This window comes from Phocoena sinus, chromosome 18 (genome assembly GCF_008692025.1).
Source record: "Phocoena sinus isolate mPhoSin1 chromosome 18, mPhoSin1.pri, whole genome shotgun sequence".
Lineage (NCBI taxonomy): Eukaryota > Metazoa > Chordata > Mammalia > Artiodactyla > Phocoenidae > Phocoena > Phocoena sinus.
Genome location: NC_045780.1, coordinates 68,083,095 through 69,158,186, shown reverse-complemented (window position 1 = coordinate 69,158,186; position 1,075,092 = coordinate 68,083,095). Strand labels below are relative to the sequence as shown.

The 1,075,092-nt window shown below is 42.5% G+C and overlaps 13 protein-coding genes, 1 long non-coding RNA gene, 1 other non-coding gene and 1 pseudogene across 39 annotated transcripts; 6 read left to right on the top strand and 10 right to left on the bottom strand.

Annotated features, from left to right (window-relative positions):
* Nucleotides 1-41,056: 41,056 nt before the first annotated feature.
* On the bottom strand, nucleotides 41,057-45,948 carry ZIC2 (Zic family member 2). The gene is made up of 3 exons (XM_032611445.1): nucleotides 44,596-45,948; nucleotides 42,664-42,827; nucleotides 41,057-42,491 (listed from the first exon to the last, which is right to left on the bottom strand). The coding sequence occupies exons 1-3, from the start codon at nucleotides 45,665-45,667 to the stop codon at nucleotides 42,132-42,134; spliced, it is 1,596 nt and encodes a 531-aa protein (XP_032467336.1). The 5' UTR covers nucleotides 45,668-45,948; the 3' UTR covers nucleotides 41,057-42,131.
* Nucleotides 45,949-56,053: 10,105 nt separating this feature from the next.
* On the top strand, nucleotides 56,054-64,666 carry ZIC5 (Zic family member 5). Its single transcript, XM_032611401.1, has 2 exons — nucleotides 56,054-57,572; nucleotides 62,288-64,666. Exons 1-2 carry the CDS (start codon nucleotides 56,054-56,056, stop codon nucleotides 62,728-62,730), a joined length of 1,962 nt encoding a protein of 653 aa, XP_032467292.1. The 3' UTR covers nucleotides 62,731-64,666.
* A 49,678-nt stretch (nucleotides 64,667-114,344) lies between these two features.
* Nucleotides 114,345-365,628, bottom strand: CLYBL (citrate lyase beta like). 3 transcript variants are annotated; one of them, XM_032611653.1, is made up of 9 exons: nucleotides 365,533-365,608; nucleotides 224,962-225,148; nucleotides 150,110-150,298; nucleotides 146,051-146,152; nucleotides 144,213-144,306; nucleotides 142,727-142,894; nucleotides 138,033-138,157; nucleotides 122,129-122,248; nucleotides 114,345-114,363 (listed from the first exon to the last, which is right to left on the bottom strand). In XM_032611653.1, the coding sequence occupies exons 1-8, from the start codon at nucleotides 365,592-365,594 to the stop codon at nucleotides 122,153-122,155; spliced, it is 1,023 nt and encodes a 340-aa protein (XP_032467544.1). In that variant the 5' UTR covers nucleotides 365,595-365,608; the 3' UTR covers nucleotides 114,345-114,363; nucleotides 122,129-122,152. The 3 variants fall into 3 exon arrangements, with proteins under 3 accessions (XP_032467544.1, XP_032467542.1, XP_032467543.1); XM_032611651.1 differs by lacking the exon at nucleotides 114,345-114,363 and adding an exon at nucleotides 120,974-121,100 and having other exon boundaries at nucleotides 365,533-365,628; XM_032611652.1 differs by lacking the exon at nucleotides 114,345-114,363 and adding an exon at nucleotides 120,976-121,120.
* LOC116743279 (UPF0428 protein CXorf56-like) lies at nucleotides 162,883-163,634 on the bottom strand. The gene has a single exon (XM_032611654.1). The coding sequence runs from the start codon at nucleotides 163,618-163,620 to the stop codon at nucleotides 162,952-162,954; it is 669 nt and encodes a 222-aa protein (XP_032467545.1). The 5' UTR covers nucleotides 163,621-163,634; the 3' UTR covers nucleotides 162,883-162,951.
* Nucleotides 238,171-247,458, bottom strand: LOC116743294 (CUE domain-containing protein 2-like). The gene is given in 2 exon segments (XM_032611676.1): nucleotides 238,171-239,081; nucleotides 247,425-247,458. Coding segments are annotated over 2 exon segments (945 nt in total).
* A 29,560-nt stretch (nucleotides 365,629-395,188) lies between the features above and the next one.
* TM9SF2 (transmembrane 9 superfamily member 2) lies at nucleotides 395,189-454,121 on the bottom strand. Its single transcript, XM_032610718.1, has 17 exons — nucleotides 452,391-454,121; nucleotides 439,061-439,128; nucleotides 437,120-437,213; nucleotides 431,889-432,016; nucleotides 425,944-426,073; nucleotides 422,878-423,002; nucleotides 421,866-421,977; nucleotides 420,722-420,801; nucleotides 419,826-419,934; nucleotides 415,665-415,797; nucleotides 413,246-413,365; nucleotides 410,440-410,497; nucleotides 406,958-407,117; nucleotides 405,039-405,190; nucleotides 403,452-403,563; nucleotides 399,794-399,965; nucleotides 395,189-395,878 (listed from the first exon to the last, which is right to left on the bottom strand). The coding sequence occupies exons 1-17, from the start codon at nucleotides 452,742-452,744 to the stop codon at nucleotides 395,811-395,813; spliced, it is 2,175 nt and encodes a 724-aa protein (XP_032466609.1). The 5' UTR covers nucleotides 452,745-454,121; the 3' UTR covers nucleotides 395,189-395,810.
* On the bottom strand, nucleotides 395,190-682,152 carry UBAC2 (UBA domain containing 2). Its single transcript, XM_032610727.1, has 35 exons — nucleotides 681,950-682,152; nucleotides 657,550-657,677; nucleotides 655,262-655,381; nucleotides 654,286-654,395; nucleotides 590,268-590,391; nucleotides 586,769-586,816; nucleotides 564,833-565,078; nucleotides 537,184-537,306; nucleotides 526,709-528,144; nucleotides 526,140-526,284; nucleotides 520,811-520,950; nucleotides 518,605-518,998; nucleotides 511,817-514,332; nucleotides 508,469-508,572; nucleotides 507,270-507,416; nucleotides 502,825-502,937; nucleotides 501,145-501,280; nucleotides 494,680-494,756; nucleotides 472,877-472,998; nucleotides 439,061-439,128; nucleotides 437,120-437,213; nucleotides 431,889-432,016; nucleotides 425,944-426,073; nucleotides 422,878-423,002; nucleotides 421,866-421,977; nucleotides 420,722-420,801; nucleotides 419,826-419,934; nucleotides 415,665-415,797; nucleotides 413,246-413,365; nucleotides 410,440-410,497; nucleotides 406,958-407,117; nucleotides 405,039-405,190; nucleotides 403,452-403,563; nucleotides 399,794-399,965; nucleotides 395,190-395,878 (listed from the first exon to the last, which is right to left on the bottom strand). Exons 1-9 carry the CDS (start codon nucleotides 681,978-681,980, stop codon nucleotides 528,037-528,039), a joined length of 1,038 nt encoding a protein of 345 aa, XP_032466618.1. The 5' UTR covers nucleotides 681,981-682,152; the 3' UTR covers nucleotides 395,190-395,878; nucleotides 399,794-399,965; nucleotides 403,452-403,563; nucleotides 405,039-405,190; nucleotides 406,958-407,117; nucleotides 410,440-410,497; nucleotides 413,246-413,365; nucleotides 415,665-415,797; nucleotides 419,826-419,934; nucleotides 420,722-420,801; nucleotides 421,866-421,977; nucleotides 422,878-423,002; nucleotides 425,944-426,073; nucleotides 431,889-432,016; nucleotides 437,120-437,213; nucleotides 439,061-439,128; nucleotides 472,877-472,998; nucleotides 494,680-494,756; nucleotides 501,145-501,280; nucleotides 502,825-502,937; nucleotides 507,270-507,416; nucleotides 508,469-508,572; nucleotides 511,817-514,332; nucleotides 518,605-518,998; nucleotides 520,811-520,950; nucleotides 526,140-526,284; nucleotides 526,709-528,036.
* Nucleotides 511,208-512,532, top strand: LOC116742874 (G-protein coupled receptor 183-like). Its single transcript, XM_032610725.1, has one exon. The coding sequence runs from the start codon at nucleotides 511,344-511,346 to the stop codon at nucleotides 512,421-512,423; it is 1,080 nt and encodes a 359-aa protein (XP_032466616.1). The 5' UTR covers nucleotides 511,208-511,343; the 3' UTR covers nucleotides 512,424-512,532.
* On the bottom strand, nucleotides 554,475-554,546 carry TRNAD-GUC. Its single transcript has one exon. It is a non-coding gene; the product is annotated as a tRNA-Asp (tRNA).
* Nucleotides 596,134-615,059, top strand: GPR183 (G protein-coupled receptor 183). 5 transcript variants are annotated; one of them, XM_032610721.1, is made up of 4 exons: nucleotides 596,237-596,260; nucleotides 596,917-596,949; nucleotides 603,688-603,773; nucleotides 607,251-615,059. In XM_032610721.1, exon 4 carries the CDS (start codon nucleotides 607,269-607,271, stop codon nucleotides 608,349-608,351), a length of 1,083 nt encoding a protein of 360 aa, XP_032466612.1. In that variant the 5' UTR covers nucleotides 596,237-596,260; nucleotides 596,917-596,949; nucleotides 603,688-603,773; nucleotides 607,251-607,268; the 3' UTR covers nucleotides 608,352-615,059. The 5 variants fall into 5 exon arrangements, with proteins under 5 accessions (XP_032466610.1, XP_032466611.1, XP_032466613.1 ...); XM_032610720.1 differs by lacking the exon at nucleotides 596,917-596,949 and having other exon boundaries at nucleotides 596,148-596,260; XM_032610722.1 differs by lacking the exon at nucleotides 603,688-603,773 and having other exon boundaries at nucleotides 596,203-596,260.
* LOC116742879 lies at nucleotides 640,756-653,233 on the bottom strand. The gene is made up of 3 exons (XR_004346615.1): nucleotides 653,223-653,233; nucleotides 647,298-647,301; nucleotides 640,756-640,894 (listed from the first exon to the last, which is right to left on the bottom strand). It is a non-coding gene; the product is annotated as an uncharacterized LOC116742879 (long non-coding RNA).
* GPR18 (G protein-coupled receptor 18) lies at nucleotides 645,999-650,261 on the top strand. Its single transcript, XM_032610726.1, has 2 exons — nucleotides 645,999-646,226; nucleotides 649,109-650,261. The coding sequence occupies exons 1-2, from the start codon at nucleotides 646,191-646,193 to the stop codon at nucleotides 650,135-650,137; spliced, it is 1,065 nt and encodes a 354-aa protein (XP_032466617.1). The 5' UTR covers nucleotides 645,999-646,190; the 3' UTR covers nucleotides 650,138-650,261.
* Nucleotides 658,190-658,634, top strand: LOC116742877 (28S ribosomal protein S18c, mitochondrial-like). Of its 2 annotated transcripts, XM_032610729.1 has the most exons (2): nucleotides 658,190-658,420; nucleotides 658,482-658,541. In XM_032610729.1, exons 1-2 carry the CDS (start codon nucleotides 658,190-658,192, stop codon nucleotides 658,539-658,541), a joined length of 291 nt encoding a protein of 96 aa, XP_032466620.1. The 2 variants fall into 2 exon arrangements, with proteins under 2 accessions (XP_032466620.1, XP_032466619.1); XM_032610728.1 differs by having other exon boundaries at nucleotides 658,190-658,634.
* Nucleotides 682,153-682,216: 64 nt separating the features above from the next.
* Nucleotides 682,217-1,065,114, top strand: DOCK9 (dedicator of cytokinesis 9). Of its 18 annotated transcripts, XM_032610713.1 has the most exons (56): nucleotides 682,217-682,708; nucleotides 693,434-693,520; nucleotides 737,752-737,825; nucleotides 908,986-909,102; nucleotides 930,834-930,923; nucleotides 934,441-934,523; nucleotides 936,213-936,282; nucleotides 938,282-938,377; nucleotides 939,358-939,492; nucleotides 944,827-945,001; nucleotides 945,921-945,988; nucleotides 955,132-955,206; nucleotides 956,511-956,651; nucleotides 956,970-957,173; nucleotides 957,567-957,689; nucleotides 961,113-961,195; nucleotides 961,779-961,901; nucleotides 969,204-969,283; nucleotides 969,364-969,551; nucleotides 969,674-969,739; nucleotides 970,858-970,950; nucleotides 971,977-972,100; nucleotides 972,452-972,573; nucleotides 973,652-973,738; nucleotides 974,127-974,216; nucleotides 975,495-975,610; nucleotides 975,887-975,956; nucleotides 976,763-976,888; nucleotides 977,445-977,516; nucleotides 992,177-992,323; nucleotides 992,528-992,611; nucleotides 993,350-993,461; nucleotides 996,581-996,759; nucleotides 997,001-997,114; nucleotides 999,326-999,446; nucleotides 1,004,110-1,004,243; nucleotides 1,006,284-1,006,398; nucleotides 1,009,756-1,009,822; nucleotides 1,011,201-1,011,248; nucleotides 1,013,853-1,013,989; nucleotides 1,021,654-1,021,769; nucleotides 1,027,319-1,027,456; nucleotides 1,027,574-1,027,756; nucleotides 1,029,577-1,029,690; nucleotides 1,029,810-1,030,025; nucleotides 1,031,507-1,031,564; nucleotides 1,032,452-1,032,529; nucleotides 1,033,765-1,033,871; nucleotides 1,045,419-1,045,541; nucleotides 1,046,057-1,046,170; nucleotides 1,047,710-1,047,856; nucleotides 1,051,411-1,051,621; nucleotides 1,056,921-1,057,111; nucleotides 1,060,104-1,060,204; nucleotides 1,060,340-1,060,478; nucleotides 1,062,425-1,063,711. In XM_032610713.1, the coding sequence occupies exons 4-56, from the start codon at nucleotides 909,073-909,075 to the stop codon at nucleotides 1,062,545-1,062,547; spliced, it is 6,147 nt and encodes a 2,048-aa protein (XP_032466604.1). In that variant the 5' UTR covers nucleotides 682,217-682,708; nucleotides 693,434-693,520; nucleotides 737,752-737,825; nucleotides 908,986-909,072; the 3' UTR covers nucleotides 1,062,548-1,063,711. The 18 variants fall into 18 exon arrangements, 17 of the variants coding, with proteins under 17 accessions (XP_032466604.1, XP_032466605.1, XP_032466599.1 ...); XM_032610714.1 differs by lacking the exon at nucleotides 693,434-693,520; XM_032610708.1 differs by lacking the exons at nucleotides 682,217-682,708; nucleotides 693,434-693,520; nucleotides 737,752-737,825; nucleotides 1,062,425-1,063,711 and adding exons at nucleotides 779,379-779,841; nucleotides 1,064,118-1,065,114.
* LOC116742871 lies at nucleotides 737,662-739,221 on the bottom strand (annotated as a pseudogene).
* Nucleotides 988,964-989,239, bottom strand: LOC116742878 (keratin-associated protein 3-1). Its single transcript, XM_032610730.1, is given in 1 exon segment — nucleotides 988,964-989,239. A coding segment is annotated over 1 exon segment (276 nt).
* Nucleotides 1,065,115-1,075,092: the final 9,978 nt, after the last annotated feature.

The window sequence follows — 1,075,092 nt, the reverse complement described above, 5'->3', positions numbered from 1 at the left end:
TTTCCGGTATACAGCAAAGTGAATCAGTTATACATATATTCACTCTTTTTCTTTCTTTTTGCAGTACGCGGGCCTCTCACTGTTGTGGCCTCTCCCGTTGCGGAGCACAGGCTCTGGACGCACAGGCTCAGTGGCCATGGCTCACGGGCCCAGCCGCTCCACGGCATGTGGGATCTTCCTGGACCAGGGCACAAACCTGTATCCCCTGCATCGGCAGGCGGACTCTCAACCACTACGCCACCAGGGAAGTCCTTCTTGTTTTTTTTAGATCCTTTTCCCATATAGGCCATTACAGAGTATTGAGTAGAGTTCCCTGTGCTACACAGTAGGTCCTTATTAGTTATCTATTTTATACATAACTGTTTTTTATCGATGTTCTTTGAGGTAAGAAACCTGAAGCATCTTAATCTAGGAAGTGATACTGTATTTGCATTTTAGAAAGTATTGTGCATCATTCTACAACTAGAGAAAAATATCCACATGAATAAATCTCACAGATACAAGATGAAGCAAAAAACAAAACAAAAAATAAATAAAAGGAAAACAAGCTGCAGAAGAATACATACAGTTTGATACCATTTTTATAAAAGCTTTAAGATATGTGAAACAATCTCATATTATTGAAAACCACATAATAAATAATAAAGGATGAAATAATGTATGGGAATGCTGGTCTATGAATTTGAGAGACAGGTTGCCCTTCTTGAGGGAGGCTGTATTCATTTCCTAGGGCTGTCACAACAATACCATAGACTGGTAGCTTAAACAACAGAGCTTTTTTTCCTCACAGTTCTGGAGGCTAGAAGTCCAAGATGAAGGTGTTGGCCAATTCAGTTTGGGGAGAGAGGTCTCTTCCTGGCTTGTAGACAGCTGCCTTCTCATTGTGTTTTCACATGGCCTTTCCTCCATGAATGTACGCGCAAGGAAGAAGAGAGAGAGCTCTCTGGTGTCTCCTCTTATAAGATCACTAATCCTATCAGTTCAGGGTCCCACCCTTATGACTTCATCTAACCTTTAATTACTTCCATAAAGGTCCTATTTCCAAATACAATCACACTGAGGGATTACGGCTTCAACATATGAATTTGGGAGAAACCCATAACACTTTCCCATGAGGGGTCACACAGAGCATACTCTTCCCCCAGCAATGAAAATGCATATGTGCAATGTTTCTGCCCAGGGAAGACTACTAAAGACTCAGTGATCAATGTTTTTTTGGGAGGGCTAGTCATGGAGGTACTCTCTGCCTAGCACATACCAAAACTCCAGATTCCCAGAAAGAAAGCAGGCATTCCACATAAATTATTGAACATTGTACATTGTTTGCACAGTCTGAGTATAGTGGGCCACCCTTATCAGTGGGGAATAGGGGGAACACTCCAAAAATCCAGCCAAGGCCAACCCTGCAAGCAGGCCCTTCTAAAGATAGTCACTTCAGGTTTGCTATGTTAAGTTATGCACACTTACCAATGACCTCCTCAGCTCTGCTTCATTGCTCCCATCTCATGAATAAAGATTACTGAGATAACCCAATTGCTAAGCACTGAAACTGGTTCAATAATTGTCAGCAAATTATTTTGTTTCTAGTTTTCAATACCATTATCGGTCAAGGACAATCACAGTACACTTTATGACTTAAAAAAGTCCGTGGAGATTCGTCAATGTCCTTACTGTCCAGAACATGTTCTCTCCCAAGGTAATCATTGATATACCCTTCTAAGTTAATTGTATGTCATATTTCCAGAGAGGATCCCACCCTCTTCCATTCCTGAAGTGCTGATTAACACAGCAGGTAAGCTCTCCAGTTTTATTACCATAGCCCAGATAGTTTGGCAACCATCTTAATCCTACAATGGGGGTGGAAGCACTTTAAAGCATAGTCAAGGATGTTTCTAGAGCGTATCCTACCTGCCTGCAACAAAATCCTGGCCAAACTGTAAAGATAGAAAAGAGAATAGAGGGCTTCCCTGGTTGCACAATGGTTAAGAATCCACCTGCCAATGCAGGGGACACAGGTTCGAGCCTTGGTCAGGGAAGATCCCACATGCCGCACAGTAACTAAGCCCATGTGCCACAACTACTGAGCCTGTGCTCTAGAGCCCATGAGACACAACTACTGAGCCCGTGTGCCACAACTACTGAAGCCCACGTGCCTAGAGCCCGTGCTCTGCAACAAGAGAAGCCACCACAATGAGAAGCCCACGCACTGCAAAGAAGAGTAGCCCCCGCTCGCCACAACTAGAGAAAGCCCATGCGCAGCAACAAAGACCCAACGCAGCCAAAAATAGATAAAATTTAAAATTTTTTTAATTAATAAAAAAACTAATTCCCCATTTTCCCCTCCCCCACCAGCCCCTGGCAACCACCATTCTACTCTGTCTCTATGAATTTGACTATTCTAGGTATCTAATGTGAGTGGAATCAATATACAATTGTATCAACAGATGTGAGTAGCTTTTCCAAAATGTCCTTCAGAACAACCCTATTCACTCTTTAAAACTCAGAAGCTTCATCTTCTGAAAGAGACATCAGAAAAAGACTGCCCTTGACAGCAGTGGAAAGGACCTCACAGGCACTATTAACAACTAACACAACAGTTAAAGTCTGTGGCTTTGATCCTTGTACCCTTGTTTGTTAATGAAGGAGAAATAAATCTCTCTTGAATCAGGAAGACTGTTCCTGCCAGAGACCTCATCCTGAGAATTCTTAGGAATCCTCCAGAAGCAGAGAACAGCCTTCACTCAAGACTATCAACAAAGTAATGATTGTGTGAAGGAGACAGCCCAAGACATGGAAAGTCAAGGAGCTGGTGCTATACATTGTTACACTTCAGTCTGTATGCAAGATTTCTTAATTTTCCTAGATATTTTCCTTCACCTTTGTTGCTTTAAGATTCTGAATTGTTGATTACATCTTAACTATGGTATCTGTAAGCAACAGTTTGCTGGAGCCAGATAGAACCAGCTTAGGAGTATCAATTGTTAAATTGTCAGGAATCTTGCCAGACAGTTGCTAAATTCCTAGTAGTTTGAAATCAGCCTGTGGAAATATTTACACAATGGAAACCAGAAAACACTACAAATCATGGCCCCGCTCACTCCCGCTCTCCCAGAGAATCTGCTGTTAAACATTTAACAACACACCACTGCCTAAAAGGCACCTATCTTGATGTTGCCCCTTGGATCCTTAGTCACTGCTAGGCATATGTCCAATACTGGCTACAATCTGCTTATGACATGGCTAAAATATACAATTAAACCAACTGTTGAGTTTGTATTCACTTTCCTTTGGGGACCACCCAGCTTCTCTTGGTATCAGTTCCTAGGTATCAGTTGGTTCCCTAGGTAATTGGACTTAACCACTAAGTGACTTTTTAGATGGCAAACATCTCAGCAGGCCAGACAACAAGAAATCTGAAACTCAGGACTTCCCTAGCGGTTCACCGGTTAAGACCCTGCACTTCCATTGCAGATGGCAAGGGTTCAATCCCTGGTTGGGGAACTAAGATCCCACATGCCAAGGTGCAGCCAGAAAAAAAAAAAAAAAAAGAAATCTGAAACTCTTACCACATTGTACTAGAAAGGGAGATTCCTATCTCCATCCGTGGACCTTTCATGGGTGCTAGTCTTAGCAACTAAATTTTCATGGTAACAGGGTTTTAAAAAGAAGTAAGAAACAGATGGTGTATATTCAGAGGTTATCTCACCTTTACACACCTTATGAGATCGGCACACCTCTTAAGCTCAACCCTGAGCTCTTTTGCTTTAGATCTAGCTCATGATTTCTCTACTATAAATTTAGTCACTGGTGCTGGAACAATCTTGATGAGTGACACCATCACTCAAGGCGGTGAACACTTACTTCCCATGAAAATTTTGGGCTGAAAACTAGCTGTCAGTTCCTCTCACACCATGTTTGGCTCCAATGCAGGATGTTTCTTATTAGAGGGAGATGGGAAGATGCAGAACATTTCTCAATCTTGTCTGGGAAAGGTGGGCCGCACGGCTTGTCAGCACAAGGCTGGGCAACTCGGCACCAGCCTGTGTGTTTAATTTCTGTCATTAGAAAACTAACATTCCCACACACGTGGAGTGATCCCAGTTGTCCATTTCTAGGCACAAGCTGCCCTCACTCTGAGTACTTAAATGTATCGACCTTCTGGAATTTAAATTATAATATAAAGGCTTTTCTCATGTCCAGGTTATAAAGAGATGGACATATGTTTTTTTCGTAAACTTATATTTTCATTTTTGTACATCGAAATAACTCATCTATTTGGAGTACATTTTAATGTTAATTAAGGGCAACATAAATCCAAATACATACTTTTTCCAAATGACTCTCCAGTCATGTTAACACCATTTTCAACTTTAAACCTTTCCCTCAATGATTTAAGATGCTACCTTTGTCATATGCTAAATTTCCATGTGTACTTGGAACTATTTCCATTGGTTTGTCTATCTAGTCAGGCATCAACAACACAATGTTTTAATTATAGGGTCTATAATATTCTTTTAATATGTGGTAAGTCCAGCCCCCTCTCATTGCTCTTCCTTTTGAAGACTTTCATAGGTATTCCTGCTTATTTATTTTTCCATTTGAAGTTTAGGATCCAGCGCCAGGAAAAGTTTTTGGGGAATTACATTAAATTTATATATTAACCTGAGGAGATCTGACTTATTTATGATGTTGAATGGTCCTATCCAATAATAAGGAATGTTTCTATTTTTGTTTAATCCTACTTTTGTGATTTTTCAGGACTGATTCAAAATCTTCCTCATATAGGCTTTGTGCATAATCTTTTAAAAGCACAGTGGTCCCATTCTCTATGTGACTAGGTCAGTTGAGTATGACTAATCATATCAGCAACTCTTCTCTCTGAGGTGAGGCAATGGGCTGACAGAAAGGGAAACAGAAGAGCAAACACCTTCTATGTCCTACTTTCCCTGATTTTAATTCCATTAACTCCACTGAGGGTTTGCATATGTGTACGTTGCTGGCTATGCTATTATATAGAACTCATTGAAACCCTGTCTTTAGTAAGCTTTACTGGACAATATGTCTGTGCAGAATGCAAGACGGGGCCCCTCGGAGCAATGCCCTTGGAGGTTGGTGGAGCTGCCTGTTGGCGGAGCGGGACTTCTAACTGCCGTGCTAAGGGTCAGGCTGTGCGCAGGCTCCACTCCTGTTACAGCTTCAGAATAATCGGTCTTTTCCTACCTTTGTAAGTTTTTTTTTTTTTCCTCAAGTTCAAAAATAAGATAAAGAAGGAAAAAGTGAGAGAGGGGGAAGATAGCGGAAGAGTAAGGCATGAGATCCCCTTCCTTCCCACAGACACATCAGAAATACATCTACAGAACACCTACTGAACGCTGGCAGAAGACCTCAGACCTCCCAAAAGGCAAGAAACCCCCCACATACCTGGGTAGGGCAAAAGAAAAAAGAATAAACAGAGACAAAAGAATAGGGACGGTACCTGCACCAGTGAGAGGGAGCCGTGAAGGAGGAAAGGTTTCCACACACTAGGAAGCCCCTTCGCGGGTGGAGACTGCAGGTGGCGGAGGGGGAAGCTTCGGAGCCGCGGAGGAGAGCGCAGCCACAGGGGTGCGGAAGGCAAAGCGGAGAGATTCCCGCACAAGGGATCGGTGCCAACCGGCACTCACCAGCCCGAGAGGCTTGTCTGCTCACCCACCGGGGCGGGCGGGGATGGGAGGTGAGGCTCTTCGGTCGAGCGCAGGGAGAGGACTGGGGTTGGCGGCATGAACACAGCCTGAAGGGGCTAGTGCACCAAGGCTAGCCGGGAGGGAGTCCGGGGAAAAAGTCTAGACCTGCCGAAGAGGCAAGAAACTTTTTCTTCCCTCTTTGTTTCCTGGTGTGCGAGGAGAGGGGATTAAGAGCACTGCTTAAAGGAACTCCAGAGACGGGCGCAAGCCGTGGCTAAAAGCGCGGACCCCAGAGACGGGCAGGAGACACTAAGGCTGCTGCTGCCGCCGCCAAGAAGCCTGTGTGCAAACACAGGTCACTCTCCACACCTCCCTTTCGAGGAGCCTGCGCAGCCAGCCACTGCCAAGGTCGCGGGATCCAGGGACAACTTCCCCGGGAGAACGCACGGGGCGCCTCAGGCTGGTGCAACGTCACGCCGTCCTCTGCCACCGCAGACTCGCCCCGCACTCCGTGCCCCTCCCTCCCCCCCGGCCTGAGTGAGCCAGAGCCCCCGAATCAGCGGCTCCTTTAACCCCCTCCTGTCTGAGCGAAGAACAGATGCACTCCGGCGACCTACACGCAGAGGTGGGGCCAAATCCAAAGGTGAAACCCGGGAGCTGTGCGAACAAAGAAGAGAAAGGGAAATCCCTCCCAGCAGCCTCAGGAGCAGCGGATTAAATCTCCACAATCAATTTGATGTACCCTGTATCTGTGGAATACATGAATAGACAACGAATCATCCCAAATTGAGGAGGTGGACTTTGAGAGCAAGATTTATTATTTTTTCCCCTTTTCCTCTTTTTGTGAGTGTGTATGTGTATGCTTCTGTGTGAGATTTTGTCTGTATAGCTTTGCTTTCACCATTTGTCCTAGGATAGACAAATGAACCCTAGGGTTCTATCTGTCCGTTGTTTTTTTTTTGTTTTTACTTTAAAAAAATTTTTTTCTTAATAATTATTTATTTTAATAACTTTATGTTATTTTACCTTACTTTATTTTATTTTATACTCTTTCTAATTTTTCTCCCTTTTATTCTGAGCCCTGTGGATGAAAGGCTCTTGGTGCTGCAGCCAGAAGTCACTGCTGTGCCTCTGAGGTGGGAGAGCCAACTTCAGGACACTGGTCCACAAGAGACCTCCCAGCTCCACATAATATCAAACAGCGAAAATCTCCCAGAGATCTCCATCTCAACACCAACACCCAGCTTCACTCAACGACCAGCAAGCTACAGTGCTAGACACCCTATGCCAAACAACTAGCAAGACAGGAACACAAACTCACCCATTAGCAGAGAGGCTGCCTAAAATCATAATAAGTCTGCAGACACCCCAAAACACACCACCAGACGTGGACCTGCCCACCAGAAAGACAAGATCCAGCCTCATCCACCAGAACACAGGCACTATCCCCTCCACCAGGAAGCCTACACAACCCACTGAACCAACCTTAGCCACTGGGGACAGACACCAAAAACAACGGGAACTACAAACCTGCAGCCTGCAATAAGGACACCCCAAACACAGTAAGATAAGCAAAATGAGAAGACAGAAAAACACACAGCAGATGAAGGAGAAAGATAAAAACCCACCAGACCTAACAAATGAAAAGGAAATAGGCAGTCTACCTGAAAAAGAATTCAGAATAATGATAGTAAAGATGATCCAAAATCTTGGAAATTGAATAGAGAAAATGCAAGAAACATTTAACAAGGACCTAGAAGAACTAAAGATGAAACAAGCAACTATGAACAACACAATAAATGAAATTAAAAATACTCTAGAAGGGATCAATAGCAGAATAACTGAGGCAGAAGAACGGATAAGTGACCTGGAAGATAAAATAGTGGAAACAGCTACTGCAGAGCAGAATAAAGAAAAAAGAATGAAAAGAACTGAGGACAGTCTCAGAGACCTCTGGGACAACATTAAATGCACCAACATTCGAATTGTTGGGGTTCCAGAAGAAGAAGAGAAAAAGAAAGGGACTGAGAAAATATTTGAAGAGATTATAGTTGAAAACTTCCCTAATATGGGAAAGGAAATAGTTAATCAAGTCCAGGAAGCGCAGAGAGTCCCATACAGGATAAATCCAAGGAGAAATACGCCAAGACACATATTAATCAAACTGTCAAAAATTAAATACAAAGAAAACATATTAAAAGCAGCAAGGGAAAAACAACAAATAACACACAATGGAATCCCCATAAGGTTCACAGCTGATCTTTCAGCAGAAACTCTGCAAGCCAGAAGGGACTGGCAGGACATATTTAAAGTGATGAAGAAGAAAAACCTACAACCAAGATTACTCTACCCAGCAAGGATCTCATTCAGATTTGATGGAGAAATTAAAACCTTTACAGACAAGCAAAAGCTGAGAGAGTTTAGCACCACCAAACCAGCTTTACAACAAATGCTAAAGGATCTTCTCTAGGCAAGAAGCACAAGAGAAGGAAAAGACCTACAATAACAAACCCAAAACAATTAAGAAAATGGGAATAGGAACATACGTATCAATAATTACCTTAAATGTAAATGGACTAAATGCTCCTACCAAAAGACACAGACTGGCTGAATGGATACAAAAACAAGACCCCTATATATGCTGTCTACAAGAGACCCACTTCAGACCTAGAGACATATACAGACTGAAAGTAAGGGGATGGAAAAAGATATTCCATGCAAATGGAAACCAAAATAAAGCTGGACTAGCAATTCTCATATCAGACAAAATAGACTTTAAAATAAAGACTATTAGAAGAGACAAAGAAGGACACTACATAATGATCAAGGGATCGATCCAAGAAGAAGATATAACAATTGTAAATATTTATGCACCCAACATAGGAGCACCTCAATACGTAAGGCAAATACTAACAGCCATAAAAGGGGAAATCGACAGTAACACGTGCGTAGTAGGGGACTTTAACACCCCTCTTTCACCAATGGACAGATCATCCAAAATGAAAATACGTAAGAAAACACAAGCTTTAAATGATACATTAAACAAGAGGGACTTAATTGATAGTTATAGGACATTCCATCCAAAAACAACAGAAGACACATTTTTCTCAAGTGCTCATGGAACATTCTCCAGGATAGATCATATCTTGGGTCACAAATCAAGCCTTGGTAAATTTAAGAAAATTGAAATTGTATCAAGTATCTTTTCCGACCACAACGCTATGAGACTAGATATCAATTACAGGAAAAGATCTGTAAAAAATACAAACACATGGAGGCTAAACAATACACTACTTAATAACGAAGTGATCACTGAAGAAATCAAAGAGGAAATTAAAAAAAAAAACTAGAAACAAATGACAGTGGAGACAGGACGACACAAAACCTATGGGATGCAGCAAAAGCAGTTCTAAGAGGGAATTTTATAGCAATAAAATCCTACCTTAAGGGCTTCCCTGGTGGCACAGTGGTTGGGAGTCCGCCTGCCAATGCAGGGGACACGGGTTCGTGCCCCGGTCCGGGAGGATCCCACATGCCGTGAAGCGGCTGGGCCCGTGAGCCGTGGCCGCTGAGCCGTCGCGTCCGGAGCCTGTGGTCCGCAACGGGAGAGGCCACAACAGCGAGAGGCCCGCGTACCACCAAAAAAAAAAAAAAAAAAAAAAAATCCTACCTTAAGAAACAGGAAACATCTCGAATAAACAACCTAACCTTGCACCTAAAGCAATTAGAGAAAGAAGAACAAAAAAAACCCCGAAGTTAACAATAGGAAAGAAATCATAAAGATCAGATCAGAAATAAATGAAAAAGAAATGAAGGAAACGATAGCAAAGATCAATAAAACTAAAAGCTGGTTCTTTGAGAAGATAAACAAAATTGATAAACCATTAGCCAGACTCATCAAGAAAAAAAAGGAGAAGACTCAAATCAATAGAATTAGAAATGAAAAAGGAGAAGTAACAACTGACACTGCAGAAATACAAAAGATCATGAGAGATTACTACAAGCAACTCTATGCCAATAAAATGGACAACCTGGAAGAAATGGACAAATTCTTAGAAATGCACAACTTGCCAAGACTGAATCAGGAAGAAATAGAAAATATGAACAGACCAGTCACAAGCACTGAAATTGAAACTCTGATTAAAACTCTTCCAACAAACAAAAGCCCAGGACCAGATGGCTTCACAGGTGAATTCTATCAAACATTTAGAGAAGAGCTAACACCAATCCTTCTCAAACTCTTCCAAAATATAGCATAGGGAGTAACACTCCCAAACTCATTCTATGAGGCCACCATCACCCTGATACCAAAACCAAACAAGGATGTCACAAAGAAAGAAAACTACAGGTCAATATCACTGATGAATATAGATGCAAAAATCCTCAACAAAATACTAGCAAACAGAATCCAACAGCACATTAAATGGATCATACACCATGATCAAGTGGGGTTTATTCCAGGAATGCAAGGATTCTTCAATATATGCAAATCAATCAATGTGATACACCATATTAACAAATTGAAGGAGAAAAACCATATGGTCATCTCAATAGATGCAGAGAAAGCTTTTGACAAAATTCAACACCCATTTATGATAAAAAACCCTCCAGAAAGTAGGCATAGAGGGAACTTTCCTCAACATAATAAAGGCCATATATGACAAACCCACAGCCAACATCATTCTCAATGGTGAAAAACTGAAAGCATTTCCACTAAGATCAGGAACAAGACAAGGTTGCCCACTCTCACCACTCTTATTCAACATAGTTTTGGAAGTTTTAGCCACAGCAATCAGAGAATAAAAGGAATCCAAATTGGAAAAGAAAAAGTAAAGCTGTCACTGTTTGCAGATGACATGATATTATACATAGAGAATCCTAAAGATGCTACCAGGAAACTACTAGAGCTAATCAATGAATTTGGTAAAGTAGCAGGATACAAAATTAATACACAGAAATCGCTTGCATTTCTATACACTAATGATGAAAAATCTGAAAGTGAAATCAAGAAAACATTCCCATTTACCATTGTAACAAAAAGAATAAAATATCTAGGAATAAACCTACCTAAAGAGACAAAAGACCTGTATGCTGAAAATTATAAGACACTGATGAAGGAAATTAAAGATGATACAAATAGATGGAGAGATATACCATGTTCTTGGATTGGAAGAATCATCATTGTGAAAATGACTCTACTACCCAAAGGAATCTACAGATTCAATGAAATCCCTATCAAACTACCACTGGCATTTTTCACAGAACTAGAACAAAAAATTTCACAATTTGTATGGAAACACAAAAGACCCCGAATAGCCAAAGCAATCTTGAGAACGAAAAACAGAGCTGGAGGAATCAGGCTCCCTGACTTCAGACTATACTACAAAGCTACAGTAATCAAGACAGTACTGGCACAAAAACAGAAAGATAGATCAATGGAACAGGATAGAAAGCCCAGAGATAAACCCACACACATATGGTCACCTTATCTTTGATAAAGGAGGCAGGAATGTACAGTGGAGAAAGGACAGCCTCTTCAATAAGTGGTGCTGGGAAAACTGGACAGGTACATGTAAAAGTATGAGATTAGATCACTCTGTAACACCATACATAAAAATAAGCTCAAACTGGATTAAAGACCTAAATGTAAGGCCAGAAACTATCAAACTGTTAGAGGAAAACACTCTATGACATAAATCACAGCAAGATCCTTTTTGACCCACCTCCTAGACAAATGGAAATAAAACCAAAAATAAACAAATGGGACCTAATGAAACTTCAAAGCTTTTGCACAGCAAAGGAAACCATAAACAAGACCAAAAGACAACCCTCAGAATGAGAGAAAATATTTGCAAATGAAGCAACTGACAAAGGATTAATCTCCAAAATTTATAAGCAGCTCATGCAGCTCAATCCCAAGAAAACAAATAACCCAATCCAAAAATGGGCAGAAGACCTAAATAGACATTTCTCCAAAGAAGATATACAGACTGCCAACAAACACATGAAAGAATGCTCAACATCATTAATCATTAGAGAAATGCAAATCAAAACTACAATGAGATATCATCTCACACCAGTCAGAATGGCCATCATCAAAAAATCTAGAAACAATAAATGCTGGAGAGGGTGTGGAGAAAAGGGAACAGTCTTGCACTGCTGGTGGGAATGTGAATTGGTTCAGCCACTATGGAGAATAGTATGGAGGTTCCTTATACCGTATGACCCAGCAATCCCACTACTGGGCATATACCCTGAGAAAACCATAATTCAAAAAGGGTCATGTACCAAAATGTTCATTGCAGCACTATTTACAATAGCCGGGAGATGGAAACAACCTAAGTGTCCATCATCAGATGAATGGATAAAGAAGATGTGGCACATATATACAATGGAATATTACTCAGCCATAAAAAGAAACGAAACTGAGCTATTTGTAATGAGTTGGATAGACCTAGAGTCTGTCATACAGAGTGAAGTAAGTCAGAAAGAGACAGACAAATACCATATGCTAACACATATATATGGAATTTAAGAAAAAAAAATGTCATGAAGAACCTAGGGGTAAGACAGGAATAAAGACAAAGACCTTCTAGAGAATGGACTTGAGGATATGGGGAGGGGGATGGGTAAGCTGTGACAAAGCACGAGAGAGGCAAGGACATATATACACTACCAAACGTAAGGTAGATAGCTAGTAGGAAGCAGTTGCATAGCACAGGGAGATCAGCTCCGTGCTTTGTGACCGCCTGGAGGGGTGGGATAGGGAGGGTGGGAGGGAGGGAGACGCAAGAGGGAAGAGATATGGGAACATATGTATATGCATAACTGATTCACTTTGTTATAAAGCAGAAACTAATACACCACTGTAAAGCAATTATACTCCAATAAAGATGTTAAAAAAAAGTAAAGGGCTCATCCCCAAAAAATACAAAAAAATTTTTTTAATTACTCTCACCATCTTCCTACCCCCCATTTCTTGTACCCTCTTCTCATTTATAAGTAAAAGAATAATGATATATATTGTCACATCATTTTCTTCAAGTTTTCACATTTTGTAGAAATTGAGCAAGTACAGGAAAAATGTAAGTAATGATTGATAGAATTAAATACTTAAGTTACAATTCCTAATTTCTAATCAAGCTATCTACCTAAAACAGTTTGCTTACTAATAAGGAGTAAAAATTATACTTTGGAAATAATCATGTTTTATAATTTTCCACTGAATTTGTTTTAAAATAAATAAATAGATTTATTTTTGGCTACATTGGGTCTTCGTTGTTGCACACAGGCTTTCTCTAGTTGCGGTGAAGGGGGGTTCCCTTTGTTGTGGTGCACGGGATTCTCATTGTGGTGGCTTCTCTTGTTGCAGAGCACAGGCTCTAGGCGCATGGGCTTCGGTAGTTGTGGCTCAAGGGCTCTAGAGCGTAGGCTCAGTAGTTGTGGCGCATGGGATAAGCTGTTCCGCGGCATGTGGGATCTTCCCGGACCAGGGATCGAACCCATGTCCCCTGCATTGGCAGGCGGATTCTTAACCACTGCACCACCAGGGAAGTCCTCCATTGAATTCTTTATAATTGTTTCTTAATACCGTGTCATGCCAACAGCTGCTATGTTATTTCACTTAGAAAGATATGTTAATGAATAAGCATGAAAAATAATTTTAAGAAATACTGATAGGAAAAAAATAAAAGCAAAGACCTATGTATTTTGCTGCTTCCTCCAAAAATGTAACTACAGCTGCTGAAAGCATTCATGTAGTAGCTCCACAGTACAGGAGAGGAAAGTTGAACTTGAAGTAATTCTGTATTTGTTAAGTACAAACAAAACTGTTGATTCAGTTCTCAACAGGGACGGGCAATGTCCTTGGCCCAGGAGTTCAAAACCTAAACCAAATGCTGTATAAACTACCAAATGACAATTTGAATGAAAATAAGGTAATTATGTTCTAATCTTTTAAGAACAGGAACCTAAAATAAATGTGTAAAAACTTTACCTCTTATTACCTTATCTTGAAACTGTGGAACATTATTTTCTGAGATTGCTATTTTAAAAGTTATAAAAGCAATATTAAATCTCTGAGTTAAAAATATACAGTGTAGTTATTTAGGCATCAGTTCTCATACTCTGGATCCTTCCACATGTCACATGGCTACATGATATTCCCAAGTCACGGATTTTGCCGTTTGATCTCTGATGTACCTTGAAGATATTTCAGGGCTCCAGAAGCTAGGCAGTTCTCTGAATACACTAAGTATACACATGAAGCAGCTCAAATGTACAAGTGCTTCCATCAACAATCACTTCAAAGGTCATTAATAACTTACAGGTGTGAGAGTGGAAATGCCCTCTGCACTCCCCTGCCCCTTTTTGAACTCTGGCTACTCTCTCTGGGCCATTTCTATAACAGTGAATTCTTAACTTGATATTTCTCTTTCTCCATTTTCTCTTCCCTGGCCCTGGGGCTTTTACGATGACATTCCAAAATCTTCTAGGAAACACAAAAGCAGACAAAAATGCTTCAATGTATTAATTCTAGGGGTTTTTTCATCCTTATTTTATTAGTTTCTTGAGAGTAGAGGAAAAGAATTTAAATCCTTCTAGAGAAGACACCTAAACAGAAATGGAAAGACAGAACAGGTGGGTAGAAAAATCTGCCTGGTTTGAAACACGGCAAAAATCTGATGGAATCTAACATCTGCTTGGTTTCTACCATTGCTGAAGATAGGCTCTAAAACTTTACTAGCATCTCCAAAAAGGTCAATGAACTGTGTATGAGAGAGAAGCTTAATTATACATCTAAATCAAAGTTTCTTAACAGTGAAATTATTCACATTCTGGACCAGAAATTCTTTGTGGGGGCTTTCCTGTGCCTTGTAGGGTACACAGCAGCATCCTTGGCCTCCCCACTTGATGCCAGTAGCACGTACCCCTTCCAATTATGACAACCAAAAATATCTCCAGACACTGACAAACGTCCCCTGAGGGCAAAATCAACTCTAGATCAGTTGAGAACCACTGATCTAGATGGAGGTGTCTTCTGATCTTGAGCCTATGAATATGAATCAACTCCACATCAGGGCAAGCCAGATAAGGCAGTTAAATGTATGCTTACTCAATGGGTGAAGGAATATTTGCACAGTGCTGAAGCATCACTCCACAGATTACTTGTAACAACAACGGCGAAAATGATAGAACTGGCAATCACCACCTTAACCAAGTGACCAAATGTTGCATCACTAATAATGGGACAAGCGGACATTATATATTTAACCTAAATCTAATCAAGCCTCTAGACTTACATCAAGTTTATAGAAAAGAAAAGCGATAGAACAGGTTAAGTGACACGATGAGGAAACAAGCAGATAAACACAGAATGTGGGACATACTATAAGAAAAGTAGCCTGGACTGTTTAAAAACTTAATGTAATAAAAAGAAAATTAAAAGTGAGGGACTACTCTAGATTTAAAAAATAATAACTAAAGAGACATAACAATGTGGGATCTTTTACTATATCTTTTTTTAAAGCTATAAAAGACATTTGTTGAAACAATTAGAGAAATCTGAATATTAACTAAATATCAGATGGTACCTAAGTTGTAATAACGGTAATATATTTATACTGGAGAATATCCTCATTCTTAGCAGGTTCATGCTGACACTTTAGGAGTGAAATTTCATGATGTCACACAGTACAGCCAAATATGTTTGAAATTTTTCAATATAATAGATTGGGGGTGGGGCTCCCCTGGTGGCGCAGTGGTTGAGAGTCCGCCTGCCGATGCAGGGGACACGGGTTCGTGCCCCGGTCCGGGAAGATCCCACATGCCGCGGAGCGGCTGGGCCCGTGAGCCATGGCCACTGAGCCTGCGCGTCCGGAGCCTGTGCTTCGCAACGGGAGAGGCCACAACAGTGAGAGGCCCGCGTACTGCAAAAAAAAAAAAAAAAAAAAAAAAAAAAAGATTGGGGGAAAACAAACAACCCAATCAAAAAATGGGCAGAAGACTTAAATAGGTACTTCTCCAAAGAAGACATACAGATGGCCAATAGGCACATAAAAAGATGCTCAGTGTTGCTAATTATCAGAGAAATGCAAATCAAAACTACAATGAGGTACCACCTCACACCGGTCAGAATGGCCATCACTAAACAGTCTACAAATAACAAATGCTGGAGAGGGTGTGGAGAAAAGGGAACCCTCCTACACTGTTGGTGGGAATGTAAATTAGTGCAGCCACTACGGAAAACAGTATAAAGGTTCCCCAGAAAACTAAAAATAGAATTACCATATGATTCAGTAATCCCACTCCTGGGCATATATCCAGACAAAACTATAATTCAAAAAGATACACAGGGGGCTTCCCTGGTGGCGCAGTGGTTGAGAGTCCGCCTGCCGATGCAGGGGACACGGGTTCATGCCCCCGTCCGGGAAGATCCCACATGCTGCGGAGCAGCTGGGCTTGTGAGCCATGGCCGCTGAGTCTGCGCGTCTGGAACCTGTGCTCCGCAATGGGAGAGGCCACAAGAGTGAGAGGCCCGCTTACTGCAAAAAAAAAAAAAAAAAAAAAAAAAAGATACACAGGGCTTCCCTGGTGGTGCAGTGGTTGAGAGTCCGCCTGCCGATGCAGGGGACACGGGTTCGTGCCCCCGTCCGGGAAGATCCCACATGCCGCGGAGCGGCTGGGCCCGTGAGCCATGGCCGCTGAGCCTGTGCGTCCGGAGCCTGTGCTCCGCAACGGGAGAGGCCACAACAGTGAGAGGCCCGCGTACTGCAAGAAAAAAAAAAAAAAGATACACACACCCCTATGTTCATAGCAGCACTATTCAGAGTAGCCAAGACAAGGAAACAACCATCGACAGATGAACGCATAAAGAAGATGTGGTACACACGTACCACAATGTTCATTGCAGCTCTATCTACAATAGCCAGGACATGGAAGCAACCTAAGTGTCCATCAACAGATGAATGGACAAAGAAGATGTGGCACATATATACAATGGAATATTACTCAACCATAAAAAGAAACGAAATTGAGTTATTTGTAGTGAGGTGGATGGACCTAGAGTCTGTCATACAGAGTGAGATAAGTCAGAAAGAGAGAAAATATGGTATGCTAACACATATATATGGAATTAAAAAAAAAAAAAGGTTACGAAGAGCTTAGGGGCAAGACAGGAATAAAGATGCAGACATAGAGAATGGACTTGAGGACACGGGGAGGGGAAAGGGTAAGCTGGGACAAAGTGAGAGAGTGGCATGGACTTATATATACTACCAAATGTAAAAGAGATAGCTAGTGGTAAGCAGCCACATGGCACAGGGAGATCAGCTCAGTGCTTTGTGACCACCTAGAGGGGTGGGACAGGGAGGGTGGGAGGGAGACACAAGAGGGAGGAGATATGGAGATATATGTATATGTATACCTGATTCACTTTGTTATAAAGCAGAAACTAACACACCATTGTAAAGCAATTATACTCCAATAAAGATATTAAAAAAAAAAAGATTTGGTACATATAAACAATGGAATACTACTCAGCCATAAAAAAGAATGAAATAATGCCATTTGCATCAACATGGATGGACCCAGAGATTATCATACTAAATGAAGTAAATCAGAAAGAGAAAGACAAATACCATATGATATCACTTATATGTGGAATCTAAGATACAACACAAATGAACTTATCTACGAAACAGACTCACCGACATAGAGAACAGACTTGTGGTTGCCAAGGGGGAGGGAGGTTGGAGGAGGGATGGATTGGGAGTTTGGGATTAGCAGATGTAAACTATCATATATAGAATGGATAAACAAGGTCCTACTGTATAGCATAGGGAACTATATTCAATATCCTGTAATAAACCACAATGGAAAGGAATATGAAAAAGAATATATATATATATATGTATAACTGAATCACTTTGCTGTACAACAGAAATTAACACAACATTGTAAATCAACTACACTTCAATAAAATTATAAAAATTTTTAAAGATTAGGGGAAAACAAAAGATAAAAGCATGGTTTTCCAGACAGGGCTAAACCAAAAACTAACTCATAGGTAAAAGTATCTCTTAGATAAAGCTTGCATTTGAGATCTTTCACCCTAATACCAAGCCCCTAGCAGTCAAGTGCTTTCATGTGGCTCCTTAGTTGCCCAAGGACTCACTCCTAGAACATATTGTGGCCCATGATTGTGACATTGCCCAACCCCCCAGCTTCCAACAGAACTTTCCTGAGTATTCCATGAAACTAATGAACAAAACTTTAGATTCTCAAGTATATTAAATTATAAATGGATAATTATCTGCATTAGCAGGTTACACATTTACATTTTAACTAGGAACCACTGAACATAACCCCTTAGTTGAGGTCAAGAACTCAAATTAGAAACTTCAGGCACTTTGGTGGCAGGCCAGTGGCTCACAGCCTCCTTAAAGTTAAGCCTTATAAACATTTGTCTAGAAAAAAAAGCTGTCTAGTTCATGAGCTCTTATTTTTACTACATATTTTCCTGATTCAAAAAACAAAAAATTCACTGAGAAGTCTCAGCTACTTCTCCAGTCCCCCTCATACTCATTTTCTATGCTTCAATCCAGCATTTATTTATGACATAAGCAAAACGTATTTTCTCCCTTATAAAAAAGGTAGAATAATATATAAACTTTTCAGCTCCTTTCTTTTTTCGCTTTTCAATATACCCTAGAGGTCTCTATACATACCAATACAATGAGATCTTCCTCATTCTCTTTTACAGCTTCACTGTATTGTATTTTGTAGATACCCCATTGTTTATTAAACCAGTCCCCTATTACCAGACACTTGCATTGTTTCCAATCTTTGGCTATTTATTATGAGCAGCGATATCCTAATACACGCAGATGTTATCTGTAGGATAGATTCCTAGAAGTGGAAATGCTAGGTCAAAGGGTATGGTAGACAGAACAGGGGCCCCCCAAAGATGTGGACATCCTAACCCCAGGAAACTACTACCTTACATTCAAAAGGAACTCTATAAATATGACTAAGTTAAGGACCTCCTTACTTTCACCCCAAATTATGGGTGAGTGGATGTAATCACAGGGGTCCTCATAAGAGGGAGCCAGGTCAGAGAGGAGAGAAGCTGCTACACTACTGCCTTTGAAGATGGAGGAAAGGACCATGAACCCAGAAATGTAGATGGCCTCCAGAGACTAGAAAAGGACAGGGAAACAAATACTCCCCTAGAGTCTCCAGGAAGAAGGTAGCCCTACAGACCCATTTTACATTTATGACCTCCAGAATTGTAAAATAATACATCTGGGTTATTTTAAGCCACTAAGTTTGTGATATTTTGTTACACAAGATATTGTATTTTGTTACAGTAGCAATCAGAAACTAATACAAAAGGTAGATACAATGTAAATTTTCTATATATTATCAAATCCTCTCCATAAAGTTCGTACATTTTTGTACTTCTACCAGCAATGTGCCTATTTTTCCACTATCTCTCCAACAAAATATTATATCAAATTTTTTAATTTTTGCCCATATAATAGGTGAGAAATGATTTATCTCAGTAGAGTTTTAATTCTCCAGTGAGGCTGATTTAAAAGATTTCTTTTGCTGAAACTATCTGTTAAAATATTTTCTACCTATCAACGAAGCAGAAACAGACTCACAGACATAGAGAACAGACTTGTGGTTGCCAAGGGGTGGAAAGGAGGGATGGACTGGGAGTTTGGGATTAGTAGATACAAACTATTACATATAGAATGGATGGACAAGGTCCTACTGTATAGCACAGGGAATTACATCCAATGTCCTGGGATGAACCATAATGGAAAAGAACATAAAAATGAATATATATATATATATATATATGTGTGTAACTGAGTCACTTTGCTGTACAGCAGAAATTAAAACATTGTAAATCAACTATACTTTGATAAAATTTTTTTAATGAAAATAATAAAATATTTTCTACATTTTCCTCCTGGGTTGTTACTTTGTTTTTAGATTTTTTTCCTAAAAACTCTTTATATTTTATGGATCTTACTTCTTTGTAATATGAATTACAAATATTTTTCCCACTTGATCTTTTGTCTTTTTACATTGCTTATGGTATTTATTGTCCTGCTTAAGTCTTTATTATTTTAATTTATTTTTACTTAATGTTTAAAGTTTTCCTCATATATGTTTCCATATTCAAAAGATTTCAGCGTGGCCTGTTTTAGTATATCAATAATCCAATAAGACTGTCTCCTAATCTCAAGGGCCAAGTGTAGTGGTTGACTTGTTTACCTTTCTTATTTCTGCATAGATACTTCAAATGGAAGAAAATTCCAGTGTGAGAAATACACAGAAGATGGCAAAAGAAAATTCCAAGTAATCTAACACAATTTTTAGCAGTGCTTTACTGCTTTACTTAAATTTGTTAAAATAAAAGAATTTAAAAATCCATAAATTTGCTGAGAATTACAAAGTATCACATGAGTACATTTTTTATCCCAAGTGTATTCTTTTGAATTTTATTTTTGAGAAATCTATCCCTGTATTTATAGCAAGACATTTTTTCTCTTGTTTTTTAATTTTTGAGCTTTCTTTTTATTTTCTAAATTATTTTTTACATTCTTTTCTTTACATTATTTTCCATTACGTTTATCACAGGATATTGAATATAGTTCCCTGTGCTATACATTAGGACCTTGTTGTTTAAGACATCCTTTCTCTTAATGAAAATGAATTAAGAACCATTTCTGGGTCACAATGAGGCAACAACATGTAACTGAGTTACTACTTATTAGGATGGAAATGTAAGCGTCCTAAAAAATGTAAACTGTAGGCTTCCCTGGTGGCGCAGTGGTTGAGAGTCCGCCTGCCGATGCAGGGGACACAGGTTCGAGCCCTGGTCCAGGAGGATCCCACATGCCACGGAGCGGCTGGGCCCATGAGCCATGGCCGCTGAGCCTGCACGTCTGGGGCCTGCGCTCCGCAGCAGGAGAGGCCACAGCAGTGAGAGGCCCATGTACTGCAAAAAAATATATATATATATTGTGTTTACTTTTTATACTATGTTGCTTTCAAGTTTAAGTTTTCCAAAGAATGTTTATATAGTTGTGGGATTTTAAAAATTGTTTTGATGATAAAGTTATATACCTATGTATAAATTTTTTAAAAAGCTTTTTGTTGTTCTTGGGAGTGAGCCTATGTTAGCCTTTGCATTTGGGCCTATTTTTACTACTTAGAGTCTACTGAATGTTGGCCACCAGGCACTGAGACCAGAAAAGGAGGGCATGATCCCTAACAAGCTGCAGCAAGCATCTCATCCACTCCTGTGATGTCAATGGCCATAAAGTGACTTTGAAGTCTGTGACCTGCCTCCTTAGCAGATGTGTACTTCCAGTTGCCTTCTTGATATCTCCACTAGGATATTCCCAAAGAACTAAAATATGAATTTTAATAGCCCTAAGCTGAATGCTTCATCTTCTCCTCCAAAACCCACAGCTCCTTCTGAATTCTATTTCAATTAGTGATCATTCTTTCATCTTTTGTCTCATCAATTTTATCTTGCACTCTTCTACTTTTTCACTCTAAGTTAGCTGTTAAGCACTCTTTTTTTTATTGAAGTATAGTTGATTTACAATGCTGCGTTAGTTTCAGCTGTATAGCAAAGTGATTCAGAGATTATATATATTATTTATAACCTTATAGGTTATTACAAAATATTGAATATAGTCCCCTGTGCTATACGGTATGTCCTTGTTTATCTATTTTATATATAATCGTGTATCTGTTAATACCAAATTCCTAATTTATTCCTCCCCCCTCCCTTTCCCCTTTGGTAACCATAAGTTTGTTTTCTATGTTTGTGATTTTTGAATCTTCCTATAAAATACATTTCAAGATCATAACAGTTTACAATTATTGTATTTCTCTAATATTTTAAAACCTTTTAATTGTAAGTTATTTCAAACATATAGAAAATATCAGAAAATTAAATGATACCTAAAGATATTACTATTTTGCCATATTTGATTCATATCAACTTTTTTTAAAAAAGGAAAGAATGTTACAGATTTTTTGGTCACGTCGCATGCAGGATCCCCGACCAGGGATCGAACCCATGCCCCCCTGCATTGGAAGCACAGAGTCTTAACCACTGGACCACCAGGGAAGTCTCCACAACTGAAGTCTTACCTTACCTGTGCCCTCTTTACCTCCACAGAGATAACCACTATCTTTTTTTTTTTTTTTTTTTGGGAGTATAGTTGATTTAAGATGTTGTGTTAGTTTCTGCTGTACAGCAAAGTGAATCAGTTATACATATACACATATCCACTCTTTTTAAAATTCTTTCCCCATATAGGTCATTTCAGAATATTGAGAAGAGTTCCCTGTGCTATACAGTAGGTCCTTATTAGTTACATATTTTATATATAGTAGTGTATATATGTCAATCCCAATCCCCCTGGTAACCATAAGTTTGATAACCACTATCTTAAAGTTAGTGTGTATTCGTCTCATGCTTGTTTTTTGCTTTTACATGTTCACTACTGTTTTATGTTTTAGAAATTTATATAAATAATACACTGCATGTATCATTCTGAAACCTACTTTTTTCATATATATGTCTGAGATCCATGTAGATCATATAGATGCAGTTCATTCATTTTAAATGCTGTATAGTGGCCCACTGTATGAATAAACCACAATTTATGTCCTCATTTTCCTGTTGAGTGACAGATTATTTCCTGTATTTGCTATTATTGATATAGTGATGCACTGAAATCCTTGAATATGTCTCCTTGCATAGATATGTAAAAATTTCTTTAGAGCAGACATTTTTGTACCAGAACTTAGCTAGAACTTAGTCACATGGCCACACCTACCTGCAAGAGAGGATGAGAAATGCAGTCCATGGACCCAACTAAAAATTAGGGTTTCTATTTCTAAGAAGAAGGGAAAAACAGATAATGGCATTGTGGTAAGCAACCAGCAACCAGCACCTGCTACTATTTTAAGTATTTCCAAATGTCTTTGAAAACTTCAGAAGTTATTCCAATTTATATTCCCATCAACAATGAGTAAGAGGTCCAACTTCCCCATATGTTCTCCAATAACTTGGGCTATCAAATATATTAATTTACCAATCTGATGAACATGAAATATTAGTATCTCCCTGTTGTTTTAATTTGCATTTCCCTGATTACTACCAAGCATAAACATCATTAACCATTCTAGTTTCCTATTCTTTTCCTGTTCTTTCCTATTCTTTTCCTGCACCACCAGGGAAGTCCCTGAGAAATTGCTAATTTTAATGTAGCTATTGCAGAGATTGCTAGCTGTCTACCAAATTCCATTCTCTCTCTCCCACAATAATGGTGGGAGCGAGATATGTCTACTCAGCTAAGCTATATTTCCCAGCCTCCCTTGCAGCTTGGTGATTAAGTTGCCAACACTGGAATGTACGTGTAAGTAACGTGTGCTGCTTCTGGGTATAAGCCTTAAAATAATGGACGTGTGTTTGATCACTGTCTCTTCACCTTGCTTCACACTGTCATGTTAAAGTTAAAATCCAGAGCAACTTCAGAATCCGCCTGCCAATGCAGGGGACACGGGTTCAAACCCTGGTTCTGGAAGATCCCACATGCTGCAGAGCAACTAAGCCTGTGCACCACAACTACTGAGCCTGCGTTCTGGAGCCCGCGAGCCACAATTACTGAAGCCCGCGTGCCTAGAGCCCATGCTCCGCAAAAAGAGAAGCCACCGCGATGAGAAGCCCGTGCACCGCAACGAAGAGTAGCCCCAACTTGCCCCAACTAGAGAAAGCCTGCACGCAGCAGCGAAGACCCAACGCAGCCATAAATTTATTTATTTATTTATTTATTTATTTATTTATTTAAAAAATCCAGAGCAACCTTGCAAGCTATATGTTGAGGATGACAAAGCTACCCAACTAGTCTGGGTCTCTGTGAGGGTTTCATGGAGCAAAGCCTATCTACCCTACTCTGAACTATTACATCAAAGAGGAGTTAATTTCTGTCTTATTAGCTGCTGCATTTGGGGTATTTTTTTTTTTTTTTTAACAGATACTTGGCCAAATATGCCAAATATGTCTAAGAAGGATTTCTTAGATGACAAACAAACAGTAATTATTTTAGGCTGATTTTTCTTTGTGTCTAGTATAAAAAGTCCCTCTTGAGATCATAAAAATTTTTGGAAAAAAATACAGGAGAATATTTTTAAGTTTTGCTTTTCAAATACAGGCTTTAATACTGAAATGTGGTTTGTGTATAGGTGAGATAAAGATTTATATTTTTATATGAGATTGGCCAGTTGTTTCAGCACTGTTTATTGAATATTCCATCCCACTGATTTATAATCACCTCTGTTATATACCAAGTTATCATAGACACATGACTGGCTTCTGTCCCACTGGTCTATGCTTATAACCTTGTGCCAATGTCACACTACTATGATTACTAAAACTTTATACTGAATCTTGATATTTGGCTGGATAAATCTCTCACTATTTTTCAAAATTATCTTGGCAATTCTTGACATTTTACTCTTGCATTTGAGTTTTAACATTCACCTATCAAATTACACACACACATACACATATACAACTATTAGGATTTATAATAGAACTGCACTGAATGCATGAACTGACACAGGAAGAAATTACATCTTTACAAAATTGAGTCTCCCATTCATGAGCATGTTATATCTATGTAATACATACACTTTTATAATTTTCTCCATAAAGATCCTCAACATCTTTTGTTAGATATATTCCAAGGCCCCTTAGGTTTTTGGTCATTTCATACGGTATTTTTTAAATTGCATTTTCAATTTGTTGTTGGCATATGGGAATGCTGTCAGTCTTTTTTATATTTACCCTATAACCTATAATTTTTCTGAATTCTCATTAATTTTAATGTTTTGGTTGTATTAGATTTTCTATACAGGCAGTCATGGCGAATAATAACAACTTTAATTTTCTTTTTTAGTCTTCATGTTTTTCATTCCTTTTCTTTTTTTATTGCCCTGGATAGAACCTTCAGTAAAATGTAGAACAGAAGTTGTGAGATTAGCATCTTTGTCTTGTTCCTGACTTAAAGGGGAACGCTTTCTAATGCTTACTCTGAGTTTTACGGTATACTCTTTATCATGTTAATAGAATTCCTTTATTATTCCTACTTGGATAAACTTATAAGTATGTTTTAAGTTTTATCAAAACTTTTTTCTGGTCTTCCCTGGTGGCGCAGTGGTTGAGTCTGCCTGCCGATGCAGGGGACATGGGTTCGTGCCCCGGTCCGGGAAGATCCCACATGCTGCGGAGCGGCTGGGCCCGTGAGCCATGGCCGCTGAGCCTGCGTGTCCGGAGCCTGTGCTCCACAACGGGAGAGGCCACAACAGTTAGAGGCCCACGTACCACAAAAAAAAAAAAAAAAAAAAAAAAACTTTTTTCTGAATCTTTTGAGATGATCATATCATTTTCTTCCTCTAATTTGTAAATGTGGTAGATTATATCATTTTTTATAATAATACCCCAAAGCTTTCATTTATTTATTTTTAATTTTATTTATTTTTTCTGGCTGCGTTGGGTCTTTGTTGCTGTGCGCAGGCTTTCTCTAGTTGTGGCGAGCAGAATCTACTCTTACTTCGGTGCATGGGCTTCTCATTGTAGTGGCTTCTCTTGTGGAGCATGGGCAGTAGGCATATGGGCTCAGCAGTTGTGGCTCACGGGCTCTAGAGCTCAGGTTCAGCAGTTGTGGCGCACAGGCTTAGTTGTTCCACGGCGTGTGGGATCTTCCTGGACCAGGGATCGAACCCATGTCCCCTGCATTGGCAGGCGGATCCCTAACCACTGCACCACCAGGGAAGCCCCAGATTACATCATTAAATTTTTTACTTGTAAGACCATCCTTGAATTCCTGAGATAAATCCTCCTTAACTAAGACTGTGGTTTTTATACATGACACATTTGATCTGCTCATGTTTCATTTAGGATTTCTGCATTATAAACATAGAGTGAAACTAGATCACAATTTTTCTTTCTCTTACTATCCCTGTTAAATTTTACCACCCTCATCAAATGAGTTGGGAAACTTGCCTTCTTTTCTAAAATTTTATTAAACTGTGGGTAAAATAGGAGCTATCTGTTCCCTGAAGGTTAAAAATCATTATGAGCCTTAAAGGTTTAAAAGCATTATCAGCCTGGTGTGTTTTACTATGGAAAATTTTTAAATAAATAATTACATTTGTTTAATGGTTGTATGTTCATTTAGGTCTTCTATTTCTTCTTAAAGCAATGAATCAGATAAAGACTACATTAGCCTCCAGTACAATATTGAACAGAACTGGTAAGAGCTGGCATCCTTATCTTGTTTCCAGTCTCACAGGGAAAATATTCAGTCTTTTCCTTTGAGTATTGTGTTAGCTGTGGTTTTTTTGTAGATGTTTTTTATCTAGTTGAGAAAGATGACTTCTACGTTTACTGAGAGTTTTTATCATGAACTACTCATATTTATTTTCTATATGATATTCTTTCAGTTGTGTTCCCATGATATTTTTAAACACCATAAATTAGTCATTATCATCATTATTTTTTTGTTTTCTTGTTTTTTTGGGTTTTTTTGTGGTACGCGGGCCTCTCACTGTTGTGGCCTCTCCCGTTGCGGAGCACAGGCTCCGGAGGCGCAGGCTCAGCGGCCATGGCTGACGGGCCCAGCTGCTCTGCGGCATGTGGGATCCTCCCGGACCAGGGCACAAACCCGCGTCCCCTGCATTGGCAGGCGGACTCCCAACCACTGCGCCACCAAGGAAGCCCCATCATTATTTTATGTATACAATATTTGTTTCAATATTCCCACATATTGATGATCCTCTTCTCTATGTACCGTTTCTTCTTGCTGTCTACTCTTCTAGGTTTAACAGACTTCTTCCTCCTGTACCTCCTATAACTTTTATTATGATTATCAAAGATGAGTGGTAAATTCCCACACTTTTTTGTCTGAAAACGTTTTTATTTAGTCCTCACTTTTAAATAATAGCTTAGTTGGGTATGCCATTCTGAGTTATAGTTATTTTCTCTCAGCCCTTTCAAAATATTGTTCCTTTATCTTCAGATATCTCTTGTTAATGTTGAGAAGTATGCTACTAGCTTAAATGTTGTTTCCTTGTATATAATCTTTTACAGTTTCTGATGTTACCTCATTCATCTTTGAACACCCTAAAACAATTTATTGGCATTTCTTCTAAGGCACATGCTATACTTTATATTATTTAGTCAATCGCATACTTTAGTATTACTTACCTCATATTATTTAGTCATTTTATATAATTGCCTTAACTTCCCCATTATAGAACAACCTACCTGATGCTGTAAAAAATGCTATACGTCTCTTCCTATAAAGAAGCACCATGGGACTTCCCTGGTGGTGCAGTGGTTAAGAATCCACCTGCCAATGCAGGGGACACAGGTTTGAGCCCTGGTCCGGGAAGATCCCACATGCCGCGGAGCAACTAAGCGCATGTGCCACAACTACTGAGCCTGCACTCTAACACCCACGAGCCACAACTACTGAAGCCCACGAGCCACAACTACTGAAGCCCGTGCGCCTAGAGCCCGTGCTCTGCAACAAGAGAAGCCACCGCAGTGAGAAGCCCGCACACCACAACGAAGAGTAGCCCCACTCACCGCAACTAGGGAAAGCCCGCGGACAGCAACCAAGACCCAACGCAGCCAAAAATAAATAAATTAGTTAATTAAAAAATATATATTAAAAAAAAAAAAGAAGCACCATGCTCTCTTCTGGAATGGGGAGTGGCACATTAAAAAAAAAAGATCAAAATGCCCTATCTGAGTTTAGCAACAAAGGCTTGTCAACAAAGATATCAATCTGTTGACAATTGGCTAATGTTTAAGTACAAACAGCAAATGAGTAAATTACCTATGCACTGACTATTCTGTGCACAGTTTATTGTTTGGCTTTCAACAGATGGTTAGCATTCTTATTAAAAATTGTTTAAACATCAAAAATGTATTCATTAAGCTCAGCAAAGATTTCGTCTGCCAATATAGTAATTTAGAGCGTGTATATAGATCTGACTCTGAGTGAATTTATTGTGAAGGGGAAGAGTCCCAACTATTTCTAAATATACAAGCTAAGCTGTTTCCATCACCGGGGTTCAAACATATCTGAGCAATTCTGAAAACACAGGAAAACAACCACCTGAAATCTATTTACATGAAAGACTGCGAAGCCTCCTGGGAGTAAACTTATTACCTTAAGCAAAGAGAAGATTAGGTAGCTTGATCTTGAAACAAAGTCTTGGTGCCTAGAGGAGACATTAATTGTGAACGTGCCATAGTTCCTGAGATTAGGCATTATCCCTAGTTCAGACCACTGTGGGTTCAAATCTAGGTTCTAAGGAGGCAGAAGGCTATAAATAAAAATGAAAATAACTTTTTCTATTATAACCACTGACAGAATACACTGTAGACCATTTTGGAACTCTCTTACAGAGTATATCACAGATAATCAACAATTGCAGAGCTTTGGCATCTCCATATTACCAATACATTCATCACCAGATGTATCCAAAAGAAGCAGCTACAATGCACACAGAAGGGATGCCTGACAAGACAAGACGGACAACACCCAGCAAAACTAGCAACCAAAAGGCATGAAAAAACTCACAGAAGAAGGTAAATCTTTGGAGAATGGATTAAAAATATAAAATACTATTAAGTACTAAATCTGGCAGCTTACCAGACTTGTTACTGAAAATACCTACAATATCTCTTGAGCACCCTAGAAGAATTTGGATGGAATTTTACCAGATGCATACAGCGCAAGGAGCAGGGTTATTTTAACAATACAGTCAAGGTATGAGAGAGAGGCATGCAGCCTCAAATTAAGAATGTCGGGGGACTACTATTTGGGAAGGTAAATTTGTAACCTATTCCTCAAATCTGCAATGCAGTTGATTTTTGTTAGTCACACTATGATATGATATTTTAAAATTAAGATACTTCTGACTTTATGAAAACAGTTGAGTATTTTAATAACTGAAAATTCCTACTTTTTCCTATAGTTTACACATTTTTTTTTTTTTTTTGGATGTGCCGCACAGCATGCATTGTCTTAGTTCCCCCACCAGGGATGGAACACGTGCCCCCTGCAGTGGAAGCAGGGGGTCTTAACCACTGGACCACCAGGGAAGTTCCAGTTTACACTTGGTCACAGCTAGAAATAGAATGTTCACAGAAATATTTCACAGAACGACAACCAAGATGAAAAATGTCACCCAAGGAACTAAAGTATGGGGGTGGGGGGTAACTCTAAAGTGTAATCCAAAAAAATAAATAAATAGAGGGCTATCCAATTTCAAAACAATATATGTCATTTTACTATCAAATAGTCTTTGGACTCACCTTCCTCAGAGGTTCTCAGATAGTGTTAGGGCAACATCTTTTCCCAGCTTTTCTAGGTAAGAGAATGAATACAAAAACTTAAATGATTTACTAGCCCAGATCCCAAGTTAAAGCCCAGACCTCATCTCTCCTACTGTCTTTTTTGCCAGAAGCAGTACTAACCCTCTTTCCAACAAAGAGGGTGGGAGATGTCATACCAATGTCACAGCAGCAGCAGAAACTTTGAATATGAGGAGGCTGAGAGGAAACGACAGACAGGTGACTCCCAAATACTGAGTTGAGTATTAACCCTGTATTATACACACTGTAGACCAGCTGAACTTCTTTCGTGGGCTGGACAAAGGCATTTCTAGACAGGGCTAAGTGCAGACTCAAAGTAAGCTAAGAAAGGGAAAGGGCTCCAGGAGGTGCCCAATAATCTCAGAGTAGTTTCCTTTCTACAACTCCGCGGCCAAAAATAACCCAACAGTGAAAGGGAGCTACACCAAGTACTTCAAGTATCAGTTAAATTTCCTCCTCTTCTTTATGAATTTGTATTACTTATTAGACACTTGACACATGTTTAAACACTTACATAGCTCCTCCGTTTCAGGAAATATGGCTTGTTCAGCTGAGGGGGAAAAAGAAGCACATAATGAGGGAGTTAACAAGGGCTGCTATTTTTTTTACAACATTCTTTAAAAACTGAAAAACCTCTTTAAACACCAGGAACACCTTAAATAATTCACTCTAGGCCTGCGGCGCCCATGATGTGGAGGCTTCCCTCTCGGTTCCCTGTCCGGCCCACGTGCCCCCCGGATTTCGGCCCAGACGGTGGGCCTGACGGGTCGCCCGTGCAGCCACGTGGGGCCTCGAGGCCTCCTCGCCACCGTCCCCAGTGTTGGGGGCCCACGTTGGGTCGGCGCGCCCCGCGGAGGTCGGACCCCGGAAGGAGGGCCAGCGCCCTTTGACCTCGGACGCGCAGGACGCCGGGAGCAGGCAGAAGTGGGCCCCAAGCCCGTCGTGGCCCTTCGCAGCCTGGAGGCAGCGTCTCTGAGGCTTCCGGGCGGGCCTGGTGGGCGGCTGGGGGAGTCAAACGGTGCCCGAGGTGTTCTGTCGCCGGCCCTACCCCAGGGACTTGTCCGACAGCTGTGGAGGATCCGGGAGGCCACAGCCTCGGGCCCCCAGACCCTTCTCCCTTGGCGGGCGGGAAACGGCGCCCTACGAAGAAAGGGTCCACGCGGAGGCCCTGGGGGCTCCCGTCGGCCGGCTCGGCTAACCTCTGGCCTTCGTGGCCGCTGTGGTGCGGGGGGAAGGTGAACGCGAGCTGCGTTCTCTCAAGTCCCGCGCACTCTCGTGGGGGGAGGAGGGGGAGGAGCGGGGCGGGAATTGGGTAGCGGGGACTGAGGGCCCAGCCGGGAGGAAGGAGTGCGAAACACGGCCAGCGAGTGCGGCCGGGACTGCGCCGGCTGCGGGGCTGCGGGGGTGAAGGGACGCACCTGCCTCCGCCCACCTGGGCCCCGAGGCCGCCGCCGCTGCAGAGCCATCCTCGCGGAGGTCGCCGGGGGCCGGTACCCGGAACCTCGCGGCCCTCGAGTGCTCCCCTCCCTGGGGGCGACCCGAGTACCCTTGATCGAGCCCCGCTCCCCAGGGCTGAGAGAGTTCGACGCTCCCAAGGAGGGAGTCTCAATGCAGGAATTCCTCCTGCTTTGCTTCCAGGGTTGAAAGGCCGGAGGCCGTCGGTTCTGCAAAGAGGAGCAGTCGGGCGCGCAAGCAGCTGATGAAAATAATTGTCCTCGCACACAACCCTGCGGCCAGGGGCGCGTGCGCGCGCGCGCACACACACACACACACACACACACACACACACACATACATATACACAACTTGCCTCATCTAGCTGCCCAACCTTAGTATTCCGGGCATGCGGTTTTCAACAACTTGCTTGACACAATAACAAAGACATTTAAATACCAGGACGCAGACTTCACTTTTTAACCTGCTGAGAGGAGCTACTTTCAAAGCTTCCCCACCGCGAATAAACTGACAAAAAATATGGGGTGCACTTATAAATTAAACACCTTACTCTGAAAGCAACGTGTTTTAATCAGGTTTCTAAGGCAATAGCCATCTCTGTCTTTTCCTATTCACCCAAATAATGCCCCAAGAAGGAACCCCTTTACCCAAGAGAGAGCTGGGAAAAAAAAAAAAAAAGAATTATACCCACTGCTAGTAAAAATCATCTTAAATCAATAGAGCACCACTTGAACTTGAGTTTCCATTGTTTCACTGAATCATCAATGTTTTTAATTAAACAGCTACCCTTTCTGTTAAAACATTACATAAAAGGGTTAGGTTTCTACTTTTGTTGAGGCAGCTGGCGTTTGTTGGCTGTTGTGTTTGAGCAACAGACTGTTCAATAGAAGCGAGAAATAGCTCAACGCGCTCTTAATAGACCTGTTTCAACAATGTACCTTGAAAAGGAATACATTGTGTTATTGTGTTAGTTTGCTACAAACCTATTAAAAGAAAAATAGCATCCATCAGGTCTAACAAAAAGCATTTGTATTATATGCACTTATCTGCTTCAAATACACTTCTTGGCACAATGTCTAGAATTCAACTAGATCACCAAGAGCTGGATGGAAGAACACATACCAGTTAGGTAATGATACACGGGCTAAAAATAATAATAAAGGAAGGTCTAAACAGACCGTAATTTGCCACTTTTTGTTTGTTTATCATGAGAAATGCAGGCACCCCTACTTCAATTGAAAATATCTTGCAAAAGCATGGACTCCTATGACAAAAACAATTTAAAAAATATTTCCAGCGTGGGAATATTGATTCAGATCCCATATTTGGAACGAATCTGATACACTTTCGATAGTAATTTGTTTCAGAGAAGGATTCAGGGCAGAAACGATGCATTTTAAAAGCAGAATTAAATAGCGCAAAGAGCTGGGTTCTTTAGGGAAATGCGTGAAACAAACAAATCGAAAGCAAGGGTTTCAGCCAAGAGGTTGGGGAGCAACGCTGTCTGGCAGTAAGAAAGGAGGTGCTTCTCGAAAGTGCTCTCTTTAAAATGATTTTTAACTTATTGTGTTTTAAACACAGAACGAAACTTGAAGCAAAGAAACAGGCAGCTTTGCCACTGTGAGACAGAAACTAACTATGGTATGTTTCAGGGAGGGCTGACACTTGGACCACAAATCTTCGGAAACAGAGCCGCAAATGAAGCTAATTTAGCTCTGACATCCGCTTAGAGGAAAATACACCCAAAGTAGCATCTGTCAGAGGGAGACGTCTTTTGCTCCCACAAAAGGCAATCGATTTAGTTTCCAACCTCAGAGTGCCCAACATTCACTTTCAAGGGCAAAAATGTTGGGGGCAGGAGAGAATAGTATACTGTCTACAATTGAACTCAATTACCCATAAAAGAGAACTTACATAGATTACAATAGCACGCTTTGAGAGATGTCTATGTTAACAAGTAGATGAAGCAATATTCTGCCCAATGAAGTCAATTGTGTTTTACATTTCTGAATTAGTTAATTATCAGGTGAAGATTTAGAAAAATGTCACGCTGGAACTTTAGATGACAGTTTTGCCATATTGTGAAATAGCTATATTAGACTTTTCTAGAAGGCATTTGAAGTCAAATAGCTGATATGACTGCTCTCCACAGTTAAGATAATTTTTTCCTCAAGAAGGGTGTGTGTATGCATGTGCTGGGAGGTAGCTGAGATGTGTTTGATTTATACTTTACGACTTTTCACTGATGTCTCCTCTCTAGACCAAATCAATTTTTGAATTAATTCCCTTGAATTTAAAAAATGGAAATGAAGTCATAAACCCCAAATTGCATGTTATGAAATTAGTTTCTCATAAGATTGACAGAAGAGTTGACACATTCAAGGTGAGATTTTTTGATGTATCAAATAATCTACTAAAGATGAAAGAAGTTCACAATAAATTGGTTTGGCCATGATATGATATATTGTTACTAAGGCTTTCTAAAAAGTCTTTGATTTTTCATTTATAACTTTTAGGAATGTTTGTGTGACAGAAGTTAAGCTATCTAGGGGAAATATTCAATGATTTTAATTTGAAGAGATTGTTCAAACAAACAAAGAATCACCAAAGAGATCACTTGAAAACCCAGCAGAGGAAGAAATGTATTTTAGAGGAAGACTGTAATTTGATTCCTTGTTTTATTGTTGGTCTTGAAAATCCTTGATTTTCCACTCTTGCAAAGAATTTTCAATAATATATGAATGCTAAATATTTTATTTCTTTATCTAAGTAAAAAAAAATCCAAATAGTATGTACTATAATTTGCCTCCCCTTGAAGAATAGGAAGACCATATGTAGATTATTTTTTATATGCCCCCCCAAAATCTCCCTCGAAAGAGACCTTTAGACTATTAATTTATTGTCACTCATATCTAGAAAAGTTTTAACCAGTCAAATCTTTTTAAAAAATCTTTACTGCCATTTATCCTAAGCAGCATCTAATTTGAAAGATTCTGTAAAGTATAAGTTTCAAAGGATCTTCTCTTTTCAGTTTCTCGGTCTGCCTTAGGTAGGTAAATGAATATCATTTCAGATTTCCTTTTAGTTTCTCTTGCCCTTTAGCTCAGAAGTATGGGAAGTAAGAGAGGTTAATATTTTAAAAACATTTCTGCCACACGGAATTATTTTAATGCCATTCTCTGGTGTTGTGTCTGAAAAACGGGTGGCCGAGCCCACTGCCTGCAGCGCCAGACATTCAGCCGGATCCACCCCTGGGCACAGTCGTCAGAGGGAAAAGATTCAGCTTCCAAACTTGATTAAAAACAGCCTAACAGTCTCTGCCCCGCTAAAGAACTGTGAGGCTTGAGAAGCTGAGTAAACTGCCTAGGAGCAGAGGTGGCTGAGGTCTAGATCCCTTTCAGATGGTTATTGAGAGAAGCTCAAAAAAAAAAAAAAAAAAAAAGCAGTAGATAGTGGGCTGCAGAAGGACAACTTGTCCTCCCAGATCCGAAGTTGAAATCGACTTTACACAATTTAGGTGCTGACAAAGAGCGATTCTACCTTGTAATGTTTCACCTTAATTTGAAGGGAGAAAGGAAACACACGCACATACCAAAGACCTACTGAGATGCTGGGGAAATGTTAACCTGTTTCTGAGCTACTTTTTTTTTTTTTTGCTTCCTTTTGGCAAATACTTCAAAATATTCTTCTCCCCCTGAAGATATATTCTGGGAGATACAATTAAAAGAAAAATAACAAGATGGAAAACTGAAAGAGAAATGAGGAGTATAGGTTGGTGAATAAAATAAATGTCAGCATCTTAAGAATATGTTGTCCTCATTGTTTTTGCATGTGACATTTTACAGTGAAAAACTAAAGACATCCAAACAGGAGTCCAAATATCAAGAGAAGTGGGAGGTTTCCTTATGTGTTTCAATAGTAAAATGAAAATTGTGTCTGCGTGTGCCTACGTGTTCTCCTTCGATTTGAAATTTTATTCCAGAACGTGGTGCAATTTGTTACTTTTGTTGTGTGTGTGTGTGTGTGTGTGTGTGTGTGTGTGTGGGCACAGGAGGAGGAAAATATGATACATTTGGGGATTTTTCAGTAGTGCTGTGTTTAGTTTTAATTTTCCTGTATTTTAAAATAAACACTTTGACCAAAGCATGTTTGATCTCTGCAAGAAGGAAATATACATTGTGAAGGAATGTGCAGCGGTTGGGTATGAAAATGGGGTTGTGACTCACAGCTGCAGGCAGAAAAAAAAGGCATCATGGTGTCAGCCAGAGGTGTTCAGTCTAATAATTCAAGCTGTAAACTGTATCCCCTAAAATTACCTACATAATAAATCATTGTGTGAAGAAAAACAAGTTTGGACTGAAGAGTGTAAGTGAAACAGAATCCTCAGGAGACTTTAATGCTGGGACCTATTGGCAATGATGTGAAATATGGGTTTATTTTGTCCAAAACTTTAAGAATCAGAACGATACTGGAAATTATTCTAGTAGAGCTGATATTTTTTCTTTTTGCCTTGGGTTTCAACACATTTTTACATAGTCTGTTACAGAAATGGTTGCACTTTTTCTCCTCTCCTGATCACACAGCCGAAGCTGCTTTATGGGATTTCCAGTCAATTTATACAGCTTCAAGAGAAAACTCAATTCAAGAACGGCTTTATTTTCAGAAAAATAGTATTACTAAGTTATCAAATACATATCAAGAATGGAGGCAGAAATCTTTCTGGAAATTACCTTAGGTTCCTGTCTCAGATTTCACTGTTGCTTATAGGTAGCAAAGAAAATATCACTTTTATGTAATCTGGTCAATTCACTTGCCTAGGAATTCACTGCAAATTGAAACACTTAGGCACTGTGGTTGGGAAAGCCAGTGTCAAATTCTGGAGACTTGAGAAACGGGAAACTTTGGGATGGAATGCACCCGTTTGGAGTAAAAAGGAGCTCAGTGCCTGGAGAAAAGATGCAATTGTCAAGAGGAAGTTTAAAGGCCAAGGACAGACGAAGTCTTTAAAACAATGAGGGTGAGGAAGTCAAGAAGCAGACTCACCAAAACCACACTGAAACTATTTTAGAGTCTCCCCTACATTTCCAGAATTAGTGAGCAGAGAAGCGCCACACTGGGAACGTGAGCTGTGAGCTCTAGCGTGCACACCGGCCCTGCGAGAGGGAGAAAGTCAAGATGACACGGGTCTCTTTCGCCTGGGCATTTCAAATGAAAATATAAGGAGGAGGGCGGAGAGAGAAGGAAACAAAACGAAGCTCGAAAATACTGACTCCGAAGTCTGCAATAAAGATTAACTGGAAAAAAGGAAGTCCATAGCAATTAAAACTCCTACCCCGGCTCATTAGTATTCATGACCTTATGTCCAGCTTTTCTGTTTATCTTTCTCCCAGGATCAATATCGAAGCAGCGTGGGCCTGGGAGGAGCCCAAGCCGAGCCCCGCGTGCGCCCGACCTTTCGCGCCCTCCCTGCAGGTCAGAGCATCTTCAGAACCGCCCGGCCAACGCCCGCGCCCATGCTCATTAAAGCCACCATTCATCTGCCAGCGGGGAGAGGGAGGGGGAACAGGCCCGGGGCGGTGGCGGGTTGGGGGGAGTGGGCAAACAGACCCAACTCACTCCAAAGAGTTTCGAGAAACCGCACGCGGCCGCACCAACCACCGTGGGCCCAGTGCGCCAGGAGTAAGAAAAGAAAAAGGATGAGTCGCGTCTGCAGCAAGAGTCCCAGCGCGGCTTCTGGCCAGGCCGTTGCTGGCTCGGCCTGGTTCCAGACCCCAGATTTTGTTAGGGGGAGGCAACATATAAGAGCCACCTTCATGCCCCCCTCAAAGAGAGCCCCATGCCCTTCCCAGCCCAACGTGGTCTGGAGCCTCCCCAGGCTTCCGCAGACGTCTGAGAAGCCACCCAGTGTCAGAGCCTTAACTACAACTGCTATCTTTGAAATTATTATTATTATTTCTAACCCCCACCTTCTCTAGGGGCGCTGCGCTCCGTTCCGTTCCGCAGGACCACCGGCTTGGCCTCAGGGACAGAAAATAAAACTGGCTTCGGAGGTTAGGCAAGGAAAAGGCTGAGGCAGGGGTTGGAGAGGTGCGGTGTGTGCGTGTCGGGGGACAGTCAGCTCCTCCTGGTTTAACTGAGAGATGCGGCGCGACCTCCACCCATCCACACCCGGGGGTCAGAGGGTGTGCGGGCAGGCCGGATGGTCTGGCCCATCACGTTCCCAGGGAAGTGGGCCTGAGGGACCCCCGACTGTGGGTAGCTCCCACCCAACTTCGTTTCACACTGGTGGCCACCTGCCCCAAATCTGTGCGGCTCAGGCCCACCCCACCCACGAGAGCCCGTGGCTGGGGGATGCCGGAGGAGGTGAGCATGCGTGAGTGCATGTGTGTGTGACTCGGTCTGTGTGTGCACGCACGCGAGGGAAGAGGCGCCCCCAGCTCCCGCCTGGCGGCTGCGCTGAACCTCATCCTGAATAAGGGGCAGGAGAGATGCCAGATGCGGGGCGAGGACGGGACGCAGGGCTGGAGACGAAGCGAAGTGTCACCTCTTCAAAAGCTCGTCGGCCCCTGGGAACAAAAGGGAAACTTGGGAGGGCGAAGAGGGAGCCCCAGCACGGACCTTTCCCCGACAGGGCCCGGGGGGGGGGGGGGGGGCGGGGCGGGAGTGGGAGGACCCGAGCCCCACGTACCCCGCCCGAGATCTGGGTTGTGGCCGCGCAGGGGCGGGGCGGGGCGTGGACGCTGCGGCCCCAGTCGCCCCACAGCCTTGACCGTGAACTCGAATCCTCGGGCTGCCCTGGTTATGGTTTACAGGAGCTCTCATTGGTAACACCCCGTTCAGATTGCCAGCGCTGCCTTTTCGTTCTCAGGCGCCCAGCTGGTCGGGCCTGAGGGTTTATGCCAGATCACCCGATTCGGTCTGGAAGGATCTAGATTCTTCCCTAAAATAAAAACCTAGCAGCAATCTGTTGGAGGCCCGCGGTGGGGTTGGGGGTAGAGAAGAGGGCGACATTTCTCAGGCCCTGTTCTGAGCTGCCAGTTAAAAATAGAACCCATTCATTGCGTTCTACTGGGGGTAGCAGTGGGCCGAGGCGCTGCAAGTTTCTGTGGAACAAGAGCGATATCAGACTGTAATCAATCAATCCACAAGTCTTTCTTTATTGAACGCCTACTTTGGATCCCGAGGGTCGCTTTCCGTGTCCGTTTAAGTGAAAACGCATCCAGTGGTTCAGCCAAGTCTTGGTGGGATGTTATTGAGGCTTTTATTTCTTAGCTCTTGGTCGCAGGCCTAGCGCTCCCTTTGGGTTATTTCGGTGACATGATGTGGGGGAAGGTAGGACCCGAGTCCCTAGTGAGTACTCGGTGGGTCCCCTCGAGTCCCGCCATGCCACCTGTGCGCTCACCAGGAGCCTACCAGAATCCCCTGCCCACCCCACTCCTGCCGACCTGGGTGGGCAACCGGTAACCTGGAAAGCCCAGGCCTTCCTAGCCAACCCCAGGTTGCAAAAGAACAGTGGGGAGCACAGGGAAACCCGAACCTCCGGTCCAGCCTATGATCTGCCCTTGATCTCAGAGTTTTGTGCGGAAAATACACCACTCGAGACTGAAAACATCCGTCTGAAAAAGAGACAAAGAGACTGGGGGGTGGGGAGGAGGAGGAAGAGAGAAGGTGCCAGCAGAAAGGAAAGGGGCTGGGACAGCGTGGGACGGGGAGTGCTGGGCCTGTGACCTGTTTCCTTTCTGTGCGTCCCGACGGGCCTCTGCCCTAGCAGCCTCCTTTGCTCGCGCCCAGAGCAGAACCGAGCCTCTGCTCCCGGAGTGACCTTCTCCCCCGCCCGCCTGGGGCTTCAGGGGACATCACTGAACCGGGAGATACTGATACCGATGCCAGTTATCATTGTGGTCATTAATAATGCAGTGAGGATCACGATAAATAATAATAATAATAATAATGGGCCTCCCGAGGGGGCTCCAGCTGCCTCCAGATAAAGCGATTCTCGCGTTCAGGGAGTTACTCGGTGGTGGATAGAGCGGAGCGGAAAGGGAGCGAGCTTGCGAGTTCTGAAGTTCAAGTTGACAGCGTTGACCTGCAAGAACAGTCCCCCGGCCCGGCAGTCGGCCTCCCTGCGGGCGGCGAACCACAGCGCAGCTCTGGATCCCCTGAGGGAGGCGGAAACTGGCCTCAGTTTGGTGGTTCTGGGGCCAAGGCAGGGGCAGGTTAGATTCGGGTCCCTATAGGCGGGGGAGGGGAGACGCTTGCACCGCCCACTTCCAGGCCCAGGTACCTCGAGGCCGCGCGGGACCTTGGGCCGCCTGCCCCCCGCGCGCGCGTCTAAGTTGAGGCGTCCTGACATCTCTGATGCTTTCACACCTTCGCCATCTCCCTCTCCCCCATCCTGTCTCCGGGAACGCGTAGGGCCGAAGTGAAAGGCGGAGACCGGGCCACACGGTCAGGCCTGTGACTTGTTTGGACAAAGCGGCGGGACGCAAGGGCTGCAGAACGGGGAGAGATTTCGCTGCAAAGCTGCTCCCACCCGCCCCCTCACACCCTAGGGTGGACTTAAGAGGCCGCTCCCGGGCTGTCGTCCTCCTCACGCCAGGCCCCTTCCCAGTTTTATTTCCTGCTCACAACCAGGATCAGCGCCCCCGGACCTAAAAGGCCCCCGGCAGCTCTCCGACGTTCAGATCTGGAAAGCGATCCCGCCGACGCAAGGCTGTGACAGCGTCCTCTTCTTGCAGTCTTCCTTCTTCCCCCAAATGAGAAGAAAAGTCCCCAGGCCTTGAGTTGATACTAAAATCACCCCCCCTCCCTTTCTGATCTTCTCCTTGGGCTCGGGAGGTTGTCTCAAAGCCAATAATTTCCACCAAAAAAAAAAAAAAAAGTTTAAAACATTTAGAATAGACCATCTCATTCTTGCACAGGTTATGACAAACATTTAATCAGATTCCTGCGCCCTCTCCCCCGGGGGCAGGGGACGTTGGAAAACTGTACACGTTTTCCTCACAGCTTATAATGTGTTCAATGAAATCTCCCAAGGATCAAGTAACATATGCCACTTATTTGAATAATTTTCCTTAATATTATTAGGGATTATAAATTTGATTTTAATAAGGGATTGATTGCTTCAGGAGCTGGTGCTTAGGCATTTCGCTGGACCGTTGGGGAGGGCTGGCCCTGCGGCGACTGTCACCCTCTGCGACACACACACAGCCCCCAAGCTACAGTCTTTCCCTCCCCATTGAATGGGTAGCGTGGCCTCTGGGAGGTCAGGGTTGCCCTTCTCCCCAAGCAGCCCTCCAGCCTACCCTGCTGGTCCCTGCGGCTCAGTCCAGGGCCAGAGGGGAAGGAGAGAAGCGCCGGCCGCTGCAGCCAGCCGCGCCATCGGCCTCCGCCAGGAGAGCCCTGCGCGCCGCTAGGCAGTCCTATGGCAGTGTCGCCACTGACGTCCAAACCTTTTCACCGCTGGGGGGTGACTCCGGGACTGCCAGGGCCTCTCTGAGCAACACTGGTACTCAGGAAGTTCTGGAAATGTCTTGATGGCTCAGGGCTTTAAAAACAAATACCCTCATTCCTACCCTTTGATTATTAAAATTATTTTTCCCTTCTTCCTTAGAGCATCTTGTTTGAAAACTCTGTGAAACTCTTGCAGGGTAGGGGAGTGAGGCTGCAGACCTTAGAGAGAAAGCTGATGGTCCGTCCTTTGCCTCACTCACTTCCACCTGGCCATTTTCGTCTTTGTAGCTTATTCTATTTGATTTCACTGAATTCTTGAAGAGGTTCTCTTTTCATTTGGGGCCGATGGTTTGTTGCTTTCCTAAATCAAAACGTAGTCTATTTGTCACCTTCCTCCCTTGAACATCGTGCTTATTGGTGAGCAGCGGTTGGGCAGATAAGCAGGATTTCTTGAGCAAGCTCTCTGTTTAAAATTTCAAGAAAAAAACTTTTAGTAGAAAGGGGCCCTTAAACTATAATCATTGAGCCAAGTTGAAAAACAAAGTACTCAGCTCAGTTTTAAACAGTGCAATTAAAAATAACTGTACCTCAGCTTTTCAGAGGGAGGGAAAGGAAAGGGGGCAGGGAAGAGGGAAAACAAAGAATAAGGAAATGTTTAGTGCTCTTAAATCCAGTCCAAATAGCTGAAAGAAAGGCATTCCCTCAGATAATGGAGCCATTAGAAACCCTGAAGGTTTCTGCCGCCATTCCTTACAGGGGATTTCCAAAAATTTAATTCACTCTCAGCTACCGCACAAAGGACAGAGAAAATAATTTTGAGACTTTCTGCCAAAGGGGTAGTTTGGCCCAGTTTCTGGCATACACCTTCCTCCCCAGAATGCGAGGTGGTGCCTCCCATTCAATCAGGCAGCTGATCCAGACCCATGTCAGCCCTCAGCTGCCTCCCCCCCATTTCTTTGAATAAGTTTGCTAGAAAAAAATAGTATGTTCATGCAGTTTCAACACATTTTATTATATTTCTGTATGCATTACTCTCAAAACATATCACAAGAAATGATCAAACCACTTAAAACCTTCAAATAAAAAATCTGAAACAGTTTATGCCCACAATTGTACATATTTATAGTTAAGAAACATTCTTTATAAATATTGTTTCCTCTGTAGCAAGTTAATACCATAATTTAATTACAAATGGATAAATATGGTAACGGGTATTTACAGAAGGAAGGGTGTTATTACGGAAAAAACTAACGGCACGACGTTTATTCCCCCCCCCCCACCAAAATCTTTCATACAGGAACTAACAAATTGAACTTGCAAACGCACTAAAACATCACATGTAAACCCAGCTAACAGAAAAATACATTCACAAGCGTTGGTGGTGGTGATGTGTGAGTGCTGTGGATCAGCATGTTGAAGAAACAGAAGGGAGACTTTGGCACGGCTTGTTTTTTCCAGTCTATAGTTGCATGAAGTTTACAATCAAGTTGCCTCATAAAAAGGAACACAATATTCAATACCACAATACAAAATAAACCATTTTCTTCCACATTACTTAAAAAGAAACCGGGGAAACTAAAAAGAGAAAAGAAAAAGCCCATCACTTGGGGAAGGGAAGGGAAGAAAGGCAGGAGGAACGCAATCCAGAGAATTACAAATGGACAAACTTCTATACACCAAGAAGCCATTAAAACCACGTCGGAGAAGGAAGGAGGAGTCCGCTATGTACAGTTTGTCAGAAGCCTGGGAAAGGGGCGGGAAGGAAAGCGCGCATGGGGGAAGGCATAGGGGGTTTGGTTCAATTTTTTTATGGGTTTTTTATTTATTTTATATTTTTAGCTTCAGAGACTCCGGAAGGGATCTTTTTGCTTTTCATGCCTAGATTAGATTTAGAAAAAAAAAAAAAAAAACTTTAAAAAATCCTTCTGCTGGTAAAATCGTTTCCATCATCATAAAAATCAGATTCATAATTTTAACAACACGGTCACAGGGTGCCCTGGGCGATCGCCACCGGAGGGCTGCCGCGCCAGGGTGGGGACCGGGAGAGAGAGAGAGGCCCCGGCCTCTCACACGTACCATTCATTGAAGTTGGAGGAGAGGCCGCTGTGGCCTCCGGCCGTCCCGCTGCCCCCGCCAGAGCCGCCGCCGCCGCCCCCGCCCGCCCCGCCGCCTCCCCCGCCGCCGCCGCCGCCTCCACCGGAGCCTCCGCCCGCGCCGCCGCCGCCCGAGCCTCCGCCCCGATGCACCGCGGACACCGCCGCCGCCGCCGCCGCTGCCGCCGCCGCCGCCGCCGCCGCTGCCGGGGAGAGGTTGGAGCTGCTCTGGGGCTCGGCGCTGGGGGACACCAGCCCCGGGGGCGTGGACGACTCGTAGCCGGAGCTGGCGGCAGGGGAGGACTCGGAGCCCTGCGGGGAGGACTCATGGACCTTCAAGACAAAAGCCGGGAGGGGAGACCAAAGGGGACTGGGTGTGAGTGCAGCTGCTGTGGGGCCGGGCCCCCGGGAGGAGCACCCCCAGAAATGCCCCCCCGCGGCCCCAGGGAACCCTCGCCTTCCCAGGCCGGCCACATCGCCCTCCTCCCGGCCTCCCCGGTGGTACCTTCATGTGTTTCCGCAGCGAGCTGGGGTGCGTGTAGGACTTGTCGCACATCTTGCACAGATAGGGCTTATCGGAGGTGTGGACGTGCATATGCTTCTTCCTGTCGCTGCTGTTGGCGAAGCGCCGGTCGCAGCCCTCGAACTCACACTGGAAAGGCTTCTCCCCTGTGGACACGAACAAGGGCGCTTGCTGCCGACGCCCAGAGCCCCCCGGGACCCGCACCCACCCCGGAGGGGGCCAGGCCTCCGGGAGGAGGAAAGAGGGGCGATAAGGGCCTGGCTTCCTTAAACAAGGCGGATCCCTTCTGTGGCAGAACCAAGACGAAACTAACTGCCTTGCCACCTGACAGTCGTGCTCATTAATTTCGTATTTTACTTTTCTTCCAGGCTGACCCGCATTTCCTCAAATTTATGACGAATGTGGGGTAGCACCCCACTCCTGCCTGCCTTTCTATAGTGCTTCTTGGATTCGCAGCTTCTAACGAGTTGGTCTCACCCTGGAGAAGCTGTTATTATGACAAAATATTTGGGGCATTATCAGAATCACACAGGCTGCTGGGCTGCGGTCGGCTTCTCTCTGGGGCCAGTAGGCAATTACGTTTGGAGTTGTTGTGTGTTGTTTGGGGACTGTGCTGTGGATAGTGACTGAGCCAGTATTTTTCGTCCAAAATTCTGCAAATTGATAATCCTAGGCTCACTTCCAGTCTTTTCAAAGAGAAGTTGGAAAAGAGATAAATATCAGAGGTAAGGCAGTACCTGGCGATTGCAGAGAGGCACAGGCTGGGCAGTGGGTGTGGGGGGATCAGCAAAGGCTTTCAGAATCTCCCTGTTTAATTTTCTGGCGGTCCCTGCATCCTGTTGCCAGAATTCCAAATGCTTGGAGTCATTTAGAGGTGTGAGAACTCAAACATTGTTCCACTTGGAAAGGGGACCATTTAACGTTAAATTCCATTAGCACCTAAATTGTTTTTTAAAGACATCCGCTCAGACGCAGGACTCGAAAGCGAGCATTTCATGCAAATAGATTTCTCAAATTTTAAACCTTGTTAAAAGCTTGTCTCGCACCTCGGCTCCCTCCCTTCCCGGAAGAGAACAATAGGCCGCTGGCGCATCCCCACTTCGGAGTAAATATTGACGGGGGAAGTTGCTAAAACATTTGGCTTTCTTTTAGGAAATCGTCTGGCACGATTTCGGCTGGGACCTGGTCATAGATGAATAATTATGAGGCGAGAGGCGCGTTCTTTCTCGGCTCTCTCTTATGCGATTGCCCCGCGGGGCCTCGCTGCCCCGGGCTCTTGCTGACCCGGTTGTCGGTCCAAGTTTGGAATCGCAAACCCTCTGGTGCCCATTAGAGAATTTCACAAACTGCTGAGAACCCACCATAAAGCCCCGCGACCCACCTCGAGATGGGCTTTAAAAACGAGAAACGCTTTACAGCTTCGGCTCACACCAGACTCATTTTTAATGGGAAACAGTCCGGGTAAGGACGTTTGGACCCCGAGTAAAAGAAGTGGGAAAACACACAAGCCACTCAAACGCACACACCCGGAGCAGAAAAGCACATTCAGACAAGCTGGCAGAATCCTCTCTAGGCTCGATTCCCGGGCACCAAGTTGGAGAGCAGTTTTATTTTGTGCGTTCTATTTAGTACGGAAATTATTAACCGGGGCTGAGCAGACCAAGCAACTGCCATCACCCAAAGCATACCTTTGATGTTACCGTGATCATTTAAAACTCAATTTCCGCACATGGAAAAACCCAACCCAATAATATTCTTTCATTCTCCAACAAAAGCAAGCTGCTGGCTCTCTCGCACACACAAAAACATCTCCCATCCCAGGGCAGGGGCTGGCGGTCAGCGCGTTTCTCCCAGCCAACCAACCACGGCCTCTCTTCCCCTCTGCGCCCCGTCCCTGTCCCGACCCGCGGTTACCTGTGTGGGTTCTTTTGTGGATCTTGAGGTTCTCGGAGCGCGCGAAGACCTTGCCGCAGCCCGGGAAGGGGCAGGGGAAGGGCTTCTCGCCGGTGTGTACGCGGATGTGGTTGACCAGTTTGTATTTGGCCTTGAAGGGCTTGCCCTCGCGCGGACACTCTTCCCAGAAGCAGACGTGGTTGCTCTGCTCCGGGCCGCCGACGTGCTCCACGGAGACGTGGGTCACCAGCTCGTGCATGGTGCTGAAAGTTTTGTTGCAGCTCTTCTTGGGGTTGCTCAGCTGCTCCGGGTCGATCCACTTGCAGATGAGCTCCTGCTTGATGCACTGCTGCCGCATGTAGCGGAAAAAGGCACCAGGGTGGTGGTGGTGGTGATGATGGTGGGCGGCGGCCGCTGCCATGTTCATACCCATGTTCATATTCATGGGGCCGTATTGGTTGTGGAGCTGCGCCGCCGAGTAGGGGTCGGTCCGCGGGCTGGCCACCTGGCGGTACTGATCCGAGCGCCCGAACACCTCGCCGGGCAGCCCGAGGCGCATCTGCCCGTTGAGCACATTCTGCGAGCCGTGCGGCCCGTGCTGCTCAGGGAGGCCAGGAAAGAGGAGGTGGCCCTGTGCGTCCGAGTGTGCGTGGTGCAGGCCACCAGCTCCCGGCCCGAACAGCCCATGCTGCCCGCCGCCCGGCGCCGACTCGCCGAAGCCGCGGCTGCGGAACAGGAAGTCCCGGGTGGAGTTGAAGGGCGGCCCAGAGTAGGAGCCGACATGCGCGGCATGGGGCCCGAGAGCGGCGGCGGCGGCGGCGGCCGCGGCGGAGCCGGGGTAGGCGCCGGGGCCCTGCGACGTGAATGCCGAGCTCTGGCCGGGGGACAACTCGTGCGCGCCCGGGTTGAGCTTGAAGGCGCCCATGTGCGCGGCCGCCGAGTCCACGAAGCCGTTCTGCGCCGCCGCCAGGCTCAGTTCGCGGTCCTGCATCTCCGCGGCCGCCGCCGCCGCCGCGGCGGCCGAGTGGTGATGGTGGCGCGCGAAGCTGCCCACCCCGATGGCCGGGAACTGCGGCCCCGCGTCCAGGAGCATGGCCAGCGCGTCTGCCCTCCCCGCCGACCCCGGCGAGCCCCGCGCCTCCTCGGCTCCAACTCCTGCCCCGCGCGCGGTACGTTCAGCGGCCGCCCGGCTCCGAGCGCAGGCGGCGGAGGTGGTGGCGGCTTCAGGCCCGGGAGCCGCGCTCCTGCGCCCGCCGCCTCCGCCGCCGCCTGGATCTGCCTCGGGCGGCCAGGCGCGGAGCGAAAGCGCGGAGAGGAAGAGGAGGAGGCGGCGGCGGAGGAGGCGCGGGAGGAGGAGGAGGAGGTGGTGGAGAAGAGTCCAAAGCCAGGCGGAGAACCAAAGTGTATTAAAGGAGCTGCGGCGGGGGCGGGCAGGGCAGGGGAGGCGGGCGGGAGGAGGGAGCGGGAGGAGGTGTGGGGAACTGAGCGGAGAGGGGGGTCGACGGGGGGCGAGCGCAGCGGCCCCCACCCCTGCGCGCACTCGCGCGCGCACGCACTCGCTCGCACGCCCGGCGGCCCCGGAGCCCGGCAGCGCCAAGCCGCGCCTGCAGAGTGAAATCACAGCAGCCGCGGGGCCAAGGTGCCGGACCGCGGCGGCCGTGCAAGGACTAGGCAGGCTGGCGAGGCGAGGACCGAGGCGACCTCCGCGCTCAGCGCCCCGGCCCGGCGCGCCCGCGGCTCCACCTGACCGCGGCGGGGGAGCTGGGGCGGCGGACGGAGGCCGGGCGCCCTCTTCGCGGCGCGCTCTGTCGGCTGCTCCCTCCCCCGCGGCCCTAGCCGCGCCGCCGTGCGCGCGGCGGTATTGTTCGGCTCCGCGGCCGCGGTATTTAGCCCTCCTCGTCCTCCGTGCTTGGCATTGGCTGCGCCTCGTGTAGTAAACTGGCAGCGGCTACGAATTCCCCCAGATGAAGGAAGCTGCCGCTCCGCTCCCTCTTTCTTTAAGTTGTGCGGGAGGAGGAGGCGGGGGAGGAGGGGGAGGGGGCTGTGGGAGGGGAGAAGGCAAGCGGGGGGGCGGGAGGAGGCTGGGCTGGAAAACAATAACAACAATAAAAAAGTGTTCTCTAGCTCGCTCCCTCCCTCTCGCCGGTCGGCCCGGGGCACTGGATCCGGAGCGGGCGGCCGCACCCGCGAGGACCCAGCAGAGTGCGCAGCCCGAGCAAACGCGAAGAGACCGAAGTAGGTTTCCCGCTTTCGGCTGCGGTGGACTCCGTTCGCCACCGCCTCCGCCTCTGTTTATTTCAGTGGGCGCCAAAGCCGCAGCCTTTTATTTTTTATTTTTTGTCCACTCCTTTTCCTCTCCCCTCCCCCCTCGGCCCCACGCCTCCCGCCCAGGTCTCCCTCCTTCCCTCGGGCTTCAGGCCGGGCCTCCCGCTCACACCGCCCCTTTAACGGCGGCTCCCGCCCCGCCCGCCCTCCCGGCGCCGCCATTGGCCGCTGAGGCCCCGTCAATCCGGCGACCCCGCCCCGCGGTCGATCCGCCCCTCCTCCCCAGCGCCCCTCCAGCTCCGCGCCAGCTCCCCGCCTCCCCGACTGCTGCTGTTGGTGGCACCCGCCGGGTCTGCCAGCCTCCCGCTCTTCTCCCGCGCTCCTGGTGCTGCGGCTCCTCGTCCGGCCGGCCGCGGCGCTCCCCGGAGTCGGGCGGCCCGCATCGCGCGGGGCTGGGCCGCGGGGTCACAGCGCCCTTGGCTGGGCCCGAAAGGGACGCCACCCTGCTCTCGCGCCCTTCGGTAGAGACCACTGATTCCCCGGGGACCCGAACCGCTCCTGGCGGGCACCCCTGGTTGCTCGAGAACCCGGCTAGCAACCAGGCCGCGGGGCGGGAGGTTCTGCGTGCCGGGACGCTGCAGACCCGGGCCTCCCCCTTCCACCGCCCCTGGAGGGCGCCGCGGGGAGCGGCCCGGGGGCCGGTCTCCTGCCCGGTTGGCACGTTCCTTGTCCGCGCCCATCCCCCCAACACACACTTTGTCAACTTGTTCTGTGGTGTTGAAAACACAGGTGCGGGATGGAGGGCCTAGAGAAAGCCAGCCGTGCCCCTTCCTCCCACCCTCCGGACACTCACCCAGACGCCGCCCCCTCCCCGGCCGCGGCCCCCAGCCGGGGCTCAGCGCGCTCCGCTCCCCCCGCCGCTCGCGTCCTCCTCTGATTACGGCTGTAAACACTGGGCAGCGGCCCCCGCGAGGGAGGTGGTTGTTTGGAAGTGGTTTAAAGATGGTGTCACCCTCGGGGTGGATGCCCAGAAGCCCGGGCTTCTGCCACGGTAGGGTCGGAGGTGTGGGGACGCCCTAGGCGCGCGGCCAGACAAGGCTCAGGCTGCAGTTTGGCCGAGGGTCGGGCTCAGAGCCTCCAGAGAAGAAATCTCCAGACCGGTAGGGCTTAAACCTTCTAGAAGACATTTATCAAGCCTTCTCCAGGAGCGGGGATCACCCCCTCGAGGCGGTGGCGGGCCCGAGGCTGCTCCCCGTGCTGCGCGGGGCCTGCCTCGCGGCCCCGGGGCTCCGGTCATTCTCCAGGCCCCCGGTTGGCCGCTGCGGACATTTCCTGTCCTGCCGCTGAAAGCTGGCGCCCCGGAGGTAACCGGAGAGGGACCGGCGGGCCCGGAGGCTGCGGAGGTGTGAATGGAAGGCCTGAGGCCAGCGCCTTCGCCTAGCTAGCGTGGGGAACTGCTTTTTTATTTTTTCCTTAAACAAATCTCTGGGAGCTGAAATAAAATTCAAGTAAGAGAAAATAATCCACACGCATTTCAAAATTTCATGTTGAAATGCAATCAACAAAAACGCGGGAAGACAACTCTAGCCGGCGATCGCTGGCTGAACTGGGCTCTCCCGCGCCGGCACAGGCAGCCTCTCCCGGCCGGAGCGGGTCTCTCTCTGAAGGTCGGACCGGCCGCAGCCCCTCGCATAAGTGGCCCTATGCCCTCCCGCTGTCCCCCTTCCCTGCCTGGAGGGGGGTGGGAGAGAAGGAAGGAGGCCGGGGTATTTTGTCTGAAAGCCAGGGAGTTTGCCTGAAAGCTGGGGATTCTCGACTTCTCTGAAGGGAGGAAATGTTCCTCTTCTCCACACACCTCTCTCTATGTCGGGGGGAGGGGGAGGCAAATGCCAAACTGCCCTCCTAAGCGGAGAGGGACCTGAGAGAGAGACGGAGACGGAGACGGAGACGGACTCCAGGCAGGAAGGCTGCCCTGCTACAGTGAATCTATAAAATTGCCCGGTGCACAGCCTTTCACACTTGCTTATTTTATTCATCAATATGTACGGCGGGGGAATTGGAAAAGCTTACTCCAAAAGTGTTTCCAAAAGAAAATATTCTCTTAGAGACTGGTCGTGAGAATAGCGATCCTGCACATCTCCAAACCTCACTTCCCTTCCTTCTCCCAAGCCATCAGACTTCTTCAAGTCCTCCTCCCTCCGCACTTTCTCGCCCCCGCTGCGCGCCTCTGCCCCTCTCCTCTCCGCCCCATTCTCTCCTTTCGCTTCCATTCCTCTTTGCAGCGCCCATTTCGGGCCGGCGCCGCTGGGCGCTCGCTGGCCCAGGGTCCGGGGGCCGCGCGGCCGGGTGGTGGGGCGGAAAGCTAATTCCCGCCGGAGACCCTGCGGGCTGGGCCCTCCTGGCTATTCTTTCCGGGCTCCAGTTCTCCTCCCTCTGCACGACACGGAGGAGCTGAGCCAAGTTCAAAGTCACGTCGCCGTCCCCTCTTAGAAGCGCTTTATTTCTCTACAAACTGCAAAACCCCTTTGCCTCAAGACACAGTTTTGTTTTGTTCTGTTTTTTTAAAAGGAAGGAAAGGGGAGAGAGAGAAAGAAAGCAAGAGAGAGAGAGAGAGAGAGAGAAAACCTGCAAAGGCTTTCAGAGTCATTGCCTCAAAAGTACATTTGCGCTTCTTGGCCGAAGGAAAACGGCGAAGCTGACTTCCGCACCCTGTGAGTGAATTCAGTTTTTCAACAGGTTTCTAGAACGGCCCGCCGTGTCCGGGTCAGACTCTCGGGACCCACAACTGTCCCCATCGGGCAAACATGTACCCTCTTTGTAAGTTTTCCAAAATTGTTCTTTGGAGATCTCACAGAGCCTGCGCCAGGCTAGGCCAGCGAGACTCCAGGCTTTGCTGCATGTGGATGGCCCTGTATGGCGGGCCCCTGGGTGCCAGGGCTGGCGTCCCTTTCCCGGCAAGTGGAGACAATGACAGTGTAATAGAGAATTCTGGTTGTCTTCAAAAAAACAGAAAATCCCATCAAATACCCGGGCACTCATTCACTGAACACCTTGTTGCGGTTTGTGGGCCTCTGTAAAGGGTTGACTATGATGAGTATTTTGTGTACATATACATAAAAACAATGCAAATGCACACACAACATACACACACACAGGTGTATCTCGTTGGCCAGGAGAAACCAAAAACAAACAAGCAAACAAAAGCGATCTTTGAATTGGAAAGCAGAAACACTCGGTGACCATACCACTCAAACTTTTAACTTTCCTCTTAAGGAAAAGGATGGAAATGGGGGAAGAGATGGGAGGGGAAAAAATGTGGAAACAGCTGTCTATATACACTGGACAAAAAAAAAAAAAAAGGATTTCACAGGATTTCAGCACTATCCTCTGTATCACAGACTCATAAATTCAACAAGATCATCAACAGGATATTAAGTTGCAGGTCACCTTTGATTCAGCCTCTCAGCCACTCCTGGGCTGGGCAACCCCTGACCCATGAAGGACCACATGTGTGGTGGGGGACCCCCCTCCCCCATAAAACTCACCTAGAACAAAAGATCTTTGTCCGAGGTTTAAAGAAGTGTAATGTAAAAGAAGGGGAAATCTGTGATGTAAAAGAAAGGGAAATCGTGAAAATCTCAGCTAATGTTGTAACTTTTAAATACCATTTTTAAGAAGGGGGAGATTTAGTGGAGGTGGGGAGAATCATAGGATAAGGCCCTCTCTAGTCTGCTAAAAGAACTTCTTTCTACAGTTAAAATTTACTGTTCTGTAACTGGGCCTATAAAAAGTGTCTATATAAAATAAATGCTCACCAGCAGTTTAGTGTTAGGGATGCAAATGTTTGTGTATTTGTCATTAGGGACTCAGAAAAAAATAGAAGCCAACATTTCTAGGCGACAGTGGTTGGTTGTGCTTTTGCAAAAGTAAGAGGACTAATTGTTCTTACTTTGTCTCCTTTCCTGATGGGAGAGTTTCTACTGCTGTAAAACAAAGCAAAAACAAAAACAACCCCCAAAACAGAAGACATTAGCTTACATCAATGTGTTTAATTATTTTGAGGGCCGTTACCCTTTGGGCTCCCAGGAAAACTACATCCAGGGAGGCTGAATACCGGTGACAGGCGAGCAGCTTTCCAATAAACTGCAGTATTATTGCAATAGACTTTGTAATACAATTTATGCTGTCATTCATAAATAACAATGCCATATGTCAACCATATTGCTTACACAAGTAAATCCGTCAACGTGTCACTATTTGATTTATCTCAACAGCTTCTTCAAATATTGAAGTATAGATATTGGAAGGGGTATAGAATGGGGAGAAACTACCCACAAATTTTGAGATTAAAAATAAAAGCACAACCTCTCCTCCTCCTTTATCCCCCATCCAAAAACATTCTAAAGGATAAAGCATGAAGGGGAGGAGAAGCACATCTTGGAGCCAACATAAAGAAATATTGGGCGGTTATACGAACTGTGAACACGTAGGGGGGTTTCTGCTTCCTGTGTGGACCTTCTAAGCATTTTAAAAAAGACAACAGTTAGACATTTCCCAAGAAATTACCAATCTTAATTGTCGAACGTGCGTCAGAGGCCATTCTCCAACAAACCCCATCCCTGAGGGTAAAAATGATTGATAACCAAATGATAATATTTAATGACAGGTCAATTTTACTCAACTTATATTTTCGTAGTGGGGAAGTGAAGAGAGCCGTAATTTTTCAAGGGCTTTTAAGCACTAAGGTCAGGTGGAAATGGGATGAGTCCAATTCTTGAGTGTCCAAAACAAACGAACAAACAAACCCCAACGTTTCAATTATGGTCACATAACCCAAGCTTCTGGGGTTTTATGTTTGGCTTTGTTTTTAATCCTCATTAAGTCCATGTTCATGGGACAGGGATCAAAAACTTTATCAAGAAGCACATTTTTGGTTACTCTTAGCCTCACACATAGCCGTGGAGTCTGAGGATTCAGCTCGGGCTCAGAAGGGCGGGAAACAGAGGCAACCCTCCGAGAAGCTCTCAGACAGCTGAGAATTGCGCGTTGCTTCCTGGCACCCAAGGCCCCAGGGCTGGGTCGCAGGTTCCACGAGGTCAGGTCACCAGCGTTGAGGGCTAGATGGTGGGGATCTGGTCCCTGCCGAGTGCAAGCCGGGCAGGTGGCCGGGTACCTCATTGCCTAGTCGCCACCTGGCGAGCTTGATTTGGGAAAAAGCCCTTGAACCCAAAGTCCTCATCACTTCTGGCCTTGTCAAAGCTCAACTAAAATGCAGTTTTTGTGGGCCCCTTTGCTCACCTCGCCCCGGCTTTAGAGAGGACTCCCCACTCCCTCTTTCATTGTCAGCTGATAACCCTCCTCCTCCCAGTTGAGCACCCACTGGAGCCCTCGGGCTGGGCTACAAAAGTCCTCTGAGCCCTCAAATGACTCGGGGCACCCTCTCCGCCCTTGAACCTGCCTCTGGAGCAGCCCAGATGGCACAAGGCTCTCCAAACCCGCCGGGCACCCTCTGCAAGGAGGCCGCCCTTGCGGAAACCACACGGGACGGGCGAGCCGTAAAGCAATTGCAAAGGCAATAAAAGGCAACTCGGTGGGTCCCCCAGCTCCTTTCTTGTCCACCTCACTGTCCCCAGCGTACCCCCTCCCCTCGCCTGCCGAAACAATCAAACAAAGGCTCAAAAGCCAGGAAATGTCCAATTCACTTCCCTTAGAGTTTATTAATTGCCCACACTCATCGCAAGGAAACTTGGCTATGGTCAGGGACGAACGGAGGGCACCGGGGAGCCGCAGACCCCCCTCGGCGCAGCGGGAAGCCGTGAGCACCCGCCCGGGCATCCCCAGAGACCGGGCTCTGCCGCCTCCTGGCAGCGGAGCGCGGCGTGGCCGCCGGGTTCGGGCCGGCTCGGCGTTTACTGCCCCTCCCCACCCTCTTCCCGCCTTTGTTTGGGGCCGGGGGCCGGATGGGGTTCGGGGTGCAGCAGAGAAGGCTGGAAATCGATGTTCCCCCAGGAGCACCTGTCGACCCCACAAAGGGCGTTTCCACGGATTGTCACGTTGCTGCCCCACATAAGCACCTCCGCTGCAGAAGTGCAGACAAGGGCATGGGTTTTGAGGATCCACCCTGACGACCAGCACCACCGCGGAAATACGGGGCTAAATCCACAGAACTGGCATAACGACTTCTACAGCCCCCTGCTTAAAAAAAAAAAAAAAAAAAAACCAAAACCCACATTACTGTTTATTATTTTCTTCAACATCCTGGAAACTGTTGGTATTTACTTAGGAAGTGTGACACAGTTATTGGGTCCTTAGAAACTCGGGATGTTAAGGGGTTTTAATTTGGCTCCCAAATGGCTTGAAAAAGAACCAGCGCACCTGGGGTCAGGCGGGTCATCACAATAACAAAAAGCGCGTCTACAAAATAAAAAGCTCTTTTATAAAGAAAGGCAATCCCGGAAATCCACTGCGAGCCTTCCTGATGACCATCTAGCTAGGCCTATTCTCAGGTTTAATTGGCAGGCGGTTTATTGGCGCCTTATCGGTGTTGATTGAAATTTTGCTCCCAGTTCTTTCTTTGAAGAATTAGCATCTCAAGTCGATTACCTGAGTCAATTATCTTTTTAGGGTCTGAGTTTGGTCATAAATTTGCAAATATTCATTAAACACACTTTGTAAATATCTCTCTTTCTAATCGCTACTCAAATCTCTAACATTTCCTTTAAAAGTCTTTCTGTTTTAAAGCTTCCATAAAAAGAAATTGATCAGGGAGCTATATTTGAATTAAGACATATTAAATAGATGACAGATACATATCACGCTGTGTTTAACAAGAGTTGTACAAGGAGGCGGGTTCCAGATTCCGCACGGCTCTGCTGCACCATTATTCACATTTTTACAGCCTTTCCTTCATGCCTTCACCCATTAAACCATTAAATTTCAGCAATTCAATAAAACAAAGCAGTTATAATTTTGAGGAAAAGCTATTTTTGAAGGAGGTGGAGGTACCCATTTTATTGCACAATAAAAATGCTCAACAGTCTATATTAAAGGCTAAGTTGGGTTTATTTTCTTCTTTCTTTATTCATTCTTTCTGTTTTGTTTTGTTTTGAACTTATAACCTGCAGGATTGAACGCAAAGCTGCCATTATGGAAGTATTGACGGGTATTGCTAAAAAATTCAAATAAAGGAAATATTTGAAATGTTCTGAGAGGAAATGAAGACAGTGGTGACAATTCCACATATGATGCTTTCTCCATAAAGCATTCATAGAAATGACACTGTCCTCCCTCCACCTTGCCTAGGTGGCTGGAGACTTTTAAGTCTTTGAAAATTGTGGAAGGACTCTTCCTCTCCAAATACAGATGTGGATTTTGTCACTGCTGTTCATTAGAAACTTTTTGTTGTATTTGCACTCATGCCTCTCTTATTTCCCCGTATTTGAGCTTCATGAAACTTAAAGAAAATGCCCATTTGAAATTTGATTGTACTATTTTCTTTGTTTGCTTGTCAGTTTTATAAGAGAAATGACATTCCCAAGGCTCACAGGGAAATTCCCTGTTAAACATTGTTAGCATCAATGTAAATGGGCTACCGAATCAGCTCTTTTGAAAATAATTCTTACCACTTCTCAGGACGATCTCGCAGATGATGGCTTTATGTAGTCTTTAAAAATAAAAAAAAACTTGGACAGTAAACAAATTAAGCTGGTAACATGTTTGACTGTATCCCAAAAGAAAAAAAAAAAACACTTTTTAGTCATTATCCTCTTTTTTTTCAAATAATTTTATTTAGGGCAGGAAAATAAACATTAAAAACCCTGAGCTTAATTTTTGAGCATCATGGAACATGGCAAAATTTTAAGGTGTTTTCTTGTTAAAGCTGAAGTGACACTTTGGGGCAGTAAGGACCCTAAAGTGTGAGGGATGTCACATTTCTCCGTCCCCCCCCCAAAGTGATGCAAGGACCTATTTCACTTTTTAAAAAGATTTGATAGCAACTCGCTTGAAAGGGCTCACTTTTTTTGTAGAGTCAGTTTTTATGGTTTTCAAGTAAAACATCTCTCCTGCTAGATGAGCTTATTAGAAAATAACACGATAAAAGGTCATTCTATCAGCATATAAACCGCAAAGATACTGATCCAATAAAATGATTATTTTATTGGATCAATTCTAACTTGTGGTCCTTTCAAAGAAACTGAGGCACCCATGTGGAGTGCGTTCTGGACCGGAAGGAGAACTTCTGCTTAAAGGATATCGTTTATTTAGCCGCTTCCCTCTGGAGAGATGCTGTTTGGCCTGCCCTGCCACTGTTATCTCCGAAAAGCAAAAGTTAGAATCGCTGCCCGATGTTTTTTGCCCCCCGGTAGATCTAATTGGAAGTGGCAGATCTAGAACCGATGAGCAGTGAGATTACACTTCGAGCCAACTCCTTTGAACCATGTTGAAAAGGATCCCATGAGCTAAAAAGTCGAGGTAAAACGGTTCCTTTGCGGAAAGATTTTTTTTTACTTCACCTGGTGTTTTGCAACCAATAGGATTTTAATATCCTTCCTCATTCCATCTACTGTCTGTGCGCCCTCTGTGAGCGCTCGGCAGATTGAGTGTCCTTCCCAAATAAGAAGTTTCTAGTATCACCTCTACGAGTAGGATGACGGTCATACATCTGTTCACCCTCCTCCCCCCGTCAGCAGCCCGGAGCTCTTCCAAAGGAAGGGACGCTGCATGCAGTGAGCGAAGGCTTTTGAATTTGGGGGCTCCCCCCGCCTTTTGCTCCCCGGGGGGTCCCCAGCTCAGAGCCTCCAGGCGCCCTTCGGCCGCGTGCCGGCGCACGTTCCCCGCAAGGCGCGTCATGGGAACGCGGGACGCTGCGCGCGCAGGCCCGGAGCAAACTTTCTGCAAGTGCAACTTGGGAATCCCTGGGGAGGCGGGGACGCAGGGCTCAGGGAGAGGAAGGGGCGCGAAGCGAAAGCGAAGGCGGCCAGGAGCAGAGGGGCGGATGCCCGCTGAGCCTGAAAGGGAGCCAATCGGTCAGCCGCGGCCGCTGCCAATCACGCGGCTCCCTCCAATCCCACCCTTGCTATTTCCAAAATCTCGGTCCCACTGCTCAGCTCAAATGTGGTGTTTGCTCTGCCAGTCGCTGGAGGACAGAGTGGGAACGGGAATAAGCAGAGTTCGGAGGCTAGGACAAAGAAGTTAAAGAGCGCCTAACATATACATGTTTTTGAAGGCGGGCAGAGGGAAAAAAGTCCCCCCAGTGAGGGCCTATGAGTCTGACTGTGTAGTTCTGATGGAGACCCCTTTGAGCAAGAGGAACCCGCCAGCGCTGAGATTAGCGGATTTGGCAACAGCTCAGGCCAGGCCACTTCAGAATATGACAGGCTTCCCGGCGCTGGCCAGCGCGGCCGCCCACTCCCAACTCCGCGCCGCAGCCGCGCACCTCCGCCCTCGGGACCTGGGCGCTGACCCCGGCGTGGCCATCACTCCGCTCGGACCCGAGCACATGGCCCAGGCGAGCGCGTTCGGCCTCAGCCCTCCCTCCCAGGCGCTCCCGGCACAACCCGAGGCCCCAGCGGCCGCCGCCCGCGCTGCAGCCTCGGTCTCGCACCCGGGCGCCTGCACCTACCCTGGCGGCGGGGGCAGCGGTAGCGTGCAGTCCTCCGCGCCCGCGCCCCCGCCCCCAGCCCCTCCTCTTCCTCCCTCCCTTTCACCCCCTCCCCCTCCTCTTGGCCTCTCGGGCTACACCACCACCAACAGTGGCGGCGGCGGCAGCAGCGGCAAAGGCCACAGCAGGGACTTCGTCCTCCGGAGGGACCTTTCCGCCACGGCCCCCGCGGCGGCCATGCACGGGGCCCCGCTCGGAGGGGAGCAGCGGTCCGGCACCGGCTCCCCCCAGCACTCGGCCCCGCCTCCCCACTCGGCCGGCATGTTCATCTCGGCCAGCGGCACCTACGCTGGCCCGGACGGCAGCGGCGGCGGGGGCCCGGCGCTCTTTCCCTCGCTGCACGACACGCCGGGACGCCCCGGCGGCCACCCGCACCCGCTCAACGGCCAGATGCGCCTGGGGCTGGCGGCAGCGGCGGCAGCCGCGGCGGCTGAGCTGTACGGCCGCGGGGAGCCGCCCTTCGCGCCGCGCTCGGGGGATGCGCACTACGGTGCGGTGGCGGCCGCTGCAGCCGCCGCCCTGCATGGCTACGGAGCCGTGAACTTAAACCTGAACCTGGCGGCGGCGGCTGCTGCCGCGGCGGCCGGACCCGGGCCCCACCTGCAACACCACGCGCCGCCCCCGGCGCCGCCACCGCCGCCCGCGCCCGCGCAGCACCCGCACCAGCACCACCCCCACCTCCCAGGGGCGGCCGGGGCCTTCCTGCGCTACATGCGGCAGCCAATCAAGCAGGAGCTCATCTGCAAGTGGATCGACCCCGAGGAGCTGGCCGGGCCACCGCCGCCCCCGCCCCCGGCCGGCGGCGCCAAGCCCTGCTCCAAAACTTTCGGCACCATGCACGAGCTGGTGAACCACGTCACGGTGGAGCACGTGGGCGGCCCCGAGCAAAGCAGCCACGTCTGCTTCTGGGAGGACTGTCCGCGCGAGGGCAAGCCCTTCAAGGCCAAATACAAGCTCATCAACCACATCCGCGTGCACACCGGCGAGAAGCCCTTTCCCTGCCCCTTCCCGGGCTGCGGCAAGGTCTTCGCGCGCTCCGAGAACCTCAAGATCCACAAGCGCACTCATACAGGTGGGTGTCTGTCCCCGGCCGCGCCGCCGCCGCCGCCTCCCGCGCCGCCGCCGCTTCTGCCGCTGCTTCTCTTCCTCCTCCTCCTGCTCGCCTTAATTTTTCCCTCCTTCTGCTGCTTCTCTTCGCATACGTATAACCCGGACATGTGACTTCTTTTTTTTCTCTCCCCCCTTTTTTTCTATGAATAAGTAATTCGATAGCACACACAGGCCCCGCGCTGGGTTCCCACACGGTGGAGTCTCCAGCGCTCCCGCAGCCCCTCCGCCGGGACCGGCAACGCGCTCCAGCCGCCGCCGCCGCCGCCCCGGAGCAGAAGCAGCCGCCGCCGGAGCAGGAAGGCGCCCAGGACGGTCGGCAGCCCCCTTCCGCCCGGCCCCGGGAACTTGGGGAGGGCGATGGGGAAGGAGGGCCGGAGCCGCCCCGGTGGCTCTTCCCTCCCCATCGGATGTCAGGCCCCGCGCGGTCGCCGTGCTCCAAAGAGCGGGCGTGCGAGGGGCGCGTGGGATTTGCTGCGGTATTGGGGCCGCGAGGCCCAGCGCGGTGTGGCCCCTCCTGGAGGGGAGAGGGGGCCCTGTCCCTCCGGGGAGGGGTGCAAAATGCGAAAGTAATGCGCCCTCGGGCTTCCGGGGACCTTCCCCCTACACACACGCACACACACCCGCCCACCGTTACACACCCCACAGTACACCTTCATGTGCACACACACATCACACGAACAACTTCACACACCCATATTCCCTCATACACCCCTCCCTCATTTCTGGAACGTCCTTGTGCCCTCATGACACGATCACACTAATTTACACACCTTCATCTACACCTGTACGCACACGCGCCGTCACACAGTTTATCACACATGTCCTAGAGGGTGCTGGAGAAATTGGGTTCTGTCCATTTAAAGGAAGGTTCTCCTTGGAGGAGGACAGGGCGAGCTGCAGAGTCTCCAGCGGTCGTTGGGGCCTACCCCCCCCCCCGTGGTATTTGGAAGGAGACCCCGGCACTCTGGGGAGCCCTCCCGCCCCCACCCCGAGCCCTGCCGTAGGGGGTGCCACGGCCGCGGCCTGGGGCGTGGGATGTCGCCCGTGGGCCGTGTGGCCCTTGGAACAGACGAGCGCGCTGGGCAGAAGCGCTGATGAGCGCGAGCGCAGTCGGGATTTATAGGGACAGACAATATTACCCCTCGGAGGACACTTAAGTAGAGTTTACATTCAGTAATTACTTGGCTGATTTATCGGCGCGGCGACGAGGAGGAGGCAGCGCCGGGCGTGGGCCGCAACGCCTGGCCAGCGGCCGGGGCCGAGGCCACTGGCGGAGGGGTGAGGGGGATCTGCGTGAGAAGCCGGGTCCAGGGGCCCGAGGCTGGAGCCCCGGGCCTTGCTTCTGTCGCCGGTACCTGACAGGCCTCCTGCGGACTGGCTCGCTGACCGGCTGAGAGCGCGTTTTCCCCCGAGTTCCGTTTGCCAGCCCCTTTCTTCTCTAATCGGGATCAGTCGACTTAATGATTTTGCCAAAAGGAAGCGTCCCGCAAGGCTCTCGTAAAAACTCCCTGGCCCGCTAAGCCAGCTGCTGGCCCCCGTGCCCAGCACTTGCCGACGGGACGGGGCCTGGGGCTGTGAGCGGGGCGCGCGGGGCGCGGGAAGTGAAGCCGCCCCCAAAGGGAGCCCCTTAAAGCGGAGACCGCGACCTCGGGCCCTTCCCGCCTTTCCAGGCCTCGGAGGGGAGTAGATCATCCCTTGGCGGGCAGGGTGCTGCCCGGAGCTGAGGGCCGTTTCCGCCCGGGTCAGGCAAGGAACTGGAAATTGCGCGGCAGCTGACCGGGTGTCGGCTCTCCGGCCCCCGGGGACAGGCAGCCTCCCGCCCCCCTCGAGGGCGGGCCCCAAGGGGGCGTGCGCGCGTGCTGCCGGGGGCGGAGACCCGGGCGCCGAGGGAACCCGGGGCCGTTTTGTTTTCGGGTTCCTTGTGCGCAAGGTTGCATTCTCGCCTGGCTCGCGGCGGCTGCGTGGGCCTCGCCGGGTCCCTCGGGCAGGGATGGGAGCGCCCTCGCGTTGATGCTCAAACCCGCGCCGGGTGTTTTGGGCCGTCCCTGGGCTGCTAAGCCACTGAGCACTGTGTCCAGAGAAAGGCCAGGCCGGGCTCCCTGCCCCATCACAAGGCTCTCCCTTTTTGGGGGTTACCCGGGATCCCGGAACGGCTTGATCAAAGGGAATAATCCCCGGCCACTCCTGAAGGCCCATTTCCTGACCCACGTGTCCCCAATTCCATTTATAACCTTCCTCTGGGCTGGATTCGAGTTCTCACACGTAGCTTCCCTCACTCTCTAAAACTCTGTAAGTAGTTAAATTCTGACGTGACCCCTCTGTCAGAATCTGAAATGTAAACATTAGGGTCTCTCACCCTTTCTAGGCAGGGAGAATTTGCTAACTGCCCCCCTCCCCGTACGTAGGCCCCCCCTGAATAAAATAGGCAATTCTATCACCCTTTCCCTTTTTTCTACTTTCTTCTTCCATCTCTCCTTTATCCCTGCTTTTCTACCTTTCTTTCCACTCCGTATCTGCCTTTTCTGGGTCTGATTCTACCCCCCACGGTACGCGGGGCCTCTCACTGTTGTGGCCTCTCCTGTTGCCGAGCACAGGCTCCGGACGCCCAGGCCCAGCCGCTCCGCGGCATAAATTGTCAAAAACCAGCCGCTCCGTGGTGGGGGCGGGAGGGCATGTGGCTCACAGGCCCAGCCGCTCCGCGGCATGTGGGATCTTCCCGGACCGGGGCACGAACCTGTGTCCCCTGCATCGGCAGGCGGACTCCCAACCACTGTGCCACCCGGGAAGCCCCTGGGTCTGATTCTTAATGTTTCTCTTTCAACATGTGCAGTGGTGGAGCCAGCAATGTCCAAGTCGTTTATTCTGCACAATCCAAGATACTTGGCTTGTGCAGAAACATGAGAATTCTAAAAAGCAACATTGCACATTTGCATAGGGTGAATAAAATTACTTAAACCTCCATGTTGAAGAAAAGCTGATTATAATTTTTTTTGGAAGAATGCTATATTAAATTAGTATTATCCAACTTAAAGTGGAATGTAGAAATCGGGACAAATAACCAGTGTTTTGATAAAACTCGGTTAACTGTTTTTGTTGCAGCCCCTCTACAGAGAATTTTTAAAGGTTACGATTATCATTACATTATGTTGTGTTTTTCCCTCTCTTCATGGCCCAAGGCAGGAGGTATATTAAATAATACACATATATTATAAATATTAAATGATAATATTTAATTTTGCTTTTAAGCAATATTTCCAGGTAGTATATGTTATATTCCAGGCATCTGAATACTTTTCAGATGTGCTAACGTACTCTGGCATTGAAGCAATTAGCAATGATGAAATTAAAAAAGAGAAAATTACACTGAAATATTTGTACAGGAAAGTTCACCACAGAAACTTATGTACACTAAGCTGTCTTAATAGTTGTGTGGCTTTTTAAAAAATAAATTGTCAAAAACCAAGGAAAAGACCATATCTTGTGTATCACCAGAGTAGCTGCTGAAATGTAGAGAAATTCAACTCTATTTTTTAAATCATTTAAATATAAGGAATATATTTATTATACCACAATATGTATGAGATAACATGTTCAGTTATGGACTCAAATACATCAAGTTCATGGCTACTAAGGGGAGGGGGAAAATTCATAGTTACCTGCTGTCTTCCTGTTTCTGCTTTTTAATACCAAGGTGTAGTGTGGCTGCATATCTGCTCGTCTTACTGAGCATTTCCACTACCTGGACCTGGGGCCTTGTGTTGAAAGGCCCTGTGCTCCTGGGGTGGGTAGGGCAGCTTAAAGGGGCAATGGGCCCAGAGACTCTGGTAAACAGTCGATCTTTTTTGGTTGTTAAACAATGTTAGAATAAGAAGTCTGCTTATGCCATCAGGGGATGCCAGGTTCTGGCTGAAGCTTGTAGTCTTTATTAACGTTTGTTAAGGTTCTGTTCCTCTAGGGTCTCAACTGCCCAGCAAGTTGTGAGGAAAGCTGGTAGAACGAAGAGGGCAACAGCCTATTCTCTGCCCAGCTAGGCTTATAAAAAAAATCTAGTGGTGGGATCATGTTTTTTCACAGATGTCTTTATTTCTGGAGAGAACAGGATTTTGGTGTATTTCCTTTCCTTTCCCATCAGTGAAATCCTGGGGAACACTCTGAAACAAAATGCCATTATTATAATTTTACTGCATCACCCCCAGTTTACTTTTAATTGAGAATATGTGTTTATCTTTTTTCTCTTTTTCTTACGGTCTTCACCCAAGCTGTGGCTTTGGAAGTATTTTATCAGCATTTATCTTGACAGGGGATCGGCTTGAATTTTTGTGTGTATAGACCCTGAGGGGAACAAGGATGTGGGAATCTGGGTCCTAGCTGGATTTCAGTGTTAGAGCCTGGACCATGCTCTAGCCATTCTCACTTCGACCCCTATGGTACTTCGGGGTTGACATCCAGCCTCTCGCAAGCCCAGGTCCAAGGAGAGCCTCCAGGCCAGGGGACACCAGGCCCATCCCCGCAGTATCCCTTCCCTGTTGCATCCTGGAACATGGGAATTAGGAGTTAGACTGGGAGTTGGTCTTCAGGAGGATGGGAAGATGCATCCTCATGTCTGCTCTAAGATTTCTCTCTCAAGTGAGAGGTCTCTGAAAAGCACTTGTTAACCTTTCCTATGTTTTATTGCAGGGGAAAAGCCTTTCAAATGTGAATTTGATGGCTGTGACAGGAAGTTTGCCAACAGCAGTGACCGAAAAAAACATTCCCACGTCCACACCAGCGACAAGCCCTACTACTGCAAGATCCGAGGCTGTGACAAATCCTACACCCACCCGAGCTCGCTGAGGAAGCACATGAAGATTCACTGCAAGTCCCCACCACCCTCTCCAGGAGCCCTGGGCTACTCATCGGTGGGGACTCCAGTGGGTGCCCCCTTGTCCCCTGTGCTGGACCCAACCAGGAGTCGCTCGAGCACTCTGTCCCCTCAGGTGACCAACCTCAATGAGTGGTACGTTTGCCAGCCCAGTGGGGTCCCCAGTCACCTCCACACCCCTTCCAGCAGTGGAACCACTTCTGAGTCTGACGACGAGGAGATGTACCGGAACTCTGAAGGCGTGCGGACCATACATTAGATTTTATTAGTAATAATAATAATTACAATAATAAGTGGGAGCCCTTGGACCGTATCCTAACCTGAGACAATGCCGAGGCTGAGACAAACTCGTGACTCAGACTTGCCACCGGGTCTAATTAGCCCTATTTATTCAGTATGAAACCCTATGGTGTTTGTACATTTAATTAATTTAATTAAGATATTTGGGTTTTTTTTTCCCCTTAGAAAACAAACAAACAAAAAAACCCAACCAAGCTGGACTTGTGTGTTGCAGGGGCACAGGACTGAGAGCAGGTTGTACCACATGGAAAATGAATGGAGAGATTAGTGAATCAAGACACACACTGCCAATGCCATATATATAGTTTTTACAAGGGTGAGAGAAAGAGCATTAAGTCAGAACTCAACACAGCACCAAGGCCCTTTGCATTTCCTGGAGTGCCTCACGAACGCCTTTGACACCATCGTGGGCTTCTCTGGAGCCTCTCTGCCTCCTGCTTGGGCCCTAATTCTGCAAAGGCCTCTTGATTGTAAACCACACACGTGCTGCATTGCCAACAGATCTTGGACTGTACCTGTGTCCAAAAATATTTGTAAAAGCCCTTTAAGTTCTAATACTTGTAATTTTTAACTTCCACTCTTTTATTACTGATCTCACCTTAACACAGTATTTTTATACAGGATTACTTCTTCAGTACCCTGCTTGTATGGTTTTTTTTTTAAAAAAAGATGCAGCAACCTAGTGTATCTCCATATATTGTGCTACCGTGATTGTTCCAGCAACAGTGGAGAGAAGAAAAAGCTGCTGCGGTAGACAACTGTGAAACTGTGATATTTTATAAAATAGAAGAAATTCAAGTGCTTTCTTTTTCCTCTTTTTTTTTTTTCATCTGGAATCTCAGAGCCTGCCTCTTTACTCTGTCCAAACTTCTTATGTAATAAAGAGATTATGTTTTAGATCATAAGTTCTTTGGGATGCCAAAATTAACAGGCAAGTGTAAGGAGGTGTGATGTTGGCAACATGCCTATTTTGGGGGGAAGGCTGTTGTTTTACAAACAGGGCAATCCCTCTTTTATACTGTTGTATCGACCTTTTAAAAAATCTTTACTTTTCAGTGCTGGAAGTTGCATTTTAATGCATTTTCTTCCACCTGAGCACTCGGAACTCTGTCCCACTTGCAAATGACAATGTATGATTTACATGAAAAGAGGAGAGGGAGTTGCTATACATATTAAAAATTTTTAAAGGTTTATAGTTACCACCAAACACTGATGAATGTGTGACCTTTGCCAGAGCTGTCAAGCTAGGACAAAAAAGGTCAAGGACCTAGGACAGTAACTCTTAGTTTATTTTCGGTTGGTACAACACATCTCGTGTGCAAAACGTAGTCCATCATAAACATGATACAGACATACTAAAGAGCACTAATTTATCCTCAGAGACCCTGAAGACACCCCCTTCCCAGGGTTTGTAGAAATTTGTTTTGTGTGCTGTGAGTGGTTGATGTACTCTTGTTGTTAATAACTTGTATGTGAACACTCTTTGTACAATTGAATTAATTTATTTTCAGACACCATCCTGTTTTTTTCCTGGAAGAGTTCAGAGCACACCAAAGAATTATATTATACATTTTGGTGAAAGATTGTCATTTATGATCTACGATTTATTTTAAAAAAAAGAAAGAAAATGGGAAAATATATTTTTAAGCTTACTTGAATGAACAACGTAATGTGAAAACCAGGACTCTTCCTGCATGTCTCTTCTGCATTGTGTTGATGAGATTATATATAGTTTATAGGTATATTCTATTGCTAGTACAATGCATGGTGCTGTCACTTTGAAAGCCTTTCAATGTTGTCTTCAGATTGTTACGGTGAATATGAAACATGCAGACCCTCCTTTATAAAGAAAAAGACCATAAAACTTGAATATAAAATAATTCTACATTTTTAAAGTTTATTTGATTTTCATATTCACTTTCAAAGCTCTTTCAAATAGACAAAATAAGATGAGGTATGAACTTTGGGGGGATAATTTATGTATCGTAAACTTATTCGAACAAAATATTTCTGATTTATAATTTGTTTTATTTATACAACTTTTTCAGTGGTAGTTTGCACTATTCTTTATTATGCTACAGGTTTATTTATTATGAAACAAAGGAATATGTATTTTATGTATTTTGCCATGCATTGGTTAACCCTCTGCCACAGATTTATTGGTTCCTGATACACCTAAAATAAAAACATAAAATGTGTACCTCCAATAGAAAGCAAGAATAATTATGAAGTAAAAAATTTAATAAAGGTATTCTTCATATGTATTGCTTATGTTTTACGTGATGGCACATCTCTGCCATTCTCTTCCAGACAGAACGGGTTGCTCATGTAGTAATCAGAAGGTTCTCTTCCCTTGATCTCTTTATTTCTTCACCCTCCCCAAGCAGTGAAATACTTTAACAGCTTGGTCTAATTTACAATCTAATCTAGAAAGTACAGTATATTTATGAAGACTAAGCCCTGCAGGTTGCACAGAATGGTAGCATTCATTTGTTAAGATTAGTAATGTCCTTAGTGATCCTAATCAGTGGAGAGCTGAAAAGCAAATTTTAGTATTTCTTTGCTGCCCAGCCTCTAAAGAAAAAGGGTAAAAAAGAACGAGGAAAAGATAGAGAAAGGGACAGTGAGACATTTCCAGACACAAAGAAGATGAAAGCAGAATCAAGAGCTAAGATGGGTATGGAGTTAAACACATCCTGAGTGAAGTTGTGTAGTGGGCATCAAACACCTCGTGTATCAGGTGATAGGATCAGAACCCAATTTTACTGTGGTTTATTTGGAAGTTGAGTGGAGATAAGTAACTTAGCGTTTTGGGGCAGGTGTTATGGAGAAATGAGCTTCATGGCAACAAAATGCCCAAGTGGCTTAAAGTAATGCCATTGGCTATCCACATAAACAAGGCTGAACACTTGCTTGTTTTTAGGTTGGCTGATACAAAGCTGATAAAAGGCAAGTAGTTAAAAACAACTGGTAGTGATGTCAAAAAACAGTTCTCCAAAGGGTTATAGCGGTTTTTTAAAGTCAGGTTTGTTAAATGTAGTAAAGGTGAAACGGGTTGCAAAGGGTTGTCTGAAGCCAGGTGACAATAACCAGCACACGAAGGAGAAAAACACTCGTAAACGGAGGCCCCAATCGATGGGAAGACTTAGAGCTCTCTAATGAAGATTCTCGTGAAAAGAAGGGTGACACAAAGCCACCAAGACATGAATCATTCATGGGAAATATAAAAGATAAAAGATATCTGACAATGAGCAGAACCTTGTATAGCGTGTATAAAACAAGTTTCCCCTTCTTATTTTCTGCTTTAAAACACACAATCTCCCACTCCCAGCCTTCTCTGTCCAGAGTCTATAGAGTTAAAATTGACCACTGCTCGTCCTGCCCCACTTCAAAGTAATTTAGTCCAGAACGGAAGGCTTGGCGCTTGGACAATCTTCATGGTGTGTTAAGATTTCTATGGCAATTGGCAAGCAAGACGTTCCCATCTGAATATGTCTCAAAGAAAGCCACTTATTGACACTAAGTTGGCTATCATCAAAGACTTCATCTTCCTAGGCAAAATGTGGCCCTTGGGGCCCTTGCAAACACTGTTTAAATCATCTACCTTTGTTTTCCAGGCTAGGAGGATCTTCAAACACATGATTATTTGTAGTTTATGTATATTTTCCCCCATTCAGGATGTTCTTTGGTAAAACTAATGCTCCTAAAATCTAAAGTATTGAGAAAGAACTTGAGGGTGGGAATTATATTCTTTTAAGGAGTTGGAGATGGCCACACAAGAGGGATAGCCCTGGAGACAGGAAAAGAGGAGGCCCAAACTCCTTGAAAGCTAAGGCCCAATTATCTGTGACATTGCAATTTTGCCATTTATATATTGTATTTTGTGGAAGCTTTTGGAAACCACAGTGGTTCTGTCTCTCTATCTGTCTATCTCCCTATGTATCTGTCTGTCTATTATTTATCAGTGTATCTGCCTATCTCCACCTCTGTGAAAGGGGACAAGAGATGTTCACCTGAAGTATTTGTTATTCCAGTTTGGCTAGGAAGTACAACTGGGGAGGGGGCTGCGGAGACAATCTGATTTCTCAAGTGACCACTTTAAGTCAGAGGAAAGGAAAGCTGAACACGGGAAACAAAACAATCCAGACACATAGTAATACTTTCAGCCTGTCACATCACACTGCCCGCTGGCCCAAACACCCACCCGTAGTCTACCAAAATAGACTCATGTCCAGGAAACCCACCCTTCCAGGGCTGTAGGGTTGGAGAAGGAGGCCCACGGTGAGACGGCCATGGGGTTGCCAGCACACTTGCCCTCCCGTGAACAAAAACTCACAGCAACTCATACTCTGTCATCCCCACCCCTACGCCCACGCACAAACACTCAGGAGCACACATTCACACACACCGCGAGCGCCTAATCCAGCACGGAGAAGTTCAAAGGCATGTTCTTTGAAATTCAAAGTACTGCTTTTATGGTACATCCACACGGAGCGTAGGCATTGCTATGGCAATGGGCAGGGCCAGGGGAGTCTCTGGCAGAGGGTCCGCAGTGATTCGAGACACTCTATTAAGATACAGTTGCAGTGACCTTTCCTTTCACGCCAAGTTAGCTCAGTCGATTTTCACCTGATCAGAAATATATATTACATATCACATTACATAGATGTAATAGTGTATGTATTACGTGAAATACATGTGTATGTCCTTCCATCCACTTTTTGTTAAGATTCCCCCTCAGAACCTCCGAGCTTGAGAGAAAGGAGAAAGAATGACGAGAGGAGGAGAGAAAGGCGAGTGGGGATGGGGGTCAGTGATGTCAGAAGAGGGGGGAGAGGGGCAGGAGCGCCCCAGCCCCAGTTCCTCTTCCTTCTCTCCCCACCTAAGTACTTTTATTTGCAGAGCGATTGTTCTTTGTTTATTTAATACAAGTACTGTGTGAATGGTGAAAAATAAACACGATGAAAAATAACCAAACAGATGATTCCTCCGAGTGAAAAAGCCCGGACTTAATAAAAGTGCGAAGCAGTCACCGCTGAATGAGAAACCCTTTGAAGTGGAACTTATTATAGGAGGAATACTTCGGGGTTGCCTTAACGACGCCGCTGAATCGAACGCGCTCGCCTTTGTCAGCGATTTGTTCTCCTTTGCTGGGGTGCCCGGAGAAATTACTTACATGGGCTGCCTTAACATGCAGCCTGCAAATCAGTAACTTTGCAGCTCAGACTTGCAGACGCCACTAGGCAACGGACAAAAAGAAGTCAGGGGGAATCGCACCAAGCTTTCACGCCGAGTCTCCGGGGATGGGGGAGCACGGGCGTGTTGGGGACCGCAGATAAGAAGTTGTCTTACAATTGGTCCCCCGCCCCTCACCGGGGCTCCCCACCCGCACGCCGACCCGCGAGCCTGGGCCGGGGCCTCGGCCGCCCGGCTTCTCTCGGAGGCAGGGGAGGCTCCGGTCTCTCCAGGGCTCTCCAGTGAGGGGCGCTCTTCCGTGCGCTGGCCGGCCGCGGGACGTTCCCAGCAGACCCGGCCATATTTAATAAGGGTCGTTTATCACCCAGGCGCTTTGAAGGGTCGCCTCCAGCCCTGTGCCCATTAGAAAGGCGGAGGTGACATTTAAACTCCGTTTTCAAGGATCGCGGGGGGATTTCCATGAAAAGGCAACTCGTTTGTCTTATGAGCCTGGAAACAACTCCCTTCTCGCTCCTTTTGACCACATGGCATAACTCAAAAACAATAGTTCAAAAGTGAAATGGCATCGTGGTGTTCACTCGGAGACAGGCCCCCATCTAGCACCAGAGAAAAGAGGTAGTCCGCAAGACAATGTGCTTTTTGTGTCCGACTCTGTCACAAGAACTGTGTTGTTTGCTTTGGGGGCTGCGCCTGTTATACTTGCCTGAAAGTGCTTGTGTTAAACAAGAGTTATAAGTCATCCAAAACAACAAACATTTTGATTTTCTTTGCCTAAAGGGCTTTCCCTGGCTATGGGCACCGTGAAAAAATAATGTCCTTGCTGAGAAAGGAACACCAGTAGTAGCATTAGAAGCGGGCGCATTAAATATTGAATGACACGGGGAAAAAGAGCTTGTCGAGGGGCACTCAGCCTTAAAGTCTTTCTTCAACTTTGTCTTCGGTGGCTGCTGGACTAGTTAAGATGGTATTAATTAAGGCAGCTTCGGATGCCGCCGAGCCCGCCGGCCCCTCGGCCACGCTCAGTCAATGGGCCTGTGTTCCCGCTCTCTGCCCACGCGTTGGCTGAGCCGAGTGCATATGTCACTTCTCATTTGGAGGCTGAAGAGAAGGGCCCATCCTACATTAAGGGCAGCAGGATGCAGGCAGCAGCAGGCGTTAAAGAAATACCAGGGGCTGGGGTGAGGGGAGGGGAGGCGGGAACAAAATGGGAACATCTGCCCTGGGCCGGGGAGGAGAGCCCGCCGGCGTGCACTGCTTTGGGCACATTTTGGATAGTATTGTTTAGCAAACAAGGGCCACGCGGGACTCGCTGGGCTGGAACACCCACTCTGTCTCGTCTGCTCCTGCGTGGGGACAATTTAAACCCCAGCCCTGCAAAAATCTATTAGGTAGTCTGGCGGGGCGTTATTTTACAAAGGGAGTAGCTTCTACAAAGAAAGACAAAGGCTTGGCGCAAACCGGCTTCTTTCCTGGCTTCCTCCAACCCCCTCATGTCCCTTCACAGATCACAAATAAAGCCCAAAGGGCCTCAGCCAAGAACCTCCCATCCAATTTTACAGACGGTGAAACTGAGACCTCAGGCAAGACTCAGAGATTTTTGTCAGTTTCCCAGCGAAGAGTGGGAAGTTGAGACCTTCACTGAGACTGAAGACCCAGACAGGGGTGGAGCTCTGTTTAAGGGTGCCAACAACCATGCCAAAAGATCCCCTTCTCCCCAATTCCAAGCATTTGATTCAAAATCAAATGGAAGTTGGTTTCAGCAGCTGGAAATTCCTAACATTAAAAAAAAAAAAAAGGAATGAAGCTTACTGCCAACTAACTGTGGCATAAATGCAATGCATGCTTTAAGAAACTCTCTGCTAACTATCAATTCTTGATGAGGAGAGACAAGACTTGGCTGGATAGAAGGGTGCAGAATAGGCTGGCTGATTGATTTCTGCAGCCAGAATCCCCCATGGGAGCCCCTGTCTCCTGGTGTGGAGTTCCAGATGGACATGGGCCTTCTCTTATCACAAGGTCCCTTGGAGGTGGGGAGAAACGCAGTCATATGCTGTTTCCTCTGTGTGTGTGTGTGTGTGTGTGTGTGTGTGTGTGTGTGTGTGTGTGACAGAGAGAGAGAAAGAGAGAGAGAGACAGATTGATCTGGACCCTTGCTGCCCCTACAGGGGTTTAGCACCCTTAACTCTAGATTCATTTGAATGTCTGATTCTCCTTCTCGGGATGTGTCCCCTCAAGGCTCCCTGGGCCTCCTGGATAAGGAGAGGTCACATTTCCCACCGAGAGCCATCCTGCAGAAGCAGTTCCGGCCGGGCGGGGCTCTGTTAAGACAGGGGTTGGGGGTGGGTAGCTCGAATCTGTCTGCCTAGAGACTCGGGCCTGATGCCTACACCCTCCGCCCCATTGGGAGCTGGAGGTGTCGCTCTAGGGTGGGGAACCGCCTGGCGGGGTCTGGACGCTGGCCGAAGTGGGCGGTGGGAAGAAGAGAGGGCTGTGCCAGAACGACCCCCGCCCCCTCCCGCAGCAGGTCTGCAAAACCTAAGACTGGGGCTCACATGCTCAGCCGCTGACCTGCGTGATCTTTCTTGCCTCTCTTTCTTCGGTCCCCTTCTCCCTGCCTCTACTATTTCTTTGCACGATCAGGCCCCAGGTCAGGGTAAGGGATGCAAAAACATGGCGTTTTGGCCCGGAACACACTGTCCAGCGCGCGCGCGCGCGCACACACACAGACACACTCACGCACAACTCACCTCCCCCCGCGCGCCCCCGCCCCAGCCCGTGCACTGGGCACACGCCCGGGCTCCAGGCACCTTGCCAAGAGCGCGCAAGCACCCTGCGTGGCACACTGGCTGAAGTTCCTGCACGAAGTGGCGGGGGTGGGGTGAGGAGGGGGGTGGGCGGCGGTGGACGCCGCCGACTGCTGGCGGGGCGCACAAGTTCAGTGCTCAACTTCCCGCTCTTAACGAGACCCGGGATCCCTTTGGAGAGGCCCTCGGGAGCTGGCGGCGGGGCTGGGAGTGGCGTGGGTAAGCTGGCCGGCGCGGGGCGCGGGCGGCGGGGCAAGAGGGCGCGACAGGAGGAGGGCGCGAGGGTGCCCGCGGCCGGCCGGGCGCTCCAAGAAGTCAGCGCGAGCAGCTGTGACTTCACCTATTAGCCCCGATGTCTTTCCGAGGAGCCTGGTGGAGTTAAACAGCCCACAATGGGCGCTCTGGGGCGCCTCCAGCCTGACCTCCACCCGGGTTTAATAGTTTCATAGGAACTTCATTAAATCAATTACTTAGTGAGCACATCATCATTTATTTGTAATTAGCAGCGAGGAGCGCGTTCTCTCCCCCAAGCCCGCGGCCCGGGTCCCAGCGGGGTTGGCGGAGTTGTGCAAGCACTTTTGTTTGCTCGAGTGTTGACTCCCGGCATTATTCGGGCCCCGGTAATCTTTACGTCTTAATCTAGCATTCAGGGAGCGAAGGGAAAACAAACAGGGCGCAGGCCAGAGGCCAGCCCTGCGGTCCCAGCCGCGCGCGCAGCACGGCCCTCGCTCGGCGCGCAGGGCGCGTCTCCGCGGCCCTCTCTCCTCCGGGCAGAGAGGGCGAGGGGCACCACGAGGGCAGCGGCGCTGAAGGGGAATGAGCCAGGCCAGGGGACTCAGGAGGAAAGTGGCGAAGGAAGAGGAAGTGAAGGAGCAAAAAGAGCGAACCCGGCGCAGGAAAGCATGTCTCGCAAAGCGCGCACAAAAAGAAAACGTCCAGGCTCGTGCGCGTGTGTCGGCGGCGTCGGAGGGGAAGCGCGTGTGTGCGTACGCAGGATGTGCGTGAAATCACATCCATTTCAGCTGCCAGGAGCTGGGCGGAGAGAGGGGAGCGCGAACAGGAGGTGCCGGCCTGGCGTGCGCGGAGGCAGCTCGATGGGTGTCCGGGCTGCAAAAGTGCTTTCATTTGGGGACTGCAGCCGCGGGCGCAGCTCCATCGCGGCCCACAAATTACGAGCGAGTGGTTAGCGAGCTGGGGGAGTTGCTGAAAGCCAGGCCAGAACCTGCGCCTGCGGAGCGACGCGAGTAATGGCCCCGCGAGGAGTCGTGATTCCTTTCGAGTGTAATCATCTTTCCCTACACGCCGCAGCGCCGGCCAAGAACCCGGTGGGTCGTAGGAGTCTCGGCTCCCGGGGCTGGAAACGTGGACGGTGCGTCCTTGCCCCAGCGCAGGGATTTCCGCTCCCAGTTGGAGAAGTCCCTCCGGCACAGGAAACGCTCAACTTCTGCGCGAGATCCCAGCGCAGGAAATGGGGGGCGGAGGAGGCGAGGGGTCACTGATGATCCGGCTCCGGTTCTCAGGAGCCGGCGAGTGTGCACAGCTGTGAGGTTAGGAACAGGCCCATGGGACCCCCTCTCCCCCCCACCCCAGGAGTGGGCTTCCAGAAGAAACAGTGATCCCAGAGGGTCCTTGAGGCTAGTCTCCTAGGTGGACCTCGTATCTGTGAACTTTTGAGGAGAGGGTCTTGAATTTCTCCACTCGTTTTTGTGGCCAGGCCTGTTTGATTCAGGATGATATTTGGATGCTATGAATGTGTGAAGATTACCTTCTTGATTCAGTGTTTGGAGTGTTCGTACTCTAGTGGGCCGGGAGAGAGCTTGATGCATCAGTGGGTGGCAGCATGGTGACAGGATCTGTCCTGGGGTGGGAGTGGGGAGGGAGGGTTGAGGCATGGCCCAGGGCCTGGCTGTAGTTGTGCTCCTGGAAGTGGCAGCTTTGTTTGCCTGGGACCCTGAGGTGGGCTCTCCTGCGGCCTCCGGTTGGGTGAGCCTGTACCCATGACATTGCCTTGAGTTTCAGAGACCCCACTGAGACCCCCCCAGCTGCTGCTGACCTACCCTGGATTGTCTGAGAACTTGGGTCAGCCTGAAAAACAGGAAGTGGATCCAGAGAAGGACCATCTACTGGCAGGGCAACCATCCGGGAGAAGCACCTTTAAAAATATAAAAGCACTTTGCAACTTTGCATACTTCTCCCCACCCCCAAAGTGATACATGCTGAAGTAGTTAAAATGGTCAGGCTTCCAGAAGAATTACCAGCAAGTATGTCTGCACAAAGCGAAACACAATTTCCTCAAATCTCTCTCCAAACACTGTAAACACCAGCACGCCTTAGAGTCTGTTGTACATGCTTCTGCTTTGACATAACGAATACCTATGCGTGTCACATGTATGTTTGATCGGCCAAGACTGTACACACACACACACAGTTACAGCATATTTAAATCCAACTTTGCAAATGATCGGGGAGGCCTAGCCATCCTGGACCTAGCCAAATTTAGGGCAGCCTTGAAGGAAGCAGAACTGAGAAAGACTCCCTTTAAAATAACAGTAAAATGGAATTCACCCCTGACTTCTCTCTCCGCTTCTCCCCCTCAACCTCGCGGCGACCCGCCCCCTCCCACAGCTTCAACAACGTTTAATAAAATAGCATCATAGGGAGAAAACAGGCAAGTCAGGCGAGCATTTTATGAACTGGCAGGGAGTTTCGTGAAACGGCTGATTTAGAAAATCTAGATGTTGGCTGCAAAATTTTCTTACAGATAAGCAGGTTCGGTATCTCCCTGCTCTGAGTTCTAACAGCTTTGAACCCATTCGCTGGCTGCCATCTCAGACTCTGTTCTGCTTCTGCCTTTGCTGGGCCGCATGTCCCCGGCACCCTGCCCTGCCCAAGGCCCTCCCTCCACAGTGGGAGCCCTGTGCTCTGCTCCCCACCTCCTTCCAGTGGGGCTTCCCCGTCAGGAGGTGTGGGACCCTTCTAGCCCACTCCCCTTACTTGTCTGGGGTCCTTGCCACTGGGCCCATCAGCCTGAAAACGAACAGGCATCTGCTCACATTTCTGTCCTGTCTCCGTGGAGGGTTCTGACCAGGCTTCTCCCTCACCAGCTGCAGGTTTCCTCTTCTGGACCTGCAGGGAGAAGCAGGCCGGGCATGACGGACTGTAGACACAAAGCTGACCAAAGCCTGTGTGATGGACCCAGGAGCTCTCAGCAGCCTGGTCTGGGGTAATGACGTATAAGGGAAATTTAAGGGAGGGCCAGGGGAGACTTGGAATGGGAGGAATTATGCCAACGTTTGTCTCCTTTTAGGGGCGAGGGCAAAGGTTTGACCACTCTGGCTTTCCTTAAATAAACTGACCCCAAAGTGCAAGCGTTAGAAAACCAGTGACCTAGGTCGAGCGTCTGCTGTGTTACTGAGAGAAACTTCTAGGTAGGCACGGGCACTCCTTTCTGCTTTCAGACCCAACCGCACGGGTGGTTCCCTGCTTGTATCTGGGTGGTTCCCTGCTTGTATCCATGAGGGGCAAAATCATGAAGCGATTCCAGGCAAGTGCCTCTCAGGAGGGAGCAACGCCAGAAGACAAGAGAGGCAAGCGCAGGCAGACCCTGCAGTCTGGCCAGTGCCAGCCCTCCCCACCTTCTCCCCCTAACTTCGACTTTCTAGACCTTTCTGGTCACCCCATAAATCAGAGGGCTGGGGTGGTCCAGAGGCAGAAAAGTGCCTTGAAAGCACTGTGTCCTTGGCCACTGGCAAAGAGATTGTAGTGTTGGTTTAGATTCCTCCGATCTGAATAATGCCTGGTAGGAAGGAGCAGAGAAATGATATCATGAAAAATCTCCTTCTTGGTTCTTACATTCCTTTAATGGGAAGGTTTCCCTGGGCTGCATGCCTGTCTGGAGAATTGTAGACACAAAACTTCCCATTTCTTTAAGAGCAAAGGAAGCCCAGCTCGTGTCCTGGGGGAGCCAGGGGCAACCTCCCTCTGAGGCCCTGGGGAGGCTGCCCTGGGCCCTGTGCAGGGGACATGAGTAGGAGGTGGGGGGGGGGGAGTCGTAGAGAACTCTGATGTCCATTACTCACATGCTTTTCTCTATTTAAAAAATTCTGAGGACTTCCCTGGCGTGCCAGGTGTTAAGACTCCACATTTCCACTGCGGGCGGTGCGGGTTCGATCCCTGGTGGGGGAACTAAGATCCCACACGCCACGCAGCCAAAAAAAAAAAAAAGACCATAAAAAATTCTGGTAATTTTTTGTGGCCGTGCTGCGGGATCTTAGTTCCCCGACCAGGGATCGAATCCATGCCCCCTGCAGTGGAAGTGAGGAGTCTCAACCACTGGACTGCCAGGGAAGTCCCTGAACCACTTTTAAGTATACAGTTTCGTGGCATTAAGTACATTCACATTTTTGTGCGGCTGTCACCACCATCCATTTCCAGAACTTTTTCATCTTCCCGAACAGACCCTGTACCCATTAAACACTAACTCCCCATCCCGCTTCCAGCCACGGCTAACCTCGGTTTTACTCTGTCTCTATGAATTTGACTACTCTAGGTACCTCATATAAGTAATCATACAGTGTCTGTCTGTGTCTGGCTTATTTCACTGAGCGTAATGTCCTCAGGGTTCAACCATGTTGTAGCATGCATTAGAACACCGTTCCTTTCTATGGCTGAGTAATATTCCAGCGCATGGCTATATATAACATTTTGGTTATTTGTCAGTGGACCTTTGGTGTGTTTCCACCTTTCAGTTACTGTGAATACTGCTGCTAGGAGCACGGGTGCCCACACATGCTTTTATATGTACCCATGTACCTATATATTTTTTTGTGAACCGATGTAAAACACTTTAAAGGGGGAGCTTCAGCCAAGAATTTAGAATATCCGATTTCTCACTTGGATGTGGTTCTCTGAGGCCAATGAAGTGCAGGTGGATTTCAAGGGAGAGCCAAAGCATTGTTTCCCAGTTCCATGGTATTCCCATCTGTATTTGCACACGTGTGTGTGTGTGTGTGTCCGGCCCTACCCAGTGCTGCTGCTTCAGAGGAACTATTAACACATTAATATTATCAATAGCAGGCAGTGCCAGAGCCATTAGGGATTTATGAAAACATCTGAAGCCAGTCGTTTCAAAGCGCTGATTTGTTTTATAGTCAGTATTACATTTTATGACAGGCTCTTTTGCCAGCAAAATGAGCGTCTAAGCATCGTACACAGCTCAGTAGACGGAAACCGCTGCCCTGCCAAGCTGGGTTCCAGAGCCCTTGGGAAGCTTCTGCAGTTTGCAGACAAACACTGACCCTTTGCTGAAGGGTCAGCCCAGAACCAGATAGCGAGTGTGGGCCCGCCGCCCCTTACATATTTAGCTGTAGAAAAACTATGGCTCCCTTTCCTTTCTGTCATTTTCCTCACACCTAGAGCACAAGAAGCAAGCCAGTATCCAGCAGACCGAGGCCAAACATCTTCCTGGCCGCTTCTGCTTTTCTGTCGCAGTTGTTTTCCCTCCTGATTTGCCAGCTTCCCAAGGCAAGTTCTCTAGCTCTGGGGAAGTAGTCTCAGCCCCGCTTAGAACGGGGGTGACCAAGGAGGGGGGCAAGCAGGCCCCTTGGAGGAGACGGATGTGTGTTTCTCAGCTCCCCACTCAAACCTCCGCCACCTGCAGCCCACCCCCAAGGGCAACCAAAGGAGACGGCCGTGTGTGGTCTAGGAGGGGGTGGGGTGCGGTAGAGCGGGGGAGGGGCAGCAGGGCCGCGCAGGGAGAGGGCACACCCGCCCTCCCTCCGCCCCCGCCCCCAAGCTGGCACCTAGGGGTCCCCTCGCGGCGGCCCCACTCTGGGACAGGAGGGAGCACCAGGAAGTTCCTTCCCCACGCTCCCAGGGAGCGGGGTTTGTAAGATTTTACAGCAGCTGTTTAACATCTCCCTACCTAGTCATTAAACGCGGAAGGGAGAAAATTAAAATGGCAAAGTACGATGAAATAAAAGGCGTCTTTTTCTGTAAAGAGACAACACCTAATTAAGGAGTATTTGAATCCCACAGAAATGCAGACGCTCATGGGTGACGTAAAACTTCTCCTTTTCAACCAGGAACAAAACCCAGAAAATTGGGGACCCGGCCCAGGAGGTAGGTAGCCCCTTAAAACGACAAGCTCCTTCCTCTTTTGCCTGGCTTCCCCCTGCCCTCCTCTTCCACAGCCCTGGGGGAGGAGGAGACAGACGACGCCTTGGAGTTAAAGTTTCTGGGGGCAGCGCCCAGCCCAGAGCCGGTTCCCTCCCCCAGGGCTCTCAGGCCTGACCCAGTTACGTCCGTTTCCCTCTTTTGTCCCCTTCCGACTCTGTCTCATTGTTTTGTTTTGTTTTGCAACTCTTTCTCTAGCTTCCCCATCTTTTCGGGGAGCCCGCCCCCATCTTCTGTTTCCCTCAACCTCCCGGAGCTTCGAGAGTGGTACCTTCTGCCTTTTTCTCCTGGCTCTTATCTGGTTCTTGATTAGATAACGAAAGCTTTGCTCTCCTTCCGCGCGGTTCCACAGCTCAGCCCACTGGACGTGGGCCCCTGATCCCACCGGAAGCCTGGCCCTGACCTTTGCTCTCCGCTGCCCGCTGCCAATGCTTAAGGACTCTGCTGACGCACCTGCCCCGAATCAAACTCAGTGAGCTTAAGGGGTGTTCAGCCGCAGGGATCTGGAAGGAGCTGCCTTAGCTCAGCCAGGAAACCTGCCTTCTGCCTCCGTTTTGCTCCCACGGGAGTTCCGGGAGGAAGCAAACGCAGGGAGCACCCACTGGCCAGGAAGGAGTTCTTCCCATCGTGGCTGCTCAGTTTCTCTGCTCTCCGGGTAGTTAGTTATCCTTCTAGGAGAGTGTCGTCTTACTGTTTAGTCCTATGATTCAGGAGAAAGAAAAGACAGCTATGGGGAGGCTTAAGAAAATATGGATCAATGTGTCTTGAAATGTCTACACGTTAAAGAAATTCTTAGTCACACCTCACCCCAAGTTTGCCTCTCTGGGATTATTTTAGGATTTTGGTAGTTTACGTTTTCCCCAACATCACAATGCATAGGACAGAGCCAGAGGGGCCCAGATTCCTGCTTATTAGACTAAACAGTAAAAGGAAGTCCTTTTGGGGCTTCCCTGGTGGTGCAGTGGTTGAGAGTCCGCCTGCCGATGAAGGGGGCACGGGTTCGTACCCTGGTCCGGGAAGATCCCACGTGCCGTGGAGCGGCTGGGCCCGTGAGCCATGGCCCCTGAGCCTGCGCGTCCGGAGCCTGTGCTCCGCAACGGGAGAGGCCACAACGGTGAGAGGCCCGCGTACCGCAAAAAAACAAAACAAAACAAAAAAAAAGGAAATCATTTTTTCCTTTCAAGAAGTAAGGAGGGGCTATTTTGTTGGCATTTCCCTTTGGGGATGGATCCTGTGTCTGGCTTTGCCTTTTCAAAGGGTAAACTCAGATCCCACCAAGGTGGAGTGTAATATGGATAGAAGCAGTGTCTGGTCCTCCCTGATCTGCTGCAGAAACATTTGTGTGTCCGCCTTTGCTGGGGTCCGGGAATGCAGCCCTCTTAGCTGCCTTCGTCCTACCTTCTCTTTTCTTTTCTGAAACATGTAGGTACAAAGAGATTTTTTAAAGTTCTATAATTCTTTTCTTCTACATTGAAATGCATTGCATATACTATTTCTGAGTAAAACCTTGGGTGGTGTTTTTAGAAAAAGGATCATAGTAATAAAAATATTTTACATCAGTGTTATATCTACCTAACACTCTTTAAGCCTTGCACATGTTTTAATTGATTTGATTCACTTCCTACTTCTCTAAAGTAGAGTGGGGAGGCTTTGTTATTCTCATTTCGGGGGTGAGTAAATTGACTCAGAAGGTTAAGCTCACACAGTAGTAAGTATAGAGCCAAAATGAGTTCAAGTCCATTTGTTTTTTAACCAAAGCATAACGGATAGAAATAAAAAAATAGAAAGAAAGTGATATGGTGATTTGGTGACCAGATCTCTCACAGTTTCTGATAGAATAGGGTCAGTGGATGAGCATGGTTCCATCCATTGCTCTCCTTCAAAAAGGCATCCTTCTTTACACAGATGGGTGAACAGAAAAAAATGGATGTTTGCCCGACCTTATTCCTAAGCAACACTCCAGCCATGGTGCATCTCCTTTGATGTACAATATGATCTTTCCACTGAGAAGGCTCTCATCATCTTTTCCATTGAAATTCACATTATCTCAAAAGTCAGCCCTTCCATCATCCCTGTCTCTAGTCGTGTATGATCACTCCTTTCTTTGAATATTAGTAGCCAGACCTAGTGACCTCTGTAGCCATGTGCTTTACTTAATATAACTCATTTAAATCCACAGCAAGGCTATGAAGCAGACGCTTTCATTATCTGCATGTAACAGATGAGGAAACTGAAGCACAGAGAGATTAAGAAGCGAGTTGAAAGTGACATGGCGGGAAACAGCTGAGCTGGGATTCAAACCTCTCTAGTCTGGGCTCCAGTCCTTCCTGACTCTGATATGATGCTGCCTTTCAGCCATTATACTGTTAGGCGTCGTGCACGCGTTATCTCACAAGGCAATGCGTGCCCTTCATCACATGACGCTGTACCATCTCCCTGTAGCGTGTGTCCTGTTCTGCCTGAGGTGTGTAAAAGCACGTTTTTCTCCTTCTTATACCGTTGTAAGCTGCTTGAGTGGGATGACCGTGCTCATCAGTTTTAAATGTCCTGTAGCACCTATTGCTTATACAGTGTACATACTTGATACTCACACATATTTTTGGAAACAAGCTTAATCAACTGGAAAATGGTTTGTTCTCCAAGTATTCACCGAGTACCAACTATGCAAGAAGCCCTATCAGGCTCTGGTAAGCAAGTCAGAGAAGATTCTTCCTCTTAAGAAACTTAATTTTAGTGGGGGAAACAGATGATAAACAAACAGATAAAATAAGAAAACTATCAAGTAGTACATTTAGAAAATTAAAATGGGCTCTGATAGAGAGTGACAGGAGTGGAGGTACTACTTCAGGATGGGGGATCAGAAAGATCTCTGGGAAAATAAGATCTGAGGTGGGCTATGAATGCCAAGGAGTGAGCATGCAGAGAGCAGAGGAAGGGCATTCCGGGTGAAGGGAATAGCTTGTGTAAACGCCCTGAGGCAGGAAGGAGATTAGTGCCTACTTTCTTTGACAACTTGCAGGATTTCTCAACCTCAGCACTCATCTTAGTCAGCTTGGGCTAGTATAGCAAAATGGCAAATATTTATGGTGGCTTAAACAACAAATAGTTACTTCTCACAATTTGAAGGCTGAGAAGTCCAAGATCAAGGTGCTGGCAGATTTGGTATCTGTGGAAGGCCTCTTCTTGATTGTAGACTGCAGCCTTCTCCCTGTGTCTTCACATGGCAGAGAGAGTCTCCTCTTCTTTATGGGAACGAATTTCATCATGGGGCCCCACCTTCATGACCTCATTTAAACCTAATTAAATCTCAAAGGCCCTACCCCCAAATATCCTCACACTGGGGATTAGGGCTTCAACACATGGATGTGGGCACACAAATATTCAGTCCATAGCAGCCCTATTGACATTTTGGGCCAGATAATTCTTTGGGAGCTTTCCTGTGTCTTGTGGGACATTTAGGAGCATCCCGGTACCCCCCAGCCTGTACACGTTAGATGCCAGTAGCAACCTCCTTCTCTCTAAAATGTGGCAATCAAAATATCTCCAGACATTGCCAAGTGTCCCCTGAGGCAAAATCACCCCTGGTTGAGAACCACTGAGTTAGAGGACCAGAAGGATGGCTAGAGTAGCTAGAACACAGTGAATGAGGTGGAATATGGTTCGTGAGGCTGGAGAGATGCAGCCTGGACTCAGATCATGTAAGGAGTTTAGATGTTATTGGAGGTTCAGTGAAAGCCGTTGGAGGGGTTTAAGCTGGAGCATGGAATGATGTAATTTATTTTGGGGGGAAGAGGGGGAGGCAAGAAGGAAGCCGAAGATCCTGGGATCAAGCTATCGCAGTGGTCCAGGTGATGGGGGAATGGAGATGGAGAAAAGTGGACAGATTCGGGGTATGTTTCAGATGAACAGTTGACAGCACTTGCTAAATCAACAGCGAGAGGTGAGGGAGAGAAGGATCAAGGAAATGACTAAAGATTTGAGTCCAGTGACAGGGTGGGTAATGGTGCCATTTGAAAGGCCTTAGCTGGGCCTTGGGACAGAAGGTTTGGGACAGAAAATCATTCATGTGGAGGTGCCTGCTAGGCAGGAGGATGTAAAAATCTGGAGACCCAGGGAAGGGTTGGAGATGTGGGTATGGGAATTTGGGGCATGTTGATCTTCATAAATAGGTATTTAAACCACATGACTGAATGAGATCACCTAGGGGTACTGTATGAGTGGACAAGAGAAGGACGGCCAGAACAGAGTCCTGGAGACATTTTAGCAGGCAGAGGAGGAACCAGAGAAAGATCCAGATGGAACTCTCTGTGAGGTAGGAAAGGACGGTGCCATGGAAGTCAGGAGTGTATCAAGAAGGCTGAGTGGTCGTTTGATTGGATGACATAGAGCTCATCTGTGTCTTCTCTATGGACAGTCCCTGTGGGTAGGGAAGGATGGATGGCTGATTGGGTGGGTGAGGTGAGGAGAAACTTTCAAGGGGATGGCTGTGAAGGGAGCAGAGTATAGGCAGTAGCAGGTGAGGGACCAGGGTCACAGGCATTTTCTCAAGATAAGAGATGGCTGGACATGTTTGTGTGCTGGCACCAGTGGTCTAAGGGGGGCGTTGGCTAGGGGGAGACAGAGAAAGGCTGAAAAAGGTTGACGGCTTGGGAGCAAGAGAGAATCCTGCAGGAAGAAAGTCCTTGAGTGGGATCCGAGCCCAAGTAAAATAAAAAAAATGTGACTGTGGTAAAATAGTTATGATATTTGTCATTTTAGCTATTTTAAGTGTACACTTCAGTACTATTAATTATATCCACAACATTGTACAGCTAGATTGTACTATTTCCAAACGTTTTCGTCACCCCAAACCAAAACTCTAACCATTAAGCAATAATTCCCTAGTCCTTTCACCCCAGAGCGGAGTTTTTGATAAGAGCAGGACATTTCGTTCCCAATAACAGGAGAGAAGGTGCAGAATGTGGCTAGTGGTAGGGGTGCTGATGGGAAGATAAGAGGTTTCTATCAGATGGCTTTGCATTTTCTCATTGAAGCTTGAGGGTGAGGAAAGGCGTAAGAGTGTAGGAGGAGACAGAAGCAAGTGTGAAACAGTCGTTTGGAGAGTGGGCAAGTGAAGAAGCCAGGGAAGTACTGGGTTGGCCAAAAGGTTCATTTGGTTTTTTTCCGTAAGATGGCTCTAATAGTGCTTAGTTGTCCTTAATTTCTTTTGAAACAACTGTATTAGATTGTATTGTGACAGTTGTCATGTCAGTGTGCATTTAAAAAAAGAACTTATCAAAATTGGTGAATTTTTGTGTAGCCATTTTAATATTGAAGGTGGAAGAAAAAAAGCAACATTTTCAACATATTACGCTTTATTCTTTCAAGAAATGTATAAACGCAACTGAAATGCAAAAAAAGATTTGTGCAGTGTATGGAGAAGGTGCTGTGACTGATTGAAGGTGTCAAAAGTGGTTTACAAAGTTTCATGCGGGAGATTTCTCGCTGGACGGTGCTCCATGGTCGGGTAGACCAGTTGAAGTTGATAGCTATCAAATCGAGACATTAATTGAGAAAAATCAACGTTATACCACGCGGGAAATAGCCGACATACTCAACATATCCAAATCAAGCGTTGAAAATCATTTGCACCAGCTTGGTTATGTGAATCGCTTTGATGTTTGGGTTCCACATAAATTAAGCGAAAAAAACCTTCTTGACCATATTTCCACATGTGATTCTCTACTGAAACAGAACGAAAACGTTCCGTTTTTAAAACAAATTGTGATGGGCGATGGAAAGTGGGTACTGTACAACAATGTGGAATGGAAGAGATCGTGGGGCAAGCGAAACGAACCACCATCAACCACACCAAAGGCCGGTCTTCATCCAAAGAAGGTGATGTTGTGTATACGGTGGGATTGGAAGGGAGGCCTCTATTATGAATTCATTCCAGAAAACCAAACGATTAATTCCAAACAAGTACTGCTCCCAATTAGACCAACTAAAAGCAGCACTGGACGAAAAGCGTCCAGAATTAGTCAACAGAAAACGCATAATATTCCATCAGGATAACCCAAGACCGCATGTTTCTTTGATGACCGGGCAAAAACTGTTACAGCGTGGCTGGGAAGTTTGGATTCATCCACCATATTCGCCAGACATTGCACCTCTGGATTTCCATTTATTTCGGTCTTCACAAAATTCTCTTAATGGAAAAAATTTCAATTCCCTGGAAGACTGTAAAAGGCACCTGGAACAGTTCTTTGCTCAAAAAGATAAAAAGTTAAAAAAAAAAAAAAAGATAAAAAGTTTTGGGAAGATGGAATTGTGAAGTTGCAGAAGGTAGTGGAACAAAATGATGAATATGTTGTTCAATAAAGTTATTGGTGAAAATGAAAAGTGTGTCTTTTAGTTAAAACCCAAAGAAACCTTTTGGCCAGCCCAATATATTAGGATTGATGGCCCGTGTCAGATGTCCTCTTTCTATCTGTGTACTTGAAATTGAAGTGACACCAGCCAACAACATTGAGTGTGTTTTTAACTCTTTATTTTGGCAAAATGTACATGACACAAAACTTACTGGTTTAACCATTTTCAAGTGCACAGTTCGGTGGCATTAAGTCCATTCAAATTGTTGCGCAGCCATCACCACAGTCCTTCTCCAGAACTTGTTCATTGTTCCAAATTGAAACTCTGCAACCATGAACTGGTAACTCCTGATGTCCCCTCCTCCCAGGCCCTGGGAACCACATGGGGAGTCTTTCTCCCCAGCAATGTTTGGGTGTAGACATGGAGGGGTGGACACAGGCTTGGTGAGGGAGAGGGGAGCAAGGGTGTCAGTGGTGCTTGTGAGGTAGGGGTTACAGTGGGGGACCGTGTAACTCAGGCTCCAGGAGCCAGTGGGATGGAGGGGGTCATGAAGAGTGACCGATGGTGTCTTTGGAGCCCCAAAGGTGGTGCTATCTTCTTTCTCTTCCTTCCTCATGACGCTGCAGATGGCAGGAGTCAAACCTCATTTCAAATTTATTAACTAATATGGTTCCCTATTGCTCTTCTCATCCTGAAGCATGTTCTACAAGAGAGCCCAAAATGGCCACTTGAGTCACCTGGCATGATCCCCTCCCCTTACATGCCACAGGTCCCTAGGATACACACACCCAATTAGGTAAGAGAAGAGGCATATGGTATTTATTTGGGGGAAAATGTACATTTTCTATGAATAGCATAGCTATGTGAACAGACAGGCTGACAGATGATCCCACTTTATCCGATCACACAATATGGGCATCCACACCGTGTGAAAACCCCCAAAGCTTCAGGAACTTGCAAACGTCCTCCTTGCATTCTGCATCTCAGCCCTTGTTCTTCCCTTCAAAACTGAAGTAGAGGTGGAAAGGCCCTTTCTCAAAGCCTGTGGGCTGTCTACTCAGAAATTTCCTCTGAGCTTGCCTCTTTCGTGCTCTTCATCTTTGGGGCTGGGCTATTTTCTGCATTGTCGATGAAATCGTCTCTTCTTCATAGCACGTCGATCATCCTTCTGGTGACTGTGTTTTCTGATTTTGTCCATACATTTTTTTTGGGGGGGTATAAATTCTATTCCTGAAAGAGACACTTGCACTGTGTATAAGGCTACACCTAAAGGCTACGCCTCCCACAGTACAGACATCCTGAGGAGAAGGCAGAAAGCCACAGGGGGTGGGTTTTTCCATAGCAGAAAAGGCCGAGGCAGGTCACATCTTATGTGGTGACACTGGGTTAACTGTTTGCTAGATAAGCTTAATCTCATGTAGAGTTATGTTTCCAGTAATACTACCATGTTGGACAGTGGAGCCTGTAGTACATACCAACTTACTAATCAGTTACAAGCTTTTCAATTAATATAACATAATTTTAATTAGATTTACTCAGTATCCAAATGATTATGATTGTCTTTGGCTGTGAGTTATAGGAACCTGAATAACCAGGGCTACACAGGTGAAGGGTTTATGTTTCTCCCATACAGGAAGGGCAGTGGTAGGCAGTGGAGGACTGGAAATGGAGATGGGTAAAGAGCAAAGGGCAAACAAAAAGGTCTGCAAAGTCAAAATGGTACAACTCCCATGGCAGAGAAGTTGGCAAGATAGAGCACAATTATATATGTTATTACCCTTCAACCCAACAATCCCATGTCTAGGAATCTACCCCAAATGGGATCAGGCATAAATAGAAAATGACTCATGCATAAGATTATTCACTGTGGCATTACTGATGATTAAAAAAACTGGAAAAAACCCAAATGTCCACCAATAAGTCACTGCTTGGATAATTCATAATACAGCCACACAGTCAAACACTATGCAGTGAAAAAGAAATGAGGAAGCACTACACATACAGCTATGGAGTGATCTCCAAGATTCAAGAATATGAAATTAAAAAAAAGAACAAGGGGGGCTTCCCTGGTGGCGCAGTGGTTGAGAGTCTGCCTGCCAATGCAGGGGACATGGGTTCAAGCCCTGGTCTGGGAAGATCCCACGTGCCACGGAGCAGCTGGGCCCGTGAGCTACAAATACTGAGCTCTGCGCGTATGGAGCCTGTGCTCTGCAGCAAGAGAGGCCGCGACAGTGAGAGGCCCGCGCACCGCGATGAAGAGTGGCCCCCGCTTGCCACAACTAGAGAAAGCCCTCGCACAGAAACGAAGACCCAACACAGCCAAAAATAAATAAATGAATAAATAAATTTAAAAAAAAAAAAAAAAAACAAGGGGAACAACATAGATATATTGATATATTGATATATATCCTATTATGTAAAAAATAAGGAAAGAAATACACAGACATTTGCTTATGTTTGCAAGGGAAACAAACACATCTACATCTAAAGGGGGAGGAAGGAACAGGTATGGGAGACAAAGATGGAGGTGAGACCACTGTGAATGTACCATATTTCATACTCTTGACTTTCAAATTATGTAAACAGGTCTTCATATCCCAAAACTAAAATAAAAAACCATTTAAGAAAAGAAACCTCACCTGGACATTTTCTCTTTCATTTCCTTGACTAGAATTGGGTCACATGGCCAAGCCCAGCCGCCAGGGCATTTGGGAAGTGAATATTTTACTAGGCAGGTGACCATCCAAACCCAATCAGGATTTGGTAAGAGAGGAAGAAGGGGAGGGGACTAGACCTTGGGCAGCAACCACGCAGGGCTGGCCCTAGCTACTTCATGTGTCAGAGGATATTGCCCAGACTGGAAACATCTGTGACTGTGACTGCTTCAGGTCTGAGGAGGGCCAGCACTGACTGGACCTCCACCACGTGCAGCTGTACTGGTGGCTCCACATGGACGTTCTTGCCTCATTTCTTACTTTCAAGCCAGGTAGGGTGAGAATGTTCAGGTTTTGTTATTTTACATGTAGCTGTCCAGCTTTCCCAGCACCACTTATTGAAGAGACTACTACTAAGAGACTACTACGAACAACTATAGACCAATACAATGGACAACTTAGAAGAAAAGAGATACCATGTTCTTGGATTGGAGAATCAATATTGTTAAAATGACCACGCTACCTAAGGCAATCTATAGATTCAGTGCAATCCTTATCAAAATATCTGGCATTTTTCCCAGAACTAGAACAAAAAATTTTTAAATTTGTGTGGAAACACAGAAGACCCTGATTAGCCAAAGCAATCTTGAGAAAGAAGAACAGAGAGGGAGGAATCACACTCCCTGACTTCAGACTATACTACAAAACTACAGTAATTGAAACAGTTTGGTACTGGCACAAAAACAGACACATAGATCAATGGAACAGGATAGAAAGCCCAGAAATAAACCCACACACTTATGGTCAATTAATCTATGACAAAGGAGGCAAGAATATACAATGGAGAAAAGGCAGTCTCTTCAGTAAGTGGTGCTGGGAAAACTGGACAGCTACATGTAAAAGAATGAAATCAGAACATTCTCTAACATAATTTACAAAAATAAACTCAAAATGGATTAAAGACCTAAACGTAAGACCAGCTACTATAAAACTCCTAGAGTAAAATATAGGCAGAACACTCTCTGACATAAATCGCAGTGATAATATTTTTTTGGATCCATCTCCTAAAGTAAAGGAAATAAAAGCAGAAGTAAATAAATGGGACCTAATTAAACTTAAAAGGTTTTGCACAACAAAGGAAACCACTGACAAAATGAAAAGACAACCTACTGAATGGGAGAAAATATTTGCAAATGATATGACCAATAAGAGATTAATATCCAACGTATATAAACAGCTCATACAACTCAACATTGAAAAATCAAACAACCCAATTTAAAAATGGGCAGAAGAAAAAAAAAAAAAAAAAAATGGGCAGAAGAACTGAACAGACATTTTTCCAAAGAGGAAAGGTAGATGGCCAACAGGCACACGAAAAGATGCTCAACATCACTAATCACCATGGAAATGCAAATCAAAACCACAATGAGGGGGCTTCCCTGGTGGCGCAGTGGTTCCGAGTCCGCCTGCCGATGCAGGGGACACGGGTTCGTATCCCGGTCCGGGAAGATCCCACATGCCGCGGAGCGGCTGGGCCCGTGAGCCATGGCCACTGAGCCTGCGCGTCCGGAGCCTGTGCTCCGCAACAGGAGAGGCCACAACAGTGAGAGGCCTGCGTAACGCAAAAAAAAAAAAAAAAAAAGAAACCACAATGAGGTATCACCTTACACATGTCAGAACAGCTATCATCAAAAACAACACAAATAACGAATGTTGGTGAGGATGTGGAGAAACGGGAACCCTCGTACACTGTTGGTGGGAATGTAAATTGGTACAGACACTGTGGAAAACAGTATGGAGGTTTCTCAAAAAACTAAAAATAGGACTGTCACATGACCCAGCAACCCAGCAATTCCACTCCTGGGTATATATCAAATAAACCCCTAAAACACTAATTTGAAAGATATATACACCGCAATATTCATAGTAGCATTATTTACAATTGCCAAGATATGGAAGCAACCTAAGTGTCCATCAACAGAAAACTGGATAAACAAAATGAGATGTATCCATACAATGGACTATTATTCAGCCTTAAAAAGGAAGGAAATTCTGACACGTTACAACATGGATAAACCTTGAGGACATTATGCTTGGTGAAATAAGCCAGACACAAAAGGACAAATATTGTGGATTCCACTGAAATGAAGTACCTAGGGTAGTCAAATTCATAGGGACAGGAAGTAGAAGAGAGGTTATCAGGGCTGGGGGGAGAGTGGGATGGGGAGTTAGTGTTTAATGGGCACAGAGTTTCAGTTTGGGATGATGAAAGGGTTCTGGAAATGGATGGTGGTGATGGCACAGAAGACTGTGAATGTACTTAATGCCACTGAAACAGACTCTTAAAAATGGTTAAAATGGTAAAATTTATAATGTGTATATTTTACCACAATTTTAAAAAATGTATTGTTGTGAGCAGGATAATGTCTATAACAGGATGAAAAATAATTTGTCCTCCAGGGACAATTGGCAATGCTTGAAAACATTTTTTCACCTAAAATAAAAAAAATTTAATAGACTTTATTTTTCAGAGAAGTTTTAGGCTCACAGCACAGTTGAGGGGAAGGTACTGAGGGTTCTCCTATTACCCTCTGCCCTCCCCCACTATCAACAGCCTACACGGGACTGGCCGGCGTATCTGTTATAACTAATGAACCAACACTGGCACATCATTATCACCTCAAGTCCCCAGGGCAGGAGACTTACTTTAGGGTTCACTCTTGGTGTTGTACATTCTATGGATTTTGACAATTGTATAATGACACATATCCACCATTATGGTATCATTCAGGATAGTTTCACTGCTCTAGAAATCCTCTGTGCTCTACCTTTTCGTCCCTCTCTCCTCCCCTAAATCTTTTCACTGACTTCTGGTGATATTTTTGGTTGTCACGACTCGGGGTGGAGGTGCTGCTGGTATCCCGTGTGTAGAGGCCAGGGATGCTGCTAAACATCCTACCAGGCATGGAACAGCCTCATGACAAAGAATTATCTGGCTCAAAATGGCAACAGTCCCAAGGTTGAGAAATCCTAATACAGAAGCTAAGCAAGAATCTCTTTAATCCATGACTATGTGGGGTACGTAGTAGATACTCAGTAACTACTAAATAAATAAATGAAGTATTTGAACAACCCAGAGAGAGCTACTCCTGAGTATACATAACATCCAGAAGAACAAAGGGAAACATCACCTGTTAAATTCAGGTCCTGTGGTTGTTCAGTTTGGTGCAGGGAGCTGGCAAGGAGAGGGCATTTTGACAAGGAGAACATGCCGTTCTCTTTCACGGCCACACCTGTAGATTCCATGTGCTGTGTGTGATAGAGTTTGTGCAAATACGCTTGGTAGTCTGTCGGCATTAGGTATGAGTCCTATGACTATTGGGAAACAGCTGGGTCTGTACTGTTTTCTCTGTAAGACAGAGGAATCCTGTGTACGTATTTATCACAGAAGCAGCACTTTTCTCCTTTGTTTATGAAGCATCCAAGAGATTCAGAAATGAAGAAAGGCAAGGGGTGGCAAGTTTCTAAACACCACTTGAAAGTGCATTTTTTTTGTCCCCGGCGAGTTTTTAATACAGTATATTGAAGAACTGTCAGGGAGATAACAGAAGCGAGAGACTTTTGGTATTTAGTTTGAAACAAAGCATACAGACATGAGATTCAAATCTAACCAAGGGAGGGATTTCAAAAGAGAAACTAGGCCGCATTTCCTGGTTTTCACCCTCATATACCAAGCGAAGCCCATCCTAAGTAACTGCTGGCAGCCTGGCATCTCCTGTGCCAGGGGACCGGGTACTTTAAGGCCACAAGTCCTTCCTTTGGAGGCCCCGTTACCTCTGTTGCGTTTAGTGCCAGCCTCAGGGGACATGAGCCTCACTCGGACACGGCCAAGGGTATTTCCTGGATTCCGAAGTTGGTCTGCGTGCTGCATCCCACACTTGCCTTGACAATACGGAGTCCCTCTCAGCCTCGTCTTCTGAATGTGTGATGTAGATGTGGCTGCAGGACAGGAGCAGGGCGCGTTGCTCAAGTCCATGCCAAGAAGAGGAAGATTCCATCTGAGCGCTGGGAGCTCACAGCTCAGCAAGGGAGACCTGTATGCGGATGGACTCTGTGATCTTTCCACTAGAGTATTTTCAAAGTGCTCTGGGAATACTGACGGTGGGGCAACCCTGCCTGGGCATCAGAGGATAATTCAGAGAGGAGGGGACTTCTTTTAATCTGGGTCTTAAAGGTTGAGTAAGAATGGAAAGAGGGGAGAGCAGGGGAACATTCCAGGAAGAAGGAGCACAGATGAAAATCCAAGGGGCTGTAAATGGGACCATTGTGTTTGAGGGTAAGATGGTCCATGGGATGGGGGTTGGGGAGCTAGTGGCAGATAATGAAGCAGGGGAGTAAGCTGGAGCTTGACTGTGGAAGATGGTCATTAAAATGCAAAGCTAACGGTCAGGGATGCACAGTTGCACAACTCCAGGGGGTGCTATTCACACTACGGCCTGAGTGAATGGTGCCCTGGAGTTGGGGCACACAGAGCACGTGTGGCTGTACCCATCGGCTCAGTGAATTGTTGCTGATTACTTCTAGATGGTACGCTGACAGCTCTGTATATTTTATCTTATTTGATTCTCACTACACCGTGAGGAAAGTGCTATTTCCATTCCCAGTTTACAGATGGGAGCCTGAGGCACACACAGGTAAGCTTGTGCGGCTATGAAGCGGTGGAATTGGGATTTTAATCCAGGCAGTTTGCTTCTAAATTCAAGGCAGAATGCTTCCCAACTTTTGTCACTTACAGCATTCACAGGAAGTGATGTTTTATGACACAAGCGGGTAAATGACAAAGCTGCTTGCTCACCATCTGAAGTGCACTCCTGTGTCCCAGGCTGCATCCTGACTGACCTGACGACGGCTGAGGACATGCCCAGGGTCGTGGCACACCAGTGACCCATTTCCGCAGTACCCCTGGGCAGCAGGTAGATCTCAGATCTAGGGAGTACACCTGAGGTCACTTTTCCAGCCCGATTCTAGTTATATTATAATTAAGCTGTCAAATGGGGCACAGAAAAAAAAACAAAACACTTTGCTTCAGGGTTCTAGATGGTTGGCTCTCAGTTTTGTAGTTGTAGAGATCAAGGGCAAAATGGTTGTGGAAAAAGCCTGGGCTCTGGAAACAGACAAATCAGGTCTTTATTACATGACCCTGGACAAGGTATTTGCTCTCTCTGAGCCTCAGTTTCTCTTGATGAAAAGGCTATAGTAAATAGGCACTTCACTGACTTGTATTAAATGCAGTAGCTTCTGTAAAGCAGCTGGCACCAGTCTTCTGTAAATGCCAGCCCCTTTCTCTCCTTCCTCTCCTCCCTCCAACCCTGATATTTCTGACTGGGAACTACAGTGAAGCCATGCTGGAGGGCAGTGGTTTGGGGAGAGCCAGGCAGTAGCCATCTATCAGCAAAACCACTTGTCATGATTGATGGGGACTTTGCTGGTGACATCACCCTTCAGAACTCCTTTCTTGTGAAAGTACTCCTGAGTTTTGTTGGTAGAAGTTTATAGCTGTCAAAACTGTCCATGAAAACAAATGAGAAAACTGTCCCACTCTTGTTTCCACTTTTTCCACACTTGCTGTGGTCATCTTGATAATTGTTTAAATATCTGCATTTATTTTATTGTGATTAAAAAACATATAACATGAAATCTACCATCTTGATCCCTTTATTTATTTATTTTTTTTTTTGCGGTACGCGGGCCTCTCACTGTTGTGGTCTCTCCCGTTGCGGAGCACAGGCTCCGGACGCGCAGGCTCAGCGGCCATGGCTCATGGGCCCAGCTGCTCTGCGACATGTGGGATCTTCCCGGACTGGGGCACGAACCCGTGTCCCCTGCATCGGCAGGCGGACTCTCAACCACTGCGCTACCAGGGAAGCCCTGGGTCTTTTTTTAAATTAGTATTCAGAGGAGATTGAGGATCAGTGATACTACTTGAAGACACATATATCTCACATAACCACCAAATTGTTTTTATTCCCTAATAGTTGATTTATTCCACATTCATCCAATTGTCTGAAAGTATCCTAGGTTTTACAAGTTCCCTAAAAGGCCTGTTTGCTGAGTTTGAGTTACAGATCAGGCAAAGTGTGAGTAAAGGTTGAGTTAGTAGAAAACCACAAGCATGTGGACTGTTTTCTGCCTTTGAGAAAAACAATCCCCCCTTACCCCCCAGCACAGTGTGGAACTTACCTGTGAAATCCTTGGGGAATGAAAACAACATGGTACCTCTTGTTGGATTTAGTCCCTTGCCCTAAGAAGGGGCTCATGCGATGCTTGTGCTAATCAATAAAAGATAGAAGACTCTGGGTGAGCAAAAAGGAAGTACCGAGGACCGACAGTCAAGGGGTGTTTTTCAGATTCTGCAAAATCAGGTTTGTAAAGTTCATTATTGTCTATCTGGTTCCGGCCAGTTCACAGAATATCAACGATGAAAGGCCCCTTTTCCCAAGTAAATTGCACCAGGAAGTAGAAATCAGCCCGCAACAAATGAGTTCTCTGGAAGAGGCCTGGCGCACCTGGTTGGGGCACGTCTGCCTTATTTGGGTGCGACCAGGCAGCAGGCTAACACTTTTGTTTTCTTGTGTGTGCGTTTGTGCGCACGCGCACCTATTTCTCATCCCACGTCTTGTTTCCTCCATGGATGGGGGTTCGGAGATGCTCAGCTGGCAGTAACGATGCTCCCTTCCTTTGGGACATGTTTCTGAGCTGGTGTGTTGCTGGGCCCTTGCCCGAAGATAAGAATCTACTTTCCTTGGCCATTCAGGCCTCTGTTTCTTGGACCAGAAGCAGTATTTGTCTTTCTGCTGGTGGGCATTTATTCATGTTAACCGGTGGGATTTTTCTGGATCCCACATCCTGACAGTAGACTTTGGCTTCACTCCCAAAGCAAGCCTCCACCTCCCTCCTCTGCCAGCTGCCTCAATTGCGTGGTCTCTGCTCCCACTACTCAGCAAGCTGTACCCCACACCTCCTTCCTACACCCCCTTCCTCTTCACCTGGAGTCTAATCTCTATAACTTGTGTTTCCTCATTTTGGTTCCCCTGTTCATGGCAGAAATTCAGGATCTGGGCAGACACTTGAAAGTGTTTCAGTGACCACAAGTCATGCAGCCTTCCTCTGCTTGGTACTTTCTGTGCTTACCCAAGGGACAATTAATAATAAATCAATGAAATGTGTTTCAATAATTCTCTTGCCCTAAATCCTCAAAGACGGCTCTCAGGGAGGTATAAGGAAGCGGCAGCCTTCAGAATTTCTTCTGTCCTGCATCTTCAAACAGTTGGCGTTGATTAGTGGCTGTAAAGAGTCAAGGGGGTTAGAACTATGGAAGGGGGAGGGCTAAAATGAAACCTGGAGCCGCTAGGTTCAATTCAGTAGATTCTGTGCTGGTTCAGAGCAAGACTCGAATGCTCCCCAGGTACACAGCTGCCAGAGCAAATAAGGAGTGTCAGTGGTGGAGAAGGAGGAGGAGACAAGGAGGCTCATAAGGGAGCAAGCACTGGGTGTCTGCTGGGTCACGATGGGAGAGAGAGGACCATTGCACCACATCAGTTTTCATACTTTTGTCATTAAGAAAATATATGAGCTTCAACTAAAATATGGCAGGGGAAGCAAGATGCCTCTTTAGTGATGAACTTTGAAGGAAGAACCAAAGCAACCCTGATGCCCCGACCACAGGCCCGAGACAGGACCAGGAAAGGATGAGCAGAGTCAGCTAGAGCTGGCGGTTAGGGAGCTGGGGGAAGCTGTGGACACAGCCCGCCCTGGCGTGGCCGCAGGAGGAGGTCACGGGAGAAGGCCATCCTGGAAGCAAGCAGAATTCTTCCAAAGCTTTCCACTTTCATCCTTTTGCATAATCAGATTTATGTTTCTCTTCTTGTCGCATTCTCTCCAGCCTATTTCTAGATGTTAATCATGGGTAATTCCCGTTTTCATTGCATCAGAGTTGGTTATAAAGTGCCCTGTCCGTGACCTCCCTGGCCGGCTTCCTGGGGTAGACAGCTGGGGTGAACAAGACATACTCCCCTGTTCTGCTGGCTCGAGATGGGGGCTCTGGTGGGTTCTGACTGGTGGACTTATGATGTCCAAAAGGAACATCATCAGCAGGTGCACTCCACGAGTGGAGATTATGGTAACTGCTGTTGCAGGGGAGTAAAATCATGTGTGCTTGATGTAGCATTGAGGGAACCTGGAGTACTCTATTTGTATGGTACCTGTTAATAACATCCAGTCCAGTAGGTTCCGTGGGCTGAAACATCCCAAAAGCCATGGGTGAAGATCCATGCATATTGCTGCCCTATAGTTTATGGCAGTGATGTGGGGACATGTTCTTAACAATGATCCACATTAGGCAGGAGAGCGTTTGCTGAGGTCTGATTCAGAACACCAAGCCTGGTGGGGCCCTAGATGGTTCTCCAACTCACCTCATGATCCAGGTTCTGCAGAAGGTGGCGGTGGTGGGGTCCTGATGAGGAAGTGTGTTTTTTTTTTTTTTTTGCGTTACGCGGGCCTCTCACTGCTGTGGCCTCTCCCCTTGTGGAGCACAGGCTCCGGACGCGCAGGCTCAGCGGCCATGGCTCATGGGCCCAGCCGCTCCGTGGCATGTGGGATCTTCCCGGACCGGGGCATGAACCCGTGTCCCCTGCATTGGCAGGCGGACTCTCAACCACTGCGCCACCAGGGAAGCCCGAAGTGTGTTTTGAAGCAGTAAGCGTCGAGCTTCCTTTGGATTCCATGCTGCTTCAGGAGCTACATCAGTTAGCGCAAGGTGAATCCTGTTACCTGTCTGCATGTGTGGACAAACACAAAGTTCATTGTCCTCTCATTGAAATGTACTATTATGATTACTACCTACGGTTAATTAAGTGCTTATTGTACATCAGGCTTTATACACACACATACCGTACTGAATGTTTTATCCGATGGTCTCACTCATTCCTGAAAGAGCTCCATTAGCTAGGAATGCCATTATCATACCCCATTTTACAAGCGAGGAAACAGAGGCTTAGGGGTTTCACGGCTCATCATGAGATAAGTGGCAGAACCAGGATTTGAACCCCAGTTCTGTCTGATTCCAAAGCCCACATTCCAAACTACAAAGTGAGACTGCCTCTCACTTTAAGTCTTTGGGTTTGAGTGATTTATTTTCTTCATGTCCAGCGTGGTCTCCAATAACCATCTCTTTAGACCTCTCATTCCTGTTGCCGAAACACCGGCCGGGCTCCTCTTCTGCTCAGAATTAATGATGGTAGGTGGCTGGGGTGACATCCGGGTGGCCTCCCATGGTGAGTCCCCCCATCCAAGCCAAATGGCGAGATCAAGCCCTTTGGGGGTGTCATTTCCTCACCCCTCTAAAAGTAATTCAGTTGTTTCTGCTTGTCAAACGCTTCTGTTTCCTCACTAAGCCCGTGTTAGTCATTGGGATATGTCAGTATGAATGGATTTACTGTGTTCCAACAGCTGCCGAGGCCCAGGCACATGCCCCACACATGGCAGCCACAGGAGTGGGCGGGGGGCCAGCCAACAACCAGGATCCCCGAAATTGCATGCAGGCCCTGAGGCTGGAGACAGGATGCGGGAGAAGCTGTCCTGCTGATGTTCGGATGTCTGCCCCAGCCCTGGCAAAATGATGACGATACTTTGTGTGCGGCGAGGAGACAGCCCTATAAAACACGTCATCTCCGAGGTGTGGCTCTTCCCCCGCTCGGAACGGAGCCCATCTGTCCAACAGTGTCTGAAATAACACCGCCGGCCAGCAAAGGAGTGTCCATTGTCACATGCGCATTTGGACGGCAGGTAGTCCACATGGGCCCCTGTAATTCAAGTCACAACAGCCTCTTCCATGACAGGGAGGCGGGGAGTGAAAGTGGTAGTTGTGATTCCGACAACCAGGAGGATTGTTTTTCTAAGAATTTCTGCCAGTGGCCATTGAGGATTCTTTGTGTGAGGCACCTACGGGATACCTCAAAATTTAGGCAGCTATCAGATTCCAAATTAAACACCTAGTGCCCCTGGCGTGCTGGAGAGGCAGCCCGGTCCTGCGGATCTGTGTGTGGGAAAGGCCAGAAGTTGATTGTGCTGGATGCTTTTATATGGAAATCCTCCTAACAGGCTTTCGCAGGATCACAAATTAGATGCTAGGGTTTGAAGCTAGCAGGCCGATGGAGCTGTTGTTTAAAAACAGAAATAGTCTGCTTTGAACCTCAGGTCTCAGAATTTTCTAGAATGGGCTATTGTGATCCAGTCACGTGGGGATTTTCTTACCGTTTTAACACACATTGGGGCCTGGAGCTGACATCTGGCCTTTTGTCACTTCTTTTTCAGAGGTGAGCAGCAGTCAGATTGTAGCAAACATTTTCTCCTTTCCCCTAAATATTAACTTTAACATCAGTGAGGGAGAAAATCGAGATGGTGTCATCCAGGATTGAGGTTCAGGAAAGAATTCTCATGGACACGGGCTGTGAATCACTACAGTTTCATATCCTGAACCTGCATCTCTCCTGCTTTGGGACCTTGGACAAATTACTTAGCAACCTCAAGCCTCAGCTTTTTCTTCTATAAAATGGGGATAAGCGTTAACAAGAAGAACTAACTTGTTAGACTGTTGTGTGAATTAAAATGACATGATTGGGCTTCCCTGCTGGCGCAGTGGTTAAGAATCTGCCTGCCAATGCAGGGGACACAGGTTTGAGCCCTGGTCCGGGAAGATCCCACACACCACAGAGCAACTAAGCCCGTGTACCACAACTACTGAGCCTGCGCTCTAGAGCCCACGAGCCACAACTACTGAAGCCCGCGCACCTAGAGCCCATGCTCCGCAACAAGAGAAGCCACCGCAATAAGAAGCCCGCGCACCGCACCGAAGAGTAGCCCTGGCTTGCTGCAACTAGAGAAAGCCCGCGCGCAGCAACGAAGACCCCCCCCCCAAAAAAAAAATAGATAGATAAATAAATAGATAAATAAGTAAAATGACATGATTGGGAATTCCCTGGTGGTCCAGTGGATAGGACTTGGCGCTTTCACTGCCTTGAGCCTGGGTTCGATCCCTGGTGGGGGAACGAAGATCCTGCAAGCCGCATGCCAAAAAAAGGACATGATTTACAAAACGTTTAGCATAGTACCTGGCACGTAATCAGCACTTACTATATTACTAGGGTGTTGTCTAAAGATGAAGATGGAAATTGAGTTTTGATGTTTCTTTTTGTTCCCTTATCCCTCTTGGGGGAGTGTAAGGTTTACTCTTGGGTTTTGGTGGGGGCCAGTATTTGAGCACCACAGAAAGGCAGAAGGCCAGGCCACTGGAGGTCAGTTCGTAGAAGCACAGGCGCAGACACTGGGGGGATGAGGCAGCAGCCCCAGCCTCGGAATCTCCCGTTCACCTTCTTTCTGTCCTGTCCTGAATGTACCCCTCATACCTGTCTCTACTTCCTAGCTTCCCTCCACTTTGAGTCTTAGTACCTGCGTTTCTCACCACCTGAAGATTTACTAGAAAATCTAAAAGGCTTGATTCATCCTTGTTCTAGATGGCAAGTAGCTTCAGTCTAAATGTGCCAAGTGGGATTTAGAAAATAAAACGAGGATTTTGGAGAATGTAAGTATTTGTCCTTTCCACATTTATGAGCATATTCTCTGTCATGTGGCTGTGGCAGCTGATGGGGACACAGGTGATGGAGGCACTCACTCCCCCCACTCTCTAGGAGTCTGTTGTGTGGCGTAGAAGCCAATGGATATGGACAGTTTAAATGTGCCAGTGCTATAATGCAGATCGTCCACGGTCGGGGTGGGGGCAGGCAGGGGCAGTTGGGGGGTGGCTCAGGGAAGGCTTCAAAGCGGAGGAGACACCCAGCTCACTCAACTTGGCTACAGCACGAAATAACTGGGGTTTGAAAGGCGTCAAAGTCCAGAACCCACCGTGCTATTCTGTTTATGGAATTGTTTCTCTACTTAATTTTCTTATTGTGCGTTTATGTTTTAAGAGAGAAATATATGAGAAAATGAAAGGCCACCAGCTGGGGTCCCTTCGTTATGCTGGATCTCAGGTGAGAGCTGTTGGGTTACACGTTTCCCTATAGCTTCTCCTTCCCGGGACTGTTGGGGGATTTGCAAATTGATGCTCTTGAAGCTTTGAAAGGCTTGCATTGAAAAACCATATTAAGTTAGTATCAAGTAGAAAGCACTTCTTATTTACTTAGAGGTGGTCGAACAACAGAAGTATATGGGAAAGCAGCTTTAGCTCTTAGATTGATCAAAGATAAAATGAAAAGATGTTAAAATGTTATACTTTAAACTCATGAGTAAACAAAAAATACTGTATGTTTTACCCCCAAGTGTATTCATCTCTCCCTTCGAAAGTTAGTGCACACTTAAGGTTAGTGAATAATAACTAGTAAATCTACTGTTATAATGGCTGCAGATGGGAGCAGAGCATTTCATTTTCTTAAACTCAGCAAATATGTTAAAAACAAGATTAAATTTTTTTGCATTTTGTACATCTACATGTTATTTTATTCTTGAAAAAGCGATATTTTCTATATCTTTTATTTCAGGATCCATCACAGAGTTTTTTGTAACTCCTGATATTGTCTAAAAAAATAGGTTTTTAAATGACTGCTGGTGATTTTCAGGCATTTATTTAAGTATTTCCTTCTGTTTCTAAAATACATAGAAAAGTGATACAACTACTTTCTTAAAGGATTTACCAGGGATTATAGCCTTCAAGTAAAGGGATCCTGAATTCAGTCACTATAGTTGGAAATATTCTAAGAATAATTAATTTATTTTAGAATTAGACCTGGTAGGTTTTAAGAAAAGACTTCTTTGTGGGCTTGAGACTTTCCTTGGGTAGCAAAGTGAAGTCTGCACACCTGGGGCTCTGTGATGGTGACAGTGTGTGGACTCTTCCCATCCCTCCCTGAATCCTCCATCTCACATTCCTTACTTTATCCTACGTAACCTCCCCGTCAGTAACATTACACTTACATATTTAAGAAACATGCACTTACAGTTCCTTATGGATTAGCAGCAATTTCTTTCCTCTCAGAAGTAACGTATTTTTGAAATTATGTATTGACAAGAAAGTTATAGGTGAGGGATGTGTCTAGATCAGGTAGTTCAGGTAAGAAGGGAGGAAGAAAGTTTTGAAGATGTTAGAAACCGTTGTTGACATTTTGGGCTGTCAACTTGGCTAACTGGTAAAAAGAAGGTGATAGTTTCATTCTCTAGTAGGAATGTGAGGTGGGCTGGAAGAATACTTAAGAATTAGGTGATCAAAATGTTGAAATTGTCAGGTGAAGTACAGCAGACAGTTGCAAGACTTTGTTGAAGTCATTCATATGAAAGTCAGAATCCTAAACTAATTCTAAGTGAATGGCATACTTCTTAGTTTACCGAAATTATGAAATTAGTGATAGTAAAACAATGTGATCTGAGCGTTAGGTAATGAGACCAGACTGACCGTGGATGGCTAGTCCGGTCTGGAACATGAGGCCTTTTGTGTGTTTTGGACTAGGCCGGGGAAGGCTTGGACAGTCACGCTAGTTTGGGATGCTCTGTGTCAGCCAGGAGTCATGGGAATTTGCCTGCCCTGTTTGTTACGTTTGAGTTTGAATTTGGCTATATATGGGTTCTGTGTAAGACTTTAATGTCTTTCTTGGTTGGAAAGAATCTTTGCATGAGAGTGCTTTTGAGGAATACTGGTAATGAAGCTGGGAGCCATTTAGGGAACTGGCATACGAGTTACTACAGGAAAGGGTCAGAGGCGTGGGATTAGCAAAAGGAATAGCCCAGGAAGTGGGGAAATGAGCTGGTCTCACTTACCACCACGTGGCCGGCAAAGCAAATTCCAAGCTGTGTGTGCCAGGGAGCATTCTCAGGAAGAGGAGACGACCACACCACTTTCTTTCCTGCTAAAGGATATGAAGTGCAGATTATACCACAGGTGGCCAAATCAGTGACAAGCTTCCCTCTGGATAATTAAGGCCATGGAGCTGAAGGAAGAGATGCACAGTACAAAGATGGTGGATGCGATAAAAGTGAAAACTTACTGTAGTGCTTCCAACATTTTATCCACTGTGGCACACAGAGAAAATAATATTGTTATAGTGACTGGGCAGCTTGGAAGCTCCAGCCATGCCTGGCCCTGTCCAGTCGCCCAAGGGCTGAGGCGATCAGAGGCTCAAGCACACACCTGGAACCACTTCGTGCACATTGACTGGGGAAATTCTGGTCTGGTGAACATCATGACTGCATCGCTGCAAGATGGAGGTCATGGAGCCCTTTGAGAATCTGATGACATTTATGGGCCCTCACCCCTCACCTGAAGGACCATTATGTACATACACATAGAATTTTACTCACAGTTTCAAGGGATTCGTGGAAGTGCTCAAGTCTACTTCTGGACCTCAGGATAAGAACCCTTGCTTTAGGTAATTAATCAAAGAAAGGATGTCGATGAAGAAATGGAGGCAAAGTTATATGGATAAATTCAGCAACTCGGATAAAAACATCCATCCAAAGAAGGATAGAATCACAGACTCTATCTAAAGGGGTTCTCAAAGACCCTTTCTATAAAGCTCTGGCTTTGGAAATGGTTCAAAGGCTGGGGACACCAAGCAGAAAATATACAGGCCAGGTAATTAGACACAAACAATTGAGCAAATTGCAATGGCTGAGCAGATTGGTTAGCTCCATGTTGTCTACTTTTTAAAGGTTTTAGTGCTAACTTGGTCAGGGTAATTATTTGGTAAATGGTCAGTTCAGTGGCACAAGTTTAACTTCTGAATCCTTCCCTTCTAAACCATTTTCAAAAGGAACCTGCTCTAATTCCCTCAGTATGCATGGTGGAATGGGCAGGCCCTGGTGAAGCAGGCTCTTGCAAGTTTAGCAGGCGCTACATGGGCACTTATTGCCCCGAGAGCCCTGCTGCTTGGTTCGTAATCAATTCTTCTGATTGACTCAGCTTCACTTGCCCAACTAAGCTCCATGCACCCTCAAAGCGCCTAGAGTCCTATGATGACAGGTACTCAAAACAAGCCATTCAGGGCTAAATGCCTTACCAATTATTTCAGAAACAAAATAAAAACCAGATCTCAAAAGACTAAGCAGTGAGGGAGGGATGGAGTGTCAGCTTTACCTTGAATAATGTAGGACTTCTGTTAGTTTAATCTCAGGTCTCACATCACATGAAAAGTTGTCTCTTTGCAAAATATAGCCTGGAGGGAAATTTTGCCAGTGTCGTGCTCTGGTGAGTTAATATGCATTGCAACCGTTTTATAACAGATTATTTACCAACGGGAACAGAATGCCTTGGCACGAGATGCCTTTAAGAGAGCAGTTCTATCGCGCTAGCTAATTCCATATTTCAAAATCATTTCCACACACCTCCTAGTTCTTGTAGATTCTCTCAAACTCTTCCCTCTACTGGTGAAATGAAAGAACTGACTAGTAGGTGAGATTATGTTGCCCTCTGGTGTCTGCCAACCTAAAAGAAAGAGCTAGAACTCAAGAAGGGGACAAGAGGTAGAAGTAAGATAGAAACAAGACACTCCATACCATGAGAAAGATGGAGGGATGGGGAGGTAAGGGAAGGGAGAGAGAAGAAGGGAGATGAGCCTGACATGGATCCTCTTCTTGCTGGTGAATGACAGGTTTTCAACTCACCATTCTGGCTGAGGAAGAGAGTGATTGCCAGGGCTATCGGCCTGATCAACCTGGAGCCTTTCTAATCTGTGATGGAAGAGTAGGTTCACGGAGGGAGGGGGCTTGGCTTTTCTCTTTGGAGAACGAATGGGGAAGAAAACTGGGTGATGGCTATCCATCAGAATTGCAGATGCCTATCTGAGGACCCATCTGTTGAGAGGGACACTAAGATTTCCATCCCTTTTAGGAATCTCCACCAATACCTCTAAGGGGGTCAAGGCCTCACTGTCTAGCCCTTCAGTATATGCCTGGGCATGAGGGCCTTGGTTTCGGTGGTGGGATGGTGGCAGTACCACTGGTCCTCGGGGTTCCTCCTTACCCCTGCTGTTCCCTCTTGCCCCATTGTCAGGGCTTGCCCACTTGATGGCTGTGCTTGCCAGGGCACATGAGCAGGGTCTGGTTGGCTCTATTAAATCTTGAATTATTTTTGGATGCATCTGTCCTGTTCTTGCCTTTTTAAAAATTTATTATTATTATTATTTTTTTTTTTTTGCGGTACACGGGCCTCTCACTGTTGTGGTCTCTCCTGTTGCGGAGCACAGGCTCCGGACGCGCAGGCTCAGCGGCCATGGCTCATGGGCACAGCCGCTCCGCGGCATGTGGGATCTTCCCAGACCGGGACACGAACCCGTGTCCCCTGCATCGGCAGGTGGACTCTCAACCACTGCGCCACCAGGGAAGCCCTGTTCTTGACTTTTGATGCTCTATACAGGGACAGGCATTATGTCTTCTTGCTCAAACTGGAAAGTCGGTAGAATATTGTTGATGACTTTTGCTTATGGAAACAACTGATGACTATTCAAAGAAATCAATGGAAACCTGGAACAAAAATGGAGGCAAAGTTTGGGCAGAGGTATGAGGAGGTCAAGCATTCCATCTTTGCTCAAGACTAGAGGAGATAATGGAGCCATGGAAAGGGATCCTTTGGGGAGCAGAGCCCTATAGGGAACAAGGAAAGGACTAGGGATTCTTGGTTACTTGCAAAGAGGCAGGAAGTAAGGCAAAGGAAGGAAGTGAAGTTGGGAGAAGGGGGCACCATCACATGTAAGTCCTTTTTGTAGACTTCCTTCCTTCCTTCCTTGCTTCCTTGCTTCCTTCCTCCCTCCCTCCCTTCCTTCCTTCATTTTTTAGAATATCTTGGCTGCACCGCACGGCATGCAGGATCTTAGTTCCCCGACCAGGGATCAAACCCAAGCCCGCTGCAGTGGAAGCGCAAGTCTTAATCACTGGACCACCAGGGAAGTCTCTCTCTTGGGATCTTTAAATCCTGGTTTAAAAGACAGTAAAGCTGGGACTTCTGATGTATTCCTCAGGCTGACAGAACTCTTGAGTGAGAGAGGCATAATAGTTTGGCTCTTAGCACCCCGTTAATTCAAGACATTATTGAATGAGTGGATGAAATATTATAACTCACTTTATTATTGGTTTTCAAACAGAGGGCATATATGGATGGTTAGTTAAGAAGAGAAGAAGGGAAACAGATTATATTTTTTTCCCACTCTATGACCATGTAAGAAATTCAGGTTGGTGCTAATTAGAGTCATGGAAACTATGAAAGACTAGAAAACACAAGGGAGGTTTAGAGGGAAAAAAGAAAGCCAATGGAATAATTTTCAAAAATAGCTAATTCATAGATTTGCAAATTATTTTAATTTATTAAATCATTATGCAACTGAAACAGAAGTAGGCATAATAATAGTAGTTTCCCCAAGCTCTTATCTATAGAAAGGTAATACGTGGTGGCAGGGGATTGGGTCAGGAACCCTACTGGGCACTTCCTGCTTCTACCCCCAGCTATTTTCCCCACAGGTGGGACAGCTTAGATGAATGCATATGAATACCTAGGGTTGGCTTTTAGGGCAAAGAAGCTGCAAAAGGACACTCTGAGCCCTACGTGGGGTGTGTGTGAGATCCCACCCATTTTACCTCAGTGCCTTCCAGGTGAGCTGTGCCTTTGAACTTGGGCTCTTAGAGCTCCCATTCACCTCAACCCACTTCCCTTGCATTTGCTCCCTCAGAGAAGGTGGCTTAGTTTATTCTACTCTAGCACTGGTTGTACCAGTAACCTGCATGCTCTTTTCTAGAAAAAGATTTGGTGAGACTCATCGTATTCAGACTAGGTCGTTCCTTAAGAAATCAGTTCGTTTTGGCTTTGTTTTTTCAAAATACGAGCTACACCGAACTGGATCAATCGTTTTGCTAAATCCTCCCGCACCCCACCCTTTTCCTCCTTTTTAAGTCAAAGCTGTTTTGGATTACCCAAGCAACAGAATGATTTACAAAATGAAAGAGAGGGACAATCTATTCTAACAGATGGAAGGCAGTAAAAAATATTTATGTGTGCCTGGCCGATGCGGACTTCTGGAGAGAGTTCACTTATGAACTGAAAGCTAGGGAAGCGAAAGATGAAAATCAGCCCTCGGGGTTCTAATTTCGAGCGCACACCTTCTTAGGAAAAAACAACCTTCATTTTCTGGGTCCAGATTCTGTATTTGTCAAACAAAATTATTAGCCTGGACGCCTCTGTTGGTGATGCTGTGCAGAGCTGTAGTTGATTTCTATGAGGGAGATTCTCAGAACTGGGGCTTGGAGGTGGCAGTGGAGAGAGAGGGGCTGGGGGCTGGGGGGTGGGATGGGTAAATCCTTCAAAGGCAGTAATCCTGTCAGTTTCCAGGGCCAGGGGTTGGGGGAGGGTGGTCTCTTAAATTTGAACTCTTCCTAGGCCCCATCTTTTCCTCTATATTCTTTCCTCACTCAAATAATAATGCGCTTGTGAAGAAAAATATTTTTAAATTAGAAAACAGCAGACAGTTATATATGCCCGTCTCATCCTCCTGCTGGCGCCTTCCACCTCCCAGGGCTGGGCTGGGTGTGCAGGAGATTTAGGGCTGTCAGGGTCGGACTTGTAAACCCGCTTGCACCCTGGCTGATGAATCAGTAGTAAAGCCTGGCTCTGTAATATTTGTATGGAAAATGCAATGTTTGCACAATACAGCTCTCTAGATTTTTAAGCTGTAAGAGTGAAGCCAGTTTACAACCAACAGGTTTCCCCCGTTGCCATTACCGCAAATAGTATCTTATTTCGGCAAAATGGTGGCAGCCAGCAGGAGGTCCAACAATGAAGATTTTAATCAGAAAATTTAATTTTATATACAATTCAGTTTGTGCATGGTGAGAAATGTTTCTCACGGCATGAACTTTCAGGACTCGGCTCTGAGCAAAAGGAGTTTCAATTTATGGAACGCCTTTCTTAGCACACGATACCCCGAAGCACTTCCTGGTAATATAAGGCTCGCGCTGCTGCCGCAGACTCTCTCTTAAAATTACCCAGGATATTGATTTGGAGCAATTAAAAGAAGCGGCCGCATTCCACACAAATCCATGTTTACTGTAGATATTAAATTAGCCAAGATTTCAGTGCCGAGTGGCTGCACTGGGCTCTCTGCCTGGATGTGCTCCCTTGTAAGGCACCTTTCCACCTGGGCTCACTCTGTTTGCCAGTTGACTTGTAAACTCTAGAAGGAGAAGCCTGAATTGAAAATGTTGACAGAGCCTTTAAGAGAAGGGCCCTGGAGGAGTTGCCTCTCAGGCTGGGCCCAGGAAGAGCGGTGGGTACAGGGAGGAGAGGAGGGTCACAGGCTGTCCCGTGAATGACCAAGGGACGCCAGCCCTGGACTCACTTGCTGGACTTGAATATGGGTTGGGTCCAAAGGGTGCAAGCCTGCTTTTTCGGGGTCGGGGATGGGATGGGAGCAGGACCTTTCCTCTGGGTGATGGCGAGGGATATCACACACATACTCGGTAAGACAAGGCAGAGGGAGACAGCCAAGGCTTCTCAGGGAACAACCCTCTCCGTTGAAGAGGAGACAGGAACTCATAAGTGAGTCATCCATACCGAGGTCCAGCTGGGAGGAGGTAATGAGAGCGGCTCCAGAAATAGGGGGTCTTAGCCCTGAGTTAGGAGGTGGAGAAGGCACACAGGAGGGACTGTCCCTGTGGTCTCACCCTGGGCTGTGTGCAAGGCCCCCTCTCGGCTTATGGGAGTAATATAAACCCTCCAGTGCCCCCTCCCATCGTTTCCTAAGAGGGTCTGTGACAGAGTCCCTGTGCACACCTCAGGCACCCCTCACTCCCCATTCCTCACCCCTCCTACCCCGCTGGCCTTCACCTATTCCCGGCTGTCTGAGCCCATATGACCTTGAGTTCATTGGCAGTTGTGTTGAGTGGGGGCCCCGGCGCCTTATTCAGGAGCAACCCAACCCTGTTTCATGTTATGCAGGACCCTGGGGGTGAAGTCACGAAGGTGCTGTGCCTGGCTGGCGGGAAGACGGCACCTACCCTTCACCGAGAGCCCACTCCAGCTGGGGCCACTCACATACACGATCACATTCAATCCTCACGAGAATCTTAAGGGAGGTTCTATTTACCAAGAAGGAATCGGTGGCTCAGAGAGGGGTTAAGTCACTTGCTTAGCTGAGGTCACAGAGTTAGCCAGTGGCCATGGACCCACAAGGGAGGGCAGAGTAGAACCAGCTCGACTGGTGATCTCTCAGGAGTGAAGGCTGGCAGGCCACGGTGGGAGCTGGGCTTCAGCCCTGGGAGAAGGGCTGTCACACCGTGCCTCTGGCAGCAGGGCGACAGGAAGGCCGCCCAGTGTGTCCAGTGAGAAAAATGACCCTGAAGCTGACCCTAAGGTAAGGTTTAGGCCAGAGACATGGAGACACAGAGACTGGCACTGGTTTACAGTCACTGCCTGGGGCCCTGTTTGGAAACAATTCTGAGCCTGATTCTAGACTCAGCTGGAAAGGATTCTGAGGTTGATTAGCCATGTCTGCCCTGGACCAGGGATAAGGGAGTAGTGGTTATTTAGAATGAATTTGCAGTCCTCATCTAGGTGTCTCTTGGCTTTGAGAATTTTTTTCTTTTGGCTAAATGGTCATTATTTTCCACAAACAGACAGGAATCTTACCTTTCCTTCCCTGATTAACCCGAGTCCACAGTTTTGGAGTTGTTTGGTCACAAGTCCTTTCTGGGGAGAATCATCAGGCATGCACAAAGAGAAAGCCAAACAGAGTTCTTAATGAGAGTTTAAAATTCAGAGAACATAGGAAAGATTTATTTGTATTTGGTATTTAGTACAAGCTTGGCACTATCCTGAGTTTTAGAGATATTAACTCATTTACTCCTCACAACAACCCTATACGATAGGTCCCAGTATTAACCTCATTTTACAAATGGGACAGTTAAAGGCCAGAGAGGCTAAGCAACTGTGTGTCCAAAGTCACACAGCTTTGTGAACTCAAGCAGTCTGATGCCAGAGTCCACATGATTAAATTATACCATGCTGCCTCTCTATCAAGTCCCCATTTCTGTTTTGCTTTCCTGGTGGTATTGTGCCTTGTGCTTCGTGTTTGTTTTCCAGATTAGACCGTGAACTTTGAAGGAAGGGATTACATTTTACTGTGTATAAGTACCTGACACATAGGAGGAGCTGAAACATGACTACATGAAACATTAGTGGTATGATTTTAGGAATCAATCACGTTGTATTTGAGTCATTTTTCTATTTGTGTGTCTGGCTCCACTACTAGAGTGAGCTTCTAGGAGTGGGACTCTGAGGTATTTATTTCTGTATCCCCACTATCTAACACAATAGAGAAGAGACCCTGTCTCATTTGTTCATCAATTCATTAACTGATTCATTCAACAAAAATTTATTAAGAACAAGTACCATGCTCAGTGCTAGGAAAGAAGAAAGTAGATAAAGTTTCTGTCTCTGTGGTTTGATTCCAACCTCACAAGGATAGAGAAAAATCATGCTGACATTCTTTAAATTGGACACATTTGTCTATTTTTGCCAAAAATAATACTAGATTATTTGTCATCGCAACTTATCAATTCCCTCCTTTCCATAGTGTGTGATGAAGTCGAGCTGCAAACAGTTATTTTATTCCTATTTTATTTACCAGGAGCGTTGGTGGCCCACATTAGTCAGATCTAATATTTAAAGGTAAGAGAAAACCCTTTTGGCGTACAGCCAGTGGAAGAATTACTGGGTTCCCACAACGTGAGGTAGGGCTGTTTCATCCCCTTTTGTTATATGAAAAGCTTCAAGCACTATTAAGTGATGACAGAGAGTGCACTTGGCTTCTGGTACTTCTTTGAAGGCTTGCCTGTAGCATGCTGCTTGGAAGCAGGGGTGATTCCACAAATGGTCAGGGAGCCACCCTAACCGCCCTTCGCACCAGGTCCAGGTGTGTAAACAGAGCAGATGGGCCCTCCACTCTGGGAGAGGGAATTCCGAGGCTGGACAGCTGGAGTGGAGAATCACAGAGTTCAGGATCTCTCTTCCCTCCAACCGAGGCAGTATCTCAAAAATTCCCTCAACCACTTTTCTAATTCTCTGAGGCTGCTAACTGCATCGAGATCTCTCCTTATGGAGAAGGAGCAGGCTTTTCCCCAGAACACACAGGTAGTAAGTGGCAGAGGGGGGACTGGAAATCAGGTTACTTTCATGCCAATCCTGGGCGCAGCCCACGACCCGACACAGCCAAGCTTGTCCTTCCTGTGACAAGAAGTGACTGTGGTGCCCAAGGCAGAAGGAGTCCTTGGAAGCCGGTGCCTGAGTCCTGGCAGCAGGAGGTTTCAGATCATATGAAAACTTCCTGCCGGGGCCTCTCTACTCAGGGCCTATTAGGTTTAACTGAAGAACGATCAAAAGCAGTGTTTCAAATATAGATCTTGTTTATAATTAGCTCTAAATTAGTTTTTTAATTTTTGATATACATTTAATGAAAAATTTGGAAACACAAAACTGTACAAAGAAGACAAAATGAAAATCACCAGTAGTCTCGACATCCAAACACAGTAATTGCTAACATTTTGGTGTATTTTCTTCTGTTGTGATTTCTTTTTTTTTTGCAGTACGCGGGCCTCTCACTGCTGTGGCCTCTCCCGTTGCGGAGCACAGGCTCCGGACGGGCAGGCTCAGCGGCCATGGCTCACGGGCCCAGCCGCTCCACGGCATGTGGGATCTTCCGGGACCAGGGCACGAACCCGCGTCCCCTGCATCAGCAGGCGGACTCTCAACCACTGAGCCACCAGGGAAGCCCTGTGATTTCTTTTTAACATGGTTGTAATCACATTATAATAGTAATAGCAGCTAACATTTGTTGAGGGCTCTGATGTGTCAGGTACTCAACTTTATATGTATTAACTTATCTCATAACAATTCTATGAGATAGGTGCCACTATTACCTCCATTTCACAGATAATAAAACTGAGGCACAGAAAGGCTAGTTCCTTGCCCAAGATTACTCAAAAGTAAGCAGTAGAGGCCAGACAGTCCAGCTCTAGACTCTACATATACAGCTTGGTATCTGGGGGATTTTTTCTGAATTTTTTTTCTCTTTGATTTTTAAAAAATTAATTTTTTTTTTACTTATTTCTTGTTTGGCTGCATTGGGTCTTTGTTGCTGCGCGCGGGCTTTCTCTAGTTGTGGCGAGCGGGGGCTACTCTCTGTTGGGGTGCACAGGCTTCTCATTGTGGTGGCTTCTCTTGCTGCAGAGCAAGGGCTCTAGGTGCGTGGGCTTCAGTAGTTGTGGCACACGGGCTCAGCAGTTGTGGCTTGCGGGCTCTAGAGTGCAGGCTCAGTAGTTGTGGCGCACGGGCTTAGTTGCTCCGTGGCATGTGGGTTCTTCCCAGACCAGGGATTGAACCTGTGTCCCCTGCATTGGCAGGCGGATCCTTAACCACTGCGCCACCAGGGAAGTCCAGTATCTGTTTTTGAACAAAGCTTTTTCTTATTTTCTTCAGAAACACAAGCTTTAAGTGGCTGCCTAATATTCCATCATGGTTTCCATGCCTCTCTAATTTAAACGACGCAACTGTGAGTTGTGTTTGTGAATGAGGCTTTTTCTGTATTTAGGATCACAGAATTTCCCAGATCCAATGTAAAAGGCACAAGTGACAATAAGTCTGTGGACACTCATTGCCAAATATTTTCCAGGAGGACTACCTAGCCTCACTGCCATCAGCCTTGTAAGTGCTGGGCCTTGGAGGTTATCACTCAAAATATGATTTAGTTTGATAGTCAAAAAGCTTATTGCTTTAAATTTTCTCTGGTCCAATTTCTGACTACTCTTGTAATAATGAACTTTCGTTCTCATCCAAATTCTGATTTTTGCCTAGACTTACTTTTCCTCACTTCTAGTCATCCTTACTTAAAACAACAACAAAATTAAATGGTAACACACATTTTTCTGATTATAAATGTCCATTTTAGAAAATACGGATAATCCAAAATCCCATCGTTACATTTATTTATTTTATCGTTCATCTTATTTCTTGGCTATCACAGCGATGTGGGTTCACTGTAGCCAACTGGGAATGTACGGAAAAGAGTAAAGGAGGAGAAAGTGAAATAACTAAGCAGGGGCAAACTTTTCAGCAGTTCTTGCCATTAAATTTTTTTGATCTTTTTATAAACTTTTTCTTTTTGTGGGAATCTACCTCTAAGATACTTTATTCGTTTGGTTTTTTTTTTGGTCTCAGGCCTGGAGCTATGATCTTGGTTAATTTTCATGTCTGTTGTAAAGGATAAGAAAGAGTAATTAGAACAGGATGCAGGGCGGGGGTGGGGCGGGAGAACCAGAATAAGAAAGGCTTTAGCCACCCACCTGCTTTCCCTTCTGATGGAGCTACTGGACACAGGGGCCTTAGGGCCACCCCCGGGTTACCCTCACAGCCCATCACTACCACAGTGACGTCACTCACCGCAGGCACACAACAGAAGCTCAATTAGTATCTGCTGGAGGAGTGAATTAATGAACGTATTCTTATGCAGGTATGACCTATATTAACGTACCATCTCCTAGTAACTCTACAGCTTTAATCATTGCATCTCAGCATTCCTTTCGTTAAAAAAAAGAAAAAGAAAAAAGGTTTGCATCTGTGATCCCAGGTCCTGGCCTTATTAGGATCCTAGAGGATCGGCCAAACAGAGGTCTTTCAGCCCAAGGCAAATAATTGAGATCAAAGGTTCCTGGATCTCTCCCGGGAGGTCCTTGGCCCTCCAGTCAAAGTGACTGGAGCTCTCCTTTTCCCTTCGTGATCTGCAAGCACATCATCCCGCCATCCGCCATCCCGGATGGGGAAGGGGGAGAAGGAGGCAGCTGAGGAGGAGTGGGAAAGGTGAGGGAGGTGCTGTTTTGCGGGGAGGGGGGTGAGGGTAAGCGATTACCAAGCTGGCTCAAAGGCCCGCGGAGCACCCAGCTGAGGCTTCTTACCAGAAGTAGCCCTTGCTCTCAGCGTGGCCCCCCTTTGCTCTCCTGAGGCCATCAGAGGTGATAGCTAAGCTCACTTCTGCCTTCATGGGGCTGTGGTTCTCACTCGGATGAGTTGTTATTTGATGTTTCTCTGCTTCTGTTTTTATAAAAATGGTACAGTGTAAAGCTCTATGGTTCATGTTTTGTGATCGTCAGATGACACTAGGAGAAATACTGCTTTTTGCCTATATATTTTAAATATATGTAAGAAAAGTAAATTTGCAGAATATTAGTCAAGAAGCATGACACTGCCACTGCGAAGGGCAGACTTAAATGAATTTTCAGGAAGGGCAGCCATCTACACAAGTATACCTTATTTTAAAAATTAAATGTGAGACGTTTCAAGGCCGTGATTATTCCAACCTATTCTATGATCAGTCAGGGATGTGAATGTGTATAAAATTAGAAAGGGTATCATGTGGGAAGAATCAACTATTTTACAATTCATGTGGTCCAAAACATAATTATGGAAACTTAAGTTTGCTTTGTAAAGTTTAGCATGGCCAGGAGTTCCCAAATCATGTTACAGTATTGTACCTTAGACAGTTCTAATGTAAAAGCCATGTTGCATCTTTCAGAGTTTTGTTTGGTTGTTTCTCTTTTTAACCTGCAAAATGATGGGTGAGACTAGAGTATTTACTAAATGTTCGCCAGGTACTTCTAATATGCAGCCAGGGTCTAGATCATTGGCCTAGATGATCTCAGAAGTCCTTCTTTGGTACCAAAATGCTGTGGTATCTATAATTTTAAATTTTAAATCAAAATAAATAAGAAAATCAGATTCACCTAGCAGATAATTCTAGTTAAAAACATCTTCCTAAATTCAGAGGTCTCAGAAGTCCTACAATGAAACTTACTTCATAAGTGGCCCAACCCTCATGAAATATTTTGGGCAGAGCTTATGAATTTGGAAAGTTTATGTTTGTTCCACATTTCAATATTCCTATATGAGTTTTAAGTCAGTACCCCAAAAATTATTTTTGTCAAGATGTGGTCGAAGTTTTTGATTTCCAGGTGGAAATCAGAAGGCTTGAATGAAAATGTTTATGGATAGAGAGGTGAGAAATAAAGATATTGAATCTTTGCCATTAGCTTGGGATGACAACTCCCTGTGTGTGTGTGTGTGTGTGTGTGTGTGTGTGTGTGTGTGTTCGCACATGAACCTCTGCTGGGATCCGGGAGGAGCAGCTGATGTTGTGGGAATATCTCATAGAAACTATAGGGACAGATGGTGGCAGGCTGCAGCCATGGGACCAGCATTCTACTGATTTCAACCTAGGAACCCTTCTTATTGAAGACTATGTCCCCAGAACCATCAAGTTTTAAAATGTAGTTCAACTGGAGATGGTTTTTATTTTCTTGTTATGAAACCCGGGCTCCCACATTCTGGACTCAAATGACTATATTCCATGTCTACTCAAGAACAGTATCTGTGGCAAAGAGATGTGAGGTTGAAGCCTCTCCAGGAATAAGTCAGGAAACAGAATGATCCAAGTTTGGTATTTAGATTAGAAATACAAGTGGAAGAAGTAAGGTTACCATCAGAAATGTGCATTTCTAAAGATATTCATTTGAAAGTTTTGAAAAAAGTAAAGCTCATGCCCTGGGGCTCCTGGGAGTATGTACAAAATACAATAATTAAATTAAGTCCAGCAGTTAAAATTCCTCATAAAAAGAAAAAGCTGGAGTGCTTCCCAATGGGGAATGCTTGACTTAAAAGAAAGGTTTTACTCTGTGGCCTGAAGGTCAACAAACTGGGACTCTGTGGGAATGTATAAAATTTCTTAAAGGGGTTCTCCAGTCTTTGTTTTGTTGAAAGAAAATAAAAGAGCAAAAAGGGACAAGTTTTGAAAATTTAAAAAATGAAGGTGCAGTCCTAAAATCATCATGATTTTTATAAACGCAGCACTGGAGGCTATGAAAACACGCTCTTTTCTGGGTACTAATGCAACACATATGCTCTTTGAGAAGGAAGGGAAAAGGCCAATGGCGCCTTCTGAACAAACTGTTTTCAAATGTGCTCATTTTCAGAGGCAGTGCACGCAAATTCACGACCCATTCATTTGCTACTTATTTTGAAAATATTCACCTTAAATATTCTCATAAATATATGTCACAGTTTAAAATTCCTTAGGTGATACAAAGACTGATTGTTTTTTAAAAAGGTCTTTATGAAGCAAAGTTGAAAAAAATGATTTTGGGGGGGTCACATCCTCAGTAATTTTAAATGGAATGTTTATCATAATTTGAAAATACCTGTTTTTATTAATAATCACTTATTGTTACCTTTCTGGTAACGTCCTCCCCCGAAATAAAGTTAAGAAAAGGATAGAAATGAAATTTTATATCCTTAAACTTTGTCATGTGTAAGCATCATTCTGGGTTCCCACATGAGTTTCAGGCTGCACACTCAAATGACTTCTCCTAAAACATAAAGAACCAATAACCAGTTTGCCAGGTCCTCATCTTCTTTATCGCTTAAATAGAATCTGAATGTTGGCTCTGCATTAAGACAGCATGATCAAATGTAGGACATTAGAAATAGCAGCTGTGGCAGCAATATTTAATTTACTGAATAATTAGCAGCCTCACTGACATTTCTCCGTTGATTCCCAAAGTACAGCATTAGCTGTCCTCTGCACTCAGGCGCTCTGCAGTAAAATGGGCCAGTAAACTTCCTGTGCCAAGTTCACAGTAAATGAAGGACTACACAGCATCCTGCCAGCAGCTCACAGCTTAAGACACTAGATTTACTTCCCAAACACGGAAAAAACATTAGAAATCATTAAAAAGGTACATTTTTACCCACTTTTGTTTTCTTTCCTACATTTGTTAATTTTTTTTTTTTTTTTGGTTTGGGAATTGCGATGAGAGGAAGGAAGGTAAAATTGTAAGAAAAAGGAAATGGGAAATGGAAGCAGGACAGTAGCCAGAGGAGGGACTATATGGAATGAGAGGTGATGCACAGAATGAAGGGGGCCATGAGGGGAGGGCCGCAGGAGTGGGGAGGGTACAAGAGGAGGTGTGGGGAGTGAACCCGGCTCTGTCCTTGAGCCTGTGTCCTGCTCCTTTATCCCTCCACTGGAACGCCTTTCCTTATGCCACCTACGACATTCTCCATGGCCACTAGGCCACTCCCCCCGCAGTGCGCCATCCTGCAAAATGTGCGAGGGACTGTTTGTGTAGTCTGGGAGGGGCAGAGAGTGGGGGCATGAAGGCCTACCTCAAGGAGGGACTTGCCTGGTTGCCCAGCTTCCTGGTTGCACTGGATGATTGGCTGTTTGAATTGTGATGAGTTCACATACCCGTGCCAGGGTCAGGCAGTGTCTCTGAGGCAGGCAGCTGTTGAAAAAGAGGCTTCAGCTATTTTCTTGTTGCTTCAAAAAACTCATCTAGGGCTTCCTTCATCGGGAACTTAATGTGAAGCTATAAATCTGGGGAGTTCTCGGGTGTGCAACTGCGTGGTTTAGTGGTTTCATTTCCAGACTTTAGTTGAAGTCTTGGTTTTGCCAGCTGTGTGACCTTGAGCAAGTGCACTAAAAGGGCCAATATTTGCACAAATCCGGGAGGCAAGATGTCTGATGGAGGAACAGATGTCTCAGGGCCTAATTGTACTGAACACACCTTTAGCGAGTTCTTGCGGGGGGGTGGGGGGGTGGGGTGGGATGGGGTGGGGAGTGAGAGGTGAGCAGGAGAGGGATCTGGGGTACATGGCAATGTCCACTGTTGAGGGCCTCCACACTGCTGTGGGACACACACACACACACACAAGTACTACAATAGAAATCTGATCCAATGCAATGGAAGGACTGGGAGAGGGCCAGCAAGCTGTCTCTGGGTAGCTGGGAAGACTTCACAGAAGTGGTCTTCAGGTTGTGTCTTGAAAAATGGTGAGGAGTTTATTGGGTATGATGGAGAGGGAGGGATTACAGCTTGTGTAGAGCCTTTGCACAGGGGTGTCAGGCCCTGCAGCCAGGCACCGTCCACCTGCCCAGTGGCCAGGGCCCCGTGGGGGAGGCGATGTGTCGCTGGGCTGGTGTGGAAATGCCAGTGAGGCTCCTGGTGGCCGGAGCTCCCTCACACCACACTGGGAAAGGCATCACAGAGCTCCCCTGGAAGCTGCTGCATGAATTCCAGTCCCTGGAAATCCCATGGAGGAAACAGATGTGCTCCTCTCCTCGTCTGGGAGTTTGGGTTATTAACACAGTTTTCCCAGAGATTCTAAGCCAGAAGTTCATGTTGGTTTTATGTTCTTCCTTCCATGGAACTCAAGAGTCCATTAAAAAAAAAAATAATAAATAAGCCAGATGCCTAGAGTGGGTAGCCTTCTGAAGGAACTCTCCACCACAAAGCTATCTGAAATGGAATGCTCGTTTCTCTCTTGATTCCTTTACTGTGTCTGAATAACTAAGGCAATTTGATTCATTGTTTAAAAACAAAACAAAACCCAGCGAAACCAGCTATGTGGCATTATGTAGACAAAAAACAAACAATACTCCCTCCCCCCCACCGCCCCCGCAAAACAGTTTTCTTTTCCCTGAATTTCTCCCCTTTAGCTAGGTATTTTAACATCACGATATAGTCAGTGTTTGGTCTCCTTTGTTTTCATAAGATGGAGTTTTCAGTATATTAACTCTCTTATTTATGTAATGAAGGGAATCTGGAAAGTTCCTTCTAGGGCTTAGACTAATCTCTGGGACCATCTCCAGTTTTCTATACGTCTACATGCTGCACACAGTGTGAGAGAGAAACTGATTTTGACTGACTGAGAAGTATGACATTGTTGCAGGATTCCCCCTCGGTCAATAGGTAGGCACAGGTGATTTGAAGAGTGGGTTGCTTTCTATTCTTCCTGGTGACAGGAAGCTTTTTTGTCTTTGACTCAGGTTTGGCAGTTATATTCCACCAAGAAGCGTGGCCCCTCTGCCCTTCCGGAGGAATGCCCATCCTGATTCCTGAATGAGAGCTCACGTTGGAGAAAACCACCTCGAATTGGCCAAATTCTGCCCTAAGACTGAGCACAGCTTTCCAATGCCCTGTGTCTGGCCGAGGGCAGAATGGGGCCAGGACCCAGTGTGTTTGATCCTTTAGCAAATCTGACAGGCTGTTTACAAACATGCAGAAGGGCTGACTTCGTTCCTCAGACCTCAGGCAGGACTTTGGTTTCAGGACTGCAGCCTGAAGGAACTCATAGGGACCAAAAGAATTGGGGAGGAGATAAAATAGTTGAAAAAAGTGGCTGGTTTTCAAAGCATATGGCCAGTTTTTCAAACGCTTTAAATTCTTAATTCGCTCCTCTCCTGTTACTGTCGCTGTAGTAGCCAATGGCACTTCTTTTTGTTTTGACATTATTTTACGCCTTTGCTCCTCCTTTCACTTCACACAAGGGCATTTTAATTTTAAAAGAAAAGTGCATCCGGAACCAGTCCTACGGCTTTCCGACTAGCTGTCTGGCATCCAGTCAGGCTCAACAGATATTTGTTGAATGAATAAACGAATGAATGAAGTCATTCTCTCTAAAAAGTTCCGAGAAATCTTTACTTTTAGCAAAGTTTGGGTTTGTCTTCTGTAAACTCGGGATTATCACTTAAAATATTCTCTGTGGATTTGATAGGAAAATAGGCAAAGTTAGGATCTTTTGAAGAAACTCCACCAAAAAGCTATCTGAAATGGAATGTTCATTTTTCTCTTGATTCTAAAACCGTGCTTGAATAACGAGGGCAATTCCACTCAATGACTGAAAAGCAAGGGGACCTGGATCCTCCGCTGGTCCCCCGGCCAGGGATCGGCTCCGAGCAGGACAGGCTAAGGGCGCCGGGCTCCGGTCAGGGAAACCAGGACCCGCGAGATGCGCCTGGAGCTGGCAGGTCCCCCAGGGCCTCGTCCCGGCGCCTGGCCGCGGCGCCGACTTCGGAGGAAGACACAGGGGCCGGCCGGTCCCCAGGGCGGGCGCGAGGGCCCCGCGCAGGTGTCGGGCCTGTGCGCGGGGTGCGCGGGGCCTGGGAGACCCGAGAGAGACGTTATTGTTACACTGTAACGAGTCTGATTAACATGCTCCTGACACTTTCTCTTAGTTTCTCGGGCTCCTAGCAACAGCGCACAAAGGCGCGGGATTGTCCCGGGCTCCGCGGGGACACGGGGCAGCCTTTGATCTGCCACCATTACAGCGGGCCTGCGCGACAAGCTCGCAGGCTCCGGGCGGCCCGCGGTCCCGGCCCACTGCGCGCCCCGGCCCCGGCCCAGGCCCACTGCGCGCCCCGGCCCCGCCCGCTCGTCCGCCCGGTCGCAGCTCCGGGAGCGGCCGCCGCGCGCGACCGGGTCCACGGGGCGCACCGGCCGGGCCCCGCCGGTCTCTGCGTCGGAGCGTCCCCGACCCCAGCCTTCGGGAAGCGCGGGCGCTGGGGACGCGGACTCGGCGTGTCCTGGCCCGGCGGGCGCACGTCCTTCCGACGGGGCGCGCCGTCCCCGAGATCGCCGGCGCTCCCCGTCGCAAGAAGCAAACAGTAAAACCGAGCGGGTCGCTTACAGCCGAAGAACACAGAAATTTAAAAAGGGCAAGCGTGAGCGACAAACGAATCCCAAAAGATTTTGTAAAACATTTTCAAAATTAAAAAAAATCTGTAGGCTTCAGCCCGTTTAGCTGAAACTGGGCTCGATCGGCAGCAAACCATCTAAAGGCGCTAAAGATGATTTCGGTTCCTTCCTACAAATCACTTTCTTTTCGTCGTTGGCAATTCTTATAGATTCATAAGGAAATACGTTGCCAAATAATCGCTGGAATTTAAACAAACTCACCACCACCACCCGTCACAGAACACTAAAAAGCTGCCCGGTCCCACCGCGCAAGCTTTCTGGTACTAAGGTATTTGAAAGTAATTTATTCTCCATTTGTTTGCTCTCTTAACCCCCTATCCCACCCCGATTTAAAATAAAGCGCGGAAAGAAAGACCAAGGTTTTAACATTTAAGTGTTGATGTCGGCTGATTACTTTCCCCCTAAGTTGCAATGTGAAAACCTGCCGGCGGGGGGAGGGTCTCAGGGCTGGGAGGACAGTGTCCCCCAGCCTGGGGCGCAAGCTTTGCGGTTACAAACCGGTTCGGTGACCCTCCACAGCATCAATATGCACAAGATCCTACTGTTAATCTCAGAACCTGTTTTGTACCATCAACTACCTCCCAAGTATTATACTAGAGGTAAAAATCAAAATCAGAACGGAAGACATTTAGCTTTCCAAGCTAACCAGAAACCATAGAAGCAGAATGCCCTTCAAATAAAAAAGCACGTATTAACTCTTCTCCTCTTAAGACATCATTAGAAAATTCATCGTCCCTACTGAAGGTCAGTTTCCCGAACTGCCGAAGAACTATTAGGGGCTGGGATGTTCATCATAATATTTTAGAAGAGAAAAAAAAAGAAAAAAAAAAACCCTACACGGTCTATTCCATTTACGCAGCAAAATATGCCAGGCGATGAGTTACTTTCAAATTCAAATTGGAGGCGGCAAGTCTTCGTTGTTGAAGACACTTTTCCCAGTCAGTCCCTGGAGGAGAGGATGTCAGGGCAGTTAGTGGTTCAATACTTGTAAATCTGAAGGGAACCGCACCCAGATGCTGGGGAACTTCCCAACTTGCGCTCAGGGACAGTGCCTGACTCCGGACTCTGCTGGAGTTCCTCTCGCCATTTCAATAAAACATGATGGTACTGATATAATCCTCTATACATTAAAATGAGGTTGTCACAGATTGTCATTAAGACCTCAGTAAAACAATGAAGACATTACTGGGAACCCCCCCTCAGGCAAGGTATTAGGGAATAAAACAATCTACACCACTCGGGTCCTATTGAGATTAATGAAAAAATTATGCCAAAAAAAATCTCAATTTCATTTTCCCGTGACGGGGCTTTGCATACATACAGTCAGTCTTGCTTTACACCTGATGATTTATTAAACTAATCTGCAGTGATCACCACTGATGTTCTCAACTCAATCTTGTCCTGGCTCATTTTCTAAGTAATTGTTTCTCATCAGTTCTGATAATGTTTTAATAGTGTTACCCATAATTTAGCCCCCAAGAATTAATAACAGGGGGGTAATATGGTGAAGCAGCTTGTGATGAGCTACACAAAATATAAACAGGTATGGTTTTTAATTAATCAGATTACTGCAAGGTTCTCTTCTTGCAGTCAGTCCATTCCTAGCTGGGAGGAATTCCCCAGGTTGGGCACTGTCACATACCGAGTGGGGTGAGCTCACCCAGCCCTCCCTCCCACCCTCCCTGTATTACCTTCACCCACCCGAGGCACCAGAGAGATGTGGGTGGGAAAACAGTGGGGATACCTCTTGTCTCCCAACATCTCCTTGCCTTTGTTCCTCAAGGAATGAGGCATGATGGCTCTCTGACTCTGACTAAACCCTTTTCTGGGTCCCTCTTGTAGGGTCTGTGCTCAGAGAGTAGGACCTTGGTCCAGATTTTTGGCTCTAGTGTGTCCCAGTGTCATGATCCTATCATAATTGGGACCCTGGGGTTATGAGGAAGATGATAAATCTGACACTCAGGGAGACTTAAACAACAAGGTGCTTTTGTTGGAACAAAGTGTGGTTTGAGATAAAGGGCGTGGTGAGCAGTCCAACATGGTTGGAAATCTAGGAACCTGTGGGCCCGTTGGTGATGGGGGTGGGGAACACCTAGTCAGGTCCAGGCCCTCAGGGCCCCCCGGAGACCTTGCTGAGAGGGTTGCTCTTCCCGAGGTCTGCATGCCTTCACCCTGGCATCTGGGGTCCCTTAGAGTGGAGGGTTTGGCTCTCAGTGAGCCCCAGGCTTGAGGAGGTTCATCTATAGGGTTTGGGGGTTGCCTGTGTAACAGGGGTGGAGACTAGAGTGTCTCCCTTTCTTCCTGTCAAAGCCTGAGGTGGGCTTATCTGGACCAACACATGAGGACGGGCAGGACAGCGGAGCTGAAGTGGAGGCTGCCTGTAGGGAAGTATGAAGAAAGGCTTTTATTATCGTCTTTTGTTTAAGAAAGGTCCTGCCTATGCTTCCAACACCCTGAGGGTGTCAAAATGAGAGGAGGCTTCCCTCTGCCTTCTGAACGGTCCTCCTGTTGTGTTTGTGTGCTGAGCAGTGGGGTCCGGCTGCGTGGGCACCTATGGTCCTGGTCTACCCTGTGCACACCGACTACCACTCTAGGCGGGCACAGCTGTGCCGTGGGTTGCAGGGATGGCTGCTCCTGTAACTGCTACCCACTGTCACTGTCCGCAGCCCTGAAGCCCAGTTTGGCTGGAGGCCAGTCATCTCCCAAGTTGGCTAAGACACTGTCTTCCTCCTTCCAGCTCCTCCGAGTGAGGACGAGGCAGGCTCCCACCTTTCTTTCCAGCTACGACCCATGCTCTCGAGGGTTTGGGGGGTGTGATGCCCCGGGGAGGCAGGGCTCCAGCGCAGCACATCCCATCTCAGTTAAGAGCCGCCTTGTCGGGCCCCGTGTTTGAGAATGTTAGTGTCTCAGAGCATGTGTTTCCCAGAACTGCCCAGCCTGGATCAGGTTCCTCTGCATGCCTGTCGGAACTGCCCTGCACTGGAGGTGGATGTTGTATGACCATACGTGGGCCTCTCCCACTTTGCTTTGGTTCCATGATGCCTTTCCTTGTATATAACCTTCAGCCCTCCTCCCCTCTTGGGCTTCCTGGAGGAACTGGAAGGGGTAGGGGAAAGTAGACCCCTGGGTGGGGCACATGGTAGGGGCCACATAGGAAATAAACTAAAAGGGCGTAGGAGGTAAAAAATGAAAATAAAAAACAACTGTTTTCTATTTACAAATTTAAATAAACAGAACAGCCTTCCCCGCGGTGTTTGTCTAAGGGTAGCAGCTTTGCTGCTGTGTAGGTCATGAAAAGGTTGGTGTAGAGTTTAGAACTTCCCATTCTGTTAATTTCTTAAAGAACAGTCGTCCAGAGTCTCCACACAAAAGCTCATGATTTAATGAGGAGCAGAAACAAAATCTCTGATTGTTGGTGTTTCAAATTTCATTGGCGTCCTCTGGCAAACACAAGTTGATCCTTCGCAGCTTCAATACCCTTTAGCCTTCAATATAAGAGCACATGCTGAATAGGGAAGAATGGCTGGTTGTTATGTTTATTTACCCTTACTACAAGCTGGGTTAACCTCTTCAAAACAGCTTTACTAAGCCCGTTAACCACACCACCCATATGACCTGTAGCAGCATCTCTAATGTGATGCAAATCTCACAGGGGACCATATGCACCAGCTCTGTGGCATTGTGTCTTCTTAGAGGCTACAAGTTTATTGCTGAGGGGGCCCTGTCCCAGCCATACATTTACAGGGGGGAAATGGCCTCAACGGCAAACAGTTAAACAGGGAAATAAAGGGAGAGAATGGATGGTCTTGTGCTTCTGCACATTTATTTTTTAATTGCTGGTAACTGTTGACCCAAAGCATTCACCCAGGATGAGGGCTTTCATAGTGATCACCTAGCAGTTCAAGGATAGGGATATTTCATTTTTGGGGGTGGTGGGGTGGTGGAGGTTAAAGTAATCAGCTTTGAAGATTTATTTTTAGAAGGTATCTATATAAACCAGTATGGTACTTAATCAACTTTTCTATGCCATCTCTGTTGTTTTATCAGATTACTAGTGAAATAAACACCAACCCTTCATTGAGTTATTATTTTTTAAAAGGTTGGCCTTTCTTAAAATTATTTCTGGTGTCGAGTGAACAATGCACAATGTGGGAAACATCTAACGTGAGCAGGGTGAAGGGAGTATACGTATTTGGGAAAGATCTGTTTCATTAAAGACCAAACTTCTCCTGGAACAGCCCATCTCTCTCCACTATTTTATCTCCCTGCGAAATCATAAGTCTGTACTTGTAACACATTCGTGAACAATAAAATCATAAGCTTGGAATCAAAAAGAAGAAAGTTCATTTTTAGAGGAATAACTGGCCAGTGAGATAACCAAAAAAAAAAAAAAAAAAAAAAATGTGATTAACATGAACTGTAAATGAAGAAAGGCTCCCATCTGGCATACTAACAAGTTGCCTTGAGTATTATGGCTTGTCTTTAAGGAACCCACTGTATATGTTCAGCCCACCTGATGAGAGCTTCATTTAGCAGATCATTTTTCCTTGATGGATATGGCAAGCCTAACAATGTTCTGGGCCTGCTTCAGTAATGGCATGTCGATCACAGTCCCTCGGAAAGTAAAGGCTCCCTGGAAGACAGAGAATACAAACTTCCTGAAAGAATGCTTGGAAATTACAGGCTTCCTTTCTGCACACACTTGTACAACAAGAACATTTTAGATTCCACCTGAATTATACTGACTTTCCTACCCAACTTTTGAGAAAGCCAAAGTAAATTACAGGGGAAAGATTTCTTTTTTCCTCCTAAAAAGGAAAAAAATACCAAACCACTTCAGCATTTTAATGGAGAGGAAAAACATCAGGCACAAGGTATTGGAAACTGCTCATTTAACTCTTGAAATCAAGCAGAAAACAAGGGTGGAAGGAAAATGTAAATACTTCCTTATATACTTTTTGAAATATTGCATAGAACTGTGAAAACAGTAATATGCTCTGGCAACTGATTATTGTTTGAATAAATAATTGTATGATCAGGTTAAAGGAAGAATGCTTCCTTCTTGTTGTAATGTAATTGAGGGGTAACACTATCATGTGATGAGAAAATGTAAGGTAGGATTATATTGAGTAAAAAGAGATTCTTCTGTTGGTACACACTTTTGCAGAAAAGGATTACAATGACAGGGGACATGAGTCTGTAACAAAAAATCATAGGTCTGTTGAATGGTTAGCCTGGAAAGAACCTGAGATCTCCTGATTTATACCCATTTTGCAGATTCACTTTTTAAAAACTTCTGCAAATACTCATTGAATGTGTCATGTGATCTCAGTGCTGTTCTAGATGAGGACTCTGATGCCCAGAGTAGTTAAGTGATTCTCCAAGGTCACTTGACTAGGAGAAGTTAGAGCTGGGGCTAGTACTTGGGTCTCAGAACCTCAAGCCTTCATTAGAGACTCCCACATTATGATGATAAGGTAGTTTCTTTAGTGCCTCAGAAAAAGAAGAATTAAGTGGACAGAAGCAGTATGAATCTGAAATTCATGTCTGGTTATTCATGTTCTTTTAATCACTTCTTTTTGCTGTTTTCAATTACAGCTCTTCTTAATTCCCCTTCTTTCTACCTGTTGGTAAGGATGCTGGTATTGAGTAGGGAGCAGGTGGTCTTTTGAGACCTGAAGGTGGGTTGGAGCAATTATAATCTTTGATGATGGTCCATTTGTATATACTGCCATCCATTTCTGGATTTTACAAGTACCACCTCTCAACAGTCAATGTTGTCATTATTCAGGACTTCTGGGATGGTCTCCCGGGCTCGCTGGAAACCCTCATCTCTTGTAATAACATAGAGTTATACACAGAATGGAGGTTAAAAAAATTGGCAGGGAATCCTTAGCAGTGACTTTGAAATTTGTTTTTTAATCAAGAGAGATTTAAAAGTCATTAGGATTAGAATTCTCACCAGTGCTTAGCCTTCTCAGCCCGAGAATGATAAATCGGATTCATATGAACACCTGTGTTGCCTAAAATCCTATACCGTTAAGTCATTTTCCAATCTGCCCATTTTACTATTTATACTCCCAGATTGGTCTGTGCCTAATTTCATTCAACCTAGAGCTAATTTTAGTTGTCTCTGTGACCATGATGAATTTTATGAATTTGGTTAGGAGTTCTAAGGATATTCTGTGGGTTAGCATGACATGTGAAATCAGGGCATGGGTCTCGTGCTGTTTTACAAGGCGAGAGTCTAGTTTTCTTATTGGAGTATATGATGAAGACCAAAGGCCTCCTGGTTATCCATCCACCACGTGGATTCTGGCCCTGTAAAACAGCACATGTGTCCTGCTAAAGCTTAAATAATAGGCTAATAATAATAGAGATGAAATTAGCCTAGATGCACATGAAATCAAAATGATGCACAGAGAATCAAGATGACTTGGCTTTGGGTCTATGCCATGTTCCCTGAATCCGCTTTGGATTCCACATGCACATCAAAGATGCAAAATATTTCGTGTAGTTTTTCAAGACAGGGAAATCATTTCTTTCTTTTATGTGGCAGATTTTGCTTGACTTCCTTTGTTAAGCTTAAGCTGGAAAACAAAAGTTAACATTTTTGTTCTTTGTTTCCTTCATCTCTGCAAATTGAGGATTTTAGTGTTAAGAATCAAGACTTCCTAATACGAATATCCTCCTGCTTTCACATCGACCTAGAAATATGGTTGGTTTTTTTAACATATGGATCTACATGTGAAATGTGAACAGTCTGTTGGTCAGGATTTGGAAGAATGCAGATTGTCAAAAGCTACCTGGATTTGTGGGGAGGGTTTGAAACATTCCTTAATGTGTGATCATAGATAAGTTTCGGTTTCACAGCTCAGTGCGTTTCTGAGAAACTGGTGTACCATTTTGAAAAGAAGAGGGAACTTCCATCAGCTTGAAGATTCAGAATATAATTTGGTTTAAAATGCCTCTAAGTAGTAACTCAGTCATGGTTGAAAGCCTTAACAACCATGACTACAACAATAATAATAGCTATAATTTCTTGAGCAGTTGCTAGCCCCAGGACTGTGCCTGGTCCTTGACATGTTTTTTTTTTTTTTTTTTTTTTTTTTTGCTGTGCGCGGGCCTCTCACTGTTGTGGCCTCTCCCGTTGCGGAGCGCAGGCTCAGCGGCCATGGCTCACGGGCCCAGCCGCTCCGCGGCATGTGGGATCTTCCCGGCATGGGGCACGAACCCGTGTCCCCTGCATCAGCAGGCGGACCCTCAACCACTGCGCCACCAGGGAAGCCCCCTTGACATGTTTTATTTCAGGTAATGCTCGTAAAAACACTGTGAGGTAGATACTATGACCCATCCCCATTAACAATTTTTTTTTTTCTTTTCAATTGTAGTAAAAACACATAACATAAATTCACCATCTTAACCATTTTTAAGTGTATGAGTCTGCAGTGTTAAGTAGATTCACAAATATTGCACAACAGATCTCCAGAACTTTTTCATCTTGCAGAAGTGAAACTCAGTACCATTATAGACAACTACTCTCCATTCCCCCTCCTCCATCCCCTGGCAATGAGTATGTATTCATCTGTTTCTATGAGTATATATCCATCCCCATATTATAACTGAGGAAACCGAGGCACGAAGAAACTTGTACGAGTCTGCCCTGTAGCTCACTAAGTATACAACTGGTATAAAACCTAGCTCTATTTGATCCAAAGCGTGTGCTCCAGGCTTACGCCCTGGGCTTGTGGATTGTTCTCCGAGTGGGTTGCCTGGCCGCCTGAATCAGAATCATCTAATCGGGAGGTGGCTTGCTAAAATGCAGATTCTTGGGCTCCATCCTATAAGGTTTCATGCAGAAGGTCCGAGCGTTGGCCAGGAACCCTCTGATGATTCTAATGCACGCTGAAGTTTGAGAAGCTCTGTGTTTTAGCTCTCCTGGGTAGAAGTGGTCAGGCTGGCTTTTAAATGGGTGCAACACTCCACCCCTGCTCTCAAGGACCTAAAATTTGCAGGAAGAGCATGGAAGCAGGTGCCATAAAACGCAACAAGAATTAGAGAAAAAGCCAGTGTTATGAATAGGGAGATCACAGGCCTGAAAAGGCTGCCCTTCTTACCAATCAGGACCATGTTTGCCATTTCACACTGTTGACTTAGACATGATATTGTATACCTAGTGCATGTCATGCGTTTCCCGCTAGAGCTGTCATGGGGCTCCACCTCCGTGCACAACGGGCTTTTATTCAGCAATTACCTATTGAGTTATTTGTTGTAATAAATCACTAGTCAGCCACTTTGGCACATCTTACTATACACATGTCTATGGCTTCAGCCTCCTGGAAATGAAGAGCAGTATCACCTTAGCATAGGTGTTGTCTGTATAGGAAGGAAAACAATTACTTATTGGGCTGTACTTTTTCTAACATCTGGGTCATTGCCTGGTGGTAAGATAGGCATTGAAATAACATGAACTTTATCAGACCTTGAAGTTCTTCAATGGGGGAGAATCTGACGTACAATTTGATGGCAAAAGGACTGGTGATCATGATGGTGGTGATGACAAGAGTAATAACATTTATGGGAAATATTCATATATTTCACATTTCTGGCACTTAGCACTTGAGAATTTTTTTCTGTAGAGTACTAAAAGAGTACTTTTCTAGGGCTTCCCTGGTGGCGCAGTGGTTGAGAGTCCGCCTGCTGATGCAGGGGACACGGGTTCGTGCCCCAGTCTGGGAAGATCCCACATGCCGCGGAGCGGCTGGGCCCGTGAGCCATGGACGCTGAGCCTGCGTGTCCGGAGCCACAAAAAAAAAAAAAAAAAAAAAGAGTACTTTTCTAGCACCCATAAATTGATCCAATTCTCTCCCTGCTCATTGTATTTTCAAATAACTTCTTGGGCATTCAGGGAGTGCTCTTTGGCACATTCCCTTGATGATGTTGCTGTGTCAGAATTAATGGTAACATTTTAGCACAGCTGCTATATGCCTTCTTTTGCAGAGTGACACTTTATTTCTTCCTCTATGATGCTAAGTCTTATGCCCAATGAATTATTTACCTCATTACAGTTCCCAGTGAATTCCTAAAACTTTTAGTCAGTGTTGGTCACTATGAATTTGTCTTTAGGACCTTGGTTGTACCCTCTTCTTGCTAAAATCTCTCAGGCCCAGCCCTGACTTCCCATCACATAGCTCTTCCTTACTCCCAAAGTTAACTGCTCCTTGATACCCCTCAAAATGGGGAATATGATGCTCTCACAGAGACAGAGATGGGCACTGTTTCATTCTTTCTTTCCTGTTTTTCAACCTACCACACTTGGAGTCCTTGGACAGGCCCTAGTATGACCTTGGTCCCCTCACAATTTGGTTAAGGGGTAAGGATTTAAGTTTGGTAACCAGGCACCCAAAGCTCAGTGTGGAGGCTGCCTGGCTCCCAAGCTGGCTAGCAGAGGTCTTGCTGAGAGAGTGCTGGGATACCTTCCTAATTGGGACCGTGATGCTACTTTTCTAAAATAGCAGATAAGATCATCCATTTGCTTAAACCTTGCTTTGGCTCCCTTTGGACTTACAAAATCAAGTGCAATCTCCTTAGCTGGGGGCCCAGGGCTGCCCACGGTGAGACCAGGCCCTGCCTCTGCTCTCAGCTTAGTCTCCTGCCAGTCTACACACACACACACACACACACACACACACACACACACCCCTCTACACCTCTCCCACAGGCTCTGCTCTCTGCTCCGATAGTCCTTTCCCTGTCTGTCCGGCAAACTGCTCCTTATGCTTCAAGACGTCAGAAGATGTCATGTCTGCGAATCATTTTTAGACTTCCCTGGTTGGGCTCATTTCTCTCCTTCCTTCCCTTATACATCCTCCTGTAACAACACTTGTCACATTCTACTGTAATTATCTGTTTACGTCGCTGTCTTTCTCACTGTGTTGGGAAGCCCTTGAGGATAGGGGCTCACATATCTTTGAATCCCCAGAATCCAGCACCCAAAACATGGTTCTGAAGCTTGTGTCTTTTGTGGGGCCTGAGCTGGGTGACTGAGGGGACAATGACTTGGGAAGATAGAATCACTCTTACCTTTCTGCTCTCCTTTATCTGCAAGTGTCTTTCTGTGCCACTTGATCTTTCCCTGGTCTGGCAATACTCCCTGGTCAGGCAATACTCCCTGGTCAGTTGGCCAACACTTGCTGAGCCTCCAGTAGGACACAGGGACTGACCTAAACAAATGTGATGTTGGGTTGGGGTCAGGTTAACTCATGCAAATGACTTAACGGTTAAAGTGCAAGCGAGTCTATCTGTAAGTGGGGCTTAAGGAATTAGAAGCTGCAGAGAGAAAGAGCCATCAAAACGGGGTGGTTTGGCCTCGGAGGGGCTTTGGGGAACAGTACTTTATTTATTTATTTAGCTGTGCCGCATAGCGTGCGTGATCTTAGTTCCCCAACCAGACATTGAACCTGGGCCCTCAGGAGTGAAAGTGTGGAGTCCTAACCACTGGACCACCAGGGAATTCCACCAGGGAACAGGTACTTTTAAAGTCAGCTTTAGAAGTTTAGAGATGCCAAATGAAGGTCAAGAGAGGGGCAGGGGAAAAAGAGCAGTGTATCCATATGTGCAAGTGGGGTTGGCATTCTGTGTTCGACAAGAGCCCCCTGTACTTCTGGTCATCAGTGACTCAATAGATAAGCAAAATGAAGGACCACAGTACGAGTTACTGGATCTGTCTGTTGATGAAGGGGTTTCTCTAGGGCCTGAGGAAAGGAAGACTAATCTAGCCTCAATGAGAGCAATCTGGAAGAGGGACAACAGACCTTCCTCACGACAAAGCACACAGGACCCAGTCCCTGCTTGATGCAGCCAGACTGGAACCCACAGGGCTCCCTCTGTTCTTGCTCCCTGCCCTGGGGGACCCAAGGGGGCCCTGGACCCTGAGGGGAGGAAATTGAACCACTTGTTTCCTTTCCTTTATTCTGGGTAATTTTTTCTCTGTTCTAGAGTAGTCTGGGATGCAACAATCTGATTTACAGATAGAAAAATTGCAGTTATTAGTTCATCTTTTTAAAGCAACTTATGAGTAGGATAGGACTAGAATCTTCGGTTTTTCACCCCAAATCTCAAACTCTTCCCACTAATCAGTATACCTCAAAGCATGTCTGGTAACCATGGTACATAAGATGATTATAGAAAAAATTAATATCAAAAATTTTAAATATATATTATTTTACATATACTATATTTAAAATTTTATTTTGATGTGATTTATAAAAAATAACTAGCATATCTAAACTGTTATTTCAGAGATTTTTTTTTTTTTTTTTTTTTTTTTTGCGGTACGCAGGCCTCTCGCTGTTGTGGCCTCTCCCGTTGCGGAGCACAGGCTCCGGACGCTCAGGCTCAGAGGCCATGGCTCACGGGCCCAGCCGCTCCGCGACATGTGGGATCTTCCCGGACTGGGGCACGAACCCGCGTCCCCTGCATCGGCAGGCGGACTCTCAACCACTGCGCCACCAGGGAAGCCCCCAGAGATATTATTACTTAGAATGAGGCTGAAAAAATTAATGATATATAGGTAAGGCCCAGATAAGCAAGTATGTGAAAATGCAATTTTAATAACTGACTTGGGAATAACTGAAATGTAACGTGCTTCCATCCTGAGTTTCCACTTGGAAGCTTTTACTATAATTATTATGATGGCAGAAATACCAAAGGATATTTTCAGTGAGAAAAAATTCACTAATAAAAATGTGAATGACATTTTAAGTCCTCAAAAAACCCAAAGCATTTGTAAGAAGGATTAAAGGAGGTGACATTTGATCTTTGTATGTGCTTCTGAATATCAGTAACCCTTTGTTTTATGGATAAACCATCTTTTAAAACTGCCATCGAGAGTAAAAGAATACTATTGAGGACTTGGGGAATAGAGAACATGTTTTTCTTTTTTTAACACTTTAAATTGTAGTGATAATTTGATAGGTATTTTAATATTTTGAATTAAAATTCAATAATCATTCACTCTATGACCAGAGAATTTACAGATGTTAATATATCTCTACTTGAAATTTCTAAAAGCTCAACTGAAGTCTTTCAACATGGGCAATTCACATTTGGCTAATCTGTCCTTACTACTAGCACTGAAATTCTGACAGGTGATATTCCGTGGCCTTAGATGGGGAGACCCTTTAAATGATTCATAAGAATGTAACAGCTGAAATATTTGAAGGGGGTTTGTTTTGTGCCTGACTGGGGAATATAGTGACAGTTCGGGCCTACTGAACTGCTTCAACAGGATCCCTTCAGCCCCTGCGTCAGAGCACAGCCTCTGAGGGGGTGTCGGGTGCTGGGTATCCTGCATCCTGGGCAGCCTGTTGGATTTATTTTCCAAGTTCTGAAAGGCGGAAAAGTCTGGAGAAGCTCCCTCCTATCCCTCCCCCTGTCTTTCCCCTGTGGCTCTCTGGCTTGAAAAAAGAGCACAGAACCCTCCATGGAGAATGGGATGGAGGGTCCTGTACACCCCCCAGTGCAGTTCCAGCTGCCAGGTCAGTGCTGCCTGAGAGGATGTGGGGAATCACCTGTCCAAGCGGCCCCTCTGTATTTAATTCTCTTAAATCCATTTAAAAGAATTAAAAAACTTATCAGCCGGAGGAGATACGAATCAGATGCAGGTGACCAGCAGTTGGGAGCACAGCTATGCTGGAGGCAGTGGTGAAACAGGACAGTTTTCAGCAGATGGTGAGAAGGAAAAGGAAGACTACTAGTGAAGACAAATGGCCTGACACGTTTATAAAAAGAGGAAATTCTTTGGAACGTGGGACCTGAGTGGATGTAAAAGGAAGGGACATCATTAACATCTTGCTTTTTAAAAAGGAAGCACGAAATTATTTAGCTTTAGCCCTACACAGGAAATAGAAACACTCATGTGTTGGACACTGGTAAGATTAATTTGGGACTTTACCAATAGTTTTACGAAGCTGGAGGAGTAAAGAAGAATAAGTAGAAGATTTGGAAGATGAATTTGGCAGGGAAGATGGAGGTGGCTGAACAGTAGGGAGGAGAGCTGAGGTGAATGTTTAGGTCAATTATCTTAATATGTGACCAGTCCTGAGTTGTCTACTTGCCCAGATGGAGGGTCTCAGTGGACCAGAGCATCCTTACTTCACAAACGGATAGGGAGACCAAAGGTGCCTTCTGTTTTTAAAATTCTTCTCAGAACCCACTAAACGTAGGCAACAGGATTTATCTTTTAAAATATTCAGGCAAAATGATGAGACAGGAATAGACAAGTCTTTATTTTAAATATCTTTTGATAAGGAAATCTGGAAAAATCAGGCCAAGTATGCCACATGGAAAGCTACCTACCGAGGTGAAACAATTGGATTTATAAGCATATTGCAATCTAAAGGGGTTTCCACATATGCTAGCACATTAGACGTTGTGCTTAATTTTCTGTTTTTTAATAGCTTTATTGAGGTATAATTTACATACCATAAACTTCACCCATTGTTAAGTGTATAATTTATTGACTTTTACTAATTACATAGAGTTCTGCAACTATCACCTCTCAGATTTTTTCTGAAATAGAAATCTTGGAAAATATTTTATTTTTAATCCTGAGGTAAATGTGTAAATACTTGCATTTAATTCAGAATATTTTATGTCAAATTTAAGCTGATATTGCCTATGAGAAAAGCAGAGAACGAGGGCCTTTTTATAGCAGCTTGCAGCTAAGACTAATAATATTAAACTTCTATTTTAAATGCTGTAGCATTATTCTTTCTTTGGAAAATATATCTAAATGAACTAACATTAACTAGAAGGCACTTTAAACTTTAAACATTTACTAAAATACAACTGATGAACAATAACTGATGAAATAATTGGTGAAAATTTTTCTTTCAACTTTTTTAGAAGGGAAAAAAGGTCAGTACCATATATATTGTTAAAAAGTAAAATGAATAATTTCTTTTTAGCACTGTCAGAAATTTAGAAACCAGTTAGCTAAACAGTATTTACTAAATGTATATTGTGTACCTATTTCCATCCAAGATGCTGCAGGGAGATCTGTGATAGAAAGAATTCTTTACTCTCTGGGGTAGTGGTGGAAAATTCTCCCACTTTTTTTTTTCATTGAGGTCCACTAACCTAAAATGAAAAAAAAAAGAGAATTCTAGAAACTCTTGATTTATATTTCTTAGTAAAGTAAAAGCTCCATTTGGCTGCTTTTAATATAAAAAGAATTACAAAATTCTTTAATAAGTACCACAAAATATTAAAAGAATGTTCTGAACTTCTCTATTATAATCAGCTGAAGGAGAGAAGGCATGGGGTAGTGGCAGGGTGTGGAGGTGATGTGGTGAGAAAGGAAGAGAGATATAAAGAAAAAGAGGAAACAAAAAAGAATCCATGGAAAGAGGAACGGGGAAGGAACAGGAAGGACATATACAGAAACACACATGCAGACCCACACATCCTAAGAGGGAGAAATACCGTAAGAGGAAAAGAGAGAAAGATGTCCAAGGAGTAAAACCTTTCATGGCCCTTATTTGGCTCTTGCTATTAAAGGCACTGAAAGGCATGGTGTGTTTTTGCGACCACAGGTGTAACTGAAAACAGGACTTTGGGAACTTGTCCTTTGAGTGAGATGAAACTGAGCTTGGGGCCAGATATGGCCTCTTTGCCAAAGGCCCCCGGTCTTGCTCTGAGAGTTTCCAACCTACCTTAGGAGACTGAATGACTAATAAAACAGAATGAGGTTTGCAGTGATCAGAGCCAAGAAGTCTTTCTGGGGCAGGGCAGTGGACAAGCGCAGGGTTCAGAACTGAGAAGGAGGGAGCGATGTGGGGAATAATAGCTAGGAAGTTTGGGAAGGTACAGGGATACTCTCTGCTCTTTCCTTCCTCATCAGTTACTGCTCATGTAAAAAAAAAAAAGTGCATGACTAAGGAAAAGATTCTAATCTGAACTAATGAAATTCACATTCTGTTTGTGACAATACCTTTAAAGCTCTATCTAGTTTTGGTCATTAGTGTGCAGATTCATTGTGACCGAACTGAAACCAGATTTAAGCTATGTTCTTATCTTTATTTACAAAGTGATCCCCAAATTCTGGTCAGGTCTCTAGAACCACCTTGGCTGTGAGTGACCTTGGGTAACTTCCAAACCCAAGTTGGGTCTCAGTGTATTTTATAAGTTGTAAACCGAAGGGATTTAACTAGAATATTTCTGAGATTTCATCTAACAGAATTACATTTTTTAAAATTTTAATTGAGCAAGAAAAAAATTCTGAAACATATAAACCAGAAGTATTTTGATTAAAATATCCTTCAGAATGTGTTATAAATTAAGGATGAAACAAACAACTTTAAAAATTATCAGACTTAACCTACATACAAAATCTCTTATCCTCTAACACTAAATCAGCCACTTGCCACTAAGCCTATGTGAAATAGGATATGATCAGCAGTAAAACTGTACTGCCTTGCTTTAAACGTTTAGAAATCTGCAATTTGTTGTTAATCAAATCAACCTTAAAGTCACCATTGGCAGACTCTCAAATTTTCTAAGAACTTGACTTTTTAAAGTCAAAATTATGCGATATAGTTCTAAAGATTTCCAATGAACAAGGAAATAAATGGAGAAATGCAATAACTAAGCATCTTAAAAGTAGAGTGATGTCCCTTCCTCTTTCATTTTCACTGGCAATCACTCAGTTCTGATTTTAGCATTTCTGCTTACAAATAAAGGGGGCAAGACTGTGGGCAGTGGGATGCATGAGTGTGGGAGGGCACACTGTTGTCTATTAGTGGAATCAACCCCTTCCTTTGACAAAGACAACAACCAAATCTTTGGATGGTTTATTTGATCTGCGTGAAAGAGTGGCAGTGGGATTTCTGGCACTTGAATAAGCGGAAACAATATTTTTGGCTAGAGAGACTTCTGAGTTCTCTCAGGGAGCCTTCTAGAAGGCCATCTGGACCAAACAGTATTTCTTTTGTAAAGTCCTGCATTTGGAAACACAAACGAAAGGTGTCTGAGCCGTAATCAGATACCTATGAAAATAATTTGCTTTCAATATTGGGGAGGGGGAATTAATCTTTGTAACTTTCTAGACGAAAAGACTTACATGAGGGAAAAAACCTCTTTCTTTTTTCTTTCTTTATTAAGATATAAGTTCCCAATTTATATTCCTATAGAGGATTTGCTTATTAATGTAAACATGTTAATCTGCATTATCGCTCTCTCTTGAGTGAAGTTAGGATGTATCAGTTATGTGTGTTGTTTATAGTTGTTATGTCAGCTAGTGACCTTATTTTTGACCTTATAATTACTAGTGGAACCTAGATTTTAAAGGTGGACACTTTCCCTTCCTCGGTTTTTACCCAGCTTGCAAATCTATAATGAACAAAAAATATTGAAAAATTTAAACAAAATCCTTCCAAAACCAAATTAAGCATTTACAGATTTACTATGAATAGAGTGCTTAGAATACTGAAAATGAAGCTATACTGGTAGCCAGACACTGCAGAAATATGAATATTCTAGCAAAGTACCTTTAAAGATCGATCTCATGTAATACATGTTGCTATTCTTAATACCTTTTGCTATTTTTTCATATTTTTCTGTTTGAGCCACCATTTGAAAAGAAATGGTAAATTCTTCATGTAGGATTTCCTGGGATTATCAATCATTTTAAAAAAGCAACTGACTATTTCCTTTAGCTGTCATTTTTGCCTAAGAGGTGATGAATTTAGCACTGAGTTTATAATATAGATGTGAAAAAATACTCAGTAGCATACATATATGAATATATATATATATAGTATAAATATGTATATGTATATACTTATATACAAATTACAGTTTCTATTGATATCATCTAATATTAACTAATTATTTGCTTGGGATGATTTCAATTATCCAATTTCATACTAGATACAGTTCTTAGTTGATAACAAAACAAGTGTTAAAATCATATTTTAAAATGAACAATACTAAATTCAGTTCTGAATGGAGAATTTTCAAATATTGGAATCATTGTTATTACGAAAAAATGACATCAAAAATGAAATTAACTTTTAAGAAAATACTTTACAAATTTAAAACAAATCACATGGGAGTGATTTATCCTGGCTAAAATATTTCACCAAATAATTTGAGACTAAAATAGTTAATGACACACAGGTTGTATCTCAAATTATATTTTTCTGGAAGGATGAAAGAAAAAATCAAGTGTGATTAATAGTGTGGATATATACCTCACAACTGGTGTCAGCTAAAGTAGAAATATTTTAGCTTATGGGAATTAAAATAGGAGCATAGAGCATGTGGAATGTTTAAACTTTTTCCAACAGATTTTAATGAGTCCCTAATATCAATCTATAGCCCTAATTCTTATGATAGGGACTGTCATGCCAGACAAAATTTTTTAGCCTGAAAATAAATATCTTTAGTTTCCTGAAACAAAGCAGTCACAAGTATCACTACCTGCCAAACAGAGACAGATTATATGAGCAGATAGTTATTTTTTATTATTTTTTAATGTAAAGTATTTTTTAGCCAACATTAGACTAAGGGCATCAAACTTTATTTCCTTAGAACTTTTAATTAGTATAGAACAAAAAAATTGCCGTGATACTAAAGACTAAACCCCAATAATTTATCTACTTGTGATCTAAGTATTCTCATGAAGTTTGTTATTTGGAGGAGACAGGAAAAAAAAAGGCAGAACTTTAATTTTTGAATAATAATATTATTATCACTATAGAAAATACTAATGACCCAGCACTAACTGTGAACTTCAGCTATACCTTTCATCTTAGGGCAGAACATAATTTAAGATGGGAGCAGGAAGTAGAGAAAAACAATGATACATAATTTTGCCTTCTTGGGTCATTTCTGCTTGAAAGCATTACTTGAATGAAATTTTCATCAGAGGGCGAAAAAAGGTCTTTTAGAAAATTATAAGTATCTCACTAGGACACAAACCATCAGTTTCCCATTGTTGAGAGAGTCACCTGTGCTCTGGACAAAGTATCCGAGGGTTTATGTTTTCATCAGTGAGTCACATTTGAAATAAAACAGATTAGATGTTTGTTGGAAGCAATATTTTATACAACTGAGCGACCTATTTATACTAAATCTTTACAAACAGAACCTACATTATTTAAACCCCAAGACCCCTCAAGACCCAGAGTCACCTACCTGCAGACCCAATTTTTGTGACCAGCCAATTTATAGGCAAGGTGAAAGAAACATGCGGACTGGATAAAATAACCATATGTCCCCACTGGAAGCCCCATTACTTGAATCATTTAAACCTTGCTGGACAAAGCACTAGGAGAATTTGCTGTAGGAAACAAACCTACACGAATGGGGCAGGGAAGAAATGACCTAATAGTTAGTCTCCCTTCTGCTCTAATTTCTATGGTTCTGTGTTAAGAAAAGCTATTCTACCACACTGTTGTGAAAGCATATGTCCCAACAAGAGGGCTTTTCTTATTTAAAAAAAAAAAAAGTTCAGAATTTAACATCTAAGTTGCCATCATCAAAAGGCAAGGACACTTTAGGGCAATTTTCCCTGGGAATAGCACTTTCAAGATATAATGGAAAAGTGCTGTTTTTCCCTCATTCAGGAACTTAAATGCTGGTAAAAGAGTGTGTTTCTAGTTTGAATTTTCTTTGCTGGCTACTGAAACTTAGGTAACTTCTTCCATACCTCTAGCTGCTTATAATGCCAGTGGCGCCCTTTGATTTTATCCAATGTGAAACCCAGTGTAGATAGTTCAAGAAGGCAGTGTTAGCCCAGACTGGAACTCTACTTGGTCTGCTGTTTTGATGGTCCCCATCCTGCCTCAGTTTGCTTCAGTAGGAAGTATTATCAGGTACATATCCTTAGCTGGCATAAGGCACACACAGAGGTACAGAACATTTAGTGAGTGTCTGCACAGGCAAGCATGCAGGAGAGGGGAGTGGATGGAGTTATTTGCATGTATAAATGTAAAAGTATATGGCTCTTCTCTCTAGATAAATACCTATATTTATTCATGGAGGATCTGGATTTTGGGATCAAGATATAGAAATGGACATAAAACATAATGTCAACTGAAAAAATCTTTTTATGCACTGCAATATGTTATTTTTGATGGTCACTACTGATATGAAAGGAAAGGTTGCTGTTTATCCTGAAACTGGTATAGTCCAAATGGGATGTCTCCAGTGTCATATATTCCGTCTTTTGATTTTAAGTGCAAGTGTGTGCAAAGATGAGCCTGAATGTGTGTGAGGGTGAGCATGCGAGCATGGCTGGAGCTGAAGGCAGGTAATGAGAGGGAGGGAGTGACCCACTTAATATTGTTACCTACTTTCGAAAGTCCTGGGATTTTTAGGTGCTTTTACTGCCAGTGAAAAGTGTAAGCCACACTTCTCACACTGATGTCACCGGTTCACCACTGAAAACCAATTTTGTTCTTTTTTTTTTTTGTAGGGGGTACCGTTTAACATTTAGAACTTTCATAATGTTTCAACATTCTTTCTCCCCTACGTACTTTTGCATTACAGGCATCAAAACTTCACTCCTTATGTAAGTAACAAGGCCAGGTTTAGATATAACCTCTAGGATGGATTTATAAATGCAACTTTCCCCCCATCCTCTTAAAAAGAGGCAAACGGTATTATTGCAAATAACCTTTAAGATAATTAACTGACAATGCTGCAACTAGCATAAAATCTTCCTTCAGGCGACACCTAATTTAAGTGTTACTGGCACAAAGTGGAGACAGATTGTGCATCACCACTGCAATATTTACATAGCAGAAACCCACAGAGCAGGAAACGCGAGGCTCAATGATGCACTAAATTAGGAACAACCATACTCCAGTGTTAATTTGCTTTCTATTCTATCCAAATCTCAGGTCCAGAAATTGGTACTAACACATATACAACCTCCCACTCTTAAATGACTAAACCGGAGATTTTTGTACTTTTTTCTCCCCAAATTAAAATAACTTGAAATTTATTTCTTCTCTCCAAAAGAACCATTTGATCAAACTGTGTTTATTTCATTACAACTTGCTCTCATTCTGATCTAAAATTATTTTCATATGAATGCTGCATCGGGTCTGTAGAGTAAAACTAAACAGACTTCTATTTTCTCTAAGGCTGCCAATATAGTTTATGAAAAGAATAAAATGAGAAACTTGAGATCCAGTGAGTGAAATATTTAGGAACGTGGAAGGGCAAATTTACCTTAAGTGAATTTCTCAGTGATAAATGTTGTCCCCCCTAAGCCCACACATATCCTCCTCCTCAAAATACGCGTTTTTAAAAACCACTCAAACAGTATATATTTTTTCATTCTTCCCCACAGTATCTTAAACGCCAGATTCACCAATGTTTCAAGGCATTAACAAAACATTTACCTTTCCTAACTGTTGATGTTCTTTAAAGGCAGCAATCAGTTCTTCAGCCCACTTAAGTTTTTCAGGGGAAGGAGAAAACTGCTCCTGGACCACTGCAATTTGGTTAGGGTGTATCACCTGCTTACCTACAGAAAGATTAATAACACCGGAGACACAAAACAACAAACACATGTTCAAACAAAATGTCTCAACCACGCCAGTCTCCTGAATGCCTTACAGTCTGTATGTAAAATAACTAATTATTTTTAGAATTTTTTAAAAAGAAAATAACACAATCAGGCAGGCTTTTCCAGAATACTCCATAAGAACAAATACAACAATGGGAGTAATTGTGTTTCTGATCCTATAGAAATGCCATCTTAGAGCAGATAATCTCTCATTTTTAGTTACAGGTGGATTGACCAGGCAGCTCGTTGAATAACTGCTTGGCTGGAACTTTAAAAGGATAATGTCTGCAAATTAAAGTGATTATTTTGAGTTAAAGTAGAAAAAAAATTACATGTTAATTCTTTCCAATTTTGCAAGTTGTCTTTTGCTTATTCTGTACCATTATCCCATCTTCCATGATTTCTTTTAAAAGTGGTCTGTTGGTTTTCATAAAGCTTACAGAAGCAGACATTACAACTATATTAATATCAATAGTGTCTTACAATAATACATTCAATTTTCTTTCTTTTAGATGAACTTAGTGTATCCCTTCTAACCACTAATAGAAAATTGGATTTCAATGAAAAAAATTTTATTCAGTATAGTAAAACAGAAGGCAGATTTGAACACTGTGATCTCTAGATTACTCCATTTAAAAATGTTTAAATAAAAAATTACATAAAGATTCTCTAACCAAAAAAAACCCCCTCAGATTTTCCCTTTTTGCTTATGGGATGAAGATTGGATATTTCTCCTTTATACAGATGCTTAGACACCCCAGAAGAAATCTTATTTCTGTAGTAACAGTTTTAAAAAAGCTTTAAAAAGGAATCTTAAATTAAAACATTATACAAAGATAAGAGTCACAGGATTCTATGAAATCATGTAGTCATTAAAAAAACAATTTAACAATCAGGGAAGAGTGGAATCTAATCAGGTCATTGATAAAATGCAACATAATTTAATGTTATAATAATGATGAGATTATATTTTATTATATGATAAAATTATAGACATATTTGGTTCTTTAAAAATGAATGTACACTTAATGATAATTTACTCTGCTAAGTATATTTGCTGGCATATCAATTTGCTTTGCTTTTGAAATAGCTGCTTTAACATATAGCCAGTACAAATTATATCCTTGATGTTTTATAAAAGGTGCATTCCTGTTACTGTCATTATTCTGTCAAATAGAAAAAAGAACAATGTTTCTAAAAAAATTTTTTTACTATTTCATGAAAAAGAGTTTAAGTAAATAAATATAACAATATCTTTTCTTTACAGTAGCATAATTAAAACATCTTCATGTTGCTATTTCATTATCTGTCAGCATACTAATAAAACATTAAAATCTTATATAAATAAAGATGTTTTAAATTATTTGAGGAATAATTTCTGGGAACAAATAACATCAATGATGACAAATGAGACTTTTTTCAATAGTAGATATTGAAATTATATTTAAGCAATCTAACAGTTGTTACAATATTATTAATAAAGGATGTCAGTTCTGGTAGTCATTTTGTACTAATTGTTAGTCCTGAATTTTATAATTTATGTACATAATTTACACTGATGTGTAAAAAGCCAGATTTCATGGGAACTTCTTGGTACAGACACTATAAATTGAGAAGCAAACATAAACTATTTACAATGCTGTGAAACTAATGATGGCTTTTAAGTAGCCATATTTTGGTACTGAGGCTAATTTTAAGATATGTGTTAGGTTTTAGAAATTTATGAACCTTCACATGTGAAGTTATCTTTCGTCAAATCTTATACATCCCAACAACTGAACATCAGACTTTAATGCCATGTGGGAGCAAAGCAAATATTTTATACAGAAGAGTTGTTATGACAAGTTACTGAGAGGGTGCAAAATTGGAAGACATTAAAATTTATGACCATGAAATCCTTTTTACAGTACCACTTGATATATCGTGCTTTAAATCAATACCTGTCAAATCTTTTAGGTAACTGTATGACGGTGTCATTTTTGTCTTCTACAAAAGACTGCAAAAAAGAAGAAAACCTATAGTGCTTCATATTTATAATCTTTCTTCTCAGCATGTAGTACTAGAATAACTGTGATGACTAAGTAGGCTGTTAAAGATTTATTCTAAGATTTATTTTTGGTTTCTTTTTATAAAAATAATTCCTAAAGTTAATAGTCATTTATACAGCCAATGCATTGATTTAAAATCAATTTACATGGATTGCGGCCTCATGAAACAATGAATACAGAAAAGAAACTGTAACCAGCTGTTTGTTACATGGCTAAGTTTCAAAAAACCTACAACTCATTAAAAAATATCTAATTTTTAAAAGTCGAGAAAATCCTTATTAGCACAGATCCTTATCAGTGTTACGGATAACGTAATACTTTATTGAATTTTAAAACTTTCAACCACTTGCTTCAGATAGGGTGTGTAGCTCTCCTTCTTTCTTCCCCTCCTTCCTTCCTTCCCCTTTCTTTCCTTCCTTCTTTCCTTCCTTTTCTCCCTTCTTGCGCAAAGCCCAAAGTATGGCAATTAAGTGATAAATAATTAGGACAAGCAGATCGTGAGTGGTCTAAAATACTCATTAAAGCATTTATTGTTTAAAAATACTACAAATAATCTCCTATCTTATTATCAGACTAATTACCTTTTCTTGGTGTATAGAAATATAATTGGGACAATAAAGACCTTCTTTCTAAAAATTGCAAAATGGCTCTGACGTTTAGCTTCCTCCTTTACTGACTAGTTCACTTGAATGTATAACGGGCACTGTACCCTCCGTGCCTCCTCATCCTCTCCCCTCTCCCTCCCACTTCCATTTTGTTTCTGATTTAATACTCCCCGTTGTTGAGAAACAATAGTGCCAAGTCCGTAAGCTCCTCATGCTGAGTTGGGCACAGTCTAGAAATTTAAATCTGATTTGCAATAACTTGTCTTCTACGATTGAATTAGGGACCAATTTAATTCAGTCCCGTCTCTTGGAGAAACTCTCAAACTCCCTTATAAGTTCTGGAGCAAACATTTACCCCAGAGGAAGCAGAGGACACCCAGGTTATCCTGAGTGATGGTGAGAGAGGCCCCCATCAATTTAGTGTTTTCTATTTTTTATTGTATTAGTGCCCATTTCAGAGCAACATCTGGCTGCTTGGCAGCCAAAGCCACATATTTTAGACCAACAACATCGGGGTCTGTTAGATAGATTTCATGGAGTTTTTCTCCAACTTTTCCATTTGGGCCACATCCTAACAGGTCGTTGGAAGGAGGCAGGTGTCACAGGCACAGAGACAAGGACAACGCCAGGGATTCAGTGGAGGGACTCTTTCTTTCTCAGTCACTATTAAATGTAGGGAGGATTCATTTATTAATAGCTCAGATGATTGAGAAATATTTCTCTATAATAGACATTTATTTATTTATTTAACAAATTGGGGGAATCACATTTTAACTCTTCATGTTAAAAACACAAACACAAAGGTCAGAGCATTATTTAATTCTACTGTAACACTAAAATGGTTTCTACAGTCTTTCAATTTTACTTTGGGTTAAATTAACATCCATGAAGGTATCTTTTACACTGAAGGTCACTTTATGAAATGTTTCTTTCATTAACCTCTAAATGAACACATTTCAAAAATATTTACAAAAGGAATAGCATGGATGCTTGTCTCTTTTCCTTATTTTCTGGGTGCATCTCTGATCAGGATATCCTTAGAACTTGCAGCAGGAAAACAAATAAGAATAAAAGAGCTTATGGTGTTTTTTACCCATGGTTGTGTACGTGTGTGTGTGTGTGTGTACGTGTGTGTGTGTGCAACTGCTGACATGTGTTTGTGTACAGAATCGTATTGTGGTTTTTCAAAAAATAGATTTCTGTTGCAAAAATACAATTTTCGGTTGCTCCCTGGGCTCCTGGGTATCTGAGTGATTGGGCACACCAATCAACAGATATCTGCCTGTTCTCCAGGACAGGATTTCGAGGACCCACTGATCTTAGTGCCAGTCAATGCCCATAGGTGTCACCAGGTGCACAGACACTTACTGGGGGATGGGAGAATAAGGAGGGGCTTGAAGTGCCAGAAGAATAAAAAGCTAGTTATGAGTTAAAAAAAAACACAACAAAGAAGATACCACTAAATTTTTTTCAGAAATAAATTAATATTTTGAATATCTGAGGAAATTTTTTCTCCCCATCAACTCAAATTCTATGGCAGTTCCCTCAAAAACACTTCTAAAATGGCCTCATCCCTCCCCTCGTGTCAGCAAAAACTGCAACAAAATACTTAAGAGGACAGAAAAAACTGGTAAGTAATATTAGAAGAAACTAAAACGAGTGCTTTATTTTTCGACTTGTGGAGCCAAAGACAAACATGACAATTTGTTTGGCAGGTTCTGGTCCTGGATACCTTTTTCATGTTTCAAATAATGGAATAAGTATATGAGACACCTGGCTACATTAGAAACACCAGTTCCTGGTTAAATTTCTGTTTTTCTGGAATGTTTGCTTAATCTAGATACTGCTTTCTAAGATATTATCAAGAATCATACCAGTAAATCCCATTGCAGCTCCTTCTCTCGACTGCTTGAGAAGCCCCTCTCCATCCTGGAAGTCGATGTACACCAGGTCTATGGCCTGCAGACCAAAGGCCTTTGCTACAACAACAATCTTTTGTCGGGCGTAGAGAATATCTTGGGTTTCCTTACTACTTGTTGCACCTGAAAACAGAACGTTGACTGAGAAAGGAGACATTAACTTTGGAAACTGGACCTAGATATCTATTATAAAAACGCCGTTTGTAAAGACATCTCTGTTTGCCTGGGGATTTCTCCCTAGCGAAATGATGATTCAAATATAAATGAAGAGAGGGCTATGTGGAGGCAGAGTTAAATCTCACATGTGTCTCTTTATCTTGCAAGGCATCTTTTCATGTAGTTACTTGCACATGCATTAAGAAAAGCCCCCTTCCCTATCTCAGGAGCTAGACACAAATGACTTGATAGGTCACAAAGGACTCCTGGTGTATTTTTTCCTTCTTGCCATTGCTCAGAAAGTGTCAGTCCAAAGATAGCACCATAAAAGGTAGCCAAACAGCTGTGCGTGGAAATAGTTAACTTCCGTCACTGAGCACAGAATTCGTGTGCTGTGGTTGTAATGCCATGTCGTAACAGGTTCTGAGCCAAATACTGCAGCTTCAGGGTGTGGAAGGAGAACTTGGGGGAATGCAAGGACACTGATTTTGAGGGAGGCAGAAAGTGTCCACTGAGCTGTTGGATACACAAAAGTCTCCTGGAAAGACTGGCTCCTCTTTTTCCCCCAGGAGTGGGGTAACTGTCACTGTTTATATTTGGACCATATCACTGCTCAGGGAAAGCTCTTGCATTCAGGTCACTGGGAGTGGTGTTCTGAAAACACTTTGTGGCCTTGGCCTCTTTTCTAGATGCACTCACAGCCTCTAGTTAGTTATACATGCACCCAGACCAAAGACATAGTGCCCAAGGGATGGGGAAGATCAGTGAAAACAAGCATACTATCTCAATAAATATTTCATAATAAAGGGGTTCTGAAATATATTTTAGGGGGAATTTAAGATCTATTTTAAATTTTTACATACTTCATTTAATGTAGAAAATGATTCTTCAAAGCAATGTGAAACTGCCTTAAATTTGTGTTAGAAGCCTAGACAGCCGTCTGGCTGATGGGAAAACAACACATTTAAGCAACAGAGAGGCTATTCACATAATGTAGCTATTATGAACACAGTAGACGTCATATATGCCTGAACATGTCTGAGGCTACGACAGGCTTTTTATTAGTTATTTTATAAATGAACGGAAGTGATGATGTAGTGTTCTGGAAGAAGGACAGCTATGAGGTGCCCTAAATTATCAGGAAGTATTGCCCATTGAGCTGAAAAACCATTGTCATGGTTGGCAAATATATATTGTCATGTAAATGCCCATTCTTGAAGGGGCAAAGAAAAAATATATACACATATGCACAGAGAGAATGAGAAGAAAAACATGTCTTTGACACCTATGCTGGCGCGAAAGTCTTCTCCTCCAAAAACGACTGCATCTAGAAAAAGACCCACTTGAGGCCCGTTCTTTAGTGCTTCTTCACACACTGCCTGTAAAAGAGCAGAACAGAACCAGAGCTCACAGAAATACACCCATTAGAGAGAAGCAGCATGGTATATTTCAGTAACAGAAAGCTCCACCTCTTAACACAGTTTAGCTGAAAGCAGTGAAAATACAGCCCCAATTCAACCCTTTCAAAAGGTATTTAATATTGTCCAAAGTAAGTATGTTGCATATATTTGCTTTGCTTAATGGATTATATTAATATAGTTAGTAGTATATATTAATACATTTATAATGTTCAAGTTTTAGTTCATCCAATCTTTAGAGAAACTTTCAAGTTAACTCATTTTGATTGGACTGTAAGTTATTTCTGTTCTTCCAAAATTTGTTTTTGCTTTAAGAGACCCTCCAACAATAAACATAAAACCACAGGAGAAAAGGAAAGAATTTAAAAATCAAACTAATTGGATTATTTGCATTGGGATCAAGATTTCTTAGTAAATGGTCTCAGGATTAAAGACAAACAATACAAAAATCTACAACTCCAGAGGGGAAAATAAAAATGCAATAAGTCATCCAGGATGTATGAAAAAGCAACTTGGACATTTCTCTGTGAAATTAAAGATGAATGATAGTCATCTTAGACAGGACTGTGATGCTGCAAAGGTGGAGAGAAAGCATGCTAACATATGTGGGTGGGGAGGACATGAGGAACCAGTGAGGACACTGTTGATTAATTTCAGGGGCTGTGAGTGCTTCTAAGTGTATTATGGATAAAATGGCAAATCAGCGCTTAAAATGAAATCACTGTATGAATCTAGTTGCATCTAAGAAATATGCATTGACTATATTCTCAACGCATATAGGGCAGGCTGGAAGGATTCGTGCTTAGTGGTGTAAACATGCTGATCACGAGGCCTGAAGCAGCTCCCCAAACATTTGCACTCTGCCCCTCCTGCATAGGCCAGTAGGTCTCTCAAAGTTTCCTCTCGGAGCCTTTGCTCACATATTATCTCTCCAGTACAGTTCAACTATCTGTTTTTGTTTTTAGGTATTTCTTCTCTCCTGCCCTTGGTCATGGGGTACTACAGTGATGATGTTCACAGGTCAGGTGGAACATGAGGCATATTTTGGAAAACAATTTAAATGGCCACTGATAAAGAGGAAGAAACAAGCTAGCTATGAATTCGCTAAGGCAAATAGTCTAATGCAGCCATACAATGGTGAAAATGCTTGGCTCAGCTAATCTTCCTGAATGTATATTAGGAAATATTTTATGTTCTAGTGTGGCAAACTGAAATAATATAGTACAAATTAGTGTGTATACTAACTCAAAAATAGTAATCTTATGTATTAGACATTATAGATTATGTTGCTACAAAGAGGCCTGATAATTTCCCAATAAAAGGCAATTGTTACAAAAGAATAATTGAAAGTTAATTCGTAAGGGTGACAAATGTTCATGTACATTTATTCTATAAATGTAATAATTCACAGCAAAAATTTATACAGTGATTATTTAATTAAAATTAATGCCAGGAATATATAAATATTTCATTTAAATATTTAGGACGAGGAAGTTTTTCCTTGCTACTGCGTCTATTTCTTTGTTTTCTAAGATGCTCACAGCCTGGTTTTGGTTATTACAGATAATAAATGGTGCTCAAGGTTTACTTTGCTTATAAATCTTTCTAGAAAAATATTTTAAGTAGATGTTAAAATTGAAAACAAAAGTTCTCTTTAGGTAATAAATAAAATACTAACTTACTAGCCACATTATGGTTTCCTTACCTTAAAATTGAGCAAACCCATTGCAGTTTCCACAAAAGGGATTAAATTCATAGGTTGTTCAAGTTTTCGGCCTTGTAAGTAGAATGAAAATTTGTCTGAAAACTAGAATAAAAAGTGTCATAGGTGACTAGTGGGGGGAAAAAATGTACAATCATTGAACTGTAGAATAGAAGTAGTATTTAAGTCTTTGACCTGAGGAAGTAATATCCCAGCCTCTTTCATCCACACAAAGAATAAAAAAAAACAAAAAAAAAAACGGAAAAAACAGAGGAAAGACCAAAGAGAAAAGGTAACAAAGTTCCCAGCAAACTAAATAGTAAAACCTCAAGCATTAAAAATTGTTTTTTTTTCTGAAGGCGCAATTTGAGGCCTAGGAGTTAAGAGGTGGAAGGAGAGATTCTCAAGTTTAAATGCTTTCCTTGAAAAGGTTTTTACTTAAGGCCTCTCGCCTTCCCTTCGTTCAGTGCATGTGGCAGGCCCCTAAAACAATGAAGGCTTGCTCTACCTGCCATTCTGGTTTTGTTTCGGACCCTGCACAGACATCGGTGTAACTGTTCAGAAGCCTTCTACGTGGAATCCATATTATTCATTATAGCAACACTACCCTTTGTTCGGAGGTTTTTCTTCATAATTTTTTAGCTTACCTAGGAAGACCTTAAAAAGGAAGTTTAATTCTTTGAAGACCAAAGCTCGCCAATTTTTTCCATGAGACCAGTTCACAGCTAGCTCTGTGCTGCCAGTGGGGTAGCCCAAATTCCAAAATCTATCATCTGGAAACATACAAAAGCTCTTGCACAGATCTCCCCCCCACCCCTTTCAAAGGAGAAAAAAAAAAACCCCACCACACTCTAAATTGTAAATCTATTATGTCTATCTAGATCTAATAAGATGTGGGGAGATAAAAAAAAACACACAGGTACGAAAAAACTATTTTTGTAAATAAAGATAAAAACATATATATCCATTTTAAATTTAAGGAATATTCAGCCATTAATGGATATCAAAGGAAAAGGGAATTTTAATCATCTCTCCATTCAGTCTCAGTTGGGTAAATCATATCTAAGAGATTTGCATAAATATAAACCATCAAAGACTTTTCATCTTCAAAGGGGGTTTCAAGACCCTATAAGCTTTGTACTGTAATCATCGCAGGTCACCACCCTGCAGGAATAGGGCTGCTATGGCAACATAAAAAAACTAATGCTTAAGGCTTAGCATAATATTCTGACTAATAGAAAGGAAACTCATTTTAAAGGCTGGCAGCCTATTTACCAGAAGCAGGATTAGAGGTGTTATTTCCCCTTTTAGCTGCCCCCCCCCCCCACTGCCCGTGCAGCACCTCCCTCCCCAACCAAAAAAAATCTAATCACTGGGATCTTTAAAAAGCTTTTGAGCGATTTGCAGTAACTTTACAATTAGGCTAAAATAAATCACAGCTTTCAGTAATGAAGAATTATTCCCAGTTGCTCCCGGTGCCCCTCCCTTCCTCGACACCATGATCATCGCCTCCTTAGCAACTTTACAAGGGAAGGAATAACTCAACCAAAATAGCAAGAAGGAAGAGAAGGCTACAGTTTCAGGGGACAAAATGTATAGTATTCCACGAAAATGAAAATAAAACCTAATTTATGGCACATTCAAGCTAGAAAACGGGTGGTAAAATATTAGTGATTTTGGTGTTACCTATGCACTGGAGGAATTTTGTTTTTCTTGTTAAAAAAAGGAAAACTTGCAATGTTACTTGCCCCATTCTTTGTGATAATGGTTATAACCCCAAAAACTGTAGAGTTGAAAACTAGGTAAATCCTTTACAATATCCTTTACAACAGGGAATATCCCTGTTCCTAGTGTGAAAAATCTCTAACGCCTTTTGTTTTTAAGGCAATAGGGGCATATTTAAAAATTAAACATTCTAGCCCATCCTCCTCCTCCTCCTCCCCTTCTTTCTTAAAAAATTGCATTAAGTACTAACACAAAAGGTAACTAGTGGAGAAGTTTCAATTAATTTTTTCAAAAGGAGACGATTAAATGTTTCCGGCCTGGTAAAGTGTTCATTTCAGCGAGGTGGAGGGGACTGGGGGCGTGGGGGGAGGAAAAGAAGGGGGAAAATCACAAAGAGATTGGGGAGGAGATGAAGTAGCAGGGCTCAGCAATTCTTTCAATTCCAGTGCACACCCAATAGTGTGTTGGAAGAATGCACCCTGTTCGGGATTTGTGGGAGAATTGTCCCACGACAAAGGAGGCCGAGTCACGCTTGTTATAGTCCAATAAGCCGTGCCAGTCAAACAAGAACCCACACTAGCGACAAAAGGCCAGCAAGAGATTCTCACACAAAAGAAAACAAGGAAGCCCATCTTTCAGTTGTGCATCAGGCTCTGGGTTTTATGCTTCACATAAATACAAACGGAGAGGAAAAAATAAACAGCCCAAAAGACTTCTGTTAACTAAGAAATCCTATTTAGATTTCGGTATGTTCCTCACATCCAAGGATTTAAAACAGCGAACAGAGGCCTTAGCTGAAGGCTGGGGTGAGCACTCCCCTCTCAAATGAGGGGTAATAACGGTGATAAATAGGCACTAACTATGAAACCAAAAGGGAACAGTGACTTCAGATTCCATTTCAATCAACTTAAGACACATTCGAATGGGGCAGGAACTCTTGAGGACATTAACCTGCTATCACTAGGATCTCCCAGCTCCTGAGGGGTGACCTTGCTGAGAAGAGCTCCAGTTTTGAAAGTAAATATGGGACCTTGAACAAAGGTCTTCAGGAAGACACCAATGCAGAGCTGACGGACAGAAAAATAATGGTAGCTACATGTGTAATTCTAAACTTTCTAGTAGCTACATTAAAAGAGTAAGATGAAACAGATGGTGAATTTAATAAGAGGTTTATTTAACCCAATATATCTGAAATATTATCATTTCAACATGCAATCAACATAAAAATTATTGAGATAATTTACATTCTTTTTTCGGGGGAGGGTGCTATGAAGTCTTCAAAGTCCCGTGTATCTTACAGCGCATCTCAATTTGGACTGGCCACATTTCAGGTGCTCCGTAGCCACATGTGGCAGGCAGCCATGGCACTGGAAAGCACAGAGCCAACATAGCTACATACACGGGAAAGATGAGCAATGTATTTCGGTGCCACAACTAGAACTCGGCGTATTGCTACAGTTGTAGCCATAGACTTAGGGATCACCCTAGATGTGGCATCAAAATCACCACTGTCCACACGCCCTTACCATGCTTCCAGCACCTGGGTGCCACGGGCCCTCCTCTCAGGAGTGGCACAGTGGAACCGTACTGTATTCGGCAGAGATCTGCAGAATCACTGCAGCCCCTAAATAAAATCTAGCCTCACCCTCCAACCTCCACCCCACTTCAACAATTAAAACAATCATAGTATAATTAGGCCCATTTCAAAGTTTTCTTAAGTAATTTGACATGCCAAGGGTTTATTGGCTGAAAAGTCTGTCATGAAATAAACACACCTGTCAGCAATTTAAAAAGGATGAACTAGAAAACTGTTCAGGAAATAATATCTGTGCTAATTAAAACCACTAGTTAAAAGCTTCCTGTCTCTTCCTATAGTTGCCCCAAGGAGTGACCTTTTCCTCTCCTCCTCTAGGTTCATTTTTTCCTTTGCAGCTAATGTGCTTTCACTGTCTCTGATGACTTCAAATGAATCTGCCTAAGAGGTATGCAAATCACTGCTCTTCCAGGTGGAGGGTTAGGGCCTGGCCGGGTGTAGTCTCAGGTAAGCTGGTTTCCAGGGGCTGCTCTGGAGGAGGCTGTTCTGTCTAAACCACAGATCTGTTAAGGCAGCAGAAGCATCATTTCAAGTGCAGAGCTGTTCCAGTGAACACTTAGGCAAAGCCAGGTTCTCCTTGTGTGCAGGAAATGGTCTTTGGGACCTGCTCCTTTTTCTCAGTTCCCTTTCTCTCGGCTCTGTGTATGCATTTTCAAAACCTACAGCACCCAAATCCTTCCTTTCTGCTACTCCTTGTTAGCCTCTCCTGAGTTTTTAATTAAAGCAAAGCATGAGCTACTCACCCACTGGATTTCTTCAGGATCTTCTACCTTCGGGAGCATCAGGCTGGAAGGAAGGACCCGGGACCGCAGGAGGGCCTGCAGATCTTCTTCGGCCAGACCACTGGACACTGAGTTGATTCTTACACACTTTTCAGTTGGGCCCAGATCAAAGTCTTCAAGAGTTTTTACTATTCTCAATCGAGCTTCATCCTATGAGTGTAGATAAAATGTAACTCCTAAGTTTATTTATCATTGAGAAGAAACACAATCAAACTGCCCGTGAAACTCTTATGTGGATGGAGAGTCTGAGCACCATTACGATGTCTACTATGTCCACCAAATAACTGGTATTTGAAACGAGTTGTCCAGTCTGATGGTCAAGTGACTGATTTCCAGACTTCACTCAAGATGACTATAGCAGAGATGAAAGCCATTGTAATGCACGTTGGCGAAACTCTAAATAGTGGTCTCAGGACTTCCCTGGTAACACACTGTTAAGAATCTGCCTGCCACTGCAGGGGACATGGGTTCGATCCCTGGTCCGGGAAGATCCCACATGCCGCGGAGCCACTAAGCCCGTGCGCCACAACTACTGAGCCTGCACTCTAGAGCCTGCGAGCCACAACTACTGAAGACCGTGCGCCTAGAGCCTGTGCTCCGCAACAAGAGAAGCCCGTGCACTGCAACGAAGAGTAGCCCCCGCTCGCCACAACTAGAGAAAGCCTGTGTGCAGCCACGAAGACCCAACGCGGCCAAAAATAAATAAATAAATAAATAGTGTTCTCATTTTGCGCATTAGCATTACTGTCCCATTGGAAAGGTAAAATAACTAATAGGTAACATTTATTGAGCATTTACTAAGCACCAGGTATGGTGCTAAGTGCTCTACCTGCATTTTCTCATTGAATAAATACAAGAGACTAGATAATTTATGGATTAATGGTAGTCTGGACTGCCAGCATATTCACATTAGGGAAAAAAATAAGGATTTGTTTTTCTCTTTCCACATGCGTCATGCTTTTTTTATTCACTTAAAAATTGTTTTGCAACTGAGTTGAATCTTAACATTCAATTAAGAAGGCACTCACAGGAAAATGACACTTCACACTACCAAAAAGCTCCAGCTTATTCAGATGGAAGGCAATAATATCACCAAGAAATCCCTTCATGAAGTGGTGGACAAATACATTTTTTTCTTTGATTTGGCAGGCTTTGCTCCACAGTTAAGAAAAGCTGAAAGGTTGAAAGTCTGATTCAGTATTTGAATTGTCCCCGGAAAAACTGTATAAAACCAAACATGTTATTTATTGTCTTTGCGTTGGGGTGATGAAGCGGGGACAGGGGTTGGGGAGAGAGGAGTGCACTTGGGGCGTGGGGGTCGGAATCAAGGGAAAGAAAGCCCTTGAGGTCATTACTTCCTGCCAATTTCAGTTTCAAAACCAAATTCCTCCAACTTGCCAACAGCCCTCAACAAATTCTCATGGTCAGAATGAACACTTATCAAAAGTAGCTTCATTTGGGAAGGGTTTTTATGATACTAATAAAACTTTAAAGCTTCTCACTGCTGATGAATGTAGTTTGAAAAACAAGGTCTTAACAATATACGGCCATTTGGATAGCAGTTGTTATCTAGGAAAATAATAAACCAAAGCAGAGAGAAAAAATAATTATTTGAGCCAATATTGAGTTGAAGTCCAATCTAGGAGACAAGCCAAGGCAGTAGATTTAAACCAGGCGGATGTAGGTCTATGACCGGGTGGAAGCAGGGAAGGCCTCCAAATGTGGTCTGAGTTAAACAGTGTGAGGAAACCAGCTTAGAGTTGTCAAGTCGGATGGACGCACAGTACATAGGAGCAGTCTGAGACAGCTCTGTGGAGTCCTGATTTACTGAGCTCTGACTGCCAATAATTATGCCAAGCTTAGACAAAAGCAAGAGAGAGCTCATGCCAGCTAAAGTGAGGAAGGATGCAGCCAACAGTGGCTTGGTTCCACACCTTGCTGTGGGCTGTCCCACAGCAATAAAATGCATCCACTTGCTCTGTCATGCCCTCTCGCTGCAGCCACAGGATAGGAAGATCCTGAAGGTGAAGGTCAGAACTCAACTCATCAACTCAGTAGTATGGTTCCAAGGCCATCGACAGCTGTCGAGAGAAATGCTTCCTGTGTGTATCTAGATCCATAGCCTCAAAGAACCCAAGATGTGCTATGCTCCATGCAGCCTGGCACAGCTACAAACCCGGGATGGCTTCAGCGCAGAAAAGTTTCAACTTCCAGGTTTCCTTTCAAGGGCAGGTTGGGCTTGTAAAGGGTCTGCTGGGACAAAGTGAATGGGAAATGGGAGGGAACTAACTAGATCGTTTGGGCTGAAGTGCATTTTAAAACTTGAGTTATTTGAGGGACTTTCCTGGTGGCGCAGTGGTTAAGAATCCTCCTGTCAATACAGCGGACACGGGGTTGAGCCCTGGTCCGGGAAGATCCCACATGCCGTGGAGCAACTAAGTCCGCGAACCACAACTACTGAGCCCGCGTGCCTAGAGCCCAAGCTCCACAGCAAGAGAAGTCACCGCAATGAGAAGCCCGCGCGCTGCAACAAAGAGTAGCCCTTGCTCGCCGGAACTAGAGAAAGCCCGCGCACAGCAACGAAGACCCAACGCAGCCAAGAATAATTAAATAAGTAAATAAATTTATTTTTAAAAAACCCAAAAAACTTGAGTTATTTGAATCATCACCTCCATCCTCTAGTTTAATCGGCATGTGCGCTCAAGGACGCAGGATCCCTGGCAACATCAGCTTCCTAAATTGTTCATGTTGGTGTCAAACAAAATCTGACCTCTAAGCTGTTTAGTTGTTTCACTTGGATTCGAAGGGGACTGTTTGTTCAAAGCTCATGTTCTAAACCTGTTTGTGATTTTTATCTAAAGTCAGATTGCCATGGTTTCAGCACATTCCGGTTTACTTAGTAAAATTCAGCCCTTGTGAAATTGGCTGCAAATGAAGTACCCCATTCCAATTTTAGGCATAATCTGATTAGTACTTTTCATGCTGTAATAATGAGCAGTGAATACTCAGCATTTTATTAGACTTTTTTTCCTCTTTCTGGCTCAGAATTAAAACCAAGCTCTTTCCACTACATCATTCTGTACCTTTCCAAAAAAAGATGATGGCTTTGGAGGTATATTGCCATACAACACCCTTATTAACGGGCTGTTGCTTGTGACAATTTACATAAGTGAAGTGTGCATCCCTCTGCTGTGTATCCCAAAATATCCAACAACTTCACTGAATTTACACCAACCAACAAGCATGTTGATTTTTTTTCTTTTTGGTATTTTAATGGTGAAATATGTTACTGTGCTAGCAAACACACCCATGCCATCTGTTGGGTGAGAGGAAGGCAGTTTCTAAGAACAATTAAATTTAGTTCTGGGTCTTCAGCTAGAGAGAGCCACAGTCCACCAGTTGTGAAAAGAAAGAAATTCTGTTCATGCTGTTCTCTCCCTATCACAGGCCTTACGTCTTGCTACCGTGTCTCTTACATCTCTCTCATCTCCATCACCTCGCTCCCTTCACACTTTCATTCTCTTTTTCTTTGGCTCCTGTTTGGCCCTGACCATCCTTCCAAGTGCCATCTCATTAGGGGGATTAGTAAGACTCGGCCTGGCAGACACCACCTTCTCAGAAGGGCTATCCAGGTGATCTGCTGAGATTATTGGGAGGTAAATGCTCCCTGGAGAAAGAAAGAAAAGGAAATGAAGGCAAAAAGAGGCCACTCAAAAACAACTGTTTTTGGGGGGTGGGGTGGTCTTACATTCTGGAAGCAAAACAGGTTGTTGAAAATGGAGTTTAGAAGGAACTGCACTCTAAACGTGTTAACACTGCAGGACAGCCTTGGTAAGCATTTCTCAGTGTAGGATGAACTTGTCCTCCTAAAATCTGACAACCTGAAAAGAGGGAATAATGAATGCAAGGCCTTCCTCAACAGTTACATGAGATTTTTGCAGAGACTAATTATCTTTGTGTGTTTGTAGCATGTTTGATTCCAGAGGTGGGCTCTGCAAAGGCCACAAAGAAAGTTGGCACAGGTCAAACTCTTCACAGGCCCTGGTCCTAAAAGGTGGTATTACCAAAGTTCCCACATTCAACTGATATTTCGTGCCATGGGCTGCTCAGTGCAGTGGACCGGTGGCTAATAAACTTGTCCTTATACATAAGCCACCATATTATGTGACTCTGTCTGGGCCAGGAACCAAGGCGTGCTATGATTTCAGAGACCGGATTCTTATCACCTGGGGAAGAGACATGCTCTGCTGACGTAAGAAAGTGGATAAATCAACCATCACCGAGACCTGCAGACTCTGAAATTAAAGGAGAAAATATGCATGCCGTTGGTTCAATTGGCACCCATTAAAGCTAATAACTAATCAGCCTTGCAAGTTTCTAGCTCAGAATGATCAAATCTGCAAAGAAAACAACATCCGTCCACTTTTACACTCCAGTGGAAGAGGTGGTCCCTCGCGGCGGGGCGGCACAGTCTCGCCATCTGGAGAATAAATCGAGTGTGAAGTACAGTATAGTTTGGGACCAAGCTCCGTGGCAGCAGCTCAGCAGTCAGTTCATTAGTTCCAAACTTCCAGGGATTAGAGCGACATCAATTCTACTGTCGGATAGGAAGAGACAGACAGGATACGAGATTCAAGGAGGATTGTGACAACCAGGAGGAGCCCCTTGGGCTTATTTATAAAACTACAAAATATAAACATACCCAAATAAATGTCTTAAATAATAGCATTATTACAGTTTCATAACATCTGAATTAACACCTTTCTCTTCTTCCACCTCCACTCCGAAACCCTGTATGTTAATAACATATAATGCTTTCAGATGAAGTCGCCAAGACGACCCTGAATGCAACAGGAGCAGTGAGAAAGCTGTGCGGCCGAAACAAGACTTGGGAGTTAAGAAGTACGGAATATTTTCTAGGCTCTGGGGAGACGCATAACCTCTGTGATTTTTAAAAATGAGCAATTACTATTTTCATCCCACAAAAGGCAAATTGCCATGCCAATACGCAAAAACACTAGTGAATTCTGTCTTTTCTGAATTTGTCCATCTCACCTCACTTTGATTTCATCTGATTCATAAAATGATGTCATAAGCATGGATTGGAATGGGCAAAAGGCCCTGATATTGTCATCTATATAAAATTATTTTTTTTGAAAATTTTGAGATCATTTGGTTTAAAATAAAAAGTTCTGATGTATTGTTCCATTTAAGGATCTCCCTTTTCATATAAGTTCTTTTTATACACTAATATTAAAAAACAAAAGTGCTTGTGACAAAGTTATCATTAGAAAATTACTGTATTTTTCTTACAAATGTATAAAATGTATTATAATCACAGAGACTGCTGTAGTTACTGCATTAGAAAAAAAGCCAGATTCTCATTGATTATTACAACCTGGTAGTGTTTCTTTAGGTAAGATGGTAGTGTTGAGTTTTCTAACCCCCCAAAAATCTTGGTTTGCCTGGTGTTTTTTTTAAAGCTTTTTTTTTTTTTTATTTAATTAATTAATTTATTTTTTGTCTGTGTTGGGTCTTCATTTCTGTGCAAGGGCTTTCTCTAGTTGCGGCAAGCGGGGGCCACTTTTCATCGTGGTGCGCGGGCCTCTCACTGTTGCAACCTCTCTTGTTGTGGAGCACAGCCTCCAGACGCGCAGGCTCAGTAGCTGTAGCTCACGGGCCTAGTTGCTCCTTGGCATATGGGATCTTCCCAGACCAGGGCTCGAACCTGTGTCCCCTGCATCAGCAGGCAGATTCTCAACCACTGCGCCACCAGGGAAGCCCTGCCTGGTGTTTTTTTTAACTTTTTTTTTTTTTTTTTTTGGCTGCACCATGTGTGGCATGCGGGATCTTAGTTCTCAGACCAGGGATTGAACCCACGCCCCCCTGCAATGGAAGCACAGTTTTAACCACTGGACCACCAGGGAAGCCCCTTGGTTTGCCTGTTTTTGTTTTTTTTTGGTTTGCCTGTTTTTGAAAAAAGAAAATCTACAGCAATATTGAACATACCATGAGTTAACTGGTTAAAATTTCATTCATCAATAACACCAAAAGCACTGGTAACAAAAGAAAAAATAAATTGAACTTCATGAAAAATTTAAAATGTTGTGCATCAAAAGATACTTTCAACAGAGTAAAAAGGCAACCCACAGAATGGGAGACAATATTTGCAAATCATATGTCTGATAAAGGAATATATATTCAGAACATATATAGAGCTTCTAAAACTCAGCACCAAAAAAACAAACACCACAATTCAAAAATGGGCAGAGGACTTGAACATACATTTCTCCTAAGAAGATATAAAAATGGACAACGAGCACATGAAAAGATGTTCAATATCATTAATCATTAGGGAAATGCAAGTCAAAACTACGAGACACCACTTAACACCCATTAGGATGGCTACTGTCAAAAAAACAGAAAAAAACAAGGGTTGGAGAGGATGTGGAGAAATTGGAACCCTTGTGCACTGTTGGTGGGAATGTAAAATGGTGCAGCCGCTATAGAAAATAGCATGGCGGTTCCTCAGAAAATTAAAAATAGGGATTTCCCTGGTGGCGCAGTGGTTGAGAGTCTGCCTGCCGATGCAGGGGACATGGGTTCGAGCCCTGGTCTGGGAGGATCCCACATGCCGCGGAGCAGCTGGCCCCATGAGCCACAATTACTGAGCCTGCGTGTCTGGAGCCTGTGCTCCGCAACAGGAGAGGCCGCGATAGTGAGAGGCCCACGTACCGCGATGAGGAGTGGCCCCCACTTGCCGCAACTAGAGAAAGCCCTCGCACAGAAACGAAGACCCAACACAGTCAAAAATAAATTAAAAAAATAAATAAAAATTAAAAAAAAAAAAAAATTAAAAATAGGACTTCTCTGGTGGTGCAGTGGTTAAGAATCCGCCTGCCTGTGCAGGGGACATGGGTTCGAGCCCTGGTCAGGGAAGATCCCACATGCCGCGGAGCAACTAAGCCCGTGCACTGCAACTACTGAGCCTGCGCTCTAAAGCCCGCGAGCCACAACTACTGAGCCTGCGCTCTAGAGTCCGCGTGCCACAACTACTGAAGTCCGCGTGCCTAGAGCCCGTGCTCTATAACAAGGGAAGGCACCTCAATGAGAAGCCCGCGCGCCACAACAAAGAGTAGCCCTGCTCGCCGCAACTAGAGAAAGCCTGAGTGCAGCAACGAAGACCCAACGCAGCCAAAATAAATAAATAAGTAAAATAAATTTATTTAAAAAATTAAAAATAGAATTAACACATGATGCAGCAATTCCACTTCTGGGTATATACCCAAAAGCGCTGAAAGCAAGTCTCGAAGAAATTATTTGTACACCCATTTTTATAGCAGCATTATTCACAATAGCTAAAATGCGGAAGTAAACCAAGTGTCCACTGACAGAAGCATGGATAAGCAAAATGTGTTAAATACGTGCAATGGAATATTGTTCAGGTTTAAAAAGGAAGGAAATTCTGACACATGCTACAACATGGATAAACCTGCTGTGCTAAGTGAAGACATTATGCTAAGTGAAATAAGCCAGTTACAAAAGGACAACAGTGTGAATATATTTAATAACCACTTAATGGTACACTTAAAAATGGCTAAGATGGTAAACTTTATATTTTATCACAATAAAAAATGAGGAAAATGTTCATTTATTGATTTCATCCCACAAGTTATTACACTCTAGGCATTCTGTTTACTCTGAAACTGTAGATTTTGGTAGAGCAAAGTTTCTGATATGCTAATTATGAAAGATCCTTTAAAACACAGGTTTATTAAAATGCCAAATCAGCTTTCGTTCAAAGGACTAAGAAGGCTCAGGATGTGTATGGGTGGATACACTGGCATACAAGTACAAGTAGCTCTTTGAGTCTCTGTTTTCAGTTCTTTTGGGTATATACCTAGGAGTAGAATTGCTGGGCCATTTAGTAATTCTATGTTTAGCTTTTTGAAGAACTGCCAAACTGTTTTCCAAAGTGGTTGCACCACATTTTACATTTCCCACCAACACTGTATCAGAGTGCCAAATTTTTCCACACTCTTGCCAACACTTGTTATTTTTCATTTTATTTGTTTTTGATAATAGCCATCCCAGTAGATGTGATATGGTATCTCGTTGTGGTTTTGATTTGTATTTCTCTAATGATTAATGATGCTGAGCATCTTTTTATGTGCTTACTGGCCATCAGTATACAGATCTTCCTTGACTTATGATGGAGTCATGTCCCGATAAACACACTGTAAGCTGAAAATGCATTTATACACCTAACCTACTGAACATTATAGCTCAGCCTAGCCTACCTTAAATGTGCTCTGAACACATATTAGCTTACAGTTGCGCAAAGTCATCTAAACATGAATATCTCACGTAATTTATTGACTACTGTCCTAAATGTGAAAAACTGAATGGTTGTCTGGGTAGAGACTGATTGCCAGTGCATCGATTGTTGACCCTTGTGATCACATTGCTGATGGGAGCTGTGGTTCACTGCTGCTGCCCAGCATCACGAGACAGGATTGGACCACATATCACTAGACCAAGAAAAGACCAAAATTCAGTACTCAAAGTATGGTTTCTACTGAATGCGTACTGCTTTCACACCATCATAAAGCTGAACCATTGTAAGTCAGGGACCATCTGTACCTTCTTTGGAGAAATGTCTATTCTAGTCCTAAATTAAAAAAAAAATGGGTTGTTTGTCTTTTGGTTGTTGGGTTATGAGTGTTCTTTATATATTCTAGATATTTAATCCGTATCAGATATATATGATTCACAAATATTTTCTCCCCTTCTGTAGGTTGTCATTTCACTTTTTTTTTTTGGCCACACCATGCAGCTCGTGGCATCTTAGTTCCCCAACCAGGGATCGAACCTGCATCCTCGGCAATGAAAGCACAGAGTCTTAACCACTGAACCACTGGGGAATTCCCTATCATTTCACTTTCTTTTTTTTTTTTTTATGTGCAAATGATGTGACCAACAAGGGCTTTATTTCCAAAATATATAAACAGCTCATACAACTCAATAATAAAAATCCAAACCCAATCAAAAAAATGGGCAGAAGATCTACATAGATATTTCTGTAAAAAAGACATATAGATGGCCAAAAAGCACATGAAAATATGCTCAAAAACTATTAGAGGAATGCAAATCAAAATTACAATGATGTATCACCCCACACCCGTCAGAATGGCTATCATCAGAAAGCCTACAAATAATAAATGCTGGAGAGGGTGTAGGAATGTAAATTAGTTACAGCCACTGTGGAAAACAGTATGGAGGTTCCTTTAAAAACTAAAAATAGAGTTACCATATGATCCAACAATCCCATTCCTGGGCATATATCTAGAGAAAACCATGATTTGAAAAGATACATGCACCCCAATGTTCACTGCAGTGCTGTTAATAATAGCCAAGACATGGAAGCAACCTAAATGTCCATGGACACATGAATGGATAACAAAGATGTGGTATATATATACAATGGAATATTACTCATCCATAAAAAAGCATGAAATAATGCCATTTGCAGCAACATGGATGGACCTAGAGATTATCATACTAAGTGAAGCCAGGCAGAGAAAGACAAATGTTATATCACTTATATGTGGAATCTAAAAAATAGTACAAATGAACTTGTTTACAAAACAGAAGCAGACTCAGAAACACAGAAAACAAACTTATGGGTACCAAAGGGGGGCAGGTGGGTGCATAAATTGGGAATATGGGATTAACAGATGTACACTACTATATATAAAACAGATAAACAACAAGGTCCCACTGCATAGCACAGGGAACTATATTCAATACCTTATAAGAAATTATAATGGAAAAGAATAGAAAAAATATAGATATATACATATGTATGTATAACCAAGTCACTTTGTCATATACCTGAAACTAACACAATATTGTAAATCACCTATATACCTCAATGAAAAAAATAATAATCTCTCTTCAAATCTAAAAACAAAACAAAACAGGTTTAGTGGAAGTAAGTATGAAAGAGCAGCAATGGTAGGAGGCTGTGGTCAGAGCAGAGTATTGGCTCTCACAGGTGGTGTAGATGATATCCAAGGAGTTTGTGGCTAAAGTGGGGTGAAGGTAAAGGTCATTGTTTGGAGTTGTGGTCAAGGAATTGAGAGGAGGTTATGGTTGCTTACCCACACGATGCCTAATTATCTCTCAATATGAGGACCAGGAAATGAGGTGGAGAGGAAGACTCAGTTGCAAAGTCCCTATTGGATGCAGGAGAGTAACTGGGAAGCTGGTCACACAGCCCCACCCTGGGCTTTCCCAGGACCCCCCACCCCTCTTTCTCCCAGTTCTTGCTAGCTCACATCTAACCCCACTCTAACCTACTTTTCCTTCCAAATTCAGAAATCGGGGGGAAAAAAAAGCAAAGAAAAATGCCCTACTGTTTCCCCGCAGCACCTCACATACATGCCTTGGGTGCCTACTAAGCACCCAAGCCATGTAAATAATACGAAGAGGCTAAAACACTCCTCCTGTCCCAACACCTTGCAATACAGGTGAACAGATAAAAACATGGGTACAAACACTACATACTAATGTCACTGAAGCAGTGTGACATTAAATATTTATGTATACAACACTTCTCCACAAATAGCAAATGTGAAATAAAAGACAGTCAACAGATAACTTTTGTTTATCTCGGTGTCATTTCTTTTTTTTTTTTTTAACATCTTCATTGGAGTATAACTGCTTTAAAATGGTGTGTTAGTTTTTGCTTTATAACAAAGTGAATCAGTTATACATATACATATGTTCCCATATCTCTTCCCTCTTGCGTCTCCCTCCCTCCCACCCTCCCTATCCCACCCCTCTAGGTGGTCACAAAGCATCGAACTGATCTCCCTGTGCTATGCGGCTGCTTCTGACTAGCTATCTATTTTACATTTGGTAGTGTATATATGTCCATACCACTCTCTCACTTTGTCACAGCTTACCCTTCCCCCTCCCCATATCCTCAAGTCCATTCTCTAGTAGGTCTGTGTCTTTATTCCCATCTTACCCCTAGGTTCTTCATGACCTTTTTTTTTCTTAGATTCCGTATATATGTGTTAGCATACGGTATTTGTTTTTCTCTTTCTGACTTACTTCACTCTGTATGACAGACTCTAGGTATACAGATTGCCAACAAACACATGAAAGAATGCTCAACATCATCAATCATTAGAGAAATTCAAATCAAAACTACAATGAGATATCATTTCACCCCGGTCAGAATGGCCATCATCAAAAAATCCAGAAACAATAAATGTTGGAGAGGGTGTGGCAAAAAAGGAACCCTCCTGCACTGTTGGTGGGAATGTAAATTGATACAGCCACTATGTAGAACAGCATAGAGGTTCCTTAAAAAACTACAAATAGAACTACCATACGACCCAACAAATCCACTACTGGGCATATACCCTGAGAAAACCACAATTCAAAAAGAGTCATGTACCACAATGTTCATTGCAGCTCTATTTACAATAGCCAGGACATGGAAGCAACCTAAGTGTCCATCAACAGATGAATGGATAAAGATGTGGCACATATACACAATGGAATATTACTCAGCCATAAAAAGAAACGAAATTGAGTTATCTGTAGTGAGGTGGATGGACCTAGAGTCGGTGTCATTTCTTACTCTCCCATGTCTCCCTCCCATGTGCCCTCACATGGAAGCAACGCTCTTAGCTGCTTGATAAGATGGTAGCTCCCTTGGGTTGCTTACCAAGACCCCATTTTCATTCAGATCAGAGCTATCCTATCCCTGCACTTGAATCTGGCTTTTCCTTCTGTATGTACAACATCTGATAAGGGTTGGCGTGCCTAGAGTTTTAACATTTGAGGTAAAGGAAACTTTATGCAGATTCTGGCTTGTTATGGATTGTCTCTGACAGTAGAGAGATTCAAACCCTAGCCAATACCTGCCAGTCTAAGAACAGAGACAGAGCCACTTAAAAGGATCTGGCTTGTTGTAACTTTAAATGTAATTCATGTTACTTTTTTCTATGACACCATATATATATTTTTTTAACATCTTTATTGGGGTATAATTGCTTTACAATGGTGTGTTAGTTTCTGCTTTATAACAAAGTGAATCAGTTATATATATACATACGTTCCCATATCTCTTCCCTCTTGGGTCTCCCTCCCCCCCACTCTCCCTATCCCACCCCTCCAGGCGGTCACAAAGCACCGAGCTGATATCCCTGTGCCAAGATTTCAAAAATCTTTAAACATTTTATAAACTTTGAAGAAGGAATAAGAATAGCTCCTTTAGAAACTAGACACACTGAAGCACTGATCTATTCACAGAGCTTCTACACAGATGAAGAAGTTTATATCAAATGGACAAAAAATAGTACAGAAGACCTATACACAGAAAGATTGAGAAAAATCCATCTCTAGAAAGCAGGTCAGATGAACTCAAAGACCTCACTGAGGGCTTCCCTGGTGGCGCAGTGGTTGGGAGTCCGCCTGCCGATGCTGGGGACATGGGTTCGTGCCCCGCTCTGGGAGGATCCCACATGCCAGAGCGGCTGGGCCCGTGAGCCATGTCCACTGAGCCTGCGCGTCCGGAGCCTGTGCTCCGCAGCGGGAGAGGCCACAACAGCGAGAGGCCCGCACACCGCAAAAAATATCTCACTGAATGTAGGAGAATCACTGGGAAGCCACGTAAAGCCTTCTGCTGGGGCATAAAGGTAGGAACCAGTCCATGTAGTCAAGAAAACACTCTTTTTCCTCATCTAAATGCTTGCCTCCAGTCTGGGTTCACGGAAAGGTCCTGATTATTTGAACTGGTTGTCAATCAAGGTTCCCTTCATTTTCGCTTTCTTGGCTTCCGGTTCAGCCAGCTCCTGCAGCCGCCTCTTACTCATGCCTTTGCGCTTCAGCTGCTTCTCAATCACCTTGGCATTCTGCGCATACGAGTCAGCAACTTCTCTAGCCTCAATCTCCTCTTCCTCTTCATCAATAGTAGACACAGTGACAGAGCTGAACTTGCCCATGTCTTTAGTCCGTTTCGTCATCATCACTTTCTTAGGAGACTCTTGTTTCTGAGTATATATATTCGTCTTCCCAAAACCCTGGCCTAACTTGACTACTGCTCCATCCACAATGAAGGTCACAGGAGCATTCTTCGGTTGGGACTGGTAGAAGAGTGGCAGCCCGCACTTTGCACATTTCTTCCTGTACTGTCTTTCAATGCCTTCAGGCCTCCGAATATACATAGTCTCCTCATCTTCTGTGTTACAAAACTTGTGGGCATGTTTGGCAGCATCAATTACACGGGACCGATCCCGGGGCCTCACAGGCAATTTCTCCAACTGACAGTCCAGCACCAGGACCATCTGGCCGCATAAACAGTAGTAGACGTGAAGGGGCTTCTCGCCGTCGTCATACTCCTCGCGATCCCGGGTATCGGAGCAGACTACGGACCGGGAAACTACTTTAGGCATAGCTCAGAGCAGCACCGGAAATTATAAAGGCAAAAGTAAGAGTCGCACAGAAATGACGTCATTCACCTCATTTCACTTCCTTTTTTTTTTGCGTTACGCGGGTCTCTCACTGTTGTGGCCTTCCCCGTCGCGGAGCACAGGCTCCGGACGCACAGGCACAGCGGCCATGGCTCACGGGCCCAGCCGCTCCGCGGCATGTGGGATCTTCTCGTATCGGGGCATGAACCTGTGTCCCCTGCATCGGCAGGCGGACTCTCAACCACTGCACCACCAGGGAAGCCCTTATTTCACTTTCTTGATAGTGTCCTATGATGCACAAAATTTATAATTTTGCTTAAGTCCAATTTATCTATTTTTTCTTTGGTAGCTTGTGCTTTTGTTATCATTTTGAGATCATTGCCTAATCCAACATTATGAAGACTTACACATGTCGTCTTCTAGTAGTTTTATAGTTTTAATTCTAACAACATTTAGGCTCTTGATATATTTCTGGTCTACTCGTTTGTATACAATAGGGAGGTTTGTGATATTTTTATTTTGTGGTTTCAGTCTTCATCTCTTAACAAAATACAATGAAAATTCCCTGAGAAGAGGAAACTCAAGTGGAAAGAAAGGGCTTACTTCCATCAGCCTCTTCACTCAACTCTGCCCTCACCCCTGACTGGTGAGTGGCTGGTGTTTAGCCTTCCTGTTGCCAAGGCCTTATCCACCACCTCCCCGCCATGCTCCTCTTTCACTTTGCCCTTTCCCCATCTACTCCTAATGGATTTTCCTCAACTATATATGACAGGTCTTGTGTTGTTGGGGTTTTTTTTTCTGAGGACCTTGCCAGGCTACCCCATGAGCCTCTGAGGGACCTCAAACCCAAACCTATAGGGAACTGTGGAGCTACTCCTGAGAAGATGTCCTGCATGGGCATAGCTGCCCGTGTTTTTTACATTTCTTGTTAACTTTATGATTTAACAGTGAGGCTTTGAGGTACACTTTGCACACAGCTCTTCGCAAAGACAAAGTATTTACTTACTAAAGGCTTGCATCGCCCTTCCCAAAGCCAGTAATGACCACCACGCTCAGATTTGACTGGAGCTCTGGAGTCTGCAAGTTCATGGCTCTCTCCACTCATTATTTTCTTTGTTCTCATTGCTTGTTCTCAGCCTCAGAGGAGCAACGTTATTTCTGTGTTCTAGCAGGGCACAAGGAACCATGAGATCTGTTCCAAGTGGGATGATCTGAGTGAGGAAGGGGTGCTATGACTGCTCTCTCCTGGGGGGTAGGGAGTGGGCAGGAGCCATGGCCCCATGATGGGAAGGATCCAGAGGAAAACTGAACAATGTCATCACTCATGAGGTGTTTTATGTACTTAAGACCAAACGTCCAGATACTTGAAAACATTTAGATAACTGATAGGATTCGTCCTTTTTAAAAAAAGAGTGTTTGTGATTCTGAAAAGAAAATTATCTGAATATTATTCTCATATTCTGCCTGATGTGCCTGGTTTGGTGCAATTAAAATTCTTTAACAAGTAGGGGAGGGCTCAGTCAAATGTTATCCACCATGCCCAGTGTTAGGGACAGGTGTGGAGGAGAGGGAACGATATATAAATCCTTCATATTGACATATAAACCAGTAGAGGAATGTATCATGTAGCTGGGGCGACACAACGCCCATAGGATGAGAACTGAAGTAACAGTTCAAGTCAGTGGAACAGACTTGAGGGGACTTAGAGGCAGGAGGGAGCACGGCAGGCTGAGCTGGGAGGCAGGAAGTTGAGGATCTCAATAGGTGCAGATGAGGGAGGAACACCCAGCAGAGGGCTGGTAAAGGCAAAGGGCACAGGTAGGAATAATGAGTGAATCAAAAGGCAGATGGTCAGTATCTATGAGGTTAGGGAGGGAAGGTGCTGGTGCCAGGAGACGGACAGAAAGGAGATTCCCAAGCGGGCAGGGGAGAGCCCATGTTTTAGGAGGCCCTGTTCCGTTGGGGGAGGAAAGGGTGATGGGGGAAGTGGGACAAGAATCACAGTTCACTTGAGGAAGCAGCTTCCACATCGGAAGCTTCCTGGTGCTCGGCCCGGACTGCGGGAAGGTCCACCCCGCAGCCCTTACAGCACTAAGTGGAGAAGGTCCCTGCTTGAGTCAGCCCTGCCTGTGGGCAACTTCCCCATCCCCCGAGAGCGCTTTTATCCAGAGAGGGCCTCTAGTCCCAAAGCTTTTTTTTTTTCCCCAATAAATTAATTTATTTATTTAATTTTTTGGCTGCGTTGGGTCTTCGTTGCTGCACGCTGGCTCTCTAGTTGTGGTGAGTGGGAGCTAGTCTTCGTTGCGGTGCGCGGGCTTCTCGCTGCTGTGAAAGCTAATCTTTTTGTCTTTGGAATGGGTGTTGTACGCGGGTCTCGGATCTGGGGGGTTCACAGTACCATACCTTGAAAGCCCTTGAAAGCGAAAATGGAAAGAACACGTGGAGTGGGAAGGATAGCCCACCCCCCTACTCGCGCCTTCTAATTGGTCTTCCTCCGTCCTGGCCCTCCGACAGCGGAGAAGACGGCTCCCTTCCCACCTGGCGCAAAGCACAGCCGCAAGCAAAGCTGCCCTCTCCCTCTCAACCTGCTCTATTTGTGTTTGGTGACTTCTCTGGGCTAGAGGAGGTAATAAACTTTTGGTTTAAAAGCCCTCCTGCCGGGTTTCAGTCTGCGTGGGAGAATAAAAGTAAACAAGCGAAAGGGAACTGTGTCATCAAAGGACTCTGCACCTGCCCTTCTTCATTGTAGGGTGAGAACCTTGCCATGTGCCACAGGTGGCACGGGGTACCCACACAGGGCGGGGCCGCGGGCCTTTCATTCTTCTTTAACAACAAATCAAGAGTGATCGGTTCATAATTTAATGAGGCAGCCTTGCCGTGGTTCCAGATACGTATCAGGTAACAGCCGTGTCACCGGTATCCTGGCCTGAGCAGTTTTACTGTGATGCCCGCAACGTATTTTGGCTGATGACTTCCTTTACCTCTCAAGCTAACAGTGAGATACATTGCTAGAAATGGATCCAAATGGTCTTAATGTAAACATAAAGAACCAGCTTTTTCTTTGAAGCCAAAGCTGCTTCACTTCTTTGGTGGAAAACATTTGTTTCCCTTCCCATCACCAAATTTTGGAGGCAAGTTGGCTTTTTCTCTCTGAGGCTGCGCTAAGGTAGGTTATGAAGGAGCCCGGCTGCACCCACGTTTGTTGCCGCCGGGAAATTCCTGTCTGTGCGCCAAGTGCTTCAACAACACTTCACCTAGGTGCTGACACAAAGAATCTTGTCTCCTTAAGTAGGAGGTTATAAAAGCTTACAGACAGAAGTATAAATGTCTAATGATAAGGCCCAAACAACCTTGCAATTAAACGAACCAAGCTAACAGGAATTTGAGCTAGCTGCAGGCTCAAGGCCTTGACTTCTGTTCTGGGCAGGAAGCTTTACCCTGCGACAGAAGAGCACCCCAAACAGGATTCTTTCCATTCCTTAGTATTAATCAGTCTTCCTGGCAACCATGAATGAAGAAATCAGGTAACTGAATAAGCCCTGTGATGGCAGAAACAATGTAAAGAAGTATTTCTTGCAGCACATTAAACTGGATCATTATTCTTACAAACTGCTTTTAAGGTAGGTGAGGCTTTACAGCTAAAAGAAATTTTAAAATTCCCCACACAATATTACCTGTTGGTTCTACCTTCGTATATTTTGATTTCTGTTGCTCAAATATACACTCACAATCTCATTTTATAGTAGCTGATCATTTATTTTTCATGGTTTGTCGTTGTTGTTTGTCTTGCTTCCTAGCTATTTCCCAAAGAAAGTGAATTTAAAAAGACTTTGTTTCTTTTAGGTGGCAAATGTATAAGTATTTTAAAGGGTAGAACTTTTCCACCTTATTCCTTATACATATTATTTTATTCTAAAAATCAACGAGGAGGGGAATTCCCTGGAGGTCCAATGGTTAGGACTCGGTGCTTTCACTGATGGGGCCTGGGTTTGATCCCTGATCAGGGAACTAAGATCCCGAAAGCCACGTGGCGTGGCCAAAGAAAATCAACGAGGAAAGGGAAAGAAAAATATAACATGTAAAATGGAAGAATGGAGGATGATGATAGCCATCAGAACATTCTATTTTAAAAAGGGCAGATTCTGCCCTTTGACAACTAAGCTTTGGTTACAGCAAAGAGTGCTTCTCAAGGACCAGGCCACGTGGACGTTTCTCTCTGCCGACTTCCACATCTTACACCATAATTGCTCTGAAAATGGGTACCGTGGCAGAGCCCAGCGTCATCTTTACTAGCTCACGGACACCAGATCTTCTATAATTAAATATTTTCCTCGAGAAAATACTAGTAAAACAATGCAATGGCTGGCACCACACTTGGTTTTCATTGCATTTGACACCTTTTCCTCTTGCCAGCTCTTCATGTTGACTTTCTCCTCGGCTTCATTCTTTCACTGGTGCCAGGCAGGCTCACTGCGGAACCACTTGGGTTTTCCTCCCTCTTTTTGCGCCCAGTAAATTTTCATAAAGCATTTAACTTGAGAACAAGCAGGATAATTTGCTGTGCCGGTGAGCCAGGCTCTCGGAAGGCTCCCTGCAACACTGCCGTGTTCTAGAGTCAGGGTCAGAGGTTTTCGTCCCAGTGGCGAGGATGCTTACCAGCGCCTTCTCTGCGCGGACACCAGGTGTGATTTAGCATAATGGACTGTGTGGATGCTCAGCGGCTCCTCTAACCCAAGCGTCAGAACCAAGTCGCTCTTTGCTCTTCATGCAAGGTGAAGATGAAAAGTCTCATGGGCTAAAAGTTCTGCCAGGAAAGGCTTCTGGACACAGAAGAAATGGAAAATCACCCCATCTTGCAACAAACACCTGGTTTCAGGAACATGAAGTTCTTCTTCATGATATCAGTACCTGTTAAAATCCCCAGTCATATCACAATGCTATTTTCCTCTAATGACAGGTAGGAAGAGAGAACCAAAGATTTTTTTCTTATATAAAGAGAATATGCAAAAAACAAATAAGGAAATTAAAAAACTCACTGAATCCGGCCTTTGATTTATACCTAGTCAGTTGACATTGACTTTGAATGCTGATGCTCTAGGTGTCAGCCCTCATAAATAATGAAGGTGACTGAGGAAGACTCTCAGGGAAGAAGCCAAGCTTGGTGGCCAGCACAGTGTAGGTCCCAGGGATGAGAAAAGCAAGTTCCCTGCAGATGGCAAGCTTAGTGACCCTCGAGAAAAGGGCAGGCTCAAAGCAGAGGCAAAGGTTGCCCCACAGGGAGAGTGGCTGAAGTCACACAGAAGATGATTTTAGGACAAGCTTCGCAAACACAACTGCTGGAATTACCAGCCTTTTTGTCCAGACCACTGTCACAGGGCAATTCAACGTGCAGCGACGTACAGTTAGTTAATAGAGAGGACCAATGCGTCCCAATGCCAAGCAATATGGTTTTAGAATGAAGTCTATGTGCTCAGACATTCAAAATCACCTGAAAACGATGATGTATGTGCATACACAGTTCAAAGGGCTTGTCTCTCATTTGCCATCACAGCAGTCCTGCGGTGTACACAGGGCCAGGTATTATTATCCATGTTTGCCTGAAGAACGTGAGGGTTATAAGACTTACCCAGAGAACTTATCCAGAGATCCCACAGCCAGTCAGCAGTCGAGATTAGGAAGAACTCATGTGTCAGGCTCCCAATCTTGTGCTCTGTCTGCAGAACCCCTCTTTGCATATCTTACAGAGTCTCTGATTTACCCAATAGCCTATAATAAACTATTTGTTTTCTGCTTAAACTCAGTAGATTCTGTGGTTGGCTACCAGGAGCCCTGGCCGATATGGGGATCATATACACATGCACTATGCCATGTCTTTTTCACACAACAGGTAGGAAACACCTTTATGTAGGGGATAATCTATATAATCATTTGTAATGACTGCAGAGTATTCTATTGCATGGATATGCCATAATTTATTTAATCAATCCCCTAATGATTAAGATTTAAATTTTCTCCAATTCTTTTGCTATTAATTCATTCATTTTATTCAACAGATATTTACTAAATACTCTTCACGTGCCAGGTACTATTTTAAGTAATGGAGATAACAGCTCCCTGCCTACACAGAACTTACATTCCAGTCAGAAAACAACTAATAAACAAGTAAACCAATAAACAAATGCAGACTATGAAACAATCTAGTAAGAGAACAGAATTTAATAATGGGAGAGTGATGGGGGGAGGTGCTTGAGATAGGGTAGCAAAACAGCTTCTTTGAGGATATGACATTCACCCTGATACCTAAAAGATTATATACAAAAAGCTGTAATGAATATCTGAGAACATTCATCTTACAGCACTTGTCTGAATATTCCCTTAGGCTAAATCCTAGAAGTACAAATGCAAAGTCAAATCACATGCTCATTTAGGCGCCAAAAGAACGGCTATGAGGGACCTCCCTGGTGGCGCAGTAGGTAAGAATCCACCTGCCAATGCAGGGGACACGGGTTCAATCCCTGGTCTAGGAGGATCCCACATGCCGCAGAGCAACTAAGCCCGTGTGCCACAACTACAGAGCCCGTGCTCTAGAACCCGTGAGCCACAACTACGGAGCCCGCGTGCCACAATTACTGAAGCCCACACGCCTAAGCCTGTGCTCTGCAACAAAGAGAAGCCACTGCAATCAGAAGCCCATGCACCGCAACGAAGAGTAGCCCCTGCTTGCCGCAACTAGAGAAAAGTCTGCATGCAGCAACGAAGACCCAACGCAGCCAAAAATAAATAAAAAATTAAATCTTAAAAAAAAAACCCAACAGGGCTTCCCTGGTGGCACAGTGGTTGAGAGTCTGCCTGCCGATGCAGGGGACACAGGTTCGTGCCCCAGTCCGGGAAGATCCCACGTGCCGCGGAGCAGCTGGGCCCGTGAGCCATGGCCGCTGAGCCTGCGCGTCCGGAGCCTGTGCTCCACAACGGGAGAGGCCACAACAGTGAGAGGCCTGTGTACCACAAAAACAAACAAACAAACAAAAAAACCCAACACATTCTCCACAAACGTTAAAAAAAAAAAAAAAAAAAAAAGAATGGCCATGAAATTTCAACTCTCACAGCCTCCTTCTAAACCGGCTCTGAATCTAGCAAGTCTAGGTTCCAGTCCCAACTGGGCCAGTGACTGGCTCTCTAAGAGACTGGATAGTCTGCTATCCACTGCACATCACTGCACCTCAGTGTCCTCATCTGAAAAATGGGGACAATAAAAGTGCTGACTCAGGAATTGGTGAGGATTGAAAATGGTGTAACAGGGCTTCCCTGGTGGCACAGTGGTTGAGAGTCTGCCTGCCGATGCAGGGGACATGGGTTCGTGCCCCGGTCCGGGAAGATCACACATGCCGCAGAGCGGCTGGGCCTGTGAGCCATGGCCACTAAGCCTGCGCGTCCGGAGCCTGTGCTCCACAACGGAGAGAGGCCCGCGTACTGCAAAAAAAAAAAAAAAGAAAAGAAAATGGTGTAACATAAGTGGTTAACAATGTTAGATTAAAAAAAAATACATACTCATTTAAACATGTATACTAAAACTGCTTTTTAAAAAGGGGGTGTACAAATTTATTTATTATGATTTTTAATATTTATTTATTTAGGCTGCACTGGGTCTTAGTCGCGGCACGTGGGATCTTCATTTCGGCATGTGGGATCTTTTAGTTGCAGCATGTGGACTCTTAGTTGCGGCATGCATGTGAGATCTAGTTCCCCGACCAGGGATTGAACCTGGGCCCCCTGCATTTGGGAGCGTGGAGCCTTGGCCACTGGACGATCAGGGAAGTCCTGGGGTGTACGAATTTAAACTCCCATTTCCTGGTGCCCACCCACTTGGGGTTGGTTCTGAGCTCATACTAGCTTGACCTGTTTTCAAGAACTCAGCGTCCACACACCAGGACTGTAACCACACGAGGACAGGGATGGTAGCTTGTGACTCTCATGTCCCTAGTGCCCAAACCAAAGGAAAACACAGGGGGCTGGTCTCCTGACACTGAGGAGAGTCCCCAAAGAAGTCGATATACTCACAGATAGTGGGATAGCCTGCCTATTAAATCTTACACCTTTCATTTTATATGAAATCAGATCTTAAATATCCAAAGTCTACTTTCCTACAGGGACCATGGCCTTCTGTTTGCTGGATTCTTCAGGAGGGCAGGTAAGTCTAGTGTACTCACCACTGCTTGATAAAAAAGCACAGATAGCAACCTGCTGAATGTTTTCATTTCAACATAGAAACCCAAACCCGGAATCTTGAATTGGTGCCTTGGCAGGAATGGAAGGCCACAGGTTGCAGATGGCAAATGACTCACTGCCACCTGAAAAGGTCTATGCTGTTGGGACAAAATGTGACCACATTCCATTTCTTCCTTTGTCCATCTGTTGCTGTTGTGGTCTAGGAGTGATGATGATTTTAAAGATTCAAATTTGGACTGTGTGTTAGCTTATTTCTCAAGCCACATCAAATATGGTTTGGCAATAAGCACTATTTGGTGCTGTTTGACTAAGAAGGTAGTAAAGAACACGAAGGTTTCTATCTTTTTTCAGGCTGTATGCATATGTCACCTTTTGAATGGAGGTGGCTGTGATTAAGGTGGCTAGCCACACAGCTGACTCATAAGAAGGCTGGTAAGAAGTTTTGATTGATTAAGATGTTAGACTAACTCTTCATCCACTCAATGTGCTTAACAACATGGCTTCCATTGTTGTCTTCTTAAATCCAGCCATTCTTAACAATTTTTCAGTTTTTCAAAAGGGTGTTAAGAACGTTTAATGTTTAATAACACAGTAACATGGAAGATTACCATATTTCATAAAAGTCAGGCTTCGACTTCTTCCAAAGCCAAATAACATGCATAATCAGAATTATTTTCTTGGCAACTCATATTTAACTGCTATGGAAAATATGCCACAAATGGTAGCATTCCTGAGATAAAAATTCGATGTGTTTGGGGCCTGAAAAATTGGTTTCTGAGTTTCTTTCTGGCTTCAACATTCACCATTCTCTGTATAGCCCTACTCTGGTCAATTGTCCAAGAGAACCCCCTCCTTCCAATAGTAGAAATATGTACCCTTATTGCTTCCTTTTGGATAGAAATAATAACGTACTGCTGGCCTAATATTTTAATGGTACAAAAATGCAAAATATCTAATATTCGAGTATTCTTTTTTTTTTTTTTGCGGTACGCGGGCCTCTCACTGTTGTGGCCTCTCCCGTTGTGGAGCACAGGCTCCGGACACGCAGGCTCAGCGGCCATGGCTCATGGGCCTAGCCGCTCCGCAGCATGTGCGATCTTCCCAGACCAGGGCACGAACCCCTGTCCCCTGCATCGGCAGGCGGACTCTCAACCACTGCACCACCAGGGAAGCCCGGAATACATTTTTTTAAAGTTAGCTTAAATTTATTATTTACCTTTATAAATACATTTAATATATAATTAATTATTTATCCATAATCAAAGAACAGATAATGCCTACCTATCTTTAAACTACATTGAAGAAGCATTAACAGGGACTTCCCTGTTAATTAAAAATATATTTTTTTTTAAGTGCACCAGTCTTGCAATAAACAGAAATGAAAAATTGAGACGTAGGGTGATATATGTATAACAGGGCAGGCATCACATGGTGGTTGTGCAGGGGTGTGCCAAGACTGCTAATGGCCCCAGCACGCATTCTCCCCTCTTCCTTTGATTTGAGCAGGGCACATGGTTTACCCTTGAAAGCCTGCATGTCCCAGCCCCACTGGCAGCTAGGATGTGAACAGAACCGAAGTGGTGTGTGAAACGTTGAACCTCTTAGAAGGAAGCCACTTGCCCTCCACTCTCTTTTCTCCCATCTCACAGGCTGAAACTCAAACATGGTATGAAGAGAGTCTCAGCCACGCAAATTAGGGCGTCAGACTAACAGGTAGAAGCAACATGGGTCTCTGGATGACCTCAAGGAGGAGGGCTGCTTACCTGCCTGGACTACCCACCTGCCTCTGAACTGTTAGGTGAGAGAGAAATAAACTTCATTCAATTTGAGCCACTCTAGCTTTGGGCCTTTCTGCTGTAGTAGCTGAGCCTGTACACTAACAAAAAAGGAGGTCAACTGCACATGGAGGATGGGGGTGATGGTGAGAGTGGGGTATGCAGTAGGGGCAGGAAGACTGTCTGGGAAGACAATATAAAGACAGGCTCTGCTACCAAGTCCCGCTTTCTAGCCTCTGAGCCCTGGGCACTGATCAGCAATCCTTTTGCTGGTCCACGATAATTCCGTTTCTCACTTCTCTGTGTGTATATTAGGAACTGGGGGGTGTCTTCTAACAATGGAGGGAGGAGACCCAGGAGGAACCACAGGTGAAATTTTGGGATGTGTGTGTAGATAAGTTGGATTTTAGATGTGTTTGTTTAGTGCCTCAAAGAATAATACCTCTTGACCATCAAGGTTCTGAACCAACAGAACAATAACGTAAAAGAGTCAGCAGAGGGAGATTTAAAACATCTCCTTTATTTCTGATAAGAGCTGGGTTAGGGACACAGTTTAGTGAAAGAGCTGTGCTGGCTTTCTAATACTGAACACTGGATTTGGATTGGCCATTATGCAGTTATGGCAGTAGCTCAAAGATTCTGATATAACATAACATTTAGGGTTTACTTAATCATTCTATCCCTTTAAATGATAAGAACTGGTAGAATAAAGAAATATAAATTATTTAATTAAATATATAAACTTTTCCATTAACATATAATGGTTATATAATGCATTCTTTCATTTTTAAATTTCCCACCCTTCCTCCCTCCCATCCTTCCTTCCTTTTTTCTTTTCTTCTCTTTTTTTCTTTTTGGCTTTAACAGATTTAATATGACATACCCCACATGCAGCTGGCCGTTGGCCTCCACTGGGGGTCAAATGGAGCCATTATTGACATTCTGCTCCCACTCTCTAACTAGAAAAACCAGAAGTTATTGTGAAACCCACACTCCTAATTCTGATTGTGACCAGTGGTAAATGGCTGGCTTGCCCAGTCCACTTAGGGGATGGGTTCTTGAGCTCCCCTGGAAGATAACTTTAGGACTAGAGAAGTCTGTCTGACAATAAACTTCCTTTCCAGGGTATTTCTCAGTTTTGATATATAAGTCAACACACCGGCTCACATCCATCTCTGTACAGTTACCCCTGTCAGTTTTTGCCACCATCTACTGAAATGACCTGTCTACATGTTGGTTTCTTCTACCTGGCGAGCATGTTGTACCTACTTAATAAATGTTTATTGAACTGAATAATTAAAAAAGAAGTAGAAGTAAGGTAACAGTGGGGTCTAAGGTGGGTTCTTTCAAGAGATCATCTTAAGGTATGGAAGGAGAAACCAGTGGTATGAACTAGCGCTTGGCACCATGGGAATAGAGAAATGTCAGAAAGATCTAAGACCAGTACAAGGTAAGTGCTTTCATAGTTTTCCTACTGGAAGTCAACCATCAAAGCTAAGTTGCAAAACTGGATTATAAAAAACACACAAGCATACAATGTGCTGTTATTTAAAAATCACTTATCTGGGGGCTTCCCTGGTGGCGCAGTGGTTGGGAGTCCGCCTGCCGACGCAGGGGGCACGGGTTCGTGCCCCGGTCCGGGAGGATCCCACGTGCCGCGGAGCGGCTGGGCCCGTGAGCCATGGCCGCTGGGCCTGCGCGCCTGGAGCCTGTGCTCCGCAACGGGAGAGGCCACAGCAGTGAGAGACCCGCGTTATCGCAAAAAAAAAAAAAAAAAAATCACTTGTTTGGAAATAAATAAATCTAATATTGTCACAAACGCTGTAAGCTGTTCACCCTCAATTGTTAGCTAGCAAGTTGATTAACATCATATTCTAAATTTGAAATGAAAACTATATTGGAAAACAGTTTTTAAAAGATGTACTGAGGGACTTCCCTGGTGGTGCAGTGGTTAGGAATCCGCCTGCCAATGCAGGGGACACGGGTTTGAGCCCTGGTCCGGGAAAATCCCACATGCCATGGAGCAACTAAGCCCATGTGCCACAAAAAAAAAAAAAAAAAAGATGTACTGAGACAGAACTCTGAGAACAGGCCAACCAATTCGGGCCAAAAGACCAGCTAGTTGACTGTTTGATAAATGTATAAAAAAAACAGCAGAATTTTATTGATACTATTACTCTGTGAAGCTGAAATACCCTAAAACAGAAAGGCTAATGAAGAGGGTGGATCTGGTACAGAAATGAAGATACCAAAACAAAGCCGGGGATGGAGGAATGAAGCCCTTTTCTCTTCTACCAAAAATTTTTAAAAACAGTGGTTCTTTCAGAAGATATTTCTGGACAGCCATTACATGAGCAAAAAATGTTTATTTCAAAAGAGATCCAATATTCAGATTTAATAATATTATTAATATGTTTTAAGTCAGCATTCTTTGATTTTTATTATTAGCAAGACTGACCATGATGTTACTAGAAAAAGAGATATTGGAGTTCCCAATTAATGATGTCCATCCTTTGAAATGTCCTCTGAAGTGTATTAGTTTCTTAAGACTGCCACAAGCAATTATCACAAACTTGGCTGCTTAAAACAATGGAGATTTATTCTCTCACAGCTCTGAAGACCAGAAAAATTTGAAATCAAGGGGTCAACAGGGCTGTGCTCGCTCCCTAGAGAATCCTTCCTTGCTTGTCCCAGCTTCTGTGGGCTGTCGGCATCCCCTGTGGCTGCATCACTCTAATCTCTTCTCTGTGTCTCTTTTAAGAATACTTGTCCTTGGACTTAAGGCCCACCTGGGTGATCTAGGATGACCTCATCTTGACATCCTAACTACATCTAGAAGGACCCTTTTCCACATAAGGTTGCATTTATAGGTTCTGGGAATTAAGATGTGGACACATCTTTTGAGAAGCCACCAATCAATCCACTACGGGAAGCATATTCCAAGAACAGTGGTTCTTCAAAAGAGCTACTATAAAATAGTGTGTTAATGAAGATGAGTTCTCCCTTTTCCTTCCTTCCCTCTTAAATTCTACATTAAAGATCATAGTGCTGTCTGGAGCCATATTCAGCCTTCCCATTCATTCTGTGGATCAGTGCCTGTTCTTGTCCTTTTTGCTTTTCACCTCCACTGAAAGAGCACCTGTTAAGGGGAAGAGGGAGACAGTATTTCTGAATCACTGTCTTTAGGATGTGTGCTTGGTTTAATTCTTTCCACCAAGAACGCCGACTTTTAAATTTAGGCCTAGTAGATATCATTCAAAGAATGCATTTTTAGATGATTGGCTAAGATTTGGAATCAGAAAAACATACAATTTTAGGGCTGAAGAAAGTTCAGCAACTATCTAGTCATTTTAGAAACAAGGAGAGGAAAGTCCCAGGGAGATCAATAAATCACTGAAAGTCATCAATGTGATGGGGGTAGAGCCAAGACTATAACTGAAGTCTCCTGATGCCTTTTTAGGCACTTTTTCACTCTGTCACACACAATACAGAATGTGACGCAAAGCTCTCTCCCCCACGGATTACTCAAGATGTTGACCGCACTGATGCCACCCAATGAGAGAATCAACCTTCTACGGACTGAATGTTTGTTTCCCTAAAATTCATATATTGAAGCCCTAACCCCCAAATGTGATGGTATTTGAAGGATGGGGTTTTGGGGGCAATTAGGTCATTAGGGTAGAGCTCTTGAATGGGATTAGTGCCCTCATAAGAAGAGACACAAGAGAGATGCTTTCCCCCATGTGCAGGCACAGCAAGAAGGCAGCCATCTATGAACCAGGAAGAGGGCTCTCATCAGGAACCAAATAGTCCTGCACCTTGATCTTGGACTCCCCAGCTTCCAGACTGTGACAAAATAAATGTTTGTTGTTTAAAAAACACAGTCTACGATATTCATTGTATCAGCTTGAACCGATTAAGTTACAACCCAATGAATATATTCAACAATATTTACTGAGTGTGTGTTGTGGGCAGAGCTTGCATACTCAGGTGAGTGAATGATTGACAGTATCTGAAAGGCCTCGAGGCTTTGATCCAGGTTTCACGTTAGGGTGTTGTTTGGGACAAAGGTCACCTAGTTCAACTCTTGATTCTTCACTATACCCTTAGGAGAAAGGTAAAGTACCTGGAGTTAATGTCCCCACTTAGAAGTATTTCTTAACTTGTCAGACGTCATCATTAGAGTCAAAAGCACCTATTGGCCTAGAAAATAAGTCTCCTCAATTCCTCTCTAGCGCTCAACTCTAAGATGAAGCAGCATTCCAAGGTCAACAACCCAAGCTGTGTTTTTTTTTTGTTGTTGTTGTTTTTATTAAAACTCATCATTGTCTATAAAAATCAAGTGTATCTCTGGGGAACAGTAAAGCCGTCAAGTAGCTGCTTGTAAATGAGAGAGGCATTTTCTGGTTGACACAGTGAGCAGAAAAGACCCAGATGGTGGATCCTTTTGGCATAGACTTATCTGCTCCGGCTGTCTAATACATTTCTTCGCTGTGTTAATTCTCGCATCAGAACCGTCATGGCAGTTTGCTTATTTACAAGGAAGACAAAAATGGAAAGATTTTTGTCTGTAGGATTCTTGCCTTCCTCCTTCGACACTGGGGTGGCCTGTTCACTGCAGGGGGCAACTGAAATGACCTGGATCCTTTGGTGAAAAATTTCAAAGCTCTGTTCCATGCAAGATTGAATATAATCCCTTCCTCATGAAACAAGAAAGGGGATTAGACTTTTGGGGAGGTGGCTATGTTACCTCAGCTGGACCTAATGACTGATGAAGGTTCAGAATTTATTTTAAAATGGGTTTTGGCTGCTTGGATAGAGCATGTTGCATTACTGCTGGCTGGAGAGTGAGCCCCGCAGGCTTTCGGCCCTGTCTTCTTTCATGAGGAATCCCTGCCAATCCAGGATCCGTGAACTGTTTCTGCTATCCAATCTCTAATTTAGCATATGTACAAAGCCAATTTTTGGAACCATGATGGAGCCTGGCACCTCTGCAGCCCACCATGTTTGCAGTGCTCACAGTGAAATAAGTAGCAAGATAGAAAAATATATGCCATGAAAAGGCTTTTTAAATTCACAGATAAATTGTCTATGTATTATATATGTATATGTGTCTCTCTCCTGCTTTTCCAACATAAACTTCCCCCATGCCTTTCCTTGCAGTTATTTCATTTAGATTTTCAATCTGGGATGCACTTAGCAACAGCCAACACTGACAAAGATAAAACCCTGCTCCCCACAGAGAACATCTGATGTTTAAAATGTAGAAATGCTGCTCTTTACAAAATAGGACATTTCCCTTTTAATTAGTTTCAAAATACACCCAAATAATTTGCAACTAGGAAATGATACCATTTTAGAGTACTTAAAAATAATTCCCATGCAAGCAAAACCAATTTGATGAGAGGCACAAGCTAGTGAAACCTTCAGTTTTGAGATAAAATTCAACTGCTTCTTTGGGGACAACTGTCACAACCATGGGAACATTCACCTAACCCTCTGGCTTTGATCATTGTTTTCTCTCAGAAAACCCATGTCTAAGGTGTGCTGAAATATTTGGGAACAAGTGCTAATTGAGGCTCGAGTGCACCCATCCATCTTTGCTGAAAATGTGGATCTTCCTGCCTCCTTCCCTTCTATAGATTTTCTTGCCAATCATCTAGTTTTTCTAACAGTTCTTCAAAAGAGACTAGGTAGCCACAAAAGCTCTATGGTGTCACGTCATACTATCTTTGAAAATATATACATGTGGGCTTCCCTGGTGGTGCAGTGGTTGAGAGTCCGCCTGCCGATGCAGGGGACACGGGTTCGTGCCCCGGTCCGGGAAGGTCCCACATGCCGCGGAGCGGCTGGGCCTGTGAGCCATGGCCGCTAAGCTTGCACTTCCGGAGCCTGTGCTCCGCAATGGGAGAGGTCACAACAGTGAGAGGCCTGCGTACCGAAAAAAGAAAAGTAAAAAAAAAGAAAAGAAAATAAATACATGTATTGTGCTTTCTCACCTTGCAATGTGCTGGCCCTGAGTCCTCAGAAGAGTGCCCATCAGGAGGGGCATTTTGACTTTTCCCTGTGCATAAATGAAATCAAATCTCTGAATAAAAGGGAGGGGAAAACGATGTGATTTTCTGATGTGTGTTTCTTCCAATGCTTAGATTGTGACAATGGCCAACTTTTTGACTCTTTTGGTAAATGAGATCCCTGCTCTCTCAGCCAGGTGAGCTATCGTTGATAGGTTTGCTTACATGGGATGAAGGGACCCTCTCAAACCATACCCAGACCTAACCTGCTATGGCTTCTGTTGGTTAAAAATGAATCTGAGCCCTGCCTGTATAAATGTAAATATTTCAGGAGCTTGGCTGATGGCGAGCTTTGCACAACCATGCAGAAGCCAAGCTTGATTGCCCTGGCCTGGTATGGTGCTCCCCAGGTGGCAAGGGCTGAGAGAGGGCCGTGCAGTTGGTGGGGGGTGGACGTGAGTGCCTCCATTCATTCTGAGTAGCCCCTGGGCTAAGTAGTGACAAGGGCTGACAGGCTCCTATGGTGAGGTCCTGTCCAGTTTCTTTCTGCGGTAGGGATGATGGGCCATGCATGGGGTCGTGAGGCAGAGACTGGGTACTTTTTTGTATGACTGTGACTACATTCCTCATCAACAAGGCCACACTCACAGTCTCTTTGGAAGCCCTTGGCTCACTGGAGGATTACCATCAAGAGACGTCTGCTCAGCAGGGCCAGGTTCTTTCCCCACCCCTCAAGGGCCAGCATGGTGCCTCCATGTGGCTTCACCCAAGCCAGAGAGAAGGGCAGGGCACCAGGTCTGGGAATTAGAAAGGGCGATCGATATGTGTATATGGAACACAGTCACGGAGAGTTGAAAAGGCTTACACATAACCCCACTGGGAATGGCTTAAAACCGAAGCCTGTGATAAATGACTCACAGAATCCAGACCCTGACTAGTATGCCTGGGAATGGCGAGAGGTGAGGTTCCTAACATCTGTGATTCTCAGAGTTCAAATGACTGGAATGTATGTAAAGGATTCCAGGACTGGTCCTGAAAATAAAAATAACTATTTAAACAGGGAAGAATTTTTCACTCCTGAGTGATCCTGAAACCTTAAAATATGAGATTATCACCTTTCAAGTTTAGTGTCAAAGGAAAGACTACTTCATTGTAATATAAAGCTTACAACTTCAGTCCCACTGTCTTAGCACCCAGAGACAACTGCCACCTCACTGGCATACTGAGGTTCCTTACTGATGGGTATGTGTTCAAGTGGGGAGACCAACTAGGTGAATAGTTAGAGACTATAAAGTTGTAAGAACTAAGGCAGATATGGGATTCAAATGCAGATATTTTGAACTTACAACTTTTGATAAGGTAAAATCAATAAGGATTTAAAAAATGTACTTCAGTTATACCAAAGATTAGTAGGTTTTAAGATCAGAGTTGGCTTATAGTTTAGGATTAATTTACGTGGTTTGTTGTTTTAGTAATGCAGTTGATTTTCCTAGTGTAAAGAAAACACTTTGTACCCTGGACCGCTGAGAGCTGGGTTTATAATAGAGACAAAAAAACCCGGCAAACTCTGGATAGAGAGAAGCTGTATCAGTCAGGGCTCTCCAGAGACACAGAACCAAAAGAAGATAGATAGATAGACCAATAGACAGATAGATTTATTTTAAAGCAATAGCTCAAAAGATGACAAGTGCAAATCCATAAGGCAAGCTGAGGGGCTGGAAACTTGGGCAGAAGTTGATGTTGTAGTCCTAAGGCAGAACTTCTTTTCCAGGAAACCTTAATTGTTGCTTCTAAGGTCTGCAACTGATTGGATGAGGCCCACCTATATTACCCAGGGTAATCTAATTTCTGTAAAGGTAATGTAATTTATGTAAAGCTCACCTATATTACCCAGGGTAATCTAATTTATGTAAAGTCTAACTTATGTAATTTATCTAATTTATGATTGTAGATGTTAACCACATCTACAAAACATATTCCTAGCAACATCTAGATTAGTGTTTGATTAAATAACTGGGTACTATAGCTTAGCCAAGTTGACACATAAAGCAGATCATCACAGTAGCTTTCTCCCAAACTGTGAAAAAATAATAGCTGTCTTCAGTCCATGAAGATTCGGCCTTCTTTCTCACTTTTGTAAGGGTCCAAGCCACAATCCATCACTTGAGGCATGATACTCTAGTGATCTATAGCTCTACTGTATTCCTCATCAGATACCCATTGGAAGAGGGCTGCAGGTCCTGAGCCTTGTACAGATGGTGTGCAGACAGGGGACTGGCAAACAAGCTGAAATGGAGGGGAGGAAGATCCACCTATTTTATGGTTTCCATTCTACTAGTTCTACTAGTGTTCTACTAGTGTCTCTGAAGCACTTCTTCCAACTACAGCCAATACACAAATGGTTGTCTGCCCACTGACCGGTTCCTGGTACATGCTCTCCATCACCATCGTTCTCAAATAGTCACTCAGTATGCCCTTTGACCATGATGTGCTCTTAACACGTGAGATTATGAACGTATTGTACGGGGTCAATAAGTCATGGGTGTTCTCATCCCAGAGAACCATAAGCTTTCTTCCCTGCTAATTATACTCTAAGTCTTTCCTGTCATAATTTTTATATTTATAAAACACTTTAAACACAAAACATCCTTCATCTAAGAGGACTAAATCAAAAGAGAAAAAAAAACTTGGAATAAGAATGCATCCTTTTTTTTTTTTTTTTTTTGCGGTACGCGGGTCTCTCACTGTTGTGGCCTCTCCCGTTGCGGAGCACAGGCTCCGGACACGCAGGCTCAGCGGTCATGGCTCACGGGCCTAGCCGCTCCGCGGCATGTGGGATCTTCCCGGACCAGGGCACGAATCCGTGTCCCCTGCATCGGCAGGCGGACTCAACCACTGCGCCACCAGGGAAGCCCAAGAATGCATCCTTTTGATCTCTGAGGTCAGATAATGATAAGTAACATTTACACGGTACTTTATCATTTATAAAGTGCTTTCACATACACTTATTTTTATCTTTGCAGCAACCTTGGGAGGTAGATGGTATTATCACCATTCTACAGATGACGGCGCCAAGGCTCAGAGAGGTTAACAGACATTCCTGATGTCATATAGCCATCAGGCTGCTAAGCAGGGACAGGAGCTGCAATCTTCTGATCCTAGCTCCACACTTGGCTGCCTAGACTACTTTGGGGCTTGTTGCTGGTGACCAGCTTAACTCTCAAACCTTAGTTTATGAAGTTACATAAATGTGGCCAGAATCTGACTGCCCATTAAATCATGAAATGGCTATCTACTATGGAAAACCTTTGCTGGAGGCAGTGTTCCCACATATGGCCAGGTACCTTTCCCCTCCCTGTGTCTTACTCGGGTGCAGAGAGCTCTATTGGAAACCAGTGGGAGGCCTGCACAATGAAGAGCAGCGAATGAGAAGTTGGATGTGAATCTATTTCATACAGTGGAAACTTACACTCTAACAAATAATTAAGAAAAAATCTGAGGTCGTTTCCTCAGCTGATCATCACCGGCAGAGCCAACTTTGGATTAAACATTTCTGCTCAGTGGTTTTGACATTCTCAGTCAGGCATATCTTTTTCTTTTTTCCTATAAATTTATTTATTTATTTCATTTATTTTTTGGCTGCATTGGGTCTTCGTTGCTGTGCACGGGCTTTCTCTAGTTGTGGTGAGCAGGGGCTACTCTTCGTTGTGGTGTGTGGTCTTCTCATTGCGGTGGCTTCTCTTGTTGTGGAGCACAGGCTCTAGGCACGCGGGCTTCAGTAGTTGTGGCATGTGGCCGCCAGAGCTCAGGCTCAGTAGTTGTGGCGCACAGGTTTAGTTGCTCTGCGGCATGTGGGATCTTCCCAGAGCAGGGCTCGAACCTGTGTCCCCTGCATTGGCAGGCAGATTCTTAACCACTGAGCCACCAGAGAAGTCCAGTCAGGCATATCTTGATGAAATCAGAGATGCAGAAAATATTTTTTGATGGAGTTCAGGGACAAAACAGCTAGAAGGGAAGCCAATTCTGTGTGCAAACTTGTGCAGACAGAGATAAAGAGGAAAAGTGAAAGCAAGAGAATAAGAAGTGTGTGCTTGTGTGAGTGTGTATGTATAAATGAAGATGAAAGCAAGTGACAGAAGAGGAAAGGCGAAGCTGGGGTGATGCTAATTAATTAGACTTTAAGATCTTGGCAGCAAGAGGTGTGTTTATAAACAATCTTCACTAAAACATACCTTTCCAACTATTAACTGTTTTATTTGCCAGAAAAAGACTCTAATTATTCTGTGCTTGTTTCAATCCAAAAGTGGAGAAAGAAATATTAATAAGTAAACATAGCCATTCTCACGCTATAATATATACCTCTGCACAGAGGTTAACATTTCGAATGCTCAATTAATAAAGTGTGTCCAATTCAAACTATTTTACAAAAAAAGATTAAGTGGGGGGGGCGGTTATTAGTCTGAAGGCTTCAAAATAGTGGAAAAGAAAAACTAGACCAAAGATATAAGAAATAATAGAATGTTAACCATTTAGGAATCTCTTAGTAACATGCTTATACTAAGTCACCAGCAAGTCAACTAGCTTTCCTCTTAGGATTTAGGTCTAGAAAAGTCTGATCTATGAGGATAGAATAAAGACCTGCAGACATGCCAAATCTTTTAAAAAAAGTATCTCCCATGTATCTTTTCTGAGGCATTTAATAATGGATATACTTCATTAAAATGAGGGAACAAACCAAGAAAGAAAAAGACATGAGATCCTGTAAACAGAATATCCAACTCAGGAATTAAATCAAAGGACTTCCCAGATAGGAAGGGAAGCTCCCAGATAACAATTTAGTGAGTAACCAGCACAAGACTGGAGTGGTAGACAGCAACTCTGTTGGAGAGTTTGGGGCTGAATTAGTGAGAGAGATGTAGAAAATAAAGCAAATTCAATAGGTGTAAGGGTAAACAAACTGTGGTACACTCATACAATGGAATACTATTCAGCAATAAAAAGAAAAGCTATCAAACCACAAAAGGACATGAAGGAAACTTAAATGCACATTGCTAAGTGAAAGAAGCCAGTCTGATTCCAACTATATGACATTCTGGAGAACGCGAAACTATGGAGACAGTAAAACGATCAGTGGCTCCCAGGGGTTCACTGGGAGCAGGATGAACAGACCAGAAGGGATTTTTGGGGTAATAAAACTATTCTGCATGATACTGTAATTGTAGATAAATAATATTATGCAGTTGTCAAAACCCATAAACTGTACAACACAAAGAGTGAATCCTAATGTAAGCTATGGACTTTAGGGGCTTCCCTGGTGGCGCAGTGGTTAAGAATCCATCTGCCAATGCAGGGGACACGGGTTCGAGCCCCGCTCTGGGAAGATCCCACATGCCGCGGAGCAACTAAGCCCGCACCACAACTACTGAGCCTGCGCTCTAGAGCCTGTGAGCCACAACTACTGAGCCAATGTGCCACAACTACTGAAGCCCATGCGCCTAGAGCCCATGCTCTGCAAAGAGAAGGCAATGCAACGAGAAGCCCATGCACCACAACGAAAAGTAGCCCCTGCTCGCCACAACTAGAGAAAGCCCACACGCAGCAATGAAGACCCAACACAGCCAAAAATAAATTTAAAAAAATACTCTGAAAAAAAAATCTATGGACTTTAGTTAATAAATTTTAAAGATTAAATAAATAAAACCAAAGCAATTATTAATTTCAGGAAAAACAAGAAAGCAAATATAATCACAGTAAGCCATATGACTCAGTTGTGAAAATACCTACTTAGACACATTAAGTAAACATTGAATATTGATATGATCCTAAAATATTTTATATTTATAGTGGAAAAATGCGCATAAGGGAGAGGAGTGAGAGAGCTCAATCCTTATATTACATAAAAAGAGGTCACCAGATAATATATAAAATTGAAAAATCAAGAATAGTATAAACATGCTATTTAGAAACAGCAAGAAAGTGAAAAAAGTTGAAAGTAGTTCATTCTAGGGAGCAAGACTTGGGGAGGGGCAGGAAGGTCTGATTTTCTCTAAGAGTTTTATGGCAACAAAAAGGAAACCCATAAATCAGCTATGTTTCCCTGACCCCTCAGCACTCTGAGGCACAATTATGTAGTGGGTAGGGCACCATATTAATCAGGTCAGAGCTGTGACCTCTCTCTCTGAGCACATGGACCATACCTTACTCCTCAGCTCACTGTAGACATGTACCTTGTCTGAATGGCAACTGGGCTACAGCATGTGGACAGATCAGCACAAATCCATGATCACCACTTACTAAGGCCCATTGGTCTGACTTGTCAGCATGCTGCACTTGATCTTGTTGAGACTGGCTCTTTTAAGAGGCACCAACACAGACTAAGACATTCAACTTTCATGAGTTAGTCTCAGCCTTACTTCTGAATCATTTTCTTGACTCTGATCCTGTCCTAGTTTTAAGCCTGCCAGCTGCCAGTCCTGCTGTTTTGCTCTCCTGTTTACAGTCTTACCTACTCATTTGGACTTGATGGTGTGGGTACCATATTTGTGTAATAAACCACCTCAAAACCTAGTGGCTTACAACCACAACCATTTTATTTGCTCAAGATTCTGTGGGTCAGAATTTGCCCTGGCCCACCAGGTGGTTCTTCTGCTGGTCCCACTGGGGTTTGTTTATGTGCATCCAGTTATCTGGTGGCTTGACTGGGGCTGGATGATCTAAGATGGCCCCACTCACCTGTCTGATTATTAGTATTAGTGCAGGCTATCATTAGGGCCATACGTCTCCAGCAGGGAGCCAGGGATCCATCATGAGGTGGCAGAGTTCCAGAAGGGCAAGCCCCAATATGTTCCCCTGACCAAGGCAAGCCACATGGCCCAAACCAGAATCAATGCAGGAGGGAACTAGGCAATGGTGTGTATATGGGAGGTTTGAATCACTGGGGTCTACCACAGACACTTTCCCCGCTTATGCTCTGGCTTCCTCCTTGATCTCCAGCCTGCAGGTCTCAAAAGGAATATTTCCAGGAAATGGATGTGCCATTTTTTCTGTCTAAGAAGACTGTAAGCTCACTAGGGATTTATTTTTCACTCCTTCACAACCCATCCATAGTAGAATACAAAGGCAGTGTGCTTTCTTTTCTATTTTTTGTTTTTTAAATTATTTTATTCCATTTATTTTTGGCTGCATTGGGTCTTTGTTGCTGTGCACAGGCTTTCTCTAGTTGCGGCGAGCGGGGTCTACTCTTCGTTGCGGTGTGCGGGCTTCTCATTGCAGTGGCTTCTTTTGTTGTGGAGCACAGGCTCTAGGCGCACGGGCTTCAGTAGTTGTGGCATGTGGGCTCAGCAGTTGTGGCTCGTGGGCTCTAGAGTGCAGGCTCAGCAGTTGTGGCACACGGGCTCTAGAGCGCAGGCTCAGTAGTTGTGGCACACGGGCTTAGTTGCTCCGCAGCATGTGGGATCTTCCCGGACGAGGGCTTGAACCCGTGTCCCTTGCATTGGCAGGCGGATTCCTAACCACTGCACCACCAGGGAAGTCTGGCAGTGTGCTTTCTATGAGGGGAACCAGGTTGTTGTGAGCCTGAGGTCAATGCCACTGGGCTAGGCCATACCTAGGAGAGCAGGGGGAGAAGAAGGATCTACACACATGCAGTGCCTTGGTGCTGTCTTGTAACACACACAAAAATTCCTTGGCTATGCCCTTTAGGGAGCACAACAACCCTGATTTTCCATAGAAAATGAAAATGATATGCTCATCCAAAAACAGGAGCAATTTTGGATAAATGGTATCTGTTCATTCATTTATTTACAGAAAAATGTGAATTAAACCAATTAAGTGCCAGGTACAGTGTTAGATGCTGGGCACCCAAAGATGAATACATTATAGTTCCTGTCTTTAAGATGCTCAGAGCCTAGTAAGGGATACGGATAAACATAGATACCCTTCAACACCCAAAATCTAACCCATCCCTTGAAAATGGCCAGATAGCAAGTTTTTGGATGGCAAGAGCTTATATTCCATCATTATGAATGGAACCAAAAGTATGATGTTCTCAGCCCACTCAAAAACCTTCAGAAAACATTTTTAACAGTTTAATTGCCGGGACTTCCCTGGTGATCCAGTGGTTAAGACTCCGAGCTTCCACTGCAGGGGGCGAGGGTTCGACCCCTAGTCCGGGCACTAAGATCCCACATGCCGTGTGGGGCGGCCAAAAAAAACCCCACCCAGTTTAACTGCCCATATAACAACCCACCAAGTATTTTCTACATAATGTAAAAGATTTAAAACACTGATTATAATTATTTAACAATGAATGAGCACTCATGGGTGTATTTGTTACAGTACATGAGACTGTACAGTAGTGGATACAACTTATGTTTTCCTTCTATGCCATATTAAACATGTATGGTAATGTACATAAACAATGTAACTACATGCTAAGGGACCTCTCTTGGAAGACAATAACATGAGATGGATTGGACATTAGTGATAACACACCCGTTTAAATGACATGCAGTGTGCTCCCAGCCGGGATACAGCTGAACATGCTCTGATTCTCTGATCTGAATCCGTACAAAGCCTAAATTTTTTGCCAGTACACACATAAAAATCCATGTTGCAATTTTGATCAAGATGGCGAACGCTGCGTTAAAAGTTTCTGCAAGTTGTTATAGTGACTACTCCAATGGTGAGAGTTGAGCTAGTACAGGAGTTTTGTACCAATATTGAGACTATGAAAAAATGTGACAATGTATATAGGGTTACATGATGGAAGGAGGAAACAAACTGAACACAGATGAAAACAGCTAGGCATATTATGTGTGCATATGGGCAAGGTAAACAAAGTATATTGAAGCAGCACATCTACTGTCACTGTGAAAAAATTCTGAGTGATTTTTTCCATTTCTCTTATTCTATTATTGCTGTTATATTGTTTTTGCAGTTAAGACACGATTTTTAAAATGTGGGCATGTGCAAAAACAATGGATGCAAATATAAGTGTGAGCGCCCATGAATGCAACCTCTCACCCCACCCCCACCATGGTCTTCAGAGCCTGGTTAGACCATGGCAAGTGGAGGAGGTCCAACACTCAGGAAAGATCACCTGGATCAGGTCTGCTTTAGGGAAGCTGGGATTCTCTGCAACCAGCAGCTACTGAATGCACATGTCCAAATTTGTATATATTAAATACAAGTATCTTGCTTTGCATAGTAGGTGGCTGACGGTGTATTACATTTTTGTAATTTAAATTATACTTAAAGAAACACAAGGGGAACTCAGTATTTAAAAGTCCCTTGCAGAGAATTCTTTTGATGAGTAAAAATTTCTTTCACTTTAGTAGCTACCCCCCTGATTTAATGGCTTTGATAAGTTGGATTTTCTCAAAGCAGGGTATAACAGCAGCATCTCACACTCGTTTTAGACAATTATGGGACATCAGCTCGATGGAATATTAAGCAGTCATTAACATTTATAATTAGGAAGACTGTGGCGATGTGGAAAAATGCTTGTGGTGTGTTAAGTGAAAAAGAGCTAAATATAAAATTATATTTAAACCATTACTGCAACTGAGTAAAAATGCATGGGGAAGAACACAGAATAAATAAAGTATTTTTACACACATCACATTTTGATCTCAAGGGGATTAAGTGGAGCTTTTCAAAAAGCAAATTCTACCTTTCAGCTATAGAAAACTGAAGAGGGTAGACCTCATGTTTTAGCGGTGTGAGCTGCTATAACAGACACCCACAGTCACAGGGGCTTAACACACTGGTAGTTCCTTTCTTATTCATGTCAAAACTAGTCTGTGGTGGGGTGGAGTTGCGAGGCTGTGTCTTCAGGGACCCAGCCTGTCAGCGGCTCTCATCTTAACCCCCAACGTCCAAAGTCTTTCTCTGGCTATTAACAGTCAACAAGGAGAAAGAACATGGAGGATAGAGAAAAGTTTCTGTGGGTGAGGGACGGAAGTACACATCACTTCCATGCACATCTGTGGGTCAAAGTTTAATCACATGGCAATATGTAACTGCACAGGAGGCTCAAAAATATCATCCGTGTGCCAGGAGGAAGCAGAAGCAGGTTTTGGTGAACAGCTGGCTGATCTCTACCACACAAATACCCACATCTAACAAGAGGTAGGGCAAGAACTGGAAACCCAGGTCTTTCTAGCTTAGGTCAGTACCTACATTTTCATCTCTCATTCATATTCTCTCTCTCTCTCTCACACACACACAAACACACACGTGCACTAAAGATAAAGATTTATGTGTGGAAATCTAAACAGAAGACAGCTGTTCTACATTTAAGTACAACCAATATACAATCGAATTCTTTTTAGGAAACACATTACATTCTCAATGAAAATCATCCCTGGGAAGGAAATACCAGGTATAAATCCAGGTTCTTGAGCAAGAGAATTTGGCTAAGAGCTGACTTGGCTGAGAAGAATAAACAAATGCCTACAGAATTACATGGCCCTTATATTTCCAGTGTCACTCACATCTCTGCTTAAGCATTATCCCATTGTCGATGGGTAGAAAGAAAAGCAAATCCTACCTGTCGCATACATTAAGAGACCCCCTATCACTTCCCATGAAATCCCAGCCAGAAGGCACCAGAAAAGCGTTGGCATATTCATCTTCTTTGCGGCCTGTTTTTACTCGGCTCTTGCCCCACTTTTCAGATCTCTTCCACTGTGGTTGTGACCAACGAAAGGAAGGACACAGACATTGGGAGCTATTTTCAAGCAAAAACACCTTACACAGCACATTAAAATACTATTTTGGGGTTACATCCTGAAAAACAGGTATCTGTCCCAAATTTGGCATTTTTGATGTTAATGTTTCCATTTGGTGAAAAATCATTTCAAACCAGGACAAATTACGAGATCTTATTGGAACTTGGTGGGGCTTGGTGAGTGTTGTTTGTGTCAAACATCTAAGTTATAGCCAGAGCTTAAATTGGACAATGAGAAAAATAAAATTGCTATTTTATATTTCTCTGTCCCCTGCCAAGACTAACTAGTACAATGCTTTGAACATTTAGGCACTTGGTAAATACTGAGCTAATCATTATAAACATCATTATTATGTTATGCTGGTTGGCTATAGTTTAGAAACTACTGAAGTAAGAATGGATAATCGTACCTATAGAAAATGCTGCCAGGCTACTCTGCTTATAGGCCTGCTCTGAACTTCGTAAGGTTCACCCATTCCCTCATCCACACCATCCACCCCCCGACACACACACTCATCCATACACACCATCTACACACACAAACACATCACCCCCCCAGAGACGCGACACACACACATGCCTCTACACACCCATCCACACGCACAAATTGTACCTTGCTGCTTGCAGGGTTTCAGGTCCCTTTTGGGATTGTGACTTCTAACCTTTATTCTTGGGAATGCTGCTCCTGACCGTTCCATGGGGTGATCCTAAGTGTCCTGGTGAGCAGTTGGGTCTGAAGTGCCACCCCAGGAGGCAGAGTAGGATGACCCAGGCCGGGTATGCTGCCCAGGGGCCACTAGAGAAACCTGTGCTTCAGGAGCCCCACCCTGGCTCACTCTTTCCCAACTTTTTATTGCAATGTTTGAAAGAAGAAACCTTGCTTTTGGGAAAAAGGAACGTCTAGGAGGCTCAATTCCCATGCTCTGAGTTCAGTCTCTGTTTCTGACTCTAAGACCTGGGTAAGTTCCTTACTTTTCCAATGGGTTTGCCAGCCCTTGAACCAGGACTTGCAGTAACCCATAATATCTACATGGTGAGGAGGGAGGAAAGGGTAACTTAAGAGCTGGTGTCAGAATTCTTCAGGGAGAAAACTGTCTTATAAAAAATTTTTATTTTAATAATTGCCTTTAATAAAATAAGTATAGAAAGGCTAAGGGTAGAAAGAACTACTCTTGTTTGTTTAAAAACAAATAAACAAAAACTGGTTGGGCTATTTGCTAGTGGAAAGAACCCTCAGGGCAAGGCTGGGACAGACCAGGAGTGAGACAACAAAAACCAAATTTCTCTGCAAAATAAAGTAAGAAGAATAGACAGGTTCTAGCAGTTTGAAAAGGAAGGGGGGAGGGAGTAGGAAAGGTGGTGGGACTTTGGTCCCTACTATGGCCTATGGATTTTTCCGTTTTAGGAAGTATTGTGCTATAATATGATTCCCAGGCACTGGAGGACTTGGGGACAGCAAAGTGGCCGTCATCTAGTGTCAGGTAAGATACGTCGAGCACTCACTGTGGGCCAGGCACTAGGTTATGCAGTTGACATGCACATTCTGATTTAATCTTCAAACCCACTCTGTGATAAGCCTGCCGCTACCTCCATTTTACAGAAGAGGACATGAGGCTTGATGAGGGACAGACACCCAGTAAGTCAGAGTCCAAATCTGAGTTTGACTGATTCCAAAATCCATCCTACTTATTAGTCACTAGAGCATACTGTCCTCATGAACACTGAAGACTATAGCACGAAGCTATGGAGCAGAAATTATTTGTGGTTTACTAATTAAGGGTGATAAAAGCATCCCAGAAATGCAAAGCACTAAATAAATACTAGTATCACTGTCCTTGAGCCTGACCACTGACATCTGAAGGAAGCACTGTCATCTAAAATGGAAACATGACAAGCCATCAAGGGCTTATTAATGTCACATGAAAACGATATAAATACCCATGTTTGCATTCCACTGGATATTTACATTCTGAAGACCATCTTCTCAGGCACTGGACTCCCATTAAAGTCAGGATCATTTGCAAATCCAGTAGAAAATACAGACACATCACTTCATTTTTTTCTGAGACGATAAGAAGAAAAGTGGTGCACCATTTTGGCGCAGATCCATAAAGCAGAAATCATGGTGCCTCTACCACTCCTGCTTCAAAAAGAAGAAATTATAGCCTTTCATTCTCCAAGCAGCATGTAACTAAGGTTTAGATGAGTGAACAGATGCATGCAAAAATCAGCCATGCACATAGAAAACATTCATTTTCACAATCTGGTAAATCTGCTAGGTATGCATGAAACGGAGCCAAATTGATTTCAGCAGAATGCAATGTCACAGCCTCGGCATGACAGGGATCCTCCCCAGCCTCACTCATTGCCAGGCCTGTTATCATCCAGTGTCCTGGGTGTATTGATCACCCAGCACCAAGAGTCTGTGAATAGTCCCATAAATGGTGGCATGATTTGCCCAACCCCAGTTGACTGGCTGTGTTATTTCCATCCCTAGTAATGGACCGGAACATGCAACCGTGTTCTTGCTTTTCCCTCTTTGAGGCCTTATCTGAGCTTCTTGCTACCCAGCTCCTTATCCCTCCTGCAGGTAGTTCATGGAATTATGGAATATAAAAACACAAAGAGTTCTTAGGGAACATCTTGTCCAAGTCTTTCATTTTATGGATGAGATCCAGGGAGGAGAAAAGTCTTGCCCAAGGCCACATGGGTCATTAATAATGGCCCAGGCACCTTCTGACTCCCAAACCAATGCTTTTTTCACCACATGCTGTCTCCACTGAAATTTGGACTCAGACTATGTAAGAGTAAATTTCTGCAATTCCATCAACCCCAAACATCTATATGGCTATTAAATATTTATAGTGCAAAGGGCTCTATTTAGTCTGCCCTTGGATTTCCTGATTATCTACTAGACCACAAGTCCTCAAACCCATAACAATACAAGTTTACAATCCCTCACTAGAAAACCTGGGAGACAAAGGTATTTTTTTTTTTTAAGATTTGTGATAAGCATTTTATTCAACAGGTAACATTTATCTGGCAACTAATAGGTGTCCATTCTTGTGTTAGTTTTCAAGGAAATGGAAACACAAGAGACTTTCTCAAAGGTATGAATGAAGAATTTTAGAATGAAGAATTTTTTGGAAAGGCAAAAGGTTACTCAGGCAGTTTATCTTACATCACCCCAGCCGGAAACCTGGAGCAAAATGTAGGACTAGTCACATCCCCTTAGGGGATGGAGTCGACAAATCACCCTATGTCAGTTTAGGGCAGGTTTTGCTGTCAAGTGGGTCAGCTGAAAACTTATAATAAAATTTTTGGCGTTCAGAGCTCTTTGGATTTTGGAAATGTGGATGAAGGATTGTGGATTCATAGTCTCCTCCTCACACAAGTGGCCTTAAATAAGTATCATGGGCCAGTCAGATAGTATCACTTTATCAATAAAAGGGTGGTTGGTCACTAGAATTTTCTTGGCCAGACTTCGGTTTCTCTGTAGATTTCGGTTATGCCAGTTGCCTCTCAGTTATAGCCCAGATAGAAAATGGAATGGCCTGACAATGGCCAGACCTCAGGGAACTTGGGTTCAGAAGCTGACTGCCCTGTTTGTTTCTTGGATCTTTTATAAAACAGATCCAGCTGGGATCACCGGAGGGGCAGGCACGTTATGAGGCAGCTGGGGAGGTCGTGTGGGGACTGGCAGCAGCACCTGTCTTCTTGGGCTTCGGTAAAAGCAGTGCAGAGTGGACTTGCCACCAGGTCCCCAATGGGCAGCTGATCGCGCCTGCATCTCTGGGCTTTCTCGGGCTCCAGCCGCTTCTCAGCTTCCTCCTTCTCATCAGATGGGCAGGTTTCCAGAGCTGTCAGATTTTCTTCTGCCCAAGTTAACAGGGATATTGATTTTGGAGGAAGGGAGGCCCTTCCTCCCCCAGTCTATCCTTCCCTCGCTCCTGGCTTAGCCACGCCAGCTCCGTGGCATTGTCCGGTTTTATTAGTACTGCCTGGCTGAGGCCTCCTTTCCCAGGTGGCGCCTGTGATTTCCAACTCCTCTCCACTTGGCATGTCAACGTGCACTTCTGGTCTCCCACGGAGAGCCTGCTTACCTGGATAATGGGCACTTGACCCCCTGGTTTCCAAAGTGGGCTTCTGTACCACAGCAGGGCTTGCATCTGTTTTTATTGTTTTCTGGACTGTTGCCGGGAGGGAGTCCTGTAAACGTGACCTTGCTTGGCTGGCTTTGGGATTGATGGAAATCAGATCACTTTGGGGGTTCTAATGGGCCTGGAAGGAGGGCTTTTGGAGTGGCAAAGGAGGTCTGCTGCGTTTGTGAGAAAGCCCTTTGCTTCTTCAGAACTGAATATGGCTTTCCTAAATTCTGTTGTCTGGCATAGAATTGCAGGCCACTGTTTCTTTGAGGAATTTCCCCACAGAGACAAGAGGATGGAAATTTACTTAGAAAACTGTAAAGATCTTCTAAGAAAAAGAACGCATTTCTGCCTTTTGGAGCAGAGAGAGCGGATAGGTTTGGAGGGGAAGGAGGGAAGGAGGGAGGGAAGGAAGGAAGGAAGGAAGGAAGGAGGGAGGGAGGGGGAGAAGGGAGGGGAGGGAGGAGAATCCTGTCTCCAATGTCCTCTGTATCCCTCATCACCTCATTTCTTCCCACTGACCATTGTGATGGCGTGCGGATGGCCTCCCCATCCACCCTGGCCTGGCTCCAGTCCATCCCACTGCATTCAGAATAATATTCTGTGAGACACCCATCTCTGCTGCTTAAAACCCTCAGTGGCTTTCCACTGTCCTTAGAATACATGTGTAGTCCTGGCTGTGGCACCTGGCCCTGCATCACCCAGCTCATGCCACCTGTCTGGCCTCATCCTGCATGATCCCTGGGCTCTGGGCACTCCAGCCACACGACCTTTTCACAGGCTTCTTGCTGCTCCTGGGCCTTTGCATGTGCCTCTCCTCTTGCCCACAAGGCTTTCCGCTCCATTTCCCCCGGTATCCCACCCTTAGTCTGGTTATTGCCTTTGGATCCTAGTTCAAATGTTATTTCCATGAGGACTCCTTCTCTCCAGGCTGGAGTCCCGTTTTATACCCTCATAGCAGTTGTACTTTGTCTTCCCATCATCTATCACATTTATCACAACTACACATTAGCTGCAGTGGCCATCGGACTCATGTCTGTCCCTCTCTCCAGCGCATAAGCTCTGTGAGCGGAGGGACTGCATTTTCTTTGCTCACCTCCAGCACTAGCAATCTCCTGCCAGATAGTGGTTTCTCAATAATTACTTGATGAGTTATCAAGTGAATCATTTTTCTAGCTGGTAGGCCTACCTTCACCAACTATGCTACGCCCATCTAAGAGAAAAGCTCCCATGTTACTCCAGCACACAGTGGAAATTTCCAATTGCCAGCAAATTTGGGCGAGGGTTATTCCTGAGAGTCTGGATGATGAGCCTGTGTCTCTTACTCCCTGGGGGCAAGTCTGCTGTGGGGCTACACCCAGCTCCATGTTTCTCTCCTGAAGCTCCAAGGGCCCTGTCTCATGGCAGACTGGCATGTCTTCCCGAAATTTCCGTGTCGGCCAAGAGGAACATGTCACGTTGGTAATAACGTCAGTAAACTCTGAAGCTGCCAAGGAGCACAACAAGCGAAGGCCAAGAAGAAGCCGGCAGAGCCTTAAGCATGCAAGCCCTGGAAATCATCTCATTACCAGAGGTGCCAGCCATCACACCCTGGATGGAAGGGCATAATTGCTGAAAACAACTAATCACTAACAGTGTGTCAGCCAAGGGACTATAGCCGCCCCTTTCTTCACTTCATGATCTGTCCCACCACGAGGGGAAAGGTGCCAGAAGAGGAAACCATGCATGATGACACAGCTCCTGACTCAGAGAAAGGACTCCTCTCAACTTTCACAAGATGCTTTGGGAGCCCTCTCTTTTGTTACCAAGCTTGAATCCTTGATGCTTTTATCCAAATGCAGTGCCTCTGGACTCCAAAGATGTGATCACAAGCTCAGCATGGCAGAGGACAGTCTTCTGTGTGACACTGGCCATTCAAGGAAGGGAGTCTCACAAAAGTAACATTTTTCTTTCTCGGGAGAGCACGTGGGTAAATGCGGATTGGGTACCCATTGTGTAGACACTACTGCATAGGGTCCTTAGGGGGAAAATAAAAATAACAATGGTCCTCATAATTTCTTTGCTCAATTATCTTTGTTATATAATGTATTTATGGCAATCCATTAAAGTAAGTGGATGGCTTCATCCAGCAAACATCTGCATAGATATCAAAACAGAAGTTGTTGCAGGTATCTGGGAGTTACGTGTGTACAAAATTAACAAGCATAGCACCTGGATGAATTCAAGCATATCTTTTCCCCATAAGCCACCTCCTTCAACCATCTGTTGAGTGACTTTTTCGTGCCTGGAGCCGTACGAAGTGTTTAGGACACAAACATGGTTGTGGCCTCAGGGAGTTTGTGTACTAGTAGAAGAAACTCACAGATAAATCAGCAACTATGCTGTGCAGTAGAGTTCTAGAATTGGAGCAGTCATACATTTTTAAAATGTCTGAGGGCAGCTTTTGTGCACAGAAAAGACCATGTAGGTTACTTTGGTTTTAAAAATTACCAGTTTAAAACATCTATCTTCCTTAGGCCTTTGTGTTCGGCCTACAATCTTATTATTCTGTTTATAAAGAAAATGGATTAATTCAAGTTGAAGAGATTTAAATAAGTTCAAGTCTCAACTGGTGCCATTTACAGCTTTATTAAATTCCCTTAAACTTTAAAACCTGTATTTATGAATTTAATAATTTTATTTTCTTTTTAAGTGCTTCAAATGCTTGACCTAACAAGCAAAACCTTCCCAAATACTTCAACAGTGCTTGTAAATCTTAAATTACTGATAATGTCTGTGGGGACTGATGTTTCCTATAGACCAAAGATGACCTCCAGGCACACATAAGCCCAGGTGATTCTTTCTTTGCCAAGAGGATCCTGAGCCCTCTTATGGTTGCTACGACAATGGGGAATTTCCAGTTCCTATCCTTTGGATAGAGTTGGTTTTCTTAAATCTAAATTACAATCTAACCTAATTCTTTCCTCTCCTTTGAGTTGTAACCTTCTCCCCCAAGTTGCTATAACTTTTTTCAACTAACCTCTTTTCATGTTCTTCATATTCTTGGTTGAGCCCCAATTTTTTTTTCTTTTTTTTTGCGGTACGCGGGCCTCTCACTGCTGTGGCCTCTCCCGTCGCGGAGCACAGGCTCCGGACGCACAGGCCCAGCAGCCACAGCTCACCGGCCCAGCCGCTCCGCGGCACGTGGGATCCTCCCAGACCGGGGCCCAAACCCGTGTCCCCTGCATCGGCAGGCGGACCCCCAACCACTGCGCCACCAGGGAAGCCCCAATTTTTTTTTCTTTAAAAAAATATTTTATTGTGGTAAAATATACCTAACATAAAATTTATCATTTTAACCCTTTTTAATATTTTACTGGTATTAAGTTCTCATGGCTGTGCAACCATCACCACCATCTATCTCCAGAACTTTTCTCATCTTCCCAAACTGAAACTCTGTACCCATTAAATAATAATTCTCTATTCCATCCTCCCCCTAGCCCCTGGAAACCACCATTCCACTTCCTGTCTCTATGACTTTGACTACTCTAGGTGCCTCACATAAGTGGAATCATACAGTCATTTGTCCTTTGTGACTGGCCCATTTCACTTAGTATAATATCTTTAAAATTCACACATGCTGAGCAAGTGTCAGAATTTCCTTCCTTTTTAAAGGCTGAATACTATTCCATTGTATGGCTATACCACATTTTGTTTATTTACCTGTCATGGACACTTGGGTTATTGCTGCAGTTTGGCTATTACAGATCATGCTGCTATGAACATGGGTGTGCTGGGTTCTGGTTCTTATAGATACTTTAATGCTACCCAACTGGATTTTGCATCAAATCAGACCTTTGTGGCTTAGTCATACTCATGCTGGGGCATGAGCCTAATTCTTGGGAGCCCAGAGGAGAAGCACCTAAATCAGAGTGGAATCCTATAGCTACTAAGAGTCAGAATCTTTATGAAAATAATGGGTCTGGGGCTTCCCAGACTTCCCACTGGGGTACAGTGGTTCAGAGTCTGCCTGCCAATGCAGGGGACATGGGTTCGTGCCCCGGTCCAGGAAGATCCCACATGCCGCCGAGTGGCTGGGCCCGTGAGCCATGGCTGCTGAGCCTGCGCATCCGGAGCCTGTGCTCCGCAACGGGAGAGGCCACAACAGTGAGAGGCCCACAACAGTGAGAGGCCCACGTACTGCAAAAAAAAGGGTCTGGTCTCAAGGTGAAAATATGGAAAATTAAAAACAAAAACAAAGGAGACAAAAAGAAAGAATGAGAAATAAGGATGCAAGAAAAGGAATTTCTTTCTACTATAAAAATATACACTGCAATATATCTTCAAATACATGAATAATGACTAACATGCAGATGAGTTATGTAGTGGATAGTATAGGCCTTGGAATCACTTGGTGGTCTTGGGGCAAGTTGTCAAACTTCTTTCAAGTCTCAGTAAGACAGCTTATATAAAGTGCCTGTTGAGTACTAGGTGCTAAAGAGACATGGACTGGACCTTCTGCCCCTCCTTGCTCTCTCTGAGGAGAAACAGCCAGATGTAGTTTGCAGCTGCAACAGTGGAGCCGGAACTGGCTGGGGGAAGAGGAGGCTCCTTTTTCCCTCGAACATCCTTGCAAGTAGGGTAACTCTACCTCAACAATCCTGGGCGAATGCCAGCTCTAATGGGAAGCATTCATTAGAAGCACAGGGCAGCGAAAATGGGGTCTCTGTACATCCTTCCAGCTCTGCATTTCCACTGTTTACCATCCACCCACTTAACATAAGAATGCAGACACAGACATCTGGAGTGAAAACGCTGTTTAGCCAGATTAGATCACGTCCGTGTGTGAACCCGATGGCAGGGCTGGCCCTGCACAATCCACCACCTTACCTCTGACTCCCAGCAGCTCAATCACCGAAGGGTGAGAGGTAATGGGAAAAAAAAAAAAATAAATAGAAGATGATAAAGAAGAAGAGAAGGAAATTAGGTAAGGGGATGACTTGAAGTAATAAGAAGAAAGATGTTTAATATTAATTGAGCATGTTCTATGTGCCAAACACTGTACTAAACTGATTCATATACATTACCTCATTTAATCTTTGCAATAATCCACTGAGGTAGGTACTATTATTGTTTCTGTTTTTAAAAATGAAAAATCTGAGGCTTAATGAAATTAAATATAACTTGCTCAAGATTAAGAAGGAACACAGGTGAGAACTGAATCCATCTTTGCTTCTGGCACCTAATGTCTTCATTTTAATGCAAAACTGCTAAAGTCACCCAATAGATAACTGGGCAAAGGGTGTAAAGAAACAAAATACAGGAAATTTCCTGGCGGTCCAGTGGTTAAGACTCCTCGCTTTCACTGCCGTGGTCCAAGTTCAATCCCTGGTTGGGGAACTAAGATCCCACAAGCTGCTAGGCATGGCCAAAAAATAAAAAAAGAAAAGAAACAAAATACATGTGGAAATACACTTACTAAACACATGAAAACCATGCAAGTAATTTTAAAAAAAGCTACAATAAAGCATAATTTTACAGGTACTAAAAATAGTAAAACAAAGTTAAAAGTAATACTTAATGTGGAGACATTGGTACACTCCAATACTGCTTTTGAAAATGTATTATTAATCTTTGAAAAGTAATTTTTTATACATCTCCCTATAAAATAATTTGACAATATATAACAAAAGCCATAAAAATGTTTCTACCCATTGATCTGGTAATCCTAGTCCTAGAAAGATATTATAAAGAAATGTCTTAAAAAAAAAAAGTCTAAGAAGGATAAAGTTATATAGATGAAATGCTTTATTGCTAAAATTATAAAATTTTAAGTTATATAATAATTATACAATAAAATTATATAATAACTATATTATAAACTACAGTGAAAAACTGGAGACAATCTAAGTTTTCAGTAGCAGGGGCATGGTTAACTTAATTGAAATGTAACCACTTGATGCATATATACATCTATTAAAATAATAAATACAAAGACTTTTGTAGCAATAAAAAAGCAGAATATAAAATTATAACTATTCAATCATGTAAAAATTATGGTTTCAAATGGGCAAAGCCTGAAAAAGAACAGGGAAGTATTGGATGGAATTTTCTGTGAGACTAGTGGATCAAAATGATTTCTTCCCTTTTAAAAATACTCTTTATGGCTGTTAAAAGTAATAAAAATTTGAAGTAGTTGACAAGAATTGTCCATAAAAATAAGGGTACCTGCTGGGTTGTTTTGATGATTAAATAAGTTAATGGTTGTAAAAGCTCCTAGAAATAGTCCCTGCAGGCACTCAATAGGGTCTCCCTCCCAGCCCTCTCGGCCTCACCCCTCCTTCCTTCCCACTTTAGTATCCTGAGGTTGCAGGATCAACACTGGTCTCACAGTACCTCTGTACTCTCTCTTTCTCAGTATGAGTGCTTCTTTTGCTTTTTTATTGCTTTTATCTATGACTTCCAGAGCTCAATAGGATCAGGACACTTAACACTTTCTAATTCTCTCATCAAAATAAACTTGTTCTTTTCTCCTTGGTTAATATATGGTTTTTGTTTGTTTGTTTGTTTGTTTTTTAAGCATATAGTATTAACAGTCTGGCAGTTCTCCCCAAAATTAAACATAGAGTTACCATATGATCCAGGATTTCCACTTCTGGGTATATATCCAAAAGAAGTGAAAGCAGGGACTTGAACAGATATTTGTACACCCATGTTCATAGCAGCATTATTCACAACAGCCAAAAGCTGGAACAACCCATGTCCAACGACGGATGAGTGGATAAACAGAATGTGGTATATACATACAATGGGATATTATTCCAGCCTTAAAAAGGAAGTAAATTCTGATACATGCTACAACATAGACAAACCTTGAAGACATCACGCTAAGTGAAATAAGCCAGTCACCAAAGGACAAATACTGTATGAGTACACTCATATGAGGTGCCTAGAATAGACGAATTCAGAAACACAAAGTAGAACTGTGGATAGCAAGGGCTTGGGGGAAAGGAGAATAGGGAATTACTGTTTAATAGGCACAGCGTTTCAGTTTGGGATGATGAAAAGTTCTGGAGACGGATGGCGGTGACAGCGCACAACAGTGTGAGTGCACTCAATGCCACTGAATGTGCACTTAAAAATGGTTAAAATGGTAAATTTTACGTTATGCATACTTTACCAAAATTCTAAAAAGGTATATGGTATCAATATCCCTCCTAGATAATGTATTAACAACTTAGCAAGCACTATACGTATTGAGATCTTACCAAGTACATTCTGGAGGCAATGCCTTAGGTGAAAGATGAGGAAAATGGGCAAATTTCAGATATTGTGGCATGCGAGACAGAAAGACTATAGAGCAGGTAGGCCTTTAAGTTCCCTAAAAACTGTACTGCAGAGCCCAAATCTCATTACCCTGTCTGTGTGTACAGGATCCCTCTGGCTGTCAGTGGAGCATGGGAAATAAACATTGGAGGTGAGAGGTGAGTGTGAAGGATGAGCTGGAGGTGGTGGTCATGGGGCGAGCAGAGGAGGAATCAGAAAAACCACAGGAACAGCAAAACCTGCATCCACCTGCTAGAGCTCAAACAAGAGTCTCACCGAACAGTTCAACGTCAAATCCAGATCTTTGCAAGAGCCCTTGGGGGCCAGGTGGCCCAAGCTCCTGCCTGGGGGTCCTGATGAACGGGTGCTCAGGCAGGCCTCTGCTTTGTTGATGGGCACTCGCTTTCCCCCATTTACTCATTGTTCATTCTTCCATGGTTCTTTCTCCCACTGAATGAAAATCTGTATTCAAGTCATTCGCTGATGGGATCTGTCCTCGTTCTGCCCCCTGAAGCAGTGAAGAACAATTCCATTCCCTCTTCTCTTTGAAGTCTTTCCTGGTTTCAAGTCTTCTCTTTTTCAGAATTAATAACGTCCTCAGTGTCTTTGACTGTTCCTTGTCCTCTAGACTATGGCTTCAAGACCTGAACTCCAGCCTTTGTGTGTGGTCTGACCAGTACTTTTACCTTCCTTCAGTAGGACATGTTATCCAATTAGGGCTGCTCTAGAACCCACTATAATTATGACTATGAATGTCTGACTCCCGTGCTAGACTGTAAACTACTTGACAGTTCATGTGCAAAGGACCTGGGAGATTATTTATTTCACTGTTAGTTCAACCCATTGGACCCCCAAGATCAACACATGAAACATCTCCTAAATGGAAAATAAATAACACTTGTTGAGTACTTAACCTGTCTTAGGAACTCTGGTAGATGTTTTACATACATAATTTCATTTAATCCACACATTAACTCCACGTTAGAAGTATTACTTTCTCCACTACATTTATTAAGGTAGGCAGTCTGAAGTTCACACCAATAAGAATCAAACCCGGGGTGGGATAGGGAGGGTGGGAGGGAAATGCAAGAGGGAGGGGATATGGAGATACGTGTATACGTATAGCTGATTCACTTTGTTATACAGCAGAAACTAACACAACATTGTAAAGCAATTATACTCCAATAAAGTTGTTAAAAAAAAAAGAATCAAACCCAATGTATCGGATGCCAAAGCCCATAGCCTTTCCACAATGGTTCCATTTCAGTTAGGGTACATTAGGCTGCAGAGCATAGAAAACCCAATTCAGAGTGGCTCAAGTAAACACTAAGGACAGTTATGTGACAACAGTCAAAGGTGGGGGAGCTTCTGGGTTGGCAAAGCCAACAGCTCAACAGTGTCAAGGACGCTTGTTTCTCTCGTACCCCCTTTGCCGCCCACAATGTTGTCTTTGTTCTAAGGCAGACTGTCCTTAGTAGTGACTGCTGTGAAATGCTCCTTTGTCATCATTAGCAAGAAAGAAAGACTGATTCTCTTTTAAGAGGAAGGAAAACTTTACCAGAAACCTTCAGCAAGCCATTCCACATATCTCATTGGCAAAGAGCAGTAGTCGCTGGCAAGGGGAATTAATTACCCTTCACTGGCCTAGTCAGACTTAGTCCTTGAGTCAGGATGGGTTCCCCGAACCCACTTCCTGATGCTCAATGTCAGAGAAGGGAAGTCCACCACAGTTGTACCACTCCCACCTCCACTGAGAGCAACAAAGTAGCACGTGTGGGCACAGTGCTGGCCGCTAGGGATCCAGACTTAATTCCTGCCCTCATGGGGCTTCCAGTCTATAGCAAAAGATAAGCACTGTACAGGTATTACAGGGGCGATGAATGTTACAGAAGGGGAAGTACATATAGCACAGGTAGAACACAGAGGTGGGGAAATCACTGAGTCTCAGTGGTCCCGGAGGCCTCTGAGGAACGATGCTCCCAGTGAGACTCAGAGGATGCTGGGCAGAAGGAAGAGCACAGGTGAAGACTGGAGTGGAGAATAAACTGCACAGTGCTAACACTAGACCTTAAGTCCATGACACACCTCCCAGCCAGAGACCAATCATTTGTTCAGTCACTCGTTCATGCATGCATTCATTTCACGAGTATCTACCTGCAGGTGAGAACATATGTACATCACTGGCAGAAAGGACTTACCTAAGAGATGATTAGTCTGTGAACGAGCCAAGCCTTACACTTTCCCCCTCATTCTCATTAGCCATCTACTGTTTATTTCAACTTTCCCTACAATCTGCCCCCCAAAAAGGTGAATTTCAAACCACAGGTAGTACATTTTGCTATCTCTAATGTTTGGGGAGAAGGAGAAGGGGAGGAGGCAGAGGAGGAAAGAAAGAAAGAGAAAAAGAAAGGAAAGCAGGAAGGAAGGGAGGAAAAATTTGGAATCATTAAGTTAAAATGTGGTTTTAAGATTGTAAGTAAATTTCAGGGATTGATGTTCTCTTACTAGGTGTTTATGAATAGGCCCATTAGCTTCTGATTTCAATCTCAGCATGTACACAAAGTGATAGTATCAGTAGGAACACAAACTGAAGGAGAAAAGGCATAAGTTGCTTGACACCAGAATTTGGGAAACAAAGCATATAAATTCCATTTAGCTTTTCTAAGAAACATTCTATTCAGGATAGCAGTAACTTTTACTTCAAGGAGAATTATTTCTTTCTATTACTTTCTTTTCCAAAACTTTTGGCTCTTTCCAAATCAATCAATAACCATCAGGATGGAGCATTCAGTCTGATAAAAAAAAATCCCACTGCCTACTGCACTGTCAATAAAGAAGGCCTGAGAACAGTACGGTTCTTGCCACGAGGATATTTATAAATTTTTTCATTTATTCTGGTGGTAGAAACTTCACTTGGACAATGATGTATAACTCACACATTGTGAGTATTTGATAAATAACAAAATAATAAGAAAAGGCAGGGTGAAAGGGGAAAACACGCAGGTCACATTTAAAGGTCTTTAATCAACCTTCCTCACAGCATGAGCTCAGATGCCTAGAGGCCAGGAGACCAGGGCACTCCAGCAGGGCCAAGTGCAGCTCCAGGCCTAGGCTGAGGGCGATGGTGATTAGTCTTTAACCAAGCCCAGCGTACCCTCTGCCCTCACTTCCTTCCTCAGAGCTAGCCGCTCCTTCTCCTACAGGGCCTGCTCTGATGAAACCTTTTTCTCAGGATAGGAGCTGATAAACTTATTCTATCAGTTAAGACTCTCTGAAGCAAGGGGCAGAGAACCGCCTCCACTACTGGCTTCTGCCAAAGGGGATTTTAATGGCTCAGGTGAGTGCTTTCGGGTCAGAGCGCTGGAATTAGGCTCAAGGAACACCCTCAGGGCCGGCTTCCTCCCTGCCTCTCAGTCCTGACTTCTCAGGACTTGATTTTCTGCTCCATGTCGTAAACTCTGGGCACTCTGAGCTTCCCAGGTAGGATGGCTGCAGCAGCACTGTTCCCATCTCTGCTCAAGCAAGGTCCAGAGAGAAAGAACCTCAGCCCCTTTCTCCCATGGAAGTTTCGAGATTCACCCTGACTGGACTGGCTAATGTCACGTGTCCTGGCCTGAGTCAATCACCATGGCCAGCATAGTGTCACTGATTGGTTAATCTTGAACCCCAGACTCCCTGGGGCCTGAAACCACACCTAGATGACCTGGGCTGGAATAGAAATCAGTAGCTGACCTTTGAAGAAGGAAAAATAGATGTTCAGTGGTAAACCACAAATGTCATCTACACCTGTTCACATTCTTCCCAGGAGTATTTCCACTCTGGCCTCAAAAGGCTCTTTAATCATGGAGTTTCCAGTGCTCTACTGGGGAAGGCCTTGTGGGTGGCGCTGCTTCTTCACCCTGCCAAGCCACCTGCCCTGGTGTGTGCCCAGGGACACCAGGCCTCTCTTCCAGCATAAACAAACACATGACACAACTGCTTCGCGTGTAAACCTCTACCAGAAAACCAGCGTGTTGACGTCCATGTAATTATCCCCATTAGTACATGAGATGGATACGCACAGATTATCTACCTCGATACCTAAAGTGATTGATACCCATGTGATTATCTGCCATGAAGACACGCCCTTCCCTGCTTCTAATGCAATTACCTTCCTCCATATAGATGGAATTGATGCCCACATGACTTGCTTCAGATACACACATGATTGATGCCCGTGCAATTATCTAACACAATGATATGCCATTGATTGATACCCATGTGATTATCTGCTAAGATGATACCCATGCAAATGAAAATTGGCAAGACCTGACAACTCTAATAATAACCCTCACCAGCAAGCCAAAACCAATGGCTAAGACTTAAGGAGGTTTCTTCTTTAAAAATAAAAAAGCCAGCCATACACTGGTGTGTGTGTGTGTGTGTGTGTGTGTGTGAGAGAGAGAGAGAGATCCATCTTTTTGTGGTGTTTAAAGTAAAACTTGTAATAGGACTATAAAAATAAAATAAATGTCAAGGTCCTTCCCAGGTCTAAAACTGTCAGATTCTAGGGTCTAACGATAACTGAAAAAATGTTATTGATTGCACAAAGTAGCAAGATATTTCTTCCACCACCAATTTGTGTTTTAATTCATGGACTTTGGTTTCTAGTGACTTTTTTGCCCTTTGGTGACCATATAAGGAAACCAGGAGTAGGGAATTACTGATGCAAATAATTATCTACAGCTGAAGCTGGGGCACCGACATGGAAATCAGCAAGGCCACATTTCCAATTCCAGAGCGTGTGCCAGTATTATAGACAAGGCCACACTCAGCTTTACTTCCCAGCCTCCACTGCTCTTCTTAAAAAGAAACAGTCTAAGTAATAGCATGTTTGGTCATTTATCTTGTTCCCTTTTCCCAATTCGCTGTTCTGACTTTTGAGAAAAGCATGTAATATCCCCATAGCATTTGATGATTTTCTTTGTTACTGTCAAAAAATGCTAATCCATGAAGAGGACCTTCCTGGGTAATGTTAATTCAGCTGCCTGTTTTATAATAGGATTATGTTTTCCAGGATTTAAAAATCCCACTTGTTAGCTACCAAATAGACTTCTACAACAACTATAAAATCTAATTTAATCCCTACTGGCATTAACGAAATAGCTGAGGTACAATTTATGTCTAACTACACTTAACACCCTACAACCTCCAATAAATATGTAACATTGCTTTTGAAGTTATAAAAGGAAACTGTTCAGCCGGATAACCAGAGTCTCGTGGGTCCAATCACGCAATATCTCTAAGGCAGAACAAATGTTGTTTACATACGGTAAGGATTATGGGGAAAGTTTATTTAAACAGATTAATCGATGTTTACATGTATTAATGCCTCCTTCTCCATCATGCAAATTCAAGTTAAAATGATCTTCATTTCTTTCATTTGAAAATAATTATAGGGGGGAGTCAACTACTTGGTCTCTTACCATTTAGTTTAAGAACCTAATTAGGTTAGAATAAATTCAGAATAGAGCACCACACCAAACTCGAGGTAGAAGGCTAATATTGTATTTCACTTAACAAAGGGGGAAGGCATTTTCTGGAGGATGGGTGAAGATAAGGGAAAGGGAGGGGGCCCCAAAATGATCCTGTGGGCCAGATAGAATAGTAAGCAGATTCCCTTTTGTCTTTGGCTGTTCATCCTGTATCATCCTCTCTTCGCAAATGGAATAGAGTCGGCATTAAAGGGCCTTCTGGGAATGTAAAATTCAAGTGCAGTGAGACAGAGACATATTTCTTCTCCCGCCCCTACCCACCCCCTCCTTCTTCAGACAGGTGACTATCGGGAAGCTTATGGTAGGACAGGTGGGAAAAGAGACGCGCGGGCAAATATTGTTTCAAGATGAAGGAGAGGAAAACAAGGAGGATGACATGCAACATATCAAAGACTATCCAGGCACTGCGAAGTTGAACATGAATCTCAGGGCAGCCTAACCTCTTTAAAGATGCAAATGGCAGTCAAACACAGAAAACAGTAGGGTTCTGTTTATCCTTTCACAAAGGGTGCAAACTGCTAATCAGGCTCCATTGCTGGGCTGGCCACTTTGTTTATCAATAAACAGGAAGACAGTTAGACTATAATTTTCCTGCCTAGTACTGGTAGCCAAAAGGAAACGCTGGCAGCTTGGTAGTACTGAGTTCCAGTTGCATCAAAACCCAATTATTATTGTAATAATGTATGGGTGTTTGCAAGTTGCACAGGCGTGCTACACATGTCCCCAGAATCATGTGAAACATATTGGCAGAGAATGAGCTTGGTTATACACAGACTAAGGGGAGCTGTCAAAATAGGCTGGTCCTCCAAGGGCTCAGCTGTGGAGTGTTGTTTAGAAACACACAGGCTGGAGTTAACATGGCAGATATGGAAGTCTTCTACATGTTAATACAACACAGCAAAAACATGGCTTGACTAAAATCAAACAACACACAGACTCTGAAATGGGAAATTTGATTGGAAAATGCTATAATTGCCGCTACAAGCTCTGTTACCACAGAATACTTGTACACCCTTTAGAAGAGATGTTCAGAGTTATTTTCATGTCAGTGGAGCTCCCTTCCTAAGATACTACAAGATACCAAATCTAAAATATAGTGCAAGATCCCCAATCTAACGTGCAATAAAAATTTAATCATGCATGTGTTTAGGCATTCGAATTGCCCAAATCATGACCTTAGTTCTTTGTTTCGTTTTGTCTGTATAGATGCACTATAAGAAATTAAGATACACTCCAAGCTTCATATAGCTTCCAAATACGGCATAACAAATACAAAATACAAAGGGACTATAATTTCCACAACACAATGCTTCTACTAATGTTGAAATAATACATGGGCGAACAATAGTTTATCATTATATTGACCACATGTAACTCACTTATTCATCAAATGTTTGCTGAGCACCTACTATATACCAGGCACTATGGTAAGCTGCAGGGTATAAAATGGCACCCTCTTCACAACGCTGACAGTCTAGCAGGGAAGCAGACACAGGACAAGTCATTACATTAAGGTGTGATGACTGTTATAACGGGGTAGGTGAGCACCCAAGCAATCCTTACTGCTGTGTCTGACTCTCCAAGGTACCAACCCACAGCTACCTACCCTGGCAACTCGAGGTAGGGGACTGTGGCTCAATTCTGCTCAGGCAATACATGGACAAGTGAAAATCTGGCAGGTTCTGTATGGCTCTGTTAATAAGTCTCATTAGCAAGTGTAGTGGCAAAAGTGCATCATAGGGTATGAACTGCCTGACTTCCCTACTTGTTAGCTGTGTGCCCTTGGGCAAGTTTGTTAACCTCTCTGTATTCCATTTTCCTTGTAAGCCAATGGGGATAATAACAGCACCTCTTTCATAGAGTTTCTGAGAGCATGAAATAAGTTACTCCAGGCAAAGCAGTTAGAAATAGTGCTGATACACAGAAAGTACTATGTACTCACTAAATGTTCTCCAGTATTGGTCTTGGACCATCTTCAGCACCACGGTCAGCTCCAAGAGGCCTGGTCCTCTTTGGAAGGGCAGAGCTGGAAAGAATGATTGTGGGAAACTGCCTTCCACCCAGGAACGGGCCAAAATTCAAGGAGGCTGTTGTCATCCAGACCACTCAGGAGGAGGTGTGATAATGCCTGTCCCCCATCTGACCCTCAAAGTTGAAGATGTATATATGCAGTATGTCTCCTGGGGAAATACGGGAAAAACCCAGTCATGGCTCTTAGTCCAAAGAGCCATGACTGCCCTAACCACTGGGAGTTCTTGATCTGGTTCTCCCTAACCTTCTTATGACTGCAAACTTGGGCACTTCATACCCACTGCAAACTCACTTTGCTCTCACAGACTACTTGGAATAGTTTTCTCATTTATTGGCCCTGTCTACTCTGCCCTCTCCCATGCATCTATCCATCCACAGCTCTAGGAAAGAGAAGCTCTTGAAACCCCCTGTGCTGTGAAGACCTGCACCAGTTGGGCCAGACCATCAGCCTTCCCCTTCTAGTAGGGAAGGGGGATTAGATGGTGTGGATAAAAGGCTTAGTGGAACAGCCTACTGGTGCTCAACTCTAGCTTCACTCTCCTATGCTGTATTGGAAAAACTTGAGTCTTTCAAAAGCTCATGTTTATCTGAGGCCAGCCTCTTGGCTCATCTTTCTCTTGGTTTTTGCTCTTCTGACGGTGTCTAGGAAGGTCTTTTTGGTCTTATTATCTGGAGCTAATCAATACTTTGCCCAAGAATATGCTGCTGCTTAGACTAGATCTGGCTGGGAATTCAGAGCACAAGTGTTAACTTTTGGAGGTTAATTTTTTTTTTGCGGTATGCGGGCCTCTCACTGTTGTGGCCTTTCCCGTTGTGGAGCACAGGCTCCGGAGGCGCAGGCTCAGTGGCCATGGCTCACGGGCCTAGCCGCTCCACAGCATGTGGGATCTTCCCGGACCGGGGCACGAACCCGTGTCCCCTGCATCGGCAGGCGGACTCTCAACCACTGAGCCACCAGGGAAGCCCTGGAGGTTAATTTTTGATCAGTGAATGGCTAGTGCAGTTGCATCAAATGGGAAAAAATTGCAAAAACATATCTGAAACAGACACCATACCTTTAGTAGAAGTCAGGCTATGCCTTGGGTTAATTCATGACTTGGCACTTGCCCCTGACTAATCCACAGTTTCATTTTCTTTTCCCTTTAAAACACCATCTTTCCTAACCTACAGAGCAAGTATTGAATGTGAATTAAACTATCACCACCCTGAGAAGCTCTGATGTACTTGAAAATATACGGCAAAAGTAGAACATTATTTCTTTAAAAAAAATTTTTATTGAAGTATATAGGTGATTTACAATGTTGTGTTAATTTCTGCTGCACAGCAAAGTGACTCGGTTATACATATATATATTCGTTTTCATATTCTTTTCCATTCTGGTTTATCACAGGATATTGAATATAGCTCCCTGTGCTATACAGTAGGACCTTGTTGTTTATCCATCCTATATATACCAGTTTGGATCTGCTAATCCCAAGCTCTCAATCCTTCTCTCCCTCCCCCTCGGCAACCACAAGTCTGCTCTCTATGTCTGAGTCTGTTTCTGTTTGGCAGATATATTCATTTCTGTTGTATTTTAGATTCTACATATAAGTGATATATAGTATTTGTCTCTCTTTCTGACTTACTTTGCTTAGTATGATAATCCCTAGGTCCATCCATGTTGCTGCAAATGGCATTATTTCACTCTTTTTTATGGCTGAGTAATATTCCATTGTATATATATACCACAATTCTTTATCCATTCATCTGTCAAAGGACATTCTGGTGTTTCCATGTCTTGGCTATTGTTAAGTAGTGCTGCTATGAACATAGTGGCGCATGTATCTTTTTGAATTAAGAGTTTTGTCTGGGTATATGCCCAGGAGTGGAGTTGCTGGATCATATGGCAATTCTATTTTTAGTTTTTTGAGGAACCTCTATACTCTTTTCCATATTGGCTGCACAAATTTACATTCCTACCAACAGTGTAAGAGGGTTTCCTTTTCTCCACACCCTCTCCAACATTTATTATTTGTAGACTTTTTAATGATGGACATTCTGACAGGTGTGAGGTGGTACCTCACTGTAGTTTTGATTTGCATTTCTCTAATAATTAGTGATGATGGGCACCTTTCCATATGCCCATTGGCCATCTGTATGCCTTCTTTGAAGAAATGTCTGTTTAGGTCTTCTGCCCACTTTTTGATCGGGTTGTTTGTTTTTTTTTTGTTATTGAGTTGTATGAGCTGCTTGTGTATTTCGGAAATTAAGCCCTTGTTGGTCGCATCACTTGCAAATATTTTCTCCAGGTCCATAGGTTGTCTTTCTGTTTTGTTTATAGTTTCTTTGGCTGTACAGAACCTTGTAAGTTTGATTACGTCCCATTTTAAAATTTATTTTTATTTATTTTTTTGCGGTACGCGGGTCTCTCACTGTTGTGGCCTCTCCCGTTGCAGAGCACAGGCTCCGGACGCGCAGGCTCAGCGGCCATGGCTCACGGGCCCAGCCATTCCGTGGCATGTGGGATCTTCCCGGACTGGGGCACGAACCCGCGTCCCCTGCATCGGCAGGCCGACTCTTAACCACCGTGCCACCAGGGAAGCCCCGTTTGTTTATTTTTGATTTTATTTCTATTGCCTTGGGATACTGACCTAAGAAAACATTGGTACAATTTACGTCAGAGAATGTTTTGCCTATATTCTCTTCTAAGAGTTTTATGGTGTCATGTCTTATATTTAAGTCTTTAAGCCATTTTGAGCTTATTTTTGTGTATGGTGTGAGGGTATGTTTTAACTTCATTGATTTACATGTGGTTGTCCAACTTTTCCAATACCACTTGCTGAAGAGACTATCTTTTCGCCATTGTATATGCTTATCTCCTTTGTTGAAGATTAATTATCCATAGATGTGTGGGGATATCATTTCCTAATTGTCTCTCTAAATCAGAATTTTAAATTCTGCCTTAAAATATACCCACTAGGGGCATTCACTTTATTATACAGCAGAAACTAACACAACACTGTAAAGCAATTATATTCCAATAAAGGTGTTTAAAATATATATATATATATATATATTTCCACTAAATTATTATTGAAAACATGGTGGTATTTAATACTTTGATATGAACTGTGGCCACTTAAATAAGAAAACTTGAAAAAAACACTATTCTTTGATATCAAGCATGTTGCACTGCAAGATTTCATGCTGCATCCCCTTTATTTTGGCGGTGGCTATGTGTACTTGGTTCTTTAGTCACAGAGATTTAGCACACTGAAACCTCTTGGGCTTATTTTGTGAAAATCACCTCTGGTCCCCTGTTTAAAAAGAACAGATTTTAATTGGTAACCAAAGTTGGAATAAGCAAGTTTACTGGTTTTCACTATAGTCTCCAAGCTATTTCTTAGTTTATTTCAGAGGAAATGGCTACAGTTTCCACTTTTATAAAGTTTCCGTTCATTTAAGCTGAGTTCCTTTCTTTCACCCTTAATTTTGAGCTGGACCTCAACCATCTGTTTCATTGCCTAGGCCTGGCCTTTCCATAGTCAGGTATATCATGTTATAGATTATACTCAGTCTTAATTAGATTCCTAGAAATTGCTGGAAAAGATATTACTGGCAACTTGAAGCCTGCATCTCTTTGTAAAGATATTTTGCTGAGCTTATTAAATGGAAATTGCTGGCAGTTATGACCCTAATAGAGATATTTGAATCCTTGCACTAAGAAGATGCCCGTATGAAGAATAAAACGAGGGGGAAAGAGGTGGGTTTTTTGTTGTTGTTTTTTTTTACCAATTACTCCACAAAAGGGAAAGACTATTTAAGGGTATGAAAAGATTAATAAAAGACTGAAAACATTTTACTGCTTTCATGAAAACTTGGATAGGTTTTTATAACAGAAGCTTTAAGGATCAAAAAGAATTTACAAAAAAAAAAAGAATTTACAGAGTTCCTAAGCACAGTTCAGCTCTCCATACTGTTCCCACAAGACTCATAGACACCCCAGTTCCTAGTGAAGGAATCTCCCAAGCTCTCAAGTCTTTTTTAATAAAAGCAAGGTCCTTGGGAGAGAAGGCTTCCCATCCTAATTTCACTCCCCTACTGAAGAGGAGTTAGCGCCCCACGCCCTGTATACATTTAATCATTCACTGCACATCAGTTAGCTTTCTGCCTGTTGGGAGAATACACCTCCTCGCTACTCTACTAATTTATTTCAACTAAAGTGACAGCACAGGAGTATTTAAAAGTTAACCAAGTGGGAACTTCCCTGGTGGTGCAGTGGTTAAGAATCCGCCTGCCAGTGCAAGGGACACGGGTTCGAGCCCTGCTCTGGGAAGATCCCACATGCCGTGGAACAACTAAGCCCATGCGCCACAACTACTGGGCCAGCATGCTGCAACTACTGAAGCCCGCGCTCCTAGAGCCCACATTGGGCAACAAGAGAAGCCCGTGCACCACAACTAGAGAAAGCCCACGCGCAGCAACGAAGATTCAACGCAGCCAATAAATTAATTAATTAAAAAAAAAAAGATATAAAAAATTTAACCAAGTGGATTTGTGTGTGTTTATGGTAAGTGTAAGTGGTGGTTTAGCATCTACATACTTGTGTGTGTGTGTGCGCACATATGTGCACAAAAGGAAGCCAAATGAGAGAGCACAAATTAGAGAGAATACGTAAGCTCAGGGTAGAAAAAAGGTTTACATCTGTGTGGCAATTAAAGGCATTACAGGGGCTTCCCTGGTGGCGCAGTGGTTGAGAATCTGCCTGCCGATGCAGGGGACATGGGTTCGAGCCCTGGTCTGGGAGGATCCCACATGCCGTGAAGCAACTGGGCCCGTGAGCCACAACTGCTGAGCCTGAGTGTCTGGAGCCTGTGCTCCGCAGCAAGAGAGACCGCGATAGTGAGAGGCCCGCGCACCATGATGAAGAGTGGCCCCCGCTCACCGCAACTAGAGAAAGCCCTCGCACAGAAATGAGGACCCAACACAGCCAAAAATAAATTAATTAATTAAAAAAAAAAAGAGAATTGGTGACCTCTGAAAAAAGAAACAAAACAAAACAAAAGGCATTACAGAGGAACTCAAGAGTTAACTGGTTTAAAAAAAAAAAGTTAACTGGTTTAAAATGATGAGTGTCAGGAAATCTATTTACATTAACTGAAGATTAATGATAAGCCAACAATCTTGACTGATATTCCGTGTTTCTTAAAGAGCAACTCACACTTGCAAATACAATGACTCCCAGGTTCTGTAGAGTCTGACAGGTAACTGTAGGAGTTCCTGGTATGAATTACTGTTTGTGAAGAGTACTTAGAAAGGGGCTTATTGTGGGGTACAAAGCCGTACTCCCCTCATCTCTGCGGTGTTGCTTCCAACTGTCTCTCCACAACCACAACCCTTTGGTCCTTACGTATGTCCTGGTATCCAGGATGGGTGGAGGGAGCTGGAGCAATCAAAGAACATGGCCCAGTGCGGGTGATCCTGTGGGGTTTCTGAAGCACCGACTGCTGCTTAGAAGGCAAATAGCTTCACCTTGCTTTTCATGATAGAGGGCAGCTTCAACAAGATGGCCTAGGTCCTGGCAGCCCTAGGTCCTCTGCATGCAGAGCAGGTTGTAGGGAAGGTAGCTGCTGCTCCAACCCCCCACTGACCAGGGGCTCCCCTCAACTGCTGAGGGCACCTCTCCTCAGACACCACAGCCCCAGCCCTGGGTCATCCTTCTCCCTCTGTATACCATAAATGAGAACAGCATTGTACATGGGGTTGCTCAGGACCCAGACCCCAGCCCAGTGCTTCTTTGCTCTGAGCTGTTGCAGGGGAATGCCTTCACAGTGTTGGCCACCTTCCTCCATCCTTTTCTTACTCCCTTTCTGTCAAGTACCCAGCACGGAAATACAAAGTAAAAACCTATTGCTTAGCTGCTTAAGAAAGATTATTTTCTCTTTGTCTTCCTGAGGAAAAAAATAAGTAAGATCTTTCTAAGATAGCTGTTTCTAGCCCCCTAGTGTTAAGAAACCTTTGAGGGAGCTTGAAAGAAAAAGTGGTATTTTGTTGTCTCTAGAGTCTTTTCTTTGTCTACCGTAGTTGAGGGAGAAGGTTAAAAAAATAGCAAAACTTGCAAACTCCATGACATTTAGAGCAAAAACCTATCTGTGCCAGCATATTACCCTGAGAGTCAGGAATCTAAAGTACGAATCAATACCAGTAAACCCTGGCATTCTAAGCAATCATCAGTGACTTGAGCTGATGCATCAGACTCTTGGCCAGGGGTACAGCTAAGACAATTGCTATTTAGGTATTTACGAAATATTCATACAACACTTGTTATGTGCCAGGCACTGCTCTAATCACTTTACAAATACCCATTTAATATAATTCTGTTGTGGTAGATATTATTGTTACCATTATTACCTTTATTTTACAGAAGATGAAACTGAGGCACAGAGAGGTGGGGTAATTTGTCCAAGGTCACGGGGTTAGGACAAGATGATGCCAGAATCCAGACACCAGAATCTGACAGTCTGGCTCCACAGTCTATGCTCTTGACCATCAAGTTATGTTCCTCTACTTGAAAGAGACATCCAAGGAACATGCTAAATATCCATTCTCCTAAATTTTCTAAGCTTTATTTCTTTTTAAATGACACCTCCTTTTTTTCTTTTTTTAAAGCAATTATTTCTACAGCACTTGCAAGTTTACAAAATGTTTTTCTATTTGAGCCTCACAGCTGACCTGGTGGTGGGTAGTGTAGGTTTCATTATCATCAATCTCATGGGACAGATAAAGAAACAGAGGCTCATGAGATTACAGGACTCAAGTTCCCTGGGTAGAGAGTGTTAAAATTGGGAAATTTAAATGAGCCATCTGTTGTCAAGCCCTCTACCCTTTCCACTGAACCGGGTTGCTGGTCTCAAGTCAAGTTGCCCGTGAGTGACATCCAGATTTTACTAGGTTAAGTTCCCTTAGAAAAGCCTTCCTCGAATCACAATTCAGAGTTCCTCCTTTGGCTTCCGGAAGAATCAATGTAAGACACTCATGATCTTAAATTCCGAATATACTCCTGCTCTTTACAAATCAAATTAGGAAAAAATCAGACTATGTATAAGTTGCTTCTGTCCTTTAGAGGGGAACCTTCTCTCAGGAACTATTAGAGGGTGTCCTCACCCAAACAGGGAAACATACCCAGATATAAAGAGTCACAGAATCCAGAAAACAGGATATCCAACCCAACAGAGAGGCAAAGGGAATTCCCAGGGTGGTGGGAAGGGAGAGTTCAGGATTCCAATTGTGCTGCAGGCCTGAAAGACAAGTAGTGCAGACTTGAGGGGATCAGAAGAGTCAAGGAGAGATTTCTCCAAGAAGATGAAACTAATAAAATATCAGATGCTTCTAAACATATTAAGAGGAGATTTAGACAATTAGTGAAGATGTGGGTGTTGAATTAGCGACAACTGAATAGAAAAATAAGCCAGGGGAAAAAACAGATAATTATGAACTCCAGGGAAAACAACAGGTTGGCAGAAAAGGAAAGGTGGGGACTTCCCTGGCGGTCCAGTGGTTAACACTCTGAGCTTCCAAAGCAGGGGGCGCAGGTTTGATCCCTGGTTGGGCAACTAAGATCCCACATGCCGCACTGCACGGCCAAAAAAAAAAAAAAAAAAAGTTTATTACTATGTGACTCAACTCTAATACTTTTTACACTGAATACCAATCTCATCAAAGTTACATATAATTGTATTGGGAAAAGCGAAGGATGGGAAAGGTTCACATGTAATGGGGACAGGGTGGTAGCAGGAGGGAAAGATAACTCCCATAGCAGGGAGTCAGTATCATGCCTGGAGTTGAGAAAATAATTCAAAAAGTGTATTATTTAGAGATATGGGAATAAATGCCATAAGAATAAGCTAGAAGAGATAAAAGGGATTATCTCTGGAGAAGGGAATGGAATAATGATTAGGGGCTGCTTTATTTCACAACGATTTGACTCTTTATATGTAAAAATAAATTTTACACTGATTTTTTTAAGTTTATAATTTAAAAATTTTAAAGGATGGGTACTTTACTTTTGGCAATATGGCAGACTACATTCTCTGAAGGGCCAACAGCTATAAAATGGATACATTTCAACAAAAGTACTTTTAAATGCATTGCTGGGCTCATAAGAACATAAGGACCAATGTAAAACAACAACAACAAAAAATGAACTCTGATTTATGAGGAGTCAGAAAAATAAGAAAGCTAGGAACCAAATACCTATATCAGACCTGTTATCAGGATACTAGCCTGAGATCACTGAAAAGCTGAGGAGAATAAACAAAGACTCCAGATTAATAATATCCCTGACTCCCAACAGAAGCAAATACAAACTCTCTTTAGAGGAAAATCTTCCTACTCTAGGCCCTTGGGATTCCCAAGAAATGATTCCAATCAATATGGGTTCATACCATGAGTATGAGTCACTGAACAACAAAAAGCAATTTAGATGCAAAAATACTGAAATTATCAGATTCAGAATGTACCAAACAGATATGAAAAAGAATCAAATGGAAGTTCTAGATATGAAAAATATAATCATTAAAACTGAAAACTCAGAGGATGGGTTAAATAAATTAGACAAAACTGATGGGACAATTAGAAAAGTGTTGATTAGATATGAAGAACTCACCCAGAATGTGGCAGAGAGAGACAAGGAGATAGAAAACATGAAAAGATAGTAAGAGACAAGGAGGATAAAACAAACACTTCCTAATATGTCTACTTGGCATCTCTGAAGGAAAGAACAGAAATGATGGACTAGAAGTGATATCTGAAGTGCTAATAGTAGAAGTTTTATAGAACTGATAAAAGACATGAGTACACAAATATACAAAAAAACCACTTACACCAAGCAAAAGGAAAGAAGGGGGAAAAGGAGGTAAGGAGACATACATCAATAACTACTCAATATTTTAGCAAAACTTCAGTACACGAAAGACAAAAGATCTTCAGCACAGCCAAAGAAGAAAAGACAAATAACCTAGTTTTTAAGTTTGACAATGGAGTTCTCAATAGCACTAACAGTAACCAGAAGGCAATGGAATAATATCTTCAAAGTTCTGAGAGCAAATATCTGTTGATCTAAATTTGTCTACCCAGGCAAACAATGAAGACATTTCAAATAAACAAAAACTATGAGAGTTTACTATCAACAAACCTTCGCTAGAGAGAAATTCTGAAGGGTGAACATCAGGAGAAAGAAAGATAACCCCAGAAAGAAGGTCTGAGATACAAGAAGGAATAATGATCAGAGAAAGTGGTAAAATATGTAGCTTAATCTAAATTAACAACTGTACATATAAAATAATGATATAGTAACAATGAAAAATTCATGCGATTAAAAAGAGATAACTGAAATGTTCGTTAAAAATAATATAAATTGGTGAGGAAGATGATTGAATTTAAAGCTTTCTAAAATTCTTGTTTTGTCCAGGAAGAAGACACAGGTTAATTTTAGGCTTTGTTAAGTATATTTGGTAAAATTTCAGGAGTAACCGATAAAAATTAGAAACATAGCCATAACTTCTAAACTAAGAGAGGAAAAAATGGACTAAGGAAATAAATCAAAAGAGTCAAATTATCTTTAAAAGGCAAGAAAAATTAGAAAAAGAGGGAATTCCCTGGCAGTCCAGTGGTTAGGACTCTGCACTTTCACTGCCATGGGCCTGGGTTCAATCCCTGGTCATGCAACTAAGATCACATAAGCTGCGTGGTGTGGCCCCCCCAAAAAAGAAGAGAAACATAGAACAGGTGAGAAAAACAGGTCAAATATAATGGCATATTTAAATCTAAATTTATTAGTAACTATATTAGAAGTGGCTTAATGTTCCAGTTAAAAGACACAGATTGTCTACATGAATATAAAACTTTTAAAACAATAGGAGACATACTTAAATCATAAAGATATGGAAAAGTTGAAACAAAAGGCTGAAAACAATATACTGGGCAAATACTGATCAAAAGAAAGCTGGTGGGGACTTCCCTGGTGGAGCAGTGATTAATAATCTGCCTGCCAATGCTGGGGACACGGGTTCGATCACTAGTACGGGAAGATCCCACATGCTGCGGAGCAACTAAGCCCATGTGCCACAACTACTAAGCCTGCGCTCTAGAGCCTGTGAGACACAATGACTGACCCCACGTGCCACAACTACTGAAGGCCACGTGTCTAGAGCCCGCGCTCTGCAACAAGAGAAGCCACCACAATGAGAAGGCCACACACCGCAACCAAGAGTAGCCCCCGCTCGCCGCAACTAGAGAAAGCCCACACGCAGCAACAAAGACCCAACGCAGCCAAAAAAAAAGAAAGAAACCTGGTGTGTTCTTATCAGATCACATAAACTTTACAGAAAAAAGCGGGCTTCCCTGGTGGCACAGTGGTAAAGAATCCGCCCGCCAATGCAGGGGACACGGGTTCGAGCCCTGGTCCAGGAAGATCCCACATGCCGTGGAGCAACTAAGCCCCTGAGCCATAACTACTGAGCCCACGTGTCACAACTACTGAAGCCCGCATGCCTAGAGTCCGTGCTCCACAACAAGAGAAGCCACTGCAATGAGAAGCCCACACACTGCAACGAGGAGTAGCCCTCACTCTCCGCAACTAGAGAAAGCCCGCGCGCAGCAACAAAGACCCAATGCAGCTAAAAATAAATAAATAAAATAAATTTATTTTAAAAAAATACTGAAATATAATCAAAACAAAGCAGTGTTGTTAAAAATAATTAAAAAATAAAGAGAAAAGCATTACAGGGGATGGAGAGGGTCAGTGCATAATAATAGATAATTCAATATACGAGGAGGATATAATAATTTTAAATTTGTATACACCTAATAACATAGGCTCAAACTATCAGCAGCAAAAATTTGACAGAACTACAAGGAGAAATTGGCAAATTCTCCATTGGAGGGTAACTTTCAACTAGCCTCTTAATTATTAATATATCAAGCAGATGAAAATCATTAAAGATTTAGATATTGGAACAATATAATTAACAGGCTTGGTCTAACAGAAAATACATAGAACTCTGCATCTAGTAAACAGACAATATACATTCTTATTAAGTATACATGAAACATTTACAAAAATGGCTCACGTAATAGGCCATAAAGCAGAACTCAATAAGTTTCCAAAAATCAGCATCATTCAGATCACATTCTCTAACCATCATGCAACCAAGCTTGAGGTCAGCAACAAAAGAATAAATTAAAAACCTCATATACACTTAGAGGGCTTCCCTGGTGGCGCAGTGGTTGAGAGTCCACCTGCCGATGCAGGGCACATGGGTTCGTGCCCCGGTCCGGAAGATCCCACCTGCCGCAGAGTGGCTGGGCCCGTGAGCCATGGCCGCTGAGCCTGCGCATCCGGAGCCTGTGCTCCGCAACGGGAGAGGCCACAACAGTGAGAGGCCCGCGTACAGCAAAAAAAAAAAAAAAAAAAAAAAAAAACACGTAGAACCAAATGATAATAAAAAGTATGCATTCTTATAGACCTATCCTGTTAGATTACAATTTATATTTTTTGCCTGTCTCTCCACTAGCCTTTGACTCCTCTGTTGGGGACCATGCAGCCATCTTCGTTCTCCTCCTGCTTGCCATGGTGCCTGGTTGAGTAGGTACTCAATATTTAGTTAAATATTGAGTATTTAAAATTTTACATATTTAAACTTAAATATTAAATAACTTTAAATACTCAACTAAAATAGCAGCTCTGGAACCCTGCCTCTATCTATTTTACTCCTACCTTCTTGGCCTCATCCCGTGTCATGGAGATTTCACCAGAAATCTGTGCATTACTTGGCTTATTTTCACTGTGTCCCAGCAAGCAGTGGCTTAGACAGCCCTGTATCTCCTCATGCATTTAACAATGAAAAGGAGATGATAGGAGGGTAATGGAGATGGTCTTTTCATCATCCATGTTTGGAAAGGTGAGCTGGTAGCGCCATCCTTGACATGAAGGAGCTGCTTAAACACAAATTGGATTAACAAAACAGGATTAGAGCCTGCTGGAAGGTGTTATATACTTATAAACTGCTCTGTGGAAGCTCCTCTTGTTTTCATTACAAGCCCATACTCCACAAAGTCAGTCAAATGAAATATGGAATTAGTCAATTACTAAAAAAGAAATGAAATATCTAAAATGAAGTGACTAAGTTTTAATAATGCCAAGAAAGTTGAATTAGGCAATAATAGTTCAGTTTAGCAAAACCATAACTAGATCATTTGAAATGACAGTTTTAACATGGTAAGAAATAAACTCACTGAAAATGGTCTCTATTCTATCTCCTCCATCAAGAGGAATAATATTCAAACAAAAATATGATTAAGAGGTGACTTCAAGAAAGGAAAAATAATATGAGCTATGTGAGAAGTTTCAGACTTATCTGGACATTTCAAATGAATTGAAGTCCCTAGGTTTAAACGCATTAAAATCCCAAGACACTGAAAGAATCTGCAAATGTGAACCCGGCACTCCTGTCCGTAATCTTTGAGAAACTACGGAGTATACAAAGGTGACAAAAGATAAAGAGAAGCCAAGGCACTAACTTTCTGAGAAAGGAGGAATAGGTGAGTTATGTATGGAATATGCCAGCAGGTAAACTTGAGGCTGATTCCTGGCAAAAATTCTAAGAGGTTCAAATCTGCCATTTAATGACCCTGGACCCTGGACAAAACTTTGCTATAAGGAGTAAATGAAATAGTTAAAGCATTTATTATAGCACCTCTTACACAGAAAACTCTCGGTAGATGGTAGCTATTACCATTTTCGTCTCTCCAGCACTTCAAAGCAAAGGTGGTAACAACTAGGTAGAAAAATAATGTCTGTATACTTAACAAAGCCTAACTAGGGTTCTTCAAGATCAAGTCTCATCTAACTAACCTCATTTTTCTGGCAAGGTGGAGTATGTGGAGAGAGAAGGTATTGCTAGGCCATGTAAATCAGGAAGGTGTCTTCATTTTGAAATGGCATTAAATAAAATCTCTTATACTATTCTTATGAAAAGACTGGATTTTAGGAGAGTTAGGTGACTGAATAACCATATTTACAGAACTGCTTCATGAACTTGACCTCTCCATGCTTGTTTCCTTATCTGTAGAAGGAGTACTACTTACTTGGTTGTTATACAAATTAAAGCCCTTAGAACAGTGCCTGGCATTTAGTCACCATTATATAAATGTTTGTTAAATGAACTCGAACAGAAGTTTCTAGTGGCATGCTTGCACAGCACTTGGCTCCAACCTCTTCAACATTTCTATCAGAAACTTGTTAAATTTTTCTATTGTGCTGGTCAAATTCTCAGATGGTATAAATGTTGGATGATGAAATCAAAATCCAAAAAGACATCGACAGGCTAGGGCTATGAAATGAAATATATGAGAAAAAATTAGGGAAAAAAGTGTTTTATAAGTACTAGCCTGGCTTGCCAGAACTCTCTGTGGACAAGAAAGGGAAATTTGGTTGACTCCAAGTTCAGCATATGTAAAACAGTGTGTCTGGCAATTAACGCAGTGGTTAAGAATCCGTCTTGCAATGCAGGGGACGCCGGTTCGACCCCTGGTCGGGGAACAAAGATCCCACATGCCGTGGGGCAACTAAGCCCACGCGCCACAACTATTGAGCTCGTGTGCCGCAAACTACAGAGCTCGCGCACCACAACTAGAGAGGAGCCCACGCATTGCAATGAAAGATCCCGTGTACCACAACTACAACCTGACGCAGCCAGATAAATAAATAAATAAAAATAAATAAATAAATTAATTTAAAAAAAGAGAGAGAACTGCAGTGCTCTGACTGTCTGGACATAGATGCCAAGATGGTGGGCACAACTTGCCCATCATAAACTTTTCTCTCCCCTGCCCCTCCTTAGGTTCCTCCTCAGTAGTGGCTCCGGGTATAAGGATGGGCTTCAGAACACAGGTAAACAGGAAATATGAGGTAGGAATGAACCATATTTCAAACTCATCTGGGTAGCAGGAAACATCCTCAGGTGGGAATAGGAAGATAGCCTCAAGGTTTGTGAAGAAATATAGTTAGAAGTTTATCAGGGCACCTAATGGCTCACTGTGCTACAAGCTAAAGTAAACTCCCCTCTAATCATGATTACCACAGGACTTATCTAATCTATTTCCTATAGGAAATCAAGCTACTCCCAGGCATTTTATCAAGCTTATTCCTTGTAATAATCCCTATCCCTGACAAAAGAAGATTTTGTCATCCCACAGTACAGATAAAAAATTGAGGCAAAGAAGTAAAGTGAATTGCCCTGGGTCACACAGAACTAGAATTACAACTTAGTATCTAATCTTAGAGTGCACTACATGAGTTTTGGAAGGGAGCATATTGGAATCATATTATGTCCTTCAAGAAAAGCCCTATTTACCTTAATCTCTGCGAGAAAGAAGATTAATTGCATTTTCCTTGGTGCATGCCAAAGATATTGAGCAGACGCTTTAAATTCCACATGTTTATTCTAATCCTTTCCCAAACACTTGTAAAGCCTTGCTTTGACCATTAGAAAGATGCTGTAAATTAACTTAAAAAAATAAGCCAAATATTTGTTTGCTAGAATCTCTAAGGAAAGCAATTAATCAAGAATAGGACAACCACGCTATTTCAGGTCACCTAGGAAAAGAAACTATCCAAATAGATATAAATCCAGATGGCCAGCTCCTTCTGTGCCACCAGCCCCACAATCCATTCCCAGGCCAACCTCATTGTCTAGGGACTGGATAGATGAAGGTTGAGGGAAAGCATGTGTTTAATTTTAAAAGTTCCATGCAAACATCAGTTATTGTTAAAATAATTTATGTATTTCACCCAATTATTGAACAAATCTTTGTTCATTATAAAAACCTAGAAAAACAAGTTAGGCAAATCAAAATGAAACAAAAAGCACCCACTATGCTACCAGCCAGTAAGAACCTTTTGTACCTATTTACAAATTGGGTATTTTCTGCAACTCATTTCTCTGATCAGGCCATGAGAAAATCAGCCAAAAGCTGTAACCTTAAGGTTCTGCGTGTAGTTTCTCTTTAATTAAGGAGGGAAAATGGTGACTCATCCATTGACATCTATCTTTTCTTTTATTGGCACTTGTCCCAGAAGAGATAAGGCCACTACACAATATACCTGGCAGTAAAAAAAAGAGATAAATTCCTAATTCCATCTTACTGGTCTGAAAAATTTACACCACAATTCTAGGATTGAGTCATTTACCCAAACCAGCAAATATCACAGCCAAAATGGATTGAGTGTCTCTCTCTCTCTCTTTTTTGTTAAGTGTGTATCTCTTTATCTATACACACACATAGTCACATATACTGAAGGCCATGATTTTAAATATATCTTGGCTGGATTCTTCCTGTCTCTCAGAGAAAAGAAACATACACATTCAGAACCCACACAAGGGCTGGTCAAGAATACATCGATAATCAGAAAAAGGTGAGTACAGTAGACTCTTTCCAAATAGTGAGCAGTGCTACCAGGAGAGCACCAAATTTCAATTCATTTCTTTTTTCCATCATAAGGAAAAATCATGCCATTACCTTTTTGTTCACAGCCACACCATCCTCACAGTCGAGTACTGCACAATCCACATTCAGAGAGGGAATCTTCTTAATTTTCTTTTCATCATTTCCAGGAACATAGAGCACGGCCCTTCGCGGAATGTATTTGTGATTGGGTGAGGAACTGTACCCAAGCCTGGACACATCAGCTGCCAGAGATGCTTTCCTGCAGAAGACATAATTAGAATTAGTCAAGAATAGAATTCATCTACACATTTTTGAAAAATCTTATTTTAATACAAAATTAAAATAGAAAACATGGATAATTTTTTTTAACTTATGGCAGAACATAATCACACATAACAACTAGGAAAACAATAATAACAGAAATAATCAAGCAACAGAATGTCATTTTGGCTGAGGTTTAAAAAATATATAATACTGTTCACTGACACAATCTTCTGAGAAAAGAAGGAAGGTGTAGCTATTTCTTCTTGGAAAAACACTTCCAGCATTAGTATGCTGTCCAGATAGCATCCATGGAGAAAAAAGTAAAGAAATTTACATCTAAAAGGTCCTAAAGAACAATACTATCTACAATTATATGAAAGTAAAAAGTAGAAAATGAACAATCTATGTAAACAAAGTCTATGGCTCTCTCCCTGACAATAAATCTTTTTAAGTAGACAAATAAGTGATTCAAGTTCAATTTTAACAACAGACAAGGATGGCTGGCTACTTCTTAAGTCAGCAAAGACCATTATTAGCTCTGTAACTATGGGCAACTTGATTGCTGGAAACTTCAGATTCTTCATCTGTAAAAATAATACTCATGTTGCAGGTTGCTGAGAAAATTAAGTTAAAGGAAATAATGCACATGAAGCGATCAGCCGGAGCCTGGGGGTTATCAGCTTGATGTGGTAGGTGGGTGCAGCGGGAATGGCAGCCACTGCAGCTGTTCTTAATGGAGAAACTCTAGCTGTCAGTAGCCCTGCCTGCTCGTAAACTCTGCTCTCTCCCCGCTTCTCCTATTATACTAAGTTTAGCCTCCTGTGGAAATAAGAGGAGTTGGCCAGAAGCTCCCTTGGCTCACCGCAGCTCTCTCCTCTAACCTGGTCCATAGTTTGGTCCCGTGAAAACCATGTTTTAGCCCATAACACATGGCAAAGGAAGATGAAATCAGCTTTCACAATCAACACCAGTTACATAATTTGAATCACCTGTGCAAAATAAAAGTGCAGAGCCCTTGTTCAAAATTTACTGGGAATTTCAAGATGGCAACAGAAAAACATCACACAAAGCACCAGACCCTTCTAAGCATAGGGCCATCCGTGACTGTGCAGGTCACACATCCATGAAACCAGCCCTGCCCATAACAGATGGAGCTATACGTCATGAAAATCCCAGTTAAAGAAAGGTGAAAGCCCCAGCAAACCTGATAACACCCTACTGTTTTACTCCCCCAGGGTAAACAGCATCATCCTTTCAAAACTATGCCAGCTGTATTCTTTTTTTTTTTTTTTTTTTTTTTTTTTTTTTTTTTTTTTTTGTAGTATGCGGGCCTCTCATTGCTGTGGCCTCTCCCGTTGCAGAGCACAGCCTCTGGACGTGCAGGCTCAGCGGCCATGGCTCACGGGCCCAGCCGTGCCGCGGCATGTGGGATCTTCCCGGACCGGGGCACGAACCCGTGTCCCCTGCATCGGCAGGCGGACTCTCAACCACTGCGCCACCAGGGAAGCCCCCCAGCTGTATTCTTAATGAAAGCTCTTGACATTTAGTAGTTATCCTACGTTAATGCCATCAAATATTCTACACAGTTGTTAACATTTTGCCATGATTAGTGTGTCTTGTGACAATGTATCTCAAGAAAAAATCAGCGTCTTTTTGGTGGCCTATCAATTTTGTTAAGGGCCCCCTCATTCTTTCTTGAAGCTAACCTTAATTAAATCTAAAACGTGAGTCGAAGTCTTATTTTTCCATAACATAAGCATTGTGCTATGTGAGATATGGTGACATATAGATGGGTTTTAAAAGTGTACATATATTACAAGAAATTTATCTAATATTGATATTAAATATAGTATGGACAGATAATTGAAGAATTCCCAAAGTATCTGTCATCATTTTGTACTGATTAAAAATATCTGATTTATCTTAAAAAAGAGAAAATATAATGATGTAATAGCAACAACCACATTTTACTTATTCGTACTGGAAACCAGAATTTGCAACATATGCATTTCCTTTAAAATCGTAAAAATGCAATTAAAAGAGATGAAATTTTTATTTACCAAGAAATGCTTAAGGCAAAATCACTCCTCATGAGGATTTGTTGTAACCGCACATGTAAAAGCCAAAGAGACCTTCATTTCATGAAAACTGAGATTTCCTCCATGCGAAATAGCTTCTGACTGCCAATTTGGATCCAGCCACTGTGATCTCCAAGCCACACCACCTGAATCTCAAAGCCTGAGCCACTCAGACATGGCTGACAGGTCATACCACTGTCACATGCTAAGCACTAGAGCAAATCATTCCTAGGATGTTTATATATGATGTGTAATTTTCTAAAACAGATGATCATTTAAAAAATCTTCTGCCACTCGTAAAGATGTTTCTGGCTTCCCAGATAAAGTCTCCTATAATCATTGAAACATTATTTTCCTCTTATAATCCCCTGCTCAAAAATTGTCAACAGCTCCCCATTATCTACAGGATAGGTAGATATCTACCTACATTGAATGTAGGTAATGTAGTCTCAGCTGAGAGCCCTTTTCGCAATTTATATCCCACTATTCCCATGTTGCAACTATCTACCCTCAGAAAATTAGATTATGACTGTCCACATATGCTGTATTGTTTCCATTGTACCTTTGCTTCTGCTCGAAAAGTATTTCCCCTAGGTTTATTTGAAACTTACAGATCTTTCTAGCTTCAAGGTTTATTTGAAACTTACAGATCTTTCTAGCTTAGTTCAATGTCCACCTAACTGCGGAGTCTTTTTTGACCATTCATCTTTAGACTCTCTCATCTTTAAAAACAGCATTTATCACTGGTAACCAAACCAGAACCAGCAAAGGACTGGCTCTGCCATCATGGCTAAAGTTAATCAAGGGGCACATGCATTCTGGAAAGCCAATGGATGCTACAAATCAAGACACTTAAGTTTCCTGCTTTTTGACCCAGTAATTTCAAGTAATTTGACCCCATTCCTTTTGGGAATTGCTATAGATTAAATGTGTCCTCCCCAAAATTCATATGTTGAAACATAATCCCCAATATGATGGTATTTGGAGGTGGGGCATCTGGGAGGTGACTAAGTCACGAGGGCAGAACCTAGGAGAATAATGCCCTTATAAAAGAGACACCAGAGGGCTTCCCTGGTGGAGCAGTGGTTGGGAGTCCTCCTGCCAATGCAGGGGACGCGGGTTCGTGCCCCAGTCCGGGAAGATCCCACATGCTGCGGAGTGGCTGGGCCCGTGAGCCATGGCTGCTGAGCCTGCGCTCCGCAACGGGAGAGGCCGCAACAGTGAGAGGCCCGCGTACCGCAAAAAGAATAAAAAAAAGAGACACCAGAGAGCTCCCTAGCCCCTTCTGCCATGGGAGGACTCAGTGAAAAGGCTGACATTTATGAACTAGGAAGTACATTATTATCAGACACTGAATCTTCCAGAGCATTGATCTTGGACTCCCCAGCCTCCAGAACTGTGAGAAATAAATTTCTGTTGTTTATAAGCCACCCAGTCTATGCTATTCTGTTACAGCAGCAGCCCAAATGGATTAAGACAGGAATCTATCTTAAGAAAATGAACAGGAATAAAACTACATATATATAATATTAAGAACTGAAAACAACCTTTAGGTCCAACAGTAGGATAAATTACAGTACCTACATTCAATGGAATATTATGCCATCATTAAAAATTGTGTTTATAAAAATATTTAATGTGAAGTGAAGATTGTTATTTTTAAACAGAGGATATAACATTACATATGCAATAACATCTCAACTTTATAAAAAATACAAAGAAAAATATCTGGAAGGAAATACATCAAAATGTGATTAGGGATGCCTCTGAATTTTAGAATTTGGGATTAAGACTTTTCTGCTTCCAGGGACTTCCCTGGTGCAGCAGTGGTTAAGAATCTGCCTGCCAACGCAGGGGACACAGGCTCGAGCCCTGGTCTGGGAAGATCCCACATGCTGCGGAGCAACTAAGCCCACGTGTCACAACTACTGAGACTGCGCTCTAGAGCCCACAAGCCACAAGTACTGAAGCCCATGTGCCTAGAGCCTGTGCTCTGCAACAAGAGAAGCTACCGCATTGAGAAGCCCGTGCACAGCAACAAAGACCCAACGCAGCCAAAAATAAATAAACAAATAAAAGATTTTTCTGCTTCTGCACAATTTTTTCCTATTTTGCACATTTACCAGAAGAAGCATCACTCTTTTTAAAAAAAATCCTTTTATAATAGGCTTAAAACAAACCAATATAATCACTTGAAAGGTCTCAAGTGGCAGCATAATATGATGGAGAGAATAAGAACCACCTATATGAAATTGCTGATATCTAACCATTTTGGCCTACAAAAATGCTAATTTTATGTGGTTCACGCCAATATTGTGACTGGCAGTCAGAAGATGGGGTGAGAAGCAAGCAACAAATGTCAACTTCCTCTTAGGTGAGAAGCAACATAATAGCTGTCGCATACAGGGGAGAGCTCACCACAGGCAGTAAAGCAGTATGTACGTCCATAGCTACTATGATCATCTGACACCTGTCACCCACATGTGATGCTGGTCCGTGTAGACCAGCATCAGGAATTTTGTTGGACACAAGTGCCCTCAACTAGATAACAAACTAGCCGAGGGAGGGGAAGTCTTACGTCTCCCCCACGTTGCTTACCACAGGGTCTTGCAGACAAGAGCACAGAATTCCTGTTACCTCGTTACCCAACCAATGCCAGCTATCCAGAAGTGGGTATGTAAGACTGATCTGCAACCACACTGTCCTTATTCTTCTTGGGCAAGAGTCAAGTTTTAGTGGTGATTACAGGTAGGAGGTCATTTTTATTCCCTCTCTCCTTTGCCATCCTGGAAGCTTTAACCCAACCCATGGCCTGTTGCTTCTCCTTTGTTTATCTCCTCCTTCCTGTAAATACAGATGACGTCCTAGTTTGGGGCCTCGTTCACCTTTACCGAGATGACTGTGGAAGCCTCTTATTTATCCTCACTGCCTCCACTTTGTTCTCTTGTTCATACATTCAGTGAGTACTTAGGAAGCATGCACTGGGTGACCTGCGCAGGGTCTCCACGAGCACACCTGGCAGGTCCCTTTGTGTAAATTAGAAAAAGGTGTCCCCTCGAGCCTGCCAGCAGGTGGAAGGGCAAAGAGGTGCCCGGCAACTTTGATGCGTAGAGGAGAGCTGAAGCTCAGCCCCACGCGTGGCTTCTGTAGGCACCCTGATCAGGGCACACCCCGTACAACCAACCGCATGAAATTGCCCTGACCGGCACTGTGCTGAGCACTGCAGGGAGGCGGCCCAAAAGATACAGGTCAAGTCCAGAAGGTCCAGGGAGGAACACCCAGAGGATGGCCTGCAAGCAGCTCAGGAAGGCTAAAGGTCTGTACAGAATGAAGCTTCAGGGAGAAAGATCAAAGGCAGCAAGACTGTTTGGAATAATAAGGAGGAGAAAGGTGTAGAGGGGGTTTGGGCTTCAGGTCCTGTTGCAGACTCTGAGGTCCCAGAGGGGGCTGTCACTGGGCAGATGGCAGGAGCCCGTCGTGGCTTCCCCAAACCTCCCTCCTCCCGTACTGCTGGCGTGTCCTCTCCTTCCCCCATCTCCGGCTGTTTCAAAATCTGTTCCCTACTTGAGTTGTGTTCAGCACTGACTACTGCGTATGAATACAATTGCAGCAGGTGCAAGATCTAACTTATTTTATTTTATCTTACATATTTGGAGTTAGGGCCTCTTGATAGTCAACATGTAAATATATTCAAACAATATGCAAAACAGGGGCGTAAGATGAGTTGAAAAAAATCTGGTAGCCTTATGGTGAGTTCTCTCTACAGAGGGACCTTTTTTTAGATAAGACATCCCTTGGCAAGTCCAGGGGTTCTTCTGGCTGGAGGGGGGTCCCTACTGGCCTTGTTTGGGTCTTCTCCCTTTCCTCCTCCACCTGATACCACTTATTAACCATTTATACCACAAGAGGCAGAGCTAGTCCCTAATACTGCTGGGGTTCTCCACCTGGGATTCAATATCACCACCACCTGGGGAGCTTTTAAAACTTGTCAATTCTGGACCCCACCCAGTGCAATCAAACTAAATTCACTGGTAATAGGGCCCAGGCTCAGTATATAAATTTTTTTTTTTTTTTTTTTTAGCTCTCTAGGTTCTTGCCACTTAAGTGAGGTGTTGCTATAGACCAAGCTACACTGGTCTCTTATCTGTTCTCATATGAGACTCTCCCATGTCTCATGGGAGCAACTACCATCACCATGTGGGAAGTTGTTAGAAATGCAGAGTCTAAGGCCCCCACCCCAGTCCCACTGAATCAGAAGCTGCATATTAACAAATCTCCAGGGGATGCTTATCTCATGAAAGTTTGAGAATGCTGTTCTAGGCTGACTCAAACTCCAGGGCATAGTGGAATCACCTGGGGAGCTTTCAAATACGCTGACGCTAAAGCTCAGTCACAGAAATTCTGAAGTCATTGGCCTGGGGCAAGGCTGAGGCTCTGGAATTTAAAAGCCCCATAGGTGATTCAGATGTATAGCCAAGTTGAAGGACCACTGTACTAGATGATCCTAATGTGCAGCCATTGCCCTAATGCAGGAAATTTTGCTCCAACGAAAACTTCTCTTCAGTGAGTCATGTGTTACTATTATATACAAGTAGATGCTACGAAAGTAATAATAACGTCGTAACTAAAAATGTAGCAAACTTGGGGAAAAAATCCATGTTTAAGGAAAAGTCTTTCTGATAAAAAAATGACAAACTGCTAACAATATTTGAAATAGCAGCAATAATTAAGCTAATGTCCATTTGAGCATCTGCTATTTGATATGTGACTTCTCATCCAAGCTAGTGGTTTCTTTACTTAGCTGATAGCTAGCACAGAGGTCTCTACTTTGGCTGCACATTACAATCACCTGGAGAACTTAGAAAAAGAAAAACACCACAGGCCACACTCCAGCCCAATTAAATCAGAGCCTTGTGGTGAGTCGCAGGCAACAGTTTCTTTAAAGCTTCAAGGGAGACTCCAAGGTGCAGCCAAGGATGAGAACCTCTGCACCATGGTTTCGAAGTACCACCAAAGTGTCTTACTGGTCCTAGAAAGGATCTGGGATTGCTGGACTTTAAAAGTTGCCAGCACGTAATCCTACCATATTTAATAGGCAGGGGAGCTGGGTACCAATTATGCAACTCCCACTAATGAAGTGACTGGGAATGATAACTTTGAGAGGAATGGCAGTTTTCCTTGCTTGGAAACCATGATGCTGTACATGCCCACCCACTGAATCAGCAGCCATCATGGCAGGGTTTGGAAGTGGGGGGCGGGGGAGAGGGTGATCACCAAGAAGTCCTTGCTGAGCCTGTAGTTCAAACTAGATTCTTAGATCAAGTCCATAGTGAATAGAAGAAGTCTGCTAATTTCCAACTGCTTGAGGGTCCAAACCTCAAGCTCCCAGGAGGCAGAGTGAGCAAGGATAGGGCATGTGAAATAAAGGAAGTCCCTGCCAGTAGCAGGGACTAAGCTCTTCAGATGCTGAGAGAAGCTTGTGGGGGGAAAGCATGAGTGATGAAACTGGGGAATATTCTGCCTGGCTCCCACTCTTTAGGAACTTTCTATTTGTCTTCTGCAGTGAGGGATATATTGGGTTAGCCAAAAAGTTAGTTCAGGTTTTTCGTAAGATGTTACGGAGAAACCCAAACAAACTTTTTGGCCAACCCAATAGCTCCAGGGCTAGAAAATGCTCTACCCTTACCCAACTTAGTTTCTCATGACCAGTGAGCCCTGAGGTAACAAAACAGTTGCATCAGAGGAGTTTTGCTGAAGCCAGTACTGGTGCCTCAGGTTCGGGTATTACACTGCTGAATCTTACCCATTTATGTATTTTCCAAAAAGTCACATTTCCCCTTAGGTGGAGCCAGTGTAACTTAAATTTACAGCTTTCACAAAAACCACATGATCATCTCAGTAGATGTAGAAAAAAGCATTTGACAAAATCTTTTATGATTAAAACAGTCAACAAACTAGATTTGAAGGGGAACCCCCAAATCCTGAGAAAGGCCTAAATTGAAGGCAGTACAAACAGAATCCCAGTTTAACAAATATCAATCCATCTAGCCTCTCGTTGGCTGAGAACTCTCCAGTGCTCCAGTAAAGTGTCCAACCTCATGCTATTTTGCTTTTGAAGTTCTAATGAATTCATATTCCAGGAAAAGCCCTGTATATCAGACACTTTTACAAATGCTGACCCAACTCACGGTTGGCCTACTTAACAAATCTGTTTTTGTTTAGGTGAAATGTGTTTATATAGCAATTGGAGTTTTAAAAATAGCAATTGGGTTTTTTTTTTTTTTTTTTTTGCGGTATGCGGGCCTCTCACTGTTGTAGTCTCTCCCGTTGCGGAGCACAGGCTCCGGACGCGCAGGCTCAGCGGCCATGGCTCACAGGCCCAGCCGCTCCGCGGCATGTGGGATCTTCCCGGACTGGGGCACGAACCCGTGTCCCCTGCATCGGCAGGCGGACTCTCAACCACTGCGCCACCAGGGAAGCCCAGCAATTGCGTTTTGTTTTTTGTTTTTTTTTTTTTTTTAGCAATTGGGTTTTAATGTTAACTCATATTTAGTTCTTGTTAGAAAATCTGACAGGCTTTTCAAAATACATTGGTGAGGGACTTCCATGGTGGCACAGTGGTTAAGAATCCACCTGCCGATGCAGGGGACACGGGTTCGATCCCTGGTCCGGGAAGACCCCACATGCCGTGAAGCAACTAAGCCCGTGCACCACAACAACTGAGCCTGAGCTCTAGAGCCCGCGAGCCACAACTACTGAGCCCACGTGCCACAACTATTGAAGCCCACGCGCCTAGAGCCCGTGCTCCGCAACAAGAGAAGCCACCGCAGTGAGAAGCCTGCGCACCGCAACGAAGAGTAGCCCCCACTCGCCGCAACTAGAGAAAGCCCGTGCGCAGCAACAAAGATCCAATGCAGCCAAAAATAAATAAAATTTAAAAAATATATACATTGGTAAGTTGGGGAAGGGAGGGTTTTATGTCAGCACACACAGGTCAGGAACCAGGGTGTGTTGGCTAGATGCTGCTTTCAACCCCAGATCTGATTCTAGTTTTCACTAGGTAACAAGTGATCACTAGGGGGTCAGATCCTTGGGAAAAGCACAAAGATAAACGAAGTCCCTGCAATTCTCAGGCGGTGACCACTCAGCCCTTGTCAGGTGGCTGAGGCACTGAGGGGCCAGAGTCCGTGCAGAGATGGGTAGAACGTGACCACATGGAGTGGGGAGCACAGGGGGCTTGGGGTATGGATCGGCCACTGAAGACCAAGTGCTTCCCATGTCCTGGAACCACCATGTGGGGTCACACTGCCGCCTCCCTAGGAAGCAAGGGCTACAGGAACTTGGCATTAGGGTAACTTCTGTCATATTCAGTGAGAGAGGACCTAGCCCTGTTCTCAGGGGGGCTGAAGTGGATTCTCCTCCGGGTCTCCCTCTCCTCCCATCTTAAGTAAGAGGTACCGTTTCCCAGGGCCTCACAGCACCAGGCACTGAGGACCTGCACCACCTCTGGTGAGGCAGCCAACAGGCACCAGCAGGGTCTGGAGTTAGACCTGCTCTCCTAAGCCTGAGGTCAGGTTCGCAGGGGCAAGGGCTGGGCACCTGCATGGCCAATGCAGCATGCTCCAGCTCCCTCCCAGGCCCCTGTGGATCCCCCCGTGGGAGGATGCCTGGGTTTGCTTATCAGGATCCTGCTGCCTGGCCTGGCTCTTGTGGTGGTCAGCATCACACTGGCTGCTACAGCACCTGGGAGCACTCCCACTGCTTAAAAACTTCTGCTCCTCAGCCATAAACCCCAAGTAGCCAACATACAAGTCTGAGTTTGCCACACACCCCCGGTGATTCAATGCTGGCCATGCCCTGTGGGGGCAGATGCTCAGCTGGGCTGGTTCCCCTGCCCTCAAGCTACCTGCCCAGATTCTACTCCTCTCCTCTGGCCCAGGCAGCTGAGGCTCCAGAGGGCCCCAGTGCAGGGTTCCACCCAAGTTACAACCAATGCAGATAGAGAAGAAGCTTGCCAGAGCCCAGGCAAACATCCAAATCTAGGGCTTGGGAAGGCAGGTGGGACTGAGGGTGGAGTGTCTCTTCACAAGCAGCAGAGCTCTCTGAAGCCAAGGCCAGGTGGTATATGCTGTACAAAGTCCAGGGACCCTAACTGAGGACCCCACATCTTAGCCTTGATGCTGATACTTGGCTCTGAGATGCTCTTGCCTCACCCATGGATGACCCTCAGCCAGCACCATATACTGGAGGGCTCAAATGGAAACAGGGAAGGCCAAGGAACTTCCAAGTTGTTCCACTTGTCACATTCACGCTATCACTCCATAAACAAAAATGTACTGGGCCTAATACTTTTTTTGAATTATCTAAATGGCAGTCCAGACTTAATCAAGTGCAGAAAAGAACTTGATTCAGGGGCTTCCCTGGTGGCACAGTGGTTGAGAGTCCGCCTGCCAATGCGGGGGACGCGGGTTTGTGCCCCGGTCCGGGAAGATCTCACATGCCGCGGAGCAGCTGGGCCCGTGAGCCAGGGCCGCTGAGCCTGCGCGTCCGGAGCCTGTGCTTTGCAACGGGAGAGGCCACAACAGTGAGAGGCCCGCGTACCGCAAAAAAAAAAAAAAGAATTTGATTCAGGACTTTTCATAATGTCACTCTTAAATTCAAAACTGAGTTGAAAAGCAATTGTTAACTACAATAATGATTTAGGCAGCACAATTAATTCTAAATCATTTTAGTACATAATACCATGATGATTAATTTTACGTGCCAACTTGACCAGGCCACAAGGTGCCCAGATATTTGGTAAAACATTATTCTAGGTGTGTCTGTGAAGATATATCTGGATGAGATTAACATATGAATCAGCAGACTGAGTAAAGGAGATTGCCTTCCCTAATGTGGGTGGGCCTCATCCAATCAGTGGAAGATACCAAGTAGGCCAATACTCCCCTGAGTAAAAAAGGAACTCCTCCTGCCTGATAGCCTTCCAGATTTTCCTGCCTTGAGACTTGAACTGAAACATTGGTTCTTCCTGGTTCTCGAGTTTGCCAGCCTTTGGACTGGAACTTACACCAATGGCTCTCCTGGGTCCCCAGCTTCCTGAGTGCAGCTCTTGGGACTTGTCGGCCTCCATAATCACGTGGGTCTTATTGTCCTTATACTACATCTCTTATATATAGCTCACACACATGCACACACACACACACACACATGCAGACATACCCTATTGGTTCTGTTTCTCTGGAGAACCCTGATGAAGACAGTGCCTATACATTACTTACTAGATAGTTAACACATATCAGTGCCTAGATGCGTGCTCTCCACACACCTCCGCACTGCATCTCCCCATCCTGACCCAACACGGGTGTATGCATAGTTCTCAGCACCATGCTGCCCAGCACATACAGGGACTGGACCCAAGAGAGGAATGAAGGAAAGGATGGACTCAGGTCTAGATGGGTGGTGGGCTGGCAAGCGTTTAAGGAGAGAGGGCCACATGTGTCCATTAGCCTGTGTCCTCAGGGGGCTAAAAGGGAGAGTGGGCGTGATCATGGTTACGCTCTTCACAGACTTCCCCAGACTGTCTTCACAAAGGGTTGTACTAACTTATTTTGCCACCAGCGGGGCGTGAAGGTGCCTAGCTGGCCATGTGCTCATGCACAGCCCTTTGCACTCTTTACACCAGGGTTTTGGACATTCCAGGAAAAGAGGCATGATACAGTGAGTGAAGGTGGCCATGGAAAGGGGCTGGAGATCCGAAATGCTGGGTGAAGGTTTATAACGGCCTTATTTGAGCAATGATGAAACAATCTATGGATCGTGTTAAACCTTCAAGATCAGTATTTCCCACCTTGAGCTGATCTGTATTCTATCATTTTACACCTCTGCTGGTCAAATATTTTTTTTTTACTGTGGTAAAATACATATAACATAAAATTTACCATTTTAACCATTTTTAAGCATACGATTCAGTGGCATTAAATACATCCCCACTGTTGTGTAACCATCACCACCATCCATCTGCAGAACTTTTCATCAACCTGCCCATTCCCTCTCCGCCCAGCCCCTGGAAACCACTATTCTATTGTACTTTCTGTCCCTATGAATTTGAATGCCCTGGGTGCCTCATGTAAGTGAGATCTTACGGTATTTGTCCTTTTGTGACTGGCTTATTTCACTTAGCATAATGTCCACAAGGTTCATCCATGTTGTAGCATATGTGAGATTCTCCTTCCTTTTTAAAGGTTGAATAATACTCCATTAGATGTACGTACCACATTTTGTTTACCCATTCATCCACTGATGGATACGGATTATTTCCACCTTTTGATTATTGTAAATGATGCTGCTATGAAAAAATATCTCTTCAAAACCCTGCTTTCAATTCTTTTGGGTATATCCCAGAAGTGGAACTGCTGGATCATATGGTTTTTTGAGGGAAAACCATACTTCTTTCTATAGTGGCTGTATCACTTTACATTTCCACTCAAAGATTATTTTAAAATATTTTCTGCTGCATTCAAGTCCAGTTACCACTAAAGGGGTGTTTTTGAACCAAAAAAAAAAAAAAAAAGAATCTTTTTTTATGTGCCCTTGCCCTTTAGAAACTGCCTCCACAAATTCTAATAAATTTTGCTAAATTCCCATTTGTTTATAAACATAAATAATAAAACAAATAAATCATTCTGAGATAATACATCAATAAATTGCTATTTAGGACACCACACAGAAATGATATGGCCCTTTTGTTTGTTTGTTTGTTTTTCCTGGGGCTACTTCTACTGTGCCCATGGCAGCTCCAAGAGGAGGTTAGCACTGTGGAGCAAGGAAGTAGGGAAAGATGGGGGACAGGAGTTAGGGCGGGCCCTGTGTGCGGATGTAGGGCTCCTGTGTCCCTCTGGGATCTGAGCCTAGACGGCTCGGGCAGAGTCTGGCGAGTGCCTCAGTGTAAGCGGCACTTTCTGGCTGGCTTGAGGTTGACGTATGTGGCCTTCATTTCCCCAGCCTCAGGGTCCCGCACATCTTTGAATCGCTCCACTTTGGTGCTCACTACCTGGTTGTTGATGTACTGGATCAGCTTCTTGGGAGCCTCCTTAGGAGCCATAGGCCGGTGAATTTTCTGATCCTCTGCGCTATCCACCATCATGTACTTCTGCAGGATGAAGGACTTCAGCTCATCCTTTTGGGGGCCTCTGAGGCGCCTGGGCAGGTCCTGGTTGGGGCCATCCCAGGCTGGAGGCCTCTCCTCCTTCCCCTCTACCAGCATCTGCACAGCTTCTTCCGAGTCCCCTCGAGCTCTGGCCAACACTCACTGGGCCTGCTCCACCCAACAGGTAAGGAACACCTCCAGAAGTACGTCCACCCCCGGCAGCAGCTCCTCCTCAGCGCCGGATGCCTCATCTTGGGTGTCCCTAGCAGCAGTTGGAGAAGACATCGTCTCTTCTTTGAACTGCTGCAGAGGCTCTGGGGAGATAGATACCTGACCTTGGACCTCAGAGTTCTGTGGTTGCAGGTTCTCTTTGTTCCTGGCACCACTCAACTGCCCTGAGAGCTTCTGCATCATTTCCCCTATTGTACCCCTTGGGATGTGGGTGAAGCCAGGCACATAGGCCTCCATCATCTCAGTGAAGGCCTCCATGTTGAAATTCTCCTCCGATGGGCCTGAGGGGCCCAGGTCCTCAAGGACCCCGAGCACATAGAAGATGATCTCATCCAAGCCGCTGAGGTCAGCCTCTGGGAGGTGCGTCTGAACAAAGGTAAGGACGGCTGCACTGATAACCCTCTCCGGCTCCGTGCTCTCTCCCCTTCTGCTCCGTCGGGCACCGCCGGCAACTCGTCCCGCGCGGTACAGCTCTCATCCCACAGCCCCACCAATGAGCGATATGGCCCTTTAAAAGTTCTTTTAAAGCAATTTTGACTCTAAGAGCTGATAAAGGTTGAAAATAAAAATTTCTCACAGAAGATTATGCACAAATCCTGATTCTTAAAGGACTCCTCTAGTTGGGGCTGTATCTTCAATCCTCTGAAGGAGTTGGAGGAGTGTAACTGCACTCTGTCACTGCCTACTCTCTATGCTGGGAATAGAAATATTGGGAAAAATTGAGTTCTCTGTTGTAAGGCCCATGGTCTGACCTTGTATGACAATTCTGATGCTCATAGAAGAATCTGTGGGACTAGAATAAAGAACCCATTCATCGATCCTTTCCTATACACCCCCCAAATGACAGTAAAATTCACCTACAAATTCCAGCCACGCTTACAACTATTGATAACTATTTACACCAGCATCTGTAATAATTGAGGCCTACGTATGTTCTCAGTTTGCTAAGTTCCCAACTGCCCAGAGAGAGTCCTTCCCTATTTTGAAGAACTATGTTTCAGTTACTATGGCAACAGGGCAAGGAGAAGTGGGGAGCTTTCCATGGGCACAAGAGCAAAAGAACAGCTATTTGTCCTCTCACTGGCAGAACAGGGCCATTCGTGAGATTAGCATGTGGTGCAAACACAAACAAGCATGCAGCCCGCTTCAGAAAAGCCAAGACATTTTCAGGGCAAACTCTCTCACAGAGCAATTATATCACACCTTAATCAAGTGCTCCATTTTGTAATGAAAGGAAGAGATACTCTTTTGTGTCCAAAGCAGACACACACAGGATAGCAGTTTGTGGTCCGCTGTGGATTCACTTCAAAGGAAGGAGTCAGGAGGGCACAGGATGGGGAAGACCCATGGGCTGTGGGCCGGCCTTTCGGCCATCGTGGGGTGCCATGGAGAAGGAGGGATGCTGGTGAGGGACTTCCCTCCTGGCCTACACTTGCCATGGAAACCCCAGGAAAAGAGGTGAGTGTCAAATAAGGGACAGATTTATCAGAAATAGAGAAAAAAGCAGAACCCTTATTTTTGTTCACTTTGGTAAAATTTGTGTAATGCTGTTTCAGTGCAGATCTCTTCCTCCTCAGACCATCAGAATACCAAAGGGCAAAAACAAGTGACCCAGTAATGGAACTCTTTTTTTCATACAGAATGAGAAATCAAACAAACATCCATATCAAAAATTACTCATTATCCTAAGTGAAATAAGCCAGACACACAAGGACTAATACTGTACGATTCCACTTCTGTGAGGTACCTAGAGTAGTCAATTCGTAGAGACAGGAAGTATTATAGAATGGTGAGGGGGAAGGGGGAGGGGAATTACCGTTTAGTGGGTACAGAGTTTCAGTTCGGGAAGATGAAAAAGTTCTGGAAATGGATGGTGGTGATGATTGCACAACAGTGCGAATGTACTTAATGCCATTGAACAATAAGCTTTAAATAGTTAAAACAGTAAATTGTATGTTATGTATATTTTACCACAGTGAAAAGAAATTTAAAGTTAACAAATCTCTTTCCCTTGTTATATCCATGCTATTGTTTCATAAACACAAATGTACTGATGAAATTCAGTACGGATCATGCATTCAATAAATACCGAGTCCACCACGAGCTGGACCTTAGGCCAAGGGTTGAGCAAACATGGACAAGAAGCCATGTGTCCAGCAGACCCTCGCTGGTCACTGAATCCACTTCTTTGGCCACAGAACTGTAGTTCTCCAGATAGGTGCATGGGTGGGGTAAGCCCCAAGAACAGGGAAAACCCTGTACAACTGGGTGACCATTAATGGGTCCCGAAGAAGAGAGCAAGTTTTCCATGAAAACAGAGATCCACATTTATATCTCGAATGGATTAGTCCTCATAAATTAATGTGGCCACAGCACCACTCTGCCCCGTGGCACTTGGGTGCTCAGTAGCACTTCTAAGGGCAACGCTGCCATTTTTCAGAAAGGCAAATGAAGAGGAGTTTGATACAAGCCAGCCCAGCAGATGATAAGGAAGAAGACAAGGGCAGGGGTGAGGGTGTTTGAGAGGAGGTGAGGGAGAGGAAGAGAATGAGGAAAGAAAGGGAGGGAGGAGAAAGGATGGGTCCTGAAGGAAAGTAGGCGGATAAGAAAGTGGGCGGGAGGGAAGGAAGGCGGAGGTGAGGGCCAAGAGGGAGAGTGGGGGATGGGATGAGAGGAGAGGAGCTTTGTTTTGCTGCAAAGCTCCTTGATTCCGGTTGAAGAGGGGATGACAATAGAGCATGTGCCTGCTAGTGGGCATTCACCATAATCCCACTTTCTTGCTCTACTTTTGGTGAGAAGAGGAGGAGCAGAGGTTTTATCTGAATGGAAAACTAGAGGGATTTTATTCCCCCCCACCCCACCCCCGGAGTGACACTGAGGTCAAGAGGGAAACCTGCACTCCTTCACTGAACACGTTTAAGAACACAATGTGATTAGCATCTCTTCTGTTTCTGGGCTGCTTCAACCTGGGGCTCCTGGAAACACAAAGAAGTCTAAGGATGTTGTTTATCAATAGTTAACTGAGTTAATGTCGCTGAGAACTGCAGGAATGATGCTCAGGACCCTCTACCCATAGTGACTTTTTTTAAAATTAATTAATTAATTTTTGGCTGTGTTGGTTCTTCGTTGCTGGGCATGGGCTTTCTCTAGTTGCGGCGAGCGGGTGCTACTCTTTGTTGCAGTGCAAGGGCTTCTCATTGCGGTGGCTTCTCTTGTTGCGGAGCACAGGCTCTCTAGGCGTGCTGGCTTCCGTAGTTGTGGCACACGAGCTCAGTAGTTGTGACTCGCGGGCTCTACAGTGCATGCTCACGAGTTGTGGTGCACGGGCTTAGCTGCTCCACAGCATGTGGGATTTTCCCACATGAGCACATGGGCTCAAACCCATGTCCCCTGCGTTGCCAGGCGGATTCTTTATTTTATATTTCTTTATTTTATTTTTGGCTGTGTTGGGTCTTTGCCGCTGGGTGCAGGCTTTCTTTAGTTGTGCAAGCAGGGGCCACCCCTTGTTGCGATATGCTGGCTTCTCATTGTGGTGGCCTCTCTTGTTGCAGAGCACGGGCTCTAGGCACGTGGGCTCAGTAGTTCTGGCTCACGGGCTCTAGAGTGCAGGCTCAGTAGTTGCGCACGGACTTAGCTGCTCTGCGGCATGTGGGGTCTTCCCAGACCAGGGATCAAACCTGTGTCCCCGGCACTGGCAAGCAGTGTCTTAATCACTGTGCCGCCAGGGAAGTCCCCATAGCAATTTGATAGATGCATTTCCCAGTGTTGGGAATGATGAGAGGAAGCACCTGTCAAGTGCAGAACGTGGGAGCTTTTGGTAAATTGTAATAAAACCTAAAGGACATGCCAGTCAACTTCTCTTAGCCTCTGCAGAGACGATTTGGGGTTTTGGATGGTGAAATTCTGAGTACAAGGAACCAACAGCTTACTTGTTCCACTCCTGGCCATAACTGAGCACCCAGAGCAGAGCCTTATGTTTGGATTGTTCACTGCTGGCATTCCTGCCTAAGAAGATCTGATTCTAAAATGAGTTGCATAAAAGACAATATTTAGTAATGTATTAAAACAGCCAATGGAGAATACAGGAAATATTATCACCATAGGCCCACCAGAAAATTTCACACAAAAAGAGACCATTCACAAAAGTTCTCCATTTAGAGATTCCATTAGTACTCGGTTATCTTAGCTCAAAAAATAATAAATTTAAAGCTGAGATGGCCAATTCCTGGCTTGGGCAGAACTTTAGAGGTAATTGAGCAAATGTGAACTACAAAGATCAATTTCTCAACTTTTTTTTAAAGGTCACAAAAGAAGACTGTCAACCTGACAGATGTAACCATGGATTCTTTTACAGAGTCCTTCAAAAGCTCAAAGGCTGCTAAATGTGTCAAATTATGCATCTCCCCCATGACCCGGTTCTTTGATATGAAAGTAATCATGGGAGATTTTTTTTTTCCTCCAGAAAAATGGATCTGCAATTTTGAGAAAACAGTTCTCTCCGCATCTTATTTATTTTATTTTTTTGGTAGCTGTCATGAAAATCATCTAGGTTAACGGAATCTTTGTTTTCTCCCTAGATTCTCTCAAAAATTCCTTTCAAGTGTCAATCGCAATGAAATGAGGCCAAAATGTTACACAGCTTAGAATTTTGATATTTTGTTAGCTATAGTCCTTTGATTACCCTGATATGTAGATCTGGGGAAATTTTAATACTGATCTCTCTCTAGTGTTGAATAATTTTTAGAAAAAACACAGTCTAATTGCCAGACCCATACCACACACACGCAAGCTGTGAATACAAGCTGTGATCACGAATCACGTGTATGTGGCTTTGACTGTGTGGGCCCCACAATAAGATTAAGATTGTTTTTTTCCTTCTTAATTATTCAGAGCTAAGTGTGATGAAAATTAAAACTAAACATATGGATGTGATCATGAAGGCTTTCTCTAACATAGTTTTTTTTTAAAGTATGTTTAATGTGCTACAGGCACTAACTCCTTTAAATATTTAAGGCAAGACTTCCTAGAACTTCTAATGTTAGGGGAGCTTAAGATTTTTTTCTTATTCAATGCCACACTTAGCAATGCACCAGCCAAAGTGCAAAACAGCCTCTTTTTCCTTTATATTTAGTTCTAAAAGAACCCACTCTTACTGAATATGTATTGTTACTTAGTTTTCTGTGGAATGAACTGGTCAGACTCAGAGAGTAACACTTTTATTGTAAATACACAGGGAATAAAATGAAAAATTAAGAGGGGAATCCTTTCCACAAGCTGTATGTCCATGACAATCTATGTTATGGTTTATTTTTGACTTGATTCAGGGTTTTCTATGATAATGGAAAGAGAGATGGAATAGGTTATCCAGAGAACACGATAACCAGACACTTTTTTGCATGTGTCTTTGTAATGTATTAACTAATTTTAAAAACTAATTTAATCTTATTTCTATCTGGAGTAACACCGATATTTGTCTTCCTTTGGTATGTGCAACTGATATGCTAAGAAGTAGGTGGCTCGGAAGTCTGTTGGGTGACAAGGACAGACCACTTGAGACTGAAAAGTTGCTGTAGGTTATCATGGTACCATATGGACAATCTCCAAATGGTCCTTCCTCTGACGCTGGTTTCAGAAATGCAAACGGGACAGAGGAACTCTGAGCTACAAGTTAGGAGGCCTGAAACATCCATCCGTAGATAGTCTGACGTTGGATTTCAGCTTTTGCCTGCCTGGCACATTTCCCTGGCACCCTGGTTCCATGCTTCCGTCTCACATGTCCTTTCTTTCCATTCCCATTTGCGCCTCCCAAATCTCTCACCGACTTCACATTTAGCTGAGCTCACATTTCTTTGCTAACCCCGAACTCCTAGATGCACTTCCAGGGGGAATTCAACGGCCATCCATCACTCTAAATTGGTCCTTACCCTGGCAGTCACTTCTGTCTTCCTCCTGGTTCTGCTCTCTTAGCTAAGGTTAGGCTGGAGGGCTTAGCAGAATGCTGACTGTCCATATTGGCCAACCAGCTCCCAGTTAGTTTATGTTTGACTAAGTTACCCTTGCCAGGTCTCTGTGACTATAGTACAAGTGCTGAATACAAGAGCATCTATTTTGGTTCAAAAACCAAATAACAGAGCAAACTTTGTAGTAGTTCTCCATGGCATCCAGCATTTTAAAGAAAACAGAGCAAAGGAGCAAAACCTAAGAACTCAGTTTATCTCATTCCCAGCAAGATCAGTAGACTGCAATAACAGCCCAAAGGCAGGAAAAAACCATAGGATATTAAATTACAAAATACCAATATTTACATAGTAATTCCCACTAATTAAGAAAGAAAGATATAAGTTGTTTGTTATAAACATCACCAGGTCTTGAGCAAACACCAAGAGCTCACCACAGAGCCAAACCAAGCATCTGTCTAATCAGAGCCACCTTCCAGAGCATTTTATTGGTACAGCTGCAGAGCACACATTTTATCACACATGCTAATAATCCCAGTTATGCTGCCTAGATTTTAATCATTTGTTCTGGGCTTGTTTCTCAAACAATTAGCACTAATGAATGGTCAGAATACCTCGGATCATATATGCCTAATTGCAGTCAAGAGCAGTTCTCATCTGCATGTACATTTCAATTTACCTCTGGGGATAATGTTTGTTAATTGTATTTCTTTATATGCAAGCTAAGAAAAAGGCAGCTCAGGCAAAAAGGGACTAAGTGTTCTCCTCTTTCCTTTTGTTCCCACAAGAAGCTAAAGTCACTTCAAGAGGCACTTAATCCCATCATCCGCAGTTACAATTGCCTTGCAGCATCAATCAAAAAGAATCCGAAGTAAAATGATGCAGCTATATTGTGTAATTAAAAGCAATTCAGGTAGTTATTGCTTGGGGCCCTTTATGGGTCCAAATACTTAAAATGGCCCTGCAGGGATCCTAAACACTGTAGTGTTTTAAATTTGGTCAGTAATAATATCTGGAGGAAAGGAAAGAATATGCAAAAAAAAAAAAAAAAAAAAAAAAAAAACCCCAGAAGACCTCAAACAACAAAAAAAGCCCACTAGCCTCTCCTAGTGCGAACTGTTAAGCAAAACACCAGGGAGAGCAAAGGCCTGAAGTGAAAAAACCCATGACTCGCAACTACAAAGTGAAATAAACGTAGAAAATAAGGAAGGAGAAAAAGAAAACAATTGATGTTTTCCAAATTCAACAGTCCCTGTCCCAATCCAACTTTCGCACTTAAGAAAAAAGAGTGTCAAAATGTTGACTGGGTCTCTTCCACCTGAAATGAAACAGCCTTGTACAACCTATATTATAAAAAATAGAGGCTGTGTGAAAATCCAAACTTATTAAGAAAATAAATTTATGGTATATTTAATGCTACAGTTACTTATAAAGGAAAGATGTGAAAAGTACTTTTTAAAAGTTTGGCACAGATTTTTTTAAAGTGATTTACTTAAATCATTTTTAAAAATTAAATGCTTTGGCTTTTAAGGCTTCATATATGGCTTTTTAAGCCAACAAGAGTTTAGCACAGTATTTTCTGTTGTGTGCTTTTAACAAAGAGCCATCATTGACAGGAGGCTGGGAAAATGCATAATTCTCTGGTTTTGATTCTTGGCTAAAATATTTTTAAGTAAAAACACAACTCCTCAACAGACTAGATGTTAAAATAACAATGAGTGTTTAAGTTTTATCATCAATTCCCCTTTTATAATAAAAATGGGAAAGAAGGCTTCCTGTTGATTTACGAAAGGATTTCGGGGAAAAATGCTAAGCGTGTGCCAGAGTGAGCTATTGGATATTAAGGAACTTTTTTTTTTTTTTTTTTTTTGCGGTACGCGGGCCTCTCACTGTTGTGGCCTCTCCCGTTGCGGAGCACAGGCTATGGATGCGCAGGCTCAGCGGCCATGGCTCACGGGCCCAGCCGCTCCGCGGCATGTGGGATCTTCCCGGACCGGGGCACGAACCCGTGTCCCCTGCATCGGCAGGCGGACTCTCAACCACTGCGCCACCAGGGAAGCCCTAAGGAACTTTTTATGAAAGACACCAGTTTACTGCCAGGATAAGGTGCATTCTAGAAGCAGATGACTAGTGAAAATATTCCATATCACTAGAATACAGCACTTTGCAGCAGCCTCTATAAATACTTTCTAAAATACTGCTTAGTGGCAAATGTTAATTGTGGCCTGGAAAGTATTATGTGTGAGCATGTGAGGGTCGTAAGATTTAACATTCAAATCACAAAATGACTGTCAGGTGAGATAGCCAACAACAGTTCATTTAAACACAGAATTGACCTCATTTTCCACACAAATATTCTAGTAATTTAAGTGAGTGCAAAAGCCTACAGCTGAAAAATGCAAAAGTACTCCCTCAAAGTTTAACCTTGGGCTTCCCTGGTGGCGCAGTGGTTGAGAGTCCGCCTGCCGATGCAGGGGACAGGGGTTCGAGCCCCGGTCCGGAAGATCCCACATGCCACATGAGCGGCTGGGCCCGTGAGCCATGGCCGCTGAGCCTGTACGTCCGGAGCCTGTGCTCCGCAACGGGAGAGGCCACAACAGTGAGAGGCCCGCGTACCGCAAAAAAAAAAAAAAAAAAAAAAAAAATCTGCTTACTGTGCTTCTTCCATTATATTGATCATAGTGTTAGGGATACTATACATGCTCAAGCAGTTTTGTGTCGTAAGTACTTCCTATAAACTTAAACCTATTTATTATTATTCAGCATCCAGTCTTCAAGCATCCGTTCAAAATCATTACCCTCAATGGGTGGGGAGTGGGGTCTGACATCCCCCCACTGCAGTATTCTTATCACCCTTACCTTCTAGCTGCCCTTGTGAGGCGTCACACTCCATGGGACTAAGAAGAGCAAGTGGGTGACAGAAGTGCCCTGGGATTACTTGAGCTTGATTCCCTGTCTCTCCACCACCACCACCAAAGTGCCCACATAATTTACTTCATAATCAGGTACCGGTGCTTCTTTGCCACGACTGTGCTGCCCTACCTGAAGGCCAGGCACCAAGCTGAAAAAAACCCTCTATTTTGGATCCACCAAAGTATCTGTTCATGTCCTACAGTTTTTATTTCACTAGCCTTTGGATTTAGACAGGCAGGTACTTATTCTTAGGGAAAGGAAGTGTAAACTTTTAACAAGGGACATTTTAGGAATACCCCAAACTGCACTAAGTAAGAAGGAGGAAAACAGATCAATGATAATGAATTGCAGGCAAAAGTCTGTACTGTGATCTGTCTCCTGTAACAGTTCCCAGACAGGTGCTTATCAATATCATATTTCTTTCCTTCCACGCCCCAGGTCTCCTCACTGCTCCCCTGTCCCTGATGCTCCCCTGGAATTCCCTGTGGATGGTGCCCACCACAAACTGCCAGGAGCAGCCCTACAACCGGCCCCTTCAATTCTTGCCATTGATCCAGCTGTGTGCATGCTGCCTAAATGCTGCCAGGTCAAGCTGGAGAACAGGACTTGAAAATTCAGTGCTAATTACTCTGATTACTGTCTGTGTCTCAAGCAGCCAGAGCCTCCGGGAAGTTGTCTACATGCGACCTGTCTCTGAATCCAAAATCTCAGTTTGAGAGATGCAGAATCTATACCTGAGGACTTTGCAGCTCGTTAAGTTATAATATGGGCATCAAGTCGTTCATGATACCTTCTCCCAAAGCATATGACTAAGGCAAGCCCAGAACGTGGAATGTACAAGACAGATGCAGAGGGGAAAGGATCAAACAGAACCCACGTAGTCACAAAAACTGCAAACACCAGCCCTGCAACATGATGCTCAGATGGCGATTTTCTTGAGATGACTTGAGACCCTTTGAACTCAATGAAGGAGTGAGTAGGGACTTAAGGGAACATGCTCACAGGCGTCCTCGGTCCGCAGAGCCAGAGCCAGCTTGTCGTGAGAACGCTGAACTTCTCAGGATCCATGCCAGTTGTGTATTTACCACTGAGCTCCCAAAGGCAGATGTACTAGAGTCAGAAAAATGATTTCATGAATATATTTATATCACATAAAGAATCCAAAAGACGTTGATGGGAGAGAATGCTAAGATAGCAGTTTACTTTCCTGGGATCACCAGCGTTTCTTTACATAAATTTGAATCATTTGGAAATAGGCTGGGGAGCAAGGCAGCTAGTTTTGCTCTGGAGTACATGGCTTGTTTTCCTTTCTTCACAGACTATGTGCAGATATGCTTGTCCCTGACCAAGTTTATATAAATAGAGTTCTTCCCAGGGCATGAAAAGTAGAACAGAATTAATTGCTCTGAATCATCATGCAGAATTCTGAAGGGATTTCTATTCTCACAGTGACATCACAATGCTAGGTTTCCAGATGCTGCCAAAGAGTTGAGTGTGATTTCGCCTCTAACCCATCACGGGGGCCCTTCTGCAGCTGGCGGGCACCACACAGGCTTTCTGATATGTGCCCAAAGCAAGGATTCTGAGGAAGAGAGGCTTTTCAGGGGACACTCTGGCCCTAAGTGGAGTCCCAAGACAGTAGGCAAAACCTGAACTGTCATTTTGAGTCTGGCCTGAATTGGCCAACACACGTCAAACACCACAGGGCCTTTATGAAAACACAACTTCAAATATTTTTCTTTCCTCCCCTCATTTCCTTCTTTCAAGTACTTAGTTCACAAGGTGTGTCTGTTATGTGTGTTTATTTGAAAACAAAACCGCTTTTAAAGGGCTCAGTTGTTTTACAACAAGAACCCTGAAAATAGAAGATAAAAATTTCAGTATGAACCCATTCTACAGAATACCATTATTTGATGACTTATTTAAGTTATTTGCTGATTACTCAATCTAAACACAATTTTAAAAATAGAAGGGGATTCCCTGGTGGCGCAGTGGTTGAGAATCTGCCTGCTAATGCAGGGGACAGGGGTTCGAGCCCTGGTCTGGGAAGATCCCACATGCTGCGGAGCAACTAGGCCCGTGAGCCATAACTACTGAGCCTGCGCGTCTGGAGACTGTGCTCTGCAACGAGAGGCCGCGACAGTGAGAAGCCCGCGCACCGCGATGAAGAGTGGTCCCTGCTTGCCACAACTAGAGAAAGCCCTCGCACAGAAACAAAGACCCAACACAGCCAAAAAAAAAAAGTAACAAATGTTCAAGTACAATTGGTGTCTTAAAAAAAAATAGAAGTGATGGTATGTTTCAAAATTTTGGTAACTTTAAATGGTAATTTTTCTCTTTTTAAGAATTAAATGAAATCACAATGTTAGCTTACCAAAGCAAACAATTCCTGTATTTAAAAAAACGTACTGAGCTCCATGTCAGGCGCTCCTGCCACTCAAAGTGAACAATCCTGTAAGTCAAAACTTTTGGATACCTTTTCATTTTTTTGTTCTTTCTGTGTACAACGAGAGAGCCAGCAAATCTCCTTAGTCTGTTTCTGAATCTGGGTCTATGGGTCTGAATCTCTGGGTCTGTTTAGTTGGCAATAAGAACTTGGCCCTTTGCTTAATTTCCAAAATATACAACAGCTCATACAGCTCAGTATCAAAAAAACTAAGCAACCCAACTGAAAAATGGGCAGAAGACCTAAATAGACATTTCTCCAAAGAAGAAATATAGATGGCCAACAGGCACATGAAAAGATGCTCAACATCCCTAATTATTAGAGAAATGCAAATCAAAACTACAATGAGGTATCACCTCACACAGGTCAGAATGGCCATCATCAAAAAGTCTACAGATAATAAATGCTGGAGAGGGTATGGAGAAAGGGAACCCTCCTACACTGTTGGTGAAAATGTAAATTGGTGCAACCACTATGGAAAACAGCATGGAGATTCCTTAAAAAACTAAAAATAGAGTTACCATATGATCCAACAATCTCACTCCTGGGTATATATCTGGAGAAAACTCTAATTCAAAAAGATACACGCACCCCAATTTTCATTGCCGCACTATTTACAATAGCCAAGACATGGAAGCAACCTAAATGTCCATCAACAGATGAACAGATAAAGAAGATGTGGTACATATATACAATGGAATATTAGCCATAAAAAAGAACGACATAATGCCATTTGCAGCAACATCGATGGACCTAGAGATTACCATGCTAAGTAAAGTAAGTCAGAGACAAATATCATATGATATCACTTATATGTGGAATCTAAAAAAAAAAAATGATACAAATGAACTTATTGACAAAACAGAAACTGACTCACAGACATAGAAAACAAATTTATGATTACCAAAGGGGAAGGCAGGAGGGGAGGGATAAATGAGGAGTATGGGATTAATAGATACACACCACTATACATAAAATAAACAACAAAGATTTATTGTATAGCACATGGAACTATATTCAGTATTTTATAATAAACTAAAATGGAAAAGAATATGAAAAAGAATACACACACACACACACACACACAACTGAATCCGTTTGCAGTACAACAGAAACTAACACTACATTGTAAGTCAACTATACTTCAATAACAAATAAAAAAAAACTCAGCCCTTTGGCTGTGGACACTAATACAAGTTGATTAGCATCCAGCAAGGCCTGGAGTGGGGCCACGCTCATGGGTGTGGACCACCTTGCTTACCATCTTCCTTCCTGGTTAATTGTAGGGACCATCCAAGTCATCATCACTGGGTTTCTCAATGGCCAAGAAATCCTTACATTTGTTCCTTTTCTCAGAAAAATTCTTCTAACAACCATCTGCCCTACACCATACCACAGGCATAATCTGTCCCCTGCAAGCTGAAAAATAGCTTACTCTACAAGCCCACTAAATAGAAAATGCACCAAAAATAGGCTGTGATCAATACAAATAAGTACAAGGAAGACTGCTCCAGAAATAATTTCAATTTTATACAATTGACTTGTTCTTTCAAGGAGCCCTTAATTTACTCAGTCCCTGATTGAGTTGTTACATGAATCAGGAAGGATTAACTATGAAGATAAAGGCAGATATTTCAATCAGGGAATACTCGCGATGGTTTAATTAAAGAATTTTTGCATTTCACTTACAGAACATTGCTGCTTAAGTATGGCATGGCATTTATTTAAAATGTCCCAGAAGCAATTAAGCCCTTGATTAACAATAAAATTTTCTTCCTTAACTTCATTCTCAATTACCATGAAGCTCATTTCTCATTGCCTGGAACTTCCAGCACGTGGTACTCATGGCTTTAACTTGCATGTGATTCCACATAAGACACCTAAAAAGGTTAGAAGGAATTGAGGTACACAGGAACTAGCCTCTTCTAAAAGGTGGAAGTCTTACCTGTTTTGCAGTTTGCTCACTCATCTCCTTCAGCTTGCAGCCTAGCCACGTCCATGTATATGTGACGACTCCGCTCCAAGTTATGGGAGGAACAAGGGCATGTGGTGAACAGGACACAATTCCTAACTCTGAGAGTTCAGCTTTTCTTGAACTCAGAGCAGACCTGGATGTGGTGACACCTTAAGTGTGTCACTTAACCTCTCAGTCTCAGATTCAGATTCTGAGTTGGATGTAATAATAGGATTGTTGTGAGAAGTCTAATGAAATGATGCACGTGACACACCTGATAAAGTGCCTTGCACACAGGAAGTCCAATCAATAATAGCTCCTACTATTAAGGATAGGACACCCCTCTTCCTCTTCCCTGACCTCTGTGAGCTAGTCAGGTGGGTCTGGAACAGAGGGGCGCCTAGGATTCACACACCCACACAGACAGATGGTGGAAGGCACTCTGTCACACCCGGGAAACACACCTACCAAGGGGGCTGGGGAGCCCGCTTCCATGCTAAGGGTTGGCACCACAGAAAATAAAGAAGTCAGATTTATGTCTCCTCTCTGATGCCCCCTAAGTCTTCACAACTTAATAGCTGGATAAGTGATCTACACATTTTGACTTATCTGTGAATTTGTCATCAGCTCTACAAGAGTGTTTCATGATTATCTGTGTACATTAATCTACGTCTGAAGAGAAGAATCAAAAGGGTTTTGCCATTCATTTTATTTTAACGTTAGACAAATTTTTATTCAGTATTTCACTGATTCAACAAATAGATATTGGACATGTAAGCCAGGCAGGGATATCCAAATGGGGAGGAGAGAATCAGCCTTGGGGGAAGTCGAGGTCTAGCTGGGGAGACTGGGGTCTCTAAGGCAAGAGGGCAAATTCTAACTCTAGTTGGAAAACAGTGGGAAGGGCGATTCTGAGAAGGCTTCTCAGAGGTGGTGACAACAGATGGGGCCTTGGAAGGAGGAGGACAAACTCCAGAGGCAAAAAGTGCATTGTGGACGCAGTATAATGAGAAAGATTTGAGACCATCTCCTCAAGTATCACCAGTGATTTTCTTTCTTTGCAAATGCCATGCCTACCTCTAATTCTTATCTGTTGCCCTCCTGCATATGGGGGATTTCCAGGTATAAACACCAGCTATTTGAAATACCAAGACAATGTCCTTTTTCCAACGCTGTACTCTGTCACAGATGGTGACCAAAACAGTGACACTCAATATCCTAAAATTTTCTGACCTAAAAAAAACTGCCAGACTTCCCTGGTGGTGCAGTGGTTAAGAATCCACCTGCCAATGCAGAGGACATGGGTTCGATCCCTGGTCCGGGAAGATCCCACATGCCGCAGAGCAACTAAGCCCATGCGCCACAACTACTGAGCCTGCACTCTAGAGCCTGCGAGCCACAACTACCGAGCCTGTGTGCCACAACTACTGAAGCCCACACGCCTAGAGCCTGTGCTCCGCAACAAGAGAAGCCACTGCAATGAGAAGCCTGTGCACCGCAACGAAGAGTAGCCCCCGCTCACCGCAACTAGAGAAAGCCTGAGCGCCGCAACGAAGACCCAACGCAGCCAAAAATAAATTTAAAAAATAAATTTATATGAAAAAAACTCCCTTTTTTACTCTTCAGTAACATTTATTTATGCTTTTAAAATCATCTTTGAAATATATAGGACTTAAGTAATAATTCTTCTTAAGTAGATAGGGTGTTCCTTTAAAATCAGAATCATGTTGAAAGGAGATAAAACCAGATTATATTTTGCATTATCTGAAGCTTATGAGAGCATTACTTAGGGACTTCCAGTATACAAGGGACAGTATGTCTGTCCACAGATACAAAATTTTAAAATGAAAGGCACCAGGATTCATACACACTAAGGCAAACAAACTTAAGTTCTCAATGGTAGTCTTTGTTCTTTTTTTTTGCTTTTTAACATCTATTGAGTCCTTTACTTGCATTATTTCACTTAATCCTTCCCAAAATCCTACAAAATAAGTACTATATTGCCATCTATTTTACATCGGGCAACACAGGTTTATTTTATTCTGTGACCTTAAATTTTCAAACAGGCAGCCGCTGATACTATTATGCCACATTTCACAACTGATACCAGTTTTTTCAGGGCACTGCACAAGCCAAAGAATATGAACTCCATCCATACTGGCTTCACGCTTAAAAAAGAAAATTGAAATAGAGATTTAGGCAAATAATGACAGTAAAGATGCCTTTTTTTCTCTTCAAAATTTTCTTTACGTGACAGTTTAGAACAGGACTCAGCAAACTTTACCTGAAAGGGCCAGATAGTAAATTATTTCAGACTTGTGAGCTGAGAGACAAAGTCAAGGATATCATACAGGGACTTGTGTAACAAGAGGGAACACAAACTTCCACACGCTTGGTAATGACAAAATTCAAAATTAAATTGCGTACAATTTTTTTGTAATACAGTTCTACTCACGAGAAGAATAGCACTCCTTTTGGGGGGATAGCATCTTGCTTAATTGGAGTTCAAAGGTAATGTTCCTATTCTTAATTCATTCATCTGGAAAAACCATTCTTAGTTCGAGAGCTGCACAAAAATAGGTGGCAGGCAGAATGTGGCCCTGGGACCCTGGTTTAGAATATTTCTCTAAGGCTTGAGCCACAGACAACTTCATTTACGCTGGAGACCCAGAGTTTCACAGGCACAGAGCCCAAGTCACAGAGAAGTACCCATCTTTGAATTACAGGCCAGTGTACTGGTCCTGATTCTTATTTAGAGACATCAACAAGTAGAAAGCTTCCAGGGCTCCTGGCTCCCTTCCCCTGTGATTCTCATTTTTTTATATCACTTGTTAACTTGGGAGGTTTGAAGTCGCTGCCACACCTACTAGTTTGTGCTGAACTAAAGAAAAGTCAGTTTGGTGTAAATCACGAAAAGCAACTGTATATTCTCCTCTATTTGTGGCATTTAAAAAAAAAAATCTCAGTTTCTCTTATTCCCCTTATCCTGACACCAATAAATTTCTTTTTTGGTAAAGTTTTAACAGATCAGTTTTGTGTTCCTAAGTATATCCAGCATTTCACCCTCCTTTTAAATACAAAACCCAGAAACTTAGTCTTCTGTGGGCTCCCTGCTCTTTGTGCGACCACAGGGTAGGGGTAGGGGAGGAGAGGGGAAAAGGGTGAGGAAGGAAGATACTGGCTCACAAAAGTCTAGAAAGTATTTGACTAAAAAAATAGAGAGCAGGGTGGAAGAAATGAATCAGAAATCCCACAAACAGAGGAGGTTATTTTTTCTTTTAAAAGATTAAGGATTGCAGGTTTTCATGCTTACTCAGATGGAAAAAGAAAATATTTCAACCTCTTTGCCTCATTCAGTTTGGGTATGAACAAAATAAAGGCCAGGCACATTCAAAACATCCATTATAATTTTCTTCTTCCCTTTAAGATGATGAGACAACTGGTGAGAGATTTGGGATTACACTCCACACAGTAAACAATCATGGGAAAGAAAAGTGGGAAGCAAACCCAAAACTCAAAGGGATCTGGAACTGGTACAGCTCTTCCCTGCCTTTCACGGTGACAGACATTCTAGGTAAAGCTTCCTTGCCATTGTGAGTTAAATTCCAGTTCTAGCATCAAGCCGGACACTCTGATTCCAGCTGTTCAGAACAAACAGGGAAGTGCACATAGCTGTTTTATACAAGTGTCCAAAGAAGCATGAGCCGTTTCTTTTGAGGAGAGGAACCATATTTTCCAAATTAGTCCAACTTGTGGTTGACAGGCTGAGCGCCTGTTTATCTCCAGCTATAAGTTACGCGTGCTCCTGATGACTAATCATGCCTTCCAGGAAGCAGTTCACCACCACCATACTGTATACTGGGAGTGCCCAAGATAAAATGCAAGGGAAATAGACAAATGAGGAGAGGGAGGAAGTGAAGGCAGTAATTTTGACAATAAAGTGGAAAGGGTTTCAAGGGTTCAAATTACAACAGGGTCCTTCAATTCAGCTTGAGCAGCCCTCCTTGTCTACACAGATAAGGCTGTCGATTTGCCTGTTAGCGCCAACTCCCCAGTGATTAAAATTTCTTCAAGATCTCTTCTTTAACCATCCCTACTGCACAGTACATCACTGGGACTCCAAGATCTTAAAAAATTAAATAACTGGTCACAATGAGAAGGAAGAACAGGAGGTAATATTTGAGAGGGGGAAACAGACAGAGAACGGACTTTAAGAATCATGATTTTAGGGAGTCGTGATTGTACGAAGCACTCTTTTTGCTGACCCTGGCACTATACCTTATACATAATGCATGCTAATTAAACATATAAATGAGTAAAAAAAGAATGCAAAGGCCAAAAATCTTAAACTAGTTTTATATAAATATCTGTTCCTTAATCATGTAGTAGTGATAATAATTATTTGTAAAGAATTTTAAAAATTAGAAGAGCAAGTAGAATCACACTGCTTACTTACCAACCAGTATACTGCGTTAACCATGAAAATGAAAACAGTGATACAGTCAGGAAATTGCCAAGGAAGTCGATGTATTAATATTTTTAAATATCTTTGAGTGAAGTATAAAGTTGTCCTGTAGAAACTGAAGGTGGGGTGCAGGTAAAGGATGCCTCTTTTACTACACACCGTGTTTTTATATTTTAGCTCTATTTTTAAGCTCTCAAGATATTTATAGCACTTATTTAATGGCTATGTTCTCAGAGATCAAGAAAGGGGGTACAGGTTTTATTAAAACTTACTTAAAATAGCAAAATTACAAAACAGTGATTCATTATCATAATCCTCCTGTGGACATAGATTAAAATACACAGGAAACCGATTTCTCTCTGAAAAGTGAAGAAAGAAAAGACCTCTTTGAGACCCTGCTATATAATGCCCAAATCCTGAAAACAATTTGGTCTGAAAGATGTAGGCATCTTTACACAATATACTGCATCCAGAAAACAGGAAAAAGAAAGAAAAAGAGAAAACGAATATATACTACCAACAAAAGCAAAGCCCCCGCAGAATATACTGCAAAAGTCCAAAGCTTCTGATACTAATTCATGCAAGTAAGTATACCTATACTTCCTGTGTTTGAAAATGTGTCAACCCCTTAGCCTCCAATGCAGAAGTAAGAGACAGTTTTACTAAAGAATTGAGTACAGATTCCTGAAATGCTAAAGCAATGTGAAACCATTTTATTGTGAAGTATGTTATTCCGTTTCCTTCTTAGCTAGAAAACAAAGAAGTCGGAAGTGACAGCACAGGCCTTCTGAATATCAGAACACTCCTAGGTTTCCCCCTCGCCATCATGCAGTATGGCCACTGTCCATGTTTTCCCACACTCTATACATTAAATGTGTCCATTAGAACTCTCCTGCTAACCTTCCCCCACCTCGCAACCTGTACCTTCTCCCACTTCTGAAACCAGTACATGGCCTTCTCCATCACCCACAACATTGCAAATTGCAATATTTCTGTTCTTATAGTGGAATCATCAGTGGTTTGATGCTTTGAGGCATTGTTAGGCTTTTTATTTAAGTAAAGAAATTAAAGTCACCTTCAGCTTAGAAGCAAGGTTTGCTAGCCCTATTTTGACCATACCAATCCTTATAACTTTTCCGCCCATGTTTACATTTCTTTATAGAGTGCAACCTGCCTATATTGACAAAGTACAGAGTATAAAACCCTCAATGCCCCTCCCTGAAGCCCTACTAATGAAGCTCTGTCTAGGGCTCCTGGGACCTCCTCTCACCGACTGGGGCTGGGGTACCTCCCTCCCAGCCACCGTTTCCATGGTCCTTGCCACTGTGGTGTCCACACCAGGTGTCCCGCGGAATCATCTTGGGCTGCTTTGCTGCTCTCTCCAAGGCCTCTGGGGCCCTTGTCCGGCCAGCCCCCCTGTACACCACTGCTCAGAGATGGCCCTGGGCCTGAGTCTCACTGTGTCTCCACCTGGAGATGGACCCACCCTGCCCCTCCTCTCGGGCCTAGCTTCGCCTGTCCTGAGGAAAGACGAAGGACAAGTACTTGAGGTGGCAGTCCCAGTTCTCACTAGCAAAGAGGTCAGCAAGGCAGCCAAATGCTTTCTGCCCAGACTTGGCCAGTGCTGGGGCTGCCCCCACTAAGGCCCATTTTCTGTGCCTCCTGCCTGCCACTGGGCCTGCCACGCCCAGTGGCAGTAGGCTGTGGTGGTGATCATTTCTACCACATCTGCTAGTCAAATTTTAAAAGGCAAACTCAAATGTCGAATGAAGTCCGTTAACACAGGAATGTAAGGCCTCAGCCGCCCAACTGAGAGCATCTGCAGGTGCATCTTGAGTTCCAAAGCTACAGTGACAAGTCCTTGGCAAGATGGGGCCCTAAAGCACCTGTCACCCTCCAGCCGGTGGTCGGTCTCATAACGGCACTAACAATAGTAACACAGCACTGACTGGGGGTGGGGAGTCGGGACAGTCACACCCTTGAAACACTCAAGTACAGGCTGAAAGTGGCCCAGGATGTGGTGCTCCTCTTTCTCTCTTCCTAAACTTTATCCACACAAGAAAATCTCATTTTGCTAATCGACAGAGAAAGAAAAAGAAAGAGAATCTTTCAATCTTTCAATCTCTTCAGTACCTCGCCAATGGGCCAACGGCCACCTGTACTGCCTCTGGTCCCCACTGGAGGAGGGAAGGAGTGATGAAGTACCTTCTGGCCCCTCCTTCTCCTCTTCCCATTTATGTACATTTCCAAAGCCCATCAAACTCTGAAGATATTCAGCCCCCAAAAGACCTAGGTGTCCAAAAGTACACACCTTACCAGCTGAAACTATGCCTCAGAGACACAGATGGCAAGCACTACCAACCACCACTTCCCGTGTCCTTTCCTTACGCCTAATTGATACTCAAGCAGATGACTGATAAAGAAGTCCAATCTAAAAGGTCATAGAAGACAGGTTTAGGAACTGACTTGTAAGTAGAGGCCCTTTTGGCTAAGATCCCATATATACTATCTCCACAGAAACGGCTGAGTACATTTGCTAGTCACCGACAGTGTATAAGGCACACTGCACCACACAGGCACGCCCTCTCCCACTTAGGGCTCACACACTGGAAAGACAAGAGACATCAGGCAGAGCATTCTTTTCACCACTACCTGTTTTGAGCTTATGATGAGAGAGAACTTTTAATGCAGACCTTCATCCTAATCTACAGGAAGAGGACAACTGGATGGTCCTTGACATTATGCTTTCTCAAGCTCTAAAACAGCAAGGCCCCGTAGAACTTCCAGAACATAATTATGCAGAAAGTTTTCAGCAATACAAAGCAGAAGCAACAGCTGTCTTGGACATTTCAAAAAACTGCTGTTTTAAATCAAGTATAAGAAAGACCCAAATTATACTGAATGGGTTTTCAGGAATACTCACCAAACACAGTAAAAGCGGTATAATGGGATCTGTAAGATTACTTCTAACATTATCTGTAAATAAAGACCAAAAGGTATCATTTTCTGTGAGATCTATTATAAGGTAAAAGGACAATTTTCTTCAGCTAGCAGTTTGTATAGTTGGCCGTGGGAGAGAAAACTAGGGATTTTTAAAGCCAGATCTGTTACTCGCCTATGTTTCAAAGGAAATGGTTCATTTGCTAGGTGGCCTACTCTTGCTACTTTCTGGATCCTAGATCTGACCAGAGGGTGGTTGGGCAAGAGGCTGAAATGTGCTTCCGTTCATCCTTTTTTCACTTGGTATCAGAAGACAAGGTGCCCGGACGACCACAATCCTCCGATTTTATTAGAGACCTTCCACCCTGCCTCCCCGCTGAGACGTTTATCTGAAAAAGAACCTTCAGCCCAGGAAGAAACGTGGCAGCAGGCTTGATTTTGTTGAGGAGATTAAGGCTGTGGCCTCTTTCTTCTCAGCAATCACCATGCTGATTTTGTGAAAAAAGTAACATTTGGAAGATTTCCACTGTAGGGAAATATTTAAAATATCTGCAGTTAAGCTTCAAATAAACAAATGAGGCAGGTATTCCCTGGATCTAAAAAATCTTTGAGGTATTTTTCACAAGAATGAGGTTCTAAGTATACATCCTTGCTCTCTTTTTGGTGGCACAGAGAGGTAACGATCAGATAATTTCCCGGCCCCTGAGTGTGCATGATGGGATGAGAATGTAAATGCTGAGGCCCTGGGGATACCTGTTTCTTAGGAATAAGGGAGTGGGATTCCCAGAGGATTCCACGTGGGACAAGCCAGGTGCTAGCTGCTTTACCACATTCAGAGAACTTAATTCACACACCGAGCCCTGAGCTCTTGCCTTTCAGGCAAGGAAAAGTAAGTGACAGCTTGTGTCCTTTCCATGACACCATTCTGCCTCCCTGGCTCTCTCTAGTTTCAAATCTTGAAAAATCTATCAATCACGCAACTTCAGTTAGCATTCCAAGAACTACTCAGGTCAGGCCTGAGTGATCTATTCATGGACAGGCTTCACCCTCACAAAGAGTTAAAGCTGATTATCAAAACTAGGATACTTAGGGGTTTCCAATATTTATAATAATCACTGTAAATATAAATAAAAAAACAATTACATTGACAATTATAATAATGGTGATACAACACTATGAGCCTGGCATACAGTAGCAGTTTAATAAATAATATTTGATGAATGAACAGGTATGTCTTTGGGTTCTTAATCTGGAACAGTACCGAAAAAGAATCAACGAGAAGTCTAACATCTCATTCATTTCAAAATAATTTTTAAAACTCTTATGATTGGCTATTAAACCGTTAGCAGGAAAGCAGTAATTATCATGAAACATACTCTAAAATTAGTTCTGAAATCTTGCCTTAACTTGTTTACATAAACATGTCTCACATACAAATTCATTAAAATAAACCCAACTACCCCTCTATCAAATGAAAAAACAAAGAACAAAAAACCCAGTGCTTCAACTGGAAAAGAAGCAATTCTATGTACCCATACCCAAAACTATCTTCTTAAGTCAGGACTGTTAACCTACTGCCGTCACGCGCGTGTGCAGCGGCTGAATTCTGTCCTGCTAAGGACAGAAAGCAGCAGCCCTAAGAACCAACCCAACGTATCTAGTGAGTAAACCACAAAGGAGAGGGGATTTACACAATCACGACAGTGTTCCCCTGGGAGCCGTTCCAGTCCATCAGAACCCAAATCTAACTTTTCAGTGGCACCTAAATGCATGGATGCCTAACAGACTTTGCATTTGCAATAAAGTAAATTGTATACCTTTCCAAAATTAGCTTATAAAATACAATAACTATGTGATTAAGTTTTTAACTAAGTGCTTTAAATACATCCTAACCTGTTTCTAGATGGCAACAGCCACTGGGTTTCTACAGCACAGGACTCAAAACATTCCTTTGTATCCCTGATGCCCTCTCAACAAAGTTGGTAAATAAAAGAAAGCAAATGACAAGAGAATCCAGTTTCCTACCTGACCTGACCAGCCCAGGGCTAATCTTCAACTCTCCCACAGCAGCCTCAGTGAAAGCACATACTGGTGGCCCTCACGTGTCCCTTTCTTGCTTTTGTTTCCTTTGAGAGCCATGCCTGAAACTTCCCCAAGCTGTGATTTTCTGAGAAAGAGGCAGATCCAGTACCTTTAAAAAAGTTCACCATGGTAAATCACCGTCATACTTACTGTTAGTTCTTTCCTTCTCTTACATCAAGATTTCTTTCTGCCACCAACCTGAGAGCAGGCTCTTCCCTGAGCCAAGATCTCAGATACCGGTCATGCTTAAAGACCGACCCTGCTCATCAGAGATTAGACAGCAGTCTGCAGCATTCACTTCTCTTCACCATAGCCAAGTAGGCCCGATAAATGCTAATACTCAGCATGGTACGTCGAGAACTTTAAGCCTCAGCAATGGCTAAGCAGAAAGTATCACAAATTTACTGAAATTATCTGTGGCACAAAAGAAAGGAGAAGGAATTAATCAAAGTCTCTCTCTTAATGCAATGCTTGACTGAACTACTCCAATCCCTTTTTAAACAGGATACTGGTGGCAAGTGACCCTAATGGCAGGCCCTAGTGAGATACACAAGGAACGCTTGTTCTATTTTTTTCTTTTATGACCTCATTAAGGAGGATTTTGAAGATTGTTCCTGAATATGAGAACAAAGTGTCTTAAGACACCTCTAGCTTTTTATGTCTTTAGCCTTTTACTGCTGACAGGGCCTTTGGGTCTGTGTTTATAACTAGGTACAGTTACGCTCACACTCATCCCCCCCCCAAAACAAGAATCAAGCGAGGTGATCTGGATGAAAAGAGTCAGAGCTGCACACCTCTAGATGCAGAGATGTGCTAGTTTCTTACACTGGAAAGTTCTGCCAAGACCAACTTGGGATCCACTCTTTTTTCATCTCCTCCGAGTTGTAGCTGCCATTAATTAGCTCTGGCGGCTGTTTTGAGGCTCTTACCAAGGGAGGGTGCAGGCTGCCAAATCTGCTAGTGTGAAAATAGTCCACCGCCAGCAACATTTTTCTGAGTGTTTGCTGACTCCATGCTTCACTTTAATATGGAAGATTATATTTTACGATCAGAAACAAACAAACAAATTTATAACCAAAGACTTGAAAGGAGGCAAACAGGGAAAAAGCCAGCCAAGGGCTGAGCCTAAATGTAGTATTTTTATTGACTTCTTGGAAACCAAATAACCTGGCATATTAGTGTGTGCATTTTGCAACAGACATTCAGCCCCATTGTACTACTTAGAAGAGAATAAAAAGAAACCCTACTGCTTGAAACCCAGCGGAACATCCCCACAACAGGGCACAACTGTTCCCTCATGCATGAATGGGAAGGAGATGAAAGAAAAGATGGACTTCTGAGGTACAGCAAAAAACAAAGACAACAAAAGTGCTGATCATGAGGGAACGACACAACTCGTTGCAGCAAAAGGGATGAGAGAAAGGAACTCAGACAATGGTGGGACAGCTAAGTGACACGTAGGAGAATTGAAAAATCTACAGAAGTGTCATTTCTCTCCACCCGTGATGAAAAACAATTAAATGTTGGTACATCTGTCATAAAAAAGATCACTGAAACCTGTTACCATCATTATGTACAGTAAACTCAATTGCCCAAACTGTAACTCTCCAATTAAACATTGCCACCTCTGTTTCTCATCCTTGCTAAAATGAAAAGTTTTAACTTCTATGATGCTTTACAACATTTGAATATGTTGAAACAAATTATAAAGGCTGAGGGGTACTGAGAATGTGTATGTACTCATGTATGTGTACATAGAGGTTTAAAACACTCTATGTAAAAGATGGGCTTTAGGAAATTGGTATATTAACTCAGCTTTTGTTTATAAAATATTTTCCTCTTGACTCACACTATAATTATAGAGGTATTTGCTCTAAATTTTGGATTGGTTTTCATCTAGTAGCAGCTCCAAATATTTTGGCATTAAGTTTCTTTGCTCTCAAACCCCACTACCAAGAAGATATTGTTTGTAAACAATATGAATGAAAGAAGCTCATGATTTAATGCCACTTTTAGGTAAATACAGTCATTTGTAAGGAATGGGAATAATTACTTTTTGATGTTTCTGTTTTTCTTAAACAGAGGCACACCTGTCCACACTTCACTAATGTTGAGCCCTGCTAATGAAGTGTTCAGTGAGAAAATCCCATCAACCAAATACATTAAAAAACCACCATATGAAATCTGCATGAGATGCTTATTGCTCCGGAAGTCCACCAGCCTGGGAAAGTCACACTGTTTTTAAGTGAGCTCCTGAGCATTATTCCTTGCTTGATAACACGCAACCCCTCACGAAACCCAAAAAGCAGTTATTGACCCTGTCAGAATGCCTGATTAATGGATAAATGCTGTAATTGATTAGCAAAGAAGTGTGAATTAAAACAGGGCACAGCATCAATAACCAGCTTCCAACAAAGGTGGTTGATGTAAAATGTGAAACAACAGCCTGTGGCTATATCTCATCAAAGGCACGCTTTTCTTAAAAACAGGGGAGAGAAAGGGAAATAAACAGGCCTAATGTCCTGCTCCCTGTGATTCTTTAATCTTTCCTCTTGGTAAGGATGCTGTGTGGAGCCACCAGCGAATGGTATGGGAACTCACTGTTCGTTCATTTTCAGTCCACCTTAGGATATCAAGCAGTATGAAGCAGTTAAACGTTTCCATTGTTCCAAGACTTAAAGAAAAAGCACGTAAGAAGTCCTATTCTCTCTTCATTTTATTTGCTTGGAACTCTCCTCACTTACGACCTCATAGAAAAATAAACTCTGCTTGCTCCGGTGCCCCTGGAGAGATAGAATGTTGCTTCCATCTGCTTCTGGACATAAAAAATAAATTCATTCATTCACTCAGTCAGGCAGTCAGTCATCTAGCACCTGGTACAGACCAGTTATTCCTCTGAGCTGGGGAGTACAGAGATGAATAGGTTTATGGTAAGCTAAGTGGATGCAGACACCACTCCTACTTAAAAACACACAGAAATATTGGAAAATCTAAAGCAAAAGTTAAAAAAAGAAAGGTTTAACATATAGCTGAGCTTGAAAGAAAAAGGAAAAGGAAATCTTCAAGTACTGAAACAAAGCAAGAACTCCAGGGCCAGAGTTCCTGAAGCTGGGGGGCCGGAGTGTCAATACCCGCGTGGGACAGAAGACACCAACTTGGGCTTGTGCAAGGTGAAGGAACTGAACAAAACTGGGCCCCTTTAAAAGCTATCTAATCCACGAATAGGGAACTAGAAGAATTATGCCCACAAGAAACAGCAAGGCAGCCTGAGGTCTGGTTTGGGCTCTGTGAAAATAAATAAAACTTTTGTATGAGTCATCAAAACCATGAGCCTGTGTTAAGAGCAAGTGCAGGTGTTAAGTTTATACCACCTAGATGGGTTCGAAGTCACAGATAGAGAAGTTAAAATTAAAAACTTGAGTTCAAAACTCTAAAACAACTGAGTCTTGGTTTGCAGAAGAAAAATGCAAAGCAGTGCTGCAAGAATGTATCCACAGTCCAGGGCACATGGACTCCCAGAGGCAAAACAACCCCTGCTGAAGATGAGCTCGCAATACCATCCCAACCATGTCAGGAAACAAACCACCAGGTGGGAGGGTCACTAAGCACAACATAAGGGTGAACAGGTACCTGGGAACTAGAAATAAGTGAAAACTTCAGAAGGAATATGAAATATATAAGTTTGAAGTTATTAAAGTGACACAGGAAGGAACAGTAACCGTGGAAAGGTTAGGACAGTATTGGAAATAAAAATTAATTTGAAAGAATCAAATTGCATTTTTATTTTTATTTTTTTTTGCGGTACGCGGGCCTCTCACTGTTGTGGCCTCTCCCGTTGTGGAGCACAGGCTCCGGACACACAGGCTCCACGGCCGTGGCTCATGGGCCCAGCCGCTCTGCGGCATGTGGGATCTTCCAGGACCGGGGCACGAACCCGTGTCCCCTGCATCGGCAGGTGGACTCTCAACCACTGCGCCACCAGGTAAGCCCTCAAATTGCATTTTTAAAAGGAAAATATATAGTCACAAAATTAATAAGTAAAACAGTAGATTAGACATGGCTGAAAAAAGAATCAGTGAACTATAAGATGAATGAAAAGAAACTACACAGAGTGGTTTCTGTGCCACCACATGGCACAGAGAGGTAGGTGATGGAAGTCATGAAGTTAGGAAACAAGATGGGCAGAATGAGACATTACAATAAATGTCTAAGAGAGAATGGAAAGAATGAGGATTCACAACTGAGAAGTTTTCAGAACTGAAAGGAATATTTAAGTTCTCAGATGAAAGAAACAGAGTCACAAGCTAAATAAGAAAAAAGAAAAGACTGACTACTCATGAAGAGAGAACAATTTTGCTGCACAATATAATGTTCCTAGGCAGCAAAATAAACCCTAAAATAATGGAACAATATTTTCAAAGTATTGAAGGAAAATAACCTTCAGCCTTTAATTCAACTAAGTTGTCATTCAAGATAGGGCCAAATTACATACATTTTCCAGACAAAGGCTGAAAGAAGTTATCTTTACTGAGAGAAGTGACCAAAGGTATATTTCATAATAAAAGAAACTGAATCCAGAAGCAATGATAATGTCTCATTTAAACAAAGTACTAAAAAAAAATCAACAACAAATAAAGTACTAGACTCTGATAACATACTAGACAGAGAACATGAAAGATTTGAGGTGGATATCAGAGCTAAAATATTCTAGAACACTTTGTTCAGAAGGAGAATAGAGATATTATCAGACTTCAGCCTTTGTTAAATCAAATATGCATATTAAAAAATAATCACCAAAGGAAAAAAATTGAACATATAACTTCCAAATCAATGTGGATTAAGGATGTTAATATTAAACAAAATAGAAATTAAGGCAAAAAAAACCCCCCAAACCCCACCTAGTAATAAAGAATATCATTATCTAATGATGAAAAGAACATTTTATCAAAAAGAAATAATATTCCTCAAACTGTAGACATCTGAAATAAATGCAAAAATTACCAGAATTACAGAAGTAATTGACAAATTCACAATCAGAGGCAGAAATTGATAGGTCTAAAAGACAAAAATTTAATAAGAATATACAAGATTTGAACATCATGTTAATAATCACTAGCTAATGGACTTACAAAGAATTCCTCGTTGAATTATTAGAAAATACACATTTTTTCAAGTACACATGGAACATATACAAAACATGACCACTTACAAGGCCATAAAGGAAGTCTCAGGAAATACTAGTCAATTTTGTACAAATGGAATTCTCCGACCACAGTGCAGTAAAGTCAGAAGTCAATACTTCTGAAAACTCAGACACATATTTTTAAATAATTCATGGATCAAAAAATATATGATTAAGAGAAAATATTTAAAATATGTGAAAATGAAACATTACATATCTAAATCCATGACACACACTAAGAACTAAGGTATTTCTTAGGGGGCAATTTATAAGCTTAAATGTATATACTAGGAAAGAAAGAGTAAAATATTAATGAATTCGTTTTTATACTCAGGAAAAAAAATTTTTTAAAGAGCAAAAGACAATACTAGGAAAGTAAAAAGAATAATAAAAATAAGAGTGAAAATTAATGAACTAGTTAACAAAGTATAAGGAAGGTCATCAAAATCAAAAAAGATTCTTTGAAAAGATAAATAAAATAGGCAACCTCTGGCAAAATCAAGAAAATATTAGGAATAAAAAGAAACTAAAACTATAGATGCAGAAGAGATTAAAAATAAGAAGAGAATGCTAGGAACAACATTGTGGCAAGAAATTTGGAAACAGATAATGTGAATAATTTTCTAAATAAATATAAGCAACCAAAAGTGATTTAATAAGAACTAAGAAATCTGAAGAGATCATATGCTACTAAACATATTGAATTAGTAGTCAAGATACACACACACACACACAGTACAGATAATTTCTAGTAAGTTTTGAAAAGCCTTTAAGAAACAGATAATTCATAACTATACAAATTGCCCTAGGGAACAGAATATGAGGGAAAGTTCCTCAAATAATTATTCCCAATTTATTTTGAAGAGAGTATAAAAACCAAAGAAGGCAAAAAAAAGAAAAGAAAATTATAGGCCTGTCTCACTTATAACATAAATGCAAAATTCCTGAATTTTAACAAACAAAATCCAGAAAATGGAAAAAAATTATTTTATATCAGTAATGCAAGGATGATTTAACATTAGAAAATATATTAGTATAGTTCATTACATTAACAGAGAAAAGTCTTTGAACATCTCAAAAAATGTAGGAAAAGCATTTGACAAAATTCAATAATCTAATAATTTTTGTGCATCAAAAGACTATATGAACAGAGCAAAAAGACAACCCACAGAATGGGAGAAAATATTTGCAAATCATATGTCTGATAAGGGATTAACATCCAAAATATACAGAGAACTCCAAAAACTCAATAACAAAAAACAAACAACATGATTCAAAAATGGTCAAAGGACTTAAATAGACATTTCTTCAAAGAAGAAATGAAGAAGATGAACTGGTACGTGGCCAGTAGCACATGAAAAGATGGTCAACATCACTGACCATTAGGGAAATGCAAATCAAACTACTGATACAATACAATGGGATACCACCTCATACCCATTAGAATGGCTACTATCAAAAAAATAGAAAATAACAAATGTTGGCAAGGATGTGAAGAAATTAGAACCCTTCTTCACTGCTAGTAAAAATGTAAAGCCACTATAGAAAACAGTATGGTGATTCCTCAAAAATTAAAAATAGAATTACCATATGATGGAGCAATTCCACTTCTGGGTATACACCAAAAAGCATTGAAAGCAGGGTCTTGAAGAGATATTTATACTCCTTTGTTTATAACAGCATTATTCACAATAGGTAAAATGTGGAAGCAACCCTCATGTATATTATGGATGAATCGATAAGCAAAACGTGATATATACATACAATGGAATATTATTCAGATTTTAAAAGGACAGAAATTCTTACATATGCTACAACATGGATGAAACTTGAGGACATTATGCTAAGTGAAATAAACCAGTCACAACAAGACAAATACACTATGATTTCACTTACATGGCATATTTAGAGTAGTCAAAATGGTAGAGATAAAAAGTGGACTGGTGGCGGCTAGGAGCCACAGAAGGGGGAATGGGGAGTTGTTTAATGGGTACAGAGTTTCACTTTTACAAGCGGAAAAGAGCTATGGGGATGGATGGTGGTGATGGTCATAATTCACAAAATTATGAATGTATTTAATACCACTAAATTGTACACTTAAAAATGGTTAAAATGGGGACCTCCCTGATGGTGCAGTGGTTAAGAATCTGCCTGCCAATGCAGGGGACACGGGTTCAAGCCCTGGTCCGGGAAGACCTCACATGCCACGGAGCAACTAAGCCCATGCATGCGCCACAACTACTGAGCCTGTGCTCTAGAGCCCGCGGGCCACAACTACTGAGCCCGTGAGCCACAACTACTGAAGCCCGTGCACCTAGAGCCCGTGCTCCGCAACAAGAGAAGCCACCGCAATGAGAAGCCCACGCACTGCAACAAAAAGTAGCCCCCACTCACTGCAACTAGAGAAAGCCCATGCACAGTAACGAAGACCCAATGCAGCCAAAAAAAATAAATATTAAATAAATAAAGTTACTTTAAAAAAATGGTTAAAATGGTAAGTTTTATATTTTACCATAATAAAACAAAATTAGCGAAAAAGGTCAATAATCATTCATTGTTTTTTTAAAAAACTAATAAAAGTTCATAAAGTCAGCTGGATACTAGATCAAAATACTCAAAAGCAGAAACATGGCAGATGAACATGTGTTTATCTCCACTTCCTTTTAAAAACCCACATTAAAGTGGGGAGGAGTATGAAGCCACAGAAACAGATGTAATGGAAGAGAGATGTCAACAAATTTGGAAAATGGAAAGTGAATCAACGGGTGGAAAAGCTAACTGCTAACTGCCCACAGCACTGGGGCCAAAGAAGTGTGGCAGGTCAAAAAGAATGAAGCTTCTTTCCACAATAGAACTCTGCAAAAGCTTAGGAACTGAGGTTCCTGGTACCTCTGAAGGCAAGGTTGTGGGTCTGAACAAAGAATTGTTTATAGTATATAAAGAGCAATAAGACCCTCCCCCTACTAACATCCTCATTCCAATAGTCAAAGGAAGTAACTCTCTCTGGAGAAAATGAACCAGAACAGCTTCCAACTTGTGGATGCAAAACACAGCAATGGGGAGGACTTAATCAAGGAGCTGAAAATTGGGACTAAGTGAAAGTCAGCACATGGAATGGTGAGGATCCCCAGGCCTTGTCCCCTTGGCTTCCAGAATGCTGGCAGCCAGGTTTCATCCCCGGAGACCGGAAGCTGGAGGATTCCTCTCTAAGAAACAGAGGGCCTACAGACACTGATATCTGGCAATCCGCTGGTGAAGGTGTAAGATCCCTAACTGATAACCCTGCAGTGAGGTCGATCAATTAGCATGCATAATGAACTCTCCAGCGATTTCTAAGTTCCTCATTCTTAAATATGGACTGATAGCCACAGATCACCAGACATTTGATGAAAGTCATTAACATGAAAGATAAAGACTAAAACAAACAACCAAGCAGAGCACTCAAGAAAACTCTGAGTACAGAAAAACTCTAAATCTTGTATTATTTCATAAAAATTTAAATTTACATTAAAATAAAAATCAAGCAGCATTCCCATATACCAGGAACAATCAAGCACAGATTTTGTTTAAAAGCAACACAAGTCCTGTCTTCGTGGCATTCAAATTTTAGTTGGATTGACAGACATGCAAAGAGATAAATCACAACACAACACTGTAAGTGCTAAAAACAAGCCATTATTTAGACCTCAAAATCAGGAAAATGTTTTCGAGAAACCTAATGAAGTCAGTTTGGTATATACACAAAATTTGAGTAGCTGTGCAAACATCCCAAGTTGAAGGAAGATTCTGAGACCATCATAAATGAAAAGGATGTCATCATCGAGGGGAATAACTTAGAGAGAGGACACCCTGGGGAGGATCATGACTTTAGTGCTCAAAGAAGGATATAAAAACCCTTTTGGAAAACCAAGACGGAATGTTCAGTCAGAAGAAATTCCAGGGAGATGAGTATCCTTGATGCAGGGAGGGAGAGGAGAGAGTTCTGGGAAGTGGAGCATGTTACAGCACCAAGAGCCAGAGAGAGTCAATTAGTATGCGAATTAAAAAACGGGGCCTTGGAGGGACTTCACTGGTGGCCCAGTGGTTGAGACTCAGCACTTCCAATGCAGGGGACGCGGGTTCGATCCCTGGTCGGGGAACTAGGATTCCACATGCTGTGCAGGGCGGCCAGAAAAAAAAAAAAAAAAACGGGGCCTTGGAATTGGCCATTCTGAAGGCATTTGAGACCTAAGGGGACAGTTTCAGAGCCAGAGGGATGAATATGTTCCTAACAAGCTGAGAATTCAGTGTGACTTAGTGGGAACTGAGGAAGGTGGACACAGACCTCTTCAAGAAGTTAGGCATCAAGAGAAGTTGGGAGGCACATCAACAGCTTGAAGATGTGGACACAAAGGAAAGTTTATGTTTTATACTCAGCTCTCCTACCTGTGGATTCTGCATCCAAGGATTCAACCAACTTCAGAACAAAAATATTTGGAAAAAAAATTCCAGAAAGTTCCAAAAATCAAAACCTGAATTTGCCACAAGCTGACAACTATTTACATAGCATTTACATTGTATTGGGTATTATAAGTAATCTAGAGATGATTTAAAGTATAATATAGGGAGGATGTGCATAGGTTATATGCAAATACTATACCATTTTATATAAGGGACTTGAGCATCCACGGATTTTTGGCATCCTTGGGGTTCTTGGAACCAAAAATGACTGTACTTCATTTTTATTTTATTTCTTATTTTATTTATTTATTTATTTTTTTGCAGTACGTGGGCCTCTCACTGTTGCGGCCTCTCCCGTTGCGGAGTACAGGCTCCCGACGCGCAGGCTCAGCGGCCATGGCTCATGGGCCCAGCCACTCCGCGGCATGTGGGATCTTCCCGGACCGGGGCATGAACCGTGTCCCCTGCATCGGCAGGCGGACTCTCAACCACTGTGACACCAGGGAAGTCCTGTACTTCATTTTTGATAAAGATGTGTGTAGAATATCTTTGCAAGCTGTGGGGAAGGACTGCACAAAGGGACAAGGAGGAAAAGATGAGGAGAAAGAGGGACTGAATTGGTGTACCAATATTCTCCAAGGAGATGGAAGAAATGAGGAGGGGCCGGCCGACGCAGGAGAGGAAGGATGACTCCTTCTCATTTGAGAAACTTAAGGAGGCAGGAAGAAGGTTCCTTTCCAAGTGGAGGGGTACGAGATGGAGAGAGGCGAGCTGCTTGAGTCAAGGGGTGCACTTTTGGAGACCAATGATTACTCTTTTTTTTTTGTTTGTTTGGCTGCACAGCTTGCAGGATCTTAGTTCCCCGACTAGGGATTGAACCCTCGCCCTGGGGCGTGAAATCCTAACCACTGGACCACCAGGGAAGTCCTTGAGTAATCCCTGATTACTCTTTTTTAAAAAAAGGATATTTAAATGACAAGGAAATTAAGAGATGAACCATGGAGAAAGTGAACAATCAAGGATTTTATATATTCTGTGGTAGCAGGAAAACTGGTTGGGAGCTATGTGACAGTACAGATGAGAAGAGGCAGATCAAAAGGGTGGTGAGGAGACAGGGCTGGAGGTGGCAGAGTTCACAGGTCACTGTACAGCACGTGAAAGAAGAGTGTAGGCAAAGGGCAAAGAAAGGGACTGGGAAAACTGGAGTTTAGAAAAGCAACATCTCTGGAAAGATAACTCCCTCCTTCACCTCTTTCTCCTGCCTGGGTAAAAATTCACAAATTCCCTCATGTCCTATGTTGACTTCGTAAGTCTCAATGACAAAGACCATGACAAAAATGCTGTGCAGTGTAAAAAATAAGAGGTTTATTACTGCCCTAGCTCCACTGGGGCAGAGAAAAGCAGCAGACGGTCCCCGGGAAGAACAAATGCTAGTGCTGCCCAGTCCAGAATGCAACCCGCCACATTGCTCTGGGCCTCTGGAGGGAAAGGAGAACACTGTCCGATCTCAAGTTTCTTAAAAACAAACAAACAAAGAAAAACCCAAGCCACGAATTTAGAGATAGGTAAGAGTGAAGTCAGCTACAAAAATGCAGTAAGAGGGCTCTCTCCTCCACTAGATCTTTCATCTTGCTTCATTTCATAGAGCTGCTCATCTGCATTTCCTTTTTATTGAAAGAACACACACATAAAAGCCTACAAATAAACTCTTACCTCTCATCAAGAGTTTGGGATCGGGGCAACCTCCAGGAGTTAGCAATTTATAAGGGATTGTGATCTTTCAAAGAAAGAAAAAATCAAGGCAAGAAGGTGAGAAATGTGGTAAGAGAGAAAAGAAACTTTTCAACTACAGCTTTTTAGAAACAGACACAGGAATGAAGGGCAGGGAAATTTTCTTAAACACTTGTTCTTGCTAGGAATTATTTTGCATGCTCTTTCAAGAGAAAGAAAGAAAAGGAAAAAATACAAGCTGAAAAGGGGCAAATATATTTCCCATGGGCCAGAAACTAGAGGTTGGTTCTCAGATCAGTGAGAAACATGGTGGGCAGAGGTTGACAACATCAGCTGTATTCATTAGCTACGGCTGCCATAACGAAGTTCTACAAGCTAAGTGGCTTACACAGTTCCAGAGGCTGGAAGTCTGAAATCAAGGCAGTGTTGGTTCAGAAGTCTGAAATCCAAGGAGGGAAGGACTTGTTCTAGGCCTCTCTCCTTGGATTACAGATGGCCATCTTCTTCCCATCTCTCTTCACATTGTCTTCCCTCTATGCACGTCTATTTTTGTGTCCAAATTTCCCCTTTATTTAAGGACACCAGCATATTGGATCAGGGTCCCCCTAATCTTAAATTAAGATTAGTTAAGATAACATCATCTTAACTAATTTCATCTACAACAACCATACTTTCAAATAAGGTCACATTCTGAGTATTGGGACCTCAATACATGCATTTTGAGGAGGAACATAATTCAACTCATAACAACAGGTAGTATTTATTGGGTTCTTACTGGGTGCCAGGCACTGTGCAATGCACATTTCACGTGATTCTCTGAAACTATTATCCCCATTTTATAAATAAGGAAGACTGGGCACAGAGAAATTAAGTAATTTACCCAAGATCAAACAGCTGGTAATTAACAAAGTTAAGATTTCAGAACCTGGTCCAAGGGAGGCCAACGTGCTAAGTGCTACCCTTTACTCTGTATTTAATAAGACAGTGTTTCACCCATTCAGAAATTTTTGTGATAGAATCAATAAATAAATGCCCAAGAGAATGAATGAAGTACATGAATGGGGAATGAACATGTTGATGGGTGGCTGAGAATTTCTACACAGTAAAGTAGGGCCATTGCCCAAAGCACCCATCAGGTCTCCAGCAGTAATCTTAGGTCCAGGGTGGATGCTAAGTGGCACGTGGCAAGGAGCACACAGGCTGTGGAGTCCGACAGAACATGTTTAGTGGCAGGAGACACATGCATTAGTGATTTGTGTGTGTCTAATTCTAATGAAATAATTCTGAAATGATTTTTGAACGTAAGGGAAATGATGAGATTTGAGGAGCTAACCCGGGAAAAACACAATCTGGGCAACTACACAAATCACCAGGCTTTATTAACTCCCTAATACAAGGTCAACTGCCATTTTAGCAGCAACAAGATTAACTGCCATTACAAAGAGAACTTTCTTTAGCAACTAGTGTTTCAAACTTTTAAATCTGTTTTATTATAGATCATATAGAAAAAAACAGTTGAAAGAGAAATACTTTAACTAGTATAATATATGCCTGGCTCCACCAGCCACTTAACTCACTAAGAACAAAGATGTAAATCAGCCTATGAAAGTCTCCCAGATCCTCTGAGCCTCTCATCCTGTCTTGGGGGCTGTGATGTCTGTGTTTAAAATCAAATTTCAAAATATGCATTTTTCCAAGAATCTGCCTCTAAATGTAGCCACCTTCCCCTTCTGGCACTTTGCTGAAGGAATGGAGATCTGCTCCAGTGCTGGAAAATAAATCTGTGACCAATTTAATGACATGTTATCTAACATAACAGCACAAGAGATTTGAACTTGACTGTACATGACTATCCCTTTTCCAACTGTTTTCATGCCAAATACCCAAGAAAGGTGCAATTACTCCATATCACCTTCCACACAATGATACTCTATTGATAAGCTTTTATCTCAGAAATACAGGACACAGTAATCCAAAACTACTAAGAAACCAAAAGCCATCTCTACCATATGCAGCCCCCCATGTCTCACCCACAAGAGCCTCATAATAACTGGAGCCATTCAATGAGGAACCTCTCAGGATGCAGACCAGGCAAGAGACCTGGAGGGTGGTAGACGAAGTTTCGAAATGGTTTTATATTTTGCTCTTCTGGGTGTATTTGGCTCAGGAGCACACTGTATCTTTCCCAGTGGCTTTGGCTTCATTGTGTTTTTGTTGTTTTAATTGTGGTAAAGTATATATAACATAAAATTTACTATTTTAACGATTTCTATTTGTAGAAATGGTTCTGTGGCATTAAGTACATTCTCACTGTTGTGTAAATGTCACCACCATTCATTTTCAGAACTTTTATCATCATCCCAAACTGAAACTCTGTACCTGTTAAACACTAACTTCCCGTTCTCCACTTCCTCCAGCCCCTGGTAACCGTTATTCTGTGTACTGTTTCTATGAGTTTCACTACTTTTGGTACCTCATGTAAGTAAATAGAATCAGATAGTATTTGTGCTTTCCATCTGGCCTATTTCCCTTAGCATAATGTTTTAAGGTTCATCCATGTTGTAGCATGTGTCAGTACTTCCTTCCTTTTTTAGGCTAAATAATATTCCACTGTATGGATATACTACATTTTCTTTATCCGTTCATCCATCAATGGACATGTGGGTTGCTTCCACCTTTTGACTATTGTGAATAATGCTGCTATGAACCTGGGTGTGTAAATATCTGTTCCAGTCCCCACTTCCAATTCTTTTGGGTATATTAGGGTATACACCCAGAAGAGGAGTTGCTGGATCATATGGAATTCTATGTTTAATGGCTTCACTGTATTTTTCTTACATATAATGTTGTAAACATGGTAAATGTTGTAAACAGATGCATCCTTGCAGTGCGTGCTGGGTGCAGTGTGTGCTAAGGTTTCTAAATGCCCTAGATAACTGACAGTCACTTCTGAGTTCTTTGAGTTTGGCTGTGTATAAAATGCTAAAGGAGATAAAAGACTAAACCTAGGACCCCTACACAGGATAATCTGTGCAGATGAAAAAAGTCTGTCTGTCGACAACTGAGCACTTAATAATCTAGGAAAATGAAATATTCTACTGTAGTCTGCTACTTCCTTTTACATTCATTTCAGTAATTTAAATAACAGATATTTATTGAGTGCTGACTGTCATACAGTCCCCAAACCTGGGGTGTGGACCTCTCCCTTCTGGGATTGTCTGCACATTGCTGAACACCCAGGGCACAGGAGGTACTCAACATGTTGGTTGGTTTCCCTGTTCATGTGTCATAATGTGAACACATAAAATATCAAAGAAAGAAATGCACTGCATTAGACAAACAAATTAGTAAATGGATATGATGATTACTTAAGTCCTACTTATATCCAAATTAGTTTACAATCATGATTTAGATTTACAGGAAGTCAACCTATGCCAATTGAGCTATTTTAAAATTCAGAACTGGACTTTAAATGTTCCGAGAACATTTCTATAACTGAGTCATTGGACTTCCAAAAAGAAAATGAAACCATCACAGTAATATGAATAAATCTTTCCTTATTCTTCCCTGAAATGTGTCAGATAAAGCAGTGGTCCCCAACCTTTTTGGCACCAGGGTCCGGTTTCATGGAAGACAATTTTTTCACAGACTCGGGGGTGGGGGGTGGGGGATGGTTCAGGCGGTGATGCGAGTGATGGGGGGCGATGGGGAGCAGCAGATGAAGCTTTGCTCGCTTGGCCGCCGCTCACCTCCTGCTGTGCGGCCCGGTTTCTAACAGGCTGCGGACCAGTACTGGTCTGCAGCCCGGAGGTTGGAGACCCCTGAGATAAAGGAAAATGACATCTGAAGGCTTGGAGGGAATGGAAGACACACTCACAGAGAAGGAGAGGAAAGATCTGAATGCCATTAACAGCATAAAGAAGACTAACTTGCTTAATGAAGGCGTGGGTACTGACATAAATAACATCCACAGACGCTTTTCTCCTTTACAGCAACTGCTTTCTCTAGATGTCATTGACCAGTGTAAACACAGGAGTATTTCTACATACACAAGCTTTGGTTTTGTTTTGTAAATACAGAAGTTACGGAACGTATAAGTATTCTACATATCTTTATGCATGCGATACATTATGATATATGCACAAGTTTTTTATGCCTATAAAAGCAGGAAAGTTCCCAACTAGTGGATGGAAGAAGACTAAGGCCAAATTCTCCATTCTACCCTAAACCCTGAAGATGAGTTTTCAAGGAAAAGAACAAATGCTTTATCTAAAAGGGAAAAACACAAACACACACACAGAGGCAGAGATCTTTCTGAATATATCTCCTATGTGGAGAAAGAACATATATATGAAACAAATGCAATCCAAAGAGATCTATACATTAAAAACAAGAGTTGAGAGGTAGGAAGGAAAAAAAAATCACCTGACTTCATACTAAGAGGCTATGGTCAATTAAACAGAGGATGCACTATGGAGAGGGTGGCCCAGGAAATAAAGGATGAAATGGAAACACAAACTGGGTGGTACAGCAACCCATGAAATAACAGAGTTTAGAACTACTGGTGTTTGCATGATAGTCTGAATCCAGTGAAATTTTCATTTCAACTAGATTACCTGAGGTGGCCTTTTAAGAGAAAGTGTCCTTTTCTTTTGAAAAGGTATTATATTCACATGGTTCCAGGAGGGTACCAAAGAGTTCATAGTGAAAATCTTCCTCTCACCCACCCTTCCCTCTTTCCCCAGTTCACCTCCGTGAAGCCAACCAACGTTACCAGCATCCTGTGTAACTGGAGCAAAGTGCTTATATATACATTCAGAAGCCCTAGAGGCAGCTCCAGATGCCCAAAGTAAATGAGATGGAGCCACAAGTGGGTATTTTCTAGGGAGCATTTTAATCTTTTTCCCCCTCTCCCCTTCTTTAAGGCAGGAAACCTCAAGGCTCTCAGAATATTGTTTTCTTCTGAACTCACAGGGAATTCTGCATGAGGCTTTGTTTTCCAATGGTGAGCCTATTTTTTTAAAAGCTCCAAATAAGTAAATTAAGTTAAAAAGCAGATTAAAAAGGCAGATGTGATGAAGACAGTGCCTAACATAGAATGGAAAATCAATAAGTAGTTGTTGAATGAATGTGAAAGTGGCTCTAAAATCTAACATACCTGGGTTCAAATGTTGGCTGCCACTTACTGGGGGTGAGACTGAGTCTTGCTTCACTCCTTTGATAAAATGGGGATAAACACACATAGCTGCTGTTATGTTTTGGGAATTAGATGAGACAATATATGTGAAGTGGTGAGGATTCCCGACATGCATTAAGTGTTCCATAAAAGGTTGCTATCCTTATTGCTGCCATAAGCTACTTATGACCTCTAACTACTTTTGGTCAGAGATCATTTGGAGATTTGGTCCCCCCGAAGAACACCCAAGGCTGTCACGGAAACACCTCTAAGCTTGTACCATGCTGGGGTGAAGTGACAATCGACATGGGCTTATGGCAGTCTTACATCATCCTCTGCAACATCACTGAAGCAATGTCAACTTCCTCTGTACCCAGAAGGGAAAATTCACACTCCAAAACTTACACCAACAAAGGAATCTTGACAATCGGGGCAGGGGGTGGGGGGAATCCAACTTTCCCATAATGAACAGTAAATCACTTGTTTTAAAGTTCATTCGTGCTGTGCTCAGAGACAAGAGAATAGATGGACAGGGTCCCACAAATACCTTAACACCAAAAAGAAAAGCATTAAAATGTTGATTCTTGAGGCATTACCTTTATCACTGTGGCAAACACACATTTGGATTCACTGAAGCCTTGGTCTAAAGGCCATCCATAAAATGCAAAAAGCCATGACCAGCCATGTCTTCAAGCATCACAGTGTGAAAAAGAATATAGAGCCCTCTGCACCCTCAGCTGCTGGGTAAAAGTTGTCTTTTGTGATACTTTGTAGCACAAGGGCTGTCACAGCATTGAACAGCAAAGGAGTCACAACTCCAGACTTTACAACACCAATACAACCGACTGACCGCAGGACTGTCCTCACTTTCCTACATCATGGGTCCTGTGCCCAACAAGGGGTGTTTACAAGTAGCTATTTAGCACCTTCCTCGCAATATTTTTACACCGTGTTCTTGCCTTTCCTGTGGAGAAGAGAAGTGAGGAAAATACATTTTCTCTTCTGTGCCAAAATTTAAAATAGGAAAATGTAATCACATTAGGGTTGGTTTTTTTTAATGGCAATGTTTAAAATCTCCTCTGTGTCAATGATGAAGAAAAAAATCTTACTCCTTAAAATGACTCTTTCATAGAACATCAGGGTTAGTTTGTGAGTGGCACGTTTTAAAAACATTTAATCAGTGATCTGAATATATGTCAACACCTTCTGGTGGTGTGCTATAAAATGTGAACCTTGTCAACAGCAACAGAAAAAGGTGACACACTTGGGACACAGAGCTTTTATGCTGACACACAGTAATAATATAATTTTAAAATTTATCATCTGTTTAGCTGCAAGCAACAATTAATCTTTTTGACAATTCATACAATGCTTTAAATGACACCTGGGAAGAAAAACAACGCATTCTAATTTTTACTTTCATTGTCTTCCAGGGCTTCATAGCTACAAATGCATATAAAACCACACACAATAAATTTTGTGATTAAGATTAAAATGTTAGCAAAAAATATTTCCCTTGTCACCTCATGCTCCTCCTTGCCTCAGTTAATAAAATTACTTAACATGAGAACCATAAGTGAGAGCGAGTCCCAGAGGAAGTGTGGGCCACCGAGGGTTCATTTCTGTCACATCAAATGACATTTTATTCCCAAATCATTTAACCTACAACTTTGTATGACTATTTATAGCCTGAATGGATTCTGGTGGGGGCCCAGAAATGACACTAATCCCTCTACTAGAAACTCCATTAGGGCACGACAATCCCAAGCCCATCTAATATCAACAATATAAAAAAATACAGCCAGGCAAATTGTCTTCAAAATGTTCAGAAGCATGTGAATATATACATATTGTATGGATTGCTGTTTGTGTGTCCTGTGAGGCTTCATGGGATTTAGTGCTAGATTACATTAACATCCTTAATTAATCTCTTTTCTATTATACATTAAACCAAAACATTTTTCCTAATACACCTGCTCACCCAGTGCCCTGCTAACCCTGAGATTTAAAAGGTTGTGGGTTAAAGCAAAGGCAATATCAGCACAAAAGAGGGCTGATGTTACTCTCCTTAGTAAATCACAAGCTTGTGACATCTGCAGGTGAAATGAAATGGGAAGGTAGTTGCAAACCACCCCACTGCCCACACACTTCTTTCAACCAGCCTTCCAGGACTCTGATTGTACCCATTTGACAGATAAGGAAATCCGAGTGCTGCAACTCTAACTCAGGGATTCACAAAAGCCACATCCAAATCCCAGGTGCTTTCTATTGTCACACACCCTAAACTACAGCTAAGACTCAAAAATAAGAAAGTAGGGCTTCCCTGGTGGCGCAGTGGTTGAGAGTCCGCCTGCCGATGCGGGGGACACGGGTTCGTTCCCCGGTCCGGGAAGATCCCACATGCCGCGGAGCGGCTGGGCCCGTGAGCCATGGCCGCTGAGCCTGCGCGTCCAGAGCCTGTGCTCTGCAACGGGAGAGGCCACAACAGTGAGAGGCCCGCGTAAAGGAAAAAAAAAAAAAAAAAAAAAAAAAAAAAAATAAGAAAGTAGCTCAAAGAGCTTGGCCAAATGGGTTCAGGCACTAAAGTACATGGCCCATGCTTTGGAAAAGTATTGGTCGCAGAAATATATGGAAAAATATGAGCTCTGCTGCAAAGCATAGAGAAGACAGAGTCAGAGGAAGATGTAGGTCATGATATATAGGCATGCACGTTTGTGGAAAAAAATAGAGGGTTGAGTATGTACAGCTCTTTGTCTACAGATATTTTCTTCTTTTCTGATCTTTGTTTTCATTCTTTTCTTTTTCCTTCTTTCCCAAGTCTGGCCCTCCTAGGAAGTGATCAAATTGATTTTTACCATGTGCCATGTGTCTTTTATGCAGATTAGGACCTGAGTAGTGGATTTTAATTCCAGTGATTCCTAATGAATGATCAATATTACGTGATTTTTAAAATTTTTTTATTTATTTGGGCTTCCCTGGTGGCGCAGTGGTTGAGAGTCTGCCTGCCGATGCAGGGGACACGGGTTCATGCCCCGGTCCGGGAAGATCCCACATGCCGTGGAGTGGCTGGGCCCCTGAGCCATGGCCATTGAGCCTGCGCGTCCGGAGCCTGTGCTCCGCAACGGGAGAGGCCACAACAGTGAGAGGCCCGCGTACCGCAAAAAAAAAAAAAAAAAAAAAAAAATTTTTTTTATTTATTTATTTTTGCCTGCGTTGGGTCTTCATTGCTGTGCGCAGGCTTTCTCTAGTTGCGGCGAGCAGGGACTACTCTTCGTTGCGGTGTGTGGGCTTCTCATTGCGGTGGCTTCTCTTGCTGCGGAGCACGGGCTCTAGGCACGCAGGCTTCAGTAGTTGTGGCTCGTGGGCTCTAGAGCGCGGGCTCAGTAGTTGTGGCGCACGGGCTTAGTTGCTCTGCAGCATGTGGGATGTGGGATCTTTCCAGACCAGGGCTTGAACCCACGTCCCCTGCATTGGCAGGCGGATTCTTAACCACTGCACCACCAGGGAAGTCCCAATATTCGTGATTTTGAGGTCAAACTTCTATATGCCCCACAACTTTGTCTACATGTTTCTTAGAAAAAATTGCAAATTCTTTTTCAGAAAAGATTTCCAGAGGAGAGCTTGCCATTCTACATCGCATGTCAGACTTTCTCTAATGGCTATGCAGACTTGGGGACCATTACTCTAAATGTATATTTTGAGCCTTTAAGCAAAAACTTCATAAAGGTTTCCTTCATCCTTTGTTAATTACCGATGAACTGATCCCTCACATGACATGTCCCCAATGTGTCCCTCTCTGTCTGAGCTCTAATGAGCTGCTTGTGTAGCATTTGAAACAGTAGCAGGAACTTTTAATTATGGACATGTTATTTTGAAAGGCAGAATTCTGGAATGAATTCTAGATCTGTGAGAGGGCTGTAGCATACCCAAGCCACTCCGTTCTCACTGTGGGGACCAGGAACCTGAGACGGAGGGCTTCGAGAATTTGCTGACATCTGTGATCCTGATCTCCTGACGTCTGTCCAATTTCCTCTCAGTGCATAACCATTTTCCTAGCCCTAAAAGGCATAAAAATTACTTTCCCACCGAGGAGTTCTTTCCTCAACTATCAAAGAGGGAAAAAATCCTCCATACTTAATCAATTGATATACAAGTTTCCTTTTAATTATACCTAGTGTTAATATTTAAGTCTCAGGCCTGAAACAGACCTCTCCAGCTAGTGGGAAAGGCCATAGAACATACACAAGAGAACAACTCTTAAAATGTGTTTAATTACAGGGAGCCCCTCACAGCATGGAACCGGAGCACAGGGATCTCAGAAAGCAATTTTCCATTTAGACTGTGCTCCTCAGCTAATTAAAAAACCAAACGGGCCAGCAATCTGGACAAGGAGACAATGCACACTCCGCACGTTACAACACAGGTAAAGGTATGTGTGAGCCTAAATGGAAATGAGAGCTGCAGGAACCCAAATGTGAAAAACAGCCATTTATAGCAGTAGCCCTGACGGATGGGTACGTGCCTGATTGGCGAATGACATACTGCCCTCTCACTTCGTGGCTGAGACACGGGAACGCTCTGGCCATCTGCTGTATCTGCAGAGATCCCCAACTCAGAGGAGAAGAGAAACACACGCTTCAGTTGCAGCTGGAATGCACATGCTTCCTGCTGACATGGGCTCTTGGCATGGCCAGGATTTCAGGTTTGAGCCCTCAATGACTGATATTTCCCCCCAACTGTTTGATCAGGTTTCCCAGGTTTTTGCAGGAATCTGTTTGTTTGGGGGATGGGAGACATATAAGGGAGGGAGGGTACAGAGTGGTCACTGACTTTCCAAAGAGCTCAATTCTACTCTATTGAAATGCCTCACAGATGAAGGAAGGAGGTTCCAGAGATTTGGTGCAGGTTTGCGCCAACCATAAATCTTGCTCAGCTTCCTTCCATTTACAGTTTATTGCATTAACATTTCTTTTGTGCTGGCTGCTGTTGGGAAGCTATTGTAAATTTGGGCAATTACAACTTTTGTTCCATCTGTCCCTCCTCTCCTCGGTAGGCAGTGTAACATCAAAGGTGGCCCATTCAGCAGAGGCTGGCTCTGTCTCTTAAATCCAACCTGAAATAGATGTTATTAGAAAGAGCAGGCTCTGAGTGAAAGGTAGCAGGATAAATCATAAAGATGCTGTTCTGGCCTTCTGAGAAAGTCTTAAAATAAGCTTTCTTAAACCCCCTGCACAAGCTCCCAAGTCAAAGCCTGGGTAGGGATTTGACGGCCTCCTTGTCCAAATCCCCCTAAACTAGATGTGTGAACCAGGGGCGTGCCCCTGAATGTCAAGGTTTCCAGCCCTGCCTCTGCTTGGGTTTCAGTGGTGCTTAAAATAATCTCTCTCAAAGTATCTGCATAAACTGGAGTGGGTCCTAACTACTGCTGTGGGGCTGAGGAAGCCTGGAGAAATCCCAAGAGCCTGGTGAGGCCCTGCAGCAGATAAGAAGGGTCAGCAACCAGCTGGAAAGCTTGATGGACAATACAGAGCTGCTTATATTCCTGACAAGCTGTCACTTGTTACAGGGAAGAGAGAGTGTGTATATGTCTCAGGGGTGTTGGGAATTTCACTGGTCAGTTTCATTCTCAAGAACTTTCTAAGAACCTACTATGTCCCTTGATGGGTGCTGGACTGGGAGGGTGGCATTCAAAGATGAACAAGAATAACCCTTGTCTCAAGAAACTTAAAACCTAGTGGAGGAGATAGGCCTAATGATAACTGACTATAAGTTGCTTCATAATGAGTTTCATAGCACAGTCACAATATGCTATGCATTCCAGTTCTTCAAAATGTTAAACACAGAGTTACCATATGACTCAGCAATTCTACTCCTACGTATACCCAAGAAATGGAAATGTATGTCCACGATGTACACTGATGTTCATAGCAGCATTATTCGTAATAGCCAAAAAGTGGAAATAACCCACATGTCCATGATGGATGAATGGATAAATACAATGTAGTACATTCCTACAATGGGACATCATAAAAAGGAATGAAATGTTGATCCAAGCTACAACAGGGATAAACCTGAAAAACATGACGCTACAGTGAAAGAAGCCAGACACAAAAGGGCACAGCTATACAATTACAATTACATGAAATGTCCAGAATAGGCAAATCTAAAGATTGGGAAAGCAGATCAGGGGTTTCCAAGGGAAGGAAAGAGGGGAACGTGACTGCTAATGGGTGTGGGTTTCTTTTTGGGGAGAGGAAAATATTCTGGGATTAGGTAGGTAGTAGTGATCATTGCATAACTTCGTGAATAGACTAAAAAATTTTCAATCATACATTTTAAGAGGGTGAATTTTATAGTATTATAAATAGTACTTTTTTTTTTTTGGCCACACCTCATGGCTTGCGGTATCTTTGTTCCCCAACCAGGAATTGAACCCCGGCCCTCGTCAGTGAAAATGCAGAGTCCTAACCACTGTACTGCCAGGGAATTCCCAAAACTTATTTTAAAATGCTATGGGGGCTTCCCTGGTGGTGCAGTGGTTGAGAGTCCGCCTGCTGATGCAGGGGACGTGGGTTCATGCTCCGGTCCAGGAAGATCCCACATCTGGGCCCGTGAGCCATGGCCGCTAAGCCTGCGTGTCCGGAGCCTGTGCTCCGCAACGGGAGAGGCCACAACAGTGAGAGGCCCACGTATCGCAAAAAAATATATAAATAAATAAATAAATAAAATAAAATGCTATGGACCATTGTAAAGCAATTATACTCCAATAAAGATGTTAAAAAAAATGCTATGGGAGGTTAGGATTGGGAGTAATGTGACTAAGGGAACAGGGCTGTTATATATGCCACCTCTGCTTGTATTAAGAACACAGTATGGATTCTAAGCACTTTGTTAACATGAAAGAATGAAGGAAGAAAATAAGTAACTAGATCCATTGCTTACTTGGATACCTCCTGGCTATGAAGAATGGACACTGAGTTTCTACTTTCTGAATTATTATTACTGTGATACAGTCCACAGAAATAACATTCTAAAAACATAGGGATTTGGAGCTCTCTGTGCAATGAGTTTCAGGTTTTGAGGATTCTAGAAACTCCTGTTCTGTGTTCCCACCACCCCATGGGCTCTGTTTTCACCATCATGTGGAACAGCTGGTATTTATTTGTCTTTTAAGTGATCTGAGGGCAGTAACTATACCTTTTATCCCTAGCCAGCAGTATGTAGAAGGGACTCAACAGGTGATTGTGGAAGGAAGGGAGGCAGGGAGGGAGAGAGGGAGGGAGGGAGGGAAGGAGTCACTATTTGATGAGCTTATAGTCTAATTCTTCGAGCTTTCTTTTTATTTATTTGTTTGTTTGTTTATTTATTTTGGGCTGTGTTGGGTCTTCGTTGCTGCATGCGGGCTTTCTCTAGTTGCGGCAAGGGGGGGCTACTCTTCATTGCAGTGCACATGCTTCTCATTGCGGTGTCTTCTCTTGTTGCAGAGCATGGGCTCGTGGCATGCGGGCTCAGTAGTTGTGGCTCACTGGCTCTAGAGTGCAGGCTCAGTAGTTGTGGCGCACAGTTTTAGTTGGTCCGCGGCATGTGGGATCTTCCCGGACCACGGCTTGAACCCGTGTCCCCTGCACTGGCAGGTGGATTCTTAACCACTGTGCCACCAGGGAAGTCCTCTTCAAGCTTCCTTATTTCTCCATTTTCTAATCAGGAGGTGTTATTGCACTAAAATTTTTTTGGTATTCTAATGCTATTTTTATACATCAGAAGTGGTCAAACAGTGGCAATTTCTTATGGGTCAATCTAATACATAGTCACAAGAAACCATCATTTTGGTCCTATTTCATTACATGAAATGTGTTTTAAACTTGGGGCTCTGAAAGCTCCTTAAGGAACACCAACTGACAGGCAAGGGGGAGGGTCTCTGATCCCCGACTATCTCCTCCAAAAAAAATAAATCAGAGTTTCTATATAAGGGTTGGTTTGAACTAAAGATCTAAAGACGTGTCTAAAAATTAGTTCATACAGCTTATTTACAAGTCTAGATCAACTTAGTTATTCACTAAGAAAATGACTCTCAGGTCAAGGAAGCAAGGAGTAATGCTTCAGCTTTTTGCTTTCAGTTCATTTGAAAACCGTAGTGCTTACAAATTTTCATCCTATCTACCAACAGGGCATCTAAGGAGGGGCATCTACAGAAGAGGCAACCATGTTGGAAATTCTGCATGGGGCAGTGATAGTGGGTTAGAAACTCAAAGCAGTAATCCAAGGGTTAATCAAGAGAGAGACTAAATGCAGAAAGTGCTATTAACCCAAGCCTTTCTGTAGTGTCTATACCGCCCTGCTGCCTCTAACCAAATAGGACACTGTACGTCTCAGTATGACAGAAAGCTTTTGTTGAAGTAGGAGGTTGACAGCTATTTGTGAGGAGGGGTTTTTGTTTATTTGTTTGTTATTCAAATAACTTTTCCCCCTGTGGAAATTCAAAAGGAAAATGTCAGAAGTATGTAATTAATGGTTTTTTAAAATAGATTGGATCCCCCTCCCCGTTGAACTGAAAAGTATGTATTGAAAAGGAATCCACCCTATTAAATGGTAAATTCTCATATGTAAGTTTGACATTAATTCCTTCAAAAGAGTTGTGCTTGCAAGTCAGGTAAATGACAGGACGGTGTGTCTAAGCATCAACATCCTCTGAAGGGCAGCTGCTCAGGAACATTCTCAGATCATAATGACAAACAGAACTGGAACACTGATGATATTTGATCAATTCGTGACGGGGGAGTCACCTAGTTCTCTCTTCTCCAAGCTGTGTGGTATTAATGTGCTTCCTAAAATACCTTCAAAATTATTTTTTTAAAAAGTACATGCCGTGGGAGGTGGTGGCGTGTGTGTGGAGGGGGGGAAGGTGGTGATGGAGGGAGGGGGCTGGAGACAAGGGAAGATTCCAGAAAGGAAAAACCTACAATAAAAACTACCTTTTTGTTTTTTTAAGATTCCTTTTAATCAGCTCTTAAAGCAAAGACAGAAGCTGAAAACATTCCACGTAAATAAACAGCAAAGAACTCCAAATGCTTAGCAGACCAGAACACAGGGAAGAGCTTGCTTGGTACCGCCAGGCATGACTGGCTTTAGTGCATTTAACAGTAAAAAAGAGGATGGTGCCGAATGACCGAACTACATGTGAACTTCCCTTCCAGCAAGAAAAGTGGTTAACACTTTCCACTGGGGGTGAGGGGAAGGTCCAGAGAGATAAATTCTACTTAACACAACAATGTGGATAGCATTTAGGCCACATGCAAATTTCATCCGCAGAGCTTTGCAAATGGAATGCAATTTACTGCTCAGAGGATGTAATCTATTTGAGTTAGAGAGCTAATTAATAAAACCTTCAAAAAAGAATGCAGAGTTAAGTGCCATCCATCTCCTGGGCTATTTCAACTTGGTTCTTTAAATTTGCTGTTAAACAAAATTCCAAATATTGTTATAGCAAATCATGTTTTAGATATCTTATGAAAAGGCTAGGTAGGTTTTGGTCAAATTTAAGCCTCTTTGAAAAACACTTAATAAGTTGAAGCTGCTTTTCTCTGAACTTGTTCTGTGATGGATAAAATTTTCAACAACTATAAAAGTTTCAAGTCACATCACATCTAGAAAGTAACAGTAAATAAATTAACTGTTCATAAACAGTGCTAGATCTTTTTTGCAGTTACTGAAGTTGAAATAATTGAGTACGATCTTCAAAAAGCATACTCTCACTTACAGATACAGTTGGGCACATGAGATGTAAACTATACTCCTTCCTTGCTGTGTGAATTATGGAATTAAAGATAGAATGATTTTTATCTGCGGTTTTCCTCTTGACTTTTTCTTCCCTAAAGGACGCCTGTGCTAGATAAGTTTTGTTTTTCAGTGATAACAAGAGAAGTTTGAGCCTGATTATTCTTTTGGGACAACCTGTCAATGATTGCAAGGATACAATTCAAAACGTCCTGCAAATAATGCACTCATGGCTCATGCTTGATTCTGTTTCCCCCTGAGGCTTGCTGAAGGAAAACACGATGCTTCTTCATTCTGTTTTGGTATATGTGCTTCTGAATCCTGAAATTGGGGCTTCCCTGGTGGCGCAGTGGTTGAGAATCTGCCTGCCAATGCAGGGTACACGGGTTCGAGCCCGGGTCTGGGAAGATCCCACATGCCACGGAACAACTAGGCCCGTGAGCCACAACTACTGAGCCTGCGCATCTGGAGCTTGTGCTCTGCAACAAGAGAGGCCGCAACAGTGAGAGGCCCGCACACCGCGATGAAGAGTGGCCCCCGCTCGCCGCAACTAGAGAAAGCCCTCGCACAGAAACGAAGACCCAACACAGCCAAAAATAAATAACTTAATTAAATTAAATTAAAATTAAAACAAAAAACAAAAAAAATGAATCCTGAAACTGAGAATAAACTATGACCACTTTTCAATACCTAGGCTTAAAAATTCAAAGACTTGATAAGAGGATGTTGAGTAGAAGAAGATACTTTGTGAATCTGTATTAAGGCCCAAGGACTAGATCCTAAGACCCCCTACATTTTAGCCAGAGTGTACTTGCTAAGGATGGGAGGGGCAATGCTTGGGGTGTGAGGCTTATTTTATGGAGAGTCCTTCAAAACCTTAGTGGGCAGACCTGGAAAATGCAGGTCTTACCTTGGCCACAGTCCCAAAGGTACATCTGTACCACTGGCTTTTGTCAGGATGAATGATGGTATTGAGTCATTTCAGGAAAGCAACTCATCTGCCAAAATATGACTGCCAAGATATTTGGAATAATGTGATTTAGCACTTCAATGTAATTTTACTTCCTGAATTTACAAATAATGAAAAAGTTGCCTCTGGCCATTATAGCTTTTGCTCTGTGCTTTAATTCCCAGGAACAGCTATTTTCACCATACTCCATTCCATATAGAAGCTGGAAGAGATATATTGAGCATATTTCTTCTCTCTTTATGTCACCACTTCCTCATTCTCAGTTCACTTGTCATTCTTCTAGTAATGCCAAGCTTGTACACTTAAAATTTTTTTTGAATAAAGAAAAGCTTCAGGAATTATATCATTAGCAAATGCAAATATGCTAATTCACATAAAAAGATAATGCTTTAAAAGTCCAACCTGTCATATGTAAAATTATTGTAATGACATATTCAAGAAGAATCTGGAGATATGCTGCCAAGAAGGCAACACATTCAAGGCAATCTTATTACAAAGTATATGAAATCACAGACTGTAATATCCTGCAACTATTTGAATTTTAAAAGCTCAGTTTACAAATATATACCAATATTTTTCTCACTTTTAATCACTCCCCCACTGTTTTAGCATAAGAGCTAAAATAACCTAAAACGGCCCCCTAAAACACACACAGCAAGTCTGTTACACAGATCTAGAAAACAAAAAAATGTATGAAGGAAAGAATGTCTTAAATAATCTGAAACAGAGTAGCAAAAAAATGTGTGGTTTCTAGGTTTCAGCTACTAATAAAGAATTTTCCTGGGAGAATTTTACTTTAAAGCAACTCTAAATGAAAATGCATATAATTAAGGGAAAGACTATTGCTTCAAACAGATTGACTGTCTTTAACAAGTTTCTCTCTTTCTAGCTACTCAGATATGCTATATTTCCTAATTATCACCTTTTAAGGGCCATCTGGGCCCATTCCTCCCCATCAGGGGGCAATTCCATTTGCATTGTTCCTGGGTTTAGTCATGATCAAGTAGTCTGGTGGTAAAGTTCATTAGAAATTAGAACAGAAGCAGTCAACCCAACACAGTAAACCAAGTATCTGATACTCAGGCACCCACAGGAGAGATGATAAGCACTTCATACCTATTCTCACATAACTAAAAAGTCTTCCATGTGTATTTTATCAAATTGCTTAAAGAAACATTCAGCTAGTCCCTGACCAAGTGTGTAATAAAATTTGATTAAGTCTCCTCATACTGCAAAATATTTCTCAATTAAGGCAACATAACTATAGTCCCTTATGTCTTTTGGTTCAAAAGTCTATTAAAAACCCTTTTAATGATTCCCTCATTTAGCCTACCATTCACAAGCAGTATACTACTTCCTTCCTGTAGAGAACACACAAGAATTATCCTAATTGTATTTTCTGTGAAACAAATGCACATTTCTGAGAAAGCATATCCAACCCACAGACTGACACTGATGGGTATAGGTTCCATAGACATTCCTTCTTGTCCTAATCAATAGATCATCCTATACGTTCACAGGCTCTTTACAAACATGTTTGTGTGCCAAAGGCAAGCTTGGCCCCTGGATATGCTAGATGGTTAGGCAGCTGCCCTACAGCAGGGCTGATTGGAAACGGTGTGGCTAATTCAAGGCAGCCACACATGAGGGTTCCCCGCTTCATACCTCTTAAGGTCAGATACATAAAACCCAGGAAATAGTTACTGCCTCATCTTGCAATTGCTAAGCCTGGCTTGCAATGGCCATCTTAATCCGAAATGCCAGCCTATTGAGATCGAGAAGAAGCACTCCCTGCTGAGACCCACAGCCTCGCCAGGCTACACCTTAGTCTTGCAAATGAAGACAGCTGCAGCAGGCCCTAATCTACGCAAGGCAGGTGTAGCCCTGGGGCTCTCCGAAAGTGACCCTAGGAGCTCTTAGGGCTGTGAAGTTAAGAAGTTACTGTTATAAAAAGAACTATTTCATAGCCTCTCATTATCGAGGTTACTATGCATTTTAAAAGAACAATGGCTTATTTCCTCTCATTTGTACCTTGATTTTCTCCTCTGCCTTTCTGTAATTCCCTTATTTAGACAGTCCCTAATTCTGACCCCAGCTGGGACACTTCAAATTGGTGGCATACCTCACCCTTAACCGATGCTATTCATTCAATGCTATGCTGAAAAATTGGTCCTATGTCAAGTTATCCATTTTTAAAACCTATCCTAAAATCTACTCTCCATACATTAGTAGAGATTTCAGGAGAAAATTATACCTATAGGATCTTCCTGAGATCCAATAATGAATATTGCTTCGTAAAAAGAATCTACAGCCAAACATAGCACCACTGAAACGGAGCCAACAATAATTAACTCAAGAAGTAATCACTGAGTTCCCCATTTCCTCTCTTACCCTTCCACCCTTCCTCCCTCCCTCTCTCTCTCTCTCTCTCTCTCTCTCTCTCTCTCTCTCTCTCTCTCTCTCTCTGGCTTAAAACAAATATATCTAGTTCTGAAGTCACTTCCTGGTCTCCAGTGTCCCCCCAGGAGCTGAGGAAACAGAACTTCAGGTCTGGTTCTGCCTTAAGAGGGACTGAGGTGTACCTGGAGAGTGCATGGCCAGATCACCAGCACGGCCACGAGCTGAGTCTGTGCCAGGTCACTGAGCCAGCATATGTGGAGGGTTCCTGACAGAAAGCGGACTCAGCAAACTTTAAAGCTACTCCTCCGTGAAGACTGCCACCCCATCTGAAGGACTGAAGTTTTTGCTGAGATGATGCTTAAGTTCTGTAGGTTTCAACAGAAGAGGTGATTGAAAACCCAACAACTTGTATGTGATTACTCTACTGAAAGTTGGTCATCAAACCAACTATTACTTTAAGGCATGCTTTAAAAATCTGGGAGCTCATATATGAATTTTGAAGTAAAGATGATAAATATTTTTAAACATTAGGATTTTCTTGAAGTATTATTTTAGAACTTTATCAGTTCTACTATATCTTCCTACCCTTCACTTTTGGAATACACATAATAGGCTTTTTCCCCCCCCAATTCCTATAGAACTGTTGAGTCTTTAAAAAAGTATAAAATTTGAAACAAGTGCAGAAAGCCTGTAAATGTGCCAGAAATACCGGGCTACACTTCCACACTTCTAACAATTTCACAAGAAGGAGCACATTTTCATGAGTTGTCTGATGTTTTAGCAACAAGACTCCTATGGGCTTTAATGGAAGTCACGCAGCTAAAACTCCATGTACCACTTTGAAAATTTAAGAGTAATTGCAAAGTCCCCCTTAGAGGGTCATAGAAATATTAAAAACCAAAGTATTTTGCTAAGAACTCCAATCTGCCCGAAGGCTTACATCAGATTTTATAAATGATTGGCCACATATATAATGTACTCTAATACTGTTTTATTGGCTGGTTGTTTTCTTTATAAAAGAGGGTCTTTGTGAAGTCCTGTCTGAAAGGGAACATACAATACAGTGAACTGCAGATCTGGTGTTCACTTAAACCCAAGGCTCAATCTTACAGAGGAGGTGTGTGTGAGAAATAAATGGACTTGGGAACATTTTATCTTGTTATTTATAGACGCAGAGGGGATCATTTAGTTTGCTATTCCATCAGGCTGATAGACTTTCAGGAAATACATTAAACTGTTGAACAAAACCAGTCTGCTGCCCTGGTGAACGTTCATCCTAATAATCCGTTTTGACTGGCTGAGTCAGTACGACTGACCCTCTGCATGTGATACAGTGGCAGCCTTTGTCTGAGGATCCTTGTCATAAGTAGAACTTCTGACTTATTTCCAGAATCATGCACAAGAAGTTTTATTAATTTGGGGGGAAGAATCCAACATTTCTACTTTAATTTTTAAATATTTTAAAATAATATCAAACTAATAGAAAAGCTGCAAGGATAGCACGAAAAATTCCTGAATACCCCTTACCCAGATTCACCAATTGTTAACATTTTGCCACAACTGCTTTATCATGACTGCCCCTCTCTACTGGTTGATTGACTGATGTTCATATATTATGCATATGTTTAGTTTTTCTTCTGAATCATTCGTGAGTTGTATTCATTGTGCCCTCTTACCTCTAAATACTCCCCCAAACCAAAGACACTCTCCTACACAACTGCACTACAATGTTCAAAATCAAGAAATACAACACTGGTACAGTGCTGTTATCTATTCTACAGACCTTATTTAAATCTCATAAATTGTCCCAATAATGTAATATATGTCCATTTTTTTCTGGCCCATGATCCAATCCCAAATCACTCATTGCATTTAGTTTTCATGCCACTTTAGACTCAGTAAACTGCAATACTACATCTTTCTTAAAGACTTTGTTCACAGACAAATGACTCCTCTCATAATCCCTTCATGTTACGGCTCTGGTCCAAAATAGTCACAAGGGAAAAACTAAAATTTATAGAAAAATGTGTAATTTTTATCTTCCTTTAATGGGATAAGAAAGAGCATGTAGGATTGGCCACCGTATAACGTCATGAAAAATGTGATACATTTTCACAACTAAGCTGTTTATTTGGTTCTAGCCTGATACCAATATGACTAAAGTTTCAGGCTAGTGAGAGAAATACAAGTGGTCTAGACCCTCAAGCTCGGCAGCATCCCACGCCTGTGCTGCTGCTCAGAGAGAAGGCTGGATATGGCGCACAGGTATTCCACAGGTACACAGCAGTAGCACCAGAGAACACACTCCAAATTCCTATTCTACCCTGATGGACTCATCATCATTCAGTGACGGAAGCACATTAGGTAACTCAAGACCTTAGGTATAAAACAAACGAGTTTTTCTACTAATCGTGACAAACTCTAGGTTTGGGATTTCGGGGTAAGAGATTTTGTCTGTTACTGACCAGCTCCTGTTAATTATTTTTGAAGGCCTCATGCAAAACTGCCTTTTATAAGATTAGGTCAACTTAGATATCATTCTTTTATTTTAATAGGACAGGAGTATCTGTCAGGCAACTGATATACCATCCCTACTAATGACCACTTCATGAGGCTAGGTTATGCAGCTTCTAACTTTATTCACAAAATATTTCACATGGAATCTATGAAATGGGAATATGTTTTCATGCAAGGGTGCACTGCATCCTCAGACCTGCAGGCATGAGTGCAGATAAGTATCAATACAATGCGTGCCCTAGAAGTCAAAGGTGGTATCAGATATTCTCTTGTACATGTGCAGAGGAAGACAATGCTCTTAAAGAATGCCTCCCATTTGTTGCTACAGGCATTGCCATATTGAAATTCTCCCATTAGTAGACCAACTTCAAGCTGCCATCACCCATAAAAACACCAGCCAGTGAAAGCTACTCTATACCAGTTTGCTTTCAGCCAAAGTCCTGAATACAAGTTTCCAGAACAAATATTGAAAAATGCAAACTGGGTATCCTAAATTTTTATATTAAATATTGCCCCAAGAATAAAACATGGTCATTTAGATGTGCTATTTAAATTCTAAGTATGCATGCTAGAGAGTAATATACACTTCTCTTTAGAATGCTGTTTCTCACACCAGGACTTAGTGGGCCAAATATTTTCTTTGAATGAAGTTTAACAACAGGCTCCTGGAAATCTGAGGGCAGCTGCTGAATTTTGTATATAATTAATGGCTAGAGGAATCCATAGTTAAAAACATTTCTTCCCATTTCTAATAGACATTTCCTTCTCCCTCGTCTTCTCACGTTGTAAACAGTAGAATTACGGTTCATATAAAGTGGATTGTGGTTACTCATTACATGACACTTGGACAGATGTGTCCTTTGCAGATATAACAGGTCTGTGCTTCACTATCCCCCAACATAATTACTCATATCTCCATCTGAGGAGCTCTAAGAGTGATTCAAAAGGTAAAAAGAAAACCCCAGCACAGTGGACATCTGAATAACACTCTGGTAAACAGAAACACAGATCCACCTAGTGAGGAAGATGTAAGCTGAATACCCCAAAAGACCACATTGTTAGAGAGGAGTTTTGGGACATTAAAGAGCATTTCTTCAGGCCTAAAACAAGTGCAGTTCCCCCTTTATAACATGTATCCAAGGCAGAGTTTAATTAGCTCTACAATTTAGGTCACAAAGCCCTTTTTTTTCTAAAGGAGCAGTGTATCAGCAATATAAGCAGTTTAAATATTATGAATGAGAAAAATCAATCACTGCATACATGCATGCTTGGTTTTTCACTGCATGGAACAAGGATCATCACTTAGTAGGTCCTCATTAGATGTGTGGTAATGCTGGGAGAATTGTCCTGTACTTTCCATTTTTAAAGAGTTAACCTACATAAAAATATCAAGAGAGTGAAATATTTCACACTAACTCTTACTGCCTACCTTTTCGTTAATTATACAACAGATGATTCTAACAAAGCTGCTCTGGGAGTCTCCTACAACAAAAAGGATAATAATACTTTCCTAATTTTGGTTTGGTTGTAGAAAAGGCAAATTGGTACATAATTAACAATTTGTTGGTGCAAATTTATCTGCAACTTTTAATTGGTGTTAATTAGATTAGGACTAAAATTTCTTTAATCCTCTATCTTGCCTTCTTTGATGCAAACTAATTTTCTCAGCTGGATGTCAAAGTTTCCCATTAATTACACTTTTGTAACTGGAGCTTCTTAAACCACGAAGACTCAAACATATAGAACAACAGCGGTTTTCAGAAGGCCTAGGGACCAGCCTTTTGGGGAAAATAAGGAATGGTGAGAATTGACACTTTGGAGATAACCAGTGAATTCACCCAAATTCACTGGTGAAGCAAGGCTTCCACAATTAGCAAATCATGGTCTGTCTGATGAGAGCCTCCAGCATTTGGTGGCTGTAAATAACATCCTGTAACGTAACTCTGCCACACAATGCAGATGTTACAGCAAAACAACAGTGACAAAATGTTTAGCCTTGCAGTGAAGAAGATAATCTGCTTTTAAATGCCAAGGATAACAATATGCTGCCTCCTACCCTATTACCTAGGAGCCATCCCTAATACTGGTAGAACCATTTCCAATGGAAAACAAACACAAATGTACACCATCTTAGGTGAATTAAGTTCCACATTTCATATGGCTTCCTCCAAATATTGTAACCCTTCTGCTATGGTTAACATGTCAGGGGGAAAGCCACAAAATACATTCAATATCTTTTATGACAAGGTGACCGGAAATAAAATTTTATGTAGTTAAGGATTTTTGATAGTTCTTTACCCATCACTTTCCTCTCATTATGCAGCAATGATGATTGAAACCTGATGAGTACTGCAAAAAAAGGCTATAAAACATTTTATGTACAAATAAAACAGTAGCCATTAAGTTTTGCTATGATGTCCAAGTAGATATTCAGCATGCAAACATGATAAAACAACTGTAAACTGATTGTGATCAAATGTAATTACAATGACTTGTCTCCAGTGAATGACATGAACTGAACACAGTCACAGACTTCTCCAAAATTACTTTGGGCAAAGAACCAAGAGAACATTATATCCTTTCTTCACTAAAGGCATTTTGCCAAATAAATCGCAAACACACAAGCTTTAATAACCACTGCCAAAAAAGCACTTGGGAACTCATTACGGAAATGTTTAAAACCACACACACACACATACACATGCATGTGCACACGCACATACATGCAATCATATTTGATAAAACTCTTTCATATTAATATAATTCCACTGAAAAAGCCACATGTTTGAGATTTTTAATTGGTGCTCCCCTGAAGTAAATCCAAGGACTGATAGGCAATTACAAGTCTTTTTTCCTCTCCTCAAAGTCAATGTATTTGGCTGCCTTTCCTGGCATCTTTATTTTGGTGATGCTGTAAGAAGATGTACTCGAAGATTTTTACGCAGCTAAAAGTAAACAATGACCTGGATTCTGAAATAACCTTATTTTTTCAATAAGCCAATGCAGGTAGATTCTCTCCCTCACTCTCAGCCCCTTTTGATGAGGCTTAATACAGTATTATGTTCCAAAACAGAACAAAGAAAAATATCCATTCATTAAGCACTGTAGTAACTCAAAGTAACTATGGCTGGAACAGCTCTAGGAACTTAGGGACCAGGAAAAGAAAGAGAACAGCATGCATTCTAGATCCTCCTTTCTAACCCTGTCTCATTTCTTGACCTCTTGCCCTGAAATGTTGGCAGTACTGATATAACCTAATTATTAATATTAGCAAGAAAGTAGAAATCTAATTCCACTCCTAAGAATATACCCCAGAAACACATGTCCACACAAAAACTTGTATTCAAACATTCAGCAGTATTATTCACAATGGCTAAAAAGCAGAAACAACCCGAATGTCCATTAACTGACCAATGGTATTTACAAAGTGGCCTATCCATACAACAGAATATTTTTCAGCCATAAAAAGAAGTACTGGGGCTGCCCTGGTGGCGCAGTGGTTAAGAATCTGCCTGCCAATGCAGGGGACACGGGTTCGAGCCCTGGTCTGGGAAGACCCCACATGCCTCGGAGCAACTAAGCCCATGCACCACAACTACTGAGCCTGTGCTCTAGAGCCCGTGAGCCACAACTACTGAAGCCCATGTGCCTAGAGCCCATGCTCTGCAACGAGAGAAGCCAACGCAGTGAGAAGCCCGCACACCACAACGAAGAGTAGCCCCTGCTTGCTGAAACTAGAGAAAGCCTGCATGCAGCAACAAGGACCCAACGCAGCCAAAAATTAATTAATTATTTTAAAAAGTACTGATATTGATACATGCTAGAACACAGATGAACCTTGAAAACATTATGCTAAGAGAAAGAAGTCACTCACAAAAGACCATATAACATGACTCCACTTATATGAAATCCAGAAGAGGCAAATCTATAGAAACAAAGTAAATTTGTGGATGCCTAGGACTGAGAGGTTGCAGAGGCAATGTCTACAAATAGGTATGAGGTTTCTTTTTGGGCTGATGAAAGTATTTTAAAATTGACTGTGGTGATGGTTGTACAACTCTGTGAAGAGAGTAAAAACCACTGAACTGTGCACTTTAAGTGGGTAAACTGTATGATATCTAATTTATATTTCAATAAAGCTATTATACATATATTTTTAAAAGTAGAGATCACTACGTTTGGGTCCCTTTAACGCGTGTTCCAGTAGAAGCTTCAGGGTCAACCATAAAGATTGATGAGTGCTCCAAATACACTTTTATTTAAACTTTGTCCTCCCCTGAAGAGGAAGAAAACTAGGAAAAACCCATTCTTCCTCCAAATTTGCTCTTATTGAGGCCACCAATGACCTCCCCACCAACGCTGCTAAATTCAGAGGCCAATTTTCAGTTCCCAAATTACTTGACTCACCAGCAACATCTGGCACAATCACCACCCTCACCCCATCTTTTTTTTAATACTTTATTTATTTTTAATTTATTTGGCTCTGCCAGGTATTAGTTGCGGCACATGGGATCTTTAGTTGTGGCATGCAAACTCTTAGTTGCGGCACTTGGGATCTAGTTCCCTGACCAGGGATCAAAAACGGGCCCCCTGCATTGGGAGTGGGGAGTCTTAGCCACTGGACCACCAGGGAAGTCCCTCACCCCATCTTGATATATTGTTTTCATTTGATTTCCAGGACACACACTCCTTGGTTATCATCCTATCTCACTGCTTGTTATTTCTCCATCTCCTTTGCTAGATACTCCCTCTCACCTCCCCCCCATCCTGCCCCTTAGTGAGTGTCTCACCGGGTCTGCAGCCTTGTGCTCACTCCCAAAGTGACCCCACCCAGTCTTACTGCTTTAAATACCACCTCTATGCTAGCAACTTGCACATGTAGATCTCCAGTCCAGGCCTCATTCCAAATGCTAGACTCCTATATTCAACTGCTGACTTGGCATCTCCACCTGGATTTCTAATACATAATCTCAGATTCAACATGTCCAAAGCTGAACTCCTGATCTCTCCCCCCCTCCCTGCCCCCAAACCCAAGAAAACCATGCTCCATCTATACCTTCTCCCATCTCACTTGAGGGCAACTCTTTCCTTCCAATCACTCAAGCCAAAAATCTGACAGTCATCCTTGTCTCCTCTTTTATTTCCAACTGAGAAACATTCAACCCACTAGGAAATCTTACTGGTTCTGTTTCAGAGTATATCCAAACTACAACTCACCAATTCCCACTCTGGTTTGAGCCACCATCAGCTCTCACCTGGCTCAAGGCAACCATCTTCTGACTGGTCTCCCTGCTTATACCCTTGTCCCCTACAGTCTATTCTCAACACAGGTTCCAGAGGCATCAGTTTAAAATATGAGTCCTACCATGCCTCTCCTTTGCTCAACAACCTATGATGGTTTCCTCTTCACCGTGAGTAAAGGTGAAAATCTTTACAATGATCTGGCCCCCATTACCTCTCTCATCTCATCTCCTACTGCTTTTTACCCCTCTCACTCCACCAGCCTCCAGGCAACCTTGCTATCCTTGGACACACAGGGCTGTTTCCTTTGCCTAGAGCACTCTCCTCTCAGATATATGCATATATACGATACATAAGTCCCTCACTCCTTCAAACCTTTGCTAGCATTTCACCTTCTCAATGGGGCTTATCCTTATCCCCTATTTATTATTATTATTATTATTATTATTATGGCCATGCCTCTTGGCTTGCAGGATCTTAGTTCCCCAACCAGGGATTGAACCCTAGCCCTTCCACAGTGAAAGCACGGAGTCCTAACCACTGGACCGCCAGGGAATTCTTACCAACCTATTTTAAATGGCAACCTGACTCCCAACCCCACCCCTACCCATTTCCTTTGCTCTGCTGCAACTTTTCTTTCACCATCTTCTAAAATTCTCCATGATCTACCTATTTACTATTTCTGTTGTTTGTTGTCAGGCTGCTAAAACACAAGTTCTGGGAGGGTGTATCTTTGTTCTGTCCACTGTTGGATCTCAAGTACCTGAACATGGTAGTTCCTCAGTACATATTTGTTGGACAAATGAATGACTGCTGAAAATCCTACTGGACCCATCACCTGCCAACATTTGTTTAATGGTGACTTTATGAGTTAAGGGCACAAAATTTTGTTAGACAGAATGTTAAACAAAACAACAGTGGGGAAAACTGAGGTAAAGAGCTATTGCTGCTGTTTAATATTTATTATAGCCCTAAAACATGCTAGATAACACAGAGGAGACTCTCTCAACTCCATAAGGCTTCAATGAAGTTGTGGATGTTGAGATATTTACACTCGTGTAGCAAATGAAAATTCCCAGGTAAAGGAGGAGAATGTGGTATAGGTCTCATGAGAGCTTAAGTACCAGCACTTGGAGCAGAGAGGAAGGGGCAGATTAGAGAGATGTCCATCTGACTTGGTCTTCGAGGTGTGCAAAGGTTTTTTTGTGTGTGGGTTGTTTTCTTGTTTGGCCGCACTGTGCAGCTTGCGGGATCTTAGTTCCCCAGCCACAGATCGAACCCGGGCCCCTGGCAGTGACAGCACCAAGTCCTGACCACTGCACTACCAGGGAATTCCCTGTTCAGAGTGGTACGGTGGTGCTTCTCCCTGCAGTGATATGTAAGATGGTCCTGAAATAGAGAGAGGGTCTGAAAATAGCCCATGCTGTGACAGGAGAAAAGTTAAAGTGACCTATTTTGTTTGTTAACCCTGGTCTTGTAAGCAAAACGCGTCGCTGAGTTTAGAAAAAAGAACACATTGATGTTACAGTTTGCAATTTTAGAAATGTTATATGAAATTTTCCAATGAGACTGTGGAACCACTGCCATATCCTAAGTCATAATTTTATATATTCAAAAACTTATTGTTATGGCATTTTCTGATTAAGACTAAAAAAACTCCCAAAGCAAAAGATCCAAAGTAGTCACTAATGGTGTATCTGCTTTTTCTTGAGAAGGGCTTTAACAGGGGCTAGTAATAACATAGTTATTACTAACAATAATATTCATATTAATAAGAATAGCTAACAGCTAATAATAATACAGCTCTATATTAAAGAGCTATCTCATCTTCTAAAAGACATGAGACAGATTCAACACTCAAGCATCACCCAGGAGGCCTGCAGCGCCTGCTCAGAGGTGACAACTCCAACAAGCAGCATCTCATCATCCCTGTGCTCACAACTGCAGCTAGCACAGTAGAACTTGGAGTTAAAATTAAAAAATAAAAACAGTAGTAACTGATTACGATTTATACTTCTGGACCTTCAGCACAGCTTGCATTTTTTTTCTAAGCATATTTTTTCATATTTTCTCTTTTTTAATTACAAAAAGTCCATATCATTTCCCAATACTAGGTCAAAAGGAGAGCAGGAATTCACCCAGGCTACTCAGGAACCCCTGTGGTCTGTGCTGGGTAATACCAGCCCACACATGAACATCTTTGAGTTTCGCACTAGCTCATTATAAAGTTCTCATTTATTCAATATGATTCTTTAGAATACACTTCCGGGCAAACTTTAATGTTGCCCAGAAGTTTCATTTTTGTATACAAATATCGTTTAAAAAGATGAGGAGCCCCAAAGAATGTGAAGGATTGAATAAAACAATAATGCTTATCATCTTAAACCCCAATGTATCTGTTCTGATCAGTAAATTTTGAATCTCAAATGTATTTTCTTTTGCTGCGTTGTGCGGCATGTGGGACCTTAGTTCCCCAACCAGGGATCAAACCTGCGCCCCCTGCAGTAGGAGTGCGGAGTCTTAACCACTGGACCACCGGACCACCAGGGAAGTCCCCCAAGTCTAAATGTACTAAATTGCTTTCATTATGATTACTCCCAATACTAATTATAATAAATTATGATTAATAGTTATATGACTTGAGTTCTAATCATATGCCAGACAATGATCTTAGAAGTTTAGATACACAGTCTCATTTGACCATGATAATGGTATCCTCATTTTTCAAAGGAGAGAATTGAGACTCAGAAAAACCAAATAACTTCCTTGGGGGTCACAGAACAACAAATATGGTGACAGGATACTAACCTCCAGGGCCTATGCTCTTAACCATTAAGCTCTCCTGCCATCAAATTAACCCCAGGAAGTGAAGGAATGTGCATTAACCACGACAAGGTCACAATATAAATTACTAGAAGTTTGCATACTAAGTTGCTCAGGCTTGATTTATTTGTTTAGTAGTATTTGTTGAGCACTTACTATGTGCCAGCTATTCTACTAGACACTAGAAGAACACAGTATGACAGGATCCTTGGCCTGGAGGCTGCAGGCCTGTGTGGGAGTCTCCCAAAGGGCATGAGCTGAGAACCGAAGGTGAAGGAGAGGATGTGAGGTGGGGAGTGTGTGCTTGTGGTGGGTGGGTGGCATGATTCCGGAAATGAGTCCAGGCAGAAGAGGAGTCTCTCAGACATGGCTTCTACCTACCAGATTGGGTCCCTGTCACCTACTGATAGGACTTTCACAATAATTTCCTAACTTAGGTTTTCTGCTTCCAGTCTTTCCCTTGCCTCCACCAAGCCCTTGAATTTACCTTGCCCACTGCCATGGATTAATCTTCCTAAAATGCAATCATACCTGTCCCTAGTTTGAAAATTTTTAGAGGCTCCTCCCAGCTCAGACCTAACTCCTTGGTCTTGGTAGTCCAAAGTCCTTCATTAAGTCTCCCATCCTTCATTAAGGGTGGGGCCGAGGGACGCATGTTTTTAGAGCATGTGTCTAGAAACTGTGAACAAGTTATAGTTCAGGAAGTAATAAACTGCCATGGGAAACTCCACATACAATGATTTGGATAGTGAGGACTTTTAAAGTGTCATTTATACCCAGGGTAATTTCTAACAGATCTTTCACTAAAATTAAATAATAGAATGAGAAAACATGCCTATAAGGAAACCTAACAGATTGACTAAGACCAAACCTGTCTTGCAGTTCCAGGAACTCTGACTCTAATCCTAAAATGTGTACTGTGTGGGGTGAGGAATACTGTTTATATCTCAGCTGTAACAGCTTTTAAAAACTAAAAATAGGGACTTCTATGTGGAATGAAAAAGAAACTTCATAAAATCCATGCAGTTGAAGGCTGGTTCTCAGTGAACTAGGAAATCTTTCAGAAGTAAAGAAAACAAAACTATAATTTTAAAACATCACCCAACTTTACATTTCCTATTTAGCAAACTGGGGTTGCTGGGGATACCCAACTTTTTTAAGGCTTATGACTCCCCCACACCCTCATTCTTAAAGGATACTGTAAAAAGAGCCTGTGGATTTTTTGCAAATGGCTAGAGAAGGCTCTGGAAGAAAGGAAGGAAGGACAACTTCCATGCTCTTCACAGTATCTGAGGCCCGTAATGCGTCACTCCCTCTTCAAAGCTGAGGCCCTATGAAAGCACCAGGGGTTCTGCCTGCTAGCTGAGGGCACCTCTGGGGGCTCTACCTCCTGCCTTCTGCCCTGAACCAGCACTGTCCAGCTCTCTGGTGCTTTGAACCCAGCTCCTGTCCCTCCAGTTCTTCACCTAGATTAATACCTTGATTTGGCTGTACCGTGGCCTTTGAGTTTGGTTTTATCCCTTAACCCTATTTCACGGATTGGCTCCGGTACCTTGAACCTGGCCAGGCCACCCTCAGCCCACCCCTCTGGAAGGAAGGAAGCCCGGCTGGGGTTGCTGTGCCAGCCTCATGTCCACACCTTGAGGAAGTTCAGTCACAGGCAATGGAGAGCGATAGGTTTCCTCTTTCTTCTACCTACCAAACACATCTGTCTACTCCAAATGGCCAACAGTTCATTAACAGTGAAATTTTATTTTTGCTCCTCATTTTTTCATACTTATTTGGCAAGCATTATTGAAAAATAATGGGCAACAGCTTTATTTCTCAGATGGCCACAGAATTCTTCAAATTATATATACACACACATTACATACATGCCCTTTTGTTCTGAAACAGACCATTTGCCAACTGGAGTATTAGGGAGACTTTAGTCTTTAGAGGAAACAGGTGAACGTGGAATGAGTTGATTGGTAAAATTTACAAGAAAACGTGTGACTATTAGGAATATCTACTCTAGTCAAAAAGGTAAAAAATTAGCTTTTTAGATAATACCAAATACATTATATAACTTCACAAAAATAATTTTTTTTTTTTTTGCGGTACGCGGGCCTCTCACTGCTGTGGCCTCTCCTGTTGCGGAGCACAGGCTCCGGATGCGCAGGCTCAGCGGCCATGGCTCACGGGCCCAGCTGCTCCGCGGCATGTGGGATCTTCCCGGACCGGGGCATGAACCCGTGTCCCCTGCATCGGCAGGCAGACTCTCAACCACTGCGCCACCAGGGAAGCCCCACAAAAATAATTTTTAATGTGGGTGTTAATTGCTTCCACTAAAATGTTCAATTTTATTCTGTAAACACCCAAAGACTACCTAGGAAATTGAGGCTGACACACAACACACATACACACAAAATTGTGTCTTACTGATCACTATTGAATCCTAAACCTGTTAGAAAATAAGATACAGGGCGGCCTCTCCAGGCTTCCAGAGAAAGTTTACCGTCTATAAAAAGCAATATCCTTTAAGCAGGACTATACTGCAATCCATTCCATAATCTGGCTGTGTGTGTGTGTGTGTGTGTGTGTGTGTGTGAGAGAGAGAGAGAGAGAGAGAGAGAGAGAGAGAGAGAGAGAGAGAGACAGGGCCACCCAGACAGGGTGGAAGAAACAGTGACAGTGGCAAGATTACAGTAGATTTAAGATGAAAACAATGGATTATGCGCTCCATGTTCCTCCTTCCATTCTGTTCAGAATTTACCTAGCTTCACACCCATGGGATGATTACATGAGGGGGGGTGGTTAGTTACAAGTGTCAGCTCTAGTATATCCTGGCAGAGCAATGACTTCTGACAAATCCTGAATCCTAAAGCTTCCAAAACAAAACATTCCAACACAACTTCCTTCTCTGTTTGTTTTGAGGTCTACATGAAGGTCATTTAATTTAGGTTGGAAACCCTCCAAGCAGAATTCTGACATGTCTTCAGTGTGCAGACACTCAGTTGGGTCACAGGACATTGGGACACCACCTCCATGTGCTCTGCTACACTCAAGGGTGAGACGCACTGGCCCTCCACGAGACCCCCAAGTATAGGCAGCATCATGTGACAAACAGGAAAAGCACCACGGAGCAGCCTGAAGATCATCAAGAACATCCTTCAAGTCGGCAGGTCATTTTAAATTTTGTTAATATAGGTGGGTCTGGTGGCTTCTGGGGGCAATGGAAATTTTCACATCAATGGTGTGAATTTTGCACCGTATTTTGACACCTGCTACATCTGATTCAAATGCAAAAACAAAAAAACCACCTGAGTCTGCATAATGAAAAGCCATTCATTTTTCTGTTTCCTGTCCCAGCAGGAATAGAAAGCAATTCCAAGCCACTCTGCAATATATCCAAGGTTAAAGATTTTGCAGGGAGGAGCCTGCCAGCATCTCATGTCCCAAATCACTGAAGCATTTCAGTAGACTAACTGATTCAAAATAATAATTAAGAAAGAAGAAAGAAGAAAAACCCTGTGAGATTTGTGAAAGTTCTGGTGCAGAACAGGTTCTTTCTAGAACCATCTCAGGGCAGCTCATCACGCTGGACCCGACCTCTGGGGTCTGCTCCAAGTCGCACTACCAGAGCCCCTCCGATTCAGTGAGGGTCGACTGCTCACAGCCACCCTAGTGTGGTCACAGTCAGCACTCGGCCCCTGGGGGGGTCTTGGCTTGCCAATGCAAGAGTTCTCTGGGTGACAATCTATTTATCTCCACTCCCCCATACCCTTCCTACATCTCCATCCCCTCTTCCGTAATCCCCATTGCTACTATTCTCTATGTGGCCTTCTCAGCCTGCTGCCTAGAAAATGTTCCAGAGTCCAAGGTCCCTCAGGCCTCCTGCCCGGAGTTCCCTGGAGTAGGTAGCCCTGAATTGGAAGGTCTCTTCTTTCTTCTCATCCTCAGCTTCTCCAAATGAAGCCCACAGTAAATCCCTCCCCAGACATATCTTGGAAATGATTAATCTCTCAGATTAACCAAATGGGCTCAAATATAAAAATATTTTTAAAAAACAGTAGGGTCGTTAAAGAGTGACAGATTTAAGCGCCATCTGGGCTCGCTGGTCAGGGCGGCGCGAATTCCATCAAACGGCTGAACGGTGCACGATCTGGGAATCCCATCTGTTTTATTTAACATGAATCAGTCCAACAGTTTGGCCATTTTGATGTTAGAGTTGTTTAAAGAAAACCCCAGACATATAATACCAATAGTTTTTTCCTCCTTTAAACTTCTAGAATGCAAATTACATGCTTGATTATCACAATTAAAGAAATGAAGCTTGATTTGATTCTAAGAGCAGCCCTAGTGAAATTCTAAATAGATTTTTTTTTCATAAAATGATTATTTTCCCAGTTTTACTTTTTTTAAACCTTTGGGACCATATGTGGAGAATTTTCTTAGGGTTATCATATGAAAGTTTACTTTAATAATTTTTTTTCACTGAAAACTATACTGATAAGATTTTGGGTCTTGTAGAATAGCAAATTTTGGGGTCTCGTTTCTCATTTTAATTTTTCCTTCTCTGCTCCCCTCAATGAAAATATTTTTAATGAAAATAATATGAAAGTATTATAATGAAAAGTAATCAAGAATATCACTTAGACAATTTTACTTATTCTTAATAAACATGTATTTATTTATTTTTTAAACAAAGTCTTTTCCTAGTTTTTATAAATTGCTTTTAACCTTAAGCACTTTGGACTGCTTCCCTGTCTTGCTGTGCTATAATAATTCTTAGAAACACTAATCAGATTTTCCTGTCCCCAATAATATAGTTCTGTTTCTGAATGGCAGCAGTAAATTGTTCCAAAACGAATACTCTGGCTACTTAGTCTTTAACAAGCAGGGGGAAAATATTATTATTAAGAGTAAATATATTTTGCCTGTTTTGAGATCTCATAAGAAAAAAATCATATTGTCAACTACAAATCAAACTATACTTTAATTGGAAAATACTCTTCTGCTACGATATTGTGATTATAACTTCTATCTTGAAAAATATGGGGATAATTTTCCAATTTTTTCTGTTTTATTATTATGCTATAACATAGAGTACTATGATATGTCACATGTGAAATACATGAAAACAAAGCAATCATACAACAAAAATTCACATAGCTGTGCATTAAAAGGGGGATTGCACATTATCACATGATTTTATTCCTTTTTATCATCTTTTATAGCTATTATGTGGAAGTAAAATAAATTCTTCAATCCTAGATTTATGGTTTTTAGTCATTTTACATACCAATATATTTCCTAAAACACAGAATCCTCTGGAAATATAAAGCTGGGACTATGTGGTATGTTACAAGTATGTGCATTTACTGTTTCCTCATCTATAAAACCAGGATAATAATATCTTCCTGTAGAACTCTTTCAAGGATTATACGTAATCATGTTTGTAAAAGTACATTAAAAATTCTAAAGTGCTGTGCAAATGTAAGGTATCATTAGTAATCATAATCATTCCATATCCTTATGGAACAAAAAATACTGAAAAATGAAACATCCTTTCTCTAAATCTCCCTTATGATTAAACAAAGAAGCACATTTATATGAATTGTTTCTAAAGCAGCATTTTACAACTGGCTTTAAAGTACCGACTTCAGGGAATTACAAAGAGTCAGAGAAAAAATTTCCTACAATTGACACATTTTAAAATGCAGAAGCAAACAGTCAAATTGTCATAAACTTTATTTGTATCCTTTACTTTCCTAAAAGTTACTGTGGCGAATTCAGAATTCTAAAAAGCACATGAAAACTTTTGTCCGAGGGAACTGCTCCCAGAGCTGAATCAGGATTTATCTCGCTAAACGTCAGTGGTCAAGAGTTAAAATCCATTTAGGAAACTGATGAAGGCAAATGCTGGGACCACAGATGTTTTCTCCTTTTCCTTCAAGTTTATAAAATCACAAACAGAGAAGGAGATAATTTTTTGGAGGATAAATGCTATTTACAAAGTCTTTAAGGAGAAAAATTCTGATTACTAAAATTTCAGTAAATCTGCAGTCTCATCCCTCCCTGCACCACCTGAAACAAAAGAAATGGGTCCCAGCAACGGACCCAGTGTATTCTTCCCCTTCCCCTATGGGGACCAAGGCTGGCCACGCTCCTGGAATAGCAGTAGCGAATGGGATCCATCTAAACCCAGCTTTCGTGACACTGGAGCAGCTCAGGTTGTCCCTGTGAGATGCCAGCTGGCTTCTGCACAAAGGTGTTGAGCTTTGTTTGTTTGGCTTTCTCAGCATTCCCAGGTCATGCGGACACGCAGTGGACACTTCTATCAGGTGGCCACAGTACTGAGGTCTGGTCCCCATGACCATGTGGTGCTCACATCCCTAGGCATATCCCCAACTCCAGGGCCTGGAGTACTCACTCAGCGGGCATACCTAAAAAGAGCTCAGTTACGCTTGGCTGTGAGCCTGTTCTGCTACCCAGCAGCGGAGTATGAGGACACACTAGGCCATGGGATGGGGGGCGGGCAGCAGCGGCTGCTTCAGGTAGAAACAACAAGCAGTTCCAGTCGTGGGAGAACTACCACAGTGACATTCTTCCTTGGCCAGGTACAATGACCTTAATGAGGCAGCGCGCATTCAAAGATGCCAACCAGAAAATGTTATTATTGATATTTTATACCCACTCATGTGGCTAGTATCAAACAAAGCCCTGTTTGCTCCAGTTTCATACAGACATACAATTTGCTTGCTCCAGTTCAATCAAAGGACGCCATTTCTAGGGCTTATAAAGTATAAGAAAATATTCCCCTTGGGGTTCACCTAAGTAGTGCAATGTGAGCTAAGAGAAGTGGTAAGCTTGTGCCGCCTGGTTTTCTTCTAGCATACTCTTTGACAAAATAATCATATTTTGAAACCATAAGTCATTTAAATGTATCTCATTCCCCATATCTGGATGTATCTGAGTAATTTTATTTAACCTTGGTTGAAAGAAAATGCTGTGTCCTGCATCCAACCTGAGATGTTTTTTCTTTGTACCAGCAGTGATCGTCTCGGATCTCAGCACTGTATTTTGAGCCACTGAACAGTGCCCTGTTTAAAAGTAATGTAAACCAAAGAAACACATTACAAGAAAGAACAACAGCAATAAATAAGTGCTTGTGCGACCTAAAAAATACTTAATTCTCAATAATGTCTCATTATCCCTTACCAAAACTAGTGTAATGTGCAGTGAGATTGGGAAATACTTTATAAATGTGCTGTACTTTATACGTTATTAAGTCAGATGGTGGCAAAAGGTAAAATGGTATGACCCATTTGTCAGGTAATCCCATAAATCTGTACTTTTAAATGGGACAATCTGTCAAATTAGCAATACAAATGAAAAAATAAGCCTTCTCCTAAAAAAATATATTTTCTACTCATTATGACCATTGCCTGACAAAAACAATGTTTTAAACACTTAGAAAATATAAATCTATTTTTCAAAGAATAATTTCAACAAAACAGGACAAATGGCCTATCATCAGTAGCTAATGATCCTCTCTGGTCAAAAGTAGCTATGGGGAAGAGACACTAGAAGAGAGTTAGAATCTACTTTGGCTCAAGATAATTGATGAAATTCTATTCCCCTTTGTTTTAAGAAAAACTGTTAGTAGCTGTATCAGACTTTTAAGAATGATTTTGAGTGCTAACATCTAGTCAAATAATTAAAAATCACACAACACAATCAAATCTGTGCTGAGATGTATCTTAAATAATCCCAAACTTCCCAAACTCCTGTGTCTTTGGTAAAAGCATCATAAAGTACGCGACAACCACAGTAAACCTCTTTAAAGTGACAAAATAGCAAGGAAAGGTCAGGGAGCCAAGCAGGTCAACAAAGTTCTTCTTCCCCGTTTGGGGTCATTCTTTCCTCCAGCACTGACTGGTCTCCCCGTAAATTCCACATTAGCTCCTCCCATCAGCGGCAGCAGAAACACTTGAACTGCCTTCTCTCTCCACAAAAGTTTAGTTTGCTGATTGGGCATGAAACAAAGGGAAGACAGCAGGGGTACAGTTTATAAGGGGGCAGGCGAGGTTGACAGGCTATTGTGCTCTGGAGGCATCCACAAGCTGTTAATTCTATTTTAACATCGTTAATAAGACTGTTAACACATCAGACTTTGTTTAGAGACCTTGAAAACATCAACAAACTATTAAACGACCCACCTGAAATAAAATAGTATCCACTTTGGAAGTATCAAAATCATACTTTTAAAAAAAAATCCTTAAGATGAAAAGACTAAGGAAAGGAAAAAGGAAATTTATTACTGTAAAATGTGTGCAAGGACCCCAAATTCTTATGTTTAATACTCTTGAAACATTCTTTTTTATTTTGACATCATCTTCGATCTATAGATTTTCCAAATAAGGAAGTTACATCAAAACACAATCACTTCCTTGTGCATATGCAAAAAGGGATTAAAAACACAGGCTTAAATATTTTAAATGAATAATTAGTCTTTCAGATTAACAGCAGTTAATTTTGCAATAGAATAGAAAAATGTTTTGATCTCAGTCTTTAAAGAATTAGGAAAACACTCCATTATATCTGTAAGGTCAGTTTTTGTATACCTTCATGTCCAACTAAAAAACTGTTGAGCAATTTCAGTAAGAGTGAAAAGCTCCAATTCATGACTTAAGGAAAATAAAATTTTCTAAAAATTATCTTATTTTTTCCTCTTTTTCTTCACTTAGCTTAATTTTAGGAATTAAGACTATTCAAAATGAAAAGTATTATGCTTAAAATCAAGGAGACCAAATAAGCAGTAATCTATATTCAAAAATAAATATTTGTTAAGAAGAAATTTTCATTTGAATTTTTTGGTGTAAATTCATTTTTCAGTGTCAAACTTTCAATTAAAATAGCATATTTCTTATGGGATTTAGTCTACTAAAATTATTATAATTGACATTTAACTATTTTTTCATTCAAAGCAAAACAGCCCCAAATATATAGCAAATAATTTGTAGTAATTTTAAAAACAATTTTTAGACACTGTACATATCTGGAATCTAATGACAGAAAAAATTTAAAGGATTCTGGATGTGGCTTAAAGTACCGATTTTCCACCACACTGTAATACAAAATATGTAGGTGTTGATTTTAAATACCCTTGCCTGTGATTTAAAAGAACAATTATTTCATACTCTTGCCAGTATGGGAGAGAAAAATAAAAAAGCACAAAAAATTATAATAGTATTAAATTATGGAGAAGGGGGATGTATAGCTTTTAGAAGACAGCAGAGAATCCTGAGCAATATTTAAGTATTTTGACACTTTTGAGTGCTGCTGTTTGTTGGTGGGCTTGGGTGGGGGGAGACAGTGAATGAAAAGACGGTAGAGAATAATCACAAACAAGGACATTAATACGAGAATACAAACGTGTAAAACTCTGGGCAAACGATGAGGTAACTCTAAATGCATCTTCATGCTGAACACTTGTACGTATGACAGTGTGCTCTCAACAGGTCAAAGGACCAATGCACAGAGGCTGCTGTGTACAAGGCGTGGCGACTTCAAGTGACACAGTCTGGGAAAACATCAATCACCACACATTTTGAAAAGTGGAAATTGAGGCAGTAACCCTGACTGATGACCGACGGAGGAATAATATTTGGTCGCCACTGTTCAATCGCCCTTCCCAAATACAATGCCGTGCTTATTTCTCCGGCTTCTCTCATGTTTCAGACACACATATTTCAATCCAAGTGTTTCAGTTGCCATAACAACTTCATAAATTTGTTTTCAGATGTCCCTTTTAATCACATCATTTACAAAAAGCTGGATGGGTCAGGACAGTGCCTCAATTTATTCCATTCACACCTGGCTCCTGAGGAGTCTCTGTATTTGTTCCTTTTCTCTAAGAAGCTCAAACACCTGAAAATAATGTCACTATTCCTCTCTCTCCATAGGCAAAGGAGATTTAAAAAAAAAAAAAATCTGCTTGTGTGTGGCCTTATTATCAAGTTTTTAAAACCCAGGCGACGTAATGCCCAGGAATCATCCTCTGGTTCATGAAGTACTGGGACTGCGGTCGCTACCCAGTGGTGTACAGCAGGGCCCTACACATAGAGCGGCCGCTTTATTTCCAGATATCAATTATTTATGCCACCAAACAGGTTTCTGATAGAATCTTTAGCAATTTTAATTGGCTTCTGGTGATGACTACTACTACCTAGTACCTTTAAAATATTATCTACCTTATGATGGGAAAATGAAACTATGCTATAACAGTTCCAATGGCATGCATTAATTTTTTAAACACTCTGGGATATTTTCGGATTTTGTTCCAATAAAGAATAAGGCATAATATCCCTGGCACCGTTAAATAAATGACTTTTGCCAACATCAACAACCAAACAATGGAAAACAAGACTCCACCAACAAACAGAGAGGGGGTGTCAAAAAATTCGGCTGGGGTTTTTGCATATGTAGGGAAACCGAAGGCACTTCCCCAGAAGGTATTGAAATGCACAGATAAGAACACAAAAGGCCCTGAAGTGGTTTTGAGGGTCACAATTTGCTATTAAACACAGCAGATGGAAACATGTGAAAGTCCACTTAAGGATACTCAAGTGTAAAATAAAAATGGGAGTAACAGACAAGTTAGGGCAATCTGACGATTCTAGAGTTTTATTTTTTTTAATTTTATTTTCTTTCTAGAGTTTTATTTTTAATTGCACTCTCAGTTTGTTAGAACAGAAATACATAAATTTAAACTTAGAGGAATGAGTTGGAGGGGGAAAATACTCTTTATAACCCCATCTGTCGAAAATTAAGATGCAGGGCGTATGGTATGCAACTAAGTACCAGAAGAAAGTAAATATTGGTTATATTTAGGGAAGAGTATAAGAACAGATGTTATACAAAAAGTTAGAGCTTTTACTTCAAAAAATACTATACATGACTAGTTCTTTGCCACTGGGGAAAAAAAACCTGTTTTAATTATGTAAAGAGCGAAGAGAAGGTAGGATTCTTTACCTTTGAATACTAAATTAGGAAACAGCAGCATCAAAGGCAGGCTTGATCTGTTCTGCCTGAAAAATTAATAGGCTTGACAAGTCTTCTACAATAGCTTCTCGAGTTGCAAAAAAAGAGGCTCTAGTGACACCAACAGTCCCAGGAACAAAATGCAGCTGTGATGGAGGGTTTGGGGCTGGGGGAGGGCTTTTTTGTTTGTTCGGGGGTTCTGGTTTGTTTTTCTTTCCTCCCAACGGTAAAGGCTTCCGCCACAACCCCATGGAGGATCTGCCCGGGGCTCTCCCCGCTTCCACCGGCTTCCCTCTCCCTCTTTCCCTACACAGCCAGTGCCCCAATGCCCGTCGAGGAGAAGGCATGAGCTACAAGAGGGCCTGGCTGGGGGGCCGGCCACCCTAACCCCGCAGTTTCAAAGGGCAGGGAGTTGAAAGGAGGGGAGGACCACGAGAGGGGCAGGGATGCTGAGGAAAGACATCAATTCAGCATTCCTCAGTGGCTTCAGATCTTCACACTTGTTTTCTTTCCCCCTCTTCCCTCCTGGAAGGGTGAGGCGGGAACCAGCACTTCAAAGGGGAAACTTACTCGGTGCTTGCGTGGAAGGACGCGTTAGCTAGCTCTGGCTCTTCCCACCAGCGTGATTAACACTAGAGGTTGTTATTGTTTTTGACAAAAATTCTCTCTCTTAAAGAAAACCACCTTTCGTCTCCTGAGTCGCTTGCTGATGAAGCTGTTGGTGTCAGAGAGGGTGGGGAGGGTGAGAGCACAATAGCCAGGCCCTCGCTTGGTCCCCTTCAGAAAAATGTAAGGAACACCTCTGTAGAGCAGGGGCACCCAGGCGGCCTGCTGCTCCCACATCAATCCTCATCTTTTGTCCACCACCTCTCTGCACCCCATTCCTGTGGTAGGGAGTAGGGAGGGCTGACAGGGGCCGGAGCTTAAACGGAAAGGGGAGGGACGGAAAAAGATTGCCAATTCAATAGTAGGAAACCAACCGTATGGGGCAGGATGAGGCGGGCACACAGACTTGGGCTCCCCATCTGGGACTGAGAGGAAACATGGAGGTTCAAGGCAAGTGCCTCCTGATGAAACAAACTTGGCTTAGTTACTGGGAAACGCTGATAAAGAAACTAGCTGAAGACGACTAAAAGATGAAGGAAAGCAGAGCTGCTTAAAGCACTCAATAACAGATCTTAATTGCTCAAAACAAAGCAGCTGAGTTTCAAGAGTGCTTAAGAGGCCTTTCAGCTGTAACTTGCGGCACAAAGCCCGTGCAATATTATCTTTAAAAAAAAAGATTTTCTGGATCAAGGAACCAGTTAGAACTTTACCTTTTTTTAAGGGTTTAATTTTTTTTCTATCTCTGCTCCCCTCCCGCAATTAAGTCAAAATTTAGATAATGTTACTACAATTTAACTACAGCCATTATTTTACTGCCCTTTTACAAGCAAATATAAGGAAAAGAGATCCACGTGCCTTAATCCTAAAAAGCTCAAAATCTGGACTGAAAGGAATAAAACATTCCTGAACAATTATATAGAAAGTCAAGAAGGATTTTTGAAAGAGCTATCAAAAGACAATATTTGTATAGATTTTGAGCATTAGCAGCTAGCCTGACACAGCAAAACCATTGTATTTTCCACTAGTTTTGTTTGGCTATATACAGCTGTGTTTTCACAGATGCAAAGCCATGTGTCTCCACCAAAAGGTCTAGCCTTCCCTTCAGATGTGAATGCAGATCAAAGGTTCAAACGCAGAAATACAAGATCCTTTTCCCTTTGGAACATGTTTTTATTTTTCTGCAGTGGCTGCAAACCAGAATTTCCATCTGTTGTCCTTCTGCGGTGTACAGGTTAACCTTAACAGTGGGGCTCAGAGCACTGTTATCTCAGCTAAGAAGTGCACAGATGAATCATGTCTGCATGGACGCTCTGAACGCTCCCCAAGATGTCCACGCAGCTGAGACAGAACTGAACCAGGCAGTAGCAGAATCCATAATAATTGACAGACAGAAATTAATTTTCTTATTTCTTTAAATATCAGAGCAGATTATACAATTTTAAGATGGGGTTTAGCTTTTATACAACATGCACCTTTATAAAGATAACAATATCAACTGATTTCCTGCTTATCCCTTCTCCCTCCTATCCCCAGATATTCTGCATTTGAATCTCAGTTTATGGGAAAATTCTCCAAGAAGAGAAAATAATTTCATAAAATAACTTGCTAATCTTAAGTGATTTTTTATTTCAGTACGTTACTAACCCATAATTTTTAATGGAAATGTTTTAAACATTTCTTTCACCTATTATCTTTTCTTTCCCCTCAATTTCTCCTTGAGAAATTGAAATAACTCCTTCCAAATAACTCCTTTCCCCTCAATTTCCATTCCTTTTATTGAACACACCCTCAGAATGACTGAAAAGAAACAAGTTTCCCTCTGTTAAGTACTCCAAAAATGGATTTACTGCCATGTAAACATGTGCTTAGGAAAACAGTAAAAGTACAGCACAGCAGCTAAAAAGGTGGGAGCCTTTTAAGGTATTTTTGGCAGGTTTTTAGACAGACGGAGAGACTTATCTACCTATCTGCAGAAGATCAAGAGCGGCTAGAGGGAGGCATGGATGGAGATGGCACATACAAAGCTTCGGCTAGTCCCTAGAGAGATTTTATAAAAGCCCAAAGTGGAAAATGGCATGGACCAGTCCTAACACTTATGTGTGAGTGCCATCTAGTGGTCTGCCTAGAACTGCACCCTAGTCTACCTACACGTAGAAACACTCCGTCCTGTCTGTGGCTCCCTACCTGTTTCCCTGCTCCACTTTGGCTCATTCCAGCACTCCCAACCCTCCTGCCCAATAACTGTAGCTTTCCTGCCCTAATATACACCAATAAACAAGAAGAAAACAAACAATAAGAGGGATGATCCCAAAGGTTGAAGGGGTCTACCAAAAGCAAACTGGGTTGTCACAGGTGTCCCCCCAGGGCTACTTCCAAGCCACGTGGGGAAGCTTAAAGGGGCTGTTTCCACATAAGGAATTGTTGTGACCACACCTGAAGGACCAGACCAAATAAAAAGGGAGCCCTGTTGTCTGCACAGGCGCACTCTCTGGTGTCAGCATATCAATCTTTCTGGGGGGAAACAGCTATACGACTGGACATCAATATTCCTCCGCAGGTACTGAGAGGCAGAGAAAGAGAGGTAGTCTGTTACAGCTAAAAAGTCCCTATGCCAACTATCACTTTCCAGCTCAAGGTTACGTCGCACACACTGTGCTCACAGCCCACACGTGGTATTAAGCTCTTTCAATCTTATCTCACCAAATCCTCACAAAAACTCTCTGAAATCCTTCCCATGTCACAGATGAGGAAACTGGACTAGAGAGAAGTGTTGCCAGATCGCCACCAGCATGTGGCAGCACTGGATCAAGGGTGGTGGTCTGGCTCTAGGCTGTGCTGCCTTCACAGGAGCACCTTTTCCCTCTGAACGAAAACATGGACACTTAAAGCTTTCAGTGGTTAAAGAGGCTGCTTAGGGACTAACAGGATCGGCTCTCAGATATGCAGGGTGAGGGCTGCTGGGTAGTAAGTGCTCTCCAGCTGTGTGACCTTGGGCGAGCCATGTGGTATCAGAGTATGAGTCTGTCCATTGATAAAATGGGGATGTGCTATCTGCCTGTCCGCCTCAGAGGAGTTGCTGGAAGCCTCAGAGGAGTTGCTGGAAATGCGATGAGATCGTGTGTGGACAAGCTCTGTGAAGAGTCTGGTCCAGTAGTACAGGAGTGTTATCACCTTCATCATGTGAGACCATCCCTGCTACCTGACGTACAAACAGGGAGGGCTGTGCCACAAACTGACCACAGAAGCAAGGCCGACAACTTCCACGCTTCACATACTTATTTTTTTTTTTTTTTTTTTGCGGTATGCGGGCCTCTCACTGCTGTGGCCCCTCCCGTTGCGGAGCACAGGCTTAGCGGCCGTGGCTCACGGGCCTAGCCGCTCCGCGTCATGTGGGATCTTCCCGGACCAGGGCACGAACCCGTGTCCCCTGCATCGGCAGGTGGACCCTCAACCACTGCGCCACCAGGGAAGCCCCACATACTTATTTTGATTTAAAGTTCTATGGAGGACAGACACCTCCCCCACCCCGTGTGTCGTTTACTGGAATGAGAGAGGACGCCACCCAGTTATGCCACGGCCCAAAGGGCAAACCTGGAATTAGGAAGCTTTTCTTATGAACGATAATGAGAAGCAACAGTGCTGATATTGATCCTACTGGACAAACGCACTGGTTACTCGCTCAAGCATGCTTCCTTGCAGTGCTCCTCACCCCCTGGGCCACCAGAGGCCTCATCCTGCAGGACCTACACATGTTCCTGGAGGCCCAGGAGAAAGGGGGATGCCCAGAGCCGACTCTCCTGTCCCAGTCACAAGCCGCTGTCCTGGCTTCATTCTGTGAGTCACACACCCAGAAGAGCACATACTATCCTGACGGTAACAAGATGCAACACTGCAGCACTCGCCATACTCCCATAGGTTCTTTTCCCCTTCCAGCTTTCCTGAGATATAATTGACATATAATACTGTGTACGTTTAAGGTGTACAATGTAATGATTTGATATACACAAATACTGCAGAATGATTACCACAGTAAGGTTAGCTAACACATCCATCACTTCACATAATTATTATTTTTGTGTGCGTGGTAAGAACACTTAAGATCTACTTAGGCCTGGCAAGGAGGAGGGTTCTCGAGACAGATCAGACTCAAGACAGATCAGACATTACACAGAAAGAATGGGCTTTGGAGTGGGTCTGGGCCAGTACCTGGTTCCGCCAAGCATCCGTGTGTGATCCTAGCAAGACACTTAACTCTCTGGGCTCATGCTCATCCAGTATGAAACGGGGATGACAACACCTATCCTGAAGGGCTGGAATCAGACTTAAATGAGATGATGTATTCATGAAGCTCAGAGCCAACCTAGGAGTGGGACTCAGTGCATAGTCAGTGATTGACAGAAAGGAGGGAGGGGATCGCCAAGGGATGATGGTGGTGTGCATTGTCATGGGAGCTACATACCGAAAGGACTCAAAGCACGGTCCACACTGCCCCTGCCCATGCTAAACAGGCCAGCTGAGCACAGCTGAATGCTTAAGAACACATTAAGGTTCTGAAACCGGGCAGACCCAGGCATACGGGCTGAGCTTCTCTACCTGTTCTCTCAGTAACCTTGGCCAAGTTTCTAGACCTCTGTAAACATGTTTTCTAATCTGTAAAGTGGGGCTGATAACAGAACCAAGGTTATAGGACTGTTCTGAGGCATAAAAGTAGGTAAAGCACTGAGTACAGGTCTGGAACACGTGTGGCAGGGTGAGGTTTGAGATATTAACCATTGGGTTTCACCCAGTAGGATTAAAATCAGCACTGTTATTTCTCATTATTAATAAGACCAGCTTCCTGCACTTCAGTTTTGCCTATTGGGCACTAGCAGTGAGGACCTTAGACATTTTACCTTTATTAAAATACTATTTACTTAATTTACGGGACCTCCCTGGTGGTCCAGTGGTTAGGACTCTGAGCTTCCACGACAGGGGGCACGGGTGCGATCCCTTAGTCGGGGAACTAAGATCCTGCAAGCTTCGCAGTGCGGCCAAAAAAAAAGTATACTTAATTTAAAAACTGTGCCTTGTCTCAGTGTGGCTCACCACTGGCTTTGAGGCTAGAGGCTCTGTGCTCTGTCCACATGTACCCACTGCTCTGTGACTGCTTTGGGGACTTTGATAGTTAGCAAGACTATGGTGACATGGAAGCAACATATTGTAAAAGGGAAAGAGAAGACTCTGGGCCAGAAGATTCAGGTTGGACAGACCCAGCTCGCCACATACAGGGTTTGGGGTAAGGGGACATGGCCCAGCCAGCCCCTCCTCTTCGCGTCCCTGGCTCAGTCCTGCATGTGTGGGGACACGCCAGTGTGTACGTCCAAGCTCCACGGCTCACTCTCCAGCCCTGCCCCACCCTTCAACTACCCCTTGCGTCTGGGGTTCAAATGCTGCTACTGACGCTGTCTGTCCCCTAGGATGGACCACCTATTGATGCCCAGCTAACGAGGACACTTCCCAGTCTCTCCAATGTCTGGGTGTATTCCCGGGAGGATGTTCTGGTTGATGAGGTGTGGTCAGAGTGAGCAGAACTATGGAATCCCCTAAAAGGAAGGAGTGTATCCTCCTATTTCCCATGTGATGGGCCAGGTCTGAGTAGCCTTCTCAGGTAAGATGTATGCCGTGTGCTGAGGATGCAAGAGCCACAGGATAAAAGGAACCTGGGTTCTCAATGAGCCACCATATGAGCCCTCTACCACCTACCCACAGTTTAAGTGAGAGACGAAACTATCTTTGATAAAGGCATCGTATTTTCGGGCCTTTTTGGTCACAACACCCAAACCTGTATCCTGACTTGTATACTAATTACTGGATGCGTCTGAATGAAATGGGCACCTAGCCCATTGTGTCTAGCATATTATCACTTGACTCAATCTAATTTTGAGCAGGAGAAGGAACAAGTAAAGCAAAGCTATCCTGTTGATCCACTCGGACATTGGACCACTGTCAGATAAAATACCTGGAAAACAAATGGAAAGCCAAGAAAAGGAGAAAATAATCCTAGCAGGTTCACGTGTGGTGTTTTAAAATTTTCAAATAGATGTAGGTAACTGAGGAGGTATTTTAAAATGAAACATTATTTCATTTGATCATTAAATATTGACGAATGAACACCGTTACCTTCAGGTGAGTAATCTGAGGCACAGACACTTGCCCAGGAGTTACCAGTGAGTAACTTTAAGTCCAGACTCCAAGCTTCCTAAGTGCTCCCTCCCATAGATGATTTTATTTCTTTCATCCATTTTTGTCCCTAGATTATCAGCCTCATGACAGACTCCTCAGTGTCCCGTCACTTAATCCTGCTCTTTTAAAACAGCACATCCATCACGATACTTGCATTCTGAAACATCTACAGGTGTTCCTAGTTGCCTACAAAGCAACATCTAAAATCCTTAGCCTAGAGGTCCAGGCTCTCCAAACTTGACCCAAACGTGACTTTCTGATCTCATTTCCCACCACTCCCTAAACACACCTCTGCCTTCAACTGGCTTACCTTTTCCCAGCACAAGGCACATCTTCCTGCCTTCGTGACTGTGCTGACATGAGTCCACCTCCCCAGTGTTATCCCCCTTCTACCATGTGTGTTCAAAGCCCACTCATCCTGGAAATGTTATTTTGTTGCCACTTGCTGGTCATCTTTTAGGTTGTGTCTCCCCTCCAGCTCCAGACTGCAACTCCTCCCACCTTTCTATCAGCCACCCCAGGTGGCCGGCACAGTCCTTCCCACTTCCTAACGAAGAGCGGTATCCACTGTTTCAGTTGACTGATTTACAAGGAGAAACATGCTTCTGGGGCATCTTAGCCTCCAGGGCCCAACCAAGAACCGACTGTCCCCACACAGAGGCATCTGAGAAGCTTCACCCTCGTGTGTGGGGATGACAGAGGATGTGACCCCACTGAGCAGTGTGAGGGGTACTGTGGGGTACCCCCACACTGCCTTTTCTCACCTCACCCACGCTGTTTCCTCCACCCTTCACCCACGGTTTCCACTTTTGGCAGATTGATGCTTGCTAGCAGGGGCTGTGCTATCATCCCTTCCCAGGGGTATATGCATTTTAATAGAACTTCCCTCTTTGGGGAAGAAAGGCTTGCTCAGAATCCCCAGCAAGTCACACCAGCAAGGCCAGTGTGGTGCTCAAACGCTAGAAATGGAAGTCAGTCCCGCGCAGACGCTTATCGGATACTGACTGCCCCAAGATCCACTCCACCTCTTGAGAATTTGCCTCATCCTGCCTATAGCTTACAGTCTGCTGGAATTATCATCAAGGCGCCCAGCTCTGTCAGAGCCAAATAGTGGACACAGACCAAGCAGACACTCCCTTCCTGGAGTCTGCATTTTGTGCTGGTAACACATCCATTCTGGTGGCTGAGCTAGGACAAGATGGAAGAGTGACGCTGATGCCGAGATGCCTAAGCTGCCTTCCCACCGATTTTGTGTGTCCCCATACCCTTCCAATAAATCCCCCTTTGGCCTAAAAGAGTATTTGTATTTCATTATTTGTTCCTTAAGAATTTTTGTTGCCTAAAAGAGCCAGATTCAATCTGTTGATTAACCAAGAATCTTTCTTTTTTAATTAGTTTTTATTGGTGTATAGCTGATTTACAATGTTGTGTTAGTTTCTGTTGTACAGCAAAGTGAATCAGTTATACATATATATATCCACTCTTTTTTAGATTCCTTTCCCATATAGGTCATTACAGAGTATTGAGTAGAGTTCCCTGTGCTATACGGTAGGTCCTTATTAGTTAATTATTTTATATATAGTAGTGTGTACATGTCAATCCCAATCTCCCAATTTATTCCTCCCCTCCCTTTCCCCCTTGGTAACCATAAGTTTTTAACCAAGAATCTTAACTGATTGAAAGTCACAACCGAGAATACCATTTCATTCAAAAAAATATTGATTCAGTTCTTGCCATGCACTCAGCACCAAGACAGGTGTCTGTTTGAAAGCAGATACAGGACTCTCTACCCTCCAGGAGGTTTAATTTTATATGGGGGACAGGATAGGGTGCAAAGAACAACAATTACACATGAGCAAAGCCATAGGGATGCAGAGGAAGGGTGTCTGTTAGCCAAGGTAGGTGTGGGTGATGAGTAAGACTTCATAAGAGCAAGGTGATATTTGATCTGCAAAATTTCACCAGGGGGAAAATGGGGAGAAGGACCCTGCAGGCAGAAGGAACAGCATGAGCAATGTCAAGAAGATGGAAAAGAGCGAGGTGTCTCATTACAGTAAGAATTTTTTTTTTTACAGTAAGAATTTTAATGCAACTATGGAATCAGGTACAAGGGTGGAAAGGAGATAATTCTGGAAAGGCAATTTTGGGTCAGGGTGTAAAGGACACAGTATGGCCATGTTAAGGTCTTCAGTCTTCAGTGTTGGGAGCTATTGGAACTTTTAGAGAGTAGAGCAATGAGCTTTGTATTTAGAAAGCTCCTTCTGGAAGATGGAGGGGATGGAGAAGGGACCAGCAAAAGGGAGACAACAAGGGGCCAGGATGGAAGCGAGGAGGGGATGGCGGGAGCCATGACGAAGATATGAAGAATCAAAGGGCTTGGATGGAGTCAAGGATAACTCCAAAGATTTCAGCCACAAAACATGGAAATGTGACTCCAGAGCCATGGCCTTGAGTGATGCAATGACCACAGTAACACACCTAACACAGAGACCTCCCTGCTTACCTTACTCCTCAGAAGAGCACATTTACCTTTGGCCATCTCAAGATTCAATCTCACCCTTGAATGAGCATTTAGTGATGAAGTTTCTGTCTCCTAGGCAGACAGAAGCGGTAAAAGTGCAGGAACACCTGATGTTCCTAACACTGTTTTCTATTCCCCTCTTCAAAAATTTTTTTCATGAAGACTCACAGAACATTTAACACATAAGTCCTTCATCACTGTTTCAAATTTTCCCCACCCTTCATGTCCTTTAACAGCAAATAAATTAAGATTTGCCAAAGAAACCGTGACATTGTAAAGGTACATCTCACTGAAGTCTGACTAATTGTTACGTTTGTTTGGCTTTTTGACACAGTTTTTTTTTTTGACACAATTTTTAAGGTGTTTATATTCTTCACGGAACTATACCTGGACTATCACATGAAAAATGGGTGCCAATTAGAAGTATTTTGGCTAAAACCAGTTCCCGCACATCATTGTCTTATGCTAGAAGTGAGCTGGCATGAACAACAAAGGGTTGCTATTAATAGTAGAACACAGAAAGCAAGCAGAAAACTTCAGTGAAATTTTGTTTTTTAAAACCTACTGTTTAGTGCCCAGAAAAGGGACAGACTGTGCAGCATCTGTGCTGGGGGGATATGGAGCTAATAAATCATTGCCGTTTTTACTACACATAGGCAGAGTATCATAGTACATCCAAAGGCAAACATTTGCTGTCCGAGAAAAATGATTTACGTTCCAGGGCTTTTCTTTCACTTGATTTGAAAGTTTATGCGCATTTAGGCATCCAAAATGATTTTATTAATTTAACTCTCCTGTAATCATTAACAGTTTTTTTAATTTGAGAGGGGTTACATTTATGAATGGAATATTACTATAAACATATATACATCCTTATGTTCAAATGTAAAATATCCATTTCAAAGTCTGATTTGCAGATGTAAAGCCATATAACACATAAGATTGGGCTGGAAAAAAATTATGCTTTGATGCATGTAAAAAAATGACTAGTTTTGGGACTTCCCTGGTGGTGCTGTGGTTAAGAATCTGCCTGCCAATGCAGGAGACACGGGTTCGAGCCCTGGTCCGGGAAGATTCCACATGACACGGAGCAACTAAGCCTGTGCGTCACAACTACTGAAGCCCGTGAGCCACAACTACTGAAGCCCGTGAGCCACAACTACTGAAGCCCGCGCGTAGAGCCCGTGCTCCGCAAAAATGACTAGTTTTTAGAAAACTATTAGTGAAGATAGATGGCTAACTTTCTACTACCAGTCCAAGAAAGCCGTAAGAAAAGCATATCTTCTTACTGAATTACTTTTATCAGAATATCAAAGCAAGTTTATAAAAGACTCTACACATCGATGACAGTACAATATCCTTCCTCAATAAATAACTACCCAAGGATGATTTCTTTTTTTTTTTTAATTTTTTTTTCCCAAGGCTGATTTCTTAAGCCTTAGGCACACTTGGCCATCCTATCTGCTCTGGAATACATTAATGTAATAAAAAGGCGCTTCTAAATAGTAACACAGGCAGTTCCACTAATCAGATTATCATCGTAATGTACTGACAGTGAGAGAAGTCACAGAAAACAAGGACTGACAGAATACTGTTTCAGAATTCAAAGAACAATGGACTACTTATTTTGGCACTCCATAATCATTGTACCTACACACTCTTTTAGAAAACTGGTAAAATTCAGGAAGCAGAACCTAGAGGGCTAATACATATTTGGAGTCTTCTGAACAGTCAATGGCGTTCAGATTTTTGTCCTAGGACTTGAAAAGTTAAAGGCACGGTCCTGCCAATTGTGAGATGCCCTCTCCAACACGGACCACCCACAACTGCGGATTTTCCATCTGGTGAACAAAACAGGCAGCTCCCTAATTATTTTTAAAAAGGATTTTTTCTCCCTAACATACTTTCTTTATTTGTCTGTGACCTGGAACTTAATGGAAAACCTGGTGTATGCCAACTTCATTTCTTCTAATGAAACATCCTATTTTATTGTTTTAACTGGGTTTTTTCAAAGACTCTAAGATAGAAATTATCACCCCAGAGCTAACACACCAAATCACCAAGACAATTCCAATGAATAACTGTTTTCTCTGAACAGAGAGTATCTTGTTTAAATATTAACCACTGAAGTTTTCGCTTACAATCAACATGATGAAAATAGGAGGGAAATTATTTTCAATCGTTTTCAACTGGGCACCCATACTGCTAGTGTCAAAATCTATGGCTTTTCCAACAAGATGGCCACCTCTGCCAAAAAGCATGCTCAGAAATGCCAACTGTAATTAAAATCTGGCACCTGTCTTGGGCACCAAATTTGCTTCTAATATCTCCATGTTGAAATGTGTCTCAGCTTTGAGAGGACGTAAGACGCTTCTTGCTCTTTGCCCTTCGGAAAAACACTCGAGTGGAAAAATTGACGGCTGTTTTCCCCAAAATTACATTTTTTACATCTTAACTATCTTAAATCTTCTCTGCTTTCTTTCCCTGAATGTTTGTTTAATTAGTCCCAAGAGAATGAGCATACATTCCCTTCACACTTTTTTTTTTTTTTTTTAATAAACCTCAGAAAAAATGGGCAGTGAAATGAGTTCTTCCTAGTATGGAGTTGTGCTTGGGGGGGGTGGCAGTGTGGCATGGATAGATTTCACAAGGGTTTAGATACTATGGAATTGGGAGGCTATAGAAGGGGTTGGGGGGTAGGGTGCTTCCCTAAGAAGGTTTTTCAGAGGCCAGAACAATAAATCTCGACGTGATGCGCAATGTCCTCTCTGACTGTTGTCTATGGACAAGCCTGTGTCCCAACTGTTGTTTTGTTGAGCTGGGGCCCTAAAATCTAAGATTTTTGTCTTTAAAGAATCCATAGTGGGCTTCCCTGGTGGTGCAGTAGTTGAGAGTCCGCCTGCCAATGCAGGCGACACGGGTTTGTGCCCTGGTCCAGGAGGATCCCACATGCCGCGGAGCGGCTGGGCCCATGAGCCATGGCCACTGAGCCTGTGCGTCCGGAGCCTGTGCTCCGCAACGGGAGAGGCCACAACAGTGAGAGGCCCGCGTACCGAAAAAAAGAAAAAAGAATCCATAGCATTTCCCAAAAAGGAGATTCCCTCTCTCTTACAAGACTTTCACATGCTGGACACCTGGCTCCACTTAGGTGAGGCCAGAGTGGTCCTCAGGCCCAGCTGAACTTTGGAAACTTAAATCTATTGCAGAGCTTGGCCCCAACAAGCCCAGTGGACAAAACACCAGAGTGTGAGATGGCCCAAAAGCATGCTGGTGCCCGCCTTGCTCACCACCAGAGCCCAGGGCCTAGCAGAGTGCCTCTCATGGAGAGGGTGCTCAATAAACGCTACGGAAAGAAGAGTGGGCGGATGCCATGTGAGCACATCTATGTAAAGACCACCTTATACTAAGACACTATAAGGCCACTTTGGCTTCAATAGTAAAAGGTAACTGATGAAGTGGATTGTAAACCCTTCAAGTGATAGAAGATGCCCTTCTACCAAGACTCGTTAGCGGGTGCAGACACACAGACGTTCTGACTTTGAAACTTGCCAGCCTCCCTCCTCGGCTGACTGTCAGCAATGCTATGCACCCCAGGCACCCCTTGAGTTCCTGTAACACCTCACTCTTCATCAGAAGTGAGAAAGGAGTAAGGAAGCACGATAGAACACTTAAGGTACAAACAAATTTTACTATTAAATAAAGCAGAAAGTATATAAAAGCAGAGCCTAATTTATGACAGGGCTATGCTCAAAAAGACTCATCAAATCCTTAAAATAAAACTCACCAAGAAGTTGCTTCTTTGGAACTGCAAATGAATTTTTCCCGATGGAAAAGATGTTACAAAGGATGGTCAGGCACTCAGGAGAGCTCATAAAAGCCCATTTAACCCCACAGTGTTCTAGAGTGCTGGTTTAACTACACCCAACCACTCTGCAACAGTGTGCTTATGGGACAAGAATGATGAGTTTCAACTAGGGAACTCCACAGCTGCAGGAACAAAGATTCCAGGACACGGCTCGCAGACTATGAATGCCCCATACTCCCTTAAACAAAGCCATCTCCCTGGATCAGAAATTCCACTAAGGCAGCATTTTTCAACAAAAATTTTTTACTGCAACCCACAGGAAAAAACGTTTTATGTGGAAAGCCCACAACACACACATCCGCCACATATTAAAATAAATAAAAGTTTTATAAAACAAAACTTCACCTGTAACATACTGTGACTAGAACAGTTTCTATTTTATTATAGTTCATTTTTTCAAATGCTCGTCCTGACCCAATAAATATATTTACAGCTCACTATGGGTTGGGACCCCCAGTCTAAAACACCACTGCCCTGAACAACCCAAACTGAGGAGCAAAGGCTTACAAAGTGGTGGCTGCTGAGGTGCATTCCCTCAGCTTCTTATACTGCATGGCTAACTTTTAACATGACTGTGAATAAAAAGATAAAAATGAGACAATTTCCTGCGAATGTGTCAGAAATGCATGTGTCCCTTAGTTCAGGCTCCCACCTCTTCAAGCAGTTCCCTCCACCTTTTCTACCTTGTTGAAGATGTTGGGTGTTAGCAGAAAACCTGAGGATGCAGATAATTACAGATACTAGGTAACAAAGACAGAGACTGTAAATCATGCCGATGAAAAGCCTGAAGATCTGTAAACTTTAAAAGAAAAAAACCTCGTTATTCAGAATACTTAGATACCACTTAACCAATGCTTGGGCTTTTGTCACCAGAGCAATGCACAAACTGTGGCTGGTAGTGGGAACCAGTCATTACCATCCACTAGGAGCAGAGAGAAGCACAGTATCCCAAGCCTTCTAGCCCTTTGGTACAGACGTACCACATTTTCTCTCCAGAGAAAAGTCCAAAAATTCTGGGTGAAGGAATGACCCTGGTGACTCCAGGGTCAAATCAGTACCTGAGAGGAACCCCATGAGCCCAGGGGCAAAGTCCTCATGAAGGCCCAGTGAGCACTTGAGTTCAGTAGATTAGAAAGGAGCCAATACTCTGGTTTTCACCCTAGTGGTGGATTCAAGCAACCCCCTCCAACCCCCTGCCCCGCCTCCTGCCCTATGACCAATGCCAGCCCTCTCCCATGTCTGGCTTCAGCTGACGGTGACTGGATATTCCCAGTGACCTGAACCACATTCACAAGAGGTACATATTAGCCAAAGCTAATATGGTACTGAAGGGTTAGAGCGTGAGGCTCCCACCAACACCCAAGTGTGGGCTTTCCAACCAAACCTGAGGATTTTTCCCAACAATCTCTCAGAACCACCTCGCACTGTGTCTGAGAACCTGGGACACTTACAGGCATTCCTCTGCGAGGAGGGGTCCTCCATGAGATGTGTCATATGGGTTTTCATCATCATAGGTATGTATCTTTTGCATTCTGTAACATTTTATTAAAATTCCATTCAAAAGATTGGGGAGCATTATTTCAAGATTTAATTTTAAACAGTTTAATTTGACTTAATGTTTCAAAAAGGGAAATGCACCAATCTCAGGAACATCTCACTCCATTGAGTTTATCTTGGACCTTTTATTTCTGTGCACTCTTTCCTTCTTCTGTTACGGGATTTTTTAAATACATAAAGTGATTTGGGGGGGGTTGTATAATAAGTAATGGAAAGATGCATATAGTGTCAACACCACAATCTAAATAGCTTTGGTTTATCTGGGTTCCTAACTTTATCCATTAACAGCTCATTTTAACCTGTAAGTTATAAACGACTAATTACCCATATTTTAAAATCAGCAAAAAGCATAGTATGTCAATTGGGATTGTATCAACTGCAAACAATGTATGATTGTAGGCTTACACTGGTGATCTGAGAAAAGACTCCCAGCAGGATTGAAGGAGAAAACTCCATAGAAAAAAATTATATATTTGTTGTTTGGCAATATGGTTTATAAAGCCAACCAATGAAAATCCTATGTTAGAAAGACAATAAACATGAAACAAAGTAAAACTAGGCACTTATTCTTCTTGTTAAGTCCTCCCATAAGGGGAACATTTTTAGGAAATGGATCGGCATGAGCAGTTTGGGTCTGCACTGCACACCATATATTCATATACATACATGTGTGTATTTATGTATATATATGTCTGGGTACGTGCATACCTATTTCCAGAGCAGTAACAATTGTACAGCCCTGAAGACAAAATAGCAGGGGGCACTGCCCATTAAGGTATTGGTTCCAGGCCTTCGCTTCCTAATTGACAACTTCAGGGCTACTTTCATCACTTGTCAACTTCAAATCCACACTCAATTTTTCCTTTTAGATGATGTTGCATCTGTAATACAGCAGTGTTTCTGAATATTGCAGCATGTCTGCTAGGAATATTTCTTCAGATGTACAGCTTAATAAAGGGTGGAAAGGGAGGAAACTTGCTAAATGTTTTTCACATCTATCAACAACTCAAAAGAACACTGTGGGGAAAAAACACATTTTTATGCTTAAAATATTTTCCACTAGCCTTAGCAATAATTCAAGCTATTTAAAGCAAGTAGATATGGATTTAAATAAAACATAAAAGGGTATTTGATACAACCAAAAATACCTTCAGCCTAACACGGTGAAGCTAGTGAAACGTTAAAGATGACATTTTATGTCAATTCACATACAAAAACCATAGTGAAATATATATGGCTCCAAGCTAAGTGATTTTTAAAAGCCATAATGAGATGAGCAAAGTATTAAATAGTTTGGTATGCAACTGTCTAGTCTATTAAACTGCCTTGCTTGAAAAAATAAAATAATTGTTTTAAGTTGATAGGTGCTTTAAGCATTATTTTCATGATTAAAAGAACACCAAAAATAAATGAACAGATTCAAAATTTACTTTTATATTATCAAAAGCTAGCTTAAAATCACATCATTCTGTTTAACTAAACACTACAGTACATAGAAAATATAAATTTTCAACTAAGTATACATCAATCACATGCCTGGAATTTTCCCAGATAATTTCATTTTTAAATATTTTGTTCAATTAGCCACTTCTATAAATACACTCAAATCACGTGTTCAAACTGTGTATACCAATTTGTGGTTCTAAAAATACAGTCACCTTGTGTAGGCTAAAAGGATAGGTTTTATGGGTTTTTATTTTTCATTTGCTATATATAAATGCATTTAAACAACTGCTATACCATTGGGTCACTCCTTTAAGAATGATTCTAAAAACATGTTCTAGAACTGGATTTGGTCAAGTATTTATTGTTATGGTTACCAATATTTATGAAACAATGTATGATTAAAGCATAGTAATTTCTGCATATTTAGAGGCTTAATGCTCCATACTGCCACTGTGACCATAATGGAGTGAGTCAGGACATGGAGAGAATCCAGAATCATTCATTTTTTCCTATTCGCCAGCAGAACTATCATTTTATCTGTACACTAGCCAAGAAAATAAGATCCAAGGCACACTGTACACAACAAAGTTAACCATAAATGTCCTCTTTTAAACTTTGCCCCTTAGAATCAGACATCCTTCTCAAGAGTGTGGGGAGGCAGCAATGCCCAAACAACTCTAGTGAGAGGAATGGGCTCAGGAGTAGGTGCAGACCACAGGGTGTCCAGGCCCATGGGGACAGCTCACACTAGCCAGGCAGACCTGGTTGACACACCGTGTTCAGAGCGTGTTTGCGGCCCTTTCTGGCCCAGACATTTGCTGACACTGCCATCAGCTGAAGCTCAGCCAGTCCCAGCAGATACTGTCTCTGTTTTTAAGCGTCATAAGCTAACAGGTAATCTTTTCTTTAGATCACTCAATCAGTATTTTCTTGCCACGGAGCACAGGCTCCGGACGCGCAGGCCCAGCGGCCATGGCTCACAGGCCCAGCCGCTCCGCGGCATGCGGGATCCTCCCGGACAGGGGCACGAACCTGTGTCCCCTGCATCGGCAGGCGGACTCCCAACCACTGCGCCACCAGGGAAGCCCAATCAGTATTTTCTTAACAGGACTTTAAGACCTTGGTAAAATTTAATAGTTCTATTTAGCCATACGTTTAATGACCTGTAGCAAGGGTGAGCAATGGAGAATGGTTACGCTATACCTATAGTAAAGCATTTGTCAAAGCTGGGGTTAGTGTTTTGCTTGGGGAGATTAAATTGCTTCTTCAAAGATACAATTTGAGGAGTTTCTGCTGAAAATATGCATAAAGCTCCAAATTTCACATTACATGAAAATCCACAGAGTTAATGATAACCACTCCTTTAACTTAGCAAACCTATACTCTTAAAGTTCTAATTTATTGTCAAGAGTTCAATTCAACAACACTGCTGTCTCAAGGAATACAGTCTAATAAGAGGGAGACATCAGGTATATTCAATACAAGTCCAAAGTACTGGAAGAATAACAGCTATAACAGGTACCATGCTAAGCTCTTTACTTATATTATCTTTATTCCTTCTGTTTCAGCAAAATAAATAATAGTACTGCCACCATACAGATGAGGAAACTGAGGCTGGGGGATATTAAATAACTTGCCTGAGTTCAGATAGCCAAGAGATTGAAGGACAAGAATTGAAACCAAATCTGTCCAACACCAAACCCCGTCATTATCCCACCAACCTGCATGACCTCTCCAAGAGTAGGACAGAAGCATTAACAGGAGTTATGGGAGTAGAGAGGACCACTTGGTCCAGCTTGGTAGGGAATAAGTAAGGCTTCTAGACAAGATATTTCTTTCTTTTTCCCCCCACAAAACTGGTTTTACTTATTTTATTTTTTTGACTGTGCCACAGCATGTGGGATCTTAGTTCCCCAACCAGGGATCGAACCCGTGCCCCCGTGCAGTGGAAGCATAGAGTCTTCAACCACTGGTCCACCAGGGAAGTCCCTAGACAAGGTATTTCTGAGGTGAGAATAATTTTCTGTGTGAAGACAAGAAGGGAAAACAAGAATAAGGAATAACAGGAGAAGGCCAGGAGTGAAAGTATGGTAAGGAACTGGAAACAGTATGGTTGGAACCTAAAGTGTGGGAGATAAGGCTGGACATGAGGTAGGGGCTGAACTAGGAAAGCCTTGTGTTAAGGAACATGGACTTCATCCTGTAAACAATGGGAAAGTGTCCATTCCGCCCTTGGGGAGGCAGGGTAGATCATGGAAATAACGACAGAGAGAAGAGACAAATTTGAGAAGTATTTAGGTCAACTGGCAGAGCCTGGTAACTACATGTATCTGGGGTTGTTAAAAAAGTGAGTCAAGGAGAAGTCACAGGCTTCTGGCTTGGGTGACAGCACAAGTGATGGTACCATTACCACCTGAGATGCAGAACCCAGGAGCAGAAGGAGCCCTGGGGCCCTAATATCAGCCACTCACATCTGAGAAAGCATTAAGCTAGATTGTGTGTGGGGATGGCAGTGTTAAAGAAAGAATTTTTGAGCAAGAAGTGCTTCTCTGGAGTTGTCCCCTGAGAGGGGAAGTCTAGGGATGAAGAAGAAGATGCCAGAAATGGAAAACAATGTCAAAGGCCTGAGAACACTATCTGACAACCCCATCACAGCCTTAGTCAAATGACAGTGTCCTGTTGACAGAGCAAGAAAGAAATCCAGAATCCTGACTCCCAGTCTATATTTTCTTCATTTCTGTCAAACTCCTTATAAGGTAGAGACAGATATTATTTTCCCACCTCATACCAAGTATCTCTATTTTTTCCCAACTATTTCAAGACATTGTAAAACTTATTTTTAAAAAATAAAAGTGATACATACACATTAAAAAAACATTCCAAACAAAACTTTAGTCTCCCTTTTCATACTCTAAGCCCTCAATCTCTTTCTCTAATCTGTTCATTCATTGTGCCTATATTTTCCATTAAGTTCTTGAACACACTTATGATAGATAGTCCTTGTCTGATAATTGCAACATGTGGGTGATCTTGACTTTGGCTTCAATTAACTGCTCCCCCTGTTTCTTCATCTATGTAGTGACTGTTCCCAGTTTTATGGATATAACTGACATATTATATTAGTTTAAGGTGTACAACAGAATGATTTGATACATGTTATATAGTGATTTTTGAAAGGGCATTGGGCAGTATGATTAATATGTTGTAGAGACTCTGGATTCTGTGTATTTCTCTGAAGAGTGATTTTTTTATTCTAGCAGACAGTTAACTTTGCTGAACACAAACATCAAACTCTGTCTCCCCTACAATGGGCAGTAGCTAAGATCTCTGCTCAGTTCTTTCATCTTCCAGCTTCTGCTTTTTCACCTGTCCCCTTGGGATCTTCCCTCCACACATACAGTTTAGTGACTAGCCAAGGATTTGTGCCATTTTGTATAGAGATTGTGGGGTTTACCCCCTTTGTAGCTCCCTCCCCTCTGGGATTTCCCTCCTAATTTTCTGGCTGCTCTGCCAGTCTCCATCTCTGCCTTCTAACACCTCAATATAGTAAGGCTGTGGCTTTTTGCCACTTAAGTTAGGTGGATTTGGGAGTGCCTGTAGGTAAAAAGCCACAAACTTGCAAACTTTACCCACTGTAGTTTGTCTTTCAAGGGTAGATTCTGTTCCAGTTTCTGCCTGATTTTGCTTGCTCTCTAGTGCCTTAAAATGAGTTCGTTTTAAAAAATACTTTGTGAATATTATAAATGTTATCTACAGAGGGGATCAGAGCAATCAAGCTACTCCACCATTCATGGAAACTATCTTATTCTTTTTTTTTTTAATTTATTGATTTTATTTATTTATTTTTGGCTGCGTTGGGTCTTTGTTGCTGTGCATGGGCTTTCTCTAGTTGCAGCGAGCGGCGGCTACTCTTCGTTGAGGTGCACGGGCTTCTCATTACAGTGGCTTCTTGCTGCGGAGCACAGGCTCTAGGCATACTTGCTTCAGTAATTGTGGCACTCAGGCTTCAGTAGTTGTGGCTCGCGGGCTCTAGAGTGCAGGCTCAGTAGTTGTGGTGCATAGTGGGCTTAGTTGCTCTGCAGCACGTGGGATCTTCCTGGACCAGGGCTCGAACCCATGTCCCCTGCATTGGCAGGCGGATTCTTAACCACTGCGCCACCAGGGAAGCCCTATCTTATTCTTTTTAATAGCTACATCATTACTATGGTATGACTATATCGTAATTTATTTAACAAATCCCCAATTTATGGGCATTTTATTAATATATTAGCATCTGTTTCGGTAACAGTAAAAGAATCCTTCTTTCCAAAGGTGTCCAGACTAGCTGGCTGAAATGCAGTGGTTCAGCAAACAGGCTTCAGAAACAGGAGTCTGGCTCCTGCTCCATCCTTTAGTAGGTCTGTAAATTTGGGTAACTTGCCTAACTTCCCTGAATCTCACTTTCTTCATCTGTAAAACAGCTAAAAGATATTTAGCTAAATATCATACTTTCCTCATGATAATATTAATGTATAAAAGCATAATCCTTGCATACAGAAAGAGCTCAATAGAGTGTAGTCCTCCCCAAGAATAAGAACTGGATCCAGAAGAAGGCAGAGATGGGGTCAAGATAAAGAGTACAGTCCACTGGGGACAAGAGAGCTCAGCTGGGATGGTCGGTCGTAGAGGAAGGTGAAAGAAAAGAGAAGAGAAGAAAAAAGGGAGGCCAAAAATAATGTCTTTGTTCAAGGTAAGATTCCATAAAACATTATCTTTTTCGAAACTCTTTGGTCAACACTTGCAGAAGGCCCTGCCTACAACCCTTCCACTTTAGAATTTCTCTGAACTTTCTGGGCTCCTACCAGCCTGATGCATGAATTATTCCTAGGAATTCTTTTCAGAGACTGTACTAACCATGAGCCTTCCTAAAGCCTCTCCCAACCCCAGGAAGACCATCCTCACAAATACATTAATGCTTGTACTACAAGTGGCTCCAAGAGTACAGAAAAGGGAGGAGGCATAAAAGAAGCAGATGGCTTTGAAAGAGGCACTGCATGATTTATCCCCCATTTTCCCTCTCGGAAAAGCATTGCTTAAGTAGCCCACATGATAGTTAAACAAGGAATGCTCCAAGCTGCTTCTGCAGGAGAGGATGGCAATGTGTAGCCAGCATCCAAGCATGTTTCTGCTTGATGGGAATAACCCACTTCCAGCTTGGGCCCCACCTCACAGTGATGTGGACCACAGGGGCAGCAAGCAAGGCTACCTAAGTAGAGAAGCCACATCCAAATAACTCCAGGCAACTCTCAGGGCCAGTGCGGGTGAGCAGAGCCTTTCTGCCACATCACTGGAGAAGACCACCTGCTGACTTGTAACAGGTACATTAGCAGAGGTTGCCTTCAAATGAATAAACACCAGCTCCAAGCAGAAAGGCACATACCAGAACATTCTGAGATCCTCAAAAGAGGATCAGCATAAAATCTCCTTGGGAAAGGAAGAGGTCTTCAAAAGAAACTGGGCTTAAAACAGGAACTCTAGGCAGCAGGAACTTGGGGCCCAGCGGGAGCAGTGGTTTCTCAGGATAATACTGATCTCTTGGCGTGGAGCCACCTCACTGCAGCCCAATCCCATCTGTGTCCTCTGGAAAGAACTGGACCTTGATATGAAGGATGGAAATATTACTGAAAGCCTACCATTTCCACTGTGATAGTCCCTCTGGGTCACCCATGGAAATCAGAGAAAGGGACAGCAAGAGGGCTGCAAAAGGACCTGAGGCTCTCACCGCAACAAGACCTGAGAGCAGGAAGGCATCACTGAGCGTCAGGGACAGCTCTGACCAGACTGGGGGCAATTCAGGTAACATATCTTACTCTTGGAGGAGGGTAGGCGCGGGGACTTGGAACACTGAGATTTAAACAGTCACATTCATACTGGTTAAGAGGCAAAGCCTGGAGCACGCTTGGTCACACACATTACGCCCAGGTGGATTCTGTAGACCTTTCTTGATCTACAGATTGTTGAATTCTCACCTAATCTGCTTTTCTTCATCGTTTCAGTTAAAGAACTACTCTTAGGATAATCAGCAGAGATTCTGAAGCTGGGCTGGCCCTCTGTGAGGGCCATTTGTCAGTCCCACAGGCAGCCAAGAACCTGAATCCTGTCTCCATGCTGAAACTCTCCACCTTATGAGTCAATGGAAGCTGGAAATGCTTCCCCATTCTCCCAGAGCCAAGGGCTCTGCCTGTCAAAAACCTGCCCCAGCCTGGGAATTCAGAGTCAGTCACACAAAGGTGCAGGAACCGTGCAGGAGTAGCTGTTTCAAGGTAAAACCCCCATATTAGCTGTGACACAACCGTCATCAGAGCCAACATTTATTTTCAAACTAACAAAAGTATTCGGTTTCACTTGTTCCACTTGTAGCAGGGCCCGTTTCCTCCCCACCCTCATTCACAAAGGCAGAATAAGAAAATACAATATCACAGTAACAAATAGGAAATAACTGGCCATTGTCTTGGCCTTTTACAGTTAGATGTTTCATGGGATTTGCCCGCGCGACACTTAAAGGCACATTTGTGATTCTGATAACCCAAGACTTTAAACTGTATTACAGACTGATTACCATGCAGAGCCTAAAGCTAAGGTTTACAAGTCTGTTCTGCCTTCCTGCAGACCCTCCATGCTTATGAATGACACCTTCCAGTGTCTTAAAGTATGAGAGGTAGCTAGCCCCAAATTCTCAGGCTGCTAATGGTTTCACATAAAATGCGCTCCTACAATTTTTATTACCATCCTGGTGTGAATTCACAGGTGAGGGGCCACCAGGGAAAAGATGAGGATATGTCTCTCACTCCTGGCCTCCTGACTTTTCCAACTTTTCCACTCGATGTTTCAAATGATTTCTTTAACTCCCAAGGCTGCTGACTAAGCCAAAGAGGCTCTACTATGTTACTTACAAAAAGCAGGAGTAAGTTATCAAGTCCCTCTGGGGAGACAGGGAATACGAATTCATATCCTACCTTACACTTGTAAAGCTGATAAAGCAACTGATCCTTTATATTTTGACTTAGATATACATTGAGTGGGTATCAGTCAATTTGCATGTTAAGAAGTAACTACTGGAAAATGTTAAATTTCACATTTCAGTCAGATAAGCCAGACATCGGTTCAGTATACATCATATACGATACAGTATCTCACAACACAAAGATTACTATACTTAGAAAAGTGATCATGTTAGCATACAAGTGAAAAAGTCCTGATGGGTTCTGTAAACTGCACGATTCAGTACCTCTGCATTCATATGACGTTTTAACAACACACAACATGCCAAATACAGCACTGATGAGCTGCTTTTGAAAGAAACCTTTAAAACAGAAAATACATGAAATTCACATGTTCAGATATATCTAACTTTGTATGACTATTTCTTACCTTTGAAAGTGACTTATGACAGACTAAATAGATAAATGGATAGATGGTAGAGCTAAGAATATTTACATTATTTCTCCTAGAGGAATCAAAAAAACTAAAAACCATACAATTAAAAATAAATACTCAGTTTTCAAAAGCAGTTGACCAATAAATAATGAATACCTAGTGGTGGGGTCAGGGGATGTTTCTCAGTATCTTTTAAAAATAGAAAAGGCAGGGCTTCCCTGGTGGCGCAGTGGTTGAGAGTCCACCTGCTGATGCAGGGGACACGGGTTCATGCCCCGGTCTGGGAAGATCCCACATGCCGCAGAGTGGCTGGGCCTGTGAGCCATGGCCGCTGAGCCTGCGCGTCCAGAGCCTGTGCTCCGCAACGGGAGAGGCCACAACAGTGAGAGGCCCACATACCGCAAAAAAAAAAAAAAAAAAAAAATAGAAAAGGCAAATTAACTTTTAAATGTCCAAATGTGAAAACAGTTCAGTATGGCAGGCTCTAACTACTTTTAAAACTTCTTAAAAATTTCAAATTCAAATAAAACAAAATTCCACCAAATGGCTTATATAAAAAAGCCTTCAAAAAACAGCTGAACTTAAAATTCACACACAAAAAGCCTTCCTTTTTAAGACCAAAATTCTTCTAAGATCATTTGTCATAGGCTTAGAAGTGGTGAAAACCAAACCAGCTGCCAAAAATTATTTACTCTGTAGCACAACTAAGGATGTAACTAACACCCACTAAGTGACCTGCAGAGAAAATAGAAGGTTAATTTATTCTGCATGCTTTCCATTTTACTTTCTGTTAAAATAATACTCATCACCATATTTCAACTCTTTCTTCATGCATTTTATCCTAATCAAAAATAGAGGCAAAGGAACACAGGGGAAAAAAGTGGGAGTGGCAAGAAGCAAACAGATCGGGATTTCTCAGTCAGAAATTTAAGATGAACCCCTTCATTAAGAATAAATCTATGGGGGCTTCCCTGGTAGCGCAGTAGTTGGGAGTCTGCCTGCCAATGCAGGGGACATGGGTTCGAGCCCTGGTCTGGGACGATCCCACATGCGGCGGAGCAACTAAGCTCGTGTGCCACAACTACTGAGCCTGTGCGTCTGGAGCCTGTGCTTCGCAATGGGAGAGGCCGCGACAGTGAGAGGCCCACGCACCGCGATGAAGAGTGGCCCCCGCTCGCCGCAACTGGACAAAGCCCTCGCACAGAAACGAAGACTCAACACAGCCAAAAATAAATAAATAAATTTATTTTAAAATAATAGTAATAATAATGCCTAAAGTTGAACCAAGTACTTAAAAATGTTAAAAAAAAGAATAAATCTATGATAAAGTACATCATGACTATTTTTTCCTCTCAAAAGTGTAGGATTAAAAACTGTAATTATTACAACATCTACGATATTCTCAACATATTTTTATATACATAGTAGCTTTTGGATCTTTCTAGATTCAAAAGCACCAGGCTAAACACAGAGCCAGAGTGAATGCAGTGAACCGAGCCCATGCCAGGTAAGCCAGAACTGTAGACAGCCCTGCAAGTGTAGTGACAACAGGGCTGGTTTGTTAGTCCTGAAAATATATAAGTTGTTTGTAACTGAAGCTCTGGAATGGCATCTGTCTTAAATTACATCCACCTGGGATTTTGTTCTAACAATCAATATAGGAAGATAACTGGAACTTGAAAACCTCACTTTTTTGGTAACTGACATTTAAACTGTTTGAAGTTTCTCATTAAGGTCTCTTAAGAAATTAACTACAGATGTTGGAAACTAAGTGTATAGTACTCAGAGAAATGAAGTCACCTGAAGTCTCCAAACAACCAGAAGTACTTAAAATATAGTAAATGCACTGGAAGGAAAGGATGGACTGGCCTGCCCCATAGGCTGTGGAGTTTCATCACTTTTTCTCTCTTCCAATTCGGTTTCCCAGCACATTTTGAATGTAATTAAAAGAAAAGAGAGAGGCAAGAGGTTGAAATGACATGGGACTACCACTTAGACCAGAGTACAGAACTAACTTGATGGAGGCTGACAGAGATTAAACATCTCCACTGCCTCCCGGTTACCAACACAATGTACATCTGAAATCCTGGTAGGACCTTAGAAGCCCTTCACAGCCTGACCCTAACTGACCTGCTCAGCTTCATGTCCAGCCCCTCTGCCACAAGGCACCCCACACTCCACAGTGACCCACTCCTAAGTCCCCTGCTCTGCTCTGCACATGCAGTCCCCTCAGCCAGGAATGCCCTTCTCCTGTCATCTTTTCAGATCTGCTCAGAGGTCCATTTCCCTGTGAATAGACCCCATGCCCTATGAAAGTCACTCACCCCTCTCTATTCCCATGTAAACTCTACACTTCTTAGAACAGTCCACATCTTTTTTTTTTTTTTTTTTTTTTTTTTGCGGTACGCGGGCCTCTCACTGTTGTGCCCTCTCCCGTTGTGGAGCGCAGGCTCCAGACATGCAGGCTCAGCGGCCATGGCTCACGGGCCCAGCCGCTCCGCGGCATGTGGGATCTTCCCGGACCGGGGCACGAACTCGTGTCCCCTGCATCGGCAGGCGGACTCTCAACCACTGCACCACCAGGGAAGCCCCACAGTCCACATCTTACATGAAATGCACCAAATAAAGGACCTCCAGGTGCCTGCCACGGAAAAGACCTTCCAGAAACTTTCTCCCATTCCCCCTTCTTAGCTGCGGCCTAGGACTTAGTAGGGGCATAATTCTCATTCTTTTCAGGAGAATGTATAAATGAATGACTGAATAATAAAAATAGATGTGTTATAGGGACTTTTACTTAAAAAGAAGACCATTGATATGTTCTAGAACTTCCTGTTGAAAAAAACTGTTCTATGAAGGAAAATACTTTCCCCATTTACCTGTATAATAAAATCAGTGAGTCCTGCAAGAAAGTGCTTTTGTCCTCACTAAAATAAAAATCAAATTTAAAAACATCAAGAGCTAGAGAAAACCATATCAAGCAGTAAACCATATGGTTGTGAAGATAAAAAGATAAGCTTCTCATCCCTCATTAACAACAAGTCTGAAAATACTAACATTTTTACTAATTCCTCAAAAACAGTACACTAATTAGTAAAAGGCACCTGTGTCAACAGTCCTATTTCCATTTTTAAAAGTTGTTTCTTCAGCTGATACCTGGGCCCTCACTTAGCACATGAAACATTTGCAGAGCCTAAACTGCTCATCACTGCTGGTCACTGGCTAGTTGCTAATGCTTAGCAGTTCTCACACACAACAGAATGTGTGGAGCCATCCAGCTGCTTTCAGAAACTTGCTAGTTAGTAGTCCACCCAGGCCCTGCACAGAGACAGGAATTAGGAAAGGTGGTAACTTTTCCTCCAGGAGTGTACAGCTTGATGGGCCTCAGATGAGCAGAAGAGTTCCCAAATGAGGGATTCTGCCCCAAATCAACCTGCGGGTTCCTTAATTCCTGATGAAGAAGACATGAGACTTCTCCAACAGCAGCTTAGTAATTCCAGTGTTGGCGAAAAGGGGGTCCATGTTCTCTACGACACCTCACTCTAGTATGAAACCCCAGAGTGTCTGGGGTGGAGGTAGTGGAATGATGAGGGGTAAGGAAGAAGCAAAAGCAGAAAAGATTTCTGAATGAAAGAAATATTGTTTCGGATCCTGCTAAGCTTCCCATTGAGCTGAAAGACCATGACTTTATTTAATACACCTTCCAGATGCTGAGTTGAGGAAAAGAAGTGTGTTCCACAGGTGAGAAATTCTAAAATAAACAGAATGTACCTGGGGCAGAAACACTGGCTGGGGAGGTGCTTTTGACCACATAGACTTGGACTGACCAGTGACACCTCCATGTTGGGGTACAGCCACGTACTGCCATTAAAATCTCATCTTCCCCTCCCCACACTCATGCTGGTAAATGAATAATGTAGACAAGCATGTACAGAAGACACCCACTTTATGGTTTTGAAAACTCTTTCCCAAAAAGAGAATATTGAGGAATCTGAAAACAGCCCTGGACTGTGTTCAAAAACTCAAGCCAAGAAAGAAACTTCAGATTTGACATCTTAAATTAGCAGGAATGTTTAGACAAATCTATAATTGAGGAAAACATACATACACCCACACTCACAGCAAAAAAAGTTTGCCTTTCCACCCCCTCATGTCAAGTGGATCATTAGTCACGAATTCTGTTTACTGTGACCATATGATGATTTTTCTCAGCCAGGTATTTTTTAATAAGTACCTACTATGTGTCAGACACTGTGCTGGGCACAGGCTCAAAGGGGTGGACGTGGAGATTCCCATCTTGTGGAACAGACCAAACATAAGAGGGAAATGCACCCATTCACATCTCGTGACTAAACTGTATGATGAGGAACAAGATGCCCTGAGGGAGGAAATGGGCGTGGGAGGATATGTCTTAGACGGTGGAGCCGAGGTGGATGAAGAGGGGCTTTATGTATCTATCTTATTTCTTTTTTTTTACATCCACTGTTTATCAGTGTTATGAGCCAGCACTCATTTCATTTAATTCTAACCACTCTGTGGTATCACGAGCCCCTGTTACAGATGAGGGACCTGGAAGGAGCTGGCTAGTAAGTGGCAGGGCCAGGGCCCTGGCTCAGCTCTGTGTGATCTTGGGAAAGTGTCTGAACCCCACTGATCCTCAAAGCCCATCGTCTTTGCCCTCCTTGCTTAAGGAAGCAAGAGAAGGCCTATGATGCTGGGGTGAGTAGAGTGTGTGAGAAGGGTGGAAGTAAGTGAGATGCAAGACATAGAAGGGGTGAGACCAGACACGCCCTGGAGGGCCACGGGAGGGAGCTTTAAGGATGCTAAGCAGCAAAGTGAGATGAACCAATTAGTGTATTTAAAAATAGTTTGGGGGCTTCCTTGGTGATACAGTGGTTAAGAATTCGCCTTCCAATACAGGGAATGCAGGTTCGATCCCTGGTCAGGCAACTAAGATCCCACATGCCATGGGGCAACTAAGCCCGTACACCACAACTACTGAGCCCGTGTGCCTCAACTAGAGAGCCTGCGAGCTGCGAACTACAGAGCCCACATGCTCTGGAACCGGCGCACCACGACTAGAGAGAAAACCCGCATGCCACAACTAGAGAGAAGCCCACGCACTGCAACGAAGATCCCACGTGCCTCAACTAAGACCCTACAGAGCCAAAAAATAAAATTAAATAAACAAAAATTTTTTTAAAAAGTCTGGGAAAAGTGTACAGTTTTCAAAAGAAAATAGTTTGGAGGAAACTATGAGACACCACTTCACACCCACTAGGATGGTGACAATGAAAACAATGGAAAATAACAAGTGTTGACAAGGATGCAAAGAAATTGGAACCCTTGTGCACTGCCAGTGGAATTGGTGCAGGCACTGCGGAAAAGTTTGGTGGTTGCTCAAAAAGTTAAACATAGATTTACCATATGACCCAGCAATTATATTCTTAGGTATACTCCACCCCCAAAAGAATTGAAAACAAGTACTCAAATACTTCTGCATGAATGTTCACAACAGCACCACTCACAGTTGTCAAAAGGTAAAAACAACCGAAATGTCCATCTACTGATGAACAGATAAACAGAATAAAGTATATACCTACAATGGAATACTATCCAGTCATAAAGGGGAACGGAATACAGGTACATGTTACAACATGGATGAATCTTGAAAACATTGTGCTAGGTGAAAGAAGCCAGTCACAAAAGGCCATATACTGCATAACTTCATTTATATGAAATATCCAGAATACGTAGAAAACAGACTAGTGGTTGCCAGGGGCTGGGAGGAGTGGGAACAGGGAGTGACTACTAACAGGTACAGGGTTTTCCTCGGGGTGATGAAAACTAAACAGAGGTTATAGCTGTACAACATTGTAAATGTACTAAATTGTACACTTTAAAATGGTTAATTTTATATTATGTTTTACCTCAATTTTTAAAAATGGGTTGGAGGGGTGTAAGTGGATGTAAAAGACCCCCTCACAGTGGTCCAGATGAGAGATGACCACTAGGATGGTGGCACTGGAGACAAAGAGAAAGGGACAGAACCACGAAATATTTTTGGAGGCAGACCCAACAAGTCTTGATAACAGAATATACATCCTAATATCTATGCAGGTGGCATGTAACATGGGAGGTGATGAGGGAGGTGAGGCAGGCAGCTAATCAGACAGCTACTCTGAGAGCTCAAACCTGAAGCTAGGAGAGTGGGTGTGGTAAGCAGAATAATGCCCCCAAAGACATCCATGGCCTATCCCCTGGAACCTGGGAATATGGTAGGTTACATGGCAAGGTGGAATTAAGGTTGCCAATCAGCTGACCTTGAGATTGAGATTAGCCTGGATCATCCAGGTAGGCTCAATATGAACACAAGCATCCTTATAAGTGGGAGAAGGAGGCAGAAGTGAGAAAACCAGAGAGAGGGCAGCATGAGAAGAATTTGACCCATTGTTGCTAGCTCTGAAGACGGAGGAAGGGGCCATGAGCCAAAGAATATGGCAACTTTTAGAAGCCGGAAAAGGAAACGGATTCTCCCCTCATGCCTCCAGAAAGGAATGCAGCTCTGCTGACACCTTGGTTTCAGCCCACTGAGACCCATTTCAGACTTCTGACTTCCAGAAGTGTAAAATAATAAATCTGTGTTGTTTTAAGCCACTAGGTTTGTAGTAATCTGTTACGGCAGCAATAGGAAACTAATAGAGTGGGGAAGAGTTGACAACTGAAGGAGAGAATCAACAGACCTGGCAACAGATGTGCTATGGGTAGGAAAGGGAGATGAGAGCATCAAATACAACTAGGAGTTTGATCCTAGATAACCTTAATGAAGGGAAAAGGTGGAAAGAGCCATCAGAAGGGGTTGGGCTTCAGAGGGAAGGGGCAGATGGCTGTTGTCTGAGAGGTCTGGGGAAGGATGACTTCTAGGAGGAAGTGGCATTTGTAACGGGCCCTGAGGTGAGAAGCGTGAGGAAGGGTGTGAGCAAATCAGAGAGGGGAGAGGGATGGAGGGGTGTGAAGAAGGATGAGCATTCTGGCTAAATGCCACAAGGTGAGTAGTGCTGGGAGAAACACTGGAAAAGTGGGTGATGGATGAGGTGGCCTGTGCTGCCACACTAAGGGGTCCAGACCTCACGCAGCAGACAGTTGGAAGATATCAGGGAATTTATGCTGTGTATGGGGGTGGGCAACAGGATTGGAGGCCAGCTTTAGGAAGCTAAGTAAGAAGGGGGTGCATGAGTGTGAGTGTGAGATCAGGGGTTCCTAAGGGCAAGGCTTCTCCCCAGTCTCAGGCATGTCACCAGACCCCTGGTAAATCCCAGACTGTGTAGCACAGGGAGAGACTGACGACCCAAACTCACAGCCTGGACCTTCGACTAGAGGATGGGGGGTGGGAGGGGCACCACAAGCCTCTCTGATGTCCACATTTGCTTCCCTGGTAGAGGAGAAATTCTCTTTACAGGCCAAATCCTTTACAGGTGAGGCATTTGCAGAAGGCATTCATTCAAACATACAACATTTGGGTGGGGCTACACACATGACATTTGCACATCCTGGTTTTCTCAGTCTCTGGGCATCACTAGGTGAACGGCTGACCATGGGACCTAAGAACACTGTGCTTCAAGCACTGGGGCGTTTGTGGGGCAGCCTGAGGGTTCCAGGAGGGCAGGAGGAAACGGGAAGCAGATAGCATACAAGCAAAAATCACGTTTCTACTTTTACGAGTCATTCTTGCAGATAACACTAACTTAGGACATGCACTTCTTCTTACTCCTGAGTTCTTCTAGGTTCTGTATTCCCACTATACCCCAATTACTCCAGAATCACAGCCCTTCTGTACTGCGGCAGTCAGCAGCCACTTGACTGAGGGCCTGAACAGAGCACCTGGCAGAGGTCCCTACTGCAGAGAGAGAGAAACGGTGAAGACACGGTGACCTGAGGATCTAAAGGATGAGGATGAATAACACATGAACAAAAATCTCCCAAGATGGCAGGAGGGAGGAGTGTAAATCAATTGGATGCAGGCTGTGCCCATAAATTTGGGGGAAGCAAAGCTTTTATTATCTTCAATCTCTGAAGTCAAAAATTGAGCTGAAATGGACCAAAATAAGCCAAAGCTCAAAAAGCTATATATTTTATATTTCTGAATTCTCCAAAGTCCTCTTGCTTTAGGTCAATAATTCTTTCCTAGATTATGGAATGTCAGTGGGCAGGAGGCATCTAGTCCACCCTCCTTGTTTTAATTGTGAGAAAAAGGCTCAGTTTAGACAAGGGCCTTGAACAAGGTCAAGGGGTAACTGCAGCGTCAGCACTGGACTGGAACCCCAGAGTATCTATCCAGGATCTTCCTGCTCAGAGAAGAGAGTTAGTAATTTGATCTTGTGAACTGTTTTTTCTTTTTTGACATTTGTAAAAAAAAAAAAACCTGAATAGCACCAATAAGGGTGCTATTATTAAAAATCAGAGTTAAACCAACTCTGATTTTTAGGAGCTTGAATAAGTTTCTACTTTAATCTGAACTAAAAGTATTTCGTGAAGGCAGAAATCACCCACGGGTGAACTGTGACTCACTAGTATAATTTAAAGATGTTATCATTGTTTCAAAGAAATCCACCTTAGACTCAAAACCTTAACATCATGTTTCTGTGCTCTATATAAAACATGCACTACAATAGCCAAAGGGTGGCAACAACCCAAAGATCCACTGATTGATGAGTAAACAAAATGTGGTATACACATATAATATTATCCAGCCTTAAAAAGGAAGGAAATTCTGATTTCCTACAATATGGGTGAACCTTGAGGACATTATGCTAAGTGAAATAAGCCAGACAAAAGACAAATATTGCCTGATTCCACTTCTATGAAAATACAGAATAGCCATTCATAAAGACAGAAAGGAGAATAGTGGTTACTGGGGACTGGAGGTAGGGGAATGGGGAATTACTGTGTAATGGGTACAGGGTTTCAGTCTGGGATGAGGAAAAGGTTCTGGAGATGGATGGTGGTGACAGTTGTAAAAAAAGGTAAATGTACTTAATGCCACTGAACTGTACACTTAAAAGTGGTTAAAATGGTAAATTTATGTATACTTTATGATAATAAAAAAGGCACTAATCTCCAGATACAGTATCTTTCATTCAGCAAATCTATATTGGACACTTATTGCATGCCAGGCACTGCTTCATGGCCAAGGTACACAGCAATGGGATAAAGAGACCAAGTCCATGTTCTCATGAATATGGGGGTTGGGGATGGGGTGCAGACAACCAATAAATAGATAAACATACAATACGGCAGGTGGAAATGAGTGCAATGGAAAAAAACATTAGGCAAAGTGAGGTGGAGCGAGTGTAGTGTGTTAAGGGTGTGTGTGCTTTGTTGTACAGGGTGGTCAGGAAAGACCTCTCCGATGGGTGACATTTGAGCACAGGCGTAAAGGGACAGAGTGCTGCAGGCTGAGAACACAACCGTGAGCAGGAGGCCGGTATACCTGGAAGGGGCTAGAGGAGGGAAGGGTAATAATGAGGCCCAGAGCACAGAGCTACTTCTTAAATGTCTCATAAACTGTCCAAGCGAACATTTATAGGTCAGTATAGAAATATGCCCTCACATCTAACTGTCTTTCATTTGTGTTAAAACAAACAGGAAAACCAATTCTCCTGTCTTTTACTAAGATGCATGCCTCTAAGGAGATAATTTACATCTTCCATTGCTAGAGCGCCCTCCAGTGTTTCTGTATGAAAACAGTATCTGGCATGGATTTTTTTTTTTTTTAAACATCTTTATTGGAGTATTACTGCTTTACAGTGGTGTGTTAGTTTCTGCTTTATAACAAAGTGAATCAGCTATATGTATACATATATCCCCATAATCCCTCCCTCTTGCGTCTCCCTCCCACCTTCCTTATCCCACCCCTCTGGGTGGTCACAAAGCACCGAGCTGATCTCCTTGTGCTATGCGGCTGCTTCCCATTAGCTATCTATTTTACATTTGGTAGTGTATATATGTCCACGCCACCCTATCACTTTGTCCTAGCTTACCCTTCCCCCTCCCCATGTCCTCAAGTCCATTCTCTACGTCTGTGTCTTTATTCCTGTCCTGCCCCTAGGTTCTTCAGAATCTTTTTTTTTTTTTTTAGAGTCCATATATATGTGTTAGAATATGGTATTTGTTTTTCGCTTTCTGACTTACTTCACTCTGTATGACAGACTCTAGGTCCAACCACCTCACTACAAATAACTCAATTTCGTTTCCTTTTTTTTTTTTTTGCGGTACGCGGGCCTCTCACTGTTGTGGCCTCTCCCGTTGTGGAGCACAGGCTCCGGACGTGCAGGCTCAGCGGCCATGGCTCACGGGCCCAGCCGCTCCGCGGCATGTGGGATCTTCCCGGACCGGGGCACGAACCTGCGTCCTCTGCATCGGCAGGTGGACTCTCAACCACTGCGCCACCAGGGAAGCCCCTCAATTTAGTTTCTTTTTATGGCTAAGTAATATTCCATTGTATATATGTGCCACATCTTCTTTATCTATTCATCTGTTGATGGACACTTAGGTAGCTTCCATGTCCTGGCTACTGTAAATAGTGCTGCAATGAACACTGTGGTACATGACTCTTTTTGAATTATGGTTTTCTCAGGGTATATGCCCAGTAGTGGGATTGCTGGGTCATATGGTAGCTCTATTTTTAGTTTTTTAAGGAACCTCCATACTGTTCTCCATAGTGGCTGTATCAATTTACATTCCCACCACAGTGCAAGAGGGTTCCCCTTTCTCCACACCCTCTCTGGCATTTACTGTCAGTAGACTTTTTTGATGATGGCTGTTCTGACTGGTGTGAGGTGATACCTCACTGTAGTTTTGATTTGCATTTCTCTAATGATTAGTGATGTTGAGCATCTTTACATGCATTTTTTGGCTATGTGTATGTCTTTGGAGAAATGTCTATTTAGGTCTTCTGCCCATTTTTGGATTGGGTTGTTTGTTTTTTTGATATTGAGCTGCATGAGCTGCTTGTAAATTCTGGAGATTAATCCTTTGTCAGTTGCTTCATTTGCAAATATTTTCTCGCATTCTGAGGGTTGTCGTTTCGTCTTGTTTATGGTTTCCTTTGCTGTGCAAAAGCTTTTAAGTTTCATTAGGTCCCATTTGTTTATTTTTGTTTTTATTTGCATTTCTCTAGGAGATGGGTCAAAAAGGATCTGCTATGAGGTGTCACAGAGTGTTCTGCCTATGTTTTCCAATAAGGTTTTTTTTTTTTTTTTAATTTATTTATTTATTTGGCTGTGTTGGGTCTTTTTTGCTGCACATGGGCTTCCTCTAGTTGCGGCAACCGGGGGCTACTCTTTGTTGCGGTGAGCAGGCTTCTCACTGCGGTGGCTTCTCTTGTTGCACAGCATGGGCTCCAGGCACACAGGCTTCAGTAGTTGTGGCACACGGGCTCAGCAGTTGTGGCTTGCGGGCTCTAGAGCGTAGGCTCAGCAGTTGTGGTGCACGGGCTTAGCTGCTCCGTGGCATGTGGGATCTTCCCAGACCAGGGCTCGAACCCGCATCCCCTGTATTGGCAGGCGGATTCTTAACCACTGCGCCACCAGGGACGTCTCTCCTCTAAGAGTTTTATAGTGTCTTACATTTAGGTCTTTAATCCATTTTGAGTTTATTTTTGTGTATGGTGTTAGGGAGTGTTCTAATTTCATTCTTTTACATGTAGCTGTCCAGTTTTCCCAGTACCACTTATTGAAAAGGCTGTCTTTTCTCCATTGTATATTCTTGCCTCCTTTATCAAAAATAAGGTGACCATATGTGCGTGGGTTTATCTCTGGGCTTTCTATCCTGTTCCATTGACCTATCTTTCTGTTTTTGTGCCAGTACCATACTGTCTTGATGACTGTAGCTTTGTTAGTATAGTCTGAAGTCCGGAAGCCTGATTCCTCCAGCTTCATTTTTCTTTTTCAAGATTGCTTTGGCTATTTGGGGTCTTTTGTGTTTCCATACAAATTGTGAAATTTTTTGTTCTAGTTCTGTGAAAAATGCCATTGGTAGTTTGATAGGGATTGCACTGAATCTGTAGACTGCTTTAGGTAGTATAGTCATTTTCACAATGTTGATTCTTCCAATTCAAGAACATGGTATATCTCTCCATCTGTTTCTATCATCTTTAATTTCTTTCATTAGTGTCTTATAGTTTTCTGCATACAGATCTTTTGTCTCCTTAGGTAGGTTTATTCCTAAGTATTTTATTCTTTTTGTTGCAATGGTAAATGGGAGTGTTTCCTTAATTTCTCTTTCAGATTTTTCATCATTAGTGTATAGGAATGCAAGAGATTTCTGTGCATTAATTTTGTATTCTGCTACTTTACCAAATTCATTGATTAGCTCTAGTAGTTTTCTGGTGGCATCTTTAGGATTCTCTATGTAGAGTATCATGTCATCTGCAAACAGTGACAGCTTTACTTCTTTTCCGATTTGGATCCCTTTTATGTCTTTTTCTTCTCTGACTGCTGTGGCTAAAAATTCCAAAACTATGTTGAATAACAGTGGTGAGAGTGGGCAACCTTGTCTTGTTCCTGATCTTAGTGGAAATGGTTCCAGTTTTGCACCATTGAGAATGATGTTGGCTGTGGGTTTGTCATATATGGCCTTTATTATGTTGAGGTAAGTTCCCTCTATGCCTACTTTCTGTACAGTTTTTATAATAAATGGGTGTTGAATTTTGCTGAAATCTTTTTCTGCATCTATTGAGATGATCATATGGTTTTTCTCCTTCAATTTGTTAATATGGTGTATCACATTGATTTGCGTATATTGAAGAATCCTTGCATTCTTGGGATAAATCCCACTTGATCATGGTGTATGATCCTTTTAATGTGGCACGGATTCCTTTCCCCCCCCAAATTTTGGTATGTGGCCGAAAAGTAAAGTGGGCATATCATCCTTCTCACAAAGAATACTGTGAGATTAAGTAAGAAGACAAGTCAAGTGTAAGTGCTTTAAAATAAGCCTACACTACTTGTAAAGTGGTACAACGTATACATATGCATGCAATGATGTTTTTAAATGACCATATAAATTTTAAAAAGGTTCATATTTTTTAAATATACAATTTTTAAAAAAATATTTATTTTATTTATTTATCTTTGGCTGCGTTGGGTCTTGGTTGCTGTGCACGGGCTTTCTCTAGTTGCGTCGAGCGGGGGATACTCTTCGTTGCAGTGCACAGGCTTCTCACTGCGGTGGCTTCTCTTGCTGTGGAGCATGGGCTCTAGGCGTGGGGGCTTCAGTAGTTGTGGCACATGGGCTTAGGTGTTCCGCGGCATGTGGGATCTTCCCAGACCAGGGCTTGAATCTCTGTCCCAGATTTTTAGCAGTGTAGAACTTTCAACTCAAAGGCAAACACAGTCTACCACTAAATTGTAACCCTAATTTTACTGGGGGTGGCAAGGAGGACAATAAAGTACAAAGTGCTGTCTTTAAATTTTTTCAGTATTCTGGGGTTCTGAGTATTACTATTTGAAAAGTGTCCTGCAAATACTTACATAGCACTTTGGTCACTCTGCCTTCTCAGTCAGAATACAGCATGGGGGACTTCCCTGGTGGCACAGTGGATAAGACTCCACGCTCCCAATGCAAGGGGCCTAGGTTCGATCCCTGGTCAGGGAACTAGATCTCACATGCACGCCACAACTAAGAGTTCACATGCCACAATTAAGAAGCCCAAGAACCACAAATAAGGAGCCCACCTGCCACAACTAAGACCCCACGCAACCAAATAAATAAATATTGAAAAAAAGAAAGAATACAGCATGAGGAAACAGTTCAGACAGACTTGCCCATACCAAGCATACTATTAAAATGGAATCCTTACTTTCTCATGGAAATTGGCTTTGATTCCTTTATTATGAAATCAGGCACTTTTGTCAATCTCATAGCCTAGGAGGAAGATGTTACATGCGGCATAGTTTTGAAGAGAACTTGTAGAAGTAAAATTACATGGCTGTTTACAGAAAACACCTGTAGGCTGGGTCCGTATGACAGCTGAGGCCACATAGTGAAAAGCTGCTAGTGGCTGACAGCCAGGAGATGGGGTTCTTTCTAGGCCTGGCACCGCCAGCTGTGTGACCAGCAAGATAAGATAGTCTGTGCTTATTTTACTGTGCATGGGCCTGCTGACGCCAAGGAAAATAGGTAAGTAAGCCTCTAAAAGGTATACTGCCATCCAGGTATCTATCACCATTTCTGGAGGGCAATTTGACAACAAGCATCAAAAGGCTTAAAATGTCCGTACTCTTTGACCCAGCAAGTTCACATATAGAAAACTACCTCCAAGGACTTAAGTAAGGGTAGCCACAGAGATCTGGATACAGGGACAGTTATCTCTGCATTTCCCAAGGGGAAAAAAAAATAACTTGGAAATAAGCCCAATAAACAACTGTGGTTATATACAAACAAATATACACGTGATAGCTGAGGAACAATAGTGAACATCAGAACATCAATGCTCAGAGATTAGGTTAACATCCTAAAATTTAACCAAAACATAAAATCAAAGCAACTAAATAAAAAGCCATCTTAAGTCTGGCTTATAGTTGGAGAAGGAAGGAAAGGAGGGAGGAAGGAAGGAGAAAATGAGACAAAGGAGGGAAAGAAGGAAGGAAGGAAAGAAGAAGGAAGGAAGAAAAGAAGGAAGGAAGGAATCTCAATTCTGGGGCCCACTGATTGTCTACATCATTCAAATGAGTTATTTAACTGAAAAGTATATTCAAGTAACAACATGAAATAAATTAAACCTTTATGAATTATAATTGCTTTAAATTCATACCCAAGTGACCTATAGGAAAACACAAATACTATTTCCTTGAAATTTTCTTTATTGATTAATGAAGTTCTAAACTTAACCTGTCAAGATCATGAGCAATGCATAGGGGAATAAATAAGAAACATGTAACAACAGAACACAACCCAGTTGCACTCAGAGGCAAGAAAGCATATTGTTTTTTACAATTAACAACTCTTCCAATCTTACGAATATTCATCAAACCTACCAATAACCACTCCCCAAGGAGCCCAGCTTTCTTCTCCCTGTCTTCCTAAAATCTTAGCCACATGCACCTGCAGACTTCCCCACAGGGAGTCATGCATAAAATGGCAGCTCCTACAGAGCGGCCACTGTAACATTTAGTTAAGGAAACTGTGACCAAAGGCTGTTTTCAGAAATTACATCAATCAAAACTTGGCTGTTGCAAAGCCATCACTGGAGAAAATAACCACTTCAGGGAAGTGCCAATGCTGAGTGGTGTCAGCCACTCTGGATGCTACCTCATTGACCACGTATGATGTCCTCCACCAGCCTTAAACAACCAAGCATATGTGTCACCTTTTAACCTCAAATGTAATTTCAGAGAATACCCCATCCCCAATGCACCACTATGGAGTATTTCTAGAAGAATGAAGTGCTTATGCCACTCAAACATTCTGCAGAGCAGGGGCACTCAGGAGAGTTCCCTGAGAGGACAGAGACTTTGGTGGCTACAGTTATTCAGAGTAGAACAGAGAAAAGCACATGTGATGAAACTGTCCTCAACTCCCTTCTGGATCCATGGGCCCCGGGGAGCAGCAGGTAAAGGTTTTTCAGTTCATCTTTGGGTCCCAGCCTTTCCTCCCCACCCTCGGTCTCTCCCTGGGGCTACCCAATGTCCTTCCTACCAGCCTGTGACCACACAGATGATTCTAGTGCATAGCGAAACTCTCTAACAGAGCAATGGTACAATGGGAGTAGAAGCCCTCCACAGCTGGTATGGATCCACAAGCGAAACTTATGCTGTTCCACAGGCTTGGCACAGCCTTGCTGGCACACAGCCCCTTGCTGCGAATTTCCCTACAGCTACATCTTCTCCAGGAGGCACCACCCACATGCATTTGCATCTTCCAGTTCAGGCCTAGCTACCACTTATAGTTCTTGCTCACCAGCTTGGCTACTGCCCACTAGTTTTAGCTCAGTTTTACCTCATTTCCCACCAACTCCTCCGTCCAGCCCACAGGCATGTCCCCTGCCTCCAGGCTACTCCTGGTCTATATACCGCTTTATGGTATTTCCTATTTCCTCAGAGTCTCCTCTGTCTTTCTCTTCTCTTCAGCCCTGCTCCTAGCAGAGGCCCTTCGTTCTCCGTGAAAGCATTCTGAATACTCTCTCCCATCCCATTCTTGTAGGAAGCCATTCTAGAAGGCTCTAGCTCCAATTCCTGAATTTCTGGTCTACCATCTTAGATCATCTTTACTCCATTCTTCAGCCGTTCATTTCTCTATCTCTAGGGCAAACAACCATCCTGGCTTGCCTGGAACAGAGGGGCTTCCAGGAATGTGGGACCTTCAGTGCTAAAACCAGGACAGTCCTGGGCAAGTTGAGACAGTTGGTCCCCCTACCTCCCCAGACTACTTAAAGTTACTTTCTGCCTCATAACCAAAAACATCATTTTTGTTTACAGCATCCCATTTAGCTTCTCACCATGCATTTGCGCAACTCAAGTCTATTTCTAAAGATGTCAACAAACATTTTAAAATACCTAACACTTCACATTGACCTTTTAATACCAATTCAAGTGACAAAGTACATATATTCTTATTCTGAGTTCTTTTCAAAATGATCATTCTAAAATTTCTCAGTTCTTTTTAACCCGACTCCTCTTTAGCATTCTTTCTATAAAGATTTCTTCCCCTTCTCTCTCACTGCTTTCATTCTTCTCTGCCCTACAATTTCTCCCCTCTGTACCCTTCTTCTCCCATTTCCATCCTCCATTTGGATGGCATTAGAAGGTCAAATTAAACCCAAAGTAAGTTGAAGATAGGAAATAATAAAGATAAGAACAGAAATCAATGAAATAGAAAACAGAAAAAAATAGGAAAAATCTATAAAACCAAAAGATAGTTCAAGAAGATCAATAAACTGATAAAACTCTAGCCAGACTGACCAAGTAAAAAGGAGAGACAAAAGAATTACAAATACCAAGGAAAGAAAGCAAGTCACTACTGACAATATGAACATTAAAAGGATGATAGGGCAGAAGGTGGGAGTGAGGGTTAATTGCAAATGGGCTCGAGAGAATTTGGGGGATGGCAGAAATTTGGGGGTGATCTAAAACTAGATCGTGGTGATGGGTTGCACAACTCTACAAATTTACTAATGATTATTTAATTAACACAAAGGATGAATTTTATGGTGTGTAAATTATACCTCTATAAAGCTCTAAGAAAAAGGATAAGGGACAATCAACTCTATGCCCATGAATTTGACCACTTAGACGAAATGGACAAACTCTTTTTTTGTTTTTTTGGGTTTTTTTTTTGCGGTACGCGGGCCTCTCATCGTTGTGGCCTCTCCCGTTGCGGAGCACAGGCTCCGGACGCGCAGGCTCAGCAGCCATGGCTCACGGGCCTAGCCGCTCCGCAGCATGTGCGATCTTCCCGGACCGGGGCATGGACCCGTGTCCCCTGCATCGGCAGGCGGACTCTCAACCACTGCGTCACCAGGGAAGCCCTGGACAAACTCTTTGAAAGACACAAACTACCAATGCTCACTCAAGAAGAATCAGATAACCTGAGTAGCCTTTTATCTATTAAAGAAATTGTAGTTTAAAATTTTTTCCACAATGAAAACTCCTGGCAAAAACATTTATGGAAAAAACATTACCAACCTGATCAAAGGCAATTTAGAATATCAGTAGCCATTAGGAGGAAGTTTTGAAATCCTCAAACTTAATTTCCTTAAAATCAAATTGGACTACAATAGTTCACAGTTTTCCAGAACTGAGTGGAATGCTTATTTCGATTGGTATTTTGAGGCTTTCCAATGATATCAGGAATCTAAAATTGCCTCTCTGTAAAATTAGGTTTTAAGACTAACTGAGGCAAAGGATTAAACAAAGATAAAATGGCTGCTTAAGTCTCAGGCTCTTCTTCCTGGGCTTCTTTGTCTCAGACTCCACCTCCGATGCCATCTTCCTCCTTCTCTTCTACAGGACCTAGCCTCCTCTATACCCTCAATCCTCCCATACTAATTCTCTTGCCAAACTTCCCCTTTTCTCTGAAACTCTCCCTACTCCCTTTTCCTCTGAACTTGTCAGAACCTATCCTTTTAAAATTAAGTCTTCTGAGGGTCCAGAGGCTAAATCCTTAATTTCTTATTCTCCCTGGGCTAAAGGTGAACTGCGAGCCATCGTCAAAGATTCTCCTAAAGTAACCGAAGATCCTCACAGGTTTGCTGAAGAATTTAATATAGTCATTCAAACTTATCAACCTGTTTTTTCCTGACTTATATTGGCTGGTTCATATGCTTGTTGATAAAGGCCAGGCTCAGCTTTGGATGAAAACCACTAACTGGAAAAGTCCTGAAAGGTCTCTAGAATTACAACTGGGAAACCAGCCCACTAACTTCTTATACAATCAGGCTCAGGCAATCACGAGATGACTTCATCAAGCAACCCCTAGGGCTTTTCCAAAGCCTGTTCATTGGAACAAAATTCAGGCTTGCACACAAAAATCTGAGAACCTGTTCATGATTATTAAAATCAACTTCAGATTGTTTTTAAAGAAAATTCTGGTCTTCCTTCAGAGGTTGATTCCACCCAGGTAGCTTTTAACTCCATGTTTATTAATGGGCTGAACTGGGACCTTTCCCTTTAAGTAAAAAGGACCAGGTTAGAATAGGAAACTGTGTCCATTCCAGACTTAGTTAATCTGGCAAAACAGATCTTTCCTACTCTAGATGGGTAACCTCCAAGGAAGACCACCAAAATTCTTAATCTTCAGCTCTAGCAAATGAAGGCTCCCAGAGAAAATGAAAACCCTCCTGTTTTCTGCTGTTATTGTAAAAAGCTAAGAGACTGTTAAAAATTTAAGTGCTTTAGGCAACTCTGGCCCTCTAACCAACCTTTCTGGAAGAGATTTTGAGGGGTCTATTTGAATTCTGATGGGAGGTACACTGTGAATTTTGCCAACATCTGTTGGAGATTTTGCCCATAAGGTAAGTGGTAGCTGATTCAATGGGGACAATCAGCGTTTCCAGAAACCGCTCTAGTACCGTGAGAAATGGAACAAATAAAAGATGTCAAAGGGTCATTTAATTCACCTGGTAGGTCACTTTGATGACTACTGTCAAACTGCAGTTTGCCCAAACCCAGTTTCGATGTTTAGAGTATCTGATATCAGAACAAGGGTTAAACCTAGATCCAGATAGACGTTATGGTATCTTAAGTTTCCCCAAACCCAAAACTAAGTGCCAACTGCGAGGTTTTCTCAGGCTAGTTAGTTACTGCCGAAATTGGGATTCCAAATTTCTCTCTTATGGCCAAACCTCTATATGTTTTATTAAACAATAAGAACCCTGACCCATTTTTATGGGATGAACTAAATGACACAGACTTCAAGGCCTTAAAGGAGAGTATGATGAACCCACCTGCCCTTGGGCACACCCATTATAGATTCCCCTTTTCTTTGTTTGTATATGAAAAGGAAGGGAACACCCTTGGTGTACTCACCCAAAAACATGGGGACCACCATTGACACACAAAGTATAATAGCCAGCAACTGGACCCTGTGGCACAGGGATACTCCCCTTGCCTTAGAGAGAGCCATTACAGCCACTGCCCTCTTGCTTAAGACCACCAAGAAAATTGTTATGGGATCCTCTTTAACCATTTTTGTACCTCATGCAGTAGAAGCTCTCCTGAATTCCCACCATACTCAACATTTCTCAGCCAGACATCTCACCTCCTCTGAAGTCCTCTCATTACCTGCCCCTCACATAACTCTTTTACACTGTAATAGCCTTAACTCAACTACTCTTCTCCCCTCCGCCACAGAAAAGAGTTCCTCACCCCTGCTTAACTCTGACGGACCACCTCCTGACTCCTCGCAATGATCTACAGGAAATTTCATTGGGTAACACTGACTTCTCATGGTTCACTGATGGTTCTTTTTCTTAAAGGTGATGATGGCAAATATTGTGCTGGGTATGCCATTACTACTCCTTTTGATGTTGTTGAGGTAGCATCTTTACGGCTACTTTGGCCCAACAGGCTGACTTATATTCCCTTACACGTGCTTGTGATTTAGCCAAGGATAAAACTGCCAATATTTAAACTGATAGTAGATATGCTTTTTGGAGTCACTCGTGATTTTGGAATGTTGTGGAAGCAACGTGGCTTATTTCCATTGGAAGTAAAAATTTAAATGGCCCCTATGTTCAAGAATTATTGAATACAATACTCTTACCACATGCTTTAGCTATTATTAAGGTTCTGGGACATTCTAAGCTTGATTCTCTAGAAGCTAGGGTAAATCATTTTGCTGATAATTCTGCAAGGAATGCTGCCTTTAAAAGGACCACCAGCATCCAAACTTCTGTCATGATCCAAAGGGATATTTCACCAGATGATAATTTAGAAAAACTGGCTAGAGAAGCCCAACAATTGGCCTCAGAAAAGGAAAAACAAAATTGGAAATTTCATAATTGTTGTTTTGATAAAAAGAGAAAGCTCAGGTTTGGACCAAACAACAACCCAGTCCTACCAGAGACACTAAAATTCCCACTCTTCACCACCATACATTCATTAAACCATTGGCCTACTGACAAAACGACAGCCTTCATGAATCAATATTCGTGGGGAAACATTAAGAAGGCCACAAAAAGTGCCTACCTCACTTGTCCCATTGTCCAAAGTACAATCCAGGGAAGCTGTTAGTATTGCTCCCAGACGTTTTAAGCTGTTTAATGAACCATCTGAAGTCTGGCAAATGAATTTTATACAATTTATTCCATCTAGTGGAATATGTCATGACCTATGTTTTAGTCATGACCTATATGTTTACACACTGGACTGAAGCTTTCCCTTGCAGACAGGGAACTCCTCTCAAACTTCATAGTGATTAAGGAATCCATTTTCACTGGCCAGGCACTTACACAAGTATGTGCTGCTTGTCTGGTTTTATAACACTTTCACTGTACTTGCGACCCTCAATCCTCTAGTTTAGTTAAACAGACTAACAGCATTATTAAGACGCAATTGGCAAAATTTGTAGAGACCCTCCAAATACTTTGGCCAAAAGCATTGCCATTGGTCCTTCTAAAACTCAGATCCATCCCTTTTGGAACTCATAAACTCTCACCCTTTGAAATAGTCACAGGATGCCCAATACACTTGGCTCCTGCTTCTTTTGATGCACAACTGGTAAAAGGAGAGACAATTCAATATTGCAAAGGCTAACTGGTGCTATTAAAAGTAACCATGTTTGGGCTTCCCTGGTGGCGCAGTGGTTGAGAGTCCGCCTGCCGATGCAGGGGACAAGGGTTTGTGCCCCAGTCCGGGAAGATCCCACATGTCATGCAGCGGCTGGGCCCGTGAGCCATGGCCCCTGAGGCTGTGCGTCCGGAGCCTGCGCTCTGCAACGGGAGAGGCCACAGCAGTGAGAGGCCTGCGTACCACAAAAAAAAAAAAAAAAGTAACCATGTTTTGGTAGAGCAATCTTTTCACAGTGTGCCTTCAGGAAATGAAGACCTTAAGCATCACACATTGCAACCTGGAAATTTCATCTATTGGAAAAGACACCTCCAGAAGAACTCTCTTCAATCTCACTGGAAAGACCCCTATCAAATACTGTTAACCAACCCTTGTGCCACCAAACCCCAAGAAACAGACTCCTGTATTCATGTGACACACCTCAAGAAAGCACCTAGTTCTGACTGGAACCGAATGTCACCTGGTGACCTGAAAGTAAAGATTTCCCAGAATTGAAGCAGATGCTAACTGATCAGACAGCTTTCCCAAGAAATCTGTACCAGGCCTTTTGAAAGTTTGTTGCCAAACCTTTGATGACGTAACACTTCAGATGATCTCCAATGTCTATGACCTTGTTAACACATAGACTTCAGATAAAAAGTGCCTGAGAGTTCCCCCTCTGGCCCCTCCTTGTTACTGGAATGTGACCTTAATAGGTTCCCAATCTGTGCACTTTCCCTACAACATGAAACACTATACGTCGGAAAGGTCCTTCCAGACACTGCAGCACAAAAAGCTGCTGAAACGAGAAAACCTGACTTGATCAGCAATGCTTTCAGAGAAAAATCTTGATCAAAAGGTGGAAATATGAAAAATTAATTAAACAAAAACCTTAATTACATAGAGTTGGGAAACTAGAAGGGGGAACTCTCATGACCTGGCACCACTGCAGAGCCCAAGAGGAAGAAGAAGACTGCTCTTCTTTCCTGCCAAGGACTCAATAAATGAAAAGCCATGGACTCTTTGCTTACTACGGTCCTCCCAACTTGCTTTCCTTCTCTATAAAAGCATTCTCCTTCCCTTGTCATGCAGGAAGTTGAACATGTATTGCCATGGTTGCTGACCCTGAATTGCAATTCTCTGCTGATCCCAAATAAACCCATTTCTGCTAGAGAACTTTCTGGCAGTCTATTTGTTTTGGGTCAACACCTCTTTCCCCAGTTTGGTGGTAGCCTTGAAAACCAACAGCTAAAACTACAGCGAAAACCAGCAGCCTGGCAGCCACTGGAGGGGGCAGGGCAGGGTTGGAGCTCTTTCAAAGCTCCACTCCCAGAGGACTGCCACTACTTGACCTGTCTGGTGGTTCCCTGGAAGACCCCCCTGACCTGACTCAGAGTTGAACAGTGGTAACAGCATTTTCCTGAAGTCATTTTTCAAAAACCATGAGAAGCAATTATTTAACATCACAGCTACCTGAGATAGTAGATAACAGTTGGGGTAAACAACAGGCTAAAAAAAAGCTTAAACAGAAAAGCTGGAGAATGAGATATCCATAGAGTTTGAAAAGCTCTGACATATTCCTGGGAACCTAAAAGTCTATGCACATGTGTAGGGCAGTTGATGGCAGACGCACCTTATAAGAAATACTAATGGAAGTTCTTCAGGCTGAAATTAATCCCAAACAATAATTCAAATTCATACACATACACAAAGAGCAATGGTTAAGGTAACTGTGTAATTATAAAACACTGTTTAAATGCATACTTCTGTACCTTTCTCTTCTTGTCTAATTTTAAAAGCAACAATATAAAAAAAATTATATAATTGTATTGTTAGGCCTATAACATTTAGAAACGTAATATATTTGCCAATAACAGCACAAAAGATGTGGGTAGGAGCAAAGATGTACTGGGTTAAAGAAATGGCACCAGATGGTAACTCAAATCCACAGGAACATTTGAAAAGAACCGGGAACAGTAAATAAGAAGGTTGCTATAACAAATACTATAAAGTAAGTGTGTGTTTGTGTGTGTGTGTATTTGCATCTCCTTCTCCTAGTTTCTTTAAAAGACATAAAATTATATAAATGATAACTACAAGCCAAAGCAATCTTGAGAAAGAAAAACAGAGCTGGAGGAATCAGGCTCCCTGACTTTAGACTATACTACAAAGCTTCAGTAATCAAGACAGTATGGTACTGGCACAAAAACAGAAATATAGATCAATGGAACAGGACAGAAAGCCCAGAGATAAACCCATGCGCATACAGTCACCTATCTTTGATAAAGGAGGCAAGAGTATACAATGGAGAAAAGCCTCTTCAATAAGTGGTGCTGGGAAAACTGGACAGCTACATGTAAAAGAATGAAATTATAACACTCCCTAACACCATACACAAAAATAAACTCAAAATGGATTAAAGACCTAAATGTAAGACACTATAAAACTCTTAGAGGAAAACATAGGCAGAACACTCTGTGACATAAATCACAGCAAGATCCTTCTTGACCCACCTCCTAGAGAAAGGGAAATAAAAACAAAAATAAACAAATGGGACCTAATGAAACTTAAAAGCTTTTGTACAGCAAAGGAAATCGTAAAAAAAGACAAAAAGACAACCCTCAGAATGCGAGAAAATATTTGCAAATGAAGCAACTGACAAAGGATTAATCTCCAAAATTTACAAGCAGCTCATGCAGCTTAATATCAAAAAAACAAACAACCCAATCCAAAAATGGGCAGAAGACCTAAATAGACATTTCTCCAAAGAAGATATACAGATTGCCAACAAACCTATGAAAGAATGCTCAACATCACTAATCATTAGAGAAATGCAAATCAAAACTACAATGAGGTATCACCTCACACCAGTCAGAACGGCCATCATCAAAAAATCTACTGACAATAAATGCCAGAGAGGGTGTAGAGAAAAGGGAACCCTCTTGCACTGTTGGTGGGAATGTAAACTGATACAGCCACTATGGAGAACAGTATAGAGGTTCCTTAAAAAACCAAAAATAGAACTACCATATGACCCAGCAATTCCACTACTAGGTATATACCCTGAGAAAACCATAATTCAAAAAGAGTCATGTACCAAAAATGTTCATTGCAGCTCTATTTACAATAGCCAGGAGATGGAAACAACCTAAGTGTCCATCATCGGATGAATGGATAAAGGAACATGTGGCACATATATACAATGGAATATTACTTAGCCATATAAAGAAACGAAATTGAGTTATTTGTAGTGAGGTGGATGGACCTAGATTCTGTCATACAGAGTGAAGTAAGTCAGAAAGAGAAAGACAAATACTGTATGCTAACACATATACATGGAATCTAAGGGGAAAAAATGTCATGAAGAACCTAGGGGTATGACAGGAATAAAGACACAGACCTACTAGAGAATGGACTTGAGAATATGGGGAGAGGGAAGGGTAAGCTGTGACAAAGTGAGAGAGTGGCACGGACATATATACACTACCAAACGTAAAACAGATAGCTAGTGGGAAGCAGCCACATAGCACAGGGAGATCAACTCGGTGCTTTGTGACTACCTAGAGGGGTGGGATAGGGAGGGTGGGAGGGAGGGAGACACAAGAGATATGGGAACATATGTATATGTATAACTGATTCACTTTGTTATAAAGCAGAAACTAACACACCATTGTAAGGCAATTATACTCCAATAAAGATGTAAAAAAAAAAAAGAGTCATGTACCACAATGTTCATTGCAGCACTATTTACAGTAGCCAGGACATGGATGCAACCTAAGTGTCTATCGACAGATAACTGGATAAAGAAGATGTGGCACATATATACAATGGAATATTACTCAGCCACAAAAATAAACGAAATTGAGTTATTTGTAGTGAGGTGGATGGACCTAGAGTCTGTCATACAGAGTGAAGTAAGTCAGAAAGAGAAAAATACCAGATGCTAACACATATATGGAATCAAAAAAAAAAGGTTCTGAAGAACCTAGGGACAGGACAGGAAAAAAGACGCAGACGTAGGGAATGGACTTGAGGACACGGGGAGGGGTAAGGGTCAGCTGGGATGAAGTGAGAGAGTAGCACTGACATATATACACTACCAAATGTAAAACAGACAGCTAGTGGGAAGCAGCCACATAGCACAGGGAGACCAGCTCAGTGCTTTGTAACCACCTAGAGGGGTGGGATAGGGAGGCTGGGAGGGAGACACAAGAGAGAGGGGATATGGGGATATATATATACATGTAGCTGATTCACTTTAGCTGTTTCTGTTATACAGCAGAAACTAACACAAAAATGTAAAGCAATTATACTCCAATAAAAATGTTAAAAAAATGATAACTACAACAAAGTATCACTGGATTTGTAACATATATAAATATAATATGTATAACAATAATATCATAAAAAGGAAGAAAAGGGAATAGAACTATATAGATATAACATTTCTCCATCTTCTGGAATTAAGTTAGTATAAATCAAAAGTAGATTCTGATAAGTTAAGATGTATGTGGTAACAGGTTATACATACAATGAAGCACCCAGCCATAGGAAGGAATGGAGTTCTAATACATGCTACACCGTGGAAAACTCTTGAAAACATTATGCTAAATGAAATAAGCGAGAAACAAAAGGACAAACATTGCATGATTCCACTTCTATGAAATACCTAAAATAGGCAAATTCAGAGACACAAAAAGTAGAGTAGAGAATACCAGGTGCTAGGAAGGAGGAGTTATTGCTTAATGGGTACAGAGTTTCTGTTTGGAGTGACGAAAAAATCAGGGGGACAGTGAATATGATAATGCCACTAAACTGTACAGTCAAAATGGTTAAGATGGCAAAGTTTATGTTATACATATTTTACCATAATTTTTTTGTTTGTTTGTTTTTTTGCGGCACATGGGCCTCCCACTGCTGTGGCCTCTCCCAATGAGGAGCACAGGCTCTGGACGCGCAGGCTCAGCGGCCATGGCTCACAGGCCCAGCTGCTCCGCAGCATGTGGGGTCTTCCCGGACCGGGGCACGAACCCTTGTCCCCTGCATCAGCAGGCGGACTCTCAACCACTGCGCCACCAGGGAAGCCCCATAATTTTTTTTAAAAGATGCATATGGTAAGCCTTAGAGCAACCACTAAAAAAAAAATAGTAGAAAAAAATCATTAAAGAACTAAAAAGTATTACATAAGAAAATATTCACTTAATGCAAAAGAAAGCAGTAGAAAAGGAACAAAGGAACAAAAAAGACATGAGACATATAGAAACCAATACCAAATAAACACATTACAAGAAAGGAAAAGTGCAGACCAATGTCGCTCATGAATACAGATGTAAAACCCTCAAAAAATATTTGCAAATCAAATCCAACAATGTATAAAAAGAATTATATGCCATGACTAAGTGGGATTTATGCCAGGTATACAAGGCTGGTCCAATATTCAGAAATCAATTAATGTATCCGCCACATCAACAGGCTAAAGAAGAAAAATCATATGATCATATCAATTGATTACAGAAAAAGAACCTGACATAATTCAACACTGATTCATGTTAAAAACAAACAAACAAAAAACCTCAGTAAATAGGGAATAAAAATGTTCTACAAAACACCTACAACTAACATCAGACTTAACAGTGGAAACTGGATGCTTTCCCTAAGATTGGGAACAAGGTAAGAATGCCCCCTCTCATCACTCCTATTTAACATGCTACTAAAACCACTAGCTAGTGCAACTAGACAAGAAAAGGGAAAAGAAAATCTTACTGTATGATGAATATATGAAACAACTTCACTGAGGGGGATGGAAGAAAAAGGTGCTAACCTAAGTAACTGTGGAGAGTGGAACCTACAAGACTAAAGGGAAAGGAACTACACCTAAGCACTGCACTCTAGTTGATAAAGCTTTTTTCCCATGGAGTATGGTCTAACAAGTCAGATACTGCTACATGTGTGTGCTGAAACTGAATAACTGAGTAACTGTATGGCGCATGGTGGGAGCCAGGTTTCTCACTGGGGGAGTGAAAATTTACAAGCAAGCAAGTGAAGAGGCTAGAACGATTCATGTGGTAATGGATTAGAACTGGAGACAGTATGAACTCATGTTTAGCTTAATATATATAGATACAGATGGTTACATCAGAAATATTTCTAGATGTGTATATATGCATGGGTTACTATTCACACATATTTCTTTGAGGATTTAAAAGACATCCCTAGCAATAGCACACCTACCTGTAGGCAGTTATGTTCCCCCAACTTGAGGACAGGGTATTTATATAAACTGAGAAGTGGCAATGGAGAGCTGCAAGGCTGGAGACAGGATAGGCGGGGAAGTATCAGGGACAGCAAGAGAGGCAAATGTTGGAGGGTCGGGAAGAGGTTTCAGCACTTGCTTAACAAGCAATGTTGCTGATACCCTAAAAACAGAAGAAAAAAGCCAACAGAAGCCAGTCCACTGGCCTGAAGCTGAAGTGCAATACAACTGGGATAGAAATTAAGGCATGTCTAGGCTAACTTTTCTAAGTTGACCTTGGGCACATTTACTTTTCCCATCCCCACGTGTTCTGAAGGTGCCAGGACCCACAGGATTTAACTTGGGGTGTAGGCTCTGGGAAGGGCCCTGCATGAAAGCCTGCTGCCATGGCCTTGGTGGGGTGTGTAGGTGTGCTGAAAATGAGCCAATGTGCTAAGGGAGATGACGAGCATTACGAGTTGAGCCCCAAGAGCCTTAGAAGTAGGTGACTGGGTGTGGTCATTTGACCCATTGTTGAAGAGGCCACAGAAGCTGGCCCCTTCACAGGCCAGGAAAGGACTTTCTGGAAGGGTCTGGATACACCCCTTCAGGGGCTCCTCTGGCTCCAGGGGTGAGCTCCGGTGTCCAGAGACATTACCAGGCCCAGATGTAGGAAATGGGAAGGTGGGATGCATAAAACCAGGTGGGTCCTGGTATGGGACACCAGTGAGTCAGGAAGCACGGAGCAAGCAGATGTAAAAAGTTCCAGACCAGGAGCCACTGACTTGGTTTCTGAACCCAACTCTGCCATTCTCTGCTTTGGGAGTCACTTAGCCTCTCCGAGCCTCAGTTTCCTCATCTTTATGAATGACTCACCCAGCTTCTTCACATGGTGATCGGCGAACAGAATGAGATACCTATGTGCATGTAGTTGGCAAACAAGCAAGTCTCAACCAGCAGTTCTCAAAGTGTGATCTGAGGACACCTGGCGGCGGGGGTGGGGTGCCCTGAGACCCTTTGAGAGGGTCTGCCAGGTCTTCCCTTTTCCAAATAGACTGTGCATGGGCCTGAAATTTCTTGGCAAACTTCCTCCAAGGCAGCTGATATGAGACTCCAATGGTCCTTAATTAAACCGAAGAGATTTTCAAACATATAAAACCATGCCACTTTTTTTTAATAGTTATTTTCATTAAAGATGCAATTTGCGTTAAATTTGAATGGATTTGTTATTTTTAAATGAATATTTAAAATTTTTAATTCCTCATACCATTAAAATCAACAGATACAAGCAAAAGCCCTTCGGGGTCCTCAATAATTTCTCAGCCTGTAAAGGGGTCCTGAGACCGGACAGTTTGGGAACCGCTGTGCCCAACAACCGTGGAGGCGAGCCGCCTCTCAGCATCCTCTGAGAGGCTGACTCCAGGCCCCCTTTTATAAAACACGCATACGTTCACGGTTTCCACGTGTGGGGACGCTAATTTTGTTTTCTGGGTCTCAGAGATCCAACGCTTGTACCCATTTTCCCGGCCCAAGTAAGGGCCCTCCCACAGGGAGGCACTGACAGTGTGGGGCGACCCTAGCGGGGGGTCGGCGACCTTGGCAGAGGTCGAGCCCGCGCGCGCGGGAGGCAAACGATGCTCCCGGCTGGCGGGAGTTCCCGCCAGTGGGCGAGGAGGCCGCGCCTGCGCGGCGCTGAGCCGGGTACCGACCCACGGTGAGCCTGACCGGGTAGTGGGGGACTGGGGACCTGCACTCACAGCCTCGGCAGCGCCGCTGCCGCCGCTCCGCGCGCCGCTCTCCTCAGCAGACGCAGCGCCATCTTGTCTGCGCGCGGGCCCCGCCCCCGCCATGTCCATCTCCGCTTCGTCCCGCCCCTGTCGCCACGCCCCCACGCCGCCGCGTCCCGAGCACGTCCTGCCCAGAGCCCTTGTCTCCACGCCCCGCCCCGTCCCCGCAAGCCACGCCCCCCTGCTCTTGCGCACCTTCCCCCTCCGGCTGTCAGAACTTCCAGGCTGTAACGCGAGGCAGAGCAGAGTCCGAATGGGTGGATTTTGGGGTGACTGAATCCAACCATTCCCGTGCTTCTGGGTTTTTAGGGCGGGTTTTGAGAGACCTTGCATTTTCCCAGCCAGACGTGGCCAGATTTTCTAGGGATTTCTTTGTTGTTTTTGTTTAAATACTATACCTAACAAAGATTGTGAGTCTCACCGTGTGCGTGCCTCGGTTAACAGTCAATCCATTATGGGACATATATGACTGTAATAGGGTCAGAATAGTTGCTGCTGGCAGCTTTCTGGGCCAGAGAAATGCTTGTTGAAGACACGGGGCAGCGAACACAGCGCTTCACTCCAACTCCTTCCTGCCAGTCTGTCAAAACTCGGGCTTCACAGTCAGGAGAATGCTAAGGTATTAAAACAGCTTACCAGCTGTGTGACTTTGGACAAATGACTTAAGCTCTCCCTGCTGAAGTTTCCTCCTGTAAGATGGGAATATGAATAGTACTCATAGGGTTATTATAAGGATATGTTGCGTTAATATACTGAGAGCGTAAAACTCTTCTGGCCCAGAACACATGCTCAGTAATGTTAATTACGTCTCATTATTATTATCATCACACCAATTCCTTTCTTAAAAATCTTTGGTGACTTCCAATGAGAAGTGTTAAAATGAAAAACAGAAACAAACAAAAAAAATGAAGAACAACCTTGAAAATTCCCTGAGCAGACAAAATCTGTTTCATCATACAAGCAAAGCCTAATTTAGCTTATTTTGCAAGACAACTTGACCTAGGTCATTTCTTGCTTATGCCTCTGGAAATCATAAGCAAAAACTTGAACTATTTCCCAAGGTAACCACTGACAAATTCCCTATATTGAAGAAAACTCTAGTATTGTAACCAATCACTGTGAAGAATAAACAGTCACTACTTCTCACTAAATAAGCTGCTTTATAACAATATATCCCTGAGCCTCATTCCATGTTTTTGTTTGAGTGCTCCCAGTTTGCAAAATGTCTTTTTGATGTGGGCACAATAAACTTTTACCAATTACTACTTTGGGGATTCATTGGGTTTACTTCTGTTATTTATGAAATTTTGACAGAAGCATTTAGAATAAAACCCCAGTTCTTCACCATGACCCTGAAGTCCTTACTCTATCTGGCCCCTGCCTGTCCCTTCAACCTTATCTCAGCCCTACCCATCTTCTTTCTGTGGGTTTTTTTTGTTTTTGTTATTTGTTTTTTTAGTGCGATAAGCCCCCTCCCACTTCAGGGCCTTTGCACATGCTGTTTCCTATCTCCAGAACGCTTATGGCTATACTGTCGCATCCTCCTGGACATTTACCCTACCTGCCACCTGCTCAAAGAGCCTGAGCTGACAACCCAAACTAGAGCATCCCCCTGGTCTATTTCACTGGCACAGCAACCTGATCATTTCTGTCACAGCCCTCATCACAATGTTTATCAGTTTGGGAATTTACTTTCTTATTGTTGCCTTTCCCCTGGTGGTTCTCAAGGTGGGAAGGAACTACTGCCCATAATCAGGTGGGCTTTCAGAGTGCATTATTGTCATTTAGGGCGCAGGGCTAGGGACGTTTGGGCAATCCCACTCATAGAAGGGCTGCTAGTGCTCTGGTCTAGAAACGCCATCTACAGGAATAGAATGTGAGCTCTTTGAGAGCAGGGACCCAGTATATCTTGTCATTGCTGTGTGCCCACAGCACCTGGCTCAATGACTTGTAACCTGTAGGTATTTAATAAATATAAGATGAAAATGTTCCTCTAGCCTCATTATAATTCTGAGAACTGCCATATGAGTTGTTATCCTTACTAAAAATGCCCTGGTCCTTATGGCTTTTTAGGTAAAATACAACCTCCAATGACTTATTTGCTAAATGATTCAATATCTTTCAGATTCTGCTTGAAGAAATTGTAGCTGTGCCCATTCTCACCAGCACTGCTGTGGTTTTGTGGGTTTTTTTTAAAGGTTTACTTTTATTTATTTATTTTTATTTTTTGGGCTTCCCTAGTGGCACAGTGGCTAAGAATCCACCTTCCAGGACATGGAAGCAACCTAAATGTCCATCGACAGATGAATGGATAAAGATGTGGCACACATATACAATGGAATTTTACTCAGCCATAAAAAGAAATGAAGTTGAGTTATTTGTAGTGAGGTGGATGGACCTGGAGTCTGTCATACAGAGTGAAGTAAGTCAGAAAGAGAAAAACAAATACCATATGCTAACACATATATATGGAATCTAAAAAAAAGAAAAAAAGGTCATGAAGAACCTAGGGGCAGGACAGGAATAAAGACACAGATGTAGAGAATGGACTTGAAGACATGGGGAGGGGGAAGGGGAAGCTGGGACAAAGTGAGAATGTGGCATGGACATATATACACTACCAAATGTAAAACCAACAGCTAGTGAGAAGCAGCCGCATAGCACAGGGATATCAGCTCGGTGCTTTGTGACCACCTAGAGGGGTGGGAAAGGGAGGGTGGGAGGGAGGGAGACGCAAGAGGGAAGAGATATGGGGATAAATGTATATGTATAGCTGATTCACTTTGTTATAAAGCAGAAACTAACACACCATTGTAAAGCAATTATACTCCAATAAGGATGTTTAAAAAAAAAGAATCCGCCTGCCAATGCAGAGGACACAGGTTCAAGCCCTGGTCCAGGAAGATCCCACATGCCACGGAGCAACTAAGCCCATGCACCACAACTACTGAGCCTGTGCTCTACAGCCTGCGAGCCACAACTACTGAGCCCGTGTGCCACAACTAATGAAGCCTGCGTGCCTAGAGCCCGTGCTCCACAACAAGAGAAGCCACCACAATGAGAAGCATGCGCAGCACAATGAAGAGTAGCCCCTGCTCGCCACAACTAGAGAAAGCCTACACACAGCAACAACCCAACGCAGCCAAAAGTAAAATAAATAAAATAAATTTATGGGCTTCCCTGGTGGCGCAGTGGTTGAGAGTCCGCCTGCTGATGCAGGGGACACGGGTTCGTGCCCTGGTCCGGGAAGATCCCACATGCTGCGGAGCGGCTGGGCCCGTGAGCCATGGCCACTGAGCCTGCGCGTCCGGAGCCTGTGCTCTGCAACGGGAGACGCCACAACAGTGAGAGGCCCGCATACCGCATAAAAATAAATAAATACATTTATTAAAAAAAAATTAAAAATCAATTCAAATAATACATTGCATAGAAAGAGCAAGATGCAAATTTACCCAAAGCCCGTTAAGCCTCAGGGCCACTGAGTTGCACTGGTCCCCTCCAAGTCCCCACCAATGTGTTCACAAGGGCATTTTTTTTTTTTTGTAAACTGTACCAAAGTAAAATATTTTAACTACCATTGGTTAAGACACTTTCTTTGTCTACTTCAACTGTTCCTCTCTTGGACTTCCTTTGTGTTGGGTGCCGTTGGAGTGGCTGCAGGTATTTTGGGAGTCTGGCCAAGGAGAAGATGAGCTGGGATATATTTGGTTTAGATTTAATAGAATACGTTTATGTGATCTGCAATCATTTCCATGTTTGGTTATTACTAGCAGTCCTAGTTTAGGAATGGCTTTCAGAAATTCTGCTATCCACTGTGCTGACTCACCAGCATAAAGATGCAAAGGTCAGAGGATGTGCCCCTGGGGCACCTGGCACCAGAAGTGTGAGTAGTAGAAGAGAAACAAAGTTTGAAAGGCATGGAGCCAGAGACCACCTGTGGAAAATTCTTCCAGTTAACAGAAATGTAAAATTGTAAAGAGAGAGTTTGGTTCTTATCTGTATCTGGCCAACATGGAAGCTCTCTCCTGTCTGGAATACACTCTAATAACATTGTGGTGGCTTTCGCAGTGTCGGCCCAGCTCGGCTAGGACCACTTCTCCCATAATTTCCTTGCCTGTGTGGTACCGGGTTGGGGTCATTCACAAGAGACATTTGCACGAGCTCTGGAAGGTGGAGGTGAAGCAGCAGGTCACGTGTGCTCACCCTGCTGACACGGGGCAGTCAGTGTTAACTTCCTCTCTTTTGAGATTATCTACAGATCTCATTACGTTGATATCCACCCATTTTTTTCAACTCAAACATTTATCGACATGATTCCTGACCTCAAGAAGCTAATCTGAATGAAATTCAGTCACGTGCTACAACATGGATGGACCTTGAGGACATCATGCTAAGTGAAATAAGCAAGTCACAAAAGGACAGATGCTGTACAATTTCACTTATATGAGTTTCCTAGTCAAATTCATAGAGACATAACGGAGAATGGGGGTTGCCAGGGGCTGGAGGGAGGGGAAATAGAGAGTTAGTGTCTAATGGGTACAGAGTTCAGTTTTGAAAGATGAAAACAGTTCTGGGAACGGATGGTGGTGATGGTTGCACAACAGTGTGAATGTACTTAATGCCACTGAGCTGCACACGTAATATGGTTAAAATGGTGAATTTTATGATGTTCATATTTTACCAAATAAGAAAAAAGATTTTATTTCTTTTTATCTTTATTTATTTATCTTCAAACGGAAGTATAGTTGATTTATAATATTATGTTAGTTTCAGGTGTAAAAAACATAGTAATTCAATATTTTTATATATTACACTCCATTTAAAGTTATTATAAAATATTGGTTATATTCCCTGTGCCATACATTACATCCTTGTATGTTATTTATTTTATACCTAGTAGTTATACCTCATAATCCCCTTTCTTTATCTTGCCCCTCCCCCCTTCCCTCTCCCCGTTGGTAACCACTAGTTTGTTCTCTGTGTCCATGAGTCTGTTTCCATTTTCTTATATTCATTCATGTTTTATTTTTTAGATTCCACATATAAACGAAACCATCCAGTATTTACTTGTCTTTCTCTGTCTTACTTCACTAAGCATAATACCCTCCAGGTCCATCCATGTTGTTGCAAAAGGCAATTTTTTATTCTTTTTTTTTATAGCTGAGTAATATTCCATTGTATGTATACACCACATCTTTATCCATTCACCTGTTGATGGACGCTGAGGTTGCGTCCATATCTTAGCTATTGTGAATAATGCTGCTATGAATATTGGGTTGCATATATCTTTTCTAATTAGGGTTTCCATTTTCTTTGCATAAGAAAATGCAAACAGGAGTGGAATTGCTGGATCATATGTAGTTCTATTTTTAATTTTTTAAAAAGGACATTTTGAAAAGAAGCTATCCATGAAAGAGGTAGACAGGTGTAAGTGGGAAAAATAGGTGGGTTCTGAGGTCTGCTGGTGATATGGAGAAAAGGGATATGGAAATAGAAAGGATGCTGCAATTCCCTCTATGTGAGAGGGTCAGGGAAACCAGTAGGCTCTGCAGAGATGGGATAGCTCCCGGGACGTGGAAAGTGAGCCTGAAAGTGTTAGGAGAAAAGCAGAGAAAGCAGAGAGAACACTGCTCCAGATTGTAAACCACAGGAATGCCCAAGTCTCAACCAATGTTGCCCTACAATATACACGTCTCCTGAGTGGAAACACGTTACATTGTTACCACGTGGTGTTATAAATGTCATGAAACTCGAATAACTCTCACCGTTAATCGTCGAAATATTGAGTTTTTGTACTGGCTCAACTACAACTACAGTTTTGGGAAACAGTCACACACCCAAGGAGATAGTGGATAAAAATATCTGATCAAACCATGGTTTACTATAACCATTTCGAGCTTAAATAACCATTTAAAGCCATAAGTTAGGAAAATGAAGCTGCATTATTCTTTTGTTACAAACACCAAAGCCTCTTTATCATAATTCATTTCCCCCTTCCTTTTGGTGTCTGGCTGATGTAGGTTATTTTCGCCAAAGTTGCGTCTCAAAGGCTGGAGGGCCAGTGTCACTGATTCAAGACTTCAGAATGTTGCGCTTAGAAAGAGGAATATTAGAGGTTCTGTGGAATAATTTTTCAACAGTGGCATAGATGGAACTACACTCTGAAATCATCCATCCCTCCTGCTGCTCTGATACAAAACCCTCCCAGCCTTACCTCCTGGCAGGCGCTGCCTTTGATAAGGTGATGACTATGTCTGGCTTTCTTGGGGAGACAGGAGACTGTCTCTCAAATTTAGGCCAAATGCAAAATAACTAGAGACCACATTGTGGACCTTCTGAGCCTTAGCTTTCTCTTTATAAACTGAGGAAGTTAGACTAGCTGACCTCTAAAATTCCTTCTGGCTCATCAAATGCTGATTGTGTAAGATCCTTTTCTAATCTCAGCCTCCAAAACTGTGCTGCAGTGCCCCCTAGTGTCATAGGCAGGTTTCCCCCTGCTTCCCACACACACTCTCGGGACTCTCCCGACCCTTCCCCTGATCCACTTTCTTTTTTACAAAGCACTTATCCATTTCTAAATTACTAGATAATAGGCTTATTTGTAATGTCTTTGTTGAATGTAAGCCCTATGAGAACAGGGATTTTTGCCTGTTTTGTTCATTGGTGTATCCCAAGCCCCTGGAACATATCCTGGCACAGGGCAGATGTTTAGAATTAATTTGTCCAACTCAAAGTGTTGAATCTTGAGGCATCCTCTGCCAAGATTATCCTTTACATCAGGGAGTCTCCAACCCCTGGGCCACAGACCTGCAGCAGTCTGTGGCCTGTTAGGAACTGGGCTGCACAGCAGGAGGTGAGCAGCGGGCCAGCAAACGAAGCTTCATCTGTATTTACAGCTGCTCTCCATCACTTGCACTACCACCTGAGCTCCGCCTCCTGTCAGCATTCTGGTGAGTTGTATAATTATTTCATTATATAGTACAACATAATAATGATAGAAATAAGTGCACAATAAATGTAATGCGCTTGAATCATCCCCAAACCATCACCCCATCCGTGGAAAAACTGTCTTCCACGAAACCAGTCCTTGGTGCCAAAAAGGTTGGGGGCTGCTGCTTTACATAATTTTCCCTGTTATTTTTTTTTTTTTTTTTTTTTTTTTTGCGGTACGCGGGCCTCTCACTGTTGTGGCCTCTCCTGCTGCGGAGCACAGGCTCCGGACGCGCAGGCTCAGCGGCCATGGCTCATGGGCCCAGCCGCTCCGCGGCACGTGGGATCTTCCCGGACCAGGGCACGAACCCGTGTCCCCTGCATCGGCAGGCGGACTCTCAACCACTGCGCCACCAGGGAAGCCCTCCCTGTTATTTTAATTTACTTTATATGTTAAAAGTTATCTTCAGTTGCTGTTTCTTAATTGCCTACATGGTGGGCTGAATAATAGCCCAGAAGATGTCTGCATGCTAATTTCCAGAACCTGTGAATATGTTATTTTGCAGTTTTGATGAAATAAGGATCTTGAGATGGGGAGATTATCCTGGATCATGTAGGTGGGCCCAATGTAATCACAGGGTCCTTGGGACAGGGAAGCAAGAGGATCAGAGTCAGAACAAGATGTGACATGGACTCAAGGTCAGAGTGATGAGAGGCCACAAGGCAAGGAATGTAAGCAGCCTCTAGAAGCTGGAGACAGCGAGGAAACGGCTTCTCCCCTCCGGCCTCCAGGAGGGACACAGCCTTGCCGCCACCTTGATTTTAACCCCATGAGAGCTATTTTGGACTTGTGACCTCCAGAACCCTAAGATAATAAAGCTGTGTTGTTTTAAGCCACCAAGGTTGTGGTCATTTAATACAGCAGCAACAAGAAATGAATATACTTGAAACGGAGCAGGACCCTGTGGTCCTTCCCCCTCACGTCCTCCACCTACCTTTGTCTATGGAAAAACTTTAGCCAAATAAGTTTAATCAGAGAAGTGAGAAAACGCAGAAACAAAGGAAAACAGTTCAACAAGACTGAATAATAATAGTTTAGTCATTAGCATAGTCAAGGACCTGTTTTATAGCTACTGAAACCCTCACCAGGTGGAAGAAGTTAACTACATGATGACCAGACTGTAGCCATGACATAAGCTGCCACAATTCCGAGAACTGGCCTCAAGGAAATGGGAAAAAACTGACCCCCGGAAAGGAAGACTAACTGTCCTTAAAACAATCAAGATGATGCCAGTCAGACCACCAGTGACCAACTTCAAGATGACCGTCAGAGCTGACTGTGCTGTTTCTACATGTAGCCCCCTCCCTCCATCTATAAAAGCTCTTGCCCACTGGCTGTCAGTGAAGGGGAGTCGGCCTTTAGACAGGTGTCCACACCTCCCCTCGCCCCCGTTGCCGGCCTCTGAAATAAAGCAAACTTTCCTTTCCACCAACATTGCCTCTTTATTGGCTTTTGAGTGGCAAGCAGCCAGACCCCACTTTCAGTAACACACCTAGTAAAAAGAAAACCTTCCCAAGCACACCTCCACAGACAAACTGGCTCTTAAAGAGTGCTTTTAACGCCAGTGCCAAGTCCAAAGTGACACTGTTGGTTCAAATGACCACAAATGTCTCTGTTAGTGTCAGACAGAATCAACAAACTTTTGCTCTGGCCAGAACCTCCTTGACTGAAAGTTTCTAAAGAGAGCAGCTTAAGTAATTTTTCATGCCAGAATTGGAATCCCTTTTCTGTATGTCATTTGAAAAGGACTCTCCACCCATGAACTGATTAAATAGAGACACCAAGCACTTACCACTGCCTGAAGTCACATTATACACTTATTTGCTTATTGTCTCCCATTTCTGTCATTCATTTATTTATGGTGTGCTGCTTTCCATTAGAATGTAAGCCCCATGAGGGTGGGAACTGAGTTTACTTTGTTTGCTACTGTATTTTCAATGCCTAAAATGATGCCTGAGACACAGTAGATGCTAGATAAATATTTGTTGAGTGAATGGCTGGGAAGTTGACTTGCTAAGAAGATGTAAGAAATCCTTCAGCACCACTTTGCCCTACCTCTGAGAAAAAACAAATGATAGCAATTCAAATGCAGCTGAAAATGATGAGATTAAGAAAAAAAAAAAAAAAGCAAGCAGTCCCAGGTTGTTAGTTTTGAGTGATGGGAGGAAATGAAGGAGTCACATGAGGATAAGAGTGAGAATGCAGGTGGCACAGGAGTTACAGCCAGGCTTCAAAATGATCCCTTGCCTGTCTCTTCACAAATTACGCATTGAGGAAATAAAAGAGATATTTGCCTACTATAAGAGTCTTTTAGGTCCAGCAATCCCACTGCTGGAGTGGGATATCCGGAGAAAACTATAATTCGAAAAGATATATGCACTCCTATGTTTGTTGCAGCACTATTCACAATAGCCAAGACATGGAAGCAAACTAAATGTCCGTCGACAGAGGAATGGATAAAGAAGATGTGCTACATACATACAATGGAATATTACTTAGCCATAAAAAGAATGAAATAATGCCATTTGCCACAGCGTGGATGAACCTAGAGATTATCATACCAAGTGAAGTAAGCCAGACAGAGAAAGCCAAATATCATGATATCACTTATATGTGGAATCTAAAAAAATGATACAAATGAACTTGTTTACAAAACAGAAACAGACCCACAGACATAGAAAACAAATGTATGGTTACCAAAGGGTAATGGTGGGGAGATAAATTAGGAGTTTGGAATTAACATATACACACTACTATATATAAAATAGATAACCAAAAAGGACCTACTGTATAGCACAGGGAACTATACTCAGTATTTTACAATAACCAATAAGGGAAAAGAGTCTGAAAAATAATATATATATACACACACACACACACACACACACATATATATATATAAAAAACTGAATCACTTTGCTGTATACCTGAAACTAACACAACATTGTAAACCAACTATACTTCAATTAAAAAAAAAAATCTATTAGGAATTTTGGTTATTAACGTATGGAGCCAGGGAGAGAGGCCCATGTCTTGGCCACTACCAGGTAGCCCTAAGAAAAGTAAACAGTAAAGATGTTAAAAAAAAAAAAGTAAATAGTAATAACGTGAAAGAACTAATGTGCAAGGTTATTGCCTATATCATGGTTTATTATCACAAAATATTGGGGAAAAAAAATCTAAATGTTCATCACCAGGGAACCGATTTTTTAGAGTATGGTACATGAAACAACAGAAAAGTATGCAACCATATAAAGAATAAGGAAATAAATTATTTCCTTAATATTTTATTTCCTTATTCTTTTTACTAATATAATGTATACAATGTAATATAATGTACTAATATAGAAACTATTTTGTTATGTATAATAGAAGACATTGCTAGTGAAAAAAACAAGGCACAGAACAATTGTATTATATTCTATCTTTTGTGTAAAAAGAAGAGTAAAATAAAAATATGTTTCATATTTTCTTATAGTCAATTATTTTAAAACTCTGAAAGGATAAAATAATGCTGCTAATGACAGGGATTACCTGTTGGAGAAGGCAGGAACAAGGCAAATGGAGAAAGGGAAGGGAAAGGTTTTCATTGTATCCCTTTTGCAATTTTAAAACTTTTGAAAAAAAAAAAACTTTTGAATCATATATATGTAATATTTATTCAAAACACTAAAGTTAAATCATATAAACAATAAAGCAAACAGAAGAAAAGAGAAACCACAGTCTCACCCAGCTAGACCTGGGTCCCTAACTCAACCTGATGCAGAGCTCCCTGCACCGTGTTTGTATGTGGACAGTGGGATACCATATGCATTTTAGCATCTTTGTGGCCACTGAGCTCTGTGTCTGTTTCATATCCCATATTGGATTAAAAACTCCCAAAGTCCCAGCCTGTTTCCTGGAGTGAGGGCCCAGGGACTTGCACAGCTGACAGAGTCTTCACAGCTTTTTTTTTTTTTTTTTTTGGGTACATGGGCCTCTCACTGTTGTGGCCTCTCCCGTTGCGGAGCACAGGCTCTGGACGCGCAGGCTCAGCGGTCGTGGCTCACGGGCCCAGCCGCTCCGCGGCATGTGGGATCTTCCCAGACCAGGGCACGAACCCGTGTCCCCCGCATCGGCAGGCGGACTCTCAACCACTGCGCCACCAGGGAAGCCCCGTCTTCACAGCTTTTATGGACAGGAGACTTGATAAAATGTGTAACGTTGAAACATAATGAAAGCTGGTTGGTTAAGACCCTCTGGCTTTGGTGGAATAATCTTTAATGCACCAGACAAGAAGATTGCTAACCAGCCTTATTACTGACAATTTCCTAATATCCCTGATAGGGCAGGTAGGTGATTTGAGGATTATCCAGACGCTGACAAATCCCCTGGGCCCTGACAGTCTCGTTTACAAAAGAATCAAATCTGTTTATTGCTGATGATAGATGGTATGCCTTAAGGTTTGCTTGTAAGTAACATGTGCGTTGCTTTTTATTTTTTCTTTTCTTTTGGCAACAGGAACCAAACTTGGATTCATCCTGATAAACTGGGCATTTGGGGCTTTATGTGATGTAACTGCTCTGAACAGTTTCCTAATCCCCACTTACTAAACCTTTGCACCCCAGCTCACGATGGCATAAATGGCCTTGATCCAGGTCAAAATGGTCCATGTAACCAAAGAGCCTACTCTTGTGGCTGACATTCACTAATCACTCTTCCTCGTTTTTATTTGTTGTTCGGAGAATTATTTAAAACAAAAGGACAAAGCACGTCTTGAACTTGTAGGTGTGACAAGCTGAACTCTTCATTTGTCTCTGTATTCCTTGCAACAGGTACAGTAGCTAACACACTGGAGATTCTCAAAACCAGTTTTGGGATTGCCTTGTTCATAAACTATCATCATTTCTGCAGTGAAATGTTCTTAGATTTCTAAATTTTAGCAAACTACAATTGGAAACCCAAATAGAGACTAACTTAAATTAGCTCTGTCATTCCTTTTGATTTATAAGAAGTAGAACGTCATCTGCCAAATTCTAAACCTATGCATATTGTTAGTATTTAATCTTATCCATAACATCTCAATGAATGTGGTTATTTTTTTAAAGTGTTGCTGCATAAGAAAAATTTTCTAAGCATAAGTTAATATCTCACTTAGCAAGATCTGCCTGACCCTTGATCTTATGACTATTCTCCTATGTAAGTTGCACCTGAAACCGATACACTAGCCCAGACCCCGAGGGAACTCTGGGCACATATACTTTTTTTTTGGAGGGGGAGGCACCTATACTTCTGCAGTTTGCATACTAGTCTAGGGATCCACGAGGACCTGCCTGGTGAAGAACGTAATCGTTGGTATCCAAACTCATCCTATCCCATCTGTAATATTCTTCATTCTAATTTTCTGCTTAATGAAACAATACAGCTAGCCATAGGATTTCCAGCCTTCAAACAAGGCCCCTTCTGAAGGTTTTGTCATCAGTTTTCTCAAAATTAGAGGAGTTTTAGGATTCCAGAAGTTGAAAATGCCCAACTGCTAAATGTCTCTGTCTCTCTTTTTAAAATTCCATTTAGTATTCAGTATATGTTCATTATAGACAAATTGAAACCTATGGAAATAGGTTCTTATTTCTTATGGAAATAAATCAATAGGGACATAGGGAAGTTAACACCCAAAGGTAATTGTTAATATTCTGATGGCTTCCTTATAGACATGTTCTTATGCATTTTTCTCTCTGTGTGTGTGCGTGTATGTGTGTATCTCTTTTTCTCTCTCCAGAAATGGATAATTAACTTATATAGATAGACACACACATACACATATATCTTAAAAATAACATCACATATAGATTGTTTTAAAACTTGTGTTTTTCCTCTCAGTAAATCACTGAAACATATATTTTAGGTAATATGGTAACTCTCCAACCCACATGGAGATACTCATACTTTTGTGGAAAAAAAATCAAACAAAATACATATATAAAAATACCAAAGACAAATCCAGAGAGAGACCCTATGTAAGCTGTGAAAATGAGTTCAGAGTATTAGGAAATTACTTTTTTCTAATTCAAAATTTTTTACTCTGGTAAACTTTGAAAAATATTTTTCACACTGTAAAATTTTTATAGGAACACAGCTAGGAAATTCTCCTATTGTCATGCAATCCTAAGCTTAAAGTTTGCAAAATCTAGTTTTTGCTTCTTCTTTTTCTTCTTCTTTTTTTATTTTAAGCCTTTTAATTTAACTTATTGACCCCAGTATTTTTGCTACATCCATTGCTAGGATCAAATCGTTATTCTTTTCAAAAGCATTCCTTTAACCTGAGGTCAAACAAATGTGAAATATGAGGAAGTTATAAATAGACTGAAATCTAGAACAACCATAACCTTGATGTACTTTATCTAAATTTTTATAACTTTGAAGTGCACCGAATACAGAAAGAATGCAGAGCTTTTCTTTTCCAGCCAGAGAAACCACACACACAAAAAGAATAAAAAATGATCTCTTTCTCATTTCTGTAGTCAATTTCTCAACCCAAAAAAAGAAAGTGGGGGATGATTTAAGTCAATCCAACAAAAATAAACTGTTGCTACTGTTTATTGAGAAAATAATTCCTTGAGATTTCTTTTTCCCCAAAGAACTACAAAAAAAAAAAAATCATAAAGAAGATCTCTGGCTTAGTTTATTTCCTAGAGGAAAAATTGTTTAACATCTGTTTATTTTGTAAAACCTACCAATAGCAAGTGGGCCCATAAAATTCCCCCCTTTTTTGTGTGTGGTGGGAAAGAAGCAGGCGGCAGGCTAAGTTTGGCCTGCAGTTGGAATATAGTTTGCTGCCTGGAATTGCCCAGTCTTGTTTGGTTTCTATAAGATTCCCAAGGTCCATGAACTCATGTGTCCCAGATGAATAGCCCAAAGGGAGAGGCTTGGGTTGGATGGTTGGAGTGAGACCAGACAGTGGAAGACTTTGAAATCCAGGCAGTAGAGTCTAGACTTGACTCTCTGTGCAGTGGATTGGGTTGACTCCAGTTCTCCCCCCTCTCTACATTTACACCTTTCCATAGGCTCAGAGTAGGTACGGTATCTCTCCTTGTCCCTTGACTTTGCGCTTGGACAGTGACGACAGTGTATCAGTTCCAGCTCTAGAACTGGATCTTTCTGCATCATTGTGAGAAGAGCACACCCTGGCAAAGCCCACCAGGAAGAAGCAGAGGGGGAGGAAGGACCCGTGGAACAGAGCTTCCCCACAGACCTGCAGTAGAAACAAACCTGCCCCAGCAGAGAGCAGAGCCCCCAGCCCAGTCCAGGCTGGCTGAACCTCAGCAGACATATAAACGCTTGCCACTAATAAGTACCCATTGTGTTACACCCGAGTTTTGGAAGGCTCTGCTGTGCTGCATCATTGCACTAATACAAACTGATACACACCTTTAACCAAAATAAAAATCATTAAAAAATTTTTTAAGAACCTATACTTTAGGGAGTTTAACGTGTGGCTGTGTACAGGATGGACGAGATGGGGCAGAGATAGTATAGTAATCCGCCTGTCAGGTGATGAGCCCAGAACACGTGTGGAGGCAGCAGGTACAGGATGAGGCAAGACACTGACAAAGGATTCATGGCTAGAGAAATGCAAATTATGTAAAACGAGATTCCCCTTTACACCCACAACACAGGAAAAATTAGAAAGTCAGATGATAGCAATTGCTGAGAACGGTGTAGGGAGATGGAAATTAGCATGCAATGCAGATGGCAGTGTAGACTATGCTATCTTCCGGAGAGCAGCTCAGCAGAACTCAGTAAAATTCCTATGTGTACACCCCATGACCCAGCAATCCCATGCCTGGGTGCAACTCAGAAGTTTGCCCAGGTCCGTAAGAGGAGGTAGATAAGGATGCTCATCCCAGCAGTTTGTGGGAGCAGGCTGTTGGCGACAACCTAGTAACATCAAAGGGAAGGGCAGACAAACTGTGCTGGGTGCAACCTGTTGGGGGCTATGCAGCAGTTAGTAATGAACAAGAGGTATGTATAGCTGCATGGGTAGGTCATGCTGTGGAGGAGAGAAAAATGAAAAGAGAATGAGACCCATAGCCCAATACTGTATGTATGTACATATGTAGGGATGTGTGTATGTATATATATATATATGTATATATAAATATATGCCTGTATTTTTCAGAATTATGTACATATGGACATATTCAAGGACATACACCAAACATATTACAGGAGGATGGAGTAAAGTGGGAATGGGAGTGAGGTTTGGAAATAAAGAAAAAAATAAGAGAAGGGTCTTACATATATAGATGATACTAGTAGAATTAGCTAAATTCTGGTACCTGAATTCCAAACATATGGGTGTGAACTTTCATCAGAGAAAGTGGTGGCAGCTTCCAGACTGGAGGGGAACTTGAGTGAAGGGACAGGACTAGAGGTGGTTTGAGAGCTCGCCATAGAGTGTTACTACTGGAGCTCTAATATGAATGAACTTTCATTCGATAAATATGTGACTTCACTGGTTCTTCCATTGCAGTATATCCCATTTGTGCCAGCTATCAATTTATTGCCTCTCAGGGCTCCAAATCCACCTTACTTTGCCCTGCCCTGTGACACTGGAGCTGGAACCCTGTAAACATGTCTCCTTTGCCTCCTGTCCCAATGGTAAGTTTTATCAGTAGCAGGGACGGGAAGGACACTGCAGGTGAAAGGGACTTTTTTTCCCCCTAGTTTCAGTGTCTTTTTTCTTGTTGCTACAGCGTAAAAGCCAGTGGGGCCAGCAGGAGACCCAGTGACACACAGTCTGAGAAGTTTCACTGTCACTCCAGCAGTGGCCTCCCAGGGTATTTCACCAGCACTCCAACTGCTTTGCCAGGGGGACCCAAGCACCCCAGCAAAATGCTACCCCATCCAGTGGCCTCGGTCATACCCTCCCCAATGAGTTCTTAACCTGTATGTCTTCCTTGGATAATTTGCCTCTGCTCTAGAGGTAGTGCTTTCTCCCTATAGCTGTGATTCCTGTGTCTTTAGAGTTCTCTTTACAGTTAATTCTCTCTTAGAAATTTAGTCATCTCTATGCTAAATTTTCCCCGTTCAAATTACTGGTGTGGTTTCTCTTCCAACTGGACCCTTCGAACAGTAAAGTAGGAAACAGCACAGCACAAGCCTTTCCATGCTTCTCACCCTTCACAGCTGACTTTCACTGTCTCCTTTGTCTTCTTGATTCACTGCAATCAGAAACTTCATTGATAAATTCCTAACTGTCCAAAAGTCATCTTTCAGACCTTTTCTCTGTTAATTGCTTCTCCCTGATACCTACCATGTTTCAGACCATTCCTTTTGAAGCCAATATGGTTCTATACGGTAGCAAGAGCTACCATGTTGGAGTTGGACAAAAGTGCTTTGAAGTCTCAGCTCTGTCAGTTACAAGCCTGGTGACCGTAATCTTTGTGAGCCTTGGTCAGCCTTCTCATCTGTAAATTGGGGAATAATGATGTTGATACGCAGGTCACAGATTATTTTAAAGAATAAATATGGTAATTTAAGTAAAGCATCAAAGCATAGGGCCTGGCAAATAGTAAGCGCTCAACAAATGCTGGCTCCCGTATGTTAATGGCCCTCCACCATCCCCTCCCCAGTGGATCCTAGGCTCCCTTCTACAGCACCTTCCTTGGGCAATGTTACCTCACAGGAGACTCTTAACTACCACCCACTTACTCCGTCATGCCTTCTAGATCTATCTTCCTCCGAGACCTCTCTTCTAACCCAGCGAGGGGTCTGACGTCACCTGAGCACCTTATCACACCTACAACCCCCTTGCGAACCCCCCAACACTGAGCACTTTCTCACCTGCACCTCCATGTGTCCTGGCCACAGCTGACCAGCCAGGGACAGGCACTCCAGCAAGAGCTACACCTCGAGACCGGCCACAGCAAGCCTCCACCCAAAGCTGGGGGTCTCTCTACTGACACCGTGACCCTGGAGACCCAGTAGTCCCTCTCTGTGGGCTCTTTTAGTGTGAGACAGACAGGAACGTGGTATGCGCAGCCAGAACTGAAAGAAAACAAGAAAAGCCAATTTGCAGATCCCTCATGGCAATCACGCCTAGGGGTAGGCAGTGGCATTGAAGAGAAGGAGAGAGAGTCACAGAAGCAGCAGAGATGTAGCAAAGCCCCGTTATCGGGAGTGGAGTTCCCATAGAGCCAGCAGCAAAGGACACCCCGTGTTGGGCAGCTGGAACGGCTGGGGGCTCCTGCTTGTCGTGAAGAATGTGCCACAACTCCAGGGAGCCTAGATGCTGAGGTGACTTCCTGTCTCTCCTACTTCCCATTGCTTCACTTCACTCATTCATTCAGTCTCTGTCACTCTCTCATAGAAATAGCTTTATACAGCTTTTTCCCCCGACTGTAGTAGGAGATGCTCATGATCATGGTCTTTACCATAAGTGCTGCCACCTGAAAAAAACCTGAAAGGGTCTTCGCTCCTTACAGCCTGAAGGGGCTTAACATCCCAACAGAGCTTCAGGCTTGTCTAGATCCATCTGCTAAACTGACCACAGGAGACCCTTTCCTGGATGTCCACTGAACATGTGCATGAATGCATACACACACACACATGCACGCACACGCACACACACACACTAGCAGGGGGATAAAGGAAGAATGAGCCAGGACGGGACACAGTAAAGAAGCAGCTAGAAAGGCAGGTAAGTGCCTTAAGACAAGGCACTGAGCAGATGCCAGTAGATTCAAGCTCTGGTTCTCAGACATCAGGGGGCATCAGAATCACCTCAATGGCTTGTTCAACCTCATCTTGCTGGGTACCTCCCCACCCGCTGCAGAGTTTCTGATCCAGCAGGTCTGGGTCCAGGCCTGAAAATATGCAGTTCTAACGAGTTCTCAAGTGATGCTGCTGTTGCTGACTGGGGAACCACACTGAGAGCCACCAGAGTTTCAAGAAGAAGTGAATGGCTAAGGAAATCGAATACCTCAGAGGCTTGGCGTGAAGTACCGGACAGATTGAGGAAATGTCTGTGCTGTCAGTTCAGATAGTAATTTCCAGAGAATAGCAGATTGGTGGCTTCCTGTCCCCTGAAAAAATACCAAAAAAGCTATTCCTGTCCCCTGGGAATACCCCATTGTCAAAAGCTGCAGGCAGCGTGGGTGAGCCCTCTTCATTAAAGCTGTCATCAATCACACTGCCCCAGTGCCCAGCCCTGACTAGGACAGTCGCAGTGGGTTAGCGGGTCAGTCAGCGTTTGTCACCCTCAGCATCCTGCACTTTTAACCAAACCCTCAGGTCAAAAGCCTTCAGTGCGATAAAGGCATTCCTAGTCTGAATCCACATTTCAATAGAACAGAAACTGAAAATAAGCAAAATCACTTTGAAAGGTGATTAAGAGAGTCACCCCTTGAAAACAGCTATCATTTGTCCATCATCCAGGTTAGAGGTCAAAATAGGAACGAGGAAGCAAAGGCTCTACAGCTCCCTCAGACGGACATTTTAATTTCAATTCTGTCCCCACTTTAGAGCACATTTCATTACTTGCTGAATATGGGAAGTTATTGGTTGCCTACCGTTTAGTTTCCTAGAGTTGCCATAGCAAATTAACACAAAACAGGTGGCTTAAAACAACAGGGGGACTTCCCTGGCGGTCCAGTGGTTAGGACTCCGTGCTTCCACTGTGGAGGGCCCAGGTTCGATCCCTGGTCGGGGAACTAAGATCCTGCAAGCTGTGCAGCACGGCCAAAACAAAACAGAACAAAGCCCAAATCAAGGTGTCAATAGGGCCACACTCCCTCTGAAACATGTAGGGGAGGGTCTTTCCTCACCTCTCCCATCTTCTCGAGATTTGCTGGCCATCCTCGGCATTCGCTGGCTTGCAGCAGACATCATCACTCCGGTGGCTCTTAGTCATCACGTGGCATCTCCCTGTGTGTCTCTGCCCTCTCATGGCGCTCTCCTCCTCTTATGAAGACACCAGTCATACTGGATTAGGGCCCACCTAACGCCAGTATGTCCTCGTCTTAACTAATTCCATCTGCAAGGATCCTATTTCTAAATAAGGTCACATCCTGAGGTAGAGGGAAGGGGGAGGGGGGCGGGTAGGACTTCAACATGTCTTTTCTGGGAGGACACAATTAACCCATATTATCTACCCAGGACCCTTTACTCTTTCCTGATGAAACTCGAGTTTTCCCAGGATTTCCCTGGCAGTCCAGTGGTTAAGACTCTGCGCTCCTAATGCAGGGGGCCCGGGTTCAATCCCTGCTCAGGGAACTAGATCCCACATGTCGCAACTAAAGATCCCACACGCCACAACTAAGGCCTGGCGTAGCCAAATTTATCTAAAATCAAAAACAAACAAAAAACCCAGGTTTTCCCAAAAGCATGTTAACTGATACAACTATGAACAAAAATATCCAAGCTGAGACTGGGAAGACCCTGCCCATGTGGCAACTGCTTGTCCCAACAAGTCATTCCTGTGCAAAAAATAGGTACTTGGGGTAACCCACAGACTGTTCTCTTGAAGAGCTTACGGCTATGGGGACTCTGGGCAAAGTGACAAGCCTTTAAGAGATGGGCACATCAGAAGGCCATATATAGTCGTGGCACGTCTCAGATCATTAGTGCGCCAATTACCTGCTTTCCTGGATTTATCCCCATTAGTTGGGGGAAGGTTGATCCTTTAAAAAAAAATCTACCTAAGCTCTTGTAATAAAGCCTAACATATAATAGGCACTTAAACTGCATAAATTTTCAAATATTGTTAAATATGTTTATTTTGCTAAATCCTTTTTCTGCCCCATTGTGAGCAGTTATCTGCCTATGCCACAGAAAGAGTGAGAAAGTATTTTACTAAAGGAGCAGATACTGGTTTTCCCAACTAGGAACCGAGGAAGTGGATGCAGAGCCTGAGGGACAGCTGTGGGTGCTCAGGCTGGGACCATGTTCAGTGTTTTTGCAAGTAGATTAAATAAGACAAAGTGGCAAATGCTGACGCAGAAAATGCTGGAATGTTGGCAGAGAGTCTGTGTTTTTCCTCAGGCACCAAGAAATAGTGGGTCCCCAGGGATTTGGATGGGGCTCAAGTGGCCTTGGAAGGAGGTCGGGTAATAGGATGACTTTAGCTCAGCCCAGGAAAGACAGCGTGGACCAGACCTGCAGGGGTTTGACCCATAAAGTTGGGTGCAAACTCAAGGAGACTTTCATGGACCCACTTACACATTGCAAAACAGATATGCTAGGAAAACTGCTAAAGATTTGGAAATGGGCAAAAGAGATTATTAGTATCCTTCCAATAAAATGCTGGGGTGTTTTCCCCTGACCATAAAGGAGTACCAGATCCTATAAGGGTGTGTGCACCTCTGACTGTCTTTGATTGGACTAGTATACACTTCTGTAGAGATAGAAGTAAACTTGTAGAAAATGGATAGTCAGGCAAACGTTTCCTGTCTCTAGCAATGCCAATGAGTCCTGTTCACAGTAACACAAAAGAATCTTATCCAGTAGAGAATATAAATCCTTGTAAGTTTCAATCTCATTTGACCTGGTTATAACCTCTTACTTGTTCTTTCACTAATTAATAAGTTAACTAAAATCTTTAACATGCAAGCAGTTTATATTTGTCTGAGTCACATTTTACCTTTCAGGATATTATACTTTAACAGTTAAAGAGGTAAATAGGAGTAAAGTGAGGATGGCATGGATGTCTGGAGTCTCAAAGTTTCAACATAGACGTAGTAACTATGGAGAAAATCAAGCCAGTGTTGGGGAGGGATGAGAAAGTAACCTGTTGGGGAAAAAAATTCAAAAGCGGTGAAGTCTGTCATTGGACCTTTCCGATTCTCTTTTCTCTAACCTCCTAACACCCTAACTTTCCTCATCTTGCTGACCCAAGGCTATATAAATGTCCTCTCTAGAGACCCCACCAGGGTATGAACCCACCCCTCCATCCCCAAGATCCAAAATTCCTTTTTCCTTTCCCAGCAAGACCCTCTGCCTAACTAAGAGGTTGAAACTGAGTACAACTCCTCAAGGGTATTTTTTTCTTTCCTTTTTGAGAAAAAAAATTTTTAATTTTAGATTTATGCCAAACTGGTGAAACTGTGGTAGAATATATAACACGACAGCTATCATTTTTAAGAGTACAGTTTAGTGGCGTTAAATACATTAAAAATACTGTATAAATATCATCACTATCTATACCTAAATTTTTATCATCTTCCCAAACACCAACTCTGTAGCCATTAAACGATAACTCCCACCCCTGTTAAGTCCTACCCTACTTTCTGTCTCTATGAATTTGACTACTCTAGGTACCTCATATTAATGAAATCATACAATATTTGTCCTTCTGTGACAGGCTTATTTCACTGAACATAGTGTCTTCAAGGTCTGTCCATGTTGTAGCATGTGTCTTAATTTCCTTCCTTTTTAAGACTGAATATTCCACGGTATGAATATACCACATTCTGTTTATCTGTTCATCTGCTGGTGATCATTTAGGTTGTTTCCACCTTTTGGCTAATGTGAATAATGCTGCTATGCATTTTTTCTCTTCTTTTTACATTACTTGGCCATAAGAAGTTTTAAAAGCTCTCTCACTGGGGCAGTGTGTGCAGTTTGAAGACTAGGAATTCCACTTTGGCTTGCCCTCATCTTCTCACAAACCAGGATCTGCAACCTGGCATCCTGCTGCTGAAAGACGGCTGCCCTCCAGCATACTTTCCTGCAGCACATGCCAAGGAATGCTTGCTACCTTCCCTCGCTCCCCATCCTATTAGCTGGTATATTCGTTTTGTACGGCTGCCATAACAAAATATCACAAACTGGGTGGCTTAAAAAATAGAAATTAATACCCTACAGTTTTGAGGCCATAAGTCCAAGATCAAGGTGTTGACAGGTTTGGTTTCTCCTGAGGCCTCTCTCCTTGGCTTCTAAATGACTGTCTTCCCTCTGGGTGTGTCTGTGTTCTCATATCCTGTTCTTATAAGGACACCAGTTATATTGGATTAGGGCCCACCCTAATGACCTCATTTAACTTAATTACCTCTTTAAAGGACCTATGTCCAAATACAGTCACATTCTGAGGTACTGGGAGTTAGAACTTCAACATATGGATTGGTGGGGGGGACATAAGTCAGCCCTAAACAGCTGGTTCAGGGTTGAACCAGATTGACAGCATATCACTCTCACACACACTGAAAGTTTTTTGTTTATTTATTTATTTTTTATTTGACTGCACCATGTGGCACGTGGGATCTTAGTTCCCCAACCAGGGATAGAACCTGTGCCCCCTGAATTGCAAATGCGGAGCCTTAACCACTGGTCCACCAGGGAAGTCCCAACCCTGAAAGTTTTTACTCTGCTGGTTTGATGAAATTGGGCTTATGGAATAGGTGAGCACTTTTATTGACATAGCCTGGAATCTGCTTAGTGGACAAAAAACCACTTAAGACCAAACCAAAACTGCAGAAATCCCTAGAAGGAAATTTCATTAACTTACTGACTCAACTGCATCTCAGGACAGGGTTTTCTGGCTGCTTCCTAAGAAGAATGTCAGGATGCTGCCAGCGAAGGTGGTAATGGGGGTGGGAAGGAAGCTGGTTGTGGACTTTGTGATTTGGGGTAAACTGCTTAACTTACTGGGGCTTCAGTTTCCTCCTCTGTGAGAACGAGGGTCTCTTTAGGCCCTTCCTGAGTACTCAAACATGGGCATCACCTGGAGCTGGTGAGATGTGCAGAATCTCTGGACCCATTCCAGGCCCGCTGAATCAGAATCTGCATCTTAAGATCTCCAGGTGACTCACAGGCACATGGAAATTTGAGAGGCACTGATGTAAGACTTGCTGGGTCTGGCAGTCACAGAGGGAGATCAAGGAGCCAGTCACTATGAAACAATTTCTCCCCTCCTTCATTTCGTCCCCTCAGATAGCAGGCTGGAGGAAAGATGTTCATCCCTGCTTCTAAGCTGCTGGGAATAAAGGTAGGAAAGGCTCTTATTCTATAGGCAGCTGTCACCCCATTCAGAGCAGAAAATACGGGTTCAAACGCAATGCCCCCCGCCACTTGCTAATAATCCTTGGCTGAGAGATTTAGGGAATGAGCAAAGACCAACAGGATTACTGGGTTAACTTCAGAACTCCCCCCCACTCCACCCCATCTCCACCCTGCAATCTGACATAGATTCATGTTATAAAAAAGGAGAGCTGAACTCAACAGTAAAAAACAATCCAATTCGCAAATGGGCAACAGACATGAACAGACATTTCACCAAAGATGGCAAATAAGCACATGAAAAGATATCCATTATCAGTAGCCGTAGGGAAAATACCAATTAAAACCACAATAAGATGTCACTACAGGGGCTTCCCTGGTGGTCCAGTGGTAAAGAATCTGCCTTCCAACGCAGGGGACACGGGTTCGACCCCTGGTCGGGGAACTAAGATCCCACATGCCGCAGGGCAACTAAGCCCGTGCGCCGCAACTACTGAGCTCACGTGTCTCAACAAGAGAGGCTGCGTGCCGCAAACTACAGAGCCCACATGCTCTGGAGCCCGTGCATAACTGCAGAACCCACATGCCCTGGAGCCCACGTGCCACAATTAGAGAAAGAAAACTCACACGCCACAACTAGAGAGAAGCCCGCGCACCGCAATGAAGACCCGATGCAGCCAAAAATATAAATAAAATAAAATAAAATAAATACAAAAAAAGATGTCACTACATACCTATCAGAACATAAAACAATAGTGACATCAGCAAATGCTGGTGAAAATGTGGAGAAACTGGACCTTTCATATGTTCCCAGTGGGAATGTAAAATGGTACAGCCACTCTGTAAAACAGTTTAGCAGTTTCTTATAAAACTAAACCATTAAAAAAAAACTAAACCATTTGACCCTGTGATTTCATTCTTGGGCATTTATCCCAGAGAAATGAAAACTTATGTTCACAAAAAAACCTGTATAAAAATGTCCCAAGAGGCTTTATTCGTATCAGCCCCAAACTGGAAATAACCCCAATGTCCTTCAATGTGGGTAACAAACTCTGGAACATCCACCCTCTGAAACTTTCTCAGCGATAAAGAGTGAACTGCTCATGCACAATACGACCGGGATGAATCTTCAGAGACTTATACTGAGTGAAGAAAGCCAGTCCCAAAGGTGACATACTGCTTGAGTCCATTTAAATGATATTCTTGACATGACAGAATTACAGAAATGGAGAATGGATTAATGGTGGGAGGAGGACGCGGGAGGTGAGGATAGCTATACAAGGGCAACCTGAGGGATCCTTGTGGTGATGGAAATGTTCTGTACCTTCATGTATCAATGCCAACGTCCTGATTTTGATATTGTGCTATGGTTTTGCAAGATGTTATCACTGGGGGGGAACTGGGCAAAGGGTACGCAGGGTCCATCTGTGCTGTGTTTTACGATTGCATATAAATTTACAATTCTCTCAAAAGAGAGAAAGAGATAAAGAAATAAAAAAGAAATTATTCTTTAAAAAAAAAAGAAGAAAGACATAGTGACCTGGGTCCTGGTCCTCATTAGAGAAATGTGCTTCAATTCTTTGCCAGTTGAGGAATTCTGGTGCTTCCGCTGGGTGTGAGTGGGAAGGGAGACGGTCAGAGAAGGGGAAAAGGAGGACTTTTTTTAAAAAAAAATAAATTTATTCTATTTATTTTTGGCCGTGTTGGGTCTTCGTTGCTGCCCCTGGGCTTTCTCTAGCTGCGGCGAGCGGGGGCTACTCTTCATTGTGGTGCGCGTGCTTCTCATTGCGGTGGCTTCTCTTGTTGTGGCGCACAGGCCCCAGAGAACACGAGCTTCAGCAGTTGCAGTACGCAGGCTCCAGTAGTTGTGGCTCGCGGGCTCTACAGCGCAGGCTCAGCAGTTGTGGTGCATGGGCTTAGTTGCTCTGTGGCATGTGGGATCTTCCTGGACCAGGGCTTGAATCCGTGTCCCCTGCACTGGCAGGAGGATTCTTAACCACTGCGCCACCAGGGAAGGCCAAGGAAGATATTTTATTTATTCTCTAGAAAGCCCTACATTTCTGGGCTAAGTAGACAAGTGCTTGGACTATCCTTCCTCAGCAAATAACTGGTTGCCAAAGTCCAGCCAAACCTCAGAACCCGCCAGAAATCCTAAGAAACTACAAAACAGATCTTCTGTGCCCTCGTGGGCACCACATGTCAGAAGCCCTGTTTGTCAGCAGGATGGGCCTGGGGGACACTGCTCTGCAGCCTCCAGATGTGGGAGAAGTCTGTCTGGGGTGTTCCTTCAACCACACACTACCAGGAGGCTAGGCCTGGCTCAGCTGTTCTTTCATCAAGGCCCTGGGCAGCTTCTAAGACCTGCCTTTGGCTGAGGGCCTCATCAAATCCCACTTGAAGACAAGAGGGAGTTTGTGGGACAGGTCATCTCCCTGAGGACTGCCGGGTGCCCAGTCGGAGGGTTCTGGAACTTCCCTCCCACCACATCCCTTGGCATCCCACCTACTTGAGTCTTGCCCCTTCAGTGTTTACAGGGTGCTCACAGACCAATGGAACTTCAGCTTCTTGCCCTGCCCGGCGCAGACAAGGACAGTAAAGGCATGAGCCAAGGGCGACACCTTGAGCTGCCCTGCAGTTCACAGTGCAAGTGGCAGGATGACGGGAGTCAGGCTCCATGAACGGAGAGCAAGTCACTGTCCTCCCTTTTCCTCCCCGCCTTTTTCTGTCTCAAAGACAGTTGCCGTTCAACTGCCACACCCTCTCCTGTATTTTATTCATGTTTTCTGTTCACCAGAAAGCCAGCAGATTGGGCTCCTCGATCAGCAGGCCCCAGTCAATGAACATTGCTGTGTCAATCTCCAGTGGTTTCCACCACCATCCCTTGCCTTCACTCGAGGGGCCTGGGGCTCGCCTCCACCGCCCAGTCGGCAACTGAAACCCTCAGAACGCACCACAGGTTAGCTCCTTCTTGCCGGGAGCAGGATCAGGGTATATGGGCCCCCCATCTCCCAGCAACGCTCACATCTTCCAGCAATTTCTCTCCTTCCTATAGCGGCCACGTTACGATTTTAAGAAAATAAAGAGTAATATGCTACTCTGGATAACGCACACATAGAACATCTAGAAAAGCTGGTGAAATCAGGATAAAGATTGCAATGCCAAACCACTGTGTTTATGTAACTAGAACATTGAGAGGACCAGAGGAACTGTGGCTTAACGTAAAATGACATCCTTACCCAACTCCCATTTAGCCTTTCATCATTTGCTGACAGAATTTCACATACGTTTACTCGCACATACCTCATAGCAGCCTGAAGATTAAATATTTGAATGTAAGTGCAAGTCAGACGGGATCAAAGGAGATTTTACAGATTTTTCACAGCTCTGAAAGGTAGGCTGCATCTTCCAGTGGAAGAGGGCAGCCCATGGGCACTGTGTAGGGTCTGCGCTTCCTTCCCTCGGGGCGCATTTCACCAGCAGCACCTTGGGCTTTGGTTGGTGGGGGTCGCCACAGCTTCCTGGGACCATCCTAGGAGGCCAGGGCGCAGCAGGGTGAGCCTGGGGAATTGCCGGAACCTGGAGCCTGAGCTGGGAGTGTGTCTGAGGCACCCGTGCACCTGGGCTTCCGGCCACAGCCTAGGACAGTGAGGGAGGACACGGGGAGTCCCTTCAAACCCCGGAGGGGCTGCTCCAGAGCGTGAAGTCAGCCACCTCGGGGGAGCAACGACGAGGTGCCGAGAAGGAACTACTCCCCAGCTGTTCACACCGATCCTTGGATTTCTTTTCCCCTGGGAAACAAAGCTCATTTCACTGTTACATGGTTAAAAATGCAACCACCCTGACATGGATGTAAAAACAAACAAAATTCACACCTGAGGTAGAAATAAACCACATCGTGGCTTCTTCTGAAATTAAGCTTTGATAAGACTGGGTGGGGAGCGTAGGTGGAGAGAAAGCCGAGGAAGGGCACCCAGCTCCTGAGGCAAACGGTGCACGTGAGTGTGTGTGCACAAGTGCACATTTTAGCCAGGCATCAGGTTGTTTTTAAGTCCCTTTTCCAGAGATCAGTAACAAGGGGCCACATTTCTGCATAGCAATTCGTGGAATCAGATGCTGCCTCCATGATCTGGGATCTTTTACTAGATCTCTTGTCATTGTGTACTATCTCTGGGCAGTTGAGCTGGAGCAACTACCCAGCTATGGGACAAGAGAATTTTCTCTTCAAGTTTCTTTCCCCAGACAGATCCTAAGAGGTGCTCTGTACCACTTTACAGATTTATTAAATGTCAACGAGGTGACTTTTGTAACAGTGATGCTTTGTACTAATATACCAAACATACCCAGCCCAAGAAAAATACAAACTCCACAGCTGCTTTCTTAAAACTCTCACGCCAATTCTGAAACCAGATACTATTTTTTTTTCCAGATACTATTAATATTGTCAGTTAAATAGGAATCAAAAAAGAGGTTTCAGGTAGGTAAATTAAAAACGAAGTTTCAGTTTCTGGAAAGAAACCGTTAACAATGATTGTCTCCAGGGGAGAAAAGTCAGTGACTGAGGATAAAAGCAGACTTACTTTTCTCTATATTCTCTTGTCCATTTTGAACTGTTTACCATGTGCATGGATTACCTATTCCAAAGAAAAATTTGTATTAAAGTAAGTGAAAATTAAATATTCAGAATCTAAACTGAAACTGTGAATACAGACTATCCCTGTTAAAGTGCTTTTTCTTAAACCTTCAAAATAAAGGGAAACAAGCTCTGCTATTTAAAAAAGCCCTCCCTCCTGCACCCCCCCGCATTTCAATCGCTGTGTATAATTCCTTTGAGGAGCAGAGTAACCATGTGTGGGAGTTAAAAATGCATTTAATCATTTCCCCCCAAATTTGACAGAAGTGTGGCAAGGAGGGCCATCTGTTTTATTTGAATAAGAAATGACCCAGCATTCTGATTTCAATTAGCCTCTTTGTAGCTTTATGTCTGAGCTGGTTCCATGGGTAACAGTTCAAACTAAGTGTAGAGAGAAGTTGGCCAAGTTCTGCCAGTGCTGATTTGTTTTAACAACTGTCAATGAACATAGAACAAGTGTACAAGACAATGTTGCTGGAAGCACATTAAAATGCAAAATTTTACAGAATCAAAACTCCACATTCTGGAATCTGAGAGCTAAATAAAATACGGAAATAGTGTCTTTATATCATTATATCAAATAATTTAAATATTTAAAATCAATATCACTTAATTCTTAGTTTCAAACAACAAATATACGCCTACGACATGCAAAAGTCCTGTTATGCCGTGGGCCTGAACCGAAGATGATACAAGTAGTGGTTCCTGCCCTTGAGAAGTGTGTGATCTATCTGGAAGGATAAGTCTGCAAAGTTATCCAATAATTTGAGTAATATTTAAGACAATAATAGAACTGTCAAACATCAACATCAGTACTGAAAATATTATTATGAATTCTGAGGACGGAAAAGGAATACTTTAGTCAAAGGCTTTATATTGGAAGGGACACACACGGCAGGTTTACAAGGGTGGGTGCACTCCCTCTAGAACGGTCAAAGGTAACCCAATGATGCAACACTGCATTGGTGATGGTCCAAAGCCACTCCCATAGCTCTAAGGAAGCCAGCCTGAACCTCAGCTCCAGTTGTCACTGCCTCCCAGGGTGTGTTTGTCAAAAACACCAGATTTCTGGGTCCCCATCCTGCACAGGCTGACTGCCCAGTTCTCTGATAAATTCATGTAATGGGTCTCAAGGAAGTCATATGAATGGGGGAGGGGGAGAGTCATTTTTGATGGCAGCTAGTTTGTGCAATTACTGACATGCAATTTACTGGAAGTGTAACTGATCCACACTTTCCCACGGCACTCAGGTGTCCCCAGTCCTTACCATCTGCTTTCTTGATGTCCTGAAAGAAGGTTCTGTGACCTCAGTTCTGCAGCTTCAACAGTTTCTCAACATGTCCCTCCTTAAGGAGTCGGCCAGTTCTCCAAAGCCACATCATCCAGGGCAGAGGAGTCATGGTGGTGATGGCCACTGAGAGGTGACCCTGTGGCAGGGCCCTGGCTCAGCGGCAGAACCACAGGACGGATTCCGAGTCCCCAGCTCCTTCCACCCGAGCACTGCGGAAGCAGGAAACAGGGAACTCTCCACAGTGCGGCTAACCCAGCCCCACCTGCTTAGTTTACTGCTGTACATGAGACAGTTCCAGTCAACATGCTGCAAAATGGTTATTTCTTAACTCTAGGAAATCCAAATTAAGACAATGTAATCATAAAGAAGAAGAATTGCTAGTCATTGTTAATGTACAGATCATAAAAACTGATTTTTAAAAAAAATTAAAAATACTCTATTTTGAAAAACAGGTAAAAAATATGAAATTCTTAATGGTAATGCAGTAAGGCTCATATTAACTACTATACTTACATAATTTATCTGGCTAGATACGCATGATTAAAATTTCTGTTACTGCCTAATAGTGAAAATTTTTAGTTTTGTTACAAAGCCCAGGAGACTGGAATTTCATTTAGCTCAAAACTCAGAAAGTATTACATTAGCAAAAGTCAGTAAAATCTGATATGAGTATAAATCATTAAAAACACCATTGGTAAATGGATTTGTATTTACAGAATCTCCATGAATATGCAATGAAGACGTTTTTACAATATTTATTAAGATAACAATTTTATAAATTGAAAGACTCAGAGGCACATAGTTTAAAAGGCCAATACCATGGGAATAATGAAGTCAACACAGAAAAGAAGATATGAACAGTTACAACCAAGACAAGATTTTTTTAAAAGCCACATCCCCCAATACACATCATACGAACTATCCTTCAAAATTACCATGATAAAAAGTTACTTCCTTCAAAGAAAAATAATTCTTTCCACCTACCAAGCCTAGAAAATCCTATTTACAATGAACTGTCCTGTATTTCATCAGTATTGTTTAATATGGCCTCTTCTATTTTGTCACTAGAAGTACTGAAAATTTTATAGCTATTATATTTACAAATACACATAATATTTAAATTTGCTCTTCACTGAGAACAATTGAATATATACTTAATCAAATCACAATACAAATGTTTTAGTGTTGATAATACATTCTGTGGAGACAGGTGTATGAGGAGAGCTGTATTTAGAATTATGTTGTTTCTGAAGGATTACTAGGCCAGTAAGTCTGATAAAACTCAAGATAGTCACAACAACAGGTCTTCATTGATGAAGAATTTAATTTATTTCTGTTTTAACTGGACACACAGGGCTTCTTCAGTCAACCTTCACCACACTGTATATTTTGGTAACAAACCAAAAGCATGCAAAGAAGCCAATTGTTCCTATAAAAGAAAAAACAAAAATAAATCCCTTTTCGAAGGCAGCTTCATGATTTACACAAAAATACAGGCTTAAAATGGCTGGTTCCTTAAAAAAAGCCACAAAACTATAAATCATTACTTAACAGGAATATCCCATAGATCCGTGAATTTTTTTGAAAAATACAGAACTATAAACTACAGAATAATTCAAATAAAATTTCTTACAGAAATTGATAGAAAAAAACTTTTTATTCTATAAGATTATTGAAAGCTTTCTGTAATATATTCTTTTTCTTATTACATGGAAAAGGCTAAAATTGAAGATGAAAAGGATGCCAATTTTACTTTTCTATTTAAGAATATTTTCATTTTTTTCCCCACGTCTTTTTTGGGAGTATAATCGCTTTACAATGTTGCATTGGTTTCTGCTGTATAACAAAGTGAATCAGCTATATGTATACATATATTCCCATATCCCCTTCCTCTTGAACCTCTCTCCCACCCTTCCTTAAAAAACTAAAAACAGAACTACCATACGACCCAGCACAGCAATACCACTACTGGGCATATACCCTGAGAAAACCATAATTCAAAAAGAGACATGTACCACAGTGTTCATTGCAGCACTATTTACAATACCCAGGACATGGAAGCAGCCTAAATGCCCATCGACAGATGAATGGATAAAGCAGATGTGGCACATATATACAATGGAATATTACTCAGCCATAAAAAAGAAATGAAATTGAGTTATTTGTAGTGAGGGGGATGGACCTAGAGTCTGTCATACAGAGTTAAGTAAGTCAGAAAGAATATTTTCTTATCACAAAATGGAAAACTGCCATTTAATTAATTCAACATATGATATGAATGGCTTAAATATCAGAATATCAGATTCACAGAGTAATTAAATGGGGATATTTTCTAAGTACAGTTAGCAGGAATGATCAGTTTTCAAAGAATTATAATAAAATAACTCAAAAAGATTTTACAATGTGTTGAAAGTGATATGATTAGAATAGTAACAAAGGCACACCCCCTCTGAAATGAGAGGTGGTGTGGTACTGGAGGACAGAGCAGCTCTGTCATGAGCTGTGTGTATCATCTTTGGATTAGACACATGGAATCTCCAAGCCCATTTCTTTATCTTATTTAAGAGGGATAATTTTATCTGCCCTATCTCCATAGACTGTTATTACAGTAAATGAGATGATTCATGAAAAAATACATGCCTTAATTTTCAGGTATTTTCATCCCTCTAGATTCCAAAAAATCTGAATGCTAGATAGGTGACAAAAATGAGGCTCCAAGGGGTTACGTAACTGTTAAATGGCCTGTGGCTGGTAAGAAAGGCCAGAATTCAAATTCACTTTTTCTGACTTCAAGTGTAGTATTCTTTTAAACTATACCATGCTTAGATTTACTAAACATAAATTCAGAGACTCTGTTTTGCAAGAGAACATATATTAAATTGTGAAACTAACCCTTTTTTTTTTTTTTTTTTTTTTTTGCGGTACGCGGGCCTCTCACTGTTGTGGCCTCTCCCATTGCGGAGCACAGGCTCCGGACGCTCAGGCTCAGCGGCCATGGCTCACGGGCCCAGCCGCTCCGCGGCATGTGGGATCTTCCCGGACCGGGGCACGAACCCGTGTCCCCTGCATTGGCAGGAGGATTCTCAACCACTGCGCCACCAGGGAAGCCTGAAACTAACCCATTTTTAAAGCTGAGGCATAGCTTTTTTTCCAAGATTACCCCCTGAGAAATAGTCAATAGGTAGGGGTGCAGAAGAATACAGGAGGAGATATATACATGCCCCTTGTGGAAGTTTTATCTTTAAAGTTCCAACAGTTTTCACCATTGTTTTAAATGTAATATAAACAAAGTATTAAAGTAGATTTTCTAAGTCAAGAGACTATACATGGGCCATTACTATAGAAGTTATGAATGTTATTATTCTCACATCATACATGTACCGAGTACCTACTCTGTGCATGTCATGCACACTGTGTGTGTGTTTTGGAGGACACACAAATACACCTTTTGGATATTCAAAGGGTCATTATTAAGACTTGGGAAGAGGTTGGGGTTAATTTCAGAAAAGTAATAGTGAAAACATAAATATATTTAAACAATCTTATGGTTAGCAAGAACTTCAAGATAATAGAAGGTATTTTAAGATGAGAAAAAACATTTTATCATCATACTAGCAACCCTAAGAAAGTTAAGTTTATTTTGTTCTTAACAAAATACTTCTAGTATTTTATTTTGTTCTTAATATTGAATAGATATAGTGTACATACTAAAAGTGGCATCTTTCCTTATGTGACAGAACAATTATTTTGTCTTGTATAATAGACTGACTTAAATAAAAGGTGTCAGTCCAGAGTCCTGAAATAAATATGGATGTCCCCACTTTAGAAAAATGCAAGACACTGAAAGGGCGCAGCATTCCTATGTAGAGAATCTTTTCCACAAAGTGAAATACACTAAAAGTTACTGGCTTAACTGGTTGATTCAATTTGATGTGGCTCCAGAATTTAGATTACAAAATTTGTTTTACTCTCAGTAAGTAAAAATATGATACTTTAAATATCAAGAACAATAAAGTTCAGGTGATGGTTAAATTATCTTTATAACATATGCCTGGAAAAACAACAAGACATTCACCAAGATCGTTATTTTTTGTGTGTAGCAAGGAATAAATTACTCTATATATGTATGCATGGACACAAATACAGATGCACAAGAACAGCAATCCTTGTTTCACAGGCTATTACTGTTTTACAGACATTTATTAATTACGACTTATGGCTATGGACCTAAATTTATCACATAGCATCAAGATATGCACCCCCCAACTCCTACCCCACTATGTCTGACCAATGAATGACCTGCAGTACAGAATTGATGTAAGTGCCTAAAGCTTGTTACATACTGACATAGCAACAGGGGTACTTAAAAACTCTACCTAATTTTCTTAAATGTTAACAGATGAGTAAAAAATAGAAAAGTTCTAATTTTTTAGAAAGTTTTTTTTTGGGACTTCCCTGGAGGTCCAGTGGTTAAGACTCCGTGCTTCCAGTGCAGGGGGCACGGGTTTGATCCCTGGTCGGGGAACTAAGATCCCACATGCCGTGAGGCCAAAAATAAAAACTTAAAAAAAAAAAAATTTTTTTTTAAGTTTTTTTCTTTTGACTCCTATATTTCTTCACATAGCATGCAACACAATCTTAGATAAAATTTTAGATGTACATTTTTTATGACAAAGAAAGGTCCCCCCAATCTTTTTTTGTGTGTGTAGCCCTTCCACAAATGCTGACCAAGCACCCACAGGGCTCTGAGATACAGAAAACTTACCTAGGTGGACAGAGAAGATATACACATAGAAATACCAATATAAAGCACACTGTATCCCATTAGGTACTTGGATTTTAAAGTGGAGATATAAACCTGTTGTTTAAAACTTCTGGAATAAGGGATGTCCTCTGATTATCTTTTCTTGATATCATTTATTCTCAATCTCATCTTGACTTCACTGCCTCAATTTCTACTTACTCCTAAACTTAGGTAGTTAGAGCTTTTTATGCTATTTCTGAAATGAGCAGAAGCACGACTGTTCCACTAAGAGATTAACAGGGGAAAACCTTGAGAACTACTGGTTGAGATGCCCCTGTACTTGCAGCACAACAATGGACCCCGTTTAGTCTTCTCCCTTAGCTTCTGTTTTCTCACCTTCGGTTTACCGATATTCACCTCACAGGGAGGCAGACCAAACTATGCTTAGCTGCGCTCAAAACTAAATACAGGAGCACTAAGTAGCCACAAGCTTTCATGTAATTGTAATTTGCCTAAGAACTTGTAATTTGGATGCAAGTTAAAATAATTGTAATCTGCCTAAAAACTTATTAACTAAAAATAACTCGTTCTAATTCTTACCTGTAAAAAGAAAGAAGATCAAAACCATTATCATGGTATAACCAAAGTACAGAATTGTACTTGCTGTTCCTGTGATTTGCAGTTTTGAAAAGAAGTAGTGTATTGCATATATTAAGAAATAAACTGCAGTAAAGCCACTGGTAAGGAATGAACGCCATTGCCAATGATAATCCTGGGTAGAAAAGAAAAAAATGAAAGATCAAGAAATACTTTCCAATTAATAGATAACATGCACTGGAATAAAGTTATAAAGCAAACATAGCTAAGTGAAATAGCACCCCAAACCTAATTTTTGCTATTGGTTCCAGTCTCTTTCTCACACTGAACTTTGCCAATTTCCCTCCTCACTAAAGGTGCTGAGAAGCACCCTCTACCTTTGAAGGAACTACTTAAAGACTGGCTAAAAACGTTTAGAAAAATCTTAAACAGTTTATGAATAATGAAGCATTAGGCTGTATTTTAAAATGTATGTTTCCCAAAAAGAAAAGAAATATATGAAGAGCTTAGTTACATAATTCAAAATTAGTATTACTTATAGTCTAGTCATCTCTATATTAGGAAGAAGATTATCCTCAAAAAAAAAAACCTGGTTGAAACCCATTTTTAGTTATTACTTACAATTTATATAAGGTAGGTTTTTAAATACAGCTTCTCTTACTTTTACATAAAGTGGCTTACAGCTTAGCAAGAGATCTTCTAAAAGATACTTCACTATCTTACCCTTTGGAATATGTAAAAAATATATATATTTCAAAAGCACACCAAGATTAGAAAATCCTAAAGAATCCACACATGAAAACTACTACAACTAATAAATGAACTCAGCAAAGTTGCAGGGTACAAGATCAACATGAAAATCAGTGTTTTCATATACTGACAATGAACGATCCAGAAAACGAAGTTTAAAAAATTATTCCATTTACAGCAGCATCCAAAAGAAAAAAATACCTAGGAATAAATTTAACCAAGGAGGTGAAAGACTTGTACACTGAAAACTACAAAACACTGCTAAAAAAAAATTAAAGATGATTTAAATAAATGGAAAGCCATCTGTTTTTATGGATTAGAAGACTTAATATTGTTAAGATGGCAACACTCTCCAAAGCAACCTACAGATTCAATGCAATCCCTATCAAAATTCCAACAACCTTCTTAGCAAAAATGAAAAAGCCAATCCTCAGAGTCATAGGAAATTGCAAAGGGCCCTAAAGAGCCAAAATAATTTTCAAAAAGAAGAACAAGGTTGGAAGACTTACCCTTCCCAATTTCAAAACGTAATACGAAGCGATGGTAATCAAAACAGTGTGGTGCTGGCATAAAAACAGCATATATACCACTGGAACAGAATTGAGACTCCAGAAATAAACCCACACATCTATGGGCCAATGTGTTTTCAACAAGGTTGCCAAGGCCATTTAATGAGGAAAGAATAATTTCTTCAACAAAACGTGCTGGGAAAACTGGATAGCCACATGCAAAAGAATGAAGTTGGACCCCTAACTAATACCACATACAGAAATTAATTCAAAATGGATCAATGATCTAAAACTATACACTTGGAAGAAAACATGGGGGTAAATCTTCATGACCTTGGATTTAAGCAATGAATTCTTAGAAACAAAAGAAAAAAGCAGATAAATCAGACGCTCTAAATTAAAAGTTTGGTGCAAAAGACATCATTAAGAAAGTGAAATGACAGCCTACAGAATGGGAGAAAAAATTTACAAATCATATATCTGATAAAGGTCTAGTATCCAGAATATAGAAAGAACTCTAACAATTAAACAAAAAGATAAACAACCCAACTTACAAATGGGCAAAGGAATTAGACATTTCACCAAACAAGATACCCAAGAAAATATGCTCATCATCATTAGTCACTGGGGAAATGAAAATCAAAACCACAGTGAGATACCACTTCACACCTTCTAGGATAGCTATAATTTAAAAACCCAGAAAATAGCAGGTATTGGCAAGGATGTGGAGAAACTGGAACACTTGTGCATTGCTAGTAGGAATGTAAAATGGTGCAGCCACTGTGGAAAAAACAGTCTGATGGTTCCTCAAAAAGTTAAACAAAGAATAACCGTATGACTCAGCAATACCACTCCAACATATATACCCCAAAGAACTGGAAACAGGTACCCAAATAAATATTTGTACACAAACGTTCATAGCAGCACTATTCACAATAACCGAAAGGTGGAAACAAACCTAATGTGCATCAATGAATGAATGAATAAACAAACTGGAGTACATCTATCTATGCAATGGAATATTACTCGGCTATAAAAAGGAATGAAGCACTGATACATGCTACAGTGTGATGAACCTTAAAACATTCTGCCAAGTGAAGGAAGCCAGACACAAAAGTCACACATAATGTATGATTCCATTTACATGAAATATCCAGAACAGATAAGTCTGCAGAGACAGAAGCAGATAGGTGCTTGCCAGGGTCTGAAGGGGAGAGAAGAACGGGAAGTAACTACTTAATGGGTATGGGATTTTATTTAGGGTTGATGAAAATATTTTGAGACAGAGAGAGTGGGTGCACAACACTGTATATGTAGTAAGTGCCACTGAATTGTTCACTTTAAAATGGTTGATTTCATGTTATGTGAACTTAACCTCAATTTTTTAAAAAAGTGTCTCAAGTTTAACAAAGTCAGATTTTATCTCCTGTATAGAAAACAACTATAAAAGAATGATTTAACACAATCTAACTCTTTAAAAGTCACCTAAGGACACCAACACACATCATCATGTTGCCAAGTATACAACTCATAACAATGTAATCTCTGAAATGTTTTAATGAATTTTTCCACTTAAAATGTTTATTTTCACTAATTTTTCTACCAGTGTCTGTATCACAAAAAAAGAATATTAATTTTAAAGTCAGACAGTTAAAGAATAAAAATTCAGCAAAATGTGTTATTCTCAGGAAATTAACATTTTAAAGTTAAGCTCTAAATAAATAAATATACTGAATTAGGATACTATCTCAATTCAATCTTAAAGAAGGCTACATTCAATTTAGGAATACACATCAATTTCTACCTTAATAACACATATTTACAGAAATCACTTCAATTACAGTTAAGTCCCCTACATATGAACCTTCAAGTTGAGAACTTTCAAAGATGCGAATGTGCACCTGGTTCCAGCAAGGAACCAGCACCTGTGCCATCAGCGTCAGGCGTGAGTGAAATTGCAGCTTGCCCTCCATCTCCTGTTGCTGACGATCCTTCAGCTCTACCATCTCCCCGCTCCTCTCCCTCCTCCAGTCAGTAACTCTCCTTGCCTGTTCACTTGATGCCAGCCCTTGTACCCCAACTGTTGTACTGGACTACTGTACTTTTCTAGGTGCTGTACTGTAAGATTAAAAATGATTTATTTATTGTTTGTTTTTCATGTATTATTTGTGTGAAAAGTATTATAAACCTATTACAGTACAGTACTATATAGCTGACTGTGTTAGTTGGGTACCTAGGCTAACTTTGTTGGACTTATGAACAAACTGGACTTACGAATGTGCTCTTGGAACAGAATTCGTTCGTATGTAGGGGTCTTACTGTAATAGTATTCAAAGTGGCCTTACGCCAAAATTATAAATACTGTCCACAAGTTAACGTAACTGAATATTGCTAATACATACCTCTGCACATAGGTGGAAATAGCAAAGAAGTATAGTTGCTTCAGAACAGGTAATAACCAAAATGATAAACACCAGGAACAGGAAGCCAAACATGTAATACATCTGGTGTGACCTATAATCAAACATGTCAAGATGAAGCTATAAATATTTTCTCTTTGACACAGTAAATGACACAATCTTCTTCTCATTTTTCTTGAACTGAAAATGTTTGCTTTTTCTTCCAACTAATCAAAGACAAATTCTCATAGATTTTTTTTTTTTTTTTTTTTTGCGGTATGCGGGCCTCTCACTGTTGTGGCCTCTCCTGTTGCAGAGCACAGGCCTCTCACTGTTGTGGCCTCTCCCACTGCGGAGCACAGACTCCGGACGCACAGGCTCAGTGGCCATGGCTCACGGGCCCAGCCGCTGCGCGGCATATGGGATCTTCCCGGACCGGGGCACGAACCCGTGTTCCCTGCATCGGCAGGCAAACTCTCAACCACTGCGCCACCAGGGAAGCCCTCTCATAGATTTAGACAGTGATGGGGCGGGGGCGGGGCAAGGGGAGGAAGGATGCAGCAGTGCTACTGGACTCTGCCTTCCTGTTCAGGGAGAACCTAAAACTCTTATTTATTCAAATACACTTAGCCCATCTGTCTACTGGTGAGTCAGACAAATTTGATAAAAAAATTAATGTGAAGACAGAGCCAAACTAAGAAAAGGTTACATTTGGTACATATTGTTTCTTATCATATACGATAAAAATCAGTTGAATTTGGAAAAAACACTAACGGTCAGGAATGAAAGACAAGTTCTAATCACTAAAAAGCTCCAATCTAGTTCTGACAATGCTACCTGGAACCTTGGTACTTTCTGTAACATATGTCAATGTGATCAAATAAGGATCATGATATACTGCAATGTACACACCCTAACAGTGAGGCTCGAAATTGCCACTATGTGCTTTTCCATTCGAACAAGAAATCAGAGAATGAAGGGACCTTGGGATAAGAAACGACTTTGTGATTTTTTCCCCCCTTTGGCTGTACCATGCGGCTTGTGGGATCTTAGTTCCCCAGGCCCTCAGCAGTGAAAGTGCAGAGTCCTAACCACTAGACCACCAGGGAATGCCCAAGAAACGACTTTGAGAGTTGTCTAGCTCAACCCTTCCTCCAATGCTGGCTTGAATACCCTCTATCAAGAGCTCAGAACATCTCCTCTGAAGCACTACAGATGACTTATTAAAGAGCATAGATTTGGAGAGATTTAGGTTAATTTTCTGCCATATAGAAAATGTAGCTCTGTGACACAGGCAAATTACTTAACCTCCAAAATCTCATTTTCACCTCTGTAAAATGGGATAATACCCACTTTACAGAGGTCTGAGAATTAAGTAAGAAATAATAAGCACTTGATTAATAATAACTTATCACAATTATTCTTTCTCACACTGAAAAGATAACCTTTTGTCTCTTAAGATTTCTGATAATTGGAGAATAGCTTACATTTATAAGGTATAAATAGTAATCCATATAAACAAAAAGAGAAAGCTAGTACTACATATAATGGGAATGGGAATAAGAGGACTTGACTTAGTCCTTAGCTTACCAAATACTATTCAGAATGAAGAAAAGCTGTATAAAGATGCATCCAAAGGGCAAAATCCCTCCCATGATAATACCAGGTAACGGCTTTGTATAGAAGGACTGCTCAGGAATTTGACGTGGAATCTGATTGGTTCGAACTGGGTGTTCAATGGCCTTCAGAAAAAAACAAAAGAAAGGATTCATAATTATATATCTATAATCTAGTACAGAAAGGAAAAAATTCTTCTCTGTAGTAGATTATTTGCCTGCTTTTTCTCAGCTTCCATGCTGACATGAATGGCGATACAGTCTACCTGAGTCATCCAGGTGACATTTGTATTTAGAAGCAACAAACCAGATACCATCAGGTACAAAATTCAGTCTGTCTTCTGGAACAAGCCACCACTGTTTCCAGCAGTGATCCAATGACTAATGGCTTTAGACAAAGTAAGAGAAACACAGAAGAAGATAATATAGTACTCAGAAAATAGTACTTAATAAAAAGGTAGAGTTAAGTTTTTCCTTTTAATTACATACTTGCTGTAAGAAATCAGCTGGTTCTGAAACTGTGGTCGATGTATTTTTTTTGGAGATGGACAATGTCATCTTTATTAAAATTGCTCAATTTTACTAAGACTTAAGAACACGAAGAAGATAATGAATGGCTCTATGAAGCTTTATAATCCTAAGTTATTGGTGATGTTCTCAATTATTCTCCCTTTCATAACACATTACATGGTAGTATAAAAACAAATGGAACCTAAAGTACCTAAACATAGTTACATAAGAGGAAAAAAGAGTACATATGCAGAAATTCATTTCCTTGCAAAAAAGTTCAAAAACATACTTCTATAGTTTTTGTGATGACATATCAAAATTTAAAACTTGATATTCTCATTGAGATTATACTCCTGTGGACTAGATTATTTTACATGTAGGTACATGTGTATATAGGCAGAGACCCACTAAATCGTTCAATTTTTATATTTTTAGAATTTTAAGTACTTATTTAATCTATTTAATTAAAAAAAATTCAAACCATATCAGTTTACTACTTATGCTATATAGATTTTAAGTCATGAATTAAACAAAATGCCAAAGAACTGAAAAATCTTTTAGTAGCCTGGCATGGTAGGTGCAGTGGAGACTCTGAAGTCTCTTAAAAGTCAAAGTAGATAAGTTTCTTCCAAGGTTTTTCCAGGTCCCCTCACAAAGTGTACTACACTACGTAATTTCTCTTAACCTTGTGGAGATACTTCAGGGGAGAGCAAAGATAGTGAAGTGGAGTTAGAGGAGGACACTGAAGAATTCTCATTTTCCTCTTAGCGTGAGGGTAGAAAGGGGGCAGCAGAGGTGGAGACCGAAAGACTGGAGGGAGGGACTGAGACTTGATTATAATATTTCTTAAAATCAAATATTAGCAGGTAAGCATATAAAATTTATTCCAAAGCTACATATTAAAAAAATTGCTACTCTTACTGTATAGTCACTTTTCTTACAGCTTCACTTCCTAACCCATATTCAGTTTTACCCAGTTTACTTAGTTAAGTAATATAGATTAGAAACACTTATGGCTAAGAAAAAAATGCATGTACTTTTTAGGTTAAAAAAAAGCAATAATTTATTTTTAATGTAACACATTCAAATTTTTCATTAGTTTAAATTAGTATTTCATTTCCTATTAATCCATTTTAGTTTCCATTTCCATTTACTTACAAAACTTTGAAATCTAAGTTTATATCCATAACCTCTCTCTACCACACTCTTCTGAGTACTATTTTAAGAATGACTGCAGTCAAACTAGGAAGTCATCAATTTTCTATGAAATCCAGATCCCACAGGACTAGTCTGTATCTTTTAGATACCTATGTCTTTTAAGGTGGCATATGCTAACTTCCACACTTGAGATTCATTTGAGTAAGTTAACACCTATAAACTTACATTCTTCTTAAAACCAAAGTATGCACCAATAAATGTTAGAGGCACAGATATGCAGAACCAAAGAGCCAATATGGCAACCAATGTCCCAAAAGGAATAGATGCTGAAGATCCTTCTCCCCAGAGAATCAGATTCATTATAAAGAAGTCAGCAAACACAATCCTGAAAGACACAATAGGTTGTTGGGTAAAACCTGAGGTGGAAGCAAAATGATATAGTAGCAATCACATGTAGTTAATATCATGATTTCTGTGTTATACACAAAGAAAGTGGAACTGCTGAGCCATAGGGTATGTGAATTTAAAACTTTAGTAGAAACTGCCGAGTTGCTCTTCAGATTGGTTTTGCCTGACTTAAACTCCTACCAGCAGCTTACGAAATTTATCTCTTTCCATATTTTCATCATGCTTGGTATTGTTAACTTTGTTGTTTCAATTTGCATTTCCTATTGACAACTGCAGCTGAGCATCCTTGTGTTTGTTGGCTTTCTAGGCTCCGGAAGAGCAGGCTCAGCGGCCACGGCTCACGGGCCCAGCCGCTCCGCGGCACGTGGGATCCTCCCAGACCGGGGCACGAACCCGCGTCCCCCGCGCCGGCAGGCGGACCCCCAACCACTGCACCACCGGGGAAGCCCCACTGCTCATTTTTCATTTGGGTCGCAGGGCTTTTGCAAAGTCACATATGTGAGTTATTTATATACTCCAGCAACTAACTCCTTGTTAAATACCTTTCTCCTAGTTTATGACTTTTAATAACCCAAACATATGTGTACTTCGTCCCTTTCAGTCATTCTTCTATGAGTACATTTTTTTTTTTTTTTTTTTTGCGGTACATGGGCCTCACTGTTGTGGCCTCTCCCGTTGCGGAGCACAGACTCCAGACGCGCAGGCTCAGCGGCCATGGCTCACGGGCCCAGCCGCTCCGTGGCATGTGGGATCTTCCCAGACCAGGGCACGAACCCGTGTCCCCTGCATCAGCAGGCGGACTCTCAACCACTGTGCCACCAGGGAAGCCCTATGAGTACATTTTTAAAACATGGCTGTAATAATACTATAATCACTTCTGTATACCACCACCCCCCCGCCACACACACAGTTTTTAATGTTATCAAAGTGATCAATTTTTTCCTTTACCTTTTGTGTAACTTAAGAAAGCCTTTCCTAACCCGGGCTCGCAAAAATACTCTTCTAAATTTTTGTCTAATTGTTACACCCGTTACATTTAGGTTTTAATCCACCTGGAACTGATTTCATGTGTGTGAGGTAAGAAGAGAATTTTTCTCCCTTCATGTGGACAATTGTCCCAGCATCATTTTACATTGTTCCTCTGGTTTGTGATGCCATGTCTAGCATGCTTCTGTGTATACATGGTCTACCTCTGTGTTCTCTATCCTGGCAGCTACAGGACCTCTCCAAATGCCTTTGCAATACTTGGTCTTCTCATCAGATAACATGGTGAATTTGTATGTATCTCTAACAAGCTTTGTAGACTTGTCATATGGACTGTCCCTATTTTGAGAAGTTACTTCAGGTGTTGCAAAGTTTTTCTGTTGCTAATACTCCTGTGAATACAGTCTTTTCCCCACACAACTACCACTACCATTAAGACGTTTCACTTGCTACTGGTGGTATTCATAATCTTGAAATATTGGCTGATCTAGCCATTTTGCCAAACTCTTTTACTAATTCTACAAGTTTATAGCTCAAATTTGTTTATGTTCTCTGTATACAAATTATGTCACCAATAAATAATAATATAATCTCCACCTTTCTTTTTGTTTCATGTCTTAATGTAACTAGAACTTAAATAACTGAAGCCCTAAAAGTGATTTATGAAAATGTCTCTAGTGTTTCATCATTAAACGATGTTGGTTTTGAATCAGAGATGAGATTTTTATTAATAGAAGGGAGCATTTCTCTCTCCATTAAATTCTTTTTAAATCTGGAAACAATCTTTAATATTATCAAATGCCATTTTGCTGTGCCTACCGCAATAATTATATGCAGGTGCTTATTTATAAAAAAAAAATTATGAATTGATTTCATATTATCAAATGATCCTTCTTTTCCTAGATGAACACCAATTCCCTCTGCCCTGGGGACTTGGGTTCTTGGCTCTTCTCCTTCTCTCTACTTACCTCATCATCCCCTGGTGAACACCTGTTTTTAAGGGTGGGATGAAGATGATAAATCAGAGAAGGTTTGATAAGAGATGTAAAAAACTAGCATAGGATAACTTCTGTGAAGGCAAAAAGGAAGGAGTTTCAAGGAAAAGGTATCCCAATGTTACACAATGTAAAGAGGTAAAGACAGGGAAAATGGTTTCTAGATTTGAAAATGGGAACATCTTTGGTAACCTTAGACAGAAGTTCACTAAAGTGATGTGGGAAAAAGATTATGTGGGTTTACAATGTAAATATATGCTAAGAAAATCAGAGTAAGGGAGTATAGACTATTTTTTCAAGGCATTTTGTTGAAAGTTGAAAAGAAAGACAGTAGACTAGAAGATGCTTACAGGAAGCTCTTTTTAGAATATGAGAAACGTAAGCATATTTGTAGGAAGAGATGAAACACGTGACCAGAACACAGAGAAAGAGAGAAATGGATTATGTCAGAGACTGGGGGGATGTTTGAAAGGCAAGGTTCCAAAGGAAATTGTGGCTGACAGTCTTGGTAAGGAGGGGCACTTCTTCAACTGACAGCAGAGGGAAAGAAGACAAAGGGTATGGCTTGAGGAAAGCATAAAAATTTGAATAGAACATGAATGGCTGAGAGGCATGTGAATCTTCAATGGAGGTGAAAATCTGAGACTATTTAACCCAATCATGTCTAAAAATGCCAGCGATTCTTCCATTTCTGGCCTGCAAATGGAACAGTCCTGGCTTCAAGATTTAACCCTTGGCCTACTTTATTGCTGCTGATTATTCAGAGGCCAGTTCTTGCCCTCCATTAATCTGTGAGCGGGGGATAAACTGGGTTGTATTTCTAGGACCAGACACACATCAGATATTTGATATCAGAAACTACCTTCCAAAGCACCACAGATGTTCTGTTTTTTTATGTTGGTGGTTGTTTTTGTCATTTTTGGTATATGTTACTCTAATCTAATTAATGGAATACGCTTAAAAGTAGCTATACTCATGATAAAAATCCGAAAATGTATGCCTGCCTGAACGATCTTCAGGTGAGGATTCATTTCTGTGATTAGGTCAAAAACTTTATACGCAGCCTTACATGACAATATGCCAGACTAAGAAACAGACTTTTAAGAAAAGGAATATAAAATTTATCATGTCTAAAGGTACCCTTTCCAGATAAGACATGCAGTTGCCATTCTGCAAATGTTTATTAAATATTCACTATTTAAAAATTAAATTCATTTTCTGGGGTACATAGAGACAGAAAAGATTAGACTTACAGGCCAGAAATTCTGGGAACTAAAATATGACTATGTCAAGCAAGTTATTATTGAAAAATTCACTTACCCAGGACAAAGAAATGATGTTAATAAAACGTTTGTTTTCCACTTCTCACCTCCAAAGGCTGCAGAACAAAACAAAAGTGGCATTAACATAAAGACTTTTCTTCAAAGCAAACCAAATATCCATACCTCAGGTCTGGTATCGGACAAATTAACAGACAGCACTGGGGGCCTATTCGTAGAAAATGACACTAGCAAATGTCCTAATACTCCCTAATCAAATGATCCAAATCAGAGATGCACATCACAGGACTGCCCTGGATAAGTCCCGCTCTAAAGATTGTTTCAGCATAAAATAAATCTAGTGTCAAAGGAAAGTCATCCAAACCAGTTTTCCTTTTCTAATCTTTTTTTTTAACTTCAAAACAAAACAAACCCTTAAATTCTAACCCAGTTTTAATTAATGGGACTAGATGGAAAAAGGGTGCACCGCAGATTCTCGTTTATCTTGAGGTCAGTTTCAGAATTTGTTATAAAACTAGGAACCCTCAAGCCTGACATGCAACACACTTCAATGTCCATAGTAGGTCTGAGTCTCCAGGATGCCTCCAGCACTGTAGTTTCAGGTAGGCCGTGGGTGGCGGTGGGGAGATCAGTGTGTAGGATCAGGTGACCAAGAAGAGTAGAAGCGTTACGGCCACTTGACAGAACAAATTTACTTACAAACTTTTTACTCTCCTTTGCCCCTATTTTTTTTCTCCCACTTTAAAAAAAACAATTAAAAACTTAAGTCTAGGGCTTCCCCAGTGGCGCAGTGGTTGGGAGTCCGCCTGCCGATGCGGGGGACGCGGGTTCATGCCCCGGTCCGGGAGGATCCCACATGCCGTGGAGCGGCTGGGCCCTTGAACCATGGCCACTGAGCCTGCGCGTCTGGAGCCTGTGCTCCGCAACGGGAGAGGCCACAATGGTGAGAGGCCTGCGTACCGCAAAACAAAAACAAAACTTAAGTTTCTAGAGTAAAAAAAAAAAAAAGAAAATACTCCTCTGCTCCTAGTTTAAAAGTTGGAGATAAAACTGGCTGAGATCTGAAAACTGCTTTGATTTTTAAAAAAAGTTTTAACAATTTCTAAGCAATTTTAAGTACCTCTTTTCCTAAAAGAAAACAACAAATTATATATATATGGTTTGAATTCATAGCATTACTGATAGGCTATTGTGAAATTATGAATTTTGGGTTTAATACAACTCTACTCAAAATCCTAATATATTTTTTGAAACATTAAAAATGCTTCTATAAAATGAAGCATTTTTTGACTAGGGCCACATGACAGTGTGTCTCAGAATGTTCTGCCTGATTAATATGCTACTTAATCTGCAGCTAGGAGAAATGAAGGACAGAGAGAAGATGAAGGGGAGGTGTGTCCGTCAGGCAGCGAGTACAGATCAGAACTCAAGTAGAGGGAACAGCATGTACGAAGGCAGGTGCACAGGCTGACTGAGGAACTCAAAGAAACCCAGTGCACAGAAACAGTGAGAAAGGGGGAGCAGGCAGGGGTCCAACCGTACCTCATATGTGTTAAAATACATCTGACCACCCTAATCCTACGTCTGTTAGAAAAGAAAGAATAAAAGAACTCTGACAAAATTCACAGAAATTAAACACACTCACACACACATACATGAATATAGAACTTCACATACTCTATGCATCTAGCAAAGTCTAATATTTCTATTTGGGGTTGACTCTAGCCAACCACACATTAAGGTCACCTATGTAACCCTACTGTTTTAGGGTTATTCCCTAAACCTTATTCCTATCAGAAGGCCTTGGGCAACCCTAGCCCTGCGTCAGCATCTCCCTGGCATTTAAATTCACAGATTACCTATGGGACCGTCTCAACGTGACTACAGGATTCCTAAGCAGGGCAAACTCTGGCATTTACTGACCCCAGCAAAGTTGCTTTCTAAGTCATCTAATCATATCCCCATTCTTACTCTGTGGCTCTGATCCTTTTTTTCACTGAACTTTATTTTACTTCTGGAAAGCAAGAATACAAGAGAATGCAGCAAATCATGCTACAAAAGTAACTTACTTCAGGGCTCTTTAAAACAGTGAGATCTTAATTTACTTTAAGTACAGTTCACTTTTATAAACATTAAATTGATGTAAGTACGACCTCTCTCATATAAGGTATTCCTGTATACACTACTTTTTTTTTTTTAATTTATTTATTTATTTTTGGCTGCACTGGGTCTTCATTGCTGTGCGTGGGCTTCCTCTACTTGCGGTGAGTGGGCTTCTCTCTGCAGTGGCTTCTCTTGTTGCAGAGCACGGGCTCCAGGCGCGCAGGGTGAGTAAGTTGTGGCGCACGGGCTTAGCCGCTCCGTGGCATGTGGGATCTTCTCGGACCAGGGCTCGAACCTGTATCCCCTGCACTGGCAGGCGGATTCTTAACCACTGCACCACCAGGCGGATTCTTAACCACTACACCACCAGGGAAGCCCTGTACTACTTGTTTTAATGAATAAATCAGTGATACTCATATAGTTTTTCCTTTATTAGTCTAAATATGTTTCTGTGAATGTAGCAAATCTAAGTTGTTCAGCCAAACCTGTGATGTCAAAACTTAAGAAGGAGAGACGGGATGATGGATAAGTAGCACCCAAATCTGTTTAACCCACTGTTTAAGCATGTCTGAACGAGCAAACCTCCGGACAGTCATCCACTTCATAAGCTTCATTAAATAAGGATACACACCTCTAGCACATACTGTTTAAAGAGCATCAACTGCCAGGCACAAAGGCTCAGACAACTAACGCAGCAGGTTAGACTCCTGATCTGAACGCCCAGCGGGGTGGCTTTTACTTACACTTATAGAATCTGGCAGCGACATAGCCTGCAGGAGTGCCCAGCAGCACCCATAAGACCACAGCACAAGTCATCAGTGCTCCTCTGTTGGCAGGTGACAAAAATCCCAGGCAAGCAAAAACTAAAAAATAAAGTTATGAATTTTATTATGGTTTCCTTTGAAGTGACAGAAGACCCCTCTCATTTTTTAAACAATAAACTAAATACAACTTCATGAAAATATGCTCTCTTACCAGGCAACCACACTGAAACTTAGTAATATTTAAGGCACTGTATCTATAGGCTCACACATAAAGCAAGCTCCAATTTGGAAGTCTCCTGTCAGGGTCCATAAGACCCCACCTTTCCTGTTATCAGCGGAGGCTCACTGGATGCTCATGAGTGCTTTCAGCTCTTCTGAGATTCAAGCACAGCTTTTAAAATTAACATCAATAAAAAATATTCCCACTATAAAATATTCTCACTTTTTGTTCCTTTTAAAAACAATACTGAGTCCTCTGGGGTGAAAAAAACCTTGTAACATTAAAACATAAAGAGATAAGACAGAATCTAATCAAAGAACAAAACAGGGGAAAAAAGATTTCATAGTACTATTTGTTTTGTGAGCACAAGTTACTGAAGGGCTTGGTCAATGACTTGGGAAATTCTGGTTCCTACCCTTATTCAGCTAATTCGTTTTATTTGTTCTTCCCTATATAACCCTCCCAACTAATAAGAAAAGAAGCACTATCTTATATTTATAGCAATTCCTAGCTTTAAACTGCAAGTCAGAAGTTATGGTTTTCTCAGAAAGAAATCCAAGAACAGATGCAGGTGGCTTTCTAATCCCAGGAGCACCAAAGTTTCCAGTGTTTCCCCTGGATGCACACAGCCAAGCACACACCATTGCACACCCACTGATCAGCACCAACTGAAGAGGAGAAACTCACAATCGATGACAGGAAACCAGACAGGGTAACTTTAGACGGTCTACTGGAATTTCAGCTAAGGTGCACCCCCCACCCCCAGTTCCTCCCAGGCCTGAGAAATGGACTGTTCTGAAGCAAAACAGTCCATATTCGAGCAGTAAAGGGAAACAATCCCTATCACTTTCTAACCTAGGCTCTCTGAAACGTTCCTTCCTTACAAGTTCACTTTCTAGCTGACCCCAACAAAGATAGGAGAGGGGCAGAAGGCAGCTCTCAATAAAATTTTGAAGCAGAATTTCACCCTCAAGCATCCATTCTGCTCTAACGCCACCTCAGCGCTCTGGGGATTCTGTGCAATCGCCTGTGTCCAAACCTCCTTCATGACTTGTTTCCCCAACATACCCTCTTCAGTGTAATATACTGACAAATGCTAGCCTCACCCATCACACCAGCATCTCCTTATCTAAGTTGTTAGTAGATAAATATGTTCTAGTTAGTCTTCAAAATGAGCCGAAAGGTGCAAATCAGTAAACCCCAAACTTATTCAGGTGCCAGACATCTGGCATTGATAATTCTCTTCCCAAACATTTATGTGGTTAATTGCATCATAAAAACTTAGAACAATTTTACTAGTAGAAAATGATTATAGTACTAGGTATTTAATATGCAATCAAACGTAAGAACAAATGTTTGCTAAAAAAATTATTGAAAAGTCAGTGGTTTCTGAATTCTTCTAGTAACATTCACGTGTTACTGTCCATCAGTAGCACGCAACAATAAAGGAAATATGGGGAAACAAATGCATAATTCAGAAAATTCTTCTCATAAACAGTTTTTTCTCTTGTAACTAGGAAAACTGAAAGACCATGGCATTAATATATTTCCAGAGAATAGTCTCAGAGCCACTCCTGCAGCTGATGAATACCTCTAAGGGATTTCTATTTTTAAAAAAAGAGAAGAAAAAGATTGTCCTAACTGACAAAACCTTAATAAAATTTCTGAAGATTTTCAGGTGGCACAAGGAAGAGAGACTTTTTGTGTAGGAAGATCTTTCCTGAACACTGCTAGAGAAAGAAAGAGGTCTTGCTTCCTAAATCCTGCCAAGATGGAAAGGTCTACAAAGAGCTTCCTGTCCGATCCCCTTCTCCTTTCTCTCTCAGTGGAAGCCAAGAAACCTTATGCTCTGGTGGGACAGGATAGTCAACCTGTGTGACCCTGCTGCCAGGCTGCCCAGACTCAGACCCAGATGGTCTTTGAGGATCTAGTCATCTGCAGCTCCAGTGCTCCCACAACAAAGTCCTGGTCTCTATGCAGCTGTGAGGGAGACATGAAGAGTCAACTTCTGGCACAGCTAACCTTGCCCCAGGTCACTTATGGCCAAAGCACACAGATTCTGAGAACCAAGAGGACTCTCAGAAACAACCTAGCCTGGCTACAACTTAGGAAAACTGGATTTCAAATAATTATTTAGAGAAAGTAATTTCTACTTTGTAATTTTCACTTAACACTTACATAGAGTCACGAAAGTCATAATTAAAATCTGTGTCCCTGATCCCAGGAAGACTGACAGCAGCATTCCTTTTCTTGGAGGACGGAATATATCACCATGAACTAGCTTCCAGCCAAATTCTTCCTGGGCATCCTCCTAAAAAGGGAATAAAATCGTTTAAGTGCCATGTGGTATCACCAAGAAAACTAGACAGTTTGTTCACTGTTGAATATGCGGATATGGAAATTTAAAAAAATATCTTACAAATGTTAATATTTATTTCAGTTTTGAAGTATAAAGCTTGACTCATGGAGCTTTACATAGCTTTCCTGAATTATTTTGAAAGGAATGTTGTGTGTTAAGGTCTAAAAATATAGTTACTGAGAAACTTTAAAAAGTAATACAAAGATAATGTGATACCTAGTTCTAGTCTAATAAGTCAAGCTTTATGATCCAATTTGATGGCGATTTTAAGTCATACTCTATAGTCTTCTTAACCTACACTTACTAATCTCCAAAACAAGCAAATGGTATTAGGTCTCATAGTTACTTTGCTTGTATAGTAGGCTCGGCTGTGAAAATATTAATAAGCTTGTGTCACCAGCCCAAACTTCTCCCCTGTCTCCAGACACACATACACACCTGCCTAATCAACAGCTCCACTGGGCTGTTTAATGGACACCTTGAACAGAATTATCCACAGTGGAACTGATTCTCTCTCCCCGCCTCTACCTGCTCTACCTGCACTCTCCCTCAGTAGATAAAAGCTCTATCCTTCCAGCTGCTCAATCCCCAAAACCTTAGAGCCATCCTTGATGCCTCCTTTTACTTTTTTCATGCTTCACATACAATCCTTTAACAATTCTTACAGTTCTAGCTCTAAAATATATCCACAGGATCCACCACTAGCCCCTGGTTCAAACCATCCCTTCTCACCTGGCTCTCACGGTATTCATTAAACTAGTCTCTGTTTCTGCCCTTGTCTCCATTCAGTTGATTCTCCATACAGAACCAGAAAGATCCTTTTAACTAATCAGGTGGTTCAGACCAGAAATGTGGGGTCATTCACTGGCTTCTCTCCCTCTTCCACCCTCTCCACAGTTAACTGGTCGATCAGCATTCCATCCCACCTCCTGAACACCCTCTGTATCTATCTGCCCACTTCCCTACTTCTTCCCTGCCACCATCCCCCATCTCTGGGAACTCTCTAACAGTCTCTTGACTGGTCTCTGTGCCTCCAATATTGCCCGGCTCCAAACGATTCTCCACATAATGTTCAAAGTGATTTTCCTGAAACATGAATCTGGCCATGTCACTGCTGTTTAATATTCTTCAACAGCTTCTCAATGACCTTCAGAATGCACAGCTTAGAAGTCCTTCAAAATTTGGTCCCTGGTATTTTTTCAGCCTCCTCACTTAACATTTCATCCAGGGTACATCTGTATCCCTCCCCCAAATTCCCACTCAAATTTCTATCTTTGTGAGCAGTAGACAAGATTTAAAAACTAACATTCTAGTATTTTATAGTTTCACATTTTCATTTAGATCATTAATCATTTCAATATAAGCAATAAAGTTGGAATCTACCTTATTTTTTTTCTAGATGGCCACCCCCCTTATCCGAAACTATTCATCAAATCTATTTTTTCTTTGTTGATACACTTTTGTTAACCTCCAAATTTAGACTCATTATTATTATATATAGAAAATATTTACTTGGAATTTCTTCACCAATCCTCCTAAATCTCTCTTTACGATTGTTATTTATTTATTTTCTACTAAAGTATTTCTATAGTAATTCCTTCAGGTCTGACAGACTGATTCACTGCTAAAGTATTTCTACAGACATTCCTTCAAGTGAAGATGTATTTGTGGTCAACTGGTTTTGTTAGTCTGAAAAAGGTATTTCACCTTCATTTTTGAAAGAGAGCATCTCTGAGTACATGATTCTATGTAAATAGTTAATTTCTCTCACTACCAATTTAAAAATATTATGTTTTGAGCTTCCATGGCCAATTTAATTGTTTTTCCTTTGCAGATGTTCACTCTTTTTCCCCTGTGGCTGATTCTAAGATCTCTTTTCTATGGTGTTCTGTGGTTTTGGCCAGTTGATCTAGGTGTGGATTTCATTTTATTTATTCCTTGGATATATTGTATATCCTTTATCTATGGATTCTTATCTTTCATCTGTGCTGGAAAATCATAGCTGTTACTTTTTCATATATCTTATACTCTGTCATTAATAATCTTAATGTCTGAAATCTTTGGGACCTGGTGTAAATTTGTTGTTTATTGTAAATTTTTGTGCAGTTCTGATTAATAGATCATACTTTATTGACCTTAAATGGGGGGAATCTTGCAAATCCAAATTTGAGAGACTTTCCTTCAGAGTATTTCTACTCGATTCTGCTGAGAATCAGAAGGCATTTACTAACCTAGAACCATTTTGCCCCCCTTCAAGAATCCAGGCTTAATACATAGGAGATTGAGGTTCACCATGACCCAAGGTTTAATGTCCCAATTGGTTAAAAACTTGACATAAGCACGGGCCCAAAGGAGAACTTCAACTTCTCATGCTTGTACTGCTTCCTGCTGTGGCCTCACTCAATTTGGGGGGATGGGGTGGATCTGGGGGAGTCCTCGGATACCTTTTTTTTTTCTTTTTTTTTTAACATATCATAAGCCCAGCAATGAATCAAGTCTGGTACATCAACGGCTAATTTGTTTATTCATTCATTCAACAAATATCTGTTGATCACCAACTATATGCTTGGCACTGTTTAAAACACCAGAGGTACTACAGTGAGTATAACAGAAAAATTCCTCTTCTCATGAGTACACCTTCTCATTGGAAAGGCAGACAATAAACAAAATAAGTAAAATATATAGTACTCTAGATGGTGATAAGAAGTATGGATGTGGGGTGTGGGTGGAGAGGATGTAATTTTAATGGGATGGTGAGGAAGGTCTCACTGGGAAGATCATATCTCAGTGAAGACCAGAAGCACGTGAGGGAGCTCTCTGAGGGATGAACACTTGAGGAAGACAGAAAAGCAACTGTAAAGGCCTGGAAATGGGAACCCGCCTGAGGTGTCTGAGGAACAGCAAGGCAACCAGCATGGCTGGAGCAGAGCTCCAAGAGCTACTGCAGAGCTTTGCGGGCCACTGTAAAGACTATGGCTTCACTGAGTGCAGTGGAAGTCACTGGAGGGCTGTCATTGGGAGTGAAGTGACCCTGAACAGATATGCTCTGATGGCTATGATAAGAGACTGGCAGGAGGGAAAGAATGGGAGCAAGACTGGAAATAGGGTTTCCTGGCCTGTACCCCAAGGCCACCTCTGTACAAATAAAGAAAAAAATTCCATTAACTCAGCAATTATTTGGAATTGTCAATTATGAACAGAGTATTGTGAAATTATTTTAATCAAATATTTAATACGGCATACAACCAATAAAATCATGGAAAAGAAACTGTGGAGTCCAAGTGCTAAAAAGCTTCTAAACATTAATATGTTCTTTTTTCTAATTAGAAAAAGACAGAGAGATGGGGGGAGCTAAGAAGCTGGGGAAGAGAAAACAATGAAAATCTGAGTTTTATGTATTCATTACAAGTAGTGATTCTTGTGGAAATTTTGTTAAAGAGCTGCTAGGAAATTAAAAAGTATAAAATGTAAAACATTATGCAACTTAAAATGCAAATAAATGAAGTTGAGGCATTAATTACTTTGAATCCACCAAAAGGTTGAAATGATAAAAACTCAGTTAAAATTAATTTTTAAAAATTAAACATACACACATATAAAAATTGCTTGGGAGCTATTCTACTCAACTTTGCTGTTTCACAAACGGAATGTCTGCTGGAAATAGAGACTCTGACAGAGTTGATGGCACGTAAGTGAGAAGAGGGCGGAGCTGGAGCTGTGCACCTGCACCCTTTCTGCAACCTCTACTGATGCAGATGCGGCTGTGAACAGTTCAGCTCTGAGAGCTGCGGTCACTAAGTTTCTACAGAAAACCAATCCTTAAGGATCATTTTCTTATTTGAAAATGTGAATTCAGGGTAACTTTTGAGAAGAATGTTTTAAAAGCAGATTCTGTCTAAAGCTATTATTTAAATTTTTTCCAAAGAAAAAATAAAGACTATCCTCGGCAGACCAAAGAACAGTTCAGATGTTTCACTCACCGTAGAATCCATCTGATTATATCTGGCAATATCTTTATGCAGTGTCCGTAGCATAATCATAGCCACCATTCCAGACAAGAAGAGGACAATGACCAAGGAATTCATGATGCTGCAGAAATAATCATGTTAGGATTAATCTACAGCTTAATCTTTGGAACAGCAAAACTCTTTAAAAACTATTTATTCAGTAACATTAAAACAGCATTAATCAAATTAAAAACTTGACCTAAAATCCAACAAATTCAATGAACTGTGTTCTGCTGCACGGCCTTCTAGTGGATACATAACTGTATGTACTTATCATCATATAATTTTGTGGTCTGTTGAGAACTAGAATTTTTTTTCTCCACGGTCAACATTAATAACTACTGTGCCCAAATGAGGGCAACATAAGCTGCAAGGATCAACAATGGACTGGTCTGTACCCTCAAGAAATCTACTGAAAAAGTTACTCAGTAAATTAATGAGTATCAAAAAAGATTAGTCAGTAAAGTAGGAAAAGGAGAGTGATGGCACCATGAACAGCTCTCTAGATAAAAGTTTTGAGTCATGCTTAGAGAATAATAATAAACAGTTGTAACAGCCGCAGCGGCTTGTCTACTGAGCCCTCTTCCGTGCCTGGTAAGGTGCTCAAATGCTCTGTTTCATTACCTTCTTCAATCCTCAGAATAGTCCCATGAGACAGGTTATTTCTAGATAAAGAAATGTACTCTGAGAAACTGGGTGATCTAGCCTGACTTACAACCAGTGACTGAAAGCCAGGACTGAATCCAAGTCTATCTAATTCAAAAGCCCAGCGTTCTGAATAACTGGAGAATCAGAGTGAATGGGATGTCCAAAGGGACAGAGAATAAAATAAGGACAGAGCATAAAGAAGATTAATTCTATACTCTTACCTAAACCACTGAATGTGGGTATGAGGCATAGATTCCAGAATGTAGTCCCATCTAGATGCCCATCTGATATTCTTATCTTCCTAGAGGGATTTAAAAACACACACACACACTCTTTAAATAAGAATTTGCCAATGTAGCGTATTAGGAATCCAAAAATTTCCATTCACAGCTTAACATTCCAGTCAATAGATACAATTCCTCATTATCATAACTTGGGTTAGTCATGAGACTTATGGACCTAGATTTACTCAAGTCTCAGGAAAATTAGGATAAAATTAAGCAGTAAATAAAAAATAAGAGTTCCTAAAAGTATCTAGTTACTTGTGTTTTTTTTTTAAAGTCTTACTTTAAATCTTAATTAGCAAAGGCTTATTTTAAATGTCAAGATTTAGAGCTTTAGAGTATTTAATTATTTTCAGAAAATTGAGTGGAATAGCTTATTCTTTATTCTCTTTGATGCTATCTATCTATACCTATGAGACATCTAACCAGACCAGAGTCATAACCTAGGTACCTGAGCATCTGGCAGGTGTCACCCACACTGAGCTCTTAATACCTAGAAAGAAATATGTACAATTTACTGCACCAGGCTTGCAAAATTACACACTATTTAGGGACAGTAAACGTCACAACTATATTGGATTGCCAAGATAGTTTATTAAAAATAGAGATGGAATATTGCCCAAGATTCTCATAAAATGAACTTTTACTTTCCTCCTAAGAAAACACTCCCTTGAATTACCTAAGAACCTATATAGATTATCTACCATCAGGAAACTCTCCATTTAAGCTTACACTCAAATCCTGATTTTAAAAATGGTGTTGTTTGCCCAAATGCTTGTTGCACATCTTAGACACTTTCATACCACCCTTCATGCCTAATTTCTACCTTTTGCCTTGTTTGTATCTCCTATGGCTTAACACTTTTAATCAGGCTCAGTTCTCCAATTCCCCATACTTCTTATTTAAACGAAGACTTAGTTTCGAGGGCAATTATGTTGCCTGGTGCACTGACAAACTATTCCAAAAATTAACTCATTAAAAGCTTATCTATTTGACAAGCTAATCATATTTTTAATTAGTTTAGGTAATATGAATGTAAAATCAATTTCTGAGTTATACTAAAGATAAAAATCACACTCACCTGGAAGCTAACAGAATAAGTATAGGCAATTCTGATCTCCCCAGAAGCCTTGTTACTTATATCCATGGGGGGTCCAGAGCAGTCTGTTTTATCTATATGGGTGTGCTTGAAGCTGTGGGAAGAAACATTTTGGCAAGATGCTGATAAAATAGTTTTTTTAAATGGAGTAAAGGTTAGAGATTTTGTACGTATTTCACAATGCTGCTGATAGTCAAAAGTGATTCATATCACACTGAATAGTACAAATATTTACTTCATATAAATAAATGGCTTAGTTATAAGTTTACACAATTGTTACTCAAAGTAAGAACCAAACTTTGGAAAACATTACTTGAAGAGCATTAAATAATCTTTAAAGAAATCAAAACAAACACTGAAGGAGTTTAAATTAACTGCCATCCTGTTATGGCATGCATTGCTTTACCACTAGTGGCACAAGAAAATGGCTATATCAGTTGGGTGGGGGAGTGGGGAGTCATGGAAAGAAAAGAATACTCAATCAAAGAAGCATCTCACAAATAACTGAAGAGTACTTTCACACTAAAAAAGCTGACAATGTGAAGAGATGTCCTTTCAATGACTTATCACATACTGGCATCTAACACTGCATGGAGACTTTCGAAATGACACACTAATCAGCTCATTTGGGCCTCTGAAAGCCACAAATATCTGAGGTAATGCTTTTCCACTGTAAAAGGGAACATGGTCCTAACCACTTATGCTCTCCATTCCAAGCTGACATAGAAAAGCTGTCAGAAACTGACTGAAAAACAAAACAAAAAGGCACCCTGGCTACTTACCATGACAGGAAAATAAATATTTGTATGGTTTCTCTGGGCAACCCATAACTCAATAACAAACCATGCTAAAGGAAGTTTTAGTAAAATCAATTAAAACACCAAATTATATGCCAGAATACTGATTAAGGAAAAAGTTAATTGGTCCCAAAATATTTATTCTTTGGGTCTAAATTTCACTTACAGTTATTTATTTTTATCTATTGTATAATTACCTTTTTGGTTCAAGTTTAGCAGCCACTAATCTTGCTCCCATGGATCCAGTTTCAACAACATGGTAGTATATTTTGATGTCAACATGGTTAAAGATGTAAAATGTATCTCTTTCATGGAATTCTGACTGTGGAGCAGAACTTAAAGTTAGTGGTAGAAAACTGGCTATAAAAGTGTCGAAATATAAAATTTTAAAATAAGCCAAAACAAGTAAGAAAATTTGAACTTGGACAGAATTTTAATCCTTCCCCATAAAAATGTGTAAGTTTTTAAGTTTAAACTTTTTTTTTTTTTAATTGTAGTTGTTTTTTTTTTTTTGCGGTACGCGGGCCTCTCACTGTTGTGGCCTCTCCCGTTGTGGAGCACAGGAGCACAGGCTCAGCGGCCATGGCTCACGGGTCTAGCAGCTCTGCAGCATGTGGGATCTTCCCGGACCGGGGCATGAACCCGTGTCCCCTGCATCGACAGGCGGACTATCAACCACTGCGCCACCAGGGAAGTCCTGAAGTATAGTTTTTAATAGAAGTACAATGTTGTGCTAGTTCCTGGCGTACAGCAAAGTGATTCAGTTATATATATATTCTTTTCCACTGTAGGTTATTACAAGATATTAAATATAGTTCCCTGTGCTATACAGTACAACCTTGTTTATTATATTTTATTTATAGTAGTTTGTATCAACTAATCCAAAACTCCTAATTTATCCTCCCCCCTCTTCCCCTTTGGTAACCATAAGTTTGTTTTCTATGGCTGTGAATCTGTTTCTATTTTGTAAATAAGTTCATTTGTATCATTTTTTTAGATCCCACATATAAGTGATATCATATATTTGTCTTTCTCTGTCTGATGCACTTCACTTAGTATGATAATCTCTAGGTCCAACCATGTTGCTGCAAGAGGTATTATCTCATTCCTTTCTATGGCTGAGTAATATTCCATTGTGTGTGTGTATATACCACATCTTCTTTATCCACTCATCTGCTAATGGACATTTAGGTTGCTTCCATGTCTTGGCTATTATAAATAGTGCTGCTATGAATACTGGGGTGCACGGATCTTTTTGAATTAGTGTTTTTATCTTTTCCGGATACATGCCCAGGAGTGGGATTGCTGGATCATATGGTAACTCTATTTTTAGTTTCTTAAGGAACTTCCATACTGTCTTCCATAGTGGCTGCACCAACTTACATTCCCAGCAACAGTGTAGGAGGGTTCTCTTTTCTCCACACCCTCTCCAGCATTTATTATTTGTAGACTTTTTGATGATGGCCATTCTGACCGTTATGAAGTGATACCTCATTGCAGTATTTTGATTCTCATTTCTCTAATAACCAGTGATGTTAAACATCTTTTCACATGCCTACTAGCCATCTGTATGTCTTCTGTGGAGAAATGTCTGTTTACGTCTTCGGGCCATTTTTTTGATTGGTTTGTTTTTTGTTGTTGTTGAGTTGTATGAGCTGTTCGTATATTTTGGAAATTAAGCCCTTGTCAGCTGCATCATTTTCTCCCAATCTGTAGACTGTCTTTTCATTTTGCTTATGGATTCCTTTGCTGTGCAAAAGCTTGTAAGTTTGATTAGGTCCCATTTGTTTATTTTTGCTTTTATTTCTATTGCCTCGGAAGACTGACCTAAGAAAACATTACTACATGAGAAAACATGTCAGAAAATGTTTTGCCTATGTTCTTGTCTAGGAGTTTTATGGTGTCACGTCTTATAAAGTCTTTAAGCCACTTTGAGTTTATTTTTGTGTATGGTGTGAGGGAGAGTTCTAAGTTCACTGATTTACATGTGGCTGTCCAGCTTTCCCAGCACCACTTGCTAAAGAGATTGTCTTTTCTCCATTGCATATTCCTGCCTCTTGGTTGAATATTAATTGACCATAGTTGTGTGTGGGTTTATTTCTAGGCTCTCTATTCTGTTCCACTGATTCATATGTCTGTTTTTCTGCCAATACCATGCTGTTTGGATTTTTGTAGCTTTGTAGTATTGTCTGAAATCTGGGAGAGTTATGCCTCCATAAGCTTAAACTCTTTATAAGCCGAAACTAACTGGCAGAGGTACAAATTACACTTCTTTAAAGTTTTAATTTTTACATAAAACTTTAAAAGTACCTGACAAGACATCTCTTATTGTCTAGCTTTTCCCTTAGAAAATAAAACAAATAAAATTTTAAATATTATATGTTATGAGCATGCTAAATGTTACACATTTTAACACTTTTCCTCCATGGAAGTTTAAAACTTCAGAATAAACCAATAACCTAAATTATTCAAGAGTCCTTGGTCAACTCTCACAAAAGCATTAACCAAATAACCAGTTTCATGATCGAGCTCATGCTAACTTCTACTACCAGGTCATATTCATTAAGAGATTAAATCAGGTTGACTTCATTATACAAAATGTAATATATATCCCCAATAATTTTGATTACTTTCTAAATTAATGTCTTCACTTTATTATTTTATTTTTTAAATTGTAAAAGAATGGCCTCAAAGATTGATACCTTTTAAAACAGGTATAATATCAAACTTTTACAATACAATATTCTATGGACTTAAATTTGCAATACAAATTTCATGGACTTATTATGATGTCTTTTTGGCAGTCTACCATGAACTTTTTTTTAATATGTAAGATTTATGAATTTAACTTTTAACAGAGTCAGAACATACAAAGTCCTAGCCCATAGCATAGTGTTTAGCATATAAGAGACACTGCCAGTAAATGTTAAACTGAATCTGAATTATTTTAGTTCTAGAGTTATAAATTGTTGATCTGGCTTAAATTTAAAGACTAGGTATGGGAATTCCCTGGTGGTCCAGTGGTTAGGACTCAGCGCTTTCACTGCAGCAGCCCGGGTTAGCCCTGGTCGGGGAGCTAAGATTCTGCAACCTGCACGTCACAGCCAAAAAAATAAAACAAGGACAGAGTAGTTGTCCTTCAGAACATCTGAACTGCACTCATTCAACGAATATAACAATTTTTGTCCAGATAAAGATTGACTCCTTCTACCAAAAAGCCATATTTTAAAAAATAGCATAGAGTTAGTTTATCACAAACTTACGTTAATAACACAGGCATCTTTTGCATGGCCTTTATCTGTAATGTAACAGCCAATAGGAAATCCAGGATTACAGAACCTCTGACCATCTTCAACATCATAACACCATGTTACCGGCATATTATCCACAATCCTATGCACAGAAATAAAAGTCAAGTTAGAAACCACCAAACATGACTAAGAATTACTTCCCAAATCTGTGTCAACACTTTGTAAAATTTAAATGTCTAAAAATGCCTTAAGGTATCAAAACTACAAAGAATTTTGATAAAATGTGGTACTTCATAAGTAATAGTATTGTGCCAATATCTGACGCACTGTAGTGGGAAAATAAAAATCTCTACACCTTCTTTGAAAGGGAGTAAATAAATTAATTTACTGTGATCGCTAATATAACAATACCATTATCTAGACACCTAAGTATAACTTACCCTCAGCGAACACTCAAAAGCTCTAAATAGGTGCAAAGCAATATATTTAGTTCCTTGGGAACAGTTTATGGAATAGTATAGAAACAAACGTCTTTTATTACTCAGGTAGTTCAGTAAAAAGGAGAAGAATATAACTGCAAGATATAGGGAAATATTCAACTTAAGGGCCACGTGAAAAAGTGAAAATAATAGTATCATCTATTAAAACCGTGTAAATCCAACCTATGTCTAAAAAAAATACTGCTATAAAGTTAGAGAAATAAATCTTTCAAGTTCTATAGTGAAAAAACTTTTTTTAAAAAAAGGATAAAAGTAAAGAGTAAAATTTTGTAGTCCTTTATAATTACATTAAAGTGTGAGCATGGGGTCTCCTATGCCCAAAACGCATCACAGGATACAAATTTTAAAAATTACTAAAAATATACTAGCTGTATTACAGTCATAAGACAACACTCCAGGGCATGTTTTATTTGTGAATTAATGTACGCCTTAGGAAGTAAAATTATGATTCGATATTCACCCAGGGTGTACGTTAATGACCTAATAAAACATGTCTCGTCACACTTAAATGCTATTTAATAGTACCCAGTACACTAAATTTTAGAATCACCTACACTATTAAGTTTATTATTATTATAGCCAGCAGGCTAGTAGTTCCCATGAAAATACTAAAATATCAGAAGCATGAAAACCATGTTATATAATATAAATAATTCAGATTTTTTGGAGGCCTCAAGAATCAGTTAATTGCTTTAATTTTTTAGATAGACAATGAAGTTCAGTCAATGAATATATACTAGCAATATATTAATTTTAATATCTTTACACTATCATATCAGAGACAGTACTACATAAAATTATAGTGCTAGTTACAAAATGAGAATTAAGGGGCAATTTAGGGTTTTTTTAAAGGTGAACATCCTAAATTTATCATTTATATAATGCCTTGACATAACCTTTGCCTCGCTGGAAACAAAAAAAAAAAACCCAACAAACCCTTGGAAATAAATGTAAGAAAACTTAAAGAATATAATTTTCAATTACTGCCTTGCTAAGTTGGGAAGTAGTAGCTATTGAAATTCATAACACCAAAAATATTTTAAAATTCTATTTTCAATCTGATATAGTGAAAAAGAGTATAAGAAGAGGACTCAAAAGGTTAAAGGTTGAATGACTGGCCCCAATTTTTTACCATTAAGGACTGCCTTCCATTATTTCCCTCTACCCTCATGGGCTCCATCTGAAACATTTCTGGCAGTCAAGCTTCATTTATTAATAACTCAATTTTCCCAATAAATTAATTTCTAGAGTTTCTGATGAGAATGGAATAACCCATGTTGCCACAATACACTCAAAAAAATTAAAAAAAGTGCAGCCAAAAGCAAAGAAACTTGGTATTTAGGTTACTCTACATAGTTTTTAAAATTTATTTATTTTTATTTTTTTTACATAGTTTTAACATAAGTTAATTTACACTATCTAACTGAGGTTTTGAATTTTTGAAAATAGCACATCATTCCCCTTTGCCAGCCTACTGGGATCCAAGATTGGCACTCACTAGACTAAAATATCTTCAAAGACCCCTCTCTGTCCAATAAGCCAGAGTCTGGTGGTTTTATGGTACTAAAAAAATTTAAGTACTTTGATAACTAGTTAAATAAATTACACTTTTATAAATAAAATGTCACAAAGACGTGGAAACTTAGGCAAAAAGTATAATCACAAAACTTGTAGAGTAGAGGGAATTCAAGTGTCTGCTGCTGGTATCAAAACATTAGTCAGGGGACTTCCCTGGTGGTGCAATGGTTAAGAATCTGCCTGTCAATGCAGGGGACACAGGTTCGAGCCCTGGTCCGGGAAGATCCCACACGCCGCGGAGCAACTAAGCCCGTGAGCCACAATTACTGAAGCCCATGTACCTAGAGTCCATGCTCAGCAACAAGAAAGAAGCCACTGCAATGGGAAGCCTGCACACTGCAGCGAAGGGTAGCTCCTGCTTGCCGCAACTAGAGAAAGCCTGTGTGCAGCAATGAAGACCCAAAGCAGCCAAAAATCAATACGCAAATAAATTTATATAAAAAAATCAGTCAGTCTCAAGAATCAAGAAGTAGCTTAACATTATTGACAGAGTAAGCCAAGAAGATCCTCAAATTACATTCTAAAGTCCCAAATAAGAATTAAAAGTATTCATCAATTTAGATATAAAAATTAACTACTGTTAATTAACTTACTGTTCTCTATAATGAGAACAATGAGTTGGTGCACTAACTAATAATCAGTCATTTTACTCGTTCAGAAAGTAGTGTGGTTAAAGTGCTATGGGGGAAGAACTACAGTTCGTTCATGTGATGGAATGGTATACAATTACAAAAAGAATGAAGTAGATATAGATCTATAGATGTGCTTTACATGGAAAAATGCCCATATTTTCTTAAACAAAGTGATCAATTTCAGAATAATGTGTACAATAATTCCATTGTTATTTTAAAAGGTACATACTCTTTTTTTTTTTTGCGGTATGCGGGCCTCTCACTGTTGTGGCCTCTCCCGTTGCGGAGCACAGGCTCCAGACGCACAGGCTCAGCGGCCATGGCCCACGGGCCCAGCCGCTCGGCGGCATGTGGGATCTTCCCGGACCGGGGCACGAACCCGTGTCCCCTGCATCGGCAGGTGGACTCTCAACCACTGCGCCACCAGGGAAGCCCGGTACATACTTTTTTACATACCTACATGTGCATAGAAGTCTGGAAACAGGGCTTCCCTGGTGGCGCAGTGGTTAAGAATCTGCATGCCAATGCAAGGGACATGGGTTCGAGCCCTGGCCTGGGAAGATCCCACATGCTGCAGAGCAACTAAGCCCGTGTGCTACAACTACTGAGCCTGAGCTCTAGAGCCCCCAAGCCACAACTACTGAGCCCACATGCCACAACTACTGAAGCCTGCGCGCCTAGAGCCTGTGCTTCACAACGAGAAGCCACGACAATGAGAAGCCTGCGCACCGCAACGAAGAGTAGCCCCCAATCACCACAAGTAAAGAAAGCTTGTGCACAGCAACAAACCAACACAGCCAAAAATAAATAAATAAATTTATATTAAAAAAAAATCTGGAAACATACAGGAGAAATAATAGTGCTACCTCTGGGGAGCAGGATTAAAGAAGTTGAGGGTAGTAGAAAACACTTTGTATAATCTTTCATATTTCTAAGGGTTCCTGCTATTTTATCTCTGTCAACTCTGCTATCTATGCTTAAAGTCAAATTACATAGTAAAAATGTCTGAAGTTAGCCAAGGACAGAAATATACTCAACTAATGGTTCACATAAATGCATCAATATGAATCAAATATTTTCTAAATGTGTAATGAACTGATTTAAGGACTAAAGCCCATTGCCTAGAATTACCAGACTGTATATCTGTGATATGGCTTAGATTTTTTGTTAATGGATTCAGACCTGAAATCATAAACTTTTCTGATTCAACTACAAAAATCACTATCCACCAGCATTGTTCCAGTTTATTTTTTTAGGCAGAATTGTTTAAGTTTGCACCTATTTTAAATTATTCTTCTTGTTATTAAGCATCTTGGGATCAAAACAGCACCTATGTTAATTGCATCATAAATAAGTTAAAAATATTTCTAAGTACTTTATTGTCAGGAATCTACTGAAGAAGAGGTGCTTCTATTATCTTTAAGAGGAAGACTCTGAACAGGATTCTAAGAACAGAGGGTAGAAGAGAAAGCTAAAAATCACCCATAGTGGGCTTCCCTGGTGGCGCAGTGGTTGAGAATCTGCCTGCTAATGCAGGGGACACGGGTTCGAGCCCTGGTCTGGGAGGATCCCACATGCCGCGGAGTAACTAGGCCCGTGAGCCACAACTACTGAGCCTGCACGTCTGGAGCCTGTGCTCCGCAACAAAAGAGGCCGCGATAGTGAGAGGCCCGTGCACCGCGATGAAGAGCGGCCCCTGCTTGCTACAACTAGAGAAGGCCCTCGCACAGAAACGAAGACGTAACACAGCAAAAATAAATAAATAAAAATCACCCGTAGTGACCTAAAGAGTCATTCAGTCAACAAATGGACAGCTGTCAGAGTAAATGGAGGTAGAAGGGGTGAAAATGAGCCTTAAGGCTCATAAGGACTGAGCCTTAAATATGATTTTGAAGGCTGGAAAGAACAATTTTAAGCAAAGAGAAAACACCAAGGGAAACTTTTCAATTACTGATGAATGAGAAATGTATCCTGAGTTACATTAACTCAGCAATTAAGTAGTATTCTCACAGTAGCTTACAGGAAAAAAGCTCTTGGCTTACCAGAAACCAAAGAAATGAAGACATGGAGAAGACTTTCAAGTTCCTGTTAGCACTGAGGGTCAGATGAGAAAGAAGCTGACGCAAGTGTAACAGGTACGTTTCCTTCCTTCTAACAGAGCCCTGCTATGGGAGACTCATTTCTATGTGGTTCAGTTGTATTTTACCCAGGTCTAGCCAATCAGAGTGAATCACCCTAATCACAGACTCGTTCATGAATGGGCATGTGACCCAGGGTTGCCCCTCTCTAGGACTTTTTTGTTCTACGTGTACGGAGGGGAGGATGGGGAGAAATCAAGGAGGCAAGAGGGAATGAGAGGTTCCAACAATCCTACTGAGCCACAGGATCTGGTCATGTCCAAACTGAAATCAATGGTTCTCACCTCCCTGAGTGAGGGCAAACGGGTCTGAGATAGTGACAGGACAAACATTCAAGAGGAAGTCTACAAAGATAGTCTTCCTGTTCACCACCTCCAGCACCTTACACTTTTTGGAAGAGGCAAAACATATGTAAACCATGACCACCAGAGAATACAGGCATTTGTTGACAAAATTATCTGGAAGAATAACAATTGGTTATATTTAAAAAGTTGGGTTTTCGAGACCCTTTTTTAATACTGTTTGAATATTGTATAGTAAGTAAATACTCCTGGGGAAGCAAAAAAAAATTTTTTTAATGCTTTTTGATTATGATGCAAACTGGTAAAAACATTGTTAATGTTACGTCATGTTTATAAAATAAAAAACAGATTACACAAATTACAAGTATTTTTATTGGAAGTAGATGCTATTTCTCAAATATCAAATGAAAGTTAAATTTTGTTTTCCTATGGTCTTTTTCACAGCCTGCAAGTATAAAATAACAGTATTTTTCTAGAAGACTGATCCAGGTCCTTTCCCAAAGCATAAATATGCTCCTTTTCACTATGTATGAATAAAAGAAGTGCTCTAGGAAACAGGTCTGTGTACCTAAACAAGTACCAGATATTACAATAATCTAAGCGCAGAAAATGATGATACTTTTAAGCTGTCAACCTTAGTAATCCACTGGCAAATAAAAGTCACTACTTCATATTACTAATAACAAAAAAAGGAAATAAATTTATTTGCTATTTTTATAGAATCAATGAAGCATTTACACATTCAATGAAACAGAGGTTTCTTCTTGAAAAGGAAAAAGCCCCAAATCCCAAATCTCCACGTCTTACCAGTGATGTTGATAATTCAGTAACATGCTTTTTTTCAAGAATTCTAACTTTTGTTTGTCTTCAGCTTTCTCTGTATGGTATGTTTTTGTACAAACAAGCTTACAGGTCTCCTCCTTATTAAATGTAAACTGTATTAAAATAAAGTGGAAAGCAAATTAAGAAAAAATATCCAGGTCCTTCATGCCTGTAACATAAATAGAGTAAAAGCACTGGTTTCCTTAAATTACTTAAGTGCATTAATATTGATAATAAACATATAGAAATTCCCCACAGATCAAGCAGATTTAAATTTCAATCTTATTTTGTTTCTCTAAAACACTAAGTCATCAATTTTTCTTTTAATAAGTAACAGTTTTTATTTTTATTTTTGATAATTTCAACCAACCCATCTCTTAAATATAAGTGAGTCCCAGGAGGGGAAAATACCCACACGTAGAACAAAACAACATCAGTATCTCCACAATAATGTCCCCTCATAATGTTTTGGAAATTATGGATTTGAAGGCTTTCTATTAATAAACAGGTAAGGTTTTATGTCTATGTATTATTCATTCAGTGGTTATTTGTTAAGTGTCTTCTATGCATCAGGTGATGGAGGTTCAGCAGTGAACAACACAGACTGTGATGACACAAGAAAAAGTTAAATCTGGATGTCTAGAATCAGAATAAATGTGATTCTTTTTACTCACATTTGAAAAGATTGTCAATTTTTAGGATGCTATGTAATAACAAAGTTGAAACAAAAATTGAAAATTTTTTAAACCAAAGTTTAAAAACTAAGGAGTCCTCCAATTCTGGAGTCTAGGACTTATTTCATGAGCATGAAAACACACACATTATATTATTCACAACATATTATATAATGTAGGTTTACTTTACCAGGGCCTATTTATGTCTTAATTTAAAAAATCCATTTCCTAGTTTTCTTAAGGCTATAATTTATTAAACTAATTATATATACTCCATAATGTAACTATATATAGTCCAAAACATCTTTTAATAAATTCAAACTTTATTACAGGGAGTAAAAAAAAACCCCAACTTGCATATGTTTCACTTCAGAGTAGTCCATTCTTTTATACATTATTTATTAAAATCCCTAAACCAGTTACTGTACATCATCTGACAAACCAATGTTTCAAGTGTAGTTCACTGCTGCCACCTGTCAGCCAATAGTTTCGTTCTCAAGGCGTTGCTATTTCTGTGAATACAGCAATATTTATGTAAATATTTAATAGTTTAAATCTTATATGAACCTTATAGGTTCCATCTAAAAGACCAGGAAATGAAAAAAACAAATGTATACATACTAAGGAATCAGAGGGATGTGTCAAACTTAAAGCAGAGAAAAGACATTATTAGTTACCACAAAAGTAGCAAATCTTACACCGCAGTCCGACGCTCACTGGGCTCAGGCAAGTCAACGGTGTGTTCAATTGTGAAGGAAAACAGCAACACTAAAGACGACACTTATCCATCATAATAAACGCTTATTACCTCATGTAACCCTCCTAACAGCCCTATGATGAAGTCTTCTTTGCTGACTCCTCCTCCATCTTCCTGACCCATTAATACCAACTGCCTCAAGGCCCGGTCCTTGGAATTCTTCTCTTCACTATTTTTACCCACTCCCTTGGGGAGTTGATCAATTCCTGGCTTCAAATACCAACTATACACTAATGATTCTCAAATACACGTATCTAGGCTGAACCCCTCCTCCAAACTGCAGACACGTATCTTCAACTGTTAACTCAACATCCCTACTTGTATGCCTACCAAACATCTCATGTCATGTCAAGACAAACTCTTCCCCATTCCCTCCAAACCTGCTCTTCCCCCAGACTTTCCTATCTTAGAAAACAGAAACTCCACACCCCACATCCCACCTCTCGGCAAACTGTTGGTCCCAACTTCAAAACACAGCCAGTTTCTGAGATGCTGACCGCTTCACAACTCCCACCCTTACCCCAATGATCTGAGTCACCATCAAGTCATGCATATTTTCATGACTGATAGTGAGAGACTCCTAACTTGCCTCCTGGCTTCTCACTCTCCCACGGTCCATTCTCTCTACAACAGTCCTGGTGATCCTGTTAAAATCTAACCCTACCCAAAACCCTTCAATGCTAACCATCTTGCCCAGATGTACAGGTCAAAGTCTTTACAATGGCCTATGAGTGGGCTACATGATGTGGTCCTATTACTCCTTTGCCCTCATTTCCCACTATTCTCTCTTGCTCACCTGCTTGAGTCGCACCAGTTTTTCTCTGTACCTTGAATACACTGGGCGAGCGACATCTCAGAACCTTTGCTTTTGCTGCATCCTTCACCACATCCTCCCCTCTCCCCACGAATTCACATGGCTCACTCCCTTACTTGCTTCAAGTGTTTTGCTCACCTCTCACGTAAGACTTTCTCTGGCCTATTTAAAATTGAAAATTCTCCATCCCCCATCCCTGATTTATCTTCAATAGTTCTTTCATCAGCAACTGACACACCATGTGTTTCAGTAGTTCGTTTTGTTTCCTTCTCCCCATCAGAATACAAGTCCACGAGGACAGAGACTTTTTTGGTTCACTGCTGTACCCCACAACTACCACAGTGCCAGGCACGTGAAAGACATTCAGCAGTTGTGTTAACTGACTGCATGAGTGAATATGAGTGGTTAGACTTGAGATTTTATGATCCTGTGATAGGTGGCTCCAGCTTCACACAATGCACACGATATCTTGCACAGTTTTTTTCCTGACCTCAACAAAAGTCATCGATAAAATGGCAAAGCAGATTTGGGGTTTTGTTTTGTTGCTGGTTGCTACCATTATTTTTACTGCAGATCTAAAAGAAGGCAAAATTCTTTGAAAAGAAAGGATAAAGAATCAATACTGAAATTAATGCTGAAAACTACGTCAATACATTTATGGTTGCCTTGGGGAAAAAAATCTGATATCTTGGTCCCATGTTTCTGTTAACCTATGCCTTGATCTTAAGAAATGCTTGCTCTGTCTCTTTAAGCTTGGGGCTTAAAGAACTTGTTTTAGCACAAATCTTGATCCTAAAAAGTTCTAGAAAACTCCGGGAAAATGTTAGGTGCACATTCTTTCTCCATTTTAAAACACTCCTTCTGTTCTTCTATTTTACCTCAACTCCTAGGACAAAATTAAATCTGAAAAGCACTAGGCCTGGGCTTCCCTGGTGGCACAGTGGTTAAGAATCCGCCTGCCAATGCAGGGGACACGGGTTCGAGCCCTGGTCCGGGAAGATCCCACATGCCGCGGAACAACTAAGCCCGTTAGCTACAACTACTAAAGCCTGCATGCCTAGAGCCCATGCTCCACAACAAGAGAAGCCCACGCACCGCAAGGAAGAGCAGTCCCCGCTCACCTCAACTAGAGAAGGCCTGCGCACAGCAACAAAGATCCAACGCAGCCAAAAAAAAAAGCACTAGTCCTAAAAGAAGGGTCTTTTGCATAAGCAAGGCATAATCTTTACATAAAAATAAATGAACCCTGAGTAGAATCCTACTAAAGAAGTAATTTACCTTTAAAGTCTACACCAAAGGGACAAAACTTCTCTATGGATTTGCATATTTTGCTGTTTACTGTTGGAGGCTCCTGTTGTCCCTCAAGTTCACTGAAGGTGTTACTGATGCTCTTCCCGCCTTCCATCATTTCTTAAGATCAAGGCATAAATAAACAGAAAGATGGGACTGAGAGACCAAAGGAGTATTTTAAGGTAGTTATACAATTTAATAAATATGCTGAAAATCACCCTCTGCTATAAAAAGAATGCAACAATTTCCAAAGTAATCTTTTAAAATATCACATCAGGGAAATATTATACAATTAATATGCTTGCCCTACTCAATACCACCCATGTCCATATATTTTGAGTTCCTTCTTTCCCAGTGACTTCATCTCATTAGGTCTTCAAATCTGCTGTCTTTGAAAATTATAAAAAAAAAAAACACTCTGGCATCTTTATGGTAGAAAATCTCAAATTAAAACATTTTAAGAGGACATACTTACGGTTGAAAACTATGAACCTGTAGTGAATTAAAGGTGTACAGTTATGTCTTCCCCCAGTGCTTCACGGTGTAGATACGGTGCTGGAGTAAGAGGGTTAATGGGACTAACTGAGGCTTTTTGGGGATTTGCTGGACAGATGCTCAACGTAGTAAGGGCCAAGGGAGACAGACGGTGGTGCTTAGTGAGAAAGCAGGCAAGGCAACTAATCATGGGGTCACAGAAGAGACGGGTGTGACACCAAGAGAGGGAGCTGTTAGGCTGGGGTCAGGTTACAGTCACTGAAATGAGTATGCCCACATGGACAGATGCCCACAGAGAGTTAAAGAAAAATGCACAGTCAGAATAATATCTTAAAACATAAACACACACATTTAATTCTGTTTATATATGCTTGTAAGTACATAGAAAATTTCAGGAAAGATTAACAAGAAACTGTGATGTGGAACAGGGCGGTGGGGGGAGAGAAACTTCCTTTTCTTTTTATAGTCTGTATCATTTAGTTTTGTATACGGTGATACATTATTATTACAAACTAGTTTAATTTTTCTAAAACAGAGAGATACATTATTCTTTGTGCAGCAGGAGAGCAGATATAAAATGAACAGGGGACTGTGAAATTCAGAAGGATAACAGGTTTAAAAGATAACAGATTTAAAAGGCAGAATAATTTTGGATGATGAAGTACATATATTGAAGAGAATATCTTATATTGTGCTTAGCTTGGTTCAACTGATGTCCTAAAAATGTATCAAAGATGTACCAAATATACTTCCACTGATCAAAACAGAAAGGTTAGCTTCCCCAAAACCCAGTGGGAAAGCTGAAGTAGTGCTTTATCTGCTAATACGGAAATTCTAGGGATTCTGTTCCCAAATGAAGTTAGTGGGACAACTCTTCGTAACTGAAAGCTGGGTTCCAGGTCCCTCTGTAAGGTGAGGCAGGGAGTCTGAGCACTTTTAGGCCACCACCTTATCATTTATTGATATAATACTGACTGTTGGAAATGTTCCTTTGAACAAACTTATTTATGACATATCGTGAGAAGGGGAGGGATACTTCTAAACTGTGACTTTAAGAAATTTTTCCTGGATGCGAAAGAGAAATGAATTCCTTCTTAGCTAAGTTATCACAGGCTTTTCTACAAGGTGGGGAGAAAAAAGAAAAAAGATGCAACTAAATAACTTTTATATAACACTGAATACAAACCTTATATGGTGACGGTTCAATTCTTTCCCCAAATAACACCTGACCTAGATTTTCAGATGGGCGTTTTCCTTCTGATGCTTGGCAAAAATCAAACCTGCAGGCAAGAATATTTAAGTTTTTAAGCATAAACGGAAGCAATGAGATATCAAACCCCTAGCCAACCTAGAGGACAGATTAGGTACTGATCACTCTAGTAGATGAATAAGAAATATATTCCTACTCCAAGTTCCATGTACCACATCTCCCCAACACAACAAAAAAAAAACACCTGAAAATTAGGCCTTAGAATGCTTTGATTTTTAAATAATACTTTTATTAAGATGTAAATTATAGAATTTAAAAACTTGACACATTATAATTTATTGTTGTTCATTTCAATGATAAAATTAATTACACCCTAGTCTTCAAGGGAACTTTGCATAACTCATCTCTTTTTGTTATCCTTCTAATTCAAACATTTACTTAATGCCATTTCAAGAAGATGTGTCAGCTACATGGGTTTCTGTCTCATCCCAATATACTGGCCAACATGAAAAGCTAGACCGGCACAGTGATGGCTACAGACTAGTTAGATCCCTAAGAGGAAGATGAATCTTGGGTGATAAAAAACTGGGGCTGGAAAGTCCCCGGATGAAGATTCTCCATCTACTGGATATAAGAGATTCACTGAGTTTTCCCAAGAATAGCCACAAAGATTTAAGGAGAGAGATTTGTTTATTTAACAAAACAAAAACTAGAAAAAGTATCCAAAGTTACATAAATTATGGTCCATTCATTCATGAAATTTGTATTCTCTTCTTACATGTTTAGGCACATGGATTCTTGTAGGATAGTCAAACTTTTTGTTTGACTAAAATAAACATATTTTCTTTCAGAACTCTTAGATACCAGAGAAATTTAGAAGCCAACTAAAATTTAGGAACATATTTTATACCCAATATGGAATATAGTGCTCAAATGAACAAAGGATATTTATGCAGCATTTTTTATAATATCAAAAAATGGAAATAATGAAATGCTCATAAATAGAGAATTAGTGAAACAAATCATACACAGACTCTACACGATCTCTACAAAGGGATAATAAACAGCTACTAAAAAGACTGAGGTAGCTGTGTATTAATATAGAAAAGATGTCCAAATAGATTCAGTGAGAAAAACAAGGTGCAAATAAAATACATAAACCTGCTTTCATTTAAAACAAAAATGGGGCTTCTCCGATGGCACAGTGGTTGAGAATCTGCCTGCCAATGCAGGGGACACGGGTTCAATCCCTGGTCTGGGAAGATCCCACATGCCGTGGAGCAACTAAGCTCATGAGCCACAACTACTGAGCCCGCGTGCTGCAACTACTGAAGCCCGTGCGCCTAGAGCCCATGCTCCACAATGAGAGAAGCCACTGAAATGAGAAGCCTGCGCACCACAACAAAGAGTAGCCCCCGCTCACCACAACTAGAGAAAACCCGCACACAGCAATGAAGACCCAACACAGCCAAAAATAAATAAATTTTTTAAAAAATGTATAAATGTGGTTGTGTATGTTAGAATAAGCAGGGAAAAAATGCAGGTGGCAGACAACAAAGCAGTTATTTCTGGAGATTGATTATGTGGGACATATGGATTTTGTTGAAAACTATGTGGGTTTTTTTATAATCAAAAAAATTAAAACAAAATGGCTATTTGTCCAGTCAGGTAAAAAAAGGAATTCATTGTTTTCGTTGGTGCTTCTGTTGCACTGCAAAGTAACATCAACAGATCACATTTCACATTTTAACCCTACCTTAGAAATAAACAATACCCCTTTTAGAAATGTTTTCAGGCCCTGTACATTTTTAAAATGCATATGAATTTATCCGTAACTGTGGAGAAAGTAAAGTTCTAAATGTACAAAATTCTGATGAGTCATAAAATTTCAAAAAAAAAACAAGCTGAAAAACTTACGCTGTATATTCATAAGGAAGAACAGATTCCACTGAGTCAAGCCTGTTCACAAATAGTTCTATTTCAGCCTGAAAATGAAGAAACACAGAATTAGAATATAAACAACTAGAGACCAAAACTTAGGTCATGCCTAGAATTAAAAAGGAATTTGACTTTTGAAATGAGAAATTTTATGATATCCAACTCACTTTAAAGAATTACTTATAAATCCATTCACTGAGTAGATTTATATGCATTTAAATTACAATAAAATAATTTTCAGTTGCAAATGTCTCCAATAGTTTCTAAATGCTTTAAGTTCTAAAAATTTCTAAAAAATTAAATAAGTATTTAAATTAAATAAGGTATCACTCACTACATCAATATAGATTGTTTTTAAAAATCTGGTTTTCAAATTCAGTATTTCATTCTGCAACACAAAGATAATTTTTATTTTTAAACAGTTTTAAAAAAACATTCTCGGGGCTTCCCTGGTGGCGCAGTGGTTAAGAATCCGCCTGCCAATGCAGGGGACACAGGTTCGAGCCCTGGTCCAGGAAGATCCCACACATCGTGGAGCAACTAAGACTGTGCGCCACAACTACTGAGCCTGCGGTCTAGAGCCCGCAAGCCACAACTACTGAAGCCCGAGTGCCTAGAGCCCGTGCTCCGCAGCAAGAGAAGTCACTGCAATGAGAAGCCTGCACACAGCAACAAAGAGTAGCCCCTGCTCGCCCCAAGTAGAGAAAGCCCGTGCGCAGCAACGAAGACCCAATGCAGCCAAAAATAAATTAATTAATTAAAAAAAAACACAAAGCATTCAAGGAATGCTGTCAACAAGAAAAAGAGAAATGGATGCATCCAAGAAATATTTTGAAAATAAATTTGATAGGACTGATTGGTTTTATGTGAGAGTAAAGATAACACACGCCCTAAGTTTAAAGAAGAGAGATGCTTTAATTTTCTGATTTTGACAAGTAACAAAAGGGACATTGGAAGAGGATTAGGTTTGAGGGGAGAGATCGTGAGTTTGTCTTTAGACATGTTTTGTTTGAAGTGCCTTTGAGATACCTAAGTGTAGAAGGATAAACAGTCATGGCATTCAGAAAAAAAATCTGGAGATATGAATTTGAGACACATCTGCGATTAAATTCAATATGAGACCACTAAACTTTGGCTAAAAGTTTTCAAAAGCTATAACACCTGTGGCTCTTTGAAATGTGAAGTGGTTACAGCCTTTTGGAAAGCAAAATACATGCATTCTTCCACCCAGCAATCCTACTTATGAGAACTTATCTCCTAGGAATAAAATCATGTGTGCACAAGAGATCATGTATAAGAATGTATACTGCAGACTTGTTCATTAAAAGACTAGAAACATATTGTAGTATGCCTGTTGATAGTAAATTAGCTATTAAACACCATGGGACCATTAAAAAAAAAAAAAGAAATGTTGCCAGGTAGGTAAGAAATTTCTAGATCAATTGTACTAGAAACACAATCTCATGCTCTTAAGCAGACAGGAGACAGACAATGACAACACGGTTTAATTCTGGACGACTGCTTTGATCAATTTGAGAATGCTTAACTACAAAGATAGTAACAGAGAATAAATTCATAAAGACCAAATCAAGTTCAACAGAGGAGAGGGAGAAAAGCTGTATCAACTTCCTAGGAAATATGGGCTAACTCAAAGCCACACCTTCCTACTGAAGCTCCCAGGATTTCTTCAACGTACATTTGAAGTTCCAAAGGAACTTGTACCCAGGTACCCACTCTCCCAATAGGGGCTCATTGCTACTCAATACAGAATTCTTCAGTTGAAAATGTCAGTAAGTAACCTGTGCCCTGAAGTACTTTTGGTACTAACCAAAAACAATTAAATAGGAGCTGTTTACCTGTATTTTACAGGGTTAGATCACTATGGCTGCCTCTGGACTCTGATCTGAGGCTACCTGGAAGAGCATAAAGCCACATTTGCCATTTTGATCTCATTTACTAGTGCTGTCAGCAGTCCTCTATACCTGTTAACACCCCAAAAGTGAGACAAAATGTTCAATGTACAAAAACTAATAATACACTGTCATTTGAAAAACAACAAAACACAGTGGGCAAAAGAAGACCTCTGGGGCCAGTTTGCCTGGGTTCAAATCCCAGCTCTACCCCTTATACTTGGTCAAATTATTTAGCATCTCAGTTTCCTCATGGGTGCTTCAGTTTCTTTATTTGCAAAGTGGGGATAACAGTAACTACCTCACAGAGGTATGAGGATTAAATGAGTTAACATTTATAAAGTATGTCAAACAGTGCCTAATACATGAAGTGCTATGTATTTGTTAAATAAAGGAAACCAAATAAATTTAATGATATTCAGAATAGGGAATGCCTAAACTACACTGCTCATCCACTAAAATGCCCATCCAATATTCATGATATACAATGGAAGACATTGTACACGGTACTGGAAACACACATAAAACCCCTAAAACCGTACTGAAATAAAATGACAACTCAATGGTAACACTGTCTCAAACACACAAAAAAGTTTGTGTCTCCTTGTACAAAATATTGAAGACTATATCACTGGTCTTTCTGGCTAAGAAGATAATGGGACATGATATTTAAGTTTCCAGAATGCTTGAGTAATTATCACAAACTTATATAACTGTTGTGAAGGCAAAATTCCCCGTTGATAGCTTACTCTGCCAAAATAATTTTCACTAATTATAAGGGGTCAACACTGCTATGAAGATATACCAGAATCCAAGCGCTCTATTTAATGTATCTTTTTTTTTCTTTTTTTTGCGGTACGTGGGCTTCTCACTGTTGTGGCCTCTCCTGTTGCGGAGCACAGGCTCCGGATGCGCAGGCTCAGCGGCCATGGCTCACGGGCCCAGCAGCTCTGCGGCATGTGGGATCCTCCCGGACCAGGGCACGAACCCGTGTCCCCTGCATCAGCAGGCAGACTCTCAACCACTGCGCCACCATGGAAGCCCTATTTAATGTATCTTAATGAAGACTGAAAGTTCCTAAAAAGCTAATCCAGTTCACATCTTTAGATTTCTTTCTAGGGAGGAATGCACCTATTATACTCTACACAACTTTCTACGTTTTGAGTCTCAAAATCCACAGATCCACATTTTCACCACATAAGCCAACTCCCTTGTGCCACAATTAAGCATATTCCTTACTCTCAGTACAAAGAGATTAAGAACACAGACTCTGAAGCTAGGCTGCCTGGGTTTAAATCCTGGCTCTGACGTTTACTAGCTGTGTGATCTTGGGGAAGTTTCTTTACTTCCCTGTGCCTTGGTTTTCTCATTTGTAGAATGGAGGTAATAATAATCCCTGTTGCAACTGGTTTTTGAGAAGACTCGAGAACAGTGCCTGTCACAAAGTACTATGTAAGTATTTACTATTATGCAGCAATGTCCAGTAGAACTTCAAGCAATGAAAATACTCTATCTGCTCTGTCAAATACAGTAGCCACTAGCCACACGGGGCCATTAGTCACTTGAAACGTGGTCAGTGTGGCTGAAGATCTGAATTTAATTTTTTATTTAATTTTACATTTAAAAAGTCACAGGAGGACTTCCCTGGTGGCGCAGTGGTTAAGAATCTGCCTGCCAATGCAGGGGACACGGGTTCGAGCCCTGCTCCGGGAAGATCCCACTTGCCACGGAGCAACTAAGCCCGTGTGCCAAAACTACTGAGCAGCCCACGAGCCACAACTACTGAAGCCTGCAAGCCTAGAGCCTGTGGTCTGCAACAAGGGAAGCCACCGCAGTGAGAAGCCCACACACCACAAGGAAGAGTAGCCCCTGCTCACCACAACCAAAGAAAGCTCACACGCAGCAACGAAGACCCAATGCAGCCAAAAATAAATAAATAAAATAAATAAATTTATTAAAAAAAAATAGTCACAGGCGTCTAATGGCTTCTATATGGGACAGCACAGTAATGGAAAAGAATAAAATGCTGCTTAGTACCCTTCATAAACCCTCTTCATATACTTAATATTTTACTCTAGTCATTGCAATCTTCCCTTTACTTGGAAAAATAACTCGAATGTTAGTCTATCCCAGAGGTTGGCAAATTTTTTTCTTAAAGGGCCAGAGAGTAAATATTTTAGGCTTTGCTGGACAAGCAGTCTCTGCCGTTGTAGTACAAAAGCAGCCACAAACATTACATAAGTGAATGAGCCCAGCTGTAGCCCAATAAAGCTATTTATGGGGATTGAAATTTGATTTTCATGTAATTTTCACTCATCCCTAAATATTCTTCTTCTTCTAATTTTTTTCTAATCACTTAAAAATGTAAACACAGTTCTTAGATTGAGGACCCTACAAAACAGACAGCAAGCTGGACTGGACTCCTAGTTCATCCTTGAGCTCTGTTTACTAGGTATTTTTCAATGTTCTTTAAATTCATATCTTAGGAAACCCAAAACAGGGCAAAAGGTTCAGAGATTTGATGCCATTTAAAAAACATTTTTAGGACACTGTTGAAGAGCATATAAATTTAGGGTAAAAGTTTCTTCCATTTCTACCCAATGGATGAGGCAAGAATTTTTGCTTAGCCTATGATGTTCTCTCTGAAGTTTCATGGTACATCTCTTAGCTATAGGATTGTAAGATTGAAGGAAAACCGTATTCTCATTTTCTGACTTCTCTCATCTCTCCTTTGAGTCTTAATCTTTCAAAACGGAAAGGTCTTAATCTTTTGAATCATCTATCTCCTTGATCATGCCAGCTGCTTTTCTCGGGACCTTGCCCTACTCTCACATCTTTCTTAAAAGGTATAGCACTGAGAATTACAGGCAGAATTCAAGGTATAGACATCAAAGCTTCATATATGTATAGAATGACATTGTTACTTTTCATTAGCCTTTTTGGCCAAAAGCATAAATTCTTCAATGACACTCTTCATCTCTTTCCAATGTTCTGTAACTGACAGTTTAAAGTTCATCACCTCAAATATATAATTGTTAACTTTTTCTTCAAATATACTTTAACTTGTCCATGACCAAATTAATTTACTACCTTTTGTTCTCTCATATAACTTTAAGAGAGCTTCTGGAAGTATATTCCCAGTGGCTTTATATTATGTTGATACAAGAGTTTAATACTACTAGCTAATTAAAACATTTCACATTCATTCTTTTTGCTAAATTTAAGATCCAAATTAGCCTCAGGGACTTCTGGAAGTCTGTCTCCATTTTTACTATTCCCCATGGTTTATTCCCTACCTCCGCTCGCCCTTAAGCTAACCCACACCACTTGAAATTCCAATTTAACCTTTTTAAAAAACAATCTTGTCAAAACTTTAGACATCAAATTCACTGGCTCCCTCTAAGTCTACTTTAAGTCTCTGAAGCAAACTCTAGAAGCCAGGAAAATTTCTCTTTTAGACACCATGCTAGTCTTCTGATTATATAATTTAGTATCATTTAAACTGATTATCACCACACTTATTCCATTTCAGTCTATAGCCCAAAGACCCACACACCCTCCCTCCCTATTTTCTTATTTGTACATTATTAGTTTTTATCCTTCTCACACTTGGCATTTTGTCTACTATCAACTCCCCATTAAATTTACCGTATCTATCAACTTTTCCTGATCTGGTGAAGTAGCTTCAAATTCTACTCCTAGTAACAAAAATGTTAACGTCACCGAAGAAGCATGTTTCAGCCTTCCTGTGTGATTTATAAGGATGTCTACAATTATCAAGGTCTGTCCACAAAATTTTCCAAAATATTGACAGCAAAATTCAAAAACAATTCTTCTCACATATCTTTGACCTAAAAACAAAACTAATTTTAACACACACAGCATATAAACAGAGAACACAATTTCAGTTTGGAGGGAGAACAGAGTCAGACTGCTGGGTTCATTTCAAATCCTAGGTCTATTGCTAATAAATATGTGCTTATGGGCAAGTAATTTTGAATGTGAGGAATAAATGATGTAATAAACAGAAATGATATAGAAGCTGGTTTATAGTTGGCACACAATAACTATAAGTTAAATGTTTAACTATAAGCTAGATAAAGATAGCTATTATTACCTATTATTTTAGAGAAGCTGGACCTTCCTCAATCCAAATATGTATTAGTATAAGGATAACCTTGAGGGTTTCTGTGAGAGGCCCTCCTTCCTCCCTCCCATTAAAGGACACTAAGGACAGTGGCTTCTGATCTACTGTTTATGCCTCTTCATTACTCCCTTCTTGGCTATCAGTCTAGGGAAGGGGAAGACAATAATCATCAAGCACAATTCTCATAGTAACCTTATGAGCTAGGGATTACTTGCTCTACTTTAAGACAAATAAGTTCAAAAACTGGACTGCTGGCTCAAAAAAGTGAGTAAACTCAACTGCTGCTACCACTTTTAATTTTTGCTGCTCTCAGTCCTCCACTTTTCTTCCTTCTAGTCTCTTCTGACACTTTTCCACACTTACTTTTACAGGAAAGTTGGTCCATCATAGAAATCACCACTAAATTGTGGACCTTTTTCTGTCGCTTGGTGAACTAATCAAAACACACCTTGGATATTCAGTTCATTTTGGCTATTTCTGTAGCACTTTCATTCATTCTTCCTTTTTTAAACTGTGCGAATTTGAAATTTTAATATTTATCTCATTTAAAACATGCTAAGAATTGTAAGTTTAAACTGATAAATTTAACACGTATTTGTAAATATGCTACATCTACAACACTCTATTTTAAATATTGACCCTTATAGTGAAAGAGGAAAATTTCAAAAATATTATAAGTATTATAAGAATAATATTACGAGATCCTCGTAATATGACAGTAGGACAAATGTTAAAAACAAGAAAGAAGAAAGGAAATGAGACCGCTAGTGAGTTTATGTGGTTTCATGAAGGGCAAAAGTATGTTACAAACATGACATTCGTCCCTAAAAAATATAAATATACACACAGATAAAACAAATAGAAGAAAACATAAACAACTGTTTGTTGTTTGTTGTTTGTTTGTTGGCTCTAAGGGTCTAGGTGGATATACAGGTGATCATTATACTATTCTTTCAACTTTTTTGAATTTTGAAAATTGTCACAATTAAAAGTTGGAAAAAGAAAAGGCTTTAAAGATGAGAGCAGACTTTAGTCATATTATGAAGTGACAGAAGCCAAATCAAAGCAATAAGAAATAAAGAGTAAAGTTTAGTGTGGGAAGATGTTAGAAGCAGGAAAGATGACTTCAAAAGAAGTAATAAATAGGGGGAAATAGAATTTGCAATATATGTGAAAACCCAGGAAGATTCACAACAAAAAACCCTGAAAAACCATGGGAAATTCATTCAATCAACACATTTATTCAAAGCCCATAATGTCCTGTACTAGAAACCGTGAATGCCATAATAATATAAAACCCATGAATGGCTGCCTTTCAAAGAATTTATAATCCAGATGCAGAGATAGGGCACACATTCAAGGAAGTAAAAGAGAAAAGTGGCAAAGCTATTTATGTGTTCCTAGGGTAGCTAGTGGGATTTAGTTTTCTTATTAAAATAGCAATCGCTGTAAGAGAGCAATATTTGATTAACTTTAAGGTCATTTTCCATTCTAAACATCTTTATTCCCCATCCAAGAGTTAATTACGTGCATCTCCTTCTGGAGATAGCCAACTCCAAGATATCACTTACATGACTCAAAAGAGCCTTAAAGGTTACTTTCTTCACATTGCCACTTTCAACTGTCCCAAAATGAGTTATTACAAGCATGAAAAGTTGTGACATTAACCATTTTAAGAAAGGTACAGATTAATCCTAAAGCAAGACTGTAAATTCTAAAGCAAGACATAGACAAAACAAGAATGATTACTATACCACCCTAAGAAACCTTTTATGGAAATGCTTTTAATTAATTTAGAGTTCTATCATCTCCCTTCTAAATCCTTCTCCTCCCAAATGTACAATTTTATTGCTAGTCCCCAACTGCCCATTCTACTTCTGATCCCAACTTTGGTCACAACTACACCCTATTTTATTACTTCAAAGCATGCCATGCTATAGTACTGCATTTCCCCCCATTTCCTTGTTCCTTTGTTTTGATTCTGCTTTTACAACTGCCATCATGTATGTCCCAACCGACACGTACAACTGTTTTTCTAGGTAGAAAGAAATCTCAGTGAAGAAATGTGACTTTGTACAAGGATCAAAGCAAGTGACTAGTCACAAAAGTGTCTGAGATACCAAGGTACAGCCACAGAAAAGGAAAACTATGGAAGCTTCCATTACTTTAATATTGGAGAAGCCCACAGTGGGAAAAAGTCCAAAGAAGGAAAACCTTAGCTCAGATATAATTTTAAAATCCCAACAGAAATGCTGGAACTCACAAATGGATGTTCATGAGCTTTGAGTTACCTGACCAACAATGCCCAGAAGCTGATCTCCTAGATATTAAGGTTCTTCCTCCATCTCCCATCAAAAAATAAAATTTCAACTTTAAACTGTATCAAAGAAAGGAATAAACATAAAATGTGACTGGTTAAAAACTGATGACATAGGTAAAGAGCTTTTTGTTGTAACTGCAATAACTGTGCAAGTCCAGGATTACAAGCAGCCCAGGATCTGCAGGGCAGGGCAGGAGAAGAGGTACGGCGCTCAGCCTAGAAGATCCAGGAGTACCCCAATGTGGTGAAGAGCCTAGACTTCGGACTCAGACACTCCTGGAGTTGCATCTTAGCTTCACTACTTATGAGGTATGTTTGCTTGAGAGGGTACTGCATCCTACCCAGCTTCAGTTTCCCCATCTAAAAACCACAGGATTGTTTGGAGGATTAACTAAGATTAATATATAACTGGCACACATAAAGTACACAAATTGTAGTTTCTATCACTGTTATTAGCAAAGGGCACTAAATAGGTATGAAAGGTGAGAGTAAGAAGAACAAAGAAAAATATATTTCACAAATTTCTTACAAAGCCTTTCATCAACACTTGGTTAATTTTCATGGCAACAGCCAATGGCCTTGTAGAGTGCATATATTTAGGTAGCTACGATTAACTAGAGTACAACATTTACTACGAGGACACTGCAATAGAAAATTGCAAGGAAGAATAGAAGTAGGGGTTTGGGGAACTGGGCTCTAAGGCTGACTGAGCTCAGACCAGTTTCTAGAACTTAGATGTGTCTGAATGTGGAGCACCTGTCTGTGGTTTTGTTTCAGATGTTCAAGAACACACCTCTTGAAAAGGGCTTCCCTTTGTAGAGAGCAGTAGGACAGTATTTTATCTGTATCAACAACGCTTGCTTTCCTAAACCTAGCTCTCACATCCACTATAATGAACGATCACAGTTTTAAAATAGTTTTATTCGAAAATTTAATTTCTGAACGCAAACCTTCTAACTCAGTTCCATGTACTTTTTCACAGGAACAAAGAACAATCGTTGGAATGTAAATTTATCCAAAGTCATTCTTTCCAATGCCAGATTTCATACCTGAAACAATATCAGTAACCCTCACACACTGATTACTTTCCAGTAGCTAAGAATCAATGCTCTTCTTCCAGAAAAAAACGATGGGGCTTCCCTGGTGGCACAGTGGTTGAGAGTCTGCCTGGCCACAACAGTGAGAGGCCCACGTACCACAAAAAAAAAAAACAAAAAAACTATGAAAACATGAAACTAAATATCAATAAATATATACCAATTATATTGTTAGGTACACATGTAAGTTATATTTTTTCTTTAAATATTTCAAAATCTCTATGGTCAAGTTAAAACAGGTAAATAATACATTCATTCTTGTCTTTGTTCAGAGCAACATTTAGAACTGTTTTCTTAAATTTGACTAATTCCATATTTATAGGCAACTGCTCCCAAAATAACAGACACAGAATTTGTTAAAAGCTTCTAAAAGTAACTACTGATGAAGGAAATTTAAAAGTGTGATTCTGATTTTCTTTTTTATAAAAAAGTTGTTAAACTAATCCATTTAAACTTTTTTTTTTTTTTAAACACCAGGGGGGTATATTTGGTCATTTTCCTTACTGGACAGGAAAGAAAATCTTACTTTTTCATCTAAGAACATGATCTGTCCATGTACACACATCATCAAACAGTAAAAAACTGGCAAATGTTTTCTAGAGTTAGTTGTTCATGTTGACAAGCCATTAAATAATTGCTTGAAAGTTAAAAGCAGCAAGGGTGAACTGCTCACTAATCTTCAGTTATCAGCCATTAGAATGCCACTTAGCACACTTAAGACTCAATCTAAAGGTAACTTCACATTTAGCTATTCACTTCTGACCAAGGCTTACTCTACTTACTGCAGTCAACATTTTATCCCCTGAGCTTAAGAAACTAAAATGCTAGCAGAAAGAAATACCATGGTTCAATTCTTTAATACTGTGGTTTGAAAAACTAACAAAATAAGACAAATAAGAGAATTGAAAGATAGAGAAACCTCAAAAGCAATGCAGCATTAAAAAATGTTTAGGTACCATCACATAGCTATTAAATTGATAAATAAAAACTATAAAATACTGTGAAGACACATGGAATCATTCAGCTAATGGCATTGTAAATCAAACCTACCTTTCTTCAAAGAAACCTGGTGATATTAAATAGAGCTATAAAATTGCTTCTTGCCTTTGACTTAGTAATTTGTAAATATGCAATGAATTCCTGCTAAATACATTCTAGCAAAGTTATTTACAATATAGAAAAATCGGGACCAATCTAAATGCCCTACAAGCAAGAAACAGCTCAGCAAACCATAGTATTGTAATACTACAATGAAATACTGTATAGCCAATGAAAATGTGCACTATGTTGATATTCAAATGTACCTGTAATGACAGCAAGCTAAAAAAAAAAAGGCACAGAACACAGTCACACTGTTTATTAAGGCTAATGAAGATCATAAATCAGAAGTTAAAGGAATATGAATATGACTGTATGTTCACTGGACTACTGTTTCTATGCCAGTAAATTGAACATAAAATAATTTTGAGAGGAGAAAATGACCAAATCCTCAGGGTTCTTTTGATTGTCTCTCAATATACATGGTGAGCTAAATACAGGACATGGACTTCACAGGATATGTAAAGACTATACTCCATAAATTACACTTATGCTGAAAATAAACTTGGCTCATCTTTACACTTATGAATATTATATAATATTGCAACAATGATAAATATTGTACTTTCTCTCCAGGAAAGGCAAAATATCTTTCAAGGGGAATATATAGTAAGCAAATATGATTATTTCTATCTTACAGATGGAAAAACTGATAGAAATAGTATCAATGACCTGCCCAATTCATCAAACTCCTGATTTCCTAACATAAAAGCATCTCTGGAAATAATTATTCCCATTTCACAACTCCCACTTCCAATTTTTAAAATAAGTCCTTTCAACTTTTCTGACAGTGTAGACAAGACTGTTTTCCTTAACAAATATGGAATGGATGAGAAAAAAAAATTAATACCCTGATTGAAGTAATGAAAATTTAAACTGTTTTTCTCCTTTGAGAAGCAAAGAGAAGAAGTATTAAAGTGTACTTCAAATTCCCTACACCAGTTAGTCAAATTCTAGAGGAAAACTGCTAAAAGTGCCTCTTTCTACTGGTCTAAGATCTGTTTCCACTGACCAAGATGTGAAAGCAGCTGGCAACAAAGATGAAATCCAAACACTTCAGAAAAATGATTTGTCTTGCCTGTTTTATCCCTATACTTGTAAAAACTAAAAATCCAAAAGGACTCCCTGAAATTAATCAAAAGTTAACTAAAAGGTAACTACCTAAAGAAGGACCTGTTGAGGAAACAAAATTATCTAACTAGCAGACCACCTGTAAATTTCACTCATACTCATGTCTGAAGTCCATCTCAAATGTCACTTCCTCTCTGTAGCTTTCCCTGAAGACCCCAATCCACAGATGTTTCCTCATTTGGGTTTTAGTGCACTTTGGACAGCCATCTTTTATAACATATCACATTTTGATAATCTGTCATAAGCTTATGATCTTTGAGGTTCCTAGGAGACGGGAATATCTTTTTTGTGTCTAAGGCACTAGTTAGACAATATACGATTGCTGTTAAATTTAAATTTAAAGACCAAATACTCTGTGTGCTTGTGAGACTAGCTCTCTCTTCCACTTGGAAGCACTATTTTCTTTCAGTCAGAACTCTCAAAGAGCGAAAATTTCTTGCACTGCAAGGTACGAGTTACAGTATTCAAGCACTAACTGTTGATGTGAGTACACCTGAAAGATCCTTAGACATTTTTAGAGATCCAAGTTTTTAAACAGAAACTGTAAAATGCCATGAAAAGTTTAATAGCTTCTTTAGTGCCCTAAAATAAGCTCAAAATTGACAACTATTGTAAAGCTAGCAGTAATAAAATAAACACCAGCTTAAAAAAACCAAGCTTAGTAAATAAACCTACTTATAGATTGTAAAAGTTTGCTGAACGATTATCCGAACTGTTAAAAGTATTAACGGTTTCAAAGAGTTTCTTGCACCCCAAAGGGTAAGTTTTAGCAACCTAAAATAACTGTGTATGTATACTTTCCTGCCCTCTACCTAATAACCTAAAAGCAGGTTACTCTACCTACGTCTCTTTTACTAGTGGTTAAACTGAAAACCTTGAGTTTAAGGTGGTAAGAGATCAAAGTTTTCAAGAAACTAGGAAGAAAACGCCGGTTTCTCCTGTTGTCTGCTCCTTTTAAGTGTTTAAAACAATCTCGGAGAAACTAGTGGGATCTGACCTATTTTTTGCACATTAAATTTTTTTTTTTTACACTTAAACGGTAGACATTAACTGTCTCAACTATCACAGCAACTCCTTATTAATGCAGTTTACGCGGTTCTGGGTGTTAAATCGACAAACAAGGAAGCGACTGCTAACCGTGAGGTAAAAACACCTAAGTCCTAGAAAGAACAAGTCCTCATAACCAACCAGGGTTCCAGAAAAGTAGAAAACGGGAAGCAATGAAATTACAAGTTACTGGAAGACCTGGCCGTCCCCTTCCTTGGAGGCGGGACACGGGGCTGTGAGCGGACACTCGCCCGTGGAACGCTCGCTGACCTGCACGCCTCCAACGCCAAGCGAGCGCCGTACACACACAGTTCCTGTTCCGGGAAAACTGAACCCACCTGCTCGTGCTACCTGGCCCGCCGAGTCCGCCAGAATCTACCGCGGTACGGAGGCCGTTCCAGAGCCTGCGCCCCACAGCGCGGCCAACCCCACGCGCTTCTGGGGACACCCGACAGCACCCACTGCTACGCCCCCTTCCCCTGAGAGGCCGGCTCCCCCCCGGCAGAGGGAGGCTTCCTCTTCCGACTGTGCACCGGGGGGTCCGCCAGGCCGCACCCACCTTGCACTCGTCGCTCTTTTTTTCTTCCTCGCAGAAGTTGACGGGCGCCAGGCCGGGCAAGTAGAAGGCTGCGCTCCGACGCGGGCCCGGGGCCGCCCCCAGCAGGAGCAGCGACAGCAGCAACTGCCACCGAGGTGGAGACGACGCCGGCAGCCTCGCGCTCATAACGGCTGTTTCGGGGGAAGGGCAGCAGAGCCGCGGGGGGTGAAGAGGGAAGGAGGGACGGGGAGGCTCGGCGACGACTACCAGTCCGCCGGAGCTGAGGCAGGCCGGCCCCGCGACGGATAGTTCCGGTTGCGGTAGGAGACACCGCGGGTTCCGCAACAGACTCCGAAACGGACCTGGACGGAGCATGCGCAGCGCCGCCTGCACATGCTCAGTGAGAGCGGCTGCAAGCGCCCCGAGGAGTTTCCGGGAGGGAGAGTGGAGGAAATCCACTTGCCAGGTTTTCAGCGGGTCGGCTGGGGTGTTTGCCGCGGGAGAGGGTCCAGCTATCCCGTTCCTGTTCCAAATTCCGATCTAGAGCCCCCTTGGGGCGTCGTGGAGCGTCTCACTTGCCCAGCGCCCCGTGCTTGCTGCCTTGCCCGGGTTTTCCACGGTTTCCTCACTACAGTGCCCAAGGCACACCAGCCCCTATTACAGAGGTGGTGCTCCAAAAAGTACTTGCTGATGAAGGCTGAGTTGGTGGAGGGAAGGAGAAGTTTGGGAGACGGTTGGGTGCAGGATAAGGAAACCAATGGGGAGGAACTAGCCACAAATCTTCAAATAGCTACTCAGAGGTGTGTGCACGGACAGGTTCCCAGCATTGGATGCGGTGGCTCATTCTTGCGTGGGACAGTGATTGTTTGCATAGACTAAACAAGATCTCTTTAAAGAGGTGAGTGGAAATGAGGTGAGGGGAAAAATGGGAGTAGACAAATAGGAGAAGGGAGTTACTGACATTTCTTTGCAAAGGAAGACAGGAGCACACCTGAGAGCCCAGTGAGAAATGTAGTTCCAGCAAAATAGAAATCTGGTATGATCATCCTTGGGCAAGTTTCTGTCACTTTTCCTATTGAAGTGATGCGATGTCCGTTTGTATATGCACAGACGTACTTGTGTGTGTTTGTGTGGTGCATTTTGAGTATTTTTCAAGGAGAAACTTGCTTTTCGTGACAAAGGAAAACACAACGTAAAAGATGTGAGTTAAATTTTATTCTGGGACTCTACTGAGGACCATAGCACAGGAGACCGCCTCTCAGATAGCTCTGAGGAACTGTTCTGAAGAGGTAAGGGAGGAGCCAGGGTATATAGGAGTTTTTTGGCTGGAAAAAAACAGGTAGGCCAACATCAAAAGGTTACTGCTAAACACAGAGAACAGACATCTCAAAGGTTTTAGTGCTTTTGTATGTATGAGAAGATGCAAGAATCTGAGTTCACTGAAATTATTCCTTAGATATGTATCTTTATCCAGGGCCAGTATATAAAGCACAGAACATTCCTGTTTTTTCCTCCATCCTGAATTCCCCTCAGGGTGCACTGTTGGTGCACGACTGCAGTAGCGAATAGCTTGATCCTTGTAGAACTGGACTGGTGGGCAACAGTCTTTACAAAGTCAATTCCTCTGAGCTTTAGAGTTCAATCGAATCTGCAGAGAGGACACCAACTTAGAGTACATAAGCAAGGAATCATAACCCAGAACTACCTCCCACTCAGAATTCAAGAATTGGCAAGTCAGGACTTCCTTGGTGGTGCAGTGGTTAAGAATCCGCTTGCCAGTGCAGGGGACACGGGGGTCAATCCCTGGTCCGGGAAGATCCCACATGCCGCAGAGCAACTAAGCCGGAGCACCACAACTACTGAGCCTGTGCTCTAGAGACCACGAGCCACAACTACTGAGCCCGTGCGCCACAACTACTGAAGCCCGCTAGCCTAGAGCCTGTGCTCGGCCACAAGAGAAGCCACCACAATGAGAAGCCTGTGCGCCGCAACGAAGACTAGCCCCCGCTCGCCACAACTAGAGAAAGCCCGCGTGCAGCAACGAAGACCCAATGCAGCCAAAAATAAATAAATAAATATAATAAATAAATAAAACTAAACTTTCATAAAGTTATTTTAAAAAAAAGAATTGGCAAGTTTGCTAAGTGGACAATTCAGAAAAATGTGGAGACCCGTGCAATCCTATCTAAATTCTTGTGGGGATGTGCACATTTCCCCCCTGGAAAGTTTATAACATTTATTAAGTTTTCAAAGGAATCTATGACCCTGCAAAAAAAAGGCTAAGACCCACTGTTCTATACTGTGGCGTAACCAGAACAATGAAGGAATTCCTCCTTGCAAAGGTAGTTTGCACTATGAACTCCAGCTTTGGAACACTACTATCTAGTTATGTGGGCCTTGAGCAAGTTAATACACCAAGTCCCAGATAATAGGGGAGAACTGGAAGTAGAGAGAAAAGGATGTCCATCTTCTTTAGTTTGTTGTGAAGTTTAAGGGTGTGTGTGTGGGGGGATGTACATTAAGTGCTGGGCAGAGGAAAGGCAGCCATTTTTATAACCCAAACGGGGGTGAGGGTGGGTAGGCAGGTGAGGGGGGCCTGAGCAGTGGGATCATGTCTAGGTCACTTCTCCCTCGAGCAAATCAACTAGCATATTTGTTGAACTTACTTGGGCCAGGGAAAAGAATTTATAATATGCCTATACTTGAAGTCATAGAGATTTCCAACATAGTAAGAGGAAGCAATGTTCTCTCCATTTAGAAAGGAAAGGGGCAAGACAACATTTTTTGTTCGCTATCTTCTAGTTACCTGGTGCCACTAAATACTTATCTTCAATATCTCACCGATCCCATCCCAACCTTTTCCTCCTCCAGTGTTCCACAAAGCAGAAAATGGGCACCGCTGCCCACCTGCTTCTCAGGCCAAAAACCTGGGAGGTAACCTAAATTTCTCTTTCCCTCACTCCCCACATACAGTCCTTCAACAAGTTGTGCTCGCTGGGCCGCTAAACTAGACTAAATTCTTTCAACTTTCCATGTCCACAGCTACCCCCTAGTCCAAGCCAAAATCTTAGTTCTTTTGCACTAGTACTTACTGCTATAGCCTCTCAGGTTCCACTCTTGACAACAGCGATCTCATAAAATCTTTAAATCCCTCAATTCCACTCTTCTGCTTAACCCTGGCACCCCACAGTACTTATCACTACCTGGAATTAACGTGGTTATTTGTTTACTGTCTCACTCCCTGTTTACACGTAAACCCCCATGGGAGTAAGGACCTCGTCTCTACAACCCCAAGCCTAGAGCAGCGTCTAGCACATAAAGGAAAGGCAAGTAACCGCAAAGCACTACAGGACTGGTACTGGCCGGACTCCATAAATTCTAGATCTGAATTTAGAATCGCGGACTTCACCGCCGAAGTAAACCTTAGGTTTTCCACACACGTTTAACCGCCTCTATTCACAAAGGAAAGAAGGGGGACTGACTGAAGTCAAACGGCCACTCATTGAGACCAAGCCCGCTGCAGTGGGGACGACTAAGGGCGGGTGGTCCCTAACCTTCCTTCCAAACCAAGCCGCCGCCTCTATCGGCCGAGCTCAGCATCAGCAAAAACCCGGAGAAGTGGAGTCTTCGTCAATAAAAATGGTCACCGGACTCCAGCCGCAATCCGGCCCGCCCATTCCGCGAATCACGCGTGCGCACGGCCAACCAGCCGCACCTCGCCAGCTCCTACCCCGGCGACCTCTTCCCCGCTTCCGCCTCCAGAGTTCAGACACGTCATCCCGCAAGGCCGGGCCTAGTGGGAGGGGCCGCGGGGCAGGGCTCGGCCTCGGGGCGGAGCGAACTCTTTACTTCCGGATCCGGCCTGGGTTCTCTCGGTTACCTGGCGTCGCTGTCTGCCAGGTATCCCGGGACTGGCGTGGGAAGATCGCCGTGCTCCTCAGGCAGGCGGCAAAATGGAATCCCTTCCTTGTGGGCGCTATTACCCTGGGCGCTGCCACGCAGAAAGGCTGAGTGGGGATTCTAGTTCCAAACTAGGAAGCAATGAAGTTTTGCTTCCATCCTCCCCTTGACTGTGACGCTCCCTTTCTCCCAGTAACGGGTTAGTGCCCCGGTCCAGGAAGATCCCACATGCCGCGGAGCGGCTGGGAGCCATGGCCGCTGAGCCTGCGCGTCCGGAGCCTGTGCTCCGCAACTGGAGAGGCCACAACAGTGACAGGCCCGCGTACCGCAAAAAAAAAAAAAAAAAAAAAAAAAAGTGAATAAGATTTTCCAGAAACCATAGCAATATGAGAAGGGCCATGTAATTCTTTTATACCGTGTTGGATTTGGAAATTGTCATTAAAGAAGTTCAGCGTATTTAGACAGTATTAACCAATGAAAGCAATATATCTAATATGTGAAACAACCTGAGTGAACATTTTTATACACGTATTAATGGAAATATGTTGAATATATATTATAGATATACATATAAATGAAGAGAACAGGAGACAATATGACAATGTGTTTTACTACAGGTCAAATCCTATTAAAATGAACTTTGGCAAGGATTACAATTTTTTTATTTCATCGGAATGTTTTATATATGCTAGAAATAAATGAGATTTGAATGTCATTTGTGAATTGTGTTTGAGAGAAATAAATACATCATTCTGTTCATTTTGCTTTGGACTCCTGACTAGTGATTGATTTGAAACTTCTGAGTATCACTAGGTATAGTTCCCTAAAATAAAATGTTGGACAAAGTTTTCAGAAAAAAATGTCCAGAAAGGGAAATAAAGAGAAAGGGTGCAGGAAACAGGACATGATTGCCCAACAAACCATATGAGGCCTGTCACCATGATTACTCTTAAGTAGCTGCTGAATGATCCAAAATATACAAGTTCCCCCACAAGAAAAATATTTGAGTAACTTGGGGTTAGAATGTTTACTGAAAATAAAATGTGGACTGAGGGAGCTGGGGAGTGTGGCTTGAAGGGTAACTGTATAAAAACAATTCAATGGAGTCACAGTATGGTCATGTTTCCTTGAGCACTAACTTTAGAACATAATATCCATGTGGTATGAACCTCACTATTGAATCTTGTTGAACCACCACAACTATCAATAACCACTTGTTTAAACATTTTAGAAGACTGATACAAAACAGAAAAAGCCTGTAGGCAGACAGGAACACTTTGACATCCTCCCCTTTTTCCTCCCCATACCTACTGACACAAGAGGGAAATGGTTTTAATGACCAGCCATCTGCCCAGGGACTTTTCTCCTATTCCTGAGAGGTTCTTAATGTCATGGAACATAAGAATTACCATATAAGGTAGAAGGCAATTCTCCATGCATTCTGAACTTTGAAAGCTACTTAAAGGACTTTTAAAGGCAGTTTCAGCCTTATACAATTTTTGCCAGTTGTGCTGACTTTAGAATCCAACATGCAATTCAGCCATGTTCCATGCAGTTTTGACTCTTAGCTAGGGTTGCAGGTAAGATACAGGGTGCCCAGTTACCTTTACACTTCAGATAGTTTTTAGTATAAGTACATATGTCCCATGTCTATCTGGAGCATATTTATTTAAAAACTATTTGTTGTTTGTTTTTATTTGCCAAATCCAGTAACCTTAACACTGATGGATCTTTGATTTACAAGGATTTGAACAAGGACTCAAAAGGGGCCTGCACAATTAAGGTACATTGAAATAAAACCAGGGGAAAACATTTGCAATAAAATATAGTTATTATAGAATAATAAGAAAAAGATGAACTACCCCTATATAAAAGTATACATGAAGAGACACTTCACACACAAAGATATACAAACAGCAAAAAGCATTTAAATAAATATTCAGCATTATTTGTAATGAAAGAATAACATATTAGAAAAAAGACATACTTTTTTTTTAAGCTACCAAGGAAGCAAAGTTAAAAAGCAATGATAGTGCCCCATGTGATTTCATATCTGATCATGAGACTTAAATATCCTTTTTGGAGGACAGTTTGCATTGTGTATTTTTTTAAAGCCTTTAAAATGTATATAATATGAAAGAACAATTCTGCTTCTCAGGATCTGTCCTAGAGAAATACTTAGAATGTGAAAAGATTTAGCTCTAAGTATGTTCACCAGTGTAATGTTTTTAAAAGTAAAAAATTTAAAAACAACCTAAATGTTCAACAGAAGAGTTTGTTAAATAAATTACAGTAGTACACCCATGCAAGGCAATACTGTACAGCCATAAAAGTTATATTGAAAAGAAGTAATAACATGGAAAGATGTTTAAGATACATTGCTAAATGAAAAAAGTATATTATAAAACAGCATGCACCTTCTGATTTCAGTTTTGTTTTTAGAAAATATATACACACTGTTAACAATGAAATGACAGACTATCGACTGGGAGAAAATATTTGTAATCACCTGGCCAACAAAGGACTTGATTTCAATATAAAGAACTCTCCAAACTTAACAGGAAGAAAACAAACAACCCAATTAAAAAATGATGAAAGGCTTGAACAGACACTTTATCAAAGAGGGTGTGTGGCTTGCAAATAAGCACATGCGATCAACATCAGTATCCAATAGGAAAATGCAAATTAAAACCATGACGAGATACCACTACGCACCTATCAGAATGGCTAAAATTAAATTCACTGGTAATACCAACTGGTGACAGGGATGTAGAAAATCCGGAAACCTCATATATTGCTGTTGGGAATGCAAAATGATACAGCCACTATGGAAAACAGTGGCAGTTTCTTACAAAGTAAACATACACTTACCATATGACTCAGGAATCCCACTCCTAGGTATTTAAAGTCTAGAGAAATGAAAACTTTTGTTCACATAAAAATTGGTACACACACACACATACACACAAAAATGTGTACACAAATATTTATAACAGCTCTATTCACAATCACCAGAATTAGAAACAACCAAATGTCTGTAAATACATAAACAAACCATGGTACATTCGTACAATGGAATACTACTTAGGAATAAAAAGTAATGAGCTGTTGATATGTACAACATCTTGGATAGATCTTATACACACTGAGTGAAAGAAGCCAATCTCAAAAGGTTACAGACTCTATGATTCCATTTATATGACATTTCCCAAAACCCAAAGCTATAGTGACAGACAAGTGCTTGCTAGTTCCAGGGATGAGGGGTGAGGGAAGGTATGACTACAAAGGGATAATTAGGGAATTTGGGGAGTGATAAGATTGTGTACCCTGATTTTGGTGGGGGTAATACAATATATGCATGTGTTAAAACTCATAGAAATAGGTGTTCAAAAATGGGGGGAAAAATCGTTCATATGTGGAATCTAAAAAAGTGGTACAAGTGAACTTTTTTACAAAACAGAAATAGTCACAGATGTAGAAAACAAACTTATGTTTCCCAAGGGGGTAAGGGGTGGGAAGGGATAAATTGGGAGATTGGGACTGACGTATACACAGTATTATATATAAGAGAGATAACTAATAAAAACCTACTGTATAGCACAGGGAACTCTACTTAATACTCTGTAATCACCTATATGGGAAAAGAATCTAAAAAAGAGTGGCTATATGTATATATATAACTGATTCACTTTGCTGTACAGCAGAAACTAGTACAGCATTGTAAATCAACTATACTCCAATCAAAATTAAATAACTAAATAAAAATGGAGAAAAATATATAAACAGAAAAAAAGAATGGAAGGACACGTGAAAATTCTTAGAGTGGGTTATTTCTATGCAGTCAGATACAGGTGATTTCCTCCCTCTCAGTTCTGCAGTATTTCCATTTTTAAAAATAATGAACATATGTTTCATCTGTAAAAATATTTTATATAGACAGGTTATATGTATTTAGACACATAAATATATATATTATATATATTTACATATATATGTAGAAAGATTTTTCTTATAGGAAAACTTGAGTGGTACCTGCCATTATTTCTTTTTGGTTCAGCCTTTTGGGGGCAAAGAAACTTCACCGTGCTATTGGAAAAATATCTTTTAGATAAGATGTTTCTTTTACTTATGAAAGAACTGGCAGTGCTCTCATCTTCCCATAAATCTTGTGCTCTGCCCAGGGCCACAGCACAGTATAGTGGCCTCTGCTGCACCATTAGGTTTGTCATTAGCATCCATTAACCAACAACTTCCACTTTGTGGTATGAGGCCAGAATTCCTTCTGAAATGGAAAAATGCTGGTGTGATGATGTGATCATAGACTAAGTACTGTATTTGTTTCCCTTTCACATCATTCTAGTGTGTCTTACAAATGGATCAGAGTTCTCATCAAGAATTAAGCATTAGGAAGCTGCCAGGCATTCCAATAGCACTTGGCTTATGTGATTCTGCTCTACAAAAGTAACCAAGTTATGCTAGGTGAAGTTTTTAAATGGCTTTATCCAAAAATCTAGAGAAGAACTTAAACCAAGTGCATGAGGCCTCCTTAGTCATTATTTACCTCATCCAGGACAGAAGCCCGAGATTCTGACCGCAGACTGAGCAGCAGACCCCTACAGGGCTGTGGAGATCAACACTCTAACCACTCCTTGAGGGATCCCAGCCTCCCTCATCTATTCCTACCATGGCCACCAGCAGGAAGTGAGGCCACAGGCATCCCACAGGCCAACTTGTTTCTCAAAAATCCACAGCTGTTATCGGACACTGAGCCTCTGACAGCTTGACTGTGAGCAATTGGCTGTCTTGAGAGCTATACCACGCAGGGCAAGGACATTCCAAAAGGCTAGGACAGGCAGGTTATAACTTTTTAGAGGTTTGGTCTTGATTCCCATTAACAGTTCTAGAACTCAAACCAGGACCAAAAATTCTGTATATTTCCACTGCTACTCAAATGTATAGGTACATGCATAGAAAATGATCTAGAAGTAACAATAGTAAGCTTGAGGGGGGTGGGGGGACTTTAACTTTGTCTGTAACTATTGAAGTTTTTATAACTTATATTATCTATGTAATTTAAAGTAATTTAAGTCTTAGAATTCTTCTGGGGTGGGTGGGGTGGGGAAACATTGATAAATTCACCACTTTGTCATTTTATAAGAGCAGTTGTCCTGAAGGAGTTAAGGACAGGAGAATTTGAGAGAAATGAGGGTCTTTCATTCTCTGCTTGACTATGGAAATCTGGAAGCGAACACAGCACCTGAAGAAGGAATTAGGCTCTGAGTAACTCTGAATAGGGACGGTAGCTTCGTAGTTGGGGAAAGAAGCTTCGAGAAATGGGGTTTGATGGTCTACTGATCCAACAGTTCTCACATTGGATTATTTCTGTTCTAACTGCTGAGTGAATGAGAAGTGGAAAAAGATCCAGAACAAAGAGTGACCACATGACTGAAGGAAAGAGATGACATCTGGAAGGGTGGACATACACTGGACAGTCCATGGAGGCAGGAAGGCGAGCTGGGGACGAGGGGCAGGGGATAGGTGCCGAACCGTCCACCACCATATTTTCTTGCTAGTTGCATTGGCATAAATATTGTTCATTTTGAAGATTCAAGATCTTTCAGGTTGCAAGGAAGAGGGGCACATTCAATGGTAACTTAGGTAATAGGGAATGCACCATGTAGATTTCATGCAAACACCCTGAGAGCCAGGTGAGACCTTTAAGAAAGAACTTCACAGAATCTGTGTGTCAGCCCGAGAGGAAGGTGGCAGCATTTTACTGGCAGAAAGTGAAAAGAAAGGGCACCGTCAGGCTTTCACTGACTCCCCACTGTGGGGTGGATTTCAAAGGTTTGTGTCCTTGAAGAGCTCACTGTTTAGTGAGGGAGCCAATGACGGTAATTCAGTGTGACAGTTTCCGTAAAGAAGTGCAAAGTGAGGAGGGAACGGAGGGGAGATTGTGACAAAATTATCTGGGCAAGTTTTCTGAGGATTTGCTAACTGGGTTGGTGCGTGCAGGATAAGTGTGACTGAGGGGCGCTGAGGATTCAGCCCCAGTAGGACAAGAACCAGGACCACCAGGATCCAAGATTCAGACCTGGTAACAGAGAGGGTTGTAGAGCTTCAGCATAACAAAGAATACCCTGAGGTCTGCTTAGGGGAACATCGTAAGAGGTACTGTGTATGAAGTTAATAACTCCCACAGGACAGGCTTCCCTGGTGGCGCAGTGGTTGAGAATCCGCCTACCAATGCAGGGGACACGGGTTCGAGCCCTGGTCCAGGAAGATCCCACATGCCGCGGAGCAACTAAGCCTGTGCGCCGCAACTACTGAGCCCGCGCTCTAGAGCCTGCAAGCCACAACAAGAGAAGCCACCGCAATGAGAAGCCCGCGCACCGCAACGAAGAGTAGCCGCTGCTCGCCACAACTAGAGAAAAGCCTGCGTGCAGCAATGAAGACCTAACACAGCCAAAAAAAAAAACTTTAAAAATAACTCCCACAGAAGAAACTGAATTAAAGAATCAATCTCACGAGAAAGCTGAAGAGTTGAGTCACTGTTTAGCATTTTGAGAAGCTCGCTTCTGAACTGGTTCAAAGATGCTAGCAGCAGAAAGGCAGCAGGGGGCTTCTTTCTTTTCTCCTTCCTTCCCTCCTTCCCTCCCTTCCTCCATTCTTCCCTTCTTTCCTTCCTCCTTTCTTTCCCTCCTTGCTTCCTTCTTTCCGTCATTAAGGAATTCTTTTTCAGGAGAATCAAGAATGAGAATATTTCATGACCTGTTATTAGGAAATTGCAGTCAGTGATTCAGTGCAGGAGAATGAGGTATACTATGTTAAGCTAAAGGCAATAGAAGTTCACAGAAGAAACAGGGGCAAATGTTCCACTAGGGAGAAAGCAAGTCACTAAAATAAAAAACCATAGCTATTAAATACATCCCACTTGTAAGTATTCAGAATTTCCAAGTAAGAAAATTAGACTCCTTGATGATGCCCTTAAATTCTATTATTTTTATTCTGGGTACAATCTGACATGTCTGATAAGAAAAAAGTAATAAAATAATTAATATGATCCTATTTTTTATACATATAATTGTATTTTTTGCTTTATTAAATCTTAAGATATTATTATTAAAGACATTACTAAAATTATATGTATATACTCAGTGTCTCTCAGAAAATAGAGTTCCAAGAATAATGGTGTGTCATTCTATATTTGAAGAAAAACATCTGTTTTTAGAGAAAACTTTCTTCTCTAATGCATTTATTCATTCAGTTCATTTGTTCTTTCCAGTTCTTTGCATGATTCTCTTTAGTAATAAAGTGAAGGCAATTTACCCAAAGATTAATATTTTCTTGCTAGTTGCAGTGGCATAAATATTGTTCGTTTTGCAGATTCAAGATCTTTCAGGTTGCAAGGAGCAAGGGCACACTCAAGAGTAGCTCGAGTGCTAGGGAATGCACAATTAGGATGAGGGAAATGTCTCAACATCAAAGCCAGTAGGTTTCAAAGGAAATCAAAGCAGTACGAAAATCATGTGATAGGAGCTCAGAAGACACGGAAGTTGAGAGTCTGTTGTCCCCTAGGTTAGGGCCCTGTCCCCATGGATACTCATCAGCGTCTCCTCATCCATTGCTCCCGTAACTTTTTTTTTTTAACATCTTTATTGGAGTATAATTGCTTTACAATGGTGTGTTCGTTTCTGCTTTACAACAAAGTGAATCAGTTATACATATACATATGTTTCCGTATCTCTTCCCTCTTGCGTCTCCCTCCCTCCCACCCTCCCTATCCCACCCCTCCAGGTGGTCACAAACCACCGAGCTGATCTCCCTGTGCTATGCGGCTGATTCCCACTAGCTATCTATTTTGCGTTTGGTAGTGTATATATTCCATGCCACTCTCTTACTTTGTCACAGCTCACCCTTCCCCCTCCCCGTGTCCTCAAGTCCATTCTCTAGCAGGTTTGCATGCTTATTCCTGTCTTAACCCCTAGGTTCTTCATGACCTTTTTTTTTTTTCTTAGATTCCATATATATGTGTTAGCATACAGTATTTGTTTTTCTCTTTCTGGCTTACTTCACTCTGTGTGACAGACTCTAGGTCCATCCACCTCACTACAAATAACTCAATTTCGTTTCTTTTTATGGCTGAGTAATATTCCATTGTATATATGTGCCACATCTTCTTTATCCATTCATCTGTTGATAGACACTTAGGTTGCTTCCATGTCCTGGCTATTGTAAATAGAGCTGCAATGAACATTTTGGTACATGACTCTTTTTGAATTATGGTTTTCTCAGGGTATATGCTCAGTAGTGGGATTGCTGGGTCGTATGGTAGTTCTATGTTTAGTTTTTTAAGGAACCTCCATACTGTCCTCCATAGTGGCTGTATCAATTTACATTCCCTCCAACAGTGCAAGAGGGTTCCCTTTTCTCCACACCCTCTCCAGCATTTACTGTTTCTAGATTTTTTGATGATGGCCATTCTGACTGGTGTGAGATGATATCTCATTGTAGTTTTGATTTGCATTTCTCTAATGATTAATGGTGTTGAGCATTCTTTCATGTGTTTGTTGGCAGTCTGTATATCTTCTTTGGAGAAATGTCTATTTAGGTCTTCTGCCCATTTTTGGATTGGGTTGTTTGTTTTTTTGTTATTGAGCTGGACAGGTACATGTAAAAGAATGAAATTAGAACACTCCCTAACACCATACACAAAAATAAACTCAAAATGGATTAAAGACCTAAATGTAAGGCCAGACACTATCAAACTCTTAGAGGAAAACATAGGCAGAACACTGTATGACACAAATCACAGCAAGATCCTTTTTGACCCACCTCCTAGAGAAATGGAAATAAAAATAAACAAATGGGACCTAATAAAACTTCAAAGCTTTTGCACAGCAAAGGAAACCATAAACAAGACCAAAAGACAACCCTCAGAATGGGAGAAAATATTTGCAAATGAAGCAACTGACAAAGGATTAATCTCCCATCACTATTGATCAGTCAACTCATTGAGCCTTGACATTCTAACTCCCTTGAGAGGACTGAACTGATTTAGCCATCACTGTCAGGTAGAGGGCTCTTTTGGTAGACAGAGTTCTCGGCTGCATGTAATAAACTGCATCATTTTCTAGGGCTGCCCTAGCAAAGTACTACAATCTAGTTGGCTTAAACAACAGAAATGCATTATCTCACAGTTCTGGAGACTAGAAGTCTAAGATCAAGGTATCGTCATGGGTGGTTCCTTCTGAGGGCTGCCAGGGAAGGATCTATTCCAAGCCTCTCTCCTTGTCTTGCAGATGGCCATATTCATGTTCACATGGCACTCTTCTCATATGTGTCTGTGACTGAATTTCCCCCTTTTATAAAGACACCAGTCCTAATGGATTAGAGCCCACCCTTATGACCTCATCTTAACTAATTACACCTGCAGTGATCTTATTTCCAAATAAAGTCACATTCTGAGATACTGGAGCCTAAGGCTTCAAAATATGAATTTTGGGTAGACACAATTCAACTGATAACACAAACCCAGATCAAAACAGTTTTAGTTAAAAGGGGATATTACTGCAGATCTTCAGGAAGGACAGGGGCTCAGGAACAGTGGAAACCAGAGCCTGGAGGACCACCTTGACTCTGGTCTTTACTTCTCTGTAACAGCTTCGTTTACTTCTCTTTCATACAGTTTACATCCACAGGGCAAGGGATGTGATGATTGACAGCTCCAGAGATCCACATTTCCATCATCAGAGAAGAGATGAATAATAGATTCTCTGGCTGCAAATTAAAACATTTCAGGATAAGGGCTGTGTTGTTCTGATGTGGTTTCAGAGCCCACCCCTAGACTAACTGCTGTGGTCACAGTTCTTTCCAAATATGTGCCACATGGTCAGAAGGAATGTTTCTCAAAAGAAGGAGGATATTTTTCTTGGTGGAATAAAAAAAAGATACCTATTACCTTGTCCCTGGTGGGTAGAGGTCTCACAAAAGACCACCTCCAAAACTGCTTCCTGCCATTGGACCAGGTCCCTAATAATCATCTAATCAGTGTGGCTATGGTCATGGTGCACTGTGAAACCACCTGGTACCAAGCATGGCATCCTACATACAGGGATCTCTTTAGCACGGATATATGGACAATGTAAGCTTTTTCTTTCTTTCTTTCTTTTTTTTTTTGGCTGAGCCGGGTTCTAGTTGCAGTACACAGGATCTTTGCTGCCACGTGCAGGATTTTTAGTTGTGGCATGCGAACTCTTAGTTGCAGCATGTGGGATCTAGTTCCCTGACCAGGGATCGAACCTGGGCTCCCTGCATTGGGAGCATGGCGTCTTAGCCACTGGACCACCAGGGAAGTCCCAAGGCAAGCATTCTAAATATCTCAAAATTGCAGAATGTAGCAAGAAAGCCCATCATATAGATGAATTTTATAAAGCCAGTTTATAAGTTGTTTTCTTATATATTTGTGCTCTCTACTTAAAGTCAAATGCAGGGGAAAATATTCTAGTTAATTGAGCACTGCACATGTAACATTCTCCAGTTCATTCAGGTTTTACCATGTTTTACTTATTCTGAAGTGTTCTGGTGACTAGAGATCATGTGTCAGGTAAAAGAAAAAAACAAACACTACATTTCCAGAAAACTTCTGTCCACACAAAAACCTGCACACAAATGTCTACAGCAGCTGTGGTCACAGTTGCCAAAACTTGGAAGCAGCCAAATTATCCTACAACGGGTGAAAGGATAAACAAACTGTGGTCCATCCAGACAATGGAATATCATTTGGTACTAAAACGAAATGAGCTGTCAGGCCATGAAAGGACACGGAGGGACCTCAAATGTGTACTGCTAAGTGAAGGATGCCAGCCTGAAAAGGCTGCATACCGTGTGTTCCAGCTATATGACACAGTGGAAAAGGCAAAACTATGGAGATAGTAAAAAGATGAGAGACGTGAAAGATAAACAAAGCCTGATGCTAGTCCAAGTGAAAAGGATTTTGGTCAGTTGCAAAAAGGGGAAAGAACCCAGCGTGGACTGAATTCGACCTTGATCCATGCTGAGGTGACTGGGTATTTAAAGGGAGAATGAAGATGGGAGGAGGGAGATGGGGTGGGTCCATGTGAAACCATCTGGGTTTGCGAAGTTAGGCTCCTTCCCTCCCACAGAGGCTGGGAGAAGGGGGCCCTATCTTCAGGCGTTGGCTGGAACAGTCACCTCTTTGGGCAACCTTGAGTTTTCTCAGGCAGGCACTTTAAGAGGGGGTAGGATCATCCTAGCGATACGAACTTGAGATGTTAGAAACCATGATAGTGTTTGACCAAGTCTTTCTGGGCCAAGGTTGAGGCCTGGTGGAGAAGAGGCTCAGAGGAGCCTGGGTAGAATTTGGAGAGAATTACTGTCAGTGGTTACCAGAAGTTTGGTGGAGCACAGGGGACTTCAGGGGTAGTGAAATTATTCTGTATAATACTGTCATGGTGGATAGATGTCATTATACTTTGTCACAACCCACAGAATGTACAACACCAAGAGTGAAACTTGGGGCTTCCCTGGTGGCACAGTGGTTAAAAATCCACCTGCTGGACTTCCCTGGTAGAGCAGTGGTTAAGAATCCGCCTGCCAATGCAGGGGACACAGATTTGACCCCGGTCCGGGAAGATCCCACATGCTGCAGAGCAACTAAGCCCGTGTGCCACAACTACTGAGTCTGTGCTCTAGAGCCTGCGAGCCACAACTACTGAGCCTTTGTGTCACAAATACTGAAGCCCATGCACCTAGAGCCCGTGCTCCGCAACAAGAGAAGCCACTGTACTGAGAAGCCCGCACATCGCAACGAAGAGTAGCCCCCGTTCGCCATAACTAGAGAAAGCCTGCGGGCAACAACGAAGACCTAAGGCAGCCAAAAAAAAGAATCCTCCTGCCAATGCAGGGACACGGGTTTGAGCCCTGGTCCGGGAATTTCCCACATGCCGTGGAGCAACTAAGCCTGCAAGCCACAACTACTGAGCCTGCGCTCTAGAGCCTGTGAGCCACAACTACTGAGCCCGTGTGCCACAACTACTGAAGCCCACACACCTAGAGCCGATGCTCCACAACAAGAGAAGCCACCGTAATGAGAAGCCCACGCACCGCAATGAAGAGTAGCCCCTGCTCGCTGCAACTAGAGAAAGCCTGAGCATAGCAACGAAGACCCAACGCAGCCAAAAATAAAATTAATTAATTAATTTAAAAAAAAAAAGAGTGAACCCTAATGTAAACTATGGACTTTTGTTAATAATAATGTATCAACATCTGCTCATCCGTTGTAACAGGTATGGCACATTAATGCAGGATTTTAATAATAGGAAAAATATGTATGGTGAAGACGGGGGTATATGTGGACTCTGTATTTTCTGCTAATTTTTTTCTGTAAAACTAAAACTGCCCTAAAATAGTCTATTTATTTTAAAATGGAATTTTCAGGTTTTTTTCATTAGGTTTGAGTGGAATCATTAAATTTGAAGTGAATAACGCCAGTTGTTATTTTAATATAATATGTTACAGACTTGAAGATAACTTTAGCACGCTATGTGTAAAGGAAAAGTTACGATTGAAAAGTTGATTGCTTCTAAAGTATTGCATAATGTTAAAAATGTTTAAAATAAAAGCTAGCTTCCTACCCCACCCAGGTGACTTCTCTTAGGAGTCTGAAATCTCCCCACAACTACCCTCACTATTTTGGTCCTCACAAAGTCTTGTGTGTGACGGCAGGGACGCTATTATAGTTCCCACCTGGAGTCAGTGAGGCAGTTTTCAGAGTTTGGTTTCCATGAGAAAACACCCAAAAGGCACCTATTCAGTGCCTGGCACAGAGGTCCTAAAGAAATAATATTTTCCCTCTCTATTGGAAAAGGTACCTCTTTATTTGGAAAAGGTACCTCTTTTTATTGGAAAAGGTACCTCTTTTTTTTCCTCTTTATTTGGAAAAGGTACCTCTTTGAGGTAAAGCATTTTAAAACATGCTCAAACAAAAAGACTGAGGCTCTAAAAGAAAAAAGTTTTTCCCAAAACTGAGACAGGATGCTAAGGAGCTGGGAGACTTCCTTCTTTATTTCCAGGGGCTACTAGCTTTATTAAGGCGTTAGCACACCCAGTCCCAGGAAGGCATAGCCTTTTGATTGAAAATACCCAGTATTTGGTGAACATTGAGAAGGGCACCCTATTTGGGTAATGCCTCAGAGTAGATAACCAGCTGTCAGTAATTTTAGCGTTTGCTTGGTTTTATGAAATCTTGTATTGACTGAGGCATTCTGGTTCAGGTTTTGTTTTTTCATTCTCTACCTGTTTGTGGATAGATTTTTATGAGTGGTGTGGAATTCCTTACTTTACACACTTACTTACATTTCATGCTAGATATTTGATGAAGGAAATTGAGCTGCTCTTTCTATTCCCTTATGAGCAGGAGATCCTGGGGTAAACATTGCTGTGTGACAAACCGGGACCAGTAGGAGTACTATGGAAACGAGCTTTGAAAAGAGAGGGAATTACCTAAAATTAGATCAAGCAAAAGCTGCCCTATTAAGTAAATCCTTGCTATTTTGCTGTTGCTAAATTGCTTGCAGCAGGCGAAGCACGGGATAATACTGTGTTGGATGAAAAAAAAAACTTTTTTAAGCCTTAGCAACAGGAAAATGTGTCAAATATCTAGTGTTATCAAGTTCTCTCTTATTTTTCTTTCTTACTTTTGCAACTTGAGAGAAGACATGGGGAATTATATATAGACAACCGATTCAGGGCATGAGGGTGGATGACCCTGTTTTAAAAAATGTTTGAAAGTAAGCAAGTTAGTCACTTTGAGATCAAGTGATATTGCTGAGAAATTAGTGATCTTTTTCTAGAACTTAATGGACAGACTGTTTTCAAAACTAACCATTTGTTCTAGTTGCCCTACGTTCATTAGGGCATTATGAAAGGCTTTGAGGCATCATGGGGATTGAACTTCCTCAAGAAAAGGGCCATAACACAAGTAAGGGACGGGAGAACTGGGTATCTTGGCAAAGTTGCAATTACAGCTGTTTGTGATTTCTACAGGAGTTCCTTCTCCAGGGCTATGAATTCAGCCCAGTAGGAGAACTTTGACCTATTGATACATACTTTGTCTAGCTATCTCATGCCTCTTGGGGAAATCTACAGGCTGCAGAAGATCCCAGTAAGTGGGGAGACAGGACATTGTATCGTTCTTTTCTCTCTCCCTCCTGCACCCACCACTTATAGCATAGTCATCTGACTTAAATCAAAGTAAGAGCTCATAAATCATTAAAGTCATAATTTTGAAAACTATGTATAAATTTGGGAAAATGCTTATGACATCATATTACACAAAAGAAGCAAGATACAAAAATGAACTTTGCTACACACCACTGTAAAGCAATTATACTCCAAAAAAGATGTTTAAAAAAAAAAAAACTTTGCTGTGATTACGACTGTGTAATAGTTACGGATACACATGAACGTGGTCTCCAAGACAGCAGGACAAAATGAAAAACATCTGGTTTCTGGGGAGATTTTTAAAAGATCTTTGAGTCGGGTTTGCTTTAATCTTGCTGTAGTTGGTACAAAAAGAAAAAGAAAGGCAGAGTGACATTAAAAATATTGAATAAGTGGTATCATACACCACGGAGGCCGCTCCAACAAGCAGCTCCCATAATTACGGAGCGAGCCAGATGGTGGCAGGTAAACACAGCCTTGCAAAGCCGGGCTGCACTGAGCATTTCCCATGGGTCTGGGGGTTAGGAGTTGCTGCAGTCCCAGCGGGATGCTAGTGGGTAGATGCCCCCCAGCGATGCCTTATCTGGAAGCAGAGCAGTGGGTGGGGTGGGTGTGAAGCACTGGGTGGACTCCGCCATCACCTAGTAACCAACCAGCACTATACTATTTCCACACTTCGGCAACCGGTACAGCTGTACCAGTGTCTGCAAGCAGATAGCACTCCTGATTAAGAACCATCCTGAAAGAGAACGAGATGATGCTTTTAAAGCCCTTACTGACTACAATGCCCAGCACCTGGTAAGTACTCCATACACACTGGCTGTTGTAATAGTGCTGCATTCCTGATTTCACTTTTATTCTTATTAATAAGCAAAAAAGCACACAGCCTAGGGGTTCCACCAGGAGAGTATGGAAGTAGGGTTGTGCCCATCACACTTTTTTTTTTTTTTACAGAAAGAGGTTTATTATCCCTTAATTTCACTGTTCCTTTCCCCCAAATCTGCCCATCAGGTATCGCCTAGCTCAGCAGCCCTCTGGTGTTTGGTGTGGAGATGGGGACAAAGAAGAAGAAATAGCAAGGACTTGAACCTGGGAAATGCTGCTTCATGTCAGCACTGTCCTTCCAAACAACATTCATGGAAATACATTTCCCTACACAATGAGGACAGGGGCCAGGAGTTAGGAAACTCCAATAAGGGTGCCACGTACACATCAGAAAAGTAGACACAGTGCTACAGCTGATCTTCTAACCTTCTCATTTTATCCATGAGAAAACTTAAGCTCCAAGAGAGTAAGTACCTTCCTCAACTTGGTAAGTTACTTTTTTTTTGGTAAATGCATTTTCTTGTGTGTCGTTCATTTTACTTTATAAACACAGATACCTACTTCCAGGTATCAAGAATGTGTTAAAAAAAAAAAAAAGAATGTGTTAAGAAACACGGCTGAAAAGCACAAAAAAGGATCAGCAAGGGTCTGTCATTACACATAGTGCACAGAATGATTAGTGTTCAAATGAGTTCTGGAGGGGAACAGGCAGCCTAGGGATCCCCTCTAGCTATGACAGGCCCAGTCCCTCCTGGTAGAGGAAGCCAATGCCTGTTACTCAAGTTCATCCGTCTCACCCATCATGGGGAGTGGGGGGTTTCCATTACAAGCCCAATGTGGCTCATCCCCTTCTTCTTCCCAGGAAAAGGAGCCTTGTGAAGATGCCCACAGAGTCATGAACACTGCCGCCTCATCAACACTCACATCTGTGGGTTTTCTCCCTACAAGCACCATCATTTCCAACAGAACGCTGTGCTCTTTCTAGTGGCTGACATTTAGTGTGTGTTTATTATGTGCCAGGCGTTGTACTAAGCAGTTTATATGGATTACTTCATCCTATCCTGTTAGGAAGATATTCTTATTATGTGCATTTGCAGATGGGGAAACTGAGGCTCTGGATGGATGGATAAGTGGTGGGTAAAGCTGAGGTTCAAACCCATTCTTAACCATAAAATTGCCTTTATGAATGATGGTCTAAAACAAGGTAAATTCAAACTTCTTCAAATCTAGGGATCAATAAATGATAAATGTAAAATAATGATATCTAACACTTATAACAAGCTTATGAAATAGGTGCCATCATTACCTCTGGTTTATAGAAATGCCTAAAGTACTTCAGGCTCTTTTGATAAAACCACATCCAGAAGAAGGAGAAACACACATAGATACAAGCACAAGACATAAGCAAACACACGTGCGTTTAGACTTGGATGAAGAAATATGCTCATAGGCAGAAGCATACTGTCTTCGTCAGCTTGGGCTGCTCTAGCAAAATACCACAGACTGGAGGGCTTAAACAACAGACATTTATTTCTCACGGTTCTGGAGGCTGGGAGTCCCAGATCAAGGTACTGGCAGATGCGGTTCTTTGTGAGGGCTCTTTCCTGGCTGGCAGATGGCTGGCTTCTTCCTGTGTGCTCACAAGGCCTTTCCTCGGTACCTGCAGGAGGAGAGAGACAGCTCCAGAGTCTCTTCTTATAAGGGCACTAATCCCATCACAAGGGTTCTGCCCTTATGCACTAATCGAAACCCAAATACTCTGAGAGTTACCTCAGTAACCAGAGGGGGGAAAATTCCCATTATAAACAGGTATTTGTTTTGCAGACAAGAGTATTTTCCTTGGAACCCCTTACTAAGACACAATTCCATGAGAGAGGTATCATTAATCCCATATTACAGATAAAGAAACCGAGAATCAGAAAGTTAAATAATTTACTCAATTGTTTTAAACGCTTGCCAAGTTCGGGGGACCCCCTTCTATGGAATAGGCATACTTTGATTCCCTCTCTCTCTCCTAAACTTTTTTTTTTTTTTTTTTTTTTTTGCGGTACGCGGGCCTCTCACTGTTGTGGCCTCTCCCATTGCAGAGCACAGGCTCCGGACGCGCAGGCCCAGCGGCCATGGCTCACGGGCCCAGCCGCTCCGCGGCATGTGTGATCTTCCCGCACCGGGGCACGAACCCGTGTCCCCTGCATCGGCAGGCGGACTCTCAACCACTGCGCCACCAGGGAAGCCCATGTGTATTTATTTTCAAAGATAGCATGACGTGACACCATAGAGCTTTTGTGCCTACCTAGTCTCTTTTGAAGAACTGTTAGAAAAACTAGATGATTGGCAAGAAAATCGATAGAAGGGAGGGAGGCAGGAAGATCCACATTTTCAGCAAAGATGGATGGGTGCACTCGAGCCTCAATTAGCACTTGTTCCCAAATATTTCAGTATATTTCAAATATTACTTTTTACTCTAAACACTTTTGGGTTGTTTGAATCCTTTATGAATAGAATATATTTCTGTATTGTTTAGCATAATTAAACAAATTAAAATGCCCACAATTAAAATAATACCAATTTATTTTATAATATTCATAAAATTCAGAGAAGTAAAAAAGATCATAAAAGTCACCACTGGGGTCGTTTGAAAATGACTCTAAAGGCAAACTCATTTGAAAGATTGGTCATATACAGGATTCTCTTGCTCTGCTATTCATTCTGAAAATCAGCTACCCATAAGATATGTCATGAAACCCACCTCCAGATAGCTTTAATCAGTTGACTTAATTTTGCTGGCAGCTAATAAAGTCCCATCTCAAAACACTTCTAGTAACCACAGCTGATTGCAAAAGTACTGAGGGAACATTGTGATAGAAAGCTGAGCTGAGAGATGTCTAACGCACGAGAAATTTCTTGACTGCTATTTAAAAGAGAGTTTGACTAAAACTGATGACTGTACAGCCTGATTCAACCAATCACGTGCGGCATTCCTGCCAAGTTTATTACCTGCTTAAATCAAATCAATAATCTTGGTTATATAAAGCACGGTTCAGTGGTTTCAATTTTCTTTTGTCATCAAAAGGACTGAATAGGAGCTGGAGTAACTAATGGAAATTCCTTTCATTCTTCATCAAGCTGAGTTAGAGGTTTCCTGAAGCCAGATTTTCTACCAACTGTATAAATTGTTAAAAGCCTCGCACCCAGAAAGCTATTCACTGCCATTTTCTTCCTTGATGCACTTTTCCTTAGACCTACACTGTTCTCTTCTTTGTTAGCACTGTTACATTATTCATTTTAAAAGTCCCATTCATTTTATAAGTGTCCTGGGGCTAGGATGCTTCTCCAATCCATTTTTGTTTGGATGGCTATCCCATTACCGCATTTAGGCCTCATAATGCCAAGAAATCATCATGGATGGCACCAGGTAACAAATCCAATACTATCTGCTAGGTACTTCTGTGATCTTTAGAAAACACCCAGCACTGTCTGCATGAAGGAAAGAAAACCCAGCGAGACTGGGTAACTTATCCAGCTCATGGCAGTCAATGTCTGACGGATCTCCAACTTCAAAGTAATTTTGCCCCAGCACCACCTGGATTCTGGTTCAGGGCAGCACGATGCCTGGTATGCAGTGACAAAGGATGGAGCCTGGCTCTGAATCCAGGCACCCGAGGCAGTTTTCAGTCTCTTTACACCATTGACTAAAAACAGCTTTATTAAGGTATAATTTACACACCATAAAATTCACTAATTTTTAGTGTATGATTCAATGATCTTTAAAACTTTTACAGAGTTGTGCAGACATCACCACAATCCAATCTGAGAACACATCCATCAAAAAAAGCCCCCCAGCCCATTTATAGTCACTCTCTGGTTCCCCGCCCCCATTACCAGCCCCAGGCAACCACGAATCTGCCTTTGGTCTCTATAGATTTGCCTTTACTGGACATCTCATGTAAATAGATTCTCACAATATGTGGTCATCGCTTTTGTCTTTCTGACCTCACAACGTTCAGATCATCATTTTGACGTGGCAATGTATTCCGCTGACTGCTGTCTCTTTCTGCCACGTAGTCACATCTTGCCTTGTTGAGACTTAAGCTCCCTGGGGGTAGGTAGGCACGATTTCATAGCCCCTGTAGTACACTCTCTCAGTGTCCTGTCTCTTTCTCCTTGTTCAAACCATTTCAGTGCATGCCAGCCCAAGTTCAAACTGCTGGAAACTTCCTGTTTCCTTTTTAAGTGGAGGGCTGTTGGGCTATCTTTATGGCAGGGGCAAGGAATCAACTTCCCCTGGGAGCAGTCCTAACCAATGGCTGACTGGACACAGTGTATAGATACCCCAAGTCTCTCACTTCTCAGGAGCCCTTGGAGGTGTGTGTTCTGTACTGACTCTCAAAGAGTTTCCCTAGAGAGACCAAGTTCTCCTTGTCCACAGTAGCTCCTGGCTTGATTGCTGACCCCATACTGGCTGCCTTGCCTTCTGAGTCTCCCTCCCCTACTCCCCTTCTAGTGTTTTCTTTTCCCTCAAAATAAACTACTTGCACTGGGATCTTTGTCTCAGTGTCTGATTCTGAGGGAACCCAAATTCAGACTCTTCCCGCCATGTGCTCAATACATATTGAGCCCAGGGTAGATGTCTGTTCCACCCCAAGCTTCCTATTTCGCTACTTTCATCAATTCATCCCTGTTACATAATAGCCAACTGGTATAGGGTGGCTATAATAAAAAACAGATAATAACAAGTGTTGGCAAGGATGTGGAGAAATTGGAGCCCGTATATACCTGTGGGAATATAAAATGATGCAGCCACTGTGGAAAACAGTCCGACAGTTCCTGAAAAGATTCAACGTAGAATTACCATATGACCCAACAATTCCAATCCTAGGTGCAAACCCCGGAAAATGAAAACATATATCCACACAAAAACTTGTACATGCACGTTCATAGCAGCATTATTCATAATAGTAAGAAAGTGAAAACAATCCAAATATCCATCAACTGATAAATGGACAAATGAAACGTATTATATCCATACAATGGAATATTAGCTTTAAAAAAAAATGAAGTACTGATTCATGGAAGTACAAATGGATGAACCTTGAAAGAGTATACTAAGTGAAAGAAGCTAGACAGAAAAAGCCGTATATTTATGGTTCCATTTATATGAAATATGCAGAATGGGAAAATCTACAGAGACAGAGAGTAGCTTAATGGTGGCCTAGGGTAGAGGGAGTGCAGATAGAGGGTTTGGGAAATGCCAACTAAAGGGTATTGTGTTTCTTTGCAGGGTGATGAGAATGTTCTAAAATTGATTGTGGTGATGGTTGCACAACTGTGTGACTATAGCAAATTCACATTGAATTGTATACTTGAAATCTCCCAGGTCACCCTCCACTTATGTTCACAAACTTGCCTTTGTATCTTGGCCCTCAGATTTCTGGCATCAAGATAAGATGGCAAATAAGTACATGTAAAGATGTTTCACACCATTAGTTGTTATTGAAATGCAGATTAAACCATAATGTGATATTACTACACACCTATTCAAATGTCTAAATTTAAAAGACTGACCATACCAAGTGCTGACAAGGACGTGGAGGAATTACAGCACTCATGCACTGCTAGTGGGAATGTAATATGGTATAGCAAGTTTGGAAGCACTTTGGGAATTTCTCAAAAAGTTAAACGGACACCAGTCATATTATCTAGCCATTCCACGCACAGCTATTTACCCAAGAGAAAAGGAAATATATGTCTATACAAAGATTTGTACATGAATGTTCATAGCACCTTTGTAAGAGCCCCAAACAGGAAATAGCATTTTATGTACTGCATGTCTGTATACCCACAAAATTCATATGTTGAAACCCCAATCCCAATGGGATAATGTTAAGAGGTGAGGCCTTTGGGAAGTTATTAGGTTTAGATGAAGGCACAAGCATGGAGCCCCCATCATGGGATTAGTGCCCCTATAAGAAGAGAAAGAGAATAGAGCTTCCTCTCTCTGCCCTGTGAGGAGAGAGGGAGCTCTCTCCAGAAGAAAGGAGCTCTCACCAAATTCAGGCCATGTTGGCACCCTGACCTCAGACTCCCAGACTCCAAAACCATGAGAAATAAAGGGCTTGTTGTTTAAGCCACCCAGTCTATGGTATTTTGTTACAGCAGCTGGAACTGACTAAGACACAGCCCAATGGATAACAAATGGGTTAACAAGTCTTGGTACATCCATACAGTGGAATGCTACCCGGGAATAAAAAGGAATGAACTACTGATACCCACAACAACATGGATGAATCTCAGAAGAATTATGCTGAATGGAAGAAGCTAGACAAAGAAAAAGTACAACGATATGATTCCACTTATATAAAACTAGAAAATCCAAACTAATCTGTAGTGACAACTGATCAGTCGTTGTCTAGGGAGGGGGGTCAGGACGAGAGGCAGAGATTACAAAGGGGCATCATGAGAAGACCTTGGGTGTGATGGAGATGGTCACCATCTTGACTGCAGTGATGGTTTCAGGGACACACACACACACACACACAAACTTAAATGGTACAGTTCAAATATGTGCAGTTTATTGTATGCCAGTTAGATCTCAGTTTAAAAAAAGACATCTCCAAGCTCTGGGTAGTTTACTATAAAATGTGCTAATCATAATCCTAGATTTCCATTTTTCAGGATGAATTTAACTATATTGTTTAAAAAAAAAAAGAAAACCAACCTTTTTTTAAAAATTTCTCTGTTTTTTCTCTTTTTGATTTTTAGATTACTATAAGCACAGATTTCCTATGGTTTGCTATACTTAAATAACAAAACAGGGTATAGAAGAGAATATGAGTGAGCTAAAAACCATGCAAGGAAATACAAAGGTCATCTAATCTGAGGAACTATTCAGTTCATAAAAGTTTATTTTAACATTCCACCAAATGGTCGTTTCAACTGTGCTTAAATTTTAAAAGATGAGGAACTCACCTTTTCCTAAGACAGTCTATTCCATTTGGACAGTTTTATATTAAAATGTTATCTACATATTGAGCTGAAATCTGTCTCTTTTTTTTGCTGCACCGGCATGCCATGCAGGATCTTAGTTCCCCAACCAGGGATGGAACCCGTGCCAGAAAGCCAACCTTCGATACCTACATTTTTTAATCTTCAACTTCCCACCTGGCTCTTGGGTCTGCTAGCCCCTCTGACTTTGGCATCTGTTGCAGCCACAGGTAGGAGATTCCCTTTCCTAATCTGAGCCCCAGAAGAGCTCCACCAGCTGGGCTACTGCTCAGTCTCCTGCAAAGAGCTTCCAGGCTAGAAAGGGAGCAGACTGGTGGTTACAACACAAGTAACAAATACAATGATAGAGCTCTGGGGCGCAAAGCCTAGGCCCTGACTCACCCTACAGGCCTGGAGGAAGGTTCTGAAGAGGAAGTGTTGTCAGAACTGAAGAGTAGGAACTGGCGAGGGAGGAGGCTGGAGAGCTACATGGGGTACAACATAGCCAGAGGAGAGAGGAAGCCCAGTGGGTTTGGGGGAGCTCAGGCAGTGGTTTAGAATGGTTGACAGAAAAGAAAGAGATGGGATGGGGGGTGAAAATGGGGAGAAGGAAGCTGTGGCAGGAAGAGAGGAGGCTGGAGAGCTGAACACCCCGGATATGAGGGGTACCGGGGACCCACTGAAGATCTTTATTTAGGGGAGAGCTATGATCAGAGTTTCAGCTTAGAAGCCAACTTTGATGTAGGCAAATGTTAGGATGGTATAAATAATTCCAGCTTAACCTACCTGGTCTTACATCTCTGTATCCTTCATCACTGCTTGTATTAGTGTTCTGTTGCTGGGTAACAAATTACCACATACATCATGGCTTCAAACAACACACACACTTACTAGCTCACAGTTTCTGAGTCCAGGCTGGCTTAGCTGGGTCCTTTGCTTAGGGTCTCACGAGGCTACGGTGAAGGTGTCTGCCGGGCTGTGTTTCCACATAAAGCCTCCACTGCAGGAGAATCCACTTCCAACTCATTCAGGTTGTTGGCAGAATTCATTTCCTTACAGGTGTAGGACTGATGTCCCTGGCTTTTGCTGGCTGTCAGCTCAGGTCCTAGAGGTTACTTGCAGTTCCCTGCCCCATGGACTTCCTCAGCAGGGCTTCTCCCTTCATCAAACCATCAAGGACAACCTCTGTAGTTCATGCCAGCAAGGTAACACCTTATGTGTGTGTGTGTGTGTGTGTGTGTATATATATATATATATATATATATATATATATATATATCTGTATATACAGTGATATAATTGTACAATGTATATCATAAAGTAATCATGGGAGTGATGCCCTACCCCTTTTACCATATAACATAACCTAATCAAGTGTGGTATTGGTTAGAAGCAAGTCAAAGACCCTGCCCACCATTCATCAAGTGAAAGGGATTACACATGGCTTGAGCTTGGGGGATGCCCTGGAATCTGTCTGCTGCACTGTCCAGATGTAAGGACTTTCAGCCTCAGGGTCCTCGTCCAGCACGCGGGGAGAGACGTATATATCTTCATAGTTCTTTGCTGCCACTTCCAGACCTTGCTCCTCCACCCTCCAATAAGAATATTGCTCCTTCAAACTCCACCGTTTGTCTCTGTCCATCTTTTTTTTTTTTTTTAATATTTATTTATTTATTTGGCTGTGCCGGGTCTTAGTTGCGGCATGCAGGATCTTCGTTGCGGTCTGCGGGATCTTTAGTTGCTTTAGAAACTCTTCTGTGTCATATTATCACACCCTAGGTGATGTCAGGGCTTCAGAAAAAAATACATAAACATTGGAGACTTTTGCCAGACAGGACAGGGGTGTGGTCTAATACATGTCATTGAGGACAGTAAACTTTGTTTACTTAGAGTCAAATCCTTAACATTTTCTACTCATTAAAGGACAAGGGAAAATAGTAAGTATAAGATCCCTAACTTGGGAGCTGGTGACCCACATTTACCATGGTAGACACTAAATGTATATATTACTTCATATACTTTTTCTAATTATTTTTAAATTTCTAAAACTATCTTGAAAATTTTCAAAAATATAGCAAAGTTGAAAGAATTTTACAGTGAACACCTATATACCTATCACCTAGCTTCTACTACTATTTTATTATATTTTATCAATATCTATCCTTTTATTGTTTCCTCCACCCATCTACAACCTATTCTATTTTTTGGGGGGGACAAAGTAAATTTCAAACATCAGTACACTTTCCCTTAAGTATTTAATTAAGCAGAGTTCAATATCTGCTTAGTTTTTTTATTTTAGTGTAAAATTTACTTTCAATGAAATGCAACTCTTAAGTGTACATACACTGTTTTGAAGATGCACATTTAGGGGTGGGATAGGGAGGGTGGGAGGGAGACGCAAGAGGGAGGAGATTTGGGGATATATGTATATGTATAGCTGATTCACTTTGTTATAAAGCAGAAACTAACACACCATTGTAAAGCAATTATACTCCAATAAGGATGTTAAAAAAAAAAAAAGAAAATGCACATTTACCTGTGAGAGCCTAGACTCTTAAGCACCAGCGGGGCAAAGTTTAAGGTGCTACTTGCCTGATTTGCTTTTATTTAGGCTAGGTGGCAAGGCCAGGACTCACCCTCAGGGTCCTGCATGTAAAGTTGGATCCTCTTTTTACTTAAAATTTTTACATTTTGTTCACCATGGATTTTTTGCATTGATTCTGGTTTCCTAAAATCGTATTAAAATATTATTTATCTGAATTATGGAATTTTTTGCACGCTGATGCCCCTTAAATTTTGCAGTAGGAGTGAAGGCCTCACTCACCTACCCTGCTAAGTAGGAAGTCCAAAGGGAGGACCTATTTGGAGCAGAAAAAGTCTGGAACAGGAGCTGAATCCACTTGCTATTCAACACAGAAGCCAGGTGGTTCAATCAATAAAAATCATGGTTCCGGATCACTTCCCTTGCGTACTTAATTACTAACCCCGATTGATAAGCAAGGCACTATCTGGCGATGACAGTCACACAGCAAATGCCCATCCACTGGCAACGTTGAGGAGCCACCTTAGGACTAACATTTTCCCGAGCTCAGGAATGGAAGTGGGAGGGTCCCAAATTAGGTGGCGTGGCCTTCTGGTGAGTCTCAAGAATCGGAGAAGACGTTGTGGAAAGAATTGGTTTTGTATTAGTAAGCAGACCACTGGAGCTAGAAACTGGGAGCTAGTGGTGGCGCTCTGCTGGGCGGAGTGCCTTACCTGAGCAGCCCGCGGGGCGTGAAATTGACTCGGAGCCGGCCACACAGGTCAACCTCCCTGCCAGCGGACGGAGGGCGATACCGCGCGCAGCCCACCTGCCCCGGCTGCAGCCCGGACGCGGGAGACGGGCTCTGGGGGCCTGAGGGACTGTGCGCTTCTGGGACTTTGTTGCAACGCACTGATTCTTAGCAAACGGCTTTGTTTGCCTCTGGAGCCCGTAGCTTTGTTCCAGGACCTGGGACCTTGATTTTTAGTGATTTCACAACCTGGGCCATAGCAGGGTAGTTTCTGTATGATCTAGCTCTAGGAAGTAGGAAATAAAAACGGAGACCATTACTGCTGCACAGACCTTCAGCGGTAGGGGGAAAAAAAGTGTATTCTAACGGAAAACGATGCATTGTCTATTAACATACCCTCTGTCTTAGCAGATTCTGAGCTATCTGACGACTCTAAGAGCAGCAGATAACTGGTAGCCATGTAAATTCCATCCTAACTGGAAGAGGTCCAGCTGACTCCCCCTCCTCAGCTGGTGGAAAAAAAAAAAACCAGCTTTGCTTCCTTTACTATTCATTTCAACTTTGCTTTTACTCCATGTATATTTGTGCCTCTTGACTTCTTCATTGAAACAGTCATAAAATCTGCCTGATTTCCTCACTGAATGAGGAGCTAAATAGTATCTCTGACACGTGTCCGTTTTTTTTTATTTGAATGAGTCATGAGTTTATCTTCTCCTGAAATTAACAGCCTCCACTTTCTGAGTCTCTCTAGGATGATAAAGGAAACACTCAAGTTGGTTTGTGCAGCCCCTCCAAGGGGAAAGCATGCGTTTTGGGGAAGCAGCAAGGGATGGGGGCTCACATTGCCTGAATATGTTCTGTGCACCTGCTACTTTACAAACAAAATTGAATTGAATGGGCACAACCCCAGGAAACAGCAATTGCTACTCCATTTTATGGAGAAGACAACTCATGTTCAGAGATAATTTCAGAGATAAGTACTATTCAGAGATAAGTATCATCGGAGATAACTATTATTCAGAGAGTATGTTCAAAGATAAGTAATTCGACCAATATCACTTAAGATTTGCAGTTAAGATTTGAAGTCATATCCTTCTAAGCCCCAAATTATGTCACACGGTTGCCATCCAGTGTGAGAAGGTGGCCCTGCCATGTGTAGAGTTTTTAGGTTTGAGGAATATTTCTCTGCCATGTCCTGGGTCACAGGGATACTCAGGATACGGGTCTGGCATACTGAGGAGACCGTTGTTAATTTGTTCAACAGAGGAGAGGCCTTACCAACGTCAAAAGGAGAAATAGGTGGGGTTCACCGGTTACGGCATTTCCCTCATTCTCTGATCCTGCTTCACCAGGAAAACCAGGCAGAAAGCTGTCTGTGAAGTTTGCTGTCTGTGAAGGGCCGTGAGTTGGGGGTTAGACTATTGATGGGAGAAAGAGAAGGGCAAACAGGTCTTGCCTTCAAACTGACCTCCTGTCAAAACTGTTCTGTAAAATAGGCAATTGAATAGCCCAGCATGCAGTTTGTTGGGATAATTTAACAAATACCAGGGTGATCAGACTCTCCGAGAAAAGACAGTTGGAAAGGGTTTCTTTTGCCAAGAAAAAAAATGACTTCATTATGTACACTAGAAAGCTTTTAGATAATGTTCTAGCTGGGTTGGCCAAAGACCTAGAAAGCCCTTCCATACCGTGATCACTATGGATCACAGTATTTGGTATTTTGTATATATTTGTAGTTGTAATGTGGTCAGGTTATTCTTTATATTAATTCCCATTTTATGCTTATTGCATTCTTTCATATAGGACATAGAAATTTCAAAGTAGCTCCAGCTATAAGATACAGTTTAAAAATAGCTTTAGTGGGGCTTCCGTGGTGGCGCAGTGGTTGAGTCCGCCTGCCGATGCAGGGGACGCGGGTTCGTGCCCCGGTTCGGGAGGATCCCACATGCCGCGGAGCGGCTGGGCCCGTGAGCCATGGCCGCTGGGCCTGCGCGTCCGGAGCCTGTGCTCCGCAACGGGAGAGGCCACAGCGGTGAGAGGCCCGCATACCGCAAAAAAAAAAAAAAAAAAAAAAATAGCTTTAGTACCAACTGTTCATTTAAGCATTTAAAAAACAGTATGGAAATTTTAAGAGTCAACAAAGAAATAGGATAGCAGGCCGGTAAGTATTTCCATATTCTGATCACTGTGCATACATTACTACTATTCTAAAAATAAAATGAATTTAAAGGACATTTTTGTTTCTCCAATGGGGGAAAATCACAGTAAAACAGGCAGCATTGTATGTGCAGCTTTGCGTAAGTGCTCTAGTGTCTTCTGCTGGACACAGTTGAGTACTGCAGGTGAGGCTGAACTATTGGGCCATGGACTCCTTTGGCATTCTGCTCACGCCTACAAACTCTTTCTCTGGATAATGTTTTCAAATGCATAAAATAAATGAAAGAGAATAACAAGGGAAATAATTATATTGAGTAAATCAACTATAATTCAATTAAGAAATTAAATTAAAAATAATTATATTGAAATATAGTGGTGAGGATATAAAAATAGCTTAAGATTAATTTATAAGTTACTTATCACTCAATTAAATAGAAATATCCAGCTTTGGGTTTAATTACTGTAATTTCAAAATAGTGATGGGCTTAAGCAATATTCTGAGATATTTTTAGCAAACATGACCTTGCATGAAAATATCTGTGATTTCTATTGGTGACAAAGTTTTAGGTAGTGTATGTATTCACTTCCTAGGGCTGCCATAATGAAGTACCACACACTGGGTGGCTTAAGCAACAGACATTTTTTGTCTCACAGTTCTGATGGCTAAACATCCAAAATCAAGGTGTCAGCAGGGCCATGTTCCTTCTGAAGCCTCTAGGAGAAGATCCTTCTTCGCCTCTCCCAGCTTGTGGTGGTCTCAGCCTTTCCTTGACTGATGGCAATGTCACTCCAACATCTGCCTCTGTCTTCACATGACCATTTTCCCTCTGTGGCCGTGTGAATCTCTCTCTTCGTATAAGGACATCAGTAATATAATTAATATAATATGATATAATAGATTAGTCTAATTCAGGACACCCTGAATTCTATCCATGGAACATAGGTTAAGAACCTCTAAAAGTTATTTCCAGTTAATACGTATTTATCACGTTCATACTTTGTTCCCAGGAGAATCTTAAGTCTTGAGAAGAACGTGAAAGATGTCCCAGCTTCCTAGAAGGGATAAGACTTATACCTGTAGAGCAACCAGAAAGCAATATAGGGCACTGGGAAACACTGTGGGATGAATTTCACACTTTATGGGCTCAGGGACTGAGAACTGGGAGAGGTCACATGGGTGGGACAGCTGGGCAAGTTTTATTGAGGACTTGGGACTTGATGTGGGTTTAGGATGGCCACAAGATCTGAATCATCAGGACACGTGTCAGACCATGGAAATGGTATGAGCTAAAATAAGACCTCAGGAAAGAACGTCAGACACCCCAAAAAGATCTAATAGTCAACTAGCCTAAAAATTAAGTTTGGAAAAGCTTACCAATTATAAAAACATATCATTATAATCAAAAGTATTAATTGAATTCCCAGAAATAAAATTGCCTGGTGTGATCAATTAGAGTTGACCCTTGAACAGCTAAGGTTTGAACTGCATGTGTCCACTTGTATGTAGATATTTTTCAATAGTAAATACTACAGTACTACGTGATCTGCGGTTGGCTGAATCCAAGCATGTAGTGGAACCTCGGATACGGAGGGCTGACCATAAGTTACATGTGGATTAACAATGAACTATTTACAAAATTAAGTAAAAAGTTTCTGCTGAAATGCTTTGCAATATCTATTTCATCATTGACATATCCCGTGCAACGTCTTAATTTTCCTAATCTATAAAGAGCTCTACAAGCCAATAAGAAAAAAGAATATGAAAAATGGTCAAAGAAGACTCAACTGTACACAGAAAGCAAATAGAAAAGCCTCTTAAACATATACTAAGACGTTCAACCTCACTCTTATAAGAAACATTCAAATTAAGTTATATTGAAATGCCATTTTCATTTCTCAGACTGACCCAGATCAAAACACTGGATAATATGCTCTGTTGGTAACAGTGTGGGGGGATAGACATTTTTATAATATAAGAATATATTGGTATAATATCTTATACCAGTGTAAGTTGGTGTAATCTTTGTGGAGGTCAATTTGGCAATATTTTATAAACACTGTAAGCACACTTACCTTTTGACCCAGAAGTTCCACTTCTTTATCTTACAGATATATTTGCAAGAAATTACTTTTGTGAAAGGTTATTAACTGCTCCATTGTTTGCAAAAGATTGGACATGATAGGAATGTCCATTAACAGAGCACGTTAAATAACCTCTGGCACAGATCTATACAATGAGATGCTAGGCAACTTCATAAGACAAAAGAATGAGAGTTCCTTAAACACTACTATGGAATGATTTCCAAGATACGATGAAATGGAAAAAGCAATGATGCACGCACATTTTGGCTCATCTATGCATAAAACATTCTGCAAGGATACACATGGGGCAGACAGCTCTGGTTGCCTCTACAGCAACTGAGGGGTGGGGGGCATGCATCTTTCTGCACCTTGTGAATTTCCAACTCTGTGGGTGCATGACCTACGCAATAAGCAGACTGCATTTTGGTAAGATTTTCAAAGTACAAGTGTTGATATTAACTTACTTTTGCTTATCCGTTCATTCTATTCCTTCAGCCAGTAGTTATGCAGGAACATAAGCACAGTGGGAAGGCCCCGTGCTCTCCTGGGAGAGCTGCTTCCAATTCACAGGTCTTTAGAGCTTCAGGCGTCTCAGGGTGGACAACGTCCCACTGGAAACCCTTCCCTGACTCACCGTGACCAATTCTCAACAGTGCAACCTCAGTGAGTTACGATGCTGTCAGTCTCCTCTGTGTCTCTCTCTGTCTCTGTATCTCTCTATCTCTGTCAGTCTCTCGTGTCTTCAAATGTCCCCTCCCCATAAGCAGGGGACTAAAATAAGCAGGGGTTGTGGTGCAAAGTGCCATCCCAGTGCTGTCCCAGTGCAGCACCATGAACCACTGAAGGGCCTGACCGGGGTGGGACGTGAGCAGATTTTTTGGAGATAAAGTTCTCTAGGGTGGAGCACGTGAGGGCAGGGATACGAGGTAGGTACCTACTGCAACTTTTTCAGTAACGTTCCACATGAGTGAAAAGCAAGCACATGCAGAAAAAGATGACCGAGGTGTTATCCCAGGTTCTCTTCATTACGCATCCCTGGACAGGGATATGTGAAACCGCTCTCCCGCAGAAATAAATCAAGCAGATGCCACAACACCTGGAAAACATTCACCAGCACTGAAACATAATTGCAGAATTCCCCAGGCCTGCAGCGACTTGCCTGCACTGTCATCCTGCCAGGCCTGGTCTGTCGGTCAGAGGTGTCCACTTGGTTCTATCAGATGCCCTTTGCCCTGGTGATGTCAGCCTCACCTCTGCCTCCAGCCCCAGGGAGGGTGAACAGCTCCAACAAGCTTCGCTCTGCTCGGCCCTGATGGGTCTCACCTGCAGCAAGCGAGGCTTGCCTCTTGCTTCTCACCTGTGGTTGGCTGAAAAATGGCCCCCAAAGATCTCTCCATGTTGCAGTCCCTGGAGCCTGTAAATGTCCCGTTCTTTGGGAAAAGGGTCGTTGCAGTTGTGACTAAGGATCTTGAGATGAGAAGGATGACCTAGGCGGGTCCTAACTGCCATCATTTGTCCTCGTAAGAAAGAGGCAGAGGGAGGTTTGACACAGAGAGGAGAAGGCAACGTGACGGTGGAAGCAAAGGTTGGAGACATGCGACCACAAGCCCAGGAACGCCGTGGCCACCGGAAGCTGGAGGCAAGGAGTAGATTTCTCCCTAGAGCCTCCAGAAGGAGCAAATCTCCAAGACACCTTGATTTTGGCCCAGCAAAACTGATGGTGGACTTCTGGCCTCCAGAGGTATGAGAGAAAAAATGTCTGTTAGGCACCCAGTTTGTGGTGCTTTTGTTACAGCAGCAGCAGGAAGTGAATGGATCACCCAGGGCATCTCCAGAGGCTGGCACTCAGCAGACAGCGTAGGAAGGCATGGGTTACGGCCCCCAGGGGCCCCCTCAACCAGTGAGGGGCCAGATAGTGAACTAAGCAAGGGGTACCACTCTCTCAGTCCTCCCTGGGCAGGTGGACAACTCTGAGATCATCCTATACCCTCTGCAGAGGCTTCTGGTGGGCAACTCGCAAGCCCGCCTTCTATGGCTTTCCCTTCTCTTATTTCCCTTCACCCGTCCTTCACTGCTGCCGTCTGGGATCACGTCCCATCAACCAAATTACCTGCAGCACACAACCTTAGTCTCAGCTCAGGCAGAGTCCCCCCAAGGCAAAGGCAAGTCTGTACCTCCAAGACTTGGATTCAAGTGAAATCCAAGCAAAGCCTTAGGGAATTTTTTAAAATATCAGATTAAAGGATCAGCCAATCAGGAACAGTCTCATGAGCATATCAAATGGGCAGCGTGACACCAACCATTCCCTTCTTTACCCACGTTCTAAACCGGCATTTCTCGGACTAGGAGTTTATTAAAAATAGTTGGCACAGTTGATGAAGGAGGCACATGCCCCTTAAGAATTAAATTTAGCTCTGTTTTCATTTCAGTGATAATCTAAAAAAAAAAAAGGATAGGACCAACTGAATGACTCCATCTGGGGAAGCCCCATGCAGGGGGGTCTTTGTGATATGTGGATGGCTGTGATGACACCCGAGATCACCTGTGCTTACAGGGTTTTACTTGTAACATGGTTTCTCAGAGAAGTCTCAGTTTTCTTTGGTTCACAAGGAAGTCTTTTCATTTAAAGAGGTCCGTGTGTAACTCAGGTTTGTGACCTTGGAGTGTTTCCCTTTATATACACACACACACACTCTCACAAAATCACACACACAAATATATCTGAAGAGTAGTTGGGCTCATCAACACACAGCTGGAGGGTCACAATTACCAAGGACAGATTTCAGGAATCAAAAGTTACCAGCAGAATGTAAATTGGTGCAGCCACTATGGCAAACAGTATGGAGGGTCCTTAAAAAACTAAAAATAGAGCTACCATATGACCCATCAGTCCCACTACTGGGTATATACCCAGAAAAAATAAAAACCCTAATTTGAAAAGACACACGCAACCCAATGTTCATAGCAGTGCTATTTACAGTAGCCAAGACATGGAAAAAACCCAGGTACCCATCAACAGAAATTGACTTAAGAAGATGCCATATATATGCACACACCATGGAATATGAGCTAAAAAAGCATGAAATAGTGCCATTTGCAGCAACATGGATGGACCTAGAGAATATCATACTTCATGAAGTCAGAGAGAGAAAGACAAATATTATACCATATCACTCATATGTGGAATCTTTAAAAAATAATACAAATTAATCTGTATACAAAACAGAAACAGACTCACACACATAAAAAACAAGCTTATGGATACCAAAGGGGAAAGGAAGGGGGGAGGGACAAATTAGGAGTATGGGATTAACAGATACAAACTACCGTGCATAAAATAGATAAGCAACAAGGATTTACTGTATAGCACAGGGAATTCTATGCAATACCTTGTAATAACCTATAATGGAAAATAATCTGAAAAAATATATATACCTATAATGAATCACTTTGCTGTCCCCCTGAACCTAACACAATATTGTAAACCAACTATACTCCAATTAAAAAAAAAGTCACCCACCAAGTCAAGCTTCAGTTATGTGAGAATCACAGCTATGGTTCTGTTTATACTTCCAGTGTGAAACTGTGGACCCTGTATCAAATCAGGAGGATGCGTGACAGCCCTGTTGCTCTCCATAATGTGTTACACCTGAGCAAAATGCTCTTTGCATTGTTATTTCCTAAAAATGCTTTGGATCAGATTAATTTGCCCAGCCTTGCAGGCCCACTTTACCTCCCGGCTGGATGCCCTGGTTGACCTGCACAGGTGAGTGGTGCAGGGGTGCCGGGAACCAACAGCCTGCCCTCCGATTTCCTCTGTGAAACTTTGATCTGGGGAAATGACCCGGCCAGAGGTCCCAGCAGCTAGTTTCTTCTCAACAAGACTAAAACCTAGATGATTGTATTTCTTCAACTAAATAACAGAGCACAGAACAAAAGGTCAAGAAACCCAGAGAAATTCTTTTCTCTAAATCATTTGCCTAACTTAAAAGGCACTCATCACAAGCTGCAAGGCTGGAAGTATCCCGGCAGCTTTCTCTGCTGCGTTTTTGATAGGAGAGTGATTTTACTTCTGTAAGAAGTGTGCGACAGGCCCTGGTGTATGCAGGCACATCAACTATGGAGAGAGAAAGAGCTGTCAAACGTAGCTCTGCTATATGAGTAAGGTCTTGTCTTTCAGGCCTTAGGTGCTGAAAGGTTTCTCTAAGATGCTTGGGGCAAACGTTCAGGCAGTTGAGTAAAACGGACTTGGGTACACATATGCATAGAAAAGAGACTGGAAGGAAAGACCGCAAAATATTAACCAATGATTATCTCTGTATGTTAGGGTCGGCTATAATATTTCTTTTCTTCTTTATGCTTGAGTACATATTCCAAACTGAATGCAAGGAGCATCAGTTACTTTTATCAGAAAAATAGTTTTAAAGTTCACATTCTTCAAAGACAACCCCGTCTGAGATGGACACAGGTGAGTGACAGGTGGGATGTGGATGAGATCAGGACATCAATTCATCAACACTTTTTATCCCAACCTCAGTGTGTGCCCAGCGCAGTGCTGGGAGAGACAGGACGGGGAAAAAAAGGGAATGGACACTTAGTATTTACGAGATCCCAGACACAGTCCGTTCATATGTTACTCCCTTAACTCCTGCAAAACGCCGCTGGGTGGGACTTAATTTTCTCACTTTACAAGGAAGAAACGGAAGCCCAGAAAGTGAAGCAACTGGGCCAGGTAGCAGCAAACCCTGCACATCCCACCCTGGCAGCTCTGGGCCCATGAGAGTTCACTCACCTTGGGCAGAGGGTGCAGCAGGAGGCGACATAACCCAGCGTGCCCTTCAGTCGCTTACCGACCAGAACCAACCAAAACCGCCTGGACTTTCTCAGGCGGCAGAGCCCAGCTGGAGGCTGTTACCTGCACGGCAACTGAAGGCAAACTGAGCTGGAGATGGGGGAGGGGCAGTGAGAGGTGGGATGGCCACGTGTCCCCAAAGCCCTTGGAGGCATTGCCAAGTAATCAGTGAAATGCACTTAAAGCTTAAAGACTGCTGCCAAGTACCTTATGAAACGGAATTCCAAGCTGGACTTACTTTTATTGTTCTCTTCATGCTGTAAAGTCAGGCACAGTATTAATAAACCCGGTAAAAGACTAAGGCGCGCATAAGACTTTTTTTTTTTGTGGTACGCGGGCCTCTCACTGTTGTGGCCTCTCCCGTTGTGGAGCACAGGCTCCGGACGCACAAGCTCAGCGGCCATGGCTCACGGGCCCAGCCGCTCCGCGGCATGTGGGATCTTCCCGGACCGGGGCACGAACCCGCGTCCCCTACATCGGCAGGCAGACTCTCAACCACTGCGCCACCAGGGAAGCCCCATAAGACTTTTTAAAAAACATTAAAACCACTAACCTCCCCGCAGATGTCAGACTTTTAACCTGATTCAGGGTCTGTGGTTCTCCTTCTCTGTGTGTAAAATCTACGTGAGCAAACATCAGCTTACTGCTGAGCGTGAGTCTTCTGACATCAGCAAGGAGCAGCTTGTTCTTCTGGGAAATTCAAGCTCTGAAGCCTGTTTTTCTTACAGAGAAACAATAAGGTCACCGAATAACCCAATAACCCATCCCTGAGTCCTGAGGCCTTTCTGACCTATGAGTCTTTGAAAGCACTTCTGTTTATTTCTCCTTTGTGGTGACAGAAGAGTGTGGGTGTCACCTCAGGGAGCCCACTGAGAAACTTCACTGAGTGAGGTCATTTGTATGAGTTAGCCAGGGTTGTCGTAACAAAGTACCACAGACTGGGGGGTTTAAACAACAGAAATTTATTTCCTCTCAAATCTGGAGGCTAGACGTCTGAGATCAAGGTGTCAGCAGGGTTGGTTTCCTCTGAGGTCTCTCTCCTTGGCTTGTAGACGGACGTCTTCCCCCTGTGTCCTCACGTGGTCTTCCCTCTGTGTATGCCTGTGTTCTAATCTCCTATAAGGCCACTAGTCATATTAGATTAGGGTCCACCCATATGATCTCATTTTAACTTAATCACCTCTTTAAAAACCCTATCTCCAAATATAGTCACATTCTGGGGTGCTGGGGGTTAGGGCTTCAACAGATGAATTTGATGGGGGTGGGGGACACAGTTCAGCCCATAACATTGCTGGGAGGAACAGAGATGTCATAGAAATACTCTGCTTTATCCTTTATGGATCAGGGATCAGCCTATGGGAGGCCCCACGAGGAGGCGACTTTCTCCACCCACTGTGAGCTCAGGATGGAGGCTCCGGTGAGGATGCTCCCAGCCCTCTGCTTCTACTAACTGGGACTCATGCTTCCAGCTCGGACCATGCTCTGAGGAAAGGGATCCCTAATCCAGGCAGCTCAGATGCCCACTAGGACCCTGCAGATCTCTGCGACAACACCTTGCCGTCCTGGAAGAGGGCAGAGACATTCACACCAGAGCAGCCCAGGTGATGGGCACTCTACCTGCCCACTGCCTTGAAGCAATTCTGTATCCACAGGAGTTTGGGGGTGGGGAGGAGGGGGTCTTACAGGTCATCCAGAGTGCAGGGCACCATGGTGATTTGGAGACACAAATGCCACGCAGAGAGGCAGTCAGGGCCGCCCTATCCGGCTGCCCCCCATCAGCTCTAGAAGGCTGCAGCTGGATTTATTCACTCATTCAACTGAACTCTGCAGGGGCCAGATCTGCGCCGGGCACAGGTGCTTGTGATTCATTCACCAGCGAAACAGACAACCCGTGAGCTCATGGGGCCTTTATTCCAACACAGAGGGATGGGAACAGACTGGGGCTGCACCCAGAAGTGTTTCCTGTGAAATGTCCACTCTGTCCCAGGGAACTGGGGACTCCCGGCCTCCTCTGCTGAGGGTTTCTGGGTGGTTTCCTGTTTCAGCCCCACAGCCAGGGGAAATTTCTGCTTTTTGCTCTTCTGAACTCTAAGCTGAGACACGCACATGCTTGATGAGGGATTTTTCTGGTCAGAGGAAAGTTTTATGTCCTGTGTGCATTTCTTAATATATTCTGAAAAACTCAGTTCAAGTGTCACTTCCTGTACGAAGCCTTGTCTGAGCCCACCAGCCCTGCTTCTGTGCTCTTGCAACGTGTCACCGTGTGGCGCGGTCGTTTGTCTGGATGAGCTGTACGCCTCCCCCAGCCCCTGGGTTCCACCGGGCAGGCTCTCTGCCTTACTGTCTATGCAACTGCCCTAGGGCTACTAGTGTCTGGCACAGAGAATGTGCTGGATTAAATGACAAAACAGAAAACCAGGTGGAGTACCTCCACCCTGCCTTCGGTCTGGTCCTTAGGGTCCAGCACCATCATACTTTTTTTTTTTTTTTTTTTTTGCGGTACGCGGGCCTCTCACTGCTCTGGCCTCTCCCGTTGCGGAGCACAGGCTCCGGACGCGCAGGCTCAAGGGCCATGGCTCACGGGCCCAGCCACTCTGCAGCACGCGGATCCTCCCGGACCGGGGCACGAACCCGCATCCCCTGCATCAACCACTGCGCCACCAGGGAAGCCCCATCATACTCTTTCTGATGCCCAGATGGTGGGTCTATGACCACGTGATTTCAAAGCAGCAACGAGTATAAAAAATATTTTGAGATCTTGGCAACAACTAAAGTGTGGTGTGAAAATCTGTTATTTCTCTCGGCATGGCTAAACCTTAGGGATCGTTGCCTGTGTTCATAATACAAGGCAATGCTCAATTTCAGTGAGAGGTTAGGGAAAATAAAGATGCAAATTTTTCCTATTTAAGTTCATGAACCCTCTGAGTTCTAGTCATAGATTCTTCGAAGGATCCACATACATGTGATTAAGATCCTCCAGACCAGAAGTTTCATCCCCCAAGTCGTACTTAGCCCTTTCCCCTTGTAACCCCCAAGCCAGCTCGGGTGCAAGGTTCTGTCATCTCCCAAACCTTGGGTTGATCTAGAAGTCAGATGCCCTCAGCTCCTATGCTCCACCTGCATGGCATCCTCCAGCTGCAGACAGAAGTTGGCCCTTTCCCTGCTCCCCCACTGGGCCCCAGATGTGCAAAAGCATCAGTCGCAGGTAACTACACCAAACAACCTATAGCCCAGTAGACAATCCCTTCTCCCCAGTGGCCCTCCTTGGCCACCCCAATGCCAGGGTTTCCTTCCTTTTCTTTTTCTCCTTTCTCCCCAGCACTGCCCAGTCTCTTTGGCTTTCCCCTTCTACCTTTTTTTCCTCTCCTTTTCATGCCAGAGACAAGTCAGCTCTCTCCCAGCCCTGCCCATCCCAGCAGCTCAGGTTCTCAGCCCAACATGAGGCTCTTCTTGGGTAGATATTTCAACAATTGCAAACTGTTTATCAAAATGTTTCTTCCAAACGCACCTAGAACTCTCCTCGATATAAACTTGGTTGAATACAATTTTCTCCATCTTATTACAACAGGGTCAAAGGTTCTTTGAAGAATCTTGCTCCTTTGGGATTTTCCCCCACTGATGTGCCCTTCTTGGAATAAGGATACGATCCGTATCCGTCACTATCTCTTCTGTTTCATTAGCCATTGGCCTCCTGTTCATTTGGGGTGATCTACTATATCTCAGTCTCTACATTAAACACAAATACTTCATGACAAGTAGGTTTATCCAACAAATACAGGAACGGGTTATTATTAGGGAACCTATCAGTGTAATTCACAGAACTGAGGCATAGTTATTTCAGTAGACACTCCAAAAACATTTGACAAGCTGGATATTGTTGATAAACTCTTAGCAACGCAGGCACAGAGGCCACATTCCTAACCCTAACCAGGGTCTACCAGAAGTTCGCACAAATCATGACATGTAATAGTAAAACACTAGAAAGAAGGGGTACCTGCTATCACCGCTTCTCTTCAACCTTGTAATGTGGATCCTTGACAATGTAGGAAAATAAGACAAAAGGGCCTGAATCTAAAATGAGAAGAAAAATATTGTCACTATTGCAGGTGATGTGATGAACTACCCAGAGAATCCAAGACCCTGAATGAAAAACTAATGGGAGAATTTGGGGAGGTGGCTGGACCCAAGACCAACATACACAGATCAATGGCTTTCACATCCATTTGTGTGGATGCTTTTAAAAAACGATAGAATATAACAAGTACTGGTGAGGATGTGGAGAAATTGGCTCCCTGTGCATTGCTGGCGGGACTGCAAAATGGTACAGACACTGTGGAAAATGGTGTGATGATTCCGCAAAAAATTAAACAAGGAGTTCAAATTCAAATTCTGGATATATATCCAAAGAAGTGAAAGCAGAGACTCAAACAGATGTTTGTACACTGAGGGTTCCTACTCTTCACAGCAGCAGTATTCACAGTAGCCAAAAGGGTGAAGCAACCCCAGTGTCCACTGACAGATGACTGGATAAAACAAATGTGACATGCACATACAGTGGACTATTATTCAGCCATAAAAAGCAGTGGAGTGCTACATTGTGGACGAAACTTGGAGACATTAAGTGAAAGACGCCAAACACAAAAGGACAAATATTGTGTGAGGTTCCTAGATCAAATTCATAAAGATAAAAAGTAGAACAGTGGTTGCTGAGGGCTGGAAGTAGGGGGAACTGGGGTGTAAGTGTCTAATGGGTATAGAGTTTCTGTTGGGGAAGATGAGAAAATTCTGGAGCTGGATGGTGATGATGGTTGCCCAACAATGTGAATGTACTTAATGCCACAGAACCATTCACTTAAAAAGGGTGAAAAAGGTCAATTTTCACCTTTTATGTGTTTTACCACAATTAAAAATCTATGGTTTTCTTAATCACTAACTAATTAGAAAAGGTAAGGGGAAAGGGAACCTACTCTGAAGAGCAACAGAATCCATAATATAACCAAGAATGAAACCACTGACTCTCCTGTTACAGTCACTGCAGCTCTACAGGCAAATAAATGAACAAAGCTGAATGCAGAGTCCAGAACTCCCCCTCATTCCACTTCTAAGAATCTGTCCTAGTAACAAAACGTGTAGACATGTGCCTGGGTACATATGTACAAGGAGGCTCACAGAAATGACGTTTGCAGAAGTGAGCAATGTTGAGAGCGATGTAGGATAAAACCCATGGTTCAGTGAGGAAAGTCACCTCCCATTTTGCAGCTGTTTCAGAGACGAATCAGAGCTGTGCGTTCTGATGTGCAATGATCTTGGTGATATATTGAGAAGCAAGTTTTCACATAATTCCTCGAGCATAATCTCATTTGTTTATAGGCAAAATAAAAGCTATGTAGTTGTATATTACCTAGAGAGGTAAATGCATGGAAAAGTGTTTACAAGTATGCATATCAGACTGTTGTGATTTGTCCTAGGGGAACTGTCCTTTATGAATTTTCTATGAGAATGTATTCAGGTAATACTTGGGATTTTTTTTTTTTTCTTTAATAAAGTAGGAAGAACCAGTTTTCTCAGTCCTGTGACAAGCTGGTCTTGTCTATGCACCTACCAGGTCCTCTCTGTGGAGCCAGCATTAGAGCATGGGTGGAGGAGGTGAGGACGATAGTTACAAGGCCTCCTGCTGGCCTTCCAGAAGAGGAGGTCTGCGTGGGGCTGTTAAGGGAACTCCAGGATTCCACCTGAGACCCTCCCTTCTGGTACAGCAGTCAGTTACTTTGGGTGTCCCGTAACCTTTAGCACAGTCATCCTTGACTTTGACCTTGGCTGTACATTGGAATCACGTGTGAGGATTGAAAAGCTCCTGACCCTAATCTGCACCAGGGGATTCCCATTTCTTTGGTCCGGGGGTGGCCCTGACCTTGGGCCATCTCTCTGAATTCAGGGCTCCTCTGTTCTCCTGTTACAGCCCTCAAGGTGTTATCTAGTCTGGCACTTCTCACTTATGCAAGTGATATTTGAAACCAAAGGAGAGGCTTTTTTGACATTTGACCTAACTGGTTTCTGCTCACCACTCTATCCCATTGAGATGTGTTTTAACTTTTTCCATCCAGCGAATCTTTCTGCGTCTCCATCACCATGATGGGACATTCTCTCTGTCTCCTAGGCACAGAAGCCTCACCCGGACCAACCTCTCATTCATTTGGGTCCTTGGAGGAAGGCATGGTTTCCGTATGACTAAAAATATCTTTCCCCTCCATTAATAAGAAACCAAGACCCAGGAAGACTATTCAGCAACAAAAAGAAACAAACTGCTGAAACATGCATGCCACACATGAACCTCAAAATCACTGTGCTCAGTGAAAGGCTCCGGATGCCAAACGCCATGTATTGGATGATTCCATTTACATGAAGCATCCAGAAAAGGCAAAAACATATGCAGAGAGAGCAGATTAGAGGTTGGCCGGTCTGGGCTGTAATGGGGGGCGGTGACCACAAACAGACACAAGGGATCTCCTGGAGGTGCTGACTTGAAACAAACCAACTGCCAGAAATTTCTCTAGCAAAGATGGGTTTATCTGGGATCAGCAGAGAATTACACTTCGGCATCTGGGAGAACTCTTTTACAGAGGCGAAGAGGAAGTTTGGAGGGCTGCTGTTGTAAACAGAGTCCATGGCTTTTCATTGGCTGAGTCCTTGCCAGGAAAGAAGAGGAGTCTGTTTCCTTCCTGTTGGGCTCTGCTATGGCCACAGGACATGACAGCTCCCCCTTCTGACTACTTAATCGAGGTTTCTGCTCATTAATTTTTTACAGGTGTAGTAGGGATGTTCCAAAACTGGATTGTGGTGATGGTTGCCCAGCTCTAAATGTACTAAGTACCACTGAATCGCACCTTCACGGTATACGGATCATACTTCCGTAGAGCGCACCAGACTGAGTAGAATTAAGCCCTCTTTCAAATGGATGTTCTTGGAGAATGTTAGACAGCTGGGGTTCCATGGCTGCTTTGGGGGAGGGTGCAGTTTAGCATCTCAAACAGCTCAGCCTTGGCTCCCAAATCACACACCCCTCTCAGCCAAACCAAAGCCCTAGGTCTCACTGGACCCACCCACCCTTTTACACTGCGCCCTGGGGTCTCTCTCTATGCCCAGTCACCTTGGCGGAGGTCCTCTCCTAACCTCTAACCTTTGACAGGGCTCCCGCCGAGGGCGGCGGGCTCTGCATCTCCACCAGGTCCGCACAGCTGCCCGACTGGCCTCTGGCGGAGTGTCAGGTGCCCCTGTGAAGCCCGTGAGGCTTGTTCTCCGAGGGCAGCGGGAACCTGAGGGCACACCACTCACTGGCTCCCGCGCTGACTGGTTAGAACAGGGGAAACTGTAAACCCGTGTTCAGGGAGTGACAGAGGGAGAGAGCTGCTCAGTTCTTAATGATAACTGGTCCCCTCCCCCTCCCCTCCCCTCCCCTCCCCTCCATCTTCTCCCGGCATCCCCTCTGCTCTCCTCTCCTTCCCCTTCCCCTCCCATCTCTCCTACCTCCTCCCCTCCCTCCACCCTCCCTCTTCCCACCTGTATTGTATTGGGCACCATCTCCTGTGCAGACACTGAGCTAGGAGGTGGGCATACAGCAGTGAGCAAAGCCAACCTAGACCTGTCTTCAGAGTTCACAGTTTGTTGGGGGAGATATTAACCTAATAATCACACAAATCAAACGCTGACACACACATAAGGTGTTGGAAGGAAGGGCCCATTGGGCAACAAGAGGTTCTAATTTAGAGGGTCCTTGAAGAGCACTTGGCCCAACAAGGTGATACTGAGGTGGAGGCTGGAAGGCTGAGAGGAGCTCCAGGTGAGGAGCAGAGAGAAGGCCCTGGGTGAGGAGGTGCACCTGGGAGGAGTGAAAGGCGGTCAGTGATTGGGGGGAGGGGGAATCTAGCCCCTCCCCCAACAACCTCCACGGCCTTTCCGCCTCTTCCCACCAAAGCCAGGCCCCGGAGGAGAGATACACTCCCCGGAAAAACAGGGGATGCCGTGCAAATACAGCCTCACATCACCTGCTCTCCACCCTCTCCCCTCCTGCTGCGTCTACCTGGTCAAAAATGATGAATCTGCCGTCAGTGGGCTGGGGGCGGGGTTTATTCTAAGACCTTGGGAAGGCACTGCTGAGGTTTGACTAGGGTGAGACACCCAAGTGATGTTATTAACACCGCTGATGGGAGAGGGGCGAATGACGTGGGAGCCCTTTTGAGCCGAGTGGCCCCGGGAACTTAGGTCCGAGGTGAGATGGATCCCTTTCCTCCCAGGGGCTGTCTTGGTGGACGTGGTGGTGGGGATTGGCTGGAGCTGGAACGTGGGGGACCCAGGCCAGCGCACTTGGCGCCAGCCCTGGTTTTGATGGTGAGGAAGAGCCCTCTGAAAAGCCCTGCCAGGGCCCTAGATTTGGGGACGCACTTCCTCCTCCCCCAGCCCTCCCTTCCCCTCCCCCCCACCTCGAGGCCCCTTCTATTTATAGCGCTTCCTCTCCAGATCTCTGCACTTGAAAGGTGTCCTTGAAACACACACAGAAGAGAAAAAAAATTCTGAAAAATGTCAAACCGCAGGTCCTCTCCCCACTCTTCAAGTTTCTAGGTTTGTACTATTCCTGGTTGACCCTAAAGTAGAAAGGGTCAAATGGGTGCCCCGAGTTTTAATGGTTCAGAAGGTGCTGGTTGTTGGGTCCTGGCTCTGGCAGCCTCCTGGGGACCAACTCAAGGGTCAGGGGACTTGACATCCTTTCTCGTGGGTAAAGTACGGGGCCACAAACACACAGCCCCATCTAGCCTGTAACTTTGACAAGATCAGCGGCAGTGATCTCAGGTGGTGAGATGGAAGTTGGAAAGTACACTGAACTGGAAGCCAGGATGTCATGGTCTAGTTCAAGCTGTGTTTAGAAACATCACTTACATCTCTGAGTGTACCTTCCACTCTGTAAATTTAAAAGTTGGACTAGACCCGTGTTTTACAAGCTTTTTTGACCCAGAGCACACACACCCATAACAAAAGTCCCATGAAATATTCAATAGTATTTATGTTTATTGTGACGGTTTTTTTAATTCTGTTCCATTTAAAAAAAAATTTCAAAACTTACTATAAATGGTTAAAATAGTAAATTTTATGTTATGTATATTTACCATAATAAAAAAATTGAAAAACCCATTGTGAATTTTACAATGGCTGAAAAATATTGGACTACACAATCCCTGACTTCTCCTCCAATTATTATTTTTAAAATCTAATTGTGCAATCACAGAGGAAAAGTGCCTCTTTGATAAAACGTTCATTAAGCTTAATTTTTTTTTCAGATAATTAAAACTGTTTTCTCCCTTCCTTTTTCTCTTTTAAATATCAACTAAGTATGGCATCAACTAAAACTGCACCCATGCATACTCTGTGGCCCAGAAATTCTGCCCTGGGCATACCCCAAAGGAAATGAGTGCATATGTCCCCCCAGAGATGTGCTCAGGAATGTCTGTAGCACACTATTTGTAACAGCCTCAGCTGGATACAACTCAGATGTTCACCAGCAGGAAAATGAATAAATAAGTACTGATCTATCCCAGCAAAGGAATAAAGACAGCAACGGGAGTGAATGAACTACAGCTATTAACAGTGTGGATGAGTTGCACCAAAATACTGTTGAGCAAAAGAAGCCAGAGCTGGAAGAACACGTTCCGTGTGATTCCATTTATATCAAGTTCAAAACCAGGCAAAAATAATCTAGTATCATCACTAACATAGTAACCTTGGGAGGCAGTGACTGGATGGGGCTGCTGGGGTGCACAGACTCTTCTGGGCTTTTTATGTAGTTGCTAGTACATGGGTGCATTTCGTAGGGGTTCATAATGAACGCCCCGCCCCAAAATGTGTCACTTTTGCATGAGGATTATTTTGAGCTAAAGGCAATCGATACCCGGCGGGTTCTAGAGAAATTACTGCCCCTTCCCTAACTACCTAGAAGAATTTCAATTGTGGATTTTTCCCAGAAAAAGAGTTGTTACCAGAGTTACCTTTCACCAAAGTGGCCCTATCTGTATGTCAGGGAAAGCGCATCTAATTACCTAACATCTGCTCTTCTTCTTATCCCCACATGAATGACCCTCCCGTTCTTGGAAACCCCAGGTCCTGATGGCATTCCTCAGCTCAGGATGGCGTACAGACCTCATCTTACCTTTCTGTCTCTGACCCTCTCATGTATGTGTGGGTCTCTGACCTTCTCCTGTATGCGGGGTTCCTGTATATATGAAACTAAATGTGATTTTCTCCTGTTAATCTGTCTCATGTCAATTTAATTCTTAGACCAGCCAGAAGAACCTAGAAAGGCAGAGGAAAGTTTTCTTCCACATCCTCACCATTCATCTCTGGGAAACCTCCCTGACTACTCGGGACCAGGACAAGCATCCCCTCGGGTGGTCCCTTAGTGCCCTGAACTCACTCTCTCAGCTGCGTCTGTCTCTCCATAGAGGTTGCCTGCCTGCTCATCTGTCCACTTCACCAGAAGGAAGGACTCTGTCGCTGTTGTATCTCTAGCTGGTTCTGGAAGTTCAGCATAATGTAGACGTTCACTCCACCTGAGGGAATAAATAGGTTACTCAAGTGTCTAGAAGTCTTTCAAGGATTAAATGGATTTTAAAAAGGAGGAAGAAACAAATACATCTGTAACCACCCCCAATCCTTCTCCTCCTCCATCATTAAAAAAAAAAAAAAGGGGCTTCCCTGGTGGCGCAGTGGTTGGGAGTCCGCCTGCCGATGCAGGGGACGCGGGTTCGTGACCTGGTCCGGGAGGATCCCACAAGCCGCAGAGCGGCTGGGCCCGTGAGCCATGGCCGCTGAGCCTATGCGTCCGGAGCCTGTGCTCCGCAACGGGAGAGGCCACAACAGTAAGAGGCCCACATACCACAAAAAAAAAAAAAAAAAAAGGATAAAAGGCATTAGTTTTACAGACCCCCCGCTCCCCTCCCCCAGCAGTGGCTGTACCCAGAACTAAGCCACGTGGTGCCTCTCTGCTTATGCTTGGGGCTGAAGATGCTTATGGAACAGAGACGAGCAAACCACAGAGATGAGATAGGGGTGCACCCGTGCTTCCCTTGGGCAGGCACAGATCACATCAGAAATCAATGTCCTGTAAAGCTGCTTTAAGGGTAACACCCACGGCGGTCGCCAAGCTCAGACATCACCAGCCACAGCTGCAGTGGCTCCACCCGCCCCAGAAACAGCAGCACCGAGTCCTTTGTGTCCTTCATATCTGGGTGATACTATCCCTTGGCCACCTCCTTAACCTCCAGCCCCAGCTGCAGCCTCCTTGAAATTGAACCTATCAGAAGAAGCACCTGGATCTTTGATGAAATTGGCTGTGTGGCCTTAGACAAATCACGTAACTTCTCTGAGCCTCATTTTCCTCATCTGTAAAATGGGACTAATAGTGCTTCTTTGTCGATGAACTGAGGTATAAATAAATATATAATAGTTAAGAGCGACAGAGAGTAAGTCCTTAATCAAGGGTGCCACTACTAGTACTGTCATTGCTATTGATTTTCTGGGCCAGGTGGAAGATGACAAATATTATAGATTACAAGGAAGGAAGTTGTCAAGCCACCTTGAGAAGGAATCAGGACAGTCAGTGGGTCAGGGAGTCGTACCATAGGTCCAAATCCTAGCCTTTGGGGGACAGTATTTGCTGAGTCATCATGTGTTTGGGGCTGAGAGGAGGTGGGTGTAGGGATTAAAGGGCTCTGCATTGTGAGGGGAGCCCTGAAAAGGAACCAGGAGCTGAGGGTTCTGGTCCCGTCTCGCTGGAGAAAGCCAGGAGGCTTTGGGGAAAAAAAATCCCATGTGTCAGTTTCTCTACTTGGAAGACAAAAATGTCAGACTAGATCAAGGGTTCTCTACCTTTTCTTGTGCCATGGACCCTTCAGGTGAAACTAAGGACCTTCCTCAGGGTGATGGTTTAAAATGTATGAAGTAAAGTACATAAGATGACAAAAAACTGCTCATGTTATCCAAATGTTAAAAACCAGATTTCTAATATGATGTTCCTTCCATAGGATTATTAAGTAATAACAACTGTAATCTCAAAGCAGTGATGTGCAAACATATTTCAAGGTACTTGAATCACCTGTAATGGGCTATGAAGAGAGTCATGATTTCTGTCAGTGACAGAGTCACAGGTACACTTCATTCCACTGTGACCGGCTGCCAGGGCCTAGGCTGCCAGGTTGCAGTTAGAGCCTAGTGAAAATAAAAAGGTAATTGTTCTCCCACCCAGGTTCACAGGCCTCCTGAATCCTGGCCTCCCAGGGACTAGGCGATGTCTCCCACACCTTTCACTGTAGCAGCCCCTGTAGATAAAAGAGCCGCTGCACTTCCTACCGCTGAGGAACTCAACAGCTGGTTGAAATGAAACACCCCTGCCCAAGAAATGACTGGAGAACAGCCCCTGAGAGCATGAAATCCCATGCATAGTACAGGTGGTAAGCACAGGATGGCGGCCAGTGAGGGCTGCTACTTACACTGGACAAGATCATAAAAGGGCAGGAGAGATGGTAACTTTGTAAGGGATCCGCTGGGTTCCAGGCCAAGCACGTGCTAGGGGACTGAGCGATGTGTTTCTATGAACACAAGGAGAGCCCACCATGTACTTTTCAGTCATGTGTACACACGAAGGGGACCAGAATATGCCACCCACATGTGCCTCTTTGGCATAAGGATTATTTTGAGCTGAAGGCAACTAAGAAAAATAGAAGAGAAGGAAAAAATATCTCTGCCTTCTTCCTATTTGGCTAAAAGCAGGATAGAAATTTCCATTTGTAAAGGCATTTCACCCTCCTTACCAGGAAGACAGCAACTCTTAATCATCTGAGAGGACTCTAGACTCTTAGCCCAGAGCCAAGAGAGGAAGGTGCATGATAAACCTTACTAGACAGCCCTCAATCTTCTACTCCTTTCCCCATCTATTACAGCATCCCCACAACCCCTCCCTGCTTTCCTCTCTCTTGTTAGTTTCCACCACTTACCGCTCTTTGTTTTGTTTTTTTTTAACGAATTATTTATTTATTTATTTATGGCTGCGTTGGGTCTTCCTTGCTGCACGCGGGCTTTCTCTAGTTGTGGCGAGCGGGGGCTACTCTTCGTTGCAGTGTGTGGGCTTCTCGTTGCGGTGGCTTCTCTTGTTGTGGAGCACGGGCTCTAGGTGCACGGGCTTTACTATTTGTGGCATGCGGGCTCAGTAGTTGTGGCTCGTGGGCTCAGTAATTGTGGCACACGGGCTTAGTTGCTCCGGGTCATGTGGGGTCTTCCTGGACCAGGGATCGAACCCGTGTCCCCGGCACTGGCAGGTGGATTCTTAACCACTGTGCCCAGGGAAGCCCTACTGCTCTTTGTTAAAATGCTGTATAAACTTATTCCTGTCCACTTTGGTTCCTCACTTCTTTTCTGTGAAGCCTCCCGGGCCAAGTCAGAGTAAAATTGTTAACGTCAGATAAAATGTGTGCGCCTTTCTCCTGTTTGTTCATCCTGTTCGTTAGTCTCTTGTCCAATTAACTGATACAACTGCAGCCACTAAACCCAGGAGGGCAGAGGAAAAGTTTCCCCTCCCAGCACACACAGGTACGTACGTGTTCCTGGCTCGAAGCTGGTGCTCAGTAAATGCTTGTTGAACGACCCATGAGTGAACAGTGTGGGGTGAGGGTATTCCACAGTTTGTTGCCCTTCATAGGCCTGCTAGTCTGCCCTTTTAGTGGGAGAGCCTTAAATGTCTTGAGGACACGAAGGAAGGTTCTCCTGGGGTTTGCCATCTGTGTGTAAGTCAGGCACCTCTGGAAACTGCATTAGTTCTTCCTTCTGGGCCGTGGTAGGGAAGTTTATGGTAAAAGGTGCAGGTAAGACAGGGCTTCTTTACCAAACTTCTCTCCAACTGATCTGGAGCTTTGGGGGACATCTTTTAGGGACCAATCTACACGAGGGAAAAATGGGGTCCCATGGCCTTCGTCAGTGGGAGGTCAGTTAGGGGGGTGTGTTGACCCAAATTCTAGACAGGGGAGGGGTGGCGGGGAACCGAGGCGTGAGGGATGTCACGCCAGAGACACAGAGCTCGGGGGTGGGGCTGGGGTCCAAGGCCGGGCTGGAGAGCCGGCTACTGACTGAAGCGCCTTCCTTCCACATGCAGAGAACGCTCAGAAAGAAGCTCACGCTCGCATCCCTGGGGCGGCAACTTGGCAGCGTTACAGCCCTGATCCGGGGGTGGGTCTGATGCCTCATTGATTCGCCAGCTGTGTGGTAGGGAAACGAGGCGGGTGCGGGGAGGAGGGGTGGCTGGGGAACACCCTGGTTTCATCTGCCGTCCAGCCACTGCCAAGTGCAGCCCTTGGGAGTGTGGCCCATCAGAGCTGCATGTGAGCTTTCAGGCTCCGTTAGAGCACCTCGCCTGGATCACAAACCCAGGGAATCCCGAGCCAGGCCGAGTCTCCCCTCGCTTCCCTAACCCCAGCCTGAGCTTGGCAGTGTCCCCAGACGGCACTTCTTGCTTTACTTCGCTCATCACCCCCTCATGGGGGGAGGGGAGGGGGGGAGAGAATGCTGGCTGCTTTTGAAGTTCCTGACTCTGGTGGTTTGGGAGTAACATCTATGGCCTAAATCCCTGCCTGTGGGGGGCAAAGAAATGGAACAGAAGGGAAACCGCTTCCTAGAGCAACATCCCCCCACTCCCTCCTTCTCGGGAGGTGTGGGAGACAGGCCTGCATGGGAGGCCATGTGTCTGAGCGAGCTTGTCCTGTGGCAGGAAGATCAACTTGGCTGATACCCTGGGTGTTTTTTTTTCCCCTTTCTTTCTTTCTTTTCTTTTTTTTTTCTTTTCCAGCAGGGGTGGGTGAAGGGAAGAAGAGTGTGGAGGCTATTGCGGTGCACTGATTCAATTCCTGCAGAGGGGAGAGTGCTCGGGGCGCCTTCAATGCTCCAGGGCCCCCTGGGAAGGCAGCTGGCCGCTGCACGAGACTCCGCCCGGCTCCCTGGCGTCACCCTCAGTGAGTGAGGTAAGTCGACCAGAGGTGAGTCTTTCCAGGCACCGCAGGAAGGATGTGCCTTGCTGGGGCTCAGAGAGATTGTTCTGCTCTTCACACACCCTCTCTTTCTGCTTCTGTTGGGAACAGGTAGAGCATCCCTATCGACCCCAGCCACCAGCCAGGACCCCTGCCGTGCCTGACCGGGCGGAAGGACACGTCAGGCCAGGAGGACCAAAGGTCAGCGTCAGTCTCATGTCATGGAGCAAAACCGGCTGACAGAACTGGGCTGCTTTCACTGGATCACACCCTGGTGTGCAGACACTTAGAACCTTCTGGAAGCTCTCTGGATCATTCTTCCCTACATGGCTGACCTAATTGATAACCCCTAACAGGGGCACACCTGGCCCTCCACAGTCACAGCTGGGTGAGTCTCAAAAGGCACATACTCTTGTGAGTGGGAAATGCGTCAGTAGCTCCACATTAAGACGTAAAAGACTGTAGGGGAGGGGACATGTCCCTTCTTCCCTTCTGGCTTCTTTGGCTGGCCTCATCACGAAATTGGCAAGAGACAGATTAACAGGAGAAAAACAAACAAAAGCTGAATAACGTGTATACGTGGGAGAGACCCAGGAAAACTGAGTAACTCGCCAAAATGGGCGAAACCATCACCTTAAATGCCTTCCTCAGCTGAAGACAACAGAAGATGTTAGGAGTGGGGGAGCTAGAGATGAGAGGCGAGTGAGAAAAGCACAGTAAACAAGGGTAAGGTAGCTCTGCAGATTTAAGTCCTTGCCTTCTGCATTGACTAGAGTTTCTACAGATTGAGTCATTACCCCTCTTCTTGGTACGACAAGGGAGACACTCTTACAAATATAAGTGTCTTTTACAAAGGGCAACTTCTACTTGGCTTTCAGAGCTTCTTCTGTGCCTGTGCCTTCTTAAAAATAACCAGCTTAAAAGAATCCTTAGGCCAAACACGTGTATTTTGGGGTGGCAGATTCTGCTCCCCTACAAACCAACAGTGGGTCATTTCCTAAGAGCAGATGGGATGGAGTTGGAGAGATGGGATACTTTGCGCTTGTGGGGGGAGAACCCGGGGGGCGGGGGGGGCGGGGCAGAAAGGGGCCAAGGAGCACACCTTCAGCAGGTGTGGGCCAGAGCCCACGGTGCACAGAGCAACCAAGCGGTCAGCCACTGGGCAGTCAGTGCTCCTGCTGGGGAAGGGACGCTCACGCGGAGGTCTGCACCCGCATCGACAAGCAGGAAGGCCAGAGCGGCGGGTCTGAGGCATCAGGGCCCCTCTCTCGACGGCTCCTCATTTGGGTCTGATCTCCCCGGACTCACATATGTGACAGCACCCGCCTGCCCCTCTTCGGGATGTGGATGTGACTTCTCCGTGGGTGCCCTGGGAAGGGGGACCACGGGGCTCCCAGCATCACCCACCATCCAGACAGCTTGTTTTGTGCCAAATACCAAAACAGGAAGAAGATTCGGAGAGGGCCGAGGGGCACGGGGTTACGGAGGTTGCTAAGGCGCTGAGGGGTGAGTCACGGGGAGCAGGTACCTGTGAGTTGCCCTCAGATGCTCAAGCACCAGGTGCGGGGGCTGCTGCAGAGACCGGAGGTTTCGGGGAGGAAGTGGCGCTTGGTGGGGCCTTGGGGCTGTGCGGTGTACCCGGCGCCCTGGGCTGCGGGCCGGCGTGTGGTTTGCCCTGGGGAAGAGGCCCAGGAAAGTCAGGAAGCAGGGGACACTCGCTCAGGGTGGTGTTTCCTTAGGAGCCAGTCCCACCCCTGTGCCCAGTGAGTCCTGAACAGATAGGAAAAGGGACACAGAAAGTTCCAACAGGCATCAGACCACTGCTCTGTGACTGATTGCCAGTGATTCCAGCGGCTGAGTCGACCTGTGGCTGAGACCCTCCTGAGCTAAACTGGCCCCTTGAGACACCCTCCTCGCCCTGCTGGGGGCACAGAGCCCATCCCCTCAGCTCCCACCTCAGTGCGACCTGAGGACCGGATTGTTCAGTGAAGGGATGAATAAGAAGAGCCTTCCCTCCGGATTCAGAGCTGGCAGGACCCCTGGGAGAGCGTAACTACCTATCTCTATCTAGCTGTCTATTCATCTATCTCTATCTTTCTGTCTAGTCACCATCTCTATATCTATCTAATCTATTGTCTATCTACCATCTATTTACCTACCCACCTATCTAACCATCTATCTATCTATCATCCTCACTATATCATCTCCATCTATCCATCCATCCATCCACCATCCTGAGGTTCAAAGGACTTTTCAGTGTTCCTCTCTCTACTGTTCAGATGGACTTTTCTTACTCTCCATTTGAATGGAGGCCCCTTCTCCACCTGTAGAGACTAGACAGAGCTCTCTATATGCATAGGTTGCAATGAGGCATAATCTACAGGAGGATCCCTACTAGCTATAGCCCCAAATCGGTAAAGGAGGGAACAGTTGTGTCCTGACTCAAGTGAGGTTTTGGGGCTCACGGAGCTGGTGCCCTTCAAGCCAGCACGTGACCGCAGAAGTTCAGCACCTCCACCTGGATCTCTGGTCCCGTGAGCTATTGTGGCCCTTGGGTAAACTGCACACCCTCTGCAATCACAGTGCTCACGTGTGCCTCACAGGGACAGTCACTCAGCCTCCACCTGCTGCACAGAGAGCACTGGTTTTCTCCACGTATATGCCCAGTAGCGGGGTTGCTGGGTCATATGGTAGCTCTATTTTTAGTTTTTTGAGGAACCTCCATACCGTTCTCCATAGCGGCTGCACCAATTTACATTCCCATCAACAGTGTAGGAGGGCTCCCTTTTCTCCACATCTGGAATCTAGAAAAATGGTACGGATGAACTTATCTGCAAAACAGAAATAGAAACACAGATGTAGAGAACAAACTTATGGATACCAAGGGGGGAAGTGGGGGTGGGATGTGTTGGGAGATTGGGATTGACGTATATACTCTACTATGTATAAAATAGATAACTAATGAGAACCTGCTGTATAGCACAGGGAACTCCACTCAGCGCTCTGTGGTGACCTAAATGGGAAGGAAATCCAAAAAAGAGGGGATATATGTATACGTATAACTGATTCACTTTGCTGTACAGCAGAAACTAACACAACATTGTAAAGCAACCATACTCCAATAAAAGTTTTTAAAAATAATAAGAAAAAGATAATGATAGCAGTAGTGGTAGTAGTAATAGAACAGTAATCATAGTAGTAATAATGTCTAACATGTTAAAAAAAAAAGAAGATATATAAATGGCCAGTAAACCTGTGAAAAGGTGCTCACTGTCAGTAGTCATTAGGCAAATGCCAATTGAAACCACAAGAAGATACCCCTGCACACCCACCAGACTGGTTCACCTGAAAAAGACTGACCATGCCCAGGGCTGGTGAGGATGAGGTGCCATGGGAATCCCATACACTGTTGGGAGTACGCAGAGTGGCTGCTTTGGGAAAGTGATGGCCAGGACCTACTAAAACGAAACGTGCAGAACTTGTGATTCACCAGCCCCACTCCTAGCTATGTACAGTACTCAGCAAAATAGATATTTATGTGTCATAAAAGACATGTGAAAGAACATGCATAGCTGAACTTGATATAACAGAAATGTTCACCAACAGTAGGATGGATGTAAATAGGTGGTGATGCATACACACAGTGGACTATCATACAGCAATGAGAAGGAACAAACCACAACTACACCACACCACAACTACACCACACAACTACACCACAGCACAACTACACCACAGCACAACTACACCACACCACAACTACACTACAGCACGGGTGAATCTCACAAACTAATGCTGACCCAAAGAAGCTCTGTGGGTGAGAATACACATACCCGTGGCGTATGATTTATTTACTTAAAGTTCAGAAGCGGGCACACTGAGTTGTGATTTTAGAAGTTAGGATATTGATTACCCTTGAGTGGAGGTAGAGACTGGGGGGGGGGGGGGCAAAGGAGAGCTTCTGGGGGTGCTGGTGAGGTGTCTCCGAATCTGGGGGCTAATCACACAGGCGTGTTCACTTTATGAAAGTCGTCAAGCTCTACTTTTAATGATTTGTGCACATTTTTGCATGTGTGTTGTGATTTGTAAATGGCTGCAAATTCTTTGACCTTCCTCCTGTTGAGAGATGGGAGCTATGTCTCCTCTTCTTGATTCTGGGTGGGCTTGTGACTCACTTGTAACAGCAGAAGGCGGACATGATGATACCACAGTTCCCAGGCCAGCTTAGAAAAGCTGATGCGGTGTTTTTGAGTACAGTGTGTTCATAGAAAATCTGAGGGTCAGTAAGGCCAACAGATCAGGGGATGATTGCTGTTGAAAAAGAGAGCTTGTTACTTACAGACCCCAAGAAGAGGGGCCATGCCACATCACGGGGGGCCACAGAGGGAGAGCTGGGGTTGGTCAGGAGACAGAGCCAGAGGAGCAGAAATGTGGGCAAGAGCCTTTACTGTGGTTTCGGTGGAAGGGAACAGGCAAGGCAGGGTCAGCAGGCTTAGGATTGTTTGAATCATCTCAGGGGGCTCTGGGACACAGGGGCTGCCCCTGGTACCTGGCCCTGGGTTGATTAGGGCAGATGGTGGGAGTGGTTGGTTTGCATTTGAAAAGTACACTCAAGGGACTGGTTAACCCAGGGAAGGGCAGCCCCTCCAGGGTCAGCCAGGCCCCAAGATGTCAGAGCACTAGAATATAGAAAATAAAAGACATGGTTAATAGACGGAGATTCTACCTAGTTTCTGGGACACTTTCTTTTTTTTTTTTTTTTTTTTTTTCCGGGACACTTTCTTATGGAGCCTCAACCTACTGTGTAAGAAACTGAGGTACTTGCAGGCCACCATGTTGCGAGGAAGCCCCCGCCTCACGAGGAACCCTTGTGCAGGTGCTGTAGCTGACAGTCCAGTTGAGGCTTTGGCCAAAAGTCAGCGTCATTTGAGTAAAGTCACCTCCAGATGGTCCCAGCCCCTGCCACTGAGTAACCCTCAGCTGTCGATTCTTCCCAGCTGAGGCTCCCAACAGTGGGGAGCAGAGAAAAGCCAATCTCACTGTGTCCTGTTCAAAACCTGACCGTGAAAATAATAAAGTGTTTTAAGTTGCTAAATTCTGGGGGTAATTTGTTACATAGCAACAGTGAGTGGAACGGTATGTCACACTTGCACATAAATTTACTTAAAAAGAGGTAGGCTTGTATGTACCACATCTTCTTTATCCATTTACAAAACAGAAACAGACTGACAGATATTGAAAACAAACTGATGGTTACCAAAGGGGAAACACTGGGGGAAGGGATAAATCAGGAGCCTGGGGTGAACATACACACACTACTATATATAAGACATAACCAACAGGGCCTACTGTAAAGCACAGGGAACTCAATCTGTGATACCCTATATGAGAAAAGAATCTAAAAAAGAATGAATATATGTACATGTATATGTAACTGAATCATTTTGCTGCACACCTGACGCTAACACAACATTGTAAATCAACTATAATCCAATAAAATTAAACAATAAAGATATACGCTTTCCATGGGCATGTGGCTTCAGCGAATTATTAAGTATCACTCGATAGAGGCGTAACCCCACAGATTCAATACTACATTTTAATGTTTTGTCTCCCCAAGGACCTCTATGACATGGCTTCCTGCACAGCTGACCCAGACAGCCTCGTCCACCACGCCGACTCCTGCCTCCCTCACCACCCACCCCGGGTGGCCAGCGTGATGCTCTCTTTGTTCTACACAGCCTTCTTGGTCTTTGGCACCCTGGGAAACATCCTTGCCCTTCGCCTTGCTTATCAAAAGGGCAAGAAGATCAACTCAACAAACGTCTACCTGGTCCACCTGGCAGTGTCCGACCTCCTGTTCACCCTGGCCCTGCCCGGAAAGATCGCCTACTACGTGCTGGACTTCAGCTGGCCTTTCGGTGAAGGGCTCTGCAGGCTGACGGCCTTCATATTCTACGTGAACACTTATTCAGGGATCTACCTGATGGCATGCGTGAGCGTGGACCGTTACGTGGCTGTGGTCCGCACCCACCAGTGTCTCCGGCTCTGCGGACCCCGGCCGGCCAGGCTCACCTGTGTGGCTGTGTGGGTCCTGGCGTCTCTGCAGACGGCGCCCCTGCTCCTGCTCTCCATGACCAAGCTCGTGGCCGGCAGGCTGACCTGCGTGGAGTATGACAGCGTCCAGCCAGTGCTCACGCTGCCCGTCGTGGTCCTAGTGATCTCCGCTCTGAGCTTCTGCAGGCCGGTGGGCATCATTCTCTTCCGCTACGTGAGGATCACCATGAAGCTGTGCAGGACGGCCCGGGACAACCCTCTGACAAGCAGGAAGGGGCACCACCGCAGGGCCTGCCTGCTCACCCTGGTGGTGCTGGTGGCCGTGCTTGTGTGCTTCATCCCCTACCACTTCACTGTCATCCAGTTCATGGTGAGAAAGGTGCTCCACCAGCCAGCCTGCCCCGAGCAGAGGGCTTTCACACTGTGCCTTCAGCTCACGGTGTGCCTCATGAACTTGAACTGCAGCATCGACCCCGTCATTTACTTCCTCGCATCTACGCGTTACAGGAAATGGCTCCTCAGCATTTGGAAGCTCAAAGCATCAGCATCCTTCGCTCCCCCGCTCCGGGAAAAAGTTCCTCAGAAGCACAAAATATCAACCAGACTGGGGGCTCCTTGCCCTTAGAGGAGAATGAGGTCTAATAGGTCATGGGCTTTAAGACTGCATCTGGGGCTAGGGGTCCAGGGTTGGGGCCCCAAAGCTTATACAATTTGAGCGGGTGTGGGTTCTTTAAGAAAAAGAATACAAAACAATAGATGCAAAATTAGGTACAAGGTCTTGGATGGTAAGTGAGGAGCCCTGAAGCTTGCGCTCATTAGCTTTACGGTGAACCTACCTCTGATGTATCCTAATAAACGCTACTGCGGCCTTGGCCTCTGAAGGGTGTGCGGTTTCTTCCAGGAAAAGAGTATTTTCACAGCAAATGCAGTCACGACCGAAAGAATCATTGGCTGAGTACTAGATCCACAATTTAGACGAGGTTTCCGAATTGGGGTGGCAAGTTGTTGTAAAGAGTAAAAATACTCCCCCGCCCAAAAAAAACCACACAAAATTTTTAAAAGCTTGGCGCTAACATTTACAAAAACGCCAAGGTTCTCCTGAGAAAGTCAGAAAACATGGGGAGGACGCACTTGACTCCAAGTTATTGGCCCAGCCGCCTCTGGCGTTGGGGGAGTGGGGTGAGGGACTGGGCGTTGTGCACTTTTGTAGGAAGAGTCTGAATCTGGTCCCAAGCCCCTTATGACATGTGTGACTGGGGACATCGCTGGGGGAGAAAGTCAGGAAAGTGGGCAAGAGCTTTTCATTTGTTTTGTGTGTGTCAGAAAGTGCTTGTCCATGGGAGTGTTGTTTCCATTTGGTCAAAACAAACCTTTCCGGCGCTTTCTTGAGTTTAAAACAAGGCACAGAGCGTTTCCACTTGGGCGATTTTGAGTTCTGTAAAATAAAACACGCGTTTCCCTGCCAACGTGCGGGGAGCACCAGGGCCAGCGTGACGTCTATCTCTGCGGCACGGGCCCAAAGCAACATGCTCACAGCCTCCGCGGCGCCCCCTTGCCCCCTATCCCAAAGCTCTGGCTCCAGACGGGTCCCCCCTGAGGTCGTCCCTGGTCCCTGACCAACAGTGGCCTCCTTCTCCTCCAGATGATCAGCTGCTTCCACCTCCCAAGTTCCAAGTTTGGGGCACTTGACTCTCGTGCGCAGAGCTTCACGGTGGCTCTCCTGAGAGGGGGCTGTCTCACGGGGCACCAGACTGTCAGCTCCTGAGACGTCCGGGGCACGGCCTCCTCCTCTCAGCCCCCCGCATCACAGTCCATGTTACTCCTGGGGCGGGAGCTGGTGCTCAGTCCGCCCTCGCTGGTTTGAGCTGATGAGCTTGCTGTGTCCCAGGAGAGGCTCTCAGGGGCTCACGTCGAGGCTCTGGGCACGCTTCTCTTCCATCCTGCCCCCGACTCTGGCTCCGCTGGGCTCGGGGCAGGGAGGACACTCAGCTCCAGAGTGACCCACAGACACGGAGCTGTGGCCCCTGTGGCCAGACAGGTCCCAGCACTGAACATCGATCCTGGGGACGTGGTGCTCGTGGTGGAGGGTGCTTCCTGCCTGCAGCTGGGGCAGGAATGGTGTTTAAAAGCTGGAAGAATTTGCAAGTCTGCTCTTGGGGCCTGTGGATTGAAGGTGCAGGACCTCAGCTGAAAGGCCCATCTCTGCACCCTGAGTACCTCTCACAGGAGCCCACAGCTCATGTCCACACCTGGCTGGGGTGAAAAGCTCACACACCCTGTTTGCACTAACCCAGCCCTCATCAAAGGGCATGGAGGTGGCAAGAGAGGGCCTGGCCAGCCTGCAGTTTGCTGCCCTCACAGCCAGGGGCTTCCTCCGTGGAGAGCGGCCAGGCCAGCAGGGCTGCAGACCTGTCTGACTCCGGACATTACAAATCCTTCTTGGCCATCCTCCCAAGCATTTCTCATCACCTGTCCTCGCTGCACACCAGGCTCCTCACATCCAAAGCTGCTTGGGGCTGGTTTGTGCTGAGCACCTGGAAACAGAAAGGAGGAAGTCACATCCGGAGGGCATTTGGGAACAAAACAGGATCAGGAAAGAGGACGAGATCGTGAGCTCCGGCCGGAAGCAGCAACAATGGGTCGGGGAAAGCCGAGGCCCAGTGCACTGCCGGCTTCCAGCACTGCCACGGGAGGAGGGTGATGGCTCTGTATTCAGACAAGGCGATGATGGGTGTGACTTACAAAGAGGGAAATCTGAATTCTGAGGACTGAACCAGCCAGGGATGTTCCAGAGCCGGGCTCAGAGCACAGACGCCCGAGCTCAGGGACTCAGGAGGGAGAAGCGTCCTGCTGAGGATTCACACCCACGCCTGAGCCTCATTTTCCTTGCCTGTAACAATAGGGACTATGACATCTACCACATGGGGTCAGTGTGTGTGTAGTGGAGGTGCTGTTTCACGAACCAGCACCTGTGTAAACCACTCAAAACTACAGAAAGCATTTAAATGAAAACTGGCTGTGGCTACGAAAGTTTGCCAAGTGGGCTGGCACAACTCATATCAGCAGGGCTAGACATCTCATCATTACCGGGACCAGCAGGTCCCAATGCCCAGGCCACACCCAGGCCCCTAGAGCAGGGGTTCTCCAAGTGTGGTCCCTGGAAGAGCAGTGTCACCACCACCTGGAGACTTGTTAGAAATGCACATTCTTGGGCCACGCGGCAGACCTGCTGAACCGGCTGGCCTGGGGGAGGGGCCCAGCGCTCAGTGTCCTAACAAGCCCTCCTGCTGCAGCTCAGGCTTGAGAAACCTGGCCTGAGGGGTCCTTGGAGACGCCAGCATCTCTCTCGCCCACGGTATGAGTTTGCTGGGGCTGCTGTAATAAAGTACCATCAACCGGGTGACTTAAAACAACAAAAACCTTCTCTTGCAGTTCTGGAGGCCAGAAGTTCAAAATCAAGGTGTCGGGAGGGCTGGTTCCTCCTGAGGCTGTGAGGGAGGCTGTTCCAGGTCACCACCAGCTTCCGGCAATTTGTTGGCGTTCCTTGGCTTATAAAGCATCGCCCCATCTCCGCCTCCATCTCCACATGGTCCTCTCCCCACGTGCCTCCGTCTTCATGAGGCATTTTCTTCTTTTCCTAAGGACACCAGTCATTTTTTTTTTCAACATCTTTATTGAAAGTAAGTATAATTGCTTTACAATGTTGTGTTAGTTTCTGCTGTATCACAAAGTGAATCAGCTATATGTATACATATATCCCCATATCCCCTCCCTCTTGAGTCTCCCTCCCACCCTCCTTATCCCACCCCTCTGGGCGGTCACAAAGCACCGACCTGATCTCCCTGTGCTATGTGGCTGCTTCCCACTAGCTATCTGTTTTACATTTCGTAGTGTATATATGTCCATGCCACTCTCTCACTTCATCCCAGCTTACCCTTCCCCCTCTCCGTGTCCTCAAGTCCATTCTCTACGTCTGCGTCTTTATTCCTGTCCTGCCCCTAGGTTCTTCAGAACCATTTTTTGTTTAGCTTCCATATATATGTGTTAGCATACGGTATTTGTTTTTCTCTTTCTGACTTACTTCACTCTGTATGACAGACTCTAGGTCCATCCACCTCACTACAAATAACTCAATTTCGTTTCTTTTTATGGCTAGTCATTTTGGATTAGGCCAACCCTTATGACCTCATCTTAACTTGATTACACCTGCCAAGACTTCACCTTAACTTGATTACACCTATTTCCAATTAAGGTCATATTCACAGGTTCTGGGGGTTAGGACTTAATCTTATCTTGGGGGACAAAATCCTACTTATAACACCCACCCATTTCTGAGCACCCCTGTTTCCACTCTTCTTTGACTCTCATCCCATCCCTGACCCCTCTCCAGCTCTAAGCCCCTATTATACCACATCAGAGCCCCATGTCCAAGATGAGACTTGGAGGAAGGAGTAAAAGGGGTCTGTTTTAAACACTAGTTGGTCCAAAAAAAGTTGAACTGCCATGGTTTGTTTTTCAGGTCCAATCAAGACAACCTCATGTCAACATGGAAGCATCAGAGTGACCCCCTCGGAGGGTCCGCTCACTCTGCATGTGGGACCTGAGTTCAGAGGAATGTGCAGGGCCCAGGGCAGCCCTGTAGGTATGGGCTCTGTAATGAGGACCCCCGAGTCCCATTCCGGGGCACAGACGACCAGAGGAGGTGTCAGGGAGATTCTCCCCTTGGGTGGAGGGTCTCGTGATGATGTCTAAGCATTTTGATTGCTTGACATTTTAAGGAGGAAGAATGGAATTTCATAAATTGAGCTGGCAGATACCCAAATGTCTCTACGGGCTCTCGGCATTCTCCAGAAATCTCATTTTCACTGAGAATCCCCGCTCCCCTGGCATCGCCACACACCACAAGTTAACCACGGTCCAGCTTTCACTACAGTTTTCTCTCTTCGCCAAGTGACTGCATACGGGGCAGACACAGAGACAAAGTCCCTCTGGCGTGTGTGTGGCTTGTGGGCCCAGGCTCAGGGATAGGTTGTGCCCCCCCGTGGGGACTCCAACCCTAAAGGTCAGGTCACACCTCAGGCCACATGAATCCCTCATGACAGGGATGCTGTTTCCTCTGTAATTGTTGAAATCTTGAGGTCTACACCACCTTCCAGTGCTCACATTCTTTGATTCCAGGAAGCCCGGACATGTGCCCTGTTGCCTTAGTAGCTCTGCAGTGGGGCAGGCAGGGGAGGTGGCCCGTCCCAAGCCAGCGAGGCGCCCTCCTGCGTGTCTGTCTGTGTGCTTAATGCTAACGCCTCACAGTATTCCCTTCGGCCGGCTGCACATAAAGGGTAGAGTCCCAGAAACTGACAGAGGTAGGACCTTGCCAGACATTCAGTCCCAGGAGCACTCATCAGCTCTAGCTGCTGCTGCCCCCGACAGGAGGTGGCAGCCCAGGGGGCCGGGAGAGAGCCCTGCAGAAAGGGCAGTCTGGCGACACGCCGCTTCTCTTGTAACTTAACAATTCTGTCTCGGGGCCGGATTCCTCCTCAACATTCACTTCTTCATTAATTCATACATTTATCAAGTATTAGCCCAGGCTCTGAGGATACAGTGGGGATAATGGAGCCATGGCCCCTAAAACTCATGGATCACAGACCAGAAGGTGACACATACAATTGTAACCAGACAAGGACACACAATGTGCTAAGTGTCCAGTGGAGACTGATGAACTACAGGAGGAGAGGTTGGGGAGACTAGGAGGACTCCCAGGTTTGGGGATAGACAGTTGGATTGATGGTGGTATCACTCCCAAGGTTGGGAACACAGGAGAAGCTATAGGGAGAAGGTGGGCTTGGGTGCCCCTGGGACGGGCGTATGGAGGTGTACAGTACAAAGCAGGACATCTAAGGCCTGAAGCCTAGAAGAGAAGTCTAGGGTCAGACTTCAGTCAGACTGGGGAGCATGAAGTGGATTTTATTTCCACGGGGGGCTGACGGTCTGCTTTAAAATGTAGGTTTTATTATTATTCAGGTGCGATGAGGCAGGTTACCTGCCTCCTTTCTGCATCACTGTGGAGTTGGGTGAGGAGGGGCATTTTGTCAGTGTCGTGTCCTTTTTTTTTTTTTGCGGTACGCGGGCCTCTCACTGCTGTGGCCTCTCCCGTCACGGAGCACAGGCTCTGGACGCGCAGGCTCAGCGGCCACGGCTCACGGGCCCAGCCGCTACGCGGCATGCGGGATCCTCCAGGACCGGGGCACGAACCCGTGTCCCCTGCATCGGCAGGCGGACTCTCAACCACTGCACCACCAGGGAAGCCCAGTGTCGTGTCCTTTAATTCCACCCCCAAGGGATTTGTTATCGATGAATTGGGTTCCCCCCCAAATGCATATGCTGAGGTCCTGTACTTGAAGGCAGGGTCTTTAAAATAAGGTCGTTAGGTCCTAATCCAAGATGACTGGTGTCTTTATAAGAAGAGGAGATTAGGACACAGACACACACAGAGGGACGACCGTGTGAAGACTGAGAGAAGACGGCCGTCTACAAGCCAAGGAGAGAGACCTCAGAGGAAACCAGCCCCGCCGACACCTTGACCTGACTTCCAGCCTCCAGAACGGCGAGGAAATTAACTTCTGTTCTTGAAGCCCCCCAGCCTGTGGGACTTCGTGGCAGCCCCCGCCAGACGGTACAGTAGTCTTCATCTCTCTACCCGATTTAAGGAAAGTAAGTGGATCCTGGTCTCTTCTTTCAAACTTCACATCTCCTACAACCTGTTGAAAGAATGACAAAAGCCAAGACACAGTGAATGTTGTTATTCTCACCGGTTTTCTTTCTTTCTCTAAAAGGCCTACTGGGCCCCAGGCAGCCTCGGTGAGTCGCTGGCAGCTCCAGAACCTGGCCTCAAGGGCGAAAGGAGGATGTTCATCAAGATGCCGGCTGATGTCCTTCCAGCTCTGAGCACCGGGATTTCTTTTTTTTTTGAGCACCGGGATTTCTGCGGGCGAGACGGGCAAGCTCAGCAGGCACAGCCTGGTTTCCTGTGCGTCCGCGGGGTTTGCCCGGTACGTGTCTTGGTGTATCTTTGGCAGCTTTCGTTTTGACTTCGGTGGGGGGACTTGATTCAGTTCAGAGGTTTAGCCTCAGGCTGGTGTCCACCCTCATCTGGGGAAACAATGGCTGGCGTGGGGCTGGTATCAAACAGTGTTGGAGAGAAACCTGAAAAGAGAGAGGAGGAGGAGAGAGGAGGGCAGAGCCAGGGAGAGGGAGGCCGGGGACGCCCCGCTCAGCATCAACTGCGCGGAACGTCTGGTCGATGCTGTCGGGGCCCAGGGCAGGGGGCCCCCAAATGTGCCCCCAAATGTGCACCAATGGCATACTGGTTATTTTGAATTAAAGTTACTTAAGAAAGAGCTGATGTAAGAGGGATACTCTGACCCTCGTCTCTGTCTCCCTGAAGGCAGGAAATAAATCTCTCCTATGAAAGGTCTACTCCCTGCACCTGGAAGTAGAAGGACACCCTAAACTCCAGGGAGGGAGAGTTTGGGCAGAAAGCCTGGATAAGCAAACCTTGTTGCTTATTTCATTGACTACCCCACGCCCACATTCTGTTTAGATTCTTCACTAATTAAGCACAAAGCCAAAGTGTCTTTGTCCTGTCATTTCCTCACAAATTTGTTTCTCTGTCTAAAAGTATAGAAGCTGCCTCCTTTGGCCACTTCTTAGGTCCTGTTTCTGTGAGACCTCCCTGTGTAAGAATTCATATTTGTTTCTTTCTCTCCTGTTAGTTTGTCTTGGGTCAATTTTATTATTAGTCCAGCCACAAGAGCTCAAGAAGGGTCAGAGGGAGAAACCCCTCCCAAACAGTGCTCTTCCTAGGACCTCGCGGTGGGAGGCAGGGAAGCTGGGAGCTGGGAGACAGGCTTGCTGCGCCTGGGATGCTGAGCAAGAAACCCTGTCCCCTAATCGTGGCACTGGAACTGGTTTCACCTTACTCACTTGTTCCAGCTCAGTGAGGTTTTGGGGGCCATCTAGGCAGCGGAATAAGGAATCAGGGGCAGAGGCCCCTAAACTTTCTTACTGCCGCCCTTTGGGAGACCTCTTTGGCGGTTCTCCTAATATGAATGCCTTTCTCGTTATCCTTGATGGATGCTACGATAGAAATTCTCTTAGCGGACCGCACTTAGCCATCTCAGGAGTCGTGTGGGTCTGAGGGTCGCCCACCACTCACAGCCTGCTTGTGGCTGGTGGCCTCTCCCCAGCCCCTGTTCTTCTGTGCCCACAACTGGGGCCCTGTGCACCCCAAGAGACAGCTGTGTTTGTTCCCAAACCTTTTCACATCAGTTGCTATCAAAATTAAATAAGTATTACATAAACCAATAAAGCATAAAGGCAAAAAGAAAGAGTTGTTGTTACAAGAACTCAGTTGAACGCTTTCGAAAGTCTGATAAAGGTGAATTGCTTACAAAACCAAATGTGCTGTCAAAATAGATGTGAGTGTAACATTTATAGGACGTTGGAAGAAATGTAAAAATCCAAGATGACGCACAGTCTGATTGCGTTGCTGAGTTCTGGGGCTAACTTTAATTAAAAAATCCAAACTGGAACTCATAAATGATGCAATATGGGTGTGGATTATGAAAGACACAAGTTTCTAATTAGTACAACTATGATTAAAAAAAATAAAAAAGGCCTTGGCGACATCCACACCAGAAGACTGGTGAATTAATTACATTGACATGTTTTAACTTAAAATATTTAATATATGGGCTTCTGTGTATATATACACAATACATAAGCATATATGTATGTGTGCATGTATGTATGTATATATACAAGTCTTCCTTGATTTATGATAAACCCACTGTAAGTTGAAAATATCCTAAGTCGAAATGCATCAATATACCTAACCTACCAAACATCACAGCTTAGCCCAGCCTACCTTCAACGTTCTCAGAACACTTACACTAGCCTACAGCTGGGCAGGATCATCTAACACAAAGCCTACTTTTTAAAAAAAGTGTTGAGTACCTCATATAATGTACTGAATACTGTACTGACGGTGCAAAGCAGAATGGCTGTCTGGGTGCAGAATGGTTGTTGACCCTTGTGATCACAAGGCTGACGGGGAGCTGCGGCTGCCACTCCCAGCATCATGGAAGAGGATCGGACTGAAAAGAATATTGCCAACCTAGGAAAAGATCAAAATTCAGAATCCAAAGTACGGTCTCTACTGAATACGTTATCAGTTTCATATGATCTTAAAGTCGGACAATTATAAGTCAAACTACTGTAAATCAGGGCCCGTTTGTGTGTGTATATATGTTCTGCATTTTACCCAACTTTTTAAGATTAACTGACTATCAGTTCCCAGCCTAGGATGAGAGGGCTTTTGGCAGGTGCCATTTGTATTAAAAATAGTGGAGCAATATTATCAGTCATAAGAAATATATATATTTGGTCATTCAGACGACCAAAATTATTTCTCATATATATTTGGTCTGCATCCACATTTCCTGGCTCACAGCTCCTAAACCCTTGGAATATCCTAAGTGTAGAGAATGATGTAGGTGTCTTTTGTTATGAGAATGAGGTGATTTTTGGAAGCATCTAAGGATGGGGACTGATTGCCAGGAGAACTAACCATTTGATTAGAGGGTTGGAACTTTCTGTCTCACCCCCTGACTTGCAGGGAGGGAAGAGGGGCTGGAGGTCGAATCAACGGCCAATTGTCAGTGATTTAACCAATCGTGCTTATGTAATGAAGCCTCCATAAAAACCCCAAGGACAGGGTTCAGAGGCTTCTGGGTTGGTGAACACGTAGAGATCTGGGGAGAGTGGGGCTCAGACAGAGAGCAGAAGCTCCACACCCTTTCCCCTTACCTCACTCTATGCATCTCTTCATCTGGCCGTGGATTCCTATCTTTTAATATCCTTTTAAAACAAATCGGTAATCTAGTGAGCCAATGAGCTTTCCTAGTTCTGTGAGCTGTGCTTGCAAATTAGCCGAACCCGAGGAGGAGGTTGTGGGGACTCTGATTTATAGCCAGGTGGTCAGAAGTACAGGTAACAACCTGGGCTCGTGACTGGTACCTGAAGTGGAAGCATCTCGTGGGACTGAGCCCTTCACCTGTGGAATCTGATTCTATCTCCAGGAGATTGTGCTAGGATTGAGTTGAATTCTTGGACACCTGCTGGCATCTGAGAATTTCCTGTCGATGTGGGGAAGCCTACACACACACACACACACACACACACACACACACACACACGTAGGTCCAGGAATGCTTTAGAGTGGCCACTCCCCCAGATGGCGGAGACTATATTTTGTTAATTTTTTGCATCCTCACTCACTCACTCGTCGGACCCCCGGGGAAGTGGGCGAAGCTGGGGCAGAGCTGGCGGCGAAGCCCTTGCCCACAGGGGTTTAGTACGGTTATTTCATCCCTTGGTGCATGAGGCAGCCAGTGGTGAATGACTGGCGTTCATAGAATCGCTGGTTACCTGTCAGGTTCACCAGGAGGATCACTCAGCTCAGGTTCTGGGAGGGTCCCCTGGAGTGCTGCAGCTGGTTCTGGAACGCAGCATCCTGCTCTGTGGGGTGCTGGCCCCAGGCCCCGGGTCCCAGCCCCTTCCTCAGTCCTCAGTCCCAGCAGGTCTTTGTCCTGCACCTGAGGCGCTTTTGTGTTCCCGGTGAATTTGAGGTTCTTGATGTCTTGTCTCAGAAAGAATTCAGTGGGAGACAAAGTGATAGGTAAGAAGTGGATTTATTTAGAGGGAAACACACTCCACAGACAGAGTGTGGCCCATCTCAGAAGGCGAGAAAGACCCGAAACATGGCGTGGTTAGTTTTTATGGGCTGGGTAATTTCACCGGCTAATGAGTGGGAGGATTATTCAGGGAAGGGGCCTCGGAGGTTAGCCTCAGAACTGTCAGGGCGCTGGTGGGTGTGCCATTTAGCAGATAATGTATTACAATGAGCGTATAATGAGGCTCAAGGTTACTGGAAGTCGAATATTCCGCCATCTTGGACCTACTTGGTTCTAACCAGTTTTTGTCATGTCCTATTGCTATGTCATTCTTTTAAAGGTTGTGCCTTGCCCCCTTCCCTCCTGTTTCAACTGGACCCCAACATGGTTAGGCTGGGAGCATAGATGGGACCGAAGTGGATTAATTCCCACCCAAGCCACAAGCCCCACCAGATATCACAGTCCAGGGGAGGCCTGGGTCTGGCACTCTGAGGATATCCACCAGCTTTGGACAGGTGGGATAAGGTTTGGACCATGTAAGGAATCTCCCGGAAAGTGTCTGAATCCATGGAAAGTCCTGAGGACGTGCTGTGCCCTCCCCAAATCTCTACCAGGAGCTCGGCTGGAAGTGTCCTCACTGTGAAATGAGTGGCGCAGTAGGAGAAGTTCGCCAAGGATGCTGTCCCCCCCCACCCCGCCCTTCTAATGCCCTGGGGCTGCAGCCACATTCTGCCAGCCTGGGCCCTGGGGCCCTCCCAATGTAGGGGATGCACTAGGCCCTCTCGGTCTGAACCTCTGGAAGAAGTCTGCAAGCTCTTAAGGGGGGATGCGAGATTTCTTTGGAGAGTTTCAACGTTTTGTTGAATATTTTGTAATACAGAAGAGTACTGTTGGTTAGGTTTCCTCTAACCTTCTAGGTTCTTCAGGCTGGTCTAAGAATTAAATTGACATTAGACAGAGAAAATACAATTTAGTTTTTCGTATGTACAGGAAGCCCACATACACGAGAGGGTCAGAGACAGGAAGGTAAAATGAGGTCTAGACGCCATCCTGAGCTGAGGAACGGGGTCGGGGCTTCTGAGGATGGGAGGGTCACTCACGGGACGAGAAGAAGAGCAGATGTTGGGTAATTAGATGCTTGTCCTGACACACAGATGGGGCCACTTTGGTGAAATTCATCTCTGGTAATAATTCTTTCCTGGGAAAAATCCCCAGTTTCAACTCCTCTAGGTAGTGAGGGGAAGGGCAGTAGTTTCTCTTGAACCCACAGGATCTCAACTGCCTTTAGCTCAAAATAATCCTCATTATAGCTCATTCTGAACCCCTATACTACGTACAGCATCTATGCAAAATATTAAAAACAAGAGTGAAACAGGCACCCTGTATGCCCCATGCCCTCTTCCCATATATCCACTTCCTTCCCTCCTCTGCCCAAAGCAACAGTATCCTCAAATTTGGAGTGGTTTTGAGCTCCGAATTTAGAAATTTCATAGATGTTTAAAATGGCCCCTCATAGAAACACTCAGAAATAAGACAGGCTGGGAGTGGGTGTTGGGCTTTACTTGTTGTTCTGCTGACACCGGGGCTGTCTCTGTCCACTCTGCTGAGGGGCTGGCTTTTCCAATTATTTGCTTGACTGTTTTGCTTGAACAAAACAAGTGAGCTTTGCCCCTTTAAACAGGTCCTTAAGGCACCAGCAGGTGTTGATTTATGGACACTTGATTTAGATGTCACATTTATGTCTGTGTAGATTTAAACTGGACAGGACCCAGCCTGCTGAGGAGGGAGCCCTGACCCTCCATGCCCACTGGGGGGTTTTGAAAGGACCTCTGACCCTGGCGCTTGATGCACAGGAAGGCTGGGGTCAGGTACAGGCTGCCGAAATAAGGGTTTTACAAAATTTGCACAGAAGTACTAGGCTGAGCAATGTTCAGACACAACACAGTACTTCTGTGGAACGTCACTGCATAATCTTACAATAAAAACTCCGCACACACAGCCTCTTAGAATAGCAAAAGAGCAAACTGACCACGTCCCCTGTGAAGAAATGAAATGGAAATCTTGTAGGACGGAAAAGTCAGACACTTGGGCTTGGGTCCCCCACTGCCCACCCAGGGGCCCAGTGCATCTCCGCAGGGGCAGGGGGACCAGAGAGGCCGAGGAGCATGGAGTTGGGACCCCGTTTCCCACCACAACACAGGCCTTCGCCCCTGGGTTCCCTGTGGCCTTCTGATAACTCCTCTCCTTTAACTTTGGCCTGGAAGTGAGGGGGAAGTGTCACAGGGATTACCTGACAGCCACAATCTTCCTACTGAACTCAAGTGCTAAATTCAGAATAAGGGGTTTACAAAGGCTGTGAGGCGGCACCACAGGAACCCAGGGCCTCCGGTTAAAGACCCCGAAAGACATCAAGTCCATTCCGCTGTTTAGCCATCAAGGCCAGTCTACCGGGCCACTTTTGAAAAGGAGACTTGACCTTAATGCCAATTTAATCTCACGGGGAGACACTGCATCACCACCACGGCTCCAGCGAAGTCTGGGGGGTCAACATCCTTACCTTGAATGTTGACAGTGTTAGGAGAGCAGCTGCGGTTTCCCAGGAACCCGGGTAGTGGGGAGAGCTGGGTGGACCTGGCTTTGGGGACATTTAGTGGTTTGGAAAGACAATTCTGGCCCCATAGGAGGAATCCTGGCCTCGCACAGTGGCCCTGACATGGTCGGAGCTGGGGGGAGTGGGGCAGGAGGCAGGCAGCCAGGACAGTCCCCAGGGGAAAGTCTGGAGGTGGAACACATGAAACTTTCCTTCTCTCCTCCCACTGCCCCTGCAGGTTGCATGTGGGGCTGGAATTTCCCAGCAGGCTATCAGAGCCCAGCTCTAGAGCAGCCAGAGGGACAGATGCTAACTGTGGGAGGGGTGACCCAATTCCAGGAGCAGCCCTGGGCAGGGCCTGAGGGACTGGAGCACAGGTGCTCAAGTTCCCTAAAATGTTTACCTTTTGAATCCGAACTCAGTCTAGGTTTATGAATCAGGACTTCGAAGGCAGGGTTTCCTTTATTTGGGAAGGGAGGGGTGGCTCACTGTGGACAATTTCTTCTTTCTTATTTTACAACCTGGAATCTGCTCACTTGCACATCAGGCCCAATCTGGTAACTTTTGCACAAAATCAAAAGCCTAAATGATCTTTTCTTAGGAAACCAAACCGAGTGGCTCGCTGATGCACCCCTACGGCACGTGTCCCCATGCATGAACGCAAACGGGGTCCTTTAGGGGTCCCATCAGCCTGAAAGACTTCCGGGTGTCTTGACAAGAGGTGTGGGTGTCCTCAGGAACTCACACTCCGGCGGTGGGTGCCGCTTGTGTCAAATGTGCAGGAAGTAAGAGCAGGTCAGGGGTGGGAACCGCAGCAACTGGTCCGAGAGTGAAGTCAGACGTGGAGGGTGTGCAGGGGTGTGGGTGGGGTCAGGGGCGCCCTAGAGGGTGGTGACAGATGAAGGGGGACAACGGCCTGGAAGCTGCAGGAAAAGGATTTAAAATAATGGGTCACCACTGGGAAGGTGAGACCTTGGCAGCCGCAGGGAACTGGAAGAGATTGAAAGAAGCCAGGACAAACCTGAGGGGTCCTGGCTCTGCCACCGTCGGTGCATGTCCAATGGTCACGCCACCTGTACGGACCTCGATTTCTAGTAAAGGACTGAAGTTGAGGGTCACCGAGGCTCCTTTCAGCTGGACAAGGCTCTCTCATTTAGGAGGGAATCCTGACAAGAAACAAAACAAGAACTTGGGGTGGTGATCCTCTTTGCGCCTCATCCTGTGATCCCAGCAGCGGGCTCTCTGCTCCCCATCCTCTGAGAGAGAAGCAGTGAAAAGTCTCGAGTGAGACTTTTGCCTCCGGTTTGATTTTGCTTCACTAGGCACTCTCTGGAGGTGAGAAGGAACTCAGGGAGATGGTGTATTTTGGATACGGTCACTCTTTTTTGCACTGGAAGCCCAGAGGGTGGGTTTAGATTTGCTGCAGAGGTCATACCACAAATCCGTACTCTTTGGCCCTCTAGTCATGCCTTGCCAGTGACCGTGGTCAAGGACGTCCCATCACTGTCAACTGTCCTTACACCTGAGATGGGGACACTCGGATCAAGTCAGGGCCTGTGCTTGGGACCAGCTAGGCTCCCAGAAACTCACCTCAGCCCGCATTCTGAGCAGCCTGACGGCCCCAACAAGCTTCAGAATGGGGCCTCACAGGGCCAGTCCTACTTAAAGGAATCAAAGGACTCCTCTCACTTCAAAGAAGCACCCAAATCTTCTGAAGAAAGACGAGCAGTCTGATAAAAAACAAAAAAAAAATTTTGTTTGGATTGTAAAGAATAGTACAGACTAGAACAAAGTTTATTTAGGTAAGTCTAATAAACAAACACCAAAAAGTAAAACACATTAAAAACTTTATTGTAAGTACCACGCATGTCTAAAATTTGCATCAGTTTGCAACACTTCTGCTGGCTTTGCAGAACACAATAGTTTGCAAGTTTCCTTAAATCTTGCTTTAGATCTTTTCAGGCTCATCTGCTCTGGCCACCCCATCCTCCTCACACGGTGGGGTCAGTCTACCCTGCTCAGGCTGATATCCGATCACCCCAGGGCCAGGTGGAACCTGCCTCCAGAGGGGCTGGCCCTGCAGCTAGGACGCCCCGTACTGCTCCAGTGAGCCCACTCTTCTCTTTGTCCCATTTTTACTCCTAGCCTGAGTGGCTAATTGTGGATATTCTAAGCAAAATTAACTCCAGTTAAGTTTCATGGAGTATTCCAGAACCTCAAATCGGTACCTGATTATTATTTTTTAATGGAAGCAGGGAGTAGTTGGGAAAAATCCCCTAGACTGGAGCGGGCTGGAACAGGTGGAAGAGGGTTCAGTTCCCTGTCTCTCCTTCATTGGCCGGGTCTGGCCAACTCTGCGTGTGGCAGATATGAACTGCTCATCCCTAGGGAGTGGGGACCCTGAACTGCCACCCGGGTTTGAAAGCAAATTTGAGGGGGGAAAAAAAAAAAGCAATGAAAAAAGTCCATAAAGAAAATGTGACAGGTCCTTTCTGAGTACCAGTCCCCTTTCCGGCGCGTATGATCAGATATAATGTAGGAAGATGCATTATAGTAAAAAGAATATGACAAGAGCAGTAATTTCCCATCTGGAGTGCTGTTCAACTGCCTGCAGAAATCTGTAATTTTAATGCATTTTAAACACATTAGGAATGGGAGATGAATTCTCCAAACCAAGGAAAATACTCCATAAAAAAATAAAGATAGAAAATACATGCTCCCTTCATGGCAAACTTATCATGGATACTTAATGGTAATGATCTTGGAATTAAGGGAGGGAGCAGCGGGGACCACCCTTTGCTCAGGAGGACAGCGAGGACATCTCGCCAGAGAGTGCCGGGTCCTGGGGCTGAGCCGGTAGCGGGACGGCAGTGCTGTGGTCAGCAGCCCGCCGGCCCCTGTGCTGTCCGCTGGGACCGTCAGTGCTGCAGCAGGAAGTTGGTGGCCACGTTAAGGTCATTATTTGAAGCTCTCAGGGCTTCCAAAGCGTCACCTCTGGAAAATCCCATCTCCATGAGCCGGGCAACCTGAAAACAGAAACAAAACCAGAAAAGCCTGATGAGGCTGACGACACTGCCACTGACCCACCAGCCCCAAAATGTTCCTCGTGTGAGTTCTGTAGGACAGATTAAAGAGCAATAACAACACAACCGGTTTTCATTTCAGTGTGGAATCTGATGCTTATAAAATTACAACCGGCTCACCTTTTACGGTGTTCACTATATACAGCCAATAAATGTGCATTTCTTCACTGAGTCCTCACTTTAGAGATGAGGAAGGGGGCTTCTGAGGGTCAGTGACCTGCCAGGATGAACAGAGGGCGGCCGAGCTGTGGCGCGGGACCTGGGAAGCAGGTCTGCACCAGCCACATTCCTTCAGGGTCGAAGTTGACTCCCGAGGAAGAGCCGCAGGCGTCCTGAGTCTGGCGGGCTCCCAGGGTACACACGCCTTTGCGTTCCTGGCTTGGCTCAGGCAGAGCACGGCCTTGGGGAGCCCGCCCCCAAACCCCCCCCCCGGTGTCTCACGGCAGGTGCGGCGTCCCCGGAGTCCCCGCCGGCCTGCGGGCAGCAGCTGCGCAGAGGGGGCGAAGCCCGGGCAGAACGGGGTGGAGGAGGCAGCTAAAGCCACCGAGGGCAGGGAGGTCGAGGCCTCCATCTTTAAGACCACAAATCCCAGTCTGTGAATGTAGAGGTTTCCTGTACTTTTACATACAGGCAGTCTCCAAGGTCAGAACAGGCAGTGTTACTACAGTTTATTCGTAACCTGTTTTCCCACTTTAAAATGTATTATAAAAACATTTATGACCCTGGACTAGCCGCAGGTGGTGGTGTTTTTTGTTTTTACTTATTTTGAAATATACTACATTTGCAATAATATATAGTGAAAAGTGATACTCTTACAAATGTTGAGATTTCCAGGAGGTGTGAGTTGACAAGGGGCTGGGGACTTAATCACGGCTTCTAACCTTCCGGTAGAACGCGATGCCCTGAGGCTCCCCAGTGGTCAGAGCCCGGCTGCCTCTCCTTCCCCCCAGCTGAGGGGGGTGTGCGCGGGAGGGCGAGGGCAGGCGGGTCAAGCGGGTGGCCGCAGGGGTGACTGAGACCCCAGACTCCTCGTCCCTCAGGGGGCCTTAGGGAGAGGCTAACCGTCTGGGAGGAGACTCGGCCCACTTTTCAGAAGCTGGGGTTCTAGGGTGTTTTTTGAAACTGACGCCCTGATCCCTCATCAGTGGATCGTTGAGACTAGTATTAAAAAAAACCACACAGCGAGGGTCCTCCCTCTAAGGAACCTCATTCCAGTTCTCCACCTCCACACACGCCTCCTAAGGGCCCGGCCTGGGGGAGGAGACCGCCGACTTCCAGCTCAACTTCCGGGGGGTAATGGACCGACTGACTGCTGGCGTGGGCAGAACGGCAGGGATCCCTGCTTCCATCTCCTGCTCTGGGAAAAAGTGGTCCTTTCGGGAGTCTCAGGAACACTTCTTCACGCACTGGCTGGGATGCAAAGCTCTTCCTCAAGGGAGCCGAATCTGAGTCTAACTAGTTATACCGCCCGTGGGACTTCAAAGGCCCTAATTTGTCTTTTGAAGCCACAGGAAACAGCCCCATTCCCTTCTCTGCACGAGGCGCTCGAGTGGCCTCCCCACCTCTGCAGGCACGCAGCTCCTGGTCCGTCCCAGGCTGCGTGGCTCCGTGTCTCCCACCTTTGCTGCCGGTGTGTCCTCTGCTGGGAGGCTCTCCCCTTTGCCCTTGGCCTGGTTAACTCGTCTTTATCCACTGATCTCGCGGCATGTGTCCCTTTCCCACGTTTCCCAGCCGAGGAGAAACCCAGAGTAGGGGTCTCGTGGTCCCACTGACCGCTGTCCTGTGCTCCTCCCAGCTGTGACTTAGGGCCGACAGCTTCTTACCACCGTACTGTAAGGGCCCTGGCTGTCTTCGTTCATCTCTGTGTCTCAGAATTCAGCACTTTCCAGCCTGCCCCTCCCCTTCCAGCGCTCGTCCATTTGTGCTGCTGCAGAATATGGTCCTGCTGGCGTGGTCTGCCCAGGGCGGAGGGCGGCTAGACGGTGCCATCCCAGCCCTTGGCACAGTGGGTGTGCATGCACATGTGTGCGTGTACACATGTCCCGAGTGTGTAGCTACAGCATCCTGGGGTGGTGAGTTAGCAGGCCTGCTATAAACCCTGAGTGAAATGCGCTCAAGCTGGGCCTCCGAGTAAATTTTTATCTGTTCTTCCAGGGATTGGGAGCATCTCTGTCGAACTTCCTCTGATCGTTTTCTAGCCAACCAAAACTACTGTCAGCTTAAATTCTGTTGTTTCCTGTGCTAGTTCCCTCAAACTCTATCATCCCCACATCTGATGAGCACACTTGCTAAGCTCTACAACTCAAGTCACTCAAGTTAAAATGCCAAGCATTCAAGGGCAAAGGCAGGGCCCAGCACTCACCAGCCCTCCCCTTTCTATCCAAGTGGCTCATCAACAGGTTTCTTGAATTTTAACCAGTTTCAACCTTCATATTATTATCTGTTGCAATGTCACTACCATCTCTCCCAACGCAGCAAGAAGTGCACATGTCTTGGTGGCATCCTGTGTCAACAGGATCAGTTTGGTGCCTTCAGACCACAAGGCTCTTTACCTCTCACAAGTATCTCCTCGATAATCTATTTCAGGCTCCTGCCACATGTGACACATGAGTTTTGCCGTTCAATAATCAGAATCCACACTCTTGCCTTTCCTTGGGGTCATTTCACACTGAGTGGCACTCGGGGACCCGCTGGATGTGCGTCAACAGGGAGAGACCACCTCACTGGTCTGGGTACTGTGGCCAGGCTATTTCATACACTCCTGGACGGAAATGACCTTTTACGATGTTTATTCCAGTCACTTCCGGTTAAGGACCACTATCTTTAGTGGAGTGAACGTGGCCAGTGAGGGGGTGGGCAGCTCTGCCTGCCTTGTCTCTGTCACCCACGGACATGATGCCACGGGCCAACGATGTGTCCGCTCTCAGTGACGGTGAACAGTGTGGCAAATGCTACACTCGCTGTCACCTCTGTCACCTCTAGTACTTCAAGCATAGCTAACGCCTGGCTGCTCCTTTGCACCCAGCCGAGAGGAACAAATCCACCTGTATGGCAATTCACGATTCATAACCTGGAGCTGATGCCGTGTGAGCCTCGCCCCGGCGCTGGTACCGGGCGGGGCTGCCGGCCACAGCTTCCAACTGTACTGGAGTTCTCTCTCCACCGACTCCCGAGTCTGGTCCGAAATCCAGGAGATGCTGAGCGCAGGTTGCTGCACACACAGAGCAGAGCAGCCGTGGCACTGCGGCTCCGAGGGAAAAGCGCTGGCCAGGCCGCGCCCGAGGGGCTGATGTCTGGTGTGAGGAGAAACGCGTTCTCTGCACACAAGGCTTCCTCGGGCTTCATTCTCTCTTCAGAAACACAACCACACGTGCCATCACTGGCTTTGACAGCTGAGCTGGGTTCTTCACAGGTCTCCGCTGAAAAGGATGTTTGCTGTTCTGTGCAGGCGGTGGCTGAGTGGCCATCACAGCCCTTTGCCTAAAGCTGGCTTTGGAACCTTTTGCATTTCTTCAGGGGTGAGAAGACGAGTGTGATGAGAGGATTTTCACTGCTGGATGACCTGGTACTTTGACCAGATGAGAAAGCTCACGAAGTAGACACAGTGTTAACACTATTTAAAAACTGAACAAGCACAGGAAGAAAGGACATCTGTAAGTTTCCTTTAGTGTCCAAAACTGTAAACATCTACAAAAAATGAAATGGCACGCTCGGGCGTGGGTATGAGGATAACAATCAGAAAACCAGAAGAAGGACAGAGAGAGGGGTTCCGACGGTGTTTCCTTGCTGCCCCGTCATCCTGCAGTGGACAGCGCTGGCTGGGGCGACCGCAGCCAGGCAGGGGGCTGTGCCTCCCTCCCACTGCTGCCCTTCCTCGGGGGCTCAGCAGCGCACGGCCAGGACGGTAAGGGCCGCAGCAGAGAGCTGCAGCCCCCGTGGTGGACACCGAGAATCACCGTCGTGGTCCTCTGTGGTTGGAACTTGTGCCCCTACTACCTCAAGGTAATTCTTACTCAAGAAAATGAATAAAACCCCACTTTAACACTCTATTACTCTTTGACACAAGTGAAGTAGGACATTCATTCCAATGAGATTTATAGCAATTCCTCTCAGTTTGAAACACTCCTTTGCTTGTTTTGTTCAAAGAAGACTGTGGTTTTCTTTAACTTCCCTTTAGCTAAGGGTGTCAGAAACAAATCGTTTTTGGGGTTCTTACTTCCCAAATTCTGACTCTTGCAGAAAACAACGCCCACCTGAAAGGTAGTCCCGACCAGTCCCCTGTGGGCTGCCCGTGGTGGCTGGCCGCTTCCCAGGCCATGTGTGCACCCTGCCGGGAGGAGTGACCCCAGAGAGGCCCTGGGAGGTAGGCTTGCCCTTCTCTGCCCTCATTATAGCTGTCATTTGTCACCAGTCAGGGCAAGCTCAATGCCAGACCCCTGTGGGTCAATGCCACCCTCATTCCCTATCAGCTGACCCCCTCTCTCCTCCTTGGAACTGCTGAACCCCTGTGATCCCACGGTTGGCTGAGTGGACTGGACCTGCTTATCTTACGCTCCCGCCCGGCCGCAGGTGGCTCAGCGGCCCCTCATCTTTTTACTCTCCTGCTTGCTTCAGGGTTTAGTCCTGAGAAGGCCCTGGCTACAGGCTGGGGGGGGCTCGTTTGCTTGCATCTTTCAGTACTCAGCAGAATTAGGCACCCCCGAAAGTTGGTTTATTTGACTGCCACTCAATATTTCATTCTAATGGATAACATGTTCTAACACTAGCACTAGAGATTAGAGGTGGAAAGGTCTGACGAAGGACCACCCTCTAACACATTTTTAAGTGAAAAAAATTGTTCTTTTGAAAAAGAAGCCCTCCAACCGCACCTTCACGTTCAGCCCTGCTCTAACCGCCACTGGGGCACCTGCTGTGTGTCAGGAGGGAAACGCGGCAGAGACGCTACTGGCCCTCATGGAGCTCACCGTCCGCCAGGGAACCAGATGACATGGGCGTCTCTATACCAACACCCAACTTACTGTGGTCCAGATACTCAGAGCAGAAGCACTAAGTTTTCATAAGGTGAGCATTTTGGAGTTTAGACAGGTTTCTCAGAGGCAGCGGTGAGGACTCCAGAGATGAGGAGAGAGACTCACCGAGATTCAGATTCTCTCATACTGAATACATTTCACTACTTATCCGCTATGACTGTGAGGGTCTGTGTGCCATCTCTCTTGGGCCGACGGATATTTCAGAGGACATGAATGGAATCCACACGACGGGTCTCACGTATTATAAAATACGAAGCGGTACCATATCTCGAGTGGTCAAGAGTCTCCAAAGCACCTGCACTGCAACATGTCCCCTGGGCAGGGATGGAAGACGTTACATACGTGGTTATGAGCATAACATGCCCCTTCTTTCACATCGAGTCCATCCTCCAGGGAAATCCAACACTGGGATTCCCTGTTTAAAATCCTGTATTGTTCCTTAATGCCTACAGCACGGAAGCAGAGGTCCATGTCCTGCTGAGGATCACTGGGAAGCCTCCCTACTTCTTCCCCACATGAGGCCCCTGCCCCAGCAGTCACTCTCCGCTCCAACCTCACCCACCTGTGCTTCCCCAGATCTGAGGCTTTTCACCAGGCCACATCTTTACAAAGAGCACTGCCCCCCGCCCTCCCACACTGGCAATCCTTCAGCAGCATCGGAAGATTTGATTACAGTTGGCAAGAACTGCCCCTGAGCCTGGCTCCACACTGGGCTCTGCACCACGTGCAGGCAGGAATCGCTTGCCTTACCTACCTCCGTTGTTCAAGAACCTAGCCCAGTAGTTAGACTGGGCAGAGCGGACAGCTGATAACTGCTGGCTGACTACAAAGGAAGGAAAGACGTGACCGGAAGTGAGGAAGTCAACATTTGTGAAGTCCATGTTTGTCCTCCTTTCGTTAAATGCCAGCATTGGCTCAGTTAGTCCTGTTTAACTTCCTTGTCCGATTTCACCTGTGCGTCCCATTAAGCATAAACCGAAGGGACACCTTCTAAGCTTGGGGAGGGCTCAAGAGAGACAAACTTGGGAAGCTTTTTTCCCTTTTGATTTAAAACAAAAAAAAATGAGGCCAATATGACAAAATTTCATTATTTGTTAATTTTGCGTATGGGTGTAATATGAAAATCCTTGGTTAAGAAGAAAAAGATAAAAAGAGACAGAAACGCAGTACTGCATACACTTATTTTTAAGATACTAGTAGGGTTTGGGGTGGCATCTGCAAGGGGTGATGAACTGGCAAAGGTGCTTGTTGAAAAACAGTAGGAGTGGATCGTGAAGAACTAAAAATCCAGAAACTTAATAGCGATAGTAGAAAAGGTGGCAAACATTTCTATGGCCGTATGTTAGAGTCTTACTAGACTTAATGGGGGATGCACGTTCTTTCTTATAATAATCTTTGTTTTCAAAATAGATGGACTACATTTCCTATCTTTAATAACTCTCACTAAAATTCCTGAAGTATTTGCTCACATCAGAAAAAACTCAAATAATCATTTCTCTTTTCCTTGGTTTAGAAAATTACTAAGTTTCTTAAATGCATTTAAATCACATGACTGATGTTTAAATAAAGTACAGCACATCTAATTGAAAAATTAAGCATAAAAAGGTTTTGTTAATTCAAACTATCTTAATGTTACTAACAAATAATTTTTAAAAAAAATAAATTTATTTATTTAAGTATTTTTGCCCACATTGGGTCCTCGTCGCCGCGCGTGGGCTTTCTCCAGTTGCCATGAGCGGGGGTCACCCCTTGTCGTGGTGCGTGGGGCCTCTCCCTGGGGGGGCCCCTCCCGCCGTGGAGTATGGGCTCCAGAGCGCAGCCTCAGCAGTTGTGGCAAACGGGCCCAGCTGCTCTATGGTACGTGGGATCCTCCCGGACCAGGGCCCGAACCCGCGTCCCCTGCATTGGCAGGCGGATTCCCAACCACTGTGCCACCAGGGAAGCCCCAAATAATATTTTAGACAGTGTCTAGCCTCCAACTAACCAAGAGATTATACGTAACTATACACTTGTAAACGTTACTGTAAATGTCTTGAGCTAAGAACAACATCCTTCTTCTCTTTTACAGTCTCTTGAGCACCAGCCACAAAAACTACTGAGGGTCTACGGAGATAATGTTGAGGGGGACCTCCGTGTCTTAATGCGGGGCAGTCTGTAAGGCCATTTCGGGATAATCAAGAAATAGAAAAGACAAGATTTAGAAAAGGCAATGAATAAGGAAGCATGTTAAAAACAACCTCTCACGTATTTACATCTTTTCATAACAGAGCCAAGAAGAAGTAACTGATATTTAGAACTGATACCGACATCGTGTTAACCTCGCTCTCGTCATTCTGGGAGGATCAAGGAGAATGATTCATTAAAAAAAAAAAAAACCCTAAAGACTTCAGTTACACACATTCACCTTGTTATCATTTTTTGACAGTTTTTTTCCCTCAAGTGTCAAAACTAAGAACTATTTCACCTTTAAATACTTTCTATCGTCAACGGCTGCTCTGCTGTGAGGGATGTGACCTGGGTTCTCAAGGAAACAGTAATATAACAGAACTTTCTTTTCACCTGAATTTGAGAGTATTAGTTTATTTTTTAATCTGTTATTATAAATGCCTTACAAATGCTGAGTTACTCGGCTTTATTTTTCTAATCGTGGGGCTAACAGTTTTTTGGAAATTCACTAATGGAGGTGGAAGAGAACTATAGGCTCCTTAATCCATCTCTCAACCCTAACGAGCTGCTCAAAGGATGCGTCTGAGCTGAGAAGTTAAGGGTGAGGGGTTGGGTCAGCTCGTCAGGCATATTCCATTGGTTTCTCTCACTTGTGGTGGCCTAACCCAGAGGTGCCAGTGGGGGCCCTGCCCAGAAGCCCCTCCTGAGTTCCAGAAAAAGTCAGGATACATACAGCTTTGCCACAGAGACCAAGTGCCTTGGGTCGGACTGGCTTTTGTTGGCTCTGGGAACAGGGGATGGGGAAAGTGCGTGGGGTGACTCGCTATGAAACACTGACCTTGACTTGCTTTAATGAGAAGAAAGCAACATTTGCAGTATGAAATTTAAAAGGGTTGTTACTGAAGTGCTCTCAACCTACTAGCTTAGGTTTTCAGAAACTTTCCAGTGTGAAATAATTACAAATTTCTAGAAGAATTTCAAGAAGAGCACAAAGAACCCAATTACTCTTCATCCACATTCATCAATGATTACTTTGCCACAGTTGCTTTCTGTCTACACACACACACACACACACACACACACACACACACTCCCATTTATTTTTCCTGAGCCACCTGAGATTAAGCTGCATACAACCTGTCCCTTTAGATATCCTATTTCCTTGTTTCCTCTAATCTACAATACATACAATATAATTTCAGAATTGCTGTACTCATACCACCATGAAAGATAAACCCATGAAGAGTTTGAGGTTTGCAGTTCTTTTCTTTTTTCTAAGAGGGCATATTATGTTCAAAAGTTACCGAAATTAATTTTCCCTCTCCCTTTTGATTATATTATTCACTTAAGATACAGCTGGAACATTTATTTCAGTTTCTTTTTAGCTTTATGATTGTCCCCATTGCTGATCTGCTTTTTCAGTATGTAAAACATTAACTTGGTTCCTAAGTGAAAACCATACAAACAGAGAAGCTCCCTGTCCTTCTGCCTCCTTCTCTCCCAGCCTGTGTAGTGAACCAACTTCAGTAAACATGAAATATCACAGATTTAAGAATAAGCGATCACAATGCATTTTTTTTCAAATTATGCCTTCCTCAAACTCATAAGAACCACAGTAGCCAATAAAGGGCCCAAGTATCTATCAAAGGTTTATCTGTTACCAGGTGGTTTACCTGATACCAAAATCTTTGTACTTATATGCTTGATTTCTTTCAAGTCTCGTTCACCAAAACTGCTTGGAGCGTGAAGCATGGGTTTAGGGTAAGTACCAGGTGTTACTGATTACCTGCTCCTCCGAAACCTCTAGAGGGGGGGACGCTTGTTGCTCAGACTGCCGACCATCCTGATAGTTTACGTTTCGTCGCTGACGTAGAGGAGGGAAAAGACGGTTCCAGTTGATCATTCCTCCCTAAAAAGAGATCAATGCACAGCGATCAGACAGGGGAGGAGCAGAAACATGGTAACGCACTAAAGAGCTTTCTCTTGCAATGCAGTCACAGCTGCAGACTGGAAATAAAATGTCCGATGGACCTGCTGTGTGCAAGCTGAATCAACAGGCTAAAATCGGCAGCCTGCAGTAGGTGCACAGAGAGAAAAGAAGGTAGCAGGTACTGCCAAAGGGATTTGTGCAATTTGACTCCAGAAGGCAGTGGAAGACACATGCAGTCACTCCTAACCTCAGCCCCGTGGTGTCCCCACCGACACTGTCCCACCTCCGCTGGACTCGGGAAGACGCGAGTGGAGGCTAATTCAGGGCAGGCAACCAGAAACCTGGAGCTTCCTTCAGCAGCTCTTTAAGATGTTGCTTCTCCCCCTTTCCCCTCCAGCTCCTCTTCTCCCTGTTATTGTTCTTTTTTAAAATTTGAGTAAATTCTGAGCAAGGTCCATGGAGAGAGACTGCAGGTGGAGATAAAACCCAGGTTGGGGGACAGGCTCGGGAATGTGAAGGTAAACCTTACACACAGGGACAAGAGGTTCACACCTGTCCTCTGTGTGGCTTTATGGATAACTTCACATTGGTGGCGATGTCATTTCTTGCCTTTTCTATGTCATCAATGAAAAAAAGCCACTATGTGGCTAGACAGGCAGCCTCCTCCACCGCATGCACCGCTTTTTAAAAGCACTGCATGATACTTTTAAAAACTTGACGTTTTTTACCTATATGCCACCTTTTAAATGTATCAACTTAAATCGGTTTCTGGACGTCTTCTAAGTCCTGGAAGATTTAGAGACTAAGAAAACCTAAAAGTTTTCCTATTATAATACAGGAAAATTATAATACCTAAACATGCTAGATAAACTTTAAAAATATTTCATATGCATAGCTGAACATAAAGGGAAGATGGAGGCCCCAAGGTGCCAGAAACAAGCTCTGGAAAACCAGGGCAGTAAAGAAGAGATGATATGGTGCGAGGGGGAGCACATCCTGCTAATCCAGAGCTACTTGGGTTTTTTTTTTTTTTTTTTTTTCGGTACGCGAGCCTCTCACTGTTGTGGCCTCTCCCGTTGCGGAGCACAGGCTCCGGACACGCAGGCCCAGCGGCCATGGCTCACGAGCCCAGCCGCTCCGCGGCATGCGGTATCCTCCCGGACCGGGGCACGAACCCGCGTCCCCTGCATCGGCAGGCGGACTCTCAACCACTGCGCCACCAGGGAAGCCCGCTACTTGGGTTTTATCACCTATTTGGGTTCAGGAGAGGAGGCCTTGGGTCTGAAAGAGGCAGTGACTTTAAGCTCACTACCTCCTTAAAGGCACAACCTCAAATGGCAGCCTCCCCAGTGAGAGAGGATGAGAAAAAAACCAACCAAAGAGCAGATTTTCCTGAGGGAGGGAGGAGAAATCTCGGTCTGCCTGAGAGGTGAGAACTGCAGGGAAATTTGGGGTTCAAGTTACACCACATATCTGCTCTAAGAACCCATCGAAAAGTACATAAAATTCGTTCTGGGATTTTGGAGATGGATACACCTAAGGAGCCAAGCAGAGGCAAATCTAAAGTTATTCTGGAGAGACACTCTCTCATCCTGGAATTAGATGAATTAGATGGGATTCACAGATACAGCTCCAGTGGGGGAAGACTCGGACCCCAAACTACAAAACCCATGAGGAAAACACCCATCATGAGCAGGAGTCAGTGTGTACAATAAATAGGAGGATTAGATCCCCAAGGACTCAAATTTACAACATTCTGAGAAAAACTATAAAATTAGAAGTTTTAAGATGACTGAGATACAGAAGGAGTTAAAAAAAAAGAATAGGACACTATAAAAAAAAAGATAGTTTTTTTAAAAAATAGGGAAACTAAAAATAGAGATATTATGCAAAACTGTTCTGGAGAGATACTGGTAGAAATAAATTCAAATATATTAATGATCACACTAAATATACACTGACAAACTCACAAGCTGAAAGGCTGAGACTGTCAGTTTTGAAATCTCTCCCATTCCCCCCAACCCAACAATAGACAAACTGAAAATATAGAGACATAGACAAGTTGATGTAAAGAGATGGAAAAAGAAATATTAAAGCAAACTGATGTTGCTATATTCATGTCAAATAAACAGACCTCAAGGGCAAAAGAGGCATTATTAGGGATAAAACCACTAAAATACATTGATATTATTTATATATAACATTACAGCATCAAAATACAGAAAGTAAAATTTAACAAAATTACAAGTGAAGTGGAAACATCTAGACATATATTTAATTTTTAGCATATACTGATAGATCAAGCAGACAGACAACTAATAACAATATAGAACATAAATAACAAGTTTGTCTAGATGGACATATATAGCCTGCACTCAATTTTTAGAGAATATACATTCTTTTCTGTTATAAGTAAATTATTTATTAAAAAAGTGACAGTGCACTAAGTCCTATATAAAATATCTGCAAATACCAAAACATAAATATTATACAGACTATATTCTCTGACTACAATGCAACCAAAAATAAATATCAAAATTATAATTAATATAAAACAAACAAAAATGCACACATTTGAGATCAAAAATGAAAAATCATAATGGAAGTTAGAAGATATCTAAAAGTGAATAAAATTGAGACTACTACCAATCAAAGCTTGTGGGATATAATTAAGTAGTTGATGTAATTTTAAAATATTGAGCTTAAAGAAAATGAAGACTGAAAATTAAACAGTTAAATACAATTTAAGAAGTTAGAGAAGGTAACAATGGTCTAAAGAAATTGGTAAGAATGAAGTACAGAGCCAATGTTAATAAAGTGGGAAACAGAGACACAACAGAAGGAATCAATGAAAACCCAATGCTGACTGTTGAAAAAGTCAAATAAAATGAATAAACCTGATGCTTAGTGAAATGACAGAGAAAGAAGCACAAATTATATTAGGAATAACACAAGGAACATAATGAAAGATATTAAATAAGAATACTTTATTTGTGCTAACAACTTTGATGAAATAGACAATTTTCTAGAAAAATATAACTTGCCAAAACTCAAGAAGGAATAGAAATTGGTAATCAGTTTTTTTTTTTTTTTTTTTCTGTACGCGGGCCTCTCACCGTTGTGGCCTCTACCGTGGCGGAGCACAGGCTCCAGACGCACAGGCTCAGCGGCCATGGCTCACGGACCCAACCGCTCCGCGGCACGTGGGATCCTCCCGGACCGGGGCATGAACCCCTGTCCCCTGCATCGGCAGGTGGACTCCCAACCACTGCGCCACCAGGGAAGCCCTGGTAATCAGTTTTAAAAATTGTTCAGGAACATCGACTAAAGCTGCACATACGTGGATGCCTCAGCAAATTCCATTCCTGGACAACATGAATGCAAACACATGCTCACCAAGGGCAGGGACCAGAACGTTCTCAGCAGTGTTGCTTGTAAACCTCAAAGACTGGAAACTACCCAAATGCCCATTAAGTAGAATGGATACATTATAGTATATTCACATGATGTAGTATTATATAGCAGTTCAAATGAACAAACTACAATTATATGCAACAATATGGCTAAATCTCTCAAATAAAATGTTAAATAAAATAAACACCAAAAAGTACATTTGTATGATTACTTTTATATAATGCTAACTTTTCTGCACGTTATACTTCAATAGAAAGTTACAAAAAGAAATAGAAAACCTGATTAGACGTTTAGCCATTAATGTAATTGAAATAATACTTAAAAATCTACCTACCAAAAATCTACAGGTGAAGTCTATGAAAATTTTGAGGGCCTGCCATCTTACACAAGTTGTTCTAGAGAACAGAAAAGAAGAAGAGCTCCCCACCTAACTTTTTGAGGCCATATAACGCTGTTTCCAAAAGTCAGAGAAGGCTATTATGAGAAAAAAGAATTATAAAACAATCTATTTTTCATTTATGGACAGATGCAATAATCCTAAATAAAAGATTAGCAAACTTAATCCAACAATGTTCAGAAAAGATCATCTTATCCATTATGATGTACTATATTAGGATTTATCTCAGGAATCTTAGAAAATATAGTAATGTAATTCACACATTAACAGATTAAAGGAGGAAAACCAAATGCTCACATTCAACAGATATAAAAATAATTTAATAAAACTTGATGAAGAGACAAGAATGCCCATTATCACCACTTGCATTCAACATGAGTCATGGCATAATGAGGATGAAACCAACCACTTGTGGAAGAAAATGCAGAAGGATGGAAAGGGAGAAACTGTCATCACACATGATGATTGTCTACCTAAAAAATGAGAACCAATGAGTACAAAATAAAAAAAAAATAGTAACATTCCTTGCCTGTGATCACTGAGAAAATATAAGTGCAAAAAATTCCTATTTACAAAGAGAAATAAAAACCATTAGGTACTTAGGAATTAAATCTAACAAAAAATTTGCAAGATCTCTATGAAAAATGGTAAACTTGATTGAAGGATAGCAGAAGACCTAAGTAAGTGGAAAGACAGCACATTCCTGCCTGGAAGACTCAATACTGTCATCTTTTCACACTCTGCCAATTCCAGGCTGTAGCAGAGACTGCTGGTTGACTTTCGATATCCACATTCCCTTTCCTTTAAAAACAGGACTTTTTTGGGGGGGAGTGACGCACAGTTAGTACATTTCTCAGCTTCCCCCACGAGGACTCAGTTCTGCTATTGGTATGCAAGCAAAAAGGGCATCTGGGACCTCCAGAAGAGATCTCTTTTTATTTCTTTTAAATGAGTTAAATTAAAAAAAAAATTATCTTATTGAAGTGTGGTTGATTTACAATGTTGTGTTAATTTCTGCTGTACAGTAAAGTGATTCAGTTACACATATATATATTCTTTTTCATATTCTTTTCCATTATGGTTTATTACAGGATATTGAATATAGTTCCCTGTGCTCTACAGTAGGACCTTGTTGTTTATCCATCTTATAAAATTAGTTTGCATCTGCTAATCTCAAACTCCCAATCCATCCTTCCCCCACCCCGTTCCAGAAGAGATCTTAAAGGGATCTTAAGATCCCTTTGAGGCTGAAAAAAATGCCTGGTTCTCCTCTCCATTATTGAAATCATCCTCATCCTCTAAAACTCCGCTAAGCCCCCATCCTCTTTGTAGTTCTACCCCCGAGCTTTGGCCGTGCCCTTTAACTGATGTCTCGTGGCCTCCTTCCTGGTTACAGACCATCTTGCCTGCTTCTGGCTTTTCCCTTTCTGGATGTCATGCCTTCCCCGAGGAGATCAGGAGCTCCATGGGAGCAAGGACCAGAACGTGCACCTTGGACCTTGGACCTTGCTCCATGGGAGCAAGGACCACCGCGCGTGTGTGTGTGTGTGTGCTTTGGTTGAACGAGACAACCTCAAGGGTCAAGACTAGACCTGAATATTTTCAAGAAGTATAAGGGAGGGTTTTTTTTTCTACTAGTTATTAGGACTTACTGTTAGACTACAAGAATGAAAGTAGGACGGTATTAGCACATGATAGGTAAACAGGTCAGAGAAACAGGAGAGACAGTCAACAAATCAAAAGTAAACATGGGCACTTGATATATGATGGAGGAAACATTGTAAGTCAGCAGGAAAAAGACACACCACTTAATGAACAGTACTAGGACAAATGGTTATAGAGATGGAAAAAGAGAGGACCTCCCTGGTGGTCCAGTGGTTGGGACTCTGTACTTCCAATGCAGGGGGCATGGGTTCGATCCCTGATTGGGGAACTAGGATCCCACATGCTGTGTGGCATGGCCAAATAAATAAATTAATTTAAAAAAAGAGATAAAATTTGACCTTTACTTCATATCGTATACAAAAACAAATTTATTTTATAATAAACCCCACAGGGACTTCCCCAGCAGTCCAGTGGCTACGACTCCATTCTTCCAATGCAGGGGGTGCGGGTTCGATCCCTGGTTGGGGAACTAAGATCCCACACGCTGCGTCGTGCAGCCAAAAAATAAACAACAACAACAATGTGATTAAACCAGCCAAGATGACTAAATATAAAAATAAAATAAAATAAAATAAGCCCCATAGATTAAAGATTTAAATCTGGAAAGCTAAACTGTTAAAAATTTTAGAAGAAATAAGAGGCATTCTTTATGTTGCTGGGACAGGAAAGGATTTCTAAAACAAAAATATAAAGGATCAATCATAAAAAAGGATTGCTAACAATTACTACAAACGAGAACTTTTGTATGATTAAAAAAAATAAAGCTAGAAGGCAAAGTACAGATTAAGAGAAAATGTTTGTAACATATAACTGACAAAACAGTATCCAGAATATGTAAAGAATCAATGAGAAAAAATAAATAATACAAGAGAAAAGCGGACGTATATGAATAAATGTATATGAATAAACAATTTACAGAAGAGGAAACCCTGAGTCAATAAACATAGGAAAAGATGTTCAACCCCACTAGCATTAGGAAATGCAAATTAAAACAGCAATAAGTAATTTCATACCTGTAAGACTGGCAAAAATAAAATGTCTAACAACGCCAAGGATACGGATGATATGAAGGAAACAGGAACTCCATATATTGTTGATGAGAGTTTAAATGGGCCCAAACATTTTAGAGGACAATGTGTCAAGATCTAGTAAAACTGAGGATGTTCTGATCTAGGAATTTCATCTACAGGGAGCTATGAGTGCCTAATGGGGCATTTATGAGGATACTCTGTGAAGCACTGATTATAATATTAAGTAAGCAAATGTAAAAAATTCAACTGTCCCTAAAGAGGGAAATAAATTATTAAGTGGTTCTATTATATGTGTGCAGCTAGAATAAATGAACTAGATCTAATGGATGAATCTCAAAAATACAATGAACAAAGAAAGTTGTATAAGAATATGGATATACAATACCATTTACATAAATTAAAATATATTTAGAATAGTATACTATTTAAACTATTTTACGGATAGTTTACATATACACACAGTTTACATATACATACAGCAATTAGTGGTGATTCTGCTTCCCAGGGGATATTTGGCAATGTCTGGAGGCATTTTTGGTTGTCTTGGGTTGGGGGTGGGAGGTTGGGGACATGATGGTGGTGCTGTTGTTATTCAGTGAGTAGAGGCCAGGGATGCTGCTAAACATCCTATAAGGCACAGGACAGACCCCGCGACAAAGGATGGCCTGGTCCAAAATGCCCACAGTGTCCAGGCTGAGAAGCCTTGATATATGCTCACAGGTGGTGAAGATACAAACACGCACCGGCAGTGGATACCATACAGAAGCATCAGACACGACACAACTGCTATGGAATGCTGGGAAGAGGAATGAAACTTTGGCTGATTCTGTAACATTTTATTCTTCAAAGGGAGAGTGAAAGAGTAGGCAAAACAAAACAAAACTAAACCTCAAGCTGTGATAGTAAAAAAGTGCTTAAAAGGCAGAAAGTCACAGGAGCTCTAGGTTCTGGGATGTTTTGACACTAATCTGCTCTTTCTGTAGGTTCAGCCTGAGCCTCTGCAAACAGGAAACGCTTCCTCCACTTTGTCTTCTTCAAAAGCAATAACCGCATATTCAAAAGAGGAAGAAGGAAACAGCTTGCATTTTGAACAGCCATTTTATGTTATTAGTTGCAAGGAGATTTTCAAATGAAGTAAAATTTCTTGTGAAAATTAATAAACAACTAATTTTCCAACTGAGAGCAGTAAACATTTGTTAACGGTTCATCAAGTGGAAGTCACATGGAGTAGAACTCCACCTCTAAAGGCCTTTGCGGGTTTCTGAAGGGACGATCAGGTCAGGCAGTGTCTATACCAAGAAGCCTGGTCAGAAGAGCCCCCCAGGGTCCTCTGGGGGCACTTGCAGCTCCCACGGGAGAGAGGAGCAAGGTGCACGTTCTGGTCCTTGCTCCCATGGAGCTCCTGATCTCCTCGGGGAAGGCATGACATCCAGAAAGGGAAAAGCCAGAAGCAGGCAAGATGGTCTGTAACCAGGAAGGAGGCCACGAGACATCAGTTAAAGGGCACGGCCAAAGCTCGGGGGTAGAACTACAAAGAGGATGGGGGCTTAGCGGAGTTTTAGAGGATGAGGATGATTTCAATAATGGAGAGGAGAACCAGGCATTTTTTTTCAGCCTGTTCAAAGACAGGGGACTGAGAATGGGTTTATTCCTACTTCAAGGGCCAAAGCAACGCTAAGGAGAAATAACAGAGGAACGAAAAATAGAGGATGCTGAGTGACCGAGAGCAGTCTCCAATGCCAAAATACCTGGGTTCAAATCGCAGCTCTGCCACTTATTATGTGAACTTAGGCTTCAGTTTTTGTTTTTTTTTTAAACTTCTCTGAACCTCAGTTTTCTCATCTGTATTATGGGAATAATAACTACGTTCACCTCATAAGGATATGAGAAATAAATGAGTTAATATATGTAAAGCATTTAAAACAGAGCTTGAAAACTTCTAAAACCTTATTACATACACATTAGCTATTATTACTATCCAATATTTGCATTGTATCTTACAGTGGTATTTCTTGTCTTCCCAGCTAGCCTATAGCACCCTGGAGAGCTGCACTGGGGGTAAGATTTGCATGAAACTCCCCAGGTGGCCGGCACAGCTCTCAGCTCAGTGCAGCCTGAGCTGAATCCCCAGCAAAGAATGATGACAGAGCAGGCACAATGAATGTGATGGTTTAGGACAATTAAAATTCTTTCCAAAAGCATCCTCATCTTATTTTTAAAAGGTCATTCACTGGGAAAAAAAAATGCATCCTTTATTCTCCATCTTTGGTGATCTGAAACCCTTTATCAGAGTGCTACGTTTTGAACTGTAAAGCAGGCGGGGCCACCTCCACGGCACTGTCTGTGGCTGCCTGCGGACCATGTCGGGAAGATTCTGGGGGAGGGTATGGGTTCATCAGGAAACAGTGACATGACTGCTTAGTGATACCTGCCTTGGGCACGGAGGAGGCGAGGTGGCACCTATACAGGAACTACTAACCCTGCTATAGACCATGGCTGTCCAGTGTTTTCCACATCATGGCACACACAGAAAGATATATGTGTGTGACACACAGGACAGAGAAAGCTGCATGCAATCAGCCTGGCAGCTTCAGGCCCTTCCCAGCTGCCCCAAAGGCTGAGGGGATCAACACCTCATCAGGCCATCTGTGACCGTGACACAGTGTTCGGGAAGTTCTGCCACAGACCTTAAGGAAATACTTGTACATTTAATGTGAGCAATTTACACTGGGGATGGGCTATCATGGAGTTGAGACGCAGAGGAGACCAGATTGTTTCAGGTGCATCAGTTAAGGTGAAAATCAATGGAATTATTGTGTGTCTACTCAAGTACCTGGTAGTACCCGAAGCCATGAAGCTAAAAAGAGAACTAAGACAATGTCTGTGCCTTCTCGAAGCTCCCAGTCTGGTATCCTAACCATTAAATTGCTTTTTCTTTTTCCTCCAGGTTACTCGTAACACCCTCTGCTTGATCAGTGGTGCCTCCTCCACTGTCCGCCCGCCATGACCCCTGGCTGCACTGGGCCCTACCGTGCCCCTCCCGACACCTCTCTCTGGCTTCTGTGGAATCACACTTTCTTGGTCTTTCAAGCCGTCTGGTCACACCCTGAGCGCCCCTCAGAGACACCTTCTCCGGTTCATGTCCTTTATACGCTGGTGTCCCTTAAGGTTCTGTTAGGATTATTCCTCTTCTCTCTCCACGTCTGTCCCCAGGGTTTTAGTCTCCCTGCGTGTGGTGGAGACTCCTACCCGCTTTCCCCCTCCAGGTGCTGCCCCTCAGAGCCACACGACCAACTCTCCTGATGCTTCCCCTTAGGTGTTCCAGAGACATGTCAAATGGAGCGCATCCCAAACAACACTCATCGCCAACCCTGTACCTCTTCCTCTGTCCCCAGTCTTGGGGAATGACATCAATGTCCTTCCACAGCACAAGCCAGCTCACCAGGCTCTGGTAATTGTAACTCCTAAATACCTTTGGAGTCTATCCATTTCTCTCCATCCTGACTCTCACTGTCCTATTTTAGATCGCCATCAAGGGCAGGCATGGCTTCAGAGTGATTATCCTGAGATACAAAGCTCATCGTGACAACCTAAGTGTCCATCATCGGATGAATGGATAAAGAAGATGTGGCACATATACACAATGGAATATTACTCAGCCATAAAATGAAACGAAATTGAGCTATTTGTAATGAGGTGGATGGACCTAGAGTCTGTCATACAGAGTGACGTAAGTCAGAAAGAGAAAGACAAATACCGTATGCTAACACATATATATGGAATTTAAGAAAAAAAATGTCATGAAGAATCTACTTAAAAACTCTTCAATGGTTCCCCGTTGTCTTTTCATTAATCTTAAAATACTTTTTTCCTTCATTAATAGCAATAGCAAAAATCACTACTTGGTAACATACTTTTACAAAAAAAACGTTTTCCAAAACAGAAAAATAATTAATGAGAAGAATGTCATTATTTTCTATTTTTGTAAACTTCTTTTGTGTGATGTAACGAAATATAGTTGGATTCTCCTATCTGCTTCTGCAGTCAATTCTGTTACACGCTACTTTGGCTTCTGAGGTATATAAAAAAATCTAGCCACGTATAGATATATAGTTAGAAAAAAAATCGGAGTATATTAAGAGCCTTTTCAGATAAGCGTAGGTATTCTTTTTTGATACTACTCAAGTCCCTACTGGCTTTAGGATGCAATTCAGGTTTCTCACCAGGGCTCGCCAGCCTCCTGTTTACCGTTCCAATGGTTTTCCTCACCATTCCGGATTCACATTCTCGACTCCTGCCCAGAAGGCTTCTCTACTCCCCCGAGTCCGGGGTGAGCTGCTCCTCTCATGTACCCTCACATCTCACTGTACCTTTGCAAGGACAGCACTTGGTACATTACACTTCAGTGACATGCTCCCTGGTAGGAATCTCACAGCAGGTGATGAGCCCCATGAAGGCTGAGATTATTCATCTTCTCTCTGTAGGCCCAGCCTTGCCTGCCACCTGGCATATTCGAGTACATAAGAAGTATCTGCTGAATGACTAAATCGTGGACAAATACACAGCAAAGCATATTGCTGAGATAAGTTCTATGGGATTTTCTTCAGCAAAGACCTCACAGCTTGTTGTAACACAGGCCCTAGTGTCAGGATGGACAGGGTGGGAGGGGATGACGCAAGGAGGCTCAGAGAGCAGAGCACACCGCATGGCTGATACGGTCTTTAAGGGCACGAGGCACCTTCTCCCTCTAACACAGGAACCAGCAGTTTCAAAGGACCACTGCTGGGAGACTGCAGATGGGGACTCCTTGCAGAAGGGGGCATCTGTAACGCACTGGACTGCTGCTGAGTGCCCCTTGGCGGCTACAGCTCGCAGTGTAACTATGGATATGCTTGGCTTCATTCCTTTATCTTTTCCTTGCAGTGCACTGTACTGGGGCCAGGTAAAGAGCGCTGTGACACACAGAGAAATGACTAATTTCCTACTGCCCTGGAAGAGCTTAGCTGAGTTGACAAAACAAAGGCACATTAGAAAGTAAACAAGAGGCACTGAAGATGCAGCGTGTGACCAAGGGCTACGGGAGAGGTATCCTGTTAAGACTTAGAACTAACAATAAGCACTACCAACATAGAGGAGAGAAACACTGCCAGAGGCTGCTGTCAGCAGCTGATAGCTTCACGGCAAAACCCGAAAACAAAGGAAAAGAAAGAAAAACAAAACAAACCCCATTACCACCACCACTCACGCAAACTAGCCATGCATTCATCACACGCATGAAAGATGGAGGGACAATCACAAGGCCGAGAATAAATCCCATCACATATGTGCAAAGCAATTCGAGGGTCACGCCGCAGGAATACGAACAGTAGAAGCACGCAGGAGAGGGAAGCTGGCCACGTCACGTGAAGTGCCACGTCCTCACGTTTGCACAGACGCCACGGAAACAGTCATTACAGTATCCTTCTGGGCTGCCGGGCAGCGAGCCGTCTTAGTCGGTGTTGGGAGAAAATAATCAGCTAGAGGGAAACTAGATGGTGACTTGAACACAATCCCAGGCTAGTTTTACAGCTCTCAGTTCCACTTTTTCTTTGTGGTTTATCGGCCAGCTTGGGGGGCTCAGACACTTTGTATTGTATTATCCTACGCAGCAAAACACAAAGCAGTTTCTGCGCAGCGAGGTGAGGAAACAGGAGACGCTGCAGCTCTCTGCCATGGCTCCTCCTCGCTCTGGTCGCCAGGGCTCTGGGGACCACGGCACTGTCTGTCCGCCCCACCGCTGGGTTCGGAGGGCTGTGGCCACAGGTGCTGGTCTAGGGATTGAACCGAGGAGGCGGTGAGGAGGCATCCAGAGAGTCTACTATCAGGAATCTGCGCCACAGCCCAACACGCAACTCGAAGGCTCGGCCGCTGCTGCTCCCTGCAAGGAACGCTCCAACCGTGCGCGCCACCAGACGTGCCTCCTGCGTCCTCTGTGTTGAGTGATGACTTGTCTCTTGAGAGGCTGGGGCCTCCCACCACAGCTGATCCTACTTCTCCCAAGACGTGGGGATAGTTTTTACAACAGGCAGAGGAAAGGAGACTCTGGAGGAAGAGCAGCAGGCTTCAGACTCTCCCTGGCAACGGGCTCCCTGCCTCTGGGGGGCGAGGAAGGAGGGTGGTGTTGGGAACATGCTGAGCCAGACAGTGCTCATGTCTGCCATGTTTCCCGAAGGCTGCCTGACTCTCCTCTGAAGGGGACCTTCTCCTCCATGAACAGTCAGGATCAAAGGTGTCCCCACCTTTTGGGGGGAGGTTTGGTTTTGATTTGGGGAGAGAATGGGAACGCTCAGTCTCTTGTGAGGAGGAAGTGGTGGGGAGGGGCAGTGAGCTCCCCAGGTTGGGGACATCTGCTGTAGGAAGATGACACCTCTCTCTTGCTTTAAGGCTTTTTTACTCTCTTAATTTCATTTACGTGCTTGTGAACACTGAACACAAGTTAGTAAGAACTGCACAGGATAAGATACAGCTTCCTTGAAAATATGAAGGAAAGAGCACCTTCTGGCACAGGGAAGACCGACGTCTGCGTTACATCTTTTGTTTCCTCCCTTCTTTGTCGGCCAATTTTCTGGTCATTTCTTCTGCTCCTTAACCTTAGCTCTACGCAGCAATTACCAAATAAAAGTCAAAATTAAAATTAGTTCTGGCACTTGTTACCAGTAAATGTTTGGAGAGAAGAAGAGGTGAAACTTGTTATTAAAAATGAGACTGGGGATTACACAGGATTTCCCCTCTCTTTTTACATCTCCTCCCTCAGAGTTGTCACTCATTTTCACCCTTCAGCGATCACCTCTCACTCCCTTACTCGTCCTTCAACCAACACTGGGCCAGGGTGGACAGCATTGCCTGAAAGCCCGGGGACCCTTTTGGACTCAACTCTCTCCCCGATAAATCAAATCCGGCCAGTTCTCAAGTACCACTGATTTTTCCCTTCAAGGGGGTCTGTTTAAGTCTTTGTCGTCCCCCTCTGAGATTAAGCCAACAGCCTCTTAGATGACCTCACTGCCACTAATACAGGCCTTGGTTTACGGTGCTTCCCAGATACTGCATTTGTTACAAATGGAAGGTTTCTGGCAACGTTGCACTGAGCAGGTCTATTGGTGACATTTTTCTAACAGCATTTGCTCACTTTGTGTGTCTGTGTCACATTCTGGTAATTCTCGCAATACTTCAAGCTTCTTTATTTCTATTGCATTTGTTAGGGTGATCTGCGATCCGTGATCTCTGACGTTACTGCTGTAATTGTTTGGGGGTGACAGCACACTGGGGGCTTATTTTAAGAAACTGCACAGCCACCTCAACCTTCAGCACCCACCGCCCTGATCAGTCGGCGGCCGTCAGCGTCGAGGCGAGACCCTCCACCAGCATAAAGATTATGACTCCTTGAAGGCTCAGAGGATGGTTAGCATTTTTTAGCAATAATGTATTTTTTGATTAAAGTATACACATTTTTAAAGATATAACGCTACTGCACACTTAACAGACTACAGTGTAGTGTAAACATAACTTTTACATGCACTGGGAGACCAAAAAATTCGTGGGACTCACTTCATCGCAATACTTGCTTTAATGCAGTGGTCTGGAACCAAACCTGCACTGTCTCCAAGGTGTGCCTGTATTGTCTCCATCCAACCTGCACACCGTGGCGGGTGAGTTGTGCATGAGTTACCCCACCAAGGCCTTTCACAACACCACTGTCTCAACTGAAAATCTTACTGCATCACATCTAGATTATTCTGTCCTGTTTTGAATGTCCTCCAAAACCAGCCTCACCCTAACTACTTCTTACCTCTTCCCTGCATATTCCTTCCACTGACTGTGTCCCTCACTTATTCAGACCACATTTGCTCCAATCGTGTCTGTTACCTAAAATGCCCTCCCCTGTCCCCTACGACCATCTGCCACCCTACAGGTTTGTACAGAGCCCAGTTCTTGTTTTGTGCCTCTAACTGGCTTCTTTCTTGACAATCCAAATCCTTACTGGTCTCCCTGTCCGCTGAACTTCTACAGAACTAGGTCAAGTTGCCAATCTAAGAGAATGTAACACTGAGTCTAGGTTTCCTCATCTGTAAAACAGAAAACTGGACTAGATGGTCCTTAAACTAATAATTATTAGTTGCTTCTTCCTAATCAGTATATTACAGAATGTCTTGAAAGTCAAGCAGTTCTCTCTCAAAAAGAGACCTTCACTGTTGCAGCAGAAGCCCAGTGGCCTCCTGCCAGAGCTGTTGCAGGAGGGATGCCCAGACAGACACCGGTCTAGACACCCTCCATTTTATAACCTCCAGTACTGCTTCTGAGTGTTACCTGCACTGATCAAGGAGCTCTAACGAGCATCTCTAATGATCAAGGATCCTTGAGCAACCACCCCTACTAGACGGCAGCGATGGACGGTTTACGAATGAGGAATGTGGATTTGTGGAAATGAAGTGCAACTCTCACAGTGGTCTCTCACAGCCCAAAGCCCACGTTCTGAACTATCAATGAAACCTTCACCTGCACCCCGCACCCCACCCTGGGAATCCAGGCGCAACCAGGGTGCATACACCACCATCACTTAAAAAAGTATGATTTTTAAAAAAATCTTGGTATCGCTAATCTGTGCTCTAATCTCGGACAGGAGATCATGACTCATGAGTCTGGAAATTCCTGTACTCCTTTCTTCACAAAGCCACATCTGTCACCCACAGTGAAAGACTGCAGGGTCTGAAGCTGGGGTGGGTTCCATGAAATTCAAGACTTCTTGAGATGATCAGAAGGGTTCTTGCTGAGACACTCACAGGTGGTCCAGGGGTCTGTCCTGCGCTGGAATCGTATTCTGGTTTTTGCGGTACGCGGGCCCCTCACTGTTGTGGCCTCTCCCGTTGCGGAGCACAGGCTCCGGATGCGCAGGCCCAACGGCCATGGCTCACGGGCCCAGCCGCTCGGCGGCATGTGGGATCTTCCAGGACCGGGGCACGAACCCGTGTCCCCTGCATCGGCAGGCGGACTCTCAACCACTGCGCCACCAGGGAAGCCCCGTATTCTGGTTGTAAAACCCACAGGGATGACTTTTTTTGAGGAGGAAAAATTTACAAAATGATTATAGGGACAATTTTTCTAATATTCCCCTGTTTGACATTATGTCTGCTTCAAGGTACATCTCTAAATTCATTCATGGTTTTAAAAAGGGATTAATAAGTGAGAAAATAAAAAATTATGAAAAGAATTAGGATTGCTGATGACTTCTACCTCTCCAAAATACCAGGTATGTCATCATCGTTTGTTTCCTTAAGTACCATGAGATTGTACCACACTCTCCTTTCTCATGAACACCAAGGCAGAATGGAAAATAGAAATGATTTTCTCGAGGTCACTTAATGAGTCAGCCTTGGAAAGGGATTAGAATTTATATTGATCCTATCTTTCTGTTCTGAATTTTGTCAAAAAGGTCAGTTATGACCAACTACAAGAGCACCAAATACGTAACAGTAGTTTCTGCAAGGAGGTACAGATTGAGATAAACAGCTTAGCTTTAATTTCACTTGAAAATAGAGTTCTTGCACCTAATTTTCATTTAATTTGCAGATTTTTATCAACCAAGCACTAGTAACTTACTCCGCACCTGATACTATACACTTCATACTCACAAAAGAAAAAAGTCATAAAAGAACTAACTCTAACTGATTAGATTGCTTTGTTGACAAGGCAGCACAGCAACTTGAAAAGGATGGTTTTTAAATCAAATTGCACCAAAACGTGAAAGAGCAAAGCTAAAAAGGAAAAGTGCTGAGAAGCATGCCACATGCCCGTGTGCTGTCTTCAAGGCTGCTTGGGTTCATCTTGGCTGAGAAGGTGCTCCCTTTGGATTCAAGGTGGACTCCTTTGCTACACACACACACACACACACACACACACACACACACACACGTGCTCCCTCTGGATTCAAGGTGGACTCCTTTGCTACACACACACACACACACACACACAGGTTTAGGTATACAGTTTTCAGGGCTCCACTCCAGACACACTTTCTTGACCCTCCATGGCTGGGCAAGGGGCTTCTCCTAGAAGAGGACTCGTGACATTTTGCTGTCACTGCCTCTTCCTACTCTCAGCTCAGGGAGAGGAAAGATTGTGCTGTCTTGTCTGCTCCCCAGAGCCTGGCTGAACACTAAATAAATCTTGTGGAAAGGATGCTCATGGAAACTAAGAGGTGAGTAAGCAGCTTCCTCAGAGACCAGATGCAGGGGCGCTGACGGACACTGGCTCCGTGGGATGGCACCCGCCAGGAGGAAGGACAATCAGACATGCTGCCACATGGACGAACCTCAAAAACACGAGGCCATGTGAAAGACACCTGTCACCAAGGACCCAAAAGTATATGATTAGATTCAATGTCCAGAACAGGCCAATCTAGAGCCAGAAGACAGATGCGTGGTCGCTCAGGGTGAGGTGGGTGGTAGGACTGGGCAGTGCCTGCTAATGCGAAGAGTCTCTTTTTGAGGTAATACCAGTGTTCTAAAATTCAGCGTGGTGACGGTGGGATAACTCTGTGAGTACACTAAAATCCACTGGATTGTACTCTCTTTTTTGGCCACACCATGCAGCTTGCAGGATCTTAGTTCCCCGACCAGGGATCGAACCTAGGCCTTGGCAGTGACAGTGTGGAGTCCTAACCACTGGACCACCAGGGAATTCCCTGAGCTGTACTCTTTAAGGAGGTGAACTATATGGTATGTGAATTCGATCTCAATAAAGTTATTAAAAAACTTAAAAAAAAATGAGAACCTGAGAGCACTTTCAATACACTAAAAATATTTTACTAAATTAAAAATCCTTGATTAATAAAAGGAACTCACATGATTTGCAAGGGGGATGTGACTCATAATAATGTATATGTTAGATGTTACCTAACAACGATTGCTGGGGTAGATAAAGAGAAAATTTTCACAGTCACAAAATGTTTCTAAGTGAAGGTGAGAGAATACACCTCACCCTCGCTTAGAAACTTAGCTAACCATTCAACCAAATACTGAGAAAATAACTGAAATGCATGTGTGAATAATGGTGAGCTGCTGTAGGCATCAACATCTTCTCTCCTTGCAGGTCAAATAAGCTGCTCGTTACTGTTAACAGAGGTGATAATCAATCAGGAAACACGGGCAGCCGGAGGAAGTGAAGAGGTAATGAAAAAAATGAGCACCAAACGACTTCACTGCTTTGTTGACAAAATTCCCACTTGGCTTATACCAAGCATGATGCGTTCTTAGCGGGCTTCACCGTAATTCTACTTCTAGAGTAAATGGAGATTTCACAGAAATACCTTAGAAAGTCTTATCACCAAGTTTATGTTGTGGTATGTGATGGCATTATCACCACCAGCCAACAGAGAGAACAGGGGTCACACAAGTAACAGATGATCACATCTCAGAGAATACAGACTTCCCGGGAAACAGAGCTGCTTTGGAAGGCTGCTGGCTGCGTAATCTTCTAGAGCAGGGGGTGGGCAAAGTTCTTCTGTAAAAGGGCAGGTAGTGAATGTTTTAGGTTTTGAAGACCAATAGGCAAAATCAAAGATATTGTGTAGGTGCTTACAGAGCCACTAAAAATGTAAAAACCATTCTTAGCATCGGGTTTGGCCCATGGGCCATAGCTTACTGACCCTTGTTCTAAAGGTTCCAAGTTTTAAAGAGTAGTAACTATCCAGTTAGCTCCTAAATCAGGACTCTCTCTCAAACTTCCTGAGAGCCCAAAAACAGATCCCCAATGCAATCAGAATAACTAATATTTGACAGATCTTTCTGGTATATCAAGTAATTTTGCATAAATTATTTTATCCTCATGACAACCCTATTAGATAGACTGTGCACAGATCTCCCCGTCAACCCAGTGTTGATTCCTTAACTGCAAATTTCTTCCCCTTTTCATTTATATTCTGCTTTTCTATCGTGATGGCATCATGACCGGCAAAAAGGGGAATCCATGCTAAGAAGCTGCAGAGACTCCTGCAGCAACCCTGCTGTTCAAATGCTCATCATTACAGGGCGTTTCAGTGACTGTTCTGGAGGTGTGAGCGCACAGAGGCTCGCAGAGCTTGACTGTGGTCATGTAGGCTCGTGCAGTGAGGACACGCTACCTCACCACCAGAACTCAGAGAATCCTCACCATCTCCTGACTGGTCTTCTTCCTCCAGTATCAGCTTTCTCAAGGGTATTCATGTCATGGCCAAAAGAGTCTTATTTATTTATTTGGTCATGTTGGCTCTTAGTTGCGGCAGGCGGGCTCCTTAGTTGTGGCATGCAAACTCTTAGTTGTGGCACGCATGTGGGATCTAGTTCCCTGACCAGGGATGGAACCTGGGTGCCACCAGGGGAGTCCCCAAAGTAATCTTTATTAAAGACAAATCTAACTTACTCTTCTGCCTGAAGTCTTCGCTGACTCACTACGTCTAGCAGGACGAAAGAAAAAACGCTCCTCAGTGTAGCACCCCGATGTCCTGGTCTCGGCTTTCTCCCCAGCCTCTCTTTCACTGCTTCCTCCTTAGGGGAGCCCTGAACTTAGGCAAATGCAATCACTTGTGTTCCCATAGCTGTCTCAAGCCCTTGCGCTTTTTCTCACACGGTTCTCTAGGCCTGAAATGCCTGCCTGAGTGCTGGTCTCTTCCAGATTCCCCTCAACCACACAGGGCTTTGCTGAGTCCCTCAGGGAGAACCAGGACTCTTTTGCTGGTGCAAACTCCAATAGAAACCTAGCACTTCGCATTGACTCATCTCTCTTCCCCCAGGGGCTGCAGGCTTCCTGAAGGCCAGGGCAGCGCCATTTTCTCCCTCAGGGCTGCACACTGCAGTGGAACCAAGAGAGGCGTAAGTAAGTGGAGCACACAGCTCCTGACCTTCAAGAATTCAAAGGCTACTCGGTGAATGAATAAAGCACGGGCCCATGAAAAGTTACGTAACGGTCCCAGCAGTGGAAAATGATCCGCAGCTGCTAGTACCGAGATGACTCGGCAACGTCACCGACCATGGAGAAGCACCCCTACTGGGGGCGGGGAGTGCACCTGAGAGCAAGAAGCTGGTGGGAGTAGACTCAGTGTGTGACGGACACGCCGCCGCTACATCAATGTACAGAAGAGCGGGAAAGCTCTGCCGTGGGGGAGATGAGAGCTGGAAGAAAGGGACCGGGCGTTATTATGTCGTCCACTCAGCCCCCGTCACAATGAGTCCGTAAGCCAATCAGCCGAAAGCTTCTGTGTAGTGACCACCGTGGAAGTGTCCAGAAAGGCCATGTCACTGGGCCTGATGATGAACTTCAGGACACTGTGCACTGACCCTGTAAGCTGCAGATGAAGCAAGGTCTGCAGAGCCATCACACTGCTCACTGCCCTTTAGAGCCATGGAGGCGTATTCGCTGCAGAGCACGTTACAACTGCTTCAGAAGTGCAACGCCAGAGTTCACTTTCAAGAACCAAGATGTGACTCCCGTGGCAATGTCCTAGGATGAGGCTGGCTGGCCAGGGCACAAGTGATGCTTGCCCTTCCTCTGCTTCCAAACCCTGCACTACTTCTTAACGTGGTGCGTGCGTTCCCGCTGAAACTCCTTTCAAGAGCGAGCCAACTCCTGTTGACTCTTGTGATCTTCTCCTCGTCATTGTCTCTGCCTGGCCTTTTTTGGGGGTGGGAGGGGAGCCTCTGAATCTGTTGAGCACCCCCTCTCCCATTCTTCCTGAAACACTCCTCTCCCGGCTGCTGTGCCACTGAACTCTCCCGGATTCCTCCCCGCCCCTTGGAATTCCTTTCTTCCTCCTCTCTGCTCTCCCTGAACATGGGTCTCGGGCTGTCTTTAGTGGTTTGTCCTCTCAGAGGATAGCTGTATAGTTTCCAGCCAGGACTACTCACCTGTATTCAGCTGGCCTCAGTACATTAAGAAATTCTGTAAATATTTATTATATACATATCGAGTCACTAATTCTCCAAATGTATGGGTGCCTACCACATGCCAGGCATTATTCACACATTAGAGACACAATGGAAAAGCCCCACCCCCACCCCAAGACACACCACGGGCACAGACGGGACGTGAGTCAATGGTGAGGGGCGGGAGTGGCGAGGTCAGGAAAGACGCCAGGGGCTCTAAGGACAGACAGAGGGTCAGTGCTGCCCGGGAGGCTGGAGAGGGCTTCCCAGAGGAGGGGATCTCAGAAAGTTTACTCAAGAGTGAGCAAGAGTTGGGCAAGCAGAGACCGTGTGTGTGGGTGAGATGGGGTGCGGTGGGGAAGTCGGTTCAGGGGAAGTTTGTTGTTGGCAGAGGGAAGGGTAGATGAAGAGGCAAGAAGTGAGAAACAACACGGGGCTGAGATGAACTGTGAACAGTTCGGAGTGATTAGCCCGAGGCTGCTCGGGGCCGGGGGAAGGCAGGGGCTAAAAAGCAGGCGGGGGCCTTGTGTAGCCAGCAAGAACTGCCTTGTAGGCTCAGGAGGGCCTCTGAAGGATTTTGGTAGGAGTGAGACAATCAGGTTTGCGTCTTCACAGAGCTCGCCCTGGGGGCTGGAGTGTGGGGCAGGGCCGGGAGAGGGAGGCAGTTGTGACAAGCTTTTATTAGGTGAGTGACATCGGTGGCCTGAACTAAGGCAGGGGGATGAAGAGAGAGGGAGTGGTGGGTTGACGGCGAGAAGGTAGACTCTCTGGGGTGCAGGTGAGGGAGGGGACACGAGGGACACGAGGGACACGGATGCAGGAGGGAAGAGTCCAAGGGGAAGCCACAGTGTTCTGGTTTGGGCCTCTGGGTGGACGACGGTGCTTTCCATCCGGGAGGGAGCGAGACAGAGAAGCCAATTTAGCAAAGCAAGGGTAAATTTCCGGTGCCTGTGGGGCATTCAAGTGGAGATGCCCGGCAGGCAGTAGGATATTTAGGTCTGGAGCCCAGGAGAGAGGAGGTCTAGACCATAGGTCTAAGTCTGGGAGCCATGAGCTTAGCACAGAGGGGAGAGCCATGGACTGCGAGTGTGCAGGGGGAGAGATCAGCGGGCTGGACCTCAGGGGACAATGCCGGTTAGGAGCCCAGTGAGGAGCTGGCCATTATCCCGGCCAGGCATTCACAGAGCAGAGCGCTGGATTTCTAAAATCTCCTGTTGGGTCTTTTCCTCCATGGTCTCTCCTTTCTCCACCCATCTCACATGCTGCAATGAGAGGAATTTCTCTGAGATACCTGTCCTACCTTTACAACTGACTAAACCACTTTTGACAGCCTCCAACGTCAAAATCCAACTCTGCCGTCGGGTTGAAAAACACCTCCCTCGATTACAGTCGCTGTGTTACTTCTCTCCGTCACTAGGTACCCTACCACCTCAGCCCCCCATGTCTCCTCGAGGCCTTCCCCTTTCAGGCCTCCTTATCACCTCCACGCCTCCCTCCCTCTGTCTGGTCCTCTCCTCTGGGATGACCTGCCTCATCCTCTCCGCCCGCCCACATCCTGCCCATCCTTCTAGCCCCTGAAACCTCCTCTCACAGTAACAGGACCCCCAATGGCGCCTTCCTGGGTGTCTTACTGCCCCGTGCACTCCGGTCTATATTTCATCGTTCTTGGATGTTTCTCTAATTCAAGTGTATCTGCTGAGCTCCCTGACGTTGATCACAAACTCATTAAGGGAAAAGACAGGTTTTTCACTTCTTAGGTGCCCACCGAGTCCCCACCAGTCTTGGTCACTGTCTCAATAATGACCACTGGCTGACTGCGACCGCAGAGCCAAGTGCGGACCACAGGCGGGTAGGCGACAGCGAGCACAAAGCAGCAGCTGCCAGGTGGCGAGCCAAAATCCGACAGAAACAGGCAAAAGACGCGCAAAGGAATTACACTCAAACAAGACTTCGGCATTATTTTGGAGTGCTTGAAATCAAAAACTGCAAACAGATCGCTCTAATGTACAGTAACTAGGAACTGATTGGTTTTGGGACCAAATAAATTCTGGGTTCTATGAAAAACATTTGAAAACCCACAGTTTGTAAACAAGTGAGAGACTTATCTTAAATGCAATAACAGAATTTGAGAAGGCCTACAGTAAGATACAAGGACACTAAAACAATCAAAAAAGGTATTTTAAAAACAGAGAAGATGGAAGCACAAGTTCTAACTTTGATTGAACACTAAACTTGGCATTGAGTTTCCTGACAGCCGAAGTGAAAAAGGAAAGGAAAAAAACCAACAACAACACACACACACACACAGAGGCCCTGGAATCGGACACACCTGGGCCCCTAGTCTGCAGCCCTGCTGGCAGCTGTGTGTCTCTGGGCAGACCAGCATCCCCGAGCCTCAGGGGACACGGAGGAGACAGCTGTGTTTCTCGAGGCCGATGCTGGGAAGAAATGAGGAGGGTGCTGAGTAAGCCCCAGACTAAAGAACCACACGCTCTTCTCTCCAGCACAATGAGAAGTCTGCGCAAGAGCCCAGGGGCTGGGATTCTGAACTGTGGGCAAGACTGACCTCGGAAAGTGGAAGAGCCTGCCACGCGGCGGGGAGAGCCACAGACCAAAGGACGTCACTTCACAGCCGCCCGGCTGGAAGGCCCTCTCCAAGAGGGCGGGGATTTTGGTCTGGTTCGGTCATGGATGCTTGGGCTGTGCAACCCGGCAGATACTGATATTCGAAGTATCTGTGGTGGGGAAGACACCGGGTGGAGTCTGCAGAGAGCCACAGAGGACCCCCATGATGCGGACGCCCAGGGCACTGGAGCAAGGGCACGCATACACAGCAGAGAATTACACACTTTCGAAACACTGCTGCTGGACCCTGGGGGACAGGAAGTGCCTGACCACGGGTACAGAGTGAGCGCGTGGCCAGAAGTGTGAGACCTACCAAGTTCTGTGGTCAGGTGCGACCACAGAAAGCCATCGTCCGACGTAAGTGGTGTATCCAGGGTCAGCACGAGCAGGGCGGGGGGCGCAGGCAAGCTGCACAAGCAGGTCCGCCAAGACCACCATGTCGATAACCTCTGTCGTATAAAAACCTCTTCTCCAGTTCACACCTCCTGCTACATGGGGGTGGGTCCCTAGCCACCAAGTGACAAGGAGGAAAATGGCCAAATTCGGTTCATAGATGGGTTGGTTTGGTACACAACTGAAAGCTGAAAAGAGACCGTGGCTGCACTATAGCTCCACTCAGGGGTCACCTTGAAGAACAGTGACGGGGACAAATGCTCCCAATGGGTAGGGCTTGGGCAGTGCATTTGGTCGTCCGCTTTGCATGGAAAGAGAGGTGGCCTGAGGTAAAAAACACCTAGGGACTCACTGGACGTGGTGAATGACTTGGTTAGGTGGTCAGGGGATGGGAAGGTAGGGGACAAGGAGGCCTGGGAAGAGTCATGTGGGTCCAGCCAAGGAACAGGCATGAAGCGTGACATCTAGGTTCCAGTGTTTACCGTGAACATCCAGCACAGAAGAGAGAGACAGAATGACTCGGCAGACTGACGTCAGCCAGCCTCTGTCACCGGCCATCCCAGGGCTGGCAGGTGAACAGAGCAGCCAAGATGGCCGGGAAGGAGCCCCACTGTGCATGGGCCCCACTCACTAATGTGGACTTAGCTTCCAGGGTAACAGAGAGCAGTGCTGAGCCCTGATACGTACGCCACCACCCATCAAGGAGAACCAACAGTCATAGAGCCAGGTAGACTATACTGGGCCCTTTTCAGTCTGGAAGGGGCACCGTTATGGACTGAAACATGCCCCCCCGAAAACTCACAGGCTGAAGTCCCTAACCCCCAATGTGACCGTATTTGGAGACAGGGACTTTAAAGAGGTAATTAAGGTTAGATGTGGTCATAAAGATGGGGCCCTCCCTAATCCAATGGGACTGGTGTCCTTATAAGAAGGGACACCAGGAACATGCAGGCGCCAAGAAAAGGCCATGTGAGGACACAGCAAGAAGGTGGCTGCCTGCGAGCCAAGGACAGTCCTCACTAGAAACCAACCCCGACGGTATCTTGATCTTGGACTTCTAGCCTCTAGAACAATGAGGAAAGACCTGTTACTGAAGCTGCCCAGTCTGCGGTGCTCTGCGCGGGCGACCTGCGTTGACTATTATAGGCAGCAACTCACTTTACCTGGAACTGACACATTTTCTGGTTATGGGGCTGCCTGCCTTCTCTGTCGCTAAGCACCACCTCTGTGGGTTGACAGAGGGCATGAGGTACCGACCAGGGTTCCAGATGACATCACATCGGACCCCAAGGCCCGCTTCTAGCAAAGAGGGCGCGGCAGTGCCAAGACCACGGGATACACTGACCCTCACACAGCACGACCCAGGCGCTACCATGTCGCCAGACCAATGGGTAGCCGGGTGAAGGTGGGAGTGAGACGCCAACCTGGAGATGGTACCCGCCAAGGACAGCGCTTGAGGCTCTGGTGTGCAGTACAGACCCTAAATCAACAACCTTCACACGGGTGCTGTGTCCCCAGTAGGCGGAACACACGGCTCTTGGAAACAAGGGATGGAAGGAGAAGTGGCCCTGACTATCCTCCCTCAAGGTGACCCACTTGGGGAATCTGGGCTTCCCGTCCCACAACTCTGGATTCTGTGGTTTACAGAGCTCGGCTCACAGGAAGGGAACGCTTCCATCGGGGATGAAGCAAGAATACTGTTACATCTTAAGTTACAGCTGTTGCCCAGTCAGTTTGGGCTCTTGTGCCAAAAGACCGGCAGGCAAGGAAAGGAGTCATTATCCTGGCAGGAGTAATTAATCCTGACCACCAGGAAAAGCTACGGCCACGGGCACAAAAAGGGGAGGGAAGATCATGGACGGCACTCGGGTGATCTGCGAGGGCATCTCTTGTACTTCCTCACCCAGTTTCTACAGTAAACAGACAAGTGCAGCAGCCACAGCCGGGAAGGGCTTGGGGACCGGGGACCCAGACCCCACAGGGATGACAGCATGTGTCGCTTCATCATGTAAGCCTTCCAGCCAAGGGTGGGGACTCTCAAGCGGACAACAGACGACGGAGATGGTCATCAGTGTATCCTCGAGACCGGCTTCAGCAGAAGGGGATGCAGTCTGCCCTGCTGACCTTCCTCTTGAAGGTTTCTCCTGGGAAAAAAGCACCACTGCAATCTTGGAGGTGTTGCTCCGAGAACTTAAGTAAAACAAGAAGATCCAAGCAGCACGAGGGGCGGATGCTCTGGACGGGTCTGCGACCCAGATCCTCCCCCTCCTTCAGGACCAGCGCTCCGTCTTCCTGCTGCCGGGGGGCGGGCACCTGATGGTTCTCAAGTAACATCTGCTCTGTGGATGGCGTGCATCTGGGAAGAGGTGCCTGCAATCTGCGCCAACACCTTTCTGAATCTGGGACGACTCGGAAGGTCTCTCGCAACTCCGGGGCTTGGGCACCGTAAGCTTAGCTCGGGCCTTCTTTGTGACTGGGGCTCGAAGTCTCCCTCTGCCCTTCACCGCCCCCCCACCAAAGCTGCTCATCCTGACGGCATTCTCCGATTCACTTCACACACGAGAGTTTGCCTGGGGACGCCCACCTCAGAAACACAACCTCTCATTTTGCTTATGAGCACAAGACCACAGCTATCTACCAGGGAATCTCCCCCCGGGTAGCCTGAAGGTACCTCAGTCAATGTATTTCCCATCGCCTGCTCTTCTGATGTTGGTGGGATGGTGCTGTCATTGATCTCTCTCCTTGGCTAAGCCAGAAACCTCAGAATCATACACTACTTCTTTCTCTCCCTCATAGCTCTGTCCATTCTATCAGAAAATATTTATACTCATTATTACTCAGTTTTTTGGACACCGGTTGTTCTGAGTTCTCATACTTTTCATTATTTCCTCTGTTTCCTCAAAGGATCTACCTCTTCCTCCTGCTAAATGCAGGCTTAGCCTGTAGCCTACATTCATCCTGGATGTGATTCTCCTACAGTACTCACCTCCCAACCCTACACACTTAAGCCATGATCTGCACCTACGGCTCTGACCTCTCCAAGAGTGATGTCTGTCCTCCATGTTCAACTACATCAGTGGCACCTTTATTGTATGTTCCAGAGTCACCTCAAATTCAAATACACCCGTAGGGAACAGCCTTCACTTCTCTCTTTTACCTGCAGACTCGGCCCATTGATAAGGGGTCCCCTTCTTCCCACCCCAGATAGAAACTCTGGGACCCACCTCTCCACTGACGTCCAGGGACATCACACCTGATTTCACTTTCCAGACCACACACGATGAAGACCTACTTCTCACACGCAATGCAGGCAGGAGATCGGGAGATGGCAGGAGAGAACAGAACTCTCTCTCATACCCCAGAGGGTAAAGGGGATGGAGACAAGAAACGAGGAACCCAATGGACTGGATCACAGAAGTGCCAAAGAAGGACCAGGTATGAGGTTTCAGCCTGACGCAGAGTAACCCTGGAAAGACGAGTGTGGTGTTGGATTGCTTGGATAGAGCAGTTTTTGTGGATAAATGCTCAGTATTTCCTGACGATTAATGACAAGGCTAAGAAAACAGAGCATTTATCTGATCTACTTGCTGGTTCTTCCCTTAAAAATTTTCTTACCTTCATATTCTCCATTGCAACCAAGGAAAATCAAGAAGTTTGACATTTGCTCTTCAGTCCAGAGCACACAATAATAAGCATCTTAACAGGAAGACACTGTGGCTTTTACAAGATGATAAAAACAGATAAATATCCCGTCTTGTTAACCAGGCTTGGTGTTTCTCTAAGAAATCATGCTTATCTAATAGAAGTGGAGCAAGAATGTCCAGTCTGACCAGTCTTTCAGCTGCAAGTTACTTTTTTTACCTTAAAAAGAAAACACCAAGAATAGCCACTATCAGAGACCTACATTCCACTTGGAAACATGTCAAGGTATCTATGATACAATGCACAGGAATGAAATGTAGACTCTACCACACATACAGTCTCAAAGGAGAAGTCTACGCAGGCCCCTGAGTATTTCTGAATTTTCCATTGTGATTATTATCGTTTACCTGCTGCTGTCTTTGCCGCCTCACTTGTGCAAACTGTGACAGCATCAGCTGCCGGTCCAGCAGCTCCATCCTCTGCTGTCTCTGAATGTCTACCGTGGCCCCCATCCCGATTCTGGCCTCGCTGGTGGGCTCTGAAGATGAGAAGATGGGCTCAAGTGTCCAAGAACAGAACTTTGCCATCCAGCTGGGGACGCAGAGCACCTCATGAACTTGTAACATTTTGCTGTTGTAGCAGAGCCCGGAAATCTAAAAGAAAAAGCGTCCAGCTGGATTGTTGAAATGTCATAAAATGTTAAAGAACATATTTAACATAGAAATCAATAACCACAAAACACTTCAGATGGTGTTTTCCTTCACTGCTGTAGTGTCAGGTGACAACCAGAACTCCTACCAGGTTGCAGGATACTAAGCAGCACAAACCAACAAAAAATGGAATTTACTCAGTAAACAAACGTGTTTTTATTAAGTTAGAAGAGACAGCAGAACCCTAACTATTTAACACTCAAAGTACTGGTGCAATATTTAAAAAAACAATGCTGTCTTTTAAGACAAAGCCATGAAATATTGGATTATCAAAACACTTTCACGCTGTACTAACTCTGTGGTATTCTTACTGGCAGATGGCCGTCAGAGAGAGACACTGAGAGAAAACAACCTTGATATTCGATGACGTGACCCAGCATCGGTATCGAATATGTAAATACATTTACCAGAAAATAAAGACGACCTAAAATGTATACAGTTGTTTTAATAAAATTTGCAAGTATTTTTCCTAGATTTTAAAATCCTTGCCAATAGTTAGCAATTAACAATTCTGTTTACGAATAAGGCTGTTTTTCATCTTTAAGGCAATTTATATGGTAAGAGAAGTCTAAGGAGTCTCTATGGTTTCCTAGGTAAAAATGAGAATGGCTATTCCTTTGTTAAAGACAAATCTTTAATTTTGTGAATTTGATTCTTAGGATAAGTTATTCACACCAAATTAGAACATATTTGACAAATTTCTGTCTAGCAAGAGAAAAGTACACTTTAATGTTTTACTAATAAAACTTAAATTAACTAATTAGGCAAAAATTTATTGAGCATCTGCTATATACCAGGTGCTGTTCTAGGCACTTAAAGTATAGCAGAAGACAAGATAAATAAAGCCCTACTCTTACAGAGGTAATCGTGATCAATATGGAGATTGGATAGTAAACACACAAAACAATTCCAGACAAGATCTATGAAGGAAATAAAATAAGGTGACTTGGAGCAAGGACCTTCTTTAGGTCGGGTGGAAGCGACACTTGAGCAGAGTTCTTAAGGATAGTGAGGTGCCAGTGATTTGATGAACTGGAGGAAGAACGTTTCAGGCAGAGAAAACAGCGAGTGCAATGCAGGAATGAGCTTGGGAGTATCCATTAGAAATCTTAGTGGCGCTATCAAGAGGGTTGTTGGATATAAAAATCTGGAACTCAGGAGAAAAGTTTGCAGAGATAAAGATTTGGGAGTCAGTGGTATAAGACTGTGTTTAAAGCAACAGGACTACAGGAGATAATGAGGGCGGGGGACGTTATTACAGAGGAAAGAAGAGGACTTAGGACTGAACCCAGGGTACACCAGCATTTTGTGGATGGACAGAGTAGGAGAAGCCAGTAAAGAAATCTGAGAAGGGGCTGACAGTGAGAAGAAGGAAAACTAGGAGAGTTTAGTACCACTGAAGCTAAGAGAACAGTGTTTTAAGATGGGAATAGTCAGCTATGTCTAATGTAGCCCAGAGTTCAAGTAAGACAGAGAGAGGAAGAAGATGACTGTTGGATATGGCAAAATTAAGAACAGTTTTGGTGCAGTGGTAGGAGCAAAAGACACACTGGAGGAGGTTGAAGAGTGAATGGAAAAGGACTTTTGGTTTCAAATAATTTCTATGCTACTTCTCTCAAAAATGGTACAAAACAACTAAGAAAACAAAAACAGAAACAAACTTCACATTCACTGAAACTAGAAAGCATCTGTAATCCTCAACCACACTAACAACATGGAAAACACATTGGAAAACACACTGAGTAGTTAGAAATACTTAGCATATGAGAAGGGTAAATCCAAACGAGGGAGAGGGTCCTCCCCCACCGCCACGGACTCAGGGATTAGAGGCACCAGGAACACATTGAGTAGTTAGAAATACTTAGCATATGAGAAGGGTAAATCCAAATGAGGGAGAGGGTCCCCCCCACCGCCCCCCGCCACGGACTCAGGGATTAGAGGCACCAGGTACTGTGAAGGTGGGAGTGAAGTGGAGGGTCACAGAACTCTGTGCAAGGAGCAACTCCAATGCCTCCCCTCACCCAGCAGAGCCCCTATCTACCCTCTCCCTTCTCTACGGGGAGAAGGTAAAAGCTCTGCAGGGCCTGCATCAAAGAGGCTCTGGAGCGGGTAGAGCAGGCCAACAGGGGAGGCCGGGGACTCTACACGTGTGGACTTCATACAGACAGAGAGGCCTTCCGTGTATGTCTCATAGAACTTCCAGAAGAAGACAACAGAAGAAATATAGGAAGAAAGGGACTATATTTCAACAGATAATAGCTGAGTTTTCCAGAATTAATAAAGAATATAGATACTCAGATTGAAAATGCAATAGTCCCAAGGTGGATAACATAATGAAATTTATATCTAGATCCATTATAGTGAAACAGAGAAAGAAATCCTTAAAAGTGTGAACAAAAAAGAACAAAAGAGCATAGCTCATTATATAAGGGTAAGTCACAACCCACAGCAGTCACCCGCTGACAGCGCACCCTGAGGAGAATTCAGGGTGAAAAGTCCGGATGAGGCACTCTGTGCTTTAGATAAACACACCCCTAGAGGGCTAGATGCATATCTCAGGAAGAATTTCAATGACCCCAGATTCTTGCACCTTCACACACAAAGAAAAGCACTAAAATTAACTTGAGATTCTGCTCTTTCTGATTGACGGTAATCTTTGACTGAGATGTATGCTTGACTAGATGTATTTCACAGCCAAAAAATTCATAATTTATTATACTGGCGCCTCCCCTACTTCTTTGGAGCGGTTCCTCAGAGCTATGGCCCAGGCTACAGTCCTCAGTAAGACCCTGAATAAACCTTAAACTCACAACTCTTATGTTGTGCGTTTTTCTTTAAGTCAACAAAAGTAACCAGAGATCAAATACTGACTGCCTAGAGGAAGGAAAAACAATGAGCTGTGAGCAGACAACAGCAACAAAAACAATGAGATACTTAGGAATAAATTTAATAAAAAATATATAAGGCCTTTATAGAAAACTAAAAAACTATAATAAGGGACATTAAAAAAAACCTCTAGTAATAAATAAAGATATCATAACATCACATCTGCGAATGGGAAGATGCAAAATTGTTAAGACATCAATTTTCACCATATTGATATATATATTCAATATAATACAAAAGAGACTCTTGGGGTTTTTTGGTTGGAACTTAAATAACAATCCTAAAATTTGTATGGAATATTAAGGTTTAAATTTTTAGAAACATAATGTTGGGAAAAAGAAGCTGGACCCAAAAGATTGCATACATTATGACCCCACTTTGTAAATGGATCAGTCAAGTGGAAAAACCATAAAGCGAAGCATGGTGGTGATGACCATCTGCGGTGCGCCAGGAGAGCAGTCACAGAAGGGAGGGGCACTGGGGCTTCGGGGGCCGGCAGTGCTCTGACCTGCACAGGGTTTTACGGGTGCGTCCGCTTCATAGTGATTTGTTTGGCTTCATGACATTTATAGTTGACGCACAGTTGGGTGTGTGTTATGTATCACAATAAAAAGATTTAAAAATAAAGAATAAGTGATCCAGAAGAGTCAAGATAATTTTTGGGAAACATAATAAGGCCTATCAGATTTCAAAGTATGCTATAAAGTCTGAGTGATTAAAACAGTGTGGTCTTTACGGAGAGCTACTCAAATCGATGTAAAGAGCAAGAGCAGAGAAAGAGACTCGAGTACAAGGCACCTGGTTCACAGCAGAAATGGGTGCGTTAAACGGGAAAAAACATACACGGGCCACACATAAGGATAAAGACGAAACAGCTCTCCCTTCCTGACACCACACATAAATTCCCAATGGATTAAGGACACAAATATAATTTATAAAACTGTAAATCTTTCTGCACAAAATACAGAAGGAACATCTTTTTGGCACTGGGATGAGGACGGATTTTTAAATAAGAAACATAAAGCCCAAACTATAAAAGAAAACACACATTCATCTACTTTACAATTTAAAAGCTACAGTGGTGGCGCAGTAGTTAAGAATCCGCCTGCCAATGCAGGGGACACGGGTTTGAGCCCTGGTCAGGGAAGATCCCACATGCCGTGGAGCAACTCAGCCCGTGCGCCACAACTACTGAGCCTGCGTTCTAGAGCCCGTGCTCCTCAACCAGAGAAGCTACTGCATGCCCGCACACCACAACGAAGAGTAGCCCCCGCTCGACGCAACTAGAGAAAGCCCATGCACAGCAACAAAGACCCAATGCAGCCAAAAACAAACAAACAAATAAATAAAATGAAAGCTACAGGGGGCCAAAAGTTACCATAAATGAAGGGAAACACGACAAGAGCCTGGGAGAAGGTCCTTAGGATTCTTGTCCTCAAGAAAGGTAGCGTCAGAACATAAAGAAACTATCCATTTGTAAGAAGACAGTCAACCCAATTCATAAAGCAGATGAAAAGGCAATTTCAGAAAAGGAAATTCAAATGTCCAACAAGCACATGAAAGGATGTTTATCCTCACTTACCTTTAGAGAATTGCAAATCTTAACTGAACAATGTTAAACATAATAAAAATTAGCAAAAATTGAAAAACCTGGTTTCAAGTTTTCGTGAGGATGAGGGGGAACTGAGAATTCTCCCACAATCCTGAGGGAAGGCAAAGTGGCCCGACCACTGGGGAGAGCAATTTGACAATACCCAGCAGAGCTGCCAAAGGTATATTTCAGGAAATTCTCAACTGCAAAGCTCTGTGTAACAGTTAGGGAACAGTGTCCCAGCAGAGGAATGGTTAAAGAGTGGTTTATTCATCCCTCAAAATACTAAACGGCAGTTAAACACACTCGGTGTACATGTATTGATATGTTTCTAAAAAGGTATTACATTTTGTATTCATCTTTTTGCAAAACTTCAAAACACAACATGCTAGTATTTACTGCTTATGGACACATACTCATGTAGTAAGTACAGAACCACGGAATGTGGTTTCTTCTGCAGCAGGATGATAAGGGAAGAAGGAAGGGGAGGCGTCGGGGGCAGCACTCTCTGTAACAAATATATATATATGTAATAAAGAAAGAGACAGGAAGTAAATATGGCAAAAATATATAATGAATTGGAGGCGAGGAAGTAAGGATTCCTTTTCTGAAGATCTGGATAAAAAGCAAGATAGAGGGCTTCCCTGGTGGCGCAGTGGTTGAGACTCTGCCTGCCGACGCAGGGGACACGGGTTCAAGCCCTGGTCTGGGAGGGTCCCACATGCCGCGGAGCGGCTGGGCCCGTGAGCCACAACTGCTGAGCCTGCGCGTCTGGAGCCTGTGCTCCGCAACAAGAGAGGCCGTGACAGTGAGAGGCCCGCGCACCGCGATGAAGAGTGGCCCCCGCTCGCCACAACTAGAGAAAGCCCTCGCACAGAAATGAAGGCCCAACACAGCCAAAAATAAAATAATAAATAAATAAAATTAAAAAAAAAAAAAAAAAAAGCAAGATAGAAAATGGAGCTGTATAACAGCAAAATCACACTGATTTAGCTGAAGACAGCAAAATATTGTTATAAATATAACGAAATATGAAAAAAATTGATCAAAACTGTGAGATTTGAATTAGGTGAAAAATTAAACACTTGTATTTTTTAGTCTCAAAGCGATTGTGAATTTGTCCATTTGTCCATAGTTGTGTTAACTTCATGTATTTGGAAAATGTTGGTGTATTTGGAAGCCGTCATTAGGCACACATACACTGACCCTTTTATCATAATAAAGAATCCCTCTTTGCTCTGAGTAACACTCACATAGAAATCTATTTTGTCTTATATTAATATGGCCATTTCAGATTTCTATTTCCATGATGAATCTTTCTTCATTCTTTTTCAACCCTTTTTGTGTCTGTGTTTAAAGTGTGTCTTGTAGACGCCATATAGCACTTTCTTACTTTTAAATCCAGTCTGACAATCTCTGCCTTTTGATTAATGTGTTTACCTATTCACACTTAATATACTTACCTGGACATAGTTGAATTTTGCTGTTTGGTTCTATCTCATTTGCTTTTTGTTCCTCCTTTCTTACTTCCTTTTGTGTTAAGCAAATATTTTTTAGTATTTCATTTTAATTTGTTTAATGGAATTTTGTTAGCAATATCTCATTTTTTTTTCTTGTGTTTGCTCTAGGGATTACAATACACACATAAGGTGCTTAGAGTTAATACTGAATTACTTCAGTTAAAATATAGGAAACTTCAAGAGTATAATTCCATTTAACATCACCCCCATTCACTGTGCTACTTTTCTGTCTTAATTATATTATACCTATATACGTTATAAACCCATTAATACAGTGTTATTTATGCTTTATGAAATCATATACCTTTTAAAGAAATACAGAAAAAAATAAGGACAATGTATAATTGTTGCCTGTACTTAAGGAGCTCACAATTTAGTAAGGGGGTGGGTTCTTAATGGGGGGGTGTTTGGTCATAGATTCCTTCAGGGAATTGATGAAGGCCGAAGATCTTCATTCTCTTGCCCATATCTATCCCCTCACCATCACATATACAGTTATGAAATTATGTGTTCAATATTAGTAAGAACATCCTATGAAGAATTAGGACATCCTACCCAGTAATAAACAAATGCACGGCTGCAAATTCTGGCAGGGATGAAGTAGGGCTTTTGTGCTCACTGGCTTAAAGTTCTATTCTAAGGTTACTTATTTGAATGTATGCTCTGGAAGGGGAAGAATTTTGGTTGGTTTTGATCACTGTTTGGCCTCTGCACCTAGAAGAGCACCTGCTGGGAGAATCGTGAATGAATGAATAGTCCAAAAACCCCCAAAAATGTCATCTTAGATTCTTTTAAAGAAAATTGGAAAGGTGCCAGTAGACACACTTTTTTGGTCCTAAGTTCATATTTCCCATGTGACAAAAAGGTAGAATTCACCTGTCCACACCTCTGATACACCAGCATGACCCCAAGCTGTCAAACAAATAAAGTGCTACTGTAAAATGTTTCAGGTGGTGAAATTAAAATTCATATTTTAAGGCAAGAAAAGAAAAATTCAAACACAAAATTTTCTCTGCCCATTTTGTCCTCCTCCACCTCCTCTAGCGTGCTCTGTGCCTCTGCATTATGTGTTAGCCAGACCTCCCCTACGGCAGAAATACCTGCTCAACCACAATGATCAATCTTTCTCCTTCTGGCGCTACTATGTAACTCCTCAGATGATAACACTCCTTACTCAATCCTGTAAATGGTCACAGTGACCCACCACTTGCCTTGTACACGCAGACACCTTAGGCGAACTTTATGTACAATGCCAATATATCATTTTCCTTAGAGATTGGTTCAGAATAGACTGGTCAGACAACCTGGGGAGATACTGGGCTGCACCTTAGCTCTTGGTTTAGATACTGACTTATGACCTTATTAATTTTACTGGCTATATTACTTGTATTCTGCCTATTTTACAAGATTATTGTTTTTTTGCATTACCAAATGTGTGGTAAAATAAATGATGATTAGGTGACTTGAAACCACTGACCAAATATACAGTCCTATAAGATCAATGATTGTAACAGCGTGACTCTAGATACGGGAAGAAGCAACAAGAGGGAACCACTTCCTAGACCACAACAGACTAGTAAGACAGGAGGTCCAGAGGCTTTTGACTACTGTTAACAGGGCCCAGTCCAGTAATAGCACTGAGTAGCCTATCAATGAAATCCTCCTCTGACCTGGGAATGAGCATTCCTAAGCACAGTGGGAAAAACTGGTCACGAAATGCCTCCCAAACCTTAGTCAATACTCAGACTGAAAGGGAAGGGACTGTAGAATAAACAAAGTTGCCCACCATCCAGTTCTCCAAGAATCAAGTCATTAGCCACTGCAGTCGCTGACCTACAGCAGCACACTCTGAGAGGATTTCAAAGCGAAGTTCAGGATGAAGCACTTTGTGCTCTGGGAAAACTGACAGAACTGGATCTTAAGACAGTTAGATATTTCAGGAGAAAATGTTGTAAACTTAGTTTCCTGCACCTCTGCATACTTAGAAAAACACTAAGACCATTAACTAAGGTATCTGTTCCTTGCAAATAGCAGTAACCTTCTAGTAAGATGTGTGTTTGACTGCATGTACTCCTTCGTCAAAGTCACATGTGTATCGGCCTCCCCCTTCTCTCTGCGGAACAGTTCTCAGAACTCTTTGAAAGGCTGTCTCCTGGGTTATAATCCTTGGGTTGGCGCAGATAAAAATTTCCATGCTTTCTTAGATTGACTATTGATTAATTTTTTGGTCAACACAGGTATTCACACAAAGGATTAAAATATAAAGAGCTTTAAGAATTTAGTTTCCTATAAATATTTGATAATCACATCACCAACCCTTCTTATACTGGGACTTCCGAATGATAGTTTTCTTGAAACCCACAGAGTCTGTGAAAAAAGAGGCTTTAAAAATAGACCACCGGCTAGGATCTGCAGTATCAAGAGGCCAGGGGAAATTCTAAGGGAGAGGTCTGGCAGGCCCTCAGAGCCCGGAAGCCCAAGATCAAGCTGAGAGGCCCAATGACAAGGGATGAAGCAGTGGCAGTGATCTCGGGCAGGCCAGGGCTCAGGGCCAGGATGCTCAGAAACAGTGGAAATGAACAAGCGGGCTGTGTCTGCGAAGGGCAGGGAGAGCTGGAACCAGAGCATTCAAGCAGCAGGAGTTGGGAACCCCGACCAGGTAAAGGGTCCCAGAGGTGAAGCAACCAGAGAGCATTCTGGACCTCTTGCAGTTGAAAGTCCAGGCCAAAGGGAATAAAGAATTTAATTTGCTGTGTGGAAACATGTGAAACTCCCTTGATTACAGAGAGTAAACCTCAACTGTCCTCTGGTCTTGTTTAGTGTTAGCATGAAACCACAGCCAGCGGAGGTGAGAAACCATGACCTGGCACCAGCACTCAGGTTTCTGTTGATCTCCTTCTCCAGTCAACTGTGGCTGAACAAAAGCCTACCTGGCAAACTACACTGCCAGGGTCCTGGTGAACCACAGTCCCAACATTCAAGAAACTTGTCATCTAATGGGACAGTAGGACAAACACAAGGGGCTGCTTTCCTGGGGGAGAGCATTGCCGTCACAAGATAAAGAGGAGCTGAGGGAACAAACGTTCCCTTGTATCTGGACCCCTTCATGCAGACTTCATATTCACTCAAGTCCTGAGGAAACCAGGCCCCCTGAGGCCTCACGTGTTCATTCAACACACATTTTACTGAACTTCTATAAGGTGCCAGGCTGTGTTCTAAACACTGGGATACAGCAGGAGGCAAAACAAAGAAAATCCCTGCTCTAACAAACCTTACGTTTTCCTGTTCCTTCTCCTTCACTGAAAAACGCTAAAGAAAGAAGGAAGGAACTTTGGAAATTACTCATTTTATTATGCACAGAGTATGTACACAAGTTAGAAACGCCCGAAGTTATTTGTGCCACTTGTGATTAATTATGAAATGACTGTTGTTTTCGTGACAGAGTCATGTGGCTTTAAGCACTTATTGAAAGTCTTGCTATCTTGTTCTTTGTCAAGTACAAGAGTGATTCAGATGAATTTCCCATAGCCCTCTTTTCTTTTTCAATATCATTTTAAAGTATCTATTTAAACACTGGGTATCCTTCTGATTCTTGAAAAGTTGAATTAGAATAAGAGAATTAATTAACAGAATTAATTAAACTAATAATAGATTATTTGTTTCTAACAAATTGTCTTAGAAAGCTGCTCTAAGCTTTTTCTTTCAGAAAATCATGCGTCAAGAGGATTAGGTTAACTGCATAAAGCAGAAAACTGCAAATAACAGTGGCTTAAATACAACAGAAATTTATTTCTCCCTCAGGTTAGAAAAGCTCCAACCATCTTAACTGCATTCCAGGCAGCGGGGAGAAGAAAATGAGGAAGAACAAAAGGACAAAAGGCTACTTTAAGGAGCCTTCCTAGAAGTCCCACCAATACGTATGTTTATAGCTCATTAGCCAGGATGCCAGGATTTGGTCTGATAGCCATACCTAGATGCAAAGGAGACTGGAAAATGTGATCTTTTAGTTGGAGGCCCTGCTGCCTCAAATAAGATGAAGGGGGCTTCCCTGGTGGCGCAGTGGTTGAGAGTCCGCCTGCCGATGCAGGGGACACGGGTTCGTGCCCCGGTCCGGGAAGATCCCACATGCCGCGGAGTGGCTGGCCCGTGAGCCATGGCTGCTGGGCCTGCGCGTCCGGAGCCTGTGCTCCGCAAACAGTGAGAGGCCCGCATAGCGCAAAAAAAAAAAAAAAAAAAAAAAAAAAAAAAAAAAAAAAAAAAAAAAAAAAAAAATAAGATGAAGGTTCTGTTATGAAGGAAAAAAATACATTGGGAGACAGCTAGAGTCTCTAGCACATGGAAAAAAGCCTTAATCAAATGCTAAAATGTAAATGCCTTTGAATTTCCCTTTCAACAAGGAGACCACCCCCCTTTAAACTTATATTCACTTTCATAAACTGATTCAACAAACCAAAATTGAGGGGAAAACAGGCTTATGTTAAAAATTTGCTTCTTACATTGGACTACAAATAACAAATTAAAAATGAATGTAAAGATCAAGAACAACTTACACATTTACAGATAGAGACTCAACAGGGAAAAACGAAATCCTTTTTTAAGACCAGGAACAAGGCAAGGATGTCTATTCACCACTCTTATTTAACATTATACTAGAGGTCTTAGCTAGTGCAATAGGCAAGAAAAATAAAAGGCACAGATTAGAAACGAAGAAGTAAAACATATAAACCAAACCTATTTCCTGATGACTTGATCATATATGTAGGAAACCATAAGGAATCCACAGAAACAACAAATTCAGCAGAACTACAGTATACAATAGCAATATACAGAAATCAACTGCGTTTCTATATACAAGCAGCAAACATTTGGAACAAAATAACTCCATTTAAAATAGCACCAAAACCCCACAAAAAGGAATACATTTAATGAAAGATGTGTAGGGCCTGTACATCGAAAATTTAAAAATTAAAAAGGGGAATTAAAGAATTACTAGAAAAATGTAGACATATTATGTTTATGAATTGGAAGACCCAATATTGTTAAAATAGTTGTACTAGTTATCTATTACTGAATAACAAATTACCCAAAACTCAGTGGCTTAAAACAATAAGCATTTATTATATGTACAGTTTATGTGGGTCAGAAATCTAGGGACTGCTTAGTTGGGTGGCTGTAGCTCAAGGTCTCTCATGAGGCTGCAGTCGAGATGTCAGCCTACCTGCCTTCATCTGGGACTCCTGACTGGGGCTGAAGGACCAGCTTCTAATGTAGCTCAGAAACACAACTGGCAAGTCCGTGCTGACTGCTGGCAGGATGCCATCATTCTTTGCCATGCAGACCTCTCCACAGGGCTGCTTCAGTACCCTTGTGACATGGCAGCTGGCTTCCCCCAGCATGAATGACCTGAGAGGGAGCAGGATAGAAGTAACGTGCCTCTTATCATCAGCCTTTTGGAGTCACACTCCATCCCGCCATATTCTATTCATTATAAGTGAATCGCTAAGTATAGCCCACACTCTAGAAGAGGGGAATTAAGCTCCATCTCTTGAAGTATAAAATAATCTGTGGCCATATTTTAAAATATCAAAATGGCAATCCTTCCTAACTGATCTATAGTTTCAGTGCAATCTCAAGCAAAATATTAACTGCATTTTTTCTTTTTTGAAGGAAATTATAAGTTGATTTAAAAAGGCATATGGAAAGTCAATGTTCCTAAAATAGCTTGACCAGTTTTGAAAAAGATGAACAAAGTTGGAATACTTATGTTACCTGGTTTCAAGACTTACCATACTCAAAGGTACTCAAAACAGTATGGTACCGGCATGAGAACAAACATATAAATCACTGAGATGGAAACGAAAGTCAAGAAACAGACCCACACTGGTCAACGGACTTTCAACAAAGGTGCTAGGATAATACGCAAAAGAGAAAAGAGTCTTTTCAACGTTGATGGAACAATGCTAGATATCTGTATGGAAAAAAATACATCTCAACCCTTAACTTCACAAGTATTATACTCAAAGTGGATCTTAGACCTAAATGTAACAGCAAAAACGATTAAATTCTAGATGAAAACATAGGACAAAATGTTTGTGACATCAGATTAACAAATATTTCTTAAGATACCAAAGCACAAACTATTTTAAAAACTGAAACACTGAATTAATCAAGTTAAAACTTTTGCTTATTGAAAGCCATAGTTAAGGAAACGAAGAGGCAAACCACAGACTGGTATAAAATTTTTACAAAATATATCCAACAAAGGGCTTATATCCAGAATATAAAAAGAACTCTTTTGATATAATTATAATACAAATGTAACCCAACGAAAAAGTGGGTGAAAGATTTGAACAGACACAACACAAAGGAAGATATACAAATGGCTAGTAGTCACAGGAAAAGATGCCCAAATCACTAGTCAGTAGAGAAACGCAAATTAAAACCACAAGATATAATTACACACCACCTAGAATGACTGAACTTAAAATGACTGACAATGCGAAGTTCTGGCAAGGAGGCGGAGGAAATGGAATGCTCACGTACTGATGGTGGAAATGCAAAATGGCACAGTCACTTTGTAAAATAATATGGTACCATATATTTTTCATATGATAAATTCTAGCAATTCTACTCCTAGGCATTTACCCAAGAGAAGTAAAAACATATGTCCACACATAAATGTGTACACAGATCTTCACAGCAGCATGAAAAAAATGTTTAGGGTGACGGGACTGTTTTCTATCCTGATTGTGGTGGTTACAAAACTGTATACAATGACCAAAATTCACCAAACTGTACACTTCAAATTGGTAAATTTTACTGCATGTAACACTTTAATGAACAAAAAAGAAAACAATTTTTCATAAAAAAGTAAATGTGAAGACCTAGAAAGATTAAGACATTTCTGGATGTATAATTCTCCTCTTAAACTTTATAAAAGAGGTGGGATTTTCGGAGACTAAAACCAATCTTTAGCAATAAAAAACTTCTGATACCTTAAAAATATTCCAAGCTAACATAAACTAACATAAGACTTTCTGATAATATGCTGTTGTTTATAATGAATATATTCAAAATCTCATGCACTGATTTTTACCATAGTTCTTTACCAGAGGTTAAAGTCAAGGTATAGGAAAAGTATCAACACAATCAGCTGCAAAGAAGAAGGAACACTGGACATTTCTATTTAAAAAATCAGTTTAAAGAGATAATCAAAACCGATTCAAGACTTTCCATCTCCTGATAGGAAAACAAATGTAAAGACCCTGTGAGAAAATGCTCTGTGGGGTAACTGCCATGTAAACTACTAGTAATCATCTAAAATGAAAATGCATGCGTGTTTTTCTTGCTAACCTCTTCCTTATCTCCATTTCTTTTTCCTTTGACCAGCAGCAGTACCGACCCAGCTCAACGTTTTATACTATCCTTTACGCTTTCTCAAAGCCATCCTTTACTTCGTTTTCTTGTACATGACAATGCCAGAAACACAAGGCAAAGAGTTTGTTGAAGGTGAGGTTTGAGCTGCATTTTTAATCCATCATATGGAGGACCAGTTAAATATCTTTGATGATATTAGAAAAGAAAGTACAGTATAGCTATAGACAGAATTCTTCATAATAGGGAGAAGGCAGAGGCTGCCAATGGGATAAAGTTTTCTTAGATATTGGTCGGCCCACAAAATTTTTTAATGAAGGCTGCAGGAAGCTGCTGTGGATATGTGTCTTTCAGCACCTCTGGGTACTTTTAAAACTTCTTCGTGACCAAGATCTCCCTCCAGAATCGTGTCTCCGTTGACGACGATCAGGGCCTCATCTTAGTGGTATAGTCAAGAGAAGATCTAAGAACAGCTTTGTACCTTTGTGTCTTGTGGTTGAAACAGACATGGATGAGAGCCTTGAAATGTGCAGTGGAAGGCACTGAACCCACTGGACCGCCAGAACACCTGGCCTTTGGTCCTGGCTCTATCATCCATCAGCTGTGCAACCTCAACTTCAGCCTCCTCATCTTTCAGATGGTAAGCCCAGGTTCTCCACCGCCACAGAGAGAGTGTCAAGAACCTAGTGAGGCAGTACACGCTGACAGCATCCCAACGATCACAAAGAGCTACAGCGTTTTATTGCACAGAAATAATTATTTTGATAATACTGAATTCTGAAACTCAACAATTAGTTATAGACTAAAGATAAAATGCCAGACATTTTGCTAGGCACTGGGGATTATAAAATAAAGAATAATGTATAGTTTCTAAACTGAAAGGGCAGACTCAGAAAAGGCTTCAGAGTGAGAACTTAAATGAATAAGTTTTTTTCTAGGAAAAGAAGGCATCTAATGGTGAAGGAATGGATATAGTTGGAAGAACCTGCATATGGTTATGCAAAGCCACCTCTTAAGAGCACAGACACCAAAGCTCCAGTACCTGCATTTGAATGTTGTCTCCACTACTTATCAGTTATTCTTGGCAAATAACTTAAGTTCTCTGTGCCTCAGTTTCTTCATCTATAAAACGGGGACAACAGTTCCTACATCATCAGGTTTTCAGGAGGACTAATTAAATAATATTAGTAAACTGCTTAGAAAAGAGCTGTATTAGTCTGCTCTCTCTAGGTTATACTGTGGTAACAAATTATCCCAAATTTCAGTAGCTTATAACAAAGGTTTATTCCTCACTCATCTTACATGGTGGCCACAGCCCCGATCCGTGTGTGTTCTTCATTCTGGGCTCTGGGCTGAAGGAGCAGCTTCTATACGTCACATGCTTTTCTCACGACAAAAGGAACAGAGCAATGGCAGAACCACACAATGGTTCTTAAAACTTCTGCTTGTGAAGCATTCATCACTTCTGCTCATGGTCCAGTGGCTCATGTAAGTCACAGAGTAGAGTCTGATGTTAGCAGGGCACGTAGAGGCAGGCCCTTCAGGGAGGTGCCCGCAGAGACGGGCAGCAAATATTCTCAACAAACAAAACAGTTGAAGAAACAACATAATCTACCACAAGTGCCTGGTACATAGTAAGTGCCATGTGTTTGTTAAAGACAAATAAGTGATGGCACAGAATCCTGAGACAGCATGAGGTGCCGGGAAGAGTAAGACGCTCAGTGTCCCTGGAGCACAGGGTCCACAGGGCTGAGACAGGGGCCTGAGGAGGCCTAATTCTGAAAGCCTCCGAAAGGTTTTTGCCTAAAAAAAGGTAAGTTAGTAGAAGGTAAGTTACAGTAATGAAAATTTTATAGCTATATTTTATGAGGCACTTCTCTGACAGCTTTATCAAGATATTGGCATGATTTCATCTGTTCTGCAGTGAACATTTAAAAGTCTACTAGTCACTCCCTGTGTAACACTTGTCTAATAAGACATTCTGTCAGCCCTGGACTGAGTTGTAACTGTCATGACAAGGCAGAGGACAGAAGGTTTTGGGACAGGGGAAGGGGGCACAGAGGGGAAGGGAGGGAAAATGGGGGGAGAGAGAAGGTATGAATGAATCAATGAACGAGAGAGAGAGAGAGTTGTACAATGGATTGATAAGCACTCAATTTGGTGTTGGGATTGTAAATTCTGTGTTATATAAGAAGGTGAAAGCACCCTCTAAATATGGCTGTTTCTTAAGGATCCACTGTCATCTTCTACTTCTACACTAGGTTCTTTCACAAGCCCAACCCACCTCACAGCTCTAACCAGCCTTGACCTCCCTCTGCAGCTTCTGTCCTCATCTTCTTTTTCTTTTTATAAATTTATTTATTTATTTTTGGCTGCGTTGGGTCTTCGTTGCTGCGTGCGGGCTTTCTCTAGTCGTGGCGAGCGGGGGCTACTCTTCATTGCAGCGGCTTCTCTTGTTGCGGAGCACGGGCTCTAGGTGCACAGGTTTCAGTAGTTGTGGTGCGTGGGCTCGGTAGTTGTGGCCCACGGGCTCTAGAGCACAGGCTCAGTAGTTGTGGCGCACGGGCTTAGTTGCTCTGAGGCACGTGGGATCTTCCTGGAGCAGGGCTCGAACCTGTGTCCCCTGCATTGGCAGGCGGACTCTTAACCACTGCGCCACCAGGGAAGCCCTGCCCTCATTTTCAATGAACTGCTAGAAAATCATCTTAGTCCCTAAAGTTCAACTGAAAACCTTGGGCGTCAGATGAGTTACCTGACCTGCTACACTGTACCCTTCTTTTGGTGAATTGGGAAAAGAAATCTAAGGGAAGCAAGAATAAGGAAGAAGAAAAGGAAGCATGAAGAGCAGAGAAAGACATGAAAAGCAGGGCAAGGCTCAGAGGACCCAACTCCCCATCCTCGTTCACCCGAGATGCAGGTCAGGATTCGAAAACTTACTCCAAAGAAGTTCTGATTTCCATAGCAGATTATGCTAATTCCATAAGCTTTCTCCTTAATGATATACCATGACTTGGAAAGCCCATCAACATAAGGTTCTGTTTGATGCGTTTTCTTTTACAGTTACCATAGACAATGTTTTATTTCTTTTGTCTTTAAAACTCTTGTTGGGGGAAGACAGACAGACAAATCACAGCCCACAAATGAGCCATCCTGACTCCTTCAACGTTGCTCAACTCTCTCCTTCCCCCCTTCTTTGACTTACAAACCTTAATGAGACTCTATAATCTTGCACCATCGTGAAGTTTTTTGTTTGAAAAGCTTTAAAGATCCTCACTGCCTACAGATAAACATACAAACTCAGACCACATCCAAAGTCCTAACGAATCTGGTGTGAATCTATGTTTCTAATCTTGTTACCGGGTAGGACAGATTTTCTTTCACACTAAGGTTGCTTGATCACAAGATAATCAAAGTCTGACATACTGTACAGAACAGGTAACAAATGCAGGAAATGACTAGATCGTAAATGGACAGGTTGAAGGGGAGAAGCCTGGAGTCTGAGAAGTACAGGCCTGTCTGTTCATCTGCTGCAAAACGGCTTGAAAGAGGACCAAATGGTGATGAATATGTGAACTGTAAAAAGAGAAAAACTGGCAAAAGCAGGCCCCTATTTTAATCGTGCTAGAATCAGCTCAGGCCCGAGACATCAGCTTTTGAGAATTAGGGTACATCCCAGGGGTAATGACTCATAACTATGATTCGTAAGATGGCAGAAAATGAAGAAGTGCAAGGATACGGAGGGCCTAAAGACTTTCTGCAGAACCACAAAAGAACTTAAATAAAGTTCGATAAGAAAGTGATATTTTCTTTAAGGAAAAAAAAAGTATTAATGTGTAACAAGACCGGAGGAACTGTGAACATACAGAGTAGCCTCAATTTTTGAAGGTCTCTCACCAAAGACGTGAAGAAGAGTAGTTAGACATGAGGTGCAAATATGATGAAAGTAGGTGTATACTAACATTTTCAAGCACTCACTTACACTGAAATATTTCACTTGGCTACAATAGCCAAGCTTTCCAATTACCATTTTGCAAACTTTCATGAAAACAGTCGTAGTTTAGATATTAAATGTTGGTGTTGGGGGCTTCCCTGGTGGCACAGTGGTTGAGACTCCACCTGCTGATGCAGGGGACGCAGGTTCGTGCCCCGGTCTGGGAGGACCCCACATGCCGCGGAGCGGCTGGGCCCATGGGCCATGGCCGCTGAGCCTGCGCGTCCGGAGCCTGTGCTCCACAACGGGAGAGGCCACAGCAGTGAGAGGCCCACGTACTGCAAAAAAAAAATAAAGAAATAAAGAAATGTTGGTGTTGGGAAGAATCCGCCTGCCAATGCAGGGGACACGGGTTTGAGCCCTGGTCTGGGAAGATCCCACATGCCGCAGAGCAACTAAGCCTGTGCACCACAACTACTGAGCTGAGCTCTAGAGCCCGCGAGCCACAACTACTGAAGGCCACGCGCCTAGAGCCTGTGCTCTGCAACAAGAGAAGCCACCGCAACGAAGAGCAGCCCCCGCTTGCCACGCTAGAGAAAGCCTGTGCGCAGCAACGAAGACCCAACGCAGCCAGAAAAAAAAAAAAAGTTGGTGTTAAAAGCCAGAATTGTCAAAGGAAGAACAACGCAACATTAAAACATGTATCAATGGTACGTGTGAATACAGTTAAGTCCCCTACATACAAACGAGTTCTGTTCCGAGAGCACATTCATAAATCCAAGTTGTTTGTAAGTCCAACAAAATTAGCCTAGGTACCCAACTAACACAATCGGCTATACAGTACTGTACTGTAATAGGTTTATAATACTCTTCACACAAATAATACATGAAAAAAACCCACAAAAAATAAAGAAAACATTTTTAGTCTTACAGCACAGGACCTTGAAAAGTACAGTAGTCCAGTACAACAGCTGGCATCCAGGCGCTGGCATCGAGTGAACAGGCAAGTACCAGCTACATCCCCGCTGCTTGTACGCCTTCCTGACATCCTGGGCTTGAAGTAAAGATTCTGTACTACTGTACAGATACTGTCTAGAGTACGGTGCTGTCCTCTATACAGTACCGTAAAGGACACAAAAGCACAACCACTTGCAGAGGATGCACGCACAGGACAATGTACGCCAGACACGTGAACTAACTTGACTGGACATGTGAACGCGCACTGCCATCTTTGAAAGTTCGCAACTTGAAGGTTCGTATGTAGGGGACTTACTGTAATCTTAATCTTTACGTAAAACGGGATGACCCTTATCCTTTCTGGCAGCAGCTGGAATCCCTGAGGGACCACAAAACAGAACTGTGGAGAGACAGCTGTCCTAGTCAAATTAACTCATTATTGCTCCTCATAAGCTAAACACACTTCCCCAACCCCCCTCCACCCAGGAAAAATATTTAGCCCTTATTCTTTTCTGTGACATCACTGAAGACAGAAAGTGCACTCCCACCTAGCAAAATACTGTCCTGATGTAATTTATCTCCTCCTCCTCTTTTAGTCAGTGGGATATTTTTAAGCTATGTATTCAGAAACATTTCTAATCATGAAAGAATGGGTGACACAAGGAGAGAGAAAAAGCACCCTAAGCAAAATAAATCCACCAATAACTAAATAAAATAAACCCAAAGTTGGCAGCCTTTCAGAAGAGCATGAGTAAAGGTTTTGGTTTCTATGACAGCAGATAACACATGACTTAGGTTTACACAAATGTCTTTTTATAAAAAAAAGCTTTTTCTCTTAAAAACACAGATTGAAATAAAATTACTTCCTTACTACATATAGTATGTTAGGAGAACAATTGGTTTCAGAGCTAAAAGGTGATTATTTTATCAACAGGTTTTCTAACATTCCTCCAAAACACTGAAAACCATCTGTGCATTTCTTTCTGGTAGTAAAAGTTTTATTTTCTTTTTAGTATTTTATTTAGCATAAAAACAGCCCCCCCCGCCCCGCCCCAAAAACAAAAAAGGGAACTTGCCTGATAAATACAGGGAGAGGAGAAGTCAGGTTGAGCAAGAGACATCTGGGACAAGCTGTGGCTTTGTGAATCTCAGATCTCCCTCCCTCAACCAGTGGTGTGTAAACCAAACATTCACAAATAGTTGGAATATCCTCCTTTATAATTATCCTTATCTAAAGTATACCATATTACATTAAATATTTCATAACAAAAGTATGATTTTTCTGGAAAAAGTCAGAAACAAAATATTCATTAAATTCAAAACAAGCACTAACATCTATGGTATAGCATGAAGGAAAACTGGTGTAATTATCCCTGATATTAATCATCTTAAGTAAACATAGTATCATCTAACTATGGTGGAATAATAATAAAGAACAAGGCTGATATGAAGATTTATCAGATTTGTGTACTGGTAGGAGGTCAGTAATATTAGTTGAATTAGTTACTATAAAGTGAAGGTTCAATTGGCTCAAAGGGGTTTACTAATAGTGGGATTGTTCAAATGCTAGCTACATTCATCTGGGGATTATATTTCAAGTACTGAGCAATTCTATTCACTCTTCTGAAACTAGGAATTTTAATGTTAAACATTTGTTAAACTTCTGATCCTTTAAAAAATTAAATCAAGCACCTTACCACCTGTTAAGCATCTGTACGAGAAAAGACTGATCACAACACACATACTTTAGATTTTAAAAAGACTAGAAAGAGATGAAAAATGCAACCTCCAATTCGAGAGCACCGAATGTCACAAAGTGAAACTTTCTGAGGTGACAGCAAGAACTTATTTTAAAACCAGGAATCTGAAAACAGAATAAAGAAAGAAAATGGGATGCCTTAAAACAAATGAGTCACATAATGAGTTATTAAAGAGGGGTCCAGATAATGTGAACAAATCGATTAACAGTAAACTAACACAATGAAATGTAACACAATAAGGTACTTTTCAAATTTTTGAATGCTTTAGGAAAATATCCAAAAAAGGGCTCAAGATTATCACTGCTAAGAGAAACAGAACTTTATCATGAACAAAAGAGTGAATTCTCACGCTGCTTTCATTATGAAAGCAATGAACTACCTATTGTCTGCAGGCTGGTTAAGCACCTGCCAATCAAGCTGGCAGTTCAAGTGGGGATGAGATTAGACTGGGCAGAGCCTGGCCACTGTGCCCCACAGGATTAGTATGACCCCAGGCTGTCCTTTAAATCACTACAAGTCTTAAGAATACCAGGTGGCTCAGATGGCTTGAAGACCCCACAATGGAGTTCAGCTCTGTGTTCCTGAAGCAAATCTGGGCATCTGAGAAAAATGTTTAGGGAGGGGGAAACAAAGTGACTTCAATCCCCAGAATTCTGGCTGGATGTTGTGAGGAGTGAAGGATTAAGTTGTATATGAAAAGAATAAACATAGAAAAGGAATAAAACAGACAGCATAAAGGAAGGAAAGAAGTGAGCAGGCTGAAAGTAATGACCCAGTGTCTCAAAATACCATTCACCCAGGAGACAAGAGTAAGTAGTGATAACTTACTTAAAATGTCTGCAGTGGAATGCAGTTATTTTCAAATCCTTTCCCTTTGATGTTACACATGTTACTATAAATCCAGTCTGTAATTTTCTTAGACTTTTCCAAGAAATAAATTGAAAACTGTATTTCACATATACTAGTTATAAACTTATTTTTAGATAAATTTGGGAGTTCAAATTTAAGCCATGGATGAAAAATAAAGCTCAATTTCATGCTTTAGATTCACTTTCAATACCTCATAGAGTTTATTAAAATAAACTTATATGCTTATTAAAATAAAATAAAATACAATACAGCAGGGTGGGGATGGGGGAGATGAAGGCGATCTGGCACACAGAGGAGACGCCGCCCTCTTCCTTCTCTGGCCACACACCCTGATGAATCTTCCATCAGTTCCAATCCACCTGACTTTCCACTTAACCTTATTTTTCCCCTTGCATGACCATGTCTCTTTCCAAAACAAGCAGAATATCTCTCACTAATTTTGGTAAATCCAACTTCTTCATTTTCTTTTTCTGCCATTTTGTCCTACTATGAGTTCAACTACTAAGTAATTTAAAAATAACACTGACAAACTCAGCTAAAACTTTCATTAAAATTACCTTGAAAACTGAGACAAACTGGCTTCTTTCATCTCAATTATCCATGCAACTGGGTTTTTCATCACTAAGGAAGTAGCTCTGAGATGCAATCTGACACCTGAATATGACCCATGATCTAAATATGACATTTTTCCTAAAGTTTGTTCAGAAAAGAGGGGGAATTGGGGGAGGGGGGAATCACACTTACAAGTCCACTTATGGCTACAATCCAGATGTAGGAACCAGAGGTGAAAAGCTATAAAAGAAAAAAAAAGGCAACTAAAAATGAAATTCGACTGCCAGTCACAGCTTATTTATTTTTACATAACTCCAGCCATAACCATTTATGTTAAGTCTTAATTATATATACCTTAATATAAACAAATAGAAAATTAATAAATATCAATTCTGTTATATAGAAGAAAACAACATATTCATTTTTCTTTTCTTTTCTTTCTTTTTTTTTATACCAAGACCTAACTCAGCTTTTCAATAGCCTAAAACAGATTGGTTGAACCCAGCCCACTCCCGTGCAAAGAAAAATAAGTGAAATTCAAGCATATTCTTAATTACAAATGGACATTAATTGGCTTAAACAAAGTAAAATACTATATAGAAAGAAAGTATCAGCATTAACAACATACAAAATATGTAGTCACCATCCAATGCTTGGTGTTAAGTAATGACATGTAATATTAGTTTATATAATTCTCTCATTTCAATTTCTTGTTATTGCTACTCTAGTTTTAGATGGAAGACATCTGCCATCATACAGGTCCATGTCCAATGCTGCTCTGCTTAACTGCTGACACTCTCATTCCAGTTTACCCAAGAAAGAGCAAACTAAGTAATGGTATCAAAGTTCATTAACGGCAAAAGCAGTTAGAACTGGGTCTTATGAAACCTCTCCCTTTGTTTTCCAAATCATTTACCTCCAAGGGTGTGCTCAGGGTTTAAAAAAAAAAAAAAGTCACAAGACATCTCAAAGTGTTCCTGTAAGAAAGAAAAGATTTGTAGCCTAATAACAGGATATTATTGGGACGATTGGTGAAATTTGAATAAGATAAAAATTTGAATAAGATTGTATCAATGTTAATTTCCCAATTTTGTTAACTAAACAATGGCTATGTAAGAGAATGCCCTTGTTTATAGGAAATATACACTGAAATATTTAGGGAATAAAATAAAGTCACATATGCAGATTTAAAAAAAAAGACTTGTAGCTTAGCGTTTGTTCACATTTAGATCTTTAGATGGGGAGTTTAAGCACTTCTGCTTGTAGAGAAAGAAGCGGGTTCATTGCTGACACTGTGCTACATGAAAATCTCAAAGTGGTGCCCATTTATCAAGGATACATAGAAAAAAAGATACACAGAAAGACGACAAAGGTAAGAGATGACAAAGCACAGGTAAAAAAAGAATCTGACAAGCTGTGCTCTTGTGTTAGCTCATGTGGAAATGAGCACTGGCTACAACTTCAAATTTAATCCCTTGATCTAAAATTTAATCCTTTGATCTAGCATGGATGCTTGTTCAGTGTGAATGACCGATAATAACAAGGATGAGAATTATGTGGAAAAATATTTTTCTATAGTCTTTTTCTAAAAGTATAGAGAACAATAAAACAGCTAATACTTTCACAGCACTTACTGTATGCCTTCTCTCCTAGCTGGGCTTCTTGAGGGCAGGTGCCACATCTCATGCTTCATTTTCTCCTCCACAGCCCCCAGCACCGGGCATTACATGACTGGCTCTTGAGCCATGTGTACTTAAATGACCCTTCACAAATATTTTTGCTCTCCTGATCATGATTAAAGTCATTCATTCACTCATCCATTCATGTGTCAAACGTCCCTGGTTTTAAGAAGTTGTTCAGTAAGAGACAGAGGCACAGAAACATGTGCGAAGATCCAGAGGGGAGGGATGGAAGGAGAGAACAGAAGTTTTGGGAACAAAAGGTTCACGCTCATGTCAAGGTGGGGGGGGTGGGGGCTGACATGGGACAGGCAAGAAGAAACCCTGGATGCCATTCATGCTAAGGACTTCAGATTTTATCAAGAAGCCAGGGGCATTTCCACCTCTACTTTCTGACACCAGCTTCTACCTCACCAACAAAACAAAACAAAACAAAACAAAACAAACAACCCACTCACAATCTCAGAAAAACCAAAGGTGGCAGCCACAGAGACATAAATGATTAATTAATAATAGGAACCAATTGACTTAGTTCTTATTATCTGTTCAGATTACCCTAAAAACTCAATGCTATAATCTCTAATCCTTCAAATGACCCTGTAAGATAGATATCGTCATCCCCACTTTACAGATGGGCAAATGGGGGCTCAGAAAAAGTGACAGAGAAAGAAAATAATTACCAGAGCAACTAATTAAACCAAAGTCTACGTGACTCCAAAGACTTTCCACAATGCTCCACTGAATTCCTACTCCATAATTAATAAAACAATGTTTTTCACCCTCAAAGATGCTCTATAACTAGAGTCAACAATGAGGCTTAGAGGCTTCCATAACTTGACCCAAGTCTCAAGGTAATGTGTGCAATGTCAGAACTGGAACTTGGGTCTCCTGCTCCCCATCCAGGGTGCTCTTCTACCGTTGCATTCTGCCTTCTGTTGTAACATCTTAAAAAAAATTAAACATGCCACAGCAAATCCTAGGAGTAAGAGTAAAATGCGGAAATGGGCTATTAGGTTATACGAGTATTAGGGAGGATAAGGGAGATCGTAACGCTATATAGGTTGAGAGATGAAGGATAAACATATTTCATGAGAAACGGCTGTAAACTGGTTAGGAAACACCCACCCCAGATGAGCCACTGCTAACACAGGACAGCAGACTAGAGAAGTTAGAGGAAATGCTGAAGGTTAAAAGGGGAGGGAGCAGGGCATTCTACAGTGACACTGGTATCGGTTCCACATGCGTGGGGTAAGGAATGTTACGAGCATAATGGTGGATCGAAAGGCCAAGCTACACATGGTACCACAGGAAACAGTAGAATAAAAGTTTACATCAAAAGGTGTGAGAGTGAAAGAAAGTGACAGGTACTACAGGTTGAAAACTGAAAATCACATGTATCTTCTATTATTGCGCCTGGAACCCAGCAGAGAGCAATCAGTATTCATGGAATATTGGTGAAGATAATCTTTTTCAATTTAAGTCAAACAGTCAGTCCTCTAATGGCCTTCGTCTCAAACCATCTAGTGGATGGTGACAGTGCAATCAAGCCCATGCAGCGCAGGAGTTATGAAGCTGGCAAAGCATATCTGGTTCCAGCTTCAGAGCTTTATTTGTGACACTCTATTCAATACATTAATTTTGACAGTGGTTCTCCACTTTCCACCTTTTGACTGTTCTCATTTGTTTCCACTTCATACTATGATTTTTAAAAGACACTTAAACGCAATTGTACAATGAAATTAAAATATTTTCCACCGATACAAATTACAGTGTAAAGCTCTTATCAGATTTCTAAAGGCTATGAAAGTATTCTAGTATCTTATATACCTTGACGTTCTTGTTCTGTAACACTTCCTTTGAACGTTTGATATAGATCACAAAGCCAAACTTATGGGAAAAAAACACACTGTTTTCAAGGAGATCAAATGAGAAAAAGACCAAAAAAAAAAAAAAAAAGAGAGAGAGAGAGAGATCTGGTTAAAGAAACATGAACATAAAAATGCATACTGTACCTGTAGTCCCAATATATAAATCAGCGTCTTGTTTGTGATGGACAACGGGCCCAGAATATGTGCCACCTGGACTCTCGGGATGGAGCAGTAAAACGGTACAAACAGAGCAAACACAGGCGCCAGGCTATGCAAACAAACACACAAACAAAATCACTATGGTGTAGCACCCGATTTAAAATACCATGGTAAATGCATATGTGAAGGAACACTGCTTATCATTTTATTTCAGTCTGAAAGCATGGTCTTAGACACACAAGTGGGTTTCTATACGTACATCCCATCCAAAATAATTTGTACATATATACAACATTTTATGAGACCTCTAATTATCTAACCCTTGTCGACCCTCTCAAAACTATTGCAGAGGTGGCTCAGCATCTACTAATGAACTGTCAGCACTGTGAGAAAATTTAAAGTTGATGCTATGCTTTCTTCTCACGAATGACTTGAAATCTGATGAAAGAGACTAGATGAACCAAAAGCAAGAAACATTACAATTCATCACACAGTCAAATCCAAAATTTCATCTCAGACTTTGTCCAATTACATTTCACTCCAGCACCTGACAAGGCACACCGCTCCTGTCCTCCCTTCCTCAAATTCCTTCCTGCTTTTGTGTTAAACCCTGTTTCTTGCCGGTCTGCCCATGTGTCTCCCACCACTCTTCGCCTACCCTCTCCAGGGTTCCATTAGAGGCTTTTCTTCTTGCTCCAGTTTCTCCTGGTATAATCCTAAGCCCTTCTATGGCTGCAACTAAAAAAATGAAGTGAGTCCTCAAACTGTCCGGCTGTCCCCTCACCTTGGCTATGAAACTCGATTTGATACCTTCGACCTGACATATTCCAAAGTCACAAACGTCCTTCTACTTAAACTCTTGTTTCTCTCTAATCCATCTGCTAACACTGCCAACAGTATTGTCTTCCCCAAATACAACTCTGATCATGTCACACCCTTGTTTAAAACCCTTCCTTCCACAGGCTGCCAGTATCCAAAGAGGAAATTCAAACATCAGCACAAAAGAGCAAAGTCCTGCGATTCTTTCTTACCAGTGTGGTTCCTTGCAACAGTCCTCCTCTCCCTTCCCCTGATCTGGCCCATCCCTTCTCACCCCCTCCCCGCCCAGATGCTCCCTGGGCACCTTAGGCTCTGATGACTATTCACTGACACAGGTTATTGTTTCAACACAAGAGTGTCCATTGCACTTTTCTGCTTAGGAAACTTACACTTACCGTGTATGACAGGGCTCAGCTCCTCTTCCCAGAGATTCCTCCACCCTCCTGCTGATTAGCTGCTCTCCTTCACCCTCACAGCTACCTCAGTTTCACTGTTTTTTTTTTTTTTTTTTTTGCGGTACGCGGGCCTCTCACTGTTGTGGCCTCTCCCGTTGCGGAGCACAGGCTCCGGATGCGCAGGCTCAGCGGCCATGGCTCACGGGCCCAGCCGCTCCGCGGCATGTGGGATCCTCCCAGACCGGGGCACGAACCCGTGTCCCCTGCATTGGCAGGCGGACTCCCAACCACTGCGCCACCAGGGAAGCCCTCAGTTTCACTGTTTGAGTGAATCTGTGTGAGAGGCAGTGGGCCGGCCACAGCAGCTCCGTCCACATCTCTAAGTAAGAAGCAGCCCCAAACCTCAAGGAACTAGAGCTCCAGGACGGCGAACTCACATTCCTACGAGGGCGAGGCAGGAGACGTGAATGAGGCATGTGGTCTGGACACACACTTACACCCATTCTTCATTAAACTCACGGCTTAATTTAATTAGTCTTTTATTTTCTCATGTTTTGGATAAGTGGCATCGTACAGAGAACAACTGCTTTTACCGTAAGAAAAATGCAAGAAATATTTTTCACTTCCACAAAGAAATGTTCTCATTATCATCTCTGTGGAAACAACAGGTCCCTCTCGTGCATTTTCCCATCTTCGATAGAGAATGTATTATTAAAAAAATTATTCACTGTCCTCTCGATTCTATTAAAAACAAAACCAAACCAAACACATGTTGAAGATGTGATAGATGGCAGCAGCATCTACAGGCAGCTATAAGAATGTAATAAATGCTAGAAGAGGGAAAACCCCAACCAGTGAACAGCTGAGCGCCAGGCCCTGGTCAGGACTGGAGACCCGAAGACGGGTAAGATGCAGCCTCCCGCGGTCTCGTAAGGAGACGGCAGGGACAGGGCAGCAGAGGTCTGCAGACAGCTCGGAGGACGGGTCTGGAATGCTTCACTCCTCTGGCCCTCCTCCTGGGCTGAATACATCCCAAGGCAGGGAAGGAGATACATGCCTGTGGTTATCCCAGCATTGGACCCAGTGCTTGGCACAGGAGAAAAGCTCATTAACTGTGGGGCAATGAAACAATTCTTATTCTTGAACAGCTGTATGATCTACATCTTAACTAACTACATAGGGTTTTCAAAAAAATCTCCCATCAGATTATTCATTTTATGAGAAAGCACCACGTTCTATTTAGCGTTGCATCCCCCTAGTGCCTAATGCGGACACTTACCCGTAATCGACCGGCAACATTTGTTAGATTAAAAAAAAAAAATTAACGAAAGCAATTTTAACAGAGGGTTATTTAAATTGTCATTCTAAATATCAACACTACACAGAAACACAGCTGATGAAGCAGCTGTGCATGCTTTTCGTTAAAAAGAACAAGTTAATCGCTCCTGGGCTTAAAATCCTGCAATGACCCACCGCCAGCCAAGAGTAAAAGCCAAAGTCATGACAAACACGCACAAGACCCTGCGTCCCCCACCCCGACCTGCCTTCTACTCCGTAGACTCCCCCTACTCCCTCTCACTGCTCCCCGGACACAGCACCGGGCACTGTGCCCCAGGGCGCGTGCCGCTGCTTCCCCCTCTCCTGGCCATCTTCCCACAGACAAGTGCATCACTCACTCCCTTACACCCCTCGGGTCTTCACTCAAATGGCACCTTCTCCAAGAAGCCCTCCCTGACCACCCCACTCCAAACTGTAGCCCGCGCCCACCTCACAGCCCCACCCTTACTCTGCCTTCTCTCTTTCCTCTCCCCACAGCACCAATAGCCTCCTAATTTACTATGCGGCTTATTTATTATCATCTGTCTCCACGACTGGGATGGAAGCTCCACGAAGGCAGGGACCTCTGTCGGTCTGTTTGCTGCTTTACCTCCACTCTCTAGGGCACAGGGTAGTTGCTCAGTGAGTACTTGCTGAATCAATGAATTTCTCTTTAAAATAGTAAAACCATACAGCAGAATTTGTCTTTTGCTTTAAAGAACCGTTTTCTTGTTTTGTTGTTTTTAATGGGATTGAAACATACAGTTTCACAGATATACTCAAAATATGGCCTGTTGTTCTCTTGGTAATAATAAGAAAACTCTATTTTGGTTGCACTTGAGTTTCTCACTACAGAACATGTCTTCAGGTACTTAACTTATAGAAGGTCTTCTGTTTACATTTAGCAATAAAGTGTAAAGAATGAAGCTATAATAAAAAATCTGAAGCAGAGTTCTTGCTTGAGGTTACATTCCAATGTAAAGAAATATTGATAGGAATTTTAATGACCGCAGCTCATATCTTATATACCAATAGAAGAAGTTTCAAAATTCCTTAGAAGTTATTCATCACTGTGTAGTTTTAAATGATGACTAAACACTAAACCACATCTACCCATAATACAAAAGCATATAGTTCAGACCACAGTTATACAGGTTGTTTTGTAGAAAATTTCCATTGCTATTTCTATACACACTGAGTGTTTTTAGTCACTGACCAGTTTTTCTCTTTTCCTTATTTTATGACAACATTTGTTCCTTATATTGGCAACAATAACTCAGTTTGACCTTTTTGTATTGTGAACGGCTAACTTCTGGAAGTCCTATCTGGCTTAAGCATATAGGGCTGAAGTTCAGAAAAGAGGAACACGGTTCATAAAGAATTCATTCACTAACATCACTAATATTTATTGAGTATCTACTCTATACTCACAACTGTGCTTGACAGAACAAATAAAATAGTAGAAACTCTCAGTTCAGGTCACAAACGTCCATCTCTTCTACAGAAAACGACATGGACTCCACTTTTACAGTACAACTAAAGAAATCCTGGTAACTTTCAACAATAAAAATAAGGTTTGTGAGCTCATGAAATTATCTCACACTAAACCTCAACGGCATCTCAGAGGACAATTACCCTATCACCTCTTCTTTATACACCTGACTACTCTAATACCAAAAAAAGGGGGAGATCCAGTTTGCTAGAACATTTACTTTACCTAGATTTCATGATATAACAACGTTTTACTTAATAAAAACTATTTCAAAAACTAAAAACCAAAACCCCACCAGGATGGCTTCTCAACAAATTGAAAAACAACTTCTCAACAGTGTCTTCTTCAAGGATTCTTCAATCCAAGTTTTAAAGGAACTAGTTCTAGAAGATTTTATCATACTGATCCACCAAATCATAAAATCTCTGTATTTCCCCCTCACAGAATTATTGGACTAGGAATTATCTTGGTGATCATTTAGTTCAATACTTTTATTTTATATAATGGGGTGGAGACCCAAAGAATTTAGGTGAGTTGTAGCTCTTCTGTTTGACAAGGTTTCTCTACAGATCTTTAGCACTTTAGAGCTTATAAGAATCTAACAAGCCTCTCAATGGAATAACACCGCTGAGAGGCTAAAGGTCCTCAGCCACTTTGACAGAATCCTGGAGTGGAAGGGCCTCTGAGGTCACAGGGTTACAAATTCCTACCAAATGATTCAATTCTCTCTAACATCCCTCAAAATAGTCATCCTGTTTATTCAAGCACCTGAATAAGAGACAACATGCCATTTTTTTATGATCTCAACTTTTGAGATCTACTTTCACATTTTGATTTGAAAGCTGTCTGGTAACCTCCTCTTACAAGGCCTTCCTTCTACTCTCTGGAGTTAGGAAGACTAACACATACAATCTAAACCCTTTACCATGAGAGCTTCCTAACACGTGAGGGTAATGATCACGTCCCTGCCAAGCCCAGACATGCTCAGTTTATTCCATCATTTCTCCTAAGACCAGGCATCTAGACCCCTCACCACCCATGCTCTAAGGTCATCCGTGCCCTGTAAAACGCAGCCTCCTGAGCTCACTGGGAATGGCCAGATCATCTCTCTTGTTCTGAGCGCTATATTTCCATTATTTTAGCCTGCAAATCAATTTCCATTTTGATAGCCATGTGACACTGTTGGTTTAAACTGAGTCCATTAAGGCTTGAAGGTGAACAGCACAGGTCTCCTTCATCCTGTGCACGAGAGGCAATTCTAGCTGTAGGATGCTCCCTTCAACTCTTCCTTCGTCATGCATGTGTCCATGCAATCAGCGATCCAGTCAGTTGGTCTCCCGCCTGAAAATACTGACTAATCACTGTACACATACAAAAGAGCATTTTTCTCCACTCACCACAGAAATTTCTGTTTCTTTCTCATTAAGCTGTTGATAAGATACAGAATGAGTGAACTACTCCCTGCTCCAAGTTTCCAGGCAGACAGAATTGTCAAAATTGACATTTTTTTCCCTTAAAACCTTTAAAAACTCACACTTTACACATAAGATGGATACAAAATCATCAATAACTATGATTCTTTTTTTTTCCTGGTTAAGGTTTATTGCTTCAGTCTCTTCCAAAGGATTTTTTTTAAACTTAAATCTTTATAGAAAAATTTATAAAGTTCCATAGATATCAAAAATTCATAAATTCCAAGGGGTTTTTGGATAACTCTTTTTTAAAAAATCACTAACAGAAAAATTTCACTTCCTATTAACAAAAAAAAAGTGCACACGCACACATGAGGCTAACTGATCATTACTGTGCTCAGTCACAGGGTGACAGAAAAAAAGCCACCACCATAAAAGGATGTCTGCATGATCTCCCTTAAAACAACGTGCCAAGGTTAACCTACTTCAGTTTGGGCGAATACTGACTGCCACCACACAAAGGTCCCAACAAGGCACTAAGAGGTAAGTACCAGATATTTTGCTTTTTCAACAAGGTCTTGTAAGTTAAGAAAAACTTTGAAACCCTAATTAAGGTTGAAGGTAAAGGTAAAGAATCTATTCAACAAAAAGCTATAAACATTTCTAACAAAGATTTTATCATTAATATAGTTGAGACTCTCTGGTGACAGGCAGTTCTAATAAGCTGATACTAAGCTGGGTGAAAGCAATGGATCATGCCAGAAATATCTTTACCAAAAAACAGGGCTAACTTTGTACTTCTGTGTGAACTCACAATTACAAAAAACAGTATCAAATATTAATCATCAAATACTGCCAGTATTTCAGGATACTTTATGAAGGAAAGGAACAAAGTTATTTTAAAATGGAGTATTCCTACACTTAAATGTACTGTACTTATAACAAGTTATACAGCACAATTTAAAATAAAAGAGTTAGTACATGTTACTATTTGACCACATATGTAAGTACATAAAAGTCTTTCCTATACTTCTATTATTTCTCTACTTTTATACTTTCTATTATTTCTCAGGATAGAATCCCAGTAGTAGAATTCCTGGGGCAAAGGGTACACATTTAAAAAAAAAAAAAACAACTTCAGATATAAATTGATATTTTTCAGTTTACAAAAGCATTTTACCAATTTACTCTCCCACCAGTGACAGTCTGGTCCTCACTGCTTCTCAGCCAACGTGAGTATTTTAATTCTAAACATAAACTATTAATCTAACAAGTGAAAAAAGAACATCTCTTTGCTTTATATTTATTTGATGATCAGAAAGACTAAACACATCTCCGTATTTTTTCCTAGAATTTCTGTGTTCCTAAAAAATATCACAAAACAATGAATTATATGCAGTGAATTGCCAGTATTTACGTCCAGGTTGGGAATGGAAGTAACAGAAACTTGGTAAAATATAAGCTGTGCAGAGACTTCCTCTAAAGGAGGGTGTGTTTTTTTCTTTTTATTTTGGCGGGGGAGGTGGTCTCACTTTAAGTACAATATAGCGTAGTGGTTAAGAGCATGCGCTCTGGAGTCAGGCTTGAACTGGGGCTCCATTATTTACCAGCTGCGTGACCCTGGACAAGTTACTTCTCAGGCTTCAACTGCTTCATTTGTAAAATGGGGAGTAATCATACTGCCCAGGTCTTACAGCACTGGCCCTCACAGTAAGTGCTGGAAAACTGCCTGTTACCATTCTCTCTTCCCTCTGCCCATTAAACCACGGAAGGATGAATCCAATATGCAAAGTTTCCTTGCCCTATCATTTCTATGGGAATTATTTTTCTTGAACTTATTTCTAGATCTTTAGAAAATATTTTACATAAAGACTGAGTCTGTGGATGATTATACATCTAACTGTGTTTTCTGTCTGGACTTTGCATTTGCGAGTATTTCAGCGCATGCTTTCTCTTGGGGGTTAATCATAGTTTTTGGACATAATACTGCAAAGAGCACACCGCTCCAGAAAGCATTCTCACTCACAAGGTTCACCTATCATGTGGTGGTGGGAATTCCTTTTATAAATCACTTTCAACTAGCTTCTGAGAGCTTTTCAGTAACATGAGCAGTCATTTAATGGGACAAATATTAACTCACATCACTATATGACTTTCATTCATTTATGCTTTCCAGAGGCATTTACTAGATATCTGTTGCTGGCCAGTTCTGAAACACTCTATGGGATAAAATGAGATAAAGCCATCATCCTCAAGAAGTTTACATCTAAAAAAAGAGCTCACCATCCAGTAAAGGAGTTTACTAGTGACAGCTTCCTCTCTGCTGTGGTTAAGGGCCTCCTGGAGTTGTTAAAATGCCCTGGTTGTGTATGTGCTGAGGATGTGCAGTACCCTCCAGTCTGTATCCTTCTTAGCTTGCCAGGAAGTTTGTAAAATAGTGGGCTTCAATGTAAGATGAAATAACACACGTTAAAATCCTCTGAAAACGACAGAGGTAACAAAGATCCTTGTGGTATCTGGAAAGCCCAAAGAGAAGAATAAAAATATTTTGCTAAATATCTGCAAATATTTAAATACCAGTATAAAAATAAATTAACAGCAGAAGAGCTATCCTAGGTCTTCACCATCTTCTCTCAGTGGAAATTTTAGTCCAAACTGTTTTATAGAAATCTTGTTAAAAATAGTAAAAATCTAAATTTATTTATAAAACTTTTGCTTACTTTGAAATATGCTACAAATAAATTAATGAATTCCTGATTTATATCAGCATATTTCCCTCCTTCCCTCCCTCCTCCCTCTCCCCACCTCCCTAGCCCTTCTCTGCTCTCTGGTTGAGACAGGTGTATGAGTTGATTTGCGTTAAAGTTTTGAGATGTCTTCCTATTTCACTTGTTTCCTACCAATAACATCAGATCATGCTGGAAATAGGAGCTAGGGGCTAAAACATACTACACTGAATGTGATTTCTGGAGCCAAACTGCCTGGATTAAATCCTGACACTTAACAGCTGTGTCTTTAGGCAAGACTCATAAGTGCTCTGTGCCTCAGTTTCACCCGTGGCAATGGATTTGGGAAAGTTTTGTGAGATTCAGTGAGTGAACATACATAAGGTGCCCGGGGCAGTGCCTGGGACACAGTCTATGCTGAATAATACTGGTTACTATTATCAATCAAATGTATCCTGCAGTCTGATAAGAAACTCTGAGGATCAAGAAAGCTGGGATTCTGCTATTCCTTAATGGATATTTATTGAGCATCAATCATGGGCCAGCTGGAGATGTACAAAATTAACAACACAGCCCCCACTCTCAGGTCTTCACAGGCCAGTAGGAAACAGAAACAAAATGAACAGTACAGAGGGCAGTGCCCTGGTGAGGACACCCCACGCTGCCTTTCTGCGGGGCAGGGGGAGGTGCTGTCGGGGCAGCAGGAGAGGATAAAACCAGGGAAGCTTCCGGGAGCAGCTGATTCTGAGCGAAGCCCTGAAGGAAAGCAGGCGCTGAGGATCCAGGACCGGGGAGAGGAGGCTCCAGAGAGAAGGAAGAGGGTCAGAAAGGAACAGAGCTGTGAGAGAACACAGGACATCAAAAGACAGCAAGCAATCTAGTAGGGCCGGAGCCAGGGGGTCACAGGATGGAAGACGGCTAGAGATCCAGCTGAAGAGGGAAGCAGACCCCGACCACGAAGGAGACCGTGTGGCGTGACAGATGGCTTTCAGTTTGCCTGGGCACCATCTGAACGGCACTGTGCACGCTGCAACTGCAACTCCACGGAGAAGTGAGGGCAGCCTGAGGCAGGCAGGGCAGTGGGAGCAGCACGCACACAGGCAGACGGACAGACAGAAGGGCACGTGCAGAGGAGAGGCCGGGGGCCGGCGGGCTGAAGGCAGGAGGCAGCAGGGGACGAGGACACGGAGGCCTGCGTGGTCCCTGGCTTGGCAACTGTCCTGAGGGGGGACCCTGAGCAAATGATCCAATCTCTCCCGAATTCTGCTTATCCATTAAATGAGGATATTTAATGTTTCTAAGTTCTATGAGGTAATAGAGACGAAAATCAAAATCTGAAACTCGCTTGAACTTTAAGGAGAAAGGGTTGTTTCTAGAAATATTTTGGATTCAGAGGATAAAGATTATACTGACTCAGCCCTTCATTATAAGGAGTCTTTGTATATTATGCAGTTGGTTATCCTACATACAGGTCAAATCATGCCACAGGGAAACACAGTATTTGTCTTCCTTACACTGAAATGAGTATTACGGTGGGATTATATTTTCTTCCAGTTCCTAAACATTATGCCATATATTTCAAGTCCGCAGTGCTACCACCTCCTCTGTCTTCATCTCTGAAGACTTTCATACCGTCCTAGTCAGTATTCAAGCTGCCAACAGCTACACAAGGAATAAATAATCAGTGAAAGGTGAAAGACAACTAGCCAGACTGTGTAAAACCCCAAATGTGCAAGTGGGTGTTTAACCAGATAACACAAATGTCAGGCACCTTTCACTTTCCCATCAATTCCAATGTACGTGTTTACAGAAGGTGAAGTGTCTTTAGCGGGTGCCCACTGGGTTCACACCGCCGAGGCACAAAGAGGAAAGTGCAGATGGGCCAATGCTGGGTTGTTTTTTTTTTCCTGTTCTGAAGAAGCTCCCTGTGCACTGTCCTGCACATGACCCTGTGCAGACCTCCTGAGAGGTGGGCAGGACCAGGCTGTGTCCTGGGGTGAGCCGCAGGGTCACCCTTCCACAAGCTGGAGGATGCAAGCAAGCGAGCTCCCTAGGAGACAGGGAAGAGAGATGCCCTCAGACACACTGACCGCAGACGACTCGACTCCTGACATAAACACTCTGGCACGTGGGAGGTTCCGTCTGAGAAAGTGGGGGCACCTGTCAGCGGTCACCTTTCTGGACAATCTTCCCTATATAATCTCCCCAAAAATCAATCTTGGACACAGCTATGAACCTAGGACTCAAAGCTAGTGGAAAAAAAAAAAGTATCCCCTGATAGTGTAGGAAGATCTCTTTGACTAGGTTATCGGGGTGTGTGCTGGCTGTCAGAGCGGTTGAGAGCAGGGTAGTAGTCTGGAATGGCCATCAGACTGCACCAGTGGAGGGACGCGAGGCTGGGCCTGTGCTGGTCACTGCCCGTCTGTGCCTCAGGGATGCCTGTTTCGCAGGCCAGTGGGACACACAACTGCTCAGGTGATGGTTGTTGAGTCACCGTAAAGCAGGCGAGAAACATGACTGGTTGAGTGCTAGGCCCCGGTATGTGTGACACTGGACCAAACTCAGATGTCCCTGTTTGCTCAGCTTTAAGAACAAGGAGGCTTTTTCAAGCAACTGACAAATACGTATAAAACTAGGTAACAGGAGGAAGCAGCAATGATTTCTTTCTTCCACGGGGTATGTTTGTCCTCAAAGGCAGTAAACAGCCCCAGCCTGCTGTCCTGATCCATCTGTGCTCGTCTGCTTCCCGGGAGACCAAATCCTTGTTGCTCCTTTGAGCCTGGAGCCTTCCTCTGCCCCCTCCTTTCCCAGTGACTTTATTTTCCCACTCCAGAAATTTTCCCTCAGTCTTACCCCTCTTCAACAAAATAACCAAAGGACAGTGTAGCAACAGAAATCAGACAAACAATGGGATCAAACAACAACACTCATCATTTAACAACAGGCAAGTATCACTTGTATCTGCACGTCCATTCTTCGGGTTGTTTTTGAGAGCGTACTCCTGTAACTTCCTCTTTGGTGCAGGCCACTGTGGGCACTTTGAGTCACAGCATCTCAATGTGTAAACATGGTCCTGAGCAGACTTCACCTCACAGAGAAGTCACCTCTTATTAGTGATCATGTCAGCATGATCTGACCCATTCCATTCATTGCTAAGGACTGAATTTAAACAAAATTACTAGAAGTTTAACCCCTTCTCACTTTTAAGTGTTGATGATTATTAAGCGAATAAATATTAGGGGTATTCAGGACATTTCAGGAATCTTAAAGCTAAACACTAAAAGCTGGTATTCTAGCATTTACTAAATCTTTGAATATAATGAGGATTTTATTCTGTTTCTGCCACAAATAAATCATTATCCAAGCAAGTAAATTGGGATTGCAGAAGTACCCTGTGAAAAGTCACAAATGCCTCCAAGTTGGTATCCAGGGTAAATAGTTCTAGAGTACAAATCACATTAGCTCTTAGTTTTCTTTAATACTAATAAATGAGTTTTGAGGGGGCCTTTTATTTTTTCCTTTCTGTGGCTAGAAAGAACTTGACAGTTCATGTCAACATGTCTGGTTATGCAAAAATGACATGATAGTGTCTTAAGAAACACTAGCTACTCTATTAGTGAGGAAATCAATTCTAGAGAAATGCACACACAGGCCCACTTTCAAAAGTGTAAGTGAAAATACTTCGGAGGATATTTTGCTGTGGAAGAACTTGCTGTTTTACACGTTAGGATAATAGTAAAGTTAAAAGGATCAATATTGCATTACAGAGACAAACCTGAGATAGCCTCGTTTGCTTATTAACAAAAATGTTAAGAGAACTGGCACAGATGGCTGCCCCGTAGTTCCTTGGGTGGAACCTGAATAAGGACCCACACGTCCCGCAGCCCAGGTACTATCTGTGCCCTCAGGGCAAAGCTTGCAATCCTCTTTCTTGTCTCTCAGCTGTGAGGCACTAAGGACAACTTAGGGACATTGTACATCTTTTCATCAGAAAGCATTATGAGGAAATTGTAATTATTACAGGTACAAGTGTTCTAAGGAAAAAAAATTTAGAACAAACATTTCTTTATGCTTTTCTTAAGGCAACAAAATGACGAGCCATAGTATCAATACTTTCAAGTACAACTCAGTACGTCTATCCTAAATACCATGTCAGACGCTGTTGTCTAATAATTATGACAAATATTTAAAATATAGTGAAAGAAAGAAAGAAAGGATTTAGTTATGACTAAAAGAGGAAGGACTAGAAACAGTTAAAAGGGGAATCTGCAATTGAAAGGTTGGTAAAGGAGCAATGTAATGCAAAAAGCAAGCAGAACCCCAGTGTGGTGTGTGTGTGAGAAGAAACATAGCAAATACTGAGATAACACCTCATTCAGACAACAGCACATTCCCAACATCCATCCTTCAGTTTGAGGTCCTCAGACATTAAAAGGTATCATTTCTGAATTTCCAGGATCTAGCATATAGAGGAGGCACTAAACCCAATTTTTGCTGAATAAAAGAATGGAGTAAGTCAAGGTTCAGGAAAGAATCCTGAATCCTAAAATGATTAAAGGAAGGGATAAAATAATATTTCCGAAGGAGGATGATAATAAATTGGGATTGGTTGATATAAGAACGGGATAACAACAGTCAAGTATGTGAAAGTGGTTTTCTCTCAATTTGGAAAAGATAAAATGGACTAAAACTATAGCATTAGTAACACAGGAGAAGTAACACCAAAGGTAATATACTAGAGCTGTTGACGGATGGAATCAACCTTCCAGAGGTTACTAAATATCCAAAAGGACACATTTCAAAACAGCCCAGATTCTCCTTTACTTGAGATCCTCTGGGTCAGCCCATCTACACATCCACGTTGTGCAAGTGCCTTTCTTAGACCGACTCGGGGCAGGGGCGGGCAGCAAACAGCCCTTCCCCAGTCTCCCCCTCAGGGCTCTATGACGCAACGTCCACCAGTCTGGCCTCCCACTTGGGAAGGCACCTCTCCTGGAGTGGGAGTCCCGTTGTCCTCTGGAAGAATCGTCTCCCTGCTCTGGAACGGCTAGGCCACATGTGCCCCGGCTGTTTGTGTACAGGTGAGGATGGCCCTGAAGCTTAGACCAGTTTGAAACTACAAACTCTCAGTTCTTGAAAGGCAGCGTGAAGCAGTTGCCCCTGCCGAGGACTGGACAGAGTAGGAGGCTTGAAGCCAGGTTGGCAGAGAGAAGGATCCAGCATGACCCTTACCTTCTCTGACAGAGGTTTCCTCGAGTGGAGTGTGGGTGCGTGATGGCAACACCTGGCTTGCAGGGCTGCTGGGACGGTTCTTCCAGACATGACTTAAGGTAGGCACCTAGCGAAAACTGAGGCATAAATCTGAATAAAAAGCACTAGCTTTGAAAAGTATGTCAGAGGACAAGGCTTTTGCAAGAAGAGCTGAATTTCAAAAAAGATTTCTTCAGATTAAAAAAAATTATTTACCTATTTACTCATTTCATAGTCAATTCATGTTTGGTGTTAAAAATTTAGAATATATGATGAAACTCAAAAATTACTTGTACTTGTGAATTATGTTTTGGCCTATATATCCATGCAGGGATGTGTCTGTGAATAGCTGCTTTTCCTACCCACAAAGTGGCCTGTTGTGGAATCTGCTTTCCTTACTTGACATCATTCTCTGTCAGGAAATAGGCATCTACATTGCCATTTTCAGTGGCTGCATCGTATTCTACTATATGGCCATAAAATACTTAACCAGTTCCCTAATGATGGACATTTGATTTGGTTGCAAATTTTCGCACTTAAAATTAACACTGTGTTAAACATCTTTTTCTTAACTTAAAATGTTCTGAAAACACTGCCTTTTGTGACTCTACTGGGTGCTTTATTTCATTCAGTGAAGTAGCTGGGCGTGCATTTACAACTGGTAGGCAATGGCACATTCTCTGATTCATACATTAGTGAAACTTTCCTAATCTCTACAATAATTATTATTCAGATGGAGGATTAGCAGACTCCACAGTGTATTTTTTTCCCCACCATGTATTTTAAAGGCAGTTCCCAGGAAGCTGCTTTGGAAGACTCCTCGAAATAAAATTTACATGTTGAGATTTTCAGAAAAACATTTTTTTTCACAAAAATTAGAAAAATAAAGGCAGCTCTTGATGCCTGTTCCTAAACTGCAACCCGTGCCTGGAATTTCCACCTCTCCCTCATGTCTGGTCTCGGCTCCTGAAAGCCACTTCTCACACGAGCGAAGCCTTTCCCTACTAACTGCAAAAAGTTTTCCTACTTTTATTCCACAACTGCAATTTACACAATTTCCCTTTCAAGAATCACTCCATCCCCCCACCCCCGCACAAAATATAAAGTCCATATTTATTGGTTTTTGTTTGTTTTGTTTTCTATTTCATTAATATCTCCAATTAATTTTATTATTCTACTTTTTTGGGGGCAAACTCAGTTCTTTTCTAGCTTCTTGGAGCTGTATATTTAACTTAGCTATTTTCAATTTTTTAAGAAATAAATGCATTCAAGGTCTTGCATCAATCTTGGATTAACTCTTTAGCTGCATTCCACAGTTTTGTAGTATTTTTGTCCTTTGGTTCTAAGCACTTCAAATTTTGCATTGTGATTTCTTAACCCATGAGTTCCTCAGAAAAATATATCTTTAGATTCCAAGTGCATCCTTTATCTTTTTATTTTTGGTTTCTAACTTAGTTGCACGGTACTACTCACAAGGACTGTGAGCTGCTAGCTAACGATTTTCTGAGAAATCTGAGACGCCTCTCATGATCTAGTACATGGTTAAATTTGCAAATAATTCTAATGTGCTTTCAGCACAAATTCTGTTAGCTTTTAAGTCATGTTGGGTCAATCTTTTTCTTACCTGTCATATTCTAATCAAAATGTGTTAAAATCTCCCATTATGGCTGTGGATTTGACCATTTCTCCTTTAAATTCTGTCAAGTTTTGCTGTTACACGTACAGTTCATGATTCTTTTCATGTCCTTGGTGAACTGTTCTTTTTAACTTGTGTAGCGACCTTCTTTACCCCTATTAATATTGACTGTGCCTTGGATTCTATTTTTTTCTGATGTTAATATTGCTACTCTGGCTTTCCACTGGTTGGGGTTTGCCTGGTATGCGTTTTCCCGTGCCTCTGTTTTCAAACTTTCCAAATCGCTTTGAGTTCCCTCTTTTCTAAGCAGCATACAGCTGGATTTTTAAAAATCCAAACTGACAGTCTCTGTCTTCTAATCGGTGAGTTCAAGCCATTTAAATTTGTTGTGACGCATTTCCTACCCTCTTATTTTGTGTTTTCTACCTATCATCCTCATCCTTTGCTTTTTCCCAGTCTCCTTTCTTGTATTCCCTTGATTAATAAAAAGTTCTACTTCCTTTGTAGCTTCCTTTTGCTTTAGGTTGTATTCCCATATTTTCATGATTAACCTATCAACACTGTAGATGATGCACACCTGTGACATTAGTGCAAGCCTCTCAGAACCCTCCTTGTCCGTCAGTATCACTGTCTTAAGACGGTTAGAACTAAGTTAGCAGAGCTCCAACTCATTTAATACAGCAGTCGGAGAAGTAGATTTGTAGTCACTGCTTTGATAAGGCTAGGGATAGAGTTCTTTCCTTTAACGTATAGTACCATCATCACTAGATATATTGAACTTTTCCCTCAGCTTTGGTGACTTTCAGATTTGTGCATAGAGATAGACCTATCAGAAAATTATTTTTCTTCTAAAAATAACTTCACAGAATTTGTTGCTCTTCTCTTCCTTAGTTTTATCCAAGTTCAGCCTCATATATGGAGTTTTATTGTAGGAGTTTTCCACTTTTCAACTGAGGACTTGAAATTTCATCGTAGACGTTATTTATAACAAGAAAAGAGTTGGAAATAATCCAGATATTCATAAAGGGAGTAGGTAAGCAAATTATGCATTAACACACTGTAATACTGCAGAATATCTATCAAATGTCTATACAAGATCTACACATAGGACAAAAATATAGATTACACTGATCCATGAACATGGTAAATGAATAAAGCAGAACACAGAACACCACATGTGTAATGCTTCCTACAGTGTGTCCATGTAGGAACACATACTGCATGCATCAGCGGGGTATCTGCATTAATTTTAAAGTTTCCCCTTGAAGCTCTTACGTTTCTTCCCTTTCTGTTTCTTTTTCTTCTTTTTTGTTGGGGTTGCTGTGGTCATCGTCTTCTTTTCTTTCTTTCTTTCTTTTCTTTTTTAAGAAAACCTAACAAAGGCCTTAGCTTGTTTCTCACAATTTTGGGGTTAACACAAATCAGATCACTGTGGTGAGTCCATATTTCACTACATAAATGTGTGACTGACTTCATTTCCTGGCAGTGATATGCATTTGGCGGAAAAAAAAAGTCCAACTGATATTCAATTTAAAAGCAAAGTTTTACGCTTCCTGAAATGTGGGGTGCTTTACATGATTTTACCCTTAACCAGACGATGATTCAGAAAAAGGAAGGGGAAATTTCTGCCGAAAAAGTTAGTGCATTCCCTCTTCTCGCAAAAATACGTTTGCCCTATTTAAACGGTTCTATTTCCTTTGCCAGAGCTTTGCCAAAACCACCAAATTGTGAGAGTAAAAACATAAATTTTATTCTCTGCTCTTTCTGTTACTATATAGTATGTAACCACATTACGTATCACAGATTATAAAAAATTATATCAATCTTGAAATTTTAAAAGTTAGATCTATAGGAGGCAGTTTTTATCGCTTTTAGTTAAATATGCTTTTTTAATTAAACGTACCCTTCTTGGTTTTTTTAGAGACCTTGAACACTGCTGATGGATATAAAAATGGACAACTTTACTACACCCTCTGCAGCTCCTCTGGAGAGCGACTGTGACCTCTACGCCCACCACCACACAGCCAGGATCCTCATGCCTCTGCATTACAGCATCGTCTTCATAATTGGGCTCGTGGGAAACTTGTTGGCCTTGACGGTCATTATTCAAAACAGGAAAAAAATCAACTCTACCACTCTATATTCAACCAATTTGGTGATTTCAGACATACTGTTCACCACTGCTCTGCCTACACGGATAGCCTACTATGCACTGGGTTTTGACTGGAGAATTGGCGAGGCCTTGTGTAGGATAACTGCTCTCGTGTTTTACATCAACACGTACGCAGGCGTGAACTTCATGACCTGCCTGAGCATTGACCGGTTCTTTGCTGTGGTGCACCCGCTGCGGTACAACAAGATGAAAAGAATCGAACATGCAAAATGCATTTGCATATTTGTCTGGATTCTCGTATTTGCTCAAACACTCCCACTGCTCATAAAACCTATGTCAAAGCAGGAGGCTGAAAGGACTATGTGCATGGAATATCCAAACTTTGAAGGAACCAAATCTCTTCCCTGGATTCTGCTTGGTGCATGTTTCATAGGATATGTACTTCCGCTCGTAATCATTCTTATCTGCTATTCTCAAATCTGTTGCAAGCTCTTTAAAACTGCCAAACAGAACCCATTAAGTGAGAAATCTGGTGTAAACAAAAAGGCTCTCAACACAATTATTTTTATAATTGTTGTGTTTGTTGTCTGTTTCACACCTTATCATATTGCAATTATTCAACACATGATTAAGAAGCTTCGTTTTCCTGATCTCCTGGAATGTAGCCAAAGATATTCATTCCAGATATCTCTGCACTTCACAGTATGCCTGATGAACTTCAATTGCTGCATGGACCCTTTTATATATTTCTTTGCATGTAAAGGGTACAAGAGAAAGGTCATGAAGATGCTGAAACGTCAAGTCAGTGTATCAATTTCCAGTGCCGTGAAGTCAGCCCCTGAAGAAAACTCACGTGAAATGACGGAAACTCAAATGATAATACATTCCAAGTCTTTAAATGGAAAGTAAAAAGGAATTAAATCTTGGATTTATAGCAAAGTAAACTGTATGACAAACTTTGCAGGACTTTTCTTATAAATCAAAATGATTGTTTAACTTCTAATTAGGGTTCTTTTAAATTCCTTTCATTGGGCACTATTTCTCACCTCCAACTTGGAAGTAAATTGATATATATGCATTTTTTTACACTCGAGAACAACATTAAGCAAAGTTCTAATTTGTAAATGAAATACTACACCAAAAGGGAGCGTATTTTAATAACTCACAGTGTAGAAAGAAAAGTTTTGTGTTAATGAAAAATTTAATCATTAATATTTCCTGCCAATAATTTGGCAAAAGAAAAAGACTGTTAAAATTGTATATTGCCAGTGTAGAAATGTTAATATTGTAACATATTTCTTTTCTTTTTTTTTGATAACGTATTTCTTCAGTTCATGTTTCTTTCAATCTTAGACTTTATCTCCTCGATAATAAGTTTTTTTGTTTTGTCTTGTTCTGAGTCATAAATTTTTGTTTCAAAAAACTCTTTTGGAATAAAGAGCTGGATGCTACAAAATTATGAGTATGTCCTTCAGTGCTCACTGTCAACTCTCAGCAAAAGTTACAGGGAGGATAAAATTAGCAGTAGACAGAGTTTGGACAGCAACATTATGGTGATGAATGCAATGAAAGCTCTTCCCAAACAGCCAGCATAGCATTCAAGGGCCAGTGCTCAGGAATACGACAAGGACTTCATGTGGAAGGAGGCACCACTTGCTAAATTCTTCTTGAGAATAAAAAAGTATACAAATAGCCTTGGTTTTTCTTGGGTCCCTAGGGGATGGATTCTTATTTATACAGAAGTTGACAGTACCCTGTATCTGTATTTCAGGGGTTTCGGTTACCAGAAAGGGTAGGGAGGATGAGCAGTGGGGTGTAGTTGTCGCTTGCCTAAAGAAGATGGGGAGTAAAATGCAAAATCATAAACTTCAGAGTAGCCAGGATCCTTTACAATATTATATAAATAAATATATAAATTTTATATAAATAAATACCTTTTTATGAGTAGCATGACCTCTGCAAGTACAATCACCCATCTGCCAGCTCAAATTTGCTTTATTGAATCCCCAAATTACCCCAATACAGTATCCATGTTAGCAATGATACCAAGTTTGATGACGGAACTAAAGAGATGAAATGCTGTGTCATGAGTCATACTTAAAATTTTTATTAGGCTTTATATCCTGGAAAGATTTTCTTTTAAAGTCTTCTCTTACTCATTTTCAACTTTTATCCTGTAAGAAAACTAATCTTTTTTTTTTTTTTTTTTTTTAGAAAACTAATCTTAATGGTTGATTCAGCACCATTTACTGAGTGCTTTCTGATTTGTATTTTGTTAACTTCATAGATAGCTGGCTGACCTTAAAAAGCCACTGTCAAAAATAGGCACTGGTCCTTGTTTCACCTTACGGAGACAGGTGAGACCACAAGGATTCAAGTCAGGAACTTAGGGCCTCTCCTTCACTCCATCTAATAAACATTTCCAAGTGAAGGAGAAAAAAAGGGCAAAACACTAAATTTTATGCAGGGTGGCACTTATGTAGTCATTTGAGTTGGATCCCAAAAGAGAAACCATTGTGAAAGTTGCTAAAGGAAAACCAGAAACAAAGCTTCCTGAATTTCAGATCATCTTCATGGCACACTAGCTCTATGACTATGTTCCAGCATAGACTATTGTATGTATAAGCCAACATGCTGTTTCATAGCAGGTAAGAGAGTCCTCTTGGTGCTAATGGTCAGTTCTTAAGATCCTCCAAACAAGGTAGTAAATACCTATGTCACTTGACAAAGGAATGATACACGCTTCTTTCTGAGTAGTTTTCTCCCTCCTTCTTCCACTATATCACAAGTCTGCGCAAATGATTTTATCCAATCATCAGTACCCATACTGCCAAAAAGGTAAACTTTAAACCTACTTCCAATCAATCTTTTAAAAAAAAAGGTCTGTACTCTAGTCAATTCAGCTATTCGCTCTCCTTCAAAAGGACCTTACTTCCTATTTCATTCATGAAGCCACTGTTCACACACGGCCTTGGGGCACCCTCCCAGTGTCTTGTAGTATTAGTTGGCTTTAGGTTTATCTCCCATGCATTTCCCTCAGGAGTAGGTAAACTTGGAGAACAGGGACAATGCTGTATAATTTTGTGTTCTGTTACAGAAATAAGGAGATGGCCTTATATATAATACATTATTTGAAAATCACAACCTATAAATATTTTCTCCAGCAGTCAGGTGATATATTATTAACAATTTAAAATAATAACATGTAGCTAGGAAAAATCATCTAGGAAAGCTGATAGCTACATGGCAGCTAACCATATTTACCTCTTCCATAATTTTATTTTTATTTCTAAAAGGATCATTTGATTAATTTAAAAAAACCTCTCAAAGCTACTTAATTTGAGTCAGTATAAACATGTAGACACTTCAGTGATAGTACAGAATAGATAGTATAGAATAGTAAAGGTTAGATTTTAGAAATGACATCATGTATATATGAAGAGTGCAATAGTTCACAAAAATAGTCCATGCAGTATGTAATGTCTTCCTTTTCACAATCCTGTGAAACAGGATGAGCAGATTGTATCACCCACACTTTATAAAGAAACCTAAATTCAGAAAAGGCACCTGGTAAACTAGAGGCAGCATCAGGAATGTAACCCTAACTTCACATCCCAGCCATAAAAAAGACAGAACTGAATCACACAGACCCTGAAAAAAGTATTACAAGGCTTGTTTCATTATAGGCCAGCAGGTTAGCTAACCCTTAAATAGGACAAATAACCAAGAGTAGGTAGATTACAAACTCAGGCTATGAGTTCCCTGAGGATGAGAATGTCGTAGGTTATATACACAGCACGTGGTACAGAGCCTCGCCCACAGAAGGCTCTCAGATATCCATCTAATTGAATAGCACCTGTTTTGTACTATTACTAACAAAATACTAAAGCCCTACTGAAATATCTGTGAAGTTCTTAATTTTTCAATGAAATGAAAAGAAACTCTCTAAATGCTTAATTACATATGCTGGAGAATATGTAATTGTGTAATTGAAGACAAAGACCCTCTAAGACCCTGCAATATAAACTATATATAAACAATATAAACTAGACATATTAAAGAACAGAACTAATCTCCCAAGAAGCCAATTTAAATCTAGATACACAAATATGTTCTGCTTGAAAACAATTTTGTATTTCAAGAGGCCAGGGCAGTGGTTGCCCTGTGGTTGCCCTACCGATCAGGAAAAAGTACCAGGCAATTTTAAAAGAGGAAGCACTGACCTTAAATTAGCCTTTAAAATGGTCTATTTTGGTCACTCTTAGCCCACTGTAATTTGTTATTCTTTGCAAAGCTAAAAACATTTGCTCATTGACTATTCAGGTAAGAGTGAAAAAATGAAGAGCTGATCTGGTGACAACACAGCCCACTCTTTTGAATCCAGGGAAGACTAAATGCACTCATGAGAACCGATGTCACCGGAAGTTTGTTTTATGTTAAACTCTGAAGAACTGGTCACTTAAAAAATAATCCTCAAATTTCTACTCAACTAAAAGCTCAATTAGCTGAGAAGGAATGACTACTGACTGTTTACTATGTGCCACTTTTTCGAGCACCTGACAGGCATTATCTCATTTAATCCTCATTACCTTAAGAGGTGGGTATAACTTTTTCTCCATTTTGCTGATGAGGAAACTGGAGTGCCAGGCCACAGAGACGTGGAGCTGGGGACTCAATCCAGTGCACTACAGGCACTGGCCCCAGTGCCTGTAGCCTGACTTGGAGCACGAGGATGTCACCTCCTACAGAAACATGTTCATTAAGAGATGGCTCCATTCCTCCGCTTCCTGTGGCTTCCCAGGCCTCAGACACTTCCCATCACCACATCGGACTTTCAGCTTATGGTCCTTCTCCACAGGGGCCCCCTAATTTCTCTGCAAACTCAAGCTCCATTCTCTGGGTCACCCACACCTGATCATCCTCTCTCATCCATGGTATTTGGCCAGTGAACCCTGCTTGGGTTTTCTCCTCTTGCACTCACTCTTGCCTGTCTTTTCTTTGTCCCAAATCATCATCCTAGTCCGGATGCTGGCATCACACACCTAAATTACTACAACTTCTTTCCCACTGGTCCCATCAACTGGAATCAGAAACTTTAGCCGTCCTTTCAGGTGCTGTAGTGGAAGCCAGCAGATTAATAATAACAGCAATGGGCTTCCCTGGCGGCGCAGTGGTTGAGAGTCTGCCTGCCGATGCAGGGGACGTGGGTTTGTGCCCCGGTCCGGGAAGATCCCACATGCCGCGGAGCGGCTGGGCCCGTGAGCCATGGCCGCTGAGCCTGCGCGTCCGGAGCCTGTGCTCCGCAACGGGAGAGGCCGCAACGGTGAGAGGCCCGCGTACCGCGAAAAAAACAAAAAAACAAAAAAAACCAGCAATACTAAATAATTCCTAACAATTACATGGCATAATGCTCTAAGCAATTTACATATAATCAAGCCTCACAATAATTCTGTGAGGCTTGTCCCATTATTATCCTTGTTTTACAGATGAGGAAATTATGCTCCAGAGAAGTTCAGTAAATTGCCCAGATCTACACAGCTAGTAAGTGGAGAGGCAGGCTCTAGACTCTGGCAGTCCGGCTCCAGGGTCTGTCACTCTTAATCACTACATTGTCTCTCTTAAGCAAGTAGAATTATATGCCCAGGTCCTCAGAGAGCCTTGGAAGAGACCCTTACTGCTCGAATATCCTCAACTTCCCTTTGGGGGTGCACATGACTACCTCTGGCCAATGGGTTGGGGGCAAAAATGATATAGGTCACTCACTTCCAGGCTGGAGCTCTGGAGAGCAGCGATGGAGCTTCCATACTGCTCTTCTCTCCTGCCACAGCGACCAGCGAGGTTCTAAGTGGTGGGACCTTTGGTCAGCCTGGGTCCCTGAATGAGTAAATGGAGAACTCCCCACCCCTGTACCCTATCCACCTGTGTTGGCCAAGTAGCGCAAATAAGAAATGCATTTATGTATTCAGCCACTGAGATTTCAGGGTTAACTGTGGCCACAACACAGGCTAGCCTCTGATCAACACAGTATTTAACCTACTTAGAATGCAACTGACCAATACAATGAGTGTAAGAAAAGAAAAATGCACACACGATGCAGTTCTCCTGGCAAACAAACATAATCTTCCTTAATCCCCGTTTCATCGTGTCATTTCACGCTCTAGGACTGAGAGTATTTCCCCATGGACTACCACATGAAGTCCAAATTCTTCTCCCACACTTTCAAGCCTCTGCAACTTCATTTCCCTCCACTGCCCAACATGTACCTTTCAAGATAGTATAGTTGGTCTGTGCTGTGAATATAACAAATATTTGGTTCTCCTGGTTGGATTATTCTGTTTCTGCCATTTATTCTTTACACTCATAGTCTAATCATACCGGCTCCTTTAATTCTCCTTTGACTACTCAAAGCCACGCATCTTCCCTTTCCTCAACATATTTGGCTTTTATACAGCCTATGCCACATAGTTTTAACTTTAAACGAATACTATCTTGAAAACAAAGGGAGAGAAAAAATACACTGGCCTGGAAACCTGGTTCTGGTTTGACTGCATGTCAGCTACATCACCTCTGTCCAGTCTTTCAGCCTTTGTAGATTTCCATTATCTTATCAACGAAATAACGGCACTACAGAATACATAGGCTCTTTGCTAACCATCAAACAGCCTAGGGTCTGTTACTTCACGTGCATCACTCTTATATCCCTCAGCTGAAACATAAACTCCATCAGGGCAGAGACCCTGACTTTTACTTCTTCCTACCCTGGGTAGCTCCGAGCACTGCACCTTGCATAGAGATAATGCTCAAAAAATATATATGTTGACTACAGGTCATCAAATGTTAGCTGAGGACACTTTATGATTAGTACTATTCAAGTATGTGGATGAGAGGTTTTATTTTTGTGTGTTGTAGTTTGTTAGGCAGTAACAGATAACTAATACATGCTCAGTACTGAAATACTAATCCTGGAAAATACATGAAATCAGAAACTGGAATGACATTTAAATTAGCCAAGATTTCTTTTCCAAAAAGAAAGTTTTCTGTGGAAAATATAAGAGGAGTGCCACTAGCTTTCCTTCTTCTTCCACATACAAGGAAGCTACAGAGGACTACTCTCATTTATTTAATTTATCCCAGATAATGCATATCCAGACTCTTCAAACTTAGAGAAACCTCTGCAGCACTGTGATTGTTAGAAGGAAGAAACTGTATAAGAGGGTCTGTACATGGGAAAATACATGCTATGATGTTTCAATAGTTTATCTTCCCCCCAAATTGTAAAGACCTGCTTTCTCTATTTGCACACTTACTACGTTGCTTCTTGTTGTTAACAGTGATCTTCAGCTGTCTTGCCTACTTGAATGAACTGCAAGTCACTCCTGGGCAGGAACCGCACCACCTTCCGTCTCATGTGGTACCTACCGCAATGGATCTGAACCAAGAACTCAAGTAATTTTTGACGGGCTTTTAACAGTTTTCTCAGAGTGTGAGAACATTTATTTCTCTTCCCATATCTTGTAAGAATGATTTTTCCCATGCAGGTTGAGAAGAAAAAAAGTGTGTCAGAATGAAACTACACAAAGGCTGCAAAAGGTTTTAATCCTACTCTAAAAAAAGTAACATTTTGATGTGTTCTTACGACTTCAGTTCCACAATTTCCCCCTTAAGTCCTACAGTGAAACATCTGCTTTTTTTTTTAATATGTAGTGAAAATATATGGGGTTACTGCCTGTGTTAGAGTTTAAAAAAAATCAATGCAAACAATATTATTGGTCTATCATATATTATAATTCAATGCAGTCCCTGTTGTGAGTCCCAACACAGGGTAAGGGCTCTACCTGAGACGGGGCCTATGATGGTGCCTGAACCCACGCACTCAGGTCCCCAGAGACCCAGGGAGGGGAGACCCTGGGAGGAGGGAGAGACCCCAGGGGGAGAGAGCCACAGAGAGGCTGGTCAACTGAAGGCAGGGGCAGGGCTGAGAGATACTGTAGGTCTTGGCCATGAAGAATTTAGAAAGCAAATAGTAAAATGGAAAAGAGAAAGAAAAAAAAGTGTACCATTAGGGATCCAATTGTCAAATTATTTGAAGTTTGTGTGTTTGACAAAATGCTGATAAGGTGATGGGTACGTGGTAGTCATTATATTACTCTCTCTGCATTCATGTATGTTTGAAATTTTCTGTAATAAATTTTAAAAAATGGTAAGTGCAGTCCCCAACACATTTCCCATACTGCTGTTACATCAGGGGTGGAAGCAGAAATTCAAGAATGAATTCACAGGGGACTGAGAGGCAGAGGCAGGTGGAGGTCACACGGCTGCTGGTCTCCATCTCTCACCAGTCAGCCGCACAACCCAAGTCATATGGGAAGACAGGAATGGGATACACGGGGCCACATTCATATCCTAGGAGCACAGGGGATGGTGGTGTCAACAGACCTACAAGAAGTCCTAGTAAGAGATGGCTTTTGTTGACAAAGTCACCAGCAAAGAACAGGTTACACCAGGAATCTGCATGAAAAGATTGTCAGGGCTTCATAAACACACGCACACACGGGCAAAGAGCTGCTTCCTTTCCCTTAAACCACATCCCAGTTCAAATCTGAATGTTTCAGATTCAGGTAGGTTGCTTTGTACATATACATTTGAAGTCAAAGATAAAAGTTACGTTCTTTTGATTACCAGTTCTGTCAGTCAAGTTTCACTTACAGATAATAGAAACCTCTCCAGCTGTTTGGGGGCAGAAAAAGATTTAGTATACAGACCTAGGTGTTTGTGAAATTTCTGAAAGGGCCAGAAGGGCAGATCCAGGCTTCGCGTCCAGGAACAGGCTCCTGGAACAATACACAAGGACTGGTCTACCATGGAGACTGCTTCCTCTGCCACATTCAGGATGCTGGGAATCAGGAAGTCATTACGTCATTTCAGCAGAGTCTAGGGATCAGGAAGTTGTCTGAACACTGTAACCTCCAGGGCCCTGTTGGGTCTGTAGAAATGGACCAGCAAAATGGGCATCTCGTATGCTACTGCCTCAGCTCACACTGAACTCAAGCACCATACAAGAACCTGAATCACAGGCAGCACTCTGGATGCAAGGGACTTTAGGAAAGACAGCATCCAGCTTTCCGACCTCTGCTTTATGTGGATATACACTAAGAGGACCCTGGAAAAGATAATGAGCAAGCTAATCCAGGCATATGCACTATACCGTAAAAAATATTATTCTACCAAAAGGGAGGAAGGCGTGTCTAATTAAAAAGAGAGAGAGAAACTTAAGAGCTATCACAACCAAATGCAATACCAAATGTAAAGGGCTTTTGCAAAGAGAAAAAATGGATATAGGAGAAATTTGAATATAGTTTTGGTAGTATATAATATTAAGGAATTATAAATAATTTTGTTAGGTTAAAGCAATATGTTTATATAAGCAAAGGTTGTTACTTTTTAGACCTTACTTAAATATGGAATATTACGATGTCTAGAAATTGCTGCAAAATGCTTAAAAGTATTTTAGTTTTTAGGGGAATAGAATAAGAATAAGGAAGGGGAGCAAAAATGTTAATGATTAATTCTGGGTAATAGGGCTCATTTTATTACTCTCTCTGCTTCTGTGATTGAAATTTCTCATAATAAAAATCTTTAACAGGTTATACCAAAAAAAAAACAAGGGAAGTACAAATTATTTTCATCTAATGCTTCCTTCAAAATCTTTAATTTTACCACATTATTAAAATAAGTACCATCTTCTGTAAAGTAACTAACATACCCTTCAAAATGTCAAGAACACAAAAGACAAAGACAGAATGAGGACTGTTCCAGATTAAAGAGTAAAGGGACATAACAACTAAACGTAAGATGTAATTCTGAGCTGTCCCATGGACCAGATTTTTTTTTCTTTTTTGCGACAAAAGTGGATAATTGCCAATTTTATGGTAATACATACTGATGTATTCAGAGGTAAAGGGGCATTACATCTCCAACTTGCTCTCAAATGATTCAGAAAAAATACCATGTGTACATAGAGAGAAAATGATAAAGCAAACGTAAAAAACATTAATAACTAGGGCATCTGGGTTTAGGGTCCTATTCCTGTAACTGTCCTATAAGGCCTGAATTATTTCAGAATTTTTTTAAAAAGTATAAAACACAGTGGCAGCACTCGGAAGCTCTGAAGAGAAACAGCACAGATTTTTTTCTGTCTATTAAATTAAAATGAATATTAAGAGCTAAATAACTGGAGTACTTCATAGTGCTTTTTCAGATCCCATTCCATGGGGGATTATTTTTGTACTTCTCATTTTAGCAGCAAAATTTGAGTGTAATCATAAACATTGTCTTTAGAGACTAACATTTACTTTTATAAACATCTGTGACACTGTAGTTGAAAATCCAAATAGGAAGCCTCAGTTTGATGAGTCTATACACTCAAATTACTTTCTAATAGAATGAACAGGTGACCATTAACTAGATTTTTTTTTTAACCAAAAAAAAAAAGAAAGCGGCACTGAGGCTGTGTTGCACAGAGGGGCATGTCTGTGCTAAAAGTCAGACAGGCATGAATTTCAATCTAGGCTTTGCCACTTAAATAGCCGTGACCCTGATGATTCGATCAATTCTCAGAACCTCCACTTTCTCACAAAGGATACAACCATATCAATATCTCCTCTTGCAAGACTGCTGTGGATGTTCATTTAAATCAGGAACATATGTAAAATAGGGCTCTATGGTACAAAAGAGTCGTTCAATATTTATTTGTCAAGATAACTAAAGAAAATAAGTTTTGCTGCCAAAAAAAACCCTCCCAATAGAATGTATAATATTAACATTTCAACACCACTGTATTTTTTCTCCATGTTGTTGCTGATACTAACGAACATATCCTCTGTCTAGTAACTTACTTATACAAAAAATATTTATTAAGGGCCTACTATGAGCTAGGTACTGTTCTAGGTACCAGGATGTGAGAGCTGAAAACAACAAAGACCAAGGTGCCCTCATGAATCTTATGTTCTATAAGCCAACATTAAACATTAAATACCCAAACAACATCAGCTTATGGGAGGGGATAAATTTAAGTATTAATTATGGTTTTATTGCATCAAAGACCGGATATTTGCCCTCCCAAATAGTCTCTGAACTACTTTAATAATAAACCTCCTTTCTGCTAAAGAAGCCAGAGTCGGTTCTATTACTTCAACTAACAGGTATGCCTGTGTCTTGTAACTGAGAAAGCCTCTTTTCCTTTGACCTCAGATAAAAGAAGCAAATTAGATACTTCAGAACCCAACACATACCATATACAAAAAAATTCAACCCTAAGGTAAGTATGAGATTATTTTTGTGTGTTGTATATTTTGCTATGGTTACCAAGGCGTGGTTAGCATTTTGAATTTTTCTTCTTAGAATAATACAATGATCTGAATCTAAAATCTTTCATAAGGTGCAACTTTCCAACCAATGATAAAAAAAAACAGGAAGTGAATATTGAATAGAACCAGACTTTGAGCTCCCTTCAGTATTATCTACTCTGCTGTCATCTAGCCTGATTAATAACATTAAACTTTTCACCATCCTACCCTCATTTAAAGTTATTAACATTTTCACTTCTGTTTGAATAAAACATATTTCCTACCAAACTAGAAATTTTGACATATACTCAAATATTTTAAGTCCTAAGAGGAAGACAGCTAAAATACAGGAATTGAGTAGCAAAGCAACTTACAAAAGCAGAAATGAAAACAGATGTTAAACTTCTTTGAAACAAATCTTTACTAACAGCCTCAACCAAAGCTATTTCAGTCAAGTAACTAGAAATATTCTACCTAGTCAAAAGATCTCAAGCTTCATAGGTCATCGGCTCCTCAAGGGTGTGCGCCAACTCTTTTCAAGGTTCTGTTTACCACCCAGCACCATGCATGGTGTGGGATTTCAAAACAGGTGATAAGCTCTGTAAACGCTTGGTTTAGGTCAGTGGCCCTCCATCAGGGGTAATCTTGAGCCCCAAATGTCATCTGGCACTATCTGGAGACGTTTTTAGCTGTCATGACTGGGCTGGGGTGCTACAGGCATCTGGGGCAGAGGCCAGGGGTGTTACTCAACATCCCACGATGCAAAGGACAGTCCCCCACAGCAAAGAACTGTGTGGCCAAAAGCGCCAGCTGAGGCTGAGAAAACTCTGGTTTAGGGTAACTGTATTGCTGCCCTTCACATTCAAATATAAAATCACTGATCGTGTGGCTTCACATACCTTCTGATGACAGCTTACAAAGTCTTTCAAACAAGATACAGTATATTAAATCCATTCCCTGGAAAGATGCTCTGGCCACTGAAACTGTCAATAAAATCCCTGCACTGCAAAAAACATGAGTCTCCCTTCACAATCAACCAGCAATCTCCAAGCGCAAGAAACTTGCCATTTATGCCACTTAATTTGATTCGGAAGACACTGGGCTTCAAACATTACTAATACCTTGATCATTTCTAATCATTCCTTAGACAATGTCAAATGCACAAGTGAAGTAACAGAAGCCACTTCCTTTCCTTATGCATCTTCTAATATCATCATGATTTTTCTTTCTCCACTTTACAGAAAATGGTGCTCAAGGTTTCTGAGCCTGCTTCCCCAAAGAAGACGACAGTTCCCACCGTACAGAGGGTTACAGTGACATCAGTGTATGGGCAGAGTGCCTGGACAGGCATGGCGTGTGCTGATTCCTGATGCATGACATCAGACACACAGCATTAGACACCTGGAAACTAAACTCATGGGAAGTTTGAGAACTTTTTGGTTAAGAAAAGAGCTATTCTGAGAATATAAGAATGGATGGATTATATGTTTTCCTTTAGGTAAGATCCTGGGAATGATTTTATAAATCTACAACATTTCAATCCTTTAAACATATCATTGAACACAAATTTGAAATTCATTTTTTACATTTTTCTTGTAACAGCTTTGAGGTGACTTACAAAAAAAAAAAAAAAAAAAGAAGGAAGAGAAAAGAAAAGAAAGGAAAGGGCATTAGGGACTTCCCTGGTGGTCCAGTAGGTAAGACTCCATGTTCCCAATGCAGGGGGCCCAGGTTTTATCCCTGGTGGGGAACTAGATCCCGCATGCTGCAACTAAGAAGCCTGCGTGCTGCAACTAAGAAGCCTGCGTGCTGCAAGGAAGATCCTGTGTGCCGCAACTAAGTCCCAGTGCAGCAAAAATAAATAAATAAAATATAATTAAAAAAAAAAAGAAGAAGAAAGGAAAGGGCATTAGTACAAAAGAAAAACTGAAGTAACTAGCATGTGGCAGATCAAAATTTCTGTCGCAGCCAGGTCTCTCTGGTGTTCAAGAACCTTCTTTTCACTGCTCCATGCCATCTCCCGGATGCTCCACGCTGAGGGAGCTTTAATAAAAGAAAGTAAGATTTTGTTCCTAAAAGCACTAAGTTGAGAGAGGGGTCAATTAGGTAAACAATTACAAAAAAAGTAATAAATATTATACGTAACTTGTAAGCGTAAAGTCATCTGTGAGCACAGAGGAAGGCGTGATCACTTCTGGCTGGGGTAGGGTTTCATAGAGTAGAGATGTCCAAGGTGAGCCTTGAAGGTCAAGCAGAATTTTGCCAGCCAAAGGGGAGAAATGATGTTGTGCTCAGAACCGTCTGATTTATTAATAAATTGATTCAGAGACGTGAAATGACAAGGGGTGATGGTGGTAAATAATGTGATTAGGCTGGTGTGAGGAGCACAAGTGGGGAATGAGAGTAAACGAGGCTGGAAAGGTTGGTGGGAACTCAACTCTGAGGTGTCTCACTAACAAGTTAAACTTTACAAACCAGCAGTAGGAAGTCACAGCTTTATGAAGGTGTAAAGGAATGAGATAAGATCTTTTTGGAGATAAAATTACGGAGGTGGGGGGACAGTGCAGATGATAGCTTTGAGTTGGTGACAGGAAGAACAGCTGGGAGGCTACTGCGATAGTCCAAACAAAAGGAGATGAACTGGAATCCAAAGACCAATGGCTTTTCATTCATTGATTTACTCTATCTGCCCACCTGCCATCCGTTCACCCATCCAACCACCCACCCATCCAACACAGCGCCGACTGTGTGGGAGCCACTATGCTGAGGCACAATCAGTGGGGAAGACGGGCACGGTCTCCCGCTTGCACAGAGCTTACATGCCAGTGCAGGAGACAGATATTAAATGGTCTATTACACAACTATTTAATCTCTGCGGTGACAAGTGTTACGAGAAATGTTCTAAGAAAGCGCATCACAAGAGACTGTGACCTAATTGCAGGGTTGGGATGGTCAAAGAAAGCTTCTTTGAGAAGTGTCCTTTAAGCCCTTCCTGAAGCCCTGGAGTCCAGGTTATTTACTATCTCACATCCCTCATTCTAAATAAAAATTTGAGAAACTTCTCTTTCATCAGTCAACTTCGCTTTTGTGCAGTCACATTAAAGTACTTACTTACTTCCTAAAATCCCTGGTAGGTTTAACCAAACCAGTAGGTATTGCTGGGAGGGGAGAGGGGGACTGAGGCTAAACGGAGCAGGGTGGGCAGAAGCTAAAAGATAAGAGAAGGGGAAAGAGGAGAAAGTGGGGATTGTGGGAAAAGGAGTGGGGGAATAACAGGGCTCAAGCTCCAAAGGCTTTAGCTCCACAACAGCAGACTTTATAAAGAGGGACTCACTAAGGAAAGAATGTCTACATCTTTGTTGTGACCAACACTCAGAAACATAATCCTCTGCAGACTGATAAACATGAGGAACTAGCAGCCTGTCAACTTCCATTGCTTTATCTTGATTGCGAGGCATTCTATTTTTAGAGGGGAGTAATCTAGGTCAAAATTCCAACTGACTTATATGTCAAGATTGGCAGATTTCTTAGTCTCTCTGAGAATCAGTTTTCTTACCAATAAAATGAGATAATCATACCAATTTCCCAAAGTACTTTCTTTTTTTTTTTTTTCGGTAAGCGGGCCTCTCACTGCTGTGGCCTCTCCCGTTGTGCTCACGGGCCCAGCTGCTCTGCGGCATGTGGGATCTTCCCGGACCGGGGTATGAACCCGTGTCCCCTGCATCGGCAGGCGGACTCTCAACCACTGCGCCACCAGGGAAGCCCCCCAAAGTACTTTCTAAAATGGGAATCAAAGGAGATAAGATATTTAAAATATCTATTAGTTCAACTCATCTAATCTATTAATCTAAACACATTAATGTGATCACTTCAAATCCGGAGGCCCTGGCAACTCTATCTTTGAGAAATATCACTTTACTTCTAAAGTAAAGGCACTGGACATTATTCAAGTTGTGATGATTATTTACGTGTTGAATATTTAGCCCAAGTTCAAACCAGAGGGACAAGTAATTTACAAAGCTAACTGTCACTTATTGTTAACTCTGCCCACAATACCCACTTCCCTTAAAATATCCCAACGGTTGATGTTCTAGATGCCCACAGATGATTATAGGTGTGCTGCTACTCTCCAATTGGCCCTCAGCTGGAGAGAACTCAATCCCTTAGCACTTTTGAGATTAAAAGTTAACACTACCTCTTGGTACCAACTGTTACTACAGTAACAGTGGGGTCCAAATGAAAGTCTCATTTAGAGCAACAAAATTAAGAAAGAATTACATTAAATATCTATGACTGATTTTTAAAAATAGGTCTAAATAACCAAGTCTGTCCACCAAATAAATATGGTAGCACCGTAATATTTGCTTCTTAGCCTCCTGAATTGGCTGTGTCCAGTCCTAAAAAGTTTTATCCTTTGCAATGTCATGAGGCAGAATTAGACCTATGTCAAACATATACTCTGATCATCAAGGACATCAGGAAAGGTCCCTCTATGATAAGACTAACAGGAAATTTATCCTGCTGGAAACTGGGTATTTGCAAAAGTGAGAAGAACAATAAATTCCTGTAGACAGATCCTGAGACTGAGCAGGCCCCTCCCTGCTCCTTTCCCACCAGCACTCCAGCAGATTACAAGTGACTGGTGTGGAGATGCCTAAAACACAATTTGCAAAGAAACAGAGAACGAGCCTTGAAAAGACGTTCACAGCTGCTGGGATTGGGTGAGCAGAGTAGAGTAGTAACTAACTTGGCAAACCTGAGAAAACTAAATACTAAAGCAGCCATGGTGAAATCTGAGATGCAATCTCAGATTAACACCCAATCTGATTAACACCCAAGCTTCCCAAGGGCTGCAGGATCAGTGGCACCGAGTTTTTCCAGAACTGTGAAGAGGCAGTCAGGGCACTGATCCCCTCCCAGCACTCTGTCCACCTGCTGACTGCCCCTCTCCGTCCCGGCAGACAACTCGGGGTGGGGTTATTATCTAGAAATGGTAACAAGGAGGGTCTTGCGACTAGGGGACTCCTATGCACGGTTGAGAATACAAATACAATACTGGAAATCAAAGTTTATGTATGAAATGTTGAGACTCCCAGACCTACACCCTACAGGTGGTAGGCTGAAAAGCATGCCCTGAGGAATCTGACAGTTCATGAGGGAAAAAAGGCATATATTTACAGACCCCGATATTGCGAGTTCACAGTGGAACATCCCAACGAGGGGACCCTACCATGAAGTCCATAGGGTCATTCAGCCCCTCGCACACAATCCATTTTTTCAATCAGCTTTTTTAGAAACTGGCTCTTAAATATAAACAGGTAGCCAAAGGCTCAGAGATATTTAAGGAAAGCCCCTAACATCAAAAGCAGAAAACGAGGAGGAAAAAAGGAACTCAGAAGAAACAAACTGGGCAGGGAAATGAAAACCCTGAGGCAGAGGGAGGATTGTCCTTAATATCATAAAAGATACAAGAAAAAAGACTACATCTATGAAACAAAAACAGGATGCCAGCAAAAATGAATATTGAAAAAGTAAAAAAGAACTAATGGAAATTAAAACTAGAATAGCAAAAATATTTAAAAGGTACTCAATAGATGAAAAGGTACTTAATGTCATTAGTCATAAAGGAAATACAAACTAAAACCACAATAATATATCACTACACATCCACTAGAATGACTGAAATGAAAAGGACTGCTAACTCTCTTGGTACAGCTGCGCTGGGGGAATCAGCTGTCAGGTCACGTAGACACTCAGGCAGCTTTGTGGTGAGGAACTGAGGCTTCCTGCCAACAGCCATGTGTGCTACTTTGGAAGAGGGTCTTCCAGTCGAGTCAGGCCTCCAAACCACCATGGTCGCTGCTGGCATTCTGACTCCAACCACACAACAGACTCAGGGCCAGGGTCACCCGGCTAAGCTGCTCCCAAACTCCTGACCCAAAGGGAAACGGGCAGCATCTGCCAAAGCTAAACATATGTACCCCTTACAATTCAGCTTTCAACTCCTAGGTGTACACCCAACAGAAATGTATACATACACACAACAAAAGACATGTTCAAGGGTGTTCAGAGCAACAGTGTCTATAATCATCCCAAATCAGAAACAATACCAATGTCCATCAACAACAGGATGAATAAACAGCAGTAATTCATACAACAAAACACACTCTACAAGGATAAATAAAGCACGAACTACTGCAAAGTACAGCAACATCAAGATGATATTGAGAGAAAGGCACTAGGTATAGCAGTCCACATTTCCACTTATATAGAGGTCAAAGCCAGACAAAATTAGAACAGGGCTAAAAGTCAGGACAGACCTCAGGGAGGAAGTAGTGACTGGGAGGAGGGCACAAGTGCATCTTTTAGGAGGCAGGTGATGTTCTATTTTTCCATCTGGATAGTGTTTAGAAGGGTGTCACTTTGTAAAAATTCAGTAGGCTCCAAACTAAGGATATGTACACTTTTCCATGTACATGTTGTACTTCAATAAAAGTTTATATTAAGATGATAATTAGAATTAGAAGACAGAGCCCAAGACATCTCCTAGCAAGGAGAACAAAAAGAAAGAAAAAGGAGAGAAGAGAAAAAAAAAAGATTAAAACTAGACTTGTCCAAGAGGCTGAACACCCAGATAGTACGATTTTTCAGAAAGCGAGAACCAAGAAAATAGAAGGGAAATAATCAAAATAATTCAGGAAAAATTCAAAACGAGAATGTCTGACTTCCCTGATTGACAGGGTCCACCAGGTGTAGAACCAAAAGAGATGAAAGCACCTCATCACAAACTGTCACAAAGTATTAATAAGCAGATCTCCACTCAATCTGGCAACAGCAACACTGCAAGGTTGGTACTGGTGACAAGAGGTAGCATTCCCTCACCTATTTCTTCCTTTACATCCTCCCTTCCCCACTCAGACAAATTACCATATTAAAAAACCTGCTTCTTCTCAATATTGTTTATTTCTAAGAGTTTGAAGGTGAATCCCCAACTAGCTTGCATGCCTGATGGGATGTCAGCAAACAGGAATGGGTAACAAACGGGCTCTGTGGTGACTGGGTTTTCTATCCTGCGGGGGCTCACTGCCCCAGGGATCTGCTCTGACATTGCCAAAATGTTTAATACGCCTCAGGGGAGCACAAGTTCAGAGGCCAAACTAACTAGGCATCCTTAGAATACAATCACAACGAAAGAGAAAGAACAAACTGAACAATATTACTAATGAAAGCAGAATTTTTATAATAGATGAACCCCAAGTTATAATATGTATTAATATCTATACTAATATAAGAGAAAATATTAAAAATATGAAATCAGACTACGTGGAAACATTAAATATGAAAAACTTAACAGATGGGACAAATACAGGTGAAGAATAAATTACCAAGCTAGAAAAATAAACTAAGGGATCCTACCAGAAGTCAGCATAAGAGGTTGAACAGGGAGAAGACGTGGAGGTAACACGTTTAAAAAAACCATAAGTCAAAAAAAAAAAAAAAAAACCCATAAGTCATTTTAAGAAGGCATACATATTTCAACTAAGGGTCTCTTAGCTATACAGTTGAGACAAAAATAACATACACGTAGACACATTATGGTGATATTTAAGAAAGACAAGGGGAAATTCTAAAAACTTCCAAAGGCAAAAAATAAACAATTGACAAAGCGATAAGATCAACCTCAAATTTCTCAAAAGACACAGGGGATTCAATAAGGTAGTACAGTGATACTATTAAAAATATTGAAGAAAGAGAACTTCAACCTAGAAATTTTGTATATCCAACTTATTTAAAAGTGATAGCAAACGAAAAAATATCTTTATGTATACAAGGATTCAAAGCTTTGCCACACACTGTGAAAATACTCGTGGAAAGAGTACTCCACATGTAAACTGATACAGCCACTATGGAGAACAGTATTGAGGTTCCTTAAAATACTAAACATAGAATTACCATATGACCCAGCAATCCCACTACTGGGCATATGCCCAGAGAAAACCATAATTCAAAAAGACACATGCACCCCCATGTTCATTGCAGCACTGTTTACAATAGCCAGGTCATGGAAGCAACCTAAATGCCCACTGACAGATGAATGGATAAAGAAGATGTGGTACATATATACAATGGAATATTACTCAGCCATAAGAAGGAACAAAATTGGGTCATTTGTAGTGAGGTGCATGGACCTAGAGTCTGTCATACAGAGTGAAGTAAGTCAGAAAGAGAAAAATAAATATCATATATTAACACATATATGTGGAATCTAGAAAAATGGTACAGATGAACCTGTTTGCAAGGCAGAAGTAGAGACACAGATGTACAGAACAAACATATGGACACCAAGGGGGGAAAGCAGGGGGCAGGGGGAGGGTGGAATGAATTGGGAGATTGGGACTGACATATATACACTAACATGTATAAAATAGATAACTAGTAAGAACCTGCTGTATAAAAGTAAATAAATAAAAAAAAAAGAAAAGAGTACCCCACTAAGAATTAAGAGGGAACTACAGAAAGTTGAAGTTAAGGGTGATCAAAAAGGAGAAATAGACAAATCCACAATTGGAGTTCAAGTATTCAACATTCCTTGTTCTGTAACTAACAAAACAAGTGGACAGAAAACCACTCAGGATACAGAAAACATAAAAAACACATCAACCAACATGACCTAATTGACATTCATAGAACACACTATCCAACAACATCAGAATACACACACATTTTTTTTTTTTTTTTTGCGGTACGCGGGCCTCTCACTGTTGTGGCCTCTCCCGTTGCGGAGCACAGGCTCCGGACACGCAGGCTCAGCGGCCATGGCTCATGGGGCTAGCCGCTCCGCGGCATGTGGGATCTTCCCGGACCGGGGAACGAACCCAGTGTCCCCTGCATCAGCAGGCAGACTCTCAACCACTGCGCCACCAGGGAAGCCCAGAATACACACACTTTTTAAGTGCATTTGGAATATTCAGCAAGGTAGACCAAGAAACAAACTTCAACAAACTTAAAAGAATTGGAATCGTACAAAGTAGGTTTTCTGACTACACAGAGTTAAATTAGCATTCAATACCAGAAATGTATTTGGAAAATCCTGGAAATTAAAAACGTTTTTGAATACTCCATGAATTAAAGAAGAAGTCATACGAGATGTTGGAAAATATTTTTAATTGAATGAAAATAAAAACAACATAAAACTTGTGGGATGCAGCTAAAGCAGTGCGTAGAGAATTGTAAAGTATTGAATACATCTAATATTGAATATTAGAAAAGCAAGGTCTAAATCAATGGTCTAGACTTCTGTTTTAAGAAAGTAGATAAAAAGGATCAAATTAACTCAAAGCAAGCAGAAGGAAGGAAATAATGATAGAAGCAAAAATCTATGACACTGAAAAGTGAAAGTTGAGAAGAATCACTGAAACTGTTTTTTGTTTTCTTGTAAAGACTATTCTTTCTAGAGCAGTTTTAGGTTCACAGCAAAATTGAAAGGAAGGCACAGAGATATCCCACACACATGCATAGCCTCTGCATTATCATTTGTTAAAAACTGATGGACCTATACTGACATAAAATTATCATTCAGTTCGTAATTTACATTATGGGTCACTCTTGGCAGACATTCTATAGGCTTAGACAAATGTATAATAACATATGTCCACCACTTTGGTATTGTATAGAGTACTTCCACTGACCTAAAAATCCTCTGTGTTCTCCCTAATCATTCCTCCCTTCCCCTTAACCCCTGACAACCACTGATCTTTTAACTGTTCTCATAGTTTTGACTTTTCCCAGAATGTTATATATTTGGAATCATACAGCATGTAGCCTTTTCCGATTGCTTTCTTTCACTTAGTGATATACATTAAGGGTCCTCCATGTCTTTTCATGGCTTGTTTATTTCTTGTTAGCATTGAATAATTCCATTGTCTGGATGTACTACAGTTTGTCCATTCACCTATTCAAGGACATCTTGGTTGCTTCCAAGTTTTTGTAATTATAAGTAAACCTACAAAAAAATCCGTGTGTGTATAAACATCTGTGTGTATATAAACATCCGCATAGTTCTTTTGACTTGTTAATATGTAAAAGAAACTGAATTCATAGAGGAATAAAACAAAAACAAAAACATGTACCAAAAAAGAAAACTCCAGGCCCAGATGGCTTCACTGGCAAAATCTACGAAATATTTAGGAAAAAAAAATTATACTTATCCTACACAAACACTTCAAGAAAATGCACAGAAGGCAACATGTCCCAGACCAGCACTAACTTCATACCAAAACCAGACAAAGATATTACAAGAAAATTACAGACCGATGTTACACATGAATATACACACAAAAATTCTCAACAAAATATTAGCAAATCAAATCTAGAAATATATAAAAGGTATAATACATCAAGTGGAGTTTATCACAGGAATGTAAGGCTGGTTCAACATTCAAAAATAAATGTAATTCTCCATAAAGCAGTCTAAATAAGAAAAACCATAGACCATATCAACAGATGCAAAACAATTTTGACAAAATTCAGTCTATTCAAGGTAAAGAACTCTAGGCAAACTATAAACTAAAAGAGACTTCCTCAAACTGATAAACAGTATCTAGGAAATATCTCTGCTAACATGGTTAATGATGATCGAATGTTTCCCCCCTAAGATCTGGAATAAGACAAGGATGTCAACTCTCTCTACCTAATCAACATCATACTGGATTGTCTTTGTCAGTGGAATAAGGCAAGAAAATGAATAAAAGGCTTACAGATTGGAAAGGAAGAAACAAAAATGTCTATTCTCAGACAACGTGAATATCTACATAGAAAATCCTAAAGGATCTCCAAAAAAAAAAAAAAAAACAAAAAACAGCTACTAGAACAGCTCTGTGAGAAAGTAGAATGCTGGGTACAAAGGCTTGAAAGGAGAGTAGGAAATGGGGAGTTACTGTTTAATGGGTATAGTTTTAGTTTTGCAAGATGAAAAAGTTATGAAGATCTGTTGAACAACAATGTGAATATATTTAACAAGACTTAACTGCACACTTAAATGGTTAAGATGACAAATTTTATATTATGTGGGTTTTACCACAATTAAAAAAAAAAAGCAATAGAAAGCCAGGTTTCTGTTTTAAGCATGGCCATGACTTGGTTATATTTGAATTGTAAAATGATCATTTTTGCTGTCTTTGACCCACTGATGTAATGAAATATCTGATATATGCTAATCGGTATTGATATGTTTACATTGTACTATAACAGTATTCCTGGAATAAATCTTACTTGAAAAAAAGAATCAGTTGTATTTCTATATACTAGCAAGGAACCATTGAAAAATTTTTAAAATTTAAATAACATTTGCCGGGACTTCCCTGGTGGCGCAGTGGTTAAGAAACCACCTGTCAATGCAGGGGGCACAGGTTCGAGCCCCGGTCTGGGAAGATCCCATGTGCCGCAGAGCAACTAAGCCCGTGTGCCACAACTACTGAGCCTGTGTGCTGCAACTACTGAAGCCCACACGCCTAGAGCCCACGCTCCGCAACAAAAGAGAAGCCACCACAATGAGAAGCCCACACACTGCAACAAAGAGTAGCCCCCGCTCGCCGCAACTAGAGAAAGCCCACGCGTAGCAACGACGACCCAACGCAGCCAAAAATAAATTAAAAAAAAAAAAAAAAAAAAAGTTCATAGTGAAAAATCACAAACTACAAGATGCAACAACAGAATGCCCTAAGGGAGAATTTGGTAATATGAGAACTACAAGTACCAGAACAATGTGTAAATGGGCAAAACGATTACACGCTTTTTTACAGGAATAGGAACCATAATAAAAAAAAAACCCAGTATAGACCAATATGCCTCCATCTCCCAAAGAATCGTGAATGGCTCCCTATTGCTCGCAGAGTAAAAGCTAAAGCTGGTACAAAGGCCTGTAAAGCCTGGTGACCTCTCCTACCCACCCCGACTTCACCTCCTACTATCCCCTCCCCCCACCTACTCTGCTCCAGCTACACAGTTGCCTGAGTCAGGCCTCCAGCTGAGGGCCTTTGCGCTGGTAGTTCCCTACACGTGGAATACAACGCCCCCCACCCACCGACCGCCCCCCGCCCCAGATCACATGGCCCTCCCCTTGAGTCCTCGTTCACATGTCACCCACTCATCGAGGCCTTTCCTGACCATACTGTTTGAAACTGCGACCCTGCTTACACCCTGGTATTCCCTTTCCCGTGGGCTGACTGGTGGAATTGTTTTTACACAGCATATATCATCACCCGTCATACTATATATTATACTATCTTGTTTACTGCATTCTATCCCCGATTATAATGCAGAGTCAATGAGAAAGACTGTGTCTGTTTTGATCAGTGTAGGATCCTCAGAACCCGGAACACGTACTGTCTACCACAAAGCAGGTTCTCAATAAATGTGTTGAATGAAGAAATGGGGAAATCAGAGGAAGCTGATCATTCTTGCAAGAGATGAGGTAGAATTCTCTCATTCATTCATGCATATATACATGCACGCTCAAACACTACTAAGTGTTACCTTATAATACAAGGGAGTGTCAAGGTATTCCTTTCCCTACTGTGGAAATTATTCCTTCATTTCCTAAAAAAACGACTAAAACTGACTTTTCAAAAAATAACTTAGATAAAACATTAGAACATTTTCTAAGTTATTAAAAGTACAGACAGTATAGTAAAAATCACCCTTCACAGTTCAGCTTCCTGTTCCTTATTTTTATCCTTCGTTAGAAGGCTATTATGTTCACACCATCAACCATCAATTTCTAAATATATATAGAAACTATATAGTTTGTCTTAGGGCAAACTCTTATCTCCTACTTCCTCAGTTTATGGGCTTTGAAAATATTCTATTTGATACCTATACCCTTGGATATTGTATAGAAATGCTAGAAGTAGGCATTAAAATCTACTACTCCATTCTGTGCCCAAGAATCAGCTAAGGTACATTATTTGGGAAAATAAAAGTTGATGACTATAACATGGTATTATATTATCACCTCTGTTAAATTCCAAGAGTTTTCTTATTAACTTTTACATACATGTGCATTCTGGTAAAAATATAGCTTGTGCCTCATATAAGACTTCAGAGAAACAAAACATAAAACAATATTACTGTATCCCTTTGACAAAAATCTCTGCTCATAATTCTCTTTGGTTAGCCCAGATAACAGTATTTTTTTTTTCTTACGATTAGCATTAGGACCAAGTAGGGTATTACTTCATTTTGCATAATTATAAATTTGAAATTGTGCTATATTGAGTGCACTCATAATCAGAACCTAAAATTATTCTTAGGTTTTTTCTCCCGTCCGGAAGGCTCCGGACGCGCAGGCTCAGCGGCCATGGCTCACGGTCCCAGCCGCTCCGCGGCATGTGGGATCTTCCCGGACCAGGGCACGAACCCGTGTCCCCTGCATCGGCAGGCGGACTCTCAATCACTGCGCCACCAGGGAAACCCTATTCTTACGTTTTTATCATAGGATTTTCACAATTGTTATACCAATGGTGTCTGAAATAATTTGCCATGTAATTTAGGAATAAATAAACACACATATACAATACCCATTTAAAATTCTAACTACTGTATATATGCTCTAAAGACAGTCACAGGGTATCCAAACTGTTCAAGCTGTTTGTATAAACCACAATATCTCTCTAGTATTTTTTGATTACAAAACTATTTCACCATTTGAGCCCTATTTAATAACTTTCACAGTAGATTTAGTTTTTATCAAATTCTGCCTAACACTGCCATCTAATGGTTCACCACGTGACTGCAGGCAAAGCCAATTAAACTGCTGATGTGCTCACTCAGAAAGGGAAAAATATCCTTAACATGGAAGCTTCAACAGTTCATATTATAGTTCTATAAGAATTGTTAGTAATATATGAAAAATAGAAATTATTTTGGATACTTTATTTTACAAATGTTTCAAAGATGTCACCCTCCCTACGAACTCATTATTTAGGTCTAGTCATTTTACCCTAAATTTTAATTTTGTCAAGATTTTTTTCATTCTGTTTCTCTTTAATTTTAAGTATTTATAAAGTATTTTCTGGAAGTATATACTTCAAAAATTTAAAAATATTCTTTGTTCATAAGCAAAAGCAATCATTTAGATTATATAGGGAACAAAACCTCTTTGTTTTACAAATAGTTTAATTCACTAGTATAATAATCTACTGCAGTGAATTATATTCTTGTTATTTTATATTTATTGAGTATAACTGACATGAAAGATTATATTAGTTTCAGGTGTACAACAGAAAGATTCAATACTTGTACATATTGCAAAATGATCACCACAATAAGTCTAATTAACATCCATCACCATACAAAGTTACAAAACTGCTTTTTCTTGTGATGAAACTTTTTCTTTAACTAGATTACCAGTTTATTATAAAAGGATATAACTCAGGACCAGCCAGATGGAAGAGATGCATAGGGCAAGATATAGGGAAAGGACATGGAGCTTCCATGCTCTCTCCAAGTGAGTCACTCTCAACTCTCCCTGAATCTCCGTGTGTTCACCAACCCTAAAACTCCTGATGAGAACTTTTAAGATCTATTCTCTCAGTAACTTTCAAATATGCAATACGGTATTATGAACTACAGCCACTATGCTGTATGTTAGATCCTCAGGAATTATTTATTTTTATTTTATACCTTTTGACCCGCCTTCACCCATTTTGCCACCCACCTCTGTCAATCTATCCTCTATATCTATGAGCTTTTAAAAGATATCACATGTAAGTGAGATCATACAGCGTTTGTCTTTCTCTGTCTGACTTTTTTCACTTAGCATAATGTCCTCAAGGTCTGTCCACGTTGCTGCAAATGACAGGATTTCCTTTTTATATAGCCGAATAAATATTCCGGGGTGTGTGTGTGTGTGTACACGCACCATATTTTTTTAATCTATTCATCCACTAATGAACACTTATGTCTTTGTTATTTAGAGAATAGGAGAACAAGGTTGCTATACCGCTGCTGGGCTGCACAGAACTTCCTGGGAAACACTGTCCCTCTGCTAGACTCCTATTAAAGTCTCTAGTTCTCTAAGCCTACCAGCGAATCCCACAGTAAGGAAGAGCATACGAGCAGAGATGTTCAGAGTTTCAAGGGCTTTCATGGAGATTTCACTCCTGCCACCTGCCCAATGTGTATTTCCTGGACATCCCTGCCTGGTGCTTTTCCAGCCACTGCTTGGGTATCTTCAGTGTCCGCAAGTCAGCACCTCCCAAGGGAATCACTTTGCCTCAAGACAGTGAGTGCCTCTGAGTTACCGCTTACCAAGTCCAATAACCTCCTGCAGCATCTCTGAAGTCTTAATTCACCCTTGGCCATGCCCCCCCCCCCAATTTTTAACTCCTCTTTCATACTGCAGCCCCTTTCAACAGTTGAAGACTGTTCTCCTGCCCCACCGTCTCCTCTCCAGGATCAACACTGCCTGCTCTCTCAACTGTTCCTCACATGGCAGGTCTGCATCCCCTCCCTGTTCTGATGCGGACGAGGACCACCAGAGCCGTGCTTATTGCCCTGTCATACTACCTGCAGCATCCATGAGCACATCAGTGTCAACTGGTAGTCACATCACAATGCCATCTCACAGGCTTCCCTTAGCCTTCCCAGACACACGACTACCGAAACAACAATCCTGCCGTTCAGTGACGCTGCAGTTGATTGTTTAGGCTAAAGAGAAAGACCTGATGTTCTCTCTCTTCAGTGTTTTATATGTCGATCACAGAGCCCATAACTTGCTAAACCAGTTAATGTATTACAGCTCTTGGTCTTTGAAGGCGACTGCTAGCAGTTCCCCTCAGACCCATTCTCCCTTGTCTCCAGGGACTTGGCTCCCTCGCTAGAGCTAGTTTCCCAGCCTCCCCTATGATTAGGTGTGGCCACATGACCAAGCTCCTGCCAATGGTGTATGAGCAGCAGTGACATTTACAACTTCCAAAGTACCTGGTGAAAGAGCAACCCCTTATCCTGGACTTCCCTTCTGATTCCTCCCCATTGCTAGAAATGGAAACCTTGGAGGGCACATGGTGAGGATGACAGAGCTGCCCTACCAGCTGGGTCCCAATGACTTCCTAGAACAGAGCCCACCTGCCCACCAGGGATGTTACAAAAGAGAAACAGACACCTGTGTTCTCTGAGCCACTGTGTTCCGGGGTTTCTTTGCTTACTATTATTAAAATATCTCCCAAAGTGTTTGTAATTTGCAAATTTCATTTGCAAACATGCTACATTTTCAAGGCAATCATTGATACATATTAATCAGGTCCAGCAGGGAATAAGAACACTACAGAAAGGTAAATGTTCTTTCATTTTCATATTATTGCAATAATAGAGACAAACAATTTCCAGAGCATGAGAAGGAAGCACTTGTAAGTGGAAGGCTCTGAAGTGAGCCAATTCTGGGATACAGCTTGTTTCTGTTCACCCTGCTTTACACCCTCCCGGATGAAGGAAAGGTGTTGAGGACTGGAGATAAATACTCTTCAGATTAAGTCATTGCGGAAAGTCTCTAAAGGACAAGTGGATTTTACTGAGGAAAATCTATTCTACCCTATCTTAACATTTAAAAATTTAAAGCATTTCAATTCATCCTTATCATGAGAATAATAAATGGGTGGACCTAAAACCATGCCCCAAAACTTCCTCACATCAAAGGAAACAAGCAGAGCAAGAAGGCAGCCTATGGAATAAGAGAAAATATTGGCAAATCATAGTATCTGATAAAGGGTCATTACCCAGAAAATATAAAGAACTCCTACGTGTTAACAACAACAACAAAAACTGATTTAAAAATGCGCAAAGGACCCGAATAGACACTTCTGTAAAGAAGATGTATAAATGGCCAACAAGCACATGAAAACTCGCTCAATGCCAATAATCATCAGGGAAATGGAAATCAAAACCACAATGAGATACCATCTCAAACTCATTAGGATGGCTACTATCAAAACAAAAAACAGAAAAAAGTGTTGGCAAGGATGTGGAGAAACTGGAACCCTTGTGCACTGCTGCTGAGAATGCAATATGGTACAGCTCTATGGAAAATAGTACGGTGGTCCCTTAAAAAATTAAAAATAGAATTACCACATGACCCAGCGATTCCACTTCTGGATATATACCCAAAAGAACTGAAGGAGGGTCTCAAAGAGATATCTGTACATCTATTAGTCACAATAGCCAAAAGGTGGAAGCAAGCCAAGTATCCATCAGCAGATGAATGGATAAATAAAATGTAATATATACATACAACTGAATATTATTCATCCTTAAAGAGGAAGGACATTCTGACACATGCTACAACATGGACGGACCTTGAGGACATTATACTAAGTGAAATCAGCCAATCACAAAAGACAAATATTGTACGATTCCACTTACATGAGGTATATAGGGTAGGCAAATTCACTGACGGAAAATAGAATGGTGGTTGCCAGGTGCGGGAGGGAAGGATGGCAGTTGCTCAACGAGCACGGAGTTTCAGTTTGGGAAGAGGAAAGAAGTTCTGGAGACTGGCTGCGCAACAATGCGAACGTACTTCCAACACTACCGAGCTGTACCTTAAAAATGGTTACGACAGTACATTTCATGTGTGTACATTTTACTACAATTAAAAAACATTTAAACCATATCAAATTTGTTCTAAGGCCACCTTTATGTTTAACTCTTAGTAGAACATCAGGCACAAATAACATTTAAAGTGGAATCTTCTCAAGGCCCTAGCCCAGGAATACACAGTCCTACAGAGGAAAACACTTTCCTAAAAACGACAGAATGCTTCCCATGAAGGCAGAAATGGTCTCTAAGCCAAAACGTTTTAGAGGAATAAGGATATGTCTACTACATAATTCTGCATAATATAGAAATATTGAGAAATTAACATTAAAATATATGTACCATCTTCTACCAATTAACAGCTTTTAAAACATTGATTTCAATCTCAACAAGACTTCAAATCGGGTCAAGGTGAAGAGCTCCACGACCCGCTGTCACCTGTAGGTGGCAGTAAAAGCACAGTGTTTATGTCAAAACAACCTTGGATGTCGATCAGTATAGAACAGTGGAAAACATACATGAGCTTACACATGAGTGTAAGTCCTCCTGCATGAAATAAATTGTATTAACTTTTCTTATACATCAAATATTTATCTTGCCGAAATACCTTCACCCTAGGGCCTCTCCTCCACCAACTCTAATCTATCTCTTGTCTCACTCTTTTGCTTGATATTGTCTTTGTGATCATATCTATTTAGAAACATTAGGCGTTCATTTTGGGGGGACACCGTATAGTTTTCTTTTCTTTAGAAAAAGAAGCACACAAACACTTGTCAAATCAAAAAGCCTATTTACTGAGGGTCTACTGTGTGTGAAGCACTATGCTAGGTGCTCTGATACATGTGAAGACGAATGCACCAGGTCCTTGTCAACAAGACAGACACAAAATATGAAGAATAATACAGGAGATGAGAGTACGATCAAGGGATGAATAAAAACACAACTGTAAAAGAGAGAGCCATGGAAACCTCCAACTCCCAACTCTAAAAACCTAGGATTACTGATCCCCAAATAAAGAACTACATTAACATTAGAAGAATAAATCCTCCACTAGAGGCAAGGCTGAAGCCAAGGATCTATGTCCCTCCGTCCAAATGCACACCAGCAGGCCGCCCTGCAGGTCTCTGAGGGTGGTACTACCCACCCACTTCCTTTCCTTTTCTGTTAAGATACTATACAGATAGCACGGCTTGTTGATGGCAAGAGGCCATATGAGTTAAAAGCCATAAACTTCTCGTAAAGAATATCCATATGAAAAGCATTAGCAATAAGGAGATACCATGGTTGCAAAAATGCAACTGATTTGTCACTGGAGCTAGACTAATTTTTAAGCATTAAGAGGGAGAGTTCTGGTAAACAACAATTCTGAGTAACGCAGATGAGTACAGATTTATTACCAAGGAAACAAAGAGCCCGCACAATTTTTATGTCTTCCTCTGCAGGCTGATTATAATGTCTCAAGGAGGTTCTCCACCACGAAGAACAACAGCTCTCCTGAGAGAGTGGCGGAGGGCAAGTGACAGAGTGGGCAGCCTTGCAGGCTTAGGAGCTGGGCAGCCCTGGACCCGGCCCATCCTCACAGCTGCACTTCCTGCTTGCCACTTACAAAAGTAATGGTTAAAGGAAAAAGGAAAAAGCAGATAGGAAAATTAGTTGGAACAATCTAACAGTCTACTAGAAATGTTTGTTTAAATGTCTAAAGAATAAATAATATCAAATATGTTAAGAAGATTAAGTTGACTTAAAGATAAATTTTTTTTTTTTTTTTTTGCGGTACGCGGGCCTCTCACTGCTGTGGCCTCTCCCGCCGCAGAGCACAGCCTCCGGACGCGCAGGCTCAGCGGCCATGGCTCATGAGCCCAGCCGCTCCGTGGCATGTGGGATCCTCCCGGGCCAGGGCACGAACCCGTGTCCCCTGCATCGGCAGGCAGACTCTCAACCACTGCGCCACCAGGGAAGCCCAAGATAAATTTTAAATAAGATTTAAAACATATACACTTAGGTGAACAACAAGGTCGTACTGTAGAGCACAGGGAACTATATTCAATATCCTGTAATAAACCATAATGGAAAAGAATATGAAAAAGAATATATAAATACATAATTGAATCACTTTGCTGTACACCAGAAGCTGACATTGTAAATCAACTATACTTCAATTAAAAAATTAAAAAAAAATACCCACTAAAGAAATCAACACAATAAAGGATATGAAAGGAAGGCAACGGCCAGGAATTAATGGGAACCCCACAGGGTTCTGGGTTCTCTGAGTTTCAAGTAGGACCCAAATACCAACAAACACATTCAAGGCTCCCTGCAATGAGGTCTGACTAAATGACTCCTGGACACATTTGGGGTTCCACCCAGAAGCTGTGAGGGCACAGAGGCCCAAGTACTATCCTACGTCTCTCATCTCCAGTCCTACAAAAATTCAAAAGGAGACAATGATAAAGTACTCACTGCAGTGGGAAGAGTTCCTTAGAAACTGTATAATGCCAGAGGTGGGAAGCCCTTCAAGAAAGCCTCATCCAAATTCCCCTTTCTTCCAGCTGGGAAGAGTCATGATCAGAGAAAATTAACTTTTAAAAACAATAACTCAGCTAATTAATGAGTAGCATAGACAGACCTCTTGCACTGTTATTCACTCCCAGTCTGAAAATTCCCAGGAAAAATATGCTGCAAAGAAAAAAAAGGTATTTCAGGCAGGAGAGAGACAATGAGAACTAGTACTTGGTGTCTAAAACATGTGCTTTGCACAAGCTATAAGAATGAGATGATTCACAGATAAGAAGAGATGATTCATAGATAAGAACAGATGATTCACAGATGAGATGAGACTCAAGGTGTTTAAAAAAAATTACTCATGGAAACAGCTTAGAAGAAGCAGATAGCCTCAAACCCAGTTTTGCCAACGCAAAGCCTAAGCTTTTTTAAAGAAACCTCTTTCATACAAAATGTAACACTCATACAGAAAAACCCAGCATGCTGGAAAAATCCACTTGCTTCTTTTCTCTTCTCCACCCTGCTCTGTTCCTGAGGCTGAGGGTACAGATTCCACCCAAAGGCTCAAGGGCCCCCTGGCTTCTGCTGAGTTCTGCTAGTGCCTCAGAGGACATCTGGGCAAGGAGGAGCCTGAGGCCAGGGTACTTACTCCCCTTGTTCCTTGTTACTTCACACTTACTGTTTCCAAGGCAGCTGACTCTCCAGGGGTGACCCCTCCAGGTTCTAGTAACCTCTCCCTTCCTTAATCTCTTTGGGCCTAAAGGTGGTGGGCACAACAAGGAAACGGTCCTGCCAAAGGTCCCCCTTTTGTCACTAGGTTCCATTCTTGTCATTAGATCTTTATACATAAGCCCTTGAATTATTCTAGTTTAAGTGTGCTATCTGTTTTCTCTTGAGACCCTTATAGATACAAGGGCAAAACAAAAATAGATTAATGAATTATCACACAACAAACACTAAAATAATTAGCACTCAGGTCAACAAACAGAACTTCCCAGCATCCTGGGAGCTCTCCCGTGTGCCCTACGTATTACATGCTCCCGCAACCCTATGCGCGAATCCCTAAACTCTTTATTTCAGTTTGGTCTGCTTTCTGAAATTCATATAAATGGAATCGTACAATATGAATTCCTTCACGTCTGGCTCTTTTCACTTAACAACATACGCACGAGATTCGCCTGTGTTGTTCCATGCGTCTTCTATGTGATTCATTTGGATTGTGAAAAGCAGTCAACTGCTTGTCGACACAACTGATCTATCCACTCTACAGTTGCTGAACATGTGGGTTGTCCCTAATTTGGAGTGATTAGAAATCATGCTACTGTGAACATTCCTATCTCTAACTCCTGGTGCACAGGAACACGCATTTCTACCTAGGAGTGGAATGTGAGTCATAGGGTGTATGCATCTTCATTTTAGTACTTAATATCCAACTGTTTTCCAAATTTAAGCTCCGACCAGCCAGGCGCAAGAGTTCCTGGTTGCTCTGTACCCTCACCAACACTTTTCTTTTTTTTTTAAGTAGATCTTTATTGGAGTATAATTGCTTCACAATACTGTGTTAGTTTCTGTTGTACACCAAAGTGAATCGGCCACATGCATACATCTATCCCCATATCCCCTCCCTCTTGCGTCTCCCTCCCACCCTCCCTATCCCACCCCTCTAGGTCGTTGCAAAGCACCAAGCTGATCTCCCTGTGGTATACTGCTGCTTCCCATTAGCTATTTTACATTCGGTAGCGTACATATGTCGATGTTACTCTCACTTTGCCCCAGCTTCCCCATTCCCCTCCGTGTCCTCAAGTCCATTCTCTATGTCTATGTCTTTATTCCTGCCCTGCCACTATGTTCATCGGTACCATTTTTTTTCTTAGATTCCATATATATGCGTTAGCATAAGGTATTTGTTTTTCTCTTTCTGACTTACTTCACTCTGTATGACAGACTCTAGGTCCATCTACCTCACTACAAATGACTCCGTTTCGTTTCTTTTTATGGACAAGTAATATTCCAGTGCTGGCTGAGTATATATAATGGAATACTACTCAGCCAGCACTTCTTGTTGTTAGTCTTTTTCACTGCAGCCATTTTGGTGAGTGGGTAGTAACATCCTTATTATGGTTTTAATTTTCGCTTCCCGATTACTTATGAGGTCCAGCATACTTATACATGTTTACCAACCTTTTGGATATACGCATTTTTGAGTGCTTAAAAGTCTTTGGCTCACTGAATGGCAGAGATCTCCCTCCCAAAATTAAACTTACAGGCTGACAGAATCCAGTTACAAAATCTTTCCTTGGGAATATCAACTCATTAGTGAGAAACAGGGAAAGGAAAGGATGGTCTCTTCCCTCAGAAGATTCTTTTGCTACAGATCAAATTACTATTCTGATTATTCTCTATTAAGTAGGACCAACTTCAACAAAATTTACTAAAACAAAGTACAATACCATAATACAGAAAGAGTACAACACAATCTCACAATCTGAGACTCCTGAGTAAATATCCCTGGGTTACACCATCCATACAACTATTGTGTCCTCAACATACTTTGCTGTTGGCATAATGGTTAAATTCAGTGAAGCATGTAAAGCACTTGGACCTCTGCTTAATGATTGTTCACCTCTGATAATACAGATAAGAGTAATAGCAGAGATAATAAAAAATCCTAAGTAACTTTTTAAACCAACAAACTTCAACCTATAGTCATGGAGTTACTTTTTAGTATACAGATGCCTGATACTAAAATCCTCCATCACACACACCAGTACACAAGTTTGGATTTAAGTAACTCAATAACACACCTCTCATTTCTTTACCAATCCTGACTCTCCACAATACCTTTTTCTTCTACGCTGCTACTTCACCATATTACTAGATATTTTCCCCTAGAAACTCATCTCCCTCTACATGTCTCCTTTAACTGTGAGACCAGAATCTGTAGGAGGTGGCCATGTACATCACAATAACCAGAGAGTTCCAATTTATTGGCTGTGCCTGGGGACCACTGAATGGCTCTCCACGCAGTTAATGAGATGTCACCCTGCAAACTCTTGGCCTGGGATTTCGGTGGGTCCAGGAATGATTTCACTGTCATGTTGATGCCTTCTCCTAAGATCCTCTAAGTGAAAGAATCTTTAATATCTTTAGGGAACTCTACTTTGATTGCCAATTTAGATCAATTTTATTTTTAGAATTAATTAATTATTTTATTTTTAGAATTATCTATCATTTTGGTTATCTGGGTTCAACTTGCTTGCTGTGAGGTAAGTAATCATCTGATTGCCCGTATGTCTGTAAAATTGTGAAACTGAACAAAAATTGCCAAGGAAAAGGAATTTGGGAAATGTTAAATTTATAATACAATTTAGGAAATCAAGTGGAAAGGAGGTCCATACTAATTTGGCTATAAGACTACAGTTGTAAGTTGCTGGATTTAAAATAAAATAGTTTTAAACAAATAGTATCTCAGTCTTCTTTATCCAGAAACCACTATTCAATATATCTGCCCCTCAAAAAAGAGCAGTAAGTTTAGATGCAAGCTTGAAAAAGAAAGGGGTATGGCACAAAGATTCCATAAGATCAAAGTGGGAGACCGTCAGGGCCAAATGATAAGATTTTCACCCTAGTTCGGGACTTCCCCCATGTCCCTCACCACCTCTCCTTTCTGGGGACTGGCTGTCTACCAACTGCTCTGGCTGTGTGTGCTGATGGCCACCTGAGCTGGGAAAGATAAACAGTAACTACAGTGGGCCCCTCATCACAATACTGGTCTGAGGAACTAGGATAAGCCTCACTAACACTTGCTGAGGTACAGAGAAATGTGTTAAGAATGAGAAATACAATTTTATCTGTGGCAGAGACAAATCTCTGATATAACATCACGTTTTCTTTTTTTTTTTTAATATTTATTTATTTGGCTCTGTCGGGTCTTAGTTGTGGCGCACAGGCTCTCTAGTTGTGGTGAGCGGGCTCTAGAGGGCATGGGCTTAGTTGCCCCACAGTATGTGGGATCTTACTTAGTTCCGCGACCAGGGACTGAACCTGTGTCCCCCGCACTGGAAGGTGGATTCTTAACCACTGGGAAGTCCCAAAGAGCATGTTTTTATAATGGGGATTTACTGTGTCTATTAACAACAGGAGAGGCCACAACAGTGAGAAGCCCGCATACCGCAAAAAAAAAAAAAAAAAAAAAAAAAAAAGGAGCTAAAACAGATGACTTTATAAAGTGAAGGAAACTCTGTGAAATCCCTCTTTTGCAAGGTGAAACATTTCTTTCATTCATATCCCAAAATAAGTAAGGAAATTAAAGCTGCATGAATATTGGTCCCCGAATGAGATAAGCTCCTCTATTTGAATAAAAATTTCATTAGGTTCAAGTATTAAAGAGGCAAACCAGACACTATAAAAGTTTAATTCTTTTTTTTTTTTTTTTTTTTTTTTTTTGCTACGCGGGCCTCTCACTGTTGTGGCCTCTCCCGTTGCGGAGCACAGGCTCCGGACGCGCAGGCTCAGCGGCCATGGCTCACGGGCCCAGCCGCTCCGCGTCATGTGGGATCTTCCCGGACCGGGGCACGAACCCGCGTCCCCTGCATCGGCAGGCGGACTCTCAACCACTGCGCCACCAGGGAAGCCCCAAAGGTTTAATTCTTGATCCGTTGTTTACTTACTTGTTGCCAAATGGTTTGGGGGAAATTTTTTTTTAACTGTAATTCTTTTCCAACATAAAATTATTGTGTGACGAGCCACGAGCACAGACAACAATGCTAATTGCTGCAGGGTCATGGAGAGAAGGACAGTGGGTCTTGCCTCCAGTCTGCCTTGTGACTGGGGGGTTCCCCTCACATTAGCAAGTCAAAGTGTCCCTGATGCTGACACTGGGCTCAGTAATTCGACCCTCCATTTCTTCACCTTCTTTTTCAGTCACACATTCAACCAGTATTTACTAACTGACTGTTAAATACATACATATACAACACATGCAAACCCTTAAGGACCTCAACGTAGTGAAGGATAAAAGGCAAATAAACTCCCAATAATAATACAAACACAAGCCACTACAGGGGTAAGAATCCAGTGCTAAGGAACCTTACAGGGGCGAATAATCAACCAGCTTCAGGGGTCAGAGAAAACTTCCTAGGAAAGGCAGCATCTAAGCTAAAATTTTTAAGATAAATAGCAGCCGCCCAAGCCAAGAGATGGGAGTGCGGTGGGAAGGAATGTCACAGCTGTTGGTGGAACAGCCTGTGAAAGGCCAGGAGTAGGAGATCCCGTAAGGCTAAGATGGAGAGAAAGGCGGGACCCACCTTCAAGCTGTGCCCCTGGGTACCTCTCTCTGAGAGACTGGCAAGTCAGAAAAAAGAATCTCCCTGTGTACAAGGGGATTTGTCTTAATGAGATATATGCCTTCCCTGTGCCTGTTGATTTCAGCAGCACAGAGAACACTAATCAATACTGAATTTTAGAAGACCTGTCACAGGCTATATGAAATTAAGGCAATGAAAAGATTGGATCTGCAGATAAGAGGTTCCTATCTCCAAGTGAAATATCAAACTCCTAGCCTGCGTATGAAACATAACTCCATGTATAAAAAACTGATTACTGTAATTCAGCAATGAGCAAATCATGTCTAGTGAATAAGTCAATGTAACCACCTCACAACGGGAAGTCTTTACAGCAGCTAGGGCAGAAAGGGGAGGGCCCTGAACTTGGCACAGAAGAGGCTGGGCCTGGTTGTCTGAGTTCTGCAGCAAGTCACTGGCCCTCTCTGGGCCTCAAATCCTCATTTATACAAGAAATAGCTGCTGTGGCTGTTGCTTGTGCTTCTAAAACCCATTACTCTGGCATTAACATAATTAAAAGTACTTTAATCACCAAAGGAAAGGATTTAAGCAACTTATAAGTCACAGATTTACTACGGTTTTGTCTGAGAAAAAAAAAAAAAACGGAGCATGTGACCTCAAACTGTCTTAAATTAAAACACCAGTCAAGTTCATGTACCTTTTAAAGGCTGGTAAATCACGCATAACCAAGTATAAAGATGATTAAAATTTTAGTACAAGCAAAGGAAATTATGATTTTTTTTTTAAAGAAAAGAGAAAGTAAAAACTTTAATGTAACTAGGCAGGCAGGCAATGATTGGGGTTGCTCACTTCCCTTTTCGTTGGTCTCACTTCCCTTCTTAGGTTAAAATACTCCTAATATGTAAATTATTCCACTAAAGACTTCCAAAGTTCTTAACAATTTGTAGGGATGTTTTTGCAAAAGGAATTACTTCTAGACGTCCATGTGACAGAAAAGGGATATGAAGCATTGGGGACTTAATAAATAAAGCAAACCAAAGTAGGTAAAGGTATATGCAAAGCAGAAGCAAATAACTGAGGGTCCCAAAATTTCTACCATTTAGAAATGGTTTAGGGCTTCCCTGGTGGCGCAGTGGTTGAGAGTCCGCCTGCCAATGCTGGGGACATGGGTTCGTGCCCTGGTCCAGGAAGATCCCACATGCCGCGGAGCGGCTGGGCCCGTGAGCCATGGCCGCTGAGCCTGCGCGTCCAGAGCCTGTGCTCCACAACAGGAGAGGCCACAACAGTGAGAGGCCCACACACCGCAAAAAAAAAAAGAAATGGTTTAGCAGTAAAAAGTGGATATTCAATGATTTTAGGAACTTTGTAGTAAAGGGTTAACGCTGTTTGGAAGTTACCTACTAGGTGCCAGGTTAGCCCTTGGACTTCTCTGGTTTAGAGTCCTCAAAATTCTACCAGATGGGTATTATCTCTATTTTAGCACTATAGAAACTAAGCAGGAACAAAGGCTCAGAGTGCTTAAGTAACTAGACAAAGTCACACAGCTTAGAAACTAAGTTATACTATGAATTCTATTCAGTCAACATCAAATCTCATTCTCTTTCAACAGATGATGCAGACTTTAAGCACCAAGTAAACAAACTCAAGACATTTTCTCCTTTCTGTATGATTCTCTTAAATATAGGCCATCATTTCATGGGGAGCTTATGCTAAGCATGACTTCATAAACAAATCATTTGTGAAAGAGAAAAACCACATCCAGGGCAAAGTCATAAGTTGAAAAAGCCTTATTTCAGAGAGTACTTCCTGAAAGAGACAAAGCAGCGATTACAGCTGAACAAGTACCAACTCCTATACCGAGTATTATATTTGAAACAACTTCTTAAAGCAACGGAAGAACCTAAAACAAAAGAAATACAGCATTTCTTAAATATACCATTTCTAGAAAGAGCTATTTTAACACAAGCAACTCAAAGAAATCCCTTTTACAGAACTGGGTATACGGAGAAATGTTCCTCTCAAACACAGCCTTTGATGGACAGGAGGTAAGTAGCATTTAATTAACTTCATCACAGATTATCAGAAATAATGCTGTACTTATTTACTAAATCTCAAAATCCTTGTTTTATTTTAATAATATATTACGGAAACTGTGTTGGTGAAGGACCCTCAAACGGGATATACTGTCATCTTCCTACATTATTAACATGCTGTTTCATTTATTTTCAATACTGTTTTACCTTAATAGTAAATGTAAGTTTTTTAAACTTAAAGAAAATGTTGATACAATAAATCATAAATATCGGAGTCTTTGTCACCTGGTTTCAATTACATTGTTTCACAGAATGTACTTAAAGTCTTTTAAGAAAAGACTATCTAATCACGGAATCTAAAGCTTTTAAAATGCTGACTTAAAAGCCAATCACTTTTCAATATTTATCCAAAAATTTATCCGTGTGTACAGAGTACAACCTGTATGGTAATGCCTTTAAAACACATGCATCACACGTATTTTAGTTAACCTTAAGCAAATGAACACAACTGTTGGTGACATAAAGTCAGCTTGAACCCAATGAGGGGAAAAAGATTTACTCAAAAATGGTTTGTAAGTAAGGAATTTATGTGACAAAATTCGGGAATAAGGATGGGTGGAGGGAGTTCTGATACAAAAGAAAAAAGGATACAAAATGTCATTTACATTACAATTTTTACTATCTAAAAATTCATGGAAAGTTAATAATGAGTTAAGTCTCTAAAATTATTTTCCTTTGTATGATAATACTAGAGAGTTAATTTTTCTATGTAGTATTTTTCTCATTTTAGAGAAATTAATATTCTAGTCAACACAATATTTGGAAATTTTAATAAACACAGGCTTTTAAATATATAGAATTCTACTCCAAAATCATATTTAACCTAAATATCTGGCAAACTCGCTACAGTCAGGAAGGTAGGAAGGGAAGAAAGGAGGGAGAAGAAAACAAATTCATACCTTGTGTTTGTCCTCAGCAACTGCTCAAATTAATTTTAAATTACAGCCCATGATGCCACTACCAGATGGCTAACCTCCCCCAGTTTTCACTAAACAGAGACTCAGGGCTGAATGAGAGAGAGACCATTCTGCAAAGTGACATTTTTGAGGGAAACTTTTCTTACACCTCCATATTTCAAGGGGGATGCCACAAGGTTCCATCTCTTTGTAGCGAGTCTATTTTTAAAATCACTGTTGTTGATGTTATATCGTGGGTGATAGAAATTTCACACTGAGGGGGTCACAGCTAAACTCCCTTCCAGTAGAAATGGGCATTTGCGGGGGGTGGGGGGTGGAAATTAGTTTCTGCAAACACATAAAGTTACTGAGTGACTTCTTACTAATAACTATTTGTATTTGATATTCCTTTTTTAAAATTAAATTTGACAAATAATACTTACGCTTCTGGATCTCGGTAGAGTGAGGGCATGAAAGTTACTATACTAGCAATATCTTTTTTTTTTTTTAGATAGGTACTTTATTTAATTAATTTATTTTTGGCTGTGCTGGGTCTTCGTTTCTGTGCGAGGGCTTTCTCTAGTTGCGGCAAGCGGGGGCCACTCTTCATCGCGGTGCGTGTGCCTCTCACTATCGCGGCCTCTCTTGTTGTGGAGCACAGGCTCCAGTCGCGCAGGCTCAGTAGTTGTGGCTCACGGGCCTAGTTGCTCCGCGGCATGTGGGATCTTCCCAGACCAGGGCTCGAACCCGTGGCCCCTGCATTAGCAGGCAGATTCTCAACCACTGTGCCACCAGGGAAGCCCATATACTAGCAATATCTTATTCTCAAGGTGTTGCTCTCCATGCACCACTGCAGCAGTGTAATCCGCTTCTGGGGCACTGGTAAACACCATCTGGAAGACTCAGCATTAGGCACTCCCAACTGTGCATTAAAACCTAGCCCATCTATTGTTTTAAGAGTCAAGTTCTTGTGGGACTTCCCTGGCAGTTCCAGGGGTTAAGACTCTGCACTCCCAGTGCAGGGGGTACGGGTTCGATCCCTGGTCGGGGAACTAAGATCCCTCATGCCACAAGGTGTGGCCAAAAAAAAAACAGAGAGAGTAAAAGTTCTTGATCTGTATACCATGGCACAAGACACTGCTGTTTCTAGACCTATGATAATCTAGAGAGAACATAATACTACGAAGAAGTGTTTGCCACTTAAAAAAAACAAAATGGTTTAATGGCCAATTAAGCAAGACTTCATTGACAAACTAGAGAGTGCTTGCTCTGGGTCACCCTGCCTAAGTTTCCTTCCTTCACTTATCCATCAATTCAGCAAATATTACTTACTGAGTATCTACTATGTACTCATCAGGCAGTGGGGATTTAGCAGTAAAAAGGAAAAGTTCCTGCTCTCAAATGAGAATTACTGTGAATATTCAGTAAGCAACCAGTTATATGGTTTTTTTATTAGTTTTCTAATACATAATTTATATATTAAAATTATATTTAATGAGTAAAAATTCATTATTTGGACATTACTAATCTGGGTTACCAAATACTGAAACAGAATGAAGATGATAAAAGGTGGCAAACTATCAATATTTTCTAAGATTCAAACTTCAGAATGGCTTTTCCCCAATTAGTCCCAAACAAAGGATACCTACCATAGGCACAATTGTTACCCAATTTCACACTACAGAGAGGAAATGAATACATTTGCCAGTGCATCATGACACACCAGACCATCTTAATACACTGATATGTTAGTACATATTAGTAATAATACCTAGGGAGTGTATTTCTTAATAAACACTAAGACACATATATTGACTCTATGACATAAAATACTGTCAAAATTAAAATCCACTGATATGCCAAGTCGAGTGTGAGAATGTTAAGCATTTATTTTTTCAACAAAGAGTTTTATTCCTCTTATTCTTAACTATTTTACAGTTTCTAAGTGTCATGCCCACAACAAGCTATAAGATGACCACCCCTCACAGTCAAGCTCAACCTGGCCCTTCTATCGACCCATATCCAGACGAATACAAAACAGCAGCCCTTGTCTTCTACAGCTGTATCTTCATAACTGGCTTATTCGTTAATGTCACTGCCTTATGGGTTTTCAGTTGTACCACCAAGAAGAGAACCACTGTAACCATCTATATGATGAATGTGGCACTACTGGACTTGATATTTATAATGAGCTTACCCTTTCGAATGTTTTATTATGCAAAAGGTGAATGGCCATTTGGAGAGTACTTCTGCCAGATTCTTGGGGCTCTCACAGTGTTTTATCCAAGTATTGCTCTATGGCTTCTTGCTTTCATTAGTGCCGACAGATACATGGCCATTGTACAGCCAAAACACACCAAGGAACTTAAAAACACATGCAAGGCCATGCTAGCGTGTGTGGGAGTCTGGATAATGACCCTGACAACCACCATCCCACTCCTACTGCTCTATGAAGACCCAGATAAAGCCTCCAACCCTGCCACCTGCCTCAAGATTTCTGACATCATCCACTTAAAAGCTATTAATGCGCTGAACTTCACTCGACTGATTTTCTTTTTCTTAATTCCTCTGTTCATCATGATTGGGTGCTACTTGGTCATTATTCATAGTCTCCTTCACGGTAAGACATCTAAGCTGAAGCCAAAAGTCAAGAAGAAGTCTATACGGATCATTATCACGCTCATGGTGCAGGTGCTCGTCTGCTTCATGCCTTTCCACATCTGCTTTGCTTTCCTGATGCTGGGAGGGGAGGAGAACAGCTACAACCCGTGGGGAGCCTTTGCCACCTTCCTCATGAACCTCAGCACCTGTCTGGATGTGATTCTCTACTACATTGTTTCAAAACAATTTCAGGCTCGAGTCATTAGTGTCATGCTATACCGCAATTATCTTCGGAGCGTGCGCAGAAAGAGCTTCCGCTCGGGTAGTTTACGGTCCCTAAGCAACATAAACAGTGAAATGTTATGAACGGTCATTGCTTGTCTTCGATCTCTTTAAATTCACTTTACTAACTTAGGGTCAGTGGATATTCTGTATGATATCATCAAGTCCCTTCTCTCCCGAAAACAAACAATAAACTTTAAGAACTCTTCCTCCTTTGTGAGATCTTATTACTGTGGCAGCATAATTAAATACACTAAAGTATTTTAATAAATTCATTATCTTTACTTTTAAAACCTGTATAAAACATTTTCATGAATTACTGGGAGAAAAGCATCCAATTCGTGTTTCATATTCAAGCCTCATCTAAATACATAGTTGACTTTTTGGATTTAATTCTATGTGCAGGTGAGTCATGATGTCAATCAGGTCAGCAGGCAAAATATTGGAGCTATTGTTTGAAATAATTTGATTGAATTATTTTCCAACTAGATGCAGCTCCCTTTGGTCTAATTTATACTCCAAATTGGTGGTCTAAATCCAGTACTTTGTATTCTAAACACCAAACTTCCATGATTCCTACACAAACAACTATGTTCAACTCATCACTGTTACTGCTGCAGAGCAAAATTTGCAGAAGCAAGCACCTGAGGGTGCTGTAAAGGCCATTGCCATCAGCCCCCACCTACTCTAAATTCATTTTCCTTTGGAAACAGACTATAGTCATTCAATAAACACTTACTGAGAGCCGAGTATGCACCAGACTCTACTTGAGACTAGTCGGGGGGGAACTCCCTGGTGGCGCAGTGGTTAAGAATCTGCCTGCCAATGCAGGGGATACGGGCTCGAGCCCTGGTCCGGGAAGATCCCACATGCTGCAGAGCAACTAAGCCCATGCGCCACAACTACTGAGCCTGTGCTCTAGAACCCACGGAGCCACAACTACTGAGCCCACATGCCACAACTGCTGAAGCCCACGTGCCACAACTACTGAAGCCCGTGGGCCTAGAGACCGTGCTCCGCAACAAGAGAAGCCACCGCAATGAGAAGCCCGCGCACCACAATGAAGACCCGATGCAGCCAAAAATAAATAAAATAAAATAAATAAATTTATTTAAAAAAAGGACAATTAGTCCTGCCAAAGGGCAACAGGGTGCAGAAAGAAAACCAGCAGGTACGAGAATACAAATACATAGCATGTTAAGAAAGCTGAATGACTGATGGGGGAGTGGCTTGAAACATTGGACTGGGGTCAGATTATGAGGGCTTTGAAGGGAAAGAAACAAACAACAATATGTGGGGTGGGGAGGCTGCTACTGCTAGGATGTCTGCATAGGTGACCTTACTTAGTTTCCTCCACTGCCCTGTGAATTACAGAGTATGAGCCCCAATTTACAGATGAGGGAAGTTGAGAGAAGTAACTTGCTCAAGATGACACACAAATAATACATGGCAGAGCTGGAATCTCAGGTAAATTGGTCTATGTGATGGCAAAGTCTAAGCCATCTGTACTATTCTAGATGGCCCTGATGCCACCTTGAAGAAGCTTGATTTTTATCCTGAAGAAAATAAGGACTTAGAGGTTTTTAAAAGGAAGATTAGCATGGTCAAACTTCTATTTTAGAAAGATAACTTCTGAAAACATTGCATGAAATACTTTGGAATTGATAGGAAGACTAGTTGGAGAATTACTGCAAAAATCTAGGCAAGAAAAGACTAGTTAAGACCGGGATAATGACAGATGGAGTCAAGGAGATGCGATGAAAAGCTGACTTACATAGGACTTTGAATGAATAAAAGTCGGTGCCCTACGCCACTGATGAGAAGAGGGAAAGATTTCCAGCTTGGATGACTGAGTAGATGAAAACGCCATTAATTAAAATATGGAGTACAGAAGGAGGAGGAGATAAGAGTGCAAAAAGAGAGGTGATCAGAGGAGGTAAGAGCTTCTGAACATGATGAATTTTCCTTGAGTCTTAGAAGTCACTAGGAAATATGACTGAAGAAAGATCAAGAAAGCAATATGGACTGGAAATAGAGAGCTGGGAAACAAATAACAGATGCTAACTGTAGTTGAAGTCGTGGGGGTGGACGCGACGGCACAGAGAGAGCACCTGGAGTAAGCTTGAGAAAGGAGCTGCAAAGAGTAAAGGAGGTCAAAGAGGACCAGGAGAGAGTAGTGTGCTAGGATTCAGGCGAGCAGGTTATTTCATGAAATAATGGGATGTCAAAAGCATTTAATGTGCCACTGAAAGGTCAGATAAGACAACTGAAAACAAGCCACTGGCTTTAGGAATTAGTTGGATACTGGTGACCTTTATAAGAGAAGTTTTAATAGTGGTGAGGTTAAAAAAGAGAGAGAGAGAATTAAATAAGAAGTGAAGAATTGCAGGAAGTGCAGGTAAACTTGGCATTGATGAGAAAGAAAAAGGTAACAAGACATTATGTGGAAAACACTGCAAATTATAAAACACATTGACTAGAAAAGTTTCCTCTCCTGAGTTTTTGAAGCTTTGCTTACCAACAAATAAAAGATATATTTACAAAATGCAAAGTTTATTGAAGTAAAGATTTAGGTTCCAAGAAGTCTATGTTTGAGAACGCGTCAAGATTCAAAAAAGCTATATTATAATGTTTCATGATTTAAAAGGAAAGAGAAATATATTCTCATTCAGGTGATGTCTGAATTAACATTCACACTGTCTTTCAAAGGGGATCCTATAACTTTTGAATTTACTCAAATTTTCAATTCTTGCTACTAGCTAAGATTTAAATAGGTAAAAGCCTTCTGGCCTTAAGAATTAGTAAAAACATTGCCACCAACTTCAAAATTGAATCAATCTTCCTTATACGTACCAGTCACGATTCCATAAAGAAATAAGTGTCATTCATTCAAAGAAATAACTGTCATTCAACTCAATGTGCAATAGAAAAAAAAAAGTCATCACACAAGGGGACGATGTAAATAAGAATTAAAAGCTATGTTACTACCCATCCACTAAATTTATTCTAACACAAACATACACGATACACATAACCCTTCTACAACTCAGTAGGCCTTATAAAGAACCAAAAAGAATTGGCCTCAATGAGAAACGTTAGGAGAAAACTAATGATTTAGTAATGCTACTTCTTTTCTGAATCAACATGGAATCATTCCTAATGACTACACTATTTACCACAACAGCAGAATAGTCAACTTAAACTTCTTAGTCTAACTGCAATTACAACCCGTAAAACTAAAAAACTGCATAATTATGACACAGAACTTTATGTGTCTCCATTAAAATATTATTCAGAATCATACATTATTAAGACAACTAAACATCAATACTCATGCCAATAATTCAGTAAATCCCACGAAGGGCAGCTATTACCATAAATATTAACAATGTAAGTGTGAGAGCTATAAGATCACTAACCGTATTTTAAAAATAGAGATCCAAAGTGAGTCTAAATCAAGGTACTTGCAATAGCCTAACAGTTCTCAAAAATATATACTGAAAATTAAAATAAGGCTGAAGTTAGTACACACAAATTTTAAATATATGTTCTTTATTTTATAGTATCTCATATCTTAAAAACCGTCTCAGAAACTTAATTCAGAGATGCTTCAAAGGCATTTATATGTGCTAACAACTCTGCTCCTAAATGCCAATTATTTCATAAATTAATACATGTTTTCTCATTTTGTTTTTAAAGAAAACCAACACAATATGAAAGCACAGACACTCTATGAGTTAGGTTGCCCACTGCAGATTGGCTACAAAGTTATAACCTATATACTGATTTTCTTTTACCTTTGGTGGAAATATATAAACAATATAATTTAAGAAAAGCATCATTCTTCAGAAGCTTAACTTCAGACAAATAAATTTTGTTTCCTAATCTAATTAATTAAATTTTGTATTTTTATGTTTAATTAGTTAACAAAGTTACAAAGACAAAATTTCACTATGAAAACACAATTCTGTCTTCAGGACCAGAAGAGAAAATTCATTAAAAATTCTCTAAAATATGAGATTTGAAAGCTAAAATAAAAGAGTGAGTGTAAAACAGATTCTGTGTCAAGAACATAATGAAAATGTTAAGTATACACTGGAATTTTTACATATAAAATCAATTTTACTATATCTAAAAGTTTAAAATATTCTCTTACTGACTTTCATGTATAATAATGCTTTAAGTCAGATTTAAGTAGTTATGAATTAAGCTAATATTTGATAGCTACTTACAATCCAGAAGGCAAATTCCTGGCTGCAGTGATACCAAAGGAATACCGCACAGCTTCAACGAGGATAAAGTCACCCACCGCTGACAAAACCCAGGAACCCAGCAGAAAGGACTAAAAATAAAACAGGAAGAACATTATAGAGATGAGTCTTCTAAAAAGAAACTAACATTTATTTAATTAGAACCAGCTCAGGTATATATATATTTTTTAAAGTTTGTTTTTTGTTTGAATAGACTTTTCAAAGTGAGGGAGTAAAACCATATTGGTCAAATGTATTAACTTCCATAATTTCTAAGTATGTTGAAGAAAAGATATTTATAGCATGACTTATTTTTACAACTAATACACAAACCATTAAGCAAAATAAGTGATTAGAATTTTATTAAAATAAAAATCCTTATTAAAATGGTTATTGCTGGGCTTCCCTGGTGGCGCAGTAGTTGGGAATCTGCCTGCCAATGCAGGGGACACAGGTTCGAGCCCTGGTCCAGGAGGATCCCACATGCGCAGAGCAGCTGGGCCTGTGCGCCACAACTGCTGAGCCTGTGCTCTGGAGCCCGTGAGCCACAAGTACTGAAGCTCGCGTGACTGGAGCCCGTGCTCCGCAGCAAGAGGGGCCACCGCAATGAGAGGCCCGTGCACCGCAACGACGAGTGGCTCCCACTCGCCGCAACTAGAGAAAGCCCGTGCGCAGCAACAAAGGCTCAGTGCAGCAAAAAAAAAAAAAAAGTTATTGCCCACTCACACTGATATTATTATCTGTTATCATCATTATTATTTTATTATGCTAATCGCTTAAATTTAAATTTTTTCTTTGGCTATTGTCCATGTTCCAAATCAGACAGAGGAGCATGTAATAAAAAGATAATTGTTAATGAAACACCAAGCTTAACAAAATAAAACTATTTAAAAACAAGAAAACAGAAACATTTTTTTCTATAACCTAAGTAGCAAAGGGAAAATACATAAAAACTTACTGCAAATTTTCTGCTTCCATATCTTCTTTCAAATATCCTAAAATTATAAATAAGCAGACTACTGCAGAAAGTATCTTTCAAGTCAAGGCAAATTATTCTTCCACAAATCAACCTCCAAATCTAGATGGGGATTTAAAAAAGAATAACAAATAGGAGTAAGATTTATTCAGGTCTCTTCCTTGGCACATTTATTACGTTTACGTTATACTGCTTATTTTTAATACTCTAAGCTCAGATTCCCCAAGGTAGAACTGAAACTCTCCATATCTCTGTAGCAGCTCTTAGAAATGCACACTGAGGGCTCCTTAAGAGGTTCTGCCAGGAGAGTGTGGCTATTTGCACTCCTAGACAGAGGGTGACTGTCCTCCATCCAGGCAGGTCCCACCTCTAGAGCACAAATGCCCACAAAGTGGTACAGGAGAAGGGGACTGTTGCCAACTTAGCCAGGTGAACCAAATTAACCCCCCAAACAGAAAGGTACCAACTCAGGGCCACAGGGTCCTGACATTGCCTTACAGCAGTGGTTCTCAGGGCTGGCCATATGCTAGAATCCCCTGGGGATCTTTCTAAAAAAGTACACCAATGCCCAGGCCCCACCCCTAGGCTCCCTGACTCAGCTGGTCTAGGGTGAGGTCTTGGCATCAAAAAAAAAAAACCAAAAACCAAAAAACAAAAAACACTTTATGTAGGTTATTCTACTGTGCAGACAGGATTAAGAATCATTGTATTACAGCAACTGAAATCATACTGAAGCTCTATTATATTCCAACAGAAAGCAGCAGTATGGATAAATAACTGAATCACAGGAACTTGGCAAAGCCCACCTAAGCAATGGCATTAATGACATCCCTATGAAGAAAAGATGTCAGTGCTCAAGAATGGATTATCATGCTTAAAATGGCTAATCAAGTATTTAGCAAAGAAAAGTGGCAGGTTATAACCATAATTTGCACTAACACTCTCTGATATTGTGATTTATAATAAGAAATATATTTTGGTCTTTGCCATTGGAATTTCCAAGGTGAAGAAAGCTATAACGGTGTCTTTTGTCATGTTAATGAGGTGACTTTTGGAAGCACCTAAGAATGGCGGCTGGCTTCCAGGGGAACCAACCTTGTGATTAGAAGGTGGGAATTTTCAGTCCCACACCCTGACCTCCGGGGAGGGAGAGGGGCTGGAGGGTGGATCAACTGCCAATGGCCAGTGTTAATCAATCCTGCCTATATAATGAATCTCCATAAAAACCCAAAAGGACAGGGTTCTGAGAGCTTCCTGGGTGATGAACATGTGAAGATCTGAGGAGAGTGGGGCTCAGAGAGAGCACGGCAGCTCCGCACCCTTTCCCCTTACCTTGCCCTATGCATCTCTTCCATCTGGATGTTCATCTATATCCTTTAATAATAAACTGGTAATCCAGTACATAAAATGTTTCTCTGAGTTCTGTGAACTGTTCTAGCAAATTAATTGAGCTCAGGGAGGGGGTCGTGGGAACTCTGATTTATAGCCGTTTGGTCAGAAGTCCAAGTAACTACCTGGGCTGGTGACTGGCATCTGAAGTGCGAGCGCAGTGGGCAGTCCTGTGGGACTGAGCCCTAACCCTGTGGAATCTGATGCTCTCTGGGAAGATGGCATCAGAACTGAGTTCAACTGTAGGACACCCAAGTTGGTGTCTGAGAATTGCTTATTGTTGGTGTGGGGAAATCCCTGCCAAGCTGGAAATGGTACCGAATACCCCTTTTGCACTCCAACTCACAGACAAGACCCAGCACCAGCATTTTTCATGTGATCAACCCATAAATCTTGAAAGCCACAGACTTCTGCTCTTCCCACCAGCAAAAACCCAAGAGAAATTTCCTACTTGGTTTAATTACCACTATAAAAGTAATTCACAGACTCTCAATCTATTAGAGCTGAGAGAGCTTAGCTCCTCTAACAGATATTCAAACTGAGGCAAGTTTTTGAAAATGTTAAGTATGCATGCTAATCATACAAAAAACAGATTTAACATTGTTTAATTCTCTTGAAATTAAAAGTTGCATTTCCATGAGTAAAAACTGAAGCTGAAAAGAGATGTGTAAAAGGAAATACTGCAACTGCTTCATGATAATCTGCTTTGCTGAAATTATCAATAAATACAACTAGAGAAGTTACTTGTTAGTGGAATATTAATAATAAATAATATTTCTTACAAATTTAGAGGCTTTGAGAGACTAAGAATGGCAGGAAGAAAGGCAAATCAAAGAAGTCCTGCCTTCTCCCCTCCCAGAGGCCAGTGGAGCGGAGCTCACCTGGAAGTCGTCCTTGACTGCCTGAAGGTCGTACACAAAGAACCTCTGGCAGTGTGGAAGGAGGAGGGCCAGCAGGAGGGACAGGGCACTGGGGACCAGTAAAAGACCCTTGGACACAGGTGCTTTGTCTGGAGGGAAAAACAAAACTGCTTTCAGAATGACTGTCCCTAAGATTTTAAAAACCACACAACTGAAAAGCAAGATAATTCACTTCTTTTGAATTAGAATGAAGACAAAGTTCACTCTGGAATTTAATTCTTATTAACATATATTTTCAAAACATCCTTCCTGCAGAGGTAAGTGATCAAACGGCACTGGAAAACAAGTGAAATCGGCTGATGGGGGCTTCACTGTCATCTGGCTCTTATACGAGACCAAACCAAGTTTACTTACATGGAATACCTTTTTAGAAAACGGTCACCAAAGTATAGAGAAATAGACAGGGGAGTATGTTTTCTATCAAACTGACCAGTTAGCTCCTGAGCATGACTGGGATTCACGTACATAAACGTTTACTTTAAGAAATTTAAGAAGCGGTTAAAAGTGCTAACATTGCTGCCTGCAGTGGTCTGCTGAGATTTTCCACCACAGGCATCCTGGAGCCTTGTCTAAATCTCACGCAGAGGAAGAGCAACGAACCATGGCAGCTATGGTAGCCCTCTGCAGTGGGCTCGGAAGGAGAATGTTAACGCACTTCGTAACGGCTGCTGTCTGCCTCACAGATTCTGGGGCTCATGCAGTGCTGTGGAGAAGTTGTTCACAATATAAACAGGTAACCAGCAATGAGGACCTGCCTGTTCCAATGGAAAATCCTTATAAGGAGCCTCTGAAAAAATCTATCTTGTGTGGAAAACGTGTGGATTATAAGAATGTACAGCTTTTATCCCAGTTTATTTCTCCATTTACTGGATGCATTTATGGAAGGCACATAGCAGGTCTTTGTGGGAAGAAACAAAAAGAAATCACAAAAGCAATTAAGAGAGCTCAAATAATGGGGTTTATGCCAGTTACATACAAGGATCCTGCATATCTCAAAGACCCTAAAGTTTGTAACATCAAATACAGGGAGTAAATTCTATAAAGTTATCATCAATAAATTTATTTTACAGTTGTGTGGTGGTAATACTGGCTCAGACTGTAAGATTTAATAACCTTTGAGTAGAGAAGTGATAGGCTAAATCTTATCAAACTATAAAATATTATGTTTTTAATTCTTAATAATTTGAAATTATATGAGGAAAAAGTGTTTCAAGAGTGAAGTTTCCTCTCCATATCAGAATGTTCATTAAGTAAATCAGATTATTTAAAATGTTAATACTGGTTACATTTTCCATACATATGAATTAAAAAAAGGTACTATGGGATTTTCACTTAAAAAAAAAAAAAAATCTCACGCAGACTTCAAACAACAGCTCAGTTCCCACTTCCTTACATCAGTCTCTCCCATTTTAGCCTGAGGGGCTCTTCCCCCAACCTGCATCCCCGTTTCCAGGTACTAGTTGAGGAGTCAGGGTCTGGAACCTGTTTTGCCTTCCCGACTACATTAAAGATTCCCGAGGGAGGCCACCTGCCTTCTCTTCTCTATGTTGGCCATAAAGCCTAGCACAGCTCCTTGAGGGAATGAAATGTCCAGATCATCAACAGGCAAGACCACAGGAAAGCGTCACGGACACTTTCAGACAGAGACGTTCTCATATTGTGTGAGGTGCACTTCAATGGGGAGTGAATCTACTAGTTATGGTTGATAGTGTGATAATTGCACTTGTTTGCGTATATAAAAATAGCCCAACTACTTCCTCTCTGGTAAGGTCTTACAAACAGCTAAACTGGCACCATCGGTAAAGTGGCTGCATACTATTTTCACGACCAAGATGCAATCAAGGCTCCAGGGAATCTAAGAGCTAACGGAGCTCCCCGCCCCCCAGAAAACGGAGTCCCCACCACCTAGTACCCCAAACGTACCGGAAAGCACCGTGGTTGTGAGCCTGACCAACCTAAGTCCTAACGCGAGCAATTTCAGCCTGTTTTCCTCACCTGTAAAATGAAGATAAGAGACACTACCTCAAGAGTGGTGAGAAGTGAATAAAGAATGAATATAGGGAAAACTGCTCCAACCACCGCAATCACAATCCCAGGAGACTGGGCCTCCTTGGTGAAAGGCAAGCTCCTCCCTTATTATTCCGACAGGACCGAAGATGGAGCAGAGGTGACAGATGTGCACCTTGGAGGTTTCCTCCTTCAACGTGGACTTCACCGATCCGTGTGCAATGGGCCCCATTATTTATTCATTCCTGCCTCTTCCTTGCTGCCTGCATGATTCCACTGTAGGTTCATGGTCTCAAATCTCAAACTGACACTCTCCACGGACCAGCAATGCTCCTGCTCTTCTCTAGTAAGTGTGCTCTCTCCTCAAACCTTCCTGCTCCACACTCCCAATGGCTTACATGTCACCATATGAACAAATGAATGGTTTGCTTTGGTATTCTCACTCATGTCTCTACAATTAATAAGCACCTACTACTGCAGACCATGCATTATCCTAGGTCCTGGGGTATAGCAGCAAATGATGGACAAAGTCCCTCCCCTTGTGGTACCTACAGTCTAGACAGCAGAGAAAAGAAAATACACAAAGCAAGGTAAATATCAAGTCAGATACAAATAAATGCTATAGAAAAATTAAGCGGGGTAAAGAGCGAGGTTGTGTTACCCACCATGGATTTCCTGCTCTCTTTTCAGATAAAAGATAGGACTGCTACCCACCCACGCCTGCCCCTAACTGAAGTGGCATATGGCAATGTGACTTGCTTTGGCCAAGTCAACATAGTAGATGTCACTTCCAGGCAAATATTGGAGAGCCAGTGAATGGCCTTTCCCTTGGCCAATGATCAAGATGGTGGCTATGCTACGAGCCGGACGCCAGAGTTCAAGACAATACGGAACAGGCCCTGCCAGGCGACTCACAATGGAGAGACGCCTGCAGTAAGAAACAAACCTTGTCATTTCAGGTCCCTGACATTTTAGAGCCGTTTGCTACTGCAGCATAACTAGCCTATCCTGGTTTAGGGGAAAACATAGTGCTAGTGGGGAAAGAAGGGTGCTCTTTTTCATAGCATGATTAGAAGGTCCTCTGACAAGGTGAAATTTGAGCAGACACCTGAGGATGTGGGCCTTGCAGATATCTGGGGAGCAGTATTCTTGGCAGGGAAAAGAGCAAGTCCAAGTGCTGTGAGACAGGAACATCCTCAGTACGATCAAGAAACAGTAAGGCTGCCAAGGCAGCTAACAGCAGAATAAGTGAAAAGCAGAGAGGCACGATATAAGGCCAAAGAAGTCGAGGAGCAAACAGTGTAGAACCCTATAGGCCATAAGGACTTACTTTCCTTGGAGAGTGACAGGATGCTCTTGGGGACGTTAAGGAAAGGAGTAACATCATCAGACATGTTTTCAAAGGATTGCTTTGGTTGCTAAATTGAGAAGAGATTACAGGAAGGCAAGCATAGAAGAAAGGAGACCAGTTAGGAGGCTATCATAATAATCCAGACAAAAGATGATGATGGCCTGGACCAGGGTGGTTTGGGTGGGGGTAGTGAGAGTGGTCAGAACTGGGGTATGTTTGGAAGGTACAGCAGGCAGGATTTGCTGACTAACTGGGTATAATGTATGGGCAAATGGAGAAATCAAAGATGACCCAAAGTTTTTGTGGCGAGCCAGAACTGTTGCCAGTTCCTAAGATGGAAAATTCTGTCACCCTCGCCCTTACCATGCCTACAAGATCTGGGCCCACCTTGCAAACTGTTCCCTAACCCCCATCTCCACCCCCCACCTCCTAGGGCTCTACCCTTTATACCAATGCTGCTCAAAGTAACTAGTCCACAAGCTGTTACCAGTCCAGAGTGAGAAAAGAACGTGAACCAACACACTATGTCCTGCAGGGAGGAAGTCCTGCTATGAAAAACATATCACCTGTACTGAACACGTGCTCTGCTCAAATGTCACCTTATCTGTGGATACCCCCATGTAATTCTCTATCCCCTTTGTTCTGGTTTATTTTTTCACAGCACTTATCAACAACTGACTTATTAATAGTGATTCACCAAATCTATGATTCAAACTGTAAGATATACCATTATTTTAGGTGTTACTAAAAAAGAAACACTGTCAAATAATTCTAAGATGTCATCAACTGTAAAGTACAACCCAATATTAGAAACACTAAAATGTGAAAAAATGCAATTTGGAATCAAGAAATACATTTCTCTGTGTATTGTCCATCTCCCCATCCTCAGTCCCCACTAGAATATAAGGCTCTTGAAGGCAACAATTTTGTCTGCGTATGTTCACTGCTGCAGTATCCCTCATGCCTATAACAGGATCAGGTCCATAAAGGCAGTCAACAAGTGTTTATCTAATGAAAGGTGACTGATATATAAGAGATGCTCAATAAATACTGGTGAAAGCAACCCAAGCATCCATTGATGGATAAGTGGATAAACAAAATGTGGTATATCCATACAGCAGAATATAATGAATTATATTCAGTCTTTAAAAGGAAGGAAATTCTCACATGCCACATCATGGATAAACTTTTTGGACATTATGCTGAAGGGAATAAGCCAGACACAAAACGATAAATACTGTATGATTCCATTTCTATGAGGTACCTATGGAGTCAAATTCAGAGACAGGAAATAGAAAGGTGGTTTTGAGGGGCTGGGGGGAGAGAAGAATAGGGAGCTGTTTAGTGGGTATAGAGTTTCAGTTTTGCAAGATGAAGAGTTCTAGCGACAAATGCACAACAATGTGAACGTGCTTAATGCCATGGAACCACACACTTAAAAATGGTTAAGATGGCAAATTTATGTTATGTGTATTTTACCACAATTAAAGACTAAAAATAAATAAAATATTTACTGAATTGACAAGGGATCCTATTTATACAATCATTTTAATTCTGTCTAGGACTAAACCCCTAAAAATACAGACCTGATTACTTAACTCAGATAACACTACCATTAAGTCCTCCTCTTAAGATGAGCAAAAATCAGATCCCAAAAACCTATGAGGAAAGTAACAGATAATATACAATGGTCCAAGAAGTCCCACATCACAGGACAAGTATACAGTATTACTACGGACAGCAGAATTTACCGATTAACTCAAGATCTGTACATTTCGCCATATGAAGCTTACCGCAAAACAAAAAAGAACTTTAAATTATTAAATTCTAGTTAACAACATGTATGCTTAAGTGTTTAGAGATAAAGTGACTACAACTTACTTTGAAATCCACCAAAAAATAAGACAAATTGATGAAACAGAGAATGGATATCTAATAAAGCAAATATGTAAAATGTTAATTGCAGAATCTAGGTGGTAGGTATATGGTGTTCATTATACCATTCTTCAACTGTGGAGGTGGGCAAATAGTGAATCACAGAATATGAGAGCTGAGATAAGACTTCAAAATACATGAAGCAAAAACTTATAGAAACAGGTAAATCCACAAATATAGTAGGACTCTTCAGCACTCCTCTCTCAGTAATCAGTAACACAAGTAGACAGAAAATCAGTGTCATGGACTGAAATGTCCCCCGCCCTCCTCCAGATTCATATGTTGAAGCCCTAACCCCCAATTCGACTATATTTGGAGATAGGGTCTTTAAAGAGATAGTTTAAGGTTAAATGAGGTCACAAAGGTGGGGCCCTAATCCAATCTGTTCTTATTGGAGAAGGAAGTGGCACCAGGGATGCACACATACAGAGGAAAGACCATGTGAACACACACGGAGAAGACATCTACAAGCCAAGAAGAAAGGCCTCAGGAAAAACCAAACTTGCCAATGCTTGGATCTTGTACTTCCAGTCTCCTGACTTGTAAGTAGATAAACTTCTGTTGTTTAAGCCAGCCACCCACGCTGTAATACGTTGTCATATCAATCAGTAAGAATATAGAAGACTTGAAAAACAATATAAATTTGATCTGATTGACATTTATAGTATACTCCACCCAACAACAAAAAATTACACATTTTTTTTTCAAATGGATAAGGAACATTCCCCAAGACAGACCATATTCTGGGCCATAAAACACACCTCTATAAATTTAAAGAAATTAAAATCATACAAAGTACGTTCCCTGATTACAACAAAATTAAACTAGAAATCAACAACAGAAAGATGGATGGAAAATCCTCCAAATACAGCTGACCCTTGAACAACACAGGTCTGAACGTCAAGGGTCCACTTATACAATTTTTTTTCAATAAGTACATACCACGGCACTACACAATCCATGGCTGGTTGAATCCACGGATGCGGAACCATGGATATGAAGGGCCAACTACAGAGTTATACTCGGATTTTCGACTGCATGGGGGTCAGCACTCCAAACACCCACATTGTTCAAGGGCCAACTGTACTTGAAAATTAAACAACATACTTCTAAATAATACCTGGGTCAAAGACAGAGTCACAAGGGAAATTAGAATATATGTTAAATAGAATAAAAAGTAGTACAACCAAGCAAAATTTGTGGGCTGCAAATAAGGCAATGCTTAGAAGGAAATTTATAGCATTAAATGCTTATACAGGAAGAGAAAAGGTCTCAAATAACAATAAAGAGTACAAGCTTCAAAACACTAGAAAAAGACGAGCAAACTAAACCCTAAGCAAGCATATGGAAAGACAGAATTATGAGCAGAAATCAATGAAATTGAAAACCAAAATATAATAGAGAAAAATCAATGAAACTAAAAACTAACTCTTTGAGAAGATCAATAAAATTGATATACCTCTAGCAGGACTGATCAGGAAAGAAAGAGAAGACACAATTACCAGATTCAAGAATAAAGGAGGGGGGCTTCCCTGGTGGCGCAGTGGTTGAGAGTCCGCCTGCCGATGCAGGGGACACGGGTTCGTGCCCCGGTCCGGGAAGATCCCACATGCCGCGGGGCGGCTGGGCCCGTGAGCCATGGCCGCTGAGCCTGCGCGTCCGGAGCCTGTGCTCCGCAACAGGAGAGGCCACAGCAGTGAGAGGCCCGCGTACCGCAAAAAAAAAAAAAGAATAAAGGAGAGGACATCACTACAGATGCCATAGACATTAATAGGCTAGTAAGGGGTTGTGCAACATTGTGAAATGCACTTAATGTCACTGGACTGTACACTTAAAAATGGTTAGAATGGTAAATTTTATGTATGTACTTTTATCATAAATAAAATAATTTTTAAAGGATAATAAGGGAATATCAGAAACAACATTTTAGCCACAAATTTGACAACCTGGATGAAACAGGCAAATTCCTTGAAAGATGCAATCTACTTATCAAAGTCAAAAAGAAATTTGAACAGTCCTATAGAAATGAAGAAACTGAATTCATAGTTAAAAGTCTTCCAACAAAGAAAACTCTAGGCCTGATGGCTTCACTGAAGACTTGTACCAAACACTTAAAGGAAAAAGAATACCAATCCTACATAAACTCTTCCACCACGGAGAAAGGAGAGAACACTTTGCAATTCATTTTATGAAGCCAACATTACACTGATTCCAAAAACAAAGATGTTAAAAGAAAACAAGAGACCAATATCTCAGACCAATTTGCTAATATTTTGTTGCAATATTCTCAACACAATATTAGCAAATTGAATCCAGCTATACATAAACAGGATAAAGATCACAACCAAGTGAAGTTTATACCAGGAATGCAAAGCAAATCAATCAATGTAACTCACTACACTGGTAAAGAAAAACGTACTGCACAACCCTATTCACATCCTGTACAATTATGTGCTTATTCTATGAAGCCAATTTTTGTCCATTCATGAGACAAAACCGGTCACCTACTGCTGTGTAGTTAATGACAGGTTATCCCTTTGATCTAACCTTACTCCTAATACTATCCAACGTTTATTGAGCACTTGGCAAGTGCAAAGTCCCATTCACAGCACCTCTGCTCAAGATGTTCTCCCCACATCCAGCCTGTCCTCACCACTTGGTCCTCATTTCAGACAGCATCTCACAGCAGCATTCCCTCATGACTTTTTATTTAATACAGAGCACTTTTCACTATTTGAAATTTGTCTTTGTTGCCTTCTTTGTCCGTCTCACTCATCAGAATGTAAAGTCAATGAAGGCAGGGTCTTACCTGTCTTGCTCACTACTATATATTTCTATACCCAGGACAGTATCTGGCATATAGTGTTTTAGTAAGTATCTGGTGAAGGAAAGGATTATATGAGGTAGACATGACCCTCTCCAAATTTATAATATGAGAAAACTGCGACTCAAAGAGTGAGTTACCTGTCCGTGATCACAAATGACTCAGCCTGGGTTCCACTTAAAATAAAAGGCAAGACAAAGACTAGCCGGCAGGCAGTTTACTTTGGAATGTGGTTCCAGGGAGCAGGAGTGAGGGACACAGGGAATGAAACACAGAGAGAGTCAATACAAGGATTCATTACGAAGCTGGCCACCTCTATGAGTTACAGATGTTTCTGTCAAGTGCTGAGTCCCACAGGATTTTCTAAGAAGCCTTGTGAATGTATCTCAGAACCATCACCCAGGGAAGAAACAGGAAAGCATTTTTATCCATCATCCCTCAAACGTCTAGAGTGGCCACAGAAAAGAAGCCCCAAGGGAAAAACAGAGAAATAAGCTTTACCAAATCAGACCAGGTTACAACAAACAAGAGTATAGAAATACATGGAATAAGAGGTGAGGCTGAGGACACAGGAATGCTGTTCAAGAAGAGGTGTCTGATCTAATGGCCAGGGAGTGGAAGAACAAACCCTGACAATCTGACTACAAATAAAACTGCTCCCTATGCTGCGCGGCCATGGAGCTCCATGGTCCAAACGGACTGTCACCTGCATGGTGGATTTTAATTGAAAGACATACATAGTCACAAACAGCAATAACAGAAATCCAAGTGGTACCCTCTGTAACAAAAGTAAATGCACTTGTGAATGGAGATACAAAAAGATGGCAGTCTGGGAGGGCACAACACAGAGTGGTGGGTAGTTATCAAATGTTAAACTGATCAAAAGTTTAAAAAAAATATATAAACTCTCTGATCCAAAAAAAAAATCTACATCTAGGAATTTAGCCCAAAGTAATTATCACAGATATACACAAAGATTTTTGCTACAAAGACGCTCATCACAGCATTGTTTATAATACTGAAAAAACTAGAAACATCAATGTCCAAAAGGAAAATAGATAAATTATGTTCTATCCATAAAATGGAATAATACTCAATATTAAGAACTAGGTTGTAGAAAAATATTTCATGCTTTGGAAAGATGTTCCTAAATAGTAAGTGCAATATTTCCAGTAGCATTATTATATATTGAATAATGCTTTTAAAAAAATAGTTCATAAATACATGGGTTTTTTAAAAAGCACCTATCAAAATATTAACAGTGGCAATCTCTGAATGATCTGTTCACGGGAGGTTTTAAATTTTTATGAAAATATTTTAAGACTTAGAAAAAATAATTTTGGTTTAACTAGTTACTAACTCAGTTAAAAGTTTCATTAAATCCTTACGCAGTGAGATAAGGCAAATCGCTAGCAATCTGCTGGCCTCCCATGTGAGTGGAGCCAGGAAGTGGTTCATACATGAGGAACCCAAGCAGTGATCAAATGGAAGGTTAAAAAATGTCACTTCTTTACAGTGGGTCCTTCCACTTTTGAAAACAGGGATGTAACAAATTTTGAGAATGACAGACAATGCATTAATCTAAAAATAAAAATGCAAAACATCTACAGTAAAGACAACATAAAACACCGAAGTTTAAGGTGTTTCCTTTTGGGTCATTCACCTCTTTGGTATGACCGCAGTACGAAGCCATCTCTCTGTGGCAAAGAATAGCAATCAGGCTATGGTGACTGCGTATTATCCTAAAATAATTATTACAGTATATGTGGATTACTTTATGCCAAGCACTGTGCTAAAAAAAGCACTTTCTGTGTAATACCATCTCAGTGAATGCTTATAGTAAACCTGAGGCAATACTTAGTTATCTGAATGTTCTAGGTGAAAAATAGGCTAAGAAAGGTTAAATAACTGGTTCAAAGTCACAACTAGTTAGGCTGAGATCTGGACCAGTTCTGCCTGACTCCAAAGAAAAAGTTTTTGTAATATATAACAAGGAAATCTGATATCTTTATATCATGGCCCATGGTCCAAAGGGATTTTCACTCTTACTATTTTTAGTACTTTACTTGTATCTTTTTGGTTGCTCAAAAAGTTAAACATAGAATTACCACATGACCCAACAATTCAACTCCTAGTTATATACCCAAGAGGACTGAAAACAGATATTCAAACAAAAACCTGAATATTCATCGCAGCATTATCCTAAGAGCCAAAAAGTGGAAACAACCCAAATGTCTATCAACAGATGAATAAACAAAATGTGGTATATCCAGACAACGAACTATCAGTCATAAAAGGACACAGGCTAGTAACACATGCTACAATATGGAAGAACCTTGCAAACATTATACTAAGCAAAAGAAGCCAGACTCAAAAGCCACATATTATGACTCCATATACATGAAATGTCCAGAATTTAAAAATCCAGAGACACAAAGCAGATTAGCGGTTGTCAGGGGCAGGGAAGGGGAGGGAATGGTGAGGGACTGCTTAATGGGAACTGCGCTTTTTTGGGGGTTGATAAGAATGGTCTGCAATTAGGGAGTGGTTGGTGATGACGGCACAACAATGTGAATGTGCTGTTAAGTCAATAATTGTACACTTTTAAATGGTTACAACGGTGAATTTTATGTTATGTGAATTCTACCTGAATAAAAATATGCATCTTTTAGGTACTAAAGATACTAACCACAGGTCTTGGCAAAGCTTAGCCATGTGGGCTGTTACAGAAGCATCGTAGCTGAGGAGAGATGCAGGGGGTGGGGATGGGGGGGAGGAAAAGGCAGTAACCCAGCAACTCTGCCCATCCCCACAAGTCACCGTGTCAAAGTATACTCATCAAAAACCCCGGTGTGGTTCACACCCCTGGAGGAGGGGCTGCCATATCCTACCAGATCGTTTTTCCTATTTCTGACTACTCAACTATTTGGTAAACTTCTCAGGGGTCCCACAAGAATGGGGTGATCTGGTGTTTTATGAAGTCACTTCCTTAAACTTTTTCATCAAAAAGGGGCTAAACCAACGTGTGTAAGTCCACGAAAATGCAGAAACCCGTGCACTACGAGGGACACCTTCTGCATCCACCTTGCTTTACTCTTCGGGCCTACGAGCTTCCTGGAAGGAAACCTGATGAAACACACCCTCAGTGACCAAGTGCGTTACGGTGACCGTCTCCACAAAGACATTCATAAAATTGCCCGAGAATCAAAAGGTCCCAAGTTTATTTTTGTGACAGTCAATTACCTACGATGCTCAGAAGTAAAACACTGTAAGCCATCCGTGAACCCGCTGCTGTTCCTAACACACTGGGGAGAATGTGAAGGCCCTGGGCACCTGCTACACTGACCACTCCTCACCCAACAGGTGGCCCAGGGACCTGGCTTGGGAGGACAGCCCATGAACACTTGTCACTGGACCAACGCTTGTAAAACTCATCAGGAAAATGAACAGGAGAAAAGGCTAGGACGTTTCCAGAAAAGAACTCCGAAAAAAGGCAAGAAAAAGGAAGATTTGCCCTCTAGAGACAAGAATGTATTCTATATCTAAAGTATTCAATAGTATGAATTAGGGGGAAAAAAAGAACGAGCAATAAAATTGAAAAAGGAAGTTCTAAAACAGAGCCGAACACAAAGGCTCGTGACGCCAGAGAAAAGTGTGTCAGATCTGCACGCCAGCAACACTGGCAACAGGCTCCCGCACTTTAATTTTAGTCCTGCCGCTACACTGGACACTACTCGGGTTTAGCCTTCTTAGGGAGATTTTATACAAACATAAAGCCTTTCCTTAAGTGTAAAAAAAAAAGGCAGTCATTGTTAAAAGTGCTAATTAGACAAGGAATACAATAAAATGAAATAATAATTTTAAAAGCTAAAAGAAGTAAGAAAATTATAAATGTTACACATAAATAATGATAAATTATTCAACGGTAGGAACAGCTCTGAAAAAGTGAATCAGAAAGCTTGTCTAGACAAGCTTGTTCTAGCCCCATGTGGTAAACTGTAAGAGAAAAAAAAAAAAATCTTTAAGAGAAAATGTGTGGTTATCGGCAAAAAAAAAAAAAAAAAAAAGATCTGTTGTAAATTCAAGTACCTAAGGAGGCCAGGCAGGTAGCAGTGAAACAGGGGAGGTAGGTGGCAAAAAGCACGTGTCAGTGGATTTTTGTCACACAACAGTTCAGCCCTGGTGTGGCAGATCATCATCTCAAGAACTAAGAGGAATCTGGATTTCTGTCTCAAAGACACCAATTTTAAAATGTTGGAAGGTGACTCTCCTCCCACCCCCCTACCCTCGCCACCAACACACAGCTCAAACAAAACACATCTGTGTGGCCTGCTAGTGTTCAAAGTCTGGCCTAGAGAATCATCACTGAGGTGAATGCCTATCAGAGCAATGCTAATTTAAGAGAAGGCTGAGTCGTAAAGACCAAGGCTGGTGAAGGTGCTGCCCTAATGGTAACAGCTCCAGAACAAACCAAGGATGGTTCTATATGTTCAAAGACCCTATGAATCTTTGAATCAACCAAAGTAGATTGACAAGTAAGGATACCGTACCTATAAAGACATACACTTGAACATCTGAGAAGATAAGCAGGAGAGGGAGTTACCTGTCAGCAGATGTTTAATGTAGACTAAATGGGTCTACTGGGGGGAAAGACGTAAACAAAACATACATCTGCAAGATGGAGAAACCCAAGTCTGATTTTAGAGTTTGATGATACAAGGAACCTCTTCCACTCCTGTCTGGTGGAAAAGCCTACTAAAATAGAGAACCAAGCTTAAATCCTTTTAAGTTTGGACCTGTACACGGCCTTTAGCACCTAATCCATTTGTGAGTAGAGATGCTACTAACATCTTTAACCACTGATGCTAAGACTGGCTGGTTGGTAGGGACAGAAAAACCCCACTTAAACACTATAAACACTAAAATTAATTCTAAACGGATTCAAGAATCAAATAAAAGCAATGAAACCAAAAAGACAGCTCAACAAAATTTCAGTTCAAGATGACAGGCTCCTACACCTGTCCACTTTTACCCCCTCCCAAAGTCATACTGAAATAAAAGGACCTTCAAAACACCAGAGAAACACCTCCTTCCAAATAGTCCAGGGAACTAATGAATAAATACCAAGACCTGGAGAGGAGCATGAGCAAACAGAATTACCCAACAGAATAATTTACAGCATTTCCCAAACTTCAGTCAGTCCCATTACGGCGCCACAATTTTTGTTATATCCCAGTGTTACCTATCCTATTGTTTAATATTTTTCTTTAAATCATCTTACTATGTTTTAGTTAAATAAATGTATTTTAAAGGAAACTTTATATCACTATAATAAGTGCAAAACGAGTGTCACTTTGTCATCAGTAGGTGGTAACTATAAAAATAAACACAGTTTACTAAATTCTAACTAATATTGTTGCTGCAGAAAGATCTGGGCTTGCCTCCTGTTCTCTGCATTACCAGAGGAAACTAGCTGCTATTAGAGAGGTATTTCAGACTAGCAGCTAACTGAGACTTTCTCTTTGTTACAGTCAAGAGGAAAAAGAACTGAAAAGGGAATTATTATCTTAAGTTTGTTTCAATGGCCCTTAGTGTTGAGCCCACATCCTGTTTAAACCATCCCCGGTATAAATGGCGCACCTGCCTGCTGTGGCAGCTGGGCCAGCCCCTTCCACAAAACCCCGCCCCCAGACACACTCCTTTGCATTTCCTCATACACAACCATTCATCTGACCACCCCAGCTGAAGAAAAGGCTTTGCCCCCAAAATAAAATCCGAGAAATGCTCTCCAAAGAAAGTGGCGATCTACTTAGGGAGGACATTGTAAGGGTCTGAGGGCTGAGAAAGACTAGAAAAGATCTCGGGCATCTTCAGACGCCCGCAACAGATGCTAGCCTGGGTAACGTGGCACAGTGGGAGGCGGGTGGTAAGAGGAAGGGCAGCTTCACTCAGAGTAAGATTTATACAAAGAGCCAAGCCCCCTACCCTGGCCCACAGCGGGGGATTTTCACCATCTTTGCCCGTCTCCTGCTCCCCGCTTCTGCACCCTATATGGAGAGCAGCCTGTTCACAAGCTCTGCAAACTTGAACAGAGCCTACAGGTGGCCCTGCCAGCCGAGGTTCGGGCCTCTTGGGGACAAAGACCTACCCACAAATAAAGAGGAAACCCACACCAGCTACTTACAAATCCAGTCTTTCACTATGTACAAGAATGGTCAAGTGAGCATCCGGAAAGCTCACCCCTGTGTCCTCTGCACCAAAACGTTTACTGCAGGAGGGATGCCAGGGGAGAAAACAGAAGATTCAGAGAAGAAAATGATGCAAGGGTCAAGAAACAGCAAAAATTGAGTGTGAACTTAAGTCGTGAAGAAATATTAAAAGAAATTAAGAGACTCCTTGAAGTAGCACAGGTTTTCTGACCCAGGGCTCTATCTTCTTCTATGACACCAATCACACACCTTGGTTCAACAATGAATACACAATCATAATAATGTAAATATAGCTATTGTTATGATTTTCTATATAAAATCAACCTACAGACAAAGCATGGAAGGCTTAACTGTCATTACAGAACAGGCTATAAAAACACACAGCACACATAGAACACAAATCAAGAACTGAGAGACAAAAAAGTACATGTTCTTGGGCTAATTTTTCTCATTTTCATAGTGTAGTCTACTGACTGTGCCAAAAACTGATGAATCAAAAAATAAAGGATTGGGTTTCCCTGGTGGCGCAGTGGTTGAGAGGCCGCCTGCCGATGCAGGGGACACGGGTTCGTGCCCCGGTCCGGGAAGATCCCACATGCCGCGGAACAGCTGGGTCCGTGAGCCATGGCCGCTGAGCCTGCGCGTCCAGAGCCTGTGCTCTGCAATGGGAGAGGCCACAACAGTGAGAGGCCCGCGTACCGAAAAAAAAAAAAAAAAAAATTAAAAAGCAACTGATAAGTGATTAAAATATTCGTAACATATACCATGACAAAAACTAGTACCCTTAAAGGACTTTTACTACTCAATTTAACAAAAACAAAACAAATACTCCAATAAAAAAAAGGGCAAAGGACATAAATAGTCAAATCAGTTCAAACATATATTAAAATGGCCGATAAATATGAAAGATGAAAATAAGTTCACTTTCCCAGGCATTCAAAGAAATGCAGATTAAAACAATGAAATGTCATTTTTCAATCTCTCAATTGGCAAAAATCATTTTAAATTATCATACTCAAGTGTTACAAGAGTTTGGTGAGAAAGATATTCTCCTAAACTGCTGAAAAGTGTAAAGTGACACATCCTTTCTGGAAGGATTTGGCAATACAGATCAAGAGCTTAAAAATGTTCCTATTCTTTGACACTGTATTTCCACGTTTGTGATCATTTCTTTAGGATGAAGTCAAAGATGTGATCAATAACTTAAAGACGTTCACCAAAACATTGTTTAAATGGGAAAAAACTGGAGAAAAACATTGAAATATAACACGTTGTAATACTTCAAAGTCATGATTCTGTATCTAAAAAAATGTTAGGGGAGCATAACAAAATGTTTATTTGAATGCCATGTCTGTATAAAACACGTGTGTGTGTGTGCCTGAGAGAGAAAGAATGCACAGGTAAGAGCCTGTACAGAAAAAAATCTAAAAGAATGAGCACTAAAATACCAGTGATGATTATTTAGGTGTGAGAGTAACGTGTGACTATTCCTTTCTATATTACGTATTTGTGTAATATTTTAATTTTTTTGGCAGCAAGCATGTTTCAGTTTTGTAATAAGGCAAAACAAAAAAATGCTAAAAGTCATCTTTGAACATTATTAATAACACAGGGCAAATTCATTTAAGGTTAAATGAAAAAATCAGAATATGAAACTGTACATAGCTCCAATTTTGCTTTTAAATCTGTTTACATACATACATACGAAAAAATTTACAGAACACCAATATGCTAACAGGGATGAAATCTGGGTAGCACAGTGAAATGGAATTTTATGTTTCCTCCTTTTACTTCCCAAATTTTCTACAATGAAAACCATTCCCACTAAGTCTTAGAAACAAAGAGTTAATAAAAAGTTAAATTTCCTTGTTGCAGGGCCCATAAGCCTTGGAAGTGCTAATTTCCATCATCAATCTTTAAAAACAACATTAGGGACATCCTGGCTTCTGAACGCTTTCCAAATACTAATACTGTGCTCTTTCCACTGTATCATGCTGCATTCAAGGGACTAAGGTAACATAAGCATTGGAAAATGTCTGAGAACAGTGGCAATATAACATAAAAATCTTGAGAAAAATGTCTGGGAAAGAGAATCATGATTTAAATGAGGATTAAATGATAATTTACATTTATAATTAAAATGAGGGCTAAAACTTAAGCAATGTACAGCATGATGACCATAGGTAGGAATAATGAATTGTATACTTGAAATTGGCTAGAGAGTAGATCTTGAATGTTTTCACCACACACACACACACACACACACACACACACACACACACACAAAGATAACTGTGAGGTGATGGATATTTTAATTACCTTGACTGCAGTAATCATTTCACAATGTATGCAAATGACAAAACATCACATACAACATGAATATATAAAAATTTTGTCAATTATATCTCAATAAAGCTAGAAAAAATAAACTGAATAAAATTTGGGGTTTAAAAATAAAACAATTTTTTAATTAAAAAAAAATTTTAAGCAGCCCTGCACAGTACCAGTGTGTTCTAGAAAGCACACCTCAAAAATGCTGGAGTAAATTACTTATGAGAAACTCTTTATCAGGTTGTATTTATTAAAATTCCATAGAAATGCAAGTTTTAAAGTAGCTTGATTTAAGGTAGGTTCTGCCTTCATGACTAAAACTGATACTGCCACAAGCTGAGAATGGAAAAAGTTGGAGAAGTTAGATAATAACTTGACTAAAGGGAAGAGAAATATAATAATAATAAAGGAAAAAGAAAAACGTGCAAATAAAAACAACAATAGTGCATTAGCTCCTACAAAAAGATCCTTATTAGGACATAAAACATCTCTAGTAAAAGTAAAACTGGATCTTGGTTCTGCTTTAGGAAGAAAGAGGGAGACTCATGGACTGAAAGAAGGAACATGGCGGACACACGAGGAACCAGCTGCAGCAGTCACAAGGGGGGCAATAAAAAGCAACTTGCCAGGACCCAGAATAAGTGTTCAAAGGCTGGGAAATAAGCTCCACTGCTAAGCAGAGCTGCTATACTCATCATGAGCCTACAAATACCCCAGTGGTCAAGAGAGAGAAACGGGCCTAGTGAGTGAGATGAGCACGTGACCCCTGAGAGCGGGGTACCAGGGTTTCTAGAGAGCAGAAGGTGGAGAAGCCATGTTGATCACTGAGATAAGAATGCATGACCAGGGCAAAGAATCAGCAATTCCAGCAAGCAGAGGTGGACCACAGGCCAGAGGCAACAGTGGGGTCATCTTTCAATCACTCCAGCAGTGTCCTCAAGCAGGCCAAACAGGCCCTAGAAGGAGGAAACTGTAGGTGGACCGAATTTCCTAGGAGCTATGAAAGATACCAAATAAAGCCCACCGGCATAACAATGCATCCCCCCAGGTCAGGGGAGCAGCCGGAATGGGCGCCTCCCAAGAGACTCTAAAAAGCCCACAGCACAGAGTCAGCTTTAACCACGTACCAGGCTCAGAGAGCCACGTAAGAACAATCCTAGTTCCTCACTATTCCTTCTTCCTCCCACCCCACCTTATCTAGAACCCAGTAAGGTCAGAAACAGGAAACTGGGGGGTCAGAGGGAACACAAAAGGACAGAAGCCAACGATACCACTTTCTCTGACAGCAAGTGGTTGCCAACTACAAATCTTAACTGGGAGAAAGAGGGAGAAAAACTCTTACCTTGAATGAAGGCGGAGTGTTGATTAATACACTGAACTGGATATTTTTAAATTGAGCCTATGTTTTGTGACTTCTATTCCCTAAGATCATTGCCACTTGAATGCACCTTTTGTCTTTCACCTAATGAGCCATGCTCATTAAACAGCTGTTGAATCAATAACTTGAAGAGAGAATAAAAAGTCATAAGGCCTGATGCCTTCTCATAAAAGGAAAAGGCTTTCCAAGCTGAGTGCATTTTAAAGAGATGGTGAGAGACAAAAATAAAGATTTATTTTAATCATCTCCCACAAGTTATGTATTCAACACATTGAGTACATACCTAAAGAAAGAATATATCAATCAGAACATAGTTTGGTCCTTCCTGGGAGCACAACCACAGCTGCACTGGGAAACTGCAAAGTGTCCATTTCAGGATGATGCTGGGGACAGAGCCTTCGGGCTCCGAGGTAGGACCCTAAAGCTGAAATGAAGGGGGGGTTACAGACCCTGAATGACCCACCAGTCCTTGTGGCTCACCCATCTCTAGAGCGAAATGAATGTCCTCACCATAGGCTGCCACCGCTGGACCTCACATTCATCAACCTCCCCTAACTGCACCTGACTCTAGGCTCCCTAACTAATGTTTTGGATCAAAATGAGTTTCACTCAATGGAAAGTTCCAGCTCATTTGAGAACTTTCTCACTCTGATAAGTCTGTACTGGTTCCCACCTCAGGACTGTGTGGCTTGAGTTAGCATGATATCCTGGGTACTGACAGCCATCTGAGTCTTCAAAGGGATGACTCCAGCTGTCCATCCCAACGGTCGACTCTATTTCTACTCTCTACCTCTGGTTCACTGCGTACCTCAACAAAAATAGGTTTTGGTCTTAATAATCCACTGAAACTACTCTTCTTAAGGTAACAATAACTTAATGCCAAATCCAGTAGACCCTGAGGATGTGAAAAACTACGTAGATGTGTTCAGGAGATATGAAGAAAAAGTCAAAGAACAAGGAATTTTAGAAAGATACAAACTACTAGGTATAAAATAAATAGGATACAAGGATGTAATATACAGCACAGGGAATGTAGACAATATTTTATAATAACTTTAAATGGAGTATAACCTATAAAAATATTGAATCACTATGTTATACACCTGAAACTAATATAATATTGTAAATCAACTATACTTCAATTAAAAAAAAAAAGAATTTTAGAAAGAAGTGTTCATCAAGGCCAGTGTGAGAGGACATTCCACTAAGATAAGGACTGAGAGGTACCCATCTGATCTGTTGACAAGGAAGTCCCCAGTCACTCGTCCTCAGTGGTGTCAGGGGTGGGGCAGCAGAAGCAGGCTGCAGTGAGTGTCAAGCCACAGCAGGTGACCATCAAAAAACAGCTGATTAACTGCAGAGGCTACAGAGTGAAGGGAAGGGAGAAAGGGAAAAAAGTGAAGACATCGTCCAAGAAGCTTGGTTGGGAAGAAGAAACAAAGAAACGGTCAATTGACAGAGGGGTTATGCTTCTGTAGTTTGAAGAACAGACCCCAAAGAAGGATCCAGTTAAAAATACTTAACCCTGAGTACTTACTTACGACAAAACTCTAGGAATTTACACATAGTAAATCTTTTAATCTTCACAAACCACCCAATAAAATAGGGAATAATATTATCTCCTTTCCACAGATAAGGGATCTGAAGTACTCTGGGGGTCTCTGAAGAGCCAGAGGAAAAAGCATCAGCTTCAATCCATGCCAGGCAAAGAGAGAAGGAGGGACTGTCACTAGAAAAGGCAGCAAGGAATGAGTTAAGAATAGGTGGAGAGTGGGCCTCATTCTTTTAGATTGGAAAACAGGAACTAAGTTCACATGCCTGAAAACCCTTACTCATCCCTCAAAAATCAGCTCAAACATCGCCTACATTAGGAAGTCTCCTCTAACAACTGTTAAAGTGTGGATACAAACAAGTTAGCGAGAGGACGTGCCCAGGTGATGGCCCTTATATTTAGGTTGGGTTAAGAGTGGAACACTCTTGACCATGACAGGGGAAGTGCACAGGGAGACAACCAAATCCAAGAAATGTAACTGAGCAATCGTGCCGAGGACTCAGCTTGGATTGGACACCACACATTAATACAAGGCTGGCGTTTTGCCGGGTGACAGAGCAGGACAGCTGAGGGTCTTGATGGGAATGCAACGCGGGTGATTAACTATGGAATCCAGACTGGATGTGGAAGATGCCAGAAATGGGCTGTAAACTGGAAACAAGGGGATCAAGAGTCTGGTGATCAGAGTCACCGTGAAAGAGTGCGAAGCAACTGCAGGAGTTTGTTTACAAGGAAAGAGGACGAATCAAATTAGGTTGGGTGGAGACAGCTCTCTCCTAAAGGAACACCCACTTCTGCCTACTTTGCTGTCTGCTCTTTCTCCACCACGCAGTACATACTGGATTGGAGTTGCTTAAAGTTCTGTCCTCAGCCTTCTGGCTCTACTCGCTGCTTCCAGCATCCTCATTCACATCCACAGCGTAACTCCCACCTAACAACCCATGTCCAGGCCAGCTCCCTCTCTCCAGATGGCCCCTGGGTATCTCCCACTGGACTTTACAAGCCCCTGGACATTAAACATCTTTCCCCAGATGAGCTCCTCCCTCTCTACGCCCCCTGCCTCTGTGAACAGTAACACCACCTGTCTACCCCAAGTCACCTTCAACTCCTCTCTCTCTCCCCCAGTCCAATGGGCTTGACTGACACAGCCTACCTGCCTGCACATCTTTAGAATCCCTCTTTTCTATCCTGTCCATTCGCACCACTACCTCTTTCACTGGGGCTGTCAGCATCTCCCACTGGACTCTAACTGTTCTCTGGGCCCCTCCTGCTGGCCACCCTGTTGCTTGACCTAAGTCTGTCCATTAGAAGCTCCCCCTCGATGTTTTAAAAATTCAGATTTCTGATTCCCACATTAGCCCTTCTGAATCTGACTCTCTGGGAATGGGACCCAGGAATCTGGACATTCGGAAAGCTCCATAGCTGCTTTTGTGTGGCCATACCACAGGCAGCGTATGGAAAACACTGCTCACATCCGCAACAATAACCTGTCTTGCCTGCCACAGCAACGTGAAGCCTTTCCGACTAGCATTCTATTAGATTTTCACCTTCTTCTGCTCCCCGGACTCTGCCCTACCATCTGGTCCTGGCTGTGCTCCTGGACAGGGGCAGCTGTTGCCACGCCTCCTCTTCTCCCTCTTCTCGTTCCATCCCCAGCTCTCGACTCACCAGCCCTCTGAATGACTTCACTGCACACCTCGTGCAGAAACTGCTCCCTTCAGCTGTAAGCAACAATCCCCTAACTCATCACCTCCTGCCTCTTGTCCAGGCCCTGCCCAGGCTCTGTCCCTCATAGAGGCTCTCTCCCCACTTGCATGCCTGACAAACTCTTACTCATCCCTCAACATCAGCTGAGATAGCACCCACACTGGAAGTCTTAACCATGCCCCTCCTCTGCCCAGCCCACGGCTGCCATAAACCCACAGCACCCAGTACAGTAGCTGTTTCATTTCTTTTTTTAAGTTTTTCCCCACTAGACACAGAACTCCTTGAGGGTGGGACCTATACATAGAATACAACAGACACACAATTAATGTTGGTTGAGTCCATGTTAGAGTGAATACACTGTGAAGTGAATAAGTCATGGGAACACTTACTAACAAGTGTAAGAAATGATACATCTATTATTCAACACGTAATTGAGTGGTAGCATTCGTCTCTAAGCAAGGGTCTAAAATAAGGCATGAACACGATTCCTATGCACTTTTATCCAGTCATAATTACCTGACAGGGCAGACGGCTATACAGTTTCGTAGACATGGTCGCAAATGCCCTTCTCTTGATTTACTGCCCTGGCAGCACCAGCTTTCTTCAATACCTTGAAAACGCCCTGCTGTGCCTGTTTGAGAGTCTTTGTGCTTGCTGCTCTCTTTCTGCAAGATGCACACTTTTCAACAAAAACTGACAGGTGAGTTCCTTCACGCCATTTGGGTCACCTTCCCAAACATCTTCGCTGACCACACCTGCTAAAGCAGCATCCTTAGCATTCTTTTAGCTTCCTGCTAAAGTCCTCCATAACTGCAGTCTATGCCACTACCCTCAGATTTTCTTCACGGCGCTTATCACTATGTGAAAACACATAACTTACTTATTGGATGTTGGTCTCCTTCATCCTGTGTACCACTTTATCCTCTATACATGAACAGTGTGTGGCTTATGTGGGTAGTAAACAGACACTTGTTGAATAAATAAATGAATGAGTGAGAGAGGGAGGAAAGCAAGTATAACACAAATACACTATCTACTAGTCACAGATGTGGGAAATACGCCAGTGGTAGGAAATGGTCAGGATTTTTCCCTTAAAAAGAGAACGTTATTCAGCATCCCTGGGGGCACCGCTAGGCAGATTATTCATCCTCGGGACACTTACTCAGGATCAGAACTCTGAATTACCAAAGGGCTACACAACTTAGCTAAAGGAAATCACTTCCCTCTCAGTGGGGTGCATCGCAAAGAAAAATTTCAAAGCAAAGTAAATTTTCCCACCCAGACTTGCCGAAAGACCAGTCTTGGAAAACCAGTGCCTAAACACCACTGTAAGCTCTGCAAACACTGGGACCAAGACTTGTCTAATGTTGCATTCCCAGCCCCTCGCAGTTTCCGAGATGCTCAAAATGTTTGTTAAATGAGCATATAAGACATGGACTTCTGAGGAATGGCCATTCCATCAATTCTTATGCTGTGGATACATTTATTTTAGAAAAAGGGCAAGACAGCTAAGGAGGAGCCTTTGGCCTAGGCCTCTCTCTGGGTAGCAGTTTGGCTCCTAGAATTCAATACTCATCAACCATGTGCCACAGGTAATCACATATTACTACCTTCCCCAGAGTCACCCTGTATCAAATCTGAATACACTTTGCCAACATAATAGCTAATACAGCATAGTAACCAATAACAGATTTTGCTTGCCTTTTTAATTCTTAATGTGTTTTGGTCAGCAAGGAAGGATAAGTCAAAATGATGAAAAAGAACAAATAAAATTGAAGAATTCTACCATTAATTTCATATCCACCAGTGTATGGCTCACAGATCCCAGGAAAATCACACCACCTTTTGAGTATCAGTTTCAACAGTCATGTTCTTTTTCTAAAGGGTAGTTTGGGAAAGATTAATTACCTAGTAGTTGTAACATACTCTGAGGCCAATACCTGAAAGATGCCATAAATCAAATTAAGTATGAAACAAGGGAAATCACAAATATTAAACCCACTTCAGAACCTGAGAAGTTGAGAAGTGAGGAAGATTTATAATTATGCCTGTTGCCCTGATACTAACTTACTCCCAGGCTAAAATATGTATTCTCAGAAAAAGATTCCTAACATTCACAACAGATCATTAATATTTGGAAATGTCAACTGCCTCTGTACTCAGTAAGATTAACTTCACATGTACAGAGATATGAAGCGTTAATAGTGACAAGCAATTGCAAAAATTATAGCTATTCAAACAATTCACTGTTGCCGTATCAGTGCCTAATCTCAGTGCTGTTTAGTTAACATACAGTCCACCTTATCAAAAGTCAATTAAACCATGTCAATGAGAAAAAGAAAGTCGTTTAAAAGGCTATATATATTTCTCTGCCCTCTATCTGCTGACACTCCACAGCTGACACTCCAGTAAAATTTAGCAACATCCAGCAGCAATGTCTCTGCTTTCCTGCCAAACTACTTCCAAACTTCCTTCCACTTTGAAGTACTTTACTCAGTTTTTGTTTGTCTAAAAACTCCTAAGAGAGACTGAGGAGAAAAAAAAAAAATCTAAGTAAAACTAAGGGGTCAGCTCCTGAAGCAGAGCTTGGAATTTGCATCCGGGGAAAAGCCAGTTCGGTCCCTCCGTAGCCTAAATGAATGGAGCAAGGTGACTGGGAAGGGAGCAGGCTTCCAGCATCGCTTCCACCCGGACAGCCTCTTCTTTCTAGCTGGCAAACCTACCGCTGAGGGCAGGGGGCCGGGCCGTAAGACCAGGGAAACCCAGCCCGACCCTAACTGCCCAGCCCACCTACAGCAGCCCCAAGGAGCATCTGACCATCGCACCTGGGGCTCACAGGTCGGGGGCTGGGGGCTGACTCAGTCCCCACTGACCCCTCCAGGCTGAAATGGGGGCGGTGTCCGCTGCCCCCCACCGGGCAAGAACTACCAAGGTTCCGGCACAGGGACGGCAGATCGACCCCCAAACCGCCTGCAACCCCGAGAGTCCCCGCTGCCCCCAGTCTCCTCAAGGAGGTACCCAGTGTGGTGTTTAGGGGACAGCCAGGATGGCGGCGTCCGGTACTCACAAAGCCCACTGGAACCGGTGCTGGTGAACATGGTCCCGCCGGACCCAGAGGCCCCGCGGGGGACAGGGGGAGGGGAAGCGGAGGTGGAGGGAAGCCGGAGACCGCGCAGGCGCACTCCGGCCGGGCCGACGAAACCAGCAACTCGACTCCACTCCAGGGGCCGCCTGCGAACGGCGCATGCGAGGCTTCTCTGCCCCCTTTCCCTTCCGGCCGGGGAAGGGAAGTGCGTGCGAAGCGAAAGTGGTCCGCCTTTCCGGGTTTTTCCGACGGCCGCGGGAGCCTTAGAAAAGGAGTGGGATGGCGTGGGAGGAGCGGGTGTAACTCCTGGGAGCCGCACACTAGTGCTTTAGCGCCGCCACTCGCCCTGTGGAGCCACCAAAGCAGCTAATTCATCTGGAATGCCGGCGCGGTGATGTACCTCGCGACCTCTAACCTCTCCCAGGATTGCACGCCGGGTGCGTTCCACGCATGCTCAGTCTTTCTGGGCCGTCCCTGGAGCTGGCTCTCCGGCTGACTGTTGACAGAACTGCCTCGAGTTCCGGTGCCCAGACAAGTGCAGGAGAGGCAGCTCTTCCGAGGAAAGGGGAGCCGGAACTGGAAGACCCTCCCTGTCGTGGCTAGTGGGGCCGTCCAGCTGCGCCCCCCCCCGTTCGCATGTCGGTCCCGCGCGAAAGCCCCCGAAAAAGCGCCAAGTGCCGTGGTCCCTGGACCCTCACCCCTCCCCGCCGCGGTGGCCTGTGTCCAGGTGTCCCAGGCGCGGTGAGTCTGTGGCGGAGCGACCCTGCTCCCCAAACTTCTTCCCTGGAGTCCTGCTGGACCCATGTCGTTTAAATTTTTTTCCCTTGCAAAATTTTTACTCCTTACCAAAGCAAAGTCACGGTTTTTAAAGTGAGTTTGAGTTTGAAAACTTTAATGTTATGCAGTAGTTATAGAACGCATATGGGAAAACTGACCAACTCTGAGGCTAAATGAAAAGGATAGGCTACAAAACTATGTACGGTATACTTTTTTTTTTTTTTTTTTTTTTTTATGCGTTACGCGGGCCTCTCACTGTTGTGGCCTCTCCCGTTGCGGAGCACAGGCTCCGGACGCGCAGGCTCAGCGGCCATGGCTCACGGGCCCAGCCGCTCCGCGGCATGTGGGATCCTCCCAGACCGGGGCACGAACCCGTGTCCCCTGCATCGGCAGGCGGACTCTCAACCACTGCGCCACCAGGGAAGCCCCTGTACGGTATACTTTTAATAAAGAAAAATTCTTTTTGAGTGCTCATAAGGGCCAGGCATTATGCTAACTCCGAAATTTGTAGATCAATAAAACACAGTCTCTGCCCTTAAGGAGAGGTGACAGTGGGCCAAAATATTAACACATTTATTTCTAGAAGACAAAAGTATAAAGTGACTTTTATTTTCTTCAGGCTTTTCTTTATTCGTGAAGCGTGTTCACAATCTTGAAATATGTTTTATGTTTACCTTAAGATTCATCCAATTGAGTTATTTTGCCGTAAAATGGTACTCTGAAGGTCCTTTATGTTTGCAGAAGCTGTCAGCTGCAGCCAACGTACGACAGTGGTTCTCACGGTAGGTGTGGGGACTGCCACCCACCCTTTAGGGAGTACCAAAGGCCAAAGCTATCTTTACAGTGATATAAAGATATTATTTGTCATTTTTACTCTTAATTGCTCTGGAGTATCCAGTGGAATTTTCCACTGTACATTCGGAACAGTTGTATAACTTAATGAGCTAGTATTTTCCAGTTGACCAATACGTGGTGTTACAAAATCATGCATGGGTAAAAGATCAATTCAAACTGCAAGATAAACCAATAAATTTTGGTGTCAACAGTACGAAAGATAGGGTTTCAGACTTCTCATTGCAACTAGTCTTTAAGAAACTACCATTTGTTAAGCTGCGGTGTCATATCAAAAAAGAATATCTGCGGGCTTCCCTGGTGGCGCCGTGGTTGAGAGTCCGCCTGCCGATGCATGGGACACGGGTTCGTGCCCCGGTCCGGGAAGATCCCACATGCCGCGGAGCGGCTAGGCCCGTGAGCCATGGCCGCTGAGCCTGCGCATCCGGAGCCTGTGCTCCACAACAGTGAGAGGCCCGCGTACCGCAAAAAAAAAAAAAAAAAAAGAATATCCATATTATCAGAAGTGACTATTAAAATGCTTCCTTTTCCAGCCTCATATCTGTGTGAGGCCAGATTTTCTTTATATACTTAAACTAAAACAATGAATCGGGCTTCCCTGGTGGCGCAGTGGTTAAGAATCCGCCTGCCAATTCAGGGGACACAGGTTCAAGCCTTGGACCAGGAAGATGCCACAACTACTGAGCCCTCGTGCCACAACTACTGAAGCCCATGTGCCACAACTACTGAAGCCCACGTGCCGAGAGCTTGTGCTCTGCCACAAGAGAAGCCACTGCAATAAGAAGCCCGCGCACCACAACAAAGAGTAGCCCCTGCTCGCTGCAACTAGAGAAAGCCCACATGCAGCAATGAACACCTGACAAAGCCAAAAATTAATAAATAAACTAAATAAATTTATTTAAAAAAACAGTGAATCACAAAAAAAGCAGAAGCAGATATGAGAATCCAGCTGTCTTCTATTAAACCAGATGTTAGACATTTGCAAAAATGCTAAATAATGCTGTTCTTCCCCATAATTTTTTGCTTGGGAAAGTACAGTAATTTTTCACAACAATTTATTAGTTATGTTAACATGTAATGGGTATACTATTTTTTTAAACATTTTTATTGGAGTATAATTGCTTTACAATGTTGTGCTAGTTTCTGCTGTAGAACAAACTGAATCAGCTATACATATACATATATCCCCATATCTCCTCTCTCTTGTGTCTCCCTCCCACCCTCCCTATCCCACCCCTCTAGGTGGTCACAAAGCATGGAGCTGATCTCCCTGTGCTATGCAGCTGCTTCCCACTAGCTATTTTATATTTGGTAGTGTATATATGTCCATGCCACTCTCTCACTTTGTCCCAGCTTACCCTTCCCCCCCCCGCCGTGTCCTCAAGTCTGTTCTCTGTGTCTGCATCTTTATTCCTGTCCTGCCCCTAGGTTCTTTAGAACCTTTTTTTTTTGTTAGATTCCATATATATGTGTTAGCATACGGTATTTGTTTTTCTCTCTGACTTACTTCACTCTGTATGACAGTCTCTAGGTCCATCTACCTCACTACAAATAACTCAATTTCGTTTATTTTTATGGCTGAGTAATATTCCATTGTATATATGTACCACATCTTCTTTATCGATTCATCTGTTGATGGACACATAGGTTGCTTCCATGTCCTGGCTATTGTAAACAGCGCTGCAATGAACATTGTGGTACATGACTTTTTTTTTTTTTTTTTTTTGCGGTATGCGGGCCTCTCACCGCTGTGGCCTCCCCCGTCGCGGAGCACAGGCTCTGGACGCGCAGGCCCAGTGGCCATGGCCCACGGGCCCAGCCGCTCCGCGGCACATGGGCTCCTCCGGGGCACGGACCCATGTTCCCTGCATCGGCAGGCGGACTCTCAACCACTGTGCCACCAGGGAAGCCCCTACATGACTCTTTATGAATTGTGGTTTTCTCAGGGCATATGTCCAGTAGTGGGATTGCTGGGTCATATGGTAGTTCTATTTTTAGTTTTTTAAGGAACCTCCATAGTGTTCCCCATAATGGCTGAATCAATTTACATTCCCACCAACAGTGCAAGAGGGTTCCCTTTTCTCCACACCCTCTCCAGCACTTACTGTTTGTAGATTTTTTGATGATGGCCATTCTGAGCGGTGTGAGGTGATAACCTCATTGTGGTTTTGATTTGCATTTCTTTAATGACTAGTGATGTTGAACATCCTTTCGTGTGTTTGTTGGCAATCTGTATATCTTCTTTGGAGAAATGTCTATTTAGGTCTTCTGCCCATTTTTGGATTGGGTTGTTTGCTTTTTTTGATATTGAGCTACAAGAGCTGCTTATATATTTTGGAGATTAATCCTTGTCAGTTGCTTCATTTGCAAATATTTTCTCCCATTCTGAGGGTTGTCTTTTCCTCTTGTTTATGGTTTCCTTTGCTGTGCAAAAGCTTTTAAGTTTCATTGGGTCCCATTAGTTTATTTTGGTTTCTATTTCCATTTCTCTAGGAGGTGGGTCAAAAGGATCTTGCTGTGATTTATGTCATAGAGTGTGTCTGCCTATGTTTTCCTCTAAGAATTTTATAGTGTCTGGGTTTACACTTAGGTCTTTAATCCATTTTGAGTTTATTTTTGTGTATGGTGTTAGGAAGTATTGTAATTTCATTCTTTTGCATGTAGCTGTCCAGTTTTCCCAGCACCACTTATTGAAGAGGCTGTCTTTTCTCCATTGTATATTCTTGCATCCTTTATCAAAGATAAGGTGACCATATGTGCATGGGTTTATCTCTGGGCTTTCTATCCTGTTCCACTGATGTATATTTCTGTTTTTGTGCCAGTACCATAGTGTCTTGATTACTTTGTCTTTGTAGTATAGTCTGAAGTCAGGGAGCCTGATTCCTCCAGCTCTGTTTTTCTTTCTCAAGATTGCTTTGGCTATTTGGGGTCTTTTCTGTTTCCATACAAATTGTAAAATTTTTTGTTCTAGTTCTGTGAAAAATGCCATTAGTAGTTTGATAGGGATTACATTGAATCTGTAGATTGCTTTGTGTAGTATAGGCATTTTCACAATGTTGATTCTTCCAATCCAAGAACATGGTTTATCTCTTAATCTCTTTGTATTGTCTTTAATTTCTTTCATCAGTGTCTTATAGTTTTCTGCATACAGGTCTTTTGTCTCCTTAGGTACGTTTATTTCTAGGTATTTTATTCTCTTTGTTGCAATGGTAAATGGGAGTGTTTCCTTAATTTCTCTTTCAGATTTTTCATCATTAGTGTATAGGAATGTGAGAGATTTCTGTGCATTAATTTTGTATCCTGCTGCTTTACCAAATTCATTGATTAGCTCTAGTAGTTTTCTGGCAGCATCTTTAGGATTCTCTGTGTATAGTAGTATCATGTCATCTGCAAACAGTTGCAGTTTTACTTCTTCTTTTCCAGTTTGGATTCCTTATTTCTTTTTCTTCTCTATTTGCTGTGGCTAAAACTTCTAAAACTGTGTTGAATAATAGCGGTGAGAGTGGGCAACCTTGTCTTGTTCCTGATCTTAGTGGAAATGGTTTCAGTTTTTCACCTTTGAGAATGATGTTGGCTGTGGGTTTGTCATATATGGCCTTTATTATGTTGAGGTAACTTCCCTCTATGCCTACTTTCTGGACAGTTTTAATAATAAATGGGTGTTGAATTTTGTTGAAAGCTTTTTCTGCATCTATTGAGATGATCATATAGTTTTTATCCTTCAGTTTGTTAATATGGTGTATCACGTTGATTGATTTGCGTATATTGAAGAATCCTTGCATTCCTGGGATAAACCCCACTTGATCATGGTGTATGATCCTTTTAATGTGCTGTTGGATTCTGTTTGCTAGTATTTTGTTGAGGATTTTTACATCTATGTTCATCAGAGATATTGGCCTGTAGTTTTCTTTTTTTGTGATATCTTTGTCTGGTTTGGTATCACAGTGATGGTGGCCTCATAGAATGAATTTGGGAGTGTTCCTCCCTCTGCTTATTTTGGAAGAGTTTGAGAAGGATAGGTGTTAGCTCTTGTCTAAATGTTTGATAGAATTCACCTGTGAAGCCATCTGGTCCTGGGCTTTTGTTTGTTGGAAAATTTTTAATCACAGTTTCAATTTTAGCACTTGTGATTGGTCTGTTCATATTTTCTATTTCTTCCTGGTTCAGTCTCAGAAGGTTGTGCTTTTCTAAGAATTTGTCCATTTCTTCCAGGTTGTCCATTTTATTGGCATATAGTTGCTTGTAGTAATCTCTCATGATCCTTTGTATTTCTGCAGTGTCACTTCTCCTTTTTCATTTCTAATTCTGTTGATTTGAGTCTTCTCCTTTTTTTTTTTTTGATGAGTCTGGCTAATGGTTTATCAATTTTGTTTATCTTCTCAAAGAACCAGCTTTTAGTTTTATTCATCTTTGCTATCGTTTCCTTCATTTCTTTTTCATTTATTTCTGATCTGATTTTTATGATTTCTTTCCTTCTGCTAACTTTGGGCATTTTTTTGTTCTTCTTTCTCGAATTGCTTTAGGTGTAAGTTTAGGTTGTTTATTTGAGATTTGTTTCCTGAGGTTGGATTGTATTGCTGTAAACTTCCCTCTTAGAACTGCTTTTGCTGCACTACATAGGTTTTGGGTTGTTGTGTTTTCATTGTCATTTGTTTTTAGGTATTTTTTGATTTGCTCTTTGATTTCTTCAGTGATCTCTTGGTTATTTAGTAGTGTATTGTTTAGCCTCCATGTGTTTGTATTTTTTACAGTTTTTTTCCTGTAATTGATATCTAGTCTTATGGCCTTGTGGTCGGAAAAGATACTTGACACGATTTCAATTTTCTTAAATTTACCAAGGCTTTATTTGTGACCCAAGATATGATCTATCCTGGAGAATGTTCCATGAGCACTTGAGAAAAATGTGTATTCTGTTGTTTTTGGATGGAATGTCCTATAAATATCAATTAAGTCCATCTTGTTTAATGTATCATTTAAAGCTTGTGTTTCCATATTTATTTTCATTTTGGATGATCTGTCCATTGTTGAAAGTGGGGTGTTAAAGTCCCCTACTATGATTCTGTTACTGTCGATTTCCCCTTTTATGGCTGTTAGCATTTGCCTTATGTATTGAGTTGCTCCTGTGTTGGGTGCATAAATATTTACAATTGTTATATCTTCTTCTTGGATTGATCCCTTGATGATTATGTAGTGTCCTTCTTAGTCTCTTGTAATAGTCTTTATTTTAAAGTCTATTATGTCTGATATGAGAACTGCTACTCCAGCTTTCTTTTGATTTCCATTTGCATGGAATATCTTTTTCCATCCCCTCCTTTCAGTCTGTGTGTGTCCCTAGGTCTGAAGTGGGTCTCTCGTAGACAGCATGTATATGGGTCTTGTTTATGTATCCATTCAGCCATTCTATGTCTTTTGGTTAGAGCATTTAATCCATTTACATTTAAGGTAATTATCAATATGTATCTTCCTATTACCATTTTGTTAATTGTTTTGGGTTTCTTTTTGTAGGTCTTTTCCTTCTTTTGTGTTTCCTGCCTAGAGAAGTTCCTTTAGCATTTGTTGTAAAGCTGGTTTGGTGGTGCTGAATTCTCTTAACTTTTGCTTGTCTGTAAAGGTTTTAATTTCTCCATCAAATCTGAATGAGATCCTTGCTGGATAGAGTAATCCTGGTTGTAGGTTTTTCCCTTTCATCACTTTAAATATGTCCTTCCACTCCCTTCTGGCTTGCAGAGTTTCTGCTGAAAGATCAGCTGTTAACCTTATGGGGATTCCCTTGTATGTTACTTGTTGCTTTTCCCTTGCTGCTTTTAATATTTTTTCTTTGTATTTAATTTTTGAAAGTTTGATGAATATGTGTCTTGGTGTATTTCTCCTTGGATTCATCCTGTATGGGAATCTCTGTGCTTCCTGGACTTGACTATTTCCTTTCCCATATTAGGGAAGTTTTCAACTATAATCTGTTCAAATATTTTCTCAGTCCCTTTCTTTTTCTCTTCTTCTTCTGGGACCCCTGTAATTCGAATGTTGGTGTGTTTAATGTTGCCCCAGAAGTCGCTGAGACTGTCCTCAATTCTTTTCCTTCTTTTTTCCTTATTCTGCTCCACGGTAGTTACTTCCACTATTTTATCTTCCAGGTCACTTATCCGTTCTTCTGCCTCAGTTATTCTGCTATTGATTCCTTCTAGAGAATTTTAAATTTCAATTATTGTGCTGTTCATCATTGTTTGTTTGCTCTTTAGTTCTTCTAGGTCCTTGTTAAACGTTTCTTGTATTTTCTCCATTCTGTTTCCAAGATTTTGGATCATCTCTACTGTCATCACTCTGAATTCTTTTTCAGGTAGACTGCCTATTTCCTCCTCATTTGTTTGGTCTGGTGGGTTTTTACCTTGCTCCTTCATCTGCTGCATATTTCTCTGTCTTCTCATTTTGTTTAACTTACTGTGTTTGGGGTCTCCTTTTCGCAGGCTGCAGGTTCATAGTTCCCGTTGTTTTTGGTGTCTGCCCCCAGTGGGTGAGGTTGGTTTAGTGGGTTGTGTAAGCTTCCTGGTAGAGGGGACTGGTGCCCGTGTTCTGGTGGATGAGGCTGGATCTTGTCTCCCTGGTGCGCAGGACCCCGTCCAGTGGTGTGTTTTGGGGTGTCTGTGACCTTATTATGATTTTAGGCAATCTCTCTGCTAACGGGTGGGGTTGTGTTCCTGTCTTGCTAGTTGTTTGGCATGGGGCTTTCAGCGCTGGAATCTGCTGGCCGTTGGGTGGAGCTGGGTCTTAGCACTGAGGCAGAGATCTCTCTCGCCAATTGATATTATGTGGGGCCGGGAGGCCTCTGGTGGACCAGTGTCCTGAACTCAGCTCACCTCAGAGGTGCAGGCCTGATGCCCAGCTGGAGCACCAAGACCCTGTCAGCCACACAGCTGGAAATACATTTGCTCTTGATTTTTGCATGTCCCTGGCCTGTGAACATAAGAGACTTGTCTCCTGAAGCTGTTAAGACAAGTAGTTCTCTGCATCTGCCCACCAGAATCTTAAAAGTTTATATAGAGGCTCTAACTAGGTTTCAGTCGTATATTCAGTGCTGATGGTGTCAACACTGCCTTACTTTCTCAAAGGCTGCATCCTTGGGTATACTATTTTTAAATTAATTTCAAATATTTAAACAATTTACTCAGTTTCTTAGTTAATTTCTAATCCAGTAAATACCAGTAGATACAAACCCACGTTAACAAAAGCTCTTGCAGTTCTCAATTATTTTTAAGAGTGTTAAAGGGATCCCAAGACCAAAAGTTTTGAGAACTGCTGAATTAGGAGATAAAGCACTCTGAAGTTTAAAAAAACAAATACAAACCCCACACTTATTTATGTTCACTTCTTAAACATGCTTAATTAAATACGTGATAACTCAATGTGGTATGCAGATCTTGCTTGAAAGTATTTTCAACACTCCATACCCTGAGTATACATCTCCTTTGCATTCTGATGAGCCATGTGTGTTGACTGGTAGAAGGCTGTAAGTTTGCCTTAAAAGAAGCAAGTGTTGCCCTTGAACAGGCAGCATCGGTCTCATCTGAGATCTTGTTTGGACTAGAGAGTGCCAGGCCCTACCGCAGACCTATTAAAGCAGTGTTTAGAAGACTCCCAGCTGATCCTATGCACACTGAAGTCTGAGAAGCAGTGATTCTCAACAGGGGCCGATTTTAGACTCCAGGGAACTCTTGCCAATATTGGGAAACAATTTTGGTGTGAGAATTGGGGGAGGAGACTGCTACTGGCATCTAATGGGCAGAGGCCAGGGATGCTGCTCAACATCCTACAATACACAGGACAGCCTCCCACAGTAAAGAATTCTCCTGCCCAAAATGTCAGTAGTGCAGGTGGAGAAACCCTACAGTAACTAGTGTAATTCATCTAACCTTTATCACACAGTCCCAGATCTCTTCCTGTATATCACTTCTGTTGTCCATGCCTATATTTCTACTTTGTGTCTTCTCTGGATCATATTTATGGAGACCTAATTCTGTCAATTACTAGGAATCATCATTTGCCTCGCTATGTCTTATTGATCTACTTTCTACATTGGGGTAATAGCAATACACCTGAGAGGGTAAGCCCCTTCCCGGGTAGGGAATGTGTTGTACAAATGTTGTATCCTACCCATTTTGAGTCTCTTGGTGTGAAGGTGTTGTCTTCCTTTAATAAAATAAAACACAGCTTCTCTAAGGTTTCAGCATCAGAAAGAAAATCTCCAGGTGAGCGCTGGGGGAAGGCTGCTGACCAAAATCACTGATAAGCCCCTTTTCCTGTATGTTTCACCCTGCCTTTGGCATAGTATTCCTTTCAAATAGCAGAGATAAACTGGACTTTTCCTAAAGATTACTAAGTAGCAGAGGGGGCCAACAACAACAACAAAAGTAAGAATCACGAACTTCCGAAGTAACAAGTTCTGAACAGATGACAGCTACCATGCCATAAGGTTATTAGGCCATAACCTATCCAACTTTCTGGCTTAGGATCCCCTTTCCAAATTCCCAGGGATTCTAGTCAGCTACTTTTTGGAGGAATCAGTAGATAATGACTAGGGTTGATGGTCAGTACTTGGATAAAGTAGGCTTCGTACTGCTTGAAATGCACTTTCAGCATATAATACCTATAAAATCAATATTTATGAGAAAGTAGGTGTGGAAGCTTTTTAAAGAGCAGTTGTGTCTTTTCAATGATACAGTAATATTCATAATACATGTTTAATGAGCAGGGAGCATTTGGGAAATACGTAAGGGTATTTTTGGCTGTCACAGTGAACTGGGAAATACTGCATGGGGTCCACTGATGCCAGACCAAACCTTTTTACAAAAAAACCAATTGTTTTCTTTCCTAACCAACTTTTGACTCTCCCAGCTCATGTTTCTTATGTAGGTAAAAGCTCGTTTGTATTTATTTGAGTCGAGAACCAATTCTAATTCACATGTAAACATGTATGCCTTGCAGAGTTTTAATTCACGGCGAATTTTCCAGGAATGCCACTAATATTGTTTTGGTTGATATTTGAAAATCGGGAGCTGTTTACCAATTCAGAAAGCCACACCACCTACAACAACTCCACTCGTTGCCCTTGAGTCACCAGTATCAGTTTATGTTTATGGCATTCTTAGTGCTTCTATATTTTTCACAAAGATGTACAAATTTAGCCCTTATTTTAAAAATACTATATATAATTTAGATATTAAGAAAAGAGGTTGAGAGTACTCAGCTGAATATTTGAAAATATCCATGCTGGCAACATAGTTTTTTTCTAATTCATCTAGATGAACCCATCAAGACCAAGTGAATATTTTATAAAGAGAGACACAGAGTTGGCAAAGATAGAAACTTCAGAGATTTAAGGAAAGTTTGGAAATCATAGTATTGTCCTTGAGATGTTTTTTTGATCCAATCTGAAGGATATGAGGTACCGTTTCTTATAGAATAGCACAAATGATACTGTGGAAATCCAAACAATATAAGGGAAAATTAATTGTAACTGCTGTATAAGAAGTTATTTTTATGAAAGAAACTTAAATGTTTTCTTCTGTTAATTGAGCAATAATGTTGTATGTAGGAGAATCTATGAGAAATCCAGAAGTAGAAAATAGGCTCTGAAATGATCTACAGTCAAAAGAATGTTGCAAGTGAATTGCAAGAAACCTCTATGATAATGAAGCTTTACTGACCACAAATGTTAAGGTTCATGGGAATAAAAACATTGGGCAGAAAATTTATTTCCATATGTATGGACATTGGATCCTAAGAGTTGTGAAAATTTGAAATTCTTTAAAAATGTTTCACAGGAAGACCTTTTTCCTTTTCCAGTGTCATTGGGCAGCAGATGGAGCTGCAGCTACAGTCCGCCAGCAAAGTAGGGTTGTAAACATCTCACAAGTAGCAACAGCCCCATTGGTAAGTCACTGCATTACTCGTTGACAACCTCACTCGCCAAAAGCTTAGTGAAAGGCCCACAAGTCCGTGAACGTTATCACTGCTACTAATAAAATTTAAATTAATGCCTTGAGTAAAAGATTCTTTTGTAAACTTTGCAATAACATTGAAAAGGTGTTTGACTATCTTATCCTACATATAGAAATAAGATGGTGATTCCAAAGAAAATTGTTTTAAAATATTTTATTTATTCTTTAATACTAACATGCATTTTTATTTTCAATCAATAAAAATTAAATAGTGGCATCAAAATATTATGAAGAGATTTGACATATATTGCATGTGTATCAGAAATGTTAAATCAAGTCCTTAATCTGCGAGATTGATATTATTAAAGAGGAAGGAATTAACATTTTTCAACAAACTTACTTGATTTAAGAGAAGCTCTCTTGCCCAGAATTTTCCCAGTTCCTTTATCTATAGCAGATAAGACTAGGTCTAAGATACTGGTTTGGGATGATATTGCTAATTTTGATGCTATTCTAAAATAACGAGTAGATCTAAAAGTCAGTATGGATCTACAATATCAGATTTGGTGATTAATCCACTTGAAAATGGTGAAAGATATTAGCCAATGTTTGCAGAAAATGTTAATTGGGCTAAAACATGATTTGGGGACAGAAGAATTATTTAATTATGGAAAGATTTGGATTCAGCTAGGGCTTCCGTTCATCCTCCTTTAACATGAGAGCTACATTATTTATTATAGTATTTCCAAAGGCATATTTAGGTGAAGAGTTTCACTAAACAATTCTGGCAAAAGCAACAAAATGTAAGAGAACATCTGAGATTTCTTTTAACAGAATTAGGACATCATTAAATTTCATCAATCAGATTTTTTTAAATATTTGAGATTATTACCCTCTGTTTCAGTTTGGGTCTCCCCAAAAGCAGACTCTGAGGCAAAGTTTCAAATTCAGTTTCAAGTTTCTCTGGCAGTGGTCCTAAAAAAGACAACTGGGAGAATGGGAAGGGAAGGATGGATGCCAATAGAGATGAATTATCAAAAAAATTAGCACTGTGGGCAACTGAGCCAGCGCTCCACAGTCATGGTGCCAGAGGGGGAGGCAGCTGGGGTATTTATCCACTGACTCCCATCAGTTACTAAGGGCTACCCCCAAGCAGTGCAATTCCCCAGCACTTCCAGCCTCTGACGTGAGTGGGCAGAGGCTCTGGTGGCAGAGCCAGCGCTGCGGCTGGGAAGTATGCTCTCACGCAGTTGGGACTCATGACAGGGCACTGACACTGCTGCACCGTCCTGCCTCTGGCTTTCTCGTTTGTGTAGCACAATGGTAAGAAAGCTGTGCTGAGAAAATTACATATGGAAATCAGGGTGTGGGTTTTTTTACGGAAGTGATGGGTTGATGTGCCTTTTTCCCTCCAGTCTTCAGTACCCACCTTAGAAGTCCACCGCATCATTTCTCTAGAGTTCTTTCCTTCCTTCCTTCCTTCCTTCTTTCTTTCCTTCCTTCCTTCCTTCCTTTTCTTTCCTTCTTTCTCTCCCTCCCCCCCCTTCCTTCCTTCCTTCCTTCTTTCCTTTTTTTCTTTCTTCCTTTTTCATCTCTGTGTTCTATCACATAGTAAAGGATGTGGTCTCCAGGGTCTGAGTTTTAGAGACAGAACTTATGCCGTAACACGTGGTGGGATTTCAAAACAGGAAATCAGTTTTCTATCAAACTTCATCACTACCCCTCAAAACATAGGGAAGTATGTTAGAGCAACTAATAAGGAGCCTGATTGTGAGACAGTCAAACTTCCTCGTCTTCTTCACCCTGACCATCTGCTCTTTCTTGGAGGCTAAGTGAAGGTTACTTCTCTTTCTGATGTCACATACAAACATGTCTGGTCTCTTGGTACCACACATGTACCTTCTCATCATTAGTTATTTTTCTGCTGTGCATTCATTTTTCTATACATCCTGTGTGGCATCACTGCTGATCTTTTTACTTCTCTTACATACAAACTAATATATTTACAGGTGAATGCAAGCATTTGTCTCCTAGTGTAGTCATGTCCCAACACCCACAGATCAAAATATGTATTATTTTCTTACACATTTCTTTCCTTTGTTTCATCGCATCAAAGTAAGGGTGTTGTATTGATTATTAAAATTATGTATAGCATATTTTTCTTGACTTTCATTTAGGATATTAAAGACAGAATTGTACAATATTTGTTATAAAAGGGAGAGTTGGGTCTCCTAGGATTGAGAGCCATTAGACTAGATGTATACAATTTATGCCATGCATACATTTGACAAACTGGAATTGGATTCTGGATGGCCTAATGTGAATAAAGACAATGCAGTCTTAGGTCATCTTCAAAATTACATATCAAATATATAAGACATTTTCTTATGTCTTGTTTTTAGGTATATGACTTATAAATAGGAGACATAGAAGCTTTTAATTATCTTAATACAGCCATACATATTCCATAGCACTAACCAATGGTTAGAATATTTATAAGTTATAATCATATTGTTCACAGACAGGATTATCCTATTCCTTATCCATTTTTCTTCTCTGAGGGTAATTTTGATCAAGTGGATGGGCTCTTGCTCATAGCACAATGCAGTAATAAAAGTGGAACGGATTCCTAGCTTTCCATTGCAAGGTTGTCAATACCACACCTTCACTTCCTAGCCCATCCATGTTGTGTGAACAAATCGAATACTCCTCATTCAAAGGGGATAGGGGATATAATGCTATTAGTTTGTGTTCCCCAAAAAACCAACCTTGAGACAAGGATTTGAGTGCAAATCCCACCTCTCTACTTGAGAGGTGACCCTAGGAAGCATGATGAGGAACTAGGGAAGTGAGATAAGGAAGCGGGTAGTCAGTAATGAGTTGGTTACAACTGTGAGCACTTGGAACTAAGTCCTACTAGAGACCTAAGAGACAACAAAACATACCTCAAAACTGTCTCACCAACCACCAAGGAAGCTGGGCTATTTCACACCAACTCCCTTTCTCATTGGATGAGGTTTGCTCCTGGGGGTTATAAACCCTCCTGCACTTTCAGCCATGCTCCTGCATCCAGAGAAAGTGCTCAGGCAGAGAGACACAGGTATTTTTATGACAATTGTCCACTGAAGCTCTAGGTGACCTTCAGCGTGGACAAAGAGGATATGGTTGGGACATCACCAGCATCTGCTAAAAGTGGAAAGAAGGAAGTGAGGCCAAATGACCAATTCCCCTTATCCTCTTACCCCAGGCCCCAGGGCAGGACATTTTTATGGGGCTAGAAGTTTCCTTCCCTTGATGGATATGGCTGGGGATTGATGCCACATAAGTGACTTCTCTTGGACCATGATGTAGCTGCCCTGGATCCTTGACAGGGTGCAAGCTGGATTTCAGGGCATCATCAAAACAGGACAGACAGGCCAAACTTCATAATCTCATCCCCTGCCTAGGATATGTCCTCTTATGAAACTGCCCAGCCACCTCCTGTCCATCACAGCAAGGCCAACGCCCAAGATCTACTTCCCCCAGGGTTGTATCAAGAAGTGGGAGCTTATCTCTCTCTGGCTTACTCAGAAATGTGAGGGTCATTATTGGCTCAAATGTTTAATTTTGCTGTGCATCTCATGGCCAGGTCATGCCGACCAGTAATAGCACATTGATTTGATGTGTTCAATATAATGTTCTAAAACAAGTCATATTCATTTAATCTTTTATTTCTTCTTTTCCCAAGCTGAGATAATCATAACAATTTTGTGTAGGAAACTCCTTATCACTCTTATTTCCATTATTAGTAATATTTACTATAGTAAATCCATAGAAATACAACAGAAATATGCATACATGGAAGAGTATCATTACCATAGCAGCTGGTTAAAAAAAAAAAGAGAGAACACGTGGCAATATTTCCTAAATTTCAGGAAATGAGCTGGAGATACAAAATTAAACTACTAAAGACTGACGACCATCATATGCCATTTAATTTTGCTTATTGACTTTAGCTTTTCTATTTTCATTATGTAAAACTAAACTCAGGACTCTCTTTTACCTGCATCTTCAGCTCTCTCCCTGTTATGAGTTGAATTGTGTAGCCCCCAAAACAGGTATGTTGAAGTCCTAAACCCCAGTACTTGAGAATGTGATCCTATTTGCACAAAGGGTAATTGCAGATTAGTTAAGATGATGTCATAATGCAGTAGGTGGGACCAAAGTCCAACATGACTGATGTCCTTATAAGAAAATGTCCCAGGCAGACACAGAAACAATGCCATGTGACCACCAAGGCAGAGATTGAAGTGCTGTATCTCCAAGCCAAGGAACACCAGGGATTTCTGGGAAAACACCAGAAAATGAAAAAAGCAGGGAAGGATTCTCCCGTATAGGTTTCAGGGGAAGCACAGCCTCCAGAACTGTGAGACAATAAATTTCTGTTTTGTTTTGTTTTGTTTGCGGCACGCGGGCCTCTCACTGCTGTGGCCTCTCCCATTGCAGAGCACAGGCTCCGGACGTGCAGGCTCAGGGGCCATGGCTCATGGGACCAGCCGCTCCGCAGCCTGTGGGATCTTCCCAGGCCGGGGCATGAACCCATGTCCCCTGCATCGGCAGGCGGAATCTCAACCACTGTGCCACCAGGGAAGCCCTAAATTTCTGTTGTTTTAGGCCACCTAGGTTGTGTGCTTTTTGTGGCAGTACTAGGCAACACTCTTCTCTTTAATTCATACATATATAGATATAGATATAGATTTTTTTTTTTTGGCTGTGCTGCACAGCATATGGGATCTTAGTTCCCCGATCAGGGATCAAACCTGTAGCCCCTGCATTGGAAGCGTGGAGTCTTAACCACTGGACCGCCAGGGAAGTCCCCTAATTCATATTTTAAAATATCTTACTCCGTCTGGTATTCATCTGTTACCCCTTTCCTCTTTCTTCACTTCCACCTAGGTAAAAGATGAGATTTTACTTCTGCCCACCAACCACAGGGCCACAGCTCACCATGCTCTTTCTAACAACACCCTTGTCCCAAAGGTGACAATATGTTTGATCTCATATGCCATGTGTCTGATGATAAGACCATGAACCCAGAAGTGCACTGATAAAATCTTTCTGCTCATGATCACGATGCTCACAAAATCTAAAACTGCTGTAAGTTAAGGCTGTTGTTTTCTGGTCACTCCAGCATCAAGGAGAAACTACCAGTTACTCACTCTCCTGGCTTTAGCGCCTCTTCACCTGACACCCACCATTGCCACAGTCACGGCTCCCACCTTGACCTCCCTCTGCAGATGAACCTGTGGTCCTGTCACTAGGTCTAATTCTGATGTAGGGTAAGAGTCATTTAAAAGGTTCCAGTCCCCTGCTCTGTGAGGGTGGCTGGATTCCATGCCCTCAGACTCCTTTGGCACCTTGGGCATCACATTCCTCTACCAAAGCCAGTAGACACTAAGTGCACTCATCGGGTAATTGCCTATCTCCTCCACTCAACTGCAAGCAGGGCCTGTCTTTCATCTTTGTTCCCCCAAATCTTGGCCCAGTGATTGGCACACAGTAGGACTTCAATATACATATTTATTGAATGAGGTGAATGAGCCACACTTGCTGCTTCCCCAGTTCTACAGTTGGGTGGGCTCCAGCTTTTCCCGAGATCCAGTGTCTATCTCATGCCCCAGTGAATGAGTAGTGCATAACCCCGTGCTCCCAGACTTCTCACACTTACAGTTATACTTTGCTGACCCCGTCTGTGATGGTGAATTTTATGTGTCGACTTGCTTAGGCCACAATACCCAGACATTTGGTCAAACATCTGCAGTTGCTATGAAGGTACTTTTTAGGTGAGATCAGCATTTAAATCAGTAGACATTGAGTAAAGCAGATGACCCTTGCCATGGACTGAATGTTTCCATTCCCTCTGCCAAATGTGTTGAAGCATTAATCCCCAATGTGATGGGGTTTGGAGATGAGATTCTGAGAGGTAATTAGGTCATGAGGGTAGAGTTAGTGCCCCTGTAAGAAGAGATATGAGAGAGATGATCTCTCTGTCTCTGCTATGTGAGGACACAGCAAGAAGGTGTCAGTTTCCCAAGAAGAGGGACCTCACCAGAAGCCAGATTGGCCCGCACCTTGATCTTGGACCTCTTAGCCTCTAGAACTGTGAGAAACACATTTCTGTTGTTTAAGCCACCCAATCTGTGGCATTTTTGTTATAGCAGCCCACATAGATTAAGACAACCCTCCATAATGGGGGCAAGGGGGGCTCATCCAATCAGTAAAAGGCCCTAAGAAAAAAGACTGACTTCCTCTAAAGAAGAGAGAATTCTGCCAGCAGGTAGCCTTCAGACTCAAACTGCAGCAGCAACTCTTCTCAAGTCTCCAGACATAATCACGTAAGCCAATTCCTTACGATGAATCTCTCTCTTTGGTTAGACAGGTAGGTAGATAGATAGACAGATAGGTAGTTACCGATGGAGAGGCAGAGAAATGTATAGATGCAGAGATATACATCCTACTGATTCCGTTTGTCGGGAGAACCCTGATCAGTACACCATTCCACCCACTTCCAAGGACCAGTGACCTTCCTGGGAATGCTGGGCTCATCAGCTCCCTTGCTGAGAGATGGTCCCTGTCTGCTTGGCTTTCTAAGTAGAATATGCTTGTGCTATCCGCATGCTCTGTGATCAGTGGACAGTCCCGACCCCTTGTGCTCTGACAGGCACCCCCGTTGCCAGCTGCACCTCTCCCCAGACTGTGTGTGCAGCCTGTCTGCCTAGACTTGCCCTCAACCTTTCACAGAGTCACTCAGACCCAGTTCTGGGATACCAGACTCCTGTATTCATCGTGGGGCTTTTCCTACTTTATGAGGCTTTAACATCCTGGGGCTTGGAAAGACTGCTCCTCTAAGGGCTACTGATTCCCAGAGATGGTGAATAACTTGCCTGGGAGCATGCCTTTCATATGCAAACCAACCAGGCAGAAGCCCTCAGTCTCGGGCCCCTCCTGTATCTAACTCTCATACGCAAAAGCAATCTTCCCCTGCCCTGATTACCCCAGGGCCAGGTAATATACAACTAGAGATCACCCCTATTGCTCAGAGCCTGCCCAAAGTATTCAAACCATCCAATTCTAAACTTGCTCAAATTTGCCCACCCTTCTTCACCTGTTCTTCCCAACAGAAACCACAGTAAAGGCTCTAGACCATGCTCTCTCCCCGCTCCTTCTACCTCCTGACTGACCCTAGTACTTCCCGCTGTGGGCCTGAGTGGCAGGTCCCCCTCCTCGTGGGAATTGTAGTAATAAACTTTTGTTCAAAGGCAGCTGTCTCCGTGGCTGTCACCATACCATACCTGATTAAAATAAATCCCAGGTAGGTTTCAAGATAACCCCACCTTCCCTCCCTCCCTTCCATCCCTCCATTCCCCCTCCTCCACCAGGTATGGACAAAGGATTTTCAAAGTCATTGTAAGATAAATTATGTTCTAGGAGAGTCTCATAGAGTCTACTGGTAGAACTGCATAAACAAGGGCATTTAACATTCTCCTTTATATTGTTTCAATGATAATATGTATGTTTAGAAACTGGTGTTGGTTAAAATGTTAAAGTGAGGTGATTGTTCTGATTTGGAAAGTATTTATGTCCTTATACCTGCTGGATTTATTTATAAGGAAATTATTCAGCAACAAGTGCCCTACCAATGGCCAAAAATATATGAAAGAATAAAGACCTGTGTTTTCTGAACTAGCTGATAGCAGTCTGTCCTTGTGTGCAGGCCAAGGAGGTTTTACCTGTGCAAACATGCCAGTTGGACAGAGTGGGACTCAGGTGGACCCTGCATGAGGGAGCCTGACTCCAGGGAGGAAGGAATGCCCACAGGAGTGGTGGGATCCTGACACTGACCTTGATCGTGCCTATGAGCATATGTCCATCTGGCTGAGTGCCCTTTAATAAACCACTGCCTTTGTTTCCATCTCCGGGCAAGTAAATAGAGCTGCAATGAACATTTTGGTACATGACTCCTTTTGAATTATGATTTTCTCAGGGTATATGCCCAGTAGTGGGATTGCTGGGTCATATGGTAGTTCTATTTGTAGTTTTTTAAGGAACCTCCATACTGTTCTCCATAGTGGCTGTACCAATTCATATTCCCACCAGCAGTGCAAGAGTGTTCCCTTTTCTCCACATCCTCTCCAGCATTTATTGTTTCTAGATTTTTTTGTTGATGGCCATTCTGACTGGTGTGAGATGATATCTCATTGTAGTTTTGATTTGCATTTCTCTAATGATTAATGATGTTGAGCATCCTTTCATGTGTTTGTTGGCAATCTGTATATCTTCTTTGGAGAAATGTCTATTTAGGTCTTCTGCCCATTTTTGGATTGGGTTGTTTTCCTTAGTCAATTTTGAAGTTAGTTTTTCAAACACCTTCAGCCTCCTCTTCTCCAGACTAAATATTTCTATAACTTTTTAACCCTTTGATCATTTTTATTCTCTTTTAAATTCCTCTCCAGTATTCCATATTATTCTTACACCGTGGAGTTTAAATGGTATATGAGACTCTACATATAAAAGAGAGGTATAAAATATCATTGATCATGATATATTTCTGATGATAACTGACAAGGTCTAATCCCTTACTCCAGACTTCCTAAAGGAAAGGAAAAGAAGTTCTAATACAATCTGCCAGTCAACTCAAGAGCTGGGTGGATAAAGAAAATAATCTACCTCAAGTTTTAACACAAAAGGTATCATTTAAAAAATTATTCCAAGCAAATTCACAGCAGAACAACTGCTCCCCCTGCCACCAACCAGTAGTTTATATGAACTCCAGCTAACAATCATGCCAAATTTAAAAAGTCCAGGGCTTTTAATCAGCAATTCTATTTAAAGAAATGATTTGTATACTGTTACCATACATTGCATGTTCTTCATCATCTTAAAACGTGAACACAAATGTGTCATGTACTTAAAATATAAATAGGTAGATATGTCCTCTAGCATCTTGATATACTGTAAGAGTTGAACAACTCTAGGTATCTGTCCAACTTTTGGGAGTTGAACAGGGTAGTGCAGTGCAGTGGTCTAATGCTCAGAGCCAGGAGCCTGGCTTCAAATCCCAGCTGGACTCTTGACTAGTGTAGACCCCCAGGTAGATCTACTTGACTCTCCACACCTCATTTTCTCATCTGTAAACAGGGAATGGTGGTATAATAGTATCTGCCTCTAGGGGTCTTCTGGGCATTAAATAAGTTAATACATTAAAAAAAAAAAAAAGAGGGCTTCCCTAGTGGCGCAGTGGTTAAGAATCCACCTGCCAATGCAGGGGACACAGGTTCGAGCCCTGGGCCGGGAAGATCCCACATGCCACGGAGCAACGAAGCCTGTGCGCCACAACTACTGAGCCTGTGCTCTAGAGCCCGCGAGCCACAACTACTGAGCCCACGTGCCACAACTACTGAAGCCCGTGCACCTAGAGCCCATGCTCTGCAACAAGAGTAGACACCACGATGAGAAGCCCGCGCATCGCAACGAAGAGTAGCCCCCCCGCTCACCGCAACCAGAGGAAAGCCCACATGCAGCAACAAAGACCCAACACAGCCAAAATTAAAATAAATAAAAATTAAAAAAAAAAGAAAACCCACTTTGAACAGATCCTGCCCATAGTAATTTCTTGCAATTATTATCATTGTCATTTTCATAATAATACTCTGAACATTGGCAAGGAGGCTGAAACAGTTCTCAAAATCGAGTCTGCCTATTTGTGCCCGGGCACTCATGAGACAGTTTGTTCCTAAAATAGTAATTAGAAATAAAGGACCAGAACGGTATGATCACGCCATCTGACAAAGGACCTGGGAATGCAGGTTCTGGCTTAGCTCCGCCAGATCCTGGTTCTCTGGGGAGTCGAGTTGCTCTCCCTGCTGTGTTCCCAGGGCATGCAAAAACAGAGGGGAGAGAAGAGTCATCCTCCCCCTCCTTCTTCCTCTATGATCCACCTTCAGTCTGTTTATCGCTGCAGCATCTCTTGCTGGCCTGAGGTCCAAATGGGCCATCACTGAAGGAAAAGGCTGGACATAAGCAATCAACAGACATACTTAGCTTGTATGTTAATCAGGCAGTAAGATTCTCCTACCTACACAGATAAAGATGCTCTCTTCCAGTTTTTAAGGACACAGGCTCACTTCATTTATCTTTCATTTTCCCACTTTTGAGCGTGACCTAGATACAGAGAACTTTTTTTTCTGTAAAAAGTCAACAATACAGGGGCTTCCCTGGTGGCGCAATGGTTGAGAATCTGCCTGCCAATGCAGGGGACACAGGTTCGAGCCCTGGTCTGGGAAGATCCCACATGCCGTGGAGCAACTAGGCCCGTGAGCCACAACTACTGAGCCTGCGCGTCTGGAGCCTGTGCCCTGCAACGAGAGGCCACGACAGTGAAAGGCCCGCGCACCGTGATGAAGAGTGGCCCCCGCTTGCCGCAACTAGAGAAAGCCCTCACACAGAAACGAAGACCCAACATAGCCAAAAATAAATAAATAAATAAAAATTAAAAAACAAAGTCAACAACACAGTCATGATAATAACAGCTCTTAAAGTGTGAGGAACAATAGGGTGTGGTAGAGAATGTGTGGAACTGATCAGCACACATCCCATCTGAAGAGCTGAGCTACTCTGAGCCCTACGAGAAAATGCCAGAAGGGACTTGGGGGATTCAGAAATGCAGCCCAGGGCTTTGGGCTTTGATGAAGAATTTCCCAGCAGTTAACTGTCGGCTCATATTGATATCTGTGGGCCAAAGGAAGGCCTGCAGCAGACAAAAATGCATGGTGTCCACCCACAGCTGCCATTAACATTGTAAGTTTGGTCACAGTACCAACGATGACCTGGGGGTTGTGCAACACAGTGGCATGGGTCCAAACCACAACAAGCAAGGAGCCTCGATACCTCTGAGCAGAGAGTCTCTAAGACACTGGTTTTCAGACTTGTGTGTACAAAACCAACAAGATGCTTGTTTAAAGCGCCGAGTCCTGAGGCCCATGACCTGAGATTCTGAAGGGAGGCCCAGGAATTTGCATTTGTTAAAGAACCAAACATTTTTCAATAGACCTTATTTTTTAGAAAGGCTTTAGATTTACAGAAAAATTGAGAAGATAGTACAAAGAATTCCCATAAGCCCTACACACCCCAGTTTCTTCTGTTATTAACATCTTACATTACTGTGGTGTATTTGTCCCAGTTAGCAAACCAATATTGATACATTATTATGAACTAAAGTCCATACTTTAGTTCATAATATTTCCTTTTTACCTATTGTCCTCTTCTGTCCAGGATCCCATCCAGGATAGCACATCATATTTAGTTGTCGCATTTCTTCAGGTTCTTCTTGGCTGTGACAGTTTTTCAGATTTTCCTTGTATTGATGACCATGAAAATTTTGAGGAGTAGGGTCAGGTAGGGGTCAGGAGTAGGGTCAAGTTCCTTTATTGGAACTTGCCTGATACTTTTCTCATGTTAAGATTGAGGTTATGGATTGATTGTTGGAAGACCCAGGGGTAAAATGCCATTTTCATCACTTCATACCAAGTATACATACTGTCAATCTGACTCCTCACTGTTTCTGTTGACCTTGATCACCTGGGTGAGGTTGTGTTAGTCTGGTTTCTCTACTGTCAAATTAATCTCTCTCTCTCTCTCTCACACACACACACACACACACACACACACACACACACACACACACGCCTTTTCATACTGTCCTCTTTGAAAGGAAGCCGCTATGTGCAGCCCACACTTGAGGCGGGAGTTAAGCTCCATCTTATTGGGGACAGAGGATCCACAGAAATTATTTGGAATTCTTCTGCACAGATTTGTCTCTTCTCCCTGTTTATTTACTCAACCATTTATTTACATCAGTATGGACTCACGGATATTTATTTTATACTTTGGGTTATAACCCAATACTGCTTTGTTTTGGCTCCTGTCACTTTGACCCCTCCCCCTGCCACGTGACTTTTGAATCAGTATTTTTAGCAAAATCCCCAAGTGATTCTGGTGCAGGTGGTCCAAGGGCCACACTGGGAGAAACATGGCCCTAAGGTGTGCCATGAGCTCTAGCTACAGAATCCCAGCTATTCAGTGATCCCTTCAGCAAGCAGGTAAGGGGTGACTCTTCTGTTGATCTTACCCATTCAGCAAACACTGTCATCCTGCAGCCTCTTCCTGTTACCGAACCAAGCTGGTTTGCCCAACTCATAGCAAGCTAAAATGCTGAGGCGCCAAGGTCTGCAGCAAAGAGAGGGTTTAGTCGCAAGGCAGCCAAGCTAGGAAACAAATCTCAAATCTGCCTCCCTAAAGGGAAGGGGCTCAGGGTATGCGTGGGATAACGAATAAAGAAGCAGGGCGGGCTGAGGCGTGGGGAGCCTGGGGAAAGGTGATTGGGAAACGGTGCGGTAACCATCCTTCTGCGCAGGCGTAACTAGGCTGCAGGCCTCCGCGTGTTCAAAAGGTCACCCCGAGGACACTCACGCATGCCCAGTTGGAGGGTCCATGGTCCTATCCGGTCTTAACCAGCTCGGCTCGAAGTAGACACAGCTGACTCCAAGTTTCTGGAACAGAACTCTGGCAAACATCTTATTGTTTAGGCTACACACAGCTTGGAGGCCATGCAAGTCTTAAAACGACCTTGATTAGCGAAGGAAGGTGAGATGGACTTGACTCATAACCCAGGGTTTTACTCCTTGCCAGACGCTGTGCTGGGTGCTGGGCATGCAGAACTTGTCTAGAAACTCAGACTTAGGGGGTGGACATGCAATGGGGGAAAACATGGATGTGGTTAACAGGAGAGAGGAAGAGAAGTACCTACCAGTCCTTTGACCTGTCCTTACTCAGCTCCCTGGAGGCTACAGAAAAGAGCCTGCTAAGAATTGGAGAGAGGATATAGGGACAGAGTAGGAGCCCCGAGAATGTGGGATGGAGTTGGGCTCAAAAGCACCCTTGGAAGATTTGGGATTAAATAGGAAGAAAATGCTTTATCTTTTGAGACTGAAGAAGAGAAAATTGGCCATAGACATTTTTATAGATCGGGGGCGGGGGGCATGTTTGAGGTCACTTATAATGGCTTTACTTTTCTGGATGAAAAGGGAGGCCGGGTCATTCTTACTTAGAGTGAAGGGTTTAGGCTTAAACACGGGGCCTGGGAGGCCATTAAAGTTTTGAGATAGTGGTTGGGGGTGCATCAATTTTAATCTAGTCGAGAGACAAAACCCACAGCAATGTGAAAAGAGAGAACTAAATGTGAAGAACTGTTAACTACATTAAAGTTAAAAGAGAACTTTTATAACTTTATGCCAAGATATCACAGAGGAGGCGGCTACCACCTTTCGGGCTGGGCAAACCAAGGTGGAATTACTAAAACCTTAAACCATGCAGGAGTGGTCCCACGGGACCGGGACCCAGTCCTCTGAGAAGTGGGTGCTGGCTGGCAGGTGATGGTCGGGGAGCAATGACACTGTCCCTGCAGGTGTTGGAACAAATGGAAACTGGATTCACTTGTTGCTACAAGAAAGCACAGCCCCTGCCGGGTGAAGAGGCATTGCCGGGGTGTTGCTCTCAAGAACCACAAGCAGAAAGGACGTTGCAAGTCCTTCCTTCTTCCTCCAGGCTTGCAGCCTTCCTGCTGCATCCCTAATTGTTAGAGCCCAAAGTGTGGTTTGCAGAATCTCAGCCCAGCATCATGAAGCCAAGTAGAGAAGCATGAGTTTGGAGCTGAGAGGCAACGACCATCATGGGGAAGCCACTCCTCAACTATATGGTGACATTTAGAAACTACACTATACACACAAGTATACTGGCTGAATTTCTTTCCTCCTTTGTCTGAGAATCATTTCTATGGCGCTTGCTGAATTGGAGCTTTCTTCTCATCCCAGGGCCCAGCCGCTGGTTCCCTTGGTTGTTTGTCCCCTCGCAGAAAACTCCTGATGGACTATCTAGTTCAAAAAGAACTAAAAAAGGGTTACAAGTATCCATCGACGGATGAATGGAGACACCAGATGTCATATATACATACAATGGAATCCAGCCTCAAAAGGGAAAAATATTCTGACATACCACAACACTGACAAACCCTGAGGCCATTATATAAGCCAGTTACAAACAAATATTGTGATTCCACTTATATGAGGCACCTAGAGTATAGAGTAGTCAGATTCATAGAGACAGAAAGTAGAACAGTGGTTGCCAGGGGCAGGAGGAATGGGGAGTTGTTGTTTAATGGGTGCAGAGTTTCAGTTTTATAAGATGAAAAGTATTCCGGAGGTGGATGGTGGTGATGGTTGTACAACAATGTGAATGCACTAAATCCAACTTAAAAATGGTTAAGATGGTGAATTTTGTTATGTGTATTTGACCACAATTACAAATTTTTAAAAAGGAACTAAAAGGTTCCAGCTGGGGGCTCTGGGTGGGCACCCCTCACCTGATGTGTCACAGGTCTGCATCTTCCCACAGTGATTCATTCCTCAACTCACCTTCATGAGCAGCATTTTCCAGACTTTACATCCTAAGTTCCAACGAGTTTTGTCCTCGTTTGCTCTGCTGCACACCCACCTCCTACCCAGATGCATATGTGCAGGTGCAGCCTTCCCTTCTAGTTTTCCTGTGAACGATGTGTTATTTCAGTGAACGAAAATAATGGCTAATATATACATTTTTTGAAGTTAAAGTTTGGATGAATACTTTATTTTTACAACACTTAAATTTTATTTATTTTAAACCACTGGCTATTTTTATTTATTTTTATGGAAGTATAATATAGTTGCTGTACAATATTATATAAGTTATAAGTGTACTATATAGCAAGTCACAATTTTTAAAGGTTATACTCCATTTATAGTTATTATAAAATATTGGCTGTATTCCGCATGTTGTACAATATATCCTTGTAGCTTATTTTATACCTAATTTCATTCTTTTTTATGGCTAACTAGTATTCCATTTTTTGTGTGTGTATCTCATATCTTCTTCATCCATTCATCTGTTGATGGATTGATGGACACTTAGGTTGCTTCCATATCTTGGCTATTGTAAATAATGAATAATAACTAATATGAATTGGGTATTTACAGTATGCCAGGCACATTTATTATCAACAGCAAACCTCTGTTGTAGACACTGTTCTCATCTCCATTTCACAGATGAGGAAACTAAAGCTCAGAGGGCTTGTGACCAGCCTTAGGTCACCTACCTGCGAAGTGGAGAAGCCAGGACTGATGGGGTTCTCTGATTCCAGACTGTGCCTTTAACCAGTGGACTCTACCGCCCCCTAGTGGATCCCCTGGTCTTGCGTTGTCTCACTGATACCTGGTCCTCAGGTAGGAGACGCAGCTTTTCTCCCTCTCAGTAAGAAGGCATTTCACAGTCGTTACTTTATGCATTAATAATGCTTCTATTGTTTTATGTAGCACACCCCTCTTTCAGCCCTGGCACCACACCAGGTTTGCTACAGCGAGTGGCAGCAGTGGCTGAGGTTTGTTTTTTTAAACATTTTCTTTTTTTTTTTTTTTTTTGGCGGTACGCAGGCCTCTCACTGTTGTAGCCTCTCCCGTTGCGGAGCACAGGCTCCGGACGCGCAGGCTCAGCGGCCATGGCTCACGGGCCCAGCCTCTCCGCGGCATGTGGGATCTTCCCAGACCGGGGCACAAACCCGTGTCCCCTGCATCGGCAGGCGGACTCTCAACCACTGCGCCACCAGGGAAGCCCAACATTTTCTTTTTTGAAAAAATTTTATTTACTTTTGGCTGCATTGGGTCTTCATTTCTGAGTGCGGGCTTTCTCTAGTTGCAGTGCGCGGGCTTCTCATTGCAGTGTCTTGTTGCGGAGCACGGGCTCTAGGCGCATCGGCGTCAGTAGTTGTGCCGGGCTTAGTTGCTCCGTGGCGTGTGGGATCTTCCTGGACCAGGGCTTGAGCGTGTGTCCCTTGGATTGGCAGGCAGATTCTTAACCACTGCAAGTGGCTGAGTTTTGCTACACCCCTAATAAGCATCCCCAGAGCAGCCCTGGTGGCTTCCAAGGCTTGTGGCAAGATTAATATATGTTGGTTACAATGGCCTTTCAATCCCTGCAGGAGCATCCCTGATAGATTTGAGTTTTCCTCAGCCTCTCTGGCTATATTGATGCTTAGAATGGTAAAGAAACTCCTGGATTTCTATCTCAACTACATGAGTGGTTTTTGGACTAAATAACTCTCCAAATTTCTCTCTTGATCTGAGTCATCTGCTTGGGGTTCTGAGTGGGGAATCTGTCCCTTGAAAAGTGCCCTTTCCATACCACATAGGCCACTGTGGCTGCCTCCGGGATTTCTGGCAGGTAAGTCCAGGTATACTGGGTGATGCAGATATCTTTTGTTGTTTGATCCAGGATTTTATGATGTTCATGCATTGCGCTGGGTTGTTATGTTTGTTTAGTCTCTTTTAATCTAGAATAATCCTCCCGCCTTCTTGGTTATTGTTTTTATCACGCGGAAGGTCCAGGTGAGTTGTTTTAGATCGTCTCCCATGCAGTTTGCCTAATAGTTTCTTCATGAGTGGATTCACGTTAAATATTTTTGGCAAGATTGCTTTGTAGATGATGTTTTGTACTTCTTTTTGCCTCGTATCTGGAGGCACAAAAACCTCATCTGGGAATTGCACACTCGACAAATATATACTGAGAGCGTATAGTGTGATGTGCTGAGCACTCTGCTATCCAGTGAAGACACATGGGAGCCATTGATAATGATTGTGAGGGGAAGCGATAAGGAAAGCAGAAGGGCAGGTTTATCAAATAAGAATAGGTTTAGCTACACTTAATAGAAAACTCACAGTAGCTGAACCAAATAGAGCTTTGATTTTTCTCACACACCTGCAAGACGGTAGGCAGGCAGTCCAGAGCTGATATGATAGCTCCACCATATTCAGGGTCTCTTTCCGTCTTTCTTCCTATCTGCCATCATTATGGCTGTAGTTCCATGGATCCAAGATGGCACCTGCCCCCCAGGCCAGCATGACCCCCTTTTAGTCAGGAAGGAGAGACGGGGCATGCCCACCGACTCTGCTCGGCTTTGAAGGAGCTTTTCCCAAAGGGCACCCAGCGCTTCTGCTCATAGCTCATTGGATAGGATTGTGTCACGTGCTCAACCCAAGCGGCACGGTTGTCTGGGGAAGGTACTTGTTGGGAACATTGTTACACTTGACAAAAACAGGGTTCTGTTAGTAAGGAAGAAGGGGAGAATGGATATTACCTAGGCAATTAGCATTCTTTTTTATTTCAGCTGCACCACGCGGCTTGCGAGATCTTAGTTCCCCAACCAGGGATTGAACCCAGGGCGCGGCAAAGTGCCGAGTCCTAACCATTGGACCACCAGGGAATTCTGGCAGTTAACATTCTTTGCCATGGAAGATAAGGCAATTTTTTTTTTTTTGCTTTATGTGGGCCTCTCACTGTTGTGGCCTCTCCCATTGCAGAGCACAGGTTCCGGACGCGCAGGCTCAGTGGCCATGGCTCACGGGCCCAGCCGCTCCGCGGCATGTGGGATCTTTCCGGACCAGGGCACAAACCTGTATACCCTGCATCGGCAGGCGGACTCTCAACCACTGCGCCACCAGGAAAGCCCTGTAAGGCAAATTTTTAATGGCTGGAGAGACAGCTACACAGATAATACATGAAAATTAAAAATTTCCCACCAACCTAGGAAAAAAATGATTGCAACCATGGTAACAAGTAGCCAACGAACTAGTTTTACATCCTTTTAATCGATTAATGACAACTTGCCTCAGTGACACACTTGTACAAGCTAATCAATCAGTTCAACCCCTAGCTTATGAAAATCAGCCAATCAGAGATCAACCCACTTTAATAAATACACCAGTGCCAACCAATCGACAATAGCTCAGCGAGCAATCACGCTCCTACAGATGATGTCAACCCTCTTATGCCTCTGAAAGTCTCCCAATCCCCGAGCTCCATGCTCCCCAAACCCTACATAAGCCAACCCTGTACTCTGCTCAGAGATACCGAGCCTAACCAGCATAGCTCTACTATAGTAGGCAGCAAACTCAGCTATTTCTTATTTCAGGTCCTGTTACAATTAAGCAGAATCGTGTTCTTTAACTTGTTTGTATCCTTCAACCATCTCCATCCATAGCCTCGGCGGATTAGGCGCCAAGGCACACAGAGATGTCAGCAGCACAGGCTGATGGAGAAAGAGGACCCCGAGCTCCTGGTATCGGGGGGCCTTCCAGGTGTAGGGTTACCCCCAGAAGTGAGTAGCCAGGAATGTCTGAAGGAACATGATAAATTTGGGCTTGATTTCTTATCCAAAGGGCACAATCTAGAAGGGGCAAAGTAAGAGGTCATTCCAGACAGTGGTCTTAATACTTAATGACAGATGTTGATGGTTCCAGGTGATCTGTCTCTTTAGAGCAGGTCTCATGCTTGTCGCTCAGGGAACAGAGATAGAGGCGGAGCCCTAACCAAACAGTGTAGGGTAGGAGTAGGCGCATTACAGCCTATGGGCCAATCTGCTTCTCCTCCTACCCACCTGCCCCCACTCCCACTTCCCCATGGTTGCATTTTGAGGGGTGGGATAGCTGTTTTGTTTTGGTGATAAACTATACATAGCATAAAATTTGCCATTTTAACTATTTTAAGTGTACAATTCAGTGGCATTAAGTACATTCTCAGTGTTGGGCAACAATCACCACTAAGCATTTCTAGAACTTTTTCATCATCCCCAGTAGAAACTTTGTACCCATTAAACAATCACTCCCCATCCCCCCTCCCCGCTCCAGCCCCCGGCAACCACTATTCTACTTTCTGTCTTTACGAATTTGCCTAATCTAAGTACCTCATATAAGTGGAATCACACAATATTCATCGCTTTGTGTCTGGCTTACCTCACTCAGCGTAACGTCCTCCAGGTTCATGCATATTGTAGCGTGTGTCAGAATTTCCTTCCTTTTTAAAGCTGAAGGTTATTCCATTGTGTGTATAGACCACATTTTGCTTATCTGTTCATCCACCCATGGCCACTTGGGTTGTTTTCACCTTTTCGCGAATAACGCTGCTATGAACGTAGGTGTACAGGTATAAGTGGTTACATTTTAAATGGTTATATGAGCAGCTACATAATATTCTCTTTTGCTTCTTCACATTCAAAGCCTAAACTTTTTATTATCTGACCCTCTACAGAAATGTTTGCCAACCCCTAGTTTAAGTGGTGGGTTCAGGACAGTGTGATCCTCGCAGAAGGCCACTGATGTTGGCTTGTTGAATGAGGACAAGAAAACAGATATTACTTGGTGGAATGAACGTTTGGGGCTTGTATTACTTTGTTAGGACTGCTATAACAAGTGCCACAGAGTGGGTGGCATAACACAACAGAAACTTGTGTGCTCACAGTTCTGGAGACTGGAAATCTAAGGTCAAGGTGTCAGCAGGGTTGGTTCCTTCTGACCGCTCTCCTGGCTTGTAAAGATTGCCTTCTCCCTGTGTCTTCACGTGGTCTTTTTCCTGTGTATGTCTGTGTCCTAACCTCCTCTTCTTATAAGGACACTAATCTTGTTAGGATCAGGGCCCACCTTAATGACCTTGTTTAATCTTTATTTACTTATTTATTTATTGCTGCATTTGGTCTTCTTTGCTGCATGTAAGCTTTCTCTAGTTGTGGCAAGCGGGGGCTACTCTTTGTTGCAGTGTGCAGGCTTCTCATTGCAGTGGCTTCTCTTGTTGCGGTGCGTGGGCTTCAGTAGTTGTGGCTCACTGGCTTAGTTGACCCGTGGCATGTGGGATCTTCCCGGACTGGGGATCAAACCCATGTCCCCTGCACTGGCAGGCGGATTCTTAACCACTGCGCCACCAGGGAAATCCTAATCTTAATTTTTAATTGAAGTATAGTTGATTTACAATGTTGTGTTAGTTTCAGGTATACAGCAAAGTGATTCAGAGATATATATATGTGTGTGTATATATATTTATTCTTTTTCAGATTCTTTTCCTTTTCCTTTATAGGTTATCACAAAATGTTGAGTACAGTTCTTTGTGCTATACAAAGGTCCTTGTTGGTTATCTATTTTAAATATAGTAGTGTGTATATGTTAATCCCAAACTCCTAATTTGTCCCTCCCTGCTTTCCCCGACCTTGTTTAATCTTAATTACCTTTTTAAAAGCCCTATCTCTAAAGCCAGTCATATTCTGAGCTACTGGAGTTTAGACCTTCAACACATGAATTTTGAAGGGGACACAATTTAGCCTATAACAGGGCCTCTACTCCATACGGGAAATACCAGGCCTTTAACAGTGTACCAGAATCTTGACCTGGCCTGGTAGTGATGGTGTTGGAAGTGAGGAAAGATAGACTGATGTACTCCTACACTCATAGATGTTGGCTCAGAAACTGGGCAGGCCTGAGTCTGCTGGTGGAGAAAACTCACTGTCACAGGACTTACTGAGGACGAGTGCTAAAGACTTCCTTTTTGACAGGCTGTATTTTTGTTCATCAAGCAATTAACTGCAGAATTTCCCAGATTTTTTTCTTATGACAATAAAGAGTAAAAAGAAATCTGGTATAATTTTAGCAGCAATTAACCTGAATTCACATAGGAGTGCTTTCGCCCTGTTGCGAGCCAGCTATAGCCAGTGTGGCCAGTTCAGTTTCCTGCTAGGAATTCTGCTCCCATGCTTCTCTCTGCTCTGTGATCTTCATCACTACTCTCACCCTGGTCCATGGTTATCTCATGTCCATTTCAGAAAGTCATGACCAGAGGACACTTTGAAGGAACATGACCAGATACACTTTGGGGCCAAGAAACAACCCTGCCCCTCAGCGAAGGCAGCTGGGTCCAAACTTGTGTCACATTTTTCTTTCTTCTGTCTGCCTCAGAGGTAGAAAAATGCTGCAGTTTCTGACCTATGACATGAAAAAAAAGAAAGAAAAAAAAAAGCCCACAGGTCCCCACACTTCAAACCCCAACCGATGGAACAAGAATAGAAACTTTGAAATGTTTAGAACAAAAATTTCACCTGGACTGACCTCGTTTCATTTTAGGACACTGGAACGGATTCTAGTCAGATGAATTTGAAGCAGCAGAGATAAAAGATCCAATTACAAGAACTAGAATAAAACAATCCTTTTAAAATACCTTAAAACCAGCAAAATGTTTCTAGTGCCCCCAAAACTGGTTGGGTGAATGTAGAATGGTTTGCTTAAGGTAGCGGTTCTTGACAAAACAGAAGCTACTTACTGCCAAACTAGATTTTAGTACCGCAGATTAGATATTACAAATAAAAGATGCAGGCAACCAATGTATAATTTCAAACACCCAGTGCTGTTAGGAGGATAATGCTTGCTCCACTATGTATACGACGCACTCCTGCCCTGAACATCCTCTCTCTACACTTTGTTCCCTGGAACCGTTGTTTTCAGCACCGTTTCTCATTGTCTCCCTTTGAATACATCTTCTTGCACCGCCTTTTCCCATCACAGCTTTTCCGAGTTCTGACTTCATCAGTTTCTCTCAACTCTCAGGAGCAGTATCCTCTGCTATTTGGATCTCACATCCCCTGTGTAAGGAAGCACCCGTGCCTCTGAAGTTTAGTCCTAGAATTAGAATCTGGTGCATTGGCGTGGCTAGTCTATAGGGGCTTTAATTCTGTCCCTTGAGTGTTCCCTAACCCATGGAGTCACATTGTCAGGTGACTTTATACAGTCTCTGGCACACAGTACGTACTCAGTAAAGTTAGATACCATTATTGCTGAGACAGGCTAGACCCAGAAAGATTTCACTGGATGCTAGTGAAGATGAACAGGGAATACGAGGAATATAAATACAGTCTGCGTTAGAAATAATCTCTAAGGCCACCACAGCTTTCCTTTTGTCCTCAAGGCTTAGGTTCTATTCCCTTTGCACATGGGGTCCCAAAAGGAGAGTGCTCCTGGCTTGTCTCTTTAGGTGGTCCCAGCTGATTTCCCACCACCAGGTTCCTCCTGGACACCTTGACCTCTTTGTAATTTAACCCAAAAGAAAAGGTCTCTTTTCATCACTTACAGCCTCCCTCCCCATTCTAGTTTCTGGCCTGGAAGATTTACCTTTCTCCCGGGTATTTGACATCATGAAAGGATTCGCCTTCCACCCCTACCTTCCATTCTCAGGTGTGGTTCCTGAGTATAGAGATGGTTGGCTCCAGCCCTAACATTGGTCCAACTGTATAATATCATGACCACAGGACACACACAGTGGACACATATAACTACACCTATACAATAAAAGAAGGGTGGCTCCCTCATAACTGGGTCTCACACTTTATCATTTGAAGTATAATATTAATACTTACCTTCCAGATTGATTTGAATTGGGTTGAGACAGTGTCCACTAACTTGTTCTAAGGACTTCAAATTCATGGAGTCACACAATGTTAGGAGGAGGAGAGACCTAGAGATTCAAAACTGGGGCTTCCCTGGTGGCACAGTGGTTGAGAGTCCGCCTGTCGATGCAGGGGACACGGGTTCGTGCCCCGATCCGCGAAGATCCCGCATGCTGTGGAGCGGCTGGGCCCGGGAGCCATGGCCGCTGAGCCTGCGCGTCTGGAGCCTGTGCTCCACAACGGGAGAGGCCACAACAGTGAGAGGCCTGTGTACCAAAAACAAAACACAAAAAGCAAAAAAACTGGAACTATGAAATTCCACTTCAACTATGTTCAAATTTAACTATGGAATTGAATTAAAGTGCCAAAGCTCCCCCAAAGGGAGCCATGTGAATTTGCTACTTCTTATATGTGATTTCATTAACTGAGATGAGATTGTGAAAGTTTGTGACTGGGAAGAGAATCTGAAAAGAGAGGAAAGGAGAGAGGACCATAGGGACAAAGGAATAATCAAAAGATGGATCCTGGAAACAATGTATCTGCTTCATAGTTTTGTCTTTATCCCTGTCCTAAGATACCAGGGATGGTTTGATGTCTTCCCCATCACCAATAATCTGACCTTAATTCAGACCATGTAAGTCTGTGTATTCTATTCTCAGCAGCAGTATGAAGGCTGCTGCCCACCCAGCCTTGGTACCACCAGTATCCTGTGAATAATATCAATATACCGTTCTTGTACTCTCATCTAAGGCCAACTCCTTCACTTTTGAACTGTATCTCATTATCTCCCAAATATTCAAGAATAGACACCGTTCTTACTTTCTCTTGAAACAACAATTTTCCACTTCTTATTAGATCCTTTAAAAATATCCTGCCCCCAAATAGATATCCTTTTATTCTCCTGCTTCCACACAATTTTTCTGTTCCCCTTTACAAAAAATCTCAGAGCTGGTACCTGCTGTGTCCATTTCCTCATCTTCCATTCTCTTTGCAACCCATTCCAGGTAGACTTTTGACACATGATTCACTGAAATCATGCTCATTAGGGTCATTGATGGCCTCTGCCTGGCAAGACCCAACAGTCAGGGACTTCCCTGGTGGTGCAGTGGATAAGACTCCGTGCTCCCAATGCAGGCGGCCCGGGTTCGACCCCTGGTTAGGGAACTAGGTCCCACATGCATGCCACAACTAAGAGTTCGCATGGCATGACTGAGGAGCCCACGTGCATCAACTAAGGAGCCCGCCTGCCACAACTAAGGAGCCCATGAACTGCAGCTAATGAGCCTGCCTGCCTCAACTAAGACCCGGTGCAAGCAAATAAATAAATAAATATTTTTAAAAAAGAGAAAAAAAGACCCAATGGTCAGTCCTTTGTCCTCAGCGTAATTGACTCTCAGTAGTTTTGATGAGAGTCAATTATTCCCACCTTTTTTAAAAAAAAATTGTGACTTTTTTTATACATTAAAAAAGATATAGGGGCTTCCCTGGTGGCGCAGTGGTTGAGAGTCCGCCTGCCGATGCAGGGGACATGGGTTCGTGCCCCGGTCCGGGAAGATCCCACATGCCGCAGAGCGGCTGGGCCCGTGAGTCATAGCTGCTGAGCCTGCGCGTCTGGAGCCTGTTCTCCGCAACGAGAGAGGCCACAACAGTGGGAGGCCCACGTACAGCAAAAAAAAAAAAAAAAAAAAAAGATATAAAGATTAATATAAAACATGAATGTACCTATTGGTCACTTAAAAAGTAGAGCACTTCCACTAGAAACTCTCGTGTGTCTTTCTCTGATTGCTTGTCTCCTGGACGTAATCATCCTCCTGAATTTTGTGCCTATGATTCCCTTGCCATCCTGCATGGCTTCATTATATATGTGTATTTCTCTAGCAATGTATGTATTTTTGGTTTTATGAACTTTACATCAACAGAAACTTACGGCATATGTCTTTGGAACTTGCTTTTTTCTCTCTCCACATTATTTTTATGAGATTTATTCATGATGCTGCTTGTAACCCCAGCTTACTTATACTGCTATGCAGTATCTGTTACATGCCTGTATTAGTTATCTACTGCTGCGTGACAAATTAGTCCCAAATCCAAGAGTGTGAAACAACAATAAACAGTTTCTGTAGGTCAGGAATTTAGGAGAGACTTAGCCTAGTTGTTCTAGCTCCATATCTCCCATGAGACTGCAGTCAAGATATTGGCTAAGTATGCAGTCATCTTAAAGCTTGACTGTGGCTGGAGACTTTGCTTGCAAGATGGCTCACTCATGAGCCTCACTGAGTGAGGCTCACTCTCAGGAGACTGAGAGTTGGTGCTGGTTGTTGGAAGGAGCCTCAGTTCCTTGCCATGATGTTATCACCACAGGGCTGCTTGAGTATCCATGCAACATGGTAGCTGGCTTCTTCCAAAGAGGGAGATCCAGGAGAGCAAGGCAGAAGTCACAATGACTTTTATTACCTAGCTTTGGAAGTCACACACCATTATTTCTAAAATATTCTATAGGTTCCACAGTTCAGCTCTATTCAGTGTGGGAAGGGACAGCTCAAAGCATGTGAATGCTGGGAGTTGACATTTGTGGCCATCTTGGAGGCTGGCTACTGCAATGACTATATCACAATTTATTGATCTCTTCTCTTGTTAATGACATTAATTATTTCAATTTTAAAAATTATGAACAGTGCTTCTATGCTCATTCTTATTCTTGTTCAGGCTTCCTGATGCACATGGGCAAGAGTTTCTCTAGAGGGAGACTACTGGGCCATAGGGTATGTGCATTTTCAGATTGATAAGATAAAACCAAAATTGCCCCAAAGTTGTTTACCAATTTATACTCCTACCAGTGGTGAATAATATTTCCCAACCTCTATATCCTTGCCAATACTTGGTATTGTCATATTTTAAAATTTATGCCAATCTGGTGGGTGTAAAATGATATCTTTTGCAGATTAAAATTTGCATTTTTCCAAATTACTAATGAGGTTGAAGATCTTTTCGTATGTTTATTGCCCGTTCAAGCTTCCTTTAATGATAAATGCCTATTTATGTCATCTGCGCATTTTTTTATTGCATTATATGTCTTTGTCTTACTAATTTGTAGGAGTTCTTTTTCTATTCTGAATTATTAAGAAGCTTCTGGTTATTATATGTGCTGCAAATATTTCCTCCCAGTTTGCACTCTGTCTTTTTACTTTTTAATACTGTTTTTTAATGACCAGAAATATAAAACGTCGTCTTCTTTCCTCCTGTGGTATGTGCTATTTATGTCTTTTTAGAGACATACTTCCACTGACTGAGGTCATAATAGTATTTGTCTCTGTTTCCTTCATAAAGTTCTTAAGTGTTGCTCTCCACGTGTAGGTCAAGTGGAACCTGTTTTGGCATGTTAGGGGAGGTGGGGATTTAAGTCTGATTCTTATTTCTGTGTGGACTACCACTTGCTCTAGCCTCCTTTCTAATACAATTTCTTCACTTGGCTTCAGGGACATCTCCCTCCCGGTTTTCCTCCCATCTGGCTCATTGCTTCTTCTTCTTCTTTTTTTTTTTTTTTAATATTTATTAATTTTTTTGGCTGCACCGGGTCTTAGTTGTGGCATGCGGGATCTTTAGTTGTGGCTTGTGGGATCTAGTTCCCTGACCAAGGATCAAACCCAGGCCCCCTGCATGGGAAGCATGGAGTCTTAACTGCTGGACCACCAGGAAGGTACCTGGCTTGTTGCTTCTTCTTGGTGTCCATTGCCAGCTCTTCCTCTTTGCAGACTCTACATGATGAGTGACTGGGAGTGCCCTCCTCACCTGTCTGTCTGGATACTCTCACCATTCTCACCGGAGTCCATGACTATAAATAACATCTGTATGCTGATCATTCCACCGTCACATCTTTACCCTCTTCCTTCATATCTCCACTTGGCTCAATCCTTCCCATCAAATATCACCTCCTCAGAGAGGGCTTCCCTGACCATACTATGTAAGATAGCAGCACCTGCATCTCCCCCTATACTTCACTTGCTTTATTTTATATCAAGCATAATCAGTCACCTCCTGATTTTCTTCTAGAAATAGATCATATTTTGTCTGTCCACTATTTGAATATGTATCACGGACTTGGAACTGTTTGCTGATGCATCCAAATGACTAAGAACAGTGCCCGACATATTGTAGATGCACGATAAACATTTGTAGTAAAAGAAGCTGATCAGGGACTTCCCTGGTGGTCCAGTGGCTGAGACTTTGCCTTCCAATGCAGGGGGTGCGGGTTCAATCCCTGGTCGGGGAGCTAAGATCCTACATGCCTCATGGCCATAAAACCAAAACAGAAAACAGACACAATATTGTAACAAATTCAATGAAGACTTTAAAATGGTCCACGTCAAAAAAAATCTCTAAAAAAAAAAAAAGCAGCAATGATCAGCTTTACTTAATATGCTTCATAGCTTATGGAACTTTTTTCTATGCAATTATGTTCCTCCTAGCATTGATTTGAATCCTCAGGCACATGGTTTTGCCTACATTTGTGAATATCCGAGCCATAACATCTCTTCCTTTGGAGGTCTCTTAACATGTTTTTACTCAGAACACTTAATTTTATTCCCAGTTGCATGCATTATTAGGTGTGGGGCTGTCACTTGAGGAAATTGAACAATAACTTCTCTTGGCTGACCATGTCAACTGTTATTTGATGTCTCATGTAAAAGGAATGTGGCTCTGAAAAAGAGACAAGTGCTTCAAATTCATGCATGTACAAAAATGTTTGAATGCAGAATCTCAAAATAGGGCTGTTTAAACTAGTGGTTCTGAGTCATTTCTTTTCACCCAAAATACATGCCCATGGGCTACTCTTACTTTTATACTTTTAACACTTTAACACTTTTGATGGAAGTAAAATATTATGAAACATTTTTGTTCACCACAGCTGTCAGCCGCTAGCTCCCAGAATCCCAGCCCACACTTACACTAGGGGTTATCTAGCACAGGGGTCCCCAGCCCCCAGGCAGCGAACAAGCACCGGTCTGTGGCCTGTTAGGAAGCGGGCCGCACAGCAGGAGGTGGGCGGCAGGCGAGCCAGCAGAGCTTCATCTGCTGCTCCCCATCGCCCCCCGTCTGCTCGCATCACTGCCTGAACCATCACCCCCAGCCCCACAATCCATGGAAAACTTGTCTTCCACGAAACCGGTCCCTGGTGCCAAAAAGGTTGGGGGCCGCTGCTCTAGCAGACCCGGTCCTTGCTTCAGAGCCCCTCCAGGAGATGTGCAGACAATATCCAGACCTCTGTCCACCTTAGTTATTCCTAAGCCCATAAATCTACGTAGCTAAGTCCATAAAAATATACATTTGGCAAGTCTGAGCAGCCAGAGAAATTCATTCATTTACTATGTCTATTGAGGAGTTTGGAGCCCAGTACGTGAGAATTGGTCACGTGTCAAATTACTGGTTTGCACTCTGACTCATTCTACAAGCCAAATAGAATGAATGTGTGCGTCTCTCTCCCTGACGACACGAAAAGCGAACTTGAGGCTGATGTTAAAATAGATTTCTCATTTTCTGGGAACTCAGTGGGCTGGTTATGTTATCAAAAGTTCTGGCACTGTGGGTCAGGCTTTACTGGGTGCTAACCGTTCGCAATCTCAAAGCACACATTCAAGAAAATGTGGGAAAGATTCTGGGACTTTGCAGGGGGTGGTGAAGCTCTAAAGCCTGTTGACAGAACTGTTGAAAACAAACTGTACAGCAGGGAACCCTGGACAGTCTAAGCTTCTCATCAGCAACACAGCTAGCTGTCCTCGAGAAATCTCCTGCAAAGGTGGTCGGACTGATTGACGCTGATAGACAGTGAATCAGAAACTAAATCAAGAGGAGTGGTTGGCCTGGGGCCCCAGAGAGCACAGCACTAATGTTAAATAAATCCAAAAGCAACAGCTGTGTCCAATGCTCTAGCGATTTGGGGTTCAGACATGGGATAGGTGTCACCTCTAAAGTCTTAGCAACTTCATCAGAATCTAAGAGGAATCATGTATATTGGTCAGGAGGGGCTCACAGCCATAACATGAAATAGCCCAATCCAACTGGTTTAACCAAAAAAGTCACAGTCTAATGTGTTGGTGGGGGGCAGGCTCTGCTCCATGTAATCATTCAGGGACTCAGGCCTCATTCATTTGGTGGCCCTTCTATCCTCTAGAGCCCAGCAGTCTCAGAAGATTCTCTGCATCCAGCCAACAGACAAGGCAAGAGGGACACACAGAGGATCCAAGGAGGGATTAGGGACCACATCTGGAAATGCCACACATCACTTGGAATGCCACATTCCATTGACCAAGACTAGTTACGTGACCACCCATAGACGACGGGACCTGGGAAGTACCATCTGGCTGTATGGCCAACTTGATATTGGTGAGCTCTAACAGCCTCTGTTACAAGAAAGAATAAAACTCAGTTTTGAAAACAAATTTGTTAAATTTGAGAAAAGCCAACAGACTGACCTTCAAAGCAGGCTCTGTAAGAGGTCATAAATCTTACTCAAGTAGTGCTGTCTGTTTTCAAAAATGTTCTTTGGACCGCCACTCTTAGAATTCCCTTCAGAGACAGTAAGAAGGTCATTTCTTCATAGTCATCCTGGTTTAAGCCAATCCTCAAAGGATTGAATTTATTCAACATGTGAATGATATCAATCATTGACATCCATCAATTTGATTCTAAAGAAGATGCCCTCAGTTGCTTAGATTTTACACAAAGTATAAATAAGATAATTTTCTGCAAGGTGTGAATAAACAAAGGTAAATAGATCTTCCCAGGGGTATTCTCATTCTTTAAAAGGGATCCTGTGGGGTGATGTCAGCAAACTGGAGGAATAGGAGTTTTCTACCATCTTCCCCCTAAAGAACACCAATTCTGACAGTTGCCCGTGGACAAGAATGTCTTTTTGGAAGTCCAGGAGTCAAGCAGAGGAGCTCCAGCATGTCAGTGAAACAAAAAAAAATGGGGATTGGACACACTGAAGATGTTAAGAGGAGCAGTTTTGATTTACCTGCGTCCCTCCTCCCCTAAACTGGCACAGCTCATACCAAGACGGACCATCTTGGCTGGCGATTTCTCCAGATTTTTTCTCGCTCCATCCAGAACACTGAGGTGTGTTGCACGACTGGGGCAGGGGAGGGCCTGGGAAGATGGCAGCCAGGGCCTTCGGAGAGCATCAGAGTGATGCAGATTCTACTAACCATTTCTCAGACTCCATCAGGAAGCCCACCCAACAGCCACTGGGGACACCTTGTCTGCAGGTCCATACAGGCACAGTGGCAGTGATGAGCTCTTATAAAGTACAACTGAAACGGAATAAACACCGGACCTCAAGTCTGAAAACCAAGGGTTGGTTCTGGCCTAAGGTGAGCCAGCGACCACATCTGTGAAATGGAAACTAACCATTTTCCTATATGAAAGGAGTTTTCCTCTTTATTTCAATAGAGCAGAAGCAGAATGCCTCTAGATCACGATTCCTAAAACTTTCTCTAGTCATGTTTTTCTGTTTTTGTTTTTGGCTGTGCACCCGCGAAGCCTGTAGGAACTCAGTTCCCAGACCAGGGACTGAACCTGGGCCATGGCAGTGAAAGCCCAGAATCCTAACCACTAGCCACCAGGGAAGTCCCCCTCTAGTCATGTTTTTTCAGGTACAAACAACTTTAAGGGTTCCCCTCCTCTCAGAATCTGAGATCTCCATGCTCTGGCCCCAGCCAGCCTTTCCAGGCTGATCTCCAACAACTCTCCTGCTGCCATCCTGTGTTCCAGATAAACCCGATAATCCGGTCCTGCCCTCACTCCTCTCTCTGCATCTGTGCTCTCCCCACCCCCTCCATCTCCCTCTCTCATATTTACCACTTGAAATCCCATCCATCCTTCAAGGTCCACGATAAATGCCTCTTCCTCTGTGAAATTTCCCCTGATTTATCTGAATCTCCATAACATTTGGGTAACTCTCTGTCATGTAATTTATTTTTTTATATAATTGCTTTCTCCCCATCCCTAGGAGAACTTATGTTTCTCTCTGTGATATATATATTTCCTTCAATTTTCTGTTCCCCCATACAGCCTAGCAAGAGGACTTTTATCTAGTAGAAGTGCACTAAGTATTACGTATTTCATGGACTTAAAATGAAGCAAATTAAAGGCATCAATATTGTCAGTAAAAACGAACATTTATTAAAGCAATTCCTATGTGCTAGACCCTGTCTTAAGAACTTCTCATGCATTATATAATTTGTCATGTAGACATTTCTATATAAATAGTAGTTACACTTATTTTCAGTTTGCTTGGCTATTTTATAATTATTTTATATTTGGCTATTTTATGTATAACTTTTAACAATTCACTAATTTGTAGTATATAGCCTCCAAAATTAAGTAAAGTATCAAAGGAAATAAAATACAAACTTTCCTATTTAGGTAGATTCATGTTTAGGAATTTCATATTCTTCAATTTAAAAAGGCTTTAAAGTACACTGGTAATTAAAAGAATCCGTATAGGGGACTTCCCTGGTGGAGGAGTGGTTAAGAATCTACCTCCCAAAGCAGGGGATTTAGGTTCGAGCCCTGGTCCGGGAAGATCCCACATGCCACGGAGCAACTAAGACTGTGCATCACGACTACTGAGCCTGCGCTCTAGAGCCCGTGAGCCACAACTAACTTCTGAGCCTGCGTGCCACAACTACTGAAGCCCGTGAGCCTAGAGCCCGTGCTCCGCAACAAAGAGAAGCCACCGCAATGAGAAGCCCGCGCACCACAATGAAGAGTAGCCCCCACTCGCCACAACTGGAGAAAGCCCACACGCAGCAACGAAGACCCAACATAGCCAAAAATAAATAAATAAATATATTTTTAAAAAGTATCTGTGTCTATTAATCAGAATGATAACACATGGGGAGGGGTGACAATTAATAAAATCAAAGAATGGATTGCTCATAGATTGTGCCCATGACAACAACAAAAAACCCAGTATTTTTTCTCATTAGACCATGATTACCCACCATTTTTTAAGTGGTAAAGAAGAAATTCTAGAGCATTCCTGCTCTGTGAGAAGAATTCTTTTCCTGCCCTACATTTTCCTGTTGCTAACAGAGCACAGGCCAAATTTTTGGCCTTTTATCCTTAAGAGCATTCTCTTAATCACATTCTTAGTTGTTCTATCTCCAAGTCAGAAAATGAATTTATATTTTATAGTGAAAACTACAGCAATACTCCTTGAAGCATTTGCTTTTTATAGTCAATCTGGCCTAATCATCAAGCTCATTATCTGGTCATTGCCAAGGAGGTGGTATAACCCCCTGAATCACTCATTAGAGCTAAGTTTCTGTAGTAAATATTTTTATATATATATATTTTTATTTTTGGCTGCGTTGGGTCTTTGTTGCTGCGCGCGAGCTTTCTCTAGTTGCCGCGAGTGGGGGCTACTCTTCGTTGCGGAACACGGGCTCTAGGCGTGCGGGCTTCAGTAGTTGTGGCTCAAGACGCAGGCTCAGTACTTGTGGCGCACAGGTTTAGTTGCTCCGCGACAAGTGGGATCTTCCCCGACGAGGGTTTGAACCCATATCCCCTGCATTGGCAGGCGGATTCTTAACCACTGCACCACCAGGGAAGTCCCTGTAGTAAATATTTTTTTGTGGTTAAATATATATAACATAAAACTTACCATTTAAACTATTTTGAAGTATACAATTCAGTGACATTAAGTAAGTTCATATTGTTGTACAACCATCACCACTATCCATCTCCAGAACATTTCCATCATCCCAAACGCTACCCATTAAACAATAACTGCCCATTTCTCCCTCTCACTAGCCCCTGGCAACCACCATTCAACTTTCTGTCTCAATGAATTTGACTATTCAAGTACCTCATATAAGTAGAATTAAGCACTAAATGTTTCAAAATCATCTCTTTTCTTAAACAGACAAATCTCTTGTTATGTGCTGTGTCTTATGCATCTTTGATTAAGTGAATTGGCTGAGTTTATTCAAAAGCCTAAATAAAACTTTTTTATTTTCCCGTCTAAACAGGATTGCAGATAAAGGGTTATTCCATCTGTATGTGTATCAAAACTCTTTATCAACATGGGCTGGTCTCTGGAGAATCTTGGCCACTAAAAGTGGGGAGGAGCAGTTAGGGTCTCATGGAGCATCCTTTGATCCACTGGGAGCCTGGAGCCTTGATCAGTGTGTCCCACTTCTAAACTATTGTGAGGTTGTCAATATGACTTCTCGGAAGGTCTCAGTGGGATCCAGTCCTAGTTGGTCACAGCAATGAGCAACTGAATAAAATATCTTCCAATTGTTTTTGCCTTCTCTCTGATTTCACTCTTCCCAGTTGCTCACTCTTCTTTTGGGATTGCTTCCCAAGACAAACTACCCTCACACAAGCCCTTCCAGAGATAATGTCATCTGTGTCTCTCTGTGCCTCTTTGTCTCACTCTCTCTGTCTCTGTCTCTCTCACAGACTCACATACACACCTCCCTACTCTGCTTTCCTTTGTGTTGGTTTCACTCTTTGGCAGGTTACGCTCACCTCAACTGGAGTCAAGACACCCACCCACATTTTTAGGCTTACATCTTAATAACTTAGCAAGCCTAGAGTGGAGAAAAGCTTATTTTTTCCCCAGTAGCGCTGGTAAAATTCCTGGCATGTTGCTTCCTGTCTCTGATTGGCCTGGCCTAGGTAGTGGGCCCCCTCTGAACCAATCATTGGCTTGGGTCAGGAGCCAGGTGGTGGGGTCAGTCCCACCACTCCATATACACTGAGAATAGGAAAGGTATGCTTATCCAAAGGTGAATCGGGGGCCATATGTGGCACCAAATCCATGCATTATGGAGATTTAATTCCTTTTCAACCTCATCTCTGCCTACATGCATTCATTCCCTCTTCCTCTGAAGACATCCAGGAAGCAGTTCCTGTCCCTTTCTTGATTACCTCCTGGCTTAGCGCCAAGTGCCAGATGACACTGGATGTGTGGGCAGATCTCTTACCAAAGTGGTAAAGTGCAGGAGACAGAAGTTCTGACCTCATCAACATGACTCCTTCTCCTTTACCACAAAAGGGGAGGGCCTTATAAACATAGGGCTTCATAATGAAAATGCCCCACTTGGTTACCCTCCCTTGTGGTCTGCATCACCTCTCCCCGTGACCCCTTGTGTTTCACATCACCAATTGAGTGTCCTCCAGTTCAATTCAATTCTGAGACTAACTACCTAGTGTTAATGCAGACCTCACAAATTAGGGCTCAGTTCTATAAGACGGCTTCCACTTCAGATGCCAGCCTGGGGCCACTTGCTCTCCTGTCCAGCCTGGCTGAAAATTCAGGAGTTCTCACAATGCCCCTCTCACATTTGATAACCCACTAGAACAACTCACAGAACTCAGAAAAGCTCTATACTTATAATTAGCATTTTACTATAAAGGATATAGTTAAACAGCTAGATGAAGAGATACATAGGGCAAAGTCTGGAAGGGCCCAGAGCACAGGACTTTCTGTCCCTGTAGGGTCAGGGTTTGCCACCCAACTGGTACATCAATTGTTCGCCGTCCAGGATGCTGTTTGTTGAATCAAGGTGTCATTACGTAGGCATGATTGATTAAATCATTGGTCATTGGGGATTAAACTTTCCAGCTCTTCTCCCCTCCCTGCCGGTTGAGGTTGGGCTAAGGAGGGTCTGGCTGCTTCCTGAAACTGGCTTCAAGAGGAACTGAAATAGCTAGAACGGCCCTGTCCTCAGCAGCTGGTATCAGTGGTCTCAGCGCCAATTAGATGACTTTTGACTCCCAAATTTCTCCTCGATTAGGATGGAACCACTGGAGATTATTGTCATTCTCCTCAACAATGATAATCTTAAGTGATTCTCTTTCCTTGATGGTTCTTTTTCCTTCCCCTATCCAACATGAGTTGCTTTATAGAAATCGGATTTTTCCAAAAATAAATGATCAGTTTAAAGGATTCCATACTCCAACAAAGTTATTTTGAGACTCTTTTCCTCGGAGACCTTCACTTCCATGGTCTCACCTCTCACCTAAGCATAGATGGCTCTTCAACTCAAAACTCTTGCCTTAACCTTTCTCTTGATAAGCAGTTTAACGTGTTATTCTGGGTCTATCTCCAGCTTTATCAGCTGTTACATAAGTATATAAATGCTGTGTTCCAGTCATGTTGATCTATTCAGTCTTTAAGCATTAGGCACATTTCTAAAACCGTATCTCTATCCGTGCTGTACCCAGGCCTCCCTCTTATTCTCTGCTTGCGTGCACTCCCCTATCTGTTAATTCTCACTTCAAGTCCCTCCTCCTCCATGAAGACTCCCAGCCTTCACTGATCTTTTTGTTCCCTACACGCCTATATTTAGGAGTCATGTGCTACCTTGAACCATCTCTTACTCTTTTATGTAAGTGTCCCTTCTCCCCATCTCAACTGCATACATATTCTTGTGTCTTCCATGGAGTCTCATGCTCAGTATGGGTTCCTTGATTTTACTTTCCCTGACCCTTACTTCTCCTAGAATGGCAGATGTTTCAGTAACTCTTCCTACATAACAAGCCATTCACAGTTCTGTGAGTTGACTGAGCTCAGCTGGGAAGTTCTCACTTGGGGTCTCACTTGAAGTGGCAATCAGATGTCAGCTGGAGTCTCGGTCATCTGAAGCCTCAATTGGGCTGAACATCCTAGGTGGCTCACTCTTTTTTTTTTTTAACATCTTTATTGGGGTATAATTGCTTTACAATGGTGTGTTACTTTCTGCTTTATAACAAAGTGAATCAGTTATACATATACATATGTTCCCACATGTCTTCCCTCTTGCGTCTCCCTCCCTCCCACCCTCCCTATCCCACCCCTCCAGGCTGTCACAAAGCACCAAGCCAATATCCCTGTGCCATGCGGCTGCTTCCCACTAGCTATCTACCTTACGTTTGTTAGTGTGTATATGTCCATGACTCTCTCTCGCCCTGTCACAGCTCACCCTTCCCCCTCCCCATATCCTCAAGTCCGTTCTCCAGTAAGTCTGCGTCTTTATTCCTGTCTTACCCCTAGGTTCTTCATGACATTTTTTTCCCTTAAATTCCATATATATGTGTTAGCATACGGTATTTGTCTTTTTCTTTCTGACTTACTTCACTCTGTATGACAGACTCTAGGTCTATCCCAAGGTGGCTCACTCTTGTGACATGTGGATAAAGTTGGCTATTGGCTGAGAGCTCAGCTGGGGCTGTCAAGCACAGCACCCAAGCCTGGCCTCACCATGTGCTTTTCACAGCCTGACATCTGGGTTCATAGAGGGAGTATCCGAAGAGCAACAGCTCCAAGATTCCCAGGCAGAAACTGCAAGGCTTATTATGACTTGTCCATTGAAGTCCAGAACATCCCTTTCCACCACATTCTGTTAGAAAAGAAAGTCACTAAGACTCGTCCAGATTCAAGGAGAGGACAGTGAGACCCCCGACTCTATGGGAGAGTGACAAGATTACGTTGCAGAGGAGCACAGGGGATGGGAATCTAGTGTTGCCACCATCTCAGGAAAATACGACTGGCCAAGGAAGGTAACATGCACATTTCCATCTAGAGTTACACTAGTTTGTAACCCACCTGCTAAGGTATTGAGGCCCCCTTGTAGTACATGTATATGTTCTGTTCTCCTGGCCTCTGGATGAACCTCTAAGACATTATTAGGAAAGCCAACTGGGTGATCAGAGCTGAAAACATTCAGTGCTCAGAATCAACAAAATAGCAAGGTAAGCGTCGTAACTAAACTGTCTACTCTCTGTACCATGAAGGTGTTATTTCCCCTAATTTAAAGAACACTGCAGAGGGGCTAGGAATGTTTGATATCTTGTTTTGGGTGGTGACTGGCTCAGCTTTACTCATTAAGTTGCAGAAGGAAGAAGATAGATGTGAAAGCTGTTTAGGAAGGTATTGAGTACGTGGTGACTGGATGTGTTGTAAAAGTAGTCGGGATGCTAGCTGGCAGCTGCTCTTCACCGCGTTCCATAATGCTGGGCACTAATTTTACTGTCAAAGGGATACATGAAAAGACAGATTAAAACAGACTCTCAGAGATTTCCTTGAGATTGTCTTAAATTCCTACTGGAATCATTCCACAACACTGTTTATTTTCTTTCAGTAAGATTTTCTCCCCATTGTGTGCCAACACCCATCATGTTGCACAGAATTATTAATCATCCGTGCGGAATTTTATGTTTATAAAGTCTCTGAAAAAAATCAACCTTTTCCCCTGCCCCCACCAGCTGAGCTCACAGACCATGGCCCTCTCTCCGGACATGTACAAACCAGTCTGATTTTTTTTGGTTTTGGGTTACCAGGCCAAGTTGTTAAACTGACTCAACCTGCCAGTTTAGAATTCAGGGAAAACTAGTCAAACTCTTTTAAATCAATCCCAGATACAGAGCCAGGTCAGTGTTTCCTCGGTGACTGCAGCGCATGTGCTGAAGTCCCCAGAAGAGACCCCAGATGCAGGGTGAGGCAATGATATTGGGGGTATGATGTTAGCTCTCTTGAACTCTGCGTCACCACCTATGAGTGTATATGCAGTGTAGTAATGGCTGTTTCAGACATGCTGAATATATAGTTTGACTCAGCATTTCACTTTGATGGGAAGAGCCTCAGTAGACAATGAATGAACAGGACCTGAATATGTATCACATTATGAAACCAGGCATGTGGAAGCATGTTTCCAAAACAGGTTAGAGACTTGCTTCCCCTAAAATCTTGTCCATCTCAGTCAGAGGTATCACTGTCCACCTGGTTACTCAGGCCGAAAGCCTCTGAGTCAACCTCTCTTTCCCTCACCTTCCCCACCCCACCCCCTGCCACCATATTTAATGCATCAGCCAAGCTCTAGCTTCCCAATACCTGTATCCTCAAATACAATTATCAGTTATCACCACATCCACTAGCATTACTCTATCCCAAGCCACCTGATGCTCCTACCTGCAGAATTGCAATAGTCTCCTACCTTATTGATAGATTTAACAAAAACAATTTTTTTAATTCCTGGAAAAAAAAATACCATAACAAAATCAGTGGCGAATGACTAAACAGGAAAAATACTACACATACAACCAAATTTAGACTCCTTCATATATAAAAAGCTAATAGAGATTATTATGAAAAAATAAATATTTAAATAGAAAAATTGGCAAATTATCCAAATAGTTTGTAAAAAAAAGGAAATATAAATCATTCATAAGCAAATGATATGATCCTTAATTGCACTCTAATGAGAGAAATAGAAATTCAAAGTGGCATGAGATGCTGTTGACACTTGTAAGGTTGGAAAAATTCAGAAAATTTAGTAATGCCCTGATGGTGATGGGAGGACTGATACTGGTGGGAAGGCAAATTGGTCCATCCTCTTTGGAGAGCAATTTACAAAGTGCTAGCAAATTTCCATATGCAGATATTTTTGACTTGGCAATTCTACTCTAGGAGTTTATTTACAGATATGTTTGCACATGAGCTTAAAGATGCAAATATGCATGCAGTAACAAAAGAAGCCAGCCAAATATACTGGGAACTGGTTAAGTAAGTTTGGTATATCTGTAGAGTGGAATACTATGCAACACTGAAAAAGAATGAAACAAAACTACTTGGTATCGATAAGAGAAAATTTCCCAGGTATCTTATTAAGTTGTAAAAAGAAAGATGCAGAAGAGCATACATAATATGCTATAACGTTAAAAAATATGGGTAAGAAAATTTATTCCTTGCATATTCATAGACTATTTCTGGAAGGAAACTTGTAACAATGATTGCCCCTGGAAAGGTCACCTGATAATTTGGGGGAAAGGGGAGGAGACTTACTTTTCACTACATTTCTTTTTGTGATGTTTAAGTTTGTACCATATTAGAGAATTGCCTTTTTTTAAAAAAAATTATATACAATTAAAATTTTTTTCTCATGAAAACAGAACAATAATTTTATCTTGGTAATAAATAGTTAAATTCAGAAAGACAAAGAGAAAAGACTAGTTATATTCTGTTATTTTAAAGGAATATATTAGTAATACTTTCCTGGAAAAGTGTGAGGTTTTACCTAAAGAGATAATTATAAATTTCACTTCTATTATGTCTTTACATTTTCAGACGTATTATGTATAAATGAATACCTCAGGCAAAATAATAGCTAATATTTAGAGAGTGTTAACTATGAGCAGACACTGCGCAATGTGCTTCAAAATAACAGTACTGTTCTCATTGCCAGTTACAGCTGAGGGGATGAAAGCTCAGAGAGATTAATTAACTGGCCTGAGGTCACACAGCTAGTAAGTTATAGAGCTGATGCAAACCTCAGCCGTCTGACAGGAGAGTCCACATTCTTAACCACTGTACAGTTTATTTATTGTGTTATTAATGACTCATTTGTTTCATACAAATAACACTTAAGGGTACATAATTTCCAATTCAAAACTGATACTTACCAGAAAAAGAATCTAACCTTAACTACAGGAAGTAAAAACACAAATGTTGTAGATACTTAAGTCCTATAAATGAAGTTATAATATTGTTTCTGATTTTATGACAACTCAGAAAGATAAAAACATAGTGTTTTAATACATTTGAACAATGACTGGGGCTTTCCTGGTGGCACAGTGGTTAAAAATCCGCCTGCCAATTCAGGGGACACAGGTTTGAGCCCTGGTCTGGGAAGATCCCACATGCCACAGAGCAACTAAGCCTGTGCACTGCAACTACTGAGCCTGCACTCAAGAGCATGTGAGCCACAACTACTGAGCCAGCGTGCCACAACTACTGAAAACCGTGCGCCTAGAGCCTGTGCTCCACAACAAGAGAAGCCACTGCAGTGAGAAGCCCGCGCACCACAACAAAGAGTAGCCCCCGCTCAACACAACTAGAGCAAGCTCACAAGCAGCAATGAAGACGGAACGCAGCCTAAATAAATAAATAAACAAACAAATAAATAAATAACGATGACTGGAAAATAGAGCCACTGGGTTCTATATAGTGTACATACCATTTTTTGTGTGTTTAGATACTTGACCTTCACAAAACCTTAAAGTAATAAATAAGATGGTTTAGGTCAGTGTCAAGGGTTGAATTCTGCCCCTAAAAGATATGAAGTTGTAAGCCCCCTTATGAGTAAAACTATATCCCCTCAAAATTCGCGTGTTGAAGTCGTAACCCCTATTAATCTCAGAATATGATGGTATTTGGAGAAAGGCTTTTTACGGAGGTAATCAGATTAAAGTGAGGTCATAGGATGAGCCCTAATCCAATATGACTGGTGTCCTTATAAAAAGGGGAAATTAAGATACAGAAACACACATGCACAAAAGGATGACACTATGAAAAGACACAGGGAGAAGACCGCCATCTACAAGCCAAGGAGAGAAGCCTAGAACAGATCCTTCCCTCACAGCCACAGCAAACACCTCCCTCCCCACCTGTGAACATGACCTAATTGGGAAACAGGTCCTTTGCAGATACAGTCAAGTTAAAATGAGGCCATACTCATGAGGTTATGGTCCCTCATCCAATATGACTGGTGTCCTTAGAAGGAGAAGAAAAGATACACAGACACAGGGAGAACCCTGTGTGAAGACAGAGGTAGAGACGAGTGATGTGTTTACAAATCAGGAGATGCCAAGGATTGCCAGCAACAGCCGAAGCCAAGAGAAAGGCATGGAACAGATTCTTCCCTTGAGCCTTCAGAGGGAGCATACCCTGCCCGACACCTTGATTTCAGACGTGTGGCCTCCAGAACCATGAGAGAAGATATTTCTGTTGGTTTAAGCCACTCGGTACTTGCTGCAGGGGTACTTGCTACAGTAGGCCTAGGAAATGAATACCGTCAGAATCCCCACAGTCAGGTTGGTGTGGGAGTGGCTTCTTAAGCAAGGGCTCACAGGTGAAACGATGAGAGAGAGAGTGGTGTGGGGAGCAGAGCGCGAAAAGGAGAGTAAGGCTGCTCAGCCAAGTTCCACAGGTGGTGATGTCCCAACTCTGAGGGGGGCTCAAGTGTAAGCGATGCCTTGGGGTGGGCTCACCCGAGGCAAGGGAGCTAGGGTTCCTGCCCCAGCGCCCCATCCGTTACAGGCTGTAGACCACGCCAAGGGCCTCCACCTGCAGGCAAGTGGGGTCCAGTAACTAGAAGGTAGTTCTCCTTAAAGGTGCAGCACACTTCGCTTGTTGAAATCAAAAGCACCCCCAAAAGGGAAAGACAAAAATGGTAAAAATGGATGAGAGGGGATCAAGGCAGAGCACCAGCATCATCCAACACATCAAACTATCTGGTCTGTGATATCTGGAGTCCAGAAGCTGGCTGCTAACTCCAGTCCTGCTATAAACATATAAATATTTCTGGTTTGGGTGGTAAACAGCCACAGCCTTGGGCCCCCGCTTCCCCGCTGCTACTTTGGTCCCATCCCTGGAACCCCTGGACTTCCCTACAATCCAGCAACTAAAATGCTGGGCACGGAGGGTGCTCACCAAACACTATGGCCAGTGTTCTTTCTTTTCTTCTTTTTTTAAAAAAATCTTTTAATTAATTTATTTGTTTGTTTATTTTTGGCTGCATTAGGTCTTCATTGCACGCACGGGCTTTCTCTTGTTGTGGTGAGTGGGGGCTACTCTCCGTTGTGGTGTGCAGGCTTCTCACTGCGGTGGCTTCTTTTGTTTCAGAACATGGGCTCTAGGCACGCGGGCTCAGTAGTTGTGGCTCGCGGGCTTAGTTGCTCCGCGGCATGTGGGATCTTCCCGGACCAGGGCTCGAACCCATGTCCCCTGCATTGGCAAGAAGATTCCTTTTTTTTTTTTTTAATGGATTTTTTGTGTGTGTGTGTGTGGCTGAGTTGGGTCTTTGTTGCTGCACGCAGGCTTTCTCTAGTTGCGGCGAGTGGAGGCCACTCTTCACTGCAGTGCGCGGGCCTCTCATTGCGGTGGCTTCTCTTGTGGAGCACGGGCTCTAGGCATGCGGGCCTCAGTAGTTGAGGCTCACGGGTTCCAGAGCGCAGGCTCAGAAGTTGTGGCACATGGGCTCAGTTGCTCCGCGGCACGTGGGATCCTGCCGGACCAGGGCTCGAACCCGTGTCCCTTGCACTAGCAGGTGGATTCTTAACCGCTGCTCCACCAGGGAAGCCTGGCAAGCGGATTCTTAACCACTGTGAAGTCCCCAGTGTTCTTTCTAATTAGTCAGCTATTAAGATTTTGACTATCATTCCCCAGATTAAGCACCTGCTATGTACCTAATCCAGTGATCGGAACTGTGAGGGACAGAAATTTTAGATAATACCTGCCTTCAAGAAGTTTAAATTTGAGGTGAGAACAGATACAGATTAAATAATCAGGAATAATTATGTGCTAAACTCTGTGTCTCAGAGTTTTGGGCTGCTATTTGGGCTGCTATAACAAAAATACCATAGACTGGGTGACTTAAACAACAAATTATTTTTTTTAAACATGTGTATACTGCAATTTTATTTCAATCGCACAAACGAAGTTAGCATGTAGGAAGTTTAAATGAAACAGTACTGTAAAAATAGCAGAGAACCAAAAAATCTAAAACGGAAGTACACCTAAAGCGTGAGAATTCCACATTCATTAGTGTTTCATCTTCTTATTTGATTGACACTTGATGTTTGCAAATTTTGAAACAAACTTTGAGATCATGACGACTCTTGTGAAGAGATTTCAGCACCAGCACTAAGATTTGAACATTCAGTTGGTTTGCAATTGACTTGTTAGCCAGTTACATAATATATAGTACAGATTTGTCACAGGTCAGATCACAGTGTTGAAGGAAAGAGGTACCTTCCTGTAATTAGACAGGATCCCCTAAACTGCACTCAGCTTAAGACATCCAATGTACGAGAGCATGAAAGCCATCATAGTAATGTGGCTTCAAGGAACATAGTTTTGATAAGGAAAATAACCTAAGCTTCTGCTTCCCATTTTAATTACTGAAATCTCTTTAACAATGACAAAACTGTCACATAGGACAGTAAATGTATACAGTAGTTCAATCAGACTTCTTAGAAAGAACACATTTAGCAATCTGGGATAATGCAGGATGACAGGAAATGTAATGTGATTCAGTATTGGTTCTTTTTGTCATTTTACACAGACATCATGTTAATATTAGATCAAGGCACAAAACTTTAGTGCATAAACCAGTTTCTTTTTTAAGATCTAGCATTTTTAATAGATATTTATTGGAGTATAATTGTTTCACAATGGTGTGTTAGTTTCTGCCGTAGAACAAAGTGAATCAGCTATACATATACATATATCCCCATATCTCCTCCCTCTCGCGTCTCCCTCCCACCCTCCCTATCCCACCCTGCTAGGTGGTCACAAAGCACAGGGAGCTGATGTCCCTGTGCTATGTGGCTGTTTTGAGTTCCACAGTAAGATGTCATTCACGTGAAGCTCAGAATCATGTTTCAGACCATTGAACTTACCGAAGTTAAAATATAAATAGCTGAAGACATGATGTAAAAGATGAAGTACTTGGTTCTGTTAACATATTTACCAATTAAAGCCACAAAATATTCCTCATTATTATTCATGCAAATAATTGAGAAAAAAAGATAGTGCAGAAATTAACTTTAAGTAAAACATTATTCCTTCCCTTCCTCCCACTCCTGTATACTCTGCAAAATCTTTTCCCTGGGACTAGGCCTTGAAAAAGCCACTACATATTAGTTTGACATGCATTACTGTCTGCAATTTAAAAAGCTAATTTTGGGACTTCCCTGGTGGTCCAGTGGTTAGGACTCTGCACTTTCACTGCCAAGGGTGCGGGTTCAATCCCTGGTTGGGGAACTAAGAACCCACAAGCTGTGTGGCACAGCCAAAAATAAAATAAAATAAATAAAAAAGCTAATTTTGTGGTAGCTGTAATTACATTATAAAAATGTCCACACACATAAATAAAAAAGGTTGAAAACCTACAGTAAATCTACAATATATTGTTTTACATTTGACTACTGGTTTGTGTTATGTAGGAGTCACAGATTTGGTAAAGCATTTGTAACAATTTAGGAAGGCATCTACATCTTTAGATTCTGGGCGAATTTTATGTTTGAATCTACAAAATTGCATGAAGTCTAACTCGAGAGACTTCCTATCGTTCTAAAATTCCTCACTCTGGATAAATCATTTTTAGGACACTCTCTTATAAACATCACCCTGTGAAAGCACATACCATTCCATTTGTTCCACATCTTATGATCTTAACCTGCGTAGGGCTGACCTCAGTTATTCATGGAATATCAAATATGATAGGAAGACAAACCTGAGAGAACCATTTACAATACAATAGCATAACTTGCGAAATTCTTCATCAGCCTTCTCTGAAAACACTTCTCAAGCCTTTCTTCTCTTTATCGTAGTGTGGATTGTGGAAAATGTGCGATTTTTCCTCTTGACATGAAAATATTTCAAAGCATGGCGATCTTGCCTGACAGGTTTAGTATTTTCTGCATAACTGATACAGGAACTCCTGTATGACTCCCTTCCATCCTGTTGTAAAGGTCAGAAAAAAAGGTCAGCAAACTGGGAGGGAAATAGCTTATGGCCAGAGTAGTCATGTCTGAAGGCTTTCAAAGTACGTTCGTTTTTCCCTCCTTCCGACTGTTTGTCTCCATTTTCTTCTTACAGCTCACAAAATGTAGGGGGTTTGTTGTTGTTAACAGTTGTTCTTTGTAGGTTTTTTTTTTTTCCTTCTCTGGATTAAAGTCCTATCTCTCCTTAGTTTGTTTCTCTATGCAGTATTTGATTTGCTCAGTTCCTGCCTGATTGCATCAACTAGCTCATCTTTTAGCTTAGTTAATTCTTTTCTCATTTCATCTAGAATGTCCTGCTTCCGCCTGGACTCCGTTCCCCTGGGCTGCGAAGAAGGTGCAGATTTTGGTCTGGAAATAACAGGTGACTTGCTGCCATTCATTGTATTTCTTCTTTCCCAAGGTTTTCTTGTTAGTTCAGGTGTTCAGGTACTTGTTCAGGTTGTTCAGATTGTTCAGGTACTTGTTGAAGAAGCCTTAGAAGTTACAGGCTCTGAATCTTCATTTTTGTCCTCTTTTTGTTCTGTTTCTATTGTTTATCCTTTTTCAGCAGTTCTTCTCCTCCTGGCCAGCAGGGCACTCATTTCTTGCATTAAACCACTACCCCTTAAAGGAAGGGGTCCCTTTCCTTATCTGTTTTAGATAAGGCCGAATTCACACCAATGAATTGGGAAAGAGGCATCTTCCATTCATGACGCTTTACGAAGTTTTGCTCCAGCAATAGCAGCTGCAAGTCCAGTTAAAGGGCGGTTGTCTTCAGATGTGGATCCCAAAGAAAATCCAGATGCAGGGAGGGGAGGGGCAGGTGGTAGAGGAGGAGGGGATACTTGATTAGGAAGTGGTAGTGGAGGAGGCGGAGGCCCAAGGACCAGGACGGAAGTGGAGAGGGGGAGGGGGGCCTGGGGGAGAAGGGATCGCGGCTGATGCCTGGGCAGGACCTGGTGGGAGTGGAGGAGGGGGTGGGGGTGCAGGTGGTCCCAAGTCAATGCCCTGTCGGGCTGGAGTCTCTGCCAGCTGAGAGGCGGCCTGCAAGCCTGGCTCAGAAGCAGAGGAGTCTCCCCGCAAAGAGTTTGGAGAAGTCTCCTCAGAGGCAGGGGCAGCAGCATTTGATATTCTTTCCAGCTGCTCCCTTTCTAGCTGCTCTTGTGGCTCTCGTTCTGGCCTTTCCCGGGCCCGTCTCTCCAGGCCCTCCCTCTCTTCTCTCTCTCTCTCCAGCTGCTCCTGTTCTAGTCGCCCCCTCTCCAGCCTTTCCCTTTCTAACCTCTCCCTCGCCAATCTCTCCCTTTCCATCCTTTCTCTCTCCAGCCTTTCCCACTCCAGCTCCTTTTGTTGTTGCTGTTCTCGTAGTTGCCTTCTTTGAATTTCCAATTCTTTTTGTGATGGGCCATTCTGAACATGGGCAGGTAGCTGTGAATTTTGTCTAGGCGATGTTGGCCCTGTTTCCTGTGAACTCAACACTACTAAGGCATGCATCATGGCACTTGCGAACACTGGCATTTTCTTTGCTGCCAAAGTTGAGACCATACACCTGCCTAGCGTCCCACTGTTGGTGGAAGGTCTGTGTAGCTTGATTGTACTTCAACCCTTTAGGAAAGGCACCGTTTATCACGACCTGATGGTCCTGAATCTTCCTGCCCACCACTCTGAACATGTTGCTGCCTGTATGATGATATATATGAACTCTCCTGAACCCAGCTGAACCACCAGCTGGCACCCACTTTTTATTGGCATCATCATAAACCATCACAGCAGCTCTTGCCTGACAGGTAATCTGTCCAATTATTATTTTAAATATATCATGCTACTTCCTTCTGGTCTGCAGAGTTTCTGCTGAAAAATCAGCTGATAACCTTATGGGAGTTCCCTTGTATGTTATTTGTTGCTTTTCCCATGTTGCTTTTTTTTTTTTTTTTTTTTTTTTGCGGTATGCAGACCTCTCACTGTTGTGGCCTCTCCCGTTGCAGAGCACAGGCTCCGGACGCGCAGGCTCAGCGGCCATGGCTGACGGGCCCAGCCGCTCTGCAGCATGTGGGATCCTCTCGGACCGGGGCACAAATCCGTGTCCCCTGCATCGGCAGGCGGACTCTCAACCACTGCGCCACCAGGGAAGCCCTGGATTCCTTTTTATTTCTTTTTCTTCTCTGATTGCTGTAGCTAAAACTTCCAAAACTATGTTGAATAATAGTGGTGAGAGTGGACAACCTTGTCTTGCTCCTGATCTTAGTGGAAATGGTTTCAGTTTTTCACCATTGAGAATGATGTTGGCTGTGGGTTTGTCATATATGGCCTTTATTATGTTGAGGTAGCTTCCCTCTATGCCTACTTTCTGGAGAGTTTTTATCATAAATGGGTGTTGAATTTTGTCGAAGATTTTTCTGCATCTATTGAGATGATCATATGGTTTTTATCCTTCAATTTGTTAATATGGTGTTGATTTGCATATATTGAAGAATCCTTGCATTCCTGGGATAACCCCACTTGATCATGGTGTATGACCCTGTTAATGTGCTGTTGGATTCTGTTTGCTAGTATTTTGTTGAGGATTTTTGCATCTATGTTCATCAGTGATACTGGCCTGTAGTTTTCCTTTTTTGTGACATCTTTGTCTGCTTTTGGTATCAGGGTGATGGTGGCCTCGTAGAATGAGTTTGGGAGTGTTCCTCCCTCTGCTATATTTTGGAAGAGTTTAAGAAGGATAGGTGTTAGCTCTTCTCTAAATGTTTGATAGAATTGCCTGTGAAGCCATCTGGTCCTGGGCTTTTGTTTGTTGGAAGATTTTTAATCACAGTTTCAATTTCAGTGCTTATGATTGGTCTGTTTATATTTTCTATTTCTTCCTGGTTCAGTCTCGGAAGGTTGTGCTTTTCTAAGAATTTGTCCACTTTTTCCGGGTTGTCCATTTTATTGGCATATAGTTGCTTGTAGTAATCGCTCATGATCCTTTGTATTTCTGAAGTGTCAGTTGTTACTTCTCCTTTTTCATTTCTAATTCTGTTGATAATGAGTCTTTCCCCTTTTTTTCTTGATGAATCTGGCTAATGGTTTATCAATTTTGTTTATCTTCTCAAAGAACCAGCTTTTAGTTTTATTGATCTTTGCTATTGTTTTCTTTGTTTCTATTTCATTTATTTCTGCTCTGATCTTTATGATTTCTTTCCTTCTGCTAACTTTGGGTTTTTTTTGGTCCTTTCTCTAATTGCTTTAGGTGTAAGTTTAGGTTGTTTATTTGAGATGTTTCTTGTTTCTTCAGGTAGGATTGTATTGCTATAAACTTCCCTCTTAGAACTGCTTTTGCTGCACTACATAGGTTTTGGGTCGTTGTGTTTTCATTGTCATTTGTTTCTAGGTATTTTTCGATATCCTCCTTGATTTCTTCAGTGATCTCTTGGTTATTTAGTAGTGTATAGTTTAGCCTCCATGTGTTTTTATTTTTTACAGTTTTTTCCTTATAATTTATATCTAGTCTCACAGTGCTGTGGTTGGAAAAGATACTTGATGCGATTTCAGTTTTCTTAAATTTACCAAGGCTTGATTTGTGACCCAAGATATGATCTATCCTGGAGAATGTTCCATGAGCACTTGAGAAGAAAGTGTATTCTGTTGTTTTTGGATGGAATGTACTATAAATATCTATTAAGTCCATCTGATATAATGTATCATTTAAAGCTTGTGTTTCCTTATTTATTTTCTGTTTGGATGATCTGTCCATTGGTGAAAATGGGGTGTTAAAGTCCCCTACTATTACTGTGTACTGTCAGTTTCCCCTTTTATGGCTGTTAGCATTTGCCTTATGTATTGGGGTGCTCCTATGTTGGGGTGCATAAATATTTACAATTGTTATAGCTTCTTGGATTGACCCCTTGATCATTATGTAGTGTCCTTCTTTGTCTCTTGTAATAGTCTTTATTTTAAAGTCTATTTTGTCTGATATGAGAATTGCTACTCCAGCTTTCTTTTGATTTCCATTTGCATGGAACATCTTTTTCCATCCCCCCCTGTCAGTCTGTATGTGTCCCTAGGTCTGAAGTGGGTCTCGTGTAGACAGCATATATACAGGTCTTATTTTTGTATCCATTCAGCCAGTCTATGTCTTTTGGTTGGAGCATTTAATTCATTTACATTTAAGGTAATTATTGATATGTATGTTCCTATTACCATTTTCTTAATTGTTTTGGGTGTGTTATTGCAGGTCTTTTCCTTCTTTTGTGTTTCCTGCCTAGAAAAGTTCTTTTAGCATTTGTTGCAAAGCTGGTTTGGAGGTGCTGCATTCTCTTAGCTTTTGCTTGTCTATAAAGGTTTTAATTTCTCTGTCGAATCTGAATGAGATCCTTGCTGGGTGGAGTAATCTTCGTTGTAGGTTTTTCCCTTTCATCACTTTAAATATGTCCTGCCACTCCCTTCTGGCTTGCAGAGTTTCTGCTGAAAGATCAGCTGTTAACCTTATGGGGATTCCCTTGTATGTTACTTGTTGCTTTTTCCTTGCTGCTTTTAATATTTTTTCTTTGTATTTAATTTTTGAAAGTTTGATGAATATGTGTGTTGGTGTGTTTCTTCTTGGATTCATCCTGTATGGGAATCTCTGTGCTTCCTGGACTTGACTGACTATTTCCTTTCCCATATTAGGGAAGTTTTCAACTATAATCTCTTCAAATATGTTCTCAGTCCCTTTCTTTTTCCCTTCTTCTTCTGGGTCCCCTGTAATTCAAATGTTGGTGTGTTTAATGTTGTCCCAGGAGTCTCTGAGACTGTCCTCAATTCTTTTCATTCTTTTTTCTTTATTCTGCTCTGCGGTAGTTATTTCTACTATTTTATCTTCCAGGTCACTTAACTGTTCTTCTGCCTCAGTTATTCTGCTATTGATTCCTTCTAGAGAATTTTAAACTTCATTTATTGTGTTGTTCATCGTTGTTTGTTTGCTCTTTAGTTCTTCTAGGTCCTTCTTAAACATTTCTTGTATTTTCTTCATTCTATTTCCAAGATTTTGGATCATCTTTACTATCATTGCTCTGAATTCCTTTTCAGGTAGACTGCCTATTTCCTCTTCATTTGTTTGGTCTGGTGGGTTTTTACTTTGCTCCTTCATCTGCTGCATATTTCTCTGTCTTCTCATTTTGCTTAACTTACTGTTTTTTGGGTCCTCTTTTCGCAGGCTTCAGGTTCGTAGTTCCCATTGTTTTTGGTGTCTGCCCCCAGTGGGTGAGGTTGGTTCAGCGGGTTGGGTAGGCTTCCTGGTGGAGGGGACTGGTGCCTATGTTCTGGTGGGTGAGGCTGGATCTTGTCTTTCTGATGGGCAGGACCGTGTCTGGTGGTGTGTTTTGGGGTTTCTGTGAACTTAGTATGATTTTAGGCAGCCTCTCTGCTAATGGGTGGGGTTGTGTTCCTGTCTTGCTAGTTGTTTGGCATGGGGTGTCCAGCACTGGAGCTTGCTGGTCATTGAGTGGAGCTGGTTCTTAGTGTTGAGTTGGAGATCTCTGGGAGAGCTCTCGCCAATTGATATTACGTGGGGCCTGGAGGTCTGTGATGGTCCAATGTCTTGCACTAGCCTCTTCCACCTCAGAGGCTCAGGCCTGACACCCAGCTGGAGCATGAAGACCCTGTCAGCCACACAGCTGCTGCAGGCATTGATACTTTTCTAAAGTCCTGATTGTTTTTGTTTATGACATCTCAGTTGGGGTCTGTAGAAATGATTATGACAGCAGACACAATGAGAGGGGAAAGTTAAACAGAGTTCTAGCCATGGTTGCTGCTTCAGTCCCTTCAGGAGCTCCCTCCAGCCATGGATGCTCTGTGCCCCGTAACGCCAAGTGTTGGGTGGTGGTAGGGGATATGATTATATCTTGAGTGTGCCCCTCCTACCATCTTGTTGTGGTTTCTTCTTCTTTTTTTTTGCGGTATGTGGGCCTCTAACTGTTGTGGCCTCTCCCATTGTGGAGCACAGACTCTGGACATGCAGGCTTAGCAGTCATGGCTCATGGGCCTAGCTGCTCCTCGGCATGTGGGATCTTCCGAGACTGGGGCACGAACCAGTGTCCCCTGCCTCGGCAGGCAGACTCTTAACCACTGTGCCACCAGGGAAGCCTGTGGTTTCTTCTTTATTCCTCTAGATGTAGAATATCTTTTTTGGTAGGTTCCAGTCTTTTTTAACGGGTGGTTGTTCAGCAGTTAGTTGTGATTTTGGTGTGCTCATGAGAGGAGGTAAGCTCAAGGTCCTTCTACTCTGCCATCTTGAAAGACTCCACAACAAATTATTTTTCATAGTTGTGGAGGCTGGGGAGTCCATGATCAAAACATCAGTAGATCCAGAGTCTTGTAAGAACTCACTCCGTAGCTTATAGATGGCTGTCTTCTCACTGTGTCCTCACATGGCAGAAAGGCTGAGGTTGCTGTCTGGGGCCTCTTTTATAAGGGCACTAATCCCATTCATGAGGGCTCCACCCTCATGACCTAAACACCTCCCAAAGGTCCTACCTCCTAATACTATCACAATGGAGATTTCAATTTCAACATATAAATTGGGGGAGGGGGTACATTCTGTCCTTAGCACTCTGCAGTCCTGACACATTAAAAGTGAACATTTCCTGTGCGGTCCAGTGGCTAAGACTCTACACTAGCAATGCAGGGGGCACAGGTTTTGTTTTGTTTTTTTGTTTTGCGGTATGGTGGCCTCTCACTGTTGTGGCCTCTCCCATTGCAGAGCACAGGCTTCGGACGCACAGGCTCAGCGGCCATGGCTTATGGGCCCAGCCACTCCGCGGCATGTGGGATCTTCCCAGACCGGGGCACGAACCCGTGTCCCCTGCATCGGCAGGTGGACTCTCAACCACTGCGCCACCAGGGAAGCCCATTTTTTTTGTTTTAATTAATTAGTTAATTACTTTTATTTTTGACTGCGTTTGGTCTTTGTCGCTGCATGCGGGCTTTTCTCTGGTTGCGTCAAGCGGGGGCTACTCTTCCTTGCGGTGTGCAGGCTTCTCATTGCGATGGCTTCTCTTGTTGTGGAGCACAGGCTTTAGGCACGCGGGCTCAGTAGTTGTGGCTCACGGGCTCTAGAGCACAGGCTTAGTAGTTGTGGCTTGCGGGCTTAGTTGCTCTGCGTCATGTGGGATCTTCCCAGACTGGGGATCGAACCCGTGTCCCCTGCATTGGCAGGCAGATTCTTAACAACTGCAGGGGGCACAGGTTTGATCACTGGTCAGGGAACTAAGATCCTGCATGCCACATGGCACAGCCAAAAAAAAAAAAGTGAACATTTTCTGGGAAAAAGAGAATGGTTGCATGGCCCATTAGATTTGTTTGTACAGATCTAATTTGTACAAAGGCCCATGGCCCTTAGATTTCTGTAAAGGCTCCAGGTTACTCATATTAAAATGTTATCAGTCAGTGGTTTTATTTATGCCATTCCCACCACTTTTACTATATTTTCCACAAATTAGTGAGCTCTTTTCATATTATATCTATAGACACAGGTAAATATAATACACGAGGAACCCATTAAATTCTGTAATCACTGTTTTCTGTAACAGGATCTGTGGCTATTCAAACTCAGCCAAAAGAGGCCTTCTCAGAGGAAAAATGAAATAACCAATGCAAAGACACCTATGATTTCCTTTGGAGTATTCCAGCCACATGAGTGGAAAAAGATAAAGAAGATGATGGAAGACCCCAAATCTTCCCAGTGAAAAGCTGTGAATTCACTTCTGCTTTGGGGTCAGAGCTTGACCACAGACCAAAAAAGAGGGGCATATGAATGAAACCACATTGGTTGACCATCTGGGTTGCATTTGGCTCAAAGACTTACCTCAGTTTCAGTTTTCTGAGATATAAAATAAGGCCAAAACGGACCCATGAAAATTGCCTAATTGGTAGTATTCTCAAGGCCTGTTGGGATTCAGAGATGACAATTACAGCTAGAGAGTGATCAATTAGAACCCAGGCTCCAATTTAGGATATAAGCAGCAAGCATCAAGGAGGACTTCTGTTTTTCTTGTTGGTATTTTGAATGAGCTCTGGAAAATACTTTGGGAAAACTATGAACCCCTTTGCATAATTTTACTTTGACATCTAATAGTTTTCATCATAAATTTGACATTTTGGGAATATTATAAATATTGCTCTTTCAAATGTATCCAGTGGAATCTAAATGCCAGGCAATTTATTATTTACATCATCCATTTAAGAAACACAGATCATCTTTAACAGTTGGATAGTTCACATCGTTTCTCATTTTCCTTCAAACTCGTATTTGTTTTCCACTTCCTCCTTAGAAGTTTATCCTAATATAACTTTCTTCCTTTGGCCGCACCACCCGGCTTGCAGGATCTTAGTTCCCCGACCAGGGGTCGAACCCAGGCCCCTGGCAGTGGAAGCATGGAGTCCTAACCACTGGACCACCAGGGAATTCTCTACATTTTTATGCTTTAAAGTTTTTTATTGCTCACCCTTTCATAATACTTTGCAAAAAAAAAAGTATGTATATTTAATATAACTTTCTGTGACTATGAAATTGAAGGTGATAAAAATTTCTTTTGTATTGAGTTGATATTATAATTATTCTTAGTCCACAGTTGAGTAAAACAACAAAAATATATTACAAACTTTAATAAATGATAAGGAAAAGTATAGTTTTATTGAAAATGTTGCCAAAAACTGGAAACACGTAGGTCTCCATCAGTAGGAGAATGGATAAATGAACTGTGGTATATTCACACAGTGGAATCCTACTTAGTGATAGAAAGGAACAAACTACTTATACATGAAACAACACGAATGAATCTTGAAAATATTATTTTTATCTAAAAAGATCCAGACACAAAAGAGCACATATTGTATGATTTCCATTCATATGAAGTTCTAAAACAGGCAAAACTAACCTATGGTGGAAGAACATCAGAATAGTGGTTGCCTCAGGGGTGGAGTGGTTGCCTCCAGGGACTGACTAGGAAATGGCATCAGGGAACTTTCTGGGTGATGGCAAGACTCTGTCTTGAGGGGGGTTTTGTTACACAGGTGTATGTATTGTTGAAAATGGTCCACTTAAGGTTTGAGCATTTCATTGCATGTTGATCTTACAAAAAAAATAACTGTCAACAAATAGTGAATTCTAACATGCTGAAGTATTGGGGGTAAAATATACTGGTGCCTGCAAGTTACTTTGGAACTTATCTGGATTGATAGATGGATAGAATGGAGGACAAATAGATACGTGATATGGCAAGCTTAGTAAAAATAATTCTAGAATCTAGGCAGTGGGTATATGACGTTTACTGCAAAATACCTTCAGCTTTTCTGTATGCTTGAAATTTTTCATTAAAACATTTGAAAAATGTATTGAAAATGCTATCTTACTAAGATGGGTGTGAATATCTTCAATCAGTTCATATATCCAAGAATATTAATTCTTGTTAGAATTAATGCTAGTTTCAGCATCAACTTCATGCATGTTTTCCTCTTTTAAAAATGTAAGCTCTGAGAAAACATGTAGATAGATGGTAAAAAATGGAGAGAGAGAAAACGGTGGAGAGAAAGGCATCTAGTTGAGGGATGAAGAGGATCCACCCAGCATGGTGTGGAGACACTGCAGGAGTACAAACAAATGGACTCACTGCAGAGATCAAGATCCAGGACCCAGTGCCTTTAGGGGGAGAAGACAAAGACGTTTCAGGGACACTAAAGCTGAAGATCCCATCAGCAAACATAGGGAACACATTCTAGAGCAGAGAGAGAAGTCATCTCTGGACATTTTCATCTTAAGTCACCAGAGCTACATCCAGAGGGAAATTCTGAGTAAGAATTCAGAAGTGTGGGTATGAAGTTCAGAGGCGAGTTCAGGGACAAAAAGTTGATTTTCAGCACAAGTACTTAGCTGATTTCACTGCTCCGGTTACCCAGCCAAAGCTCATGCTCTATCAGGAGCCATATCCTTTGAATTTTGCCCATGGTCTTGGGAGTTTGGTACTTTGAAGGAACAGGGGGGATATCAGATTAAATCATCAAGAGAAAACGGGGGAGATTCTAGGGCTCTACCTACCCTCCGGATGATTGAGAAAGAGTTGGCAGTGAAGAGGAGGAGAATCAAGGGAATAAACCCTCACTGAAGCCAAGAGAAAGGAGAGTTTACCAAAGGAGGGTGTGGTCAGACAATCCTGTTAAATTCTGCAGAGTTTAAGGAGGATTAGGACTGAAATGGGGCTACTGTCTATTGCAGAACAGCAGTTATTCTCCACCAGAGCAATTTTGACCCCCATACCTAGGAGAGTGGTGCTGCTGGCATCTAGTGGGGTAAGGGCCAGGGATGCTGCTAAACATCCTACACTGCACAGGACAGCTCTTCTCACAACAAAGAATTATTCTGCCCCAAGTGTCAATAGTGCAGAGGTTAAAATCCCTGCTAATACAGCAACTGTAGAATTTTTGGGGATGAACTCATTTTCAAGTATTCTTATCAGAGCACGTGTCTCCAATAGGAGCTTAGAAAATGTGGTCCCCCGAAGTGAGAGAGTGGCATGGACTTATATATACTACCAAATGTAAAATAGATAGCTATTAGGAAGCAGCCGCATAGCACAGGGACGTCAGCTCAGTGCTTTGTGACCACCTAGAGGGGTGGGACAGGGAGGGTGGGAGGGAGACACAAGAGGGAGGGGATATGAGGATATATGTATATGTATAGCTGATTTACTTTGTTATAAAGCGGAAACTAACACACCATTGTAAAGCAATTATACTCCAATAAAGATGTATAAAAATAAAAATATAAGCTAAATGACCTAATACTTTAAAAAAAAAGAAAGAAAATGTGGTCCCCAATGTTGAGGCAGCCTGAAGGGAATTATCCCCGTATCTTAGCCAGGGGGATAGACTCAGCTTTCTACCTTGTTTCGGAGCTTATTTCCCATTGGCTGTCCCCTTCTTCACTCTCTCTTTTTTTTTTTTAATTTTTAAAATTTATTTATTTATTTTTGGCTGCATTAGGTCTTTGTTGCTGCATGTGGGCTTTCTCTAGTTGTGGTGAGCAGGGGCCACTCTTCGTTGCGGTGTGCAGGCTTCTCACTGCAGTGGCTTCTCTTGTTGCGGAGCACGGGTTCTAGGCACACGGGCTTCAGTAGTTGTGGCGCGCGGGCTCAGTACTTGTGGTAAACATGCTTAGTTGCTCCGCGGCATGTGGGATCTTCCCGGACCAGGGCTCAAACCTGTGTCCCCTGCATTGGCAGGCGGACTCTTAACTACCGTGCCGCCAGGGAAGTCCCTCCACTCTCATTTTTTAAAATCTTAAACTGATAGTCTTGAATAATTTATACTTCCATGATCTCCAGTGAACCATGCCCCATCCTGTTTTCTACATTCGCACAAGCTCTCACTTACACACACACACACTGTTTTGCACACATTCCCTATCCCCAACATGTCATCTTATTTCTCTTGACTTTCCACCTAGAGGTCTGGTTGAAATGACCTGGGATCACCTCCTACTCCCTGGGTTGCACACATTCCCTATCCTCAACACGTCATCTTATTTCTCTTGATTTTCCACCTAGAGGTCTTGTTGAAATGACCTGGGATCACCTCCTGCTCCCTGGGTTGCACACATTCCCTATCCTCAACACATCATCTTATTTCCCTTGACTTTCCACCTAGAGGTCTGGTTGAAATGACCTGGGATCACCTCCTACTCCCTGGGTTGGTCCAGTTGCTGCCACTTACTGCTCTTTCCGCAGAACTGACCAGCTCATCACAGCCCCTTCACGCTCTCTGCTCAGGAGCCCTCAGTGCCCAGCACACTGTAAGGTTCAGAAATTATATGCTGGCCCTGAATCCTTGATGAGAATTGGAGTTGACAGTTTTCTGGAAAACAAACACAATTTGTCCCTTCTCACCTGGCCCTTTATGTCTTCCCCCCATAGAACCTTTCCAGTGAATTTCTATGTTGGTTAAAATCTACTGGACTAAATTCTATATTCTTCAGTGCTGATTTTTCTCTTTCCTCATTCCTTCCCTGCTTTGGCTGTGACACCAAAGGGCCAAAGAGCAATTTTAAAAAATGAAGTAAATATGTTTAATAGCTCTTTCCTCTTATTAAACTCCACAGCATCTCTTCATTTCTCGCCTCTCCCACCCATCCTCTCATTCTGGCTGGAAAAACTGCCCTGCGTCTTGGCTGCCAAAGTTTGACTTGTTCTGGGCTTTCATTCAGGTACTTTCATTCTGAGTTTTCCAGCACTAAACCTGTCTTCTGAGAGGGCATTAGAAGAAGTAAGGGGTTCATGGCAGCAGACCTGTTCTCTAACCAATGTATATACATATGTATAGACTGAGTCCTCTGGCTCAAGAGCCAGGAGATCCTAATGTTATTATTGAACTTTATGTAATCAAGCTCTGAGCACTGGCAAAAAGTACAGGCACAGTTTCTTGGGGAATTTTTTATTATTTGACAGTTTAATCAAACTTGTTTCTCTTTCTTTGAAAATGTTCTAGAAAATAAAAGAGCAGTAAAAATTTTTTTCCACACTGTTATTTGATACATCAATCTGTTACTTTCAAGTTTGCTTCCTACTCCTCTTGTAGATATTTTGATGAGTTTCTGTTAAAGCAGTAACAATTTAATTTTTTTTTTTTTTTTTTTTTTTTTTTTTTTTTTGCGGTATGCGGGCCTCTCACTGTTGTGGCCTCTCCCGTTGCGGAGCACAGGCTCCGGACGCGCAGGCTCAGCTGCCATGGCTCACGGGCCCAGCCGCTCCGTGGCATGTGGGATCTTCCCAGACCGGGGCATGAACCTGTGTCCCGGGCATCGGCAGGCGGACTCTCAACCTCTGCGCCACCAGGGAAGCCCAACAATTTAATTTTTAATGATGGGGATTCCCTGGTGGCGCACTGGTTGAGAATCCTCCTGCCAAGGCAGGGCACACGGGTTCAAGCCCTGGTCCCGGAAGATCCCACATGCCACGGAGCAACTAAGCCTGTGCACCACAGCTCCTGAGCCTGCACTCTAGAGCCCCCGAGCCACAACTACTGAGCCCACATGCCACAACTACTGAAGCCCACATGCCTAGAGCCCATGTTCTGCAACAAGAGAAGCGATGACAATGAGAAGCCTGCTCACTGCAATGAAGAGTAGCCCCCACTCACCGCAACTAGAGAAAGCCTGCGCACAGCAACAAAGACCCAACACAGCCAAACAAACAAATTAATTAATTAAAAAAATTTTGTTTAATGATGGATATTTTATTGCCAGTCTCCTAATGCTCAGCTTCAACTTTCAATCTAGTGGTTTATGTATTAAGACATTGGCTCTTTTGACTATCTGTGGCTCATTTCTCTAAGGCTCCATTCTTTTAAAATGCCAAAGCACAAGTAAGGACAGTTATATAATCAAATGATGGTTTGATAACAGACACCCTGGGCATCAGCCATGAAATATGCATTCAAGGATCAGATAGCAACAAAGGGAGAAAAGAGACCGAAAAAAAAAAAAGCAGAGCCTCAGGGACCTGTGGGACAGTAACTAAACATCTAACATCTGTGTCATTGGAGTCACCGACCTTTGGCTGGTGGCAGACAGGACACCAGTGGGAGCTAGACAGTCAATTTTACTCTTTCCGGAAGACTTTCTGAGATGCAGTGGTTTATCCCACCTGTCTGAACACATCACACAGGGCCAAGCTTTCAGCCGTGCTGCTTATGAAGCTCTAGGCAGCTCAGTGTGCCCCCCTTCATAATTATTCTCCCCCTTCCCATTTCCCTCCCCGCTGCTTCCGGGAGTGTGCATTCCCCATGAACATGCTACCACAGAAGATTTGATTCTATTTTAAAGCAAACCTATATCTCTTTATCTTTCTGGAATCCTCTTAGTTATATTATTTCCCTTAGTTATATCTCTCGAGTTTTTTTTCCCTCTTGTAGTTTCCATTTCTTTGTATATTCATTCTGTCTTTTAAGCTTTTGTTCTATTTGTCTTCCATACCACCAAGTTGGATCTTAACAGTGACAATTTTCTCTTTTTAGTTTAAAGTGTTTTTAGTTCCAGAAAGTTTGTGATTGAATCTTCTTATGTGCTCCTTTTATATTTTAATTCAACTTTTTGTCTGTCTCCTCCAACAATTTTATTTCCCTAAAACTTAACTATCATGACTATTCTGATAGTTTCTCTGTGGCTACTGTGTCTTCATAAGGTATTTATATTGGTTTCCTATTACTGCTGTAACAAATTACTGCAACTTAGTGGCTTAAAATGACATAAATTTATTATCTCACAGTTCTGGATGTCAGAAGTCCTAAAATTAAGATGTCAGCATAACTTCGTTCCTTTTGGAGGCTTTGGGGAAGAATTCACTTCCATGTTTGCATTCCTCACGTGAGTCCTGATCAAGTCTTCCACGTGGCTGGGTTTTCTTCAACCTTGGTTCTCACTCTATCTAGTGGCTGAACACTCTGTCCCCACTTAGCACTCAGTTCCAGTGTCTCTTGACTTGTAAGCCTACTTTTGTAGCCTGACCAATGACTGTCCCTTTAGCCAGTCCTGTGGCTTCCAGACGTTACTGCTTGTCCGTTTGGATCATTATGTTCCCAAATGCAAGGCTGCCATGCCTCAGTGTCTGCCCAACACCCGTGTATTGCACTTAGTCCCCTTGGGGGATTGGTTCCAGGGAGCCCCACAGATAACAAAATCCACGGATGCTCAAGTCCCTTGTATAAAATGGCATGGTATTTGCATATAACCTACACATATCTTTCCCATGCTTTAAGTCATCTCCAGATTACTCCTAATACCTAATACAATGTAAGTGCTATGTAAATAGTTGTAATTACAATGTAAATGGCACCAAGTGGCAAATTCGAATTTTGCTTTTTGGAACTTTCTGGAATTCCCCCGCCCCCCATCCAAGTTTGGCAAATCCCCGGTTGGTTGAATCTGTAGATGTGGAACCAGGAAATACAGAGGGCTGTTTTTCTGGATTTCCTAAGTGCTAAGCGCTGCCTGGTTCACTGTCAGTCATCTCAGCAGGTGATGTGCTGCCTGCACCTGGGTCCCCTCCCTCCATGCATCTTTCTTTGCTCCACGAGCATGTGTAGACTCCAGGTGCAGACCGCTCCTGGGCTGTCCCATCCTGTCTACTCCATCCCCAAGCTCCTGTTCTGATAGAAAGGATGTGGAATTCAGAGACTTCCCAGCAGGGCAGCTCCTTGGAGGTGGGGACCTCATTTTGCATACGCTCAACTGCATTAAACTCCTAGCTGTTCTGAAAAAAAAAAAAAAAATCTGATTTTGTTTAACGATGTTAAACTCTTAGTTATTATGGAAAAACAAATCTGATTTTCACATTCTCATTTTACCTCCAAAATATATACTTTCATCAAACTCCCCTTCACAAATGGCTCTTCTATAGCTCATTAACCACAAGATTTTGTTCTCTTATAAAAATATATCAGGAAGATTTGAGAGTCTGAAACTGTGATGAAAACCCCGTGTCGGCCTGAGTGTATGAGGAGAGTGGTTGGGAATATTTTCTTCCAGCTGTCCTCATATGGCAGCCATAGAATCTTCAGCACGTCTTTTTACAGTTTTTGTGACTCATTTCCTCACTTGTAACAGAGAAATACTAATGCAGTGCCAACCAGCCATAAAGGAGTGTTATGAAAATTCTGGCCATATGGTAATTAAAACTTTATTTCATATATGATTTTGAACTTATGTGTTTATAATACAATACTCTAGGGTATGAATATCTTATATTATTTTTAGCTCCTCTTGTAGTGACTAGAAGCTGTGAATTATATAGACCGTGATGGAAAATCACTCCCTGCACAGCACCCTGGACTGCAGTGTCCACAAAAGGTACCGTGCTGGCTCCAGAAACTGAACAATTTCATAACTAACCTGTGATCCTAGTTCCCTCCCCTTCACATCTGAGTGTGAACTGGCACAAAGTGGAGAAAAGTCTCTTTCTTTCACATGTTTTCATCTCACAGCTCCTCTTGCAGGTCTCCTAGTTGGAAAGCTATTTCTACAGAGGAAGGTTGCTGTTCCTGGAAGAATCCTTTGTGGTTCTATGGTGTAGCCTCTCTCCCAATGCAAAAGTCCCATCTGCAAAATCGAGAGATGGCCTGCCCAGTGTTAATTATGTATGTATTTATTGAACACCTACTGTGTGCTAGATACTGTGTCAGGCCTTGCACATTGGCAGAGCCCCAGATAAAGACTCAAGTGCAAGTAGTTTATGTGAGAGAGGGTCCCAGGAAACACTGGACATGGTGGATGTGAGACAGGGAAGGGAAGTGAAGGAAGGCAGTGAAGGGTCATTATCAAGCAAATTGCCACTGTGGGCAGAGAACTCAATCCCGCTAGCTAACTCTGAAAACCATGAATTAAAACTCAGAATTAACCCAGCTGAGGAGCAAGGGGATGGTATTCACCCACCAGTTCTCCATTGGTTCAGGGCACTTTCAGGGGAGCTACCTGTCAGCATTGCTGACTTCCCCGTGCTCAGGCACAGTGTGTTCCCAAGGCAAGAAAAAACCTTGAAGTGGAGATTTCCAAGGTCAGCTGTAAGTAGCCTTTGACTCTGGAAGCAAATGCCAAGGGGTTTGGGGTAAGGGGCACCGATAACACCTGCTACATGATGTGGGGAAGATGGACAGAGTTAAGACCCCCCCATTCCCCCTTGTGACTCGAAGGAGGGAGCAGGACGTCCACTGGTTGAACCCAGTGGTGTCCAGGGTGGGCGGGGCACAGGTGAACAGGAGAAACACTGGAGCAATGGAGGTGGAAGGTCTGAGGGAACATTGTGCAAAACCTGAGTCAAATTAGGGTGAAGATGGGCAGTGAGAAGAGCAACGGCTCCAGACGACCTCGGGCCGTGGGCGGTTGTCAGGGATCCACATGATGAGCTGGCCAGGAATGACATGGAAACACCAGCCTTCTCGCAGCTGATGGAGACGCTGTTCCCCAGGGGAGAAAAACCCGACACAGGGCAAACCTTGGGCAAAGAGGTTAGAAGGAAGCAGGTAAGCTGGGCAGGGCTGCCAGCCTCTCTCTTCCGTCCCGGGGGAGAGCTAGTAGAAAACACGTGTGTCAGGGAGCCAGGCAGAAGGGCCAGCAGGGTGAGTAACCAGGGGCAGGGAAGGTGCAAGGCTGGACTGCAGTGCTTTCGCTAGGCCTGTTTCTGTGTAACACCAGTTACTCAGACCAGTGCAAGGGATGCCATGCCAGGCCTAAGTCCACTCCCTAGTGGGAAGGAGCAACTAATATCCAGCTGGGCTGTAGGTTGTTTGGGTTATGGGATGTGGCAGGGCTGAGCATGCACGAAGTCAGAAATCGTTCAGGGGAGCTGCTGGGAGCTGGGGCAGGTGAGGGTGACTCTCCAGGGTAAGGCAGCTTGAAGAGAAGCACTTCGCTTGTTAGGATGTTTTTCTCTGGGTTGGACTGAAATCTACCTCCCTTGAACTTTTTCTTGGTCCCTTTGGAATTCCTTGATCAGTCCCAAGAAAGCTTTTGTCAACATAGTGCCTGGTCCATGGCAAACAATAAAAGCTCTCCTTTAGGTAGGTATTTGTGCTTTGTGAGATATTAGGAATGTTATGATAAAAATGTTATGACTAATGTCCCCTCCCCTGGTTTCAGCTAGACTGCTTCTTTTTTTTTTTTTTAATATTTATTTATTTATTTAGGCTGTGCTGGGTCTTAGTTGCAGCACACGGGATCTTCGTGGCGGCATGTGGGATCTTTTAGCTGCGGCTGTGGGCATGTTTCCCGACCAGGGATCAACCCAGTCCCCCTGCATTGGGAGTGCAGAGTCTTACCCACTGGACCACCAAGGAAGCCCCCTCTGCTAGATTGTTTTATACCTGATATTTCCAGGGAAAGAGCCTCTGCCATTGACACATGTTGGGTTTGCAGTGCTTTACTGCCAAGCTTCTGGTTCCTGACCTCCTACTTCCGATCTCAGGCTCCCAATCCAAGGCACCATCTCAGACAGCAATATCTTTCTCCTTTTCCTCTGGTCTGCCTTTACAAACCCGCCACTGAGATTTCCCCCGTTGTGATGCCCATCCTCTAACAGAATTTTAAATGCACCCAGCATTTGTCCAGGTTGCCTCTCATTGAAAGAAACATGTTTTGCTACCCTGTGAACCTGCCATATTGACCAAAAAGGGCTTTAATTCATTTTATGTTATCTGAAACTTAAAGGAAAACGAACTTTTAGACTGAAATGCTCTACATGTTAGGTGACAAAGCACAGTAACAGCATATAAAGCTGCCATCTCATTCAATCCAAACCAAAAGGGGAAGAAACACAACGAAGCAACTGTCATTGTTTTAGCCAAAGCAGCACCTTTAAGAATGAATGACAATGGTGCACACATATTGGCAAGTCTGTTTGTGGTCACTTTGCAAATCTGTATAAGTGATACTCTTACATCCTAATTAGGATTTGAAACATTGCTCCTTTTATAACTGAAACAAGCTTTTTACTGTTTACTCTGCTTTATATAGTACCACTCAACTGCAGACAGGAGACAACTAAGTTAATCTACAAATAGTAGAAGGGAATTGAAAAGTTTGGCTAAAAGAGCTTGTGTCTTTTGAGCTAAACATTTTCTATTTCATTTTAATTGCATGTTTATGGATTTCTGAGAAATTAAAAATATGTCCTCATTAACAAGATAGAAAGCCCAGAGATAAACCCATGCACCTGTGGTCAACTAATCTATGACAAAGGAGGCAAGAATATACAATGGAGAAAAGACAGTCTCTTCAATAAGTGGTGCTGGGACAACTGGACAGCTACATGTAAAAGAATGAAATCAGAACACTTCCTAACACCATACACAAAAATAAACTCAAAATGGATTAGAGACCTAAATGTAAGACCGGACACTATAAAACTCTCAGAGGAAAACATAGGAAGAACACTCTTTGACATAAATCACAGCAAGATCTTTTTTGATCCACCTCCTAGAGTAATGGAAATAAAAACAAACAAAAAAAATGGGACCTAATGGAACTTAAAAGCTTTTGCACAGCAAAGGACACCATAAACAAGATGAAAAGACAACCCTCAGTATGGGAGAAAGTATTTGCTAAAGAATCAATGGACAAAGGATTAATCTCCAAAATATATAAACAGCTCATGCAGTTCAATATTAAAAAACAAACAACCCAATCCAAAAATGGGCAGAAGACCTAAGTAGACATTTCTCCAAAGAAGATACACAGATTGCCAACAAACACATGAAAGGATGCTCAACATCATTAATTATTAGAGAAATGCAAATCGAAACTACAATGAGGTGTCACCTCACACCAGTTAGAATGGGCATCATCAGAAAATCTACAAACAACAAATGCTGGAGAGGGTGTGGAGAAAAGGGAACCCTGTTGCACTCTTGGTGGGAATGTAAATTGATACAGCCACTATGGAGAACAGTATGGAAGTTCCTTAAAAAACTAAAAATAGAATTACCATATGATCCAGCAATCTCACTACTGGGCATATACCCAGAGAAAACCACAATTGAAATAGACACATGCGGGCTTCCCTGGTGCTGCAGTGGTTAAGAGTCCACCTGCCAATGCAGGGGACACGGGTTCGGGCCCTGGTCCAGGAAGATCCCACATGCCACGGAGCAACTAAGCCCGTACGCCACTACTACTGAGCCTGCGCTCTAGAGCCTGTGAGCCACAAGTACCGAGCCTGAGTGCCACAACTACTCAAGCCCACGCGCCTAGAGCCCGTGCTCCGCAAAAAGAGAAGCGACTGCAATGAGAAGCCCTTGCACCACAGTGAAGAGTAGCCCCCATTCCCACAACTAGAGAAAGCCTGTGTGCAGCAACAAAGACCCACTGCAGCCAAAAATAAATAAATAAATATTTTAAAAACCCCAAAAAACAGACACATGCACCCCAATGTTCATTGCATCACTATTTACAATAGCCAGGTCATGGAAGCAACTTAAATGCCCATGGACAGACAAATGGATAAAGAAGTTGTGGTACATATATACAGTGGAATATTACTCAGCCATAAAGAGGAACAAAATTGGGTCATTTGTTGAGACGTGGATGGATCTAGCGACTGTCATACAGAGTGAAGTAAGTCAGAAAGAGAAAAACAAGTATCGTATATTAATGTATATATGTGGAACCTAGAAAAATGATACAGAGGAACCAGCTTGCAGGGCATAGATTGAGACACAGATGTAGAGAACAAACGTATGGACACCAAGGGGGGAAAGCGGCAGGGGGGTGGGATGGTGGTGTGATGAATTGGGAGACTGGGACTGACATGTATACACTGATGTGTATAAAATTGATGACTAATAAGAACCTGCTGTATATAAAAAAAAAAATGTCCTCATTACAGCAGGCACCCACACCAAAGAGAAAGAACAAGCCACAAAGAGGGAGAATGAAAATTCCACAACAAAGAATTCAAAGGGAAGGATAGGATTGTTCTTCTTGCCCAGCCGAAAAAGAGTCAGAAGAAGTGGGCCCTCTCACTGTAGAGCATAACCTTTTCTTCTTCAATTCCCATGTGGTTGTCCCCAACTCTTGTTCATTTCTTTTTTTTTTTTTTTTTTTTTTTGCGGTACGCGGGCCTCTCACTGTTGTGGCCTCTCCCGTTGCGGAGCACAGACTCCGGATGCGCGGGCTCAGCGGCCATGGCTCACGGGCCCAGCCGCTCCGCGGCATGTGGGATCCTCCCGCACCGGGGCACGAACCCATGTCCCCTGCATCGGCAGGCGGACTCTCAACCACTGCGCCACCAGGGAAGCCCTCAACTCTGGTTCATTTTGCTAAAATTTTTAATAATGTTAAATATCTCAGCAATGAATTTTCAATCATAATTTCCATTGACAATGTAGTTTAGAAACTTAAACCTGGAGAATTTACACACACACACATACACATTCTCCAAGTTTAAGTGTATATATATATATATATATATATATATATATATATATACATATTTTTAAAATAAACACTTTCTTTTCCTTAATATTATTGACCCTGAATCTGAAGGCATATGTATTTAACGAGAATATATTTCTTTTATAAATGATCTTTCTTCTTTTCCCATTTTTATTGGGAACTCCATTTCCATTAATTCCCATTCTACCAAAAAAGGAACCATTTTTAAGGTCAGGTTAAAAGTATTTTTTCTTTTCTTTTGATCTTAATAACTGACATAAAAGTAGGTTATGTCCTACTTTTAGGAGAGAGGCTGTGCATGCTGAGGAATGCATGAAGGGAAGTTGTAGTTTAGAAAAGTCATTTGTCATTCTCTATTTTCGAAGATACTGAAAATATTAAAGCTGAAACCATCCCTATGTGTGATTTTGCTTCTTTTAGAGTAGAGAAACGTGGATTTATGACACAACCTAAATCCTAGAGAAAAGTTAATGACAACTTTAAAAGAAAAACAAGTTTTTCAAAAAATAAACAGTAAACAGTGGTAGATCTATAAATGAAGTCAAAAGAGAAAGAATACGAAACATCTGTTGCTAATATTCCTTTAATGCTTATAGTAAAAATTTCCAAATTAAGTAGGTCTAAATTTTTAAAACTTGCTTTCTGAACTTTCATTGACAGGTAGAAGGGGAAGAGATCAGAAATCTCAGCAAACCATTCTTGCCTTATAATTTTTCTCATTGTTTTTGAGTAAGGTAAGATTTTTTCTGACCTCCACCAACACTGTCAAATAAATTTTGTTTAGATTTTCTAAAGCAGGAGTTTAGACGGACGTTTCTGGGCTTGAAACCTGGAATGGAATCATCATAGAGGTTGATATAATAGATGTAAGAATGTTAACTGCATCTATTAACTCTAAATGCCTCCTAGGCATTACTTTCTTAATTCTTCTGAACAGTCCTATAAAGCAGGTATTCTTATCCCTACTTTACAGATAAGGAAAGGTGAGTCTTAGAGATTAAACAACTTGCAGAAAGTGGAACTGAGGTTCAAGCTGAGGTCTGCCTGTTTCCAGGCTAAAGTACCAAGTGACTTCCATGTAGGGTTAAATAAACTGATAAAGGTGGCAAACAGGATGGGGGAAATAGGTTCAAAGATGGGGTCTTTTCCTCTGAGGTATTAATGAATGGGTTTTTGAGTCAAAATTTGAAGTAGGTGATAAGGTAGGAACTGAAGTAAATCGTTAGGTTAGGATTCAATTTAGGGCTGGCATTGGAGTTAGGATTTTACCGAGAGGTGGGGATGGCCTCTGTATTTGAGATTGAGATAGAGTTTAGATTCAGAGTGGCATTTGCATTAAGTGCTGCAAAGGGATTGGAAACCAGCAGTGTTAACTAAACTTCCCTGATGACAAGAATCACCTGGGGAATTGTTGGAGCTACAGATTCCTGGTCCCTCTCAGCCGTGCCGGATCCCCTTCCCAGGAAGAGTGATACCATTTACAAAGAAGCCAAGGGTGGTCTGATCATCAGGAAAGTAGAGAAATGGGCACTGGTCGCAACTCTGGCTTCCCACTAGAATCGTATGGAGAGCTCTTTATCAGTACTGATGCCTGGGGCCCATCCCTCAATTAAACCATAATCTGAGCGGGGGTGGGGGTGGGTGGGCAGTTATTCTGTTTAAAAGTTCCCCACATGATTCCAATGGGAAGCCAGGGTTGAAATTACAGATAGATGGTTAGAGATGAAAAGAGAGCATTTCTGTTTTGGATTCATGAAGCTCTTCAGTGAACCTCTTCTATGACAGTTTTTGCATACTGCTTGATTTATATATATTTGCATGCCTGTATGTATATATATATAATAACACTGTAGCCTTGAAGGGCAGAGACACTAACTTTATCACCCATATACTTAGCACTGTGATATTGAATAAATATATATTTGCTCTGTGCATATAGGCATTCAAAGGACATCTTTGGCAGCTCTATACAAGGACGAGAAATATAGCATGTATATTACATGCAAATTCACCCAATGAAGGGACTTCCTCTCTATTTGTTTTATGAATTGTTGAGATTCACTCAGTGTTAAGTAGTTGATTCATTGACTGGAGTCTAGGGAGCCTTGGCCCTCCAGGTCCTTATCTCATGCACAAGCCTTTCCTGGCACCAGCCCTTTCTGAGCAGTTCCTGCCTTATCTCTCCTGAATTCAGGCTGGCCCTTAGTTACTTGCTTGATCAATAGAAGATGGCCTTTGGGGACAGCCAATGCTAGGTCATAAGAATTCTTGCAGCTGTGTTCTGGAGCTCTGGGAATACTCCCGGAGCCCTGAACTGCCATGTAAGAAGTCCACCTACACTGAGACCACCACACTCAAGAGAATACGTGGTGAGTCCCTGAAATTACGTGAAGAGAGAGATGCCTGGCCAACCCCAGAAGAACCTCTAGAGAAGAGTAATGTCAAAAGACTTAAAGCCCTCTTTAATCTGCCAAAGCACATCATATGGACTTCCCTGGTGGCTCAGTGGTTAAGAATCCACGTGCCAATGCAGGGGACACAGGTTCGAGCCCTGGTCCAGGAAGATCCCACATGCCGTGGAGCAACTAAGCCCATGCACCCCAACTACTGAGCCTGAGCTCTACAGCCCACGAGCCACAACTATTGAGCCCACGTTCCACAACTACTGAAGTCTGCATGCCTAGAGCCTGTGCTCCGCAACAAAGAGAAGCCACTGAAATGAGAAGCCCGTGCACCGCAACAAAGGGTAGACACCGCTCGCCTTGACCAGAAAAAGCCTGCACACAGCAACGAAGACATAACAGAGCCAAAAATAAATAAATATATTTATGTATATAAAAAAAGTACATCATACAAAAATATCACTGTGGTGCCCCATCTATAGTATAAGTAAAATAAAATTTAAGTAATTTATAATAAAATAATAAGTATTTCAATATTTTAATATCTCAAGCAAAGCACAAAATAGTAGGCAGAAAGAAGAATGCATGTGTATGAAGAATCACTGGAGAATATAAAATTACAAATGCAGGCTCAAATGGGCGTGTTAAGCTGGCAACCCAAATGCCACAGGCAGTACTGCCTTTGGTGATTTTTGAAGATAATAAACACATTTTCATATAGGTCTAAACAAAATCAAATACAATATCTCCTGATTTTACATGTTATGCACATTCCTGAAAAATACAGTATAAATCAAAAGAGGGTAAAATCTGTCTTGTGGGGGACTTCCCTGGTGGCACAGTGGATAAGACTCCACGCTCCCAATGCAGGGGGCCCAGATTCAATCCCTGGTCAGGGAACTGACCCACATGCATGCCACAACTAAGGAGCCTGTGAGCCGCAACTAAGACCCCATGCAACCAAATAAATAAATATTTGGGGGAAAAAAACCAAAACTGCCTTGTGTTTAGGAATTCTGGTCCTGGGTAAATGGGAGCAGATGGATTGGGAGAGAAAACCAGAGTGTGAACTACCACCAAACTGCAAGTGTTTCCTATTTTTGCCCCCTCCAGTACCCCCCATACCTGGACTCAAGGTCATCTAAAACCTAGAAGTGGACCCCAGTCATGGACAGAAGAGCTTCAGGAAAAGTTCTCTAGTTCTGGTTGAAGCAACTGGAAAGGGAACTCCTAGTAGAGTTTGGGGGGAAATCCAAGCTCTTTTTTTCCCTTCTTTTGTCTATTCTTTTGAGCCTTAGCCCCCGACGCAATTCCAGCCACAGCAGCAGCAGTGGGAGCCTGCAGTTTCGAAAAGCCTTCCTCTTTAATCAGAGGACCTGTGATTCCAAGAGGGGAAGCAAACTCCTAGTGCTTTTTCCTCCCATCTCTTGGTCCTGGACGTGAGGACTCTTCTGAGAAGTGTGCAGCAGAGTGGGGTAACTTTCAAGATGGAGGACCAAAAGAAGGAACTGCAGGGAACTAGAATGTACCAGCATCACGGCAGAAAGGGAACACCTCAGCAAAGTTCATGAACTCCTGGGCTAACCTCCGAACTGCACACGCATGGACCTGACCCTAAACAGCACACCATAAACTCTGAGAACCGAACTAGGGGGTAGACCCTGGTCCCAGACTGGCCACTGGGGGGTGCACACACAGGACAGATCCAAAAAAGCACCGCAAAGACTTTGAAAATGGAACTGATATTGGAAAAACCACAAACAGAGAGAAGAATAGAACAAAAAAGAGGGTTTATAAATAGACTCACACAAATATGATCATTTGATTTTCAGCAAAGTTGCAAAGGTAAGTCAATGGAGAAAAGATAGTCTTTTTAGCAAGTGAGATTGGGACAATTGGTCACTAACATGCGGGAAAAAAAAGTCAAAACAAACAAAACCTAGCCTAAATGTCACGACTTATACAAAAATTTACTTAAAACAGATTATAGATCTAAATGTAAAACACAAAACTACCAAAATCTTAGAAGGGAGCTTAATCTTTGTGATCTGGAGTTAGGCAACATGTTATTTTACATGACATGAAAAACAATCCATTGAAGAAAAAATTAGTAAATTAGACTCCATCAAAATTCTGTGAAAGATGCCATTAAGAGAATGGAAAGACAAACAGTAGACTCGGAGCAAATATTTTCAAGTTACATATCCAACAGAGGACTTTTATCCAGAATACATAAGAAGTCTCAAACTCAACAGTAAGAAAACAACCCACTTTAAAATGCACAAAAGACTTGAACACTCATTAAAGAGAACAGAGGCAGATGGCAAATAAGTATATAAAAAGATGTTCTACATCATTAACCATTAGGGACATGTAAATTAAAACCATGATGAGATACCACTACAAACATTGGGATGGCTAAAATTTAAAAATGCTGTAATACCTAGTGCTGGCAAAGATGTGCAGCAGTTAGAACTCTCATACGTTGTTGGCAAGAATGCAAAATGCTACAGTCACTCTGGAAAGCAGTCTGGCAGTTTCTTGTACACACATTTGCCGTATGACCCAGGAATCCTACTCCTAGGTATTCACCTAGATAAATGAAAACTTTTGTTCACACATAAACCTATACATGAACATTTCATAGCAGTTCTATTCGTGGTTGCCAAAACCTAGGAACGATCCAAATGTCCTTCAGTGGGTGAATGGATAAACTGGGGTACATTCATACAATGGAACACTACTCATAAACAGCAGGAACAAAGAATTGATTCATGCAAGTGAAAATTATATAAACTTCAAAATGTCCATGAATATAAATAAAGTTTTATTGGAACATAGCCATGCTCATTAATTTAAATACTGTCTATGGCTGCTTTAGCAATCACAATGGCAGAATTACAACAGAGACTGAAAGGCCCACAAAGCCTAAAATACTCATCTCCTGGCCCTTCACAAAAAAGTTTAGGTACCCCTGCTTTAGACTACAGCAAAGACTAGTCAATTGAGCTCAGGACAAAAAATTGAGCCCAGGACTATGACCATGGGCCAGTATTTCCCATTCCTATTCCAAGGGTTTTTATTGCGCTACATCAGACCTGATGGAATTTGGTTCTTAAGGGTTTTTTTCCTACTGTGGTATGTAAACACTGGAAGAGAGAGGCCAAGACCACATGCAGGGAAAAAAATAAAAGAGATGAAAGATGAACACTGTGGGCATTAATAGAACAGTAGAGCTGGGGGAACCTTAACAATCCTTTTATTTTTACAGTTGAGGACAGTGTGACTCAGGAAGTCTTCCCCCAAATTGCATAGTGTCTGATGTCTGCTAGGTCACATTAGCAAAAGCAGTTTGTTCATCTCTCTCTAGAAACTTGTTCAGGGCCTTGACTCAGAAGACTTACATTGAAACTTAACAAGACAATTAGGATTCCTCCATGAGCCTACGGCCTTTTGAAACTATTACCTCCTGGCATTGAGCGTGTAATTCTATTTTGCATTTGCTAAAAATTGTAATCATGAAGTGTTGATAATGCACCTGACAATTTGGATGTTGCCTCATTTTAAAGCCCACAGGCTCCTGAATCTTCAGTTCACTTGTGAGATCCAAGACACATGGAAGGGCAAAGAGTGGTCGAAGAATAGAGATCAAATTCAAGGCACCCGAGGTTGTATTTTTATTTTCATTGGACAAAATATATTCTTTCTTTGTATGAACTAAAGGAAGTGTCCATGGTTGGGTTTCCAATGACTGCCACCCTCTGCCCCATGTCACATGGGCAGCTCCGGGTCAGTGTAGACCTGACCTGAGACTCAGCACCCTGGGAGGAGGAGAGAAATTCGGCAGCTGCCATAGGAGGGCCTAAGGAGGAGAAACATTTCCATCAGGCTAATGAAACCTGTCAGCACCAGCAGGGCCCCAGAGCGCCATCTCCCAGGACGCAAGAGGGGGAGGGGTGCTAACAGAGGAGGAGGAGGGGCCAGGAGGAAACAGAATTCTCTACATCCTTCCGATTAGAGCAGGAGAGGGGGGAGTTTGGCAGGAGGCAGTCATGAAAGGAAATAAAATTAAAATATGGTACAACAACTGGCAAACCGCTGACTTGGTTCTCTGCACTTGATCTGCTGCTAGGGTGCAGCTTCTTTGGGGCTGGTGGCAGAAGCAGGTTTGCCTAAGCTTTGGGGTCCTCTGTCCCCTCTCCAAGGCCTTGGCAGGGGCCTAGCAATGTGTTTATATGGTCTTAGGTGTTTTGTTTTGTTTTTTTAATTAAAAAATACGGAAACATTTTTGAAAAGTTGAAAAAAGTCACCACAAATCTAACAACTCAGAGACAATCACTGTTAACATTTTGGTAAACACCCTTCATACACACATAAAGACATCTGTCTCTTCAAATACACACGTACATTGATGTATTCAATTTTACATACTGTATATACTACTCTGTAACCTACCTGTCTCACTTATTGGGACATCTTGCTAAGCAAATAAAAGTCACCTTTGCTTTTTTTTTCTTCCAGTTTTATTGAGATATAATTGACAGACAGCACTGGATAAGTTTAAGGTGCACAGTATAATGATTTGACTTACATCATGAAATGGTTATCTCAACAAGCTTAGTGAACATCCATCATTTCATATAGATATAAAATTATGGTCTTAAGGTTTTTTTGTGTTGTTTTTAAAGATTTGTTTATTTATTTGATTTATTTTTGGCTGCATTGGTCTTCTTTTTTAAACATCTTTATTGGAGTATAATTGCTTTACAATGCTGTGTAAGTTTCTGCTGTGCATTGTGTCTTAGTTGCGTTAATTATTTAAAAATTTGTTGAAGTAGGATATTTTAACTGCAATCAGTTAACCCCACTGTGTGTTTCCATCTGAACTTAACTTCGTGGACAGTTTTCAGATTTGCTAAGGGAGGGTTGAGTTAGGAATACACTATATTAACTGCAATCGAGAAAGATGTTTGGGAACATTTTAACAAAAACACACAAGAAACTATAAACTCCTATTTAGACATAAGGGTAGCTTATTTTACATTCTTTAAATTCATTTACTAAAAAATTGAGAGAAAATTCAGGTAAAATTACTGGAATATGAAACAAAACAGTTGAGTGATTAGGTCAATAGATGTTACTCTGACATGGAGAAGGAAAGCATAACACAGACTTTCAGATCATACTAAAACCAATCAGTCATTCACTATGAGGAAGGGACAGTCTATCAGGAGAAATAAATGGTATTTGGATTGTTTGAAAATCCAATTAGTGAAGAGTTGTGAATCATATGAACTCATTGGAAAGGAATTTTAAATTCTTACAGATTAAACATGAAATGTTGACATTGATAAGGAGAATATAAAACTCTTAATCCTCCAGTACACTGAGGACTTTGATGACAAACTGGCTATTTAATATCGTCAATTTGAAGACATTGACCCCAAAATACTTAAAATACTCTGAAATCTTACAGCTCATCTATGAAAGTTCTTTGCTTCCTTCAAATTTGATGAAATCCAAGAGAGTTACAAGACATTACTAACAGCTAGTTGCAAAGTTGAAATAAATCTGTTCTAAGTTATCAATAACAGAAAATTTCAATTAAGTATGCTTGAGGGAAGACTGAATTTTCTTTCTATACTCACTATAAAAAGCAGTACAAAAATCATTGTCTTTTGAAGAGACTATCAGAATGTATGCAGACAAATATTGTAGGAAAAAAAGCATTTCAGAGATGCATGAGGAAGTTAATTAGTTAGAAACACTGTTATGTTTCTGGATTTTGTAATGTTTGTGGTATTTAGTAGCTTTAAAAATTGTAATTTGTGTGATTTTTCTTATACTAAATATCCACTTTTGTACCCAATTTGGTATTTATAATTTTTATTCTTTTTCTAAAAGAGGGCCTCTTGAAGTTCTGTAAGCTTTATATCTATTATACATTTTTTAATTGTGGTGAAATATACATGACATAAAATTTACCATCTTAACCATTTAAAAATATACAGATCACTGGTATCAAGAACATTTACATTGTTATGTAACCATCACCACTATTCACCTCCAGAACTCTTTTCATCTTTCCAAACTGAAACTCTGTACCCATTAAACACTAACTCCCCATTCCTCCCTCTACCCAGCCCCAGGCAACCACCATTCTACTTTCTGTCTCTATGAATTTTGACTATTCTACATATCTCATTAAGTGGAATTCGATAGTATTTGTCTTTTTGTGATTATTTTACTTCACTTAACATAATGTCCTCAAGGTTCATTCATGTTGCTGCATGTGTCAGAATTTCCTTCCTTTTTAAGGCTTAATAATATTCCTTTGCATGTATATACTACATTCTGTTCATCAGTTCAACCATAATTGGACACTTGAGTTGTTTCCACCTCTTGGCTATTGTAAATAATACTGCTGTGAACACGGGTGTACAAATATCTCTTCCAAACCCTGTTTTCAATTCTTTTGGATATATGCCCAGGTGTGGAATTGCTGGATATGGTAGTTCTCTTTTTAATTTTCAAGGAAACACCATAATGTTTTCCACAGTGTGGAAGCAGCTGCAACACTCCACCAACAGTGCAGTTTCTCCACATCGTTGCCAATACTTTTTATTTTCTGTTTTTTGGATAATAGCTATTTGAATGGCTGTGAAGCCCTTAATGTTTTTTTTTTTTTTTTTTTGCGGTACGTGGGCCTCTCACTGTTGTGGCCTCTCCCGTTGCGGAGCACAGGCTCCGGATGCGCAGGCTCAGCGGCCATGGCTCACGGGCCCAGCCGCTCCGTGGCATGTGGGATCTTCCCGGACCGGGGCACGAACCCGTGTCCCCTGCATCGGCAGGCGGACTCTCAACCATTGAGCCACCAGGGAAGTCCCTTAATGTATTTTTAAGTCATGGCTGGGATTTGGTTTTGCTGGGTAAGCTTTTACACTGTTCTTCTCTTCATGGCCACGTCCATGGTCATGGTTAGAACACAGCTTAGCCTTTGAGTGCTGCTGCCCAGTACTTCTGTATAGTGTTGCTTTCGCCTTTTCTTTCTCTTGAAGTCCTTGGTATCAGTTTATTCAGATTTGCTTTTGAGTGATCATAGATCCCATCTTTTGGGGTTTATTATTTACTTGTTTTAGAGTGTACTGTATATACATACATTTCTACCCCGTTAGTCAAGAGGATGTGTTCTGCTTACTTGTTTATTCTACAACCTGTTGAAAACTTTAAGGTAGGTCTGTAACATTCTCATTATACTCAGTGGTGATGCTCTTTCTATGTCTGGTTGATGTTAAAGCTGATACAGCTGGTACTACAGGACCTGTTGCTAAAACATTGAAAACTGTTTGATAAATAGCCATTACCTTGTAACCCTGAGCACCTCCCTACCACCTTGGGATCATAGGATCATATAAAGTGTTGATGGCTGATGGTGAAGGGGGCCTCCAGCCTGAGCTTACTTAGAAGGGCCTTTGAGCTCTTAAAATTCTTCTCGAATAAGAAGCCCCACATTTTCATTTTCCACGGGGCTCTGAAAATCATGTAGGCTGTCCTGAACAGATCATGTAGATTATGGCAAATTACATAGCCAGTTCTCAACAGAATCATTGCCCTTTTAGACACTGGACCTTTTTCCCAAGTGGAAAGGGATTCTGCCTTAAGGTTTCTACCAGGAACAATGTAGGGGAGGCCACGCCAGTCCTCTTTGTGCTAACCACAGATTCTCTTTGGCCCTGTTCCTCTGCCATTCATCCTGGCCCACATTCTTCTGGAGCCTACGCCTGGAAAAAGGCATTTAGAGATCAACATTTTTCTGCTATGAGAAATTTTATACTTTTAAGAAGCATAACCCTTTTCTAAGCTCAATTTTTACCCCCGATTCTCATTTCTTTCATTGTCAACTGTATCCCCCATCTGTTTAAACTCTGTGTTTGTATTCTTATTACTATATTTCCTAGAAAAATTGTGTAAATTTTGCTAAATAAATCTTTTCCAAAGGAAACTGGCTTTTAGGTCATATTTCAGCTAGTCAGTTTTAACCAGGTAGACATTTTAAAATCATGCAGAATTCCTGCCTAATTTCTGCTTTATTGGCTCATTGAAAAGCCTTACCTACAATGGAAATAATTGAGGAGAAAGATCTTGTTACTTCCTCAGATATATTCTTGATACACAAGACCCATTTGAGCATGTTTGGAGAGATAAGTTATCTAGGAGTACATCTCTATTTGTGTTTCTATAGCTCATCTGTGACATGAACTTTAACGCACTTATCTTGCAGGAATATTGTGGGAATTCATTTGATAAGGTCAGAATCGTTTCAACAACAGCACTTTTAAACCAAACAATTATGATTATGTGTTCACTGTGATTATATATGATCATTATTTGATTACATCTAGTATAGAAATAATAACAGGTTGTTGAGATTCAGTGATATTAGACAATTTTCACTGTACATCAGTTGCCAGCTCTCTTATTAAATGATGACATGACAAGCTTAGACTTTGTAGTACAAACTGCTACAAAGAATATTAACAAAATTCTGAACTGCACATTACAAAATGAAAAATGAGATGAACAAACATCATTTGCCTTTTTGGTGTCAGTAAACCGTTGTAGTTTATGAACGGTGTTCACAAATTAGAGCAAAACTGCTGGTGATGAGCAGTTAAAAGGGAGGGAAAATCTGAGGTTAATTCAAAAAGAGAGAGAACTTGGTGATGAAAATATCTCCTTAGCCTTGGGGTAGGGAGTTTCATCTCGCAATCTGAACCCTCTCTGGGTGCATAGTAAACAGCTCTGACAACAATTTCTTGAAACATTTTATCATTATTTATTTTAATTAATTAATTAATTAATGTCAGCGTTGGGTCTTCGTTGCTGCACGCTGGCTTTCTTTAGTTGCATCGAGCAGGGGCTACTCTTCGTTGTGGTGTGCAGGCTTCTCATTGCAGTGGCTTCTCTTGTTGCAGAGCATGGGCTGTAGGTGCGCAGGCTTCAGTAGTTACGGCACGCCGGCTCAGTAGCTGTGGCTCGCGGGCTCTAGAGCACAGGCTCAGTAGTTGTGGCGCACGGGCTTCGTTGCTCCGCGGCATGTGGGATCTTCCCCGGGCTCAAACCCATGTCCCCTGCATTGGCAGGCGGACTCTTAACCATTGCACCACCAAGGAAGTCCCTATATTCACCTCTTGAAAGGATCTCTGCAACATTAAAAAAATGCAATTTGTATTCCTTTTCCTAGAAAAATGGTGGCAAACTGTTGGTGCTGCCCTTTAAAGAAAGGTGGATAGAATGAATATGGCTGATAACAAATGCTAATTTAAAAACTGATGTCTTTTTTTCCAGCTAATTTAATTTAATATTCTCCTCCTATTTTATTATTAGCCTTGTAGCAAAGTAACTATTTACTATAAAAAGGACAGTTCAAACCTGAAATGATGCTCTATGCTATAGTCTATTACAGTTCAATTATAAGTACTAGTGATTATAAGAAATGTAGGAGACAACTGGATATTACATAATGATTTCATATTTGAAAGGGTATTGAATGATATCCTTTCAAGTGTTCTTTTATGTCTTAAAAAATTCCATTTTGTTGACATCCGCTTTCAGAGTATATTGAGACATTTCATAATCTTTTTAAGAAATAGAGTTTAGAATATTTTCAACTCTTTGTTAACACTTGACTCTCATCTAGAGAGTTTTAAAGTATAATCTGAATGTGAAGCCTCAGGAAAAAAAGGTATTCAATAATTTTGGGGAAATATTATTTTTATGAAAAGTCCTGAATGGCCCATGTCTTTATATATTTTGAGGCAGATACTGTTAGGTGCATACAAGTTTAGAATTGTTATATCCTCCTGGGGAATTGAAGTTTTGAACTTTTCTCTTTGTTATTCTTTAGTAAATCTCTTTAACTCTGTAATGATTTTGGCCCTAAATCTCTTTACTTTGATCATAATATAGCTATGCTAAACTTTATTTTGGTTAGTATTTGCCTAGTATAAATTTTTTTTATCCTTCTATATGCCACCTTTCTTTTTCTTTCTGATTTAGGTGTATCTCTTATAAACAGCATATATATGGTTTTTGCTTCTTAATTCATGTTGTCAATCTTGGTCTTTTACTGGGAGTATAAGTCCATTTATAATTATTGTTACTAATATATTGGGATTTCTTTTTACCAGCTTATTTTATTTTTTCCATTTGTTGCACTTTTCCTATATTTTTATTCCCTCTCTTTTCTTCCTTTTCTACTGAATCTTTTTTTGCATTTTTACTTTTTCACTGTACTAGTTTGGAAGAGAAACTCTCTATTTATATACTATGAACATCCTAGACAGTTACATTTAACAAATTCTAAAACTAATCAGTATTTTCCTCGTGAACAATATAAGAACCTGCACATACCGTCCTGTCAAATACCATCCTGCTTTATATATAGTTGTTTGATATTTGAGGTTGATTTAAGCTCCACAAATTAGGCATCACTATTTTTTTCTGATATAGTATTTATTTAGATATGCTCACATGTTTATTAGTTTATTTGTTCACCATCCTTTCTTCTGTCTCAGATCTCTCATTCAGAGTAAATTTCTTCTTGCCCAAAATAAATCCTCTTTTTCTTGTATTGAAATGTAATTCACATACCATAATACTCACCCTTTAATAAAGTGTACCATTCAGTGGTTTTAGTATATTCACAAAGTTGTGCAACCATCACCACCATCTAATTCCAGAACATTTTTTTTTTGTACCAATAAGAAACCCCATGCCCAACAGCAGTTACTTCCTCATGTTCCCTTCCCCCCAGCTTCTGGCAACCACAAATCTACTTATTCTGGACATTTCATATAAATAGGATCATGCAATATTTGACCTTTTGTGTTGGCTGCTTTCACTTAGCATAATGTTTTTTTTTTTTTTTTTTTTTTTTTTTATGCTGTACGCGGGCCTCTCACTGTTGTGGCTTCTCCCGTTGCGGAGCACAGGCTCCGGACGCGCAGGCTCAGCGGCCATGGCTCACGGGCCCAGCCGCTCCGCGGCATGTGGGATCCTCCCCGACCGGGGCACGAACCCGCGTCCCCTGCATCGGCAGGCGGACTCGCAACCACTGCGCCACCAGGGAAGCCCTAGCATAATGTTTTTAAGGTTCACAGCTATTGTGGCATAAATCAGCTCTACCTCCCTTTTTATAGCTGAATAATATTCCATCATGTGGATATACCACATTTTGTTTATCCATTCATCAATTGAGGGACATTTGGGTTGTTTCCACTTTTTGGCTATCATGAATAATGCTGCTATAAACGTTTATGTATGAGTTTTTATGTGGATATATGTTTTTAACTCTTTTTGGTATATACCTAGGAGTGGAATTCCTGGGTCATATGGTAATTCTATGTTTAACTTCTAGAGGAAGTGCCAAACTTTTTTAAAGTTTTATAATTCTACCAGTAATATATGAGGATCCTAATTTCTCCACATCCTGCCGACATTTGTTATTGTCTGTATTTTTTTTTTTTTTTTTTTGTGGTATGCGGGCCTCTCACTGCCGCGCCCCCTCCCGTTGCGGAGCACAGGCTCCGGACGCGCAGGCCCAGCGGCCATGACCCACGGGCCCAGCTGCTCCGAGGCATGTGGGATCCTCCCGGACCGGGGCACGAACCCATGTCCCCTGCATCAGCAGGCGGACTCTCAACCACTGCGCCACCAGGGAAGCCCTATTGTCTGTATTTTTGACTATAGTCATCCTAGTGGGTGTGAAGTGGTACCTCCCTGTGGTTTTGATTTGCAATTTCCTAGTGACTAATGATGCTGAACATCTTTTCATGTGCTTATTGACCATTTGTATATCTTTGAAGAAGTGTTTATTCAGATCATTTGTCCATTTTTAAATTAGGTTGTCTTTTCATTGTTGAGGTGTGTTTTTTAAATTTTTAAAAACTTTTATTTTAAAATTTATTTATTTATTTTTGGCCATGCCACACAGCTTGGCTTGCGGGATCTTAGTTCCCTGACCAGGGATTGAACCCCAGGCAACCGCAGTGAAAGCGCCAAGTTCTAACCACTGACTGCCAGGAAATTACCTATAAGTGTTTCTTTCAAAATATTTATTTATTTATTTTTGGCTGTGTTAGGTCTTCGTTGCTGTGCGTGGGCTTTCTCTAGTTGCGGCTCTAGGTGCGCAGGCTTCAGTAGTTGTGGCTCGCGGGCTCTAGAGTGCAGGCTCAGTAGTTGTGGTGCACGGGCTTAGTTGCTCCACGGCATGTGGAATCTTCCCGGACCAGGGCTCAAACCCGTGTCCCTTGCATTGGCAGGCGGATTCTTAACCACTGTGCCACCAGGGAAGCCCTATAAGTGTTTTTTTAAAAAAAGTATATATTCTGAATACTAGACTGTAGTAATCAGGACAGTGTGGTATTGGCAAAAGAACAAAGAGATCAGTGGAACAGAATAGAGAGCCCAGAAATTGACTCCCATAATTATAGTCAGCTGATCTTTGACAAAGGAGCAAAGGCAATACAATCGAGCAGATTATCTGGAGCCAATATGAACCAGTAGCACCCCACTCTCAGGTGTGTATCTATCTACTCTCATCTACTTATCAATCATCTATCTAATCTATCTGTATTAAAACCCATGAGTTCACACTATACCTCCAAATCCAACCCAATACCACAGGGTTTATTCTAAAACCCTCCTTTATATATTTGTAATTCCCTTCTCTGACAGTGAAAAACCTGGTTTTCATTATCAAGAATATATTACTTATTTGTTCAATGCTGGAATACACAGAAAGTCATCTCAGAATTGCTGACTGATACATCTTAAAAAAAAAAGCCTACTTGTTCACATCTCTCTCTTTTTTTTTTTAAGAGTTCTTTTTGTCTTGAACCTAATGGTATATATTCCAAACACTGTGTTCAAAGGGTACTGGGTTTAGTTCATTTTATTTCCCCCCTTCAGTGTGGTTATATTATTCATTTGAAATAGAGTTCTGTCCATTGGTTTCTGTTTGTATTCCATTTTAGGGTTTTTCTCCATTCTTGTTGATTTTATTTCTTTTCTCTTTGTTGAGATTTTAAAAAATATGTGAAACATTAACATAAAAAGTCAGAATTGTACAAAAAAGTATATTCAGAGAAGTGTCCCTGACTCCATGTTTCCCCATTTCTTCTCTCCTTCCTACCTTATTCCCACTGACCCCTTGAAGGTAACCAAACTTACAAATCTCTGTCTTATCCTTCTTATGTTTGTTTTTGAACAAGCACACGGATACTAGTATATTTTCTTATTTTCCCTTATTTCTTACACAAAGGCAGCATAGATACTCTTTTTGTTTTATTTAAACAATATATCCTGAAAATTATTTCACATTACACACAGATCACAGATGTTGATCGACATCTTTCTCATTCATTTTTACAGCTGAATAATACCCCATTGTGTGTATGCACCATATTTTACCAGTCTCCAATACTGACATTTTCCAAAATTTTACTATTACAAGTAATGCTGCAATGAGTACCCTTGGGTGTAGTATTTTATTATCATTTGAGGTGTATTTTCAGAGTAAATTCCTAGTAGTGGGACTGCTGGTTCAAAAGGTAAATGCATATATAGTTTCGTTAGATATTGCCAAATTCCTCTCCATAATGGTTATATCACTTTGTACTTCTGTCAGCCATGTGTGTGAGTGCCTGTTTCTCCACAGCCTTTCCAATAGTGTTATGCTTTGTAATTTTTCCCAGTCTGATTGATGAGAAATTGTATATCAGTGTAGTTTTAATTTGCACTTACTTTATTATAAATGAGGCCAAACATCTTTTCATATGTTTACTGATCATTTTATGTCTTCTCTGTGAATTGTTTGGTCACGAATTTTGTCCATTTTCCTATTGGGTGTTTGGTCTTCTTTCCCCTTAAAATTTAAAAGTGGAGAATTTTTAAGGGCCTGCAGTTTGCCAGACTGCGGGGAATGAAAGTTTCAGTGCTTGCTACTCAAAATCTGTGCATCAGCAGCATCTGCTTGGGTAAGGAATTTGCCATCAGTGGGGAGCTTGTTAGAACCGTTGACTTTGGGTAACACACCTGATCTTCTGAAGCAGAATCTGCAGTTTGACAAGATCCCCAGGTGATGTTTATGCATACTAAAGTTAGGGAAGCCCTGGTCTCAATGATCCCTTAAAGACCTCATATTTCATCTCCACTAGGAATCTCTCCTGAGAAGATAAAAGTGAAAGGGGATTGTAATCCTCCAGTACCATTAACCCTAAGTGATATCTGTAAACTTATTAGATTTGTTAGATTAATTGCGTACCTTTCCCCCAGATGCTCTTCCTTGAATGGCTATGTCTTCTATTTATATTACCTAGTGGAATTTAAAAATGCTGGTTTTTCTAAAATTAATCAACCAGTGTTTTTAGAAAACAAGCATTATGAGAAACATTTAGACAATGAAGCACAGTATGACAGTTCTTAAAAAAAATTAAACATAAAATTATTATGTGATCCAGCAACTCCACTTCTACGTATATACCCAAAACAACTGAAAGCAGAGACTGAACAGATATTTGCACACCCATGTACACAGCAGCATTATTTACAATAGCCAAGAGGTGGGAACAACCCAAGCGTCCATTGATGGATGAACTGATAAAAAAAACAAGTGATACACACACACACACACACACACACACACACAATGGAATACTGTTCAGCCTTAAAAAAGGAGAAAATTCTGACACATGCTAAGTGAAATAAGCTAGACACAAAAGGACAGATATTGTATGATTCCACTTATATGAGGTACTTAGAGTAGTCAAATTCAAAGAGACAGAAAACAGAATGGTGGTTGCCAGGTACTGAGAGTGGGGGAAGGAATAGGTGCAGAGTTTCCATTTAGGATGATGAGAAAGTCCTGGAGATGGATGGTGGTGATGGTTACACAACAATGTGAATATACTTAATGCCACTGAGCTGTACGCTTAAAAATAGTTAAAATAGTAAACTTTACATTATGTATAGTGTACGAAAATAAAAAAAAACCCAAATCTTTTCACCATTAGATTGTAAGAAACTTCAGAATTTTTTTTTTTTTTTTTTAGAAACTTCAGAATTTTATTGTTATAAAATTTGACGCCTAGTAAGGCCTTGTATACAAAAGGATTCAACGTATTTTTTAAAATAAAATAAAGGGTTCAGCTTTCATAGGAAAAAAAATGAAGTACAAAACTAAAAGATGCTTATTTAAAAAAAATTCAATCAATGCAAAAATAAAGAATGAAAGCTCCCTTTGCCCTTCCCTGGATGCTAACACAGGACTGACTGCTCTTTACAGGTTACTTTTTATTTAGGCTAAAAACAGATGTGCTCTTTCAGGATACACCTGTAAGAGATTTTAAACTAATTAGGTATTATTAAGACACATACAAATCCTAAAGCAAACCTGACAAGGAAATGATGCAGTTAAGAGGTTATCATTAAAACATAGATAATGCTTGAATTATAAATATTTGGGTGTTGTACAGTCATTTATATGCAAATTTTCAAAACTGGCTGCAGTTATATTTCATCTCCACTACCTACTAGTATCATCCTTGGCAAAAAGGAAAGCTTTCTTCCTACAGTTTTGGTAAAACAAAAACGGGGTTACTCCCTCAAGCTATAGTAGATGGGTTTATCTTCCACCACACTTTAAACACCATCCTCCCCATTCCATGCAGCATCCTCACCTGGAGCTGATGCTCCTCCTTCTGTAAAGGTGTGACAGCCTCTCTCCAGGACTTGATGCAGTAAGAACTCACAATTATAGGTCCACACTGGCGGGGATAACAAAACAAAACAAAACAAAACAAACAAAAAACCAGACTTTGGTAAGTGTATTACTTTCTGAGGACTGCTGTACCACAAACTGGGTCTCTTAGAACAAGAAATTTATTCTCTAACAGTTCTGGAGGCTAGAAATCCAAAATTAAGACATCAGCAGGGCAATGCTCTCTCCAAAGGCTCAAAGGAAGAATCCTGTTTCATCCAGCTTCTGGTGGGTGCCAGCAATCCTTGGTGTTCCTTAGCTTGTAGATGCATCATTCCAGTCTCTGCCTTTGTCATCACAAAGCCTTCTCTCTGTGTCTGTCTCTTCTCTTCTTATAAGGACACCTGTTATACTGGTCCAATATGACCTCATTGTAACTTGGTAACATCTGCAAAGACCCTATTTTCAAATAAGGTCACATTCACGGGTACTGAAGTTAGAACTTCAGTATGTCTTTTGGGGGGACACAATTCAACCCAAAAGTGTAAGGACCAAATTTCTGCTCAAAGTTAAACCTAAGAAATGTCCCATTTGTTAACTCCACCGGGAAGAAGAGGCTCTGCTCTAAGTTGCTGGGAAAATCAGTCTTCCTGGGCTTAGTTCACATTTCCATACCTCCTTCTCTGTCAGAACTTGTCCTTGTTTAGGCATTGTCAGTGACTACTGTCAGCACCACGCATCATCCCCTGCTTCCTAAATGAAAATCTGCCAATTCTAGAATATAATGAGTCAGTAAGCAAGCACAGAATTTAGGAGTAGTAGAAATGGGTAAACTCTTCACTTTCCAGATATACGTGCTCTTTTCTGTGTTCATATATTTCTTAAACAAAACAAAGCAAAAAAAGGAAAGGAAGGGAAAAAAACCCACATTGTGTGCTTCTGTTGTTTTTAATAATAAAAAAATAATCTATTTGCAGTCTATGGAAGTAGATGCGGTTTAGAGAGTCAAGGTAACACAGTGGGGCAAAGATTTATGCTATCTGGAACTTCTTCAGGAGTCAGAAGCTCAAAGGTTAAAAATTTAGGATTCTCAGACTAGCACCTAACAGTTCAGGTAAGAACCGAACTGACATATCCCATGGAGCCCAGAGGTGTATATATGAGATGGGCATGGTCATATCAAGCAGCACAAGCTCCCCATGAAAGCAGTGCCTTCTGCCTGTTGGGGTCACCCAGCCCTACTCCTGGAACAGAAGCAGCCTGGTTCACGTCTAGGCCACTCCCTCATTTCGCAGTAAAGGAAATGGGTTAGTAATTGTTTTTATAATCACACGATTGTTTTGTTTATCTTCCAGCCTGTCAGGCTCACTTAGTGCTACATCCTGCATCCCAGAGCACTGGGAAAACAATCCAATCCAGCAAGCATTTATTGAGTACTGACTGCATGCCTAAACTCCAGGCTTATTATGGGCCAGACCTGCCCATTAAGTCCTGAACGGTGGTGTTTTGCTTTCTACACTAGATTGGTAGTTTTCCCACTTTAAGATTCCGGTATTTGACTTTCTGGCAGAGTGGGACGCCACGGGCGGCCTCCTTCGGAGCTGACGTCTGCTAGGAGGCCTCAGTGCACTTAGGTAGCACAGGCACGGGAGATTCCCCTGAAGGCGGGGTCCACCGTGCCCCCGCGCGCGCAGGTAAGGAGCTGTCTATCAGCAGGCGGTGGGCGTGGCCTGTGCACACCGACCAATCAGCAGACCCACCCTTAAGGCAGTCTCCCCGCCCAAACCACGGAGCATGCGCCACGGGCGCTACGCAAATTCGTCTATCTCCGCGCGCCCTCTCCGCGGCGAGGTCAGAGTTAGGCTGCCCCGAGTTTCCTCAGAAAAGAGGAGAAAAGGAGAGGTGGGGCCCGTTAGGGATGGGGAAGGCGGAAAGGCGGTGTGAGGAAGAAGTTCCTCAGAGTCGTGGCTGTCGCTAGCAGCCGCCAGCTCCCGGGTCATGTTGGGCCCGCAGGCCGGCGCTTCTGGGTTTCCCGGGCTCCGCGCCCAGCCGGTCCCGCCCGGCCGCGGAAGCGCGGCAGATGGGCACGTCGTGTCCCCTCAGCCCCTTGCTCAGTTTACAGAGGAGCTGGGCCAGGCTCAGAAGTTTGGATGGTGACTCAGCCGCTCGTCCTTGCGGGCCAGGGTCTGCGTGACTCATCCCGGACCCTCCCTTCGGCTCCAGAGGCTTCCACCGTTCGCGCGACGCCTCTGGGGGCGGAATAGTGCTTTGAGGCGGAGAAGCGCCACCACGAGTGCGCGCGGTGCTCCACGCCGAGTCCCGGGCAGGGGCGCTCCGTCCCGCTCTGCATGGCCCGGGCTTCCGAACGGCTCTGTGCTCTTCGAGTGCCACCTTCCTGAAACCTCCGTCCCTTCAGCAGCCCCAGGGGGGGTAGGCGTGGTGCCACCGAACCCCGACCCTGCCGGTGACCGCGGAGTCCCCAAGATGCTGGGGCTCCTCAGGCAAGGAACCCACGGTCCCAGTGTATAGGCACCGGCTCCGAGGACTTGGCGACCCGGGAGGGCGCCGGGTCGCGCGCCCTCCCGGCGGCTTGCGCGGCCCTCGCCTCGGGTCTTCGGACGTGCGGCCTGGGGAGCAGTCGGACCAGGGAGGAGGCGACCCCCGGGGTCCCTACCTGCCCCGCCAGGGGTCCGGGGCAGCGCGCTGCCAGTCTCCCGCTGCCCGCCTCCCGCGCCGTAAGGCACCAGCCGCCCGACCTGCAGGGCCCGCTGTCCTGCCGCGCTGGCCCCTCCTCCACCCGCCCCGCCCCGCGCCGCGCCGGACACCCCGCCCCGAAGAGGCGGCCCGGCGAGCGGGCGCCGGGGTAGGCTGGTGGCATGGGGGAGCAGCCGTCGCGGCCACAAGCACGGTTGCCCTTAGCGAGCCCCGGCGCCGTTCGGAGCGCGGGGGACCGCGGGAGCCTAGGGGGGTGGCTCGGGGCGTGACACCGAGTGGAGGGCGTGGCTCGGGCTGCGCCGCCGGGACGCGCGGCGAGCGGCGGGGGGAGCAGGCGGCGGCGCCGGGGGCCGAGGGCGGGCCGGGCCGAGCGCCGAGGGCGCACCTGGCGGCGGCGCGGCCCGGCCGGACTGCCGGAGCAGGCTCGGCGGCGGCGCTGGTGGCGAGGATGTCGCAGCCGCCGCTGCTCCCCTCCTCGGCGGAGACTCGGAAGTTCACCCGGGCGTTGAGTAAGCCGGGCACGGCGGCCGAGCTGCGGCAGAGCGTGTCGGAGGTGGTGCGCGGCTCGGTGCTCCTGGTGAGTGCGGGACCACGGAGGGAGGGAGGGAGGAAGGCGGGCGGGAGGGCGGGCGGCCACCTCCTTCACGCTCCTCTAAGTCGGCGGGGCGGAGGCGGAGCCGCCGACCCTACTGGGTCTGCAGGATTAAGAGGTGGTGAAGGAGGGGGGTGTTGGACAGGGGAGAAGGGAAGGTCCTGGAGGGGCAGCAGCTCCCAGACCCCCACCCTGCGTCTAGGGGGTCCTCTCCCCACTGTTGCCCCTTCCCTCCGGGGAAATTCCCTGGGAGTGAGGTCGTCATCTCCCTCCTCCGCCCTCCCCCCCAACTTTACGTCCCTCTGCCGACCTCCTTTCCCCCTCCCTCCCTCTCACATCCCCCTTCTCCTCCCTTATTCTGGAGGGGCTTGGCACCTGTGGCCTGGAGGGGCGCAGGGGAGTGGAGGTGGGGGCTTCCTTTTCCAGTCCGCAGCCCAGGGTGGGATATGGCCCTGCGGACCCTTTGGGTAGGCTGAGCTCCAGAAGGGAAGGGGTTCTGTATTCTCTCCTCCACTCCCTCCCCCTGGCCGCCTCTTATCTAGGGTTAAGGGTCTTGATAGGAATCCCCCGTGACTTCAGCTTGGGTGCAAATTACTATGAAGTTTGGGGATTTGGAGCAAGCAGACCGGTGATTAATCTGGTCGTAGCAGAAAGTCTTTTGAGAATAGGCCTCTGGGTGTGAGGAAGATGAAGTTTTAAATCAACTTTTCCACTGCCAGGGCTGGTCCTGCTGTACTTGGAAACGCAGTATACCCCATCACTTGGAAGGTGCGGAAGAGCAGCAGCGTGCTCTCCTGGGTAGCTGGAAACTTTTAGCAGCTCCTTGCGTTGGCGCTGCCATTTGTTTTCTTGAAAGGGGCTTGTTTGTGGGTGAGTGACTTGTGTTTGTTGGAACGATCCAAGAAGAAGGGCCTTGGAAGTGATTCTCTGGGCTTTGTGGGGCTGTGTGTGGGTTATTGTTGGGGTGGAGTGCTGGGTCCCTTAACACAGGGCCTGGCTCATCTTTTCGGTGGCAGATAGATGCCCTTTCTGGTCAGACACGGAATGACATGAATGATGGTTGTGGAGATTGGAGACGAAGCTTCACTGATTTCCATAGCTAGTCTGTTCAGTTTGATTTTTCTCACAATTGCTCTGACAGGTCCCTCTAGATTCTTCAAACTCCAATTGGTTCAGTAATAAGGGGTTTTATTTTTCTCTTTTTACTGAAGTAAGGTAAGGGTAAGGAGTAGAGCAGGAGTTGAGAATAGACCAAAACCTGGGATCTCTTCCATAACTTCAGTTGCTTTGGCCTCAGTAGTATATCCTGTATCTTCCTGACTTTTGCCAATGTGTGTATGTTAAGGAGAAAGCCCGCAGACATCTGTGGCTTTTTTTTTGTTCTGGAAGGAAGCTTAGTTCTTTTAACTGGGGGCACTGTCCTCATTAGAGATTTGAGGCAAAAGAAGAGTAAATAAAATCATGATTTCCAAAGTGCGGACAGACCCGGACTGAAGGAGGTACTAGTTTGATAAGCCATTAGGTTGAGCACAACACTGCCCATTACTCACGTGCAACAGTCCTTGAATTCAGCAGCCCTTCCTGTTGGAGGCTGGCCTACTGATAGTGACCTAGTAGTGTCCATTCCCATGCGCGACATACTGCTGCTGTGTTCTACCTCATGACACTGTAATAGTACATCTATTTTCCCTATTCACCCTTAAGCATGAACAGCCAGACGTTTGGCTGGTGTCTCAACCCTTAGTGTTGTCTGTCAGTGATCACTTGTCTGATGAAACTTGTGATGAAGCAAACACAAAATGCTGGAAAATAGGTGGGCCTCCTTGGGCCTTTGAAAGGCTCCCCCGATGAATGGGAAATACACTGCAGTGATTCTGCATTGCAGATGGAGGCATTTGCAATAGCTTACAGATACTAAAAACTACCAATCAACCTCACCCCCCTCACCTCCTGCCAGGTACTCTGCCACTGCCTGCTGTTTCTTGCTGCTCCCCAGTGTCTGCCAGGAAGCCACAGCAGGTGCACCTCTCTCGGCTTTGTTCTAGGAGCATCTAAGAAGCTACCCCTGATCCTTGCAGAAGGCAGAGCAGCAGCCAGGCCGGGGTTTGGAATCCCATGGTCCATGGATCCGTGCTTGGATGGAAGTAGTACTCTGCTCTGTTTTTGACAGCTTGGGTCAGCGCTAATACAATGCCTACAGCATAGTAAACACACAGTAAATATCTCTTAACTAGCTGACTAACGTAGCAATTCTGTAGATGGACTAAAAGAAAAACGAACAGGGTATGGCTTTAACTAGCTCTTCTCATGTTCCTAGTATTGATGAGTGGCTTTTAGTGAGATCAGAAACAACAGAATTAATAGTTCAGTGGGTAATAAAGGCTGCCATTTAAAAAACAAGCTTTAAAGTGTAAAAGTAAGGTGTACTCATAAATTTTTTGTTAGGTTCATTTTTCATAAGCTCAGGTGTGTGGGCCTTTAAAAATGATAGTGTAGGGCTTCCCTGGTGGCGCAGTGGTTAAGAATCTGCATGCCAATGCAGTGGACGTGGGTTCGAGCCCTGGTCTGGGAAGATCCCACATGCCACGGAGCAACTAAGCCCGTGTGCTACAACTACTGAGCCTGCGCTCTAGAGCCCGCGAGCCACAACTACTAAGCCTGCATGCCACAACTAATGAAGCCCATACTCCTAGAGCCTGTGCTCCACAACAAGAGAAGCCACCACAATGAGAAGCCTGCACACCGCAATGAAGAGTAGCCCCCGCTCGCAGCAACCAGAGAAAGCCTGCGTGCAGCAATGAAGACCCAGCGCAGCCAAAAATAAATAAATTAATTTATAAAAAATGATAGTGTATTAATTTGTTTGAAAACCTTGAAAAAAAATACAAAAAAGCAGAGAGAATAGCATCACGAACCTTCATAATCCATCACCCAGATTCAGTAATTATCAAGATTTTGCTAAACTTGCTTTAACTGTCCCCTTTTCCCCCTCGTTTTTTGTGTGATTGTGAGTGCCACACCACCCATCATTTCACCCCTATATGATACCCAGTGTGTATTATTAAAAATAGGGATGTTTTCTTACTACAGTGCCATTATGTTAAAGTTTGCAATAATCTGTTGACATACTATTCAGATTTCCCAGATTGCCTAAGAAACATCTTTTAATGGTAGTTTGTTCTAATCAGGATCCTAACAAGTTTTGCTGGCTTTTTCAAATGTGGTTTACTCTTTCATGAGTCTTAGAATTATTAATGACGGAGTGAACCCTCCCTGGGGTCAGGAGTCCTGGATTTTAATCCTAGAGCTTTAGTAGTGCAGAGCGTGGGCTCTGAAGCACCTGGGTTGTAATTCCAGCTCTGCCCCTTACCAGCTGTGCAGTCTTAGGCATATAACTTAGCCTTGGTGTGCCTCAGTTTCCTCATCTGTAGAGTAGAGATAATAATCATACTTACTTTATATGGTTGTTGGGAGGATTAAATGAGCAATAGACGTAAAGCTCTTAGATGGTGCCCAGCTGGTATTCTGCCAGCTACTTAAGTCACCCTGGGCTGTCGCTTAACTTCTCTGAACCTCAGGGCTCCTGTTACATGGGGAGCTGTACTAGATTGTTCTAGAGTCCGTTTCCTTACCAACAGGATTCGATTCTAAGATGCTTTTACAAGAGTAGCAGAGGTACTACTAGTAGTATTCTTAACAGTAGGAAATGTAATTTATGATTTTGGGTAATGAAAGAAGAATCCTCACAACTCCAGAATTAGCTGCCCGTGATTGAGAATAGTCAGGAGGGCAGCACGTTCAAAATATATGCAAACTCAGGAGAAAAACTAGAAATAGTTCCCTGATCAGGGTTGAGTTGCGATTGGGCCTTTCAGATGCATTAAAGATAGCATCATAATGACCTAGATCTAACGGAGTATACCACCCAAGGCCTAAAAATATTCTTTCTCTGAAAGGTTTGTGTAAATATTGGGACAGGGCGCTTTGCATGGGTTTGCTGGCTCGACTGCGCTTGGGTATTGATGCCCAAGTCATCTGGCTGCCGGCTTCCTTGCCGATCTTATCTCAGCGTGCTCAGCTTCAGGCTCTCCTTTGACATCAAGCCCCTGCTGGTGACACCATTGCACAGCCATCGGAGAGCCTGCAGTATGAAACGAAATGAAACCAAGTCAGGCCGTCACTAAATTTTCCTTTGTGTAACTGGAGGATGATGGACAGAGGTGTGGGATGATAATCTCCCGGAGTGCACGCTTGAGGCCCTTCTCGCCCTCCCAGTTCAGTCAACACGAGATTCCAGTATGATCTGAGGTAACCTGAGACCCGAGGGTGGTGTTCTTTGAAATCCTCAGGTAACGTAAAACCTCATTTTGGCTGTAATTTTAAATCAGATAGGATAGGAAATCGGTAACTGAACTGGCCTGAGCTTCACCTCACTGTCTTTCTCCACCCTCTGGTAGAGTCCTAACAACAGAAATGTCCCAGAATACAGGAAGCAGGGTGGAGGCCCATCTCCAACTAGATAATCAACAATAGGTTCTATTTCTTTGGTTTCTGATCCATTTGAATATTGGGAGACAGGAGGACATTAGTAATGCCTTGAATTTGAAAAGGGAAGAAGGGAATTGTGAAATCTTCATCCACATTTGATGAGGGCCTGCTCTGTGCTAGGACTTTTTGCTGGGTGCTGAGGACCTGCTGCTGTGTTGGAGCAGGCCCTTGCCCTGAAGGGCTTATGGTCTAAACAGGTGGACAGGTCACTGTTCAACAAAAAGATAGCAGTACGCAGGAGCACATATAAAGGTTCAGATGCCTGATTCAGACTACACATGAAGGTGAAATAACAGAGAACTGATATAATGGGAAAGGGTTTGTGAAGAATTGAATTGGACCTGGAAGATGTAATGATAAGGAAGACTTTTCTCCAGAAAAGAATGAGAGAGATTGAGCACATGCTTAAAATGCCCGGCTAGGCAAAGAAGGAGCAGAGCAGCTTGGACAGAGAGGGTAAGTTTTAGAAGGAAGGGAGAGAAGCTTTGAGAAATACAGTTGCTAATTTGGGGAACAATTTCAATGACTGGCTGAGAACACATCATAAACGCTTCTTAGAGAGATCTTCCCCTCAGTGTAATCTTGGGGGTAAATAATATGACAGTTTTGTGTCACACAAGCCTAAGGACCCAAAGAGAAGTCTATGACCCAGAACAGAAAACAGGCCTCTGTGTGTGTCAACCTTTAGGGTGCATGTGAGCAGTAGTCAAACATGGTGGGTACACCATTGAGTAAATGATATTGCATAAAAAGTATTGGGGTCCCACCTTATACAGTAAGTCCCCTACATACGAACCTTCAAGTTGTGAAGTTTCAAAGATGTGAACATGCCCCTGTATCCCAGCTGTTGTACTGGACTACTGTACTTTTCAAGGTACTGTGCTGTAAGATTAAAAATGTTTTCTTTATTTTTTGTGTTTTTTTAACGTATTTTTTGTGTGGAAACTATTATAAACCTGTTACAGTACAGTACTATATAGCCGATTGTGTTAGTTTGGTACCTAAGCTAACTTTGTTGGACTTACGAACAAATTGAACTTAAGAACACACTCTTGGAATGGAACTCCTTCGTATATAGGGGACTTGTGTCACTGAAATAAGTGATAACTAAATGTAAGAGTCACATGTAAAATAAATCAAAGAAACAGCATAAAACATGGGTGAATAATCATGTAAGGGTGGAGAGGAATTTTTTTAAAGCATGAAAGTAAAGGAAAATAGTTTGGCCTGGGCTTGGGAGGTGAACCTGGGCTTTGCCATTGATGAGCTGAGGACTTTGATCAAGTTTCTTCACCTAAGCCTCAGTTTGCTCATCTGAGAATTGGGATTGTTAGGTATTATTATCTTAGGGCATTCTTAAAGTAAAGATTAAACAGTTTAATATATGTAAAGATCCTTAATACTAAGTGCTTAACAAAGGTAAACTTGTATTATGATAATAAAAGATTGCTTGTCTTGACTAAATATATCTGGAGCCAGCATTTATTAAGCACTTACTGTGTCCTAGGATATGTGTTAGGGCTTTACATGGGAGGTCAAGTCACTTCAAGGTCACAAGCCTATAAGTGGGGGATCTGTGTCTTGAACCTGGGCACTGTGGCTTCAGACCGTGTGTTTCTACTCACCACTCTGCCTTCTGCCTCCCCATGCAAACTCAAACCTCTCTTCTGTATGTTACAAGTACCATAAATTTAAAAGTCAAATAATAAACTTAGGAACAGTATTTGTCTTCTCTGTATATCTATATCTCTGTCATAGTGTTAAGTTTAAAAAAATATATTGAGAGTTCTTATGAATCAATTAAAGAAAGAAAAATACTCCAGAAGAAAAATGGGCAAGGACATTAATAGGTAATTCCTCAAAGAAAGGAATACAGTTAGCCAATAAAGAACAGAAGAAAAAAATGTTCAGCCTTGCTAACAATTAAAGAAACATTAATTACAGCAAGGTGCCATTTTGCTTGATAAATTTGCAAATTTGCAGAGATAGAAAAGGTTTTGCACAGATGGGGTGAGCCAGGCACTTTTGTTTGCAGGGCTTCCTCATCCCACAATTCCAGGGGCCCTATTCGCATGGCATTTTATGAGCATTGTGTCACCTGGGTTTTGTAACATGCATGGTATAACTTTTTGAGCTGGGCTGTATGTATGAAGAACTTTAATGTGCTTCCGTTCTTTGGCTCAGTACATACGATTATAGGAATTCCCCCTAAGGACTAAACTGAAATGTACATAAAAGACAGTGTCTGAAGTCACAGTGCTGATGGTTCAAGGCAGAAAATGTAAAATACTGACCAACTGCAAACGATCTAAAGGTCTTAACAGTAGTGTAAATGGATTGTGGGTTTGGATTGTTTATGATGCCATTAAGTTTAGTTTTAGAAGAATAATGACTTGAGAAAATTCTTCCATTATAGTGTTGGGAGGCAGTGAGGCCTGTGGTTAAGTTTGGGGGCCTGGGTTCTGTTACCACTTTAATACTAACCACTATGTGACCTTGGGTTGTGCCCCTGCAGCCTGGCTTCTGCCTTTAGTGTGGGGTAGCCTCTCCGTCCTCACCCGTTCAACTTGTCTTCTGCAGCATTTGTTACCACACAGCACCTCTCTCCCCTTCTCTGGTTCTCCCGCTCCTCTGTTCCCTTGCTTCACTCACCACCCTTCCGAAAGAGTCCCTTCTCCACCTTTGGCTCATAACATTTAATCTCTTCCCTGCACTCTGCAGGAAGCTGCATACCTTCATTGCAATTTCTGAATCATTATCTCAGTTTTGATTTTTCCCCCCAGCTCAGACCTGCTTTTCTGCTAACTTGCCTGACGTGTACTTGGCTGTCCTACCAGTCCCTTAAGTTTAGCATCTATGAAACATAAACAGTCACTTTTCATCTCAAAGCAGACGTCCGTTTCGCATACTTGTTTTCTGTAGTGAGAGTCATCGTTGCATGGTCACCAACTCTGAAATCTCTAATTCCTCCTTGTTTCTCCCTCACGCTGCCTCTCCATTGAGGGTGGCGGGGGACCACGTTGTCCATATTCTGGCACCTGGGTTGATGGGACAGCCAGTGTCTTGAATGTGGTGGGTTCTTTTTTTTTTGGCTGCGTTGGGTCTTTGTTGCTGCACGCGGGCTTTCTCTAGTTGTGGTGAGCAGGGGCTACTCTTCGTTGCGGTGAGCGGGGCCTACTCTTTGTTGCGGTGAGCGGGCTTCTCATTGCAGTGGCTTCTCTTGTTGCGGAGCATTGGCTCTAGGCGTGTGGGCTTCAGTAGTTGCAGCACACAGGCTCAACAGTTGCAGCATGCAGGCTCAGTAGTTGTGGCTCGCAGGCTCAGTAGTTGTGGCACATGGGCTCTTCCCGGACCAGGGCTCGAACCCGTGTCCCCGGCATTGGCAGGCAGATTCTTAACCACTGCACCACCAGGGAAGCCCCACAATTTACCTGTTGATGTGTATGTACATTTGTTTCGCATCTGTTTCCCTCACTGGACTGTTGGTTCACCATGGTTTCCATGCACTTAGCAGGGGCTCGATATATATATATATATATATATATTTTTTTTTTAAATTTTTAATTGAAATATAGTTGATTTACAATGTTGTGTTAGTTTCAGGTGCACAGCAAAGTAATTCAGTTATATACATATATATATTCTTTTTCAGATCCTTCTCCATTATTGGTTATTACAAGATATTAGATTTTTTTTTTTGATGAATGAAAGACTCCTGAAGTCTCTACATCTGACACGTTTTATTTTTAAATCTTTTTTTGATTCCCCACTGCCCCTAATTTCTCTCCCCTGCACCCATTTCTATTTACTTCATTCTAGCCTATCTCTCTCTGCCAGATTAACTTTCCTAACGCACAGGATCCATTGTATCATTAGTTTCTCATTGCAACCTGATAGATTTGATGATGTTCATGTACATAAGAATGCATCACTTTGAGGCTGGCCCTTTGTCTGCTTTAGTTTAGAAAAAGCAAGTTGTCAGTAAATCTGTGTGATCTTTGCATAGGTTTTGAGAGCAGCTGCTCATTTTAATACAAGTAATATTCATTTCCTTTTTTAAGACAGTTTTCTTTTCACCAAATCTGTTGAACTCCAACATGTAGAAGAACACAATGATCTAATTCTTATGTTAGGTATCTAGTAACTCATCTGAGAACAAAACAAAATAAAACAAAAATACAAATAATAAAAACCTGGAAGTGCTTTTCTATCACTTGAAGCATGAGTTTTGCAAATCATTAAGAAGTACTTAGATGGTGAAGTTTTTTCTGTTTCTTTTACATCTCTGTCACTTTTTCTTTTTCTCTGATGGACTCCTTAAATTCTTATCAGCAAATTGTTGGCAAGGAGACTTACTACCTGATCAGAGCTCTGTAATGCCAAGTGGTTTGTTGGCATCTCCCTGCCCGCCCCCACCCCCACCCCCCCCCCCCCCCCCCCGCCACTTTCTTTGAAGTTGGCAGGAATAAATACAATCAAGATAGTGCTTGGGTATGTCTACTTAGGGAGCCTGGCTGGGTCAGTGCATGTGTTGGAGATGTGCCTATTTATTTATTATAAATTAACATTTGTTGAATGTTAGTCTGAAAGTGAATCTGAAAGCAGATGTCATTGAACTGCCCACCATCTCCATTGACCACAAGAAGTTTATTCTCAAACTCTGTGTACTTAGAGATTCACATACTGTATTTTCATACAGAAAATACACGTTCTGTCACGTGGATATAGAAATGTTCTAAGAGTTGTTTACCATGATAAATTAAAAAATTATAAACAGTATATACAGATTGTTCACTTTTTAAAAAAGCATAAGCACTCTTTTGTTGATGAAAAAGTTTTATGGTATTACAGGTGCTACAGTACAGTATGCTCTTGTTTCAGGAATAAGTTAGATATCAGATGTTTCTGAATTCTAGAACTTAGAAAATAACCGTGGTATAACCAAGTTTCTGTTAATAGGGGGATAGTTCTGTGTGGAGTAGCAGTAGGATGTAGTGGATAAGAACTTGAGCTCAGGAGATTCTAAACCCAGCTCTTCAGAGAAAGCTCAGCTTTCTCAGTCTCTTCACCCCAAGAATGGACATCATAATAGCACTCATCCCATAGATGTTTGTGACGATTAAGTGAGAAGATGCATATAAAGCACTTAGAATAGGGCCTGGCGCACAGTAAATACCCAGTAAGTACAAGTTTTTGTGATTTATGAGGGCAGCCTAAAGGAATATCATATAACTCTTAAAAGTGCTACTTATGGAGGACTTATAACAGGAAAATTTTAATGTTGGGTGAAAAAGAAATAGTATGTGGAAGTATGTACGTCACAATTGTGTAAGAAATAACCTGTGTGTAAGAAAAACGTTGGAAGGAAATACGTGAAAAGGGAATATGATTTGTTCTTTATATACTCTAATATTTCCTAATTGTTTAACTTTCATAAGTGAATGGATAATAACCTATCAAGAAAAAAGAAAACGAATATAGGAGGGAAATTTTGGTGCTTCATGTAAGACACTCCAATTGGTCCTCTTTGAAAATTGTACATCTTAGTGCTTATACAGGTGTGCATCTTAATGTAAAATGTGTGTTCCTGGAATAAGATAAACATGTGCATCTTGGTAGCAAAAATATTGTCAACAAGTTAAGAGTCCTGCTTTGAATGCTCAGAGGAAGGAGGCCCAGGTGAAATAATGAAAGGTTACACTTGGTGGTGTTATAAAATTCTTTCCAAAAAACATCTTGTGTGAGCCTCTGGAAAAATGTAGTCAGATAGACAGGGATAGTGGGGTTTTTGGTTTGTTTGTTTATTTGTTTAAATTTCTGTTTTGATGAGGAAACTGAAGACCAGAGAAATCAAGTGACTCGCTTAAGGTCACCTGGCTCATAGTTAACACTTCTTTCTTGATAGGGTGGCAGGTGTGTCAAAAAAGATATAATTTTAAAATTTGAGTTTGTCAGAAACTTTTAAATGGTTAATTTGAATCATTACACGCCTTTGTGGAAAGTACCATGAATTCTCTGGGTTGGTAGAAATTTGTGACATGGAAATGAAATCATACTGCTTTGGAGGTGAAAGATATCTGTAGAGGTCATCTGGTTCAGCTTCCTAATTTTACAGATGAGGAAGATAAGATCTACCATGATTAATCTGTTTATGGTCATACAGTTTGTGTTACAGACAAGAACAAAGAACAAAATCTACAGAGTTTACTGGCTCTGATCCAATGTATTTTCCACTGACCCCAGGAAATAATTGAATGTACTTTGTTTACTTTTGCATTTTATCAAGTATCTTTACATACTGCGGTAATCAGATCATATCAGAATATGAAACATCTATTTGTACCATGGATCTCTTTCCCGCTTGTATATTTCATTAGTCCTAGGCCAGTTTGTAGGTGAAATTGACATTCATTTTTCCATAAGCCAAGAAATGAGTTCTTCATTTCTGTTTAAGGGATATTAGGAGGACAGAGAGAAAGAAATAAAAAGTAAGAATTACAAGATTAATCTACAAAAGATCTCAATAGAAACTTACTGAAGAAGGAAGAATTAACTTAGTAGTCAGATAATATTTTTTTAAGGGATATGAAATCACGGTTTTATGTGTACTTTGGTTAAAATAATTATGTGGCTTGAGGAAAAAACCCACATTGGCCTATTAACCTAAAGTTCTTTAATGTAGAGTAAACTCTATTAACCTAGGTCATTTTGCCTTTCAGCCCGCTTTGCCTTGGCTGAAATAAATATTCAGCTGTAAATGGCAGCTTGTTCAAATTGTATCATTACAAAAAGTTGTATTCGTAAGATTGTTTAGAGAACTTATCTGTCATTCTAACTTATTGCTATTTTCTTAAGTAGAAAGCAGAGTTCCTATGGTGATAGCAGAGTTCCCATAATATTTATAGTATACTAAATTCGTTCATAAACCATTACACTAGCTAGTATTTACAGGATATTTAATCTCTGAGGTTAGCTTTTTTTCTTCCCAGGATTTGAATATGTTCATTTAGCCATTTTAATTTTCTTTATTCTTTAAAAAAAAAACCTTCTGAGAGAATGTTAACTATTTTTTTCCGGAAGATGAGAAATAACTGCTGTTTTATCATTGTTTTTTTAAAATGGAAGAATGTATACCCTACTGATTTCTTTGGAGTTGATTTTGTGAAAAACCAATTAAAGTATCAAACTTTTAAAGGGACTTAGAATTCAAAGCCACTGAAAACTGAGACAGGCAAAGATTCCTGACACAATGTTAATTTCTCCTGGAAGAATTAATATATCAGGCATAGTTGCTGGGGACTCCATAGGTGGTGGGATGGTGGGGGTGGGCTCCTTTGGTGGATTTTGGGGAGGGTGTGGTCCATTTTAGGAAAGGGGTTTCAGAATAGCTTCCAGAATTTGAGAGAATCACAGATGTCTTCTTCCATAGCTTCAGTTGTTGGAAATGATCAGGAAGAATGCTGATTTCTTTCTTTACAACTTGGAGTCTTGGTGTCTTGGATGTCCCCTACTTTGTGAAGCAAGCCCCAAACCACTCTACCCAACAGTCTCCCAGCATATTCTAGTGAGCTGTACACTTGCTGTTATGAGACCTGGGTTCTACCTGTGATGCCTATCCCTTTGTGGTCTTGACCTGGTGTCACCCACACAATGTGGGGGGACACTGACCAGCCTACAGTGGATGTAAGATCCTCCTTTCAGACCACATATTTTTCTTTGGAGCCTGGCCTACTGCGGCCCTGGAGCTCATTTCCATCAAAGGTGACGTTTGGGAAGGGAGGGGCAGAGGCCACATGGAGCCCAGGCTTCTGTGCTCCAGGCTTCCTCATGATCATCTTCTTATCAGTCCAGGGTGTCTTGCCCTGGAGCCTCCCAGAGGATTCAGTGTCCTCTTTATCTTTTAGTCAGGATCTTAGCAGATCTTGAGGCATTTTTTGAGTTCTTTTTTTTTTTTTTAATTAATTAATTAATTAATTTATTTTTGCCTGTGTTGGGTCTTCATTTCTGTGCGAGGGTCTTCTCTAGTTGCGGCAAGCGGGGGCCACTCTTCATCGCGGTGCGTGGGCCTCTCTCTATCGCAGCCTCTCTAGTTGCGGAGCACAAGCCCCAGAGGCGAAGGCTCAGTAGTTGTGGCGCAGGGGCCTAATTGCTCTGCAGCGTGTGGGATCTTCCCAGGACCAGGGCTCAAACCCGTTTCCCCTGCATTGGCAGGCAGATTCTCAACCACTGCGCCACCAGGGAAGCCCTGTTTTTTGAGTTCTTAACAGTGACATTAGCAGACAGAAATGTTGTGTTGTTACAATTTTTTAAGCTCTTGTGCTTAAAAACTTGTGTTCAGTAGATCCCCAGTTGTCACCGGTTGTTCATTTACTCAACAGACACTACAGGATAAACATTTGATTAAGACACAGACCTTGTCCTCAAGGACTGTGCAGTCTAGAGGGAAAAGGAGCACAGACAGGCCCCAGGGAGCCCTTGGGTTGGTGTTCCCCTTTGGGAGTCCTCTGCCTCTTGGCTGTTTTCGCACCCTGGAAGGAAGAAGGACGGTTGTGACCTGTTGCAGGTTGAGTTCCTAGGAAGGTGCTGAGAGTGAAGTCAGCTTTCTGGGAAGTAGAAAGGTACTGGGACCTCAACTATTACACTGCTTTCCTGAGACCCAGGAAACGTGAAGCTTGACCTGCCTGTTCATTGTAGGAGTAGTGACAGAATGTTTGTCTCATGAAGATATTGAGTAGAGATAGAGGAAACTCACATCATTGATAAGAGTGCAATGGGAATTGTGGGTCAGGCTCAAAGGCACAGACTATAGAGCTAGAGAGGGAGCTATTAACATCCTAAAGAGTCCTAAAATTAAGATTTTTATCTATGCACGGGTAATTTACTTTGCCAACTAGGGAGAACAGATTGGACGTTTAAGAGACTTATTTCTTGTGACATCTAGAATATGTACTGAGATCCCCAGATATGCAGGGATTTAGATCTTGATCATGTCCTTATTTAGTCCTAGAAGCCATATGAAACTTACGTTAAATAATTCAGTGTGATAGTAACATATTAAACTTACGTTAAATAATATGGTAGTATATTATTGTAGTTATTTATATACTATGGTTGAGGGTTTAAGAACTGTAAAACCTCTGCTTTCTTCAGAACTGAAAATGAAACCAATTTTTGGGGGGCTCCAGATTAAAAATAATCTGAATTGATTGTGAGAACTGTGCATGAAAAGAAAATTCAGTTTTTTATGCAAAATTGTCAGTGACTTTAAGCTCCATGGGACAGAGATTTGCATGGTGCTGTTGCCTGGGTTTTTAGTGATTGTAAAAGATACTAATCATGGGCGCTTTTGGAAGTAAGGTGACATCCTGCTGATTGCACTTAGGCTAATGATAGCATAACTGGCACTAGAAAAGTACCCCTTTTCAAGTGCTGAGGAATGTCTTTATTAATAAAATACTAAAATTCGTTCTTATGTAAGGGTGCATTACTTGGTTTAGGCTTGATTTTTATTTAGTTTCATAGATTGATTTTTGCTTCCTACTTTTAAGGACGTGTGGATTACGTTAGTAAGCTCCTGGGAAAAGAAATGAGCACGTATTTGATTGACAAATAAATACACATATTATAGATGCTTCCACATCTATGTCTCCACATTTCTGAATAGATTTTTTGAATAATAGTGTTTATTTATTTTTACTCGTTGACAGTTTGCTTTATTTATTTATTTATGGCTGTGTTGGGTCTTCGTTTCCGGGCGAGGGCTTTCTCTAGTTGTGGCAAGCCACTCTTCATCGCGGTGCGCGGGCCTCTCACTATCGCGGCCTCTCTTGTTGCGGAGCACAGGCTCCAGACGTGCAGGCTCAGTAATTGGGGCGCACAGGCCCAGTTGCTCCGCCGCATGTGGGATCTTCCCAGACCAGGGTTCGAACCCGTGTCCCCTGCATTGGCAGGCAGATTCTCAACCACTGTGCTACCAGCGAAGCCCCTGAATAGATAGATTTTTAAAAATTAGTTTTTTATTGAAGTATAGTTGATGTACAGTATTATATAAATAACAGGTGTACAATATAGTTATTCACAATTTTTGAAGGTTATATTCCACTTACAGTTGTTATAAAATATTCGCTATATTCCTCGTGTTGTACAGGAATTGATTTTAAAAAAATTTATTTATTTATTTGGCTGCGCTGGGTCTTAGTTGCGGCATGCGGGATCTAGTTCCCTGACCAGGGATTGACCTGGGCTGCCTGCTTTGGGAGCGTGGAGTCTTAACCACTGGACCACCAGGGAAGTCCCAGGAATAGATTTTTTTTAAAAAATTAATTTATTTATTTATGGCTGTGTTGGGTCTTTGTTGCTGCACACGGGCTTTCTCTAGCTGCAGCGAGTAGGGGCTGCTCTTCGTTGCGGTGCGCAGGCTTCTCCTTGCAGTGGCATATTGTTGTGGAGCACAGGCTCTAGGCGCGGGCTGCAATAGTTGTGGCTCACGGGCTCAGTAGTGGTGGCTCACGGGCTCTAGAGGGCGCAGGCTCAGTAGTTATGGCGCACGGGCTTAGTTGCTCCGCGGCATGTGGGATCTTCCCAGACCAGGGATTGAATCCGTGTCCCCTGCGTTGGCAGGTGGATTCTTAACCACTGTGCCACCAGGGGTGTCCCCAGGAATAGATTTTTAATTTCACACATACACCAAAGTAATTGAACACATTTGTTGAGTCCCTACATGTGCCAAGTACTGTGCTAGGTGCTTGGGGGAAGCAGGATGAGTAAGACAGATCCTTTCCTACCTTGCTGACAGACTAATAGGGAGGGAAGATTGCAAAATAAGCTTTATGCACATTTAAATCGAAGATTGGAACGTTAAAAGTAACGTGTTAAAGGCTACTAAGGAAAAGAGAGTACCTCTAGTGGAGGGAATTAGAAAAAACTTACTGAAGATGGTGGCGTTTTGAGCTGAAAGTAGATTTGAGAGATGACAACTGTTCTGACTAGAGGGACCATGTGATGAAGGCCCCGAGGAAGGAAATCTGGGGAACATGGTCGTTGAGCCTGGTGAGGTGTTGGGAGAGTTAGGGGCGCACAGATCCCGGTCACCTAAGGAAGGAGGGGGCTGACAGAGGCCATGTCTGGAGTGTTGACTTTTTTCTTCATTTTGGGTTTTTGAGCTGGAAGGTGTCTGGATCAGAGCTTTGCCGAGGGACTATGGTGACTATGACATTGGAGCCCAGTGGCTGGGGTGGGGATAGAGGCAGAGAACTGGGGTTTTAGATGTTACTTAGGAGACTTTACCATAATTTAGGCAAGAGGTAGAGGTCATGTGTAAAAAGAATTTTGGGATAAAGTCGCCAAGTATTTGAACCTGATTAGGTTAGGTTTTGTATTCTGTAAATATTTACCAATAATCCCTCCTCCTCCCACCCCAGGGTGAGCTTGGCGAGCTCCCTGGCTACGGGAGAGTGGGAAGCTGGAGGCATTAAATACAGCCTTAGGTTTCAGGCGGAGACCAGGAAGGTGGTGATACAGAAATCTGAGAACACCCACCCCTCTTCCTCAGGCCTTGAAGGAAGTGTAAATTTACCTGGCCTCCTGCTTTCAGATAAACTGGTGCAGACAGATGAGACTCTCATCTCCCACTATAAACCCCACCAGAGAAAGGGGTTAGCAGTGAGCTGTTAGGGGCCTTCATTTTTTAGAGTGTGTTTAGGGTAGAGCCGGTAGCTTTAAAAACCACCCATCTCGTCCTTTTTAAAATACTCAGTCATATCAGCGTATGCTAAACCAGGAGGTCCCGACCAGCTGCTTTCTCTGCCACTGTGTCTTCAAGGCCGATAGTCTGACTTCATATCAGTTTTCTGGAATCACCTTTCTTCCCTCTTCTTTTAAGGAAAAATTAAAGAAATCTTTCAAAATGGTAGGTTCACAAACAGTTATTTAGAGAGAAGATAGACAATTAGGTAATTCATTTTGTTACCCTTTTCATGCACATTTCTGTAATTTACTTGTTTTAGGCAAGAGAAGATAAATGACTGCTCCGTACAACGGGGCCCCAGTTCATTTTTGGATGTGAGTTTCTTTAGTATTTCCAGATACAAGCTAAGTCACTGCGTGGATTGCTAAATTATAGATGGAAAAGTGTTCTCAGTTTTCCTCCTCTTGGATTTCTTTGCTTCCTATGACTGTAGATCTCTCCTCCTTGAAATCCCATCTTCCTTTGATACTGTTGTTACTACCTGGCTGTTAATCAATATGGTGACAATGGTAATAATGATAACTATTTTTTCATGTCTTCCTTTGTCTCTCACTGTTCCCCATTCTGCTTCCACTGTAGCCATACCCGAGAAGGATGAATACCTGAAGTTTTCCTCCTTCTACCCTCCAGAGAGTTTAGCTGCTACCTCTATTCAAAAACTCATTCCATATCTTAATTTCCAGCCTTAACCAAGACATTTTTGAGGGTCAGGAAAAGCCAGTTGGTAAAGGGTTATGGTGAGAGAAAAATGAGGAGAATCAATGAGAATTTGCCCCAAATAGAAGATCTACAGGTCTTAGTTGGCGGCTCCAGAATAGAGAAGCACAGGAGGTAATGGAGACGTGAAGGTGTTGAACCTACCTTTCTTGTTGTGAGGCAGAGCTACGCAATGTGAAATCCACTGACTGGAGTTTGTTTGTGAATTGTTTATAACTGGCCTATGATGAGATATGTGCAGAAATTGAGAATAAGTGTTTAGAAATCTTTAACAGTTTGACGGGGCAACTTTGAGTCTGTTGAATCTAATAAAAATTGTGACATATCTTGCATGCCTTTGTCTTTTATTTCATTTGTTATTATTATTTGGTATAATATAGAAGTGTTGGTCCCCAGTGGAATGGGGGAGTAAGAGCACCTTCACAAGTAGTTTGAGAAGGCTGGTGTAAGTTTGTGTGGATGGTAGTCGGGGATGTTCTATTTGAAGTGGTTGGTTTGGGCAGCAGGAATGAGGGATGCCCAGGCCGGGAGCAGGTGTGTGCTCCTCTTAGCAGCTGAGGAAAAGGGTTCCCTAGTGCGACTGAGTCTTGTGACTTGAAGGAGGTTTTGGGGTGAAGAATAGTGTTTAGGCACATGGTGCCCACACCCAGGTGAGGCCCAGCCCCATCGTTTGGTAGGAGTATGTATATTGCCCTACCGGCAGGGGCTTCTAGGCTCGGGCTGTTGGACCATCATCCGTAGTGTTATTTTGGGCTCACCAGACATGAATAGGGTATCACGTCTTTCCCTGTGCCCTAAGCTTGCTTTTCCTCTTTTATTTGTCTCTGTCCTTTCGTACCTTGACTCTGCCTAGATATACTGCACAGACCTAAATGGTGATTCTTCTCTTTTGTTTCCCAAATGCGTCTTTAAAATTCTTCTAACATGAAGAAGGATTCCTTCTGTTGGTGGTTTTCCTGGACCCCTTATATTCTAAGCCGTGCCCCTTTCCATAGGCCTTTTCCCAATTCTATCACTTGTCTGACAGTGGCTGCTGCTTCTTTCTGTGAAAGGTGGTGTCACGATAGATGTCCAGCAGGTACTAACACCAGCAGAGCAGATTCTGGCATCCTGGGCTGGCGATTTCCTAATTCTGTCTTTTCCAGCGAAGTGACAGGATATTAAACCACTGAACTGGTACGCGGTCCTCGGCTGCCTGCCAACGGAATATTCGGGGAAAGAATGGACCAGCTTTTGTTTCTCTTGCCTTCTGTGTAGCCTTGGGGTGGATTCTGAGGGGATGTTTTCCCTTGCAGCTCTAACCCATTTGGTATTGAGAAAGCAGGAAAGCGAGTTTTCCTGTTACGAGCAGTGAACAAAAAGCAAGCAGCGGATGGAGATATCCTGTTGGAGGAGGCTTGGGGCGTGAATGTCGACAAATACACCTCGTTCTTCCCGTGTCTTTAAGGAATACGAGGAGATGGGAAGGAAATCAGTCACTCTGCAGGCCAAGTCGAAATGATTTTCCATTTATTTATGGTGCTTAATAAGATTATAAGAGTGTGCTTTGTGATTTAAAAACTTGTCAGACACAGAGATCTATAGCTCATGACAAATTAGGAAAATGAAATAGTTTTTTGTTTCCCATGAGGTTGTTCTAAGTTTGCCTGGGAGGGGACAGTGAACTGTACAAGTAAATGTAAACTCTATCCAAGTTTTATTTATTATTAAGTTTAAAGATCACTTAAAATGGCAAATTCTTGTTGAATTAGATTTATAAGAGGATGGTTTGGTATATGCTCTTAGGGGACCATTCCTTGGTACTTTTTAAAGAGAACTAACTTTTTCCTTTCTTACTACAAGAGCAATACATGTTTATTATAGGAAAATTAGATAACACGTACAGCCAACTGAACAGTACAGGAGTGGGCTGGAAAGACATAGAAATGGAAAATTAGAGCAGTGTGGTAAAGGAGAGAAAACCAGGGTCTTCTGGGAGCAGTGGGGGTGGGAAAGGGTCAGGGACGATCTCCCCAGGCACCACCCCGGGGAGGCTGTCTTGCTTGCATGCCACACCTTCAGCGGTGACTTTATACCCTTTGAGGCTGGTGTCCCCACTCTACCACGAGTCTAGACCTGATTGAACATTCCAAGTTTGTTTGGGGCTGGAAAACTGTGATGACAAGTTGAAAGGCCAATTAACTCACTGCATTTCACATCTTGTCTGTCTAGGAGGAGGAATGCTAGGCAAGGAGAATCTCTGAAAATAGACAGATATATTAGCTAGTGAGTGAGTGGTGTGTGTGTGTGTGTGTGTGTGTGTGTGTGTGTGAGTGTGAGAGAGAGAGAGAGAGAGAGAGAGAGAGAGAATCTTTTAGAACCTTGGCTGTAAGGGAGATAAAGAAAATATAAAAGAGTTGATGCAGAAGAGTAAAACAGTTTTTTTGAGGAGGGTACGGGAGAAATGTACTGTGGCCTCTGTCATCCTTCAATGTCTTCTTGACCTTCCCAGTTCCTCCATGTCTTGCCATATTGACAGTATTTAGGTGTTCTATGGAATGAATAAGTTTCGTTTCACTATTGTATCTCAGTAAACACTTATAGAGCCGCTGTCAGCAGGTCATACTTTTAGTCAGATTTACCTTATAAGGATACCGAAAGACAGCCTTATAAGGTATGGGATTAAATTATCTTTTTTTTTTTTTTAAATCTATGAAAACTTATTTACCATAAAATCTGCTAGCCATTTTATTATAGGTAATGTAGGATTAATATGTAAAGTGGAAAGTGTAGAGGCTTGGACTGGATAATCTGTTGATTTTGGTAACTTGTTTACTTAACAGATATTCATTGAGTCCTGTTACATACCAGCTGTTGGGCCAGAAGCTGGACTAGAAATGTAAATTAGACAGTTTATTGCAAGTCTTTGCAATAAACTTTGCAACCTCACAGACCTGCCAGTCTGGTCAGGACATAAATAGGTAACCAGACAGTTCAATGTGGTGGGATAAGAGCTCCAAAAAGAGACATGTGAGGTGTCCTGTCATTACATGGTAGAGGCATCTGTTCTGGACCAAAGGGAGTGACATCTAGGTGGAGATCTGAAGGATAAAAAGAAATAAGCCAGATAAAGGGGGTATTTTATTTTAGTTATAGGAACCAGCATGTACAAAAAGGCCTGGAGGCAAGAAAAAGCATGGCTTTTTTTTCCTTTTAGTTCAGCATCCAGTAACTAAAAGCTGGTCAATATGGCCAAAGTCTTTCGTCTCTGATGGGAATGATGAGAGAGGGCTCTGAAGAGGTGAGCTGGGACCCAACATAAGGCCTTCTTAGGCACGTTTAGAAGTAGAAACTTAGGGGTTCAGCAAAGATGAGGGGCAGAGGATCAATATAAAAAAATCAGTAGTGTTTCTCTACTAGCAATGGACAAACCAAAAGTGAAATTAAGAAAACAGTTCCAATTACAATAGCATTACAATAAATAGCATCAAAAAAAAATAAATACTTAGGATTAAATTTAACTAAGAAGTGTAAGAATGCTAAATAAATGGAAAGACACCCACTGTTTGTGGATTGGAAGAATTAATATCCTTAAGATGGCACTACTCCCCAAATCTATCTGCAACTTAATGCAATTTCTATCAAAATCCTACCTGCCTTTTTTGCAGGTATCGACATGCCGATCCTAAAATTCATAAGGAAGTTCAGGAAACCCAGAATAACGAAAAAGATCTTGAAAAAAGAGAACAAAGTTGGAGGACTTATACTTCCTGGTTTCAAAACTTTCTACAGAGCTGTAGTAGTCAAAATAATGTGGTATTGGCATAAGGATAGACATATATATCAATGGACTAGAATTCAGAGTTCAGTAATAAATCCATGCATTAATAATCAATTGATTTTTTTTTACAAGAGTGCCAAGACTATTCAATGGAGATAGAATAGTCTTTTTAGCAAACAGTGCCGGGACAACTGGATATCCATATGCAAAAGATTGAAGTTGGATCCTTATGTCACACCATGTGTAAAAACCCACTCAAAATTGATCATAGACCCAAATGGAAGACCTAAAACTATAAAACTCTTTGAAAAAGAACATAGGTGTAAATCTTCATGACCTTGGATTAGGCAGTGTTTTCTTAGATATGACACCAAAAACACAAGTAATCAAAGAAAAAATTAACTGGATATTATCAAAATGAAAACTTGGGTTTCAAAGAACACTATGTAGAAAGCGAAAAACTAACCCACCGAATGAGAGGAAAGGGACTTGCATCTAGAATGTATAAAGAACTCTTACAACTCATTAATAAAAAGACCACTCAGTTAAAAAATGAGCCAAGTGTCTAAACAAATGTTTCTTTAAAGAAATATACAAATGAATCTGCTTAACATAAGTCATCTGGGAAATGTAATTTTTTTTTTTTTTTTTTTTTGCTGTGCGCGGGCCTCTCACTGTTGTGGCCTCTCCTGTTGTGGAGCACAGGCTCCGGACGCACAAGCTCAGCGGCCATGGCTCACGGGCCCAGCCGCTCCGCGGCATGTGGGATCCTCCTGGACCAGGGCACGAACCCGTGTAGCCTGCATCGGCAGGCAGACTCTCAACCACTGCGCCACCAGGGAAGCCCGGGAAATGTAATTTAAAACCACAAAGAGCTACCACTTGGCTCCCACTGGGAAGGCTAGAACATAAAGACAGACAATAGCCCTTGTCTGTTATTGTCATGTTGGTGAGGGTGTGGAGAGATCTGAGCCCTCAAACATTGCTGGTGGGAATGTGAAATGGTGCAGCCACTTTGGAAAACAGTTTGGCAGTTCTTCAAAAAACTGAATATAGTGGGGAGGGATAAATTAGGAGTTTGGGATGAACATATACACACTACTATATATAAAATAGATAACCAAAGAAGGACCTACTGTATAGCACAAGGAACTAAACTCAATATCTTGTAATAATCTATAAGGGAAAAGAATCTGAAAAAGAATATATATACACGCTCTTAATATATATATATATATTCTGAATATATATATATATATAAATGAATATATATATATAACTGAATCATTTTGCTGTATACCTGAAACTAACAGAACATTGTATATCAACTATACTTCAGTTAAAAAAAAAAAGCTAAATATAGGGTTACTCTATGACCCAGCCGTTTCACTAGTAGGTATATCTAAGACAATTGAGAACATAATGTCCACAGAAAAACTTGTACATGGAAGTATTAGTCATGATTCTCCAGAGAAACAGAACCAATAGGAAATATATGTATATATATCCTATATGTATAGGAAGAGGTTTACTGTAAGGAATTGGCTCACGAAATTATGGAGGCTGAGAAGTCCCACAGTCTGCCATCTCCAAGCTGGAGACCCAGGAGAGCCAGTGGTATAATTCAGTCGGAGTCTGAAGGTCTGAGAACCAGAAGTACCAAGGGCAGAGGAAGACCGATGTCCGAGCTTAAGTAATCAGGCAGGAAGGGCCATATTTTTCCTCTGCTTTTTGGTCCTATTCAGGGCCTCTGATGACTGGATGATGCCCAGCCACACTGGGGAAGGCAGACTGCTCTACTGAGTTCACTGATTCAAATGCAATGTTTATCCAGAAATGCCCTCACAGACACACCCAGAAAGAATATTTAGCCAGGTATCTGAGCACCCTGTGAGCCAGTCAAGTTGACACATAAAACTAACCATCACAACAGATGTTCATAGTCACATGGTGGGTAATAGCCAAAAAGTAGAGAGCCCAAATGTCTATAACTGATGAATAACAAATATTACAGTTAACAAAATATAGTATATCCATACAATGGAATATTATTTAGCCATAAAAAGGAGTGAAGTGCTGATACATCCCACAACATGGATAAACTTTGAAACATGCTAAGTGGAAAAAGCCAGACATAAAGCCCACATATTTAGAATGTCCAGAGTAGGTGAATCCACAGGGACAGAAGGTAGATTAGTGGTTTCTAGGGACTGGGGAGAGGGGACGTGGAGAGACTGCTAATGCGTTTGAGGTTTCTTTTTGGAGTGATAAAAGTTAGACTGTTGTGATGGTTGACAACCCTGTAGATATACTGAAATCGCTGAATTATATACTTTAACTGAATGAATTTTTTGTGGTGTGTGAATTGTATCTTAATAAAACATTTAAAAAAAAAGTATGAATTTTATCCTGAGGTTGGTTGGGATCCCCTGAAGGATTTTCAGCAGGGTGGTGACACGGTTGGATTTGTTTTTGGAAGATCATTCTGGCTGCAGTGAGGAGAGCGGCTTGGAAGGGTTGAGACGGGAGGCAGGGATCCCACTAAGAGGCTGTTAGAGTAATACAGATGCGAGACTTTGCTGGTTTAAACTAGGGAAATGGCAGTGGAAATGACCAGAAGCAGACAGTAAACTTAACGGGGTTTGGTGATTGATTAGATGTGGGAGGGACAGAAGCGGGCGGGGACTGGGGGCAGCGATTTGAAGTGTGTGCCTATATGTCCAGCTTAAGCCATAGGTGGAGGAGGGAGCAGGGAGGAAGGTGACATCAGCACGCCACTGCTGGACCCACTGTTGAGTAGGTAGTTGATACAGAGCTCAGGAATCCGGAACCTCAGGGGGCTTGTTAAAAATGCAAATTCTGGAGCTTCACTTTATGTGTATTAAGTCAGAATATCTAATCAGGGTGGATCTACCTAATTTGAGGCCACCCTGTGGACGTGCCTCCAAACTATAGGAGTGGATGTGAGATTTCCTGTGGAGAGGGTGTGGAAGAGAAAAGAAGGGACTCCGTCTCCATTTATGAGCCCAGTAGTGGAAGAGGAGACTTCACAGGGGTCTGGACCCTGAGAGATACAAGGCATCCAGGAGGGTGGGGTGTCAGGGAAACCAAGGGAAGGGTGTTTCAAAATAAGGAAACATAAGCTTGCCATAAGCTTCTGAGAGGTCAGGTAAGGTAATAGATGCAAAGTGTGCATTGGATTTACTGACAAGGTGGTGACCTGGTGAGGTCCATGGGTGGTGCAGACATGTACCTAGAGCCGGGCTGGCGTGGGGCTCCACGTGTGGCCCATGGGTCCATAGAGTCCTTATGATGATGGGCAGCACCACCCAGCACGCTTTCCTTGACTCTTCTCCATTCCGTAGTATGGCCTCGTTGGAGCACAGTAAACACTTACAGGGCCTCTGCTGGGTGAGTGTTTGACCAGGATGCTTGTAGGGGAACCCTTGGTGAGTGGCCCTGGCCTATGGGGCACATAGAGCTGGGCAGGGGAGGGAAGATGCAGCTTTAGGGCAGAGGGTCCTGGGGTCGCTGACACAGGTAGATGTCCTGTCTGTTTTTTCACTTGGCCTAGTAGAACCCAGCGGCACAGCATGTGTCAAGATGTCAAGTACTGCTGGGCTGACGGTCTGAATCACTAAGGCCGGGGGTTTTTAAGTTGGGGCATTTCATATTTTTCTTGGTATTTTGGTCATGTACAGTTTTGAGAGAGATACTGTACAAATACTTGAAATAAACTTCCCAACCCCCAATTTTGGCACATTCTTTGAAATATTGTTTAATACAAGTTATGGGATTCTCTTAGAGTTGTAAATGTAGATCTCATCAGTTTTCAGCATAACAAAACTACATTGTATTATCAGTATAAGAAAAATCAACATGAAGGATAGTATCTTCAAAATCAGTTAAACGCATGTCAATTAGTATACTGTCTAAGCAGAGTGCCTACTGGTCTTTTAGTCTGTTGTAAGCCAGCACGGAACTCCGGGTCTGCTTATCTGTATTTTTGAAACCACTGTTCCTTAAGGAGGGTTTAAGTTATTGTTTCAAAGAGCTTTGAAGCTGTTCGACTTTTAAATTTATAATTTGCACTTTTAACCTTTATTTTATAAGCTGCAGTTACTTTTTACTTTATTAAAGGCAGCACGTTAGTGTTATGGAAACATTTAAATGTTCAAATAACTATTATTCTTTTACTTGGGGGAATATTGTGTAATAGATGTGGAAGTCCCCTAAATGCAAAATTGACCCTCAGTCAGTGGTTTAGTAAAGAAATCGGAGATGAAACACGAAAGTCCAGTCAACCAGCTCAGCCAGGACTTCCCCTACCTGAGTGGCAGGGTAATTACTCTTAAATCAGGACTTAAAAATATCACCCCCCCCACCCCGTCCCCCGCTGTTCTATGGTTATCTATTTTGTGCTTGCAAGATTTCACACCCAAGGTATCAGTTGATATTTTGGATCACTTCTTTAGTGTGACTGCTGGAAATTCTTTGTATTAATTTGGAATATTGGTTGGTTGCAAGTGACAGAAAAAAGGGGGGTGTATTATAAAGATGTAGGGTGTCTCCCAGAGCCCAAGGGCAGGGATGCAGCTGGGTGTATCGATGGGTTTCCCAGCCTTCAGTAATCTCTGCCTTACCCCTGCTGGTCTCCTTAAGGTTTTGAGTCCTTCTCTACCTGGAGATTCCCTTTCTTTGCTCCCGGTCTTCATGGTGGGGAATGGCACTTTGAGAGTCCAGCTACTTGTCAAGAGACTGGCCCATCTCTCAGGCCCAGCTCTGACACCCACAAGGAGGGGACCTGGCTTGGATCTGATGTCCACCCTTAGAACCTGCCTTTGTGGCTGGGGCTGTGGGTCATTGTAGGAATGTGGCTTCTGGGAGCCCCAGTGTTGTCCCTACGGCTTTGTAGGACTGCTGCCTTGCGTCAGAGCAAGGGACTGCTTCTGGGCCCCAGGGGTGGACTGGCCTGGGCAGCCTTCCAACCTGTCCTGGCATGAATGACCCCCAGTGCCATGGAGGGGGTTATGGAAAAAGGGGCATGGCAGAAAAAAGGTGTGTTACGGGGAAGAGGGAAGTGCTGGGCAGCCACCCAACAAGTATTCACTCCACGATGTTTATTTTAACTTAGAGAATAGTACTGGGGAGGAAAGTTTGTTGCCCCAGAATATAAATCCATTCAGAAATGACTTTTGGATTGCTCATTTCTTTGTTCTGGACAGTTAGGAGCTGGTTTTACTCACAGTGAAGACTGGGCCACACCTAGTTGAATCATTACACACATAACATCTTTTTACCCCCTCAGAGTTAATAATGTACAAAATAATATTAGTTATCCTTTATAAGGATATTAACATATCTTTATAATGCTTTTGAATAGTTAGTATTTAAATCGCCCTTTGATGTTTTCCATTAAGATTTGTTGTTTTAAAAGACAAGCTCAAAAACAACTTCCTCAGCACCATTTAATGTGCCGAAACGATGTCAAACAAGAAAGTCATTGGATGCCCAGGGGGGAAGCTAAATTGCCTATTATTAGTCTGTTTGGCAAAACAGATCTCACAATTGCGTTTTCAGAAGTATTTTTTACACATATATTCTAAAAATGACTCCGAAATATATTTAGTGCTCTCTTTATCAGGAAAAAAATGTTTCCAGGGGGGCACTGTGTTCACTAAACTGGAAGAAGACCTTCTGGAATTTATATTTGTCATCTTCAAAGCATTTGGTGTGGAATACAATAACCAGGCTAGGTTCTGTTTCATTCAACTACAAAGGCACTTTTGTTAAAATTCCATGTCCCTGTGATGCTAGTGCAGCTGATTTTTGGTTCGGATGGTGCTTTTGGAAAGCTTGGTTTATTTCCGAAAGAGCCCAGATGCCTTGGGCTAGGAATTTACAATAGGCCTCAGATTCTGGGTCTAGTGCTGCATACTTCTAGTCTTCCCTGTATCTGTTGTCTGTCTTCGTTTAAAGCTGGGGAGAGGCTGTATAGACTTATGAGGCTGTCCTGTGGAAAGCCTGGAGAAAAGTTAAGAACTGTGTGCATAGTAGTAATTAATATAATTAATTACATAGCTTATGTGCCATATAAGTGCATATAGTTTCCATTAAAACCCCAATTCAAATTCCTTGTGCCTCTTTTCCTGCTCTGCCCTGTGTTTTTGGACTGACCACAGATGACTGAGTGCTTGCCAAACTGCCCTTTTCTTCCAATCTCTCCCTACCCTTTCATCTCTCCAAATGGAGAAGCCCCAGCTAGCTTTCCCATACCAGGTGTCCTCAAGTCACCTTCCTCCACTCACAAGAGCATACCCAGCCCAAACAAACATCCCATCTCCTACTCCCGCAGCATTTCCTTCTTTCCTTTCAGATTCCTCGCAGGGAATCCTTCTTTCCTGCTTCCACATGGGGACCCGGATTTTGCTTTTGAAAGTTTCTAGAAAGCTCCTTTAGTGTTGGTCTTCAACAGAAGGAACCGTACCCCACACAGAGGGCAAATTACTATTTTTTTTCCCCTATTCTGTTTTTGGAACTTTTATTGAATTTCAAACTTAAACAGAACGGCAAGAATAAAACCAGGAAGTTCTGTATACCCTTTACCCAGATACCCCAGCTATTTACATTAGGGCTGAGTATTATTGATCATCTTCTTAAATGAACACGGAGAAAGGATAAGCCAGATATGATTTCTTTCCTAGCATGAACGATTTCTCTGTACTTTTAGGCTCTTTTTTTTTTTTTTTAAACTCTGCCTTGTATTTATTTGTGTACTTATCTCATCAAGCAGTATTTAATGTTTCAGCCTCGGACACTCCCTGTGCAGAGCTAGTGAGAACCTAGTAAGTCTACTGAATGCCGTGCTGATTTTGCTTATCAAATTCAGTTTCACCCACTTACTCCATTCAGTAAGCTATTTCTCATGTTTCATCTGTGTGCCAGGCTGCAAAAGTAAGTGAAGAGATTGCGGGGAGATGGGAGAGGCATGGTGCTTCTTTCCCCCCTTGCACTGGGTGGCCTGGGGTCAGGAAGAGGGAGGAAAGGGAAGCGCTGGACATGGATGAGCAGAACCGGAAGTGGATGAGTAGGGCAGGAAGTGGATGAGTAGGGCAGGAAGTGGGTGAGCGGGACGCTTCACAGCTGGGTAATAGCCGGCAGGTAGGCAGAGAGTGCTGTTGCTTCCTTCTCCAACTGTTTTTTTTTTTTTTAAACAAATTATTGAGATATTCACATACCACACAACCCCCTTTTAAAGTGTACAATTCAGTGGTTTTTGATATTAGTTTTTTTAAATTGTGGTAAAATATATATAACAAGGTTTACTATTTTAGCCTTTTAAAAATTTTTTTAATTGTGGTAAAGTACACAAGACATGAAATTTACCTTGTTAGCCATTTAAAAATATAGTTACAGTACATTTCAACATTGTCGTGCTATTATCACCACCTTCCATCCACAGAACTCTTTTCATCTTGCAAAACAGACTTTGTACCTATTAAACAGTAACTGCCCATTCCCCCAGCTCCTGGCGACTACTACTTTACTTTCTGTCTCTGAATTTGACTTTTGTAGGTGCCTCCTGTAGGTGAAGTCATACAGTGTTTGCCTTTTTGTGATTGGCTTATTTAATTCAGACTAATGTCCTCAAGGTTCATCCATGTTGTAGCATGTGTCAGAATTTCCTTCCTTCTTTTTTAGGGCTGAATAATATTCCATTATATGTATATACCATGTTTTGTTTGCATATTCATCTGTTGGATACATGGCTTGCTTCCACCTCTTGGGTGTTATGAATAATGCTCCTGTGGATGGGGTGTACAAATATATCTTCAAGTCCCTGCTTTCAGTTCTTTTGCAAATACACAGAAGTGGAATTGCTGGATCATGTGGCAATTATATTTTTAATTTTTTGAGGATGTTTAAACAATTTTAAAGTGTACAATTCAGTGCATTAATTACAACCACAGTGTTGTGCAACCATCATTGCTATCCATTTCCAAACTTTTCATCACCCCAGACAGAAAACTTGTATCCCTTAAACAATAACAACCTATTCCTCTTCCCCAACCCCTGGTAATTTCTATTCTACTTTATTCTATTCTATATGAATTTGCCTATTCTAGGTAGCTCCTTATAAGTGAAATAATACACAGATATTTGTTTGTTTCTGGCTTCTATCACTTAGCATAATGTTTTCAAGTTTTATTCATGCTGTATCAGAGTTTTATTCTTTTTTATGGCTGAATTATATTCCATCATATGCATATATCACATTTAAAAAAAATCCACTTGTCTGTTGATGGACACTTGGGTTGTTCCACCTTTTGGCTCTTGTGAATAATGCTGCAATGAATATTGGTGTACAAGTATCAATTTGAGTCTCGGCTTTCCGTTCTTTTGTGTATATACCTAAGAATGGAATTGTTCCTCCTTTAACTCTTGACACATTCTTTGTGTTAGTTAAACAGAATCAGTTAAGCCACTGAACTCCTAAGTAGTGGAGTAATGGACCATTCATTCATTCACATGTTCATTCAGGAAATTTTCAGAGCAGAAACTTTCTGTATTAAAAATGATGAGAACCTTTCTCTCCCTATTTTATATCTACTAATAGCAGTCATGACTGTGATTTAGTTTCTTGGTCTGTAAAATGGACGGATGAATACCTCTCTCCTGAGTTGGGAAGGTAAGTGGAGAAGGCTCCCTATAATTCTGAGACACCATCTTTTTTTTGTCTTCTTTGTGGATATTGGTTTAAAAATGGCTCATAGTAAAGGCAGCTCAGGTGCCTTTACTATGAGTAAGGTGGCTTGATCTTTTCCATCTCTCTCCTTTAGCCTTATCCCTTAACTTCAAGATGGTGCTGTTTTTGATTGCACTGGTCTGTGAGTGCACTGGTCTGTGAGTGACAACCAGTGGAGTTAAGACTCTCTGAGCGGAGGAGAGGGAACATAAATGCCATAGGTAAAAAGAGGAGCAGGTTTTATCAAACCACCTGTGGCAAAACAATAACAGTAAAAGAAATTTGATGTTATTCCGTGCCTTCTCTCTTGTCCTCAAACCCCGTTCAACAAAACAATAAATAAGAAAAGCCTAGTTTTTAGGTTTGTCACAGTTAAGAACTTAACTATTTTGTGTGGGTTTGTGTTGTTTCCCCAGTTATTCTGTAAAACCTGCTTCATCATGATGGGTGTTATGTCTGCTATTGTGAGCTCACTGTCTCTCTGCTGTTTAGGATGTACTAGGATTCTGGGTTCAGCTATCTTAGCCTCAGTTCTAGGTCATAGTGGGCAACATGGGCCCACCTTATTTCAAATTTTTAGATAGGTAAGAAGGTAACCTACCTTAAGGGTCTCAGAGAATGGAGAGCAACATTTCTATGTTATAATGATAGAACCAAGTCTTCATTTTTCTAGGTGAGAGCTCTTATATTTGTAATTTTGCAGCCTTTGGGGTTTATAAATAGACCTGGATAATCCCCATGAACTGGATTTCAGAGCAGTCCAGCAGAAGAGTCGCATCCTTTGACATGTGGCAAAGCATTGCAACATCTTTTACGGGGGAGATGGAGAAAGGTGAAAATGATCTATATAGAAATTCACTTAAGACTTTGACTTGGGCTTCACCATGGTTCCCCCTTTCTTGCTTAACATGTTAGGGCAGATAACCTTTGAGATGTGGTGTTTAAACTGTGTTAGCCCCATCTGTTGTGTGTTTTTTCAATGCAGAATTAATCTTTTTCCCAAAACCACCTGCTGTTTTCTTGGGAGTAGGAAGGTAGATAAGTGGAGATGGAGGTTATGGGGTGCTTAGCTTCCCTTGGTGATAACCCTCTGAGCTTGTGCTATCTGATGGACCCAGGCCACACGTACTATATATCACTGGGGACCAGGTAACAGTCTGAGGTTTCTTAGTTACAGTAACTGATCCTGACTCCAGGCCATGGCAGGAAGCAGAATACTCTAGCAGTTAATGAAACCTGGGACCCTGTTTTTATTTTTTTATTCCTTTGTACAAGTATCTGAGTTACAGAGTTTTCTGCCTTTCTCAGAAAGTTCTTACTGTTGGCCTTAAATAAAACCAGGTGACTTTCTGGTTCAAGTGGCTTACAGAAAGAATATCTTTGAAAATAAGTTAAATATTTTAATGCAATTATGTTAAATTCAATTAAATTGAATTTGAATAATTAAGTTTATATTCTAAATTGTTTCTTAAAAGCCTAATGTGATATTTTGGAAATATGTATCAGAGTTGCTGGTGTTTTTTTCCCTCCTCTCTTTTTGACATATGTGATTAGTGCGGGAAATTATAGTACCCATTGCTGCAGTTTTGAATAACGTACAAGTGACAAAATTTATCTTCTTAGTTCTTTTTGTGAAATATTGTAGACTTGTGAATTTTTACTTTTCTCATTTAACAAAGTCCTTGTAATCTTGTGGTTTAAGTTATTGACATCATTCTTGCCTGATTTCAGTAGAAAAGGACAGTAGGAAAGTAAACACAATGGAAATGGGGAGGGGAGATAGTGGTGATATCAACAGTAATCTGTTTGAGGGGAGAGTGTAGAGGCTGCTGCCCGGAGGTTCATTTTCAGGGCTCTTTAGGGACTGTGGTCGTGGAGACAACTGACCAACAGTTGATTGAAGGGGTAATGGGAAAGACTTCACCCTACCATATAATCCTGAGACCTGAAAAATCTACCATTAGTAATTCGTTTATTTGTGTTAAGCATAGCGGTCTTCCTGTTGGTCTCCTTTATCAAGTATATACCTCTGGGAACAATAATGCCTTAACTCACAAGTATCTTAATGCAAATTAGTTTCTCTATGAGATTTTCTAATTAAATTTTCTATGAGATAACTGTCCTCTGAGATAAAATGGGCCATAGAAAGGAAAGGGGAAAAGGGCACAGAATGGGGAGAGCAACTTCATAAAGCTTCCTGGTGGCCTTGGTTGATGGCTGAGTTAGCAGTAAGATTGGAAATTTCACTATCAGAGTTGTTTCTGGCAAGAATGGATGTGCAGTGATCCAAAGCAACTTTTACCTATCACTGACTTTATATTCTAACCTGGGAAGATGAAGGATGGTGTGTGTAAAGTATCTGGCTTAAACTTTGGCACATGACAGGCCCTGAATTTTTGAAGTCTCTTAAAAATAATATGTTATTGGTGGTTATCAATAACTAATACTATAGTTTTACTCCCTTTAACAGTCTTCAGAATGAAAGGCAAAGACCTCTTGAGTAAAAATGTTACGATAAAACCTGTATTGGGAGGGCTTCCCTGGTGGCGCAGTGGTTGAGAATCCGCGTGCTGATGCAGGGGACCCGGGTTTGTGCCCCGGTCCAGGAAGATCCCACATGCCGCGGAGCAACTAGGCCCGTGAGCCACAACTACTGAGCCTGCGCGTCTGGAGCCTGTGCTCCGCAACAAGAGAGGCCGCGATAGTGAGAGGCCCGCACACCGTGATGAAGAGTGGCCCCCGCTTGCCACAACTAGAGAAAGCCCTCGCACAGAAATGAAAGACGCAACACAGCAAAAATAAATAAATTAATTAATAAACTCCTACCCCTAACATTAAAAAACAAACAACAAAAAAAAACCCCTGTATTATCTTTCTTCCTTGGAGATTGTGGCAAGAGGATAAATGAAGAAATTGATACTTGGAAATATTTTGGGATAGTAGAATATTTTGTATGTTGATCATCACTCCTTCAAGGAATCTAGGGAGATGGGGAGCCACCTTCAGGGAGTCAGCTGGGTGCTAGCATCTGTTTAACATGAGATTTTTCCATTCTGCTTCAGGCCCAGGTAGTGGGTGGTAGGCCAGGCGCAGGGGTTCCTGTGGAGGAGAGGATACTGGGGTTCCACTGTGTATACCCCTTTCTTTGCTGGGTACCCAGTGCACCTGGCAGGTCTCTCCGTGTTTCCACGTGGACTGTGGAGTGGTGCATTTATGCCCCTACCCTCCACCGTAAGCCCCAGTTCTGCTGGCATCCACATATTTCCATGAGAAAATGGTCACGCTGAGATGCCAAGAGCTAATGACTTATGGTTATTAAGGATGTTTTGAATCTTTAAACAGGAATGGTCCCTTGGCTGAATATCAGTTTGGCATCTGTTGCCCCTTGAATTTCTTCTCTGTTTTCAAAAAGCCAGCTCGTTTCTGTTTCCTACAAGGTATTTCCTGTGGTTCTTGTGTTTTTTGGGCAAATTTATTATGAGGGAAGTTCAGCAGATTGTGAATTTCGACTTTTTCTTAGCCACTAGAGGAGTGAAACTTATTCTTTATCTCCACACTGGAAACATAGTTTTTATCTGTTGATTTTTGAGAGGGTTTTTGTCTGAGAATTGAGGTAATAGAGGGTAAAAAGGATGACTATGGTGATGGTGAAGGACTCCCTTCTGTAGCTGGGTCAAGTCCTCCTAGTGACTGTCCTCATCATTTCTGTCTCGGCTTTCTTTGATTTGCTCCTTCGATTGGCATATGTCAGTGAATGACTTGTAAAGCATTCTCATAGCTTTAAGTTCTGGGTGTTAAAAAACCACGGGAGGGTAGGGGAAGAGGGATAAATTAGGAGTATGGGATTAATAGATACGTACCATTATATATAAAATAGATAAACAACAAGAATTCACTGTACAGCATAAGGAACTATATTCAGTATCTTGTAATAACCTGTGATGGAAAAGAATCTGAAAAAATACATATGTATAGTTGAATCACTTTGTTGTACACCTGGTACTAACACAATATTGTAAATCAACTATACTTCAATTAAAAATAAAACCACCCAGAACTTGTTTGTGTGATATTTTCTTTGGTATGAAACCTGCAAACTTAGGTTCCTGTTAGGGGTGGCAGAGAAGGGGGAGGAGGAAGAGCCCTCAGGCCCTTGGCCCCAGACCCAGGGTGAGTTTGTGTCCCAGGCTCAGTCTTCATGGGCTCTCAGGAAGTAGCAGTTGTGTGTGCAGGGATAGTGAGCACGTGTGGAAATCAGTGAACTAGGAAGCAGTAACTGAGCTTTGGACCCGAGGAGTCAGGGGCGATAGGTGGCCTGGAGGGTCATGGTTTTAACTGCCAGCTCCTGGCCAGTGAAGGGTACACCAAGCTGGCTAAAGAGAAGAAAATCCGGTGAGGCTTCCCTGCCTTCCAAGCGCCTCCATTCCCTGTTGGCGCCAGGGGACAGTGGAGGGACTGACTCTAAGGACACGGCGGGCAGTGGCTGGCACAGCCTCTCTTGCTGGAAGGAGGGGTGCCGGCAGAGCTGGGGAGGGGGCCAGCTGGGAGGGTGGGAGGGTGGTGCTGCAGAAAGAGGTCTCCCACCTGCTTCCCACCTGCTCCCCACCCTTCTTACGTCCGCTTCGTGAAATGAGCTTATCGTGCTGGGCTTCATACATTGGGCAGCCGTCTCTGAAGAGGTTTGATCTTTGACCTGGAGAGTCAGGCACCTTTGGGTCAAACGGGAACCAACATTTGGGGAGGTCATGTATCTGAAGTAGAATCCAGTTTTAGAGGCAGAGGCATCTAGGAGTGGGTCAGGCTGCAGCTGCTGCAGGGTATAGATGAAGAGAGCTTACGGGACATGCCGATGGTGTCTGGAACATAGTGGGTGCTTGTGAAATGTTTATTGAATGGACGGGAGAATAAGTGAGTCATTCAAGATCACGCTGTGGCTGATTCACATTTCTGCTCTCTTAGCTGCTTCTACTGGCGTATCACCCCAAAGCCATCTTGTTTATAGTTCTCCTACAGGCCTGAAATATGGGAAGAATTATAGGCACTGGACTATAATTAAAACATCACTGAAGTTTTATCTTCTGCTTTGTGACATAATATAAACTACACATTCCAGGGTGAAGGAGGGATAAATTAGGACTTTAGGATTAGTATATGCAGACGACTATATACAAAATAGATAAGCAACAAGGTCCTATTGTATAGCTCAGGGAACTATGTTCAATATCCTGTAATAAACCACAATGGAAAAGAATATATGTATAACTGAATCACCTTGCTGTACACCAGAAACTAGCACAACATTGTAAGTCAGCTATACTTCAATAAAAACAAAAACACAAAAACTATACATTTCATGTGTGTTTCAATTTTTCATTTGTTTTTACTTGCTGTCTACTGTTTGAAATTTTAGGCAGGATCCAAACAAAATGTAATCAGGTGTCATTTTACATTCTGAAACCTAAATATCCTTGGTAAACTTTGAAAACTTCATAGGTTATTTTAAATATGTTTGCTGTATTTATTGCTTATATTTTTAAGTATGATGAAGATGTTGGCCTAAAAGAGTGTCTATGGCATTATCTTGAAAGATCAATAATTTCCTAATGAAATTCAGTTTTTTTGTGTTAGAGATTATTAACTGGCTATAGTATATGTCATACCTTCAAAAATTATTTGTTACATCAGTAGCCTTTAACTGGCACCCTCAAATCAGATTTGTCTTTTTGTGGTGTGGTGTGTCCCTTCCCCATGGCTATGGCAAGCTTCCTGAAGCTCTGGGCTGGCCAAGATCTGATGAGAAACTGTCCCATCACCTGCTACCTCTGCTTAGCCAGATACTCTGAGGTTGGAAGGTGAGGGGGTGGGGAGGGTGTGTGAGTTTGGAGGTGTTGTAAACATATTCACATGAACTCAGTGTTACTGTTTATGAATTTTTGCTTCACAGTTGGGCCTTGCCTCCAAAATTCTTAAGTAATGGAGACTTGCGTAAGAATAGCCATTGATTACTCTGCCAGTTGGAACCAGGAAACTGTAATTTATTGAAGTCCATACAATGCCAAAACGTATTTTTTACTATTCCTTTTCATTCTATTGTCAGGCACATCATTTATCAGCTGGTATTAGTAGCAAAGCGAAATTTAAGTGATTGGAATTTCACTTTTTGGTACTCGACATCTTTACCTTACAAAGTGGGAAGTCACGAGAAACTGTCAGTGATGGAATAATATTATAAAGTGTATTACTTACAGTTACACAGGTAACTAAAGAGACCTAGAAATAGTGACAGTGTGAGCGTAAGAGTGTTGTTTGTGTGCTGTCCTCCTCTCTCATAGCAGAAAGTTGATTGAAAATGCTTGGAAAGGGTGAATTTAGAAAATCTATACATTAGAGCTACAGAGGAAGCTACCAGGAAAAGCACCAAAATCACTGAAAGGATTTGCCTCTGAGGAGCAAGGCTGGGAGTGGAGTGGGGTGAGCCAGGCTATACTTGCTTTTCATTGTCAGCTCTTTTGGTTATGTGCATATGTTACTTTGACAAACACAAAACACACGTTGTTAAAAATTCCAGCTTGTCTTCCTTTCCAGAGTAGGGACCAGACAGTAGCAGAGTGGTGAAGTTAAGCAGTGAGAGTGAGACGTGAATTTGGGGAAGCCCAGAGTCCTGGTCACCCATAGGTTGTATCCAGGTTTGCCTCTTTCTCCAAAACTCACAGTTTGGTAAAAAAATCTTGCCAGAGCTTTGGACCATGAAAAAACAAACAAAACAGTAAACCAAGAAGCAGACAGCAGTGAATCACTTTTAGATCCACGTGAACATCTTCCAGAACCTCGAGCGCAATGGGATACAGTGTCAGTGAGCTCTGTCTCTGGGCACCAGTGTTGGGTCAACGCTTGTGCTGCTATTGTAGTCCCTGGTGCTGCCCATGACCTGGGGGCCTTGCCAGGTTGAAAATTGGTGGCAGAGCCGATTACTCGACCAGTAGGAGCTCTGCTGTTGAGGAGTCCTGGACAGGAAAGCAAGACAGCGAGGGGTGAGCGAAATGTTGAGTTTGTGTCCAGGGACACTTTGCAGGAAAGGCTGCTGCTTAAGACTGGTGCTTCTTAGAACCACTGATTTGAGAACAAATTTAACTGTGGAATTTAATTTTTTGTTTGATTACTTTCAGACAACACCCGAGGAGTGAAAAACAATGTAGTAAAGAAGATATTCTTAGACCTGAAAATGTTTAAAAGTTGAAAAATAATCCCCTAATTTTTGTTGTCTGACTCTAGGGCCCTGACAGTAACAGGCCTGTGTGCTTGCATGGTAGGGGCATTTCTCAGTCTGGTGGCTCTCTGCTAGAATCTGTTCAGTTGTTTTCCTTAAGGTATTTCCATAGGAAAGGCGGTGTATTCTGAGGAAATCAAGACTGTATAACTTCTTTTTTTTTTTGGCAAATAGGCCATACTTTACTTCCAGGGTCAACTGGAATGTGGTTTTTTAAATAATTAATTAATTAATTAATTAATTAATTTATGGATGGCTGTGTTGAGTCTTTGTTTCTGTGTGACGGCTTTCTCTAGTTGCGGCGAGCGGGAGCCACTCTTCATTGCGGTGCGTGGGCCTCTCACTGTCGCGGCCTCTCTTGTTGCGGAGCACAGGCTCCAGACGTGCAGGCTCAGTAGTTGTGGCTCACAGGTCCAGTTGCTCCGTGGCATGTGGGATCTTCCCAGACCAGGGCTCGAACCTGTGTCCCCTGCATTGGCAGGCAGAGTCTCAACCACTGCGCCACCAGGGAAGCCCCCTGGAATGTGTTTTAATTAGCTTATCATCTTGGGAAATTTTATCATTGAGAAAAGTATACTAAAAGGCTTGGCTTACTTTATTTATTTGGCTCCTCTATGTGCGTCTCCAACACAGCCATCAAAAAATGGCATAGATTTCAGTGGCTCTTTGACATATTGTTTTAAATAAACATTTTGTCTATTAATTAATTGCTAGGGATATAAGAGATTAAACTTGTTTCACCCAACTTTTGCTCTCTCTTCATACTCACCCTTATGGGAGAGGAAATTTCAAGGTGGATTTTCACTTGAAGCATAACCTGAAGAGGAGCCTCTAAGAGACATTCAGAGCTACACTCTGTAGCATCAATGCACACGTGAAGTTAAGCATAAGTTATTTCTGGGGATATCTTTAGGAGAACTACGGGTCAAGAACTGGATGTAATGAAAATGAAAAAGTAAATGGTGGATTCAGGCAGAGAGAGATATCCATATCTGAGTTTATGCTCTGAATAAAACAGGTTTCGAGGGTGTGGATGAAATGCCTTCAAGGTATTTGACACTGCAGTGAGTCAGAGTGGCTCTTTAGAACCCCGCCCGCTCCCCCACCCCCATGGCCCGCACCTTTCCTGTTGACCGGGCAGGTTCTACTGGGTGTTTACCGCCAAGACAGGGCCTAAAAGTTGGGCAACCGTTTAATTGTTGTTTTGCAGCGTAGAGCTAAGGGAGTTAGCCCACTGGTTGTAAAATCCTTCTTCCTTTTGAAAACCTCAAAACCAACAAATTACTTCCTTTCTTAATCTCTGAGAGGGTGAGTGGTGAGGCCTAGCCTTTAGTTATGTGATGTGTGTGGCACCGAGGTCAGGTTCCTCCTACTCAGAGCAGATGGGCATCCTTCCAGCAAAATCTGCTGCCGAGCGTCCCACCTCCCACCTTCCCTTGGAGGAAGGGCGAGTTTGGAGCAGTCACTCAGCTTGGTTCTGCGAGTCTGGGGTGGCCGTGTTGAAAAGGAGTTCCCTCCTTTTCTCTCTGCTTTAAGATCTCCTGGTTGTTTTGTTAGTGGCAGTCACTTTGATACCACTTAAAAAAACTCTGATTAACACAGTGAGGCAAGTCTTGCAGAAGATCTGTCCATCTGGGTGCTACTAAATGGCTTGTGGGTGATGTTTTTATTGGTTGGATGAGGTGGGAGTTTCCTCCCTTTTTTTCCCTCCGTGTGGTAAAATCCCATCCTGCTGCTGAAAAACTGAGGGAGAAGTGTGTGTGTGTGTGTGTGTGTGTGTGTGTGTGTGTGTGTGATGTCAGCAGTTGAGCTTATAATCAGGCGAGTTCTTTTAGTGTAACTTCTACTTATGGTTTTAAAAACTGCATTGTAGTTTGGGGGAAATGATTGCCCTTGTCTTCAACCTGTTGTCAATATGGAAACAATTTCTAAGGGAGCCCAAAGTTAAGCGTCTTGTAAGTTATCTCAGTTGCTCTTTGTTCTAAGTTTTTGCATTTCCAAATTCTTTTTTTTTGGTGTATGTGTCAAAATTTGCACTTTTATAAAGCATCAGTGAGTAATTACTCTAAAATAAAGAAGTAGGCAATCATCCTGGTTTTCACAAAGAATGGTCTCTTGTTCCTTTCCAGTTGCCACTGTACAGTGGTCCTGGGTGGTATGGGTCTGGCTGGGGCCCTCAGCCAGGTGAGAGAACATTTGATGTCTCCAGAGGTTGAGCCATCTCAGCTGTAGGAAGCATCTGCTGTTACAGGAAACCTCACACTAAGCATTTATTGGCGTTCTCCTGTATACCTGCTAGCTGCTGAGGGGACACACAAATTATACCCAACGCCTGCTGCTCACTTGCCTGCAGGGTTCTCGTTACTTGAGCCAGTGATTCCTTCAGACAATTGCAGGAGGGCTGGCCAGTCGTTTCCCTCAGCGTTGGAGTTTAAGATCATTTTGCATAATCAGCGTGGGGCAGTGAACAATCAGGCTTGGCCCCGGCTTTCCACTTGTGAAGTTCAGCAGTGTTGCAGTTGAACATGCTTTATGACCAGCAAACCATGACTGAGCCTTCCCGAGCCATTGTTCGCAGATAACTTTATAGCAGAGTTAATGTGTCATATAAATAAGAATCACAGTTGGGTTACACAACAATTAAATGTAAATGATAAGTAAGTGCTCACTGTCATTCATTCAGCAAACATTCACTAGAGGCCTCTGGTGCCAAGCAGTGTCCAGGGTGCTCACCCCTGCCATGCGGAGGGGTGGTCACGTCACTGCTGTTCCGACTACTATACGGCTCATGTAGAGGTCTCGGAGGGCTTCAAAGAGGGGCTGAGCTGAGTAGGGGGCAGGGGATATGGATGATTTGGGTAAAGGAGTCAGTTCTCCTCCCCTATTACCACTGCCTGCTTGAACCCCCTTCCCCAGTTCCCCGTGGGGTGTCTTCTCCCTTTCCTCACCCTTGGTGGATAAGGATTAGAGATGGTCCTTGGCAGCTGCACTTTTGTCTGCCTCATCTTTGTTCTTGGGTCCTGTTTGTGTACCTGTCTGGCAGCCTCCCCCTCTTCCTCCTGAGGTCGACATCCTAAGTGATGGAAAGCTAGAGGGGCTGACATCCCAGGACAGGAGACCGTAGAGAAATGGGACAGATGACTGTTCTGTACTCGGGGAGGGGAGAGCCTGTCCAGGATTTCTGGGGCAGAAGGATGAAAACCCAGGCGCCTGCAGCTGCCTCAGGGCCAGTTAGTTCTAAGGGAAGTTCAATTTCCAAGGCAAGGAAAAGACGGGATGATTTCTTCCCAGTTTCTTTCTTTTGCCTCTGAGTCCTGTTGCGGTGACTGTAGGGGGTTTGAAGGGTTTGGGGCTGATCAAGGAAAAAGGTACAACCACGAGAGGCAGTAGTAGCACACAAGCTTGATTGGACAGCACTTGGGCGAAGTTACATGAGACCAGTCAGAGGCTTACAGCCAAGGGACCACCATTCAGAAGGGGAGGAGGGCAGGGGACTCCCCGGAGTGGGCTGAGGGGGGACTGGAGAGGGCTCACATGTCTAAGCGACCTTGCTCAGCAGCAGAGGGCTCTTGCAGCCTGGGCCTTGTAACTGTAAGACCCTATCTCATCAGTGCCTGGTGACGTTCCACAGGGTATGTAAAGCAGGCTAAAGGGCTAAAAATCTGCTTGTTTGTGCTGTTTTCAAAATAGTCAGATGTGTAAAAATTTGAGTTTGGTGCCAGTGGGCTCTTGAGCCAACCTGTCTCAGCCTGCAGTGAAGAAATAAATGACCTGGGGCTCAAGGCACAGAGCACATCTTTGCCGCATTTATACAAAAGAGACACATCTTTCCGTTCCACGGTTGAAAGCAAAATGTCTAAAAACGTAAACTCATGGGGAGTAGGAACTCGGTGTTAACACATTTCACTCAAGTTTAAAAATATTTCCAGGTTCCTTCCTCGTTTGACAGGGGATCTTCAAGTCTGGGAAGCATCACTCTGTCGCCCGGCAGGACTAAGTGGATACTTTGCAGGAGGAGGAGGCTGGACGGTGCAGTAAACTTACACACCTTTTGGCTGGAAAGCGTGGAGGTGTAGGTAAAAGGCCACATTTAGTGGAGTCTGGGGTGTAAAACGCCACTGCACCATCTCTTGCTGCTTGATCCTCAAGTTCAGTTTCGGTGCATCAGTGACTAGCTGTAGAACAGAGATCATACCTCCCTTGGCAGTTTGTTAGAATTATTGGCTACAGCAGAAATAAAGGTGCCTGACCATAGGCTGCCAATAAAAGCCCACTAGAAAATTCTTACAACCACAGAGTTTCCTGTATTAATCATATTGGTCTCTGTATTTGTTTCCTATAGCTCCCTTAACAAATTATCACAGACCTGGTGGCTTAAAACAACAGAGGTTTACTCTCTCAGTTCTGGAGGCTGGAGTTGGAAATCTGGCAGGGCTGTGCTTCTTTTGAAGGCTCTAAGGGAGACTCCTTCCTTGCCTTCTCCAGCTTCTGGTGGTCTCTGGCAATTCCTTGGCTTGTGGCTGCATCACTCCAATCCCTGCCTCTGTTTTCACACAGCCTCTCCTCTGGGTCTGTGTCTTCTGCTCTTCTGTCTCTTGTTAGGACACTTGTCATTGGATTTAGGATCCACATGGGTAATCCAGGATGATCTCATCTCAAGATCATTACATCTACAGAGACCCGTTTTTACAGATTTTGGGAGTTAGGACATGGACATATCTTTTGAGGGGATACCATTCACCCCACTGTACTCTCCATCTGTATCCTGATGACTAGAAAGTGTACCAGAGGCACCCCATGGCCTGCACTAGGTGTCCAACTCTAGGGAATGATGCTTTTACACATCAAGGTAGTTCACTCTTAGCTTATTGTAGAACACTTAAGATATACAGAGGAGTGTAAAGAAACCAGGAGGAAAATATATCTGCTTACCAATACATAATTCTCTCTAGGAGAGTAGGAGAAAGTGGATTATTTTTGCATGTTATCCTGTTTGAACATCTTCCTGCCTCCCTGTACTCTGTTTCAAGATGCTCTGACCACAGATGCTGAGTCCTCTCAGTTACGGGCTGAGGTGTGTCCCTCTGCCCACACCCCATTCATATTTTGAAATCCTAACCCTTAGTACCTCAGAATGTGACTGTATTTGGAGATAAGGTCTTTAAAGAAGTAATTAAGTTAAAATGAGGTAGGAATGGGCCCTAATCTATCTAATATGACTGGTGTCTTTGTAAGAAGAGATCGGGACACAGACACACACAGAGGGAAAACTATGTGAAGACACAGGGAGAAGATGGCCATCTACATGCTGAGGAGAGAGGCTTCAGAAGAAACCAGCTCTGCTGATACCTTGATCTTAGACTTGTAACCTCTAGAACTGTGAGAAAATACACTTCTGTAAGCCACCCAGTCTGCGGGACTTTGTTGTGGCAGCCTGAGCTGACTGATACATGGCCTGTACCCAATAGCCCAACACAGTTGTCTGATGGCTCTTGGACACTTATGGACAAAGGGTTCTGCAGGGCCCACCTTAGGTGTGAGTGGAATGCCTAGGAAGAGGAAAGCCAACTCTGAACGTTTGTGTGGGTCATCAAACCAGATTCCATTTTAGTTTGCTTCAGAGGAATAAAGCCATCTTTTGTTACACTGCTGACTTATGCAGTGATGCTTGGGGGGTTCCCGGGTAGAGCAGTGAGGCTGGAAGAGATGGGTCAGTCTATTGTATTAAGAGTGTGTCCATCCTCCACCCTCCCATCCCCCGCCCGCCCCAGTCTCCCCACCCCCGTGCTGTCATTGGCTCCTTTAGGACGCAAGCAGGTCTTTCCCTCTGTGTGTCCTCCCTGGGGTCTGAAGCAAAGTAGGAGCTCTCTCTAAATGTTTGGTGAATGAATACTTGAATTCTGGGGATCCATGAATGATTTATGCAGCCACTAGATATCTGGTACAACACTTGGATTGAATTTTGAAGTAGAACACTTTACTTAAACAATCACTGTGTACACATTTTCCTGAAATTTTTATATTTCTGACTATATCTGTGGTTTCTCAGAAAGTCAGTGTCAGTTTTTTTCAATTTCTACTCAGTTCTCACCAATACTTGTAGATGTCCCTCTTGCTGATTGTGATAGGAAAAGAATTATGAAGTGATATTGTTTATGGAGTACTCACTATGCTAGAAGTAGGTACTGTTATTGTCACCCTTTAACAGATGGGAAAACTGAGCCTTAGAGAGGTTAAGTAACTTGTTCAGGGTTATGTGCCAGTAAGAAATGGAGCTGGAACTCCTCAAACCAGGGCTCTCTGACTCCAGAGCCCTTCCGGATTTCAAGCGTCCTGTCAGTACTATCAGGAAAGTGTAACTCCCGTTAGGCAGTCCAGACAGGAATTTGTAATCAAAGTACAATGGTACTCAGCCTCTTTTAAGCTGTGGCTGTGCTGATGACTGAGCAAATACGGAGGAGGGAACACTTGGAGTCAGCTACCAAGAATGCGCTGGTCTTCCCCTCTGGTGTAGAGAACTTCTCTAGCAGACAGAGGCCCTCATGGGGTCGAATTACTTCTGCACTACATTTCCTCCACCAAGCACAGTGCGTGTTCAAGGACTGATAACCTGATGGCACCATTTTGCAGAGAGTAGCCACTATACTTTATTACTTCTATTATCAATATTCAATTAAAGTAGTACGTGTATGACTTTCTACCAAGGTTTCTTTGTTACCAAGGTTTCTTTGTAACAGTTTAATTTGAGAGTGTTTTTGTTTCTGTTTTTTAATTTTAGTAGTTAAAGATGAAACAACTCCCAAGTGTTAAGAAATGAAAACCATTTTTTTCTTCCTATGAGTCATGGTTGACAGTAGTGTCATTTAGATTGTAGAGCCATTTTAACACCCATAAATTACAGAGCTTATTTTGTGAGCTGAGTGTTAAGACTTTTAAGATCCCGCCTTATGTATTGGAGAGTTTACTAACATAATTATTATGTGTACAAAACAATACATTTTCTAACTTCAAAAAGTAAAGTATTTTATTTACTGGGTCTGTTGCCCAAACAGATTTTGTTTTTTAAATAGCGTTAAAAAATTAATCTATGAAAGATGTTTCCTGAAAAGTTTGATAATTCATGTGCAGATTTTTATTTAGAAATTCTCTAGTAAAGGAAGTAGATATAAATTAAGTGAAATAAAGGTTAAACTGCTCTTTCTATGTTTTACCGTTGTTCTGAGGATAATGTGGAATAATTGTCGTGCACCAAATGTGCATAATTTCCAAGACAACCAATAGATATTATATTTATGAGTTTTTCATTGCGTTTTGAGAAATTCTCATAGTGGAATTAGGAGAATTTTAATTCATCCGCTAGTGCTTGATAATTTCTAGGTACTGTTTATCCTTTCCTTTCTTAATCCCCCTTTGAAGAATATACATGTGCACAGACAGTGTAAATGTACTTTCCCATGGGAGAAGCCAAAAATGGCACATAGGAAAACTGAACTCTTTTCAAAGGATGGAGAATATGAAATGCATATTCTTCTTCTCTTTTTTTCAGAAATCAGTTTTGTTTTGAGTTAAAAGTGGCATAATGTCAGCTTTTCAGCTTAGTAATGAGTAATACTGGGGTATTTTGATAACCTTAGAGCAGAGTCTGAATTAGACTAGTTCAAGCTAAAACACGGGTACATTTGAGAGTCTTTGTGTGGAAATGCTACTATAGAGACATTTCCCCCATAAGTAGTTTTATTGAGGATAATTGACAAACATTAAAATGCAGATACTTAAAATGTGGAATTTGATAAGCTTTGACATGTGTACATCTGTAAAACAATCACCACATTCAAGAAAATGAACATATCCATCACCCCCAAAAGTCTCTTTGTGTCCTTTTATAATCCTTCCTCATCCTAGGGAATCATAGATCTGCTTTCTGTTACTATAAATTATTTTTTTATAAAAATGCCGTCATGCATTAAAAACTTTTTTGGTTTATCTTCTTTTAGCATAATTATCTTGAGATTCATTCATACCGTTCATTCCTTTTTATTGATGAGTAACATTTGATTATAAGGGTATACTATATATCAGTCAGTCAATCTAGACACCTGGACATTTGGATTGTTTTCAGTTTTTGTTTATTACAGATAAAGTTGCCATGAATATTTGTGTATAAATTTTTGTATGGATGCATGTTTTAATTTCTCTTGGGTAAATAACTGTAGAATGGTTGGTCATATGGTTGGTGAGTGTTTACTTTTTAAGAAACTGTCAGACTGTTTTCCAGGGTGGTTGTACCATTTTACATTCCCACAAACAGCTCATCGGCGTGTTTTGGAGTTCCTTTGCTCCACATCCTTGGCATCACTTGTTATAGTCAGTGTTTAATATTAGCCATTCTAGTAAGTGTGTAGAGGTAGCTCACTGGGTTTTAAAATAAATTTTGCTGATTACTGTTGATGTTGTGCATCTTCCAATGTACTGCTTCTAGATATCTTTTTTGGTGACGATTTTGTTTAAACCTTTTGTCTATTTTTATTGTTTACTTTCTTATTATTGAGTTTTGAGAGTTCTTTTTATCTGGATAAAAGTCCTTTATCAGCTACGTGATTTGAAAACCTTAAATCACTGAGTTAAAGTTTGCTTCTTCTGGATTCTTCTTTTCTTGGCAATATTTTTTAATCGTGGCAATGTACATATAACAAAATTTACTGTTTAAACATTGTTTAAGTGATAGGTTCAATGGCATTAAGTACATTCACATTATCTTATTTTTTAATACCACAGTCCAGAGTCTTTCAGCCCATCATTGTGTGAGCTCTTAGAGGGCAGGAACTGAGTCTTATTCTTAGTTGTATTTCTAGAGTCTATACCATGCTTGGCACATAGTGGGTCCCCAGTAAATATTTGTTGAATGGACGAAATGTTTGTTTTCAGGTTTGTAGTTATTTCAGTATTCATTAGGATTTAACTTTAACAAAGACCAAAAAACAGTGGCTTATAAAGGATGGAAAATCTTTCTTACAATAGTAGTCCAAGTGTAAACAGCCCAGGCTTGCTTGATGACGCTACCATTTTGGGGTCCAGGTTCCTGTTAGCTTGCTGTTCTGCCATCTTCCACATGATCTTTCTTCTTGTAGTTTTAGATGCGTACTCCAGCTTCTGCCAACTGGTCTGTATTAGGGCTAGCAGGAAGGGGAGGTGGTATGAGGATGACATACCCCTTCCCATTTAAGTGCATGACTTTAAAGTTGCACACATCACTTCTGCCTCTATCCCATTAGCCAGAACCTAGTCGTGTAGCCATACCTCACTGCAAGAGAGGCTGAGAAATATAGTCTGGCTGGGTGGCCATAAGCTCACTCATACTTCTCTTACTGTATCATAAGGGCAGGATAGATATTGGGGTGAGTGAGGCAATCAGCTGTCTCTGACAGTTCCTTCATATTTTGTATTACGTTACAGTTAATAGTTTAATTGGAGTTGAGGATGTTTACTGCTGTTATGAAATATGCTCACTCAAAACTGATAGGTTGAGAGTTATGACACAACAAAAGGTTCATAATGGACATTATTGAATTTGACGTCTCTTCAGACTTAAAACACAAGTCTTGAGTGAACATGTACGTGAAAGTTGACATTCAAATTGTAAAGCTGAGGCAGAAGACAGAAACACATCTTCTTAAGAGTATTCTATTTTATTCTTTAGGAAATGGGTTGACAAAGTTTTGGAACATTGTGGGAATGTGACAGATTGGGGTCGAGGAAGGACAGTGTCGTGGCTTCTCATTGAATTTTGGATGAAATTCAAACACATTAATATGGTTTACAAGGACCCACCTTCTTGTTTCACAGATGTTTTGGTCACACTGAATAAGGGACAGTTCCTTATTATTTTGTATCTCCATATCTTCTAGCAACTCTGCTTGCCATTTGGATATATTACCTTTTTAAAATAGAAATTTGGGGGTGAAGAAAAGAAAGGGCCCATAAATTGGAGAAGTGAGCGTACTTAAATCCACCTGTCTGTCTCTGCCGTTCATTGCGTGCTAGGGTCCTCCTGGAGGTGCTTCTCACTGGTCATCCCTCTTCATCCTCTCAGTACCCCCTGAGGGATAGATCACTGACCATGTTTTACAAAGGAGGAACCAAGGCAGAAGTTAAATGACTTAAGGTTGCAACATTCAGAAACTTGGCAGGACCAGGAATCTTGGCTGACTTCTGAGCTGGGTTTTTCCTGTCACATCTTGTTCTTTTCTTTGAGAGGAAGGTCTGCTCTTGAGTTTAAGGTGACGATTAGTAACTGCAGTAACATCAAGAGGCTATAGGATCTCTGTGAGCTTCAAAGTCAGGTCTGAGTTACACCTACTGGATGTGTGCCACGTGAAAACTTTTACTTTGATTACCTGTGAGGTGACCTACCTCGTTACTTATGTTGGGGAAAACTGGGAAGGGGGAGGAAGCAAATTTGGAGTACAGTTTTAACTAGCTGGAAAGAATTCATCCTTGACTCTTGGAAGCTTGTGGTTTTTATAAACTTTTCTTTCGCACTGCCATTTTAGGTAGAGGTTTGCGATAGCAAATGAAGGCTTCAGGGTTGTGTGAACTGAACAGTACTAAAAATGTGCATTTCTGTCATCCTGAGGATCTTCCATTAATCCACTAGATGGAGCACATGGTTTGAATATATTTCATGATTAGAAGTTGGAAGAAAGATGTGGTCTTCACTGGAGCCATATTGCAGACCCCCTGAAGTTGGCCAGGCATTTTGATCTGTGGGTTTTATTTTTTCCTCTGTAAATACAAAATTTTCTTTTACTTGCTTAGTACTTCCATGTGTAAGGAATGTATGAGGTTCTTTGGGGTCCTGACAGGGAAGCATTGTGGTAGAGTAGGAGTCTGAATCTGGAAGTCTGGGGATGAGGGACTAGATGTCCTAGTTCAGACACTCAGTACTCTGTGACTTTGGTCATGTTTTCTTTTTTTTTTTCCCTCCACATCTTTATTGGAGTATAAATGCTTTACAATGTTGTGTTAGTTTCTGCTGTACAACAAAGTGAATCAGCTATATGTATACATATATCCTCCTATCCCCTCCCTCTTGCATCTCCCTCCTACCCTCCCTATCCCACCCCTCTAGGTGGTCACAAAGCACCGAGCTGATCTCCCTGTGCTATGCAGCAGCTTCCTCTAGCCATCCATTTTACATTTGGTAGTGTATATATTCCAATGTTACTCTTTCACTTCATCCCAGCTCCCCCCCCGGCCCCCACCCTGTGCCCTCAAGTCTGTTCTCTACGTCTGCATCTTTATATTCCTGCCCTGCCACTAGGTTCATCAGTACCGCTTTTTAAAATTACATATATATGTGTTAGCATACGGTATTTGTTTTTCTCTTTCTGACTTACTTCACTCTGTATGACAGATTCTAGGTCCATCCACCTCACTACAAATAACTAAATTTCATTCCTTTCTGTGGCTGAGTAATATTCCATTGTATATATGTGCCAAATCTTCTTTATCCATTCATCTGTTGATGGACACTTAGGGTGCTTCCATGTCCTGGCTATTGTAAATAGTGCTGCAGTGAACATTGTGGTACATGACTCTTTTTGAATTATGGTTTTCTCAGGTATATGCCCAGTAGTGGGATTGCTGGGTTGTATGGTAGTTCTATTTTTAAAATTTATTTATTTATTTATTTTTGTGGTACGCGGACCTCTCACTGTTGTGGCCTCTCCCGTTGCGGAGCACAGGCTCCAGACACGCAGGCTCAGCGGCCATGGCTCACGGGCCCAGCCGCTCTGTGGCATGTGGGATCTTCCCGGACCAGGGCACGAACACGCGTCCCCTGCATCGGCAGGCGGACTGTCAACCACTGTGCCACCAGGGAAGCCCTATTTTTAGTTTTTTAAGGAACCTCCATACTGTTCTCCATAGTGGCTGTATCAATTTACATTCCCACCAACAGTGCAAGAGGGTTCCCTTTTCTCCACACCCTCTCCAGTATTTATTGTTTGTAGATTTTTTGATGATGGCCATTCTGACTGGTGTGAGACGATACCTCATTGAGGTTTTGATTTGCATTTCTCTAATGATTAGTGATGTCGAGCATCTTTACATGCATTTTTTGGCTATCTGTATGTCTTTGGAGAAATGTCTATTTAGGTCTTCTGCCCATTTTTGGATTAGGTTGTTTGTTTTTGTGATGTTGAGCTGCATGAGCTGCTTGTATATTTTGGAGATTAATCCTTTGTCAGTTTCTTCATTTGCAGATATTTTCTCCCATTCTGAGGGTTGTCTTTGGTCATGTCTTCTTTAAACATCTTTGAACCTCAGTGTCCTCACTGGTAACATTATTGTACTAGGTAATATGTAAGATATACCTTATACATAAGGCATATTGGGCCTTCCGTGCCATCCCTTTAGGTTACCTGTGCGACCAAAGATACGCTCACTCCCATTTTGCCTGGCTGAAATCACACTCACAGCCAATGCCTGTAAAGCGGAGAACCCATCAAATTGTAGGACCTGAAGGGACCTTTGACGTCATTTAGTTCAGTCTCCATGGCAGTGCTTTATCACTCACTGGCATTCCTGCTCCTGCTTGTTAGAGAAGTTTTGCATATTGGTCCTGGTTTTTCCTTCTAGAGCAGCCCAGGTCTTGTAATCTAATCTGTCTTCCCTATCCCGATTTTCTCTTTTAAAGCCAAGATGGAACATTTATCTTGGTCTTCTTTACTACTGGGCCTGGCTGAATTAAGTGATGTATAAGAAGTAGAGAGTATCATCAAAATGTTTCTCAGTCTTTAGTTCTTACCTGATGGTTAGGAAAGTGGCCATATATATATAAATCTGTTATCTGTTTCTAGATATGCTAAAACATCATATGTCCTAAGTTTTTAAGCTTTTATAGCAGGGAACTAATCTTTAACAGTTGTTGGTTGACATATTTGTTCCTAAAAGCCAGTGGTATCTTAGACTGCTTGAATCTGCTATTCATGTGTAATGAAGTGAAATGAAAACTTTCATTTTTAGGCATCTTTGAACTTTCTATGGGGATGTGAAATTTTACCATTCGTAATTTCTATTAATTTTAAATTAGGTAGACATCTGCTGAATAAAGACTTTCATTTAGGTTGGTGTTCTTATTGGTTGCCAAGTACCAAAAATTTTGTGATATGTTGAAACAGACTCTTCAGAATTCCTTTAAAATTATACATGCTTGATATCCTCAGTGGGAAAGCAATAAAACATCAATTTATAACATATAAATTAATAAATTTATAGTACCTCTTCTTTTGGTTGTTGAAAAGGACCTGGCCTCAGTCTTTTATTTCCCAAATAGGGGAGTTTTAGGAGTTCATATATTTGAAAGGATCTTGGAATCAGTTTTAACATTAGTATGTAATCTCCACTGTGTCTTCAGTGGCACTGAGGTAATGGATTAAATGTATATGGCCATATTCCTATGCATTGGGTGAAAACTAAAAACTGAGAAACTTCCTTGGACCAAGGCCACTAAGTGTAAGTAAGGATGTACCTTGATTTCCTGGTGACCTCCAGCTAGTGACCTACATTGGTGACTCTGATGGGTTAAAAGAAGGAAGTGCATCATTAGTTTTTCCCAGGAAATTTTGAATCATCAAGCTGTTTCTTTGGTCACATAATAGATATAATCAAGCTATTGGTCATTATGAAATTAAGAATCATGTGTTCCCAGAAGTGGCCTTGGGTTTGTTCATTTGTGGAAATTGGAGGACTCTAATCTGTCTCTACCATCTGTGGTGTGTCCTAAGCAGGTAGCTGTGACATCAGCCCTTGAATTCCCTGTGGTTCTCATCAGGAACAGGAGGAATAATTCCTCACCTTCCATGGATATGAGGAATTTATGTACTGAGTAGAACATGAGGCTGGGCCTTTTGAATGGAGACTTTGCACTGGCTGTGCATGAACCACCTTGTATTTTAGAAGTTTTGGTAGGGCGGCTGGAATAATAAAAAAATATACCTACCTTGGGCTTCCCTGCTGGCGCAGTAGTTGAGAGTCTGCCTGCTGATGCAGGGGACACGGGTTCGTGCCCCGGTCTGGGAAGATCCCACATGCCGTGGAGGGGCTGGGCCCGTGAGCCATGGCCGCTGGGCCTGTGCGTCCGGAGCCTGTGCTCCGCAACGGGAGAGGCCACAACAGTGAGAGACCCGCGCACCGCAAAAAAAAAAAAAAATATATATATATATATATATATATACACCTACCTGCTTACAGAGCATCTTCTTCAATGCTCTTCAGCTCGAGTGTTGAAAAGTCTTTCAGTTGATGAAAAGGACCTAGCCCAGCCTTACGTTTCCCAAATATAGGACTAGATCTGTTTTAAGGAACTAATATAACTAAATAAAGCACTGGAAGTTCATATTTTCTTTCAGCATCTTACATGTATGGATACTTTATAATTTTAAAGACCTCTTGTGTAATCATCATTATTATTAATGGGATTTGTGACATGCTGGAAAGAGCAGGGACTTAGGGGCCAGGGAATCTTGGTTCATATCCCACATACCAACTCTATGACTTCGGTCAAATCAGTTTACTTCTCTGAGGCTTGGTCTTGTCATCTGTAATGAGAGAGTAATACAGGCAACCCATGTCTCATGGCCTAATTAGTTCCTGGATAACATTAAATTTACCTTATATTTATCTTAAGTACAATGTTACAAATTGGGATTCTTTTGCAGAACATAATTTTATACTATAAAAGCACCAAAGATTATTTTTTAAAGTTATAATAGTAAACATTAGCTTTTAAAAACATTAATTATGTAAAACAATATTTATTATAAAATTTATGTTATATTCCTTTTTGACATATTTTACATGGACCTCTGGGGAAAAGTCTTCTTAAAATATGAATGCCCTGAACTTGGGCTAAAGAGTAGTTCTTTTCTCTGTAGTAAGCATAGATATCATCCAGGAATCAACAGAAGAGTTCAAAATCTGAGTCATTCGTTTTAAGAAAAAGTATTTGCCTGTCTGAATGATTAGTCTAGTGGAGGGAGTGTTCCCATCTTTAGAGATCCTTTACTTTTACATTGTAATGATATCCGAGTTCAAGTTCAACCTTGTTTTCAAGGTTAAGAACAATTTCAGTGATGTATGTAATGTATTTAGTTATACTATATGCCTATGGTCAGTCAGTCTTTGCTGTTTTGTAATAAGGCATCATCAGTCTGTCTTTCTTGGCAATGACACTATCACTGTTAAGAGGCATTCCTTAAAAAAAAAAAAAAAAAAAAGCCTGTCCTTTCACAGGAAAGAATTTTCTCAGCTTTAAAACAGTATCTCCCTATTTAATGACGTTGGCTAGATCTGAATGCTGGTACTATCCTATTTGTTCAGTTTTGAAGCAGTCAAACCATCTTTCACTCAAGCTGGGCATTTCTTTAGTGCTACACACCAGACCTATTCTTAAGCATTTGAAAGAAATATATTCTGTTTACTGGAATGGTTTGTTCTTAGGCATCCTGTATGTATCACATGTAATTATATCTACGTCCAGACACAAACATTTTGTTTTACTTATTAGTGCATCGTGGTTTCTTATCATGATTTATTTCCTTTGCCTACGTCACTAGATTTTCTTCAAATCTTTTTCCTAGCCTTTTTTTTTTTCCGGTATGCGGGCCTCTCACTTGTTGTGGCCTCTCCCGTTGCGGAGCACAGGCTCCGGACACGCAGGCTCAGCGGCCATGGCTCACGGGCCCAGCCATTCCACGGCGTGTGGGATCTTCCCGGACCGGGGCATGAACCCGTGTCCCCTGCATCGGCAGGCGGACTCTCAACCACTGCGCCACCAAGGAAGCCCTTTCCTAGCCTTTTGTATCACAGCTTCATTGAGGTATAATTTACATACCAGAAAATTCATTCTAAATTTTAAAGGTACAATTCAACAAGTTTTAGTAAATTTGCAGACCTGTGCAGCCATCACCCTTATCTAATTTTAGAACACTTCTGACACTGCCAAAAGAAATCTCATGCCCATTTGCAGTCATTCTCAGTTCCCACCCCCAGCTCTAGGCAACTACTAATCCACTGTCTCTAAAGATTTGCTTTTTCTGAACCTTTTATGTAAACGGAATCACTCAATATATGGCCTCTGTGTCTGGCTCCTTTTACTTAGCTTAATGTTTTTCAGGTTCATCCATGCTCTAGTATGTGTCAGTAGTTCATTCCTTTTTATTGTCAAATAGTATTCCATTCTGTTTTCTGGATAAAACACATTTTGTTTATCCATTCACCAGTTGATGGCATTTGGGTTGTTTCCACTTTTTTGGTTATCATAAATAATGTTGCTGTAAACGTTAGTGTACAAGTCTCTGTGTGAACATGTGCTTTCATTTTTCTTGGGCAGATACTTAGGGGTGGAATTGCTAGGTTATGTGGTAACTCTTGAACATTTTTAGGCAATGTGTTTCCCAGAGCGGCTCTACTAGCAATATATGAGGGTTCCAGCTACTCCATATCTTTGCCAACAGTCAGTGTGGCCAGTCTTTTTAAATTTTAGCCATCCTAGTAGGTATGTAATGGGATGTCATTGCAGTTTTTTTTTTTTTTTTTTTTTTTTTTTTTTTATGCGTTACGCGGGCCTCTCACTGTTGTGGCCTCTCCCGTTGCGGAGGACAGGCTCCGGACGCGCAGGCTCAGCGGCCATGGCTCACGGGCCCAGCCGCTCCGCGGCATGTGGGATCTTCCCAGACCGGGGCACGAACCCGTGTCCCCTGCATCGGCAGGCGGACTCTCAACCACTGCGCCACCAGGGAAGCCCGTCATTGCAGTTTTAATTGCATTTCCTTGATGATCTTGAGCATCTGTTTAGTGCTTATTAGCCATTCTCATTCTTTGGTGATCCTAGTTTTTTTTTTTTTTTTTTTTAAATAAATTTATTTATTTTATTTATTTATTTTTGGCTGTGTTGGGTCTTGGTTACTGTGCGCAGGCTTTTTCTAGTTGCAGTGAGCAGGGGCTACTCTTCGTTGCGGTGCACAGGCTCCTCATTGCGGTGGCTTCTCTGGTTGCGGAGTGCGGGCTCTAGGCGCGTGGGCTTCAGTAGTTGTGGCTCGCGGGCTCAGTAGCTGTGGCTTGCGGGCTCTAGAGAGCAGGCTCAGTAGTTGTGGCACGCGGGCTCAGTTGCTCCACGGTGTGTGGAATCTTCCTGGACCAGGGCTCGAACCTGTGTCCCCTGCATTGGCAGGCGGATTCTTAACTACTGCGCCCCCTGGGAAGCCCGATCCTAGTTTTTAAAAACTCCTTAGAGCCTAGTACAGTTGGCCCTCTGTATCCATGGATGCAGAACTTGCAGATACTGAGGGCTGACTGTACTGTGCCATTTTATATAAGGGACTTGAGCATCTTTGGATTTTGGTATCTGCAGGGCGTCCTGGAACCAATCCTCTGCACATTACAAGGAATGACTGTATAGCATAACAGTCAGGGTACAGCCAGGAAACAGAAATCACACCAGTTATTTTAATAGAATTAAATATAAAGAGTTGCTGTTAGGTATAAAATTGTTAAGTAGGTAATTGAAAAGTTAAAAAGAGAACATTAACATATCATGGAGGTAGTGGCAGCAGGAAGCAGCCATCAGCCCTGGAGCTTGGGGGACCAAGGGTTGAGATTGTGTTATTAAATCTTAGATGCTAAGGGTGGGGGGATTCCCAGAGCTGAAACCCAGACCTCTGAGGAGTGGGTGCTGGGCAGCTGGTGATGGTGTTTCTGAGGGGGAGCATAGTGAGGATGGTTCTGTAAGTGCTGGAGAAATGGCAAACCTGATTCAGCTGCTGCACAGGAAGGAACTGCTGCCGCCAGGGTGAAGCAGTGTTGCTGGGTGATACTGGGAACCAAAGCCAGCAGGAAGCTGGTACCAAGGAGCAAGCTCCTTCTCCTCCCCAGGCTTTGCAGTCTCCCTCTGGTGCCCCCTGCTGGCGAGCCTAACTGGGACCCAACTAGTAAAACTGTGGTTTTCAGAGGACCAGCTCTAGCATCCCAGAGCTGAGTATGGAAGGGTGGGGCTGGAGCTGGGAGACAGTAGCTTAATAACTGGCACAGACCACCCCCTTGACTACTCAGCATGCAGACCCACCCTCTACACATACTTGAACTTCCATACGTGTTTCAGCCTAACAGAACGTAGATATCCTTCAAGTACATGAAGATGTTCTCATTGGCTCCTCAAGCAAGGAGTCACAAAGTCTCGCTGTATCCATCTTAGGGAGGAGTAACATCATCCATTTCTGGGCTTTGTTAATTAATCCTTAAATTCAGTAGCAGCCTCGTGAATATGTGTTACCCGAAGTCTAAATTGTAAAGTTTCAACAACAATGCTTGTATAAAGTAATACAAGAGGAAGGGAGAGGGCTTCCCTGGTGGCGCAGTGGTTGAGAGTCCGCCTGCCGATGCAGGTTCGTGCCCCGGTCCGGGAAGATCCCACATGCCGGCGGAGCGGCTGGGCCCGTGAGCCATGGCCGCTGAGCCTGCGCGTCCGGAACCTGTGCTCCGCAACGGGAGAGGCCACAGCGTTGAGAGGCCCGTGTACCGCAAAAAAAAAAAAAAAAAAAAAATGGAGAAGGAGGAGAAGAGATGAAATTGGTACACACATACACCCAAGCAGGAAGGAAATATGCATAAGTGTTGCAGTGTTCATTTCTCTAACTGGCTGTTTGGGAGTAGTTCATAATTACATCTTTATTGTCCTCTTACTAATTCCATATGTCCTTTGCCCCCAGCCAGAACCTCAATTGATTAGACTTCTTTATCTGAACATCTGAATTCTCAGTAGTCTTGACTTTCTTTGGATTGCTGTCGTTTTTCATCAACTTGTACTATTGGAGATAGAAATACTAAGAGATGCCTTGAAGAATCCATCCTGGGTTGCAGCCATGGTCTTTGCTGACCCTTTGGAAGGCGGCAGCCCAGTTTCATCTTACCCTAACTGGTAGAGTATCCTCCTCATTTGTCTTCTGGTTCAGCAGCTTGAGGAGCCTCCAAATGGCCAGGTCTCACCTTTCAATTCATTGTGCACTGTTGTCTCCCTTAAATGGAAGCATTCTTCCCTTTAAAAGCAGGCCTTCTGTACCAGCAGGGATGGAGTGTGTTATTAGGGTTACAGTGAGAGTGGCCACTCCCACCTCTACCCTTTGATTCCTGGGCTAGTGTCTTCTGACTTGGGGAGAGACAGCTGCTTCAAAACATATAGTATATCGTGTGAGACAGAAAGCCGTCCTTTCGGAATGTTTTTACAACTGTTGTCTTCAGTAGGCCCTTGCATTCTCTTCTTGGGCCAGCTGCTTGTAGGGAATGCGATATGTGGTGACACTGGTGAATTCCAAGTGCTGACAGACACTACTTCATAAGTGGTACATGTGGTGGTTTCAAGCTGCAGGCCATGAGCCATAGTGGTCCTGAAGCCAGTTTAGTAGGCTGTGACCAGTTCCCTCCCTCCTTCCCTCCAATGAGCTAGCATGGACTAGAGAGGCTAGGCTAGAAAATAATATAGTGTAACACATGTTGTAAAGGTACGTATTCTTGGGGAGATATTCTTATACACACTGTATCGTGATTTAAAATTCATTTATTAATATAATTAATGGTGACAGTACTTTGAAAGCTACCAGTCTAAGGAGACATTTGAACTTGTGGGTTTCTCACATCCAACCCCACGTGGTTTATCAGTCCCGGTCCACACAATGTCAGTGTTGGTTGTAGTCCTTCAGTGGTCCTACACACCAGGATGGGTTTCTGTGGAGATCTTGTTTACTTGTAACAAGGTCAAAGCATGGCAGTCACGAGTGAGCTCACCTATGAACTTAACTTTTAGAATTGTTTAGAAGATTGTGAGACCATGCGACTGAATTCTGTGCTCAGCATCTGGCATGTAGCAGGAATTAGGTCCACATAACCCACTCTATTAAAGATGTGCCCTGCACTATTTATAGAATGTTTTTCTATAAATTATAAATTCATAAAATTTACATTTAAAATGTAATTGTAATTGTCATATTCCCCTTGTACAATATATCCTTGTAGCTTATTTTATACTTAATAGTTTGTACCTCTTTTTTTTCTTCCTTTTTGGCCTCCCTGTGTGGCATGTGGCATCTTAGTTCCCCGACCAGGGATCGAACCCACTCCCCCTTCAGTGGAAACGTGGAGTCTTAACCACTGGACCGCCAGGGAAGTCCCTAGTTTGTACCTCTTAATCCTCCACCCCTATGTTGTCCCTCTCCCTCTCCCCACTGGTAACCACTAGTTTGTTCTCTGTATCTGTGAGTCTGCTTCTTTTTTGTAATACTCACTAATTGTATTTTTTAGATTCCATGTACAAGTGATATCATATAGTATCTGTCTTTCTCTGACTTATTTCACTAAGCATAATGCCCTCCAAGTTCATCCATATTGCTGCAAATGGCAAAATTTCATTCTTTTTTATGACTAAGTAGTATTCCATTGTATATATGTGCCACATCTTCTTTATCCATTCATCTGTTGATGGACACTTGGGTTGCTTCCATGTCTTGGTGATTGTAAATAGTGCTGCTGTGAATATTAGGGTGTGTTTATCTTTATGAATTAGTGGTTTTGTTTTTCTTTGGTAATATACCCAGGAGTCGAATTGCTGGGTCATATGGTAGTTCTATTTTTAGTTTTTTGAGAAACCTCCACACTGTTTTCCACAGTGGCTGCACCAATTTACATTCCCACAGACAGCGTACGAGGGTTCCCTTTTCTCCACATCCTCACCAACATTTGTTATTTGTGAGTTTTTTTTTTATTTTTATTGATAGCCATTCTGACAGTTGTGAGGTGATACTTCATTGTGGTTTTGATTTGCATTTCCCTGATGATTAGCAGTGTTGAGCATCTTTTCATGTGCGTGTTGGCCATCTGCATGTCCTTTTTGGGGAAATATCTTTTCAGGTCTTCTGCCCATTTTTAATTGTTTTTTTTTTTTTGCGGTACGCGGGCCTCTCACTGTTGTGGCCTCTCCCATTGCGGAGCACAGGCTCCGGACACGCAGGCTTAGTGGCCATGGCTCACTGGCCCAGCCGCTCCGCGGCATGTGGGATCTTCCCGGACCGGGGCACGAACCCGTGTCCCCTGCATCGGCAGGCGGACTCTCAACCACTGCGCCACCAGGGAAGTCTGGGTTGTTTGTTTTTTGAGGTTGAGTTGTATAAGCTGTTTGTATATGTTGGATATTAACCCCTGATTGATCATATCATTTGCAAATATTTTCTCCCATGAAGTAGGTTGTCTTTTCATTTTGTCCATGGTTTCCTTTGTTGTGCAAAAGCTTTTAAGTTTAATTAGGTCCCATTTGTTTATTTTGCTTTTATTTCCTTTACTTTAGGAGACGGATCCAAAAAAATATTGCTACGATTTATGTCAAAGAGTGTTCTGCCTGTGTTTTCCTGTCCCTGATATGTACTATCTATTTTTTTTTAACAATTTAAGACATTATTCATGTATTATACAATTTACTCTTTTAAAGTGTACAATCCAGTCGTTTTCAGTATATTCAGAGTTGTGTATTTATCACTATAATCAATTTTAGAAAAATTTTATTACCCCCCAATGAAACCCTGTACGCCTTAGCTGTTGCCCCCTAATCCCACCCTACCCAGCCCCCCAGCCATAGGCAACCACTAATCTACTGTCTCTACATATTCTGGACATTGTTTACCAACAAAATCATACAATATGTTGTCCTTTGTGACTAGCTTCTTTCATTTAACATCATGTTTTCAAGGTTCATCCATGTTGTAGCATGAATAGTATTCCATTGTATGGGTATACTGCATTTTGTTTATCCATTCATCAATTGATAGACATTTGGGTTGTTTTCACTTTTTGACTATTACGAGTAATACTATTAAGAACATTCATACATAAACTTCTGTGTGGACATGTGTTTTCAGTTACTCTTGGGTCTATAGCTAGGAGTGGAATTGCTGGGTCATATGGTAGCTCTATGTTTAACCGTTTGAGGAACTGCGCAACTGTTTTCCAAAGCAGCTGCCCTATTTTACACTCCCACCAAAAGTGTATGAGTGATCCAGTTTCTCCAACAGTTGTTATTATTTGTCTCTTTTATTTTAGCCATCCTAGTGGGTATGAAGTGCTGTCTCGTGGTTTTGATTTGCATTTCACCGATGACTTATCATTTGCTTGTTGGCCAAATGTGTATCTTCTATGGGTTTTGTCTGTTTTTAGTTGGCATGGAGGGATGGCAATATCTGTAATCTGTCCAATTGTTATGTGGAGACTGGTTTCCCAGAAAAGTTTCACACTTCCCTGACATAGTTAAGTCCACTTACACGTCAGAGAATGCTTAGTCAAAGTAACGTTCTTTTAAAACCAGTTATAGTTAAGCCATATCCCACCCATAAGGCTGTGTATAGAAGAGAATCTTACGAAGGCCCTGAATTTTATGTCTTTGTAAAAACAAATTAAAACTTTTTAAGGAATCAGGTAGAAAATGGAGTTTTATAAGCTTTCATAAGTGGGGATATATGATATATCTAGTTCTTTCTGACCCACTGGCCTAGATAAAGGAGGACATATTTTATATCTTTTCATTCTGCTTTTTCAAAACCATAGGAATATTTTGAAAAATTCCATTTCCCACCTATATTTTGGAGAAGTAACCACTGTGGTATCTTTATTTCTTATTATTTGCTTTTTGATTAATCTGATTGAAAGTCTGATGATATTGCATAGTTTTAATTTTTTTATTTTAATTTTATTTTTTTCTTTAAAAACGTTTGTACCTTTTGACCATCTTCATCCAATTCCTCTTCCCCCTCCCCCTACCTCTAGTAACCACAAATCTGATCTTTTTTTATTTGTTTTTTGAAGTATAATTGCAATCGTTTTTAAAATGGCAAACTCAAATTTTATGTTTATGTTTTCCATTTTATTTATTTCCTTCCCTCATTCGTGTTGAGACAAATATTTCTGTACTGACACAATGACAGTAAAAAAATTTTAAATATTCAGCTGCTAAAACATAAGATACAAGTCCTTGAAATGTGTGGAATCTGAATTTTCTCTCTTCACATGTAAGAACAACTTTCCAGTAGCTGTAACTCCGTATTTGAAGCACATGAACTGTTTTCATGAGTGCATTTGTACACGAATTATGCTGCGTACGTTTTATGTTGTTTAAACTCAGTATACCTTGCCACTAAGTGCTTTCTTCAGATGTCTGCCTAAAATAGAATTTCCTTGGAAGAGGCTGGGGGAGGCCGAGAGGAGGTCACTGTGAGTTCTAGTCTCACTTTGCCATTGTGAGTTTGCTCTCCTTCCTTGTTTTTTGCTTAGTGTCTCATTTACAGTTGGACCTCTGCTCTTGCTGTATTCATTGTGCTTTTCTGGGCCATCAGCCCCCCTCCACTGAGCCCCTCCCCTACCAGTGTGTTCAGTGAGGAATAAAGCTTTGCAGATAGCTCTTTTGGCAGCTTCTCATATTTGACATATGATTGGCATTTATGGGTTTATTGATTTCTCTTCAAAAAACTGAGTTCCCTCAGAAACCATGGTTTTGCTCCATGACCTCCCATAACAGTGACTGAAGTTCTGACTTTGCCTGCAGCTTCCTGAGCTGAGGGATAAATCACCTATATAAATACTGTTGGTTCGTTCATTTTGTAGCTCGAAATGAAGAAGTAGAAGTCATCTATGAATCAGAAATTTAAATCTCAAGCTGTCTTTTTTTTGTGTGATGGTATGTAGTTCAAAGGGTTTTTCTAAGAAGTTCATTACCAAGTGTTAATGAGGAAATATCGTAGTTATTAGCTATATAAACTATAGTATATAAACTAATCTAATATAAACTATTTGAAATAGGAGAAAAATAAGCATATGAAACCTATTCCTTGGGCCTGTCTGCCCTCCGTGAGGGGCAGGAGGAGAGAAGGGGAGAAAAGACTAGTTATCCTCCTGGTTTTCTGTTATTTCACATCAGTTGTTCCTGGAAGTCATAGGAGAGCAGTGCCTAGTAAGTTGCTTTTCTTTTTTTTTAATGTATATATAACATGCCATATACATTACATAAAATTTACCGTTTTAACTTTTTAAGTATCGTGTGGTGGCATTAAGTACATTCACATTGTTGTGTAACCACCCATCTTTAGAACTGTTCATCATTACAGACAAACCCTGTATCCATTAAATAACAACTCCGCATTTCCTCTTCCCCTCAGCTACGAGAAACCACCATTCTGCTTTGTGTTTCTATGAATTTGTCTATTCTAGGTACCTCGTATTAGTGGACTCATATACTATTTGTCTTTTTGTGACTGGCTTATATATTTCACCTAGCATAATGTCCTCAAAGTTCATCCATGTTGTAGCATGTGTCAGAATTCCTTCCTTTTTAAGACTGAATAATATTTCATTGCATGTATGTACCACATTTTGTTTATCCATTCATCTTTTGTTGGGCACTTAGGTTGCTTCCACCTCTTGGCTATTGTGCTGTTATGATCATGGATGTATATAAATATCTCTTTAAAATTAGGCTGTCAGTTCTTTTGGGGATTGACCCAGAAGTGGAATTGCTGGATCATAAGGTAATTCTCTATTTAATTTTGTGAGGAATTGCCATACCCTATTTCAAAGTGGTTCACCATTTCGCATTCCTACCAGCAAGTAAGTTGGTTTTCTTAGTGCAAACTTTTCTTCCTTTTGGAGATCTGTTTTATTTGAAAAGTTGTTTAACTTGGTCTCCTGTCAAAAAAAGGAGGACTCTTTGCCCCTCTTTTGGGAGACTGGTCATCTCTGGAAGACCACCGCCCTCAGTTCCATGGAGCCTGAGTTGGTTGCTTCCACTCCATTTTACCTGGTCACCCAATGAGCATGCAGGTATTCAGAGCATCCCACAGGGACTGGCTGCCTCGTTGATGCTCCAGCACCAACACAGAGACACCTGTGTAACTTTGCGTTCTCTGCTTCTGAGAATGATTAAGTACCACTGTTAGCAGCAGACCTGACTCCAGTATTTTATGTGGTCATGACTTTAGAGATACATTTTTTTTTTTTAGAAAAATTAATTGTTTCACCACAGTGGTACAGACAGGAATGCAGACCGGGGCTCTCTTAGGGGTCTGACACCCTCCTCTGCACCACTGTCCCTACACCCACCTTCATCTCTGCTCACCTAGAGGTAACAGTCCTGGCATTTCAGTGTTTTGAGGGGGGAAAGATAAACGATGGATAAAAGTTTTTGGATACATGGTAAGTCTACCCACTCTCCTCCAATCAAATTTTAAGGTTTATGTTCCTGAAATACACGGTGGTGGGAAAGTTTTCCTTTTCCTTATTTTTTAAAAAGATTTTTATTTAATAACACTTCCATAATTTCCCTTATTAAGAAAACCTTTTTAATGATCTTGACTGCAGCCTCCACTCCTTCACCAACTCCTTCTTAACTCCCTTTTCCTGTTCCAGCACCCACATTTCTCTCTTTTAATTAATTTTTACCACTACAAGTAATTTGTAGTTTGAATTTATTAGATCTCACATTCTCATATGCATGAATTTTATGTAAGGGATGCTTGTATTTTTGGAAGAACTATCTTACTCTTTACTCTTAATATCAGGGAAGAAAAAAATTTAATTTGGGGTAAAAGGGAGAAGGGAGAACTACATTTATTGGGCATGTGGTATATACTAGGCCCTGTGCTAGACACTCGACTTATGATTGATTATACTGATTGAATAAAAAATAGGGTGTTGATAGATCAAGTTATATAACTTGTTCAGCAGAATTCACTGCATTAACATATGAAATATGGACTGTTAGGGATGAAAATAAGCTCTTTGTCTGGACTGGCCATCATAAGGGCACTTAAATAGAATAAATGACCTGTTAGATTGAATTCTACCCATACTCCATTTATTTATTTAGGTTTTATGAAGTGTGGCTATATCATGTGTTGTGTATCATTACATGAGGTCTTCATTTCCGCACTTCAGAATGGACAGAATTCCACTCTCTTCCTGGCCTCCTAAGGTAGAACCCAAGGTCTGACCCGGGTGGAAGGCTTATTATATCTGTTTGAGATACAACAGTCATTCCAGTTTGTAGTTCAAGATATTTTTAGGGGTCACTTCAGATTCTTTATCCACATTTTTCTGAGAAAGTATTAAGTAAATCTACCAGTCAAACAAATCTGACTATTAGAAGATATTTAAAACAGAAAGACACTTGGCAAGGAGAGAACTGCAAATGGGAGCAGCAGCTCCAGATGGATATGCTTGGGGCGGGGCCGGGGGTGTGTGCTCAAAGCTTGAGACCTGTTTGCTGTGGTCTCTGTGGCCGGATGGCTGAGGTGTGTTGTGACCCCCGATGTGGCCAGCTAATCTCCCTGGACTTACTGTTCATACAGGCTTTCTGGTGTTTTGTGCAGCGTGGCGCCCCTTTCCCAGACCTAAAATGCGCACCCGAGGGCAGCCGCAGGCACATCCCATGTTATTTGGTTAGTGTATTCCTGACAAGTGGGGCCAGCGCAACATTCAGACGTTGCAAGGTGGCTGTTTCTAGGTGCACAGTAAATCCCTTGTGAAGTATAAAACAACAGCTATTTCCGTGTCTATAGCAATGTCTCGGTTGAGTTCTCTCCTATGGTTTTTTTTTTTTTTTTTATGCATTACGCGGGCCTCTCACTGCTGTGGCCCCTCCCGTTGCGGAGGACAGGCTCCGGACGCGCAGGCCCAGCGGCCATGGCTTCACGGGCCCAGCCGCTCCGCGGCATGTGGGATCCTCCCAGACCGGGGCACGAACCCGTGTCCCCTGCATCGGCAGGCAGACTCTCAACCACTGCGCCACCAGGGAAGCCCTCTCCTATGGTTTTATTTGAACTTGAGAACCTTATGTGGTAGGTAGAATAGATACTATCCTCTTCGCCTCTCCTATTTTAAATAATGGTTTTATTGAGATATAATTTACCATTGGAGCCACTCCACAGAAACAGGATTGACACCTGTCCCCCTCCCCCCAAATTTGCTTTGGATGTTGAGACTAATGACACCACACACACACACACACACACACACACACACACACACACACACCACCCAGGAGGGTGTGAAAGGCTTATTACTCACATAATGAAACGCTCTGAGGGGAGCAGGGCTGTACCCAAGCACGTCCTAAAGTGGCGTGGCTTGACTGAGCAGGGAAAGGAGACTGGCTTGGGGGGTTTTTTGGTGGTTGGGGGGCGGGGCGGGGGTGAGGGTCCCTGAGAGTGGTTTGAATTTCCCGCTGGCACTAAGGGAGGGAGCCAGCCTGGCACTCCTTGTCCTTTGCCCACAGGGGAAGAAGGAGAGGTGAGACTTAAGAGCTGTTAGCAGTAAAACATCAGAAGTGGATTCGGGCTCTTTGTTGTATCCACATACAACAAAATTCACCTTTTCAAAGTATTCTTTATCCGGCACAGGGAATATAGCCAGTATTTTTTAGCAGCTATTAGTGGAATATAACCTTTAAAAATTGTGAATCACTATGTGGTACACGTGTAACTTATAACATTGTACATAAACTGTACTTCAATAAAAAAAGAAAAAGTGTTCAATCCAGTGGTTTTTAGTATATTCACAGACTATATATTGTGTATAGATAGCATGTATGCTAGAAACACTAATTTCTGAACATTTTCATTACCCCTAAAAGAAATTCCATACCCACTAGCAGTCCTCCTGCGTTCCCTGGTAGCCACAAAGCTACTCTCTATCTCTATGGATTCGCCTGATTCTGGACGTTTTACTTAACTAGAATCGTATAATATGAGGTCTTTTGTAACTGTCTTCTTTCACTCTGCGTGACATTTTCCAGCTTCGTACACATCGTACCATGCACTTGGACTTCATTCCTTTTTTTGGCCGAGTAATATTCCACTGTGTGGTCGTACTATGGTAGTTATAGTAAAAGATGACTGACTTGGAACATCTGAGGGTGAGGTGATGATGGGAGAGCCAGGTATCATTATTAGCAGAAGAGGAAGACATGCGCTTGGATCTCAAAGGGAGTCAAGGGCAGACATCCAGTCTTGGATGTTGTATAAATTAGAGGTGGCATTTCAAGATGTGAGAGTAAACGTGATCTCCAAATTGAAATATGTACTCTGTAGGTAGCTGAAATGGTTGCCAATAGATACCATCCATCTATTCATGTCCTCTGATGGAATTCATGGTAATTATCATTTTAGACTAATCCAAGATCGTTATGATGCAGAAGAATCAGTGAAACCAGACACACATTTTGAATGATTCATTTTTGTCATGCTTCTGTTAGCATGAAACTCACTTTTTGGCCTTGTTGAATCCCTTGCTCTAAACGTTTTCTGTTTTTCTTGCCCACTCATTTTGTTGGTTGGAAAATGATTAATATTTAAAATTGATACAAGTTGCTTAAATGCTTAAGGAAACATTTCTTTTTCCTCTGAATGACTGTTAGGAAATTGTTTTATTCTCTTCCATTGTTTTAAGTATTAACTTAGGGTGTTTTTTTTTTTTTTTTTTTTTTTTTTTTTTAGTAAATCAAATAGAATATACCAGCAGCTTCAAATTTGCTTGGTTATCATTTATGATCCTTTGTAAAGTTCAAACATAATCTTTTATATATTGAGCAGTATTTGCTGGCTTCTATACCCAGGTTGTCTAAAATAAGTAATAATAGTAAATTAAGTTTAAATTTCTAGGTATCACCTTTATATTGAATTAACTATTACTTTTTTTTTTTTTTGTGGTACGCGGGCCTCTCACTGTTGTGGCCTCTCCCTTTGCGGAGCACAGGCTCCGGACGCGCAGGCTCAGCGGCCGTGGCTCACGGGCCCAGCCGCTCCGCGGCATGTGGGATCTTCCCGGACCGGGGCACGAACCCGTGTCCCCTGCATCGGCAGGCGAACTCTCAACCACTGCGCCACCAGGAAAGCCCAACTATTACTTTTTAAATTGTTCCCCTTATAGTACAGAAGTTAGGTTAGTTGGTGAGTCTTCTGAAATCTCAAGACAGACAATTTTAAACCCAGGTGTTTAGTCTTTTATAGTCTATAGGATTCAATTTCTGTGTAGATAAGTTTCCATGTTATTTATCTGCCAGCACTGGGATATCACATGAAGACTTAGATCTTATGATATCAGGGCTTGGGTGTAATCTTGAATACTGTAGCTCTTTTTTTTTTTTTTTTTTTTTGCGGTACGCGGGCCTCTCACTGCTGTGGCCTCTCCCGTTGCGGAGCACAGGCTCAGAGGCCATGGCTCACGGGCACAGCCGCTCCGCAGCATGTGGGATCCTCCCGGACCGGGGCACGAACCCGCGTCCCCTGCATCAGCAGGCGGACCCCCAACCACTGCACCACCAAGGAAGCCCCTGTAGCTCTTTTTTTAACAGAATTACCATTCTGAAGCTGATTGCTTTTGACCACATATAGTTATTCTGGTTTTGTTTGCTTGCTTTTTGCATGTGGCTGGTATCTCTACTCCTTTGATCTCTATAGCTGTTTGATACACTGCATAAAAATTCAGGAGATAGACGAAGCCTAGACTTTTGCTTATCTATTGGGCCTAATAGGTAAACTAACCATAGAAAGCAGAAATTTTAGAATTAGGTGACTGCATGGTATTCTCTAAAGATTTGCTTTCACTACATCACACAGGTTTCTGTTACCAACCTTCAGGTACTCAATTATTATAATTCACTCTAACTTTGAAATCTGTAGATAGAAAATAAACCATCTGTTGCCTTGTGAAGTAAGGAAGAATATCAGAACAGATTTTTAAAAGAGCAGTAACTCTTTTCTAGGTGCATGTTGTAGGTGGGAGGGGTTTCCCCTGTGTGTTCATCGTGGTCTTTTTACATAATTCGCTTTTCATTTTCTAGAAGGAAAGTGGCAAGAGTCAACTTGGTATTATATCAATGACGAGCTTTCCTATCAGCCATCCCCAAAGATATATACAAGGTAGTGTAGTGTTACTGAGTTCAGTCTGCAGTGGAAGGACCTGGATTACTTATGCACCAAAAATAATAACCTTGTTCCCTGTGGGACTTCAGTGTGCATTTACCATTGCATACCAGGGAGCTGCTTCAGAAGGTGCCAGGTAATCCTGTATCCATCTTCTCATTTGCATCTTTCGGTACCAGGCATAGGAGAATTCTTCCAAGCAGTGCAAACTTGCTAGCCCCCGCTCTAGCAGAGAGTGGAAATGGGCAGAAGTCAAGATTGACACAGCAATTTCATGTTCCCTTGTGGTTTGCTGTCAGCAAGCTGTTACCCACACACGCAAAAGGTTGTTTGAAGTGGGCTTACACATGTTTCCATAGCAGCAGTCATCTTAGTGATTCCTCTCGTTTTCGGACTTTTTTTTTCTTTTGCTTCCCTGTTCCTCGCGGATGCAGGATTAAACAAACAGCATATTTAGGTCAAGGAAAGAGATGTTTGCTAATATAGATGCTAGGCTAAGCATTCTGGGAGAGAGGTTTCTTGCAGCAGATGAACATTCTTTGTGCCTTCCAGCAGCGTCTGCAGCAGGGTGGCTGTCTGGCACCGTCTTTCTCATTTTGGGCAGGTTCTGAGATTCAGAACAATCCCAAGCAAATCCCAGGAGCCGGCAGTTTTCCAGTAACCACATGTAAATCTCCTGCTTATTTGTTTGTGGTACTAACAGAGAAGCAATCTATTGGAAAAACAATACTTTAAAGGTTTTGGTGCATCTGAAGGTGTGTCATCTTGTTTTTGCACCACCCCTCCTGTTTTACACTTGGAGCTTGGATTTTTTTGTCAGGCTGCTGGGCAGAAGCAGAATCTAGTACAACAGCTCGGAGCTTCCCTTCTGTTCTGGTGTCGGCAACTGCCTGTCACGAAGATGGTGCAGTGGGAGCCTGCTCTGAAGAGCCAAGGAAGATGATGTGGAAATGGAGTAGAGATTGCTAGAGACCTGAACATCCACACCTTGGGGATGGGTTGCACTACTAGTGTGATTCTGTTTAAAGGCATCCGCACCGTTTTTGAAAGAAACTGTGCTTATATGTGCAAACAGCAAGGAGAGAATAATGCCCTTGAATACACAGCATACAATTGGACAAAAGAAGATTCAGAACTATTGATCTCCTCCTGTCTGGTAAATGCTGTCTCTTAATTAACAAGTAGTTTGCTGGTGTTAGGATAAACTAGTCTTTACCTGTAAAGCAAATATATTTATCTCAGTGTGCTTATATATATGTAGCTTGTGTGTATGAATGGGTAATTAGTGGCCTTAAAATTAAATTATGAAGCGCCTGTTTGTATGTGTGAGAATGTCATGTGTTAATCAAACCTGAAATACATACAGAGAGAGCAGCTGGAGTAAGATATTTGGTTACAGACCAGTTTTCTAAGTTAGCTCTGTGAGCTTACATGTTCTTAGTATAGTTCTAGAAATAATACTGGGCAAAGCCTGTATTTAAGGTCTAATAGAGTGAACCCTCTCCCTATGATGGTGAACTACTCAGTCCCCTTACATCTTAGCCTTTTACCTGGCTAGATTTTCCTTACTAATGGCTTGTGGTTAGTCCTTTGAGTCGGGGAGAAATGTAAAGGGAACATGAAAGAAAATTGTAATGTAACGGGTGTGAGAAAAATATTTGCAGTTTTATTATTTTAAATCCAGCTATTTATAATTTTGTGGGTGAAGGCTCTTGAGAGTAAAAGGAAGCTTAGCTGACGCCTCTGTGTTCTTTCCTCCTTTCCCAATGCACAAGGAGGTGTCAAGTCACAGATGGGTGTGCCTCTCCATGGCCTTCTCACAAATACCAGGCTCATGAGAAAGCTGCATATTGGTCTCCTCCTCCCTCAGGATGCCTTGCCATTTTTCCTTGTTCTTCTCACAGTTTGTGTCAAAACGAGTGGGGAATAATACACGTGGGAGTTTCTGTGTGTGGGGCTGGCCAGCAGGATCTCGGTATGGCGAAGGCAGGGTGTGCGGAAACCCCAAAACCGTTCCTGGTCGTTAGGCTGCCATCTGAGACTGAGAGGCTGGCATGCCATATGCACCTCCGGATCGTACCAGGTCGCCCCAGCCTTGCAGAAGCCCCTAAAGGGGATGTGTTTTGTGGAGAGGCTTATGTGATGTTAGCTCTCAAAATCCTTGGGAGGAAAGAAAAGGAGAGTATCACATGAGCATCAGATGCATTTTGGAAGGCAGTGAGTGTTATGCGTGGGTATGGAATTTAAGTGGTACTGTTTTAACTACTAAATATTTTAAACCCTAAAGTATTTGGGGATATGCTTTTGAGAATAGCTGGTTTCAGAGATTAGAAGGACTGGCTCATTACAGTGTCTGTCCCAGGAGTGTAATCCATAATAACCCTGACAGCCGTAGGACTGCTTGGCCCGTGATGCCAGCGCCTCTCCCATGCCACCAGCTTCTGCTCCCTCAGGCCACACTGACTTTTGTTTGGTTAACCTGCCTTTGGGAGACTCTGCATGTTTTTCTTTTTCTTTTATTGTGTGAAGGAATTCTAACCTGCCAGGGCCTTTGTTGGTACTCTGGGACTGGATTCTGAAGCACAGGTCCTGTGCCTTTGGTCAGATGCTCTCTGCCACCCCCCTCACCCACACCAGCAGACCCTGGAGCACGACAGGACCGTGTGTGCATGTGGCCGAGGTGCTGTGGGTGGAAAGATGCACCCTCTCACTCCAAACTGGTCTCCCTGCCCCTCTCCTTGGCCCTATGCCTTCTCTACGTGGCAGACAGTGGTCCTTTGGAGAGGAAAGTCAGACCATCCTTCTTCTGCTCAGTCAGATCCAGAATCCTTACGGGGGCTTCCAGGTCCATCCCCAGCCTGCCCACCAGACCCTGTTTCCTCCTTGTCACCCTGTTTCCTCCTCATTCTCCTCATTCCTCTCTCACTGGCCTCTTCTCCTGGGATCTCTACCCAGACGTTTACCTGGTCCACCCCCAGCCTCCTGCAGGGCTTTGCTTAGATCTCCCCATGGCAGCAAGGCTTCCTTGACCACCGGTGTAATCCTGCTGCACCCCCAGCGCACCCTTCTCTGGGTCCCCGCTATAGTTTCTTCATAATATTGATCTCAGCTGACGTACAGTTAGGCAAGAATAATAGCATAAGTGTAGTAATAGTAATTAGTGCTGTTACTTACGGTACTTAACACAGGAATAAGATTTATGATGGCAGGGATTTTGGTCTGTTTTACTTACCGCTCTGCCCTCAACAGCCTGAACAATGCCTGATTCCTAGTAAGTGCTTGGCTAATAAGTGAACTCTGATGAAATAGCTTTATGGTCCTGAACTTGAACTTGGAGAAGCTGTTGAGAAGATAGGTTATCTTCTAAAACCAGTCTTTCTTGGAGCTACCCTAAGAAGTTATGTGGTCCAAGGCTGGCCATTCCATGGGTTTGCTATGATCCTTGAGTGACAATTGATTTGATAATACTATCTTTGGGTATTGTCCACACTAGCTCTGTTGAGACCTGTTCCGTGGCGTGGGCATTTGAGGACCTTCTCATCCTTTGGTTTGATCCAGCCAAACCCTTTATTAAGGGAGCCCTGCCCATCGGCCCTCCCTTGGGCCTGCTCCATGCAAAGTAGGTTGACCTTCTCATCAGGCAGATGTGGGTCCTTGTCAGCCGCCTCAGCCTTGGTGGGGAGGATGTCTGTCCTTCCTCCAGCTCAGGTGGTGACGCCAGCCTGTAGCTCGACCTTAACTGTCAGCAGGTCAGCGCTGCACTTCACTGCTCCTCAGGGTATAACCCCCACCCCGGTCACTCAATGCATAAAAAACCTTGTGGAGGAAAAGTAATGTTCATGTAGCTACCATTCTTCTGGAGACTCTAAAATACCGGAGATATCTGCCTATCTGTTAGAAACCCACAGGGGTGGACTGGCTCATTTTGGCCTCAGAGGAATTGCTGCTCCTGAACTAAGCTTTGCGTTTTTCTCTTGCCCACACTGAAGGACATCGTAAGAAACATCCTTAGAAAAGTGATGTCTACTATGAGGGTGTTGAGGGCACTATAGTGTAGTGGTTAAGAGTGGCGACTCTGGGGCTAGCCTTCAGGGTTTGAGTCCCAAATCCACAACTTGCTAGCTGTGTGACTTTGGGCAGTTTACTTAACCTCTCTGTTCCTGTTTCCTTATCCATTAAATGCAGATAATGACAGTGCTTATTACCTCATAGGGTTATTAGATGAGTGAATATGTCTAAAGTTCTTAGAACAGTGTTTTGCATGTAAGTTAGTGCTAATTGTTAGCAATTATAATTACTTATATTTTTTAGCGTTCCTTTTATGAGGAGCCCTGGAAGAAATTTCTTGTCTTCATGCTCTGAATGGTTTTGCTTTTCCTGAGGAACTACTTCATTTTTATTTTATATACATTATGATTCATGTAACTGACCTCAGCCACCTCTTCAGTTGACTGTTAAAAGAAAGCTTATCTGGGCTTCCCTGGTGGTGCAGTGGTTGAGAGTCTGCCTGCCGATGCAGGGGACACGGGTTCGTGCCCCAGTCCGGGAAGATCCCACATGCCGTGGAGCGGCTGCGCCCGTGAGCCATGGCCGCTGAGCCTTAGCGTCCGGAGCCTGTGCTCTGCAACGGGAGAGGCCACAGCAATGAGAGGCCCGCGTACCGCAAAAAATAAATAAATAAATAAATAAAAGAAAGCTTATCTTTTAACAGTTTCACAATATGATCCGATTCTAACATACATAGGCTCTTTCAAAATGATTTGTTTTATATTTCCCTTAAACTTTGCTTCTTACTTTCCTGTATGACTATTTTATCGCTGTCTGCTTCTTCTCATCTGCTTATTAAAATACTTTTAATCCTCTTCTGTATGTTTTTATGTAAATCACTTTAAATCCTTTTGAAACAAAGCAGAGTATGAATTAATAAGTGAATAGAGAACAGTAGTGAAGAACAAACCTTCAAGGTGGCTCTGAAGCAAAATCACGTCTTTTTTTAATGTTAATTTAATTCCGTAAAAATCTAATTTTATTAAGCTTGCTTTTTTTTTTTTTACGTTTTGTTTTCACACAAGTTGTGTGCTTTGCTGTGCCAATGGCTACATCAGAGTTAAGACAGTTTTATATGATATTCACTTACAGCACGTGTAGTGCTTACGCTACATGTTACATCTTCATCCATTACTAAAAATCACCTGGGTGACTTCTTTAAAAGTTAAACTATAGCTCATTAAAAATCAGATGTCTTGAGTGCAGACGTTAGCTTTATAGTAAGGCTGCAGCTGTGCAATCTTGCACAGGAAGGTTCTTTTTATGTCTAAAAGGATGAATTAGCCCCGTGGCGGGTGGTACACTGGGAAAAGGGCTTATCTGGAAGTCATGGACTGACTGAATGTCCAGTGTGCCACACTTAAATTTTGATTAGTAATTCTGCCACAATGGAGGGACAGGATTGAGTTGGGTTAGATTGTATTCTTGAGTATAGAGTTTTCTAAAGTCTTTCTTTTCTAATTAATGGAATGTCCAGGTTATTCAAGAAACACCCTTGAGTGCTTCTTTGTGCCGGGTGCTGGATGTACAGGAATGATGAGGAAGCTCAGGTCCCCACTGGGGGAAGCTGACACAGGACGCACAGGGCACGGTCAAGGACGTGAGGGCTCAGCTTCGCCCAGGCACCTTCCATGAGGAGGGGCAGCTTGAGCTGAGACAAAACACTTGTAAATCCCATTTTTCCTTGTCTGTGAAGGTTTGTGATGCACCCAGCCCTATTGACTAGGACTTGCCCTGTTTTACACATAGCCAGTAATAGAATCTTCTTCTCTTAATGTTTCTGTGGAGGAATTGAGGACCTGTGGGATTATGCTGTACCATGTTCTCTTTTTGCCAGTTGTAACTGACGTGAAAGAAGTCACTTAGTTATAACCTTGATGGCCGCTGGGATTTTGTCAGTAGCTTCATAGAGAGCACGTTGCTGCAAGTCACAAGGAGAGAAGACAAACTTTCTTGTCCTCAATTTCTTTTGTGACATGTTGGGATAATATATTGATAATTTTACGCATGGTAAATTGATAGTTAATCTTTTTTTCTTACCTCCTTAAAGCTTTGAAGTTTTTCATGGTTTTCCTATTTCAAGATGTGCTACACGTCGTCAGCATGTTCTCAGCCTTTACTGCTGTATAGGATTTTATCAGACTACTTTAGTCTCCCCAGGCTAAACAGTCCTTCCTAACGTAAAACACCTATTGGCTTTGAAAATCCTTTGGTTTGTCGTATGTGCACTGTGCAAAGAGAACAGAGTTGAAGGCGATATGGCCATAAGAGCCTGCGGTCCTGCTTGTACGTGTCTGTGCAGCTACAGGGATAGATGGGTTGCGGGAGGGTAAGGGGAGATAACGGTATAATCGATGACGGGCTAAGTGAAAAGTGGTATAATACCTGTCAGCTTGAGGCAGTGGGGAAAGTAAAGGCTAGATCTTTATTTTTTCAGATGTTCTCTCATAACTGTTTCTTGCACTGTTACAAGTGTCTTGAATTGTAAGAAAGCGGAAACCTGCTTGGCCACCTTCTGGAACACTCCTTTGGTTCTAGGTCCAGTCACAGGGCCGTGGCTTTCGGTAGGCTGTGTTTTCCATTTTATTTTTAATATCCTTCCTAATGATGCCCAGTGGATTTCGTTGCCTATTTTGATCACAGCAGTAAATTGGGCTGATGTTTTCAAGGAACAGTCTGCTCTGATTCCTAGATCCATTTCCTGTGTCCTGAGATTGAGTTGCTCTATTGATGCTGCTTTTTGTGAGTGCAGCCAGCATGAGCTAGCAGGAGCGAGTATTGTACCTTTCCCTGGTGCTTTTTAAAAATTTACCGTCTTTTTAATATTTATTAAATCATAAGCAGAAAATTTAACATTCATTGTAGAAACTAAGTGTGCTGTGTTTGCTACACAGAGGTAACCACTGATACAAATACTTTGAGGCAAAAACCTTCAAGAACTTCATCCATGTATACTGTTGTTCATAAAAGTTACATATATAATGGGTGTCTGTGGACTAAATTTTGTTGTTTCCCTCCACCCCCAGTTCATATGTTGAAGCCCAAATCCACAGTATGACTGCATCTGGAGGTAGGGTCTTTAGAAAGTAATTAAGTTAAATGAGGTCATAAGGGTGGGGCCCTAATCCAATAGGACTGTGGCCTTCTAAGAAGAGTAAGAAATCTCTCTTTCTCTGCCATATGAGCACACAGCAAGAAGGCAGCTCTCTGCAATCTAGGATGAGGGTCCCAATCCAGGATGAAGTTCAAAGTTAGGCCACCCTAACTTTGAACTTCAGCCTCCAGAACAGCGAGCAAATAAATTTCTGTTGTTGAAGCCACTCAGTCTTTGGTATTTTGTTATGGCAACCAAAGCTGACTAATAAATAACAATATACATGTTATTTTGTTCTGTAGTCTTGTTGTTTGCTTTAAATAGATATCACAAACATCTTTCTATGTCAATGAGTATACATGTATATCTAATTCTTAATGGTGTCATTTCATCGTATGGATGTGTCTTAGTTTATTTCGGGCTGCTATAACAGAATAACATAGATTGAGTGGCTTGTAACAAACGTTTATTTCTTATAGTTCTGGAGGTTGGGAAATCCAAGATCAAAGCAACCATAGATTTGGTGTCTGGCGAGGACCCACTTTTTGGTTGTCTTCTTACTGTAACTTCATGTGGAGGAGGGAGTGAGGGATCTCTTTGGGGCCTCTTCTATAGAGAACGCTAATCCCCCTCATGAGGGTTCCACCCCCAAAGGCCTCCCCTCCAAACACCATCACATTGGGAATTAGGTTTCAATATATGAATTTTGAGGGGACACAAACATTCACATTGGAGGAAGTGACATTTTATTTAACTTAAACCCATTATCCCATTTTTTTCCAATTGTAAATGCTGTGATAAACATCTTTGCATGTGTACTTTAAACAGTTGTCAAATTATTTTCTTAGCATAAACTTCTAGACTTGGAGTAGCTGGGTCAAAGTATATTTGCTTTTTTTTAAAGTAGATCTTTATTGGAGTATAATTGCTTTACAACACTGTGTTAGTTTCTGTTGCACAACAAAGTGAATCATCCATATGCATGCACATGTCCCCATATCCCCTCCCTCCTCCCTATCCCACCCCTCTAGGTCATCGCAAAGCACCGAGCTGATCTCCCTGTTCTACGCTGCTGCTTCCCACCAGCCAACTATTTTACATTCCGTAGTATATATATGTCGATGCTACTCTCACTTCGCCCCAGCTTCGCCCTCCCACCGCATGTTCTCAAGTCCATTCTCTATGTCTACCTCTTTATTCCTGCCCTGCAACTAGGTTCATCAGTACCTTTTTTTTTTTTTTAGATTCCATATATATATGCGTTATCATACAGTGTTTGTTTTTCTCTTTCTGACTTACTTCACTCTGTATGACAGACTCTAGGTCCATCCACTTCACTATGAATAACTCAATTTCGTTTCTTTTTATGGCTGAGTAACATTCAGCCATAAAATATTGTATTGAAGATGTGCCACATCTTCTTTATCCATTCATCTGTCGATGGACATTTAGGTTGGTCCCATGTCCTGGCTATTGTAAATAGTGTTGCAGTGAACATTGTTGTACGTGTCTCTTTCTGAATTATGGTTTTCTTAGGGTATATGCCCAGTAGTGGGATTGCTGGGTCATATGGTAGTTCTATTTTTAGTTTTTTAAGAAGCTCCATACTGTTTTCTGTTAGCTTTTGCACAGCAAAGGAAACCATAAACAAGACAAAAAGACAACCCTCAGAATGGGAGAAAATATTTGCAAATGAAACAACAGACAAAGGATTAATCTCCAAAATATACAAACAGCTCATGGAGCTCAATATATTTGCTTTTTAAAGGATTTTTGTATGTATAGCCAGATTGTCCTCCAGAAATATTGTTTTGAGATTTTTAAAAATTGAAGACAAGAAAACTTGTTTTCTCTGCTTGTGACTTCAAGCAGTTTGCCTTCATAATTGCTTTTTTTTTAAAACATCTTTATTGGAGTATAATTGCTTTACAATGTTGTGTTAGTTTCTGCTGTATAACAAAGTGAATCAGCTGTATGTATACATATATCCCTATATCTCCTCCCACCTTCCCTATCCCGCCCCTCTAGGTGGTCATAAAGCATTGAGCTGATCTCCCTGTGCTGTGCGGCTGCTAGGTACCACTAGGTATCTGTTTTACATTTGTTAGTGTATATGTGTCCATGCCACTCTCTCACTTTGTCCCAGCTTGTCCTTCCCCCTCCGTGTCCTCAAGTCCATTCTCTACATCTGCGTCTTTATTCCTGTCCTGCCCCTAGGTTCTTCAGAATCACTCTTTTTTTTTTTAGATTGCATATACATATGTTAGCATACGGTATTTGTTTTTCTCTTTCTGACTTACTTCACTCTGCATGACAGACTCTAGGTCCATCTACCTCACTACAAATAACTCAATTTCGTTTCTTTTTATGGCTGGGTAATATTCCATTGTATATATGTGCCACATCTTCTTTATCCATTCCTCTGTCGATGAGCACTTAGGTTGCTTCCATGTCCTGGCTATTGTAAATCATTATTGCTTTTTATTAAGCTGTTGATGGAGTTATCTGCTCAACAGAATAATATCAACTTAGATTGCTGTATACTTAGGCAGTAACATAGTCATACCAGGGTTCAAATTAGTACTACTTTTGCCTCAACTTCTGGAAGCATTCTTAAATATCCCCGTAGAATTCTGAAATGTTCCATTGTGGGGGGCTGGAATGTGTTTGTTCTGGGGGGTCATCAACCTTTTAGAGCTGGTAGCTATTTCATAGATATTGAAGAGGGAAGAGCAGAGAAATACTGAGTAGAAACAGATGAGTAGGGCTGTTACTACTTTTGCTCAAGTCTTTTTAGGTATTCCAATAGCTGGTTTATGTTTCTCCCATTGATCTGGTGAGAAGCAACAACTTTTTTGCTTTTTTAAAAGTAACGTTGGTCGTCTTTCATATTTAGAATATGTAATTATTTTAGAAAATATAGAGACTACAGAGAAGAATAAAGAGGAAAACAAAATCAGCCATAATCCCACAGCCCTGAATTAATTACTGCTTAACATGTAGTGTATGTTTTCTAATATCTTTCCGTGCTTATGCAAATATAAAAAATGGTATAATATTTCATAAATAATTCCGATGCCTTTTTCTCTTGTCATTTTTTATGGCCATTTACTTATGCCTGTAATGTTCTGCTAACAGAGTGTTTAATAAGTGCATAATATTCCATTGTAATGCATATACTAGAATTTATTTAAATGCTTTTCTTTTGTTAGGCATTTAGGTTGTTATAAACTAAGCTTATTGAAGACATCTTTACCCAAACATATTTTTATGGATCTGTAATTATTTTCATAGGCTAGATTCATAAACATGAACTTGTTAAGGCAGGAATGAATTTTTTAAAGGCCCTTTAAGGCATGTTGTTTTATTGCTTGATGATTGATCCAAGTTACGTTCCTAGCACCAGTGAATATTAGTCTTGTTTTATATATGATGATTGCCAGGATCGTTTTGCCAATTTGAGAGATAAAAGATACAATTTTGAAACTCAAATCCTTTGTCATATTCTTTTCAAGTATTTCTCCATTTTGTCATTTGCCTTTAATTTTCTTTACCTTCTTTATAGTACTTATTTTACTAATAGAAGTTTAAATGTATGTGATAAGCATAAGAGTCTTTTCCTCTGTGATTTCTTCCATTACTTTTTTTTTCCCCACTTATTTTTTTGGCTGTGTCGGGTCTTAGTTGTGGCACACGAGATCTTTGTTGAGGCATGCAGGATCTTTCATTAAGGCCTGAGGTCTCTTTGTTTCAGTGCTCGGTCTTCTCTCTAGTTGTGGCATGCAGATTTTTCCTCTCTAGTTGTGGTGCGCGGGCTCCAGAACGTGTGGGCTCTGTAGTTTGTGGCACACAGGCTCTCCCCTTGAGCCGCACGAGCTCAATAGTTGTGGCTCGCTTAGTTGCCCTGCAGCATGTGGGGTCTTAGTTCCCTGACCAGGGATCGAACCTGTGTTCCCTGCATTCAAAGATGGATTCTTTACCACTGGACTACCAGGGAGGTCCCTCTTCCATTACTTTTATACTTAGAAATTCTTGCCTATCTCAGATCAGATATTCACCAGTATTTTCTTTTGGAACTTGTTTGCTTGCTTATTTATTTACTTACCATTTGGCTTTCTTATCCAAGGAGCCTGCTTGCCAACTGGTTTTGTTAATAAAGTTTTATTGGCATTTGTTTTCATGTTGTCTATGACTTCTTTCTTAGTGGCAGAATTGAGTAGTTGCGGTAGAGGTCTATATTATTTACTTTCTTGATTAAAAGATTTATTAGCTGACCCTTTATAGAAAGTTTGCCAATCCTCGCTTTAGTCAATCTAGAATTTATTTGGTATATAGTTTAGTTGAGGCCCTAACTTGATTTCCTCCTTACTCCCAACACTCATATTTCCCAATCCTGTATTTTGAATAATCCATTCCTTAGTCATTGATTTGTGATCCTGCCTTCATTATGTTTTATGTTCCTTTATGTACTAGGCTTTGTTTGGGAACTATCCTTTGTCCATTATAGAAGCAAACTTCTTATCCAGCTATGAGTTCAATTACAGTTTAGTAAAAATGGAAACAAGAAATTTGAAGAAACAAATTCTACATTTTAAAGATTTATCTATAAATAGGCTATACTGCATAAGTTGCTGATTTAGGTAGTTTTATAAAGCATGTATTGGTAAAGATTCAGGGGCTGAGGGTTAAGGATTGAGTGTAGAGTTAAGTATATTTGTAAATGTGTTTCCTTGTGAAATCCCCTGCTCATAAGGTAGATCAAGCTTGTCTTAATAAGGAATCTCTGGTGCATTTTGATGAAAGAGAAATTCCAATGTGGCAGCTGCATCCTCAAGTGACCTTGGTTTGAATCTACATGTTTTGTGTATCCGGTCTCTCCTAACAAAAGGAGTCCCAGCAAACTATAAGCAGAGGTACTACCAGAGTTTCCAAACCAATTGTGTTGGTGTCTGCAGGAAATTTATCTGTATCCTAATAGATGGAGAGTGAATTGTAGTTTTTCCTTTATACATTATATGAATTCTAAAGATAATTGATTTCCCTCCTGGCCTACGTTTTATGTGTGTGTTAAGTTTTTTGTTTGTCTTTTTCGGTACGCGGGCCTCTCACTGTTGTGGCCTCTCCCGTTGCGGAGCACAGGCTCCGGACGCGCAGGCTTAGCGGCCATGGCTCACGGACCCAGCCACTCCACGGCACGTGGGATCTTCCTGGACCGGGGCACGAACCCGTGTCCCCTGCATCGGCAGGCGGACTCTCAACCACTGCGCCACCAGGGAAGCCCTGTGTGTTAAGTTTTAGATATGCATATGTCTGTGTGTGACTGTCTATTTGTGTATGTGTGTGTATTTTTTGTTGTCACCTCAGTACTGAAATATTGGATAAAGGGGTACTTTACTTTTTTCGCATGTCAGTGAACAATCCAAGGCTTTATCCTCGGATACATTTCAATAAACATTTGTTTCTCTGCCAAGGAAAAACCCATATCCTAGAAAACTGAAGTAGATGTGACTTGTGAACCTAAGCAGAGGGACATGGTAGTTGCTGACGGATGGGTTTTCTCTGCTTTTCTAGAGTATGTTCTGCCTTTACAGGGTCTGTTTACTTATACAGTTCTAAGATGTGGGCTTGGTGGCAGTCCTTGCTAATAGTTTTATCCTTCTGCACGTTTGGTATTCCTTGTGTTTTCTAGACTTATGAAATAGGTAACAGCATCATCAAAGAATTTGCCTTACAAGTGACTCTTATTCCTCTAAGCTTTCTGTACTGTCAAAGAGCGATCAGAAGAGAACCCTGAAATTGTTTTCTTGTTTTTTCCCCTTTACTGGAAAAGCTATTTCCTGTACTCCCAACACTTCTGACACCAAATATGTGGGGTTTATCCCTCATGTTAAACAATTTGGACGCCAACTACTCAGTTAGTGCAGATCCCACAGGTCAAGGGCTCAAGGGCTCACAGGTTTTCACCTGTGCTTCTGACCAGTCAGCTGTAAGTCAGGGTTTCCTACGTCCCCGCTCCTTGGATTCGATAATTTGCTACAATGGCTCACAGAACTCAGGAAAACACCGTACTTACTACTACTGGTTTGTTATAAAAGATACAACTCAGGAACAGCCAAATGGAGGAGATGCATGGGCCAAGGTATGGGGAAAGGCTATGGAGTTTCCATGCCCTCTCCAGGCATGCCATTCTCCTAACTCTTCTATGTGTTCACCAACCCAGAAGCTCTCCAAACATCTGTGGTTAGGAGGCTCCATTATGTAGGCGTGATTGATTAAATCATTGGCTATTGGTTATTGAACTCTATCTCCAGCCTCTCTCCTCTCCTGGGAAGTCAGGAAGCAGAGCTGAAAGATACAGCCTACTATTCACAGGATTGGTTCCTCAGGCAACCAACCCCTCCTGCTCTAAGAGTCACCTCATTAACATAAACTCAGGTATGGAAAGGGGTTTATTATGTATAACAAGATACTTCTGTCACCCCTGTTAGTCACGGAATTACAAGAGTTTTAGAAGCTCTGTGCCAGGAATCAGGGCAGAGACCAAATAATTCGTATTATGTCACACCCAATATCCATCGGATACCTTTTAATACAATGGTGAATAAGCCACAGTCTGTGCTCTCAGAAGGCCTGGAGATCTCCTGTGTGGGATATAGGCTGTGATGGAGATAAGCCTAGCTACCATGAGAAAACCTGCAAGGGACTCCTAGCTCACCTTTGGGACAGAGTCAAGGAAGACTCCTGGAGGAGGTGATGTCTGACTTGAGTCTTGAAGAAGGTGAAGAAGTTAACCAACTAAAAGGGTAGGAGGACATTTCTGCATAAGGAGCAAAGTCCTAGGGAGGGAGAGCTGAGACCTCCTTGTAGCTGCTCTAGTTTCATGAGGCTGGAGAGGGCTAACTGGGCTGAAAATACAGTGGTGACCAGTGGGGCTAGAGAGGTAGCACGGACCAGATCATGGTGGGTCCTTTGGAACTTTATTCTAATATTGGAGGAGAACCATTTGCTGAAGGTTTTAGGTTAGGAAATACATGGTCAGACTGATGTTTTAGAAAGATCTCTCAGACTGTAGAGTGTATGATTGGGCTGGAGAAAGAGGGTGTCTGAAGATGGGAACACTAGTGAGGAGGTCTGGGCAGCATGATGACAGGCAGTCGTGGCCTGACTAGGGTGGCTGGTAGTGGAGATGGAAGGTGGTATCTGGATCTAAGAGATAGTTAAATGAGAGAGAAAGGAGTCAAGGGTGTTCAGATGTCTGCCTTGGGCACCTCCAGGCTGCCATCTACAGAGCTGGGGAACAGCTTTGAAGGAATGAGTCTGGGGAAGTTGGGATGGAGAGGAGGATTTTATTTTGGGTCATCCTGAGTTTGAGGGGGGCCATGACTGTCGGGCTGGAGGTAGAACTGTGGATCCCAGCCTGGTGAGGAAGGCATGGGAGTGGACAGAGTCTCCTGGTGAGAGAGCTGAGAGTACCGAGAGCCAAGGCCCCGGGAAGGGTAAAGGAAGGGAGTTGGAATAGCTGTCTAGAATTGAGTGGTCAGGGAGGTAGAGCATGGTGAGGTTTGCATCTGGAAGCAGGATTACAGCCCCCTTAATGCCCAGAGCTTGAAGAACTTTGCCTGCATATGTTTGTTTAAGCCTCCTGCCTCTAGCGCACCGGCAGAGTCATCTGAACCACTCACAGAAACGTTTAGCGAGCTGTGTGCACAGTATCCGTCTTGCACAAGGTACGTATCCCCTCTGCCCTTTAGAAGGGGCTTAAATAGTGGAGCAGAGGAATAATTGATCATTGAATAAAGTCATGGCCCCTCCTTCTACCCCCATCAGAATAGCTGACATTTATTGAGTGTTCACTAGTTCTCATGCACTGTTCTAAGCTCCATATGTTTATTTACTCGTTTAATTCTTATGACAACCTGGTGAAGTACTCTTGTTACCTTAATTTTATAGTTGAGGAAACCAAATCGGGGAACAAAGAGAAAGGTGAATAAAGTGTAAAGTCATATAAGTAGTTAGTAGCACAGCTGGGATTCAAACCAGTCATTTAGTTGCAGAGCCCTGTGCTCTTAACCATCATACCGTAGAGTCCAGCCTTCTGGTACAGCACACATGGGGTGTGGGAAAGTACTCAGAAATGAATGAACCTCGTAACACTGGATGAGTGAGAAAAAGATGAGGCAGGACAAGGAGCCCAGTCCAGCTTGGGAGATAAGAGGAAACGTCAGTAGAAAGCAATAGCTGAATTCCACAGGAGGTCAAAGGGTGTGTGGAACAGCTGATCGGGGGCGACTGGGAAGGACCGAAGAGAAGGTGGCATTTCAGGGGGTCTTGAAGGATAAACGCAAACCCTGAAGGCATTAGGGTGTGGTCATGCGTGGGGAGGACCTGTAGCCAAGGGGAACAGCGTGCTGGGAGGTGTGCAGGGCGGGCTGAGCGGCTCAGAGCTTGGTGTGAGGTGGGTTGGCCTGTCTGTGAAGAGCTGCCTCATGTGCTGAGCAACCAGTGTTCAGTTTGGAGGCCCGCGGGGCCCTGTGGGGTTAGACCATCCTTCTCATGCCAGAGTGGGGTTTGGAATCAGAAAGGAAGAGACTGGAAGCAGGAGGACCAGGGTGAAAGCTCTGACCCTCCAGACAAACCCTCTGATGGAAGGCATGGAGGGAAAGGACTGCTGCACACTGGAAATGGATGAGAGAGCAGGGAATAGCAACGCCCAGTCTTCTGACTTGGGAGGTGGTGATGCCATTAATCAAATGCAGGCATGGAAGGGGAGGGACGGGTTTAAGCGTAGCTGGCATGGAGCAGAGGAAGGGGGAGAGCGGATCACGAGTTCACTTTTGGTCTTGCTGTGTTTGAATGCCTGAGGAACCTTCAGGTCAGGGACAGATCCAGCTTTTGTAGGGCCTGAAGCTCCTACAGTTGAGAGCCCTCTTTAAGAGAACTAATAGAAAATGAAAAGACCAAGTTAAGTACAGGACTTTAGGAGGGGTCCATGCCAGGGAGGGTCCTGAAGCGTGAGCTTCGGTAATTTCTTGGTGAACCTGCTCCTGTGTCGTGGCAGATGCCTAGGCTCCTGGAGGTCCTTTTCCCTCTCTGGTGTCCCCTGCTGTGTCTTCCTGCATCTCAGAAAACCCCCAGGTTCCTCTCTGAGCCATAGGCTGGTCATCATCTTGTTTAGACTGTAAGAGCTAATTTAAGTTAACCCGGGGTTACCTTAATGTGATGTCTAGGAAGGCCTGTGCTGTGCCTTCTGACTTTTCTGCAGAAAAGGTACCCTACTCCCGCCCTCTCCCCCGTCCCCCAACTCCGGTCTCCGTAACACACAAGTGAAACGGAAAGAAAAAGCCACAAAGGGCTTGTATGGGACGAGGGATTCGGTTTATTACCGCTGTCTATGACCAGAAGAGTGAAAGTATGGGTTGGCCAAACAGTTCATTCGGGTTTTTCCGTAATGTCCCGCACGAACTTTCTGGCCAACCCAGCATGTTCTATTTAGATTATCAGCAGGAATTGGTGGCCATGTGTACATTGAACTGTAGCACTTCCAGCTTTTCCTTTTAAGAAAGAGTTTGGGGGACTTATTTTACCTAAAGCCTCTTAGAATAAAGTCTTTTAAACCAAATTTGTATGGTTTCCTAACAGAGATGAAAAATGGTTTCATCATAGCCAGTAAAAATGTAAGACAGCACATTTAGGTAATTATCCCAATAATATGTACAAAAAGTTCCGTAGCAGTAAGAAGGGAGCGGAGAGGGGAATGCTAGAATCATTGTTTAGTCTGTGTCGTTGATAACATTGCAGAAGAGCCTATCCTTGCAGGGAGATAATTACTGACACTACCAAGGACAAGGTTGTACTTGGGTCAAACGTCCTCTCTCCTGCTGCTGCACCTTGGCCTTTGGAACCGCCCACTACAGTGCCTCGTGCTCTGGGCAGCCACCTGCCCCCTCAGTGCTCGAGAAATCTACCCCCGCCCTTCCTGTCACTGTCAGTCTGCGTGTGGATGATCTCAGCTAGGTGTTAGGCTCTTATCTGATTAAAACCTTCACAACATGGTATAAATAGCTTACAGAATTCTGTCTGTCAAAGGGTATTTGCACTTTAGAGGGGAGTTTGCTAACTAAAGGTAGCGCTGCAGGTTATGGAAGATTTTGGAGCAATTTGTCATTTCCAAACTGCAGAATGGAGTTTGTATGCTAGTTTCTATGTGTGTTGGGTTTTTGTTTAGATTATAGGAGGAGCATGTTTTTACCTCATTTTTCTTCTTCTTCTTTTTTTTTCCCAAGTAGGCATTGGTTTTCTGTGTATGGTTATCTAGGGCAAACTTCAAATGTTTAATTAACCTCTAGCAGTGGCCTTCTCTGCTGTGTCTTGCCGACTGCAAACCACCAAGCTCCCAGAAAGATGAGCTTGGGAATCTAGCACCTTGCCTTGGAAAAGTTGGCTCCTGCTCTTGTGAACTGAAAATATCTGCAGATTGCATCGCCGGGCCTGAAATCCTGGGACCTTATAAAGAAAGGGTACTGAGATGTTGCTTTCTCATTCAGATCCATGACCTGCTGGCGTTCCTGAGTCAAGGCTGAGAACTGAGTGCTACATCTTAAGAAGGACCTAACAGGGCAGGAGAAAATCCAGAGAAGGGCTGTTAAAAGGACTGGTGTGTACTTATAACTTAAAGTTGGTAGGTGGGAGCCCCTTCTATGTATGTCCTTTCCCAGAGCCTTAAGTTACACCAGATCCTCCTGTGTTGATAAATCTGATTTGGGGTGTGAGTGCGGTGGGGTACTGAAGACAGGCAGAGCCCTGAATGTTTTAGCCACTCCTGCAAAGTAGACATCATTGTCTTATTTTTGGTTTCCCTTTTCCACTAACTGGAGTGGGATTCACAGTCCTTCTTTGCCAAATGAATAAATGAGGGCACGTGGATAGTTTCTGGGAACTTGGATGCAAGAGAGTTGATGCTGAAATTTGTTTTCACTTTTCACCCTTAGAATTTAACCACCTTTTAGAATGGGCTGTTGTGTTACAGAGGGATGCAGGAGGCTGTCCAAATCATACTCTCTCGTGACCAGTGTTGTAAAACAAGAGGAAGTTCTGATAGTTTCTGGAGATGCGTGTTTATCTGAAAAATGCTGGGCACTGTCCAAAGGGAAAGCAGGCAGTAATGGCCTCAATTTTAAAAACAACCTCTAGCTGTACCAAAACTTGAAAACCTTTTTCATTTTTATAATTTCTAATCACCCTCTGTTAAAAAAAGAAACTTTTTTTAAAAAGACCATTGAAGATAAGTTTTAGGATTGCTTATGTTTTCTGTCCTGCAACCCCAGACATGTAGGGCTTGGCTGGAAGCAGGCAATTAGAGAATTCAGGAGAAGGCCAGATGATCTTGAAACAAGAGAGTTCATCGTTTAAGAATTCCTTCTATTGGGAAATGAATTAAAAAAAAAAAAAAACAACAAAACCTTAAAACTATTTTTGCTTTTCTTATTAAAAAAGAGTTGTTTTGTTATCCTTTCCTTGGCCATGTTCCTGTGTATGTGTGTGTGTGTGTCTGTGTGTTTATAAACTGCTCCTATGAACCTTGTTTGAGGCCACACACCCACCCTCTGAGCCTGTGAACAACAAGACTAATGAGTTGGAAAGGCTGTTGAAGGAACTCAGGGAATTGCCACACTAGGTTTTAAGAGAAGACTTAGGCCATTTATTTCCAAGTATACAATGTATGAGCTTCTAGTGCCAAACTCTTGAGTTTGGGTTTATCACAAAAGTAAAAGGGGGAGTTGACGCATACCTTTGACTTCCTGTCCACCCTGTTGTCTGTAGTTAGATTATTTATATAACAAAACTGTGATTCTAAGCTTCCCTCCATCCCTTTTCTCTGTTTCTTTCTGTGCCTCACCGTGACCCAGTGACATTGTGGCTGTCTTTCTCCACTATCCACTCTCTGTACATTTGGGATTGCAAACTAATTTAGAAAATAGCCCTAAAGATGAATCTGGCTGCTCAGATCCATAAGCAAATATAGATGGCCTTGGATTGCCCACCACGAAGGACAGTCTGCCCCCATCGCCTCTCTCCATTACTATTTTGGAAGTAATGGAGAGTAATCTGAATGATCTAGAAGAATTTGTGTGCCTAGAGTTTAAGCAGTTGGAGTGTTAGCAGCTGTGCAGCCTCCCTTGGTGTTGCTCTTACTGTCCTGGGTAGAAGGTAGATTGGGAAGATCTCAGCTGGGTGGGGAGTTCTCAAGTTTGCTCTAGAAAGAGGAGATGCTGACCAAGACTGTGCTCCCTGAACCGCAAGCCTCTTTCAGACTTCATGAATCTTACCAAGTCTCTTGGGTTGGAAACTTGTAAAATATTTTGGCAGCTTGGCTTTGGGTTCTCTCTGCCTGTGTGATTCAGATGGAAAAACCAAGACCGGGAGTGCTGTAAAGTGCACTTGAGGTTAAAAAGGGCTCATCACATTGGTGACAGGCTTTTTCCGCTTTTCTGTCTGCCTGGGCAAATGATCAGCCCTTAGTTGACACCAGAGGGTGAGTACAATTGGAACCTCGAAGGTGGGGTGGTTCCTACCTTCAGGGGCTTCTGTTCCATTTAGTGAGATGAGACGTGTACACGGAGACGCGTGGGTGCCCTCGTCACACCCCGTGTGGCTTTTCTCTGTGATGTGTCCCCTCATCCCTGCCCTATGGCTCCATCATCCATCCACGTCCCGCGTTAGCTGTTCTCAGCTGTGACTCACTCACAGAGGGCCAGCCAAGTGCCCAGGAGCCATGGAGGAGGATGTCAGGTTGGGCACTGTGGTGTAACTTTCACCACCATCCTGGGATGTTTCTGTGGTTTGGAGCACAGCTTGCAAAAGCAGACGGGCCTCTGCCTCACAGTCTGAGAAACTCCTCAGGGCTTTAGCAAAGAGGACTCTGGGGATTTAGCAGGGATTTGTCGGCATAGGTGGGCTGGGCAGTACCACACCCGGCAAAGCCAACCCCTCCCTAACTATAAGGTTGCAGAATGGCATGCTTCTCAACTGTCTTCCCACGATCCCGCATGGAAGTGCCTTCTGTTCTATCACAAAGATGCACAAAATCAGGGAGGCATCTGGAGTATTCTTGACCACTCAGGACTTAACGTCTCACCCTGATGAGCTGTGAATCAGCAACGCACAGAGATGGAGAGTGAATTCCCGGGAAGAAACAGTGGAGGCTGAGCATGGCAAACCCTGGAAGATAGTCCAGAGAGGTGGGCCCTGGGGATGGAGTGTGGGTGGTCGGTGGTGAGAGAATGCCAAAGGATGTCAGATGGTTTTGAAGACAAACCTTATTTCACATTGCTGCTGATCTGGTTTTATTTCAGGTGTGGCAAATAGGAATCTAGTGGTCAAGCAGGACACACGTTATCAAAACCCTTGAGAGAGGTCTTCTTTACAGTGTTTTAGGCAAAGCCACTCTGAGGGCTCAGCATGACTGAGGTTAAAAAAAGGCTTTATTTAGAAGTTCAAGCCAAATTGGTGAGTTCTTTTTTATCCAGAGTTTTCATATCATTCCTGATTGGGGGTGTAAAGGCAGGTTTGGATTAGATTATCTCTCCAGGGTCAGAAAATCTTTTATTTTAAAATTGATTATTAGAATATATATACATCATCAAGGAACTATAACGTACAGTCCAGTTGGAGTATGGGATATAAATATATGAAAAATTAAATAACTGTGTAATATTAGTCTTGATCTTAGCTCAGAATGACTTTAGAAGGTGTAAGTCACCTAATGGTGAATTGCTGTTAGTACTCAGGGTCTGGAAAAAGGTGTGTGACCACTGTCATCGTTGGGCTGGTTTGCACCTTGGAAGCAGTGTGGGTGAGCTGGGTTTGTGGTAATTACTAGTAGTAACACCTGTATTACTCAGGGCCAACATCTTGGGTGATGTCATCCACTTTCATTTTTTAGCCACCACCTGCCTATATGTGGACTCCCACCAGATCTGCATCTGAAGCTCTGTTCTCATCTCTGTGCACGTGTGGCCACATATCATTTTCTGCCTAAAACCGCTTGATGGCTTCCCATGTAGCCCAGGCTAAAACACACAATCTTTAATACACCTATCAGGGTGAATCTGTACTCTGCTTACCCCATCAGGCTCAGCATGGGCTGTTCTCCCCTGGACCACTGCACTGAAACTGAGTGGGCTATCTTTTCATTCCCCAAATGGGCAAGCTCTTTTGTGCCTCAGAACCTTTGCATGTGCTGTGCTAAACCCACCCCCAACTTGCTCTAACTCAGCCATTCTTTATTCAACTTCACTCTTCCTTCTGGACACAAAGTATCTTCCTCAGAGAGGCTTATTTGACCCCAAACAGGTTAAGCATCTTCTGCCTTTCTTTCAGCACGCTTATCACGACCATACGTAAACCAGCAGTTGTGTAGCTCATTACTTACAGGAGGATTCCCTTGGGAGCTCTGCACATGTTTGTAGAAACCTTGGCGAGTCAACATGTCTCCGGTGCTCCTTCCTCCCAGCCCACTTGCTGGCGTTATGTGATGAGCCACTGTAAAGTTATCACCCCCATCAGTGCCCTGCCATTAGCTTTACGTGAGGGAACGATATTAATAGAATGTCCACAAGCAAAGGCCTTCCTGGGAAAGGGTGTCTCTGTCATGGTGGGACTCGGGGTCCTTGGTGGCCGCGTGACCTGCACGCACATAGACCCGGACGGTTGAGTACCGCCACCCAGCAGAGAGACTTCTAACAGCATGATTCAGACACTAGGGATGTTCTTTTATGTGTACATTTCTTTAGAACACCTTGGTCATTTATACAATTTCCTGTTTGTGGACTGGTAGTAACCATCCCTCACTAACTTCTTCAAGTTTTTTACTTGTTTACAATTTAAAGTGAACAGAAATGTAAAACTTAATGTTTAATATTGTTGGGCTTCTAGAATGTACTATTCTAAAACATAATAATTAAATATTTTTAACACAAAAAATTACCATATGTAAGGCCTGGATTTTTGATAAGCATGTTTCTAATTTTCTTCCAGAAGTCATACAAAAGAATGGAAAGAAAAGGGAAGATAAACTACCACTTTATATTAGGAGCACAACTGGGAGGAAGGAGCAAAGATAATGAATTAATTGACCTTGATTAGGGACATAATTGTAAATATCTATATATGTATATATATAATATTATGTACACTCACATATATGATTATAAATAACATGATTATATAAGATATAATTGTAGGATGGGTACACTGGACTCTTTGTGCCTGCATTCTCTTGTTGCAGAAGAAGATCTGTACATTTGAGAAGTCAGTCAGTCCTCTGATAGGGTTGGTGCAGGGCTTCTCAGCCTTTGCACTGTTAGCATTTTGGGCTGGATAATTCTTTGTAGGGGGGAGTGACTTGTACATTGTAGGAAGTTGAGCAGAATCCTTGGCCTCTACCCACTAGATGCCTCTTCCACAAGACAGCACAACCAAAAATGTCTCCAGATATTGCCAAGTGTCCCCTGGAGGAGAGCAGAATCACCCCCAGTTGAGAACCGCTAGATTGGAGTATCTCATGTTTCAGGTTAAGTCTGTAGTCTGGAGGGTGAGTGCTCAAAACTAGCCTAAGTGCTCAGAATAATGCAGGCAGAGCAGGGTGCCTGTCTCCATCAGCATTTCTGTCCGGGGAGGTGGTGTGCACATCCCAGCTTCTGTTGAGACTCATGCTGACAGCCCTTCCTCTGCAGTGGGCATTTCATTCTGGACTTTTCTGAAGTAAATGAAGTCGAGTTCATTGTTTTTTTTTTTTTTTTTCTTTTTTAACTTTGAAGCACCAATCCAATTCTGAATTCTTCTTATTTTGTTAGGAGCTCTGTGCCAGAAATGGGACAAAGACCAAATATGTATTTCTTATTATAAATCACAGTATCACAGTCCGCCCCCTGGTCTTCAAACAAGGAACTCTTACAGCAAAACAATCATAAAGGTCAAAAGATACTGGCACATTACTAGAATCTCATTCAGTCATTAATACCTATCCAGTCCATCATCATGTTGTATGAAAAAGTCTCCCGGGGCGAGGCCACTCAGGGTTGCAGGCTTGTATATTTTTGTCAGATTCCAAAAGCAGGAGTAGTGTCAGCAATATTTGGCTTGGTCCTTTCTGGCCTCTGATCTCAGGCCCAGCCAGATGGAAGGGATGCATAGGGTGAGGAATGGGGAAAGAGTTTCAATGCTCTCTCCAGTCACACCACTCTCCCTGAATCTCCACATATTTACCAACCTGGAAGCTCCCTTAATTATACCTTAAGAGCCAACTCAAACCCACCTTTGCAGGGAGCTAGATGACCACTCATCAACTCCTGTGAGCATTTGGTTGCCTCCCTCCTAGGTTCTCAAATGCTGGTCCTCAAACCATGACAAAGCTCTTTCTGATCTGTGTGCAAGTGAGAAAAATAAGGGAATGTAGTGAGCTCTTAAAGATTTAAAAGCTTTTAAGAAAAAAATTAAGATTGGCATTCCTGGTGGCAAGTATGTTTGTGTGTATATGTTTTAATAACCTTTCTATATGAAACAATGGTAGTGATTAATGTTATCTGTTTTTAGTTTGTTTGTTTGGGTTTTGTGTTTTAGTATTATTGCTTGGCAAAATAAATGTTGGAAACCTATGACAGTGCCCTGATAAAAGAAATTGATAATATATGCGAAATTTCTTTGACTAAGTTGTGTGTGAGTGAAGGATATCGAAAAGGTATCTTCTCATATTGCAGCTTGACTATATTAAGGTTATATTGCTGAAAGGGATATAATTTTTTTCTCTTTAGTGTAAAACCAGTTTGTTCCTTGAATTTGTTGGTTTTTTTTTTTTTCTTTTGCCGTACGCGGGCCCCTCACTGTTGTGGCCTCTCCCGTTGCGGAGCACAGGCTCCAGACGCGCAGGCTGAGCGGCCACGGCTCACGGGCCCAGCCGCTCCGCGGCATGTGGGATCTTCCCGGACCGGGGCATGAACCTGCGTCCCCTGCATCGGCAGGCGGACTCCTAACCACTGCGCCACCAGGGAAGCCCCTCCTTGAATTTTTGACATAAGCAAATTCCATGTATTATTAATCTAATTTTAACTACTGTGAGAGAAAACATTCAATAAACTGTTTTTTAACAAACTATTTTAAATCACTTCCCCCTCCCTCAAATGATAACTAAGGGACCATTAGATCACAAAGGGACCATTTGTATTTGAGCAAAGAATATGTTTAGCTCAAATAGAAGTCTTTCTCCTTCTACTGAGAGAAAGAAAAACACTATTTTCCCCAGCGTTCATTTGGATACAGCACAGACAGCATGCCTGTTTCAGCATCTTGCACCTAGAAATCTATTTTCACCATTTAATTTTTAAAAACTATGTTTCCTGTGTGAATAAACAATTGTGGTAGGGTTGGAAATTTGGTATGGTCATAAATTAGATTATGATTTCGTAGAATATTGTTAACAGTGATTTTAGAGGTTATCTGTCTCACTGCCCTATTCAGAGGGCACTAATACTGAGTGAGTTGGGAACTGTTGTGTGTGTGTGTGTGTGTCCTGAGTAGTGGCAAGTAGGGCGCTTAGATCTGTGCCCCTGAAAGGGGCTCCTAGTGAAGTCCTGTTCCTCATACTCCCTGCCTTCCGTAACCCAGCACAGGCCCATCTGTCCTCTGCCGTGGTGTTTGTCAGTTCTGGTTGCTTCTCTCCAAGACAGCTAGCCATTTGTATCTCACCAGGTTGAGTAGCACCTGGTTAAAATAATAGACACTCTTTGCATGTGAATTATATATCTTTTCCTAGGAGCAAATTTTTAAAATTTCCATATCTAATTTCCCAAAAGTTTCCGTAAAAGTACACTGAAGGCAAATGTTACTCTGCTTATAGCACAAACACAGCAATTACATGGCAGTTAAATTATTTCTCAGGTCACATAACAAGATTATAATAAAGGGGTGGTTCATCCAAGAATTACAATTTTGGAGTCTCACAGTTGTCCATAATGAATAAATCACCATACTCTACCCCTGTCATTTCCCAGGAATTTTGCAGGTAGTTGAAGTATATTAGCAGACATTCATATTGGCTTTAGAGTAATTATTTTTATTGCTACCTATGCTGTGGAAAGGAAAGCTCTGCTTTAAGGTTCTCACTGAGGACTCAGGTAGAATTCAAACTCTTGACTGCTGAATACAAGTCTGCATTTCTCTGGCTTTTTCTCCCCCTTACTCCTTTCCCAGGACCTGTGACGTTTCTTCACTGAAAATCTTGCTGCTCCCCAAACACACCGTGCTCTTCCAACCCTCCAAATCTTTCTGGATAGTAGTTCCTTTTGCCCGGAATGCCTTTTGTTCGGTTCACTGCTTGACAAATCTTATTCTTTAAAGATGTTGGTTTTCAAAGTGTGCTGTGTGCTGCCTAGACGAGCAACGTCAGCACACCTGGGAGCGTGTTAGAGCTACAGATTCTCACCGGCCCTCCAGGCCTCCTGCACTGGAGGATTGGGGGAAGGGAGACTGACAGCAGCTCAGAAGAGGGTCTTGGGGGAGACCCTGTGTCCTTAGAGGGCTAGCGCTCTCACACAGACCTCCCTTCCTAGCTGGATCATCCTAGAGAGGATTGGAAGAGGACCCAGCAGTCTTCGCCTTAACAAGCTCTCTGAGTAATTCTGACATGATGGAGTTTGAGAACCACCATGTTTAGTCACCTTTTCGCGTGGCGCCTCATCTCTGAAGCTTATCCTGAGAGTTCTTGAGCAGGTAGTCATCTGTCTCGTGAGGTGCTTTTTCTTAGCGTGTTAATTAGTCAGGGTAGGCTAACTGCTGTAACCAAATGACAGTAGGTTAACACCAGGTTTATTTCTCGCTTGTGACAAGATCTCATTGGGTATACCTTGAGTGGTCTTCCACGTGATGATTCAGGAATCTAGTTTCCGTACATCTGTGGCTTCTCCCTTACCTAGGACTTCCTCAGAGCTGCCTGTGGAGTCTCTGCTTTCAGTGGGCCCATCAAAGAGACAGAGAGAGGGAGAGCTGGGACAGTTGTGCACCTTGTTTTACAGCTGCACCTAGAGTTTGCTACCTCATTTTTCTTATGTTCCTTGGCCAGAGTCCAATCACATAGTTTCAGCCTAACTGCCAAGCAGATTGGAAAAGGTGGTCTTTCTTTCTACCCAGGAAGAAGAAACAGTACTGGGGAGCATCTAGCCCAGCTCTGTCCAATAGCAATACGATGCCAGCCATATCTGTCATTTTACATTTTCTAGTAGCTGTATTAAAAAAGTTAAAAGGAAACCGATGAAATTAATTTTATAATAATATATTTAACTTAATCCAGTATATTCAAAGTATTATTCAGCATGTAAGCAATAAAAAATTATGAATAAGATATTTTACATTCTTCTTTTTTCATCCAAATCCTTTGAAATTTACACTTAGAACTTATTTCCATTTGACTAACCAAATGTCAAATGCTCAATAGCCCCGTGTGACTAGTGGCTACTTCAGTGGACAGCACAGTTCTGGCCAGTCGCCACCACACGTGGTATGTACGTTACTCATTTGCATCCCCCCATCTTCACTCCCCCACTGGACTGTGTGTTTCTTACCTCTCCGTCCTTGCACAGTGCCCTGTGGTTAAGAAATGCTTGTGAGTGATTGAGGTGGGCAGGAGACTTCATGTGTGAATCCACTAAGTCATGAATGGATTAATGAGTAAATATGGGAGAGCATTCCTCTTGGCTCTTTTAACTACTCTAATGAAAGTTCCTAAGAAGTTCTCTTTTGTGGTAAGTGCTGGTTTGCACAGGGTATGACAAAATTAGTGTCACAGTAGAAGAATAAAATAAGCCTAATTAGCTGTGGTGCTAATACGTAGTACTTAATTGCAGAAAGTTTGAGCTGAAAGAACTTGACCATCAGATGGTTTGTTGTCCTCATTTGATGAGCATGTGTCCCTGAGACAAGTGGAGACTTGGAGGTGGCACATCAGCTCCAGGGAGTTGGGTCTGCTGACACTTATAGTTGATTTAACTCTATTGCAATAAATCTGAAGTCCTGTGTTTTCCCCCAAATGAATGAACACATATTTTAGTATATGCTGCCGTTATTTCAGAATGACATGTTAGGGAAAGTGTTAACATAGTCTCAGTTTAAAAATGCTGCTAAACAAAACTTGTTTAAGATTTTTTGTTTTACCATTTTTTTAAGTTTTAAATCAGGAGCTAGGAAAGCTCATGTAAGTTTTATCAGTCCAATGTACACACCTGAGATTCTATTTAAAAGGAAAATAGTACATTAGACTGTAATATTGGATTAGGGGTATTTTTTTTCATTACTGGGCTAATTGCAGTGTGGAGGATACATATGGAGGATGTCACTTTGGCATCTTATTCCTCTTATGGCAGGAAGAGAGGAAATCCTTAGAAATGCATGTGGCCTTTCTCTAAACAGATTGCTTCATTGCTTTTAGTTAGCCACCATAATGGTCACAAATTCGAACTTGAATAAGAGCTTGTAAATCAGCTGGCAAACAAGGTGTTTGTGAAGGGATTCTAGGCAACAAAACCCTAGGGTTGGTTTTGTTCTATGTTCTTCTCAGGAAAGTACACTGCTAAGCACCTGTTTCAGTATGTGATCATACCAAAAATAATTTGAGAGATGTGTGAAGCTTGTCCTGCTCTGTAGATCTTTTCTTATTGGCTTGAAATTGAAAGGCATTTTATTTTAGCAGGGGTCGGGGAAGAAGGAGCAAGGAAAGTGGGTGAAGGGTGATTCTGGTGGAAGAGCCCACCCACAAAGTTGTGTTTTTCCAAAAAGTGCAGCTAAATAGAATTGATCAGTCACTAATGAGTCGAAACCTGCCATGGTGTTTCAGTTAGGCTAAGGCGTGTGTTCATCCCCTGGAGGATAGTAAACGTTTTGGCCTCATCCCCATACTCTACATGTTTCCTCGTATTGGATCTGGGCTTAAACATTGTGGGTGTTCCTCCTATATCTTTTATGTTATTGAATTAAGATCAGTGATTCTCAGACTTACGTGAAAGCCTGCGGCATAGTTATCACCTGCGGAGCTGTGAAAACTATAGATCCCCGGGTCTCAGCTCAAGGTTTCAATTCAGAAGTTCTGGGTGGGGTCCTGGATCTGTATAATACAGAGGCGAGCAGGCATTTGACAGGTTAAGATCAGGAGGTGGTAAGGGAACATTCCAGATTGACAGACAGCATTTCTGGAGGCATGAAGGTGAGGCATGAGGAGGCAAAACAGTCAGTAGTCCTTGTGCATAAGACTTGGGATGGGGTTGGTGAGGAGGGCAGGGGGGACCACAGTGGGTCTGTTGCTGCATCAGCCTGGCAGGCTGTGGGTTGAAGGGTTGCACAGCTTAGCACATGGAGAGACTGTCCTGCCCTGGGAGCTGGATCTCCAGGTTATACTGTTTGTTTCTTCCTTCCTGCCTTCCTTTGGGGGATTAAAATGGAAGGAAAGTCTTTGCCCTCACATTTCCATCTACCTTCACTCTGTTCCCTACTTTGAACTATTAGGAGGTTTCACCTATGTGTGAACAACAAAATAAAAAAGGTTTCAAGAGAGTGAGGTTTTGGTTCTTTGCCCAAATTGCCCCTGTATTCACCTAGTCTTCTAAGGAAGAAGCACTTATGTTGAGCTTCAGTTGTTTTTTTTTTTTTTTTTTTTTTTTTTTTTTTGCGGTACGCAGGCCTCTCACTGCCGCGGCCCCTCCCGTCACGGAGCACAGGCTCCGGACGCGCAGGCCCAGCGGCCATGGCTCACGGGCCCAGCAGCTCCGCGGCATGTGGGGTCCTCCCAGACCGGGGCACGAACCCGCGTCCCCTGCATCGGCAGGCGGACTCCCAACCACTGCGCCACCAGGGAAGCCCCTGAGCTTCAGTTTTAAATCTTTCAAGTTGTGGATGATAATCTGAAGATCTGGTCATTTGTAGACCAGTTTTAAAAATAGATGCTGATTTTATCTTTATGGTCAAGGCAAGTAAAAATGACCTCTTATTAATCTTTTTAAAATTGTTTTACCACAGAACACCTCTGTGACCTTGGACTAACTCCCTAACTTCCGTGCCTTGGTTTCCTCATCTGTAAAATAAGGGTTGGTGGAGGACTAAATATACTGCTTATCATAGTGCCAGGCACAGAGTAAGCCCATGCTGAGCAGAGCTGTATTGGAGCCTGAAGCAAAAAGAAAAAACAATCAGTAGTACTGATCTTATCTTTATTTCAAGTTTTGATTTGTCTATCATGGCTTTTTTTGGGTATTAACTTTGATTTAGTATTTCATTAAATTTTATGTATCTTGATTACTGAGTTTTTAGTGCTGTCTTAAATTCTGTTCCTCAGTTGAGTGCCTCACTTAACCTATCCCAGTCCCGGCCATGGAGGAAGTATTACATATGCATTAGCTACTTTTTAGACATAATTTAAAAAGTTTCCCAAATGGTAATAAATGGCTTTAGAAGGTTTAAATAATGTGCTTAGTTTAAAGTAATTCATGCTTATTAAAGAAAGTCTAAAAAGTATAGATAAGTAGAAAGTAGGGAAGATGAAAGCCTTTGTTCCATATTTCAGACACAACCGCTGTTAACATAGCATTTCAGTTTTCACTTCCTGTTATCTTCCATTCTAATATTTTCAGGCCTCAGAAAACTCTCCAGTATTTTCCGTGGCTCCCTTAAGGAGATACATGTTCGAAAGGGAGGTAAAATTATGTTTGAAATAAAACTTAGGGGCTTCCCTGGTGGCGCAGTGGCTGAGAATCCGCCTGCCAGTGTAGGGGACACGGGTTTGAGCCCTGGTCAGGGAAGATCTCACATGCCACAGAGCAACTAAGCCCGGGCACCACATCTACTGAGCCTGTGCTCTAGAGCCCACGAGCCACAACTACTGAACCCACGTGCCACAACTACTGAAGCCACATGCTTAGAGCCCGAGCTGTGAAACAAGAGAAGCCACTACAATGAGAAGCCCGCGCACCACAACGAAAAGAAGCCCCTGCTCGCCGCAACTAGAGAAACCCTGTGTGCAGCAATGAAGACCCAACACAGCCAAAAATAAATAAATAAATTTATTTTTAAAAAAACCATAAAATATTCCGACCTACTTAATTACTAGCTTTAAAATTAATTTTGAAGCATAGCTCCAAAGCATAGCAACTATGTGAACTTAGGGTAAGTTAGTTAATTTATAAGAACACCAGTTTCTATAAACAAAAATACCTCCATATAGTGTAATTATTGTAACGGTTAAATTGAAATGAATTAAATGAGTATGTATGTTGAAAGCCTAGCACATAGTAGGGACTTGGGAATGGTTTCCTTGCCCATCTCTGCCAGACCCCAAGCCACTCATTCTCTTCCCTTTCCTCTCCCCTTCTGTGTTGAAATTCCTGTGTGACAGTTACCTAAATAAATAAATAATTATTGACTTCTAGATTTAGGTCTAGCATAAATTGAAGTGTGTGCCTGGAAAGTTCCTGAATGCTTCATACAACTTTGGAAGACTCATTTATTTCGTATTTATTTAACCTGCTATTTTCGAATCGACAGAGGGACTTCAAGACCTGGCCCCCTTTTGTGGAAAGGCCAGTGGAATATTCATAGCCCCTGGTGTTGCACTTTTCAGAGCTTGATTAAACATGTCTCTCTCTTGCTCTTTCTCTTTTTTTTTCCACCTCTCTCTTTTAACTATGTTTTTCCTGGAAGAAGAGTTTTTTCCCTTGTGTGGGAGGGGAAAGCTGAAGTCCATTGTGTTGCATGCGTAATACTTTAGAAATGTGACAGAAGTAGCACTGGACTGTTCAACCTTCAGTACAGGACCAGAGATGCTGCAGCTCCATCACCACCACCACCACTGTTGGTTTCTGAGTTGTGTGATGTGTGTGTGTTGATCTGGCAGTGAAGAGAAGCTCTGATGGCCTGCCTTCCTTTGACATTTGCCCTCCCCACCTGCCTTGTTTGTATCTCCACGCCTGGTCACCTTTATTTGTAGCTTATCTATGAAAAATTCATTTAGTTTAGTTATGTATTTTTACAAGCACTCCGGGGGGGGGGGAATCTTTGACTTGTCAGGATGTATTGTCCAGGAATAACATTTGAGCCCCCTAAAACTGTCGGCTTTATTTTCTATTCCTTGTCAGTCTCTTAATTTCACAAAGGAAATCAGTCACAATGAGCTTGGAGGGAGGGCCCTCATTTAGGCAGCAGGATGAGAAGGACACATCAGCTTGGCTGCTGATGAGTTTATCTTATGGAAGGGACATAATCTACTGCTTTTTAAAAGAGGGGACTTCCCAATTATTGTTAGGGAACCGGTATGATTGTAAATGATCATTGTCTTTTAAATGCAGGCTAAATTTGGCCAGATCTTCTGGAGGAGACTCCACACCCCCTTTGCGAAGTTTCCTCATGGTGGGTTTGCCCCTTGCAGCCTGGGAGTGTTTTCCTTTTTGCAGAAGTAGGTGTGCAGTGCTGGCTGGACCCGTTCTCTCTCCTTCCCCCTTGTTAGGGAGCTGATGGCCATGAACTGTGACACCTGGGAGTAATCAGAGCCCTGTGACCTCTTCCTGCTTGTCCCATCTCTGTCATGTAGAGATGCAGGCATCAAGATGGTCCCCCGGCTTTGCGCCTTATAAACACTGATGGAACATGCTTTAAGTAAATTAACATACACAAATATTTTAATGAAACCTGTAAACCTGGGGCCTTGGTTATTCGTGTTTTTCATTATGTTGTTTTGAGAGGTGGATATGGGGAGAAGTGAAAGAGTGGACATTTGTCTTCCATTTATAACCAAATAAGGCATTTGAAAGAAAAATTTAGTGCTTTCAAAAAAGGTTTTGATTATTTTTTTCTTACCAAGCACGCATTCTCTGGCCCTTCACCTCAGTATTTGTCTCGTGGTGAGGAAAGTTAGAAAATTCAACTTCGTGTGAACTCCCTTGATGCTCGAGTTTGTGATAAATCAAACCAAGGTGAGGCAGTTTCATCCTTTGTTTCTATAAGCAAACATTTATGGATCACCTACTGTGTACACAGTACATAGCCATCCCCCCTCCCAGGGCTCAAAGCTGATGAGGGGAGATAACACATGCTCCAGTCAAGGTTGAGGCTGCAACAGGCCCGGCTTTGGTAGCTCAGGCCGGGAGTTTCATTTCCTGAGAGGAATCCCAGGCACATTATGTTTTTCTTGGCTATGTAAATTTCCATCTCTGAAACAAAGCATTGACACTGCTGGCTGAATTATCATGATAGTGACTAAAATAAATAGTTCACAGAAAAACTGTGGGTATCCAGAGTGTAAGAGCTCTATATCCAGACTGAGGGGTTCCTGACCCTTTAGTAGATTCATCCAGTAAATGTGTTTTGAGCACCTACCCTCTTTTAGGACCTGGGACTAGAACAGTAAACAAGACAGACAAAAATCTCTGTCTTCACAGAGCTTCTTCTGTTTTTAAATTGGAGTTAGACAGACACTAAACAAATAAGGAAAACAGAATATAGAGTGCCAGATGGTGATGGAGGCTGTGCAAGAACGGAGGCAGGAAAAGGGGATGCTGCGGGTGGGAAAGGCTGTCTTTACTGAGAAGCTTCTAGATCATTCACAGCTGTTGGAGGCAGCGTTCCTCCACGTGGTGGGACACGTCCATTGTCCACCTGGGTCTTGGGAGTGAATAATATCTAGCTAGGATAATAGTGGTGGACTTTCTGATCCCTGTTTTCCAGGTGAGGGAACTGGGCCCCCAGAATGGTGAAGTCGCTGTTCTAGATTCCCACAGCCAGTACCAGAGAGCAGCCAGTAGAAATGGGAGGACCCTGCCCATCTTACTTTCCTTATCTGAAAACAGAGCCTTCTTTAGGGCCTGTCCCCCACTGTACCAGCCCTGTGGGCTCACCCCGCCTGGGGAGAGAGGGCAGCAGGCCTCCCCTTCCTGCTTCTTCACCAATAGAACATCCTATAGTTCTTGTCCTCTGCCAGCCTGTCAGCTCTGCCCCAGCTCTGTTGGAAATGAGGATCTGACATGTTTAGAAATATATCTACCTTTTAGTCTTTGTGTTTTTCTTGTGTGTGTAGTAGGGCAATATGATTTTGAAATATTTAACATTCCATTCAGATGGTTTATTTCTCCCCAGATGCCATCAATAGGGGAAGTTTTAACAGTTAATATTATAGACATGTGGAGCTGGAAAGATCTTTCGGTGTTAAGTTCTCTGTTGTTTTACAGGTAAGTGTGTGGGACCCAGAGAGGTGAAGTGACTTCTCTAAGAGCACACAGCTGTTGAGCAGTATAGTGGGGCTGAAACCTCAGTGTGAGCTTTCTCTATGCCATTACCTTGTAATACAGCATATTTGTTTATTTCTAACTCTAGAAGTGATAAGTGCTTTTGAAGAAAATCTGGAAAACAAGAGTGAGAAAAATAAAATCACTAATAACCTTACATACCAGAAGTAACCAGCAGTCACATTTTGTCGTTGCTGTTGTTTTCAGTCTTGTATATGTGTATAATTGTGGGCATTTCCTCAATGTCATTAAAAGTTCTCAAAAAACATAACTTTTATTGGTTCTATTATTTGCCCTGTTTGGAGGTTTACTGTGTTGGCCTTTGGGTGTCCCCTGGGCATTAGGCTTCATCTGATGACTCATTTGCTGACTTGGCCGTCAGTCAGCAAATGAGTGAGACTGCAGGTGGTGACACTGCTGATTGCCATCTAATGGTCTGTTTATTTAACCACTTAAACCATTTAAATTGCTTTATCTCTACTTAAATTGAATTTGAACCTGCTCAAGTGAAGAGCTTTGTGTCTTAAAACTTTGGTTGACTCTGGCTGGTCCCTCTGGACCCGTTACCTTATTCTGTGAGTGGAGGGTCTTCCCTTGGTCCCTTCTCTAAGAACTAGGTAAACTCTAGGGGCTTCTCTCCTCAGAAATTACAGGAACACAAAATTTTGAATGTAATTTTAGAGGGTTCGTGGACTACTTTCCTCCCAAGTTCAGCATTGGATTCCAGGCTAAGAAACACTAGGCTAAGATGATGATGTGTATCTCGTTTCTGTGATTATCTGATTAAATCTCTAATGACAGAAGTCACTGAGGTGAGCATCAGACTTTATATCAGAATGTACTTTTGATATTAACTTTTCTAAGAGGCCCCAGGGGTCTGGTATAGAAACCCTCTCTCCTCTCCCCTCCCACCTCTACCTGTCCCCACATCTATCCTGCATTTTTGTCACCATATCCCTCCTGTACTGTAACTGACTATTTAGCACTTTGCTCCCTGCACCCATTGCCTCCAATCTTGTCGTGTAGTCTGTTCTGCTACTTCTGTGTACCATATTTTTGTTTTCTCAGAGGGACAGAGCATATTCCCATCACCTTTTCTTTTCTCTGGCTAGCAAGCTGACCCATACACTGTGGAAAATCTTTAGTCATTTGCTCCTTTTTGCAATTTTTCTTAATAATTTTTTCTTACTGTTTCACATTTTCCCACAAAAGAGAAAAGGAATGATTACTTTGGAGTATATATCTAATATGTATTTATCTACTCCAAAGTAGAGTACACTTTATTTATTCAAATATACTTTACATGTACTTTAAAGGCATATATATATATATATATTTGCCTTTAAAGTTAATTGTTATATTTTAAATATCCTCCTGATATGCCAAGAACCTCTAATAGGAGAGTAAAAAAATTCTGTTGAGACAATTGACATTTATTCCTTGCACAGTCATTCTTTATATAGTTACTAGCTACAGCAAAATGCATTTTGAATTTTTATATAATTCATTGCTAAAAACAAGTTTATTTGTACTTCTTAAAGGTTCACTTACACTGTTTCCAAGGATACCTTTGTCTTTAAAAATGTCTAGCAAGTTTTGCAGAAAAACATTTTCTTAGCTGGGAGAAAGGAACATTTTAATTATTAGTAAATGATCCGTTGGGTTTCAGTTTATGAACAGTTGAATGCTTCTTCCTTAATTTGGGTCATTAACAAGTGAAAATATTTGCATAACTTTACAACCACCAAATTGCACTTTAGGGCTAAAGATAACGGTGACATAAAACTGCCATAAGAATTCAATTCAGCCAGTATGTTTTGAATGCTTGCAGTACCTCAGACACTGGGGACTCAGAGGTGGTTAAGATACAGTCCCCGCCCCCATGAATTTACAGTCTCACTGAAGAGTGCAGCACATACAAACTTAGTAAAAGGTAGACTGTGAAAAGCTCCAAGATTGGAGGTAAATGAAACTAATGCCCAGATGGCATCAGAAGAGGAGCTAATTCTGTCTGGCCAGGAGGATCCAGGGAGTTTCAGAGGGAAGGTGGCATGTAAACAGGGTCTTGAGATGTCCCCTGGGCGAAAGGGTCCTTTATTCAGCTTCTTGCTTTTCAGAATGTGATGGAACTTCATCTTACGGTGGGAGGAGGAAGATGGGGGCTTTGGAGTCTAAAGTTAGCCTTCCTTATAGTAAAAAATTACCCTTGGAAAATTCCTTAAATTTCCTGTAAAGTCTTCATGTTTTTTTTGTACCCAACCTGTATAATAATTTGTACGTATATCAAAATCTGAGAGCTGAAACCCATATACAGAAACATCCATTTCATCTTGTCTCTGAAATGTTCCTACTTTCCCATGGTTTTTACTCCATTCTGTTTTAACAGTAAAACTCTATACCCTTAATGCATGTTGATAGACATATTTGTTATTTTAAGAGTTAAAGTGGTTAGTGTGTGAAAGAACTTGAGGTCGCTAGAGTTAAGAGCTTGGTGAATGTTTGTGGATTTGAATCCAGAGGTCCAGCCTATGCCTTGTTCTTTGAAATGTTGTAAAGTAGAACTTGACCACATACTTCCTGTCCTTCTAAGATGGTATTTCCTCTTGTGGCTGCTGTGACCAGGTGTCATTCTCATGTCCTCAGACGTCGATCTCATGAATCCCTTAGAGAAACCACATCCTACTTGTTGGTTTAGGTTCGGATGCTAAATTCTGTACTGTGTGACTCCCCTTGACAGGCAGACTTCTAAAGTGTTGGTCTGTCTTCAATGAGCAGAATTGAACAAGGGCCCCTTACATTGCCTGAGAAGTTAGGTGACAGGATTGGTGACAGTAGTATCTCCATTCCTCTAAGTCCTGAGAATTTCCTTCTTTCATAAAAAGTGGACCCACTCGAAGGTGACAGGCTAGACCAATGTCTTGCTCTCACAACTGCTTTCCTTGATCTGGGATTTCAGTATAATGCTCTGAGGTGGTGGTGAGAAAGCTGTGTGAATTTTGCTGCTGCATTTCCTATAAACATGTTGAGAACCTTGTCTAGACATTAATCAGTTCTCTTTTATGTAACTCTGTGTGAGAAACTTCAAAAAATTTACTTGCCTTACAGCTTGGTATGTTGTTTTGTTTTGATGATATGAATTATGGAACTGATTATGTTTGCCTTTCTGTCTTGGCTACCTGGAAGCTCAGAGCCAATTCGGAGTTTTTTCCTTGATTACAAAAGAAATGTAAATTCATGGCTAAAGTTTTGAAAAGTATAGGAAAACTTAAAGAAGAAGATGGTCATGGCATGCACACAGGGGGATCAAGACAACTGTTTGAAGGCTGTTGTCACAATCAAGCCACAAAGAGGGAAGAGCAGTGGATTTTAAATTGCCTAAGCGCTTTGTAATGTGTTGTAGCAACACAGTAGGCGGAATTGTCGTTTTAGATCACACAGCCAAAGTCCTGAATTTAAGACTAAGGTTAATTTCTTCAGATTGGAATAGCAACAGCAACAATAGTAATTACCATTAAATAAATACGTACATATGTATTAGGCACTGTGCTATGCCATTTTTACAGTTCTACCTCTTCACGGAAATTACCTTGATTGGATTAAACCCAGATGCTGCCTTTATCTTTAATCGTTGATCAGTAGCTTTTACCTATTTGTGCTTTTTAGCTGTTGGCATCATTGGAATAGAAAACTGGTTCACCATAGCATCATGGTGAAGAGTGTGTACACTGCATCCATACTGCCAATGCAGTGTGTGACCTTCTGCACATACGTAACCTCTCTGCCCATCAGTTTCCTCATCTGTAAAATGAGAATAATCATGTTACCTACTTCATAGGGTTGTTATAAAGATTAAATACATTACCTCTGCAGGGTTTGGGACACAGTGAGCACTTACAGTGTTCATAAAATAAATAACCTTTTAAATTCCTTCTCATTACTTACAGAATGTCAGAGTATTTTGACCCAATAAATAGGATAGCAGTTCTCTCTCTCCTTGAAGTCTAGAACTTCTGTTGGCTTAATGATGATGGGGATTTGAGGAAGAATTGGGCTTTTTAGAACTTCTCGAGCCATTTCGAAAAGGTTTTCCAACTGTTGGTTATGTTGTGCTTTACTAGGGCTCAGTTTGTCTGTTTAGTGCTTATGGCTTGCCTCCTCTGATTTATAGAACATTTCTAAGTTTTGATATAACTTATTTCAAATCTATATTTATGTTACAGGCTCTTTAGGTTTTTTTTTCTATCCTCTTGTAACTTTTGAAAGATAGATTTAAAAACAATTTTTTTTGTTTTTTCTTTTTAATTTTGCTGTTGTGGGTTTTTTTGTTTGGTTGTTTTGGATATACCGTGCTGCACATGGGATCTTAGTTCCCAGCCCAGGGACCAAACCTGCGCTCCCTGCAGTGGAAGCACGGAGTCTGAATCACTGGACTGCCAGGGAAGTCCCCTCCCCAAAGATAGATTTTAAAAATCCATAGATTGTATTATTTTGGAACACAGATTTGGTGAGTTTATATTACCCTGAAAGATTACCCAAGGTTGAGAAATTGGGTAGTTTAAAAAAAATATTATAGAAACTACTAATTTTTTTTAATGGACTCGTAGAACCCTTGTGACTCATTACCCAATAGTATCCACACTCAGAAAGATTCCTGATGTTTGAGTGACAGAGACTGGGGTGACCTCAGCGGGCCCTGGTGGGAAGAAGAACGTGTGGACATAGGGCGCCATCTTGGCTCCCCCAGTGTCCCCTCGGAGCCCTCTCAGCCTCAGTCACTTGACCGGGAGAGGAAGAGACTTGTACCTATACCTTACGTGATAGTTTCTGTATTTTCCTGGATAGATACACCTGTATATCTTGTGGCACCTCTTGTTGTTAAGTGATACCTCGTTCCATTGTTTACTTCTACTTCTATTATTACTCTTGCTAAATTCTCCCCAGTCTCAGTGAAACAAGAAGAATAACTAATTGGGAGAAAATCTGCAGCATCCCGGGAAGTACAGATTAATATTTAATCCCATCTTAATGTGCATTTTCCATGTAGTTTATTAATAAATCCCGTAACACTTTTGGTTTTTCCTGAGATGATTTAAAAGTTACTTCACTAGTAATTTGAAGAAATGATTAAAATAGCAGGCTTTTGGGAAAACACATTTTAAGTGCTACCACCATTGAACCATGGGATGGTGACCCATCTACTTTCCTGTGCTTTTGTGTAAATCTCTGTTAATTGCATGAGTCTGTTATTTATGATGTCTATTAGTCTTGCCTTCTCAACTTGCTCTGACACTCCCGGAAGGGAGAGACACTCTACTCTGCCTTGTATTTTTACTGTGATCCTCTCAGTACCTAGTACCAGACTTATTAAAATTGGTACTCACACACATATTGATGGATTTAAAGTAATATTTCGTTTAATTTACTGTGACATGTGGTATCTCGTGAAAATGTGAGATGACCTCCTCTTTTATCTGCTATAAAATAGTAGGTAAATTAAGTTTGCGTGCCGCGGGCTGTCGAGCAGGGAGAAACTCTTCACTTACATCTGCACGCATGAGGTGCCGGCTACAGGAACCCCTTGGTGTTTGCACCTCCCTGCTTTGATCATCAGCCAAGCATTTGGTGTTTAGCCATAACACGAAGGAAAGCATCCAAAAACTATACGAATTTTAGAACAGCCAGATGACCTAGCTTCTCTTCAGCTCCAGATTTGAAGTAATTATGAAGGAGTCTAACTGTGACTGGTTTTCTTTTCAACACAGCACTATTTTGATTCGGGTCGATGTGGCCCACGCCGCGTGGAGCAGGCACGATGAGGCCGGTCTTTATCGAAGAGGCAGTGCACTGTGCATTGTGCAGTTTGGGGTTTGTTTTCCTTTGGCCGATGAGTGGGAACCTCCCATTTTCCGAGCAGTAGTAACACCCCTGGAGGCTGGCCCTCCCACCCTAGCAGGCTCTGCAGACCCAGCCGGCAGGGCTGACCACTTGTGCCTGGGAAGTCAGCTTCCTTTCCGTCCTCAGGCCCCTGGCATGCTGGTGCCTTGCACAGCCAAGGACTCGCAGCTGTCCCAGTTGCCAGACTTTCTGACTTGCGTTTTCAGCCGAGGATGCAGGCTGATAAATTCAGGACAAGTAGTAGAAGTGTCAAAAAGGAGCTGGTGATCGAGTCCCCCCTGCAGTGCAAGGATGCAGCCCAGGGAGAAGTGGAAGCAGAGAGCCCAGGGCCAGTGCTGGTAAGAGGGCCCCATCCACGGGGCTTCTGCTGTCTTCTCCACGCAGTGCTTCTATTGCGTGTGCATGCTCGGGGCCTCTGGCTTTCTGGTTTGATTTTAAACTTGCCTTGCCTGTTTCTGGCGAACTCTCTTCTCTGTTTCCCCCTGTAGATTGACTTCAGTTCCACTTTGATTCTTCTTTGGGAGGAAAGATATGTTGACGTTTCGTGGGTGAATGTGGTTTCCAGGAGGCTTCTTTGTGTAGAACAACTATGGATTGTTCATGTCTCACCTAGCTGCACTGTTGTCAAACATAAACCCAAGAGGCACATTGTAACTGCCTTTTATAGGATTGAAAAACGTCCTTTGCAAAATTAAAACATACTTACATTATGTGTTTATGTGAAAATTATGACGACGACATGGGGGGAGTGTTAAGGAACATAACTGCTGAAGTTAGTTACATGTATTCTCACTCATTTTAACAGGTTTGCCTTGAATTGAGCAAAGTAAGAAATAACCTAAGCTTTGAACCAGTTAATAGAAAAGTTTCTATTTTTAACATTAGCTAAACTCAGAGCAGTTTGGATAAATTCAAGTGCTTCGGTAGACTTTGTAAGGGAGGAATGTGAAAAATGGTTTTGTTATCACCAGTGAGTAGGTTGTGCTTCTCTCTCGGAATTTCTTTAGTACAATAAAGGCACATAATTTTTTAAGCAAACTGCAAAAAACCACCAACATGCCCTGTGGTGGGGACAATTGAGCCTTTCAAATGATCTGTTAAAGGGATTGTTAAACTTGTACTTAGCAATTTTATATAGTGATTTTTTTTTTTTTAACACGGAGGTTCATTTGCTGTTATAAAGTGTTTGGTTAATGAACTTAATTTTCAATTAATGTCTTTAAGAATCTGAACTTAAACTTCTCTGTAATGGATTTGATTTGAATTAAATTGCCTTTGACCTGTGAGACTGCCTTATATTGTATTGCCTTCAAAATTATGTTGCTAACCACGAACTGAGAAAGTCAGTAAAGTGTGATGGGCTTTTTCACTGTAGGCTTTCATCTGAGAGATTTAGGCCCCCCTCCCCGCTCCCAGCATTGTTTAGAGATGTTATTCGTTATCTTGGATTCCTTTCTGCTAGCACAATAGTTCATTTATCCATTGAGAAGCTTGAGCAGCTTTCATGCAGTAATAGATTTAACCGGTTAAAGCTCCCAGCTGATGTCGCTTATGATTTCTTGGAGGAAGTTGTGTGGTTTGGGTTCCCTTGTGAATATTCTTAAAAATCTTTTGTCAGTGATTCTCCAGATGTGTAGAAATATTTGCCCAGAGGATTAAATACACTGTAGAAAGATGCTCTGTGATTTTTTTTTTTTATACCACCCAAGTGACTTTAAAAAAACTTGCTTCTCTTTCTTGTGCTCAAAAAACCAGCCGCTTATGTCCCAGTTATTTGTTTAGGTCAAATCTCACTCCAGGCAGTTCCACGGGGAGTACGTTTTCCACTGTAATGGATAAGGCTGTGCTGGCTGCAGCTGCACCTGGTGGGAGTGCTTGTGGGGACCCAGAAGCTTCTGGCAGCATGGAGAGCTCTGGCCCGTGCACCTGCAGAGAGAGGTGTGAGGGAGGGGGGAGGCAACAGTGATACAACAAGAAGCTTTTTCTTATCTGATGGTGTTTCTCTTATTCCATTGGGGTAACTAAGCAAGATAAAAAGAGCTACTACCAGATAAGAGAAGCAAGGATATTTAAGCAGAGCCTCTGCCCAGGGCAGATCTCCTTACCTGTGATTCTCACTACCCACAACAAATGAGAATTCATCACACTGCTCGGAATACAGCTTTTCTCCAAGATGATTTTTTAAAAGTATGCCAGCACAGCCATGAGATCTGTGTGTTGCAGTGCTGTTCGTTACTATTATGTTAGTTAGCCCATGTGCCTGTTGAGAATCCCCAAGTCTGTAATGTTTACATGTAAGTAACTTACTTTGAAATCAAGTTTTGGCTGGTTTTAGTTATGTACACAATCACTCCTTGGGGAAAATATTACATAGTTTAGAAAGCCAAACAAGTAATTAATGCATATAATTAGAAATATGAATAGTGTAAAATAGGGAAATGTAAAGTGCCCTTACCTTTAATTTCCAAAAGTGCCCGCCATTTATTATTTGGTGTATAACTTTCTCCAAACTTTCTCATGTGCACATAAAAATATAACTTACTGTGTGTGTTTGGAAGATGCATAGTACTATAAATTTATGCATTAATTTTCTCCCAGAACATATCAAGAACATCTTTCTTTGTCACCACGTATAGATTTATGCCATCCTTTTTAATGGCTGTACCATAATTTGATTCCGTTTGTTTCCAATTCTTTGCCATTAGTGCAATGTATAATCATTGAGAAATGGCTTTGTGGGCTGTGAGTGACTAACAGTGAATGTACTAGTAAACGTATCTGAAAGCACTTATGCTGGACAGAAGTACTTTTTCTGTAAAACCTCTATCAGAAGTCAGTGTTTCTTTCCCCTCTGCCAGGGCAACAGTTAAGTTTCCCCTAGCAGTGGCTACTTGTTCCATGCTAGGTAAACATATACTTTCTAAGAGAAGTATATGTTTGGACATGACAGATTTTCAGAGGCTGCAAGGTTCAACTTACAGGCACCTATGCAGGTAGGTCATGTCCCTTCACTGTGACAATAAACAGGAGGAAGTACATGGTGAATTTTCCCCATTCCTCTCCAGGCTCACTGCCAACCCTATAGAAAAATGACTTTGTGGGTTGTGAATGACTAATAGGGGAACAATCAGGATATTCTTGATGTCTACAAGTTAGTTACCCCACTGAATTTGAATACCTATTTTTGCCCCCCAAACTCTAACGTAATTCCTGGAAATAATTTATTCTAATTGTTACAGCTCAACAATTTAGAGGAAAAGGGTGTGGCCTCAGAGAGTCAGAACTGGCTGGGGTATATGTCCTGTGTGTTGCCTTTGCATTGGGTTACTTTCAAGAGGCAGGTGAGGACTGCAGCACAGGTCTTATTTTGCGAATTTTGAAGGTTGTAAGATGTGAACATGGAGAGAGCTGCGTTTTCACGTGTTAGGTATACTCCTTAGGTATTTTTAAAGAAGTATCTTTTCAGAAACACCTTTTCTATTTTTGATATTTTTTTTTTTAAAAAAACAGCAATCAGAACTTTATTTATTGGCCTCGCCACGTGGCCCGGTATTGAACCAGTGCCCCCCTGCGGTGGAAGTGCAGAGTCCTAACCACTGGACTGCCAGGGGATTCCCAATTCTTGATAATTTTCTGGAATCTTCAAGTGTTAAACACTGAATCTGAGTTCTTATTTTAACATTTTAAAGAACAAATGATTAGCTAAATGACCACATGAGAAAGGAGCATGTGTACCAGTGTAGAAAGGAGTAGGAGACTGGGCTGCTGGTTGGACAAGTCAGTGCAGTACCTGGAGAAACCTTTTCTCCCTCAAGTTCTATTTACTCTAGAAATAGCAGAAACGAATTAAGGTACAAACCCTGAAGGCTAAGCTTATGGGTAATGATCATGTTGTCAATATCCTATAAGACTTCAGAGTACTGAAGTTTTTCTGCATCTCCATAGAAGTCTTTAGAAATAATTAATTATATTATGTGGACGATACTTAATATGTAGTTTCTTTTTTTTTTTTTTTTTTTTAATATTGAGTGGTAAAGGAAGGAAGTTCCTTCAAGCTCTGTGTAATGACATATTCCCAGGTGACAAACAACAGGACATTTTACTGATTCAGAGCCATAAACCTTCACTATGCTCTTTGGTTTTCCCCTTCATTTGTTTATTTGTTTGTTCATTCAGCCACATTTATAAGTACTGAGGTTTGCCAAACATACTGGGTAGTGCGTTGGGATACAGGGGTGAGTGAGATACATGCTCCCTCTCCTCAGGCAGCAAGGTCTGGGGAATGAGGGGCTTCCTTCCTCAGAAATGCTTTTCACGTGGTAGTTTTTAGGCACAGTGAGTGTTGATCTCACCCATCCTTTTCCACTTAGGCAGAAAACACCTAAATCATCATCAGCTCCAGCAAGGACACATTCTATTTTTTAGCACCTAAAGCAGGCCTAGTCTTGCTTTACTGAAGGCATAGGGACCTCTGTTCACATGAATAGTCTGTGTGATTGAGGCCCAGCTGTTGCACCGTATTTTGTGGAGCAGTTGGTGGAAGGAATCTTTGGGAAGTGCATGCTTCTCTTGCCCCAGAGAAGGTGCTTCCACAGCTCGTGTCAGTGCCTCATTACAGCGCGGAGCCACTCATGTCTTCTGGGAGGCTTGCTCGTACAGAGCATAAAAATCCACCCAGCCCCGGTGAGTTTCTTTTCTCATGCCTGTCATCATTGTGGAGGCAGAGTGGCTGGTCACTGTTTTTTTATAACAAGGTAATGGCAATTGCTTTCTTTCTTTCTTTCTTTCTTTTTCTGCTGTAAGGATAAAAATAGAAAATATTTATATAGTGTCTTGTTTTGTGTCAGACACTGTTTTAAACCTCTTTAAACATTATTTCAGCTAGTCCTCCCAATTCCAGGAGGCAGGTACTGTTATTATTAGTCTTTTTACAGATGAGAAGACTGAGCACAGAGATGTTAGGTAACCTGCACAAAGTCATACATTTAGGAAGTGACAGAGCCTGGGTTTTAAGCTGCCAGTCAGGTTTTCCAGAACCCATAACTGAACACATATGTATGATTCATTAACAAAAATGAGTGTATTCCTTATGCTTGACATTGGGATTATAAAGATGGAAAAGAGGGGTTCAAAGTTCTCTGTCCTTAAAAATTTTTTTTAATTGTTAGAGGAAGGCCAATTTCAAAGTGACAGAACAACGGCAGTTGAATAGCTCGGAAAAATAAAGAGGAGGATGGTCATGCCTGAGGAAGTTGGAAACGTGAACAAGATGGGGTTGGGAGTTACGTCACTTTCCTTTTGAGTGTCCCCTTTTATCATCTTCCCGGAAAGTTATACAGGAGCACAGATTGGTGGAATGTCTGACAGTCTGGAGACATCTTATTTTCCTCCCTAGATTTTTTTTTTTTTTAAACTGATTTACAGCACGATCCAGGATAACCCTGAAATGTTTATTCCCTAATCAGTAGAATAGGCACCGTGGTCCCCATAGTGTTTAGAGGAGGCTGCCACTTGCCCAGTGTGCTCTACCCTTTGACAGGTAGTGGCTAAATACAAGATAGCAGAACTATGTCACAGGCAGTGGGTGGTGTTGGGTGGTCTCAGAGAAAGCACTTTGGAGACCAGATTCAGGTTTGGTCTGGAATCTGCCTTTCAATCTCTGAGGATGACTACCCTTCCCTCCCCAACTCCGTGCCAGCCCGGCCCTGGCTTTAGTACTTTTCTCGTCTGTAAAATGAGAAGTGTGTAGTAAATAATCTCGAAGGTCTCTTCTGGGGCTAAAGCTCTGTATTTCAGGGTCATTAGCTTTGGTCCCATAATAACCCGTGATGGAGTCAGATCCAGATCCTAGAGTTTCAGTTTCAGGTTCTAAGCTTAGTTTATCCAAAATCGTTTGGGTTTTGAGTTGTAGGAGCTGTAAAACAGGGGATACTGGATTTCCACCCAATGTAATGAATAAGATGAGTGCAGTGGGTTGGCAAACCTAGAAATAAATAGAAGTGGTAGCAAATTTGCAGTTACCAGGGATTACTGTACAAGAGAGGCAGGAAGACCTGACTTGAGCCTACAGATGACACGACTGAGTATAATTTTTAGAAACAAGAAGACTTGGAAATTATAGTTTATCCTCAACTTTCCAGAAGTTTGAAATATCCCTGTAATGTGATACATACAGCTCTTCCGAAGTTGCTCTTAGAGTACCGTTTTGAGGCTTCAGAAGTTTTTAGTGCTCGCTTTCCAGACAAGTGTACGTGCCGCTTACTAGTGGGTCTCTGAGTGCTCTGCCGGGTGCTTGGGGAAGAGCCAGTCTGAAATTCTGTTTTGGGATCTCCTTCATGGAGAGCCGTCACTACTAAGGGAGAAACAGAAGTTAGTGGTGCCAAGGGCCCTGCGCTCACAGTCAGGAGTCCTGGGTCCTGTGTCTTCTAAACATTCGACATTTCTAAGCTGAGATTGTGTTTCTGTCAGACGGAGGTAGTCGTGATGTCTGTCCTCCAGACTCCTCATCTCCGAGGGTTGTCTGGCTGCCCTGGTCAACTTACTGCATTCAGTCTTTTCTTATTTCGAGCCATGCTCCAAAGTGCCACCAGACCAATCTTTCCAAAACGCAGATACGGTTATTAATTTCCTCCCTAAACCCCTCCCCTGACTTGCCTTTACAGAGAAGGCAAAGCACGGCCCACTTGACCCTCAGAAGTTGGCCCTGAACTTGCTTGCAGGTCTCCCTCATCTACTGCACTTTACAAAATGCATCCTGACCCAGGCCCTGTATTCTTCAACAGGGGGTGCTTTCACACCCGGGCACAGTGCTTCTTTTGCCTGGCGTGGCTTCACTGCCCGACAATTCTCCTTCATCCTTCAAGTCCCGGTCACATGCCAGCTCCTCCAAGAAGCTTTTAAAACTCTCTCCCCACATCTTCCCATGGACTCTGTTCTCCGTGGCCCATCATGGCATCATTATTCTAGCGTGTTAGGTTATTATGCATCTCTGCTGTGTTGTAGCTAAGGCTTGTACTCTAGTCTCCCTCACTAATGCGGGGGCTTCTGCCCCACAGGAACCATGGTTTTCTTTGTATTGTCTCTGCCATAATGTCAAAGCTCCCCCCGCCTTTTTTTTCTTTTCTTCTCAGCATCACTTTTGCAGGATGCGAAGAACAGGTTGCAGAAAGGGCTTCTGGGGGAGACGGGATCTGAGGATCATTCTCCCTCTTCATTCTTCCCTCTTCCACCTTCATCACTTTAGCCACTAATATTCAAATACGTTGAAATGCCAAAAAGTAAAAAAGGATGCACCTAGAGGAGCCTGCTTGACTAAATGTGATGTGGGTATTGTGCCCCCAAACTCTCCTTTGCTTCTGTTATTTTTGATCTAAATTAAAATGTTAGCTAACACTTTGTGACTTGAGGACACAAGTGCAAACTTAGGTGACCAGGGTCAAAACTCTTCTATTTCTTCCTCTTAGCCAGCACCCTTTCCATGTGAGTACTACTTCTTCTCATCAGCCACACCTGAAACTGTAACATCACCTTTAATGGTTGTAGGACATTTGGAAAAAATCATTGTGTGACCTTATTACCAGAATCCCAGTAAATTGATTATATGTGGAAAGGGTAGTGGAGACCTACAAGATGTAGGGCAAAGAAGACCACTCTTCCTGGGGGGGAAGAAAGGAAAGCGGGGCCTGTTAGCAACACTGAGCAATGTAGGTCACCTGCTTTACTTGACCAAGACTCGACCTGTTTTGTCCCTAATAGGGTAGTTTTTCCCAAATTTGTCTTGTGTCCAAGTGAAAATTTCAGGAAGTGGTCTGTCCTTTGTTTTGCCATGAAGTATTAAAAATTACCTGTGTGTTAAAAAAAACATATGTTTCATACAGTCTATAATTGTGCTGTCTAATAGAACTATATAGCATGAGCCACATATGTAATTTTAAATTTTCTTATAGCCAAATTAAAGTAAAATCGATAGGTGTAATTGATTTTAGTAATATAGTTTTAACCCAATATTTCCAAAAGTATCATCATTTTAGCATTTAATCCTTATAAAATATCAAGGCATTACACATTCTTTTATTCATACTAAGTGTTTGTAAATTTGGTGTCTATTTTACACCTGTAACACATCTGAATTCAGGATAGTCACATGCGGCTAGTAGCTACTGTAGTGAACGGTGCAGGTCTATAACCTTACATATTCCATAGCAGAAACACTTCAAACCAGAAAGTGGTCATTTTGGTGGGTGAGTCATTGGATGGGGTGGGGAGGAAATGCATGATTTAAGTTTAAGGTTGGGTTTTCCTTGTGAAGATCATGTCCTTGAAGTATTTGGAGGTAATGTAAATGAGGTTCTACCTGATGGCATTAAAACCTCACATTCAAACCTGATTCTTCAGGAAGATTTAATATTTTGGAGTATGATTTGTAATGTACTTGATATGGAAAATGAATATCCCTCAGGAAAGGACTCTGCCTTTTCTCTCTCCCCCGTGAGATCATGGAGCCTGGGCAGTTCAGTGTAGCTTACGTTTCCAGGTCTCAGAGCAGGGCAGAAAGCCTCAGATTTCTGTCCTTGCTGGAGGTGTGCAGGCTGAAGCATCACAGTGTAGAGCAGTGTTGTGCATTTCTCATACAAAGAGAAGTGGAAGCATTTAGGGGGGCGCTTCCTGTTCTGGAACTCTGAAATTCCATCACGTGTCTTGCTAGTGGGTGATGGGAAAGGTCCTGGGCTTGGGGCCTGGAGACCCACGGGTCACCATCTGTGAGACCTTTGTTAATTCATGTAACCCCTCTGAGCTTCAGTTTCCGCATTTGTGAAATGGTGATGATACAACCATAAGAAATTTGGGGAGGTTTAAAGAGAAGATATACGTGTGATCCAGCAAAGGCATGTTTATGTTGTAGGGACTAAAATTCTCCTGTATCTGAATGACACTTAACTATGTATGATCCCCGTGACCACCATTTGGTGAGGTCCTGCTCTGTACCAGGCACTGTATATTGAAACCCTTCAATAACCTTGTGATAAAGATAAGAGAAATTGGTACTTTTCCCATTTTCAGATGTGGATATGGAGATTTAGTAACTTGTCTTAAGGCCACATAGCAAACAAGGAGTCAAGCTAAGATTATTTTTTTTCTTTCTTTTTTTAGAAAGCTCCCTTATGTATGTATGTATGTATGTATTTTTGACTGCATTGGGTCTTCATTGCTGTGCACGGGCTTTCTCTAGTTGCGGTGAGCGGGGACTACTCTTCGTTGCGGCGTGCAGCCTTTCATTGCGGTGGCTTCTCTTGTTGCGGAGCATGAGTTGTAGGCGTATGGGCTTCAGTAGTTGTGGCTCGCAGGCTCTGGGCCCGTGGGCTCAGTAGTAGTGGCGCACGAGCTTAGTTGCTCCACAGCACATGGGATCTTCCCGGACCAAGGCTTGAACCCGTGTCGCCTGCATTGGCAGGCGGATTCTTAAGCACTGTGCCACCAGGGAAGTCCCTCAAGATAGGATTAAAAAAAAATACTTTTTAATATGAAATTCTCAAACACACACAAAGCTAGGTAGACTAGTAGAGTAGTTCTCTAACTTGGGTGGCGTCACAGTCACACACAGATCACAATCAGATTGCAGGAACCCACCCCCAGAATTTCTGATTCAGTGGGTCTGGGGTGAATGTGCATGTCTAAAAAGTTCCAGGCGATGCTGATGCTGCTGGTCTGGGACCATGCTTTGAGAAACACTGGACTGATATAAGGAATCCCCATCCCCCTGTCGCCACCTGCAACAGTAGTAAATATTTTGGGGACCAGGACTTCAATCCTAACTCCCCACACCTGCCCTTGGTGGTCTCTGAACTGCCTTTCTGGTGATGACATGCTCAGAAGCTCCTGTGAACCAGAAATGTGTTATGAATTCCATCCCCCACCACCAATATTTTCAGATAAGTAGCTTAAAGTAGGTTGTTTGGAAATCTGACTCAATCTGGCTTTGCGAGCCCTTTAGCCTAGTTACTTAACCTCTTTATTTCCGTTTCGAAAATAACTTTTATCGACATAGGAAGAATTAAAAATTTCAGGCCATAATGCTAAAAAAAAGGGGAGGGAAATTATTAGTTGGAACAGAGTCTGTAGTATAGATTTAAGATAGAATTATTTAGGCACCTACCATGGTGCATCTCTTTCTCTTTTGCTTTCATCATCACTTTGCACATGTGAAAAAATGGCAGCCAGAATTAGTCGCTGGGGTGGATGTGTGTGTGAGAGATGCTTGCAGAGCTGTCCCTCAGGCTCTCCGCCTGTTCTCTCTCTCCTCCTCACACCCTTCTTTACCCCTGTTTGGCTCATGCCCTGTGTCAGGATAGAAAGAAGACACTTGAGGTGCTGTCTGCAAGGGTGGTCCCTCCTCCACTCAGTTCTCTCCTTGTGCTCCAGAGGCACAGGGCATAGAGGAAGCCCCCTAGATCCCTTGTTCTCTCTGGCAACCCCATTGAGCACAGCTGACTACATACAAGCAGTTGTGCAGGTTTTTGTTAACGGGTGTTATCACCTTCATTATTATCTCAATTCCCTTTCCATTTTCTAGATGCTATTGACTTGACAGTTTTTCATAGAGTCTTTAATTCTGCTCATTTTAGTAATAGGATAATAATTTTGGAAAACCACAGTTATTTATAAAAATGACAAATACAAAACCCAGGCACTTATCCTTCCATTAAATTGATTGATTTTGGGTGTCCAGGTATTGCTCATACTGACATGCCTGATTAAATAAAATCTCTCAGTGACAAGTTTTCTCATTTGAGTGCTCTTTTTAGTACTGTGTAAAAAGGGAATTCAGCATCTTATCAGTGTTTATAATATAAAAAACTATATTCACAAGTGTGTTATTCTTGGTGTTAGTCTGTTCTGAGTGTAACACCACATTTCAGCATGAGAAACATATTTAGATGTGTACAAGTCTGGTGTTCATTATGCATTCTTCTAGACATTCTCTGGTTCATCAGCTGTTATGGTTTAATGCTCAGGTTTGAGCTTTCTTCTCAGTCCAAGCTTAGATAGGGCTCCCTTTTTCCTCCACTTTTCTATAGCACGTGCTTGTGCATCAGTGAACCTGCAAAATTTTAAATGTAGAGGCTTAGAAGAAGAACAGGGACCAAGGAAGAGCATGGTCCGGGGGGTCAGGAGACCTGGCATTCAGGCCCAGCTTTGCCAGCAACTCTTTCTGGGACCTTAGGACAGTCACTTAACTCCCATCCATGCTCCCAGGTGTCTCTGTCTGTAAGACGAGAGGGCTAGAGCAGATAATCTCAGGTTCTGATGTTTGCACAATTGTAGTTCTAGTATTACTGAACCTCCTGCTCATTTTAAACATGCACGATTCTGAACAGCTGCTGAGACCACTGTTCCTACACACACTTCTCCACAGTCTGGAGAAGAGCATGTACTGCTGAAGGAGACTGTGATCATATGTTGGTTACCATGGTATCCTAAGCTCTAATGTCCTGGGTTAAGGGAAGAAGACCATGTGTATTACAAGGAGATGGGAGGCATTTTCCACGGCTGGAAGATGTATGGACGTAGTTTTATGTCTCTCAGTCTTCACCGGTTTGCTGGCTTCCTTAGGGACCTTCTCGACATGGCCCACCTGCCACTGTGGCCTCATCTTTCACCACAGGCTGTAGTCTAGGGGTGGCTTTGAGACATGTGGGTACCCCAGGTGAGCTAATCATTGGGACGACCTCAAACACAGGCTATTCATGGGACTTCCCTGGTGGTGCAGTGGTTGAGAATCCGCCTGCCAATGCTGGGGACATGGGTTCGAGCCCCGGTCCGGGAAGATCCCACGTGCCGCGGAGCAACCAAGTCCGTGCACCACAACTACTGAGCCTGTGCTCTGGAGCCCACGAGCCACAATTACTGAGCCCGCGTGCCACAATTGCTGAGCCTGCGTGCCGCAACTACTGAAGCCTGCGCACGTAGAGCCCGTGCTCCACAACAAGAGAAGCCACCACAATGAGAAGCCAGCACGCTGCAACTAGAGAAAGCCTGCGCTCAGCAGTGAAGACCCAACGCAGCCAAAAATAAACAAATAATCTTAAAAAAAACCCCAAACGACATGCTATTTAGATGTTTATTTTAGAGGGGGAACTGAGGGCTGCCTGGGGCAGACGTGAAACGGGACCCCTTGTGCAGAGCTGTTCGTCTCTGACTCCAGTGTTCCCACCTATTCAGAGAAACCAAGGCCCGGCAGGTAACTATCCATCGTTTCTTAAGCATATCCATTCCAGGAGTTCCGCTGCTGACCTCAGGCGGCTTGTCCATGTATTCTTTGCAGCCGCATCGAGTACCCTTTCAGAAAGGAGTTCTCGTAAACGTAGTTTTCTGCGTCACATTGGATTTCCAGTGATGCAGACACTGGTGCCCCAAGCCCTTGGCCAGCTGCCATCTGCTCCCTTCATGCAGCTCTGCCCAGCTATTCTGAACTGCCCGCTGCTTCCTGAACTCACCCTGCTCAGAGGGGATCGACCAGGCCCTGGAAGAGACTCCAGCAACTTCCTATTCATGACTTTGTGTTTTCTTTACCCCCTTCCCTCTTCGATTGTACAGATTTCAGGCCCCACAAAATCTGGTTCCATCCGTGAGTGCACTCCCTGGCTTCTCCATTTTCTCTGCCAGGAGTCCCCAGTCCACCCTGAATCCTGGCTGACTCGTTCAGCTCTTACACTCAGCTCTAACCGCCTCCTTTAGGAAGCACCCGCGTTGTTGGGCCCCTTTGCACACTGAGTGCCTGTGCTATGCCAGGTGCTGTTCAGGGACTGGACAAAGCAGAAATAATATAGACACAGTAAATAAAATAGAACTCTTTGCCCTCATGGAGCTTGTAATCTAACTGGAGTGGGAGGGGGAGGGGAGTCAGGTTCATTCTAGTGGGTCAGGTGCCACTCCTGGGTTCCCACTGCTGTCATTCTTCTTGGGACTGTTCACACATCCGCCTTCCCTCTGGAATTGTGAGCTTTCTCGGGTGGGGCCTGTGTCCTTTTTATCTCAGTGTCCCAAAGACCTGGCACAAGGCGCATGGATAGGCTCAGTGAAAATCTGTGGAGAGAAGGAACATGTAACTGCTGATAGCATTTGCACGTGAGGAAGGGGGGCAGCTGCTAATTTCCTGCACCCACCCTAATTATAGGAAGCTGAGGACTTTTCCTTCAAAGCTGACAACTTCAAGAAGTTCCCGGTGCGAGTATAGAGTGAGTGAGAGTTGTGTGCAAGACGGTAGTGCAGAAAGGCTCGGGGGCCAGGCTGATAAACATCTGGTTGCAGAAGCCCTCTCCTCCTTACTGCAGGCCGTGTCGTCCCCCTCTCCCCGGCGACAGTGCTGGGGTCCTGTTGGCAATGTTGAGAAGTGCACCATTTTGAAAATGGACTCAGTTCCATGAGGGATTTTTATCTCAGCTGGTCGAGTAGCTTTTATAGCTCTGCAGATAAATCAAGGAAGTCCTAAATTCTTTATAAGCAGAAGCGATGCATTTCTCATTTCTTAAAATAGGGTGCTCCAGGAGCTGCCATTTCCTTAGTTTGCTATTTCAAGAAGTGGCATTCAGGGTTTCAGCTCGTGTTAACATTTAATTACCAGGCGCACAAAGGCAAGAAATGACTAGAAAGTTCACAGGAAGCTATCGTGTCAGAGGGAAGAGCGGTAGAATCAGAAAGCCTTTTTGTGTAGCTCTTCCCATGGTTTTTGAGGCTTCATACATGTTTGGCCAACACTGAACTCATTTGTGGGTTGATGCTCTCCGGTTCTGCTGGATTCCAGGGGAATCTCATTTTCTTGGCGCTCAGAAGATCCCCTGGCTTCTGATGGCCTGTGGATCTGGAATTTCAATCTGCGTGGTTGTTGAGCAGCCAGACGCAGAGCAGCAAATGCTGTAGGAAGGGCTGAGTTCAGAGAGGCTCAGAGGGAGATGGACGGGAGGGCACGTGGATCACGCCCTTTGGCGCCCGTGAGAGCCACGTGATCACTGGAGGCTCGCCTGCTGCCCGCTGCTTTGACCAGCAGATGGGGACTGGTGGCCTTGGTGTCAGTGGCTCACCTGTGCCCATGATGTCCCTTGAGGTGGAGGTGCTTCTCCCCACCGTCTGGTCACATGGCCCTGGCCTCAGGCTGTTCCTGTGAGTCTCTTCCAAGGAAGCCAAGGCTTTGATTCTTTGATAGAAAACCGTGTGTGGGCCCCAGTGACTCTGCTCCATCTTCTGCCCTGCGGAAGCGCCACACAACCCTCGATGAGCAGCGTCCCTTGGGATTTACCACTCCCCCCTTCTCTCCTCCTCAGTGTAGATCCTGCTGATCTCATGGAGCTGCCCTCGTGGCGGGTAGGTCTAAAGTGCTTCTGTGTACACCCCGACCCCCAACTGTTCTCAGCCCTTCCTGACACGAACCTCATCAATACTCAGTTCAGTTTACAACGTAAGCGTCTATTCGGGTTTTCTTTGGGCTCAGTCCCTGAATTCCACTGTCACCTCTATTTATTATTATATATTAATAGTTTCCTCTGCATTCGGCCTTCTGTTTTTCCTTTTTTTGTGAGAGTCCCTGCCACTGTTGTCTGTTTAATATGTTCCTTGGAGGATAGAGGAAAGTTTTTGTAAACAGATTGGTGAAATTGAATGTATGTGTAGCACGCACTCAAAAACAAACAAAAAACTAAGATTACTGTCATGCAAGCAACATATTTAATAATAATAATAATGGTTACATTTATTGTGTGCCTACTGTTTGCCAGGCTGTGTCGAACATTAATTCAGTGAGGCCCAATGACAACCTCACGTAACTGCACAGCTCAGCTTTCTTAACCACTGTACTGTAGACTGCCTTCAACTCGATCAATATCTGTGTGGCATATATGGCCCTATCAGGGCAGATCCAGGTTTTCTGAGCAATGAAGCTTAGAATTTTGGGGTCTTTTAAGAAAAATAATTAAAAGTTTTAAATATAAAATTTATAAATACAAAATTTGGCCTGGAAGTGAATGTTTTAGAATTTGAGTTTAGAATAATTTAGAATTTGAAAAGAAGTCACAACAAATTACAAAATTTAAAAAGCCAAATTATCAACATCAGAAATACAGGAGAACACATTTTTATCAATGAGTCTCTTGGCACACCTCAGTAATAACTTTCTTCGCGGCATTTTTTGGCTTCATACTCCTGTTACCTCTCATATGATCACGATTTTGTATCATCATTCTGTGTGGCAAGAATAGGTCGTTCAGTCTTTGCTGTAGCAAGGTTAGTAGAACTTTGTATTTTATTAATCATAGCTTAGAAAAGTTTCTTCTAGCTCTGCAACATTTGGTAACATCACATAAGCTTTTAGGATTGGATAAACCTGTTAGGTTTCTTCTATACAGGAGCTGTGTGATTTGGGGGCATTCTCAGTTTGCACAATGACTAATCTCAAGCACCTCCTAGCATTTCTGGCCCAAGCACCTTGGGATGTGCCTATATTGCAGTATGGCCCCTGTGTTGCACCTCATATCGATTTGCCTGTATGACACTGGGTGGACCGACATAGTGGGCCATGTTCCTGTAAATCTTCCTATACCAGGATGCCAAGCAGCAGTTGAACTCAACAGGGACGTACGTGTATGGGTCCTGGAGAGGGGTCTGTGCAAGTGAGGGGCATTCAGCTGTCTTAATGACAGTCAATGTGTCTCTGGATCCTGGGCTAGATGCTGCGGGAGCACAGAGATAAGGAGGCCCGGCCCTGTCCCAAGGCACTAATAGTGGAGGAGATGAGCTGTCCATGGGTCATTTCAATGCAGGGCAGAAGGAACTGCACCCTAGCACTGCTACTAACCCAGATGCAGTGGTCAGAGACGGGACAGGCTGCCTTTTAATGGGTTGAGGTGGTGCCCCAGTTATATGGCCATGCACTGCATGCCCTGGGGCTAGAGCAACTACGCTTTAACTTTTTCGGCATCTCTGCCTCTGTCAGATTTGTTTTTTTAGAGGAAGGATTCTGCTGCTAAAATAAAACATCTTTGGACCTCTGCCTGAAGGGCTGTAGGACTCTGACAGGTATATAGGCATGGGGAATCACAGGAGCAGGCTTGTCAGAGACAGTGAACCACATTGCTTGTGTCATGGGCGCGCGGAGCTGGAGATGTGACTGGAACCTGTGCACCTGCTTGTCCGAGGAGGGCTGCGCCATCACGTTAAGGAGTTCAAAACCTTGCCCACCTGAAGAATTCTCATTCTTCCCTCAGCGCTCGTGAAGCAGCACTTCCTTGGTGAAGTGAGGAAACTTTGCAGCCCGTGGACAGTAATTGACACCACCTCTCGCCCTAGCTCTGCATTAACGTCTGCCCGCACCTCTCACTATACTGAATTAGGTGTTTACGAGCCTGCTTGTCCCACTAGTCCAGGGTTTCTGTGACTCGGTTCCATGGCTATTCTCCAGGGAGGGACAACCCTCCCCCCAAAACTGGGTATAAAATGTAGAAAGTAATGTGTATATACATTTCTGGGGGGAGGGGGCCCATGGTCTCAAAGGGGTCTGTAACCCAAGGAGGTTAGGGAGCTCAACACTGGGCTTGTTCCTTGTTCATCCCTAAATTTACAAATTCCAGCACAGTTCCTGGGTCATCATGATAGACCAGGGGTTCTTCAGAATCCCTTGGAGAGCTTGTTCAAGCATGGTCCCCATTCCTGGAGTTTCTGATACAGGCTTGGGATGGGGCCTCAGAATGTACATCTTTGTGAGCTTCCCAAGTGATGCTGGAGGTGCTGTTCCCGGGCCCCCACTTTGAGAACCGCTGTTGTAGACTGTTGTGGACTGAAAGTACCACAGTCCTCGCCCTGTCTGACTTCACAGTAACCAAGAACTGAATGTTCATAGATAAGGACTTTTAACCTCCAAACAGGGGAGAAAGCTGAAGGACTCGTGTATAGATTGAGTTACATTTTTTACACACTATAAATGCACAGTACATGCACTGTACCTGTTCTCAATGTCCTAGACTCGGGAGCTGGCCGAGCCCCATCATGCCTAGGGAGACCCAGTGTCCTCGAATATTGAAAATTCAAACTGGTAAATGTGCAGGGTTCCGAAATCTGGTAGATCTGATGGCCTAGGAGCAGTTCTAGGAGTATTGACCATTCATCAATTTGGGTAATTCTGGACTCAGATTTTTTTTCGTTTGAAGATAAAAAATCAAGAACTTGTATGTAGCTCTTTGTATAATCAGGACTCATAAGATGGCTGCTCTCTTGCTGTCTTGTACATCCCCTGCCTGACCCTGCCCTGCGTCACCCTTACTTTATGCACATGATTGCCTCCCTCTCCTAAGCTGATGGTTTAGTCAGTAACTACCTATGTGATTGGTCCGAGAGTGACTGTTCTAGCCCTGGGACTAGACCAGCTCCAGTATGTTTGGTCATCAACAGGAAACCGCGGCGCTCACTACGGTTGCTAGCCCAAAGAGCTGCAGGGGGATGTGTTCCAGCAGTCCCCCTGGCAACCGAGGAGCCTTCTGATGTCATGTCCCCATAGCTGATAGCATCCTCCTCCTCTGTGTAGCGAAGTTTGCTGTCGTGTCCTACCTGCCGTGAGCTGTACATGGTCAGCTGTTGCTCTGGGACTTCGGCCTCTGGCTTGTAGGATTCCCTGTTCAGTAAATCGTTGATGTCTATGTCACCGACTCCAGGTTCTTCCTTTGGCCTCATGGACGGGCAGTTGCAAGGATTGCAGGACTCTGGGGTGCAGCCCAACACTCTTGGAGTTATGTCACCAGGAGAAGCATTGAACTTAGGTGTGTTGAGATGGCTTTAAAGCCAAGGCCATGTGCCAGCTCTGTGCTAATAAAGCCTCTTCTGAACCAGGACTAGGGGACTGGCAGTCTGATAATTAACCTAATTTCACTTTGCTGTTAGTGGACATTCCTGTTAGCAGTGATGCTGCAGGCCAGTTTCCTACACTAGTGGGCTGTCCCCCACACTTGTGACCAGCTGGAAGAGCTTAGTGGAGCTGAAGAACACTGAACAGCTGTAACCAGTGAATCATCAGTTTAAAGAAAGAGTGGAAAATAGGCGATTGTGCTCTTGACCCACAGTTTGGTAGATAGGTCCGCCTCAAGCCTCCCAAGCCCCTCTCTTCTGTCATTTCTTTCTGTCTTCTTTATCTTGCCCTTATGTTTTCTCCATCCCTGCATCTTCTACCTCCGCCACGCCTAGGTGTCAGTCACTTTTGTCTCTTTCTCTCCCCCATCTCCTTCTTGTCTCTTTTCTTTTCTTTCTTCACCAGTCTCCCTTCTCAGCCTTTCTCCTCGGAGAGTTTCTTTCTTTCTTCCTCTTAAAATCCACATGTAGAATCCACATTGTGCGTTATTCGTGTTTGAAGCAAGAGCTTTTTGCCTTGTTCTTAACTTAGGTAGCAGGTGAGTTGCTCTCCGTTGGCCCCTTTTCCTTGGAGTCAGTGGTCCTGTCGGGGACCATGCGCCCTGCAGCTGCCGAAGACCTCTGCCCAGTCAGGTCTCCAGGAGTCACTTCGTTGAGCAACTTAAGGATTTGCACAAGTTTCAAATCTTCCCAGTCCTGGAGTCCCGAAGACCAGAGAAGACGTGTTATTCTTCTCTGAGATTTCCTGTATTTCTCATTCTTCCCTGAGATTTCCCTTATGCCATTCTTCTGTGGGCTTTCCTGTTAACATGCGTCATCAGTCTTTAACAGAAACGCTGGCTTATAAACTCTCCACAGACGTGCCATAGTTGAGCATTGGTGAGCACAGACCCTTAACAAGGAAGCCTGGAGAAGGAAGGGTTCTGACTGATATAGAAGACTGGGTTCTAGTCCCGTCTGCCGGCTACTTGGGACGCTCAGGCAAGCAGCTCAATTTGTGATCCTCAGTTTCCAGCCTCAGTCAAATGGAGTGATGTTTCCATGCCTACCTTTTAGTGGCGTTAAAAGATAAACTGAGGCATATTAAACATTTCAAGAGTTTATTTGAGCAAAAATTGATGCAAATTGGGCAACAGCCAATTCCCAGTGGTTGGGAACACTCTGATGATAGGAGCTGGCGAGAGATTTACATAAAGAAAAGTGCAGAAGCAAAGAAAGGAATAATTGATTGGCACTAGCATGAAGCCTAGTTGGCTGTGCTGGGTTGTCCTTAGTGTTTTGATTTCATTAACCTTGAGGCATTTACAGGCTTACATTTCAGTTTGCTTACATAGACTGCCACCTCAGACTGATGGCCTCCTTGTCTAGTTAATTTAACAGTGGACTAAGTGTGATCATCTGTGTGAAAACACCTCAAAAATTAACAGTGGCCCACAAAAGCAAGGTAATCCTAATACCTACAGTGTTACATAAAATACTGCCAAGATACCTTCAGGGGAAAACAGTAATTCATCTAATTAACAAAAGCGTTATTTGGTATGCTAAATAGCAAAACTGATTTATGAATATGTTAGTTGTTTTCATTTACTGAACATTTAAGAAATCCAAGTTCAATCAAATGGTGAGAAGTGTCATTAAATGCACTTAAGAAGCTGTAAACATTGTCTGTATCAGTCCAGACGCAGAAAACACATCAGTTGATTGAACATGGAAAATTAATATAGAGAATTATTAAATTGGTAAAAGGGGATCAACTACTAGGGAGTAAGGGTAACTCTAAAGCATGGATCAGCAAACTGTGGCCCGTGGGCCAAATCTGGCTGTTGTACTGCCCCTCCCCCTGCCATGCCAGTTTTATTGAGATGTTGACGTATACCACTGGGTTGCCTGTTTTTGTAAATAGAGTTTGATTGTAACACTGCTGTGCCCCTTTGTTGACTGTGGCTCCTTTTGCTCTGCAACAGCAGAGTTTACTAGTTATGACAGAAACTGTAAGTCAGCCAAAATATTTGCTCTCCGGCTCGTCACAGAAAACATTTGCCAACTCCTGCTCTAAGAATACAAGCCTAGTCTATCCAGGGAGCAGAGACCCAAGGAAAGCACAAACTGGGAAGAGCCCCCCACCCCCCGCCTGCCCCACCCCACCCCCCAAACCTGCACCCAAGGCTAAGATTCAGGCCTAGGTGGAGGGAGTGTGGCCCTGGTCTCTGGACAGTGGAGAAGTCAGTCTGCTGAGGATCTGTGGGCTAGAGGCTGGGAACCACCTGCTGGGGTGCCTGTGCAACTTCTGCAGGGTGTGCGCCCCTGGGTCTCTCCCAGAAAGCCCCCAGTGGCTGCTGGGCTATAGGAACAAAGCAGAAAACCCCAAAACCAAGGAACAATTCCAGAACACTGGAGCCTGAGAAAAGCCCCTTTCTAAGCAGTGTCCCCGCAGCACCCTCTGCTAACCAGGGCTAACACTGCGGCAGTTTTCTGAGAAAGCAGTCTGACCTTACCCTGTAGTCTGGAGGGAGTGGAGCTGATGATCTGTGCTGAGGGGCTGGAAGGGGAGGTACCCAGCTGAGGATTCCCCTGGGCCAGCTAGTGCCTGTGGAGGTGCCCAGGGCTGCAAAACCAGGTCACCCGTTCTGGGCTTCGCTGGCTGCAGTCATGTGCTGGACACGATACAGGGCCGGGGGGAGCACAGTGTCTGTTCCATCCTGCAGTCTAATCCTTCTGACCTCCTTGTAATGGACGTTTAGCTGTCAGAATCCTGAGCTCTGTCACTGTAGAAAGCTCTGTGCCTCTTTGGATTTTATTAGGAATATAGTCATGGTTCTTAAAGAAAATGTTACTGATTGTGACATTGATCCATTTTGCCAACAAGCACCTGTAGATTGATTACTATATACAACATAACAAACTAAAATAAAGGAAGAAATGATTTAAGTTGAATTAAAATATTTTGGAGAATACTTTTATTTTCTGTGTCAGTTCTTACTTAAAAATAATTACTTGTGTAAATCTTTTATTTGGCCTCTTTTGAATATAAAAACATTTTAACATTACCAATATTTTAGAGGAAGAAATTACACTTTCACAAGATAGCTTTAATTTCTTTGATTGTGTATATATATTTTCAATCTCCGTCCATAAACACGTACTATTACCCAATTATAATAATTGTGCACTTGTTTGAGCACTGTGTTTTTTCCTCAGCATATCATGACGTCATGTAGAGTCTACTTAAATCAAGTAATTGAAGTTAAATATGAACATTTTATTCTTATATTAGGCAGAGCAAGCTGACTGCTTCATTAAGAAACTTGAGAACCTCATTGGCATAACACAGTAGATGCTTTAGTTCTTGTTCTCAGGCTATCTCAGTGCCTGTTTCAAGCAGACGGCCTTCAGCAAGGTGATTCAGGATCCAAACTCCTTTCATCTTGGGGCTTCACCCTTTCCTCAGGCCTCCTGAGTCCACTGCTGGATCCTGTGCATGCTGCTGGCAGAGGGGAATAGGGAGAGGACAGGGGAGAGAGGCCATCTCAGCTAGCTTGGGCAGCTGTAATATCAATAGAGTGGGGCTTAAACAACAGATATTTATTTCTCATAGTTCTGGAGACTGAAAAGTCTAAGATCAAGGCACTGGCAGATGCAGTGTTTGGTGAGGGTCCACTTCCTTGTTCATGGATGCTGTCTTCTTGCTGTGCGCTTGCATGGTGGAAGGGACGAGAGAGCTCTTGGAGGTCTCTCTTATAAGGACACTAATCCCATTCATGAGGGTTTCACCCTCATTACCTGATCACCTCCCCAAAGCCTCATTTCCTAATCCATTATTTTTCAGGATTGGGTTTCAACATATGAGTTTTCAGGGCACAAGTATTCAGTCTATAGCAGAGGCTTTTATGAGCCAGGCTTGGCAGCGACCACATCCCTTCCACTGACAAGCTGTTGGCCAGAAGACAGTCACATGACCACACTAACCATGGGGAGGCTGGGAAATGTAGTCCAGTTCTATTTGGAAGGAAAAGAGACAGATTTGGGAACACAAAGAAGTCTCAGTTACAATTCCTAATTTAGATGGCACATACCCGATGTCTTTAATATATTTATTATCTGTATATGAATTGTCATTTTATATAGAGCATTTGTTGAAATTGCGTTATCAGATGTTTTTTATTAATAGTTTCAAAAATAATCTTGCAGTAATGAATTTATTGATATAATGAATTTACTTCTGATAAGTGTGTGTGTGTGTGTGTGTGCACACGCGCACGTGTGCCTTTTTAAGCACTTGGCATACTGTGCTATAGTTAGTTGAATATATATCTTTATCCTTGACTTAGCCCAGTTAGTGCCTTGCATGTGGGAAGTGATCACTGAACACTGTGGCAATGACTAAAACTAGCTGAGATTTTTACTGAGAATAAGTTTGGAAATAGCTAGAAAAGGCATATTCTCTCTTTTCTTTCCCAGTTGCTCGTTGCCTCTTTCTTTGGATTAGTGCATTCCAGGGATGATCATCCCTACCCCCTGGGGGTCACCCACAAGCCCTGGTTTAAGTACTTTTTTCCCTTGCTTGCCCGATTTTGGTCCAGCTCACATTTCTCTATGTTTAGGTGTTGTATATATAAGTGTATAGATAGTTCAGGTTAGACAGGGATATTTTGAGACTCAGAGATGAGTTCCATAGAGTTTTATATAAAATAGCTCTGGGGATTGCTTTAAGCCTAGGGCCAAGAAGAGATGGTCACGGCTGGAGCTGGTGGCCTTCATTGCCAGACCATGGCTGGACCTCCACGCAGGGCAGTTCTGGCAAAGCTTAAGGCTTAGAAGGGGACCGACCTAGCCAGGGGTGACCCAAGACGTGACTGGAAGTTCCACCAGACTCCATAGCCTCCTTTGTGTTTAAATAACCAAACAAGCATGAGGACCATGAAGTGTTTTCTTTCCTTTGAAGACAACTTGTTTCTCTTGTTTCAGATTCTTCCTGATAGCAAAACTGATACACTCTCATTGTAGAAAAGTTGGAAAGTACAAAAACATGTAGAGTAGGATGTATGAAGTTCTTTAGTCTTAAGAAGTTACTTTTATAAGAGTGTTCCAATTGCTTATCTTTTCACCTTCTAGGCCAAACCAAAGCTGATTGAGCCACTCGACTATGAAAATGTCATCGTCCAGAAAAAGACACAGATCCTGAACGACTGTTTAAGGGAGATGCTGCTCTTCCCTTATGATGACTTTCAGGTAGGTAACTTCTAAGTGTGTGTAAATAGAGCCGTATGGAATTATTTTTGCATATATATGTGTATATATGTGTGTACACATGCATATCTGCATATATGTTACATATGTATGTATGTGCATATATGCAAATACATGCATACACATATGCATAAACGCATACGTATATGACACAAATATTTTTTCAAGTGTGTATCTTTTATCTTGAATAGAAGTGCTATACTCTGGGCTAATTCTATAGACACAAGTGTCTCCTATGTCTTAGAAAATTTGTTTGAAGAGGTGTTTAGGGGTTTTGCCAAGTGCCTTAGAGTCTTAAGGATGGGATTTGCTCGGAAGCAGTGGAGGATTTTGCCATGCATCCTTTTAGAATGTCACTTTGGGAGACTGCCTTGAGAGAGGCCCTGAACTGTGTGTGGGCTCATAGAGAAGAGTTTGGGGGTTCTGACATCGAGGAATGTCCTAACATTTACCTCACTGATGCAGTGACAGTTGCTGTTTCTGGGAGCTCAGTAGCTGCCAGCAGGGGACTCAGCACAGCTTCTGTTGTGAGCTGCTCTAGATTGTTGCTTGAAGCCTTTCAGACTGTGGCCTGTGGCTGAGTGACCCACAAGAGCTTTGAGCCACTGAGGAGTGATAGAACCCCAGTACCGTTAGATGCCTGGCAACCTGGAGTCATCTTTGTCTACTGGAGATTCCAGTTATTGCCCTTGATCTCCTGGGACTTAATCTTGGCACTTCCTTCTTCTCTACCTGAGGCTGTTACCATCCAAGACCTGTCTTTTGTGAATTAAACTGCCTTATTATTTTTTTTAAAAGCTTCCTTGATTCTTTGTTGTTTAATTTTAAAAACTAGTACATACGTGTAACAAACAAACAGGCACTATTGAAACGTTTGACATTAAAAGCCTCCCCTACCACCTTCTTTTTAATCCCACTCCCCAGAACATAACCTGTTATATATACAGTTCTCTATGTACCGAATTGTCTTTAGAAATTTCCATGTTAATAACAATTGTTAAATTATATTCCTTGAAGTTTTTTTTTTCCCACCAAATTTAAAAGCTTCCAGTTTACAACAAAGGTGAGAATTTTCACAAATGTTCACTTTTTCTAACTGTGGGTAAAATGATTATTCTTTAGTTCTTTCCTGAAAAATAAGGAATGCCACGGAAATGAAATTGACTATTAGTGGGATGCTGCTGCCAAAGTACGTTCTGCTCATAAATGGTTTCAGATCACGCCCCCAAATATGATGCCTTGAAAACTTCATTACAAGAGTAGATTACCTAGCTAAGGGATGAATAAATGGAAACCTCAGAATGATGCCTTTTGTTAGCATCATTTGTTAGCATGAGAAGTTAAATCAGATGATTACAAATTATACTCTATGTTGACGTATTTTTCCTGTAGTGTGCTCTGAGGAAGCTAAAGGTTGAACCTCAAGTTTCTCTGAGCGTGAAGTATGTATTCTTCTTGGTATCAGTTAGAGTAACAAAGTTATTTGGAGTTTTGCAGCCTGGAATGCAAAATTGTATTTGCAAACCTGAGATAAAACTGCTTAAGAAGCAAACAAACCACATAAATTATATACACTTAATTTAATTTCATCTTTTATCTCACAGACAAGGAATCTGGATGTTTAAGCATTTGTAGAAACAGATGATTGAAACTTTGAGAAAAACTCCTTTGTCCCTTTTGCCTATAACAACTTCTCTGGGGATACCAGACACAAATATTCTAGGAACGGCAGAGAACTCACTGACATTCTGCCGGCCAAGATTGAATGAACAGTGTTAAGTTCTGCTTGGGGGAAGTTTTTTCAAAGATTAAGGAGCTTGAATTTCAGCTTTCATCCCCATCACAGTAACTGTGATGGGGCACAGTGAAGTTTGGATAGTTTGTTTTTTCTAGGAGACTCCTGTATTCTAATCCAGTAAGGTTATATGCTTTCTTGCTAAATTGTCTTGATGATTTTAATAACTGTCTAGTTAGTGGAATGAGCCAAATGTCTTAGTGATGTCACAGATTCCTTCTGTCTGTCCCTGCATGTTTAGGCAGAATGGGATCAGAATTATTATTGTATTATTAGAGGCAGAGGGAACAGATTAGATCAGGGGAAAGTATTTTACTTCGTATGGAAAAATGGTAGCAAGTTGGTTAGGAAATGGGTCAGATAGTGAGCAAAATGCATAGTGGGGTTGATTTGCAATCCTATACTTACTAGTTAAACAATATTAGTTACCTGTTAGGAGAATAGAATTTGGTGTGAAGTCCTGTCAACTATATTCAAAATGACAATTTACTAAACTATAGGTGTGCATAGTGATGATACATTTGTGCAGGTCACAAGTAGACCTGTGTTGGTATTGGTCAGCCCCTAAGAACGTCTGAGTTCTCTGAAAATGAGCCTTATGGAGATAAGGTTTGTCGTTGGGTGTACTTGTCTAAGGTGGGAGAAGAGTGTTTAAAACAAAAAAACCCGAGAGACAGAGTCAATGTGAATTTTAAAAAGGCAAAAGGACAGTTCTCAGCTGTCAGAATATTTATGGAGTGAAGTTTTATCTGCGAAGATTGGGGTAGAAATACCGTGGCTCATATAGACTACGCTTGCTTTTTTTTTTCAGAATCAGACCCTGGCGCTTTGGGGTCGTTCTGTTCTGTCTCTGCCCTGGCTTTATGGTTCTCCTTCCTGGCAATATCATCTCTTCTTTCCCATCCTTCTAGAACCTTCTCACCCTTTGAGGCCACTTCAAATCCTGTCTTCTGAAGTTGTTCAAATCCACAGTAATTTTTTCCCCATTCTCTTAGTTCCTCTAATACTGTCTCCATTGTTATATAAATACCTAAGTGCGTTGTCTAGAGCTTTTCAGTAATGGCTTCTCACGCTTTTTGTGTTCAAGTGTCCCCACCCGTGCTGTGGCCCTGAGGACGGGGCTGTGCTGGTGCCTCTGTCACCTCCCTCCCCACCCATCCACCTCCACATCCACATGACCACTGTACACTGGATGCCAGGCTTGGGTGCTTCAGGCTTCATATAAAATCTGTAAAGTTATTATGAACATTAATTAGTTTTCTTTGATTCATGAAGTGACTATGAATACCAGTGAGCACATGTGGAAATGCCAGTGACTAGAATTGTAAAACTTTTTGCTGCGCCAATGATTTGGTTTGGTGGAAAATTAGGTAACTTTTGAAATAAAAATAAAATGGGGGCTTCCCTGATGGCGCAGTGGTTGAGAGTCCGCCTGCCGATGCAGGGGACACAGGTTCGTGCCCCAGTCCGGGAAGATCCCACATGCCGCGGAGCGGCTGGGCCCGTGAGCCATGGCCGCTGAGCCTGCGCGTCCGGAGCCTGTGCTCCGCAGCGGGAGAGGCCACAACAGTGAGAGGCCCGCGTACCGCAAAAAAATAAAAGTAAAAAAATAAAATGGAAATGAAACAGAGTCATAAAAGAAGCACACTTTCTGGTGACTAATGGACCTTTATTGTTCTTAAAGTTTTGTGGCCTCTTCAAGTTTACTTGGCAAAACTCTGAGAACTTACTTTTCCGTGGGTAAATAATAGGTAAACTTTAACAGGCAATTAGACAGAGATGATAACCTTTAAGATTAAAATGTTTTAGATCAAGAAAGGTAAGTTGAGGGACTTCCCTGGTGGTCCAGTGGTTAAGACTCTGCACTTCCAATGCAGGGGGCATGGGTTCGATCCCTGGTTGGGGAACTGAGATCCCACATGCTGTGTGGTGAGGCCAACAAAAAGAAAAAAGAAAGATAAGTTGACTTATTGCTTAAGAAATGACAGCTCTAAACATAACTGTAAATAATGCCCAGGGCTCCTCCCTTTCCTGTCAGAGACACAGAATTCCATGTGAGTCTGGCCGTTGATTTCCAATCAAGGTTCTCCTCCTTCAGGTGGAAGGAAGCCTTTTACTGGATGATACTGTTGGTGGTGACATTCTTAACTGCTGGCATCAATCCACTGAATCTGTAGCTGGCTTTTGAGCTCCTTGTATCCTGGCTTGTTACACAGCTTACTAATGTTTGTGCAATTTTATAAAGTGATAGAATATGGAAAAGGTAGTAAACAGTAAAAAAGGATGTTGGGAGGCAATTTATGGATACCATTTATATTTTACAAACATTAGACTTTGGTGTCTGATATAAACTAACAAGGCATAGAGTTTGTATGAAAGAAATAAAGAGAGAAAGTCATATTCCACTTCTGGGGATATACCCAAAAGAATTGAAAGCAGAGACTCAAAGAGATACTTGTACATCCATGTTCCTAATGGGATTATTCACAATAGCCCAAAGGAAGAAAAAACTCAAGTGTCCATCAATGGGCAAATGGATAAACAAATTGTGTATATGCACACTGGAATATTATTCAGCCTTAAAAAAGGCTGATACATGCTGCAACATGGATGAACTTGGAGGACATTATGCTAATTGAAATGAGTCAAAAAAGGACAAATATTGTACATGGATGAACTTGGAGGACATTACGCTAATTGAAATGAGTCAAAAAAGGGCAAATATTGTACATGGATGAACTTGGAGGACATTACGCTAATTGAAATGAGTCAAAAAAGGGCAAATATTGTACATGGATGAACTTGGAGGACATTACGCTAATTGAAATGAGTCAAAAAAGGACATTATGCTAATTGAAATGAGTCAAAAAAGGACAAATATTGTATCCCACTTGCATGAGATACCTAGAATAGTCAAATTTATCCAGACAGAAAGTGGAATGCTGGTTGCCAGGAGATGGAGATGGGGGGATAGAGAGTTAATTATTTAATGGCTACAGATTTCAGTTTTGCAAGATGAAAAGAGTTCTATGCATGGATGGTGGTGACAGCTGTACAGTAAGGAGGATATTCTTAACGCTACTGAATTGTACTCTTAACAATGGTTGACATGTACATTTTATGTTATGGACATTATACCACAATGAAGAAAAAGAGCAGGATGTTACGGGTTTTCTGTGCTGTACAGACGTGAAATTGTTGTCTTCCTGGAAGTTGTATGAGAAGTCAGGGCAAGGAGTGTCTCTCAGGTGTTCTTCCTGTTGACATTTCATGGTGTATCATCAATGTCAAATCTCTTTAGCAAGAGAATTTAAAAGATGGGAAAATTATTAATAATTGGCAACTCTAGAAATTTTCACTTTTGGAAAAGTTTAGATACAGGAGAATCCTAGAGTGTTCTCAGCATTGTATCGAAAAATGTGGTCAATCCATTTCCCTTTAAATAACATCCTGATTTTTATTTTTCTTCTGTTTCTTTTCCTCTTCTGCTTACATGAGACTGATAATGATCTACAAACCACTGACCTGAAAAGGAAACCAGGCCCCGCTACTTACAAAGGGGCTGGAAGTCCCTCATCTCATTTCCCATCTGTCCTTTTGAAAAGAAAGAATTTTTTTTTTCCACAGTGTTTTGTCCTTGCTTTTTATTATATGCTGCCAAAAAATAATCTCAATACTTTGTTTTGGGCTTTTTATTGGAAAGTGTTCTTTTGGTAAAGTTCCTCAAAATTTTTATCGGTCTGCATTCAGTGGCCAACAATGTCAGTTTCTGTGAACATTGTGGGTTTGGGGTTATTAGTTCATGTCTAGGATTGAACCTACCTGAAAAATCTGGATAAATAATGTTTCCAAATTGACGTTGTCCAGACCTTCAGGAGATGAGGATTTTAATTCCAGGTCAAGAATTCTGCCTTTTGCAGAAAAGAGTGACAGGTCATTTTTTTTTTTTTATCATCAAGTATGTCTTAAATAGAAAAGCTTATTTTTTGGATAGCACTGATCAGCTGAGTTGAAGAGTGTATTTATTTAGCATATAGTTTAGAGTTATACTGTTTGTGCAGAGAGCTCAGACAGGGTTCCTGTTTTCAAATTGCTCAAAACTTAGGAGAGGAGATATTGAATTAATATTAATAATAAGAAGGAGAATGTGACCACTGTCATGACAAATTGAATCCTATGGGAATTTTTTCTTGGAACATTGAGATAGTGGGACGTCCAGGTGCTGAGCCCTTAAAGTGGTTGAAATGCAGAAGTGCAGCCTGAGAGAGAAGCCAGGATTATCAGTCTGGGCTCACCCGTAGAAATGTGAGACAGCGGCCACAGGGAACGAGAGCATGAGAGTGCCCTCCAGGGGACTGAATCTTGGGGAACACCTTCACCTAGGAGGAAGCAGGGGTAAGAATCAGATATAGAAATTGGGAAAAGGACCAGGAAACTGTGCGGCCCTGGAAGGGAGTGAGAGGCGTTTTGAAGAAGGCAGGCAAAAAGAGCAGACCGTCATGCGCTTCTGCCACTGGCGTGGGAGAATGGTCCTCGGAGTTGATAGCTAGGGCATCATTGCCTGTGATGGTCATTTCTTGCCGGGGCTGAAGAAGTGAGTGCGTGGGGCACAGGGGTTAGCGTTAAATGGTAGCAGAGAGAAGGGATCATCGTAAGTCGGAGCAATAACAGGAGGTTTTATCAGGACTGAGAGAATGAGCTAGGAAGGGAAGTCCAGGAATGAGGAAGAGATTGAAGATGCAAGCTGTGGGGGTGCGTTTTCAAGCAAGGCTCTTTAGGGGGCCCTGGGGGGATGGAATGAAGGGTCTCCACAGGAAGAGTTCAGGAAGGAGAGAGAGTTCTGTCTCTGAATGGGAAGGAGAGGATTGGGTATTTGAGAAATTTAGAGGCAGATTGGGCTGAGGGAGCTAATGTCAGGTTGGCCCAGGTGAAGAGCAGCCTGGGGGCAAGTCAGGAGGGTTTGGAAAGCAGGCTACGGGGCTTGGGATGGGGAGGGCGTAACAGTAAGAGTCATCAGTCAGTACCCCTACTGCTGTAACCGTGGCCACTGCCCTCATCCCTTCTTACCTTGGTTAATCCTATCAGGTCTTCCAGATCCTATCCTTGCCCTTCTTCCTGTCTATGCTAACAGAGTAGCCAGGGTGATCTTTTAAAAGCTAAGTTTCAAGGTAGGTCTGATGACCTCACTCAGGGAAGTCTTACTGTGGCCGTGCTCTTGTCCACCGCACCTCTCTGACCAGTCGCCTCTGCGCTCTCTGCTGCAGCCAGACTGGCCTCCGTGGGGCTCCTCTGTCACTCCAGGCAGCCTCCTGCCCCAGGCCCTCTTCTCAGGCTGTTCCTCTTCCCGGAGAGTTCTTTACCTAGCTCTCACTCACCCACTGCAGGCCTTTCTCCAGTTCTTACTTCTCCGTGAGGCCCTTGCCTGCTGCCATGCCCTTCACCCTCTTGGCGTTCCAGATCCTCTTTACTTTGCTCTGTTTTCTTTCTTCCTCAGCATATCACTTACCTGCTCCTAAGATACTCACGTGTTTATTGTTTATTCTTGTGAACCCTGTGAGGGTGGGGATCTCAGTCGTATTCACTGATGTTTCCTGAGCACACAGGACACATGGCACAGAGTAGGAATTCAAGAAATACTCATTGAATGGAAGGAGTGAGTGAGAGTGAGAGAGAATGAGAATGTATGAATCAACCAAGAGCGGGGTCCTTCCACCTAAGATTTTGATGAAATCAGCCTTGTTGGGAATGTTAACAGCTTAAGAGCAGAGAAAAGAAAACAAAGGATGGGGGTTAAGATGGCAAAGGGGTGGGCGTGTAGCTGCTGGACCCAAGAACGCGGAAGCTGAGTCCTCAGGACTCTCGGCTGCTGGGGAGTGTTCAGAGGTGGATGTTGGATGGGGAGGAGAAGACACGGGAGGACCCTGAAGATGAACAAGCAGAAGTGCCTGGTGCGGGGGAGCTGGAGGGATGGAAGGTGGCGCTGGGAGAAGGGGCGTTGACGTGTTTGTGATCCCACAGGTGGAGTGCTGGGTAGGCAGCGTGGAGTGTGGGTGACTGGAGGGCCCACAGGAAAGGTGAACTGACGTGTGTGAGCACTGAATAATAATAGTTGGATAGAAATTCAGAAGATTAATAGATGTGAAAATGTTCAGCCCAGCTACCAGGTCTAATGAATTTAAATGATATATAAAATCAAACTGAAATAAGAAGTAAGTTATGGGTATAGCTCCTCAAATAACTATTTTGAACATTTAATGTAAGCTTGACATGGATCCTTAGGCCCTTGGAAGGTATATATTGTAACCTTTCTTGTTAGAAATGCAGCAGGAAAAGAAGTGATTTAGGAACCTTGGTCATTATTATTACCTTGACTGTTACATTTGTTCCTTAATTTGTTAAAACCTTTGTGTTCAGCTCACCCACTTTAAAGGAGTATCAGCCTTGGAAGTATGCCAATTCAGTGTTCCTTTGGTGAAGGGGAAAATTGCTTTTGAAAAACAGCTTCTATATCAGATTCTCAATCAGAAAATACAGAAATATATTGAAGAACCATAATTAACTTTGATTTGTGCCATCCTGTCTAAATGAAGGTAGCAGCCTTGTAGGGTAGGAGGACAATCTGGCCGTAACCAGCGAGGTTCAGCTGATGTGGCACCCAGGTGGGTACTCTGGTCTTCCTTACTGCCCACGGGTGTACCTCTGGGTCCCTGTGCTCTGTGCAAGCAGAGGAGGCCCGTTCTTCAGTGGAGGGTGGCCCATGCCATGCTCCATGGGATGCAACTCTAGGGGACATGATTGATGCACGTTCTTTGTTCTCCTAGGGAGCTGGGGCGTTCATACAGAATGCGGTGTGATGGTGCCCCAGCAGCTGGGCACCTCAGGGAGCTGCGGTGCCTTTTGTGAACACCATTAGAGGAAAAACTTGTCAGGTTGATTTCTATGTTTACTAGCACTTTAGACATTTTCTTCATTTTTCCTCAAGACAGCCCGGTGAGGGAAGTAGCTCTTTCCCCACCACACACCATACCGGCAATGTATGACATGATTTTTGTTAGAAACACCATGCAGTGCTTAGGAAAACTTATGATCAAGTGGGGAGTTGAGATTACCTACATAAATAACTAGATGAAATAAAACACACACACACAAAATATTACCTTCATAAGTGAATCTAAGATTTTATTCTCTTCTCAGATAGAATAAAAGATACTGGATGAGTCTAGTATAGTCCATTACTGTATGCATGTTTTCCCCATATCAGGTCACATTTTCTTTCCTTCCTCCCTCCCTCCCTTCTCTCTCACTCACTCTCTTTCTTTCTTTTTTTAAATTTTCTTTGCTTTTTAAAAATAACGTTTGCTCACATTTTAAATAGGTCCGAGAGACTGGTGAAGGTTCTACAGTGAGTGGAATTGGGTAAGCACAGACCTCATGTAGAGGGGGAGGGGTAGAAGGACACTTTTATCTATGTGATTCATGTATATGTCTTAGGTTACTAAACACTACTCACAGGCATTGACAGAGGAAGATTTGAGCCAAGATGAAATCTTAAGACAGTGCAAGCAGTGGAGATTTATTTATACCATATCTCTAGCATTCACTGAAAATCATTCTTTATTATGGTTATTTGACTTTATTATTTTCTCTATAAGACTTTATTATTTCTGACCACAACGCCATGAGACTAGATATCAATTACAGGAAAAGATCTGTAAAATATACAAACACATGGAGGCTAAACAATACACTACTTAATAACGAAGTGATCACTGAAGAAATCAAAGAGGAAATAAAAAAATACCTAGAAACAAATGACAATGGAGACACAACGACCCAAAACCTATGGGATGCAGCAAAAGCAGTTCTAAGGGGGAAGTTTATAGCAATACAAGCCCACCTTAAGAAGCAGGAAACATCTCGAATAAACAACCTAACCTTGCACCTCAAGCAATTAGAGAAAGAAGAACAAAAAAGCCCCAAAGCTAGCAGAAGGAAAGAAATCATAAAAATCAGATCAGAAATAAATGAAAAAGAAATGAAGGAAACGATAGCAAAGATCAATAAAACTAAAAGCTGGTTCTTTGAGAAGATAAACAAAATAGATAAACCACTAGCCAGACTCATCAAGAAAAAAAGGGAGAAGACTCAAATCAATAGAATTAGAAATGAGAAAGGAGAAATAACAACTGACACTGCAGAAATAAAAAAAATCATGAGAGATTACTACAAGCAACTCTATGCCAATAAAATGGACAAGCTGGAAGAAATGGACAAATTCTTAGAAATGCACAACCTGCCAAGACTGAATCAGGAAGAAATAGAAAATATGAACAGACCAATCACAAGCACTGAAATTGAAACTGTGATTAAAAATCTTCCAACAAACAAAAGCCCAGGACCAGATGGCTTCACAGGTGAATTCTATCAAACGTTTAGAGAAGAGCTAACACCTATCCTTCTCGAACTCTTCCAAAATATAGCAGAGGGAGGAACACTCCCAAATTCCTTCTACGAGGCCACCATCACCTTGATACCAAAACCAGACAAGGATGTCACAAAGAAAGAAAACTACAGGCCAATATCACTGATGAACATAGATGCAAAAATCCTCAACAAAATACTAGCAAACAGAATCCAACAGCACATTAAAAGGATCATACACCATGATCAAGTGGGGTTTATTCCAGGAATGCAAGGATTCTTCAATATACACAAATCTATCAATGTGATAAACCATATTAACAAATTGAAGGAGAAAAACCATATGATCATCTCAATAGATGCAGAGAAAGCTTTTGACAAAATTCAACACCCATTTATGATAAAAACCCTCCAGAAAGTAGGCATAGAGGGAACTTTCCTCAACATAATAAAGGCCATATATGACAAGCCCACAGCAAACATCATCCTCAATGGTGAAAAACTGAAAGCATTTCCACTAAGATCAGGAACAAGACAAGGTTGCCCACTCTCACCACTCTTATTCAACATAGTTTTGGAAGTTTTAGCCACAGCAATCAGAGAAGAAAAGGAAATAAAAGGAATCCACATCGGAAAAGAAGAAGTAAAGCTGTCACTGTTTGCAGATGACATGATACTATACATAGAGAATCCTAAAGATGCTACCAGAAAACTACTAGAGCTAATCAATGAATTTGGTAAAGTAGCAGGATACAAAATTAATGCACAGAAATCTCTGGCATTCCTATATACTAATGATGAAAAATCTGAAAGTGAAATCAAGAAAACACTCCCATTTACCATTGCAACAAAAAGAATAAAATATCTAGGAATAAACCTACCTAAGGATACGAAAGACCTGTATGCAGAAAATTATAAGACACTGATGAAAGAAATTAAAGATGATACAAATAGATGGAGAGATATACCATGTTCTTGGATGGGAAGAATCAACATTGTGAAAATGACTCTACTACCCAAAGCAATCTACAGATTCAATGCAATCCCTATCAAACTACCACTGGCATTTTTCACAGAACTAGAACAAAAAATTTCGCAATTTGTATGGAAACACAAAAGACCCCGAATAGCCAAAGCAATCTTGAGAACGAAAAAAGGAGCTGGAGGAATCAGGCTCCCTGACTTCAGACTATACTACAAAGCAACAGTAATCAAGACAGTATGGTACTGGCACAAAAACAGAAAGATAGATCAGTGGAGCAGGATAGAAAGCCCAGAGATAAACCCACGCACATATGGACACCTTATCTTTGATAAAGGAGGCAGGAATGTACAGTGGAGAAAGGACAGCCTCTTCAATAAATGGTGCTGGGAAAACTGGACAGGTACATGTAAAAGTATGAGATTAGATCACTCCCTAACACCATACACAAAAATAAGCTCAAAATGGATTAAAGACCTAAATGTAAGGCCAGAAACTATCAAACTCCTAGAGGAAAACATAGGAAGAACACTCTATGACATAAATCACAGCAAGATCCTTTCTGACCCACCTCCTAGAGTAATGGAAATAAAAACAAAAATAAACAAATGGGACCTAATGAAACTTCAAAGCTTTTGCACAGCAAAGGAAACCATAATCAAGACCAAAAGACAACCCTCAGAATGGGAGAAAACATTTGCAAATGAAGCAACTGACAAAGGATAAATCTCCAAAATTTACAAGCAGCTCATGCAGCTCAATAACAAAAAAACAAACAACCCCATCCAAAAATGGGCAGAAGACCTAAACAGACATTTCTCCAAAGAAGATATACAGAATGCCAACAAACACATGAAAGAATGCTCAACATCATTAATCATTAGAGAAATGCAAATCAAAACTACAATGAGATATCATCTCACACCAGTCAGAATGGCCATCATCAAAAAATCTAGAAACAATAAATGCTGGAGAGGGTGTGGAGAAAAGGGGACACTCTTGCACTGCTGGTGGGAATGTGAATTGGTTCAGCCACTGTGGAGAACAGTATGGAGGTTCCTTAAAAAACTACAAATAGAATTACCATATGACCCAGCAATCCCACTACTGGGCATATACCCTGAGAAAACCAAAATTCAAAAAGAGTCATGTACCAAAATGTTCATTGCAGCTCTATTTACAATAGCCCGGAGATGGAAAGAACCTAAGCGCCCATCATCGGACGAATGGATAAAGAAGATGTGGCACATACACACAATGGAATATTACTCAGCCTTAAAAAGAAATGAAATTGAGATATTTGTAATGAGATGGATAGACCTAGAGTCTGTCATACAGAGTGAAGTAAGTCAGAAAGACAAAGACAAATACCGTATGCTAACACATATATATGGAATTTAAGGGGAAAAAATGTCATGAAGAACCTAGGGATAAGAACCTAGAGGCGCAGACCTACTGGAGAACGGACTTGAGGATATGGGGAGGGGGAAGGGTGAGTTTTGACAGGGCGAGAGAGAGTCATGGACATATACACACTAACAAACGTAGTAAGGTAGATAGCTAGGGGGAAGCAGCCGCAAGGCACAGGGATATTAGCTCGGGGCTTTGGGACAGCCTGGAGGGGTGGGAGGGGGAGAGTGGGAGGGAGGGAGACGCAAGAGGGAAGACACATGGGAGCACATGTATATGTATAGCTGATTCACTTTGTTATAAATCAGAAACTAACACACCATTGTAAAGCAATTATACCCCAATAAAGATGTTAAAAAAAAAAAAAAAGACTTTATTATAACTATAAGACTTTATTATTTTCTCCCCAAATAGAAAATAAAACCTCTGTGAGAGTGGCAAACCATAGTTGTTTTTTTATTATAAACCATAGCTTTTTGAAAATTCACCTTTGCATTTGTGATGTTCCTACAACAGTGCTTAATTCGTGGTAAGCATTTAATATGTTTTGAGTAAATGGATGGATTTGAGATCTCGGCACCAGCTGCCTTTGTGGTCGTAAGGGCACAGCTCAAGGTGGTGGGTCAAGGGAGTAGAAGAGAGGCAGACGTGTTTGCATGCAAAAACAAAACTCAGAAGTCCTTCAAATAAAAGAAAACCTGGGTTTTGGCCTCAGAATCATCAGATGCCATTTAACATATTACTAGGCACACACTCTGTGGTTCCTACAACCTGAATGGGTCCTGCTGTGTCCATACCTCTGCCTTTTCCTACCAGGGTTACCTGGCAGAACCTGGGCCCTGCTGAGTGTCCTGTGTGGGTTTGATGGAACTTGCATCAGCAGCACCCTTGAGTGTGTGCCTGAGATCCAGTGAGGACAAATTGAGGGAGTTCCGTGAAGTCCCCTGATGTCAGAAGTCCTCCAATCAGGTCTTCCCCATCTGCTTAGTATTTTATCCGCAAAGCATAACCTCTGCTCCACTGTGTTTAGGATAGGACTTTGCCTGGCGTCCCAGGCTTTGAAGGGCTGCTCTGAGCAGACTGTCCTGGTGGTGCTGGTAAACGTGCAGAGGGGCTTGTGTGAAATTATCCTTGATGCACGAGTGAGGCCTTACTTGTGAATGAAGGCGTGTGCCTCCCTAAGGCAAGTCCTGAAAGGAAACTTCATTGGGATATTGGAAGTATATAAATAATGGACATGTTTTAACGTGAAGCATATTCACTACGCTAGGTATTCGCACAAAGGTATGGTGTTTTTAACAACTAAAATTGCATTCTAAAGAAGACACAGAGAACCATACACAGACAAGTAGAAAAATGAAAGAAGCTACACTTGCCTACCCCTTCCTCAAGGCTCTGTTACCGAATAGAATGGTAGTTGTTCTAGACACTAGGGTAGTGGCAAGACCTGAGATGTAGTCATCTGGGTTCAGATTTTAGCCCCACGTCTGTATGTCACTAATCTGGGTATTTCAGTAAGCCATAAACCTTCCTAAAATTCACCTTTCCTTTTTTTTTTTTTTTTAAATTATGCTCCCATGTAAATTCACCTTTCTTAACCTGTAATTCAGGGATAACATTTGCCCTAAAATTGGGGTTCTCATTAGATGTGTGAGAATCCAAAGAGATACCACCATTCAAGGAAGCTCTTTGTACACACTGGCTGATGTCCGACAGGCAGCAGGGAGGGAGCTGAGTGCCCAGGATGCTTAGTGGAGTCTCCTTCCTCTCCTCTAGGTAACATCGTTTTATTTTTGAGGATGGCAGTTTTTAGTTGCAAAGTCATATGATGTGGAGCAGGCTGAGCCCCTTACTCATGGGGGAGCTGGACCTGCCACGTGTCCACCCAGGTGGCTGCAAGGCCTCTCCTGGTTTTCTGGATAGCCAGCCCCGTCCTCACTTCTGCAGTGATACTTAAGTGATTAGAGGGACTTCCCTGCTGGCGCAGCGGTTAAGAATCCGCCTGCCAGTTCCGGGGACACGGGTTTGAGCCCTGGTCCGGGAAGATCCCACATGCCGTGGAGCAACGAAGCCCGTGCGCCACAACTACTGAGCCTGTGCTATAGAGCCCATGAGCCACAATTACTGAGCCCATGTGCCACAACTACTGAAGGCTGTGTGCTAGAGCCCGTGCTCCACAACAAGAGAAGCCACCGCAACAAGAAGCCCGCGCACTGTGACGAAGAGTAGCCCCCGCTCGCTGCAACTAGAGAAAGTCCACACGCAGCAACGAAGACCCAACGCAGCCAAAAATAAATAAATTTATTAAAAAAAAATAAAAGAAACCAGCTTCTCTGTAATACCAAACACCCCCCGCCCCCCAGTTGATGAGTCTGGTCATTAAGGGTTTTGAACATTTAACTTACTTAGTTATAATTTACTGCATTTGACCAAGCTGTTATGTAATACATAATTTGGGGGGTTTTCAAGGTAGCAGAATGAAATTTTTATGACTATCAAAGGTCTACTGACATTTATAAATGTACATATATGACACTTTAGGAAACAGGACACTATGCAGTGACAGAGCTACCTGATGTCTCACCAGTTGCTAAGACACTGTCTCATTCGGAGCCCCAAGTGATTCCATTTAAAAGTCCCGACTGCCCATTCATTCAGACATTCAGGTTAGGCCAGACATTATGTAAGGGTGTTGGAGAAGCAAAGATGACTAGCACAGTCTGAGGTTCTTGAGTCTGGTGGGCGATGCAGCAAGGTTTCTGAGTAATTTCCGCAGAACTGCGTGTGTGCCGTGTGCTGCAGGAGGTGGGAGTGAGCAGCCCCGCAGCCAGGCGCAGGGGCTGCTACGTTAGGGAGTCAGAAGTAGCCCGCGTGCTGGAGGGTCAGAGACGGGCAGGAGAGGAGTCCAGAGAAGTCAGTACCGCGGGTCACCAAAGGTCAGGTCATGCTGAGGAGTCTGGACTTCATTCTCATGGCAGTGGTGGTGGGGGTCCTTGAAAGAATTCAAGCTGAGGCATGACGCTATTGCTAAGAGTTTCAGAAAGATGACTGGCAGCTGTGCAGAGGGCTGGTTGAGGGAAGGCAGACATCCCCGTCAGGGAGGGTGCCACACTGAGGTTCACACAGGAGCCCCCTAAATCGGTGCGTTGTCATGGGGATGTACAGCAAGGAAAGTCCTTGACGGCACAGGGTGATGCTGTTGAGGGAAGAGAGAGAGACAGCTAAAGATGGAAACCTGGGCACCAGGCAGGGACTAGTGAAGAGGAGCTGTCAGAGAGAGGCAGAGAGATGTCTGTTTCTCTGCCCATATTAGGCTCCGTCCTTGTAATGTTTTAGTTTCTCGGGAGTTGTTTTTTATTAAGTCCCTCCAGAAACCTAAGTGGACATCTTTCTCTGGACCCTTGTCTTGTCCCATGCCCTGTTTGTTTTCTTGATTATTAGTGCATTAAACGTTGAGAATCCTCAGGAAACTGCTTCCCTGGAAATGGACTTGTCTGACCTTCATGGAACACTGTGGGTCTGATCTCTGCAGTGAGATGTGGGGAACGCCCTGTGTGGATTTCAGTTTCCAGCCTAGCTTGGAACTGAATCCTCTCAAAAGCTAGTCATCTGCTCTGAAACAAATGCATCTGCCAGATATTTGGAAAGGTTCCATTACTGCTGTGCTCAGTAAGTTGCAGCTAAGTTCCCAGCCTTGTCTAAAGTGAGGTTTAATACTGCGCAGGATACAAAACATTTAATGTACGGACATGCATCCAAGGGGGTATTTCCAGCAGATTCAGAGGGACCTAGAGACAGAGGGAGGAGGTGTTGAGAGCCGTCTCTCTAGCAGGGAGCAGTTGAAAATCCACTTGGCGCAGTTGAGCACAATAAAAATTCAACCCAGGGCTTACTCTTTAGCTAGGGAGATGGGCCATGCCTGCCTGAGAGCTCAGTCTTACCCAGACCACCTGGGCTTTGATTTCTGCCACATCCACTTGCCTCCCTTCACTGCGCCTTGGCCCCTCCTACCCTCACTCCCCAGGCCTCAAGGCCCATCTTAGAGGTAAGATGGCAGGAGCATAGGAATCCCTTCTCTCTCTCTGTTCTGCAGCCATACCTACTGACCGATTACTGAGGAGAACCCTCTTCACCTCTTCTGTGTCTCAGGTGGTGCACTTTGGCCTCGCCTTCCTTCGGAATTGTTCTGCTCAGGACACCCGAGGAGCAGCCACCTCTGAGCTCGCACTCCCTCCTGGGCTGCCCGTGATGTTTGTTTTCTGTCTGAGGGTGGACACTCCCTGCCCTGCGCTCCTTAGGACAGGAGAGGTGGGGAGAGTCCTTGTAGATCCACCCAGCTGGCTCAGGTTACAGCCCACCCACTTCTCTGGGATTTTGTCTCCAGCTCATTGTTCCTGTGTCCCAGGGGAAGGGTGGGCCTTTTGTTTCAATGTCTGAATTGTAAGTCCTATAAAATATGATATATTAGACACCCAGTAGATATGCATACTTCCCACCAGGAATTAAGAGGGTTGTTTTGTTATAGTTTAATGCCCATTGTAAAGTGATTAATAAAAAAAATCTGGTGCCTTATGAGTTGAGAGGATTAGAAAAATAAAGAAATGATGACACAAAAGAACATCTTCGTTAATACTAATGCCTGTATTTAAGTCTACAGAGTGAATCTTCCCTCCTTTTAATCCAATTTCTTTCATAAAAACACATTAAAACAATTCCTTTCATTAAAAAAGTAAGTGGGGTAATATGACTATAAATCAAAAAAGATACAGCGTATTCATCTTTTTTCTGGATGTCTTTTAAGTTTTTAGTTTCTCACAAAGCAATTCGTAGCACTCATAATAAACCACTTGTGAGAGAGAGACTTAGAATTCCATGGGACTATGGAGTTTTTAAACCACAAAGAAAACCTAGAGATCCTAGAAAATTCTGGATTTGGAAAGTTAAAACTTTCCTCCAAGATTACACAGCTAAGTAGAGGCAGAGCTCAGATGAGAACTCAGGTTTCCTGGCTCTCAAGTCCAACCTCTTTCCAAGATCACTTCTCAAATTCTTCCATAGGAAGTTTAATTAAATTATGTGCTTCACATTGCTTGTGGTTTGAAACATGAGCTTCTTGGTTTCCCAGCCTCAGTGGGGTTAAGGTAGCGTGTTAGCCAGCACCCTACCGAGGAAAGACAGAGCCCTGGCCAGGTTGGGGGCAGGAAGTTCATTAGTAAGAGGGATTCCAAGTTAAAGCTAAAGAAACAGGGCCACAGGAGGCCATCAGGGAAGAGCAGTGAGTGGTGAAGAAGAGGGGCAGGAAATGCCCGGAAGCCCCTGGGGTTGTGCCCAGGTGAGGAAACGTGGTACCTCTGCATGTTCCCTTTAGGGACCCTGCTTCCCTGGGCTGAGCATCCCGCATTCCTGATTACGGGCTCATAGCCATTAAAGTGACCCCAGTTTTGGGAGGGGATCATTTCAACCAAGAGGAAGAAAAAAGTTTTTAAAATAAAAAAGGCTCTATTTGAAATTTGTCTTCCTAACTAGCCTTGGAGATAGTCGTAAATTGTACCCTTTATATTCGGATCTGGGGGCACCTCTGCATTTCATCAGTTCATTCCATTAAAAAAAAAAGTCCCATAAAGATTGGCCTAGGTGTCCATGCATCATTATATAAGTCCTTTAGAAGAGGACTTCACCTTCTTCTCCTCCTTTTGTAGTCCTAAGTTACCTTTTCAATTAGTCCTAAAATTTTGTGGAAGGCCTCATAAGACTCACGCCCATACTTGGCCAAGGTAATTAAGGATTTCTGTGCGTCAAGCACTGCCAGTGTTTAACCTAAGAAACAATATTGGCTGAAAATAATTGAATCTGTTATAGTTGCTAGAAGAAGGCTTTTTTTTTTGGCGGTACGCGGGCCTCTTACTGCCGTGGCCTTTCCCATTGCGGAGCACAGGCTCCAGACGCGCAGGCTCAGTGGCCATGGCTCACGGACCCACCCGCTCTGCAGCATGTGGGATCTTCGCGGACCGGGGCACGAACCCGTGTCCCCTGCATCGGCGGGCAGACTCTCAACCACTGCGCCACCAGGGAAGCCCGGCTTTAAATTGTATTTTGTACTGTGAGGTTTATATCCCAAAGGATGTTTGAGATGCTAGCTATGTTTAGATTTAATTTTCAGATCTTATCACACTTCATAGTGTGCACTGTTTTTTCCCCCTACCCCTTGCAGATGTACAGCTTTTTTAGTAGAATGGAAATAATTTATTTCCAAACAAAGGGATGGGACTGATGTTCTTTGAATGTCCGCCTTGATGACGATTTATATAAGGTGGACACAGACCCATCTTTTAGCAGGAATATGATTTTAGTTAATAGGAAAGTAGGAAAGAATGCCACAACCATGAAAAAGAAAATTAAGCTCATATTTGAGAAGAGTTTTAGTGTTCATTGAGTATAAATCTGCAGGTACTGATTTGGACTCTGTTATAAGCCAGATAAATAAAACTACAGAAATTTAATGTGAATCGATTTGACATACAGTAGACTATTACCTGAATGTGACTTTTAATACATAAAATATATGGAGACGTTAAACCAGAATACCATTTAATAATGTGCATTGAGAACTAGAATTAATAAGCAGATCAGAATACATTCATTGGCTGTGTGTTCTCTGATTAGGAGAGTCGAAATGGGAATTATGATAAACAAGTGGGTTAGTGAGACTAAACTCAAAGCAGAGGGAACAAAAGGAAAGACCTTGGCAACTGGTGACATCAAACAGTGACTCCTCATTGGAGCCAAGTCCAGGAGTCCCCCAGTGGGTCACAGCCTGATGGATCCCAGCCTTTCCTATTAAATGGTGACAAAGACATTGACAAAATTGCTTTGGTCATACAAGCCCTGTTCTTTCTGTTGGCTCATTCTTTCCCTAGTTAAAACCATTGACTAGGCTGTAGGTTGGTGCGGTTTTAGAGATGTTTAATTCAAGCTAATTAGAGTTTTAGGCAGTTTTTTCTTGGGCGTATATTTTTTTAATTCTAGGACTTAATGGGTTTGCTTTTTATGTGTATGCAAAAAGCTCATCTCATCTATTATGACTTGATTTTGTTATTTTAACTTTCTAAGGGTAGGCTTATCTTCACATTTCTCTTCCTTTTTGTGCTAAACACAACTTGTACTCATCCTGTACAGTGTAGCTTAAGCATCTTTGCCTCAGTGCGCGTCTTCATCTTCTTGATGTCCGCTTCTCCTCCCTGTCGGATTTAGACTCCCCTCTTAGACTCTTTCCTCTCGTACCAGCCTGTGCTTCTGTGTTCTTCTTTCTTACACCCTTCTGGTATTGGTGGGTGGTAATAAACACATGGATGATTGGTTTAATTATGCCCAGTGCTCTCTTATCTGTTAAAAGTCGTCCATCTTTAATGAGTAAAGTTGCTTTCTTTTTAAATTGAAAACGTAATGCACTTTGATCCACAATAATAAAAAGGTTTCATTTCCTATTATTTTTCTTACCTTAAAGGGGTGTTTGGAAAAGTGTCACATAATTAAAGTTTCTTGAGTTGGTAATTCCACTAGGAAAATTCTGTAATAAATTTTATTTCTTCCTAATGTTCTGATGGGGAATGACCCTAATAGTCCTATTTCTTGACCTGAGCCATTTCATGAACATTTTTAAAGTATGATAATTAGTTTCAAAAAATCGTGATAGACCCAAATAAATCAAGATAAGGACGCAGTAAGTGGGGGTATAGAATGTGTCCTTCTTTGAAGTGCACATGATTTCTTAATTTCCCTTTACTGGTATACCTGATTCTTAACAGTTTTGACAATCGATGTCTTACTTTGAAGCTTTTTGAATAGATTATGCCTCCAGTGCCTACTGTCATTCGTCTCTATGGCATTTCATGGAACCAGGTGTGTAAGAAGGGTCACCATTTGTGACTTTCACAAAGAAGCCAAGAGCCAGGGTGTTGAAAGCCCTCTTGGAGGAGGCTGAATGAATTAATAATTCACCTGTGAAGGACTTTGGAAGAGAACAGAGTTCCTTCCTTCTCTTTCTGTAGAATAAGGAAGCCTTATTAAAAGTAGGATTTAAGATTGCTTTCAAAGATGGTCACAGTGCAAGCAAAGAGTAAAGACAGGTGAAGCAGACACAACAGGGAGACAATACGGGCAGGAAATAAGATTATTAAAAAATGTATGCCCTGGAGTTCTTCCCCTGTGCTGGCAGAGGAGGGACCACAGATCTGACCCAAAGTTTCCTCCAATCTTAGGAAGAAGAAAAACAGATGGGACAGATGCTGGGAGATCCCAGCTTAGTAATTAGCCTCAGGAACCAATGGGATAGATTCTGTCAACAAGCTGGCTTCTTGTGTGCTGTTTTTATAACTATGATCTGTTAATAGTATCCAAGGATTACAGTCCATGGGAGAAAAAATCTAGAACATTCCTTCCTGAAGCCCAAGGCCTAGTTAACTTGAATTGACATTACAGTCCCTACATTACAGTGTTAATTAGGGTAGATGTGTTGCTGCCTAAAGTCATGAGAGATTTTATTATTTAGAATAGGCATTTAAGCCTCATGAAACAGGAGCAGTTCTCAGTTACAGGAGGGAAGGTAGTGTTCACAGTCACAGATTCAGTCAACAAATATTAAGGACCTGCTACGGGTCCCACTGGGGATGTGGCAGTGAATAAGAACAGTTGTAAAAGGCAGTTAAGAGATGGATGTATAACAGTGTGAATGTACTTAATGCCCCTGAACTGTACACTTAAAAATGGTTCAAATGGTGAATGTTATGTCTGTTTTACCACAGTTTTAAAACTGCCGCAATCCAGGCAAGTAAAAGGCAACTTCGTGGGACTAGATCAAGCACGTGGGGTGGGGGAGTGTTAGGGTCTCTGAAAGGGGCCTCTTTCCTGCCTGGAGGGGTCCTTGGGCCCGTGATCCAGAAGGACTTGGGAGCCACTGCCCCCACCTTTTGAAGTTTAAGGAGCCAGCTGGAGTCTGGGGTCCACGGGGTGCGACTGCAGAGGAAGGGGAAGGGCCCCACTGCCCTGGGAGGCTGGCGCCTTAATGTCTTCATTTAACCGAGTCGTGTCCTGGTGCTTCCTTCACAGACGGCCATCCTGAGACGACAGGGGCGGTACGTATGCTCCACCATCCCTGCCAACGCACAGCAGGAAGCTCAGAGCTTATTTGTTACAGAGGTAATGTATTTCTTCTATGCCTCCTCCCCTTTTAAAAATTTCAGTGATATTTTCAAGAAAGTGTCAAAGAGGTAATTACATTTTTATGATGGAAGTTAGAATAGAAAAATAATAAGAAGTTTTCAGAGTCTGAAACTTGGACAGAAATGTCAACGGGGTCAATTTGATGACAAAACATGAATTCTACAAAACTTATCTCATAGCCTTAGAATAGGAGTAACTTGTGAATGAACTCACTGGACACCTAGCAGACTTTGATATTGTTTTTCTGTGTGTCTTTTTTTGCTGGGTTTTCTTTTTTTTTTACATCTTGATTGGAGTATAATTGCTTTACAATGGTGTTATATTGTTTTTAATGGAGACTCAGCACATGCATTTATGTATTCATTGACTTCATTTATATGTTTATACTTGTAATTTATTATCAAGATTAGTTCAATATTCATGAAGTACCAGGTAACAATGAGCAGAGCCTAACTATCCCTGATCAATATATGATTATTATTACTTTTGTTTGAACATACAGAAAACGACTCTTTCGTTAAGGAGGAAAGAAAAATTATTGCTTTGAGATTGCTTGCTTGTTCTGTCTTGAGGTGTTTGTTTCTTCCTACAGGTGCCTTTAGATAGGATGAACGAGTTAGGTGTTTTAATTTTGTTTCTTGAAGTGCTCCTTCATTTAAAAAATATGTATTTTTATCCCCATTTTTCTAGTTGATATTTGGGAGCTAAATATGCCCATCAGTAAATTTGCCCACTACAAGGAAGCTATGCTGTTCTAACCGAAGGCCCATTACAATAACAACATTTAGTTTCACTGAGATTTTTGAAAACTTGAATGTATAGTTAAAATTTTTGAAGTGTGTTGTTCTCTTATCATTCTGAAAAGGTAACTTCTTGTCTTACCTCCTTTGCCACTCTATTCGTAATATTAATGCAAGACAAACACAGCCAAATATGTTTACAGAGTCTCAAATGTTTATTTTAAAGCAGGGCATTAGGCGAACTGTCCTGCAGCCTGTTTTTGTAAAGAAAGGTACACTGCGGCACAGCTGCACCCATTTGCTCGCTCACATATGCCTGTGACTACTTCACGTTACAGCTCAGACACCAATGGCTGCAATGGACACAGTGTGTCCCTCAAAGCTGAAAATACTTGCTATCTGGCCTTTTGCAGAAAAAAATTTGTTGATCCTTGTTTTAAAGCATATAGTAAAATTGTTAATTACTAATTCAGTTCTCCCAGTTTCTTAAAAAAAATACTATGTTTGAGGGACAGCTCTCCATTAAGTTCTCCCATCACTGCAGGTTGGGCAATAGCGACTTCACCCTGTGGGGCAGGAGCCAGCGTAGCTACACCCTCTTGGGCCTCTTCCACCAGGGTGGAGTGCAACAGCGCTTCCGCCCCGTACTCTTGTCCACAGGAGGATGACCTAATGGCTTTAAACAACAAAAAAAAAAAACTTCAAAAACCTTCCAGTATAACTTCAAAATATTATTGAATTTCACAAGTTTGAAAGGTCAGTCATGAAATCAGCCCAGTCAGATCCCTGTCTCTTTAGCGATGCAGTTCTCTGCGTACTGATTTCTGATTGAACCCCTTGTCTCCTAGACGTTCTACACCTCCAGAGGGGTGCGGGTTGCTTGCCTTGTTCTGTGCACCTGCCTTGGAATTTTGCCTGTGCCTGCCTTGTGGGCGGTCAACAATGGCTTATTAAATGAGTGAAGCTAGTTACTTAACCTGGTTAACTGTGTTTTTTGCAGTTCCTTATAATTTAAAATATTTAAACATTGTAATTATCTTTCTTACCCATTTTCCCTAAGATATTAAAAATCTGGACATTCAGGTGTTCTGTTCATAAATGCACTGATTACGTACAAGTGTATACTTATTTATTTATTTTTAATTGGGCGGGTACATTTTATACTTCGGAATAGGTTTAATATCCTACAAGAGACTTCGGCGGTATGAAAGTTGAAGTTGAAGGGCTTCGTGAAAAACCAGAACAAAGATAATAGAGCATGTCCACAAGACTGTGTCATACATAGTCTGACCTGACTTAGCTATGCTAATGGACCCAGGGATAGGATAGGAAAACCCAAACCTACAGATAATTCTGAAGTCATACTGGTTTTGGAATGTGGTTTTGAGTGTGGATGTCTGATGTTCTAAGTGTGAAAATGCTTTGAAATTAAAAAAAAAAAAGCATTTATAAGAATAAAATGGTATTTAAAAACATTTGTAACTGCTTAGCAAAGAAATTGAAAAGTTGTTCAGCTCCCACATCTGACTGTTTTTAACCCTTCTCTGCTCTTTATTCCACCTCAGAATGATAATATAAAAAACTTACTCTACCTTCCGTTCACAACCTTGCCAATAGAGTGCTTAGTGTAGAGCCTGGCACAAGAGGCATTAGCTGTAGTTACTCTCATGACCTTGGGGTTTTGCTTCAGAAAGCCTTCGGGCATGAAGTATGAAATAGATAAAAAGGTTCACAGTATAAACAACAAAGTGAAGTAAACAGAATAGACTTTGTTCATGATGTTTCAGCCAGAGTCAAGTCAACTAGGTACGACTAATACATTTAACTACCTATGTTTTCACTTTATTCATTCATTTTTTGCCACACTGACATCTATATATGTGTAGTCTAGAGCTGTCCGTACGGAAAAGCAAGTTCGCTGATGGAAACTAAATCAAATGCTTCACCTGTTGATTTTGACTCATTCATATTTGAAGATCTGGTGGGGGAGACCTTATAATCTTAAGACTCTACACACTACTCAGTGGATCCTCCTGGACAGATGAATGAAAGACACCGTGCTGGTTGGTCGAGCTTGTCAGATAGCGAGGTAGTTTAATGCAGTCCGTGTAGGTTGGTGTCACTGTGGAATCTGGGCAATGGACTGCTCCATACTTTGTACATTTCTACACATGCACGCACACATGTACACGTGAAGAGGTCATGGTGCCACTGTGGATTGGAATCTAAATCTTTCTTCCTAATTACCTCACACTGTCCCTTGTAAATAAAATGAAAATCCGAGGGCAAATGTATGTAATATTGACTAATGAGCAAGTTTTAATATTAGTAAATACTATGGAAGTATCTTTAGGTTCACACTTCCCATTTACTTTCCTGTTCTTCTAGAAGCCCACATGACTTCTTAGGAGCCAAGTGGTTTTAAGTCAGAAACAGCACATTGTTATGTAAATGCAGCAAGAGGAGGTGAGGCTTGTCTCCTTGTAACATCTGCTCATCATCTGATCATGAATGACGATGACCTAAGTGACCCCTCTCCCAAGTGTAACGTTTCAGTGGTTCTTAAGCTTCATAGGAACCTCTAATGGTGGCATTTCAGGCATGAGAGGGTTGAGGGGAAAGAATTTTTTTGATATTGGTGTGGGTGTGCATTCATAAACTTTCCCAAATGTTCTCCAGAAGTCATCACATGTCTTTTTTCTTTTTCTCTTATGCTTTTTCTTTTTATGCTCTCCCCCCACCCCACCAAATAGTGCATCAAAACCTATAACTCTGACTGGCATCTTGTGAACTACAAATATGAAGATTACTCAGGAGAGTTTCGACAGCTTCCAAAGTGAGTAAATGATCAGACCACACAGGATGGGGTTATACACACAGGGAAAGTTCTTTGTACTTGAAATGCCTAGGGAGATGTGTATTCACATGCAATCAGGGTGATTAGAGAAAAATATTTCTAGATGATTTGTGTGTATGTGGGTTAGCTATTGTTTACAGGGTATTTGTTAATAGTACTCAAACCTAGTACTCTGGGAATTGGTAGGTGGTAAGAAACACATGGATGGTTTAATTATGTTCAGTGATTCTGCTCAGGGTACCACTGATGAAACAAAAACAAGTGAGATTTTTTTCAGTGAGAAACAGAAAACAAAATGTAAGCGTATTGAAATATGCTGAGGTGTGTTTTATCTTAAAAATAATATTTTGAAAAGACATGAAAAGCATTTTATATTGAACAAATTTTATATTTAAAAAATGTACATCAGAGAACAAGCATTTTCCCAAATTTCTTTACCTTCTTTAAAGTATTAACTCATTCTAAAATATACCAAAAGCAAGTGTGTTTAGATTGATGAGCAGTAGTTAAAGTAAACCAGGTATAGATAGGTCTTGCCTTGAGAGGGTATCTCTTATAAAATGGTACATCCTGAAATAACACAATTGGCAGATTTTAGTTTATTATGAAAATTGAAAGCACGTAATGATGGATTGTGTTTCAAAAGGAACCGTTGCCAATGAAAATTTTAATTAAGACCCTGTTAATAAATTTTTCTTAGGGTTTGTTCCATCTATGAGTTTGAACTGTTTATACCATTCTCAGTGGACCTAGCTGTTTGTTTTTTCTGTTTGTGTGGTTCAGCTACTCCTTAAGAGCGTCCAGCCAACTTCCCAATTGCCTCTTTTTAAACCTCGGCTGAGAACACTCCCTTCCAGCATTGTCCAGATGGGTACGCTCCTTACTTCTGTATGTACCCAGTACTTATCTGGGGACTTAATTCTTCCTGTTTGGTCAGTAAAGCTATCTTCACTGATACGTTTGTTCATGCTCTTCTCATGACTGAAAGAGAACCGACCGGGGATTCAGTGTATTTTATACGATATACTTTTACTGCTGGTGGATTTTACCTCTTGGCGTTAATAAGAATTTCAGTTGTGTGATGAGAAGGAGACGAAGGTTGTAACAGTGATTAAGAACATAGACTCTGTAGTCGGCCTGCATCATCTACTTACTCTGCCCTATGTAAGCCTTAGTGTCCTCATCTGTTAAGTGGTCTTAGCACCAGTCCCCACCATCTAAAGGACTAAAGGAGGTAACACATGTGAAGTACAGCACAGTGCCTAGCACATAATAACCGTTTAATGACTGATATCGTTACTGTCATGTTTTTGTTGTTAATACCATCATCATTAAGACTGTGGTTTCCGATCACTTCAGATGGAGTGACCTCATTTAAACTTTGTATTAAAAGTTATTCTACCATGTGTTTATTTATTAATACACTTTCCCATTTTTAATCTACGTAACTCCCAACAAGCCATGCCGTCTTGTCTGCCTGGCTTTTGGGAGCTCTCTAACTCTTGCATCACCCACTTTGAAAAGCAACTTCATCTGTTGTTTTTATTCTTTAGCCAAGTGGGCCAGCTTTGGATTTGTTAAATGCTGGTTCCTTTGATGGGGGAAGAAATGCAGCATCTCTTCATAGATTAGGTAATTATAAAACGAGATTCTTTCTTCTTTTTAAAGCAAAGTGGCCAAGTTGGATAAACTTCCAGTTCATGTCTATGAAGTTGATGAGGAGGTGGACAAAGATGAGGTAGGATGCTTGCTGGCGGATCGAAGGATTGATTTAGTTCACAGATTTAGAAGATTCATTGGAAAATTACCAACATTTAGCCAAAACAGGAATTGGAATGTTCCTTGAAACCGGGGAGGAATTTTTAAAAAATGTATTGTTTGATTGATTGAAATAAGGTCTCTGTTTCAACTTGACTGCTTAGCATTGCCTGTTCCTCTGGTCCTTGTTTATTTGTTCTGAGATCATTTTCAAAGTCCCGGACAAGATTTGGCTACATTGTTAAAAGATCAAGATTACTTAGATCCTAAGTTGAGGTTGTTTTTCAGCAGGCTATTTGAAACAAACTGGCAGCCAGTAGATTTTAAATGGCTGTTTCTTCAGTGAGGGCTCTGAGTAAAGTAGATAGTACCCAGAACCTCTGAATTTAACAAGCCCACTCCCCCTACTATTGGGGGAACGGTTATGGCCAGAGAAGTGGATAAAGAGAGCCGGGCATTAAGGTGACCGTGTCCACTGAGCAAGGAAAACCTAATAAAAAGTTAGTGCTGCCCATCTCCGCATTACTTACTCTTCCCTACTCAGTATTAGATGCCTAATTGTGAGTGTTAACAATGTCCATGGTAGCAAATTATTTTAGAAACCACTTTAAAAATATTCTGGGAAGGGTGAGTGGTCATTCAAAATGAAAATTAAGATATTAAAAACTTGGTGCTGATTAATAGTAAGAGGAGGACTGATTGAAATAATGCACATAAGAGCGCACACCAAACTGTAAAATCCTAGACAGGTAAGTTACTTCTGTTATCACTAATAATAACAACAGTAAAACCACCAATATTAAAATTGAGGTGGGCTTCCCTGGTGGCGCAGTGGTTGAGAGTCCGCCTGCCGATGCAGGGGACACAGGTTCATGCCCCGGTCCAGGAAGATTCCACATGCCACGGAGCGGCTGCCCGTGAGCCATGGCCGCTGAGGCTGTGCGTCCAGAGCCTGTGCTCCGCAACGGGAGAGGCCACAGCAGTGAGAGGCCCACGTACCACAAAAAAAAAAAAAAAAAATTGAGGTGGTCTCAGACAAAGCATAAGACAGGTCTTTCTGCAGTTGTCTACTTGATTACAAAAATAAACATCATAATTAGACTAGTCCTCAGGAGGTGTGAGCTGGGTGACCTGACAGTGTAGTCCTCTCTTCCTAAGGCTCCTACTCAAGTGTGTATTGGACACGGTCTTAGGGGGCAGAGTCACAAGGCAGAGATCTTAGAGAGTAAGGAAGGGGCGCGGGTCAGAATGTGGTGGAAGGTTTGCCACATTGTGTATTTGTGTGTGTGTATATTTCATCTGTCTGTCTGCTTATTATATGTGCAAATATAAGCCTGACTTATTTATAGCAGCAGCTGGCAGCCCCATGCCCTTAAACCCAGATCTCAGTTTTCGGGTCAGAACTTGAGGAAACATGTTTCTTTACTTTTCTAGCTGTCGCCCTTCACTTTTCTCTCTCCTCCTTTCCTCTCTCCCTGTTGTGGTCTTGCCTCTCTCTTTCCCTCATTTCTGTTGCCCCAGCATTTTATCTCTGCTTTCTTTATTGCCTGCCTCATATTTCCTTCCTTTCTTATTCACCTTTCCCTGAACTAAGCATCTGGGAAGTTTTCCAGGAATTTGCTTTTGTCCTCCAACTATATGGGAGTGTAATGTGAAAACATTTTTCACCAAACCGGGCGAGACCTTACAACTTGAGTGGTTAAGTATGGTATGTACTTTTTGTGGCTCATTAAACACTTAAAATACTTGGGGGGGGGGGAAAAACTTGGACAATAACAAGCTTTGCTTTTTAATGGACTAGCATTTGCTTTTTAATGGACTAGGCTTGTTCCACCTCTTTTATTGATAAGTGGACACAGTAGATGTTAGTGCCAGACAGTTACTCCAGTAAAGGGGCGAGGGGCAACCTGGTATGAATTGAATGGATTTCCCATCAGTAATAACGGGAGATTGATTGCGATGTTGCCCTTGTCTCCTAGGATGCTGCTTCCCTCGGCTCTCAGAAGGGTGGGATCACCAAGCACGGTTGGCTGTACAAAGGCAACATGAACAGTGCAATAAGCGTGACCATGAGGGTAAGGAGGCCCATCACCCTGCTTTCCCCTTACTAAGCCCTTTTTTTCCTGTGGGTCTTGGAAATGATGCTCAAGATGAATGGGCATGCTGTTTTTTCTGACAAAAGTGACATTGTCTGGTGAGTGAGATGCCTCCCTGGTGATCGGTGATCGACCCCCACTGGTACAGCCCCATTTCCACCCTCTCCCCTTGTCACCCTCCAACCACCAGCGTGATGAGATCATCGTAAGGCTGGTGTGAAGGTGCAGTCGCCTTACAGCCTTTCTTCTCCGTATTGACTACAAAAGGGATACTTGGTACCTCGTAGAACATCACCGAGGGGCTACACCTAAGCACTTTCATGGAGGTCTTCCTGCAGTAAAGTCAAGAAAAGCAAAAATCAAGGACTAAAGGGAAAATGGTTAAATTGGAAGGGGGTTGTCAAGAGAAAAGTAAAACTAGTATAAAAACTATTCAGGAGAGAAGTAGGACCAATGTAAGGCCAGAATTAATAATAAAGAGAAACAATGGAAGTGAGGTAGGATGAGCAGGGGATAAAAGTTAAATCAGGGGAAATGCTGATTGTTGTAATCCTGAGGCTGGAAAATCGTCCAGTTCCGTGAGGCAGAGAACAGTTCCTACTCCGTGTGAGCAAGACACCCTGGGGATTTGAGAAAGTTTCCATCCTTCTGAGCTCCATCCCAAATTAGAATTCCCTTCACCGCTTCTGGGTGGTTATGTAAAAATCTCTGATTCTGTGGGTGAGAAAAATGACCCAGGAATGCTTAGTGAACCAACTCCACAGAATTTAAATTCAGTAAAATTATTAGATGTGATGGAGAGTCTTAACTCACCCAGTTACCTGGGGCACTGGCCAGAATTAGATTTGTTTTGGAGAGAACTGAAATGGTTTTTTCATAGGGTGTACTTGTGAGTTATTGAGAGAGATTGTGGCTGTTCTCATCTTGAAACCATAATTATGTGTGTATTTTTCTCTCAGTCGTTTAAAAGACGATTTTTCCACTTGATTCAACTTGGTGATGGGTCCTACAATTTGAATTTTTATAAAGATGAAAAGATCTCCAAGGAACCAAAAGGATCAATATTTCTGGATTCCTGTATGGGTGTGGTTCAGGTAAATATGAAGCGAGTTTTCTCATTTGTAAAAGTACCATCTATGAATTAGCAGATTTAAGCAAACACTTCAAAAAATGGCAATATTCGTGGTAGAAGTGTAATAGCAGACTTAAAAATGAGTTAAAGGCTTGTTTTTCATCATTTTAGAAGATAGTGGGTACAACACACACGCAGAATTATGTCGTAGGAGGCCCGAGTGCTCTGCATATGAGTTTTTATGTTTAAAACCTGGCTCAGCTACTTTTTACATTTAAATTTATTTATTTGTTTGTTTATTTATTTTCAGCTGCATGGGGTCTTCATTGCTGCACACGGGCTTTCTCTAGTTGCGGTGAGCGGGGGCTGCTCTTTGTTGTGGTACGCGGGCTTCTCATTGCAGTGGCTTCTCTTGTTGTGGAGCACAGGCTCTAGGCACGCGGGCTTCAGTAGTTGTGGCACACAGGCTCAGTAGTTGTGGCTCGCGGGCTCTAGAGCACAGCCTCAGTAGTTGTGGTGCACGGGCTTCGTTGCTCCGCGGCATGTGGGATCTTCCCAGACCAAGACTCGAACCTGTGTCCCCTGCATTGGCAGGCGGATTCTTAACCACTGCTCCACCAGGGAAATCCTCAGCTACTTTTTAACTGTGTGACCTTGGACTGGCTATTAACTGAAGTTTCTTCACATGCAAAATTCAGATAATGATAATATTTCCTTAATAGGGTAAGAGGATTGGATGAGTTAACTTGGAAATATTCAGAACAGTTCTTAGCATCTCTGGGATGACTTTTATCATGATAGTATCAATGGCACAGTAGTATATTGGCCAAGAGGCTGGGTTTCAGATTCAGACTGAGTTCAGATCCCTGCTCTACCCCTTACAGCTCTATAACCTGGAGATACTTTTCAACTTCTCTGTGCCTCAGGTTCCTCATTTGTTAAGTAGGGATAATGATAGTACTGAATATGGTTATGGAGGGGATTAATCAATACATGTAAAGAGCTTAGAACGGTGCTGGCACATGGTAAGCATTCAGCCAATATTAGGGTTGGGGTTAGGGTTTGTTATCATAGTGCTGTTACAGTTGCAGAGTTAGTCTCAAAAATTATTTTAATTATACATGATACATGAATGTATTTGTATCCTGAAATGTTAGGCAGTACAGGTAGTGCAGAAGTCCCTGTTGACCCCCATGTCTCCCTTTCTCAAGGAGCTACCATTACCAGTTTGGTGTGCCTCCTTCCATGCCTTCGTAGAATTGCCTTTGAAAGCAGGTTGGCAGTTTCCCCAGTCTGTCTGTCCGTCCGTCCATCCACTCATCCACTCCCCTCCAGTTTTCCAGGAATATCTAAGCAGCAATTTACAAGGATGCATAAAACACAGGCTAATATAAATTTAAAGTGGTGTGAAAGGAGTCAGGGTGGGGAAGAGATGAAGTGGGATTAAGTTAAGGAAAAAGCATGTATTTTAAAGACCTAACTAACACCCGCTATGGTGGGTGACAAACCAGGCTCTACGCTTTCTAGCTTGGGGACCCGTTCAGTTGCACAGTGTCTGTAGATACAAACAGTCCAATTAGTCAGAAGCTGCCCGAGTAATCTCAGAATGAAGCCCATTCAGGCGTTTCTCTTGGGGGCCCTCATACAGAGGGCGCTGTGTGATGAACGAACGGTCTTCTTGACGGCTCCTCACAATAGACGCAGTCACCGTTATCAGAGAATTCTTCCTTAAGATGACTCAGTGTTCGCTGATGACATTAGCCCAAAGCTCGGTTCTCTAAGAAAGGTTGTTTTGTGGGGCCAGTGTGACTAAGGTTAGAGACACAGCTCTGCTTTGACCCTCAGGTGTACTTGCTTATGCATTCACATGTTTACTTAAAATGAAATTGCATTTTCATCCAAATAATACATTCATCTGGTTTAAATGTCAAACAGTACAGGGAGGTAGCACTAAAGGCACAGTCCTGCCAGCATCACCTCACTTCACCTACTCCCCACTCCCTGAAATGGTCATTTTCAACTTTTTCCACTGTTTTTTTTTCTTGGGATTTGCCTCCGTATTGCTAGATAAGGAGTGTCCGCTGCTCTTCATTCATCAGTTGTGGCCATTATGTGATGCTAGAGAGGATTTTAGCTCCTGCAGCCCGCCTTCATGCTCTAAGCTGGACTGACTGCTTCCTCAGCCTCTGCACAGTCACCGTCCTGGAGATTCCCTTTGCTGTCCTGCCTGTGTCAGATTCCTTGTTTCCAGGATCCTATGTCGTCTTCTTTCTCGTTTTCCTTTCTTGTTTTGGAGGAACACATCCTCCAGGAGCTTCCGGGAAATCATGTGTAAGATCTTAATTTTTTGAGTTAGATGAAATTTACCTTAGAATTTGAAGGCGTTCCATTGTCTTCTAGATGCTTGTGTTGTTTTGGAGTCTTATGTTATTCCCTATTCTTCACAGTCTTCTCCTTATCTCATATCTATGGTGACCTGAAATTTAGGTTATTGTGTCTTGATTTTGATTTTTTTGGTAAGCTTTTTTGTTAAGGCATGACATAAGGAGAAAATAAACATGTAATGAATGAGTTTTTACTGAGTTTAGATCTCTATTATCCATTTGCGCTGAGAAGTCTGTTCTTGTTCTGGAGACTCTGTCCTGCATGTTCTAGCCACCTGGGTCTTCTGAACTCTGGGCAGCCTCCTCAGTTAGCAAGACTGTCGGACTCTGTTCAGGCTCACCTTCCTGGGTCCAGATAGGCCTCCAGGCAGAAAGTGATGAGGTGATGGTAGGGCTCACCTCATCTATTTCCTTTCTATCAGGGATCACAGGGCTGCCCTGATGGTTGCAAAATACCTAAAAACAGTTGTTTCATCTATTTTGCCCAGTTATTTCTAGTAGTTATGTTGGGAGAATAAGTCCAGACCTTGTTGCTTCATCGTGGTCAGCATGGAAGTTGGGGGTCCAAACTCAGCTGGCTACAGGGGCCAAGCAGATAAGTGAAAGAAGAGGCCTGGGTGTAAAGTGATAGGAAATGCTGGGGACTGTGACAAACTGGAGCACAAGTGGTCCCGTTTAAAGGGGCAGCTGATGTGCTGGGTGGCACTGCCAGCTCAAGGTTGCCAGCTCATCTGGTTCAAGAAAACCAGAAATACAAAATTTTAGTTAAATCTTGGTATTTTTAGTTACTGGTGACTAATTTAAAAACAAACAACCCCCCCCCAAAACATTGTTTTTGGTCCTCTAGTGCAGGACCAAACCCTAGATCAAGGTGATAGCACCACTTAATATTCATTGAGAATTTTTTTTGCATCAACAGCTAATTGGCATATGGCACTCTCAGCTTGTAACCCAAACTCAGCTGAAAGCTGCCACTGTAGAAACCAAATTATATCAAAGTATGTTTATTCACAGCATAAAGGAAGGAGTACCAGAGCAAATTGTCAATGACAGTGAAGTAACTTCTTGTGTGGGATTCCCAAGTGGGAGTTTCATTTGTATTCTTAAGCTGAGAGACCTTTTCAGTTACATTTTAGTTGAGTTTTCTGGCATTGACTTTAAAAAAATGTTTAAAGCAAAACTAAATATATTTGGCAACTCATTTGGAAAGTAGCAGTAATTACTTTTGTTTTATAAGAGTTTTGTTGCCTGTCTTCAGCAGAGTATAGATGATTTACAGTACGGAGTCCCCAATCACTCAGTCTCTGGAATACATTTCGGAGTCTAAAGCTCTGACTTCAGTGGCCATCCCTTCCTTCATATTCTTTTTGCAGGTGTGGCTGATGGTGTTTTACGTTTAACGAATTGTGTCTAAGGCTTCAATATGATTAAATAATTTGTTTTTATCTCCACATCTGTTTGTAAGCTCAGCTCCAAAAGTTGTGGCTTAAGTATTTCAGGTTTTTTTTTTTAATATTGCCTTTGGACATTGTAAAAATATGAGCTGATTAATGCTATGAGTTCAAAGAAATGCCTATACTAAAATTTAAAACTAGACCTGAAAAGAATCCAGTTACGAATCTTGAGCCCTAAAAGTGTTTTAGAACCTTGAAGTTGATTACACTTATTTTGCAGATAAGGAAACTGAGGCTCAGAAAGAGGAATAATTCAGAATCAAGGCCTAATGCTCACCCTACTTTTAACTTATTTTCATAGTAATGAGTAGGTGAGGAGTGCAGGGGAGAGAACTCCTTTCATATCTGGCCTTTGACCCCTTCTCTGACTCCTTCTGTGAAGTGAGGTGTGAGGCGTTGTGCACAGTGGTCTGCATGCTCTGCTGGGAGCAGTTCTCTCCTGAGAACCATGCTGCAGAGGTCACAGAGGCGACTTTGGGAGGGCCACCCTGTCCCCGAGACATTCGCTGAGGGCCCCCTCAGGGACTGCGGCTAACCAGCTAGAATTTTAGTGGGCGAAGGCTCTGCTCGGACGCCGCACATTGGTGGGAGTTTGTGATGTCACGTCCCTCAGCCTGTAAGTACCAGGAGTCTTGAGTCATGTTCCTCGGAGCTGAACCTCTATCTAGTGCAGTCACCAGGGCGATTTTACCCACCAGGGGATGTTTGATAATATCTGAAGACATGTTTTGATCTTCACAACTGGGGGGCTATGCTACTGGCATCTAAGGAGTAAGACCAGGCTGCTTCTAAACAGGCTACAGTGCACAGGACGGTCCCCATAACAGTTATTGGCCCCAAGCGTCAGTAGTGCCAAAGTGGAGAAACCCTGGCCTCGTGCACATTCATCCTTTGTCATTTAATGCACATGGACTGTGGTTTTTATACTTTAAGTAAGATACCCTTTCACAGGCATAAAAGCTGGAGGCATGAGGGAAGCTGGAGGAAGGTAGACATGGTGTCTAAATACCTTTTGGGCCTCATAAATGATGAGAAAGTTCCAGGTAAGGAAATCAGACATATTGATAGATAATGGTTTGCTTTTAAAATGTGATACCACATACTACTTCATTAACAAAGATAGGAGCTAGAGGAACTGAAAATTTTCAATGAAATTTCATTCATTCAGATATTTTTCAAGAGCCTATTATTTGCCAAGCGGTGTTCTAGAAATAGGGATGTAACACTGAACAAAAGAAATCTCTGCTCTGAAGAGCTTCCATTTCATTGGATGGGACAGACAACAAATAAATATGTAAAATGTGTAATGTGTCAGATGGGAAAATGAAGCCATGAAGAAAATAATTGAGGGAAGGTGGATACAGATGGGGGTTTATTGGGAAGGGGCTTGCCTTTTTAAATAACTTGGTCCGAAATGCTGATGAGATAGTATACCCATCAGCAGATAATAAAGAGAATAATTTTTAAGGCTGTTCCAGTTCTTCCGAAATGTGTCTCTTTACCCTTTTTCTGTTTCAGAACAACAAAGTCAGGCGTTTTGCTTTTGAGCTCAAGATGCAGGACAAAAGTAGTTACCTTTTGGCAGCAGACACTGAAGCGGAAATGGAAGAGTGGATCACAACTCTGAACAAGATTCTCCAGCTCAACTTTGAAGCTGCAATGCAAGAAAAGCGAAACGGAGACTCTCATGAAGGTAGGCAGGTATAGCTTTCCCCAGGTGCATGCACACTCTGCGGGTGTCTTCTATTTTGCCAGAGGGCACAGGAAGTGCCAGATTACTGCAGAGGTACATGGAGGTGGGACAGACGTGAGCTCCTTAGAGATAACCTGTCAGCAAAGATTTTGTCCCAGTAAAATGTCCTACCCTGACATCATTTGTATAATGAGAAGAATCACAGCTTTGGAGGCAGAAAGGAATACCTGAGTTCAAGTCCCAGCAATACCATTTTTCAGCCGTGAGACCTTGGGCAAGCCACTTATGTTTTCAGAGCCTTGGATTACTCTCTTGTAAAATGGGAATCAAAACAGAACTTGCTGGTCGATGGGAAGATTAAACAAGATAATGTATCTCAAGTACCTGGCATAGAGTCGGCACTTCAAATACTAATTATAGTTTTTATTGTTATCATTAATCATATCCTTTGGAATTTTCAAGTCAAAGTTAGGATGGGCAGAAGCCACAGATTAAATTGGTTGGGAAAATCTGGCTATGTTCTTGACAATTCATGTTTTATTTCAGGTTCTTGGACAGGTGATTCCCAACTCTGGCTGTGCCTTAGAAGTCCCTGGAGACTTTTAACAAGTACTCTTTCCTTTGTCCCACCAGAGATTCTGGTTTAGTTGGCCTGGGCTGGTGCCTGGTGGGTGTGGCCATGTGTGCTGCTGTCCATAGCTCTTGACAGTTCTGGTTAGACACTGTCCGTGCTGCTCCAGCCATCACCACTGGGCCTGGCACCAGCATTTTTTAAAAGCTCTGAGGTGTTTCTGTTGGGTATCCAGAGTTGCAAACCACTGTGTGAAAGGGCACATAAGAGAAACGGCCTTCCTCCTCCTGTTTTAAATAAAATGCTTTCAACTGTGAGTGACTTAGGTAATCTGTTTTGCTGTTTTAGATGATGAGCAAAGCAAAATAGAAGGTTCCGTTTCCGGTTTAGATAGCTACCTGCCTGAACTTGCCAAGGTAACATCATCTTAAATCTTCTGCTCTTCATAAAATGATATTGAAATGATTAACAAATACATTATAGTAAATTATTAAAATCATGGTGTAGTTACTGCTATTTTTTGACTTCAGCGTTTGGTGAGGTGAAACACATGGCTGACTTCTTAAGTCGGATTTGAGTTTGTTTTCCAGAAAGTGCCTTACAAAGTATTCTGTTTTTGTTATTCTTTGTTTTCCCCACATAATATTTAATGCCACATTAGAAGTATTGAAGAAATAACCAAGGTGCACAGGTAAATGTTTCCATAGTAACATGTTACTTAGTACGTTCACACATACGCTTCCCCTATTCAAGTTAATAGAGACAATTCCAAAAAGGATGGATAAGTAATAATCTTGTTACTGAACAAAAGAGGGTTGCCTGAGTTACATGAATTTTTCCCGGGTCAGTCTGAATGAAAAAAAAAAAAAAAGTTATACCTGTTTTTTATAATCTTGAGAAACTCAAAAAGTTACTGAAAAGCACGAAGATCAAAACAACCATATTCCCACCACCCAGATTCAACACCTGTTACTGTATTGTCTTTTCAGCTTCAACATTTTTTAAAGAAATAAAAATATCGGTTATACTTGAAATTCTTTTTTAAACATCATCTGTATTCCATTCCCTTCTTCCCCCACAACCTCAACTAGAGACAACCACTATTATGAGTTTTCTGGAAATACTTCCATTTGATTTTCATATCTTTACCAATATATCTATCATAATAATATGTGGCTGCGTTTTGTACGTTTAACATATTATATAAATGCTAACATATTATTCTGTACTTGTTTTTATTTTTAAATTAGCCTTGTTTTTGAGATCCATCCAAGTTGGTATATAGATCTAATTCATACCCTTTACTGCATTGTGTAAGCATTTCATTTTAGCAGTTCTATTATTTCCAATTTTTTCTATTACAAACAGTGCTACAATGAATATCCTTGTACTTGCCTCCTTGTGTGCATCTCTGAATAATTCTTTCTAAATGAGAGAAATATCCTTGTCTTCTTTGGCCCTCTATATTCTTACTCTGTTATTGCCTTTCTATTCTTTTGTGTGTGTGTGTGTGTGTGTGTGTGTGTGTGTGTGAATACAGTGAAATAGAGACGCTACACACCCGTATCTTAAACACTGTAATAGAAAACATGGTTTATATATATACCATTATAAATAGACTAGCATTCAACATTGACCTTTACTTTAAGACAACATAGCTGTTCTAAAATATAAAATCTCCCTCCCTGGCTAGGACTTTAGAGCATTGTTTTTCTTTAGCACTTGACTGTTACCACAGTATCTTTTTAGCACCTGCCTATTAAAGCTAATTTTAGTGCTACCACTGTAACCTCCTTCTAGGCTGGGAAGAGTTTAGCTTGTGTGTTTGTGCTTTCATGTTATGAACTTCTGTGTGTCATATTTTGCATTGAGATTCGCTTTTTTGTTATGTTTTGGGGTTCATGATTTCTCAAAGCAGAATCTCTGTTGAAACAGATAATATATGTAGTGCAATCTAGAATTTTAAAAGTTAACTTTCTACACTTACTGGGTGAACACAGTGGATACCTAGGAGAAGACTCATATTATTTGAGCTTAATGTTGATTAATTAGAAATGTTTTTTTTTCTTGTGAAGACAAACAGGAGTTGTGCCTTCCTTTCTTCTCTCACTGCCTACTACTACCTGGCCTTCAGAATTCCTTGATCCTAAGACCTAAGGAGACATATATCACATATATTTATTCTTTAAAAAAATATATATATATACATATTTATAAAACATATTTGAATATGTTTTTCAAACTGGTGGGTAATGACCAAGTTAGCTGAAGCTATTTTAGTTGGTAAAAAGTAATTAAATTGGTCTAATTAAATTAAATTAATTGGTTTCAATCTCCATTTCTCATTTACTTTTAAATTTTGTCTTCTTTTTTTATTGAAGTAGAACTTACATAGAGTAAAATGCTCAGGCCCTAATTGTATAGCTTGATGGATTTCACGTTTGTGCACCCACATAACCCCCAACATATAGAACATTTCCAGCACCTCAGCAGACTGTCTTGTATCCTCCGTCCCAGCTGACATTCTCGTTGTTTTGACCTCTATGACTGTAGATTAGTTTTGACTATTCTAGACCTTCCGAAAAGTGGAATCATACATATGACTCTTTGTGTCAGGCTTCTTTAGCTCAACATTATGTGACCCAGAATAAAAAAATGGATAGAATTGAATAGAGGATAGTAAAGTACACTGCCTTTAATAATGATAGATATTATTTAAGATATATGTGTATATCATGCATATATCATATGTTGATATATATATGTAGAAAGAGAGTGAGTGTGTTTGTGTATGTGTGTGTTGGGTTGTGATGTAAATGTATTTCTTAACTGTGGATCATGGTCAGAACCTAAAAAGTGCAGCATTATAAGGGACTTAACTGTTGTTTCCCACCCCCCCACCCCAGCTCTCAAGTGTTTTTAAACCATTTTAATTTAAGAAGGTAGAAAAAGTGCAGACGGTAATTTTTCGAAGAGAAAAAAAAAAGAAAATTAAGGTGTGCTGTTATTCACCAGCATGCTGCCATCCCACTTGTGGGGCAGGTGTCTGTTGGTGATGCCTCTTGTCCGCCTGCTTGGTGGCAGAAGTGCAGTGTGAGAGGCTCAGGCACCAGTGTGCCTGGCTCTCAGCCCCTTCATCATCCAGGGCCCCGAGTGTGAGTGGTTTTGACTATTTATAACCCCCTCCAGTGTATCTGGGGTGGGATCATTTGTACCTGTTAAGAAAGAAAGCAGGTTGATTGATACCTGGTCATCCTGATTTTAGAAGGAATGGATTCCAGAGTGTGAGATTGAATAGGGGTGGGAGGGCGTGTGGGAGGGGGAGGGAGGCTCGAGTTGCACAGCTAGGCAAGGAGGGAGAGTTTAGTCGGGGTGAGGAGGTTAAGAGGGCAGTACCAGGGAAAGGTCCATGGGGAGATCAGGCCACAGTTACATCAGATTGCAGAGAAAGGCCTAGAACAGTGGGGGCAGGCAAAGGTGTAATTTAATGGCAGGCTCCACTCAGGTCAATTCCTCTTTCTGCTTCATTCATCCTGTTGCCCCGGCTTTTGTTTTCCACTGTGAGGGAAACATAACCAAACAGGATATGAGCGACAGGAAGTTGTTTTAGTACAAAAATAGCTGATGTCTCATTGTGGAATGTGATGGAGGGGCCCTTGACATACAGTAGGAGTGATATGGAATTAGGTTTTCAGAATATTTTTTATGTTCTTGGCCCTTTTGTTGCTTGTACATTTAGTACTGAACATCTCTATTGTTTTCTTATGGGGACACACTGTGTATACCCTAAAACCTGTTCTTTTCCTCCTATTGTCTAAAATGGAGCCAAACATATGTTTGTTCTAAACGTAACAGCATTTATAGTATCAGAGTACACAGTCTTATAAACATTTTTATGAAATAAACACAAACTGTAGTTAAAGTTAGTTAATTGATTTCTTCCCTACAGTGTCAAGGGGTAATATGATCATGTGGTAAACCCGATTACTATTTATTTGATAAATATTTTTTTCTGGTTACATTTACCTTAGGTAACATTGAAATGAATATACATATATGTATGTATGTATATATATCACCTCCTGTGTAAAGGTAGTATGAAGAAAACCCTCATGCTCCCACCTTATATTTTCCTCCATAGCTTTTCTATTTTTGAGCTCTTTGTGTACTCAAAAAACAGCTGCTCACTCTTAATTTGGCCTCCCCATGTGGTTCCTGTTGAACCAAAATTGCTCCCATTCTGTTACCTTGTAACTTCTTTATAGTGAATGAATTTACCTTTCTTGGTAAATCTTCCACAGTTGAACACAGGCTAGAGTCTGGTGTCTCAGACTTTATGGTCTCATTGAGGTTGAGTGAGCATCAGGAGGCCAAGTTCGGCAGTACTCGTCAGAACCCAAACAGTTTCACAGACACCTTCTCTGAGATTTTAAACCACATCTGTAATAAATTGTTCCTTCTCTGTATCCTAATCCAGAAAATTATGTCATTGTGTTATGATACAAAGGAACCAGCTAGGGTTGTGTTTGTGAGGTCATCTGGCGCTCCATTTCTTGGGCTTCCTTATCTAGAATGCTTTATTATAGCTTTGTGACACAGAGGATGAGATGATGGTCCCTGGGAGTTAGATATCATGGAAGTAGTGGAAACAATTCATGACAGCTCTTTAAGTTAAAAGTATGTATTCTGGCTTCAAAGGATTTTGCTAAGTCTTCCTGTTTGCAACCCATTCAGTTTAAATGAGCCAACAGTCAACACAGTATTTTCCTGATGAGCCATCCTCAAAATATGATGCTCTGGCCTTCGATTGTTTTCCCTGCTGAGAGATAAACTTAAGACACAGGGTATGCCTAAACTTTATGGTAGTTCTTCTGGAAACTCTTGAATGTTTGGTTCATAACTGCCTCTTAATACAAGGAAGAAAACATTGTCAGGGTGTATCATTAGTGATTAAACTTAGAGAATACAGGAGTGGGGGGAATAGCCTTTGTTTTAGACAAATCATTCTCTTCTGTAGTGTCTGAGAAGTGTCCGTTTTTATAGAGAATGGCTCTGTCATTGTCACTTTTCTCTCTCCATTTTCCTCTATACTGAATTATTAGACGAGCAGTGGGTAGGACCAGCAACAGGGTTTGGGGAAGAACAAGTTGGGTTCTTCCTGCATCTACGGTATGGACTGACCACAGGTTATTTTAAGAGCAGAGCTGGTCTCTTGTCACTTTGAGAAGTGCTGGATGGCATAGTCTGTGGGATTTTTTTTTTTTTTTTTTTTTCCGGTACGTGGGCCTCTCACTGTTGTGGCCTCTCCCGTCGCGGAGCACAGGCTCCGGACGCACAGGCTCAGCAGCCATGGCTCGTGGGCCCAGCCGCTCCACGACATGTGGGATCTTCCCAGACCGGGGCACGAACCCGCGTCCCCTGCATCGGCAGGTGAACTCTCAACCACTGTGCCACCAGGGAAGCCCTGTGGGATATTTTTTTACAGCTATGTTTTGTGGGCTCTTAGACTGTGAAAGTACTTATTACAGGAATTTATTTTATTGTCTTTACTAAAATTTAAGTGAAAATAAATGTACTTGCTATAATAAGTAAAAATATTCAAAGTTGTATAAAGAAAAGTTCATGTTTTCCCTTCAACCTCCATCCTGAGAGCACTGATGTTATTAACCTGTTATAATTGTTTCTTTACCGAACCAATTGCTCATGGAAACATTTACACATATGCAGTGTTTTTAGTTATTTTTTAAAATATGCTCATGATATATATATTGCTCTGAAACTTGTTCTATTACTTAAAAATTTTTCATAGATGTTCCCCTGGGGCCATAGAGGATCTAGTTCACTCATTTTCATAGCTGCATAATATTCCAAATATGGATACTGAACACTTTATTCAGCCATCTCCCTATTCATGAGCATCTAGATAATTTCAGTCTTTAGCCTATACAAACAGTGCACAGTAAACATCATGACGTATTTATAAGCTGAAATACTCATGCTCTTATTTCTGTATGAGGAATTCCCCAAGGTGGGATTTCTGGGTCACAGTTTATTGTGCTTTTAGTGCTTTAAATATTGCCAGGTTACTTTCCCAAAAGGTTGTAACAATTCATATTCCCATTTCTCTGCATACTCACCAGAGGAGTGAAAAATGATGTTTCACTGCTTTAATTTGTATCCCACTGTTTTAGTAGTGGTATTTTTCATATTTTTGTATATTTATTTGCCATTTGGTTTTCCTGCTCTCTGACTTGCCTGTTCGTATTCTTTTTTTTTTTTTTTCGTATTCTTTACCTATTTTTTTCTGGTCTAATAGTTAAAGAATGTGGGCTCTGAAGCCAGACAGCCTCAGTTAGAAGCCAGGTTTCTGCTTAGGGTTGTGAATTTGGGGCAAAGTATTTACCCCTCGAGCCCCAGTGTTTTTCTCTTAAACAAGGATAATAATAAGACTTGCCTCCTAAGTTTGTACCAAATTTAAATGTGCACTTAGGATAACATCTAGCATAGAGATGTTGGCTATTATCAACAAATATTTGCTTTTATCATTATGATGCTTTCAAGTATTTATTATTCCCTGGCTCTGGGGGAAAGCCCTGCCCTTCCCGAGCCACATTTTCTTACTGCCTAGGTTTTACTTGGTAATTCTTTTAAAGACTGTTTATCAGGCGTCCCATCTGTTTAAAGCACTCTGGGCCTTGGGAAGGATGGGAGGAGCTTTAAGAAGCTGAGCCTGCTTTTCGTCTATCTCATAGAAGAGCTGTCAGTGTGTGCAAGGTGGATTATAAGCTTTCACGTTATTTTTACATCTAACGTTGTCCCTTCTTCCCCATTAAGTGGTTTTTCTAGTGAAGAATATATCCCTTGGATATTAATGGCAACATCAGGATACTTTGAGTCTGTTTTGGCTAGTTGTTGATTTTTTTTTTTTTCTGTTAATGTGTCTGCATCTCTGTTTGCCTTCTAATTATATAGAACTCTTAGCAGTCTTTCTTGCTTTATTCATTTCTCATCTCCTACTCCACTTGAGTCAACAAGAATCTTTCAGAAAGACATGAGAAAATGCCATCTACATTAAGAACCCATTGCTGTGCTCCAGTGTCTAAGATCATAGCGTTTGCTCTTGTTGAAGGACTCAAGCAAAAATTCAGGAGAATGTATTACTGTTGGTGGTGGCTCGCAGCACCTAGTACTGATGTTTTTGTTGGGAAACGCCATGGGTTGTATACAAAGTAAAGCAAATTCTTTGGGTTCATTTAAGTGTATTCTACATGCACGTGTTCTGGCCCTTTTGGTTTGAAAAATTAGGATAAGGGGATGGGCAAGATGGATTTAAAACATTGTCCTACACACCCCCGTCCCCAGCCACAGGCATACCCTTTCCTCTGTAAGCATGAGCAGATGATTTGTAGGAATGCCCCTGAGCCTCCAGAAGCCTTAAAGCTGCAGAGAGAGCATCAAGATAAACTTTGTTGTAGAAGAAGACTCGAGCCATCATCTTGTTGAACACTTTTACTCAGAAATGAAAATAGAGTCCAAGGAAGCTAAGTGGCTTGCTCAAGTTCATGCAGCCAGTTAACAACTGAACTAGAACTAGAACCCAGTTTCTTAGCTGGCATTCTGGTGGTCATTTCATTCTGCTAGATGTAGATAGTTTGTCAGATATGGTCAGGGTAGAGTTTGGGTCATTGCTAAGAACCTGTTACAACAACTACATGGCTGAGAAAATTAAGATGCTTAATTTCTCATTGGCCGTGATTAGAAATGTAATAGTAGACCTCTTTAAGCCACCAGCAGAGAGGACAAGACGCCCTCTCCCCTGTTGCTGTCACCACCCATTATGTGCTGAGGTGTGACTCATGGTCTTTGGGCAAAGGAGCAGATGAGAGAGGACATTCTATTAAGAACTGTGACTGCCAGGAAGAACAGGATATAGATTTAGAGGCATCAGGTGTGGCATAACGTGGCTGGAGATGACTTCTATCTTGTGAATGTCTAAGAAGCTCCCTCTTCTCCCTGTTCCCATGTCCCACTTCTCCAGCCCCCATCTCTACCACCATGTCTCTTTCCCTGAATGACTTCTCTTCTTCTGTCCATCCCTTCAGTGTTGGGGCCCCTGGATTTCTGTCCACAGACTTGCTTTCACACTTTCCCCCAGGGACTCTCACCCACCCCCAAGACTTGCATCCTCACCTCTATGCTGATGTTCTCCTGGTCTGTAACTCCAGCCTTCCTCCCCACCCTGTGCTCACGTCCCATCTCTCTGGTTGTCTACTGGATGTTTCCGCTTAGAAATCCCGCAGGCATCTCCAGACTCTACCATCTTCTCCACAAACCTGCTCTTCCTCCCAAATTAGTGGATTGTCCAGTCAGCAGGCCAGCCAAGCTAGGAAGGTGGGATTTGTTATGGGCCTTGCTGTGAGACTGGGATCCTGTTGTGATAACTCAGGAGAGACCATGTGGACCTCCTAGGGACCTTCAGTCCTAACCGAGGGGTGGATCTAAAATGCAGAACTGGTAATTTTATTCCCTTGATTAAAATATTGCAGGATTTTTTGGATTCTGAGTGAAATCCCCAGACCTTACCATACAAATCTGACTCATTTCTCTACTTTTTTCATCATGTACTACCATTCAGTTGTAATGAATGACTTGATCATTGCTCAGGTGTGACTCGTACCTTTATACCTGTAGTACCTCCTCTTAGAATGCCCTTCTCTCCTTTTCTGGCCAAATGTCCTTGTCCTTCAAGATGGGCCTTCCTCTGGGAGCTCTTTCCTGGCGGCCACCCCTAGTGCAGGTTAGCTCACTGTACGTACGATTTCTTTTGCCACATATTGCTGTTTATTTTCTGTCTTCCCAGATGGTGTTCCTTGGGGATAGGAACTGCATTTCATTCATGTTTGTGTCCCTAGCTTGACATAAAATATGTGCTCATAAATATTTATTCAGTGAATCAGCAATTCTCCCCTTGCTTGCTCCTGACACCTATGGCTGTCCTTCAAGATATGCCACAGTTTTCTTTATTCCACCATCCAAAACATATGCCTTCCTCTTCCTTTGCTTGTACCCTCAGTCTCAGGCTGGACCCTAAGTCCTTTCTACCCTTTGGGCTCATTTCCTCTCTCAGTATCTGTCCTTTCTGTGCATCCTTTTCATTTGGTCTGAAATGCTCATGCTTTCCTCCTTTTTGCTATCTAAATTCTACCCCTTCATTCAAGGCTTGTCCCCTATTCCGTGACTTTATGAAGCTTTTCCTTGACATTAATGCTTAATTGTTCTCTTTTGCTTTCTTTGCATTGGTTTTGGCTGCAGTTGATTATCAGCTTCATACGGGCAGGGATCAAGTCTTCTCTTTTTCCCCATAGCACTTACATTGTGTGCTACATACTGGATAGCCTATCCTTGTTCATTGACATGCAGGTGACCCTCCAAGATGAGGGCAGAGCTGTCTGGCAGTCTGGCTCTTCAGGATGGGGTAGCTTTCAAACATATTTAGACATCTCTGTAAGAAAAGGGTTTTTTCAATGTAATTTTTGTTTTCTGTTTATCTTGTTATCAGAGTACCAGAGAAGCAGAAATCAAACTGAAAAGTGAAAGCAGAGTTAAACTTTTTTACTTGGACCCAGATGCTCAGGTAAGAATGATTTTAATATTTAAAATAGTTAAGGAAAGAAAACCTTTGTTAGATTATTTGTTTGTTTGTTTGCTTATTTATATACTTTGGATAACAAGCAGTATAACAATATAGAAAATTCAGGAGAAAGAGGAGAATATAAAGACAACCTGTAATCTCATTACCATAGCACAACCATTGTGAATATTTGATATTTAATAGATTGTTGAAAATTGATTTATCCAAAGACACTCTCAAGTCCACGAAGAACATATATAATTTACCCCCCAAAATCACCATCAGAAAATAACAAGCATCGCTACAGATGCCCAGTAGACTGTGATATTTTCTGACTAGCCCAGGCTCAGTTCCAAATACAAGCCTTGCAGTACATGTGGTCCACATCTGTGTCCCCAAAAAATCCAAAACACGGCTTGGGAGGGCCTCCAGGGTTGCCTACAGATAGGGCTGCTTTGAGGGGCCAACTGTTCTGCTGTGTTTCCTCCCATATTTTCCTCTTCTTCATTTGTGGTCTTTTTATAGAACTTCTTTTAACCATTTATCTTTAAACATAAGTATTTTTCTATATCTCTTCACAGACTTCATAACCGTATATATACACACACATATATATAATTTGCTTTTTGATGATTTTTTGTTTATTGTGGTGAAATATGCATAATATAAAATTTACCATTTTTAAGTGTACTATTCACCGGCATTAGGTAGATTCACATTACTGTAAAACTATCACCACTATCCATTTCCAGAACTTTTTCATCCTCTCAAACAGAAACTCTGTACCCATTAAACAACAGCCCACCATGCCTCCTTCCCCTCACCCCTAGTAACCTCCATTCTACTTTCTGTCTCTATGAATTTGCCTATTTAAGAAGTTCATATATGTGGAAGCATACAATATTTGCCTTTTTGTGTCTGGCTTGTTCCACTTAGCATAATGTTTTCAGGGTCCGTCCCTGTTATAACTTGTGTCAGAACTCCACTTTTTATGACTGCGTAATATTCCATTGTATGTATACACCACATTTTGCTTATAGATTTTTCTGTTGATGGACACTTGAGTTGTTCATAACAATAATTTTTAAGCTCTGCATAATGATCCATTGAGTAGATACAGCATCATTTATTTGACCATTATTATATACTATATAAATGTATAAAATAGTAACACTGTTGTGAGTTAAGGTATATAGCATTTCCATATTTTAAGCAATTTCCTTAGGATACATTTATTATGGGATTTTTCTTTTTTTTTTTTTTAGTGAGAGCATAATACATTTATATATTTGCATTTTCTTTTAAAGAAGCTTGACTTCTCATCAGCTGAGCCAGAAGTGAAGCCATTTGAAGAAAAGTTTGGAAAAAGAATTCTTGTCAAGTGCAATGATTTATCTTTCAATTTGCAATGCTGTGTTGCTGAAAATGAAGAAGGACCCACTACAAATGTAATTTTCCTTTTAAAAAATAAAGATTAAAAAGCCTATTCAGAGGTTTCAGATGTGCCTGTTGCAATGCAGCTGGGACATTCAGACCTAGTTCCTGGTATCAGAGAGGTGTGGTGTTAGATCAGGGTGCCGAGGGTTGTTTCGGCTGCCTGGACAGGATGTTTGTGATACAGGACAGGTATGGAGGCTGTTGCTCTTTAGCAGTAATTTATAGCAACAATCATATGTAGGTCTAGTCATTTATTCTCTGATAGCAGTGTTCTTTTTTCCTGACAGTTTGAGCCATAGTGATGGTCTGGATTGTTTTGTTTTGTTCAGGTCGAGCCTTTCTTTGTTACTCTATCCCTGTTTGACATAAAATACAACCGAAAGATTTCTGCCGATTTCCACGTGGACCTGAACCACTTCTCAGTGAGGCAGATGCTGGCCACCACATCCCCGTCTCTGATGAATGGCGGTAGGCAGAGCTCGCCTGCCCTGCAGGACATCCTTCACGAAGCCGCCATGCAGTATCCGAAGCAGGTGGGGGCAGCGTGAGCCCAGCGGTCATGCCAATAAGGCTTCTCTTGCACGTGCTATGTAAATACGTAATGAAACTTTGTAATGCACAACTGGGGTAAATGAGACGGTTAATTATATTGACAGCATATATAATTAGACAGTAAAAGCAAGCTGAAAGAGAAGAAGTCGTTTTTGATTTCTTTTTTCTAAACTTTCTGCTAGTTGCCTCCTCCACCAAATAGGCTTTCTGATCAGATGATGAACTGTTGATGAGTTAACCAGTTTGGCCCTGGGTGCTTCTGAATAGCTGTACTGTATCAGTGCTCTTGGCTGCTTGAGAATCTTTAATGTTTATGGGATTTGTTTAATGTGGCTGTAAATTCTACTCATGGAAGAAAATCTTTTGTTCCCTAGGGAATATTTTCAGTCACGTGCCCTCATCCTGATATATTTCTTGTGGCTAGAATTGAAAAAGTGCTTCAGGGGAGCATCACACATGGTGCTGAGCCATACATGAAAAGTTCAGACTCTTCTAAGGTATGGATGACTTGCATGCTTTGTGATGATTAGCAGCAATCAGAAAAAAAATATAGAGAAATGCTTAAAGAAATCACAGTTAAGCCATATTTATATTCTAAAAGATGTAGACTAGTCTCATAGATTGTCTTATAGTTAACCTTATGTGTCCAATTTTCAGTGAAAAGTAGTTCCATGTGTAAATAAAATACTTCATTTGGCTTGACTATCCTGACATCCTGAAATAATTGGCAAAGGAATTTCCAGCTTAGTAGTAAACTTTCTATCATTAAAAAGTATGTATATTGTATTTAAATAGAGTTTATTCCACTTGTTGGCATGTCTCCAAGGTCCTGGAATTATAAATTTGGGTCCATTTACACTTAAATGTGAGACTGGAGACTAGGAGCTGACCTGGCTCGGATGATCTGGCCGGTAGTATCAGTAGATCAGGCGCACTTGTGTTTTGTCAGGTGGGGCGGGGCTACGGTGGCAGAGGTGTTGTGACATTAGGTGGAAGAGGGAAAGGAAACATACAAGATGTATGTTTGGTGTGTTTTCATTACTTTGGTGTTTGTTCATTACCTGGGGAGTGCCTAAGTGTGGACATACAGTAGAGTTATTGAATATTAGAAGTCATCTAGGCCAAGAATACCTTTCACACTCCCCAAAGCTGAGGTTTATGAAGGTTTAGTTACCTGCTCAGTGTCCCACAGCTAGAGTTGCCAACTGGCACTTGACTGTCACTTTCTAGCACATTGATCTACCTGGTTCCAGTCAGCTGTTGAGTGCTGTCCTGTGCCAGTTTCACAGTACTTTTACTTATTTAAAAAGAATTTTGTATTAGTGGTCATCTGAGACCCTGATACTTGACAAGGACTGGTCAGCAGTAGGAGGGGACACCCCAGAGGCTCTAACTGGGGTTTTCTGAGTGACTCAGAGCTTCCTGTCTTCCTCTCTTTGGCCACTGTACATCACAGGTGTGTCCACCAAGATGCAGGACGGTTTTTAAAGAACAGGTTCCAGGAGTCAGAGACCTGGGTGCTGAGCTCCTAACTAGCCTGGATACATCATGTCACCTCTCTGGGCCCCAGGTGTTTCATCTGTAGTTGAAAGATGATGTTGCTACCCCCCCACACACGCCTACATACGAGACAGTGCTATGGGTACTAAATCACTGACGCATACAGCAGGATGTCATTATCAATTATTACAGCTCCAGTCAAGGAGAAGCCCATTTACCCAGGCGCGTGGCTTCAAACATATGCCTTTCTGGCTGATAAAAGCAGAGTAAAATTTGGTCTCTGGAGAGAAACAGTTTTATTTTTAAAATCAAGTCTGTAAAACCTTGGATGAGAAGCTCTTTTAGTTCTTTGATGGTTTGATTAATAATCAATGAATGCCCAAGATAAAATCTACTCCCCCGCCATGTATGCAACACATTTCCAGGCTTGGTATGTGCCAGCTTTGCTACTTCTGTCTGCCACGTGCATGGTTTGAAATTCGGCAGCTCACGCTGGTGTGAAAATCACATATTCCCCCCAGGCTAGATGCCACACTTCCCAGTGTCCATTGAGCATCTGTTGAATTTGCTCCTGCTTCATTACTTATGGAATGTAAGGCTCAGCCATGCATTCACACCTCCAATGCAGTAAATTAAAGCAGAGATTAAGACTCAACCATCTCGTATAAAAATAGGAGCTTCGGTAGAGATTTTGCTGAGGGATGATTTTTTCTGTATATCAAAATGTCTCTTCATGTTTTCCAAGATGGTCTAGAACATCATTTGGAGGAGATTACTGTTTTGGAGGAAATTTTTAGGAGTAGTCTCTGTAGGTGTCCACCACGAATAGATTTTCTAAAAAAGAAAGAAAAGCGGGGGGAAACCCAAAGGGCAAAATTGAGTTTTTCACTCTGACTTTTATATATATTGTGTACCATTTATACCCTCAGTAAGTCTGAGAGGTCAGTCCTCGTTCACTACAGGTGAGAGTGAAACTTATTTGAGGCCTGTTTTGGCTTTAAATTTTACGCAAATATTGCATTTTACTCCACAACATAGTCATTACTGTTAGAACCTAAAAATAATCATTTCTACCTGAAAATGTGTAAGTAAAAATGGCCACCCCAGGAAGGCAGACCATTTACTCTATGATCCCCGAGTCCCCGCATGGACATGCCCCACTTGAAGAAGAAAGGGAGGGGCTGGATGAGCTCCCGACACCTGTTTGAATCGAGAAGTGTTTTCCAAGTCATTCATGAAGGCAGCAGTTCCCCCCCCACGGTTATGGTAGAATCATCATGTTTAGTAACTGGAACGGAAAATAGCAAGTCTAGCCCAAGCTCTTCATTTTTCGGGTGGGAAAGTAGAGCCCAGAGAGGTTTAGTGCTCTAGACTCACACAGCTGGTTTCAGATTTACTCGGAGACAGAGAGCTCTATTGTTGTCCTTCTGAGTCTTCTAGATGAGCGCTTCTCAAACCTGGCGCACACAGATCACCGGCGGTCTGGTCAGAATGCAGGTTCTGACCCAGGAGGTCTGGGGTGGGGCCCAAGACTCTGCATTCCTGACAGGCTCCCAGTGGGGCTCTGCAGAGCATACTTTAGTTCACAGGCACTAGGTCACATTTCCCAAAATTGGTTTGACTCCGATGTACTTAAGTAATGTAAAAGACCCTTCAGCCCCCCGCTCTGACTCTGAATCAGTCACACTTTGTAGTGCTAGCAATGCAGTATTCCAGAAGAAGCAAATTTGGGGAAATTGGGTGTCATCTGCTTTAGCAATAGGGGTATAGTTGATGAATAGACCTGCCATGCATACGTAGGCCAAAAGCAAATCTGCTTCCCTGTGCACTATAGAGTTAATCCAGCCACCCGCAACAAACCAAAATTAGTCATTAGAAGTGAAAGTAATGGTAACTTATACCTAGAAAACAAGAACATAGTGATTGAAAACACTGGCCTAACTTAAGTCAATACCTGTAATGTCTTAATAATGAATATATATCCCCCAAATCTGGGGAGTCTGCATAAGTCAGTACACATTAGGAGTTATGAAAGCTTAGTACTTTCATTAGTATTCTCATTTAAACTCCAGTAATGTGATATATTTGGGCATGAATACCAAGTATTAGTAATTATTAATAACTCAGTGGACTCATAATATATAGCCCTTAGTCATGAAGAAATAGAAAGGCCTATGAAATGGCATGCTTGTTGCCTGTGAAGACCGAAGAAAAGACATACATTTTGGAAACAATTTTCATTTGATATTCTTTGAAAATCACTGCTAGGGAATGTGAGAAGCAGAATACTCTGCACTGAGTGTACATCCAGCCACATTCACTGCAGTAAGGTGTGCTTGTCCATGCATCTGATACTACCGTAAGAGGTTGTTTAGTCTGTGGGATACAGTAACTCATGGTTTTATTCTGATGTCTTCAAGGTCGCTCAGAAGGTGCTGAAGAATGCCAAGCAGGCATGCCAAAGACTAGGGCAGTACAGAATGCCATTTGCTTGGGCAGCAAGGTAAGGAGAACATCTTTTATTCCTTTTATATGGATACAGATATATGGAGATAGATAGTAGACAGACAGACAGACTGACCTATTCTGTTTTTTTGTCCAGAGACAAAGAGGATTTAAATATGTAAAACTGAAAAATAAGTAAGCTCCATATCTGAAAAATCATTTATTAGAGACACAGAGAGGAGAGATGCTAGCTGGAGGGTAGCAATGTTGGCACTGGCAGGATGGACAGGAGTGTTTGTTGCAGAGCTGGGATTCCAGGTTCCAGCCACATGCCTCCAGCTGGGAGTGGGTGGCAGCCCAGTGAGGCCTGCAGATCCTCTTTATTTGTGGTCTCTATTTCTTAAGCATTTGGCTGTGTATGTTATTTCCTAAGCACAAGCCATTTGCTGGAAATGTTTTCTATGTAAATTGAGTTAGTTGTGTTCATCCTCATAAATATATTCCATGTCTTTAGATAATGAGATTTCTGCGGGCTATAGCCAGTGGAATAATAATTAGTCTTCACGTAGAAACCGGAGTCAAATTATGGATTTATTTTGGTCATTTGCAAACAGCTTAGACATGTTGTTTTGCTATTTCAGGACGTTGTTTAAGGATGCATCTGGAAACCTTGACAAAAATGCCAGATTTTCTGCTCTCTACAAGCAAGACAGCAATAAGCTATCCAATGAAGACATGCTCAAGTTACTTGCAGACTTTCGGAAGTGAGTCTCAAGGCCTTACTTATTTCCACACCTGAAAAACAGAAGTTGTTCAGTGGAAAGGGAGAAAGCAGGAGCAGTCTTTTCAGTTGCTCCGCTCATACACCAGGGCGTGTTGGATGAGCGTGGAACTTTTCCTCAAGTCCTTGAGCAGGAAGAAGGGGTTTAAAGTCATAAGAGTTACCTGGTTAATTTGAATTGTATAAAGAATGTTATTGGTGGTGCTGTGAAGGGTTTGTTGGGTAGAGATGAGCCCAGGGAGGAAAGAGACAATTGAGGAACCTTTGGCAAGAGGTGGGCAAGGACTCAGCAAAGCCATCGCAAGTGGACATAGGAAGAGTAGGAAATAGGACTAGTTCACGTCACGTTAGACAGGTGCAGTTACTGGGTCTTGGCTTCCTGATTGGGTGTTAGGGTGGAAGGAGAGAGAAATGGGTGGTAGTCTCAGGTAAATAACTCCCAGTTTTCTGACTTGCACGATGGAGTGATTCATGGTACCATTAACTGAATGGGTGATGGGGGCAAGGGCAGTAACTCATATAGTACTTAACAGTTCACAAGCATTGTTCTAAGTGCTTTACCTATATTAGTGAGGATATTTGTTCCCTAGAGCTGCTCTAACAATGCACCACATATTGGGTGGCTTAAAAGAACAGAATTCTAGAGGCTAGAAGCCTGAAGTCATGGTGTTGGCAGGGCCACGCACCCTCTGAGATCTCTAGGGGAGGATCTGTACTTGTGTCTTTCATCATCTGGGAGCCTCAGGCATTCTTGGGCTTTTGGCAGCATAACTTCAATCTCTGCCTCCCGTCTTCACACGGCTGTCTTCCTGTGTGTCTCTGTTTATAAATTTCCTTCTTCTTATAGGAACACATCATATTGGATTAGGGCCAACCCTAATGACTTCATCTTAACTTGATTACATCTGTGAAGATCCTGTTTCTAAATAAGGTCACATTCATAGGTACTGGGGGCTAGGACTTCACCATCTTTTCAGGGAACACAATTCAACCCATGGCAATAGGGCAGAGAGAGGCTGAGTGAGGTGTCCAGCACTGTACAGCTGGTGGCAGTCAGGGGGCTGAGGATCTGGGCCCTTAACCACTGGGCTGTTCTGGTGCTCCACTGTAAGAAGTTCACTGCTGAACCCATGACGCGGATTTCCGTTGCTAGGGACGTGGGTTTTACAATTTCTCTGGGAAAATTCTGGGAAGGAGACAGAGCTGAGGGTATTAAAAGATAATGAAATGAGAAGAAGAGCCAAGAGCCAGCCAGTAACTATTCTATACCTTAGGTGCCTTTCAGTCTGATTTTTTTACTTGAAAAAAATGCATTTCAAAGTAACTATATAAGTTTACCTAGAATTCAGAATGGCTGTCTAGCTTTCTTTAACTTCATTTTCACCTTTTTCTTCTCTCTCTTGTGTTTTTTCAGAATTCTAAATAGAGTCATAATTAAGATCTTTCAAAAACCTTTACTTATTGGTAATGGGTAGTGTATTGTTATACATACTGTGTTGTCATAGAGTACTGTTAAGTTTTTATTTGATTTTCAGGAAATTTTCAGCCTTGCTTATAGAATAAAAAAAGTTGATTTAAAAAAAAAAAAACTCTAGTCACCTTTAGTTTAAATAGATTACAGTTTTCTCTCACTAGCCTGCCATGCGATTCTCAGCAATCATGATGTAGGTCTCTGTGTACTCACTTAGGAAGGTGAGCTCACTGTATTGGTAAGGAGGAGAAAGTGTATCTATGTGACATCATTTTTGTAAAGAAAATATTTCATATATTTCTTTTTTGTATATAAATGAAGAAATGGATAGGCGAACAGCTAGCTAGATGGAAAGATAGAAGGACATAAAAATAGTCATTTGGGTTATACACCAAATGGTAGTCATGGTTATCTCTGAGGGATGGGTTTATGGGTGATTTTTCACTTTCCACTTTGTAGCTTTCTATGATTTTAGATGAACCTTTTTTTTTTTTAAACTAACATTTACCCATATATTCCAACAAAACAGATAGTGAAGTTTTTTATGTGTGATGGGGGTTGGGAGCCCTGTCTCAGAAGTCACTCCCTAGGCTGGTTAGCTTGAAGCTCCTGCCACAGTGGCTGCTCTTTGGGGGTGGCCCCAGCTGAAGGTCTGGCTTCCTGGGTGGAACCTGGAGGGTGGAACTTCACAGATTCATCAATCAAAACATGATCCGAGCAGAGAGCCTGTGACCAGGCAGCAAAGAGCAAAGCCTCCACTGGTCCTGAGCACAGGGTGGGTTCTCCCTGCACAACAGGCCTTCAGTAGGAAGGGTTTGCTGGGAAGAGTGTGGTCCAGATGGCCAGCGAGAGACTCAGAAACCCGAAAATAGAGACCCAATGCTGTCAGCAGCAGAAAATGCAGTGGCATGAGGAAAGCTGCTGTCCTTTTTCAGTAAGCGTCCAAAGAAGTGCCAGTGTTTCTTTTTCACGGTTGAGTTAGGGGAGTGGAGGATTCCTTTTTTCATTTTTTAAAAAACCTTAGTGTTGCTCTTTTTCCTTCCTCTTTGTTTTCTTTTTTTTTTTTTAACAAAGAATAATCTCATATCAGTGGCTTGGGCACCAGCTTGGATCCAAAGCTATGGTTTCTGCTCCCATGATTGTCTCAAAATGTCATTTAACAATGGATGAGAAAAATATTCTGAAGCTGCCCTAGTGTCTAGAAAACAGCTGGCAAAGCTCATCAGCCACTTTGCCCCTCTCCCTTGTAGTAATTATCAGAGGAGACATTCCACGATTTAGTAAGAAAATAATTCTGTCAGATAGATAGTATTGCTAACATATGTGCTCCAGGAAGTATCTATCCAAGAAGAGGGATGGTTTTTTATGTTTGTTTGATTTGCTGATGGCTGTGTCTTGTCTTATTTCTGCGAAGGCAAAGTATAAAAATAGAACATTTTCTTTAAAATGCAGACCTTTTTTTAATGCTACCATATTAAGTAGTTTAGGTAATAATACTATAAGGGTTTCTGCATGAGGCTTACATGTTTGTGTTTATTTGTACCTCTCTATTCTGTGTACCCAAGTTTGACATTATTATTGTTTGCAGCCTAATCCGTAAGTCACTTCCGTGATGGGAGATCTCAGGCAGGTCACTTGGCCTCTGTGCTTGACTGTCCTCTTCTTTTTTTTGCGGTACGCGGGCCTCTCACTGTTGTGGCCTCTCCCATTGCGGAGCACAGGCTCCGGACGCACAGGCTCAGCGGCCATGGCTCACGGGCCTAGCCGCTCCGCGACATGTGGGATCTTCCTGGACCAGGGCACGAACCCGTGTACCCGGCATCGGCAGGCAGACTGTCAACCACTGCGCCACCAGGGAAGCCCGCGTCCTCTTCTTTTTCAGGGGGGATAATAATAGCCCTGCCTCCTAGAACTGTGGGGGGAATAAGTGAGAATGCCTGTCACTGTGAGCACTGGTCTCATCCCCTGTTCCTTCTCAATACATCTAGACCTTCCACTTTTCAGTAGACGTTTGTATACACGCTATGGAAGTAGTTGCCATCATATATCTTAAATAGTTGACAGTATCTGCTGGATTTTTGGCTTCTTGAGGACGGGAATCAGATCCTGTTTGTCTTCTGTCCACAGTGCCTAGTGTAGTGCACATTGTAGCACAGCTTAAACACTTGATAGATGCTTATTGAAATTTATCATAGACATAAATTCAGTGGTTTTGTTTAAACAAAAATATCTCAAATTTCTTTCAATCATATATATATATTTACGGGACAGAAGAGCTTTTAGGGAATATTTCCTTTTACAAAATGCAGTTAGAAGAGTAGACTCACACCAGCAACACACCCAAGCATGTCTGTATTAGCAATTGATCACTTTAATGGGTCAATATAGGAAGTAGGGAAGGGAGGGCCAAGCTCCAGAAACACAAAGGTAAGGACACCAACCCTCTTGGCATGGGACGACTGCTAGTTTGTGATACCATTGCCCTTTCCTCTGGGGGAGTGGTTGAACCAGCAGGAATGTATAGACAGTGGGAAAAGAAAACCTTTCCTTTTCCCAAGAGAGGGAGTTTGAGCCTCACTCCTAAGTTCACATGTAGACAGAAGCCGTTTCCAAATGCCAGGCTCCGTACATGCATCTCCATTACACATTTATTTAATCAGTGAAGTTTTAAGATGGGTTTTCGTGCTCAAGCATTCTTTTATAAGTTTTACATAGAATGTAGGTACTAATTTTTAGCATTAAAAATAATCCAAACTAATTTCAGATATGAGAGAATTCTCTTTGTGCAACACATGTTTGTGCACACAACCCCCCCCGTCACTTTGGAAATGCACATATAAAAGGCAGTAGAATTTTTGATGTGTGTGACGTTTTGATCTCTAATAAGCCAAGTTCAATAAAAATCATAAAGTTTTGAAATAAGTTTAAGATTATGTTTTAAAAAACTGAGTTGGTAGAAACAGCTTCCACAGAGTCCCTGTGCTACCTGATATGGAACTAAGCTCAGATCGGTGCTTGCTTGGAAATGAATGGAAATAATGCCACTACAGAGTAACAACTAGAAGTAAAAGCTCTCAGTAGAGGGAGGAAACAGAAAAAGAAGTAAGTATAAAGCTCTCAGTAGAGGGAGGAAACAGAATAAGTAGTAAGTATAGTTAGACACAGAAGTAGGTAACACATCGTAGAAAGAGTTCCAGTGAATGAAGATAATTTAATTAAAATTTGTTGTTTAGAGATCCAAATCTCTCAAATTTATATGGGCATGATGTCATAGTGATAATCCAAAAAAAAATCTTGAAGAAGGTATATATTTATCCACAGGTAGAAATAACTAGGAAGGGGTGAAATATAGTACTCTCGAGTACTTATTGTACATTTAAAAGTATCATTTACATTACACATAATATTTCTGACTCAAGGAAGCAGATACAACTCTGTAGGTGTCTCTAAGATTTTGTCAACACAGAGTTTTATGGTATGTTGCAGAGTTAAGTTGCTCAAATGACGAGGTGGAGCAAGGCAGTATACGTCAAGAAAATTTATACCTGCATAGAAGCCCCCTGGTCTGAGGGATGATGCCCCAAGAGCTTTGGGTAAAGGTGAGGGAGGCTCTGGGGGAGTATCATTGTGGTAGTTAACAGTGCTTGGGAAGCCATTGACAGCTCCCAGGGAATGACTGTCGAAGGCACAGTCTTCCTGCTAGAAGAAAAGGGTATTGTGTTTGTGAACAAATCACACAGTGGCACAGGGACAAAGTATCGGGGTAGTGCTGGACGGTACCTGGACATCTTTTGGCCAGCAGTCTTTTTAACTGAAAGCAGAATGATGAATGTCTGTTGACTTGCCTTCCTGACAGTTATCTCTCTCAGGAGTTCAAGGAATTGTTCATTTAAACTCAGATGTAAACAAAAGACAAGTGGAAATGAGAGGAACCCTGAGAGAAAGTGATTGTGTAAGTTGGAGCTGGTAATGGGCAAAGACGACTATGCTCAATGTAGGCTGTAGTCATATGAAAGCAAGAATTTGGAACTGTTAGGGACCTCCTGGTTCAGATCTACAATACCACAAGATATATTTTAAGTTACATGTGAGATTGCTTAAGACAACAATAATGTCTGAGGAATCTTAAAAACGGGAGTTAGGAACTTTTCAAAACTGGGAACAAAACCAAATGCTGAATCTGTTGGCCACTGAGCTGTGCTGTTTCTTGCCAGTGTTCTCAAAGACATTATTAAACAGGTGGCCGATGAAGAACCAGGAAGCAGTGTTCTGTGTTCTAGGAACAAGTCACGTCACGTAGAACAAGTTATCCTAGCCAAGTTTCTGCTTCTCTGTTTTTAATTGGGTTGCCACGCTGGTCCAGCAAAGGAATGCAAAGTGTATATTCTAAGATGACCAACGGGTCAGAGAAGTGTAGCGCATGTGAGAGAGTGGACAGTTGTTCAATGCTGGAGTGACCAGAAGCCAGGAGGGATGATGAGTGGCTAGTATCAGTCTGGCGATGGGCCTCTAGAGGTTTGAGAAGGAGCTGCTTCTTGCAATATTCTGTGCATTATCTTCATCAATGACTCTTATGAGAATGTAAAGTGCTGATGAATGTCTTCATGACATAAAGCTGTTAGGCATATCTAATACATTAGATGTTAGAATCTGGATTTAGGAGGGTTTTGATCAACTGGAACGACTCGATCATAAAAAGATAAAATTTCACCGAGACAAAAATCAAATCCTGTTCTGACTTCTAAAAACATAATTGTATAAATACAGGATGGAAACATATAGCACGATAGTGAAGCATATGAAAAAAAAATTAGGGAGTTTAGGTGCTTGTAAATTTAATGTGCGTCACTAGGGTGGCGTGACTGTTTAAAAGTAATAGAATTTTGGCTGCATCAGTAGAAGGGTATATTGTTCAAAACCGGACAGCTGCTCTACCCCACCTGGGCAGACCACACTGGGCCTTATCTATGCAGTTCTGGGAGCCATGATGTAAAGGGGATGTTCTTATGTGAGAGAAATGACATTGGAGGGAGATGCAAAAGGGCTGAGAATCCAGGACTTCAGGAAGGTGTGATAGCTGTTATAGATGGTTAAAAGTGTTACACAGAGAAACATAACTAGGCTCCTTGATGAGTGGAAGCTTCAGAGAAGTGAATTTTACCATGTTGTGATGAAGAGCAGTCTGGGTATCGAAACGGCTATGTTGAAGATTTCCATTTCACTAGGAAGGGCTGAGGCAGGTCAGGAACGTCACAGAGGACATTCCTGTATTGGATGGAGTCAGACCAAATACAAAAACCAGGCATTTCACTGAGTACCTTCTTTGTATCTGGCATTTCACTAGACGTTGGAGCCTAAGATGGCTTCTGAATTTTCATGAATCTACATGAGCCAAGAATGTATGCTGAGGATGGAATGGTTCAGGAAAACTTCTGCTATAACATTTTGCTAATATTCTTATCTGGACTTGTGGTGTCCAGCACAGTAGCCACTAGCCACGTGTGACTATCGAGCACTTGAAATGCAGCAGGTCCTACTGAGATGAGCTGCAAGTGTAAAATACACACCTGGTTTCGAAGAGTTAGAACGCACTTTTTATACTCATTACATATTGAGATAATATTGTTTAAATGTTGGGTTAAATAAAATATTTTTAAAACTAATTTTTACCTGTTTCCTTTTACTTTTTTAAAATGTAGCTATTAGAAAGTTTAAAATTACTTTTATGGCTTGCATTATATTTCTCTAGGAAGTGCTGCTCTAGAATTCAGAGCTAACCTAACCTGTTTGATTTTTCTCTTCTTTCGTTTGTAGACCTGAGAAGATGGCTAAACTCCCCGTGATTTTGGGCAATCTAGACATTACAATTGATAGTGTTTCCTCAGACTTTCCTAGTAAGTGTAAGTTCTATGTAATAAACAGACAAGTTTTTGTTTGGTTTTTACTTCAATTTGTTTGTTTTTAATTTTTTTAGATTATGTCAATTCATCATACATTCCTACGAAGCAATTTGAAACCTGTACTAAAATGCCAATCACGTTTGAGGTAGAGGAATTTGTGCCCTGCATACCAAAACACACTCAGCCATACACCATCTACAACCACCACCTTTATGTTTATCCTAAGTCCTTGAAATATGACAGTCAAAAGTCTTTTGCCAAGGTGAGTGCAAAGATTGAGGTTTTATTTTTGATACCCAGCTCTCTTAGGTTTTGGCTTCTCGTGTTCTCATACTTTGGCTTTTTATTTTCTTTTATTTTTTTATTATTTAACTATCGCTGCAGGCCAGAAATATTGCTATTTGCATTGAATTCAAAGATTCAGATGAGGAAGACTCTCAGCCTCTGAAGGTTTGTATTTTATGTGCTCGTAATTTTCCATTTTAAAAATGCAGTTGCATGATATTGTACAACTAAAGGGATTTAGCACATTTTAATTGACACAAACACAAAATATGTGACATCACAGAATATAACCACATATGCTGAACCTTACAGAATTTGGAATAATTGAGTTCTTGCTCTTAATTGATAATGTCTGTTTTGTTATACTCTTTAGGGAGGGGGTTTTCTTATACGTGTTCAATTCAGTAAACATATCATGCACCTAACTTGAAAATGTTTATTCTAGTATGTAATAATAATAGTAGATTATTGGTGATGTTTATTGAGTGCTTGTTATATTCCAGGCTCTGCTCGTAGAGCCCTATAGGTAATTAGACTCCTTTAATGCTCATAACAGTCTTTTGAGTTAGGAACTATTATTATCTGAATTTTTTTTAGATGAGGGAACTAATGCACAGAATTTAAGTGAATTGCTCAGGGCCATACATTAGTGGAACCGGTGTTCAAACCCAGGCATTCTGGCTCCAGAGCCCAAATTCTTTACTGGAACTGTGTGGAAATGACTTTCCAAAAAGGGAAGGAGATAAAGATGCAAAGAATATAATATAGTTTTTGCCCTCAAGAAATTCACAGTTTAGTGGGAAAGGCAGTCATGGAGGAAAAGCTCCTGGCACACAGAAGGTACAGAAATGGTTTTTTGGATAAAACTGAGTAATTAGTATAAAAAATTGCCGAGGGGACACAGGAAGGAATGAATCATTTCTTGAAGGATGCATGAGAGTTTGCTTGCTGTACATGGGAGGGAAGGTCGTTCAGACTGAGGGTTTGTGTCAGCAAAGGCATGGAGGTGAAAGTGAGCAGTGAGCAGGCGTTGTCCAGGGCATGGAGGGGTGGGGGAGGGGTTGGGGAGGGAGTGGAGGGGAGGGCTGGGAGATAAGCCAGGGGCGGGTAGGATCTAGGAGTAAGAGGGCTTGTGGGGCTGGAGTCTTGTAAGCAGGAGAAATCCATCAAAGGTGGCTTAGTTTATGATGCAGGAATGCTGCTTTCTTTACAACACATCTGTGTTTATTTTCTTACTCTATTAATTGAAGACTGGTGTCTCCCTTTGCTAATTCTTACTTTAGTGCATTTATGGCAGACCTGGTGGGCCAGTATTCACAAGAAGCGCCTTTGCTGCAGTTCTACACCATCACCAAAACCCAGAATTTTATGATGAGGTAAGTGAGGTTTTCAAGAGAAAACCCAGTTTAACCAGTTTTAAGGAAAACTCAACTTTCTTTGCCTAGTAAACCAGAATTCAAGAGAAGCTGCATACTGAAATTACAGTAATAGAGCTAAATGTTGAAATATTTATTTGACATAAATTTTCTAATTATAAAAGTAACATTTATTATAAAAAATAAGAACTTGGAAAATGCAGATAATATAGAAAAGAAAAACTCAAAATTCCTCTTGTATCCCTACCACCATTAATATTTCCGTTCAAATGCATACTTAAGTATAGTTAAATACTTGTTGGACCTGAGAATCTTCCTTTCTTATTTTTGGGTTTCCTTATGTAGAATTACAATGCAGTTCATTAAAACTACTATGTGAATCCTACTTTTAAATGTTTAAACCTGGTTTTTCATTATGCCTTGGTTGTGTTAAGTTAACAAAGTGGTTTCTGTCATGAGTTTTCCAGTTCTTTCTAGAGTTGAAATACCAACTCTCCTGTTTTTTGGTCAGTGAATGTTTTTAGTCCATTCAGGCTGCTGTAACAGAATACCACCAACTGGGTGGCTTGTAAACAGCAGATATTAATTGCTCACGGTTCTGGAGGCTGGAAGTCTAGGATCAGGGTGCCAGTATGGTTGGGTGAGGGCCACCTCCCAGGTCACAGACTTCCCAGTTGTGTCCTCCCATGGCAGGAAGGGCCTGGGAGCTGTATAGGATCTCTTACAGGAGCACTAATGCCATTTATGAGGGCTCCATCCTCATGCCCTAATCACCCCAAAGGGCCCACCTACTAATACCATCACCTTTGGAGCTAGGATTTCAACATATGCATTTGTGGGGGACACAGACATTTAGACCAGTACAGTGTATTAAGGATCCATTTCTTCCTTAGCACAACTTTACAGCCTCAGCTCTCTTTAACTGCAAACGTTAAATCAGTTTGGAGAGCAAATACACGTTTGTACCTGGGTGACACGTTATTGTTTTAGAATATAAAAAAGATTGTTATTTTGTCTTCCTTGCAGATTAAAATAGAATTGCCCACCCAGCTACATGAAAAGCACCACTTGCTGTTCACATTCTTCCACGTCAGCTGTGATAATTCAAGCAAAGGAAGCACAAAGAAGAAGGATGTTGTTGAAACACAAGGTTTGAATTTCATCATTCCTTTGATTGTTCACAACTTACACATCAGGTTCTTAAATTTTGTCTTGATTCTGAATTTGCATCCTTTTGTGAAGGTGTTTTTAGATGACGTTTGTAAGGGTAGCATGCCCGGCTCACATACGTCCATTTTATAGGAGATAATTTTAGAATTCTAATCCCAAAGAGGCCAGTGTACATTATAGACGCTGTTCTGCAGAGACTATATTCAGGGTCTTTTCAGTTTCTTACTGATTGGTATTAACAGTTCTTAAAGATCAGGCAATTTAGTAACATGGCTGTCTTCATACATTTTCCTACACTTACGGTGATTTTTTTTGTTCTTTATTTCAACAGTTGGATATTCCTGGCTTCCTCTCCTGAAAGATGGAAGGGTGGTGACTAGCGAGCAGCACATCCCTGTCTCAGCCAATCTCCCATCCGGCTACCTTGGCTACCAGGAGCTTGGGATGGGCAGGGTACAGTACTTTAAGACTGGTTGATCGCAGTTCCTTCAGAAAGCATTAAAGATCAGCTAAAACAACAGTAACACACAAAAGCATGCATTATTTTCGCCAGTCCCTCATTTTGGTTTTAGTTATTCATTTTCAAGTAAACTTAGGCCACTGGAAGGCAGTGCTGTTAACAGGTATCACAATCTGGAATTACAGTTTGGGCGTTTTATAAGCCCTGAACTAGCAGTACTTCAGCAGGGAAATGGAAACTTGGAGGTACTGTATGAGATGAAAGTTTGTCTCTGAAAACTAGCCGTGCTCAAATAAAGATAGGTTCTTAGAGTCATGCAAATGGTTAGGAATTGTCTTCCAACTTATTGTAAGTCTAGTAAGCAAATCTCTCACCCACATGGTAGTCCACTCTGATACATTTCTGATTCATTAGAGCTTGAATTTTCTCAGATTCCTCCAATTGGTTTGCTGGTTTTATATTCTTTTTAGCCATCTTAAATGTTATAGACTTCAGTTTTATAACATGCTTAGTTAAGATCTGTTCTGTTTCATTGTGAATGGCTTTTAATATCTCTCTGCATTTAAATAGTGCCAGATTTGGGCCCATGTTATGAACAAATAGTTAAAATATTCCAAAATAAGGGTAAATCATATAACATTCAGTTATTATTCCTAGTCTGAACATGAGAAAAACAGAGGTTTCAGAAATAAAACTAAACACAAACAGATGATGGACCCTTTGCCTGTGCCAGGAATACTTACTATCCTATTTACTTTATCTGGTACCTTATGCCATGACTTTCGGAACCCTGAACTCAAGTTTGGTTAAGTCATTGGTAGTACTGGGAGTCTTTCCCTCTCAAATGGACAGTAATTCATACAGCTGCAAGTACACAGAAAAGGTAGCTTAGAATATCAGGAAGTAGGCAGAAACTAGTACTGGTTACATTCCTGCTGTGAGCCAGGCCTAAATATCAAGTTACTGAGGCTGTCTGGCCTTCAGCACCTCATCAGTACCTTCACTGAAGATGATGTTTGAAGCTAATGTCAGTAATCTGTTGGGATGTTTCTTCCCTCCATATTCTTTCAGCATTATGGTCCAGAAATTAAATGGGTAGATGGAAGCAAGCCACTGCTGAAAGTTTCAACTCATCTGGTTTCCACAGTGTATACTCAGGTAAGCGCTGTTCCATTAAAATTAGCAGTGATTGCTTTGTGAATGAGTTTGCGTGATTTTTTGGCAAAATAAAATCCTAATTGATATATTACATAGATATATTTTCACTCTATAAGTCCTTTTTTGAAGAAAGAAAGTGCATATAAGGTGCTCTCATGTAATGATATAAATGAATAGTACAAGTAACATTTCTCAACAGTTTTCCTCTTTTGTTGGAGGATCTTTGAAATCTTTTTTTAAATTTATTTTTATCTCTTTGATGCTTTCATTTTTATATGATATTTTGTAGTCTAAATAAAACATACATGCTGCAAGAAGCAAATACTTCTGTTTCCACAGCAGATATGCTAATAAACTTTCATTTTCTTGTCTTCTTTTATCTCCCCAGGATCAGCACTTCCATAATTTTTTCCAGTACTGTCAGAAAACCGAATCCGGAGCCCAAGCCTTAGGGAGCGAACTTGTAAAATACCTGAAGGTATCACATAGCTTTCTTAGTAACCCCTTTTTAATGAGTGTACAGTAGGTTGGGTTTTTTTATTTGGTGGTGAGTGAGGCTGCTCTTAGCTAGATACCCTCACACTGATGGCATCTATATGGTTTTAGATAGTGGGAAGAAGTGGACTCGGAAATAATACCACTGTGATCTTCATTCTAGCCCCACATATCCTTTTCTCAGGCTGGACCTAAAACACATTATTCCGCGTAGAAAACCACCCACTTAGAGGCCCTCCCTGTGAGTGCTCACTGGGTGCAGAGCACAGTCACAGGCACATAAAAAGCAGTGACTTTAGTCCCACTGTTAAGTAACTTCTTATTCATTGTAGGGGACAACATAAACTTGGTGAATGCATGCTAGGTGGGCAAAAAACCCAGAAATGATGCACATAACCAACTCCAGCTTTGGGCAGGCTGGGGGGCTCCTGGAGTCATGGAACAGGGAGAGCAGGAGGGTTGGTCTAGGGGAGTTTCACCCAGAACGTGATTCTAGGGGAGCATTTCGAAAAAGGGCAATCTAAGCATGGGGACAAAATAGAAGAAATGTGAGAAGTGGAATTCGTTTGATTTAAGCAAGGAAAATGGAATGGGGATTCTGAAATCACTGCTCCAGGTCCCCTTTCAGCTATATCATAAGAGCCATGTGACTTGAATAAGAACCTTTTATTCATTCTCTATTGCTGCTGTAACAAATTACAACAAAATGGTGGCTTAAAACAACACAAATTTGTTTTCTTACACTTCCTGTAGGTCAGAGATCTGACACGGGTCTCACTGGGCTAAAACCAGGGTGTTATTAACAGGGCTGAGTTCCTTTCTGGAACTCTAGGGGTGAATCTATTTCCTGTCCTTTTCCAGCTCCTAAAGGCTGCACTCATTCCTTGGCTTGTGGCCCCTTCCTCCATCTCAAAGCCAACAATGTTGCATCTCTGAGCATTCTTCCCCCCACTCTCCTGCCTCCCTCTTCCACTTTTAAGGATGCTTGTGATTACTTCAGGCCCACCTGGATAATCCAGCAGAGTCCCCTGTCTCAAGGCCAGCTAATCTGATTAGCAGCCTTAATTCCCCTTTGCCATGTAACACATTCACAGGTTCTGGGGTTTAGGACGTGGACATCTTTGCCCATTAGTCTGCCTGCCACTGTCTCCATTTGTTTAAGATGGATTTCTTCCATCCTTATTTGGAACTAAGTGGAAACTTCTTGGGGTTGGTTTACTTTTAAAAAGGTAACACGAACTTTGCCATTCCACGTCTGTAGAGCCTGCATGCGATGGAAGGTCACGTGATGATCGCCTTCTTGCCCACCATCCTAAACCAGCTATTCCGTGTCCTCACCCGAGCAACCCAGGAGGAAGTCGCCGTCAATGTGACACGGTGAGAGAGGCAGAGAGCGGTGGATACTCTTCTTCCCTTTCAGTCTGTCCGCATCTGGAGCACAGTCATACGTATCTGGGATGCGAGTATGTGTTGGACATTATAGTTAAGAAATTTCTTTTGATCCCATATGCGGGGACCCCATCTGATTCCTTGTTTCCTCGTTTCCTGTGGTGCCAATAGCACCGTCATTGTTCTACTACTACTGTGATAATAACGAAATGTTTCCATTTTCACATTACTGTTCATTGCTTTATTCATTCCTGTGATGTGTAGGGTCATTATTCATGTGGTTGCCCAGTGCCATGAGGAAGGATTGGAGAGCCACTTGAGGTCATATGTTAAGGTATGTAAATGAAACTGCCCCGGTCATTTAAATCTGTGGCTCTCCAGTTTTCCTTCTGAGGACTTACTTTTTTTAATCTAGTCATTTGGGGATGTATTTGGGATGAAACTTAACACCTCTGCTTTATCTTTTATGCCTATAGCTGGTGCTTGCACCTGAACACGGGGAAGTCCAGAGCGGGGCAGCCATTCCTTTATTTACTTAATTTCATTCTTTCAGCTACATTTCATCCTTTTATGGGTTTTGCAAATAATGTGACCCAAATGACATAGAAATTGAAAGATGGGAAGGTTAGCTGTGGCCACCATCAAATTAGAAGACTATGAAGGAAAGTAAGAGGTGCCGTTAGGATAAACATCAGCAAGTTTGTCATTTACATACAATATTTCGTGAACATGGTGGCCTTTACTGTTCTCAAAAGTTACATGTGTTCTATTTAACCTTTGACACCTCTGTGAATTATAGTTATGTATTAGTTTAAAAAGTAAAATTGGGGTGCTTTAGGGAATCAGTTCCTGAGTGTCATGTGACACATTGCTTAAAGTCCTTGGGAGGTGGAGTTCTGGGCTGGAGGACCTACCAGCTGAGTCAGGTGATTCACATGTTTTGATGGGCTCCCTGAAGACACCCTGGGCTCCCTCTTCCTGTCACATGACAACCACCCTTCCCACCTTCCGTTTCCACACCACCTCTCCCACCCATGCAGTTGTATCTCAGTCCCAGATCTCCATCCTTTGGAGCCTCTCCAGCTTTCAGCCCAACTTGGAGAACCGATGCATTAAAATATCTTTCCCTTTTCTTCAAAGTATGCTTATAAGGCTGAGCCGTATATTGCTTCCGAATACAAGACGGTGCATGAAGAGCTGACCAAATCCATGACCACAATTCTCAAGCCTTCCGCCGATTTCCTCACCAGCAACAAACTACTTAAGGTATGTCAGGAGGGCCAGTGTGGCTCTGTGGTATTGAAACAAGAAAATTCAGACTTCATGGCCTGATCGATTTCACCCTCTTTGTGTGCTTTTGGAGACAATCACCACCTCCTAAAAGGGGGTAACAGAGTTAGTTCTTCAGTACCAACTTCACTACTTGTACTTGTGCTCCTAACAGAGCCGCAAGGTATTACTGTGTTCAAAGTTTCACAGTCATTATATTCAAACCGTTGGAGGACACTGAGTTAGAGACTATAAAGGCAAGTGTCCACGGGTGGGACCCAACCGAGAGGAAAGGCCAGTGCGAATGAGTTGGCACCTCTGGTTGGCTGTGCCGTGCTGAATGTCTGCTGAGTGTACAGCATTGTTTACTGTTGGACGCGTGGAAGCGGGTGCATCTGCCTTGCACCTCTGCTCTGACAGCCATTCGCCAAGAGGCTCAGCTATGTTTTCAGGTCACACTTGTTTCACATCAGTGACATTGTCAGCCTAAGGGAGTAAATGTCTCACCTTCTGATTTGTTGTTTTCCTTACTGGATTCTTTTGTTTCTTTCAGTATTCATGGTTTTTCTTTGAAGTTTTGATCAAATCCATGGCTCAGCATTTGATAGAGAACTCCAAAGTTAAGGTATGTCACTTCCTCTCAGGGCTTACCTGGCAGTTCTTACGGGAAATTCTCTTTCATTGTGTTTGTAGCTAACACTTATTATTGCTTTCTATGTTCCGGTCACAGTACTGTTCTAGGGGCTTTCCAAGTAGTAAGTCATTTTGGCTGTATAACAACCCTATGGGGGAAGTACTAGTCTTATAGTTTTATAGATGAAGAAGGTGAGACCAGAGTGCTTGAGTTAACTACCCAGGATCACCCTGCAATGAATTGAGGGAGCCAGGCTTTGGGCCAGTCTGGCTCCAGAGCCCACACTCGTGGAGCTCTGTGTTATTAAATCCAGAGAAAAATAAGTCTTTTCCTTTGACTAGCTTAGAAATCTTCACATCTGTTGAAAAGGGAGTAGCAGTTTAAGCGTTCATTTCAAATGTAACTACCCAGTGTTTGTTAAGTGTCTTGAACATTGTAGAGATTTCTCAGCAACTTAGATGGGAAAGTCTGGTATGATCACACATCCTCTATGGCCTGAGACAACTCTGAGACAACTCCGTCTCCCCTGACGCATCCTCCCCATGGTGCCTGGGTGTGTGTGACCCTCTGGGTCCCCGTGCTGTCCCCTGGTTCCCACTGGTCTCTGCCATGAGATGAACAGACTCTGGCCTGATGCCCCCGCTGGCTGGCTGAGGTTCAGTGTAGATAAATATTTATGGAATTCCAACGCAGTAAACCCAGGTGGCTGTGCGCAGAATTGCTTCTGAGACTCTTGGAGTCCCGGAGTTGCTGTATGACTGGATTCTTACTGTGTCATAGCTGTACAGAAGCGGGGTGTTGGTGACTATGGCCGGGAGCAGCAGGCGCTCATGCAGGGAGCAGGGTTCCTGGGGCCCAGCAGCCTCCTCAATGCACGTGGGAATGAGGGCGGAGCCCCAGGGAGGGAGGCTCAAGATCTAGGTCCCCTGGACAAGGGATCTGGATGGAGAGGAAGCCTGGGGAAAGGCTGGTGGATTTTGTCAGGTGGAAGGCTGGTGGTTCAGAAGCTAAAGCTGTGCTTTTCTTCTAGTAGAGCTGGAGTCTGCTCAGGAGGTTTCCTTTCTTTTCTTTTTTCTTTTAAATCCAATTTTAGTGCACAGGGAGATGCCAGATGCAGGTGGGCCCTGCCTTCCACAGAGTAGCGCACCATCTAAATCTTGCCAGCACAGCCTGCCAAGGGAAAAATCTAGCAGATTGTCTACTTGGCAGTATGCAGCTAAACAGGCATGCACACACACACATCATGTTATTTTGCCTTTCTGTTAAAAATGCCCTATACAGGACAGGCTCTAGGCCTGTCGTCGTCTGCTGGGGCTGCCATCACAAGTACTATACACCGGGGGACTTAAACAACAGAAGTTTATTTCCTTGTGATTCTGGAGGCTAGATGTCTTGAGATCAAGGTGTCTGTAGGATTGGTTTCTCAGGAGGCCTCTCTCCTTGGCTTGTGGGTGGCCTTCTTCTCCCTGTGTCCTCGCATGGTCTTCCCTCTGTGTGTGTCTGTGTCCTAATCTCTTCTTAATCCTGCTGGATTAAGGCTGATCTTGATGACCTAATTTTAACTTAATTTCCTCTTTGAAGACCCTATCTCCAAATGCACTTACATTCTGAGGTAGGGTTAGGACTTCAATGTACGAATTTTGGGGGGAGGTTGGGAACAGGGACACAATTCAGTTCATAACTGAACTACTGGATTTTTCATCATTTTTGTCTTTAAATAAATGGGATCACTTCAGAGAGATTAGTAAACCTGATTATATTTTTAAAAAGAACTGATGTGTTCAGGAAGTATTCATTGAGCCCTTATTATATGACAGGCTCAGAGGTTACACGGTTAAATGTAGTATGATTTGTGCCCTCATGGAGTTCATGTGGGAAAGCATGCAGTTATACCACGGGAGCCATGTTCAAGGAGGTAAGGAACACTTCTGAAACATTCCTGAGAAGTATATTTATTTATTTGTTTATTTTTATTTTTTTATACAGCAGGTTCTTTAGTTATCTATTTTATACATATTAGTGTATACATGTCAATCCCAATCTCCCAGTTCATCCCACCACCACCACCTGCCCCCCAATGTTGCCCCCTTGGTGTCCATGTTTGTTCTCTACATCTGTGTCTTTATTTCTGCCTTGAAAACCGGTTCATCTGTACCATTTTTCTAGATTCCACATATATGTGTTAATATACGATATTTGTTTTTCTCTTTCTAACTTAATTCACTCTGTATGACAGTATCTAGGTCCATCCACGTCTCTATAAATGACCCAGTTTCGTTCCTTTTTATACCTAATATTCCATTGTATATATATACCACATCTTCTGTATCCATTCCTTTGTCGATAGGCACTTAGGTTGCTTCCATGACCTGGCTATTGTAAATAGTCCTTCAGTGAACATTGGGGTGCATGTGTCGTTTTGAATTATGGTTTTCTCAGGGTATATGCCCAGTAGTGGGATTGCTCGGTCATATGGTAATTCTATTTTTAGTTTTTTAAGGAACCTCCATACTGTTCTCCATAGTGGCTGTATCAATTTACATTTCCACCAACAGTGCAAGAGGGTTCCCTTTTCTCCACACCCTCTCCACCATTTGTTCTTTGCAGATTTTCTGATGATGCCCATTCTAACTGGTGTGAGGTGATACCTCATTGTAGTTTTGATTTGCATTTCTCTAATAATTAGCGATGTTGAGCAGCTTTTCATGTGCTTCTTGGCCATCTGTATGTCTTCTTTGGAGAAATGTCTACTTAGGTCTTCTGCCCATTTTTGCATTGGGTTGTTTGTTTTTTTAATATTGAGCTGCATGAGCTGTTTATATATTTTGGAAATTAATCCTTTGTCTATTGATTCAGTTGCAAATATTTTCTCCCATTCTGAGAGTTGTCTTTTCATCTTATTTATAGTTTCCTTTGCTTTGCAAAAGCTTTTAAGTTTCATTAGGTCCCATTTGTTTGTTTTTCTTTTTGTTTTCATTACTCTAGGAGGTGGGTCAGAAAAGATCTTGCTGTGATTTATGTCAAAGAGTGTTCTTCCTGTGTTTTCCTCTAAGAGTTTTATAGTGTCAGGTCTTACATTTAGGTCTTTAATCCATTTTCAGTTTACCTTTGTGTATGGTGTTAGGGGGTGTTCTAATTTCATTCTTTTACATGTAGCTGTCCAGTTTTCCCAGCACCACTTATTGAAGAGACTGTCTTTTCTCCATTGTATATCCTTGCCTTCTTAGTCATAGATTAGTTGACCATAGGGGCATGGGTTTATCTCTGGGCTTTCTATCCTGTTCCTTTGATCTATATTTCTGTTTTTGTGCCAGTACCATATTGTCTTGATTACTGTAGCTTTGTAGTGTAGTCTGAAGTCAGAGAGTCTGATTCCTCCAACTCTGTTTTTCCCTCAAGATTGCTTTGGCTATTTGGGGTCTTTTGTGTCTCCATACAACTTTTAAGATTTTTTGTTCTAGTTCTGTAAAAAATGCCATTGGTAATTTGATAGGGATTGCATTGAATCTGTAGATTGCTTTGGGCAATATTGATTCTTCCAATCCAAGAACATGGTGTATCTCTCCATCTGTTTGTGACATCTTTGATTTCTTTCATCAGTGTCTTTTAGTTTTCTGAGCACAGGTCTTTTACCTCCTTAGGTAGGTTTATTCCTAGGTATTTTATTCTTTTTATTGCAATGGTGAATGGGATTGTTTTCTTAATTTCTCTTTCTGAACTTTGTTTATTAGTGTATAGGAATGCAAGAGATTTCTGTACATTAATTTGGTATCCTGCAACTTTACCAAATTCATTGATTAGCTCTAGTAGTTTTCTGGTGGCATCTTTAGGATTCTCTATGTATAGTATCATGTCATCTGCAAACAGTGACAGTTTTACTTCTTCTTTTCCAATTTGAATTCCTTTTATTTCTTTTTCTTCTCTGATTGCTGTGGCTAGGACTTCCAAAACTATGTTGAATAATAGTGGCAAGAGTGACCATCCTTGTCTTATTGCTGATCTTAGAGGAAATGCATTCGGTTTTTCCCCATTGAGAGTGATGTTGGCTGTGGGTTTATTGTATATGGCCTTTTAGGTAGGTTCTCTCCATGCCCACTTTCTGGAGAGTTTTTATCATAAATGGGTGTTGAATTTTGTCAAAAGCTTTTTCTGCATCTGTTGAGATGATCATATGGTTTTTATTCTTCACTTTGTTAATATGGTGTATCACATTGATTGATTTGCATATATTGAAGAATCCTTGCATCGCTGGGATAAATCCCACTTGATCATGGTGTATGATCCTTTTAATGTGTTGTATTCTGTTTGCTAGTATTTTGTTGAGGATTTTTGCATCTATATTCATCGGTGATATTGGTTTGTAATTTTCTTTATTTGTAGTATCTCTGTCTGGTTTTGGTATTAGGGTGATGGTGGCCTTGTAGAATGAGTTTGGGAGTGTTCCTTCCTCTACAATTTTTTGGAAGAGTTTGAGAAGGTTAGGTGTTAACTCCTCTCTAAATGTTTGATAGAATTCACCTGTGAAGCCATCTGGTCCTAGACTCTTGTTTGTTTGAAGATTTTTAATCACAGTTTCAATTTCATTACTTGTGATTGGTCTTTCATATTTTCTGTTTCTTCCTGGTTCAGTCTTGGAAGGTTATACCTTTTTAAGAATTTGTCCATTTCTTCCAGGTTGTCCATTTTATTGGCATATAGTTGCTTGTAGTAATCTCTCATGATCCTTTGTATTTCTGCAGTGTCAGTTGTTACTTCTCCTTTTTCATTTCTAATTCTGTTGATTTGAATCTTGTCCCTTTTTTTCTTGATGAGTCTGGCTAATGGTTTGTCAATTTTATTTATCTTCTCAAAGAACCAGCTTTAGTTTTATTGATCTTTGCTATCGTTTCCTTCATTTCTTTCTCATTTATTTCTGCTTTGGTCTTTATGGTTTCTTTGCTTCTACTTTGGGTTTTGTTTGTTCTTCTTTCTCTAGTTCCCTCAGGTGTAAGTTTAGATTGTTTATTTGAGATTTTTTTTGTCTCTTGAGGCAGGATTGTATTGCTATGAACTTCCCTCTTACAGCTGCTTTTGCTACATCCCATAGGTTTTGGATCATCATGTTTTCATTGTCATTTGTCTCTAGGTATTTTTTGATTTCCTCTTTGATTTCTTCAGTGATCTCTTGATTATTTAGTAACCTATTGTTTAACTTCCAAGTGTTTGTGTTTTTTATGTTTTTTCCCCTGTAATTTCTGATCTCATAGTGTTGTGGTCAGAAAGGGTGCTTGATATGATTTTAATTTTCTTAAATTAACTGAGGCTTGATTTGTGACCCAAGATAAGATCTATCCTGGAGAATGTTCCGTGTGCACTTGAGAAGAAAGTTCAATCTGCTGGTTTTGGATGGGATGTCCTATAAATATCAATTAAATCTATCTGGTCTATTGTGTCATTTAAAGCTTGTGTATTCTTTATTAATCTTTTGCCTGGATGATCTGTCCATTGGTGTAAGTGAGGTGTTAAAGTCCCCCACTCTTACTGTGTTACTGTAGATTTCCTCTTTTATAGCTGTTAGCATTTGCCTTATGTATTGAGTGCTCCTATGTTGGGTGCATATATATTTATAATTATTATATCTTCTTCTTGGATTGATCCTTCGATCATTAGGTCGTGTCCTTCCTTGTCTCTTATAACATTCTTTATTTTAAAGTCTATTTTGTCTGAGAGAAGAATTGCTACTCCAGCTTTCTTTTGATTTCCATTTGCGTAGAATATCTTTTTCCATCCCCTCACTTTCAGTCTGTATGTGTCCCTAGGTCTGAAGTGGGTCTCTTGGTAGACAGCATATATATGGGCCTTGTTTTTGTATCAGTTCAGTCAGTCTATGTCTTTTGGTTGGAGCATTTAATCCATTTACATTTAAGGTAATTATCAATATGCATGTTCCTGTTACCATTTTCTTAATTGTTTTGGGTTTGTTTTTGTAGGTCTTTCCTTCTCTTGTGTTTCCTGCCTAGGGAAGTTCCTTTAGCATTTGTTGTAAAGCTGGTTTAGTGGTGCTGAATTCTCTTAGCTTTTGCTTGTCTATAAAGCTTTTGATTTCTCTGTCAAATCTGAATGAGATCCTTGCTGGGTAAAGTAATCTTGGTTGTAGGTCCTTCCCTTTCATTGCTTTAAATATATCGTGCCATTCCCTTCTGGCTTGTAGAATTTCTGCTGAGAAATCAGCTGTTAACCTTATGGGAGTTCACTTGTATGTTATTTGTCATTTTTCCCTGCTGCTTTTTTTTTTTTTTTTTTTTTCGGTACGCGAGCCTCTCACTGTTGTGGCCTCTCCCACTGCGGAGCACAGGCTCCAGACACGCAGGCCCAGCAGCCATAGCTCACGGGCCCAGCTGCTCCGCGGCATGTGGGATTCTCCTGGACCGGGGCACGAACCCATGTCCCCTGCATCAGCAGGCGGACTCTCAACCACTGCGCCACCATGGAAGCTCTTCCCTGCTGCTTTTAATAATTTTGCTTTGTCTTTAATTCTTGTCAGTTTGATTACTGTGCATCTCAGCATGTTTCTCCTTGGGTTTATCCTGCTTGGGGCTCTCTGTACTTCCTGGACTTGGGTGGCTATTTCCTTTCCCACGTTAGGGAATTTTTTGACTATAATCTCTTCAGATATTTTCTCGGGTCCTTTCTTTTTCTCTTCTCCTTCTGGGACCCCTATAATGCAAATGTTGTTGAGTTTAATGTTGTCCCAGAGGTCTCTTAGGCTGGCTTCATTTCTTTTCATTCTTTTTTCTTTATTCTGTTCTATGGCAGTGAATTCCACCCTTCTGTCTTCCAGGTCACTTATGTGTTCTTCTGCCTCAGTTATTCTGCTATTGATTCCTTCCAGTGTGTTTTTCATTTCAGTTATTGTATTATTCATCTCTGTTTGTTTGTTTTTTAATTCTTCTAGGTGTTTGTCCTTTAGTTCTCCAAGTCTTTGTTAAATATTTCTTGCATCTTCTCGACCTTTGCCTCCATTCTTTTTCTGAGGTCCTGGATCATCTTCACTATCATTATTCTGAGTTCTTTTTCTGGAAGGTTGCCTGTCTCCACCTCATTTAGTTGTTTTTCTGGGTTTTTATCTTGTTCCTTCATCTGGGACATAGTCCTCTGCCTTTTCATTTTGTTTATCTTTCTGTGAATGTGGTTTTCTTTCCACAGGCTGCAGGATTGTAGTTCTTCTTGCTTCTGCTGTCTGCCCTCTTGTGGATGAGGCTATCTAAGAGGTTTGTGCAAGCTTCCTCATGGGAGGGACTGGTCGAGAAGTATATTTAAAATCAACTATCAGTGTCATCTATCTGAGAACTGTGATAAAAAATTAATAAAGGAATTTAATTGTGTGTGTTCTTTTCTCAAGATGGCAAATTAAACCGTAGAACTTTAGGGTCAGTAGGGACCAGAAAGCTAACTTCTTGTCCAACTCCTCCCTTATTTCACAGAGGTAGAGATGGAAGTCTGTACCCATGAAGTGACCTGCCCAGGGTCACACAATTGAGCAGAGCCAAGAATCATGCTAGAGGCAAGATCACCCTATCTCAAGTGTTCTGCCATTCCCAGCCTATAACCCCATTCTCCAACGTGACGAGGAAATAGTTTGTACTTGGAACTTTACACAAAGCACTCAGATGCTGCCATGCAGAACCTTTTCTGTAAGTTAATTATATCTTGGTCTCAAAACAGCATTCAGACAGTTTTTAGAGATAGTTTATTTTAAAATTATCCAGTTTGCAAAGAAACACAGGCATCCAAAAGGAGAAAGCTTAATCGCAGCATAATTTACTATAAAAAGAGACTCAAAACACCAGCTCCCCACTTTGGGGAGTTTGACATTATTCACTTTTAGAGGGGCTCTCCTGTGGCTTCTGCTTCCATGTCACCGAAGATAGCATCCTTCCCCTAAATCATGCCGCCCTTCCCCTAAACCACACCTTGATCTAGAAACTTCTCTCACAGTTTTTGAAGCGTGCATTAACTTTGCCTCATATCTTAGGAGTAATGAGTTTTTATGTTTGAATTATTTATTTTAATATTTGTCTTATATTTACATCTTAAGAATTGCATGTCCTAGTCCCTGATCCCTGTGTTCTGGATTTAGGGAACAAGTTCATATTCACCATTTCTGTACCACTTGTGATTTCCAGAATCATGATCAAATCCTCTCAGAGTTTTTCTGTTTTTAGGCTGAAGATTGTCAGTATAATCCAGTGTGTTTATAATCCCGACCTTGACTTTCTTCCTCATTGGTGAGTCTGTCTTAAAGTGCCATGAACAGGCACACAACTGTCTTGTAGGGGCATCTGGGCCATGGATTCATGTAAGAGCCAGATGTTTTTTTCAGTGTTGCTGAAAGCCCTGCCCAAGGATATCTGCCGTGGATCAGCATTTGGGGGCATAGTGTGTCTTGAACTGAGGCCTTCATTTTCCAGTCCCGGTGCTGGCAGGGTTGTTCCATCTGATGCCCATATATGAGGAGGGATAAATCTGCACGCTGTTGTACCGAAGATGGAGGCAACCACGTATATATGTCCACCTTCCCGTCCGCGGCCAAGCAAACTACACTTGCGGAGGAGAGCTGTGAATCGGAGCCTCTCTCTGAACTAGCATCTAAAGTAATCAATTTCTTTACTACCGTAGATGGACCTGCAAAGTTTGGATTGATAACATATGACTGTGCCAAACTTGAGTGTTTTATAGGTGAGGTCCTTAGAATCTGTAATAAGCAGTTTTTGAGAAAGATACAAAACAGGCCTCATTGGGGCTTACTGAGGCGTTCCCACTCTGCCTCTAAGGTCAGCATATTTTAGGTGTGTTTTTTCTGTCGTTTATTTTTAACAACTGTAATTTCAGCAGACTCATTTTGAGTTTCCTTCCCTCCCATACTGAATCACGCAAATTGTTAGCATTCCACAGGTGTTCCTCGGGGAAGCTGGAAACCTGGCAGTGGACAGGATGAATATCTACCTTTAAGTGTCAGTTGTTTAGCTTTCAACCATTTTCTGTCTTAATTGAGCAAGGAAAGAGCTTTCATCTGAAGAGTGAACAAAAGGGTGGTATATGGTTCATGTTCTAGGTGTACTGCCAGGACTTCCTCTAAACCATATGTGTACTCTATACGTACATGATGGCAGAACAGTAATAGCCATACTTCCATCCATGAGTCATTGTTTCAAATAGTGTTTGTTCTGTGCAGAGCATTGAGGAGAAATGCAGGTGGAGTGGAGGGTGCGTCCTCAGCCTTGAAGCTCACAGAGTCCTTGCAGAAGGAAAACATGCAGCCAGAGGAGAGTGCAGGAAGGTGTGCACGCTCCAACGTGGTAGATTCACGTGGAGCTGGAGCTGGAACTTTACCTGGGCCTAGAAGGATTATTTTGGGGAGCTTTGTGGCCAAGCAGCAGACGATTTGGTAGAGACCATAGAAAGGCAGGGTAGTGACAAGATGAAAGAGAGTGTAAATGTTAGCAGAGTGATTGGGAAACTTTTGTACCAATGAGTCTCCCTTCCTCCTGGAGTTTAAATAGTCTGTGGAACAGATTAATGCACCTGTCATTGTTTATATGTCTTTTACTTATTTATTTTTTTTAGCTCTCTAACTGCACTAATATAAAATGACGTTTTCTTGTGATGCTGATGAAAATCTAGCATTGGGAGGGAAGAGGTAGGCTTGAGGATGAGGACACAAACCATTATGAATGAATAAGAGAGGATATTAAGACAGAACCAATAATTTGACCCAGCAATTGTACTTCTAAAGTATTTACCAAAGAGAAATGAAAACAGATATCCACACAAAGACCTGTATGCAAATGTGCATAGCAGCTTTATTCATAGGAGCCAAAAACTGGAAATGTCCATTAACTGGTGAATGATAGACAGGTTGTGGTAACTCCATACAATGAAATACTACTTAGTAATAAAAAGGAACAAAGTATTGATTTGATTTCCATCCAGAAACATGGATGGATCTCGAAAGCATTATGTTATGTGAAGGAGGTCACTGTGGTCACATATACATGATACACTATACACTGTATGTGTTCATTTATATGACATTCTAGAAAAAGGAAAACTACAGGGACAGAAAACAGAGCAGTGGTTTCCAGGGGCCAGCGTGGGGGAGGGGATTCAAAGGGACAGGAGGAATCTTTTTTTTTTTTTTTTTTGTGGTACGCGGGCCTCTCACTGCTGTGGCTCTCCCGTTGCGGAGCACAGGCTCCAGACACGCAGACTCAGCGGCCCTGGCTCACGGGCCCAGCTGCTCCGCGGCACATGGGGTCTTCCCGGACCGGGGCACGAACCCATGTCCCCTGCATCGGCAGGTGGACTCTCAACCACTGCGCCACCAGGGAAGCCCAAGAGGAAGTTTTTTGGGTGATAGAAATGGACTGTATCTTGGCTGTGATGGTGGTTACACAGCTGTATTCATTTGTCCAGATGAACCCAACTGTGTACCTTAAAAGGGTGAATTTTAGTATATGTAAATTAAACCTCAATATATCTGACTTAGAACATAGTAAAGTCAGATTGAATGGGGGATAAAAGGCCACCTGGATATTAAGTGTGAGCGTACAGTGGAATGGAGCTTTCCAAAGAGAGAATCGGGGCATGGTTTACCAGGGAAGGTGGAGGTGATCAGTTTTCTTGGGAGATCTTATGGTTTAGGGCTATGGGTTCAGCTGCTGTGACAGAGATCTAAAGTAATATTGACCAACAAGAGAAAAAGTTTATTTCTTCTCACCTCAAAGTCCAGGGTAGTATGGGGGTTCCGTTCCACAAAGTTACAGAGGCCCAGACTCCTTCCATTTCCCTCCTTTGTCTACCTGGAGGGCTGCTCGTCCTCCTGATCTGAATGGGTCACCCCCACGTCCACGTGGAGCCAGCACAAAGAGGAGGGAACGCCTTTTCCCTGTAAGGATATGGCACCAGCAGGGTGCAGAGAGAAATAAACACAGAAAGGTTAGAGAGAAGACCGAGTTTTGCAGATGAAAACGAGGACACAGGAGAAGGAAAGAACTTGCAGGACAAAAGAGAGAAGTGATGTAGGATTCCAGTGAGAGGGAGTAACTTGAGACTGCTGGAAATGTCATTGGCAAATTTCTTGTCTATCCCATTACTTTTCTGTTGTTACTGTCGTTTGCTAAGCCAGGAAAATGAAGTTTATTAACTAGTAGTCTTATTTATTGTAACACTGAGCAGTGAAATGGCCTGTAGAAGAGAGGTCTCTACACCCAGGAGAGTAGAACACAGCAAGGAGCAAAGCACTGAACGCGTGAAGGCTTTTGGATGTCCTTGCGCAGTGGGCAGCGACTTGGGTGGCAGTGGATGCAGCACCCAGGTGATGTAGGACATGGTATAGCCCCTCGCTGGTGTCTGTGGAGACGTGGCTGTCAGCAGCAGGGCCCACAGGGCCCTTCGCTTCAAGGCTGAGTGTGGGTCATCAGGGAGATCCCACTCAGGCCAGCGGTCTGGTGGCAGGAGCTGAGCAGCCAGCAGGAGGGCATGAAGGTGTCGGGCTGACAGCAGGGTGGGGGGCATGGGGCGCAGCAGGTGGGCTGGAGGAGGCGGATCAGGTGTGGGCAGGTGCTGGGCCGGCAGACCGAGCACCGGCAGCCCTTGCTGGAGGCATAGAAGGTGGTGGCCGGGCCACTGCGGACGCTGCAGCATTACCAAGGGGAGAGCCGGCTGCAGGACATGGTCAGGAGGTAGGTTTCGTTTGGCTGAGAAGTCTCCTGCTGTCTTAGTGTCTGTCCTCTCCTGAGCCAGCGCTTATAACACTCACTCCCCTAGATATCAGCTCATTAGGCTAGATCATGTTCTTCCATCTCAGTTTATAATAATCTCCGTAAAGTCATCTCATTACCTCAGTCTTTATTACCCTTCGATGTGTGTCTTACCTCATTGCTTTGTTGCCAAATGGGGACTCTTGACAATAGCTGTTTGTCACTGTAGGGAGAGCTTTATCTCACCATTAAAAAAATTTTATTATAGAAATTTTTAAAAAGAAAAAGAAAGGGAATAGTTTAATGAATCTCATGTGCCTCTCACCCACCCAGCTTCAACAGTTATCAGCACTCTGCCTTTCTTGCTTTAGGTATCCACCCTCATACTTCTTTTTTCCTAGAGTATTTTTAAAGCAGTTCCCCAATATTTTATCATTTCATCTATAAAACTTTAGTGTATAATATCCAATGGATAAAGCCTTAAAAAAGAATAACCATTGCACCATATGACACTCAGTAAAGTTAGAAATACTTCTCTGTTATCATCCAACACCCCATCTGTATTCCGTTTCCCCCAGGTGTCTTAAAAATGTCATTTTACAGTTGGTCGAATCAGGATCTAAACATAGTCCACACACTGCATTGGGTTGATGTGTCTCTGAAGTTTCTTGGATCCTCACACTGTTTCCTCTCCATTTGTTTCTTTCTTTAATGCAGTGTATTTGTTGAGGAAAGTAGACCATTTGTCCTGCAGAATTTCCCATATTCTAGATTTGGCCAGTTGTAACCTTGCAATGACACGTGACATGATTCTCTGTACCCTCTGTATCCTGTACCCTTGTGTAGTGATATCTAGAGGCTTAATTCCATTCAGGTTTGATTTTCTTTGTGGCAAGGATACACCTTAGCTGGTGCTACTGTATCACGTCAGAATGCATAGGAGTCTGGTTGTCCCACTTTTAGTTATAATATTGACTAATAGGTTCCACTCGGTCCACCCCATGCTTCCATTATAGAGTTCCCCATCCACTTTTCATGGTTTAAGCAGCTGTTGACTCAGCCCCGTTCTGTAGGCTTTTCTTGGGAGACCTCTTTTTTAGGAATGGCCAGCTTAGGTAGCTGGCGGTCATGCCTGGTGGTTAGAGTTGGCCTTACCTGGGTTCCTGGAAGCTGATCATCTGTTGAGGCTGACACCTCAGGATATAGAGTTACTGGTTTGCACATACGGAACAAAATCCTTTTGGAATTTAAAATTTTACTCTTCTGTTTTTGAAAGTAGGTAAACTTCTAATTCTTATGACTTGATCCTTCCCTCACTGGATTCTTGAGTTTGTGTACATTTACTAAGATTGTCTTGGTTTTGGTTTGAGAACTGAGATTATTATAAAGCTGGCATTTCAAAATTTCATAGTAGGTTCTGGTATTTAATGCATAAAATAATGCATGCTTTCATAGCATAAATACCTAGGCTCCAGTTCTAGCTTTACAAAATACTATTTGTTTGATATTAGCATACTGGTTTGGCTGCTCCAAAAGAGGCCAAAATAATAGTGGCTAAACTAAGACAGAAGGTTCATTTCTCTCTTTTGGAAAATTATGAGCCAGTAGGCAGCTCAGACAGTGGGGATCTTGTCCCCCAAGGTCATTCAGGGACTCAAGCTCCTATCCAACTATCCAGCCCAGGTGTCACCCTCGTCTGCATAGTTGAGAAGCTGGCTCACCACCACTCCACATTCCAGGCAGTGGCAAAGAGGAGGACTTGGTAGGCAAGCAGCTCCTTTTATGGGAAAGGCAAGCCTCTTACAGCCCATTGGCCAGAACTAGTCACATGGCCATTATCTTGCCACAACTTATGCTGGGAAATGCAGTCTCTAGCTGGGCAGCCATGTGCCCTGTAAAACCCAGGAGTTCTGCCACTAAAAGGGAGAAGGAAAGGAAAGATATTAAAGGTCAGTTAGTATTTTTTATTGAATCCTTCCAAGCTTCAGTTTCATCTCATCTGTAATGTGGGGATGAAAACACCCCCCTGGTGTGGCTGTTAGAATTACGTGCTCTTAGAATCACGTGCATGCACGGGTAAGTGTCGCGGAGCATCCAGTTCAGCCCCCTTCACATTCCAGGCCTTCAGTAAATGGTTCCATGCACTGGGGCCAGAGGGGTCAGCGCGGCATCACAGAGCAGAAAGAGCATAGGCTTTAAACTCATTGTAGATCTGGCTTTGAATCTTTGTTATTGTTAGCTGTGTGACTGAGGACACATTTACCTAACCTCTCTGACCCTCTATAATATGAGGGTGTTTAAGAATTTAATGAAAAAGTACATAAAAATATCCAGTGCAGTGCCTGGTGTGTAGAAGATATATGGTAAGTGGTAGCTAATTGCTAAGTGATCTGTGTGTAATTTCTTAGGTAAGCGTTCCTGATGGGGAAAAATTATTATGTAAAGTCAATTTAAAGAGGACTTCTAAGCAGTTTCAACTAGTGACATACAGTCACCATTCTGTGTGTGTTCAGTTTGAGTACTTGAGGCTTAAACCTAAGACAGTGTTTTCTAAAGAAATCTCTGAAAGATACAGGCATGAGAATCAAAGTAAAATGCAGTAAAAATGCTGGTCTGATCAGAATCTCTGGAAGTAAAGGTGCATCTCCACATTTTTATAAATACCTCCACAGTGGTCTTTATCATACTGAAGTCTAACATCTCAGACCTGATCCACAGCATTTATTTGAAGTATTAGAATACTCATACAGTACTTCGAGAGAAGAAAGAATAATTTATCTTACCTAATTTCAGATAAATAAGATGAGAGCCCTGGGTTTTTGAAATGAACTCAGGGATGAGGTGGTTTTTTTTTCCCCTGGAAGGTTGCAACTTAAAAAATAATAAATGTTTGCTCTAAATCCTTTTTAGTTATTGCGAAACCAGAGATTTCCTGCATCCTATCATCATGCAGTGGAAACTGTTGTGAATATGCTGATGCCACACATCACTCAGAAGTTTCGAGATAACCCAGAGGCATCTAAGAATGCGAATCATAGCCTGGCTGTGTTCATCAAGGTGGGGGCCTCCGGGGAAGAGGGTGTCTGCCAAGTGCCTAATGTGCTTTTTCTAGCAGAGTGACTTGTACAAATAGATGCTCAGTGAACGTTGATGGCAGGTTTTTATGTCAAAGGATAAACTTACTCACAATAAATGCAGATTAGAAGCCAACTTTCAAAAAAAGCCTAAATACTTAACCTTTGTGGGTTATTTCCTCCACAGAGATGTTTCACCTTCATGGATAGGGGGTTTGTCTTTAAGCAGATCAACAACTACATCAGCTGCTTTGCTCCTGGAGATCCTAAGGTAGCCTGTGCGCACGTGTGCACGTGTGTGTGTGTGTGTGTGTGTGTGTGTGTGTGTGTGTTACACACTGTTCTTTTTGTCTCCCTGAGTGACATCTGGATACCCACCTGTTTCTCTTTGTTCACATCAGAATTTTCTTTCAGTCCCAGAGGCACTATTCATTCTCCTCTCTTGGAGATACTAACTAGTACTAACTAGTACTTGCACTAATGTGTGAGATATTAGGGACACAGTCATTCCACATGCAACATAAATACCTGTTGATTTTTCTCATAAATACCTTAAATGACTTCTCAGCTGCAAAACTAAAAGTATATGTGTTGCAAATCATAGTTTATTTAACAAGGTAACAGAAATAACCATGTAGCCTTTCTCTGCTAGAATTGTCTGTCTCTTCGCTTGCGTGTCTATTTTAAAGCTCTGCCTTACGCATTTTTTTATTGCACTGAGCCTGTGGCTATAATTATAAGCTGCCTGAAATCCTTTATTGAAGTAAGAGGAGCATAAATCATAAATGCCCTTAAAGTCAGTGGAGGACATTGTTTAATGAAATGTGTTCCCAATTTTCAAACAAATCCCTGCAGACATTCTGAAATCTGTAAAGTAGCCCAGAGCCTGCAGCTCTAAGACAGGGAAGAGGCTAAAGACGAGTGTGTGATTCCTAATAGGTTTTTCAGGAGGCTGTATCAAGTATCCACTGAGGCATTTAACTTACGACTAACCATATTTTTCTTGCAGACCCTCTTTGAATACAAATTTGAATTTCTCCGTGTGGTGTGCAATCATGAACATTATATTCCATTGAATTTACCAATGCCATTTGGAAAAGGCAGGATTCAAAGATACCAAGGTAATTTATCTTGAAATATATTAATCCTAGTCTTTTCAGAAAGAGAGCCATTCATTTTTAATAAGAAAAGAGAATTAGTTCACACATGACATTCAAATTATCTGATATTTTTCATCGATGAATTGATTTTTTTTCTTGTTAAATTTCCATTAAAAAAAATTGATAAAATGCTATGTAGGAACTTACTTCTTTTTAGCAAATTTACCAGACTACAGATCATGCCAGTGTGACTCTTTTTCATTGAAAAGTTCCATTGCTTAAACGATAGTAATCCATTTTATTTACTGTAGTTTATTTTTATTTGTTTCACTTTTCTTTTTTCTTATGAATTAGCTTTTCTTTCACCAGCTGTGGAGTCAAATGACACTCCTGTAGGTAGGTGTGGGGTGTGACGCTTCCTTTCTTGCATCTTCCTCCTTTAAAAGAAAAAGAATGCAAGTGATTGCTGAAATGCTTACGTATGCTATTCATGTAGGCATTTGTCATATACTTGGATCAGTTTTAAAATTGATGATAAACCAGTGAATTTGTTCTCACTGTAGCTAAGACATTGCCATAGCATTCCCGGGAGTCATCTGGTTTTTTGCTCCTGGGGTCACTAGGTCCTCTAGGATGTTTCTTTAAGAAGTAAAGCAAATAAACAAAAAGCTCTGCTTCATTTCAAAAATGTATTATTCCACCATTTTCATAGTCCTTGTTTATAGCAGTAGCAGTAACCTATGTCACAAGCAACATGGCTTTTCACATGCTTTTTATGTTTGCATGCTGAGTCTTTATTAACTGTTCTGTATCCTTTCTGAGTTTGAAGAGAATTAAGGTCATAGAGATTTCTTTGTCTTCACTGAGTAAGTCAAATGAATCAAATTCGTCGCTTGGGTCTGTCAAATAATATCTAGCACCTTGTATGTGCTCAGGATTATTTATGCTAAAGGAGAGAAAAAGTGGAAGGATGCCACCAAACTATTAATGACACCTAAATCAACTGACTCTGAAATTCAGAGAGAAACTCACAAAGGAATTCATTCAGAGACATAAATACCTTGCCTTTTAAAGAGCAAGAAGGGGGACTGCGGCCTGAAGTCGGCGGTCATGCATTCAGCAAATATTTGCTCAGCACCAACTCTACCTAGCCTTGGGATAGAGTTGTGGACAACAAGGATGAAATCCCCTGCTGTCTTACCTGTGTGAAATATGTAGAACATGAGAGAGTGATAAGTGCTAAGGAGAGAGAAATAAAGCAAGGGAAGGGGATAGGAAATGGGCTGGCATTGAGATCAGGTGGCCAGGCAAAGCCTGACTGAGAAGGCAACTTTGGGGTGATAATTGAAGAAGGTGAGGGGTTGAGCTCCTGGGCTGTTCAGCATTCCCCCATCCAACCCCAGCCCGCCCGCCTGTCCCACCCCGCACTATTCCCCATAGGCCAGGCGCACTTGCTGGTCCCAGCTCCTCACACATGGCAGGCCCTCCCTGCACTTCTCAGCCTCACACAGCAACTCCCTGGGCATCCTGTCTTCCTCCTGGCCAGTCACTCAGCACCTCCCCTGTGGGCCCAGCCAGGTCTCCCCCTCGCCTCTCCCAGCGCCCCACCTGGAGTGAACTGCTCCCTACCCTGCACCCCAGACCCTCCTTCACCCCACCTTCAGTTCCTAGCCCACCTGTCCTTGGAGACCGTGACCGTTTTCCTCTCACCTCTCAGGGTGCTGAGGATAGCTCTTGCTGCCCAGTGGTTGGGCAGTGAACATGTGCTAATGTCCGTCTTCCCCACTGGCCCAGTTGTCTATCCTGTAGAACCAAGTGAGGAGTGAGGAGGAGACCCTTCAGGTACCCCAGACTCGCACAAGCTCTTAGTAGACTGTTGGGGTATTTGGCGGCTAGAAGGGCTGCCCTAGGCAGGTGGTGGGTCAGCTACAGATAATTTCCATAACTGCACTGATAGGAATAAAGTTTCGTTTTTTTTTTCAGCATCCTCCTTCCTCTTACCCTTCTCACCTGCTCCACTCTCCTCTCTGCACACGCACATGTACACACACACACACACACGTGTGCAATTAAACCCATAAATAGTTTTCCTTCTAAGGGGATCATGTGAATTCAAGCTGTGAACTGTCTTTTCAGTAAACTGGACTTAAAAATCGTAAACAGTGGACATGAGTATTCTGGAAAGATGAACGCTCTTTCCCATCCTTCTGCTAAAGAGTTCATAGGACTTGGGTCAGACTTTGAATAGGTTTAGAAGCAACTAACGTGGCGTTAAAGTTAAAGGAGAGGCCTATAGACTTTCCTCTAACAATGGATTCAGTATAAGAATTTAAATCCGAGCCACAGCTTTCTGGATAGGTGTATTTCAGCTTTAGCGTGTGATGCTTAGCTGCTTTTATTTACCCTCCCTCAGTAGGTTTCACGTCTGCTTCTTATCTCTTTTCCAGAAGAGCTTTCAGTCTTGTCACTTCGCTTGCTGATGACTTACTAGTTTGATTTGGTGCTTTGTCCATTTTAGTTCTAATTTATATCAGTTTTCTATTGGCTTTTTGAGGTAAAGAAGTTTTAAGAGTATATTTTAGAAAATTCTAAGTCAAATAAGATCTTCAGTGATAGCAAAATAATAGGTAATATGGTAACTCGTTCATTTTAAACACGTTGGGTTTTAATGGGCATATATGGGCATTAATGACCAGGAAATCGATAAATGAACTCATGTAGTGAAGAACATTTTAATAGACCACCTATATTTATTCTTTAATTACGTGTCTCTTATGCACAAATTACTCCCCAGTAATGTTGTCAGTTACTACAATTTTATTTTTAAATTTCATATCAATAACAAAATTACATTTGTAATATAACATGCTGTCCTGTATTCTGAAAATTGGTACTAAAACTATTCACTAACTTAATAATTATGTAGGATGTAATACCTTTTAAAATCAAAATCCAGTGCATTTATTTGTATTTAAATTTTGTTTTCACTTTGGAGTGCAGAGCAGTATTTTAGGTTATCAGCCCTTTCCACCTGATGACACACACAGGGGAGGCTGAAAGCAAAGGATGGGCTTGGTTTTTATTTTATTCACAGAGTGTTACATCCTTTCTAACTAAAGCGGTTTCTATCCTCATTTCAGATCTCCAGCTTGACTATGCATTAACGGATGAGTTCTGCAGAAACCACTTCTTGGTGGGACTGTTACTGAGGGAGGTGGGGACCGCCCTCCAGGAGTTCAGGGAGGTCCGGCTGATTGCCATTGGTGTGCTTAAGAACCTGCTGATAAAGCATTCTTTTGATGACAGATATGCTTCCAGGGTGAGTGTTCTCTAATGGAAGGAAATATGATTGATAAGTGTCCTTCATTTTGAGTAATATAAAGAAATAAGCAATTAGAAAATTAGTGGTAACAGCACTAAGACTTTCTTTGTTTATGCAATAAAATCTAACAGCAATCTTTATAGGAAGGATCCAAATACAGGAGATGGCCAAGTGCTAGCTCAGTCCATCATTAAATTCTGAGTCCGGGATAAACTTACGCTTTGTGCCTTTGTTTCAGAGCCATCAGGCAAGGATAGCCACTCTCTACCTGCCTCTGTTCGGTCTGCTGATTGAGAATGTCCAGCGGATCAACGTGAGAGATGTGTCTCCCTTCCCCGTGAACCCTGGCAGTGTACGTAAGCACATTCACATAGACAAAGCCTGTATTTGCTTCCTGTGGCTGCCCTAACAAAATACCGCAAACTGGGTGGCCAAAAACAACAGAAATTTATTCTCTCACAGTCAGAAAGCCCAAAGTCCAAAATCAAGATGTCAGCTGGGTTGGTTCCTTCTTGAGGTTCTGGGTGAAGAGCTGGTTCTACACCTTTCTCCTAGCTTCTGGTGGTTGCCCGAAATCCTTGATTTTTTTAGCTTATAGCTGTATCACTCCAATCTCTGCCTCTGTCTTCACATGGTGTTCTCCCTGGTGTGTGTCTGTGTCTCTGGTATCCTGTCCTGTCCTTATAAGGACACCAGTGCTTGGATTTAGGGCCCACCCTAATCCAGGATGACATCATCCTATCTTACATCTTAATTACATCTGCAAAGACCCTCTTTCCAAATAAGGTCACATTCTGAGGTTCAGGGTGGATATGCAATTGGAGGGACACTGTTCATTCAACTATACACGTCTCCTCTTTTTTTGCCCCTAAAACCATAAAAATCTACAGTAGTCTTGGTAAGTTGCATTTCTGGCTAAGACAGGGTCAATCAGTAAACCTTCAACTCTTGTTAAAAATCATTATATGGCTTCCCTGGTGGCACAGTGGTTGAGAGTCCGCCTGCCGATGCAGGGGACATGGGTTCGTGCCCCGGTCTGGGAAGATCCCACATGCCATGGAGCGGCTGGGCCCGTGAGCCATGGCCACTGAGCCTGCGCGTCCGGAGCCTGTGCTCCGCAGTGGGAGAGGCCACAACAATGAGAGGCCCGCGAACCGAAAAGAAAAAGAAAAAAAAAAATCATTATAAAAAGCCATGCTTTCCTGATGGCTTGTTTTCTTGTAAGATTTCAGGATCTTCTTTGTGTATCCAACAAAAAGTTATAGAGGAAGGAGTTTATTTTGTTTTTTAAAAAAAAGCATAGTTCTAACCTCCGTGCTATAAGAGCTCAGTGCTAGCCCCTGTTCTGATGTAACATACTACACAGTCTTGGAAAAGCCACCTCTTTGGGCTGAAGTTCCTCTGTGTCTGTAAAATTAGAAAGATAATCAGACTAGATGTCGGGGGGCCAGGGTGAATGACCCCACCTCCCCAAACTGACCACCTTAATTTACTTTAGCTTTATGTAGTCATTTAAAGATATACTGGAGATTAAGTTGACTGAAGGATGATGCCAGAAATGATCTCAAAGTGTTTTGGTTGGAGACAATCTGGCATTAATTTGGATAGGTGTTAGCAGTTCAGCAGTGCCCTTTTCCTGTTTATTCTGGCCCCGTGAACCGGCTCCATTGTTCATCTTGCCACTTTGTCATTACGGCATACACCGGGGGAGCTCCCTTGTGTGTATTTCTGTCCCTTTTCCCCCAACAATGGTGCTTTGTCCTGTTTTCTATACATCTCCTACGTGATGGTGCATTGAGATGAACCGTGTTTATAGAATAGTTTTTGTAGTTCCAAAGAGCATGAATGTTCACTGTCCTTACATGGAATGCACCACACTGATCTCACCCTCGACAACATTGTATTTCACATGTGTATTCTCTAAATTTGTCTGCTTTTCTAATCGGAATAAGTAATTCAGGGAGTAATGCTACCTATCTGTACTGCTTCAGTCCTGAGAAAAATGAACACCAGCTTTTGCTTTGGCTTTCATGAAAGTAAAATCCCTTTTATGACATAAGTTCATAATGAACATAATTTCTCCACTGATTGAGAATTCACATGAAGCACCCACCTTGCAGAGGTTTTCACTGCTGCTACTGTGAGGTCACTGTTGCTCATTTGGGAAGATTTCTGATGTGAGAAAAAAAGCAACGTTCCAGTTAGAAAGAGCACATGGGGCTTCTTCTGAAGGAAGAAACATACTGAAATAATCTATAGAAATGTTGGGCATCAGAGCTCTGGAAAGAGAAGGGTGCTAGACCTCCTGGGGAAATACAGGACTTCAGGGGCCAAGGTTTCTCCACCCGCCCCAGACCTGACGTGCCCCGTGCTCCCTCCTCCTGCCGCTTCTGTGACCCACACACCCCACCTCCACCACGCGCTGTGCTCCTCCCACTCAGGCACGTTTAACATGCCAGGCTGTTCTGTCCTGTTCTTATGCTCGCCCTCACACTTGCAAGAACTGTTGGTGAATCCTTTAAAGTCATCTTCAATTGTTTCTTGTCTCTCTCCTCCTCAACAGACTGTGAAGGAGGAATCCCTTACTTTGCCAGCCGTGAACCCGATAGTGACACCGCAGAAGTCTGGGAGCACGCTGGATGCCAGTCTGCACAAGGACCTCTTTGGTGCCATCTCTGGCATTGGTAATGCTCGGGCTCTGACCTGCTTCTCTGCAGTCTAATTCGGAAAGCGTCTTTAATCCAATCATTTGTTAGCTTTCAAATCAGAACTTTGAAGTCTTGAGTTTCTACTGCAAATATTCTTTTCCTGATTTTGCTCCTCAGCTATGAAACCCCTTAACTCTACACTGAAATAAAGATCTCAGATTTCAGGAATAACACATGTAGTACACTTAACCACATATTTGTCCTGTTTGCTTTTTGTTTAATGCGTGTTAATTTTTCATTTTAAATCTTCAAACTAGATTGTTTATACTTTTAGGAAAAGAATATCTTTGCAAGTGTGTGTGTAGTGGGTAGGATTTATTTGTAGTGTTAACGATTTAGATGAGATGTGACAGACTAATTGCTGATGGAGATACTGGTTTATGGCTAGAATGCAGTCCTGAAATCAGTTTTCTAAAATCTTCTTTCCTACAATATTTTTTCTATCTGAAATAATGTTAGAGCAGCCCCCATGGGGAGGAAAACAGATGGCATAAATCAAGATTCAAATTGAGTAGTTTTTCCATAAGAAAATGCCTGAGAAATGTATTTATTAATACTCTGATTGAGCACATGTGCCAGCTCCTTCATAAAGATAATGGTACAAAAAATATATATATATATCTTCACAGACACTCACAGGCTTATGCTGTCTTCATTTCTTCCTCTCTTTTACACCACAGTTTGAATAAATGAAGCGTCCTGCTGTGGCTACTGCTTAGACCACCCAATAAAGGAACTAACTCAGAGGGCAGAATAAAGGGCAGTCCTTTTACCTAATTAATCTGCAGGACTGTGGTTCATTCTGAGTTTATGTCCTCAGCTTTTGTGTTGTTCTAGTTGCTAACGTGGTATTTCATGTAGGTGATGAAACTGGCCAGACTGTAAAATTGGAAACCTCATACCAGTGCTCAGATTTATCCCATAATGCCCATACCAGTCTTTAATCTTAATTCTGTTTCTGTGTATTTTTCATAGTCATACTTACCCCATTTGGCGTTGTAAAGATGAAATGAGTTAATTCATACGAAACGCAGAGCCTGGCATGTGGTATTTCCATTGCCTTTCTCATGGGGCCCTCGCTCTGTCTCCTTTGCCCCACTTTGTCCACAAGCCCAGCCGCTCTCCGGGAGTGGGGAAGGGGTCCTTTCAGGGGCTTTGTCTGCAGCGGTTCCCAGCACTGTTTTTAAAGTCAGACAGATGTGGCTTTGGATCCAGACTCCACCATTTACAATTGCCATGGGCAGGGTGTCTCTCCTCTTTACCCTGTGTCCACATCTCAAAAATAGAGTCGTGGTGAGGGATGAAGAGCTAGTTGAATGTGTGCAGTGCTTGGCAAGGTAAACAGTGTTATTATTTGACTGTCATTATAACAAGCACAGTTCTTCAGTGTTATTCATGCTTTGTGATAGACTCTTAGTAACCTAAATCTTAACTCTCTGTCCTCTCTGACCAGTATTCTGTAGGATTCAAGACTTTGTGGAAATGATGAAACTAGAATGAGGTGATGTTTTGACTCTGACTTGATTCTCCAATTCCACATTCACCTTTTCAGGGTTTGGGGTGCCTTGAGAACATAGAGATGAGCCGAGGGGGGTCTTTAGCACAACTTCAATGACATAAATGGCCTTCGATTGCTCTGTGTTCATGGCGAAGTTACAAAAAGTTCTCAAGGTTAATTTTGTCCCATTTCATTCTTTCTTGAATTTCAAGATCTGGATCCACTTTTCATGGGAATTCACCACAATAGACTTAATTTATACTCAGGCTTTTATCTATGTTGCCCCCATCTTTAAACACTTTAATCCTTGTTTCCTTTTAGAAATGCCTTCCAGGAAAGCAGCCCCCACCTTTGAACTGGGTTTACTAGTTGTTTTCTGGTAGCTTTAGCAATTCTTCTTTTATTCATCAAGGAATTTCCAGTTAGTTTTAGTCCCAGTGCTTATCAAGAGCTGACTTTCTCCTTACATCTCTTAAGGAAATTCTGTTTCCACACTTACTGAGAATGTACCCTCAGCGGTTTTTTTAATGCCTTTGGAACATGGTGCATGAAAATTTCTGAAACCGATTCATTGCCTGGATAAAAACTACTCAAAGATTACGTTCATTTTAGGGGCTTCCCTGGTGGCACAGTGGTTGGGAGTCCGCCTGCCAATGCAGGGGACGTGGGTTTGAGCCCTGGTCCAGGAAGATCCCACATGCGGCGGAGCAACTAAGCCCGTGCACCACAACTAGTGAGCCTGCACTCTAGAGCCCGTGAGCCACAACTGCTGAGCCCGTGTGCTGCAGCTACTAAGGCCCGCGCACCTGGAGCCCATGCTCTGCAGCAGGAGAGGCCACTGCAGTGAGAGGCCTGTGCACCGCGGCAAGGAGCAGCCCCCACTCGCCTCAGCTGGAGGGGGCCCACGCACAGCAGCGAAGACCCAACACAGCCAAAAATAAATAAATTAATTAAAAAAAAAATTACATTCTCAAGGCATGCATTCTTAGGCTCAGGATTCCTTTACCTACCTACTCAGTGTATTGCATTTTGCTGTCTGTACAAAGGGGAGAGAGTTGAACTAAATTTCTTTTAAAAGTTATGCACTGGGCCAGGATATTAAACACACACACACACACACACACACACACCAGGAACATAGTTCTACGAAGCATGTTGATTTTTTAATTTTTTTTTCGGTGCGCGGGCCTCTCACTGTTGTGGCCTCTCCCCTTGCGGAGCACAGGCTCCAGACGCGCAGGCTCAGCGGCCATGGCTCATGGGCCTAGCTGCTCCACGGCATGTGGCATCTTCCTGGACCGGGGCACGAACCCGTGTCCCCTGCATCGGCAGGTGGACTCTCAACCACTGCGCCACCAGGGAAGCCCCAGCATGTTGATTTTGATTTATTGCATTTACATCTGTTTGCCTTGGATTAGAACTCTTGTTCTGGAACTGAGCCTAAAACTTTGAGAATTTAATGTCTAATTTTACTTTACTGAGAGCCTTTTTCTCCTGAGTTCTGTGTTCTACACTAAGTATGAAGTCTGGTTATATTAGGAAGACGATAGTTATAATTTGGTCACAGTGCATGTTTCTTTTCTCTCTGAGTATAGAAAAAGGCCCCTGGCTTTTTCATAGGGTTTTTACCTGTACCCTGTGGCAGTCAATCACACAGTTCCTATTCTGGGTAGGCGCAGCCCCTGGCCAGTGGTTTACATGTTCCCATCTGCACTTACATTTTCAGATTCCCTTGCCCTTCTTTGCTTGATATACTTAATACACTGAACTGGTTTCAGAGATGGTGGTGGATAAACCTGAGTGTTAGGGGCGGGGAGAGGATTAACTTCGAGGTGTATCAGCCCATGGCAGCTAATTTGCAGGCTGAAACCCAAAAAGGGCCTGCCTGTTCTGAGGTGCCAAGGAAAGGCATCTCAGGTGAAGGCAGCTTGGGGGTGGGAGGCTGTGCTTATAGCTTGCCGCAGCGTGGCGCCGAAAGTCTTCCGCAGTGTGCACTGCCAGCCCAGCCTTGCAGCCGGAGGCATGCCTTTTGGTTCAAGCCAGAATGTGCAAGTCTAAGAGTTAAGAGTCATTTTTACTTACGTGATTTATTTAAATCTTATCTAAGCAGGAAGTCGATCTATTACTTTTAAAAATTCCACAGTATTGAGGTAGGGGTTGACTTCTCCCTTAAAATTCTATTTTTTCAACAGATGTCACAAATTTTATTTCCAAGTTAGATTTCCTTTCTGCTTGTAACTGTTTATTGCAGAGATTCCCAAACATTCTCAATTCACAGCACCCTTATTAATCAAAGTAATTTTTCATGGAGTCCCCAAGGCCAAAAGAAACACCTAATAGTTCTGTTTATTAGGTACTTAGGGCCAAATAATAAGTACTTATAACCTAACAACTTAGTAGGCGTTTGAAAACTATATACATACATAAAGAAAAAATTTTTATTTTTACTAACCACGATTCTTACTATTGGGTTGTGTGTGCCTGTTGGGCGCTACACGGCTTCTCAAATTTGGAATCAGATCGCTCACCAACATTCTCATTTCCTGTTGCACACTGATTTTCACCCAGTACTTGCTTTTTATCATCGCGACCACCAAATACCCCGCTTCACAGAGATATGACATCACGGAAAGGAATGTAGCACAGTCGGAGGTTGAAACTACAGTTTCTGGCAGATGTCAAGTATCACTGTGTTTTCCTAGAAACTTTAAGATGTCCCATGACACCCCTCAGAGTTTTCTGGGGTATCTCAGCCCGCCGTTTGAGTACTGCACGTTTATTGCATGGTTTAGGTTTTTTTTATTTGATAGTTGTAGGTGGATTTATCTTTTTAATTTTTTGAAGTCTTTATTCTACCCCAGTCTGAACCAGCATGTTCTCCTTTAGTCTGAGCAATCCAAGGTGGTTTCTCATAAGTGAATTGATAGTTATGTCTGAACGTTTCAGATTAACGGTTATTTGTATCTCAATCTAAATGGCCTGGTTCTTTAAAGGAGAGTTAATTGAATGAAACTCTTGAGCCAGCTTTCTCACAGGAAAAATAAGTGCCATAAAAGCAGTTTCCCTTATATAAAGTTCAGTACTTATTTTTATTTTGTTCTGTCTCACCAAATCTTTGGTCTTGGCTTGATTTCTGTTTAGCTTCTCCGTATACAAACTCAACTCCAAACATCAGTAGTGTGAGAAATGCTGATTCAAGAGGATCCCTCATAAGCACAGATTCCGGGAACAGCCTTCCAGAAAGGAATAGTGAGAAGAGCAATTCCCTGGATAAGGTAATTTCTTTTAATGTAACTTAAGTGTTTCTTATAACTAATGGATTTAGCCCAAAGTAAACATGCTTCATGTTCTAGTGTTCAGTAAGTATGACCTTTTTTTTTTTTTTTTCCTTAAACAACTCAGTTAACCTGGGGTAGATGATCTCAGAGTATGGTCTAGGGATGGAGCCCATTCCCTGAAACCCCCTGGTTCCTGTTGTAGGATTTCATCAGAGCAGTGTTTACAGTGGAGCACTTTGAGCCAGTGGTTCTGGCAGTTTGAACAGGTAGGGAAATCAAAATGCCACTTGCTTAGAATCCCCACGGTCTGTGTGCCAGGGAACACCAATTATAACACAGTTCTCCATGCGAATGCGCGTTGGATCCAAAGCTGGCTCCAGAAAAGATTAATCAGTCGTACAGATGATGCAGGAACAAGGCTTTATTTGGAATCACTCTATTCATACTGTGCCCCCAACACAACACATCCTCCTCATATTTAACTATTTTTTTCTTGAAATACCTAAGTTTGGAATTTTGTGCAAATGGATAAAGCTTGGATTTAAACCTGGAACCATGATAGATTAGTCTCACCTCGGCCACTGTTTTCCTAAGTTATTTCAAGTTATAGACAAGTTATGTATAGGTTAAGTTATAGGTTTATGTACCAATAAACAAGTGATTCTCTTAGGGATGTATTCCTAGTTCTCAGAAACGTGGAAGCCGCCCTTCCTCGGGGTCAGGTTCGTAACTTTACCGCGGTTGTGTGGCCGACCTCGCCGTATGACCCTCAGCTGCGGTCCTGTAGCCGTCCGAGCGTCTCCGCGCAGGTGTCATGACCTGTCGAACTTTTCCCTTGACCCTGACATGCCTTCGTGCGTAGAGGGAGAAGCTGCTCAGAAGGCACTCGGCTTGTGTCATACGCGGAGCTGGAGAGGAGGAGAGCGGCCAGTCAGCCAGGAGACACCGGGTCACCATGGACTTCTCGCTGCTAACGCTGCTGCCTCTGCCGGAAGAGGCCGCACAGGCGGCGCCTCTGCTCCCGCTGCAGGGAGGCCTGGGCTCTCCCAGCGGCGCTGATGAAGTGGGTGGGCGGGAGGTACGCCGGCACCACGGCTTTGCCGCTAATTGCAGTGTGTCTCTTCCTATAATAAAAATACTCGTGTTATGTTATTAGTTAAACCTGATTAGTATATATCTTTTCCATTGCCCACCAGTACCTTGAATGAAAGATATTTTTTCACTGATCTTTCTGCTGTGGTATTTGGCAAAAAATTTTTCCAGATTTCAATTGGAAATATAACTTTCAAGATTTTTAAATTTCTTGTGTTTTTTAAATGAGATGAGATTCTTGTTCTTTTTTCTTTAAGTGAATGCTTTGAACATGGTGTGAACCTGCTGTCTAGTGGCAAAGCTGCCCTCACCCTGCGCCCTGAGCTTTCTGAAGTTTGCAGTGTTGAGCTAAGCTGATGATGGCGTGATCTCATCAGTTTAGGGGCTTTGGTCCTGCTGCACTGAGGTGTCCCTGTTTGTCCCTATCGGGAACCTGCCTGTGGTTTTCCCCCAGGGCTGCCCTAGGATGTAACGGAATAACGGTGACTCAGCTCCAGGCTTTAGTGGCTGGTCCACAGCAGCTCCTTGGACTTAATTTGCTGTTTTCAGCCACTGACGTTTTCCTGAGGATATGTTTGGTTTGGTACTGTCTTCTGAATCATCATTTCTCTTTGATCTTAGCACGCACAGTTTTTTGCATGAAGTTTTGCTTGGCATTTCGGCACTAAGCCGACAACTACGACTGGTTTTTCAGTTTGAAAGGCCTGTGCCTTCTGGCTTGTCCCGGGAGAGTGTGCCAAGGAGACAAGACAGAGCCTCCATGGATTAACACCTGTGTGTATTTGGTGACAGTGTACTTGTAGTTCGTTGATAAATCATTTATACCTTCCAATTTGTATGATTTGACTCAATTCTAAGACTCTTTCTCTTCCAAGGGAGAAAAGTGAACCTAATTTTGTTTTACCTGTAACGAAGGAGAAAAATCACCTCTGTTTCCTTCTTTAGCACCAGCAAAGTGGCACTTTGGGAAATTCTGTCGTTCGCTGTGACAAACTTGACCAGTCTGAGATTAAGAGCCTGCTGATGTGTTTCCTCTACATCTTAAAAAGCATGTCTGATGGTAGGTAAAAAAATGAAGATACCTGTTTTACTTTCCTTGTTTCAGTATTTGGTTTATTTTTTAAAAATTGCAGTTGGTTCAAAGTGTTTAAGGATTTAAAGGGATTTTCTCTCTTGTTTGAAATACATATTAATTTACTGAATGTACTAGAAATAAAAGTCTTAATTTGGAAATTTATTTTCATTAATTATTGTATTTCAGAAAGAGTGCTAAAATGTGAATGGCGTATTTTAAAAATTTATATTAAGCTCAGACATACATCTTCACTAAGGGAGACAGAAGCAGATAAATGAAGTAGCTTTTGATTTTTTTCTTTTGAATTTCATGTGTCCAAGCAAACTTACTGGCAACTTGTATAATTTTATTAGTCAGTCTCTTGAATTAGAGAATGTAGTGTTGGTGACCTAAGCATCTCTTCCATTTACAGTGTGTGTGACATTCCTGGCTTTAACTAGAGGTGGGGTGTGTTTAGTTTTCTAATGGAAATAGTGGTATTCTGGTAGATTAAGCTTCTCATTAAGGGTTTGACAATGACATTTTTAAATAGAAATGACCACAACCATTAATGCTTTATCAGTACCATTTAAAGCTTGTAAACATCCATGGCAGGACAGTTCCAACTCTGATTGTGTGATATAAGCAATCACATGAAACTGTGCCATACTATAATGTCACAGTTCTTACCTTGGTCAAAAATCTTCTTAATTTTCCTGTAACAAATTAAGAAGGGTTCTGTGAACTTCATTAAGGTCATTGAGAGAAGACAAACTCTTTTGAAAGTAAAATGCCATTTTTGGAGACCTGAGGCCCACTTGTCTGGTGGCAGGGGGTGTGGGCATTGAGCATCCAGGGGAAGGTACTTCTGCTGCAAATAGTGTTTCTTTTGTATCGAGCTTCCATTTCAGCAGCACTAAGAGCCTGACCTGTAGCTCAGAAGTTAGGAGCAGCATATGATCCTTAAAATGCTTCGGAACTGGAAGATTTTACTCTTCTGTCAACTTGTTACTTTAAAATAGCTATTTTGAAAAACACAAACAGACAAGATTTTTTTTTTGTGAATGATGACCAAATACAAAAGCCCCAGGCTCTTACTCTGATTTTTCAGTTAGAAAGTTGAAATTCTTCCCATTAAGTCAAACGTTCTCAAATTTTCATCATGGTAATGAGTTTCAGCCAGCATTATAGTCCTGTTTTTCCTTTATTGAAAGTTTTCTTTAAAATATTTTACATTTCAAATATTAAATGTGATGTGTAACTAGAAAATAACTTTTTAAAAAACAAATATACAAGAAATTTTGCATCCAAGTGAAAGTTACCCTTTAAAGTCAGCCTTTTGGAAGGCCAGGCACATATTTAAATAATGCAACAACTTCTTCAAAACAGTTTTAGAATATCCTTTTTTTTAACAACTACTGTTGTTACACTTTTTTTCCCCTTTATAATTAGAATTTTTTGTGTGTCTCATTTAAGAAATCTTTACCTACCCCCCAGGCTCTGAAGATATTCTCCTGTATTTTCTTTAAAAGCTGTATTATTTAAATTTTCACATTTAAATCTTAGTATCTACCAAGCATTGGTTTTTGTGTATAGTATGGGGTGGGGGAGAAATTGCCTTTAGAATAGTTTACCAGACAGATAACCAAAATCAGTTGTGTAACTAGCTCTGTCGCTACTCTCCTTTATCCCACATTTAATGCACACCTTCTACACACAGGGCCCCTCGCCCTCTGTGCCTTCTTGTGCCTCCTTTCTCCGTAATAGAGCTTAGCTCTGTCTTCCCCCCTCCTCAGCCAATAGCCAGAGCACAGAGCAAGGACAGGCCACGATGGTACCACCCGGCTGGCCAGCTGGTTCTGTCTGCTGGCCTCAGGTGTCTGCAAGTTGACCCCGAGGGGCCCAGCATCCAGGGAACTCCCTGGGTTCCCAACACACCAGCCTCAAGTAACCAGAGTCCGTCCCTCTAGATTCTAAACTTGAAACCCCCAAGAGATGGAAGCTCCCCGACCCACCCTCTGGTCTAAGAGGCCAGGCATGGCTTTCAAAATCGGGTGCACTTGATTTAAATCGCCGTTCCACCGGCCTTCTGTCAGCTGGTAGTTGGGAGAGTTACTTAGCTTCTCTGAGCCTTCATTGGTTCATTTGTAAATGGAAACTCTGCCCCAGATCATGATGAGGATTCGATGACAGGATATATGTGAAATCGTGAGACCTAACACAGTGCCTGGTGCATAGCAGGTACTTGGTATGTATCCCACGGCTTCTCCCGCCTGTCACTGTTCTTGACAAGTGTAAGATAAAAGTCCGTTGCCATGCATCTTCATGAGCCTCCAGCTTCTCTGCAGCCAGCCTCTTGCTCATCTCAGGCCCCAAAGACTCAGTGGCTTTTTCCCTGAGAGAAATCTTTTAACGCATTTCTCAACTTCAATGTAAAATGTGAGAAGGCAAAAATGTTTAGCTAACACTCTTTGTGCAATGTCGAATGGTTAAGAGTCATACACGGAGAATGCTTCCTGTAAGTGAATTTGTAGGATTTGCCTTAACTAAAGATGTGCCCAGTTGCTCTTGATAAAGAGCAGGTGTGGTTCTTAACCACTGGTACATTGTACCATCGTGCTAGGAAATAGGAACTCTCATACACTGTTATTTGGAAGGCTATTTGACAATATGTGTCAAATTTTAAATGTACACACTATTAACATGGCTAGTTCACTTCTAAGAATTTCTCCTTTAGATGTAGTTGGACGAGTGTGCAAGGACGCATGTAAAAACGATTTTTACCGAAGCATGATTTATAATAGCAAAGAATTGGGGGGAAGAACAAGTAAATGTCTGTCAGTAGGGGAACTGGTTAACTCAGTTGTAGTACATCCATGGAGAGGACTGTTATGCAGCTTGGAAAAGACTGAGATAGATCCAGGCTTAATTGCTGAATTAAAACTCAAAGGGCAAAACAGTGCCTGTAGGATACATGCTTCCACTGCAGTGTGTGTGCGTGTGTTGGGAAGGGGTTACTTACGTACATGTAAGAATTTTCAACAGATTCTCTACTGGGGAGGGATTCTGTAGTGGGTAATTTTCTAGTCCATTTAAGAGCACATTATGTATAAGTTAAATAGGTACCATGCAGGGCTAGATGATGCATGCTGAAATTAAAGTTCAAATGTAGCTTCTGCATACTGACTAAGCCTGTTGTGCATGTTACCCATTATAATAGATTAGTCACTGTGGTTTATCCTTTGATCAACTATAAAAGGGGGCTGAGGAAAGTTTGGAGGCCTACACTCTGAGGTCTCTTCCCATCTTATAATGTATGAAATAGGCATTATAATTCTAATCAAATAAATGTTTACTTTCCAGATGCTTTGTTTACATATTGGAACAAGGCCTCAGCATCTGAACTTATGGACTTTTTTACAATATTGGAGTGAGTAGCTTCGTCTTTGCTCATTGACTCTTGATTTTTCCTGGCTAGTTAAGAGGTGTGAAGAATACACTGCACCCGCAGTTGAACCAGGAGTGCAGTATATATTCACATCCACACTTACCCTTAAGCTCTTTCTCCCGGACCTAACCCCAACCCCCACTCTCAGGGGCTCATGACCCAGTGGACAGCGACAGCCTTAAATGATTAGATATGTGATTATTGAAGATGAGAGGTTACTACTTGTGCGTACAAGCCATTTTAATAAAATAACACAACATCTGTTGGCTGAATTTGGTGGGTGATACTCAGAAACTGAGACGTAAAAACTGCTACAATTAAAAAATATGTAAAAGTGAAATTTTAAATACAGTCTATATTATTTTATTACTTTAGTTTAAGTTTCTGTTTTCCTTTAAGCTTTTTACTTCCAGAAACACGAATCTACAATCCCTTATCCAAAACTAGTGGGGCCAGATGAGTTTTCAAATCCAGAATTTTTTGGATTTTTGAAAAATTTACATACAGTATATTCTGCAGCACCCCACAGTCAAGCACGTGATTGTTTCTGCAGTAAGAAGTTATTTCTGTATACTATGATTGTCCACGGTAGTAGGTTAAATCATGACCAGGTAGCTTTACCTCTGTTAGTTGGGGTCATGAATTTGCTGCCAAATGTGTTTGCACGAATTCGGGGCAAACCCATGGTGTTCAGAGCTTTGTGCATTTTGGAATTATGGTCTTGGTCCCCAAATTCATGGTCACTTCCTCTGCTGAGTTAAAGGTGGGAGTTGTCACATGTGAGACAAGATTCTAGTAAGTTCAGAAGAACTTACTAGACGTTGTTTTAACTGACTCTTATTAAATATATGATTTTTTAAAAAAACAATCAATGTTGTAAATAAAATACAGTAAAATAAAACAAAAAAATACATAACTTGATGTCTGTAAGGAACCAGTCCATTTACTTGAATCAGAAAAGAAAGCTTCTTACATAGGCTGAATGAGAACGGTATAAGCAACTTGGAACAGTGCATATGGTTTCCACCATGCCTTCTAAGGCAGACGTGGAGTAAATATCCACACCCAAAGTCAACAGTCAGTCCTGTCGGTCCTGGGCCTTTCTTCTGCGTTGCTCAAACCAGCCACCATGGCACTGATAGCAGCGCAATATGCGGCCTCCCTTACGTTGGACCATTTTCTCTGGGTTTAGAGGGACCTTCCAGAGAATTTCTGAAAACCAGAAGTAAGGGGCTAGTGGTAGATGTAAGAGCTTATTGAACATGTTACTGTAAATGGGTTTAAACAAAGCCATGTGTCAAAAATAATTTTATCTCCAATGACTTTATCGCTCCCTAATAATCTTTCACTCTCTCTGCAGAGTCTGCTTGCACCAGTTCCAGTACATGGGGAAGCGATATATCGCCAGGTACTGTGGGAGTTTTAGTTTGAAGTGTTTTGTCATTCTCTGTGTTGCTTGGATCCAGAAGTGTGGGAACTGTCGTCTGTGGGGATTGGCGGTTGTAATTCTCATAAACCGCCATGAAGACAGTGGCAGGTCTTTGGATTGCTGCCATGAAATCTGGGGGCATCTTTCGCCTATGTTCCTACGTTCCTTCTGTCTTGTTCTGTCTTAGGCATACCTCCTGGAAAGATTTTCCTCCGTGGCCTGTTGCTGCACTTCTCCACTTCCTTCCAAATCCTCCCTCGTGCTCTGTTCCTTCTGTCTCCTCTTTCTCTTCTCCCAGTTCCTCTGGCTGTGTCTTCCCTCTCTTTCTTTTTTTCCTTCCTCAATGATCTCTCTTTCCCTTTTTCGCTTTCAAAGGTCCTTTTATTTACCATTCCACCTCCCAACTTACAAAGAGAGTAATTTCTCATCTAACCACTTTCCTCCTTAATGAAAGAATGTTTTCAGTCCATCTCAAATTTGTTTGGACTGCCACAAAAACCATCTCTAAAAGTGAGCCTTTTTTCCTCTTTTTCTGAATAAGCTGTCTGTGCCCTCTGTTGCTATCTGACCAGAACTCTCTGTTGAGTATCATAGACCCTCACTGCCCTGTCCCAGCCATCCTCTCGCTTCCGCGCTGAGTTTGAGGAGAGCTGGACACTCACTGCTGATGGGCAGCCACGCAGCTCCTTCTCTGGAGGCTTTCCTCGGACTGCCTCTTGTCATTAGCGAGTTCTTACTCCTTCCCTGTTGCCATTCAGTGTGTCTGTATTTGTTTTCTTCCGTTGCTGTGTATCCTGTGATAATGTATTCATGGGGTCTTGGTCTAAGCATCCTATTTTTCTATTGTTATTGTTGCTAAAATTTAATTATAAGTAAATATATTTATGTTTTAAGAAAAACTTTAAAATTTAGTTGTCATTGAGGTTTTTCTCTTATCTATAATTCTGCTTTACAACAATGAAATAGGAAATAGATTTTAAATAGACTTTCTATTTAAGTGTCAAGATTTCGCTCTTTATGGTAACATTGTTTTTTTCTTGAGATATTTGAGAAAGTTTCAGAATTCTGTTTATGTCAAATAAAAGTATGTTTTATTTTAAAAAGCAAATTTAGAGAGACTATATTATGCCTTCTTCCTATTAATACTTTCTATTTTTAATTGAAATGTGGTGGCACTTAACGTTCTCTAATCTTAACTCTTATTTTTTATCGTAACAGTAATTTTTGCATTTGAGTTTTTTGGGTACTAAATGCAAATATATACAATGTGTCCTTATACAATAACTTCATTCTTTTTGACTTTGTCCCATGAAGATGGGCAAACAGTATATTTGGAACAGAGAGACACTGTGCTGGGGGAGCTTCACACCCTCTCGTGGTGTCACCCACCTCACAAGATGGCATTTGGAAAATGTTGTGCAAATAGAATAAAAAGCCTCAGAGCTGAACACAGTGAATGTGAAAAGCTGAAGATTTCTGCCCCAACAGACTATTTTGGAATTGGATTTTGTGAAGCAGTTAACTTATTTTTTCTATGTCTCTAAATTTAATTTTTTTAAAGAAAAATCTTCTGACTTCTTAAGCACCCTGTATATATTTGCATGTAAAAGTATGCTTCCTTGGACTGTCTTAAAAATAAATGGGCATAGATAGGAGGGGTGGAGGATGGTGTTACTTCATCATGCACACAGTGGAAAGACGTGCCCTGTTTTATAGAAAATTGCCATGGTCTCTGCTGCACATGGAAGAGATCCTGAGTGATGATTTAAACGTTGTCAGTGTTTGCCCTCCGTGGTGGTCCGGTTCTGTGAACACTGCGCCTTCTCATTGTGTCACTTTGAAATCACCCAGCAGCATGTTGCCCGATGATATTCCATGCATGTCCTGTTCTACTCCACACAATAACACAGTGAGGGAGACGGTTGGCTACGGGACGGGGGACAGGTGTCATTCCAGCGCTGGTCTCATTTTTCATCTGCTCTGGTGATGGTACACAGTAGGAAGTTAGCTGTTTGATTGCTAATCCAGATCACTTTTCTATTTTCTTCACTTGACTGCTGACAAGTCTAACAAAGGTTGTGGCTCTTCTCCTCCTTTCCTGGGTAAGAATAAAGGTGTTAAACCGCCTCATATAATCCTTCCCATTGCATGTTTGTTCTCTGTTTCTTCCAATGTATTATTTTAACTAAAAATTCTTTTTTTGCTGTTTAATAACATATATAATCCAGAAAGATTCGTGGTGTTTTGGCTGTTGTCCAAATGCTGGTCATTAGCACCACGTTGGACTGATGCTCACCTTTTTAAAGAGTAGCATCTCTAAATGACTTTCCAAACTGAAAAGGTCTCTGCTTTGGCCTGGTTTTTGCTCCTTCGTCTTCAGATGCTTTGCTGTGAACTCTGCCAAGTGCTGCTGCCTGCGTGTGTCTTTGGCTCACGTGGCCCCAAACAGGCTCCTCTGTGCTTAGTCCGTGCGTGGCCAGTCTCCTTCGTGCTGTGTCCTGGCCTCACTAACTACTGCTCCCCATCTCGCTGCAGTGTAACAAATCTAACTTTTGCTTCTATCCCATTTCACTCATGTTGCAGGAACCAGGAGGGGTTGGGACCCATAGTTCATGATCGAAAATCTCAGACATTGCCTGTTTCCCGTAACAGAACAGGAATGATGCATGCCAGATTGCAGCAGCTGGGCAGCCTGGATAACTCTCTCACTTTTAACCACAGTAAGTCCCATGACACACCATCGTAACAGCCAGCCATCCCATGTGACAGTTCAGAGGGGAGAGCCCCTGGCCACACCACACCACATCACCAAATCGACTTTTCTTCCAGCTCAGAGCAGTAGGATGAAGAGCTCATGGCGCAGTTCCCTTCCTCGGAGGAGAATGACATAATGTGGGACGTGGTCAACTACAGCACCAGACCTGAAAGCCTAGACCCTTTGCCCCACGCCATCTGCTTGGTGTTTTTAAAACAAAATCTGGCCTGATAGCCAGACATTCTCTGATAATTTAATTTAGTATTTTGATTTGTTGCCAGTGGCCAACTTATCATCAGTTTTCCCCGTGTGACTCCCAAGAACATCTGGGGCAAGTGCCTTTCACCCTCCTGACCCCATGCGTGTAATTGATCAAGCGTCCACATTCTGACATTCTAGCCCTGAATGTATGTTAATCGTTAAACTGCTGTGAAACTGTAAAGCCCGTGAATCAATGTGTGAGGGTGTGGAAAAGCCAATAACAAAGTGACTTTTTCTGTGTTTTCAGTGTGAGAAAGATATCAAGTGTGCTTGGAATTTCTGTAGACAATGGTAAGATTTAATCAGGTTGAAGTCTGCTTATGAGGCCGCTTCACTTGCAAACCGAGACTTCTTGTTCATCTCGCCTTCCTAACTTTGGGGCTTCCTAACTTCACAGTAGAGACTTTGCCAAAACATGGGAGCATATCTTTAATTTAATTTTATCAATTGACAGAGGGGACGTAGCATCATGTGCTGTTTCTAGAAATCTAAGTGTTTAGTCTTCTTAAGGGTTTCTTGAAGCAGAAAACCTAAAAGATATCAACCATGTAGCACTTTATAAACTAATGTCATCATTTCTGTCAGTGATGTGTTCTCTAAATTGTCCCATCTTTGCTCCAAGCATGACATATCTAGTTATTGTTCTATCTAGACAATTATTTGTACTCATTGCAAGCAATGTCTTTAATTCATGGTTAGTAATATCTTCTCATCATTTCTAATCATAAGAATTCATTCCATTCACTGTGATTTCCATACCTCTTTCTTAGTACAGGCTAAGAGTATAGACAATATATTCCTGACACCTTAAATTGAGAATAGTTCAAAGTAAAAATGCTGAGGAATCAAAATATGGCACCTTCCCACTCTTCCACCTCCAAGAAAGTTAAATGTAGTGGGTACAGTCTTTCTTTATAAAATTCAAGGCTTAATTTAAATCAATATTATGTCAGTCTGCCACACACTGAATTGGTAGGCTTCAAATGCTAGTTCTGGGTTCTATACTTAGCTGTGGAATGTGCGTTAGTGACACGTCTAAGGCTACAGAACTTGATTTTTCAACATCTTGTCTGTTAGGGCTATTTTAGCTCTGCAGACAAAGGGTTTAAACAGACAAAACAAGGAGTTTCATTATTTTTAGTTTTCATTTCCTATTTAGCAAAGAGAAATCAAATTCCCACTTTTTGCAAGACTTGCTACATTGCCTTTGCCCAGATAATGTATAATACAGGGACTGTCAGTACCTCACTATCAGTTGAAATAAATGCTGAAACTTTAAAGCACTGTAAAAAAAAAATCATAAGCAGACCAAGGCCCCGCCTCCAAAGATAATCATGTAGGAAACATAGAAAACAAACAAAAATAAACTGAATGATCAACACACGAATAAATAACCTTAATCCACCAAGATATGCAGCAACCCCTCCCTCTGCAAATGGATTTCACGGTGGTGGTTTGAATTGGAGGAGAGAGACAGCTGGCTGTGTTCTACTGCCAAAAACCCTATTGTTAACATGGTTGATTTCCATTCTCTCTTCCTGCTACCCACAGAGAACCTTGTCCTTCCTGCCCCTCTCCTCTTTCAACCCGAAGTTTTTCTTCAGTTTTCAGTGACACCATTCTCGATCAAAGTTTCTCCTTTTGCCTTCCCAGTCAAGACTGTGTAGCTGATTATTTTAGTCTTTTAATGTGTGCCCACAATTCCTGCTCTCCTTGAATAGCTTCTGATGTCCCATAGTTCTTGCATCTCCACCCTGAACTCAGTCTTCACTTACATCTCTAATTGTGATTCTGTATTTGGGAGGCTTCAGCCTCTACCACCATTAGCTTTTTGAGTTCCAAATCATCAACTCGGCCAAAAGCCATAGAGAAGGGAGTGTATACTGTATGTATACATGTGTATGTGTGTGAACTCATACATACATGAGTTTTTACATCTTCACCTAGATATTGTATGGGAAATTTGTAGCCACGTATGTCTCTTTAAGAAAATTCCTATTTAACGAATACAGTACCTTCTATTGGGCCAACCAGTATGACAGAGATCCAATATGTGAGAGACTTGCTGGGATGCCAGAGTCTAAAATGAATTTATTTTGGAAAAGAATGAAAATAGGAAGAGTCCCCTATACACCTGCATTTTTCATTTCCTTTCTCTGAGTAGGAAAGGCTTTGTCAGACCTTAGCGTGACCAGCAGGGGGCAGCAGAGGACTGCGAGGAACTTGAGCCGATGCAGGCCAAGCCGGGCTGTCTCCATCGCCTATTAACAGTAGGACACGGGAAAAGACACCACACGCAGCACACATGTAACGCTAGCGGGCACTTACCCTTACTCTTGGATTTTTATAGGAAATAATGAAAATTTCACTGTGGCCAGTGGTCTTACCTATTTTAAAAACGCTCAAAGGGTAGGAGTTTGTTGTTTGGGTCATTGCCCAGGCTTATAAAAAGTAAATGTTTACAACATTAAGGCATTGACCTGTTTAAGGCAACATGTACTCATTGTGTATCAGTAGAAAAGACTTGTGCCAAAGGACAAATTGAGAGTGATAGGTGCTCGGAGTATACTTTGTATATTTTATATAAACTGAGTGATGAGGGGAAAACTAAGTGAAACGTGTTTGCAAATAAGTGATTCATTTGCAAAAATATATCAAATAACAGTTTGTATTTACTTTAATGTTATGTATTGTTCTAGGAATATGTTAAATTCACTTGCATGATAATCCATATTTCCCATTGGTGTGATGGGAGAGAAGCCAGCCGAGAGGTAGAAACCCTTGAAGAAAACCTGTATTTCATATAATTCAGTATAGGAGACAATTTAAGATCACTGGATTAAGTTGCAGAGAATTAGATCTCAGGTGAATATGGGGAAGCATTTTCTAACTGGACTACCTATTGGCTAGTATAGGTACTGGCAGCTGGAGATGTGAAAACAGAGACTTGATGAGGACCCATTGGGGATACTGTCCAGGTCATTTAAGCCTCATATGAGGAGTTAGACGAGATGGCTTGTTCAGACCCCATCTAATTCTGATATTCTTTGATATCTATGAATCTCAAGTAAGAAACTGAATATAGATGATAATTAAATTCCTTTATTTTAGACAATATTGAATCAATATAAAAATGCAGGGGAGACATATAGTCTCTGAAGTAAAATCAATATTTCTCAAAAGTTCTTAAGCATGGGTGATATATCTTTTAAAATAGGTGAAATGGGCTTGGATGCTTTAAATGTCTGTACTCAAGATAGTAAATAAAATGTCTATAAAGCCACATTTCCTTGATCTGGAGATAGATTTTTGCCCCTTTGCCAGCATTTCTGAAATCAGGATATATTTTACAGATTTAGCAGGTCTTATCTTACAGATACATCCTGAATATTACCTCTGACATGGTAGCCTGTCATTGATTGGTGCTTCTTGCAATTGATAGGGTTTCAGAGTTGAGAAAACCTGACACAATGCCCATTTAAAGTCGGTCATTTTTTATATTTTTAGTATCCTTAAAGAGGACTTTAAATTAAAAGTTATTATATGCTTAAACCAAGTGTTGTCACAGTTTGGGGTCTGTATCCCATACCATTTTCAGATACAGCTAAGTATCTGATTGTCTAAGTGACAATCACTTATGCAAGGTAATCTGAGACTAGAAAGCAGGTAGTATAACCGTTTCCTCGAGTATAAACTCTGAGATTATAGACTAGTTTCGCAAATCATTTTGAACCTATTTGTTTCTTTGGTGGTTAATCAGAGGGCAGACAGCAAATCACATGATGTTTTGCCTTGGAATGTCATTCCTTATTCTGTTCTCCACTTCTTGCCCATCTGTGGGGAAAAACTTTTTAGCAATAAAAATGAGATGGAGATCAATAATAGATTGTGTAGTGGTGGATCCATCTGATACTTTGCATAAATATGTGCAGTTAGTAAAAGCTGTAGACCATGAGTTAATATATCTAGGAGGCTAGGTCTTCTACATTTGGGGATTTCTTTTAGCAAGAAGATTCCTAGCTGTTCAATATTTATATTTTTTTCATAAAATGTATTATTTTTCTGGATTCATATTATGGGCCAGAGAAAAAAATTAAAAATAAAAACAAGAATTCTGGTTTCATAAAGAGTGAAGGCAGCTTTCAAGAAGGAAGTGCCTCCCGTGAGAACATGTATCTGACTTATTCTTCTAGCCCAAATGTCCTCTGACTTTCGGAAAAGGCAAGTGGCAGTGGATCAGGCTTCTGCCTTTCTGACCACATCACCTCTGATGTGGCACTGGGGAGGGAGGGGTAGTTTACAGATGTCCTCAGCATTACTAAACTGAGCTTTTCAGGAAACAGGACTTCATAAAACGGAGTAAAGTTAGGTAAGTCTAACCATAGCAGATGACATTAGAGGGAAAAAAATCTCATCCTCATCCTTTGAGTATTTGAAAGATTTGGGGATTTGAGAATAAATCACTTATCTGAGTATCAGCAGAATGAAAATTGTGTACATGTGAGCAGTGGATCCTAAGGTCTCTAAAGCACCCCTTGAGGTGCCTGCTGGAGATGGCACATCAGGGAAGTCCTTCCCTCCCTGAACTGCCTCAGTGACCACGTCAGTGCCTGTGCCCCAAGGCACTACTACCCCCTAGTGGAAGTCAGTAGGGTTAACAGTAGTTCTTACTGGCCCTGGTCAGAATCTGCTTAGTCAGCTTTAAAAAGTTGCTGACCGATGCTCTGAGAAATTACTGTGTCTCTTAAGACCCCTTCTTGGGTTTGCCAGCTCAGTTTCATTTTCCTGTGTTAGCCAGTAACAAGGTGACCATTGATTAGAGTCTTCCCTCATGCACAGCTTTGTTCCAGGTCTTGAGACAGACTGTCCCCACGGGGGTATCTTTTGTCAGATTGTCCAGTCAGTCCCTGTCACTCACACAACATCCCATGCTGCCACTTATTTTTAGGGATGTTTAAGTAACTCTGGTTCAGGAACCTGCTGATTTTTGAGACAAAACGGTTTAAGGAAAAGCAAATTATAACCAATTGTGGCTAAAAGGACTGTTTCTTTTATTCTTATATGATTTGGATACAGGCAGACAGATTTCTGTATGAATTGACTCTTATTCTAAAGGAGATTAGATAGTGTAATGTAGCTTAGAGAAATTTTGTCATTAATTAGCATGGCCCATTGATTATATATGTTTAAAAAATAGCACATTGACAAATTGCAATTCTTGAATTGTTCTAGACATTCAGCCAGGTATAAGTAAACTCTGTTGGAGTTCTTCAGTGTGTAGACCATCTCATCTCTAATAATCACACTTGGATACACTTATCCAATAGGTTATCTAGAAAGAGAAAAGGATAGTTCTGTGCAGACAATACAGTTAATCACCAAAGCAGGTGCCTTGTTACAGTTTAACCCAGATTATAAAACTTCATTTGGGATAAATGGCAGCCCTCAGTATAGGGTCCTTTTGACCTGTGTGATAATTTTGGTTGGTCTGATAAAAGGTGGTGGTTTTTTTGTTTTTTTTTTTTTTGTTTTTTTGTTTTTTTTTGGTCCTCTCTTGCCCTGGTTTGTGATCATTGTAACAATCATCATTAGTTTGTTTTCCTCTTTTGTTGGCTATCTCACCAAACAAACCTTACCAAATGAGGAAATACCTTGGCTTACCAAGGCAGTTCAGTGACTATTAGTACCAAAAAATGTCTGTCTTCCTTTCTGCTAGATTTCTTACCAAAAAAACCTAAAAGCAAACCAGGAATATAAAGAAACAGAACTAGCACGGTGCCAAATGTGTTCCATAGCCTTACTAGGGACACGACTCTGTCACACTGTGAAAATAATGCAGGCCACTCAAAACCACCATTATAAGAGCAAAGCAAAGTTGGATGAAAGCACATAATAGTTTTGGTTTTCTTTAATCATACTTTAAAAAGCAACTCGGTAGCTTTAGAAAAGCTTTTTGTAGTCTTTCAAAAATCATTCTCTATCTCTGACATTTATTAAAGTCAGAATAACATCATGCTAATTACTTTATCTTAATAATAGAGATTATGGTACAGTGACCTGAATAAGGAATTGGGAGTGTAGTTTCTGGTTTTATCCCATTACTGGCCTCAAGAAAATTCTCTAGGCTTTCTGTACTTCATTTTCCTGATCTATGTACAAAATGTCCTCCTCTGTGGAGTATTAAGAAAATTACCTACATAGTAAGTGTTGATTTGTTTTGCTCCTTGGAGAAAGACATTACCTGACGTTTTATTATATTGCCATCTTTCTTTGTAATCTAGATCAATACTGAAACACCTTTGCATCCCTTATATATATTTCTGCTAATGCATACCATTTCATAATTTAATCTCAAATTGTATGTCAAACTACATTTATATCAATACTAAATTGATTTTACAGCCACATACAGAAGATATCAGTTTGTATTTAAATTATGATTCTCAAGTTCTCTCCTTTTCTTAAACATTTCTTTCAGTCATAGTGGCTTTTGTGCTTTTTTATTAAAGCAAGTAGAATACTGTTAGCAGTGCAGTCAACTCTTGGTTATCATTCATGATTCCAACTGATAAAACAGATCCTTACTTTATTGACTTGAGACTTACATAGCATTCACTGTGTGCCAGGCACTATTCCAAGAGCTTCACAGCAATTAATGAATTTAATGCTCACCACAACCCTTTGAGGTAGATACTGTTATTATCCCCATTCTACAGATGAGGAAACTGAGGTATAAAGAGGTCAAGTAACTTGCCCAGGGTCACACAGCTAGTAAGGGGACGAGCTTGATTCACTGACCAGCAGTCTGCCCCTCAGCTCATTTTCTTTCCCTGTGCTGTGCTGCAGCCTCTGTCTGTGTGGGGAGCTTCAGAGATCTCAGCCTCCTTCACTACCACACCATCTTAACAGCTCAGTCAAGTGGCGCAATTGAGTGACTCTGGTCCATGTACCAGTCCTAGCTCCCCTGTTTACCAACTGTGTGACTTAAGACAAGTTGTTTAGCCTTTCTGGGCCTCCATTTCCTTATCTGCAAAAAGGGTTTAATAATGTACATACTTCATAGGGCTATTGAGGGATTAAATAAGGTGATACATGTAAAGTTCATAGAATTATGGCTGGCACATAGCAAGTGCACAATAAATGTTTGCTGCTATTACTTCCCTCCCAGAGCTGAAAAAGTCATAATTGAATGGAAACATTTTTAACACCTCCTTTTACCCACCCCGCCACCAAAAACAAAAGACAAACAGGGAGATATGGCCCTGAAGGAAGCCTTCTGGAAATAATCAAAAGTTGACTGTGACTATACCATTCCCTAGCCTTTCTTCTTCAGCCACCGGCAGTAACCTTGTATTATGATTCATGCAGGCTATGGCCACTCGGACGCAGATGTTCTCCACCAGTCGTTACTTGAAGCCAATATTGCTACTGAGGTGTGCCTGACAGCTCTGGACACCCTCTCTCTATTTACACTGGCATTTAAGGTTTGTATTGAACAGCTGTTCATGGTCAGAGCCTCACCTTTTAAATTCATTCTGTTTATTTAACTGAATCAGCAAGAACTTCTTATGTTGTATTTTTACTGCAGCAACTGTTTTTGCCCCTGTAAGGAAACCATTAATCCTTAAATTCCCTTAATGAAACCGTTCCACTGTTAATGACTTGAATTCCCTGAAATATAATACAGCTTAACTGGTCAGGGTTTGCCACCTGCTTGCAAAAGGTGGACACAGTCCCAGGAGGCGGTTAACGCTTGGCCAGATGAAAGCGTTTACCGGGGAAGGTGGCTTTGCTGAGCCCTCGAGAATGATAAATACAGGAACCTAATTGGGTATTTCTGCCTCTACTATCTTTAAACATATCCACATGTGGTAGCAATTAAAATTAGATGTTTATACTTAGAGGAGCAATACCTAAAAACATTCACCTTTTCAATTTTTTTTGGATCTGTTACTAAATTAAATGATAGAAACATTTCAAGTATAGAGAATAAAAAGTGATCTTGGTCTTATTTTTAGGTTTTAGCAAGTAACATTTACGTAGGTAAAGATGGTCTCTTCAGCCACCTTCTTGTTTTTAGGAACCTAACCCTTCCCATTCTCACTCAATAACTACTTCCGTTTCCAGAGAAGCTGAATTAGTGTTAATATGCTCTGAATATGAAATCAGTATGTTTACTTGCAAGGGTATTTGGGAAACATACCCAAAGTCAATCTGTGCTTTACTCATCTCCTCTTCTCATGAAGCACATTTCTTTATTAGAGTAAAAATAGTTACCTGATATCATGTTGCTTTATTATAATTTACCTTTGTTCGTAGCAGCCATGCTACTCACATCCCCAGGAAATGTCATAACTAGGAACCCAGTCGAGAGCTGAGGGCATACAGACCCTTAGGATGAGTATGGGGACAGCAGTGTCGTCTTACGTGGAGCCTTACTCTAGTGGCCTTCAGTCATGGTCCCCAGGCTGGCAGCAGATGCAGGCCCTGAAGCTTGTTACAAATGCAGGTTCTCGGGCCCTGGCTGACTGAATCAAACTCTGGGAGTGATATGTGCACAGACAGTATGGCCTGAGAACTACTGCTCTACTAGAACCATGTTTTGAACCTCTTTCTGTTTTCTTTTGGAGATTTTTAAGTAAATAGGCAGTGAAATTTGTAATGTGAGCATTTGCCCTGGACTATATCAGTGCTAGCTGTGCACCCGTAAGTTCAAACCAGTAGTTGGGACACTTGCTTCCACTCTCTCCCTGGGCCTCAGCCTGTAAATGAGCAGGAAACCCCGGGGCTGCACAGCAGGTGTGGTCTGGCAGCACTGTGAGAATAGTGGCAGTTTCCTTACTGCACAGCCTGCAGTTCATACTCAGCTCCTTTAAATTGCTTGCTTCATATTAAAGAAGAGTATTTGTCAAGATTCCCGGATCCCCAGTGTCTGGCCACCAAATAGGTTCTGACTCAAGAGAGAGACAGCATCTGATGGTCTCTGACCGAAGGCTGATTTTAAATTTGTTGGGTGAATGTCTTTGGGAAAATCACTTCATGTCTCCAGACCTAAGATTTCTCATTTGTAAGATTGAAAAAATAGGATCTGCCTCCCAGGGCTGTTGTAGCTTAAAGTGAGGTGACCCTTCGAACGGACGAGCACCCTGCTGCTACGGACCAGGCTCCAGGACACTTGGGAGCAGCCGTGTGTACAGAAACACCATGGGCTGCAGACCCCAGCTCCGCCATTAGCCAGATGTTAAGCTTTGGGTGGGTCTGCTTGACATCTCTAAGCCCTGATTTCCTTACTTAGAACGTGGCAATTATTGCTGCTGTATAATGAATTGATATGAAGTATCCAAAAACATGTATCCTGTGTCTGGCACACAGTGGGAGCTCAAATGTTGACTCTAGTTTAGCAATAAGCGCTTTCCCTAGGCTCACGCCTTCCTGATCCTATGGTAAAGGGTCTGATTCCTGAGACGCACAGGGAAGATTGTGTTTTAGAGCTGAGGTGATCTCTATCAGAGTCTATATGCCTGTGTGCAGAAATCTTTGATGTTTAAAGCTCAGCGCATACACACACACACACACACACACACACCCATTAAAAAATGGGAAGATGGGCAAATGTTACGGTATTAAAGGATGTCATGCCAAGCTGTAGGCTTACCTGGCCTAGGTTCACAGGTCCAAGAGGCCCACTGGCACAGCAGCACTGGGATCTTCCTTTGCAAGTATTTACTCAGCTGAGGCATCAATTGGAGCATATCGGGAAAAGTAAATTATTACATTGAGTTGGCTGACATAATTGTTTGCAGAAAAATCTTCTTCCACAAATGTTGCCTCATCGTTAGTGAGCCTCTTAATTGACCACATCTAATAAGTTGCCAAAGGCAATCAAGAAATCATGTTCTTAATGAGAGGAAATGTTTGAAAAGATTTAAGCCCTGAACCCCAATTTATTGTTATATTAGCTTGCTGCCGTTTATTGAGTGCCTTCTGTGTCTTCAGCGTCAGTCCTCACAACAGCCTGGCCCAGTAGATCTTCTTATCCCCCATTTTACAGATAAGGAGATTGAGGCTGAGATAGGTCGGGAAATTAACCCAAGATCACTGTGTGTATGTGTGTGTGTGTGTGTGTGTGTGTGTGTGTGTGTGTGTGTAGGGGGAAGGAGCTAAGCTGGGTGAATATCAAGGTAGCTGAATGATCTCTCACACAGAAAAAAGAAAATTACCAAGCGCTTACCAGATGCTGGTACTGTGTGGGCACTTTCACAGATATTGTTTAATACACGAAAGGTGTGTTATGTAAACCAAGGTGATTACATGCAGAAAAACATGGTTCTTCTCTGGCTATTTTAAAATGTCTATTAATACAGTCCTAAACCAAATCTGGCCTTTAAATAGTTGATGATATTTTTAATGTACTTACAAATTTAATCTGAAAATGTATTTTAAGTAATTCTCTGTAGTGCCTTCTCTTGATGTGAGGTGCATGGTGAGGACCAGCCAGTACATGATGAGAAGGATCGCTGTGAATGACCAGGGTGGGGAGCACGTGGACGATGGGGGTCAGCTAGGGAGCCTGGGGTCCAGTTTACACAACCGTGAGCCTGGGGTTTAGGTCATCCTGGTGATTGGTGAGCCTCTGCGACAGAGAGAGTGCTACTCTAAGCTAGATTTTTAAAGTTATTCTATAAATCAGTGTCTAAATAAAAATCAAGCCATATCCCTAGGAAGGATGTCGCTGTCTTAAATAACATGGTTCCAGATATGTCATTTTGGCACATGAGGTTTAAGTTCGTTTTTCTCCTGTTCCTGGCTCTTTAGAAATTACTGATAATGTGTGTTCATTCTCTGAAAGCCCCATTTCCCTTAGGAGGCTGGTAACGACAGTCAAACTTGAATCCACATCAGCCAATTCCTGAGAATTATTTATAACCTATTGCTAGAAAATAGCACCTTATTGCTAGAAATAAGTCATGCCTTTCCCATTATTCTAACGTCTCATTTAATTTCATTTTAATCAATGAAATTCTCCCATCCTCAGTAAAAGTCTATAGGGAGACAGGTAGAAATGAGATACTCCATTGTTATCCATGGTTATTTATGAGTGGAAAAGTGAAGGTGATTTTTGTTTTGCTTTTTTCCCTGCTCTGAGCCTTTCTGAATGTTCAACGTTTTTAATGAGAAAGAGAGAGAGAGAGAAGAAAATTGATTGGAAAATAAGGAAGGCAGCTGGTAAACTGGGGTGTGTTCAGGACGAAAGGTCCCTTACCCCTTTAAATGAGGGGTTGTTTATATCTTTGTAATGCATTTTTACTCCATTCTTCAAGCAAGTTTTGTGATCAGAACCCAAAGAAGACTAAATCCTGAAAATGGGAAGCAAAAACCTTGACCGAGAGAGTGAAAGGAAGGAAAATTTAACTCCAGTGGTAACAACTTGGAGACAGGCCAATTCAGACAGCAAGGCCAGAGGTCTTAGCGATTTTTGTATGAACCATCTCTCCTGGATATCTCCAGCAAAGATGGCTGAGAAAATAAAAGCTCATATCCAGATTCATGCAAGCCTTAATCCAGCCATAATTAGGAAGGACTATGACTCCTGGGAAAAGAACTGCTCAGAAACAGTAAACACTAAGCAGTTCCCCAAACACTGGAAACAACCTCTTTTTTTTTTCGGTTGGTGAACAGCTGCTCATGGTTGAGAATTACATCATATTCAGTTAATTAAGTCACATTTTCTGCTCCATTAAATTGCTTCTCTTTCACATGATGGAATTCAATACTGTACTTTCGTGTTTCATGATATAAAGATCACTGTGGATTCCAGGTGTCCTACCAGCTGTAAATACACCCGTGAATTACTGGACCTAAAAAAACAAAACTTATTCCTTGAGTAAAACTTCTCCAACAATAAGATGAGATAAATCTTGAAACTATTACTCCAGCCGTAATTTGCTGTGCAACCGAACTATTTGGACATAAGTTATCTCTGTTCCTCTGGCTAAACTGTAAGGTTGGTTAGAGGTACTGACCTCTGGACATTTTTTTTCAGTGATAGTCATTTTTGCCTACTTGTGCAAAATGTACACATTCTCCCAAACACACCTTTGTCCTGACAGGCCTGTCTGTATTTGAAGATGCAGCTCTCCAGTGTCAAGCACATGTGGCTGCATGCTGGCCTTTAGTTGGGCGACACCTCTGTCCACTGCATGTGCAGCAATCATTGGGAGTTTTAGCCATCCAGGCTTTCACGGTGTTAAACCAGTGTGAATTTGCTGCTGGTGGGAGAAAACCTTGAAGAATTAGGAGAGGTAATTAATGGTGACCCTCCTGCCACTTAACTGAGCTAGATCAGAGGGGGCGTCAGACGATCCCTATACTTGACCTCAAGTCTTCCCAGTAGCTATGCAAGTTTAGTTTTAGGGTCGCTGTTTCACAGATGAGAATGGCCAGGCTCAGTTTACCTGTGCAAATCTGTGCACGTGAGAAATGGTGCCTGTGCGTTTTCCCCCTTACCAGACTGCCTGGTGATTCGTGGCTTTGCAGAGTGCCTGAGAGCCTGTGGCGGGGGAGAAAACCCAGCCCTCACTGGTAGAGGACCTGTTCCATACACCTCACTTCAGTGATTTTTTTCCAGCCCATTAATTAGCTGATACCTGTAATGGCACTTCTCTGTTGGAATTAAGGTGTCGCAAACATTACCTCCGTATTAGTTGCTGGTGATAGTAAAAATAAGTAAATAAATAGAAGCCCAATCAGTATGTGGCACAGTGGTCCTTTAAACCGTAGTACAGTTTGCTGGGAAGTTTTAAATTAGTCTGTCCCTTAGTAGAAAAAGTAAATTCTCCAAAGCATGAATTTATTGATAAGTTTGTACTACAAGAGACTTCTGTGCTTTCCTAGAGGATTCATGGGAAGTTTGTTTAAATTATAAGTTGTCTTAGTACCTGAAAAATGTAACCTTTGAGGCTGAAAGTTGTATGAAACCAGTCAGCAGTGTCTGGCGTGTCTCACTGACCAAGCTGTCCTTGTGTGTTTTAAGAACCAGCTCCTGGCTGACCACGGACATAATCCCCTCATGAAAAAGGTTTTTGACGTCTACCTGTGTTTTCTTCAAAAACATCAGTCTGAAACGGCTTTAAAAAATGTCTTCACTGCCTTAAGGTCATTAATCTATAAGGTACGTTGTTTCACCAGGGAAGGTCATTCTTGATTCTCACCCAGTCTCCTGTGTCTACCTGGAGCTGAACGGGGCACTTACCTCTCTGGGTTCATTTGCTTCCTCATGTCCATGTAGTTTCCCTCAACGTTCTATGAGCGGAGAGCGGACATGTGCGCAGCCCTGTGCTATGAGGTCCTGAAATGCTGCAACTCCAAGCTGAGCTCCATCAGGACTGAGGCCTCCCAGCTGCTGTACTTCCTGATGAGGAACAACTTTGACTACACTGGCAAGAAGTCCTTTGTCCGGACGCATCTGCAGGTGCGTGTGCTTTAGCTTTCCAGGTCAAGTGTGCTGTGTGGAATTATGTTTTAGCAGGAAAATTTTGAGTGTCACATCTACCAGGTTACCTCGGTGTAAGTATTGAACGATCTGGCCTCTAGATGGAAAATTCAAAAGTCACATTTACTGGTTTTATATATTTCATCCTCCACATCGTAAGATTTGGGCCCAGGATGTGTTTCTATTGGTAAATTGACATTTAAATGTCGAATCAATGTTCGACTGACCGAAATTCTACTGAGTAAAGATTTATAGAACCTATGAGAGGTTACCTCATAGTAAACATCTTAGGTAAGACACAGAAAGCCCAAAGTGACTCTTTTCTGTCTTCCTTCTGTTGACACACCTGCCATCCCTTCAGAGTTAGTGTCCCAAATTCTCTGCTCTGTGAACCAGGCCAGATACTGAAGATTCTTATATATTTTTGTAGACTTTCTTTTTTTACAAACACATATAGGAGCGCCTTCTCCGTCTCTGTACTTACTCTTTTTTTAAAAAACAAATGTTTATTGCTTGCAAACTGTGTGCTGGGATTCATGGATGAACATGAACAAAACAGGACCTCTCCTGGCCCTCACAGAGTGTCATCTCCTGGAGGACAGACAGACACTGAGGCCCTTGTGCCGTGTGCCCAGTCCCCTAACAGAGGAACTCGAGTGCCCCAGGGAGGGGACCAGGGGGCTTCCCATGGGATGTGACGCGTGAAGAGGGGTTTGGGGGTGAGCATGTTCCAGGCCACGCATGCACCATGGGAAAGGGACCATCCAGGGGACCAGAGAAGGTCCTTACAGTGGAGGTGAGAGTATGGGTGAGAACAAGTTGAGATGGCAACATTGCACATTTGGAGGGATCGCCTGGACTCCAGGCTGAGAATGGATCAGGGAGTCAAGGCCTTAGATCGGGAGACTGTGGGGAAACCATGGTTAAGTTTAGGCCAGAGAGGATGCTGTCCTGGGTCAGGCATGGTGAGGTTAGAAGGGAGAGGAGATTGAGTTGAGAATACTTAGTGATTGATTATACCTGGGTGTGGTGAAGGTAAAGGATGAGAAGGGGGAGTGGGGGGAGGGGCATGGTCCACGGTTTAGCTGAGTAACTGGGTAAAGGCAGTGCTATTTGTTTTTTGGGTTTTTTTTTTTTTGCGGTACGCAGGCCTCTCACTGCTATGGCCCCACCCGCTGCGGAGCACAGGCTCCGGACGCGCAGGCTCAGCGGCCATGGCTCACGGGCCCAGCCGCTCCACGGCATGTGGGATCCTCCCGGACTGGGGCACGAACCTGTGTCCCCTGCATCAGCAGGCGGACTCTCAACCACTGCGCCACCAGGGAAGCCCAAGGCGGTGCTATTTATAGACCCCCAAAAAGACAGATTCCCCCACTGCATAGTTCATATGTACATGTTTTAATAATAAATGCAAAAGACAGTCCATTTACTGAATATTTAGTACATATAAATTCAAGCCAAAAACCAAAGAGGTAAATAATAAGGTCTTCCTTTTTATTAGAGAAGGTGATAGGTAAGTAACCATCCAAGTGATATGGGCTTATCTGATTCTCATTCCTCTACACTCTCCTGATTAGCATTTTGATGTGCAACCGAAATGGAAGGGTAGCAAAATCAACTTCTAGAATAATTCTTGGAAGGGGGAAGATGACTCAGACGTTGTTTCCCACACTGGAGCGATCCTTGTTCACAGCTTCCCCGTTGCCCCATCCCCATGCCCATCCTAACCAAAGCCAGGAGCTGAGCCTGGGGCGTCACTTGAAGGTGAATTGATTTGCTCACGTTTGTGTGTCCCTAAGGTCATTATTTCCGTCAGCCAACTGATAGCAGACGTTGTTGGCATTGGGGGAACCAGATTCCAGCAGTCCTTGTCTATCATCAACAACTGTGCCAACAGTGACAGGCTCATCAAGGTGGGTGGCCCGGTCTCGTTTTGTGTTTTACCCCCAAAACTCCGCCTTATCATCTGATATGTATGCACACGGACAGAATGCAGCTGAAAGCCCCATGTCCCGCTCCACCCTTGTTGCAGCACACCACCTTCTCCTCGGACGTGAAGGACCTGACCAAAAGGATCCGCACAGTTCTGATGGCCACGGCCCAGATGAAGGAGCATGAGAATGACCCCGAGATGCTTGTGGACCTCCAGTACAGCCTGGCCAAGTCCTACGCCAGCACCCCCGAGCTCCGGAAGACGTGGCTGGACAGCATGGCCCGGATCCATGTCAAAAACGGGGACCTGTCCGAGGTAGCCCCACAAGCATGTCAGTCCGGGCTTTTGAGAAAACAAATTGTGTCCCATTCACTGAAGGAAGCCAATTATGAGAAAAATTTCCCAGTAATTCAAAGAAGCCAGTTAAAAATATGTGATACTTTAAACAGTGCTGGGCTTGGGGTTCCTTCATGGTCATCTAAGCATATTAACAATTTACAACATCGTAAGGGGATGTCTCCATCACAAAAGAGCATTGTTTGAAGGCTCTTAGAAAACATCCATGCTCACACAGGTGCCCGCTAGTTAGGTGCACTCAGTTTCTGCATCAAAACTCCTCTCTAGATCTAAAATTGAGCTATTTTATGATAAAATTAGATTTCCCTGTATCGAAGTCATGAATGACAGGGCATTGCTTTTTCCTGTTTGAGGTAGTCAGTTTCTCTCTGTAGTTGTGGCAGATGTCAGAGCTCCCTCATGGACAGAGCTGCACAGTTCAATAAGCGACAGCATGGCGGGGGCAGAGGGGGAGTGTGGGCTCCAAGGCAGACTGGATCCCGGATCCAACATTGACTAACTCGGTGACATTGAGCCAGTTCTCAACCCCTCTGTGTCTCTATGACGTCATCTGTAAAATGGGGGAAATTAAGGAAAACTGTAGGCTGTAAGGCGGGAAGTATTCATGTTCCCATGAAAACTCTGCTCAGGGTTCATGCCTGAGGCATTTAGGTATGATTAACAGTACTACCAAAGAAGTGTGCTTTTACCTTTAAACCTCTCTAACTGCTTAAATTAGTAAAATTGTGTTCTATCTGAAATCTGAAAATTTTATGTAACTATTTTTACCTATTGATTGAGTCCATTCTGTTTGACCATAAGTTTAATCTAAAATATACATTAGCCATAATGAAAATGAATTACATACTGTTAGTAGTAGTAATTTTTTTTATCATTCTGACAAGAACCAGGGCTCAGACATTGGAACCTTATGGTAGGTTCATTTCCAACAGCTATCTTTAATGTTTTGTAAACCATGGCAACTTGGTGAAAAGAATTTATTTTTATTTTTTCTTTTGTTTTAAGGTGTTTATAATGTTATCCATTTAACATAAAATAATATTTTCATTTAGAATTTTTGGAAAAAGTTATAACTTCATCTCTGAATCTAAGAATGGACATGCCTTTTCTTCAAATGATCCTCTTTTCCCTTTAAGAGAAATAATGCTGAAATTTTATAGTAAGAAAAAATGCTTTTTAAAAATCTTTTACATTTAAATTTAATAATTTTAAATAGAAATAGGTCTTAGCAAATTTACGGCCATTTGTCTCAATTCAAAGTTTAAAATTTTCAATTTATTTGAATTGTTCTACTTTTTTCAAAAGGTAAGATGTCGGCCATTAGAAACACTAGTTGATGCCTTGAGATCTAATATAAGTACATAGTCATTAGATTTCTGCTTGTGAGCATTGTGCCATTCTTCATAATTGGTGATTCTGAAACGTGTCTTTTGTTTTAGGCAGCAATGTGCTACGTCCACGTCACAGCCCTGGTGGCAGAATATCTCACACGGAAAGGTGAGAAACGACTCCTGGGTTTTGTGAAATAAACATAAAATTGCACAGAGCAGCAAAGACAAGTGAGAGCCGTTAAGAAAGATGTGGACGTGGGGGATTTCTGTGTGTGTGTGTATGTGTATGTGTACAGTATATTCATTGTTCTATTCACTGGTGTGACACTTGTTGACGTGGTAGGCACCACAGAAATGGAAAACAAAAGTAGGTGGCATTTTGTCATATAACCTCTTACTAATAACTCCATATTGCAAAAACTAGTTAATGAGCTTGGCATCTGGGAGTCCCTGACCAGCCAATCTCCAGCTGAAAAGATTTTATTTTCCCTTAAGATAGTTCCCACCGGAACTGTTTACCAATCAAAAGGCAGCTGTAACAGGAGGTGATCAGGCAGTATTTTCTGGAGCACAGCCCGGTTGGCTTTGCTGTGTGCGAAGGCAGCTTGCAGGCTGGAAACCTTGCCGCCCCATGGAAGGAGCTGGCAGGAGTGAGTGCCACCCACCTGTGTGCTAAGTGCTTGTTCCCACGTTAGCAGGCTGCGAGTTCTGTCACGGCTCCTCTGGTTAAACACCAGTTGCTCATTTCCACTTCAAATTTGAGAACACGGGGCTTTTAGAAAGGCCAGTTGTGTTCATGTGTGTACTGGAGCACGGCTGCACCAGATCTGGCTTATTCCTTCACAATGTGAGGAAACCACAGATGGCCAGGTCAGGGAATTTCTATCTTTCTGGTACAGCTGGCTCTTTGGAATGGAATTTAAGGGCATCTAGGCTTGTCATACGTCAGAGCTGGAAGGAGAAAGAAACCAGGGAGGGGCTCCGTATTCTCTTACTGCCAGCACGATTTCCTGTTGAGACCTTCTGTCGGGTAATACATCTCCTCACGTTTAGAAGCAGACCTAGCCCTCCAGCTGGAGCCGTCCTTCCTCCCCTCCAGCCACAGCACCTGCCAGAGGAGGCGCCGGGGAGGTGAGCTGAGAGTGGGCCGGCCGCCCCGTCCCTGTGACACTCAGACGTATGGGGTTTCTCTTTCAACTCTGCTGGGATGGACTTGGCTCTCCTTCCCTCCCTTCTTTTCCTGGCCACTCTGGTTTGATGGCAGGCAAGGAGAAGAAAGCACTTTGGCCACCATTGTCGTTCCACCAGAGCTGACTTGTATTTTTAGATCTACTGTGTAGCCAAAAACATGGATGGTTGGATTTTATAATTTTGCTTTTTGTACACTCATGTATCCTCAAGCTCCCAGGTTAGTGCTTTGCATAGGGGAATCTTTGTCTCCATGAAACAAAAGCAAGGTGAAAGCTGGACATTGGCAGAGATGCTAGACAACCCATGAAGGGGCTGGAAACCTTGACCATGTGCAGCAGAAACATCTCTGACTTTAGGGTCCACTCTTCCAAGACTTGATTTCAAACTACTCTGTGTTCCTTTTTTCCCTGAAACATGGGAGGTCTCAGTTCAGGTTTTGACTTTTGTTTTACTGTAAGCAGTAATCTCAGTAGAGCAGGAAGACATTTCAAGTCCTTCTTCACTTGATCGTTTTTGCCCAGCTGACATTGTCCAAGTGACATGAAACTTTCCCCAGTGACTCCATGGGAGGAAAGGCCTCTTCTTACCCCTCAGGCTGCTGACGTGGAACCAGCCAAGGCAGCCCCTCAGCTCACGGCTGCGGCCATCGAGTCACATCTTGGTAGACTGCTTCCTGCAGGAGAAGGGCGAGTTCTAATCTGAGTTCTGGGTTACCCCAGCCAGAGTAGGTGAGATGACAGCTGGAAGTAAACAGAGTTGTTTTTGAGTCTGTATTTCTCTGATTGGCTTTGGCTTCTTTATTTTTCTTGGTATCTGAGCATGGGTCATTTTACCAAATCAAACTATTGTTGTTATTACCTTGCTATTAATTTGATTCAATACCTATTTCAGTTTATTTAAGGATTACATACATTTTAATAAAGGTGGGTGAAAAATAAAAAGGGATGAGAAAAATAAAAAAAATTGAGGGCAGTGAGGGTTAAATATTGAGGAAGCGAATGAAGGAAAGCACACAGTGGCACCCAGGCTCCCCATGGGAACGCTGGCCTGAGACGCAAGAGATTTCAAGATCGGTCCTCGTTCAACCCAGAAACAAACAGGGCAGGAAGAACCCTCACGGTTCATCCACTTTCAGGTTGATAGCTCCATCTGTCTCCCCTGCTCTCTAATTCTAGGCATGTTTAGACAAGGATGCACAGCTTTCAGGGTGATTACCCCGAACATAGATGAGGAGGCCTCCATGATGGAAGACGTTGGCATGCAGGACGTCCACTTCAACGAGGTGAGCGCCGCAGCCCGCGAGGGCTCCGGTAACCCCAGTGTCTCGGGTGCTGCCGTTCACCTGCCCCTGCACCAAACTGGGATTTTCTGTCTGCAGCTGCTGTGTACACACTTCACTCTAAGATAATTCTCCAGAGCACTGAAACTGAACAGTGAAAGCTTCTGCCATTCCCATTCCCAGGAACTCCCCCTTTCCTCTGGAGAGAGTGTGAGGAACTAGTTAATAATGAAGTGAGGCTGAGAGCTTGGACACTTGGGGTAAAAGGCCCAGTATTGTGAATCGTAAAGTTTCTCATTCTTCGCAACAGTTAATTTCTCTGGTTCCTGGGTTTTATTTCTGACTTTTAGATCAGTATCTCCAGCACAAGATATCTCCCCGATGTCCCCAAACATGCAAGGCCATGAGAGGCCAGACTGGGCTCAGGGGCAGAGCAGCCCCTGTCCAGGCCCCCAGTTCTCTGCCCCCACTTGAGTGCTGTCAGCAAGGGCCTGTGCACCATGAGTAGATAAGACCACCCTTGCCCACCCCCCATAGAGACCAGAAAGTTTGACTTTAGATCATTGTAGCAATTTTTGCAAGTTTCTTGCCAAAACAGGATCACCCTGCAGCCACTTAAAATCTGAAACTAGAGAGTTCTGAAATACAGCTAGGAATTTGAACAAATGCCAATTTTCTGTGTGCGTGTTTCTTCACGTGGAGAGAAAGAACAGAGAAAGGAGTAAACGTCTTCTGCCTCTGTTATACTTGTGTTTATGATGTGGAAGTCCTGCAATTAATATCAGGACTTTTGATCATGTTCATGCTGGTAAGCGGGGCCCATGAGCAAACATCCTCCGTGACACTGACCATCCATGAACCAGCAATTCTCAAAGTGTGGTCCTGGGGTCCCCGAGACCCTTTCGGGAAGTCTATGAGGTCCTTACTTTTCCAATTGAATATCTCTGTGAGGCTGGATTTTCTTTGTCTACATCACCCAGAACAACATATTGAAGAGATTGAATGCAGAAGCAGAGACAGGAATCCAGGCTTCTCCTACGAAGTCAGACCTCAGAGTTGCAAAAAATGTAAAACAATGCCACTCTTCTCCTTAATTTTTTTTTTGAAAATGTTATTTTTTCATTAAAAGTGTTATTTTCATTAACATGTCATAGGTTTATTATCTTAGTTTAAAGTAATAAATCTTTTTACTTTTTTTTCAGTTTTAATTCCTAATATTGTAAATATTGAGAGATAACACCCATGTATACAAAAGTTCTCAGCTATTTTTAAAGAATTCTCAATAATGTTTATGCTGTATAAATGGATCTTAAGCCTCAAAAGTTTAAGAACCACTGCCAAAAATTGTCTAGTCTCAAATGACCCTCTAAATTAAAAATTAACTGTGAGAAAGAAGGATAATATATTGAGTGACTTCACATTTAAAAATTAAAATAATTTTAACCAAAATACATGAAGTTCTCTAAGTATTCTGAAGGGGAAAAAAAAAACCATTTGGTTATTACATGGTCTTAACAGTTCAGCTGTTTCTCCATCTTGAAATGCCTGGCCCAATGGTAATTTTTTACTCTGACGTGTGTGCCTGTCACTTAGGCAACAAGGCCCGCACGCTCTTGGCTTTGAACTCCTCGCTTCAAGGAGGGCTTGCACTGGGTTCTTCCCTGAAAAGAGGCTTGAACGCATTGTTTCCTTGGAGAAACCACCCTTGTCCCCTGCTGACCAGTCAGTCCTCCGGAGCGCAGCACTTTGTTTAGATTCGATAAGGAAAACAGCAATGCCAAGAACAATTAAAGATTCGAAAGTAAACAGTTGTGGGTAACCCGTCATCTGGAATGATAACATGAAGTTCAGGTTTGCTCATCAGATTAAGTAATAGGCTGGAATAGTCTCTGCAGCCTAGGGAATGAGCCCTGTGAAATCAAGGGCAGGCTTGATTGGGGAAATTTGTGGATGGCACCCACTCTGAGTAATAACTGAACATGTGACAGGGATAACTTTATCAGTTATTTTCAGAATATGGACTTTCCACCCTGTCCTTGAAGCGTAAAGTTGGTAAATCTTTAACAAGGTCCATAGTGCACGATGATCCATCCTGATTAGGATGTGGCACAGGGGGTTGTAAAGCCCCAAGCAAGCCCTGCACATTAAGAGTGAAACTAGCCAGCAGTGAAAAAAAGAACGTGTTCCAAAAGTCACGAAAGCACGTAGTTTCCAGAAAAAGGGAAAGTCGAGTATCTCTGCCAGAGGAGGAGTTTTGGGGAAAGCTGATGGGAATAGGTGTAGAACAATAGTTTAATAAAAATCATTGCCCTTTTAATGTGCATTATTAGATATATTTAAATGTCTAAGATGCTCTCCTAACATGATTTTAGAGGCGCTACCTAAAAATGCACAATTCTCCTAGGAGGAGACCTCAGATGAGTTTTTATTGGTAGCAGTCCATCTTCCTTGACTCTGATCTAAAGAGCGAACTCCCCCGCAGCTGCTTTTGATTAAAGAGAAACGTCCCATTCCTGTTTACATTTTGTTTCACAAATTGGAGCCTATGCAGATTGAAGAATTCTGAGTTGCCTATGGTGTCAAAATTCCATGCAGCCCATGTTGTCTTGAGATCCCTCCCTCATCCCATACAGGCAGGGTCCTAGAAGGAAATAGGTAGCACTCTCAGAAATTGAAGCAAGTCTAACAAAGGGACTATTTTGAGAAGTTTGGTCAGGGTTTAGGGAAACCAACAAGGAATATTGCAGAACCCTGGAGGTTAGCAACAGCTGGGTTGCCACTGTCAACCTGTGGGCTAAGGGAGCGGGGAGAGAGAAACTACACAGAGGGGCCACCTGCCCCGGCTCAGTCCTGGCATGGGGGCAGGGAGGGAGGCACCCCCTCCCCACACTCTCCTTCTGTCCACCAGTCTCCTGCTGGCCTTCCACTGGCTGAGCCCAGCAGGCAGGCCAGCAGTCCTGGTGCGTCGGCCCGCATGGCACAGAGCGAGGGAGGAACGGGGCCAAAAGGGACTGTAGTGGGGAACTGGAAAATACAGTCCATCCTCATTATTTGCCCAGTTGCTAAAATTTCTTTGTTACCCCAGAATCAGCATGCACTGAGGTGCTTTTACAGTCATTTCGGGACATGGCACAAAGCAGCAAAAAATTTGAGTCCACACGTTCCCATCTGAGGCTGAACAGGCAACACTCTGCCTCCTTGTTTCAGCTCGTGCTGTAAACAGGGGTCCTTCTCTGGCCCCCTAGCATGGTGCTGAAGTGCTGTCCAGTGTTCCTGAGCTCAGGAAGGTGATGTGCCTTACAGAGAAAATACTTGTCAGACAAGCTCTGTTCAGGCCGGAGTTACAGTGCTTTGGGTCGTGGGTTCAATATTAATGAATCAACAATATGTACTAAATGAGGTGTCTTTAAACAGAAACACACATAAAACAAGGTTATGTACTAATCAGTTGCCAAAAATTTTGTAACCAGAGGCTCTCTGGAGCCTAATCCTGTATTTCCCCAAGAAGGGGGTGTTCCGTGTTCACAAATTTAGTGTCGGTGGTGACCATAGAACATAACCACAGCAAATAATGAGGACCGACTGTATTTGGCACCCTCAAGTGTTGTTTCACAGACCAGCAACGGTGAGGTTCACCTGGCAGGTCACTGACTTGTCTTAGCCAAACTGCATCTACTCAGAAATAACAAACATAAAATGTTTATACCTACAGAACATCCCAAGAGAGAGTTAGCAACAAAACACATTCTGTGGTTCCTCTGTTTACATCTCATCCAAGCCTGGCAATTTTCTGTAACCCTGTAGAGTGGTCTAAGCATCTACTTTTCCTTGACCGAGAATACTCTTAGAACCACCAAAGTTATATAGCATATCTTCACTTTTATAATGCTTCTCGAAAACAATAGCAGTAGGGAACGTGGCCCATGGAACTTGTCTGACTGCTCTACCTTGTCTCATACCAGGACATATTGCCCTGCTTCATGTTGCAAATATTTCCTAAGCTTCCTTATGCTGGAGAGACAAGGGTGAGCATGATGTGATGTGATCATGATGTGATCTGCCCCAGCACACAACACTGCTTCTGATGCTTTCTTGCCATTGAGGAGAAACACCTAAACCACGGTCCCTTAGAATCTGAGTTGAAAGTTGTCTCAGTTCTTTGTGGCTTAGAAATTTCTACATTTACATGTGTTGATTCACTCCATAAACTAGCTGTGTGCCATGTGCCAGCTCAGTGATATATGAGGGAGTGCCTGTCTTAGAAAGTTTGACCTAGTGTGCTAGTCCTCAAGCTTTAGTGTGCTTAAAAATTACGTAGATTCCTGTTACAAATATAGATTCCCATTCTAACCCACCCCCACCCATCCCCAGATTTAGTTGGGTGACTGCAGCGCCTGGGAATCTGTATTTTAACAAGCATCCCAGGTGATTATTCCGATACAAAGGATCTTCGACTGTATCTTGAGAAACGATAATATAGTAGAAATGTGAATGATGCCATGATGTATGCCATTGCCCGAGCCAGGTCACATGCTTATGGTTATTCCCAAATGGTAGATAAAAGAGATAGCTAGCTTCATAAGAAAGGTTAAATTAAATCAGTCAGTCCTAAGATGGGGCAAATATTATTTAAGTGAAAAAATTTTAAATACCCTGCAAATGCACAGGCTCATAATGCATTTTCAAGCACACACATGCGCCCATGCACAGCATTAGGGAGCTATTTCCACAGACAGGTGCTCGGTGCCATCAACTGCATGGCTGTGGCACACCTAAGAATGACTGGCTAATTACATTTTAAACAGCTTCCTGAATGGCTTACGAGCTTAGTGTACTGAGATCTTTTTAAGTCTAGTCTAATATCATAAAATGTGTACTTTCCAGGTGCATAAAACTCATTGAGGTTTTTTTTTTCCCCGACCAGTGATTACTTTTAGTTCTTTGCGTGTATTGACAATTTAGAAAAAAAATAACTTGGCATTTAGATTTTAAACAAGGGGGAAAACTATCAGACTTTCTGTATGATCGCCTTTCAAGGTCACCACTCTGACCGCTGTCAGTGTAAGTTCTGGTTTTCAAGTGATTGCTGAGAATTCAAAGTAAATTCATACGTGGAGTTTCTGTTGAGAATATTATTTATATAGGCCCCGATGTTTAGTTACTATGATGTCTTAGTTTTTATGACTCTTTATAATTTTGTGTTGACATATGGTCTCTCAAACTTAGCTGTCTATGATTGCTGGTTATTTCTATTCGAAGAATTGTTACTTGATGCACCAGCTGTAAACGTCTAGGTACAGAGTTGACATTAGCTTGAATAATTTACCTTACCAAATTAAGCTTTGATGCTCAGTAATCCATACTCTACCTTTATGAGAGAAGGACTTAACCTTTTTTTAAAAATAAAAGCCATTTTTAGTTTGTTATTGGGTAAAATCTCTAACTACTCTGCTTTTTATAGTATACATTACCATTTTCTACAATAAAAACGATATTCAGACTGATACACTATAGATCCTGAATGCCTCCTGAATCAAAAGAAAAGATAAAATAATGTCTAGTAGCATATATAGGTTGATGATGTATTATTTCCTAATTCTTAATTACCATCAAATTGTGATACTTATTTCATAGTTATTTACTAAGCTCTATTCACTCTATGAAACATTACTGTTTTCCCACCATTCTGGGAAGTGTCCCTGGTTGAAGTTTACTTTTTTGTACCAAATATGGCAGATTTTTCCATAGTGAACTGAATTGTCCATAGTATTGATATGCCACAAGAATTCAGGTTTCATCATTATTAAACTTTCCTTGTGTTTCTGGTTTGACAAATGAGTAAAAGTAGTATTCAAATCTTAGTCTCACAATTAGGAGCATTTGGCCCGGGAGATTACTCATAAACTCTATTTGATATATATTTAAGTGACTAAATCTAGAACCATTCAAAATATACCTGAAAGGCTGCTATACACAGACGCCTTATGAGGTATAAACAGAACATCATTTTAAAATCAAGTAACATCTTCCTTATATAATACTTCCTTGTTGTGATAGCGGATGTATGTCTGTGTGCATTTTCATTTCTCATAAAATTATCTATTTCAATTATTAATTTATTTTTAGAAAACTTTTGAATGTGGCTATTTAATCTGTGTATTTAATCTTTCCACCTCCCCAACTTCATCTGTCTGCCCTGTTTGACTCAGATTTTATACTCTGGCCCTCAAACTACTTATAAATTTCTCACACACCGTGCTGCCGTCTCTCCCACGTTCCTGCCCAGGCTGTTCCCTCTCCCTGGAATGTCTCCCCCCTCTTCCTTGCTATTCCCACCTTTCACTTTCACCTCACTAACTCCTGATGTTGTGTAAGACTCAGCCAGTCATCACTTTCTGCAACCTTCCATGGCCCCCCATCCCCCATCACTGGATAGGTGCTGCTCCTCTCTGCATCCCTGATTCCCTGCGCATTTATCAGCACACTCACCACCATCTTTTGTCATCTCTTTATGGATCTGCATAGAGATCTGAGCTTTATGAGCAGGAAGTGCTCTCTTCACGTGATTCTTGGCCTCCCCTGGACTCACTCAGAGACACACAGACTATTGTTAAGTCAGTAAATGCCTACTGCTCTCAGTTCAGAGTGTCTTCCTTCTGACTTGCAGTTTGGCACGTATTTGAAATCACTGTGGTTTTCTCAGTCCTCAGTATCTTAGCATGCACGTCAAATCTCTTCCAGTCGGTGGTCATGAGTCTCTAGTCCATCAGTTCTAGCTGCTTCGAAGGACAACCTCTCTGTGTCTTTGAGGGCCTCCTCCTCAAAGCCAGTTTCGTGTATACCACATAACCTGATAAACTATCCCAAACCCACCCCCAGCCCACATTTAGTAAAAATCTACAGAGCCATTTTTATAAATTACAGAAACTTCAATTTTATTTATATAGGTTTGTTTTATAAACCCAGTGTCGAGTACAGTGCCTTGTATGTAGTAGCTTCTTGGTAAAATGTGTGAATGAATGAATGAATGAAAGAATCAAGTTAATGATGTGGTAGTGACTGTGCCTGGTTATAACATTTATAACTCTTTGAGAAGAATGTTCAATTTTCTATGAGATTTTATTGAAGTTACTCTAGAGTCTTATTGTGCTGTAACTACTAAGCATGGAGTTAAGAACCTTTAGGTCTCTCTGATCCCATCCACAATAAATAGGGTGTCATCACTGTGTGTTTACATCTACAGTGTGAGCCATACTATAGTTTGAACAAAACCCAGTAGTGAGAAAAGAAGGGGCCAAATGAGTAGTCTGTAAGTTAAACCTAAGAATAGCTTTAAGATGGGTAAATTTCCATGCCTTGACTATTTTGTTATCAGAAGAATTCCTTGGTTGTACAGCATTCTCATCCCTGATGGGAAATTGGGTCTTCTCAGAACTCATTCACCTCTGCTGTAGTCCCACAGCATCACTGAGAATGAAGATGCTCAATAAATACCCAGTGCAGTGTCTGTGGTCTAAGATATGTAAGAATTGCAAGGCTTTGATAAAGGACTCGTTTCCCTACAGCGAAGGACAGCTAATAGTAATATTGTTATATTACTAACAAAAATGCAGATCGATTCATTCATCCAAGAAATTCTTGCCTACCAAATATGTATGTGGCACTGTGGGATATTACATTACCCAGTAGAAGTAAGATATCATTTTTCAAAAATTAATACAAAGTAGAAAGTGATGATTGAAAAAGAGAAATTTGTTTAACTGGCCTATTAATTACATATAGCATTTAGTTTTCAGAGCATTTTTTTTTTTTTTTTTTTTTTTGCGGTACGCGGGCCTCTCACTGCTGTGGCCTCTCCCGTTGCGGAGCACAGGCTCAACGGCCATGGCTCACGGGCCCAGCCGCTCCGCGGCATGTGGGATCCTCCCGGACCGGGGCACGAACCCATGTCCCCCGCATCGGCAGGCGGACGCTCAACCACTGCGCCACCAGGGAAGCCCTCAGAGCATTTTAATGGATAAAATTTTATTTGATCATCACAACTACCAAATTAGATTAGACCTTTATTACCTTCCCAGTTTTACAGATATGCTAAAGTAAGTACGTTGACACTGACACTATACAAGTTTTATTTTTATGCTTTTCTTTTATGTAGCTTTTTATAATCAGAGAAGTATGAGAAAAATCGTAAAATTTTGTCGTATTTAACCTGGATAGATTCTCCATTGGAAAAGATTTGAGACAAAACTAAGAGAAAACAGAGAGAGGTTTTGCAACTTCATAATACAAATGCACAAAGAAAAGATATGGTGTTAAGACCTTTACTGACTTTTTTCTTTGTCTATAGCTGTTAGGATAATTACTACATATTCTGGCTTCAGTGTTTCCACTTAATGAGACCTACAATAAAAGTATGAGATAACTGATATACCTCTTTATAAGCATTGGTACAGCGTTTAGTCACACAGATGACAGTTTTATGACTTGTATGTTGTAAATATGACATAGGAATTAAATGTCTTGCTTTAAAGATGGTTTGTTTAAGTCAGTTAGGTAGTATTTTCTGGTAAATTGATTCACAACTGCTTTTAAAATGTTTATTTTCTTTGGACCTATGAACCGTAGACATTAGGACTATAATGAAACATTAGGCTGGTAATGAAAAACACAGGTCGTGCCCTTTATTTACAGAACTATGGAGGATACAAACATATTAAAAGGCAACTATAAAAGCCTTAAAAACTATATTAGCAAATTTAATCTAGCACTATATAAATAAGAGGAATATATTGTGACTAAGTGGTGTTTACCCTGACAATGCACTGTTAGTCCAACCCTGTAAAAACCAATTAATATAAGTCACCATATTAACAGAATAAATAAGGGAAGTCTTATGACCATCTTAATAGATGCAGAAAAATCATTTTAAAAAATTCAATATCCATTCATGAGTTAAAAAAAAAAATCCTAGGAGTAGAAAGGAACTTCTTCAAGAAAAAAGATTATCTACAAAAAACCTACAGGTAACATCATACTTCATGGTGAAAGACTAAATGCTTTCCCCCTAAAATTGGGAACAAGACAAGAATACCTGCTTTACCACTCCTATTCGACATTGTGCTGCAGGTTCTAGCCAGTGCAGTAAGGTAAGAAAAAGAAATAAAACTGCGTATATTGACATAAGATGCAGTTGTCTTTTGTGACAGAAGTAACCCAAAAGAATTTACAAGAGAAGTTACTAAAACTGAGTTTAGCAAGATCATAGGACACAAGATCAGTGTACAGAAATCGATCAACCTTCACGTTTAGAGATTCTTATACCATAGTTTCACCATATTGTTAACAATTATTTTGTATAATTCCTACAAACAGGTATGCTGGATGACTTTAAATCTTACTCAAATAAAGGCCTTTACTCCAAAAAAAACAATCATCAAAATTAAAAAACAGTACTGTTTATAAAAGCATCAAAACCGTTGAAAAATTAGGTGTAAATCTGTAGAGATTTGTATGCTAAAAACTACCAAACACTGATGAAAGAAATCAGAGAAGTCCTAAATAAGTGGTGCGAAAGACTCAGTATTTTTAAGATGTCACTTCTCCCTAAATTGATTTACAGATTCAAAGCAATCCTAATCGAACTCCCATCTGGAGTTCTGGTAGAAATTGATAAACAGATTCAAAAATTTATAAGGAAAAGCAAAGGAACTAGACTAGCCAAAACAATTTTGAAAAAGTTGGAAGAGCCGTACTATCTGATTTCAAGATAAAGCAGTGGTTCTCAGCTAGGGATGATTTGGCCCCCTCTCTCCCAGGGAACATTTGGCTGTGTCTGGAAAGGTTTTTTAATGTCACAATTTGGGAAAAGGGGGAAGGGTGGTGCTACTGCTACTGGCATCTAGTGGGTAAAGGCTAAGAATGCTGCTAAACATCCTGTAATGCATAGGACAGCCCCCCAGAAAAAAGAGTTATCTGGCCCAAAATATTGTTCATGTCAATGTGGAGAAACCCTTCTATAAAGCTACAGTAGTGATCAAGACAGTGTGATACTGGCACAAAGACAGACACATCTATCAATGGAACAAAGTAGAGAAGCCAGAAATAGACCCACACAGGTATGGTCAGTTGATTTTTGACAAAAATTCAAAGGCACTTCAATGGTGAAAGGACCGGCTTTCATCAAGTGGTGTTGGAACAACTGGACATTCATATGGGAAAAATAAGTTGACCTGTACTTTACACTGTATTCTAGGATCAAAGGATCCTAGACTTAAATATGAAATACAAAACTATAAAACTTCTGGAAGAAAACATAGGAGATAATCTTTGTGAACTTGATAAAGATCTCTTAGATGTAATGTATAAAGCACAATCCAGAAAATAAAAACTTGATAAATGGAGCTTCACCAAAATTTAAAACATCTGCTCTTCACAAGACACTGTTAAGAAAATCCAGAGACAGGCTACAGATTGGGAGAAAATTATAAATCACTTTTATGCAAAATATATAAAGAACTCTCAAAACCCAACAATAAGAAAATAACCCAATAGAAGAAGAGTGAGGAAAAGATTTGAATAGGTACTTCACCCAAGCTATATAGATGACAAATAAGCACATGAAGTTTACTCAACTTCATTAATGAAACCCTACTCCAATGGGCTTAAATAAAGGTCGAATAAATGGACTCCCATTAGTAAATTCCACAGAGGATTGACAAATCAATCTGATTGTTTAACAAAGTGGTAAAAGATACAGTTACTTTGGAACGGAGGAGGAGCTCTCCACTCTGTTAATAGGGCAGACAGGCCCCTGGCTGGCCATGGGATGTCCAGTCTGCTGAGAGCATCTGTCCCAGCATTCCCAGCAAGGGTCCTAAAATTCACCCTGATTGGCCAGTTTATGTCACATGATGAAGCAGTGATTCATCATGATTCATCATGATAGATTCATGATGATAGATTTATGCTGGTTAGTTTAAACCTGAGGCACCTGTCCCAGCCCTTGAGTCATAGTGTTAGCTTCTTCCAAAGTTCAAGGGCTTTAATGGAGGCAGGGTGACTGCGCAAACTTAAGTAGATAGAAATTTTGAAAGGAAAAGGGAAAGAATGTTGGTGAGGCAGGCGTAGTGCCTACCACACTCCATTACTGAATTGCTCTAAGATGTTTAAATTGGTTTGAAGTCATGCTTAGTGACTTTCCATGTCTCAGCATTGTCATTGTTCCTCAGAAAGGAAGAAAGTCTAAATTATATTTAGAAAAAGAAAACTAAGAACAAAAATTGAGAGCCTGTGTGAAACCATCAATTTCAATTTTTTTCCATGCATTTAACTATTACACAGTTACACAATGTGACCCTTCGTTTCTGTTTGTAAACATGTTTGGAAAATAGCTCATTAAAAAAAAGAAACATGGAAGTTAGTGTTTTAAAATATTACATATTTTGAAATTTTCTTCCTGGCCGTCTTAACCGTTTATGTATTCAGCAAGGAACACAATGCCAATTTCCCTGTAACACTCTTTCCTGGCCGGGGGCCTTCTTCTTTGATCAGGATGTGCTCATGGAGCTCCTGGAACAGTGTGCAGACGGACTCTGGAAGGCCGAGCGCTATGAGCTGATCGCCGACATTTATAAGCTCATCATCCCCATCTACGAGAAGCGGAGGGATTTTGAGGTATCTGAGTGGTTTGTTTTCTCCCGTTTGAGAGGACAGTGGAGTGACACACATCCCCAGACATTCTTATATGCAGAAAGCGCAAGCAGGCCATTTGAGCAATGACCTCTGACCCGCCATGTGAAACTGGCAGTCGCCACCCTCAGAGCCATCAGGTGTCACACCTCTACCCAGACCTCAAATCTCAAACGACAAGGGGTGGGAATTCTGGCACTCCACCTCTTAGCTAAGGAATGAAGTAGGAAAAGCGAAGACTGCAAACGTCATCAGAGGACTGAATGGGCTTACTGCACTGGAGATCCAGTGGGTCTTCAATATGCAGGATGGCCCTTTGGGTAGAAAACAAAACAGTTGGATAATGATCACTACCAGTTGTGCTGTCAAAATTCATTCTTGATTTTTTTTTGAAACTCAAGTCCAACGAATTTTCACCTATATAGTATCATTTCATTGTTATTTTAAAATAATTCTACTAGTTGCAAGTGGGAAGAAATGGGGTTTGTTCTGCTTTCCAGAGGCTGGCCCATCTGTATGACACACTGCACCGAGCCTACAGCAAGGTGACCGAGGTCATGCACTCAGGCCGAAGGCTTCTGGGGACGTACTTCCGAGTAGCCTTCTTCGGACAGGTGAGCCTCCTCTCTGTTCTCTAGGCCGTCCCAAGTCCTTTTTTTCTTGTTTAAACTCTATATACAAAGTGGTATTTTGTAAATTTTCTGTTTTCTAGAAATGCTAATTTGATGAATTTGTCATGTTTAGTATGGTTCTTATCTTCCTCAGTAGTAAACTTTCTGCCTTTTCTTCTTTCTTCCTTTCTTTTTATTACTTTCTTAAGGCAGCGGTAAGTTCTCCTTCCATAAGATATTCTTAGCGGCATCTTTGGTACCTCAGTGTGGTTTGCAAGTTTCCTTTTCAAGTCTGTATGTATATCTGTCCAGTCATTACAAACTCCAAAACAAAATTAACATTTTATTCCATTTACAGAAATAAATCACCTGTTCCCTTACACGTCTATACTGCATGTTTTAAACCAAAATTAAGACTTTGTGGTTTCCTTTGTCCCTGTGCTTCTCTATCTTTTATAATACAATATCTCTGCAAGTAGATTTACCATTGTAATATTTCAGAAACCCTTTAGAAAAGGGGTCATTTAAATTTAACTGAAAGTTTAACCTCCAAGTCTCTAACATGATTAAATAGTATAAATTACAATCCATTTATTCAGGGTGTGTGGTTTTCTATGAGCATTATATAACCTTCAATTTATCCTGTTATTTATTGTCTTTTATAACTTTATAGCAATACCAGTTTACAGACAGTGAAACAGATGTGGAGGTAATTACAGTAAATACATAAAAAGCAAGTAATGTAGTGAAATTACTGCATCTAAACTCCTAGTTTGATGTGGGTGTTTTTTGTTTCATGTTAGCCTGCATTTTTTCTTTTATATACTGTGTTTTTTGCACCATTTTCTCTCTTTCATTTTAGATGAGAAAATTTTTTTAAATTTATTTCAAATATTAACCCAATCTGGGCTTTTTAGTTTTCAACCTTTTTCACTTCCCATGCAATACTTAGCCTTCTTGTATCGAGACATGATTGGTGCTAAAACAGATGATGACTGGTGATAATGAAAATATTTCCTGATCTTATGCTACAGCCCTTTAATATTTGTCTCATCAGGAAGACAAAACATAATTTACACCAACTTCACATAACTTTTGCCAGACCAGAATGCTTCCTTTTATGCCGTAAAATCCCAAGTAAACGGCAGAGATCAGGAGAAGCGTTTCTGAGGCCTGCAGATAGCAGGCTGCTGAGTCATGTCTTAGTGAGTCTTAGTGAGTTCTGCTCCTTGGGAATGTGAAACAGGCTTGAATCCCATGATTAGACTTCACCGAGGGAACACAGTCTTGAATCCCCAATCTTTCATTTCCCTCAACACTTAACGACAGCATTCTTGGATGAGTTTGCAATTTTGTGTTTCGCCTTTACCTTGCACCCAGACCTCACATTATTATTTTCCTTCCTATTCGGAAAGCCTGATTTTGTTTTTAGAATCATTCCCTTTTTTGTTGTTGTTAACTCCTGTAACAAAAGAATCCTTCCTGGGTGGTAAGCCTTGGGCTTATATCTGGGGATAGCTCTAATTGTGCTTTATGTCACAGGGATTCTTTGAAGATGAAGATGGAAAGGAGTATATCTACAAGGAACCCAAACTCACACCTCTGTCAGAAATTTCTCAGAGACTCCTTAAACTTTACTCAGATAAATTTGGTTCTGAAAACGTCAAAATGATACAAGATTCTGGCAAGGTATGACTATGCTTGGAAACATATTATAGCAATATAATATTGTTTTTTTATGTATGATTGATCATATATTATATATTTATAAATGTGGTAGAAAAAAGAAGACCCAGGAAAAAGTCAGGAATTGTTGGCCTTGAGTGGCAGGTGTATTTTTTTTTCTTAATACTTTTCTGTGCGTCCCAGGTGTCTTTCATTAAGCAAACCTTTATTTCATAATTTTAAAGATATTATTTTACAAAATAATTAACATCTGACAGGATGTACTGTTTTTAGTCCCGCTATTTAGAAACTCTGTAGGAGTAGGGTCCTAGGTTCTGTTTGTCTTTGTAGTTTTTCCTTGCACTTAGCACAGTGCCTGGCATGTTACTTGACACTCTGACTGATTGTCTGATATATGGACAGATGGATGGGCAGACAGAGAGACCAAGGAATGAACTAATTAGCCAGCACATTTGTAGGAATGAGATCTACTTTCTACTTGGAGAGGCTGTCCTCTGCTGTATCACTCTCATGAAAACCCTTTCTGAATGTACACATTTTTCCTATATGTTTATGTGTTCCACTGTCTTCAGGACATCTCCCAAGAGATGGGATCCCTTTGTTTCCGGAAACTCAGGCCAAGATAGAACTTCTGTTCTTTGCATTAAAAATGCTTCTCCTGGGCTTCCCTGGTGGCGCAGTGGTTGAGAGTCCGCCTGCCGATGCAGGGAACACGGGTTCATGCCCCGGTCCGGGAAGACCCCACGTGCCACAGAGCGGCTGGGCCCGTGAGCCATGGCCGCTGAGCCTGCGCGTCCGGAGCCTGTGCTCCGCAACGGGAGAGGCCACGACAGTGAGAGGCCTGCGTACTGCAAAAAAAAAAAAATGCTTCTCCTGCTCAGTTTCCAGCAGCAATAAGCTCTACCTTTTTCTCAGTTCATCCTTTTGGAGGATCCTTCGTTCATTTTTTGGGGGCCTGAGCCCTGCTTTGGAGTCCCCAGTGTCTGGAATCTGTTTCCTTGGGGCCCTTCATTTTCTCCAGAGAAGACTCTTCCAGTCTCATGCCCAGGTGGTAGGGAGGGGACAAGGGAGGGGGAAATAATTCTGAATTCTGGAGGCAGGGGATGAGCAAGGGCGAAGGTCCCACATCCGGCTTGCAGCCTTTCACCTGCCCTCCCTGCATCCTGCTCTGTTCCTTGCCCCTGCTTTCTGCTGAGACTGGTGAACCCACTTAGACTCTTTCCAGACTGGTTTCTCCAAGGAGCGGTCTCTTCTCTCTTGTGGGGCTGGAACTAGGGAAGGGAACCCAGGGTTCTGCCACCTCACATAGACTTTGGGCCACTTGCCACCCCACACATCTCCTGGTCACCAAAACCCTGGTCCTCTACAGATGCGCCAGTCTGTTCAGGCTCCATAACAGATACCATAGACTGGGTGGCTTATAAACAACAGAAGTTTATTTCTCACAGTTTTGGAGGCTGGGAAGTCCAAGGTCAAGGCACCAGCAGATTCGGTGTCAGGTGAGGTTCTTCTAACTGCTTCACAGACTGCTGTCTTACTGCTGGGTCCTCACATGGAGGAAGGGGTGAAGGAGCTCTGTGGGGTCCCTTTTATAAAGGCACTAATCCCATTCATGAAGGCTCTACCCTCCTGACCTAATCACCTCCTGCCTCCTAATACCATCACATTGAAGGTTAATATTTCTGCATGAGAATTTTGGGGGAACGCAGACATTAAGTATATCACAACAGGCTTTTGTGGGGTGATCTGACTCCCCTGTTGTTGCCCCTCTCCATGGGAACTTGGGTTAGAACTTTCTCTCCCAAGTCAGGGAGTACATCTCCATGCACCTGCCTTCCAGATATTCATTAAATTCATCCACTGCTGTTCTATCCTCTCTTCTTGGTCCTTGCTGGTTAATTCTATACTGTCATTTTAATAGAGTTGCGCAAAGGAAAAGGGACAAACGTACATTGTTGGTCCATTTTTAGCTAGAAACCTCAACACAACCTTATTAAGACCTACTTCCTTTCTAGACCAAATCACTCAGGTCCAGCTTGCCTTTTTCTCTGAAACCAAAACCTTTGTCTGGGTCAGGTTGTGGCTTTAACCTTAACAGCCTTCTGTCAAGGTTCTCACGCATTGGTTCTTCTTGCCCTTTTGATATGTGGTCCTTGATGCAGCAGCTGAAAGACGTCCTAGACCTTCTTCTCTTCCTCAAACACCAGTCCTTTATTCCTTCTGCTGATGCACACATACAAGTTTGAAAGTGAAAACTAGGGAAACACCACTGAAATATAGGCAAGATTGGTCATTTCCTCTGCTTTTAAATTGTTTCTGCTAAAGAAAGTTAAGTCTAAGAGGTTTGAATACAATTATAGTGATTGGCCAGATGGCCTTTTCTAAAAGAAAAGTAACTCATGACTGTATTTTCTGAACTTGTAGAGTTTAAGGCACTTGCACATCTGTTTTTCATGTTTCTTCACACACATCTCTGTTAAGAGAACAGTGGTGCATGATAATTTGGGACCAGTAAACCCATCTTGATCTCAGTTGCTTGCCCTCATTCCAGGATCGTCTCCAAATTCTCTGTATGGTCATTTCTTTCATGTCCCCTTTTATTGCTGTAGAAGCTTAAAAACAATATGTGCAAAGTAGATTTGTCTCCCTAATAAACTAACTTTTTTTTTGTATGGAAAGTGCCTATGTTTAATTTTCTAGCATGTCACAGAAGTTAGAGCACCACGAGGTCTAGCCGTGTAGTTTTAAAAGCGTTCATGTGCTGAGTCTGTCAGGAACTAAATTTATAATCTGAGCAGTCTTAGGTTAGTCTGTACCTGTATTGAATTAATTCATCTACATCTGTTTATATCTAATCTGTCTACAGATTAACTATGATTTGGGGGCCTAGGCTTTAAACATTATTAGTAAAATAAACATTTTTGTCTCTAAGCCAAATATGTAAAAATACGGCTTAGAAAATAATCAGAGGAAGCCAGACGGGGAGTCATTCCACACAAAAACTAGCATGATGTCTTCAAAAAAGTCAATGTCATGGAAAAAAAATAGTCTAGATTAAACAAGACTAATGAGACAAAACTAAATGTAAAATGCAATCATTGATTAGATTCTGGTTCAAACACAAATAGCTATAAATAATATTCTGGGACATTTGAGAAATTCATCTCAACTTGGTATATTTGGCACTATTAGGAAATTAGGGTTAATTTTGTTACATATGATGATGTATTGTGGTTATGGAGGAGAATATCCTCATGTTTAGGAGATGCTGCCTCAAGTGTCATGATGTGAACCACTTACTTTGAAATGTTTCAGCTAAAAAAAAGTCTACATATACGTGTGTGTGTGAATAGACACATATAACAAATGTAGCAAAGTATTAACAATTGTTCTCAGTGGTGGGTATGTGGGTGTTCATTGTACTATTTTTTTTCAAACTTTTCTGAAATTTCCCAAAACTTTTACTAATACGAAGTGGAAAAACACAGCTTCGGCATGCTTGGGAGGAGTCCTTTCAATAGCCATAGCAATATTCCATTTCCTTTATGCATTTAAAGGTCAACCCGAAGGATCTGGATTCCAAGTATGCGTATATCCAGGTGACTCATGTGATCCCATTCTTTGATGAGAAGGAATTGCAAGAAAGAAAAACGGAGTTTGAAAGATCTCACAACATTCGCCGCTTCATGTTTGAGATGCCCTTCACCCAGACTGGGAAAAGGCAGGGAGGCGTTGAAGAGCAGTGCAAACGGCGCACCATACTGACAGGTACAGTCTTCCTGGCCCCTTTCTTTAAGAATCACACCCAGACATCAGCCCAGATGTCAAGATAAAGAGCCCTCCAGAAGGGACCCAGAAGCATCTAGAATTGGAAGGGCCCTTCGAGCTTCGTTAACTTTCCTTACATATCCATTTCAGCTTAACGTGTATCTAATGCTTGCTTTCGAATACTCATGACATTTTTCTATTTACCTGTTTGTATTTTATTCTTCCACCAGACCAGAAGTTCATACCCAGTGTCAGGTAGCTTACCCTTTTCAGAATCTGGTGAAGACAGCTCAGAATGCTTTTGCACACAATTTCAAGTGATTTGCAGACTCTGTAGACCCGTGGCCCCCCCAGGTCAAGAACCCCCGCACACAGTGCTGCATCTGTGTCATGGGAACAGACCCCTTACACACCAGCATGAGCCTGCTCAGAGATTCTAGGTGGGGTGAATAAATGGGACATGAGGCTGGACCCCACCCACCTAGTCTCTGAGTGGCTGGCCACCTTCAGCTTGGGCACCTCCAGTACCAGGAAGCTCACTGCATTCACAGGCTGCCCATTCAGCTGTGCCGGAGTTTTAATGGATCCTTTGGTACTGCTTAGCCATTGATCACCCACCCCCAGAACTATGCTGTGCATCATCTCCCTGTTCCTGACAAGTGTAGAGTCATCTTGGGAGTGATTTCTACCTTCTTTAGGGGAGCTTGACGCCATCGCTCTTAGGGTTAGGGTCAGCAAATGACGGGTAACCTGAAATAAAACGCTTTCTTGACTTAAAAAAAATTGGTGAGGAGGCTATTGAGAATGCCAGTTGTGTCTATCTCTGCTATTGAAGCCCATTTTTCAAAGAGTGGCCACATTTAAGTCGAACCTGGAAAGCACCCGCTGCTTGTCCAGCAGTCGATGCTGTCAGGTGTTCCGCCTGGGCGGGAGCAGGGATCATTGTAATAGTTAGTGAAAGGAGCACTGTGAGGGTGGCATGTTTCAGGTGAGGCTCCACCCTCGCCAGTGGACAGTACACTTTAAATGGGTGAACTGTGTGGTGTGTGATTTATGTCTCAGTAAAGCTGTTGCCAAGGAAAGAATATGGTTCATTATGAAATAGCTCAGAACAGCCTATTGCACAGGATTTTTCACCATTCTTATGAGGGAACTGAGATAAAAATTAAAATACAAAAAAAACCCACCCCCAAACCCTACATTCTTAAAGAAGGAGTCTCTGCTCCTGCTTTTAGAATAATAAGATAACATGTAAGGCACAAACAATATTGGCCTCTAAAACGTTAACCCCTCCCCGTAGGTAAATGAATTGTTTTTCTAATGGACACAGTAGCAAATTCTTACTAAGCAAAATAACTGCATTTCTAGGTGGAGTCATTTGATGAGAATTACCAGCTTACCACATTTATCTCTACAGCTGTGATGACCTCAAATCAGTGCTTATCAAAGGTTGTTTGTGGGAATATCAGCAGCATCAGCATCACCTGGGAACTTGTTAGAAATGCAGATTCTTGGGCTCCACCCAGACCTTCTGGATCGAGGACTCTTGGGGTGGGGCCCAGATGGTTGTGTTTAACCAAGCCTTCCAGGTGATTCTGATGCCACTCAAGTTTGAGAACTGCTGATTTAAATAAACCTAGCTCACTGATGAGTCAAGATCAGGATTTTTTATTATGATTATTCTGCTCAGGTAGCATACTGATTCATAAACAGTTACCTTGAGGTGCTTTCCTTGGCCAGTTATGTCACAGAAATAGTTTTGATTAGATAACGGGCTAGAGCAAAGCTCTGTACCTGCCAGAGCAGAGGGGACAAAGAGTAACCCCACTGCAGAGAGAAGCAAAGTAGACACAGGGGCTGTTGGCTTGGGAAACAACCACCTTGAGAAGGTGTGGGCAGTGCAGAGCCTGGGCCTGGGTCCTGTAGACCCAGTCACATCCTCACTGTGTGACCTTGGGCAGGTCACTTAACCTCGCTGCACCTTAGTTTTTCATCTGTAAAAAGAGATTTGTACTATCCATCTGGTGTCAAAGAATTTTGTAAATTATGCCCAGGTGTGGAAAGAATGTACTTCATTTTGCCACATCTCAGCCACGATTGAGCTCCTTGCCTTTTGAGGTTGGTGAGGAGTGAAAGGAGATTATAACATGACACAGCACCAAAGAGGGGTGCAGTTTTTGCCCTGAAAGATTCTCAGAATTTCATAAGGATAATTACTGGGTAGTGTAAAGATTTAGAGAAGGGGTTATAAAAATGCTATTAGGAGCCTATAAACTACATCCACCTTCAGTTAAAGACACACAGACCAGGATATTCTGAAGACTTTGAATTTGAGAGTTTTCCCTTGTGTTATTAATCCCTTAGGTTCTTCTTCCACTGCATTGCTTCAGAGCTGACCTTTGGCCTTCTAAGTTGTCAGGGAGCCCCTGCCCTCCCTGCCCTCTGAACCCAGACTGGCTCACTTTCCTGGATAGTTTAGTCAGTTAGCTGCAGTTGTGGAATCCTTTGAAAAACCTAATGATTGCCCTCCAGGCCCCCTCGGTGTAAACTTCTGAGCCTGCCTCCCTACGTGATTCCCCCTGTTCCTTCTTTCGTGGAACTTATTCCATGGAGTTTCTTCCCGGTCACTGTTCCAAAGTCTTGCAAATCATGTCCAGGCTCCTACTCAGGTTGGAAGTATCCTCCCGCCCCTCACCCTCTGTTCGGTCCAGCCAGACCGTACACCCACCCGCGCTTCTCAGCCATCTCTCCCTCGTCCTCCTGCCTGAAGGGCTACAGATCACTGGTGTGGGGCGTTGATTAATAACACGGTGGCTCACTCAGTCCACCACCGAATTTTCCACCTTCCAGGCCAGTTTGCTCTTTCATTTAGCCATTTGGGCAGTAATACATTCTTCAGTTCAGCTAAATTCATTGAGCACAGGCAATGTTCCAACTTGGCGTGTCAGCAGAACAGAGCTCTCTGGCTTGTGCAGCTTAGACTCTAGCAGGAGGAGGCAGATGGTAAACAGTAAATATAATGGGTAAATGTATCTGTGTTGGAAGGTCATACACGTTCTGGACAAAAGCAAAGGGGGTTGGAATTGTGGGGTTGGGGGCAGGGGGGCTGCAGTTTAATGGCGTGGCCAGGGTAGGTTTCACTGACAGTCCAGACTTGAAGGAGTTGAGGGAGCGGGCCCTGCACATGTCTGGAGGGAGAAGGCGCCGTCGGGGCAGAGGCCAGCGGCAGGGGTCCCTGTGCCCGGCACATTCAGGGCACGACCAGCAGGCAGGCATGGCTGGAGCTGAGTGAGCCCCAGTGAGAGGAGAGATGAGGCCTGCAAGGAAGGCAGGGGCCGGGGCAGTCCCAGATTGCGTGGACCGGGGAGGCTCACGCACAGACTGGAGTTTCCTGTATCATCACACCCCTGCTCTGCCTCGTTGACTCTCCAGTTAACCATCGTAAGGAGCAGTGACTCAGGACTTATTTGGCTGAGTGAAATCAGCGCAATGTGCACATCTCACAGACACTGTTGGAGTTGTTTTTTCTCTCTGAAATAATGGCGCTACCACACTGTGGCACTCAAAAACACTGCGATGACACTAATCGCGTGTATTTGGACATGGCTGTTAGCCTCATGAAACGTGTGTCCTGACAAGTGAGAATGCAGTGGCCCTCCCCTGTGTAAAGCGTGTCAGTCTATCACGTGCGAACTCACCTCTGGCCGGAGGGCCGTGTTCTGTCTCCCTGGCTGATAAACAGCAGCATCTAGTTCTTGTCATGTATCAAAGGAGCCTTCAGTCCGGAGAGGACTTATCAATCCCAGGGTTGCCACTTAAAAACTCTGTGTCCACAAGGAACACAGAAGAAATAGTAGACACAGACCCTTGGCCTTAGATTGATAAAACATGTAGCGACTAGAACAGGCCTGTAAGTGTGTGACAAACAAGGTTGCATCACGTTGAATGTCTTTTCCAGCCTTGTTCAGACTCTGGGTAACCCAAGGGAACTCTGTGTTTTGCAGGGAGCCGGGCTTTCTCATTTTGTGATCAGTCCTTTTTGAGTAAACCCTCCCCAGCCACTTAGTAAATAGTAAAGAATCCAAACATAACACTCCATCTTACTTTAGCTTGTTAAAAAATAACATAAGCTTTTAAGCATATGTTTACCTGTTTATTCATAAATATATATTAAATAAGAATATTATAGATTTTTACATATACCATACAAGCAATAAGGTAGAAATGTAAAACAGTACCGAATTGGAACCAGTTATTTTTCTGTTCTTTTTTTTATATATAAATTTATTTTATTTTATGTATTTATTTTTGGCTGCGTTGGGTCTTTCTTGCGGTACGCACGCAGCCTTCTCATTGCGGTGGCTTCTCTTGTTGCGGAGCACGGGCTCCAGGTGCACGGGCTCAGTAGTTGTGGCTCGCAGGCTCTAGAGCTCAGGCTCAGTAGTTGTGGCGCACGGGCTTAATTGCTCTGCAGCATGTGGGATCTTCCCAGACCACAGCTCGAACCCGTGTACCCTGCGTTGGTAGGCAGATTCTTAACCACTGTGCCTCCGGGAAAACCTTTCTGTTCTTCTTTAAATGAACTCTTTGGTGTTGATATGTTCAGGTGTCTTATAAGAAAGGAAAACGATATCGAGTGGTGCCTTTTTTGGTAAAAAAAAAAAAAAAAAAGTGAGAAAAATTAAATATTTTTATTTAATGTTTTTGAATCAGTTAAAAGTTTTAAAATATCTTTATTATTATGCAACTCAAAGAGTTTGTGAATTTCTGCTTCATAAAATACTTTGCTTGGAAATATATTCTCATGTTATTTTTCATTGATTTCTCTGGCCGTACAAACGTAAGCATGTGATTCAAAGTTGTTCTATGGCTCAAGCATATTTCTGTGGAACTCTTTTCTGGACTTAATTTATTATAGGATATCTCAAAACTGTTTGTTTAGTCTTTTTTATATTTGCAAAGCCATCTTATACCTACTAGCTCATTCAGCTCTCATAATTTCCAAGGAAGTCGTGCCTTTATGGGTGAGAAAATTGAGCAGGGAATGAGAAAGTGATTTCTTCAAAGACAAACTTCTCATATTAAAGTTGACAAGAACCCAACTCTGTTGACTTTATGTGATGCCTGTCATGCACAATGATAAACGAGGACAGTATTCTGGTTCCACGAAATACTGGCATGTGACCTGGGCAAGCTCTGGGTTCCTTATCTGTAGAATGGGAGTAATGATCACTTCTACCTCAGTACTAGTGAAGCACGTGCAAGCTGTGGACTCATTCTAGGCCGTGTTCCTCCACAGCCATACACTGCTTCCCTTACGTGAAGAAGCGGATCCCCGTCATGTACCAGCACCACACGGACCTGAACCCCATCGAGGTGGCCATTGACGAGATGAGTAAGAAGGTGGCCGAGCTCCGGCAGCTGTGCTCTTCGGCCGAAGTGGACATGATCAAACTGCAGCTCAAACTCCAGGGCAGTGTGAGCGTCCAGGTGAGCCAGGCGCCGGACCAAGCAAACCACAGGGCAACAGAGAACAGATCCTTAGACCTTGGAAAATTTTAGGTCGTTCACACCAGCAAGGTCCAGTGTAGATCCCTGGCTTTATCAGGTGATCCCCGTTACCTCCCTTCAATATTTGTGCAGTTTCTCCTGATGCCAGAGGGGCGGTAGCCTTGGGGCTATGAGAGTGTCATTCTCACCAAGTTGTCTGCCAGGGGTAGGAGATGGCTCTCCAAACAACCTGGTTTTTCAATAATTTGAGGAATTCTGGGTGCCTAATTGGAAGCATAAAGACTCTTTTAAATATAAAGCAAGTGTGGATAGCTATAGGTTTTCTTATAAAACTATTGTTTTCTGGTTACTATGAAAATTGCACCCGAAAAAGTACATTAAGTTTCACTCTCTTAATGGTATCTTTTATTAACAAAATTATTCATTTTAACATAGCCCAGCTAATCAATTTTTCCTTTATTTGTGTGTCCTCTTTAAGAAATCTGTGTCAGAGATATTCTATGTTTTCTTTGTTTAGATTCCTGTGTAGGTGTGCAATCTATCTGAATTGGTTTTTGTATGTGGTAGCATATAGGGGTCTAGACATTATTTTTCCTATAGCTGTTCAAGTGATGTGTACCATTTATGGACAAAGTCATCCTGGATCTAGGTGCTGATTATACAAATATGTTCCGTTTGTGAAATTTTATCAAGCTAAACACTTATGATATATGCACCTTTATGTTTGTATAGTGCACTTCAATCATGGAGGTTTTTTTCAGGTATTTTACGTATATGATTTCCTAAGAAATTAGTAGATGTTAAATCACTCCCTCCAGGGACCAGCATGCTTCTTGCTTTATTGATGTTTTTAAATGTATATAAATAATTCTATCATCTGCTTTATGTATATATTCCCATATCCAATTATTTTCTCTTTCTGGAAGGGTGTGTTTATGAAAGTTACATATAGATTGTAATACAATGGTTTCATTTCCTGAAGTCAGTTTTTGTCAACTTTTTATCAGATCCTCGCTGAGCTGTTACCTAACATTTTTCTAAATGTCTGTCATTCACTGCAAAAGTTTTCACAGATGTTTTCAGCCTCTTCCCTTATGGCCCAAAAGACTAATGTGCCAAAGTAAGTTATCAAGCGAATATGATAAATATTCCAGCCACATGATGGAGTAGATAATGGGCCAGAGGCCAAAATTTTCTGCAGCTGAAAACAAAACCTGGCCTGGGAACATCCAGCCTCTATCTAAGGCCAGTGGAAGAGTGTGTGTGCCAGTAAGGGATGGGGCTGGACAGGTCTAGCCTTCTAAAGGGCAAGATGTGCCCTGCCATTTGATAGTGACCTTGAGGGGTTTTGTTTGTTTTTTTATTTTTTATACAGCAGGTTCTTATTAGTTATCTATTTAATGCATATTAGTGTATACATGTCAATCCCAATCTCCCAGTTCATCCCACCACCACCACCACCCACCCCACTTTCCCCACTTGGTGTCCGTGTGTTTGTTCTCTACATCTGTGTCTCTATTTCTGCCCTGCAAACCGGTTCGTCTGTACCGTTTTTCTAGATTCCACATATATGTGTTAATACACGATATTTGTTTTTCTCTTTCTGACTTACTTCACTCCGTATGACAGTCCCTAGGAGTGACCTTAGAGTTTTATAAATGCCCCATCATCTTGAAAAGCAAAGAATTCCATGATGAAATGAGGAGATTACGTTTATACACGTGCACCCTCCAGGGTAACAACAAAGCTGGAGTCAGGGGAAATGAACTTTATTGTTTTATTTGTGTGTTTCTTTAATGCTTCCACCAAGAGCCTCTGGGCTTGCTGTTGTACAGGATAGAGCCATCAGGTGGCTCCGGGATTCTGCACTCCACTCCAAGGTCTTGTCATGCTGGACTTCATGAAGTCTCATCAGCTTCCCTTCTGCATCTTCTTGAAACCGAATATATGTATCGTTTTGGATAATCCTTCATTTGGGTTACCTTTAGGTTGTCAACAGAGCTCTCCACACATACCCAGTCATCACCAAGGGTTAGCTAGTTGTCCCTGTCTCAGAGGGCCCCACCTCTAATGTCTGTGCCCCCGTCTCCCCACCTCTGGTGTGAATTCTCTCGGCACACTTACTGTGCAAGTCCTGTACACTGTGGACCAGCACCACGGCCCGTCCCCTTCACCGACAGCCACAGACGAGACAGACAGCCCTCCCTACTTACCTTCCAAGTCCACCAGGCCTCCCAGGAAAAATCGTGCACTAATCACATGGTCAGGACCTTTCCCAAGATGTCTCAGGTGCCTGGAACTTTCTCCTTCCCATCCAGTGTGTCTAACCTTCTTTCTCTCGACACTCCCACGTTTCCTGACTTACCCAACCTCGGCGAACTCTTCTTGGTGAATTAAAGGAGACATGCAGGGCTCTGGTTCACTCATCCTGTTGCTAAATGCCCCAAATCTTTGTCTTTCCAGCCCACCTGAATGGTTAGTTCATTTGAGGATAGCAGATCAGCTTGCCCATGGCTATCTACACAATTCCATGAGGTGAACAGTTGGTTTTTTAAAACTGGCTCATATGCTTAATTTTTCAGTTTTCATTGCACTCGCCAGATTGACCTCTTAGTTCAGTGTCATGTAGCACAAATACCAGTTGGAGGACTTGGGCTCTGATCTCAGGTGTTTTGCTTATTGGCTATTCGACCTCGAACGGGTCCTTAAGTTTTCCAAGCATTGGTTCTTCCTACATAAAATGAACCATCATCACAAGTGCCCTAAGGATGGCTAAGATGCTAAAATCAAATCGCTTATAACATCATGAGCTTTATTCATGGTTTCCTCTTTGGTGTCCTAAGTTCCTGGAGGGCAGAGGTCATGACTAACTCACTCAAGCGGCATTTTTAGCAAATGCCAACTGAAACTAAATTAATGATAATTGGTATTTTCTTCATAACGTAATTTAAGATCTTTGTTCTTTATCTAGGTCAATGCCGGTCCACTAGCATATGCCCGAGCTTTCTTAGACGACACAAACACAAAGAGATATCCTGACAATAAAGTGAAGTTGCTTAAAGAAGTTTTCAGGTAAAGCACACGGGAAATGTCTCTTTTTCTTCAAGTATTGATCATTTCTGTGCTCACTCAAGAACGAGATCCTACCAGTTGGACTCATCCTGTGTTCTGTACATGCCTTGATTTCCCTCTCCTACACCGTTCCAGGCAATTTGTGGAAGCTTGCGGTCAAGCCTTAGCGGTAAATGAACGGCTGATCAAAGAGGACCAGTTAGAGTATCAGGAGGAAATGAAGGCCAACTACAGGGAAATGACGAGAGAGCTTTCTGAAATCATGCATGAGCAGGTAGGTGCCACTCTGGAGCGCTTCTCATTTTTAGGGAGCACACATCAGTTGGGGTCTCAAGTGCCCCCAATGATGGCCTAAACCCTCCGACATCCTTCCAGAATTTTGCTATCTGAAGGATAGTGTAGCATGCTGCACTGCCGCTACTACCTAACCATGGGTACCTGGGGAACAGCTAACATTGTGCTCACCCGTCATTGTCTAATATGACCAGAGGAGACCAGCACCCTCCTCCTCTTTATCACTTAATCTAGCTCAAAAACACCTCACATTAAAAAAAAATACCAATACCGTTCCTGGAAGCTTCTTTATTCACCCAATCCTTTGGAAGAATAGGGTTTACCAGCCTGGTTTAAGGAATTCTCTGTTGTAGTAAGTGTCTTTCACCATTTAAAGAGATAGGGTCGTTCAGTTTTTTACTGTTTACAGCTGACCTGGGTGCCCTCATGGGTTCCTCAAGGCTACTTCTTTATTCCTTGTCATTGTGGGCAGCTTTCCTGATTACACTGCTACTGTCGTCTTCCTGTATGAATTCCTTTTGGTAGGATTACATATGTGGGCTCAGTGGTCATCAGGGGGGACGGCTGCCCAGGGAACTGAGTGAATCTCAAAGGCGATCCTCTCCTATTGCTTCTGGAGGGGTCTGTTCTCCATCAACCACAGCGACTTCTTCTGAGTCACGGACTCAGTCTTTATGATTAGTGTTGGCACCTTGATAGCACATGACTGCTTCTGTCTGTTCCCTACGGTACTGTCTTTCATTCTCGCAAAATGGAAGCCAAGACCATTTGTGTCAGTTAACGTACCATGTGATGATTTAGTGAGAAGGATTCTGTTGTAGGAAACTCACTTAAATGTCTAAGCTTTAACTTGCTTTTTTCTCTCCTCCATGCTCACACGTTCAGATGGGATGGTAATGTCATTTTTTTATTTTATTTCTCTGGATCTTGATAACTGGCTCACATAAAGTTATTACTGAGTTTGGGCAACTGCAGACATTGACGTAATGACCATGCACGTGCAAAAAGAAGCCCTCTTCTGGGCATTTAGAAAAGTAGGAAAACAAAACTGAATAAACATGTGAATCATTAAGCAGAAAGAGAAGGTCTCATGGGAACAAGTTTTTGGAGAAAGCTCAAGGTCTTTTCCATGGGGCCTCCAGACAGGACGGAGAGCTTGGTCAGTGGGTGCCAGCACTTGGCACTAGAAAAGATGAAAGTAGGAAGAAAATTGTGGGCTGAGAATATTAAAATAAACTTCCAGATTGTATGGACACAATGCCATGCCGTGCTCTAAACTACACCTTGAACTTTTCATTATCTCAACAACTATGAAGATTAAACTTTGAACCCTTGAGCAAAAAGAGTCATGACCTGGAGTAGACTTGCTTTTGGATTTTCCAGGGGAGCCTCTGAGTGTGTATGTTCTTCTCAGTTTCCACCTGGCAATAGCCCAAGTCTTGCACTTAGAATTCTTCCCTGCATTACTGAGCGTGAAAGAGACTTGATCAGGGTCAGCGAGGCAGCCACACTCTTGCTCCCAGGGTAGAAATCTGTAAGACCCTAAGAGAAGGAGCTGGTAGAGAACACCGATGCTCCAGATTCAATTAAAAAAGACTTTTCCAGGGGACAAGGCCAGGTCGTGTCCCCATCAAGTATGTGTAGGATAGGCCTCAAGGTGCCTTATAACCTGGTGAGGTTAGAAGACTCTCTACTCACTAACCTGGAAAGGAAACAAAACATGTTGTTCTTGACTTTCTCCTTAAAATCCTGATCTGAAAAACGTCATTTATGAGGTGAGCTAACACACTCCCTCTGCAAACCACCAAAGCCAAGCTCTCTGAGGGCACCACCACTCACAGTAACAGTGGCCACTGGATGATAAATGTGAGAAGTGTCATTTGGAGCAGTTTACGCTTGGGTAACCTTGTGTTTCTGTGCCTCGAGATTTGCCCCCTGGAGGAGAAGACCAGCGTTTTGCCGAATTCCCTTCACATCTTCAGCGCCATCAGTGGGACCCCAACAAGCACGCTGGTTCACGGCATGACCAGCTCGTCCTCCGTGGTGTGACGTCATCTCGTGGACCGCGTGTGGGGACTTGCTTTGTCATTTGCAAACTCAGGATGATCTCCAAAGCTACTCACTGGGCACATGCCAAGGCCCGGGGAGGCGGAGCCCAAGGAGCAGTCGAGGGGAACGCGCGAGAAGGGAAAGAAAGAGCCGTGTTATTTCATAGCATATGTTCTGCAGGGTCGTAGGAGAGCACACATATTTTTTTAAACCTTGCTGGCAATAGTCAACATTTTCATTATGTCTTAACAGAGGTATGTGGCGGACACTCTTAAGCTGGAGTTAAATTTTATTCTTCCTTACAGAGTAGTATTAAAAATAAACGGCCTGGAGAAAACAAGTATTCTGGAATGTACATAGCACTGAAATCGAGGCTGGGGTAACCTTTTGCCTCTAGGCTAAGCTGGAAAATCTTGAAAATATTTTTTTTTCCTGTGGCACATTCAGGTTGAATACAAGAACTATTTTTGTGACTAGTTTTTGATGACCTAGGGGAACTGACCATTGTAATTTTTGTACCAGTGAACCCGGAGGTTTAGTGCTTTTATACTCATTTACTTGCATTTAAAAAATATGAAAGCTTAAGAAACTATGTGAGCTTAAGACTAGTCAAGCAGTTTAGAACCAAAGGCCTGTATTAATAAACACAACTATGCTAAACATTTAAAGTAGTACAGTATACTGTTATGTACATAGAGTTTGTTAATACAGTCTTGGCATTGTGTACATACACGTATGACATTTCTACATTTTTAATACTCACATCAGCTTCCGCATAAAGTTTAATTGTGACAGATTTGTGTTGTTCTTAGTATATGCAACACACTTGACTTTACTGTTTTATTCTTGTACCTAAAAAAAGTGCAATATGGAGATGTATACAGTCTTTGCTATGTTAGGTTTATAAACTGTTTTAAAAATTTCATCCTTTTGCCAAAATGGTGGAGTATGTCATTGGTAAATCATAAATCCTGTGGTGAATAGTGGTGTAATGTAAAGCTTTCACCATGTTATATTTTCTTTTCAGACATTAATTTAGTAATTTTATATTTGGGAAAAATAAAGGTTTTTAATTTTATTTAACTAGAATCTCTGCCCTGCTGTAATTAAACATTCTGTACCACAGCTGTATTAAAAATAACATTGCTGATTTTCTGGTAGTGAGTATTGGGTATTTATTGTCTGACAGTCCTAAGAGGGGCAGGATATTGAAATATTTGGGGGTGAAATAATGTGGTAAAAGAAATTTGCTTTAAAGTACCTAAGGGGGAACAAAAGAGGGTAGGTAGGTGACAAATGTTGGTAATTGTGGAAGCTGAGGCTGGGTACGTGGGAATCATTATACCCGTTTCTCTGCCTTTGTGCAAAGTTTCCATGGTACAGATTTCAAGAGGCAGGGCTAGGGTCCAGATCTTCCAGGGGATGTGGATAAATGCCTTGTTACACTGCAGTCTGGCTCTGAATTCTACTGGTTGTTCCCAAGTATACATAGACAAGTTAATACTTCTGTCTTTTCCTCTTCAACTCTACCAAGGTCTCCATCTTTATCATCTCCCTGCTTGCTTTGAAGGTGAGTACTCTGGGATAAGATGGTCATTTATCCCAGCAATGCATCAGCGGCCAGGTGTGCCCACACTGCCTGTGCCCTACATCATCATAAACGCTGAAGCCGAGTCAAGTGATGCCTCAGACTGCAGGTGCTGGTCCTGCCTGTGGTGTGCCCAGGGACCCAGTGGAGGAGCCGCTCAGCCCCGGAGTTCCAGTGATGGAAGAAAGAGGAGTCTTTCACAAGAAATAAAATAGCTGGTTTTCCTACTTGAAGGGTTTTGGAGGCTGTCTTTTTTCATAACCAGTTGAGGAAGGAAATCATGATGCTGTGTACATCCTGAGCACCCAGATGCCAAGGATCTTATGGTGTCTTTGGAACTTCTCTATCAGTGGGCAAGGCTGTATTTTACAGATGGTGACAAGGTCATGAAGAAGAGATGTGAGGAGTTACGACAACTCACTAGGCTGCAGCCCATTCATTAGTGGATCCAGACTTAGGGCTTGAGAAGATTCTCTGCGTTTGCCCTGAGTCTCTGACATGTCAGCCCCGTGTAATAAACCTTGACTCTCCCTAGCACCAGCAGGGATAGGTATAAGAGTTTGTCTCCCTTGTCGCCGAGCTGGATTTCCTGGTCACAAATGCCTCATTTAGAAGCCATAAAATGCAGGTCATCGTTCAGTAAGATAAATGTTATCTAGAAAGAGCTAACTTGCTACCTTGTGGTTAAACTTGGGAAGTAATTTGTACAGATTTCATGTCAGATAAGATTCAGCTTGGAAGGTGGCCAACCATCACTAATTACAACAGTGGAGAAAGGAACCATCTCTAAGATGAAGACATCTATTGACCCTGCACTGAAGCACATTCACATCAATTAAAAACCTCATTTAGTTTATGCATAAAATTTTAATTTTGGTATAAAGTTACATATTAAAGTAGCAGTTTATTGGGGAAAACTGTGTTTTTTAACATTAAGAAATCTTTATTGCTAATTTTCAATAAATTTTTAAATGTTTTCCATAGATCTTATTTATTCTTTTTTTTTATTGAGGTAAAATCTACATAACATGAAATTTACCATTTTAACCATTTTTAAATGTACAGTTCAGTGGCATTAAGTACATTCTTACCGTTGTGCAACCATCACCACCATTTATCTACAGAACTTTTTCATATTCCTAAACAAAAACTCTATACTCATTAAACAAGAACTCCCTATTCCCCCTTTGGGAAAATTCTTTGAAGTAATTTTGGAAATAAAACACTATTCAGTACTTTATCAGGGATATTTGCCACCTGGGAACTAACTAACTCTAGGTAGTATACATAAATAAAGTCAGCCCCTTGCATGGAGAAAGCTGTTGAGAGTAGGGATGTGAAATTAAAAGGTGACTTATGTAATAATCATTGGTATTTACATAACCGTATGTCAGAGTTACTCAGTGTAGAAACTCTGTTCAAAAACATTTTGATTTCCATCAACATAATAGTACAATCAACAAATAGTACAATAGTTTGCATAAACTATTGTACATCTACACAGTGACTCCACTGTGTAGCTGTAAAAAGGGATTAATATCTCTGTTTACTGCTTTGGAGTGATCTTCAAGATACCATATGTACAAAACACAAGACAGAGAAAAGTGCAAATAGTGTGCTACTCATTATTTAAGAAAGGAGGGGTAAGTAAGCAGAGATAATTGTTTTTTTTTAGATGGAAGGGAAAAATCAAAAAAGAAAAGTTTTAAGTTATTACCTATATGGGGAGAGAGGGAATAATACATAGGGGACAGAGTTAGAAGATTACCCTGTTCAAATATAATTTGCTTCATAGATTTGGCTCTAGAACCATGTGAATATTTACAAAATTATTAAAATAAATTTTTGATTCCTAAGAATTGAAAGCAAAATGAAATAAATCAACATAACCACATATACAGTTGATGACACAAATACATAGGAATTATTTCAAATGACTTTAAAATACAGGAATTTCACTGTGCATCTCTAGTGACATGTACCCTAAGGACAAAAATAGTAGCAACAAATAAATAAATGATTGGTTAATAAACAAAAAACATTTTCAATAATTGTTTTGTTTTGTGGAAGTGGTGTTTTGTTTTTGTGAGATTATATTGTCATTCTGAGACTGTTGTGTGTTTACTGTTGGAGAAAGTAAATGAGTGATTATGTGGATATCATTAGGAACCAAGTTTTTGGCATGGGAGAAAAAAAAAGTTACATCTATAAGACAAAAATAGGTTAAATTAAAACCCTTTAGTTCTGAATTTGATATGGAGATATGAATTTGAACTCATCATATATTTATCTTAAATACACACTTATTTCCTCACTTGGTTAACTGAAAAGACTTAAAAACAATGACCAAGCCAGTAGCTAATGAGCACCTCTAAGTGCCCAAATTGTGGTCTCTAAATACCTTTCTGACCAAAACTATCCAGACTCCATGGAGAATGGCTGATTCTAGATTTAGGGCAGAAAATGTCCAAGGTGAGTCTGGAGCGTCTTCTCATCCCTGACTTCCATGGGACTGGCAAAGACACCACAGACCCTGTCAAGAGAATTTCAAGAAGCTCCTTCTAGGTAGATATGGGATGAACATAAACAAGAATAATAATAGCAGTGGGTTAAAATTATATAATTAAGTTCATGATGATACTAGAAAAATAAAGACTAGCAGCGATCGAAGGAGCTAATATTACCAAGAAGACGAAGAGGTGATACATGCCTCATGATGGAAGTACACACCACCATCTATGACGGAGTCTTGCCAAAAACTGTAACCTGAATCTGATCAAGTCTAAATCTAACCACCCATTCCCTGGGAAATACAGGACACAGAGGAGCATGTTAAATGACACCACGGGGAATGCAATCAGCAAAATCCAGTTCTGTGGGAAGCTCTGTAGAACAAACGATCTGATTTCTTCAGTAAATTTCAAGAAAAAAGAGATGGAGAGGGCACTTACATGTTAAAAGAAATTCAAGGTTCTCTTGATACGGTATATCTACTATGTAAAGTAGAGAAACTTTTCCCTGTCCCTTCCACTAAATACAACTAAAAACCCTGGACATTATACATTAAAAAACAAACAAACATAAGAAGACTCAAAAGTAAAGTGAAGGAAGCAGACCAGCCAGCAACATTGGGACCCAAAGAACGATAACAATGGTAAGCCCCCCAGTTTTTTTGTTTTTTTTAAAATTTTGTTCAAGCCTTTTTTTTTTTCTTTTTTTTATAAGTTTATTTATTTAGGCTGCGTTGGATCTTCCTTGCTGCGTGCGGGCTTTCTCTAGTTGTGGCGAGCAGGGGCTACTCTTTGTTGCGGTGCGCAGGCTTCTCATTGCTGTGGCTTCTCCTTGCGGAGCACGGGCTCTAGGCATGCAGGTTTCAGTATTTGTGGCACACGGGCTCAGTAGTTGTGGCTCGTGGGCTCTAGAGCACAGGCTCAGTAGTTGTGGTGCATGGGCTTAGTTGCTCTGCGACATGTGGGATCCTCCCAGACCAGGGCTCAAACCCGTGTCCCCTGCATTGACAGATGGATTCTTAACCACTGCACCACCAGTGAAGTCCCCCAGTTTCCTTTATGCATCTTATATCCCATACTTGGAGCTGAAGAATTCAGCAACAGGGAAATACCTACAGGCACAGACAAAAGAAGATCAACACCACTTCACGCTCATTATTATAGCTATTATCCAAAAAAAAAAAAAGTTTTGATAAGGATGTGAAGAAATTGAGACACCTGTGCATTGCTGGTAGGAATGTAAAATTGTACAGCTCTTGTAGAAGGTGGTATGATGGTCCCTCAAAAATTAAATATAAAATTACCATATGATCCAGCAATTCGATATGCCCAAAAGAATTGAAAGTACATACTTGAACAGATATTTGTACACCTATGTTCATAGCATAGCATTTGTACACCTGTGTTCACAATAACCGAATGATGGAAGCAACCCAGGTATCCACTGATGAATGGATGGGTAAACAAAATGTGGTAAACAATACAACAGTATATTATGCTGCTTTAAAAGGAAGAAGATTCTAACACGTGCTACGACATGAACCTTGAAGACATGCTCAGTGAAACAAGCTAGTCACAAAAGGACAAATCTTGCATGGTTCCACTTATATGAGGTCCTAGAGCAGTCAGATTTACACAGACAGAAAGTAGAAGGGTGATTGCCAGGGCCTGGGGGGATGGGAAATGGGGAGTTAGTGTTTAATCGGTACAGAGGTTCGGTACAGAGGTTCAGCTGGGTTGATGAAAATGTTGTGGGCTGGATGGTGGTGCTGGTGGCAAAATAGTATGAATATACTTTGTGCCACAGAACTGTACACCTTAAAACGGTAACTTTTATATGTATTTAACCACCGTTAAAAAAATAAATGAAACAGAAGCTGCTCTCTCTACCAGAGGAAAATGAAAAGGGCAGCGTAGCAAGACAGAAAATTTTTAGGCCACGGTGGCACTACTACAGCCAACACCACAGGAAAAACATCCTAACCCACACCCACATCAGCAATGGCCAGGTGGGGAGCTAGACTCCCACCCTCTCTAGGCTGGAGCACGGGTCCAGCACACCTGCCAGGGTGGGATCAGAAGGCCCGAAGGGAGCCAGGACTCTCAGCCACGCTGGCCTAGCAAGAGTCCTGCCCCTGCGGTGCCCGTGGAGACCCCTGGGGAGCCTGGACTTGACAGCAAAAGCATGACCCATGAAAGGACAAATTGATAAATTGAATTTTAAAAGTAGAAGTAAAAACTTTCATTCTGAGAGGACTCTGTTAAGAGGATGAAACTATAAGCTACAGACTGGGAGAAAATATTTGCAAACCAATATATCCAACAAAGGACTAATATCTAGAATATATGAACACTCAAAACTCACCAGAAAAAAATCAATCCAATTAGAACATGGGCCAAAGACTTGGATAAACATTTCACTGGGGAGGATAGTGACACCACCAAATGCTGGTGAGAGTGTAGAGAAACTGAATCACTTGTAAATTGCTGATGGGAAAGTAAATTGGCCAGTTTGGCGGTTCCTTAAGGAGCCATGTATGTGATCACTGTATGACCCGGGGATTGCACTCTTGGGTATTCGTCCCAGAGAAATGAAAATATTCATTCACGCAGAAACCATTACACAAATGTTTATAGCTGCTTTTTGTATAATAGGTCAACCTAGAAGCTCCTCAACAGACTGTGGTGCACCCAGGCCGTGGATGCTACTCAACAGTAGAACGGAGTGAACTACAGGTGCATACAACACCTATGACTCTCCAGGGAATATGACGGGCGAAAAGAGCTCATCCCCAAGTTACATACAGTATGATTCCATTCACATAACATTCTTGAAATGACAAAATTACAGAAATGGAGAGCAGTTAAGTGGTTGCAGGGGGTTAAAGAGGGGGTGGGATGGGAAGGAAGTGGGAGGCCGTGAGAGGGCAGCCTGAGGGATACCTGAGGCTGCGTGCTGCCCACCCTATCCTATCTCCTGCCCAGCCAGGTGCTCCTACTGCCAGGATGGCCTGTGTCGCCTTAAGGGGGTTGTGTGAGCCAAGACCGTGGCTGGCATCAAGCAGAGTGCATGTGGCACTTGAGCTCCACACTCAGAGTGACCGGGCTGTGCTTCGAGTTGGGGACACAAATGCTGTCAAATGTTTCAGTAAGTAAAGCAGGTCTCACAATGGTAGAAAAATGATGAAGTTGCCTTTTCCTGACTCTGGGCTGCTGCTTCATAATTATATCCGTGTCCCTATTCTCCTTGTCATCATTTCCTCATGGTGACAAGTCCGTTGGGGGGGAGGGCGTTCCCTATGAGCACAGGCAGAGTTTGGATGCATGTTTGTCATTCTCTTGGCACTCGTATAGTTTGCAACCAACTCAGTGCAATCATGACCAAGCAAGTCTCTGGGTCATGCCAGCCTTGGGACAGAGCCTGAGAACTTGGCCTTGAGTCCTGTTGTGAACCACGCCATCCCCTTGGCTGTCATGCCCGTCATTTCCCATTCCCTGCTTCACCAACTGATGGGATCAAGGTTATATCTTTAGTACTTTAACACTTGTGTTTCTTAGTATTCACAGAGAACAATAGCCTCTGTTCCCTGTAGTGATGGGCTGAATCATGGCCCCTGAGCGGGAGACCATCCTGGATTATCCAGGTGGGCTGGTATAATTAGAGGTCCTTGTAAGAGGGATGCAGGGGGAGTGAGAGTCAGAGAAGGTGACGTGATGACAGAAGCAGAAATTGGGCTGATGAGCTTGCAAAATGCAGGAAGGGGCCACGAGCCAAGGGATGTTGGCAGCCTTGTGAAGCCGGAAAAGACAAGGAAACAAGCTCTGTCCTGGAGACTCTGGAAGGAACCCGCCCTGCCAACACCTTGACTTTAGCCCAGCGAAACTGATTTCGGACTTCTGACTCCCAGAAGTGGGAGATAATAAGTCTGTGTTAAGTCACTAAGTTTACGGTGATTGGTTACAGCAGCAAAGGGAAACTAAGACACCTGGTATTGCTTTAACTAGCGCTCCCTAGGAACTAACCAGCATATTGCATGGCCTCCACTTCCAGAGACCATGCAGTCCCTAAAGCCACGTTCTCTTCCTGAGGTCCCTGTGTGCTCTGTAGGGCCTTGCTGGCATTGGATGGACTCTGCCATTTGTCAGGAAGTTCCATCTCCTCTGTCCAGGGATGTCACCCCAGGAGACAGAGGTGTCTTCTGTTCTAGAAAACTCTAGCACAGGCCGGAACAGCAGTGCAGCCCCCAGAGTTTGGACAGAACCATCTCCTTTTGGCAGACCATCACCTTTGTCCTCCCCCATGCCCACCTCCCCTCTGACCACTGCCTGGACCCCAGGGCACTTTGTAATTTTATTTTTTCTGATTTGCAAGGATAACAGCTGCACCTTGCAGAAAATCCATGCAGTACAGAAACGAATAAAGAAAAGTAAAACTGTGGCAGTTCACCCAAATTGCTCTCCAAAAAATAACACGAGGTCAAGGGCACAGCTCATTATTTTGTCTCCTTTAAAGCGTAGCATCTTTCTTGGATTCGTGGTTGTATTTGAAAATTTTCTGACAAATGTTCCAATTACAGTTCACTTTGGACTATAGAATCTGCCTGGGACAGCTGGATGGTATTATTTGGACTTGAGCAACTAGAAAAAGACAAGGAAATTAAGCCACCAGAGGTGAACTGTATCTTAATTCAGTCTACACTTACTAGCTGTTTGACAGTGGGAAAGTTTCTTAACTTTTTTGCCTCGGTCTCCCCATCTGTTAAATGGGGATGCTAATGGTTCCCAGCACCTCCCGTGGCCCTGAGGATTACAGGAGTTAAAGAGTTAAGAACTTAACTATTAGGGCTTCCCTGGTGGCGCAGTGGTTGAGAGTCTGCCTGCCGATGCAGGGGACATGGGTTCGTGCCCCGGTCCAGGGGGATCCCTACTTGCCACGGAGCGGCTGGGTCCAGGAGCCATGGCCGCTGAGCCTGCGCATCCGGAGCCTGTGCTCCGCAACGGGAGAGACCACAACAGTGAGAGGCCCGTGTACCGCAAAAAAAAAAAAAAAAAAAGAACTTAACTACTTAATTGGCTCTGAGTAAGCTCAGAGTAAATACCACTTTTTTTTTTTTTAAATCAAGACTCAGCCCAAATGAGGAAAGAGGAGAAAATTCGGTATTAATTCTTGCTCAATAATTGTTTGGACCCGTGTTTTCCTGCACATGTCCTGTGGAACATTACTGATTCCAAAGGATTTGGGATGTTAATTGGTATTATGGGGAAACAAAATTAAAAATGTATGGATATAGTGAGGCAAAGTTAAGCAAGCTCTTCCTACAGTACTCCTCAGAGTCATCTTTATGGACTTTGCTTCCAAGATAGGTCTCCTAAGGGGCATTTCCCCAGACTAATTCATTGAGGCAATCCATTTTGCTTCTCTAAAGCCTGTCCCAGGACCAGTGTCCCACAGAAGGCACTCTGGGGACTCCTCCGTTAGACCATACAAGACCCATCCTCTGTCCTGCCTTTCTCCCTGTTCTGTGTGAAGCAGTGGCTCCAGTATGCTTGTCGAGACTCCAGCTGGGAGCACGGATGCAGTGGTCCCCTCCTTCACCCGGGCAGCTAACCCTGGGAGAGGAGGGTCACCGCTACCCCCAGATCGGCTGAGCCTGTGTACGGATGAGGCTGTATGCATCCGGCAAGTGTCCGGGGCGTGTCACGCTGCACAGACATTGAGCAACAGGCTTGGCACCAGTCTGGAGCTTGCTCCTTCCGTGTCCACACGTGACTTGAGCAAACTTATTTTTCACTCTGTCCCTCCCTCCACAAGGCAGGGATAAAGCCATATCACCTCCTACCTCAGGTGGGGGTGATATGCATATTAAAGGGGGACCTTCGAGGCAGAAAGGGAATGCCCTCTTGTTTGGAAAAGCGAGAACAGTGGTTACAACGGTTCCTTGAAGTCAGTGTCAGTTAGAGTTTGCTGGAATGTAGACCCACTGGTTGGGATTTGGGTGGTGACATCTACAGGTATGCTGGCATTAGTCACCTGGGATTTACCTGTTTTATTAGGGTTCTCCAGAGAAACAGAACCACTAAGACGTGTGCGAGTGTGTGCATGCATGTGTGCGCATGCACATGTGTGTGTGTGTTTGTGTGTGTAAACATTTAAAGGAACTGGCTCACACAGTTATGGAAGGCAGCAGTTCCCAAGATCTGTAGGGTGAAGTGAGTCAGAAGCAGGAGACGCAGGAAGAGACAATGGGGTAGTTCTAGTCTGAAGCCCAGCAGGCTAGAGACACAGGAAGAGCCGATGTTTCATTTTGAGTCCAAAGGCAGGAAAAAAAGCCGATGTTCCATTCAAAGGCTGTCAGGCAGGAAGAGCGCTCTCTTACTCTGGGGAGGATCAGCCTTTTGTACTGTTCCAGTCTTCAGCTGATTGGGCGAAGCCCATCACATTAGGGAAAGCAACCTGCTTGACTCAGTCTACTGACTTAAGTGTTAACCTCATCCACAAACACCCTTAGAGAAACACCCAGAATAATGTTTGGCCCAGTCAACTTGACACACAAAATTAACCTTCACATGTATGATCTGTGCTTTGTAAAGGGAACTATGGGTGAAGAAATGAGGCTGAGTTGCTAAACCTTAGAAACTGGAGCAGCATAACCCCTGGATCAAGGCCCAACCCATCCCTAGGTTGTTGAGGTCACCAGCCATGAGGGAAGTTGAGAAAGAACTTCTTTCTTTGGACACAAGGTATTGAGCTGAGCTCTGAAAGATGCTCAAAGGAGGAAGATGTGTCCCTCAGAGAGGAGGCCCAGAGACTCTTCCGGGGAAGCCTTTGCTCTGGGTGTGACTGACGTGGCAGCTCAGAGATAGGACAGGCCTGGCGTCTCCCAGCTAAAGCTGGTAATTTGCTTAAGTATCAGCCTTGGCCTCACCTCACGGATTCCTCCCAGGTGCCAGCACTTCACAGACACTGTTACTCTTATTTCTCATAATGATCCTGTTAGGTAGGAGATGGTTTCATGTGAAGAAACCAAACCTCAGAGAAATGGAGGAAATGGCCAAGGTCACACAGTGAATGGTGGAGCTGGGGTTCTAGTTGAGATTTGTCTGACCCAGGATCTGGGTCAGCTGCTGGCTGAAGAAGGGTGGATATGCCCTTGCCAGCCTGGATGCCCAGGGCCTCCTAGCATCGTGGGCCTCTGCAGGAGCTGTTGTCCAAACCAGGAGATGGGGGGCAAGCATTATAGGCTGAACTCTTTCCCAAAAAAATTCATGTTGAAGTCCTAACCCCTGTACCTTAGAATTTGACCTTATTTGGAGATAGTGTCTTTATAGAGATAACCAAGTTAAAAGGAGGTCATTAGGATGGGCCCTAATCCAATATCATGAAAGTCCTTGTAAGAAGAAGAAATTCAGACAGACATGCACAGAGGGAAAATGGTGTGAAAACGCAGAGGGTAGATGGCCACCTACAAGACAAGGAGAGAGGCCTGGAACAGATCCATCCTTCACGGCCCTCAAAAAGAACCTACCCTGCCAATACCTTAATCTTGGACTTCCAGCCTCCAGAACTGTGAGAAAATTAATTTCTGTCGTTTAAGCCCCCATGTCTGTGGCACCTTGTTATGGCAGCCCAAAACAGAATAACCCAGCGAGATTCCCAGTCATGAGGGAAGACAGAGCAAGAGCTTCCCCGGCTGTGTGGAGAGGCTCAGGACCCTCGGGGGGGAAAGCAGTTTGAACAAAAATGTCACCAAACCAGGACAGAAATGAGGACAGCAAGTGTTTGGAGGAACTAACCCTTGCTCTGAAACCAAGATTGGGAAATATTAACTGTTACCGTTGGCTTTGGCAGTCTTGTTTGGCTGGTCCTTCACATATAGCAATGTGGGCATGTCACCTGGTCAACTGCTTTCAGCCTTTCCAGATGGGGAGTGACCAGGAGTGGGTGGCAGTATGGCCTCTCCTGTCACTCTCCTTGACATGGTCACAGCCAGCCATCCTGATGCCCCACTACTTAGCTTGGCACAGTGAAAGAAGCACTGGATGAGAAGTCTGAAATTTGGGTTCTAGTTCAAGTGGATCCCATCAGCTTCATCATCTGTAAACGAGATAAATCCCTGTTCCTCTTGACTTCACAGAGGTTTTCTCTTAAATAAGATCATTTATTCTTATTATTATGTCCCACCCACTCCCCGAAAGGATTGTGGGGAGCTTGTAATAAAGACATATTAAAAGTAGAATCGGGCTTCCCTGGTGGCGCAGTGGTTGAGAGTCCGCCTGCCGATGCAGGGGACACGGGTTCGTGACCCGGTCCGGGAAGATCCCACATGCCGCGGAGCGGCTGGGCCCGTGAGCCGTGGCTGCTGAGCCTGCGTGTCCGGAGCCTGTGCTCCGCAGCGGGAGGGGCCGCAGCAGTGAGAGGCCCGCGTACAGCAAAAAAAAAAAAAAAA

Excerpts from the sequence above, each read along its gene's own strand:
- ZIC2 (XM_032611445.1), bottom strand. The coding sequence starts at position 45,667 with ATGCTCCTGGACGCGGGGCCGCAGTTCCCGGCCATCGGGGTGGGCAGC. Across the intron at positions 42,828-44,595 it reads CCACAAAAGAACCCACACAG|GGGAGAAGCCTTTCCAGTGT; the intron begins GTAACCGCGGGT and ends TCGTGTCCACAG. Across the intron at positions 42,492-42,663 it reads CGCTGCGGAAACACATGAAG|GTCCATGAGTCCTCCCCGCA; the intron begins GTACCACCGGGG and ends TTTGTCTTGAAG.
- ZIC5 (XM_032611401.1), top strand. The coding sequence starts at position 56,054 with ATGTTTTTGAAGGCGGGCAGAGGGAAAAAAGTCCCCCCAGTGAGGGCC. Across the intron at positions 57,573-62,287 it reads CCACAAGCGCACTCATACAG|GGGAAAAGCCTTTCAAATGT; the intron begins GTGGGTGTCTGT and ends GTTTTATTGCAG.
- LOC116743279 (XM_032611654.1), bottom strand. The coding sequence starts at position 163,620 with ATGCCTAAAGTAGTTTCCCGGTCCGTAGTCTGCTCCGATACCCGGGAT.
- CLYBL (XM_032611651.1), bottom strand. The coding sequence starts at position 365,594 with ATGGCGCTGCGTCTGCTGAGGAGAGCGGCGCGCGGAGCGGCGGCAGCG. Across the intron at positions 225,149-365,532 it reads GCAGCGGCGCTGCCGAGGCT|GAAAGCATCTCTGGCAGCTG; the intron begins GTGAGTGCAGGT and ends TGTCTTCTGCAG. Across the intron at positions 146,153-150,109 it reads ATCCTGAAGAAATCCAGTGG|TTTTCAGACAAATTTTCATT; the intron begins GTGAGTAGCTCA and ends TTTTTATTCTAG.
- TM9SF2 (XM_032610718.1), bottom strand. The coding sequence starts at position 452,744 with ATGCTCCGTCCAGGTCCGTTTCGGAGTCTGTTGCGGAACCCGCGGTGT. Across the intron at positions 432,017-437,119 it reads TTGAACCGTCACCATATAAG|TTTACATTTAATAAGGAGGA; the intron begins GTTTGTATTCAG and ends ATTTTAATACAG. Across the intron at positions 399,966-403,451 it reads ATTTCCACCTATGTGCAGAG|GATTATCATTGGCAATGGCG; the intron begins GTATGTATTAGC and ends TTTTCTACCCAG.
- LOC116742874 (XM_032610725.1), top strand. The coding sequence starts at position 511,344 with ATGTTTTGTCTCCCCAAGGACCTCTATGACATGGCTTCCTGCACAGCT.
- GPR183 (XM_032610719.1), top strand. The coding sequence starts at position 607,269 with ATGGATATAAAAATGGACAACTTTACTACACCCTCTGCAGCTCCTCTG.
- GPR18 (XM_032610726.1), top strand. The coding sequence starts at position 646,191 with ATGTTCCTCTCAAACACAGCCTTTGATGGACAGGAG. Across the intron at positions 646,227-649,108 it reads CAGCCTTTGATGGACAGGAG|TTTCTAAGTGTCATGCCCAC; the intron begins GTAAGTAGCATT and ends ACTATTTTACAG.
- LOC116742877 (XM_032610728.1), top strand. The coding sequence starts at position 658,190 with ATGGCAGCTATGGTAGCCCTCTGCAGTGGGCTCGGAAGGAGAATGTTA.
- UBAC2 (XM_032610727.1), bottom strand. The coding sequence starts at position 681,980 with ATGTTCACCAGCACCGGTTCCAGTGGGCTTT. Across the intron at positions 590,392-654,285 it reads AGGAATTTGCCTTCTGGATT|CCTGGCGCCTGTGTTTGCTC; the intron begins GTAAGTAGCTAT and ends TTGTTTGCATAG. Across the intron at positions 528,145-537,183 it reads TAGAGGTTTCGGAGGAGCAG|GTTGCCCGGCTCATGGAGAT; the intron begins GTAATCAGTAAC and ends TTCTGTTTTCAG.
- DOCK9 (XM_032610700.1), top strand. The coding sequence starts at position 779,713 with ATGTCGCAGCCGCCGCTGCTCCCCTCCTCGGCGGAGACTCGGAAGTTC. Across the intron at positions 992,612-993,349 it reads TTGCTCCTGGAGATCCTAAG|ACCCTCTTTGAATACAAATT; the intron begins GTAGCCTGTGCG and ends TTTTTCTTGCAG. Across the intron at positions 1,004,244-1,006,283 it reads AGAGCAATTCCCTGGATAAG|CACCAGCAAAGTGGCACTTT; the intron begins GTAATTTCTTTT and ends TTCCTTCTTTAG.